Genomic DNA, 939968 nt, shown 5'->3' on the forward strand with positions numbered 1-939968 from the left:
GTCCTGGGATAATAGAATTTCTCTCCTCACATCGTAAGCCAGGCACAGGATTCTACTATTAATAACCTGAATAAAGCAAGCAGGATGATACAACATTTCTTTGCTGCCCTTTTTTTAATAATAAAAAAAATACAAGGGACTATTTATTGAAGTAGTTAAGTTCAATCAGTTTTTATCACGATGAGGTATGTATGTGGACCACATGGTGTCGACGTGTTTAGAAGTTGCCACCATTGTACAGGGTGGGAGGAGGAAGACATTAGCCTACCGCTGCAAAACAAGACATTTATGCCACATTTCTGCTGCAAAACAAGGCATGCTTGAAGGCAAGTGCCTGCCAGCTCACCACCAGAGCTCAATGTGATGTCAGGGAGTTTACAGGTAGTGGCATGTGTGGTAAGGTAATGCTGTGGAGCTGCCCTCCAGATGCTGGTGTTGCTATTGCTTACCTAGACAGTGCTCAGGTGGGGCAGATTGGGGCTGCATGGGTACAGCAATGGAAGCTCCAGATTGGTCCCACCGTTGCAGTTATGATGCCCTGGCCTCATCACTACCCCACCTCAGGTATATCCAGGAAAGTTGCAGTGATGCAGGTGTTGGTAGGTGGCTCCAGGGCTTCATTCCACCATATGCACCACTTCATAGCCTTTGAGTGTATCATGAGCCCCTGGACTTTTAGATTGTTCTCACTTGGGGTTTTCCTCTCTTTTTTTAACCATATTTTTAATTAAAGATTTCTTGGTTTACAAAAGTATTGCAATGTCTCTTTTTTCAAGTTACATTTTATACAGATCAGCTTCATTTGTTGGGACATTGATGTTACATTTGGAAGAAAGGGGGGAAAGAGGTGGAGGGGGGCATGGGGAGTGGGGGTGGGGTCGGGTGGCAATGCTTCTATTCTACTTAATGTATGTGGGGGGGTTGTGTCTGCGTCACTTGTGCGGGTTCTCTTTACTATTCTCTTGTGTTCCTTTGGTGGTGAGAGAGGTTGGGGTTGGCCTAGGGTGTGGTTGTTTGTTTGTGATTAGCTGTGGTGAACTTTGTTTTCATGTGTGAGTGGGGTGGGTGGGTGTTTTTGTATCAGGCTAGCCATATTGATTTGTATGCTGTTGGTGGATACTTGTCGTTGTCTTGCTGGGCCGTGTATGTGATAAAGGGGAGCCATACTGGAATGAAGGCATCTTCTTCTATTGTTGTCCCCGTGTCAGTTTCAGTTTATTGGTTAGTTTTTCTAATAAGACTGCTTTCCATACTATTTTTGGTACCATTGGTCCATGCTTATTCCTGATAGGTCTCTCCAGTGTCAGGCTATGATGTTTTTGGCTGCTGAGAGGAGGTGGGTTATGAGCTCTTTATGATGTGAGTAGGCATTATTATCTTGGAAGATGTTTAGCAGGGCCAGTTGTGGGATGACTTCTAATACTTGCTTAGTTATTTTGCATATTTCTCATATGGTTGTTGTCCAGAATAGTTGGATTTTGGGGCATTCCCACCTCATGTGGAGGTATGTGCCTGTGGAGGTGCAGCCTCTCCAGCATTAGTGTTAGTTTCCTTGGTGTTAGGTACCACCTGTGAGTTTCAACTTGGGGTTTTCCTATGGATTTGGCCTTCAAAAATTGAGGAAGCCTGTATGTGTGCATGGCACATTAACATGCACAAGTATTGGAGAAGGATTCACCTAATGAACCCTCTCCCAGATGCAATGCTGCACTTGTGGGATGTGGAAAACAACAAGATGTCTTTCAGAAGTCCCACCTGCTGCACCCATTTCCAAGCAGGAGAGGGAAATGAGGGTTTACTTTCACAGTCATGCAGATCCCTGGAAGTTGCTCAGAGCATCTCCAAAGCTCAGCATGGCTTCACAGAAATGACCCACTGCAGCTACTCTGGGAAGCCTTGGCATACATTTGAAGGCTCTTGCACAAAAGCTTATTGTCAGCTGTACAACTCTCTTCTGCCAGGCAGAAGAAGTTCAGACTTGTGCAAATTGGATTTACCAATTCATGTCTTCAACATTAACCAGAGTGGGGTGGGGAAAGTCTCACTGCATGAAAGATTGCAACTATTTTTCCATTGCCAGAAGAGTCACATCTTCCCATGTTTCTAGTCTTGTGAGGGTGGGAATCCACAATCTCACAGATGTCCCTTTTTCTGACAGTACAGTACACTACTGGTGCAAGCCAACCACTTGCTCAATTACCTATTTACAGCACTAGTAATGTGTAACCCAACAGAATTAGGAATAATCAATAATGGAGATGTAAAAATGTAAAAGTACAGAAGATGAGTTGTTTTTAACCTCTGAATATTTGCAGGGCTGTCACATGAAACGATGAAAAAGAACTGCTTTTTCATTGCAACAGAGGATAGGATATGTAGCAATGGGTTTTAATTACAGGAAAAAGAATTTAGACAAATCAATAAGAACTTCCTAATGGTACAAGCTTGCTTAAGAAGGGGACTGACTCAAAATGTGATGAACTATCCTTCATTTTTATTAAGTTCGTTTTTAGGAAGAGATCGCATAGCCATCTATCAGGGATGCAGCACAATGGATTTTCTGCATTAGCAATAGATGTGGCCATATGCATTGTGAGGTCCTTTCCAATATTTTAATACAGGCCATCTCACAGTGATGGGATGTGTGGCTTAAGAAACCCACACCTGCAATTTCTCCAGGGCTGTAGATGTATTATTACATGGGAATCTGTGCTTCAGCACATTCACAGTCTGGTGAAAATAAAAATAAAATATTGGCTTGGGCCAATATTTAATACAAAATTAGCTCTGCCATTCTCTCCCCAACCCCTGCAACACACACACACACAAATCTCAAGCCACAGATCCAGTATCAACAAATACAAAAACTTTTTCTAAAGGTCCTGTTGGCTGAAATGAAACTTTTCAAAAGTAATAAATAACAGGGCAATTATTTTTACTTCCTATGCAGGAACTGAAAACTTTGATTGATGTTGCCTTTTCAGATAGTGCCAATGAGCCTGAAGGAACTTTCCCTGGCACACCTGCCAGCATTTTGGAATGAACGTGAGATACTATCTATATGACTAGGCACAACTTGCTCTCTGTCCATCCTCCCCCTGCAAAAGCATTTCATGACTCAGAAGAGATGTCAGCCATCACCCATAAAGGTTCTTTTGGTAGGTGAAAGGCTGTCTCATGAAGTGAGAGGAACAAGGCTGGTTGAAGCAGGAGCAATCTCAATCACGAATTCTCTAGGGCTGTATTCAACTAACAGCCACTCAGAGCAAACTCACTGGAGTTAGTGTGGCCATGACTAACTTAGGACCATTAATTTCAAAGGATGTACTTTGAAGAGAAGGTAGTTGAATACAACCCATGCTTAGCTTAAATCCTTCTGATTCTGCTTAATCAATTTATTTCAATAGATTTCAGTCAGAATACATTTGCCGAAATCCAGGGTGTTCAGCTGAATGATATGACAGAAGCAGTTGTTCAACAGTTTGCTGATATAGGAAAAAATGCACAGTTTAGTAAAGCTACTCAAGGAGCAATGCGGGTTGTATGCATAAACGTGAATGTGTGTGTATATAGGAATACAAATTCAAATTATTGAGACTAGTTCCTGAGTCTGAGGATCTTTTTGTCTCAGCATCATAATTGTAAAACTAAGGCAAATAAATATTGAACTGCATTACATACAACTCCCACAAAGAGCCCTGCAATTTGAAATGTAAAGCATACATACAGCAGGATCCGGTCTCTGCAAACTTTGTCAGGGTATAAGGGTATCTTTTTATATAAGTTGGCTTCAGTCCCACTACTGGGTCAGAGACATGATATCCCAATAAACATTCATGGATCACCGGGAAATCACAGGGAAGAGTGGGCCTGCTCCAGCCCACCTTTCTCAATCAAACATTTAACATGGACTCTGAGTGCTTCAAGCAGTGTTGACTGTTCTGCAAATCTTAATGGCCCCAAACTTTATAATAATGCTAGCTCATTGGGTATGGGGATGTGTGGGGGGTGTTAGGGGATGGGTAGAACCTCTGGTGGGGGACAAGTCATACTTCTTCTGGGGTAGTTGGTCCACCTTTGGTCCCCACCCTGCATTCAGTTCTTACCTGTGGCTCCTAGACGCTGTCAGTATGCAACACCAGCCGCACCCTGGGAAACAGCATCAACCAGTTGGCTAAACCAGGTCAGGGTCGCCGATAGGTCTCAAACCCTGGGTGAGTTAGGGACATCCAGTGCATGAGAAAACAGGCTCTAGCAGATTGAGCAAACAAGATCAGCAGTGGGTCCAATCGTCAAGAAGACAGATTCTGCAAGTCTTATTATAACATAATTATTTTCCTGTCTGCAAGTTCCATCTCTAGTTAAGCGTTGTTGAAATAAGTACCCCATTTTTATTGTTTGTCTGTAAACTCAACAAAACCTGGTCCTTTGTTTTAAATGACTCATTTTGCCCCATGAGTAAAATGGCTGCTTTAGCCTAAACCCATATTGACCTCAATTTAAAGAAATGAATGGTGAGGGGGAGAGTATTTTTAAAAATAAAAATAAAACTGCAATATAAGATAATAAAAATGAATGGAAGCTCAGCTCATGTATGTGTTAACAGAACTTTTTTTTACCTGCTAGCAATATATGTGAAATAAGATTATGGTGATGATTATGATAACTTGTTCAGTAACATAACAGGGGAAAATCTTACCCATCCCACTAAAAGATGAGTACCACCATTCAGCCCAGCTTACTTACGCAAAGCCTGAGTGAATATAATGTCTTAGCCTGGCACTTAAAAACTGATAATGTTGGTGCCACTTGTGTTTTCACAGCATTCCACAGATGGGGGAGCTACCATTGAAAAGGCCCTTTTTCATGGTCATCCTCCACACCTCCCTTGGGTGAGAGATGCAGAGAAGAGCCACTAATGAAGACTGCAGGGTCTGGGCTGGTTCATATGGAGAGAGGTAGTCCGTGAGGTGTTGTGCATAAGGCTTTATGGTTCAAAACCAAGACTTTGAATAGAGCCCAGAATCTAATTGGTAGCCAGCGCTATATGTTTATGATCCAACTGTGGGCTTTCTTAGGCATCTGGTTTCTCATTGTGAGAACAAGATGCTGGGCAGAATGGCCCTATGGTCTGGTCCATGCGGGCTCTTCTTGTGTACTCCAGTTCACAGGCACTGTGAATTATTTTGCTTATTTTGAGAAAGAAAGAAAGAAAGAAAGAAAGAAAGAAAGAAAGAAAGAAAGAAAGAAAGAAAGAAAGAAAGAAAGAAAAGCTGGTAATATTCATTTTATTAAAAAATCTCTCCAGAAAGCCGGGAGTGAAACAGAGAGAAAGAGAATAAAAAAATTCAAAAAAATTCCTTCCAGTAGCACCTTAGAGACCAACTAAGTTTGTTAATGGTATGAGCTTTTGTGTGCATGCACACTTCTTCAGATTCTTCAGAGAAAGAGAGACAGAAAGAGAAATCCCTTTGAAAACCAGGAGTGAGGGATATCAGTACTGTCAATACCATTCAGTCTTCCAAACCCTTAGAAAAGCTGCAAACAGATAAGGGGGAAAGGTAACAGGCAGAATTTTAGGAATGCCGCTGTGAAGTCAACTTCAATAATAGTATCAAGTGGCTGAAGGAGTTAAGATTTGCTTCTTCACAATCGTGCCTCATTTTTCGAAATTGTGGGCAGCTTGGATCACCTTTTTCTGTAGAAATTCCCTGGTAGAAGTCACATTGATGTGGGAGGAAGGGAAAAGGAAGAACTGTAAATGGTTTGGATCTGAATTTCTGGTTGCAGAGGCTTGAAGGAGTTGCAGGCTTTTCTATATGCTGTGCATGGCGATCTCTCTCTCTCTCTCTCTCTCTCTCTCTCTCTGATTTAAACTATTACTGCCTGCCAGTAGAAACATTTGAATTGCAGTTTAGCACCACCCAGTGGCTAACTGAGAAACGCAACTACAACCATTACATCCGTGAAGTTTAACCTTTTCAGACCCAGGGCCGATTTTTATTTCTAACATTCAGTATGTGAGCCAGTTTGTTCACTGTAGTTATCTGCCTGTCTTTCTGTTTTACTTATTCCACTTCTTTCTGTACCAGGGAAAGGACCGCAGCTCAGTGGCAGAGCATATGATTTTTTTAAAAATTAGTTTTTATTAAAGATGTTATTGTGTAAGAAAACAAACAAACATAGAAAAGTAGATATTGTCTCTCCACTTTCAATTCATTGAGTCTTTTTCACAGTTCATTTACATTCGGTATGAGACACTGTTGTCACAGAGGTTATGCAGTTGGACGAAGGAGAGGGGAGCAGGGGAGAGAGATGGGGAATAATTATATTTCTTTCTATTGCATAATGTTTGCAGGAGTGTTGTGTTAGCGCCACGTGGGTAGGTCCTACACATACACACACAGAGAGAGAGAGAGAGAGAGAGAGAGAGAGAGAGAGAGAGAGAGAGAGAGAGAGAGACATATATGTTGGTGTTGAAAGAGATTGGAAGGTCGAGAGCTTGGTTGGTTGCAATCTGTTGGTTGCAGTGTGGTTTGTTTGTATGGGGGGGGGAGTTGTTTCCTGTCCCCAAATACTGTCCCTTGCCCCTCCGTGCTTCTAACCCCTGCTCCTGCTTTGCCTGGTGCCATTGTCAGTTGATCCTAACAGAACTGTAGTCCCTCACCCTCTTGGGAATTGTATGTCACCTGCATCCGTAAATGGAGCTGAGAAATGGCTCTGGCTCATGAGCAGATATTGTTGCAGTCATTGTTAGTTATGGACAAACTCAATGAAGCTCAGTTCAGAAATGGACCAGCTATTGTGAGCATCACTGGAGAATGCTTGGGAGATCATCAGTATTATCAAGAGTTTGTTCTTATTTGTTGCTGCTGTTGTTGTGTGGGTTTTTGTCAGCTTGTAATTCTTCTGCCTCCATACTAACTTTCTGGGATGCATGTACACTTGTACACAGCTCCTTGGGAATTGAAGCGCAGCAGTGTGCAAAGGCTGTGTAATTCAGAAGCATTTTTTAAAAATAAATAACAGAATGATTGGATGTGCGCATTGCTTTAAAAGTCATATTTGCATGCTAGGTGCCCTCGAGGCATACCTGGCTTTTTCAAACTTTATTGTTGGAAGAAAGGTGATGTTCTGTAAATGAGATTTCCATTACAAAAAAAGAAAAAGAAAGAAAGAGGAAGAAAGCTCAAGGCAGTTTCGGCAACTCAGCACAGTTTCATTGGGTTAAGGTAATCAACTTGTGAGCATGTGCTAACGGTGGCTGCCAGATTTTAGTGGCATGTCAAGTTGATGAATGCCAAGCCAAATCGGCACATAAACTTGGAATAATCTCAATTTCAGATGTCAACCAAGATGAAGAATTTCAGTACACAAGCTCTCCCTGGAATATTCCCAGGTATTAAACACTGACAAAGCTCGTATCCTGAACCCATTCTTTTTGAATCCCAGCTGCATCCATACTTAAGAGCACAAAGTGCTGCAATAGCAACAAGAGCAGCAGCTCTTCGCTTTTGAACCCCCTGGGTTTGATAGCTATATCTGTCTTCTTGCCATATCTGCTGGGTCCTAAACAGTACTACATCAAAGGATTCCACCCACCCCTGTAAGTGTAAGGTTTGCACTTGAATTAATAAAGTTAATGGACACACAGCATTTGACCCTAGTGGCTATGGCACCTAGCCATGGACGTAGCCAAGGGGGGTTGGAAGGGGCAGCTGCCCTCCTAAATCAATAAAAATCAATAAAAATACATAGCTGAGATTCCCCCCCCCAAAAAAAGGCCTGCCTCCCCCCCAACAAAGTCCTGGCTACAGCCATGCACCCAGCCCCTGATAGGAGAGGTTCATAACTGCCAAGGCCCCACTAGAGGAATCAGAGGAGGGCCTGTTATTCCCTGAAGGTGACCATAGAGGGGAAAGGGTGGAGACAGGCAGCAGTGGGGCCAAACTAGGACTGTCAGGCCTTATGGCATCCCAGCTGCTCCAGCTATCTTCTACAGAGAGCCCAGGCTCAGAGACAGAAGCCAAGCCACCTCCAAGCCTGAGAGAGAGCCAGCACATGAAGGTGCAGGACCAAGCAGTGGCCATGGGCTAGAGTTCCGAACTGAAAGCTAAAACCTGCTCAAAGTTTGCTTCCTTATGAGTAGACACAAATTCTTGGATAGCTGCATGGGGTGTGTGTGGCTGCCCCGGGCGCATAATTCTGAGAGGGCACAACCAGGCCCTCCAACAACAGGCACAGTGGGTTCCATTCGCCCTCTGCACCCCACATGCCGGCGCTCCCTGCCCCCCAGTGTGCACACGCCCCTGGTGCCCACATGCCCGCCCCGGGCACCAAAAACCCATGCTATGCTGCTGGATAGCTGTGACAACCAACAGGTGTTCCTAGGGACTCTCTGTGAGTGGCACTGTAGATCTAGTCTAACCAATGGAAATAAATGCAGAAGCATGATTAGGGTTCAGCTTCAGGTTATGTTTGTGGTTTCATATTCATGAGTTTCTCTCTCTCAGCATTAAAAAAAGAAAAGAAATGGTAGCACAAACCACTCTCAATATGGAACTGAACTTCCTAGATGTATGCAGCATCCTGTGGTGCCCTAGACTGCTTCAGAAAATTAACCAGGGAAAATTGATTACTAGATTCCCCTTGCTGCCCTGGACCTCCTGTGGATAAAATCTATTAAAATGAACTGGGAGGCCTCTTTTCCCCCTGCTCCGACCTTGAATGTAACTTCCCTGTAGGCAAATATTGGAAGATAGCCCTTGATTTGGTATGAGGCATATGGCACTGGCACCATAAAACAAAACAGAAGCTGCAGCTCAAAATATATGTCATCAAAAGCACATTTGGGAGCCTGGGAATGCAATATCTTCCGCCGGCTTTGAGATGCTGTCATGGGATGTGGGGGCGTTTTGGGTTGTATGTTCAGACAAAAGAAAAGACTCCACACGCGGCACATAATTAACATGGAATTTACTGCCATGGCATATGGTGGCAGATGCTAACTTTTTAAAAGGATTAGATTAATTCATTCATTTGTTAAAAAAAGACTCCCTTCACTCATATACCAAATCTCTGATTGGGGGGGGGGGGTGAGGTGTGCTTACAAATGGAAAACCTCATTACTGTGGAGAGAGAAAAGGTGAAACCATTTTTAAAATGTTTTGTTGTCTTCATCTTCCCTGTGACATGAGACATCTAAATTAAATGCTGTGCCAGAATCTGAACTTCAGCTTCTTTAAGGTGTTCTGTCTTTGTGAAAAGAGGCTTCCATTTTTTATTTTATTTTTTTGCTTCATTCTCAGGGAACTTTAAATTTTCTTTTGAATTTTGGTGGGGGTGGGGTTTTGAGCTTACGACAAATACCATATTTTTTCGTGTATAGGATGTCCCCTATTTTGGGGGACTCCAGTTTAAGAAAATGGGGGGAGATGGACCAGAGTTGCTGAGCTTTTTGGGGGGATGCCAAAAATCACTCACCCCCCTCTGCACTATCCGAGATTAGCCCCGATTTTGAACATTATTTTAGAGTAAAAAAAAACCTCGTCTTATACACAGAAAAGTATGGTATCTCCCTGGAATGCCCTCACTGCCACGCATCTTATATATGACTAGAGAGAATTTTAAACATGCCTCTGATATCTTTTCTGTTCTCTGATTTAGTTGTTTCATCTGTATATCGAATAGCATCACCCAGACTTTCCCGTCTATAATTAAAACTGGAATATTTGGAAAGCAAAGAACAGGAAATATTCAGTGGGATGTCCCACTGCTTTTTAAGTAGCTTGCTTGGGAAGATTTATGTTGAAAGGACCATAAAGCAGGAAATAAAATAGTGGTCCAACTCTGAGTTAGGTTTTTAACAAGGAAGATGGGGAAAGGAAATATGGATTTGGTGTCACTGCTTGAGTTCTGCCAACAGAATGACCCCCCCAAATACTGAATTGTTCTGTTAGGTAATATTCTTGTCCCTTTTTACCAGTGCATGTGGAATTGGATGAGGCAGGAGAAATAGCATAAGCCCCACCACTGAGCCATTGGAGGTTAGTTTCAATAGATTTTTTAACCCTTTACACACTGGTTTAACTATCTAGCAATGCCCCTGGTTGGCCTCTCATCTCACAAAAGCCATTAGCTCCACTTGACCTGTGAGAAAAAGCAGTTGGACCATCTGCTCTGGGGCTGAGGGTGTCAACTGGAAGTGACAAGGAACTGACAAATTCCAGCTTAGAAGGCTGAGGGTCTACCCTGTAAGTTCAAGAACTTCCTGTTCTGTTCCAGCCTCTACAGCTACTCTGCAGGAAGGTTGGGTTGCCACGCCATTTCTCAGAGCAGCCCATTTCCAAGCATTTTATAAAGGAACTTTGTAAGAATTTGCTTGCTTTTCTCTTCCCTCTCAATCCCCTTTTCCTTTTGTGTGGTGTCCTTTTAGGTTGTAAGCCTGAAGCCAGGGATTCTGTTGTCTCCAGCAATGGGCAGTGCGGTGGGGCTACAATGCTCTTCAACTTTGGGGGCCCCACAATCACCACAATTCATTTATACTTACTTGGAAAACTAGAAAAGAAATAAAATAGCCAGTTGAGGCAGTGATTATGATAATCACTCTGGTCTGAAGTAGTTAATTTTTTTTTTAACCCAATGTTTTCACAATAAAATTTATTACGTTTGTGTACCACTGAAACAACTTATAAACAGCTTATTGGGGCCTCTCTTAGTGTGGTCTACTGAATTGTGCTTTAGTAGGGCATAAATCAGCACGCTCATATCCTGCAACCACACTTTTCAAACCTAATGAAGCTGTGTGTCCTCTGTATCTTGAGTTGTCACAGCTCCTGATGGAATCTGAGACTGAGATTTTCCAGAATTTGGCACTTCTTTTGTTCAGTTTCACCCTCTTCTTGTTATTTTGGGTACATTGTAAGAACGCAACAACCCCGTGACTCTTTGCTGAAGGGTAGGTTGAACTATTTTGTATATAAATGTGTAACGAAAGGCAAGAGGAAATTTATTTGATTTATTTAAAAGTAAAATATTCTAAAGCTGAGTCCGGTCTGTAAGTGAATATCACAGAGGTCACTGGAAACACAAACTGAGGACCCCCTCCCTGGAGCAACTAAACCAGGCTTCCTCAACCTCAGCCCTCCAGATGTTTTTTGCCTACAACTCCCATGATCCCCAGCTAGGAGGACCAGTGGTCAGGGATGATGGGAATTGTAGTCTCAGAACATCTGGAGGGCCGAGGTTGAGGAAGCCTGAACTAAACCCTGTAGGTTGCAGATACAGAACATCCCACAGAAGTTGCTTTATCTGCTGAAGTGAAAATATAATGCTGTCTCTTGGAGAGACTTGATCAGGCAAGGCCTTCTTCCACCTGCCTTGCCCTACTGCTTGGCCCTGGGAGCCCTCATAAGGGAGCTGGTCCTGGAGGAAGAACTGTGAGGGGCAAGGTCTTCTTCCACCTGCCTTGTCCCACCCTCCAGTCTCTGCTTCTCAATTTGTATTGTATTATTTTATGCGCTGTGGCTTGCTGTTGTTTTATTGATTGTAGTTTTGAAATTATTTATTGTAATTGTTAAGAGTGGGTTTCTGTTTAATTTTTATATGCTGATATTATTATTCTATACTATTCTAATGATTGTTGAATGTTACTTTATTTGATGTAGGTTGCTTATTTTAAAGTTATGTTTTATTATCACATTTTTGTATTCTGTTATAAGGTGTACATTCTTTGTTTCTTCAGCTTGTAAATCGCCTTGAGTATTGTAAGATAGAAAGACAGTATATGAATTAAAAGTGATGATGATGATGATGATGATGATGATGATGATGATGTTCTCAAGTGTGAGTGAGATACACATGTAAGATTTCAAGGCAGTGGTGGTCTAGACTTTGATGAAAAGTTCATGGCCCTCTCAAGGGGAGAGTTGGTTTAATTAAGAGCCATGGAATTTTGGCCCAACCAATAGTTTCTTTCTGCCATAGGAAATGACACTACACTGGTAATGAGTCCATATGTTCCCATAGAATTTTTCATTACCTAGAAGCCCAAATGGGTGGCTGCGTTATAGGCCCTAGGCTCCCTCTTTCTATCACTGACTACTTACTAGTCACCTTTATGGTCCTCACCTTTCCAGTATGTGAGCTCCTAAAGCTATGCATGGCTCCATTTCAGTCCAGGGGATTGTAAAACAGTCTGCAAATATTACAAACTATGGAAATATAAATCAAACATCTGCACCATAAAAGGTTGCAGTCCTTCGGCAGAGATCCCCACAAGATGTTAAAAGTACTTTGGTGGCTGGACAGGTTACACAGAAATCGTGAGTTGAAGCCAAATTCTCAGATATGAACACACTGAGACATAACTGGAATTGGAGTTGAACCGGCACTTGCCTATCTGGTGTTTGCAATAAATCAGGTCTAAACCCAAGATTCAAATAACAAAAAGCCTTAGGAGAAATTCAGAGTCAAACGCTGTGGACCAAGACATCTCCAATAACCTAAATTTATCATTAAATATATTAGTTTAAATAAAATCCAAGTGACCTCATTGGTCTGCATGCTTTTCAGATATTAGATTCTTGCAAATGTTTTGCTCCACATGAATCTGCTCTGAGCACAACCACGCCCCTGGCTTATGCTTTGAATGCCCCCTGATGCCCAATTCATAGCTGAAAACACAACTGTGTGGAGTCAAGTTTGTGTGGAGCCATATGGTATTGGAAACTGGGTGTTTGAAGCCCACGCAGTTCAGGCAATTTTGGCATTGCTGTGCAGGAAGCTGCTTCAGAGACACGTTCACCCCCATTTCTTTACTTACTTAAAGCTGAATTGAGGTGTGTGTGTTCAGATGACACCCCCCCAAATGTACCCAAAAATACATGATAAGCCTGCAAGGTCACATGGACTAGCCCCATGTCCTGATGTTCATATGTTTAGCAGGCCTGGCATGTGCAGGTGTGCTATGCAAGTACTGAAGAGCACTAAGAAATTTTGTATGCAAGATGGATGGTAGCCCCAAGCCAGATCAAATCCACCCACACCTTTCAGGGAGGAGGTCTACGCATTTGCATCAGTATGTGAATAGACCCTCTCCACATACCAAATGGATGTGCTTGTGAGTGGCGGCAGCAGAAAATTAGACCATACTGTCCTGTGACTCCCTTCATAGACTCCCTTCATATAATATTTCAACTCATGGGATAGGGGGAATCATTTGTGCTGGTGTGATAATATGGGATTTGGAGAAAAAGCCTCTTTTGGTTTATCCTATTTCCTCCCTATGCTGTGTATCTCCTGCCTATAACTATTGTATAAAGGAAGACATTGTAATACCAAGGAATTTACAGTACTACCAAGGAATTAACAGCAACAACAAATTCGGGGGGGGGGGGGTCTTTCAAAAATTGATATATTTCTTTAGTATATTTTCACATGTCAATTTAACATTCTTTGCTTCAGCCATTTGTAACAATTATGGAAACATGACAATTTAAAGTCTTAGCATCTAATGTGATTAAATAATTCCTCTCTGACTCTCTCATTCCCTACAACTGTAGAAATATAAACCATTACAAATGTAAAACAATCAGTGATAACATCCATCAAATTCGACAAAAACAGGGATTGGAAAGGCATATTTTGAGGTCTTTCCCCTAGGCTGCTTGGCCTGGTCCCAGCATTTGATGCTGTTAAAGACAGGCTTACCTGAAGAAAGAGATTACAGAGGTGTGTTTTGCCTGATTTCAGCAAGGATTACAATGATGCACAGTAGTCAATCTCCTATGAGAAAGCACAGTATTAGGGTTCCTCTTCATCACCATCCTTTGGAGTAGTGTTTAGGCACGTGTATGCTATCACACATTGATCATATGAGCCCTAGACAGGGTGGCTGTGGAGGAGAATCAGCTTCTTTGTATCTCCTCTTACATATTCAGTTGCAGCGATATTCCAAAGTGCTATGAGTTGCCTCAGTGATCACCTCTCCCTGTTTTATCATCTGTGACAGTCGTGTCTGGTTGTCTGCTCCAACCACAGCCTCGACAGGAGAACTGTTATACATTACCACTAAAGCTTCATAACATTTTTTGGTGAATTGTAGAATTGTAGGGCTGGAAGGGACCACAAGGGTCATCTAGTCCAACCCCCTGCAATTCAGGTATCTTTTGCCCAACATGGACATTGAACCCACAACCCTGAGATCGAGTCTCAGGCTCTGACAACTGAGCTATCCCAGAATATTGTGTGGCAAATGTTACTATGACCTTTGAGGGTAGGTAGCCTGTTCAGTTCCTGGCACATGGAAGTACAGTGGTACCTCAGGTAAAGAACTTAATTCGTTCTGGAGGTCCGTTCTTTTTTAAAAAAAAAAAAAATATTTCAGTTCGGGAATTTTACATACATTATATTATCTCCTAATTTTTAAATTTCCCATACAATTTTTTTCCTTTCCCTTCCTCCCCCCCCCCCCATATCCATTGGAAGGCTTCAGACAATTATCCTCAGCCACGGGCATAGTGTCTTTAAAAAGGTAAAGTAAAGGTACCCCTGCCCGTACGGGCCAGTCGTGTCCGACTCTAGGGTTGTGCGCCCATCTCACTTAAGAGGCCTGGGGCCAGCACTGTCCGCAGACACTTCCGGGTCACGTGGCCAGCATGACGAAGCTGCTGTGGCGAGCCAGCACCAGCGCAGCACACGGAAACTCCATTTACCTTCCCGCTATAAAGCGGTACCTATTTATCTACTTGCACTTAAGAGTGCTTTCGAACTGCTAGGTGGGCAGGAGCTGGGACCGAAAGACGGGAGCTCACCCCGCCACGGGGATTCGAACCGCCGACCATACGATTGGCAAGCCCTAGGCACTGAGGTTTTACCCACAGCGCCACCCGCGTCCCGATAGTGTCTTTAGTTTCCACTAAATGTCTTTTGTTCCAGTAGTTTTTATCCACTGACAATACGGGTTCCATCTGTCTGGAGGTCCGTTCTTAACCAGAAACTGTTCTTAACTTGAGGTACCACTTTAGCTAATGGGGCCTCCCGCTGCCGCTGCACGCTTTCTGTTCTCATCCTGAAGCAAAGTTCTTAACCTGAGGTATTACTTTCCGGTTAGCAGCGTCTGTAACCTGAAGCATCTGTAAGCCAAGGCACCACTGTATGGAGGAAGGTGTCCTGCAAAACCATCCTCTGGCCATAGCTGTGATTGTGACAGAGGGGGATGTGGTGGGGTCAGAGCTGCAGCAATCTGCCATTTCCCCAAAAGTGTGTGTTCCTGCCAGTACCAAGAGCGGGACAGAGAGGGGGCAAGGCAGCAAGGTGCTCTGCATAGTGCTGGCACAGCAACAGAGCCAATCCAATGCTTTATCTCTTTAATGTGTGGCATAATGGTTAGAGTGTTGGACTAGGACTTGGGAGAGCAGGGTTTGACTCCCTACTCAGCCACGAAGCTCACTGGGTCAGTCACCATCTCTTACCCTACCCTACCTCACAGGGTTGTTGTAAAATGGAGAGAAGAACCATATACACCACCTTGAGGTCCTTGGAAGATAAAGGTGGCATATAATTGTAATAAATGGCGGTGTCCGCAGGTCAAGAAATAAGTTCTGAAAACGTCTAATTAAGAACATTTTAGTGGGGACAGTGGTGGCAGTCAGTGTGGTGGTTTGTACTCTCATCATGTTCTCTTGATCTAAAGGGAATCTGGTCAAATTCCTAAATGTGACGATTCCAGCAATAGTTGGCTGTAGCCCCTAACTTGATTTCCTCTCACTCTCCTTTATATCACACTGTATCGGCAGTGCATAAAAACCTGCGGACCCACCCATTTCCCATGGCTGGCTTCAAGTGGTCCGGGGTGGCAAGAGAGCTCTGTGGAGTAACATCATGAAGTCAAATAACATTGTCAGAAAGATCTGAAATGGCTGGGTTTATTTTATTTCGGAGCCACGGTCCCCACTGCCTTTAATGAAGCGCCAGTCAAAGCTGCCTCTGGCAGCTGCAGGAATATTGGTTTTGGCAGGGAACACGAAGACCCAGTAGACTGGAAGGAGTCAGCAGCCAACTTGATAAAAAAAAAAAGAAGAAGAAAGAAACAACGAATCGTGCTGAGGCCAGGAGAGAAAAAGCAATAAGTTATGAAAAGCAGGAAAGAAAAAGACCTGCCCATCCCCATCGTGGCAGCTCCCCCTCTGCAGGTTATCACTCAGCAGTTGGCAGGGTGGGGCACAGGAATGGAGCCACCCAAAGTTTGCCAAAGGTGCCCTCCACATCTGGAGGGAGGGAGCAGGAAAAGGGATTCTTGAGGATCCTAGGAAGCTTTGATCAAGCCCTTGCTCTGGTCAACTGATCTGTAACAGACTGATGCTCCCCTGGATGTCTGCCTAAAAATTATGAATGCAGCCTAGTAAAAGAAATGCCAATCAGTTAATAGTTAGATAGTCCATTAATCTGCTGGCTAAATTCACATTGATTTGATATGTATATATATAATTAGTGCTTGTTTCTGGGAGTACACAGGGGTACACATATCCTTAAACATTTTGTGAATCTAAATTTGGCCTTATTGAGGGGCACTATTTCAATATGAGTAGGATAATGAGAGTACCCTTAAACATTTTTTTTTTTAGGAAAAAGCACTGTGTGTGTGTGTGTGTGTGTGTGTGTGTGTGTGTGTGTATTACAGGTATGTAGCCGTGTTGGTCTGCCATAGTCATAACAAAATAAAAAAATTTCATTCCAGTAGCACCTTAGAGACCAACTAAATTTGTTATTGATATGAGCTTTTGTGTGCATGCACACTTCTTCAGATAACAGAAGTGTGCATGCACATGAAAGCCCATATCAATAACAAAATTAGTTGGTCTCTAAGGTGCTACTGGAAGGAATTTTTTTATTGTGTGTGTGTGTGTGTTATGTGTGTGCATGTGCTTAAATAATTCACACCATCTGCATGGGTCACAGCACTGACATGGTTTCTAAGGCACCTCACTAACAGGATGCTTCTTGATCAGCCTTGTTGCAACCCACTGAAACCCATTTGCAACTTGAAGAAGATAGCAATTAACCCTGTAATCACAAGCCCAATGGGTCTTGCTTCTGAAGGAACAGGCATAGGTTTGTATTGTAAGCCTCTACATTCAGCCCCACCTACTTAAGAGAAAACTCACACTGTCAAGGTGTCCCATCAAGATAGCCCTAGAATGAGCTTGCAAAATAATTTTCCAACCCTGAAAAAGTTTGCAATTGGGTTGAAATAAATGCAAGAATGAACACTTACCGTACCTCTCCTCTCCAAATCTCTGAACAGGACGGGTGCAATGAAACAATTACCTCCCCTTTCATGTTACGTTTATTTAGCTATCCGTTTGGCAAGGCAGGCTGCCCCCAGATTTAAGAAATATACACCTCATGCCCTGTGAGCACAGAGGAACAATATAAACTCTAACAGCATGTGTTGCGCACTCAGCTATTTCTCTATTCCATTAAGTCTTAGATTGTACATGAGCTCCTAGCAGTGTGTTTAGGAATACAATAGAACAGAGGAAATATAGCTGGTGCCAAACTGGAGTGTTTCAATCACGTTTGGCAGTTTTCTATTGTTGAAATATTTACTAATGACCCAGATGGAAATAGCATTCATATCTGAAGTTCAGGATCTCATTGCTGGTTTTCATCCACATTAAGACAAGCTTTCCAGGGAGGCCATTTGTCCCCAGGCAATGTCAACTTTCAAACCATCAATTTTAATAAGTGAAAAATAACCTTTTCAGTGAGATTAGGTCAGCCAACAGTTTTTCAAAGACAACTAACCTCACAGGAGGAACCTGACACGTTTGCCATTCCCTGCCCCAGTTTCTGTGTAGTTAGTAGCTTCTAGTTATTATGACATGGATGAATTTTCATTCCCCCAGCAGATCAAATACATGCTGACTGTGCCACATAGTCACAAGCCAAGCCAAGCTAAGCTGCTTTGCATCCTACTGGTTTCATTGGGGAAAGTTCGTATTACATCTCTTCCATGGAAATAACTGAGATTCAGAAATACGTGACCTTTTTTGGATTACACTTTTAGGTATGATGCAAAGATGAACGCGGGTGGCGCTGTGGGTTAAACCACAGAGCCTAGGACTTGCCGATCAGATGGTTGGTGGTTCAAATCCCCGTGACGGGGTGAGCTCCCGTTGCTAAGTCCCAGCTCCTGCCAACCTAGTAGTTCGAAAGTACATCAAAGTGCAAGTAGATAAATAGGTACCGCTCCGGCGGGAAGGTAAACGGCATTTCCGTGTGCTGCTCTGGTTCGTCAGAAGTGGCTTAGTCATGCTGGCCACATGACCCAGAAGCTGTACGCCGGCTCCCTCAGCCAATAAAGCAAGATGAGCGCCGCAACCCCAGAGTCAGGGGTCCCTTTACCTTTAAAGATGAATAATGTTGTCAAAATGATGTAAAATATGTGCACATGTGCCGGGGGTTTGCTGCAATAGAAAGATGGCTTGCAGTGCAATCCTATATATGCCTACTCAGAAGTAAATCCCATTGAGTTCAATTAGGCTTACTCCTAGGTGATTGTAGGACTGCAGCCTTAATCAAATTGCCTTATAGGGCCGATTACCAGATCCTGACAGTTAGGAAGCAGAACACATAAGAACAGTGTTTGGATCTCACACTGAGATCTAAAAACAACAACTCCAAGCACTTTCCCCCTCTTCTACTTGGCTTTTGAGGATATGGGCATGTGGTCTATTTAAGGCAGGCAGTCTTTTGGTGATTTACATGAATGTGTTTGCTTGTTTGTTTACAGCCAGACCCATAAGCTTGTATTGAGGCCAAATTATAAAAGCTATGCCCAATACAGTTAATCAAATAGAAATTGGAAACATACTTTTCCATTTGGTCCCCAACTATGATAAAAGTGCAGCTGTTTGCAAATAATTCCTCTTATGCCCAATATTCTTATTTCCCTGCTGAACAAATATTGTGTTCACAGCAGAAAAGACCACCAATAGATATTGGGCTCATAATTTCAGGGTTCACATGATGGAAGCATATTAGTAAGAACAATGTATAAGCTTGTGTTCTGTTGTGTATATTCAGAGGTAATCAACTTCTCTACAAAAAGAGTGGTCAATGAACATTCTTTGGTTACATATAATTAAGATTACATGAATATACTATATAATATGGCTTCAAACCCAAAACAGGCAGATACGGGTACATTGAGCTTTTCCAGGAATGCTCTTGATGATCACTAGCTTCAAATATGTGAAGAAACTTTTAATTCACTCCTTCAAAATTAGGCAACAGGTTTAGAAATTCATGACTGAAATTACTATAATCTGGGCTTCTTTATCTCCTTGTCACAGGAATTGGCAATTTGCAGTCTATCTGGCAAACATAGCCTGTCTTCTCCTGTTTCATAGGCCACAGTGGAATTTCAGAATCACATTGTGAACGCAGTCCATGGCACACAAGAATGGCAGCTCATGCCTACATATGGACACTTTTCCACAATAGAGTCATGCAATAAATGTCAGGAGACGAAGGCTGCCAGCCAGGCAGGGGAGTTCTTTTGCCTCTGATATTCAGAAATCAAGCATGAAGCTTTAGTGTCATGGAGCTAAACAATATCTCCTGCTAAATGCAACAGATCGCAAAATGGACAGCTATAAAGAGCGTTTTAGAAGTTGGCGACATTAGGGATCACTAGCCTTTCTGGGCCCGTGGAGTAGTTTGCAAATTGGAGAAACTGTTGTGGGAATGCACACTCACACCCCAGCCAAGCACACACCACAGCCTGTCCTATTAGCCACGATGAAATGGTTCTCTCAAGCCTTGTTTCAGCACGGTACCAGGAAAGGCCACTGCAGGTGCACGGTTGCCACATTGGCAATCTCTGGGCTAAACATGCAAGGATCACAGCTCAAGACATTGCAGGTTCATATTTCAGAATGGCTTTGCAAATAGGTTCCCAAAGTTACTATATCCCACATTGATTTTTACGAGCCAGTTTGCCCAGGCATATATGTGTCAACAATTTGCGACACACTGATAGCAGGAGAATCAATTCTCTTTGACTTCTGTGGTTCACCTAGAAGGAATTTCGATCACTTATTTTCACTCATCATAACCAGGTCCAAGCATGACTGGAAGGCAAAGGGAGCCTTAAAAATGATACCATTACTGGGACCTGGGGTGGATATAAACACAGGACAAAAACGTTATAAATAAGTCATATATTTGCTTGTTATAACTAAAGGGGGAAAAATCTCCATGGAAAATGGTCTTTGAAAATTTTATGCTCTCTGGTGCCATCTGGTGCTGCATTTTTATAGGGCATTCAAATCACTGTTTCTTTACTAATGTAGCTGAGTTCAAGTAATGGTGGCCCAGGCTGCTAGCCTTGCATGTTCTAAACAGTTTGCTGTACATAAATAGTTATTTATCAGATAAGTAACTATTTGCATGCAGTAAACTGTTTAGAGCATGCTGTTGCCTCATGATTGCCTAACTTTTTAATCATGAGGACTAGAAGGTGTCTTTTTACTGCAAGGCTAGCATTATGCAAAAGGCTCTGGCCCTCGCTGCTGCTGCTGCTGCAGCAGCAGCTGTTCTTCAACTGGCAGGCTTGAACAAAACAAGGTTGCCTACCAAATGTCTCTTATCAGTATAAAAGCCATGCCGGAAACATTTTCAGTTCAAAAACATGCAGATTCCATGAGATGAAAAGTGTTTTTAATGTCCATGGAGCTCCACGGGCCCTGCGACTCCAAGGGTGCCAGTGCTGGCAGGTAATCAAACATTTGAAAACCTAACAAGTTTCCGAAAGGGCTTCCAATTAAAGGACCTGTTCTATGCACCATTTCAAGCAATTAACATTGGCTGTATTCTACAGCTGACCTTTCATCTGGTGTAAAAAAAAATAAAAATCTGTTTTAAATACTGGAATTTGTTTGATCGACAAATTAAAGCAAAGAGCCTTGTGGAGCGCTTTTATCCAGCTGTACTGAAATGTTGTGCATGTGGTGACTTTTGGAAAAGTTACACTTCCATCCCCCCCCCATTTTTTTCGTGTGTGTGTGTGTGTGTGTGTGTACAGCTGGTTGTATGAATAACTTTGTCTTATTGAGCCAATCACTAAAAATAGGACGAGTTTAGGGCTGGGTTTCAAAGCCTTCCATCATCCAAGATTTTTATATTCAGGATGAATTTTATTACCCAGCATGGCTGCCTCACCCATATGTCACATTCTTGCATTTAGTTTCAAATGGACCTAACCTGCTTTACAGATATCTTTCTCTTTTTTTCTCACATTAACCAAAGGATCATATGCAAGACATTTGAGTCAATAATCCACATTATTTGGCACCAGTGAGGCCTCAGCTGGAGTTCTGTGCCCTGTTTGAGTCATTATTTAGGCTGCAATCCTAAACACACTTACTAGGGAGTAAACTCAAATGAACACAGTGGGACTTACTTCTGAGTAAACATAATTACCATCCATAATTATCACCATCTGTACTTTCTGCATTTCATTTCCCTCTGACCTCACTCTTTGGAATACACACACAACACAACCATGTGCATACCTGTAACTACCGATAATACTTTGTGCAACTGATGAAGTGACTTACAGTCCATGAAAATTTATGCCATAATAAATTGTTCTGGAAGGTGCCACACCAATGTTTGTTTTCCTTCAGATCAGAACATATAATAAAATAATTGCTGAAAGAAGGATCTAGGCCAGAGCTGTCCAACTTTTCATACCAAGTGGGCCTCAAGCATATTTCAACATGGAATCCATGGCCTGTACATTCGCTTGTTGCGCAGAATTTGATGTCTCTTTGGGAAGGGCTTTGGAAAGGAGGCCTCTGGCAGGGTCCTAGAGCCCTCCCATCTTCTTCCCAAAGTTGGGGAAAGTGCTTACTGGGCTTTGGGAAGAAGGTGGGAGCACCTGTCAGAGCCCTCACATCTCCTTCCCAAAGCCCAGCGCCTCACTTACCCGACTTGGGGAAGGTGGCACGAGGGCTGGGAGGGGAAATGAATGTTGCTGAAGCTCACTGAAAAAAGCCTTGAGGTCCAAATGCAGCCCTTGGGTCATGCGTTGCACCACCCTGATCTAGGCAATGTTCAGTTTGAGAAAAGGAGTGAAGGGTACAAGAATGGTATTCGGATTTCTAAAAAGCCACCATGAAAGCTTGGTTCATGCATTAACGTGCAGAGCATTTTTCTCAGGGACAATGGGGCAAGGCCTGCCTGTGCACACCCTTGGCCCTCCAACCCTTGACAGACAGATTGCATGTTCAGGTGTTCACACAACATGCAGGTGTGGATGGGGTAGCAGAGATGTGGCAACACATATTTGTGTCTGATATGCATACTTAATAGGACTAAAGAAGGGTTGGAAACTATTTCCCCCTCCAAACTGGTGGTTTTTTGCAGTAGCATTCTGCAACATGTCGCTGATACAATCATAGTGCATTAGTGGTTGATTTACCCTGGACCAAGGAACAGCATTCTGCTTTATTAGTTGCTCTGCAATATTTTCCCAATGTTACTGCATTATTGCCATTTAGAGGAGCACTCTTGCACTATAGTACAACACAAGTGATATAACAAACCAACAAACCTGGAACATTCAAAGCATTAAAAGTTACAGGATTTCAGCAGGAAACTACAAGACTTGCTCCTATTCAAAATGAAGCAGGGTCACAGTCCCAGAACTTTAGCAGCCACAAACATTATTGAAAGCAGTGTTGTGTATAACCACCCTGTGAGTACCTTGATGAGTACAAATCATCATGAATGCACAATTTATTTATTTTTTAAAAAAGATGTTCCTGGAGTAGTACAGGCAACTTGCCTCATACATAGGGGTTCAGTTCCAAGGGTTATGTGTATATACAAAAATCAGCCTGCCTGTGTCCTGTGCAGTGGGTCTGGGAGTGGTGGGGATGCTCGTCTGAGATCTTGCAGAAAGTCAGATTGTCCTGCAAGATCTCATGAGAGCATCTCCACCACTCCCAAAGCCAAACATGCCATCAGCCAAGGGGACCCTACTTGTAGGGCATGCCAAACAGGACTTACCTGGGAGAAAAGAGGAGAGCTTAAAAGCTCTTTTCACTCCAGCTTCCTCCCAACTCTGATCCTCCTCCTCACCAGCCCACCTTCAACTGTGTGTGGTTGAGATTGCATATGTTAAATGTGCATAAGATGCAGGTTTACCATAGTGGCAGGCAGCTGTAAAGAATGGTTGTACTACTGAAACAATTTCTGTGTTTCCTGTTGGTGAGTCTTTGTGCATGGGGAGCAAGCTTTTGACTTCTGCCTTGCGCTTTTCGGAACCTCCTGTCCTGTCTGTCTCATGGTCCAAATTCCACCTAGCTGCGGTGTAGCAATGTGTGTGGATAAGGGTCCAAACCATTTACAAGGAGAGGGTTTCTGCAAAATGAGCAACATTTCTGAGGGAGATTTTTTTTTTTTTTTACACATCCTTAGGATGTTAACAGAACTTTACCTAGAAAAGAAATTCAAAGTTGGCATGGCAGTTCCCCGTTCAAGTGAAATAATTGGCAAACGCCAAATATCTCATGACTAGCAAAATTTCTTAGCTGTGTGGGAAACAACCTCATCTTAAGGTCAAAAATAATGTGGCTTTAATTGCATGAATGCAATTAATATACATGGCTGTATCTGACTTTTAGAAGACATCTGAAGGCAGCCCTGTTTAGGGAAGTTTTTAATGACAGATGTTTTAATGTATTTTTAATATTTTGTTGGAAGCCACCCAGAGTGGCTGGGGAAACCCAGCCAGATGGGTGGGGTATAAATGATGAAATGTTGTTGTTGTTGTTGTTGTTGTTGTTGTTGTTGTTGTTGTTGTTGTCGTTGTTGTTTTAGGTGTTTTAAGCTCAGGAAGTGGGAGCAGATCTTACAGAACAGCAGCAGGACTGCAGGGGTGGAGAAGTAATAATTTAACGACATCTCCTGCCCCCAGCTGCTCATTTATATTTTTGGAGACATACATTTGCACAATGAATGCCATGTTAAGTTGGGCCCTTACCTAATGGTAGGCCTATCCTGAGGACCCTAGGGACTCAAAAGGACTCCACCCAGGACAGCCACTATAGTGGTGAAAAGACAAGAGTGTCATTTTTGGATTTGTGGTGGCTGCTCACAATCTTAATTTACTCAGAGTACAATACCCTGACCTACAGTTGTAAAAGATCTATAAAACCCAGCCTATAGATCTGGGAATGAAATCTGTATGTTTCATAGATCAATAGGAAGGGGAATTGCATTTTGGGTATATTAACGTGGTGGGTAGCTGCCCTGGATGGGAGCCAAGCTTCCATTCAAAAGCGGTAATGATCACACACCACTTAATGACACCAGGGACAACTGAGGCCAGCAGAGACAGTGTTGCTGTGACAGGAAAAGAAAAACATATTGTACCATCATGGCCATGAGGGGACAGACTGTTGTGGGGGCCATCGGTGCCACCGTAGAGTGCTAAAGTCAGGTCACAGCCCTGAACATAGAAGTTTAGTGGTAATAAAATGGCAATTAATAAAATATAGAATCCATTGTGCCAACAGTTGACCGTGAGATTGCTGCCCAGTATTGAGAGTTACCGTAATACACAATTCCTTTTTCACGTCTTTGGCAGGCAGGGTTGAGGTTCAGCAGAGAACTGATATACTGGAAGGCCTTGTTGCTCCTCTGACAACCTTTTTAGTATCATAAATCTGTGAGATGTGAACACAGACTGTCTCCCCTCTCCCTCCTCACGCACACACAATATAGTCATTCGGATGCCAGTTTAAATCACTCTGAGGAGAGCAATCTATCCTCCCCGAGAGCAAAGAAAACAATGGCTTGGATAACAGCTGGATGCACATATTTCTGGGGAGACAATACCACTATAATCATGGAAGCCCGGTATTCTAGAAAGCTCTATTTATGCAGGTGGGGAAAGGTCCTTGCCATTGGAAATAGTGGATGTTCTTTATTACACATTCTTTCCTCTCCCATCAGCATCCTGCTTAAATTCACAGAGTGTGAAGGTGGGGGGGGGAGCAGCTTGCTCCTGAGGCTCCCCCTTTCAATGAACAAAAACATAATTGTGTGACGTATGCAAAATAAACTTTAAGAAGGCTGATGGCCACTGTTCAAATGGAACTTCCTAAACTCCAAACAAGTGAAGTGGATTGAAAGTTCCAGCGTTTCTGGCCATTTGGACCGTGTGTCTGTGGTGCTGGCAGCCAGAGTACGAGACTCCAAAAAGCTTGCAGGCTTGGCGGGAGAAAGAAACCACTGCAGGAAATGTCCAAGTGTTGGGTCAGATTCTTCCCTGGCGTAGCTTCTGTGCAGTCGCTGGAATTTCACTGGGAATAAATCCAGGCACTTTCCATTCCATATTGTAGAACTACAAAGAAAGCATCCAACATTAACCAAAGTACTCTTCTTTTGCTTCCTTGCCAGTAACGTAACTGGAGATACACAATGCAGAGGAGTGGCTCTCTAATGTTCTCTGCCCAAAGGCCTTTTATTGACTTATTTTTAAGCTGTACAAACAGCTTCCAATAAGATCCAACTCTGGCTGATTTGGGTTTGGGGTCACAACTTAACTAGCCAAAGAGGTTGGAAGTCAAAAACCGCTCACTGCTTCTATTTGCCACCCAGCCAGTCTTGGTACTGTCCGCCTGCCTTGTTCCCTGCTTCTCTCCACATTTATCACATCTGCTACCTTCATTGCTTTCACCCCTTGCTGCTTCTTTTTTAAGCATGTACATTCTTAAAAAGGCTTGAAGGATATTCTTGGCTGACAAAGAAAATTCCTCTTGCCATGTGTTTGTCTCAGGGAATGGAAGGTGCAAACTAAGTAAGGTCAGAAAGATCTTCAAGAACACCTGGAGATCTCTGCTGGATCAGACCCAAGGCCCATCTAATCCATCACCCAGTTTTCCGAAGTCCACAACCTTGGCATGCAGGCATTTACCACCACCATCACCTGGGTGCTCCCCAGCAACTATGAATTAGAAGTTTAGAGTCATTATATGTTGTATCGCCTAAGGCCACAATATTATACACCTTTCAGAGCAGTCCAAATGTCCCATCTGCCATGCTGGAGGGGCTTAGATGAAGCAGAAGTGCCTTTCCACCCAGCCCTGCCTGAATCCACCACTAGGCAGGGTCAGGGGAGACTTGCTGGAGAGGAGCACCCCAATGTGCAATGGGTGGAAGCTACTGCTGGTTCTGTCCTCGCCAGCACTAGCCTGTTTGAATTCCTGAATTAGGGTGTTTGGGGCTGGGCAAGCATAGCATCCTGAGCCAGTTCTGCAGTCATGTTGGCAATGGACCCAATTTGAGCTTCTTTGCTACCCCAGCCTCAAAACTGGCAAAGCAAGAAGGCATTTTTTCCTGCCCCCCACCTTCTGCCCTGGCCAGTGTGAGTGGTGGGGCTGTGGGCAATGGCTTCACAAGCAAGCCCTCCTGCTGCCAGCCAGCATTTTGGATTACCCCCTAACTTGGGAGTTAGTTTCCAGTGAACTCAGTGAGACTTACTTCTTGAGCAGACATGGGTTGCACTGTAAAACTTCAGTCTCTTAACTGTTCTGAAAAAATGAAAGGCTCTTTGGCAACAGACTGTAGGGAGGTGGTGGGCGGGTGAACACTAGTGAGCAGGTTAAATGGCTTCATTCAAGAGTTATTGAAAATCTGCTTTGATACGCTTATGAGTTTTGCTGTCTTGATTAGCACAGAGAGACCTATCACTATGTTTTCACCTGCCAGACTAATGGGGTAATTAGAAATTTAACAAAATACCATTAAGGCTGGTTAATGTTTTACTTAATGGGGATCCTTTGCTTAATAGCCTAGAAATCTCTTTCTGCTGCCTTTGGAATATGACATCTGAGCCAGTGAGATGGAACAGAAAGAAGTTGCAGCAAGTTTGAAACTAGAGAGATAGGCAGTGTGGAAAGCTTTGAGTTTAACTTGCTTGGAGGCAGACAAGGAAGATGCAGCCAGGATCCAAGTGGGCAATGTATCTGGGAATCTTCTGAAAGATCAGAAGTATGGTTGCTTGCTCTGGGTGCCTGTTCCTTCCGATCTGACCTGCTTTCCTTTTTGTAATTAAAAATAAATAAATCACAGAGACACCATCCGTTTCCAGTGTTATCGTACCCAAGCAGACTACAATGTGTAGCTCTGTCCCATCCCATTTCTCACCAAAATGGGCAATGGTTACCAATAGCTAGGTGAGCTATTATTGCTTCCCATCGTTTATGTCCCCTAATGCCTCGGCAGCACCGTCCAAATAAACAGGGCACGTAATAGAAAGTGATGTGGGAGAGAAAGGGGATGTCTTTGGTTACATCAATAAAGTGTCTCAATAAAGTGTCATTATAGGCTTGGCTGGAAAAAGCCTGCCAGTAACAAGGGGGCCTGATCAAAGGTTTCATATTCCATGGCCTCACCTCCAAACCTCTAGGTAATCATTGCTGGAAACCAGAGAACCTGTTATTGCAGGAACATTTTGTCAGATCATCAAACACCCAAGCAATTCAGCGAAAATTATTCAGCCTTCTATGTAGGGAGGGAAAAGGGAGGAGGGGGCCCTTTCAGACCCTCAGCCATTGTAAAAAGAGATTCTATTTCAGATAATTTTCTCCTTCTCTCATTCAACATTGAACTTCCTTTCTCACTTTCCATTTCTTCCTAGAGTATGGGTGTGTGCACCCTTACATGCACACAGGCTCTGGCAGTGGAGTGAGGAAAGACTACTGAGCATATTTATTATGGTGTAACTCACACAGAACAAAGGGAAGGGGGTGGGGATGGCCAAAGGGATGGGTGAGATTTGGAAAATAACCTTTGGAGGAAATCCTTAAGGAAATCCTCTGTTGGTGGGGCACAGAGTTATCCTAGGATCCCAGAGGTTGTTGAGAAAGAGAAAAGAGCTGGTGGAGATCCGGGGGTGAGAACAGGAAGCATATGTCAAGGAGGGAGGAGCGTCTATTGCAGAGCTCTGTTTTCAACCAGCGAAGGCCCAGGGAACAATCTGGCACAAACAGATGCTGTCAGCGCTAGAGGGGATTTACAAACTGCCAATGGGCTTTCTCATCATACGTCAAAGCATGGGCTCTGCACGGAGCACACAAGCCCGGCATCCAGCGTGTGGATTTACTTGCTGTTTGCTGCTATCAGTCATGTAAAAGGCATCTTGATTGCATTAAGCTGGATGCCTTCAAAGTGCAAGGGAATGCTTGTCTCTTTTCCTCAGGTAGAATGGACCTCGATACATTTCAACCACTAAGCAAATCTGAATGCCTCTTAAGCCAAATGCAAAATTCTCTGGGCCTCTTGGGTCCGCTTGGCTGAGAGGCATCATGCTCAGGCTTTAAGTATCGCTATGCTTATTGCTGGAAAAGAATTCTTCTGCTGATAGCCTAGCTGAGGGGTTATTTCATCTTTCCCAGGCACAGTTTATAATAACTCCTCTGCTTCATAAATATGGCACTATGATTGTGATTATGATTATTATTCAAGTATTTTCAGGCCAAATTTAGTTATCAGACTAGCCCTGCTGGATCAGATGAAAGGACCATCTAGTCCTAGATCTTGGTTTCCCATACTGACCAATCAGATGCTTCTATGATGTCCATGAGCAGGGCATGAAGGCAATAGTTCTCTCCTGCTCTTGCTCCTCAGCATACTGCCTCTGAACCTGAAAGCAGCATATAGCCATCATTGCCTGTTGCCATATGTAAGAATTTTCCTTCACAAACTTGCATATTCCTGTTTTAAAGTTCCATAAGCCAATGACCATCTTGGGGCAGATAATTTCCCAAGTTAATAATATGAGAAGGGATATTTTTGTTTGTCTGTCAAACTGCCAATAAGTTTCGTTGTGGGTGACCTTGAGTGTAATAAGCATTTGAAGGCAGGGAATTCTCTGTTTCTCTACATGGTACATAATTTTATAAATCCCTATTATTATCAAATAAGCCAGCATATAACTGAACAAGCCACAAACTACAAGGGCTCTTGACTTTTCTCCAGTTTGATATTTTTAGTTGCCTTTTCTCATCATATCACAAGACAATTGTGTCCGTGATACATTGACATGAGGAGAAATTTGCCAACAGCTATTGGCTCTTGCAACTAGAAGGAAGAACTCAAGTCTACATAAGAACAGAATAAAAATATTAAACTCCCTGTAGCATAGCTGTCAACATTTCCCTTTCTTTAAGGGAAATTCCCTTATTCTGAATAGGATTCCTTGCAAGAAAAGGGAAATAGGATTCCTTGCAAGAAAATGGAAATAGGATTCCTTGCAAGAAAAGGGAAAAGTTGACAGCTATGCCCTGTAGCAGGGGTGGGTGGGATCACATTGCCTTATGGGCAAGATATATTGGGGGCCACATGCCAGGGGTGTGCACCCTGATGCAAAACTAGGTGAAGCAATGAATGCAAAATTTATCTTTGTACAGTAGTGTACAAACACTTCTCTATCCTCCATCCAGGCAAGCAAGGACATCTGGTGAGGATTGGCCTGGGGAGAGTCCTGAGGACCTGATAAAGAAACCTGGAGACCTAATGCTCCTTGCTCTATGGATTCATTTAAGAGAACTCATAGGTGCCTAACTAGACTACTAATTGGGATAAGGCATTGGGAATAGAGCTCATTGGTGCTTAAATAGACTGGGAACCAGGCAGCTCTTTAAAGTGCTGGTGTTTGTCTGTAGAGAGTCCTGGAGCCCTAGAGTTGCAGGGGCTCTTGTAGTCCATCTATTCCAGCCTCCTGCTCAAGGCAGAACATGGAGAGCTAGAATAGATGACCAACCACGCTTTGTTTGAAGGTCTCCAGTGAAGGGCAACCTACCACCCTTCTAGCTTATTGGTTCCATTGCCAAGCAGTCCTTAGCATTAATATCCAACTGAACTCCACCCTGCTGTAACAAGCCCATTAGATCTTGCCTTGCTCTCTAAAGCAGCCAAGAACAAGTGTTTGTCCTCTTCTGCAACAGGCATTTGAAGAATGCTATCATGTTTCCCCTCAGTATTCCCTTCTCCGGAATAAACATATCCAATTCCTTCAACCTTTCCTCATATAATTCCCTTTCCCCCTGTATCACTGACCATCTTAACCCTTTTCTCAACCCATCCCACATTGCCTGTGGTGCTTATAACTGGACGCAGTACTCTATATGAAGTGCAACTACCGCAGAATAAATGGCAGTTGTTACTTCCTGTGACTTGGAAACTTCTGAAATAAATGTCAGAGGGCCTCTTCCATGTACTCCTGCCCTCTGAAGTAAGGTGTGATTGAGGAGGGGACCTTCTTGATTTCAGTGCCCCATGAAGGTCATTTCTGTGCCACATAATTACCTTTTTATTTTTTATTTTATTTGAATGCAATGAGATTTTCTATGTTGCGGGTTTTTACTTGGTTTGATGTATTTATTTCATAGAATCATAGAATCATAGAATCATAGAGTTGGAAGAGACCACAAGGGCCATCGAGTCCAACCCCCTGCCAAGCAGGAAACACCATCAGAGCACTCCTGACATATGGTTGTCAAGCCTCTGCTTAAAGACCTCCAAAGTAGGAGACTCCACCACACTCCTTGGCAGCAAATTCCACTGTCGAACAGCTCTTACTGTCAGGAAGTTCTTCCGAATGTTTAGGTGGAATCTTCTTTCTTGTAGTTTGAATCCATTGCTCCGTGTCCGCTTCTCTGGAGCAGCAGAAAACAACCTTTCTCCCTCCTCTATGTGACATCCTTTTATATATTTGAACATGGCTATCATATCACCCCTTAACCTCCTCTTCTCCAGGCTAAACATGCCCAGCTCCCTTAGCCGTTCATCATAAGGCATCGTTTCCAGGCCTTTGACCATTTTGGTTGCCCTCCTCTGGACACGTTCCAGTTTGTCAGTGTCCTTCTTGAACTGTGGTGCCCAGAACTGGACACAGTACTCCAGGTGAGGTCTGACCAGAGCAGAATACAGTGGCACTATTACTTCCCTTGATCTAGATGCTATACTCCTATTGATGCTCCTATTTGTTTGCTTATGAACCACCCTAAAAACATTTACTGAAAGGCACTATATTTTTCATTAAATATGGATTCCAGTACTAACAAGGTAGTCATTTGGGAACAAAAATGTTGACTATACCTGGCCAAAACACTGTACCTTGATGTGATCTCAGTTAATTGTTAATGCTTGATGGAAAGCAGAAGAACTCCACTTAAAATAGGTGCTTTTTATTTTTATAGGAGGATGGGCAACAATGGAGAAAATCAAATTATGGTATACCCCGTCTCCTTTGTTAACACATACTCAAAAACATTAGAGAAAACTTCTTGATTCCCACCCCCCGCAATACCCAAGCAGATTCCCCAATTAGAAATATTTGTCACAGAGACAGTAAATCCATGGCTTATAAAAATAAACACAGTAGTAATTACTTCTATCAAGGAAGAAAATTAACTCTGTTTATCTTCAAGTAATTAATCACTGGCACAGTCTCATGGCTACTCCCTTTGCAAGCTGATTTGTAGGGGGTGGCATAACTAACATGTAATATACAACGATAAGCCTTTGCAATATTCAAGTATCCCTGCCCCCCTCAACTGTGCTTATATAAGTGTCCATATGAATTATGTGAAATAATATTCAGGGCCAACAAGTTACAGAGCTGTGTAAAAGCTGCTACTTGAGGAAACAATAAATAACCCAAAGAACATTTGACACCCTCATTTGTATTAGTCCCTCTGAGGGGAAGGAGACTTTTGGGTCTATGCATAGGCATCCTTGTAAGCCTTAAGGCTGGGGTTTTGATTGGAACCTGAGAGAAGTAAGTAAAATGAGTGTTTAAGATGTGGCGGGGAATGTTCTCCAAGTTTTTACAAAAGGTGCAGCATCCCCCCCTGGCACTTCTTTATTTCTTTAAAATCTACTATTATTAACATCTGTGAGAAAAAAGGGAAAGTCTTCTATAGATATACAGAGAATTATAAGGAGAAGTCAGTAGATTCCACATGGTCAGATAATCCCCTAGTTAGCACAATACTAATTTCCCAAGTTTTGTCTAGTAGTGTCTTTCCTACAAATATTGGTGTACTTCACCTGTTTGGATTTGCAATATTTTTCCTCCTTGAAATTGGGTTTGGAATCATTATATATGTAATGATTAATTATCCATCACAATTACAACTACCATGGTTCAGTTACCACAACTGAAAGTAATCCATAACTTTGTACATGCAGGTCTTAGTACCAGAACAAGGAAAAACTCAAGGATGAAAATATTGAAATTATTCTGTGCTATCCTAAAGTGGTATCATTTCATCATTTAACAATGAAACTTCTTTGCACCAAATGAAAGCTCTGCCTACAGTCCTGCAGCTGACTTAAGGGAGAGGATTGGTATAACATGAGGGTGCTTGCTTGTGTATAAAAATTAATTCCAGCATCATCCATCTGCCAGACAAAATGATTCAGAAGAGGAAGCTGAGATTAAGGATGGATTCAGATAGCAATGTTATTTGCATGATGGCTGCAGTTATCACAACCAGGTCCCTTTGAAGATTTAATTAGAAGCTGGTGCTCCACTCTTCTCAATGGCCCTTTTGTCTAAAGGTGGCAGTACTCATCAGTGGGAGAAAAACTAGCATGTGAGCAGATCATGGTTTGGTTAAGTTGTCATCTGAATTCACCTTGTGACATAGTTGATTGTCAGAAATGAATCAGAAATCCCAAAGTGTAATTGAAATTTGAATCCGTATCTGCTAGATCCAAGTCCAAACACCTCTCCCAGATTACACACACACAACGTTGGGTATTTGGGATGGACAGTCATGAGTACTTCAAAAAGACCTGTAAATAATTATAATATTCATCTTCCACATTTAGCTGCTACAATTTTACATCTTTCTCTCATTCCCTTCAAATAATCAGACTCAGTGGAGAGCTCTGAAATAATAAAATCCTTCCTTATAGCACTGGACAACCAGCTGGAAGCAGCTTGAAAGATGATGTGGGACTTGTCCCTCAGTGGGATGAAAAATGGCACTCAAGAGTCTATCTTTTTAAAAGCTGCTCTGTTGGTCAAGCTATCTCTGCTTTCCTCAACAACTCACATATAAATCTGATGAAGTAGGAAGTTGAACCTCAGGTCATTAGAAATCCAATCATTTTCCTCCCTGTTTTTACTGCTCATTAAGGCGAGGTATAACTTTACCTCACAGGACACTCCTTTCACTTTTTATCTGGAATGATCCCTGCCAAACACTAAGCAGGTCACATATGGCCTCTGTCAACTACACTGCAAACCTTTTGTGCCTTTTAATAAAAACAAGATGAATGTTTACTTTTCCTTTCAGTTTCGCCCAGCCCATCTCCATGATAAATGGTGTCGTGGATGAAATAGCACTTTGTCAAGGAGGTTTTTCCATTCCAGGTCTCCACTGGTGGTTCCAGGACAACATTGGCATCGGGTTAGAGACCACATTCATACAGTGTTGACTCCATTTCTCAGGTTACAAATGGGAGGATCATTTTTATTTCTCTGAGCTTATTCGAGGATGAAGAGAACAATGTGGAAAAGGGTGGCCCTTTCCTCATTACTTTGGAAGGACGAATTGCCAAAGGTACTGGATATTTATCAGAATCTGGATATCAGTGCCTATCTCCCAAATTGTATCAAAGACCTAAAAAATATTGGTTGTAAAACCCTAGGAACTGAAATTGTTAGGATTGTTGTTGATTCTGAAATGTTAGAAGTTTTCAAAGCCTATATATTGGAAGATAAACACAGTCTCATGGGTCATCAAAAATTTTAGAGAGATCCAGGTGGTTTCTAAAGGTCTCTTTTCAGTTCATGGTTTAGCTGAGTTTTGTTTTGTAAGAATCTTGTATCAATAGCATCCCACAGAGTACTCTTTCTTGTGTCCATCCACACAAATATGAGCAGAATACTGAGAATTTCCACAAATGATGAGATATAAGAGCACACGACAACACACCCCACTCAAAATTTATTGTGGACTGTGATATAGTACCCTCCAAATCCTGATGTACTTCAGGAGGTACCAAAAACACTAATGAAACAAAAAAAAAGAAAATGCTGAAGAAACACAGGTTTCCTTGATATTTTTCCACATGCTGAAGAGACAAGTGCTTTTAAGTTTAGGTTTTACAATGTAAATTGAAAACAGCTTGTCTCTTCAGCAGAGCATGTGTACACTGTGTGCACACCTCTTTCCCATATGTCCATACAACTTCATTGTTTTAATTTGAAAACTTCCAAGCATCCATCCACATGGTAGCCATAAGGTAAGAAAATGTGCTCCACAAAATGGAACAACTCTGGTGCTCACCCCAAAAAGTTTAAGAAGTCTTGTGTGTTCATTTAGTCCAAACGGTGATAACATCCACCCAATTAAAGAAAAATGGTTCTCGCCTCTTCAGTTGCATTTTAGTCTCCCTACACATGCTACCCTTCTAAAAATTTGAATTATAATTTTTGAATCCACTTCTACAAAGGCAGGCATGCTGCTGTTCAATTTAAGTGGACTTTTTTTAAGATTTGAGGATTTATTAAGTGCGCTGGGCTGCCTTAGACTCAAAAGTTTTTAACTGCTTTCAAAAATCAAGCAAGCTGAGTATTAAGAACTAAAAATAAAAACCCCTTGCTGTAAATTAGAATCTGTTTAATGAAACAAAACATGTCTAAATGCTGGAGAGACGCTACCTCATAGAAGGCTCACTGCTGGTGGCAACAGCTTTGATGGATAAATGAGGCTGGGGGATGGCAGTGGCCGACAAAGCTTTTGACACGAAGGTAAATTCAGCATGAAGTATGAATTTCTGCAATGGGTCGCATATCCCCACATGCTCTGTTTCATCTATAGCATTCTAATGCTGCTGCTCCCTCTGCAAGTAATACAGCTATTTCTATGCCTTATTGCAGTAATTTGTTTGCTGTTGTCATTGCACCACCAACTATAGTGTTCTGTTGCAAGCTGATATTCTGCCCAGCATTTGTTACCAATGAATTTTCCACACATATTTGGGCCATCTTGCTGCTATCTGCAACAGCAGTCCTACTGCAGTTATGCACAGGAAAGTCCAACTCATTTTAACGGGGCTTACCTGCACAAAACTGTGAGTAGCATTATATCCAAGGAATTCTGGAAGCAAAGATAATACTACGTGGGAACAAGGCATAGCAGTCACTTGGTTGGAAATTCATCCAACTGTATTCACACACACACACACACCATCGGAAGAAGTTCTTAGGCATCCTCTGACTGTGGGGGTGGGTGACAGAGTCCTTTCCCAAAACCTACTCAATATTGTTTTGTCCTTTTACTCCCCCAGTATGGATAGGCTACTTGTGTGACACCTGCAGCTGTAAAGAAAAATGATATAGAGGGAAAGAGTCTCCTTTCCCCCTGCTCGTAAATATCCATCCCAACCATGGACTTCCCCACTGGACTGAAACTGGGAGAGAAGAGAGATACTTCTCAAAACCAGGCCACTTGGAACAAGAATAAAGAGATGAAACCTGACAGGATTTACCAAATTACTTCAACAGACCGCAAGTCCCTGATGGGCCATTTCAAAGGGGAGGGGTCCTAACACATGGAAAGTGATGGTTATTTCCACAGATGGAAAGGCAGATGAAAAACACAAGCCTTCCACCATCCTGCTGTCCCTTGCATACCAGCCCCAAACTGAAACATTGCACACTGTGATTATTATGCCATTGACTGCGACAGAAAGAGGTGGTGGAAAGGCAGAATTTCATTTCACATGGGCCCACTAAGAAATATCTTGGCTTATTCTTACATATAGACACCTAGGAATCATTAGCAACAGAGGAAGCCCCAGGGGTGGGAAGGACGCCACCACAATAGGCACTAGGATCATCATTCTTCCAGAACTCTCCTAAACATTTCTTTCCACCTGCAATAGATTAAAAGTCCCAGAGGTGGGGGGGATTTTAAAATTTATCTATTTATTATTACCATGCCCTAGATGTTTGTGCAGATCTATTGCAGCTCTATTGCTAGTATAAAAAGTGGACAAGATGAGGGAGGTGGGAAGGAGAAGACAACTTTGAACAGAAATGATAAATATGCCCAAGTTCAAGCACAGCTATCAAGCCTGATCCACACACCAACAAATGTCTGATTTAATTTGAGATGAACAGCAAGCAGCCCAACCTTGCCCTCCATGTTCAGCTGCTGTGGTGGCTAAGGAAACATTACCATGGAAAAATATTTGATTACTAATACATAAATGCATGGAATCGCATGTCACTCTTCAGCATCTTTGAGATTTACTCTCCAATTTCATCATTTCAATTGAAAACTTTTTCATGTAAGCTGTTTAGATAAAAACCAACACATCACACCTGTAAAAGATCCTTTAAAAATTAATAGAAACAAAAGGAATGTATATATATATCACAAATAAAATGAAGAAGGGCACAAAATAGAGAAGTAAAAAAGCTTGGGCAAACATATATGGTTGTAAGAAATGTTTAAAGGTAATTACTACACCCAACTCACAAATTACCTGAGGAAGGGTATTCTAGAGGGTTATTATTGCAGCGGCTCACTTCTGTATTGTCATCAATAACTATCCACTGGTTGTGGAAGGACCAGTTGGGGTTTCTCAGAAGATCTTAAAAGAACAACCTGATCTGTAGTGGGAGAGGCCAAGTATCCTGGTCCCATGTTGGTTAGGACTTTAAGCGTCTACAACGAAACCTTGAACTTGGGTTGAAAGCTCATAGACAACCAGGGCAGATCTTTCAACACTGGGTTAATAAGTGGGTTTCCCACCAAGAAACACAGCAGCTGCATTTTGGATCATTTTGCACTAGCTGAAGTTTCTGAACAGTGTATTACAGCAGTCTAATCATGATGTTAAGGTAAAGGTAAATGACCCATGGGCAGTTAAGTCCAGTCAAAGGCGACTATGGGGTGCAGCTCTCATCTCACTTTAGGCCAAGGGAGCCAGCGTTTGTCCACAGGAATCTTTCCAGGTCATGTGGCCAGCATGACTAAACTGCTCCTGGCGCAACAGAACACCATGACGGAAGCCAGAGCACACAGAAACGCCGTTTACCTTTCCCACCGCAGCGGTACCTGTTTATCTACTTGCACTGGCGTGCTTTCGAACTGCTAGGTTGGCAGAAGCTGGGACAGAGCAACAGGAGCTCAGCCCATCGCACAGATTCGAACTGCCAACCTTGTGATCAGCAAATCCAAGAGGCTCAGTGGTTTGGACCACAGCGTCACCCACATTACCAATGTATGGACCACCATGCTAAGGCTATCCCGGTCCAGGATGGTTGATGCACCTTTTTTTTTTCCTTTAGACCATCTAAGGGTGGTCTTAGTCACTGAATCTAAGAGTACTTACAAACTACTTACCTGCACCTTCAGAATGAGTGCAACCTCATCCAGAGCAGCTATGCAACCCAATTCCCTAAGCTGGAAAGCACTCATCCATAGGGTCTCCATCTTGTCAGAATTCAGTTGCAATTCCAGAAACAGGACTTGGGTAGGAGATGGCCTTTGGAACCAGCAATTAAGAAAAGGCATTCTGCACATGACTTGAAGCTCCCCTCTCCCGCCACCGCCCATAACTTCCTGTGCAAAGAAAAATGATTTAAGTTGATAACAGATATTCACATCATTTGTAAGGATACTAATTTTCCAGCACAGGGTATGAGATATGTGGGGGGGAGGGAATCATTTTAAAGAAATTCAGATTCAGCCCTAAAGCTGGTTCTTCTGTTGTTATTAACTGAGTTCTGGCTACATATACCTAGATGGAGAATATGGGGAGATCCACATCATGCATTTAAAGCACATCCAACACACATTTGAACCACATGATTTCCCCCAAAGATTCCTAGGAACTCGAGTTTCCCCTCTCACAGCAACAGTTCCCAGTATACATTGAGAGAAGTCATGTGTTTTAAATGTGGGTGGGATATGTTTTAAATGTATGCTGTGGATCTGTCCTAAATAGGATGTATTTCTCTGTTTGTCAAATAGTCTGCAGAAGAGCAAATACAGATTATTATGGACTACACACTGTCTCAGAGTCGAGTCGGTTTGCTCTGTTAGAACCACTTTAGTGTTGTCTATAAACAATGGGGTGCAGTGGATGGAGGAAAAAATGTTTCTTTCAAGGAGGCAGATGGAATTTCTGAAAGCACACAGTGTTGTTAATGTTCAACGAAATTAGATTTTTGGCATATGGGATAATCTCAAAATAGAGACATTTAAGGGATGTAATTTGCAGCAATCTTCTGCTTTGGCCCATGAATTCACTCATTAAATCCATACTGAAGAACTGAAACCTTTGGAAGAACACAACCAACCTCAGTCTCTTCTGGGAATAGCACCACAAATACAAAGGATGTGGTGTCATTAGTAAAATTCTCCTGGGAATAAATACAAGATTTTGTTCCACTTTTGTGGGGACAGTTTGATGATACAGACTTTTTTACGGGAACAAAATTGTGGCCACTCACAACCAGATCATTAGTTAGTTATATATTTATTTATTTTTGAGAAGAACAAACCAGTGTAGTTTATATATGGCACCTTTTATACACCAATGCTATATTCAAGAGAAATCACTTCAGTTGCATGATTGGAAATCTGAGGTGCTGATAGTTAAACTAAAATATTCACCTGATTTCTGCTTTTGGTATAGTGTCCTGCAGTTTAGTTGGGGAAAGAAAATTGTAGGATCAGAACGGCGGGCATTGAGGAATGTTCTTCTCCCACATTACTCCTGGTTCTACTGAAAAGATTCCTTTGACTGCAGCTTCCAACAATAAAAAACAAAGTTGCTTCAGAAACTTAAAATATCTGCCCCACTCACAAGTCCTAAAAAGAAGCCTTGTTACAAAATTAGCCTTGCTAACATTCGCTTGGTCCAGGACCCCCCAAGAACTGAAAGGGTCTCAGGGCATCATCCAGACTCAAATCTACAATGATACATGTGCATTTCAGAAGAAATGCAAGTAACTCAGCGGAATTCTGTGTGCTACTCGTGAGTAAGTTCAGTTGGAGTAAGTTCAATGGAATTTACAACTAGGAAACTGAAAATCAGATCATAACATGAAGTACCAATGACTTTCAGGTAAAGTTGTTGGGGGGTTTTGCCAATTAATTTTTATTGCTTTTCAAAAAATTTAACAAATTAACATCAAATTAGTTCAAATTTAATACAAATTTAAAAGCTGACTTCCCACCCCACTACCTTGATGTTTCCCTTCCCTCCCTTATTCACTGCTCAATGTTACATACATTCCCTAATTCCATAGGTGAAGTTGTTTTAAGGAGGATATAACTTTGGCTGAGGAATGCGGGGGAGGGGGGAGAAATGCAGTCCTTAACCCTTTATTCACTTGCCGCCCCTCTCTCTTTTTTTAAAATGATATTTATTAAGAGTTTTAGAATTACAGAAAAAACAGAGAAGAAAAAGAAAGAGAAAAAACAAAAGAGAAACAATCCACAATCAAACAATACAAATTGATAAAAATTAAAATCAAAAAATAAAAACAAAGCACATAACACAACACAATCAAAAGGCAAAAATAAGCCACAAAAATTTAAAAACAAATCCAATATTCTCAAATCCTTATCTGTCATTCCCTTCTTTCTTTGACCTCCTCACTCCTCCCTTTTTTTGTATCCTAATTGTTAATAGTCACAGCAAATCCTTTCCATTTTTCATAATATTCTGTCATTACATTACCTTAATCTATTTTAACCCTATCTTACTATAAAAGACCCTAAAACTTAAAACTTAGATCTTATTTATACCAATTTCTAATAGCCACAAGATGTTCTTACATAATTCTTTTAACATTTTTGCTAAAGTCAAATAATTTCATTCCAACATTTTTCTAATATTCATCAATTTTATAGGGCAATCCTAATAAAAAAAATTTTTTTCTTCCAATCTTCATCCAGCGTCTCTTCCTCCTAGTCCCGGGTTTTGTCAGTCCTTTCTATCTCATCAATCTAGTGCATTAACCTGGTAATCTTATGTCCGAGGCCCTTAAGTCTCTTCCATGTCCCTTCCGCGGCTCTTCTTCATATTTATACCTGTACTTTACTTTGTCTCCTGCTCCTTTCACTCGTGGGAACTCCAACTTGACAGTGTTTTTGACCCTTCTCGACAAATCAATCCCTTTTCCATGCTCCGCGCTAAACTCCATGTGGTATTTAAAAACATGTCTCAAAGTCCCTCCAGAATTAAGAGCCCCCACAACCCCAAACATCTCACGGCCCATTGCCAGACTTGAAAAGTCCAAACATCTCTGCATAGGGGGGTCTATCCAACCCCCCATTTCCAAACCAAACCAAACTTTATCTTTCCAAATCTGGCTTTTTCCAAGTTCATTTGTCAGCTCCAAGTATTCATGTTTCTGCTGGGCCGCAGCTCCCTCCATCTCTGGCACCCGAGGTTCAACAACATCCTCTTCCCTCATCTGATCTGTCAAAGCACACTCCTGATTTGGTTCCTGGGTGGGCTCTATATAGTTACCCACTACCTGTCCGAAATTTCCGATCGCAGCAGTCATCAAGTCCGTCTTCTCATGTAGCTGTTCCAGTAGGGCACTTGTTTTGCAGAAAGCACTCATCAGAGCTTCTGAATACATTGCTCTGCAAGGTCAGAAGTCTATTCCCATGATCGTAATCTGTTGCAGCTGTAGAGCTCCCCGATTCAGATTTAATAACAGTTTCACAGGCTCCCTCTAGGGGAAGAACTTCTATTTGTTCTTTTCTTTTAGAGGCAGATCTAACAACAAACTTTCTTTTTTCAGATATTTTGTCAATATTTGTTCCTTTAAAATGCAGAGGAGAACAATGGAATCACTATGTTTCTCTTCTTTTAACTATCTGCCAAAGACGTTTGTCTCTGGTCAATGAGCTTCCCAAAGAACGTCAGTCCTGACACCCGCTCCCAGGATCAAGACGGTGGAAAATTACTTTGCTTTACACTCTTTCTGCAGGTTTAAACAGTCTGGAAAAAAATCCCCCCTCTTCTCCTGCTTCTGAAGGGGGTTCAACAATTTTAAATGATGAAAGTTAATCCTTTATAAGCGATTTTCTGGACTCTAGTTTACCATATCTTTCCTTTAATCTATCTACAAGAAACGGAAGGCTGACTTCCTGTTTAGACCTTCCCGTTTCAGTGCCAAATTGAGATGAATTCCTTAGTCCAATTTTCCTTTCTACTTGCAGATCATTATTCAAAGTCCAATTGTCCGAAATTAAAGTACTCACGGGTAATTGTTTTAAAAGCCAAATTGTCCCAGGAAAAAGGCAGCGCTCTCCGGCAACGGCTATACGGCTTCGCTCCACGGAAGAAGCAGTTGACTCTCAGCACCGCGCCACTTCCCCCTCTTCATTCTGGAGCCTGTAAATGGGTTCCTTTACGGGTTGGGGGGCGCTAAAGGTGCCCGCCGAGTCCCATGGTCACAGGCTTCATCCGCCTGTGATTTGTGAAAGGGTCCCCGTTTTCCATGGAGCTGGTCCCTCCGGATCAGAGGGAGTCCGCCATTACCGATGGCGCCACCCCGGAAGTCCCACTTCCCGCCTCTCTTTATTCACTTGCCACCTCACTTGCCAAACTCCCATGATGCTCCAAATATGTATTTGGAACACATGATTTAATGTCATGCTTAATGTTGTTGTTTATTTAAGGGCTCATCCTCATCTGCTCACAAGTCATTGGACTATGTCTAGTCTTTATTGGGCATTGACTCTGATTTGTTTGCCGGGAAGTTATATGACAATGAGCTTTCATTTGCTTCTGTACATAGCAGTTTGCAATTGTGCACACCTCTGTGTGGTACCATCACCAAAAGCAGCTGCTAGTATCTGTGTTGTCTGTATACAAAGGTGAATGTGATTTCAAACTAGTGCGCCCTGGAGTACTCTGTTCCCCTCTCCTAAATTAGTGATTTCACACACACACACACACACAGAGAGAGAGAGAGAGAGAGAGAGAGAACTTTCAAATAGACTGCACAGTAAAAACTCTGAGAAGCATCATTCTAATTTCCAGCAGAAATGGGCAGTACAGAAAGAAACCTGAAAGTCAAATTCCTAATTCATTATATATCTGGTGTTTGTGATCTGTATATCACACATTTTGCATTACATTACCTAGGAGACGTTGCCTATAAAATGCTAACAAGTCAGCTTGCCACTTTTTAACAGAGAGGATCTCTCTTAAATGGAGCATTCAGTGTACATACCTAACATGGCATTCCTTGCAAAAATCATTTCTATTTTCCCTCCACATCATCAGGGTTGTATTTCTGTAGCAGATTAGTACAGGGCGCAAAAGGGAGGGAGAAACCCCTGGAATGTGCTCTAAATTAAGAGTGAATGTGACGGAATCCAGAGCCCTCTTAATAATCAAGTAAATATGTTTTAGATTTTCTCCAAATATGTTTTAGATTTTGGCTACATTTGGAAGACTGCTTTAGCTATTGGAAGAACATAGTGCTGAACTCTAAAAAATGACAATTCCAACCTACAATGCTTTAAACAAACATACATAATTCAGAGCCTCATGCAACAGAAACATGCTATAGCTAGAGAGGTAGCTGCACAATGGTTAGTATTAGAAATCTGCTAAATCCTGTTTACAACCTCGGACATACAGTTACAGGGAGACTAGGCTGCAAGATTACTTCTTTCAATTACTGCTATATATCTCTGGCATTAATGCTGCTGATGCTGACTAAATGCATAGTAGCAAACACACACCCCAAGACATTGTACTATAGTTGTGACTTAATTACCAGTACTGTGCTTTTCTTCAAAAGGAACTCTTCTTGTAAGTCTTAACAAATTGGTTTGTTCAGCATATGAATAGATACATGCTTCATTTAAATATTGGGTGGAATTCAATATTGTACTCTTCCAATGGTTCCGTCTGTGCAAGCACCCCCGCTAGCCAGATGGAATGGTCCTCCCTCTCCCCACCCTCACCAGTTGTCCTGACTGCTCAGAACCAAATTTCAGGGGTGGGGTGGGTGGGGAGGAGAAGAAAGTCCCATTGCACAAATGGAAGTCCTTCTGCAAGACTTCAGCTGATGGGGCTGGTAAGGCGAATCCTGCCCAATATTTTTATCCATAAGAAGTCATAATACTATAGAAAGCTAGATAGAAAGCTAGGGGTTAGGATGCAAGTCTCATCTTTCTTTTATAGAAGTCTTTCATATTTGCCATTTAATATCATGCAAAAGGAATGTTAATATTATGGAAACACTAATCCAGCAAAAATGATTTATTACAAAATCAAAAAAAGCTGTCACCCAGCAGTTATTCTGTATATTTCGATTCCACACACCCAGCTGAACAGTCTATATCTAAGTCAGCGAGTAAGTTGGAATTCAGAATCCCATTTCTTTGCCAAGATCAGATCAATTAAAACCAACAGATGCTTTTGAATAATGAAAGAAAATGTAGAAAATAAGCAAAGAAAGTTTATCAGAGACTTTAGAAGAAGCAAGTGGCAATTGACTTCTGTTGATCCGTTGTCATTTTGAAGACTTCTTAGAGGACAAATCTAGGAGTGGCATAGATTCAAAAGGTGTGTAGAAATATTCAGTGCTTTTTTTCTTTTCTTTTTAAAAAAAGTTTAGGGGTACTCTCATTTTGATGCAAGAAAATAACCATTTTATACTTCAAATCGGGGAAAATAAATACAGTAAATGGAGAAAAGTACAAAGATTCACAAAATGTTTAGGAGTATCCATACCCCTGCGTCCCTCCAGGAAAAAAAGCACTGGACATATGTATTCATACATCACCATGTTAACATGGTCCAGGCAGATCAAAAGCCCATGATCCAAAGTTGTAAGCTGTAAGGCATAAGACATGGGAGAGATAGCAAACCCCATCCCTCCTCTACATCTAGCACAGAACCAAGCAGGCTGCCAAAGGAAGAAAGCCCAGCACAAAAATGCAAAAGGCAGCTCAGAGGGGCAGCTGTTTCCACCCCTCCTCTGTCAGCCCCCAGTAGACCAGAAAAACATTCAGGCTAATCATTTTTGTGGACTTACTGACAAGGCTGTTCTGAAGTATTTTAACAGTTTATCTTAAAGGCTGATATGCAAGTATGAGACATGGGTCAGCAACCAGGGTTACATTGCTCCCCTCCTCTGTGTTCTGCTTAATTCCCTCTTTTCATCCCAATTAAATTTATTCATTTATTTGCAGCACACATTCCATAGTAAAACAAAGCAATGCACATAGGTAGAGAGTGCCATGTCACACTTAACAAAAATATTAAACACTCTGCAACAAATGCATCAGATTATTATTATTATTATTATTATTATTATTATTATTATTATTATTATTATTGCAGTGTGAAAGATGTTCCTCCCCCCTTTGTTTTAAAGGAAAAAATAAAATCAGTCATGATCACACCCAAAAGTCATATCAATCTCAAAAGCAGTCTGCTGTTACCTAGCCAGCTTGTTACTGGATCCACTCAGTCCTCTACTTTCTGATTATAAAATGGTTGTTTAGTTATATTTGCGCTCAAGTATGATTTATGAGGGCTGAGGGCAGGATGGGGGGAGTTGTTGATTGACTGCTTTGTGTTCACGAAAGCAGTCTGGTTGTAAGGGGAAAGGGTTCCACAGCATTAATCATGTTAGACATGATTTTCCACAAGAACTAAACAAACACTTAGACTCATACCTGTAAAAACGAATGTCCTCAGGAACAAACTATACATTATGCAGGAGATTGGTGATGGGATCATTGGGGGTGTGTGAGAAAGAGAGTTTCTTTTGGTAATGAAGAGCAGCCATGAGGGGGTCTTGGTTATTTACCAAGAGTAGTAGCGATGGCTGGAGCAGGGTGCCATGTTTTTGCTGAAACTTCCCCCAGCACCTTCCTTATTAGTAGAGTACTATGTAACAACACAGCAGAGGGCTTTTCAGTGGTGGCACAGCAGTTATAGAACACCTTTCATCAAAAGATGTGCTGGAGCCCTAAAACATACTTATTTTCCTAGGGGTTTTAATTTGTGCAATGCCTTAGTTTGCCATCTATTTTTTAGCTGCCACTTCAGGCTATGACTTTATTGCCTATTTTAGTGCATTATAGAGCTCACTGCATTGGAATCTATTGGGTGAAGGGCAATATACAAATATGTTACATAAATAAATACAATTAATCTTTGCCCTTACACTTTGCAGATCTAAATCATTCCACTCAAACTGGGTGAGAGGGAGGATAAATCTATTTATCTCCAACAACTTGGTCCTCAGATGGTTTCCTTATCTGATTACGTTCAAGGTCAGAACCTTCAAATGATACACTCCATGGCCACTGGAGTCACACAGCACCCATGAGGAGAGGTGCAAATTTTTTTGGCAAGCCTCACTTGCAGCAAAATGGGTGATGGGAATCAATCATCCTGCTTTGAAATTCAAGGAAGGAGTGATTTCTCAAAGTCAAGTCACTCAGAAGCAGCAGCCAGCGCTAAAGAAAGACATTTCGCTGCCTGAAGTGGAGCACCAAATGCTGTCCCATCTCTCTGCTAGGGCCAGCTATTATTATTATTATTATTATTATTATTATTATTATTATTATTATTATTATGCCCCGCCCATCTGGCTGGGTTTCCCCAGTCACTCTATGCAGCTCCCAATAGAATATTAAACAGAATAATACATCAAACATTAAAAACTTCCCTAAACAGGGCTGCCTTCAGATGTCTTCTAAAAGTCGGATAGTTGTTTATTTCCTTGACATCTGATGGGAGGGTGTTTCACAGGGCAGGGGCCGCCACCAAGAAGGCCCTCTGCCTGGTTCCCTGTAACCTCACTTCTCGCAATGAGGGACCCGACAAAAGGCCCTCTGAGCTGGACCTCAGAGTCCGGGCTGAACAATGGGGGTGGGGACACTCCTTCAGGTATACTGGGCCAAGGCCATTTTGGACTTTAAAGGCCAGCACCAAAACTTTGAATTGTGCTCGGAAACATACTGGGAGCCAATGTAGGTCTTTCAGGACGGGTGTTATGTGGTCTCAGCAGCCACTCCAGGTCACCAGTCTAGCATACTCAACCATTTGGACATCAGATCTTGCCTTCATGTAACCCCACTGCCCAAATGCCACCTCCCCAAAGAGTTTCCTTTACTTTGCTACATGATAGGGGAGTGGGGAGTCTTGTTGCTTCAGAGTGCCACCAGCTAAGGTGGCCCATCCTTTCCCCACTCTTGAGAAAGGAAAAAGCTTGACCCTACAGTCCTATCTACATAGATCTCACATAACCCATTTTAAAACAGCTGCATTGGTTGCCAGTTTGTTTCCAGACACAATTAAATGTAGTCACATTAGTGATGAAAGCCCAAAGTGACTCAAATACCTGAAAGACAGCCCCCCTCCCTACAGACCCCTCAGGTATTGAGCAAAGTGGGCCTTATTGGCTGTTACACCACCTTCAGAAGCTGAGAGCCAGTGTGGTGTAGTGGTTAAGAGCGGTAGTCTCGTAATCTGGGGAACCGGGTTCGCGTCTCCACTCCTCCACATGCAGCTGCTGGGTGACCTTGGGCCAGTCACACTTCTTTGAAGTCTCTCAGCCCCACTCACCTCACAGAGTGTTTGTTGTGGGGGAGGAAGGGAAAGGAGAATGTTAGCCGCTTTGAGACTCCTTAAAGGGAGTGAAAGGCGGGATATCAAATCCAAACTCTTCTTCTTCTTCTTCTTCTTCAGGAGAGGGCCTTCTCTATGGCAGCCCCTAAGTTGTGTATGTTTTTTAAAGAAAATGAGTACATTCTATTCTAAAGCATGTTTCTATCTTCATGCGGAATATTGGAGGGTATGACATTGTGTTTTAATTGCTGTAATCTGCCCTGAGACTTAGAATGAAGGGGGGCAGTAGTTAACAACAACAACAACAACAATTTATGCAAGAAAGACAAGACTTGTTTAATAAGCAGAAGGTCTAAGATGATTTGTTTCCCAAAATGATTGAACAATGGTGGTCTGAAGTCCACAAGAAATGTGCTGCAAGTTTGGCACTGGCACTGCCAAGCATATGTTCTATTCTTGTGATCACATTTGCAGCAAAGTAAGCAGCAGGCAGGACACAGGTGGAACTGTGGTCTAAACCTCTTGGGCTTGCCGATCAGAAGGGGTGAGCTCCCATTGCTCAGTCCCAGCTCCTGTCAATCTAGCAGTTTGAAAGCACACCAAAAAGTGCAAGTAGATAAATAGGTACTGATCCAGCAGGAAGGTAAACGGCGTTTCTGTGCGCTGCGCTGGTTCGCCAGAAGTGGCTTAGTCATGCTGGCCACATGACCCAGAAAAACTGTCTGCGGCCAAAGGCCAGTCTGTAAACTGAGATGAGCACCACAACCCCAGAGTCGCCTGCAACTGGACTTAACCGTCAGGGGTCCTTTACCTTTTTTTAAGCAACAGGCAAGGCAACCTCTCTGATCTCACTCTGGAATTCTGAGTGTCCCTGCAAGTGACCTGGAAAGCTGGCAAAAAAAATTGTAGAAGCATGCCCAGGAGATTGCTTTGTCATTTGGTAATGGGTCTGAGTGAAGGTATGTGGAGACGTTATCACACCATGTTATCAGTTCAGTTTAGAATGAAATAAATCAGCTCAGATATTCTGATCATCAAAGAAGTTTTGTCTTTCTTTGCACAAGCTGACTGGAAGGGGCAAAACTATTTGGTGGGAAATGCTGATCTATGTTTTCTTTTCCTGCCCTTTGACATGAAATTATTAGGCCTGTCAACCAATTTGTTAGTCCATTAACTGCCCTGTTGTAACCAATTAATAATTCAATTCATCAGAGAAAAACATGGGGCTACTTCTTCACAATACCAGGAAGATTCCTCTGGCATGCTTCCATAATGAGGCAGTTATTCTTTGAGTCCCAAAGCCATTTCATGAGCTCAGTGGATTCTTTAGGTAGACAAAGCAACTCGTTCACATATGTTGAAATCACCCATCACTGACCATGCATCTAGAAGGATTTGTTTATTTGATCTGTCCGTCTACACCTGCTATATTTTATATAACTCCCTTTAACTTGCTAATGGTTTAGAAAAACTTTTTAAATTTGCTTTTTATATATTGACTCCATGGTCCTAGCCTATCAGGGACCACATAGTCATCCTGGTGATAACTCAGTGCTATGAAAACATTGTTAGAGTTTCTGCAAGCAGAATCCCTGATCTCAGCCTTGTGTAAAGTAGACATGAATTTGCTCTCCAACCCAAGAATGAGTTTCAAAGCTTTATTGCAGAATGGCCTTAGAATAATTACAAATAAATGCTACAAAAATACAAAGTAACACATTGTTCTTTAACAAACATGATTTTGCTACAGCACTATGTGTAACTCTTTGTAACATTACGCCAAACCTTGACTAAGCAGTTTTGTGACTGCCATGCTACCAGGAGGTAAGCCACTGTTTGGCTTAGCATTATGCGTAGACCCAGGTTTTTTAAAAATATTTTATTTTCCAAGATTTTTTAAAATAACATTTTCCTATTCATCTTAACACCAAATTCCTCTTGCTTGACTTTCTCCCCACCCCACCCCCTGTTTCCATTTTTTTTCATTTCTTCCCCTTTCATATAATTACTTTTCCAATTAATTTTCACTTCTCCATATTTAACTAAAATCTCAAATTAGTTCATAAATGCTACACCAATCCTGCTAATGTTTTGACATATTTACAGTGTTCTTTAACATAGTCTATAATTTTTTCCCAGTCTCTCAAATTTCTTCTCGTCCTGGTGTCTGATCTTCACGGTAAGTTTTGCCATTTCGGCATAATCCATCATCTTAATTATCCATTCTCTGTGTAGATCCAGGTTTGTGGTTTGCCTCCCAGGAGTGGTAAGCCTAGAACCACAAATCATAAGCCAAGAGCAAACACCTTGGTTACAGCTCTTGGTTTGTTTGGAATGAGGCAAACCATGATACTTAGCTCATGGCAGTAGAAGCAAGGGAGGAATGAGGTGTCCATGATGTTCTAACTATGAACCAGTAAACTTGCTGATTCATGCTAACGCATAGTTTGGCTTAGCATTGCATTATATGGAGTCAGACTGAGGCTGCTGCTTTTTGCTCCCGCTCTGAATGGGTGGATAATTTCACCTCAATTTTCACCCCTAAAAGAAAGAACTTTTTCACAGTACAGTACACATTTTTTTCACATGTACGCCCTTTAAGCTCAGCACTACTAGAAACTCAGCACTACTTGAAACACATAATACCTCAATAGCTCCAGACTAAATAAAGTGTGTGCCAAAACTACTAATATTTTAGACCTATTTACCAAAAGTCCGTGAAATCGGAGTAAATTAAAATAGGCAAAGATTTAGCACAGTACTAATTATAGCACTTGGGGTGGGTGGGTGTTGGTGAGTCACCAAAAAAAGGAATTCCTTTTATGTTCATCAAGCCCAACTGCTTCTCAATTTGTTACCCAGATAATTTTGTTAGAGATTCTCTTTGTTGTGAGTGTTCAGTACAAGGGGAATCATTCATAAAGTGGCTCCATGCCTGTGGCAGCAACAGAATGCTCTCAGTACAATTTTGTGTGTTGTCATGGTGATGCTTCGCAAAAAAACACCTTTGGAAGGTGTTTTTTTTGAATGGTCATTTTTAGGCCAATCAATCCAGCTTATTGTTAATGCAACCTTTATTATACAGCACAGCACTTTTGTGCATTCTATTGTCTATTAAAACAGACTTTCATTATAGCACTAAATGAAGTCTTGACCCACAGTCACGTCTCCTAAAATACACGTAATGGGGAAAGGGGTTACAGTGGAGAGTAAATTAATATTACAGAATACAAGGGAAATATCTTTTTTCTCAGTCATGTCATTTCCCATGTTATTGCACTTTTCCTATACAGTTGGTAAGTTTGATACCTTTCGATCCAACTTATTAAAAATATGTGTGTTCCATCTATCTGCACTGTGTAGGCTTTGCAAATTATTTTTCCCTTTTTGTCCGATACAGTAAAACATATATTAAATGTTTCTCTGTGTATCACTGGTATCCAAATAATGCAACACACTGATTATTCCATTCTGTAATTCCATTGAGAGGACATTTTGAGTAGATTTATGATATCATAAAAGGACATCAAAGAGGATGCAATATTTGCAACTCTCTGCTTTGCAAATAGTGAACTGAGGTTAGGATGGAAAACCCTTGCTGAACCGGTGTCCGAGTGCATACCTGGACTCTTGTCTTCCCAGGGGTAGCATTGTGATAAATGTTGTTTTTTTCTGGAACCTTTGTCAGCTGCTGGACAGTGTAGCTATGTTTTCATTTTTCTCAAACCTTTCATGAGGTTTCATAACATCTAGCAATCAGTTTTCTATTCAGAGTGTTTCCCCTAAAACACAAGTACTCCAGGCACCACACATCAGATCCAGCAGCAGGTGCTTTAGTTCTATTATGAAATGTTGACTGCACAAATTTCACTCATGGGATAAATCTGGTCATTGCCATCTGCAAAGTATATGAATAAACGGGGAGGGGGGGTTGGGGGGAATGTATTCTAGCCTATGCCAAATATGCATATGAAAGATCAGGGATTCCGTTGTAGCAACTCTTACAGGGATTAGAACATTATTAGCTTCAACACTAGAGTACTGATCATTAACATTAAAAAAAGAATGATTCAGCTTTTTCTTTCAGTGCATGTAAGCAGGGCTGTCTTAAGTATAACTGGCACCGTGGTGCAAAGATCCCTCCGGCGCCCCACCCCCACCCCATTTCCCAGAGTTGCTGACCTTTTTACAGCACTGCCGGCACCTTTGTGGGGCTGGAGGAGGTGGGCAGTGGCTGGAGGGCGGCTCCTCCGGCAGGGAAGAGGCAGAGCTGCGCTGCTTCGGCACGGCATGGCGAAGGCAGCGAGCTGATGCCGGGAGGTGCCACACCCAGCCTCTGCCTCTTTCCTGGCACCCTCCAGAACTTGGCGCCCTGGCGCCCCTCGCCACCTGCCTCTATGGGCAAGACGCCCCTGCATGTAAGTCCCTGTTCCTGCATCAGGCACACTTAACATATGCAGTTGTGGTTCCTCCAGGGGACAAATGCTCCCAGACCAATGGGATTCCACCTAGAAAAATGGTTGTTTCCAACAAATAAATTGACCCTCTCTCTTGGAGTTATTGAAATCAATGGTAGCATTCTCAAAAGATGCCTCTGGAGTAAGTTTGTTCTCTTAACTTCAAGGGGCCCCATCAAAACAGAAGCAAATCATCAGTATCCTTCTACCAAGTTTAATGGCATTGAGCCAGACCCCAGAGATGCCTTGTCCTTCTTCTTCAGCTACAATTCACCACAGAGGGTTCTCATTCTTCATAACCAAAGCCAACCCATATTTGTATTCAGGACATTGACGAAGTACAGTACATTGTGTGTGTTTCCTGCTGTTGATCACATGATCTATTTTGGTCTCATCTCACGCATGTTTTCCTTGGGCCATTTCTTCTAGCGGGTCGATTTCATTTGACTTAATCTGCCCAATTCTGCTGAGTCACTCAAATAGCCTTTCTCACTTAGCCACTATTCCACATGACAAGGATTCTGGTTCCTTCTTTTCCCCCACCTTTTTTATTTCCAGCACCAGTTTCAATTTCCTTTGCCAGTACTAATAATATCTATGTGCATGGCACACTATATACAGGCCTGGCTTCTGGGTTCTGTCAGCAAAGCTGTTTTTTCTCAACAGTTTATTAACAGTGTTACAGCTAGGCAAATGGGGAAAAAGGATGTCACTGCCAGGAAGCAATTTTGTTTAGCCATGTTGCAACACTTGAGTTATTATTAGTTTCCATTGAAACCAACAAAAGCTTCTGAGCATGGTTATGATTATGACTGGTGCACACTTCTCCACGCTTGACAACTGCTCCCTGTTTATTTCAAATAGCCATAAGGACCATTCTTTTGGGGGGAAGCTTATTTATTTGATTGGGGGGAAATAACAATAATAATGGTGAAAAGGGAAGCACTTCAAATCAGAAATATTAAATATCCAGCTCTGCAGATGTGCCACGTGAAGAAGTCACCCGAAACTATAAACACCACAGCAGCCAATCATATTGACAACACATAATAACACCTTACAGGGAGAAAAGGTTAATGCAGATGAAACAATTTCTCATTGCGTAATATATATTGTTATTATTTTATTATTATTACTTCCCAATCACCAGGCGGGTCAGCATTGAAATACGTTTTGACTCTAGATAACTGCTCTGAAAATACAGAGTGGACTTCTTAACAATATTGCATGCCACCCAAACCTCTAAGCGGTGCAAGATTCCAGATGCTTGCCCAGGGTTTGTGTTTCCTTTGGAATGAGGCACAGTAGAGACCGTGGTGTCTTTATGATATATGGTTTATTTATACATCTATACAACCTGAGCCTGTAATGGAGGGGTTCACAATATTAGGACACCAAGAGGGTCTTGCTTCTTCTATAGCCAAATCTTTGGATTTCAGCAGAAATCAGGATGTCGATGTCTGTCTGTCTGTCTGTCTGTCTGTCTGTCTGTCTGTCTGTCTCTCTCTCTCTCTCTCTCTCTCTCTCTCTCTGTGTGTGTGTGTGTGTGTCTGCCTTTCCTGCCTGCTGCTTTTGCATCCAGCTTCTAGCTCATTCAACTCTTCACTCTGGCCTTTTGTCTTCCCATGTAGCAGACAGTTGAGGGAGGGAGGTCCACCTATTTGTTCTCTGGCAACCCATACAGTACTTTGCAGGTGATTACCAGGCTGGCTTGGCTAGTCCAGCAGTTGAATTCCTGCCTGGATTCAGGAATTGGAAGGGAGACTCACACTATTTTGAGTCTTTATGCAGACTACCTCAAGTGGAAGCACTGGAAGTGGTAACTTCAGAAGTGCCTGTGTTTTCTCTGGGTGCTGAGCAGACACCATCTTAGGCATCTTATACAAACCCCTTCAGCAGTGCTGACCAAATGATCCTCCTGTTGGTGAGAAAAAACAAGTGTTAGGCTTAACAGAGAGGTATAGTTGGGAGGAACACAAGCATACTTCAGCTTTTCCTCTTCTTGCCTTTAGGCAGATAGATCCAGAATATATGCCAAACTGTTAATGCTACCAGCAAATAGATAGAAGCATATGGGATATGGCAAATCAGGGAGTGAGCTCTTTGAGATGACAGTCCATCATTTGCAATAAGTAATTCCAATACGAAAGCCAAAATGTGCTTGTGAGCTTCTGATGACAGATTCTTGTCCAATAATGTATCCATCCTCTGTTACAGTGGGACATCTGTTTTATATTTCAGCATGTCTGACCTGTAACTTTGGCTGATCTGATTATTAATTCATATTTTAGTTATCAGAATGCAAAGAAAATATATATATTTTTAAAGGGAGAGAGAGAAAGAGTGCATTGGTATCTCACTGATGTGCCTGAAATACCACAGTAGCCTCCCACAGTTTACCTTTGGGCTGAAGATTAAGCATGAGGAACAGCAGTGCAAAGGGAGAAGATATAAGCAAATGGATCAGAAATTCCCCATGGAATTTCTCCTTCAGCATCTCTGATATCTTCCATGACTCAAAAGCAGTTTGGAAGTATCTGCAATTCAGTGTCCCTCGGGAATTTGGAAGGGGTAATATGTCAAAAGTTCTTTAAAATGTTTTTTTTTTAAAAAAAGAAAGAAATATTGGCTTTATGCAAGTTTATGAAGTTAACAGTCCCAAATGAAGGTCTATATTTTGCATAATATACAAAGTGATTTGCAAAATAGCCCAGCCAAGGTTATGCACTTTGGAACTCTGTTTTATTTCAGTGGGAGACTTTAGTATGTGCTTAATAGCACACTCTAATACATGCCATCTCTGAAGTCCCATTAAGGCCGTGGAGCTTAAGTAAGTAGGTATGTGACTGCAGCACAACTCTCTCTCATTAAAAAACAGTGGGACTCCCAAGTGATTCAAGATAGATCATGACATGTGTCTTGGCACTGTGTGCAGCGATAAACTTTTCTGCTGTGCCCTTTGCTTTTAGGCACTACCCTGTGGGAATGCATTGTTCCTTGCCCTCGTGATGCTCATAGCTGCTTGTCTCACGTTTATAACTCATATAAACTTAAACAGGAGCTGTTCTAATTGAACTCTGAAGAGGTGCAACCCAGATATAGGTTTACCACCTCATCTGCTATTTGTAACAGCCAGAGTCCCCCCTTTTTTTTAAAAGGCTGAGAGAAGGGAGGGAGAACTCCCTCTATTTCTGCCATGGGGGTGGCTGGTAAGTCAACACGCCTGCTTCCTGTTCAGGAAGTGTCATGAACTGGCAGGACAATGGGGAGGAGGAAGAGGAGGAAGAGGATCCTGGTGAGGGATGTAGCTGGCACTGAGACACACCAGGGCAAGCTGGGGGGTGGGGAAGGAGAAGTTGGTGTAGTGAGAGGATGGGGGTCAGCGCATAGGAACCAGAGCAGCAGAACCCATTACCACAGAGGGGCCCTGCCTTCATGAACACAGCAGACTCTGGGGGCATAGGGAGCAGTGGGAGGGGCGCTCTAGGAGGCTAAGGCAGGCAAGGGCCCACAGCCCAGCTCCCTAGCTGGCCAGGTGCAGCTCGCTAGCTCTGGGAGGAGATGTTTGATTCCTCAGCTGGAGTAGGTTCAGAACAGGTGAGGGCCACATGCCTCATCAAGCCCAGGTGCTGAATCAGCATACAATATACAAAAGGGAAGAAGAGGTGAGGTGTTGTTTCTGCTCAACTGTCAATTCTAATGGACCTTGATCTGGATGCTCCTGGACCTCTATGAGACTGTGCTTTGGGTTTGACTCTGGACTGTATCCTGATGGCTGGACTTTGGACTTGGCTACTTGGATTGACCCTGAACCTCATTTCCTGACCTTTGGACTTTGCTTGTGTAGATCAACTCTTGGACTTTGAACTTTGCATACTGACTTGCTGCCAGGTAGGCCAAGGGTTCAGGACAGGAAGGTTTGGAGGAGGAGTGTGAAACCTCCAGTCCATGAACCTATTTAGGCCCACAAGGCCTCCTACTCTGGCCAAACCACACCCTGTGCCTTGTGTCATGCTCTGTGAGACCACACTCTTAGCCGATTGTTTGGTCTTACAGAGCATTTTGCAATGAGCTTCACCGAGAAATGACAATAAGCTGATTGTTGGCTCCTATAGAACTCTTTGAAAGGAGTTTTGTGGGCTGTGCTTTAGCTCATATTATTTGATTTCAAACTATGCAGGCAACAGGTTTACGTGATGTCATTGTAATATCAGGTGACTGATGGGCAGGTAGCCCCACGCACATGTCAAACATGGCCTGCAGGAGTGTGGGGTGGGGAGATAATGATCTGGCCCACTGGCTAGATCCAGTTTGCCACCCCTGGTTTAGAGGATGCACTAGACATGAACCTAGGCAACAAGCTTATTGTCCCCAATACACCTCTAAGGGATATTCTGCAAGTTTGTATTAATGAGCTGATTAGCATTTTCAGCACTGCGCATATTAGAGCTGCACTGAGCAACTCTGAAGTCTTGTGCATTTCTGTTTGAGAATGGAAGGGCTTCCTACTTGTACAGAGGCCCATTATTCTTGTGTGTCCTCCTGAATTCTCACACATCCAGCAGTGCTGCTCTCGAGGCTCTCTAGAGTCACTTAGTAGGAGAGCCATAAACCACAAGTAGGCACAGACCCTTAGAAAGCAGAAAATGTCAAACTTTCTGATCTACTGATTCCCTGAGGAAATATATATTATGAACTATCATGCAATAAAACATTGGGGTCCTGCTCATTTTTTGAGAATCAGAAGCAGTCTGGTTAGAATTGCTAATTATCTGCTGAGTAGGTGAAATGCAATTTGTATTTGATCTAGTTTTTGGATAACCAGGATAATACAATTAAGTTCTTTTAATTACTTTGTCCTGTAAGCTTTAGCTAGGCTCTGTTGTTCTACCATGAGATTTGTAAGAAGATGATCATTTCTAGGTGTTGTTGATTATTATTATTTTTTTAAAAAGTAGTCTACAAGCTTATTTCAGATGGTCTATGGCAAGTCCACATTAAACATGTTGATTTCTAATTGTATTTTTATTGCTTCTTTTATTTATTAGATTGTATTTTTATTACATACAATAATAATTACATGGAATTCAATAACTGTGGTTTTTTCCCAATTATTCCAGTAGATTGGAATTATGGAATAATACAAGAAATAAAAGAAGCAATAACAATACAGTTAAAAATCATACAGTATATAGCACAGCAGGATGGTCTGGCCAGGCCAGATGCTCATCAATTTTCAAATAGTTTAGGGGGGGGGGGGAGTTTGGGACCCGCTGCTTTGCAATCTTCCTATTCAGAGCAGAGATATGTTGGGTATTGTAGACTTCAGGCTTGCAGGATCTACTTTTTTTTTTACCAGAACCCCAAAATTCACTAATCAGAATCAGGTGCTGAAATCATTTCACCAAGAATTTGTTTCAGTTGCCATAACTGAACAGAACTCAGTCCTTCCGCCCTAAAAAAAAGCCCACTTCCGATTAATTTCAGAAATATAATTTAGGGCAGAATGGGGGTTTAGTGATTTTAATGTACAGTTGTGAACCAGAAATCCTTGCCCATCTATAGAAGATCATCACCACCAGATCTGCCAGCAGCTCCCTCTCTAGATTCTGCCCACCACAAACACTCCATGTGATAGACCCGATCTTTCCAGTTGACGCAGTTCAACCCTACAGCACATGGCAGCATGCATAAACAGATGTCAAACAAGGGCATATCTTGGAATGATGAGTTAGTAAAATATAGAGACTTCTTGTGTGAATAAAAATCCCTTTCTTGGGGTGGGGGTGGGGGGATGCAGCCGGGTCTTGAGCAAATACCCAAACATAGACTTCTGATGACAGCTGCACAAACATGACTTAGTATAGTAGATCTCACAATTAAAATCAGGCTGCCCTAATTTGAGGGGAAAATAAACACAGGCCAGGGCTATGTTCCTTGCTTTCAAAAAGAATCAGCCTGAGAAGAGACAGTCCTTTCAGTTCATTGCAGCCTCAAATTGGGGGGGGGGGGGAGAGAGAGAGACCAGTCTTGCTTGTGGCATCTGTGACTCACTGCTGCTCCCCCCCCCCCCCGACAGAAATAACCTGATAGAAGAAGGTCCAGCTGAGTGAAACGATAGGAGTTGAGGATTTCCCATCATTCCTTTTGAAATGAGCTGAACTCTTCCCCTGGCAAGTCATTTGCATTGGAGTGCAGATTTTTAAAACAATTGTCGAGTGATCATGACACTTGACAAAGTCTATTTGCCATGTCCTGTATCAGTGCATCCCAAACTTCTAACCCCCAGGCAGGGCCGGACTGAGGTCTGATGAGGCCCTAAGCTACTGAAGGTAATGGGGCCCTTTATATGTCAAGCTGTCCTTTGTCAACAAAAAATTGTCACTGGTTTTTGTGTTGAATATATGCTGTGTGGTAATTTATGGACCTAATAGGTATCTAAAGTCATTTTATTTGGTTGTGTGTGTGTTTTTTTATCCTATATTTTGGAAATGTATATCCAGGTGTTTTTTCCTTTTAATTTTTTGGGGGCCACAAGAGACTGGGGCCCTAAGCTATAGCTTGTTTAGCTTATACATAAATCCACCACTGCCCCCAGGGACCACTTGATACTTGCTGAGCACATTTTGGGGGAATACTGTATAGGCCAAACAGAGGCTGGAATGGTGGTCACAGATTAAAGTCACAACCCACACATTTACCTGGGCTTTGGAGTAAGGGTCACTGAACACAGTGAGAGGAGGCACACATGGGCTGTGAGACATCCTTAATTCTGAAATACAATAGTTCAGACATCGCCCCCACCCATGTATTGGAAAAACAAGTGTGGGAAGACTGTGAGGCTGTGAACACCCTGATGCTGAGGATCATAGTGCCACCCCCATACACCCCTGTGCATTTGACCACTGAACCAGTCCTTTCAAAATTCCTCCACCACCACCCCCAAAAAGGTCATGGAGGGTAAAGAAAATTTCTCAGAAATATTGCAGGGGTTGTGCACACCCCTGCAGTACACTGCCAACCTGGAACTCTCTGACCCTTGCCACCATTCCATTCCATCCCTGCCCTGATGAATACAGCATTGGCACCAGAAGGGCATCACTGTCTCGCTGCTGCCAATGCTGGCCCATCCATGAGGCATGGTGAGGTGACTGCCTCAGGCAGTAGGCTCCAGAGGGCCAGAAGATCCCAAAGAAGTAGATCTTTGTTGTTGTTGTTGTTTAGTCATTTAGCCGTGTCCGACTCTTCATGACCCCATGGACCAGAGCATGCCAGGCACTCCTGTCTTCCACTGCCTCCCGCAGTTTGGTCAAACTCATGTTCATCGCTTCGAGAACACTGTCCAACAACCTCATCCTCTGTCATCCCCTTCTCCTTGTAGATCTTTATCCACCCCTTGTTCTTGATGTAGATCTTCATTCCCTGCTTCTTCCCTGGTGGGGAAGGGGGGCACCATTTTGTGATTGGGGCCAGGGTCCAAAATGTCTCAGGCCAGTCCAAACTCCTCACTGACCACTAGAGGGGTGATGCAGCTCTCATCCTCAAAAAGGTTAGCCACATTTAAAAAATAAAAATAAAAAGATGGCTACAACATATATTTCGCCAAGCAATATTACAGGAAAGGGTGGATTCCTTTATTTTCTAGGCGACCATCTTTCCAAACTGCTGTGCAACCTTTTTAATAACTCTGGCTGCAACTAACGGAGTGTAATGTTTCTATTTGTCCCGGCTCCAGAGCACAGCTAACATTGCTCCCTACTGTCTGCTGGCTCAGTTCAGGGGAAAGGATATTAAAATATGTGCAAAAAGGGATGATTTCCCCTCTTGTTTAGATTGTCTCCAAGAAAGCTGCACCTGCCTTGCCCCTTTGCTCTTTCTCCCAGATGACACAACTCCTTCCTCCCATTCCTCTTCCCCCACATCTCCTAGTGTTTGGCAGGGGACAGGCAGACTCATAAATGTTCTCTTCATTTGCTAGTGAATCATTCTCTCCGACTATTGAAAAACAGGCCTGCACATTGCATTAGAGCAAACGGCTCAGAGCGTGCTTGTGGAACATTTCTCTTCCTACAACATGACCCAGAAGCTGAGCTTTTCGACACGTTCGACTGATATAATGTGCTTAATGCAACGTTAGCACCACCTTCTGGCAACAAAACGAGAACCCCAGAATTTCCTGCTGAGTATGAAGTGACAGGGAAAAGTGGAGGAACCTAATTCAAAGCACCAGTGGAGTTGCTGGTTCTCTTCTCTATCTGCTCCCCCTTGCAGTGGGGTTGCGGGAGGAGAGAACCACACTCATCCTTTTCTGCTTTGTTCCACCTCTGGAGAGGAAAAGGCCAAAACCCACATAGAATCATAGAATCATAGAGTTGGAAGAGACCACAAGGGCCATCGAGTCCAACCCCCTGCCAAGCAGGAAACACCATCAGAGCACTCCTGACATATGGTTGTCAAGCCTCTGCTTAAAGACCTCCAAAGTAGGAGACTCCACCACACTCCTTGGCAGCAAATTCCACTGTCGAACAGCTCTTACTGTCAGGAAGTTCTTCCTAATGTTTAGGTGGAATCTTCTTTCTTGTAGTTTGGATCCATTGCTCCGTGTCCGCTGCTCTGGAGCAGCAGAAAACAACCTTTCTCCCTCCTCTATATGACATCCTTTTATATATTTGAACATGGCTATCATAGCACCCCTTAACCTCCTCTTCTCCAGGCTAAACATGCCCAGCTCCCTTAGCCGTTCCTCATAAGGCATCGTTTCCAGGCCTTTGACCATTTTGGTTGCCCTCCTCTGGACACGTTGTCAGTGTCCTTCTTGAACTGTGGTGCCCAGAACTGGACACAGTACTCCAGGTGAGGTCTGACCAGAGCAGAATACAGTGGCACTATTACTTCCCTTGATCTAGATGCTATACTCCTATTGATGCAGCCCAGAATAGCATTGGCTTTTTTAGCTGCCGCGTCACACTGTTGGCTCATGTCAAGTTTGTGGTCAACCAAGACTCCTAGATCCTTTTCACATGTACTGCTCTCAAGCCAGGTGTCCCCCATCTTGTATTTGTGCCTCTCATTTTTTTTGCCGAAGTGCAATACTTTACATTTCTCCCTGTTAAAGTTCATCTTGTTTGTTTTGGCCCAGTTCTCTAATCTGTCAAGGTCGTTTTGAAGTGTGATCCTGTCCTCTGGGGTGTTAGCCACCCCTCCCAGTTTGGTGTCATCTGCAAATTTGATCAGGATGCCCTTGAGTCCATCATCCAAGTCATTGATAAAGATGTTTCCTGCTTGGCAGGGGGTTGGACTCGATGGCCCTTGTGGTCTCTTCCAACTCTATGATTCTATGATTCTATGTTGAATAAGACCGGGCCCAAGACAGAACCCTGTGGCACCCCACTAGTCACTCTTCTCCAGGATGAAGAGGAACCATTGATGAGCACCCTTTGGGTTCGGTCAGTCAGCCAGTTACAAATCCACTGAGTGGTAGCATAGTCAAGACCGCATTTTACCATCTTCTTTACAAGAATATCATGGGGCACCTTGTTGAATGCCTTGCTGAAATCAAGGTAGGCTACATCCACTGCGTTCCTTTCATCTACCAAGCTTGTAATTCTGTCAAAAAACGAGATCAGGTTAGTCTGACATGACTTATTTTTCAGAAATCCATGCTGACTATTGGTGATCACAGCATTCCTTTCTAGGTGCTCACAGAATGTTTGCTTAATGATCTGCTCCAGATTCTTCCCTGGTATTGATGTCAGACTGACTGGGCGGTAATTATTTGGGTCCTCTCTTTCCCCCTTTTTGAAAATAGGGACAACATTTGCCCTCCTCCAGTCTGCCGGGACTTCGCCTGTTCTCTAGGAATTCTCAAAGATGACTGCCAGTGGTTCTGAGATCACATCTGCCAGTTCTTTTAATACTCTTGGATGCAGTTCGTCTGGCCCTGGAGACTTGAATACATCTAAACTAGCCAAGTATTCTTGTACTATCTCCTTAATTATTCTGGGCTGTGTTTCCTCTGCTGAATCATTTGCTCCAAATTCTTCAGGTCGGGCATTGTTTTCTTTATCGGAGAAGACTGAGGCAAAGAAGGCATTGAGGAGTTCAGCCCTTTCTGTGTCCCCTGTTTGCATTTCACCATCTTCTCCTCTGAGTGACCCCACTGTTTCTTTGTTCTTCCTTTTGCTACGGACATACCCATAAAAGCCTTTTTTGTTGCTTTTAACCTCTCTAGCAAGCCTGAGTTCATTCTGTGCTTTAGCTTTTCTGACTTTGTGTCTACATGTGCTGGCTATTTGTTTGAATTCCTCTTTGGTGGTTCCCCCCTTTTCCATTTTTTGTACACATCCTTTTTTAATCTTAACTCAGTTAAAAGTTCTTTAGATAGCCACCCTGGCTTCTTTAGGCACCTTCCATGTTTCCGTCTCATTGGTATTGCCTGAAGTTGTCCTTTTACTATCTCCCTCTTAACAAACTCCCAGCCATCATGAACTCCCTTTCCTTTTTGTATTACTGTCCATGGGATCTCACCCAGCACTTCCCTAAGTTTTATGAAGTCGGCTTTCTTAAAGTCAAGAAATTGAGTCCTAGTATGCTTGGCTGCTCCTTTCCGCTGTATAGTAAACTTCAGAAGAGCATGATCACTCGTGCCTAATGATCCTTCCACTTCTACCCCACTAACCAGGTCATCAACATTGGTTAGGACCAGATCTAAAATGGCTGTTCCTCTTGTTGCTTCTCCCACTTTCTGGACAATGAAGTTGTTTGCAAGGCCAGTGAGGAATCTGTTTGACCTTATGCTCTTGGCTGAGTTTGACATCCAACAAATATCCGGGTAATTGAAGTCCCCCATTACTACTATCTCCCTTCCTTTTGCATAGACACTCTGAAAAAGGAAAAAGGAAAACTTCTTACTTCCTCAACTTTAAAAGGGAGGCTACCTTCCAAAAGTTGCCAAATATCCCACAAACTTTCATAGGGGACAAAAATGATCTGTGTGAGTGTATGGGGAGGCATCTCTGACTGGCATTAAGACTGGACTGAAATATCCCTTAAACAGACAGAATATACAGAGCTGTTTGTCCCCCATGAAAGTGTGTGAGCTATTTGCCATTAATTTAGAATGAAGCACAACTGTATATTTCAAAGCATAACTTTTTGGGAGCCCTACTACTACTACTACTACTACTACTACTACTACTAATAATAATAATAATAATAATAGCAGCTGTGGTCCTTGTATTAAAGTAAGCAACACATACAAGGGCTGGCTGTCCTTGAAGGCAAATTGGAAACTTCAATCAGTCCAAAATATAGCAGTCAGCTGACCTTCCACTTAGAACTAATATAACCCCTATTTTAAAAGAGCTGCACTGCTTGCCAGTTAGTTTCCAAGTCTAATTAAAGGTGCTCATGCTAGTGTTTAAAATCCCAAATGTCTTAGGCCACAAATATTTGAAAGACTGCCTCCTTCCCTAGAGACTCTCTTGCATGTTAGGATCAGCAGAGGGGGCCATCTTGATAGTGCAAGTCACCTCAGAAGTACCATTCTCAGTGGCAGTTCCTAAGTTGTGGAATTCCCTCTCCTTGGCCTTTGACACTTAGACAGAAGGAGGTTCCACCCTATTCCTGCAACTGCAATTTGTTTTAAATTGTTTTTAATGTTGTATTTTACATTGATATAGCCTGCCCTGAGACCTTCTAGTGAAGGGTAGGTGGTGGTGGTGGTGGTTGTTTTGCATAAATAATTTCCAATCGGTGTGTCAGCAAAAAGTTTCCTGCATTGTGAGATGGAAAAGCAAAGTCTGGGAAATTGCCCTTGTCTGCGTTTTCCACAAAAAACAACAACAACCCTAGCATAATGATTTCCAACAGTTTCAGAAATGAAGAAAGGCGATTAGAAGCACACTTCCTCAAAATGGCCATTAGGGGGGAGAATAAGACAGAAAATGATGGATTGCTATGGCAGTGTTTTATGGCAGATGACATTGCTAGAGGGGAGCTGTCCTTCATAATCAGGTAAAATATAATGGTGAACACTTATCACTTGTAAAACCTGACGATTTGTAACATTTTCCGCAGGAGGATGAATGTGAAACCTTCTGCCCTGTCCAAAGACAAGTGCAGACTCTTCTATTCTGTGTCAAGTCTGTGTGGAGTTTCTTTAGCAGTACAATTCTACACTTGGCTACAGAAGGTGTATACGTAGATGATTGCAAGTGTGTATATGTATGATTGCAGCCCAAGTAAGTCCATTTAACCACAAACATAAGAGAATGTTGGTTTTCTTTAGGGGCAGTGTTGGAGAGTTGTGGGTGAGGGACACTCGGTGGAGGAGCATCTGTTTTGCCTCCAGAAGCTCCCAGGCTGAATTCTCAGCATCTCAGTAGGGCTAGGAGAAGCTTCTGCCTGAAACCCTGGAGGGTCTCTTACAGTCGGTGTAGGCAGTACTGAGCAAGATGAGCACAGTATAAGGCAGCTTTGTATGTTCCTACATCAAATGCCTCCAGCCACCAGCTCCATGCTTTCCCCTCTTGTCTCCTTCAGCTTATGGCTACAAAACAATAACCCAGAAAAATCAAAATTCAGCCTAGGGGTCATTATTGGGACTATATTATATCACATGAACACTACAATTCCATTAGGGAATGTATAACAGACCTACCTGTATGGAACAGAGCAAGACATGTCTAGTTAAATGAAGCTTTTGTAAACCTAGAAGTGCTGGCTTTCCTTCATGGTGAGCTCTAATTTGCCTTCCTTTCTGGGTAGACCCATACAATTCCTGAAAATGGCACGTTTTCAGCATCAAGGATCAAGCTAAATCATTTGGCCAGCTAAACTGGGGCTCCTTCTGGTGGCTGACTCATGCCCTTTGGTTTCCTTTCAGGAAGTGGGCGGTAACATTTTTTGCCTTCTCAGGCTAGGACTACCACTTGGGAGGAGAGATCCTTTTCTGATGACTCCAGGTCATTCTGCGAAGGAAATAAGAGAAAGATTCAGTGGATCTCTAAGCATCTCCCTATAGGACTCTGGAGACAGTGCCCAAACACTTCCCTGAGATTTAAGAAATGAGATCCACTGCCTGGGACCGCTAGGAACTGCCAGTTTTTGGGTCTTGTAGATCCTATCTTTGGGCACATCCCTGGCTCAGCTTCTCCATCTTCCTGCTCCCTCCACTCTGTTCTGGAACTGTTTAAGCACTTCTCCTGATCCTGTTCCTCCTTTAGCCGGATCTCAACCAGCTTTCCCTCCTTTCACTTATTGGGCTGACAAGTGAGTGAGCCATGAACTGCCTGATTTATTGTTCAGGGTGCAGGCTCTCACCAGCATGGTCTCTGAAAGGCCCGACTGTGGTGCCTCCTGGTGGGACCAATCATGGCCATCTTAAAGGAATATACTGCAAGAAAGCCATCTGCAGTAGGCAGAACCCCAGCAGTCTCTCACACTGAAGCAGGATGGGATATTATCTACCTTGAACTAAAAGGAAAAAGGCTGTTTTAATGGCCATTTTGGCTGTCAGTCCTGGGAGACCTGTTCCCTACCTTGCAGGCCTTTTCTACCTGGCCTGGGAGGGCCAGTTACAAAAGCTGAAGCTGCTGAACAAACTCTGGGGCAGGGTAGAGTGGGGGGGGGGCTTTTGAAGGGGTTGTTTTGGCATCTTTATTTTAGATCTTGTGATTTCTGTGTAAGTTGTTCAGTTTGGATGTGTACTTTTAAATGTTTTATTTATTGTTTGTGACTACCTTTGTCAAGTTGTGGTCATGTTGTAAGCTGCTTTGAACATGGTTTGAAATGTGACAAATAAAGTTATGTGTGTTTGTATGAGATACCCAATGCATTTGGAGCTTTTGATAAAATCACTGCTATAAAAGGTTTTCTCCACTGCCACCCCCACAAGTACCCATATCCAAAAAATAGTTTTTTGAAAGATGCTGATTGCTTTGTCATGAGCCCTGAGTGCATTTGTTTAATCAAGCCAACACAACAGTTTCGGTGTGAGAGTGTCACCTGATCTTAAATTCTACTAAGTGTTTGCTTTCTTACACTTGTAAGCTTTAAATAACAACTTACACTTGTAAGCTTTAAATAACAACTCAAGGGATTTTCAGAGTAACTGTGGTCACCTGGAAAGAGGCTCCACTTTCTAACCTAACATAGTACTGCCATGCAATTTATTGTGTTTTACATACAGTGACCCATTTTGCATGTAATGCTAAGTCAAACCATGGGTTGTCTTTTATTTGTCAGATGAGTATATTTGTCACCAGGAGTGGTTTAGTCTCAACACTGATCTAGCCTGCTCTTTCTTTCTTTCTTTCTTTCTTTCCTCCCTCCCTCCCTCCCTCCCTTCCTTCCTTCCTTCCTTCCTTTCACCCTGACATTTACTCTAGGACTTAGAGACTCAGGGTGAAGTATGATTATTATTATTACTATCTACTAATAATTCACTTGCCAAAAGGGATTGCCCAGGTATTTGGCTGGGGAACAAGTACCTTTTGTTGGAAGAGCACCAGATCAAGTCACTCCTGTTTCTCTACTTTCTTGATGTTTAGCACCAGAAAAGAGGAAGTAATCTTCTTCTGTAATGCAGATCACTAATGTAAGCAACCAACAGGCATGGGCCACTTCCTAGAAGGACTTCTCCAGCAGTTTAGTAAGGCTCAAATGTTTCAGGGGTAGAGTTGGGCAGTCTTTTGTAATATGGCTCCCTGTGCAAGCCCAAAATTTAGCACCCCTAAATGGATCTTCTCAATTATGGATGTTCTCATTTTTGTGCCCCTTCAGCTCAGTGCCCTGCATGGGGGAAGCACCCACACTGCCCTAAATCCGCTGCTAGAGAGAGGTTGGTCCCTGGTTGCTTGAAGGAGGCAGTGGTAAAACCTCTTCTTGAGAAAAATGCCTATTCACCTTTTTAAGGTGTCATGGGGCAAACACACATTCAGGAAGTCGATGCAGGTGCTCATCTGATAGACATTGAGCTAGCTAATCTGTGATAATCTGCAACTAGTCTTGGGTGGAGTCTGATCAACTGTGAGCGGTTTTTCTGGTCAGGTGGTTTTGAATGAAACTACCACAGTGTATGTAAATAATCCAAGCCAAAGCAAATGTCATTCAGCCCCGGCTTCAAGTTATCAAACACAGGGATGAGAGGGAGGGAGGAGAAATGTAGGTTGCCTCAAGCACACATCAAGGAGTGCTAGTGAGGAGTGTCCAAGACAGCCAGCCAGCCTCCACTTTGAGATGAGCCAAAAGTAAGGTGAGGCAATAGAAGGAGGAAAAGGGCAAGAGAGAAGGAGACAGAAGCTCAAGGTATTGTAGAACTCGGCATCATTCAAGGGGCCAGGATTATCCTAAAGATACCATAACATGGTTGAATTTATCAGTTGCTAGTTGGGAAGAAATAGGCATTCTAACAATACAGTGGTACCTCGCAAGACGAACGCCTTGCAAGACGGAAAACCCGCTAGACGAAAGGGTTTTCCATTTTGGAGGCGCTTCGCAAGACGAATTTCCCTATGGGCTTGCTTCGCAAGACGACAGCCCATAGGGAAATATCCGGGACAGCGGGGAAGCGCAGCGCATCTTCCCCACTGTCCTCGGACCTCCTCCAAAGCCGGGCGGTGGGGCGGGAACGCCTCCTCCCGCCGCCGCCGGGCTTCGGAACGATGCTCCGAAGCCGGGCGGCGGGGCGGGAACACCTTCTGAAGGCGGGCGGGGGGCGAAAGTCTTTGCTCCCTCCTGCCTGCCTGTCCCGGAGGGCTTTTGAAGGCAGGCGGGGGGAGCAAAGACTTTCGCCCCCCCGCCTGCCTTCAGAAGAGGTCCAGGACCTCTTCTGAAGGCTGGCGGGGGGCAAAAGTCTTTGTCCCCCCTGCCTGCCTTCCCAGGGGCTTTTAAATCGCCCCGGACAGCGGAGAAGTCCTCCGCTGTCCCGGGGCGATTTTAAAATGCCGCCCGCCAGCATTTTAAGATCGCCCGGACAGGGGAGAAGTCCTCCGCTGTCCCGGGGTTTTTTAAGATGCTGGGGGTGGGAAGAAAAGCCCTTGTCCCCCCCCCCAGCCTTCAGAAGAGGTCCGGGGACAGACTGTCCCCGGACCTGGTCTGAAGGCGGTTTCCCTAGGAACGCATTAATTGATTTTCAATGCATTCCTATGGGAAACCGTGCATCGCAAGACGAAAAACTCGCAAGACGAAGAGACTTGCGGAACGAATTAATTTCGTCTTGCGAGGCACCACTGTACAACCCATCCTATGGAACATTTGTAACAAAATTTTATAAAGCCACTATGCAGTATTGATGTTTTCCAATTATAAAAGCTCTGGATGTATGGCTCTTCTCCCCTAATAGCTTTGCTATTAGTATCTTGCAAGATAAAAATACATATTTCTCAGCTATTATTTTGAAAGGAGCACTTATGAATCACAAAATGACTATGTTGTTGTTCGTGAGGTGCACTTTGCTTTCAATCTGCCACAGGAGTTGCGAGTGACTCAGGAGCTGTGGAAGGGCAGGGCATGCAGGACATAAGGGAAAGAAGAATGCTGGCTTGGGAAGCCCTGCAGCATAGAAAATCATAGATTTGTAGAGTGGGAAGGGATCCTGAAGATCATCTAGTCCAACCCATTGCAATTTCTTTGGGTTGCATCCAATGTAGTGCTAAGTTTAAAAAGATTGGCAATGAGCTTGTTTCACTCGCTCAGGAATTTGGAACCTGCGGCCCTCCATGAGTTTTGTAGACTACAGCTCCCACCATTTTTTATCATTGCCCAAGCCAGCAGGGGCTGCTGGGAACTGGAGTCCAATGGCATCTGGTGGGCCACAGGTTCCCCCTCCTTGCAGATTGTCCTGTTCAAGTGTATCCTCTTGTGCAAAGGGTTCTGCAGTTGGATAGCTTGTATTCATATGTACAATTTGTACAGAAAAGAAAAGGAAATTCTACCGCATTTCCACCAACCCAAGCTCTTGTGTAACCATTGCATTTATTTTCCCAGAACTTGGTTGCTGCTTTATTTCAATAGGTTAGTTTATTTTACCTTATTTTAGCTCTGCTTGAGTTATCACCTGTGTTTTATTCTATATAATGCTTTCAGTACTGATGCAGTTTAATACTCATGTCGTTGACTGCCACCTTGAAGCTGAGGTAGTAGATGGTATATAAACATTTTAATGAATGAAGAAATAAAATGAAATAAAAATGAATGGTTTTACCCATGGTCTTGTTGTAGACTGCTAGCACAGTCTGAACTCTTGTTGACAACATTGCTACAAATATTATGGAACAATAAGAATGTCACCAAAATGGCAATACATTGTTTCTTGCCATTAAATATCTGAGAGTTATTAATATCTTGTCCCACATGCCCCAGATCTCCTTTCTGGTTGAAATGGGGCACCTGTTTACTACTACTACTACTACTACTACTACTACTACTACTACTATTAATAATAATAATAATAATAATAATAATAATAATAATAATAATAATAATAATTTATTATTTATACCCTGCCCATCTGGCTGAGTTTCCCCAGCCACTCTGCGTGGCTTCCAATCAAGTGTTAAAAACAATACAGCATTAAACATTAAAAACTTCCCTAAACAGGGCTGCCTTCAGATATCTTTTAACGAGAAGATAGCTGCTTATTTCCTTCACATCTAAAGGGAGGGTTTTCCACAGGGCGGGCGCCGCTACTGAGAAGGCACTCTGTCTGGTTCCCAGTAACCTCACTTCTCACAATGAGGGAACCGCCAGAAGGCCCTCGGCGCTGGATCTCAGTGTCTGGGCTGAACGATGGGGGTGGAGACGCTCTTTCAGGTATACAGGACCGAGGCTGTTTAGGGCTTTAAAGGTCAGCACCAACACTTTGAATTGTGTTTGGAAACGTACTGGGAGCCAATGCAGATCTCTCAGGACCGGTGTTATGTCCCAGCGGCCGCTCCCAGTCACCAGTCTAGCTGCCGCATTCTGGATTAATTGCAGTTTCCGGGTCACCTTCAAAGGTAGCCCCACATAGAACGCATTGCAGTAGTCCAAGCGGATGACCAGAGATAACCAGAGCATGCACCATAAGATAACTAGAGCATGCACCACTCTGGCAAGACAGTCCGCAGGCAGGTAGGGTCTCAGCCTGCGTTCCAGGTGGAGCTGGTAGACAGCCAGGTGGAGCTGGTAGAATTGCATTTTCCATGGCACCCAATTTTCCCAGATGCACCACACATGGATGGGAGTGCTTTACCAGCTCACAAATCCTGTAGCTCTCATCTTGTGAATAGGTACCTACCTGGCCCACTTCCCAGTACTTACTGAGAGTGATGGCATGGCCAGGAGGGTGTGATTGCCAATGACAAATGCTTCTGGGAGGCTTTGTAAGCAAGCAGTCCCTTGAACGTGCAATGCATGCCAGAAGACTAGAAACACTAGGAAATTGTCGTTCTTATGGTACCCAGCTTCTACTTACATGTAGTGATATTCAAGAGTTCAGTGAAACAGAAGCCTTTCTGTCTTGAATGGAGATGGGCAAGCCACCCCTTCCATCAGCCTCTGATGCAATTTGGAGGAAAGGGGAGCAGAAAGGTCTAATTCACTGAGCAAAGACTGAGCTGGGTTCTGAGGTTTTCAGTCTGTGATGTGTAGGGACGTCATTTATCCCCACCACCACCATATATGTACGCACACGCATATATGTAAATTTAAGGAAATAAATACAGGGGAACCTTGATTCCTGAACGGCTTAGTTGCTGAACAAATTGGCTGCCAAATGCTGCAAACCCGGAAGTAAGTGTTCTGGTTTGCGAACTTTTTTTGGAAGCCAAATATCCAACACGGCTTCTGCTTGAGTGCAAGAAGATCCTGCAGCCAATCGGAAGCCCTGCCTTGGTTTTTGAACAGTTTCGGGAGTCGAACGGACTCCTGGAATGGATTAAGTTCGAGAACCAAGGTACCACTGTAATACAATAAGTTAAATAAAAATGCAATGTATCTCACCATAATGAGGAAGACTGTGACCTGATGTATGTGCCATCCAGCTGCTAACTGAAGATGGGTTACTTTAAGGCTCCTGTTCTCATTTCTTAGGGATCTTTATCTTTGAACCAGTGTTGATCCTCTATTAGAAGGTTCTTTGGTTCGTGTTCTGCAGAGTAGAACACATGGCTACTTTAATGTCATTTCCTCACATTAGCAACGCCTAAGGATACCAGCTGCTGCTGTTGGCTTTGTGCACAGCATACATGCCCCCCCACCCCGAGAATCCTGGGAATGGTAGTTTGAGAATGCTGATAATTGTAGCACTGCGAGGGATAAGCTACAGTTTCCAGGATTTTGGGGGTTGGTGCTTTAAATGTATGGTAGGTATGCAGTCATTGTTTGTTTGTTTTCAGATTAGGATACAGATTCCATTGGGTCTGGTCTGCAGCTATGTATCCTTTGATTTTTCCCGATCCCCCCCCATTGCTAAAGCAGTATGAATATAGATCTGTATCCTTTTGCCATATATTCAGATTGTGTGATCTTCAAGGATTGTGATCTCCTGACCTGAGCGTCCTAAATCTTACCTGTAGACAGATGTTTGTAGATGTAGACGTGCTTCTTGAAAGACCTGTGGGATGCTGGAGTTACTAGTTAACACAATAGTATTTCAAAGCTTACCTATGCTCAAGGTGCATCACGTAGACAAGATTTTACAGTTTGCTAATGGTTCTTGCAGAAATCATTGTAGTGAAAAAGCAAAGGTTGCCTATAAGTCACACAGTGGTTCAAATAATATTTCTGGAAAGGCATCATGAAACTATTTCCCTAAAACCTCTCTTTCAGCTGCTTAAAGAAATGAGATGGTGGCTCTTTCACGACATTAAGTTAATGTTTAAATAGGTTGTTCAGCCAAAAAAACCCATGGTTTGGGCTCCTTGTTCAAGAAAATGCTGCTTCATTATTTGATGGTAGCTTCCATTCCTGCAAGCTCACCTATGCAATCTTAATAAGTAAGCTAAAAGCTGATTTAGTAACAATGTGGGAAATTTGTGTCTAAATTGCTGATCTTTGCTTCCTTTTCCTGTTCTTGGGATGGAGCCCTTTGGTTTTATTCTATCAAAATCTATTCAGAACCTTATTTCTGCTGCAATGTTTTGGGGAAAATCTGTTGGATGTTTGCTTGCCAGTGGTGGATTGAACCAAAGCTGGCAGAGACAAAAAGATGCTGGACTAACTAATTTCAAAAAAATGACATTCCTGATTCAGTTGTCACCATGTCTATGCCAGATCAGAATTCCTAATCCCATGCAGGTCTGCTCAGAAGTAAGCCCTGTAATAGGAATGCAGAACAGTTAGTACAGCAGACCAATACAGCTCCTAATCTAGAAATCTAGGGAAAGTACTTCCTTTCTGATTTTAGTGTGTTATACACACAAATGGCAGAAGTCTACCAATTTATTCTCAGACAGCAGGAGAAAAATTTATCCCCGCCCGCCAAGTCAGACAGTATTGCCCCGTTCAGTTGTCCTGAAAATGCATAGAAAGATGAGGAAACACTTTCTGAAAATAAGGAGGAAGCAAAAAGGAAAGGAGGAGGGAACTATGAGAGAATGGAAGACTGAGCAACATGAGAAGGTGCCCAGGAGGTCATGTCAAGGCTATATGAGATCCTCAGATTGCCCACCTGCCAGCATCTCTGTTGCTATTATCTGACTACATATTAAGACCTCCACAAGGAGAGAATCCTGTGACTGTGAGTAGGACTGCCAGTGAGAATTTATTTATTATAAAGGTAGGAAGCATCCCCTTAGATGCTTTTTTCTTTTTCTTTTTAACCGGTGCTAGGCTGCAGAAACACTCCATTAACAGGACGAGCTTTCTCCTATTCTACCTTGTTCAGCTGGTACACTTTCTCCTCTTCCACAATTGTCCTTGTTCATTTTTTTGTGACGCTACCAGTGTTTGTTTAATGAAGAAATGTGTTGCTATTGTGAAAGGTTAACTGGAAGTCCTTTACAAGTGTGACGTGCAAACAATCCTCGCCAACCTACTTCAAGGTGCAGAGTGCATATACTCTGTTCACAGAGAACATGAAAGCAGAGGGGAAACGTAGATGGCCCCAATGAAGAAAAATAATCCAGACTGAATGTTAGAGCAGATTTTATTTTTTTAACCACAAGATGGTGCTGTGCTACCCATGAATGCATAGATACCATTGTCTTTATGGTTCCTAAATTGCCATTTGAAAAACTATTTTATTAGGATTGGTGAAACAGTGTTATAGCTAGCGCCTGTGACCATTTACTGAAAATTAAATCCCACTGAGTTCAGTAAGCATAACATCTCTAAGTTCTGTTTTTGTGCGTGACGGTAGGCTGGCTAGCTAGCTGGGAGGGTTGTCATCGCCTCCACCGCACTTGAAGGAGAAACGACTCACCCTGTGTCTGTAAGAACCAAGGAATCCATCTAAATTGCGGCATAAAATGGCTCCCCGTCTGAAAATGGGAGTATCTATGCCAAAGAGGAAGCTCTGACAACCAGACTTTGGGGACAGGGTTAGCATTATATGTGGCAAGCCTCGTTTTGGTTTCACTATCTTCCCTAGTTCTGTGTACCAGTCAAGCCCACATAACAGCTGTTTCCATAACAATTATCAATAAAGTAATTATGGCACAATTCAGCCCTCTGACACACAGAGCTAAACTACATTCCTCCTCCCGCCCTGACTCACGAGCTGTGGTACAGCCACGTCAGCAAATGAGATGCTGCAGCTGTCAGTACTGTATTTAAATGCCAAGGAAGGGGGCTGGAGAAAGCTTGCTGTTTCTAAGAAGATGCATCCAATGTCAGAGTGTCATGGAAGAGAGACAGCTTGTCTAATGGAGACCACTGCTTTGGGCAATATTAGAAATAGCCAGATCTGGAATCAGTCCCCACAACCACCACCTTCAAATAACTTGGGTTATTTCATTGCCCAATGTTGAACCTGCTTTATCCTATTCTACTTACCTATTTAAAATATGTTAGTACTGAGCTGGTATCTAACTCTAGAGCAACAGCCCTGAGCCCAAGAGCTACAGCCAGAAGTGACTCACCCTGTGAGGCAGAACTGCAGAGCTTCCCAGCCTCTGCCACCCACCAGGAGAGAGGAAAGATGGCTGAGAGGTCAGGGTGTGTACCAGCAGAGACAATCTGGTGCTCCCACCAAAATGTCTTCACTGCTCTGATCTCCTTGCCTCCTTTGTTGGAGGATTTTAAGCAGAGGTTGGTCATCTGTCATGGATGCTTTAGTGGAGATTCCTGCATAGCAAGAAATTGGACTAGATGACTCTCAGGGTCCTTTCCAACCCAACTCCCAGGAAGCAGCAGCAACAAACTTGTCAGGAAGCCCCAACAAATGATCCACTTCTGGGTATAGCAAATCTCTACTACAAGACTTTTCTTCTCCTAATCTGTTTGTGCCTTAACTGGAGGGATCCGCCAGGAGGGGAGTGTAGAAATTCTGCCTTTGTTTCTAATATGTTCTTTTCAAAATGTTAAGCTAGAGATTGCTACCAGGTGACCTGTTTATACTGTAAATCACTTCAAGTTGGCTTACGGGAAGCCATTCAGAAGCCCATTGGGCCAAGCAAAAATCACACAATGTTCTGCCACTGAGAGGTCAAGACGAATCAACAGGGTTGCACGCCCCCTGTTGATCAACAAAGGGGGATCCTCTCTATCAACAAAGGTCATTCATTTATCAGGAGCCTGAACTGAAATGGGGTTAGAAACTTGGTCTCATCCACACAACTAATGACATATCAAGCCAGGTTATGCAGGCTTGGTTTATGGACTCACGTTAGGCACCTGCTACGGCTGAAATTTTTGAATTGGCCACAACTCTCTCTAAAAATTCCAGCACACAATGCATATATGTGAGAAATAGCTGTGACGAAAAAGTTGTTTAGCTGGTTCAAACATTACAGCTGAACAGCACAGATCCATACAGTGTATCAAAGCTGCAACGTGCGAATTGTCTGTTTTGATGGACCTGCCTGCTTCTTCATCAACATTCTCACTTTCTCAACCCGGTTAATTATTATTAAAAGGGAGTAATGAGGAGAAACGTGTGCCGAAGTCCATTGTGAGATAAAGAGGCAACAGGCGACACCTTTTTGGGCAGTCATGAGCCAAACACCAGCCACTACTGAGCCACCCACTGCCAGGCCTGAAGAGAAGAAACTTACCTTTGAAGTGCCAGACATCATTGTTGTCGTCCTTTATTTTGCCTTTGTCCTTGCTGTTGGAATATGGGTAAGTCAGCCGTTTTGCAATGACTAGTGGTGCTAGATGTCTCTTGTTTTTAAGAAAGGCCTCTTCACTGAACAACATAGCACTGTAGTGATGCTCCTATTTAACATCTCTTTTCCTTTTGGCTGCATAGAACAGAGCCAGGTTTCCTCCCTTTTTCCCATCTAAGGTCCTAGGTGGGCATAAATCTGTGTTCAGCTGTGCTTTTCAGAGCTGCAAAGCCATTATTTTTTCCCCTCCTCTTCATTTCAGTCTTCTCTTCGAGCCAGTCGGGGAACAGTTGGAGGCTATTTCTTGGCTGGAAGATCCATGACATGGTGGCCAGTAAGTATGTAATAACCCACACCTTGAGAACAGCCTTTGCCAGATGTTGCAGATGACTGCAGCTCCCATTAGTCCCAGGCAGTGTAATGGTGGAATCTGATGGGCGCTGAGTCCAAGAACATCTGGGGGTGCCGAGTTGGTTGCATTACTCTTGATCAGAGGTGGCCAGCCTTCCAGATGTTGCTGGAGTAAAACTCCCATCACCAAATCACCATTGGGCTTGTTGTCTGAGCTGATGGGAGCTGGAATCCAGTGCTTTTCTTTCAGGGAGTATTCAAGGGTATGCAGTTCTGGCACCTTTTTCCCCTAGAAGAAAAGTACTGCTGGAATCCATCAGCATATTGAGGGCACCATCTAGGCTATCTCTGTTTAAAAAGCAGTATTCCTTACAGTGTGGTTTAAGCAATTGACATATATACAGATGTCAAGGGATAGCTGAAGGCTGAGAAAGAGGGAAGATGAAACTGGGATGATCCTTGCTGTGGTGAAAAACGAATGAAAGAACGCTGCACTAGTTGTAGGAGGAAAGTGGTGAGGGTGGGGGTGATAAGAAAGGAAGAATGTGGCATATCTTTCCTGCTGTAACAAATATGTAGCTAGGAAGGTTGTGCCAACTGCTGCACTCTCAGCATCACAAATCATAGCCTTGTTGCACGGTTGCAAAGCAATTAGTACTGCAAGCACTAAGGAAATACATACTGAAGATTTAAAACTTTAGGGCAGTTTTTAAAATACATAGTTTTCCAGGAGTGTGTGTTTGTGAATGAATATGGATGTGAATATGGCAATTGAAGCCAAAACACTGTTTCAAGGGAAGTCCTAGTGGACACACTGAAACTCAATTCATGCACCGGATTGCACTGTTAAATGCTCATGCACCCAAATGAACCACCAGTGATGTAAAACAGGGATAAGGAACCTATGGCTGTTCAGTTCCCATCAGTCCCAGCCAGCCTAGGCAATGGTCAGAAAAGATGGGAGCTGCAGTCTATTAACATGTGAAGGCCTCGGGTTCCCCATCCCTGGTGCAAAACCTTTAGAAACAGCAATAAACAAGCAGCCATATTGCTGGAAGCATATGAAGCGTATCAATTCTGGAATTTAATATATATCAGGTAACATCAGGCTTTTGCAAAGTGGCATTGTTGTTGCAAATAAGAGAGCCAATTTCTTTTTTAAAAATCCAGCACATCCAACAACCCTAAAGATAAAAACAAAAACAAGGCCTTTTTCAAATAAAAATGAAAATTAACTCAAGTTCAAGAGCAGTTCCCATTCCTCTCATGAAACAACGGCAGGAGTCTCTTTTGCACTGTCTAGTAACTTCTTCATTTATTGAGCAACTGTGTTAGGACTGCAACTCTCCACACTAAACCACCCAGATATAAATCTCCAAAATGATTCACTGGAAAGGCATAAACCTTTTGAAGGACACATTTTCTTTGGAGCAGAAAGGTAATATAACAATAATTTAAAGACCCAGAGAAATAAGTGCCAGAGGAGTAAATATCCTTTTTGCCCTGTCACAAAAGAACACAAGGCTGTAGATCTTGCAAGTGTTTAACTGCAAGCTGAATGCAGTTTTGAACTCCAACATTAATTGTAAATTCCATAGGCTACGTTTTCTCCCCTGGAGACACGCACTCGCACATGGTTATTGTTCTAATGCGCTTTGTGATTCACTTTCTCCCAGGTGACATGTAAGCATTGGCTTACCTGTAGCCTCTACAGTTTCATTGCAGGAAATTTAAGGGGCTGCCAAGAAGTCAAGTGTCCCCATCATCGTTCCTGCTGGACTTAGTTTTTTCAGGGAGAACAAAACTTCCTGGGAACTGAATCCAAGCAGAGGCTTGGATTCCCATCACCCTGAGTAAGGTGGCTGTTTAGCATTCTTCATTTATCTCTTGTTTTGGTATCCCATGGAAGCCCAGGGCAGCTAACAGCAACAGCAAGATACAAAATATAATAAAACAATGATTAAAATATCTAGCAACATGGAGCCTTTAATTTGGGATGCCTCCTTCATTTCTAAATGAAGACCTGATCTAATAATCCTGCTCATGTTGCAGGAAATCTCACATTATACACTATCTTCAACTTTTTGCAGATCACCTACACTGTGGGTTACCAGAGTTTGGGTTCAATAATGTGGAAAGGCAGCATACAGAGTTCCCAGAGAAGAGGGATTGGTTGTTAAACTACTTTGGGAATTGTAGCTCTCTGGAGGTGGAGGAATAGGGACCACTTAACAACTCAGCACCCTTAACAAACTACAGTTCCCAGGGTTATTTGGGGAAAGCCATGACTGTCTAAAGTGACATGTATTGTGCCCATGAGGCCTCAGTTATGAAGCAATTCCCTTTCCAGGGTTTCACTTTGGGGCTGAGAGGACCATTACCTAAATCGTAACAGGCCTTTGCTTGGGATAGGAAGTAATGTTTCCCTAAACTCTTAACTCCGCCTCAGGCTGATTAGTGTGACTTTTTCTCCCCCAAACCTGGAGGAAATGTTGGTAGAGGATGAATCGCCGCACAACATCCTTTTACTGCCTCTGTGTTCCAGGATATACGGAGTGCATTATGGGTTTAGACCCAAGTGCTGCTAGGAAAATGATAAACTCTGGTTACTTAAGGCCACTGTGGCATTGTATTACATGGCTTTACGTCGCCTCTTTTATACTGTCTACTACAATAAGGACATGTGTCTTAAGGAAAGTGTTTACATTTCTTGGGAGCCTTTCTGTTTACCCAAGATATGAATGCGTATTGTAGCCGTTAGTCTTTCAATCAGAGGCTTCCCAGATGAGATGTTTGCAAGTGTTTGCTTCAGGAAAGGTTTTCAGTCTTATCTCGTATTAATATTTTAACTATCCCAAAGGTGAGGAGCAGGTCAGATTCCATTAATCTTTGCTTAGGGCTCAGCAGTGCAAGAGGCAGAAAGACCTGCTACTTGGAAAAGGAAAACCACAGAGCAAGTGAGGCAATACCTTTTATGGGGGGTGGGAACCCAGTAATGTTGAAAATGCTGGATTACAAAAAATAAAAATGTAAGTATTGAAAGCAAACAGCAACAAGGGAGTAATGTCACATTGGTCCAGTAACAGGTAGAAAATTAGAAAAATGGAGCAGACTAGTCTGGAATCCTTTCCCCTAGTATTTTGTTAGGTTGTTGGGTCTTCTTATTTTCACATATACATAAGGAGCATGCATTCAGGAATATTGTCCAGAGACATCTGGAATGAATGAAGCACCTACATTTCTGTGATATAAACCTATGGGGTCAAAAGCCATAAGTTATCTCTAGTCACACAAGCGCTTTCCTTAAAAAAAGAAGAAGAAAATAACAAAAAATATTTCTTGCAATCACATCAGGAAATAACAGTACACAGCCAGTATGTACTGGATACAACCTGAGGTGTGCCTCATAACTTACGTCTACATTTTCATATCTTCTCCTCAGTAACAGCACTGTTAAAATAAACCCAAGGTATTTCACAGTCTCTAACCTTTCACAGTTTACACTCTGTATATTTTTAACCAAACAGAGCCACCTACTTTGAACACACACTGCTGGGCTGGGTGCCCCATTGCTTGTCAAGGCAATATTTTCCTTCATGGCAGGCCAAGCTGAAGCTTCCAGCATGCAGTATAAATATTTGCCTGCAGATATGTCCTGCATTCTTTCATGTAAGACATGATCCAGTTCCACCCTGCCCCTGCTCCAGAGTCCCTGGTTTGAGATGCTCCGGGTTGGCTGTGACGCTTGACTTGAATCAAGTTGTCTTTACGTTGCAGAAAACATCAATTCATGTAACTTTGGTGAATCCTTGAAGGTCTCCTTCATTACAATGAATATATTTCAATGAAAAATTGATTATTGCATGATAAATATTTAAATGTGTTTATTTAAGTATTTACTTTGAAAAGCATTTGTCCTTTGCAGATGTTAAGTGGCTAAAATGCATGATCACTATTGGTGACATGGCTGATCAGGCTGCTCAGCCATTAACCACCTGAAAAGCGTAGATTGACACCTTCAGACTCAAAATTTGCACCACCATTTTTGTTTTCAACACAGTTACAGCATTCTTAAAACATCATTACATACTGTGCAACCTTGTTCCTCTTGGCAGTGCCACTATTTATGCACATTATCCATATCTGTGTATTTATATTTGTACATGTAGCAGACTTAAAAGTTTGGCTGGTTTGGAGCTTCATGTTCAGCTGGTTTGGCCAATTAGCAATGATTAACCTGAAGTTAGGGACGCGGGCGGTGCTGTGGGTAAAACCTCAGCGCCTAGGACTTGCTGATCGTATGGTCAGCGGTACGAATCCCCGCGGCGGGGTGAGCTCCCGTCTTTCGGTCCCAGCTCCTGCCCACCTAGCAGTTTGAAAGCACCCTTAAGTGCAAGTAGATAAATAGGTACCGCTTTATAGCAGGAAGGTAAACGGCATTTCCGTGTGCTGCGCTGGCTCTCCAGATGCAGCTTGTCACGCTGGCCACGTGACCCAGAAGTGTCTCCGGACAGTGCTGGCCCCCAGCCTCTTAAGTGAGATGGGCGCACAACCCTAGAGTCGGACACGACTGGCCCGTACGGGTAGGGGTACCTTTACCTTTACCTTTAACCTGAAGTGTAGGAAGCAGTACAGTTGAATGAGGTTTTGTGTGACATCCTCCATGACTGGCCACCCAGAAGATATTGGAATGGCCTGATCAGTTTTCAAGTGACCAGGCCAGCTGATTGATCTGACATTATCACTCCCACGTTGAGACTAGTTTGGGGTGTGCCTGGCCTTTAGTAGCTATGTGTGCCTTCTAAAAGTGCACACATACAACCACTAGTGGGATCTGGAGCCATCCTAAGACATTTTGCTCCTTGGAACAAGGCGGAATAAGGAAGTGGAGACAAACCAAGATAGAAATTCACCTTGGGGAGAAATGAGGCGTATATAGATACAAGCTAGCAGCCTAATACCTGACATTGCTCAAAAATTAGGAAGCCAAAAAATCAGCACGGTTTTGAAAGGGTCTCTACCATCTTGATTTAAAATGGTGTCCAATTGTACCCAAACATAAACAAAAATCCACTCCTTGTACTCAGGAACCATCGTGTTAAATTTGGTTACGATATCATAGGAGGTGCCCAGATGTGTAGCAAACAGACAACTTTCCAAAATATATAGCAGAGAAATAAACAGAGAAAAACATGCAGTCAGCTCTTCCAATTTATGCTTAATTATGCAGATTAAAAGATTATGGCATTTGAGTAGTCCAAGTATTGGCAGCCAAACACTCAGAGCAGTAAAGTAGGAATCTCCATCACTGATGATCTTAGGATGAATCATGCAGTCTTTGTTTTTAAACAGGGAAATTAGATTTTGAGGTGTGAACTCTATGCTTTCTCACCACAGATAGAACATACAGCTGACCTTTTTCTATCAACTAACGGCAGCATTTTGTGTTTTAGATTGGAGCCTCTCTGATGTCAAGCAATGTGGGGAGTGGCTTATTTATCGGCCTGGCGGGCACAGGAGCTGCAGGAGGCTTGGCCGTTGGGGGCTTTGAGTGGAACGTAAGATGTCCTTGAAGGATTCAACTTGCTCTTGACAAGGGATGTGGGTGTGGGCATCAGCTTAGTCAAGTGAAGAGGTTATTTGGTACTCCCCAATGCCTGAGTTTTATTGTATCTCCAACAAGACAATTGGAAATGCATAACTGATTTCAGCAGAAACGTTAGTAGGCTCGTGTGGCACATTCCAATGTAAATAAGCAGGATAAAATTAATGCTAGAGCACATTTTCCTAGAACAAACAACAGTCTGAAACTTGGAAACCTCTGTAGCTTCAGATTTATTTTTTATTTTTTTTGAAACATTGGGCTGGATTCATTTGTGCTAGCCAAAGCCAGGGCAGCAAGACCCACATGATCCAGTTACCTCCCCAAATCCCCCAAGAGGATCAAGAGAACCCCCAGAACAGCACATGGGGGCATGGAAAAAGGGGAGATGATTCTATCTGGCAAGAATGAATGAATTAGATGTAGGATTGCCTGTTCGAGGTCTTGAAACAGTGCCTATAGCTTTAAGAGCACTGAGTCATAAAGATTGTATATAGCATCATGGTACTGAAAGAGGCTATTTGACCACTGCTCCATCTAGGTGTGTAGTGCCATTGTTTCAGTGGCTGGTGTCACTTGTGATCTTGGAACTCTTAAAACAAGTTTCTTGGTCTGAATCTGGCAACCTTAGCTGGATATGTATATATGACAAAAGTCAGAATGTGACTAAATTAACTTTTTGTGGTTTGGCATTATAGTTTACTATCTATCTGCCCTAGCCAGATGGGAGAATGAGCCCCTAGTTTTTACCATGTACCCTTGGTCATTTCTTGATGGTAGGAATTGTTCTAGCTATATGTACTCTCTCCCAGAGTTGCCAAATGAGGAATGTCAAGTAAAGGGTTGGTGCCAAGGATTAAAAACAAATGTTTAGTGGATAAGTTATTCTCTAGTTCACCGCTATGGATTTTAGAGAGCATTGGGGCAAATTTGTTTCAAAATTGAAAAGGATGCTAACATGAACACTACTAATGGCAGTATTCTACACCTAAATGTGAAACTGTCTTCGAGCAAATGTTGATTCATAATAGTCACTTGCAGCAAACGTCAGTTGTATTAATACATTCCTGCAATAAACTCCTATAGAGTTTCTAAAATAAGAGGATTATCTTGTGGAAAAAAAGGTTTTAAATGACAAGTGCCTTTTAACTTTCATCAAATTCATGTTATTATCATGATGATGATAATATAGTATTTATGGTAGTTGAGAGGTAATGTGGTTCCCACTTCTATATATTTCAAGAGGGTGTGCAGAAAGCAGGAGAAGTGAACTGAAAGAGGCTAGCTCTGTGCTAGCATTGTTTGAAAATCATGGCTATGCCGCTACTGGAGGAGCTGGTGCTGCATGCAGTGACAATGCTTCACTCACAGCGCAGGTCTGCAGCTGTCCTGAGGGATGTGTGAGCTTCTCTGCTGCCAACAAAACTGGCAGGTTGGCTGTCTCTAAGATGAATGACTCCTCTTGGTGCAAAAGGTCACCCAGTAATATACCTCCTGTTGCAACAAAGTTCACTCTGGCTAGAACAACAGTGATGTGGGATGAAAGAGAGGGCTCCAAAATAAGGCAGCATTCTTCTGAGCTATCAGCAGTGTTCACCTTCAAGCAGCCTGATCCCACTGCTTGGCTTTAACCACAGCAGTGTGAGCCCTGATGTACAACGTTTCAGCAGAGGTGGGGGACCCATGGAGTTCCAGATGTCAGAGTCTAAAACAGGCATAGGCAAACTCGGCCCTCCAGATGTTTTGCCCAGGATCTATTTCTGGCAACCCACACCCATGGCTTTTGTGATTCACCCTTGTCTTTTGAAAAGTACTGATCAAAGATTGTATCCATTCTCATCTTTACTCCAATCTGTCTAGGGATGGGTGGACTCACGGAAGCCCAGTCCATCCCAGTTCTCAAAAGTGACAGGACTAAGTATATTCTGTTCCATTTCCAGGTGTATTTTTAAATTCCACCTGCAAGCACACATTAGGAATATGTGTTTAGAAGCATCTTATGAAGTAGTCTGAGCATTGCATTCACTTCCCTCAGTTTCTGAAAGTGTGTTGCTAGCCTTCCATGGCCTGAGCAGCTAGCATATGGGTCTTTTTGCTGTCACATGCCTTGAGAGAAGACAGAGCAAGTCTCCCTTGTAATGACAATGCTTAATGACGTTCCATTGCTCCCGGGGGGGAATTGTACAGAAAAAAAACCCACAATTGCCTCCAACGCTTAAAGGGGGAGACGGGACTAGACCACTAATAGAATTTGCCAACCTGCTGATTCTGAAGTGGATCATTCTTCTAATCTGGGTCAAGATCTGGCCAGATTGATCAGGTGAGTTCACACTGGAATCTGAGTAGGGCAGATTCCTTCTCCATTCTTACATTGATCCAATGGACTTCGAGCATCTTTTCATCCCTTCCTTCACGTAGTTGAGAACCAAGCAAGGCATTCCAGTTTTGTAGCACAGGTTGTATCTGCCATTCTTGTTCATTAGAAATACTGGCAATTTGCCTTTCCAATTTTTATATAAACTATTGCTTGCATAGAATTGACTGTGTAGCACAAAGTCTGGGCATCCATTGCATGTGTTCTTCTTCTTTGTTAGGCCACCTGGGCATTGCTGGTCCTCGGCTGGATCTTTGTGCCAGTTTACATCTCTTCGGGAGTGGTCACCATGCCTGAATACCTGAGGAAAAGATTTGGAGGGCAGAGGATTCAAATCTACCTATCTGTACTGTCCCTCATTCTGTATATATTCACCAAGATATCAGTATGTATCTCGGGGAAATAGAGTTGTAGCCTGTAGAACACAGCACTTTCACAGGGAGGTAATGGGTCATTAGTGTGGTAAAGTCATTCCACTATCCTCACTGAACTAGTCCTAAATACTGGATCAGTCCCTTCACTAAACATTATATACAAGCTTTCAGGGCTACCACTCCATGTTGGAGGAGGCCTGTGGTGGTCTCCCTCTTCCATCAATGGGCCCTGGTGGGCTTGTGTGATAGTAATCAATGGTTGGATCTACCTGCCATTGCAATGTTCTCCCCAAAACCCTCATTACTCCAGGGTCTTATGAGAAATTTAAATGCAATGAGACCTAGCTGCCTGATACAGCTTGGACTGCCAGGCCAGGATTTCGTTTAACAGGTGGGGCAGAGCAAGTGCCAGCCATAGGCCCAGTTGGGGTGATGGAGCCTTGACAGGTGTCCAGAGATACCAGGTATGAATTCAGCTAGCTTTTGTCAACACATGCATCAGTTGAGATTCTGGCATTTCTGATGCCTGGTTTGATTATTTTCAAGAGTGATTTTAATGTGATTTTCCAGGTAGAATATTTCTTAGAGATGTCATAATCCGATGCTACTGGTATCAAGGTCCTTTTTCTTGTATTTGTTCCAGACAGATATTTTCTCTGGTGCACTTTTCATCCAAGTCTCCCTTGGTTGGAACCTTTACCTTTCTACAGTGATCTTGTTGGTTGTGACAGCCGTCTACACTATAGCTGGTAACTATGCTGTATAATAATGCCACTACGAAAAGCCAGATATAGCCAGATAGTGTGGACAGTTTCAGGTCATGGTTCATGGATACCAGTGAGGGGGCACCCAGTAGGTGGGGATTTCAACTGATACCAACCAAACTACCTACAATGGACTTAAAAGTATAGCACCTGTAGTCAAGTTGGCTTATGTACAATCTTAGTTTTTGTACAATCATGGAATTGTAAAGTTGAAAGAGACTCTGATCTGATCCAACCCCCTGCAATGGAGGAATATGCAGCTGCCCCATAGGTGTTATCAGCACCACGGTCTAACCAACTGAGCTATCCAGGCTCTTGCTCATGTGTTAAAATCACATTCTTTTCATCGATTCATGTATTAGAATCACATTCCATTTTGTAACCGAGTAAGGGAAAACACAAAAATATAGAAATATTGGTCTTTGAATTAGTTCTTTCTAATCTTTTTCACAGGTGGTTTAACTGCAGTGATATACACAGATGCTTTGCAGACTGTGATCATGGTGCTTGGAGCATTGGTTCTTATGTTTATCGGTGAGATGAAGATGGGATTGTGTTGCTTTATTTCTTTGGCTAATAGAATGACACATCTTGGAAAAAAAATGCCAAAAACCATCTGGGTTGATGTCGTCTCAACTTCTACATCAAAGTTTTTTTTATGAGAAGAGAAAACTGGACTTAAGTTTAGTTATATGTTTATTATGTCTCATCTAATATCTGCAAAAGCTCTGCACAATTAATATGGCTTGTTTATCCAATGTGTGGCTTGTTTGAGCATCTGAACCTAGCCTAGCAGATTTAACTATTTTGTATTCTGGCAACCAACTACAATGCAAAGATATGGTTTGTTGTTGGCTTGCAAAATGTGGCTTGTTTTGACTATAGTTTGGTGTCATGCCTGAACCCAACAACCTTGCTTACTTTGGGTTTGTCTGGCCACTTAAAGTGCCTTCCATGGGGGAGGGGGTAATTATTGGTAATCCATGGAGTCAAAAGCTTAAAGCCCTTCCTTCCAAACGCCTTGGTCCCAATCCAGCTTGCCCCTCCCCACAATACTATTCCCCAACACAAAGAAAACCATTAACAATTCATATTACAAATTTCACATCTGGTTTGACCCTGCAAAATGTGGCTGGAGGGGACGATGCATGGCTGGGAGGGAAATATGGATGGATGACATGAGCTTGCTGACTGGACTGTGGCCTCTTTCATTTTAGGCTTTGATAAAGTTGGGTGGTACGAAGGACTGCAAGAGAAGTATAGTAGAGCCATCCCCAGTGTCATTGTACCAAACACTACTTGCCACTTGCCAAGGGAAGATGCCTTCCACATGATGAGGGACCCTATCAATGGAGATATTCCATGGCCTGGACTTATATTTGGCCTCTCAGTGCTTGCTCTTTGGTGCTGGTGCACAGATCAGGTAAAGTAAATCAGATAAAGTAAATATGTCTTTCTTGCTGCATGTTTGATATATCACTGCCCTCTATAGGAGAGTTTTAGGACTAATTTATTGTGCTGGGATCAAAAACCCATTGGAATATTTCAGTCAAAATCAGCATATGAGATCTCTGTTTCCTTGTATTACAGCACGTAGGAATCATTTGCATTACTCAGATTCTGAGCACGCATTAAAAAATTCAGAGGCAGAATTAAAGCCTAATGTCACGAGAAAAAACAATGGGTGCCTTCAGTGCTAGTTGCACTTAGAGTAGGCCCATTAAAGTTAATAGACACAGCTAACTTAGGCTCACTAATTTCAGCAAACTAAAGAAACAGCCCTAACTCAGCCCTGTTACTTGAGGTAATGGGATGGAATACAGTGGTACCTCGGGTTACACACGCTTCAGGTTACAGACAGTTCAGGTTACTGACTCCGCTAACCCAGAAATAGTACCTCAGGTTAAGAACTTTGCTTCAGAATGAGAACAGAAATTGCGCAGCGGCAGCAGTGGGAGGTCCCATTAGCTAAAGTGGTGCTTCAGGTTAAGAACAGTTTCAGGTTAAGAACGGACCTCTGGAACGAATTAAGTTCTTAACCCGAGGTATCACTGTAAAAACTTTCCTTATAACCAGTCCGATTAACCATGCATTAATTGTATAGTACATTTAAAGCTCACAAATGGTCTTTTTAAAATCATAGATTAAAAGTATACATTTTAACAGGATACGTATTGTCAGGGGTTCAGGAGCAGAGGCAAGGGCAAGGGAGGAAACAGAGAGCGAGGGGGAGGAGGCAGAAGAAAAGATGAGTGATGACGACGACCCGAGATCTCCAAGTCTTTCCAGTGAATCAGAAGATTCACAGAAAGGAGCACCAGTGGTCAGGGCAAGGGGGGAGCCTAGGGGGACACCCCAGGAAGATAGAGCCAGAGGGGACTCAGAGGAGAGCAGTTGGAAATCGGGACCAGCGTCACAGCCAGAGAGCAGGGAAGAGGAGGAGCGCCAGAGATCAAGCGCTGGCAGCTCGCAACAGGGGGGAGGGCACGAGTCAGGAGTGGCCACACCTCCATCGGGGAGCGAAGAAACGGTCAGACGGAAAGTGGAAGGTTGGGCGCGCGCGCCAAGTTCAAATGCACAGGAAAGTGACGCAGTAGGCAGCCAGGAAAGGGAGCCAGGTCCTAAAGCCCGGCGCAAAGAGACAGGGAGTTCCGGGGGGTCGGCGTCAGAAGAATCCCGGAAGGAAGAGACCCCGGGGGGCAGAGGGACCCAGAGGAGAGCAGTCAGGCGGAAAAGGTGGAGCAGGGCCAGGATATTAAGTTGGTGCACAAGGGGCGGAGACTCAGACGGAGCTTCGCCGATCTAGCCATTAGACGTAGAGTTGCACGCAGCAGCTTGGGAATGGAAACTGTAACTCAATAAAGACTTTTACTTAATGACCGCTGGCTAGCGTGATCCTCTGTGAGCTAGGATCTTGAAGCAGCTCTGACACGTATGTTTCACATGTATTTAGGCAGCTTTTGTCTCTTAATTTGAGAAAGGTTATCTCTTGAAGATTCTTTACAAACCCTCTAGCCTAGCCTTCAGTTTTTAGCGACTGCCATTTCTTAACAATTTGGTCAAAAGATTGCTTTGACTATCTTGGTTCTCTTCCGTTTCCAAGAAAATGTGAAACAACCTGTGCAAAGTTTCCTTAAAACTAACTGGTTCTCCTTTCAGGTAATTGTGCAAAGGTCACTCTCTGCGAAGAGTCTCTCTCATGCTAAAGGCGGGTCTGTGCTAGGCGGTTATTTGAAAATCTTCCCAATGTTTTTCATTGTCATGCCGGGCATGATTAGCAGAGCTCTCTATCCAGGTAAGCTCCTGCTGGCTGTTCTAAGGCTACAAGTGCCCACAGGTGGCCATTTACAAGGAGGGTGGACAGCTGTAAACATGCAACTACCTACAGTAGGAACTCCCCACTCATATGGGGAGAGAAACTTTCCCAACTGGTCATTGGATAGGCAATAATATTGTATTTGCTAGCAATTTGCAGTAAATTTATAAGCAGCGATCACAAGGTAAACACAGTCATCTGCTGTCACCCTATATATGTATGGGTGGCACTGTCAGAAGTAATAACATTTGGGACAGGAAACGCATGGCATGGATCTCAAACACAATCTGAAAAGCATATGTCTGCTGCACACTTAATCACCCATAAATGTAAACAACAACTGCTTCCTCTATATCTCCTATAACTAAAACCTGCATTTCTTTATTTACTTGCTTGCTCCAGATGAAGTGGGATGTGTAGACCCAGAAATCTGTGAAAAGGTCTGTGGAGCAAAAGTGGGTTGTTCAAACATTGCCTATCCTAAGCTAGTAATGGAGCTCATGCCTGTAGGTAAGGTAATTCTATTCTCGTCGAGAGCGAGGTGGACCACATGTGCAAGCGTTGGCCTGCTGATGAAGTGGGCTAGTGCCTGGGTGGGCTGGTGAGAGTTCACTGGTGAAAGTTAACTAGGCTTTCCTTGTTGACTTCTTAGGACTCCGTGGCTTGATGATTGCCGTGATCATGGCTGCCTTGATGAGCTCTCTCACCTCTATCTTCAATAGTAGCAGCACCCTTTTTGCCATAGATATCTGGCAGCGACTCCGCAAGACGGCCACTGAACAGGAACTCATGATTGTCGGAAGGTCCTTTTTTCTTCCCCACACCTTAATTTGCTTATCAAAAATGCTCCCTGAGCAGACACTGCCCACAAACTGCCTAGTGCCCTCAGTTTCCCCTTATCTGCAGGTGCACCTAGTGCAGTTTCTGAAGAGGTTTCATGCCCACGATTATCAAACTTTCTTGCGTGCCCTCCTGTTAAGGTTCAGTTGGAGCCCAAGCAATGAGTGAACTGTGAACTTGTGAGATGCTGCAAAAGTCATAGGAAACATTCCACGGTGTATATTCCGTTTCCAGAGCCGCATATTCTGCTTCAGTTAAGAACTGAAAGCAACTCAAACTGAGCCACAAAAGTCTCTGATCCAAATCACTGAACCTGATCCCAAAGCAGATTTAGTTGGACCAAACACTCATGTCATTGCCCTCCACAGCTGGTGTCCTCCTGTCTCCATACCCAACTCTGCAGCTTGTGCTGTTGGCTGTGTGCTCTCCCCATTTCTGGGATTGCTCTGCAGCTGTTCAAGTGACTTCTGCCTGTAAAAAATCATGGCCGCCAGAGATGCCTCATCTCTGCGGGATGGGAGCTGTCCACGATCACTGCAGCAGCAGCATGTTTGCAGCTTTCCCTTAACGTCCTTTTGGTCAATGAAATGTACTCTCTGTTTGAAGTCTTGACAAAGCAGCACTTGCTGAGTTTTCCCCAAACCCCGTTGTGTCATGAGGGGGGAAATCCCCACCCCCCTTTCCATGGCTCCATAGAGAACATCAAAAATTAGGTTTGTCCAGTTGTGCAGAAGTAACATGCTTTGTCCTGCTCTTGCAGGGTGTTTGTCCTCATTCTCGTTGCCATTAGCATCCTCTGGATCCCCATCATCCAGCTAGCCAACAGCGGTCAGCTCTTTGACTACATTCAGTCAATAACCAGTTACCTAGCGCCACCCATCACTGCCCTCTTCATCCTAGCAATCTTCTGCAAGAGGATCAATGAGCCAGTAAGTACAGAATCAATGAGGAGGTGCGTATGAATAATAGCATCTCCCAAATGTCATCGTTTCATAGTTTTTCAGGGCAGACAAGACCATTCATTACGATTATATTGACTGACTTTCCCTTGAATGCAACAACTGTGGAATTTAGGCCCATTAGAGGACAGCATCTCTTTAAAAAAGATTCTCAGGGCTTTGATTACTGGTTTAACTGAAAGAAGTGATAAGGCACAGGAAGTGAGAGGGGGGAGCAGGGAGAAAAGAAGGGACTTCATAAAGATTCACCAAAACTTATTCTCTTCCCCCCCCCCACTGCTTAGAAAGTAATTCTTATTCAGAAACTGAATTTCCTTAGCTTTAATCTTCCAGTCATCAAATCTCCTTTGGTTTGAGACTTCAAGAGAGCTGAGCCGTATATAATTATGTGGGAGATCTAGCCACATTGTGAAATCAAGCCAAGTTTCACTTGTTTCTTTTTGACAAACTTGCTAAATAGACCCATTTCTGCAGAACTGTATGTCCTGGTATAACACCAGCACCTCAAGTTGAGGGGGACGCCATTTTTCTCTAAACCCACACAAGTGAGCATTCAGCAACCACCTTCTGGGGCTCAGGACTCAAACCCCAGGTGCCCCAGTGTGCAAGGAATACCAGTTAGGACTTGACTTCCTGAGGACCTTGGGGACTGTGCCTGTCCCAAACCCATAGCATTTAAGAGGATAATTTGAATAGGTATACTCCCTTCAAAGGGCAACCCAAACATTGACCAACTCACTTCAGGTCTTTGCCCCTTCAAACCCAGTTAAGGGTATTGGGGTGGGGAGTGGAAGGAAAGGGCTTTGTTTTTGTTTAAAGGGAATTTCAAGGAATAAAAAGAAGCAGCATGTTGTACAGTAAGACCAAACAAAAACAGAGATCTGTTATTCTAGGCTACTTGTAGATGTGCAGTATAATTTCCTGGCCTTTTAACCCATAGGAACCCATAGTTCTTTCATCAGTTTCCAACACCATCAGATTCCACCCCCCCTAGGTGAAAGCCATACATTTCATGCAAACTTAGGTTTTTCTATCCATTCAGTCCCCCTTGCTTGCTTTCCCTCCCCTCCCCTTCCCATGGGCACTCTTTCTCTAGCTCAGTAGAGTTCCACTGCTCTTTACATCATTGTAACTCCAACCACTCCATAAATGAACCCACACATACACAGCTACATAAATGTCATTTACATAGGTCTGTTGTTTACCCAGTGTGGTTTGGGCAATGGCTGCATTAATTCTGTTCGTATTCCAGCTAATTGTATAGCTTGACTGATGAAATTTACAGGAACTTGGAGGGGAACATTCTCACTTAATGCTGAAGAGCTAGTTTAGGACCTATCAATGTTTCTAGGGAGACTGGTAGTCAAAGCGAGAAGTGTCCTGGAGAAACTCCACCTGATAATATGGATGCGTTTTAATCTGGGTTCCAACCAGGCATGCTATTTTATCATTTCTGTGCTTGCTTTAACGAGTCCTTGCAATTTCAGCCCTATGTCCTGGGCACTAACTTGATATCTGATCCTGAGTTCATGCCCCAATGCTGTCAGCCTAATCCTAACTTCTCTTCCTGATCTGAAAGCCATCCTCTCCAACGTTGTAGCAGTGCAACACTATAATCAGTTCACTCATTAGTCTTTGCTGTCTTTTCAATGTAATTAGTCCCACGGGAGCCTCTCTAGAAGTTTCCACTGTGCTTCTGCAGTAATTAAAGGCTTGTAACGATGTGGGTTCTTATCTTGAAAATCTCTGCCAGGATGGAATTAGGGACCCCCGTTTTGTGTTAAGGACTCATGCGGTTGGTCCCACTCTTTGTATGCCTTTAAACATTAAACTACTGCTGTAGGATAAACTGTCCAAAAAGCTGTTCTGAAGGCATTACTTTAAAAAGGTAAATACATTGGCTCAGAGGCAGAGTGTTACAGTGGCCAAATGCTTATTGGTCTAGGGATGTGGGTTTTTTTGTTACCAGAACCAAGATAACTAGGTTAAGATTTGAAATAAGATTTCTAAGTCTAGGTATGGCAATCTTATATATTAGGTGACAATGACTCTCATAAACAAATACCTGTTAAAATTTAAATGTAGTACATATGTTTAAATTATAACTAAATATGTTTTTAGCCCTTCTCTCAATAAAGAACGAAGTTGGATCATGTTAATTTCCAAACTGGGATGTTTTAACAAAATCAGTAAGCAAGGACTGGATTTAACTAACTCATTCCACCAGTGGAAGCCAGCCCAAGGAATTCCACTAGCATAACAGGGCTTTCCCCAACTCTCCCCCCCCACACACACACTCTAACCTCCACTATGAAGGGACAGGAGAACCTGCAGAACACCATGTGTTGGTAGTGGAGACGCCTCCCTTGGGCAAGCAGAAATACTTGCACTGATGGAGCAATCTCCCAAACACTGATTTGAATCCCACCCCATATTTCCAACTCCTCCACTCAAATTTCATCACATCTCCCTACGTTTTGTTCCCAGGGAGCTTTCTGGGGGCTGATGTTTGGGTTAGCAGTCGGACTCGTTCGGATGGTTATGGAGTTTATCTACATGGCGCCCTCCTGTGGAGAGGAGGACCAGAGGCCAGCTCTGTTGAAAGATGTGCACTATCTGTACTTTGCTATCCTCCTGTGTGTACTAACAGCAGCTGTCATCATCACTGTTAGCCTCTGCACACCACCAGTCCCAGAGGAAAATGTAAGTGGCTTTCAAGGATGAATATTATTTTTGAAACAAAACAAAACACTAAAACACTTGCTTAGTTTTCCTTGTTGTACCTTGGACCCCTCAGTACTACTGTAAACTGGAAAGCCCTACAAAGAAGTCTTCCTTCTCAATGATCTTGCTTCCCAGGTATTATAGGGTTAAAAATCATTTAGACTCAGTGAGCACTGGAAATGGAGAGCAGGCTTCCATGCTGTGAGGACACTACTGGCACATCCTATCAAGTAGAGAGGCAGACAGTGGGGAAGAAATCATATTAGAATGGGCTGCTGAGGGGGGGATGTAATGGCTCTAATTGAACCCTCTCTCGTATTTCAGAAGAGACGGCATCAATCTTGTAAGCTAACAAGATTAATATTGTTGGAGCCTTGGCATTTAGAAAGAACATTCCATCCCAAAGTGATCTCAATTACATTGAACGACTGAGGTTTGGTAGCAAAGAACTTTATTTCATTTGCTGCATAAAACTGGTTTAAAAAAAAAGTTTTCTTTCAGTGAGTTCTTGAAGAGATGCTTTGAATACTTTCTCACAACTCTGGTTTTCCCAAAAGCAGTCCAATCCTGGTTTTACTGGGTCAGCTTAGTGAAGAATGGAAAGAGTTTTCCTCAATGAACAAAAGTATGGATCATATTCTCAACTGATGTGAATAGACAATAACCCATGGGGTCAGAGTGCCTGTAGCCCTCAGCTTTTCCAGGTAGCCTTCCTTCCAGGTGGCAGACAGCTTCAACTCCACTTAACTTCCCATATCAGAGTGGGGCTCTCAGAATTGTATGGCCTAGGGATGGTGAAGAGATTTGTCCAGGCTGCATTTTTCAGTGAGCTGGACTAATATGTAATCTGAAGCATAATTATCCTTCGGATTTTGCACTGGTCCAAATTTTAGAATGCAGGTTTAAAATACATATTTTGTGATAAAACGTGTACTTAAATATGAATATTCAGACAGATTAAAAAAAACCAAAATGTAAATATGTAATGGAACACATGCAAAACTGACAAGGACTGAAAAGAGAATGGGCCATTCATCCTAGCATGGCCACAAAGGAGTGATTAGCGAACCTCAGGCTGAAATGATCTCTTGAATGATCTCTTGAACCTATGCTCTTGAATGGATAAGGACCCTGGCTCATTGGTGCAGAGTTGAGTACAATCCTCCTGGAGTTTTATCTGGGAAAGAGTGACTACACATGGCCTCACAAAACTTTCTCTGATGACCTTCTCCTCTGACAGTAGCAAATGGACAGAAGAGGAAGGAGAGATTTGTATCTGGTGTTTGAGGAGTACCGTTAATGCACCAAGCTTTAAATGAATTACAGCCTAAAAACAGCAAGCAGAAGCATTTTTCCCTGCTGTTTTGGACACTCTCCCATCCCTGTGGTGATGGATGCTGTACCGCAAAACAAATATGCAAAGAATTTGTTTGGTATGCCTCAGAGTTCATATGTCTTCATTGTACATAGCCCATATTGTGTCATGTCGTCCTTGAAAACTCTGCAAAGGAGCTTACAATTAAATTTGAGACTGTGAAGCTGAAACGCAACTGCCAGATGCCAGATGGCATTTTGGAAGAGAAGGATTTATTCTAGTTCGACAGAGGAAAAAGGGGGAGGGAAAACTTTTTTAAAAAATCTTGACAAAGTTTCTTTTAAGGTTTGTCAGACGAGAACACGAGGAAGCGGGGAGTGGCAGTGGAGGAAGTGAGGTCACAAGAGGATAGCGGTACTGTATTAATTCAATTAAAAACTATATCCCACTTTTATTTATAAAATAAACTTGGATCAGATTGCAAAAATAGTAAAAGGTCTAAAAAGACAATGGGAGTCAGGATTATGTGGGAGTAATGGGGTTGGTGCAGACTCCCTTCCCCACCACTTCCTTCTCCTCACAATAACAATTAACTAATAGCAGCAGCAGCAGCAGCAATCACATCTCCCCTCCTCCAAATGCCCACAGAAAAAGATGAGTCATAACTAGCCTCCTAAAACTATAGTTGGACCCAAATGCACCTGAGCAGTGTATCAGGAGCCACCACTGAAAAGGCCCTTTTCAAGGCTATCACACCATTTACCTCATTCTACAGAGAGAGTACCAGGTGGGTTTCATCTGCTGATCTTAGAGCATGGACAGGTTGAGTCAAGACATTGGGGGCTTTAAATGGGGTGGGCTGTAGCATGGGGAGCAAGGGGGAAGAAAGATCCTCCCACTTCAGGCAGAAACATTTACCATGTTGCTTCCACTCAATTTTGTGGGATTCTCACTCAACCCTTATGGTTATTTGAATGTCATTCATTCATCAGATAAGAAGGTCCTGCAGCCACTGTACCTCTCAGCTTGTAGGTTTACTACTCCTTCACCTGCTCAGTGTAGTTTGTAGAACTCTAGTATGTGCTTGAAAAAAACAAGAGAAGACAGGCTAAGCAACTGATGGAGTAATGGGGTCTCAGGCTGGCATGATGGGCCTTTCAAAAGACACATGGTCTCTCTCCAGATGAATACATATAAACTCTAGTATGTCAGAAATAAGTGTCCTACACAAGCCAAAGTCATGATGAGCCTTGCCCATGAATCTGTTTCTTATCCAATAAGTGCATTTTAGAGTTACAAGCATTAATCACGCCTGCACTTAAATTAGTTTAAGTGTTTTTGTCGCTACTACTAAAACTATTTTATTTCATCCTAATGTATCTCTTCCCCTTCACTCACCAACAAGCCATTTGTGTTCAGAGGAAGAGGAAAATGTCTCCTGGATCCTTTTGTGTCCTTCAATTTCATTACATTCTAGTTAGATTTAATGAGTAACCAAAAGGGGAAAAAAAGGAAAGGAACGTAAAAAAGAAAGAAAGAAGCCCCTAAAAGGATTCTTCAGGAAAGATGAGGATCATCAAATCAAAGCAATTTAGCACAATGTGACAAGAAAGATTAGCCTTGCCTGATGCTCATCTTGGTTGAAAATAATTTAAATAAAGCTATAAATCTTCCAGAGATTATACAACTTTTTGTGTCAGCTGGAAACTGCCTTCCAGATTTTGTGCCTGAAATTCAAAGTATTAAAACTACTGTTCATTTATAAGTGACCTTTTGAGAGTTACTTTCCAAGTAGAGTAGTATGCTAATGGCATGCTATGTGCAAATGTATCTGTATTAGAACTCCCTACAACATTTTTGTTTTTTAGAAAAGCAACTTTAGGAGGGGTCAGTTTGGAGCAGAGAAGTGGGGAGGGGTGTGCTTTATGCTTCAACACAAGAGAGATGGGTGGCTTCCACATGAACTGGTGCTGCTTCCACATGCAAGTTTTTCACATGTTGCCATCCTCTTCAAAATACCCGGGAGGTTCCAGTTCTCTCTTCTGTTTTGTATATATAAAGGTTCTGTGTGCCACTCTACGATTCTATGATTTTATATTATCGTGATTCTGGGAGACAGCGAATCACAAGGTACTTACTTTTGAGTAGACATGCATCAGATTGTGATGTGCCTTTTTAGTACGAGTTGCAGGACAACCTATCCCCACACAATTCATGTGGCTAAAGCCATGCTCCTTTAAGCCCTTCTGTGTCAATCTTGCTAGGTCTAAAGCAAGCAGATGCATAAGCTAATGATACACAAATATTCTGCAACTTCACACCTTTGTTTTTGATTTGCAAATTACCCAGCTTGCCCGACTGACATGGTGGACTAGACACAGCAAAACAGATGGAAAAGACTTGGAGAGCCACACCTGCCCAAGCACAGAGATGATTTCCTCCAAGAGAGAGAATGATGTACCGGTAGATACTGTTCAGTCAGAGAATGGAGATTTAGTATGTAAAGAGCATGGAGGTATGTTACCTGTTTTCTCCTGCCAGTTGTGTATTTTTGTGTGCGCACAATATACATAGGACATCCAGGGTCCATCAACGCCAACAGATGACTAGAAAGCTTGCTCCATAACCTTGTGTCCTCTGCTTAGTATAAGTGGTTTGCCAGACTAGACAGGCCATGGTAGATAGGTGTAACTTTCTGCTCATGATATAATGTATAGTACTTTTTCCTGATTTCCTCGCCGACGTGGGGATCCAGGGCACAGTCCTTCAATGGTTGCGCTCGTTTCTCTCTGGTCGGGGACAGAGGGTGGCGCTTGGGGGGGAACTGTCATCCCGCCACTCCTTGGTGTGTGGAGTGCCTCAGGGTGTGATTCTCTCCCCGATGCTTTTTAACATCTTTATGCGCCCCCTCGCCCAGCTTGTCCGGAGTTTTCGGCTGGGCTGCCATCAGTATGCTGATGACACCCAACTCTATCTGTTGATGGATGGCCATCCTGACTCGGCCCCAGACACACTGATCAGATGCTTGGAAGCTGTGGCTGGATGGTTACGTGGGAGCCGGTTGAAGTTAAATCCTTCGAAGACAGAGGTCCTCTGGCTGGGACGGGACGATATGGGATTGAGGGGGCAACTCCCATCTCTTGCGGGGGTGCAATTAGTGCCAGCACCGTCCGTTAAGAGTTTGGGTGTAATCTTCGATACCTCCCTCTCCATGGAGGCGCAGATTGCAGCTATAACAAAGGCGGCATTTTTTCATCTCCGCCAAGCTAAGCAGTTGGCTCCTTACCTCTCTCGCCCTGACCTAGCCACTGTGATCCATGCGACGGTCACCTCCAGACTGGATTATTGTAACTCGCTCTACGTGGGGCTGCCCTTGAGACTGACCCAGAAACTCCAGCGGGTGCAGAATGCCGCAGCGAGACTCCTTACGGGGTCTTCGCTGCGGGATCACATTCATCCGGTGCTATACCAGCTGCACTGGCTCCCGGTGGAGTACAGGATCAGGTTTAAGGTGCTGGTTTTAACCTTCAAAGCCCTACACGGCCTAGGACCCTCGTATCTACGGGACCGCCTCTCCTGGTATGCCCCACAGAGGAACTTACGGTCCTCAAATAAAAACATCTTGAAGGTCCCAAGCCACAGAGAGGTTAGGCTGGCCTCAACTAGAGCCAGGGCTTTTTCGGCTGCGGCTCCAACCTGGTGGAATGCTCTGTCACAAGAGACTAGGGCCCTGCAGGACTTGACATCTTTCCGCAGGGCCTGCAAGACAGAGCTGTTCCACCAGGCCTTTGGTTAGGGCACAGCCTGACTCCCTCCTTTGGCAATCTTTACAATACTTTAGTTTATGGTTGCCATCAATTTTGATTTTAATTAATTCTTATGATGTTTTTATAATGTTGCACTATTTTAGTGTTGTTAGCCGCCCTGAGCCCGGCTTCGGCTGGGGAGGGCGGGATATAAATAAAATTTATTATTATTATTATTATTATTATTATTATTATTATTATTATTATTATTATTATTTTATGGTTGTATCTTTTTGTAAACTGCTTTGGGGGTTTTAAAATCAAGCAGTGTATAAATGTTATGAAATAAATAGGGAGAGAAATGTTCCTAGAAATTAGTTGAATCTATTAGCATCGTAGGTTTTGTTTTTTGCAGCAACATGTGCCGAATTCTACAAAAACTGATCAGTGTAGCATCCAATAAGTTATATTTTATAGCCCGCCCCCCCATGACTGTTGTTCTTTAAGAGGCCTATTTTGAAACAATTTCCTTTGATATGTAACATTTCTCTCTTTTTTTTTTTATAAAATTTTTATTGGGTTTTCCACTTTTATAAAGACAATACAAACACAAAAATAACACAAACATGTATAGATTCAGCAGATCCTGGTTTCATAACCTTGTTCCCTGACTCCCCCCCACCCCCCCTCGTGCATCCCAATTCCCAAGATTATATCAGCAAGTTGGTATTTCTCCTCTTAACCATCCTATTCATTTTATTACCTTTTCTCTAATAAAAAAATTGATTTTCCTAAGTTGGACCCAAGTTCTCTTCCATCGATTTTTGATTTTATCCTAATTAAAAGTCATATTAACCAAACCTAAAAGTCTTGAGAGTTTTTAAGAACCTCTTCTTCCCTCCCTCCCATCCCCGGTTTTTGTCCCTTCCCAATAAAAGTCCAAAGTCAAGATTCTCAGCCTGGGTTCCTCACGTCCGAGGCTTTCAAATCCCTTTCAGTCCCTCTTCGCCGGTCTTGTTGGTAGTCCTTTATGTCAGTCGTCGAATCTGTAAAAAGGTCTTTCACCATCAAAGCATATTCTCTTCCCACAAGGAGATTTAAAAGCAACTGCTGAAGAATTTCCACAAAGCCTGTATCTTCAAACTCAGAGTCCAAACAGAGGCCCCAAACATATTTCTTTATTCTAAGTTCCTGTATTCCATATTGTCCCAGGGCCTCCTCCTTCTTCCTCTGCGTCTTTCGCAGACTTGTGGTAGATATGTTCCCAAAGTCTCCTTGCTTGTGTTGCACAGATGTCAGCTTTTGGTTGTTACTTCCCAAGGTTACTTTCTCTTTTTCTTGTTTAATCTCTTCCACCTCTGTAGACATTGTTTCCCATTCAGCTGTGGATTCTTTCTCATTCAGATCCTCAATACAAACAGCAGAGTTGCCTGTTCCCAAGGTCATAGTGATAAGTTGTTTATTCATGGCTAAGCTCTGCTCTTGTAAGATTCCCACCAATTGAAACATCCTTTCGATTTCCACTAGTAACTTTCCATCCACAGCCATTGTATCCATTGTAGTTTCACAGAATTCCCCCTAGGGGGAATCTGGTTACTTATTAGTCTTTTCTCCAAGAGTCCTTTAGCTTGTTGTTATTACTTTGTTTCCAACAATTTTGTCTCAATTATAACTCGTTTTAATCCAGAGGGATCTTAGGTAATGATTTTTCCGCTTTAAACTGCCCGTTTGGCAGCTTTGACAGCTGTCAAACTCCGCAGCTCTTACACAGGCACAAAGGCAGGACGTTCCCGAGCCCGGGAGGGGGGGTTGTTCAAAACATAAAAAGGGTCTCCAAAACTCCACTCTCCAGCACAAGATTTGCTTTAACTAAATCTTGAAAGTTAATGTCCTTTTTAACTCACCCCGCCAAGGGTAGGCTCTCCAGCTTAGCTCTTATGTCGTTGCTTAGATCGTCTGCAAGGGGGGGGTGCGGACTTCCTTTTAGCACACCCCCCGGTCGTCTCCAATTCAAGGTAAAATTTATAAAGTCTGAATCCGTCTTACTCACGGGTAATTCTTTCAGTCCAAATTTTCAAGGAAGAAAGTCAGCGCTCACTGGTCATGGCTCGCGGCTTCGCCCCACCGAGGTAGCGATCGACTCTCAGTGCCACGCCACCCCCGTATCCCCTCCGCAGCCTTTAAAAAGGCTCTTCGCGAATCAGGGGGGGGCGCTTAAGGCACCCGCCGAGTCTTCAGTCCGCAGGCTTCCGCACCTGCGGCTTTTAAGGGTCCCCGCGTCGCCGGCGCGGCAAAGACCCGTCCTCAGTGGAGCCGATTCCCTCCGGAGCTCGGAGGGAATCCGCCATTTCCAGATCACGTCAACCCGGAAGTCCCTCAATATGTAACATTTCTCCACTAAAATGAGGGAAACCAAAGATTGGAAAGCTTAATTGCACTTTTGGTCAGAGGAGTTACCGTATTTTTTGCCCCATAGGACGCACCGGCCCATAGGACGCACCTAGTTTTTTGGGGGGGAAATAAAGGGGGGAAAATTATTTTTCCCCCAGGTGCGCTGCGCTAAGCCCAAAGCTTGGGGCGTGCTGAGCTCAGCGCGCCCCAAGCTTCTGGGTGCAGGCAAGCTCTCCGCTAGCCCTGAGAGAGCTGGGTTTCCCACGGCTAGCGGATAGCTTCCTGAAGCCTGGAGAGCGAGAGGGGTCGGTGCGCACCGACCCCCCTCGCTCTCCAGGCTTCAGCGAAAGCCTGCATTCGCCCCATAGGACACACACACATCTCTCCTTCATTTTTGGAGGGGGGAAAGTGCGTCCTATAGGGCGAAAAATACGGTACTCTTTTACAAGTGCACAGCACTGCAATGTTATCTTTGGCAGCAATTTGAGAGCAGAAAAGGGAAACCCAGTGGTTGCAACTTGAAAGTTGGATGGATGTAAAGTGTTGTGTTTAGCTGGAATAATCATCATTCATTATCACAAAAAGATCTTGCATAAAATGTTTTAGTCATTTTCATACAGAATGCGAGTCAGCTCAGTGAGGAAATGCCACAAATATTTGTTTAGGATTAAAGCCATTCTCCTTGCCTCTCAGTCTAATCCGCAGGTATAATGGGAAACAACAACAAAGCAGCTTAAAAACCAATAAATGTATTATGACATGAACTTCTGACAAAACAGACTGCAATCTACTAAAGTATAAATCAAAGCATAATAAATTAGTCTGGTCACATCCACACCATACATTTAAAGCACATTTAACATGCATTTAAGACACACTGATACCCACAAGGAACCCTGAGAACTGTGATCTCTTAAGGGTGCTGGAAATCCAAGCTCTGTGAGGAGTAAACTGCAGTTCCCAGGGTTCATTGTGGGGGCGCCGTGTGCTTTAAACGTATGGGGTTGTATCCAACACAGCTAGAAGTCACTTAGCAGTATACTTGCTCCACTGGTGAAATGTTTTGTACCAGTGGAACATTGTTGCAAGAGAGAATGCATAAGCAAATTTTTGTGCAATCGGCTATGCAATCTGTTGCACTAGATTCCTCTGCTGCACAACATTTAAACGCACCCTTGCACTGGCAGACAGAGCATTGGATAAAGCCTGTGGCCTTTAAGGTGCCACAACACTTTGTCGTTTTTGCTGCAGCACACAGCTACACTTCTGGAAATTGTTGCATACCAAGTAAAATGGGATAACGTTTACAAAGCCCCCTCCCCAAATCCTTGGATTTTCTAACTTGACTGAATTCCCACCCTTTGCTCAGAGCTGTTGGAATTATCTTCATCAAAGTGTTCCTTTTAGAACTCATTGTCCCATATCTTTGTACAAGAATGGGGAAACGGTGGTTATGCACATGCTGTCAAGCTCCAACTACCATCAGCCCCAGACATCATGGCCAATAGTCAGGGATGATGGGAGCAACATCTGGAGGACCACAGGTTCCCTAGCCCTGCTTAGTCCCTATGGAATAACAACTATGCTAGCCCACATTTTAAGTCCAGGCTTTTGAACTGAGAAAAAAGGCAGGGAATCAGGAGACAGGGGCACTATTATCCGCCGAAACTCCTTATTGTGGAGAGGTCCAAAGGAAACAGGTCTGGAAACCACTGAAAAACGAGGAGACCAGACTTTTATCTGTGGGTCTGACAAGTATAGTTTGATTCACATTCGAAGCAGCTGTTCAACCTAATGTTGTTAATTATTTGTCACCTTTGTTTTCACATGAACTAAACTCATCTGTCCTTGCATCTGTTTGTAAACAGCTATCCTGAAGATGAGGTTATTAGCACTGACGGCAAAGGAAATGTAACATCCTTCATGCAAAAGCATAATGAGGCTCTGTGTGTGTGTGTGTTTATGCCATTTTAGTACCTCAAAGGGCTGCGCTTGGAAAAATAAGTGGGAAAGATATAAGATATAAGGGTTTCCTTCTGTTTTATATCTGGTCTGTTCTACCATGAGAGATGAAGAGGTTCAACAGGTGAAGTGAAGCATTCCCTAGCAGGCAGATGTTGTTAAAGGCACAGGAGCTGAGACAGGGCCACAATGCTATGCACACACACGTCATATTAACCAACAGATCTCATTTGCTGGAGGGACTTCACAGAAAGAAAGCAGGACAACAAAGCAAGAGGCTCTGTGCTTCACAGCTTAGCATCCAGGAGCAAGGGCTTTACCTGTGTTCGCTAATAAGGTCCTTCCAACCGTGCACCCAATAGTATTGGTTCCCATTCATTATGAAGTGTCCATGGGATCTAAATGCTGCTTCCTGGTAGCTTTAATAGTTAGGCTATAGCAGTGATGGCCAAACTTGGCCCTCCAGTTGGTTTTGAACTACAACTCCCATCATCCCTGACAGGACCATTGGTCAGGGATGATGGGAATTGTAGTCCCAAAACAGCTGGAGGGCCAAGTTTGGTCATCAGTGGGCTATAGTCTAGAAGTGGGAGCCAATGCTGGAGTTCAGGGGATTCAAGCCACCTGGGGATTGGGGTAGTACGTTGACCAGCAGTATAATGTCCTCTTGGCTCCAGTAACCAGTGCAGTAGCCATGCTGTACTTCGGAGTTGGGGAACCTGTGTGAGTTCGTGACTCTCCCATACTTCATCTGTCTCTGTCATAAAGTTACCACATCCTGCTAAAACTGTAAAATACCAGTAAGTGGTTCATATAAACACACAAAACGTTTAAAAAAAACCCACACCGTTTTCCTCATTTTTTCCCCATTCAGGAGCGAAGCATCCTTGCTGGAAGAAAGTGTTTTTCTGGTTCTGTGGGATTTCCACTGACCCCAAGCCCACTTTAACCAAAGAGGAGGAAGCGGCGCTTGAAAAGAAACTCACCAGCATCAAGGAAGAGCCAGTGTGGAAGGCTGTTTGCAATGCCAATGCTGTAGCTCTCTTGGCTATTAACATCTTCTTATGGGGATACTTTGGATGAGCCCAGTATTGCCTCGCTCCAGTTAGAACAAGCACAGGCATCAACCGGAAGCTACAAGTTGCAATTCATCCAGCTGTGGACCTACACTGTGGCTTTAGCTGGTTCCCTTCTCTCAGTCTGCACCCCTATCGGTGATACCTTGACCTACCTCATTGGGTTGTTGTGAAGACACACGATAAAGTGATTTACACACAAGTCTAAGAAATATTTATTATTAATAGCTGTTACTTTCCTCCAAAGCTCCATGCTTCTGAAAATGGAAAGACATCTTCTTTATTTATATATAAAGTGGGGAGAAGAACTACAGGGTAATTTTTTAAAGCAAGAGATGCAATTAATATACTTTCCGGTCAGTCTTATTTCTTGAATGGCATGTACTCAGGCTGCCAGTCAGTGTAGACAAAACTAAGCTAGATGGGGCAATTATGTGACTGGGTATAAGGAAGCTTCCTATGTTCCTATCCGCAGGTAAGCCTCAGAACAGGAGGCAGCTAATACCAAGAGTGTGTTCATTGTGCTCCTTTGGCAGCTGCCTATGCAGTGTTTAATTCAAAGGTCCGGCCAGGATGTGCTGCATGAATTGTGCTGAGAAACATAATAGGTTTCTGAATGCATTCAGGTGGGGTCGTTGGAAACAATGGAATATAAAATCCAGATTTCCATTCTGTTCCCAACCACTGATGGGCACCATCAGAACTAGCAGCACCAGAACTAGGCATCAGTTCAACCGAGTAGAACTGTTTAGAAGACCTATATGCAGTCTCATACTGTACAGACATGCATGGGTCAGAGGCTCTGACTCACTAAAGAAGCAAATTCTTTCCAGTAGCACCTTAGAGACCAACTTTGTTATTGGTATGAGCTTTCGTGTGCATGCACACTTCTTCAGATAAATCACTAAAGAATGATTTTTTCCATGCTGGGACATTTCAAGAAATGAGTTGTTAACACTATAGAATTCATACGTGTGTTTGTGTTGTAAACAGATTGTGATATAACAGCACTATCCTAGGTGCAGTGAGTTGCCTCAATTGTAATTGATGTGTAAGTCCCTTGGCAGCAGACATTTTTAATGATGTCAATGCATACTTTCTTATTAATCTTCCTTGCTAGGGCTGTGTCGATCAGCAAATGATTATCATTCATTTTCCTGACAAATCTATCAAGGTCATTCATTATTGTTCCACACACAAAAAAAGAATCTTCTTTTAAACTAAGATTAATGACTTGCTGTTTTGTTGTCAGGCTGGCTGAGCAAGAGGAAATGAAATTAACAATGAACCCCTACAAACATGTCACTGCACTAATTTATTGGGGAAATATTTTAAAATGTTATCTGAAATATAGTGGGTTTAAAAAGAAAACCTGCTTCTATGGCACATTTTTAGTACTGTAAGCAAAAAAAAACCTCTACAAATTTGAGGAAGACGGGCATCAGATTTGCAAATCACTTTTCATCTTTTATGCACTACTCCCTATAAATTCTAAATATATAGAGGAGTTAATAAGATGACTTTCTCACCAATTAAGGCATTCATCTTTATTACACTGCAATCCATTTTGTCCAACACCAAGAAAATCCTTCCATGCTCGTTCATTCAAATTTAAAAAGACTTTCAGCTGCTAGAGACCATTCAGATCAGATAATTACCTTCCATTTCCAGCCTGAAATCCAAACTTTGTTCAGATTGTTATACTGGCAAACTACAATGGCACATTAAAAACAACACAGTATTCTGGGATGTTTTCTTACAATGTTAGCAAGCACTAAATAGTATACGGCAGTAGTTTTCTTAAAATAGTTGAAAAACTCTTTTGTAAGAACAGTTCCTTTGCTATGCAAGCACAACTGGGGTATGTGTGTGGCAGCACTACACCACCACCTCATGTCAGGTGATGTCACACAACCATGTACCTAGGAACCCTGGCCCAGTCAGGTTTGTGAAACCTGCATGGGTGTTCAAAAATGTACATATTTTCATCTTACACACTGTATGGGTTTGTGGTGGTAACACCAGTGTACATGCAGCTGAAAGGGGATGCGGGTGGTGCTGTGGTCCAAACCACTGAGCCGCTTTGGCTTGCCAATCAGAAGGTTGGCAGTTCGAATCCACCCAACAGGGTGAGCTCCCATTGCTGTGTCCCAGCTCCTGCCAACCTAGCAGTTCAAAAGCACACCAGTGCAATTAGATAGATAGGTATCTCTGCGGTGGGAAGGTAAACAGCGTTTCTGTGTGCTCTAGCTTCCATCATGGTGTTCCATTGTGCCAGAAGCGGTTTAGTCATGCTGGCCACATCACCCAGAAAGCTGTCTGTGGCCAAAGCCCGCTCCCTCAGCCTGAAGTAAGATGAGTGCCGCACCCCGTGGTCGCCTTTGACTGGACTTAACTGTCCAGGGGCCCTTTACCTTTTACACGCAGCCGCCATCCTTGGAAAGTGTGGCACTCTGCTAAGGCAAGAGTTCAGAAGTGTCGTCTTCTCAGTTTGGCACAGCTAAGGAGCTGGAAGTGAGTGGCAGAATCTCTCACTGTTGTTTAAAGGGCAGTTCCCACAAGTGGTCTGCTAACATGAGCGATATTACTGGGTGAACTGAGAGGTGACAAAATGCTACGTAGCTTTTGCAGAGCAATGGAAGCACTAGTGGGACAGAGGCAGTCACATTTCAGTAACTCAGTGCTGCTGAAACAGTTTAGCACAATGCGGTGGGGCAGGCAGCACTGCCCTTAAGTTTCGGCCACACTGAAACTGTTACACTAGAGTTCTCATTGTCTAGAAGAAGAGAAAATCAACCTCTGTACAAGCGAAAAGATGGTCCCTGGTGAGATGGTGATTCCTATCTACCATAGTCTGCATTTAAGCAAGGAGATGGTGAAGAATGTGTATGATAACTGCCAATGGAATTGATTCCAAGAGGTGGTTCCTCATCAACAGAGGCAAAAGCATTTTTCACTCTTTCTCTGTTGCCTGTGGGTTCTGTTCAAACCATTTTGTATTGTGTCTGGGTCAATCATCTTATCACAATGATACGACTGGGTTTAAAACTCAGTCAGAAAAAAGCTACCCTACACATGTGTTACCACTGAAGTAGCAAGCAGACTTCAGAGATGTTGGGGCTTTTTACACAGAGGGCATAAGAGAAAGCACAAAACAACCCACACCAATTAAAAAAAATTAAACTGTTTATATTGCTGTAACTGCCCTGGGATCTTCTAGTGAAGGGCAGGTAATAAATCTAATGATGATAATAATATTCTGCATGTAAAAGTACAAACAATTGCAGTACTCTTTAGAGGCTTCTGAAGATATTCTACTCTTCATACAAATAAACCACATAATTTTCTGCAGTGCTGAGACCTGCAGCAAATCAACTTGCTAAGCAAATATATTGCCCAAAGCTGCACTTTTTTTCAAAGAGAGACTCACTAGCTGAAGTCATGTAATTGCACAGAGACTTAACAGTGGTGTGGGAAAGGGAAGTTATGTCTCCAACACTTTTTAGGAGAGTATGTTTAATAGATGTTTATTAATTTTTCAAAAGTACAGAAAGGAGGAAGGCTTATCCTTTGCTATCTAGAGGCATAGGAAATGGGAAGAAACAAAGACAACTTTCTTTTAAAAATTACAGCTTGAATGTGGAGAAAAATACCGCTAGAAACATCTCAAGATATTTTATTCCAGTTTTTGCTGTGAATTGGTGGAGCTCCCTTGTTAGCAAATTAATGGAAACTCAAGCCACTTCTTTGGAATAATGTAATTACTGTTACGCCTTTTTAATTGTTGCTTAAAATGGGAGTCGTAAGGGAAACTTCAGCAATGAGTCCTGATCACTTACACGTGGGACTTGTAATTGTTTCTGTTGGTGCAACTGTTTACAACTGATGGGGACAGAAGCACTGTGTTGGAAGCTCCAGCAAACCACCATTTTAGTTTTTTTGTTATCCTACAGCCATCATCTCTGAAGATTTACAGACAGGCATAAAACAGATTACTGTTATAATTTCTTAGTGTCCGCAGGGCTAAAAAGTTTGGAGAACTTTAAAGGTTATTCGAGAGAGAGTGAACTGAAGTTTTGTTTAATATCGAGAAAAGGGAGGTGGCAGAAACTCAGCTTTTTACTTTAAAAGCTCTCTTTTTCTAGTTGCCTTCTGACATTCATTTGCAGTGAGCCACACGTTTAAGTGCCTTGCTATTTGATCCTCCAAATTCAGTGGAATGGGAATGTGTTTAGGCAGTATTAGCTCTGCATTGTGCTTTTGTGCAGTGTATGCACATCTTGAGATCTTAGAGTCTGCACTGGAAGAGGCCAAATGGGCCACCATTACCAGCATCTCTGGGAGGAGACCAAAGGTAGTCAAAGCAGAATACAACATGAGTACACCATATTCCAGGCCTTCTAAAAGCTCATCCAGATATCCCACATTTTTCTTGATGGTTACTGTAGTGCTCAATATGTAGCAAAGGAAGAACCCTGAAAAGGCAGATCTTGGGTTTTTTTAGTGTATGGCTTCCAAAGGCCTTGAAGCTTTTCTCAGCCATGTGGACTAACAAGGTTGAGCATCATTGGGAACACCCGAGGTAAATGGGCTGTGGATTAGAAGCACCGAAACATAGCATTCAGTCTGCAAAATTAGTGGTGCTGAGTGGTGGTTTCATTACTGCACCAATGGCTATGCTGTCCTTTCAATGGCTTTGTTTAGGAATGGATTTTTAATCAGCAGATGGAACATGATCAAAGCCATGATGATAAATAAACTGCCTCCAATGGTGAAAATTTCAGCAAGGGAAACTTTTAACTTTCACGAAGACAAAAGACATCTGCTATCTTCTCTGTTTAAATCGCATCAAGGTATATAGAGCAGCACAGCAATTTAGAATCCATGCAACTTTCCAAATAGTATCTTAATCTCCAGCCCTTATTTCTGGTGTTAACAATAGAACATTCATTCACTTTTATACACTAAGCACAAGGCATAATTAAGAAAGCAACTCTCGTGTGTATGCTAAGCCCCTGCCTTGATTGGCCAAATTATCTTAGATTATTTAGAATGCAAGACCCTGGAGCATCCTCCAGGAGTTTTTGTGTTTCTTTGCTATTTTATCTTCTGACAAGTTTCCCGAAATAGAAGAATGGGGTACAGTACAGTCGAGTTGCATTGCAGCCAAGATACTGCCTACACAAATGCCAGGGAGAGAAGCAAAATGAACCCCGAGCATATGGTGCTCTGCTGACAGAGCTAAGAAACCAGTTCTGCATGAGCAGCGAGGAACATCTTGAAGCACACAAGACATATGTGTTTTAGGGAAAAGATTGAAGTGTTTCATAATAGAAAAGGACAAAGTGAAATACAAGTGCTGCATAAAATTTTAATTAAAAACTGGTTTCACCCTTCAACGTGACTAGGCAATATGCTTCACAGATGGATTTCGTATTTTAAGTATTATCCGTACCAAAAAAGTAAATGAGACAAATAAAGTCTTCAAAAATGCCACAGAGGCTAAGATGTATGTAAACACTAGATGATTGTGCAGAAAACAAGGCAGGCAAGGAAAGCAACCTTCTGTCAAATGTTTACTGCTGGAGAGTGGAGAAAGCCAGTTCACACAATTGCAGCCTTTGAATACTTTCATCCTGCTGAAGTCTTTCCCCACCCCAGGAGAGGGCCAACTCACAACTGCCCTGTATTAATTTTATGCCAAACAGATTAAAATGGCAGCTGACAAATTAAAATATATCTGCCTATGAAGACTGAGTTCAGAACTGTAAAAATAGAGAATCTTCAATATTAAAATTGAACCAGTTCAGTTTAATTTCTTGTTTGATACTATCTAGAAACTTATCCTCAACCTCGGTGAAATGGGTATATTTACCTGTTTCCTTAAGAGTGATGTATATGGAAAGAATGCTACTGTTGCAACCTAAAATTCATGATTCCTGAGGTACAAACACCAAATATGATTCTTTCTGGATAGTAATCTGCACAAAAAGTAAAGTGTGAAAAAAACTTAACAAGCAAGGATGGAGCTTTAAGAGAGCTCAGGAGTAATAGTCCAAGAGGTAGGGTCAAAAAACGCATGTCACAAAAGGTATGGGTATCTAGACATCTTACAATAGTCATGGCATTCCCAAAACTTCCAATCTAATGAGCAACCACTGGAGTGTCTAGCTGGTAACAGCCTCTCCAACTCCCTTTGTGGAACAAGTAATTATTACATCAAGAAGGTACATGGATGAAATAATCTGTATCTGTTGGGGAATCACACACACAATTTCAAACTACCAATCTGACTGATTTTGTTGGGTTTCTTTAAAAAATAAACTATTTTTAGATCAATGGGTATAGATGTTTTAAAAAAAAAGAAGAAGGGTGAAATGCCTCCAAAAAGGGGCAATAGGGACTGCTAATTACATAACTGCTACATGGCTGAAACAGGTACTACTTGATAGAAACCAAATTACTGTGTCATAAACCCCCACTCTATTATTTTATATCAGGCCAATCCCAGATCAGAAAATGTAATTTAACAATTTCCACTGTACTAAATTGGAACTATGTAAGTCAATTCTCAGACTGTGAACTGCCTTAGCATTTATTTACTTAGTAATTACTTTAACTTGAAGATATTTTGGCTTCAGGAAAAGAATCATTTATCTGATATTTTATCACAGGGGTGGGGAAACTTTTTTGGTTGGCAGGCCAGATTCTTATTTCCCCAATCCTGCCAAGCCAAATTCGATTGGTGGACAGTCACCTGCCAGCACAATGACATCAGATGATGCTATGCTTTGAAGCCACAATTGTTGGGGTTTCAAAGCACAGCATGGTTTATTTGAAAGTCCTTTTGCAAACAGCCCCATACTGCTCTTTCAACCTCTGACAATGAGAGGGTCAAAGAAAAGTGCGTGGCTGCTGGAAAAGGGGATTTCAAACCAAGAGTCTTGGTGCACCACAGAAAAAAACCAAGGTTGACTAAGGGGAGAAATGGAAACAAGACAATATGCCAGTGTTTAGAATCAGGAGTGAGGAAAAGAAAATCAGCCTGCGGTTTACATTCCTTCATGGGCAACCTTTTCAGGGTTGCATACCAATGGCAAAAGTTGGTGGAGAAATTGATCTAACACTTACCTTTGTATATTAAGCTACATTCCTGCCACATGAATATCTGAGGTTTCACACACAACACACATGCATCCTCCATTAAAACAAGCAAGGGGTACTGTCACAATTCAAGGACACATTCCAGCCTAGCAAAAGTGTTCAAGGACAGCACAGTATAAAGTTGGTCAGTAGCCTGGAGTAGAGTCCTGAGAGCCTGATAGAGCGGCTTCAAGAGCTGCATTTGACCCAGGGCCTGAGGTTCGCATCCCATGCTCAAAGTTCCAGCTTCTTAACAGTGTTCCAGTAAAAATCTTCCTAGCACTTAGCAAGAGTGCTGCTTTCCTACCTCTCCAGAATATAATAGAATGTGCATATAGAATATAGAATATAATAGAATGTGCAGAAAATAATAGAATTTTCTCTTCCAGTAGGAGCTGTGCAAAGTTAAACTCAAACCATCAGTACAATCAGACCATGAAAGTTTCAAACTGAAAGAACTAATAAAAGGAAACTTGGGAATCTTTGGCTCATTTATTGATTGTGATGAATAGCCTAAACCTCTCCCCACTGCTGTTACTAGGTAAGATTTCAGTGTCTTTGTGCTTTAGGAGAGGACTTGACACTTTTGTCTCCATTACCTGAAAGTCAATGCTCAAGTAATTAATGTCTAAGGCATTTTAAGAGTTCTGCATAACTTTTCCTTCCTAACTTTACTAAAAACCTTTTTCCTTCCTAACATTATTAAAAAAAAACCTTTTGTTGCTTGCAGTACAAAAACATTCTAACAACTTCACAGCTGTCTAATGCATTTACAATTGCTAGAGGAGCACCACGTTGCTTTAACATACGTCAGGAAAGTCACTCAGAAATGCAGGGACTCTTCAAAATTGTGATAGTCTTTAACTATCCATACTTTAAATGTTTGCTAGCATATCACCAGATGTTCTAGCAATTATCATGGCCACTATGATACATTATTATTGAGCCAGAAAAGGCAAGTAAGCAACTGAACCTGGTCATCAGATTTAAAGAGAACCAATCAATATTTTAAAAGTCTAGCTCACTCAAGACCAAGGCCAATACAATCGTACCTCCACTTACGTATCCCTCCAGTTACGGAAACTTCAGGATACGTAAGCGGCAAACCCAGAAGTATATTTCCGGGTTTTTGCCCAGCGCGCATGTGCAGAAGTGGTAGACCACTTCTGCGCATGCAAAGAAGCGATCTACCGCCATGTGCACAGAAGCGGTCTCTCCAGTTGTGAAAACCTTGGGATCTGGCTGGACCTCCAGAACGGATCCCGTCTGCAACCAGAGGTACCACTGTATATATTGTTAGTACAGTATACATAGGAAATTATATTTTTACACAGACCAAATATATATTACATGAATACAGTAATTCTCAAAAGACACTTCACACTGGAATATTTTTTCACACAATCACAAGTTACCAAGGTATAAATTTATCAGATTTCAGACTCTGGTATGTATTTGGAATGAAAGGAATGAAAAACCACTCAATATCAATTAGGATGAGCAAAGCTGAATTTCTTCCCATCTGGAACTCAACCAGGTTTTATGTGCAGAAGAGAAGTGAATATATGGCAAAGGATTCTGGAGAAGAGCAAGGCACAATCCAGAGAAATTCCCCCTCAGAAGGCCCACTAAAATGGGGGATCTACCCAATAACAAAGTAGTTTTATTATTAACTGTGACATATTTAGCTTTGTAAGCAGCTTTATTTCAGCACAGTTCACTATCTTAAAATACCACCAATTATTCCAATACTCAAGGAAAAAAATCTTGAACGTGGTGGAACAGGTATACCTTTGAAAGATTAGAAACACACAGCGACTGAGTGGAAGCCATTACAGTGTCATTTTGCACATCAAAAAATCATTTTAAAAGCCCTCACTGACTTCAGGTGTGCCGAAACAAGACCCAGTTTACACCAGCTGAGCCCTAAATCAGTGAAAGTTGAGAACAGCATGAATGGCAGGCCCTATAGACATAAATATTACACTTGCACTCTCTCAGTGGACTCTGACAGCTTTAACATTAGGCTCCATCACACAAAGAACAGTGGTTGTTTATTTCTGACAGCTACATGATTAAAAACCAGTAAACCAGGAAGGCTACAGCAAAATCTTTTTTTCTTTTTTTTTTAGATGTTGGGCTTCTTAAAAAGAGGTGCATGTTTTTAACACAATGATAAATCACGTTTATGACAAAATCTGTCAAAGGTTCACAAACATTCATTTCTGTATCACTGTGTGGTAAGAAGGCACAAGGTTTGATCCACAGGGTCAAGCTCACACTGCAGCATAACGTCATACCTACAAAATTCACTTCTATATACAAAGAACAAAACAAAACCATATAAGATCTGAAGCATCTAGAACCCTTGATTCATCAGGAATATCCCAAATGGGTAACGTAGTGTGAATAATGAAACCCGTATTGCACTAATCCAGCCAGTTTGTTCCAGATGAGGGAATGTGATTTAACTCTGCCCCCTTTCTGCTACAACTTCATCTTGCATTTCCATGTGTCTGGACCAGAGTCCTCCACTGAAATGAATAGGAAGCACCCTCATCTGACAGATTTGCAGCTGTCCAACCACACATGGATTTTTGGATCAGCATATAGAACTTCCAGACTATACCAAACCTCCATGCATTTTTGGAAATCCCACGGCATTCTTAAAATTATTTTCAAAATGAACCCAATACAAACCCAATTTCCAAACGGGCTGAGCTAAATCCAGATTGGCTGGATAAGACAACCAGAGGTGCCAAATTGAATAAAAGATTGCAGGGGTCTAGCTAAGCCCCGCCCTGCATAATCAACCACACGACACAGTGCATATACACTATTTGAATGGAAATGCCCTAAGGGCTGGTTCCTATGAAAACAACATATCCTTGCAATACAATTAATATGCCAATATTTAGGCATATCTCACTGCTGATCACTAGAAGCTTCTGCCCAAGGAATTAACCACTCAGGGTGACTTCAGCCACCATATCTTAAACTAGCCATTGAGAATTTCACCATTATTTTGTTGCTGAGATTTGGTGTTCATCTGTGATAAAGATCTTGTGATTTGAAGGGATATTACGATTCCATAGTATAATGCTAAATTTCCATTTGGTAAATTGTTCTCTACATCCATCCTCTGTTGCACTTATATGAAAACTGCATCAAAAGTGGCTAACTTGTTCATCACTGCACACCACACGCGCTTAGAAATTTTAAGATACTTAAATCCACAAAGCATTTGGGATTCCTTTTACATTCCTTTCGATTTCTGAGCTCACGGAGCACATTGTCAACACTTTTTCAATATAAGGAATTGCTGCTTTATGCTGATTACATTTTTATATTGTTTGCAGAAAATACCATGCCTGGCAGGAATTTTCGCATGCTGCAACACTACTTATTTATTTTGGAAAGAAAAGATTTCTTCTCTAAATTCCAGCTCGCTCTTCATTGAACCAGTTTTTTCTGCACTTGAGTAGACAGCTCTTTTTAAGATGCAAAATGAAGCTGGTGGAATTGTGCCATCTCATGCCACCAACACACCACTTTGTGGATGACAAAAGATAAGGAACAAGCACAGAAAAATGTTATTTAAAGCGCTGCTTGGGAACTTGGACATTTGCATTTGATAGAAGGGATTTAAATTGTATTAGAAGGCAAGGTGCACTAAACAATTACTGTTTATTACTATGTTGGTTCATTGCCTGAAATGTTACTTATCACACCCTGCAAGTCAAAGAGGAGACAGAGTCTGTCCTATGCGCACTGCTGTTTGCCAGCTAACAGAAGGTTAGCCAACCACAGAAAGTGATTTGGGGATTATACATGGGTAAGGATGAGGAATTTCTACCTGCTTTCCTATCTCAAATAATCATTAACATTCAACAGACTGTATTATTCTACAACTTTTAGAATTATATAATTAACATGCCCAGGGCTTGTAGGCAGAGACAGGTGAAGCAGAAAAGTGAGGGATATTTGTGGGGCCAAATATTATGGGCAGAAACAGGTGCAACTTCACCCCAAAATTTTGAAACAGTCCAAGTGTTCCATCAGCTACTGCGGTGATAAAAATACAAGGGGAAAGATCTATTCCTGGATGTTTGGTGACGCTCCTCTTTTGTCTTGACATCTATCACTAGGAACTCAACCTATTGCGCAAAGTGATTCTTAGGGAACTACTGGAAAAAGAGTGACCAGAGAGCGAGTACCATTGAATTAAGTGGGACTTAGCTCTGAAATAGACCACACATGGGTTTGCACTATTGATGTAAATGACCACTCAAAGGCTGCAATTCTAAATACACTTACTAGAGAGTAAGCCCCATTCAACACAGTAGGGCTTACTTCTGAGTAAATATCTCTAGGAACAGGATTGTGCTGTAGCAATATTCTATAACAGGCATAGGCAAACTCGGCCCTCCAGATGTTTTGGGACTACAATTCCCATCACCCCTGATCACCGGGCCTGTTACCTAGGGATCATGGGTGTTGTAGTCCCAAAACACCTGGAGGGCGAGTTTGCCTATGCCTGTTCTATAATAATGTCCTACACCTCTGTGTGTAAGTCATTCTGCTTAAATTCTGAATTGTTTTGCTGGTGTGGAGGAGGAGTTGTGTAAAAGCCAAGGAGGAGGGAAAAGGTATTGGACAGCGCTAGCTCTCCAATGCTTCAATTGCATAGGCGAAAAGCCACAGCTTTGCCTTGCTACAGGGAAATCAACACCCTGTGATACCAATAACTCACTCTCATCTCAGTTCTAGCTACACCTCATACTAAAGAAAGACCACCATGCTCAACAGGCCTGAAAGCAAAAGGCAAAGAATTAAAGGGTAATACAGAGGGGACAAGCCACCAAACAAGGTACTCACAATACCTTCCCACCTATTGGCATTAATTTGTCTAATTTGACACTCAGGGCTTTTCTGTTCACATAATAATTTAAATAATAATTTTATCATTTATTCCCCACCCATCTGGCTGGGTTTCCCCAGCCACTCTGGGTGGCTCATATGTATCCCAACCCGACATTCCAAAAGTACACTACATGACCTGTATGGATCATAAGTAATTGTTGGCTATAATGTTTTGCTGGGTTTCATCCACCTTTCTGTAAATTCATCCATATGCTGGAATTACAACTTTTCTGTGTCCACTACACTATCTCCTGGTCCATCTGCAGGAACAATTCAAAGTGATGGTACTTACGTAAATGACTTGAGACCTGGATAACTGAAGGACCACCTTCTAACACAGGATCCTGCTTCAATACTGCATTTGTTATTTTAGGTACCTCTCTGGATCCCACCACCATCCAGCATGAGGTGACTGATGACCAGAGAGGGCCCTTCTGAGTTGTGGCATTCGCCTTATGGAATGCCATCTCCAGGAAGGCTTGCCTGGCACCACGTATTCTTATGTTGAGCTCCATGGAAGATTTGGAAAATAAATAATAATAGTGCCCTGTGATTTCCACTACATGCATCCTGTCAGTTTTGCTGAGGGGTGGTATAAAAATACTTCTAACGGGTTGGACTCCCAAGTCCCATCAGCCTCCGCTGGCTGGCCAATGGTCAAGAATGATGAGAGTTGCAATCCAGCAACACTTTCAGGCCTGTAAGTTACCTGCCCATGCTTTAAATAAATCCATCGACATCTGACAAAATGTAGATGTCTGTACAGAGCTGGCAGAGATAGACGACTTTCTGAAAGACACAATACAAAATGGAGATAGGCAGGCGGTAATCTTGTGCATTGCGTACCCCTCACACTGTTTTCAGATACATCTGAAACCACCTTTGGGCATCTATTATTTCTATGCTCTAATGATATAAGTATTCCAAAAGGAGTATGTTTACTTCTTTCCTTTCTGACAAGAAGTAGAAGCCAAACACGCCTGCCTCTATAAATTTCTGAATGCCTAAAGAGCAGGCAGCCTGCCCTTATTTGTTAGCATGGGATATACTCAGTGGAAGGCTGGAAAGGTTTCTTCTCAGGGGATGTTTCAAAACTGCTGGTGAACATTTGGTGGCCTTTAGAAGAGAGATGCCCGCTCTGCCAATGCCGCTCTGCCAATACATCCCTTGAGCCTGTAAGAACAGACTCCAAATTTGATCAGTTTGAGGTGCAGAACATTCATAATGTTTGCATTTGGGTGGGTGCACTAGCTGATGTGCCCGAAGCCTTGCTCTTTTTCATATCCAATAATGCACTGATATATCTCTGATGCAGTCTGAAAGGACACTGGGTCCTATTTGATCAAGGGATGATTGGGAGCAAATATAAGGGAAGTGATATACTGCTGACGTAATTAAGCTAAAAGAGGATTACAAATAGAAGCATAATGATTAAAAAATAGCAGAGAGAAAGGAGGAAGATGTAGCCCATCTGTGTGCAGAAGACTGGCACAGTTGGCTTACTTCACCCATGCCTGACAACAACAACAACAACAAATTTGCAGGCAAAAACACACACACAAAACCACTTGATTTTTACAACAAAATATGGAAGGTCTATTGTTCACATGGCAATATTTCAGGTCTTATAAATCAATTCTGAATACTGTATTAGGCTTCTTATGTTCACTCTCCCTCATCCCCAACTCTCATATGTCCATGGCTTCCCCACCACTTGCCCAGAGACCATTGCAAGATCCACAGATTTTCGGTGACATGCTGAATGATATAACACCCCTGAAAAAGAGCCCAACAGATACTTTTCAGTAGCACAGTATTGGAAACACATTGCAACCATAGAACAACTGTTTCCACATGTGCCTCTATTAGTGCTCTAGGCAAGACACATACCTACATGGACAGCGATGTAGTGGAGATGTGTGCAATTTATCCTAATTCAATTGGAAGCCAGATGCTTTAGAAATGGGGAGCCAAAACTACTAACATGCCTATAAATCCCATAAACAAACAATGTACCCTACTTAAAACCCTCCAGATTTTATTTATTTTCCTGTTGAGAGTCCCAGCCTCAGAATTTCACAAACGCATATAAAAACAGAGAGAGAGAGAGAGAGAGAAACATTTGTTAGACACACAACATTTTCATTAAAAATATTGATCTTTTATACTGTTCATTTTCACCTGCATCACTATCAGGAATTTATTTATTCTTTGATTTTGATCCAGAAGCTTTTCGGTACATATTTCGATAGATTTTCTGCAGACTGTCTTCAAAGATTGCTCTGTGGGGTTTGCTTTTATATTCTGCAGCTTGACTAGTCCAATAGTCATCATCATCCAGTTGAACCATGATGCTCTGCCGTATAGATGAACTAGTAATACCCAAAAAAACCCCAAACACACATCTATTAAAATGTGATCTTTTGAAAAAGGAAAAGAGTGAAGGACATTTATTATTTGATTACTCTTTAAGTAGCATAGGCACTTGAGTGACGCCTACAAGGTTTGTTTACACGGCTATTTCCAAAATAGACAATATTAAAGAAAACCTGTCCTGACTGCACTTTCTGAATATACTCCACAGGTGTCTTACCTCAGAAATATACTGGATCCTTCTATAGTTTCATAAATATGGAAAGTGACTGTTCAGTGTCATTTCTTTCTATGTGCAGATATGTTTGTATTCACTTGATTAGTTTCTGATACAGTCACTTTGTCAATCACCTCAGCATCTATGAGCCCAAGATTATTTTTATAGGTTTTGATCCACCCAGTCTCCAACACGCACCTGGTGGCTTCTGAGCTTTTTCTTCATGGTGAGATACCGCACCACTGAATGAAGTTACTATTTGGACAGGGCCGATTATATTGGTCTTCTATAACAAGCACTCTGATAGACCCTAGCTACATGCCTGCTATAGTCACCTACCCTAATAGTATGGAATGCTACCATGCGAATAGTGGCTCCCAAGTCACAGTTTTCTACACTGCTCTCATAAAAAGAGATACTGGTCATTTCAACTAGTAGATGAGTCAGCATCTCCTGGATGGCTTTCACTGGTCAAGATAAATATCATACCTGCTTGAGAGTTGATTGTGCCCTAAGCACCTTGTCAGCATTTGAGTGCAAGACCCACTGCTTGATTCAAATACCAAGTTTTCCATAATTCTGTCCTGACCTCTAATCTAAGAAGCAGCTTGGAACTTAAGTCCGGCTGAATGCAGATAATTTTTAAATGTAGGTGATAACTTGCATCACAGCAGGCAGCATATGATTTATCCTTTAGATGAGAGACAACTGGATTGACCAGCAGATTAGTTTCATTTTGCCCTGAGGGGAGCAGAGAAGAAGCCGATACTGCTGCTTCTAAATTCTTGTATTGTCTATTTTATTGTAACCTTTTAATTATTGCTTATTGTGCCAATAGTCTTATGTGAGGTCCACCTATTTAAGGTATATTAATACCATAAATAAAACACACACACATATATACATATTTCGTGGATGAGAAAAAGGAACTGGTTATCAGTGCTATATAGCCATGTAATGGCCCTTTTAAAGAAGACCATGATAAAACTTGCAGGCTTTAGCTTTATATTTGAAGCCCAGCTGACCATGTACTACTTATTAGTAAGGTAAAATGCAGTGAATGGAGACAGAACAGGAGCACAGTATGACGAATAGCACCCATAACTCTGGTTCCATAAAATCCAGACTTTTTCACCTAGAACCACAGTCATCATGACAGTCTGAGATACGCTCATGAAAAGCGGCAGCACTTCCTGTGATTTCCACGTCAACATACTGACAATGTCACACTTTTTGAGTGTGCTCACTTTTGGTGCATGGCCATTAGTCATCCCTTCCTCATAAGAAATTCAACAGTGGAACGGACATAGCTACATCCATGTTAGAAAAACGTCAGTCTGCCGCCTTAACTGGAAACTATCCTGACAAGCTGAGCTGAAGTGATCTGGGGATTACATGCACAAATCATATTAAGAGCAGGGTAGCTGCACTCAGCTCCACTTTCGGAAATACCTGTCATATACCTGTCACATGCTTTTGTTCCATCTCCTTTAGAGTCCCACAAGTTCCTTTCAAAGTCACTTGCACTTTAAATATTTCAGCATCACGGACCTTCTGTGCAGTCCCAATGGTTTTCAATCATTTACTTTAGTGTGAACATTTGGTCAGCAAAACTACATTCTCCTCTGAACTCTGCCTTGGTACGGTTATTTATGAGGACGCTGGCAGACTTCAAGCTGTCAGAATGTCCTTGAGTCCCTTTCTTTATCCCCAACTCTCACGACTGCTCCACAGAATGTGATGAACCCATCAATACCCAGACTCTACTTGCATATGACATTTCAAAGTCCATCGTTTTCGCTAATGCTGTGGCAGTAGTTGTTGCAGATTCTTTATTCATGCCTGTAGGTCCCAAAATGATCCCCGTGTCCCAAACTATCACCAGACATATGCACATAGCTTTGCTTGCATCAGCTGACAAGACGAGGCTTAGAGTATGAGAGGCAGGGGAGGTGTTGACAGGATAGTAAGAGAAGCAACCCTGGCTTCTCATATTATTCTGGCAACATGAAAAGGAAGAGAATAGCGGCAGATTAAATCAATAGACTTAAGAGTGCCTAGGGTTATGGTGGGCTGTGCTTCAAGTGTAAACCAATTCTGTGCGTGGATTGGTTTAGAAAGTTATACAAGTCTAATTTATTCCAACTGCAACAGGCATAGATAAGGAGTATTTTGGCAACAATTGCAGTGACAGCAGTGAATGGAAAAGCTAAGTATGGACTAGGACAAGGGGGTATAATAGGAATAGGAGCTTTACCTGCTCTGAAGATCACTGTGGCTTAAACGGTCTCTGTCTGAAATGTCTTTCTTCTTATTGGAATCTTCTGTCTTACTTGAGTCTCTTGATTTAGCAGAATCATCTTTTGACAAACAACTCTCATCCTAAGGAATCAATACAAAGATGATAAGCTCATGTGACTGAAAAATGTAGTCCTTTAAAAAAAGAAACACAATTATATGTATTTTTATTTCATTAAAAAAATTAAATCTTGATCAAAACGAACACTTAACAGCCACCAGAGACATGAAAACAGTGGCAATGCAGCGTAAGGTAAGCAAACTACTGGCTCTTCCATTGACATGCGTGGAAGGGATGGGAGCGAGAAAAAAGAAAGGGTAAGGAAGAAAAGGGAGCATCTGGAAATGGGTGGCCAGAGGTCACCATGTGATCCTGTTGAGGACCCAAAGGTACAATGGGTTTCATAAAGCAATTTGTACATAAAGACATACTGTCATGAATAGTTCCATGACAGATACAATGTTCAATGGCAAAAATTGTTCATATATGTTATAAAAGTTATCCCCATGTACTAATGAAAGGAAACATTATTTTAAAAAGCAGGGCTGGGTGGGTATTTTCTCCATAGCACTTTAGGGGGAAACGTACAAAAGTTAGCCTTTGCCTTGCACTGTGAGTCCTTAAAATATTTCTCACTCGTTTATGGATCTCTTCTCCATTTACTGTTGCACTCCAGCCAGAACGAAACCTATAATCAAAAGAGAAAAAGGGAAGATTTTAAGTTATGGGCACTGTTTGATCTTTAGAAATGGATACAAGGTCAAATGGTTCTCTATTATGATGGCCTCATTTTATCAAGTGTAAAACTTACTGTTAATTCCAGTAACGTATAGTATATATTCTGCAATGTATGCTACATTAGAGGAATATATTAAGCAAATATTGATTTCTGCATATTCATTATCTAAATTTCTAAAATATTCAAAAAAGAAATATAAGTATTGATGTTTACTAAATGATGGGGCAAAGAGATGTACAGCACAATGCTAAACATGGTTACGAAGCATGATTTCAACATGACTTTGAAGCCAAGTGTGCTTCATTCTCCAACTATCTGATGCATTGTATTTGTCACAAACTGAAGCTTCCTGTAATTGTCACAATATTAGCCCTGAGAGGGACAAAGTGAGGACTAATATTGCCCCTTAAAACAAAAAACCCCTGTAAATCCCTATGGACATTTCTTTAGTGAAATGACAAAATAATCCACTAGTGTGCGCTGTGGCATAAGAAATGTTCACTCATCACACACACCTCAATTTTCTACATTCAAAAATTTAGGTATTAATAAAAACAGTATCAGCTCCTTTTTAATTGTCTAATTTTAGACATAACTATAAAACCTAATCCACACTTTAAGCCATTACATTAATATTTACACCACCCAAAGTCACCATACAACAAAGCTAAAGCTAAAATTTAACACCCATAATCTAAATTGAAACCATTTTATGATGTGCAACTCCTACTGGAGTTATTCTCTGAAGCTCATTTTCAAAAAGCAATTTCTTAAAACTATAAATAAACAGAATTTCTAAAGCATAAAGACTCAAATAATGCTTGTGCAAAACCGCCAACTTCTTACATATGGGATTAAGGTGTTGGTAGTTTCTTGCAGTGCTGCCAGAATGGTTGTATTATTTTACTCTGACAAAACCAAATAAACTTCTACAACTGTATTCTTTGTCATACTTCCAATTTTCCTCGGGACTAGCAAACATTCTGCAGTTACATCAGTTTAAATTGTTTATCGATTCCAATAGATTGTATAAACACTTTGGATATATAGCTCGGTGACCTAGAGTAAGCCAGATCAATATAGAACTACTCATAATTCATTTCAAAGATGCTATGTCGAGAGCAATCAACAGAACAAACTATTTTCTGTTGTAATGTAGCTAAAAGCATTTTCCCTCTTTTATAAGGACTTTAAAAAAATGATAAGCAGAGTTGTATTTTTCAGCAAAAAGAATCAAGGAACAAATCCAGAAATCTTATCAATGTGGCCAATCTAAATTTTACATATTCATCAGGATAAAGTGGACAATTTAAGTGAAATCCTATTCATGTCTACTCTGAAGTAAATTCAAAATGAGTCTTACTTGCAGGTAAGTGCCTATATGACCACAGCCTCAGATGTACAAAAAATAAGATTTGTCCACATGGACTGTTTAAATAGAAGCTTACCACTCTATAGTTTGCAATGGGTATGTATTTTCAGAGACAGCATTTCTAGCAATAAGTGCTCAAATCCTCTATTAGCAAAGAATACTAATGTATCTCATATCAACAAAGTAATTACAGGCACATTCTGCAAAAATCATTTGTGGCTCTTAATGTAGTGCTTTCCCCCTGCCATAGTGTATCACAACAAGAAGTGCAATTGCACTTCTGTGGCTTCCATGAAGAATTTATCAGTTTCAAAAGGCAGAGGATTTGTGCTGAGGAGAAGGAGAAAAAAACATACAAGGACAAACTATCACAGGGTAAAAATCAATAAAGTACTATAGTAGCAGATGCACATCTACTGAGCAAGCAACTATTGTAGAAAGGGCGGGGGAGAGAAGGGGAGAAATTGCTCTATGGATAACTACAACTGCAAAAGCGAATCTCTGAGAACTTACCAATGCAATTATGCTCATTAACAAAACCAGATTTAATTTAAACGTAATATGGCCTAGCAAGAGTCATTCAGTACACAAGGAGCACTTTTAGATGCCAAGAAATTAGCCCTGGAATAATCCAATGGAAGACAGCTATATCAAACCATACGAAATCAGAAACAATGCAACAAGAATTAATTAAATCAAACAGAGATTAGATAAAATGAGGTCACTTATGATTCCCCCTCCCAGTGAATTCAGGCCTGATTCACACATTAGGCTGGGCTTAAGGAGGGAACACAGGAAATGAAGACTCCCTGTGCCTGCTCAGGGGCCTCCCATCCTTCACTTTGTCCCATAATCCTAGAAAGGAAAGAGATTTAGATACCATTTCAGGATGTGTTTGTACTGCTTGTAATTTTCTTTCTGGAGGTAAATGCAGTTGGGTGTGCGGTGGAAAGAGTGCTGCTTTTCTACAGCTTTCTGTCTCCCTATCAACAGCACACTACAGCTTTCCAAGTTAAGTACAAAATGTTTACCAGCCTGAACACCTGTATTTAAAAGAGTTGCTCATGGCTTGGATACTGGGCCTCCCCACCAAACTACTCATCCAGAAGGCACTGCCACACCACACCCAGTGAGGAGGAAGGTGGCCAATGCCTCCCCTTGCCCACAGAACAATGGACACTATGATGGAAAAAATGTGCCCAAGTGCTTGTGGATATCCTGCGCTACCATACCAGCTCTTGGAAAGTTGTATGAACAGATCACCTCCGCAAAGCATTAAAAACACAAATGGAGGCTGCAAACCTACTGCCATTTCAAGTAAAATCACTCCATCTGTTTTGACAAATATTTCACAGTAGTCTGAATATGAAAGGAAGTAGGTTAGAGCATCTGGCATACAAAGAATGATGTGGTGAGCATTACAATAACCAACCTTCTCAAGAAACACTTTGGAAATCTATTGTTCTGACCTACAGCAGACAAGATCAAGTCTTGATGAACCATATCAGACAAGTTACAGAGGCCAAGAGTAACTGCTCGTGATGAGCTGCACCTTTCCGTTTCTCTAGGCCAGCCAGGCAGTTTTTGATACCTGTCAACTGCAGAACAGACAAGGTCACATCACGCTGGGTGAATCAATCCCCAAGATATGCAGTCCCCTATAACGACAGGAAACTGTAAGCCTCTCTCTATGCCTGTATCACCTCGTAGAATCATTGGCACTCTGCTCACAGCTCCATCTCAATGACTGAGATCTGTAGCCGAGAGAATCCATTTTCTAGCTTACTGAGATGTCTTTACGTAAGATGGATATCTGTATCAGACTGCCTTTTTTGTAGCTCAGACTCTTATTGTCTTCTAAGGCCACATCTTCACCTCAGTTGCTGCTATTCAGAATCAGCACGAAACAGAGAAGAGCATTGCATGCTTGTTGTGGGGAAATCTTGAGGCAGGACTCCTTTTAGTCCCATTTCAAATGCAGTCCAGATTCATCAGTAGGGACCTTTCTAGCCTCTCCTTAACTGGAAATGACTCAGAGGTCAAGGAATGTGGGATTTCGTTTGTCATTTCTCCCGTCTCTTAGTTCGGGAAGCAAAGAAAACTACAAGTTTCACCATCCCTGACAAAAAAACCAATGCTTCCAAGTCATTTCCAGTTAATGGAGATGCAAGAAAAGTGTTTCCTGTTGCTAGTTACCTTCCTGCTTTGTTCTTAAATGTGTTTATTTGGTAGGGGGAATTGCTGGTGGAGAGCTTGGAGGAAAAAAGATTTTTTTATTTTTACAGGTGAGCTAGGGGTAGTTGTCCATTCTTGGTAGAAGTTATGTTCCAACCCATAGTCTCAGCCAGAACCTCAGGTACCAGCTGAGATGGAAACATTTCTAAAAGGTCTCCAGGGTATGTCTCTTTGCAGTGGGATCTGGGCCTGTTCCAAAATTGGCATGAGGCACACTGCAGGCGGTGTAGACACTTCCCCAGGAAGCACAACACTCACCATGAGACCTCAGGAATGATGAAGAAGTAGCACTGTCACCTTTCACTTGCTACATCTGAAGCTCCAGACATGCATACATGTCCAGAATGAATAGCAGAATCTATTTTAAATCTCACAATCATTCGGGAGTTTTGACAAAGAGAAATGAATAGATTCTGCAAACCGCTTTGGAACAGAACCAAGTGCTTCCACCATTCCTAATTCCTCTGCAGTCTGTGTCAGATATCTGCAACACAATCCTAGCAATTCAATTCAGATTAACTTATATAACACCTTTCTACATTACAGTGCCCAAGGCACTTTACAACCATAGAAATGACAAAATGTACAGAAAAAGTCACATTGTAATATTTTGAATGGTTTTGACAATTTTTGAATTTTGAATGGAATGACAATTTTTAAAAACAAAACTAAAGAATTTGTTTTGCGTGTAAGTTAATATCCACAATGTAACATACATAATGCCACCTCATCTGTTACAAACAACCAAGACAACATCATCAAAAATACAATACAAACCACCAGAGACCAAATGCAAAACAAACATTCCACTATCCAATGGAATCTGCCCACTCACAACAAGGTGCCCATGCCGCTCAGACCATTTCCATACAGAGAGCACATTGCCATCCACTCCAAAGAGTCAGGATTAATACAACTGTAGCTGACACTGCAGACCTTGGTGCCTTAGCATCAACAACAGGGAAAGAGCCACACAACAAGAGCACTTTGGCTCATGCCCCTAGCTCAAGTAGCTCTCAAGTGAATAAAATACCTGCAAGGTGGGAGAGGCAAGACAGGCAAGCACAGCTTCCAGTGTCAAGGTGTTTCCCCTTAGTGTACCCTCCCCACCAACCTCTTGCAGTCAGAAATGCAAGTCACTGACGAAGCTGAGGGGAAATTTGGAATGTGACAGATGACATATAATTGACCTGCTGAAAGTGGCTGACTGTTTTAACCCTCAACAGTGAACTGAATAGTACTGTACATACAATGGGAATTAAAGGCATTTATGAAATGAAGGTAACAAAGTTCCCCAGCTGGACTGTACCAGTAGGAGTACTTGAATAGGGTCAGCTGCTTTGTATCTCAACTCTGGAATATCTGCCTTCAATGCCAAATTAGTATATTTAAAGCCAATGTTGCCGCGTGGCTTATACATCACTACACAGGCATACTGCTAGAGACACTTCATCCTAAGATTTTAATTATCACCATACCAGAAATGTGCCAACACGCCAATAAACCTTAAGTTGTTAACCTAATCGGTAAAAGAACCAACCACCTGAAATACTAAAAATACAGGTAACACTGAGAAAACAGCACATTTGTTCAGATTTTGTGGATAAATGACATTACCTTTCTCTAAGAGACAAGCAATTAAACATAGGAGTTGAGTAATACTTCTGCAGTTGTGGAGGTGCTGAATGCATTAGCAGTTGAGTTGAATGGAGCTGCCTACCAGCTATACTCGAAATCAAGTGCTCATCATAATTGTGAGAAAAACTATGAAGGTCTTTATCAGAATGTGACCTGGTAGCCTGCCGGAAACAAAAAAAAAGAGGAGCATAATTTTAAAGAAAGATACATAGTATGTTTAACATCTTGGCTATACCTGAGTACTACAGTACTGAGTATTGCAGTACAATGAAAACATTGTTTTTGTATATTAAAAATCTGAAGCAGCAGAAATAGCTAGAACACTACAACAAAGGAATCGCAGTCCTTTGCACCCTAAATGCCATCTCTCAGGTCATCCACATATTTGAAATTTCCACTTCAGATTTTGAAAATTCTGGTGACTGCCTGAAGGACGTTTTACTTAATTTCTTCAAGGTAAGGGGTTGTTCCCTGCATATTTGTCTTATTAGTGCAAGGACTTCCATTTGCACAACAGGCCTTCCTCTCTTCTCCCTTTGCAAATTGAGAGCAAGCAGGGATAGAAGAGAGAGGGGAAGTTCCATTGCATAGGCAGAAATGTGCTAATGGGATGACTGTTGGATGCAACCCTAAGACAAAAGTGTTGGCCATATTTAGTAAAATGTCACAGTAAATGAGATTCTACCAAGATTTAGATGCAATGAAAATGAAATAACATGCCTTCAAGGCAGCCCTGTTCAGGGAAGCTTTTAATGTTTGATGTATTAGAGTATTTTAATATTTTTTTTGGAAGCCGCCCAGAGTGGCTGGGGAAGCCCAGCCAGATGAGCAGGGTACAAATAATTTTTATTATTATTATTATTATTATTATTATTATTATTATTATTATTATTATTCAAATAAAACCCTTTTTTGAGATTTAAGCAATGAATGGCAGGATTGCACAAGTCAAGAGAGAATATAAATTTTAACACAGTGTGCTTGTCTCAAGGTGCCTAACTTCAACATATATCTAAAATAAACACATTATAAAAACAGTTTAGAAAAAACAAAAACAAAGCAGAAACCTCTCAGGCCACAGTAATGCCAGAATGTAAACATTTTGAGCTGGGATCCATCAGAGAGGAAGCCAGATAGAAGGATCTCCCGAAGTTCCACAGCCCTACGGAAGTGAAGCCCCTTGCCTGTGTTACTGCCTACTGAAATTTGGATGGCGCTGGAACACAGAAAAATGGCCTCTTCCATTGTCCTAGGACAGAGGACAAGAACGTATGGGAAGAAACAGTTCCTTAAATATTTTGGGTCCAAGCTGCTCAGGTCTTTAGAGGTGATAACCGACCCTTAAAATTGAGCACAGAAATGACTCAACTGTCAAGGAGATTGAAGTTTAGGCAGATACTCACTTTACTCCAATCATCCCTGCCAAACTCCTCCAACTACACAATATTTTCCACAATAAATGAGGGGAGTAGCTTTTACGACACCTTCACAAGCTGCAGTTGATGGAGCAGTTCTCCAAAACCAGCATGGAAATGCAGCAGGATAGCAGGAGGAAGGATCAGTCCATCACTTTTGTGCCTGTTCACTTGGTAGAAGGCACAGGGGTTTCTGTTTTTATTAGTCTGTTAGAGGACTAGTAACGTGTGTTTTCATGCTGGCCATAGAGAACGGGACTTCTCCTCCTCCATTGCCACCATGGAAACACAAGTGATAAGCCTCTTAGCAGGGAGCAAATATTTTTGCAGGCTTATTCACAAGGCTGTCATAAGAGCCACTATCATGATGGTGAATTGATTGTGTCTAATAGATCATTTAGGCAGCAAACCTAACCAAGTCTACTCAGAAGTAACTCCTACTGAATTCATTGGGGCTTAATCCCCAAAAAGTGGAGTTAGGATTGCAGCCTTAGTTGTGAATCATCACCAGAATCCTCATTTATAAAGAGGTCGCTGACACTGGCATAAGTCAGTGTCCAACAATCAATGTATGCAATGACATTTATCTTGAGAAGAGCAGGGACAGTCCTTAGAAAGTTGCAGCTGACAATACTTGGCTAGATAGATTCATCTAGGCAGCTTCAGATTTTACGTGTTCATTGTGGCAGTCAATTTTTCCTCACAATTTGTGAGGCTGTCATATTTTAACAATGCAAAATATAGAATTGTCAATGGTAAGGAAATAACATTATACAGCAGTAAGCCACTCAGCTAAGATAGTTTTACTCAGCTCATCACATTCAGCTTTAATTATGCAACCTCCTTTTCAGTACTTACTTTTCGATTCTTGGGTCTATAACTGCCAAGAAGGGTAGGATCTAAAAAATAAAATAAGATAATGTCTAATTTGCAAATACGTGTCTTTGCTTTTATAGTGCGCATTTATAATACCAATGTTCAAAAAGTCCCCAAAGTATTAGTCCTACTGCACTACCTTCAACTGCAACCTCTGAGAACAGTGGCTTGTTTGATTACCACACAGTATTAACAGTAACTGAGCACATAAACTGTTTGGACAGTGAAATAATTTAGAGTTTGGGACATAATTAGTTATTCAAACCAATGTATCAGTCTCTGGATGCATGAATGCTTCAGCAGTGTAAAACACTTGGGATAAAACAAGATACTTCCATTGAAATATCTCTGCTGAATAGATTTTCCACATAAGACAACAGCTTTTCTGGTTCAGTTTTTCTGGGATGTATTAATCTTCCTTCCATTCTTCAAATGAAGCTCCTTACAAGAGAGCATCATTTGGGAAATGGACTAAATATTCTCTTACAAGGATTTTTCAGGACCAACAGGAGGCAACTCCACAAAAGGGTCCCAGAAAAGCTGTTTGACAGTGGAATTTACTGCCAAGGAGTGTGGAGTCTCCTTCTTTGGAGGTCTTTAAGCAGAGGCTTGACAACCATACGTCAGGAGTGCTCTGATGGTGTTTTCTGCTTGGCAGGGGGTTGGACTCGATGGCCCTTGTGGTCTATTCCAACTCTATGATTCTATGATTCTATGAAAATTAATAGGAAAAATAAGCACAATAATGTTTGTTCTATTGTCTAAGCCTTCCCTTTTATTGTCGTGGGATCTTGTTAAGAGTTTTTCACCCCATGGCAGGTCTGTCTCCCCAGTGGAGAGAAGGATTCTGTCTTCTTTCCCCCCTGCTCCATGCTCTCCTACAGGCTGTTGTCATCTCTATTCCCTCACAGGAGGGGGGAAAATCCCTGTCATCTTTTCTTTCCCACTCTGGGTCCTTTTAAGTAACAACCCTTCTCCCTTATAGTCCCACTGTAAGGCCAAGTCCCACTCTTCTGCATGTACATGCAGAGAGAGAATCGATTTCTATTCCCCTAGCCTCACCAACTCTCTCCAGGCCTCCTAAAAAGCCACAGAAGATTTATTCTCCTTCTCTTCCCCCGGGTCCCCCAACTTCTAGGTGACCTCATTGGTCAACACCAGCAGCCACAACTGAGTCTCTACACTGGAGCAGCTGGGAGGCAGCAGCAGAAATGAGCCAGCCCTATAAGACAGGAATAGGAAAACTCGGCCCTCCAGATGTTTTGGGATTACAACTCCCATCATCTCTGACCACTGGTCCTGTTGGCTAGGGATGATGGGAGTTGTAGTCCCAAAACATCTGGAGGGCTGAGTTTGCCTATGCCTGCTATAAGGCATCAGCAGCATATTACTAAAATCTCGCTGGAAGCAACCTAAAGCCAATACAGTACTAATAATCAAGAACAGCTTTACTTATTAGCTTTCATTTTTATTATTAGCATTTATATGTATTTCCATCCAATTTTCTGACCAAAATGCTGCTTACAGGTAAAAAAACCACATATACAAAAATATTAGAAACAATGTTCATTTTTTTAAAATTAAAAAAAACAACCTCATTTATTGGTAATTATCACTTAACACAGAACAGAGGTAAAGAAGTTCGTTCACAACAAATAGCAATGGATTGGGCCTCTACTGTAACACCTAATAATAATAATAATAATAATAATAATAATAATAATAATAATAATAATTTTTTATTTATATCCCGCCCTCCCCAGCCAAGGCTGGGCTCAGAGCGGCTTACAAGCAATAATAAAAAAAAGTCGAATGATTACAACTTAAAAACAAAATTAAAATACAACATTAAAATATTAAAATGAAGCCTCATCGCAGGAGAAGAAGAAAAAGAAAAAAGAAAGAGAGGGAGGGAATCAAATTGGCTTCGAGCCAAAGGCCAGGCGGAACAACTCTGTCTTACAGGCCCTGCGGAAAGAAATCAGATCCTGCAGGGCCCTGGTCTCATGAGGCAGAGCGTTCTACCAGACCGGAGCCAGAATCGAAAAGGCCCTGGCTCTGGTTGAAGCCAATCTAACTTCCTTAGGGCCCGGGACCACTAGGGTGTTGCTATTTATGAACCTTGAGGCTCTCCGTGGGGCATACCGGGAGAGGCGGTCCCGTAGGTACGAGGGTCCTAGGCTGTGAAGGGCTTTAAAGGTCAAAAGCAGCACCTTAAATCTGACCCTGTACTCCACCGGGGGCCAGTGCAGCTTGAAAAGCACTGGGTGAATATGCTCCCATGGCAGAGACCCCGTGAGGAGCCTCACTGCAGCATTCTGCACCCGCTGGAGTTTCTGGGACAGCTTCAAGGGCAGCCACGTGTAGAGCGAATTACAGTAATCAAGCCTGGAGATGACCGTCGCATGGATCACTGTGGCCAGGTCGGGGCGGGAAAGGTAACAGGAGTCATAGTATTAGGTTGCAATTCTATACACCTGAGGTAGGGAACCTCTGATCCTTGGGACTGTATCAACACCACACTCCCCGCCCCCACATTAATAGGGGGTATTAACTGACTTGGATAGAAAAGGCAAACTTGCAGTTAAAATGCATGAAACTAATTGGCTGCCTTAGTCCTAAGCTCTGAAATGTATGTATCAATAAAATAATGGGTCACCATATCAAGTAAATTTGGACTTGTGGATCAAAAAAGGTTGGGAACCACTGCTGTAAAGGACTGCACTGCAAAAAGAATTACATAGGACCTCTTTTTCATGTTACTGTTAGGTTCATGGGCCACTAGGTTAACACTGAAAGCCTGTGGACGTGTGGGAGATATTCCTGTCTCAGCAACTGGCCATACAGTGGTGCCTCGCAAGACGAAATTAATTCGTTCCGCGAGTTTTTTCGTCTAGCGAATTTTTCGTCTTGCGAAGCACGGTGTCCGAAAAGTTTTGGAAAAGCTTCAAAAATCACCAAAAACCTCAAAAAAGGCTACCACACCACGTTCTATGAGTTGCTCCTCGAAGTCAAGTCACAACTGTATTAACGGTGTTAAGAAAAAGGAAACAAACTTGCAAAAAATGCAAGACGTTTTCGTCTTGCAAAGCAAGCCCATAGGAAAATTCGTCTTGCGAAGCAGCTCAAAAACCGCAAAACCCTTTCGTCTAGCGAGTTTTTCGTCTTGCGAGGCATTCGTCTTGCGGGGCACCACTGTACTGGTATACAATAAAGTAACTCTGACATTTTTAAAAGATATAAATCTTGCTGCATGAACTCTTCTGGCATGACTGCAAGCCATGCCAGAAGAGACTGCAAACATGGGAAAAAGCCATCCTGGGCAGCCTCCATGCCACTCAGCAGAACAGGGAGAGACAGAAATTCTGGGTACTAGGAGAGTTTACATGAGAACCATGTGATACACCAAAATTCAAGCCACACTGCAAACAAGAATGTGGATAATATTATCTTACGTGGAAAGGTTCTTCTCTCAAGCGGAACGGTTCACAGAGGGAAATTACGTTCCACCCCGGGGATGATCTACAAAGAAAAGGGCTCTCTTATCTGATGCTCTACCCTGAGACTCTTAAACAATAATTGAGACCTCGTTTTTGATCCCTAGAGACTATGACACACAAACAAAAATCCATATAAAAGTATGCACAAATGCCAAAAACCTAACAAAAATTTTTCAAAGCAGTATAGTGCCTTAATTGCAAATGAACATGACAGGTGGTAACACCGCGAGAGAACGCTATATGGAATTGCAATGGCTTTCAACACGGCTTTTCTCTAACAGGTTCCAACTCTAATCCATGGATTACTGGAAGCAACAGAGCAGATAATCCAAGGGGTGTAAATGGGAAATAAGAGATCATAAGCTCAGTGAGACTTCCTGAAAACACAGTCAGCAGTGAAGGCTGACTTTATAGGAGTATGGGGTTGTATTTTTAAAGTCAAGTGACAGATATGAAACACAAAATGTCTAGATTGTAAGAAATGAGGCAAAAAGACTTGTAGACTCCCCAGTCAGGAAGATGGTACATATCAACAAGGAATACACAAGTAGTATTTGCTCCTGTTAAAAAGCTAAGATCTTTTAGAATTATCTCATCACTAGCAATATTTACAAAAATGCGTTATGGTGTTACCAAGAATGTAAGGAATCAGATACTGTGTTAAAAACCAGATTTTTTAAATGAACTAGAACAGAGACAAAATTCAGGCCACTGTAGTAATTACACATTGTAAAATATAAACATGTTTATGTCTATAATTGCACACACCTTTTGTATACAAAAAAGTACTTACCATAGGTTGTCTCGGGCCAAGCATCTTTTATATTGTCCTTAGGACGGCACCAAGTAAAAACATCAGGTGAAGCTGACAGCTGTTCTGGCTGAAAATTAAATAATTTCTTAAGTGTTTTATTTATAGTGTAAAATGTGTGTCTGTATACAGTGACCCAGTTTGGACATACAAACAATGGTTTATTGTTCAATGCATGAGTGCTGGACTCATGCACTCCTCCCTACCCTACAGCCTTGCCATAAGGTTAGTCGCTTATGCTTCCATTGCTGTTTAATTGCAGCTCAGTTTTACACCTGAATCCTAAACTATGATTAATCTAAAGTATGGTTTATGGAAACAAGCCAGCTTCCTGGTTTGAAGTTGGCTTGTTTCCATAAGCTGCAGTTAAGACCAACCACAGTTTGTCTAGGTTCAGACATATCACGTAATTATGATTAGCTAAAAACAGAAGTGCAAGCTATTAGACTTCCAAATTCCCAGCCCTGCCAAATTATATTATCATTACCTCAGTTTGTCTTACACACTTGTTTGTCATTATGTCTAAATAATGCCTTTTTAAAGTGTCTTATTGAAAGAATCAAAGACATTACAATTTACACATTATATGATATTTAGGAAGAAAATAGTTGGAAATCCATTGGATACACTTTCAAACCCAGAAATATGTGTGGCCTGAGGCCTTCATTTGGCCATGCACATCATACTCCTGGTCAACAAAATCATGACATTAGACATTTCTCCAGAATATTTTTTTTTAAAGTTTTCCTTGTTTTACAAAAGTAGCCTAATTAAAACACACACACATAAACATAAGGGCTTTAGCCCTTTTAGAACTTTCAGCTACTATCAAGCAGAATTTATACAACCATTGTGCTATCCAGTGCAGTGGGAAAATAGACACACAAATAATTCAACATGGCACTCATGAAATAACAGGTTCTTTGTCAACTGCCAGCATCAACAAAAGAACTTGAGTAGTGAATTATTTTACATTTAGAGCGCTTAGGAGAAAATAAGCAGCCACAAAGAGAAAGCTGAATGAAAGGCTTCTTAGAGTAACTGTGAACAGCAAGATTTGCTCCTGGCTTAAATTGGAATTGCTGTAGGGCATACATACACGTCGAACTACAAATGGAGGTCTATCCGATTCTTTTCTGAAATCAAAAGGTCCTAGGTCTAGATGGGCCAGGCGTTGTCTAAGTTGCTGAAGCTCACACATTCGCCTTTTGGTGTAAGGAGATGGAGATCGAGAAAGAGAGGCTACTGTGGGCTGCTCATACGTTTTTGCTGCTAGGCCCTGCCTGTTCCTCTCAAGTGAGGGAGGATTCTTTTTTGGTGACCTTATCTGTGGCGTCCCATCTTTGGATGAACGTTGCTGCTGGTCTACGTTATCCTGAATTGAAGAGAGTCAATAAGAAAGAATGAACGGCTTCCTCACTATCAACAATACAGCATTCAACAATTACCGTATTTTTCGCTCTATAACACGCACCTGACCATAACACGCACGTAGTTTTTAGAGGAGGAAAACAAGAAAAAAATATTCTAAACGAAACAGTGGATGCATGATTTTTGTGGTTCATGCTGTGGCCACAGACATGTGATCTGACAGTGAGTTTGGAGTAGCCCAATGCAAAAATCCTGAGGATCCATGTGGATCCATGCTTTGTAACCATGTTTTAAGTGGGGAGGGAAGGAAAAGCACTCAAGGGACAAGGAGCAGGCGTGGGGTGTGTGGAGAAGGATGCTGCTAATAATGCAGGAGAGGCTCCTCTCCTCTGCCGCTTTGCTCCTTTAAAACAAGCAGGCTCTGCTTCTCTCCCTCCTCCCCGGCAAGGAAACCACGATAGTAACCACTCTGAGACAAATCAAGAAAAATTGCAACCAACACTCTCCCCCAACAAGCGCAGTGAGGTCAAAACACACACACACAGACACACAAAGTGTCAATCCTAAAGTCGCAAGGGTGCTGGGACTGCTCACGACTGCAGCAGATTCCCCCGCTATCCATAGGTATTCGCTCCATAACACGCACAGACATTTCCCCTTACTTTCTAGGAGGAAAAAACTGCGTGTTATGGTGCGAAAATTACGGTATATTGCTTTTAACACAAAAAGTCTCCAGAACAAACTTCAAGACCTCAATATCACACACAGCTTCATTCTTGGAGGTGTCTCATTCTTCCCACTCTCCGTTTCTCTTCTATTCTTAGGTTCACCTGCCCTACAAGAACACTGAACCATCTTCCACCGCCTAGAAAAAAGAAACACTCTGATGCTCCTTTCAGAGGAGTTTCCTCCACCATTACTGGCATTGGTCTACTCAATCAAGAACAGCATATGGTGAAAGAGTGGTGGTCCAAGCAGTAGCATTTTGCCTTGCTTACATATACAGGGGTTGCATACACAGGAGTTGTCAAACATTGGGGGGACCTAAAAATTGCAGATAAAGAGACTAGACCACAGAATGGTGAGGGCATGCCATGCACCCAAATCAACCACTGCTGCTCTCACTCTCAGAGAACCTATTTGCATCTCTCCTCTGTTCAGAACAAATGGAAAAGTGGATGTCCAGTCCTTCCTATCTATGAAATATGAGCATGTTCAAGGCAACATGTTCAATGCAGAAGAAGTTAAGGCAGTGCCAACAAGAAGTGAACAGGAACAGCAAACAGTGTCTTGTGAATGGTGGACTTTTGAGGAGGCATATGATACCCAGGATCTTTTGCAGGCATCATAGGGGTACTAGTGCCAACAGGTTACCCTTGGAGTAGGGTATCTAATGCATTTATCTATTATTATTATTATTATTCCTATAAAATATTACTTGCCTATCTTTCATTGCAAAATACTAAATTCTTGGGTAAACACAGATTCTTGTAGCTGCCACTTTTAGATTCAATTATTTGCAATGTTCAGGCTGCCTTTTACTGAACTTGATTGAAGATGCAAATCAAAATTTCTGAGAAACTTTATAAGAGGAATTTCACCAAAAGAAACAATCTAGCTATCAATACTCAATCTAAAAATTAAAGTGCAGATAATTAAGTTATGCTAACCTGCTTTTGAGCTTTTTCTGAACGTAACAGGTTTTCAGAAATAAGACAACTTGTGAAAAACTTCAATTTTGGTGCAATTCCCTAGAAGAGAGACAATAATTGAACATCAAGCTCCAACTAGAGAGATAAAGGGTATCAAAGAAGTAAATGTCACCTACTGCAACAAACCATTCCTAATTTTAACAGTTTCCTTTGTTAATTTCAGCCTTTAATAAAGATAATTAGAAAAGACAGAACAGCAATGGTAAATGTCAAGAAGATAACATTTGCATTTCTGACAATTCAATTACTGATGATTATATTGCTTTTGTACTACAATTAAGGTCTGCCGTTTATTTCAACACACTGCTTTGTCAAAAGCATTTAAAAAGATTTTCATGGCATGTTACATATCACTAATTAAAAGTCAAGTATTGCTGTACAACCTTTACTCACATCACTTTCAAACTTTTTGATATGGACAATGGAGACATTATGATATCCTTTGTTTACACAAAACCTACATTTCCCCTATGTTTGTTTGCCACATCTTAATGCTGGACAAAGGAAAACAAATTATAACAAACTCATTTTACTTTTCCAAAAGTAAACACCCCGCCCCACCAGCAGTGAGGGCAACATCATGGTTATAAAAGAGAATATCAGGCAATGCCTGTCAACCAGAATGACAAGATGCAGATTTTTGCATTTTCCTCCCTGTAGCAGGCAGAAGGTGTAGTCACTGGTAGAAATATGTGGCACAAGGAATACAGGGGAAGTAGCATAGGATTTGCCATTTGTGGGGGAAATGTTTCCTCCCATTCCATTCCTGTTATTTGTGTCCAGTCTTAATCCTCACCCTATATTGTGTCCTTGCCCTAACTAGACTTACTGCAGGCAACTTGCACTGATACCATGTGAAACGAATTGCAGCAAATGACCCCATATGAAGAAATGGGTGTTAACCTGGAATTTTGTAGCACACTCACAACTCAAATAGGAATCTGCTGAACTAATAAAAATGTTTGCTAAAAGCAGCCATTCACCACAGGATCTGTAGGTAGCCAATGAAATGCCATTTTTAAAAAGATACAATAAAGTGAAATCTATGTAATTATAGATCTGTCAAGATATATTTTGTTCCAAGTACAGTAATGGAAATAATTGCAAAAGGTAGGAATGGCACAGAGAAAAACAAGTTTTGTTCAGCAGCAGCAGCAGCAGCAGCAGCAGCAGCAGCAGCAGCAGCTTGGCTTCTATAATAGGAGTCATTCCTCACTATTATGGGAAGTTTATACTGGTTCAGACTACTTATTCATCTAGCTCAGTATTGTCCACTCCTTAGTGTTTAGGTGGGTTTTAAAAATATTTTTGTTCAGGATTGCTTTTAATTAGTGTGTTGAATATAGTCTTATATACTGCTATGGCTTGCTGTGGTACATTGACTGAAATGTTGACATAACTGTGATTATGTTGTTATTTTATACGGTTTTAAATACATTTCAACATTGTAAGCTGTCATGGGAAAATACTGTCTTTCGAATGGCAGCCAATAAATTTATTAGATAGGTAAACAAATAAATATTTGACCAACAGAAGCTTTCCAGGGTCTTGGGCAGAGGGATTTTCTATACTGAGAACCTTTTAACTGGAGATACCAGATGAATCTAAAGCATGCATTCTGCAACTGAACTATGATTCCTTCACAGAAGACCATTCTTGTTTATAGCATGTGGTGGCAATAGTCAAAAGCATATCACCCAACCAAGTCGCATAGCAACAAAATGTCAGAAAAATTCAATTCAAATAAGCAAGAGGAAGTTTATGCTCTGTGAAACAAAATGTACTGCATAGAACAGTACAAATGGATCAGGCCTTAATTCAGCGCATCTCTTAAACAAATATCCCCAAAGCAGGCTGAATCATATATTGTGATAATGTGGATCTTAAATAATCCACATTGTATATGGAGCATATAAAAGTATTGAGCAATATTTCAGAGCAAAGAACAATTTCACCACTTACTGTAAAACCAAAGGCCTTCTTCATTAAAATTTCACGAACTGACCCTCGTTGTCCAGTGATTGATTTAGGAGCAGGGAAAAGGAAATCTCTTGTATTTTCCTCATAAGTGGCTAGAATTTCTCCAACTGAAAATAATAGTTATACATATGATGGGGGGGGGCAGATATCACCTGCTTTCTCTTTTTTATCAAATATAGGCAAGCCAGACTGTATACAAAAAGGATAGCCCAATTGAAGTTAAGCATTTTTGAATCCTACTAATTTCAATAGAAGAATTAAATACAGACCTATTTTTTCCAACTAAAACCAATGGGTTATATTCAACTTTATATTCAACCCACTGAAATCAATGGATTATCAAGTTCTGCCTTCAATAGGTCTACTCCTAATATGATTGACATGGAAAATTATCCTAAAGACCATGTAAGCAATTCTACTAGTTGATAATGGCATTTTAAAAAGCAGATCAGAGCCATCAGGAAGAAACAAAAAATATAAATCTAAACTGATTTTTTAAAACCCATTTAAGAAAGCTCCCTGTTTAAAATTTATGGTCTCAAATTTTAACACACCAGCAAAAAAGAGCACCTTGTCAAAACAATCCAAAGCAAAAGTGATAGGTTATGTTGTGTATTGAACATAATTGGTTATTAGCAATGTTTGTGCCTGAGAAGGAATGTTGCTTGTAAGTAGATACTGAAAAATAAGATTAATTCCCAGTGCATGATTGGATAATTACATAAATAGACAACAGCTGCATGATTGGCAGTTCAGTTATCTATGTAAAATTTATTTTTATCAGTTTAAACAACCTTACAACTACAAAATAGACTATCAAGAATTTAAAATACGATACAAAATTCCACAATAAATCAAGTTTGAAACAATCTTTCAATTAAAAGTACCAATAAAAATAACCCAGATGCAGCAGAATGACACCTCAGACATCTGAAAATGGAAGCGACTCCTGTTTGTCAACCATAGGCTCCTAGTCTGCTAACTGAATTCTACTAGAGGCAGAAGGGCGAGGAGATTTTCAGTGGTCCCTTTTTCAATCTCTACCCCCCCCCTGCACCAGGTCCCGCAAGAGAATCCTCCATCCACCTGGACATAGAGGGCTGCACCCCATGGGAACATTTAGATATTGGGTCCCACTGAAAATATTCTGGATCCAACCAAATGTAAACTAGTGATTGCCCTAAAAAATTTAGCCCACCAACAAAACAGACTTTTGAAGGAGAAAGGCTTTTATAGCCTTCCTGAAACCCTGGAGAGTATTGGCCATAGGGATCTTATGAGGGAGAACATTACACTCTGCTCCCCCTTACCGACGTGCCAAGGCTCAGGTGGTCAAGACACTCAGTATGGAGATTCATCAGACATTTTACAAAAGTGGTTTAGAAAGGCAGTTTCTAGTATATCTGTGGACCAAAATATAAATGCACCTGTGTAGGCTCTGCACATGAGGAAACTGTAGAGTGAAGATCATAGAATCATAGAATGATAGAGTTGCAACTATCCTATATGGGGATCAAACCTGCAACCTTGGCGTTATCAGCACTACGCTCCAACTGAGCTATCATATGGACAAACACAGAGAGGTAGCAGGGAAGAGGCCATCATCTTCCCTGGTGTAAGGATAGTGTGTATTGTGATTCTATGCAACAGTGAAAGATCCACAGCTAAGGAAGGTTTATTACACTGACTCTGAATAGTTGAGAACGATGCTGTTTGCAACATGAGAAGCAGAGTCCTCTGCAATATGTTAGGCATCCATGAAAATTTCTCTAAAAAGCTCCATAATTCATGAATTTATCAATACCTGGAGGAACAGTTTGTATTAATTCAAGTACTGTTGTGTCACCTAGAAAAAAGAGGAAAACTATAGTCAGAAGTTGTTTTGAGATGCAAACGAAAAGCTTTACAGCAATTTAACTTTCTCTAACCTGAACAGAGAAGGTTTCACAATTTTGATGAGGCAATGATTAGCAGAGATGGATAGTGGACACATTAAGGGGGAAATAGTAGTGAAGATACTAGTTTTTAGCTTGTAAGAGCAGATGGGTTGACTGTTCTGACACTTAATATACTTTTAGAGCTTATCATACATCAGATAATCCAGATACATATGGTACAACGGCTGCTTCCTGAGGTTGTTTAAGTGAAATCTTTATTCCTGCCATTTTGGAGGGGTAACAGGAAGAATGCCCTTGGCTGGTTGTTCAGTTGGCTGCTGCATTCCACCAGTTAGACAGTACTGAAGCAGACACTGGACATGCACTACCTGAAGAAATAACATATGTAGATGTCATGGTACACGGCAGACAGTCAAAACCTCTTGCATCCCTAAGACTAATATTTGAGACACTGTGGCAGTATAACACCCTTGAAGTGTGAAGGCAGGCTCAAATCCTCTGGTGTTCGGATTACAATATGTTTTGCTATCATAAGCATATGGCATAGATAATTTCCATATTTAGTGACATGTAATTTATAAAGTTGACACCTGCTCAATTAAAGGTAAAGTTAAGTCAGTCAAAGGCGACTATGGGGTTACGGCGCTCATCTTGCTTTTCAGGCTCAGGGAGCCGGCGTTTGTCCACAGACAGCTTTCTGGGTCATGTGGCCAGCATGACTAAACTGTTGGCACAACGGGGCACCGTGTCGCGTGCCAGGAGCGCACGGAAATCCCACCGCAGCAGTACCTATGTCTCTACTTGCACTGGTGTGCTTTTGAACTGCTAGGTTGGCAGGGACAGAGCTACCAAGTAGCAGTATTAAATTGCAGCCTTCAAGTCAAGATTTAGCCTAAATCTTTCTCCCTTGTTTATTTAACATACCCCACCTTTCTTCAGTCATGGATAGCTCAGTTGGTTAGAGTGGGGTGCTGATAACACCAAGGTTGCAGGTTTGATCCCTGTATGGCAGAGCTCTCCAACCTTTTCATGTTGGTGACACCCTTTTTAAACATGCATCAGTTCGTGACACAATAATTCAGTACTATTAGCAAACCGGAGGTTAAACTAACCCCTTCCCAACCCCGGGAGGAGCGTGGAGAACATTCACACGGCACACCTACACACTGCAGCCGATACACTAACAGGTCCCGACACACAGTTTGGAAAGCTCTGCCATATGGGATTGCATATTCCTGCGTTGCAGGGGGTTGGGATAGATGATCCTCCGGATCCCTTCCCACTCTACAATTCTAAGATTCTATGAAACTTAATGAAGCATACATGGGTTTCCTAGGTGGTCTTGGCCCAGGTATGGGTCAGACCATGATCTGCACAGCTTCATCAAAATGACCATTTTATATTTCCCCAGAATTAAAAGATAACCTGAGCTTTTGTTAACTTGCTTTCTTGTATTGTCTTTAATCTCTTTGCTATCCTATTTTCACTCTCTTTCTCTCTCATATTCAATAGTGACTAGTAATATTTTGTGTTTTTCGGGGGAGGGGGCAGAGATTAGACTTATGACAAATCTCTGCAAGTGTGATAATGAGCAAAAGTTCACTGAATTTTAAAATTACAAAAGCACCAGTTATTCAAAAGATTATAAAAAATATTCCCAACTGAATACATAGCAATCCATAATTAAACTAATTCTATGGGTTTTCATCTAAAACTTAGTGAGATATTCCAATGAACACAAACACATTCTCATCTTAACTTAAGGTGTTTTTTGTTTCCTTGGCACACCTTACTTTGAAACTTTCTTTTATTTATTTTTTGAGAAAGTGAAGGTGACTTTATAGTATATTGCAACTGTCATTTTCTCATCATTCATAAAAAACCATACAGTGGTACTTCGGGTTACATATGCTTCAGGTTACATACGCTTCAGGTTACAGTCTCCGCTAATCCAGAAATAGTACCTCGGGTTAAGAACTTTGCTTCAGGATGAGAACAGAAATCGTGCTCCGGTGGCGCGGCAGCAGCAGAAGCCCCATTAGCTAAAGTGGTGTTTCAGGTTAAGAATAGTTTCAGGTTAAGAACGGACCTCCGGAACAAATTAAGTACTTAGCCTGAGGTACCACTGTATTCTGGCTTTTTTCCTAATCTCCCATTGGCTTTTCATACTCTACACTTTAAAGTAATTTCATGCAAAGAATATAATAGAGATAAAAAGTTTTTTAAAACCTACGTTCAAATAGTTCAACAAGGTCTCCTGGGTCAACTACATCAGTATATACCTAAAATGAAAATTTAAGAAAATGAAATGGAACAAGTTGGCCTCAGCTATAACAAGGACATAGAATATGGCCACCATAATTTTAAAAGGAAAGGAAAAAGAAAACTGCACTCATTTCTTTCAAAGAGAAAGCAAAAACCAAGATTCATAATTTGGCACAGAGACAAAAGCTTTTTCACAGAAATAACCCATTTTCTTCTCTGATTTTTGCCCTTTCCAGTATTACTTTAGTCATATATTCAACCATAAATAACAGGAATGTAAATCTGTGTTGCTTTCAACACAATGGAAAAGCCCACTGCTTACTACCAAATGGGAGCTGGTATTCTTTATTGGTTACTTTATTAGGCACTTACTAATGAAGAGTAATGAGAGTATCAACTCACTTTTAGAGTGCATGATAAGATACACTTGTGAGAACTGACTGAACGTGGTGTTAATTCTAGCAAGCTAGGCTGTATGGGCTACAAAGACCCATGTGGGCAGGTGGTGCCATAAGCCATGACACTGTACAACCTCATGAGTCTGAAAAACTGCCTGTGAATAGCTACCTTCACTGAACAGCAAACAGGCCAGGAGACTATGGATAATGCAAGACTGGTAAGGACTCACATATGCACCCTACAACAGAGTTGTGAACTTGCAGCTCTTCTGATGTTGGACTACAACTCTCATCATCCCTGGTCACTTGGTCATGCTAGCTGGCAACGTTGGAAGTTGCACCTCAAGAACATGTAGGGGTCACACTCCTGCCCTACAACCATTCTTGAATCAACTTATTAACTGTAAAATACGCAGTTTCCAACCTAAATATCAATTAACACTTGAACACAGGAACTGAGTTCCCATGTGGGTGGGCTTCCCTGTTGACTTCAGTGTGAAGTCAGACATGTATGAATAACAGGAAACTGTGCACAGGGCTAACAACAAACAATTAAGGCAGAGAGGAAACCTTTGTTCATGCGACTGTTTGTACATTGCATTTTCCATCCATGTAAGTAGTGCTTAGATCAAAATGCCAGTAATGCACTGAATGTCATACTCAGGGCACGGTGAACATTTACCTTTTCAAATATCAGTTTTTCATTAAAAAGAAGGGGAAATATTGCACGAACAGACGATGTCTTCTTATATTGTCCTAGAATGCGGGCACTGATGTAAAGGTCATCTTTGGCTTTCAGGGTAACTCCCGGACATGTTATCTGGAAGATCAATGTTCAATTATGTCACAAAATTTGTATAGCTACTTGATGCCAACATGGGGTTGCTGCTAAAAAAACTGCATCCCTATACTGAATTCTCTGTCTGCTCCTGCTCAGCCTCTTTGGCTGCAGCTGCCACAGGCAAGGAAATGAAGCATATCATAATGTCACAACATTAAGTATTTCTACACAAACTTATATCGATATGATAATGCAGTAATTTCATATAGTTTTGTTTCAATTAAAAAAGAAAAACATGTTACAGGAGAGGGGGAAAACTAGATATGGCAATGCCATTTTCAGGAGCAGCCTTGTATCAAAGAGTGCAGTCTGTATTGAATTTTTAGTTCAAGCTAGGAGAAAAATGACACCAATATTGAAATGCGTGTTTATTTATTATTTACATTTATAGATCACCCTTCATCCAATAGGATCCCAGGGCAATGAACACACAAGATAAAACAATAAAACAATTTCAGCATAATTAAAGCATCACATTACACCAATACAACAATTCTAATGCAGCTCAGCAGCTGCATTAGAATTATCAATTCCACTCACAGACCTTTCAAATGACTGGGTGAAAAGAAGTGTTTTAAGCAGTTTTCTAAAAGTCATCAATTGCGGGGGGGGGGGGGTGTCAAGATGGGGAGAGCTGTATGCCCGGCGGGGGGTGGAAGTTCCACCAGCAGATTGCCACCACAAAGAAGGCTGTGGATCCCCCCTGCATCACTGTAAAAAGGCCCTTTCAACCAGTGAAACTGCAAGATCCTACACTACCAAATTGCAGAACTCAACTTGACAGATATGTGTGAGATGTTCCATCAAGTAATTGGGCCCTAACCTATTTAGGGCTCTACACATTAGAGTCAACACCTTGAATTAGGCTGACCGACAGAAAGGGAGCTGGTACTACAGTGTTAAATGATTGTTTATCCACAAACAACTCCCAACCCATGCAGTCACATTTTGTGCTGGCTGCAGCTTCCACACTGTCCTCAGAGGAAGTCCCACATATAACATATTACAGTGGTTCAAATGGCATCATATCAGAGCACAGGTCACTCTGGTCAGCCTATCCCTGACACTCCTAAGCACTGAAGCCACCTGGGCCTGAAATTAGTACCTGCTGCTTCAGATAGAAAGAGACTCCATCTAGAACTGGTTCTCTCCCCAGTTCTCAGACATGAAAACCATTATTGTTGGGCTTGAAGGGGGAAAGTCCCCCAGGATCATGGAGACATATGACATGGGGCATCCCAACATTTATCTAGGGATTCAGGGTCATATAAACTTTACTTTGGAGTTCAGAGAAAGATGAACTCCCCCTTTTTTTCGTGTTCCAGCAAATAAAGAACAGGAAACAAGTAACCATCATCATAAACAAAGTTACAGCTTGTGGTTCGTCTGGAGACACATGCCCAGGTTTGAACAGCACACTAAGTCAAACCATGGCTTAGCTCACAGCAGTACAACCGCTGGAGGACAGGAGAAAGAGCAAAGCAACCATGATCTTTTCTCTGGGGACCTGCACATTCACACTAAGCCATGATTTGCCCAAGCGTTACATGCAAAACTTGTCACTCCTGCAAGTATTTTAGCAGCTGATTAATTGCATTCAGCACCAGATGTGCCCAACTCACATTCCACACAGGGATTGGTGCAGAGTTTGCGAAAAAGGCAAAACGTTGGCGTCTAATTGGTCAGGAGGAAATGGAGAGGAGGAGATTTAATCTAACGGTTACTGAAGCATTTCAGGAAGTTTGGGGGTGGGGAGGGGAGAAGAGGCAAAATGAAGTTTCCAGATGTACTCGAGAACGTCAGTCAGTAGAAAAGGGGAAAGAAAAAGTTGGATGGGGCAGGATTTTAGAAACAAATCAAATAGAACCACGTTTTCTGATTGGGCAGCTTTGCTTGTAACAAATCCATCAGCGGCAGCAAGTGGGTCACAGACCAGGCGCATCAGTCATGCACCGGGTCCACCACCCTCCCGATTTCCGCCAAGACCGTTAGAAGGAATTAAAAAGCCCCTGCCAGGATTAGATCAAGAGTGCGCCCCCATCTCGCCCCACCCTCATTATTGGGGGGAGGCTTTTTATTTCGTTTTAAAGCAAGAGTGTTAGAACCTGAAGGCGAAAGAGCAGCCCCACAAAGGAAGAAAACTTTGAAGGCTCCCCCAAATCGCTTCCTCCAGGTCTCTCCCGTAGACACCGAGGCGCCCCCTCCGCCCTGGCATCTTGGCCCCCATTCCCTGCCCACTTTCCCCTCTCCCATCCCCCCGTGTCCCACCCAGAGGCCACCATCTTGCCCCCGCCGCGCGCGCTTAACCCTTTCCCCGCCGCCTAATTCGCCTCACCGAGCGGATCTGCAGCTCCAGAACGCAGAGGAAGCCCTTGCTTGGCGACATTATGGGGAAGGAAGAGGACGGCGGCGGCAAAGGCGGCCCCACTGTCCCACCCGCAGGGTGGGGAGGCACGGGGTGGAGAGGCCGGAGAAGGGGACCTTTCGGTCCCCACACAGGACGTGCTGCACAACTAGGCCCCGCCCGCCCGCCGCCCGCCCTGGACGGACTCGGTAACTATGGCAGCCGGAACGCTAACGGGGCCCCTGAGGGTGGGGAGGGGGCGTGGCTAACGGAACCCTGGCTGCTTTGAAAAGCAAAGAGGGATTTTGAAAAGGAAAATATAATTCAGAGCCCCCGGCGACCGTCACTTCCGGTTCCGATTGCAGCGCTTGGCTTCCTCCATGTAGGGGGCGAGAGGGGGGAAGGAAAGAGGGATTTTTTTATTTTTAAGGAAAAGCTCCCATGGTAGATGTGTGTGACAAGGGAAGGTCGAAACACATGTATTTCATTGATGGCGACGTTTTGAATCTATTATCTGCCTTCTAAACGTGTGTTCTTGTAACTGTCTTGGGACTTTTGGGTGATGGAAGGATTGTAAATACCCGAAGTTAATAAAGGCCGAGATTGATCAGTTTATTGAGTTCCCCTACATAGAAGCGCTTTAAAACGTTTTGCGTAATGAATCTTCAGTAGGGCCTGTGCAGAACCTTTTTTAAAAAAACCGGAGGTGGACCAGAAAATTGTACCTAATCCCGTGGCTAACCTGCGGCTTCTAAGCCAACTCCCATCTTGCCCATCCAGCACAGTCCATGGCCAGCAACGTCTACAGGGCTGTCCTGTAGCCCCCACTGTTTTACTTCTTTATTTTATTTTTTGAACAAAATTAGTATACAACTTGCTTGTAATAAAACCTCTAAGTGGGCTACAGGAATATAAAATAAAAGTACTAAAATTAATGATTATAAACCCAGTTAAAAGCAGGGATTAAAAATCATTAAAGAGATGGAGTTCCGGTGGGATGTCAATAAATAAATAAGCTTGCAGACTTCACAAAAACTGCCCCTCACCGGTCGTTAATCAAATCTATCCGCTGAGTTATGCAGACCTGCGTTACAAACAGCTGGCACTCTTGCTGTGTGGCAGATGCTGAGGTAGAGGCGCTACATATACAGGAAGAAATCTCTTGGAGTTGGCACAACACTTTGGGCTTTTAATTATCAAAGTAATTATTCCGTCTCCGAATATGAATTTTCAAGGTATCCTACACTCACAATAGATAAATTATATTTTAAAAGGTCATAAAATACAACCAGGAAACAAGGAAGATATCAGGAAAAAATAGAGTAGAGTTGGAAGGGATCTCAAGGATCTCATTTCCAACAATCTAGTCCAGACTCTTGCAATGCAGGAATCTCAGCTAAAGCATCCACGACAGATGACAGATGGCCATCCAACCTCTGCTTGTCACATTTTAGTGCCTTTGAATCGCAACTGCAAAGACCTTTCCCCAGATTGCTCACCTAGCCTTAGGGCAGTAGTACCCAAGAGCCTCAGATTATTACCTTAAAGTCAAACAGGTTGGTGTGGGAGCAGGGAGTCTTTTGGGTGGATTAACAGCTGCATTTGGGGCAACTGAAGTTTCTTTGAAGTATCAGAGGCATCCCTACATACAACACACTGGAGCAAACTAATTTGGATGTTGTCTGGGATAACTTGCCAAGGGGTGAGGGTTGATGTTGGCAAAAGGCACATGGTGCCTCAGATGCTTATTGGTAATCGAGAGAGGTAGCTCTAAACTGCACCCTTAACTGGATCCTTTAGGGGAATTGGACTCCAACTCCCAATATCTCATCATTGGCTGGGATTGATGGGAGTAGAAGATCAAAAACATCTGGAGGACCAATAGTTCCTTAACCGTGATTTAGGGGAAGTCGCCTCACAGGTCAGGTAAGCACAAAATATGATGTGTACCTTACTATACTGACATGGTAGCAATTGTGTGGCCCAGGTCGAGCCCTCTATTTCCCATTACCCATTAGCATTCTCATGAAAACTGCTTACTGCACTAGTTGAAACAGAAATGCTTCACTATTTTCAAATGAAGCAGCCTCTGGTGCCCAAAACACCCTTTATATAAGAAGTAAGATGTCGACATTTCTTCTCCCACACCTGTCCATGCATTTCTTTTACACCTATGTGTAAAATATTGCTGCTGCCTGTTCCTCACTACCTTGCACTGAGTTTGAGCTCCATTCTGTTTATTCATACAGGTATCTTGCAAATAAACTGTGCTCTTACGTTCCACCAAGTGGCTAAATCAGCTTTTCCCCAAACCAAAGTCCTCCAGATGTTTGGACTACAGCTCCCCATCACTGAACTAGGACCTGGGGGACCAGCGTTCAAATCCCCCCTTGGTCATGAAGGTTACTTGGACTAGTGACCTTGGACCAGTGACTGCCTTTCAGCCTAACCTACCACACCGGATTGTTGTGAGAATTATATGAGGAAGGGGAGAACCACCACTGTGAGCTTGGAGAAGAAGGTGGGATATAAATACAATAAATAAACAAATTAACATTCTTGACCGTTGGCAATGCTGGCTTATGAGAGTTGTACTCCAACGCATCTGAAGGTTGAGGAAGGCTAGTCTAAATAATAAGAAATGCAGTAGTGGAGAATACGTTGGTTATTGTGCCCTACATACTGCTGTCTTTACTAATAGTATTGCACTCAATGAGATTTAGCTGAGCGCTGATCATCCACTATATCCTACATTTTGAATTATTTATATAATCCAACCTTCCTCAACCTGATACTCTCCAGAGATTTTGGACAACTGCCATCATCCCTGACCATTGGCCATGCTGGGGCTGCTGCTAGATAGGAGTCCGACAACAACTGGAGGGCATCAGGTTGTGGAAGCCTGATGTAAGCAAAAATGTGCATATCAATTTTCCTTAGATGCTGGTACAAAAGTGAAAAATTATTCCTGTCCGTTTAAACTCCATGTTTGCCTGTTTACTTGTAGTTTAGTACATTTCTTTGTAAGTGCTAAAGCCCTCAACAGAAAGCAAAAATCTATGAGACTTGATGGACCATTTGTCTTATCTTGGATGGCATTTCATCTGTTCATCCCTGATTAATTAATTACCGGATTAATAGTACATTTCACAGTAACCAAACTGCAATTTGTACAAATTTGTTTAGTCAAGGGAAGAAGCCAAAAACATTAAAATGAAACAATCCAACAAAGACAGGCAGAATGTTATAAGAAAAGAGATTATAACTAGCTCTAGTGGGAGCAAAATGAATCACATTATCAAAGCGTAATGAAACAGGGAAGGTAGAATGATAGATTATAGATGAGATTAGAGGACGGAGATTACCTAAGGGTTTTAGAAGAATTCACAAACTGTATTTTTACACAATCTTTTTGCTTTAGCACAAAAGGAAAGAACTCATGTTTTAGAATACACTGATATTCTTTGCTCAGATAGAGACCATGTTCACTTTGTGTTCCACATTTGCATATTATATTATACATTCATCACCCGGCTGAAGGGACATCAGCCCCCCATACTGGACTATGTATATCTTAAAACTGTTTTGAGCAGCAGTCCATGCACATATTTTCACTTCATAAATGCTTCAGGTTCAGCAGAGTGTCTTCAGACCGTGAGGGTGATTTATATTACAAAGCAATCCAGATGTGGCTCTCCAGATGTTATTGGACTCCAATTCCAAGAAGCCCTTACCTTTGGCCATAGTGACTGCAGCTGATAGGAGTTATAGTTCAGCAAAACCCAGAGGTCCATTATCACTCATTTGCACTATCTGTCATCTATTTACTGCATTTACATAATATAGTATAATGGAGAAGGGGAGGGAAAGAGACAAAAGCATTCAATATTTTGATCATCACATATCTGGAAATTTGAGTCCTATTTATATTCAGATGAAGGTTCTTGGAGGACAGACAGTAAATTGAAACTAACAGAAGATTCATCACAATATGACATTTCCCTGTAATTTTTCAGTGGTTCCTCGTTAAGTGAGCCAGGCAAGGCAAAATCAAGACACCACCAATGAAAGTTCAATTACTGAAATCGAGCTGTCGCTTCCTATGGTTGCATCTTGGTTTTGCCACTTGGAATGCATTTGTGAGTTTATAGAACAATATCAGGGAAATGTCACCTCATGATATTACAGTATTTCCCTCTAAAAGTAGAGTATATGAACTTATCAGATAACCAGTTTTTTTGCAATGGGGGTTCTGCTCTGCATAGGCAAAAGCATTCCTGGATTGACTTTATACTTGCCAAATGCTCAACGTTCTGATGGGTAATGTGTATCCGGATTTTATTATATATAATTGTATCTGTACAGACTCGCCACAAAGACATATTCCAGCCTATTGCAGGACCCTTGTTAGAGAACTCAATCACATGTGTCAAGAATATTGAACCTATTTTAATACTTTTCCTTTTCTCCATAGACATAGCAGCTTTTCACTTGCATGCAAAAAAGTAAAGAGGTGAACTCAGGGACACACCATTAGGATGTGGTCCCCTGTTAAATTGGGGGTCATAAAACGCTGATTGGCAGGCTTAATTTGGCCCAGCAGAGGCCCTAATTTAGCCTGCAAACTTATTTTTACCAAAACATGCTTAGTAGCCTCACTCCACCACATGTGGGGCAGGTACAGTGGAAGGATCTGGAGCCTACAGTGAGCTCCCAATGGTCCCTTTGCAAGAGGGGCTCCATGTCAGTGCTAATCAGCTGATCAGCTCCAACAGAGAGACCCACATGGATCAGCTGCACTAGTGAGTTCCTGCTTGGGAATTCCCCAGTGCAATTGAGAGAGCTCTGTTTTGAAGCAATTTGCATTGAAAGTGCTTGCTACATCAGAAACTCTGCAAAGAAAAAATATATCAATTTCAGCAAACGTTTTCAAAGCAAACCACACGAACGGAGCATGCCTCTTTGAAGGCACGCTCCCCCTGCCAATCAGCTTTCAAACGTGCATACTCCATTAGTGCAAAGCAGTTTTCTTGCTATGATGGGGGGGGGGGAGCTCCATTTAAAGTTACCCATAATGGGAGTCCTGTGGCATCTTGGAAACTAACAGGCTTATTCTGAAGTGAGCTCTAGTCCACCATAATATATCTGCTTGCCCTTATGACACCACATATCTCTTTTTTTGTAGTCTTGTTATTATGTTAGTGTCTCTTCATCATACCTATTGGTAGACTGGTCCAATGAGACATGGACTTTAGTATACATAGTTTCAAATGCATTTTAAGACCAGCTTTGGGGTGGGGAATGAATGAAGGTACGGGGTTGAAAATATTACAATGAAATTACAGAGAGGCCCAGTTCTCATGGGACAGAGCTCCCTTGATGGCAGCAAATGGTGGATCCAGACAAGGCTAAGCAGTGGGGAGCCTCTGCTGCATCCAGCCCCTTCCAGTATGGCAGACTGAGGGTTTGGACTGGTGTGCCTGGGGCACTGAATATACACTGAGTATAAAAAGAAGAAAGTGTGGGAGATTTAAGCAGTCAAACCTAACAATGCATATTTGCCAGCTGGTATATGAAGGGGTTAAGGACCACGGGTCTTCTAATTGAAAGAGTATGCTCAGTTAGGTCACGCCCCCTTTTCTCCTAAAAAGGAGGAAGTAAAGACTGTTTCCTGTTCCTTCCTTCTCCTCTCTCTTCGCTGTGTACCATGCAGGTGGGTGTGTCTCATCTTGGTTCCTAACCTCAGGCACATTGTTGTAGTTCTTCCCAAGTATTTTACCTGCATTATTTTATTGCTGCTGCAGAAGGAAAATGCATGCCTGAGACCTGGAAACTGTAAGTATTTTAAACTTTGTTGGTATGTGGTTTGTTTATTGAAAAAGGCATAAACAGGGGGTTAGCTGCTTCACACAGCTGAACGGAATAAGTAAGGTTTAATAACCTGTATTCCTACACTTCACTAAACTGCTTAATGATGGGAATTAAATTCTGCTGTGGGCTTTCTCTCACCAGAGAAATTGCAAAGCTCTGTATTTTGAAAACAGGGACCAGCCGTTTTCCTTTGTGTTCATCCACACACGTGGGTCTCTAGAGTTTTAAATATAACTAATATATCCTCTTACCAATTTCTATATCAGGAAGGTGGGGGGAGAAGTGGGTTAAAAAAACAACAGTGAAGCAATGCAAAAGACTGTAGTAGGTGTGCTACAGTACTATGTAGAGCAGAACACAAATGAATATGGAGTCCAAGCATATGAGTAAGATTCAATGAGTGTGTGAGAGAGACCCATTTCCAGCTAGAAAGAGCAAGATCAATAATGTATACAAACGCCTAAATAGGGGAAATTACTTTCTGCAGTCAGCTAGAGACCAGATACTATAATATCAAATTTGCTTATTAATTCCAATTCAGCAGCTTCATGTTGAAGCGGGGGGGGGGGGGAGAGAGAGAGCAGATAGGGAAAATGTTGGAGAAAAGTGATTATAAGGTCTGCTACAAATGTCCAGGAAAGTTGGACTTCACTTATTCCTGAGTGTTTCTATTTTAAATGCCTTTGACCTATGTTATGAATGGGAACTTGGCCCAACCTATATCAGGGATTGGAACCTGTTGGCAGGTCCTAACTCCCACCAGCGCCAGACAACATGGTCAATAGTCAGGATGATGGGAGTCGCAGGAGTACAACATCTGGAGGATCACATTTTCCTATCCCTGGCTTGTTTAAATAGGAAAAGGGGATTGTTGGACAATGGCATCTTCATGCCAATAGAAGATGCTTAGGCAAATGAGCCCTCAATATTATCTGATGGTGCCTGGTCCTCTGGTAGTACTCTTTTCTTCTTTGGTGATCACTTGTAGCCAAGTAAGATTGTCTTCCATGAATGTGGTCTTAACAGTGAGTCCGTAAGTGACTTTGGAGGCTAGTGCTGGATCCACACATCCTTCCACAGTAGGGTCATAGGTTTCTGGGTGGGAGTTGATCACAGTGAGGATTTGCCAAATGTGCCTTCCTCTTAGATCTTCCTGAGTTCATTCTTCTTCAAAGTCCATGATGCCTTTGGTGATGGCTGTTCTCAATTGGAGCGCTTGGAGGCTAGTTTTTTCCAGTTGTCGGTGTTTATACTACTTTTTTTTTTTGCCTTGAGAGTGTCTTTAAACCTCTTTTGTTATCCACTGACATTACACTTTACATTCTTAAGTTGGGAATAGAGTAGTTGCTTTGGAAGATGATAATCAGGCATCCAAACAACATGACCAGTCCAATGAAGTTGATGTTGAAGAATCATTGCTTCAACAGTGGTGATCTTTGCTTCTTCCAGTGCGCTGACATTAATTTGCCTGTCTTCCCAAGTGATATGTAATTTTTTTCAGAGACACTGTTGATAGAATATTTTGAGGCGTTTGAGATGGTGTTTATAAATGGTCCATGTTTCACAGTAAAGTTGGTAGCACAACAGCTTTATAAACAAGCATTTGGTTTCCCTGCAAATTCCATGGTGTACTAAAGTAGTTAAGGGAACAGAATTGGCATTGCAATAAGGAAAGACAAGTATACTGACCAACAGCTGTGGAATATTTATTTATTTATGGTATTTCTTTCCCACCTTTTATAATTCCTCCCCCGTGTGTCATTTCCAGAATCTTCAAGGGTGGACTAGAAGCTTTTTAGATTTGAAACATATAAAAGCTGCCTTATACTATTGTCTACACTGACTGGCAGTGAATTGCCATGATTTCAGACAAGTAATATTCCCAGCCCATATGGAGATGCTGGGAAATGAACCAGAGACCTTCTGCATGGAAAATGGATGCTCTGCCAATGAGCTATAGCCTTTCCCCATGGAGAGAAAACTGTAGGTGATGAAAGTGGTATTCTGAAGTATGCTTGTTCTTTCCCTATTTCACAAGAGGGCTTAGGAAAGGAGATTTAGAATAGTAAAAGACAAAGGGGGAAGGGCTAAGCACTGTTCTAATAAAATTCAGACTTATTTACAGCTGATTTAAAGTAGGAATAAAAATCATAGAATCATAGAGTTGGAATAGACCACAAGGGCCATCGAGTCCAACCCCCTGCCAAGCAGGAAACACCATCAGAGCACTCCTGACATATGGTTGTCAAGCCTCTGCTTAAAGACATCCAAAGTAGGAGACTCCACCACACTCCTTGGCAGCAAATTCCACTGTCGAACAGCTCTTACTGTCAGGAAGTTCTTCCTAATGTTTAGGTGGAATCTTCTTTCTTGTAGTTTGGATCCATTGCTCCGTGTCCGCTGCTCTGGAGCAGCAGAAAACAACCTTTCTCCCTCCTCTATATGACATCCTTTTATATATTTGAACATGGCTATGATATCACCCCTTAACCTCCTCTTCTCCAGGCTAAACATGCCCAGCTCCCTTAGCCGTTCCTCATAAGGCATCGTTTCCAGACCTTTGACCATTTTGGCTGCCCTCCTCTGGACAAGTTCCAGTTTGTCAGTGTCCTTCTTGAACTGTGGTGCCCAGAACTGGACACAGTACTCCAGGTGAGGTCTGACCAGAGCAGAATACAGTGGCACTATTACTTCCCTTGATCTAGATGCTATACTCCTATTGATGCAGCCCAGAATTGCATTGGCTTTTTTAGCTGCCGCGTCACACTGTTGGCTCATGTCAAGTTTGTGGTCAACCAAGACTCCTAGATCCTTTTCACATGTACTGCTCTCAAGCCAGGTGTCACCCATCTTGTATTTGTGCCTCTCATTTTTTTTTGCCCAAGTGCAATATTTTACATTTCTCCCTGTTAAAGTTCATCTTGTTTGTTTTGGCCCAGTTCTCTAATCTGTCAAGGTCATTTTGAAGTGTGATCCTGTCCTCTGGGGTGTTAGCCACCCCTCCCAGTTTGGTGTCATCTGCAAATTTGATCAGGATGCCCTTGAGTCCATCATCCAAGTCGTTGATAAAGATGTTGAATAAGACCGGGCCCAAGACAGAACCCTGTGGAACCCCACTAGTCACTCTTCTTCAGGATGAAGAGGAACCATTGATGAGCACCCTTTGGGTTTGGTCAGTCAGCCAGTTACAAATCCACTGAGTGGTAGCATAGTCAAGACCGCATTTTACCAGCTTCTTTACAAGAATATCATGGGGCACCTTGTCAAATGCCTTGCTGAAATCAAGGTAGGCTACATCCACTGCATTCCCTTCATCTACCAGGCTTGTAATTCTGTCAAAAAACGAGATCAGGTTAGTCTGACATGACTTATTTTTCAGAAATCCATGCTGACTATTGGTGATCACAGCATTCCTTTCTAGGTGCTCACAGACTGTTTGCTTAATGATCTGCTCCAGAATCTTCCCTGGTATTGATGTCAGACTGACTGGGCGATAATTATTTGGGTCCTCTCTTTTCCCCTTTTTGAAAATAGGGACAACATTTGCCCTCCTCCAGTCTGCCGGGACTTCGCCTGTTCTCCAGGAATTCTCAAAGATGACTGCCAGTGGTTCTGAGATCACATCTGCCAGTTCTTTTAATACTCTTGGATGCAGTTCATCTGGCCCTGGAGACTTGAATACATCTAAACTAGCCAAGTATTCTTGTACTATCTCCTTAGTTATTCTGGGCTGTGTTTCCTCTGCTGAATCATTTGCTCCAAATTCTTCAGGTCGGGCATTGTTTTCTTTATCGGAGAAGACTGAGGCAAAGAAGGCATTGAGGAGTTCAGCCCTTTCTGTGTCCCCTGTTTGCATTTCACCATCTTTTCCTCAGTTGCTCAGTTGCTTTTCTCTTGCATAATGTGTAGTTTGAAATAAAAGAGAGAGCAAGCTGCAGTGCTCACTGAGGCAAAACCCTTTGTGCCTCAGTGTGTTTAAGAGTAAAACACTTCTACAGGGGCCTGAAAAGCTTGTGAGTTCTTAAAAATCCCCAAAACATCTTATTCTTAAAATCTTCACCGCTCAAGAACCAGCTTGCTAAATTAGTAGAGCAGAAATATTTTCTCTCCACATCTATGTTGAACCTCTGTACTGTTGATATGCCTTCCACCGCCCTTTCCCTTATGGTAATATGTAGCTTGACCATATTACTTGTTACAGTGGTACCCCGCAAGACGAACGCCTCGCAAGACGGAAAACCCGCTAGACGAAAGGGTTTTCCGTTTTGGAGGCGCTTCGCAAAACGAATTTCCCTATGGGCTTGCCTCGCAAGACGACAGCCCATAGGGAAATCTCCGGGACAGCGGGGAAGCGCAGCGCGTCTTCCCCACTGTCCTCGGACCTCCTCCCGCCGCGCGGCATCGGAACGAAGCTCCGATGCCGGGCGGGGGGGGAACACCTCCTCCCGCCGCGCGGCATCGGAACGAAGCTCCGATGCCGGGCGGGGGGGGAACGCCTCCTCCCGCCGCACGGCATCGGAAGGAAGCTCCGATGCCGGGCGGGGCGGGGGGAACGCCTCCTCCCGCCGCGCGGCATCGGAACGAAGCTCCGATGCCAGGCGGGGGGGAACGCCTCCTCCCCCCCCGCGCGGCATCGGAACGAAGCTCCGATGCCGGGCGGGGGGGAACGCCTCCTCCCCCCCGTGCGGCATCGGAACGAAGCTCCGATGCCGGGCGGGGGGGGGAACGCCTCCCCCCCCCGCGCGGCATCGGAACGAAGCTCCGATGCCGGGCGGGGGGGGAACACCTCCTCCCCCCCCGCGCGGCATCGGAACGAAGCTCCGATGCCGGGCGGGGGGGGGAACGCCTCCTCCCCCCCGCGCGGCATCGGAACGAAGCTCCGATGCCGGGTGGGGGGGGAACGCCTCCTCCCCCCCGCGCAGCATCGGAACTAAGCTCCGATGCCGGGCGGGGGGGAACGCCTCCTCCCGCCGCGCGGCATCGGATGGCTTTCCTGAAGACTTGGGGTGGGAGGAGGGTTTTCCTTCCCACCACCAACATTCAGAATGCTGTTCTGAATGTTGGCGGCGGGGAGGAAAAACCCTCCTCCCACGCAAGCCCCGGGAACAGAGGGAAAGCGCTGCGCGCCTTCCCCTCTGTTCCCGTACCTGTCCTGAAGGCTTGCGGTGCGGAGAAAAGCCCTTCTCCGCACCGCCAGCCTGGCAAGCGGTTTCCCTAGGAACACATTAATTGATTTTCAATGCATTCCTATGGGAAATGATTTTCAATGCATTCCTATGGGAAAGACGAAAAAACCGCAAGACGAAGAGACTTGCGGAACGAATTAATTTCGTCTTGCGAGGCACCACTGTACTGTGTAATGTCATTAAGTGGATGAGCAGCAGTTAAAAGAAGGAAAATCAGGTCATGAGTGAACCAGAAGTTGAGGGCATTGTGAGGCAAAATATGAGAGAAGTAGAAAAAACACATGTTGACTTGATGTGTGAGATCAAAGGTAATGTGAGAGGGCTTCTTCTTGTGCAATGGGACTTGTAATGGAAGTACAGTGGTACCTTGGTTCTTAAACTTAATCTGTTCCGGAAGTCCGTTCCAAAACCAAGGCGCGCTTTCCCATAGAAAGTAATGCAAAATGGATTAATCCGTTCCAGACTTTTAAAAACAACCCCTAAAATAGCAATTTAACATGAATTTTACTATCGAACGAGACTATTGCTCCAGAAAATGAAAACAGTAAGCAGTGTACTGCAGTCACACAATCAATCACTCAGTAGCTGAACTGGGTTCCACACAGTCAAAAAAATAAAACAAAAAGAGCCGCAAAAACAAAAACACAAAATAAATAGCAAAAATAGGCAGACCTCAGTGTAACACTCAAAATGGAAGTGTGGCACTCAAATCGGAAGCGCAACACTCAAAACGGAGCATGTTTGAATGATGGAATGAATTTATTAATACGGTCACAGACCAGCCGCAACACACACAATATCAATATCGCAGATCATAAAAAAATATCAGAAATACAAAGGACACTATGAATATAACAAGGATTTAAATATAAAATTAAAATTAATTATTAGTGTGCTCCCTGTAGTTAACATTTAGGGGTTTGGTCATTATGGGATACCACTTGCTTCCTGCGATTGATTGCTGACACACAGAATTTGGCTACATTTAATGTAGTCTTGGGATTCTTATCCTCTAGCAGTAGTTTTAAACTATGGTGTTCCGATACTTTCCTGGACTTTTGCAAAACAGGTGTAATAAAAGTCAAACGTATATCCTCATAAAAACGGCAACGTAATAGTACGTGTGGAGCAGTTTCAATTTCCAATGAGCCACAAGGGCAGACCTGTGCTGTATATGGTTTACCCTCAAATCTGCCCTGAAGTAAGGCAGAAGGGAGAACGTTGAATCTGGCGAGGGCAAAATACCGTCTGTATTTTGGTACCTGAAGACCTGACAGATAATTAGCTGGAGAGAAACCTCTCCCATGGTCCCTTATTGCTGGGTGTTTGATCATTTCGCTCATGTGGCATTGTAATTCTACGTCCCAGATATGCTGGCGAATTGTAGTCCTAGCTTTCTCGAAGCCTGTCGCTATCAGGGTCTGCTGTGGGATCCCCAAGCCTTTAAGCTTTTCCAGCAGTGTAGCTTTCCATTTGGATTGGTAGGTATCTAATAAGGTTAAAGGTGCCAGCCCAACCGGGAAGAAAATAAGCTTTAGCCAATAATGAATCTTCAATATCCAAATCCGAGTACCAATAGGAATTTGCCCAACCTCCAAACGGACCGCTATGTTGGATACGCAAGAGGGTATCCCCAGCAGGCAGCGGAAAAACTTAGTTTGGAATGCCTCTAGGAGAGTAAGGTTTTTAAAGCTGCAGATCTGGGATCCATATAACAATTGTGATAGTATTTTGGCAGCAAAGACCTGGGAGGCTGCCGGTATGTGTTGGCCCCCTTTCCCATAGAAGAATCTTATTAACGCTTTGGTAGATCTTTTTGCATTTGCAATAGTATTATTAATCTGAAAGCGCCAGGAGCCCCTTTCCTGGAAGGTTACATCCAGGTATTTAAAGGTTGGTACCCGTTCTATTGAGCGATTGTCTATTCTCCATTTGTGCCTCCTCCTTTTTTTAGAGAACACCATGACTTTGGATTTGTTGTAGTTAATTGTTAGTTGTTCGATGCTGCAGTATTTAGTAAAAGATCTCAAAAGTTTTCTTAATCCAACGCAAGAAAAAGAAATTAAAACTGTGTCATCTGCATATAAAAGGACCGGGAGGGGCGTACCAGCCAATTTGGGGGGGGGGTGGGCATTTTCTTTCTCCATATTTCCTACTAACGAGTTGATATAGAAGTTAAATAGAGTAGGCGCAAGGACACACCCTTGCCTGACCCCCTGGTGGATTTGGATTTCCTTGGATAGGTGGCCCAGTCGGTCACACCTTACCCGGATCCGTGTATTTTCATATAGACTGTGGATGAGATACAGTAGGCGTTTGTTTATATTTGCGGCGCTTAGCTTTCCCCAAAGCCTGTCCCTCGGTATTAAATCAAAAGCAGATTTGAAATCTATAAAGTTCACGTATAGGGAACCTCCTTTTCTTGATGTATATTTCTCCGCAAGATGTTGGAGAACAAGGCCCTGGTCTAAGGTTGACCGATTTGCCCTAAAACCAGCCCGTGCTTCTGAAAGAATGTGGTCTTGTTCCAGCCAGTCCACTAATTTGTCGCATAGGTGGGCAGCGTACAGTTTGCTAATGATACTAAGGAGGCTGATTGGCCTGTAATTAGCCGGGTCTGATCGGCTTCCTTTCTTGAATAAAGGGATGATGATTGCTAATCCCCAGTCCTCAGGGATAGTGGCCGATTGATCTATGCTGGTAAATAGGGCAGCTAACACAGGAGCCCACCATTCAACATTAGCCTTGAGGAGTTCCGGAGTAATGTTGTCTACGCCGGGGGCGGAGCATGTTTGACTTCTGAAAAAAGTTCGCAAACGGGAACACTTACTTCTAGGTTTGCAGTATTTGGGTTCCAAGTTGTTTGAGTACCAAGGCATTTGAGAACCAAGGTAGCACTGTATTGTTACGCAAGTGGGGGTACATCATTGGAAGTTACCCAGAAGGACGTGGACCAGTCTTGAAAGTGGCAGATGAGCCTGAACAAGCTGCACAGTCTTTATATAGCCAATCTAGGTTTATGATAGCAGAGATCCAGATCAGTGTTTCCAGCCTAAGACGTCATTGTTTCTGTTACTGATTCACATCTTCCAACGTGGATGTAGATCAGGTGCTTCAAGCAAATTTATCCCAGAGACACATGAAGTGATGCTGCTAAACACATCAAAACTGTGCTTAGTTCCCTGCACTGAAGCAGTGTGTATATGCTATTGTATTAAATTAGAATGCCCAGTAGGTGATTGCTTTTGTTCAGAAGCTCAGTCTCTCTATATAAAATTAATAATTTTCCTCAGCAGCTATGCTGCCTAAGCAAAGTTTAGCCTAAAACAATTCTTCTACTCACATTATAAACCCATGAAAATAGGGGGCTTATAATGCGAAGGCAGCTAGACCTTTAACAATAGCGTCATGAAAGACGCTGCTATAATTAATGATACTTCAGGAAGATTTATGGGCCTCAGACGGAGATAAAACAGAAATATCATTGCTTCTTTGCCTCCCATCATTTTATCCTCTATAAAATTTTATGTGAAATAAGTCAAATGAAAAATGTAAGCTCTTAATCTTTTCCTCGAGTCCCATCTATTACTTGATGAACACTTTTGTAGAATAAATTAGAGCTTTTTATTTCTTATGTATGCACCATTTTGTATTTGAAAAGCAGAGGGAAAGACATTGTTGGGCTGGCTAAGGCACCATCCATAGTATGGATAGTGGGGAAATGGAAAAGCAAAAACTTCGGTTGCGATATATTCTTTGATTTTTGGTAAAATCTTCCCTGAAATTATTTTACAATCAAGCAGTCGATAGGACTGGCCCTTTGCTGGACAGTTTAGCTCTGGACAATGGTGAATTTTCAGAAATCCCAGAGTAAACCTTATCATCCAGTTACTGCTGCTGCTGCTACTACTACTACTACTAGGAAGCAAGAGTCAGGAACAAAAGTAGAGACAAATATAGGAAATGATTTAAACAAGTGAAATGCTTTAGCAAATATTCTAAATCATAATATGCTCAGTATCAATAGCAGTAAGAGATGAAAACTGAAAGCAGAACTACACAGGGGCAGAATAGAGATAATGGTGAATGAGCAAGAGAAGAGATTAGGGCTGCCACACAAAGTAGAGATAGAACTCTTTACAGTGGACAAGTATTACTAAGTCTTCTTTTGTGTTGGGATAGCAGAAAAACAGGCATTAATCAGGCCCTTCCAAACATGAAGGTAAAGGGACCCCTGACCATTAGGTCCAGTTGTGTCCGACTCTGGGGTTGCGGCGCTCATCTCGCTTTATTGGCCGAGGGAGCCAGCGTACAGCTTCTGGGTCATGTGGCCAGCATGACTAAGCCGCTTCTGGCGAACCAGAGCAGCACAAAGAAATGCTGTTTACCTTCCCGCCGGAGTGGTACCTATTTATCTACTTGCACTTTGATGTGCTTTCGAACTGCTAGGTGGGCAGAAGCAGGGACTGAGCAACGGGAGCTTACCCCGTCGTGGGGATTCAAACCGCCGACCTTCTGATCGGCAAGTCCTATGCTCTGTGGTTTAACCCACAGTGCCACATAACACATGTGGGAGAAATTCCACCTGTGAGGCACTGCAGGAAACAACTAAGGGAACTCAAGTGGTCCAGAGCACTAATGCTGAACCACAGCACCCCCTCCCCTACATTATTCATAACACTGTCTCACATAAGTTACATTACTGGTGAGGACCCAGCAGCCTAGGCACTGCATTCATTCATTCATTCAGTGCAGCCTAGGCACTGAATTTAGAATCTGAGTTCTCCTTAATGACACACATCAATTCTTTATAGAAGCAAACTTTACTGGGGTTATTTAAGTAACAACAGAAAAAGGTCCTGTAGCCCAATGCAATATAAATGAGTAAAACAAATTAGAAGTTCAGGGACCCTTGGAGTATAGAACCAGTACACACTAAAGTAAGAAAGGCTTTCCCAGCTAACATTAGCATATACCTTTCTCTCCAACCTCAAACCACCCAGTCCCAGCACTGCATCCAGGCACCAGCTTAAAAGTTGGGCGTCATCATTGTGCCCCAAGCCTAATGACTATTCCCGATAGCATCATATACACATTAAAGGTAAAGGACCCCTGGGCAGTTAAGTCCAGTCAAACTTGACTAGGGGGTGCAGACCTCATCTCGCTTCAGGCTGAGGGAGCTGTCGTCCGCAGTCAGCTTTCCGGGTTATGTGGCCAAAATTACTAAACCGCTTCTGGCACAACAGGACACTGTGATGAGTGCCAGAGCACATGGAAATGCCGCATTGGGGGTGGAATAGTGCCCTGCTGGTCATACTCTCATACAGAGTGTATTAAAAATTGTGATTTATAAAATAATAAAACTTTTTTTAAAAAAGTAAACACCAAGTTTCTCTAGAATAATAACTTATTTAATAGTATTTAATCTGAGTACAAGTATGCAAGCCTTACACTCAATTTCAGAACTGAATTAATGCCTCCTACCAGATACATTGAGCTAAAGGAGGCTCTTCAATGTAAATGAACCAATTTGATCATTTCTCAGGATTCTTTTCCACTCTACCTACCAAGCACAGGCACTTCATATTCACTTTATAGTGAAAATAAACTGCTCCAGTTCATCCAGTAATTATCACACTTTTCTTCAACCTGTCAGTTATGAGCTTTTCATTTTTGCTACTTTGTTTTTGTGAGTGTGGGGCTGGTCTAAAGCAGAGTAAATCAGAAAGGAGCAACTCTGGAAAGAAAAGGAGGCAATGTGCTGTGTGCAGGTTTCTTATATACTCACATTGAGCTTCACAAATACCATGGCAGATAGTCATAAGGCAGGCCCTATAGATGGGAATATATAGGTAGGTAAAAAAGGAAAACACATTCAGTGCAACAAATAAATGCTACACCTGGTTGTAAAAATGAAACAACAGTGCAAAAATGCACCATTTACTTGAAACTGAACACAAGTCATTGCTCAAATTTGTACCATTGATCATCAGGTATATGAAGAAGTTTCCATGAGAAACTTGATTTAAATAGGTTTCTCACTAAATTACCTTGATTGAAATCAGTTCTGCCTGCTTTTACAACTTCTGTCCATAAACTGTGAGAAATCCTGGCGAATGAGCTGGAGACAAGCAAATGGTCTGACAGTGGAACAAATTGATGGTAGTCCTCCCTTGTTGAAGGTCTTCAGAGAAGGAACTGGACAGTCAACTTTTGCAGATGCTCCAGTTCTGGATTTCCTGTTTTGAGATTAGAGTATGTATGTGCGTGGAGTAGGTGGCCTATGATGCTTCCTTCAACCAGCGGTGGAGTGTATCTTCCTAGTGCCCAGAGTGGGCCCACAAGGTGATGTGAGGAGGATGCAACAGGGCAGGCACACGCCCTTCCAATCATCCCCGAAGCAATCCCCCCCCCATTACCCTGCCCACGCTACACCACTGACTCATACTAAGCATTACCTCTTGGTTCCTCCTTGGTGAATCTCAACATGTTCTCCACCTTATTCCACGAGGAGAACTGGCTAGATCAAGCATATAGGAAGAGGACAATTCAAGGACCATTCAGTATGTCAGAATCAGCATGCAACTGCAGATTTTTGCAGTTCTTTCAGTATAACTAGCAACCTGTGTAAGCTGAAAGGGTGCTTCACGACTCCCTGTAACACCACAAAAGCAGATTATGGGGTAGGTTGCCCATTTCCTGTGGGAAGCCAGCATGCTGGAACAGTGCATGGATCTGGGTTCTCTTGTTGCTATAGAGCATTGGCTGCACCAGTGGGATTCTCCGTGATAGCGGGCTCTAGAATGTTTTCTAAATATATGCTGTAACATTCCTTTGAACTGATCCTGCCCACAGAGCTTGGTGGCTAACTAGGTTTTCAGCCCATCTATTATTGATCATGCCTCTTAAGTCTGCAGGAGATTACTTTAACATAAGATTATTGCTGCTCTGCATTGTCTGACTTTTAAGTTTCGGAAGCAGAATTGATCTTTGATGTGTTTTAAGTCTATAGTAATTTGAAGCTCAAACGGACTGACTGCAGCTTTATGGGAACAAAGCTATTGGAACATGATAGACCTTGCCATGACAGGGCTTCCTCTGACCTAATTTTTCTTCTGGGCTTATCTTTTTCATTCATCAAAGTTGCACAAAGCCTTTGGAAAGCTGGGTTTCAATGGAAACACCTGCAAAACTCTGAAAGCCGCCTCATAAGTGGGTTTCTGTTTTTCTACCACCAAATATACTATGTCTAAATGTGCTGTTTTGCAGTTTCTACACCCCCTTTTGTTGAAACTAATGAGTCACGATTAGAGTAATGCTTTTCTGTGACTTCAAAACCATTTTGCTTAATGAGGTACTAAGTCTTTATAATTAGGCCCAGAAGGGAACTGGGACATGGCCCCTTAAGAGCAATAATTATTTAGGTTATTTATGGTAATAAAATGTAGAAAATAGGAATGCTTCCTCAGAATGTGGCTATTTATTCTTTTACATATTGCCTAACAGGCAATTACCCTATTAATGCAACGTTTTGTTGCTAAAGACATTAATTGAAATGTAAATTAAATGTAAATTGGCTAATTAAATTGATATGTAATGAACTTGTCATGCAGGCCTCTGAGATCAGATGCATTTGGCTAATAAACAAGTATTACTGAAGTACAATTGTGCCAGTAGAGTTTAAGTTGCATAAGCACTGCCTTTATATGTAGCCTCAATATCAAGTGGTTTGCAATGAGTGGTTACAATGAGATGTTTGAACTTTAGTAATATGACTCTTCGTGTGCAGCAAACTCCTGTGCAGTTTCAGTGGAGTTGTTAATTTCCTTCCTTAATTTTTTGGGTGGTCGATAGAGTTAAGCGCTGAATGTTTTCTGGGCCACTGACGGAGCCCACTGAGCAGTAGTCGAGAGAACTGTGGGACTTTATGAAGAAACTCTCTATGAAGAATGAAAACTTAGCATTTATATTGCACTTCATAGTGCTTTGCATACATATTCTCAGCAAACCTTGAAATTTTCACAGGCAAGCCAATATTTATTAATCCCAGAAGGCCTGATCCAGAGGCTCTAGCTGGGGCAAAATGCTGCAGCTAAGCTGTTGATGGAGACAGACAATTGCCAGCTGATAACTCGGGTGCTCAAAAGCTTCCACTGGCTGCACATATGCTGCTGGGCCAAATTCAAGGCTCTTATATTATTTTACAAGGCCTTTAACAACTTGGGTCCAACTTGGGACTGCCTGTTAGTGGTTCCCCATGGCTTGGATGCAGAGTTTATATCCACCAGTTGCTTGTGTTCAGTGTTGTGGGCCCAGTTTGATGGAACGTTTTTCCAGCTGAGGTCAGACGGACCCTCTCCCTGTTGAATTTCCTGGGCCTTTTATTGCAGCAGGTATTTGAACTGATTTTATAGTTTTAACTCATTTTTAGTCTCCTGTACACTGACTATAATTAAGCAGTATGCAAGCTGTTGAAATTAAACCAATAAATAAACTAACTCTCTTTCATTAGAAGTTTCTAAGCAGAGTCTGGACAGTCTTATCAGGGATCCTGTCGCAGTGGGTTCCAAAGGGCTAGTGGCTGTTGCTTAGATTAGGCTAAAAAGTTGCTTATACTTTCAGAAACCTCTAAATAAGTCAAGACAGACTCAGAAATCTCTTATGAGTTCTATTTCCCATCACTTGCTATGTGATAGCTGGAGATGTCAGGGATCAAAGCTGGGGGTTTTTTGCATGCAGAGTGTTTGCTCTGCCACTGAGCTGTTTCCATCCCTACACTCACTGTACACTTTGCCATTGCCAAAGTGCCTGTACCCGCTTGCTAACTGTCGATGCCATTTTTATTTTATCCATATCAGGCTCTGTTCAGAAGATCAAACCTAAAAATGGTCATAGCAGAAATGAACCATGGTGGTGGCTGGGAGGTCAAGGGGAGGCAGAATCAGAAGACACTTGCATTGGGTAGCAGGTAAAGGTAAAGAGACCCCTGACCATTAGGACCAGTCGTGACCGACTCCGGGGTTGCGGCGCTTATCTCGCTTTATTGGCTGAGGGAGCTGGCGTACAGCTTCCTGGTCATGTGGCCAGCATGACTAAGCCACTTCTGGCGAACCAGAGCAGCACACGGAAATGCCGTTTACCTTCCCGCCGGAGCGGTACCTATTTATCTACTTGCACTTTGATGTGCTTTCGAACTGCTAGGTTGGCAGGAGCTGGGACTGAACAACGGGAGCTCACTCCGTCGCAGGGATTTGAACCGCGGACCTTCTGATTGGCAAGTCCTAGGCTCTGTGGTTTAACCCACAGTGCCACCTGCTTTCCAAATATGTGAAAATGATGATGATTTTATTATTTGTATCCCACCTATCTGTATCCCACTCTGGGCGGCTTCCACCAAATATAAAAGCATGCTAAAACATGGGAGATAAAAAACTTTCCTATACAAGACTGCCTTCAGATGCCTTCCAAAAGTTGTATAGTTATCTGTCTCCTTGACATCTGATGGGAGGGCGTTCCACAGGGACTCTCAATAAAACAGGCGCATGGATACAGGGGAGCACATGCCACTGATCCCAAATCCCAGCATTTCTTTCTTTCTTTCTGTATCCTTTCGGGGGGGGGGGTTGTTATTTGAGCCGGAGAATCTCTGCCGCTTCAAAATCAGCCTCTCAAATTAAAAAGAAGCATGGTTAGAAAATGGATCAGCTGGCTGCATCTATGGTAATGAGCGTAAAACGTATGCAGTCCAGTCACTTTGCTTGTCCTGTATCATATCTTTCAGCAGGCTAATTTTCCAGGCTGAAATGCACAGAGGATTTTGGTTCAGTGGGTTTAACTGAAGCGCAGCTATCTGGAAATGGCAGCGTTATCTACTATAAAGTAATGCCTTTCATTTGATCTCCTATTTTAGGCTAGGCTAGCAAAGTCTTAAATGCCTGGAAAAGTATCTCATCATACGCTGGTCCTCAGGTAGGTCATCTAGTCCAAGGCTGCCAAGTCATTTTCCAGCACCAGTTTCTGAGATGACCCGAGATGTTAACAATCTCCCTTCTCGTTGTGCTGCACAACCGCATTTTGTGAACAGGAAATCATTTTCCCCTTCATTTTTTAATTTGAGGAGCAACCTGCCTTCCTAGAGTTCCAGTTCTTCTGGGAGTATTTAGAAACACACACACTCCAATTTATACAGCTACCGGTATCTTGTTTTCCATTATATACCTTCAAAGTGCTCACAATATGAAATATATTCCATGGGTGAAGAAATAGTAGACAACATTGGCCTACAGTACAAATTAATTGTGAGGAGGAATTGAATGAGAATTTGAAAATAATAAAGCTTGGCCACTTTGGAGTATTCAAAGTAGTTCACATATATTTAAATATAGGAAAGCACTCTCCTAAGGGTCCCAAGCATTAACTGAGCAGTATTCAGGTTAAGTGCATTTATTAAAATGTTCAACATGCACACTACTGCTTGTCATCCCGAGGTCTTACTCTTGCATAGGGATGTGGATGGCGCTGTGGTCTAAACCACTGAGCCTCTTGGGCTTGCTGATCAAAAGGTCGGCGGTTCAAAGAAGGGGGATCTCTTTTGGACTGTTTAAACCTGCAGAAGTGAGTTTAAAGCAAAGTAACTTCCCACCGTCCTGATCCTGGAGCGGGATGTCAGGACTGACGTTTTGAAGCTCATTGACCAGAGACAAACGTTTTTGACAGATAGTTAAAGGAAGAGAAACATAGTGATTCCATTGTTTCCTTTCGCACTTTAAAGGAACAAATATTGACAAAATATCTCAAAAAGGATGTTTTGTTGCAAGAACAAATAGAAGTTCTCCCCCTAGAGGGAGACTGTGAAACTGTAACTAATTCCAGTGAGCTTGCAGCTGTCTCAGATTACAATCGTGGGAAAGGACTTGTGACCTTGTGGGACAATGTATCCAGAGGCTCTGCTGTGTGCTCTCTGTAAAACAAGTGCCCTACTGGAACAGTTAAGTGAGAAGATGGATTTGATGACTAATGCGGCCAGAATTTTTGAACAGGCAGTGGGAAACTATGTGGAGCCCACCCAGGGATTAGATCAGGAGTGTGTCCTGACAGAGCAGATGAGAGAAGAGGATGTTGCTGAATCATGGGCGTCAGAGATGGAGGGAGCTGCAGCCTTGCAGGAACAAGAGCTTTTGATTTGGAAAGATAAAGTTTGGATTGATTTGGAAATGGGGGGTTGGATAGAGTCCCCTATGCAAGGATGTTTGGGCTTTCCGAGTCTGGCAATGGGCCGTGAGATGTTTGGAGCTGTGGGGGCTCTCAATTTTGGAGGGATTCTGAAACATCTTCCTAAAAACCACATGGAGTTGAGTCTGGACTATGGAAAAGGGGCTGATTTGTTGAAAAGGGTCAAAAACATAATCAAGCTGGAGTTCCCACGAGTGAAAGGAGAATATGAAGAAGAGCTGCGGAAGGGACCTGGAAGAGATTTAAGGGCCTCGGATATAAGGTTGCCAGGTTAATGCGCTAGATCGATGGGATAAAAAGGACTGACAAAACCCGGGACCAGGAGGAAGGGACGCTGGATGAAGATTGGATTGTTTTTATTTCTCTGTTTATTATCAGGATTGTTTTATAAAATTGATGAATGTTAGAAAAATGTTGGAACAAAATTATTTGGCTCTAGCAAAAATGTTTAAAGAATTAGGCAAGAATATTATGGTTGTGAGAAGTCGGTAAAAATAAGATTTAAGTTTTAAGTTTTTAAGGTTTTCTATAAGATAAGATGAAAATAGATTAAGGTAACGTAATGATAGAATACTATGAAATATGGAAAGGATTTGCTGCATAATTAATAACCAGGATACAAAAAAAGGAAGGAGGAGGAGGTCTAAGAAAGAAGGTGATGAGACTTGGGGATTTGAGAATGATGGACTTATTTTTGTTTGTCTGCGGTGTATTTTTGTTTTTTGAATGTGGTTTGTTTTTTCTTTGTTTTTTCTATTTTCTTTTTCTGCTTTGTTTTTTCTTTGTAATTTCAAAAATTTTCAATAAATATCATATTAAAAAAAAAAAAGGTCGGCGGTTCGAATCCCCGCGACGGGGTGAGCTCCTGTTGCTTGGTCTCAGCTCCTGCCAGCCTAGCAGTTTGAAAGCACGCCAGTGCAAGTAGATAAATAGGTACCGCTGTGGCGGGAAGGTAAACGGCATTTCCGTGCACTCTGGTTTCCTTCACGGTGTTCCATTGCACCAGAAGCGGTTTAGTCATTCTGGCCACACAACCTGGAAAGCTGCCTGTGGACAAATACCGGCTCCCTTGGCCTGAAAGCAAGATGAGCGCTGCAACCCCATAGTCACCTTTGGCTGGACTTAACCATTCAGGGTTCCTTTACCTTTTACCTTACTCTTGCATCTGTCTTTCCCACCCTTCCTGCCAGTCCCCTGCCCCCCCCCATCTTCCACAGGAGGGAAATATTGCCTTGGGAAAAGGGTTAACAGGTAAGGGAGAGCAAAAGAGTGGATCAGGCAAGTGGACAAGGCGACATCCTGCATGAAGTGTTGGACACACAATCCCTAAGACTGGGAGAGGGCCTTTTTGGTGGTGGGCCCTGTTTATGGAATGCTTTCCCCAGAGAGGATTGCCCGATGCCTACTCTTGCTATCGTTCTGTCACCAAGTGAAGACCATTAAACATTCTCCATGGTCTGAATTTTAAAACCAAAATATTATTACAGTGGTACCTTGGGATGCGAATGGGATCCATTCCAGAGCCCCGTTCGCATCCTGAACAGAACGTAAGACGCGACAGTGCGTTTGCGTTTCACTACTTCCGCGCATGCGTGTGATGTTATTTTGACCGTCTGCGCATGCGCGAGCAGCGAAACCCGGAAGTAACACGCTCCATTACTTCCGGGTCACCGCAGAGCGCAACCCGAAAATACTTATCCTGAAGCGTATTTATCCCAAGGTATGACTGTACTTCCAGTTGTTTGCCCACTGGTTTGGCTTTTATATTTATTTATATATTGCTTTTTTCATTGTGTAAATCACTCTGAGGCTATTTATATTGAAGGAGAGGTTTTGATAATACCATGTACATCTTCAAACTGGGTGTATTCCTCACTCCTATACTCAGAAGTAGAAGTGGGAAATTTGGATGGCTCAGCTAATGTGGCAACAGCTTCACTTGCCAACACAGGGTGTCTTCCTTACCTTTTCAGTCTTTACACCTCAATCCAAACCACTCCTGTCTCTGCAGTGGAAATGAGGAGCAGGGAGTATTCCCATAGCTCAGGTCCTTTAGCTGTATAGCTGGTCATGCTTGATTATGATCTTCGCACGGTAGGTAGATAGTTTGCATCAGTCTAAAGCTCACTTTGGTTCCTTCCATTTCATTTCCACTAATGGCATCTTGACGTGCACTTTATGGTGTCTTCAGTTCTTTCAAAGATATAGATTTTTGGAGAAACGGCCAGTAAACGTAGTTAGGAAATCCATTGCACTCTTGCAATATCATTAATCAAACATACATCATCACTCCCCACAGCCCTTCAGGGTGTGACCTTTGTTCAGTTCCTTACCCCCACACCCTCTACAGGCATTAAATAAATCAGTCCAAGCACAAAGTCAGTCAGCTTCTGATCCTGATATTACTTTAGCTGATTTGTTTCCACCAGGTGTCCCTAAATGGTTAACATCTGCGGTTTCCAGAGAGAGAAACGTGATGAACACAGCAAGAGGGTAAGAGCTGATTAAAATTCATCCTGCTATATCATCCATAAATAAGAAATAAAGATGAGAAGAAAGAAAGAGACATGTCTGTGATTAATCAATCTTAAAATGGTCACTGCCTGCTTCCTGCTTTTCATACAAATGCAGCTCACATACAGACCCCCAAAGAGTGGCAAGCATATTGCTTTTATTAGCCAGAAATATGAAATTCAACAAATATCAGGTATTTTATTCAGATGCACACTCAAACAGTGTTATAAATCACAACATCATCAAACTATGCAAAGTCAAGTATTAACGATCTGGGTCTCCATTCAGCTGCTGATAGTATTGACATGTTAGGGAAAGCTGAAAGTCTTCATTGATTAGTCCATGTGATTAACCAGTTGATTAATCACAAATTCAAGGAGCCTTTTCAATGAGAGCTATCCCCAGGGGTTGCAGTGCTGATAGCATCGTGATGAATCTGTGATCTCTTGAATTAAGCCATGTGTTTTGATGATGTTCTAAACAAGGAGCTGCCAGGGTTATTTAAGTAAAGGTAAACTAATCTACGCTAAGAGGATCCTGTTCTGCTATCAGTTACACATAGCCACATGTTGAAATGGTGGGCAGGGTTGCAAATAAGAGATGCTGTAATCTTGATTGTGCAGTCAATTTGCCCAATTAAAAAGATAAAATGCAAAAGAGTGAACTGATTTGAAAGATCATCAGTTTATTGCACAGTGTTGCAATGTTCAACCCAGTGAATTAGAATGAGAAAATTCTACAAATCCTAGAATAATAGAATTGCACAGTTGGAGTCTACCCCAAGGGTCATCTAGCCAAACCCCCTGCAAAGCAGGAATCTCAACTGGATCATACACAACAGATGGCCCTCCAACCTCTGCTTAAGAACTTCCAAGGTAGGAGAATCCACAGCCTCCCAAGGGAATTTGTTCCACTGACTAACACCTCTTACTGTCAGAAAGTTCTTTCTGATGTCTAGTTAGAATCTCCGTTCTTGTAACTTGAACCTATCCAAGTTTGCTTCATCTTCCATGTGGCAGCCCTTTAGGGATTTGAAGATGGCTACCATATCTCTTCTCAGTCTCCTCTTTACCAGGCTAAACATACCCAGCTTCCTCAACTGCTCCCCATAAGGCTTGGTTTCCAGACCCCTGGTCATCTTGATTGTTCTCCTCTGCACATGGTTCCAGCTTGTCTATATCCTTCTTAAATTGCGGTGCCCAGAACTGGACACAGTATTGCAGGTGTGGTCTGACCAAGGCAGAATAGAGTGGGACTATTACTTCCCTTGATCTAGATACTTTTCTTCTATTGATGCAGCCTAGAATAGCGTTAGCTGTTTTTGCTGTTGCATCACACTGTTGACTCATGTTAAGCTTGTGGTCTACTGAGACCCCACGTCCTTTTCACATGTACTACTGGCAAGCCAAGTGTCCTCCATCTTATATTTATGCAGCTGATTCTCCTTGCCTAAGTATCTTCCATGCTCCAGGTCATGGATCTCGTCACAAGTGCACACATCCTTTACATATAATGCTACTACTCCTCCCTTCCTGTTTGATCTGTATCTTTTGAGCAGCTTATACCTCTCAATTTCTAGATTCCAGTCATGGGTCTCATCCCACCAGGTTTCAGTAATGCCTAGGTTAGTTGATCAAAAGAGGAAAATGAAACCTAGCTTCCAGATATCAGTGTCCCTAGCTGGCTGCCTATGATTTTTTTGATTCCTGGTTCTTGTCCTACTGTTGCCCCTGGTCAAACCAAAAACCCAAACTAAAAACCCAACACTCACCCACAGCATCTGTTTATAACACAAATCTTCCAAACTGCCTTCAACTCTGAGAAAAATATAACCAGCCTGGATCCCATTTAATCATCTTCTTCATCATCCATATTCATCATAGAAGGAATGGGTATCTTTCATATTTTAAGGTAACCAAAACTCCCTGTGACATCTGAACTGGGGAGACTGGCTTCTTTGAACTATGGTTTGAGAATAAAGTCAGGTCCTGAAAACATGGTTTAATCCTGGCTTGTTCTCATTAATGAACAGTAGATTTGCAGCAGCTTGCTCACATAGTAGAAAGCCATAGTTTCCCATTACATGTGGAGCGAGCGAGTGAGAGAAAACGATCTCTGAACAATGTTGTGTTTGCACTATCTCCAGGTAAGGCAGCAGGCATGCTTTTTTATTTCTGAACTTGCAGCTGTATATATATTGTTTCTTTTTAGGTTATAGCAGTTCACAGTGGTTTCCAGCAGATGAACTATTCAATTACTTCAGGGCTTTTCCATTTGTAATAGTATGGAGCAGTGATAGCCAGAAGACTTCACCTGTCTTTTAGAGATAGCCAGACTGGCAATTTGAAACTGTTCATTTTATCCACACCAGTAAATTTCATAAAATGGTTATAGAAAGATTCCTTTTCTGTCTGCAGAACCTTCTCCCGGGAATTCCATATACAATATTGTCGGAGCCGTAATGGACACAACCTGAGATTGCATTAATGTTCCCCTAGCAAAAGAGTCAACTCATTTTGTGTTTCTGTAACAGGTTTGCAGCTTGGCGGTAAAGGTGCTTGATGGTGTGATAGGACAAAAAGAATAATTTTAAATGAAGGCCACCCCACCCTGTCACTGAAAAGTGCCTAATTCCACCATCACAGAGAGTCCAATTCAAGCTAAGACTATCTGTGCTTGGGGGTTATGGTAGGATTTTTTTGTCAGAAGAGCAGAATGCACAGAAAACAAAGTAATTTTATTTTTTTAAAAAAATATATATGGTGAAACGTCATCTTTAGTGGTTCACCTTTGGGTCACATACTGTTTGCTTAACCCCTTCATCAATAATAACACCAGTGGAACAATCGAGTTGTAAAATTAAGAGGGACCTCAGATGCTTATTGATTTACCCCCTGTACTGTTCCTAAAATGTCTCTTGCTTTTTCTTAGAAACTCTTTATTGGTGAAGATTCCACACCCTTGTTAGGTACCTCATTTTACTGCCCATATATAACCCCTAACACTCTGCCTTTTGTTCTCCTATGTAGCAGCTAGGTTGGGTGGGGTGAGGTGAGGAAAGGCCCACCCATTAGTTCTATGGCACAGAGCAACCTATTTGGTTATGCAAAATCCAGGTCCTTAGCTAGCCAGCCAAAGCCATTACTTTGACAAAGGAACTGATTTGGCAAAGTTCCTTTTGTATATTTTACGCTCACAGATAGAGGATTGCAGGCTCAGAAAGGGGAACCAGGGTTCCATCCAGATTAACCCCACCCCAAGTCATAACAGTAACTAAGAGAAAATATGTATTTCTGTACCACCATCTCACAAAATATCAGAGCAGTATACAACATAACTAAAAACAATATAAATAATCATTAAGGTAAAGGTAAAGGGACCCCTGACCATTAGGTCCAGTCGTGGCCGACTCTGGGGTTGCGGTGCTCATCTCGCTTTATTGGCCGAGGGAGCCGGCGTACAGCTTCCGCGTCATGTGGCCAGCATGACTAAGCCGCTTCTGGCGAACCAGAGCAGCGCACGAAAACGCCATTTACCTTCCCGTCGGAGCGGTACCTATTTATCTACTTGTATTTTGACGTGCTTTCAAACTGCTAGGTTGGCAGGAGCAGGGACCGAGCAACGGGAGCTCACCCCATCACGGGGATTTGAACTGCCAACCTTCTGATTGGCAAGTCCTAGGCTCTGTGGTTTAACCCACAGCGCCACCCGGGTCCCTTTTAAATAATCATTAAAGCAAGTTGCTAATTTAAAAGCTGTCAAGGCCTGTTGGCATGAAAAAGTGTTCAAGAGATACCTGAAAGTCAAAAGCGAGTGTGTTTGCAGAATCTCTTCTGGAACAGCCTTCCACAGCATGGGAACTAAATGTCCAACTTCTAGTGGTGGCCAGTCAGTCCTTTGTAACACAGTGCCACACATGTACATGTCAGAACACCTTAATCAGCTTTCCTTTTTTGTGAGCTCTTTCACCAGCAAGCATGGGAGAAGTACCACCAGGAAGCCAAAAGAGATGGATGGAAGAATACTGATTTTGAGGGACTTGTGATCTTCCACCCGGAAATGCCCCGTTTAAATAAGAAGCTAGTCCACACTGCAAATTAATGCCAGTTGGTAGACAGCCAAGTTCCTTTTTGCATATTTGGACAGTTTTGCTATGAGTGATCTGCAGTCTTCACTGCAAATGGTGACCTGCTTTAACAACCAAGAAACAGACCGTGATAAAGCTAAGAAGTTGTGCGATAGCATGACTGAAGGCACAGGATACAAGGGAGAAATGGGAATGAGGGAAGAGTGCAGAGTGCAGAGGAGAGCAGGGGCAGAAGTGAAGACCCAAAGGTACTCAGAGCAAGAAGAGCCGAGGGACTTCAGAAAGAAAGGAGGGAGCAATTGATCGGAAAGGGAATTTGAGCTAAGCAACCCCCTCAACTACAGCCCCGCTTTGAAGCTACATTTCCATAAAATTCCCCACTATATGGCCTGTATTACACTTAAATACAGTTGTTTTCACATGCACACAGTGTTACTATTTCTGACAGTGAATTTCAAGTTCTAGTGGCATATGCTGGGAAACAACTCAATACATGCATCAAGGAAAAATGAAATAATGGGCTTACCTACATTGCCTGTATAGAGTTGAAACTTCCTGCAGAGCTTGTCGATCAGAAGATGCAAAAGGAACTGCATACTCGTTCAGGAAATCATGCTTTTGCCTATATTGCAGTTGTTGACAGTCCAGGGATCTGCTTTCGTTGCAAGGTGACCCATGAATTCATTCAGTAATGAGGGAAAGTAGTCCTGCACATGTTCAGAGACTTTTTTTTTTTGCTTCACAACACATGTTCAGCAGTAGTACTGAAAACTAATTCCAGGACTCAGAGCTGTTGTCTGAAATTAAATCTAGCAGCTCTGCCTATATCCAGAGGCACTTTGAAAGTTTGGATAGGCGTCATGGCATTCTACTACAAACAGGAAGTTCTTTCCAGGGCCAAGGTTTGGTTCAAATTGAGTCCTGAGTTTACCAGTGCTATCGACCCCTATGGAATTTAACAAATTAGGCTGCTATATAGCATAACCTTGCTTATTTTGCATCACATACAGTGGTACCTCAGGTTAAGTACTTAATTCGTTCCGGAGGTCCGTACTTAACCTGAAACTGTTCTTAACCTGAAGCACCACTTTAGCTAATGGGGCTTCCTGCTGCCACCGCGCCGCTGGAGCCCGATTTCTGTTCTCATCCTGAAGCAAAGTTCTTAACCTGAAGCACTATTTCTGGGTTGGCGGAGTCTGTAACCTGAAGCGTATGTAACCTTGAAGCGTATGTAACCCGAGGTACCACTGTATTTTGAATGGACTATTTGGGCTTTGTTGGAAGTTCAGCATTTTTTGCCGTTACTGTTACCCCCAAAAAAAGTTTAGGTCTCTGAACATGGACAAAAGTCTGGAGCAAACAGCACAGAGCCATGGTAAAGAACTGTGCATATAGAGGCCATTCTCTCTAAGCAATGAATTTCCTGTCCTTCGCTTCTTTTACTTTTCCAGTAGATGCTATACGGTCACCTGCAACTTTTAACACTGATGAGGACTAGAAACAATTTTTGAAAAAATAATAATAATGAAAGCCAACTTTCAATATTTCTCAGGAATCCACACTTGGAGCAAGAAGCAGATTCTGTATAGTATATTTTCAAGGCAAAATGTTAGTAGAAACATTTGCGAAGAAGACTGCAAAAACAGTTGGGGGAAGGAAATGAAGTTCTGTGGAATGGAGATGTAGTTCCCACAGATCTCAATCTGTGCTGTTCCCTTGATGTAAAGAAGAAGTTAGAAGAGGTGGAAGCATTTCAATTGATTGAAAGAAGAATTTTGAAGGCGTGAAGGAGAAGAAAACTGAAAAATGGCACCCAGCCTGTAATGAGGAGGGATGGTGGTTACACGCAAACAAGTTAGGGTAGAAGATACAAGGGAAGAAGAAAAAATACAATTTTATTTATTTAAAGCCTTTTTATACTGCTCTTGCACACCAAGAGTCTCCCAAAGTGGCTTGCAAGACTCAGATTCTACCTCAGGTTCATAATCTAAAAGACACAATGCTGAAAGAGAAGAGCTGGCTCAGAGGCCCTGAGGTACTAGTCCTCTTACTAGCCTGTAGGAATGACTGCAAATGACAATTGAGGGAAGAGCTTGATGGAGCTGGTTTTTCAACAGAGCAGACATAGCTATGCTGAATTAAAGCTGGCATTAAGTGATTCAAAATACATTAAGACAGAATAACAAAGGTGGGTTAATGAAACAGATAAGAAGACATTACACAACATGGCTTCTGTGTACAATTTAGCTGAGGTTATGGTGTGGGGTCTGACCTATAATCAGACCCTTAGGACCCCTTTCCCCCATATGAACCAACCTGGACCTTGAGATCAACATCTGAGGCCCTTCTCTGTGTGTCCACCTCCCAAGGAGACTCACCTGGCATCGACGGTGTTGTCCTCCTGGCACCTGGAAAACCCAGTTTTATTTTCTTGGGCATTTGGACAGCACCGATGGTTTGGCCATTTCTTCTGGTGTTCATCCTTATATTATTTATTTAATTATTTTATGCTGCCGGGTGATTTTTTGGGTGAACACTTTTAGCATATTTGGTTTTAGTGGATTTTTTATTATATATTATGGATATTCTCTGTAAATTATTTCGGGACTGCTTTCGTGTGAAGTCATACATACATTGAATAAATCTCATCTAACCAAGTGAAAAGCAGCAGCAGTAAAGCTCTTATTTGCCTTTGGTAACTAAGTGAGCCTGCCAATCAATGAAGAAACATGAGCATGGACCAAAATAAAAAATAAAAGCAACAGTTGCATTTAACTCTTTATTAAGTGCTCCAAGAGCAAGTCTTGTGTATAACATAGTACAGATTTCCTCAACCTGGTGCCTTCCAAATGCTTTGTCCTGCAACTCCCATCAGCTTGAGGCAGTACAATCGTTTTAATCGAAAGCATTTGGAGGGTACCAAATTGAAGACTGACATGACATAGCATAACATAAGTAACATAACATAACAAACTCCATTCAGAAAGCAGCAGCAAACTTTGCAAGTATTTTGATTCCATCAACATGTTGAATGGACACACACATATCAACCAACTTTGAAAATATTCAACTGAAACCTTACAAAACTCAAACACAGTATCAGTAGTTTCACGCACAAGGCTCCCTCTGCCTGCTTTTTAATCCATACTGGTAAGAGGTCATTTTGATTATCAAGCTTTCTTTGCGAGTCATTACTTTGCATATATTCTAGAGGAGCCAAGAGTAGATACATTGGCATTCAGTAGACGTATTACAGGAGTTTCCCTTTTCCTACAAGGATTTCTCTTTCCCCTTTCCCCCCTGAAAATTCTGCACCTGATTCCTCAATCTTTTCTGGAGGTTTCAGGGATGCTCCAGAGCAGATTGGTGCTGGTACTGAAAGGAACAGGAAAGGAGGGGGGGTTCATTTACTCCTGTCCACACAAACTTGGATATCACCCACTCTTTAGATATTAAAGATGACACATCACAGTGTCCTAGGGAATATTGCCAGGACCTGTATCCATGTGAATTAACCCCTTTAACACTTGCAAATGATATATGTCTTATGCAATAAATGTAGAGATTACCTAGCATTGTGGAAAGCTTTCTTCGGTTTGCTCAGTGTTTCGAAAAGCTCTTAACATGGCAGGAAGTAATTTGTTGGTTTGCTTTTGAGGGAAAAGGCTTGTGATTAATCAACCAATAACAAAATCAACAGTAGCATTTGCAAGTAAAGTAGCATCTCCCCCTCCCCCCTTTCAAAAATGATTGGCTGGAAAGAGAAAGGGAAGCCATTTTGAATCCAGTTTTGTTGTCCCAGCTTCTCTGAAGGGTTTATCGTTTTAGTGCTTTATGATGAGTGCGTGGGTTCCTTAAGAGTTGCCTGAGTTCTCTTCTCAGTCTTAGTGGAAGGTTGGTTATTCCCTTGAGCCCGATGGTAGGAACATCTATTGGAAGATGCTTTTTCCTTCCTGCCAACAAATGAAGACAACAAGATATACTGGTAAAATACATTCCAGTGTTGACAGTGCTGCATATGTGGAATGATCCTATGAAAATACTTGGGAAGAATCTCAGAGCCCAATTGTTTGCTGCCAGGAAAATCCCAAAGAAAGATATAATTTGTTTAAAAAGCTCAAAATGAGCCCTATTCAGGCACTGAACAAACACAGAGAGAAAGCTATTCTAGCCATACAATTTATTCCTTCTGTCTCTTGTTATAGGGATAGCACTCACAGTTTTCTTTTAACAAGACAGCACAACACAGCACAACACAGGAGACTTGCGGTGTCTTTGTAATACTTGTCTTATTTGCAAATGGAATACCACAGCAAGCTAGAAGCAAATCAACACCCGTAAAGGATGCACCTAGTCTGCTAACCCTGCCTTAGATTCCCAAAGGGCAGCTTTAACTTCTGTAATATTGCAAATTAGATCCTCCCAGTTTATATTGATTCCATCCTGAAGAGGGGCAGGGAACGGCCTTCCAGGCTTCTATATTTAGAATCTGAGACTCTCTCCAGACCACACCCCTCATTGGCACTGTACCAATATTTTGTACCAGTTTCTTTGCTTGCCACGGTAAGAACTTAAAGTGATATGATTAGTGAGGTGATATTTCTTGGTAGCACCATAAGCCTTATGGCTTAAGATAAACACATGAAGCACACTTCCTAAAAGGTTGCTCCTTCATTATGTATGATCTCGCAGCATCAGATAACATAGGCATGCAGAGTACGAAAGAAGAGGGGAAAACACAGTGACTTATTTAAAATCAAGTTGATGGGTGGGTGGAAATTTTCTTGGGGACGATAGCAGAACATGTGGGTTATCCCTGCTAAACTGAAACACCTGGGACTTTAACCGTGTGGTGCAAAGCAGAGATTTCATTGCCTGTCAGCCAACGATTCTTCATCTCAAAGAGAGAGCAGGATAAGGCATTATCATTACATAGAGGGTCGGAACAGTTCCTGGTGCTCCTCCTACTGAGATGAAGAGGTTAACTGCCCAACTTTTCCTTCTCTTGTGCTTCTGCCGAAAGGCACAGCCTCAATTTGTGTGTTTGCTGCATCTGCATCCATGCAGCCTGTGCGCAAAATATGGGGCTGCATTGTTCCAGACGGCATTTTGATTTCTAAAGCCCTTGACAGGGTAATTGTTGTAATAGGGTATTTTGGTGAGCCCTCTGCTTGAGGCTGTCCAAGCAATGCAAATCTCTCTCATTTCTGTAAATGGATCCCTTTCACTGAGCCCACGCAAATGTGTCACAGTTTAAAACTGAAAGGGTTTTATTTTTCTGCCTCCAGCAGCAGCTACAAGCATTGAGATCTGCAATTAAAATGTGCAGACGCATGTAGGAGTAAAACTGACAGATTATAATTATCAATAGACAAGGGGGGAAACAAAAATTAATTTCTGAGGCAAAACATATAATTTGCCTTTAAACGGTAATAGCTATTCCATTCCTCATGCAATTTACTGCTCGACAAAATCAGACTTAAGTTGTTTGGGATTCCAGCATCTCTCCCCTGCCCCAAATTACATTGACCTATGGGAGTGTGATGTGGGCTTTCAAGTGGATGTCAGTGGACAGTATATGAAAATGCAAAGATAGCAGATAGCAGAGGCTATGGGTGCAAGCCAACTGGTGGTCCTAGTAGTAGTGTAACTGGAGAATCTGCTAATGGGGGTGAAGGGAAAGTATCTCACAATTACCTCTCCGCCCTGCAGCCCCAAAGGTTTCTGATAATCTGTTCTGGAGGGGTGGGATAACGCAATGCAAGAGAGCATCTCAGATAGCAACACTTGCTTTGAATAGGGTGGGGGGACAGTGCCATGTGTGTGAGGCAGTTTCCTATAGGCTTGTAGTGTGTGTGTGTGTGTGTGTGTGTGTGTGTGTGTGTGTCAGATCAATTGGAACTGCTTTTCTCACCGTTCTGAATGGCACAGGCCTCACTCCTGCAAGAGAAGTGCAATTGCTGTACAAATGTAATTTTTAAAAATGCAATGCAAATTTTATAAATGTAATAGAGGGATAGAGGGATAACCTTTCAACAGAGGAAATGCTTAGGAACAAAGAATGGTAATGGACCTGAGGATAGCTCTGTTGGTAATGTGAGGGTGCAGTGCATATCTTACAATGAACAGATTTTTTTAAAATCCCCGAAATGATACAGCATTGCTCTTGATGGAGAGGCAATCTTGCCCTTCTTTGTTTTTAAAAGCCTGCATGAGAACTTGTGTGATAAATCAAGTCAGCACTCACTCACTGTTATAAACTGTAGCGATGGAGATGGGTCACAGGATTGTGCCTAATCCTCAGTGATATCACAGATACTGTATTGTTAAAAAGGCACTCATGATGGTCTTAGAGGAATGCACAGATGTCTTTCACAGGACATGGCACTTGTGATTTGGGGAATGGGTTTCAGATCCAGGTTATGGAATCTGAAGGAAGGTTCCCCCAAAGCCCAAATACTTCCCTTGATCTCACACGCTGGTATCACTTCGTATTGACTAGGGGCAAAATGACAAAATTATGACACTCAACCAATAGACTTTCCCCTTTCTACCTCACACAAATAGCTTCTTTAAAAAAAAATGTGTGGCATCTTATGCTGCTGAAATGTAAACCTTAATACTCGAGTCACTTCCTTATCATCAGAAGTAGAAGAATGTGTATTTTATGAAAATACTCTCAGTCTGTGATGACATTTAATTAAATTGGATTTACTAAATGGTTCAGAAAGCCTGTTTTCCAATTAACTGAAGCGTTTCACAGGCAGGCTATTTCTCTACCTGCTGTGGTGTCTTAACAGCACAGGGATGGTGCTCAGGCTCAAAGATTTACCAAGGCCAGGCCCTTCTCGAAGCACTGTGCCAGAAGCTAAAATAGAAAGAGGGACATGCTCTGATCTTATCTTGCCGATTCTAGTGTAAGAAATACAGCTGATATAATCACGGAAAGATTTCAGAATTATCTGTCTACAGGCGAAATATGATTTGCTCAGTATTTCTGTAGTGGCTGACTGTATATGGATGGACCATGAGCTGCATGTAATACAAACACATCAGAGATTGTGTAGCTGAGAGAAGTGTATTTTGTTTTGTCAAATTCTGCTGCTTCACAATGCATCTGTGATCACTCTTGGCTGCGAGGTGGGGCAAAGTAAAAGGTGCAGAGGTGTCGCAGCCCGAGTGCAGGTTCAGTGAAAGAAACGATAGCAGCATCGTGAAAATGCACAAAAGCTGGAGATTCAATAATCCACCCCCCATTCTCACACTCTGGTGGTTTTGTTTCATCAGTCTCAATAATCACCTCATTCCATTCCATATGAGTTTGTCTGTGAATCCCTCTCAATGGTGGAGCCCCTTCTGTCTTCAGAGTTGTGGTGAGGGTGCACAAGAGACAAGATCTTTTTATATGGTGCCTAGACTGTGGAACAGTGCCCCAAGAGTGGTATTCCTGCCCCATCACAGCCCCATCTTTTAGGTAAGCAGTCAAGCTTACATCATTCCAGAAAATTTGTAAGGAATTGTGACCTTATGTCACTGTTTCTGTCTGTTGCAGTTTTTTCTTGGAAGATATGTTTTTGTACTGTTTTATAGTTTTATGGCAAGCTTCCTCGGATATCAGCTTACAGAAAAGAAGGGCATAAATTGTAGCAGCAAAGAAACACTTATTATTTATTTGTATGTTTATATTTTGCATTTCTTCCGTCATTGAGCTCATGGTGGTATAGGTGGGGTTTCCAGATCCAGATCTACTTATTTCAAGTGAGATACCTTCATTATTATTTGTCTACATGCCTTCAGGGATGGAGAACTTGTGGCACTCCATATGTTGCTAGAGAACATCATCCCTGCCCTGACCATGCGTGAAAAAGGACCAAGCTGGCTGAGTTCCAATTGCAGCTCTTGGGTTACAGGTTGCCCACCCCTGGCCTACCACTTCCCAATCATTAGTACTTGTGTGAGAGCATAGCCTTCACCCTCTCAGTTATGTCATTTAAATACACATACTAGGCTTGCCGATCAGAAGGTCGGCGGTTCGAATCCCCGCAATGGGATGAGCTCCCGTTGCTCGGTCCCTGCTCCTGCCAACCTAGCAGTTTGAAAGCACGTCAAAGCGCAAGTAGATAAATAGGTACCGCTTCGGCAGGAAGGTAAACGGTGTTTCCGTGCGCTGCTCTGGTTTGCCAGAAGCAGCTTAGTCATGCTGGCCACATGACCCGGAAGCTGTACGCCAGCTCCCTCGGCCAATAAAGTGAGATGAGTGCCACAACTCCAGAGTCATCCGTGACTGGACCTAATGGTCAGGGGTCCCTTTACCTTTTACTGAACTCAGAAAGCTTGGGAAAGTAATTTGTTATTAGGGAGGCAGGTCGCTAAGCAAGTGCATGTATCCCTGGAGGTTTTTAAGGAGCTCTTCCTGAAGAAGCGGTTACCCAGGGAGTAAAACTGAGTTTTTAATAATACTAGCAACATTTAAAAAAAAAAATTGTGGAAAGCAAGCTCATCAACGATTCCATCACACACACACACCACTGTATCACTGCCATTCAGGAACAATAGATACCACATTCTGGAGATTTCATGCTAAATCAGGATGGCTTTGCTAGGTACACAACTGACCACGTTTACCGTAATTACATTAAAAAAAGGTAAAGAATTCATTTTCAAAAAAGCCAGATGCATTTTGAAACCTACCATGTACTTGAGATTGGTGCCAGTGGCCTCTCTGTGATGCTGTTTAGTCTGTAGTAATCCAAAAAGGTTCTGGCCACATTCCTTCCTAGTTTCATATCTAAGTGTCTAATTAAGGAGAATTGCTTAAAAGAGTTTTTTAAAATCCAAACCAGCTGCAAAGGTAAATTACAGTGATATGATGCATAAGGAAATTTGAGATTAATACTCCAATAGATCTGACCTTAATATTTATTAACAGGTTTACAAGTGTCATAATTGGGTATCACTTTTGTTCAAACCAAGTAATATGTTGCTAAAATTGTAACGTATGCTCCCATTTGGATTACCTCATGCACACTCATGTGACTTGGCTACTCTGAAGAGGATGCTCAACTCCTGAAAGGAAATGTTATGTACAGCTTGATTATGTATCACCGTTACATAACCTACTGAACCAAACACCCTGTCCCTCCAGCAAACACCAATGATTGTCCATGATTTTGTATGCACTTCCATTTTGTGCACACATACATTATATTATTAGCTTTTCGTCCATTCTGAAACTTAAATCTATTTGTGTCTTGTACAAATGCAGTTATCAGTAATTACCTGATGCAATTTCCAGTAGTGGGAAATTCCATAAGTATAACATTTCAGGGTTTCCAGGCATCTTATGTAAAGATGCCAACTTCTAAATGAAGCATTTGTTATTACCCGCCTACTCACATTAGGGATATCAAAACAAATGAATTTAAGATGCAGAGTTCACACTCTGTGGGGGGAAATATCTCTGCTCATTATTTTTTCTTCAAATGGAGAAGATGACTAATGTGAAATCATGTAAAGTCTTAGCTCTGTGGCTGAAAGCTGGAAGTATTATACAGAGAAACTAATCCAAGAGGTTTGTAAATGAGTTACAGTCTAATTGTAGAAATGACCCTGAAGCCTATGCAGGATTATTATTCAACTGGGGCAAAGGGAGACAAAGTAGCAGAAATACCTTATATATATATATATATATATATATATATATATATATATATATATATATATTCAGAATCAACTTTTATTAGCAAGAATGTGCCAGGTTCACCTTGAATCAAGCTATTTCTCATAAGGAGGGTAAACCTGAGTCTGGAATGTACCACTTCTGACTGTAGGTGGGGGAATCACATCATGGAAATCTGTAAGAACAAGAGTTCACACTCTTGGAAATAACTGAGCTTTCATTTAAAACAAGGACACTAATCACTTCAAGTAATGTTTGATGTCAGCTCAGAACCAACCACTGTTTGTCATGAGGGACCTAACCCAAGAGCTAGGCAGGAGTAGAGAACCTGTGGCCCTCCAGATGTTGCAAGGCTATAGTTCCATCATCCTTGAACATGCTTGCTGGGGCTGATGGGAAAGTTTTTTAAAAAGAAAGAAAACATTCATGATATCATTCAGAAGGTATTACTATTATTATTACTCTGCTTCTTAATGTAGCACAAGTCTCAGTGACCAAAACCTTTTCTAAAGTCCTGCAGATACACTGTGCAGCACCTGTTTCATTTATTCTTTCTCTGGATTTCAGCTTAACTACATTTGATGTACGTGCATATGAGAGGTCAATTGTTTCATCTATCATTGGCTCCAGGTGTTTAGTACTTCATAGATCTCCTGCAGAAAGCTGCATTGGTAGTCTGAAAAAACTTGATCTTGGGATGTTTCTCAGTCACTCTTTGCAGACAATTGCATCTCTCACATGCAAAGGAGATAAAGGCTTTGCACCTTTACTATTGTAATGATTCTCTTATCTCAACTTCAGATGCGCTCCAGTGTCTCTGTCCTCTAATCAGTTGAGCTGGTAACAAATGAAATAAGGGTGCTGAAAAAGGCGGGCTGGTTCTTAAAATCCACTGTACAGGGACTCTTTGTCCACTATAATTGCAGCAATGTCTTCAACTGGTTCCTTTTTCTTTCTTTTGCTTGACTTTTATTTTCAGTTTTTCCTCTTACACTACCCTGCATTTGCAATCTATAAAATTATGCCACAGGAGAGAGAGATAGAAAAAAAACTTACTTGACCCAATGCAGTGCTTACTTCAATGGAATTAACATTGGCTGCTTCCCTGGATTTCAATTTTCCAAATGTGTTCCCCAGAACATTGGTTCCTGCTGTCATTACCATCCTCATGATGGCTATTGGATTAGTATTCCTTCCTCTTTTCTGGCCCAAATGACATGGTGAAAGACCTGCTCTTGGAAAAACAGAAGTGGCAGCAGTTTCTCCTCTGCTAGTGGCTACATTTCAATACCTTTGGAAGGAATATAAGAAACCTTAGCCCCCTAGGAAAGGATATCATTTGAAGTTAATAGTGGGTGAAATTTCCTGTAACGCTATCAATTACCCATTTTTACCCATCCCAACTGGTCAGATAAAGGCGCGTAAAACCTTGCTCTTTATTTAAATCGAAGTAAAACACCATATTTCTGATTAGTTTCAGTTTCTTATTATGCAGTATCCTTTCCACTTCTATAGTCCTCTTTGCTGTCATATTGAAACACTTTGGGGAGTCATCCATTGCCAGTTTTCACTCAAGAAGATTTGTTGCTCCTGTTTAGTGTCAGTCTGCTCACAACCATTCCCTGTAATCGCAGCTTCAAGAACTGCACACAGAGCCTTCTTCCAGCAATAAAAACCTCAATTTGGAAACCTGTTAGCGCTATGAGTCTTTAGGGGAGATACTAAGCACTGTAGCTTTAATAGCTCACTGATCATTTAATAATGTTGCCACTGCAGAGACCAGTCGCACTATGATCCATCCTTGCGCTTGTTTTACTTCTTAAAATGTGGGGTCATTTTGCTTTCAAGAGTGTGGGTTGACTTCCCACCCCCCGTTTTGCAAAGCAGTGGCAATTATTGGAAATAATAAGACTCCTTTCAAAGCCACAATCTCATTTTAATAAGATCTGTTGTGTCATTTCTATGCCACAGTGAGTGAGGCTTCTGCCGCGATAAGGATTTGACAAGGGCAAAGCCAGTTAGCAGCGCCGTTCAATATTTGATAAGTCCTTTGGGGGTCTCCATCAAATGGATTGGATCTTAACTTTTATGTCTCTTCTAGAGGACAGCACCTCCATCAGCCTGAAATGCTATTGGCTGGGTTATTAGTTATGGAACTCATCCAAGTCTATCCCCCTAAGAGGATTAAGAACTATGACCTTCTAGACTGGAGGTATCATTTGACAGACCTGTGTGCTTCTTTGTTTTATGCAAGCAGTTAAATTATGAAAAAAGAGGAGGAAGAGGGAGGGAGATGCATACAGAGGAAAAAGCCAACAACAAGATACAGCTCTGCTGAGTATGCCAACTTTGCTAGAAAGTCAGTTTTCCATTACAGAAATTGCGGCATTTATCAAGAAGAGAATTTCCTCTCTTTCATGTAACTATGGCCTAGGAATATATTTTTGTCGGTTTCATTAAGAAATAGGTTCTTAGTTGTGTGGGTACTGATGTTCAAGACTATGGAAGCTTTTCCTGAGTTGAAACTCTGTCTTGTACATCTCTTTCATCACACTAAATGAGCATTATAAATCACCCTCTCCTCTCACACACCCCATCTAGCAAACCAAACAATTCTCCCCACTATCTGGCTGAATATTTTCTCAGCTTCAAAATGCAATCCCCCCCACCTTTAATGGTCACCTACACTTGGGAATGCATGTAGAAAATTAGAATATCAAAGAGAATGGTCCAAGCTAGTCAAATTCCTAATGTGCTAGTTTTCTATGTACAGTGGTGCCTCGCAAGACGAAATTAATTCGTTCCGCAAATCTCTTCGTCTTGCGGTTTTTTCGTCTTGCGATGCACGGTTTCCCATAGGAATGCATTGAAAATCAATTAATGCGTTCCTAGGGAAACCGCCTTCAGACCAGGTCCGGGGACAGTCTGTCCCCGGACCTCTTCTGAAGGCTGGGGGGGGGACAAGGGCTTTTCTTCCCACCCCCAGCATTTTAAAAACCCCCGGGACAGCGGAGGACTTCTCCGCTGTCCGGGCGATCTTAAAATGCTGGCGGGCAGCATTTTAAAATCGCCCCGGACAGCGGAGGACTTCTCCGCTGTCCGGGGCGATTTAAAAGCCCCTGGGAAGGCAGGCAGGGGGGACAAAGACTTTTGTCCCCCGCCAGCCTTCAGAAGAGGTCCTGGACCTCTTCTGAAGGCGGGCGGGGGGCGAAAGTCTTTGCTCCCCCCCCGCCTGCCTTCAAAAGGTGTCCCCGCGGCGGCGGGAGGTGTCCCCTGCCCCCCGCCCGGCTTCGGAGCACCGGGAGAAGCGATCTCCCCGCAGCCCCTTGCTGCAAAAGACGTCCGGGGGAAGCGGGGAAGAAGCGCTTCGCTTCCCGCTGCCCCCGGACGTCTTTTGCAGCAAGGGGCTGCAGGGAGATCGCTATCTCCCCCCAGCCCCTTGCTTCAGAAGAGGTTCGGGGGCAGCGGGAAGCGAAGCGCTTCGCTTCCCGCTTCCCCCGGACGTCTTTTGCAGCAAGGGGCTGCAGGGAGATCGCTATCTCCCCCCAGCCCCTTGCTTCAGAAGAGGTTCGGGGGCAGCAGGAAGCGAAGCGCTTCGCTTCCCGCTTCCCCCGGACGTCTTTTGCAGCAAGGGGCTGCAGGGAGATCGCTATCTCCCCCCAGCCCCTTGCTTCAGAAGAGGTCCGGGGGCAGCGGGAAGCGAAGCGCTTCGCTTCCCCGCTTCCCCCGGACGTCTTTTGCAGCAAGGGGCTGCAGGGAGATCGCTATCTCCCCCCAGCCCCTTGCTTCAAAAGAGAAGACCCGCTGTCCCCGGGGCAAGCTTCGTTTTGCGAAGCAAGCCCATAGGGAAATTCGTCTTGCGAGGCAACTCGAAAACGAAAAAACCTTTCGTTTTGCGAGTTTTTCGTCTCGCGAGGCGTTCGTCTTGCGGGGTACCACTGTACATGGATTTTTAAAAACAGGATAATAGAAAGACCAGCATTCAGTTACCATAAGTCTGTTGTAGTGGGTTGCAGGTTGGACACTCCATATGAGATTTTGAGCTGAGTTGCATGCTTAAAAGAATCATGAGAATGTATATATAAATACCTCCCAACATACTTGCATGTAGAAAAGCTGCATGTTGTGAATGAGCTTAGCCTTCTCTGTGTAGTGCTAATTTTCTCTTTGCAAATAGTTGTTTTTAGGGATGGGGGACAAAATTGGTTGAGTTCACATTTGAAGGTGAACCTGCCTACCGTAATTTGCTCTGCCTGAAGCAAAAAGTGAACCGGAGGACAGCTATCCTTTGAAATTTGCACTTCTCTGAATTTTGCAATGCAGCTCTCCAGACAATGTGTACAAAAAATGCATCTATTTGAGTAAAGTGTGCATCAAAATGCATAGATTTGTGAAAACAACATCAATGCATTACATAAATGCTAATGAATTTTCACAATGACCCTTTAAAGAAAGGAAATTTGCAACTGATACGGACAATGACAGAATCGTCCGGATATAGCTTGTTTATTTTCAATAGTGGACTGTGTTCAAACATGTGGTCCTGCACCTGTAGTCTGCAGTGGTGCAATCCAAGAAAGACTGTACTTTATTCTTCTTCTCAGCATATACATTAGCAAGCAGAGAAACTCAGCAACATCAAGTGCTTTCTCTCTTTTTTAGAAAAAAGGTGCCAGTACGCACCATGAAGTTGTTATAGGAAGTGACACACTTTTAACATGGGGGGGGGGGTATGAAGGTGCCAGTACTGTGTACCTTTGAGGACCCCCCAGAAAAAGCACTGCCAGCATCAATAGCTCTATATCTATGTGAAAGGAGATACAATTCACTGCCCAGTGATTTAATACAGATTCTTTCTAAAAGAATATAAGCTGTTCCCACAACGTATTTTAAAGCATTATAAATTGTACTTCAAAAATTATGTTCTTTCAAGATGATGGCACAGACTGCTTTCCAACTACCTGTCTGCAAGCTGAATCAGAAATGAATCCCTTTACAGCACATTCCTATACATACTGTACCTGTTTAGAAGACCGTCTCATTGAATTCAATAGGATTTACTCTCAGATGAGTGTGTCCACTAAGCGACTAAAATTAGCTACCACGGCCTGGCCAATGGTAATCTGGTCCAACATGTGCAGTGGAAATCATGGAAATGGCACACTTAGACTTGTATCCAGTGAGGCGTTAAGTAAGCCTCCTGTCAGCGCAAGGATTTCCACTTGCACCATGGGATCCCCCCCCCCATTCTGTCTCCTCTCCCCATCCATCCCCTAAATCTGTTATGGGGTTTCCTCTAATGCTCCAGAACAGATATAGAGAGAATGCAGGTCACCTGCAGTGGGGGAGGGGGAGCCCTAATGCGCATGTGGAAATCCTTGCACTGACAGGATGAGGGACTTGGATATTATCTTAAGCAGAACTCATATTGCACATGCCAGTTTGGGTGTGGCCTCATGCAACCAGACTCTGAACAGAGAAGAAACAAATACCAACAATCCATGCAAACCAAGGGAAATGTTCAAATGTCTTGCCTGGTACAATGCATCACAAAGAAACGAGAGGGATTACCTTAGTAAACGCTACTTGGCATACCAAATTGAAATGGATCAGATTTACTGGAAAAGAGTAAGGAAATCTGATGTCCAAGGACCTGGGCTGAATTAAGTAGAAAGGTTTTTAGTCTTCTCGTTGGATGTTGCATATTGCTGTCATGCAATCACAACAAGGGAAGGGCTCCCATAACTTATCCCGTTTGACCCCCTGCCAAATCAGGATTCCCAGCCTTATACTGTACAATACCTGATTAACAGCCATCCATTCTCTTCTTAGAGACCTTTTGGGAAGGCTGTTCTGCAACTTCCCTGAGGTATTTGCTCTACAGCCCACCTGTTCTTATGTCTAAAGCATTTTCTTCACCCCTAACGTTAAGAGCAGATGAAGTGGCATGGAAGCCAATTTGCTTGCACAGAACCAGCAGGCTCTATCATGATAGAGCTCCCCTGGGGGAAAGGTTGACAGCCTCTGATGCTGTACCTTTAAAAAAAGACTTGCAGTCCCTAAGTAATAGTCATGCTCCAGTGTGTTTAGTATTTTGGCTGAGCTCAGTGCAAACCACAGTGATTTAAAGCTTGGAGATCAAGTAGGATACAGCAGATTCAGAATTATTTATTTCTTTACTGCAGAAAGCCTCACTACGGATTATTTACTGCATGTGGGGCTATTTAGGATGGGGGGGGTTGTAGATTGATTGAAATTTTTCAATTAAAACAAGCAGTCTTTTAAAAAGATTTAAGGTTTTATCAGTGAGAAGAAAATAACTCAAAGAGGCAGAAGCTCTGGTAATTCTCTGGCTGCAAATAGGGGCCAAAGGGAAGGGGGACTAAGGAAACTTTATTTTTCAAGGGAAGGTCAAAATTAAAATGGGGGAGAACCTACCAGCATTACTGTTCTCTCCTTCACAACATTCATGTTATCTCTCCTCCTTGGTTATCTATGATGTCTGCTAATATTTAATGGGAGCAAGGAATTGTTCTGGGGATTAATTACAATCAGAGAGCTGTTTCAGTCCACAGCACCATACGTTGCATCTGAATGAGATCTAGTGATATTATTCATATAGCATCAATGTATGTGAGGAGGGGGATGAAAACAAGGTTTGCAGAGGTCAGGATTTTTCAGCCTAATTTAAGGTGCTGCATCTTTTATCTGAGGGAGTTCAGCGTTTTTTAGGAACATTAGTTGCATTCAGGCATCTCAGTAATAGTGCCAGTTTAGATTTTTTAAAAACAACTGATATTGCATCTTAATCACTTACATAAATGTAGTGCTTCTGTATGCAATGGATAGCTGGAATTCAGCTGAAAGTTCTACTCAACACAGTTCCAGTGAATTAGGAAGCAAATGGGAACTTGGCAAAACCTATTTTATAGCCCCGAACAAAATTTTTAGGTGCTTATCAGGACTGCAGTAGGTTAAAACATTACTCTAGACACCTTTAAAGGTGAAGAGGGGAATAGACAGCAGTATTCATGAGATTCAAACTAGAACGGGCAAAGGGCAAATGGAGAAATTACATGGGGTGATCTGCAAGGTTAGTCAGAGTAGAGTTATTGGGGAAAGAGGAGACGAGCAAAATGAGGAAGAGGCAATAGTGGAAAAGTCAGAGGATTAAACCAAGGGGGTTTAGTCCTCTGAGGGTCTGAAGGCCACATTTTCTTGTGGGCAAGTTTATGGGACCTGAATGCCAATGGTGGGTGTAGCCAAAAGCAAAAGTAGGGGCTTGAAGGGGCACATTTGGCCTCTGGGACTGACGCTTCCTGGCCATGAAAATTACCCTGCGCATCCATGGGAAATTTGCCCCCCCCCAGGTTTTTACTTTGACCACCCCTGGAAAAATTCCTGAAGATACCCATGCACCTCATAGATCATACAGATATTCGTATATAAGACTGCAGCATGATTTAGTTTTGATTAAGATCCATCTGCAAATGTTAAAGCGCTGTAACCATCTCTACCAGTGGGTTCTGTGGGTTCTTTTTGTCCTCAGGTGTGTTGGTCCCCCCCCTTAAATGCATTGCGTTGCTAAGAAGAGAGAAAGAACCTGCTGAGGGATGCTTGCCTCATGAGTTATCGTAGATTAGAATTTCATAGGATAAAATCCTGGTACAACAGCCCTGTTTTTTCTAAAAAGCTTTTATGTACGTAATCCATAATTTATTATAAAAATGGGGTATTAGAAGGGGCTGTAGGAAAATAATTGACTGGAGGAGAAGAAGTAACACTGTCAGCTCCAATCCCTCAAGGCCCATAGATTTCCCCAGCCTCAGCTTCCATTCCCTGCTTAGATCCTGGGCACCTGCCAAGTAAGCAATCCGAAGAGCTACATATTGACTAAGCATAATTGCAGTTCTGATTGTGCCCAATAACAAGGAAAGATGGAGCATGGGGTTGAGAGGCAGACTATAACACAAGAGAGAGAGAGAGAGAGAAAATATATACCCCCACACCACTTTTCATTTATAGGAAAATACCAAAATGGTTTCCAGTGTATTAAAACTATACAAAATCCTATTAAAATAAACGAGTTAAATAAAACAGTATCAAACAAAAACAAAAAAATAATCAGCACAGTAATCCGGTGTGAGGTATCAGTACTTGTTGTTGTCGTTTAGTCGTGTCTGACTCTTTGTGACCCCATGGACCAGAGCACGCCAGGCACTCCTGTCCTCCACTGCCTCCCGCAGTTTGGTCAAACACATGCTGGTAGCTTTGAGAACACTATCCAACCATCTTGTCCTCTGTCGTCCCCTTCTCCTTGTGCCCTCAATCTTTCCCAACATCAGGGTCTTTTCCAGGGAGTCTTCTCTTCTCATGAGGTGGCCAAAGTATTGGAGCCTCAGCTTCACGATCTGTCCTTCCAGTGAGCACTCAGGGCTGATTTCCTTAAGAATGGAGAGGTTTGATCTTCTTGCAGTCCATGGGACTCTCAGGAGTCTCCTCCAGCACCATAATTCAAAAGCATCAATTCTTCAGCGATTAGCCTTCTTTATGGTCCAGCTCACACTTCCATACATCACCACTGGGAAAACCATAGCTTTTACTATACGCACCTTTGTTGGCAAGGTGATGTCTCTACTTTTTCAGTACTAACTGAAAACTGATGTCTCTACTATCAGTACTAACTGTCAGCAAATGCAGGCTAAAGTACATTGCAGATCAGCTGCGTTCAGTTTGGTAGATCACAAGTTGTGCAAGTTGTCATGCCCTCACTCAGAATAAGCTAAACAAACCAATGCTCTGATTCAGACCCGCCCCTTATATTCCCACACCTGTCGTAACCTAAGCAGTTGTTAAATCCTCTCTCCCCCACCCCAAGTAGTTATAATTTCCTGACCAGTAATATTTTTATAGTTCATTCTCTCTTGCTCCTCTCAAATTGTGTCAAGTCTCCCGAAGAATTCCTGGGCCACCATCTGCCTTAAGGAAGATGTGACTATGGACAGACTTCAGATACAGTCAAGAGCAAATGATCAAAACAGTGTTGTCATATCCACCGGCAAGGATATTTTGAGGTCTAGGCCTAGACTGAATGAGTGAAGAAGGAAAGGAGTGCTGGAGTAAATACATGGGCCAGAAAACATTGCCAAAATAGTGTGTTTCCTAGACCCTACTACTGGAAATCATGTCTGGACAAAAACAATTCTGAAGATGCATGGCAGGAAAGTGATTTTATGCATAATTTGCAATGGTAGATGGAAAAAACAAAACAAAACACCAGCACCGCTTGCTCTGTTTTGGGGGGGTAAGCTTACATTCCCAGCCCAAGATGTATAAACAAGATAGCCACTGAATCCCACTGATGAGAATTTAGTGCAAGTCCTTAATTAAAGAAGAACTAGAAGAAGAGTGCATGTCAGTTGAACACACTCAGGAGAATGCAGGAGCTTGGTGAAATTGAACAGGGGGGAAGCAAAAAATAGAAAGTAAATGGAAATTGTTCAAAGGTAATTGAATGTATGTCTGAGCATTTATGTGTGCTAGCTAGCAATAAATACACTTTGCGGCAAAGCAAGCCAGTATGGGCAAATAAAGAAAGTGCAGAAAGCAATCAAGGGGAAGGAAGAAGCATAAGCAAGCTGAACTAAAGTACTGTTTTGAGCTGGAATGGGAGAGGAATAAAAGCCAGAGTGAGAGAGTCAGTTTGCACTCCTGCAGCTGATGCAGAATTATAGACATGGCAAGTAGGACAAAACCCACACAATTGTCTTAAAAATATAAATATACTGCCCACCACCTGTACAGATACCAGAGTGAGGTGCAGTGCATAAAATAAATAAACCATATGATATGATAGATGCGGTAGAAAGTCTAGCAAGATATCAGGCAGACATTCCAGGTCACTAATGTATGCTACAACAGCAGACATTCCAGACATTCCAGGTCTTTATGTATGCCACAACAGCAGCAAGAATACTTATCGCAAAGTATTGGAAGACACAAGATCTACCCACTCTGGAAGAATGGCAGATGAAAGTAATAGACTACATGACATTGGCTGAGATGACTGGCAGAATCCACGACCAGGGTAAGGAGACGGCGGAAGAAGATTGGAAGAAGTTTAAAATTTATCTTAAGGACTATTATAAACTGGATGAATGTTAGAATGTCGAGGTTTTGAGAAAGAAAGGGTTACAGCGATATAAGATCAGTTTAAAGGAAAGATTAAGAGGACAGAGGCTTGACAGAACTATTTAGAACTTGCTGAAAAACTTTGGACATTGGGATACAGAAAGGGGAGGTATGGGGGAGTCTGAGAAACAAGGTTTATGAAAAAAAGGGTACGAAACTATACATGTTTGTATGTCTTTTTATATGTTTGTTTTGTTTTTAAAAAAAGTTTTGTAAAACCAATAAAAAATTTATAAAAAAAAAGATATCAGGCAGACATTCCAGGTCACTAAGTTGCTCAGTGTCAGGAAACAGGGAGCTTTTGCTGGGCCACGACTATGGGGAGATTTAATGGGAATTTTGGGTTGACTTTTCTAAGGTGTGTGTGTGTATGGAGGGGTGTGCTGCTGACAGGTGAGCATCTTTCATTGCTCTATGTACAGGGAGTTAATACAGAGAGCATAATCCCTGCAGGACAAACAGCACCATTTAGAACAGCCTTTTTCAACCATGGGTCCCCAGCTATTGTTGGAATACAGCTCCCATCATCCTTAGCTAGTAGGACCAGTGTTCCAGGGTGATGGGAGTTGCAGTCCAACAACATATAGGGAACCAAGGTTGAAAGAGGCTTAAGTGTTTCTGGGACTCTGAATTCCTGCTGGGGAATGAAAATCCATTGCTTTGTCTCCAGTCCACTTTCCCAGCTTGATCCTCTGAAATGTTTGGTTCAGAAGCATGAAGAAGGTGGAAAATTATCTAGATAAATTTATGTTTGGCTCCCTTCAACAGGTGCATAAGAAATGGAGCTTAGTTTGCCATAGGTCCAAGTTAAACTCTGTCTTAAGAAGGGGACTGGCTTCCACCGGTTGCTATTTCCCATTAACGTGATGAATAGTCACATGGTTAATAGTTCTCCTTTGGGAATCGCATACACTGAAACCCAAGACTCTACTCAGGCCCGAAGGGAAGTGTTGAGATATCCTAGCAGCTGGATTCATTTTCTCAATTTTCTATTGGCAAAATCAGGAACTGCAAGTTTCTAAAAAAAATTGGAGGAATTATTAGAGCCTTCTGCTGCCACCTGCTGGACCAGGATCGATTGCAGCACTCCAAATGTTTCCATTTTCCAATGCTCTTGATTCCCACCCACCCCCATTCTACACTCTCAATTTTTGCATATTGGCAGAGCAAGCAAGGGACTCCAACTCCATGAGACGGGCCAAAGGAAAGCTGTGCATTTAGACCCTGGGAGGAAATGGGAAGTTTTGAAGTTCAGAATATCTATGTATCTACAATCTTCTGGCTGCTAATACTGCTGGGTTTTTAAAGAACTTTTTAAAAATATGGTTGTTTGGCCATCTCTCAGGTGTGTGTGAGAGGATGCAGAAGCAGCTATCTAGACATGCAGATTGGGGTTCCAGGTGTGTGTGATTGGTTTTTTTCTTGGGGGGAGGGGGGTTCTTCAAGCTAGAACCAAATATAAAAGAAGAAAATCTCTAAACCCAAAACCTGTCCCTGGTCTCTGACCCATGGGTTTTATTTACGGAGGTTTGCCCAGAATCTTATTTTAATTGCTGAGATAAATCTGTGTAGCCATTGCTCAAATCCTGAACTAGTGAATTAGCATTTCAAACATTTTATAATATGTATTAAAAGTAACAATGGAAGGTGTGTCAGGTAGTAGTAGTAGAATGAATGAACGAATAATGTATGATGTTGAACAAAGCCATTATGATACGTTTACATCTGCACAGCAAAGCAACACATATGGAGGGAATATGTACAGAACTACTTCTAGATCTGAAATGCCCCTCCCACTTTATCTTTCTTAGGTAATGCCTACTTTGGGGGCCGAATTGCTACTGATGTGTAGTCGCTGTTCTCATGATCAACATCGGGCAAATTTCACTACTGCGTGATTTACTTCCAGTCGCATGGCTACCACAGCCAACACTGCTAGACAGCTCAATGATTTTATTTTTTTTTTTTATAAAATTTTTATTGGTTTTACAAAATTTTTAAGAAAAACAGACAAACATTAAGAATAACAAACATACACGTATAGTTTCAAACATATTTTCATAAACCTCCTTTCTAGGACTTCCCCATACCCCCCCTCTCTGCATCCCAATGTCCATAGTTCAACTAGCAACTCCCAGTTATTACTTTCCACTCTCTATCCTCTTATTCCTCTCTTACACTCTGACCTTATGTCCCTGTACCCCTTTGTTTCTGGAAACTACGACATTTTAACATTCATTAAGTTTATAGTAGTCCTTAAGATAGCTTTTAAATTTTTTCCATTCTTCTTCTACCGTCTCTTTTTGTTGGTCACGGATTCTGCCTGTCATCTCGGCGAATGTCATGTAGTCCATCACTTTCATCTGCCATTCTTCCAAAGTGGGTAGATCTTGTGTCTTCCAGTACTTTGCGATAAGTATTCTTGCTGCTGTTGTGGCATACATGAAAAAAGCTCTATCTTTCTTTGTCACCAATTGGCCGACAATGCCCAAGAGGAAGGCCTCTGGTTTTTTAGAAAAGGTACATTTAAGTACCTTTTTCATTTCATTATAGATCATTTCCCAGAAGGCCTTAATCTTCGGGCATGTCCACCAAAGGTGATAGAAGGTACCTTCAGTCTCTTTACACTTCCAACATTTGTTATCGGGCAAGTGATAGATTTTTGCCAGCTTAACTGGGGTCATGTACCACCTGTATACCATTTTCATAATGTTTTCCTTTAAGGCATTACATGCCGTAAATTTTATACCGGTGTTCCATAACCATTCCCAGTCAGCTGACATAATGTTATGTCCAACATCCTGAGCCCACTTAATCATAGCCGATTTAACTGTTTCATCCTGTGTGTTCCATTTCAACAACAAATTGTACATTCTAGATAAATTCTTAGTATTGGATTCTAACAATTCGGTTTCTAATTTTGATTTTTCCACCTGGAAACCGACTTTCCTGTCCTGTTTAAAAAATTCCATTATTTGTCGATATTGGAACCAGTTTTCCACTTTATGCTTCAATTTCTCCTGACTTTGTAATTTGAACTTATCTCCATCCTGTTCTATAGACAGCTCAATGATTTTAGCAAGGAACAAAGAGTCTTTTCACCTTTCTTGCACCTTCAACAACTCACTTAAAAGGCAGGCAGTGAATTTGACCTGCAAGGATAACCCCTATGGGACCCGGATATCACTTATCGAGTCTAAAGATTGTGCCCTAGTCTAGGCTGATGTGAAGTGCAGCACCCTTGGCTTGAGTTCTTTCCCCTTCCTTGCTTCAACCCCAGCACAAAAAAACCTGTCACCTTGGCTAGGAAACATACTACCTCAATCACAATCACACTTCAATCACCAGACTGCCTCTTTCTCAGCTCCTGTCCTTGGTTCTGAGTATTTACAGCCCATCTGTCAGTCTCAAACACACTTCTCATTCAAGAGGGGAATTAATCTCTCTCCTCCTCCTCCACCTCCACCACACATTTGCCATTTGCCATGAACTGCTTCCCTTTATCTCATCAAACATTTTCTTTGACTTGGAAAATGCTTTGCACCCACCACATCTGGGCAGGAAATTGACTGCACTGTTACTTAGTTGCCCCCTATATGGCTTTCCCAGCTAACAGACATATTCACTGCAATTTTTAAAGTAGGTACAGAATTCAGGTGCCACATGAGTGCCGTCTCTATGTCTGCACATTAAATAAGAGCCAAATTCTTGTAGAACATGTCAGCAATGTGCCATTAATGTAGAGTACCCCATTCCAGATTCCCTAGCATTTTTGCATGGGAAAGAAGGGTGTGTGTGACAAGGGTGGCAGTGACAAAGATGGCAGTGACAAAGATATACTGCTGCAGAACTGACCTTCTCATTACTTTAATATCAACCCAGTGCAGGATTTAAGGTGGTGTGAGCTGTTCTGCCATACAGGGAGCTGAGCCATGGGGGCACACAGTTGAGATGATCCATAATGGTGAAGATTTTGGGGTGCCAGATGTTGGCCTTGCAAAGGGTGCCATATTTTGAAAGATTACCAAAGTCTGCCTCCAAGCAACCTATGCTAACACTATGGTAACCAGGAATTTCAGATTTCCTAAAGAGTGAAATATACTCCAATCCTATAATTGCCATTGGCAGTTCTTTTCAGATAGCTGAGAATAAAATGATGGAGGTGTTGTATGTGTTTTCCCAATACAACCCCATTGTCATTCTCAGATTTTTGCAGTACTTATTTTATTGTTGTTGTTTTTAAAAAACCTTCATAAGCCAGTTGACTGTATGCTCCACAGGAAATAGCACCTGTATTAAACCACCTTCAACACTCTTATCTAAAAAAGCTTGCATCCTAAATGCTTATACTGCAACAGACATATGCACTTATAAGATAGATAGAGTGATCTTTATTACATTCCTCTAATTGTGCTACATGTTTTATTTAAATGTAATAAGTAAAGCCCAATGTGGAAATGATAAAAAAACCAAAGGATGTTAAACTGTGCGCGCAGGCTTGCTGTCATTTACTGGTGTTTATATTAAACACTGCCTCTTCCTGTCTTGTTCTTCTGCCAACATTAATGCCTGGCTAATGATGCAGATTGCAACTCCTGTGACAGAAGATAATTGTGCAGGCATGGTTCCTTCACACTTGAATTTACAGTGTCTGTTAGCATGGTAAAAGGAAGAGCAGAAGGGACTGCAAACAAACTTGGCTTGAAGTGAACCAAAAAATAATAATCTGCCTAACATTCACCCGCATATGTGGTTTCATATGCAGTTGCTAATGTGTGCAGTGTTCATCCACTAGCCCTCCTGGGCTAGATCAGTTTAAAACAGGTGAGAAGGCACTCATTCTTCACGTGGTGGATGTACAGGAAGTCAGTCTGGTTCTTTCCAGCTATTGTTGGACATCAGCCCCAAGCAGCATGGTCAGTGGTCAAGGATGCTGGGGCTGAAGGCAAACAATATCAGAGGGCACTGCATTGGCTACACGTGGATGAATACTGGGTTAGAAGATTTGGATTTAGGAGCCCTATGGTCAAAACCCTACGTGGACCATGAAGATCACTGGCTTGCTTTGAGCCAAACACTGTTTTTTAGCCTAGGGTTGTTGTAATGAAGACAAAGTGAGATAACTCCTTCCATGTACACTGTTCTGAACTCCTTGGACAAGGGATGGGATATAATTGCAAGGGGCATATTTTATATTAGAAGTATATCCAAATTGTGAAAGTGTCTCTTGATTACCTAGATGGAGAATGCAAAGATATTTGTGTATGTGTGTGTAGAAACCTCTGGTTTTTATATGGCTGGTCTTTTCCACATCTGTTTATTCACCCACTTTTGCCTCTGACTACACTCACTGGCTGCATCTAGCTGTGCTTGTCACTGGTGTGTAGCCAAGAGAAAACGTGGCCTTTGGGATGAAAACGTTTCCTTCCCTGCCCGATTTTGATTTTATTTCATAAAATTTATACACTGTAAAAAAAAATCCCTCAAAGCAGTTTACAAAAAAAGATAAAACAATAAAATTTTCATTATAAAAATTAACAATTTAAAACTTTCAAAAAGTTGAAATAACAATAAACTAAAAACTGATTAAAACTCACACCAACTTTCTAAACATCTGGGTAGGCATGTCTAAATAAGAAGTTTTTAACAGGCATGGAAGAGAGCACAGTGAAGGTGCTTGCCTGGTGTCAATAGGCAGGGCTTTCCAAAGTGTAGGTGCTGCCACACTAAAAGATCAAGTTCTTGCAATGGGTATTATGGAACACCTGTAACAGTGCCAGTTCCGCCAGAAGCAGTTGTGTGGGCATGTATGGGGTAAGGCAGACTCATAGGTAAACAGAGCAAATGAGAATACGGTTGTGCGTAGAAGAGTTTTTGCGTTGCAGTTCAGCTATTATATGAACAATGTGGAATTATTAATTGAGGACAGCGGAGCTGGGTGTTTAGTAATGCATCATCTAATGGACAGTATATGTGCCTGTTCTGTAGCAAGCATCCTTCTTTTATGCTTTCAAAAAAATAAAAATGTAGCAGTAGCCCGAGGGAAAGAGGGGAGGGAAGAGAAACAATTTACCTTAATGACATGGTTTGCTTAAGAATTAAGTGTTGATGAAAGTTGAAAGCTAAAGCTTACTTTTTAATTCACAGACCAGCTGCAACACAGCATGAGGAGAGAGTGGGGGGTTGGCCGTTTCATTTGCTAAAACACCTTTCTCCTGGTACGATGATGACTATACTCTTCAGTAATTCAATTTAATTGAAATGCCACGCTTGTTAAATCTAAGTCCTATATTGATCAACATATGTCAACTGTGGAAAATTGCACTAAATTGTGTTACATTTCCTGGGATGAGTCAACTGTCCACTGGTGTCTGAAGCAAGCTCAGGCTACCGAGGTAAGATTGGACCAGGACTGATATTGCATCTAGAATTGGATTTTCTTATCAAGTCCTTTCTTTTCTTTTTAAAGAACAAATGAAAGAAAAGAGACATACCCAGAAAAACTGCAGGATCTCATAAGCGTTGGTAATCAGGCTATGCCAGCCCAGCACTCTTTAAGAGCAAATATTGCAGCAGCTAAACTTAGTGGTAGTGGTGGCAATGGGAAGATTAATATCAGACTGTACTTAAGTAGCAGAGTAGTTGTAGCTACTTAGACCTGAGGTCTAAGGGCTGTAGGGCCAGTTCACATGTGATTCATTTCCTACAAGAACATAAGAGCTCTGCTGCATCACACACAACACCAACCAGTCCAGCATCCTGCTCCCACAGTGGCTAACCAGATAACTGTGTGATAGCGCTCCCTCCTCATGATCCCAAGAAACTGGAATCCAGAGGCATTCTGCCCCTGATAGCGTAGGTAATAGGTAGCATTAGTAGCCAATGATAGCCTTAGCTTTGAATTTATCTAAGCCCATTTTAAAGCCATCCAAGTTAGTGGCCATCACTACATCTTCTTGTAGCAGATTCTATGGCTTAGCTATGCTTTAGAATGCACAGAGTCAGTTGCCTGATCCACTAGGTTGCAGTAATGAAACAGAAACCCCAAACCACTTTCATTTTTTAAAGCCGAAACATGGTGGGGAGGCTTTGGGCATCCAGATGTTGCTGGACTACAACTCACAGCATCCTTAAGAATAGGCCAAGCTGGCTGGAGCTGATAGGAGAAGGAATCCAACAACATCTGGAGAGTCCGAGGTTCTCCTCCCTGCCTTGGTTTAAATATGGCAGCAAGCCACACACCAGATTGTGTTCAGATCACTTCTCAACTTGGACAGACTAACCACATGGAGTTAAAGAGATCAGCACCTGGCAGTTTCTCCTTTTCAAGTGAGGATTCTCAGTAGCAACTGATTACACTGCACTTTCAGTGTGTTGCTTCACCTGTTAAGTGCCTCTTGCGTAACACTTTGAATGATAGGTGCTTTTACTTTCAAAAGCATTCAGAAGCCATATTCAGGCACACACATACACACACACATGCACATGGCTTAATTGACGCTGTTTTCACAAGTCCTTCAAGTCACCTGCAATATCAAGTCATTTAAGTGATATTTTCACAACCTATTTACTGAGGTACCTGCCAATCAATCCGCCCACACGGCAAAACAGAAAGTGTTTGGAGGATGGGGAGAGCTTGGAAAATGGCAGAGAAACTGTCACTTTCCTCCAATGGCAGTCATCATGGTAGCTTTGCTGGATTACATTGCTTGACACTTCGCTGGAAATAAAATTTACAGGCTAAAGCCTCCACAATCTTGACAGCAAAAAAGCCCTGCTCTGCAAATCAATAAAATTCCACCGAGAAGAGTGTGCCACACATGTGCACAAACACATAGTGAAATTCTATATAGATCTACTCGGATATAAGCCCATTGAATTGATGGTCCCCAGGTAAGCAGGTTTAGGGCTGCAGCCAAAATAGATGCATTTTGCAAACACCCACCACTTTACTGCTTCTTTTCCTTTTAAATGTATAAAGGGAAATGCAACTGAACAGGACAAAAAGCTGTAGCCCTTTGTCTGTCATTATATATAAGTAACATATAGTGTATCAGAATAATCTGTAATTTCAGACCTACTTTTATTTCACTATTTGTTTTATGCCTTTGTTTTCCTCTGTTTCTATCCCAGCAAACAATGAGTGCTTGAGGGCATGGCCAAGGGTTTGGGGCTTTGTCTGGTTACCTAGTCTGTAGCAAGCAGCGCAGGAAAAGGTTCGTTCAAGAACGCTGAAACGCCACTCAGTGTCCTTACTGCTTCTCTTTGCACAAAAGAGTTCAAGAGACAATATATTTTGCAGTGTCCTCCATGGAGGCAGACTTGTGGACACTAGTGTCAGCAGTGAAGAATAGGAGCTGCACATTTTGCCATGTATCTCTGATTCTCCAAGGGCACAAGGACTCCAGGCTAATGAATGGTAGAAACAGGCAGTGGGTGGCATGGATAGAATCAGGGTGAAACCTGTGAATCCACTTGAGAGTATTGCCGTCTAGCCCACATTTAACTCGTTTGCTAACCAAAAAACATGGACAACTTTGTCAAATGCTTTGCTGAAATCAAGATAAATTACATGTGCAGCATTCCCACAACCCATTAAGCTAGTCACCGAAGTAAAAGAGGGAGAGATAAAATTAGCCTGGCTGGATTTATTCTTGACAAAGTCATGCTGGCTCTTACTAATCATTGCATTTTAAACAAAACACAAATGAACTCTTTTTATAATCTGTTGTAGTGTATCCCCTTGTATCAAATATAAACTTGACCTGCAGTTTCCCAGAACTTCCTTTTCCCTGTCTCCTTTCCACCTCACCCACGGGCAAATTCAGAGTGGAGAAAGGCAAAAGGAGCAATAAAAGGTGGAGCTGGAATATAGGAGGTCCACAAAATATGGAGTAGTTGCCCATTTAAGTGACCCCACTTGTTGATATTGTGAAGTGTGCGCAGCACAGGGCAAAACAACAGCAAGCACATTCCCTCCTAGCAACTGTTTACAAAAGCAGATAGCTACCTACCATTTATCTCGCAGAGCCGGACACCACCAGTTGGAATGCTAAAGGTCATGTGTCCATGAGACCACTTCCCCCTGCTTGCTTTAGTGTGATAAAACCGAGAGCCTGCCCTGTTCTGATGAGTTGGCGCATCATGACTTCAGAACCATTATCTCAATTCTGAGTCACCTGCTGTGTGGCTATAGCAGCAACTTTGGCAGCTAAATGGTTTAAAGCACGTATCCTTTCATCTGCCAGACCTCCCTACAATACAAATGATGTTGGCATGGCTGCATTTTGTCTACAGCAATTCAATAATTTGGAGACAACAATGTCTCACAGATCTCTGCTGGAAAGCATATTCAAACATGTACCATTGACTCCTGTGTTGATTACTCACACAGGGGGCTTAAAAAAGAATGCAGTCATCAGCAAACACAACAGTGCACACAGAAAACAGGAAGATGGAAGCATTCAAAAGTACTAAAGAAAACCCTCCCCGTGCTCTTGCCAAACTCCTAATAATTTTGGCTTTCCAAAAAATAAAAAATAAAGTTGGATTATTCTGCTCTTCATGTATCAAAACAACCAATTAACACAGCTAATTAACGTCATGAACAGCAGTCAAAAGAATGGTAATTTAAATTCAGGATTTCAAAGCTTTGCTGATCGTGGGCCAATGCAGCTAAGCACAGGGAGGCTGAAAGTGTTTGCTTATTGCAATACAATTTTATAGTGTACCATCAATTAGCAGCATCACAGGGAATGCTCACTCGCATGATTCATTTGTCTAATCAGAACAAAAAAAGGGACGAAAAAGAGAGGGGGAGAAATAACACTCCTTAATGTATGCAGTATCAATTTTTCCAAATAATTTATACCGTAGCTGGAAATGATTGTGAAGAACAAATTGTCCTTCTTTAAAGTGTACTGGCATACAGATTTCGTTTTTCTTCCCTCTAGGGTGTTCAGAATATGAAATATGGCACAACAGGGTCAAAGAATCATAGGACATTTTTGAAATCATTCCTTAAGAAGTTTGCAGCACAGCCCCAGACATGTCTGCTCAGATGTAAATCCCACTGAGTTCAATGGAACTTACTCCCAAGTAGGTGTGTACAGGATTGCAAATTACTAGCAAAATAAAGACTGTCAGAGGATATCACGTTTTGCCCCTAGCATCTTAGTATCTTTTGGACACAAAATGCCTGTAGTGAACATGGCCAAGAATATCCAGGAAAGGATATCGTAACTTCTGTTAGGAAATTCTCTCTTGCCATTGCTTTCAACACTGCACACATCCTCATCATCCAGACACTCTGCCTCTTGCTTCTTCCATGCGCACAGTGCACTGGTGCTGCCTTCGTGCTTAGAAACAGCCATTTCTTGTGTTTTCTGTCACATCTGCCCACTCTTTAGATTTTGAAGATTCTACCAGCAACCCATCCCTATCCTCAACACTTGAGAAGTTTACTCCTCTCTTCCAGTAAACTATTCTCCTAGATCATCTTTTCTTTCTTTCCTTCCTCCCTTCCTTCTTTCTTTTTTTGAAGTGGACTTTGCTGAGTTTCTAAAATTTCCTTCTAAGTTTGAGGTTGGAGAACTTTTACCAGTTTCTTATACAGTCGTACCTTGGACCTCGAACGCCTTGGCTCCCAAACAAATTGGCTCCCAAACTATCGAAACCCGGAAGTGAGTGTTCTAGTTTTTGAACAATTTTCAGAAGCCAAACATCCAGCGTGGCTTCCGATTGGCTGCAGGAGCTTCCTGCAGCCAATCAGAAGCTGTGCTTTGGTTTCCGAACGATTTGGAAGTCAAACGGACTTCCAGAACAGATTCCGTTTGGCTTCCAAGGTACGACTGCACTCTGCTTAACCAAACTGTAGCCTGGTTGCCAGTGGCAGCCAGTCTGGTGGGGGCAGAGCTACAGAATCACTTTGCCAATGCTGGCACTGTTATAGCTTATCAAGATGGAAATGGGGCTGCATGGAAACTGCCACCACGGCCCTTTGCCATTACTGCCAGTGGGCCCCCACAACCTTGTCACCACGCCTGCCCTGCTCTTCTCCAATCCCATCCAAGTAAACTGTAGAGACATGGCTCTCTTCCACCATACTGGTTGCTCAACTGAATGCATTGTCTCCTTGATACTGGTGTCCCTGATTCCCTCCCTCCAATTTTAGATAATAAGCTCCTCAGTCAGGAAACTGGTTTTTCATTCACTAGGTTGTAAAGTGCAAAGTACATGGATGATACTATATTATTAACAGACAGCAACAGCAACAATAATCATGGTTCTATTTCTATTATACAGAGAAACAGTGGTGAAAAAAGTTAACATGCAGCTCAGAGTGGTTTTCTGTAAATCCTTGGGACTATTACCACTTTTTAAGGCATAAAGCTCTAATGAAGATCTATAGACTCAATCTCCCGAAGTCACGGTTTGAATCCCTGCCTCCTTTTTATTAAGCTCTGGCCGCTCTTGCCCACTCAATCATCCTTAGCATAAAGGAGTGCATTAGCTGCTTCTTTCATCTTATATAGAAAGAGATTTTCATATCATGTTGCAGATTTTTGATAAAATGCCTAAATAATGGGCATTTATTAAAAGTCATGTGCTTTATGTGGATGTGCTATCAATTCTGGTAGTGAAAGACAGAGGCAGATGTAAAGGTCAGATCGTAATCAACAAGATGAAGCTGAAGGCCCAACAATCATCCTATTTATTATGTATCTGATGTAGCTCATCTCCCACCTCCCAGAACATGAGATTCAACACAATGTACTTGTTTAGCCAACTTAGGGACTCAAAGCCACATCTTACAGCATGAAGACTACTGTGTTTTGCCCTGTTTATCCTTTAGTTCTAAAAGTATTTCTGTGCAAAATCTGCCAGTCAGACAAGTCAGGAGGATGCTGTCTGAGTCATCCATAGTTATTTACTTATTGTTCACTTACTTAGAGTCATTAACCATAGAAAATAGTGCTGTTCTGTTCTAGTGGTTTCAGCTAGCACTGTAAAGAACATCTTTGGGTAGATCAAACCATAGGTTTTGGCTCCAACTATGTTTTATTCTGGAGAGCTTATCTCTGTGAGAATGAAGATAAATTGCAATCTCTTAAGTTTTAGTTTCACATCAGGCATTGCAGCCTTCACCCAAGTTCCACAAAGTCTACCTTTTGTGAATTTACACCAATGACTAAACTTAATCTGAACTTCATTTGTGTGCATTTTAATTGTGACTTAATGGATATGCAAAATGCTATACATTACAATTAATAAGCCCAGCTAGCAGGGGGGAAAGGAAGTCTCATAATGCACCTTGTAGAGTCAGGCCATTATCAATCACCATTTTAATGAAGCATAATTACATCTGTTTATGGTTCCCACCAGGTAAGGCAATAATGGTAGGTGCAACCAAATAAACAGAGAAAACGAGTTGCTTCTTAGAGCTAATATTAATTGAACAACAGTAACTGGGCAGGCCAAAGCTGCCCCCCTACAAAGCCATAAAAATAACAGTACTGGTTAAAATCCAAAAGAATATAAGTAATGTGAACTGGAAGTAGTTAATTAACAGCGCAGAAACCACTTTAGGTGAAGTAAAGCCACACACTATTGGGTCAGTTAAATTAAGAAGTCATTTCGGCACAGCCAGTATCTTCAGACCACATAATAGCTCATGAATTTTCCACTTTAAAAAATGTTGCTCTTTAGATGCATGTTGAAACAGGGGTTTCACTTTAGTTCAGATGTTCAAATGCATCATTTCCAGTAGTGGATGGCTTGGTGGGGCACCACCAGTCACTCAACCTCTGGTTGGCCATGATACTACTGCTTTCTGAGAGGCAGAGCTAGGAGAAGAGGAAGTGGGCAGATTAGCATGGTGCAATACATGGGCTGGAGAGCTCTGCCAGTGTGTTCGCATCACCATTGTCCCTCCCGCTCTACTCCCTCAAACTTCTCAACTGAGCAGAGACATGGGCAATTTGAATTTCCACTGCCTTATTCACATTTCTGATGGACAACTGGAGGTCAGGAGCGAGATCAGCAGGCACTATCCCAGTCCCTGTCCATTCATGCATTGAAAGAACATGTGAAAAACACATGATGCAATTCTGCTGATGAAGTTAAGCAGGTCTGGCCTGGCCATGTAAGCTGCATCACTGAGAAACAGCATGGGAACCATATTTAAGCAGTTCCGAGCTCTTTGGGGGAAGAAGCAGAGATACTGTATGAGTTCCCTGAGCTCCTGCTATCTATAGTAAGAGATGAAAGAACTCTTTCAAATCTATGCCTCAGTGCCTCATGCATGTAAGTAGCAGGAGGCAAATATGTATAGAAGCACAAGTTCAGAAGAAACAGTGTTTGTTTGGGAATGTGTTGGGCTAAAGAAATAAGCTTTGATACACAGACTAGAATAGTGACTGCCAACCTTTTTGGGCCCAGGGGCACATTTGAAATGTTGAGAGTATGTTGTGGGCTCCAGTCACAAAATGGCTGCCACAAGGGAGTGTGACTTGAAAGAAAATTGATAATGCTTGTATTCCTATATAAAAAGCCACAAGTGATTGGTTGACCTGAAAAACCAGAGTACAAATCCCTACACATTCACGAAGATGACTGGCCAATTTTGCATCAGTCACTGTCACACAGTTTAACTTATCTCACAGGATATATTTCAGCTGCCTGAAAGATAAAGCAACAGCCAGCCCCAAATGTTTAGTCTATCTAATTTAATTTCTCCACATTATGTTCCAAGGGATAGCATAACTACAACCTCTATCTGGACTCCTAGACATGCCTACTCCTAGACAAGCCCTGTTTAGTTTAGTGGGTCTTAGTCCCTGGTAATTGGGTAAAGGATTGGAGCCTAAAAGGTATCATCTCCAATGACTGAAATCCTAGACACACCTTCTTGGGAGTAAGCATCACTAAATACAGTGGGACTTGCTTTTGTATAAACATGCATAGACTCACACTGTGAAGCCATTCCTTCTGGATTGCTGACTCCACACCAAGTAGTGTTGCTGTCTCTTAAGATACATTCTTAATGAAGCCACTTTAATGATTATATATATATAACTGAACTTACCCAGCCTGGCTAATGTAGCCACCTACATCCCTGCCCCCCACCCCACCCTGATGTCCATTTGCATTAAGTCCTGTGTTATTTGGATCTTGTTGACTAAGAAAGAGCATCTCAACCTGCTGCAGTGGCCACAACATCGAAAGGATTTGAATATACAGCCATGAATATACAGCAGGCATTTTCCACTACAGAGGCAAATAGGTTACTTTCCTCCCCTATATGACACAAAACATATTGCAGCCAGCAAATAAAAGGATGGGAGGAGGAACCCAATCTGCAGAAAGAGCTCAAGCTACCAGTTGAACCGTATTCCATTTGTTGCTACAGAGATTGAAAGTGGGAGGAGAATTTCACTAGAAAGAAAGAGCTAGCCAAACAAACGGCAGAAAGGGGACAGAAAAGGAAATCAAGTGCTCTGCAGCTCATGTACCCAGAGTGACTCACCTTGGGTAGCTGACTGTGGACTGCTTTGAATGGGTACATGATGCACCTGACACCAAGGGCATAAAGCCCCAAATAGAAATGTCCTTCAGGGCAGGGAAAAGCAAAGAGACAAGACTCAAGGCAAGGGTGGGGGGAGGCATCCCACTTGCCGCTCCCTCCCCCACTCTAAATCAAAATGCATAAAAGAGCAGGAAGGCAGTCAATGAAGCAAGGGAGGGGAAGGCATCTATAAATGGCTAATACAGCACTCCTAAAAATCAACAGGTTTTACTGTCACTTTCTGGGACCTTTAGAAAGCTCACCGATTCTAAGATGAAGCAAGCTGGGCAGGCATCCCCATTGCCTCTTCTCTCTATTCCCCCCCCCCCATCAAAATGGCCTCCAGGTCTAAAAAAAGAGGAAAGGTAGACCCCTCCCTGCTTCTCCACCTTCATCAAAATGCCCTCGGGGCAATAAAAGGGGGAAGACAGTCCCCTCACCACTACCCCACAAATAAAAATGTCTTCCTATGCTAGAAAAGTAGGGAGGCAAACCATGAGGGGAGTTAGCAGTTCTTCCCTGCTTCTTATCTGTCCCCCAAAGGAGGGGAGCTGTTGACTGCCCAACCAACTGGAATAAAAGGGGGTGGATTCTTCCAAGGCCAGGAACTGCTCTGATGTATGAGGCAATATGAACCTCATAAAGGGTACTTGCACATTTTGCTGCATAACTTTTTTCTAGGAAGTTTTGGGACCCTATCTACGCAGGCATCATGGCACCAGTTTGGCAACCCCTGTATGCTAGACTGAGATGTAAAGATTGGCCCAAAGTTAACAAGAAATTTCAGGCCAAGCAGGAATTTGAATCCATATAACTTTGGTCTAAGTCCAGCACTTTAGCCACTATATTACACTGTCTTGGGAAAGGACAGTGCCAAGACAGACTCAAATGCTCAATAATAATGCATATACTTTATCCAAATGCTTGCTAAAAGCAAAGCCTGTGATTAGCTCATGGTGTCGTTCAGATAATAGAATCACAGAATTGTAAAGTTGAAAGGGCCCATGAGGGCCATCTGGTCCAATCCCCTGCAATGCAGGAATCTTTTGACCAACATGAGGCTTGAACCCACAAACCTGAGGGTAAGAGTCTTGTGCTGTACTGAGCTATACCTGATAATATTTCTCCATGGGGTTATTAGCAGTGGACCAAAGCAGTACAGTGGTACTCTGGGTTAATAACTTAATTCGTTCTGGAGGTCCGTTCTTAACCTGAAATTGTTCTTAACCTGAGGTACCACTTTAGCTAATGGGGCCTCCCATTGCCGCCGCGCAATTTCTGTTCTCATCTGAAGTAAAGTTCTTAACCTGGGCTACTATTTCTGGGTTCTGAGTCTGTAACCTGAAGTATCTGTAACCTGAAGCGTCTGTAACCCAAGGTACCACTGTAGTTATTGGAACATGAAGTCTCCTCTAACCCTGAGGGAATAAACCACTGACACCCCCCCATCCATGGTTTTTCACTGAGACCAATCCTGTGGAAATGAAATCTGAATGTGTGGTTTCCAGTGAAGAGAAATTGAGTCAATCTTGTGTTTCCTTTGACTGTGCTGAACTCCTTCTCCTACTGGCCTCCTCCCCCTTTTGCTGCAGCTTGCAGGAGGAGCCAAGACGCCATGGGACATAATGTAACATCACAGCCAGAAAGTTGGAGCTCTTTTATGATTTCCTTGCCTGGAACTATTGGAGGAGGAATACCTCCTGGTCGGTTGGGCATGATCAATATTACACCCAGGATTTTCTTTTTTTCACTGGAGAGATTCATATGAAGGTGGCTGACTTTCAGCCACCTCAGACCCCACCCCCCCTCAGGGCCTTCTGAAGCAATAACTATTAATACATTACTTGCCATTTGTCTGATGCAATTCCTCGCTCCACATCCATCTTTGGAGAGCTGACTTTCATTAACACTTCAAAAATAATTTAAGGTTTTCGCTGTGAAGGTTAGAAACTTTTCACAGCTCAGAGCTAATAGCTCTGCTGTTTATATGCTATAATGTCTTGATAACCTTTTCAAACCCACAGTGGCCAGCAGCTGGGACCTGCTCTTGCTATTTTTGTTCCCGGAAAGTAGCAGCAGAAATGCTGTGACTTTCTGCCCTTCGAATGGGCATTTCTTCTCTTTAGGCTTTTCTTTCATATTCACGCTAACAGAAAAGACCTCACCTTTTCTCCTGTACTGAAAGGCAACCAAACCTGCCTTTCCCAGGAGAAATGAACTAGTCAAACTGAATCGCAGAAACCCAGCTCCAAATCAAAGCTTTAATTTGGGTGAAGCATTGGGGAAAACAGTGGAGGAGTGGGGGAGAAAAAAAATCTCAGGACCTCTCCCTAAAACACAGAAGCACTTTGTATATGTGTTCGTGCACACATACATGATCTATGGCAGATATCTTTCTGATATTTGACAGAGGTGACTGTCAAAGCTTATGTAATGGCACAAGACCTATCCAAGAGGTATCAGCAAGCTTGTGTGTACCCCTGGGTTTGCAGAAATAGCAAAAAAACAAACAAAAAACTCTACACAAACAAACCCAAGGGCTAGGGGAGGCAGAGATTAGTATCCGGCATGCATACACACCCACCCATACCCCCACTTGATGTTTGGTTTGCAATAAGACAATGTATAATTTTTTAAAAGAGAAAATATAAATAAATCTAAGAGAAACAGTAATATTTGCTGCTGGAAATGGGGGAGAGAGAGAAATGGGAGTTACTAACAAGAGTGATTCCAAACTGTTACTATTTTCAGGTGGGATTCAGTCACATACTGGAAAATTAAGGCTGTGCAATTAAAATGGATATGGGGGAGAGCAACCTACACATCTAAAAAAAATCAGACTTTTTGTGATAAGAAAGGTGATGCACTGGAAAGTGTGGAATAACATTTGCTTGACATAATATCATCTACCCTCCCTGAAAATAAATCAGAATGAATTCTTAGTAAGTAACCAGTGTCATCTAATCTTCCTGAAAACAAATCATGATGAATGATCCGTAACCAAGGTGCTTGGAGGAAGCACAAAGCTGGAGGGTTGTCCTGATCCTCTCTGGGAGAGGATCTCTCACTTGCCTCTTTGCCTCCCTTTATCTACTTGTAGATTTGTAAATAAAGCAAATATTCTAGAAATTCTGTTAAGTCTCTGTTCCTTCTATCCCATTTAAACTGCTAAAGTACTATTTGCCCTTATAGCAACCCAGCCAGGTTTTGTAGGCAGCTTAGCTAAATTCCCCAGAGAAAGTGACAAATTTAGTGGAAAGCAGCAGTGAGAATGGCTACAGATCAGGCAGTGGAACAGAAAGGAGATGAAATGGCCGAAGTAGCTAAATTAGGTCAGTGCATATGACTTTCCCACTGCCGTTTTTAGGTTATGCAAATGACTTGGGGAGACAGAATTTTTAGGCTTCCCAAATTCACTGGGAGGGCTGAGAAAACACAGCCAAAAAGCAACCCACGATTTACAGCTACTCCAGAACTGGGTCAACATACGGCAATGTGAAAATTAAAGTCAACAAATGCAAAGTAATGTTTGTTGCTGTGCGATTCTGGGAGCCCCTGCTAGGCCTAATTTATATAAATGGCTCTGAGAAGCTGACTGAAAACTGGTTAAGTCTGCTGACAACATGGAATTGGGCATCTGAGCGGATGCAGCAGGAGGGGGGAGACCAGAAGAAGAAAGAAAAGCCAGCATAGAAATGTTAGAGTCTCCTTCTCCCAGCCATGTTGCTTGGCTGATGCGCAGCAAATGAGGCTTAATGTTGACAAATGCAAAAGCAATGCATTTCATTTCTTAACAAAAGCTGATGACAGAATAGGACTTTCCTGGGATCTCAGCAGCAGTAAATTTGCAACATCCAGAGCAGATAAAGGGGGGAAGAGGCTCTTTCTTCACATAGCACAACCAAAAGATGCATTTTCACATAAGGAATAAGAAAGCAGAACTGCAGAAATAACTTTCACCTGCTCAACTTTTCTTCTAAGTAAAAAGGAATGAATTGAAAAATATATTTGCAAATAGATGTATTTGAATAGTAAAAACTCCATTACTATCCTGCTCAAAACTGGCCCCTCCTGTAAACAGGCAAAATACCTATACCTCCCCCAGACAAATGTCACACAAATTTTAAAAAGCAGACAGCACCCCCAAACAAGCAACAATAAGAAGCCCATAAGCCTCAACTAAAAAGGGGGGGGGGAGGAAGTGGCAGGATGCCTTGGTGGGTGTCAAGGAGAATGTCTGAGGGTGTTACGGTGCCCATGGGTTCCACACTGGGGACCCCTAAATGAAATGGCAAGAATAGCCAGAGATTAGCTGGAGACCAGGTTGAGGGGTTTTCATTCCCACCATGATGATTGCTGATGGATAGATATACATTGAAAGTATCCTTTCAGTATGGGTATGCCTACATTTATGGGCCTTTGTCTTAATTTATGCTTCTGGGTTCATTTAGAATGTATCTGCATGGCTTAGAGGTGGGAAAGGGAAAGTATAACCTACAGGTCTGCCAGTTAATTGGGTCTCCTTAGCTGGGCCATGTGTAGATGTCATTTCCCCTGAACTCTGATGCTTTTCATATTCCATACATTCCAGAGTGATCTTTCCCGTTCAGAATGCAAAACAAGAATCACTGCCATTAGGCTGAGTGAGAGAGCCATGTCAGACACCTGATTTCAGGCGGCATGAAAGGGCAATAAATGGTTTGCTATTTAATTTGTTTCTATTTTACTTTTACTACCAGGGAGGGAAGGAGGTGCTTGCGGGATTTTCTGACTCAGGTACTAAATAACTTGGCTGGCCTTGGTTATTACACACTTTGGCTTTCATTCATTCATTGGTTTGTCTATATGCCACTGTTTGGCTCAAAGGTCCCCCAAGCAGTGAACAGATTAATACAAAAGCAAATATAATACAAAATAGCAAACATTAGGTACCCCATCATCCACACTTTGTGCACTAGTGAGCTGCATTCATTCTCTCACCACAAAGGCAGTTCTCCAGCATCTACCTCTCACTTAGAAGTCAGGTTGACTCACCCCTCCATCTTTGACCTAGGAGCAAGCCCATTCACAAACAATTGCCAATGGGAGTTTCCTCGCCCTCATCCTAACCCAAAGGACCAACCCACTTTCTGGCTCCACCTTCTGGCTCCTCAACAGGCTGCTGTTCTCCACAGGTGCAGAAGCAGATGCAGTAAAGAAGAGTTGGGGAAGCTAACGTTGGCATTCGCCTTCCTATTATTGTTACCCGCTGTCTCCATTTGTTTGTGTGAATGGAAGGGACGGGGCACCATCTGCTTCCACTCTAAACGGTGAATGCTTTGGACTGGCCCTGCTTCCTAGCCATTGGCTCCATTAGGAAGCACCTGTCAGACGTTCGGCACATTAGCAAGCAATGTCAAGCAAAAAAGGTTTGAGCAGACAGCATCCATAACAGCATGGTATAGAAAAGGAGTGGGGATGTTTTTCAGCCCAAGACCCGCTTTTCTTTCTGAGGATCCTTCCAGAAGCTAAATGCCAAGGGTGGGTAGAGCCAAAGGCAAAGGTGGGCAGAGGAATGAATATGAATTTTACATGTGTTCTGTAGGCTAGTTTCTACACACACACACACACACACACACACACACACACACAGCCACACCCTCTCCATCCATTCAGGAAAGCATAAACACTCGAGAAGAATGGAAAGCAAGGTTGGGGAGGGGTTTGTGTCCTGGGAGTACAAAGGGCTGGATAGAGAAGCCCTGCAGGCCTGCGGTTCTTCATCCCTGGTCTAGGTTAATGATACAGACATTGGGAAGCACAATGCACACCAGAATTACCATAGAAGGCACAAGGAATAGTTGCAACTACAATAGGAGAAAAAGCAGTGTCTAAACTGAGTAAAAAAGGAGGACATTGAGGATAAAATACAAGGTCCTACCTTGACCACCAACTTTATAGCACAATTAAAGGGTGTCTCCATTTAAAACAACATTTGTTCTGTAAGTTCCAGTGAAGCAAGAAGCATCTGTTGACACCAGCATTAGAGTGACTAAATGAGTAAAAAGTCCTAAGCCACTGTAAAGAAGACCTGTGAAAGGAAAGGTAATATAAAGGGCTAGACACAGATGTACTGTATCAAATAAAATCCCAGTGCGTGACCCCTTTAAAAACAAATCAACTCAAGCTTTCAGACCTTCTCTGTGCATTAAACCACTTGAAGCACAAGTCAAATAGTACAGAGATCTCTGCAAGACCACTGTTAACTCAGTGTTGAATCCGAATTCCCACCCCCAGTAATCCTACTAGTCCAAGGGCAGGTGGCCATTGGCAGATTTCAAGAGACTTGCTTAACACCTTGATAAAGAAAGAAACAATGGAAAGTACACCTAGAGAGCAGGTCATAAATTGCTAACCTAGAGAGCAGGTGGTAAATAGCACAAGTGGTTTCTGTACTAGTGTAGGAAAAAAAACTATCTTCAGTTTTGTCCGAATTATACAATGAAATTTTAAGGTATTTAAAATCAGGGATGTATGAGACATACCCGTTTAGTTCTATGGATATATCCACATGTATATTGCAAATACTGCAAATACTCCAAATATATATTGCATGCCCAGGGTGATTATGTTCATTAGAGTAATGTGTCATACCATTGCTGCAAAGGTCATTTGCATTCTGGTTTAACTACTCTGTAATCAGAACATATTCTTCCCCATCATCATGCCTCATTCCATGCAATTGGTTTAACTGTCAATACTTTGGACAAGTCATCACTTCTTTTGCGTATTTGAATCAGCAATAACTGCTTGGAAACTTATTACAGGAACACCCTGTTTTATTGTATTTCACCTACATTGCTGCTTAGGAGGAGGTTGTGGGTGCAGCTGCAGGCAGCCCAGCTGCTTCCAGGAGAAGGAAGCCTCTTCTTGCCACAGGAGTGGAGCTGGTTAGGGTTGGAGGAGGGTTTTCCCTTCCCATTCCTGCAGCCAGCGGGTCATGGCTTAATAAGCAACTCTATAGTGTCAACATAACTAAATGCACTGGGAAACCATTGTAACTCACTTTAGTACAATATTCACTTTATTGTGCTGGTCTGGAACTGAACCTGTAATATCTATGAGTCTATCTAATCCTCTATTTATTCCTCACACACATCTACAACTACAAATATGAAATTTTCACTTTGTGAGGCAATCTCATGGTGCTTATTTTCAGCACCCGTTAACTATAACTAATAAGAAGGTATTTAGGAAATTATTGCCTAATTATTAAAATTTGATTGCTACTGATAGTGGACCCCTCTGGTGGAGTTCATAGGAAATTAGAGAGAGAGAGAGAGAGAGAGAGAGAGAGAGAGAGAGAGAGAGGGAGGGAGAGAGAGAGAGAGAGAGGACTGACAGTCACATTGAAAGTCACCTCTTAAATCATTACGATATTAATTGTATACATCGTATTTAACTTTTGGGACCAAATTCATGACACGCGCAAGATCAAAATCATGACAAGATTCAAGCAAACACTTGTGCTACTAGATTTGCTCATGTTCCTATACATACATACAACTCACAAACCTGTATCTTATCCATGTTGTCACAGAAGCTACTCAAACTCACATTGCCCAAACCATAAGTGCAAACATTTCCTGTTACAAAGCTAAAAAGAAGCAGATAAAGTGCCGTATATCGGGTAAAGATAGGCAGGGAAAAGGTACTATGGGGGAAAGCTCAAATGCAAATCACAGGACTTTAGAGCAGCAAGATTATGGGAATGAGCAAGATAGAGGTAGTAGGAAGACATTAATAATTACCTGTCCCAAGGAAGGGGGAGTAAAGAGTTTTATTGCTTTCAGAGTTTTACTGTGACCTGCGGGTGCAAGGTCAGGGCTGGGTCTCGGACTCTCGGCAAAAACTAAGCACAAATTATTTGAGGCTAATCCGCCTGGACATCATTAACAGCAAGCTTGTGAGCTTTCAGTAAACAAGCAGAAAATATTTTCTAGTCTCAAGTGTTGATGGGGTGGCTCAAGGTAGGCTAGGTTTCATAAATTCCCACTGAGATAAATCCTCTCCCTACCCTAGGTTCCATGAAAAGGCTTCCTTTCAGGGTAACACTGGCTTGTGCTTCCTGCAGGGGTCTTGACTAATGTAAGAGGAGGAAATGGGCATGGCTAAGAAGCAGGGAGGCAGAAAGGATGCAAGATTTGTGATCCAGGTAAGCTGAAGAAGTAGTCTGACTCCCAATGGCATCCATGGTGTCAGAGAGTTGGATGATGTGGAAGAGCGTCCTGGAGGATTTCAAAAAGCTGAATGAATAGGAGAGAGACATGGGACAGCTTCAGTGGAGAAAGATTGGTCATAGTGGAGAATGAGAGGTGACCAGTTAGTTGTAAGAAAGAAACTTCTTGATGGGCATAGCTGTAACACAAAGAGTGATCTCATTAAGGACAGGGCTGGAAGGAAGGGGCATTGAATGCCAAGGATATAGCTGTCAATAAACATCACAATACAATTTTCCTGCCAGAGAGAGGCAGGGAGGTCATGAGAGAGCTCTGGTTAATCAAAACTCACAGCCCAGGTGACTGAGATGTCCCTTATTGGGAAAGGTGGGGATGTTTCCAAAGGAATATAATCCAATTAGTGGGAGAAGATGCTTGCTGGAGGATGCCCTATTGTTACTTTCCTAGAGTTAATTGATAATTGAATAAGAGTTTAGTGGCAAAAGTTCCAGCAACTAATTAGGCTTGAGCATATGTCTTCAGACCCTTGCACAGTTCAATCTCAAGTACTGTTGTTGTTGGGGACTTTCTTTAGCTTACGGCTAAACTGGGATGTGCTTAAATCTGAACAATAATCACTTTCTCTGATTCACCACAATGGCACCAGGTGCGCTGCTCAGAGCAGAGCTCAAATGCACACACAGTATCCGGGCAAGTGCAGAGTTTCAGTTTAACTGAGTTCTCGGCAACACTAGATAACAAAAGATACAACTATGTTCGCTTTCAACAATTTGGAAGCTCAAAATGCAGTGGTTGACAATTAGCAACATCATGATGAATGTCTATATTTCTGGTTCTGACCAGCAACCAAACTTTGGGTGGTTCAAAATGCCTGGAATCCTACTGTCCCCTTAACTCTGGGGCACAGATGCAGCTTCTCATTAATATGAGGTAGTGTAGCAGACTAGCAATTGTGGAGAACATGATGAAGGCTGGACCACTACTGTGGGTGAGGCAGAGGATACCAGATGAAGCCATAGGCTGTTAAGGGCTGAGCTTCCTGATTCATTTGAGTCATTGTGCTTAACAAACACTGTGATAATTTCCTAGTGCACTACAGGGAAGAAAGACAGATTGATAGTTACTTCTCCTTTCCTGGTCTAAGAGTAAGCAGTAGAACATTGTGCCCTTGAAATCTGTAGAAGAGAGTGTTGGTTTCACTGTTGCAGCTGAGTGACAGAAGACTGCATATTGGCAATGAAATGTTCAAAGAGGTATGAGCTGAAATCCGCTAAAACAATGAAAGGTTCACCAATGCAAGTGAGGCTGCAACCAGCTCTGTCAGAAATGCATAAACATAATGCTGAGGCACGCCACATATTGACCTGGAAGATTGATTTCACGGCCTCCTAGAAGGAACATAAACTGTCTATGGCTGGAGTCTGAAGGTGTACTTCGCTCTGGGCTTTCACTGCTCTTTAGATCTGGAGTCTTTGCATCAAAGGTCATCAAGATCAGCCAGTATATGATCCAAGTTAGGGGCCTGTCAGAAGGAAATCTCAGAAACAAATCACCCTGTAGCAGCAGCATTAGTTCCAGGTAGTTTAATGGGCCCGGGGTGCTTTGAAACAAGAGCTGCTCTTTATGTTTTAGGGAGATGTGATGGAATGCCACCTAAGAGTAAGAGTTTTCTGGAAGCTCTGGTTGCAGGCCTATGATTACTTGTGCTATAGATTAACAGGAAAAATACTAACAGAATATTAGGGACCAGGTTCATGATATTCTTTAAAGACAGTGAAACACAGTAGTACGTCTTGGGGCTTTTAATGTTAAATCTGTACATTAGCCCTTGCCCATTTCACACATGCTTGTGGCTGCATCTGATATACTTCATATAGGCTAGAGATGCATGCCCTTGTAAATGTCAAGGTCAAACACAAATATCTTGTACAGCACTTCCCCTGCGGTTCCCATGGACTCCCCATAGGCCCTGATGGACCCAGTTCCATATTAAGGGGAAATCAAAGCACAAGTTCTCTCACGCAACAAACCCACTGTACTACATCCCAACAAATAAGCATGCATGCCCTGATGCCATTCACACACTTCTGTGATGGGAAGTGGTAATACGTTAAACACTTTGTGGTATGGAGCTAGAAACAACACCGGTTAGAAACAAGGTAATTCCAGAAAGAAACGAGTACCAGAATGAGGAGGGAAGAGGATGCACAAATCTTTTTTGCAGGTTGCGATAAGGAAGAGCAGGGGTTTTGCTTACATTCTGACCCCACTTGAGTAGCACCGACACACAGATCCTTAGTTTCTTATAAACATGCCACATAAATCCACGTGGCTCTTAAGAAACAAACACAGCATCCATATAAAATAGAATCAGATTCCATCAGGGGCTGTTCTGTATTTGTGTCTCCCCCCCCCCAGCAGTTTCCAAAGTGTAGAAGAGTTTGCAAATTGTATCATGCTGTTCCTGTTAATGCAGCTCAGGCTGTTGAGGGTCCTCATCCCCAGTCAGAGCAGGAGTCAAGTAGATTTGCTAGGAAACTGTTCTGACTTCTGCAATGTTTTCCCTCCTCCCCTAGCTCATTTTCCATTGACACCTCTAGCCTGGCTTTCTGGTTCCTGGCAGGGTTAACTGGCAGACCCAGCAGGGGGGAAAGGAACGTCTCTGCCCCCTAACCGATTTCCTTTTATCACTGCTTGCTGTCCAGTTTGCAATGAACTGTTGGCTCCTGAAAGGGTTACATTGCCAGCTCAACATGCAGGAGATTTATTACAATTCCACGATGAGGCCTAGTTTATACCACACAGTCACAAAAGTGTGACCTGCAGCTGTAGAAAAGTTGTTGCCACCATGAAAGAGCACAGGTAATTCATTGAAGCGACACTATTTAGACTCTTGCCGAGCAGAGCAAGATGGTCTAGAGATCTCAGCAGATCAGGACATCTTGATCTCGTCAGCCCAGCTAAGGCAACCATAAATAAAAACAGCCCTAAGGATTGTTCTCAGTTTCACCAACAGAGACCACTTTGTTCCCTGCAGTGGGTTGAGGTGGGGGGGGCTGTTTTGTTTTTAACAGGCCAAATGACTAGATCATGTCAAGAAATACAACCGGCCATTAAGTGAGTTGGTATGAGGAAGCCTCAGCTCACTGCCGATATCTATGAAGTTGTAATTCTTAAACTGCTTCAGAACAGAACATAAAGCATAGGAGCCAGTGTGGTGTAGTGGTTAAGAGCGGTAGTCTCGTAATCTGGGGAACTGGGTTCGCGTCTCCGCTCCTCCACATGCAGCTGCTGGGTGACCTTGGGCCAGTCACACTTCTTTGAAGTCTCTCAGCCCCACTCACCTCACAGAGTGTTTGTTGTGGGGGAGGAAGGGAAAGGAGAATGTTAGCCGCTTTGAGACTCCTTAAAGGGAGTGAAAGGCGGGATATCAAATCCAAACTCTTCTTCTTCTTCTTCATAAAAGTGATTGCATTAAACAGAAGCTGGGACTTTTAGGAAACAGTTTAAGATGGACAAAGCACTGTGCAGCTCAGGATAGAAACCTGGTGTCTGTTAACTTCATTATTCAGCATGACACACACACCCCTCCTTTAAACCTATTAGATATGATTGCATTTGCCCCCAGGAGCACATAACCATTTACCCTCCTACTCAATGTAGAAATCAAAAATAACTCAGTTTGAAAATGATGATGGGACCACTTTTTTCTGAAAAGGACATCTATTTGCTTAAATTTAGCAGGATACTTTTAAGAGAATGTCAGAAAGAAGTTTTGCCAATTTTTGATAGAGGGGAAGGGGAAGAAACCTTTATTTTGGCAGAAGGTGTTGTGTGACCTTCTGTCTCAACAGGCTCAGATCAGCCTCCAAGCCTATAGGAATATGTGTCATTATAAATTTATTTTAAACAATTTACATCCCATCTTCTTTCCATGCGAGAAGCAGAGGCAGCAAGATTTCACACCATACCCTGGAACCACAATTGAGGAATGACCCTGCTAATCCACTAGTTACAGCATGCATGGATATCAATTTAGGCATCATTTGAGGCGGGTGGGCAACTGCACCAGCAATGATAAAGGTCTGTCCCCACAGGGTACAAATGTGTTATGTATGAACCCCAACCCAATTTTCTTCATCAAAATTTTAATATAGATTTAACATGTACCAGGCACTAGTGATTGGCTTCATGGGGTTCCAAGAGCAGACTATCTGAAAAGTAGCCTACTGCTTGATCACATTCCCCTGTTACCTTCTTTGGCTAGAGCTTACCATGCACTGCTTTATATCAGTATTTACTCAGCCCTTTTTATGGAACACATACTGTTTTAGATATAAGTGGTGCTATTACAGGCTCACAAAAACAACATGCGCTCAGCATTCTTAAAACATTGGCCTGAGCTCTGGTTTTTGGTGGGTTTTTAAAAATATCATTATTGCTCTGGTTTTACTCTTTCGGGAAACAACACATCTAAACTGCGTGGCTGCTTTTGGTTTCCTGACGCTGGGTGGCTGCATTTTGTTTCTATTCATTTTTAATTTACAAGCAGGTGTTTGAAAAGAGTCATCCCAGTAAGAGACCCATTGATTTATGTTCTATTCCAGTAAGTTTCCTTTATTAAAAATGGCACCAGCAGGAGTAGCTTCTAAAAATGAAGGACTCCTATTGGTTTGACAATATGCTTGCATCGTTCACCTGCTCACATCTCACCCAACCAGTTTTTTTTTTATTTATTCACACCTTATGTATGCATTGTGGGGATACAGGGTATGTAAGCAACTCAGCTCTGGTTCATACATTTGCATGAAATAGTGGGGCATAGGGTCCCTCTTTGCAAATAACCTCCCATCTGAGCCAGACCTTATGGGGGAATGCCTGGAAGATACAGAGGCCTGCTTCACTTGATTCTTTCGGGGAAGGCGGTCTGTGAACTGGACCGCCATGAGACTGAGCTCACACAGGTAAGAGTTTTCTACGTGGAAGAAGGGAGAGGTTTGTGTCCTGTTTCACCAGTGCTTCTGTGGTACTGATGCTGACTGCCAAAGGGCTGTTTAACACTTTGCACAGCCAACATGATTTCAGCATGTCTATCACAATAAACACCATACCAAATGAAAGGGAGACTCATCCCAGTGAATGCGCTGAAAGCACAATGGGTATGTAACAGATGAGGTGTGGCCCTAAGCAGAAAAGACTAAACAAGAGGTAGAAGGCGGTTGAAATGAATTTGCCCATTAACCTACAGCAGGGCAGTAGCGGGGGGGGGGGGGGCTACTTTTCCACTGAACTGTTATCTAGAAACGAAATGACATGATTTTAATTATGCTGATCTCGTGTTGTACTCAGGCTAATTAAAATTGCCCCATTGGTAGAAAAGCAACCACAAAAGACAGCAGAACCAATCCCAGGTGAATTAGCCTATTTAACTGTAGCAGTTCTTTGTTGGCCTATCAGCTCTGTGAAAGAATACTGTATAACCTTTCCCTCTACTACAGTGTAAAGACCATAGCCAAGAATAAGCATTCCCTCAATGCCTTTCTTAGGTTTCTTTTGCACCCTATTTTCAAAGCAGTTGGCAAAATATCCTATTTTATTTAACCACTCAACCTTGTTAGACTGAGGGACAAATGTCTTGCCTAAGAATGACTTGGAGGGATCAGTTCTTCAGTATTCCATGCTCAACTATTTTATGCTCTACAATGTTGCTTTTTTATTTCTTTCTCTTTTTGTGTTCTGCAGTGTTTCAGAAATGCCCCTGCAACACGATCCTCTATCGACATAGCTCCTGGCACCTAACGATCGTGAGACCCACCACTGGCACCTCAGTTACACTTCCATACAAAATCCAGAACAACTCCTGCAATGTTAGAAGGAGGCCCAAAGAACACCTATGGATGAATAGATGACATCAGTGAACATTTTGGAGTGATTTACAACAGCTTTGGTATCAAACAAATGTGATGCCTGGAAACTATCCTAAAGGGACGCCAAGAGAGCTTTTGAGCTGGTTTTAAAACTCTGTTGATTGCTGTTTTGACAATAAATAATCCCAGAAGGGAGTTACTGAACAGATTGCAGCACTGGAGGATTTTGAAACAGAGAATACAAAAAAAGGGCGGACCATTTCTCCAAGGACTGACAGACAGTATGTCCATTACACGTGTGCTGCACTGGGTGATGACAAACATATATTCCCTATAGGATTCAAGGAAACATATATGCATGCTGCATAAAGACTCAATGCCTGTTTACAGCATTAAGATTTAGAGGTTGCCATGCCCAGGTTTCATCCTAAGACTGTTAATCTTTAATGATGATTTTCCAGTTTAAAATCCCTAGACCAGTCACAGATCCTTGTATTTCTCTGTGAAATCTCTAGTCTGATGGGAACTCTGTCAGCAACTCCACGCCAGAATGTTGTTGGTTCAGATCCACCTCTGCCCTTGCTTCCTCCAAGGTTGTGACTTAGTGCTGGTGGCTTGTTTCCATATGCTACACCTGCTCACAAGCCACAGGCAGATGAAAGAGAAGTTAAGACTCCCTGATCTGGTCGTGGACTTGTTAAAATGTAAACAAGTCTGAGTGGCAAACAGGTCATTTGTAAACATGATCCTATTATACCAATCTAAAGAATGTTCCTGAAATGTGAACTAATGCAATATACAACAATATTGTTGGGAATCACGCTTCCCAACTATACAAGGTGGAGAGACATTTGGTATGGTATACTCTGTTTCCCTAAAACAGACTCTAATAGGAACCTGGCTGCAATGCAAAAGCTGAGGAGAAAAACACCTGCCTGAGTTGAGTCACCATCCAGTTTTCCCTCAACATGCTGACTGGGAAGCAACAGCAGTTTTTATTTATTTATTTTGATGTGACAAGAGCTAGGCTGGCTTTGGAGTTGATTAACATCATCTGTTGCTGCCTATGCACTTGTCCCTGCACCCTCATATGTACAGGTGGTGGTTCATGATACACATTTATAAACAAATGGGTTGTTGTTGTTTTCTTTAAAAATACCCTATAACCCTTGTACCTCCTATGGCAGAAACATCCCCCGTAAAAATTGTTCCTGAACTTCCCACTATAATGAGATGATGACACTGAAAGAAAGATTGCATCAGGTTTGCAGAACAACTTTGTAGTATGAAGTTATCTTTTAAGAATGCCCTTCGATACAACAAAAACCTAAATGTAAACCAAGTTTTGCCTCCTATAACAACAACAAAGTAAATGTCCAGATCAACTGATCCCTAACTTGACTCACAAACTTCAGCTACAATCAATGGCAGTGTGAAACGTTCCATAAATATTGTGAGAATGCGAAAACACCTGCAACAGCAAGCAATTAACTCCTTCCTTTTATTAAAGCCTCATTTAAATCCAGCTACATACTTCTACAGTGACTGCTAACCTTGAATTCACATTGGCAAGTGTGTCCGCAACTGGCTTTCTGTGTGGATCACTTTTGAGAACGTTTAAGACAAATGCCTGCCTGTTCTTCAGTCACCTCTTTTCTAACCAATAAGCCGTGAAGCTACTGAAATCATTGGCAAAATTACTCTTAATGTTAACGGGGGGTGGTTTGGCATAGCACACTGCAGTAAGGGGATGAATTGAGGCTGATGCACATACTAGGCTGATCCTGGCATGGTCTGACAGGCTAGTGCTCCAGTTTATGCCTGATGAGGATATAACCCAAAGAGAAGAATGGAGCAGAGACAAATGTCTTTCATCTATTTACAGCAGCATCTGTAACCCTAAATATGATTATTTACTGTCTTCTGTATGTAAGAAAAGGATAAATCTCAACCTATTATAGCTACAATGTGGATAATTTCCTTCCCCCAGCTATTACAGAAATTCTTGAATCACCATGATGATAACTACTGGCCACCATCGCTGCCTGCCAAGTGAAACTGAAGCTATAAAGATTTTAAAAGCAGGGGCAGTGGCTTGACTTTATTTCACAGCAACAAAGAAAACATCCAAATATTTCTCCTGTAAGGACATTTGGAGGAAGGAGGAAAATCTCATTTGTGCCACAAGAGGGCACTTTAACTACAGACAAATGCAATCTATGCTGTTTAGGAATCACCCAGGAAAGAAGGTGATGGAGGAAGAGGAAAACTGCTTAGTTATCTCCTGGGTTATAGGATGATTGCATTTGACTGCAGAGATACAGAAAGATGCACCAAGCCAGTAGTTTGCAACAGAATTCCCTATTTGCCTGCTGCTGCTGTTGCTTTCTTTTTCTTTTTTTAAAGTCATACGGGCTAACCCATATATACTGCAAAAGGAGCAAACTTAAGGAAAAACGAAGATTGTATTGTCCAGATGCAGGACACATGGCATTGCTTTTCAAATGAAAAGCCACAAGAACACCAAAGCCCATGGGTCCAAATCAGTTTCCTAGATCGGACATGCATGACCCACCAACCCAAGTGCAGATCACCAGCCATGCAGGACAGGACTGTTCATCGGGGCTTGAGAAACCTATGGGGATCATTTCTTCTGCACTTTGCCTGGAACTGCCAAACAGAAGGCAGAGATTGCTATGCATATATATGGGAGGCCACAATACAGGGATGGGAAGCTAAATCTGGCTCGGTGGTCACAAGTTGGGCTGGCCTGTCACTATAGGTGCTCCTTAACTCCCCATACTATTTCTAATGCCCTTTCTAGGTATCTTTTTCTTTACTTGCACTCTGTGTGGAGAGGGAAACCTTTAGGGTACCTTTGCAGACATAGCCACAAACTTTACTAGCAGAACACATTTTTATATGGTGAAATCATGCCCATTTGAGGCTTGAAAGCCAACCCCTCCCAAATAAACTCCCCATTTGCAGCCCCTTACCTGCACAACTACCTGATTTCACAGAGCTCCATGTGAACATGAGTCTTTCTGTGTGCACTGGAGCTGCAGAAATCTTGTGACTGGTATCTGCCTCACACACGACGGCGATTACGGTTTTGGAATAACTCAGAAGGCTGCTTTAAGTTTGTCTGGTGTAAGTGTTTAAAGTTAGCAGGCACATAAATAAGCCAGGCACGGACAAACTGGGGATGAAGGTGTGTTTCTCAGACAGAGCTGGCAGCTGCCTTCGTTTATCGGCAGGCCATTTATCATCTCAAGAAAAATATTGACGGTCCACAAGATTCACACTTGCCCTGGCCCTGGGCTGAAGAAATGCTGTCTTCCAGGAAGGCTTTGAAAATGGAACCAAATCAAGGAACTGTGCCTCAAAAAGAAAGGGAGGGCATTGTATTAAGCAAGCAGAGGAAAGCGGGAAGACTCCTTGTGTGAAAAGCTGGCTGCAAAAGGATAACACTGGTGCCAGCCACTGGGAATACATTTCTAGTAGATTCCATCTTTCTACCCCAACAAAAGTAGGCCTAAAAAGACTGATGTGGGCATTTTCAGGATATTGCTAGAGAGAACAGCTGGCCGTGAATTACAAGAAAACCCAAGTCATGGTTTTCTCAAGAAACTATAGAGCCCATAGATGGAGCATGGACAACCAGCTCATTGAACAGGTCAAAGTTTTCAAATATCTCAGCCTTATTTTCCAGTCTACAGGGTCATGGGGAGCACACCAGAAGTGTGCAAAAGAAAAAGCTTCCCAGAGTATCAAAATTCTGACATGCTTTTTCTACACAAAAGGTGGTAAACATACACTATCAGACCTAGAAGTGTTCCAAGCTAAATCCCTGGCACAGTTATTATATGGGGCTCAGATCTGGACAGGCACTCAGCTTGGATCTACGGAAGCTGTCCAATCAAAGTTCTTAAGGCAAATTTTCTCTGTACCACCTCATTGCACCTAATCTTCCCTTGGCAGAATTATGGGTATGGCATAGGACACTTAACTATTGGCTTCGCCTAAACTGAAATCCCCCTGGTCTAATATCCCTAGTGCTGCAAGATCGTCACAAGAGCGCCTGGACTAAAATTGTCTATCAAAAACTTCACTCTTGTGGTTTATCACCACAACAGCTACTCACACTGGATTTTAGTAAAGCAAACAGTCTAATTAGTCAGCGCCTAAATGATATTAAGCGAGAGGACAACTTGGCCATAATAAGGAAATTTTGTCCATGGTACGACTATTTCCCACCTACCCATTTCAACTTGGTGGCACATGCCCTTCTGGTTTGCACTCTTTATAAAGACTTGAGGAATGAGGTTATCATCCCTCTTTTATTGTCCATTCCGGGTCACCCAGCCACTGTCACAGTGTCCTTTCTTTTGGCAGATCAAGATGAGCAGGTGACAGCAAAGATTGCAGGGTTTTTAGCCGGGGCAATTAGAATAAGATCCACTATTTGACTATTGATTCAAAACCCAAAAATGTATTTTATATAATTGACTTTTTATCTTTATTCTTTGTATATTGTATTGTTGTTTTATTGCTATGGTCGGTGGCTGATGCAAATAAAGATTCATTCATTCATTTATCTCTAGTAGCTGCATACTGCAGAAGTTGTTTCGGACAGTAGCTGAACCATTATGTCTTTGCTCCTGTAAATGTAGATATGTGGACAACGCACACCTGTGCCACAACTAAACTAATGTCATTCCAGGATGGTGGGCTCGGAAATAAGCTGTATGTCTCAGAAAAGGATTTTAGCACACTGTTTGTATAGCCTTTCTTAAACCAATAACTTAAGGGCAAGGGCCAAGAATGGAGCATTATGAGTGCTGTGTTCCTGGTTTGTGTGGCCACTGGTCTGTGGCAAGGAGTTTTGAGCAGGGCTCCTGCTAAGGTGACACATCAAGCTGGGTTTAAGGTCTCACCCTTGGCATAAGAGGGCAAGTGGGTGAGGATGCATTTGGGTTCCCTAGCACTTTCCTGTGCCCTTCCCTATTGCCTCTGGATGGTGCCTGCTTACCCATGATGAGGGGTGGAAATCATAAAGCGAGAACTAGCCATGCCCAGCTGAGATGGACTAAGTCACTTTGAATGGAGAAACATATATGCTAGTTATAGGTAGTAGTTAGTAGTTAAATTTGTGGGGAAGTGTATCCACAACTGTTTCTTTGCTGACTTGCTTAAGTATGGCAGAGTGGATTGTATGTGAAGGAGAAGTAAAGCAAGAACTGTAGTTAGTCTAGGATTTGTTATTCTGCTGAAAGGCAAGGATTTCTAAGGAGCCTGAGAGATCTAGTTGTATCTCCATGGGGATTTAGACACCTTACTGCTGCTTGTTCTCTGGGTTAAATCTCATGTCCAGGGGATTAAGGTGCAAGTCAGAAAAATATACAATCACAATGATACCATGAGTTCTGGTTGGTGACAAGTATGAGATGGAGCAATGATAGACAGATCCTGCACTACTTCTTCTTCTTCTTCTTCTTTTTCTTCTTCTTCTTCTTCTTCTTCTTCTTCTTCTTCTTCTTCTTCTTCCTCTTCTTCTTCTTCTTCTTCTTCTTCTTCTTCTTCTTCTTCTTCTTCAGCATCTCACATTCATCTTTGGATATACCCCTCTCCAGTGTTCTCGGTTGTTTGCTTCCTGCACCCACATAAGGCTTACTGTTAATCTTAAATCATGCTCTCATCACATAGGTGGCTATCTCCTTAGTCATTTAAAATGATAGGGTCCCACACAAGCATATTCCATTGGCCTGAGTCATCTCTTGCCACATATGCCGCACATGTCCATTTTAACTCTGCAGACATATGCAGGACACCTGGCAAGCGATGGAATAAAGTAGCGCTAGTGTGGAGATCTCTTACATGTGAAGAAATGATCAACCCCGGAAGATAGTTCCACTTAAATTATTGGTAAAGCGAGCTGAGAAATAGCACAGAATTTGTTAATATAAAAGCAGCAGCAACACAAATGAATATGGATAGCTGACGCCGCAGTTGCAATGCAGAATGGGGTCATCTAAAGTAACAGTGTTAAAAAAAAAATCACCTCTTGGAAAAATAGCTCATTTCTAAGTCCATTCCAAATTTTAAGCATCAACATGGTCCTGCAGACATCAACAGGAATGAGACTGCTTGTAAGACAACACACGCACAGCCTCTTTCCTGTTCCCAAAACATATTTGGCAGCAGCACTACCACCACACGGAGAACTCTTGAGAAAGGCTGGTACTGTTCTCCTAATTATGCCTGAGGATGGTGCCACAACAATGCCCCAGATACAAGGACCAGGGAATTCTAAACAACGGGCATTCATTTCCATACACACACCCAAATCCAAGACCTGTCACTGCCAGGGCTTTTTTTTAAGCCAGAACTCACTGGAACTCAGTTTCAGCACCTCTCGGGTGGGTGCCATTGCCATTGTAAGAGAACAAGGGAGGTGTTCGTGGTGAGTTCTGGCACCTCTTTTTCTAGAAAAAATAGCTTTTGAGTAGTAGTGGTGGTGGTGACCTGTGCTATCTTAGAAACTGCTTAAATAAGATTTGAAGAGTGGGTGTTCATTGTTTATGAGGAGGGCTAGATTTTACTCCTTAGGACAAATCATGCCATTTTGTACATGGCAGCCAAAGTAAAAAAACAAACTACATTTAACACAGAAACAAAGATGCCTGTAATAAAGGTCCTGCTCTTAGGGCTGTTCAGCAACAGGAAAGTATGCCAGGTTTGCTGAATTCACTGGAACTTTGTTTGCTATACTAAAGGTGGATTCAATTTGTTTCTTAGCTTCTCCAGACACTTTTTTAAAATGTAGGGCAGGGAGAGAAAAATCTGTACCTAGCAGGATGCTGTGCATTGTCATTAATTAAAGTCTCTAGAGAGTACAAAGGCAAAAGCAAAAAATGAGAGTATTATTGCTAAATTAAATCAATATTGCCAGCATTCTCTTGTGACATAAATACAAAATAGGCATGCAGGCTTCCCATGGTCTCTGGAATTTGAATGGCATAAATAATATGCTGCCTTCCTAGAGCAGATTACCAAGCATTCAAAAAGGTGAGATGTAGTAGTCTATGAGAGATTTTATTTCTGTAGGGGATGCCATAGGGGATACTACCATTCCAGTAGTTTTGACCAATCAGTGGTCACTTCGGCAGCTGCTGGTTGCCCTTATTATTACTACTACAGGGAATCAGACAGGGGGCCTTCTTGGTAGTGACACCCACCCTGTGGAATGCCCTCTCATCCAATATTAAGGAGATGAGTAATTATGTAACATTTAGGAAACATCTGAAGGCAATCCTGTATAGGGAAGTGTTTAAGGTTTAAGGATTTATTATGCTTTTATATATGCTGGAAGCTGGGTCAACCCAGTCAGCTGGGCAAGGTGAAAATTCTTATAATTAATAATTATTAATTATTATATTCCACCCAGCTTTGGGCCAATATGGTGGCATCTAATGTTGCTCTTGTTTTGTTCATGCTCCAAGCTGCCAGGTCCCAGAATTTATCTTCCCTTTGCTCAGACACCACCAGCCCTAGTTCTTGCCACTGTCATCTCACAACATTCGCTATTTTATTCTTAAGGATTTTCTTATATGTTACTCTAATCCTACTTATATCCCCCTTATTAATTACAGAGGGTACCCCCCTCAAAATAATAAATCCTAATAACTCTTAGAAGATCTTTCTTTGCCTCCTTGCATTGCCCATCAAAACAATTTCTCTGGCTTCCCTGTATACCCTGTTTGTGGCATTGGGATATATGAGATAGGGTCTGATGACTGTATTACACACACAGAGAGAGAGACAGACAGACAGACAGACAGACACACACACACATATTGTGCCTTGGTCAGACCACACCAGGAGTACTGTGTGGACTCTCCTTTCTTGGAAGTTTTTAAGTAGAGGTTGGATGGTAATCTATCATGTATGATTTAGTTGCAATTCCTATATTGCCAGGGGTTGGACCAGCTGATCCTCAGGGTCCCTTCCAACTCTACAATTCTATGAAACGTAGAAGCTCCACTGCTATTGTAAAGAGCCCCATTGAATCTCTGGCTAGAAAAGGAATTTCCCAGAGACACCCCTGCAAGAAGTCTAGAAGCACAATACAGCACAGTGAACTTGTAAGCTTATTGCAGGCAAACAGGAACTTATATGGAGTGAGGAAGTATGTGTGCAATAATTGAAAATAGCTTTTGTTTTAGTGTGGCGATAAAGCAGCATTTCTCAGATGGTACCGAGGACCAGGATCTTACTAATGGCTTGCTAGGCTGACACTATTATAAACTTGGCAAATGGTGCATGTGCAAGCTAGTAGTGTACTGTAGCATTTGCTTTGGCTGCAATTAATTGATAACTAGATTCCTGCTGACACTTACTTTTTTTCCAGAAGAGAACTGGCAGAAGATATGCAACTAGCATTTTCATTTTCTCATTATAAAGGAGCACACTTTTTTTAAAAAAATAAAATCTACCTCTTGATACCAAGCACATTGGAATGTGAAGAAAAAGAACTTGGGAGGAGGCAGGGGCCAGGGAACTGAGTTCTGAGTTAAAACAAATGTCGCTAATGGAGAAGGCAAGGGAAAAGGGTATGGCAGTGCATGGTGGAACAGCAGAAACCTGTCTTCACATATTGCTGAAAAGGAGGGTGTGCATCACCACATCCAATGCTAGTCTAACTCAGAGTAGACTCACTGAAGGGAACAGGCTTGACTACCGGTAACTTAGGCTCATTAATTTCAGTGAGTCATCTCTGAGTGGTCTTAGTTGAATACTACTCTTAGACTGGACACATCTTCAAACAGAGGGCTGTCTTCCGATAGCCTTTCAAACAGAAGACTGTAAAATCAGGAACATGGTCAGCTTCTGCCTTGCTCTGCATAATCTTTAAGTGGTACATATGTGTATACAGGGCTGTACCCAGCAGTGTTAGAATAGAACCACTAAAATCACTGAAATGAACTTAAACTAGTTACAGGTAGGTAGGCGCGTTGGTCTGCTGTAGTCGAAACAAAATAAAAAAAATCCTTCCAATAGCACCTTAGAGACCAACTAAGTTAGTTATTGGTATGAGCTTTCGTGTGCATACACACTTCTTCAGATACCTATGCATGCACACGAAAGCTCATACCAATAACTAACTTAGTTGGTCTCTAAGGTGCTACTGGAAGGAACTTAAACTAGTTGCTTTCATTTATTCCAGTGGGTTTGCTCTGAGCATGACTTAGTTGGATTCAACCCATAAAGTCCAGCCCAATAATATGCAATAATTATCCCACACAATTGGGTAGGAAAGATCAGGGATGTGTGGATGTTAGGTCAGTTTTGTGGAGGCAAGGCCAACCAAGGAGGAAGCAAATGTATGAGGTCCAACATGTTTAGCACATTCATTGTGCCATACGCACATATAAGATTCAACATCAAGGTGGGATGTGAAGTTAAAAATGCATTCAGTTTGAAGACTAGCAACATGGCAGCTCTAGAGAAGACATTCTCAGAACTTCTATTCAGGTAATAGAAAGAAATCTTATTTTAAATTTAGCAATATGACCATACATGCATTTGTTTGTACCAATATTATCCTTTAATCTGAGCAGTCCATACACACACACACACACACACACACACACACACACACACGGTGTATTAATACTTTCTGTTTAGAAGCCACACTCACAAACATGAAACATGGCAGAACATCTCAAAAAAACCCCAGTGATACACAGATTTTTGTAATTAATCTATGCCCCAGGGGTCATTCAAAGTGTTCATTGCCCCGTCTTATTTGTACTTCAGACAGATACAAACACACAGGTACCAAGTCAGTTGCCAAGCTAAATCTCCAATATGACATGGTTGCTATCAACTTTACTCTCTTCAGTTAATTTTTGTAGACTGTTCATAGTTTTTAAGCCCTTCATTGCCTCCACTGCCTTTCAGCTTAGTATTGCCCTTTCTGTTGCACCTAAGTTTTGCAAGTATAACTAATAGGAATTTAACATTTACCAAAGAATTATTTCAACTATAGGTTTAATAGCATTTTTATGGTTCTCTGAACAGCCAAGAGTTTAGCTATCAGTTCCATCTGCTTCGCTTCCTTCCAATTTGCTTATATGTAAGAGAAAGGAATAAGGACAACCTTAAAGAAGGAAAAGAAATTGTGGTGCTCCCATTTAAATATGTTTCCCATTTAAACACTTTTCTCCTTGTACCGTAATTTTTTTGTTTCTCTGAACAAACACCATAAATCATAACCATTGTCCATTTCTGTTAAAATAACCAAACTAAGAAGTTGAAAGCAGTGAACTGGGGGGGGGGGGCACAGAGTTGATTTATTCTGTGCTCTTATTGAAATGTAAAGCATAGGAGACATTTTCAGCTCCTGTTTTGCATGCGGATTCCTCTCCTCGTCCTCCCCCCCCAAAACCCCCCAACCTGGGCTGAACTTCCACCCTGACACTAGTGAAACCCCATTGAAATTTATGAGCACATCACATGGGTGGCACAAGGGTTATACATGCATCAGAAGTGAGGCATTTTTGCAACGTTTCCAGCAGCACCAAAAGCTACCCTTTTAGCACTTTGAGAGGACAACATAAAAGGGAGTGTAAAAATGCTTGCCCATACAGAGCGAGGGCAATGAATGATACAACTGGTTGGTATTCTTCACGTGCCTAATGCAGCAAGCTCTGTTAGTTGGCTTTGTTTCCTTTAAGTGATGTCATCACACAGTCAAATCTGATTGGCTACATTGCACCTGGATGTCATCACACTTACTACATGACTTTTGACTGATAGATCTCTCTTAAGAAAGTGAAGAAAACCCTAAACAGGAAAAAAATACGCTGAAATAGTATCAGACAGAGGAAAGCTCTTTTCAGCCTCAATGGTGAAATGCAGAAATGTACACCACAGCCTTAATAAATATTGTGGTCCTGTTTTGTAGCCCATAGTCAGTACATGTGTAGTCACTGTGGTACTTTCCAGATGTTGCTGGACTACAACTCCCATCATTCCTAATAATTGGAGATGCTGGGGCTGATGGGAATTCTAGTCCAACAACACATGGAGGGTATCACATTAGCTATCCCTGTTCACTGCTACCAGAAATGGTTACTGCTTCCTCTTCCAGCATCTTCAGGAGAATACATGCTATTGGGTTGGATCCAGCCCAGGTTTGACCAGCTTAGGTCCTATTGAAATTAATTGGACATCCATTAGTCGTAACTAATATTTCATATTACTTTCAATCGAACCTAAGTGCTACCAACGTGTTCTGGATCCAATCCACAGATTTCACCGTGGGCCATATAAATAAAATTAACATATTGTTTGAATTAACATAATCAAATTGCACTTTTAAATTCTCCTCTTAAAAAGTACAATTAGCTACAGAAGGGTTCATCTCAACATAGTTCAGTAGAAAAAAATGTTTTCCCTGCAGTCATTAATGAACTCCAAGGTCATTAAAAAAAACCCTCAACCATGTTATTTAATTACCAATTTGCAAACATGCCCATAAAGAGCTGCTGCAACCTAACTAGCATGGTTTCATTTTAGCTGCAAATACGTCGGTTACCAGGACACATCTTGACATTAAAGAGGGTGATTTTCAACGCTGACGTGTTGTCTTCTTAAGCTTGATCATTTATAAATTAGAAAAACAGTGCTCCACACAATACATTAAAGAACTCTGCTTTGTCTTCTACTTAAGAAATGCAGCTAACTAGAAATCACAATCACCGAGTCTCTCTGGTAAATTAGGATGATTTGACAAGAGTGATTTCTCAGATAAAAAGCTGGTGTTTTGAGTACAATCCCTGGCAGAGACAGGAACTCTTATCCCCATTCCCATGATAAGGCTTTCTTTTTATGCTTTCCTAACATGCCTCAATAGCTCCACAACATAATCTTCAACAAATTTCTTTATATCCAAGCTTGGGCACTCTAAAGGATTGTGGAATTTATAATGAAACAGTATTTCAATTATAATGAAATAGTATTCAATTAATCATTCTTGTGCCAATTAATTTAGCTTCTGCAGTGACGATTTTCAAGAAGCTTGCTAGCCCTGCTTCTAACTTCCCAACCACAATCATTCTTGGCCAGGGTCACAGAAAGTGAAATGTAACATCAGAAGGTGGCAGGGAATGAGTGCAATGGAATTCAGGGAAAGGTAGGGCTTCTCCTCTTTGAGAGATCTAACATCCGCAAAGGAGGAAGGAGAGGAAGTTACATCCAAGCAGGGTAAGATTTTCCACATTAATACACAGGTTATGCTAACATTTTCCATGTTTGCCTGTTCAAACCAGCTTGTGCTACTTTTAGCACAGCAGGGTCAGCCATGCTTATGGAAATCAAACTGCAGTCTCAGCTTTTCTGTACCTCATCACCAAAGATAATCACTGCTATCTACAACTTATTTTCTGCTCTGGCTGGCTGATGGCAATGATGTATGAAGCAAGAGTGATATAGCTCCATCTGCATAAGACAAGTTGATCCTGCAGAGATATAAAGAGCCCCAACCCCCCCCCATTCCCCAAAAAGGGAAATAAAAAGGAAGGATGACTTTTAGCAGGGAGCTGAGGAAGTGGGAGATGTAAATCACGGAGGGAATGCATAATCAAGGACAGCACAGTCTTTTTTGAATAGTGACTGGCATTTTCTCACAGGGGCTAAAATTGCTTTTGACAGTTTAGACCAGGATTCAGAAGAGGTTGACGACAGAACAAATTTAACACTTGCCACTGGATATAGAAGCTAATAGAAACTTCTGGCAAACCTTTGGAATATTATAGAATAGTATGAATAAACAGAAAAGGTGCACATTAATGAGGTTATACAATATACAGCCCTAAAAGAGGGGGGAGAAGACAGGTATATAGACATAGTCTTTGATTCTACGGTTATTTTACTTGAAGAAGTTCTTGGAAGGAAAGCTTGCTATTGCCTCCTCCATCCTGCAGCCACCTGCACCCCTCATAAAACCTCAAGAGTATAGAAGGGCCCCCAGAACAACATGTGATTGGGAACAAAAGACTGATGGCGAAATGGGGGGTTCAACCCCAGATTAGGCAGAAAGCTACTCAATTTAGCCTGGTTCTCTTCTCACCCAACAGCTCCCTCATGTCCCATCCCACATTCCCAGATACTCTGGCAAATGTGACACAAATGCTGCAGGGAGAATGAGGGGATGAGAAACATTCCACCCATGAATTTTCTGATACTAAATTACTTCAGGATCCAAGCCATATCCTAACAGAAACTTCTGAGAAACCTTGAAAAGATGATATAACAGTGTGGTTGAGCAAAGAAGGTATTTTTTTGAGCTGCTGTTATTCCAAGTCTTTGCTTACCTTAGATTCCCAGGTCGTGGTAAAGAGAAAACAAAAACTAAAGCATCACAAAGGATACATGCTTCTTCTGTGTACGGGACTGTAGAAGTAGTCCCTCCAACTATGTAACTGTAGAAGGAGACTTCCAGGGTGTAGCAGTAAGAGGTGTCATCAAGTAGCCCGCCAAGGAACCGACGGCCTGTCCCTGCCTTAACAGCATCTCGGTTGAAGGAGGTGCTTGACTGTAAGAAAGAGAAGGTGAGAAATCAACTGGAGCAGGGCTGAGGCCATACTACTGAAACACAACTGGAAAGGCATTTACCAGAAAAAGTCCATGCACATGCAAACCACATATTTGAGTCCAAACTCCTGCATCTAAAGAGAACACCAGTGCCAGTTGTTCTCGTGTATATGCACGCTACCTCAGTAGAATGAAGAAGCTGCTGTTTGTAAGTTTCCCATAATATGGCAGCTATCAACTAGAGGGCGGAAGCTTTGCCTTGAGAATTCAGCACTTGAGGAAAGGGTTAAGTTCCTCTACCCCAGCACTTCAGTCTCAATCCAAACCGAATGATGCAGTCTGCCTCTGGATACCAGTTGCTGGGGAGAAAATTACTGTGGGCTCCTGCTTTGCTTGGTTGGCTACTGTGAAAACAGGATACAGATCTAAATGGGCCTTTGGTTTGATCCAGAAGGGCTCTACTTACATCTAAATCTCTCCCCTGCCCCAAACATCTGCTCTTCCCTAAATTTTAAAGAAACAGGAGATGTAATCAGAGATCTCTGTCATCTTATCTAGTTAGGTCTGGTTCTAAAGAGAGAATTCACTAAAACACAGTCTATTCAAAACACAATTTTATTCACACGTTCGCATATATAGGCGTTCCCATAGTTCTTGGAATGTTCAGATCCCCTCACCCCAATGTGCGTATATGTAGACAGGAAGTCCAAGCACACCTCATTGGTCAAAAGGTTGAATTGTATCCTGGGATACTGCAAGTTCACATCTCACTTCTGCTTTAATGCTCAGCATCACCATATAAATTTTAAATAAATTTTATTTTCTCTATGCAGAGAAGAACTCTGGGGGCTGTTTCTGTAGATGTTCCTACGCATCTGGCTCTCTGGATGGGCTTCACTACCCTGAGAGATTGCAAAGATAATTTCTTTATCCCTGTCCCAGTGCTGCCAGAATCTTCTTTCCCACCCCACTCCTCTCTTATTTTCACGCAGTGCTCTGTGTTCTGCAGGGTGGGACAACATCTTATTTTACAGCTAGAACTATTTCCACTGAGTAGCCATTTTAATTTACTGCAGCAGCAAAGTCTCTTTGTTGGTCAACAAATGTGTGCAACATCTAACCCTTCTTTTCTGCGCTCAACCTTGGGCAATTCAGTGTTCTGTCACAAAATCCAGAATGAATTTGTATCCTACCGTGAAAGTGTAACAGCCACTAGGTGGAGCAAACTCTTTGCCTAGACTGCAGGTGAGCTACTGTCAAAGCAATAAAAGACCCCATGCCCACCACAAGCCCCTGAAGCCAGCTGTCTTGTCAGCCTAGAACTTATGCTCATTCACTCCATGCAATACCAGGACTGCCAGGAACCAGTACCTGAGAAAATGAGAGTATAAAAATGATTTTTTAAACACACACACACACACACACACCCCGCTGCTTGATTTCCTTAGCTCCTTGTAACTAGGACTTGAGAGCTAACAGATATGTAGGAATTCATGGCAACTCTTGATAAATGAGGTATACAGGGAGACTGCAGTTCAAAAAATACCTGCTGCTCCATCAGCATTTGATATGTTTTAAAGCTTCTCATGTTATAAAAAGGCAAGTCTTGTGGCTAATTAGAAGTAGATGGAACCCAGTTTCCTATTAGCATTAAATGTAGGAAGCTTTAGCTGTTCCACTAATGTTTTATGATAGTAACATTCCCACTGTTGACTGTTTTGACTGTTTTGTGCCAAGCAGTGCTCCAATGCATCCTCTCTAATGAGATCCAAAGTACTGATTTTCAGTCTCTGTAGCAGCAGAGTGGACCATCTTATTATGAAAGAAGGGTTGACAAGTGGAACCTTAAAGAAGAGAAAAGTAGGGCAGGGCTGTAGAAATGGTGAAGGAGCAGAAATAGGAACTATTGGAGAAGAAGGCTTCATTTTAGAAAGGCTTTCACTAGCAACTTATGAGGTACACATGGCAGTCCTTCAATGCCTTAACTGTAGCAGCTAGGCATTCAGATCACATTATACTTATCTGGTGACAATCTGTTTCCAGGCCCAATTTAATGGACTGATTATTAACCTTTAAAGCAGAAAATGGTTTTGGATCAGACTCTCAGAGCAACTACCTGCACCCATATGAACCTGAAGTTGGAGGTCCTGCAGTGTCAACTGGTTAGAACTGGCAATGGGCCACATATCACATTCACTGCAGCAATGGCAACTGCAGGTTTGCTCCGCTGGCCATGTATGGCTGGAATCAGTAGAGTCGCCACATCTTCTGCCTTCTGTGGCTGCTAATGGTGAAACTCACCATTTGGAAATCCAAGCCTTAGAGATTTCCAAGTCCAGAGACGATGCATCATATGCATTTATGCTCTTAAAATGTTCATAAGGAATGAATGCAGATAGAAGAATATCTACATACAGATATAACTGTGAAATTATCACAAATTTGGCATGGAGTGGTGCTTCCTTAAAGTAGAGATACAAATCCATAGTCTCCTGAGAATACTTATCTATAAAAGGCAAGTTCTTAGTCCTTAAGATTGCAGATGAAATCTCAAAAATAATGTGGCAAATGCTTTCACCCTAAGCCAGGGATAGGAAAAACTGTGGTCTTCCAAAATGATGTTGGATTCCAACTCCCATTAGTTTTAGCCACCATTGTCAATTGTCAGGGATGATGGATGTTGTAGTTCCATTGTAATCTGGATGTTCCTCACCACTGCCCTAAGTAATACTTCGGTAATGAAATGGCTGCAGTGTCATATGAGAAGCTCCACATTTTATCTTCAACAGAAAACTCTCTCCTATCATCCTAGTTTGATACGACTACCACCAGCAGCCACACACACACACACACACACACACACACACACAACCACATCCTGGTGTCAGGAGGACACAGGAGCTTCAGCTGCCTCCCACAACATTCCTATCCTGGCTCACTCAAATGAAAACACAGATGAGCCAGGAGAGGGACAGCTGGAGGTCAGCAGCTGCAGAACATTAATCCGATACCCAGGGTAGCTGCATAAAAGGCAAGGTTTGGGAGTGTTTGGATAGAGGTCCCAGGAAATTTATTAATGGTGGAGAACAGACACTGGAAGAGGGAAAAGGGCAAGACCAAGGAAGATAGAAATAAATTGAAGTGGCTTCAGTTAGAGTGAGAAAGGAGGGAAATTAAGTCGGGGGTGGGGAGTAACTCCAGTACAGAACAAGTAAGTGAAAATTGCAGAATAGCAAAGGCAGGTAAAGGGAACTGCTACACTATAGACGATCAGACATGGGTATAGGAAACAAAGTTCTACATGTTGGAAATAAAAAATAGTTCAAGCTGTAGTCAGATTGCTTGACAGAACACAGCTTAGTTTAAAACCTGAGTTGCAGGACCTTGGAGAGCTCCAAGCAAGACAATTGCACACTTGCTCCAACAAGGCCTAAAAATCCAAATGAGACCTTTCTTACTTCTCAGTTCAGACTACTCCTCTCAGGCTCAGGCTCTGTCTTGGAAATGGATGAGCTGAAAGTGACCAAGACTGCAGGCTGCATGCAACCCTCCAGGTCTCTCTATTTGGCCTTCAGGACTCTCACCAGGCCACACACCCTACTGGATCTATTCTGTGCCCTCCTTAAGTGTCTTTGCTGTGGTGGAATGTATTACTGAAGTGCTTGCCTGGATGGAGAGGTGGATGTGGAGGCTGCTGTATGGCTGGAGTGTAGCCTGCTCTTTTAAGAGCAACATACAGTGGTGCCCCGCAAGACGAATGCCTCACAAGATGAAAAACCCGCTAGACGAAAGGGTTTTCCATTTTTCGATGCGCTTCGCAAGATGAATTTCCCTATGGGCTTGCTTTGCAAGACAAAAACGTCTTGCAAGTCTTGCGATTTTTTTCGCTTTACCCCCCCTTTTTCTAAGCCGCTAAGCCGCTAATAGCCTTTTAGCCGCTAAGCCTTTAATAGCCACTAAACTGCTAATAGGGTTGCTTCGCAAGACGAAAAACCCGCTAGACGAAGAAACTCGCGGAACGGATTATTTTCGTCTTGCGAGGCACCACTGTATATTGCTCTGTCCAGTACTGTTACCCAGCCTGGGGAGGTTGCCCATGATGGAAAGTGGTCCTTGGGCTGAAAAGGGGTTTGACTCCTGCTTTGAGGGATTTTGCCAGTTGTATGTAACAGACACAGGCCAAACTATTCTCATGTTATGAAGGATTATGCACAAACAAAAAACATCTCAAAGATATAGCAAGAAAACCTAAGGGTGGAAGCCAATATACACCATTTCCATCTATAGTTCACTACATTTTTATGTTCCCTAAGCAGAACAGAAAATAGAGGATTAGGAAAAATTAAACCTGTTATACATCCTATCAGCCTTACCAATGCAGGCAAGCAACAGTTAAACCTATGAATTTCCATTACTCCTTTCTTTTGTATTGAGTCTGAATCATATGTGCAGGAACATGTAGGAGAGCTAATTTTAAGAGAGGATTTCCATTTCAGGCTCGAGGTACAAACAAACACCAATAAAAGCCGCAGGCATACAGATCTAATTGCCCAATGGATCATAGGCAAAACTCACCACATGCAATCTCACATAATCTTCTGATGAAAGAAGAAGTCTTATTCGCATTCCATACAGTGTAACTGGAGAATGGAGACCCATATGAGATGAAAAACTCAGGTAGGTCAAGCTACTGTTTTACCACATTTCCAACAGCCGTGATAAGTGGCAGAAGCCTTCTGAAGGAGGCACAGGAGAGCTCAGAACACCCTGAAATGTCCACACCATAAGATATCTAGTTTCCTGCATCAGATTTGATTAAGAGTAAAATCTAACAACCAGACCTACATCGATGACCTTGGACTTTGAGGCATGGAAGTAGAGACGGGTCAGGAAGGCCTCAGACCCCATTGCAATACCCTTTTCATCTCTTCCAATGCCTCCTACCCAGACATACACAAAAATAGATTATAGGTGGGTGCTACATCACCGCACGATTAATGCTGTTTTTGCCCTGGGTGAAGCAAGATATTCTGCAGCAGTCATTCATCAGGAAATGGAACTGGTTTCCAGGTTGGAAGGTGATAAACTTGGTGGTCATTTCCAGTATTATTTAACCATAGTTTTCTATAGGTCCCTGTTACCTTGGGGGGTGAGAAGCAAGAAGTTGGGTATCGGGATCAATAGGATACATATATTTGCACTGAGATAACACTTTCCATGTTAGGTGCCTTTCAAGAGGTGCTTTGTTTTTGTTTACTGAGCTAGAGAAGAACTAAAATACTACTACAACAAGCCCAAACTCTTCTGTATAGTCAACCCTTGCAAGTTCTGGGGGCAAAAGTACTTTCATCATTCCTCTCATATCAGTAGAACTGCCAAGTTCTCCAGAAACCTCCTCCTATATAAATATAACAAAAACTAGGTCCTTGCTGGTGGTTTTTATGAGTGTAACTTTTACTGGTATGTTTGCTTAGAAAATTGGTTTCATCCCTAAGCACATGGGATTTCTTCCCCCTGGGCCTTTAAAACAATGTATGTGGACAAGAAGTGGCAAGAAGAAAACAAGAAACAGTTGTGTGGATATTTCTTCCTTTCTGTTATTTTTGGGGGCTATAAATTAATTTGAAGATGGCCCTGTGGCTAACACGAGCAGATTGGTTTAACATCATGTGACAGATTGGTTTCATTTAGCCAGGAATATCCAGAGGGTCCTCGTTCCTGAGCAACCAGCATTTGCAGTCTTAAAACACATACAGTTCCCATCCTATTTTTTTGTTTGCCTCCAAAATGAACACCAAAATTTCTATGGCATGTCCAATGTACAGAAATGTATTCCAAAGGAACAAAAATAAAACAATAGTTCCATTTGTCTTCTTAGAAAAAAGGGGGAATAGGAGAGCTTCTATTGCAGAGCTACTGCAATAAATTTATCTGTTATTTTACATGCAAGCAGAATCCAGTTTTGTGATGATGAGGAAAACGTAGCTGGTTTTAATCCCAGCTATCTCAATTTTAAGTGTCGCTATCAAATTTGCTATGGCAGTGTCAGGGTCAGAGCCAGTACATTGAGAGGAGCCAATGAACTCCAGGAAAACCAGTATTCAAGACTAAAGGATTATTTGGGGCCAAAGAACAAGTCAGGATACAGGAATACAGTGCTTGGGAAGACCTTGCTGCTCAAGCAAGGCTTAACTGAAACATAAAGAATTTTATACTCCTTCTTCCACATGAAGACTCAGTGGTCAGTTTGAGAATCTAAACCTGTGAATAAGGATGAATGGATTCCAAGAGCTTAAGTCCCATTATTTCAAAGGAGGGATATTTAATTATGTACTTAACTTTCTCTCCCATTGAAATCAATTACAGAGATTGCTTTGGGCTAATTCCATGGCTAATTTGAAGACATGGCAATTCTCTGAAATTTAGGTAGGAGTATGGGAAGTTGTCATATACTGAGGCAGACTTAACTGACTTATCCATCTAACGCAGCACTGTTTATTATACAGTACTGGTGGGCAGTGGCTCTCTCAAATTTCAGATATGGACCTTTCCCAGCCCTGCTTACATATGCTAGGGATTTCTGATAAGAAATTATGTAAATACCTAGATTAGAAAGTGGTGGTATTTCAAACCGAGTGACATTTTCTCAGAAAGAATAAGTGTCCATAATTGTTAGGGATTCAGAGGATTAATGTAAGTAGCCAGAAATAGTTTCCCAACAGATCAGCTATGTCAAAGTCTTTCAAGCCTTTGCAAAGTTTTATTCTGCATGGTTTCCATGCAGAATTTCAAGGAATGCAGAACAATAGGCAAAGAGAAGACATTTGGGAGAGTGACTATCCAAGATCCATGACTGGGCAGTAGCAGTTCTAGGCAGCACAATTCTGAGAAAGTACCAGTCAGCTAACCTGGACAACCAGTAGTGATGTATGGAAGTATGGAAGTGAGAGCTGGACCATAAAGAAGGCTGATCGCCGAAAAATTGATGCTTTTGAATTATGGTGCTGGAGGAGACTCTTGAGAGTCCCATGGACTACAAGAAGATCAAACCTATCCATTCTTAAAAATATCAGCCCTGAGTGCTCACTGGAAGGACAGATCGTGAAGCTGAGGCTCCAATACTTTGGTCACCTCATGAGAAGAGAAGACTCCCTAGAAAAGACCCTGATGTTGGGAAAGATTGAGGGCACAAGGAGACGGGGACGACAGAGGACGAGATGGTTGGACAGTGTTCTCAAAGCTACAAACATGAGTTTGACCAAGCTGTGGGAGGCAGTGGAAGACAGGAGTGCCTGGCGTGCTCTGGTCCATGGGGTCATGAAGAGTCGGATACGACTAAACGACTAAACAACAACAACCTGGACAAAAGGAAGGTGAGAAAATGCCTGTGGCACAGTTCTGCTCTGCCCAACCTGTCCCTTTAAGATTGCTACCCTTGGCAGAAGGAACGATGCCCAGGAGCTGGTTGTTGACTGACTGCTTCTGTCATCTGAACTTGGTTGAAAAACTGCAGGAGTCAACACTTGGCCCACTTTGGGTGAAAAGAGTAAAAGGAAGGGGTCACCAATATGGGGCCTAATCAAGACATCTCAATGATTACAGCTAGACCTAGCATCCGCCTGAGGTGGGTGGATGGATGGGGAATGAAGCCCTCTCTGACTGACTTTGTCCATTTCCTTTTCCTGGAAAAAGAAGAGCAAATAGGCCTCTCTGATCCCATTGCAAAGAGCACAATTAGTCATCCCCAAGCTCTAATGGCTTCTTGAAATGCTCAGCTGCTTTTGATGACTAATCTGCTAAGTAAAATAAGTGATGCCTAGCAAAGCATCACACTCCAAATCCAGCTTTAGCTTTATATTATGAATGACATCAGATGCACTGGTAATTAAATCAGCAGATACTCATAAAATCTGGTGACTCAGCCTTTGTGCTAGTGACTTTTAACTTTTGTCCATGAAAATATAAATAAGTAAGGTACGGTCATTTACTGAAAAATGTTTGCAGGTAAAACTTTGAGTTTCAAATTCCTCCCTCAGATAGAATGGATGAGAACCATTCTGGTTATAAAGAAAGTAAGGCTATGTCCAAATTAGCAAACACGTCATATGTCATTTGTTTTGTCCTTCATTTAATTGACTGCTACTATGGTCCCCCTCACAAAAATGCCCGGGGTGATCTTGAGATAGAGAATCTAAAGGATGTAATGATGATCACTAACCTGGATGGCTTTGAAAAGGGGATTATGTGTTCTTATGTAGGATGGATCCTGAATTCATCAGACTTAGTTTGTGGTAGAAAAAAATAGCAGATGAAATTAGCAAAAGAACAGTTCAGGGATTTACAAAGTTGTTCTAAAACTTCCCTGGAGACCCAGCTGTTTGGAGGGAGCAGCTTCTGACCAAGCACATCCCTAGACAGAACAGCCATTTTCCCACTGATAGAAGAATGCCCCATTTTATTTATAAGAATCACCCAAGGCAGCAATAGCGGTATCTGGGGACTCACCATATCAAACATGTAGATGGAGCATTTGCACAACCAGATATTTAGAGTATCACTCACCAATGGAAATAAGCTCCTTATGCATGAAATACACTCCACAATATAGTAATGCTAATTTTTCCCAGCCTAATTAAAGTAAACCATTCAAATGACCATCTTCAGGATGTTGTTTTTGAAGCGGAAGACCAGGATTTGCCTGAGCTTCAGTCATGCAGAGTGCTGAAAGAAATCCCTTTGAGTGTAGACTCACAGATAGCATGTAAAATCCAGACAAATGATTGCTTTGCCAGTGATTCCCATTTTGCAGCAAACAGGTTATTAGTGTGGGACTCTGTACAAGGAGCCTGCATTCAAAAAGCCTGTTCATTATTAATGGAATATGAGCTTTTGACATCAAAGGGGATCCATTATGTATGCTAAACGGTGGTGTGAGAGAAAAGAAGGACCTGCATTTCAAGTCCTCTCGGTGCTTTTGTCCCTTGTAAATCAATCAAGCTTGACAGATACTTTAAGGAGAGTAATCTTTTCAATGATACTGTCAATGGATAACATAATGGAACATTGTCTTGATGCTGTGTGAAGACATGAAGCTAGTCAATTACAGACAACACTTCATGCAGCCGCCAGCTTTCACTTGAAGCAATTCTAGGGAAGTATTCTAATCCTTACAAATGTCTGCTGTAGCATACAATGTAAATGAGACCTCCTGAAGCTTCAGAAAAATAATTAGCTACAACAGTGGCCCATTCCCACACTTCTCAAACATGGGCATGATAACGTTTACTGTGCAGTTTTCCGTCCTTCTGGAGCGTTCGGTGCCTGCTGTGTATTTATATACACAGCTTTCTAATTGTCACCGCTTTGTTCCTCACACCCACAAAGGCTTATACCGAGAGTGTCATATCTGCACATATCTCTTAACAAAGAAATCCTGGTAGCCTGGCCAGCTGTATTCCCTGCTGTTCTTACTACTATAGCTCAAGACACTACTAGGGCTTGTTTATTTAGAAAGAGTTGAGAGTTTTGCAACCATGTGGGTCGGTCACAGGATTGTACAGACCTCAACATGACAAGGGTTTCTGACACTAAGGCAGAGATATGCAACAGGAGCATCCCTGTTACATGTTGGGAAGTGACCAAAGATTTGCTCATGTCATCCAAATTATAGTAGCCTGTCAAGCAATAGAGAACAGTAACGGCCACCAGTAGTACCTGGTGGAGAAGGGGTATCCATAATAAAGCATGTCACGGATCTTGCATCCCCCTGGTTAAACATTTGCAGATCTTTATTTTTAAACAAGATTTCTTTTTTTAAAAAAAACACATCCAAGTACAACAGAAGGAATGTGAGCTGCCAGTTTAAACATGTGGATCAACAAGACAATGAGGCTATTAGTTTGGGGCCTGCTATTTTGTCCAGCGATAACTGGCATTGGAGTCTTGTTCCAAGTGAATTCCTCCCTGTACAAGGTCACACACCAAAACTGCTGAGTCAGTGTGAGAAGCTGTGAGCCAGCAGCTCCCAGAATAATCTCAAATACGCTGGCTGCCAGCATTTGCTGAAGCCTGCCAGTTGCCTCTGGAAGTGACCTGGAGCAGGAGGCAAACAATGTTTATTTGGTTGTTGGCACCTACTTTCTCTCTTCCTAAAAGGCTTCTCTTCCTCTAAAAACAAGAACAACAACCATTACTACCAAATGACAAGGATATGCACCCTTCCTCCCAAAACAGAATTAATTTAGTTTGTATTTTATCCAATATAAGAAGATACATAGTAGCAGCAGTTTAACAATTCAAGCCTGGCATATAATAACAGTCTTAAAGGGTCGAGTAAGTTGTCCCAGCTAGTTCTGAACCAAATGGTGATCTAGGCAAGGAAAATGTCTGGCTCCCACTCCATTTGTTCAAGTTTTTAAAAACTTGCATTTTTTTCTCATTTTTTACATTTGTAGCCTAGTTCATTATTTCAATGCACAATCTGCAAGCCTGTTTTATCTTTGTCATATAAGACAATATGTTTGCCTGCACTGATTTGATCACAATCATATGCACATAATTTGGCAAATTTCCACAAGGATATAATATAGCAATCTTGTTAATGCAATATTGGCCACACAGACTGGCAGCTTTACAAGTAAATATGAAAGCACAGGATTAGAACGGCAGAACATGGGTAGCCTTTTTGTAAAACCCACCATCTCCCTTGGGCTAAGTTCATGATGAAAACCTCCCTCTCTAGAGCTGTTATTTGCCCCACGATGCATCGTTATTTAAGTGTCCATTGTTCAAACTCCCACCCTCAATGGCACCATCTTGCTTCTACCCCCAAAGGCACCATAGGTGCTATTTAAAAGTTTAAAACCAGACACAATAATTGCAATCACTCTACCGACTTCACATCTATTTGGACCCCTAAAAAGACCAAGATGCTTTTTTTCTGTTTGGGACTGGGCACACTGTTTCCCAATCAAAACTATACCAGAATCCTGGATTCCTCCATCATTTTCTAAGATTCTGACTCAGGGTAGACCATCAAAAGAATCAAAGAGGTTTGATCCCTGGACAATTAAATTACGGCTTTAATGTGCACACATCCCTACCCACCCAAAAGACTCCAGTTTTGATACTAACTGAGAAGAAAAATGACCTAGCTGCATCTTAAGCCAGTAATGTCAATCACAGACACAACTTCCTGCATTGAATAAAAGGTGGGAGCACTACATGGCAGGGCATAACGCTGGCTGCATCTTTTGCCTCATATTTCCTAGAGACTTAGAAAAATGGAATTGGAATTTGGGCCGGGTAATGATCCAGAATTCATGGAAAATCCATCCCAGTGGGCCTTATGGCAACCTTACCACTGTAGTGAAAGCATTTCTCAGCAGCAGGACCTTAAGCTATTAGTAACATACTGAAGATCTTGACCTCAAAAGTGGCTTTGACACTTTTGACCCTTGGCCTACACTTTCTGCAGATAGATACCCAAGCACTGTCACCAAATCCAAGTGCATGTCTTACCTTAGTTTGTTTATCAGCTCTGCATTGCAAAGTTTTTTCTTTTTTTTAATGTGAAACCATGAGATGCAAACAATTTCTATACAGTACTGTGAGGTGGGGAAAACCCTTCAGGCTAGCATTATTGCTAGTAGACAAATGGGACTCTCTGTTGATTGCTTTGTTTCCAATATGCAGACTCAGCTGCTTTACGTTGTTTCTGTGCAGGAAAAGCCAGGGAGGCCCTTTATAGCACGTTCCCTCTTCCTGCACCTTCAAAATATGGGTTATTAGTATGATATTGGCTGTGACTGGAATAATGCAAGATTAAACACAACTCAGCAGCTGGAACATCCATTGATGGCATATTCTGGCTGGCTGGCTGGCCTCAGAAAAAAATTAAGCACTGAGGAGAAAGGAAAAGGGAAAAAAAATAAAGGCCAGGTCAGGTTGCGAGGGGTGGGGGGGGAGGGGAGAGAAATATCTGTCCAATATAGCATTTAAGGGATACAACATAACATCCCATTTTAACAAACAAACAAAAATTTTTGTATCAAGTACATTTTTTCAGTTAACCACCTTGCTGGATCAGACCACTGTTTCATCTAGTTCAGCACAATATTTCCAAAAGTGACTTGCCATATGTCTCTGGCAGCTCACAGCCTACCCCTGAAGTCCGACTCCTGGTAGTCAAGGATAAGCTATATTGCCTCTGAACATGGCACTTCCATTGAGGGCAAAAATCTATTCTAACTCTGTCCTCTGCCATCAGCCCCAGCCAGCATGACCCAAGGGTCAGCAATGATGGCAGTTCCAGTCTAGCAACATCTGAAGGCAGTGCTGGATTTACGTATAAGCTAAACAAGCTATAGCTTAGGGCCCCACCTTCTTGGGGGCCCCAAAAAAGTTTAAAGAAAAAAACTGGATGTACATTTCCAAAATATAAGATAAAAAATAAATTACTTTGATAAAATACATATTTTGTTATGTGCAAATGGCTTTAGATACCTATTAGGTCCATAAATTACCATATAGCAAAAAAACAGCGTCAAATTGTTGTTGACAAAGGACAGCTGGACATATAAAGGGCCCCATTACCTTCAGTAGCTTAGGGCCTCATCAAATCTAAATCTGGCCCTGTCTGAAGGCGCATGTTCCTCGCCCGTCTCATAAACCCAGTATGCAGTCAGTTGCAAATGTGACCAGGCTCTACTGGTTGTGACAATGCTGCCACAACAAAAGTGAATCCACCAAGCAGCAGCAACACACACATATCTCAGCCATCATGGCTTGTATGGAGCACGGGCTGCCTGAAGACTCTGGTACTGCCAAAGGCTGAATGAGTTGTATGAATTTGTATTTAATAATACAAAAAAAAAAAAAAAATGAAGGGAAGGGAAGGGAAGGGGGAGGAATTACAGTAGAAAAAGAGAGAGAGAGAGAGTTGCTTACAAAGGAGAAGTCTTCAGCATTCTGGCAGAGTAGCTTGGGGAAAATAGCCTGTCTCTGAAATCTTTCCTCGTCTTCAAAAATGTTCCCATACATAAAGCCATTCATCATCGTGGAGTGAGCATGGATGTCGATATAGAATTCCAGGGTAACTTTCTGTATAGAAAATATATACATGCACACAAAAGATAAATTGAAAACATATTTCAAAAGGGAACTCAGCTATAAAAGCAACAATGTCATCCCTGAAAATCAAAACATATAGCAGTAGGAAGTGTTGTGCCAGAATGAAGACAGTGTACCAATTAGGGCTGCTTCAGGTCTTTTCCAAAGTGGCACACACAGCCCTAAAGCTGACATTCCTGTGCAGATGTTTCTCTTTGAGATGCTCACACATCTCGGCCCACTCTTGAATGGAAATTTTCCACTCATCCATATGGAAATTGCTGGTTTTACCCAGACCTAAAGATCTGAACTGAAGAGAAAAAGAAGTTTTCAGTTTACATCTCTGTAAGAAAAAGAGAATGGTGGAGTTCATTGATTATCCATGCCAAACAATTACAAACAGTCTACAGGTTATTTCATACAATCATTTTTTCAGGAAGAAGTCACTATGGATGATAAATCATTATAAAGCTTCTGTACATTTGTACCTAAAACTGTTTCCTTGTGTAGTGAATGCTTGTAGGAATTTCTCACCTCATGGTGACATTTCCTTATACAAAAGACATTCTGAGCACTTGAAAAGGTGAAATCTGGTAGATGGACATGTAAAGAGAGTGAGAAAAATATTTTAGGCTGTAATCCTATACCTGCTCAACTGGGAGTAAGCCTCATTAAACTCAATGGGACTTATTTCTGAGTAGATATGTATAGGGTTGCACTGTCAATTTTATAAAGCATGTTCTCCTTCATGGAGAGCATGTGTTGTGGTGGGGGCTAGCAAGACACCCCGCTGTTGCTGGGCGGGAAAGAGTTTGGCCACCATTAGCAGAGGGCTGACTGTTGCTGGGGAGAATTATATGTTGCCATTTTTCGATTGACAGCCCTAGTCTTTAAATGCCCTGCAAGCAGCGTTGAGCTTCCTCTTTTCGCTGTGTGCATCGGATCACCTGCCCTCCCTCCCTATTTTAGGCTTTTCGCTTGACCTTGCTATGCCTGTCATGGGGTCGTCTGCTGTTGGGGCAGGGGCCCAGTAGGAATTTTGTCCATTTGGCTGATTGGCTGGTGCCATTTGGTTTTTGCCAACTGCGTAGCAAATCGTCACAACTTGTAAGGTTGAGATTAGGCATTGGTTTGGGAATTGGTTGGTGGAGAGGTATGGATTTGGCTGTGCCTGCCCCTCCAATAGTGCTGCTGTTGCAAGGGTTTTCCATTAGAAGAACCCAAGGGCTCACCATGCTTTTGTCCAAACCATGTCAAGGGGCTAGGGCCATGCAAGAGCCCCTGGGAGCATTTGGGGAGAAGTGAGGCATGGTTCCCAGTCCCGTCTCTCTCCCTGGGTGTCTTACCCTTTTCTTACTTCGCAGGCATGCAAATGTCAGACTGTCTCCATGCGGGGTCAGATAGTCGCAACCAATACCTAAGCGATCACTCACATTGCTTGTAATTTAATAAAGTTGTGGCCAAAATTATGCCAAAAACCTCAAACAAAAATAATGTGTCACTTGTGTTTTATTGGGGGGTGTCTTGGGGACCTTGACACACAAGCTACAGTGAAGATTCTGAAAGCCTTGGAAATCCTTGTGATTAAGAAGCAGGATATGTACCATATAAATAAATGAATAAAACACATTAAGAGTATAAAACCAAAACATGGGAAAGAAGAATAAAACTGATGGTTAAAATCAATTCAGTATTAAATGGGTGAGCCTTCCATCTTGATTCAAAATGGCATCTAATTGTATCCAAACACAGGTGAAAACCTGCCCCTTGATCCCTGGAACCATCATGAAATATTTGGTTAAAATCAATGCAGTTTTGAAAGCTTCACTCCACTACCTTGAATCCAAATGGTGTTGTTTTTTCCAACCTCAGATGAATCTTGGGAACCATCGTGCAAAATTTGCTCACAGTATCTCAAGAGGTGTCCAAATGCATACTGAACAAAAACTTTCCAAAATATATACATAGGTGTTTTGAATTACAACCCCCATCACCCTTGACAATGGGCCATGTTGACCAATGGGAACTGTAGTCCAAGAACATCTGTATGGTAACAGGTTGGGGAAGGCTGTCTTAGAGTATATTTTCAATGCTTTGTAAGCTGTAGCCAGAACTCAATTAGAAGAGTGAAAATCAACCAACAATCAAATAACCCTTCACTATTCTTCTCATTGCACAGTAGCCCAACCCCTCTCAGTAACATGGCCAACTTTGCACTCGTAATTACCTCTCAGAGGTCCAGTTGCCAGGCAGCTCTACCAGTTAGGAGAATGGCATTTCAGTATTATACATGTTCTTTTTTAAGGAGTCACATTTGATGATGATAAAAAAATGAAACATCCTTCCCATTCATTTGCCCAGCAATGGATTCATTGTTAATGTAACACAAATATTCGTAGCAGAAAGATTCTCTTTGTTTGGAACTACAAAGAAGGCTTCCTGGCCTTATAATGGCCAGCACTCGCAGAGTTATTCTACTGCTACACTTCAGGTTTCCACTTCATTTTGCTGGTATTCATTGTGTTACGGAATATGACTATGGAGAGCTGTTTTGGAGCATGGTACCACAGTTGAATTAAGGTACATACTCTATTTTTTCAAAGAAAACAACAATCTCACTTCATAATGCAATTGTTTCTTGTATAAATTTTTCTGGAATAGAAGGCATCTATGATACAAAAGGAAATAAAGGCTACAGCAATGTTACTCAAAATGGAGGGCGCAAGATCCAATGGCATGTCAGCTACATTTGTCTGCTGCCAAAGTTAATCACAGGAATTGCTCTCTGGTTTATAGACTTTCATGAGTGGGAAAGAACCCAACAAGCTCAAAACCTGGCAATTGCCATATTCAATCATGCCACAGTAATGAAGAATTACCGTATTTTTTGCACCATAACACTCACTTTTTTCCTCCTAGAAAGTAAGGGGAAATGTCTGTGCGTGTTATGGAGCGAATGCCTGCGGGTGGCGGGGGGGATCTGCTGCAGTTGTGAGCAGAGGATCCATGGTTCCCCTTCCTTCCCTCCTCCGTGGTTACAAAGCATGGGTCCACATGGATCCTCAGGATTTTTGCATTGGGCTACTCCAAACTCACTGTCAGATCACATGTCTGTGGCCACAGCATGAACCACAAAAATCATATATCCACTATTTCGTTTAGAATATTTTTTTTCTTGTTTTCCTCCTCTAAAAACTACGTGCGTGTTATGGTCTGGTGCGTGTTATAGAGCGAAAAATACGGTAAGTCTTTATGGCAAAGGATGAAGATAGCAGAGAAGAAAATATGGCAGTGATTTATAGAAAGCATGGTGATTTGCTAGGTCTAAGTATCACAAAGGATTGGTAACCCTGTTCCAAGGTCCACAAATGCCCTTCTGTTCATGGAAATGTCTCTGATCGGGTGACAGCTTCCATAAATGGAAAGGTGCCTTTCCCTCTGCAGTACAGTGGTACCTCAGGTTACATACGCTTCAGGTTACAGACTCAGCTAACTCAGAAATATTACCTCAGATTAAGAACTTTGCTTCAGGATGAGAACAGAAATCGTGCTCCGGCGGCGCGGCAGCAGCAGGAGGCCCCATTAGCTAAAGTGGCCTTCAGGTTAAGAACAGTTTCAGGTTAAGAACGGACCTCCAGAATGAATTAAGTACTTAACCCGAGGTACCACTGTACTTTGTGTACCCCAATCTGACCCAGTTGTTTGGAGGACTCTGCAGAATTGAGAAGGATATGTGTGGGGATGACAGAGGAAGTTGCATGGAAAAGGGAAATTTGTTAGTATCACCTCCCTTCACCTTTCATTCACTGATCCCTCCACTGGATCAGACAGCAGAAATGAAGGACACCTCTGGATACAACACAGTGCTTTGACATTGGGCTGTTGATATATATGGAATATTAATGCCAATCTCCAACCAAATGAAACTGAGTACCTGGCCAAAAGTCAAGGGTATGTTGGCTCAAAGGGGCTTCCAGGCAGAGCTTAATATCCCAAAAGGCTGATTCAGATATTGTAAACAGGTTATCAGCAAAGGTTTCTTAAGGTCTTTTTTACTCTTTAGAAACAGGAAATGAAACCACCATGGTGTGTCCTGCACATTCCCCTTCAGCCATTTGACACCCTGCCCCTTCCTGCCTCTTGCACTGAGTGGCAGGTGTGTACTCTCACAGCTTAAAGATTGCTAGACCACATTTCACTGACAGACACAATTTTGCTGATAATTATGCTAAAAAAAAAAAAAGTTTTAGAGTTCTCCAGCACTTGAAAAAACATTAGTTGCCAAAATCACACTGCCTGGAGCTTTCTGTAACTAAAAGCCAAAAATATGTGGAAGCAAATCAAACTGTGAAGCTTTGAATTTAAAATCAACCAACAAATGATAATAGAAAACACTATGCAATGTTTAGCGATAATAACAATACCTTACAGGTATTATCAAGATGAAGTAAACATTGGTTGCATAGATGTTCCAGATTTCCTAGATAATTAAAGGTATATTTCATTTCATTATTATAAGCCAGTATTTTCCAAGCCAAAGTCTCTTCGAGCATGTCTGTTCTTATAATTATCCTCAACCAAAGGAGGATGGGGATCAAGAATTAATTATCGAAGGCAGCAATCTAGAAACAACAACAAAAATGTTGAATTTTGAGGTGTTACAAAACCCAATAATCATCCTTCATACTTTCCCAACCTTTTCTTGTGCATTCCATGAAGTATTGGAGGAAAGTGTGTTCATTCTGCATTTTCATTTCATAATCTTGATGACTTTGGAAGACCATTAATTAAACAGCCCAAGGAAAAATGATACGAACAGCCTGGGCTGCTAGGACCACAGTTGATATCCCAATGCAATTATGATTCTTAAGCACAGAGATTTCTTTTTTTAAAAAAATCAATAAAAGCTATAAAACAAAAAGGGATAAATGTGTATTTAGCCCCAAACACAAGTCACTGGAGAGGAAAGCAATGTAGGGAAAAGGTAGTGCTGCAAACCAGCTGTCACTTCAATATAGATTTTATTAATTTTCTGCTATAACCCTGAACTAAGAAGGAATTGAAGGGCTTCCTTTACTCAGATATTGTACAAGAAAAGAATGGAATCATCACTCCCACTTTACTTTATGGAGGATTTAATTCATGGAGTTAACACCAGTGCTCATTTGAAAGTATTTCTTCTTTTTCTCCCAAGGACTTTGCTGCAGAACAGAAGCTCAGAGCTAAATATGGTTGTGTATTTCTTTTTTTAGAATTATACCTTCCCATGCTTCTCAAGAGCAGTCAGCAGCAACAGCCTCCCAGCACCAGCATCCCTGTCACTTACCAGGAGTAGGTGAGACGAGGCTGTAGTTTGGTCAAGCTCTGTGGGGACACCAGTGCAGCCAACCTGGCCCTCCTGCCAATGCACTCATGCAGCCCCATCCTCACTAAAGTGTCTCCCCTCAGCCTCTCAGTAAGCAACAGCAATGCCAGAGCTAGGAGCACTGTTCGTTTGTTTCTAAAATGAAATGCAGCCTTAGAAGGTTGCCATTTTGAGTGGGCCAACCTAACCCAAAGACCATCTGCCATGGCATGGGGGTCCACATTGTGGGAGAAGAGTGCTGAATGCAGCACTACTTTGAACATAATCTATTTGATATTTACCATTTAATATTGAAGGAATCTGAAAGCATCCCATTGGATCACCCTCTCAGACAAGAGCCCCATTCTTCAAGAGAAGATCTGTTGTTGTACCCTGGCCCCTGCCTCATCACAACAAAAGCCTCTGCAGCCCTGGCCTACCAACCCTGGAGCCCTCATGTCAGCTGGAGATATGGCTTCATTTTATGTCAGTTTCTTTAAAAAACAAAAAGAAGACACTATAATGCTTTTTTAAAAAAGTTTTTTGGGGTGTGTGTGTGTTTTAATTGTAATTTTCATCTACCCAATGATCCCTGGAGCATGTTATCATACACTTGCAGGCAGCGGCCCCTGCAACTTAAATTTCCAAGTTTTGAAAATGCCAAGAGCTTCATGATGATATATAAAAACCCATCCCTCAAATTGCTTTCCTTTACCTTTGCACTTATCAGAAGTGAGGCAAGAGGTTTTACTGATATTTTGAGTCTGATTCTGTCATCATTACTTCCAAAGAGATACTTTTCCTGTGCCAAAGCAGTTGTACAGCAGAAGGCGGCTTGGCTAGTCATTTCACAGAAACTACCTGCCGAGAGATTTTCAGCTCTTCAGCCCTTCAAATCCCACAAATGTCTATGTCTCCAGACACCAGTTTCAAAAGCCCAGCATTCATTATTTTTATTATCAACCTTAAAAAAAAAACTTTTGAGACTCTCTCTCTCTCTCTCTCTCTCTCTCTCTCTCTCTCTCTCTCTCTCTAAACAAGTTATCTACAAAATTCAGGTTGAGTATTTGTTTTTCAGTGGTGGGGGTGTCCTTAGATGAATCTCATGAGGCAACTGTAAGTATTTTCTGTGTCAATAAAAAAATAAGTAAAAGTTTTTATTGCAGACCATATGACAAATTATGGCTAGTTTACCCTGCACAAGCACATATTGTATGTATATCATTTCAAATGGCTGTGGTCAAAGCTGTAAAACTCAGATAAGCTGGAAAAAATTCAGGATGCTTCACAAGAAATATACAAAATGGAAGTCATGGCGAAATCATTACAGAATGTGCTGAAGCTGGTGACAGGGAGGCAACAAGATGAACAGGACTGTCCCAGCTTGCCCCCTCACATGCTGGTTATTGTAGGGGCAGGAGAAAGAATGACTGACAAGGGCTGTTGTAAGTGTGTGTGTGTGTACACACAAAGGGGCTTGCTGGATCACAGCTTTGGTATACCATGGTGTAACTTAATGTTATAAAGGAAAACAGCACTTTCCCACTGCTCTATATTCTACTCTCTTCATTTGACCTCTGTAATATAATTCATATGTGACATGATCTGTGGGTTTTGTGCTCCCACTTCATATAAATAATGGCTCAATGCGTGGAAGGGACACAGAGAAGGGTGACATCACATGGCTTGGTATACTATATCATGAGGCAGAAATGTGACATAAGGATAGCTTCATGGTTCTTGTAACAACTAGTTCCATAATGGAGCTGTTCCTATTTTGATTCCGTTTGAGTTTGGGAGGTTTTTAACAGGACATGTTTAACAGGGGTGTTTAGGAGGGGAAGAAATGTCATTAAACATCTCAGGGGCTCTGATGTATGTATTATTCCATTCAGTTATAGGTGACTGATCTAAAATTCTAAGAACAATTTGAAACCCTTAACTTACCATTATGCCATCCCTCAAGTGTCCCTTTGTAAGTTAGTGACTGGGGTTTAAAATCCCCAAATAGGAAATCTTCAACTAAGAAATGATGAAACATATTAAGCAGACAGCATCTTTTCTCTGTTTAGCTTAGAATGGAGTACCTTCTCCTAATGACCTTTTTCTCTCAAGAAAATTAATTTTTAAGTGGAGAGGGGGAAACACAAGGAAAGCAAAGATTACTGTGTGGAAAATATATCAATATCAGCAAGAAAGAGATTTGATTTTTTCATTGCTTCAGGTTTGAGTCTTTAAAAAACAAAAACAAATAGACATTCTAGTCAGACGTGAAAAGTCAAAATTTGCATTTAAATTGAGGTAATTTGGGCTACCTACCCACCCCCTCACTTCTCTCTCAAGTGCAGAACACAAACTACTAGATCTCTCAATTCTCACAAATGGAAGTACAGCAAAGAGGTTCGCCTTTCACTAACTACAGTTAGGGTTCAAACTGGCAAGCATAAGAAGTGCCCAGATGATTCACAGGCTACTTAACAGTTGCTAACCTGTTTCAACAGACATTTCATGATGCTGAAACTCTCAGATAGGGATGGGAAATCTGTCTATTTCTATCCATATCACTTCTGCATGGTTTTCACTCATAGTTCTGTTCTGTATCTGCATTAATCTGCATTTTTTAAATAAAAAACCTCTTTCAAACTATGCATTTAAATACGTATTTAAATATGTAAATGTTCATTTCCTCTCAAAGCAAGTATTTAAATGCATATTTTCCCTCAAAATATTATTTCAATGAGTATTTTTATACATTTAAACTACCAAGAACTGCATGGCAGGAAAGTGCAGAATCTGGTATTTTATAGCTAAGTTCCAATCCACACGAGTCTGAGAGATGAAGATCAGGTCATTTAATATAGGGATGCACACAGACTGGATTCTGCAGGCATCCTTACAATGATCTGCAGAATCCAGTTTGTGTGGATTTCCTACCTCAGATGACCTGATCTGCACCCATCAGACCAGGCTCAGGAGCAGGGATGGGGAAACTGTGGCCCTTCAGATGTTGTTGAACTCTAACACCGACCAGTCTAAGCCTCTTCCTAGCTAGAAATCACTTGCATAACCTTCCACCAGGGGTGTTAGGGGAGGAGTAGTACCTCTAGTGGGGGACACCTCATGGTGTCCACCTTTGGTCCCCACCCTGCACTCAGCTCTCACCTGTGTCTCCTAGAAGCTGTTAGCATGCAACAGTGGCCACACCACAGCAGATGGCTTTGATTGGCTGGCTAAACCAGGTAAAGGTATCCAGTGAGTTAGGGCCTTACCCTGCATGTGAAGACAAGCTCCAGAGGATTGAGCAGACAAGACCAATAGTGGGGCAAATGGTCAAGAAGGCAGTTTATGCAGATGCTGTAGAGTAGAGCTTTCCAAACTGTGGGCTGCGACATGGAAATGTGTTGGCTGCAGCGTGTAGTGAGTTACATGACATGTGTCCGTATCTCTTATAAGGGGTAAGTTTAACCTCCAGTTTGCTAGTAACACTGAATTAGTGTGTTGTGAAATGATGCATGTCTAAAAAATGTGTCACCAACATGAAGTTCTGAAAGCTTTGCTGTAGAGGGAAGTGAGGGGCAGGTGGGGCTTATCTGTGGAGTTTGGAACTGGCAGGGTTAAAACTCTGTGGTGTCCTGTATCTGGGAGGAGCTTGACGCAGGGAAGTGCGTCAGAGTGAGTCTGTGTCTGTGTTCAAGATTTGCTTTCGATTCTAACTGAGACGAGACGCAGCTTGGCTCAGAGGCTGTGTGTGTGCTTTGAGCACAGAGATGCCGGAATGTTCTGATGGATTTCTTGCTTTGTAAATAAACGCTTCTAGAGATAAGAACCGAACTGTCTTTGGACTTGATTTATCCCTCATCTCACATGGATGCAGGACCACTGCTACTCTGCTCTTCCTGCCAGGTCAGCTCCCGAACAGAGTTGCGCAGGGGAAGCCTGACTGGACGCAGGATTAATTTCCCCAGATTATCCACCTGGGAAGGTAGCCCATCTAGGAGAAGGAAAACTCTGGTCTTTAACCTCTGCTACCTTGCGGCATGTCTTCAGGGGAAGAAAAGAGACAGAACCATGCCCAATTTCTGCTGGACTTCTGCTGGAATTAACATTTCTTGTGGTGTTAATGCTGTGAACCTATCAGATGAGGCCTGATAGTTAGGGCCTCATAGTCCAAAATATCTTCAAGTGGAAAAAGTAGGCTCAGGGTGTACCGGTATATATGTGTAAATAAACCATATATCCTAAAGACATCACAGTCTCCAATGTGCCTCATTCCAACAGAATCATGAACCCCAGGGTAAGTGCCTGGAGCTCCTGGAACCTTGTAGCACTCAGAGGTTGGGCTGGCGGGCAACAATAGGATGAAAACTGCCACAAGTACAGCAAATTGAAAAAGCTGAAACTGAAACACTAGGATGGCAACAATGGCAATTGTTTGCAGTCCTGTTTCCAATGTTTCAACTCAGTTAACAATGTAAATGAATAACCTGAGGGTCCCTCAACCACAGGGGGTCTCTAATTCTGCACATACTGCCACTGTGCCCATCCACAACAGGAAGATTTCTCTAGCAACACAATTAGGCTCAGAGACATTGTAAGACGTTACAGGTCCAGAACAACATGAGGCATCTTTGCTGGTCCCAGGCACTTCCTCCTGACCTGGATTTGGATCTGAAAGGCCAAGGGAAATTGTGGATGCATGGAGGATAAATGGTCAGCAAGCACAATTTGCGACCTTACACAATATCATTACCGATCAGAGTGTGTTTCTGTAAAGGTATGAACCTCAGCTTCTAATTTCCAGGCTGTTTGGATCATGAGCCAACGTGAGATAGCTTTAACCCAGGTCTTAAACCAGCCTGTGTTTTGACCACTGAATAACAATTCTGAGGCAAGTTTGCAGCTGCTGAGTAAAATTGTGGGTTTTCCAACCTTTTAACCCGGGATGGAAGTAACCACGCCAGTCCAATTATCGCCCTGACAACTCCACACCTTCCTGGCATCTTTTCTTATATCCTTTCTGAAACTTCTTCCTATCCCAAGCTGCCAAGAAAGCTCTGCTGTCAGTCGGCTGCTGGGTTTATTACACCATCTGAACCTTGTTTTTATTTGTGTATGTTATTAAGGAGACAGTTCTACCAACCCTTCCAGGTGCCTGTAACCTTCATAAAACAAACAAGGCCTATAGACAGACAGTGGCACGCTTCCCAGAACTGCGCCTTCAGCTGGAAAACAAGAACAATGTTACCACATGCTTTGACTTTTAAAAGATGCAGCTAATTGAAGTGCCTCCTCATGTCTTTCTCCAAGTATATGTGTGTGTTTTTTTCTAAAAGTAAGGCAGCAAAATGGCTAATGCCGCAGATGGCCATAGAGGAAAAGGAGCATGTTACAGTTTTCTTGCTGCCACACACTTTCAATGCACATAGAACTGGTCCCCCTGAGAGTGATGGGATGATGATATTCTGTCACTCCCAAGGGGAATTGCACGGGGCGGGGGGAGCTTTTATTTCCAGGAAAAGGTAAATGGACCCCTGACCATTAGGTCCAGTTGCGGACGACTCTGGGGTTGCGGTGCTCATCTCACTTTACTGGCCGAGGGAGCCGACGTTTATCCACAGACAGTTTTCCCAGGTCATGTGGCCAGCATAACTAAGCCACTTCTGGTGAAACCAGAGCAGCACACAGAAGTGCCATTTACCTTCCTGCCAGATGTGATTTCGAACTGCTAGGTTGGCAGGAGCTGGGACCAAGCAATGAGAGCTCACCCCGTGGTGGGGATTTGAACCACCGACCTTCCAATCAGCAAGCCGAAGGCTCAGTGGTTTACACCACAGCGCCACCCGCGTCCTGCATGCATAGGGTTGCATTATTAGTTTACTAATTTGGGATCAGCCAAGACTGAAACGAAAAGTGCACCATCTAATTGCTATTAAGTCCCCTGTACAAAAATATAAATTGGCGGTTACATTGTAAACTGAGACTGATGTTTCCAGTGATTTAGGTAACTGATAACAGACTCTGCTACTGGTACTTTCAGAAAAATGTCCATATTATTCAGAAGAGTGTTCTGCATTGTGCAATGCTAACTTGTGGTGGTGTTTGATTGAATGTGACAGTTTCTGGTCTAGGAACTGCCGTGAACATTTTCCCCACAAGTCTGTTACTTCCCCAGTCAGTGCCTAGGGGCCAACACAGCCTCAAGTCAACCCTTGCTAGTGCTATGAGATGGCTTCTATTTGGGAGGAGGAAACAAGCAGGCAGATAACAACAACAACTGGAAAGACTTCACTTTGATTTTAGAATGTTATTGAGGGTTTAAATAGTACTCCCTCATCTCCTCTCCCCAAAATTTTGTGATCTGTAAACCCAACAGCACTGTTTCTGAATGCCTCTCAGAACCTTAGAGATGAAGAGCTGGGGGAACATAAAGATCACTAATCAAAACCTATCATACTGAAGTACAATCCTGATGTTCAAAAAAGTGTCCCTGGCCAACAAACATGTGTGCCATGTGCAGAAAGCAAGAGAGAGAATCACACCCATGGCAAAAGTGTCCACTGCAAAAGGAAAGTCTTTTAATAAAACAAAGCAGTGCAGTTTGGCAGGCAAGCCAGACCCTGCCAGAATCTTAAGCTATCAATGAATCTGGCCTTAGAAAACCTTCTTCCTTAGCCCCATCTATTCAGCTCCTTCTGGACCAGGTGCTGGGGTATAGGAACAAATACACACGCAGAATCTCCTCAAGCCTGGCAGTGCCGCTGATCTCCTTGCAAAATGACTTTGTGCTTTGCCAGTTGTCCAGTGTTTAGTATTACTTTACGAAAGAGCTGATGCTTGAACAGAAATGAAACAAAATCACCCTTAAAACAGGAGTAGAATAAAGTTTATGAAGATACTATGCTGATCATTATTTGGAAGGGCCCTCTAGGACACAATGACCTTCTCAATGAGTTGGCTTGCTCTGTTGTTTTCATGTGGTGATCATTTCTCCTGAATGGACCCCAATACAACCATGATAAATGTCATGTTCACTGCAACAAAAATGATGGTAAGAATCAGCCCACTGGAGATATTGCAGTAAAAAAACGACAACCAACTCCTATGTTGGCTTGCACGAACTTTCTACTTGATAAGTAAAGGACATTAGGAATAATATTGTTGCATACCACCCCAATCTCCAAGCAGTGTGAGATTCCAGGGGTTCCAAGCACATACCCAGGGGTTTGTTTTTCCTTTTGGACATGAGGCACAATGGAGACTGTAGTGTCTTTAGGATATATGGTTTATTCACACATATATACAACCTGAGCCTATGATGAAGGGGTTCACTGCATCAACATCCCAAAAGGGTTTGCTTTTCTCATAGCTGCAGCCTTGGATTCAAAGGCAACCATCATGCTCTGACCATCTCTCAAGCTTGCTGCCTTTACCAGTCTGCAAAATTGTCTTCCTCTAGGTAACATCACAGCCAACCCTAAAGGCTCTAATTCAGACTCTGGCTATGTCTTCTAACTAACTATCTGAGAGCTGTAGGAAGACCCATCCATTTGCCATCTGGCCCAGAGCCTCCTCTCTTTAGCTTTGTTAATGGTCCATCACCTTTCCCTTTGTTCTCTCTTAACGGCTCATCTCCCAGGCGATTACCTCATGAGGAAACTAGCCTGTCTTATTTTTTAACCCTTGCTGAATTCAGGGGTTCAAGAGGTTTGATTAAATTTGAACACTTACTGTCCAGGTCCAGGAATTGAGGGGAGCCTGGCACCCACAAGCTCATAGCAACATATTGCAACAGGGCCTGCAACAAAATGCTGTAGTGCGGAGTGCCCTTGTTCAGGGAACAAGCCAGCCATGCCTTCTTCCAGGATATTCCAGTTTATTCCACACTGAAGACAAGCAGAATTAATCCCCATTGCACTCTAGAGGTGTCATGCGCAAACAACAGTGCTTCCAAAAAGTTCCAGTTCCTGGTGGTAACATATGTTCTACTGGGGATCACTTGTCTCCAGGTAGATTTTTGACCTTGGGACAGAGAAAGGGCGACAGTAGGGGAGGATGCTTTGTGACTCTTCCACTGGGGCAAGATATGGGGAACTCGTGCATCCCTCCCACACACATAGATTCATTCTAATCTGGCAACCATAGCAACTAGCTTTTGGAAAACTGCCGTTCTGTGTTTTCTCAGAAGGCAGCCACTTTTGTGTGTTACAGGAGAGTAGTTTTTTTTCCAGATTAAGCAGAGTACAGCTACTTTAAAAAACCCTAGAAAGCTGATAATTGTTGGTCAGATGGGTTGATGTATGTATGCAGTGTGGTAGTTTGCCCTCCAAGCTGGAGAACACAATAGTTCCTGCATGCCTCTTCAGACCCTTCCTGTTGTCTAGAAGCTTTCTGTGTTTTTTTAAAAAAGAACATGAATATATATAGCATTTCCCCCTCAATTTTTTGGAAGTTTCAGCCTTCTCATTGTTTACAGTCTCTTTAATCATTCCACAATAAATGGAGCAATGGTATGCTTATCTGCAGCTAAGACTGTGTCCACATAGTCAACAAGAAATCTTTTGAGCATTCCATTGTGCTATTGTGTTTGCTATCTTCTCCAAAGATATCTACAGAATAAAGGTGTGTGTGTGTGAGAGAGAGTGTGAAAGAGAGAGAGAGAGAGAGAGAGAGAGAGAGAGAGAGAGCACTGCAGTGTGAAGCATGAGAATATTAATTTAAATCACCAGCCAGTAATAATAATAATAATAATAATAATAATAATAATAATAATAATAAATTTTATTTATATCTCGCCCTTCCCAGCTGAAGCCAGGCTCAGAGAGGCTAACAACAATATTAGATATTATTTTTTAAAGCTCTCAGTTTGAAATATACAAATACGCAGTAGATATTTAACAGCATGGAAGGAATGAAGGTTTATCAGATTTAAATATGCCTCAATAAATGCTTTCAACCAACCTAATTTTTTTATTTTACAATTCATCCAATTCTGCAATTGCAATTCATCCAATTCTGAAGTTGGTTCAGATTTTTTTAAAAAGAAAACAAGCTGCATACGCAGACACAAGAAGTTAATGCAACAAACAGAAATTGCTGCCTTATAACATAAAGCCTGCTAAGTCTCACTGCAATCTAACATATACTTAAATTGGAGAATGCTTGTCCTTAAAATTAAGCTTTTGTGTAAGTATTACACAATTTTCACAGAACAAGCTCCATTGAAGGCAAAGCTTACAAATTTATGGGAACAAGGTTTGGAAGAGATTGATTCTGGTCAAAAAATGATGTGGACTTCTTATTAAAAAATAAATAAACATTTACAAATAAGCAAATAAATAAACAAACCAACATTTATTTTTATATTTATTTTCACCAGAGGCCTGCAACCAGTGAAGTGCATCTGTCTCCCTCACTATTAACTTTTAGGTGAAATTTAAAAACATTCCTGTTTACCCAGGCATTTGATGGCTGAAAGTTCTGTCCCTGCCAACCCTGAAATTATTAGTTTGAGAGTAGGTGATTGCTTTTAGGAGTTCTAAAATGTTTTTGAGAAAGCTGTTTTAAACTGTTTAAATTTGTTTGTTTTTTTTAAGAAACTTTTAATTGTGTATGTTTGCTGTCCTAGGTTATTTTGGAGGAAGGTGCAGGGTACAAATCAAATCACTAAATCAAATAGGTTCATACATCTCACCATCGTCACCAATCAACAGATTATGGGGGCAGGGATTTCTGAACTTTTGTCCATTTGTGTGTCTCATGAACCCTGAGCCTATTCCTACCCCTCCATTCTACTTCAGATTCCACTTCCCACAATATTTGAGAGAGAGAGAGATGGGCAGCTAGAGAGGGAGTAGGAGTGACCCCAGACAAGAGGCATTGGGACTTATGAGAAGGGAAAACAATTATGGGCACACTTAGAACTTGGGAAGTGGGGCATTTTTCTGAGCATTCCCCATTTTTCTTTGTAACTGCCAGCTCAAATCAAGTTTGAGGGAGCTTATCTACTGCTAGAGAAGACATTGCATCCAGTTTAGTTCTGCATCCTCTTCTTGCCTCAGCAGCCTTGAGACTCTAGAGCAGTGTTTCCCAAACTTTTTTGGGCAACGGCACACCTGTTTACTGAAAAAAAATCTCGCGGCACACCACCATTAAAGCCCCGCCCCGTGACGTCAGCGCGCAGCGTCACGCCGGGAGGGACGCACGAAAGTGAAAGTTTTTTCCCTCCCCCCTCAGTCCCTCGCTCGGAATTCAGCTCGTTTGGGGCATCGCTCCGGCTGCTCCCTCTCCCACCGCGCAGGAGCGATGCCTCTCTCTGGCTCTCCCTCCGCGCAGGCTGAGGGAGGGAGGTGCGCATGTGACCCGTCTCTGCTGGGAGACCAAACCCAGCGAGGCAGAGTCGCGCGGAGGCGCCCAGGCAGCGCTGCCGGCTGCGAGGAGGAGCGCCATGCAGCAGCAGGAGGCGCGGCCTCTCCTCGCCGCCGCCGCCCCGCCTCTCGTCGCCCGACTCGCCCGCCTCCCTCCAGGCATCTCGCGGCACACCAGCCGATGTCTCACGGCACACTCGTGTGCCGCGGAACACCGGTTGGGAAACACTGCTCTAGAGCTTAAGTTTGGGTTGAGCCATGTCCTAGAGCTAACCAGCCTCTTGTTTCTTTGCCTATGGCTGTTTCTCTGCTCCCATCTCCAATATCATTACCCCCATGACCGCTTCACCCCCTGCAATCACATGATCCACCATACACACTGGTACATGTTCAGATTGTAACCCAGTGGCAAACTATTTGCAATCCACACACATTCCACACTGGTGGTCTGTCTGCATCTCCTATGCTGTGCGAAGGCCCTCTGCGACGCAGTGTAATCCTTCTCACAAAACCCTACACATCAGTGCTTGTAGCACGAGTGCTCTGATGTAGTGCAGCATAAGATAGTAGACGAATTGCCCTGTACGAACTTCACGCTTTCTGTTCTGTGCTCAGAATCACCTTCTCAACTCTTATCCCAAATCTTGATGCTTTTTTCATCGAGCCCCATTGCTTAGACCCCCCCCCCAGTTAATGATCTCTCAGCTCCGCCTCTGATGTAGGCTGGCTCTGATCACACTCTGCCCTGATCAGCCCACACTAGACACCAATGCTGACAGTCATATGGGATCAGTTGTCAGGGTAAGCACAGTGTGATAAATGTTGTGCTCCTGTGCACACTTTAGAAGCAGCTACTGTAGCACCCTGCTGATTTTATTAGTAGCTACCCAAGTCCTTGTAAATGTCATTGATTCATTCATAAAGCTATGGCATTTTGGTCTTTTAAAGTGTAGGAAAAGATTCATGTGCAACCAAGTTCGAGCCTTCCTTCCATGAATACAAAGTCTAAAAGGAAGCTCCTGTGGAAAAGAAAGATTCCCACCCCCAGCTCTGTTTTCTTTGTTAACTTTGTGGAACAAAGTGCTTCTGTCCTGCCCCTCCTCCATCATCTTATCTCTTCCCCTTCTATTTTGTCTTTAAGGCTCTGCATCTTGGAAACCACTTTTGTGATTTTTATCTCCATGATTAAAGTAGAAGACTTTATTGAGTTCTTTGCATCAGCCTCAAGATCTGCAATGCAGGATTTTACATAACGCTTCACTACTTCTCACGCCATTACTATTGGTGACCTGATAGAAAAGAAATGCAAGATACCATGTTGCTTATGTTGTATGTTTCTGGGATTATGTGCGTGATTAGCAAAAAGAGGGGGCAGAGCTACATGTGATAAGGAACTGCAGAACCAAACATGCAGTTTTGCACACCACTGCGACCAGGAAGTGTTCTCAGATAATGGCAGTTTGTTTGTTTGTTTGTTTGTTTGTTTGTTTACAAAATAGAAAACAATTAGAAAAAAAGTGCCTCAGCATTTCATTCCACTCCAGCCGCTTCCTAACTAAAAGGTCAAGAGGAGGGAAAGCAGTTAGAAAGTGCCAACATCTCTTCTTTCACTGGCATTCTGGATAAGATATTCAGGGGTGGGGAAATAAGAAAGATCAATTGATCTGCCATTTGGGTATTTTAGTGTGTGCATTTTTAACTTAAGCCTGTTTGATTAAATGATTGAAGCTGGAAGTCTGACTGACACCCAGCACAAGGTGATCATGTGATACGTTATCTCAGAGGACCGGAGAATTTATCAAACAATATCTTTTATTGGACCAAATAGCTATTTAAAGTGTCACAAGCTTTCAGCAGAGGCAGCATACACCCTTGATGAGCTTCTGGAGTGGGAGGTAATGATGGCTTGGTATCTGACACACAATGGCAGAAGCCTAAACTGTTCAATGCAGGCTATATTCTTTGCTTAAATGTCAGATTTTGCAAGTGATGCTAATGCTCTGATTCAACAAAAGAAAGCTCACATCCTCAAGTAGAAACTGTGAGAATGTTTCCAGAAGCCAAGCACAGCCCTTGGTAGAGAAGATTACATGTTTGGGTGCAGAGGTCTCGATTTAGTCTTTGCCATTCCTTGCAAATGATTGACACTATTTTATTGTGGGCTACATGCATGAAGCTCATGTTCCGCCTTTTCAGCCAGGGAAATATGCATACAATCTCCAATTGTGCATCATTTTTTAAATCACATGCAACACATTCTAGCAAATGTAGGAGTCACATTCAAATTAGACAAGTAGTGAACACACACACACAAATGTTAAGTATTACTTGTAAAAACAGCCTGAATCTTCACATTTTTAAATTAAATTTATATCCTACCTAGACCTTCCTCCCAAAGGAGCCCAGGCTGACAAATTCCAGATGATTTCAGATCACTTTCCGTCTTGCCGCAAAATAATAATAATAATAATAATAATAATAATAATAATAATAATAATAAGCCAAACCATGGTGAGTAATAAGCCAAACCAAGTCTGGAAGAAAAAGAAGTGTTTCTATGCATGTCCAGTGTGCCTCCCACCTAGCACGGTAATGTTCACCATTTCCTTGTAGCTATTAAAGTTCTTATTGTAACCTTTTATCACAATTCATGCAAAATATATTTTCTCATGCTGAAAAGGCTTGAAAATGAAGAGTCAGGAATGAGTGTGGCCAATGCCACCACCACCCCCCCCCCCCGCCGTCAAATGTTTAGGAGTACTCTCATTTTGACTCAAGAAGATCACCATTTTATAGTTCAAATTGGAAAAAATAATTACAGTAAATGTACAAAGATTCATGAAATGTTTATGGGTATGCATACCCCTGCATCCCCCCCCCCGAAAAAAAGCACTGAGTGTGGCAATAGAGTGTTGAGCAGCAACGAAGACTTGCCAATCCACTAAGTTAATAGTCCATCTTTATGGCACCATTTCCATGCACATTTCCACTAATGAGTGGGAATTTATTCAGTTACAACAAAATGTTTTAGCATTCATTTAGAGTATTCAAAGTGCTCTACAGACATTATCTGAACAATTCTTACAACAGCCCTGCAAAATAAGTCAATATTGTTATCTCAACATTGCAGCTGGAGGTTGAAGCTGGAGAACTGTTAGATTCACATTTGATGTATGTTTTGAATCAAGGACATCACAGCTCATACATTTTAAACATTATACTCTACCAGCTCGCAACAGATTTGGGACCCTTCAGAATAGGCTCCAGGGTTGTATTCAAATAAGCTTTTACTCGGTATAGATGCAATGAAATGAGCAAACCTTAGTCACGTTTATTAACTTCAGTGGTCTACTCTGAGAAGGACTAGCACGGAATACTACTTTGTATCTTCCAGCCTTCACTGGATTTCAAGTCCTTCCGAAAACACAATGAGTCCTTCTGAAACCAACTCGCTATGCACAAGCAGAAGTCATAAGTTTACAAACGAAAATTTAGGGAGAATCCGAAAGAGAGCAAAAGAGGGAACAAAAGAGAGGGAAGAAACAGATGAAACAAAATCAGCCTCTCTTATTCCCTGTTGGAATGCATCAGAAGGCCTGCACCTGGAAATAACATTTTTACTTGTGGAAGAAGCAAAGTAGAGAAGGAGCCACTGGGGTTAAGCATTGTTGCTACAACATCTATGTAATGAATTGCTTGGCAGAGTACTGCTATTTTTAAAATCTTTTTTTTTTCCTGAAGAACAATTTGTTTTTTAACTGAAAAGAGCTTTTAGGAAGCTCTCCAAGCTTCAATTCCTACTCATGTCAGATCTTGCTCTTTTGTATTTGCTCTTTTACTCTACAATGCTGTTGTTTGAAGTATAGCAGAATATGTATGTTTGCTACCTCTGGTTCATCAGGGTGTCATGTTTCTTTGCTGTCAAGGAGACAGAACATTGCTACTTTCCTCGGGAGAAGCTTTGTCCATGATGTATGAAATGTCACATATAATTAGGCTTCTCCTATGAATTACATTTCTTAAACTATGTTTCCATATCAACAGGTATGTTACAGGGAGTCTGGCAGGAGAGAAACATGGTGGTACGTCAGAGCAGGGGAATGTAAAATCTGATCATCCGTGACCCATCTGGCCTATACAGTTTGGCTATTGGTTCCTCTCTTAACTATCAGGCCTGCTACTTTGGATTAATCAGTCTGGGAACTGCAGCCAATGCAAAAAATGGATTACCAGTTGCTATAGAATTCAATGCTTGGAAGGGAACCAATAGGTGACCTGTCTCAGTTCAAGTCTTTACCCTGAAGCCAAACATTTTGTAGACTAAGCATCTTGACACATGCCCAGCCAACCTTTCCCTACAATCTCCAAAGATGGAAATTCTCCAACCACCCCAGGCATCCTGTTTCATTGCTGCATAAGTTAATGGACTCTTCCTAGTGCTTAATATCCAAATTATTTTTTTAAAAAAATCCTTATAAACAGAATAATTAGTGCAACTCATATATTGCTAAAGTTGTATAGTTTAGAATGTAAGTATCTAATCACAACAAAATTACAGTGAAATAGTGTGAAGCTGTTTGACTTGAGTCTCTCATTATTCAAGCATTATCTCAAACATTTAATTAAGACAACCATTTGAAAAGAGAAAGCCAGCAGGCTAATCCAATTGCTTTGAATGGCTACCAGCCTAATTGTAAATGGTTGATGTCCAGCCTTTTCTTCCAAGATCTCAGTCGGTTTCCAAATCTATACCAGTGGCACCAGGAGCAGATAATTAGATATTTACATTTTTAAAGAAATCCTCTTGGAGATATTCATGCATCATGCCCTAGGTGTGTGTGTTTTTCAAAAGTCGCTGTCTCACAGCCTGTTAGATTAGAAACCATAAACCACTAGCCAGTGTGCAGCAAATGATCATCAAACAAACCATTTCACAGTTTCAGTTTAGGAATTTAGAAACAGATGAAAAACCTCAAAGCAAGAAAGACCTGCAAATTCATGAAGTCAGGAGATCTCTAAATGAGGGGAGTCAATAATGTCAATCTCAACAGAAGAGATAACCTATCACAAACTGGGAAACAATGAAAAAGTTTTAGGATTAAAACAGAGTCTTATTATCCACTGGCTTGTTTGTTTTTTTGTTCTCAAATCAAATAACCAAACAGTTTACTCAAAACAAGCTGCTTATGTTATCAGCATTTCCAATTTACCTTTTGAAATGCTGGCATTTAAAGAGAAGATTTCTAAAGGTAAAATTGATGCTAATACAGAATCCTATTATGCACTGTAGGGCAAACTCATTCAACTCAATCTGAGCTTTTTACTACCCAGTTAAAAGAGATACTTCTTAGAAAGTACATATACAACAGGATATCAGAATGATTGGGGATAAGGTTACAGATATTTCAGCAGAACTTTATTTCTGTCAGATTATTTGCAATAATTGTTGTCCCACAAAATGTACTGCTTAACTGACATTCTGCTTCACCACAAAACACACAAAAATAGGCAACTTCACTGGGGAGAAAAATCATGCAGAGTTTCTCATAAAATAAGAAGGTTCTAGCTGTGCAGCTGACACTTGACGAAAGAAGCATGAAGCTCATGATAAGGTTTTGAAAAATTCAAGATTACAAACAGCTGAACAACTTTATGCAAATATATTCACTTACTCAGCTGGCAAAACTGTAAAACAAAAACAATATAAAAAAGCATTAAGAAGCTTAATGTTTGAGCTTAAACGTTTTTCCCGTTTCACTCATCTATAAAATGTTGGCACTGAGAGCAGAGGAAACGAATCTGTCTTTCTGTATATATTGCATTATTTCTTTGAAACACTGCTTGAATATCAGATTCTATACCTCACAATTAGTGACTGGCTGGGCTGGGATTTCAGCCTAGCAAGAAGGATCTGCGCTATTTGCTTCAACTAGGATGTCTCTGAAGATGCATCGCAGGCAGATAGCACTTAAGGGCCAGTCACAGTTGCATGGATCTATAGGACCAGAGTGCTAATCACTTCAGATATCAAGTGGCGTAATTAATCACCAGCCATTTAACATTTTAAATACATCAGAAAAATGGTCCAATATGGCTGAAAACATTCCATTGTTTTATGAAGGCTGGCCGAGTGCGACTTCATATTGTCCCAGGAGACATATTTAGACGTTACCCCCACATGTATATATGCAGGGGGAGGGGGACTATTCCTCCGACCCTGTTACAGACACCCATGTGTTCAGCAGGACATCTGCAAAGGACATGCAGGCAAAGGCAGGCAGGTGTTGCTTGCAAGTGAGAGCTTCAGTCATGCAAGGTTGCTGTACCTACATGTGTACAGCTGCACACACACAGCTTCCCCTTTGCAGATGCCCCACCGAGGGAATAGTAGGTGGCTGGTCATATAGGGCACATAGGATTGGTGGCAGGCCAGCATGGGTGGTCCCACTTCTGTTCCATGCATTGAGGAGCACCTATATGCTGCCTGGACTGGTGTTTACTCATGACAAAGAAAGATCATACCATGTGCCTAAATTAGGGGTTTCAGAGAAATTCTCCAGATTGGTATCTATGCACAAACCTGGAGTGTTCTGGCACCCAAAAATCCATCCAGAAACAAAACCTTTTGTGCTTACCTTTGTTTTCCTACATCCATTTTCTCCAGGGCTTGCAGGAAAACAACATAAGTGGTATCTCAGAGAATCATTGGAAAGGGCAGAAGGGCAGCCTCCCTCTTTCTCTTTGCCCTGGTGCAACCATTAGGAATAGGAATGACTGGTTATTATGCAATGTTTTCCTGTCCTTGAGGACTAGGCTTGATCTGTATATAATCCTAGCAGCAATGCATCCAGTTGTAAATTGCGCCAGATGAACACCATGCCACACGGGGAGCTATTAAATGCAAGACAACTTCCTATGTGGTTTGGCTGATTTCCTGCTGGCAAAATCTCTTTTTCATGATTCTGTTTTCAAGCAGTGGCCTTGCCATTAGTGCAGTGCAATGGACTGGGCCAAAAGTGATTCGCCTGGTCTTTGGCGGTCCTCTTTCCCTCGCTTTGTACCTAGTCATGCACAAGATGCCCAATATGCCTCACATACAATCTTACATATCTGCTCAGCCTCCAAGCCAAAGGGGCAGCTTTTCTCCAATTGCAAGCCTATATTTTACATCCTTCCTAGCAGAGTAATTTCAGGCGGCTGCTCACAGTTTGCTGTTTAGGCCACGGGGCACAGTGGAATTCTGCACAGTCTTCTTTCTGCCCCAGCCCCCTACTATCCTGTTCATTCAGCACACACACACACACCACAGCAGGAGTCATTGCACATCTGTACAAAGGACAAGTGGAAGAGTGGAATGACAGTTCTTTTAAAGAATGAATCAAAGTGCAAATTAACAAACACCAAATTTGCTGTAAACATTAAATACTTCAGACACAAAACCTTCTGCGCGATACAAGAGCGCTTTCAGCATTATCTATTCACAACAGCTCTCCTCCTCCTGAGGGTCATAAACACAGAGAGACGGAGCCAGGGAGAGAAGGGGAGGGGGGAGCTGGAGGAAATGCTCTCGTTGAAATTCAACTCACAGCAAAAGCAATTTCCGAGTGTGCAAAGTGCTGTCAGCAGGCCTGATGTTTGTGTATGAAATATAGACAATATGACTGGCCCATCGGCAGCCACTGTCAGCCTGATGGATGGCGCCTGAAAAGAAGTAAAGCGGCTGCCGTTAGGGCCCAGTCTATCAGCCTCTTGAAGGAGATTCAGGGGCTTAATAGAGGGAAAACTCTCTACTAATCGGACAAAATTTCCAGCTGCGATCGCCAAGGAAATAAAAGGGATGGGGATGAAAGACCTGAGCTAGGAACACAATGCAAGGAGGGGGAAAGCCAATCTCTCTCTCTCTCTCCATATCTTATGCTCTTTCCTTGTTCCATGGACATATATGTATATGGTATGTTTCTGCACTCGAATTCTTATGACATGACAACAACCCCACCCCATTTTTCTTCCTTCAGATGGGCTAAACCTATTTTAGAACGAGCTATAAAAACAAACATTGTTGAAAGCCATTCATGTACATTATCTAATTATTCCTTGCACAAACCCTATAGGGCAGGGTTAGGTCTCCCACCTCCACCACCATACTGTAGCAAGAGGGGGAGGACATTCTGACGTACACCATCTCTATGCATTTGCCTGCACCAGTTTTCTCCAGGAAGACTGTTGTAGCGAGCAGAAGGCCAGTCTGGTTCAGAGCCTGGGAAGTGGCTCCATTGCTTTTCTCTTCCTTATCAGAAGGAGCTCTGCTCCAGTCATCACTTGTCCTGCGACTTCAGTAGTAACAAGGTCACTCCATCACCAACCAGAAGACTAAGGGCATGAGCACCAGCCAGGAGAGAGCAACCTGGCTCCAACTGGATATAAAGCCCTGTTAAAAACTCACCACTTTGTTTTAGTCTAGCTCTTGTCAAACTGAACTCTCTCCTGCACCTTTATCCTCAACTTCAGTTTCTTTGCTTGTCTTATCTTCCAGTTTGTCAGCCTGAGGCCAAGGGCCTTGCATTTCATTTCCCTTCTTGCAACACCCCTACCACTAGCAATGAACAATGGATTTAAACTGACACGACTGATTTGCATTTTTTTTGTCTCCCCAAATTTAATTTTTTATGTATTACATTTGTAATAAGTTCTCTGGGTGGTGTCCAAAACACCCTAATGTATGAGATAAAAATTCATAATAAAACACTAAAACCAGAACAAAAGAGACCGCAACCGGGGGGGGGGGGGCACAGCAAAAACTAAAACCAGAATAATACACAGTAGTCAAAACCAGTTAAAGTCAGAATAAACCAACATGGGGAAACAGATGCACCAGATTTATTGTAATGAAAAAGCCTGACCTGAGAGAACAAGCAAACCATAGTGCGGGTGCCACCACTGAAGAGCCCTTCTCCCTGCTTACCACCACCTCAATGCAGAGTTCAGACAGCAAAAGAGACATCAAAGCTCTTCTACAAATACAAAAAAGTACACTTAAGAGTAGAAAGCAGGGGTCCTTTGTGGATCCTTCAGTCTGAAAGGGATTTAATCATCCTAAAAAGCTCCTTAGGGGGAGGGCTAAGAATGCAGTGGGATGGCGTCCCTAATTTCTTTAAAAAGGGAAGATCCAGTTCTTCATACTGGAGTTACTGGCCACCAGTGCAGTACAAGTAGTGATTAATCATAACTGCAGCCAGTTTGCTTCTCTTACTGTTGTGGGCTATAAAGGTCTGTAGGATGCTATGCATGAGAGAAGTCCCTCAACCTTGATCCTTTGTTGTCTGGAGTCAGATTGCTGATCAATAGGATGAGACTGTAAGGGTCCTCTGGGTTTTACATCCTGATACTTTGCTGCTACCAGCATTATAATAAGTACCAAGCCTTATACCCACTAAATTTGCTCCATGGTATGCAAAGAAGGTTTTGTTAGTTTTTTAAAGAACAGATAACAAAGCATGAATCTAAGCACTGGGCAGAACATCTATATGTGGGGAGCATAGATGGCTTCTTAGATTTCTGCCTTCCTCTCAAAAGCCCAAAATACATCCCTCTCCATTCCTGTTGATTAATCGGCTACTATAAAAATCTGATGAGGACGACAATTTACGATAAATAAATGACCCTGGATCACTGCCAAATGAATGCAAAGTGTATTAAAAAGACTTTCCACACCGTGTTTTGACAAAGCTTTTGTGTTTTGCACTGTAGATACTGTACTTTCTTTTTTTTTACATGGGAAATCAAATAAATAAATAAGCAAATAAATAAGCATTGCTAACACATTCACATGGGACAGAATCCAGCTACAAACAACCCATTTATTTTAAGACTTCAGTGCAGCAGAAATTCCCAATCAGAGATAGAAAGAATGATTTTTAAGGGTGGCAGGGGAGATATTTGGGAGAAGCGGGAATAATTTAAAGTAGAATATGATTTTTTGATGAGGCTGCCAAAATGAAAGGCTCCTGGAGAAAAAAAAAAGTTAATTTACATACAGACAGAGCTGTCAGCCGAGTCACTGCCAGAAAGAATGATAACAATTCATTTGGTAACTACTCCCTTGTTAAGAAAATAGCAGCATCCAGGGGCTTTATTTGCTTGCCACAAAAGAAAGGTTCCCTGAGCAGATTTTTTGATGGGAAAACACAACTTTTCTATGGGGCTTGTTTGTTTTTGCAGCTGTCTATAATAGTTATGACTCTTTGCTTTCAGCCGAGAAGGATCTAGGACAGGGGCTCTGACAGTCCATCTTTATAGCCCTTTGCAAACCGCTAGTATGGAGTCATCAAGGCCTGGAGAAGGAGCACTGGTCCCACCCCAACATTCACATGCTGGTGGCTATTAAACAAAGAGCTTATAGGCACGCCCAGTTCCAGGTTATGGGCCTCCCAGATACATTGCCCTCAATGGACCACCCCTGCTGGCACAGTGGGCTCTCTGCCAGGCCTAGATCCCTCACCACTTATTGGTCAGGCTCCCTGCCCACCAATGGTAGCAGCACTGAGCAGACCTCCAGGCTTGCATGATGCAACCTACATCAAGGCAAGGACAGCACCATGGAGTGGGGGGAGAACAGGCGTGCAGCCCTGGAATCCTCCTCAGTGTAACCACTGGGCTGCCCTTAGCTGCACAGTGGTTCTGGCCTGGAAATGCTGCTGAGCAGTGCTCAGGGCTCCCACAAGCGATCTTGCTAGCATTGCCAGTTTTAGTACATCAGCCCCCACCCCTGCCCAGATGCCCATAATCGTAACAGTGTAATAAGGAAGTTTAAGATGCACCATGCTTAACCAGAGCTGTGTGCTGGCACCAGGCATGACCAATGGCTCTGTGCAGAGGATTTGAACGAGGGGTGGAGGATGAGGTGGGATTAGGACCAGCTAGAGCAATCCCCTTTATTATTACAGTTGGTTACATTTTATAGAATCACAGAATTGTAGAGTTGGAAGGGACCACGAGGTTCATCTAGCCCACCCCTGCAATGCAGGAATCATTTTGCTCAACATGGAACTCCAACCCACGACCCTGAGATTTAGAGTCTATTGCTCAACTGGCAGAGCTATCCCAGCAGGATTCTTCTGGTACAAGGTTGCATCTCACAAGGTTGCCTCATCATGTTGAAACCACGCCCTGGGACTTGAATTCCCCCACTGGGTTATCTGCTCAGGGCTTTAACCTTCAGATCCACCTGCCAATCTTCTTTTTTCTGCTGCACTGATAGTTAAAGGCAGGCAGCCCCAACATCCTGTCTCCATTCAGATGCTGCTCCAATCCAGTACAGTGGTACCTCAGGTTAAGTACTTAATTCATTCCGGAGGTCCGTTCTTAACCTGAAACTGTTCTTAACCTGAAGCACCACTTTAGCTAATGGGGCCTCCTGCTGCCACCGCGCCGCCGGAGTACGATTTCTGTTCTCATCCTGAAGCAAAGTTGTTAACCCAGAGTTAATATTTCTGGGTTAGCGGAGTCTGTAACCTGAAGCATATGTAACCCAAGGTACCACTGTACTTCCTATCTGGGTTTCCTCTAACTATAGCTTGTCTCTCTATGTGAAAATGCAGAGGGAAATCAAGACATTCATATTCTAGCACCCTAAAAACTAATGTTCTAATCAGCACTAGGCACCATTTAATCTCCTGAAAAGCAGGAGCAGAGCACCCTGTTTAAAGCCTAAATGCAAAGCCATACTGTTGGAGCTGGATGATCTGGTGCTCGTGACGAAACCTGAATATTATTTGTTTTCAGGGAGATTCTAGGCCGGAGTGGGAGAGTTCAGATGCCTGCCTTGCCTTCCATTGTCTCTGAATGCACTGATCAATCTCTCGCCCTGCAACCCGAAACAGTAAAAATCTCTCCCCAGCTTTAACTTTGTAACTATCACTGTCTTTTGTGATTTAATTTATGCCCTCACAATGCAAGCTGTGTGCACAGCCAATATTATTTGTAGACACCTATTTGGATACACTTCCTATTGTGTGTCTTCATGATTTAATGTGATTTTCTAATGCGTTTCTCAAATGCTGCCTTGCAGCTCAAATACAATTCAAGAAATATTTGCAGCTTTCCATTTTCTCTGCCTGAGCGCACAGCAGGCAGTAGGTTGGGAGCAGGAAGCCACGAGACAACACTCATATTTCTTTCCAGTCCCTCAAACACAAATTTCACTATGGAAGATGCTATAGACCAAACACATTTTGGGTTGTAGGAGAGGGTGTCCCTGGAGTCACTGGATCTCTCTGCCACTGGTGGAGCAACAGGCCCACACCCAGAAAGATCTGACCTCCTCTGCTCCCTACGTGAAGCTGCAGAAAGGTCCTCAGCAGGTGTTCCTCTAACTTGGAGAGAACAAAAAGGAGGCATTCTGAGGTGTGTGTGTGTGGTGTGTCTACATTTGAGAGTCCTCCCAGCTCCCTAACATACCCCTGGAATGGGACAAATACAGTTCATTTGCATCCCATTGACTCCAGTGGTAGTGAGACTGTATGCTGTTTTTTTTAAAGACACAGAGAAGAACAGAGAAATGCCTTGTGTTCTGCTGGTGCATGCCTGGTAAGGCACAGGACAAGGTAATTTGTCTGCCTCAACCCCCTGCCCCCTTTTTTGGTCTGTTAGAGAGGATTCTACAATCTCAGAGTTTTCAGGGTGGTGTTTTTTAAAAAAACATTCTTTCAAATATATGCTGGGATTGGAATAGAGGGCCATCAAAGTGGGTGCCAGGCCTTTAGCGCCTTTAGGGTGGCAGGGTGCAAACCGCACTCCCACATAAGTATGCAAGCCTATACCTACTTGGAAGCAAGTTCCATTGGATGGTAGCCAACTCAGTCATACTCAGAGCAGACTCACTGAAATCAGTAACCTAACTTAGGTCCACTGATTTCAATGGCTTTCTTCTGTGCCTAGTATCACCCATTGTTTATGAACGGACTTACTCGGTAATAAGTGTGTTTAGGATTGCAGGTGTCAGCATTTACTGGTCTTGAAATTCTTTTGATATTCTGTTTAAACAGAAAGCACCAGTCCTTGAATTCTAAGTGAAATTTGGCAGTATTTTGCTGATTTCATCATAACCTTAATTTCTCTTAACTTCCCTTCCTCATTTGTGATTTCCCAAGCATGAAACACCAATTTTTCAGCTAAGGATACATTCGGTGGCAGCTCTGTTTCACCGGGACCTACAAGTTAAGGCAGACAACATGCATTTGAGACAGGGGACATAAATAGCATGGGACAAAACTGTGGTCCAGCAACATCTGAAGCGCACCATGTTGGCTTCCCCTGGTATAGGAGTTGGAGGCATTTGACAATATCAGGGCAGGGCATTTTTCAGTGAATGTTTCAAATATTATTTTTAAAACAGACACATCTGCCATAGTAGCAGAATATTGCTGTGTTCTATTTTTTGACATATCCCACCTAAGAAAGCCTGAAGGAACAAGGCAAACAAAACCAGGCAAAGAAATTGCCAGCAAACTACATATACTTATGAGAGGTGGGGGTTTATTAGCTACATAATAGAAGGATAAAAAACTCAGAGGATTTGCTTGGGTTTTTTTTTAAACTAGATAATCTCCTAACTATGTCCACAGCTGACAGAACTTTGCCAAAACGGTGGACAAGAGAAATATATTTGCAGTTTCTATGGCTTTAGTAATTCATTCTATCCATAACTTTTAAAAAAAGAGAAATGCATGAGCAATATTTAATAAAAGTTGGTGTGACGGTAGAAAATATCTTTGCAAGATGTTATGTTTCAAAAAGCAATCATGTTACAAGGTGTGATGGATAAATATGAAGAAACAGCTTGAAGGTAAGGTATTCATCTTCTTTTTATGACAACACTAATACATTTGTTTCACTCCTTAAATTAATTTTCTAATAGTAAGAAAGGTCAAAAATGAACTAGAGCAATATGAGCCTTTTTGTCATATTTAACAAATTATCCAAAACAGCTCTGTCAGATCAGAAGGGATAACATTTTGAGTAATAAATGTTCATACTTACTAGCTGGTCATAGCTAATTCTTTCCAGGAAGTGGATATATCTGGAAGGCACAGATCCATTGATTTAATCCCCCCCCCCCTTATTTGCAGTTTGGCCTTTTTGCAACCAGATTTACAGGGTTGTGTTTTGGGAGGCTGACATCAATTAGATGGAATGAAACCAAACGTCTCATATCAGTAATGTGGCTTAAACGGTCTGCGGATAGAAATCTATTTTGACAGACAAGTTCTAGGAAAGAGACTGAGGGTGGGGAGGAAACAATTGCCAGTTAATGAGATGAGACCATGTCTCTTTTCAAATTTTTAAAAAGGCAAATAAAACAAGATTCATTCCATTTCTGTTTTGGGCAACATTTATTTTTCTACAGTCTGCAGTTGTGTGGATGGCAAACTGGGACTGAGAGACAATGCTTTGCCAAAGGCCAGAGTTGGATTCTGGCTGAACATGAAACTAAACCCAAAGCTTCCTTGTCCAAGTTTAGCATTCTAACTACTGGATCCCAGGCTCTCTCAATTATAGGCTTTATGTTTCAGTAATAGTTCCCATTGTGAACCCATGCAGTACAATAAAGTACAGTGGTACCTCAGGTTACATACGCTTCAGGTTACATACGCTTCAGGTTACAAACTCCGCTAACCCAAAAATAGTGCTTCAGGTTAAGAACTTTGCTTCAGGATGAGAACAGAAATCGTGCTCCGGCGGCGCGGCAGCAGCAGGAGGCCCCATTAGCTAAAATGGTGCTTCAATTTAAGAACAGTTTCAGGTTAAGAACGGATCTCCGGAACGAATTAAGTACTTAACCTGAGGTACCACTGTACACAGTATTAGCAGTGGTGGAAGCCATAGTCCTATCATGGTTTTGGATGTTCAGAGTTGGGGAGAGGAAAGCACATGTTTTAGACTGTATGCTGTCCATGCTTAACTTTCACATTTTTTCCTCACAATAAAAGTGTGTTTCCAATGTGGTGAAAGCTTTGCACATGAGAATAAGATGCATATGCTCTCTTTTGGGTGCTGCTAAAAGGGGTCTGAAAGAGAAGAATGAAGCTCTTCTACTTCCTCCTCTCCCCTCTACATCTCAAAATGCCCAGACTTGCTCCTATAATTTTCATGGCCCAGAAATCTCATTGAGAAAATGGAGGCAGAAACCACTAAATCAACTCAAAAAGAGCATAAAAGGACAAAGAAATCAGCCTGTCCATAAGAATGTGATCGGTTTGTAATCACCAATAAAAATAATCTCTTCTTTGTTCAACCAAGAAAATGGCCCAGGGTAAATTTCCAGCCGTCTTTTTTATTTCCTATGTTTAAAAAAAGTTTAAAGTGAAAGAAATAATTTAGAAACACAAGGAAAAGAGAGGTTCTCACAACTTGGTGAAATTATTCCAAATCCATAGTGCAGAAGTGAGTTAAACAAAGGTCAGGCTCTGTGCTGGGAATTCCTCCTGACCTTTCAATGCAACATCCGTCATCGGCATTACACAGAATATGCCATTTATCATACAGAACAAAGAGCAAACCACAACATCCTCCCATAGCCCTGAAAAGCACAAAACTTCAAGAGTTATTCTGCTTTTGGATACTACTCAGGTCTTCTCAGGTTACTCAGTTGCTAATTTGCCACTGACTGCTTCTAGTTGATCACTTCACTGGTTTATGATGTTATTATATGCTATAGGCACAGATGGTTACTCCAAGAGGCAGGCAGTGAGGTGTGGTGGATTACATAGGTATAGACATGATTATGACAGGAAACAGCATGAAATACATGACATGAAATACATCTACAAGGATTTTGTGTCTGTAGATAAAATAACACCTGCAGGGTTTTTTTTTCTTGCTGCAAACAAAATGAACATCTAAGAACAAAGATGCCTCAACTGGGTGAGGTCTGCACACCCTCTAACACTTTAAAGCCAAAATTGGGATGCCATCTTCCCTTTTTTTAATCATGGTTGCTGTGATTACACATCATGGTTTCTCCCCTTAAAAGTGCTTTTCTGGAGGGGCAGGGAGATCATGCCACAAAATCATTAGAGATCATGTCAACCAAAATGACTGTCGTTCTCTCGTGATAAAAAGGTATGTCCCTCCCAGTTTTTCTGGGACACTTGCAAGGTATGGGTCTGCAGCTGTCTCTGGTCTTCCCCAGACCCCTCAGCCCACCCCATATTATCCCTAATGGAGGCTGAAGCCCATTGGAACTGGTGGGGCAGAAGGCCAAGAGTAGATGGAGCAGAGCAAATGGCTGGCGGAGCAAGAAACAAGGAAAGTCAGAGCCAACTAACTCTGGTTTTCTCCCTATCCTCTTCTCTGTCAAGTTCTGTAAGGGCAACACTGAGGGAGAAGGAAGATGATAGGCAGTGCCACCCCTGGGCTAGATTTAAGGGGGAAAGGCAGGAAAGTGGGGACTGGCCAAGGCAGGCTGAGCTTGGTGGGTCAGTGCCCCACATACCCTAAGAGACCAACCTCCACTGCTTCTTACTCTCTCTGCTTTCTCAAACAACCACACAGATCTCTTAACAATAAAAAAAAACCTAAGTAGCTTCTTAATGATGTTTTGCACTTCCTGCAAGGTCAGTTTCTTTGCGAGCTAAACCACAGATAAAAGTCCTCAGATCCATATGGTAGTAGACAGGAACAAGATAATATTCCTTTCCCAAACTCCAGTCCATCTAGCTGCCTCAAATCCCAGTCCATTTGTAGCTGTAGAATCTGAAGGTCTTATGGAACATGCTAATCATGAATGGGCAAGGCTGTTAGCATCCTATTGACGTCTAATGAGAAAAGAAGGCAGAATATAATGCAGTCTTATAAAAGGTGGGGGGAGGATGTGAAGCCAACTTAACACAGCTTTGGGGTTTGATACTGCAGAGTACTGCAAAGTAATACAAATGCTCTTACATGTAATGTTAGGGGGAAAACCACTTGCACTATTCTAAATGTGATGGTGTATCTATTAGTAGGTGAGATAAAACCCAGCAAAGATCCCAGGAAAAGGAGGGTAAACCTCACTCTCAGAAGATCAAGCTAAGTGCATATTTTTGCTGCTGCTATTTACTGCTTTTCGTGATGAATTATATTGTCAGTGTAGTGTTATTTTTAATGTATTACCATTTTATTTTAATATTGTATGTATTTGCTGCCCTGAGATCTTTGGGTGAAGGTTAAATTACAACAGTTCTAAATAAATGAATAAAACCAGGTCCATGAATATGATTTAATATATTTCTTTAGTTTTGAAAAGTGTTTTCCAGCCTTCATCCTAAGGTTCCAGGGCTGGCGACAAAGCATTTATATACAGTTGTACCTTGGTTCTCGAACACCTTGCTACTTGTCTATTTTGGCTCCCGAACGCCACAAACCCAGAAGCAAGTGTTCCAGTTTTCAAACTTTTTTTGGAAGCTGAATGTCCAATGCAACTTATGCAGCTTCCAATTGAGTGCAGAAAGCTCCTGCAGCCAATCGGAAGCTGCGCCTTGGTTTTCAAATGTTTTCAGAAGTTGAATGGACTTCTGGAATGGATTCCGTTTGAGAACCAAGGTACGACAGCGTGTGTGTGTGTGTGAAAACAATAATGATGTCTCTAGAATGATTTAGGATATATTGTGTACATTGTTATCAACAACACAATTTTACACTGAGAAAGTAGGCTGTATGTCTGGCTTAGTCATGAAATACATTCAAGAGACTGATAGGGAAAGAAGTTTGCACCTCCCCTGATAGTTTCCCATACCCTCTAGCAAAAGTCTATATCACATTGAAAATCCTTGCAATATAACACACACAAAATCTTAGGATACATGTGCTACAACTAAATAAACTTGCCTAGTTGCTCTTTGTCTGAGTTATGTCCCACAGGAAAGCAACTGCATCTCAGTAAGTATGGAAGTAATTCATAACCAGAATTTTTCAGCTCACAACCACAACAGCCCCTCCCCTCTAATTCCATTCAATATCTACAGTCCTCCCTAACCTGGCTTGTTTTAAAAAAGCCAATTTGAGTCATAATGACTTATTTTGTGGAGAAATGACCCATCTAGTCCACCATCCTGTTTTCACAGTGGTTGACTAGATGACTGCAGGAAGCCTCCAAGCAGCACCTGAGAACAGCAGCACTTTCCCTTCCTGCTGTTTCCAGCAACAGGTATTCAGAAGCATATTGCCTCCGACAGGGGAGGTAGATCACGCCATCATGGTTAGTAGCCACGGAAACAAAACAAAGCTCATCAAAAAGCCATATTCTCAAGCATCACTGGCCAAATATGGTACTGATGGATACCTGAGAAGCTATTAACCTACCTATGCAAAGTATAGGGCCAAAATCCAGAAACTGAACAAATCAAGCACAGCAGAAGGGCAGCACATGAATATATAATGTGCTTCTGAATGTGGTATTTGATATACAAATATAGGCATGCTAGACCAATATTGTTGTAACAGATCTGGGGTAAGAGAGTTCGGGGTTAGCAGGACACTGAGACTGCTAGAGTCAGTGGATATTAGAAATTAAGAAATGGTAGAATTTAGATAGTATTGCTGGGAAGTTGCCAGACACTAGATTTAAAAGACAGGCTGAACCAGTGATCCTGTTCAAGAGATTACTGATAGAGTTGCCATTAAGAACACAAGGAGAACCATGAGATAAGCCTCATGGTTAGGGTTGCCATTCCCAAAAGAAAAAACCAGGACACCCCGAAAGAGGAAGAGCCCAAAATTGTTGAGGGTTTTTTTTAAACAAAACCACCAAAATTGTTGAGCTCCCCCCCTTTTTTACAGAAACTCCCCCAAAATAATAATTGATTGACTCACCTAAAATCCAGGACAAAGCACTGCCTTTTGGAAACCCCCCCCCCCGGCTGGACGTCAATTCCACCTTTGGCAGCCCTACTCATGGTCCCTTCCAATTCTTCAATTCCAGGCCATTAAAGAGCAACTAACCACGTAGATGCGTCCTCCCCCCCAGCTGTGTGCTAGTTAGCAGAAGACACATCAGAGTTGGGAGGAGGAGGTTAGAGGAAGCATGATGTCACACAGGAAAAATGTGGCCCTTTTGCAGGTCTGGATAAGGGGGGTGAGCAGACTGATGGGGAGAAGCTGCTTGGAGCAAGGGTTCTTGGGAATGAGAAGGGTGGAGTCAGAACTCCAGGCTGAGGGCAGAACTATCATGGCAGGCAGGATGAAGGCAAGGCAGGGAGAAAGGCACAGAGATGTCTAGGAATCCAGTGGAGGGCTGCTATAAAGGACGGGCTTCTCCTGAGATGTGAATGCTGTGAAATCTCTCTCTGCTGAAAGCTTCCGGTGTAAATCTGTGCAAATAAACATATTTCAATCGTATTTCAAAGACACTGCAGACTCCGCTGTGCCTCAGTTGGGGTGGCCGGCCCATAAAATTACGAACAAATCAAACAGCAATGAAATAGGGTCCAAAGCCTTAAGATCTCACTCATGGTACAATCATCCTCTGCCCTCAAGAGAGGTTGCTGCCTATTCCAACCGTTCTATTGTGAAGAGTTTTTGCCTTCACTGGGTGCCACGTAGACTTTTAAGTGATATGTGATTTGGAAGGCTATCCAGAGCAAGAAGGGCTTGCCTCAGCATTTGTTATCCTTGGGCAGCTGCTGGAGCTCCAGTATTATAGCAGGGCCATGACTAACACCTGCCCCAGGGCTCAAATTTGACCAAAAAAATTTCCAAACACAAGATGCTTAAGTTATTGCAAGAGGCAGGCATCTCTAATCAGCCCTAGTGGGCTGAGTCTAGCCAGCATTTTAATTTTCCACAAATGCACCTGGCATGGTATTTTTCTGGACACTGTAAGAAATATAAATGGAAACTAGCCCCTGTTGCCCAGTGCTGTTCACGAGGTAAACCACCAGAGCCCAGTGCTGAAGGAGGAAACCACCCAAGAGAAGTTTGCTCAGTCCCCACATGCCCAGACTATCCCTGGTGCAAGTAACATTATGGAGTCTGCTGGCTGCTATATTGCAGAACATTTCAGGAATAAGGTGTTCAGAAGAGTGGAAGAACAGAAATGGAAGAGTTAAAAAAAAAATATTTCCAGGAGAAGTAGGTTCGCAGCACGAGTAGCTAGGTTTAGCAATAATCCAGGCTCAGCTGCAGACAGGAAGCAGAGGAAATCTTGTAAGCCTGTTCTTATGAGGTTTCCAGCTTAGTTACTCGGATTCAAAACGCCCAAGGCAAAAGCCAAAATGGCCCTCCAAATCTTAAGAGTAACATCTACTGCTGTGTCCATCTAGCTTGGTCTACAAATTACTAAAATGCACTGGGGGGTATGTAAGAATATATACACTCCTAACTCCAGCCATGTAATATTAAGCACACTTTCAGGACTAAGGGAAAAACAACAACTCTGGGCTCCAAGATTCAGTTGAAAAGAGAGCGCTTCACTGAGTGATCAGAAAGAGGACAGTTGTCAACATTTACAACTGAGAATACAGGGGGAAATTTATTTATCACAAGTTAAGCAGCTTAGTACTTCATGTCAAGAATCAATTATTAAAGTCAGCCTAATAATCACAGAATCATAATAAATTCAGTAAAGTCAACTGTGGTAAATATTACACTAATTAGACATCTGTTCATTCAGATTCTATGGTTGAAGTCAAGGTCTGGCATACAGCTATGTTGTAAAAGTTGAAGTCATTTATGGCCCCAGAATATTCCTTAGGGGAATATATCCACTGAATTTTTCAATTCTCTTAAGCCATGACTCTTACGACATGTTTATCTGGTGGCTTCCTTCACTCCTAGTTATCTACTGCAGAACAATGCCAAGACTTTGGGAAAAAGCAGGTACTGTTACCATGCCAGTTTTCCTTATTGGATCAGAAGTGGGAAGTTAGCCAAAGGGACTGCAGATTATCCCTGTTTGCTCCGTAGTTGAGCAGGGGGTGGACAAATCTATTTCTAGTCTATGGCATCCCCGCCCCTGGTTTTACCCATAGCAGTTCCTTTCCTGCATCAATCTGAGATTTTTCTTTTTAAAAAAATCCTCTCAAAATACATATGCAAATGCATTATTTTATATGTTTAAACTGTCGAGAACTGTTTTGAAACATGCAGGGAAGTGTGAAATCTGACGGATTGCTAAATTCCGATCTGCGCTAAAAGGTGTGGAGTAACCCATTTTGTGTGCAGTTTCACAAAGATTCCATTCTCCAAACACTCCAAGACGGCATATGGGCATTTTGTTTGTGCACTGTGATGATGATTTGATATGTGAAAACACCACACTGACATCCATCAAAAATAGCTGCGCGCCCACATCCTTAAAGTCAAATATAAGAAAATGCTTGGCGGCTATGGCTACAATTCAACCCCTCTCCTTTGCACTGGAAGGGGACAGATGGATTGGGGCCTCTCCACCCAGTCTTGCTTGCCTTAACCACCCGCTGCCCGCGGAATAAGAGGAGCAGCATTCCACCCCATGTACACCCCACATTGAGTTTTAGTTGATTATTAAACAGCAAATGGTGAATCACATCCTTTTCCAGCAGGGTATCAAGAATCTCCTGGATTTAATTTTCTCAACTTTTGCTGCTTCTGTTGGTGAATCAATTTGAATGGTAGCCAGATTTATAGGGGGCCTTTTAAGGTTGATTAAAATAACCCCAGCATTGAGAGGATTATATCTCACTAGGGAAGCTGTAGATCCAGCTTTGTATAGAATAAATGCCATTTCTTTCTCAGCACTCTTATCTATCTTTTGCACATAATCCTAACTTTCCTTCAAGAGCAGAGAGATGAGGAAGTTGGCAATTGGTCTGGGTACCCAAAAGACTACTTGGCACACCATGGTCCCTGGAGCTGAATATGCAGTTGGCTCCTTTTCTCCAACAGAATATCTGGGGGGGTGATCAACATTCTCATACTGGTCTGTTCAGCTACTGTCAGAAAAACAAACATTTCCATTAAGGACATGGACGTGCTTTTGTATCATGCTGTATATGGAAGTGTAATGAGATAACATGGAGAATAAAGATGCATGTGTCCTTGTGCCCCAGCAAGATACTTTTAAAATTCTGGCAGAAAGAGTTTTAGGATTGCTACAGGGAAATAAGGACTAAGGTTAGGCCTCATATTTTCTTCCTTCAGTTGTCAGTAGCATCTGGGCACCTTATTAGGAGGTTTTGGGGACTGGACCTTTGGAAATATAGGGCCTAGTACAGATGCATCTGACTTGCTACAGCTTCTGACGGCCCGTCCTGTGGATACCTTTTTGATTAACATGCAGTGAAATTCCATGCAAGTTTATTTAGAAGCAAGACCCTCTGCTGCATCCCAACCATGCAACCCCGTGTGTGCTTACTAAAAGGTCAGTCCCACTGTGCAGTCTAATACTGCAAAGCTAAACACACTTACTAGGAGGGAATAAGCCCCCTTGACCATGATATGACATTCTTCCGAGCAAACCTGCATGGGATTGTACTATAAATGTGTTCATTCTAACTGGTACATTATGTACATATTCTCTGCTTATAACTCTCCACAAACAACATGAGGTGGATTGATCTCTTGGAAACATTTGGGGGCCACCATGGGAGAGGAGTGATGGAAGGGATATCCAGCAGTTGCACACAGTATAATACCACATTCTACTTAATCTCTTCAAAGTACCAGGATAAAATGGACACACAAAGCACCAATATTAAGAGGGGCTTCTCGCTGTCCAGGATGTAAGGATAGCCACTCTCAATTACATCCTAAAAAATAAAACTATTTCTTTAAAAGGTCTCACGATATTTGACTTTAAAAAACAAATTGTCATCAAGTGGTAACCCTGTTGTTATATCAGTTTTTACCTGTGCTTCCTGAATTAGATAATTAGAATTGGGGGGGGGGGCGTTCCAAGAGGAGGCGGTGTGGCTTGGTTTTTGACTTTAGTTTTCCTATCAACTCTTGATAGAATATGCCTACCACTTGCAATGAAAGCTTGGTGCCCTTAACAATATTTGGTAGATGCTGAACTCCAGCTCAACTGCAGCCAGATCAATAGCGTTCTTATCAAAAGGATGTAAACAACATAAAAAGACCATTTCTGCTTTATGATTTAAAACCACTGCAATAGCAGAGAACCCATTTGTTAGAAGGCATGGTGACCATCTGGGATTGGTGTACAGAAGCGATTTCAAGACACAGAAGATCAAATTCTTCACTGTCTAAAAGCCAAGCCAGGCATTATCTTGGTAATATGGTCCCAGCCCCACATTTGCTGAGGCAATAGGGAACACAGAGATAAGGTGACATTTCTGAAGGGGGGCTGGCAGGTGCAAAGGGTGATGTATTCCTCCCCCTGCCTTTTGGTTCAGAATCCAGGTAGCAGGAAAACCTTCAAATTGCAGAGTTTGAGATTTGTAGGAAAGAATCAGTGGGGTGGGGGGTGGGGAGAGGAAAGTAAAGGACCCCTTGCCACCCATACATTCCAGCTATGTGAGCAATGTTGCTTGGCTCCATTAGCAGAATATGTTTTCCACTTATGGAAGGCTTGTTTCTGATCTAGTGGAAGAGCCATATGCCTAGAATTTCCCAGACATAGTGCTTTTTCTGGGGGGGACATAGGGGTACGCATACCCCTAAACATTTTGTGAATCTTTGTACTTTTGTCCATTTACTGTATTTATTTTTCCCGATTTGAACTATAAAATGTTGATTTTCTTGAGTCAAAATGAGAGTACCCCTAAAAAAATTTTTTTAGGGAAAAAAAAAGCACTGCCCGGACATATCCAGAACACTGCAGTCAGAAGCACTGTACGGGCAGAAATGTCCTGGGAACTACTTTTTTGATGATTTTGTCAAATAAGCTCAACAACTTTTCACTGTTTGAAATATGGCACCCCTACTATATGAGAAAGTGGCCAGAGATCCAGATAAACTTTTTGAATTGTGCAAGCTGTTATCTGCCTTGTGGCCCTGATCCGGGGGGCCCCTAACAGGTTGATGCAACCTGTGGACAACCTGCCCCACCGTGGATCCCGTCCTGAATTAGTCTGGCGGTATGGCTAATGTTTAATAAGATTGTTTAAATTACAAAAACTCCTAATTAAACATATAGCCTGGGAAGGGAAGGGGGAAATAGATGTTGCATCTCCTTTCCTCTGGCTCCCAACCAAGAGTAGAGAGGAAGGTCGATTTTGCTGAATGGGAAGCCACCATGCACCTGTCAGGACTGATGCCTCTGTTGACATTCTGCATGGTGCTGTTCTAGAGCAGGAAGGAGAGTTAGAGTCAGGCAGTTCCTACCTTCTCCAGGGAAGATGCAGCTGGTAGTCAGGGTAGCTTTAACCCCTTGTGCTGGGGCTTCCTGCCCAAGGCCTGCCTCTCCTTTCTGTCTGATGCCCCACCTGTTGACAGCCATGGATAGCTCTGGGCCATCCAACCCAACCTTAGCAAACCATGGATGTCTGTACCTGACTTGTCCAACTCCTGAGCCCCTCTAAATATGCCCGATATGACTTGGAGCTTGGATGAATCTGGTGTGCAGCTCCAGTTTATACCCTACCAGTGTTTTTATGTTATAGTATCTATTTCCTTACTCACCATACTTCTTATGCTATAATACAATTCCTGATACACTGTGGCTGATATAATAATACATTTTATTATTCTTTGCATTCAGACCTTGCCCCAGAAATATATTAATTCAAGTATTTTTCTCTCGGCAAGGGAAATACAAGAATTGGGGGGGGGCAAATTTCTAATTGTTACCCTAAGCCAGTGTTTCCCAAACGTTTTTGGGCAACGGCACACCTGTGTACTAAAAAAAAATCTCGCGGCACACCACCATTAAAGCCCCGCCCCGTGACGTCAGCGCGCAGCGTCACGCCGGGAGGGACGCACAAAAGTGAACGTTTTTTCCCTCGGCAGCTCCTCTCAGCTGCGCTCAATCCGCCTCGGAGAGGATTTCCCCTCCGGTCCCATGCGTTCGTTTGGGGCATCGCTCCGGCTGCTCCCTCTCCCACCGCGCAGGAGCGATGCCTCTCTCTGGCTCTCCCTCCGCGCAGGCTGAGGGAGGGAGGGAGGGGCGTGTGTGACCCGTCTCTGCTGGGAGACCAAACCCAGCGAGACAGAGTCGCGCGGAGGCGCCCAGGCAGCGCTGCCGGCTGCGAGGAGGAGCGCCAGGCAGCAGCAGGAGGCGCGGCCTCTCCTCGCCACCGCCGCCCCGCCTCTCGCCGCCCGACTCGCCCGCCTCCCTCCAGGCATCTCGCGGCACACCAGCCGGTGTCTCACGGCACACTCGTGTGCCGCGGAACACCGGTTGGGAAACACTGCCCTAAGCTTCTATTAGATTACCTTTTGCCACAAAGGTGTGTTTTTTGGATACACTGGAGACAGTGTATCAGAAATTAATTTGTCCAAAGCAGGTTAAGATCTGACCCCGTAGGGATAAAAGGCATCAGTTCGGTCACACTCACTCGCTCTAACACAGCTCTCTGTGTTACTGCAATTTCAGCCTGTCTTGTTCCCTGATGCCCTGTGGGCTTCTGCTCAAGATCAGGATCAGGGAAGGACATGGCACTCCTACCAAGCTATAGTGATACTAAAAATGTGCAGTGGGGCTCCTGTATATGCCAGAAATGAAATGGTGTACAACAGATTGGTACCACTCTGTTACCCTGTGGTGGGTTGGCTTGTTTATGTTTAGTTTTGTGGTACCTAGAAAGGAACTCAACAGAATTGGATAAGACCGCCCATGTCTGAGACTGCCGCTGACTTGGTTTAAGTAGGGTTGCCATATGTCTGGATTTAGTTGTCAATAAAAACAATACAGGATCATATTCCATAATTCTACCTCAATACTTTTTAGCAGGATGATATATCCGCCATATATGTAGATGAAATATAGGTCTTTCATTGGCAGTTCCAAGTTGTTGAATTCCTGTTCTACAATTGAACCATTAGTCTAAAAAGAAACTTATCTCACATTTCTAAAACAAAAAATCACTACAGTGGTACCTCGGGTTAAGAACTGGAGGTCTTCTCTTAACCTGAAACTGTTCTTAACCTGAGGTAACACTTTAGCTAATGGGGCCTCCTGCTGCTGCTGCGCCACCACCACACGATTTAGGTTCACATCCTGAAGCAAAGTTCTTAACCTGAGGTATTATTTCTGGGTTAGTGGAGTCTGTAACCTGAAGCATCTGTAACCTGAGGTACCACTGTACTTGCAAAGAAGGGTCTTGGCCTACAGCCTAACATGCCCTCCCCCAAGAACACAATAACAACATCGTAACAATATATAACATAGCTATGTAGGTAGGTGCACAGTCCACTTCAAAGTTACATTTCCCCCTATGAATGTCTTCAAAGGATGGCTCATAAGGGCTGTCTGCATGCAGGGGAACATACTGTGAGAACAGGATACATCTAGAGACAAGGTGTATTAGAAAAAAATGTTACATATATTAACTGCCTTGTAGCCATTCCCCTTTCATATACAGCCCCTCTATAGCTACAACCTTCTGTTGTCATGCTTTCATCCACTTGTGTATTACTCTTTTTTGTGTTAGCCACATTTAAAATGCCAGGAATGAGGGTTGTTATTATATATCTAGTGTGAGAGAATTTTGGCAAACTAGTTTCATAGTTGTACAGAATGCAGTGCACCAAGAATATGGATTTAGATTTTGCTCTGTTTTATTTGCTCTGTGGTCAAAATAAATCCTTACCCCACAAGGAATTAACCGCTTACTTTGTTATAGCTGCCCACGTGGAAATAGCATGATATTGGAAAGGTGATGAGGATTTCTCCTAAAGGTTCTGGCAGCTGGCACTAGATGACAAGTTTATGTACCAATGCAGTCTAGCTAGGGAAGACATTAAGCACGACACATTTCAAGAAAATTGGATGCCTTTTCTTTCATTGTTTAATTCCAACCCAGAGGAACCTGGAAGACTTCTACCTTGGGGGGGGGGGTTCTTTAAGTATAGGTAAAAGGTAAGGGATGTGGGTGGTGCTGAGCCACTTGGGCTTGCAAATTAGAATGTCAGCAGTTTGAATCTGCACGACAGGGTGAGCTCCTGTTGCTCTGTCCCAGCTTCTGTCAACCTAGCAGTTCGAAAGCATACCAGTGTGAGTAGATAAATAATTACCACTACGGTGGGAAGGTAAACAGTGATTTCCATGCATTCTGGAACTCATCACTATGTACCGTTGAACCAGAAGTGGTTTGGTCATGCTGGCCACACGACCTGGAAAGCTGTCTGTGGACAAACACCAGCTCCCTCAGCCTGAAAAGCGAGATGAACGCCACAACCCCATAGTCACCTTTGACTGGGGTCCTTTACCTTTATAAGTATAAATTTATATGTGCTTTGATAGTTACTTTTTCATGAACCTATTTTGTATACGTACATTGTGTGATTAGCAGACAGTCAAGTGAGAAACACGATTTGCATGAACAATTGTTGAACCCTTGCTTATTGTTGTCATATTTGTTTATCTTGAAAGGATAGGAAAGGAAAGGAGGTGCACTATGCGTTGGATCCAGACTTAGCAATGGGGTAAACTACTCAAGACACAACTTGGCCCACTGATTTCATTGGAAATTCAACACAACCAACTCAGGGCACAATCGTAAGCAGATCTCTGGCTCAGCCAGCTGGTTCTGGGCCACACAGTGGCCTCAAACCTAGCTCACCATCATAGGCCCCCCATCCCAACTCAGCTGGGGGCTCAGCTGTCTGAGTCAAAACCAATGTGAACACAGTAGAAGCTGCACCCTGGAAAATAAGGAGCAGTAGCAGCATTGACCCACAGGGAGAAGCAGCCTCAAAGTCAGTTTGGGAGGGGTAAAAGCCCCAATAATACCCCCATCTCATATGTGGAGGACCAGCAGCAGCCACAAACACACCTAACAGAGGCTGGCAGAGCACTCCAAGCTGCCCTGCAGCACTCAGGAGCACTGATCCCTCTGGAGGGTGGGGAAATGCCACCACTAGCTTCCAGCCCCCAGTACTACTTGCTTTGCAGGGAATCTGGCATCATGGCTGCCAAGAACATGTGGAGAAATGTAAAGGGTTGCCAGTCATGGGCAGGGGAAGGCACCTGCAACCTCCACCTTCATTACCATCCAAATGTTTGATTGCCTGCAGATACACAACTAAATACACTGCAGACTTGGTAACAATGGCTCTCTCCTACATCTGGTATTTAATTTTAAAACATAATTGCCAGTCACATCATCAGTGTCATGTGTGGTTAAGGCCCTCAGAAGAAAAAAGGAGACACCATCTATTTAATGGTTATCTAGGGCAAAATGTCACTGCAGATGGTGACAGCAGCCACGAAATTAAAAGACGCCTGCTTCTTGGGAGAAGGGCAATGACAGGCCTAGACAGCATCTTGAGAAGTAGAGATGTCACCTTGCCAACAAAGGTCCGTATAGTTAAAGCCATGGTTTTCCCAGTAGTGATGTATGGAAGTGAGAGCTGGACCATAAAGAAGGCTGATCGCCGAAGAATTGATGCTTTTGAATTATGGTGCTGGAGAAGACTCTTGAGAGTCCCATGGACTGCAAGAAGATCAAACGCATCCATTCTTAAGGAAATCAGCCCTGAGTGCTCACTGGAAGGACAGATCGTGAAGCTGAGGCTCCAGTACTTTGGCCACCTCATGAGAAGAAAAGACTCCCTGGAGAAGACACTGATGCTGGGAAAGATGGAGGGCACAAGGAGAAGGGGGCGACAGAGGACAAGATGGTTGGATAGTGTTTTCGAGGTTACCAGCATGGGTTTGACCAAACTGCGGGAGGTAGTGGAGGACAGGGGTGCCTGGCGTGTTCTGGTCCATGGGGTCACGAAGAGTCGGACACGACTAAACGACTAAACAACAACAACAAAGGGCAAAATGCAAACCTAGTCTGCTTCATTTATTCATATTCAAAATGGCCACAAGATCTTTACTATTGAGAGATATGGAATTATTTGGAGTGGAAATGGGGGAGGGGGAAGGAGGTATACTGAGCAGAAAACAATTGTTTCCAACCATCCAAATGTTAGATGAGATGATACCACTTGTAGACTCATAGTATAGAGAGCTCAAGTGTGCAATTTAGACACAAAACCCCTGCCAAGTCTATTATTATATTTTATTCGTCCACTGCACAGTTTCACATTGATGACTATGCTAATAGCATCATTTCAAGAGTGGAAGCAGAGCCTGAAAATGGACACAATTTGCTGCCCTGACAAAAGGGAAATTTATGTCAGGCACCAGCAGGGTCTGAGCATTCATGAGACCAGAGTGTTATTCTTGCATATGAGTTATTTGGTGATGAACAGGAATCACAGAAGTGGTGCAAAAGTGGGAGGTAATTTAAGCAATGCTATCATTTGAAATGGGCTCAGGTTGTGAGATATGGATTGGCTGCAAACTGCAGACCACTTGAATGCAAGTTAGTGGATTAGTTTTTTCCAATAGAATGTAATGTGTCTCCTGAAAATAAGACCTTTCCTCTCTCTTTTTTTTAATCAGATAAAGCATCCTACTGCAAATGGCAGAGCCACCTTGCAATGTTTCATAGAATAAATATGTAAAGCTACCTTCCAGCTAAGACTATTTTTTGTATACCAAGGTGGGGATTCGGAACCAACAGTAGACTCATGTGACCACATTTTTTCACTATTTTTCATAGTTTCAAGCTGTGGCCATTTCAATCCCAAATATGTTGTCATGTTAATCCATCCCATGTTGAAGCAGAATGAGGAATTAGTCAATGAATTGTAATAGTGATCCACTAGCTGCTTTCAGTCCTTGAAGGAAGGGATACATGTGCGATCTGATACAACCTACCCCCCACCCCACAAAAAGGAATGGTAGCAATATTTGCTTTAATACACTACTATTCCCTGAAAGGGAAGCTGTCAGTGTGAGATGGAGCATCAGGAATTTTACTCAACAAGAGCCATCTATAAAATCCCATTACACTTCTCAGAAAATGCCTGTTATTTATTTTATATTTTCAAATCCACCTCCATCTGTGCTGAGAGGTTTTTCTTAGGTCACATACTCAATAATCCTTCCACACTTTGATGTCACATATTCAATAATTGTCTGTCTTCCACTCTTCTTTGCTCCTTAATCCATCTCCCCTGATTAGCAGCAATTTCACCTTCAAAACACCCCTGCTTCTCCGGCCAAGCATCTGACTGATTTTCTGTTTATGTAACATTTGCAAATGCTATTTCCTTTCTGCTCTGAGTTTCACATAGCAACACCTGCCTCCGCACTGCATTAAACAGCAACACCATTTCAAAATTTGCATTTGGGGCTATGTCTATTAGAGCAACACTCTCCCTTTTTGCAGCTAGAACATTACAAAAGCAAGCATGTTCAATTCAGACCATGTATTCAGCATAGAGTGATCACAAAGGTTGCTTCAAACTCTTGATGAAATAGGTAGGTTCTTTGGCTTTATTACCATTGGTAGTCCCATAGAAAGAGACATTTCAGAAGTTTTACAATGCTAATCACAGGAGATGTTTTCCAACAGATCAGCCTTCACAAACCTGGTACCCTACAGTTATTTTGGACTAAAACTGTCACCCTGGTGAGATGTGTAGCCCCAAACATCTGGAGGACACCAAGTTGGGAAAGGCTGCAATAGATAGTCTCCCAGACAGCAGATGAATTGCAACAGAGACTTGATCAGACCTGTGCAACGTGGAACTGGTCATGCAGCTAAAGGTTATATGCAGAAGAACCAAGGAAGTAGAAGACAGGGCGCTGTAGTAGCATGTTTGAGTAAAAAACACAACCCTACCGTGCTGAATTATTGCCACAATGTCTCAATGTGCTCTTGAATCATCAAGACACTGTGTGATGGTGCATGCGGAAGATAAAAGAACAGTTTTAGACAGATGCTTAGCTACTATTTCAGTGTGAGGTTGCTCACTCACCGGATTGTTGTACATCTGAACAATGAGCTGCTTGACACCGTGGAGAGTGGGATGAGCCCAAGGCGAGGGATCTGCCCAATGCCTGTTTAAATCAAAGCCCATTAGGGAGCACCTGTAAAAACAAAGACAGGACAAGTCGTCAGCGCTCAAGAGGCCAGTTTGAGTGTGTGGTGATGGAAGTTTGGTTTCTCACACTACCTACTTTTCTTTCAGCCGCCTACCACTCCAGGTGAACTCCTGCCTTGCCAAACTGACACCAATTGCAGGCTGAAAGTCCGTCACTCATCTCACTCCATGTATCTCTGTGTTCTTGGGATGGATAGGGGGAGTCACACTAAAGGCTTCTAACAATCAACTTTGGTTGTAATAGGTGCATGTTTTGTGCTTCTCCTTCCCATAAGGCTGGTGCGCAGCTTGAAACCTAATATGCCCAAAAGGGTCTCATCTGATTGTCTTCTACCTACTCCCAGACACTGCATCAAGATTTTCAGCAAAGGAAGACCAAGATAGTTTGATTTACACCAGCAGCCTCTCTCTCTTCCCCACCTTGTGGTTTTAACATTCCAATGCAGAGATCTGGGGGCACAAAAGCTTGCCCACTGTTTTGTATCCTTTAATAAAAGTACTGCCCTAATTATGGATTTGGGTTTTATATCAAAGGTACAATATAGAAATTCCTGAAAATAAGGAGGAACCACACAAAGTCACAACTTTTGCTATATGTAAAATGAAACAATAAAAAAGTCATTTTGCTACTATACTCTAGAGCTTCTAGAGAAGCAAAGAGCTTTCACTTGATACTAGGTGAATGGCTATTACAATCTATTATTTAAACATATCTATGGAAACAGCTGAGATTTGTTCTTGTAAAGCTGTCTGATGAAAATCCCCAATGTCTGAGAAGGAATAAGGAGAGAGAAAGAACATTCATAAATACTAAGCCACACATTCTCCAGCTAAAAATGGGGAGAAAGTAAAGGAGAGGGAAGCTGAAATAGAAAATTAAACAGTTTGTAATCCACAAACTAATTAAGCTGTAGATCCTGGGGGTTGGACTCGATGGCCCTTGTGGTCTCTTCCAACTCTATGATTCTATGATTCTATGAACTGAATGTGTTTTGCACAATAGTTTATTTCCTATTCAGTTGTCTTAGGGCTGCAGTGTTATAAGGGAGGGAGCCCCATTGAACTGAATGGGACTTACTTTTGAGGAGGCATATGTAAGATTGCATATTAGCATTTTAAAACATGGGGGGACAATCTGTAGTATAAATGTCATAAGCAGCACAGATATCCATCTGGTAACCCTGAAAGGAGCTGGGAGGCCATGAAACCCAGCTGTGGCATGTGGTATACAGTCAGGGCAACACTCCAGCTTGGCTCTTCAGAACTGCAAGATGCCACGGCAAAGCACTGGAAGTGGGGAATGCTTTCTGCACTGGAATGCCACCAGAATGGCTCTGTCCATATTCTAGATTTTAACTGTGGCCCATGTGCCAAAAACCTTGCCTTTAAATCAGACCATTTCTTGGTCTTTTAGAAGGGAAATGTACTAATGGGACAGCATTAAGATGAGAGAGAATCAGCCCACGGCAAAACACACTGTAGGGAACCCAACAGTTTCTTCTGTCCCCTTCTCCCCAGGTATCTTGGCCTGAGCAAGCTGAAAGGCTGTCCTTTTTCAATTGAAAAATCTAACCTCCCTTCCTCACTCAGATATACAGTTGCTTCAGATGGGGAGGGGGGGATTCCCTTCAAATACTTGCAAGTGGCCAAGAAAAAACTGGACCCCCACTTTTAAGTATTTTGGAGGTTGTGTTTGAAACAAGAATGCACCCTGATGTGATGCATGCATGATTTGTACTTAGGGAAAAAATCTTGTGAGAAGCAGCTCTGATTCACCCTGGGCATATAATTTATCCCTTGAAAGAGCTCTTGGCTGCCTGCTATTGTCAAGGAAGATTTAATAACATGCCTGAAGATGTGTGTTATTTTTGGTTTGCTTATTTTTCTTACAGTCCTTCCTTGCTTTCAAGAGTGTTCAATCTATAGAAAATCGCTGGGACCTCTGACTTTTCTTCCTTTGATTTCCCCTGTCTTTTATTTCCTGCACCCACTATATGCCTGCAGAGTCTCTTACAGGCCTATTCCCAGAAGGTGAGAGAAATGGAGAAGAATGGGCTAAAGGAGTTAAAGAAATCCTTTTTCATGCCCATGATTTATTACAAAAAGAACTGCACACACTTCCCGTCTGCTTTGTGAGGAAATGCTGGTTCACTGAATCAGTACTGGGTGAATGTACAGATAATACCCCACACAAAGCCTGCCAGTGCAAATCCACAAATGGCACTAGTGGGAAGGGTCAGGATTTGAAAATGAAAAAGGGAAGGGGAGCATAAAAGTACCATCTCTCTCTCTCTCTGCCCCTCCCCATTGGAGTTGAGAGCGGGCATAATTGGACTGTGTTGCCACTTTACTTGAAGGCATGAATGCTGGCTGGAACTCTTCTGAGTCTGTAGCATGTAGCAGGAAAAGTCTCGTGCATGCAACAATCACAAAACCAAAGTCTTAAAACTGTACATCAACACTTTGCTTCCTATATTAAAAGAATTATTTAAGCACTACTTAACTTATCTGAGGTTGTCAAATTTCAAAATCAGCTGCACTTAGGGATGGGGGAAAACATGTCCAGTTTAATTCCCAATTTCCCCAATCTTAAATCTGGTTTGCTACTTTTCCACATTGGTTTGCATTAAAAATAATTTTAAAAATTTCATGAAAATTTTGGAAGCATAAATTAGGAGAGCTGTGAATGGGACCCCCCTGAGGGCACTCCAGACCAGGGCTTGACATGCTATTTTTTCCCTTAGGTTAAATTCAAATGTCATTTCCCTCTCCATGCAGTGTCTTTCTATTTTATACTTTGGCCATGAAATTGTAGCATTCATGTCAATGCAAGTTATATATAGGACTGGATCACTGTGCTTGAGGAAGGACTTTTCTGATGGCCTGACACTATTGGGACCTGACTCCAGTGACAGCCACTTCTGTTGCTATGCCAATGCTTGCGTCTTATGCATTCGGTGCAAAAAGTGCTTGAGTTCCACTTGCAGAAGTGGGCCAGATGGTGCCAACATTATGTGGCATCCTCAAGGCCATCTAAAGCCCCAAAGGAGCCAACATCATTAGCAAAACCTAGTGCATTGCTAAGGGCTTTTTAAATGGCAAGTGATACAAGTTCGTTAGCTCGGCTCCACATGCCAATGCAGGATTCTGGGTTAGCAGATATGGCATGAACAGCAGTTTGCACCACAGCAGTTAGTGGCTTTGTAGGAGCAGGGCATCCTGATTAGATTTCTCATTTTGCTTTTATTCATTCCAAACCCACAGGGCAATTTGGTAATGAGGCATGGCATTTGGCTGCATTTCCACCCAGCCAGCTTTCTGCACCGTTTTGCTTCCGTGGACTTGTAACTTTAAGAGAACTCACAAAAGAATATTTAATAATGAGTTTCTTAGCACAGACAGAGTGGGCAGATCAGCATTAGCTGCTGAAGGCCACATGGTGGAGTCGACGTTTGTAGAATGAGTGACACAATTTTAAACAGCGAGTGATAGTTAACAAAGCACTCCTCCATTTTCTCTTGTTAAATAAAAATAAATGTGCAGTGATACATGTCTCCTTCCCATGTGCCCACCCATTCCCCCCTCCTAACTTGTGGGAGTGCTACTTCCTGGCACGAACATCAAGGAAGAACTGGGGCATTCCACAGCATGCACTGCATTCCTCTAAGATCAGCAAGAAATACCTTGATTCAATGTTTATTTTCTTCTCTTTCACACAAATCTCAGTAAGGCCAGAGGAAGAAAGCACCAGTCTGTGCATAGTTGCATGTGTGGGCTCATTTAAATATACACAACATATAAATGGTGCTTTGCCTAACTAACACAAGCCTCCACTATAAATAGCTAAGTGGGCAAGAAATGAAATGAAAAATAAAATGCACCAATGACTGAGATTTTTTTTTGGGGGGGGACCTTAAGTAGCCTTCATCACACATACAGCTATTTTAAAAAGTAGCCTGGTTTTAATAGTTATCAAACATTCCTCCACTGGCTACGTAAATCACTAGTTAAGAGACACTAGTCTTATTTTCTAATATAGATCTGCATTCCTCATTCTTGAGGTGGGAAGAGAACCATGCCTGCCTATGCAGCTGGATGTCTGCAAAGGGGCATTCACATACATATAGCTGTACAGTGGTACCTCTGGTTACAAACTTAATTCATTCCAGAGGCCCGTTCTTAACCTGAAACCGTTCTTAACCTGAGGTACCACTTTAGCTAATGGGGCCTCCTGCTGCCGCTGCGCCACTGCTGCACAATTTCTGTTCTCATCCTGAGGTAAAGTTCTTAACCCGAGGCACTACTTCCAGTTTAGCGGAGTTTGTAACCCGAAGTGTTTGTAACCTGAGGTACCACTGTATGTGTGCTGGAACTCCGTGCAATTGGGAACCTTGCACAGTTGATTGAGAGAAGTCCCTAAATTGTTTGCCAGATTTCTGGAGGATTACCTGCACCCATATGAGCCTGCCAGAGTCTTCAGTCCTGCTCTCTGGTCTGGCAGTAAGATCCACCAAACTGGTAGTTAGTCTCCAGAGATAAGAACTTTTCACTGATAGCTCTATATGTTTCAAACCGTCTCCTTCGAAAGGCACATGTGGCATCTGCATTAGCCTTTAAACATGAAGATATTTCTGTTTCAAACTGTTTTTTGCCAAAATGCTGCATGCTGGACGTTTTAGCTGCTGCTGTTTTAGTGTGAGGCAGGGTTGTTTATTTACTTAATTGTTTTATCCTGATGTCAATAAGCTACCTCTGGAGAGCTATGCCCTGAAAAAGGGGGTGGGTTTCAAATTCATTAATTAATCACTTAATATACACAAAAATAAATACTGGGATTAAAAATAATCAGGCAACTACTTGCATACTCAATCCCAAAAATAGTTGGAATGCTGTTAACAAACTAGGCACCACTAGTGTGCTAGTCCCACCATCAACCCTACCACTGAAATCATTAGGACTTACATCCCAACAGACAAACATAGGATCGGGGCTGCATATCACAGTGTTGCACAGTACAAACACAACATTTGGAGGACACTACTGCACTTTCTTTTCTTTTTACACACACATAAATATATTTAAATATCAGGCCAGTATCTATATTACATAGCAAGAGGTCTCTGCATTGATAATAAACCTTTTCTTCTACCTAGTTGATTCTGATCACATTGGGGTGCTTTTTGCATTCACAGTAGTCAGTCTGGTATCTGTATAAGCATGAGCAGTGCATATGTCAACCAAAACACCCCAGATCTCAGCAGCAGCAATTTCTCCTATCCCATTTTATACATCTATTCAGAGCACTGAAACTGGTGGTGATAGCAGAGATGCATAAGACACACATTCACACAACAATATTTCTATGAATACAGATACCCCAAGGGCTATTTTGAATGTTAAGAATGCCCTGCATAATTTTCGGGCATCCCTTGAATATTGTTCAGTTATGCTCAGTGTGGATTTGTGATCCTGAAAACGCGTACCCTATTGCCAACTGACGTCTGATCAATAAAAGGTATCGCCTATTTTATATCTCATTGGAGGAAAGCCAGCACAACACCTAACTTCTATTTGCTATTTTCATAATAATTTGCACAGTCTCTCCACAACTGGGTTCTCATGAGTTACTGAATTACAGCAAACTACTATCACTGTCTGCTGACGGAAAAGTCAAAATATATTTCTGGGTAAGTAAGGAACAGATTTCAATTTCAAGCTTCCAAGGGCATAACATAAAAAAGCATTTTAAAAAAATATAGAAATACAGGGCATAGGAAGAGAACATTGATAGAGTCCTTTAAAAACAAAAGAAGGAAGCATTTGAGATGCAGCAGCAAGACTGAATCATTTATATAGCCGGAGAAAAAAGATCTTATTCATTTCACACAGATTGCTCATTCAGATAAGCATGTGCTGGAGCTGACTTTGTGACACCAAACATAGTATTTGCAATGGGTAGAAAACAGAGATGGTTGAACTGTTTAGGAGGAGGGGAAATGCCGACATTTTCAATATCAAGCAGCATGGTTTCAAAATAATTCAATAAAATTTATTTTTCTTGCTTTTGTTGCAATTGTCTTTGTTGGAGGAGTTGCTGAAAAACAATGCTACTACTGATTTTCCTATTTCCAGTTAAGGATGGAACAGAACAGCACAGGAGACAGATAGGCATATATGATTATTATTTATTTATTTTTAAAAAAGCTGTATGTCTTAAGCAAAAGAATACTGAGCTAGCATGAAGAGTATTCTTAAATGCTTGAAAATCTACCAGAACATGAAGAACAACTTTTTCCTCCTTTCTACCAAGGGAAAAGGAGATGGACCCAATCCAGCAGTCTTAATCTGTGTACAAGAATGATGATGCACATTAGGGAAAACTGTTAGACATTGCCACAGTTCCATAAAAGAAGCAATATAACACGTCTTCCATAAGTGCATAAAGATATCAGGGGAATCTGATGAAGATCAGCAGGACAGTTCTGCCTATCTGTTTCTGCATATGTGCACCACTATCACAGTGGTGATGCAGTCTGTCCTCCCAGATTGGCTATCCAAACCTTAATTAAGAGGCAGATGCATGTGCATTTTGCAAATAGATGCCCCAAAGGTTTTCGTTCAAGTCCTCTTTAATATTCAATATTAAGCGACAGAAAGCAAAATTAAAGATATATTAGGCTATCAGGGGTGGGGAGGAGAGAAAACCAGGAAAAAATAGTATTTAAAGAAAGTGGGGGGCATCTTTAAGGATGTTTCAGATTGGCATATTGTGGGTAGAGGAGAGATTTAGTCCTCAGATTAGGTGGCGGAAGAATGAAATCTTAATTAGAAAAGGTGCTTTGCTTTCACCAGTCAGCAAATCCACACCTTAAAATAATTTGGAGAGGTGGCTTACAAACTGCAGATAAGCAGAAACATTCAAAGTCATTGAATGGTCTAACACCATGCAAGGTGATGCAAATTTTTTTTTTAAAAAAAATATATATATATATTATTAAGGATTTTCTTGTTTTACAGAAGTTTAGTGCCTCGTATTTTTTTTTTCATGTAACATTTTTACAAATCCGTTTCATTTGTTGAGGCATTAGGGGGAGAAGAAAAGAAAAAAGAAAAAAGAAAGGGGGGTGAAGAGAGGGAAGATGGATAGGGGTGGGGTCGGGTGGCGGTGTTTCTATTATGTTTAATGTATGTAGAGTTTGGTGTCAGCGTTGCTTGTGTTGTTCACTTGTGCAAAATTTTTTTAAAAAAATAAATTAGTGAAGAGCAGCTATCAAGACAGTCTCCGGAAAAGCTGCATGTGTAATCACAGTTTGCTTAAGGGTGAACCTCATTAACAGTGTCTCTGATTAGGCTGTCGGGACTCTCCCAGCAGGAATCTTTCAAAAGTGCTGCTGCAGGAACAGAGTTTAATGTTTCACTTTTGGAACTAACAGATGAAACAGGGATGCTGAAATTAAAATGGATTTTGCTTGCTTCAAAAAATAGATGACCCATATGGTGCTGGCTGAAGCCAAAACACCATGGTTTAATCAACTAGTAACTAGGGGTGGGCAGATCTGACAATTTTGGTTTCTCTCAGCATCTCATTGCTATAAACTCAAACAAAAAAAGCAGCCGGTTCCTGGAGGGGTTCTCTGGCCAGCTTAAACAAGTCCAAACAAGCCAGCACCTGGCATACCAGTGGAAATTTCAGCGGTGCCCTGCAGAATGCCAAAGTTTGGCACCCTGCTCTTGCCTTCCATTCTACATCACAGTTGTGGCGCCCCCTGCAGTACCCCAAAGGCTCTGCACCCAGCGCAACCAAAACTGGGCACGTTCTCCTAAATCTGCCTGTGGGCATGCTGTGATGTGCAAACCTGGCCTTATGGTTTGTTTCTCTTGAAACAAATCATGGGCAGAAGCCAAGCTATGATTACCACTCATGATTTGTTTGAGTGCAACAAACCATGATCCTGGATCCACATGTTAAGCCACGCCAGATTCTGGCATGTTTGTCTTTTTTTCCCCTCTCCCACAAGGAACAGTGAAGAGTGGGGGAGCAGCAGCTCATGCTCACTAAACCATAGCACATTTTAAAACGTAGTTTAACGTTGCAGGCAAACCAGCTCCAAGTGTCAGATGCGTCCATACAATGCAGTTTTGTGTCATCACACACAAGATGAAGAAACCTAAAACAAACTCTAATTTCAGCTTCTAGGGCATTTGTTGTAGCCTGCAAAACAGATATTAGCTGTATGATATTGCCGCTTTGCCCATCCTTTGGAATATTATTTTCATGCTACTGGGTAAAAGTTTTGCTGCTGTACTTTCTCCCAGTCTTTTGTACAATAGCCACCAATCAGCAGGGGAGAATGGTTGTTCTTCTGCAATCTTTTCCTTCATTTTATTTAGGCATCAGCTACACAGCAAACAGATATTAATATGTGCAGAGCTGCTGAATAAATGTATGTGCTTATGGGGTGTTCCCAGGGTGTGTTGGGATGGAATGAAAATGAAAGGCCTGCATCAATTGTCTCTCCCAGTTCTTCAGTTCTAATCAATGAACTCCAAGAGCTTAAGGGCTCTCAAATCCTTCCTGCCTTTTCCTGCTGCAGTTAAAGGAGCCCTGTTGCCCACTGTGATGTCTGTACCACTATCAGTGGCTTCTCAGAGAGTCCAGGCAAAGTCTCAGTGGTCCTGGCTCAGCTTCAAAGATGTGGAAAAATTAATTGGATGGAATGAAAGTTACAGGAGAAAAGGGGGGAGAAAAACTTTGCATGAAAAGACTTCTGACAAAAGAGTTTAATGAAATCTCTAATCCAAAAAGCTACAATACAGATGCCCAGCAGCACACTTGATATTATATCTGAACCAATAATGATTATGTGCATTTGGGGATTGTTGTTCTCCCAGACTGAGTACATCACTGTAAGGTGCCACTGTGCAACATGTAAGTGAATTTATTTTAACATAATTTATTAATCCTGCTTTTATTTTGTTGCATCAAGTAGACATGAATATCAATATTTGCCTTGTTATTTGTTCCCCTGTTATGCAAGAGCTTAGCTAATAAATACATAAACTCGTATATTCCCAACAGATATTTGATTCTCAGCATCCATTTGCATTGTTCTCTATTTAAGCTTTTGTTGAAAGATGAGCCAGATATTTGTCATGACGTGAAATTCATAACTTCAGAAAACGCTGTATCCAGTTGGCACAGCTCTAAATGACACGAGTGTTCTTCTGAGGTGACTGGCTGATGGTCCAGATAACTTCACTGTTTTTCAGGTCTTCTCTCTTATGTATCATAGGACCCCCAACACTGAGGACCTTGAAAAGGATGATGAGGGGGAGGAAGAGGCCATGGATCAGAGCCCTCCTGGTCAAGTTCCTGGTCAGACCCCTCCACTGAAGCTCAGGGGCGCCGACTTATAAAAAACATTGGGGGAGCCCGCGAAAGCTCATGAATAATAAATAAGCTCGTGAATATGCAGATAAAGTGGCGCCGCCTCCTCGTGAGCGAATAGGGGAGAGCGTGCTGCGCCTATTAATCAGCTCCGAAGGAAATTGGGTGGAGCTTTTGCTCGGGAGGGAGGGCAGGAGGCATGCAGCCCGACCCTGTGCATTTTGGGCTGGGGGAGGGGCGGCGGTGGCGCTCTGCTGGAGGGGCGCCCGAGATTATTGGGGGGGCAGAGCCCCCCCAAACGAATTTTTGAGGGGGCTCGGGCCCCCTCAGGCCCCATGGAGTCGGCGCCTATGCTGAAGCTCTCCCTCTGGATTTCTGACATGTGCCTCTATAAAAATTCAATACATTCTTGTGATGCTCACTCAAAAACACTCCAATCATAATAGCAAGGGTGCAAGAAGTGTGTCAGAAGTAGATGTCTGAGACAGCAGTTCCTGTGGTATGAATACTCATCCCCCTATCTGTCTTTGGTAAGCAAGTGTTAGAGGCTTTGATTGCACTTTGAAATCTTCTTCACCAGGTATACTGGAGCAAACAACATGTAGAAACCTTTAAGAAAAAACACCTTCCACTCACTAGAAAGACATGCATCATTGATAGCCACCTTCTCCCCACTGTGGTGCTCAGAAATGTTGACAAGCGCCTTCTCTACATTGCAATGTTCAGAAAACTCAAAATCCCTACAACAGTAGTTCTGTCTTGAGGGAAGATGCCTGGATCCCATGCAATAAATTAGTAAGTAACTGCCCGTTTATTTTGCACACACACATTTATGGGAACGGTTTGTAGAAACAGGAACCATTGCAGCTCAGCTGATGAGGCCAGAACTAAATGCTTCTTCAACAGGTTCAAGCAGGACCCACACATAAAGCACGTTTCCCCTAAAATGCCTGAGTTCCTCTCACCTCTGCGTCAACACAGCATTACTCCTCCAGGTGCGCTTGAGGGAATCAGCAAAATTTACTGTTCATGTTTTGCTTAAAGTGACTGCTGAAATCCCCCTTCCCCATCCATTATCACTGTATAATCTGTGCAATTCATCAGCTCAATGGCCACATCAGGAATGAAAGGGGGAAGAGTCCATTAGTAACCAGAGCACGGATGTTATACAAGGCAGAAGGTTTATGATCTGCACAACCTGAAATAAATGCTTCTTCTTTTTCCCTGGGGACTTAGGTTAACACTGAGTAGCTGCAAGTTAATTCGCTTACGGTTTTATTAATACACATCCCTTCCGGCTTGTCAGGAGGATGAGGGAGACATAAAATAAAATGCTTCCCTCTCCTGGATCCATAGTTATCCCACATCTTCTGCATACCAACAGTTTCTAATGTGCTATTCCTCTCGGTGATTTGGGGACCACTTTCAAGAGTGTCTCTTTGTCCTAGGTCAAGTAATCGCTTTACACACAGCTTATAGCTAGGCTTAAGTTAAATTGTATTGAATCAAAAGATAAGTTCTCGCCTGTTTTATAAACATGGTCAGAATCTCAGTACATCACATTTGGAAAAGCAATCTGAACTGCCTATGTTGCAAGAGCAGATAGGGAAAAACCTTAAGCAAAGCAGCGAAAGCTAAGTGGCTGACAATGTAAGATTCAGTTGCAAGATCAAACAAATGAGCAGAAATCAAAGTGATCTGCTCTTGCAAGAGCTCACCTGCAAGATTAAATAAACTGACTTATTGTCCATTGATCTCTTAGCAGACCTGGCTGCAAGATTATTATTTGTTTATCTATTATTTGCTTATTTTCTCTTTACAGACCTTTCACTAATATGGTTGCATCATTTTCCATTGGGGAACCTTTTTGCCCTTGGCAGAGCATCTGCTTTGCCTGCAGAAGGTCCCAGGTTCAGTCCCCAGCACCTCCAGGTAGGAATGGGATCCACCGCTTTCTGAAATCCTGGAGAACCACTGCCAGTCACTGTATACACAATACTTAGTTGAATGGACCAATGGGCAGCAGAAGGCAGCTTCCAATGTTTCTATGCAATCCTACAATCCATCCCAAACCATCTCAGCTCTTTCGCAAGACACAAATAGAAATGTTGCCCAAATTTAAATTTGTGCAAAAATGGACACCAGGCAGGACCTTTGCCCTGATCAGAATCCCACATCTCTTCTGCTAGTTCCAAGTTTTGCCCCAGTGCCACATTTTGATGGGGTGGACCTGCCCTGCTAGTCTTAAGCACCACAGCCTATAATAAATGACAAGAAAATGAAGCACGGTCTAGTCACTTTTCTGCTGTCTCTTAAAAGTGATCAACTTTTACTATTCACTTTCCTTTGATTTGATTGTACAGTTGTGCTGCAGATGGAGTTGTGCGGGGACTACAATGGGGTTGCTTTCATGTTGTGCTACTGACACTGCCCTAACACCTAAAAATACAAATTAAATAATAAAAAGCTGCTGCTGTGATGTTTGGCTGTGAGTCCATATTGGCTGTGAGTCAGGGAGGACCTACTCCCTGCCTTTCAGGCTTTATTTCCACCTGGCCTGTAAAGGGGAGGCTCCAGCTACAAAAGCTGAAGCTGCTGAACAGACTCTTGGGTTGGGTTGGGGACTTTGTGTGTGTGTGTTTTGAGGGTGGGGGGTGTTGTTTGGTTGCATCTTTATTTCAGATCTTCTTGTGATTTATGTGGAAATTGTTCAGTTTGCTTCTGTCTTTTTCCATGTTTTATTTCTTGTTTATGGCCACTTTTGTTATGTTGTAGTGATGTAATTTTCTCAGGTTGTAAGCTGCCCAGAGCGTGGTTTGAACTGTTGAAAGGCACCATACAAATAAAACTATGTATGCATGCATGCATTTTGCCTAATGACTTTCAAGGAATAAGTAAAAATCCTAGCTATCAAATTCCAGATCATTTTTAGCTACCCTGGGTTCCTTTTGGAGGAAATGTGAGAAATATTAATAAATTAACCACAAAACAACCAAAGAAGATTCTGAGTAATATTACCCCTAACATGCTCACTGGAAGGACAGATCGTGAAGCTGAGGCTCCAATACTTTGGCCACCTCATGAGAAGAGAAGACTCCCTGGAAAAGACCCTGGTGCTGGGAAAGATTGAGGGCACAAGGAGAAGGGGACGACAGAGGACGAGATGGTTGGACAGTGTTTTCGAAGCTACCAACATGAGTTTGACCAAACTGCAGGAGGCAGTGGAAGACAGGAGTGCCTGGCGTGCTCTGGTCCATGGGGTCACGAAGAGTCGGACATGACTAAACAGCAACAACAACAACAACATGCTTAAAAGACAGAGGAGGAGCATGTCCATTCACATACACTGGTTCTAGCCCTACAAGTATTCAGAGGAATATCTGAAATAGCTTATGCATGCCCACACTATCAGCAACCCTGAATAAGAAGTTCCTCCAGTCACATTGAGAAATCCAACGTACTCATATTGATGCAGTATCTAATCTCACCTCAGTTGGAGCAAGACTACAGAAACTGTGAGAGAAAAGAATGCTTGTTACCATGGCACTGGGGTGGGTGGGGGGAAACCCCTAAGACACATCCTAGATGAATCCAAGAGCATTTTAATTTGGGCAAATTTGTCTGCAAATTTGTCTGCAATTTTGTCTGCAATTTCTGATCATGCCAATTTGATGGCCATGATTTCTATTTGTATGTAAAAACAGAGTGGAGTGAAAAGGGCAAGAACCTTGTCCAAGGAGCATTCAATACATTCCCCACCCCCCTTGTAATTATGGAATTTAGAAGATGGTGATTGAATTAGCAAAACTTTTTACCCTGCCCTCCAGTGGTCAGTGGACATCTTTCAAAAGTGATAAATGCAAGTATTGACAACAACAACAACAACAACAACAATAAACAACAATAATAAACAGCAGAGCAAAACTCCAATTCATAAGGACTCACAAGAGGTAATATTTTGAAAATTAACCATTTTTTTAAAGTCTGGAAACACAGGAAGAGCCTCATCTGGCAATGGGAAGAAAGCAAAGAAGGCACCAGGTGAGCATCTCTGGGGTGGGCATTTCATAGGCAAGGATCCAGGCTTTTTTTCTCTGGTTAGACACTTCCTGGAGGTCCGAAGGTGGGAGAGAGTGGGCAAACCTCAATGAATGGTTTTGTGGGCAGGAGGGTATGGTTTACCTTACACAAACGAAGTGCCATATGGAACCTTAAAGTCAAGTGTCAGCACACTGAACTGAACTCAGAAGAGAACAGGGAAGACAATAAAGTTGTTTCAAAACTGGGGTAATAAAATTCCAACTCTTGGTCCCTGTTAGCAGTCTGAAAGTTACATTTTGAACTATTTGGAGCTTCCAGCCTATCTTCAAGGGTAGCCCCACAAATGCCAGCCTGGGAATTAACCACCAGAGCATGGATAACAGCAGTGAGGCTATCTATCATGGCAGAAATGAATTTACTGTATAGCAACTGATCTAGAGAGTTATATTTGGTAGGCAAGCAATGATGGGATAGGAACCAGTGACTGGGCATGATAGGTAAATAGCTGCAAGCTTTGCTAGATGGAGAAAGGGCCTATAAAATGGCTTGGCTCTGGACTAGGCTTTGCCACTATGAAGCCCAGAGAGAGCTGAGCTCCATATCTAAGATGAATGCACAAGTATCAGAACAAAAGAAAAGCTAACAAAGGTTCATTAAAACACATATCCTTTAATTAATACAAAGAGGAGCTGTAAGCCATTCAGAAAGTGGAAACAAGCCCAGAAAAAGGTCAAGCAAAGACCAAGAAGGAAATCTAAAAACGTATTTCCATATTTCAATGGAGCTTAAGCAAAATAAACCTCCAGTTTCAGTTGATTAGAAATTGGCTATGACTAAAGCAGCAATCAGGATCAAGGCTGTTTAAATGGAAAATAAATAGATTTGTTGCTTTAAGGGGGCACGGCTCATTCCTGGAGGAATAATGGCAGTTATAAAAAGAACTATGGTTTCAATTCTCTCACATTAGGTCTCCTTGTGCCATCTTCTCATGAGAGGAAATGGGTTACTTTGTATTTTCAGATCAATGTTACTAGAAGGTGAAGGACAGAGCAGTCACACTCAAACTAGCTACAATATGACACATTATTAAGACTGCCACCACAAAATTGCCCAGCCTTTTATACATGCCGGATTAAATTAGACATTTCTGCACCAAAAGAAAAGTAAAGGATGCTTTATTTAATGTTGCTAAAAAGGTTCAGATTCAACTGACATCCCAAAGTGTGAGGTTTTGTTGCTAAAGCGCTTACGCACACGCTATTGATTGGTGCAATCCTCTGTGCAAGAGAATTTGTCACATCAATAGCAACTGAAAAATACTCAGGAGCTGTAATATGGTTTAAATGAGCAGTTACCACATCAATATAAAGAGCATTTTCAGCATCAGGCAGTAGAAACCCTTTTGCAAGCTGGTATTTGTTTTAAGATAAGAGATGACAACCATTTTACAAGGGAGTTTTTTAAAGCAACAGCAAGAAAAATCTCAAAATGACTGAAAAACTGACTTAAAACTGTCAGCAAAATGAACAGTGAAACCAGAATGGAAATATATACATGCATATATATGCATAAACATGTGTATGATACAGACATGTTTGAACCACAATTTTCATGCAAAAGATGGTACTTGTCTCTAAGGCAGTTCCTGTTAGTACGCCGTGACCAAAGGGTGATAAAACTAGTCAAGGAGTTCTTTACCTCATTCTCAGTCCCTTAAATGTAACTGATTACAAGTAAGAGAATGGCTTCTTACATATAATTTTGGGTTGTGCCAAAGCTGTTTAAAACATGTGGGATTTTTGTTTGTTTGTTTTTGTTTTAGTCTTTGGGTGTCCTGGGGAGTGAATTTCTGATAATTTTTCACAGTAAGTGAAAAACTACCTGTTCCTCATCCAGTGACATAGAGTGGGTTGCCAGTGCCAGGGGCTGCGTGGAGTGGGTTAGTGGGAGGGAGGGAGGAAAACAGATGGCTTATGCATTTAAGCACAGAAATAAGGGGGAGGGGGGAGAGCCATTCTGTTTTCTGGAGAGGTCACTTTCTGGATTGCATAGAGCAGCTGTTTTCAACGAAGCCCTGCAAAAGAAGTGTGCAGTTGTATTGAGGCAGCCCTGGTTGTTGAAATTTTGCATCCCTAATGATTTTGCACCTGGGGCAACCACCCCTGTGGCCCCCATGATACACCACTGCCCTGATCAGCTGTACCACCCCAAAAGAAAGACATCGGTTGCATACCCTGCCAATCTTACCAATGCAACAGAGGTCACATTGGTTGTTGCTGTGAACGGCAGAGACCTGTAAAATCTACATTGGTTGCCTATATGCTACCAGTCCACTTCAAGGTTGCTGCTGACATGTAAAGCTGTGAATAAATTGGGGGACAAATATGTGCAGGAACATCTCTCCCTATATCAACCTGCCTGGGTCTTTAGATCTCCAGGGGAGGTCTTTTTGGAAGTCCCATCAGGAACTGTGGTACAGTGGATGGCGACTCAAGACAGAGCATTGTCTGTGGTGGCACCCCAACTGTGGAACACTCTTCTGCCAGAAATATGGCTGGCACCAATACTGTATGAGTTTTAGTGCCAGCTGAAGACAAAGCCAGTGTTGCCCGTTTGTAATTGAGGACTCCCTTTCTGCTGTTGATTTGGTATGAAGTTCAGATTTGTTTTTAATTTGTTATACTCTCTTTTACAATTTTAATGTATTTGTGTAGGTGCTGAGATCACTTATGAATAAGGGCAGCATAGAAATCAAATAAACAAATAATCCACTTGGGACCCAGTATCTGAGGGAGTGTCTCTTCCCATTCCAGTCTGCTTATGTCTTATGATCTTTTGTAGAGGTACAAAGGTAGTAGAAACTGTACTCTGTGCTTCCTCAGGGACAAAGCTCGTTGATAGTGTCACACAGGAGAGGGCCTTTTCTGTGGTGGTAGCCCAACTTTGGCATATCCTCCCTAAAAAGACATGTCTTGTGGCAACATTACAATCTTTCTGGAGCGAAGTTAACCCTTTCCTGTTTGTCTGGGCATTTTGAGATGGAATTTTGCTTAGAACTGCTGTGACAGCTGAGTCGCTACAGCATCAGACTCTTAATCGCATGATCATTGGTTCTCGCCGCATGTTGGGCAAACAATTCCTGCATTGCGGGGGGTTGGACTAGATGACCCTTGTGGTCCCTTCCAACTCTACAATTCTGTTAGCCTATGCTTTTGTTACTTAGCTTTAGTATTTTTAGTTTATTATTTATTGTTGTTTAGGTTTTTTAAAAAGATTGTATCTATACTGTGTGAATTGCTTTTGCACTTTTGTTCACTGCCCTAGAATCTTCTTCCAAAGGGCAGTTAATAAATATTTAAAATATGTAAGTAAATACATTTTAATAGACAGAATACTGTGCAATTATTAGTTTATAGACATAACCACAAGGGTATGATGTAGAGAGATTAGGATGAGAAACAGGGAGCAACCCAAATTTCATGACTGAGTAGAATCCCATTATTGCGCTTCCCACATCTGAACACAATGCTCTGCCCATAGAGATGCCCCCACAGCTTTGCCTTTCACTGAGATAATTGTACTCTTGATTTTGTCATTCAGACTCTGCAAGAGGAAAATGAATGCATGCAGTGGTAAGTTTTGAAGAAACTGAAGAGAAATTTCACAGTATCCAGATATCTTTAGGATAACTGCTTATTTTATGATGACTAATAGGCAATTACTATGGTAATTCTGCAATACAACATGTGTGAGGTACTGGAATGAGAAATTATAGGTAACTATTCCAGACCCATTTCTATGGTAACAAAAAGGAATTGTCATTAAATAGCAGTTATGCTGTGGCTGTACCTGGTAATTATAGATTTTTTTACGCCTAGAAACATAAATAAACCAATACATTTATTCGTAGGTTTATGATTGTTTACTTATATACACTTTTAGGTGCTATATAAATAATAATGATACTATATAGCACTTGCAATGACAAATGCCTAATTAGGAAAAATAAGCCCCATGAAGAGCTTTGTTTTGTCATCCTGAGATGGATATTCCCCGTTACAACTTGAAGTAATTTATAAATTACACATACCGGTACATGAAATGAAACTAAAACTAAGACTTGGGCTTAACAGAGAAAGAGGCAGTGTGTTTAGTACAAAACTATCAAATCTGCCCTTACCACATGATAGTGAGTGTTGATCGCATGAGAATGAATGTGTCTGGGATTGAATTAGGAACACAAAGGAGCACATGCACCAGCCCACCCTCAGTGACGCAGGGGCTCCCAAATCCCCACATTCAGCAGGAAAGTCTGAAGGGGTTTCTTAATACATTTGGATTAATGAGTTTAGAAGGTAGAGTGGCGCCTCATGGGATTCTGCTATCTGAAGTGAGTGGGCTTCATGGGTGGGCTGGCCCTGACTGGGAGCTCACATTAAGACAGAACTCTCAGTTTTAGGAAGATCCTAAGAATGTTCAGCCAGATATGCTCACAAGCAAGGGTGTCTTACCCATAGAGGCTAGTGGTGCGGGGTGCCAGGGTGCCAAGTGCTGGAGGGCGCCAAGGAAGAGGCGGAGGCTGGCCGCGGTGCCTCTTGCCATTAGCTCGGGGCCCTCGCCTGCCTCAGCCATGCCGCACTGAAGCAGCGCCACGCCTGGCGCCTCCATCTGCCGTGGCCACCACAACATGAAGCGTCCAGCTGAGCCGGGAGGCGCCGTGTCCAGCCTCTGCCTCTTTCCCGCCGGAGGAGCCACCCTCCAGCCACTGCCCACCTCCTCCAGCCCCGCCGGCAGCGCCGTCCTCCCTAAAAAAAGGTGGACAACTCTAGGAAATGGGGTGGGTGGGTGGGAGGGAACTTTGCACCACGGCACCGGATATGCTTCAGACGACCCTGCTCACAAGTCCCCTCCAGACTGCCACACTAAACATGAAAAGTCAGGAGGTCAGGGATGAGTAGGGTCACCATATTTCAACACCCCGAAAGTTGTTGTTGAGCTTTTTTAAGGAAACCCCTTGGACATCAGTTCTGCCTTTGGAATTCCGGTAATGTCCAGGAAAATCTGGACGTATGGCAACCCTAAGGATGAGCCTAGTAAATATGGGAACATGGCTGGGGTCATTGCTGGTACTTACCATAAATTTGTTACTTTTTTTCTTCTAGGAAAAAAGTGCTGGTGTGTTTGGCAAAAAGGGGGCGTGTTTGGAAAAATGCCTGCCCCTTCCCCCCTATACACATTTGCCTTCATGTTTTCAATCTGAATCCCTGAGGAGGACTGGGGTGTCACACAGAACCTTTAATGTGCTACTTAGGTTGCACCCACGTACCTGGAAGCAAGCCACATTGAATTCACACAAACTTACTTTTGAGTAGAAATGTATAGGATGATACTGTAAATGTGGAAACAAGTTTCCATGTGAGAGTGAATTCTTCTTCAAGCCAAAGGAACCACTGTTGCAATGTTAACATGTTATGTTTATCTGGTGGTGCATTGAAACAACAGTCCCAAATGCTTTGGTAATAGTAGGTGTAACACTGGGTATGGACCAGGGGACAGGCGCTCTTGCCTTGAGGCAGCGTTCAGCCCTCAAATGTTTGGTCTCAATCCTGAAACCTATTTTCAGCATCAGGGCCAGTCATTTAGTAGGTGAAACAATAAAGAACAGGGAGCTTGGTTTGGAGCTAACAATGGTTTGTGGCAAGGCCCATGTAGATACAATGCTAACTTTAGAGGAAAGGTAGAGGGGAATTTGGGGGGGGGGTAATGAAATATACAAGCCATTCCCATGTTCCCATTCACCCAATCACAATCTTTGTGTGTTTTGTTTTATTTATTTTTTAAAAAATCTATCTTATCCTAAATTCCAAGGCAGGTTATACAGATATGAATGCCATTATTTTTACAATAATATCCTAGAGGGTCAGATAAATCAACCAACAATGAGACCCGATTAAAAAAATGCTGTGGATGGATTGGGGAAATAGGACAATAGAGTAGGCAGTCCTCACATTTTCCCATGTTATTCCATTTGAAAGTAGAAATGATACTGAATCCTCTTTCAGGTATCACAGGCACTATATTTTGCAAATAACAAAAATAAAAATGTATCCAGCTCCATTCAACAGAGGTGAAAACAGAGAAAGAGTGGCACTTTGTGGCATTCCTTCTCTAAAGTAGGTGGGTGTAACTGAATTTGTTAACGCTGGCTCCCCATCGCTTCCCCCAACTAATTGGGCACATTGCGAACTTCCTAAGAATAAGTCTAGCAAATGACTGCCTGGAGCATCCCCCTAGCAGGGCATTCTCTCATCAGCATTCACTATCTTCACCAGAGTGCAAAGGAGGGGAAAAGCACATTCTCCCAGGAGCATGTGAAGAGGAGATAAAAGGGGGAATAGTGACTCAGAAAGAAAGGAAAGGCTCTCAACTCCACAGAAGGTTTTCTTTTTGCCATCTTTCTTGCAGATTCCTCACCTAAGGATCATGCTACTTCCACATATAAACAACAAGATTGTGATTCCTTATTATCTCTTCCTAGCAGGTCTTAGTATAATTTCAGTTCGATGCCAGCTGGGAAGGAGAAAGTTTGGGCTTTTTGGTTTTTGCACTGAGTGATGATTTCAGGTTGGACAGCATCCACTGGGGACACTATTATTCTCCCTTTGTGAGATGGCCTTCAGAGGAACAAATCTCTAAGTAACCATTGCATGCTTGTGTGTGCTCTTGGGTTTGAAAGATTTATTTACCAGCTTATCTCCCATGCATGGCTGGATTGGTTTTTGTTTTGTTTTGCTACCTTGGGAAAAGCTATTTTCCTTCCTACCTGGCAAAAATGTGCTAGTCTGAGGTTAATAACATTAATTGGTAGGATCTAAAATTGCACAACTATAAGACCGCTCATGTAACAAATATTTTCTGTTGCTTTTGCTTTACTAAAGTCCCTTGCACTCTCAGAAAAGCCTATTTGGTGGGTAGTGTCATCGTGGGAGACACTTCTACAAAAAAGCACTTCCTGCTTGCACAACTTTGGATCCAACCCAATTTGTTCTGTTTCAAAATTTAGAGAGCAGTAGCCATGTTAGCCTCTTGCAGCTTAGAATTTTAGCAGCTTAGTAACAAAATTAACAAATTTATGAAGGCATATATTTCAGGAACTTGCATTTTATGAAGCAGACTGTAGTTTGCAAACTACATAACAAATTTGTAAGGCTTTAAGTTATCACCAGACTTCCTTTGTTGTAGAATTGTGGCAGGTGCAGCTTTATATACAGTTTTAAACTGTGATTGCATTAAATTCAGATTTAAACATTTTAGGGTTATGCAACACAAAATTCAATAAATGCAGGGGAAGGAATCACCATGCCGAAATGCTATTGGTGTAAGTCATCCTGTCCTATTATTAAAAGCCTCCCTTTGGGCTTTGCATGGCCTCCTTATTAGTAGGATACTAGGAATACTAATGGGCAATTATATTGCTCTTTGTCTAAAGCCAGTTCAGAATGCATTTTGAGGAACGTTGATCTGCCGATGGGTGTTTCTCAATATACACTGGGTGGGAGGGGAATGACATGAGTTGGGGTGAAAAACAAGAGTGACTCCATAGGAAAAAAACAAGTTTGGGGGTGTGAAGGAGTAGTAAGGCCAGTTCTTCGTGGGGGGGGGGAGATATATATACATTAAATATGAATATATGATGACTGAAAGCTAAGGGATATGAATGGGGGAAATGATACCCCTCCACGATCCCTTCCTGTCTGTTGGAGTCAATCCTGTCCAAAAGAGTTGAACATCAAGCAGAGCTGAGAAGCTAAACATTTTGGATTCTAGAAGGACTGAACTGATGTGCTGAGATAAGAATAATATGTACTTGTTTCCACATCCTCATAATGCATACCTACACATTTGTGAATGACTAGATCACTGAGAAGATCCCATCCATCTCACATCTTCCAGTGCGGTGAGGGTGATCAGGAATGGAAAAACAGTGGGGAAGGGGTCACTTAACCATGTTGCTCATGACCAGGGGTGCCATCTTGAATAAAATATTGGGGGGGGGGAGAGGGAAGCAGGGAAGCATTGCCCCACAAAATCGATCACATGATGTGGCGCATGCACACCATTTGAATGGCAATGTCCGTCAACTTTGGTAGGGAGCTCAAATATTTTATTGGGGACCTTTAGAAGACATCTGAAGGCAGACCTGTTTAGGGAAGCTTTTAATGTTTAATTGGTTATTGTATTTTAATATTCTGTTGGAAGCAGCCCAGAGTGGCTGGGGAAACCAGCCACTCTGGTTGTTGTTGTTGTTGTTGTTGTTGTTGTTGTTGTTGTTGTTGTTGTTGTTGTTGTTGTTGTTAAATGCTTATCAGGTTATTGTTACAGACATTTGTATGTAATGTTCTGTTTGGGCTTCAGAACATCCTATGGGAAGCACTGAAGTGAAATAGGAAGGCGCTTATAAAAGTTAGACAGCTCTCTATCACCACTGACCCTTAACACCATGCTAGTATAGAGAGAGAGCAGCAGAAAGACCTTTCCCTACCAGCACAGACACTGCAAAGATTTCAGGTTTGAGATGTGACAGGTCTGCATGTTATAATTAGCATGTATACTTTCCTTGCCCAACGTGTGTCACTGTCACAGCAAATAAGTGAAAGCAATAATGAAAGGGTGTGGAATAGAGAACAGCAGCTGCTACCTGCTAGCTCCCGATTCATAGACTACAAAGCTTTCAGAGGAAGTGTAGGCATCTTTTGCCGCTGCCTTGTCACCGCATTTCAAGGGTGCTTCAGCAGAGATCTGCCACTATTAAAAAACATATTCCCTTCCATGCCATCTTGGGGTCTCTCATCTCGGCAAGGTGAGAATGACAAATTGGAACTAATCTAAGCTGAAGATGGCACAATTACAGCCGTCTCGCCTGCAGGAACAGATTTCACTCGTTCAGCTACACAGTGACAAGTTTAGAGCAAGCTTGGGATAAAGGAAAGTTCAACACAGGCCTCAGGAGGTGCAGCTTTTAAATCAAGAGTACTATGTTGCCTTTCCTTGGCCTGTCTATTGTTGCCGTAGGTATCGGAATATATCCAGAAGGTGTTAATGGTAAACTGCTGGGAAACACGAAAAGACATATCCAAAATCCAAAAAAGGATCTTGCTCAGAAGTTGCCAAGCATTACAGATTATGGAATCGTATTTATCTGAATGTTTCGCAGGGAGAATGAGCGAAGATTTCATTAGGTCCACATTGTTAAGCAAACAGACCTGATTCTCACTTTCAGGATATCAGAATGCATTTATCCTTTGGTTTCACACTCTGCAGAATCTTGTGAAATACTTATTGGCTCAAAAAATCACCCCCTGAAGCATATTTTAGGTTGAAATGTATATAGAAGATAAAATGAGTATAAAAATGTATGCTTTAGGAAAATTTGTAGGAAACAGTGTATTTTGTGAAGAGAAATAAATGTTTAAAAGATTTTTGTGTTTTCAGAAAAGTTGAACATGGATGCAGAAACAGGACAGAACTACGTTGACTGGGTAACAAAATCACAAGCTTTCTGCTACATCCTCTTGAACAACAAAGTGTCTGGCCATCAACCAGTTCTAGGTACTACTAGTATTGTCTAATCTCCTGTGGATTGCACTTTGTACAATTTGATCAAACAATAGGTAAAGGTAAAGGGACCCCTGACCATTAGGTCCAGTCATGACCGACTCTGGGGTTGCGTCGTTCATCTCGCTTTATTGGCCGAGGGAGCCGGCATACAGCTTCCAGGTCATGTGGCCAGCATAACTAAGCCGCTTCTGGCGAACCAGAGCAGCGCACGGAAACACCATTTACCTTCCTACTGGAGCGGTACCTATTTATCTATTTGCACTTTGACATGCTTTCGAACTGTAGGTTGGCAGGAGCAGGGACCAAGCAACAGGAGCTCACCCCGTCGCAGGGATTCGTACCACCGACCTTCTGATCGGCAAGTTCTAGGCTCTGTGGTTTAACCCACAGCGCCACCTGCGTCCCAACAATACAGATCAAACAATACAGATAAGTAATAGATGTTTAGGAAGTGGGATAATTAGTTTGCATTGGGAAATGTATCTGGGACCTGCTAATAAAGGGTGGGTTATAAATATAACAGCAGCAGCAGCAAATCAGCATGATATGAAGTACTCAAACAAATATATTCAGGGTCAAGAGCACAGGCTGCATAGAGGCAGCATACTGCTTCTATCTAAGACCTGGCAAAAATGGCTAATAACTAATGAGGCCGATACAGCCTTATCTTCAACAGCATAGTGGCAACATAGGGAAATTATTCTGGTTTGCTGCCCAACAATAAATGACATTGATTAATGCTGACCATGCCAGACTAACATTTAAAGGATATTTTATACATCCCATAACTGCTAGAAGAAGGTACTAAGTACCTTGTCACACGCAGCTAGTGGTGTGGAGTGTAATTCAGTTTAGGCAGGGTACTTCTCTCAGAAAAATTAACTTAAATCCAGAAACACTGACTTAATTAATTGGTGGATCACACTGAAACTACATTTTACTGGAGTACCAGAACTCAGATTTCAAATGGGACTGATAAAAGGTCATTCAGTAAACTTCAGCAAATGAAACTCTTGTTGTGAATTATTCAATAGCCATCAAGTATTCACATTATCAAGATTTTAATATCCTTCTTCCAATAATAGGCAGCATTCTGCTTACTATATTCATTTTTAAGTTATTAGTTACATTAGGCATTTTTGTAAATGGTGTGGTGAAATGCAAGCAAATCTAATGCTTTTCCATCCACCTCATTAGCAGTCCTTTTACTTCAGAATAGCTAAATTTCCTGCATCTGATGAAAAGGCTAAAATTATAATGTGCTATCAGTTCAGCAATTAAGGAACGAAATATAATTTTCTTTTTGTAATAATACCTAGCTTCTCAGGGGACACTGAAAATGATGGGCCAGATGTGTCTAAGAAATATTGGGCACCTCAGTTGTAGTCACCATAAATTATCATAACCCTGCTCACACAAAAATCAAAAAATCAATGAAGGGTGGATGAATGCATGCAGGTAACAAAAGTTACTTCGCTGTAGTTATTACAGTTATTGCTACAACATAATCTTACCCCTACCTCAAATTTCTACTACAGAGGCAAAACAATTATTGAATCGTGGGGCCTTCTCAGCAGCATCCAAGCATTTACAACAGAATTTGTGTGCTTCACAGATAGAAAATCTGACCTATAGCACTAATTTCTGAGCATTAACCTCTCCTTCCCCACAGAAGGCCTCATGATACTTCAAAATGGAAGCCTGAATGATGCTTCACATGAATGCTTCCATATTGAAAGCTTCTCCCCGAATTGTTTGATTTCAAAATGCAGAGAGGCTTACAACATTATTCTTCCACCCTGGATTCTTAAGTGGTATGGTCCCAGGACATACCATGTGCTTTGGTTGAACACCTGATTTGGCCTGAGAGTTACTGATAAGGGTAAGAGGAATTTCAGGTATGCAAAATGGAGCAAAAGTAACACAGGATAACATTACTACTTTCCTCAGAGCATCCAGAGCTATAAAAGTAAAGTATTAATTGGGAGGAATGCATTCAGTTATTGTTGAGTAACTCCAAAAGAGGAAGGAAAACTCCATTTAAATTGTGTAAAGGTTGGCTGGTTGGGATATTTTTTATTTAGTTTTTGGCAAAATGAAACAAAGCTGAACAAAGTATAGTGAAATTTGACTCCTGCATTCAAGAAAGTATGCAGTATTAAAAACATCATTTCATCATCAATCTATTATTCTGAATAAAGTTGAACTGATGGTACCTCGTGCCACCATTTTAACCTCTCACCCCTATTTTCTGGCAACATACAATATTTGCTTTAATTACAATGCACATTATAAGCAAACTTCCACAGTCTTGGAATGAAAACTCATACCTGTAATTGCCAAGATAAACTCCATCTGGATTAAGCATCGGCGCAATCTTGAAGACCAAATGATCACGCAACACTTTGGCAATTGGATGTGGACTCACAAGAAAATCAATGATACCTGGGAGAAACAGGGGAAAGAATATTAATTTGCCATTATTATAAATCAGAAATTCAAAATATGTTATACAATATATATTTAATTCTGGCATTTGGCTGACTAGATTTCACAAAGGCTTTCCATTACCCACACACTAATTTAATAAGAACATAGATTCCACATATCATAATGTTAATATGAAGTAATGAAAGAAATGAGTAGACTTTGGTTTGATTGTACATGTGTAGAAATGGTGATTAGTACTACTTCAGTTCCCATCCCCTTCCTATGAACAGTTTACACACCATCCTTCTCATTCAACCCAAAGTTAAATGTCTCAAGGCAGGTTTTCCTATCTAGACTAGAAAAACAAAAACACATTCCAAATTACATAATAAATATTTACATGAAAATTGTTGCATTATAATAAAACTAAAATTCTAAAATTAAAACAGAATACCCAGGATGCTGCTCTGAATGGACAACAGATAATTTCTCTATTTATTTATGTATGAATGTATATCCCGCCCATCACACAAACAGTGAGGATTGGACATGTAACATCTAATTCCTTAGAAATCAGCACTGGCACACTACAGGGATGTGTGCTAAGTCCCTACCTGTATTCATTGTATACATACGATTGTGTATCATCTAACCCATCTACTGCAATTATTAAGTTTGCAGATGACACCACCATAATGGGTTTAATAACAGGTGAAAACGAATCAGCGTATAGAGGCGAGGTCCAAAAAATATCTACATGGTGTCTAGGGAACAACTTGCACCTTAATATCAGCAAAACAAAGGAGATGGTGTTGGACTTTCGGAGGAAGAGAGGAGAACTAGCCCCGCTGTACATCGGGGAGGGCTGTGTGGAGAGAATCTCTTCCTTTAAATTCCTAGGAGTTTATCTCAGTGAAGACCTTACTTGGAAACTAAATACAACCCAGGTGGTTAAGAAAGCCCAACAGAGACTCCATCTCCTCAGAGTATTGCGGAAGAACAATGTCAATCAAAATCTGATGATCTCCTTCTACCGGTCAACAATAGAAAGTGTCCTTTCATACTGCATCACAGTGTGGTACGCTGGTTTGACATCATCTGATGGGAAGTGCCTACAGAGGGTGGTGAATACAGCACAAGATATTATGGGCTGTCCCGTGAATCCGCTAGATGAAATAGCGGACAAACGTTGCCTCAGGAGAGTGAGGAAAAGTCTCAGGGTTGATTCACACCCTGGCCGGCACTTTCTTGATCTCCTGCCCTCAGGCAGAAGATATAGAAGCATGATTAGTCGCACCAACAGGGTAAAGAACAGCTTCTATCCGTGGGCTGTTAGGCTGCTGAATGAAAATATAACAACAGGGCAACTGATTTTCGGGTTTGGTGGGTATGTGTCAGTAAACGAGGGGAATTAAGACTAAGAGAGCTGAGTGGGGGGTGCTCATGTAATCTCACTGTATACAAGTTGTACAAGTGACAATAAAGTATTTCAATTTCAATATGGTCACACCACAGCTTATAAGATATCAAAATCAATCCAATGAAAAGATATAAAAATACATTAAAAATAAAATGCAATTAAACATTTTAGCAGTACAAAAATCAGTATGCACATATCTGAGAACCATATAGATTTCTTCCACATGCTGTCATGAGTCAACAAGGCTGCTTTATGGTCACTGCCTCTCTAAAAGCTTTGTACTACTTACTGAAGTTGGTGCAGAAGAGATATGTTTCTTGAATCGAATAAATTTAAGTTACTTAGGAGTTACTTAGGCATTACTTGAATCAAAAATACTCTTTTGCAGCCTATACAATCCAGCAAGCCCAATAATGAAGGCAATTGAAGTCTTGTCAAAGACTAGATACTGTTGATACTCAGAATATTCATCTTAACCTAGTTTGACATAGCTAACTTGATATTGCAGAGGTAGGGCTAGGCCATGGCCAGAGGTTTCCCACTGAAGAGACTGATTCAGCCCACACACTGTCTGCATCTGCCCACATGGGACTGCCTGCTTTTGCCACTGTTGGTCCTTAAGCACTCCAGAGAGCTATGGGTGGAGTCATGTGGGCTATGAACTTTTCGTTGCCTTCTCTATTCCATTCTGCAAAAAATGGAACTTGCTCAGGGTCTGAGGGAATCGGTTATATTATGCTTTTTTTGATGTGTGATGTTTTATTATGCTTTTATATATGGTGGAAGTCATCCATAGCTGCTGGAGCAACCCAGTCAGATGGGTGGGGTACAAATAAATTCACCACCACCACCACCATCATTATTTGCCATCAAGGGAAGTCAGTCACACTATCCTTTTTGTTTAGTTGCTCTGAAAGCACAAATTAAACTTCTAGAAAAACTTATACAGAGGAGCACCTATGTTTTGCCTCCATAGTCGAAGGCACTATTTTTTTTGGGGGGGGGGATACCAGTTGCAGGAGGGGAGAGTGCTCTTGTGTTCAGGTCCAAGGTGCTCATTGTGAGAAGAAGATGCTGGACTAAATGGGCCACCGGCCTGAGCCACCAGGCTCTACTTACGCTCTCATTTCTTGGAGAACAATTTAGCAGCTAAAACTAACTGACAGAGAATGTCACCATAGGGAAGGAAAGAAAGAAATGAATAAGAAAAGCAGAAAGCTGATAAACACAGGAGGTCTCCTAGAAGGCAGGAGAGCTGTGAAAACACAAGCCATACCTCCCACCGCTGAATTCTTTAGCTCTCAAGAAGGTTTTCCTGCTTTCCTACCAACTAAACAGAAGGGAACTTCTCTACAAATAGGATTTGAGATGATATGAGTTCCTTTGTGTTTGCGAGGGGACTCTAGGGTTATCATGTCTTGAGATTCACTGCTGGGAGGATCTACTGATCCATTGGGCATATAAGCTATAGTTGGCAAGATTACTCATGAGCTCAGGGGTGGTGCGGTAGGATGGCCTACACAGGACCTCTTGTGAATGCCCCAGTCTAGGGCATCTGCAAGGCAGCAAGTTGTGCTTCGCTATAGTAAATTATTCAACAGGTATTCCAATTTTATACTGTGAGGCCAATTTGTATGGGGCCCTGAATATAGTTACACTAGAATACCTATGAATTACATTCATACAATTAGTATCACATCTAGTTTGGTCCTAAATGAGAATGTGGAATTTCAACATAATTCATTAAAGGCACAGAAGTTTTCTAATCAAGAGCAAATGCAGTCTTGTGTCTCTAATACTGAACTTGAATCAGGGAAACTAAATTTTCTTTTTGCCATGTATCTCACAAAGTGAGTAGATTTGTGTCTATCACAATCTCTCATCCTAACTTACCATAGAGGTTTTATGCAATGATAAAATCAGATAACCCCATGTAAGCTGCCTTGGGCTATTTAGAGGGAAAGTGCGGTGAAAATGTGGCAAATTACTCTATATATTCCAAAGGCTACTCTGTGAAGCTGAACACTTGTACTGAATTGTCACCTACCAACATGTCTGTCATTTAATTTCTGTAACAGGTTGGATTAAAGCAAACTGGAAATGAGAATCAAATCTGATCAGCATAACTTCTCTAATGTGATGTTACACTTTGGAATAATCTCTCCTGGGAAGTAAAGAAAGGCATATGAATAGTTTAAAATAGGAGAGGAAAAAGATCTATGGAATACGAAAGAAATATAACTTCTCACTGTACCTCCAAAATGGGTTGGCATAGACTAATTAGATGCCTTGGAAAGCCTTCTCTCTTTTTTGTTTTTTTATAATACAGTCAACATTTGGTGTTAAACTAATATGCACTGCATGAAAGAACATTAAAAATCCATTTGGCAGAACTGAGGCACATGGCGATGGGAAGGATTCAAAGCAATGCTCTCTCAAAACTGACCAATTTTGGCATAATGAGTATTTGCTTTATACACAACAGATCTAAGCAGTTACAGTGGCAGAAATGGAGAAAACCATTTCAGTACAAGTATTGTGAGGTAAACATGATGTTACAGATGCATCGCTTTCCTCAACAATACAAGATTCCATAAAACATGCTGTTTCTGTGTTTCCAATTATTCTGCGTTAAAAACTGGGACCATATACATCTGCCTTATTTGAACTACATTTCCCAAATGTTTTTCCCATTATGTTTTCCTTTTTCTCTGAGAGGTTTTGAGACAAAAGAAATTGCTGAGAGGATGGGGAAATAGGCATATATATATATATATATATATGCTTTCGTAGATTTTCACGGGTACAGGAATGTAGGTTTTATATATATATATGCAGGTTTTGGTGTCTTCGGGTGTCTTCCCGTGTAAGAGTTGGGGTGTCTAGGCGACGTTTCGACGAGGTCTCACTCGTCATCTTCAGGCTGGTGCTTTCGGCTTCTTGTTACTAGAACAGAGCAGGATCTCAGTGTTTGAGTTCCTATAAATACTGTTGAGGGGGTGTGGTGTATAGCCTCCAACGATCTGGGCAGAGAGGAAGTTCCCAGGTTAGTGTGCCTTTTCTTCTTTTGTTCATTAATTACTTGAGGGATATCTTGAGTGATTTCTTGAGTGATATTCTGAGTACCACTTAGGAGGGTCATTAGGTGTGGATTAGTTGCTAAAGCTTTCGTGTCTTGACCTCTTGAGTTTGTGAAGAGTTTTTCTGAGAAGATGGCTGTACTGCACTTAGTTGTGCTCTGGCTTGGCTTCGTGTATAGGGGCGAGCTGTGGTTTTGTGCCCTGTGCCAGCCAGATCTGTGTAGGGATTGCAGGGGGGTGCAGCATCCGGAGGTGCCACTATGGTTTGGCTACTGGATGGTGTCTGTAATTTATCTGTGGAGAGGGTCTGGGTTTGGGTCTGGTGTGGTTGATTGGAGATGGCGTTCTGTGTGCCTCTGGTTCTGGTGTCGGTTTTTGTGGGGAGGGCTAATTTCCAGATGTCTGGCAGGCGGGACGTGTCGTCACGCTTGTTCATGTTGTGAGGGTGTTTCTCTATCTCGATGGCTTCCATGATTATTCTCTTGTGGTGATGTTCCATGTTAAAGAGCAATTTGGAATCTGCAAAATTAATTTCGTGTCCTGTTTCTTTCATGTGTTGGTAAAGAGAGGAAGTTTTTTCTTCTTTTTTGACGGCATTCTTGTGTTCTGCGATACGTGCATTTATTCGTCTGTTTGTTTGTCCAATGTACGTGGCTGGGCAGACTTTGCAGGGTATTTCATAGACCCCTTGGTTTTCTAACTGGATTTTATCTTTTGGGTTTCTGAGGATATTGGCTATTTTTTGGTTGGTGCAAAAGGCTGTTTTGATATTGTGTTTATGGAGGATTTTGCTAATTTTATCTGTAGTGCCCTTGATATAAGGAAGGAGGGCCATGCCATTGTTTTCTTCTGTGTCTTGGTTTTTGGGGGGTGTTTCTTTTTGGATTAGCTTCGTAACCCTGTTTTGCTGGTATCCGTTGGCGATTAACACATTTGAGAGATTCTGTAACTCAGTTGTCAAGTGGTCTTTGTCAGCCAGGCGTTTGGTTCTGGAGATGAGAGTCTTGGCTACGGAGTTTATTTGTGCAGGGTGGTGGTGTGATTGTGCATGTAAGTAGCGGTTGGTGTGTGTTTTTTTCCGGTAGATAGTGTGTCCTAGGGAGCCATCAGGTTTTTTGTAGATTAGGACGTCAAGGAAGGGAAGTTGGTTGTTGGCTTCTATTTCCATAGTGAATTGTATTTTGGGGTGTAGGCTGTTGAGATGTGTGAGGAAGCTATCTAGTTTTTCCTTCCCGTGTGGCCAAATTACAAAGGTGTCGTCAACATATCTGAGCCAAAGTTTGGGTTTGTGTTCTGACTTGTCTAAAGCATTGGTTTCAAAGTGTTCCATGTACAGATTTGCGATGACCGGTGAGAGGGGTGATCCCATAGGTGCTCCTTCTATCTGTTTGTATCTTTGTCCATTGTGGATGAAGTACGTGTTGGTTAGGCAGTGGTTGGTCAGGTCCAGGATGTATTCGGGGGGATTGTATTTGTTTTGAATGGCTGTCAAGGCTTCATTAATGGGCACTTGTGTGAAGAGAGATACAACATCGAAGCTCACAAGTAGGTCATCGGGATGTAGGTTTTGCTTCTTTATTGTTTCTATGAACTGGAAGGAGTTTGTAACGTGTGAAGCGATAGATTCTGCATAGGGCTGAAGTTGCTTAGCGAGAAATTTAGCGAGATTTTGTAGAGGTGAGCCTATGGAGCTGACTATTGGTCTGAGTGGTGTTCCTTCTTTGTGTATCTTGGGGAGACCGTAGAGTTTGGGGCATCTGGATGATTTTTCTCTGGGGATGATTCTTAGCTGGATTTCTTCACTGATAGGAGAGGCTTTTATTTTGGATTTGGTGGTTTTTTCCAGATAGGTGGTGGGATCTGTCTTTATAGGTTGGTAGGTAGGGTCTTGGAGTAGATTTGATAGTTTTGCTTGGTAGTCCGATGTGTTCATCACAACAGTGGCATTACCTTTGTCTGCTGGGAGAATGATTATGTTGTTGTCTTTCCTCAGGTTGGTGAGTGCTTTCTGTTCTTCTTTGTGTAAATTGCTTCTGGGTGGTTTGCTGGAGCAGAGGATGTTGGTGACTTCAAGTCTGATTTTATTGGCTTCATCTGGGTTGATTTTGGTTAGGCTAGCTTCGACTCCGCATATGATGTTTTCCGTGGGGATGCGTCTCGGGGCGACTGCAAAGTTGAAACCTTTGGAGAGTACTTTGGTTTCAGTTGAGGTGAGGATCCTGTCTGATATGTTATGTACTGTTTGTTTCATGGGTTGTTGTGGAGGGTGGCTGGGCTTCTGGCGTTTCTCTAGTTTGTGGAGTTTGTTGGTGTGTATGTCTGTCTTATGTGAGGACTCTGTTTCAGCTCTCCAAACGGCTAGTTGTTTGCATTTGTCCCAGAGTGCAGGGTGGATTTTGTTACAGAGTTTGAGGTGAAGAGTGAGCAGATCTTTGTTGGTTTGGTTTAGTAGGTATCTTTTCTTATGACCCTCCTAAGTGGTACTCAGAATATCACTCAAGTAATCACTCAAGATATCCCTCAAGTAATTAATGAACAAAAGAAGAAAAGGCACATTAACCTAGGAACTTCCTCTCTGCCCAGAACGTTGGAGGCTATACACCACACCCCCTCAACAGTATTTATAGGAACTCAAACACTGAGATCCTGCTCTGTTCTAGTAACAAGAAGCCGAAAGCACCAGCCTGAAGATGACGAGTGAGACCTCGTCGAAACGTCGCCTAGACACCCCAACTCTTACACGGGAAGACACCCGAAGACACCAAAACCTACATATATATATATATATATATATATCCAGCTTCAAGAAAAACAAAAACAAACATTATGACAGCCTTCAGTGAAGATTGTATCTTAAAACCTTTATAGCAAAAGTCAAAGGCAAATCTCACTTCTAAAGACAAGAAAGAAATGGTCTATTGATCATCATGACAAAGATGCAAATGAAACCTTCCTTATATGTATGTTAATACCCCACAATCAAATTATAGTGAGGACTCAGTCAGTATTATTATCTCAAAGCTTTTCTTTCAGATGAAGATGATAGCCTTCAGATCAAGAAGGTTTAAAACTAAAATAATTTGCTTGTTGTGTTAATTAATCAATGCAAACTAAAACTTACATCTTCTATAATCAGCAAGAAACATATCTTGTATTTCGTTAAACCAAGGTGAAGAATCTGGCAGAAACCAGGTCCATTTAATATAATTTACTTGAAGACAGACACTGTGATAGAACAGATGCCCTAATTTATTTGTTGGTCCTTCTATTAGAATAACAGTTTGCTGGTAAACAGGAAGACTAATGATGCCAGTCACCCTTGTTAGTGGCTAATAATTGCTTAATTTGTCCACTAATTGACCTATGCTACTGTTGACGCGTTGGACCGTGTTGCAGTGCTGGAAGAAAACAAGACCACTATAATGTTACCTCTGAGAATGACTTCTGGAAATGGAACTACTTGTTGCAATATATTTTCTCTTCACAGATGAGCAGATTAATTGGGTTGCCAATTAGTGCCCTATTTTTAAAAAAATAATAATAAATGTATTCCCATATATTTCTTTGGATTTTGGAATTATTATGCTGCTCCTGGTCAAATGGTGTGATCGAGTTTGAATCAGCAAACCAAACATGAAATATAAGTAAGTTAGTTTTGAAAGGAGGGGGGAAAGATGTCTTGATGGCTAAAAGATCAATTCCTCAAACTAGCATTCAGTTCTGGATGAATTTATACAGGTCCAGCCCTCCCATGCAGCAGGGTTGAGTGCCCTGCTTCAGGTGGTGCCATGGGGGTAGGAACTGTTGTTTGGATAGAACAAAATGGTGACCCCAGTATGGACTGAGAGAACTATTTGGGCTCTGCTTATGGGAACAAAATGTATTGGGTTTGTACTGCTCTGATAAATATGCATAGCTCTGCTGGATACTTCTCTATTTATGTCAGTAAAAGAACTGTATCTATATGCAGAATGTGATATCAAACATCACTCGAATGGACCCACTCAGGTGACTGGACCCCTTTCCTCTCCTCCCCCATGTGCCCCACATCTGCTCAGGAGCATTTCCCAACCCCCAAAGAATATTTGGGGGGCACATGGGCTGGAGGGGAAAGGAAAGGAATTGAGAGGGAGGTCATTCCACTCATGGATGTCTATTCCACTTGCAGGGAGACATAACTGGCTATAACTCACATATTTTTATGAACATATATTTGCTTCCTCCATTGGACTGAATGGAAAATCACATGCAAAAATAAAAGATAATAACATCACAGCTGTTCTTTTGGTAGTATCCAAATAAAACTTGGAAGAAACCAATGGAAATTCAAAAAGAAAACAGCTCTCCATTGCATTGCTAGACTCAAGCATAAATAACCATCATTCTTTCAGCTCAGACAGGATCAATTAGGATAATCTGAAATATATTACTGTCTGGTTGCATATGCAAAAGAATGCATGAGTTGCTTCTCAGGACATAAAGTTACTGCTGGTACTAAATTCAAGATTGCCCTCTTCTTATTGCATAAGAACTATAAGATACGGTAAGATACTGAAAAATGTTGTGGATAGCCAGCTAGTCTTCTAGGAGATTTACCTTTCGCCTAAGACCAGAATTAAATAGTGAGGATTTTCAAACCAATGCTCAATACAGTCTTTTTTTATGGCACCTCCACATCACACTCATGCCTATCCCAAATCCATGTACTCAGAAAATGATTTGGAAGCAAAAAGTAAGCATATTAGATATGCTTGAGCCACAACTACTGAAAACCATATTGTGTTATAGGTTGGCACAACATACAACAGTAATAATACAGGCACAGATTCAAATGCAGCTTTAGACTCCAGTGTTACTGTAATAAATAAATATACGTAGAATAATTTATTAGAGCTCACACAGACGTGGTATTTCAGTCAAATTCATAGCAAGCTTTGCAAATTTTGTAAGCCAATAGTCTGATTTATTACAGAGGCAATGGGCAGTACCAAAAAGAATACGCTTTATTTATTTGATGCCCTCCTTCTTCAAACACAGTCTACTAACTGTACACAAAAAAGTGGGGTGGGGGAGGGACACACAGACATAGTTTTACTCTCCTAATGCTTTGAACAGATTCAGGCTTCTCTACAACTTTGGTGTCAGACATGTGATATCGCCTGTTGATCTCTTGTATTTCCCTTTGTAGTGTTCCTTTAAGCTTCCTTGATCTATGACCAAAACTTTGTTGTAAAAATTATACATCTTACCTATTCAGGTTGCTCACACTAAACGTATCCCATGGTTTCACCATTCCTTCTGCATGCTCCTAACACATTGAATTCCTTTATATAATGCTGGCATGCCCACCCACCCACCCCACTCACACATGAAAACAAAGATCGCCACAGCCAATCACAAACAAAGGAACACAAGTGAACAGCAGAGAACCTGCACGAGCAACGCTGACACCAAACCCTACATACATTCAGCAAAATAGAAACATCGCCACCCGACCCCACCCCCACCCATCTTCCCCCCTCCACCCCTTTTCTTCCTAATGTCTCAACAAATGAAACCAATTTGTAAAAAAGTTACATGGAAAAAATACGAGAGACATTACACATACTTCTATAAAACAAGAAAATCTTTAATAAAAATATATATATAATGCTGGCATGCCCTCTCTTTCAAGTGCCTCTTAAAATATTCCAGAAAACTTTTCATACACTGCACTTAAGCTATGTGCTGTGGAGAGGAGCATTTCTTCACATATATATGCTTCAGCTATTATATCTTCTTTCTCCTTTGGTCCTACTGAGGTACTTTAACTGTGCTCAACTGTACACAGTACATTTCTCAGGGCAGAGACCATGCTCTTAGTTCATATAGAACCTTCGGCTGATTAACGTTCTAAATGTTTTTTAAAATGTGTTTGTAGGAGGGGAGTTTATTGGTTTGTTTTTGTTTCATTATGCATTTTGTGTTCTTGTTTTGTATTTTTATGTTGTGCACTGTGATCTTTGGATGAAGGGCGGCATACAAATTTAAGAAATATAAATAAATAAATATAAATAAATATGCCATGTGTGAACCACTACAATAACAACATCCTCTATTTTCGCCTTAATTATTTGGAATATATATGGGTAATGCCAGTATTAAACACATTTCTGTGCACAATGCATATTCACCACAGCGCTGTTCACTGGAATTACTCATTGAAGCCCCTGTCCTGAAGTTTTTCTGATATACATTCAAAGTGAATGTTGATAAGTGACCCATGTTGGCTAGTATAATAGATATCGACAAGATCAAGCATTGTGCTGTCATGGGAATTTTCTCTAGAAAGGATGATCGCCCCAAAGAATCCATAATGGAAGGTCAATGTGAATGCTAACACTACTTATTTTAGGCATGGGGGGGGGGGTCTGCTACCGAGTTTTTATTTTTTAAAAAATAGTTAAGTTGTGTGTGAGACAAGTTGTAGAAAAATTTGTGAGGAAAGGTGAAGTTCAATGTTTATTTTTAAATATTTTACCAAGGGTTGTTTTATTTAGCACACACAACACTACTCTTTAATATTTCAGAGGACATGTGTTGTCTAGCCTGCCTTTCTATTAGTAGGTTTTTGCTGACATGCAAAATTAATATAAACATGCATCTGTTTTCAAACCGTAAGCTCCTTGGGTCAAGGCCTCCCATTCTTTAAGCAAAATGATCATCACTATACAGTATGCACTGTTAAGGAAGAAATCTTTAATACCTTTTCCGATAAGTCACTGACAGAACTGACTATGCACTGGAAAGAAGGAAGAAGATAGTAAATTCAGTCCACCCCGTGAGGAAAGCAAAGTCTTGATTTATGTCATCATCATGTATTCTACATTCAGAAAACTCTCACAAAAATAGAATCTGCACGCCGGTCAAGCTAGCAGCTGTGTTCTGGTTTTGTGGTTCCTCTGCCGAAGCAGGTATGCAGTGAACAATATCATGAGACAAATTCAATAACTACCAAGCCATCATTGTGGAATCACAGGAATGTGACCTCTAAGGTCATCAAGTTCATTTAAGGCTGTAACATTTAATCAATTAATCAGTTAGATTTTAATTAAAAACCTTTGAACAGTTAAAATTAATCAAGGAGAAGGCTTTTCTTTTTTTAAAAAAAAGTTAATTACTTTTTAACAACAGCATTTACAAAACCAGTAGATGTCAGGCGCCATCTTAGAAGAGGTATCATACCCCCCTTATTTGCCACACAGAAGGAAATCTATTTTCTAAGGTGGTGATTGCTGGTGCCCATGTGCACATCATCTGGAAAAGGTAGGATAAAGTGCCTTCAGAACTAATATTTTTACTCAAATGCACTGACTAATTGATTAAAACCCATATGATCAATTGGCTATAGATTTCTTTATTCAGGCAATAGCCCTAAGTCCATTATATAAACCGCACGATGTATCGTATTGTGATACATCCTTTGGGTTAAACTAATGTAAGTTGCCAGTGCTAGATCAAAGGCATCAATAAACTAGAGAACCTAGAAGAAGAAAAGAGCAGAAAAGCAGTGTGAGAGAACCCTATTAATTGAAAAGTTCCATCTTCAATCATTATTAGAGTTTGAAAGATTAGCTTAACTACAGTTAAAAACATTCTTCCATCAAATGATCAAGGGGTTGCCCGGTGGTTATATCCAAGGAGTGCAGAGTGGTATGCATACTCCTATTCCCCCTGCCCTGTTCATGTATTGAGGTAGATTTGACTGAAAGATAGTGACTGGACAAAGGTCACCCAGTCAGCTTCATAGTTTAATGTGATATTTGAAGCTGAGTTTTCCCAATCCTAGTCCAATGTTCTGATCCCCACACCACACTGATTTTCTAGGAAGCTACTTAGTCTACAGCTGGGCTGTTACATGGATGACAGATCTGGTTTTAGGCTAATAGCCCATGATGTCTGGTTGATGATTTCTCGATGGAAGGTGATAAAAGGAATGGGTCTTTTCACAACTGGTATTCTCTCTCTCTCTCTCTCTCTCTCTCTCTCTCTCTCTCTCTCTCTCAGCGTTTTTAAGGAGATAGCCACCAGAGCTTAAGAAGATGACACTCCTCCAGCTGAATAGAGGGGTATATGAGGGAGGAGTGGAAATAATTTGGAGGAGACTGTAGTGCATATTGGTTTGAAGCTTAGACATATTTGGGGGGGGGTGCAGTGCATATCTCGGGATCCGATGTTGGGTAACTGCTCTGTAACTGTATAGGAGTACCTGGTATTTGCTTCCACTTATACTCTGCTTTTATATTTGCTGGGGGTGGGGAAGCAATTATCACAAAATCACTGTAAGTGTCTAGTGCGCTCCCAGACAAAGAAAGTAAGGCCCATGTGTCATGTGTGACTGCATTTATGTAGGTCACCGCAAAATAGATAGATAGATGATAGATAGCTAGATAGCTAGATATAGCTAGCTAGAGCTAGCTAGATAGATGATAGATAGATGATAGATGATAGATAGATGATAGATATAGATAGATAGATAGATGATAGATAGATGATAGATAGATAGATAGATAGATAGATAGATAGATAGATAGATGATAGATAGATAGATAGATGATAGATAGATATAGATAGATAGATAGATAGATGATAGATAGATAGATAGATAGATGATAGATAGATAGATAAATAGATGATAGAGAGATAGATAGATAGATTGATAGACAGACAGACCTTCCCTCACTCTGAGCTGCTGCCCAAGTGAGGGAAGGTAGCCTTCGATCGACCAGTGATGCGGGGGGGGGAGAGACCCCCCCTCCGCTGCTCCGCCATGTATCCGCGCTCCCATCCTGGCACCATTTCTGCTGGGCACCTTCTCACCCTCTGTGGCCAGCTGTGTGCACTGTCTCCCCTAAGGCAGGCAGGGAAAGGCTGGGCAGTGGCCCCAAGCGATTTCCAGGGGGAGTCTCTCTCTTTCTCTTTCTCCCTCTCTCCTCCCTGCGCACCCTCCCCATTAAATCCGGGTGTTCCCCAACTTTATATGATTTCACTTACGCGCACGGGAACATAACCTCTGTGTGAGTTGCCTGCACATTACTTTCAGCGGCAGTGTCTGTATTTCATCATATCAATTCATGGGAGGTAGGTATAGGGTAAGCTGTATATCTGTTTCCTTGGAGGACCATTCCTTCCATACTGCAGATGTTCATGCGTTTTAATGCAGTATTTCTTTCACATGGTTTAGCTGTTTCAAAATTCTGCAGCTGCAGTTTAGAGCTTTTTGCTGCTCTTGTACCTTTAACTGTTATTGACTGGCATTATTTTGGGGTATTCTGATGGAGTGCCATTGCACACATGTTCTTCTGGATACAGGCATCAGGTTAGCCATTGTGAAAAACAGTATGCTGTACTGGTTGGGCCATTGGCCTGATCCAGCAGTCTCTCCTGTCCTTATCAGATGATTTTGATGAAGGCTTTTTGGCAGAAAACTAACCTAAAATATAAATAATAAATAAATACATCCTGAGCCTTAAGCCACCACACTGGATACTGAACTTGAGTTCCCTGAAGCTAATGACATGTATCTGCCTTGACTGTATCTTGCCTTTAAATGCACAATTCTCAGAAGCAGGAATCACATTCAACTCTCGCACTACTTCAGTAGTGACAGGTGGTAGACAAACTTTCAGTACTGGAGAGAGAACTCTTTTAAGCCCACAGCAAATAAGTATCTTAAAGAGTTTTAATCTCACGGCAAGAGAAAACCAGCTGGATAAGATAATTACATATGACAGAAAGGATGGCAGTCAATCAAGGGCATATCGAGCAGCAAAGACAGGTACATATGCTTCAAGATATATAGCCACTCATGACTTAATTTCAACTTAATGATTTTTTTTTATAAAAAAAAAAAAACATGAACCAGCTGAAACTGTTAGAAGACTTACTGCTACGCATGGTGCACTACTTATCTCTTAACTAAAAGCCAGCTTAATAAAAATCCCAATACTTATGTTGTTGCTTAGTCATTTATCGTGTTCCACTCTTCGTGAGACCATGGACCAGAGCACGCCAGGCACTTCTGTCTTCCACTGCCTCCCACAGTTTGGTCAGACTCATGCTGGTAGCTTCGAAGACACTATCCAACCATCTCATCCTCTGTTGTCCCCTTCTCCTTGTGCCCTCCATCTTTCCCAACATCAGGGTCTTTTCCAGAGAGTCTTCTCTTCTCATGAGGTGGCCAAAGTATTGGAGCCTCAGCTTCACGATCTGTCCTTCCAGTGAGCACTCAGGGCTGATTTCCTTAAGAATGGATAGGTTTGATCTTCTTGCAGTCCATGGAACTCTCAAGATTCTCCCAATGCTTATATTTTAATATAAATATTAGTAAAATGCTTTCCCCAAATTTTGTTCACATACTTGCTGATGCTGTTTTCTTATAATACGTTTGGACACATAACTTGGTAGGCACTGAACAACAATGGGCTCAGGTCAGAACCCTGCGGCACCCCACTTGTCACTGTTTCCCAGGATGATGAAGAACCATTAATGAGTACTCTTTGGGTTTGGTCAACCAGCTACAAATCCACCTAACAGTTACCTTGTTCAACCCACATTTTACCAGTTTCCTCACGAGAATATCATGGGGGACTTTGTCAAAAGCCTTACTGAAATCAAGATACACGATGCCCACAGCATTTCAATGATCTACCAAGTTTGTAATTCCATCAAAAAAAGAAATCAGATTGGTCTGGCATGACTTATTTTTGAGAAACCCATGCTGGGTCTTAGTAATCACAGCATCCTTTTCTAAATGCTCATGCACCTCACCACCTCTTTTCCTGTCTTGGGCTGCAGCTCCCTTCTTACATCATTTATTCTGTTATCACCAGGTTGGGCATCACTTATTTTGTGAAGAATAACACAAAATAAAAACAAATGCAGATGCTATTGGTTGCTGTCATATTGGTTGCTTCAGCAACTGTGCATAATATTTAGGGTTTGGTTTTATAGATCCTATGTGCTATCTTTGTGTTTGGCATGATGAAAGATAAGCTGCCTTGGGGACCCTTTGAAGTATAACTCTTTAAAAGGTACACATTTCAAAAATAAAAATAGAAAAAATAAAAAACAATGACTAACTAGCAGGAAATCTTATACCATTATGAAATACGACATGATTATCATAAACATGGCCCAGTCAAAACTGAGTCACTAATCTAAATGGAAAAGTTAAACACATTCCAGATTTCTTCTACTGAATCCCATATGACTCAAACATGCTAAATCTGGGCAGAAGCTAAAGAGGAGTAGCTAACATGGTGCCCTCCATAAACCGTTGCATTCTAAACTCCTGCTGTCCCTGATCATTGGCCATGCTGGCTGGGGCTGGTTCCTCATTGCTTCTTCAGCTTTAAAAACTTGGTCAATTAAACATTATAAATATTTTGAATACATAAAAATCCAGCTATATACTCCAATTACAAGATGTGTTCAGAAAAAGTCTCCCCCCCCCCCCCGTTAATTCCTATGGACAATGCATAATGTGCAATTTCTTCTTTCATTTCTTATGGGGGTGGGCAGTTAGAGAGATAGAATGAAATTAACCTCTTCTTCAGATCACAGATATCTAATGTGTCTTTTGATGCACTTCTTTTGGTTAATGTGCTTCTAGAATGGCAGCCCTATGGAAAGCATTACCTGCATGGGCTCCAATTTTAGCTAAGCTGAAGGAACCATTTTTAATCAACAGATGAAAGAAGAGTCACTTGCCTGGCTTTATGCTGTCCACTGGGGGAAAGAAAGCTGATTGATTTAGAGGAATGCTGAGCTTTATTACAGCAGATTTGTTCTTTTATTTACCATATCGGAGTTCTCTGCATTTCCAGTGGAACTAAGGGGCTCCCTGAAGTACAGGATTAAAAGCAAAGGAAATCTCAAATAATGGGATAAAATGAGTGTGTAGAAAATAAGTGATTGAATTAGATTGCAGTGGATGGAACAGAGTGGATTCCACTACAAAATGCAAGGCATCTGGGTAATTTGGTGCTCCACTAAAATGAGAAAATGCCCACGTTCTCAAATCAGCAGTTCACATATTCTGCAGTGTGTCACACCAGTCAATACAGCCCTGTTGTCTAATAGGACAACATGAGAGTAAACTACACAGATGCCTAAAAGCACGCAGCATTACAGGTTTGGTTCCAATGCCAGCCTAACACTTTTTGCTGCCTGAGGCAGCAATCCAATCATGGTATATAGTACCCAAGGCTGCTCAAGTTATTTTGGCACCTGAATCAGAATATTCTACAACTGCCTCTCCCTCTTCCAAGCAGTAACAATGCAACGACAGCAACTCGAGTAACTCACAGTTTACTGCCTTTTCATGACACCCAGAGTCAGCTGCCTCACTTTGCCTAATACAGCAAGAGCTACCATGATGCCCTCCAGATATTGTTGAACTGTGACTCACCATCATTCCCAACTGTAAGCCACGTTGGCTTGGACCAGTGGGAACTGGAGTCCCAACAAGATCTGAATGGCACCAAGTTCACTACCCTGGCCCAAAGGTTCCAAGCCAATTTTTGCTGCTTCATCTATGGGCTTTTAATCTGTGTGTGTTGTTTTTGTTTGCTATTGCGGCATGTATTTTGGTGTGTTTGTATTGTACACTGCCTTGTGAACTTCAGATGAAGGGCAGTACAGAAAATGAATGAATGATTTGACCACCCTATCCAAGTTGAGTCAGAGTGGATACTCGTGACAGGCATCCTGACATGCTGATGAGCTGACATCTGCAAGAGACCCTCACCTGAAGAGCCCGGTGATCAGCTGGGCATTTAAATTAAGGTTACCAGAATTTTTCCAAAGAATCCAGGGAAACTTTTTTAAAAAAAAAGAGAGAAAAAATATTATTAAATTTAAAAAATAATAATTAAGAAGTAATATCTTCTCTTCTGTGGTATCCTCTGTCACGCGGCCTTCCTCTGGACCCCAGCCTGTTCTCTTGAAGTGCTAGCTGCTGTGGAGTAGGCTCGGATTGGGCTTGGGCTTGGCCACATGTCCTTGCCCTCCCAGTGCTCTCCTACCTCTTTTCCTCAGTGGCGGCAGCAGTGCGGCAATGTCAGGGCTCCCCTCTTTTTTCTCCTTCCTCTTTCTCTCTCTTCCTTCTCCTTCACCTCTCCTTCTCCCTGCATTGGCTCTGGGGTTTTCCTGGCCCCAGAACCTGCTGAGCAGTCGGCAGAGTAGCTGGAGAGCCAGTGTGGTGTAGTGGTTAAAAGTGGTAGACTCATAATCTGGTGAACCGGGTTCGCGTCTCTGCTCCTCCACATGCGGCTGCTGGGTGACCTTGGGCTAGTCACACTTCTTTGAAGTCTCTCAGCCCCACTCACCTCACAGAGTGTTTGTTGCGGGGGAGGAAGGGAAAGGAGAATGTTAGCTGCTTTGAGACTCCTTCAGGTAGTGATAAAGCGGGATATCAAATCCAAACTCCTCCTCTTCTTCTTCTACTTTTGTTCCCATGTGTGTGTACGTGCCCCTTCTGGGGTTGTGCAGGCTGAAATGATTACAAATGGGTAAGCTGTTCTTCTCCCAAGATAGATCTTCCAAACTCCTCCTCCTCCTCCTTCTTCAGCAGTTTCCCCAGTTGATGCACCGGGTGTCCCCAGTTCCTCCTTGGCAGTGGCGGTGGCAGTGGCAGTCTCAGCAGCCCGGAGCCAGCCTGGTAGCGCAGTTGGCTCTGGCTGGCTTTAGGAGCTGCTCGCTGGCATGGCATCCACCATTTTGCATCACCAGAAGTCCCCATATGGTGTGTCTTGTGCCGTTGAACCAATCACACAACATTCAATTCCTACTAATAAATCTACAACACTTAAAATATAAATCCAGGGACATTAAATGAAATCTGGGGACATTCCAGGGGCGGATTTTGCCCAGGGACAGATCTGTAAATCCGGTGACTGTCCCCGGGAAACGGGGACGTCTAGTAACCATAATTTAAATGGTGAGATTAAAGTTTAGATAACCTAATGCCAAGCTGTGTAGGGTTTTTACACTCTTACCAACACAAACTTGGCTCGGTAGCTAATTGGCAAGCAGTGCAGTTCCTTCAGCAATGTGATAACATACGGCAATAGTCTGCCCCTGGTGAGTAGTAGAGCTGCTGCTTTTTGCACAACTTCCTGGCCAACCTCAGGGCAGCCCCACATGGAGCGCAGAGACAGGTCTGGAGATGTGAAAACAGCTCCACAGTATCAACACAACTGGCATAACTACTAGGCAACTATATCTTGAGGTTTTGAAATGCAGAGTAGTCCTAAGCAATAGAAGATACTTCTGCTGGCTGCTTGGAAGCCTTCTTTTTATTTTACTGGGATTACCTTGAAAATGAGATTGGCAAACAGAGCACGAGAAGCAGTGACTCAAGAATAAAAGAGCTGCTGCAGAATCACACCAGATCTTGACTCTGTGCGTGTGATTTTATGTAATGTGGTAAAAATAAAATAGTCTCCTGGCATTTCTTCCAGCTCACTCTGTTGTCTGGGTGACCAGTTATCTTCCAAGATTCCTAGAAACATGGTGGTTTGAACTTCTATCACTCATTTTGTTGCAAACCATCAAATCATAGCCTCAGGCCCCATTTTGATGCGATGTATGTAGACTTGTAGTAGGAAAAAACCTCAAGCTGTAAAAAAAGCTCCTGGTTTGGGAAATAAGATTATGAGCGGCAATCCCAGTAACAAAATATAGCAACAGTACAGCGTCCGCAAAAACTGTGGCTGAGATGCTGTGACAGAAGATTCCTCATATGTATCATCTGATAGTCAGGAATATTATATTAGAGATATGATATGATGAAATGAAATGATATGATATGATATGATATGATATGATATGAAGCTGCTGGCAGTATCTAGATGGAGTAAGCCGAAACAAAAATCATTTTGGGCTTCTTCTTCTTCTTTTCTTTTAAGGGCATTTATCACTTGCCAACATCTTATTTAGAATTTCATATTTAAATATGTTTTATTGGATTTGCTGGGCTCTCTGTAACTAGAGGTAAGGCATACACAAGCATATTCACCATAGACAAAGTCATCCTTTGCTGTATCTTATTAATTCTAGTTTTTCTTATGTTTTAGCATGTCATAGATTCATGTTCTAGCATTTCATACAATACCAAATTGTCTTCAGATTACAATTTAAGGATCTTGTTTGTGACCTGTAAATGATTTGAACCCAATATAACGTTGTCCTAAATTCCAGTGAAATGATGAACTCCAAGATGAACTCAGATCATCCTTTTAACATGTTTTAAAGGATAAATATCCTTTATCCATGTACCAGGTTCAAAATAGAAGGGTCCACACACAAAAAAAATCTGCATAAGGTATTTGTAGTTAGATTACTCCACTATTGCACCCTGCTCCCAAGACACCTGGGTTGAATCTACACACATATTAAAAACATTCTGAAATGCTTTTTTAAAAAGCGTTTAAAAAAATACACAAAATTTTCCATAAGCCTCACCATCGCCATCTAGCGTCACATTGTGTATTGCACTTAAAACACACTTAAAACGCTTTATTTGCAGCTGTATAGCTGAGTCCCTGGTTTCTTTTGAAAGATACTATTGAAAGAATGCCTTTTTGGAGCTAGGTCTCAATCAGTCAGGGCTGGGGTTTGTCCTGGATTTTAAACAAATTAACATGTATTTTTTTATTCTCTTACTAAATATTCCCTTAGTAAAAATCCTCAGGATGGGACAGACAATAGAGTTAAATACTGTATACATAGGTAAAGGTAAAGGAACCCCTGACCATTAGGTCCAGTCGTGGCCGACTCTGGGGTTCTGGCACTCATCTCGCTTTATTGGCCGAGGGAGCCGGCATACAGCTTCCGGGTTATGTGGCCAGCATGAGTAAGCAGCTTCTGGTGAACCAGAGCAGCGCACAGAAACACGGTTTTCCTTCCCGCTGGAGCGGTACCTATTTATCTACTTGCACTTTGACGTGCTTTCGAACTGCTAGGTTGGCAGGAGCAGGGACTGAGCAATGGGAGCTCACCCCGTCGCAGGGATTCGAACCACCAACCTTCTGATTGGCAAGTCCTGGGCTCTGTGGTTTAACCCACAGCTCCAGCACTTGATAACGGATCACCCTTGCAGCTCATTTAACTTGCTTAGCAACCAAATGTTTTAGGAGCTATAAAAATTATCTACAGGAGTTTAATTTATGCTACAGGAGCAGCCTGTAAAATTATAGTTTGTAAGATCGTGTCAGACCCATCAGTAAGAGGACATATCTGAGGAATAGTGCAGCTGCTCTCACATTGCCCCGGGGATTCATAAATTCACTTGCGTATCCTGAGCTGAGTGGGTGGTTTTGTTCCTTGGCTTTTGTTTTCTTTAATTTTCCTAATGCACACAGTAAGGCACTTAGAGAATTTCTTGCCCCCCAAATGAAATCTGTTGCTGCCCTTTCCGTGAGGTAGCTTGTCTTTTCTCACTGCAGAGCAAACGAAAGAGGGATCCCGGAGGACCATGCCGGGACCATATGATATAGGCTTTCTTAATGAACGATGCTGGATTTATCTGAATCATTTTGAAGACATTCTGCAAAAGAATGGCAAGCTTGTTCATTATTATTCAAAGTTAGTCCCTCTTGTGACTTGGTGTGCTTCAGACAGCAGTAAATTTTTGCCGGATTATGGTGCTCATTTTAAGAGAATTAGCTAGTGTTAAATGCAGCCGAAATGTTAACGCCGTAGAAATGAATAAGAATATGGCTTTTTGTGATGTCTAATATGAAAGGGTCACAACCTTGAAAAAATCGATTACTGCATTTCAGGGGTGAGACATAAGTTCTGAGTGAAAGGACAATAGTTAAATTGACACATTATGGGCAGAATTAATGTAAGCACTATAGCTGACCCCACAATGTGAGACCTTTTCCTCCCCAACAATGACCTTAGAAGTAAAGAATCAAAAACATCAAATATTGTGCAAAGAACAATGTCAACAACCTATAGCTTTTAAGTGTGTTCTGAGTGCTTTTCATCCATCTCTGCCAAAATACTGCTGGGCCTTTTTTGCAAAGTAATGTGCCATACTGAGTCACTGTAGGTGGGGATATGACCTATGGATGACTTTATTTGGAAAGTTCACGAAATATAATTTCATTTTCAGTTTATATATTTTGAAGATAATGTTGGTTTAAGGAACAGGTATGTATAAAAGGAGAATTCCTGGATGCCAAGATCCAAGTTTGGGGCAAGTACTCTTTGGTGAGAGAACCCCAGCGGAGATTTAAAATCACAACTTTTGCTATGAAATAAAGCAAAGAAATATAGGCTGCAAAGCCTTACAATGTGCCCTTTAAAGTGAGTTACAAATCTTCCCTCTTTCTCCAGCATAGAAAAAGAGAGCACATCTTTGGTAAGCTAAAAATTACAGTATGGCAAGTACATTAATTAAATATCTAGGTTTGTGCCTTGCAAAATGCTGCTTCCAGAAATCCTGCTGATTCTTGGAGAAATATGAACCTCTGGACGTTCTGGGGGTGAGTGAGTTTGGCTCCTGAAAAAAAACCTCCAGAGCACAGTGAGCAGAAAATGCTGAAATTGCCTGACAAAGTCTGATAATGAATATCTGGCAATCAATGAGAGTGGAAGAACCCACATTTCTTCAGGATGGATCATGAGTATTTCAGACAAGAGAAGAAGAAAAGAAGTGATTTATATGATGAAAGGCTAAACCTCCTGGGGAATCCTATGTCCACAGAATCCTGCATGCATCAGAAATCTCTTCAGATTCAGAAATCTCTGAATTTGAGATGAAAGTCACACACGGAGGTTACTCTGCTGCTGAGAGAGTTTGCTGGTTGCCATATCAACTGGACTCCTACATAGGAAAGGTTTCCAGCCACCCTCCACCCCAGTCTAAGATGTGCATTAGAATAAAGTACTGCTGCCTATCAGCTATGCCCCTTATCAACAAGGTTGAGTTTGTTCTAATATTTACATGGCCCGACTGAGTTTCATAGAAATGAAGACTTGGTTGCCCATTTCTGATGGCTGCAATGGAGCACAAATATTATGCTACAAGCTTTATATAGCAAACATATATATTTCACTGTAGAAGCAGTGGTATGTCAGGGACTGTAAAGCTCATGATAATAGCTGATGGAGAAAATAGAGGTTTTGTTTGTTTGCTTTACAAAATGGACTTGTCTCACACAATATATAGCAACAGATGTTTCCTTATGCTTATGTCTTGAGAAGTCAATCCAGTACATGGATGCTAAAAGTGGACAGGGGCAAGAAAGACCCCTGGTATGACCTTATGACCCTCGACAGCTTCACCCTTGTTGTTTTAATTATCCCAGTGACTTGAAATGTTTTATACTGTGATGCCAATAAAGGGATTTGATTTGATTTGATTTGACCCCCAGGCCTGGCTGTAACAGAATAGCTCCAGTGAGACTTAGCTGGTGCTGACTTTATTAACTTTTCAGCACCTGCTCAAGGTTATTTTATTCTCATGGGGTTTTAATTAATACATTCATTTCTATCTATCTTGCTTTATTAATGCTTTTATATGTGTTTGTTAGCTATAGTTTAATTGTGTGTGAATTTTATTTTTTATTTTTAACTGTTGCAGTGATCGTTAGCTACCTTGGAAGCGTCACCTGAAAGGTGATCTAAAAAACTGTTTAAGTTAAAAAAAAATCAAGCTTACGTTTCTGTCGCATCTTGCATGTTGAGCAGCTGCTGCTTTCTCAGTTCAGTAGGCCAGAGGTGGGTCTAGATTGTTTTAGTACTATCCAGCCATTTGTCTTCCATTGTAAGCAACAGGCAGAATTGTACCAGGCTTCCCACACTTTTGGGTGCAGCTCTTTTTGTGTGTATGCAGCCTGCTGTGTTCCACTCACATAGTGAGTCATGTGGGTGAGTGAGTTGTGATGCACTATACTGAAGGAATGGGTTTCCCAAACCCAAAACTGACTGTGCAGGCAGTTTTTAAACTGCACCAAAATCCCCATTTCTCCTTAGCTAAAATGCATAAACTTTAGCCGTTGAGCAAATGCAAAACAAGAACACAGCTCTCTCCCTTATCAGTTTGACGTCAAGACTGGCCTTGACTTTACCAGTAGAACAGACACAGACATATCTTAGGTCCTGACCACAAATGACGCAGAGACCCAAGTCTGGGACTAACGCCAGAGCATGTTCTCGGAAGTAGTGACCTCTTGCTCCAAGATAGGAGTAGGAACAGGAATATCCTTTTATGGTCAGGAGTGCAGGAAGGAAATCCCTTTTATGGTTAAGAGTGCCGGAGCAGGAACATATGTGATGTCAACCTACGTATACAAGCTGACGTGGTTGGAAGAAGGGAGAGGGTGCCTGGAGGGTATATATACTGCATGAAACTTGTCATTTCTTTGGACTTGCTGTGGACTCACCACGCAAGTGCCTTCTGCTATCCGGAGAGCAGAATAAACTCTTTCTTTGAACCAACTCGGTGTCATTTTGACTTCCTTCCTCCTGTCACGGAGCAACGCAGACCCAATCGGTGAACTCCAATAAGGCTACAATACCACACCATTTAGTGTTTTTTGGAATGCTCTATCCAGGGTGGTTCATCTGACACCTTTGTTATATATCTTTAGGCACCAGGCAAAAATGTTCCTCTTCAACAAGGCCTTTGGGTGATTAATATTCTACAGCTTTTTAAAATATGTTGGGGGGGGCTATTGTTTTGGTGTTTTTGGTTTGATTACTTATTTGTGGTTTTATATTGTATTTTTATCTTGTGAACCACCCTGAAATCTTTTGAGGAAGGGTGGGATATATATCTAATAAATAAAAAATAAAGTAAATAGATTTAGTAGAATGCCTATTTTAAATCAAATTTTAAAATTTCCATTAAAGTGCTTTCATTTCAGTGCTATTGCACAAATATGTGTTATTAAAGTAGCCACAAGGATAATTTTAACTGAACCTCAGGTTACACCTGACTCTCACCTCTTTTTCTTTATACAAAAGGCTTCTGTATCATTTAGGGGGCAATCACATCACAAAGTGGTGTATAATCCATACAATTAATCAAAACAGTTAATACAGCAGTAAAACAAGAAAAGATCAAATGCTGCAACTTTGATAAAACCCTATGGCTGCTACTGACAACTGAAAAACAAAACATGCACCAGCAAGTTACACGTTTAGTATTAGGTTTGGTTTGGTCTTAGAAAGGATCAAAGAAGGCTAAAAACTGATGAGCGAGGGCAAAGAAGAAAGAAAGTAGGAACACAATGATGAATGAGAAATCAGATCTAGCCTTCTCGGTATTGACGCCTGCCTTGTGTAATGCCCTCCCATCAGGTGTCAAGGAAATAAACAACTATCTGACTTTGAGAAGGTATCTGAAGGCTAGGGATGTTTTTAATGTTTGAGGGTTTTTTGTGCTTTTAGTATTTTGTTGGAATCTGCCCAGGGTGGCTGGGGCAACCCAGTCAGATGGGCAGCATATAAATAATAAAATGATGATGATGATGATGATGATGTAAGGAAATATAAAAGACTAGGAACACTCAAGCGAAGCATAACTCCATGCCTGATATATACACCATTTGTGCCAGACAGCAACTCAAGGCTGCCTGTCTGTAAGGCTGTTTTCATCACTGCTGTTACAAGAGTTCTTTACCAGTTTATAAATGGAGACATTACACAGCTATGGCCTCCCAACAAGGAACCGTTTCCAGTGGCTGGGTCACAGTCACACATGAATGCCCCTTCTCACAGCACTGTGTGGAGATATCCAGGGAGAGCAGGAAGCAAGTGGAGGGCAATTTAGAAAGAAAGGAACTGAAACCAAATAAAAATAAAAATCAATTCAGCTGAACTGTGCCAGGGCAGGCAAAGAACAAAGGGTCAACAGACAAAGCAGGAAACTATAGACTAGCAAGATTAATATCAGTTGCGGGGGAAATCTCGAAAACTATTGAAGGTAAATGGAAAAAAGGCTTTTTCAGAAGGTAACCATAGCTGGACACAAAAATCATTAACCCAGCTCATATCACTCTACCCCACCATATGTCAAATCTGGGAACAACCCCACCCTGAAACCATTTTCTCATTATGAAACTGAGCTCATATTAATGATAGCTACTGTGGAAATTAGCATTATTTACATTAGTTGCTTCAAAAAATAAAGAAAGAAGGAACCAATTGCTCCTGAAGGTAGGAGTCTATCAATTAATGAAGATGATCATCCAAATGTCATAGACCAAATGGAGCAAACAGCACGCGGACCTAGTGGTGGGAGGAAAAAATCCTTAAATAAGAGACACGGGGGAATGATTAATGGACTTCAATGTCTGTACACTAATGCGCAAAGCATGGGAAATAAACAAGATGAGCTTGAGCTCTTGGTACAGCAAACTAAATATGACATAATAGGCATCACTGAAACCTGGTGGGATAAGTCCCACGATTGGAATGTAATAATGGGGGGATACAATCTATTTCAGAGAAACAGACCAGACAAGAAAGGAGGAGGAGTGGCGTTATATGTCAGGGATGTGTATACCTGTGAAGAGATCCAAGATTTAGAACCTCAAAGCCAATGTGAGAGCATTTGGGTCAAAATTAAGGGAGAGAAGAATAACAGAGACCTCATTGTGGGAGTTTACTATAGATCCCCAAGCCAAACGGAGGACATAGATGATGCCTTCCTGGAACAGATGGCCAAGCATGCAAAAGGAAGGGAGATAGTAGTAATGGGGGACTTCAATTACCCGGATATTTGTTGGACGTCAAACTCAGCCAAGAGCATAAGGTCAAACAGATTCCTCACTGGCCTTGCAGACAACTTCATTGTCCAGAAAGTGGGAGAAGCAACAAGAGGAACAGCCATTTTAGATCTGGTCCTAACCAATGTTGATGACCTGGTTAGTGGGGTAGAAGTGGAAGGATCATTAGGCGCGAGTGATCATGCTCTTCTGAAGTTTACTATACAGCGGAAAGGAGCAGCCAAGCATACTAGGACTCAATTTCTTGACTTTAAGAAAGCCGACTTCATAAAACTTAGGGAAGTGCTGGGTGAGATCCCATGGACTAAAAGGAAAGGGAGTTCATGATGGATGGGAGTTTGTTAAGAGGGAGATAGTAAAAGCACAACGTCAGGCAATACCAATGAGACGGAAACATGGAAGGTGCCTAAAGAAGCCAGGGTGGCTATCTAAAGAACTTTTAACTGAATTAAGATTAAAAAAGGATGTGTACAAAAAATGGAAAAGGGGGGAAACCACCAAAGAGGAATTCAAACAAATAGCCAGCACGTGTAGACACAAAGTCAGAAAAGCTAAAGCACAGAATGAACTCAGGCTTGCTAGAGAGGTTAAAAGCAACAAAAAAGGCTTTTATGGGTATGTTCGTAGCAAAAGGAAGAACAAAGAAACAGTGGGGTCACTCAGAGGAGAAGATGGTGAAATGCAAACAGGGGACACAGAAAGGGCTGAACTCCTCAATGCCTTCTTTGCCTCAGTCTTCTCCGATAAAGAAAACAATGCCCGACCTGAAGAATTTGGAGCAAATGATTCAGCAAAGGAAACACAGCCCAGAATAACTAAGGAGACAGTACAAGAATATTTGGCTAGTTTAGATGTATTCAAGTCTCCAGGGCCAGACGAACTGCATCCAAGAGTATTAAAAGAACTGGCAGATGTGATCTCAGAACCACTGGCAGTCATCTTCGAGAAATCCTGGAGAACAGGCGAAGTCCCGGCAGACTGGAGGAGGGCAAATGTTGTCCCTATTTTCAAAAAGGGGAAAAGAGAGGACCCAAATAATTACCGCCCAGTCAGTCTGACATCAATAGCAGGGAAGATTCTGGAGCAGATCATTAAGCAAACAGTCTGTGAGCACCTAGAAAGGAATGCTGTGATCACCAATAGTCAGCATGGATTTCTGAAAAATAAGTCATGTCAGACTAACCTGATCTCATTTTTTGACAGAATTACAAGCCTGGTAGATGAAGGGAACTCAGTGGATATAGCCTACCTTGATTTCAGTAAGGCATTTGACAAGGTGCCCCATGATATTCTTGTAAAGAAGCTGGTAAAATGCGGTCTTGACTCTGCTACCACTCAGTGGATTTGTAACTGGCTGACTGACCGAACCCAAAGGGTGCTCATCAATGGTTCCTCTTCATCCTGGAGAAGAGTGACTAGTGGGGTGCCACAGGGTTCTGTCTTGGGCCCGGTCTTATTTAACATCTTTATCAACGACTTGGATGATGGACTCAAGGGCATCCTGATCAAATTTGCAGATGACACCAAACTGGGAGGGGTGGCTAACACCCCAGAGGACAGGATCACACTTCAAAACGACCTTGACAGATTAGAGAACTGGGCAAAAACAAACAAAATGAATTTTAACAGGGAGAAATGTAAAGTATTGCACTTGGGCAAAAAAAATGAGAGGCACAAATACAAGATGGGTGACACCTGGCTTGAGAGCAGTACATGTGAAAAGGATCTAGGAGTCTTGGTTGACCACAAACTTGACATGAGCCAACAGTGTGACGCGGCAGCTAAAAAAGCCAATGCAATTCTGGGCTGCATCAATAGGAGTATAGCATCTAGATCAAGGGAAGTAATAGTGCCACTGTATTCTGCTCTGGTCAGACCACACCTGGAGTACTGTGTCCAGTTCTGGGCACCACAATTCAAGAAGGACACTGACAAACTGGAACGTGTCCAGAGGAGGGCAACCAAAATGGTCAAAGGCCTGGAAACGATGCCTTATGAGGAACGGCTAAGGGAGCTGGGCATGTTTAGCCTGGAGAAGAGGAGGTTAAGGGGTGATATGATAGCCATGTTCAAATATATAAAAGGATGTCACATAGAGGAGGGAGAAAGGTTGTTTTCTGCTGCTCCAGAGAAGCGGACACGGAGCAATGGATCCAAACTACAAGAAAGAAGATTCCACCTAAACATTAGGAAGAACTTCCTGACAGTAAGAGCTGTTCGACAGTGGAATTTGCTGCCAAGGAGTGTGGTGGAGTCTCCTACTTTGGAGGTCTTTAAGCAGAGGCTTGACAACCATATGTCAGGAGTGCTCTGATGGTGTTTCCTGCTTGGCAGGGGGTTGGACTTGATGGCCCTTGTGGTCTCTTCCAACTCTATGATTCTATGATTCTATGATTCTAGGTTTTAAAGTTGTGCATCAGCTGTTGTGGTAAAAGAAAATCAAGAATATATACCAATTTAAGGGGTACCACAGTGGACAGACACTAAGTGGGCATGCTGAATGGTGCAAACTTTGACCTCACAAAGAGAGGGAGGGGAAACCATTTTAGCCTTCTTATTCAAGGTTAAAAGAGATTTCTTTTTCTTTGTGAGGCCAAATAAATAGCTTGGAAAGAAAGGGAAAGTTCCTAATCTTTAGCAAGAAAAAAGAAATCTTAGAAACCCACAGTACTGACATATCTTGCTGGTTCAGACATTCAAGGTCTTCTGTGAATGTCATCAGGTGGCATTCCCATGGAAAGTGTAAAGTGTGGTTTCCATGGAGATAGCTACAGCTTCCCAGAAGCAAGTCTCATAATCATGGCAGCTGAGAGGTAGGGTGCCATGAGCTTGAAATATCAACCGGGAAGCTGATTCCCCCCCCCCTCTAGGTAAAGAGGTTGCATGCTACAGTCTCCAAACAAATGCCCCCCCCCCCAATGGGGGCAGCCCTGCCATGTAGTAGAGTGAAGGAAATAGCTTCAAGTAACTCCCTGGGCACAAACTAATGCAAGGATGGGGTAGCAAGGTTTTATGTAATATTTGCCCCAGCAGCCTGGAGGCGGGTGTGTGTGTGTGTGTGTGCGCGCGCGCGCCATTTTGGGTGTTATTTCAACAGCAAAATATCTTGCACCATAATTGGGGGCATACCCCATGGTGAAAATTTGGAACATCTGAAGTGATGTGGTTAATATCTGCTCTCACCGGCGAGGCTGCATCCAAACATATTCACCATGCAAATTTGGTATGCTATCATGGAGGCATGATACTTTTACTATGTCAAAGGAGCATGTGAAATGAATCTCAAGTCTTTTGCTCCCAGGTGTATGGTAGCAGGCATGTCCACAGTCTGTTTTGTGGGCCTAATTCAGCCCCCTGGCCAGTTTTATCTGGCCGCTGTGGCAGTTTATTTATTGGAGTCAAAAATCTCAACAAGCTCAATCTTTAAAAAAAGCTCAACACACACGTTGACTTCATCAAATCTGGCCCTCTTTGAAAAAAGTTTGGGCACCCCTGGTATGGTGTTCTAAAGGTCATGAGAATACTGAGAATATGAGCCCTCAATGATTACCCTCATACATGGTGATACTAGAGCATACCTTAGCAAACACCTTGTCCCAAACATCCCTCCTAGCAGTTGAATTCACCCGGGGAAGACTTGCTCCAGGTCCCATCCTATAAAGGGTGGTATATATCATGAGGTCTCAGAGACAGCCTTTTAAGTGGCGGTGCCATGAATACAAAGTGCCTTTCCCAAGTAGCTCTGCTATCTACCTCCCCAACAAATTTACCCGGACTATCAGGCCGTTGAGCACAATTAAGGATGCTGCTATAGTGGTTTTTATTGCTAATATTGTGTGAATCTAATATTGTTGAAAATGGCTTTACAATGGCTTGCTATAGAGTACGCATGCTGGAACACATTGCCATGCAACAGTAGAGGTTACTTCAGTTGGGTCTCTTATAGTTGGAAATGAAGGATCATGGAACAGTTCTAACAAACTTTCATAGCAGGAGTTCATATGGGTGAACAGTACGTAGACTTATCTGCTACTGAATATTTGAAATGCTGTTTAAGCAACATCTCCCAGTGGTGGTATCACTGGATTATAGCAAGAAGCATAGTGTCTGCATCTTTGTGGGTGTTTCAGGTCAGAGAGCTGCACAGAGGGTATTGAGACAAATTTACTTTCATATCTCAATCCGCAGATACCATCATTTTGAGATTACAGCAGGCCCACAGGTAGAAAAATAGTTAATTCAGTTCTTTTTCCCCATAGGGGACTGTCTAATCCGCTAGAGAAATGGAAATGTTTCACAAAAATGAAATCTAAATCTGCAATGATCCTATCTCTTCAGTCAAGGCCCCATCACCTATTGCCATCTTTTGTCTGGCCTATTTGCTGGGTTTACTCATAGATAGGAAGCTATTGGTCTGTTTTAGAACTTACTATTAAATCCTAGTGCTAGTCCTGCTGCTGAACACAGATAAAAGACATTTTTAAAAGTAGCTAAAGGTGGAGGAAATAGAACGACAGAATGTGATTGGATTGATCATATAGATGTGTATGTATGCACACACACACAACTGAAAAAACCTCTGGGCATCTCTGCTCCTTAATTACTCCTTAAAATTAAATTCAACTCTAAATAAATATTTTCAAAAGCTAGTGTTATATATATATATATTGCCTGAAAATTTATTGGAGAATAAACAGGTAATTAAAGACCGTTCAAATTACCTGAAAAAAATGCAAAATGACATTTTAAAGAAATTTGCTATTTTCACTACTGTAGGGCAGAACAAGTTTCCTAAGTTCCCAAACTCAGGCACATGCAACTATGAACCACAGCTATTACAATTTCCCTAAGGTCACATTATTGGGGCTGAGAGAGAGAAAGCTTTCTTGTGACTATAGTAGAGAAAAGTAATGGTCTCTTATATTTATGCTCATGGGAATATCTTTTTATTGGTTAAGTCCCTTGGATGATGTCTCTGAGAAGTGAGCTGGAAAACCATCACCCATTTGGAGGGGTTACATTGGACCCTTCCAGGGAATAAATCCCCAAGACCATCAGAACACAAAGAAACATTGTAATCACTAGATGTTCCATTACATGTTGGGAGAGTGAGCATCTATATATGATGGAACATCCAGGTCATCTAGCATGAGATGCATTAAATAGATGCTGTGCCCAACTCCCAAATCCATAGCCCCAGTGGATCCAAACTTACTTAGAAAGTTTCAGGTTCTTTCTCCACCATAATGGAAAGAGGCTATGTACTAAAAGTAAAGACATTAGGCTCAACCTGCTGTTTGGCACTGAATAGATTTTCATTTCACGCCACTTGATTTAACTTGGTTTGGCGAGAGAGAACATTCACTTAAATTGTGTAATGAGAAGAGATCTAAAAGCCACGTTTTGGCTCCACTCTTTTAAGATATTACAATCCCAGATGTCAGTTTTGCTGTTGCCCTCTTACTCATCGGAGTACATGCTCATTTTGCAGTTTACAAAACGTCAAGGTCTCTTGGAGGTCAAACTATGCTTAGCTGAAGATGAACTATATGTGTCCAGCCATTGGATATTCGGTCTCCCCCCCCCCCCCGCCCCCAGATAAAGAAATGTTCCAAGGTTGTAGGGAGGGCATTACAACCATGCAGAATATATTACAGTAAAAAGACCAGGGTGCAAAGGTGGTATTCTCTTTCACACACAAAATGCCTGGAACAATGAAACTAAAAATGGGGAATTGCTTAAGTAGATTTAGTAATTCTGTGAAGCTCTTCTGCAGGCTGTGATTTACAAGGGTTGAGACCTCATTTACATGCCATGAAAATGTGAAGAAACAGAAGTCTTTAAGAACACAGCCAAAGAGTGGACTTATTATACAATCAGATCTTTAACTCCTGACTGAGCTTTGTTTACACAAGAAAGAAGTAAATAAAAATTTGCAGTGATCGCAAGGCAAGGAGATGATCCACGAGTCAAAAATCAAGATAACATTTCCTATGTGACTACTTCACTTAAGGTCAGGCAATGGAGCAACTAACATCACAGAGAACATACCTGGTTGTAACCTGGATTAGTTTTGGAAATTGGGTGTTAAGTATTGGAATTAAAAATACAGAGAATGTAAGAAGAGTCCTGCTGGATCAGACAAAAGACCCATCTGATCCAGCACTCAGCTCCCAGATTCCTATCCCCACCAGCAGTACAGGAGTGCAATAGCCCTCTCCTGGTTGTGCTTCACAGCAACAGGCATTCAGAGGCACACTTCATCTGATGCTGGGTAATCTATTGCATTAGCAAAGAGATCTCTTTAGAGGGCAAGCCTGGGAAGTGTGTATGGAGGTCCTGGGCTGCCCAGAAAACAACACACACACACACACACACACACACACACACACACACACACACACACACACACCCTCAGCCTGACTGATGTGGTCCAAAGGAAAGCAGAGCAATATATTTTGCACCAGCTTGGTTCTTGGAAGGAGGAGTACAAGATACCATCCAACTGACTCCACTCTGGATTTGTGCAAGGTTTACTCAGTCCAGTATACCTGAAGGAGCGTCTCCACCTCCATCGTTCTGCCTGGACACTGAGGTCTAGCGCTGAGGGCCTTCTGGCAGTTCCCTCACTACAAGAAGTCAAGTTACAGGGAACCAGGCAGAGGGCCTTCTCGGTAGTGGCACCCACCCTGTGGAACACCCTCCCACCAGATGTCAAAGAGAAAAAGAACTACCAAACTTTTAGAAGACATCTGAAGGCAGCCCTGTTTAGGGAAGCTTTTAATGTTTAATAGGTTATTGTATTTTAGTGTTCTGTTGGAAGCCACCCAGAGTGGCTGGGGAAACCCAGCCAGATGGGTGGGGTATAAATAATAAATTATTATTTACTACTACTACTACTACTACGACTACTACTATTCCTTAGCCTTTTGTTCCTCTTCAAGATGTCCTGCAAAGCAGCAGGTACGAATTATTCCTTGGGATTTACTCCCAAAGCCTTTCTCCTGAATGACAGTGGAGGTTTAGCGTAAGAGTTTTCCTTCTCCCAAATATGCTACCTTCCCAGGTTCATGAGCCCCATCTGCCCCTCATTTACTTCTATAGCACATGCAGTAACCACCTTCTTGACAACTGGACCCACTACTGGTCTCGTCTGCCAGAGCCTGTCTTCACATGCAGGGGTTTGAGATCCATCTGCAACCCTCACCTGGTTTAGCAAGCCAGTTGAAGCCATTCTCAGGGTGTGACTGCTGTCACATTTTGACAGCTTCTAGGAGCCACAGGTGAGAGCTTGAGTGCTGGGTGGGGACCAAAGGTGGACCAGGTACCCCAGAGGGACCACGACGAGTCCCCCACCAGAGATACTACTCCTCCCCTAACACCCCATACACCCCTCAACAGGGTTTGCTTACAGGAAAATACAGTGGTACCTTGCAAGACGAATGCCTCGCAAGACGAAAGAGTTTTCCGTTTTTTGAGTCATTCCGCAAGACGAATTTCCCTATGGGCTTGCTTCGCAAGACGAAACGTCCTGCAAGTTCTTGTGAGTTTGTTTCCTTTTTCTTAAAGCCGCTAAGCCGTTAATAGCCGCTAAGCCGTTAATAGCCGCTAAGCCGCTAATAGCCGTGCTTCGCAAGACGAAAAAACCGCAAGACGAAGAGACTTGCGGAATGGATTAATTTCGTCTCGCGAGGCACCACTGTATGCCTAGAATAGCAGACTAAAGCTCTCTCCTAATTATGCTGAGGCTGTGTGTGAGAGAGTCTAATTTGTTAGGTGTATGTAACCAATAATAACTGGGCAGCTGTTCAGCCAGATTTACTCAGAGAAGAGATGATCTATAGATCAGATCTATTACAGTTCTCAGGTAATTTTGTGTGCATCTCTAATCAACTGTAAGACATAGAATGGATATAGCAAAACCTCTGTCATTATATCAGTTAAACCCAAAGCAAAGTTGAAAACGCAATCAGTAGAAATTCTTATTCAGTTCAATGTCATTTCAGTCATAGGCTCTCAGAAGTATGTCACTGAGTCCTCTGAATATACAGTTGTGCCCTTCATTTTGTGTGATCAGTGGTACAGCAGCATCTAAGTCTACTTTTCCAGAGGGGTTGGGGTACTCTGATTCCATATCAGCCCTTACAATACTAATGGCACACAAGAGGCAGTTTCGCAAGGGGCATTAAGCAGAATGGCTCAGTGAACATAGAAATTCACCAAGTTCCAATCCATGAATTCCCAAATAAGTCAAGCATGCACCATAACTGCAGACAAGAAAATTTCCAATATACATTTCCAGCTCTCATTCTTTTATTGTCTTACAAAGAGTTTTGATGCTTTCGGAGTCAAAACTTGAAAAACAGACCATAGCTTCCTTTGGGGCCTTTTGATCAGGTTACCCTTCTACATGTTTAATTATTTCATTCCAGTTAATCTCCAGTGCTAGATTATAACAGCCTTGCTGGTTTACATGCAGATCCAGACTGCCAGATGCTTCTGGAAGCTCTCAAGTATGAACAAATGTGAGTTTTATCATTCCTCCGGCTTATTAATGTGCTTATTAAGACTTTGTTTAAAATTTAAAATCAAGGAACACCTGCTTAGGTGTTGGAGATGCGCTAAGGACCTTAAAGGCCATGGACATATCAAATGCAGGGATGAGAAGTTCCCATTCCTAGCTTTCATTTCAAGCACCGTCATATGAAGCTACTTACCTTGGCACACAAAAGATGATGGTGTTTCGCCAGGGTGCACACGGGCTGTAATAAACACAACTTTCTGCTCTGTTCCAGGACGAAGGTTTACTGTTGAGGAAAACAAAGAGACAAAAATTTGATAGTAACAACTCTGAAATTTTGTACTTGTATGCAGGGCATAGTTTCCCCCCATTATTTATTTTATCTTAATGAATTGGAGCTTCAGAACCATCAGATATGTAAGAGATTCAAATTTGTAAAGAAAAATCTTGACTGTCCCTATTTTTTTCTTGCACAGTTGGAGTCTACCCACATAGGTCACTAATTGATGGAGATGAAGTGTGGGGGGGGGGGCCACAGGCAGACACGCCAATTATCCCCCTTTCCTCCATGCATACTGAGTTGGCAATCCTTCTGTCTCAAGAGACAATAGAAGAGTGTGCCATGGCGGCGGGGGGGGGGGGGTAAAGTTAAACCATTGGAGAGTTACAGCACATAGTGTACATCAAATAATTGCACTGGCCTTATATTCTGTTTTAACCAATTCAAACATGATTTTAGCTGCTGGACAATAAATGTGAGTAGAAAAAAAATCCAGATATTTCTACGCTATTAAAAAGGGAATGGCTAACAACAGCACTATCTTTCTAGAGAAAGAGGAGCCGGGACTCACCTCCCATGTTCTCTTATAATGGCAATGGCGCCCACCTGAGAAGTGGCAGAACTGAGTTCCAGATGGAAAAAAGAAAGCAAGCCTGGCTAACAATTAGTTCTCATAGAAACATATTGTGGGCTATTAACACTCTTCTGTTAAGTCCCAGGCTTTGGCCAGGTATTGACGCAAGGCAACCTACTGGATAGTTGTATTCAAAGGAAAGTTATATTCAATTATTTTTATTTTTAATAGAAATGGTTGTTCCAGCCTGTGTCAATCAGAAGCCTGAAAATCTGAAAGAAAACAACAACACTTATCAATACATTTTCAGTTCCTCTCCAGAAGCAATTAGCAAAACAGCCCTGGAAATAATCTCTACTCTTGTATTCTTTTAGTCTCTTAGGAAGTCCTACAACTGCTTAGCCTGTAGTCCAACCATTTATTTGGTCTTTGATGTGCTAACATCACACATCTCTGGTGCAAATTTGAGCCCTAGAGGCAGAGAAATCTTTCAAGAGAATGTTTCTGACAAAAGCAGCAGCTGGTGGGGTCAACCCTGTCTCTAGAAGAAAAATGAGAAGCAGCAGAAAGGAACATAATAATATCAGCAAAAAACTGATGACCAACCCGTGTCATCAGGATTAGCACAGAGTGATGAAGAAGGGTGGAGATAAATTAGCCATGAACTATACAAGGTGAGAGGTAGAAACTGTAGTTTCTGAAGCTGCAAATTGTTAAAGAGAGAAAGAGAGAATTATGTTAAGTAACCATCAATAGGTAACATGTGCCACAGTTTTTGTTTCTCTTACTTTTTATTATGTTTTCTGCTGTGCTCCATTAAATAATGTGTATCATTCTATTAATTTACAGTCAGTATGGAAACCGTGATATAGGTGTGCATTATATAGCTGCCAAACTGTAATACAGGGCTAATAGATGAGACCTATGTGATCAGGAAAATGGTGTAGGGGCACAGATCAAACACCCCTGCCATAGGCACAGCTCTAGTGATTGGATTGGATCTCAGCAGCTTTGACATTTGCAGGGGTGGGGAGGAGAAAAGAACTGGGGCAGTCTAATAATGGATTTCTTAAAACACATTTCCTTTAGCACATCCCCTTTAACTGTAACTTTAAAAGGGGAAATATCCGCTCTTCTTACACAATATAAGATGGAAGAAAATAGCAACCAGGGAAGACAAATATTACCACACTTGGATAGATATGGGATCTGGCTTGCATTACTGAGACTTGGGTGGGTGAACTGGGTGGGCCTGACCTTACCGAACTGTGACCACCTGGCTTTCAGTGCTGCACCAGGGTAGACAAGCAGTGGTTCTCAAAGGGTGTGGCACACCACACTGGTGTGGCAGGAGGGGATGGCAAGTGTGGCGGGAACATTCAAGGCCAAAAAACATGTAAAAATAAATGAACAGAAAGTTTGAAACTAGAAAATATCAGGTATGAAGTTTATGCATCTTTCCCCTCATTAACATGGTGGGGCAGTTCAAGTAGCATTAGCGAATACACACTACCAGTTGTTGTTTTTTGGAAATCAGTCACTCAGTTAATAAAACATATTTTACAACTTCACGCCCAGTTATACACATTTCCAAGTATTGAAGTGTTTCAGCATGTTATGTATCTTCTCTAACCTTTTCCTCTGCCATGTGTCTTAAATGTCAAAACTGTGTGTGTGTGTGTGTGTGTGTGTGTGTGTGTGTGTGTTCACTATTCTTATATATGAAGCAATAACATTTCTCACTGGCTATAACACCTTTAAATGAAAAAAATGAGGAAGCGACAATGTTGCTACCAAGAAACAGAACTCAGGATAAAATAAACGATACTGTATATAGTCTTGTCTTTACTGTTAGTGGTATATCTGTTGGGGCAGGTGGGGGAATCGTCTCCTTTATTGACTTCAGTGTAAGATAACACATCCTTTCTATTTTGGGACAGTAGCCAGGCTGCGAGAAAATGAAGGAAGATAAGAAATGTGATAGGTAGATGCTGGAATGTACAAGATATTTATAAAATGTGGAAGGAGATGTGGACGAGAGAGAAAAGACAGAAAGGAAATGTTTTTGTTTTGTGCCACTTGTCAGCACAGAACAACACACACACACACACACACACCATTCAGCTCCGCTATTCAAGAAAGGTGACACATCAATAACATGTTTCCTGCTTGGCAGGGGGTTGGACTCGATGGCCATTGTGGTCTCTTCCAACTCTATGATTCTATGATTCTATGACTCTCAGACTGCTCTGCTGACTGCCTGAATCTGCCTCCTTCATGCCACGGGGCCTTCAGATGCAATAGCATGGGGGAGGAGCACAGGGGTGGCTGCCCTGGGTGCAAAATTGTTAGGGGCCCCAACATTGTTAGGGGCGCAACACCCGGTGCTGCCTCAATGCAGCTGCATGCTTCTGTTGCTGGGCTCCGTTGAAAACGGCTTCTCCATGCAAACCAGGAAGTGACCTCTCCAGACAACGTAACAGCTCTTCTTTTCTTATCTCTGTGGTTGTGATTTCCTGAGTGACGCAGACGCCGTTAGGCGGTTGAATGTGCACACACCTTTTCCCTCCCCACCCACTGCACAGCCCCGGGCACTGGCAACCCATGCTATGCAGATGTACTGAGAAGATCGGGTTGTCCATCTGCCAAAGTGAAATGGCGACACAGTTGCAGAAATGACCTTTCATTACAGATAGAAATATGTAGAATTACCGGGTGTTTGTTTTCATTTAGTTTCATTTCTCTGCTGTGTTGTTATCACGCTGAGAGCTAGCCAAAAGAGAGAGCTGACGGGCTTTCAATCCAATCAGAAAAATAATATTGTCTGGTTGCACTAACAATGCTAATACTCATTATGCATTCAGAACATGTCATTGAATCTGCCATCCCAGATATTTGAGGATAGGCATTCAAAACAGAAAACCCATGGCGGTTTGTGTTCCCTGCTGAAATTCAAATGTTCCTGTGAAAGTGAGGTGGATTCCAACCATTTCATATTAATCTGGCAGTCTGAAAATTAGAGCCATTACAATGATCTAATTTGAGCTCTTGATGTGTATGCTGTTGACCTAATAGACAATTGATTTTCTTCCGCTTTTTTCTGCTGACCATAGGGGGAAAATGCAAATTGGGCATTATATTTGCACGCTAATTTTATTGCGCCCTTGTGTCTTCATAAAAAGGTAAAGTTTGGGCTAATAAAAATAAAACATTTCTGGTCCTAATGCAAGGAAATGTTTATGCAGGCAGGTAACAAATTGGTTTGTCATTTAGGGGAACATAAAGAACGCTATAATCATCTTTAGGGAAAATAGATAGGGGCTTTTGCTTAGCTTTTAGCTTTCATTTGCAAAATCACTTTAATGTAGTGCAGCATTTCTAAGACAGAGTGACAGGAAATTAGCACATCTGTTGCCTCATTCCCATCCACATATGCAGTTTATTAAAGCCCTGGTGAGCGGTCAGGAGAAAAGCATAGAGACAAACATGATCAAACAAGAGAAATGGAGGATTTACAGTGCTGTCCTATACTTGCTTACTCAGAAGTAAGTCCCACTAAATTTAGTGGGGCTGAATCCCACATAAACCATCTTACTCATTCTCTCTCTCTCTCTCTCTCTCTCTCTCTCTCTCTCTCTCTCTCTCTCTCTGTCTCTCTCTCTCTCTCTCTCTCTCTCTCTCTCTCTCTCACACACACACACACACACACACACACACAGAGAGAGAGAGAGAGAGAGAGAGAATCCACTAGGGACAGGTAAACACAAATAAATCTTATAAAGACATTTGGAAGTCAAAGGCTGAAGCCACTTGCCACTAATCTTTGCGACACTGGGATTTTGGAAGTGTAAATATATTATGTGTGATCTCTTTACTTAGCTGTTATTTTTCTTCTTTCTTTTTGCACCATCTGAAAGGTAAGAGTTTCCAATGGATTGCGAGAAAGTGAACTGCAATGGTAGCTTTGGCAGGCAGCTGATCAGCAGCCTGAGATCTCTAGACCAAAATCAGCTGATCTGCTTAGATCCAAGAGGAACAAGCCAGCCCTTAAACTACTCAATACCATTTCCTCCCCCCATTCCCCCCACCCCCTTTAATGGAAATAGTGTACTTCTCCCTCACACTTTCCTCATTGAAGGTGTTCTATGCAGAGGGCGAAATTATGCAAACTGTTTCAGTGTTAATACTTGACTGCGTTTTCAACTTAATAGCCCAGCAAGGGAATGTTCTTGTCAAGCAAAAGGCCAGCAATATCTTCTGGTAAAATTATTTCCAAATACAGAAAGTCAGAAATGGCAAAGCAATTTTGAGAGAGGGGATTTTTGCCCTCCCCACTTCTTATTTGTTTGTTTTTAATCTGCATGAAGTCTTGGAAGCAAACATTTCTGCATCTGTGCTTTCTGACACTGTCATGCTCAATGCCCCTGCAAGGAAAGGAAATTAACTAGCACACAAAAGCTGCTAGGTTTATGCTTTTCCTCCCACCCCCCTCTTCCTCTGGACAGGATTTTGCATTTAGATTATTCACAAGCATCTGCATTTTTGGAATGTACTTTCCCATGGAATGGAATAGAAAAAAGAGGAGTATGAGTGGCATGTTATTTTATTCCAACAGCCAAGATTATAGTAATGTGCAATTAAGGGTGCAGCACATAGCATTTATTGTCACCTGCCTGCATCCTCACTGTAAGCATAATAGTTCAGCAGACAAGTCCTTTGCTTGCTCTCTTTCCCCCTTTCCAGCTTTGCTATTTATAAGACCATAGAACAGATAAACCCCATGCCCCTCAGAGATGAAAGAAAGGCAGCTTCTGATGCTAAAGATAAGTGGTACAGTAAAAACATGCCTCCTCAAAGGCATAGATCATCTGCTTGCATTTGATGTATAATCCCAAAATTCCAAAAAACCAATCCCAATATCCTCAAAATGTCATCTGAAGAAGTACTAGAGCAAGAGTGGGAGGGGAAATAATATTCAGGACATACAATTCAAGCCATTTCTTTCCCACAGCATAATTATTTAGATGATATTTTCCAAAGAAAGGTGTTTTGGGTATGTGTCTTCTGTTCCCTTGAATACTAAATACCACGGTCTATTCCAGCAAAGGGATTATGTTGTGGAATCAGGCTTTTGCACGTGCCATCAACATGGATGCCAAGTCCACATATGGTGTGCATATGGGTGCAGATCTGCATCATAATGCTTGCTCAAGACCCATGAAAGTATCTTTGCTCATTTTTGGATGCAGATGTGCATCACCATCTTGGGCAACTAGTTGTTATATGTGATTAAAATATGGATCGGTGAGCACAGATGGGTCAGCAATATCTACTACTAGGCCGATTTGACTTCAGATTAACTTAACTTTACCACCACCACCCCAAGAAAACTGTTGAGTCTAGTTGCCTGCCACAACATGTCACATAGTATTAGTACACTTAACACCACATAAGAAGGATGAACCAGGTATCCCCAACATTTGCAGTGACAGGTCTGAAGGGTGACTGATCTGTCTTGTGCTTTCTTCTCCAGCCTCGATCGTTGTAGTTTGGTACTATTGGAAACAGGAGAAAATAGACTGCAGCACCAAGAAAAGAAGGAAGGCTTGACCCCAGAGTTTCTCCCCAGCACTGAGCAACATTGGGCTTTATTGTCAGCCATGCTCTGCCTAATGCAGAGCAACTTGATGAAGCCCTGTGAGCTTTCCCAGCCAATACATAATAAGGGGTTCCTAACTTGCAAGGGTCGTCAACCTTTTTGGGGCAGTGGGCACATCTGGAATTTCGAGACCATAGGCACCAGTTACAATACATAAATAATCAATATGTGTTCCATGTACAGTATTGTTCCATTTGCATTATGATTCCCCAGTTAGTAGGTTTTATTATGTTGATGGGTGGGTCCCCATGGGTTCACCAGCTGGTACTAGGGCTTGTCATGCAGTACAAAAGGCTTTCACTTCCAGGACAGATGCTCAATTTAATCAGACTTTTATAATGTTAATAGTCTGACACTAACAAAACTTTGATACCTGGTCTAGACCAGTCCTATATGAAAACCCATCCAGTTGGATTGCATGAATCAAAGATTTGATAAAGCTCTTCTCCTCCTTCCTTGTGTGCCCGGTCACCTAGAACTGCAATTATGGGGCAGTTGTCCAGCCCCTAACAAAACACATTGCGTAGCTAGGGGGTTTCCTTCAGCTTAGAAGGTCATAAGCTGTACTGGTTTTGTCTAGATAAATTAGGGTTGCCATATTTCGAAGAGCAAAAAAGAGGACACATTTTCTGACTTCTACTTTTAACTATGAATCGCTATGACGACTCTCATGTTACAGACCCATGAAAAAGAAGGTGTGTCCTGGAAAAAAGAGGACATATGGCAACCCTAAAAATGACATCACAGAAGCTATGGCAGAGCAGCATATTTTCATTATGCTGCAGTTACACTAACATAACTAGATTTTCCTCTCACTGCCACTATCAGTTGTGTTTCAGAGATCAATCTGATCATGTTGAATGGCTTGAACTTTTGCAGGGCACACACTTAATGAAATATTGAAGATGAAACATGGTCCTGCAAGGGGGCAGAGGATTTATATTCCAGCCAAGTATGCAGTGCTTGCTAATGCACAGCATACGTCGCGTTATTATAATAGGTTTTCCCTGATAGTGTATCATACCAATAGGGAGTGCAAGGTGCTATGAGGGAAGATCAGCCCTGGGGGAGTTTGCAGTGCAGTCTGGGGCAAAAACAACAGATTTGCCAGTAATTGTACATGGGGGAAAATGGAGGCAGACGAGATACGTTGCCAGGTATGAGTTGTGCCAGGAAAATTGGTGATAGTGTATCATACCAATAGGGAGTGCAAGGTGCTATGAGGGAAGATCAGCCCTGGGGGAGTTTGCAGTGCAGTCTGGGGCAAAAACAACAGATTTGCCAGTAATTGTACATGGGGAAAAATGGAGGCAGATGAGATACGTTGCCAGGTATGAGTTGTGCCAGGAAAATTGGTTTTAGACAAATTCATACCAAGAAATCTGTCAGAAAATGTTGCAGTGGTGAATGCTTCTGTTTCAGGTGTCAGTCAACCAGGCTCTTCTCAGGGAGACTCCATTCCCAATTCCCCTTTCTGTCCCCCCCCCCTTCCAATAGCCATGGTGACTCTTTTTTGCACTGACCACTGATGCAAACCTTATGGCTTCCTGGAGCCTGCTGATACCTCCCTCTTGTGCATGGATGATGACAATTCGGCTCCATAGAGATTGAAACTGAGAGAATGAGTTCACTATTAGCACACAGGATAGCTAGATGGAACCTCCACACCCAGAGGCAATTTGCTACTGAATCCCAGATGATGGAAAGCAAACATAGAAGATGACAATTGCCTTCAGGTCAAGCCTGTAGGCATATGGATGAGCCACTGTGGGTTACAGGATCCTGGACTTCATGGATCTTCTTATTGGTGTCCTGTGGTCTTCTGAGTGGTCATCAAGAAAGATAATAAAGGGCATCAATTCACTAGGAACATCTCTTTTGCCTTTATAGCATGCCTAATGCTGTCACTGCCTGTTTAGTGACCTACCTAAATAACTATTACTATGCGATGACAACATGAACAAGCAAGGATATTTTGATTACTCTGGAGCTCTTTTTTATTTTAAATTCATTTCAGCCTTCGAGTTTGGTCATATAGTAAAATCCAATACAAAATGTCAAGGGGTTATAATTACAGGACGAATGTCCAGATAAATGAGGCTATAAAAATGCAGATTATTGTGCACACTCTATCACTCACAAACACAAAACACACAAACAGGCTATGCAGAATATTAAATTATGTGTCTAAAAAATATATTTTAAAAAGCCTACCCAGCAAAATGTGTTTAAAAAAGGGAAAGGAAAAACCCAAGTCTACCAGCCTAGGGAGAGCTTTTAATTAACGTCAAAGGCAGCTTTAATAGTCTGGGGGGGAAATAATCTAGCACAGCAAGAACTAAATTAATAAAATAAATGCAGCATGCTGAAGCCCAAGGGCCTTGTTCACAGCCATCATTTATTTAAAGGATGGGATATGTCAGTGGAGAGATGCTGTGAAAGAAAGAAGGAGAAAAAAAGCGATGGAAAACTGGATGCCTGATTTTGTCAAGGCAGAATCTAGCCAGGCATATTTACTAGCACTAGCACTAGTATTCTCTTTTTTAATGCATAGTTTATTGGGTGTTTGTTTGTTTTATAAAAACCTATAATAAGCAATAAATAAAGGAAAAAGAAAACACATTAGCAGAACACGACCATTCATAATGCCATTTTACAAAACCGGGCACATGTGGTCAACGCCAAGAGGAAAAAAGAGAGAAAATGATAGAGGAGGGTCGGATACAGAAGGGGAAGGGGGGGGAGCCTCTGGCAGAGCTCATATGACATTTCATGCAAATAGCTCTAAAGGGTTCCCAGATCTCAGAATAGATATGCTCTTTGCACCTCTGGGACAAAGTAGCTTTTTCATAGGCAAGAGAGGAAAGGCCCTCCAAACAAGGAGGTATCAGGGGAGCTGTTCAGTCTTTCCAGTTTTGGAAAAACAACTAAACAAAAACCCACAGTCATTTGGCCACAGATAAAGTATGCAGGATCCCACTGTGGTGCCCCTCCTTCAAATTCCAGGATATTAGGGTATTAGGATTAGGATTATGAGGTGAACATCCAAAAATTTCAGAGAACCACCACAGGACAAGACCAGATCGTATGTTCTAATGTCAAATCAGGGATGACTCTCTCTGGGTTTGTGACAAAAGAAGTAATATGCTATTAGCATACAAGGCCACTTCATGTTCCTCCCCTGCCACTACTACTGCTCTTGACCATGAGAGGAACTTTTTTCCTGGTGCATGTTAAGGACCAGCAACATATAATAAACCTAGCTGTCTAGCTAACGGTAGAGTGGCCATTTAAGTATCGCACACACAAAGGAAATGCATCACCAGAAAAGAGGGGAAAAACAGTTTTGCATTAAATTTGCACGTTCCATACATTGATTCAAGCATAAAAGTAATTGCTATAATTTAAACAGAAATACAATACATCTCACCATAGTGTGGAAGGCTGACAAAGTGACCTGTGCACCTGCTCAGTCTGCTGTCCCAGTGCTAAATATTGATGGGCAATTTCAAGAGCCCCTCCTCCTGCTCTCCCTTCTTACGGTTATCTTTAAACCAAACTATATCTCTAAATAAAGGACTGTTCTCTGACAGCCCTTCAGAAGCTGGGCATATAGCCACCCTAACTAAGGCTGTGGCTTTTATTCCAATCTATGCTTCTGCTGCTTGTGTCTCATTCAGTGTGTGTGTGTGTGTGTGTGTGTGTGTGTGTGTGTGTGTGTGTGTGTTGGGGCAGCTGTTGCATGTTGACCAGCAGACAGCAGAAGACATTGCCCATGATGTGTTATCCTAGGACAGATTCTTAGTTGGAATTCTTGGCAGAGTTCCTTTTAAAACACCAGGGCCAGCATAAAACTGCCTTGGTTTATGTTGTGCTGATATGGAAGCATTTTCAGGAGATCCCAAGAGCCATGATGTAGGGGTTAAAATGTTGGACTAGGACCCGGGGGACCAGGGTTCAACTCACCAATTGTCCATGAAGCTCAATGGGTGATTGTGAGCCAGTCTCACCCTTGGGCTAAACTAGCTCACAGGGCTGTTGTAAGGATAAAATGGATGGGGAGGGAAAGAGCCATGTATGCTGTCCTGGGCTCCTTGGAGAAAGTGTGAAATAAAAAAAATAATGGTGTTCATACATCTCTATACCAATTTTCTTTTCTGATACCCATTGGCTTTAATGAACTAAGACTACAAATCTGAAATCTATCCTGTGAAGACAGGTGAAACACCAATAAAGCAGGGTTCACAAACACCCCAATTCCACAGATAGCAGGTTTTGTGCCAAAGTAAGGATTTCACTGGGGGGAGGGCATACAATCTCAACCCAAAAACCTGAGTTTAAAATAATAGCCAAAGGAATATTGATTTAATTTAGCATTGTCTTTGGCTTGCAGAATCCATTGTCCTATTGTGCCTACATATATAGACCTTCTAATAAATCTATTACACTTCCCCCCCAAAAATCTAGGTGCGTCTTATGGGCCGGTGCGTCTTATGGGGCGAAAAATACAGACACCATCCAGTAGCCAAACCATAGTGGCACCTCCGGATGCTGCACCCCCCTGCAATCCCTACACAGATCTGTATTCTGCCCTGTATTCTGGTTTGGCAAACATATGTTTGTTGTGACATACCAGGAATGTCAAAGCAGTTATAAAGCATGGAATCACAAGGCAGGGGGAAGAGAAGACGAGAAGTGATACTTCTGCACTTCACTGCGCAACTAAAACAATACATGCAGCCATAGGCGGAGTATTAAGAATATTAAGTCCAGGTTCTAAAATCACTTAGCTGCACCACTGGCAAATTTAACAGATTCGTGTCTAAAAAAATTAAATAAAGAAGCATCAAACGGTTCCTCCAGTCCAAGAAAGCTTCTGCCCCACCAACTTTCCCAGAGGCCCATTTTCTGTTTCACCGCCTTTTATTATATATATATATATATATATATATATATATATATATATATATGTAGGTTTTGGTGTCTTCGGGTGTCTTCCCGTGTAAGAGTTGGGGTGTCTAGGCGACGTTTCGACGAGGTCTCACTCGTCATCTTCAGGCTGGTGCTTTCGGCTTCTTGTTACTGGAACAGACCTGCAAAGTCTGCCCAGCCACGTACATTGGACAAACAAACAGACGAATAAATGCACGTATCGCAGAACACAAGAATGCCGTCAAAAAAGAAGAAAAAACCTCCTCTCTTTTCCAACACATGAAAGAAACAGGACACGAAATTAATTTTGCAGATTCCAAATTGCTCTTTAACATGGAACATCACCACAAGAGAATAATCATGGAAGCCATCGAGATAGAGAAACACCCTCACAACATGAACAAGCGTGACGACACGTCCCGCCTGCCAGACATCTGGAAATTAGCCCTCCCCACAAAAACCGACACCAGGACCAGAGGCACACAGAACGCCATCACCTATCAACCACACCAGACCCAAACCCAGACCCTCTCCACAGATAAATTACAGACTCCATCCGGTAGCCAAACCATAGTGGCACCTCCGGATGCTGCACCCCCCTGCAATCCCTACACAGATCTGGCTGGCACAGGGCACAAAACCACAGCTCGCCCCTATACACGAAGCCAAGCCAGAGCACAACTCAGTGCAGTACAGCCATCTTCTCAGAAAAATCTCTTCACAAGCTCAAAAGGTCAAGACACGAAAGCTATAGCAACTAATCCACACTTAATGACCCACCTAAGTGGTACTCAGAATATCACTCAAGATATCACTCAAGATATCCCCCAAGTAATTAAGGAACAAAAGAAGAAAAGGCACAATAACCTGGGAACTTCTTCTCTGCACCACACCCCCTCAACAGTATTTATAGGAACTCAAACACTGAGATCCTGCTCTGTTCCAGTAACAAGAAGCCGAAAGCACCAGCCTGAAGATGACGAGTGAGACCTCGTCGAAACGTCGCCTAGACACCCCAACTCTTACACGGGAAGACACCCGAAGACACCAAAACCTACATTCCTGTACCCGTGAAAATCTACGAAAGCAAATATCTCACCTCTACGGGGAGGAAACCTTCCAGCTGACAAGAACCTACGAGAAACTAGAAATCCGAAGAGCCACCATCTTATGTGATCTCTTGTTCCTACGCAACTGCCGGGACAACAACTTAATTCCCACATGCTTCCAACTTAAATTCCACTCTAAAACCCCAGCTACCGAAAGGATCCTGAAACGAACTGAACTATCCCTAATCAGAAACGAAATACATAAGAAAAGATACCTACTAAACCAAACCAACAAAGATCTGCTCACTCTTCACCTCAAACTCTGTAACAAAATCCACCCTGCACTCTGGGACAAATGCAAACAACTAGCCGTCTGGAGAGCTGAAACTGAGACCTCACATAAGACAGACAGACACACCAACAAACTCCACAAACTAGAGAAACGCCAGAAGCCCAGCCACCCTCCACAACAACCCATGAAACAAACAGTACATAACATATCAGACAGGATCCTCACCCCAACTGAAACCAAAGTACTCTCCAAAGGTTTCAACTTTGCAGTCGCCCCGAGACGCATCCCCACGGAAAACATCATATGCGGAGTCGAAGCTAGCCTAACCAAAATCGACCCAGATGAAGCCAATAAAATCAGACTTGAAGTCACCAACATCCTCTGCTCCAGCAAACCACCCAGAAGCAATTTACACAAAGAAGAACAGAAAGCACTCACCAACCTGAAGAAAGACAACAACATAATCATTCTCCCAGCAGACAAAGGTAATGCCACTGTTGTGATGAACACATCGGACTACCAAGCAAAACTATCAAATCTACTCCAAGACCCTACCTACCAACCTATAAAAACAGATCCCACCACCTATCTGGAAAAAACCACCAAATCCAAAATAAAAGCCTCTCCTATCAGTGAAGAAATCCAGCTAAGAATCATCCCCAGAGAAAAATCATCCAGATGCCCCAAACTCTACGGTCTCCCCAAGATACACAAAGAAGGAACACCACTCAGACCAATAGTCAGCTCCATAGGCTCACCTCTACAAAATCTCGCTAAATTTCTCGCTAAGCAACTTCAGCCCTATGCAGAATCCATCGCTTCACACGTTACTAACTCCTTCCAGTTCATAGAAACAATAAAGAAGCAAAACCTACATCCCGATGACCTACTTGTGAGCTTCGATGTTATATCTCTCTTCACTCAAGTGCCCATTAATGAAGCCTTGACAGCCATTCAAAACAAATACAATCCCCCCAAATACATCCTGGACCTGACCAACCACTGCCTAACCAACACGTACTTCATCCACAATGGACAAAGATACAAACAGATAGAAGGAGCGCCTATGGGATCACCCCTCTCACCGGTCATCGCAAATTTGTACATGGAACACTTTGAAACCAATGCTTTAGACAAGTCAGAACACAAACCCAAACTTTGGCTCAGATATGTTGACGACACCTTTGTAATTTGGCCACACGGGAAAGAAAAACTAGACAGCTTCCTCACACATCTCAACAGCCTACACCCCAAAATACAATTTACTATGGAAATAGAAGCCAACAACCAACTTCCCTTCCTTGACGTCCTAATCTACAAAAAACCTGATGGCTCCCTAGGACACACTATCTACCAGAAAAAAACACACACCAACCGCTACTTACATGCACAATCACACCACCACCCTGCACAAATAAACTCCGTAGCCAAGACTCTCATCTCCAGAACCAAACGCCTGGCTGACAAAGACCACTTGACAACTGAGTTACAGAATCTCTCAAATGTGTTAATCGCCAATGGATACCAGCAAAACAGGGTTACGAAGCTAATCCAAAAAGAAACACCCCCCAAAAACCAAGACACAGAAGAAAACAATGGCATGGCCCTCCTTCCTTATATCAAGGGCACTACAGACAAAATCAGCAAAATCCTCCATAAACACAATATCAAAACAGCCTTTTGCACCAACCAAAAAATAGCCAATATCCTCAGAAACCCCAAAGATAAAATCCAGTTGGAAAACCAAGGGGTCTATGAAATACCCTGCAAAGTCTGCCCAGCCACGTACATTGGACAAACAAACAGACGAATAAATGCACGTATCGCAGAACACAAGAATGCCGTCAAAAAAGAAGAAAAAACCTCCTCTCTTTTCCAACACATGAAAGAAACAGGACACGAAATTAATTTTGCAGATTCCAAATTGCTCTTTAACATGGAACATCACCACAAGAGAATAATCATGGAAGCCATCGAGATAGAGAAACACCCTCACAACATGAACAAGCGTGACGACACGTCCCGCCTGCCAGACATCTGGAAATTAGCCCTCCCCACAAAAACCGACACCAGGACCAGAGGCACACAGAACGCCATCACCTATCAACCACACCAGACCCAAACCCAGACCCTCTCCACAGATAAATTACAGACTCCATCCGGTAGCCAAACCATAGTGGCACCTCCGGATGCTGCACCCCCCTGCAATCCCTACACAGATCTGGCTGGCACAGGGCACAAAACCACAGCTCGCCCCTATACACGAAGCCAAGCCAGAGCACAACTCAGTGCAGTACAGCCATCTTCTCAGAAAAATCTCTTCACAAGCTCAAAAGGTCAAGACACGAAAGCTATAGCAACTAATCCACACTTAATGACCCACCTAAGTGGTACTCAGAATATCACTCAAGATATCACTCAAGATATCCCCCAAGTAATTAAGGAACAAAAGAAGAAAAGGCACAATAACCTGGGAACTTCTTCTCTGCACCACACCCCCTCAACAGTATTTATAGGAACTCAAACACTGAGATCCTGCTCTGTTCCAGTAACAAGAAGCCGAAAGCACCAGCCTGAAGATGACGAGTGAGACCTCGTCGAAACGTCGCCTAGACACCCCAACTCTTACACGGGAAGACACCCGAAGACACCAAAACCTACATTCCTGTACCCGTGAAAATCTACGAAAGCAAATATCTCACCTCTACGGGGAGGAAACCTTCCAGCTGACAAGAACCTACGAGAAACTAGAAATCCGAAGAGCCACCATCTTATGTGATCTCTTGTTCCTACGCAACTGCCGGGACAACAACTTAATTCCCACATGCTTCCAACTTAAATTCCACTCTAAAACCCCAGCTACCGAAAGGATCCTGAAACGAACTGAACTATCCCTAATCAGAAACGAAATACATAAGAAAAGATACCTACTAAACCAAACCAACAAAGATCTGCTCACTCTTCACCTCAAACTCTGTAACAAAATCCACCCTGCACTCTGGGACAAATGCAAACAACTAGCCGTCTGGAGAGCTGAAACTGAGACCTCACATAAGACAGACAGACACACCAACAAACTCCACAAACTAGAGAAACGCCAGAAGCCCAGCCACCCTCCACAACAACCCATGAAACAAACAGTACATAACATATCAGACAGGATCCTCACCCCAACTGAAACCAAAGTACTCTCCAAAGGTTTCAACTTTGCAGTCGCCCCGAGACGCATCCCCACGGAAAACATCATATGCGGAGTCGAAGCTAGCCTAACCAAAATCGACCCAGATGAAGCCAATAAAATCAGACTTGAAGTCACCAACATCCTCTGCTCCAGCAAACCACCCAGAAGCAATTTACACAAAGAAGAACAGAAAGCACTCACCAACCTGAAGAAAGACAACAACATAATCATTCTCCCAGCAGACAAAGGTAATGCCACTGTTGTGATGAACACATCGGACTACCAAGCAAAACTATCAAATCTACTCCAAGACCCTACCTACCAACCTATAAAAACAGATCCCACCACCTATCTGGAAAAAACCACCAAATCCAAAATAAAAGCCTCTCCTATCAGTGAAGAAATCCAGCTAAGAATCATCCCCAGAGAAAAATCATCCAGATGCCCCAAACTCTACGGTCTCCCCAAGATACACAAAGAAGGAACACCACTCAGACCAATAGTCAGCTCCATAGGCTCACCTCTACAAAATCTCGCTAAATTTCTCGCTAAGCAACTTCAGCCCTATGCAGAATCCATCGCTTCACACGTTACTAACTCCTTCCAGTTCATAGAAACAATAAAGAAGCAAAACCTACATCCCGATGACCTACTTGTGAGCTTCGATGTTGTATCTCTCTTCACTCAAGTGCCCATTAATGAAGCCTTGACAGCCATTCAAAACAAATACAATCCCCCCAAATACATCCTGGACCTGACCAACCACTGCCTAACCAACACGTACTTCATCCACAATGGACAAAGATACAAACAGATAGAAGGAGCGCCTATGGGATCACCCCTCTCACCGGTCATCGCAAATTTGTACATGGAACACTTTGAAACCAATGCTTTAGACAAGTCAGAACACAAACCCAAACTTTGGCTCAGATATGTTGACGACACCTTTGTAATTTGGCCACACGGGAAAGAAAAACTAGACAGCTTCCTCACACATCTCAACAGCCTACACCCCAAAATACAATTTACTATGGAAATAGAAGCCAACAACCAACTTCCCTTCCTTGACGTCCTAATCTACAAAAAACCTGATGGCTCCCTAGGACACACTATCTACCAGAAAAAAACACACACCAACCGCTACTTACATGCACAATCACACCACCACCCTGCACAAATAAACTCCGTAGCCAAGACTCTCATCTCCAGAACCAAACGCCTGGCTGACAAAGACCACTTGACAACTGAGTTACAGAATCTCTCAAATGTGTTAATCGCCAATGGATACCAGCAAAACAGGGTTACGAAGCTAATCCAAAAAGAAACACCCCCCAAAAACCAAGACACAGAAGAAAACAATGGCATGGCCCTCCTTCCTTATATCAAGGGCACTACAGACAAAATCAGCAAAATCCTCCATAAACACAATATCAAAACAGCCTTTTGCACCAACCAAAAAATAGCCAATATCCTCAGAAACCCCAAAGATAAAATCCAGTTGGAAAACCAAGGGGTCTATGAAATACCCTGCAAAGTCTGCCCAGCCACGTACATTGGACAAACAAACAGACGAATAAATGCACGTATCGCAGAACACAAGAATGCCGTCAAAAAAGAAGAAAAAACCTCCTCTCTTTTCCAACACATGAAAGAAACAGGACACGAAATTAATTTTGCAGATTCCAAATTGCTCTTTAACATGGAACATCACCACAAGAGAATAATCATGGAAGCCATCGAGATAGAGAAACACCCTCACAACATGAACAAGCGTGACGACACGTCCCGCCTGCCAGACATCTGGAAATTAGCCCTCCCCACAAAAACCGACACCAGGACCAGAGGCACACAGAACGCCATCACCTATCAACCACACCAGACCCAAACCCAGACCCTCTCCACAGATAAATTACAGACTCCATCCGGTAGCCAAACCATAGTGGCACCTCCGGATGCTGCACCCCCCTGCAATCCCTACACAGATCTGGCTGGCACAGGGCACAAAACCACAGCTCGCCCCTATACACGAAGCCAAGCCAGAGCACAACTCAGTGCAGTACAGCCATCTTCTCAGAAAAATCTCTTCACAAGCTCAAAAGGTCAAGACACGAAAGCTATAGCAACTAATCCACACTTAATGACCCACCTAAGTGGTACTCAGAATATCACTCAAGATATCACTCAAGATATCCCCCAAGTAATTAAGGAACAAAAGAAGAAAAGGCACAATAACCTGGGAACTTCTTCTCTGCACCACACCCCCTCAACAGTATTTATAGGAACTCAAACACTGAGATCCTGCTCTGTTCCAGTAACAAGAAGCCGAAAGCACCAGCCTGAAGATGACGAGTGAGACCTCGTCGAAACGTCGCCTAGACACCCCAACTCTTACACGGGAAGACACCCGAAGACACCAAAACCTACATTCCTGTACCCGTGAAAATCTACGAAAGCATATATATATATATATATATATCTTTTTTGTGGCTGGTTCTCTCCTCTATCCTCTTCTCTGTCCCCACTTCCTTCTCCTGCTCTCCCCCCGCTATTTCAATCAACTTTCTTTGTTCCCATTTTCTTATCCCCACTCTCTCTCACATGCCACCATGGCCATAGCAGTGCTGCCACCTGCAGTGGCCCTGCCTTGCCCACTCGCCACCCTGCACAGACTCTGCAGCTGCCTCCTCTCCTCAGCAAACCAGGAGGCGCTAGTGATGTGCTTCTCTGCTCGACCCTCGCTGCTGCCCCCCAATTGAGCAGCCTTCCCTTGGAATCAGGCAGGTGGCAGGGGCAACCCCAGAGAAAACCTGCACAGTTGAATCCCTCCCTGGCTGGGCTCCCATAGGTGACAAGTGCTTCCTCCCCTGGCACCAGGGTGATGCTGAGTGGCTGAGACCAGTGGGGAGGAGGAGGGCATGCACAGAGAGCCATGTCTGCTAAGTCCTGCCTGGAGTTTGAGTCCTTTCTGGGGTGATTTTTGCACCACCATCCTGGTTCTGTGCCCCTGGTCCTGTGCCCAACCACTCAGTACACCCCTGGGTATATTTCTGAATGGGCATTACTACTACTGCATTTATATCCCACCTGTCCTTAAAGGACCACATGCCAAGATACATTGTTGTTCCACAAATGCCCAATTTTAATACTCTGTAAGGTTGCTTAGGTCCAGGGCTTTTTTCAGGGGGAACTCTCTGGAACTCAGTTTTGACACTTCTCAGAGTTCTGGCATCTCTGAGGTGAGTGCCATTGCCATTCTAAGAGAAAGAGGGAGGCATTCATGGTGAGTTCTGGCACCTCTTTTTCTGGAAAAATAGCACTCGTTTGACACTCTCATCCAGCAATGGGGAACCAGAACTGCCATCAACCCCGGCTAGAATGGCTAATGGTCAAGGAAACTGGAAGCTGCAGTTGTAGGGTCACAAGTTCACAATTCTCTACCACTCTAAACCTTAGTCAAATCTATATTTGCCCTGAAAGTGTATGATTGCTGCATATCATTGCATAAACAGATATCACAGTGGTTGACTGTGATACCGGGAAGGCTAGTGTCTGTCTCTTTGCTATTCATCTGTCCCAAATGCTACCACTTCAACTGGCAGAATAACAGTGACATATTAACAACTTGCTCAGAGTAAACATTTGTCCTTCACGTCCTGCTGATGTTAGCTGAAGCGTTTTTCTCAGCGCCTCCTTTTCTGTAGTCTCTTCTGCAAAATGCAAATGAACCATGAAGAAGAGAACGTGAGGGCTACTGAGCCATTGCAGCCTCCCACTACTCACATTGCTTCATGATTTGAATACCTAAGTGGCCCAGGGCTCTAACATTCAGCTAATGAATCTGAGGGATACAGGGAAAGGGAAAGGGAGGAAGGGGGCGGGGGGAGATTCACACAAGATGTTGGCTCCATGAACTGTGTTATCCTGGATGACTCTCTGATGAAGGTTAATGAGGATAGTTCAAATGCTAGGATGTAATTAAATAGAAATAATTGAAGCAGCTGACACGGTGGTAAGCAGCAAAACTCAAAGAGAAAAGCAAGCCTGGTGTGTGTGTGTGTGTGTGTGTGTGTGTGTGTGTGTGTGTGTGTTTTAATCACCTCTTATTAAGACCCTAGAATGCATGGACTGGAAAGTGCTCCTGTTTTTCAAAGCTGTGTGCAAACACTACTTAATTGGTGTCTAAAAATAGATTTGGTCCTCCCTCCATGCCTTTAGGTCTGTGTATACAATAGTCAAAAGTTTTTGGGTTTTTTTGAAAAAATTAATAAAAGCTTCATTGGTGCAATTATTATAACTGCCAAGAGTTTCTAACCAAAGGTGGACAAAAACAGCCCCAATTCATAATGATTGCTTTCTGTAGCCACTGTTCCTTGCTCTTCCCAATGGTCTGGGTCATAACTTCTGCTCTGCCTTTCCTTTTCCTTATAGATTTCCCATTCAAAGAAAATGGAAATGTAACCACAGACTGCCTTCACTTTCATTCTGACAGGGCATGCTCAAATTGTGTACATCCTGGCTGTTGATAATTCCTTTCCAATGTGCAAAAATAACAATGAAGCGTGTATGTGTTTCGCCTTATTATGAACCTCAAATCATCCACGTGGCAGTTTCTCCTAGATATTTTCCTATTACGAAAGTGACTTGTGAATTTGTTTGTGTGTTCATATTTATATTTAGCAACATTCCAAAGAACACTTTCTAAAACTAGTCTTCAGGTTATAATATGATAGTTAAATATGTTGGAGCTCCTAGAAGACACCACATTGCTGGACTGAACTTCAAAATTCAGTTTGAAAAGATTCTGTATAATTATTATTATTATTATTATTATTATTATTATTATTATTATTAAAATTTATACAGCACCCTTCATCAAAAGACCACAGGGCAGCTTACAACGTACAGCCCAGATGCCAGAACATAACTTAAAAACAAACAAAACCCAAACCCCTATGAATACAATTATGATAAGGAATGCAGAATAAGACACAGATTCTGGTAACAGCAACAGCATAAACAGAAAATCAGCATCAGGGTATCTAAAATAAACAGATAGTGCACAAATACAGAACCATCTCTCAAAAGTACCGTATTTTTCGCCCCATAAGACGCACTTTTCCCCCTCCAAAAATGAAGGGGAAATCGGGGTGCGTCTTATGGGGCGAATGCCTGCAAGCCTCGCGCGCCCGGCAGGAGGTCCCACCGGGTGCGCGAGGCTTGGGGCGGCAGCCTGTCGCCCGAAGCACGGGGAGCCCTCGGGAGGGCTCCCCCTGCTTCGGGCGAGTGTCTGCAAGCCTCGCGCACCCGGCAGGAGGTCCCACCAGGTGCGCGAGGCTTGGGGCGGCAGCGGACTGCTTGCGCACCTAGAAGCTTGGGGCGCGCTGAGCTCAGCACGCCCCAAGCTTCTAGGTGCGCGCAAGCAGTCCGCTGCCGCCCCAAGCCTCGCGCACCCGGTGGGACCTCCTGCCGGGTGCGCGAGGCTTGGGGCGGCAGCGGACTGCTTGCCGGCACGCAGAAGCTTGGGGCGCGCTGAGCTCCGCACGCCCCAAGCTCCTGGTGTAGCGCAGCGCACCTGGGGGGGAAATAAAATTTTTTTCCTTTATTTCCCCCCCAAAAATCTAGGTGCGTCTTATGGGCCGGTGCGTCTTATGGGGCGAAAAATACGGTAGCACTTAATTCTGGCCACCCACGGAAAATGATGGACCCTCCCAGTTCTTACCTGGCAAATCTTTACTTCCTTGTCTCTCACTCAAGGTCCTTCCACAAACTATCTGCCACTGCTTCATGGGTGAAGCCCTTGGCTCCCAATGGCAGCCCAGAGTGGGAGTCACCAGAGGGGTAATTCTCTATGGTATCTCCCTGCCAAGGAGACTCCCGCTAACAGTGGCCCATCATGGGGCAGCCCACTGCTTGAAGCATAGCTGGCTTTTCTCTCTCCATCCTGAAACACACCCTCAGGGTGGGTCGAATCCACTTTGTCTGTATCTAGGCAGTGCCAGCCAACCAGTATTGTTGTTTCCATTGAGCCATTCTTTTCCATTTAGAAAGAAGTAACACTAGGTTGCTCAAGGCAAACCAAAGCTTTAGTTTCATTTTTTTAAAAAAAAAAAAACACACCTAACTCACAAGGCACAAATGGTCCCATGAATGTGTGTGTGAGAGAGAGTGGTATCTCATCCAACTAAAATAAACCCTAAAATTCACTCCCTGTGAATGAGGTGGCATCTCTGGGATGGCATGGGGGCATTTTCACAGCCCTAGATTCTTCTCTAAAACAGTGTGGTAGCTGGAAGTCGGATCTTAATTTTATGAGTCATGCTAGCTATAAAGGGAATAATCTCTAGTCAGAAAACTGTCAAGCTGTGAAAAGGCTCAAAGAAAAGGAAAGCAATATCAGGATCTTTGCTCACAACCCCTGAATTCTCTGTATGGAATGACTTTCTTTCCCTTACAGGAAGCCTTGCGTGCTGGTCACAGAGTTCAAATCAGAGAGCAGAAGAGCTTTTAGATGCCCTATGAATGTAAAAAAGCTGTCAAAATCCATAAGACTGAAGTTTCTCTCTTGCATATCAAAGCATCAGAGAAAAATGTATTGATTAATACAGATAAATAGGCACAACCAATCTTATTTTCCTCCCAAAGGCTTGTATGGGTTTTTTAAGGGTATCAAATTACTTTTCTCCAAATGGGTATTTTGGGGTATCCTTCACATTTCACAAAGTAGCCACAGTATTGCTACCAAAGCCCTCTTAAGAGACAATAAACGTGTAAAGAGGTCAAGATGTGCTTGCTGATTACACGTAGAGACATCCACATACAGCTGCATGCACAGAGAACTAATTCTGCTTGATTTGAAACCCCCGCTTCCCACAATAACCAGTCAGACGCACCCAGGAAGCATACAAGGTGTACCTGAAACAAGTTATCCTTCAAATCATACTGCCTCCACTCACAAAGCCGTCACAACTAAGGCTGAAATCCTATACACACTTGCCCTAGGTCCCATTGGACTTAGTTCTTGGCAGACATGGATTTGTGTGCTGCAAGAATAACTGATGGACCCTGTCCTCCATGAATTCCTCTAGCCCCCATTTTAAAGCAATGGAAGGGCCACACTACTAACTAGATGCAATCTTAATCACATGATTTGGCCTTGCTTGGCTGAACAACTAGCCAGATTCCCCCAACTGAAACCACTCTCCTTCTGAGCCTGCTATTTGCAATGGGTGGGAAGTTATTTTAGCATGTTGTCAAAGCACCCTATATGTGCTTTTACAGTTGGCCATTGCAACACTACTCCAAAGTCCACCATAGCAACTTTTATTCACTGACAGAACCATTCACACTTGGCTCCTGTAAGTCTTTCTATATTCAGAGCAATAGGTCCTGTCTAGTCCGATCATCATCATCATCCTGAATAGGCAGTGGGTGCAGGCCTTAATGAGAAGTGGAATGAGTAAAAAAGAAAGTGTTAACAAGGCTTGAGGAAGCCATTATGCTGTGAAAATACTTGCTGCTGAATATTTGATGTCTGTTGCAGTCTTTCATTTCAATATGATGCACCTCCGGGCCATTTACCCTATTGTACCTGAAATCTTTCACCATCTATTATCCAGATGCTTGGAGCAACCCAAGTTCAAACTGCATAATACTCAAAGGACTCCTCAATCATACTGGCATAACCAAATTAAAAAGACGTCCTTTTCCAGCACTGCTATGCGGCAGAGACATTGAAGAGCAGTTAGCAGGCAGCCGGCATACAGTGTGCATAGAAAATGAGAGTAAATGGCAATGAATGGCAAAAGGAAGGCAAAATGTATTTAAATGAATCACCATTGAGGGTGAGCACAATAAAGACTGTAAAGCATCTTGGAAATTATGTTACATACTTTATGACTAGGAGTACTGCTAGAAGAACCCAGTATGGCATTACAGTCAAGAGGACCTTGCACTCCCTTTAAATGAATACTGCATGCAAAGACTCTTGTAGCAAGCATTTTAGGTTTGCCGAGTGGGGACGATCTGCAAGCACTACAGACTTCCTTCAAGGAAGGTTCTACAAAAGAGTGTGTGTGTGTGTGTGTGTGTGTGTGTGTGTGCGCGCGCGCATACACATTGCACAGATAAAAGCTACATAGTAATAGAGCTTTCCCTACAATGTTCCTACCTCCTTTGCCGCTCCATTATTCTCATTGTTCCATTTAGTGGAGCTTATCTAAAAGGGATCTTTTACACTTTAGCCCAAAGGAGATGGTGGGCCCTATGGCAGCCCACTGTGGATTGTTTGCAAAATATTTTGACAGTAAATGTGATCTCCACCTCCTTCACAAGACACATTGCTTTATATTGGCATCAAATTGGAACGTGCCATTTATTTATTTAGCTAGAAAACTAAATGTTTCATGGAATAATGTATTCTACTAGGCAAAACAAAAGGGATTTTGCTACACATGTAATCAAATGGCAGGAGCTACTTTTCTCTAAGGAAAAGCAGCTCCAGGAGAAGACAAAGGAAGGGGGGGAGCAGAGGTGGATTTAGGAGAGCACAACTGGTTTGGGTGCCACAGCTATGTTGTAGGATGGAAGGTGAGAGGTGGGGGTGCTGAATTTTGGCGTAGCACCAGGTTGCCACTGAAATTTGAGACCCCAGAATTTGCCACTGAGGAAGGAAGGGGTGCTCACCTACTGACCATTTTGTGCTGTAGGTTTCCCCAAATTGCTGTTCTCCTTAAGGGTTCCAGATACTCTTAATCACACATCTAATACCATGTGGGGTAATTGAAGCGGGGGGGGAGGGGGGAGGGAGGAAGGCCAGGAAATACTCATCTCTCCCTCTGCTTCTCTGCTCAAATTACCTCTTCCCAAAGCTACTGAAGAGGAAGCTGTCAGGATTTTGCTACATACCGTATTTTTCACCCTAAAGGACGCACTTTTTCCCCTCCAAAAATGAAGGGGAAATGTGTGCGTCCTATGGGGTGAATGCAGGCTTTCGCTGAAGCCTGGAGAGCGAGAGGGGTCAGTGCGCACCGACCCCTCTCGCTCTCCAGGCTTCAGGAAGCTATCCGCTAGCCGTGGGAGACCCAGCTCTCCCATGGCTAGCGGAGACCTTGCCGGCACCCAGAAGCTTGGGGCGCAATGAGCTCTGCATGCCCCAAGCTTCGGAATTAGCGCAGCGCACCTGGGGGGGGGAATAATTTTTTCCCCCGTTATTTCCCCCCAAAAAACTAGGTGTATCCTATGGGCCGGTGCGTCCTATGGGGCGAAAAATACAGTACATTCATGTGTATAATTCCATCCTGGGGCTGATGTGAGTTAATGGTGAAAGAAACACTTTCTAGGAAACAGGAAAGTTTTCCACATCACATTTGATTTTTCAGCAAAACTGACATTGCAATAATTATTAGGTGCCATGACTGCTTGGGCACTCAAGGGATCAATTAAGGTGACAGTTATGTAGAGCATGTGAGGTTCATGGTCTCCTGCAGCATTGTAGAGGATGTCAGAATGCAACTCTAGAATCATGTGCTGAAACCACTTAGGGTAGCAGAGTATCTTGGACTGACTGGAGATGGTTACCCATGATTCATTCTGTTTTTATGATAAGGAGCAGTTGCTCTTAAGACCAGAAGAGCACAACAGTCATACTATCAGCCTTTATAGTCTCATCCTGCTTAAGTAAGTAAAACCAGTAGCTCTTTCTAGCTACTTTATGGCACACCCTTTAAAACCACAGAGCAGTGTTACTAGTAATATTATTATTATTATTCATTTCAGTGCTATGAATAAGGGGGGAAATCTCAAAGCGGTTTACAACCTACTTGAAAACATCAGAAACTGCGCACTTAGTTCTTTCAGTGCAGCATAAGGAAAGAGAGTTCTTTTTTAAAATGATGTGTTTGAGGGAGAAGTGAAAGTAAACAGATGTATCATTCAAACAGAAAATATTAAAAAGTTCTACATGGGTTTAATGCAGTTTTCCTGTTTCCTGTGTATGAAAAGCGATGATTTTCTTGGTGAAATACAATTCTTACCTAAGTCTTTGAGGATGAAATATCCTGCTTCAAATCAAAACTCCTGGCAATATTAGAAAACTGAAAATCAGCTGCAGTCTCTTAGGATGTTCTCTGTTGGGCCTGGGGATAGGGATTGATTTTTTAGCTTCAGAAACAGATCACAGTCAGAATATATTGAAAGCAATAGCCAAGCCAAGCTATTTCCTTCATTGTGTCTCTTTCCTTAAGAGCAGAAATATATATACAGGGACTACCTTTGCAATGCGATCAGAAGAATGACAGCAAAAATACAATCCATAGTAAGAAGCTCCTAAATCAGCCATTCGCTCTAATCACAGATAAGCTAGAGGGAAAACTTATTTATAGAGAAGTGTCAAAATGAATGAGAGTTAAACTACCAGGAGAACGAAGGGTGATGCTACTGAGCTTACTTAATGGTAAAAAAAGAGGGACTAGACATATTTTACTGATTGGGGAAAAGACTCTCTGGTTTCTGGTTCATCTGTGAGGCTAAAATAAATGGAATAAAGTAGTTGAAAGGACCAAAGTCCACTCATTTAGATAGGAGGTTCATCTGTCCATCCACAAACCTCCCACAAATCAACCAATTCATATCTAGACCTTAGCAAACCATGCATACTGCAAAGGCGTCCTATTTCTCAAACTCACCCTCAGAGTCTCTCTTAGGTCTGAAAACTGAAAGAATAATGGAATGGGTCCCTTTGGCTTAACATGAGAACTGCAGCGTAATTCTAGTTCCTTTCATCTATGCCCACCCCTTTGTCCAGAATAGCTCCCCCTCTTTTTCAGTTGCTAAGTTTCTTCCCACAAATTCCTTCTCAAAGCCTGATGTTTAGGCAATGCCTTTCCTGAATAGCCATATGTCACATGATTTTACCCAACTCACCCCCATTCCTGAGTGTATGCACATATCTGATATTCATCCACTTCTTGTAGAACAGTGGTATTTCTGCACGGGTCTGTTGGGTGCTATATGCATATTAAATAGAAGTCACAACGTGAGTAATATAGTCTTCCTTCGTCAACAGAATATTTATGCACATTAGCAAATGATCTTTGCCTCCCATCCTTCACACACACACTGGAAAGACTGACTAGTAGAACAAATATGAACATGCAGATTCTACAGGTCCCTTCACTTCCCTGAAAAGTGTTAGTAGATGGGGAATAAATATATGTAAGATTTGTCTTTGAACAAAGGTGACACCTCCAACTTCAACATCCAGATACCATGATAGAAATATTGCTTGCTCTAGAAAAGAAGATTGTGTACATGAACAGTGCAGCAGTCATGTGACCTTGCCTGGTCTACCAAAAAGTATGACGTTGGTTGGGAGATTCAACAGTATTCACTGCAATTTCAGTCTTGTTAATTTTCCCAATACAACTTGTGCTTACTTTGTGCATTGTACCTACATTAGCTAACTAAGGACCATTACACACAGTACTTATTAACATGCTGAAGGTACAGAAAGTCAACTTTGCCTCCTTTTGTTGATATAGCAAATGTATTCCATGACTATACCTCCAAACAGCAAATGTGAACCACATTAGAGAGCTTCTTAACTTACAAAATTGGTCCCTGATGTGGTAACTTCCAGCCACCACCAGCTTAAGAAATATTCACCACATGAATATAATAATATAAATGATGAGTATTTTCTGAAATAATGGTGGCTGTGGAAGAACTTGTTAAATGAATACATTTTTGCACTGACATATTTTCACCCAGAATACAAAAATACCTGGCCCTTTGCCAATAAAGATGGCAGAATAATCCACATAAAGAGAACCTCATTTATCACAAATTGCTTTTTGAGAGCACAATGTAATGTCTGCCCTTTAAATGACAGAGGTCTTTGCCCATTTTCAGTGGGCTTCTGTTTGCAGGATTCTGAGGGCATACAAATGTTTGTTGTTATTTCCTAAAATTTGTGATGCCATAAAGGCATCCCACGTGGCAATCTTTTCTGAAAGATAGGTTGTTAAAAATGTCAACCCTTAGCCATAATTACGTATTGAACACAGGCCTCTTTCTTACAAAAACACAAAAGTCAAACTCTGCATTAAAGACAAGATTTTAAGCTCTGAAGTGTTTAGAACTTGGTTTTGTGGCTATTCAGTGGGAAGTTCTTGCATCTGAAGTTTGAAGATTTAACTTCTCACCTCAGTGCATCAGAGCTGGCTAAATTAGTCACACTGCATTATGTTACCTGTCAGATGGGAGTCTTGTTTGATGAGTCACCTGTGCCACACATCAGCAGGGAGACTTGCAATTTAGCAAAGAATTAAGGACACATCCCAAGTACCTCTAGATATGTATTCCTTAAATATGTTCAGGTGAAGTCTATTTGCTATTATTCATTCAAGAATAAATACATTATAAAAGATCACTATTGAAAAATTATCCAGCGTTTCATGTCTAGTGAAGTTGGAAGTTGATCACATTTTGGGAGGTGAACAATACTCACAGCATGAATTCATCCTCCAGTAATTCCAACTGGATAGGATAGGTTTGCTACTAAGCCCCAGGGATGCAGAAGGTGCTGTGCTAGATCCTGACTTTAGGTGACACATGGTCACTTTTCCTCCTGGTCAAATTTTACCTAGAGGTGCTTTTAGAGGTACTTGACATGATCATCAAGCAATTCAGAAAGGACAAGCTTTTCCACTGTTCCCAGACCTGGAACTGTGCCCTACAACATACTCTAATTTCAATACCTTGGTTTTGAAAACCTTGGACTGCCAAAGGACAGTCATGTCAGCAGATGGGCATCTGACGAGAAACACGCTCTGGCATTTCTATGTTCCAGTGACAGCTGTGTAGCTGCTTTTGAATGCTTTGTTTCTCCCAAATGTCCGGAAGATCCAAGGTTTATTTGGTCTGCCATGAAATACCACATATATTGAAACCACCACCTGCAGGATCATTTCCCACCAATTGCTCCAAGAAGCAAAGCCAAACACACATGTGACAACTGAGATCCATGGCTCAGGTCTCCTTGAGTGATGATGAAAGGGAACTGAAAATGTGAAGAACCACCACAAAAACATATTACGTGGCACTACAATGTGTCCAAATTTGAGCTGCATGTGGTTTGATATAAGTGGGGTGGAGGTATTTCTACACAAATTGTAAATCCAGATTAAACTATAGGAAGGGAGGCCTTCTCAGTAGTGGCGCCTGCCCTGTGGAACGCCCTCCCATCAGATGTCAAGGAAAGGCTTTTAGAAGACATCTGAATGCAGCCCTGTTTAGGGAAGTTTTAATGTTTGATGCTATATCACATTATTATTATTAATTCTGTTGGGAGCCACCCAAAGTGGCTGGGGAAGCCCAGACAGATGGGTGGGGTATAAATAACAAAGTAGTAGTAGTAGTAGTGGTAGTATTAAACTGCATTTCAATGAAAATTTATTTATTTTTAATGTATTTTTGTTGTAAACTGCTATTTCATAACAATACCACAGCAGTTTACAACAAAAATACATAAAATCATACAGTAAAAACCATATTAAAAAGTTAAAACCCAGACATCAATTAAATATTGTAGAAAGATGCATTAATTGCCTGCATAGGCCTGGCAGGATACAGAAGTTTTGAGCAGGTGTTTAAAAGTTGAAACAAAAGGCGCCTGCTGAATCTCTGTTGCCAGAGTATCCACAGGACTGGGCTGATGACCCTGAAGGCTCGCTTTCTCGTTGTGATCAAATGAGCCTCACTAATAAGGGGAACGGCCAGTGGTGCTCCTGCGGATGATCTCAGAGATTTAGCGAGGATATAGGCAGTCCCTAAGGTACCCTGCACCTAGGTTGTTCCAGATTTCATAAATTAGTATGACGGCATCATGCGGACACAGCAAAAAAAAATATTGCATGAATAGTAATGAATCCAGACTAAATTTCCATACATAATCACCCTGAATTGTCTGCAGTGATAACAAGAACTTTGGCAGTTAGGTGGTTTCAAGCAAGTTTCCTTTCATCTCCTAGGACAGTCCCCCCCCCCTTACAAATGATCACAAATGATGTTGGCCAGGCTGCATTTTGTCTACAGCAATTCAATAATTTGTAGACAATAATGTTTCACAGATCTCTGCTGGAAAGCACAGTCAACTGTGTACCGTTGACTCCTGTGCTGATTACTCACACAGGAGGCTTCAAGAAGAATGTTGTCATCAGCAATCACAGCAGTGCATAGAAAAGAAAAGAAAACCAAGAACAGAGAAGCATTCAAAAGTACTAATGAAAACCCTCCCAGTGTTCTTTCCAAACTCCTACTAATTTTGACTTCCAAAAGATAAAGTTAGATTTATCTGCTCTTCATGTATCGAAACAACTAATTAACAGCAATCAAAAGAATGATGATTTAAATCCAGAATTGTCAAATATTTGCTCATCATGACCCTTATAAACAGAGTAGCAGATTATTTTTTAAAAAAAATAAATAAATACAAGTGCTTGTAAAAAAACTGCAGATGGCAAGCACCATTTCTGAAAATACTTTGTTTTTTTTCTTATTTAACACAAAGTGTATTGCTTGCTTAAGAACTTGTTTTTTCTTGCAGAAGCAAACAGGAATCTAGTTCACGGATCCATCTAAGTGGCACTGTAGAAATAAGCAAAGGCATCACTAACTGCAATCACTTTGCTCCTGCTCCTGTTCTAAAGCTAGGTTATGGTACATGAGTATACTTGCAGACACAAAGGCATTCAAATCAATGATAACTGTATCATCTTTTTTACACCATAATGGAGGTGGCCATTGATAGTGATTCTGTAATTTTGGGAAACACGTTTAATCACCCATTCAAGTCTTTTGTTTCCAACCTGACACAATACACAGCCCAGATCAGTTTGTGACAACCTACCACAAATGGCACTTTCTGATTTCTGTATGGGAGTGAACCAAAAGACAACTCAAGGAAAGCATGTACATACCAGTATGGTGCACACAGTCTCCTACCACAGCCTAGTATAGCTGGAAATCCATGTGGGCAGGCTTTCTGCTATTGCTATTTCAAGTTAAAACTGCCGTATTCAGAAATCCCAAAAAGCTGCCTTTTCTATACAAAGACAGGCAATATTAGTTTAGCAATTTTGGAGGTTTGAACAAAACTAATGTTTTTCAACAGCATGGTTGCTTACTAAAGAGAGAGCCAAGGTGGCAGAGTATTGCATCCTTTCTTTTTTGAAAGAAGCTTTCTGCTACTTCCAACAGCAGTTGAGTCATAAAAAGCAGCAACGTGGTGGCATTCCTCATTGCAAACAGAATGGTCCAAAACTAATGTTGATAAATGTTGCTAAACACAGAATAATTCACACCCTACCAATTGGTTTGTATTCACACACACACACTTTTTCAGGAGACAAATAGTCCCATAAAAGGTGAGCATTTTCACCCCAACCTAAGGGTCAAGGATATATAGATCATGCTCTTTCAGGACTATACAGTCGTATCTTGGTTTTCGAACAGCCTAGTTCTCGAACGTTTTGGCTCCCAAACGATCAAAATCTGGAAGTGACTGTTCTGGTTTTCGAACGTTCTTTGGTAAGCTGAATGTCCGACGGGGCTTCCACAGCTTCTGATTGGCTGCAGGGCACAATACACAGCAGGAGCTTCCTGCAACCAATCAGAAGCCACACTTTGGAAGTTGAACGCTTTGGAAGTCAAACTGACTTCCGGAACGGAGTCCGTCCGACTTCCAAGGTATGACTGTAGAAACTAAGAAGAGAAACTCGGGTTCCAGAGACAGTAGGAGCTGTAAAAGAAAATATGGTGTGTAGTGTACAAAGGAGCAGCCACACTCTCATTGACTTGTAAGGGCCAACTTATAATAGCACTATTTAGAATGCAAAAAGAGCCATTACCTAATGAAACATTATTAAGTTATAATGCCTTTGCCATATGCATGAATGTTGTGCCAAAGAAGTTGTGCAAAATATAGAATCATGGAATTGGAGAGTTGGAAGGGACTTGAGGAGCTGTCCCATGCAGGGATCAAACCTGCAAACTTGGCATTATCAGCACCACACTCTAACCAACTGAGCTATGTCAGCTTACATGGACACAAGCAAATGGGAGGAGGAAAGGGATGAAACTTTACAAACGCATATAAGCATGGAACTTCAAGAGTTTCATGATTATATAAGAAAATACTGAAGGACAGACCTAGAACATTGAAGAGAGGTGCTTTGTCAGTAATGACAAAGTCTTAGGGAAATTTAAAGTGTTTGCCAAAAATACTTCCTTCTGTTGCTTTCTTTCTGTGTTAGGTTTCTCCAACCCATTTTTCTGTTTTCATCATCTTGTATTTTGACAGTTGATCAGATTTAGATTAATTTTAAAGTGCCTAGCTAGGTTGCTGCATGATTTAGTTATAGCAAGTAATAAAAATAAATCTTCAGGGGGGAAATTAGTGGGGACATAATTATTCCTTGTGGTAACTCAAAACAGAGTTTGTTTAAACAGATGCTGTGGTGGTTTCTTAATTGGAACACCCCATGGACTCCCCTTGTCATCCCAATTCAGCAAAAAAGAGAGAGAGGGAGAGAGAGAGAGAGCAATTTCTTTTGTAACATCTGAAGCATTTTAGTAGATGTCTAAAAAAATATGCCCAAGAAGAATAAAAGTACAATAATTCAATTTGTTATTCATTGTTTACTTTATATTCCTCCTCTGCTTAATCTATATTTGGCATTGCTTATTTAATGGGAAGATAGCTCAGCTCTTTCAGCATAATTCAATGCCTCTTTAACAACCAGCCAATGGAGTATTAAGAGAGTAATCCTGAACATCTCATACAAAGAAAAGCAAGAGTTTGACATCTCTAACAAGGACTGGGAATGTAAGTGTTAGATGGAATGCTTGCCTAATACAAGACACTCTAAGGGTCAAACTAGGGCCCATTCATGGCTAACTTATTTAAAAGAAATTGCTGGTGTGGAGAACAGGAGTTGAATTAGGACCCTGAAGTGAGGGATGGGAGCTTTAACCCTTTGCACTCAGTGCAGTCTCAGTCAGAAGCACCCCCTCATCACCTGCTATTTGCAGTGGAAGGAGAATTCAATGTCGGCCAAGTTGAATAATTTGAAATAAAGCAGCACTCTCTGACATGGAAGCTATGATATCACTCTGGATCAAAGAGGTTTCTTTTTTTAAAAAAGGGTATGGCTTTCAAATGGGTTGGCCTGTTTTTGAATACTTGGATTTCCCACTTCTTGACAGATACACTGTTCATGTCTCCCTGATTAAATAAGATGTTTGCTTCTAAGGAATTATCTAGAAAATGATGGAGGGTTTTTAAATGTTTTTGTTCATTTTTGCAATTTTTAAGAATTCAGACCAAACTACCAGTGTTGAACATCGAAGCTAGGGAACTCCTGACCTGACTAAACTGCTACTGTGTGTTTATTTTATTTGAATAAATATCTGTATTTATGACGAGCCACTAAAAGCTGTATATAGTATGTTAAACAATCTTCAAACAACAAACCCACTGTAGTCTTTAATGCAAGATGTGACCTCTAATTTTAAACACAGAATCTGAAGACTGCTTGTATGCCTCATTCCTACAATTCTGTTTGTTAGCCTGAACTGGACTTGCCATCATCCAAACTTCTGAAGTTTCTTTTCTATGATTCCAGTATTCTTAATGTTTTGATTGAACATGACTGTTCTTGAATTTGTCAACATTCTTCTTAAACATTGAAAGACTCTATTGCACACTAGATAAGAGCTACAAAGTTGCAGATCAAGTATTACTATGATATCTGTTTTTTTACTTCCAAATGAAAGCTAACATCTTTTAAGAATAAAGGTCTTTGAGCAACTTCTCCAAACAGACATATTCCTGTAACAAGGCATGCTCTTACACACTTCAAAAATAATCTAATAGGAAATAACCAAATATAAAGTTCTTTTGCACCTTTGTGAACTATACCCAATTCATAAATTCACTGCTAAGAAGATTTAAAAGGAGACCACCCATCCATCAATCTAATGAAATTATTATACATGCATGAAGTAGATCATGGAAAGCAGCAGATATCTTAAGCAATATTTACTCTCAAGGGATATTATTTAGTAAAGGAAAGTTTTCTTTTGCTCCAATGCACACTCTGACATGGGCAAGTAATCATTCAAATGCTTTTAAGAGAAGGGTGTAGAATGCTTTGCAGCTAGGGAGAAATGAATGTAGATTACAGCAGTGATAGAAAAGCTATAAACACATATTCTGCCAGTTCAATCAAGGGCTTTATTTTTGTTTTTTGTTAGAGAGAGAGAGAGAGAGAGAGAGAGAACTTTCAAGACCATACTATATTTCTCCTTATAGGTGAAGGGGACTGTTATTAGTGATGTCAAGATTAAAAGTAGCCTTTTGAAGGACAAGTGAGGGTTATAATGTCTAGTTGTCCTTTCCTTTCCGTGGTAGATATATTCCACTATTTCTTAAAATTGCTTAAAAACTATTTTTAACCATTGATCTAGGTTAATGGAAAACAAAATAGAAATGCTTTGAAAATCAATGAAAATATAATTTTGATATTCTTTAAATGATCACACTTTTAAGAAAGTGATCTCAGCACACAAAGAAAGAAAGCCCTTTGAATTTTTTTTGGGGGGGGAATCACATGACTGTAGTTTTGCACAAAGTACTGTAATAGGAATTGTGCACAGAAGGCAAATGTGGATGCATGTGCTGCCTTGATTCTAGAAGTGTGCCATGTATAACATCTACTGAGAGCCCTAGGTGGTTTGTGTGCAAATATAAGGCTGTAACCAATTACATGTGCTAAAGCTGCTTAGCAAGAAATTGAGATCATGTCAGTTAGCTCTTTTCAAAATGCATGGTGCACCATAATTCAATTATCTATTCCAGACACAGGAGAATTAATATGAACAAGACCTCCTTCAACCACAGTGGCTTCCCTCCTAATTTAAATGCAATGAGTCAACTCATGGGCACATTCCTTCATATGCTGGCATCCAACTACCGGTAAGTCGTACTAAGAGAAGACCCATTGAAATAAATGGACTAACAAGTCCATTGATTGCAATGGTTCTACTCTGTGCATGGATCGGTGACTTCCATTCAGACAAAAGAAAGTTCTTGCACAAAGGCTCATCATATAAGAATTCACAATTTTGGATTGAAACAGATGTTTCCTATAATGAGATTATATAAGCATATTGTGTTTTTTCACCAGGCTAAAGGAGCATCATGTTATAAGTTCTGAGTGCCAGAGTTTGGGAGTGTCAGCCACCCATGATTGTTGGATTAATCAGGGTTTGATTAAACTGTGCCAAACACAGAAATCCTAATGAGCTAGGCCAGCCTGGCAGAGCTCACTGAGTGTGGGTTGTTAAGAGCACCAAAGAAGATGGTGGACAATTCGTTAACCCATCAAGACTTGCCATCAGCAAAAGCTAAGGCTGTGGCAGCCACAAATTGGGGGGGGGGTAGTTATTAAAGACAAAGCCAGTAGATTTGGGTGTAGGATTATAGTTGGCCTGATATGCCAACTATAATGTGCAAAAATATTTCCAGTCTAAGAGTGGCAAGTTGGAGGAAAGGGAGGGCAGAACACCATGTGGGCTGGTTTAAAAGCTATAACAAAGAGGCCGACAACATGGTGGATATCTCTGTCTTTAGACTCAAGCCTGCTGCACCTATGGAAGGAGGAAGGGACCATATTGGGGTGTACTGCTGTGCACTCCTCCATCCGAGATTCAGGTTGTATGTATGCATAAATGAAACCATATATCATAAAGACACCACGGTCTCTGCTGTGCCTCATTTATAAAGGAAACACAAAGCCTGGGTAAGCACCTGGACCCCTAGAATTGTGCACTGCTTTGGTGATGGGGTGGCATGTTACATTAGGAAACTCCTTTATGCCAGGCCATACTACTTGCCCAACTAGTCCAGTGTTGTTTATAGTGGCTTGCAGTGGCTCTCCAGGATCTTAATCAGACATCAGCATACAAGGTATGTACTCTACTACAGAACTATGGGTTCCACCCCAAAAATTATTCACACACAGCTGTTAAATAGAAACACCATGGGTTATATTCAACTAACGCTATGCTTTCAACACTTCTCCTCTGAGTATGATTTCATTGGATTCAGCCCTCTATGTGCAGTGGAAGCAGTGGCGTAGCGTGGGGGGTGCAGGGGGGGCCGGCCGCACCGGGCGCAATATCTGGGGGTTAGGGTTAGGGGGCGCAAATCCACGGGTTAGGGGGCGCAAATCCACGGGTTAGGGGCGCAAATTATTTGCCTTGCCCCGGGTGCTGACAACCTACGCTACGCCACTGAGTGGAAGAGCACAGTCTTGAAGTTAAAGAATTCTAGCCAGTCATCATGTAAACTGATCCTTAATACTGGACTAACTGCAAATCAGAATAACTACACTTCTGAAACAAAAATAGAAGAAACCATAATGGCTGATCTCAAACTTTGCAAGCTTACAATTCAAAACAAACCCCACCAGAGTATATTGTTAGCCGGTTTTCCACATTCTTATCCACAGCATGATCAAATTAGATGTAACATTTGAGGAACCCGAATTAGGACTGCCCCGCCAAGAGACTTTTTGCCAAGCTGTTTTCAGCTATGAAAAGTCCTGCTCTCTTTGTGAGGATAAGGTGAAGGGGTAGCAAAAGTTTCCTATTTTCACTCTGAATAGGTAAAAGCTGCCTTTATTCTGAATTAGCTAAGGATGTTGTCAGGTAACCAAATCAAATTGCCTGTATAAATTGCCCATTCAGAAAGAGGACAAAAGTATTGCCCTCGCTATGAATTAGTTACATGGAGTTATGGTGATATTTTATTTATTTATTTCATAAAACTTACACTCGGCTTGATTGTTGTTCTTTTTAAAAAAAATAAAAAACAAACAAACCTCAAAGTGGTTTACAAAAAGGTAAAACAAGGAAACCTCAGTACCCCAAATCACATGCCCTGGATCACATGCTTGGATCACTCAATGACTGCAAAAGCCAGAGGGGTGAATGGCATGAAATCAGCAGACAGAAATTCCTTGCCTGGTTTATGTTGTGTGACCAGCACATCTCTCCCAACCCTCCACGGATTGCACTGACCTTGGCAACATCTGAGGGGCATATTTTCACACAGCTGAACTACAGTGTTCCTGAACAAATTCTCCAAGGGTTTAAATTCAAGTAGGTTTTTCTCCAGTAGTTGACAGATATGTTCTTCTCTTTCTCTCACTCCCTATATTTTATTTATCAATCATTTACTGTGGCCATTGCAAATAAAATATCATTCTCCATGCTTGACTTCTCTAGTATAGCTTTTAGGGTACTGATGCAAGTACATGACTACATTGCCTCTCTCTCACACTCTCTTTCCCCACCCCTGTGTGTGATGTGTCTATTAGTTTTAGTGTTGTCTTCAAGGGAGGCATGGTATATAACTGCTGCTTTCAATTTGTTTTCAGGCGACTTTGTTTTTTCTAGAAAAATTGGAAACAGATTCTAAGAGTCAGAAACATTTTTGTGCAGCAGAATCCTATATATTTTTATGCAGAAGGAAGCTTAGTAGACATTACTATCAGGTAAGCAGCTACAGGATTGCAGCCTCTATTGTGAGATCACAAATTACATCTGTGAAATGGAAAACCCCCTTTGAGGTACTGTATTTTTGGTAAGTACAGTGGAACCTCGGTTGTCGAATGTAATCCATTCCAGAAGACCATTTGACTTCTGAAACATTTGACAACCAAGGTGCAATGGGCTGCCAACAGAATCATTTGGGAAAATGGAGAAACACGCCACAGAAGCCGTTCGACTTTTGAGGCGTGTTCAAAAACCAAAACATCCAGCTTCCAAGACACTCAAAAACCGAGGTTCCACTGTATGTGCCATTTATGTTTTTGTTTTAAAAGTGGGAAACATTAAACTAATAAAATTATTTTAGCGAAAACAAAATGTTTGGAAGAACATGTTCTCACTCCACTACCGTCAAATTGGAGTACAATAACCAGTTCCATAATTGTTCTCCATGAAAGAAGAAATCTAAATGAGAGCAGCATATGCAAAAATTTTGAATGTGGAAACCAGAAGCATCAATATGACGGCTGCTCAAATGATCTGCAACTCAATCCTATGGCTGGTCCTTTGTTAAAGATTATTTCTGTTCCCTGGGTCTCCGTCTACTTCTTTTTATGAGCTCTGCTCAGCCATTCTGCCTCCTGACATGATTTCCATCCTGTGGACAGGATGGGGAGTGGCGAGGAACCCAGTGGCCACACCCGTTGCTGTCCCTGCAGCCTCCCATGTGTTTGGGGCTGAACATCTACACCAAAGAGCCTGCTTTATTTACATTTTGTTCATTCATTCATTCTCTTTGTATGCCACTTTTCCACACGCAAAAAAAATACAACCAAGAAACAGGGATGCATTGCAAGCAAACATTACAAAAACAATTTCATAATAGCGTAGTGAAACAAAAATATAATAACACACAGAAACAGACCCTCCAAGTGTCCCTATTTCCCATGGATAGTCCCAGATTTACAGAAGACATCCCAGTTTCTGATTTGATCCCAGAATGTCCTGCTTTTCCTTAGGATGACCCTATTTTCACTGGAGAAATATTGGAGGGTATGGAGTTATGTGACCACTGATATAATCTTTAGAAGGCAGCCCTGTAGAGGGAAGCTTTTTAATGTCTAATGCTTTATTAAGCTTTTATATATGTTGGAAGTCACCCATAGTGGCTGGGGCAACCCAATTACATGGGTGAGGTATAAATATCATCATCATCATGGGATGTCCCCATTTTCATCAGAGAAATGTTGGAGGGTGTGCAAAAAGCTACATTTCAATACTATAAATATAACAAGATTAAACAACATGCAACATCCAATAGCAAAAATCAAAAGGGAGTTCATAGTTTCACTTTAGTCCTAAAAACGCTCCCCCCATATTTGAGTATGCTTCCCACACAATTTTCCAGGGTCCTAAATTGAATGAGGACACTACTTTCTGTACTCAGAAGAAATTCAGAGCCCAAACACATGGAGTGTTGCCAGAAAGGCTATGCTCACATGCAGGAGGGGGCAGGGCTAACAATCTGACTCCCACTTTCAATTTGCATGTCAACAGCCTTGTGCTTAGGGTCACCACACCCTTGCCTGGGCTTGTCACTGCCCCTCTCTACCCACATCTGGCTCAACCAGACCGTCCATGCACAGTGTAACTTCACTGCATGGAAATTCCTGGGCGATTTCCCCAACTAGTGAACTCATAACTCACAGTGCTGCATTCGTGCAATGACTCTTGCATTCAATCTTATCCATTTTTTGCCTTTTGCAACATGCTTTACAGCATGGGACATTAGTTCCATTAACTTAAAATGGTATTAAGAGAGATTTGAGCATGATTAAATCAGCTTAATTCCAGGTACTTTAGCTCAACTGGATTGTATGCTGCCTGGCAGAAGATTAATGAGATCATAAGTTAAATTCCCTCCTGACCGCTGTTGGCTATTTGCAAGCAAAGTCCAGCACTTTGGGAGCTCTACATAAATGACAATTAAAGTAGCCTATCCAATGAAATTATGAACTCCAACAAGTGTGATATCAGCTAAGATTCCACCTCCAATTTCCATGTGATTAATTTTAAGAGCCAGCATTCCTGGCTGTAATATGTAGAAAACTATTTATCCAAGTCATGAACTGTGGCCAAAATTGGCTGCAGCAGAATGTATGATTACTTAAGTGATGACACTTGCTATCCAAATTGGTAAGCAAGGCTGCAGCAAGGTTGCCTTTTTTTTTATTAGAACCCAAATTTTAAATTACCACTGCGGGTATTCCATTAATGTGAGGCAAAGCACTTGATGCTGCAATTTGATGCTAAAGAAGAACAAAAGACCATTTCGGTTTTTGCTTTGAATTCATATATCTAGGGGTTTGCATTCAAAGTTATTGTCAGAGGTCTTCAGGGCTAATATGTGAAAAATAGGCTCTAAAAACCACAATGATCAAGAGGAATCCTTTATGAAATCAGTGTTTTGCAAATAGCATGCATTAAGCATGTGATGCTGATGGCAAACAATATATGGCAGCAATGAATGTAAACCATGAAAGTCACTCAGGAATTCATCATGACTTTAGTCAACAGGTGGATAGTTCTTTTACTACAAAATGCCTTGTGGAAATCTATTATGAGAAAGGAGTTAATTTCTAATCTGTACATATGGAAGACACTTTCAAGTTGTTGTTTTCTAGAAGAATAAAATGGGTGACAGTAGGATTCAGAGGGACATTAAAAACTAATTTATTTACTAGTTAGTTAATACATTAGTTTTCATAAGCAGAAGCACTGGAATTAAATGAAACTTACAAAAGCCCATGCTGCAAGTAGTGCATGCTCTAGTTATCTCCCGCTTGGACTACGCTCTATGTGCGGCTACCTTTGAAGGTGACCCAGAACTGCAACTAATCCAGAATGCGGCAGCTAGACTGGTGACTGGGAGTGGCCGCCGAGAACATATAACACCAGTCCTGAAAGACCTACATTGGCTCCCAGTATGTTTCCAGGCACAATTCAAAGCGTTGGTGCTGACCTTGAAATCCCTAAACGGCCTCAGCCCAGTGTATCTGAAGGTGCGTCTCCACCCCCATCGTTCTGCCCGGACACTGAGGTCCAGCACCGAGGGCCTTCTGGCAGTTCCTTCACTGTGAGAAGTAAGGTTGCAGGGAACCAGGCAGAGGGCCTTCTCAGTGGTGGCGCCCGCCCTGTGGAACGCCCTCCCATCAGATGTCAAGGAAATAAACAACTATCTGATTTTCAGAAGACATTGGAAGGCAGCCCTGTTTTGGGAAGTTTTTAATGTTTGATGTTTTATTCTGTTTTTAATCTGTTGGGAGCAGCCCAGAGTGGCTGGGGAAACCCAGCAGGATGGGTGGGGTATAAATAACAAATTATTACTATAGTATTATTATTATTATTATTATTATTATTATTATTATTATTATTATTATTATTATTTAGTGTTTGGATTGCCTGAATATTTGGTTAAATGCATTTTTATTTTATTTGGTAGCTTATGGGCTTTATTCGCCAACAAAACATGAAGAAATATTAAAACTTTTACTCCAGACTTCTTGTTTACTGAACAAAAAATGTGTTAGAAACACACAGGGAGAGACTTGCAGACACAGAGAGAGATTTGCAGTGTGAAGGACTGTACATGTTTCTGCAATAATCTCAACATCTCTTCCCTGTGGATGCCTCTCAGTTACACTAAGTGCAGAAAGTGTTAGCAACTCCTAAAAGACAGAGTTATGTGAAGAAAAGGCATCTCTGGTGTTAACAAAAGAAAATGATGTGTTCTGAGGGGAGTTGGAAGCATATTCCAGCATGCACTGTGCCAGTGTTCATAGTGCTGATTTATGGCTATACTACATTTACTGTTTAGTCATAAACTAAAGATTTACTCCAACTATCTGGGCTATAACAATAGCTAGCAATTCGACAAGTGCCCTTGATCCCTGGAGATGAATAGATATTTTAGTCTCCCTCAAGAATGACAGACGCGTTAGGCATTGTTCAAAGATTCAGGGCCTCTTCTTCAAAGCCACATCACCGTGTGTGAATGTGACAGCCACAGGAAAATCCTTCATAAACTGACTTCCAAACAGCCAGCATTTTGCACACACAAGGTCCCAGGTTCATTCACCAGCATCTCCGAGTAGTGCTGGGAGAGATGCTTCAGAAGCGATCCTTGAGCTAGAGGGATCATTGATCAGACTCACTATAAAGCAACTTCCAAGGTTCCCGCGTTGTGGTGAGACCATGTATGTGTCATGGCAACAAACAGGTTTGGTGTTGACTTTATGCAAATGGGTCCAATCAAAACTCAAGGTTTTGCCAGACATGACCCCTGCCAAGTGAGAAGCAAATGAGGAAAGGCAAAGGTGAGGCAGAACAAACAACAGGAATAGTGTTAAGAAACATGACAACCTTGTGCTAAGTCTGAACAGGGAGCGTTATTTTAGGAGTTGTGAATGTTAAGCTCTCAGTGGCCTTTTCAGTGGCTTCACCTAGACATTGGAATTCTCAGCCCAGAGAGACCCACTTCACTCCTTCCCTGATGGTCTTTCAGAGCAGTGTGGAAAACTTTCTTTTTATGACTGCTTTGGCAGTAAAAGTGTCTCTCCTGTATCAGTTTCTACAGCCACAGCAGGCACTGTAACTCTCCAACAGTTTGCCTTCAACTCTGAAGATGCACTCTTCCTTTGTTTGCTGAGACAGACGGATGCCAACCAACACTGATTTTAGTGAACTTTGGCTGATGTGTTTGTAGTGATGGTTTTCATGTGATTTTATCTTTCTGGTTTTATGTTTCTTTTGTAAGTAACTGTATTTCAGTGTTTTATATGTTCTTATTGTATTTTTAATTTTCTCTTGGTTTACCTTTCTTGGGAGCCATCTGGAACTTTTTGGAAAGGCATGGCATAAGTGATTTGTAGGCGGATAGGCAGACGCAGGTGGCGCTGTGGTCTAAACCACTGAGCCTCTTGGGCTTGCCAATCAGAAGGTCGGTGGTTCGAATCCCCATGATGGGGTGAGCTTCAGTGGCTCGGTCCCAGCTCCTGCCAACCTAGCAATTCGAAAGCACACCAAAAAAGGGCAAGTAAATAAACAGGTACCGCTCTGGTAGGTACCGTTTCCGTGCGCTGCTCTGGTTTCACCAGAAATGGCTTAGTTATGCTGGCCACATGACCCGGAAAAACTGTCTGTGGACAAACGCCAGCTCCCTCGGCCAGTAAAGCGAGATGAGCGCCGCAACCCCAGAGTTGTTCACAACTGGACTTAACTGTCAGGGGTCCTTTACCCTGTACTATGCAGACCTTAACATTAACCCCTTACTCTCAAAACTCACTGGTTGCTGTGAACCATGTGATCTGACCCAACAGCTTTTTAATTGTGGGCAACTTCTCCAATTTTATACCAAAGGAGCCCATTTTAGTCAGTTCCCTTAATTCTCTCCTGTAAAAGCTTATGTGGCTGCTGTCCTTCATCCAGGTCTCAAAATCCTCTTCATCCCGAGGTGCTTTTGCTCTGGTAGTTGGGGCAGTTGAATTTAAAAGCAGCTCTATGCCATGTCAGATGCTGAGAACAAAAAAATCCAAATTGATTTTGTTATGATCTCAACAGGGGAGGGAAAAGTTACCAGCTGAACCACACATCAGCCATCACCACCACCCTGGAGCAGCAATTATTTTTTTAACTACATTTATATTAAATGCTATAATGCAATTAATGTAACATGTCATTTGGCCCCAAGTGCCTGCTCATCTCACTTTTGTCAACATTTTTCACTCAGGGGCTTTTCATCTCTCGAGTTTGGGGACAGAGGTGCTCATCACATTGTAAAAACTGAAAACTTTATTTCATCTTCTATGACTACTCAGTGTCTCCTAGATCCAAACTGTCATGCCAAATGGCAAGAGCTGAAGATCAGAGACAACAAGTGTTGCTTAACAGGAACGTCATTCTCCTTATAATCCCACATTCTGCCTGAAACAAAAATCCTCTGGTGTACCTGCCTTTAAAGTGCTTTGTGACTCATGGGAAAGTTGCAACATGAAATAATCTGAAAAGCTTCATTACATGTTATATCATTTTGTCCAATACAATCCAGACTCTCATTACAAATAGCCTGGACAAATCAAGAAAAAATATGACGTCCAGATATTATCATTTTTGTGTGATGGGCAAACATGCCAACATTATATTATGGTTCACTGCTAGTGACTGCTTCTGTAATGTCCAAGTGAAAAATGAACAAGTTACCTAAATGAAAGGGATGGATTACTTATGTAAAGGTCTTTGAAGTATCTCCAAGGCGATATGGCAGTAATCATCTTCACACTAAATTACTTCTAAAACATGACACTGACTAAAAATTAGAAGTTCAGTTGTCATACCAAGGATATTTTTGGCCTACATTATTAGGAAAATATGGTTCTTCATTAGGACTGTGGTTTGGGACTCTGGTTGGGTTGGGAAGGAGAAAATACTAATCCAGACTGAGTCCCTGAAAACTTAAATCCCATTGATTTCAGTGGACCTGATCTAAGCTTGACTCGATTTGGATCCAACCTTTGTATTTAAATGTTTTAAATACAGACAACATACCCCCCTGCCCCCCCAAAAAAATAAAACATGAGGAGGAACATTTGAAGTTTGGGGTGGAGAACTTTGTAAAGCCATTGTGTCAAGATAGCTGGCGGATGTTATGGGTCTCACACCAGGACCCTGAGAAGCAGGGCTATCTGCCAGTTCCCTGAACCATATACAGCAGAGATGGCAAGCAATGGCCCCTAGTTGCAGGATTACAATTCCCATCATCACTGACCATTGACCACATTGGCTTGGGATGATAGGAGTTGGAGTCCAATGCCAGCTGCAGCATGTCAGTTACACAACCAGTAATGAAACTAGAATGCTTTCGACATAACATAAAGTGTATCAGTTTTTTCCTCACACAAGTGAATGATCTCCTCCTCTCCTCCCCCTGCACACCCTCTAAATCTCTTTGGGGTTTCCCCCAATCCTCCGGAACAGATTTGGGGATGGCATGGGTGCAGGCAGGGGGAGGAGAGGGGCAACCTCCCCCCCCTTGCGCTACCAAAAAAAATGTAGTTAAATACCACTCTGCATCTAACAAGACAAATATGAACAATGGGGTATTGTAAGGAAACAAGGATCAAATAAAATCACTGAGTAACTTGGAGGTAAATGGGACCTACAACTAAGTGTTGCAGTGTGGGGTGCTCTTGCTCAGGGTTCAAGCTGACTATGTGAGCCCACTTCCAGGATTCTGTTCCTTCCATTTCTTGCCCCTTCCCACCCCCAATGGCAACTAATCATGCTGAGTCCTCACTGGGCTGCTTTAGGACGTGGTTCCCCCGCTTAGGATTTGTTGTCTTTTTTGTCATTCTGTGCCTCATGGGTTGCCCTCATCCTGCTAATGTATCTCTCTTGTGCACGAGTGGTGCAGTTTGTGCTACGTAAGCATCAACACAAAGAAGGAATGTGCTAGTCATATACAGACTAATTCTAATGTTTTAAATATTACGGCTCATATAACAGGGTCCTACCATAGCTGTTACTGAGGTACAGTTACCATTTTCTGTACCTCAGACAGAATACTAGTTTTTTTCACTAGTAAGTCCTATTTTCCCTTTGTTCCTCTGGGTTCCAGTTGCAACCAGTAAGACATCAGCTTCTTTCCTGTTCTCCCTCAATGAACCTTGAAGGGAATTCCCAAGATATCCACTTGCTGTGCCTGCAATAAGCTTTCAGGACTTGTGCCTAAAAGTATGGCTCTCCTGTGTAAAACCAGGCATCTCTCACGAGGAATTAGATCCATTCCCTAAATGCAGTCTACTTTAAGCTCTTCTGAGTGTTCCTAGGAGAACACTCATATGGGTGGGCCAACAGCAACTGGCTCCCTTTCCATTCAAGAATAGAACACTCAGCAATAATCACTTGTTTCCCTTCCTGCGTAAGTACAGCAGAGTCAGCATGCACAGTTTGCTCATGCTCATTTCACTGGCTTGCTGCCTGGGCTTTGGAACTTGCCAATGAACCCCAACTGAACAGCCAAATAAAACCATAAAACAGAACCATAGGTCTGCAATGCAGATATATGCTTGCATCCCAAATTGCTCATTTTCTGTTTATTTTCAATGAGCTCATGTGGAGGAGTTAAACCCATCCTGCTTGCCTCCTAATATGCAGAGCCTGTGCTTGTCATCCACAGCTCAGCTAGCAGACTCCAATTTTATGACTTGCACTTGGAAGATTCACACCTTATCTCTCTAGAAACTGTCTGTTTGGGCCTTGGCACAATAGCCTGATCTGGGATAGGGATGGGAACAGAGAGCATGTCTCTGGTGCAATCTCCTGTAGATCTGACATTAAACTACTGTGAACAAAAATGCCTGTGGAATAAAGCGCAAGTCTAATAGATGAGGAGGAAAGTATACGATTCTTTTAAAGCTATTCTTCTAAGAAAACCAGGACATGTGTAAATAGCTCCCTGTGGTGATGGTAGTTTTGCTGAAGATTTTTATATATTTTTAAAGCTGAAGTGTAGCTAACAGAACTTAAACAGAGAAGCAACAAAATCAAAGCAGACTTTTGAAAGGCAGGAAAATATGTCATCAACCTTGCTATAAAGGGCTTCACCTTGTCAAGATTTTGGCATGCACACAGTTCAGGAAACAAAGGAATCACCTGTTGCCATTCACTTTGAGAAATTTCACAACACTTTTGAAAATGTACAGACCAAGAGGATGTAATGTCACCGTTGATAGGCAGCTCATAGAAAGAGGACAGTCTCCCTCTTGGCTTTGCCATGAATTCCAAACACTAGTAACGCTAGTGATTGATACATTCTCCAAATTAAAAAAATAAATTCACACTTTGTCCTGTCTGACAATAAAACAAAAGGATTTTTTTATAAAAAAAACCGTATGTGCTGGGCTGCCAGTTTTAAACAACTTTGGGCTGAATGCAATTGGATGGAAAATCTTACTTTAAAACAAAATTGTGTGGCTGGCAGAAGACAAGTTAGTTAAACATTTTTACAGATAAACAGAACTTAGTCAGCTATTGGTCTAAATGTGTCTCTGGCTTAATATGATTATTTTCACGTTTTCCTTTGACTGGAATTGCCACAGTAAAGTTTAGGCTTGGATAAGAAGAAATCAGCACTACCATGGCAGTAGGACGATGCTCTATTTAGAGCCACGTGCACTACCTTGTCCCCATGATTGAGGGGGCCGAATAGAGAACTGTGTGATGTCAGCATGCCACATCAGTGTTTACCTTTCTAATAAGTTTTTGCATTTCCCCCATACCCTATAAAGGTTTTCCCCACTTATGTGGTTTGAGAAACTTCTATATCTTGGCCTTCCCGTACCACAGGCACACATGCCACCCAAATTTTAGGTCATGCCTTTCCAAGTCCAATTCTTTCAACCAACTTAAACATGATGCATCAAAATATAATTGTAAGTCGGAAGGGGGGAAGCCACCTCTCTCTTTAGTGTCAATCATGATTTTATGTTTTATCCTGGGTTTTCTCTCCTGCCAAACAAACTTAGATAGATCTTTTTGCCATTCGTTAAAATTTTGGATGTCATTAACTCTAGGTACTGTCTGAAATAGGAATAGCATCTTTGGGAGTATATTTGTTTTTATGACCAAATTTCCCCCAGCAACGACAATTGCATTCTACTCAAAATTTGCAGATCTTTTTTGATTTCTTTTCAAAACTTTACATCGTTATCAATAAAGATGTTATGATTATTCACCATTAACCATATCCCCAGGTACTTCACTTTCTTTTCACTCTTCATACCACTAACTCTTTCTAAATCTTTCATGAGTTGACCACCCATGTTTTTGACTATCATTGTTTTTTGTTTGTTCAATTTAAAACCTGCCAAATTACCAAACCCCATTATTTCTTCCAATACCACTGGTACACTTTCTAGTGGGTTTTCCAAAGTCAAGACTACATCATCGGCATATACTTTTAATTTATAATTTTGCTGGCCCACTCTTATTCCCTTATTTTATCATTATTCTTTATCTTTTGTGCCAATACTTCCAAAATCAAAATAAACAATAATGGAGACAGTGGACACCCTTGTCTGGCTCCTTTCATGATTCTGCACCCTTCAGATATAGTGTTATTAGCAATAATATTTGCTTGGTGTTCTGTGTATATTGCTTCTATACCCTTTAAAAATGCTTCCCCCAGATTCATTTTCCCCAAGACTCTTTTCATAAATTGCCAAGAGATGTCAAATGCTTTCTCCATGTCCAGAAAGATCAATACTGCCTGTTTTTCGTTATGTACTTCGAGATATTCTATTATGTTTATTATATTTCTAACATTATCTTTTAACTGTCTATCAGAAAGAAAGGTTGCTTGGTCCTTGTGTATTAAATCACTCATAACCTTAAGTCTGTTCGCTAATATTGCTGTGAATAGATTATAGTCAGTTTAATAGTGAAATCAGATGGAAGTTTTTGGGCTTTGTTATGTCATTTTCTTGTTTGGGTATCAAAGTGATATATGCCTCTTTCCAGGTTTCTGGTGCTTGTCCTGTTTCCAACACTTTGTTCATAATATCTTTTAGGGGGGAGGCTAGTTCATCCTGGATTTTTTTTTATAGTAGCCCACCTAGAGGCCATTTGGTCCTGGGGCTTTCCCAGATTTTCCCAGATTTATCACCTGTTGGATTTCCATCACTGAAATTGGCATATTTAGTAGCTCTACACTTTCTCTCAAAATTTTACCCATTTTACTTTCCTCTGTGTAATTCTCTATTAGTATCTTTATCTTTTCTATACAAATCTGTATAGAACTTTACAAATTCTTGTCTTATTTCCTTTAGGTTATTTATATGTATTCCATCTTTTATCAGCTTGCTAAATACTCTTTGTCTACTCTCTTTTTTAAGTTGCCAAGCCAGCAACTTCCCTGGTTTATTTGCAAATTCAAAGTTTATTTGTTATATAACCTTAATTTCCTCTCTATTTCTTGGTTTTCAAGCACTGAGTATTGTATCTGTAATGACTTTATCTCTTGTAGTATCTCTTGATTTTCCTTTTAAAACCAATTCTTTCTTTTTCTTTATTAATTCGTTAGATATTTCCAGTTTCTTACCTTCCCTTACTTTCCTCTGATATGCAGTTTGCTGAATAAAATAGCCTCTTAGAACTGCCTTGCTTGCATCCCACTCTGATTAAGTGAGTGTCACTTGCATTAATATTAATCAGTTCGCACTAGCAATCTTTTTGGGAGAACAAACCCTGATCTGCTGAAAAACGTTGAATCTAAATGTTTAGAAACTGAGAAAAGGAAGTCAGTGTTTACACTTGTGCAGTCATATGGAAGCCACAAGAGGACTGGACTTTAAAAATAAGTCTGCACACATAGGAAGTTGTCAATCTGTCAGCCACAGATGACATTTTGAACCACATTCTGGGCTGTCATAAAAAAAAAATCTGTTATTCTAAGTAGGGTTTACCAAGTGGAGGGGGGAAACTACCCATTAAAGTGGATTTTCAGGACAAACATGAGATTATACAAAGGATCATCTTGCTACAATCCTTAACTGCTCCCCATGTATCATGTACAAGACTGGTTCCTCTTCACAGCAATATGAGTTCAAGTTACACAGCTGAATTCCAGTGTAGAGAATCAAGCTTCATGTGTGCTGAGTTTACTGTCAGCAATAAAATTATACATAAAGCATCAAAATTATGTTCCATCTCCTGCTTCCCCAACAAACCTGCCTGCTAAATTCCAGTCCCAGAATCTTAACTGTTGATGATGATGCTGGTGCATGAAGCATAAAGAACACAGCTTGAATTTGAGATGCCACAATGAGCTTGCAGGGCTGGCTGGCAGGTACAAAAATCTTGTTTTGACTTTAAAACTGAACAAATCTGATATGGAAGTCACTGATGGAGAATAAATAGGGAAGAAACGGATTTCAAATTGCATCTTTGGAAAGCATGAGTTGACGCAAGGCAGAAGGGGGAAATGCAAAAGGCCATTGTTAGATTTTATATAAGAAGAGATTGCTGTTAACAGACACTGCTTATGCAGTTAAAGATGTGGTATGCAATAGAAATACAAATTTGGAAATGCGCAAAGGAAACTCAGCCAATATAAACGAATCAAAACATAAGCAAAGATAAAGGGAACACATCTTGGGGCTTTAAAATTTTAATTCACTTGTATTAAATGTATGGTTATTTAGAGTCATAAAATCTCTCAACAGTATTAACTAGAGGTGTGCGATTACTTCATTTGTGCCCCAATTTATGAGGAAAATCACACAGAACTAATGGAAGGTCCTCGCATTTCTGACTCATATCAAGCAGTTAACAAAAGGAAACTCAAGTCAGATGAGCTTCTGGGTAGCTCTATGGCCTCTCAGCTATGTGTGTGTGGTTTTTAAAAGAAATACCTCTGCCCCTAAGAAACTGTCACTGGAGTTTTGACAGAGTTCAAGAGTGGTATGGATGGAGAGGTGGGATGATCTCTCATTTTGACAGGCAGCTCTAGCTTTTAATCGCAATGAATTACATTCGAAATCTCAGTGATTTGGAGCTGGGAGAGAGATATTGTTTTACACATGGATTTTTATCTTCTCCAGGTAAGTCAATGAAGATATCTCCGTTGCATCCACAAAAATAAATTGGTGGGGGATAAGCTCCACTCCACCAATGACCCTTGAGTTAACAGGATTCTTGCTGGGCATGTGAGTGACATTTTCCCCACCCCTATCTTTCCTAGGATTTTATACTATTTTCTTCACTACCCCCTTCCCTGATACAAGTGAATGGAGAACTCTTTCCCAGGAGATGCTGTATCCCTATAATTTCATGGGGCGGCAGGGAAATGTCCACTGCTACCAACAATGCTTGCAGTAACAGGGTTCTTTGTTGGAGGAGTGGCATTTTCCCCACACCAGTCTTTCCTGGGTATCTATTCTCTTTTTTCTACCAACACCTCTAACCCCTCAATGTTTCCTATAGTATCCATCCCAAATTGTTATAGTCTGCCTTTGAGGGAGAACCACTGTAGGTAGTATTCTGAAATCTGCCACGCCTCATACCCTCAGATCATGCTTGAAAATTGCATCCAAGTTGCAGAAAATGAAAAGTAATATTCATTTATTTGTTTCAAGAAACCCCACAAATGCCCTGCATGAAATTCCCTGGATGCATCTTCCCACAATGTTGCAGGTTTAATCCTCTCTGAAGGAGCTGCTATGCCTGCAAATTTCACCCATTTCTGTCGGGGGAGAAGTACAGCTATTTTTAGGTTTTGCACTATAGTAAACTGGGAAGGGGGGAGGACAGAGCTTCACAAATTTAATTTGGTCCCAATTTATACTGAGTTGAATTAGAAAGACACAGAGCAGCTCCAAAATAGTCTGGGCTGCTTTCCAAAACCAAAGATACAAAAAGAAGCTGAATATTGTGGCTGGTGCACATTCCTAATATCAACTGTCTTTCCTCCATGCAACAGAAATTGCCTAAATGCAACCCAATCTCACTCTGTTACTTCTAGAATTAACCTAGTAACCTACAGATTGAAACACTTCATTTTGCTATTACTCTCTGCTGCTCAAGTTTCAATCCTCATAACAATGTTGATAAATCAGATTAAAGCATTAGGAGAACACAAAATATGCTATTTCCAGGGCTGTTACCTGCAACCACCTCTCCAAAAAGCCATCTCAGGCCATATTCTAAAAGGAGAAACAGAGGAATCCATGTATGTGGTAAGTTAAATGTTGGTAAAATAAACTCAGTTTCCTTGTCAAGCATCTTTCTGGAAGGCATAACACCCAGCCCAAATTTCAGAGTAGTTGACAGTTTTAATGAAACAAACTTACAGGACAACCCTTTCCATCTTCCCATATATGCCAACTATAAATAAATTAGGCCTGGCACTGCACAGTGTAAAAAGGATATCACATACCCCAGGAGGTTAGTAGCACATTTTCTACCTAGGGGGCACACACTAACATATAAAATAGTGTCTGAAAGCCTCTCTCTTAGTGTGAACTGTACTGCACAGTGGTATATAGCTCTGTAGGGCACCACTCACAAAAAGGGTGAAGATCAGTAAGAGGAGACAACAATAATAATTAGGATCAAGAAACTTACTAGTCTATCTGTCAGACATGTTACATTCAATTGCAGTATCTTTCTCAAACTGAAGTCAGATGTAGTCAACAAAATCAGACAAATACCTATTTTACATTTCAGATACGTGTAATCCAACAGCAGAAGTCCAAAAGGTCTACTCAGGCCACTATCCTGTCTCTACTGGTGTATAGGTATCACTTTTACCTTCCTCCTCTCCCCCCCCATTCCATTTCTCTCCAAAATGAACTGACCACCCGTAACAAGAAAATGGAGAAAACCAGGTACATGGGGGCTTCTTCAACCACCACTGTGCCATACCATAGCTATATGTGTGATGCTCACTATGCAACATCTGCATCCATTAATTTGCATCCAGTAACAGAAAAAATGTCAGAAACGACAGAAAAAAGAGCCACAGACTTGGACGTGGTATGTGCACATTTGAAGCAGCCCAGAATTATGTATGCATAGAAGCTTTGCATCTTGTGGGGCTGGCAAGCCTATTATGAAAAAGGTAAAACCTAATATCAAAACATGAAAGTATCCATTTTCATTGTGGGAAAAGCTGCTGCCCTGTGTGATGAAATCTGAATTACAAATATATTAGAATGCAGTTTGTAAACGTTGTATTTTTGGTTTATTTTTTAATGTTCCAAACCCCGTATATGTGTGTGTGTGTGTGTGTGTAATTTTACAGTGTTTTATGCGTGTATATATATATATATATATATATATATGTATATACAGTCTCCTGAACCAGGATGGGGAATAAATGCAGAGAAGTTGCTAAGCAAAGCAGTAATTAGATGCTTTTTGTATAGAGGGGAGAGGTTGTCCCTTGGACACTTCTGTCAATCTGCATTTAGCAAACACAGCAACCTACTCAGTTCAAGCCCATGAGTGCTCAAGTTTTGCATTGAATTGACCTTAGCTGTCAGCATAGGCTGTCCTCTTCAATATCCGCAGCTCAGCTTGGAACATTACGTGAACATGTGCAGGGAGGGGAAGATGTAAAAAAGTAAAGGCACAGTGAGCATGCAAACCCACGGCCTCAATTAAAAAATTAAACAGGTGTCCAGAGATTGTCAGCCTAAAGATGGAGCATCCACGTTTAATTAAAGGGATAAGTTTAGCAGAAAATGCCACTCTAGCAACTGTCAGAATGCATGATTAATTTGCTATAAAATACCCAGGACCGTCTAACAGAAGCAGACAGCTGGGGACCATGTATTTACAGCAGAGCTTGTTACTTCAAGCCACTGCCAATGACCCTGGGCTTAGTGTCAGAAATGTTAAAAAGCAAAACAAAAACAAAAAGCCCTCACATCTGGTCTTATGAACTCCTTGCTTTGTTGGTCTGGAACCTTATTATAGTATCACCTTACGATGGTAGCAAGGAAGAAGTTCAGCACTTTGCCATAATGAACAGCAGTCACATTCTCCCAAGTTAGGACTCAAACTCTGCCAAGAGTGTACGGTCTGACAAATTCCTCCATCGCCTCACTGACAATTTCATTTCCCAGAAGGTGGAAGAACCAACAAGGGGGTCATCTGTCTTGGACCTGGTCCTCACCAATAGGGAGGAAGTGATTGATGAAGTGGGAGTGCTTGGAGACTTGGGAGGAAGTGATCATGTTCTCCCGGGTTTCAGGATACAGAGGGAAGGGAAAACTAAGTGTAGTCAGACACACATTCTGGACTTTAAGAAGGCCAATTTCGAAAAGCTACTGGGTGTGATCCCGTGGTCAGAATTACTCAATGAGAAAGTAGCCCAAGAAATGCAGACAATACCAACAAGAAAGAAAAGTAGGAGGCATCTAAGGAAATTGGTGTGGCTGAAAGTTAAGAAGGGCGTATATAAGAAATGGAAGAAAGGGGAAGTCACAAAGGAGGAGTATACACAAGTAGCCAACAGTTGCAGGGGGAAAGTCAGGCTGGCTAAAGCTCAGAATTGGTATTCTTGTCTACCAGTTAAGATGCTAGACTAAAGACTTGAACACTGGTCAGTATACAGCTAAATAGGTATGCTGGTGCAAGGACTTTTGGCTGCACAAAGGAACTTCCCCTCCCCTCCCATTCCTCTCCCTGCCCATGCCCCATGGCCTCTGGAATCACCAACCTTCCAGAGAAGGTTTGGTGGGGGCACACAGGCAGGGAAGAGGGAGGGAAAGTGCCACTGTGAAAATTGAAATCCTTGTACTAGAGGACCTAGTTAGTTGGATACTGCCCTCAGTCTATAAATTCCAATGAGACATTACATAATGTTAACAGATTTTGGTGGGGACCCCTCCTAAACCCTAGAAATTAATAAATTGTAGGATTTTGATTATTTGGGGTATTAAAGGAAAGCTTGGAAGTCAGTGGAAAAATACTGGCTCAGTTTGCTTTCCAAGCCAGGGCCTCACCTGGGATACAGACATTAACATGACAAAAAGTGTTGTTGGCCCATCTAAGAGGAATCCTGGGCCTTTGCGGACAGAAGTTGCCAAGGTGATGAGGTGTGTGTTTGAGGTGACAGTGCTTTTCAGCATGGTGTGCTGGGAAGAAGAAGAAGGGAAAGAACGAAGACTGGGATTGATCTTGGGCAGGCAAGCCGAAGCGTGGCTAGGAGAGATGCCTTTGACTCCAGGGATGCACTGCTGTGGGGGACAAGTTCATCTTGGAATTGCCATGCTATAAGATCTGGATTCCCTCCATGCAGACTGAAGGTGTAAATGGGTGAATAAAACACATTTCTTAGCTGTGTCAGCCCTGACTCCATTCTCCAAAAGAACACAGACCCTGGGTGAATGCCTGGAACCCCATGGACTCTGCCTCACTTGGAGGTGGTGCCCAATTCCCCACCACCACCATTATCAAACACAGCTACAGAAGGCAATGGTTTTGAGTGGAGAAATAGAGGGACTGTTTAACCCCTTTTTCACTTTCCCCCTTAAAAATCCCCCAGCACCTTTTCTGCTATGGAAAGAAAAACATGGGTGTGCGTGCAATTTTGTGTGTGAAAACACCCAGAGATTAAAGGGTCAAGCCCCTCCCCCAATCCACTCACAACCTTCTGAGGCTACTTTTTATTCATTTATTTTTTAAAGTAAGGGGAAAGATACACAACAGCATGTCATGTCTAATTTGTTGCCAAGTATTTACTTCCATTTCACAAAATACCATTTACAATGGTTACTGCAATGTGTTCCTATCTTTTGCATAAACTATTGCTAATGCAAAATAGAATGATTATGAGCTAGCCACCAACATGTAGATATTCTTATAGAAGCACTTAACATGTCCCATTAGATCTAACGGAGCATTAGCTTTTTCCCATTTGTACTTCAGTGCCATTACATAGGCACAGAAAGTAATAATCATTTGTCAGACCCTCGACTTTACACAGATAGCTTCATTTCCATAGAGGTGAAAGTTTAATAGTCCACTCCAGTGTTCTTACTTTTAAGAATTTGGTGCAATCAGTGTGAATCACGCTTTTTTATATAACATTTTTGCTGTTGTTGTTATTTTCAAGATGGCCTCTGAGCAACCAGTCTGCCAGGGTTTTCATTCTCATCAGTCCAATACACAATTAGGGGCAATATGAAGTGCTTCTCTGCAACTCACCATTCTGGAATAAGCACAGACAAGTCCTGTTTAATTATCTACAATGGCAAGATCTGCTTTGTGAAAAACTAACATTCAGTGTGCTTGTTCTCCTTTACCATCAAAAGTATTCCAGCCTGTGAGCTTGTTAGACCTCAGAGGCAAAACACTTGAGGGCTACCTGAACAAAGTACAGGACTTGAAGGAAAAACTAGATGCAGTAAGAACGGTTCTATGAATGGCATAATTACCTCTGATTGTGCTAATGGCTTGGTGCATCAACCAGCTATAGCTAATAAGAAGAATGTAACAGTCCAAAAACTAAGATTCTGGTGAACCACTTGTGGGTGGTAATAAAACTGCAGAAGGTGTATGTGTGTTTAACAAGAACAATCATAACAAGAACAAATACAATTGGCAAGTATTTCATCTTTCTCTCCACTTGAAGAAAATGGCCTTTTTACCTTTTGGTAATGAAAAAATAACTCTCTCTCTCCCTTGGGAATATCCCATGCTTTCAGCTGTATTATGTTCATTATAAGCTTCCTTTCTCCCTGTTTTTGGATTTGGCTGATTTTGGGGGGAAAGTATTTGTGCAAATCCCAAAACAGGGCAATGCAGGGAAGAGGTTGGTGATCCCTGATTTATTTCCACTGCAACAATAACAAAGGCTTCTTATCTTTTCTCTTAAAAACAAAACCAACCCCTTTTTTGAAGTTGCTAGCACTGCCAGTGGCTTCAGTAGTGTGGCACTACTGCTCTGGCTACCACTATGATATTTCCTTCCTTTCCAGTGACTGGAATAGAAGAATGTTGGCAGCTATGCTGCTAGAACCCAGAAGCTATTAAAAACATGGTTTCTTTTAAGGTTAAAGAAGGTAAGAAGCCTCTGTGTCATATTATAAGTCCCCTCAAATTGCAGCTTCCTAATCTGAAGCAGCTGCTATCATTTCTATAGCTCATTATGCGGTCTTAAAGTTCTCCAAAACCATCACTTGAAATGTCCATTATCAACTAAAAGTTAAGACTTTAACTTACCCAGGGAAGAGGAATCATTTACCTGAACTTTATATTTTATGGATCTATGCTTGGGACAATTTTGCATTTTCTGCAGATTAACCACTTTAGAAATATACAGTACTTGCAATGAGTTTGTGGGCATACAGGGTCTACATGTGTGCAGTTTGTACATGTGCTGGGACCATGCAACATGTCTAGTTAGTACGGGAGGAGACTGCTGTCAACATCCTGCTCCCTTGCATGCATGATGACTTTGAGAAGACTGCTATGTTAGAGAAAGCTGCCTTCCTAGAACATACAGTTTCTTTATTTTGAAACTGGAAATACAATAAACACGGGGGGGGGAGAGAGAAAGTGATGTGGCAAGTATTCAGAATGTAGACAATGCAAGTACAAACTTGTTCTCTGCAATGGTGCTCAGTGGATAGCCTTGGACAAATTAGTTTCAATTTGCAGAACTTATCTCTCAGGAATGATACAGTGCAAAAATGGCATGCTAACTTCCTTGGAGGAAGGGCAAGATACAGATGTAGGAAATCACATAAGGATTACAGGACCCAGAGCTGGCATTTCCCAGAGCTGGTATTTTGACCCAGCAGTTTTCTCTACTTGCAGTTCTTTATGTGGCTTCTTTCTGCCAGGGCATAAACAATAAGTGGGGAGGGGGGACCTGCTGTATTAAAGCCCCAAATTTTAACAAGGAAGACAACTCCAACTGTCATAGGGAAAGCCAGCAGCCTGAAATACTGACAAAGTGTGCACCTGCCAGGAAGGTTTTTATTTTTACATTAAATATTGCTTTAAGGAAAGAGAACATTCTGGGAGATAAAGGCAGCTGGAAGAATGAATAGCTGAGATATACAGATAATAATTCTCTTTTCTGCATTTGTCTCTGATTCTGCTAGTTGAATGAATAAAATCTGCTTATAAACAGACTACTGATCCCTTTCAGAAGAACAAAGCAACTATCGACACTTAAAAAGATGCAAACTTCAAAAAAAAGTTATTAACTTCACTAAGAGCAAGATTTAGAATGGACAGATGCTTCACTCCCAGTTTAGTACTCAAACCCCTTAAGATTTAAAAGTAAACATTTTGGGTTGGATTCTGACTTTTCTTCTGCTGGAATGGAAGGAGCCCTTCTGTTTGTGGAAGGAAAAGGGGAAGGTGGTGGTCACTGATTGCCACATTCTCCTGCAGTCCCCAAACCCTTCAAAATCTGCTCTTTAGGGTTGGAAAACCTTCCTAAAAGCACTGGGGTGGTGCTGGGGGCTGCAGGGAAAAGATGAAATTGGAAAAAATGCACCCTGCTCTTCCACCAGCAGGATTGTCCTAAGCAAAACTCAGGATAGTACCACTGGCAGAAAGAAACTATGGATTCAGCCCAGTATTCTTATTCTGGTTTCCCCTTCTCATGCACTTACAGAATTCAGCAGTCCTGAAGATCGAAGCTGATATGACTCAAGTTTGCTCATGATTCAAGCCCGGTCACTGATATACAATATAACACTGAAAACATATAACTAAAATACCTCACCAGAGAACTATAAGAGAGAAGAAACTGATGCAAACTCTTTACAGAAATGTAGTATGTAGTACTTTTAATTTTAGAGCATCACAATTCTATAGAAACTCACAAAATGAAAAGCAAATCCCTTCAACCCCAAGTAGACCCCTATTTCCAGGGGCTACTTAACCATTAACTACTGTACTCCATTGCAAAGTGCCAGCTGTTGAAGAATTAGATATTTCCTCGCTTCCTTAAGTGTCTTGCCCACATGAAACAGGAAAGGGGAAAAGATGGGGTTTGGAGTACTGCTGGTTGTGAAAAGGTGTGGGAGGTGAATTCTTCTCCGGCTCATATTAAAATCTGAGCTGGGGGAAGAATGTGGATGTACGAATGCTTGGCTCTTCTTTGAATCAAGCATTACAAGCTGCCTAAAACTCATGCTTCCAAACCCAGAAGTACATGCTTGGTAGCATCCCTAGGTGTGAAATGTTGGTCTCCCATACTTCATCACCAAATTTTATATATTTGGGAATATTATTGTTATCTTTCATCAGTTTGCTCTAAGTCTACTGCCCCACTAATAATGAGTGAGTCACTCTTTGAGATCTTTGTTAATGGGAAGCTGGGAATTCTAGAAGATTCCATTTGTCCATGCTGCTTTTTAAATTCTGCTCTGTTCATTTTTATACATCAGTCAAAACAAACATTTAAAAATGAATGTTTATCACAAATGAAAACCTTTCACTCAAAGGCTTTCACATCTGTAGAATACATTCTGTTTTCAGATAGATACATAGATAGATGATAGAGATATAGGATAGATATAGATTTCTCCCCTCTCCTTACATCAAGCCCTTGGTTCTGTCAGGATTGTTTTTATGTTAGTATAAGTCAGTCACTCTCCATGTGTCAATAAATATGATATATGCCTGCTGTGAGACAGGCAGAGCCAGTGCCACTTTGCCGTTCTTCAAAATATAAGCTGGCACAAAAATACAAGGCATTCAACACACACACAATGACAGGCAGCCCTGGCTGCTTCTCCAAACAAACACCAGAAATGACAATAGCTGAAGAAAGGCAGGGGGAGATAAATGTCTAATGACTTCAAGAAAATGAGTCTCTTCTTCTCATCTTTGAGGATGTAAAAGCAGGAGATATTTACTTGGCAGCAACAACCCTGTACTTCCCAGCTGCTCAAAGAAATCAACATCTGTGCAGTGGGTCAGGCATTGTGAATTGGTAGCTGAGATTATTAAAAACCAGCCATACAGAGAAGAGAAGGGAGGGAGAGCTGGCTTATTTACAGACATTCCACAGTGTAATAACTGATTCCCTTGCAGGCATTAATAAAATTAGTCCCATCACACTGCTCAGAGAAAGGGATCTGGCTGCTGTAGGAAACAGAGGAAGAGGCTGAGATGCAAGGGACAAATGTTCCATTTCTGTCCTCAGATGTTGTCTTTGACCTTGGCCAAGTTAACTCTTCTTGTATGTATTTCTAACAAATAGGGAAAGAAAATGAGAAAAAAATCTCTACAATATCCCTTTAAATGTACGAATCAGCCATGATATCCTCTCTTTGCAGCCCACTGGATAGCCCTTGATCGAAAGCCTTCTGAAGAGAAAAATTGTTCCTGTTTCTTGAGTATCTTGTTCCATAGCTCATAACAGCTCCATTGATTAAAAAAATAAAAATAAACACTTCTTCTGTTATTGAGAAAAAACCACTTAATGGTACTATGAGGGAATACAGTATTTATAGGAAACAAGACAAAGTACATAACTTTAAATATTTCCAAATATTTTATCTTGCTTAAAAATATGACTTGAAAAAAATACAAATACCATAAAACAGCAAACTAAAATATATCACAAAGATAGTTAATAAACGATCTAACAAAAAAAACAAAACAAATATAGTTATGAGCAAGGATAATGAAAATACAGCATGAGAGAATAGAGTTAGAACAGCAGCAACAACAAAAGTTCCATATTTTTATACTCTGAAAGGTAACAAGCATTTTTAAACATGCATTGTTTCTGCTATCTTCCATTCTATCTGAAGGAGCAATTCCACCCCCATCGTTCTACCCAGACATTGAGGTCCAGCGCTGAGGGCCTTCTGGCAGTTCCCTCACTGCGAGAAGCCAAGTTACAGGGAACCAGGGCAGAGGGCCTTCTCGGTAGTGGCACACTCTCCCACCAGATGTCAAAGAGAACAACTACTACCAGACATTTAGAAGACATCTGAAGGCAGCCCTGTTTAGGGAAGCTTTTAATGTTTGATGCATTACTGTATTTTAATATTTTGTTGGAAGCTGCCCAGAGTGGCTGGGGAAGCCAGGTCAGATGGGCAGGGTATAAATAAAATAATAATAATAATAATAATAATAATAATAATAATAATAATAATAATAATAATAATAATAATAATATGTACCATATTTTTCCATCTATAAGACTCAGATTTAAGAAACTCCACCCTCAGTACTATCTGTGTATAAGACCGCCCCCAAATTTTGGACATTATTTTTTAGGGGGGGGGGGACCTAGTCTTATACATGGAAAAATATGGTATTTTAAAGAGCAAAGCAGCAATCCATACATATGCCCACACTTCCAAACAGATACAGTATAAAAGTTTTGAATTTAGTTACAGGTACCCAAGGGTAAAAATGTAGCTTGGCAAAAATGTATCCTCCAAGGTTTTTCTGATTAACAGGATTTGACTGCATTTTCGAATCTGTTGGAGGAGGCTGGGATATAGAAACAATATTTTCATGTGTCTGTTGTGGATTCCTTGGTGGAGTAAACATCAATAAAGAATTAAAGAAATAAATGACTATTATGGTTCTGACCTGAAGGGCACAAATGCACAAGTGTAGCTGAGAGTTAATGTTCTGTGAGAAGGACAATACGGGAGAAGAAATGGCCATTTCTTTTTATATCTCATATTGAAAGGTGTTTGGCAACCTTACTGTTGCTTTGCCTATAAAGCATACACACAAATACCCCCTTGGGGAAGCAAGGGAAGCTGTTTTAACACCAGCACTTACTTCCTTTGCTTTCGGTGAAAAGCATATCAATACCCTCCTTTTCTGTCAATGAACACCATTCTTAAAGGATAACCAACAGCTTAAAAGAAGGCTTAGCACAAATTCTGTTCTGAACAAAACACTCAAGGAGAGAAATAATTTCCTCAGACACATTTTCCAGCAACAATTTAATAAGTGAGAAATCAGTGTTATCGCCAAACATAATGTTCATTACCTAAAATAATCCTACAATGTTCTTCTTTCTATTTCAGCTGATTAGACACATTGCTGCTCACATACCAATCCCTGGGGCTTTGAAGAAGTTTGGTTCCCCACCACCACCACCACCTTCCCCCTAACCTTTAGGCAGTTATTTTCTCTCAAGCCAAATGCTTACGTTAAGGAAACAAACACTAGAACATCTGTAGGAATTAGTCCGCCGCTGCCAACTTACGCACTGTGTTCTCCCAGCAGTCGCATACATGATAGATGATTAAGCTTTTTGATGCCCAAACACAGAAATGTTTGGGATTAACAGGGAAAGTTGTAGGCTTAGGGACTTTATTTCCTATTCAGCCTGCAGGTTTTAGTAAACCACCATGGAGGGGATTTTAGGCCATAAGACCACGCCAGGGGTCACGGTGAAGACCCAGAACAGCAGCAAAGTCACATTAGCCATCTGAGGTGAGCTCTGCAGGTTGAGAACGTCTATCTTCAAAAGACACACTGCCAGACAAGATAACTTTAAAAAAGCAAAAACTGCTGGGGCTTTTTTTTCTTTTTCTTTCTGCATTTCTCTTTACTTTTGGCAGCAGTGTAATGTGTGGGAGAAGGAAAAAGAGAGCTTGATGTTGAATTGCAAATCTTTTCATTCCTTATCAAGAAATAGCAGCCGGGCCTATCCCTTCAAATAGCTCCCTTTTTTTAATTGAAAGATCAAAAGTGCTTTAATGCCACTTGCACAAATCACAACATTTAGCCAAAAAATAAAAAACCACCCAAAGAGCCTAGTATGCCTGTGATCTGATAAACCGGGGTGGGGTGGGGGGAATCTAGCTGAACGTTACAGGGATATTGGGACCATCTTGGATAACTATGCACTGTGCAGTGCCCAAAAATGAAATCCAAAATAAGTTTGGTTAATGTTTCCAGTATTACAAGTGTGTATTTCACATTCAAAGGAGCAACAGTAAATCAGAGAGCAGCTTTGGGAAGTACTAGCCTGGTCATGACTTTTAAAAGAGAGGCTATAACTTCACACCACAATTTTACTCTTTGGCTCAAAAAGAGATGGCAACAATTTTGGGTCGGGGGGGGGGGATCTACAGAGAGTGTTTTGTGCTGGTTTTATGCTTCCATCCCATTATTTCTTCAAAATGGACTCTGATCTCAAAAGTACAACGAAAGATTAAATCTACAACTGCAATATGATCCAGTACATTGTGAGTACTATATAATATGGATTCTGATAAACTGAATTCTGAACCAGGAATTCAGGTTGTGCTACACTTGCCCGCCTACTGGCCTGCCCCCGCCAGCAGCATATGATGTGCAGCTTTGAGCCTTAGCAAAATAATAGCTTTTGACGCCTTCACTCTTTAGCAATAGGTCCTGTCCACATCATGTGATACAAAGGCATCACATCATGATTTGACTGAGGCAGCTGCAGGGTGAAGTATATTGTCCAAGGAATCCCTTGGCCAGTTTGCAGACACAAGACTAGGAGTGGGTGGGAGGCTGTTCACTGGAAACCTAAAGCTGCCTGCAAGGCTCATGTGGTTGGATTGTCAAGAGATGGAACAAAACCAAGAGTAATCACAAGTGATGTGATTTTGCCATGCATGTTTCCATGATGTCCTGAAACAACAGTTCTGCAGGACACCTCAGGGTGCAATCCAATGAAAGAACACAAATTAAAACTATATCTGAAAATCTTTGAAGCCTTTCTTTGTGTGTTCCCTTCCATGTGAGGTTTGAAGGATGGCAGCAAGAGAATGGGCCTTTTCGGTGGTGGCCCCCAGGCCTGTGAAATGCTCTCTCCATCTATCTTTAGGTGCCAGGCAAAGACTTCTCTTTATGCAGGCTATTGGCCCTGCATTGGGTGGCATTGTGGCCTCTCTTAACAGGGCAGGATTTGTAGGTCCTACCTTCTATTTGTATAGCTGTATTTTATGGTCCTATAGTTCTTTTAATAAATAAATTGATGATGATGATGATGATGATGATGATGATGATGATGATGATGTAAGTCACGTTGGGACGCTTTGTAAGAAAAGTGACTAACACCACCACCACCACCATCATCATTGAAACAATTAGTCTTTGCTACCAAAACCATTCACCTCTGCTTCCTAAATGTTCTCAAACCATCTTTCCATACCCTTCCACATCCAGTGTCAATGTCATGCCCTTGTATGGGAAGTCTTATACAACCTTGCCAAGCCTATATTTCTGCCGTTATATCTCAATATATTCCTGCCTATGGTACATCACACTTCAAAGGCTACAATTTGTGTCCCCAAAATCTCTTGATCTGCTAAAAGGCTCTGACTACATTCTTTTTTTGCTGACTGTTGTGCATGGAAGTTCTGTCCAAAATTCCTTTTCAAAATCCACTTTTTGGGTGGATTAACCCCTTCATCCTATCCCTATCTGAAAAACTACAGCTACATAGGTGTAACTACATTGTTACCAGAGGGATGCAGGTAGCACTGTGGTCTAAACCACTGAGCCTCTTGGGCTTGACAATTGTAAGGTCAGCAGTTCAAATCTGTGTGGTGAGGTGAGCTCCTGTTGCTCTTTCCCAGCTCCTGCCAACCTAGCAGTTTAAAGGCATACCAGCGTGACTAGATAAATAGGTACCACTGTGGTGGGAAGGTAAACAGCATTTCCGTGCACTCTGGCACTCATCATCGTGTTCCGTGCACCAGAAGCAGTATAGTCATGCTAGTCACATAACCTGAAAAGCTGTCTGCGGACAAATGCCAGCTCCCTCGGCCTAAAAGCGAGGATGAGTGCCACACTCCATAGTCAAATTCAACTGGACTTAACCGTCCAGGGATCCTTTATCTTTACCTTTACATTATTACCCTTGCCTCTCTTTTATTCACCTTTTTTCTTTCTGTTAGTCTTGCTTTAGCCTCCATCTCAGCTCTTTATTGTTTTGCCTGCTGTTGAAAATCAAATGGTAAGTTCCTCTATAAAATTGTAAGTTCCTCTATAAAACATCATGTACTCTCATGAACTTAAATAATTAGATAGGCCCCAATACAGAAGAGATTTTTCAGTTATTTCAGTGTTGGGGTATCAATGAAAACCTTAAGATCTAGCCCACAAGGGTAATTTAGAGCTAGCTCAATAAAGTAGAATTGATTGCTCATTATCTGTGTGGGGAAGAAACCTTTGGCAATGGTTTTCTAAGTTATCGGAGGAAGCACCTGGCTGAATTCTTCAAAACACACACACACACACACACACACAAGTATCTGAATAGTTTCGGTGACTTTAGCCATGGAACAGCTCTGCCCTGTCCCTGGTACAAACCTGCCATTCTTCTACACACTTCAAATAGTTAAAAGAATTACTCTTCACAATCCCCCCTAGAATTTAAACTGTGCACCATCCAGTGCATTAAAAGATAAAGCACAAGAAACACAACAACACATTTATCTGAGAGCAACAGGATTTTCAGAAATAAATTTCACAAAGAAGCTGAACATCACAGTGTGTTTGTCAACAGTTTGGCTGCTTTACAGAGAGATATGCACTGGTCCACATTAAAACAGAAACCTTTTCTTTAAAGCCATATTTGAAAATGTACAGCCTTTCCTTTCTTTTCCTTCCCACAGATAGAGAGTGAATTTGTAGCAAAGAAGGTGCGGAGCAAAGCAGCACATTTCTCTTGTTGATAACACTTCCTATTATTGTATCTTTCATCAAAATAAAATAAAATTCTTCTTTATGTATTTGCAGCAAGAATATTTATCAGGAAAAACATAAGGTAGAAAGGTACTACCAACTTCTGTATCTAACTTTAAAAATATGTTTACTGATATACATTTAATGATGTTATACAGAAATATAATTTTAGTCTAAGTGTGCAGAGTGTGATTCAAAACAGCCTTTGGCTCAACCATATCCAGTAATCTCTCCTTCCTCTGACCCATAAAAGACATGTGTTTTTCTCAGCCCTTTCTCACATAGTTGCTTGAGATGGGGGAGAAATTCAAGTTGGTTCACATTTATAGGTATACATACCTAATTTACACCTTCAGAATAATGTGAACTGAAACATAGCTATTCTTTGAAATCCACATTTCTCAAAATTTTGCAATCCAGTCCAGCAACGTGTACAGAAATGCATATACGAGGGGGAAATTGTCTTGCAAACATGTATATATTATGCAAAACTGCATATGAAAACAATGTGTACAATTAGGAGCAAGTCACACAAAAACGCTGATGAATTCTCATGAGACCCTTTTAAAAACTGCAAACATGTGGAAACGTCGAGAACTAAACTTAAGATAAAAGCATCAGAAACTGAGAGAAAACAGAATTGATAAGATTCTAAAAGCTGCAAATAAAAATAATGGTGGTAGGTGAGCCCTCTCTAACCCAATTTGGAATAGGCTCAGGTAACAATGTATGTAAATATTATTCAAAAAAATGGTAAATAAATTATTTCATTTTAGGTGCTCACTCCAATGACCTTTGCACCTGGGACAGTGCTGTGCATGTTTACAACAGTCTTGGGTGAAAGATCCATGGGAAATATGCTCCCTCTGAATACTGGTAAATCAGGAACTATGAGAATGACGGTTCCTTGTCATCCTTGCATTCAGACACTGTTCCGGCAATTTCAGTGGGAGCTCCACAGCAAGATCTCTTCAATGCAGCTGGCAAACGGTAGCTTTAAGAGAAATGGAAGGAAGTTACAGTAGCAGTGGTGAATACAAACCAAGCCTGAAGTTCAGTTCGCCTGTATTTATTTTAGAATTAGCCTGGAGACTGGGGTTTTGAATACTTCCAGTAAATCATAGCTGTCAAGTGTCCCTTATTCCAGCGCCATGCCCCGCTGCTGTCCCTTATTGATAGATAGATGTCCCTTAAATGCCCCTTAAATGATGTCCCTTAAATTTCAAAGGAAGCAGCTCCTCTCCCTCCCTCCCTGCCGGCCAGGGAGGAGGAAGGCTCCAACTGTGTTGCTTGGCTGTGTTGCTCACCCAATAAGAAGTCTCAGAACGACTGGGGGGTGGAGCTTGCATGCCTTGTGTGTGGCTAGTTAATGCAAGCTGAGGAGGTTTTTGAATGCTGGACGCCATTTTGTTGCACGTGCTGCTGCAAACTTTGCAGTGCAAAGCCAGGCCAGGGAGCCATCTTAAGCTGAGGCTGCATAGGCCTTGTGGTGCATGTGATTCAGATTCTATTCAGTTGAACCTATGGTTACAAAGTTAGTTGGACAGTGTTCTCGAAGCTACCAGCATGAGTTTGACCAGACTGCAGGAGGACAGGAAGACTGGAGTGCCTGGAACAGGTGAGGCCGCAGGCCCCTTATTTTGGCTGCTGGTCCCTTATTTTCAAGGCTGCTGGTCCCTTATTTTCAAATCTGTAAGTTGACAGCTATGCAGTAAATTGATCTTTCATATTCCATCAAATCTTTGTTTCTCTTGCCTTGTAGGCTCCCTTTACTTCATGTTCCCCATCAGTCAAGGCACACAGGTAAATAGAGTAGAGATTCTACTGAAGCAGCACATGGACCACATTACATCATATGTTTATGACTACTTTTGTTATGCCTTTTTTCATGTTGTAAGCCACCATGAGGATGGTTTGAACTATGAAAAGAGGGCATCCAAAAACAAATTAGGTATTGTATTTGATGGCATTTCAAAATTTCCATTCAGTTACGTGTTGAGAAAACAACAACCCTCATGCAATGTGGCAACATCACAGTATGGTTTAGGGGGAAATGTCTCCTTTGTGAGAAAATGACTAAACCTCTCTTTGGGCCTAGGCTGCAGGGAATCAAGAGGCGGAGTGCTTGCTTCCCTTTAGCCACACAAACTCCCAGTCTAGCACACATAGCTCTAGCACACTTCTCTCTATCAGCATAAGGATATAACATATGTGCAAATTACAGGTCCCACCAATTTGGGATGCACTTTCAAGAGGGGGTGTCAATTTGACACTACTAAGACACACAGAGTAGGCCCATTGAAACCAATTGATTTAAATTAGTAACTTCCATTAAAATCAATGGGTCAGCTCTGAGGATGACTAACTTTGGATAAGACTCCCTCTTCTCACTTTTACCATTGATAGAAACCATCTCATGCCTTGCTGTGTTCTACTATGGATGGCCACAACCAAACATAGGGAGAACAAATTGAATTTTTGATATCTCAGATTCTGTGATAGCTAAGATTTCCATGCTGATGAATTATTTTACCTGAAAAGTAGATGTCAAATAAGCTGCAATGAGCAACAGACACTAGATGGTACTTTGCAGGTGCTATTACAGCTGAGAAAAACGACATATTCTTTGCTGCCACTTGCCATGGCATCACTTTAGTATTCAGTCAGCTTTAGTGTTCTGAGAACTGAAAACTACTAGCCTTTTCTCTCTCTCTCCATATACTCTCAAAGGGGGATTTTGTGCAGTGTGGTAAAAACAGGTAACAGTGGAGGTCACCCAAGGGCAACCAGCTGAAGGACTAGGTGGAGCCTGCTGTTCCACAAATCAGCCTGACATCAAGAGAAATCAGCAGCTCCTACAATATCCTGGGTGAGACCATTCAAGCTGGATTCCTACTGGAAACACACCCCTAATTCAGGTTCCTGAATGGAAGAGAAATTATTTGAATTTGAAGGCTCACCACTTTACTATTAAAAATATAACATTAATAAAATATGTAAAGGTAAGGTAAAAGGTAAAGGACCGCTGGATAGTTAAGTCCAGTCAAAGGCAACTATGGGGTGCGGCACTTATCTTATTTTCAGGCTGAAGGAGCTAGCGTTTGTCCACAGACAGCTTTCCGGGTCATGTGGCCAGCATGACTAAACCATTTCTGGCACAGCAGAACACCATGACGAAAGTCAGAGTGCATGGAAATGCTGTTTACCTTCCCACTGCAGTGGTACCTATTTATCTACTTGCACTGGTATGCTTTCAAACTGCTAGGCTGACAGAAGCTGAGATAGAGGAATAGGAGCTCACCCCATCATGGGGATTCGAACTTCCGACCTTTCGATCAGCAAGCCCAAGAGGCTCCATGGTTTAGACCACAGTAAGTAATATTTTGGGACACGGGTGGCACTGTGGTATAAACCACTGAGCCTAGGGCTTGCCGATCAGAAGGTCGGTGGTTCGAATCCCCACGACGGGGTGAGCTCCCGTTGCTCAGTCCGAGCTCTTGCCCACCTAGCAGTTTGAAAGCACGTCAAAGTGCAAGTAGATAAATAGGTACCACTCTGGCAGGAAGGTAAATGGCGTTTCCATGTGCTGCTCTGGTTTTGCCAGAAGTAGCTTTGTCATGCTGGCCACATGACCCGGAAAAACTGTCTGTGGACAAACGTCAGCTCCCTTGGCCAGTAAAGTGAGATGAGCGCTGCAACCCCAGAGTTGTCTGCGACTGGACTTAACTGCCAGGGGTCCTTTACCTTTAAGTAATATTTAGAACAATTAAAAAAATAGAAGATGGAGAGGTTTTTTCAGGCAAAAGATGGGCAAGTTAAAATGTCCAAGATGCAGATGTGTCAGCTGCAAATCTACTGCACTGAGGAGTCTTAAAACATTGCATGATTGTCCTTACATTTAAGACCACAAATTTGAACATTAACTCTGAGTGGAGAAATCATTTTTCAGACATTTTATCTCTAAAAGTGTAATTCCAGATGCCAGGCACATATTTCATAAACATAAATTATTCAAAATTGTCATTTTTCTCCTTTTTCCTGTGAATTTACTTTCATTCTTAGCTGCTTTCTCATTTGCACTCTTTTGTCTGATCATGTAAAAGGCTTTGGAAGAAGTACAAGGAAGAAATAAAAACAAAGTGGCTTCCTTCTCTCTACGAGAGGGCATAACTCTAAATTTCTAAAAGAAAGTGTTTTGCTTTTAATAGCTAGGCTACTATTTCTACAAGTGAATTGTTACATTTTGAAACCAAGATTTAAAATAACAAAATAATTATATTGTTATACGGTTTTTTTGGGTGCAAGACTCCTCTAAAATATCTGGATTCAGTAAAAGGTTGGAATTTGAGCAAACCCCTAAATTACTAGGGAGCCTAGTGGGGCTGGAATTTAAACCAGTTTTTCCATGTCCAGAAAACTGCCTGAGGAAGAAGCATCAGTAGGTAATCACTGGAATGGCTGTGTCATTAACCCATTAAAAAGGCCATTAACAGAGACTCTCTGGTCTGGACAGAAAATGAGGAAAGCTCCTCCCTGAGGTGAGAGATAGTTTGCAGGAAAAAAAGGTCAGAGTTTCAGGAGGGAGAGGCAGAATTGCAGTGGGCGATGAGGTAAGTGAGCAGGTGGGGAAAGAATCAGTTTTGCAAGCTGGAGGGGCAAAAGAAGTGAATGCCTGTTGTGTCCTTGTCAAGCCGCCCTCTAGTGGGCTGGCAGGGCATCAGGCGGAATGTGCCCCCAGCCCCCCAAAAAAAACTGCCAGTGGCAATGGGCCCCCCAGCCGTGCCCATGCTATGCCCCTGGAGAGATGGTCCTGCCTGTACCAATAAATAAATAAAAATGATGGGTCTTATCGCAAATGTCACATTTCACATCACATGCAGTTATGTCATTAAGCATACAGTTCTTTCATGTGATGTTTATGTATTGTGCAGGACTGCACCGTTTTATGCTGAATAGAAAAGACTCTAGATACAATCACCCCTAGACTGCTGTGATAAAACACGGTGAAATCCCAGTGCACTCATTGGTAAGTTTGGGGTGGGCCAAAGAGAAGAGATGCAAATGAACTGAAGGAATTGAAAACTACTGCAAACTGAGCATGAGACAATTCCATAATTTATTTTTAGACATCCACCTGGTTAAACTGGGCTTCAGGAAGACTGGACGCAGGGCAGAGGAAAGGAGAGGGTCTATTCATATTCTTATCATCTCAATTTGTATCCCCATCCCTCCTCTCAGAGGAGCCTAAAGAATGTTACTAGGTTCTGGTCTATTTCTGAGCACAATTCAAACTGTGGTTGCTTACCTTCAAAGCCCAGCACAGCTTAGGGTCCATGTATCTGAGAGGAATGCCTGTTTCCACACCATTTGAAGCTCTCTCTTTTGACCACACAGAGAGCCTTCTCAGCAATGGAACCCCATTTCTTGTATTTTCTCCCCAGAAAGGCACCAGCATTTTTATCTTTTTGGTGCTAGGTGAAGGCATTATTTCCTCCCAGGAATTTTAATGTATTTTAATATATTAACATTTTTAAAATGTTGTTTTATTTGTATTTTATCTTGTCAGTTGTTTGAATAAACTACCCTGGAAGCTCTGCTGAAGGATGGCACGCAAGTCTTTTATATTCATAAAAGAAATAAACATAATGCATGGATTACTGTTGCTACAATTTAAATTTGTTAGTCACCTAATGTTGCAGCCTCTTGCAGAATCGGTAGTATGTTCACAGGTCAATGTCAATATAGGCAGTTCTCTCTGGATTCTATTAACTGTAGAAGAATGCTATATATTATGATTACAGGACTGGAAATAAGTTAACAGACGCTTCTCTTTCGCAACGGAAGTCACGTTAGTTTCTGCCAGCTGCCTATCCTGTGATTTCTTTTTCTTCCTGTGTGCTTCCACAACACCATGAAAGTTATCTAATTACTAAAAAAAAAAAATACTTATTGGCTGCATTAATGCTTCTGCAATTTTAATAGCAGTATGAAAGCTGGGATTTATATTATTTTCTCTTTCTGATTAATTATTTACACAGAGACAAGCCTGGGTTATTAAGTATCTGTGAGCCCCGCTGTATTGCAGAGAGCAAAGATGAGAGAAAAGTGTGTGGAAAACACAGAACTTAAAGCTCTGGAAAGAAATATCAATATGGAAATACTGCCCAGTAACAAAGGAGAATAGATCACTTATTCCAACTTCCAGATATAGGGCAAGATCACGAGTCCCTGTCACGTAAAAAGGCAGGGTATAAGTAAATAAACAAATAACAACAACAATAATAATGTATGTCTAAAGCATTTCTGACAGATGCTTCTGCTGATTCATTGAAAACAGAATAGAACAGCAATTCCATTACTTTCCAAGGCATTTCATCCGAGTTACTAGAATGAAAACCAGGGTTTCAAAGAGCAGTGCAGGGCTATTTGAAAGCCCTTTTGTAAACAGCTTCATGTTGTTCTTTGAACGCCTGCTTTTCAGAAGCTCACAGAGTTGCGGTGGGAATTGAAACAGTAAATAAAACGAATATTCCCTCCTCCGTTTGAACGGTGGTTTCAATGGAAACCTCTCCCCACCCCACCCCACCCCCACCCCCACACAAAGCAAAGCATGCTCCCATCACACATCCTGTGTGGTGGGAGTGCACCTTTTGTTTCTTGTGTAACGTTGATCTTTCAAGGTCATTTCCTCACAGACATTGCCAAGGATTCTTTTGGTGGCACAGACATGATTCACAAAAGGTCATGGGTCCCAGAGAACTTGCTTCCTCTGAGTCCCCCCTTTCCCCAAGAATTACTTGCCCATAAATTTTCATGGCCCCCACATATACTTGTGGATATGTTGGTTCTTTGGCAAGGCCAACTCATTTCATGCTAGAAATGGTGACATGAATTGGACCTGGATGTATTTCTAAGACCTACGCATGCATCAGTCACATGTAGTGAAGCGGCATGTTGAGTCAGAAGTGGGGTCATGTTTTTAAGCCCTGCCCCCGGTGTCATGTCTGCTTCTTGCAGCAACCACACACGTCAGTCAATTGCCAACAGGTGAGTCCCTGCTCATGTGTCGGGGCTCCACCTGGTTGTGAGCTGCCCCAATCTCACAATTGCCCCAACATGAGCACATTGCATGGTTGTTACAGGAAGCAGGCACTATGGCAGAGGTTGCTCCACCAACAATTCAACATGCTACAGTGGTACCTTGGATTAAATACTTAATTCATTCCAGAGGTCCATTCTTAACCTGAAACTGTTCTTAACCTCAAGCACAACTTTAGCTAATGGGGCCTCCTGCTGCTGCCGGAGCACAATTTCTGTTCTCATCCTGAAGCAAAGTTCTTAACCTGAGGTACTATTTAGCGGAGTCTGTAACTTGAAGCGTATGTAACCCGAGGTACCACTGTACTGGCCTACTGGCCTATAGTCAAGTAATATGCACAAAAGGATATACTACAGTTTACTTGCTTTGCCAGATACATTCACATCAGTATTTAAACTTCAGAATGACCACAGTTCATGTGGAAATGTGTTGATGTGCATTCAAAGATTTAAACTGTAATGCAACTCCTGTGAACCACAAAGACACTTTCTCAGTGTCTGAGTGGGCGGCGAAGTTCAATTTGAAAGCTTTGGTCATATTTTCCTACAGCAGACTTAGAAATTCCTTGCAGTTCTATTAAACATTGTGAACGCAAGCCCTTCAACATCCTGCCGATTAAAATTGGGCCACACATCTTTTGGGGCCGCGGTCCCAAATGAGCCAGCTGGGGCTTCCCCATTCCACTCATCCATCCCCATTACTGGAAGAAGCTCCCTCAGCAAGAGCCACACTGGCACCTCCAGCTCCGCGTCTTCCTCTTCCCCATTGTTCTCATCCTCGTTGGCTTCTCCCAGCCCCCTCCTTCTCTTCCATGGGCTCCAGCTCAGGTGCCTTCTTTCACATCAAAGACACACGCCTTTGGGTGGCAAGCTCTCGTTGGAGCTAGCTGACTCACGCGAGAGCATGGCACCAAAAATGGTACATCCAACAAGAAGCCAAGATGGCTTCTGTAATTCTGGGATGTCCCAGTCAAATCAGGATTGTTGATGGGTATGTGAAAGACATAATGTACCATTATGTGACTTATTTGTATTGTCCACAAAGCAACCTTTACCTATCACTCAAATAGAGAAATGTCTTTCTCATGAAGAAGACTTGGACGACACTTGAGATGTTTTAAGTCTTGTGGGTAAATATATGCCCTAAGAAGGATTGGCTTGTAGAACTGCCACTGACATAGGCCATTGTGTACATACCACAGTTTTTCTGAGGCACTGCTCTGTGGGGCTGGAAAAATAGCATTAAAAAGGTCAGGATTGGAGGGTATTCTTTTCCATCTTCCAGCATGAGATTCATGGTAGAGTAAACTAGAAACAGCAAGAAAGCCCTGATGTGTATAAAGCAACAGAGGAGTATGAATAAGAAACCCTTTCATCACCCTGTCAAAGGAACAAGCTTCCTGGGGTTTGAAAAGAATCTTGAGCCTTAAACAATTTGCTCTTTAATAAGCTTTTCATCTGTGAATCAGCAGGTGAGCTTTGGTTCGGTTTAGAGACAGGAGGCAGCACATGTTGTATGACCTCAAAGAAGTATTTTCCTACAGCATCTAGCCTATTATCCTATAGCCACACAATAAGGTTACTAAGCAGTAGATCTGGCTAATGCCCCTGATTTTAAGCGGCATCCCTCACTGCAAATGTTCTTGTTATTCAACATATTGTTCCACAGAACCCTATTAAAATGAACACCAGAGAGCATATAAGTAAAATTCTGCTCTAGAAAGCCCTCTGAAAGGACTAGCTACATTTTAAAAATGCATTATTTACAAACAATTATAGCCACCCTTCACCATACAATGCAATTAAACCATGTAAAGTCTTCCACCTTTGAAGGCCTTTATTATTAATATTTTCTTTTAAAAAATACCTTTAAAGTTAAAAACCTTGTCAGGGCAGTTTATATAAAACATAAAACAGTAATAGATAGATTTTTAAAAATATATTTAAAATCCTTTAAAATACAAAGGCTATGTGAGACCCAAGACATGGTACTATATTTGTATCGTAGGAGCTGTCAGTGAGGTATAACCACAGCCTCTAAATGTTACAGACAGCTCTTTAATGCCTTTTAAAGTTTCTAATTAGGACTGAAAGCATTAATGTAATCAATGTGATGGATCGATTATACAATCAGACATTTAAAAATGGATTCAAAATCTGAGCTGTCCTGGGAACAGCATTATTTTAACCCATCTATTTGCATCTCTCTATTTGTGTGTGGTTTTTTTCTAAGGGGGGGGTACTCTCTTGGGTATGGTCCTAATCAGAACATCCATAAAAATACCATTTGATAGTGAAATATGGTATGATTTATTTTACTCAATTGCCCAGTTAAAAGCAATATAATTAAGAACCTTTAATCACTTTTAGCCTTCATTTGTGAAGCAAACCTAAAACTATGCTGTAGTATGCCACGCCTGCTTTTCCCAATACTAAAGGAAAAGCAAACAATGCAGAAAACCTTTAATTTCACATTTTTCCCCCAGCTGGTAAAACTAAAAGCTAGATGTGTGCACAAGTGTAGTCTTCTCCTAAACAAATGGCACAATGACAAACCGGCGAGGGAGGTGGGAAAGAACTCTGCAAGCTGGTGTTTTCAATTTAGAAACTATGCATTATTTACACTGCCATTATTCCACTCAATTTGAGTTCACGCTTTCATCCTAATTTCAGTATAATCAAAGTCAATGAATATTTAATCAGCATTGCTTCCAGAAATTGAGCAATGCCATTAACATAATGTTCCCAGGACTTCAATGCTGATTTCCCTCAAATGCAAGGGGTCTTCAGCTCTGGTTCCCTACTCACTTTTCCTGTTTTAACCAATGGTTGCACAAAAATCAGTGATAAGCCTCTGCCCATTGCATGAAATGGGCATAATGCTTGGTCTCTATAATACAACAAAAGCATTGGACCAATTTTTTACATGTCACACATTCAAATAATGTCCAGCCATACCACGACTTGTACACCTATGTGAAGGTGCTTGTTTCTGACAGCAGTGGAAAACCTCATGTGAGTATCATGCTTTACATATTACTTTTTCCATCAAGGCAGCTGCTGTGCAGACAGCTTTTCTAATCTATGTTCGCACAACCAAAAGCTGCTTGTGATACCATGCAAACATTACAAAATACATCTCTCTCCACCCCACCCCCCTGCCCACCTCCGATACTCATTAATTCCCGTGTAGGAAAAAGCAGCATTTCAAACCCACATGCTACTAAAAACCGGACACACACATATGTATATGGATACACACACATGAAACTCCATTTGCGGATACCTTTCTGCATAGGGATGGATAAGGCATAAGTCTGTTCTTTCTCATTTTCTATGATTAAAAAAATAAATTCAAATTGTACACATTTCCCCATAAAATATGCATCTTTGTACAGTTTCCCTTAAAATATGCATTTTGTATCCTTTTGATGAACTGACAATGGCACAGCAAAATTCAGGGACATGTGCAATCCCAAGGATAACTACCCCAACATTACTCAGGGAACTGCAAATGAGGTCAACCTGCTTAACAATATGGACTGAACAAAATTTCCAACACACTGTTTCCTGCTCATGTATTTGCATCAGTTCAGTCTTCTGCTGCTTGGCGGTCATGTTAATTCTTTCCTTTCTTCAGCAGCAAAAAGAAAATCACCTTCCACATGGAGAAACTATATATGGGCTGTGAACCACTGGCTTCCATTCTGTAAAATTTGGTCACATTCCTGAAGATATGATAAGATTCATCCCTACCTGGACAACCCAGCCATTGCACAGGCAAACTATGATTGGATTTCCTTGCATAATTTTCTTCTCCTAAATGCAACCATGGGGAGGGGCTGATTTGGTAGGGTTATGATGCTAAGTGAAAGGGGGTTTAATCTCAGGGGGGGTTTTGTTTTGTTTTAATCCATTGATAATCTGGCAGTCATTTATTGGAAAGCACATTTATTTCCAAACACAAATACTTGGACAGTATCCCAGAATGTACTTTGCAGGTGCCTGCTAACCATAGAGAACAAGCCACGGGAATAGCTCCACATTTTTGCAGGGTCGATCACTTTTAATGATCAGATGTAGGACTCAAAATGGAATGACAAAAACCGTAGCCCCCTTCAAGGTTGACAAGTATGCAAACGTGCTTACAAGCCTCCCTGTGGGCATACTGACAAATCCCATTCAGACCTTGTTCAATGCGGCAAGATGAGGGGCAGAAGGGGTTGGCCAGGCATGCAGTCTTTCCCCTCCTACACACTTACAATTTAATAATGCTTGAAGAGGGATTGTAAATGCGTGCTATGCATGGTAGGCACTGCTTAGTGGAGGAAAGTGGAGCAGCCCAGCAGGTATTTTCCACAACAGTCCCCAGTAAAGCATTGTTTACTAAAACTGGTGTAGTCTGCAAATACCATAGCATTCTACTCTGAATTAGTGTAGTTGTGCAGGCTGGGAGGACAATGACAACTACCTGGTTTCACTGGAGAGGGAGTTGCCTTTGATAGCAGTTCAGAACCAACAACCTTTATGGATGGCAAAGGGGTGGGCCATAGGAAAAGACAACCTACATCCTATATCCAAAGTCCCTCTTGTGATTAACATGCAATACTATCTAAGAAAATAGATTTAGCACTGGTCATTGCTCTAACTACACTGTCTTAATTGTTTTCTTACTGGTTAGGTTTCATTGTATGCTTATTGATTGCATTTTTTACTAATTGAATGCTGACTTATTTAATTACAGAGGCCTTTGTAAATTGTACATTACATCAAAGTCAACTCTGAAATTATATATCACAGCACACATGGAGCTCTGAATACCACAGGCATGGATATTTTGTGCATCATGCTATGATTAATGATGCTTGGTTCTTTGACATTCTAATAACATGTTAATGTTTTGTACATGCCTTACATTTCCTAGGTGGAACATTAAAAGCTAGCAGAAAGGCTGAATTAAATTCTCTGCATAAAGACAAAACTGAAAATCTCAAAATGGGAAGAAAACACTTTCCTGTTATACATTCCTGTTAATTGTAGGTCTAGAATAGTCACAATCTGCTATGGCTTCCTAAAATAGGAATATTTGATTCTGTGCTTGTTTTCAGCACTGGTCTGACCAAATACCAACGACAATGAGGTTGATTTTGTAACATACATATTGTGTGAAGAGGATAGGAAGAAATGTTTGTTTAACTATACAAATATAGTAATATCGGCAAGCACATTTTGAAATGTGGAAGTTCAAGAAATAAGCTTTATTATTTCATTGCTAACCCAACATATCCAATATTGTTGGTTCATCCTCCTTTCCTATTCAATAGTCAGTTTCAAATTTGGTCTAATCCAAACACACTGGAGCCAGATGAAATCCTCCAATGACCTTTCAGGCACTTTGGAGTTGAACCTGTAGGCTCTTCTCTCCTGTATGTTAATAATCCCTTTACTGATCTCTAAAGGGTTCTTAAAATGGGAATAATCAAAAGGAATTTGTCTCATGTAATGTAAGCCCATTCTTGAAGCTTCAGGAGCCCGTCAATTTGAATTTACCTATATTCAAGTTTGCCAGTCTCAAATGTTGAAACAGTTATAAAGTCAGGACTGGAAAAATCCCAAGTGCACTATAAACATCATTGGGCTTTCAAAAGCAATTTTATTTAGGACTTTCTATTTACTCTCAAGACATTGGGCTAAATTAATAAACAGCTATAGATTTTTCTTTACATTATTTTAGCAGCTAAAATGATGTTTTGTTTTGTTTTTTTAAAAAAAACCAATTATTAGTTATAATGCAGTGTTTAATGCAAGTGGCACAGCCAGACTCTATATACGAGGGTGAATATCTGCATCTTTGCCCATAGAGGTTCCCCACAAGATTTAGAAAATGACACAACCAAGGTTCTAAACTCCACAGGAAGACTCCACAAGCAAAACCACTACTGCTGCTGCAGATGGTTAGCCCTTCAACACTAAGAGGACAATGGGCATTGTGGTGGGGACACACTTTTATTTGTATGTCGCCTTCCCCCAGTTAAATCCATGCTCAAGGCAGCTTACAACCTGACCGTGGGCCAGTACCAGCAAGTGCAGTTCCATTCTCCCCATTGGTGTGACTGGAATAATGTGAAGAGGAATGCATTCATTAGGTTAATAAATTTGCAAAATCCCATTAAGCTATCCTGATCCTCTGGTGCACATGTCATTAAAAATTGCTTCGCTGTTACTTTAACATTCACATGTAAAACTAGGCTTATCATAAGCTTATTATTGATCCTCTTTACCCTGGAGGTTTTTACTAAAAGCTGGCACAGAAATCTTCAAAATAAAAATAAATAAATACATGTAAGCTCATGTGGATCTATAACCAGTCAGAGCTTTTCAGACAGCAACTGGTGTAAAGGGAGGTAGGCAGCATTTGACTAAGTGGGACAGAACAAAAAAACAACAACTAAGATTGGTTTCATATAAACATGACATCTCGGGATTAGAAATAACAGCAATAAGAAAATGAAAGGGAAAGTTTAACAATTACTTAGGGCGCACAGAAATGAAGTTTGGATAACAGAGTGCACAAAATAACGGTATTTGCTGAATCATAAGCTTTATTGTAGTTTCCAAGCAAGCAACCACATCCCATCCCCAAAGTTGACACAGATAGACAACAGATTACAGCCTTCTATATGTAATAATTTTATTTCAGGCTCCATTCAGGAGTGTCAGGTTAAAGTCTGACATAACCAGGCAGAGGGTCTTCTCGGTAGTGGCACCTGCCCTGTGGAACGCCCTCCCATCAGATGTCAAAGAAATAAACAACTATCTGACTTTTAGAAGACATCTGAAGGCAGCCCTGTTTAGGGAAGTTTTTAATATTTGATGTTTTATCGTGTTTTTAATATTCTGTTGGGAGCCACCCAGAGTGGCTGGGGAAACCCAGCCAGATGGGCAGGGTATAAATAAATAAATAAATCCATTTGGGGGAAGATACTTTCTCAACACCTCTTATACCAGTTTTCATCATAAAAACCTATGGCACAGAATTATTTCATTTTGCCACATTTATGCACATTTTTATTCCAAGGGTGTATTCTTGCATGTTAATGAAACGAATGATAACATGGCAAAGAAAGAAGGTGGAGAGGAGAGAGAGAAAATAATTGGAGCCATGGACATCTGCTGATTCAGCACCATCCATCTTAAACATTCTACCACCTCAACATCTGCTGCTGCTACTGATTCATTACACTGATGTAATCTACTAAGTAACAGCCAGCAGTACTCTGCCCTCCCAACTCATTGCAGAAAGCGACTTGTCACAAACCTACACGGTAGCCAATCGATGCAAACCTATTTTTCTTGGATTCCATTGTTTTTCTGCATTAACCTTATTAACCTCTATGCACAGTGGAGGGACATTTTATTTGCTTAAGCGTCTACTCTGGATTTCACTGATAACACTGTGGAAGTGAATTTTGCTGTAAGAAATAAATACCTTCCCAAACCCTGTCTCTTGCTACTCCTGCTACAGCTATGTGCAGAGTTGAAAGAGGGTGGTTTATGTACAACCTGAAAATCTGATGATCGCTTGAGCAAGCGAGCTAGGGTTTTCTAATGCCTTTTAAGTCCTTCTCAACTGGCATCCTGGTTCAAGTTTTCTTTTCCTTTTCATTCAGATCTAAATCCACAAGCCTTAACTTTCCCTCAGATTTGTGTAACGAGTACCACATTACTGCCAGACAGCAATCCAGTCCTGAGAAAAGTCCCCAAAATTACAATCCTAAGTGAAGTGTAGTCTAAAAGGTGCCTGGTGAGGAAGAAAAAACTCATCCATTTTTTACTTGCCAATACTGAACAAACCGATATAAGATTTCCAGTCAGGAGCAGCTGCAGACCAGATCTGAAACCTGAAGCAAGTCTTTTTGACACAAGGTGTGAAAAAGAGCATTTCCGCTCTGTTTCACCTACAATGAGTTTTCAGATTGCAAACAAAACAAACCTCCAGAGCCCACACATTAATATTCTCTTTGGACTTTGCTATGGTTGAAGCATGGGGTCCAAAATGGTAAATCCTGTCACCAAGTCGATATAAAAGATCTCAGGAGGGGGGCAGATTATAGTTTAGTCATGATTTATTGTAAATATTGTGAGTGATTTTCTGTTTAATTATTATTTGATGATATTTTGAGAGTTAATCTTATTGTGAACTATTATCGAATATTTATTTGATACAAGTTGTTTATTTTATTATGACTTATTTGTTTTGGATCCAGTTAAGTGTGATCTTTGCTATATATTTTGTGGTTTCATCAGCTTGTAAGCTGCCTTGTGTACTGTATAGCGATACAGAAACCTGGTATACAGATGAAAAGGGAAATGACAATGAAATGAAAATCTGCATTCTAATGTATTTCTGAAGGCACATTTGAATTCAGATGCTATTCCTCTGCCCTATATTACTCCCAGTGCATAGCTTCATGGTACTTCCTGATACGTCTTTTATTAGAGTCCCAAGTGACCTCCATGAATAGGAGTGCATTTTAACATCTGGTATGCCAGCTACATCTGGAATGGGAGAGACTGGACACTGCAGTCCATGCACTAGTAACCTCAAGACTAGATTCTCTGTAGGGCTGCCCTTGGGTATGGTCTAGAAATGCCAAGTGGTGCAGAATGCAGCAGCTAGGCTGCTGATGGGGGCAGTCAGCATGTTACCAGGCCAGGTTCAAGGTTTTTGTATTAATATACAATGACTTGAACAACGTGGGCCCAGAATAAGGGCCCACTTAAGCCCCATCACTGAGATCATCCGGAGAAATGCTGTAAGTTGTCCCCTGTGTCTCAGAAGTCTGACTGGCTCACCTAGAATTGGGCATTTAGTGTAGCTAGTCCCATGCTGTGGAACACCCTCCAGTGGAAATTCAGTAGACATCCTGGGTGTCAAGCTTCAGACATCTCATGAATATCTTTTAATGGTGACAGGCCTATTTGCTTGCTTATTTTTCTTTTTTAGATGAGCCAGTCATTCTTTTGTTATTTTGTATTGGTTAACAATATTTTATATTGTGTGTCACTTAGATATTTTATGTGAGTGGGTGGTATATAAATGCCTCTATAAATGAATAAAACAAATATATGGAAGACACACTGCAAACAATAAAACTGCAAATAATTTATTGGACATAGAAGCAGTGCGCTAAATGGTATAAAATCAGCAGTGTTTGTGTGTGCATGCACATGAGAAAGAATGAAAAGTAGGGTGCAGCTTCCAGCAGCCAAGCCAGATAACAGGGTCAACCCTAAAACAGCATACGCAATAAGCAGTGCTGGTAACAAGATTAGAGGTGGTGACTGCTTCATAAATGATATTTGTATCGTTTTCAAAATGAAACGATAAAATGGATGAATACGTGGGAAGGAATTGCAAGTGCTCTCGTTTACATTCTCGTGAACTAACTGTAATAAGAGTGACAACATTTATTTTGATATCTTCCTTGAGAGTTTAATTCACCAGGATGGGAAAGGTATTCCGTTGCAGGAGTTGGAGCTGATGTTAGCTTGCGCTTTAGCTTCATCTAAAAACTGAGAAAAGTTTGCAATTGTTTGGATAATAATGAACTATTTTAAAAGTCAGTGCCACACTACAAGACCAGTCATTCAAGCTGAGGAACTTAGCGTCGCTATGTTGCACTTAGAATTCCTATTAATATTCCACTACGATACACAGTGCAAGAAGAATGGATCATCGGAATAATTAAAATATGTTTAATTTGCATGGAGCTCAGGGCATTGTTCTGACATCAAACATCAGTGTCAACTATATGTGAATTTCAACTGACAGTGCTTCATTTATGTGAAAATTAGCTTAAGTGTACAAAGAATGAAAAATTTATGATTATTTCACATTTTAATAAATGCAGCGTTGTGCATTAATTTTGCCTTCTGAAACTATTTTGACAGTGACAAGGGAATCCTTAGCAGACTGCACCACTGTTCCCAGCTTCCTTTGGAATTCTACTGCTGAAAATATTATGCCAGTTATGTTTTCATTCTTTGAAAAATATTATTCAATAAAGCTTTTCTGAAGAATTCCATTTTCCCTCTTTCCCTTTTCTGTCTCAGCTCAAAAGAACATAAGGTTTCAAATCAGTCTGCACATAGAATTAAATATAAACCTTCTCTGAAAAATGCACATATTAAAAACACTGGCAATCTTCCAGAGCTGTCTATTGCACATGGCCAACAAAACAATTCTTATCAATGCCAGATGTTGTTGGCCTCCCCATCCGCCCCAGCCAGCATGGCTAGCAGTCAAGGATGATGGGAGTTGTAGTCCACCAACATCTGGAGGGCACTATGGTGGCTATCCTGGCCTATGAGATATGTGACATATTTTTAAACTTTATGGTGCTTGAAAGCACAATTCTGGTTTACTTGTTCATTGCAGACCCACACACTTACATTATGTGCATCAGAGGAGACCACTTGAAAGGCTTTCAAAGTAAACCCCAGTTTCTTCTATATTGAAGTGTCCTTAAGTGTGTCTCATGCAGGTGTACCAGAATACACAAGAGCCTTGTTTGAATGTCCTTAGAACCTTTCACGAGTTGGAGGGAAATGTCTGCAATGGAGAACCTGCTCTAATTGTGTAGGCTACATGAATGGTATAGAACAGGCTTCCTCAACCTCGGCCCTCCAGATGTTTTTGGCCTACAACTCCCATGATCCCTAGCTAGCAGGACCAGTGGTCAGGGATGATGGGAATTGTAGTCTCAAAACATCCGGAGGGCCGAGGTTGAGGAAGCCTGGTATAGGACCCTGGAAGGTGATATTTCTTAATCCCACAGGAAGTTAAGTAAATAGAAAAGACTTCACACTTCAGAAGTTATCCCTCCAACTTAGAGGGGGATGGTGATGAGAACAGTGGAGGCTGGTGGAACCTAGATGTGGTGGGTGCATAGGAAGTCGCGTGGGTGGCGCGTAGGTCCCCAGTCTCCTCCCTTGTGAGGAGGATGTTGTAATACTAAGTCAACCCACTTGGCAGCCTGCTTCCTTGTTCTTTTAAGGGAGAAGCTCGATGCAACATACTATCATGCAAATGGACAGGTGACTGCAGGCAGTATATATCATTTGCCAAAATAAAATTATAGCAATTACCCCAGTGTCATGTAGTGAGCTTTGTAACTGTGTGAGGTTTTGAACCCAGGTCTCCCAGGCCCTAGCCCAACAATCTTGCCACTGAATCTGTACACTGAACCGCTGGTTTTGGCACTATCTCAAGGTGTGCTGTGGATCTCCAGTTGCCAGTGAATCACAGTTGAAGGACCATTCAGCCAACACGATTTATAGATCCCTCATCTTGCATGCTACACTGTATTGGCTGAAGTCTCCCTAGTTGCATTGTAGAAATTACTCCAAACACCTAGAAAGTATTCCCCAATCCCAGGTGTGGGCAATCTTTGACCCTCCACATGTTGCTGAAGTACAACTGCTATTATCACTGCCCATTGATCGTGCTTGCTGGGACTGAAAGGAGGGGTAGTTCAGCAACATCTGGACAGCCAAAGTTTCTGTCAGGAGCCGTCCTACTCTCAAGTAGGACCTTGGTAGAGACACATGCCTGACTGGCATGTTCTCTCCCTCCTGGTCGATCGTTCAGGAGCTTCAAAAGCTTTCTTCTGCCCGAACATCACAGTGACCGATGCCAACAGACATTGGCACACTCAGGGATCCGTAGAGTCATCGCAGCTTGCCTAACAGACCTCGGCAACTCAGCATTATGGCTAATCTACTTTATTTATATATAAAACACTTGGAGCATTCTGACTTAGCTCCTTCCTCTTTCTCATCAGACAGCAAAGAGAGAGAACACAGGACAATAGTCCCACTTCACGGAACACAGCAATACAAAACATCCTGTCTCTCTCACTTCCCACTCTGTGGAATGAAAACATACACCATCATGTGATAGACAACAATCTCATGACTGCAATCACGGAGCAGGAATCTTAACCGTTTCCTACATAAGCCAATTTCATACACCTCTCGTGGGTTCTCTCTCCCCCTTTTTTAGCAAAAGGGTAAGTGGTTTATTAAATTAATTAATTACATTTGTTAGACCAGGCTTCCTCAACCTCGGCCCTCCAGATGTTTTGAGACTACCATTCCCATCATCCCTGCCCTGCTAGCTAGGGATCATGGGAGTTGTAGGCCAAAAGCATCTGGAGGGCCAAGGTTGAGGAAGCCTGTGTTAGACCTACTACTAAGAATAGTCTTGAGGCTATTTATGAAGCCAACAAGAGCAGCAACAAAGAAGGCTTATATAGCCTTGAGCAGAACAATCCCAGTTTCTCCCAGAACATTCATATATAAAATCACTACCAACACAAAAATAGACCAGCAAAATCCAGATCTGTGGGAATGCTGAAGCATGATGGAAACATGGGGTTTTTTTAAGCACTGACAAAATTACCTTGATATTTAAGGTATGGTCCCTTCTAACTCTACAATTCCATGATTCTATTATTCTATCCCCCCCCCCCAAGCTCAGTTGAAGCCAATGAGACTTTTCTATTCCAATGGACCCTTTTATAAACCATGATTCTGCTCCAAATAATTCAAAGCTCTCATTACAGCCTGACAAAGTGCACCCATATCCCTGTAGAGGCATCCGCCCCAGAATCCCTCATCTCCAAAACCTGGAAGTGAACTAGTACAAAACCACCTGGGGGTGTCCTCAGTAATCCAGTGCCGAGCACATTCTTTCTCAGCACTTCCCGACAGCTGCATCCAGCAGAGCTGGCAGGAGATAAACAGCCAGCTGCTAACCCTAAGAGGAGGTACAATGTCACCACTGCAGGTAGATGAAACCGGGGACGGCGGGGGGAGGAATCTGTCAAGAGACTGCATAGGCAGAAAACACAGAAGGAAAGAATTTAATGGAAAGAGAGTTTGGGGGATAATTACAAGACAGGTATTTTTAATGGTTGCTGGCAGATTCCCTAACTCTTGTATTTAAATGGCTTTTTTAATTAAAAAACAGCAGGGTTTGAATACTAATCTTTCTCAGCAGATAGCAGATGATGTTTCTCAAGTTTTGGAAGGACTAAATCAGTCTGAATCCCACCCTCTGTCTTCGCAAGCCAACTTTGTTGCCATGCTATACTATTCATGTCTGTGAATGTGGCTTTTTAAAAATATTCATCCCAACATGGCAGGAAACATCTAGGTGGGACTAAAATCACAAGATGTCCCCCCATTTCTCAAGCTTATTTCTCCCCTTTCTTGTTCTTTTTCGTGAGAGACAATATTTTTGAAGTAACAAGAAAGGACAGATAAGAAGGGAAACAGTTGCCAATGTGCAATATATAACCCTCTAATAGTAAAGGCAGAAAAGCATTTTCCTCTTCTTTTTTTGTCTCTCTCTCTGTAAGTTATTTAAGTTGCAGGAGAAAAGGCTACGTTGTCTCACACTCTTGGGTTTTCTTTGGAATCTTAGCTCATGTGATTGTAGGAGGGGTGAGTTCCAAAGAGAGGCACTGGTATCAAGTGCTATACATAAATAACTGGCTAGCCAATATTTTTCTGTGAACTGAGGCTTCCCAAATGTACAGCAATTTTATGCCATCCCAAGTCACAGTATCTGTGGGTAAGAGGGTTTTAAAATAAAATTAAGCCACATCCTATTTGGTGTCAATACCTGCGTGTCACTTTTTGGTTTTTCCTATTGTACATTTCTATTTAGCCTAGAAAAACATCAACTTCAAGCAAAGATACTTCAAGCAAAACTAACTTCAACATTACACTGAATCTTATTCCTTAAACCTACATACACTTGGCTCAAACAAAAAGCCATAAAACAAATCAGCAAGGAAATTATTGCATTTTAAGGCTGCCTTTCAAGTACTAGTCTTCACGGTTTCTTATGAAATTTCAGCTTGTTTTTTGGTTCATACTTTATCACTTCCTGTGCTTTCTCCAATCTCTTCCATGTCTCCTTTTCTCTTTAGTCTGAGCTCCAGGCCTTTCCTATCAACAATTCATTCCTCTGACGTTCAGCGCTGTTGCCACAGGGAAAACTGAGTGATGGTTTCCCTAATGGACAGTTCTTCCATAGACAGATTTAAAGCTATGCCTGCTTCACATATGAGTCTCTATACACTGATCTCAGAAACAGGAGTTGTCAATTAGAAAACCAAGCAAGTGCTCCAATTTATGCTGATTATCCTCAATGATGTTGTCAATCAAGCTCATACATCTGACTTCATTCTCAACTACCTTCTTTCCTTCAGTCCAAACATTACCTCTAAGAATAGCTTCTTTCTAACTATTGGAATTAAACACTGTATATTATTAGATAGCATGGGGGGGCGATATATGAGAACTTTATGAAAATTTAGAAGACTACTCCCAAGCCTGCAACAATGTTTAACAGCAGACTAAACGATTGATCCTGTTCAGAGTTATCATGAACTTAGTAAAGTCTATGGGTATAAGCTGGTGTCAGCAGTTGGCACCATCAGGAAGTTGCTGGCAGCCCATACCTTTATTGTTAATTATTATTATTATTACTTATTATATTTATATACTGCCCTTCATCAAAAGATTTCAGGGCAGTTCACAAGATAAAAATACAAATAAGTAGTTAGAACAGAAACAAAACAACAAAAAACCCCTCCGACAAACACATTTAAAAGGCTGTAGAATATTAAACAGCAAGAGGCCTGGTTGAAGAGGAACATTTTTGCCTATATATCTAAAGATATATAATGAAGGTGCCAGACAAACCTCCCTGTGAAAAGCATTGCACAAATGAGGAGCCACTGCTAGGTGTTACAAGGAAGAGCAGAAGGAGGCCGATGTGTCTCTTGCTTTGGCTTTCATGTTGTGAACTTATGAACACTTACTAGGAAACAGCTTCTGAAATCAAGGAGGATTTCTTCAAAGCAAGGTGTTTAAGACTCAGCTGCAGTGTGCTTTTTTCAACTGGTGCCATGGTAAATATCCAAGGCTTTTGTGCCTCTCCAAATTACCTTTACAATTCACTTGTCTGAGGCAACATAAGATGGCACTGGTGAATATATTCCTTCTCTTCAAATTCCAAGCAACTTTTCTTGCTAATTTGGCCACTGAGATGGCCAACATTACAACTGTATCAGAGTGGTTTTCAAGTTTGATTTGCCATAGCCATTGAACAGAAGCATGCGGATCAAACAAGGTTGAGCAGTTTGCCATCCACCTGTTTCTCAAGAGCAACCAGGCAGAAGAAAGCTTTTCTGACAATTTGAAAGGGAACTACTTCCAATTTAGAAGGAAATGATTGTGTACAATCCAACCTGATGCCTCTTAAACCACATCACAAAGCAATCCACTGTCACTTAGTGTTCTGTATCTGTCAGTCACCCAAATTAAAGTGATTTCAGATAAAATATCAACACCACCTTGATTCAGTCCAGAATGATTTCATCAGGGGAATATGGGGTGGTTTTTATTTTATTTTTGTTATTCTATCTATTATAGCAAAAAATCTTCATCAAGTAAAACATTTCCCTTTTAAGTTTCTAAACGTACAACTTGTGGCAAGACAGGCATTCAGCTGTAAAGGGTTCTTTGCTTTTGAGAAAATACATTTAGCTGGTTGCACATATTGAAGGAGGGAAGAATGTTTGATAGTTTGCATCAATGACCTGTTTATCTCCTTAGCCATGGTCTTTATTTTATTTAAATTTAGGGACCACCTTTTGGCCTCCAGTTGCTCTCAAAAGCAGCTTCCAATCAAATCCTAACAAAACACCTTAAAATGCCTGAAGCAAGAGTTTCCAAAACAATGTATAAAACACACAAATGCTAGCAGCAGTTCCTCACATTAAGAAAGAGCCCTAGTTCTCAGAAACCTTGACAGGGGGGGAAACCCCTCATAGATCTACTACAAATCACTCTGTAAGGCACCTGTCATTACAGGAATCCTACATCTGAGAAGAATAGTCATGGGGAATTAAATATGCAAGAAATGGCTGGCATTATAACAGGAGCCTGCATATGGGGTGCAATTTGTCTTTGATTGCTCTGTGCCGGCAGACACATTGCTTCCCTCATGGGACCTCCGGCAATGAAAGCCATGCCACTCCATGTCTGGGACAGGCTGACATTCAGCTGTGTCCTATATTGCAAGCTATTTACTTTGTCTCGTAACCTTGAGAATGAAACTAACCCAGTTTCAGAGATGGGGGACCTGTGTCCAGATAGTCCTGGACTCCAGCTCCCATAATCCTCAGCAAGCATGGCCAGGGGTCAGAGATGATGGAAACTGGAGTCCAGCAACATCTGGAGAGTCAGTGTTTTCCCATACATGCCCTGTTTGTGTAATTTCACCCTTTCATTGGCACAACCCTACCCAAGTTGAATTGTTGTTGTTGTGTCATTCTAGAATGGATAGAAACAAAAACAACAAACAACCCAGCGCTGCATCTGCACTTCTGATTATACCTGCACAAAGCTTAGAGACCCACCCACCCCTTTTTGTGTGGGTGCCAGTTGCTCTTGGAGTGCCAGTGGCACTAGAGAACAAGGTGTATGTTAAAACACTAATCAAATTATTGCTTTGTCTTTGCAAAGACTCTGCCTTTGCAAGTGATTGCAAGTGTAGGTGATAGAATTCAAGACATTTGAGTCTGGGACATGTTGTCCACTTGATCATTTCTCTGTATTATGATTTTTACCAGCCTTTCTTATTTACAAGACTCATTCCGAGTTCAGAAGCAACCACCATTCATAATCCATCAGCTCAGCACTATTCCTGCAAAAGTAGTGTGTTCTTTCTGTCTGACTGAAGCACATCCTTGTAATGAGTGCAGCTTCCAGGGTGTTCTCTCACTCGGCCCCTCTTCCTCAGACCCTCCCTTCTAAGTTTATATACTGTATCTATATTGATATGCTTTGTATACATGGAAAACAAGGAAGAAAAATAAGGAAGAAAATCACAACTAATGGAGATCTAGCAGTACACACTGCAAATTCTGCATGCATGCAAAATATTCCATTTACAGCATATTCCTGAACATATCTACTCAGACATGAGTCCCACGAAGTTCAATGTGCTTTTGGGGAAAAATAAGCTAGTAGTGTAAGGTTGTAGCCTTAGGGCACATGCATTTCAGTTACAACAGGCTTCCTCAACCTTGGCCCTCCAGATGTTTTTGGCCTACAACTCCCATGATCCCTCGCTAGCAGGACCAGTGGTCAGGGATGATGGGAATTGTAGTCTCAAAACATCTGGAGGGCTGAGGTTGAGGAAGCCTGAGTTACAGCTTCATGAGTCTTTCTTCCTCCCAGACCAAACCAGAATAAGTCAGCAAAACTGTAAAGACCACATTATTCCCATTCATTGTATCTTGGGACTAGATGACCCTTGTAGTCCCTTCCAACTCTACGAGTCTATGATTCTAGGCTGAGAGTTAGTAGGGGTGCCAAGAGCTGTTAGTATACCCTTCACAGAGCTACAGTTCCCAACACCCTTAACAAACTACAGCTCCCAGGATTTATTTTTATTTGGGGGGAGGGCAGTAGCAATGACTGTTAAAGTGGCATAAGTGTTTTTAATGTGACCAGAGAATGAACATCCACATTTTAAGATGTCTGTAGAAATCTATCACCAGGAAAGTTATACCCAATCAAATTTTCATCCTGCTGTCTCCACTCAAAACTTACCCCCAAGCTGAAAATGAATACTATTTACAACTACACTGTGCATCATCTCCAAATGATTCTGTTCTAGTATTGAATGAATGCTCCAGTTTTGCCCATTGACAGTTTAAGACTATGTCGGGCTATGGAGCTCACTGGTCCGCCTCTTGTGGCAGCTGTGAAAAAGATGGGCTGATCTAAAGGTCATTTTCTCATGCAGATTTTCTAAATAAGGATTTTTATAAAGGAGGGGGACAATGTTTTTTTCTAGACTGGAGCTATAGCCAGCCATAAAACAATACCAGCCTCACAGATGTAGGCATGGCAACTCCTTGTGCTCATGGCTGAGGTAACGTGGCATACAAGGGAAAGTGCCAATTGTTATTGAAAGGTGGAGGCCCTCAAAGCACAGAAGCTGGAGGGGGGCTGACAGTAGTGGTACTTGCACCATTCTTACCAGCCTGTCGCTGTACACGAACTCTCTGTGCTGGAAATGAAGGAATTAAAGTGCTGAAACAGTGCAGAGCTAGTGCAGCATAGTGGCTAAGAGACTGAGCTATGAATCAGGCAGCCTCTGGGTGTAATCATTTTATCTTGGCTTAAGGCACCTGCCTAGTCAGCCATATGCTGGAGTAGGGAACCATTTTCCACCAATGCCAACCTTCTGAGGGACAAATGTTAGTTGTGAGTGGGTTCAGAGGCAAAAGTGGGAGGAGCGCCAAATTAAAACGTTGCCTTTATACCGTTGCCTTCTCTCCAAGCAGACAAGCATGAGGCATTATCAGAATTCAAGAACTCATTCCAAGACTAAGAGCAGAGGTTGGTGCAATGGTTTCTGAGGTCACAAAGGCACCTTAAGCAAACAGAGTGGGCATCTACAGTTTTGAGTGAGAAATGTTATTTGGGACTCTCTTCAAGGAGGAAAGTCTTCAAGGGGGAAACTCTCATCTTTTTCAGCTTTCAGTTGGTACCTCTCCCATCTGTGCCAGAAAAACGATACAGGATGAGAGCGTTGACTAACTTTCACAGGAAAATCTAATGCTGTCAATTTAAAATTATGCTCTAGAATATATATAACTGTGTTATATAACATTATGAATACACATCCTGTATTTCACACATAGTTTTCAGATATCCATTATTGCAAATGTGATCTATGAACCTAACACTGGTTAAGCTTCAAGTTCTTTAATTAAACCTTGATCATGCACCTTAACAAACTAGAGCAGTCCTAGTGAATCCAGTGGAAGAGAGCTAAGCACATGCTTAACTTTGTCACTGAAATTACTCAGAGGAAAGTGCTTGACTTTGGTTGGATCATGCCCTCCATTTGTATCTGAAATTAAACTAGGATTTTTTTGTGACATAATTTCAGGCCTGCATTAAAATGTTACATTTAAATGACCTCGTTCTTCATCTGCAAAAGATATTAAAAACCAAAACAAATTCCTCTCTATCATGTGCATTTAGGATAATTTAATGGGCTTTTATTCGTGCTGGTTGGCAGCGTAATAAATCCAAAATAAATTTATTTAAATATTTTAGAGTTAGTTTGAAAAGAGAGCTTTCCATTTAGTTGAAAGCAGTTAATGATACTATTTCTTCTGCCACAATTTCGGGGTAGGAGTGGAGAAAAAGAATGTGTCTTTATTCTTGTTATGATAAATGACATTTTAATGGAGAGTGCCCCATCACAAAATTTGATTTGGACGCATTATGAAACAAATGACAGGTGAGACCACACAGTTCAAAACAGACCATTTAGGTTTGTTTAGCCATTAAAGAAGTTTTATTTTTCCTCCCAAAGGCAGCTACAGTTTTGATTAAAGTGTGATCCCAAGAGCCAAATAATTTTTGAGAAAGCATATATTCAGTTTTTGAAGTTCCTGTGAGAGCTCTTAAAAATACGGAGAACCAGAAAGACAGGTTTTTCAGCAACTAAATAATATATCTGATTTTCTTTTCACCACTTAGTCTCAGTCACACCATGATAATGTGGTTTTCACAAGATTTACAGCGGCTTCGGGACTGTTTCTAAGTTCAATTCAAAGTGCTAGTTTTAATCTATGAATTCATAAGGAGATTTGAAGGTCTGTCTTCTCCCATACAAATCAGTTGCTGAATTCCAATAATCAGAAGCCTTTCTCTAGGTCTCCTTGCCCTCAGTAGCCCAGAGGTCTGTCTCATCATAGGACTCCTTGCACACCTCTTTCAATTTGTGTAAGTTCTGGCTCACCACTAGGCTTCTTGACCAGTTTTCTGTAAAGGTTCGTCTCCACTATCTTCTATATCCATCTCCAGTCCTTTGTTTCTCTCCCCAGTCTTACATCCTTCTTCCACTATCCTGTAACTTCCCCTTTCCTAATCAATCTCACAGCATCCTTCCTAATGTAGCCTCTTTGCTTCCAAGCCCATATTGTACCACTCTGAGACAGTTTTAACCCCATCCACTCTTTATGCAAGTCCTGGGTGTCAAGGAACTTCTCCTAAAACCTGGCCCCGCCCTGACATGTTTGCCAAGTATTCCACAAGGAGGATGCAAAGATGGTTGGCTCCATTATGGCTCCGTTGCCCTAGTAACACCAATTGGGCTGTTCCATGGCAATCCTTATTGATCACCCATCCACAATGTCTCCCCTCACCAGACTAATTTGCACAGAGTTGCAACTTTTGAAATAGCTGCAATTTAAATAGAATTGCAGTGCACCTTACCGCAGTGAGGAAGAGTGGGACTAGGCAAATCTGTATGTCTCCTCAGCTCCTGATCTTCCCCATGCATTCCAATGATGCAACTGTCCTATTACAATAAACTATACTCATATTAAAAGTTATTGACAACACGGGGCTTGGTTTAATAGAGAAATTAGTTTTAAACAAGAATTGCCATCTGTCAGGGCCTTGAAAAAAATGTGCAATGATACACAGCCATAGTGTGACATTTTAACGCATGTCCTGGCTTCAGCAGCCTACAAAAGCTGAATATTAAGCAAACACCTGAAGCTGTGAGTGCTGTAGCCTAGAACAAGCCCTTCGTGTTTTGATTATGTGCACAGACTTAAAGAAAACTGGGTGCTTCCCTGCCTCTGTGTTTCCCTTAATTATTCAGACAAAAGCATATACTACACTTCACCCCTCATTCAGAAATCAACCTGCAATCACTAACACAGCACCACACCCCTTTCTTAGAACACTTAATTGATCTCAGAATAAGTGACATTGAGGATTTCTTAGAAGAGTCCCTATCTGCAAAAATAAACACACAGAGAGGATCCCTATCTGCAAAAAATAAACAGCTTGTACAAACTGTAGCTTTGATTTCCTACCAAAAGCAGGGGAGTACAGCAACATGAAACCTGTAACTTCCCGGCCTACCTGGCAGCAAGTGAGTGTGCCAAGTCTCCAGTCCAGGATCAATCCATGTGTCCAAAATCCAAACCAAAGCAGTGTCTCATAGAGATCCTGGAACATGAGCAGACACAGCACCTCTGCTCTGCTTCCCTTTGGTACTTTGCATGCTGATTGCAGCACCTGGGCTTGATGAGGCAGGCGACCCTCACCTGTTCCAAGCCTACTCTAGCTGAGGAATCAATGCCTCCTCCCAGAGCTAGCGAGCCCCACCTGGCCAGCTAGGGAGCTGGGCTGTGGGCCCTTGCCTGCCTCAGCCTCCTAGAGTGCCTCTTCCACTACTCCCTATGCCTCAGAACCTGCTGTGTTCATGTGGACAGGGGCCCTTCTGGCTGTGGTGAGGGGTTCTGCTGCTCTGGTTCCTGTGCACTGACCCAGTCCCATCCTCCTTCTCCTCCGTCACCCCATGGGTATTACCTGTCCCAGTCCTTGCTACACCCCTCACCTGGATCCTCTCCCTCCTCTTAATAGTCCTGCCAGCTCATGACAGGCTCAAACCCATGGCCCTGAGATGCTCTACCAACTGAACTACGGAGGATTGGATTTTTTTGTTGAGCACGAAACAACCCAGGGATTAGTAAAATCCCAAACTAAGTATCAGCTTTGAAACACCAGAACAAGTTTTTTTAATAAGTGATCTGAAACCTGCTTATTCTATTGAGGATGAGAATGGGCAGCCAATGAATCCATTTGAATTAGTTAAAAAGTACCCATGCTAGCTACAGGAATGTTCTTTTGTTGCTATCCCATGCAGACCTTTGCTTAGACATAAATTATTTCTGTATGGCTTTCCCACACAAACAAATGCACAGCTGTTAGTTGTTAAAGTTGCTCCAAAGAAGACAATTCTACTGATGCTCTATTACATTGCTCAAAATGAAATAATCTATCACTAGGATGAGCTGATCATTTTCCCCCCTCTGGAATACTTTCATTGCGTTAGTGAGTGTTCTGTGGAATTAGCCAGGGATCACAGGCACCTATTGTTCAGTGCCTATGACATCCCTACTGATGAGCTACAAGGCTTCCTTTCTTGCAACATGCACACACTACACAGACATGCCATTTTAAAAAAACTGAATGTTTTAAAATCCCTTAGATGCTGAAGTCTCCTCTGCTAAAACAATCAAATATGGGAATGCTCAGTTGCAGCCCTTAAAACAAAACAGATGTTGCATGTTTCAAAGACTTCTCAGAATTTTCTGTTTGTGCAGAATGCAGCTTCTAGGCTACTCTCAGGGGCCTGCTATGCACTGCTAGTTCTTAGACAACTTCATTGACTGACAGTCCATTTCTGGTCACAATTCAAAGTGCACATGCTTATTTTTAAAGCCCTCAAGAGCTTGGGGCCTGGGTATCAGGGATACCATCTCTAATGTAAGCCTGCACCGATGTTACATTTATAATTGGGGCTGCTTCTCTGCCCTGCACCTTCTGAAGTTGGGCAAGCGATAATGAGATGGGCCTTTCTACTTGTGTCTCTCCATATGGTCAATGCCCTTCTCTGAAAAGCTCTCTGGTACCAAACTTTTCCCAGTACAAGAGACACAGCCTGGGCCTGGGTAGCTGCTGCCACCCTTTTACAGGTCTCTGCTGGCTTTTATCAATCTGAAGAAAACAATCCTGTGTTGTGTTTAGTTTATATAATTATTGGTGCATTTCTGCAATTATTATTCCATGTAATGACTGGCCTCTTTAACCAAAAATACCATTGATAGCTGCCTAAATATCAAAGCATTAGGTGCTTCTCTAATTTCAGCTGGTAACTGATTCCATATTTATTATTCTAATTGACTTTTTCTTGTTGCAGGGCACTTTTTATTTGTGAGCCATTCTGAGAGCTCTCAAACTAAAAGGTAGCACATGCATACTTAAACATACAAAGTGGGGTAAACACAAGTGAGATTACTATCCTTTACCCTCCTGCTTCTACAGTAGTGCCTATTTTTGCATATTTCACTGCTATGTTTCCTATGTAATTTTAACCATGACGTCCCCCTCTCAATTTTTTTTTAAAGAAGCAAAAAAGGATAATGCAATTCCCCCACAGCAGCAAGGCTAGCTCCTGGGGCAAAGCTGCCCCCATTTCACTCTAGTTGTGACAGGGTAGCACGAAAGAATACAGACATGAGCACACACATTCACAGAAAAACCGGGACTGTGTTATCACCTAGAAAGACCCTTCCTCTAATAACTTGCCACCTTTGTGGCACAGCCATCTTGTTAGGGATGGAGAAATTGAAGTCAATTAAAAAAGCTGAATGCAGCAGTAGGAAATCAAATTTCCCTCTCCCCAGTTATCCTTCTTGCCTTTGTTATAAATCAGTGTACGATGCCTTCCCGAAGTTCTGTCCCCAGGCAACAGCCGCATTTGCTTTTAACCTTTGTAAATTAAAACAAGTTTGGAGTGCACTTTGATTCAATGCCGTGGCTCCATTTACTTTTGATTTTGTTTACTCAAGCAATTCCCACTTTGTAGCATCAAAGTTTGGTGTTCGCAGTTAAGCGCTGTTAATCTACATGATGAATATAACAAAGCTTACGGAAGAATCCCAAATGGACAAGCATGATAAGAGATGGGACAAAGCACTTGGCAAGGCTCCAGGTATACAGGATATTTGGTATCCAGCCTCTTTAATTACTTGCAGACAGAAATGTGACTAATAGAAGGGCTTAAAAGTATCAGACTCCTCTGGTGGCTTCTGGGGATTCCTCCGCTTCCTTACAAAAGGGGATATGGCACCAAAGATTCCTCTTCGTATGAGTGCAAGCATTCCATTTCCACTTGTCCACTGAAGCATAGTTGTTGGGGTTTTTTGGGGGGGGGAGTAATATCACTTTTGGTGGGTGGCGATATTGCATCCCGCTACTCACAATGGGTCAAGGCCATAGCTGTCAACATTTCCCTTTTTTAAAGGGAAATTCCCTTATTCCAAATAGGATTCCTCGCAACAAAAGGGAAAAGGTGACAGCTATGGTCAAGGCTTTGCCTGTGTTTCAAGCGGACATTTGAAAAGGCTGAAGTGCATTATAAAAGTTTGCGCTGCCTTCTCCAAGAACAAGCAGCTTACCACGAGACAAGGGAAGGCAGAGGCAGGGTGGAAGATCCTACTGCAGGTGCTGATCTCCAGCAAAGCAAGGGCCTCAAGCAGGGGTGGATGGCACCCTGTGCAAGGCCAAATTGGACACCTTCCCCTAGCCCAAATTCACCTCCCCAAAGCCAGGAAAGGGAGGCACTGGGCTTTGGGAAGGAAGCGCAAAGCTCTGGCAGGGACCTAGAGCTCTCTCACCTCCTTCCCAAAGCTGGGCAAACACTAACTAGGCTTTGGAAAGGCAATGGGATGACTTCAGGACCCTGCTAGAGTCCTCATCCCTCCTTCCCAAAGTCCAGGCTTTGGAAAGGAGGCGGGAAGGCACCGCCTTGGCCCCTGTACCCTGTGCGGGGGAAGCGGTCACACTGCCCTAAATCTGCTTCTGGCCTCAGGGGTGGGGGGGACCTTGAAGCCAAGACTAAATTGCCTTGTGCAGGGGGCTATGGTTGATTGCTAAAGGAGAACAGTGCTCAGATGTTGCTGTGGCAACAGCTAACATTAGACTGAGCAACACTTCTGAACCAGTTGCAAGATCTGCCTTCACTAATATGTGCCTCCCCAGTTACAAGGGCCAAGCCCTCTCCATAAGTCTTCTGTTCCGAAAGAGTGGAAGAGATTCTGGTTACCAAGGGCTCCTGCAATGGGAGTCCTCTTAGTTAGAGGGTGGAAATGTGACATATTTGGGTGGGAGGGCACTAGCACCACAGACTTGCCTGGTGGAAGTGCGTCTGGGGCTGACCCTGGGTGCCATCCCCCTTCATGTTCATGCCCTGAAGAAGGGGCCTCTGACCTCAGGGTCGTGGCAGGGGGGCACTCTAGAACCCAGCAGACCAATTATTGCTGCCAAGAACAGGCATTACAAACCCCAGACTCCATGGTGGAATACTGACTCCATTTCTGGCCAAAGGGAAGGCCTTGGCAGGAGCTGGCAGGAGCATACAGTACCCGTTTCCTGTGAAATGAATCACCCTGCAACAGTATTCACACTGCCAGTATATTCAACTTCTTTACCTTCAATGATGACCAGCAAATATAAAGGACAGCGAAAGGGAGGGAAAGAGAATCCAGAAACCTACCAAGAAAACCACCTTCACAAGCCACTGGGATAGTTATGTTTCAGAAAGTCTGAACTAAGCCGGTTTGCCTTTAAACTGAATTGAATTGCTCCCCTTCATCTCTGTGTCTCCCTCAGAAAGGCAGAGAACACAAACACTTGCACCCTACATCTACTACAGTGCCCTTACTTTCCCACTTCTTTGCCATCCCTCTGCCAATTTCCCCTCCTATACTCTTGGCCTTAGTCCCTCCACAAGCTTTCTCCCTCTCCTTCTATTCTCTCCCCTTTCCTTCAGCCCTCTGTTTCTGGGTTCACTTCACAGTTACAGGCTTTTTTAGCTCAGCTTTCTCACCTCGCTCCCCACTTCCTGCCAACAGAACAGTAGGCTTCCTGAAACACAGATCAGGGTGCGATTGTCCCTCAGCCAAACGGATGTGTTGTTTTCTTCACAGAAGATGCTCCATTTGAGCGCATGCTCTTGGTGTGACGTTCCACTTAGCAGAGCAGATAGAATGTTCTTGATGTTTACTGTTCTCTTGGCAAGTTTTCTCTTTTAAAAAAATTAACCAATGAAGTTAGGCAAAGGTCATTGGCACTAACACCATTTTAGAGCTGGCATTTGTTGGTTTGGTGAGTTGGGGATGAACAGGGTCATAAAGAGGTAGAACAGGATAATAAAGATAGTCATCTTTGCCTAACCACCATCACTTTTCTTATTTCCCTCTTCTGGTTTACTAGGAGTTTAACAGATAGATGTGTATGTGTGTATTATAGATGCATCAAGTACAGTGGTGCCTCGCAAGACGAAATTAATTCGTTCCGCAATTCTCTTCGTCTTGCGGGTTTTTCGTCTTGCGATGCACGGTTTCCCATAGGAATGCATTGAAAATCAATTAATGCGTTCCTAGGGAAACCACCTTCAGGCCAGGTCCGGGGACAGTCTGTCCCCGGACCTCTTCTGAAGGCTGGGGGGCGGGACAAGGGCTTTTCTTCCCACCCCCAGCATTTTAAAAAACCCTGGGACAGCGGAGGACTTCTCCGCTGTCCGGGGGATCTTAAAATGCTGGCGGGCGGCATTTTAAAATCGCCCCGGACAGCGGAGGACTTCTCCGCTGTCCGGGGCGATTTAAAAGCCCCTGGGAAGGCAGGCAGGGGGGAGCAAAGACTTTCGCCCCCTGCCCGCCTTCAGAAGGTGTTCCCACCCCCCCGCCCGGCTTCGCAGCAGCGCTACGAAGCCCGGCAGCTGGGGCAGCTGTTCCTGCCCCCCTCCCCCCTTCGGAACATCGTTCCGAAGTGGGGCGGCTGGGGCAGCTGTTCCCGCCCCACCTCCCCACTTCGGAACAGCGTTCGGAAGTGGGGCGGATGGGGCAGCTGTTCCTGCCCCCCTCCCCCCTTCGGAACATCGTTCCGAAGTGGGGCGGATGGGGCAGATGTTCCCGCCCCCCTTCGGAACATCGTTCCGAAGTGGGGCGGCTGGGGCAGCTGTTCCCGCCCCACCCCCCCACTTCGGAACATCGTTCCGAAGTGGGGCGGATGGGGCAGCTGTTCCCGCCCCCCTCCCCCCTTCGGAACATCGTTCCGAAGTGGGGCGGCTGGGGCAGATGTTCCCGCCCCCCCGCCCCCCTTCGGAACATCGTTCCGAAGTGGGGCGGCTGGGGCAGCTGTTCCCGCCCCACCTCCCCCCTTCGGAACATCGTTCCGAAGTGGGGCGGATGGGGCAGCTGTTCCCGCCCCACCTCCCCCCTTCGGAACATCGTTCCGAAGTGGGGCGGATGGGGCAGCTGTTCCCGCCCCACCTCCCCCCTTCGGAACATCGTTCCGAAGAGGGGCGGCTGGGGCAGCTGTTCCCGCCCCACCCCCCCCCTTCGGAACATCGTTCCGAAGTGGGGCGGATGGGGCAGCTGTTCCCGCCCCACCTCCCCCCTTCGGAACATCGTTCCGAAGAGGGGCGGCTGGGGCAGCTGTTCCCGCCCCACCCCCCCACTTCGGAACATCGTTCCGAAGTGGGGCGGCTGGGGCAGCTGTTCCCGCCCCACCTCCCCCCTTCGGAACATCGTTCCGAAGAGGGGCGGATGGGGCAGCTGTTCCCGCCCCACCCCCCCACTTCGGAACATCGTTCCGAAGTGGGGCGGCTGGGGCAGCTGTTCCCGCCCCCCCGCCCCCCTTCGGAACATCGTTCCGAAGTGGGGCGGATTGGGCAGCTGTTCCCGCCCCCCTCCCCCCTTCGGAACATCGTTCCGAAGTGGGGCGGCTGGGGCAGATGTTCCCGCCCCACCTCCCCCCTTCGGAACATCGTTCCGAAGTGGGGCGGCTGGGGCAGCTGTTCCCGCCCCACCTCCCCACTTCGGAACAGCGTTCCGAAGTGGGGCGGATGGGGCAGCTGTTCCCGCCCCACCCCCCCACTTCGGAACATCGTTCCGAAGTGGGGCGGCTGGGGCAGCTGTTCCCGCCCCACCTCCCCCCTTCGGAACATCGTTCCGAAGAGGGGCGGATGGGGCAGCTGTTCCCGCCCCACCCCCCCACTTCGGAACATCGTTCCGAAGTGGGGCGGCTGGGGCAGCTGTTCCCGCCCCCCCGCCCCCCTTCGGAACATCGTTCCGAAGTGGGGCGGATTGGGCAGCTGTTCCCGCCCCCCTCCCCCCTTCGGAACATCGTTCCGAAGTGGGGCGGCTGGGGTAGCTGTTCCCGCCCCCCTCCCCCCTTCGGAACATCGTTCCGAAGTGGGGCGGATGGGGCAGCTGTTCCCGCCCCACCTCCCCCCTTCGGAACATCGTTCCGAAGAGGGGCGGATGGGGCAGCTGTTCCCGCCCCACCCCCCCACTTCGGAACATCGTTTTAAAATGCTGGGGGTCGGCAGCGAACGCTCCCGACCCCCAGCATTTTAAAACCTCCCCGGGACAGAGACTTCTCTGCTGTCCCTTGGAGATTTTAAAATGCTGGGGGTCGGCAGCGAACGCTTCGCTCCCGCCCGCCAGCATTTTAAGATCGCCCGGGGCAGGTGGGGGGAAGGCAGGCGGGGGGGAGCAAAGACTTTTGCCCCCCGCCGGCCTTCAGAAGAGGTCCTCTTCTGAAGGCCGGCTGTGGGCGAAAGTCTTTGCTCCCGACCGCCAGCATTTCCCTATGGGCTTTCGTCTTGCGATGCAAGCCCATAGGGAAATTCGTCTTGCGAAGCGCCTCCAAAACAGAAAACCCTTTCGTCTTGCGGGTTTTCCGTCTTGCGAGGCATTCGTCTTGCGGGGTACCACTGTATTGGCTTCTTGCAGAAAATAAAACACCATACACACTCATTGACTCTTATTTCATACATCTGTCTTCTAAACTTTTATATTTGTGTCCCAGTGTCTTTTAATTGAGTTTTTGCATTTCATTTTCTGCTTTAGGGAAATGTGCATTAAAATAAATAAATCAAAGTTTCCTTTAAATCTACATATGCAACTTCATTACTTGAACTAGAGACATGCAAGAAATCTCTCTCTGATGTGGAATGATCTGCAGGGTGGAGTAGAAAGAAAATTTGCCTTTGTTTTTGATGTTCAAATTAGATTACAAATTCATACGGCCCCTTTTAATACAGCCAGATTAAAAGGGAAGATAGAACACAATCTACAGAAGAGCTAATTTATGCAGATCCTTCTCTAAAGTTTATGGCATAAAGCATTTTTAGATAAAAATGTAACAATATTCAGCACATCACACCTTCAAAGGTTCTTAATAAGTGAATGTGCACAGCATTTCTCTGCAGTAATTTTGCAGGTAAATAGTATAAAACTATTTTACAGCAGAACCTACCTTTGTTTCCAGGCTGCTCCCTAATGTGATATTTTGTGGCTGCTCTTTTGCAGTTCAGTACAAAGAGCTTTTTTCTGGGGGTACTCAATGGTATGGAGCACTGGCAGATTTTGTTTTTTTCTAGAAGAAAAGCGCTGGTTAAAATTGTGGCACTTATTGTAACAACTTCATGGTAAGTACCAACACCTTTTTTCTAGAAAAAAGCACTGAATACATAAATAAAATTCCAAAGCTCTCTATGGATATACACCAATCAATGTTACTACCTCAATATTTAAGCTCCTATGCTGAAATAAAGAAAACATTTTTATGGACAATTCTTTCAGCAACTGTGCTGTCTAGTTGAAAGGGTATTGTCAGGGAACTGACATCAGAGGCACGGGAGAAGGAGAGGGTCTCTGATTCCGCAGGAGAAGGTCCCAGCGCTAGGGGGAGACTCAGCTGGGAAGAAGGGGAAGAGAATGAGTGTAACACCAGGGATCCAGGAGAGCAACGGGACAGGGAGGTGCAGGGGCTCCAGGACTCTTCGTTGGAAGTTAGTGAGGAGAGCCCAAGCACCCCGCTGCCCACGCCCACCCTGCGCAGGAGGCTCCCGCGCAGTGAGAGGCGGAGACGATTGGGCGTCAAACAGCTCTTATGTTGGCAGCGCTTTAAGAAACGCCCACAGACAGATTCTACGAGTGACTAAGGGCAGCCACGCTGAGATGGGTTGTGCAGTCCGGAGGGTTTAACCAGGCAATCCAATGCTCAAACGGGGCAGGATTACGCACGAGTAACTCCCAACCACTACAGGTATCATTGCCTTTATTTATTTTCTCAAATTTACAGTCTGTCTTTCTTCAAAATTAAATCCAAGGCGGCATACTTGCAATTCCCATCAAGTCATTGACCAGACCAGACTGGCTTCTCTTCAGCAAGACCTTTATGAAAAGATGTTGGGTTATGATTCATGTTACTGGGTGAAGCACCTATTGAGAACTACCTATCTTAAACTAAGGACATTTCCACACCTCACTTCCAGTATGGAATATGTGGCTGAGTTCCTATGAAGCCAAGATAGAGGGAGGCAAAGTTGAGTAAGACTGGATCATCATCTCATCTATAGGTCAACAACCATCAATTTTGACTGCTGGGGCTCATCCTTGACAGGTTAATCCTTTAGTTGAATAGGTGCACAGGTTAAGTCCCTTCCTGGTGTCCTTCAGAACATGGGTTCAGGATCTGTTGTTGGCTTAGGTTAAGAAGTGTTGCAGAAAAACAACAACATCAGAGTGACTCTTTCTTGCTCTTGCATATGGCAGCAGTATGGTGCTGATTTTGTCAGTTGATCCAGATGGGCAGCAATCAGCATTGGAATTAGCATGTACAGATCATTCCAAGAGACTGGTGTTGGGGATTCAGAGCATCAATCACCTGCAAAGGACTCCTTCCAAACAAACGTGCTTAGACTCTGGTAACCAGGCCCTTAAAAAGAAATGCAGGTTCCAGGAGAAAAGTAATATCCGCTTTAGTTTCTAATTTAAAAAACAAACAAAAAAAACAGGAGGAACCTTTCATTTTTCATTAAAAAGAAAAAGAAAGCTATACAACAAAAGCCTTCCTCTGTTGTCACATACAAAAGAGATTAAAATGGCACATACAAAGCAGATAACACCCAAAGAAATGGCAGCCGAATACGTCAGGAGCTAATAACAAAGAGGATACACAAAGATCAAAAGGTAAGAGCTCCCCCCATCCTGTATCTTTGTTTAGACTTGTTTAAAATGGCAAACATAACGGCATTGTCCTTCCATGATCTGATAATCAGCAGATGAATTCCTATCTTCACAACTAAAGAAGACTTGTTTCAAAGAGGCGACAACTGAGATTAAAATCATATAAAAGCCAACAAATTTCCTCAGATGTGTTTGCAATAACATCAGAGTTTATTAAAAGAGAAGGATATTAAAGTAACACCCCCCAGTCACATAGGGATGGTGTGGAACTTTAGGCAGGTGAACCAATATTAATCCATTGCTGCCACAGTGTCCTTCCAGAGCCACCCATTCACCAAGATCAGAGTGTCACTCCAGGAATGTGTGTGTTCACCATGGTAATGTGATGAGCAGGCACTATAATCTGATCGGTAGCCAAAAAAGATCAGAGGGAGCAATCCATTAAAGACTGCTGCTGGACCTTTTATTGAATTACAATCAGTCGTGTTAGGGCATACCTACGCAGTATTTATTTTATTGTTTATTTAGAAAATTTATAAACTGCTTGCTAAAAAAAAAAAAGGTCAAACAAACCATGACTAAAATATGAATTATAGTTGTTAAGCAGGCAGAAAATTGCAGCTCTGTGAGTAGCTACATTTTCCATAATTTGTTTGAGGAAGACATGTGAATTAAATGTCTGATGTGTACACAGTCCAAGCGTTAACATGACGTCATAAAGAAAAGGAGGAGCAACTAGATATATTTATTTACAGAAAGTGAGGAGGAAGGAAAAACACGAATAAGCACGATGGTTAAATATTGCCATGAGGAAGATCAACATATTGAATATATGAAGTTCTATCTTCAAGCCAAGCTCTCTGCCCTAGCCAGTCTGCACCTTAACAGAACAGGAGGCAGTTACCCTGAACAAGTGCCAGAGAGATCTGCGTGGAGCTTGCTACTATCACAAGCACAAGAAGCCACTGCAGCTCAGTTAGGTCTCATGCATAATGTCTACAGCCACCCTCTGAAGACTCCAGCCCCCGTTCCTGCGCCAAGTGCACACTGTGCTTCCAAATCTGTACCAAGGCAACTTAAAGTGCCACAATGCAGAGATGTTTTCAATATTAAGAAAATCTAACATTGCTTGAGCAAGAGAGAAATTGTTCAAGGAAGTAATTGACACCTTTCATACATGGTTTACAGCAAGACATGAGAGCAACATCCAGCAAAAGATGCCTTATTCTATTTCTTCTTGCACTGGTCTATGATGCGCTTGGAGGTCCTTCCATGTTCTGTGATCTCTCAGCCTTTGTGCTCTCTTTTCTACTTGTCTGAACAGCAACATTTTGCTTTCTGGGTCATCCGCTCCAGGAGAATTGTGTTCTGGATGGAACTGCCATAAACTGAGCAAAAACATCTAGCCCCAAACCAACAACAACATAATTCTTGTTTTGTTAATAAACTGTCCAGAGCTTCTAGCATATTTGCAGGAAAGTTTATTATCAGGATCTAAACCCAATGACCGCCCCTACTCAGGAATATTAATTTCAGATAGAAGACAAATTAACTTCCATCATGATTTACAGACAGATAGCTTTCCAATGCCAAAAGGGGTCATTATAATCCCCACTCTGGCTTCCAGAATAAAAGATCCCACGGAGATAGCCTGAATAATTACTATACATGAAGGCCATAAACTTTTGTCTGAGCTTGAGCTTGTCTATTGGAAAGACATCCAGTCTTGATTTAAGAACTCTCAGTGGTTGGAAAACCCAGTAGCCCTTGGTAAATTATTTTACTGGCTAATTATTTGACCTCTTGAACATTTGCAAATTCATAGTGCCTCTTATTTTCGGCAGCTAGTCTTTCTTATACTTTTCTTTGCAGCTTCTAAGAATATATCTCACAAAACGTCTAACAAAATCATTCCAGTGAAAAAAAGCGATAATAATAGACCAAACTTATTTGTTACTCCTATATGTAATCATTTCAACAGTCACCATCCTAAAATTTCACATTCATGTATTTCAAATAACTTTCTCAAGGCTGACTTGATATATAGCACATCGTGCATGTGCATAAGAGGGAAGGCTTTGAGCGAACCCAACTCCATTCAAACACTGTTCTTTATGCCAAAATAATTGTTCCGCACTCTTTAAGCAAGACAGTGTATCTGAATGCCATCATAATTCATTTTTATATACCATGTTCCCCAAATGGACTAGTTTAGCCATCAGCTAGCAATGAACTAAGTTGTATCCAGAGAGAATGTGAGTTATTGTTACTGTTTTGTTCTTGCTTAAGAGAGAAAAATAAAGTTCTGGTACAGTATGTCCTTTAAGGCTTCTATGACATGCACTGTGAACAGGGCCTCCCCTAGGATAACTAGTGCCCTGGGCGAGACATGCCTTCAAAACACACACACACACACACACACACACACACACACACACACACCCCTCCACTATCACAGCTTTTACTTTTAATATTTTTGTTTTGTTTCATAACAGTTCCTGTCTTTCAGCAAGCATTATTTATTTTAGAGCAACAATTATTTTTTCTTTTAAAAAAGTTATGAATAAAAAAGGTATCCAGCTGACCTCTTACAGCTTATGACTTTATTTTATTTTTTATAGTGCTTGCAGTGTTTATAGGATTTTAAGTGCTAAGCATTCAGTAACATTGTCTCACAGTAAAGTACATAGGACATCAGAGTGGAAAAACTGAAAAAGGAACATATTTTGACTCTAGTTGAAGATATTTGTAGTTAGCACCTGAACATTCTGTTGAATAAAGGGTCACAGCACCTATTTTTTGCCACCCCAGCTCCCTGCTACCAGTACATTCCAAAGACGCAGCCACTGAGCTCAGGTTGGTGCCTCCCCCAGCTCAAGGCTCTGATCCAATGGCCAGGCTCACCCACCCCTAAGGCCGGCCCCGACTGTGAAGTGCCACAAAGTCATTGTTCTCCCCAGATATTGGGACACACTCCAAGGCGCAATGCTGCCTATTAGGTCGAAAGACCGCCCCAGAGCCTGGTAAGCAAGAAGAGAACTGAGAAGCTCTTTCCATGCTGTGTCTCCCCACTGCATGAAAAGCTTTTGAGCTCTCCGCCTTGTGTGCGCTTCCTTTTCGTGATTGCGTGCCAGCCGGCTGCCAAGCGCATAAGGCTGTGATCGCACACAAGCTAAACGTGCGCAAGTTGCGAGTCGACTGTATGCAGTTTGTTTAGCAAATATCTGTAAGAAATAAAGGAGAGAGGAAACTTTCCCCAGCCTGTCTCATAAGGAATCATTCTACTTCACTTGTTTAACCTTCTTTCCTAGGTGAGATGGTCCCTGAAGCACCTGCTGAAAGGGGGAAGGGCAGTGGCTCTGGATTCTGTAAGCAGAGAAAAAGTTATAAACCAAAGGCATTGCCAAGGCCAGAGCGTTCCAGCTTTGCTAATCCCATCTGCCACAGAGATGCCAGGTTAAATAGCCAGGAAGCGAAGAGCAATGGTGATTTCTGCTTGGCTGCCTATTCGATACCTATGTTGCTTAGGAGATTTCTCCCTGAGTTATTACTTAAACTTAACAACCATTACAGCAAGATTGAAATTTATTCTGCACATAAAATTAGCACCATAGCAGAAGGAAAAGAGGGGGAGAGTGAAAGAGCACGTAAGGCATCATTATAGCATTTTCAAAAAAGCTTTTGCATGGATGCTTGTTTTGCAGATGTTAGGTATGCAGTCTGAGGTGTGTAGAGTTCCTACAGAAAACATGCCAAGAGTATACTCAAGGTAAGTGGGTACTTGAACAACAAATCCAGGCAAATAGGAATGGCCTAATGCAATTTAAGTTTGTTTTGATTTTTAAAGTAAAAATCCATCGTTTCTTGTGTGTGGTTCAGTACACTGCAAGAGGGACAGTATCCAAGCTGGATCAAAGCTGTGGAAGTCCATTAAGCAGCTTATAAAGATTACTGCCTTAGTTTTTTTTGGCACCTGCCATACATCCACTCATAGGATACATGGAGGGAGAATATGGTGTATTTGCTCAGAACACAGCAAGAGGCGGCAGGAATCCAGAGCTGTTCTAATCTCTCTTGAAAAACCAGTGTTGCCCCAGGTGTTGCCCCAGGTAACAGCCTCCAGGGTTGCAGCACCGGGCCTTACAAGCACATTGATATAAGCATCTTGTTGTGGGGGAAAGCGCTGCTATTAAACCAGCCTTTCCATAACTATAAGGTAATGCTGCTGACCACCATTTTTTCTTCTTGCCCATCCTGCTATGGTGGTTGGCCAGCTGTGCCACAGAGGAAGTTAGGAGCTGAGGTTTTGTAATTGCATCAAACAGCCACAACAGGACCGTGATCATGTCTATTTTAGTTGCCTTGAACTATTCTCTTCCATACAAGGTAAAAACAATGCTCATCATAATCTGAGGTTGTCACCTGCTTCTCCCCCTAAAAAAAAGCAAGGCTAGTCAGCCCAGTACAGGCCCAATGGCACCGAGCAGCAGAAGAAGAGGAGTTTGGATTTGATATCCCGCTTTATCACTACCCGAAGGAGTCTCAAAGCGGCTAATGCTCTCCTTTCCCTTCCTCCCCCACAACAAACACTCTGTGAGGTGAGTGAGGCTGAGAGACTTCAAAGAAGTATGACTAGCCCAAGGTCACCCAGCAGCTGCATGTGGAGGAGCGGAGACGCGAACCTGGTTCCCCAGATTACGAGTCTACCACTCTTAACCACTACACCACACTGGCTCTCAAACCCCTATTGCTGGTCTGCTTGCTTGCCACTGTTTCCTCTTCCTGCCACTTGCACTTCCTCTTCCTTTCTGCTGTGCGGGGTGCAAGAACACAAGAGAAGCTTGGCAGGGTGGAAGAGCCAGGCCAAGCAGCCTGCAAACCTGGAGCTGGCCTTGGTTCAACAGCACTATGATTGCATTACCATAAGGATAGATGCCTGATGTCACCAACTCTCATATAAGACATGTATGGTGGGTGCTGTCTAGTAGATCTTTTACCTTTTTAGCTTCAGGAATAATTGCTTAGCTGGCAAGTGACCGGCAGAAAGAGAGAAAACCAAACCCTTAAAAGTTATTCAGGGCAAACAGTGCCTTCAAATCCTCTGCTGAGGGATGTAATCCTATAACCGCAGTTATTGCAGCATGGTGAAGAGGCACATCAGTGGCCTCATGCTCTTCTAAGGCAGCTTCATTTAACTGAACATAACTTCAAGTGTGTCTTTGCACTTAACACACATTTTGTGGGGGGGGGGATACAAATAGCTGCTGACTGGGAGAAAGCTAGCAATTTTCAGGACCACAGTACTAGGAGAAGGGGAGGTTACCATTTCCATTTCCTTCCCTATGGTGGCCGTGACAATAATCACTCCTGTGAAGTTGCTATTTGCATTTGCACCAATGAGTGATTGGGGGAACTGTAGAAAGTGTTTTTATTTCATGCACGTGGGGCAGAGGACAGACTGGGTGCAGTTGTTTTGTAAGAATTTGATATGATCCTTGCTGAGTCAGTCCGAACTTCCATCTGTTCTAGCATTCCATCTCCAAGTGCCTCTGTCAGCTCACAAGCAGGGTATGAGCATGAGAGCATTTCCCATTGTTTCCCACCACCCTCGGCAACTGCAGCTCAGAGGTAAAGTGTGCCAGAACATTTGGGAGAGGGGTAATTATTAGCTCTCATAGCTAATAGCTGTTGGCAGATCTAAGTTCCCTAAATTTCTCTAATCCTTTAACAAAATGTCATCACAACAAATGAATTTAGATTACTACTTTCACCCAACTCATAATTAGGTTATGCGTAGCTTTACTTTGTGAGGCTCCTTGGATTTATTTTTATCTCTGCAAACGAGACTCGGGGAAGGGAGCAACGCAGAGCAAGGCATTGCTTAATGTTGGCTTAAAGGACAGAGGGAGGATATGTGGCCCTGCAGGTGTCAATGGACTACAGCTCGCATCATCACTGACCATTAGCCAAGTTGGCTGGGGTTGATGGACACTGGAGACTAACCACATCTGGAGGACCACAGGTGCCTCATGTCAGCTTTGAACTAATAGGTTTGGGGGTTCAGATCCCACTTCTGCTCTGTATTCATTTTGTTGCTTTGGGCAATTGTGTTTGGTGCTTAGATTCATTGTTTACCTTCCAAGTTTGTTGCCTTGATCAAGCAGCAGGTCTTCATCTAGGCCAACATTTTGTTTCCAGTACAAAAGAGGCCAACCAAATTTATCTGGCAAACTTATGAGGTAGGCATGAGGTCACCAACATACCACTGATGCAGCCCTGAGCATCTAGAATTCCGAGACAATGTCTCTGAACATGAAAGTTTAATTTAGATAGAATGACTAACAGGAGAGGCTTCCAGTGACAAGTCTGGGATGGAACAGAGAAGAGATGGGTGGAACTGTAAGGGAAGTGTGGTGGGAGTGGACAGGATGAATAGGGCTTACTGCATCCCCAGTTTTGGGATGAATCACTCAGAACTGCTTTCTACAACAGCAGCTGTGTGACCCAATGCAAGAAGAATGAGGAAAATCAACTTGGGAAGATGGATGATGGCAACAAATTACAAATTAAAGGGAAAATAATAATCAGGCATCCAGCAAAGGGACATTAATTACATTTCAAAAAGCAACATTCATAATTAATTTTCTGATGCCCTTACAAATAGGAACAAGCTGAGACAGTGGTTTCACCATGTTTCTAAATTGCTAAATTAATTAACAGTCAATCATCACAGAGAAGATGAAGGCATCTTTCTTTGACATCATTCAGTAATCTCTAAGGAAATACTTCATTTTCTTCCCTTTTTTAATGAAAAAGGATTACAAGTTTAGGTTTTCCCCCATCTACATATTTAGATCAACTTTCTCCTACAGAATTTTAGCAAATCATTCCAAAATGAATTCTCCTTCTCAATTAGCATAATTCCTCAGAGATAGGAAATCAACCAACACTGTCAAGTCATAATCGTTCGAACATGCAAAACGTTTCATTGAGGTCAAATACCAGCTTCAGCAGTCATAGACCATTTTGTTGCTATTGTTTTGTAACTTAAAAGTCATTTGGCTTGAAAGGAGAGGGTGGTCATATAGGTGCTGTGCTGCGGAACAGATACCTGCTTGGAGTCTTACTTATTTTAGTACATTTGCATCTTGCCTTTCTTACATCACAGAGCTCACGGTAGTATACATAGGGTTTCCATGCAGTCTCCCATCCAGGTATTGGCCTGGCAAAGACCTGCTTAGCTTCAGCAAGGTAGCTCCAGCAAGTGCCCTCAGACCACGCCCCCAAAAGTTTGTTTCAGCTTTGAGCAAAGCGCAAGCCAGCACATCTCTGCAGTTAAGTCTAGATTGGATTAAACCAGACAGCTGATATTAGGTTGCCTTGAGAGGGCATACACAATAGAAAGCAGGGTAAAAGCTCTTATATAAAAAGGAATTAATCAATAAATAATACAGTTCTGATAGAAGAAGTTTAACTAACTAAAGATTTAAGTCATAGCCAGTCTGTGAGAATGACATTTTAAAATTACAAAGACAAAGGACACAACTGCACTGCGGCATACAACTTCACACTCTTAGATAATTAAGACTGAGTTCAGAGCATGTTTTAGCATTGAAACAGCAATTCCAGTTTTACTTGCTAGAATCCCTAGCATTTTTGCTATAGAATTTTTGCTACAGGGCTCTGTTTTATCCCCCATGCTATTTAATATCTATATGAAACCGCTGTTTGAGATCATGCAACTTTAGGGAGAAGTATTATTGATATGTGGATCAAACACAGCTCTGTTTCAGTGGCAGTGCTATAATTACTGCTTCATCATGGTTACCAATTGCATGGAGATGAACAAACTGAAACTCAAATCTAGACAAGGTGGAGGTACTGCTGGAAGGTGCTACTTCAACTGCACTGGCTTCCAGTCTGTTTCCACGTCTAATTAAAAAATGCTCATTTTGATTTTTAAAGCCCTTTATAGCTTAGGACTAAGGTAATTGATGAAACATCTGCCTCCTTGGGTAGCTACTAGAGATTGTCTTCCATAGTGGGCTTCCTGGGGTATCCCCACCTTCTGATGGGAAGGAAGTGGTTCCTAGAAAGAGGTGGTGGTGGCGCTGATGTGTTTCCACAGCTTACAAATAACTTTAAATTTACATTGTTGTTGTTTAGTCATTTAGTCGAGTCTGACTCTTCATGACCCCATGGACCAGAGCACGCCAGGCACTCCTGTCTTCCAGTGCCTCCCGCAGCTTGGTCAAACAAAAATTTACATTAATCCTATTGTTTTATCCTTTTTATACTTCAGTGGCTTTTAGGTTTTTATATTTTTGTTTTTACATTTTTTTCTAAACTGTGTCGGAAAAATAATTGAAGGGCCAGACAAAAATACAATAAATAAAACTGTAAGAAGCAGCTAGTCTTCCATCGCATCTCACCATCTACGCAAAGATCAGACCTACATATGTACCGTAAGTAGCCTAAGAGTACATCCTGTTCACTCTAAGTATAATCACACAGCAAATTCCAGCTGCTGGAAATTTGGGTATGTGTAGCAGTGTCTATGTGGAAGTTCACTGAAGAGTGGAAAGAACTGCCACAATTTTGCTGTGACACACTAACCGAAAGGCCGCCATAGCAGCAGCCTCTCTGTAGGACTGTGTCCTCTGCAGAGTTAAGCGGAAGTAGAATTTGATCAAGTATAAGAAAAACTCTCATTCAAAGCAAGCGGCACATCCATTTCTCAAAGGAAAGAAGTCAGTGACCAGCCATGTAAAATTTCTTGTTGAATAATTGTTCCAATTTTAAAATCTAAGTCATTTTTCTTCCTATTAGAAAGCCTGGGGAGAAGAGTCTTTTGAAATATCTGAGATGGTAAAATTTAAAAATTAGCTACTGAGCATGAAGTATGCAATAATTGCTCTTCATAACATTTTTATTGCCTCTACATTCTTTGAATTATTGCTTTAAACTGCGCTGTGCCATTACGATGAAAAAAATGGTATCAATAAAGTATGTGTGATTGATGTTAAGATTTTATCACTTTAAGACTATGAAAATCGGAGGCATGCCAAAGTAAAACCATTTTTCATGACATTTCTTCTTAATTCATAGCAATAATGATACCCACGCATTTCATTTACCAGGGTGTTTTGGGCAAGTGGTTATGCCCACATCGAAATCCATACATCCTATGATTTTGCGTGCCATTATATATGCAGTTTGAGTTTTAAGAATTACTTTGCTTCGAAGATGTTGTACACCGTGTCTTACATTCTTACTGAAAGTAAACACTGAATCTTTGACACACAAAAAAAGTTAATGAATTCTTAAATACTTATTTAACATATATTAGTTATGGGTAAGAAATTCACACAGCTCTCAACGTGAGGTCAATTCAGTGGCATGAGAGTAAAGAAATGACTGGGAAGTGGCTCCCACTTTGCTAGAGAAGTGTGTACACACACACACACACACACACACACACACGGGAACCTAATGCCTGCCCACACACATTACTTCCAGGAGTGTTTTGATTATGGACTTCTCATGGACTACAGTATTAAAAAACACGCAAGCTGACACTCTAAAGAGCAATTGCACTGTACTGAAAGGCGTACCAGGAATCCAATGTGGTCCAGGGATCATAAGTTGCTTACCCCTGTATAGAAGCATGAGGAACAACATACTAACACTTACAAACAGGAACCAAGATACAACCCTGAATAGCTCCAATGGCAAAATATATATTAGCATCATTGTTTACGGAAAAACTCATTGTTAGGTTGTATTTCTCTCTAGTTCTTTCACAATTCCTCTTTCTTATAAATGGACACCCAAATGGGAGAAAAACGAAGACACCAAATGGAAATTCAATGTTATAATGATTAATGTCCATGGTGTGAAAGTGAAGATGTCAAACCCCATGCCAGAAATCCACCAAATATACCAGCAACATCATAGTCTAAAGAAGCCCTTTTTGCGATTTCCTGTATCACCACCCACCACCAGGAAAAAAACCACGTGTGCCAGAAGTACTTTATTTTGAACCAGGCCATGGATATTATGAATTATAGCAACAATGTTTAAAATATCAGGCTCAACAACTCTTCTGCAACCATAATGCTCCTCACGTTCAGGGGAAATAAAGAGACCCCAATGATATCCAGTATATCTGACATCTAGTACCCCACTGATATCCAGCAATATCTCTTTCCTTGCATATTAACAGATTCGGATTTGCATTTTGAAAAATCAACTCAGCACTTGCATAAGCCCATGATTCCCAGCCTAAACAGAACAGGTTATTTGCCACTGGGATGTGGGATTCCACAGGCCCATTCCCTGATTGTAAATCACACATTTGCAGCATTGTAATCCCAAGTTATCTCGGGAAGGTAACACCCTAAAGTGGTGGCATATAAATCTTTAAAGTAAATATATGAAATTGAGCAGGAACTAGTCAAGCTTTTGAAGAATGGGTGTTGTCTAATATTTGGGACATGAGAAGCCCACATTCATTGCTCCTGCTCTGCTAAAAATCACTTCGTGCCACCACCAATCTAAGCATTATTTTCCCATTGAACTTACAGAAATGTGGCAAAGATGATTAAGGTAATTCTATGCATTCAGAAAGCTTGGTTAAAACATTTGCTTTCCTTTTAAAGAGATAAGATGTAGGTGACTAAGCAAGAGACAACTGTACTTTTATTCCAAGTGCTGAAGCAAAATGCAGCACAGCAATTTTAATAGGCTTATATAAACTTCAGAAAAGCTTGAACATTTTGCCGAAATCCAGTCAACCCAGACCAGCCTTCCAGCAAGGAACTTCCAACATATAGCAACTTTTAGAAAATCAGTATCAAAATACATTATTATCCTAACTTCCCTACATACAGCTAAAACATTTGCCTGTAATAACTGAGAAAGCTACCGATGAATCCTGACCAAACCTATTAAGAAAAGCTTCTTTGTATATTTCACCATCCATACACAGAAGCTATATGCGACAGTTTTAATGCACGAGGCATATAGTAGAGACAACTAGCTCCAGAAAGTAAATACAATATGGAAAATGTATTGTAATAGAAGGTGGCCAACCTTGAAGATGGCCCAACTTCAATCTGGACAAAAAATCACTGGGTTTTTATTTAATAGTAAATGTAAAGTCAAGCATCCAGACTGTCAGCTACCAGTTGCCCAAATATACAATGTTTTTTAAAAAAAGAACCTGATTGCGCCATCAAGTGGACAGAAAGCATTCTCCAGTGGGTACGCTGCCTGTTGGAACCGGAATGGCAGCAACTGTGGACAAAGACATATCAGAAATCCTCTTCCATTGCACACTTTCTATTCTTCCACATGCTCTTATCATCTAGAAATAAGGATGTAGGGGTGGGGGGTGGGGACAGGAAGTGCAGGAATGTGTATCTCAACATGTCTAAACTTTTACACATTAATCTAAAATACATTTTTAAACGTCTTTCACAAAAATGGCTTGTTTTACTTATTTAATAAGATTTATATACTGCTTAATCATTCATAAGCTCTAAGCTGCTTACATAGAATATAAAAAGATTCATTCATTGTATCAAAAATATTGATGAACTGAACATCAAAACCAAGTTAACTGAAAAAACTATCAAAATATAAAACCGGCAGTTGTTAGAAATTATATGTAAACATTATTTGTTTGGGTTGGCTCACATGAGTCTGTAGCAGGTGCCCAATTCAATCTAGTGACCAGTTCCTAGACCACTGTGACCAAGCTATTCTAGCCCAGAAGTGGCTGCAACTGTCGTACAAACCAAAGCTGAAAAAAGGTGCTCCTAGCTATCGAGGCTACTGGGGCCTCTAATTATGGCACTAGATCCAGAGCACCCCCAAACTGTGTGCCTGCTCCTTCGGGGAAGTGCAACCCTGTCCAGGGCAGGCCATTTCTCAGAATTTTAAGGTGCTCAACCCTGCAAACAATTTCCTGGAAGTAGACAAACTTGCATAGGACTGCAGTGTTAACCCTCAAAACCACTCTTTGTATTGTTTGTACTATTGCAGGCGGCAGAAATCAAGAAGGTAAATACATTCACAGACAACAACACGCTAGTTAAACCATGAATTATGAGTGGTGTATTAAGCCACAAATTACTGTGGTGCCTGCGCGCTCCAGTTGCATGGACTTCAGCAGTTCTACTGTGGTTTTCTGTTCTAGTCATTCCAGGAAACTGTGGTTTAATCTCCTGACCCACAAATTCTCATTTTCAGTCCCTAGTATATAGAAAAAGTACGGTATATACAATCCTATGGAAGGTTATTCACAAGAAGCTCCACTTACAAGGCTTACTCTATAGTAAGTGTACAAGATAGTTGCCATAGGCTATTAATGTAACCCAACGGGTTAAGTCCAGTTGTGGATTTATTTGCTTCAGATGACGCCTCTGCTAACAGAAAGGGAAGGCAAAGCAACTCACTCATCCTCCTTGCAACAGATTCAACTTGTATTTTCAACACATTTTTTAATAAAAAAAATTATCAGAGTTTGGATTGTTTTTCAAATAGATCAAACGCAGATTATATACAAGTATAGTCCAGTGCCCTCATTAAAGGGATTTGTTTGCTTCTCTCTCTGCCCATCAAATTATTCCATCCCAATCATGTAGTTTTGTTTACACTATTATGAAAATGCACACCTTCCCCAAAGATAATCTTAAAAAATGCAGAGCACACATAACTTGGAAGTACAATAGATGAGAAGAAAGATGCTTACTCAAACCTTCTTTGTAAAATATACACAATAAAGAAAAGTGATCTATATGTTAGTTACCAAATAATTTGAATTGCCTAGTTTTACAAATTTAGAATGAGTATGTCCTCCTGTGGAAATCCTGTTCTTATGCACACTTAACTATGACTGACTTACCAAAGTTGACAGGACTCACTTTTCAGTCAATATGCAGAGGGTTGTATTGTCAATAGTTGCTTTATAAAATAAGACACAGAAGTTTTAAAAAATGATGCTTTCATCAATGACAAATAGGACCAACACACACTCCTTCACTTTTCTAAAGCTCTAATGAGAAAGCCAGTGTTTCCATCGCTTATAGTTCCATAGTTGATTTATAGAGACTAATTGTACATCTTAGCTTTTTCTATTACACTACATTAGAATCAGAATCAGAAGAATCTTTATTTGCATCAGCCACTAGCCATAGCAATAAAATAAAATAAAATGTTCTGAAGATAGAGGTAAAAACTTAACTATACAAAATACATTATGGAGGTTTACATCAATAATAAAATAATAGATCTTATTGTACGGTAATTGCTTCCACTAAAAACCTTGCAGTTTTTGCTGTCACCTGATCATCTTGATCTGCTAAAAGAAAGGACACAGTAGCAATGGTTGAGTGACCTAGCATGGACAGGGGTAGTAACCTCACACCTCAAATCTTTATAAAGAGTGCAAGCTAGAAGACATGAGCCACTGATTCAATGCTGCCATCTCCACATGGACAGAACCATTTTGTTCAGTGGAATTTTTTGAAACAGATGCTCAAGTACAGCTGAAGGCTGTATATTCAATCTTGCGAAAGTGAAAGTGTAACTGTATTTTGGAATTGTTACACTTTGCAAATAGGGTGCCAAAGTGTCAAAATTACTAAGTGGAAAATAATCATACTATGGACAAAATGTCCTTATTATGGCCAAATTATTCTGTCATTCGATATCATATAGGCACTGTCTAATTAAATTATTTGCTTTACTGAAGCCCAGTGTTAATAACTGTTGTGGTGATAAACCAGAAAAGTAAAGCTTTTGGTTGACAATTTTAGTCCAAGCGCTCTCCTGACAATCTTGCAATACTAAGGATAGTATACCAGTGGGGTTTAAATTTAGGTGAAGCCAATAATTAAACGTCCTACACAAAATCTGTAATTCAACAGAGGGGAGATTAGCCTCTAAGCACAATGAAGCATTTGGAACACAGGATGGAAGAGAGGAAAAATTGCCTTAGGAACTTAGATTGAACAGCTTCTGTAGATAAAAGGCATGTTCCTGCCCAAATCTGAGCCCCATATAATAACTGTGCTAGGGGTTTACTTTTAAATTAAACAATAATAACTGTGCTAGGGGTTTAGTTTTAAACACAAGTGCTGACAGTATGTGATTGCCACTTTTTGTATGGAAAAAGCGTGTCAGAATGTTGGCACTTTGAGATGGGTTTTCCTTTGCATATTTCTGATGTGCTCCCCATGACCCTGCTGGCTGGAAAGTAAGGACGAGGTATTTAAAGACTTAGGGACACGGGTGGTGCTGTGGTCTAAACCACAGAGCCTAGGTTTGCCAATCAGAAGGTTGGAGGTTCGAATCCCCACGACGGGGTGAACTCCCGTTGCTCGGTCCCTGCTCCTGCCAACCTAGCAGTTCAAAAGCACGTCAAAGTGCAAGTAGATAAATAGGTACCACTCCGGTGGGAAGGTAAACGGCATTTCCGTGTGCTGCTCTGGTTTGCCAGAAGTGGCTTAATCATGCTGGCCACATGACGCGGAAGCTGTACGCCAGCTCCCTCAGCCAGTAAAGCAAAATGAGCGCCGCAACCCCAGAGTCGGCCACGACTGGACCTAACGGTTAGGGGTCCCTTTAAATATTGACTTTAACTTGTTTGATCAACTAATTATCCATATACCATCTATGGGCCCTATAGTTTCTTGAAAACACCATTACTTTAGTTTTCTTGTAATTCAACCAGCTGTTCTCTGAAGAAACACAAAGCCATTAGACTACATGGCCTCCAGGAATAACTGCAACATACGTACTAAACAGGAACCACAGCTCAAATACAACATTTTGCAGATAAAATATAGTTTTTCCCTCTTTTAAACTGAACAAATCAATTTTGGGCACAATCTAGATCATATGTGCTCTGGAACAATCATACTGACTTTAATGGTATCTACTCTAAAAGGCTTGCATTCCAATAAAACATTATGAAAAAGCATGAAGATGTTTAGTTCATTAAAGGAAACAAGTCAACTAAAAAGAAAGCTGTTTGAAAAGTACTTTGTGAATGAAGTATCTTTATTCCACGGAGCAATAGAATGACAATGTAGTATATAGGTCTGGGACTTGCAAAATGATCTGCCACAGGCTGAACCACAGTCAGCATGTCACTTTCCTTGAAAAACTAGGGAATTTGATTCTATTTTGCTGTAGTACTTAGATGAATAGTTTCTCAAAACTGTTTAAAAATAAGCCAGTATTTCATAATACAATCCACACCAAAAGGTCACTTTAGCCCATCACCCCAACACCATGAAATCAAGACCACCACCAGAGTAAAACACTAATACTTTATTAAAAATTCAAAATTTATTGCAAATTATATTTTGCTTCTCTCCTTTCTTCATTTTTACATGATTTATTGATATCCATGATTTTTTCACAAATGTACTTGTTGACTTTGGAGAGTCTCTGTGCAATTTCAGTTTCGTCCACAGTTTCTTGTGCTATCCTGTCATACAAACATTCTGAAATGGAAAAAAAAATGGCATTAAGAATGACACCTCAACAAATGTAAAACACAGCCGATGTGACTGAGCAAGGTAACAGGCACATGCAAGAGATAGCAAGAGGGCAGCAGTTTGTTGACAGACTTCAAAAAATTTGGCTTATGCACATGGTTTTGTGCATGCAGATCTCTGGATCATGAACAAAATAATGTACAATAATACTTTTGGTTACATTTTAATACTGCAGTGTGAAATGTTTCTGGTTGATTTGTAGTTTGGATCATAGGCTACTAATCACAACCCAACATTTAACTCCATTAAAATTAAAGGCTATAATCATATGCACACTTCTCCATAGAACACTTTTGAGTAAACAGGTTTAGGATTACACCAAAAAGGAATGCATATAGCATTATTTGACCATTATCTAGCACATATTTACACTTTCTAGCTCTGAGGTCTTGTTTTCTAGGCTAAACATTTCCACTATATCACACAACCATGGTCACATGAACAAACTCCAGAGAAAAATCTATGTTTCTCAATGTTCCCTTTGCTGCTGCAGATAGCAGGTTTCCTAGTCATTTCCAACAAACGTTCCCACTTTTTCAGATTTTGTTTTCCTGAATCACACTAACATTGGTAGTCTGAAGAAGTGGAAGCTGACCTATGCTGAACAAATAAGTGATGCGTTATTCCAGCAGCAGCACACTTCTGTGACAGACAAAGAACTATGAAGCCTCCTCTGGTGGACTTTTGAGGTGCTCTAAAAGCATTAATTGAAGTAGGGTTACATTGGCCAACATATTCTATTGGAAAAAGAGCACACAAGGTGTAGTCAAGAGATACTTCCAAGCAATGTAGCTGCATCTTTAATGCCCAAGGTAGTTGAAGGCAGCAGGCTGAAAGAGATGAGGATATAATCCAGAAACTATAAAGCCATGGTAATCTTTGGAAGGAATAAATGGGTTGCGAATAGCCTGGTTACAAAGGCACAACTTTAAAAGGGCGAGCCCTGCTACTCTTAGCACTCCATATAATCTCTCTCTCTCTCTCTCTCTCTCTCTCTCTCTCTCTCTCTATATATATATATATATATATATAAACACACACACACACACACACCCATGGTGGCAAAGTGGCAAAAAATATAGCCATTGTGCCCGCTGGTCCTTACTATTGCTGTAATGGCTTCCAAACTGATTAAACAACTTCTGCTTTGCCTAGTATTTTCCCCACCAGCAATTTATTGCTTCATATGGTAGAAAACCATGGAGATTCACTTAATTAACAAGTTTTATAGCATTGTTAATGTACCATATTAAAGTTATGACAATTAAACATTCTATACCCTTTTCAGTTTCCTCTGACACCTTTCAGAAGTTTTAGAAAAGGTTATTTTTCAGTGACAGGGTTTACAATGTTTGCATAGCATACTTTTTAATAACTTCCTTAAAATAAACTACACAACAGGGACTACTAAACAGCAAGACATATTAGCCCCATTAAGGCTTTATTCCATTTTTAAAAAAGATGTATTTTAAGGAACCTATTCTAGGACCAGAGAATAAAAGTAAAAACCACATCAAACATGGATTTTACGAGCTCTCATCTTGAAATGCAAAAATTATTGGACAATGAAAAATATATTTAAAATCCTAGTTATAATCTAAGCTGAAAAGGGTAGCTGCCAATATGCATTAAAATGAGGTCTGAAAGAGCTGGGGGAAGAACCGTGGCTAAAAATGGTGTTCTAATTTAAAGACTGACGGATGAACTGTGATCAAGGAAAACTACCTCCCACCCCTTCTTCAGTACCAGAACACTGAATATTTGAACTGAAAAACAAGGCACAAACACACAGAGAGGGAAATTCAAGTTATTACTGTGCATTATTGAAATCTACCCATGCTGGCTGTTGCTGTTTTATTTCCAGCATGATTCCCAGATGAACCATCATCCCAATGTTAAAATCCATCTCACAGTCTTGCCAGTGAGGGGGGAAAAACAGTACAATAAACCTTGATGTGCACACAGATCTGGTCTAAGTGCATTGTTGCATCACTGCCTACAGACATAACCCTGATGATTAGCAATGAGTGTGAAAGTTCCACTGATTTCACTAAAATTTCCTAGACACAAAATAGCCTGTGCAGGATCATAAGTTTAGAATGGAGTTGTTAAGCTGTTGCAGAATGTTGAGCGACAACTCAGCTTACTCTGCAGACTTCAGCTGTTCCTAGGGTTTAAGGAGCCACAAAGTCAGCTTCCCTGAACACTACTAATTTTACTCATTCCCAGAACATTGGCTTGAAAGCCCAGAAACAGAAGACAGCTGATTAACTAAGCCTGATGCTGCCCCATAACTAAAAATATTTTGGGAGAAAGGAAAGAGCTGCTAGCTATTGGGCACAACAGGATTATCTCTAGCAGCACAGGAAGATGTCTTATAGTCTACCAAGTGAGACAGTGGGTTCATATAGCTCAGTACTCTTCACAGTGAACACTGCTGAGCTGCTGCCAGTCAGACGGGTGTCTTTTCCAGCCCTACCCTGAGACAGCAGAGAGTCAACCTGGGCTCTTCAACCTGCATTCAAAGCATTTGCTATGCCACTGAGCTACAGCCCTTCTCCATGCTCATTTCTGCTCCTTCTCAGTAGCACTTGGAGCATCTCAATTTTTTTCTTTCCTTGATTGAAAGCAGTTTCTGCACCACTCCAAGTTAACTTCCTCTTCATAAGAGCTGCTCCAGTAGCATCATTGGTTTCCATGCCAATGATAACCTGGCTTACAGTCTTGCAGTGCTGGTGTGAGGACCAGCCTTGTCCACGTGGTTTCCTCAAGTGCTACGAGGAGTTGCCATGCACATATATCTGTGTCCCTGGTTAACAGATGAAGTGGGGCTTGCCCTCTCTTGTACTATGCATTGAATTGGATGTGCATAATACTTAGTGAATCCACTTGTTTTCTTAAGCTACGGAGAACTGATATTTATAGCCTTATGCATCATTTAGATAGTACCAGACTTAGATGATGTGAAAAGAATGTTTGAGGGTTCCTTGTGATTATGTATTCTCTTTCAGTGATATAAAGAAGTGATCATGCTATACATGGATACACATCAAAACATGGTACGTGGGAACAAGGCTAACATAAAAAGTCAATTTGGCACGGCCAAGGAGAAATCTGAATACATTTAGTAGAGATGCCCTCCAAATGTTGCCAGACTACGATTTCCATGATAGGCCCAGGCAGGTCAGAGATGATGGGAGCTGTAGTCCAGCAACATCTGGAGGGTCACAGGTTTCCTATCCCTAATATAAAGTATGCAGGTCAGAATATATAAGGTATACCTAAATCCCATTGAAATTAGACCCTACATATTCAATCCTAGGCATACGTTTTAAGGAGTAAACTTCACTGAATACTATAGGATTTGCTTCTGAGTACGCATACATAGGATTGTACAATTAAGCACATTAATCGTATAATTAAGAACATTAATTACTTAAGTTGCATCTATTTCAATGCATTTTTAACTGGGTTTATTTTTCTCTGGATTGCAACCAAATTTGAAGAAGCTTTGAAACATAGTTCCTTGATTGAAAAAGATAGTTAGACATGCATACTCTTTTACCATTTCTAAAGGTGCTGTCAAACAAAATTTCATATTAGTTTCATTTTCAGAAGCAGGGATTTTCATTCAAATGCCAGATTAAGTAAGGCAATGCCTTTCTACTTATCAAACTGCCTTAAGGTGTCTATTTTCCTCTTTAAAATGGATTGCAGATCCTCTGTCTGCATTTTGAATGAAAATTTGGAGATTAGAGAAGTGGAAGGCTTTATATCGACATATATTTTTGTATGTATGTAGCTATACTCTTTTTTGTGTGTGAGAGAATATCTTAACAAAGCCTCAGTGCAATGATTGATTAAAGGTGTCCTCATACGCTCAAGATCCACTGGTTGAGGGCCAGAGAATATGGTACAAGTGCTAGTAGAACACATCACTGCCATGACAGACACCCTAGTGAAAATATCAAATACATCAACAGAATGGCTAAAACAGGGCAGAGCTATAGGCAGGAGACACTACGACCTACAATTCTCCAGACTACAGACATGGCCCCATCAACAGCTGAACATTATATCATGCCCAGACATGATGCAATTTTCCTCCCACTGACTTAGATGGGGAGGGGTGGGAAACGAAAAATAGTCCATGAAGGTAAAGGTAAGGTAAAGGACCCTGGATGGTTAAGTCCAGTCAAAGGTGACTATGGGGTTGTGGCGCTCATCTCACTTCCAGGCCGAGGGAGCCAGCGTTTGTCCACAGACAGCATGACTAAACAGCTACTGGCGCACGGAGGACCGTGACGAGTGCCAGAGTGCATGGAAATGCCGTTTTCCTTCCCACCGCAGTGGTACCTATTTATCTACTTGCACTGGCGTGCTTTCGAACTGCTAGGTTAACAGGAGCTGGGACAGAGCAACGGGAACTCACCCAATCACAGGGATTCGAACTACCAACTTTCTGATCGGCAAGCCCAAGAGGCTCAGTGGTTTAGGCCACAGTGCCACCTGCATCCCTTTTGTCGTCATATGACAGGCCATATGACACAGTGTAACTCAGCACCCAATCACAGCACACTACCACTAGCATATAAACCCAACACAGGGGGAGCACAACTTGGTCTGGAAACCAAGCCTTAGGAGGAATGGTTGAGGGAATTGGGTATGTTTAGCCTGCTAAAGAGGAGACATGATAGCCATCTTCAAATATCTGAACAGATGTCACATGGCAGATGGAGCAAGCTTCTTTTCTCCTGCTCCAGAGGACTCAAACCAATAACTTCAAGTTACAAGAAAGGAGATTCCAACTAAACATCAGGAAGAACTTTCTGACAGTAAGAACTGTCCCACAGAGGAACAGACTCCAATGAAAGGTGATGGACTTTCCGTCTTTGAAGCTTTTTAAGCAGAGGTTGAATAGCCATCTGTCATATATGATTTAGATGAGATTCCTGCATCACAGGGGGTTTGACTAGATAACCCTCAGGGTCCCTTCCAACTCTACAATTCAAGTGTTCTATGACTGGGCATGTAGGACATCATACAGACGTCATGAGACCCTGTCTTCTCACTCACCCCAAAACACCTGCTCCAGCTTCAGTGGCCATGGGCTGCTGACTATTGCTCATTCTTCCCTGTCAGTGACTCCCTTCTCTTAAAAGATACAGGATCCACTTGAAACCTCATTCTGCACAGACCATGAGAAAGGTCCAACGCATGACAAGCAGTAGAGACTAGGACATTTCCAGCTTTTGCTCATAGCATCCTACTTGTTCCAAGCATGTGCATACATCCTTGGAAGATTCATCACAGACACAAAACAGATGAAAGTGTCCCTAGGATGCAGCTGGTGCCACAAGGAGAACCTGCTCTTCTGTCTATTGAGCAACTGTCATAAAGAACCTGCTTTGGCCATCCCAGAAAAGTTTTTCTCTTCCAGGGTCCACTATCCCAGATGTGCTGAGTTGAATAAAGGCTATGATTCTGCAACATGTTTTTGTTGTTGTTGTTGCCGTTCGTAGGGTCGTACTCAAGTAGGATCTGGCCTCAGGATGGGACTCTGAGAGGGGAAGGAAGAAAGCCTGAAGTGGTGCTTTTAATGGTTGTTCACTCATGAGTGGGCAGGCCTATCAGGTTGCACAAGTTTGATGGTGACAGCGTGTAGTAGGCAGTCATTTGGCGAGGAAGAAGGAAAAGAGAGAGGCAGAGGCCTACTGAGATTCTACTCAGCAGCGCTGGACTATCAGGCAAGAGAGCAAGGAAGGTGACTGGTCACATGGGGTGCTAGGGGAAAGGGTGGGCCAAATGGTCTCGTTGGCCCACGCAGCAGCCAGGCTATTGCTTCATGCAGTGCTCCTCCTGATTTGCTAAGGTGTGTCAAGTGGGAGGAGGGGGGCTCCCCATCTTTCCTAGTGTGAGGTTGTATCCTGAATTTTAAATTGGAACTCCTGTCATGTAAAATGTGAGCTGTTCCACCCAGCTATGGCTCCTCCTCCATTCCTTATGCTCCTGGTATCTATGGCTATGTATGGTGGATGGGGGCAGCATTATCTGGACTCTCCTTTTCTTCTGTGTGTGGTGCTCCAAAATGGTGGTTGTGAAGAGAGTAACTCAAGTCAAACCCCTGCCAGGAGAGATACCTGGGGACTTGCAGTATTGTGGTCATTGGTGGCTATGCCAATGGGATTGGTGGAGTGAGGTGCTCTAACGCTGTGTGTTGGGGTATGATCCTGGCATTGTGAGTTCACTGACTCTCTCCATGTGTGAGTAGGGATAGCAATGGTCAGTTTTCAATGTATACTAGGGGCATGTCTGCTGCTTTCCCACCATTAAAGAAAAAAATGGTTATGTGTTTCCCGCCTCTTCTCCTGGGTTGAGCATGCGTAGGATATATGGGCTTTTCTGTTGGTGTAGCAACAGCATATCTTTCCTGCCCACAACAGCCTAACTAAAATGTGGAATTGTGCTGCATATTTGAGTAATTTTTTTAAAAAAAAAAAGAGGAAGAAAGATTCTCCCATTTCATCACAGCAGTATTGCATGCTCCAAGTCACGTACCTCTGACAATGCTTAATTTGTGAGGGGACAGAGGAGGTTTGGGAACGGCGTCTTTCTTTTTTTTGGTGGCGACTCCTGTGACGCTTCTGTTCTTAAGAACATCTGTTCCCCAGATCATAACCGCTAAGTTTTTTGTATACTTTGAATCCCCTTGCGTTACTTGCAGTTGGTGCCATTTCTCCTCATCTACCCAGATGCCGCTGCCAAGATGGACCTGAAGTGTAAAGGGAGGGAAATGCAGTCAGTTTCCAAAAAGCAAGGAGCATCCAGATTAGTAGTGATTTGTTTAATATTTCATAAGAACCAGCCACTGATCTTAAAAAATAATACTCCTGCAATATCTCAAGGTATGAAATGTTAGAATTAACTTGAAACTGAATTCTGTGTACATTCATGTAAACTGAAAGCAAGTTATATCAGAAAGTGAATTCATACAACCATATAGGCTCAACGATGATTGAAATACTAATCTCCAAAAGACATATACACACATAGATATCTATGAATCAGATCTAGGAGTTCTGAGTTACTTTCAAAATCTCTCACATAACTGTGTCTAACACATGGGAAGACATTCCAACTCTTCTAAAACTATGATTTTCACCAGGTGTGTGGTCTGTGAGTACATTTTGCCAAACAAATGCAAAAACCACCAGGAAAGGAAACCACAACTCAAGAAATGTCTGTGAAGGTCTTCTAGATTTCTCTTGGCCCGATATGAGTGACATGAAATTCACCTAAATTCCACATGACAAATATTTATGAAGTAGCCTCCTAAATTACCTTTCCATTCTCAAGAATATATTTGTCCATTACTGGAACAGCAGCAGGATAGTATGTTGATGTATTTGCTTCCTCACTGAAAGCATTCTGTACTTCAGGCTCAGGCTCAATGGATTCTGGCTGAACTTTTTCAAGGTCTAGTGCAGGACCTACACAGTCCAGAAAACAGCATTTGAGTATATCAGGCAGCATTAATTTAAACAGATTACACTGATTCTATAAAAAACTGGATCTAACTCAAAATCCCAGGGCTCAAAATATGTAATCCACATTCAGTACAAGGAAAACACAACTCTATCCCAGATTAATCCAGATATGGGCAACATCCAATTGTTGTTGGCATCGGTCTGTCTTGAGAGACAATGGAGGAGTGCACATTCAGGGGTAAAGTCAACACATGGTCAGGAGCATGGATAGGCAAACTAAAGCTTGGGGGCCGGGTGCAGCCCAATCGCCTTCTCAATCTGGCCCGTGGATGGTCCTGGAATCAGCGTGTTTTTACATGAGTAGAATGTGTGCTTTTATTTAAAATGCATCTCTGAGTTATTTGTGGGGCATAGGAATTTGCTCATTAGATAGATAAGATAGATGATAGATGATAGACAGACAGACAGACAGACAGATAGATAGATAGATAGATAGATAGATAGATAGATAGATAGATAGTCCGGCCCCCCACAAGGTCTGAGGGACGGTGGACTGGCCCACGGCTGAAAAAGTCTGCTGACCCCTGGTCAGGAGTGAGGGTGAGGAAAGGAGGAGACACTGTGCCTCCTTCCACTGCCCCTGATCGCACTGTGGAGAACAGGAAGGTTTGATCCAGCTGAGTGATTTGCCCTGTACCCTGTACAAGCAGAGTGCGCAATCCTGCTGGGTGCTGCTTTGCAAGTGCCTTCCCTGCAGGGAACATGCTTGCAAAGCAGCACCTTGCAGCTAGCAGGATAGAACCTAGCTTGCAATCCTGCTGGGTGCTGCTTCATAAGCATATTCCCCAAAGGAGTGGTAGCAAGTGGAGGGTTCAATACTGCTGACTGCAAGGGGTCTGCTTCACTAGTGTGTTCCCTACATGGAATGTGCTGGTGAAGCAGCATGCAGCAGGACTGAACCTTCCTGCTCTCTGCAGTGCAGACAGAGGAAGGGAAGGAAACACAATGTATCTCCACAGCCATGTATGGTGGGGAGGGTAGAAAATGGGCCCAGAGGCAACATGTCAAAAGGTATGTGCTATCTCCAAGCCCAATTCCCCTTCACTCATCCTGGTTGCTTCAAAAGCAGAGGGCAAGACTAAGTCTCCCTTTGCCCCCCAAAGAGCAAGGGGTTTTAGGGCAGGAGACTGGGTGCACGGGAGAACATTGAGGAAGTCTGCACTGCAGCCAAGAGCTCTTGGACACAGCAGCAGCTTCTGCAGAGTTGTCCTGCCTATCCCTTTCTGCAAGCTGAGCAGGAAATGCTTGCTTCCAACTCAGCTACCGTAATGATGCTAAGCCAGGGCTTTCTCTTCAATCCTTCCCTGGCTGAATGTAGAAATTCCGTAACTGGAGAACCTGAGAAGAGAATAGCTCACTCCTGTATCAACAATTCGAGGGACGGGCAAGACCTATTTCTATCTCGTAACAACAGGAGTGTGAACAGCATTCCCCTTAGCTACATACAATTCTTGCAGCATGAAGAAATAATACAGAGAACAACCAAAAATGTGGACACTAAATATTTATTTGTAAAAAGAAAAGGTTACCTCACCAGAAACCATTATGCTATTTCTATTTGGTGGCCTTCTGCTGTTTGCTGATAATCTATATATTTGTACATATGAAATTAAACTCTTCCAACATAGCATGACTAGTAACCTCTACCAAAACAGCAATCCATAGTACCACTAGAAAATAAATTTATAAATGAGGTTCTCTTAGTTAGGAGCCACTGACAGAAAGCAGTAAAATTAAGAGTCTATATCTCTGGATAGTTTTATTTCCAAAATCAAACCCTCTTCTAACTAGATAAACTTCACAGTGATTTCACAAACTACTAAGAGTTGCATTTACAGCACAGCGTGTTGTGAATTAGACATGCAATTCCTTTTACTGTGTTTTTGCTAATTGGTGTTGCGTGCCTAATTTGCCGTGCACCATGCCTACTTTTAAAGTTTCTCTCTCTTTGTGGCTTTTGTGCTTCGGTAAGCAAGAAAGAAATTGTGCAGTAATGGGAGGTTTCTGAAAGTCAACAAAATTATCTTAACCTAGCAAACACAAGTGTGGAGTAAGGAAAATCCCTGTATCAGTGAAAAAAATCTTTTCATTTGTGAGGTGTAGAACATCCAGAACTAGAATTAGAAAATAAATACAACAGTGTTAGATTTTTTCCCATAGTTTTGCTTTCTAAGTTTCTTGTGCATCATTTTTGTTATTTCAAAGTCCCCAAGGGTAGTATTCTGGGATAAAATATTACCAGGTTATACAGTAAGATAACTTTCAGATGATACATTTAACTCATGGCAAAGACCGTGTCTAGCATTGGCCCTGTGGGACACTGCAAACTGATATTCTTGGCTACCATCACCAAAGACAGCCAAGGCAGATATATAAATCTATTGGCTAAAGGGAGGGGACTAGTAGCAGACTGTTTTTCACAATGCAGCCACATTTCTGCCCAGAGGCACCTAAAAGCTGGTGCCTGCATATGAGGCCACTAAAAGCTTGTGGCTGTACAAGGGCTGGACGATGTTGGGTTTTCAACATCGTAGTGTATCACCAGCCAAACATCGCGGTTTGACGATATAAAACGGATGTTGAAAAAAGCTGCATTGGCCCCAGCTGGCAAGATACTGGGTGAAACTCCTGCAGCTCTCATCGTGGGAGCTCAGGTGCTTTCACCCCAGCGCCTCACGGGCTGTGGCCAATACAGCTGGTCCAAGCCTGCTGCTCAACTGGGGGGAGGAAAGGCTCCTGCGCCCAGGTAAGCAAGCCCCAAGATCCCTTGGCCAGGCTCCGCTGGTGGCAGGAGAGCTCCTGCTCCCAGCAGAGCCAGCCCCAAGTCCCCTGCCGCTCACATTGGAGAAACAAGAACTTTGGGGCTCCTTGGCCAAGCTCCCTCTGCCTTCGCTGGCATGGGGGGCAGTTACCTTGCCAGCTTGCCCCCCATTCCCCAAAGACAGACCAAGAGGCAGTAGCCAAGAGCACGGAACCTGTCAGGCTCCATGTGTCTGACTGCCTTTACCTGTGCAGGTGTGCTGTCTCTCTCCTCTGGTGCGGGGTCATTCACCCCAGGAGGAATGATGCAGCCCACACTCCAGGGTGAAGTCTGCAAGGCACGGGATGCAAAGCTACCGTATCCGTGCCTTGTGGGGAAGGGCTGCTGGAGGATGCTGGTGAGCGCTGGGCCCGCCAGCAGCATCAAAGAGCCCCTACACTGCCTGGCCTGCCTTCCATGGTGGGCTCCATCTTTCTGGGAGGAAAGGTGCAGCACACCCTCCCGGAGAAGGCAGCCAAGCACGGTTGGGGCTCTCTCAGTTGGGAAGGGTGGGCTTCAGGCTTCTCAGCTGAGCAGCCCCAATCCCACTCCTACTCGGGTGCAAACAGCAGCAGGGTCGGGGATCTCTCAGCTGGGAAGAAGAGGCTTTGGGCTCCCCAGCTGAGCAGCCCCAATCCCGCTCCTACTCATGTGCAAGCAGGAGTTGGGGCGGGGCTCTCTCAGCTGGGGAGGCGGAGGGTTCCTTGAGGCGAGGGCAGCAGCTCACTCCTCAGCCAAGCAGTTTAAAGAAGCGGAGGAAGGAACGAGCGGTATCAGCCCCTTGCCGATTCAGCTCGATTCTCCCTCTGGCGGGGCAGAGTGCGATGGCGGTTTCACCAGCGATTGAAAACAGCAACATCGAAGTCTGGGCCAGGCCTTTAATTAGACTTACAGCTCCCATGGTAGGCCCTGGGCTGCAGCACAGCCAGATGGTGGGTGAGCCAGACTACAATCCAGCTGCTGCCAATGCTTTGCTCTCCTGCTGCCTTCCCAGGAAGCAGGCACAACTGGGACTTCTGCGTGGACAGGGACCCACTGATTTGCTGCTTTAATTCCAGTACACACTACAACATAACAGCACAGCTTAAGTTTTCTTTCAAAAAGATAGCGGGGAAAGCCTTGAATGTAGATTCACACTTTCTGAGATGTATTTGAAGTGGTAAGAGTCCAACATACAATATTTAAGAGATCAAAAGAGCAGAGGCTTGGGATTTTAGAGTGTGTGCAAAAAATATGAACTGGGCTTCTCAGCTCTTAGAATGTTTCTCTGTCAAAAGGAAACAAAATGAAATATGCAGAAATTAATCCTTTCTGCTTCACCTGTGACTACTTATGCCTTCTAAAAATTTATGGAAACTAGTTTTTATCTCCTGACACACTTGACATTAGATCACTTAGGGAAAGAGTACTACCTATGCACTCACATAAGGAAGTATGTTCTCTTCTCAACGCTTTGATTCTGAAAGGCATTTGTAGTAAAAATAGAAAAGTACCTTCTCACCAGTCCTTTTCCTAAATCAGACCTGTATTTAGCTGAATAGCCATAGGTGACCATGAAGGTCAGTGAACTGGCAGAGAATGGACAGGTATCTCCGTCCCTCTTCCGCCTGCCCATTCAGTTTGCAGGCTAGCTGTGGAGGAAGGGAAACTCATCCCTCAGCTCTGCCCCTCCTGTGCCAGCCTATTTGGTAGGGCAGTTTTTATCAGCCGCTAACAAACTGCATTTCCATGGCCACTAGCCTCTTAGTGGGCTAGTAAAAATAAAATAAAATGCATGGTAGTATTTAGAAGGGTAATCTAAAGGGAAGTACAAACATTTTGAGAGTTCAGCTTACTTTGACTGCATGAAAATCAGCTTAATAAAAGAAGAAAAGATTTGTAGCCAATTAAATATCTGATAAAACTGTAATAACTTTCTTTAAAAATTAAACTTCAAGTCTAAATATTGTTTACTACTGCATATTATCTCTTACCAAGAAACACAACATTTATCTTCCTTGTTTTAAATGTAACTGGCTACTATAATTAAGAAATCCGATTTGTCAAAATATAGGGCTATCACATCTTCAGTGACAGCACACTCCAAGACACTGGAGGAAAAAAATAATCTAACACTTTCATATTTTCTTCAAATACCCATTCACACAGTACTGGAAAATGTAAGAGAAGCCACCCAGCCATCCCTATATTTCAATGAGCTAAATGAAACTTCAAAGAAGAATAAGCAGGGGAATATCAAGTCGAAAATTACGACATCATGCTTAGAAGAGGGAACTGAACAGAACCTTTTCATAATACTTCCCAGTGGAAAAGATGTCAGATGCTAAGAAAGAGATTTGTCACAACTTCCAAAACAGAAAAGTAACCAAAAAAAGTTGCACAGAGAAGGACTGAACACTGACAATAAGAGGTATTTGTAGAGTAACACGACTGAAAGATGAGCATGGCATATGTATGCACAGATCCAATATGTTGTGGCAGTGGCTTAGCAGTGGTCTAGCAGAAAGCCTATAGATTAAACAGTTTATTGGACTGCTTCTCTCCATATGAACCTACCCAGACCCTGAGATCATCCTCTGATGCTCTTCTTTGTGTCACCTCCATGGCAGGTCCGGAGGGTGGCAACACGAGAATGGGCCTTTTCTGCAGTGGCTCCCCATTTGCGGAATGCTCTCCACAGGGAGGTTCAGCTGGCACTTTCATTATACCCCTTTAAGGCACCAGATGAAAACACACCCCTTTAACCAGGACATCTGATGCACTTTTAAAATATGACCGGGGGGGGGGTGTTATTGGGTTGTTTTTGATTTTATTATGTATTGTCTGTCACATCATGTGAGCGACAAAACATAACTCAACTCTTTTTCTGAATCAAGTGACTATGCAGGAATTGGGTAAGTGCTTAGGTGCCATGATGGGCTGGATGAGGGTCAATAAACTGAGTTTGAATTCTGATTAGGATTAAGGTTCTGTTTAGGAGCACTTCCCAGGCCCAGGAACAGAACAAGTGACTGTTCTAAATGGGGTTTCACTCTCTGAAGGAGCAAGTAAGTAGTTTGGAAGTGCTCCTGAATCCATCTTTGTCACTGGAGAACCAGTGGATAAGGAGTACCTTCTGCTAGTTTGGCTGCTGCAATAGATATGACCATTCCTTTATTGGAATAGTCTAGGTAAAGTGGTCAAAGCCCAGAAAGTCTCCAGATTAGATTACCACAATGAACTCTTTGTGGAGTTTCCCTTAAGGTTGAACTGGCAGCTGTTGCTAGTGCATAATGCCACAGCAAGACTGTGGAAGAGGGCGCCTATCAACTGTGCATAACACCTGGGCTGAAAGAGTTTCACTGGCTGCCATTTTGCTATTGAGCCAGGTTTCAGGTCTTGCTATTGGCATATAAAGCCCTGGACATATTGAGATGAGGTTACCTAAAGGAGCACCTTTCCTTATATAGTCGTGACCTTGGTTCTAAAACGCCTTGGTAATCGTCCGTTTTGGCTGCCAAACACTGCAAACCCGAAAGTGCGTGTTCCAGTTTGCGAACAGTCGAACATCCAATGCAGCTTCCGACTGAGTGCGGGAAGCTCCTGCAGCCAATTGGAAGCCACGCCTTGGTTTTCAAAGGTTTTTGGAAGTCAAACGGACTTCAAGAATGGATTACATTCGAGAACCAAGGTATGACTGTACCCCTATCTGGAGACTTTGAAACACTGGAAACACACTCATAATAGTGCCACAAGCCTTGTTTGTCAAGCCAGTACCTGATTGTCCAAATGTGGCAAAAGTGTCTTTGGTTTTGTGTAAACCAAACAAAGTTTTAGATAGTATACATTTTGAGAAAATCTAAATTGAATTTTAAAAATCAATGGAATTTACAGATATGGAACTGAAAAATAAATTGGAGCAAATGTTGTTTGCTCAAGGAGATCGCTTTGAAAGTTTGGCTTATGGTTCTCCAATCCTGTGAACACTTATCTGAAAGCAGGTCCTGCTAAATAGTGAGATTCCGAGTACACATGCAAAGGATCATGCTGTAAGATGGAACTCTTATATTTATTCAAGATATTTATTGGATTCCTTTTCTCATTCTACCAAGAACTTTGGCCACAATACTTAAGATGCCACAAATGATGTTGCAGACATGTTACAAGGACCAGTGTGCTATGAAAAATTCTTATATTTCTGCATGCTTTTTTCTGGTTTGGGTGGGAAGAGATACCTAGATGTATTTATTTATTTCAAAACACTTACGGTATACACTGCCTGATTATAATAAAACCTCAAAGTGGTTTTCAAAAAGAGCATGTTTCCACAGCTGCAGCACAGCATGGCTGTGTGCAGCCCTGGAAAAGCATGCCAATATTACCAGGACGAAAATTTCTATTAATAAAAAGAATGAAAAAAGGAACATGAATACATAATTTTCAATGTATGAAATGGAAGATTGGCATATGCAATGAAGCAGATTATATTGTGATTATTTCAGCCATTCTAATTTAAAATTAAATTATTTAAGAACTTGTCCCACATATATCCAAGTACTTACCACTGCCTAGTCTGAGAAGCAGTACATCCTGTAGCCGTCTGTTCAAGTCTCTGAGCTCCTTCATTTCTGACACTAATGTCCCATACTCCTTTAGCTTTTTTGCTTGCTGAACAAGCTGCCTTCTTGTTCGCTCAAGTTCTTGTTGAATGTGTCTCATTTCTTCCTGTTGCTGCTGATAGCTTCGCAGCAATTCTTCATAAAGAACTCGAGGAACTACAGCATCGTCCATATTGTTCATCCTTTCAGAACTTTCCATAAATGTTGCTTCAGGACTGGAATTGCTACTGAGACTCATTCCATTTTGTTTTTCAAGGCGCGCAACAACTGCTTCAATGCTTTTGTGCGTACCTTCATTTTGTTTCCTTCCATCTTGTCTCTGTGTGTTACAACAAACATTGTGTTAACATATAATACGTAGCATGCTACAGAGATCTATAGTTAATTAAAACAGGAATTCACCAGAGTCCTCAAGTAAACGATGTGCTTATAATGAACTATACTAAATATGAAGTCATTATTTTTTATTGAACCATAATAATAATAATAATCACAATCTTTTCAAGTTAGCATTTGGAGAAAGCAGGGCTGACGGTAACCCCAATTTGGGCTGCCTACCAAAGTTAGTCAAAAGTTGCGGACAATTGGCAGTGGGAATTCTCCACAATGCACAGAGAGTCCTTAGTATGCTGAAGAGAATGGGACCACACTGGTTTACATGAACTCCTTTGCTGGTTTGCAATTGTGACTTTTGTATGAAATTTATTTTCTCAACACACAAACTAAGAAAGTTGTTAGCACCTAGATATTTTTCAACAACACTATTAAGTGTTGAATGCTCCCAGGGGGAAATAATAGGCATAGATATTGTGTTATTTCATTCCATCAGCTGAAAACTATATTTTTCTCAGTGCATTGAGGTGACAAAACAGATTTGCTGAAGGCTAGCTAATAGTTCTCTGCAAAATTTCCTGGCAGTACGCATTTATGTAATGGTTAGTGTCAGACCAGGACTTGGGAGAGCACAGTTCAAATCCCCACTCAGCCATGAAGTTCACTGGGTGACCTTGGTCCAGTCACTGTTTCTCAACCCTACCTCACAGGGTTGTTGTGAGGGGAAAAATTGGGAGAAAGAAGCATGTACACCAGCTTGAGTTCCTTGGAGTAAAAGGTGGGAAATACATACATACAAACATACAAACATACAAACATACAAACATACATAAAATAATTTTTTGTATGCTACTGGTGTGGCCACAACTTTCATACCATTAACATAATTGGGGGGCATCAAAGCTCAAACCAAGTGACTGCGTGGAATAATTCCACAATATAACAAAAATAGTAATGAAATAATTTCATTCGGCATCAGGCTATCCAGTACTGTGCAATAATCAGCCATATCTCAACTGGGGTAATGTCTCCATGGCAAATTTATCTGCCATCCCTTTGACTCCCAGTATTAATACTTAAGCTTTCTTACAGCTACTTTGTGCCCCATTTTAACATCAAGCAAAGCAGATGTGTAACTGAAAGAGTTTGCTTTAAAATAATAACTGTTTTCATGATAAAACTGCATTGTTATGGCTTAGGGCAACATTATAGAGAAACACTACATATGTAGCTAGTAAATGCAAAAATATCAAACAGCCCGTGTTTTCATGTTGAATTAGAAGTTTATTTTAAATTCATAACAAAATGAGAATGTGGCAATAAATGCAGAATAAAAACAATGTCATAATAGCACTAAAGAGTTTATCAGTATCATAAAATGGATGTATCAAATGTTAAATTTGTATTTGGATATAGTATGTGCATGAACAATAAACTGCACATTTTTAAACATGTTAACAGTAATGGTCAGTGCACAGTTCTTGAGTGAGAAGCATGTCAGAGCTGCAAAATTTACTTTTCCTTATTTTCTAGTCATCACCACCAAAGATCTAAAATTCTGAACGAAAACATACAGAAGACCAGACTGAACTTAAATGAGAAATACTCAAGTATGACAAAGCATACTCATACTTTGGGTTGCCCTACGTCTGGAATTTCCTGGACATATCCAGAACACTGCAGTCAGAATCCAGACATAGGGCAACCCATACAATTTTCCTTTTTTAAAAAAACTTTTTTTGGGGGGGAAGCTCAACAACTTTTATGTCCAGTCTTTTTCACTGTATGAAATATGGGATCCCTGAGTATACTTGCAACATAAAAACAGCAAACCCGTTCAAAAGCCATTAAGGTAAAGGTAAAGGTACCCCTGCCCGTATGGGCCAGTCTTGCCAGACTCTAGGGTTGTGCGCTCATCTCACTCTATAGGCCGGGAGCCAGCGCTGTCCGCAGACACTTCTGGGTCACGTGGCCAGCGTGACAAGCTGCATCTGGCGAGCCAGCGCAGCACACAGAACGCCGTTTACCTTCCCGCTGGTAAGCGGTCCCTATTTATCTACTTGCACCCGGGGGTGCTTTCGAACTGCTAGGTTGGCAGGCACTGGGACTGAACGACGGGAGCGCACCCCGCCGCGGGGATTCGAACTGCCGACCATGCGATCGGCAAGTCCTAGGCGCTGAGGTTTTACCCACAGCGCCACCCGCGTCCCTATTTTTAAGGAACATACAGCTCTGAACTTCAAATGCTTTATGAAGACATATCTTTTTACACAAGTGTATACCAAACAATAGTGTTTTGCCTATTGTTTTAGAATTTTGTAACTTCTCTTGCAAGTTTAAAATGGGGGGGGAGGGAGGGAGAATTAGGGAGAGAGGAGGGGAGAGAGGGAGAGAGAGAGAGAGAGAGAGAGAGAGAGAGAGAGAGAGAGAGAGAGAGAGAGAGAGACTTGTCTTATTTCAAGTCTTGTAGTCCACTCTGGCAGTGCCTGCAGTAATGAAGGTAATTATTTTTGTAAAACAGAAATAAGAATGTAATTGTGAAGTATAAAATCCAGGATATAACAAGATCAGTTTCTGAAAAGGGTAGAAATTCCAGGTCTGAATTCCAATTAGCTATAGAATTTGAAGAATCATGAAAAATTCAAAACTGAAACATGCATCGACTGGAATGATTCTTCTACTGTTCCACAGTTGATCTTGTCACAACAAGAGGAAACCATGATGATGAATCTAAGAAAATAGCAGGTGTGACTCCAAGTGCATGCAAATAGAAAGATATTGACAGCATATTAATTCTGAAAGATGAAGAGCCATAATTAACATATTTGTCCGCTACTGAAAGCATTATCAGTTCTTTCAGATGGTCCAGTGTATTTAAGTCCAGGTATTTGCTCAAGTGCATTTCCAAAATTATTAACTATCTGCTGAATAATAAGTGTGCTGAATGCTTAAAGGAGTCAGTCCCTCTGATCAAAATGCCCAAATGCCAGAGCATCCACTGATCTAATCAAAAGAAAAACAGCATTTTCTGATAATACACTGTTCTTCACTGCATCCAGAAATTCTCTGCCAATACTTTTAATAGGCCACAGGGGGAGAATTATTTGAAGGCATCCTGTTATTTGGGGGTTGTTTTGAATCCTCTTGATAGTGCTCTAAAGTTCTCTGGTGGATCACAACATCTCTTGACTTTCTTGAAATGTTGCCCGGTTGATAATTTTATACGAAATGGTGCAACAGTATTCAACGGCACAGTTTATATCTAAGAAATATAGGATGTTCCTTTAATGGCTGTTGAGCTCATTGGCACAATTTAGTGACAAGGTCTCAACTTTCAGCAAAATATAACTATACCTACATCGATTGTGGGCACAGTACAGTATGTGAAATAGTGCCACTGAGCAGCTGGTCATTCTCATCTTATTAAAATATTTGGAATGGAGCACAAAACTACATGTTTCTCTTTTATGGCAAAAATAAAGAACCACTTTAGCAAACTTTACTGCGTGGAAGGATAAAAGTTTGCAGGCTATAGTCTACCATATTGCTGCATCAGTTTTCATTGACAATCAGAACTAAGATGCAACCATGACAAATGTGATATAATGACAGTGCTTCATGGGCATCAAGCACCTCAAACTTTTAAGAATACTATTTATGCAGAAAAGGTCATCATTATACCTGTCACACCAAATGCAAGCTGCTTTTCTTAAACTTTTTATGTATAAGACCTTAATTTTTTTCACATCAAGATGTCCAAAATAAGAAATACAACATATCCTACATACCTAAGCTGTTGACAAAACTAATTTACAGCTTAATCATAAAATAAGCAACAAAAACAAGTGCTACAACAAAGATGACAAAATAACTACCATAACTGTACATGAAACACATTATGGAGCAGTAATAAAATAATACAGAACGCATAATACAGATTGAAAATAACATTTTGCCTTAAAAGACAGGCAGATATTGGCCGGGTTCGAAAGTCACTCTAAATCAAGCAACATCTTACTGTGAACTTGCAGGCATTTGGACTCTGAGAGACGAGATTGCAGCAAGATCTTGACAAAACCGAGCCACTAAGCTATTTTCAAAACAGCTTGACAGTCTGGGTAACTGGGTGTGTTCGTTCCCATGTTGACTATAGCTAGCATTTATGAGAAAACATACCGTATTGGCCTGAATATAAGCCTCACCTTTTCCCCAAATTCTGACCGTGAAAAGTTAAAGTGCGGCTTATATTCGCAACCTTACGGTATGCAGTCAGGAGCGTGGGGCAAACAGCGGCAGGAGCGCAACAAAGCTGTGCCTGCCCCGTGTGTGGTCCCCCGTCCTCTTCCCCAAGGCCGGGAAGGGAGTGAGGAAGGGGAAAGGCTGCTGGCAACGCAGTGTAACTCCCCCATCCCCCCAAGTATGCAGCTAGGAGCAGCAAGGAATGGAGTGGCTTATATTTGGGTATTTCCCCCTCTCCAATTTTAAAGGTGTGGCTTATATTCAGGTGCGGCTTATATTCAGGCCAATACAGTACTTGCCATACCTGGAGGTATAGCATTTCATAGCACACCGAATACTGTGTACTACAGCAACAAGCAAATGAACTAACTAGCATGGAACTTTCCATGTATTGCTATTGGATTATCCTACATATGTATTTAAGAAATGTGTGTGAGAGAATGAATGAGGAGCAGCTGTTCCCATAATTCAGAAAAATACATATCTGGTGAGATTGCCTTTTGAGTTTGGTTGAAGGGAATCAAAATGTGCTTTCCTGGACCCGGCATGTGGCAGTATTGGTGGCAATAAGATTGGAGACCTGGTTACTCCATGAAGTCCAATGTAAAAGCAGAATGTAAATACAGGGAACTCGCAACTTGGGCATATTTAACTTGTGCACATTCAGCTTTATGTGCTTGGCAAATTTAAAAAATAGAAAAAAAAAAGGGTGAGGGACGGGGACAGGCATTGAGGGAAAAATACACTGGCAATCTCACACGGTTTTGCCTTAGCATTGGAATAGCATGAACTATTCCCAGAACGTAACCCAGCAGTAAATTAATAGTTGCTTGCATGTGTGCTTGCATGATCTACAATTCTTATACATTGATCCTATGGTGTGGTTATCATGCTTCTACCATTTTTTCTTGTTAAACAAATAAAATAAACTTACACTGCAACATTAAAACACAAACAGTATGCCTGTGGCATACGTACGTAATAGCTTTTGTATATGCTGTTTCTCTATAACGTTGTCACTAAGCCAAACACCTATTCCCTGACTCTAATGAAAACATTGGCAGTCATCATGAATCTAAAATAGTCAAAATGTGCATGCATATGCTCCCTATCTGATTTTCCTAGAATTTAAATGAAGTACACCTCCACAAACAGGCTTGAGTACTGGTATGTATTGGCAAAGGAGAGCCAGGTAATGTTTTCTTCAGTATATAAAAGGCTGATTACTACACAGTACCTGGTAGCAGGCTAAAGAGGGAAAGCTTTGGCAAATAATATGACCCAGAACTATGTGTCCCACAAACCATTTTATCACATAAGCAAAACCTGGAATACAAACATATATTAAAACATTTTTGCATGTCTGTTGTGTACTTTTTGTATAATGCTTCTTCATTGTATCACAGATCTCTTCATTTTGAGCATTTATTCACTCCATTTACTTTTAAACCAGATGAGTTAAAGAACTGTTTGTAGGGTACATGTCTTTAGATGCATCCTGACAAAAATCAGGAAGGAATTTTCCTGAGAACTTTTAGCTCAAGGTCAGTGTATTTCGTTACCTAAATCCACTGAGGAAAAAATAGTTTCCAGATGGTGAGACTACAATCACTGAGCACATTTTCCTGCTCAGCCAGTCACTTAAAAAGACAAGCACACTGTGTATTGTTTTATGTTTCATACTGATATTTTTATGTGACACTTTCAGTTTACCATGTGCTTCTTGTGAAGTAGGCTACTATAATTTCCATCTAGTAATGAAAAACATAGGATGAAGCCCCAAAGCTGTCACGGTAACCCCATCGATCACATGAATTTGGGTATCAGCACTTTTATTCTCAATTCCTTCCCTAATGATCCCCTGCATGGAATTTGCCTTTCTCACAGCTGTTGCACACTGGGTCAGCATCTTCACTTAGCTATCTACTACAACTCCAAGGTTTCTCTCACCTGGTCATTCACCTCCAGTTCACAGAATATATGTGGAATTATGCTCTTTTTTTTTGTCCCTACATGCATCCCCTTACACTAGTTTGCACTTAAATGCATTTGCCATTTTGCCACACTGGGTGAATACCCAGTTTGGAGAGGTCCTTTTGTAGCTCTTTGATGCTCCTTTAACAACCCTGAGTGGTTTAATATTTCCCACCCTCGTGCACACTCTAAATCTGTTCTGGGGGATTCCCCCAACTCTCTAGAGCAGATTTGGCCAAAGCATATTGAGGGAGGAGAGAGGGGAGAGGTCCGTTGCATGAGCGGAAATCCTTTTCTGATAGGATGAGGGAGTTGGATGTTCCCCTTCAATAGCAGAATGAATTACAGTGGTACCCCGCAAGACGAATGCCTCGCAAGACGGAAAACCCGCAAGACGAAAGGGTTTTCTGTTTTGGAGGCGCTTCGCAAGACGAATTTCCCTATGGGCTTGCATCGCAAGACGAAAGCCCATAGGGAAATGCTGGCGGTCGGGAGCAAAGACTTTCGCCCACAGCCGGCCTTCAGAAGAGGACCTCTTCTGAAGGCCGGCGGGGGGCAAAAGTCTTTGCTCCCCCCCGCCTGCCTTCCCCCCACCTGCCCCGGGCGATCTTAAAATGCTGGCGGGCGGGAGCGAAGCGTTCGCTGCCGACCCCCAGCATTTTAAAATCTCCAAGGGACAGCAGAGAAGTCTCTGTCCCGGGGAGGTTTTAAAATGCTGGGGGTCGGGAGCGTTCGCTGCCGACCCCCAGCATTTTAAAACGATGTTCCGAAGTGGGGAGGTGGGGCGGGAACATCTGCCCCAGCCGCCCCACTTCGGAACGATGTTCCGAAGGGGGGAGGTGGGGCGGGAACATCTGCCCCAGCCGCCCCACTTCGGAACGATGTTCCGAAGGGGGGAGGGGGGGCGGGAACAGCTGCCCCATCCGCCCCACTTCGGAACGATGTTCCGAAGGGGGGAGGTGGGGCGGGAACAGCTGCCCCATCCGCCCCACTTCGGAACGCTGTTCCGAAGTGGGGAGGTGGGGCGGGAACAGCTGCCCCATCCGCCCCACTTCGGAACGATGTTCCGAAGGGGGGAGGTGGGGCGGGAACAGCTGCCCCATCCGCCCCACTTCGGAACGCTGTTCCGAAGTGGGGAGGTGGGGCGGGAACAGCTGCCCCAGCCGCCCCACTTCGGAACGATGTTCCGAAGGGGGGAGGTGGGGCGGGAACAGCTGCCCCATCCGCCCCACTTCCGAACGCTGTTCCGAAGTGGGGAGGTGGGGCGGGAACAGCTGCCCCATCCGCCCCACTTCGGAACGATGTTCCGAAGGGGGGAGGTGGGGCGGGAACAGCTGCACCATCCGCCCCACTTCGGAACGCTGTTCCGAAGTGGGGAGGTGGGGCGGGAACAGCTGCCCCAGCCGCCCCACTTCGGAACGATGTTCCGAAGGGGGGAGGTGGGGCGGGAACAGCTGCCCCAGCCGCCCCACTTCCGAACGCTGTTCCGAAGTGGGGAGGTGGGGCGGGAACAGCTGCCCCATCCGCCCCACTTCGGAACGATGTTCCGAAGGGGGGAGGTGGGGCGGGAACAGCTGCACCATCCGCCCCACTTCGGAACGCTGTTCCGAAGTGGGGAGGTGGGGCGGGAACAGCTGCCCCATCCGCCCCACTTCGGAACGATGTTCCGAAGGGGGGAGGGGGGGCGGGAACAGCTGCCCCATCCGCCCCTCTTCGGAACGCTGTTCCGAAGGGGGGAGGTGGGGCGGGAACAGCTGCCCCAGCCGCCCCACTTCGGAACGATGTTCCGAAGGGGGGAGGTGGGGCGGGAACAGCTGCCCCATCCGCCCCACTTCGGAACGCTGTTCCGAAGGGGGGAGGTGGGGCGGGAACAGCTGCCCCAGCCGCCCCACTTCGGAACGATGTTCCGAAGGGGGGAGGTGGGGCGGGAACAGCTGCCCCAGCCGCCCCACTTCGGAACGATGTTCCGAAGGGGGGAGGGGGGCGGGAACATCTGCCCCATCCGCCCCACTTCGGAACGATGTTCCGAAGGGGGGAGGGGGGGCGGGAACAGCTGCCCCAGCCGCCCCACTTCGGAACGATGTTCCGAAGGGGGGAGGTGGGGCGGGAACAGCTGCCCCATCCGCCCCACTTCCGAACGCTGTTCCGAAGTGGGGAGGTGGGGCGGGAACAGCTGCCCCAGCCGCCCCACTTCGGAACGATGTTCCGAAGGGGGGAGGGGGGCGGGAACAGCTGCCCCAGCTGCCGGGCTTCGTAGCGCTGCTGCGAAGCCGGGCGGGGGGGTGGGAACACCTTCTGAAGGCGGGCAGGGGGCGAAAGTCTTTGCTCCCCCCTGCCTGCCTTCCCAGGGGCTTTTAAATCGCCCCGGACAGCGGAGAAGTCCTCCGCTGTCCAGGGCGATTTTAAAATGCCGCCCGCCAGCATTTTAAGATCGCCCGGACAGCGGAGAAGTCCTCCGCTGTCCCAGGGTTTTTAAAAATGCTGGGGGTGGGAAGAAAAGCCCTTGTCCCCCCCCCCCAGCCTTCAGAAGAGGTCCGGGGACAGACTGTCCCCGGACCTGGTCTGAAGGCGGTTTCCCTAGGAACGCATTAATTGATTTTCAATGCATTCCTATGGGAAACCGTGCATCGCAAGACGAAAAACCCGCAAGACGAAGAGAATTGCGGAACGAATTAATTTCGTCTTGCGAGGCACCACTGTATGTTGTATATATTTCATTGTGGGGTGTTTTTTATGTGTTAAGATTAGACCTTTTAAATATCTAGAAAAGGCAGGTGCTGATACTCTCAAACCCATAAACACATGGATTATACATGTATCATACTTCATCCACATGCCACACTTTAGAGAATGCCACTCCACTCTGATGTTATTTACTGGTGTTAACCAGTTAACACCAGTAACCAAAGGGAAGAAAAGGCAACCAATGAAGGAGTTCTGCAACAGACATGAATGTGAAAGAGAAGTTTCTTTCATGAAGTGTCGTAAAACTTTCTTTTAAATTTACAACACAAAATGAGTAACAACGCTGAAAACTCATATTCACAAAACCCTGTAGCTGACCTTCAATTAAAAAACTAGCAAAACAACTCTTTGGGCCAAAGTGAAAGAGTGTCCAACAATGACTAAAGAAAGGAAATTGAGCAAATAGAATGAAAAAGCCCCATGCATTTACAAGAGAGACATTTAAAGCAATTCAGGAGTCTTGATCACATTCACACTCCCATCAGTCATAGCCAGTAATACAATGCTTTGTATGCTTTCCTTTAAGGTCTGAAGCCACAAAGTTTAAAAAAGAGCAACAAAAAAACTTCCAATACCTTACAGTGTCTAAGTTCCATATCTTCATCCCCATAATCTGTAATTTCTCCTATTTCTTCTAGGTGATTGAGAGAAAGCTTGGGGATTTTAATTTTCTTCTGCATCACACTGTTTTCAAGATCAGTTTTATCTTCTGTAAAATTTACATAAAAATAAAAATGGTCAAATTCATCAAACTTTTCATCAAACTTATCATTCAAATGCTGTATCACTGAGGCCAGACCACTTAAAGTTTCCCATGCTCAGCTGTCTTCAGTGTGCAGTGGAATTCAATTGCTCCACAGACTCTAATTCTGTATTTTCCAAGACAGAAAAATACAATCACCACATTTCTATTTGTGTTATTTCATTTCAATGTATGAAAATGTTAAACTTCCTATTACAAAAGGACAAGTCTTTTACAAAAAAAAAAAAAGGAAGAGGCAATGTTTAAAGAAGATATGCTGGCGTTCCTCCAGCATATATGCATTAAGAATACCTCTCCCCCATCTCTCAGAACAGTTATAGTAAATTCCCAAGCAGCTGGCATACTGAGAAATGAAGTTCTTTCAGCACTGTTGACACCTGCAGCAGGTAGCAGCTCAACTTACAAGAGTCAGGTGGAGAAAAACAGAGACCAATCTCCCAACATTACCACTATGGCATTGCTAAAAAAAAAGCTGTCACTGCCACTGTCACTTGCCCAGATTGCTCTCTACATTAATGTACTAGTGCATAGTGCTCAAAAGCTCCCACAGCACTCTTCCTCTCCCCTGCTGCACTGTGGACAAAGCAAGCCAGAGTCTGGATTGTGATGTGTTTCCTCCAAACAAACCATGAACAGTAACCAAGGTTTGTAATTGGCTTACAGCTCATGGTTTGTTTGGAGGAAAAACCATGAGCCTAGGTTCAGATGACAAGACAACACAGACTCTGGGTTGTTTCATCTGCCATGTGGCAGCAGGAAGTGCAAGGGAAAGGTGCTGTGGGAATGTCTGTGCAGTGTGTATTACACTATGGTTTAATGTGCCGTACAAACTGAACCAATGTCACCACTGGTAAATATCCAGGCAAGTGGGCTTGCTGTGGAAAGGAGTTAGACCTTGTTTTACTGAGCCCAATTCAAAATAAAACTGTCAATATTTTCATTATATTGCTCTGGCAAGGAAAAGATTAAGTGGCAACAACAAGCAGGACTTTCTGCATCACAGGGACAGGCAGAGGCCTGAATGGGACCCTCCAATCCTAACTATGTTTACTGCTTTTTGAAGCAGAGGCCACCACTGGAGTCCAGTGGCTTGAGAACCAAGACAGGAGTGGGCATGTTTATTTGCAGAACTCTGGAGCCTTCAGGTGCAATTTCCAGGCAGACTGTTCAGAACCCATATCACCCCTGAAAGTTTCCTTTCTATACTTTTCATTTGTCACTCAGCTCCTGGCAAGCAACACATAATTTGGGACCAAGGCAGATATTATCAAGACATCCAAGAAATCAAACAGGGTTGATGTTTCTGCTTACTGAGATGCATAATCTCCCTCTGCTTTCTGCAAGATGGTTAATATATTTTCATTTGTTAATGCTTTTTTGTTTTCATGCTCTTTCAGCTTTTATCAAGGGATTATATTATCTATTGCTCTGCTGCTCTTGATTTTTGGATCAATTCTAATTATTATTTTTTAATGGGCTGACTTTACTTGACAATGTTTTTATTGTATGCATCTTTGATCTTTTGAAAGGTGTCTAATAAATCTTGTAAAGGAAGGAAGTTTGCTTTGGTGTACCCCTGCAAATTTTAATATATTTACCTATGATTATTTCGTAATATATGAGTGAGACAAACTTAAAATTCTGATCAATATTTATCTGTAATTTCCTTTCTTCTATGTAAACCTAACTTTCCCACCCCCACTCTCTCATTTTTAATCTTCTGCTCCTTATGACAACATCAATCTGATGACTCCTTTACATTTTTTCTCTGTGGAAATGAAAATGCGATTATCCAGACCTAGCAGTCAGACTGATGTGTTGTTAAAAATGGCAGACTTATAAAATGCACTGAGAAGAGGACTCTGAGGATTGCTGTTTAGAATTTTATTTCATCACTACTTCTTGCATCTGGCTTGGTTTTTCTTATGACTATCTGCAGTTCATTTTAGCTTGTCTTGGTTCCCTTTTTTTTGCATCTTTTGTATGTATTTTCTTTACTCTGCCTCAGGATACAATTTCACTAGTTGAGAGATCCATTTCTGTCTTTGACAAAAAGGAATTGCATTCATCTGTGTAACTCATCCCTAATGAATGCTATGCTCCTCATTAAACCCTGATTTACCTTTGTTTCCCTTTTCTGCACTGTCAACACTAACCATTTGTGAGCCCACTGAAAGCTGCTGCTTCAGAAAATGAAGTACATACGGTACTAGCAGCATCCACATGGAAGTGTTTCAGAGAGCTTCATGGAATTTTTTCTTTGAACACAGTGTGTCTGTGCATGTTCTTTTCCTAATCAGCAACTCCTAAAGATGTATTCAATCATGTGTTTACAATATGTTGTGGAAAAACCAGCATCTCTTACAGCACAAACATTCTAACCTCACTTTATCAGTAATATAGCATCTTTTATGCTTTGAAATTTTATGTCCACTAAACCAGTCTTCCCCAACTGGTGTGCTCCAGATGTTTTGAACTACAACTCCCATCACGCCTGATTAGTTGCAGCTGAGAGGGGGGCTGTAAACCAAAACATCTGGAGGGCACCAGGTTGGGGGAAGGCTGCATTAGACTATATTAGGCATGGCATGTCTTGGAAAAATACTGCTTAACTGGCAAAAAACTGGACAACCTTTCAGCTTCTGAATTTTAAAGAGTGTTGGAAGCCAATGCCCAATCTCCAGTCTTTGTTGTATCAACAAATACATTCTTGCAACACAGCATAGCTACATTCTATGTCACAAAATAGGTTAGGTTTGAAATAAGTGTGTGACTTCTTCTGCAAACCCACATAAGCCTTGGATGTGTTTCTCAAACACCAGGTAACCCTGGGTTTTGCAAGGAAAACTGCCTTTAAAAGAAAGAAAAATCAAGAGCAGTTTGTGATGAGGGAAGAGGAATATCTGTGGTTTAACGGTGGGGAGGTGGAGATAATCCCTGTTGACATGCCCAGTCCTGGCTTACGGGCGTAAGAAAAAAAGGGTAATTCAAAATAGATTTATAAAAAAGACTTTAAATAAATATTAATAGCATAATTCTCATTGATTTTCTATTGATCCTGAAGGCAAATAGCGATGAGCAGAAGTGCAAGTCAGCTTTTTTACGCCTTGGATTGGTGTAAAAAGTGTTACTGGCTCACAAAACTTTCATGGACCTGTCTATCTATATGTAAAAGTGTCAGTCATGTTTTCAACAGCCAGAAAGGAAGGTAAAGAAATCCCTCAAATTTAAAGATTTCTTTGTCTGGGCACCTGGAAGCAGTTCTGACAGGCAAGCAACTATTGGGAGATTATTGCAACATGGAGCACAAACCAAGGAAGTACCAGTATTCTGGGACCATATAAAGATCCTGCCAGTGTTAAAACTGATTTGTTTTATTTATTTTGGTTGCTTTGGATAATGTTGAAAGCAAAATGTTGTCAAGTAACATCAGAAGAAAGCAATGGCTCAATCTATATTATCGTTAACCAACCCATACCCGTCAACACCTACTAAGCCTTACAAACAAACTAATTATGAGAACCTGATATTAGAGAAAATGAAGCTGCAGAACATCATGGTCTACTGAACTTTAGAGAATTTTTAAGCTGGCTGTTACTATAACTGCTCAACAACGCCCTATTTTTCTTTGTCAGCTTCCCATGAACACTCCACACAGGGATGTTTCAAGAATCTGTTAGTGCTTGTAGCCTTCTTTGGTATCTGATAGCTCCTGAAATCCTTCTGAAACCCAAAGAAAGTATTACTAATATTAAAAGAAGAAAACAGAAGGAAGCAGGTTCTCCATGTTCAATTAGATATGTGTGGATTCATGCACAGCCCAATACATGGCAAAGCAAAATAGACAGCTGATAATCAAGCTAGCATATTATCATAAAGCTGTCAAAAGCAGATAGAGCAATAGAATAACAAGCATGAAGTGCATTGTAAGAGATAGATGATGAAGCAATATCAAGACTTTACTGTATGCCAATTTTTACACAGGACAACTTCAACATATCAGCTGGATCACATCAGCAAATCCAAACCTTGTAGGCTAGGAACTAGGGTTGGGAAGCTGTGGTCCTCCAGATGTTGTTGGACTACAACTCCAATTATAATAATGCAAGACCTGGCCTGCTGGATCATTCCAAAGACCCATCAAGTCAGCATTTTGTTCCCAGGTGCCTATGAAAGTCCACAAGCAGGACATTAGCACAAAAATACTCTCCCGCTCATGTTACCCAGCAAGTTGTATTCAGAGGCATCCTGTTTCTGATTTGAAAGAGCAATAACAGCTGTGGTGTCTAGTAGCCAATGATAGTCTTATCCTGAATGAATATGTCTAAATCCAACCAAGTTGGTCATCACTACATCTTGTAGTAGCAACTTCCATAGTTTAACTCTGTGCTATACTTCCTCTTGCCTGTCCTGAATCTCGCACCACTCAGCTTCACTGAGTAACAACAATTCTAATATATATATATATATGGGGGAGCTCCATAGTCACTTTCTTCACACCACGCATGTTTTTTTTGACTATCATGTCTCCCTTTATTCATCAAAACATTCCAATATTTCCCCTCAATAATTTTGGCTGTGATTTTCTGGCTCTACATTTTTGGATGTGACAACCAGAACTAGATAAGGTATTCCAAGCACAGTTGTACTATATATGTGTATCAAGGCATATTTCACTCCTAATGATCCATCACATGAAATTCATCCTTTTCATAGAGCTGCCCCACCTCTCTTTCTTTGTCAGCCATTCTAAGTTCAAACCCCATCAGTGTATCATTTCTGATCACTGACCAATGTGACTGGGGTTGGGAGTCCAACAACATCTAAGAGCCACAGATTACCCACCTCAGTCACAGGCAGAATACCTATCAAGAAATTCAAATACACACTGCAATATGTAATTTCCTAGCTCACAAAACTCAGCCAGAATGGACCACACCTTGTACAAGTTCAATAGTTACAATCATAAATGAATGAAGAGCAAGATTATGAGCAAGTGGTAGACAGCTAACTCAGCCTGCTCCAAGAACCTTCACTTCACTAGTCCAAACTGCTGTCATCCTTGTCATTCCTGTATTGCAGGGAATTGGACGAGATCAACCCTCAGGGTCCCTTCCAACTCTACAATTCTATGAGTCTAATGAATGTTGGAAATTCTGTATTACTGCTTTTGAGTTGGGGAACCCCTCAGAAGAGTAGGGTCTTCCCCAAATCAGGCATTCTCAATAGAGAGTCATCATTCCCCATACTGAGAATTCTTATTTTCCTACATCAGGTTTGTAACCAGGCATGCAGCAGGTAAAAATCACCTCCAGCCAACCAGGAAGGGAAGAGTTTTTAAAAGACTGTATGAAGCACTTGCTTGAAGTTTCTGACAATAAAAAAACAACCTAATTTTTGCATCAATATCACCACTGAATTTCCTATATTTTGGATACGAATAATTAATTGTTATGCTGTAGTCATAGAAGGGTGTTGTTCTTTCAGTAAAATATACATGATAAAATCAAAGTCACAACCCTGGGGGAAATTACAGCAAATGTTTGAACTACGGTCTAGCAGTGAAAACTTTGCAGTGGGCCACCCTGATTAAATAATTGATACTAATCAGGAATTGTCACTGTTGTTAACTACCATTTGTTCTGCACTGATTGAACTTAGCATCTAGGTATGTTGTACTCAGCATATATAATGATTTATAGAACAGGTACCTTTTACAAGCTACAGCTTCACTTCCTGTCTTGCAACAGATATGATGTTCACCTCATATTTTAACACAGATATGGGGATTTTTAATGTTACTGATTGCATAAATAATCCTGTGACCTGAAATGCTTCTTGCCCCCTAAGTGTGTTTAGCACAAATCCTGCTGTTTGGCATTTTGAATACAGAGCGTTATTCTAGATTATATAAGGTTTTCCTCTTGCGGCACAGAGGATTGTTAATTCTCAGTCCTGCCAACAGAGTCACCACACCCCCAACTTTTCAGCATGTCTTTGGGATCAAACAATCCTAAAAGGGTAAAGGACATTTTGGTTTTGAACTCTGTAAAACAGAGGGGTTTTTTGTTTTTTAAAAATGGCACCTCAACTGCCAGCTCATAATGCCCAAACTTGAGAATGGATACTTAGAAAGAAGAGCCTCTTCGCTATGCACGCCCCCAGAATGTTCTGCTCAATGTGTACCTTTCTTAGATAACAACACCCTTGGGATTATTGTGTGCTGCAAGTAGTTTTCTCACTCTGGAGATATACTAAAAAATAATATTTTAAAACTTGTATTCGTGAGGGGGAGGGGGGCAAACAACTAACTAAGGAGCAGTGATGATATTAATGTACTCTTTCCAGTTTTTGAATCATAGTTCAGTAGCTCAGGCCTTTTAAAAGCTAGCTTTTTTTTCTCTCCCCCTTTTGCCTTCCTTCTTATCCTTGATGTAAGCACTTTTCTATAATTCTGAAAGCGGGGGGGGGGTGCTGTTTCACAGATAGAAGATTGTGATTTTACACAGCACATATAGAAAGGATTTGTTTATTTATCTGATAGACTTGTATTATCCCACTTCAGAAATGTATTTTCTAGCAACATGTAGTTTAACAATAAAAACAAAACAAACTAATATGAATAAGCAAGTTCAAAATAACATGTGGCAGCACAGGAAGCAATCAGTTCAGCAGAACTGAAAAAGCAACAATAAACTAAAGCCATTTTTGCATGGCATAGAAGAAATTAGTAAAAAATAAAATAAAAAAATCATCCAGCATGTGCCTAGTGGAAATCATTCCACAGACTGGAAACTACTACAGAGAAGGCACATCACCTAACCTCAACAAGCAAAAGACTGAAAAAAATCTCGTTAACAGATAATCAGAACCGGTGGTCTTTGGCATAACCTATAAATCCTGGGATCAAGGCAACACCACCACCTGGAAACATACAGGAAGTCAATTAAGATGGCAAGATAACGCATGCCCATCATCAGCATGGTAGATATGTTCTCAATATGAGATACTTCTGAAAAATAACTACAGTGGTACCTTGGGTTAAGTACTTAATTTGTTCCGGAGGTCCGTTCTTAACCTGAAACTGTTTTTAACCTGAAGAACCACTTTAGCTTATGGGGCCTCCTGCTGCCGCCACGCTGCCGGAGCATGATTTCTGTTCTTATCCTGAAGCAAAGTTCTTAACCCGAGGTACTATTTCTGGTTTAGCGGAGTCTGTAACCTGAAGCGTATGTAACCTGAAGCGTATGTAACCCGAGGTACCACTGTATAGCTCAGTAGTTGAGTACCTGCCTTGAATGCAGGTTCAATCCCTGGAATCTTCAGGTAGGGATGCAAGGCTCCCTACCTGAAACGGTGGTGAGCATCTGCCAGTCAATACAGACAGTACTATGCAAGATGGACCAATAACATGACTTGGTATAAGGCAGTTTCCTATGTTCCTAGTGTATTGTTCCTAATGTATTGTAGTTGTCAAGCCTGAATGGTACAAGGATAAACACGACCAGGCTATGTCTGCTCAGAAGGAGTAGCAACTGGCACTCTAGTCTGAAGCGCTTTGTGAAAAGTGCTGCATGCCACCAACATGACTTGGGTGTTCATAGCAAAGGATGGGTCTAACAGTACTGCAGACTTAAGAGGGCATGCAACCCTAAGCAGAACAGATCCTCAGTCAGGCAGACTACTTACCTACAGAACCTGCTTTAGGTTGCATCCCACCTTGAAGTGTAACTTTAAAATATTTAAATAAATAAAAATCCCATCTTGTTTGGACTGAGCTCTATTTTACAGCTGGACCTTTGTCCTTAACCACAGCTAAAGGACCCCAGGACAACCTTCTGGAATCCACCAAGTGCTTACATTCCAATAACCTGGTCCAGGATGGTGTGGCTGATAGTATCAAATGCCACTGAGGTATCCAGAAAATTATCAGTATCACACTTCTGTCCTTCCACAGCAGGTCACCAGAACTAACAAATCAGTTTCTGTGACAAACCTAAGCATAAACCCTGATCTAAATAATCAACATTATTTAGGAATGTGTAATGTCCAGCTACCATCTGACTGATATCTGGTACTGGAAGTAATATTAGTGACCAGCCAGTAAGGTAAAGGGACCCCTGACCATTAGGTCCAGTCGTGACCAACTCTGGGGTTGCAGCGCTCATCTCGCTTTATTGGCTGAGGGAGCCAGCGTACAGCTTCCGGGTCATGTGGCCAGCATGACTAAGCCGCTTCTGGCGAACCAGAGCAGCCCACGGAAATGCCGTTTTCCTTCCCGCCGGAATGGTACCTATTTATCTACTTGCACTTTGACGTGCTTTCGAACTGCTAGGTTGGCAGGAGCAGGGACTGAGCAACGGGAGCTCACCCCGTCGCGGGGATTCAAACCGCCGACCTTCTGATCGGCAAGTCCTAGGCTCTGTGGTTTAACCCACAGCGCCACCCATGTCCCATGACCAGCCAGTAGTTGACACTAATAACCACTTCCTGAGCATGTACTATGAAAATAATTAGGCAACACCCTAAATCTGTGACTAAATTGTTTTAATTGTGCTGTTCAGGCTGTGATGAATGTCAGCAATTTTATCCCCAAGCAAGTCACAATAGGCCTTCAAGGTTTCCTTAAGATCTTTCTGTGGACTCATTTGGGGACATCTCATCATTCAAAGACATATCAGTATATGGCACTGAGATGATACAAAAGTGGTAGAACAGTATACTCGTTGGGCAGGATCGCTGCCAGAGAGTGGTCTCAAATATGAGCTCTCACTTTTGTCCAGTCATATTTGTATTCTAGACATTGCCGCCCCCACCTTCTTCATCAGCTATTGGATAAGCTAAGGCACTGTACAGCCTCAGCTCAATAATAAGAGGAGTGTATTTACAGTCCACATCATTTCAGAACTCCATAATGTGATCAGGGCTTCAACAGCTACAACAACAAAATCTCAAAGACTCTCAGGAATTATTCAGAATCCATCAGCCTCTGCGGCCATCTTAACAGGTCTGCAATGTGACACGTGAAATATCACTGTGATCCAACTCTCTGAACTGCCAGGATGTGTATGTGTGTGTGGATGCAGCAGAGGTGTACCTCTCCGCAGCCTTGTGTGGCTCCACTGGCACAGAACACTTTAAGCCACAGAACACTTTGAGCCATCACCAGCAGTTACCCCACTCACTGGTGGTAAGCATAAACCTACAAAATGGGACATTCTGGAAGGTGGAGAGGGAGCAAGTAAATGAATCACTGGCTCTTCAGCAGACCCTGCTTCTGTCACATGACAACAATGGACACGATCTGGGCCTCTTCGGTACACCAGCTTAGGTGTTGGCTAACAAAATGAACCAGGCTGGTACAAGAGGTGTGGATGTGTGAAAGTTGTTGCTCTGCTCTGTTAAGCCTTGTTGCTGCAGACCAGAGGTCTGAATTGCTCTCCACACCTCAGTAGGAAAGGAGAGAGGTATATGCCTAGGGGCCTACTTCTCCTTGTGCACTGTTGAAACAATGTATGGCAGTATTAGCCAGAATTTAGGTTCAAATAGTGAAGCTGTATCTCTATGCTGGGGCTAGAAGGGGATAAGATTACCTGGGATAAAGTCCACCTATCTCCAGCATGGCTCCCTTAATTCATGTGGATGGGGCGGGGGGGAGAGGGACTCTGTGAATAAAAGAAGGTGCCCATTATGTGCAGTGAGGCATACTTCCTGTGTGTACTTCTGTGGACTTAAGAGTGCAATCCTATACATACTCACCTAGCAGTAGACGTTTATAGGACTACACTGTTAATTTGTAAAAATACCAGCCATATGAAAAACCTTGTTGCACTGCATCTGGCAGTTCATGAACAGAAAGGACAGAAAACTATGGTTTTCAGAAGTATATGGTTTCTGAATATGAAAGTTCCATTTAGCACTCATGGCTAATGACAGTTCATTTGTCTGCAATCTGGGGGCTGGGACTCACTGTATTTCTAGCCTGGTATATACTACCAAGAAAATGTATTTGCTACCATCTATCTTCTTCAGCCTCTGATATTTTGGTAAGCTGTGCTATTATGCATGTAGGTCACCTTTGCTAATGGATCACAGGAAGGAGCAATTCTTGTAATATTATGGCCTCTATATGATATTCCTCATGGAGGTTTTTAAGATGACACACATTTTGAAGAATGTCCATACAAGCACACTTAATACTAGAACTAATTCTCACAAAATGCTATTACATTTGCTCAATGGAATTGAATGAGAACAGATACAGGAAAAAATATCCCACCATGTAATATAGCTAACTTATGGAACTCACTGCTCCAAGAAGTTATGATGATGTAAAGAAAAAACGATTGATCAATGACTTTAGCCATGGTAGTTCACTAGATCATCCACATTCAAGAGCAGCATTCCTTTGAATAGCAGCTATTTGGCTGCAAACAACAGAGGACTGTTGTATTCATACTTTGCTTGTGGGATTCCTGGAATCATCTGGCACACTACTTTTGAAAGCAGGGTGATGCTTCTGTTTTATTCAGCAGGGCTCTTTTTATGACTTTTTCTGTGGTAACTACATCCTCAACTTCCTCATGACCAATCTGCCCATGTTCATCCTTTGGTTTCCATGCCTATCACACGTGGCCAAATAACCAAAGGCCTCCTCCTTCCATGCACAGAATTGCTGCAACAGTTCCTTCTGGACCCTCGTTTTCTAGGATCTCACAAACTTCCCAGTCCATGCCATTATGCCCATTTCGGCATGTTACCCCTGACCCAAACGCCCCCATCCTTTCCTGTAGCCATTCCTTCTTCAGCCAAAAACATTCATTCAAGCACTCTTGAGCACCTTGGGAAAATACTCTCTTAAAAATAAACACACACCCCACTATTACTGTTGCTATTCTCATACGAATGAGCATCCCTGTGCCTATGAGAAGCCCCATCCTAGGCCTCTGCAGCAGAGACCCCTGGAGACGCAGGAAACCCCTCCCTCAGCAACACACACACACACGGAGACGGGCAGGCCCTACAAATAGCGGGGCTGCAGTCGGGCCTCTTCCCTCCCACCCATTTCCCCGGGTGGGGGAGCAGGAGCAGCAGCAGGAGCAGGAGCTTCTCCCCGACCCTTTCCTTCCAGGAGCAGGGAGGTTTTTTAACTGGTCTGGCCTCCGGATTGCACCCCCCTCCTCCCCCCGTCCCCGCGCGCCCCCCGGTTGCCTCACCTGCCAGCGCCAGGATCTGGGCCTTGTGCAGCAGCGGCCGCTCGCCCAGCTCGCGGGGGCTCTCGTCGCCGTCCTCGGGGTCGTGGGCAGGGCTGCGGTAGACGGTGTAGACCTTCTGGTTGTCGAAGTCGAGCCGGGATTTGGGGCTGAAGCCCTGCACGCACGACACGGGCAGCGCATAGCACACGTTGTCCTCCAGGAACCGCACGAAGGCGTACATTATTGTGGCGCGAGCGGGGGGCGAGTTGGGGGGGGGGAGGCGGCCCGGCGACGAGCTGGCGGGGCGGGCGGGCGAGCGAGGGAGGGAGGGGGCCGCGCGGCTCGGCTCCCTCAGCCCCAGCGCTTTCTGTTATTGTTCCTGAAAATCCGGCTCGGCGCTCGGCTGAGCCGGTCTAGGCTGCACAGGCTTCTCTTTGCCAAGGCAGCCTCGGGCTCGGGCTGCGAGCAAGCAGCACGAGTCGAGCGCCGAGCGGAGCGAACCTCAGCCTGGCGCGCGTCTCAGAGAGAATCGGCCCGGCGCGTGCGGCGGGGGAAAGTGCCGCTCGCTCCCTGCCAGGGGATGGCGGAGGGCAGGAGGGGGAAGAGGGAATTCCCAAGTGATGGGCGACTTTCGGGAGCATGCCTCCCATCAGAGAGAGAGAGTGTGAGATGCCAGCTGCGGGTCCGCGCGCTCTGCGGGGACTGGGGCGCGGCGGCCCCGATCCTCCGCGCCACGCGCGGCGGGGGAAGCTGGGGGCTCGCGGGCGGGGCTGCCCAAGGAGATCGCACGTTTGCTGCGGAGGAAGCGCCTTTCCCGCAGGCTCCCCATCGCCGATCCCCATAAGGAGGCGAGCAAGCTTTGGGTTGCCCTTGGCGAAGTTCAGCCACAGTTTAAACGTCTCCCCCGGCGGCCCGCTGGATGCCCCCTCGGCGGCGGCTGCTTTCTCTCCCGGTGGGAAGGTTGTGGGGATAGGCGAGCGGGCCAGTGCCTCTTGCAAGCTTGACCTCTCTCTCCCACCCGCCGAAGCGAGGGGAAGCGAGCTGCGCCTTGCACGCCCTCCAGCTCCCAGAGGGCTACAGAAGAGGGTGTAACGGCGGCAGGTCCCCGCACAAGTAACAGCAGCCGCTTCCTCTTGCAGGGCCCCACCGGCCGGCCAGGCGGATCCTTCCTGTCGCGCCACCCCCAGAAAGGCGGCGGGCGGGCAGGGACGTTTCCCGGAAAGAGCTGCCTCTCACGCTTCGTCTCAGAGACGTAGCATGGAGGATTGGGCCCAGCAGGAAAAGGAGAGTGATCCAGGCAGCTCGTGCAGGGGCCCGGGGGATCCCGATTGTGCTCTATCCGGTTCAGAGCACAAGTATGGAGCAGCTGCTCCTGTAGGGATCAAACACTGTTCTCTCCTCTTGTTCGATCTTGCTCTCTTAGTAGTCTTGCTTGTCCCAGTCAAATGTCAGGACACATGCAGGCTTCAGTTGGCCGCAAGGTACTGTATTGCCCGGCTGTGGACTTTGGAGTTCAGAGAGGGAGTCAGTGCTCTCTGGGTCCCCGGCCGCCTTATTCCACCCCCTAGAGATGAGTGAGTGGCATGGAGGCAGCAATAGCTACTCCTTTCACTTGCCCATCTTGGTGGAAGAGCAGGCAGCAACTATGTGGTGCCCCCTGAGTGGGAAGAGGAGAGAGGAGGAAGTACCAATGCTGCCCTCACAAGTGACACACTCCTGTGGCCCCTCCAGGCACTTCAGCATTCTTCACTCCTCCCTGAGGCAGCTCTTAAAGGCATGGGAATCTTGAAGTTCCCTCAACACCCCTCCCACTTACACAGAGAAGACAGCACCTAGAAAGCAACTCTTGAGTGATCACAGATATGTACAAATTCATTCAGAATTGCCTTTGGAAAATAGTGTATCTTCCAAATGGTCGTAGGTATGTATTATTACACAGTGATGATATGAACCCTTTGGGCATTCTGCTATGAAGTCTTCACAACATGCCAGCACCTTGAGCTGCCACACAGACCCTTGAGCACAATTTTCTCTGCGGGTATTTGATAGAGAAGGGCCTTTTGCTCTTGCAATTTCCTGGCACCTTTTTGTGTTATGAATGCACCAACCATTTTAAAAACTCAATTCTCTGTATTATATAGAATATGCTTGTAACTCCCTCTGATTATGCTAGTGGGTGCATGAGATAGATAGATAGATAGAAACACCACACTAGTTATAGCCAAGCCATGGCTTCTGATGAAGCTTGAAGATTGTGCAGGGGATATATATCCCTGCACATTCTTTAAGCTTCATCAGAAGCCATGGCTTGGCTATAACTAGTGTGGTAAAGTATTTAACAGCCTTGGTCTCAGACTTCGGAGATCTGGATTCAAATCACTGCTCACTGTGCGACCTTTAGCCTGTCACATTTTCTCAGCCTAACCTATCACACCCCAGGGATCTTGCTCTGGGTTCCTTGGGGAAGGGATGAGATTCTATGAAATAAGTAATACATTTCTGCTGTAGAAGTGCAGAAGAACTTTTACTTGGATGTAACTCCCTATGAGTTCAATAGGATTTATTCTCTAGTACTGTAGAATGATAGTGGGCTTCAAGGTCATGGGAATATACTTGGATCTATCATCTTTGCCCATAAGAACGCCTGGGTGGATATGCATTGTAACCATCCAGTATCAGCTCTGCAAACAAAGCTTTGTGATACTCTGTGGATCTGCAAAATGGATACAATATAAAAGGAATACAATTTATGAACATAGGCAAAATCATCATGGCCATTCAGAACAAGAAATAATAACAATGCACATTCCTATGGCTGTAGGGGTTGGGGGAGGCTATACTAGTGTGCCTCAGAATTATTCAACATGAATATAGCAAAAAACTATAATGCAAGACATTGTGCAGAATCATACCCATCCTAAAGCATTATTGCAGCCATATGTAATGTTTCATAGTAGACTTGCACCACATAATTTAAGCAAACATACTTTACAGGTCTAAGGAAGACAATACACATATACAGCATATGGAAAAGCAGATTGGGACATCTGGGTTTGTGTGGCAATAGGTAACATAGTAAAATCTGAAATGGTAGATGTTCAGCTGCAAGATTAAGGGTTGCAAGATGCTACCATCTTAAAGTAAATGAGAGTTTTCTTATTAATTTTAATAAAAGCATTGCACCTGCTCTGGCTGCTTTACAGTGCAATCTTATACATGTCTACTAATAAGCAAGTTCAGTCGGATAAACTTATGGTAAATACCAACAAATACCACCCATCCAAACATTGCATGGATTTACTGTGATGGTGAATGTGAAGTCAAAAAACCTTTGCAGGTCAGGGAAGGTGTAAGGAACAAAGGAAGCAAACACTAACACATTTACTGCTCTGAGCTGGTGCAAGGGCACATCACATCCCTTTGTTCGCCACTAAGATCTGACCCACCCACCCCAAATCCCATCCAGTGGCAGCTACTTCACACACCTGCATTGGGAAACTGCTTCAGGCAGCCTGTTTCAGGATACACAGCAAGCAGAGAGAGAGTGGTCCCTTGTACATGATGCAAAGAGCTATCAAATGCAATCTGACTGAACAAGCACTCCATGTTGAAATTCAATTCATACCATTAAGAGGGGACACGGAGCAATAAAGATTTATTTAGAAAAATGTTTCCTACTTTTCTTGCAAAACGCCTTACACACTAACCAACACAACAGTGCTGAAAGACCAGCTCCATCAGGCCTCTTATTTTTCCACAGTCACCCAGCGGCAGCAATCTCATTAAAAAAAAAAAAGGAAGGGGAGAATATTCTTGTTTATTAAATGTATATCCTGCACTTCCTCACACAGGAGCCCAGGATGGCAAACAACAAGAAATTAAAAGAGTCCTCCTAGTGGTGCAGCAATAAAACTGCTAGCACAATGCAAAGCTAAGGGTTGTGTATGGTTTCAAATTAGACGGGGGACCATGTATTGAGATTCCTGCATTGCAGGAGATTGGACTAGAGGACCCCCCAGTGTCCATTCCAACTACAGTTCTATGATACTATGAAGATAAAATAAAAATTCAGGTACAGATGCACACTGGGAAATATCTCAAAAGTCTTGTTGCAGTGGCAACCTGTACCATTTCAGTGCCTAAGGTGAAACGGCAAGGTTCCATTTCTGCCAAAGCTCCCCTACCCCTGAAGTCTTCCTTACCTGGGAAATGTGGGAGCACCCACAAAGCAGTAATGCCAGTGGTGGGTTCTGGCATTTCTATTTTTCTTGTTTTCTTATAATGGCAATGCCACTCGCCTGAGAGGTGTCAGAACTGAGTTTCAGTGAGTTCTAGCTGGAAAAAAAGCCTTGAGGTATTATGAGATGTTATGGAGTGCACAAGTTCTCACTGGAAGTTGCTGCTGCTTCCCCACCAGCGGTGGCAGGGTGCTTGCGGGTGCACTGTCTCTTGGGGTTCCACCACCTGAGGCAGCAGCAGCAGCAGCCTGCCTCATGGGCAGGCAAGCTCTGGCTTGTTGAAAGAGGTAGGTTGAAAGGATGACAGAAAAGACAGTTGTCTAATATTTAAGGAGAGGAACTTCCAAAGGGTAGGTGCCACAACACTAAGGTTTGGTTCCTGTATTGTGCAGTATGAATGTACTGATAAGATGGTATCTGCAGTGGGCTCTAGGCTGCAAAGCAGAGTGATCCATATAACCATCTTTCAGGTATCCTAGTCCCAAGCTGAATAGGGCTTTTATACATTAAAACCAGCACTTTGAACTTACCCCAGTAGGTAGTTGAAAGCCACAGCTAATTAAAGCAGGGAGATGTAAAACAGTGAGAGCTGGACCATAAAGAAGGCTGATTGCCAAAGAATTGGTGCTTTTGAATTATGGTGCTGAAGGAGACTCTTGAGAGTCCCATGGACTGCAAGAAGATCAAACCTATCCATTCTGAAGGAAATCAGCCCTGAGTGCTCACTGGAAGGACAGATCGTGAAGCTGAGGCTCCAATACTTTTGCCACCTCATGAGAAGAGAAGACTCCCTGGAAAAGACCCTGGTGCTGGGAAAGATTGAGGGCACAAGGAGAAGGGGACGACAGAGGACGAGATGGTTGGACAGTGTTCTTGAAGCTATGAACATGAGGCAGTGGAAGACAGGACTGCCTGGCGTGCTCTGGTCCATGGGGTCACAAAGAGTCAGACATGACTAAACGACTAAACAACAACAAAACACAGAACAGGACAGAGCAAAACTGCTCATCCCTAAAGAGAATTTATTGTTGGCATTCATTCTCTCTGGAGTTGTCCTCCATGTTACAGAGCCTTCAGGAGAAGTTGAGCATTTACTCTCGCCAGTCCCATGCCATGGAACACTCTGCCAGCAGGGATTTGGCAGGCATCCTCACTCTTGACTTCCAGGTGTCTCTTGACATTTTTATGCTGGCAGGCCTTTGCAGATGTTTACATTGATTAGCCAAAATAAAAAAATTCCTTCCAGTAGCACCTTAAAGACCAACTAAGTTAGTTCTTGGTATGAGCTTTCGTGTGCATGCACACTTCTTCAGATACACTGAAACAGAAGTTGCCAGATCCTTCTATATAGTGAGAAGGTGGGGAGGGGTATTACTCAGAAGGGTGGTGGGAATGGGAGATTGGCAGATAGCTGAGATGAGCCTGTTGACGACTCTTAACGACTGTAATAGGTCTTACAGGAAAAGGCAAGGGGTGAGAAGGTGAGAAATGGCTTAGTCATGTATATACCCTTCTCACTATATAGAAGGGTCTGGCAACTTCTGTTTCAGTGTATCTGAAGAAGTGTGCATGCACACGAAAGCTCATACCAAGAACTAACTTAGTTGGTCTTTAAGGTGCTACTGGAAGGAATTTTTTTATTTTGACTATGGCAGACCAACACGGCTACCTATCTGCAACTGATTAGCCAGTCACTCTTATGATAGACAGAGCTCAGAAGCTGGGGAGGTGCTTGGACAGGCAGAACCAGACAAGCCAAGTGCAAGGTGCTTTTAGGATCACCACTCTGAGGGGCTACCAGCAATTCCTGAAGTGACACTAAAATTAGGTCCATGAAAAATCTTAACATGAGTCAGAGATCACCAGGACCAATTTCTATTAAATCCTGTTTTCAGTTATAGAGCTCAACTCTGGGAAATGTGCAGTAACAATAAAGAAAGGGGAGCCTTTTGTTCAGTACTGAATTGCAAATAGCCACATCATCACTAGGATTGAGAAAATAATTTATAGGTAGAAGGGTGTGATTTATACAGACCCAGCATCGCCTTTTCAAAAATTGAGCATTATTGTGTGCCTTTATTGGTTTCTAAAAGAAGGGGGGGACCTCTGCAAGTTTTTAATAACTGTGGCATTTATTTTTTTACAAACCCAAAACAGAATTTTTAAAGATATCTTTAAAAAGTGATGCTAACATTAATATGTTTTATGATGGCTCCTACATGGGATGCCATGCAGCCTTTAGAGTGATATTATGCAAATGCAGCTGTGAAAACTAATAGCAAAAATCTGCATTTTTCCACATTTGCAGCATGTTATGTGCGTTTATAATATCTGCTGTTATTAGCATCTCTTACTCATCAAACAAAACTCAGAATATGCTGCCCGCTATTTAAATTCTCTACAAACATCAAAGCCAGACATTTGAATAAGCAATTTAATGTATACATTTTGATTCAGTTCAGTATTCTGATCATCTCCTGGTTGGAATAGTATTCAGGAGGATGATTGAAGAGAAATACACCACTCAGAATATCAATTGGAATATTCTTGCAATACACTGTTCTGTGAGGATAGTGCAGTACTGAGATTACATTCTACATATAATCAAATTCTGATGCCTCTACACAGACTCTTGGTATAACCATTCCTTTACAATGTTGTATGCAAAACACAGCACTCAGATATTTTGAAGCACATACAGTCTTCAGCTACAGCTTTGCCCAAACTGGCGAGAAAATAAGAGTCAATGAGGAGGGCAGGGGAGGAAGGCAATGTTGCAGACATGTTGACTTTGTGAAAGGCATCCTTGCCATCTTCATGATTTTGAGAAAGGAGATAGTGTATTACCTTTTTCACTGTAACAGCTGAAGTGTGAAGAGAGGCTGAGTATTTAAATTCAATATAAATTTACACGTTGGTTCTTAGTTGCTTGCTGATGACTTATTTAAACCTTGGAATATTCTGATGTGTGAAGTATTTATTGATGGCTTGCATTTTCTAATTTCTAGTTTCTCTCATCTAAACTTTTATTCTTAATGTCATTTTATTTCTAAGCTATTCTTCATCTGACAATTTCAGGGCAGTGTACTTCAATACATAAAATCTTACATAATGTAAGAAATGTATTATACAATCTTAACATGAAACACACTGTGCATCATCCCAACAAACTCATGGAAACCATAGTATCACGTATAAGACTCATGCTAATTACTATCTGTTATGAGTGAGTTGATGCAACTGTTTAAGGACTGATCACTTCTCTCTATAAATAAAAGTTCCTTTCAGGATGTGACAGCTCCTAGAGCCTGAGTCATATAGGACAAACCCTGGAAAAGGATGGGGAGCCCCACCAGCCCAGACTGGGTTATGTGCTGGTACCAGGAGCAATGTGATTTTACTAGCCAGGTCTCCAGGTCAGCCCTTATGAAGAATGGCCTGCCGTTGGACTTGGTCAAAAACATGGACTCAGGTACATAATTGCCATAACTTGGGACTTACTTTTTTCAGAGGGTGTCCCACACACCAAAGGCAAAGGAAGCTGTGAACCCAGAAAGAACCAGTTACAAGTTGGGGGTGCTTACTTTGCAGCAAAAAGTTTCCCCTTTTCAAACTTAGTTCCTGGAGAGTTAAGTGCTTCCAGAGCATAGTTTACACTGATGCAGAAAATGTGGCTCCACAAAATCTGCAAAAGAGCCCTCAGTTTCCGCCTGGCTGGTGCAATACATGAGTAGCTCAGTTGGTTAGGGCATGGTGCTGATAATGCCAAGGTTGCAGGTTTGATCCCCATATGGGAAACTGCATATTCCTGCCTTGATGATCCTCAGGCTCCCTTCCAACTCTATGATTCTGTGTACCACTCAGCTCCTTGTTATAACTGTCTTATGGACAACACCACTGCTGTGTTTCAGCAGTCATGTCTTGTACTAAGATCTGGCACTTGCCTTCATTCTCAGCTGGACAGCTCCCCTATCTTGCTGGTGAGACCATGACTCCAAACCACAATCTGTTGTGTTGATATATTCTGTTTTAAATTGTTGTAATCTGTCATGGGACCTTACAGTGAAGGGCAGATAATACACTGAAATAATAATTCTGCCTTTGTCTTTCAACAGCCTACCATGCATAAGCTTGACCAAGAAACTGAGTCCAGAATGAAACAATGCAAATAGGAGCAGACTTGATTCTAAAGGACTGCGCTGGTAGCTACGGACAGTGTAACAGGCTTAACTCCCATCTAGGTTTGTCTTTCAGTGGGTAATGGGAGGAGCAGGAAGTTACAAAGCACAGTAACAAAAGAGCAAATAAGTCAGAGAAAGCCTGAGGGGAAAAATAAGTTATGTGAGCATAAATAAAGAAGTGGCAGAACAAACATCGGTAAGAAGATAATTCAAGGAGTTACAAATTGATAACAAAAAGGGGAAATGGGAAAGTGCACAGTGTGGTTGGCTTAATAAGGAGACAGTTGCCAGAAGAATGAAGAGAATGAAAGGGAACATACAAACGTCTCTGTTTTCAGTTCATAGAGTCCTTTCTACAGGTCAGTTACATTGGGTGTGAGACACTGCTATCATAGGTATTATGAGGTTGGGGGGAGGGAGAAGTGGGGAGAAAGAGGTGGGAGAAAGAAGGGGGTAATGATTTTTCATTCTTTTGCATAGTGTTTGTACAGAGTTTTTGTGTCAGCTTCTTGTGGATTGTTGGATAGGTTTTTTGTTTGTTTTTAAAGATTCCTAGTACTTTCAGTGATGCACTGGTGACACATGTAGTTTAGCTGTAAGAGGAGGCAGAACAGTACTTTATCAGGTCTACTAAAAGAAAAAACAAAGCAAAAATATAACTTTAAACTGCAACCAGGCAGATTAACTTGGCCAGCAAAAGCTCAGTCACAGACACACCACTGTCACTCCAGAAAGCAGAAGGGCTGTGTAAATTTTTGCTATAGCAAATTATGGAATCATCTCTGTAGGTGTGTGAATAGAATCTTAATAAGCATGTGTAGGAGTAAGGTTTGATGCAGACATCCTATTTCTAACCTAATTAGGATACAATGTTGAACCTTTAGCGACACCAGCTAACCAGATCATTCTGAACTGCAGATTCCAGGCTTTGCAAATTGGCATGGCAGTAAATCTTAGTTGTACTCTAGAATGCATCTACTCTAAATAACAGGTGCCAAAGATCTATTGGATATACTGACATCCTATTTTAGGGCCAGGCACTGTACAATTCAGTTGTCTAATTCCTTCCACAGTATTGCACTTGGGCCAATGCAACGCGCTTTGCTGCCTAAAGCAGGGTAGTTTACCTCTACTTTTTAGTAAAATTATGCAGTGAAAATCATAATAAATAATGGCATTTCACAATTGTACTGAGTGCAACTAAATGGTGTCGGCTGTGGACAGAGCTCAGTTATAGTGTGCATGTTTCATATGCAAGAGATTGCATGTTCAATCTCTGGTATCTCCAGCTGGGGTCAGGAAAAACTGTGGAACCTTGAAAAGCTGTTGCCAGTCAGTGTAGACCAGGAGTAGGCAACTGGGTATCCTCCATATAGGTTGGAATACAACAACTGGCAGCCCTGACTACTGGGCTATGCTACCTGAGGCTGATGGGAGTTGTATTACATCAGTTTACCTATGTAGATAATACAGAGCTAGATGGACAAATGTTCTGCCACAGTATATGCACACACATACCCACACATGAGCATACATTCTGCAGCATACATTCCCTGCTCCACCTTTCCTCCCCTTTCAGGTTTCAACTACTGTGCTCTATCTCTCTCCTTTCTTATTTTAGATGTTGTACCTGCTGTTGTCTCTTTCTAGCATTACCTGGTGCTGCTGGACCATCCTTGTGCTAAATGTCCCTTGTCCCATCCTAAATCTCAGCTTCAATTTGCAAAAGTTATGGATGTAACCTTGTACAGCAGTGCCATTGGTAACAACCGCCTTTACTGGTACACTGGAACCCAAACACCGTAATTCACAGGATTAGGTGATGAAGTTTTCCTAGCTTCACATCCTATCTTTTCCCTTTCATAGTTGTGACTTAATGCAGTTTGACCTTCCTTATTTCTTTTGATCATTCAAAAGACTTTGAAAGAACTATTATGAAAATAAACTGAACAGTCTGTACTATAAAGATCCCAGAATTCTGGCAGAAGCAAATGAAATGACCAGGAAAAAAACTAGTAAAACTAATGCCACCAGCTGATATATTAGTTCACATTATGTTTTCCAGGGGGAAATGTCTCTGGGCTTTCTTCTGTGCTCATTTACCACTTGTCAATCAATCAATCAATCAAGGTGATACTTCATATATAATTAGGTAGAATACCTTGGTGGAATTTTAATTTTAATATATTTCGAGTTCTGTTCATCAATCCTTCAAGGCTGTGAAAGTTGCACAGAGCGTTGTAAAAGAACCAGGTTGTGAAGCTTTTATATATTTCCAGGTGACCTTCTGTTGTGAAAATACTCTCAGAAGAATTAGTCTTTATATTATGCAAATTAAGATATATGGATCAAGGATACTCTGACACTATCCTAGAGTTAACAGCATGAACAATATAAATTCTTGGTACAGCTATTTGAGCTGTTCATCTGATTCTTTGACGAAACCATCCTATTGGAATAACATAAAATACAGTATCTTTTGTACCTATACACCTAACTTGTTATCATGATTAACAATTAGAGAGAAGAGAGAGGTGTTTAAGAATCACCTCTCTCTTCTCTCTAACTGTGAATGACTGGGAAAGTAGACAGAGGTCAAATGGCAGAAAAAATAGGCGACAACTGAATGATGTTCTTGCAGTATAAAAAAAGTGAGTGGAAATATATGTTTCTGATAGGAAATAACAACAGGGATTAATGGCAGCTCATCTGAATTTACCATGAATAGCTGAAACTTTAGGGTCTCTGGATAGCTAGAAGACGCGAGTGCCTTTATCCTGATTAAATTAAATCTCCCAAAGAAGTGAAAATACACCCGCCCCCCACACACAAAGCTACTTTGCAACAAATGATCTTTCTGTGCAAGTTTTTTGATCCCTTATGAAACATCCAATAATTAGAACACACATAGGAGAAAAACTTGAAAAGACTTCATTAGGATCTAAGCAAAATTCAAGGGAAGTGTCACAGCACCTAGAATACCCACAGGCATGCTACAGAACTTTGCATTTGACATCACTGTTATGAAGGGAAGAGTAATAAATGTGGTTTAAGCTTCCTAAGGATGGTAGTACATGCCCTGCATTACACATATTTAAATCGCTGGAGGATCAAGGCACAGAATAATCTCTCTCTAGAGACAAGACATGAAATAAAAATAAAGATTTAAAACAAAGCAAATTAATATAGTGAGTCTCCCGCATAGACAGATTTTTAACAGAGACCACATGAAGCATGTGAAAGCAATATAACTAAGGATGCCATTCCAAAGCAAGCAACATGCTTGTGATTACAAGGGTGAATTGGGAAATGGTTGATATGGCTGTACTTTGAAATTGCTTCAATTTTATCACCATATGTCCTTGCACCATTGTGTCCTATAATTTACAGACCATGTGTTGCCTGTCATTTCATATTTCAGAGTACAGATACAAAATAAAGTTTACAGTGGTACCCCGCAAGACGAATGCCTCGCAAGACGGAAAACCCGCAAGACGAAAGGGTTTTCTGTTTTGGAGGCGCTTCGCAAGACGAATTTCCCTATGGGCTTGCATCGCAAGACGAAAGCCCATAGGGAAATGCTGGCGGTCGGGAGCAAAGACTTTCGCCCACAGCCGGCCTTCAGAAGAGGACCTCTTCTGAAGGCCGGCGGGGGGCAAAAGTCTTTGCTCCCCCCCGCCTGCCTTCCCCCCACCTGCCCCGGGCGATCTTAAAATGCTGGCGGGCGGGAGCGAAGCGTTCGCTGCCGACCCCCAGCATTTTAAAATCTCCAAGGGACAGCAGAGAAGTCTCTGTCCCGGGGAGGTTTTAAAATGCTGGGGGTCGGGAGCGTTCGCTGCCGACCCCCAGCATTTTAAAACGATGTTCCGAAGTGGGGGGGTGGGGCGGGAACAGCTGCCCCATCCGCCCCTCTTCGGAACGATGTTCCGAAGGGGGGAGGTGGGGCGGGAACAGCTGCCCCATCCGCCCCACTTCGGAACGATGTTCCGAAGGGGGGAGGGGGGCGGGAACAGCTACCCCAGCCGCCCCACTTCGGAACGATGTTCCGAAGGGGGGAGGGGGGCGGGAACAGCTGCCCAATCCGCCCCACTTCGGAACGATGTTCCGAAGGGGGGCGGGGGGGCGGGAACAGCTGCCCCAGCCGCCCCACTTCGGAACGATGTTCCGAAGTGGGGGGGTGGGGCGGGAACAGCTGCCCCATCCGCCCCTCTTCGGAACGATGTTCCGAAGGGGGGAGGTGGGGCGGGAACAGCTGCCCCAGCCGCCCCACTTCGGAACGATGTTCCGAAGTGGGGGGGTGGGGCGGGAACAGCTGCCCCATCCGCCCCACTTCGGAACGCTGTTCCGAAGTGGGGAGGTGGGGCGGGAACAGCTGCCCCAGCCGCCCCACTTCGGAACGATGTTCCGAAGGGGGGAGGTGGGGCGGGAACATCTGCCCCAGCCGCCCCACTTCGGAACGATGTTCCGAAGGGGGGAGGGGGGCGGGAACAGCTGCCCAATCCGCCCCACTTCGGAACGATGTTCCGAAGGGGGGCGGGGGGGCGGGAACAGCTGCCCCAGCCGCCCCACTTCGGAACGATGTTCCGAAGTGGGGGGGTGGGGCGGGAACAGCTGCCCCATCCGCCCCTCTTCGGAACGATGTTCCGAAGGGGGGAGGTGGGGCGGGAACAGCTGCCCCAGCCGCCCCACTTCGGAACGATGTTCCGAAGTGGGGGGGTGGGGCGGGAACAGCTGCCCCAGCCGCCCCTCTTCGGAACGATGTTCCGAAGGGGGGAGGTGGGGCGGGAACAGCTGCCCCATCCGCCCCACTTCGGAACGATGTTCCGAAGGGGGGGGTGGGGCGGGAACAGCTGCCCCAGCCGCCCCTCTTCGGAACGATGTTCCGAAGGGGGGAGGTGGGGCGGGAACAGCTGCCCCATCCGCCCCACTTCGGAACGATGTTCCGAAGGGGGGAGGTGGGGCGGGAACAGCTGCCCCATCCGCCCCACTTCGGAACGATGTTCCGAAGGGGGGAGGTGGGGCGGGAACAGCTGCCCCAGCCGCCCCACTTCGGAACGATGTTCCGAAGGGGGGCGGGGGGGCGGGAACATCTGCCCCAGCCGCCCCACTTCGGAACGATGTTCCGAAGGGGGGAGGGGGGCGGGAACAGCTGCCCCATCCGCCCCACTTCGGAACGATGTTCCGAAGTGGGGGGGTGGGGCGGGAACAGCTGCCCCAGCCGCCCCACTTCGGAACGATGTTCCGAAGGGGGGCGGGAACATCTGCCCCATCCGCCCCACTTCGGAACGATGTTCCGAAGGGGGGAGGGGGGCAGGAACAGCTGCCCCATCCGCCCCACTTCCGAACGCTGTTCCGAAGTGGGGAGGTGGGGCGGGAACAGCTGCCCCAGCCGCCCCACTTCGGAACGATGTTCCGAAGGGGGGAGGGGGGCAGGAACAGCTGCCCCAGCTGCCGGGCTTCGTAGCGCTGCTGCGAAGCCGGGCGGGGGGGTGGGAACACCTTCTGAAGGCGGGCAGGGGGCGAAAGTCTTTGCTCCCCCCTGCCTGCCTTCCCAGGGGCTTTTAAATCGCCCCGGACAGCGGAGAAGTCCTCCGCTGTCCGGGGCGATTTTAAAATGCCGCCCGCCAGCATTTTAAGATCCCCCGGACAGCGGAGAAGTCCTCCGCTGTCCCAGGGTTTTTTAAAATGCTGGGGGTGGGAAGAAAAGCCCTTGTCCCGCCCCCCAGCCTTCAGAAGAGGTCCGGGGACAGACTGTCCCCGGACCTGGCCTGAAGGTGGTTTCCCTAGGAACGCATTAATTGATTTTCAATGCATTCCTATGGGAAACCGTGCATCGCAAGACGAAAAACCCGCAAGACGAAGAGAATTGCGGAACGAATTAATTTCGTCTTGCGAGGCACCACTGTATTTAGGCTGTACAAAAAAGCCTACATACCCTTCCTAACTTAAATTACAGGCAACGTCTGTCAACAATTTTATTTTAATGAAAACTACTATATCTCAACACCCCATATGAAATAAGAGGTACAGGAACATCAGCTTGGAAGATTAAAGCTCTACAATTGCTATCAACAATAAACAAACAAAATCCTATTCAATGTAAACAAAATTAGGACAAGTAAATGGTACCCAAAGATTTTCCTTAATGAACCCAACGTTCTTTTAAAATGGGTGGAACTAACTGTTATATGACTTCGTATTCTGAATTTCAAATCTGATCTTTAAAAATTAGCATGAATTCAAGTTTTACCACCCCCATCCCTTGTGGTTGGGGAAGACCATGCATACAAAAATAGGCAGGGGGGACTAGGAAGGAAATAAACAGTATAAAAGAGAATGTGAGTGGTATCAAAGTCTCTGTTAATGACTTACACTAGAGGTAGTCAATGTAGTGCCTCCAGATATTGTTGGAGAACTGCTCCATGACCATGCTGGCTGGGGCTGCTGGGATTTGGGGTCCAACAACCTTTGGAGGGAAGCATGCTGGCTATCCCTGACTTACACATTCTCCATTTTTGTAATACTTTTGTATTTAAGTATTGTGCACGTTGGGTTGTGTTCTACTTGTTGTAGACCCATTGAAATTAATGGACCTAAGATATTCAAGTCCATTAATTTCAATGGGCCTACTGCATGTAGAACTTGGTTGGATCCAACTTTTTGACTATTTCTTCCAAATATTAGAAATAACTCAGCATAATTGACAAGCTTAGAAGTTTATTTGAATGAGAGAAAGTGGGTTGGTGGACAGCAACCTAGGGGTGGTTGGACAAAATCTGACAGTCTGTTCCACTATATCCCAGAGTTTTAATCACAAAGGGACACACATCCCCCCCCCAGCAAATATCTAAAAATCATCGAAATAGGCATAACATCAATATACAAGACTCTCCTGTTCATACTCAAGTTCCTTTCTGACTTTCAAGTAGAAAGTTATTCCCACTCTGCTTTCTGGCTAAAATGTGGGAGGCTAACATTCCACATCAACACAGAAACTAGTCAGTCTTTTCCCATTGGGATCAACATCTCTTAACTTTGCCCTTCTGGTACAGTGGTTAATTTGTGATAGTACTCAATGGTTTAGAACTAATATCTGTTCAGAAAGCCAGGCAATGGAGCAATCTATGGTCTCTTCAATGTGACAGACAGTTCTGAATAATTACTTGCTTGGTTGTAGGCAAAGTCTTTATGACATGGCCATCATAATCATAGTTTATGATTTTTTAAAAACTGTAGTTTCATCTGAGAAATACTCTTCCGACAAGTTTAGCAACTTGGCTGACCCCCAACTTGGGACACATTTTAATCAGAGGAAAAGCTAGCAGAAACATCTTTCTTTCTGCCTGTGGACCATGTGCTGAATGTTTGCCGTGTTAGAGAAACCTACTGCAATTCCCACTGGAGAAAAATGACCTATTTTCAAGAACACGCAAGGAAGTGTTCTGAAATAAACTCAACTGCTAGCTGCACTTCCTCGGGTACAATAGTAACCATGCTACCTAGAGAAATTTGATACTACAAATGGGGGAAAGAATGCAACTAAATGCCAAAGGCTCAACAACTCAATATATGTTAACAGACAGAATCTGTACAGATACATATGCTCCCATTCATTTTGGTCAAGAGCCAGTAAACTGTTGAGAAAATAAGGGTGGATCATAAAGGACACAGGACATAGACATACTGTTTAATAATTGCAGAGTGAAAAAGCTGGACTAGCTATTTATTTATCTTTCAACTCTGTCCGCATTTCTTTCAAGCTAAAAACCAGAGTCAGATCATGGTATATAAACATATTTTGTAAATAAATAAAATATACTATGGCCTATATTAGGCAGAACTGGAGCTGATTTTGGTCCCATGAGGCGACGGCAAAAATGATTAGCGATTACATACCAGAGCAGAGTTTTCTAAACTGTGTGTCACGTTATTACCGGTATGTTGGGTGCAGTGTGTAGGTTTGTCATGCAAACACTCCCCACACTCTTCCCGGGGCTGGAAAGGGGTTAGTTTAACCTCCAGGTTGCTTATAAAACTGAATTACTGTGTTGTGAAATGATGCATGTCTATAAAGGGTGTCACCAACATGAAATGTTTGGATAGCTTTGTTTCTAGAGATTTAAATTATATGATTTTACTGAGTTACAGTGCAATCTTATGCTTGTTTCAATCAGAAGAAGTCCCATTATGTTCAATGGTGTGTGCTCTCTGGCAAACTTGCATAGGATTGCAGCCTAAAAATCCAACTAAGTTGTACTCAGAGTATTCATTGAGATGAATAGACTTGACCAATTTAAGTTAATTATTTTCAATGGGTCTACTGTAAGTATGGTTTAGCGGAATATCACCCACTGTTTCCAAACATATGGTTTTATATTGACACTGAATTCCACAAGTTAGCAACATTTATCAGATAGTTAATTATTCTGTTTAAACTTATAACAGTAAGAGCAATAGGTGTTCAATTGCTTGGGTCTTTTTTATTTGCATTTGAAATGTAAATCAGACTGTGCAACTTTAATTTTAGATTTTGGAGTTCTGTCAATTTTTTTCCTAGTTCCATTTCTGTATATTGGCAGCTCTGGCATTGGCTGCTATGAAAATATATTCAAATGGCTAGATTAACAGAGAAGCCTTGATGCTTAATCCCCCCCCCTTTTTTTTAACCTACTGGCTAATTCAAGCATCTGAATTGTCCCAGAGATTGGTGAAGAATTGTCAAGTATTTTTTGTTACTCAGCCAATAATTGAGAGACAGAAAAAGACCACTAAGTAAAACATCATTTTGAAAATGTGTTTCTCTGCCAGATTCTGTGACCTGAATTTTAAAGCATTTTTTCCACTTTCATATTTTTTGAAACAGAAGCAAACATATGTAATAACCAATTGGAATAAGTCAGAGGTGTCCATGAGATGCAAGCAATTTTATGGATGGCAGAATAGCAATTTTGCTTAAATGACAGAGCTCCATAATATGTCTCTTATTTAAATGACTCAAAAATAAGATATGTGGACATAAAAGTGAAAACAGAATATGAACCCAAATATTTTAGGAATCAGGGCACTTAGTAATCATTTCCAATGAACATATCATTGTATGTGTCAAACAAGCTCATACCTAAGACTTTTGGGGGGTTATGTGTATTCAGCTGGTCACTGATTTCACAAGCTGTGCAAACCTACTGTGTTTGTGAGTTGAATTGAGAAAAATGCACTAACACCAGCAATTGTGCACATTTACATTAAGGCATGAAGAATGGGTATAAAAAATAGAAACCATAAATAGGGATTTTTGTGCATAGTCCAATCAATATCTGAGCATTTTCAACGGCAGCATTATTGTGAACCAGCCTGGAATAAATTTCTGATGAAGGACAGTATATAAATATTTCAAATGCTGGAGATTATAAATTCATCGACTTCTTTCATACATTTCCAGGCAAATATACATAATCTGCAGATGGAGACTCAACATACAGTTAAAATAGGGTTTTTAAAAGCTTGCGGTGTACTGGCACAACAAAATATTGAATCCTCCTCTTTAAAAGTGGGAGGATCCAATCCTGCATGGTGCTGGCCACCGCAATCCACTTGCATCCCAGTACCCGCATCCCATGGGATTGATTGGGCCTTGTTTCTCCTGGGAAGACACAGTCATTGGTCTGGCAGGTCTCACCACCACCCCCTCCGCCATCTTGCCTGATTATTCTTTCTCACAGATGCACCTCCACCCTCACCCCTGACAGCCATGGATTGCTCTGGGCCAATCAAACCTGACTTTCAGCAGTCTATGTCTCTGTGTACCCGTCTCGTCTAATGCTGTCTGAATATGCCCTATATAACTTGGACCTTGGGTGAATCTGATGAAAAGCACTACTGTTGATATGTCCCCTGCCAACCTAGCAGCTTGAAAGCACGCCAGTTGATATGTTCAATTAGTGTGTGTCTCCCACATCACTTCAAGATTAAGCATGCTAGATAGCAATATCTATGACATTTGCTGACTTTAATGGACTGTATCCATGGACAGCCCAGTTCACAATGAATGTTTTTGTTTTTTTTCCATAGTGTCCCATATGAGTAAGAGATCTAATGAAGATTGCAGGCAATGAGTCCTAAGCAACTGGAAGTTAAAGAGTATGTTTAATTCTATATAGCTCAGATCTCACTCAGTGCAAATCTGAGGTTTCACAGAGGTTGAACATTTCCCCAGCTCAAGGGCTGAGATTTTGCTCTTTGTTATCAAATCTTCAAGGATCCCAGTGACATAGTTTAACTATTAAAAGAAGCTATAATTATAACTACAACATGGTGGCTTTTAATCACTTGCCTACAGATAGGATCTGCACTTATAGTTCATATATGTAGTCTCTTTAGGAGGCAGCCAGTTTCACTAAAACATCATTAATGTAATTAATATATTTCATTACCTTTGTTCTGCTTCAGCTGCTCAAATTGAATGCAAACACAGAAGGATTTTGTCAGCTAAGTAAGAAGAAGAAATGTCAACTCTAATACAAAATTTCTTCATTATGATTCCTGAATTTGATTGTGGCACTGAAGCAAAATGTATTTGTCAGGATAATGGCAAAAGAAAGGCAAAAGAAACTAAAACAAAAGGAAGTCTTTGTTATTTTAAATAGTTGAGTTGTTACACAATATGATGGACTTCTTCTGTTGTACCTTAACGGATAGCAACACAATCAATAAGTGGCTGTAACAATTTCGTTCTGCTTCACCCACTATAATTGAAAAGTAACTCAAGCAGAACTTTGTAACGGTTTGTGGTATTTTTTTTGTCCTTTTTAGCTTTTTTATATTAAGATGAAGATTAGGCTTTAGTGGTCAAAGTAGGGGTAATTGTTATTATAATCACCTTTCAACAAGATGTCTTATCTATGAGAATAATCATGTAAGACCACTGTAGTACGATTGAGGAAGCCTAAAGGAAAAACCATGAATTTGAAACTGAATGGCTGGCACAAGATCTTTATTACAAGAAAGAGGAAACAGGGAGATCTATGATTCCTTAAAAGTATCAAGCTGAAGATAGTCCCAATTCCCTCTATAAGGAATGGCAGAATACCAAACCCTATACAGTGGTACCTCGGGTTAAGAACTTAATTCGTTCTGGAGGTCCGTTCTTAACCTGAAGCTGTTCTTAACCTGAGGTACCTCTTTAGCTAATGGGGCCTCCCGCTGCCGCCGTGCGATTTCTGTTCTCATCCTGAAGCAAAGTTCTTAACCTGAGGTACTATTTCTGGATTAGAGAGTCTGTAACCTGAAGTGTCTGTAACCAGAGGTACCACTGTATTTACATAGACCATATTGTTCATGTTGTGCCATGTCTGGGGCATTAAAAGTTATTAGCACATAAGTAGATGGCAAGCCTACTTCCAAAGAAGAGTTTTAAAATTTACAGTGGAAATTAAGTTGACAGAAATACTTCATTCTACATCCAGTAAAGATAAATGCAAATCCCTCCCCAGATCTTATAATGCCTCCATGATAAGAACAACTCTACTAGTATTCTATCACAATATCCATAGTGATAGCAGAGCTCCGGCCATCTTGCATCAGGAATAGAACAATGCTTTTCAAGGAACCACTGGCACTTTAGAGGGGAGTGGTGTGTGTTTGTGAAAGACAGACACACTAACGCACACACACACACACAGAGAGAGAGAGAGAGAGAGAGAGAGAGAGAGAGAGAGAGAGAAGCAACCAAGCCGAAGATTGAGGCATTCAGAAATATAACAGAAACCCTGAAAATTCTAGACAACACAAAGATTGACCAACATCCAAGTATCGATGCTGAGTTTAAAAAAAAACAATGAAGTATTTAGGAAGCAGATATGAGCAATGATAAATTGCAAGAAATGAATAAATGCACAAATAAAATATTTCTATATATTTGAACTGGGGCATCTCAACATCACTGATACCAAACAAGTGGAAACTTTATTCTGAAATCTTCATGATATCCAATTGCTGATATGTTTGGATGTTTCCATTCAGCCGTAATGGAAAAGACCTATTACCTTTTTCACTACATTTTCAAGTGTACAACTGTAACTATGTAAATAAATAATTCACTATTGACAGTGGTTGCTGTGTGTGTGTGTGTGTGTGTGTGTGTGTGTGTGTGTGTGAACAGCAACACTTTGAGTTCTGTTTGTAAGTGAGGTACTCAAAGTTGTGCAAAAACTAATCAGCTGATAAAACTCAACTTTCTGAAACTATATAGACTGTGGCTCTTCAGCGCAGCTAAAAATGGAAGAAAAGGAGAGGTGACATATGATCAGCAGGCAATGTTAACAAGCTCTCCAGTGCTCTGAAAAACCAGATGGAAATTATTTCTGCTATAATGGATACCAGCAGGATTCTAAGAGGCCAAAGAACAGTCCATTTGATGAGGCTTAACACCTTGATATGGTGAGAGTTCGCAGGTATCCTTTGGTGCTTTGCAGCAACAGATAACCATGCTTGAAGTGTGAAGGTAGATTCCATCTCATAACAATAATTTCCCACTCTGCCATTAGGGGATGTAGATAAAATGTGGTTTCATTTATATTCATAACTACAAACGGGCAAAATGCATGTACTCTGTTCATGAAATGTGATATACTTTTGGTTTCTGAAACTGATAAACCCAGAGGTTCTCAGTTTTCATGCCTATCATAAAAATTACGCTGTATGAAAATCATTTATCATAAAGATAGGATAAAGAAAAGAACCCCAAAAGAACACAAGCAAATATAAGGGAATAAGATTACTTTTGATATTCTCTCAGTGCCAATGCCAATTTCATACTATGTTATTATTACTAGATCTATTCCATTCAACACCATCCGAAGTACAGGTAAGCTAAAGGTGAGGAGGTAACTTGGGTCATAAGCAAGGCTCTGTTTGGTTTGCAGCATTTAGAAGATTTGGTGGGGAAATACATTTAAACCAGGATCAAATAACCACATAGTGGCAGCGGAGTGAGAAACCTGAGATGGTCTTTCAGCAAAACTCATACATACAGTTTCCTACTAACATTATCAGCCTCTTAGCTTATAATTTCTTTTCTTTTTTTACCTTTTTAACTATAATTTTTTTCACCTTTTAGGGTCCCCTATGTTGTTTTTAATAAAAGGGTTTCATGTCTCCTCCTTTGAATAAATGACAGTTTGAGGTAATTAAATCTCAGCCATTAAATAACACAGCTGTCAAAAAAGCTCTTTAAAAACATAATGTAACATTCCAAAATACATGTTAGGGCAATGCTTTTATTATGCCAACCAAAATGTCACAAAATGGTGCACAAGTTTTTGAGTTCCCTGGAATTCTGCATTAGGTTAGATAGTTAAAAACTTGGGGGGGGGGTATAGCCAAGCAGGGGCAGCTACCCCCCAAATCAAGTAAATAAATAAAAATACTTAACTGACCAATCACAATTACAGATAGCTCGGTTCTGCCCCCCCAAAAAATACATAAATCCTGTCTATGTCTGGGGCAAGGGGCAGTGTTCAAGCCACTCTTGTTTGTATCTTGTAAGAGTCTTAAGATGGAGTATGGGAGAAAGAAGCAGACATTTAAAGAGACTCTTCGAGGTTCTTTGCAAGAGCCAGGTTGCAACTAGGCATCATACGAAGGAGAAAACATATAATGGCTGATTCCCTATCTCTGGAAATACAACCCCCAGTGCTTTGTGGCAACCCCTAAATAATGGAATTCTCTCCCTCAGAGATGCATCTACCATCAGCATTGTATAGCTTCCACTGTATGCTGAAGACACCTCTCTTTACCTGGCCTTTGACACTTGTGATGAGAGTGAGAGAGAGAGAGAGAGCTGATGGTAAATTGTTGTAATTGATTTTAATATTGTATTTTTATATTGTTGTAAACTGACTTGGGTCCTTATGATGAAGGGTGGGTTGTAAGTCCAATAAACAACAACAACATGTGGCTCTGAACTGTGACAGTAAGTAATGTGGGGGCACTGGAATTGCTTGTGGGAAGTGGAATGGAAGAATGCCTGAAGAAGGCTAAGGAGAAATCTGGTATCTAGAAACAGTGATGTCCACTGAATGCACAGTTGGTCTTGAATCTTGAAGATATGGGTTCAAGCCCCACAGCTGCTGTGGTCTCTCTATATGGCCTTGGGACATATCTTACCCTATCTCAGCCTCAGTTTCACAGATGTAAAATGTGAATAATAAGTGATATACCTTACAAAGCTATAGTGAAAATGAATGCAGGCATTATGCTTTTATGTGCGTTGTTTTGATAACTGTTTTAGAGATACCACTTACAGGGTTTTTTCATTTTGGGTTTATATGGTTTTATAAACAAATCAAATTGCAGAGAGCAATTTGCATTATACAATAAGCAGCATCCTACCTATCTTTATTACGTAGTTGTTACTGTAGAATCACAAAAAACAGGTTTTGCTCTGATTGTCTGAAATACCACCTTGTCCTATCTTCATAACTATGCAAGGAAGTAGTTATCTTACTGCTTATGTATTGCAATCACATGAAAGTGATTTTAAAACAACAGCAGCAGGTAAATAGTACTATAGAAAATCAAAATGGGAGCCTGGAAGTTACTTTTGGTAATTTGAAGAGTCTTTGGCAGCTAGAGGACATGCTGGTTTAAATAATAACTTTCAAAATTTTTTTTTTAAAAAAAATCTTTAAATACAAAAGGTGAGCATAAAATTGGCAGAAAATGTAAGCCTAAGACATATTTTTCCCCCCATTTGCCAACTGCAAAATAGCACCAGCATAAGAGATTTCATCGGGTAAATTTATGGTTCTGCAAATGTTCCATCCATTTAAATCACCCACTCTGTGACTTGATATCTGCAAATCACCCTAAAACCTTGATAGGCTGAAATGCTAAATGTCAGAATGGGCCATCTAACGTTCATTCTTCTTGATAAACATGGAGGAGGATCTATCATAATGACATTGGGGCCTTTGGAGGAGCCTAAGGTCTAGCAATTATGCATATGAACTGAGTGTTTAAGTCTAATCATCAAGGAGGGGTGATGGATGGGTCATCCGTTCTTGTAGTTCTAAGATGCCTGCAAGAGCAGGATGGTCCCCAAGTGGCACCCATAAATTTTGGCCTTTCACAAATGCCCACATGTTGTGTCAGTATCACCCAAAGCCCTCATTAGTTAGACAGTGACCTTTGTGGCGTGACTATCAGGCAAAGGCCTGGAAGAGGCCAGCCTTCGATTAGCACTGCAATTTGTTCATTAACTTCTGACAAGAATTTGCAATTCTCAAAGACATTTCTCTTTTGAAAAGGTCAAGATCTGAACTGTGGCAGCGGCCCAGGTTTTGTAGGAGAGAGAAGAGGGGAAAGCACCTGTCTTAAAAATACAGCTAGAGTACAAATAAGTGCTTCATTATCTCCATTTAATCTGTTTTCAAACCCTCAAACTGGATGAGGTAAACCCAAATTTGGGGCAATCAGTCAGCATAGAAGCCACATCCTAAATCTCTTAGACAATTTATCTTGCTTTTTCCTCCCCAAAAAACAACCTCGAAATTACAAAACATGTATCTGAAAACAAATTATCCCTAATTAATTAATTACCAGCCTCTGTTGGCAAACTTTACTGTGCTGTTTATTTATGTGTTTTCTGGTGTTACTTGTAAAAAGCATTTAAAGAAACAATTAACTTTTCTGCCACTTACAGCTGAGTTGCAACTAGCTTTGAATATTGTGAGGCTGCAGTGGCTTTAAGGCATTGGCAGCCATGACATTAATTTAAAACCCATTCTCCTCTCACACACAGCGAATTTGTGTGTCTAGCCACCGACACAATTCACTCTTCCAGCACTAGATATGACTTGTACCTGCAGAGAACAGCTGCTCAGTGTGGAGACAGCCATATAAACAAGTAACACTTTCTGGGGAAAACAGGGAAATGTACCAGAACCAGCAAAGGAAGAAGTTCTGAGGAAAAATTCACTTGCAGAAGACAGGTGTTGGTGCATAGACACTTGCTAGCTAGCTATCCCCAGCTCCTGCACAACAATATCCACCAGATTAAAAGGGGTTCATGTCAGCTATAAAGAAAGGGAGGAGTTAACATGAAGTGAACATGATGAGGTAATTTATTATGGTACTGACATGAGATAAATTTGATGTATGAAAGTATAGATCTTGAACAGAATTCTGCACCTGTCATTCTGAAAGTGGAAATAGCTGAAGGAAAACAATGTGTTTAGGGCACACATACACTGACTGGTGGTTTGTCAAAAGGTTTTAAAGGTGTGCTTTCTCTGAGCCAAGCCTGTTTTACAGGGAAAGTTCAGGGTTCCAGTACTACAAAACAGAGCAGCTGGCATGAAATGTTATTTTCTGGAGACATAGTCCATTCAATTACACTCTTTATTGGAATTTAAAAGCTGTAGTTATCTCTTTGGCAGCAGCTGATAAAACCTTGCTTGCTACTACAGGCATTGGGCAAAATGTCAGAAGACCAGGCAAACATGAAGAGGAAATTTGACCCACTTTTGTAAAATCATAAGGGTCAAAGTCTTACATTAAATCCAGTGGGAAGTTCTGGAACAAATCCCATTTGATCTACAATGTTTAATTCTGAATGAGATTTACTTGGCTGCTATCATTTTCTAAGCTGTCCCTGCTGAATGATACCCATCATTTGCTGCATAAAAGGGAACAACAGTAGATCACAAAATAAATCTAAAAATTGTTACTCAAATATTTTTAGAGAGACAGAGAGGCATTTGAGAGAGAGTCAGTGAGAGGGAATCAAGTGTTATTCTACATTAGGCTGCCAACAGTAATAGAGCAGTACAGGCACAGAGAGGATGTCGAGCATGCAAAGAGCGATCTAAATCTTCATTACTATGGGAAATACAAGAACTTTGTAAGCCTTATAGCAAACTATAGAAATGAAAGGATTGTATAGAAGCACAGAATAAGAATGGCATTACAGTGCTGTACTGGGGTAGTTGCTTTTTCTTATTTTCTGGAAATATTGGGTGGAATTCCAGTGCTAAAGAAATTGTTGCTTCAACGCAACTATTTCTGCTTGCCTGATGGAAAAAATCTACAGTCTACTCCAGATAGGAGGGAGGCACAGGGGTGTGGGGGTAAGAGAGGAAAGGCAAAGACCCACGGCTCTAAAGAAAGTCCTTCTGTTGGTTTCTGCTAGAAGAATGGGTTAGTTGAATATGGCCCATATGTATTGCTTGTGTTTTACACACATAATAATGTGGGTCAATGCTTTCATGGTGACAGTGGTGTGATTATCATTTCTCCTTGGCTCCATCTCATGCCACTAGGTAACATCATACTATAATCCTTGTAGGATGAACAGGGTCACATAGGGCAAATCACTAAGCATATCTAAAGTCAGATCAGAGGAAGGGCACTGGCATAGGAGCTAACTCCTTGGGGCCGAGGGGTCTACGGCCCCCTCAATAAAATATGCCTCCCCAAGTTGATGGGCATTGCCATTCAAATGGTGTACATGCACTGCATCATGTGATCGATTATTCTGCAGCAAGCTAATTCATTACTGTGGTGGTCTTTGGTTACAGGCAAAAAGTATGTTTTTATTATTTTTAAATTCATTAACCAGTTCATATTTAGGTACAACAGTTCTTTTTACCTTTTACTGGTACAACTGTGCCTATCAATTCCCATTTTTGGGAAAGTACATCTCATGTGGATATAAGTCCCAGTATTCCATCAGCTCCACTCAAAAGGATGAATAATATATATTATGTTCATATCACTTAATTCCTCCAACTAAAAGTACCCTTTACTTGGGAAAAGAAGCAGAAAGAACTCAAAGGTGTTCTTGAAGTAGAAGTTGGAGGGAAACACGTAAAATAGCCATACTGGTTCTTCCAGTTGCAATAGCTTTGCAGGGGGTTGGACTAGATGACCCTCGGGATCCCTTCCAACTCTACAAGTCTAGGGACAGCTGGTCCTATCTCCCTGATCCCACCACAGTCTAACCACTGACAGAAGAAACAGACAGTAAAAAATCAGTGACAATCCATTTCAAACTCTTTATACAAATCCTTTATTATGATGCTATATCTAAACTGAATCTGCTAGTTCTTCAGACCTGGGACAGACCTGCTCCACTAGTTTTAAACCACCATAGGGGACAATTCATGGACTACTTACAATAATGTAATTGCACTGAAGTTAATGGTGCAACACTAGTGTAAGTAATACATGGTATCACTTCTGCCACATTTAGTAAAAACAAAGCCAAGTGGCCAGAATTCCCCCCCCCCCCAATTTCAGTATGTTTTATGCGTGACTGTCCTTAATAAATACCTGCCCTGGTGAAATGGCATAGAAAACATACTTTGAACTGATGGACAAAAGAAAACGGTGCCTGTTCTCTGAGCTGTCTGTGACAGAAAGTGTAGATGCAGGGGTGAACTGAAAGTCTAGATTTTAGATACACCCCTTGTCAATAATCTCAAAGTCAGGCTGCTGTGGTACAGCTTTCTGTCTAGGCTGTTGGTACAACTCTATAGAACTAAAGAAAATGTTTGTTTATATGCTTGAGTGGCCCAAGGTTGTGAGAGGCTTCAAAACCAACAGCTTTAACCCAAGTTGGGTGTCTTATATAGACAAAAGGTAAGGTATAATCAAAACAAACAAATCTGCTCTATGAACATCCTGGGTTAACTACATCAGTGGAACTAACTGACAGTGAGAAGGTTAAGAAAAAAACTCTACAGTGCCGAGGTGGTCTTTTTTGTTCAGTCAGTCCATATATACTAAGTGCAGAAACGTAATTATCCTCAGCAGATTAGATGAGTTTCTCAAAGTAGTGAACATGGTTCTTAAGGGATGAAAGAAAAGGACTAAATGCACTGAGGAAATGGAAAGAAGAAATCTTGAGCATCTCAGCCACCGAACTAGAAATATTTAGAATTTGTGGGTGCTTTGGAACAGACACATCATTTCCTTTTTAGAATGCAAATGCAGAAACTTACAGAACCTTCTCTGGGCCATTTGACTAGTACAGTCTATAAATATAAATGGCAGAAGGAGAAAAGTCTGCATTATTCAAGTGCTCATATCTACCTTGCTTCAACCTGAGCCATACCTCTTGATGGTGCAGAAATCCAAGGTGAAGCAAGTTAAGAAGTTGCCTTATGGTAAAAGACCGTACAAGACAACTCTGTTTATGGAGTTCTTCACAAGATACATTTTAACCTCCCATAGTTCAATTCCATATTCATACCAATAATAAGTGAAGCCAGTATTCCTCCCCACCTCCACGTACTTAATTATGAATTAATGGCCTGAAGCAAAAGATCTAAGTCACAAAATCCTTCAGTTTGTTCAAGAATTTCCCAAGAACCCCCAGGTATTTTTAATCTTTTTCCTAGTGAAAGAAAACTATATCCATATATACTCCTTACTATTAACCAATATATGTTTAAAGGAGTCTTATTTGAAGTATATGGAAAACAGTGAGTAATGTTTGATCACATATCAAGTTTGGCACACAAAGAAAAGAGCATTTCTGTTCCCATTTGTCTAGTATATTGCATTATGATTTATTATTTCTTACCCGCTCTTCACCATAATGTCCCAGGGTGGGTTACAGCAATGTAAAATACAACATTAAACTCAGTTGAAGCAATCTACAATCAAGAGGTGGAAAGAGGGGGTTCTAAAACATATATAAAGGTAAAGGGGCCCCTGACTGTTAAGTCGTGGACGACTCTGGGGTTACACGCTCATCTCGCTCTATAGGCCGAGGGAGCCAGTGTTTGTCCACAGACAGCTTCCAGGCGAACCAGAGCAGAGCACGGAAACGCTATTTACCTTCCTGCTGGAGCGGTACCTATTTATCTACTTGCACTTTGACGTGCTTTCGAACTGCTAGGTGGGCAGGAGCTGGGACCGAACAATGGGAGCTCACCCCATCATAGGGATGCGAACCGCCGACCTTTTGATCAGCAAGCCCCAGGCTCTGTGGTTTAGACCACAGTGCCACCCACATCCAGGTGTCAAAAGACAGTGTAAAGAAGTGCATCTTCAGTGTGTGATAAAAGGTATACAATTAAGGTGCCAGACACAACTCTGTGGGGAAGAAATTCCACAGTTAGGGTGCTGCCACAGAGAATGCTCTCTTCAGGGCTACACACTCCATAATTCTGATGGTGGTAGAACTCTCAAGGGGGGCCCTTTTGCTGATCTCAACACTGAGGGTCTGTAGAGGCAGAGGGAGTCATGGATTTGGCGCCTAAGTCATTTAGGGCTTTGAGCACTAATGTGAGCACTTTGAACTGGGTCCAGAAATGAACTGGCAACCAATGCAGCTGGTTCAAAACAGGGGTTACATGCATTCTAAATGAAACTCCAGCCCATAATAGGACTGCTCAGTTTTGGACCATTGAAGCTTCTAAGTTGTGCTTCTAGGGCAGTCTCTGTATGGCATATTGCAGTAAACCAGTCTGGTAGTTACCAGCACATGGAATACTGTGGCCAAGTCATCTCTTTCCAAAAGGGTCCATAGCTAGCAAACCAGCTGGAACTAGAAGTGTCACTCCTAGCCAGAAGGTCTCCAGAGCTCTCAGTGGCAATGCTGGATCTGGGAATACCCCCCAAGTTACAGACCTGCTCCTTCCAGGGAAGTGTAGCCCCTTCCAGAATAGGTAGCTTCTACCATCTCTTGGGCCCAAGACTTCAGAAAACTAAAACCTCTGTCCAATCAGGATTCAGTTTCAAGTTATGGGCGAACTCCTGTCACAGAAATGCCACTGGCTCTTTGTTTTAGATACACCTTCTAAATTGTCACTTATTGTTGAAGCTCAGTTGTACACCATGTCACATGCCTCAAAGAAGTTATAGCCATAACATCTCAGTTGTAGGTAAGTTAAAATCACACTGATTTTTCACAAGGAGATTCCTCCAAATATAACTGCCTATTATATGAGCCAAATCCCCAATCATTTCAAATTTTTATGCTCTCTCCCAGCTTTTGATTGTCCACACATCTTTCCCCATGTCATAATCACCCCAAAACTCTTTGGCTTCCAATTTAGATGGCTCTGTGGATTCTGATTACTCCATTTGCCACCTGTTTAAATGGCAACCGTCGATCGCAAGTGATGAGCCATGCCACATTGTTATGAAACTTGGACCCTCACTGGCTCTACTGCAAATTTGACTTGACTCCATTTGATGAGCTGGCAGGGGCAGAGCTTACCTCTGCATCTCTTGTAGCTCCAGTCACTTTGAATCAATGTCTGGCAAGTTGTAAAAACTGATGCTCATCCAAGGACTCCTTTTCTGCAGTCCAGAACTTTCATAAGCAATCCTCCCTTTTTCAAAGATGCAGATATGCCAGCCTGAGCATCTTTCTATTGCAGAAATATATCCTCTACCCTTGGCATCCCTTCTCATTGTTTTCCTCTCTTGCTCTTGAGGTGCATTTGGCAACTGAACTAGACAGATGCAAAGCTTTCCCCCTCCTGTTTTCCAGCAGAGGCATTTTGAGGTCTGAGTCTAAAGGTTCTTGGCAGAGCTGCCTGTTTTGTCTGGGTCAGTTTTGCTTTGCCGAGGTTAGTCTGTTTGCCTTCTAGATACAGTGTCTCTTGACCCTTACACAAGTGTGAGGAATTCAGCTCTATCAAGTGCATTTGTGAAGAGAATGAAAGGCTGAGTGGATGCACACAAGTTGCCCTTAGAGCATCTCACTTTGATGTTTGCCTCTGTTATATAAATAGTTCCTTTGATGCTTATGAATTAATAATTTGATTTCACATAGGTACACTAACTCAACACACCAGCATGAGAAGAAAATGGGCATTGCACTTTCTTTTACCCACAGGTCAAATGTAAGTAAGTCTTAAGCATGCCATTGTCCTCTAGAAGCTTAAAATAGGGCCATTGTTATCAACTATGTGCAATATTTCATTTCTTTTTCCTTTGCAAACTGAACTGCTACAACTGTTACTTGATCTGTGAAATGCCATTGATGAGATTAAATTACCTACTTGTTCATTTTGCCCAAATGAGAGTTGAGACACACTGTCAGGTTGATGCGCTGAACTGCCCCAGGGCCACACCTGCCCTCCATGTAACTAGATACCTTCAGTGTGCCAAAATAAGAGATTTCTAAAGAGCTGCAGACCTCAACTTCCACTCCTTGAGATGAAAGTAAACCATGTTTTGTACACATAAAGTAGGGAAATGGCACTCCAAGTATGACTAATGGGCTGACATTTTGCTTTCTTCATCAAGATGCAGAGCCTTAAGGTTAAAATTTGAGAGTTGTGCCTACTCAGCTGCAAGTTATAGTTGATCAACTTCTCCAGACATGGAACTGTGAATCTCTTGCACTGTTCAGCCAAACAACAACAACATATTTCTACCCTGCCCATCTGGCTGGGTTTCCCCAGCCACTCTGGGCGGCTTACAACAAAAGATTAAAAATACATTAAAACTTCCCTAAACAGGGCTGCCTTCAGATGTCTTCTAAATGTCATATAGTTGTTTATTTCTTTGACATCTGATGGGAGGGCATTCCACAGAGTTGGCGCCACTACCAAGAAGGCCCTCTGCCTGGTTCCCTGTAACTTCGCTTCTCACAGTGAGGAAACTGCCAGAAGGCCCTCAGCGCTGGACCTCAGTGTCCGGGTTGAATGATGGGGGTGGAGATGAGCCTTTAGGAATACCGAGCTGAGGCTGTTTAGGGCTTTAAAGGTCAGCACCAACACTTTGAATTGTGCTTGGAAAGGTACTGGGAGCTAATGTAGGTCTTTCAAGACCGGTGTTATGTTGTGTCAGCGGCAGCTCCCAGTCACCAGTCTAGCTGCCACATTCTGGATTAGTTGTAATTTCTGGGTCACCTTCAAAGGTAGCCCCACGTAGAGCGTGTTGCAGTAGTCCAAGTGGGAGATAACTACAGCATGCACCACTCTGGCAAGACAGTCTGCGGGCAGGTAGGGTCTCAGCCTGCATACCAGATGGAGCTGGTAGACAGCCACTCTGGACACATAATTGACTGGTGCCTCCATGGACAGCTGTGAGTCCAGAATGACTCCCAGGCTGCGCATGACACCAGAGCATGACACCAGAGGTGAAAAACAACAACATGGGTATATATACATACCATATTTTCCACAACAAATGGGGGAAGAAAGATGAACCCTGTTTTTGTTCATTATACGCAAGTGTTCAGAAAAACAAGGATTTTAAAAAGTTGTTCCCACTCGTTCTTTGCTTTGAGGGAAGGCTCTAGCAAGGGTCACTCTCAGGCTTACAATTCTGTGCCAGGCCTAAAGCCGTACTATGATGCAGAAGTGATGTAACCTTTAGTGGCTGAAATCATCTTGAGATTGTGCCTAGCAGCAGACTCATCCTACCTCTGTCTAATTAGATCCTGATTGTGATACGGTGGTGGCTGCTTTAGATACAGATGTAGCAACATAGTATGGTACTACAATGAAAAACACACATTGTGATACCAGAACAACCTGACACCCTGGCTTGTAACATTGTGCTGACACATCATCAGATATATTTTTAATGGGAGAGTTTTACCTCACGGATTCTGAAATGCACGGATTGTAAAATCAGGGTGGTATACACAAGAGCATGCAATTCACCAACTCTTAAGAAGAGAGTGTGACTCTTAGCATCTCTAGCTACACAGCATTGTCTGTACAGTAATTCATTTTACTTCAAGATATGCATAGAGTTGCTTTGTATATTTATAGGCTTTGACGGATGAGCCTATTAATATGGAGGCAAGTTTTTATGAACCTGCAAATGGGGGCTGTCCATGCAGCCGCTATGACAATTGTGTAAATTATTTACAGCTGCAGTTCATACAAATGGTATCTCCACAAGTGTGCTTCCCAGATGCAAGCCCAATAATTGTAGCATACATACCTAGAGGAAAATGTATGCAGGCTGCTGGATTAAAACCAAGATGTAAGTAACACCTTGGCCTCAATCCAGCATATTTAAGTCCATTTAATCTCAAACCACATATTATGGTAAAACCACATTCACATTCAGGTGAGTGTGTGTATTTTAAAATAGCAGCTGTGGAGGTTTCGGACAGAATCAGTACTATAGAACAGGTGGAGGGTAGTTTAACCCACTTCTTCCATATCACAACTGCAGCAAAAATCACTAATTCTAAATCTGTTATTGGCCCAGGAGGGGAACTGCTACTGTGCTCCCTTGGCTGCTACTAAAAATGCATAAACATGCAAATGTGATGAATACACCTTTAATATAATGTGTGGTTTGCTTCTCATTTTAAAGGGCTTAAATACACTTAACTCTGTGTTGGATTTTGGCCAGTGACTTTGTGGCACTGAAGATTGCAGCCTGAGTGAAGCACTTTAAATCTCAGTGTAGCGAGAGTGTCTTGATTTAATTGTTTTGCATTCAAGAGCAAAATGCTATTACCACCAAAGAAATCCAAACATTAATTCTAAAAATAAAATAAAAAATGCATTCCCTTTGTCAAGTTAGCTGCTTGAGGAGAATGCTGCCCATCCAGGGGATTCTAAATCAATTGTGCTACATAGGTAACTGCCAAGACTAATAAGACTTTTGTTTTTAATTTGTTGTATATTTCCTCAAGATGTCACTTTTCTCATCAAGTAAAACTAAAGGCACTCAAACAGCTTATATGTAAAAAAATACAGAGCTTAATAATGGCTTCTTGTCTTGTTAGAGGGATAAGTGAACTTCATTCTGATCAGGATTTGTATTTAAAACAGCAACAAGCAGAAACAGGGAATGATAAGATGTATAAACTTGTAAATTTGGCATTACTCATTATACACCCTCTCATCACAACTCCTTTCCTCTAATACAGTGTGAGTCAGTGTGTTGTAGTGGTTAGAGTGTTGGACTAAGATGTGGGAGATGGGGATTCTAGTCCCTGCTCAACCATGAAGCCCACTGGCTGACCAGTCACTATCTTAGCCTAACCTATTTCACAGGGTTGCTTTGAGGATAAAATGGGGAGACAGAGAACTATGCACATCACCTTGAGCTCCCTGGAGAAAGGTAGGATAGAAATGTAACAAACAAACAAACCATGATTTAGACCCAAGTTTTCACTTGCTCGTAGCAATGATCATTTTCTTGTTTCTGGGGCACAGGAGAGCTACAGAGGGAGGGAGATCACCAAAGTGGGACATCGTGGGCAAGTGGGATCATTTGCTCTAAACTCATCCATTGTGGTGACAGGTGAGCAAAGTTCATTTGACACCAGGTAAGGATATGCAGTCTTTCCCTTTTATTTCAAATGTTTCAGGTTCAAGCCTTAGCATTCACTCTCAAAGGTGCTTAAATGCCTTGGCCTCATACCTGGAACTAGGCAGTGTCACTAACTCTAGTTACAGCAATATTATTTGGAAGAAGTAAAGATAGAAAGGAAACTAGGAAGAAGTTTCTAAAGTGAGGTATAATGGGTCTGGCAACAAATTGCTTCCAGAGAAAACCATATGAATGTTTTTGCATTTTGAGAGGTGCAGAACTTTCTAAGACACTCTTGTGCTTAATTGGGAACAATTTATTTTGGTTATCCACACACTTCACCTTGAGCCTGCTCAGACTTTTGTCCCACTATGGCCTAAAAGCTTCTTCTCAACTACATGTGTATGGGACTATATAGTGTGTATAAGACTATAACCCAAGTATCTAAAAACAGATAACTGGAAGTAGCATTTATTGCCAGGCAAGAGCAATTATATATGTAGGTATATACAGTGGTACCTTGGGTTAAGTACTTAATTCGTTCCGGATGTTCGTTCTTAACCTGAAGCTGTTCTTAACCTGAAGCACCACTTTAGCTAATGGGGCCTCCTGCTGCTGCCGCACCGCTGGAGCAAGATTTCTGTTCTTATCCTGAAGCAAAGTTCTTAACCTGAAGCACTATTTCTGGGTTAGCAGAGTCTGTAACCTGAAGCGTATGTAACCTGAAGCGTATGTAACCCGAGGTACCACCTTATGCTATGAAGGAAAGCCAATTGCAACAGAAATTGAAGGCTAGCCGGCTAAATATTTTATGGAAAATGTGTTTTGTAACAAGTTACCCCAAAGATAGATAATCAACTGGATTCCGTACATATATAGTAATTTTATCCCATCTCTAAATATAATTGACTTTTACCTTTACTTCTTATGCTTTTAATGTAAATTGCAGTCTCACTTGTGTTGTTATTAATGGACTACATCCAATGGTATTACTGCAATTCACAAGAGTTAAAGACACTGTTCAATAAGCATGAACTAATCTGACACACTCCAGAAGGCCAAAAATCTCAAGGTGGTTCATTTACCCTAAATGTGTGAATGTTATGGAGCTAGAACAATAAGTGTGCCTGACAAAGGGCATAACTTTATTTTATGCAAAACAGTATTGTTTAAAATTAACTTAAATACAGCAGAAATTTACAGCCAACTTATTTTAGCATTGCCTTACTGATCTATTAGGCTTTTCTACAGCAAGTGATTGTAGATTGAAGTCTAACAACCCTACCCCAAATTTAATTGGGAGTAAACATTATATAGACTTGTTTCCAAGTAAATGACATTGGATTACAGACTAACAGTGTAGCAGTGTTATTTGAGCAGCTTGAATCTCACAGGAATATATGAGGATTTTCACACAGCCTTGAAAACCTTCCACAACAGATGCTCAACACCCAAGGTACTGATCTATCCATAGCCATCACCAATAGCCACCACTCTGACACTGGTGGTACAGATCTTTGTGTTCAGTGAAGCCACCTCTTTCACATTTTAGCTCATGGAAAAGGCTCACCACAAGACACCCTGCAGTACATCCATGTGGCTTCCAAAATGTCTGGATAGCGCTACAAATTCCCCTGATACTTCAAGTGACAGTTGCCATTGGTGAGCTTATCTTTTCAAAACTGAAGCTCATCAAAACACACTTGCAGTCTACCATGGCAGGCTCACATCACTAGCTTTCCTATCCATCAAAAGCACCATTGCAGAAAGATCTTTCTAAGTTTATTTGGCAGGGGAGAAAACCCAGGATAAAACATAAAATTATGAATGATACCCAAGAGAGAGGTCGTTTTGTTCTCCCTGACCTACAATTATATTTTGAAGCATCATGCTTACGTTGGTTGAAAGACTGGATTTTACTAAAGAACAGCCATCTGTTAGACCAGGAAGGGCACGATTTAAAATTTTGATGGCATGCGTGCCTGCGGTACAGAAAGGCAAGGGTATATGAGAGCTTTTCAAACCATATAATCAGAAGAAAAAAATCTTTATAGGGTATGGGGGAAATATAGAAAACTACTGTAAAGAAAAACACAAATGTGGTTATCACCAACAGAAGCCCTGGCATGAAAAAAAATATCAGCATAGAGACAAACTGGAGTACATACAAAGACCTTCTAAATATCACTGGGGAGGAATGTAAATAGAAAGAGTATGAAAAGATAAAATACCAAGTGACAGACTGGTTTCGTTACTACCACTTGAGGGGGACATTTAAGTTAGGGGGAAAAAAAGGGTTTGCTGAAAATAACTCAGTTTGAAAAGGAGCTGTTAGGATCCAAGGTAAAACAATTATCAAAAATATGCAACTTATTTCTTGAGTGGGAGGCAACGGAGGAAACAGTAAAGTATTCAGTGATAAATTGGGCTAGAGACATTGGACACAATATTGATTTTATATTATGGGAACAACTTTGGAGAGTAAATATAAGATTTACAGCATACTACACGTTTTAAAATTTTATGAAGATGCAACATAGGTGGCATTTGACACTTAACAGATTAGCAAAAATGTCAAAATCAATAAAGGGTAACTGTTGGAAATGTAAAATATCAGAAGGAACCTTCTACCGCATGTGGCGGTCATGTGGCACAATCAAAAATTATTGGAAAATGACTTTATACTGAACTAAAAGAAATGTTTAAAAAATCATTTTCTAAAAATCCAGAAGCATTGCTCCTGGAATTAATAACAACAGAAGTCTCAAAAAAAGAGAGAAAAATTTGTTCCTATGCACAACAACAGCTGCCAGTGTACTATTAGTCCAAAAATGGAAAACCGCTAAAGTACCAACAAAAGAAGAATGGCATATAAAACTGTTAGAATATGTGGACCTAGCAGGGATGACTACTAGAAGAAGAAACCAAAATGACGAAAGATATAAAGAGGACTGGATATTGTTTATGGAAGCACTATAAGCAAACAATTTACCTAGCAGGATGGTAAGATTTTCAGCAGAGTAAGAAATAATAAAGTATATAAAAGTTGTTGCGATAGGATGAACTAAGAAAACACGGGGAAAAGAGGGGATAAACAGAACCATGGAAGGAGAGGTTAGGAAGCTGATCGGTCAAGGAATGTTTTCTGATTTTTTGTCTATTCTTAGAAATCTTTTAAAAAAGAAAGATCTCTTTTCTTTATTTCATATATTTTTCTTTATTGTATTATTTTTGTTCATATTTTGTTGATATGGAATCTTATCAGAAAAGCAAAAAATAAATAAATTGAAAAAATAATAAAATAATTACTAATTATTATTTTTATTTTAAAGTGATGGCCCTAGCAGGAAGGGAAGGCACTATGCCGGCTTCAAACTGTGTTGGTGTGGCACTGAATGAAACATGAAGCATAAACTGCCTCAGCCTTTGGGGTTAGAACCTGTGAATCTCTTCACAACCTGGTAACTTACTGATATTATGTGACCAATCAACTGGTTAAATACAGCTTTGAAGAAAACTATGTAGCTGTACGTATGTCACCAGACCTGAATTGAGCAAGAGACATATTTGGTGGGCGGAATAGGAAATAATTATTTTTAAACTTCGTTTATTCGAAGTCTGCTTTAGCAGACTAGTTTCTAGGCATATAAATTCTATAGGCCTACAAAATCTGTATCCAAATCTCCACTGTCACTTGTGATTATTAATTCTTTATAATTCTTTATTTCTTAAAGTACCATCAATTTACATTTGGACCTTGTAGAGTTTCAGTACAGAGAAAATAATCTCAAATTGCTTTTGGATCTGCACTATCTAAACATTTCAAATACACACAGTGGTATTTAAAAATTAAGTGAAGCTAGTGCAAAACTAAAAAAAGCTCCCCCCCCCCAAAAAAAACCCTCAACAACTTTTCTTTGTGGATTTTCACTTTTTGAAATATGGCAACCCTACTTTAAGGACATGATGCATTTTAATCCTACTTCTGTCTATCCATCCATCCATCCATCCCAAAGTTTGTAGATTTCTAGAGCTATTTCAAACAGAAACCATCATTTCATCTTTTCATATATATTATTTCAAAGAGAAAAAGAGGCCCATTTTTTAAAGCGCATGAGGCATGAGAAGTATTATATACTTCTAGGAAATAAATAATAAGTGCCTTGTGATTCTATGGCAATAGAGAGGTATAGAACTGGTACAAAAATCTTTATTCTGAAAGCTGCAGATGATGCAACTAGTATTCATAGATTCCCTACACTCTTATCTACCCTCACCAGTCTTTTTTACTCATTGAATTTTAGCATCCATCATTTTATTTGATTTTATAAAGCAACACAAAATCCCCTCATGCTATTCCATCATGTTAAACAGATGCTGGACTTGTACGTGAAAGGCGCATATTGGTACATTTTGTCACATGTAAATTGCATGCAAATACATTCAAAATGAATTTGTTTATCATTCCTGAATTCTAATCCAGAGGTCTTATTTTTAAAATTCAGCTTATATTCTGACATGTATACAAATGAGTTTGACTCTGGAAAATAACTTCATAAACTTGGGGTTAGCAAAGCAATTAGAGGAGGCATCTGGGAATCATAAAATGTGGAAAAACAACATTTACATCTCTTGGTACCTCAAAGGTTTCATTTTCTCTCCACCCCACCCCCGCCGGCAACTTAAATGAATCATTAAAAATGTCACACTTATTTGTCGAAGATGGAATATGGTAATGCTAAGTATTCATTTTGTAAAAAAAGAAGAAAGGGCTGACAGAGCATAATTCTTAAAATTTCCTGGCAAAATTTATAAGTGGACACTAAAGCTTTTATATTAATTATTGGTACTTTCTAGAGAGCCTTGCAAATGCATAAATATACTTCATCAAGGAACGGGAACATTTTAGTCATCTTATTCCTTTAGTCATCTTATTCCTTTATGAGGTTAAAAATGGTCCTTTTACTTTTGAAGGATACAAAATAGTAAGAAGAGTAGCTTTCATGGGCCTAGTGATCAGAACAGTGATCAGAACTTGCCATACCGTATGTTTGGAAAAGATAATGTAGCAGAGCCACAGCTGCCCACATTAATCCATCCATCTCAGCTACCTTTAGCTGCCTTTGCCCCACAAAATGCAGTCCCTCATTTGTTCCATTACCAGCATATCTGCATTCATTTTAATAATTCATATACTGCTTAATATAACAAAATCTCTAAGTGGTTCACACAAATTATAACAATAGAAACGCAAGCAAAAGGTCAGTACATAGCATCCAAATGCGATAAAAATACAGTAAAACGTTAAGTCGAACATTAAAACAGAAATCCTGAAATTATGCCTGTGGGCTGTTACAGTGCTTCAGTAAAAAGACATTAGAGACCCACGACCCTGAAGAGTCACTGAAAGTGGAGGCAATACTGGACTAGATGAACACAATGTATTCTATCAAGGAAGCTTCATGAGATCCTATCATGGTATCACTGATTTGATGCCTACAAATCTTAAGGAGTTTTGATCTACCATGACTAGACAAAGGTGAGTACTACCAGAAGAAAGGAGTCGTCACTTTTAAAAGTTAGCCATTAAGTGTGAAAAGAAAGTGACAATGTGCCACTCACTATCTTAGCACCTTCCTGCCACCGCAGACCTGAATAAAAGGAGAAATGAGCCCATGTCCTTCTCCAAAACACTCGATAGTCAGAGGATTCTCATTATTTTGATGATTGCCTATTGAAAAGGCAATATGTGCACCACAACAACCATGAACTTTTGTTGTTTAGTGGCTTCTTCAGATACCATTTCTTCACCTGGATGCATATTCAGATCAGGAAATGAGTCAGGGGCTTATACACACCTTTGGTCTTTCATGATGTGTGTAGACAGTAACAACTATCTATATACTAAGAGATTCTATATTTTCTCAACATGTAATATCTCCATCTATGACCCAGAAATATAGGCTTTCATTTCTAATATGTAAAGGTCTGAACAGGCCTTTGACGTCACTGACATGTGCAGAATTAAACCATTTCTGATATTAAAACTTCATTTCCTTGTTGTTTTAGATAGTGTCCTTTTCCTATACATTTTTTTGCTTAGGTGAGCCTGAAAGAATTCCCTCCTGCTTAATGAGTAGATCAATTATTGTTCATAGAGGAAGATACTGTCTCTTTAAAGGTTATTTGAAGGTTGATTGTTATCTTATTGCTTATATCCAGCAAATCTATTCAGGCTTATGAATGAATTTGACCTTTTTATAGTTAGTGGGAAGAAAAAAAAACAGAACAAAAGTTAATTTAGAACTCTATACTACAACACTTTTTCCCAGAGAAATGAAAGGGCATTCAAATCGATACCTGCACAATAACACTTCTGATGAATGTTTGTACCCAATTTTCTCATTTTGCTAACTTGAGATTGGAAATTTTGAATAGTTTTCAAAGACCATATTCTTTATGTGCTGTGAAGTATGTGGTATTGTGTCCAAACAATGCAAGGGGATAATCATTATAGAAGTATCACTGGGCCTGAAAAGGTCAGTTAGTTGGAAATGTCAGCTTTCAATGCAACTATGCTGGACCTTCGTAGGCAAGGATCCAATTAAAGGGACATGCCAAGGTGCATGGAAACATCACAGTGACCTAGAATAATAATAAGGTGTTTCAGAAAGATTTCAAAAGTAATGGTGTTAGCTTTTCAAATGCCTTCTCTATGGTTTTTATTTAACTTGATGAAAAACCATTTCCCGACAGAAAAACACACACTCACACACACTTAATATTCAGGTTTCCTATGTACTGTGTGTGTGTGCACCAAAACTAAATGTTAAGCAAGCAAAAAGACCAATCTTACAGTGTTACAAGCAGCTCTGCTATAATTCCTATTTTTAAAATAACACCTAGCAACGAAAGTCGCTATGCTAGAAATTGGGTTAAAGAAGAGTCCCATATTTAGTCACAAAACAAGAGATGGGGGGGCTGAGGAGAAAATATAATATCCCTATATATTCCTATATATAATATCCCTATATATTCTGTGGGATATATAGGGATATTATATATCCCTATATAATATCCCTATATATTCTGTGGAGATGCATAGAAGCTCCTTTCCGGAGTAGCTGATTTGTCTGCCTACCACAGCAAAATATTGGATTGTATCGTTAGCAAGGCTTGCATCACTATGTATATGACCATCTAGTTTTTAAAACTGCTGCAAAATTGTAAGTATCATCCAGTCATCTAAGCATACAAATTATTTTGGAGAAAGACTGATGATACAAGAGAAAAGATAATTTAGGCTGGATAGACAAAAGTAGATGAAGGTCAAGTACTTCAAGATGTGAATATTCATACAACATAATGTCAGGTTTCAGCCTCAGACCCCAAATAAAATAAAACTCCTGTTTCGAATATGAGTCCAGTGAAGGGAGCTTATGTAAACAGCAAAGACTTATTCTGGAATCATGATTTGGAAGATGCAAAAGCTGGTCTGAAGAACAGAGGCAATGAAGCATGATAATGCAGTAGAGCACAAACAAGATGGAAGAATAGGGTGGGAGTCCACAGCTGTTGGATCTCCATTTTGCTCTATTGATTGTGATAGAACGGAATGGCTGCTAGGAGGAGAATTTATATGAATATCCTGCATGAGGGGACAAACAAGCAATGGCATAGGAGAACCTGACAATAGCCCCCACACAGCTCTTTTCGCACGGGATATTTCTCTGCTGTGTAAACAGAGTACACTTATAATTTGGCAGCAGTTTTAGAAGTTTAGGTGGACATATACAAAGTGATGCAAAGCTATGAGGAACAGAGGCTACAAGGATTGAAAAGGCCATTTCTGCACCTGAAACTGGGAAGCTGTCACACAATAAATCATTCCATTTATGGCTTTAAGAAAGAAGCCTAACCTCTGCTCCCCAGGTATTGCTGTTCCACCCCCTCTGTACACCTGCCTGATGATTTTCTACTGTGAAAATATTATTCTGCAGGCAGCCAGGATTCATTTGAAGGACACACAAATATTGGATCATGATAGGAGGCAAGCTTGGAAAAAGAACAACTGGGATTGCTGTATCTTGTTCCTCAGCCATGTCTCTGAACCAGTTGCTAAGCCTAGCATATATCACAAGGTTGTTGTGAGAATGAATGGGAGGGTGTGTGTGGAGGACTCATGTATGCTGCCTTGGGCTCTGTGGAGGAAAGGCAGGATATTAATGCAATAAATAAATAAATACTATTGTGAATTCTCTTACATGGTTGAGGTTTCCCTTGAAAAGGCCCAGGATCTTTTCGTATCCCGTGGATGATAAAAATGCCAGAATCAATATTTCAGAGCAGGTTTAAGTATTTTGCTGAACTAAGTTACTGAGATGCTATTTTTGTAGTCTGTTGGGATTTATTAGGATACTTCTCCATGTCCCACTGCTATTACTTTATCTGGTCATGGAATTAGGTAAATCAGATGAGGCACAGTATCAGAAGTTACTTTTGCTATCTCAGAAATTATATGATATTAGAAAACTCCATGATGGCATTATCCCAGCTGCTCCAGCTGTGCCATTTGTGCTATATGAGACCTGCACAGACCAAGAACCAATGGAGCAGCCCTCCCAAAACTGATGCCCTCAAGATGTTTTGGATTTCAATTCCCATAATCTTCCTGCCCATTGGCCATGCTGGCTGGGAATGAGAGGAGCTGTAGTCAAACAACATATGGAGGGTGCCAGATTAGAGAATGTTGCAATTGAGTGCACTGGATGTGCAAATCCAACACGTCAGTACTGTAGTAACTGTAGAATACAAAGCTGGGAAAACCCATTGTAAATCTATAGCTGGACAATACCACTTCAGACTGTAAGTGGGAGCTCATTTTATAAAATGCTCTCATATTCACTTATACACACACACACTACCCAAAGAAATGTAGAATGTCAGGGAGAAGGCTAGATTTCCCTAATTTTCTAAGTGTAGGGATTATCCCCCCGACCCCCAGTAAAGAAGCATTCAGCTCCTCACCAGCAGTCTGAATTGATATAGTCCAAACACAGGTCTACCACCCCAGCAGCAGTTTGTGCAAAGCAGACCATTGCTGATTAAAAACAGGAAAACTAAGATGTAATGATTACATGAGCAATAATGGCTTAAGGCTGCAATCCCCTTGATATTGGAGAACATACGTCTGAGAAAATATGCATAAGACCAAGGTCTCATCTACTAGCCTTGAAAACTAATCCCTCTTCCCAGCTTCCGTAGAGTTGTGTAAACATTATCTCCAGAATTACTATTTAACCTCGCAAACAGATTAACATACTTCCACACCTGCTAATTTATTTGCCCTCTTCTTCTGAGCATTATTATATTTTCTTCGGTGCAGACTGCCATTAATAGGAAGATATGTAAGAATTCATTTTAAAATACAACAGCCTATGAAGCTCTCACCAACAAACATGAAGAGTAATTATGTGTGGTTGTTTGAAAACTCAGCCAGGATCCCTTGACGTGTACTTTGATCAGAATCAATGTAGTAATAATTAGCATGGCCTATTAAGAATAGTTGGAGCATGAGTTTCAGTGGTGAACAACTTTCTGTCACATTTTATTACCCTGTATCATTTTTACTAATAGGTGTATTATAGCTTCATGACTTTGAGTTCATATTATTTTCATGCTTCAATTAGTCAGAAGCGTCCAGAATGTTCAGGACTGTAATAGCAATGGCTTTTCAGAGAGTTTTAATAGTGGAATTTGTTCTTAAGCAACTTTCCCCCAAAAACACGTCTTAAAGCTTTTCTTTTCATCTAATTTTGCACGGCAGTTTCCTAGGCAGTGGTATGGAGGAAAGCAAGCCTCAATCAAAGGAGAAATACAGTAAATCTCACATATCATCCCATTTAACTCTAGGAAGGTTAACATATTATTTTCTAACCAGTGAAAAATTAACTGAGCAATGTAGAACTGCATCTATAATTTGACACAATAAAACAGCTCTAGCAGAAATGAAAGCCACCTGAAAATTATCCATGTGTGAGTCACAAATTAATGAAATGGAGATAATCTTACATTTTCATGTTTAAATGAGTTTTTAAAAAGAGAGCATAGAGTATTGGATATACCAAGGCAATTTTGTATGTTCAAGTTTTTGAGTGCAATGAGCTATCCCTCCCCCCGACATACAGGCTTGGGTGGGGCCATTTGGAAGTGTAGTCGTATCTGTAACTCTTGTTTACTTCTCTCTCTTCTATTTCACAAATGACACTGATTATTCTTCCCTCACGAGGCCCAAACCCCCATCATTTTTGTTCAGTCTGGTACATCTAGGGCTCCCATGCAGTTTACAAGACCCTTAGTACCACTCTCCACTCTCACACATCAACCATAACGCTCCCTGCCTCCATCTATCTCATTTATAGCAGCAAATGAGCTGTTGACCCAGCCCACATGGGAGTTGTTCAGTCTGTATATAGACCTGTTACCATTTTAAGTTTTGTGATTATCCCATTTTGGAGTCTCAAGCAGCATCAGCATTTTACCTTCTGATTCTTTTGTACTTGTTATAATAAACTTTTAAAAAAATCTGAATTGGTATTCAGTGGTCCTTGCTAATTCCTCCTAGTAATAGGACTACAGTACAACTTCTTCATGACACACTATCTCTCTAGACCCAAGATCTCACAATATTACACCTATATAGCGATGTGTTAAAACATAAGGCGTAACCTGAGATATGTGTAGGCTTGGTAACATCACACTGCCTCTGTGTTCTATGCTGGAGTTTTCTTTTTGATGAGGTGGCAGCAATATATGTCAGAAGCTTTGCACAAGACAATACAAGGTCTCAAGGGATCTCCCTTGGGCTACATTAGCCCCCTTCAGCTCCAATCCTCCAATGCACCATGATCACCATGCTCTCAGAGGAGATCAGAAGAAGCCAAATGCTTTGGATTTGGATCCTTTCCATTAATGCTACATGGTATCAGCTTTCAGTTTTTTTCTATTTATTACCCACAACTCAGACTTACTCCAATGCTTAGCTATGACGACACAGAACGGGGTGTGCCATGCAGCTTCTGCAATATCCCGTGTCTGCTAAGCAGAGTCATCCAGCCTTCACCCCACACAGCCAATTCTGTTGTTTTGAGCACTTAGCAGGAAACAAACAAAACTAGTATGAACATTATTGGCATGATTAATCACCACCGTACTAAACAGACAAGTAGCATTTAATAATAGCCATGCTAGTATGTTCTTCAGAAAGCGGTTTTCAGAAACATTTTATTTTAATGTAGTATTTTTTAATAATATATTTTTCAAGATGACAAACACATTCTCTCTTTCCAGCAGTGAGCAATGATAATATCGGCTTCCTCTGTTCTTTAGTAAATATCTAAGTTTACCACTGCAGAGAGTTAAATGGAATGCTTCTGTGATACTTGAACATACATTGTGAATTATAGCATATCTACCCTGCAGACATACCACTAACAGTAACCCCAGGAGGCTTAAAGAAATATCAGCACTCAAATTCACAGAGTAAAGGTCTGAAGAGGCAGCTCTGTGAACGGATAACTGCCCGCGGCTTTACCAAGCACAATATAGCTGTCAGTTGTTATTATGTTAAAGATTTTCTGGTGAACAGTGTTTTTCATTTTGCATGTCAGGGAGGGGAGAAAGAGACACATTCAGACAACCATCTCTTTAAGAAAACATAAAAAGAGCTGAGCCTTGTGGCTTACTCACCAGGGTTGGTTATAGTCAAGAGGTCAAGTTGCCGCTGTTGCTGAAAAACAAATGATAAAAGGAGTTGCTGAAAGATGACTAATTTTCGTAGGTCAGCTTAGACATGCCAAGCAAGTGTTCTGACATTTGCAATAGAATTAATTATGACTTACATGGCTCAATGTTATTCTTTTGGATGGAAGCCATGTGCACCGTGCCCAGCCCTTTGAATGCCTTCTCTCTTGCACTCTTTTAGAGTGTTGGTAATTAATTTAGTGGTAAAAATGCACATATGCGTGTCTGCTTAGATTTAACAACCTTTGTCAAACCAAGGAAGCATTTAACACATCGGCAAAGGATATTATATGATTTAAAGTGTGGTACTGATGTGCAGGATTCTGTGGCACAAATTAGCATCCTTGCTTTTTTTATAAAAATAAAACAACACCTTATTTTCACAGTGGAGGAGTAAATGAGATAGAAGTTAATTAAAAGTGAGAGAAAGAGGCCTTGGATAATCAAGGGCTTTGTTGTTACCACAAATAACTGATCCTGTAACTATCCTTCCAGAAGCTTGTTGCCATTGGACACAATACCAGCACTTGCAGGAAAAGAATACAGAGAACAAGGAAGCAGAACTATAAACATTGAGGCCCACTTCATGACCAGAACAGCATTGAAGTTACCTTTGCATGGCTCCCATTACCATTCTGGCAACATATATCAATCAATCAATCACCTTTCACATATATATCTCAAGGCAATGTACAAAACATAATAAACTAAAACAGTAGTGTTTAGTGTCAAGAAACAATAAAAAACGGTCACCAAATAGCAGAGACCTATTCATCCAACTGGGAAAGCTTGGAGGAGAAAAGAGGGCAGGAATTAAGTCACATGGTTCTAGAGAGGTGTGGAATCCAACCACATGGAAGCTGTTCTCATATCACCTCTGAAAAAATGTCAGCCCTTGGATTCAGAAAATATATGCACAAATTTTCAGTGAGTAAAAGCAAGAATTCCTTCAATGCTTTTCTGAGATACAGTTTTCCAAAACTTTGTTAGATGGTTCAGTGTATTTCAGATACAGTGGTGCCCCGCAAGACGAATGCCTCGCAAGACGAAAAACTCGCTAGACGAAAGGGTTTTGCAGTTTTTGAGCTGCTTTGCAAGACGAATTTCCCTATGGGCTTGCTTCGCAAGACGAAAACGTCTTGCGTTTTTTGCAAGTTTGTTTCCTTTTTCTAACACCGTTAATACAGTTGCGACTTGACTTCAAGGAGCAACTCATAGAGCGCGGCGTGGTAGCCTTTTTTGAGGTTTTTGGTGATTTTTGAAGCTTTTCCAAAACTTTTCTGAAACCGTGCTTCGCAAGACGAAAAATTCGCTAGACGAAAAAACTCGTGGAACGAATTAATTTCGTCTTGCGAGGCACCACTGTATCCTACATTCAGGGAACCCTTTCCACATTGATTTGACAGTCATGGTGCTATGTACTGTTAAAACGTGATAATTGGAGTGGTGCATATTTGTTCTACAGGGCCTCTTGGTTTGCCTTGGCCACCAGCAGGGAATGGTGGCTTACCTGTTTGACATCCCTAGCAAATTGACAAACTGCCCTAAAATGTCCCCTACTCCCCCTTGCTGGTGCAAATGTCAGATCAGGGAGAAATAAGTAATAGTTTGCAAGCCGCCCAGGGTTGTAGGAACACACTTTGAAGTCCACTGCTCTCTAGTCCAGTGTTTCCCAACCTTTTTTGGGCAAAGGCACACTTGTTTGATGAAAAAAATCTCAAGGCACACCACCATTACAGCCCCGTGACGTCAGCGCGCAGCGTCACGCCGGGAGGGACGCACGAAAGTGTAAGTTTCAATTTTTCCCCCTCCCCCTTGCCGGGGAACCTCCAAGCTTTGGGGTGGGGGGGGGAGGAGGCAGCAAAGCGAGGCAGGAAGGAGAGCGCGGCTTGGCTGGGTGAGCTTTGGCAGGGGCAGGGAATGAGAGCCGCAAGGCGGGCGCTGCGGACGGAGGCGCTGCCCGCCGAGCTCGCAGGCAGCCAGGCAGGCAGACGGCGAGAGCCCCGCGCTGGGCGGCCTCTCTTCGCCGCCCCGCCTCTCGTCGCCCGACTCGCCCGCCTCCCTCCAGGCAACATCTCGCGGCACACCAGGCAACATCTCGCGGCACACTAGTGTGCCGCGGAACAGTGGTTGGGAAACACTGCTCTAGTCAAATCACTTGGAAACTTTCCACTGTCTTCATCTGTAGAATAAAAAAAAATCCTTCTAGTAGCACCTTAGAGACTTAGTTGGTCTCTAAGCTGCTACTGGAAGGATTTTTTTAATTTTGTTTTGACTACAGCAGACCAACACAACTACCTACCTGTAACTTCATCTGTATAAGTAAAAGAATGTGATCATTTCTTCAAATTGGCATTGGAGCTGTACTGTGATTAGGGAAAGTAGAAATTCCTACAATATTTTATCCTCTTCCACTAAAATACTGACTAAAATACAGTTTTGATATCTTGGTTAAGAAGCTACAATATTGGCTTTGACTGCATATATTTGATATGAATTCCAAGCATATTTGTATAATTGTGTACTTAAGAGTACACATGTCACTGTGATGTGATGATCTACCCACACATCTGAAAGGTGAGCTTACCTGACCAAAACCATTTACAGAATTTGTTCAGAATAGGTTGGCTCAGGCGAAACATTATAAAAACAGTACAATGAATTTGAAAAATGAGCAGTCTGGATCTGGAACTCATAGAACAACTAATGAGCTCTGAAAAGATAAGCCTTATTTCTGCAGATCTCACATACATATAGTTTTTTGTTTAAAAAGTTTTGGAAATCCTCATATTTCTGGTTCGCAGAATCACTAACAAAGGTGTTTAGACTAAGTATGTTCTGAACAAGTTATCTTATAATTATTTTAATCTTTAAGCATGTCACTGTGCACTCGTCACCCATCAATGGTAGGTAACTAAATTCTAAGAAAGTACTAGTGCTATTCACATTGACAATTCATTTATTTTGGTGCATCCAGCATTCGTTTGACATTCACTACAGCATAGAGAGTCCCCCCCCCTTCATCATTCAAATGTTACAGCCATTTACTTCTTTTTCCTTACACTTCCTAATAGTTGTTATTTTTCTAAACTCTCTTCGTCCAACATTTGTGTAGCACTGGCATTGCAGAATATACTGTCCACTTTAATTTATCTCTCCTAATCTGCTCAATAATGTCTGTGTTGCTTTCATTTATTGTCAGGCCTATTGATCCACTTCTAATCTAATTCTCATCATTACGCTGTCTCTATTCTTTTGGTGACACTTAGAAGTCCTTGAAAATGGAAGCACGCCTGCATGAACACTAAACTGAAAAGTTTGCCTTTCCCAAAATCTTGCTCTTTCAAGGCCTCATCTAAAAGATTGAAACTTATGTCTGTGCAGTCGAAATGCTGAATGAAATTCATTCGATGGTATACGAACTTTACTGACAGTCAAGTGTGTTTAGTTCCTACTTGCAACTGAACATAAGATATAATTCATGTCCATGAAAGGGCACTAATGGTGCAAGTTTGGCCACCTCCTTTTTCCTTGGGAGTGTTATTGTACAAGAAGAAGAGCATTGTAGATGTTAAGTTGTGGGTGAACATATCAGACGACACAGCGATTCTTCAAACAGCTCTTGTTTATTCACAGACCAGGACAGAACTGAACTGAAGGGTTCAGTCAGCCTGCTTATATAGAGCTCCAGTACAATGTAACTGTAACAATTTTCTAAAACTATCCAATCACTGAACGTCATTTTCAATCCCTTATTTGCATAACTATCTACAGTATCCTCCTGTTGGCCCAGGGTGAGAACTTCAGTACATAACAGTGGACAACTCTGAGCATTGGTTTACTTAGGTCAGCCTTTTTCTATGTCTTCCAACAGGTCCCATCCCACTGCAGGTTTCAGGGTACAACAATATTTAAACCCAAGATACCTTGGGGTGGGAGGCCAAATTCATAAGATGCCAAGCTATCTGATTTCTTCTTACAAATACATTCCTAAACCAAAACATACCTATTAAGAAAGAACTGAACTATTTTTTAATCATAATGAGTTATATAGGCTACGATATGACACCTCCTGACTCTTATCAAGTGGAGCTGGTTGCCTTTAACAAAGGGACATTTTTAGAACCAAAATAATTCATTGTATCATGTACTTCTTTTTATCCTCATTCGATATGAACCAGCATTTAGAACAAAAACTAAAACAAATCTCCTCAACACTTCAATTTATCTTTCTACTACCATGGGAGCCACCTTTCTCCAACTGAGCCAGAATGTTGAGCTGTTCTAACCCCTCAGAATATATGAGTTGAACCCATTATACAAACACAACCCACCAACGCATGCCATCGAGCACTGTTCATTTCAGCATGGTAGCCAAACTTTTATTAGGCTCTAAAACTGTCTTTATTAGATTTGTCGCTGAATAGTTCTAAATTGCAATTCTAACCTGACCTTAAAATTTCTTCATTGCTTACTTCTTCACTAACTTTTCCTGACTTAAGACTTTAAACTTTCAGCGTTCTTTTAACCTTTTATACTGGCATATATTCCCTCTCTTTCTCTCTCTCAGCACTTACTTCTTTTCCCTAGTATTGATGCCCTTGGAGATATTTGCTGACTTTTTTCTATTTAATTCTAACCTTAATTAACTCAGGGTGAGTTGGAAGAGTGCAAAGAAGGAATTATTTTTTGTGTAAATTAACTAATTCATTTAAGGCTAGATTATCTGCAAGATGTTCTCCTGCACCACTCTTATTTCTTCTTGGTACATTACCCAACTCTCACTACCCACGTGTAAAGGTACCACAGATCGTTCAGTTCTTTCCTTTATCATACAGTTTGTGAAAAGAAGCCCAGTACAAAGATGGCTAGTGATACCGACACCTAGAACTGTTTCCTCATTAACACCACCATCAAATTACATCTGACTGCAATCAGTTATTGATCCAGACAAGGAAGTGTGGCATGTTTTCTCCAAAATGTTAAGCTATCAAACTCGGAGAAATTAAGTTCTCTTGATGAAGTTTCTACATTTTTTCTCTGATTGGATATTCCTTGGTTGGAGTGCCACAACACCCTGCAGTACAATTTGGATATACCCTCTGATCAAGACAAAAATGCTATTTCTGTTCCTTTTAAAGCAGATACTCTGATAATTAAAAACATAAAATGTTATCACACTCAAGCACTAAATAATAAATTCTTTCAACTAACCCCTCCAACAGATCTTTATTCATGTAATATAGCACAATCTCATACTTCCTTTGCCCTCTATTATTAGTTGCAAATGTATCATTGGATCATGATAAAATGTGCTACTCATCTTGTTGACACTTGGCAGGAATCTTCGTAAAACTCAACTACCCATGCCTATTACTTTGTGTGGATTTTATTATCAATAATGCAGGTGTGTAGGTGGACTCCAATAAAATTTGAACACTCTTTGTAGGAGCTTTTGTGAATTTCCAGAAGCATCTGGTCAGTCACCTTCCTATACACTTTCTATATCTTTGTATTTTCAGTCGTGGTTCAAAAGCAGAGGCCAATATGAATAATACAAAAGAACACATATGGGTAGTTTAATGACTATTGCAAAGGTATGGGGGGGAGTATAATGAATGGAAACAAAACTATCCCTATACATTCCTGCTATTTCCATAGTATAATGGCAAAGCTCGCACCAACATGCAATATAAAAATCAAACTCTACATGTGGCAGAATCCCAGCTCTTTCTTATTGCTTCTGATGCATAAGGAATTGGAGCACAGGGTGAACTCAATGCCTTGCTTGGGAAAGAGGTCTTTCCTCAAGGCAAGGCATTATGGGTGAAGTCACTTAAAGTTACTTTAAGTTTAAAATGCAAAGATACATAAAGCAGTACGATTTATTTATTTATTAAAGTATTTATATAGCACTATCCATAAAATATATCAGAGTGGTTTGAAGCAATCATACATAAAGCCACACAACAAAAACCATACAAAAATGTTAAAATCAGCTATGAACTAACAGACACTTTTTAGCATCGTTGCAATATGGCGGCAGCATAGCAGTCTCTGGTGTGACCTCATCGACAATGCATCACTCTGAGGAAGGGCTGTGCACTCAGAGAAATGCATAAGATAGACTCCCCAGAGAGAATTGGGTTGTGGGCAGCAGCAACAGTGGGTAGGTAGGAGGAAAGAGTGGCAGCTGGGAGGAAGGAAGAATCATTGGTGGCAGTAGTGCCAGTGGCTAGTTGTCCAGCCAGGGTAGTATTTGTCCCTGCAGGCAGCAGGTAAGAGGTGCATAGCCCACCATCTGAGCTATGTGGCTCAGTGTGGCAGATGATAGGATTAATCCTGATTATAAAGATTCTTATCACCAATTCCTCAGTGTATAATATCCATTAGCAAGGTAGAAAGCAATAATTGGGCAATGACTGAGTTTTGGAAGCACATAAAAATGAAATGATCTCCTCTTTCTCCCATTCTTTACTTATACTCTGCCTCCATCCCTGCTCACCCTTGCAAATTTTGCACATCAGAAGGTTCGTCTTAGAGTTGAGCTGAAATTTCTCAGTCATTTTCCTTTTGCTCACCCCCCAAAAAACACTTTGCAGAATTTTCTCTGAAAATTCACCACCATTTTTTTGGGGGGGGTGGCAGCCACCCACCCCCAATACCCCAGAAGGATGCTAGACCTAGGGCATTGCAGCAGATGCAAGGTTGTGGTTTGGCTGCCAACATAGTTGGTGCTCCTTCTGCCATTTACAATGGCAGCAAAAATAGTAGTAACTAAAAAAACTCAGGAACAAATAAGAAGCTGTGCTGCTGCTACTGGTGGGCACCCAAACCCATAAGAAATTGTTGGATTACTCCCCTACAAGAGAAATGCCCTCTCCTACTTTTTCTGCCCACAAATACAATAGAACATTTCAAGATGCTATTTGCATATGGCTGTAGTCTTAGATGTTTTAGTATTCAGGGTCAAAACCAGGGTTGAACCAGTGGATGTGCTAGCATGCCCATACAATGACTCATCCCCCCAATAAAGTTTTTGGTTTTTTTAAGGCATTCTAATTTGTGACACAACAGCTTCCATTTGAAGAATGAGATCTTGTTTTTCAGAACAGCCAAACAGCAAAACCAGTGATGTCTCCCCATGATCAAAAATTTATCCACTTGCTCAGGGTGGAATGTTGAAAAATTATTTATCACTCTTATCACACAACTTGCATCATTCCTGACTGAAGGGAGTTGGTCCCACATCTGAAGGGCCATAGACTCACCATCCATGTATCCGTGGGATATGACTACTTTCTTTTCTGGTCAACCCAACAGTAAGGTCAAGATAAAAATAAACAACATGGAAGAAATCCAGTTTATGAAACCCCTTGGCTGGGACAGCATATCTGAAGTGAGGTCAAACTGGGAATGATTACCATGGTGGAGGCCCTGAATATTCACAAGGCACGTTTTTCAAGCAATAATAGTAATTTTGGACATATTGTGGAATGTGGAGCTGTGATAATCTGATTTATTTCATAAGCACATTAAGAGAAAACTCTTCAGTGTTTTTTCTCTTGAGAGAAGTAGCAAATGTTTAAAGGCTTCCTCTGCTGTGATGACCCTGAACTGGAGGAATATGGTGACTCTTACTACTTGTTAAGAGCACAGGGAAACACTTAAATCGATTCCAATATGACAAATTAGAAATCAGTTCAGTGAAAAGTGTTGAAAGGTATCAGGTGCTACAAGATCAATTCAAGAAGAAAGATTAAAATAGCTGAGGAAGTACAGGTTGGCAAAGAAATGATTAAGGGAATAGGAAATCATAAAAGCAGACTTCTCAAATCTGAATGGTACTTACTCCCCCAAGGAAGACTGGTGGTTTTTTTTTAGTTCAAACATAAATGCACAGTCCTACAAGTCCGCTACCAGGAATAATGGATGGAGCTTAAATGAAAAGAAATATCACTATCAAATTCAACACTTTCTTTCTCAGACAGGCAGTACAGAGCAAGAAACTGTGCTCTTAAGGCTTTGAAAGCCACACTTCTTTTAATGATTCTTGCTACATGATTAAATAAGTACTGTGAGGCCATTCCTGCTTTATCAAGGGAAAGAAAACCTGACTATACCCTGTAACCTCTGTGGTTTAGTAATCCTGACTCTCATTTTATTCATTTAGAGTAGGAGAGTGGTCCAGTTATTCAGAAATCAAAATGTTTGGAAAACTGGTGAGTATGATTAATTGCATCATTCAATATTTGAAAATATTAAAACTGGGGTTGTAATTGCATTTAAACTGATGCATTATCTTGGGAAAGACTATTTCATGCTGATGGTAATGCAGAAGGTAAGGTTTCTACATCTCTTGCATTACAGAGTTGGCACAGTCTGGAGAAGGCTAACGAACTCCCACTGATATCAGGGGGGAAAGACACTGTTACAATACAATCCTATGTATATCTATTCAGAAGCAAGCTTCATTGATTACCACAGAGTTTACTCCCAGGTATATGCCATAGGTATAGAACTCCAGACCTAAGCACGGATGTTTTCAAGAGGACTAAGCACACTCCTGTCATGATACTGGACCTAGGCACGGGTAGTGCTTTTTTTCTAGAAAAAAATAATAGGTGCCAGTAGTCACCATGAAATTGTTACAGTAAGTGCCACACTTTTTAACAACAACAAAAAAGAGGTGCCAGTGCTGCGTACCCTTAGTACCCCTGGAAAAAAGCACTGGGCATGGGCAAACGTGTCAGTTTCTGTCTCTCTGTTTCTCATTTTTCCAGTCTAAAGTTCAGCTCTCCACACTACCTCATCAGTTTGTAAATAAAAATAAAAATTGAAAATTCACCAGCATTTTAATGTGATTTTCTCCTAACACATGTTTGTATGCAATTTTATCTATCCTGCAGAACAATTTCTCCTACATTGCCCATTTTTGTATGCTATTTTTTACTAGCATATGCAGCTTATGTACAGTTTGCCCTAGTATAGGCATTTCATACACATTATTTCCCTAGAGAATGGTATTGCTAAATTTGGATAAATGTGAATTTTGAAGGATGGATAGGTTTCAGCCCTCATCTTGCTTTGAAAAGTGAAAATTGGGTAGGTTCACCTTTAAATATGAACTAAATTGAATTTCAGTTCCCCAATTGGACTCAATACAGTGGTGCCTCGCAAGACGAAATTAATTCGTTCCGCAAGTTCTTTCTTCTTGCGAGTTTTTCGTCTTGCGAAGCACGGTTTCCCATAGGAATGCATTGAAAATCAATTAATGCGTTCCTAGGGAAACCGCTTGCCAGGCTGGCGGTGCGGAGAAGGGCTTTTCTCCGCACCACAAGCCTTCAGGACAGGTACGGGAACAGAGGGGAAGGCGCGCAGCGCTTTCCCTCTGTTCCCGGGGCTTGCGTGGGAGGAGGGTTTTTCCTCCCCACCGCCAACATTCAGAACAGCATTCTGAATGTTGGCGGTGGGAAGGAAAACACTCCTCCCACCCCAAGTCTTCAGGACAGCCATCCGATGCCGGGCTGCGGGAGGAGGCGTTCCCCCCCCGCCCGGCATTGGAGCTTCGTTCCGATGTCCGGGGGTGGGAGGAGACGTTTCCCCCCCCCGCCGGACATCGGAGCTTCGTTCCGATGTCCGTTGGAGGGAGGAGACGTTCCCCCCCCCCCGCCGGACATCGGAGCTTCGTTCCGATGTCCGTTGGAGGGAGGAGACGTTCCCCCCCCCGCCGGACATCGGAGCTTCGTTCCGATGTCCGTTGGAGGGAGGAGACGTTCCCCCCCCCCCCGCCGGACATCGGAGCTTCGTTCCGATGTCCGGCGGCGGGAGGAGACGTTCCCCCCCCGCCGGACATCGGAGCTTCGTTCCGATGTCCGGCGGCGGGAGGAGACGTTCCCCCCCCCGCCGGACATCGGAGCTTCGTTCCGATGTCCGTTGGAGGGAGGAGACGTTCCCCCCCCCCGCCGGACATCGGAGCTTCGTTCCGATGTCCGGCGGTGGGAGGAGGTCCGAGGACAGTGGGGAAGACGCGCTGCGCTTCCCCGCTGTCCCGGAGATTTCCCTATGGGCTGTCGTCTTGCAAAGCAAGCCCATAGGGAAATTCGTTTTGCGAAGCGCCTCCAAAACGGAAAACCCTTTCGTCTAGCGGGTTTTCCGTCTTGCGAGGCGTTCGTCTTGCGGGGTACCACTGTATGTGTAAAATGGCTTCCGTATCTTCCTCTCTATACCACGTGATCAATAAAAAATGTTACTTCCCTTAAGAGATCTCAAATATTAACTGAACTGAGTTACTATTATCTTTTAAAAAATGGTGTGAACCAGTTAAAATCAAGGCCATCCATTTAGGAACAACCTTTAACCATCTGGCAGGCCTGTGCAAATTGAAGTTCTACTCCTCCTGAAGTTGCTTTAAAAATGTTAAAAGCTTTGTTTTGGTGCACATATAACATGGAGATTTTCCTGTGGCCTGGAGTTTTTATTTGGTAAAATTACAAAGTCATAGCCTTATTGCTGTGTTTGTAACATCAATTACTATAATACCAATACAGATCACCCTAGTGCCACAAACAGAGAATTAGGCCTGAATGTGAGAAATAAGCAGCAGGAGCTAATAAAATCTGTGTTAAACAGCTATTTATTTCAAAGAAAGAATAAACAGAATAAAAACAATAAGGGCCACATGTGGTGCTATTAACATTAGAAAAAGAATCTATATAGGATATGGATTACAACTTCAGCCTGGAAGAACTGCTTCTTCGTTGTCAGACTTAGCCTCTGTGTAATATTAAGTAATACTAAATAACAGGAAAAGCATTCGGACAGAAAAAAGTATAGATTAGGGAAAGCAATTATTAACATTTAGGGCCTGCGATTTGTTGGGAAGGTGGGCTTTGCAATTCAATGAATTTCTAATTAGAAACAAAGTGCATCTGCCTATAGCAGTAATAGGATATTGATCAACCACTGTTTGTTTATGGGAGTATTATTGATAGCAGAAATAAGGTTTACACAATTTTCAAACCAAAAACACAGATCAATTTATCTAATACCAATTGGGTGTTTTCTTCAAGCCAGGGTAGGACAATCCTTTTCTTGTGTTGGAAATTAGTGTCAAGCCATGCAAATAACTTTTTTTGAAATTGTGTCAAATGGGACATTCCTACTCTAAGACAGGGAAGGGGAACCTATGGCCTTCCAAATGTTGTAGGATTCCAAATGGCTTCCAACAGTCCGGTTCCCACCTGACCCAGACTTTGAGAAGACTTCGTCTGAGGAAGAGGCTTGGGACCCTGTGAAGAAACACAGCATAACTAAGGACCTGGAAGAACCAACTGAAGTGCCTTGGCTCAGATGTCTAACCTCAGGCCTACAATAACCATCAAGTTACATTCCTAGAACAATTCCCTGTCCATAAAGGAGCTATGAAACCATGGTTTAGTAGTGCTATAAACACAAACAGCAAAGAGCTGCTGAAAGTCTTAGGCTCACATCTTCCCCTGCCCAACTCTTCTCCCAAATGGCGAGAAAAAGAGGGCTTTAGCAAATTTAGTTACACTTTTAACAAAACCTGGCTTATCATTATATATGAATCAGAGGTTATGGTTTCAAACAAGCTCAAGTAAATTTCACAATAAGCCACCTTCAAACTAGGCAAAAGCAGCAGCACGAGAGCTCTGTGGTATAGTCTGCAAAGTGGACACAATATAGAGCAGGAGATTGCTAGCTCAAATTCAGTCAGTTCCCCCACCATTTCCTGGTACCGTTGATGGAGTGTGAGTGTGCTCCTACCCTGTGCTGTCCACATCCTGCCCTCAAATCCATCCTGTTTCACTTTATCTTTGCTTGCAGAACAACCATGCCAGCAGCGTATCAACACATTTTTTGTGTGGAGACAGTTTATCTGCTCCTCAGCCTCTATAGCAGGACTTCTGCTGAAACCTACAACCATTCAGCTGGCAGAATTCAAGTTTAGAATGACTCTGTTAATCTCTTACTTTGCTGCTGTCAGAAAGAACAGCGGAGGCAATGGATAAATTCAATTAACAAAAAATCTTTCAGTTTAACACGTTGTATTAAGGGCTTTTCGTGTTCACTCCCCAAAATGCTGTGAAAAGACAGCTGTTAACAGACATATTATTTAGGCAATACTGATGTGGTACTGTATGGTATCGCATCATGTGATTAGTTCTTTAAAAGTGTTTCAGCTTTTACTGGTTGCCACTGCTTCTCCACCTATAACAGCTGCCTCCTTTTTTAAACAAGGGGGAAAGGTTGGAAATACGGGTTGCCAACTTCCCCCATCACCACCAGCCTCCTATGTTTAATGGGCTGCAAACCGCTAATGACTCCGGCTGCCTTTCTGCTCATTTTTTTTAAGAAGAGGTTATAAATAAGGGTTGCCAATATTTTTTCTTAACTAGGCTCCTATGTCTTTATTGGGGTTGCCAACTTTTACAGGCCGCTACTTCTCTACCTGTAACAATTAGTTCACTGGGCAAGGGGTCATGCAGATTCATGTGCCTTGCAATCATCCAGGCAGATTTCTGCACCGTCTATGAATGTGAAAGGTCCAGGAGCTAGGTGGTGGCTAGGTGGTTGTTGTTCTTGTTTAGGTCAATTGTCATACCTAACCTTAGAGGTTGCACTCGAAAAAGAGGATTTTCAGCATGTACATATACAGAGCCACACAGTTGACCCCTAAATCTCCCTTCCCTCCATTTTAGTTTGAAGGCTTTTCTGTGCCTTCAAAAGCTGCTGTGAAGAATGCAGCTGTAGTGCATCTCAGTTATATTTTCCACTCCCCTCTTGCCTTACAAAGTATTTTTTACTTATCACCTGTGGTTTCTTCGCCCAGTATATTTTCACACCTGTAATTTCTAACCTCTTGACTACCTGAACTGTAAACACTTCAAGGCTGATAGGCCTAGTCTGTGAATATTTCCATCTCTCTCTCTCATCTGTCCCTCTCCCCACCAGTGTTTTTTCTGTCCTTCAAAGAGCTACACTAACGGTCATATTCCAACCAACCCTCTCTGCTTGTCATTCACTCAACATTTCATTCATCCCTCTCCCCTGAACATAACCTTCTGTCACAACAGGCACTTGCAGGGTCTTTTCTTATAAACCCCCATTTAATGACAGTGGCCACAAAAAATGCCTTTAAAACTGCAAACATGTTACACAATTCATGGGCAATGACACATACTAGATGTTCCCCTTGACCTAGCACGATTTCCAAAAGGACACAGTATAAATAGAGAATTTTTCCTTCAAAACTACTCCAGCAAAGTTTGTGTAAGAAATCAGCATACTTCTCAAACCTGATCACCACACATTTAGCTCATTCATAAGACACCATTTATTATCCTTTCCACCTCAAATGCGGTATTGGCCATACTCATCCTAACCTCTCATACACTGCCAGGTTTCATAGAATTGTAGAGTTGGAAGTGACCAGATCTAGTCCAACCCCTGCAATGCAGAAATATTTTGCCTTATGTGGGGCTCAGCCCACGACTCTGAGATTAAGAGCCTCATGCTATAAAATCAGTCTGTTGAACCATTTTATTTTACAAAAAGCTATAATACCTATTTTCCCCATCCCAATTTTTCTTTGTAATTTTGGGGTGCTATTCAGCCAACTTCTCCTTTGCGTACCTATAATAAATTCAAAATCTTCATCGAAATCAGGTTTTGCTCCATCCTGTGCACTACCAGCCTGCTTTCTTACCTGGTGTTTCCATTTTAATGGCATCATTGTTGAGATGAAGGCCATCAAAACATTTGTCTCAAGGGGTCTGTTTGTGTGTCCAGTGCCTACTGACAAGGCTGTGTATATTCCACGCTTCAATAATTGCATCATGAATTTGGTACATTTGGTTTCTGACAGGTTTTAATTTGACCTATCTTGATGTCACCATTTAACTTTCTGAAAATCATATGCATGTGTCAACAGAAATCTCCATTCTATTTAAATTATTCAAAACGGAATAAACAGATGGGAAAATAACAGATCCCAGTAGATACTGTTTAATGAAAAAGGAGGAAGCAAACATTTGTGTCTTGACAGAAAGGGGGCAGCTAGTTCAATCTCTCCAAGCCTCCTTTCAGTAATTTGCTCTAAAAGGTAACAATGTATCCAGTTAATCAGGATGCCTCAAAGGGAACACAGCTACATAGTGTTCCTGCTTTTTAATTTTGAGGGATTAATCTATTGAGCAATCTTTCCTTGTACCATTTTGTCATGACATTTATTCACTCCATGCGTAGCTTCTAATCTGTGTGGATGATGACGTGCTCAAAATAACCACAAAAGAAAATCTAATGGCTTTGATCCAACAGAGCCCAGCGCTAGAAGCTACTTGTGGAGTGAGTCTCTGATATTTTTTTTATTCCTCCTGTTGCTGCAGCCTGCTTTGACCCACAGGAGTTGCTTTTGGGGAGCTCAGTGAGTTGCAGTAGGGAGAAGGCAAAAAAGCACTAGTCAATGAGTAAAAACCCACTTGTGGTTCTTATGATACAAATCAAGGTTTATGGACAAATGTATGACACTGGGAAAGTGCTGCAGGTCAGTGATGTACAAAGTCCTAGGTTTGCTCACAGGCAGGGCTGGGAAATATTCCCTGCCTGAAACCCTGGAGAGTCACTGTCAAGTCAGTGTCAACAATACTGAGATGAACCAATGGTCTGTATTGGTATAAGGTAGCTTTCTATGTTTTATTATTTTCTACGATCTTAGCTAATACTAATTTCAACTTGAAGTTTCTGTTCTAAAAATGCCATTTGGAAATCATAGTCATAACCGCTAAGATCCTAGCAGAGATTGCATTATTATGGTTTCACAATCAGTACAAATGGTTGTGCATATACTTCATAATCCTGAAATTGCTGTAACTGATTATGATATCATGAAGATACTTCCAAAACTATGAGACAATGAATTTGGGATTAGGTGACTTTTGTAAACAGTCTTCCCCATGAAATACAGCTCCTCCTTTAAAGGCAACTTTAAGGCAAGATTTTTCACAAAAGCCACTACAGAGGAAAGGTGCATCCAAAACACACTCTAAGGCAACCAACCCCACTACCACCGTAGTGCTCCATTTTATTTTTGGAAGCTTCAGTGCTATTTTTGTTTTGTTCAAAACAGGTCCTCTTCTTGAATAGCAGTGGCATCAACATGCCGTCAAACAAGATTTGGCTTCAAGATAAAACCACGGGGCAAATAAAGCAAATTCAAAATGAGAGCAATGCCTTTGCTCAACACTAGCTTCGTTTGTTCTTAGTGATGTACATCACCATGAAGTTAAATCTGGGTAACTGCAGGAGGATATCATTGCTGCTAGAAATGCATTTTTCTCTCTTCATCTAACAAAAAATTGCCACTGTTCTAGATGACTGGGATGGGGCAATTAACCAGTAGGTGGAAATATACACCATGAGGAGCCTGAATAAATACTTTATCACACACCCCAGCCCCTTCACATGCTGAAAATGTTTCCTGGAGATCAGTGGCATTAGCCCCAATTGCTGCCCTAGATGTGTTATATCATTGTATTCCAGTTGTTTTTAAAGCACACTCTAACCTTTCAAATTCTAATATTCAATTCTTTTATTACAAATTAAATATCAACATAATTAAATAATCCCAGCAGCTGCGCTCTGGAAGTTATATCCAAATTAGACCGGACATATTGTTCTTAAAGCTGGGTTAGATTTCTCATGTTCATACTTAAATGCTCCCACAGAATTCATTCTGGGGAAAATGCGTCACAGCTTAGTACATTATTCATAGGATGGTTGGGACAAAATAAGCCAGAAACACAACAGCTCTATCTACAACATGAGTCAAAGGAAAGCCAAAAAGAAAAGAAAAATCTGGTTCAGAGTTTAAATGTTTGCATCAGCAAACTGGCCATATGTTCAAAACATTTTGCTGCACTGAATGTTGATAATTAAAGCAGTACACCCTGTAGTCCCACTTGAAAATAAGAAACATCTAGCCTTTCAGATTCTCACAAATGTCTCATGGTTCATATTTATAGGAAACCATGTCAGACAGTAGTCTTTATGTAAATATATACTATGGACAATCAAGTTCTAAGGGAAGTGTTTCCCTAAGGTCTAAAGGCTTCTTTCTTTGTCAGTACCAGATCTCAAAGGAGATAGAAAACATAAAATATTTACCCTTAATAGATTTTTATGTTTCTAAGCCAGTCATTGAAGTGGGCAAGTCAAGATGCATTTAATCACAAAATTAAATGTGTCCTGCTACGAAAGTCTAGCATCTTATGCTAAAATGGTTCAAAACCAAAACATCTCTGTTCATAATTGTTTATGCTTCTAAGCGCTAAGCTAGAATCCTGTAAATTCTCAGCACAGAATTCTGCTCTCCTTGCATATCCAGCAACACCAACATTCACAATTTTATACAGGAAATGCTTGTCTTTGTTTCCCTGTGGATAACACATTTTGTAGTCATTTGAATGGCTCTGGTATGTAAAGAGTAACTCATGAAGAAATATCAGTCCATTGTTTCAAACCAATTTCACAGTTGCAGGAAAGGTGAACAAAGTTTCCATACGTGAATGAGCAAGGAAAATTTATCCTCATTCTGATCGTGAATTCCATTATACCAGACAGCTATATTTGGGGTTTTATGGAAGGGAGGGAGAAGTAGAACATAAGAACACAGGAACACAAATGTAAATGTTTCAATTTATAGGATAAAAATAAGTATCAGATTTCTTTGTCTCCCCATCAAGATTAAATTGCTCTTCTGGGTACTAAAGAGAAAGATTGATTTTCTTGTGAAATGTAGCTCCAGCGTACTACTTTAGGCTATAAATTCTGGGTGCTGGAAACAGGGGTCAATGCATTAATGTCATAGACTAAAGGAACAAGAACATCAAAATCACTAGGCTGTGTTTCAGAGATTACTGGAAAGTCTGCCCCTTCTATTGACAATGTCACAGCAGTAGTACAGTAATATCACCACAAATGATAACCATGAAGAATTAGAAACTTTCTAAAATATATGGATATCTTCACACAAGCATGATTGGACTCCTGCAAGCGACTTTCACCAGGGTGGTTTTATACATAATGCTGCTGAGTACCGGTAGTTATGAGTCCAAACATAGAAACTTTGTGGTCACATGAAACCAGCAATGATTTATGAGTCCATAACCATGAAGCACCATCCAGTTATCTAGTTTGCAGAATGGTCAACATGGGAACTGCTTTTTTGATGAATATCATTCAGGAAAGAATGATGACTACTTATATATACATTTGTTATTAGCTAAAAATATTCAAGAGCAAAGTGCCTAGCTATTCATAGTTTCTCTGGCTACTCTCCCAGAGGTAAATGACATGGCAGACATTTCCCATGGCAGATGTTTGGTCTGGCAACTGCAAGGACCCTAGTGTCCACTGAGGGGAGCTCTGCCTTCTCCTTATCACCCACTCCAGCGTAAGCAGTATGAGCCAGTTTAATTGAAGTCAACCTACAAGCTGATTGACACATGACAATTTTTTTATGTGGGTATAATTTCCAGGAAGCCATGAGTATCAAATGCATACACCTCTCAGGCTGGCAAACAGATATAGATTTATTATGTGTTGCATTGGGGTGTGTTGCATATGTGTTTGTCTTCAGCAAAATAATTGCACACTAAAGGTTTGTGCAAATGGACTCTCAAAATTTGCCACCTTATTTAAGGAGAAATTGGGGAGGGAAAACCATTCAGGATGTATAGGAGTGGGACTCACCATCAGGAATAGCACATCTCTCCCTCCCCCATGGTCCCCCCCCCTTTTCACTGCTCCAAGCGGAGGCAGGCCCACAAATGGGTGCAGACTGGAACATTTTGTATTCTTCACTTTGCCCCAGATCTAGCATCTTTCTGATACATTGTGTGTTAAATCATGGGCACCACAAAACAAACAAACTGATAGCAAATACTCAAGAGAAAATTTTGGCAAGTGGCCTTCTTTATGATTGCAAATTCTGGGGAAACTTTCATCTGCCAAGCTTATATGTGCAAATGCCCCCTTGCTGCAGGTCTTTACTTTGTACACATGGACACCAGGGTTAGGGCTACTCAGCAAAGCACTGCTCCTTGTTTCCATGTTGCTCACTGAGGAAGGGAAGACTATCAAAACAGGACTTATGCTTACCCTCCAAGGCTGAGTCACCTCAGCCTTGGAAAAACTTTCTATTTTTTTATAAAATAAATTTTATTAGATATTAATAAAGTGTTACAAAGATTAATATTCTTTTTTGTCCAAACTAAAATGCTAATCTAGATAAAATAAAAACATTGATCCCAAGGAAAAGAAGAGAAAAATAAGGGGGGAGGAGAAAGAAAAAGAAAGCAAGGAAGAAAAAAGAAGAGAGGGAGAGATAGAAGGAGGTTTCGAAGTGAGAGAAAAGAAAGTTAAGAAACCAAGTCACTTCCAATTCTTCCTTTGTCAGCTATATATATATAAGCATCATTCAACTCATCCACTCCAATATAACTTGGCCAGACTTTCTAGAAGAGGACATTGTGTCCGCAGCACAGAGTGGTGGCGTTGGGTAAAGGAGCGAATAATTATGCATAGGCTGAGGAGGAGTTAAAATGTCCACAGCTTTTATTAGTTATATCTCACAGAGTTTGGCTTGGCATAGGACAGAGATCTGCTCCTTGGACTACTTGACTTTTCCCAATACACCAGCCAACCTGGGTTTCTCGGAGTTGCATGAACCTCAGGCCCACCATGAAAAAAAACTGATATATATCAAGCAACTTGGGCGTGTGGTGGCCATGCCAGTCCCCCAAGCTGAGGCTGAGACCTTGAAGCAACACCCCCAAATGTGAAATGGTATCAGGGCCCATGAGGGAAGGTGAGGCAGTAACTTTAGGTGGCAGATCCAGCTTCCTCTGTATCCAGCCGCCACACCCACCTGGCCACCTAATCTGCACCTAGCCATGGCACTGGGAAGGCACAGTGGCAGGAGGGTGTGGTGGCAGAGGGCAGTGGCAGAGAAGGTGGTCAGGCACAGAGGCAGCTGCTGCTGTGGGGTGGCCTGCATTTTCTGTTTTGCCTGCCACATACTTATCCATGCTGTGGATCCAGCCACAAACTCTAGCACCTGCGATAAAAAAAGTATGACAAAATATACTGAATTGGCATCAACAACAAGCAATGCTGCCCCTATTCCCTCAGAGACAGCCCTGTCTATATCCCTTCCTAGTTAAGGGGGTCCATAGATATGTCTGGCTGCCTTGCTATCATCAGTATTGCTTTTGGCACTAAGCTTCACCCCAATTAACATTTCTGAGAATCATATCACAATACTCTCTTCTCAAGCAATTTTGCATCTCAAATGTTTTGCGCCCTAAAAAAAAGCTATTAAGGCACTACTGTAAATAAAGGAATGACAGCATGTTCAGTTAAACTCTTTTGTTTGTCTTATGGAGAAATAATTACCAGAGAGGTATTCAACTGAATATACAGAATTCTATTAAGACTCCCCATTTTGACAACAAAAAATGTTTCACAATCTTAACTGAAGTTAATCAGGGGTTCTTTTTGATCTTGTGGAATAAATACAGCAGAGACCATCAGTTTTGATGACGCTTGTAGAAAAAGACAGTAGGATTGCATATTGTTCTCCCTCTCTTTCTTCAGAAATTCTGGCACCACTTCCCTGATTTCTGAACCTCAGATATTAAAGAAACCCTTTGCAGAGAAAGGAAAAGGCGCTGGTCGTAGAAATCACACTAATCTTTTTCTGGAAGCTGATGAAAGCAGTGTACAGAATTCCTCTGTGCCTCTGTTCCACATGAGAACACAGGAAGCTGCCTTATTGCCACATTCACATCACACATTTAAAGCCCCATGATTACCCTTTAAACTATTGTGGCTTCCCCCAAAGAATTCTGGGAGCTGTAGTTTGTTAAGGGTGCCGAGAGTTGTTAGGAGATACCTATCTTCTCCTCACACAACTACAATTCCCAGAGTCATTTAACACTCATTCCCTCTCCCCAGGGAACTCTGGGAAGTTTAAAGTGGTGTCTTTAAATGTATAGTGTGAATGTGGGTATTTTTTCACTGCAGCTGATGTAGGTCTGAATGCAGGTGTGAACACTGAAAGAAGCACGACAAACTCCCCCCCCCCTTCTGTTGTAATTTACATGGGAGGCACATTTCCTCAGCAATGAGGCATGTGAACTCCACAAATCTGAATTGGCCAAGCACCTTACAGGTTATTGTGCTGCATGTTACACAAGCAGCCCAAAAGAAGAAGCAGAAATCACTGGTGCGTTCTCTGTCAGCACTTCCAAAATAGCTCTTCAGTTCAGTTGTTTTTTATTGTTTAGTCATTAGCCACTACAACCGTTCAATAGCTGAACCTTCCCTCACACAAGACCTTGGCTGCTACAGCACTTGTATTAGAAAGGAGTGGGGGGGGGGTGTCTAAGAGGCAGAAAACTAGGTATCCTCAGACTGGGCCCAATCGGAAAAATCTAGTAATTAATGTATAAACTTGTGCCACAAGCTGTGGCAATTGGCACTGGCTTGGAGGCATGTTGTTGTTTAGTCGTTTAGTCATGCCCGACTCTTCGTGACCCCATGGACCAGACCATGCCAGGCTCTCCTGTCTTCCACTGCCTCCCGCAGTTTGGTCAAACTTATGTAGAAGACAGCTAAAAAATATTTGGAAGGTATTGCCGTAATATTAGCCATAATAATGCAATGCAAAGGCATTTTGCCTCAGGGGGCCGCTAACTTCATGCCCTGCTGTGGACTTCACAGAAACATCTGGCTGGCTACCATGGAAAATAGCAGATTGAACTGAATGGACTGTTCCCTGAGCTAGCGGGACTTTTATTATATCCCTCACTACAACATTTCATTCTTTCTGACTTAAAGATGTCTCAGGAATGATAATGTATGTAGAATCATAGAACTGTAGAGTTGGAAGGGACTACTAGAATGGGGTGGAGGAATGGGGTGCGGTGGGGGCAGACCTCCCCAAGTGCCCTCACTGAGGGTAGTGACATTCGGCGCACCGCCCACCCGCGACTCCCAAGACTACCCCAAGCCGTTGGGGTAAGGGGGGAGCTGCGCCACTTTGCTGGTGGCACTCCCTGCTTCCCCCTTTTTTTTGACAGCTTCAGGGAGGCTTGGGAGTTGCGGGCACCCGAGCAGCTATCCCGGGCCTGGGAGAGCACCCTCCACACCATGCCCCCCTTGGAAGTGCGCCCATCCTGGGCAGCATGGGCATATGCTCCGCCGCTGCTACTGGCATCATCTAGTCCAACCCCCGGCAATCTTTTGCTCAATGTGGGGCTCGAACTCATGATGCTAAGATTAATAATATCATGCTTTTCCAACTGAGCTATCCAAGAGCTAAGAAAGAATAAAAAGAGAAGCTGATCTGAAGAGATTGAGGTGAAACAGAAAACCTAGTCTAATAATAATAATAATAATAATAATAATAATAATAATAATAATAATAATAATAATAATATGCCACACATCAGACTGGGTTGCCCCAGCCACTCTGGGCAGCTCCCAATAAAATAATAAAAATACAACAGAACAGCAACCTTTAAACACTTCATTGTACAGGGCTGCCTTCAGATATTTTCTAAAGGATGAATAGAACAGAATGAATAAACTGAGGGTGAGCGTCAACGAATGAGTCCCATCAGTAGGAGACTATGTAAGCACTTCTGCTTGATCAATGAGGCTTTCCCTCCTCTCCTTCCCCCGTGTGCCCCCACGCCCTACAAAACAGGTTTATGGGGACAGGCATAGCTGTCAACTTTCAGATTTGAAAATAAGGGATCAGAAGCCTCACCGGGGACAGTCTATGGGATATCTAACAATCCGGGATAGCAGTGAGAAGCAGCGGGAAACAGCACTGGAATAAGGGAATTTCCCGCAAAAAAGGGAAGGTTGACAGCTATGGGGACAGGGGAGAACCAGGAGAACAAAGCACAGAGGGAGGAGAGCCAAGCTGAGATGCTTGCCCTGATGGAAAGATCAACTTTTCCCTTGAATTCTCAATTTTGACACATAGTTTGTGTAGAAACAAGTAACAAGATGAAGCTAGATTGCCAACTGTTTTATACAGCTATTTTGGAGTAAACTTTGGAGAAGCAAACAAAGCTTAGTATCCAAATGAGTGCAACTTGGTAACAGCTCTTAAATAAAAAGGTAACAAGTTTTCCAAGCTAAAACATTTTTTATTGGATGTTTCTTAGTTGGTTAATAAGGAAGATGGTACTGATTCCTTTATTTCAGCTCAGATATAAGGCCTAAGTTGGCAAAACAAATATACCCATACACACACATTCAGCATAGCACAAAGTAGCCTATGTAGTGTGCTCATAAAATAAAAAGGTGATATAAAGAGAAACAACAAAGAAGAGGGAAAATACAATTCACAAGGAGATGAGAAAGAGACTTTATATAGAGAAATGTATACACTAGATGAAGAAGTTGTTATATGTACCCATTCAATTTAAACTGACCTTACTCTGTTCTTTTTATTTTTTTCTGAAGGATGTGTAGGCTCTGACACATGACAGCATGGATAATGAAGGGAAGTTTAGTCATAAGTAATGACCCTGTAAAACTGTATGAGTAACCATTAAAAAGCAATGGAAATTTAATTGAAGCTCACAAACAGCCTTTGTTTCACACTAACTACAAGTCTTTTCTTTGGTTAGTTAGTTGAGTTTATAAAATTTGTGGAAGGGTTCCCACAACCAAAGGTAGCCCCAAAGTGCTTCACAAGAGAATAAAAATACCAGATTGTTGTTGTTGTTTAGTCGTTTAGTCGTGTCTGACTCTTCGTGACCCCATGGACCAGAGCACACCAGGCACTCCTGTCTTCCACTGCCTCCCACAGTTTGGTCATACTCATGTTCAGAGCTTCAGGAACACTGTCCAACCATCTCATCCTCTGTCGTCCCCTTCTCCTTGTGCCCTCAATCTTTCCCAACATCAGGGTCTTTTCCAGGGAGTCTTCTCTTCTCATGAGGTGGCCAAAGTACTGGAGCCTCAGCTTCACGATCTGTCCTTCCAGTGAGCACTCAGGGCTGATTTCCTTAAGAATGGATACGTTTGATCTTCTTGCAGTCCATGGGACTCTCAAGAGTCTCCTCCAGCACCATAATTCAAAAGCATGAATTCTTTGGCGATCAGCCTTCTTTGTTGTCCAGCTCTCACTTCCATACATCACTATAAAATACCAGATTACAATATGGAATAAGATCCATCCCCACAAAGCACATGAAAGAACACCAGAAGAACCACCCCAAACCAGGCTGCTAGTGCTGTCCAAATGCCTTGGAAATAAATGTATCTTCACTTGGCACTGAAAAGGGGATAGTGCCAGCACCAGGTGAGCTTCCCTGGGGAGGGCATGTTATAACTGGGTCAGCAGATTTAAATCAAACGTCAGCATTCTGTTATTTGTCTTGTCCTTGTGCTCCAAGTCAATATTACTGAATCACTGAGCCTGGCATTTGGTTGAAAAGCCTCCAGAAGACATGCTTACTCTAAGACAAATTTAAAGAACCTATGAACTCCAGGTGTTCCTGGACTCCAACTCTCATCAACCCCAATCAGCATGACCAGAGGTCAGGGATGATGGGAGCTGTAGTCCAACATCTGGAGGGTTACACATTCCCCACGCCTTCCCTCAGAAAACATACCATCCTTATTTTCCTTGGAACAAAATGAAAATATATTGCCAACCGGACAGTATCTTGGGAAATCTTTTCACTCTTCATTTTCAGCGTAAATTAACATTTTTAGTGATAGGCAACAGTGTACATGCATCCTAATAATCTAAAAAGAGCATTAAAAAGAAACAATAAGTGCCTTCAGGCATACTTCTTTTCCTTCCTTGAATGTTTATTACCTGCCAACACTGTGGCATTTGATTGCAAACTGCCCTCTGCCTGAACTACATTCCTAATATGTCTGAGAATTATGCATTCAATAAATCTCAAATAAATCTCAAGAATGGCACATACATTGACTGGTGTCTCTGTGTTGTTGAGCAGAGAATCTCAGACTAACAGTGTTAGAGCTGATGAAAAGTTGCCTTAGTAACAATTGCAAAATATTTATCAAAAGTTAAATTCAGTTACAAGCCTCAGAGCTTGTCACCTATACATTTTAACAAATTAGTCCTTGATGTGCACACCTTTCAGACAAGAGAAAAGCTCTCCTTAAATTAATCTGACAATAATAGTTGTGACTATTAGGGTCCAGTTCATCAATCTTTGATTTTCTGTGGGCGTCGCTTCATTTTTCACTCTCTATCTCCAGGCAGCAAAACAATTCTGTTTATGATTGACTGTCAAAATGAAATCCAATGATCAGAACAGAAATATTCTGCTCTGAACTCCTGTATGTTTACTGAAATACAGAGAGTAAACTGGACACAATTAATCAAATCCATGGATCCAAGAGCCAGACATTTGCTAAAGGAGCTTAGGGGTTGGGATACCTTCACAGAGAATAAGCTTGTTGTTAATGGTTCAGTATCTTCTGCTAGGCTTTATGCATCTGAGTACCAGTTGCTGGAAACCACAGGAGGGAAGAGTACTGATGAATTCATGTCCTTCTTGCATGCTTTCCATAGGCACCTGGTTGGCCAATGAGAAAACAGGATGCTGGCCTAGGTGAACCATTCAGTAGGCTCTTCCTACTATTTGCCATCTAAGGGGACAATAGACTTGATTCAATTGTCCTCTTCCCTACTGATCAGTTATTTTCTAACTGCATGGGATTCTAACCATGTATTTGGTTGATGCCTAGCTTGGTCATTAGATAATAGCTACAAGCAGAAGCCCCTAGAATCAAAGTTCCGTTTGTCAAGGACAGCCTATCACATTTATGCCCAAATTTCTTTGCCTTTATAGGCTTAAGCCAAACCTTTCATGTTGCTCGAGCTATTTTTGAGGGGAGGGGGAGGGGGAAAAGTTCCATCTATTTAATGAAGTCACCCACCAGGCTCTAATCGGATACTGCCTGAACAGATAAAAACAACATATCCTGTCTGATGTTGTGTCCTTTGGATACCAAGATGTAGTTATGGATTTGTCAGGGCAACTTTGAAGCTCTATGTGAAGAAATAGGATTTGACGGTTTTCTTCTGCTTCCTTCATAGGTCTTATTTGGCTGGAGAAGATGCTATTGAATTCTTGAAAAGATCAGACATGTGAATCTCTTGAGCAATAAAGAGGATGCCATTCATTTTTCACTTGCCCCACCCTAAGAAAACAAATGTTACGGGAAAAGCCAAAAAATAAGCAAACAAACCAGTTAAGGATGTATAAAGGAAAAGGGAAGACTGCCATACAGAAAAATTGCATTCAATGGAAGTTCATATAATTATTATTTTTCTTTTATTCCATCCCACTATTTAGAGTAGAATTAAAAAAAATATATATCTTAAACACCAGTAATTCAAATACCTGTACATTTGATATTACTGATGAGAACTCCATCACAATATAATTATCCCAACTATTATGTGGATGATAGTGTGATTTGGGGTGGAGGTGTACAATCCTAATATAATAGAGATGTGAAAAATGGCAAAAATCTAGTTAGCTCAGGACATTGAGAAAATTTATGATACAGAAATATCAATAGCAAATAGTTTAAAGATAAACAAATTCCTACCCAGAAATAAGCCCTGCTGAGTTCAGTGAGACTTACTCTCACATAAGTATGTGTAGCAGTCTTACAGTAGTGGGTGGCGTTCATGTGGCGCCAAACTGAGGGCCCCTCCACACTTCCTTTTGCCTGGCTGGTATATAGTACTATAATTAATATTTTAAATACATTGAAGTCAGACCTCCAAAGGAGTCTTTTCCATTCACCTGGAATAGCACTCTGAAAACAGGATTATAATTCCCCAAGACAATTAATGGCAGCACTCTCACTCACTCACAATATGAATCCTTTGGGACAGAATATCAGAATGTGTTATAGTGCTGGATCCACGGGTGCATTTGAAAAATTAAATGAGGATTTAGCTTGGGAAGGAGGCAGAGAATCGGAGTTGTGATAGCTTTAGACAAAATGTCAATAGTATCGACTATAGATGAAGGGCATTTAATCGGCTCTCCATCCCAGTGCTGTCTATGGGATTCTCTATTTTCTTCAGTGTTCTTCCTCCCAATTGAGCTGATAAGGGATTAAAAATAGGAAGGCAAACACAGGAAAGAGGTTTCATACAGCAGCAGATAGAAAGGGCAGCTTTGTGCCACCTTCCATTATTTTGAAAGATATGACGCCAATAAATCTAGTGCAGAGCAAGGGCAGCAACAAGCTTGTGTTAGTATTGGTCTTGGCCTATTTATGTGCTCTGGGAGAAAGAAGAATGATACATGTGTTCCACTTGAGAATCATAAAACATATTGGTAGTAGGAAATGAACTCTGGGCTTATGGGGCATCAGCACCGGTGGAAGAATTAGTCTGATGCTCATCAAAGCGCAGCTGCTTTGGGTTTTTGTGTATCACAACAGTCAATTTGCTGAAAATGCTTTTGGAATGTGTCCCTACAAAATTAACAGCATGCCCCTCCCCACCAATCTTCTACTGACTTCTCCCTCCCAGCGTACAAACTTCTGTAGATTATGCAAAATTGCATATAAAATGTGTGTATTAGGAGAAATGTGATTATTTCTCATGAGGACTTAAGAAGAATCACAAACTGATGTGGAAAAGTGACAAACTGAATTTAAGATTGGGAAAACAAGAAAGCAAGAGAAACCAAAACCCACGTGCCACCCTTTTTTAAAAATTGGCTATACAGTGTCTCCCTGGAAATTAAAAAAGAAAATTCTTGAAGAACTAATGAGTAACCAGCTTAGTGAGCCATGATTTCTGCAGGAAACACATTTTATGTGGTACAATTATGCATGAATTTGGAGAAGCCAACTGGGCCAAGGTTCCCAAACACATGTTCCCAGGTACATACGTACAAGTGTTGTATGATTGAAAGGAGCCACCAGTTCTACGCTGGCATTTCGTGGATAATCATAAACTGCCCATAACCAAGGGTGGCTACAATGATCAGATGAGACCTGATCCAAACTGCTTCAGATGTAGTGCTAAAGACCTATGGGATACTTACTGACAACTACACAGAAAATTTTAAAAGGAAATAAATCAAACCTTTAAAATGGCACAGAATTCTCCTGGTTCAGGCAGTAATGTGAAGGTTTTACTCATGCACTGCTTAATAATAACATGCTGCAATTTATCTCTAAATTCCAAACCCCTTTGTAGACCAAAAAAGAATATCAGGCAAACATAAAAGGAATATAGTGTAAATAAACAGCTTATCTTGGGAGAGAAAGATAAAATGGACAACATTAAGGAAGAAGAAACCTTTGCTGCTGAATTTGCCACTTATAGATTAATCTGTCCATTATCCTTCAATGGAAACCTTTTGCAGCATTCTGCCAGGGAGTAAGTAGACCCCCACCCCATCTACATTTAAATGGATGTAAAAGGCTACTACTGTATATCAGGCCCTGTTGTTGTGAAAGCATAAGGACATGGATACAACCCAGATTATATTGGGGGGGATGGGACAAATTCTTGAATAGATCTCATCATAAGCCAACCAACATGACTGAAAACACGAAATATTATAAGGTTCGCCTGAAGCACGCTTAGGTGGCTGTGGGTGCCAAAAAGATCTTCACAATCACACCAGACTTATTGTTTGGTAAAGACAGCTTTCTTAAATGACATTAAGCAGGCTAAGGCCACATAACCGTCTCTATTATGTTGTTCATAACGTGCCACCAATACATGCAAAAGTGTGTGGATGTGGCAGTGGTAGGCACACTCCTTTCCCCTGATAAACAAAGGCAAAATTCCATCGTAAGAAACCAAGTCTCTGCATCAGAAGCCCTTCTCAGCCAGCTCACTAACACAAAGACATTTCGGAACAGTTTTATTGTATGGAAGTGAAAAGGCTTGCGGTGGGGGGGGGGGTTGAATCTAATAATAGGCTGCTTTTACGCGAAGATCCAGCAGGTAAAAGCTCTGATTGAATTTCATCTTGATTTCATTAAATATTCATAAAGGCCAATTAGAAGGGCAGCTAAGTAGGCCACAAGGCCCCTTTCCATCATCCTGTCAAAGGCAGTCCATCAGGCAGCAACTATTTGCATTAGGACCCAGCAGTCAATATCTTCATTTAATCTTTATGTACTGTCCCTCTAAATCACTGCTCTCTCTCCTAGTGTATGGTTTTTATAGCCAGATGAAGGAAAGCGGAGCCGGGGGGGGGGGCTAATAATTCTGAAGGCAAGATGCTTACTCGGTAGAAAGCAAAATGCAAATGAGAAATAACATCCTCAATCAAATGTTGGAATGAAAATCTTTTCTTTAATGAGAAATGACATTGGTGGAGCACTGATTACCATGAAGAAAAACTGTTTAAAATTCATAATCAATCAAGCAAGTTTATTTTAACCTTTCATGACTAAACTGCTGGGTTACAGTTTAATTTATTGATGGTGCTTATCTCTCCCTCCAACCACTAATTTTAAAATTATAACTCAGATAGAATACTCTGTTGAGTTGCAAATATATATGCTGATGTTTACATTGAGGGAAACCTATTAGCCGTATATTACAGATAAAGAAAAAAATTAAGATATTCTCACATCCCTGTATACACTATATATTCTGTATATGTGCGCACACATGCAGTGCTTTCCTACTTTGTTTTGCCCCCCACCCAACAAAAAGAGAAGGCTGCTCTTTTGTTTGGAAGCCACATGAATGAATTTAATTTCAAAATCCAATCAACCTTCAAGGACAGCTCAGACACAATCATTGTCATGTGGAGGCCTTGTGACTTTCTAACAATAGACACTAATAGAAATGTCCATCTATTTTGGCCACAGATATAACCATCTAGGAAAGACTGAAGAAAATACAATTTACAACAATACTTGCATCCTAAGGAAAACAGGAGATAATATCTCAACACAGAAGCACGTGGATGCATGGAAGGATTTGAATTTTTAAAAACTAGCATCTGCCTTCATCGTGTCCTATTAGAACTGATGGACAACATACCGAGAGGCAAAGCAATTGAACCACAAGGAATATGGAACAACACAAATACCAGAAGCCTGCAGCAATGTTAAGGCTGGTACATTCCAGTATACACAATCTGCTCTTATTTGGGGTCTCACCCTCACATCCCTGACCCTCTCTGTCTCTGTCTGTCTGTCTCCTGGCAATGTTTCACCTATATGAGCTCAAGTGGGAGGCAGCAGCTATTGTTTTATAATGGGCATGGGTGCCAGCCCCTTCCACAACACACCTCAAAAACTGTGAAGTGGGTGCCCATGATCACAAAGATGTCTTATCTGAGCAGTCAGTGGCTAATCATTAAGTCCATGGATTATTCTGTTATATAGTGAATTCCTGTGGATTTCTTCCAGTAATCTACAAAACACTGGTGCTCATTTATATAGTTTTTAATTCTTACTATCTTTTGATAGCACACTGTGATCTTTTTTTAAAAAAATACTTGTACATTAAAAATTCACATTACTAAAAAAATGTTATCCTTATTAAGTATATCCAGGGACGGCAGATTCGGAAGCTACTGGCAGATCTCAAATGTGGGGGGGGGGGGGGAAAGCAGGGTATAAGTTTTTAAAATAAATAAAAAATAATCTCTGAGTGGTTTGCAGTAGATTGGCAGGGTTCTCCTACTCCCAATAGTTTAACTATAGCAAGTAAAATAGAAAAATCTCTGCCATGGCTGGCCCTGTCCTAATCACTTATGTCTTTAACCTCAGTGTACCTTTCCTGTTAAATATGAGTATTGGCTGCTTTTGACTAGCTCTTTGTGCAGTTTTAGTGGCCACTATGAGAGTTTTGTGCTAGTACCCCTGATCTACAGCAAATCAGATTAAAATTATATTTGTATATGCTAGATGCTACCCACACTCGGACCTGTTTGAAAAACTTGAATAACTTTTGTAAAAACAAATTTTCATCTTAATATTTTCTCATGTGTATTTTCAAATTTTATTTTCCCTTTAAGCCAAAACATGCTTCCAAATGACATTCTGAAACTGGGCAAATCAAGCCCGCTCATAATTCTGATTTTATATGGCAGAGTAGCACTTACAAAGCACTCTGTTCTCAACTTTGCAGTTGTTCCTTGCAGCCACTAGAGGCCACTGTGACACTTGCCAAGGGGGCATACAAGGGGTCTCTGTACCATGGGCCTCCTCACTCAGCCCAACAATTTTGTTTGTTTGTTTGTTTGCTTTAGCAGTTGGATAAAAAGCCACTAAAGAAGGAAGTGGTAGCTGCAACAGTTTCACTGGGCCATTTATGGTTGCCAAAAGAGTCCAGTACCCTGGTGAGTCAGATTCTTTGTAAGCATTATATTGCACTGCTTTTTTTATCTATAAAAAGCTGGCTCTGGGTTTCTTTGACACAGGCTTAGACAGAGTGATGTCTAACTGTCATCCATATCATACAGGTTTGAACTATTCAGGGTGACCTCTGACACAATGGGGAACTGGGGGGCCACCTTGGGAGACCAGGATTCAAATCCTCATTCAGCCATGAAGCTCACTGGGTGACCTTGGGCCAGCCACTGCCTCTCAGGCTAACCAGCCTCACAGGGCGGTTGTGGAGACTGAATGAGAAAAGGGGAAGGCCATGTACACCTTGAGCTCCTTGGAGAAAAGGTGGACTATAAATGCAGTGCATTAATTAATAAATTAATAAGACATCTATCACCAGAATCCCATCATCCCATCTTTATGTTGTCAGATCCTAGCAGGCCACACACACACACACACACACACACACACACACACACACACACACACACAATTTTGCTACCCAGGCATTTTCTTCAGGAATGATTATATCACCTCTTCCTCTTTATGCTTCTAAATTGTATCCTCTGGTCCTGCTGGGCAACTGCTCTTTTACGTTATCACTGCAGCTGACTGGGAAACTGTCTGGTGAGATTCCTCACCTCGTCTTTCTAGACCAGCTCCAGGTTCGCAAATAGTGAGCTCATTCTCCAAGCACTAATCTTAACGTAGCCAAAATGGTGGCATGCACAAACAAGGGAGGTGTCAGTAAACTTAAAGAACCCCCAGGTTTGAAGAAGCATAACTCATTTTTTGGGCAGGGGCGAGGGGGGCAGGTAGACCTTCCAAATCAGCTCAGTGCATTGGTGGGGACTGGAATTGAGTATTCTTGGTATAGGGATAACAGGAGACAAGTTTCCTGGCTGTTTAATAAACTGAAATAGAGCACTTCACACAGCAACATTTGTTGCAGGTCCCCTGTGTCATTTAAAAGTTATGATTGGGTTGGACAGATCTCACTTGAAAAGAGTGCCACTGTTGGAAAAAGCCATGTTCATAGTTCAGAGAGCCTCACAACTGATAAGAGTGGCACCTGAAGAGCTGTTTCATCAGATTATTTTAAATCACAAGGAACATGTGGAAAAGGTGTTCTCTAAGATAACAGTCAAAGTGACATACATATTTTTAAATGTTTATTCCTGTTGCCCAGGTCTCAAAATGCGAGGGAATCAAATTGGAGAATAAGGAGGCTAATCGAGGCCTTCAGTCTCCTGTCTTTTAACTACCCTAATCAATATCACTTTCAAAATGCTGTACTACAATGCTTAATAGAGAGACTATGGTGGAAACTGCCAAGCCCTCTCCACACTTGACAACAGACTGCCACAGACTTTCTCCCAAGGACTCCCCCTATGATGTTCTTCAGTGGAAAAAATGACTGTGATCAGGAAAGGAGGGAGACTTTGCTTCTTTGAGCATAGCACCGCTAAGACTTTCAGAGCAGTACCTAAAGGGCTGAAAATCCCACAGAGGCCTACAGACCCTGCTAACGAGAATTTCAGAATAGGCCAGGAGGATTCTTTCTAGTGTGGTCTGGTACACCAAACACTTTCAACTGTGCTTTGATTCTATTTGTCCTTCTCATTTATTAATCTGAATTCTGTCAGATTTTCTTTCAAGGCCATGTCTAACTCATCTAAATAGAAAACACCAACATTTCCCAGACAATCCAGCAACAATCTAAAGAAATGCACAGCATGGCTGACTGTGATTTTGGCAGCAACCTAACCACCCCACCCCCCGAAAGGAAATAAATGGTAGAAAAGGGCTACAGTGCACATATATCATAACAGGATGGATCTGAGGTATATGGAGGATTTCAGAAGACACATCTATTGACATCATGGCAAAGCACTCTGTGCACTATTGCCACTCCACATTTGTTATTTTCTATGAAGAGTCACAGTGACCCAAACAAGCACTAAATGTCATTTGATTGAATATTTTGCTTTTTAGTTGTTAGCTAGAAGCTCTGCAAAGAAGACGTGTTTCCGTGAATTCATAATATCACCTGTATGTTCAAATTTCTATCTAATACAGATGATTCAATCACTAAAAATGACATTCCAAGATTGACGATCAGAACATGACTTCTTCCGAATAGACAATTAATAATCATCTAGTACTTCAATAAAAATGACTCAGTGCTTAGCATGAGTCACCCCAATGATTTAGGGAAGATGGAATCACTGTTTTCCAAAAGGCTATCCACAGACAAGCCTTCAAATTCATTTCTAATATTACCCGATAAACTAACGGTAAAGAAGACGTCAGTGCACTATGGAAGTCCATTAAGAGAACAAACTCAAAGAGAAGCAAATAAAAAGTCAAACATCAAACATGCACTTGGTCTGCTTCCCTCTCTGCTCCAAACCATAAATAGATACAAAATGAGCATTGCATATGAACATCCTGAGAAGCTGATAAAATGCAAGGCGATTCACAGCAAATTTAAGGGAGGAAAACCACTATGTTGGTGAAGTCAGAACCCAAGACATTATACAAATATCCACCAACTTCGTGAGAAGCCAAAATATTTCATCAAGATGGTGAACAGTAAATATTTGAAATAAAAAAATTCCTTCCTGTAGCACCTTAAAGACCAACTAAGTTAGTTCTTGGTATAAGCTTTCATGTGCATGCACACTTCTTCAGATACACTGAAACAGAAGTTGCCAGATCCTTCTATATAGTGAGAAGGTGGGGAGGGGTATTACTCAGAAGGGTGGTGGGAATGGGAGATTGGCAATCTCCCATTCCCACCACCCTTCTGAGTAATACCCCTCCCCACCTTCTCACTATATAGAAGGATCTGGCAACTTCTGTTTCAGTGTATCTGAAGAAGTGTGCATGCACACGAAAGCTTATACCAAGAACTAACTTAGTTGGTCTTTAAGGTGCTACAGGAAGGAATTTTTTTATTTTGACTATGGCAGACCAACACGGCTACCTATTTGTAACAGTAAATATTTGAGATAGTCCTACGAACCTCACAGTCAGGGATGTTGTAAAACGCCCTGGGGTGCCCCTGCAGCCCCCAAACTCCAAGCGTCCTCCGGTATGTGCAGTGCTGGAAAAGGCAAATTACCCAACTGATATGTAGGATTTCCCATGCTTTTGGATGTCAAAAAACATTCAAAGTTCACGCTAACCACCCAAACCAGAATTATGAAATATTACAGAAAATTCTGTGGAAACAAAGTAATATTTTATCTAAATCCAGTTCTGGCTTTTGTACAGAAAGGAAACTCTTATCTTAGACATTATCTCTCTGGTGTTAGAAGACATCTTGCACCTGGGTTTGAATGTAATGTAATTTGTGAGTTTGGACCCCTCGATGGTGGGGTTGCAAATGCTGATAGGCTTTTTATTATTTATTTTATTTTATTTATTTATTAATATATTTATTATTTATTTTAGAATCAAATTGCTCCATTGGCTAATTGTAAGGGTTTGTTTTTTATTCTTCTGTGTTTTGAGCAACGTACTTTAATTCAGCTTTTTTATCTGCTTCTGATTCTTGTTGCTTGTTTGTTCTGCCCTGTGTGTTGTTATAGTGCTGCATTTCCCATTTTTTCATGTTGAAGTTATAAACTACTTTGGATATTTTAAACAGAAAAGTGATAAATAAATATTTTGAATAGATAAAATGAATATAAGTAAGAATAATTATTACTTCCCTCAATTCACCACTGAGCATCAGTTCTTTTTCGGGTTAGGGAAAGACATTCCCCATATACACACAATCACAAAACGTGTTTCACTCTCCTACAATTTCTTGTTCCAGGTAGACCACAGATGAAAAGAGGTATGAATTGTCATATGATCATTCAGATCCCACACCCCCTTAAGTTAGTGAAAAAATGATGTTCTGTACCTTTTGGTGTCAAGGCTACCCCTGCTGGAATGAATGAAAAAAACTTTTAAAAAAGCACATTATTTGTTTGCTTGTTTTGTTTACTTATGTTGCTTCAGATGGAAAATTCCCAAAGTGACTAACAACAATAAAAATCCAAAACAAGAACCAAACATAAAAACAAGTATGCTAAAAGGTAGTCAACAAACATCAGTAATAAAACCCAACAAAAATATGAACCAATTGCTGCCAGAAAGCCACCAAAGACATATCAGTGCCCACATGCCTGTTCAATACATTTTATTTAAATAGCCACCATCCTTCCAATTTGGAATGATTTCCAGTAAGGGGAGGGATCCAATTTTGGGGTATAAGAAGCAAGAGAAAACTTCAGGATATACAAGGATATACAAAGCAAATTGTACATATCCCCAAACACCTGCCCACACAACAGAAGCTGAATCTTACCTGCGAAGCATCAGTTGGCTCCAGAGCTTCTACAGAGAGGACATCGCTGGACTTCTTCAGTGGATAAGGTAGGCCTGGGGCCTTTGGCCTCCCCCCCCAACCACGTGGGCCCTTTGGGCTGTGGGGGGAGGAGGAATACTTCCTCAGCTTTCTTAGAATGGTCAACTGCTCTCTCAGTACTGACATACCTTGGGTTGCAAACGTGATCCGTGCGGAAGGCACGTTCGCAACCCGCAGCGCCGCATCTGTGCACGTGCGCGCCGCGATTCAGCACTTCTGTGCATGCAAGTGATGTCATTTTGTGCTTCTGCACATGCACGAGCGCTGAAACCCAGAAGTAACCTGTTCCAGTACTTCTGGGTTCGGCGCGGTCCACAACCAGAAAATGCGCAACCCGCAACGTTCGTAACCCGAGGTATGACTGTAACTTGTTTGAAATGCAAATATGTCACTGCTGAACGTTCAACAAAGCAATTTTAAGCTTCTCTTTTGTCTAGCACTCATTCACATATATCTACAGCTCCATTTGGGCTTTTGGTGGGCAAACAAACACAAGAGGAAGAATGGAAGTGTGCTACCAAGCCGGGGTGTCATCTCTACACAATTTAGAACCCTCCATGAGTTTGAAGGTGAAGGGCTGAAGTGGGAAACCTCCTCCACTGGCGGAGCCTTTCTGTGTGATTTAAAGCTCTGCACTAGATGCTGGGAGTCTCAGTGAATAGAGGAAGCTCCCTACATATTCTAAATGTGCAGAGATTATTCCCTGGAGAAGGTGGGACATAGCAGCACCCCCTAATTCTTATGTGTCTATTTACGCATGAGATTGAGTGCCTGAATAGGGCTTATATGTAGATGTGTTTCTGTGCATGATTGCTTGCATCCTGAAGACAGAGACAAACAGACAGAGAGATCACCATCATTGCAATCCAAAATACATTCGCTCAAAATTACGTCCCACAGAATTGAATGGGCCTGACTCCTTGGTAAGTGCGCTTAGGATTGCAGCCCGTTTCTCTAAGTGGTGCGATGAAGCCTTTGAAGGAGAGAGACTTTTCCATTATTACAAGCCATCGTCTCAGAACAAATCTAAATCTGCACATGGGGATTTTCTACAATCATATAGGTTTAGTTTTATTCTGACATTCTATTGCTATTCTGATCGTTAGAAGGTATTAGCCTAAGTAGCATATTACCTAGAAGATCAGTATCATTTTCAGTTTTCTGTTCCTACTCTCTACACCGCTATTCTTTTCCTTTCTTTACCCTTTCCTGTCAATTATCTCATCTCTGCCTGCTGCCCATCTGAGCAAGCCAGCAGGACCCCCCCCCCCAGTGCCCGCCAGACTGTCTCATTCAGCTAACTCTCAGGTTGCTGCTGATTGCCGTCTTTATTCATTACCAAAACACTTGCTACATAGCGCTTGAGCCCTGGCAACCAAACTCTAAATCCTGCCAGCAAGACCATAATTACTAGTACGCTGCAAACAGGGGACGGAGTCTGCTGTGAGTTGTTAGAAACAGAAATGAAGAGAGACCCTTGCTATTTTCCTGTAACTGTAGCCGGCCAGTTACTTGTTGGTTGGTAGATATTAATGATGAAGCTCATTCATTTTTAACAAGGTTTATCAGGTGCAAAATGTACTTCCAAACAAACCTCACAGATCTGCCAGAGATAGCACTTGTAACTATTTATGGCCAGGATATTATTTTTTAACAAATGTATCCTTATGTATAGATTTATGATGAATTCGGAGCCACCAGCCAAGTTTTAAAGCAGCACCCAGTCTGAAAAATGATGCTTCTGAAACACTTGACATATTACACTATATCTACATTAAACTCTGTCCAATATATATTTACATGTGTGTGCATAGTGTCTTTTTATCTTTTTAGAACATCAAACTACACACAGACATCTTTGATGTTCCAGAAAGATAGAGGGAGGGGGGAAGAGAGAGAGAGAGAGATTCTTTTCATTATCTTTTTAGAGCATCCATATGACAAATGGGTTTTTGGTTGGTTTGTTTTTACCAAAGTCTGCATATTTTTAAACGAACAACATCCTGAATACTGGTGTCCTGGACACTGCTGGGCTGGTCTGGGGTCAAGACATGTGAGCTACCCAACGCATTTCATTTCATTTCATTACCAACACAACTCCCAACAAATTGGCCCAAAATCATTTAACAACCATAAATATTTTGTTACCAGTCACACTTTCTTAAGAACCTATGGAAGCAACCATTTTATGAAGATATGCTAGCTGAGGGGCAACAGTGGAAAGTGTTATAAGCCAGTGCAATGCTAGATATGCTGGCCCAACTTCTTGGATACAGCTGCGGAACACTCCACCAGTGTTCCTGCTACACCAGAGAAAACATGCTAGCGGGATGGAAAATGTGGTCTCCCCAGCATGAGGAACATTGGGTGTTCCACCAAGCTAGTGCTCTTCTTGTTGCCCACATGATCCAGGAATATAGAACTGGATCTTGAGGGAGGGAGTGGGTTGTGGGTGGGAAGGCAAATGCCCCATGATGTGTGTGCTGCCTATCAGTCGCTGTGGCTAAACTGCATTGTGGTATTTGCAGAGAAAACTCTCCTGGGCCTGACTGCTGTTGGCCAGGCCTGCAAAAAGTGAGTGTGGCTGTTCCTACTCACTTGCCCCTGGTGCATTTGGAAATTTCACCTCCTGGTTCCCATAGCTACAGCATATTTCACTCCCAGCATAATTGGTTTATAGAATTGCTTACCCTGGCTACAGTTTGGTGCACTGCTCAATAAGACTTGTTTGTTTTCGTGTTATTTAAATGTACATAACTGTACACTGGAGTAAAGCATAAATCTGTTAAAATGTTTAACCAGGCAAATTTCTGAATGCTCACGACTTTCTAACGCAGTTGAAAAGCAAAAATTTAAAAACTGAGTCATCCATATGTGGCATTTATCCAATTCTGTAAGTCCGTATTATCGATGCAACTTTTAATACTAAACAAAAGTTGCACAGAGAAGAACAGTGTGAATACCCAATATTATATACGGAATAGACACTTTGTTGGTACACAGTCAAAGAGATTTGCTTTAAAAGAAAAGAGAAATCTAATTTACTGTACCAGCTTGGAAGACCTTGCCCCTGGATTTGTTTGCAGCGCTTTGCTTAAGGTTTAATTCTATTGATTACACATTCCATTTCCAAAGTGCCATTTGCCTGAAGGAGCAGGTGGTGTTTGCTGTTTCCATTTAACTGATATATTAGCCATGTGGTGCACTGCATCAGTGGGCAGTATTAATCAATTTATAGCAAGATGACAGAGAGAATCACTCACACAGCAGAATTGTAAGAGGGAGAAAAAAGGACAAAGGCAAGAAAATAATGACCACTAATGGAGATCCTGAGAACAGTGGAAAAACTCTGGGGTTTTGAATGGCTAGTCCTGTTAGTCCTTCCTAAAATCTGAAAGAGATCTGAAAAAAGCCAGCAAGCATCCAGATAATAGGAGGATTTTCATGAAATTTTAAATACAGGAGATGCTTAGATTTCAGAGGAAATTGAACAGTGCTTTGGATATATAGGAGTAATATTTTTCATTATACAATCACCTGTACTACCTTATGTGATTTTTAGTCTAAAATGCATGAAACCACATGCAATCAAAGACACATCAGAAGAGGTACTGCTTTCTGCACTATGTACATTCCCACCATTAAGCCTAAACATGCAGTCTCGTGATAAAGTAAAATATATTTTGTCATATAATCAGTTGGATGCTCTGTGCACCACACTTTTATCAGTGACATTCATGTAACCATTTGCAAGATCAGATCCTTTTATGACAGCTTCACACAATCACGTGATAGTTATGTAATTTGTCCATGTTAACAGCATCAATGCAGTGATGTGATTAGGTAATTTCAGACTTGGGAACTCTTTAGATGGTAATGTGTATTACTTCACTTGCCTCAAATTACAGCAAGCTAGCCCTGCTGCACTTGGGGGTCTTCTTCCTCATTCTACTGTGTAGGCCCTGTCTCAAAGACTTGCCCTTACAGCACCACTGTATCAAATAATCATATCTGATTGGTTACATGGCATCATGATGTCATAACGCTTAAATGGTCCCTTATTGGTTGGGACTGTACAGCACAGAAGAAACAACAAATTAAAAATAGCACTGAAGCAGCACCCTACCTGGCTTGTGAAGAGGACTGAAAGCCTACTGCAATATAATGTTTGTGTATGTATAGTATGTAACTAAAAATTCAATAAAGATCATCTAAAGAAGAAGAAGAAGAAGAGGCTTTGAGCAACGTTTTACATCATTCAAAAGCGAGTATTTGTTGTTCAAAAAATAAAGCCTCATAAAAGTTCAGCACAACCCTAATCAGTGCTAGCACATTTACTTCATTTATATTATCTATAAGATCTCCTTATATATCAGTGTTTGTTTAGATTGCTTAATATGTTATATTGCTTTAGTATAGTGAAGTGCCATATTACACTGAAGCTACACTCTATAAATTAGCAAATAAAATAATGTTTGAGGATCCTGTCTAAATGATGTAATGGTAAAATGAATCAAGCACTTAATGAGAGCCAAGGAATCATTCTGCAATGGAGGACAATGTTGCATAATTCAGTACAATAAAGTTTTAACAGCTCTAATAGCTGCATTTTATAATGTAAACCTGACCAACTTTTCAATTAGAAACCACTTTATATACCTAATAGCTGCTTTGGATATTTTTAAACAAAACATGTGCACTTTACCAAGAGAGAGAGAGAGAGAGAGAGAGAGAGAGAGAGAGAACATTTAAGGGTCATGGACATTGGAATGGGATGTCTGAAACACATAGGACTGTGGTATGAAACACTGGGGGGATGTAGAGGATATACCTGGAGTTGTGAGAGTTATGTTGTGTATAGAGAGGTCAGAGTAGGGGAGGATTTCAGACCATGTGATCACACATAAATCTAAAATGAAAAGAGACAAAAATTAAATAAACTAGAATTATAAAAAATGCTAGAATTATAAAAAAGAGCCACAGCTGCCCCATTCACATCATGTCTCAGTAGTTCAAAACTATGAAATAAATAAAATAAAAATACATATCCTCCTTACTTGGTAGTGAAAGAGAAGGGGCCTGGTGAACCTGGAAAATAAGTCCATGCCCTTTGATCTACCCAAGCATGAAAAATCTTAATTTCATATAAGATCGTCAGGGCCAAGCTATTTCATTTAGCTAAAAAGAAAATATCCAAAGGTGCTTCCAGGCTGAGAATATTTAGCACCACCCACTCATAGTTCTACTATTGTAAGCTACGTAACTTTTCATCCTTCAGAAGATATACCTTCCCCCTATCTTGTTAAATAAACTACAGGGCAAAGACTGCAAATTCCACATTAAAACATCTAGTGTGCAAATACCCTAAGTAGGTGTTGGTGTGCTGCACATGTATTGGTGCATTTTTAATTTTCTATTTTATTTATTGGTAACGGCTGTAGTTGGAGAGAAACAGAGAGAGAGAGAAAACAAGTACATTTATCTATCTTTGCTGCCAGGGCAAACAACTGGAAAAGAGTTGTTTTCATACTATAAAATAATTATATTAAAAAGGGGAGATTTGATTGGCCACATTGCTTTGGAATTTGTTGTGATGAAGGCTGGGGCACAACAACAAGCCTGTGCCATCCAGAGCATTGTGGTGGAGTCATTACATGCTACAGAGACAGGTATGGCTGCCAAGAAGATTCTCCAGAAACTCAGGAGTGTCCTTGGTGATGCAATTAAAGCTGTGAACTTTATTAACTCACAGCTGGCACATTGAGGAATCTTTGCAATCTTATTTGAAGTAATGGGAGCCTATGAAACCATTGCTTACTATCTACTGAGGTTTCCTAGCTCAGTATGGAAGAAGGATTGACAAGAATATATGAATGGCAAAGCTGAAGTTCCTATTTATTTCTCCAGGGCAACACAACCTCACTGCTTGCAAGTCATTTAAAAATACAGTGGTACTTCAAGTTACATACACTTCAGGTTACAGACTCCGCTAACCCAGAAATAGTGCTTCAGGTTAAGAACTTTGCTTCAGGATAAGAACAGAAATCGTGTTCCGGTGGCGCGGCGGCAGCAGGAGGCCCCATTAGCTAAAGTGGTGCTTCAGGTTAAGAACAGTTTCAGGTTAAGAACAGACCTCCGGAACAAATTAAGTACTTAACCCGAGGTACCACTGTAGTCTTGTTCTCTTGGTGTAACAGATATGAACATATAAATTCTCTCTCTGTGTATAGAGGACCATGGGGTCATTCATTACAAACAGAATTGTGATGCTCAAATGTACATCTTGATTATCTGGTTAAATTACCATTACTGGAAGACTTTGTATAGCAGAACGCAAGCCTTGGCCAACACTACTGTGGCCTACAAGACCAATTTCTTTGTACTTCTCAAGTGGGTACAACTATCATAATAAACCAGGAACTCAGGTTTTTCCTCATGTAAAGCCTGTCAGATAATTTAATCTCCCAAATAACAAAGTCCTACTGATTTGCCAAAGAGCAAGAAAAATTAGAGCCAGTGTGGTGTAGTGGTTAAGAGCGGTAGTCTCGTAATCTGGGGAACCGGGTTCGCGTCTCCGCTCCTCCACATGCAGCTGCTGGGTGACCTTGGGCCAGTCACACTTCTCTGAAGTCTCTCAGCCCCACTCACCTCACAGAGTGTTTCTTGTGGGGGAGGAAGGGAAAGGAGAATGTTAGCCGCTTTGAGGCTCCTTAAAGGGAGTGAAAGGCGGGATATCAAATCCAAACTCTTCTTCTTCTAAAAACAAATCAGTAGTTTCTATATAGCTGTGACACAACACCACCAGCCCTTTAGCCAACCAAGTATTGTGGCTTGCAATCCCAAGCAGAAGGTTTATCAAATGCTCAGTTGCCTGGATCAGATGACTGATGGGGCTGCATTCAACCAGATAAGTTATAGGTTGTGCAAGGTTGTCATATGTGCTAAGTTCCATGATCAGTATGCAGTCTTCAATATTTTGTTCAGATTTCCCTCTAAGTATAAGAATGTTCCTTTGGATTCACCTTTAGGGCTATTGAGATAATGTTTAGGTAATAAAACACACAAACACAAAATAGGCTCAAAATATACTAGTGTAGCCTTTAGCAAAGGCCACAACGAAGCAAATCTGCTCACCCAGCAGAAAAGCCTTCCGTGTGAAGTGAGCAATGTTCAGAAGAGAGAGACAATGTGAGAAAGGGCAACCAAATTCCATCTTTTTCTTTACTTACTGCCTCTCAGCCTAACCTAACTCACCTGGTTGTTGTGGAGGTTGAATGAGATAGGGAGAACCTTGAGCTCCTTGCACAAAAAAGTGGAATATGAATATGAATGCAGTAATATGTAAATACATGCATGAGAGAAATACATACACGAGAGAGGGAGAGAATGTGAAAAACTGTTATCCCAATTCTATATTTTTATTTAGCAAAACCCAGCCTTCTCAAAATGGGATGGTTATCCCAATTTATCTTCTCTTTAGCAAAACTCAACCTTTTTATTGTGTCTAAACTACTGATCCTATTCCTACATACAGGGAAAAACAATGGAGAAAAGCCTGAAGAGAAAGTAAACAGAAAAAGAAAGTTTAAAAGGCTAAAAGGGGAGGGAGATACAAGAGAAATAATTAATTAGACTGATCTCTATATGCTTTAGTAACCCCCCCCCACCCATCATCTCTTCTTTGAAAATGTACATTGGTTTATGAGACTGTAGAGATTTATAGCATGGCAATGTAACACCAGAAAAGAATGGATTCTAATTAAGAGATATATCAGTGGAATAGAACTTTGTCACAGGATAATGAACTCCTGCTGTGAGATAAATGCAGAAGCAAAACTTACGTGGATTGTGAAAGTAAATAGTGAGGTGTTGCCAAGATGTTCCAAATGGGATTTTTTTTGTTTTTTTCTAATAGCGGTATTTTTGTTTTAAATTTCTTTCATCTGTTTGCTGTGTGTCATGTTTGTTGTTGTTTACATTTTAGCAGAAATGTTTCTCATTCAGCAGACTTGATTTTGCCTTTTTCTTTTATACTAAATTATGGTTGAAATAAAGGAGAAACTCAGTGTTCACTAGCATACATATTAATATAGTAGATTGGCCACCGTGGAATGAAAATCATTTGGGCATTCAGTTCAGAAAAACTGATGGGCTTTTTACATACTGCCTCAATATCCTTGGGAATACCTGTTGGATTCAGATATGCAGAAGCTTAAGCTAAATGCATTTGTGATACCCTGGATTCAGTTATTGTAGAAATGCTGCCAAAATTCTCTTCATCTAAATTTATACATGGACGTTGGAATTCTAAATTCCTAAGTGAAAATTATGCATTAGAAATCCTCCATTGTTCTACTTTCTGAATCTCATATAGAGTGCCAATCATGTGGTTTGCCACAGCTTTCAATTCTGTCACATTTCACTGTGCTCTTTCTTACTTACACAAATAAGCACATTGATAAAACATCACAAATAGTTATCATGATATGATTATATCAAGATTCTCTTTGAAAATTGTGAAGGAATGAAAATATTCCACCATCTTGTATTTTGCAATGATTGCTATTTGTTTTAGAGGCTTTTTTTTTTTTTTTTTACAAAGGAGGGTAAAGTTTTCAGGAAGATTAAAGTATACAGAAAAGGACTAAGAGAAAGCTCCAAAGGATCCCTGAAGCTGAACTGAGGAATGCAAATGGATAAGTATTGGCTTGATTATGTAAACTATCCAGAATAGGTATAGCTGTAAGTCTTTGTTTGCTCTTACAGGTGATGACCAAAACTGTAAAATTATATATTTTGTCTATAATAATGTTCTCAAAAAATGTTTGGCTTGTTGCTTTACTAAATCTCACAAGTGAAAGCATGGGTTGTTTGGGAAAACGTTGGTCTGAGGCTTTGTTATTCACTCCTAAGTATAGTGAGAAGGTTAAGGTAGCCAATGTCCAAATGGACAAAGGGTTTTCTAGTTCATGCAGTCAAAAAAGATGACTTGCAAAAGAAAACTTGAATCATGTAATCACATGAAGTGATATCCCATGGAGATATTGTGGAGAGGGTGGTCAGATGATGATGGTTGGGAGGAGCTCGGAGACTTGGGGAGGAGGTCCTGGTGGGTTGGGGGATGAGAAATTGGGACTCCAGGAGGCATGTGATCTGGATGAGGGTCCCAGTAGATAAGAGGGAGACGGATTTGAGGTGTAGTGGCCTCTTAGAGGAGCAGCCTACCTCTGGGATACTGGACACCTCAAGTGCTGTACCATCAGTTGTCAGAGATGGCTCTATAGTCCCCGGTCATTGAAGAGCCCTTCCCTTTAGGGGAGGCATCTAAGAATAAATCTGACAGTAACCCAGGTTTGTTGACTCCCTCTGTCTCGAAGGACATGGAGGCAATAGCTCCAGCACAAGCAAGTCATGCATACCCAGCCTCTACAGAGCATTGCCCACTTGTTTGGATATGACCCATGCAAATAGCTGTGTCTGTCATGCTCTTCAAAAGGAGAGCACAGGGGACATGTCAATTGTTGGAACAATGTCTTAGCTGAGGCTAGCCAGGCCTCAGAGTAATCTGTTGGGCTTTAGCTGTCTAACCTATAACCTCATGTTGGGACACTGTTCTGATTTCATCAGAAGCTTTTAAAACTTCAAGTTGTGGCAACAGGTCAAGTTCTGAGTCTGAGTTTGTTAATGAGCACCAGAAACAAAGCATAAGGAGAAGATATGAACAAATAGAAGGAAATGACTTCTGCAGTAAACTTCATGCTCCAATTCTGGAATCATTTTAGAAATTCACACCATTAAATTGTAATTCAGGAGGAATAGAACTCAGGACAGAGCCAGTCCACAGGGCAATAGCTGGAAAGGAGAAAATCCGTTTTTTATTTCTTTACTGAAGTTTTTTAATTGATTCCCAGTAAGTCTTGTAACTGAATCACAGATCAGGAAATGAGATTGGACTGAGGGACAGTGAGTTCATGGCTGAGCTTGGATAAGAAAGGCAAGTTGGTATCTAGCTCATAGAGTTAACATTCATAACCAACAGGCTACACTAACTCTTTGGGAGTCAGGAGCAGCAGCCAATGTTACTTTTCCATGTTCACATAATGTTTTAGCTTGGAGTCCTTGTGGCTTTATTAACTGGACAGCTCTTGGTCTGGTAGAAAGATCACCTGCTTCCATAAATAGGCAAATCATATATATCCCAAGGATGATATTCCCCTCCCCATGCAATATAATCCATGCATTCAATAAATACGGCAGCATCACTGGAGCAGCAACCAGCACCCGCTCTACTGATCTACATACATTAACTGAACATCTGAAAAGAACCCTGCTTATACTTGTGGGAGCCCCATTCAGGAGTTTGATTAAAGCATATATATCCTGCTGCCCATGCATGTTTATTGAACATGCAGATCATATATCATTAAAGGTTTCCTGGTTAGCAGGGAGTGAAGAAAATGCACAACACTTGCTGCATGGAAAAAATAATTCCACAACCATCTTTGGACGCGATTACTGTGGCCAGTTAAAATGGTTTCCACCTATTCTTAGTACCTCTGTGTGAAAAGGGGCTATTTAGTAAAAATGGCATAACTTGTCAACAACATTGGTCACATTTTATTATATTGTTATTATATTAGTATATTATATTGTGGCTGCTACCATTTGCTCTTGGACTGTGAGCTCCCTGTGTGGCCCACCAACATGATGTTCAGGAGGCCTCTCCCCATTCGATTGTCATCACAAGGTTATACAAAGTCTGCTGCCCTGCAAGAGCAGGATCCTTTGGAAGCACAGGCTCTGACAGACTTTGCACACAGCAAGGCATCCGTGACATCTTGGCGCCTGCCAGCTCCATTCTTGCTTGATTAGCTCTTGGTTACCACAGTGATAATGTCTGGAGGCACTGATTAATGTACAATAATGGTACATCTCACTGGAAAGATAAGCTTATAGAAGATCAATTAAATGCTGGCAATTTCACAGACTACAAGTGGGAAGAATGGAGCTTGGAGCATTTTCCTTCAGCTATTTTTTTTTCAAAAAAATACCCCAGCTTTCCCTTCCTACTCTAGAATTTTCATGTAAAACAGCTGGTATTATAGAAGGAGGGGAGGGGGAAAGAATGCCAATAAAATGAAAGGTGATGGTAACCTATTAAAATTACAAGGGGAAATGGAAATGAATAATGGCCCCAAACATTCCCTCAGCTGTCAAAAGAGTACATATTCTGCTTTGATGACAGGAAAGGGTTTTTGCATGTGTTTTTTGTTTGGTGTGTGTGTGTTTTTAAACTTGACATAAATGTTACACGGGAGAAAGCTATTGTTTCATGCAATTGCATTGTTGCCAGGACAACCAAGTACCAAAGTTAATGTAGGTACATGTGCTAAAAGTGAATTCTTAAATTGGCATCAAAAGCGATTCAGAATAGAGATCATCCATAGGAAAACATAGTGACCTTAATGGAACAGAATTCTTCAACTGAAAGGTGAGCTTTCTCCTACAATTTCTGCAATAAATATAAAAGAAACTTAAGTTTCCAAAGTGTGAATACCACATTTCCATGATTATGGTTTCTATGGCTTCAGGAAAGGAGATTTCAACTTAACTTTTCAATTTCATTGTTCCGCATGGGACAATGACAATAAAGATATTGTTAAAAAACATCAGGAAGAACTTTCTCACAGTAAAAGCTATTTGACAGTGGAACAGACTCCCTTGAGAGGTGGTGAACTGTCCTTCCTTGGAGGTTTCTTAGCACATGTTGGATGACCACCTGTCATGTACAATCTGGTTGAGTGTTGGACTAGATGACCCTCAGTGTCGCAATTCTATGCAAACTGAACTAATGTTACAGCTATGAGTATCCCGTATATATTTTTCTTAGCACGATGTGAACCTGTATGCTTTATGCATTTCATAGACTTATCTATCAGTTCTTCAATAAACTGACAAAGTTTGGATGGGCGCACAGAGATCATTGACCCCACCCAGCAACATGGGCAACAGGAGGTCAGGTGAGCGCTGCCACCCTGCCCCACTGACCGTTACCAGATAAAAGGACAGCAGAAATTGGCACAAATCTAACTGTTTAACCACTCATTGGCACTGATCTAGGGCACTAGCCCTGAAATCTGTGTTAAAAACAACTACCTCTGAAGCAGCATTTGTATGTACCAATGAAAGGAGAAGACACTTGGGAAAGTGCAGCTGAACATCCATGTTGTTTTGGATGGTTCCCATTGGTGCGTGGCTATCCAGCAGCTCAGAATAAAAAAAGAATATGCTGCTGCAGGGCCGGTACATATACCTTTGAGCTCCTAAAGTAAATACTAAAGTTTCTCTCTTAGGAACCAGCCAGCTAATGAGACCAGAGGGTGCCACAGTTGTGAGGCACTGACAAACAGATTCCGTTTCAATTAGCATTTGATTCTCAGATGGCAACTCATGAACAGAGAGGCTAGGGAATATGTGAGGCCTAGATGTTCAAAAGAGACATAAGACAAAAAGGGAAATGAAGGATTCTTAAACCGCAAATTGAGTCATGAGGCAAATCCCGCCCATCATTATTAATTATTATTATTTTGATAAGCGATTGAAAGGCTTTCGGGGAAGAGAAGAAAATCACAGAAAAAAAAATCTGTAATTAGACAAAATCACTAAAATCCTGAGGGAAAACCTCAGGAATTATGATAATTTAAGCAGTTAATTATTATATCAGATATAGCACAAATAGCTAAAGGGAGATGATCCCCAGTGAACAGAAAATAACATCCAGGGGAAGTTTTATTCCCAGTTGCTATTTCCACCCTAGATTATGATATCACTGGTGATGTCCATGATCAGTGCTGAGCTAACAGTTTTATGGCTCCAATTTGTGGGTGGGGAGAGGCTGCAGTGGCAACCATTTCTTGGAAAAAGTCTTTTTCAAAAAGGAATTCAGTAAGCATATCCTAAATATGAGAATTTGTTTGAAAATGGATGCTAAATGTTTTTATTTCTGCAGGCCAGAGATCATAATAAAAAATATACTTTATCAGTAGAAACACCAAAGTGAAAATATTATATTCTTCTTTCCAATTCTTTATCATACTTCTCTTCTTTCTGAAAGCTCAGAGCTGCTAATATGTGGTTCCCAAAAGTCTCCTATTGAGGTATTGATGAGGTCCATAATTCTTTTTCCCGTGCTATAGGATTTGGTATTCCCTGCCCATTCACCTGAGTAAGATAATCATGAACACAAACAATATACATTTTACTGATCCAATAGTATTTCTCTAGGTTTGCACCACAGTGTAACAGAGATGTACTCAATGGTTTAAAATGCGAATTTTTTTATCAAAAAGAAAAGAGTAGATTGGGTGAGCATTTTTGATAGTTCAAAAGCACTGGAGGTTTGTTTGTTTTTTTCAGTGGGCTTTTAATTTGTTTTCACAGCGGTTTGAACAAATTGAATTTGTTAATTAAAGTGGTAAAATGAAATGCTGAACATTATTGACTAGATGCTAATTACATTAGCAGAGATATGGAGAGAGGGAGGAGCTCTTCTTTTGAATAGTCAGGATAAATCATATTAAAAGAGACAAGTGATTGGTCTGAGACCAAACTCCATGGGGAGAAAATAGTTTACATATTGGGATCTAATGTTTATCACTTGTGATTTTCAGTTGACAATATCAATGGAAACATGATTACTGCTGTACCTCTTTTCAAAGCGGTCTGCTATTTGGAACATTCACTGAGCAGAGATCATTACCCAATTAAATGTCATGATGCATACTGTGCTAATCAACAAGGACATTGTTTTGAGCTTGCTCTTAAGAAAACCACAGTGCTTAGAATCTGCTATTGAAAGTCTCAAAGAATGGTAGAACTAACAAGAAGAGTCTGCTTTTTCCCAAATCTGGAATGAAATAAAAGAATGATGAACCTGTCCTCTGCTCACGCTGGAGGAAGTGGTAGGTTGAGGGTGACTTCCACCAAATTTTACCAATTCATCACTCCCCTACAACCCTGTGGCCACTGCAAATATGCTTTGGAAGGTTGGAAGACCCCCATGTTGGGAGCAACTAGAGAGGTGGTGTAGGGGCTAACAGGAAAAAGCAGGGGATCAACAAAAAAGGACACCCCTTTTCCGCAGTGGGGAATGTCTACTGGATGTCATTACCTACCATGACTTTAAAGAGTCTTTCCATCTGCAAGACAGCAACCCACTGACTGGCAGTAGGTTTCCAGAGTTTTGGCCACCAGTCCTACCAGGAGATGCCAGGGATTAAGCTTGAGACCTCCTGCATGCAAACCATGTGTTCTATCACTTAACTGTGGACTTTGTCTAAGGACTCAGGTAGCAGGTCTTTCCCAGGCTGGCTACCTGAGATCCTCTTAAATGGAGATGCCGCAGACTGGAACTTATACCTTCTTCATCCAAAGCATGTACTCCAGCACTTCCTTTATACAGGAGCACCCTTAACAACTAATGTTGCCATGCCACATGCATTTTGAACTTAGAATCTGGTTCTTAATTACAAAATCTGCTCAGTGAAATGGCCCTAGTAGAAGTTCTGATGCAGTGTTCCCCTTGTAATTGAAACTTCTTAATATTATCATTTGAGGTTTAAAATATGAATCCAAGAGTTTACTGAACAGTCCATAAATATGTGGCAACACAATCATTTCATACATTTCCATGTGAGCAATGCAATCCAGTATTCATTTGTTTAGACATGAACTCCAAAAGCTTCAATCCCATACAAGGTACCAGCTAACACGGAAATATAATTGTGAGAGAACTGTTACAATTTTGGTACAAATCCTTGCAAAAAGACAGCCTCATGCAAAGCAACAAAAAGTATTCAGAATCACGCTACTAAGGAAAAAAATATTGTGAGCTATATATATATATATATATATGCTTTCGTAGATTTTCACGGGTACAGGAATGTAGGTTTTGGTGTCTTCGGGTGTCTTCCCGTGTAAGAGTTGGGGTGTCTAGGCGACGTTTCGACGAGGTCTCACTCGTCATCTTCAGGCTGGTGCTTTCGGCTTCTTGTTACTAGAACAGAGCAGGATCTCAGTGTTTGAGTTCCTATAAATACTGTTGAGGGGGTGTGGTGTATAGCCTCCAACGTTCTGGGCAGATAGGAAGTTCCTAGGTTAATGTGCCTTTTCTTCTTTTGTTCATTAATTACTTGAGGGATATCTTGAGTGATTACTTGAGTGATATTCTGAGTACCACTTAGGAGGGTCATTAGGTGTGGATTAGTTGCTAAAGCTTTCGTGTCTTGACCTCTTGACCTTGTGAAGAGTTTTTCTGAGAAGATGGCTGTACTGCACTTAGTTGTGCTCTGGCTTGGCTTCGTGTATAGGGGCGAGCTGTGGTTTTGTGCCCTGTGCCAGCCAGATCTGTGTAGGGATTGCAGGGGGGTGCAGCATCCGGAGGTGCCACTATGGTTTGGCTACTGGATGGTGTCTGTAATTTATCTGTGGAGAGGGTCTGGGTTTGGGTCTGGTGTGGTTGATTGGAGATGGCGTTCTGTGTGCCTCTGGTTCTGGTGTCGGTTTTTGTGGGGAGGGCTAATTTCCAGATGTCTGGCAGGCGGGACGTGTCGTCACGCTTGTTCATGTTGTGAGGGTGTTTCTCTATCTCGATGGCTTCCATGATTATTCTCTTGTGGTGATGTTCCATGTTAAAGAGCAATTTGGAATCTGCAAAATTAATTTCGTGTCCTGTTTCTTTCATGTGTTGGTAAAGAGAGGAAGTTTTTTCTTCTTTTTTGACGGCATTCTTGTGTTCTGCGATACGTGCATTTATTCGTCTGTTTGTTTGTCCAATGTACGTGGCTGGGCAGACTTTGCAGGGTATTTCATAGACCCCTTGGTTTTCTAACTGGATTTTATCTTTTGGGTTTCTGAGGATATTGGCTATTTTTTGGTTGGTGCAAAAGGCTGTTTTGATATTGTGTTTATGGAGGATTTTGCTAATTTTATCTGTAGTGCCCTTGATATAAGGAAGGAGGGCCATGCCATTGTTTTCTTCTGTGTCTTGGTTTTTGGGGGGTGTTTCTTTTTGGATTAGCTTCGTAACCCTGTTTTGCTGGTATCCGTTGGCGATTAACACATTTGAGAGATTCTGTAACTCAGTTGTCAAGTGGTCTTTGTCAGCCAGGCGTTTGGTTCTGGAGATGAGAGTCTTGGCTACGGAGTTTATTTGTGCAGGGTGGTGGTGTGATTGTGCATGTAAGTAGCGGTTGGTGTGTGTTTTTTTCCGGTAGATAGTGTGTCCTAGGGAGCCATCAGGTTTTTTGTAGATTAGGACGTCAAGGAAGGGAAGTTGGTTGTTGGCTTCTATTTCCATAGTGAATTGTATTTTGGGGTGTAGGCTGTTGAGATGTGTGAGGAAGCTATCTAGTTTTTCCTTCCCGTGTGGCCAAATTACAAAGGTGTCGTCAACATATCTGAGCCAAAGTTTGGGTTTGTGTTCTGACTTGTCTAAAGCATTGGTTTCAAAGTGTTCCATGTACAGATTTGCGATGACCGGTGAGAGGGGTGATCCCATAGGTGCTCCTTCTATCTGTTTGTATCTTTGTCCATTGTGGATGAAGTACGTGTTGGTTAGGCAGTGGTTGGTCAGGTCCAGGATGTATTCGGGGGGATTGTATTTGTTTTGAATGGCTGTCAAGGCTTCATTAATGGGCACTTGTGTGAAGAGAGATACAACATCGAAGCTCACAAGTAGGTCATCGGGATGTAGGTTTTGCTTCTTTATTGTTTCTATGAACTGGAAGGAGTTTGTAACGTGTGAAGCGATAGATTCTGCATAGGGCTGAAGTTGCTTAGCGAGAAATTTAGCGAGATTTTGTAGAGGTGAGCCTATGGAGCTGACTATTGGTCTGAGTGGTGTTCCTTCTTTGTGTATCTTGGGGAGACCGTAGAGTTTGGGGCATCTGGATGATTTTTCTCTGGGGATGATTCTTAGCTGGATTTCTTCACTGATAGGAGAGGCTTTTATTTTGGATTTGGTGGTTTTTTCCAGATAGGTGGTGGGATCTGTTTTTATAGGTTGGTAGGTAGGGTCTTGGAGTAGATTTGATAGTTTTGCTTGGTAGTCCGATGTGTTCATCACAACAGTGGCATTACCTTTGTCTGCTGGGAGAATGATTATGTTGTTGTCTTTCCTCAGGTTGGTGAGTGCTTTCTGTTCTTCTTTGTGTAAATTGCTTCTGGGTGGTTTGCTGGAGCAGAGGATGTTGGTGACTTCAAGTCTGATTTTATTGGCTTCATCTGGGTTGATTTTGGTTAGGCTAGCTTCGACTCCGCATATGATGTTTTCCGTGGGGATGCGTCTCGGGGCGACTGCAAAGTTGAAACCTTTGGAGAGTACTTTGGTTTCAGTTGAGGTGAGGATCCTGTCTGATATGTTATGTACTGTTTGTTTCATGGGTTGTTGTGGAGGGTGGCTGGGCTTCTGGCGTTTCTCTAGTTTGTGGAGTTTGTTGGTGTGTATGTCTGTCTTATGTGAGGACTCTGTTTCAGCTCTCCAAACGGCTAGTTGTTTGCATTTGTCCCAGAGTGCAGGGTGGATTTTGTTACAGAGTTTGAGGTGAAGAGTGAGCAGATCTTTGTTGGTTTGGTTTAGTAGGTATCTTTTCTTATGTAGTTCGTTTCTGATTAGGGATAGTTCAGTTCGTTTCAGGATCCTTTCGGTAGCTGGGGTTTTAGAGTGGATACCAGCAAAACAGGGTTACGAAGCTAATCCAAAAAGAAACACCCCCCAAAAACCAAGACACAGAAGAAAACAATGGCATGGCCCTCCTTCCTTATATCAAGGGCACTACAGATAAAATTAGCAAAATCCTCCATAAACACAATATCAAAACAGCCTTTTGCACCAACCAAAAAATAGCCAATATCCTCAGAAACCCAAAAGATAAAATCCAGTTAGAAAACCAAGGGGTCTATGAAATACCCTGCAAAGTCTGCCCAGCCACGTACATTGGACAAACAAACAGACGAATAAATGCACGTATCGCAGAACACAAGAATGCCGTCAAAAAAGAAGAAAAAACTTCCTCTCTTTACCAACACATGAAAGAAACAGGACACGAAATTAATTTTGCAGATTCCAAATTGCTCTTTAACATGGAACATCACCACAAGAGAATAATCATGGAAGCCATCGAGATAGAGAAACACCCTCACAACATGAACAAGCGTGACGACACGTCCCGCCTGCCAGACATCTGGAAATTAGCCCTCCCCACAAAAACCGACACCAGAACCAGAGGCACACAGAACGCCATCTCCAATCAACCACACCAGACCCAAACCCAGACCCTCTCCACAGATAAATTACAGACACCATCCAGTAGCCAAACCATAGTGGCACCTCCGGATGCTGCACCCCCCTGCAATCCCTACACAGATCTGGCTGGCACAGGGCACAAAACCACAGCTCGCCCCTATACACGAAGCCAAGCCAGAGCACAACTAAGTGCAGTACAGCCATCTTCTCAGAAAAACTCTTCACAAGGTCAAGAGGTCAAGACACGAAAGCTTTAGCAACTAATCCACACCTAATGACCCTCCTAAGTGGTACTCAGAATATCACTCAAGTAATCACTCAAGATATCCCTCAAGTAATTAATGAACAAAAGAAGAAAAGGCACATTAACCTAGGAACTTCCTATCTGCCCAGAACGTTGGAGGCTATACACCACACCCCCTCAACAGTATTTATAGGAACTCAAACACTGAGATCCTGCTCTGTTCTAGTAACAAGAAGCCGAAAGCACCAGCCTGAAGATGACGAGTGAGACCTCGTCGAAACGTCGCCTAGACACCCCAACTCTTACACGGGAAGACACCCGAAGACACCAAAACCTACATATATATATATATATATACCTCAATGGTTCTCTAGCAAAAACATCTGTGTCTGCCCTCCAAAGCTACAGAGTTCGGTAGGCAAAGAAGGGGTGGGGGGGTCTTTTACACTCAAACGTCAAGAAGACTAAAATCCAAAATTTGGCTGTGCTGAATTACTGCAGTAGCTCAACTTCTTGCTCCCATAGCAATACCTGCTAAATTTTGCAAGGAAATGTATCTTAGATACTAGAAATGGAGGATTTAATCTTGCATGAATTAACTTGCTCTGAGGGGATATCTTTCTCATCTGGACATTAAGTTTTTAAATTATATGAATAAATAGTTAATGGAAATAAGAGCTTGGATATTTGGGAATCAGGAGACAAATCCAGTAGTTTATATGCCCAATAGGAACTTGCTGCAACACACCGCTATGTAACTTACATCAGTTCAGTAAGAGAGAATAATAAAGCCCCAAGCAGATCCATGGAGACAATAAATTAAAGGTTTTGAACACTCTGGCATGTTGATAGCATCTTCATGAGTATGGTTGAGAAAATAAACAAACTGTGTTTAAAGCTAAACCCCTTGCACAGTTATTATATGGAGCTCTTCTGATTCTGAACAAACACTGTACTTACTAGTTGCAAAAAGGTATGTGCCTTGTCATCCTTCTTAGCCACTATAAAACATGGAGCAGTCACAGCATTAATTTTCTTCAACTTCCCTTTATGGAATGCTGCACTTCCAGATATCTGAAGGGCACAGCCATGTTACAAGGCTGGAAATGTGTCAATATTATCGCAGGCATCATTGTACCACCTTCTTTGCTTTCAAGAAGGGAGCCTGAAGCAACAAAAAGAGTGCAGATAGCTAGCTTGTATTCTGATATAATAACAATAGGGAGAACACATAGGGTGTAGTTTTCAAAATATTTTGTTGCAGTGCAAATAAATATTTCGAAAGCTGAACCCTGGTTCAAAGTGACTGATATGTGTTCCACCTATTGCTCTTATGTTTACCTAGTTGCGAGTTGTGATATTTTACTGATAAATGTGAAGAACTCTAGGAACCAGTACCAGTTTGCAGATTTGATTATGGGTTTATTCACCTACAGTTATTGTGGATTATTTATACAGGTCTTTGAATGCAGGAATTAAGGATATCTTTTATCTTTTCATCCTCAAACATCAAAATCCCTATGATAAAGAACTAAGGCTGTAAAAAGAAACTGGCCCTCAGACCAATTAAGTCTTTTTTTAGCTGGGACTTGAATCCAAGAGTCAAGGCTCTTTATCTGGTGCTCTGGGTATTTGGTCAGCTGGCAGTCAACTGTGTTTTATGGATAGTCCAAGGAGCCTAGATGGGAACTGTGACAAGAAATAAGAGCCAGTTCTAGAATGCCTTTCCTGGAAAAAAAGTCAACTACAAAATATAGCGGAAATATTGTGGTTTTTGCTAGGCATTCTGCAGCTGCGCCTCTTAACATAAACTGCAGAAAGAAATGAAAGAAAGAAACTATATAGCTGATTCACATGCATTTGCAAATTTAATAGCTCCCATAAGCAGTCTACTTGTATGAGCAGTCTTATACATTAGGAGAGAACTAACACCAACACAGCCTAGAAAAACAGAAATGATTGTTCACAGAAGTTGCTTCTACAATATTCTGTGAGCTCCTTCCTTCCATGCTACATTCTAGACTATTCATCTGAGCTGTTGTGTGCAAAATAAGCCCCTGAAACAGGATAACCAGAACTATATTTTTTCAAGTCTGTTTCTGGATACTCATCCCTATTCTATACACACCACCAGCACAGACCAGAATTGCATTATTTAATTCTGGTTTTTTTAAGAGGAACAATAAATCTAATTCAAACAAGAAAGTAGCATTCCAAAGGGGTTGCATCTCTCCACTTGAAAAGTGCTGACAATTTAGAATACAATTTAGAGGTGGTATAAAAGAAAAAGAAGTGTACAGGACCTAATTAAAGGTGATGGGCTTTAAAAATAAACCTTTAAGCAATTGCTAGCTTCTTTCAAGGAAAGCTTGATTGAAGACAAGAAACAATTAAAAGTACCCCATAATTCAAAGAGGCAGTGATACTACCTTGCTATTTGTCAAGAAAACCATACTGGTTAAAACTGCTTACTTAGAAAAGGCATGTAAAAAGAAACTACAGATATTACGTCTTGAAAGACAAGGATGGTACCCTGCAAGCAAAAATATTAATTTTCACTAGGCAAACACATGGAAGGCAAAGCTAAAAAAACCACCAAAACAGTAATATTCCTCCACTGTAATGCATTGTAAGAATGAACTATCTGGAGAAAGCCTACAGTATAGTTCAGTGGTAGACCACTATAAGCAGAAACGTCCAGGTTTTATCCCTGGTATCTCCAGGCAGCGATGGAAAAGGCCCCTTCTGGAACTCTGGAGAGCCACAACTAGTCCTTGTAGACAATCCTGAACAAGATGCACCAATGATCTCAACTGATATGAAGCAATTTCCTATGTTCCTAACTGGCCTCCCTTACATTTTTGAAGTGATCCATTGGATCCTGCTGATCCAGCATTCTCTATTTCCTTTTATCTACCATGCTAGTGCTATAAATGCAATTTAAAGATTTTGGAATTTTAGTTTCTACTAGAGATAATTGGCTGTCCTCTCTCCACACTTCAGCTATTAATTGAGGGGAATATATTAAGATAGCTAGAAAAGTTCCTTTTAAGGGCAGTTGGCCTCTAAGGCACAAACCACCATACTTCATCTTACTAAGCTGAACCATTTGGTTCTTGTTGGAAGCTGGATACGACCATATCTATGGAAAGACAGTCCAAATATACACACCCATTCCAATACCGTCTTTATCTGTACCACCAGTAAACCATCAATTCCTTAAGCAAATACTCACAGCCCCAACTTACCTGCAACCCACTCATCTAGAGTACTTTACCTGGCCCAAGAGGGTGACATGGTGCTTCTCGGGCAGTGTGCTTGCCCTTGTGCTTTGCAGAAGAAGGATGCTGCATTGAGTCTAAGCCAGATGCTTGGTGCGAAACTATCCCATTGCCACAATGGATAAGAATTGTTGGAGACAAAAGTGGTGATAATAAAGTTTCTTTCCAGACTGCCATGGTTGGCCCAGACTGAATGGATTCATATGAGTGGAATCTCAACTCTCTCACTTCCTTCAATGATCACCATGTGTAATACTAATACAGTATTGTGCTGGGCAAGAGAATAAATCTTTATGCCTCCTATAATATAATATTTACTGCCACACTGAACACTAGGGGAATAGTTTTTGACAGTTTTATATGGAATTGAAAGGGTGTATTGAGACAACTTTTACTGCACTATTGATCTAATGGATAGATCACTAAGAACAAATTTGCCACATAGCTATCATGTAGGATTTCAGAGGCATGAAATGATTCCCAAGGTTCAGATATATTATACAGTGAAGGATTTCTTTTCTCAGTATAGGTTTCCCATCTTTGCAAATAATCATCTAGGACAATAGAAACATTTATATTTTTATTTTTTGCTAATTTATCAATCATTCATCATAGAAAGTAATAGTGATTTGATTCTCCAAGTGTTAGTTTGTATGTAGCCAAAATGGTGCCATCCATTTGTACACAAAAGGGGACATATCAGCGGGCTCAAGGGAACCCCAAGGTTTGCAGAATGACAAAAAATAATAATCTTTAGAAAGAAAAGTCTTCAGAGGAGGATGAAAACAAAACAAAGCCCAATGAGGACTGAACATGTTCAGTGACTACAGAACGCTGACTGATGGAAGATTAAAGAAAAATGGGGGGAGGAGTGGAATGAGGTATCCTGAAAAAGGGCAGGATTCCAGCCAGCTAATCATGAAGAGGAACATTTTGTTGCAGATGCCACTTGTTAAATCCTACAAATAAAAACTTCATCACATGACATTATGAACAATTTATTGAACCCTGTGGTTGCTACTCAACGAGGACTAACTGAAAAAATGTGCCCATGGTTTGCCATCCCATTTGCAGGCAGCAAACTGAGGGGATTTTTCAGAAGGTAAATCTTTAAAGAGTTTGGGGTTAACCTCATCATTGTCATTGGGGCATTGTTTAACAACCACAACAGAACTCCTCTCGGTGGCTGCTAAGAGTCAACCAGCACCCCCCCCACACACACACAACTGGCACAGATGTTGTGTAATTCCAGGATATCCTTGGTTAAAATATCAGCCCTACCAAACATGGCAGCCCCCAGTATAGCTGCCACTTTCCTCCCAGGACAACTCTGTCCTCACATAGAAAAAGTTCTCCATTTGTGGTAACCACTTCTCAAAACTTTCTATGCTGTTTGGGTCAAATAACTTGGAGGCATAAGATCACTACTGTTGCTTTTGCATGAATGAGATGGGTTGCGGTAATTGCATTTAGTGTTTGACAATATGCAGGTACAGAGGGGCTGATAGCCACAGACGCCTTGTCTCAAATCCTGGTCGCACACCTCCAGCAGAGGAGCTGCTTTCACTACCTGTAGTGGGCCCAGCAGCCTCCTTCCCTCATCCATTGTTGCCTGTCCACCATATGCCCAGCCTGTGTTTTGCTGCTGCTGCTGTGTTGCAAAAACAACAACAACACTCTACTGAAAAACACTTCAGCAACAAAGCTCTGGTGTTTAGGATATGTTGTTTTGTTTACCAACGCTGGTGAAATCAGGAAGCACGGCGAGCTTCTTAAAACCCAGGTACACCTGCACAACTGCTATATTTCTGGGAGTGGGGACAGAATTACTACTCATGATTGCCAAAGCAAAAATACCAGTCTGAAAGATTGTCTATCTTTCCAGAATGGACATACAAGCAAGTTGTGAACAAGGATACCTTCTTAGCCACAGCAACAAAGTGAACCCAGGAAAAGTAGAAGTTAGATTCTTCTGGCATTTTGACTAAATACATGCAAACTGTATGCAAGTTAGGTTAATCATATGTACATTTGGATGAGCATGTTATCTTGAGAACTGCAGCTTGAAATATGATTTCAATGTGTCCTGAGTGCTGAATGTTGCTCAACCTGTTAAATACAGTACCTAGGAAGCCAAGGTTTCACCTTAAATGCAAAATGCAGTTGAACTGCTGACACAAAGTGGTGCCCACTAAATAGCACACAGACTCAGGCAGTGTTAAAGATTGTATGTTAATCAGTTATTCAGATTGTCATTCATATGCCATGAGGGTAACTTCACAGCTGATATTATGTATATACATTCACAGCAGTTAAAATTGGGTTTCTGTACTGTTTTTTCATATACATTCACAACATGCAGTAAACTGGAGTAAAAACTCTATACGTTGTAATGATTATTAACAATGGCATTTATTAGTATCTGGTTAATGGATTCATAATAACAAAACTACAGTCAAATAATATTATAATGTATTATGGAAATTTGGAACCATGTAAAAGTGCCTTTTTAATCCTCAGCACTTGGATTGTGGGGGTTTTTTAAAAAGAAAAAGTATAAATAGATTGTAGTGCAATAGTTTGTAAAGTTATACAAATTCAGAACATACCAAAGGAATAATAAAATGTGTGGGCACATCTTCTGTGAGTCTAAATAATATTCAGAGTTTTTCATGAGGAGCTGGAGAAACTTCTGTATTTAAGAGCCAACATTTCAACAGGCTTAGGGAAGCCACTAGTCAACTCAACAGCCCTGCAGGATCCTCTGTCCCCGTCCCCCTCCACCCCAGAGCAGTGTCCACCAACCTTTCCTTGATAACGATAATGAGGTACTGCTAATGCACTTAGCGCAGAATGAGCCTAGTTTGCCAGCAAGAGTTCTAATCCAAACACTCCCACCATTCCTAGGGTGACACTGCCGCCAAGATCCAGACTCACCCCTTTGTATGCCAGGAACAGAAAAGACAAATTGATCAGTCTATGGCTGTGATGTTCCCCAGGGAGAATAACTCTAGCGCTGTGCAGGCTTATTTGCCAGTTTGAGTTCTCTCATCTTCTCATTTTGCTAATGTTAAATTTAGTTCTCCACAATTTGTGAAATGTATTTTTTTTTAATCCTCATGAAAACCCATCAGAATTTTAGTGCAAATATTTCCTAATAACATATTTCTAAATGCAGTTGGAAGCAATTTCCGCACATATAATGGATTTTTGTATGCTCCATTTCACCAATATATTCATATTTATGCATCCTTTCCCCCTCATATATGCATTTTTTTTTTATTTAAAAAAACCTGTTTGGTTGCAAAACTGCATTGAAAAATTGGGATGGCTGTGTTTTGGTTCTCATATTGTTTCAGAATGTGCAAATTTGAAAGATTCGCCATGAAATAAAAGCCAAACTGAATTTCTCCTCCAGCCCTAGCTGCCAAAAAATTAATTGCCTGAGCTGAAATATGTATCTTTCCATACTGGAAATGCTAAGCTCTACTGTGATTCAAGCACCATTATCCCGAGAACTCTGGAGAAACAGCTGAACTTCTCCCCAAACTCTCACAAATCAACCACCATCCAATTCAAGCTAAGGGGACTTCACCCATCACTATCAAAAAGTGCTTCAGAAAGAGAAGGTCAGAGATATGGTCCTGCAGCTAGATGTAAAATGGCTTGGTCTGGATCTGCCAACACCTTTGTGATTTTTGCAGTGAACTCTGCTATACGAATTCTCACCTACAGTCTGTGCATCTGGAGAGGACAGTTATGTGCCTTGCACTGGACAGCTCCCTCTGATTTGCAAGATCTCTGCTCCACTACCCCAGTCCAATTGCAGACCTTTGCTGGTTCTCCTTTGGCCTTCCAAGCTCACATGAGCCCCCAATTAAGATATACTTTAAAGTTGTTGTATGTTGCTCCTATAATGATGCTCCTATTATCAAACAATCAAGTTTGGATTACAATACATTTTTCATGGTGATGCTGAGTTATTTATAAATGATGCCTTCTTACAAGGCTGCCATTATTAAATCACAGAAAAGCAGAAGGGGATCGAATATGTCATTATTTCGGCATCATAAAGGACTCTCTGAAGCATTCAAAACTCTAGTAGGAACAGGAAGTATGAATGCAAATTCCCTATGTGACTTTATTAGATTGCTAAGAAAAAGCACACATATTCTGTGATAGGATTCCTCATACCTTGAAAGCAATGTCGCTTCCCTAAGACTTCAGAGTGTTTTTTTTAAACACTCTGAAGTCTTATGGAACACAGACTTTAAACACACACAGATCTGGCTACAAAAATCTTTCCACATGAATAGTTGTTGTTTTCTTCTTACAAAGGTTGGGACATCCGTTTTACTAGGAATCATGCATGTTAAACAATCAGTTATTTAGAGCAATTTCTGATATTGAAACTAGTGTTCAGGTATTTCCAGTCACCCTTACTCAGAGGAATATTTTTTTTAATTCTTGAGATGCTCTTGTGGGTGGGTAAAGACAACTGAAAACAGAGCTCAATTTTATTACTTTCTATCTTTTTACTGAAGGGATGTGGGTGGCGCTGTGGGTTAAACCACGGAGCCTAGGACTTGCCAATCAGAAGGTCGGCGGTTCGAATCCCTGCAACGGGGTGAGCTCCCGTCGTTCAGTCCCAGCTCCTGCCAACCTAGCAGCTCGAAAGCACGTCAAAGTGTAGGTAGATAAATAGGTACCGCTCCGGCAGGAAGGTAAACTGTGTTTCCGTGTGCTGCTCTGGTTCGCCAGAAGCGGCTTAGTCATGCCGGCCACATGACCCAGAAGCTGCACGCTGTCTTCCTTGGCCAATAAATTGAGATGAGCACCGCAACCCCAGAGTCGGTCATGACTGGACCTAATGGTCAGGGGTCCCTTTACCTTTACCTATCTTTTTACTGGATTGTAAATAACACACCAACATAGGCAATGCTGTCATTTCCCTATTATTATTTTATTATGCTCATGTTTGTCCTTTGGTTAAAGGTCAGCAGGACTATTTGTATCTTTATACCATGATCTTCCATTTAATCTGGCAACACAAATTAATGCTGCTGCTTTTGGTGGTATTCCTTCCTGAAAGTGACATCCTTGCCTCTGTATTGCAACTCTCCCTGTTCTAGTTCTACTTACATGCTTTTGGATCTAAAAATACAGGCAGAGATTTGCCCAGTTGCACTTGAGATGGGGTGATGCTGCTGATAAATCCACCAAAAGGTTTTGCAATCTCAACTCATTTGTTTATTCATTCGTTTCAGTAAAACCAGTAATGACAAACGTGGGCAAGAGATTATACTACTATATATGACTATACAATCTGTACTTTCCAAGCCTTCTCATGGCAACCTTTCAATGCCAGCCTCAAACATAGAACATGAGTACCAGAAGTGAACTGAGCATCTGCCCATAATTCCATAACATGTTTTCATTCATATCACAAGGGCTCTGATTGACTACACTGGCATGCGGCAAAACACACTTAATTGCATGAGGCCAAACAGCTGTCTAGCATAACTGAAAGGCCACCTCCCTCACTTGAAGTTCTCTGGCCTCTGCTTCTGCCATGTCTGATTCTCCACATGAGCTGAGCTGAGGATGCACAGCTTTCTCTCCCATGGTGCAAGTGTTCCTCCTGGATGCACTAACTGCTCATATGGGACAGTCCTGCTTCACAAATGACTACAAAATCAGGCTGAGGTGGCCTTAGAATTGCTTGAGGTGCAATCAATACTCAAAGAAATCAATGGCTAAAGGTGATTACAAATGATCTAATTATGCCAAGAAGTGGGAGTGGCTCAGGGAGTAATAAAAGGCTAGCAAATAGACTTGCACCTGGAATTATGCATTCATTAGTGGGTTGCTCCACATAATCATTTCCCCCCTAAAAATCAAGCTTCTTTCACTGGGTATAACTAAAACACTGGAAGAAGAAGAAATGTTTTTGAATGTGAATCTTGGTTGCCCCATTATGCTGACACACTACATTTCTTCACTAAATGTTAAAATGAAAAAAATACTGTATCCCCTGCCACTATGTAAAAGAGTGGTTATGTTAGATGGGAATTAAAATGTTTACTTCCCTTTACTCACAATAATATAAAGCCTAATATATTCAAGAGCTAGTTCATTGCTATTGGCAACAGGCAAATCCACTTCACTTCAGCTAGCAACTGATTTATAAAATACTAAATTGTAATTAGCTGTACCATCCCCAAGTGTAAGAACCATTGTACTGCAAAAATATTTCAAATGGGCGGGGGGCAGATCCCCTAGAATTAAGAGCAAAATCTGAATGAGAAAATAAGTTTCTGATCAGTAGGAAGCATTAATCTACATGGGAAAGAAAGTCATTTCTTCCAGCTATACAGTTCATATTTTTCTGTTTAACTATGTTCCAAGTGATGCCAATTACCAATGAGTTAGTCACAGACTTGATTATCTTCCTAATTTTCAAGAGCCTTGCTCCATTGATAAGAATCTCTGGTATACAGTCTGGATCATCCGCTGCTGCTCCATCAACAGATATTGAGTTAAAAGGACCATAAATCCTCCTTGGCAACCTGGTCTGCTGGAATAATGGAGAGCATTTGGCAGCAGAGGCTGAGCTGTAATTCAAGCTCATCTCCTCCGACAACTGGAGAGGGACACACATGGCTGCAGAGCTCATTTTGGAGTCTGAAAGCCATTAAACATCTTTTGCTGGCTCTGACGCCAAGTAGCGCAATGCCAGAACCTCAGTGCCAAGGGATACTCAAAGAGAAGGCATATGGTCTGTTTTCACTTCTGTTGAGAGTTCAATCTCCTTATTTAAAGAAATAATGGAATGTATGTTTCTTTACATGAAAATTGCCAGCTCATTTTAAGGGAAGGCAAGTGATATGCAATTATGCTTACTGTATGCTATAACTTAGATCCAATCAAGCTACAACATGCATCACGCCCTTTGTAGCACAGAAGGGCAGGTCGGGGTGCTCCTGCATCAGCCATCACCATAGGGTTCCAACAAACTCTGTTATATTTCCTTCTGTACATAGTCATGAAGTAAGTTAGGGCAGGAAGTTGGCATGGGAGTGAACTCACATCAGTGCCAGTGCACTGGCTCCTTCCATGTCTAAGGGGCACAGGGGCATCATTGCTGCAAAGGCCTGTGCTTGAGTGGTACCACAAGTGTTGCCATGAGTGTTGGGTGGTGCCTGTCATTTTTGCTCTGTTGTGTGCTGTTTAGAGTGGTGTGTTTTCTTCCTCCTGTTCTGGGTGAGTATAGGATTTGATGGACATTATTCTGGCATAGTTAGCAGCAACTTCTGCCCACCCCACTCCACCTAGGGTAGCTGGTGAGTATAATAGCTCAGCCTGCAACTTGATTGCCAAACAGATTGGTAGGCACCATTATTCAAGTTTGGATGATCAAACAAATAGAAACTCGAGCTTACTTCACCAACCTCCAGTCATCAGGGCCAACAAATATATGAACAGAGACAATATGGTAAACATTTGTGATATCCAACATTAGTTATCTGCTCTTAGACACACTAAAATCAATGGAATTAGGTAAAACCTAAACAGACTTGGCGAATGGGCAACAAAATAGCAAATGAGATTGAATGTAAGGAAGTGAAAGTAAGGGATGTTACAATGTTAGGCACAGAATCCTAACTTCACATGTGTACAGTGGTACCTCCGGTTAAGTACTTAATTCGTTCTGGAGGTCCGTTCTTAACCTGAAACTGTTCTTAACCTGAAGCACCACTTTAGCTAATGGGGCCTCCTGCTGCCGCCACGCCGCCGGAACATGATTTCTGTTCTCATCCTGAAGCAAAGTTCTTAACCTGAAGCACTATTTCTGGGTTAATGGAGTCCGTAACCTGAAGCGTCTGTAACCTGAAGCGTATGTAACCTGAGGTACCACTGTATACTGACTGTGATTATCCAAGAAAGTGACCTTGGTAAGAATTTGTGTGGATAGTTTAATGAAATAATTGAATGTATGACTGAAGTGGCAGTGAAAAAGGTAGATTCAATGCTAGAGATTATTAGAAAGGAATTAGAAATAAAATGAGCAAGGCCCTTGAGGTCTTTGGAAGCATGACAGCAGTTGGTTCTCATCGTTCCCTGACAAACCTCAAGTCTCCCTCAATCTCTATGCATACTATATTATTTAGAGAATGACAGTATGCTTCTGCATACAGGATGCCGACAACAAGTGGTATGGGAAGGACATCACTTTCATGCCTTTCTTGTGGGTTTTCTGGAGGCATCTGGCTGATCATTGATGTATATAGGATGTTGGACTAGATGGACCCTTTGTTTGACCCAATGTGTTCTTGATTTAGGCAAAACACAGCTAAAAAATTTAATTGCACAGAAGTACAGTATATGATTCAATGCATGTGATACATTAGTGTATTCCAGATGGAATATTTTTTTGATGGCAACACACAGTTTCACCACCATGGGATAAATGGGTAAACACAGGTAAATAACAGATTATGTCAAGATAGTTGAACAAATCCCTATGCCACCTTGAACTTTCTCTTTCTTTCTCTGCTACATTATATTGTGAGAATCTGCTATCTAGATGAAGCCTAAGAATATTTGGCCACCACCATTCCCACCCATAACAGCATGAGAGATAAGTATGAGCTGTTTTCTGGTTCACAGAATCTGGCATCCATGCTAGACAGATACAGTCAACTAGCAGAAGTTAGGGGCACAGGACTGACCCTGATGGAAATGAAATCCAAGGGCAGACATTTGAATAGCAGCCCAATTTTTTTGCAGCATGTTGCCAGGCTCAATTATAAGATGTAAGCTAGTAGTGATGGCATTGTGTCAAGTGAACTAATACATCAGTCTTTAAATAACAGAACATAACAAAATAATTCCTTTCATTAATACGTTACAAACAGTAAAACTATTTTGTGTCAAAGTGAGCTTTCTGAGCAAATGTCAGTTTTATCAGTTAACTAGAATCTTATAATTTGAAAGCTTCTTTAGATATATACTATATGAAATGAGGGCTGACTAAAGGATAAATGAGTCGGGGTGTGTGTGTAACAGTGCCTTTCCAACTTCCATGCACACAGGCTGGTATTTTATAATAACTGCTGTCTGAAATGCAATTCAGAGTTCAAAGACCATTTTGGGTCCATCAGAGCAGAAGCTGTTTTCATAATATGGTGTGATCTGTGCCTGTTGCAACCAGATACAGTGGTGCCTCGCAAGACAAAAAGAATTCGTTCCGCGAGTCTTTTCGTCTTGCGATGTTTTTCGTCTTGCAAGGCACGGTCCGTTGCAACTGCGCCTCTTCAAGCGGCTTTAAGAAAAAAGCGCAAGACGTTTTCGTCTTGCGAAGCAAGCCCATAGGGAAATTCGTCTAGCAAAGCAACGCAAAACCGAAAAACCCTTTCGACTAGCGAGTTTTTCGTCTTGCGAGGCATTCGTCTTGCGGGGCACCACTGTAACTGGCCCTTACATAGAAAGGCATGTTAAGACGCAAACTTAAATTGAACATGATCATCAGGAACACATGTGTAAATGAATTCTGACACCACCAGTAATATGCACAGTAATTTGTGTGCCTGTAAAATTATTAATTTTAACACTTACCTAGTTTGAAGATTTATTTCTCATTACAGAATCTCTATGGTACTAAAGAAAAGAAGATAAGCAAGTGGGAATCCAGATGTGTTTCTTTGAATGTCTACATCAGTAGCCCAGAGTCAGTTATGCAGTGTTATCTTTTTTTATCCCCATCAAATTATCACAACACTATTTCTTTGCCTTGAAGCTACAAGAACTAAAAGCTCGCCCTTTCTCTGTTCTGCCTACCTCCTAGTTGGCAAAGACATCCAGTTCAATCAGTATGCTGGCAGTCACAAGGTAACAATGAGCCACCAGACCATAGCAGCCACTTAGCTTCCTCTTCTTCTCACCCTCCTTTTTTTCTCTCCCTGCCTCCATCTCTTTTATCAGCAAGACACTAGAAAGGAGCCATCTGTCAATCAAACTGAATCTCAATAACAAGTTTGCCCTGCTTATGTAACTTACATGAGGAATGGGGTAGCCAAACCACTGTGATGAAACAAACCCAAATTTCTGATTCGAAAATGTTTCCATTTGTGGTCAGATGGATACTAGCCTGACCTTAAAAAGATGTTTATTCTGAATTAAGTCTTACTTATCTTGAAATGCACAGGATTGCAGTCTAAATCTCTTAATGTGAGTTTGCTTTCCTAGATAAATGTAATAACTACACCAACACGAAATCAGCATAAAATAATCATGGAGTGGCATAAAATAATATTAGCATTTTGGGTCATACATCCAGTGGCCCACTTAGAGGCCACTGTATCACAGATTAACTAACCGTCTATATTTACTGACATCCTTATGAAGGAAATAGCAACTGTAAGAAGAAAGGTTCTTTGCAGGTCATGTACTCAGTCTAGAGACAATACAATTTAACACCACTGACAGTAAATTATTAATCCTCCTCCCGTCTAAATTTATTGTTCCTTGTTATGGGCAGATCAAGTGTATGGGGTGTGTGTGGGATTAGGAAGATTCCATGGAGCAGGAACTGTTGTTACTGTTTAGTCGTTTAGTCGTGTCCGACTCTTCGTGACCCTATGGACCAGAGCACGCCAGGCACTCCTGTCTTCCACTGCCTCCCGCAGTTTGGTCAAACTCATGTTTGTAGCTTCGAGAACACTATCCAACCATCTCGTCCTCTGTCGTCCCCTTCTCCTTGTGCCCTCAATCTTTCCCAACACCAGTGTCTTTTCCAGGGAGTCTTCGCTTCTCATGACGTGGCCAAAGTATTGGAGCCTCAGCTTCACGATCTGTCCTTCCAGTGAGCACTCAAGGCTGATTTCCTTAGGAATGGAGAGGTTTGATCTTCTTGCAGTCCATGGGACTCTCAAGAGTCTCCTCCAGCACCATAATTCAAAAGCATCAATTCTTCGGCGATCAGCCTTCTTTATGGTCCAGCTCTCACTTCCATACATCACTACTGGACTTACTAAATTTGGTTCCCTTTTTAACACTGTTCCTCCTGCCTTCCATGAGTTATAATGGGAGATAAAATATGCCAGTTCCAAGACTGTGGTAGTCCCCCACCCTAGAGATGCACCTGCCATGCCCTTTTAATGCCCCCCTTTTGCCCTTACCACCCATGGAAGGCAAGGTCCACCCGTATCCTATGGCTCCTGGGACATCCTTGGTTTCTAACTTTCCCAGTGTAAAAGTTCTAAGTTTCAGAGGTCTTCTGCTGCAGGAGCAGTGTCCATGAATGGACAGGAAGAAGGTGGGGGAGTAGTGAGGCAGAAGGGAAGTTGCAGGGAATTTTTACAAGGTAGTCTGGGGACAAATGATATCTCCTTTGGGAACCATCTTTTTCTTAGGAATCCATATTTAGTCGTTATATTAATTAGATGCCTCTATATGGCAAACAATATAAAACACTGAAACAAAATATAAACAATTCAAAAATAATCCAAATGATCAACAAGAAAAAGCAAGTAATTGGCACCGGCACAATCATATAAAAAAACTAAAAACCCCAAATGCAAGCAAAAACTAATTGCCATCAGATTAAACACAGACTAAAATTAGACTTGTTAAAATAACATTATGATGTTAAAAGGCATGGGAGAAAAAGAAGGTCCTTAGTGCTGGAGAGACATTAAAATAGATTGCCAGTGGAGCCTCTTTAGAGAGGGCCTCTGCAGATTATATTAGACCAAGGATAACCCAATACATGAGAAGTTCCATTAGGCAAAGCGAGTGCATATCTTGATAAAAGAAATTTGCTTTATCCTAAAACAACACACCTTAAGAGTCCAATATTTCCAAAGGCAATAGTAGGTATAGAAGTGGCAGGCCGCCAGGTTCCTCACAGCTGGTGGGGAGAGGACATCAAGACATTGTCACTATGAAGGCCTGCACTGTTTCTGCCTTGCCTTACAGTAGAAATGTGTCTTCTCTCTTGATAAACAAGTCTAATCTGGAAAAAGTCTCAAAATGTCAAACATAAAGTGTTCCAAAGGTAAATAAGTAAATTTCAGGTTTATGGCACAGCAGTAGCTATGATGTATTGAGCTAAACACAAAATTATATGAAGACGTAACATGGATACAAGAAAAGCTACATAAGTGACATCATATTAATTAGCCACCAAGTACACACACACACACACAGCGCAATGTTAGTGGTAACATTTTCAACAGAGGCAGAAATTTTTCAAGAATTCATCTGAATAAGAACCAAAGACCTATATAATCTATGGATTTAAACTCTTTGTTTTATAACTGAACTACTAAAACAAAACTTACACTCTACGATGCAGTGATAAATAATGAATATGTGCCGCAAAAATGCAGTAAGATTTACTTCTGAGTAGGATTTTAGGCTTAAAGACAATTAGTCACCATGTAGGTACTGAATTACTAACAGAAAACCTTCCATATCAAAAATACTGAATTTTGTTTCCTTAGCGATCAGAGCAGTCATAAGAGTAAATATGTAAAGAGCCTGAGATTCAAGACCAAACTGCACATTAGGTAAGGGGCTAATTCATAAAGGGGTGAAATCCCCATTGCCAAGCAATACTTACTTCAGGACTGCAGCAGGGGAGGGGAGGAAAGGTTAAATTCCCTCTCCACACTTGTTGATCTTTTCATACCCACACCAACACACCCAGATGCAATTTGCATGTCAAAACTGGGTTGGCTCTCAGGTTTTAGCTGCAATCTAGTCCATATGCAAAAATATTCACTGGTTTGTTTCCTCAGTCAACATTGGTAGATACCAAACAGAACATCTTGGTGTTAAGATCCACAACAATACTGCCCTGTATTATGCAGCAGTTATGCAGCAGTTCAGAGCATAAGCAGATAGAGGATTGCAGCCCTAAGGGCATTAATTGATCATTATATTCATCACATAATGACTCCTGTGTTATCTGATTAAGGAGCCTTCTCATCCAGGATCTTCTTTTGTCCACATTTTATACTGTCTCTGTCTGAAGAAGTAGGTTCCATTTAGCCATCATGGCTAATAGCTACTGACAGGGCTACATAAACTTTTTTTTAAAAGCCATCAGCCAGATGATGTAGTATATACTACAGCAAGCCAGTTAATACTTGGGGCTTCCACTCTACATTCATAGTGCAGGTATATATACACAGGTCTTTCTGCTCACAGGTAAGTTCTGCCTTGCCTCTGCAAATATTCAAAAGCTATGCCAAACAGATTATTTGCACAAAGTCTAAATATTCAGGAGAACTCCACTGGGCTTTATTGTTGACTTTTATCTGACAGGACTGATAACTTAAATGCTAAAATAGCTCAACAGCATCCTCACAGAAGTCAAGAGGCAGAACAACCATTTACTAGCCCAGCCTTACAGCAGGAATTTAGGTTCAAACTAATATATCAGACATATTAAATGATAGCATTTGTTACACGTATCAAATTCTGATGGTGATGATTACTATACCTAAAACCACCCACTGGGAAAATATGATGTGGCATAATCCTACCTTTTAGTCCTAAAACACTTAGTATGGTTGTTATCATACCTACATGACAAAGCAGGTCCCTTGAAAGCATCAGCAATGCTGGGTCCTCAGATAAGCACCTTTATGACTGCTTCACATATTAGGAAAGAAATGCTGCTGCAGGGTGGGTATAAGGCACTCAACCAGCCTGATTGCTCTCTATGCCACTGGTGCTGGCGATAGCTGTACATATTAAACAACCGGTCCACAGGTTTCAAACATTACAGCCCCAATCTACAGCCACAGTTACATGGAAGCATCCACCATCCACCATACAACTACCATAATATATGAAGGCACCTATATACAGGTCCATTGCTGGGAGGTATATTTTGGTGCTAGAATCCTAACTTGTGGTCATCCGACTTTAATCATCCCAAACGGGACACACTAGCTGGAGCTGATGGGGACTGGAGTCCAGCAACATCTGGAGAGCTTCAAGCTCCCAATTACACAACAGCACCAGGCACCAGCCAAAGATGAGAGCTAGGAAGAGACCTTCTTTTCCTCTCAGGAAATCTGGAGTGCTCCTGCTCCTGCTACCACTGTGCTGCGAAATGCAGCTTAAAGGAAAGGGGTGAGAAAGAGACCGAGGGACTGCTTGACTGTGCATAAACCACAACTTGGGACAGCATGGAGAACCCGCTAGATTAAAAAAAATGGATGCTTCCAATCTCCTCCTCTGACATATGAAAGGAGAGGGAAAGAGAAGCCTAGTGACATTCACCATTGTTTCTGTTGCATTTGGAGTGGGTCTTACAGATCTTCAGCTCCAGAAGAAATTAGTCATATTGTGAGACAATGGCCAAAGTCTAAATACAAAGCAGTTTGGAACACTAGAGGCACAATGCATGAAATTTCCCGTGATGTTGAATTAATGAACACATTCTCAGAGTTTTCATTCTATTAATACTTCAGACCCAGGTTTTAAAAATAGTCCATTTTTAATAAGTGCAGAGTGTCTCCAAGAAAGATTGATTGCAGGGGCTTTAAGGCCTACGAATTTTGTGCACGGTATATTTTGGAAATCTTTGAAAAATTAACCCAATGGGTTAGCTAACTAGAGATGCCACAATGCACCACAACTCCAACACTGCCCTGGACTGAGTGAGACCACTAGGGTCTCATGCAGATACCTTTCCAGCCCTGCTCCATGGGTCCTTTTAACTGGAGATGACTGGGATTGAATATTTTACCTTTCTGTTTGCAAAGCATACAGTATACTATGAGCCAGGCATCTCCCACTCTTATCTACCCTTCCCACATTTCTATCAAAGTATGTTCAGATAAAAGTTCTGTGACTCTGTACTTTTCTCCACAGAGGAATACTTGGATGAAATTAGGTCAAATATATTGAAAAAGTAGACCAGAGAATGTAATTATCTCCTTCATATGAAGAGTCTTACTGGGTCACACGAGCAATCAATCATACTCAATAGTTTACCTTTTGACAGTGGCCAGTTTGGAATGTTTTAGAAAATTCCAGCTTTCAACAGCATATTGTCTTGGGATAGCAAAAAGATATATTTTGGGGTGATCTTAAGTTCTGCAATTTCAGAAATTCTAAATTACCCTCTGATTGTGTAGCATATGTTGATACCCGCTGAGAGATGAAGGAGATACAGAAAATATGTAAGAAAAGCAACAGTGGTCATATCTGAATGAGGAGCCAGTAAATGAATAGTAAAGAAAATGCCATTGTCAATAAAGACTATACAGTTGTTTGGTTCCTTGATCCCACATTCTACTTAATCAGCAGTCATACATATATTTTTGTCATGTTCATTTAAATGTGCTACTTACTATAAGAGTAGCCAATGTGTTGCACTCTGGGTGTCGTTTGACTATAATTCCCATCATCCCTGACCACTGGACCATGCTGGCAGGAGTCACAGTCCAACAACATTTGTATGGCTTCCGTTTGGATACCTCTGGCTTTCCAAGTCAATATCCTCTAGTAACAGAAATGTTTCCTTTAAGTTTCCCATCCTTTTTTGTTTTTAAATGTCCACCACATCTCCTTTCAGACATCTCATTTCTAAGTATCCTGTGTTCAAATTCCTCACATAGAAAATGTTCCACACTTCTGATTTATTTATTTTTTGTATTTTCCCATAATTTTCTAGTTCTACAACAAAATTTTTGACATAAGGTGACCAGCACATATCACAAAGCAAAACAGTAAATGGGCCAAAGATTTAAATGACAGTGCAGATTTGATATGGCCCTGTCAAAATAATATTAATTCTAAATTATTATTATTTTTAAAAAAGAGTTCCATAAGGTACTTCCTGATTTATTGTTTGCAGCCAATGATTATTATAATACAACTTATAAAAATCACACTCCAAGAGCCTGTTAAACATATACATTTTCAGAAATGCAAGTTGTCTAACGCTACAATGGTAAAGCCCCCCTAAATTAATTAGATTAAAACAACTCCTTGGAAGTCTACACTGTTTGGGGTAAAAATGATAACTCATAACTTTCTCAGTGCTAGTGCAAATAAAATTACTCCATAGCTAACAAACTTCTCCACTCTGGCTACTTCCTGAATATATGCATATATTATTATTATTATTGAGTTTATGTTCTTATATTTATATCCTACTTTTCTTTCATCATGTAACTCTAGCGAGTGTAGATGTAGTTCCAGGTGGTCACCAATCCAGGCACTAACTAGCCCAAATCCTGCTTAGCTTCAATAAGGTGTGCACATCATGTGTTTTCAGACACATGGGTATTATGTAATATTAGAGTATTACATAATGCTTCTAGGGTATATAAAACTATTATAGCTTTCATAGATTTTCTCCCATTGGCCAATTATATATAAAAAAGTGAAGTATGCATCTCCCACAAGATAAGATGTCCTTGGTTAATGCAGGAGAAACATTACATTTTGATATATTATATTGCATTCACAAGCTAGGGAAAAAATAAATAATTTCACTATGGTTAGATTACTGTTGTCAACACAGCGGGAAGTAACAACGACCAGGCTTTTTCTCTCTTTTTTTTGCAAGTGATTAATTAAAAGGAAAAAAGAGTTAATCAAGATAAACTTCTGCACCTGGCGAACACAGGACTGAAAGTTTATCATGTCTAAATATGTTTCTCATACATTTACTGCAAATTAGTTTTTGAAAGTGAATTTCAAGGTCTAGCGACTCCGAGGTTCACTAACTCAGTTTTCATTAAGTTTTCACAAATGATCTACTGTAGCATTATTCTTTTATAGTGCTGCAGATTTAGGACCCACTATGAAAAGCAATTATGCTGTCAGAAAAGTGTATTTTGACTTATTAAAAAATTGAAAGGTTTCAGAAAACTATTTATTTTGGATCTCATTGGATGTGCATGTTGACAGTATAGTGGAAGAAAGCATTTTTCTGTAGGGGGTGGTGGTTTTTGTGGCTGATTTGAATCATATGTCTTTGCTAAGAACTTAGAAAACACCTTTTGGCAAATATTTACCAAAAAAAGCAAACAAAACTGAGTTGAACGCAGAACACGCTACTGATAATGTGCAACACACTTATCAAGCCATAGGTGGCCTTACAGTTATTAACTTGGTACAATATCCAGATGGATGATATTGTCTCCAAGGAATGCTGGGTAAGAGCATAAGAAAAGCCCTTCTGGATCAGACCAAAGACCCATTAAGTCCAATATCCTGCTCTCACAGTAGTAAACCAGAAACGTGCAAGCAGTAGTTTTAAAAGAATGGCTAAGGGGAAAATCCCATGTTATGGACATAAACCTTTGGCAATATCATATCTACATACTAATCAGTGTGGAAGGGAATCCACAAGCAATGAGGAAAATCTTAACTCCTCTTTGCAGTCTTCTGGCTTCTCCACTTGTCTCTAGTCTTCTCATTGGTTTACTACAGGCAGAAGAGGGTATGTTCACAGAGGAGTTTTGGAGAAGTGGGTATGCTGATTCAGTGCACCCATTCGCTGAAAGCCAAGCAAAAACCAGTAGTGTCCAACTCTTATCCCCAGTAGTCTGCACTGGGGTCATTGTGAATGGTGCGGTACACACATGGCAATGCAAAATTCCAGGAAGGTGGTACCAAAGTGGTGTACTTCAACCCAGCCACTGTGTGTCGACTCCTTATTTCACCCTCCAGTTGAAATAAGGGTTTATGGCATTCTAGAAATTAAGCTCTTTCAGTACACATCTCAGAGGAATGTTGATATAGCAGATAGAGCATTGAGTCTGGCCTGGGGATGTGGGCTCAAATACCCAGCAGCGGTGCATGAGGAGCAGAGGGATCCTGCTGTGCTTGCTGGGGCAGCAGAAAGGTCAGGAGGGGTATGGGTTGGCAGCAGTGGCAGCCCAGCAGGTGCACACCAACCTGGAAATCCATTGACCTTGCCACCAACTCACCCCATCCTGTCCCTGTCTTGGCATATGGCAGCACCTCTGCTGGGAGAGCACCTCTGCAGATACCAACCTGGCTATGAAGTTCACTCTGTCACTTTAGACCATCCATTATCTCTCAGCCAGATCACTTGCATGGTTGTTTGGAGAATATATGTATACTGTTCTGAACTCCTTGAAAGAAGGTGATTTAAATGTGAATTATAAAGAGAAAAAGTGATTTCATGTTCAGTGTATGGCTTCTTATGTAGCCAAAGCAGTACCACCCATGAAAAGAGGCAGATATCTACAAGCTCAGAGGAACCCCAAGATATGCAGATGCAAGAAATCTTTGGGGAATAGTATTATAAGAGGGGATACAAAATAGCCCAATGAAGATCTAGGGCTTAGAATGATGACTGGTTGTTAAGGGAAAAAAGAAAAAAACTGGGGCATGGGGAGAGAAATGAATCATATTATCCAGGAAAAGAGTATTGCTGGCTGGCTGGAATCCTGATGAGGAAGATTTGCAGATCCCACTTTTAACAATAGTAAGTTTTCAGAAATAGATAAATCATTTGGAACATGATGACTCCACTGAACTTCTCAGAAACTGTATACATGCACTTAACTGCTCTAGTACATTCTACTGTACAAACTACACCAACAGTGGAGGGGGTTCTGTTGCGCAACTTGAAGTTATTCCAATTGCACTGTAATTTGGTTGGATTCAACCCACTGGCTTCATTTCTCCTGATTAATGAATCATTACATTCAACATTTTGAAACTTTCATGCCAAGCTTGCTTGCTTCTGATTGGTTTGGAATCAGCTGATGAGCCATTGTGTGATGAGCAAAATAAAGAGCTGGCCCTATGCTCTCAGGAGGACAACTGCTCTAAACTGCCACATATATGATCGCATGATGCCAAGGATAATTTCTGTTTTACAATTCAGCATTTATCACCAACTGTGTGGAAAGTGCAGAACAAAACAGTACTGGGTTTTAGCTTGCAACACAAGGCATTGCATGCTATTTACTCAAAATATGTGATTTAGAGCACTTAAAATATTACAGTACATTTCATATATAGAGAAAAATTTTGTAGATTAATTTATTTTAAAGAAACAGCTTTCTTCTAATTGCCTTGAAAGAGTTAAACTTTTTTCAAGGTTAGTGAGCAATTTTTTGGCATTGAACTGACACAAAGTGAGGGATGCTGAACTTCAACAGCTGACACGGGCTTCTGCAGGTGCAAAATCACAGATGGTTACATGTCATTACTGCTACTGAACTCACAAAAATTTGCCAGGTTATGCAGAATACCATACACACAATATGCTATAGAGTTTGAAGAGCTTTGGATTCACCTCAGTAAAATTAAACACATGACCAGCAAAGGGCTTGCTCAGAGGGAAGAATTGGCTTCCAAATATTCCACTGTGTTCACAGTACGAAGAAACTAGAAAAAACTTTGCCATGATTTTCCAGTCTCAAGAGTGGCAATAGACCAGGTCAGTTTTCAATGAAGCAAGGGCTGTGGGAGGTCCAAATTTAGACGCAAAAACAAAGCCTGTGGCTTTTTCACCACTTTATATAGCTAAACAGCATAACATCTAAGCAGGGCAGCTACGTATATCAGGGAATGTTGTGGCTTAGAGTCATTCTCACACTTGACAGCCACTTCCTACTAAAAATGAGCAGCTAATCCACTGATCTGAGTTAAAAGTTCTAAATGTTTTTGATCACTTCAAATTTCTATGTATTGCAAGTGACAGAAAGGTATTTGCCAGGGACCAGAAAACCTGTGGCCCTCAAGTGTTGTTGGACTATCACTTCCCATCATTCATTACTATTGGCCATGCTGCCTTGGATTGATGAGAACTGGAGTGTGATAGCATCTGTAGTCACAAGTTTCTTCACCAAATTTGCTCCAGAGGGAGAAAACAGGGGTAACTGAAATTGCCTCTATCCCTGTTCTGCTGGCAGTTCCCTTCCACCAGGGGATGGTCACCCGTGGATACCACCCAAATAGATCTATCTCTATTGAGTGAAGAATCAGTGCTGGGGTGGACTGGCAATTTAGATGTCAAGAATGTCTAGAGATTCAAAATATGCACATCATAAAAACAAGAATAATCAAAGTACTAAAAACAGGGGCACTGGAGAGAACAGGTGAAATGGGGGGGGGTAATCCTATCAAGCTTGACTAGTTTCACACCTTTCACACTTGGCTCAAGTTCCATCTTTTCATTTCTCTCCTTTCCCAACCCAGATTGTACAAGCTTTCCCATTGACTGAATTTCTTTCCTTTACAGTACACTTTCCAATTTTGAATATTAAAATTACAGTCAGCACAAACTGGCAATTTAAAACTTTTCCCCAACTCTAGCCAAATGGATTACAATCAGAAATGTCTTAAAACCACAATCTATTAATGCTACTGGGTTGACAAATTGCCTGCTGTGCAAGAAAACCAAACAAAGTTATAATAACTTGGACGTCAGAGAATAAAAGTATCAGCAGTGGCTGATTTTTGTAATTCATTTCACTTCCACCCAGTGATTTATTGGAATTAAAACAGAGCACAGACCAAGGACAAAGAAATATTGTGGAAATTACTATTAGTTAGGGGCTTTATAGAATAGCCATTAAATATCTAACCATCTAGAGGCTAAACTCTGGCCTTTTGTTCTGATACAGAATTTTTTGGGGGGAGAATAGAGAAATAAATGTGTATACAAATCATGACAAGTGATTTTTCTCAAGAGGTCTCACAGAAATGATAGGGAAGTGAATCACCCTTATTTATGAATATGTCTGAAATACAGCTATTATGGCTCCCAATCAAACAGAGGCAAGTGCCAACTAGAATCCCTGTAGGTTAATCAGACTATTGTAAAACTAGCCATCAATTCTCTTTCTAGAAGTGATGCAAGACCCCAGGGATTCTCTAGGATTAGAATTTTAGAGGAGCAACACATATATTTGAATGGTTATTAGATTTGTTTCCTTCTGGGCACCAGTTTTATATCCCTCCTCTTTCCCCAAATCTATTAAGATTGGCCTACTTTGCTTGCATGTGAAATGGGGGCCAATTCAAAGGCTGGTCCAAATTTTCCCCTCCTCGGGTTTCCTGAAAATATTCTCCCCTTCAAAAACAGGGGCTGATTTGATGCAGCTTTGCTGAGGAAGGAGGAATTTCTCCAAAAGCTTTGGGAGTGTGTTGCCAATTGCTTTACAGGGTCTCACCGGGAAATGCTGTCAGCAGGAAACTGGAGAGAGCCTTGAACCACTTTCCCCTGACAACCCTTCCCCCAAAGCCCTCAGATTTGCATGGAGAACTGTGACACCGTGACTTCCATTGAAACAAAGTGACCTAATAATGTATGAAGTGTGAACCCCTTATTGGTCAGACCTAAAATTCACCAATATCAGCCCTTTATCAGTTACAGCGCCTTGAGTCAAATGCTACAGAAAAGACCATGCACCAGTGATTTGTCCCCGTGTGTATACAAGCTGGAATCTCCCACTGTAGGCGATGACAAAGAAAAGCACCTGTACATTTGTGGAACTCCATCTGCTGTAACACATGTGGGATCCCCATGGGTGCATGGGGCTGTGCATCAGAATCAATATGCATAATGGAAAACAGGAACAATGGTTTCCTCTATTCCTTACTAATCACTCCAAGTTACCGGTAATCTAATTAAAATCTCAAGCATGAGGATACATTCTCTGAGTATCTCAGCAAATTGCACTTGATATTCTTGTCCTTAATGAATATCTGAAGGAATATAATTTCATTCTTTGCTGATGCTTAGAATGTACAGTGTCAACCAGCCAGAGAAAAGAGTAATTATCAATTCACATGTGATGTTCTTGAAAGAACAGCAAAATTATATTTCTTAAGGCCCTGATCCAGTTCTAATGGAAAGAAATGGCACAATTATTACTCCTTCCAATAGAGACTGCAGCCTTGAAGCAACCTCCAAGATATCTTAATGGAATCCCCAGTGAGGCTTGAGGAGCCACAATATTAACCCTGCTATGTATCCCTGTTCTGTATGCCTTCAACACCTGATATGAAATGTCACAGAAAGGCAAATAAATTCTTCTATATAGTGCTATTTTAGAAATGTTTCTATACATATTCTATGTGGGGAGTGGGAAGAACCAGCATCTCATAGGAAGGTCGCAACTGCAGATAAACATTCATAGCCCCAAGGTGGCAAACTTTCATCCATGGTCAGGTAAGAAACAACCAGAGGTCCGGAAGTGGGGGCAATCAAATGCCAAAGCCAAGAGTCAGGACCTCCTTTTATCACCCAGCAACATCCCATCCCCAGAAGCCATCAGAATCAGGTGGTTGCCTCCTGGGATGGGGTCTGGGCTGCATATACACTCAGTAATCTGCTGACCACAACTGGGGTTGGATCCATCTTGCTGCCATCATGCGGTAAACAGATATCCAGGGTCTAAACTGTGGTACCAAGTAGCATACGCAATCTTGCATGTGTCAGTAGCTGCCCGAATCCAGCAGTCCATGTCTATGAACTGCAAGCGCCTAATACAACTCCAGTGGTCATGTGAATTGATATTTCGCTTAATAGTATAAGAACCATATAATTATTTTGCAAGGACATTGCCGTAGGATCAATTTCTCCACCTTTAAAATAAAATGCTATTTCTTGCTTTGCTTCCACATTTACATTTCATAAATGTCACAGCTCCCTCCCGCCCCCCACCAACATTTATGCAGCAGCAGGGGACCATTATCCTATGACAATGAATGTTTAATACCACTGGCATACCATTGGCATAGTGCTTAATTAAAATTGATCTTTTTTGCCATTGATCGGCTATGCATGCCAAGCGTGCCCTGAAGCAAAACATTTGGGTGAGGATTGAGGAGAGCAGTTGGATATAAATCCTCCATCATTTAATTGATGACCAATCAGAAATCTGAATTTGGATCCTTAAGGCAAAAACAGACAAACACTAAGACAAAATCCCCAATGGATTTTGCAAATATAGTCTTTTCATAAATTGTTGCATTGAGGAGAATATTATACTCCATTTGCAAACAGTTGATTTGCTCTTCCATAACCCCTTGCTGTGCGGCCTAGGTATTGACTAATAGGGCAGCAAATCTGCAGTGGCTAATATAAGGGAGCTGTTTCCTGGCTCAGTCCTGGAGCACGTCATATTAACAGTAAATGAAATAGTGAACTTCTATCACCCATATGGAACCACAGCCAGCCTCTGCACATCTGGAATTAGCTCTCAGGGCTCATAGGTGTGTTTGAACCCTACCATCTCTTTTGGAGGAAACAAAATTTAAATAAAGTTCCAGCTGATCCCTGATCTCTGTTTTGATACTGGACTGTTTTGTTGTCCCTTTTTTAGAGGGGATAGGGTAGGATTTGTCCTTCCATTCTTGTTGATGGAGGAACACTTATGATTCTTATGTTTTATTCTGTGTTTTGGATTTTAAATGTTTGATACACTGTTCTGTATTTTAATATTTTCTAAGGTGCTTTATGATGTTTTATTTAAAATGATATAACAATAACAATAACAATAATATATCTCTTATCACTAACATTGTAAAACATCCCATATGTTGTAAGTAAATAGACTGTAGAACTATGAGTGACATTAGCTGATGTCAAATCTCTGTGTAGCTATGAAACTCACAATGTTTGGCCAGTCACCATTTCTCCCTTGAACCTCCCACACAGAGTTGCTGTGAGAATAAAATGTGGACAGGAAACCTATGTATGCCACCCTGAGCTCCTTTGAGCAAGAATGTGCTAAAAAGATCATTGAAATGTGTCCTTATCTCTGTTTCAATCCATACTTTTACACACACATTTATGAATCCCTATTTCCCTGTATGTCACATTTTAAATGCATCTTCCAGTTGTGAGGGATATAAATGTGGGTGTGTTTAAAAAACTTAAAATTGTGATTCTTTAGGAACCAGATATATTATCTAGCCAAAAAGCTAACAGTTGTAATATGTCATCACAACTATACAGTAAACTTAGGTCCTTGAATAAGAAATGACAATTTCTGCTGAATATTTCACAATGATGGATTAATTGTGTTATGGTCAATTTATTAAATATTTTAAAAGGAACTCAGGGTTAAGCTTTTTTAAAATTGCTACACACTGTCTGATTGTGTGAATGTGTCTCATAAAGAAGAGCAAGCTAGTGTAGTCTTTGAAGCAAAGTCAAAATGATGTCTCTCCCCCATTTCCTATTTTTAGTGACAATCAGAGATGAGGCTGAAGGGAGGAAAATAGCTCCTGTGTGTTGTGTCTGCTCAAAGTGACAGTTTCACATTGCTTTGTTGTAAGGCTGCCCCTATGGGTTACTGTGTGGAGCATAATTTTCAAGTCAGATTTTAAAAAAAGTTGCTGAGAACAAGACCATAATAGCATCAAAGTAAACAAATGCAGATGACACCTCTTCCATTACTGTCGTGACACTTTGGGGTGATCATATTTGTGCTTTTACATGTGCCACTGCAGACCGAGATTATCATTGGAATGTATTTTACCAACTGAAGCTTACCTAAAAGGATGAAGGAGGAATACAAGATGCTCAGGGCTAACATGGCATAAGCTTAAGTTTACTTTTCTGAAGCCCGCTGAACATGTGCACTGCAAGAATGCCTCACCCAATGAGGTGGAGCCACGGCAATAACCTCTCGGCAGTGGAGTTGCTGTCATTTACCAGGAGGTGTGAGGCAGCGGCAAGGTCAGGCCTATGTGGGTGCACCTGCAGGAGTACCAGATTAGTTTTGCTGGTGCTCCCACACAACCCCAAACTCATTGTTGTCTTGCCCTTTCCAGTGAGCAGCAGTGGCAGCACTACTGGGTGAGTGTACGAGAAAGGCAAGTGCACACCTTTTTTGAGTGCATATTACTGGGTAAGTTATTATTTAATATCGGACCCTATTTACATTATACACTGAAACAAAAATGAATTAAAATCCTCTTAATTTTATCACAACACTGCAAATGTAAATAATATAAATCAGTAACTACCTGTGCCTGTGAAGAGCTAACAGTCTAATTAGACCTCTTCTATAAATGTCAAATGAAGTTAAATTTAAAATGTGTCTTGAAGCCATGCAGAAAAAATTGCTTCATTCAGAAAAAAAGTGGGGGATGTGATCCAAATATGAAGAAGTCATCATTTACAGCATAAAGGTATAAGAGAGGAAATTACTATTAATGATCTGTCGCTGTGATTCAAGCACCCCTTTGACCTGGAGTAACATTGCCGTTTAAAAACCGTCAGTCTCTAGGCCTCTGTGCCCTCCTGGCATAGCCTACCAAACATCAGCATTTTTTTTTATAGAAAACTATGTGAAACTATTTCATAGAAAGCTTATGCGCCTTCATTTCACTGGTGGTTAAATGCACCGGTAGTTATTTATTATGGAACCGTTATGCATAGGTAATATTTGTAGTATGTGCTCCAAGAGAATATTTTCGCTTACTTGAGAAAACTGTTGAGAACCTTCAGGTGTCAATTGGAAAAGAGCAGAGACCTGGGCCCTTTCGCCAGCACACCCATACGTCTCAAACTGTTAGGTGTCTGAAAATTTGTGTAAGGCGCTGATAGCAGACTAGCCAAAAGTAGCATCCTAACAGCATTAGCACGGAGATCCCAAAGTGTGCTGCTAGACTGTTTCCTAAAAGTGTAGCCACCCTGGGTTTCTTCCACATTTTGACTGCATCTTTGTGCTGGAAGATCAGAATGGCCAGCAGCTTTCACAGTCAGTGCATTAATGGGCCTGCAGAAGTCTGCACGAACAGCTTCAAAGAGTTTACTGAATTGGATCAGTCACCATCCAAAAACCCATATAAGGAGAGCTCCATGCAGATATGCTCCTGCAGAGAGAGAAGAGCAAGAACTCTGATAAGGGTTCTGAGGGAATGCTTTCCATGCAGGAGAAAGTCTCTGAGAAATATATTGCCAGAAATGGCAATATACCACCCTGCCTGAAAGGTTGAAAGCAATTTGAATAGAAGAAATAGAGAAACAAATAAGGTTAGGCTTACAGAATGGCCTGAGAAATCCAAATGTTTGAACTTGCCTTAATAAAAAGGCAAGAAGACAATGCAATTCAAGCATGGGATCAGAGATTATTTTTTAAAAGGCTTCTGCTGATTCTAAGCCATGCGGGCCCAGCCTGCTACCACTCAGAAACAAAGGCGAACCACCACAAGACAGCCCAGCCTGATAGCATCCCTGACTACTGGGAGGCTGTTCTTACTGCTGCCAGCTTGGGCTCTGACTGTGCATCGTCTAATGTATGTAGAATTGCAACTCCACCTCCGCTACTCTGTTGAAAGGCCAGAACTGAGCTTTGGCAGGGAGCTGTGAAGGAAAGATGTCTTGGCAAGCAGGAGCAAAAACAAGTTTCCTGGAGAGATATCATTAGCCCACTGCATTAGTTTGTAGCCTAGAAAATCTTCTAACAGCTTTCCCTCCTACACTCTCCAACCCCCATGCACATGCTTAAGGACTGGAGAATATTCTTCCCCTTTATTTTAATTGGCAGTCTGCTAGGTCTTCTTTTCCCACAACATGAGCAATATATGTATGATTATATTCTCCCAGTTTTCTCCTGACGGGGGTTCAGGATACATTCTTGACAAGATACTGCCAATTGCATGCAGATGTTACACCAAAATAACTACACGGGAGCACAAATTAGAAAGCTATTATTTATGTTTCCAGTATTATGATTTTCACAGGGAATAGGAGAGTTCACTTCTTTTCACTAATGCAAATTTTTAAAGAAACTACTGTAAGCCCCCAGTTGTTATACGATGATATAGCAGAGTGAGTGGCAGAGAAGGCAGAAGCAGTGCCTCATTTCTTGCCCAACACCTGACCTTTCTATGCAATATGGATCTTTTCTTAGAAGTTCTGTCCTAAGGAAGCCTTGGAGATATCTACTCTTATTATGGTACTACAGCAAGAAGCACAGGAGCTGCCTGGATAAAAGTAACAAATCACAACTGCCATATGTCTATTTCTTCTAAAAGGTTTTGCTCTGTTTAGACCAGTTCAGCCCTCATGCAACGAGGGAAGACTGGGGGTGCACGGATTGGGCCTCTCCCCTCCATAGCATCCACACTGGAGGGCAGTGGTATGCAGCAGGCAGTCTGTTCTGTGCATGCACGCTCCCCATGTAACTTAGAATCCTGACTGTGCAGAGTTCTAACTTGTGCAGGGAGACTTCATGCCTAGAACAGACTCCCTCCAATGCATGGAGGGTGGTAGGGCCAGGCAATGGGGATGCAACCAGGGATGTCCCCATTTTACCCTCATCACATGAGGGCTAGAATATAAACAAGATTTTGTCTTGTTCATTTGTACACTATGCACTTTACATATGTGACTTGAAAGGGCGAAAGCACTTCAAAAGGGTAGTTTTAGGCAAACTGACCGTAATGATTTGCCACATTTTATCTCAACCTTTCAGCGGCTTGTAGATTCTTTTTGATTCATATGCTGAGTACTAGTTGAATTCCCCCCCCCCCCCATTCTATGGGCTCCATCTTCCATGGAAGTACAAATCAGTGCAAAGATTGTCATAAACAAGTATTAAAAACACAAATACACAAGAAACGCCATGTTTAGATGTTTTTTGAAAAAACTTCAAGATTTCAGATGTGACGACATGACATTGAATGTGAAGCTAAATAGGTTTTCTAATTAATCAGGCATTTAAATCAGGCCTTTTACAAAGAATATTATCTTCTATATGTCAGCTGTATGGGTCCAGTATTATAACAACAACAACAACAACAACAACAACAACAACAACAACAACAACAACAACAACAACAACAACAACAACAACAACATATAGCAGGTGTTTCCTTTTTTAAAAAAATGAATAAAACATACTGGACGTTAAAATTAGTAATCTGTATTTAAGTGAGGGTTTTCAACCTCATTCTATTCTGGGTAGCACTTGGGGGAAAACAAAACTAGTGCCAGTTATTGATATAAAAATTTCAGGCTTGCAATACATAGAAAAACAATAAGGAGGAAGATTCAATTTTGCAAGGAGGTTGTAATAGGAGTGCTTCCTTGTGGGATAAAAGAGAGCATGTGAGAGGTTGGATGAGCATCAATCCACTTTCTTTTTTTTGGGGGGGGTGTCCCTGGAAGTTTGTCTATAATTTACTCTCCCAAGGGAAATTTCACTCAAGTGCAGCAATTTTTCATTTCATTTGGCTGATGGACTAAGAGACTCTTAGGGAAAGGAAACCTTTTAGACATTATTTATATACCACAGTGTGTATTATTTTACTGACAGAGGATAATATTTTTATAGTAGTACCAACTCCATATGAGTGTGTATGCACACAGATACAAATACACATTTTGTCTTATAAATGCAGTGTAATCATTGGTCAATAATCTTATTGCAGAAGCAGTGTTGTAGCTGCATGAAGTGAAACAAAGTAAAATCTAAAATAATAAAACATGACAAGAGACACATTCATGCCACTCTCTAAATAATGTTTCTTGCAAGAAACAAAGGGAGACGCTTGCCAGAAAATCTGCCTTTCTTTCTCACAACCTAGAATAGTGCTGTGTTGAAAATCTTTTTTGCATTTTTGACCATTCTCCATTATTTAATATGAAAAACACTGCATTCAAAATGCACTGCACCCCTTTGGTGAAGGGGAAAGAAACACCTATAATGAGAGTGAAAATGTCAAGGAAAACAATAACTGAATACTTTTAAAATAATAACTGCACCAACATTTATTTGGTGTATTAGGTTTTTTGTTTATTTTGTTCAATTTTATCTTCCCTCCTAAAGGAGTCCACAGCATTTTCATGTCATGCTACTTTTTGATCCATAACAAAGGTAATAAAACATATAACACCTAATTGACTGAGGCATCACGGCAATGGTCCCAAGCAGATACAGTGACCATAATTCCTTGATTCTTGCATTCCTGTCTTTCTGCTGGAATGAAAACCAGACCTAGAATCCAGCACTAAGTTATTACAAATTCAAAACATAGAAAAATATCATGGCATTATGCAAACTACAAATAATATCAGATTTTTAATTATCATCTGTGTTTTCTTTGTGTGAACCCCCTTAGCTCTCCTTCCTAGTATGTGGAATATTTTTATTTGCCAGATTTTAATAAAATCTGGCAAACAATACTGGTTTCATTAGAGATCATGGAAATACCATTGCAAATTCCCATCAGTGTCACTGACTAATATTTCATGCTTCTTTTAAAGACCTTTGAGATGTCAAAAGATTTGTTAGGCATTTCAGTCAAATTCCCCCAAAATTCCACAAAAGGAATCACAAAATTCAAATTAATCAGCATTCACCTAGGAGCATTGAATAACTCCACATTTCAATGCTTTAATTAATGGTTGTAGAAAACCTAGCAGTTCAAAAGCACGTCAAAGTGCAAGTAGATAAATAGGTACCACCCTGGCGGAAAGGTAAACGGCGTTTCTGTGCACTGCTCTGGTTAGCCAGAAGCAGCTTAGTCATGCTGGCCACATGACCTGGAAGCTGTCTGCGGACAAACGCCGGCTCCCTCAGCCAATAAAGCGAGATGAGCGCTGCAACCCCAGAGTCGGTCACGACTGGACCTAATGGTCAGGGGTCCATTTACCTTTACCTAAAACCTTTTATTTTAGAAGACCAGAAGAAAGGTAATGCAAGACCCTGGGGGCGGGGAGATGATCCTACTAGCCCTCTGATGTAAGCCATTCATGGAGTAGGGATAAGGGCTTGGAATCATAGGGGAACATTGGCCAATGCTTCAGGGGTCTGGAGGTCAACTACCCCATTTCTTCTCACAGACATTTGTACCTGTCCTTTGTCTGTTTTTTCTTCATTGCACTCCCAACTTAAATTTGGTGATCTTATCCAACATGCAAACTTAAGCACATCAAGTTCATTTTTAATCAGAGGTTGGATGGCCATTTGTCCTGTATGCTCTAGCTGAGATTCCTGCATTGCAGGGGGGTTGGACGAGATGACCCTCAGTGTCCCTCCCAACTTTACAATTCTGTGATTCTATCATTTATTCTAAGCACAGAATGCAGACTAATTTGGTGCAGAATCCAGCCAGACCTGAGTGTAAGCAGCATACTCAGTCATCACTAGCGTGCTCTCTAATAGTTGTACGTTTTCTTCCAAGAAGCACGAATTGTGTGAGTCCAATGTACAGCAAACATTTAGCATCTGTTTACTTCAATAAAAAAGTGGCAGAACTTCTCATGAAGACATTGACTTTACAGTGCCAACTGTACATTTGTCAATTGTATTTAATAGCAGCTGAAGAATTAATGAAGGTTGTGAGAAACTGGATCTTGTACGAGAAACAGGACCTCATTTTAATAGCTGTTTTGGCTATGACAGCATGGAGTAATGAAAAGTGACAGTAACATTTTACAACTTCCATTACAGAACTACTGAATACATATTACCTGTTTCCAAGGATAACTATAATGATCTAAAAATAAAGAGAAGGTTTCAAGAGAAAAATGGAAGGTAAAAATGAAATATTTTGCCTAGTCAGATCAACTGTTTCTTCACATCTTAGTGCAGAATTAAAACAGCAAGAGAAGGGCTTAAAATTAGTTGGGAGGATGCTGGCTTCAGCAACTGTACAATAAATATTTTGGGTAGGTGGTCTGACTGGGTGTTCATGGCAATGATTTAGCTGGATGGATTCTGGATGCTGCTGCTGAACTTCAGGGCCCTTGCAAGTAGATCACAAAGTGTTTCTATAAATAAAGGATCCGTGCTAGAAATGTGAAGCTTTGGGAATTGCCATTATTCAGCTATTGATTAAAATATCTATGCAAAAAATAGGCTAAGATAGGGAACATTTTCTAGAGGTAGAGTTTAGTACTTATACAGTTGAATGGATTCCATAACACTGGGCAACATTTTTTTACTTTTTGAATGTTGTCTAGATTACTACAACTGATTTAGGATATTTTTGCACTGCTGAATCAGGAAATGGCATCCGTTTCTCTCCATCAGGTCAGGTTTACTGTAAACTGAATGGTGGGCATTGATAAAGGTAAGTACACGTAAATTGCATGTTGCTTCACCATTTTTCAAACTTCAGGGCTTGAACTTCCATTTCTTGGAACTCCTGGAATGCTTAGTGGCAGGGAGGTCTCTTTTCAGAGTCCAACAGTAGTCAGCCATCATGACTGCATCCCAGCGACCCTGATACCTGGTCTCCATCTCTTTCATGTCCTGATGGAATCTCTCCCCTTGCTCATCACTCATTGAACCCAGGTTCTCAGGAAACCGGTCCATATGTGAAAATAGGTAATGCATCTTGACGCTTATGTTGCAGCCCAGGTTTCTTAAAGCAGTCAGCATGTTGTTGACAAGTTCTGCGTAGTTTCTGGCCTTATTGTTGCCAAGAAAGTTCTTCACTACCAGAACAAATGCCTTCCACGCTTCCAGTTCCACTTCATTCATTGAGTTTCCGAACTCTGGATCTCTGATGAGCTGACGGATCTGAGGACCGTCAAAGATGCCAGCTTTCAACTTCTCCATGGTCAATCCTGGAAAAGCCTGGCACAAGTAAGTGAAGCAGTCACCATCCTTGTCCAGAGCCTTGGTGAACTGCTTGATTAAGCTGAGCTTGATGTGCAGCGGTGGGAAGAGTATTCTGTCTCTGTCCACCAGAGGGTCATTGATGACGTTCCTTTCTTTGCAAGGCACCAATTCCTCCTGCACAGGCCAGTCCTTCTTCGTGTAATGCTGAGCACGGTCCCTACTATCCCACATGCACAGAAAACATGGGTACTTGGTGAAGCCAGACTGTTGTCCCAACAAAAAGTTGACCATCTTCAGGTCAACACAAATAAACCACTTATGCTGATCATAACCAATTTTCTCCAGCATATACTTCACCGCTTCATAGTTCTCCTTCAGTGTAGTCGAGTGAGCCAGGGGTATAGAGGCAAACTGGTTGCCATTGTGTAGCAGAACACATTTCAGTGATCGCTTGCTGCTGTCAATGAACAGTCTCCAATCTTTGGGTTCGTACTGTGGCACTCCAAGCTTGAGCAGAAGCTGTGCAATATCTGCACAGTACACCAAGTCCTTCTCTTCCGAGAAAAAACGGAGGTACTCTTGATGCCTGTTGTGGAAGAAGCTGATGTGAGCACTGTCAGAGAGGAGGTTTTTTCCCTTCAATCTGGATGCCAACAGTTCGGCAGAGTCCTTTGACAAGCTGAGGTCACGAACTAGATCATTCAACTCCTTTTGGGAAAATGGATGTGGAGCATCATCTTCAAGAACCACTTCTTCTTCTTCATGTCCTTCAACACTGGAGGCATCTTCGTCACTAATGTCAGGAAGTTCTCCGAAGATAGGCACTGGAATTTCATCACAATGAGCTACAGGACGACGTGCTGATTGAAGATCAGGATACTTGAGGCTGCTCCGGTTCTTTCTGTTGGTCCCAGTCACATCAACAGCGCAGAAGTAGCAGTCAGTGACATGGTTTGTCGGCTCCCTCCAAACCATGGGAATTCCAAAGTTCAGACTCCTCTTGCCAATGGTCCACCCACGTAGAGTCTCGGTGCATGCCTTGCACACCATGTGTGGCGCCCAAGCTTTATCTTGGTCACCAAGTTTAATACCAAAATAACTTTATGCTTTGCCGCACCAATTTATGGAAGATTTCGAGGTTTTATGACTTCAAACTGATCCCTTTTCAACATAATCACCCAGAACTATCGGACCTGAATACTTCTTGTCATTAAAATAATCATTTCCAATCAAAACAATTATTCGACATGGCATTTTACCCCCACCAACTTCTTCTAAAATGCTCCACACAAGCGTACATGTGAACAAAAACGTAAAAAAAGACATGTGGCCATAGCTCAAAAACTTGACCTGATTGAGCAAAACCAATGTGATTTTTGGATTCAGCGCATCAGATTCGTCCTAAATCAACTGAAAAAAATGCAGACAACAAATTTGTTGTTGACCAGTGAATAATGACTATTTAAAACATACGGTAATCTACGCAAATTTATTGTATACAAGCATTTTAAAAGACTGGAGGAAAGACGCACCAGAGATTTCATGACAGAATTTAAGGGACTGTAAGATGCAGACACTGCATTCAAGAGCTTTCATAATGTCAAGACTAATGGTGGTCCGAGCAATCTGTGGTACCTCAAACTTCACCAAGAAGTCGCATGCTTAGATTGAGGAGCACATGCCAGAAACAGTGTTTTATAGAGCTAAATGGGAGCCTATTAGCTCCTCAAACAGCTGCCTGACCAGAAGAGAAAAGTATCTTCTGCTCTCTGGCCATCTGAAGAAGTGACACTGCAGAGAATGGAGACAAGCAGTTCCCTCTGTCTGCCAGCTGACCAAGTGATTACAGGGAGCAAAATCCCCTGACCCTTAAGATGTCACACACATTATGTTGTTGTTGTTGTTGTTTAGTCGTTTAGTCGTGTCCGACTCTTTGTGACCCCATGGACCAGAGCATGCCAGGCACACATGTGAAGTTAGGATTCTGTGCCTAACATTGTAACATCCCTTACTTGCACTTCCTTACATTCAATCTCATTTGTTATTTTGTTGCCCATTCGCCAAGTCTGTTTTGTTCTTGTTCAGTCGTTTAGTTGTGTCTGACTCTTCGTGACCCCATGGACCAGAGCACGCCAGGCACTCCTGTCCTCCACTGCCTCCCACAGTTTGGTCAAACTCATGCTGGTAGTTTTGAGAACACTATCCAACCATCTCGTCCTCTGTCGTCCCCTTCTCCTTGTGCCCTCCATCTTTCCCAACATCAGGGTCTTTTCCAGGGAGTCTTCTCTTCTCATGAGGTGGCCAAAGTATTGGAGCCTCAGCTTCACGATCTGTCCTTCCAGTGAGCACTCAGAGCTGATTTCCTTCAGAATGGATAGGTTTGATCTTCTTGCAGTCCATGGGACTCTCAAGAGTCTCCTCCAGCACCATAATTCAAAAGCATCAATTCTTCGGCGATCAGCCTTCTTTATGGTCCAGCTCTCACTTCCATGCATCACTAATGGGAAAACCATGGCTTTAAATATATGGACCTTTGTTGGCAAGGTGATATCTCTGCTTTTTAAGATGCTGTTTAAGTTTGTCATCGCTTTTCTCCCAAGAAGCAGGCGTCTTTTAATTTTGTGGCTGCTGTCACCATCTGTAGTTATCATGGAGCCCAAGAAAGTAAAATCTCTCACTGCCTCCATTTCCTCCCCTTCTATTTGCCAGGAGGTGATGGGCCCAGTAGCCATGAACTTCATTTTTTTGATGTTGAGCTTCAGACCATATTTTGCGCTCTCCTGTTTCACCCTCATTAAAAGGTTCTTTAATTCCTCCTCACTTTCTGCCATCAAGGTTGTGTCATCTGCATATCTGAGGTTGTTGATATTTCTTCTGGCAATCTTAATTCTGGTTTGGGATTCATCCAGCCCAGCCTTTCGCATGAGGTGAAATGATTTTACCAAAAAAACCACCCTGTTTTTTGTTTTTTTTAATAAAAAAAATCAAAATAAATACAACGATCATAATACCATCTATGCCTTAAAAGTTGCTTTTGGGGAGAATAGCTAATATATTTGTATCATGCTTCTCAGCATACCCAGGCTATCTGTAGCATAGTCAATCCTTGTTTTGCACAGGGGTTCTGTTCCAGATCCCTTTGCATGCCAGTGGAGCATTTGTAAGCCCTTGGGGGTCAGGCAAGGGTGTGTCCTTGCGCCTACTTTATTTAACTTCTATATCAACTCGTTAGTAGGAAATATGGAGAAAGAAAATGCCCACCCCCCCCCAAATTGGCTGGTACACCCCTCCCGGTCCTTTTATATGCGGACGACACAGTTTTAATTTCTTTTTCTTGTGTTGGATTGAGAAAACTTCTGAGATCTTTTACCAATTACTGCAGCTCCGAACAACTAACAATTAACTACAACAAATCCAAAGTCATGGTGTTCTCTAAAAAAAGGAGGAGGCACAAATGGAGAATAGACAATCGCTCAATAGAACCTTTAAATACCTGGGTGTAACCTTCCAGGAAAGGGGCTCCTGGCGCTTTCAGATTAATAATACTATTGCAAATGCAGAAAGATCTACCAAAGCGTTAATAAGATTCTTCTATGGGAAAGGGGGCCAACACATACCGGCAGCCTCCCAGGTCTTTGCTGCCAAAATACTATCACAATTGTTATATGGATCCCAGATCTGCAGCTTTAAAAACCTTACTCTCCTAGAGGCATTCCAAACTAAGTTTTTCCGCTGCCTGCTGGGGATACCCTCTTGCGTATTCAACATAGCGGTCCGTCTGGAGGTTGGGCAAATTCCTATCAGTACTCGGATATGGATATTGAAGATTCATTATTGGCTAAAGCTTATTTTCTTCCCGGTTGGGCTGGCACCTTTAACCCTATTAGATAACTACCAATCCAAATGGAAAGCTACACTGCTGGAAAAGCTCAAAGGCTTGGGGATCCCACTACAGACCCTGATAGCGACAGGCTTCGAGAAAGCTAGGACTACAATTCATCAGCGTATCTGGGACGTAGAATTACAATGCCACATGAGCAAAATGATCAAACACCCAGCAATAAGGGACCATGGGAGAGGTTTCTCTCCAGCTAACTATCTGTCAGGTCTTCAGGTACCCAAATACAGACGGTCTTTTACCCTTGCCAGATTCAACGTTCTCCCTTCTGCCTTACTTCAGGGCAGATTTGAGGGTAAACCATATACAGCACGGATCTGCCCTTGTGGCTCGTTGGAAGTTGAAACTGCTCTACATGTACTATTACGTTGTCGTCTTTATGAGGATATACGTTTGACTTTTATTACACCTGTTTTGCAAAAGTCCAGGAAAGAATCGGAACTCCATAGTTTAAAACTACTGCTAGAGGATAATAATCCCAAGACTACATTAAATGTAGAGTTTGCAGGGCAGCAGTTGAAGAAGGAGCAAAAAGGGTTTTCTTGTGTGTGTGTGTGTGTGTGTGTTTCTTTGTGGCTGATTAGCTGTTTTCCCTGTTATATCCATCTTTTAGATTTAGGGGAGCTAGTCTCAAACGTTTGTTGGGGGAGACCTAGGGTTTTTTTTGTGGGGGAAGTTATTTGTCCTGTCTTGAAGCTCTGCTCTGCTGCCCAGGAAGACTCTCCTGCGTGAGTGCCTGAGGGCCCCGCTCTTGCCACTTACCATCTGGCTTGGGGCGGGGCCTGGGGCCTCACAAGGACTGCTCTGCTGCCCAGGAAGACTCCCCTGTGGTGAGTGCCTGAGGGCCCTGCTCTTGCCACTTACCATCTGGCTTGGGGCGGGGCCTGGGGCCTCACAAGGACTGCTCTGCTGCCCAGGAAGACTCCCCTGTGGTGAGTGCCTGAGGGCCCCGCTCTTGCCACTTACCATCTGGCTTGGGGCGGGGCCTGGGGCCTCACAAGGACTGCTCTGCTGCCCAGGAGGACTCCCCTGTGGTGAGTGCCTGAGGGCCCTGCTCTTGCCACTTACCATCTGGCTTGGGGCGGGGCCTGGGGCCTCACAAGGACTGCTCTGCTGCCCAGGAAGACTCTCCTGCGTGAGTGCCTGAGGGCCCCGCTCTTGCCACTTACCATCTGGCTTGGGGCGGGGCCTGGGGCCTCACAAGGACTGCTCTGCTGCCCAGGAAGACTCCCCTGTGGTGAGTGCCTGAGGGCCCTGCTCTTGCCACTTACCATCTGGCTTGGGGCGGGGCCTGGGGCCTCACAAGGACTGCTCTGCTGCCCAGGAGGACTCCCCTGTGGTGGGTGCCTGAGGGCCCCGCTCTTGCCACTTACCATCTGGCTTGGGGCGGGGCCTGGGGCCTCACAAGGACTGCTCTGCTGCCCAGGAAGACTCCCCTGTGGTGAGTGCCTGAGGGCCCCGCTCTTGCCACTTACCATCTGGCTTGGGGCGGGGCCTGGGGCCTCACAAGGACTGCTCTGCTGCCCAGGAAGACTCCCCTGTGGTGAGTGCCTGAGGGCCCCGCTCTTGCCACTTACCATCTGGCTTGGGGCGGGGCCTGCGGCCTCACAAGGACTGCTCTGCTGCCCAGGAAGACTCTCCTGCGTGAGTGCCTGAGGGCCCCGCTCTTGCCACTTACCATCTGGCTTGGGGCGGGGCCTGGGGCCTCACAAGGACTGCTCTGCTGCCCAGGAAGACTCCCCTGTGGTGAGTGCCTGAGGGCCCCGCTCTTGCCACTTACCATCTGGCTTGGGGCGGGGCCTGCGGCCTCACAAGGACTGCTCTGCTGCCCAGGAAGACTCTCCTGCCTGAGTGCCTGAGGGCCCTGCTCCTTCTTGCCACTTACCACCTGGCTTGGGGAGGGCCTGACAGGCCTCACAAGGACTGCTCCTGCCACTTACTATCTGGCCCAGGGTGGGGCCTCACAAGGATGGTTGTTGCCATTGATGCTGCTACTGCCCAGGAGGACCCGGAGGAGTGCAGAGCTCTTTTTAACATGTTTTGTTTTGTTTTTGTTTTTTAATATTTCCCTTTCCCTTTCGATTCTATATATGGGGGTGGGATGGATGTTTGGGTGGGCTGGGGAATTTGTTAGATTTTGATGAATTTGTAATTTTTGCAGTTTTGTTTGTATTGTTTTATTGTTTTCTGGGTTGTTTTTGTTTTTTGTTTTTATTGTTTTAAGGTTTTATTGTTCTAGGCTGCGAAAGAATAATATTAATTGCCATCAATGGAGGCCACTATGAGGCCTGGGATTGCTACCGTGGAGGGGCGAGGGAGGTATGGCGGTGGGGGCAGATGTTACAGGCGAAGGGGATCGAGATATGGATACGCTCGTACCCTTTCCAATCTGCGCCCCATCCCGAGGGACGAGGGTAGGGTGAGCAAGGATTACTCACCTCCGTCACTGGTGCTGTGCAATGCCAGGTCTATAGGCAATAAAACCGCCACCCTGCGAGATTTCTTTATCTCGCAGGGGGTCGACCTGGCTTGTGTGACGGAGACCTGGGTGCGCGAAGGGGCAACAGTTACCTTACGAGAGATGGCGCCCCCGGGTTTCTCTGTCCTCCACCAGTCGCGGACTGTGGGCCGGGGGGGAGGGGTGGCATTATTAATCCGGGAAGATTGTCCTTTCAGGGCTCTACCATCGCCATCGATCCCCGGCATCGAATGTGTTGGCCTAGTGTGGGGCTCCGAGGAGAGCTTGGCTGTCTGGCTGGTGTACCGGCCACCTAGCGCACCAGCAGCCACCCTGTCAGGCCTATTGGAGGCGGTGGCCGGCTGGGCCTTGGAGTTCCCTAACCTATTGGTATTGGGGGACTTCAACATCCATGCTGATGCCACTCCCTCCTCACAGGCTCTGGACCTGGTGTCTTCCATGGCGACACTAGGGCTCTCCCAGTTTGTTTCGGGCCCCACACATCAAGCAGGCCACACGCTGGATTTGATCTTTGGCGTCGGTATAGATGTGATCATGTCTCCTTCGATTAAGGTGCCATGGTCTGATCACTACGCTCTGAAAGCCAGGATTGACTTTCCACCCCCACCCTGCTTAGGTGGCGAGCCAATTTGGGCTCGCCCGCAGAGGCTGATGGACCCTGAGAGATTCCGCCAAGCCTTGCGGGACCTTGCTCCCCCTGGCGACTCATTGTCTGAGCTTGTTGAGGACTGGAATGCCCAGCTCCTGGCAGCCATCGATGAGATCGCACCTAAGCGCCCTCTGCGACCCCGCAGAAACCGGGCTCCCTGGTTTACCGAGGAGCTCCGGAAAATGAAGCGGGACCTCAGACGGCTAGAGCGAGTATGGCGGGGTGCCCGTGACAGAGCCTCAAGAACATCTTATAGGGCTTTTATGAAAACCTACGAGATGGCGGTGAAGGCTGCTAAGAAGTCATACTTCTCGGCCTCCATTGCATCTGCTAGCTCTCGCCCAGCACAATTATTTAGTATAATCAGGTCTTTAACGCCCCTTGAGGGACAGCCAAATTTAAATAACAAATTGACACACGGCTGTGAGGCATTTGCGAGCTTTTTTGCGGAGAAGGTCTTGTCGCTCCGCCATGACCTCCCTGCCAATTTGGATACAATAAAGGAACTGGAGGCCCCTCGACTGTCCTCGGGTCCAGTATTGGACCACTTCGACCAGATATCCCCAGCCGATGTGGACAGACTCCTCCGAGCTGGAAAGCCCACCACCTGTCCTCTCGACCCGTGCCCGTCTTGGCTGATTAGAGCGTGTCCAGACGAGGTGTGGGCCCTCCTGGGGGATATCATCAATTTGTCCCTTGGCACGGGGACATTCCCAGGGGAACTGAAGGAGGCAGTGGTGCGCCCGCTCTTAAAGAAAACATCATTAGATCCTTTAGATCTATCCAATTACCGCCCGGTTTCGAATCTTCCGTTCCTGGGTAAGGTGATTGAGAGAGCGGTTGCTGAACAGCTTGGTGGGTTTCTGGATGAAACATCGGCTCTGGATCCATTCCAGTCCGGCTTCCGCGCTGGTCATGGGACCGAGACGGCTCTGGTCGCCCTAACAGATGACCTTCGTAGACAGCTGGATCGAGGCGGGTCGGGGCTGCTGATTCTTCTAGATCTATCAGCAGCTTTCGACATGGTCGATCACGAACTTCTGGACCACCGCCTTGCCGACGTGGGGATCCAGGGCACAGTCCTTCAATGGCTGCGCTCGTTTCTCTCTGGTCGGGGACAGAGGGTGGCGCTTGGGGGGGAATTGTCATCGCGCCACTCCTTGGTGTGTGGAGTACCTCAGGGTGCGATACTCTCCCCGATGCTTTTCAACATCTTTATGCGCCCCCTCGCCCAGCTTGTTCGGAGTTTTGGGCTGGGTTGTCATCAGTATGCCGATGACACCCAACTCTATCTGTTGATGGATGGCCATCCTGACTCGGCCCCAGACACACTGACCAGATGTTTGGAAGCTGTGGCTGGATGGTTACGTGGGAGCCGGTTGAAGCTAAATCCTTCGAAGACAGAGGTCCTGTGGCTGGGACGGGGCGATATGGGATTGGGGGGGCAACTCCCATCTCTTGCTGGGGCGCAATTAGTGCCAGCACCGTCCGTTAAGAGTTTGGGTGTAATCTTCGACACCTCCCTTTCCATGGAGGCGCAGATTGCAGCTATAACAAAGGCGGCATTTTTCCATCTCCGCCAAGCTAAGCAGTTGGCTCCTTACCTCTCGCCCTGACCTAGCCACTGTGATCCACGCGACGGTCACCTCCAGACTGGATTATTGTAACTCGCTCTACGTGGGGCTGCCCTTGAGACTGACCCAGAAACTCCAGCGGGTGCAGAATGCTGCAGCGAGACTCCTTACGAGGTCTTCGCTGCGAGATCACATTCACCCGGTGCTATACCAGCTGCACTGGCTCCCGGTGGAGTACAGGATCAGGTTTAAGGTGCTGGTTTTAACCTTTAAAGCCCTATATGGCCTAGGACCCTCGTACCTACGGGACCGCCTCTCCTGGTATGCCCCACAGAGAAACCTACGGTCTTCAAATAAAAACATCTTGAAGGTCCCAGGCCTCAGAGAGGTTAGGCTGGCCTCAACTAGAGCCAGGGCTTTTTCGGCTGTGGCTCCGATCTGGTGGAACGCTCTGTCACAAGAGACCAGGGCCTTGCGGGACTTGACATCTTTCCGCAGGGCCTGTAAGACAGAGCTGTTCCACCAGGCCTTTGGCCAGGGCACAGCCTGACTCCCTCCCTCGGCAATCTTCGCAGAGCTCTGGCCCAATGGTTGCCAGTGGCTTGAATTAATTAATTTTTATAATGAATGATTTTAGAATGTTGTTTATGTTGTACTTTTGTACTGTTTTATTGTTGTTAGCCGCCCTGAGCCCGGCTTCGGCTGGGGAGGGCGGGATATAAATAAAATTTATTATTATTATTATTATTATTATTATTATTATTATTATTATTATTATTTATGATGGAGGACCTCTGTAGCCACCCCCAACGACACGATCTCAAGATGGAAGGGGAGGGAACAGCTGCAGTCGCCTGCGATTCCTGCGCAATGTTTGCCATCTTGCCAAAGGTTGCAGGCAGCTTTACCTGCAGCAATTGCATGTTGATTGCCCTTTTAAAAGACAAAGTCCAGCAACTGGAGGAACGTGTAGCTACGCTCCAAAGAATTAGAGAGCTGGAGCTCTTCTTGGAAGCAACAGAGCACACCGTCCCCACCAAGGAGGAGACAGGGGACTCCCCTGAGAAGGAGGATAGTTCACCAACACAGGAGCCAGATATATGGAGAAACGTGACTCAAAGAAGTAGGAGGCCCAGGGTTCACTCTGATTGTTTAGAAATACACAATCGCTTTGAGGTCCTCTCCCCTAGCATGGAAGACGAAGAGCAGACTCCATTTGAGGATCTCTCCCTCATTACAGTCGATCAGGTATATGAAGACGAGCAGCAAAGTCAGTCCTCAGGGAATGTGCAGGCGACCTTGGAACGGACAGCTCACGGAAGAACCCCGACCAAACCCAAGAGGAGGCGTGTAGTGGTGATAGGGGATTCCCTAATGAGGGGAACAGAAGCAGTGATCTGTGGGCCTGACAAGATGTCTCGGGCAGTGGCGTAGCGTGGGGGGTGCCAGGGGTGCCAGCCGCACCAGGCGCAACATTTGGGGGCGCGCGTTTGGCCGGCCCTCCTTGAGGAAGCAGGAACCCCACTGTCCAGGCGGAGAGACCTCCTCCCGCCGCCAGCCTTCGGAAGGCTGCTCCGAAGCCTGGCGGTGGGGCAGAGAGCAGTGGCGTAGCGTGGGGGGTGCAGGGGGTGCACGCCGCCTGCCATGCCGCCCTGGCTGCTTCAACCGCGTCCGACAGCCGGCTCGAGGCTCCTTCCGGCCGGGTCTCCCGACGGGGGGCTGCGGGCGGAGGCTCCGGCACCAAGCGCCACGCCGCCCAGGCTCGGGTCGCTGTCTGGACGCGCGCAGCCCGCCAAACGCACCATCGGCGGCGCTCTAGTGCCTGCGCGCCAAGACCGCCCACCTGCCCCGACGGGGCCCCCCCTCACCCGCGCCGGAGGCCGGCCGACGCACTGGCCCCAGAGCCGCCCCCTCCCCGCGCCAGAAAGAAGCCCCCTCCCCGCGCCAGAAAGAAGCCACGTCGGGACTAGCCGGGCCGGGGAGGTAGACTGAGAAGGCTGCGCCACAACGCCCAAAGATGCGCGTCTTGACGCAAAGGGGCCCGCGGCACCCAGACGCGGAAGGGACCCTCTCCCCCTGACCCGCCACTGAACTGCAATTTCCAGCTCCCTTGGCAAATCCCAGTCCCCAATCCCCAAGATGCTTTATTTGAGGCAGGGGTCCTTTAATTGCAAAAACAACACCACGGAGGGCAGTAGTCACCACGACGTTTGCCCCAGAGTAGAGCCGTCAGTATTAATGACCATGGTTAGGGGTTAGGGGGCGCAAATTACTTGCCTTGCCCCGGGTGCTGATAACCCACGCTACGCCGCTGGTCTCGGGAAGTGTGCTGTCTCCCCGGGGCTAAGATCCAAGATGTAACTGAACGACTGCAAGGAATCATAAAACCCACTGACAAATACCCCTTCCTCTTGGTTCATGTGGGAACCAATGACACTGCAAGCAATAGCCTCCAGAAGATCAAAAGAGACTACGAGGCTCTCGGCAGGAAATTGAAGCATCTAAATGCACAAATTGTCATCTCGTCTGTCCTCCCAGTTGAACGATGTGGCCCAGGGAGAGAGGGGAAAATAGTGGAAGTGAACAGCTGGCTTCGCAAATGGTGTAAACAGGAACGGTTTGGATTCTTAGATCACGGACTGCAGTTTCTTGAAGATGGACTTCTGGCAAGTGATGGGCTGCACCTCACAACGGTTGGGAGAAATGTTTTTGCCAAAAATCTCAGAAACCTCATCAGGAGGGCTTTAAACTGACTAATGTGGGGGAGGGAGACAGTGCTCCTGAAGGTAGGAGTCTATCAATTAATGAAGATGATCATCCAAATGTCATAGACCAAATGGAGCAAACAGCACGCGGACCTGGTGGTGGGAGGAAAAAATCCTTAAATAAGAGACACGGGGGAATGATTAATGGACTTCAATGTCTGTACACTAATGCGCAAAGCATGGGAAATAAACAAGATGAGCTTGAGCTCTTGGTACAGCAAACTAAATATGACATAATAGGCATCACTGAAACCTGGTGGGATAAGTCCCACGATTGGAATGTAATAATGGGGGGATACAATCTATTTCAGAGAAACAGACCAGACAAGAAAGGAGGAGGAGTGGCGTTATATGCCAGGGATGTTTATACCTGTGAAGAGATCCAAGATTTAGAAACTCAAAGCCAAAGTGAGAGCATTTGGGTCAAAATTAAGGGAGAGAAGAATAACAGAGACCTCATTGTGGGAGTTTACTATAGATCCCCAAGCCAAACGGAGGACATAGATGATGCCTTCCTGGAACAGATGGCCAAGCATGGAAAAGGAAGGGAGATAGTAGTAATGGGGGACTTCAATTACCCGGATATTTGTTGGACGTCAAACTCAGCCAAGAGCATAAGGTCAAACAGATTCCTCACTGGCCTTGCAGACAACTTCATTGTCCAGAAAGTGGGAGAAGCAACAAGAGGAACAGCCATTTTAGATCTGGTCCTAACCAATGTTGATGACCTGGTTAGTGGGGTAGATGTGGATGGATCATTAGGCGCGAGTGATCATGCTCTTCTGAAGTTTACTATACAGCGGAAAGGAGCAGCCAAGCATACTAGGACTCAATTTCTTGACTTTAAGAAAGCCGACTTCATAAAACTTAGGGAAGTGCTGGGTGAGATCCCATGGACAGCAATACTAAAAGGAAAGGGAGTTCATGATGGCTGGGAGTTTGTTAAGAGGGAGATAGTAAAAGCACAACGTCAGGCAATACCAATGAGACGGAAACATGGAAGGTGCCTAAAGAAGCCAGGGTGGCTATCTAAAGAACTTTTAACTGAATTAAGATTAAAAAAAGGATGTGTACAAAAAATGGAAAAGGGGGGAAACCACCAAAGAGGAATTCAAACAAATAGCCAGCACGTGTAGACACAAAGTCAGAAAAGCTAAAGCACAGAATGAACTCAGGCTTGCTAGAGAGGTTAAAAGCAACAAAAAAGGCTTTTATGGGTATGTTCGTAGCAAAAGGAAGAACAAAGAAACAGTGGGGTCACTCAGAGGAGAAGATGGTGAAATGCAAACAGGGGACACAGAAAGGGCTGAACTCCTCAATGCCTTCTTTGCCTCAGTCTTCTCCGATAAAGAAAACAATGCCCGACCTGAAGAATTTGGAGCAAATGATTCAGCAAAGGAAACACAGCCCAGAATAACTAAGGAGATAGTACAAGAATACTTGGCTAGTTTAGATGTATTCAAGTCTCCAGGGCCAGATGAACTGCATCCAAGAGTATTAAAAGAACTGGCAGATCTGATCTCAGAACCACTGGCAGTCATCTTTGAGAATTCCTGGAGAACAGGCGAAGTCCCGGCAGACTGGAGGAGGGCAAATGTTGTCCCTATTTTCAAAAAGGGGAAAAGAGAGGACCCAAATAATTACCGCCCAGTCAGTCTGACATCAATAGCAGGGAAGATTCTGGAGCAGATCATTAAGCAAACAGTCTGTGAGCACCTAGAAAGGAATGCTGTGATCACCAATAGTCAGCATGGATTTCTGAAAAATAAGTCATGTCAGACTAACCTGATCTCGTTTTTTGACAGAATTACAAGCCTGGTAGATGAAGGGAACGCAGTGGATGTAGCCTACCTTGATTTCAGCAAGGCATTTGACAAGGTGCCCCATGATATTCTTGTAAAGAAGCTGGTAAAATGCGGTCTTGACTCTGCTACCACTCAGTGGATTTGTAACTGGCTGACTGACCGAACCCAAAGGGTGCTCATCAATGGTTCCTCTTCATCCTGGAGAAGAGTGACTAGTGGGGTGCCACAGGGTTCTGTCTTGGGCCCGGTCTTATTCAACATCTTTATCAACGACTTGGATGATGGACTCAAGGGCATCCTGATCAAATTTGCAGATGACACCAAACTGGGAGGGGTGGCTAACACCCCAGAGGACAGGATCACACTTCAAAACGACCTTGACAGATTAGAGAACTGGGCAAAAACAAACAAGATGAATTTTAACAGGGAGAAATGTAAAGTATTGCACTTGGGCAAAAAAAATGAGAGGCACAAATACAAGATGGGGGACACCTGGCTTGAGAGCAGTACATGTGAAAAGGATCTAGGAGTCTTGGTTGACCACAAACTTGACATGAGCCAACAGTGTGACGCGGCAGCTAAGAAAGCCAATGCAATTCTGGGCTGCATCAATAGGAGTATAGCATCTAGATCAAGGGAAGTAATAGTGCCACTGTATTCTGCTCTGGTCAGACCACACCTGGAGTACTGTGTCCAGTTCTGGGCACCACAATTCAAGAAGGACACTGACAAACTGGAACGTGTCCAGAGGAGGGAAACCAAAATGGTCAAAGGCCTGGAAACAATGCCTTATGAGGCACGGCTAAGGGAGCTGGGCATGTTTAGCCTGGAGAAGAGGAGGTTAAGGGGTGATATGATAGCCATGTTCAAATATATAAAAGGATGTCACATAGAGGAGGGAGAAAGGTTGTTTTCTGCTGCTCCAGAGAAGTGGACACGGAGCAATGGAGCCAAACTACAAGAAAGAAGATTCCACCTAAACATTAGGAAGAACTTCCTGACAGTAAGAGCTGTTCGACAGTGGAATTTGCTGCCAAGGAGTGTGGTGGAGTCTCCTACTTTGGAGGTCTTTAAGCAGAGGCTTGACAACCATATGTCAGGAGTGCTCTGATGGTGTTTCCTGCTTGGCAGGGGGTTGGACTCTATGGCCCTTGTGGTCTCTTCCAACTCTATGATTCTATGATTCTATGATTCTATGATTCTATGATTCTATGATTCTATGAAATGTAGCCAAATTCTGTGTGTCTGCAATCAATCGCAGGAAGCAAGTGGTATCCCATAATGACCAAACCCCCAAATGTTAACTACAGGGAGCACGCTAATAATTAATTTTAATTTTTATATTTAAATCCTTGTTATGCTCATATTGTTCTTTGTATTTCTGATATTTTTATGATCTGTGATATTGTGTGTGTTGACGCTGGTCTGTGACCGTATTAATAAATTCATTCATTCATTCATTCATTCATTCATTCATTTGTAAGCCCGTTCCACCCCTTTTCATGACATACTAATGACTTTTTAGGGCTACTACCAGGTTCGGCACCATGCATGTGTGTGTAATCACACATCATTCGGCCATGCCTAAATTGGTCATTGCCTATATGCCTCCTGTTGTATATTTCAAAAAATGCACCCACCCACCTCACTGCAGAAGTCTGGACACAAGTAAAAAAAAACTATTAAGGGAGGACAAGCTGCAGGCAGGGATGGGTGGTGGCAGTCAGTCTGGCAACAACCAGAAAAGCACTTGATTTTCTAGGTGGGCCACCAAGATGGTACAGAGGGGCCTGGAGGGCACCTTGCCCAAGGTACTCTCAAACTGAGTGCCTTGTAATATAAGAACTACTGTGGATTCTTTGTATGTGTTACTTAAAGTGGAAGAGGCATATACATCACTTCCAAGTAAGTTCCCGCTGATAGTCAGTCTCACTGTGTGTAATCAAGTTTATACCTAAGAAAGCATGCACAGGATTGTGGCCAGGATTCACATAGCATTTTTCATTGATATTTTTATCTGGTCTGCATCCAATTTCTATTACACAATCCGTAAATCAAGCTGAACTTGTCTTTGAAACCTGTATTCAGCAGGAAAATTGATGGAGCAAAAAAGACAAGGGGTTAAAGTGTCTTCTTGTGTATAATATTAGTCCATATAAATGTTTCCCTGTGATATCACAAAACACTGGTGCAGTGTTTTCCCCCCTTACTAATTAGATAAGAATCTTTCTAGCTTGTTCTCTCCAAGGACACAGTTCTGGGCTGAAAGTTTCATTTTTAACTTGAGGGAGATGTTTCTCACCTTTTTCCCTCATCGGGAGGGCAGGTGATTTAACTAGCTAAATAATCCTAAAGGCATTTTAAACTAACAAGATAGAAAATTACTTAGAAATTCAATCCCTGAAATTCCACTGAGATTCTTGCTTTCTGTGAATGTTAAAGTGCTGGGAATCTAACTTCCAAATTTCTTCAAATTGAAACCAGTGCAGCATGTATGATGCTGAGCTGATGTCGCATACATGTTAGACGGATCTTTCCACATTAGTTTTGGATTTACTTCAGCTCCTCAGTAGAAGATATAAGTAATTTTTCAGGAGGCATAATCTTGCAACGTGATTTTCACACAAAAAATCACCTTCTGAGAGCTAGTCTTCCTGCCTCTACACCCACCTTATCACCAATTCAGGTTAATCCTCAAATACAGGACAGCAACAGTACCTGAATACAGAGCAAAATATATTTAGCCTGCAGTGTTATATAACCTGTCAGTTAACAAATGCATGACACAAAGTAAAGCCATGTAACCCAATTGAAACAGTTTGTATGGGAGGCTGATTTCCCTTGGGAACAGCAACATCAAGTAAGAAACTGAACCCGTTAAGTATAACCTTTTCAAAGGGCAGAAAAATTCAAAGGTAATCAAGGATTTTCCCCTAGAAGGGCATTTATAATTATATTCCACTTTTATTTATAAAAAGCCTTTTAATGTTGGTACTACAAAAGGACTCCACACAAAGAAGTCTTGCTTTATATAACTAGATTCCATCCCCAAGCCCTTTTATATGCAAACGGCTCTTGACACAAGCTAAGCACTGAAAGAAGAGAATTCCCTTTCAGAACTGGGAGATACATTTCCAAAGTACCGCATGAGAGTTTAGTCATATTTCTCTCACTAATACCATGGAAGATCTCTCTCTCTCTCTCTCTCTCTCTCTCTCTCACACACACACACACACACACACACACACACAGACACCACTCTTATATGTACACATTCAAACTAAGTCATTTTCTTTTTCGTTCCAGATTGGTGATTGTTGATTTCTAAATGCCATCAGACTGAGCTATTATTATATGAAGGCAGATTCCAGTGGGCTCCTAATTTAACAGAGACCCACGCTACTGCACAGGAAGTCACATTTGAGGGATGAGTTCCATTTTTCTCCTGCGGTATATATATGGCCAGCAGAGTCTGAGAGCCTGAGGACAACCTTGGAGCCGAAGGAACAATTTCTTAGCACCCACTATAATGCTTTTCTCTCCCCCCCCCCCCCGCCTTTAGAGTGATTAGTCTGCATTTTTAACTCAAGTCAGATTCCACCCTTCCTAACCCATTTCCTGCAAATTGAGAGGAGATGCTTTGTCTATATGTAGACACGTGATAAGGAAATTGAGGGGGTTAATTTTTGTGAATTCTGGTACAAATTGACCGATTTTATGATCCATGAACTCACGTGTGGCAGCTGTGAAAAAGGTGAATTTCATGGTAGGAATTTCAAGCTAGGAAAGTTTTGTTTTGTTTTGTTTTCTAAACCCTACTAATATTATAATGCTTAGCTACAGATTTTACTTTACTTTTATACCACCCTTCATCCAAAGATCACAGGGCAGTTCACAACATAAAAATACAAAATGAGACCACAAAATACATAACCAAACAAACAAGCCGCTGCCACCCCATAAAAGGTCATACAGATTATTTAATCACACAAAGACCTGGCTAGAAACATTATTTGTTTTATGAAAAGAAAATGCATGCATTGCAGAGGTGTATAAAATTACACAGTGTGGAAAAACGGGAAAGTGCAACATTTTTGCCCCCTTTCATAACAAGAGAAGCTGAATGGTGGGGGTTTCAGGACAAAGAAATAGAAGTACATGGTTAAAACTATGAAACTTACCACCACAATATGTAGCAATGGCCACCAACTTAGATGGCTTTAAAAGGATATTAGACTAAATCATAGTGGATAAAACTGTTAGTAGGCACTAGTCGTGGTGCATACACGCTACCTCAAGGCAGCCTGCATCTGAATATCAGTCAATGAGGATCAACAGTGGCAGAAGGCTACTTGCCCTCATTTCCTGTTTGTGGGCTTCTTTGTAGGGAAAAGGATGTGGGACCAGAATACGTTGGAGAGGATATCAGAAGCAATGCAGAGGAATTTCCCACTGCCCACCCACTGTGGTTGACCAATTGAGACACTCTGGTCAAAAGGCTATAGGTTTTAATCATAGATCTTTGCTTTCTGACAGGATGCTTTCATAAAACAGATCCATTTTAGGTGACTATAATGAAATACAAACTAGTTTTTGAAGAGCTTTTAAGATGCTTTTGAGAAGGTTCAGATCAAAGACCCAGTTAACGTAACTCCACACATTAAATATTTAGTCCTTATCCAGTTAATCATTCCAGGATCTTGAAATTGCAAAACGGGAAAAAGAGGCCATTGAAGGCGTTTCACTGTGGGATATTATATTGAATGAAGACTTACACAAGTCTGTTGATACAAATGGATGTCTTCTAATTGCTGCATTTGTGTAACTCATATTGAGGGAATTCTTTCTGCACTTTCATGAATGTGAGAATAAATTCCTTTAAGTGTCAGTTCAATGGGAATGAGTCAAGTGTGGTGTAGTGTGCTTAATCCTTGGACAAGTTATGAATTTGCAGCCTAACTGGGCAGGGGCAAGGCAAAAATGTAGTAATTTGCCTACCTAGTTGAGATGAACATGGACCCATTCAAGTCGGGGGCTGGTCTGAAATTGAGAATTTGGGGGGGGGGAGATGCCTCCCCCTTTCCATTAGTGAGATCCTCAGCAGTAAACATCAGGGTACCTTTGGATCCAACCCTATGGCTATAATCCTAAACGCACTATTTAGTAAGTCCTGTGGGACTTAGTGAGGCTTACTTCTGACTAAACATGCATAGAAGTGCTATAAGTCATGATCAGACACATGTTGAAGCACTGGTCAGACATGCCAAAACTCAAATCCACGCTGATTGCACAGTGAGAAATATTGTTCTTGAATCAGACCGAAAGGTTTGTGTCCTTCGTCTGGCAGCAACCTTTGAAATCTGGCCTGTTTCTGTGTGACCTAATTGCATCACTGTCTGTTTCTCTCTGCCCACAATGGACTTTTTGAGTTCACCTACATATCATTATCTACTATACATATTAATTTAAAATAAACTTTCAACTTCTCTACTTTTCTGGCATTGAATTTTTTAAAAAGCTAGTAGAATCAACAATTTTCTATATTTTCTACATAGCTTATAAACAATCAGCACACTGAAAGATTTGTAGCTACTCTTCTCCCACTACTGCTCAGGTGTTCTGTCTCAACTAAGCTCCTGGTGATCAGGTTGAAGCAGTCACCCTTATTGGATGAGCAGACATAAAGGTAAAGGTACCCCTGACTGTTAGGTCCAGTCGCGGATGACTTTGGGGTTGAGGCACTCATCTCACTCTATAGGCCGAGGGAGCCGGCGTTTGTCCACAGACAGCTTCTGGGTCATGTGACCAGCATGACTAAGCTGCTTCTGGCGAACCAGAGCAGCACACAGAAACGTTGTTTACCTTCCCGCCGGAGCGATAAATATTTATCTATTTGCACTTTGATGTGCTTTTGAACTGCTAAGTGGGCAGGAGCTGGGACTGAACAACAGGAGCTCACCCTGTCGCGGGGATTCGAACCGCCGACCTTCTGAGTGGCAAGCCCTAGGCTCTATGGTTTAGACCACAGCGCCAACCATGTCCTGGTGGTCAGGTTGAAGCAGTCACCCTTACTGGATGAGCAGACATAGGTAGGCTATAACAGATCACGGAAAGCAAGACAAGGCACAGGACCCTGGACAGGTCAGTGTGGCAGACGATTGCTGGAACTCACCCAAGGACAGCTAGACCTGCTATTAACACAGGAGCTGCGTGTTTCTTAAAGGACTATCACACAATATCACACCATGCAAGGGGGTAGAAGAATTTAACTCTTATCCCCAGCTGTGGTTCTGATAAAATCCTCTAGCAGAGCTACTATTTGCATTAAGAGTGATACCCCCATTAGTGCTAATGGGCCTGATTTTCATTGGGACCATAGCAGGTAAGGAAATGGTTAACCCTCTCTCCCATCTCCATGGTTCCAATACTGCTAGCCCCAATCCCCCACAGTTGCTATTTACATTCAACACAAACCTGAAACTTGTTTAGCTCTGAGGTTATGAATGTTTATCAGATACTTTCTGGACACCAAATAAAAGATTCTATCATTTTTAAAATTATAAAAAATAATAGTTTGTATACTGTAAAGCTATACAGCTTGTACTGTTATAAACAAAGCTGATTAATATTTAAATGTCATCCTCAGCTATGTGGAACTGTAGCTGAAACAGATTTCCTTTTAAAACTGCATGATGTATATTAAGGCAGTAGTATAATCTACTTACATACAGGAAATTGAGGTCAAGTAGAAATTTATAAGCTATAAAACAACCTTTAGAATATTATAAAGCAAATAACATTTTATTAAGCACTTTGTAAAATGTGAACCTGAGAAATGTATAAGAAATAAAAAACATACTTTCTTAAAGTAAGAAAAAATGCTCTAATAAAATTCCATTTGTACTATCTTTCTCTTGTAAAATGTATCTCGCGCCTTGCTTTGGGGGGCTATTTTATCTCAATCATCAGCTAACAAAAGCCTGAGAATCATATTTTTCTTACAAATAAAAAAGATTTCTAGTTTTCAGGATGAGAGTGACTGCTGCAAGGGTAACATTGGTATAATGGAAACATGGAGTCAGTGATTTGTTTTAAATATTTAGGGTTGGCAAGACTGCTCCTTAAAATGGAAGCATAATCATTAAAGGACACGTGGAAGGCAGTGGAGTTCCATTCAATTTAACAGATCATATGCTGTTCTGATATTTCAAGGCTGCACCTAACCTGAAACCAGACTGTGCTACACTCAGAGATACTCCTCTCACTTCTAAACCACCAGGTCTTTAGCTCTTATTAACTTGCCTTCTACACAGAAATTATTCAGGTCACATAGAACTTTTAACACCAAATGTAACCAGGTAGTCTTTCAGTCTCTCAGTCACTACCCAAAAGAATCATCTCCCTAATATTTTGAAGAGTGAAAGATAGAGTTAAGATCACAGATTTCACTGGAGGTGGCCTTCTTTACTAATAAGATTAGTACCAAGCTGAACAAACAAGCATCTCCTTCAGGTTTTTGGTAAATCTACCCTGCAATCCTTTAGAAGAAAACACAACTCGCATACAAGTATATGCACTGGGACATGGATTACTGCTCGCTGATGGGCAAACTTTTCCTGGACTCACTTCAGTGGATTAGCTTTTTCTGAAGAACTGAAACCCCACACAAAGAAGAAGAAGAGTTTGGATTTGATATCCCACTTTATCACTACCCAAAGGAGTCTCAAAGCGGCTAACATTCTCCTTTCCCATCCTCCCCCACAACAAACACTCTGTGAGGTGAGTGGGGCTGAGAGACTTCAGAGAAGTGTGACTAGCCCAAGGTCACCCAGCAGCTGCATATGGAGGAGCAGAGACGCGAACCCGGTTCCCCAGATTACAAGACTACCGCTCTTATCCACTACACCACACTGGCTCTCAAAGGCTTTTCAAAGAGCTTGCAAAAGCATGTGGATGAGCCTTGTACTAACCCTCCACGATCACCCCACCCCATGAACACCGAGACCCTACAAATTCCCCTTTCATTTTTATGAACTCACTTGGCAAAGGGAGAGTGGCAAGAACACCAGCAACTTTCTCTCCTCTTTTGTATCTCATTCTGCCAGGATACCTAGCAGAAAGATGCAAGAACAGCTTCCCAGACTGAGAAACATAGTTCTCTATGGCTCCTGAATCCAGTTGTGCTTTCATAGATGGAGAAAGATTGACAGGAGGGGAGAGTTTGCTGTTGCCACTGCCCTTGCTAGGGAGTGTTTTCCAAGTAAGTTTGGGGAAAGGAAACCAGAGAGGGATAGCTGAGTTGCAGGCAGTGATGGCTGGGGAATGTGAACCATGAAAAGAATCAAGCCCAAACCAAAATTCTGGAGGGCCTGAACTCACTCATACTGGAGTAAGACTTTTCATACTTCAAGTTCCCACATCAAACCTTCTCCACCAGCATCATTAGTCCAAATTCTATAATCCATTCCCAAATGCACCTCACAAATAGAGGACATCTGGCAAATCAAAGGTGAACTTGTTTGCTACAGTTCTAGCGTGTCAGGAGTCCTGTAGTGATAGTTTAGATAATGGTTCCTCGTTCCAGAATATCACAATCCCACAGACTATAACAGTTCAATATTTCCAAGGAGGAAAAATAGATCAAAATAATCTGAATTAGCAACATTTTGCAATGCCCATTACTTCTGAAATTTTGATTTAACCTTTCTTTCCAATCTGATAGTCAACAAATTATTGCTCAATATTCAAGAGAAAAACATGGATATCAAATTCCTGAAAGGTGCAGTTTAGATGGTTTCATGGCATTCTAGGACACTGCATCTGTTGCTCATTCTTTTCTTTACCAACCGTGCATCATTTGTCTGTCCTTGAGTACAGTCAAGCAAATAGTAAGCGAAAGAAAGATGTAGTTAACTATCTTATACTAATATAGAAACAGCACCACAGCCGGTTCTTTTAATAGGCTTATACAAAATAGGCTTGTATAGATTGACAGTAAACAGCATAACACACAGTCCATTGATCATTATTCCCTCCAGCAGGTTTTCCTGCCATAAAATGGGTTATAACAATCTGCAGTTGATTCTGCTTTCTCATCCCAGCAGAGCCATTAAGTTCAAACTTCCCTGAAACTTCACCCAGTTCCATGTTTTTTTCAATGAGTTCAGAACAGGGAAAGTGTGAATTTGAGGGAGGGGGCAGGGATGACCTGCAAACTTTACTGATAATTTTATTTTTAAAAAAACAAACCAACCAACCTGTGTTTCTAAACGAACCATAAATTGTGACTGAAGGACTTTTTATATATATACTGTAGCCAATCAAACACAGAAAAATCCCTAGAGGAGTGATTTTCATATATAAAATAACCCAAGGTTTTGTGAATGACAGACTGTGGCCATATTATTTCTTTATAGCCACTTTGATGATGTTTGCAGAGCACCAGGAGTTAGTGGTGACGAACCTGGAAGTGCTTTGGGGGCATTAGCAATACAGTGGTACCTCCGGTTACGAACTTAATTCGTTCCGGAGGTCCATTCTTAAGCCGAAACCGCTTGTAACATGAGGTGCGCTTTCGCTAATGGCGCCTCCTGCTGCTGCTGCACTGCCGGCGCTCAACTTCCGCTCGCATCCCGGGCAAAGTTCGCATCTACTCATAGGCGCCGACTCCATGGGGCTTGAGGGGGCCCGAGCCCCCTCAAAAATTTGTTTGGGGGGGCTCCGCCCCCCCAATAATCTCCGGCGCCCCTCCAGCAGAGCTCCATCGCCGCCCCTCCCCCAGCCCAAAATGCACAGGGTCGGGCTGCATGCCTCCTGCCCTCCCTCCCAAGCAAAAGCTCCACCCAATTTCCTTCGGAGCTGATTAATAGGCCCAGCACGCTCTCCCCTATTCGCTCACGAGGAGGCGGCGCCACTTTATTTGCATATTCATGAGCTTATTTATTATTCATGAGCTGTCCCGGGCCCCCCCAATATTTTTTATAAGTCCGCGTCCCTGCATCTACTTCCGGGTTAGCGGAGCTCGTAACCTGCAGCGTTTGCAAGGAGGATGGTATATAACACGAGGTTCCACTGTATACAATTTCTTCACTCTGATCTCTGTACAACAAAACCTACTGGGGGGAAAGGAGAAGTCACTAAACAGACTTCATTCTGTGATCATTTGGCATAAAACAATCACTTGAAGAAACATGACACAATTCTTGTAATTTTGTTACACCTTTGATCACCCAAATTTTTTTTATTTATTGGGATAATGAAAGCATGCTAGACTCTACTTGAACATTTAGTAACTCTCCCATTTTTCTGACTAAAGAAAAACATAGGTAGAGATCACCAGATAGGTCAACATTCCCAATATATGCTTTGATAGTTCTTTACCCTGCATAGGGTAAAATCAAATAAAATTCCATTCCCCTAATTCTTATAAAACATATTTTCATTTTTTTTAAAAAAATAGGATAAGGGGATATTTATTTTTTATTATTTTAAGCTGTTTTGAACTGTTTTTAATATTGTGCTTTAATGTTGTAAGTTGCCCTGGAACCTTATGGTGAAGAGTTTATGAAGAAGAAGAAGAAGAAGAAGAAGAAGAAGAAGAAGAAGAAGAAGAAGAAGAAGAAGAAGAAAGTCTGCCCAAAGCCAGAGCTCCAATGATGTTGTAGTGCATACAGATGTATGTGTTTCTATATTTCATAGCTGTTTCATAGAACTATAAAGTTGGAAGGGACCACAAGGGTCATCTAGTCCAACCCCCTGCAATGCAGGAATCTTTTGCCCAACATGGGGTTTGAACCATGACCCTGACATTAAGAGTCTCATGCTCTACCGACTGAGGTGCTTCAATGGACAGAGCAATCTTATGTCCATGTCTCTATGCACAGTACAAGAATTAATTAACAGTAATCACTTATGTATTTAGCAATCACAAAACCGTATGGTGGAAGGATTTAAAAGCAGGATGGGGAAAATGTGACCATCCAGATATTGGACTACAACTCCCTTTAGTCACCGCCAGCAAAACCAGTGCTCAGGGATGATGGGAGTTGTTACCCAACAATATCTGGAAGTCCTAAGGTTCCTCACCTTTCATTTAAATTTAAAAGGCCATCTAGTCTTACAGCAGAATTAAGCAACAGGTAGATAATCTCTGAATCAAAAAACTGAAATGGATCTGTCAATAACTTGTAGTTGGCTTCCTTCTCACCATTAATACCCCTAGAAAACTATTATTGCCCATTACTGTATTTGAAAACGTCATCTGAACTACTGGAAACTCCCGGAAAGGACCCAACAGAAGAATTTATAAATGCATCATGTTTTCATGACTATACAGTAGACTGCAACATAAAGAATGACATGCTGCTTCTATTTTGCTTAGCTATTCACATATTTCTGTTTCTGAAGCAACTTTAATGTTGCATCTTTCTGAAATTAAGTAGCCCCCAAATGACTGAGGATAAAATTTCAGTGCAATCACTGCATAGGAGAGGACAGTATTTTGATTGCTGTGAGATTATGATTTGCTATACTCCGTATTCTTTTCAGAGCCTGCTTAATACATTGTTGTTTTTTAAGGCAAGCCTATTCAGAAATGTAGAAGTTATGTGTATTTTATCTCTTTTTAAGCTACTGTTGATTTTAATAGTATTTCGAATGTTTTTAAACACCTGTTTTTAACTGTTTTATCGATAATTTTAAAAAGTTTTATTTTATATTTTTGTAAACCCCTTGGAGATTTGTTTGTTTTTACAACCAAGCTCTATATAAATATTGTTTAAAAAAATAAATCATTTGGCATAGTTATAATACTATGCCAAAGCTATAATAACTGATTTGCCACTAATTACCTGGCTGATTTTTTTTCTTTTTAAAAAAACCAACCACTCTAAGGCAGAACAATCATGTCAGTAGAAATGGTACCAAATGGGTATCTGCCATGGTACCAAGCTTGTAGGATTGCATATTCTTGAGATCATTTCACAGAATTTTAATGCTCAAAAGCTCTCAGATATAAAAAGTAGAATCAGATCTGCTTATCTTCATGCTAGCAAAAAGAACATGTGCCATTTGCCTCTACAACCACTGTGAACTTTGGTAATCTAATGGAAATTGCATGTCCTGTACTGCTGTTCCAGTTTTAATTTTCAAAGAATTTCAGGAAGCATTTATGGATTTAATTGTGGAAGTTTTCAGAGGAGAAAAAGTATAAATGTGATTAGTGTCAAAATATTAATGCAGTATGATGAGTGACTCACCAATCTCTGGGTATAATAACCTTATTCTGTCTCCTTTATATGCTGCAACTTTAATCTATTACCCAACAGAAAGCATCTGCTTTCAATGAACTCTCTCAAACACTGATAATTTGAGTTGTTCAAGATAACCAAGGGAGTGGGTGGGGAGCTCACCTTTTCTCAGCCTCTTAAAACTGAGCATGAGCAACAAACACTGTAAAATCTTTAACTCACATTTTCAAGCTTTCTAGGAAAATGTCACATGAAGAAAAGCTAGGATTATTTAAAAAGTACTACATTATTTGCCAAGCTTTGAAGAGAGCAAGGTTCAACAGTTGTGCAGTAGTAGATGTTGGTTTTTTTGTGATAAAAAATGGAGTAGCTCTGTTGCTAATTCTCCATCACTCAATATGCCTGTTACAGAAAAACCAAGCTATAATGACCATAACCCAAAGAACCGTGAAATTAGCTCTATAAGTCCACAATTAAAAATCTACCATATAACTCCCCACTCCACAATGCCATATGGCCAACTGCTAAGGAAAAGCAAGCTTAAAAAGATGTTTGCGATATGATGGTGGGGGGGGGGGGGGAACCTGCTTGAAGAAAAAAAGTTTTGTTTTTTTAAAAAAAAAATCCACTAGCCTAGCAGAAGCCCACTGCATCAGCTTAAACATATCTGACTCAAAGTCAATATTTAGAATGATAACTTAGTAAATGCTTATACCATATTTTGAACACAAGCTATTTTTGCATTGTAGCTATATCACAAATAATTGGGTAGGACCCAATGTACTCTAAAGCCATTATTTCAACATATGTAGCTATGTGGAAAGAGAAAAAAATTAAATCTTTGTGCCTCCATTATAAGGAGTTTCATGATTGTTTTGAACATTATGCCAATGTTTGTGCTCAATCAAGAAAGAAAAGACAAGACTAGACTACAGATATATGCATCCTCCAAGATGGGCATTTAAACATTGTCAGTATCACAATAACAACTTCATTTTCCTTTTATGTAATTTGCCCTCTCCTTCCCTCCCCCTTTTAATTTTTGATTCTCATGTAGGGAAGCATAGAATAGAATGCTCCAACAGTTTTATTCTTTCTGAATTTATCTTTGTTTAAGTTTCCACTCTGATAAACTTGAAACTATATTCTACTTTTTGCACTTTTTTATTAATCAAGGAAGCAGCTGATAAACTTGTAGTATAAACTCTAGAATTTATAAAAGGACCCTTTATAGCATTTACACCTTTTGGACAATGATGATCTTCAACTCAACCAATCCTACCTAATACAAGTCCTGCATTACTTTATAGTAAGAGAAGTACCATTTTGACATGGAAAAGGAACAGACTGGACAGGATTCATGAGGGGTAATGTACACATCCATATGTATGCCTGGGATTTTCCTTATTCAGACCCAACTTCAGGTTTCATGGGAACCTGAGTGAAATATCATCAATGGGCTCCCTCCCTTTGACTTGACGGTTCAGTTGTAATACCATACTTCCAGAGTCCTCTGCACCTCATTGGTTGGCCCTAACCAGTCTTGGTACAGATCAGTGCCTCATCTTGGTGGCCACCAGTAGTAATGCAGGCCATACTTTTTGATACTAGAATTATGTAGCTAGCTCTGGCAAAACTAAGCAGAGGCAAGCCTAAATAGTTTTGTTGTTAACAACAGTGGTAGTTGCAACAGGAAGTATAAATGCTGGACACAACATGGGCATGTTTTACATATGCCCACACAAAGTAACATCCCATTTTGGAGAAACACATTACTTTGGGAACAGAATCATGGTGAATGTGGAGGGAGAGGATGGGAGAGTAAAGGTGTTAGCAATAAAATTCATGCCAGAATGTTTTTCTTCTTGTTTACATTTTTCTTTTAATATCTTTGGAGGGAAATTCAAACTATGTGGCAATTTCTCCATGTCACAATCATAATGCTTTATGTGAACCTGCATTTGCCTATATTTCACAGTGCAGCTAAGCTCTGTTGTGTCCTTGATTGCAACAAAACAAATACATGTGTGGGTACATCACCTTAGATGATGAATGCTACTGTATTGCCATTATGGTCCAGGGATTGACAAGGAAATATTATGAGCAGCAAATGCATTTATTACTCACCACACTAAGTCCCAGAAGTTCTCTGCAGTAGTAGTCCATGCTTCTCTTCTGTAAATTATCAAGATAATGCTGAAGCCGCGTGTAAGTGTACGGGTAGCAGTAAGCGAACTGGTATATGTCATCCTCTCGATCAAAGCAGAAAGCAAATGACATAACGTAGTTCTTCCTGTGATCAGGGCAGCGATAATAATACACATTTTTGGGTGGCAGCCTTTGCCTAAAAGATAAAGACAAATGCCATAATCAAAATCCCATTGGCTAAATTAAATGCAACAGTGAAGTTGTACATATATGGAGAATGGGGAGTCTCTCTTCCCTGACATAATGGCTCTATGGCTCTGACTGCAGAGGAATAAATCTGAGTCAGGTTTTGTATGTAGATAATCCACCTCCATTTTCCACGTAATCATCCACCACCTTCCAAGCTTAATGTAGAAGGAAGTTAAAACTCTGACAACTGAGATCTGGATCACTCTAGTTCTTTGAAAAACTTCACCTCTGCTTTACCATACGTCACAATCCTAGGTATGTCTACTCAGAAGACAGACCTATTAAGTTCAGTGGGGTCTTCAGTGGGGTATTAAGTCAAGTGGCTATAGGGCTGAAGCCTTTCCTTCTATATTGTTGCTGTTCCTTCTTGGTTTTTTTGCATTTATTGTCAATATTATATGAAAAATCTTAATAGTTAGAATAAATAAAATAAAACCACATCATAAGGCAATGCAGGTGTCGGCTCTGGAAGTAAGAGGGGAAAAACACAGTAGATTTCTTATTTAATTTGAACGAGAGAACCTTGTTCTGTGCAGCATCTATGCACTAGCACAATAATTCAATATGATTATGTAGCAATCTTGGAAGGGTGAGTAAAAGACCATTCCCTAGGCAGGCAGGCTGTGGGTACTGGCTGTACACCTTTATCTGCCTGGACAGACTCCACAAGGGTCTTGCAATTAAATACAACAAATTTTCCAGTTCTATTTGGCAAAAGCATACTATCATCCCACAGACAGTAGCTTATTCAATTAAGGAATATCATAAACAGGTCCCATCTAATGCTTGTAGCAGAAGTCAGCTACCGTCAGGCAATGATGGCGAAGAAAACGTAATATGATTTACAGACATAGCAGTAGTAATGTAACCTACGGTAATAGTTCTGAGAAATGAGACAACTGGAGAGGATCAGTTTTGGCCTTTCATTGCTAATATGAAACGGAGGACAGAAAGTTCTCATGATAGAAGAGTCTTTCCAATTAGCGGCTGTTAAGGAGTATGCAAAGAAAACGGACATCTTCCTGGCAAATTACAATGAAGACTCAGTGATGCAGTTAATTAGAGATGACATAAAAATTATTTGTCCTTTGTATTGCTTTGGCTCTTAAACTCCAGTGAATAAAGGGGACCACTCTTGATTGTTGTTCTTTGTTTTATTTACATTGTGCTGACTAAAGATCCTGATGTTAACCAGCCACAAACTACTACTACTATTATTTCTTGCAGACCGCAAAGACAAAAGGGCAGAGGGTTATAGTTTTCAATCTGATATAAATAGCAGTGAAGGTGGGGGAATAGGTTAAGGTAAATGACCCCTGGACAGTTACGTCCAATCAAAGGCAACTATGGGGCTGTGGCGCTCATCTCGCTTCAGCCGAGGGAGCCAGCGTTTGTCTACAGACAGCTTTCTGGGTCGTGTGACTAAACCACTTCTGGCGCAACAGGACACCGTGATGAGTGCCAGAGTGCACGGTAACGCCGTTTACCTTCCTGCCACAGAAGTACCTATTTATCTACTTGCACTGGTGTGCTTTTGAATTGCTAGGTTGGCAGAAGCTGGGACAGAGCAACAGGAGTTGCACGAATTCAAACTGCTGACCTTCCAATCAACAAGCCCAAGAGGCTCAGTGGTTTAGAATACAACTAGCTAAGCAAATAGCTTCCTGAAATATCTTAACATATTTCTATCATCCAACATTACTCTGGTATGCTATCAGGTATCTCCCACTGTATATAAGATCAAACAGATTATACGGTTGTGAGTAAATAAACTGAAGCCCCCAGACCTCAAAATGCAATGCAAATTCAAACAGTGCATTGGCAAGTGCAGAACCTTTGTTTCTACGTTGGCAACAGGAGAAGCTGCATTCATTATAATGAAACAATTCATAATGCTAGGAAAACCTACTTGAGATTTGTTTGATACTAGTTTGCTACTAGTTCAGATGGCACACAGCACAGGTTGCTTCTATTTTATTTTATTTTTAATCTCTTAATCTAACATGCTTGTGTGTTTCTGCAATCATGCTTTGGTGTTATTGCTGTCTTCCATTCTGGTCCGAAGAAGTCAAACATCTGGGTGTCAACAGTTTTAACAAAAATTATTTATCTATATGCTTGGATATTATAGTGAAACTTATAATTTAGGACAAGTCATAAGTCAGTTTCACAACCCAGTGCCTTTCACTGGAGGAAAACCTACCCTTACTTGAGCGATAAAAACCCAAAGTCTCAGAAAAGGTTCAAACTCTTAATACAAAGCATGTCCCCCCTAAATATAATTGTAATGGGACTCATGGGGCTGTTAATCTATTCTTATCACTTTTAACACTTCGTCAGTGCTAATCTGTTCCCAAGTCAAAGGGAAAAGGAGACTGAGTGTTTCAATACCAACAAAACATCTTTACATACAGGAGCCTAATCAGATTAGATTTTATCTGGGAATTAAAAAGGGAGGAAGGGAGAGAGACAGAGGAGCACAAGAGACAAGGTGCTAGATATGGCCAATCGGGGGTTTTGATAAGAAAAAGACATTGCTCAGTTCTTGCATTAACCTCTGTGTCCTAGACATACCATTGTTTAGTCTTTCCCTCTTTTTGTTCTACGCCTGCTGGAAAAGGACACCCACACACTGTAGCAGCAGCTGCTTCTATTAATTTAAAGCTATTACAAAAATTAAAATTAAACCCAATTACTTTGGCTGGTTTATAGCCGGAGAATGGCTGAGTCTGATTGTTCCCTCTGGTTATGGACAAAACAATATTACTACCTATAGGCAGCTGCCAGTAGAATACTAATGTGACCTAGGCCTGGCAGGAACAGATTCAGAATGTGAAATTTAGCTGCATTTCTAAATAGAGAGGGGAAAATATATATCTTATCACAGATCTGCAGAAATGCTCCACCCTTTCATGCTATAGGCCATGCAGTACGTGGCAGCTAAAGTGAGGAAGCCATACTGGAGCATATTTCCAGTTACATATATCCTCCAAGAGCCTTAGTCAGGACTACAAATGTACATTGCTAACTAATACTTATGTGCACTGTCAAACTAACTAAACTTCTGAATGGCGATTTGATGAAAATATGTCCAAAGTCCATTCATAACAACAGCCATCATCTCCCACTCCATTGGCTTCAGCATGATACTGAAACAATGTTTGGTATTCCTAACTAGTGTTGGCTGTTTGGATTTTAAAACACACATGCACAAACCAGTCGCACAAACTGATGGGAAAGCTTGTACACAAGTTCTTGATGGAGGACATTGAAGGGCAAGGTGTAAAATGTTTGGAAGCAGCAATTTCCTGTCTAGATAAGCAACACTACTATCCCCTGAATAGATTTTAACCATAAGATGTACAGACACCTTTACATGCATTCCACTCATGCATGACCACATTTATGTGAGTCGTCACAAAATAAATTGGCCTTCTCACTCAGGACTGCTGCCTTGAAGTCACTCGAGGGATGGCAGCCTTCGATCAACATTGCTGTTGTTTCCTTCTAGAAATGGAAACATGACGCGGACCAACACTTTACCTAACGCTGCCCAAAGAATTTAGGGTTAAGAAGGGGTTGCTTGTTTGACATGGAACTGAACGGCCCTTACCAGGGGGAAGGGTAACCACAAAAACATTTTGAAACCATTTTCCAAAGCAGTTTCAAATACTGTGATATAACTGCTTTTGTTCTGGATGCAATTAATTAGAAACACATCTGCATATATCTCTCCTCTTTAACCACCTGATTGCAGTCCCCATAGCTCTTATACCTTTTAGAACATCTGGCTGTTTCTCTCTGCACAGAAGAAAAATAAAATGAAATATCATAACCTTCAGTGTTTTAGTTAAAAGTTAAGAAACCCGCACTCTAAACATATTTATTATTGAATACTAATATTGATCACTTTTCATGAATATGTGGACTGTAATATGAACATAAGAAGCTGCCTTACACTGAGTCAGACCATTGGTCCATCAAGCTCACTATTGTTCTATACACTATTGTTATCAAGCTCACTATTGTTCTATACTGACTGGCAGCAGTTCTCCAGAGTGCCAGGCAAGACTCTTTCCCTACCCTTCCTTGAGATGCCGGGAACTGAACCTGGGACCTTATGCACCCAAAGCATATGCTGTACACAGATTTCTTGGTAACTGGAATAATGCAATGTACATTTACATTGTGTGCTAATTAGGAAAAGGGGGAAACACAAACTGCAAAGACAGTGCTTCTTTACCTGCCAATCTGACTTATAAACAACCTCTCAAAACACAATTCAGTCTCAAAGAATCGTAGAATGATAGAGTTGGAAGGGATCCCAAGGGACATATAGTTGAACCCCTTGGAATGCAGGAATCTCAACTGCAAGATGATACACGACAGAGGGACATCCAGCCTCTGCTTATAGGTCTACCACCTCTCACGGGAGTCTGTTCCACTGTCAATCAGCTATTAGTGCCATAAAGTTTTTCCTGATGTTTAGTCGGAATCTCCTTTCTTGTAACTTGAAGCCATTGGTTTGGGTCCCAACCTCCAGAGCAGGAGAAAACAATCTTGCTCCATCCTCCATGCGACAGCCTTTTAGATATCTGAAGATGCCTGTCATATCTCCTCTTAGTCTCCTCTTTACTAAGCCCAATTCCTTCAACTGTTCTTCATAAGGCTTGGTTTCCAGACCCTTTATCACCTTCGTCTCCCACCTCTGCACATGTTCCAACTTGTCAATATCCTTCTTAAATTGTGGCACCCAGAACTGGACACAGTATTCCAGGTGTGGTCTAATTACCCCATACATGGCTGCTTGACCAGTTCGTCTGCAGAACTAGCACAAGTGCCATACAACATCCATTCCACACTTGTAATGGATCAATCCTTCAGCGTGGCCGCATCTACACTTTGAAACTTGCTGCTTTCACTGTACTGTTTCTGGCACCTGCTAAAAGCTCTTTTTTTTTCTTTTTTTTTTTTTTGTTTAGGAATAATATGAATGTGTTATATGTACAGTGCAGGATCGGGCAAAACAAGCCACTTTTATGCTTCTGGAAACAAATCTCTGGCTTGGAGCCTAGCATTCCTCCAGTCTGAGAAATTCATTTGAGCATGTTGCCAGGTTGAGATGGAGACATGAGTCCCTACAGTGGATGAATCCAGTTCTGTGAGGATTGCATGCTCCATGAGTAAAAACTTAGAAAGTCCCAATTTGGATGAAGAGCCCATGGTCCACTTGGGCTTGGGCTGTGGCTCAGGCCTAGCCATGATGTCGCCTGGGTTGTCCTCTGGTGCTGCTATGCTGAAGGTCTGGGCCAGCCCCTCCAAACCAAAACCTTGGCTGCTTCTGAAGTGCTTCTGAAGCTGCCGGGACAATTGTCTTTGCATCTGTGTGCTGCTGAATGTGGCTGGCCCCTCCTCATCAGAGCCCAGGTTGTTGCACCAGGCAGGGATCCTCATATCACCCATAGCTAGAAAAGTAGGTTGTAGGGTGGGTTTTGAGCAACAACATGGCTGGAAGTGAAAAAGCTAAGCACTCCTGCTACACAGCCATTCTTCCTCTTCAACTCATAGCTTCACAAGGCTGTTTTTAGTTAAAAAGAAGGGTAAGAGAAGATTCCTTGTCCTTTCCTCCTTTAGTCCTTTCACTTTATGTTAGTCTTCAGTTCTCAGTCTAATTGACTAGAACTTATCATTATGGTATAGAATGTTTTGACTTTATTTTTTTTGCAGTCCATAGCAGCCTGGGAACAAGAAACCAGCCTCAATCTCACACCCCAGTCTCTATGGTACATTGTCAGTAGACCACACGGTCAGCTTTAATAGCCTCTTAGCTTCAATTAGCCAATTAGACTTTTCCTCTATTTCCCATCTCCCTTTCCCATCTGTTCATCTATTCCCATTCCCCTCCTTTCTGCAGAAATAATTTTTAAAATCCATGTGAACTTCATTTAGGGTACTCTTGGGTGGCGTATCTTGCACACAAGACTAACTTTAAAAACCTCCCAAGAATGTAAAAAACTACAGCAGTAATTTGGTGATGTCTGAATTTCAGATGCTGTTTTCACACACATCTGCATCCAAACTACAAACATAATGGGTTTTTGTTGTTTTTGTTGTTGTTTGGTCACAGTGTAAGTTATTAATATGAAATTAAAGTAGCTGCAATACAAATATGATGTAGACAGAATATCAAACAGAATTTGTTGAGTCTTCTTTGGGTTTATAATAGTATTGCATATATTCGTTGATTTTTATTTTTACTGTGGAATGTGTGATTCAAGTGGGCAAACATTTTCAGATGCACTTTCAGAATAAACTAAACTACATAATCTCAATAGAAAACATTTACAATATGTTTCTCTGTGTTTAAGAGCTTTGAATTCTCAGCACTTTCTTTTCCCAAGAAATGATTTTCTGACAGCACATGCATTTTTTTTTTTAGATTCTCAGTAAGACATTGGACTCTGTAAACCCCCTACCATCTTGTAGCCCTTGCTGAACTGTATCCCTGCCACTCCCATGACTTCCATTGACCCCAGATGTTCTGCAGATGAGCACACTGACCCCATCACCCAATACCTCTTTCTGGTGGTGCACAATTGGATGTATTCTATGATTATTTAATGTCATATATTCATTCATTGCTCATTTTATACTCATTCAAAGTCATCCCCTCATCAAGAATAGGTCAGATGAATCCATTATACAGGGACTGGGGAGAAAGCATATTTGGGGAAAGGAAGATTAACAATGTAATTTGGAACACATTTTAACAAGTGTCCAACATTCTGAAATACCTTATTTCCATATGGAAACCTCGAAACACAGTTGTGAGTGGGGGAGAACTTGGGAAAGTATAAACAAGAGGTGAGGAGGTTGGCTTTGATTTCTGTGAACTCTTTCTCCTTGGAGAATGAGCGTTTACAGGTTTCTCTCGTCTGCTTTTTGTCTTTGTGAAAGAAGAGTTCACACTCAAATGCTTCTTACATTTATTTAAGCATTTTCAAACCATTCCACTTTGTGCTAGCCTAACTTTCACATTCCCTTTAGTTAATTACTTGTAGTTCATACTTGAGAGAGCAATATTAGTTACTCTGATCAACTCAGATTTATTAGTTACACTGTTCTGAACACTGCTTTAAAACGGACCCCTTTTCCCTATTGATTTGAAATTTGGCAAGTATAATTCCTAGGAGGAACAAGAATGCCTGAAAAATTCATGCTGATTTGAAAAATTCATGCAGAAGTATAGACAGCAGAAATGCAGCTGGGTCTCCCATTGAAAGCAATGCAAAAAAAAATTCCCCTCCAGTTCCCTTCAACTAGAGCAGCTTTCATAGACTTGGGTCTCTAGATCAGGAATGATGGGAGTTGTAGTCCAAAAAAACCGCTGGAGACCCAAATCTGTGAAACACTTATCTAGAGTAGAATATGATTCACAAATAACCTGAGTGAACACTATCCGCTAGCAAAGGTAAAAAGTACCCCCGAGCAAACAAATGACCACAGTTTTTGTGTGTTTACGATTACAGTCAAAATTGTCCATAATGATAAGTTTGCATTGCTCTTCAAACAGGTATATGTGGTATTAACCGGATATGATGTTTATGACATTTGTATGCTGCCCTATAACCTGGTACCAAAAAGACTGCAAAGATTTTAAACAAAATGGAGCAGAACAATCGTAACTGGATGAGGAATAATTATCAGAGTAGCAGAATCACCACTGTATTCAAAACCCTGCCAGCTCCTTCCAGTCAGGACAGAAGGTGTGGTGGTGGTTTTTTGTTGCTTCTTCCTGCACCAGCAATGGGACTGACACAGCCGAGGGACCTGAGAATTGGGTCTCTTGGAGGATCAACAGAGCTCTGGATTCGTTGGTGCAACTTAGGCCCATGCAGAGTTTGCCTGAGGCCCAGGGAAGATGTCTTGTTAGAATATAGCAAAAAACAAAACAAAACAAAAAAAACCAGCCTGTCCCTGGTGGGGCCAGTTTAGCCCTCTGAGGCCTGGAGCAAGTGTATCCAGCTGCCCTCACCTGCCACACAGTACCACACCACTTCAGGGCTACTGCTGACAAAAGGACCACCAGTGATAGCTACCCACCTGATTGGGTGCAGCTTGGACCTCCATCACAGCACAGAACAACCTCTACCACCAACATATTCTCTGTCAGTGGAGGGTGACAAAGAGGTACTTACACTGCATAATACCCCCCCCATCTCTGCCCATTAACATCAAGAGGTTGGTAATTTGTAAAACAAGAGCACAACAATTTAGAAGGGAGATTTTCTTCTGTATTAACAGCTTCACAAAAGGAAAGATGTTGCATGAATATTTACTGATGCATCCTGTTTTACAGATTCACATTTCCCTCTAGCATGTAAAACAATCTCTCGCTCCATCAGATTCCCTTTCATACAGTGATAAAACATTGCAGAGGGAGACGGGGATGCAATTACCTGCCATTCTCTTAACTTACTCTCACTTTTCAATTTGGATGTTCCCATGGGCTTTTTAGTTAAACAAGAATTGCCCTGCATTGTACTTAACATACATTTTTTATTTGTCTCCCAGAGTTATGGTCAAATCTTACTCCCACTACAATTAACAGTTCTCTGTTACTAGCAAAGGACCTTGATTAGAAAGAGCATTTACATGAGAAACTTGTTATTTGTTAATGTTTAAACATTGCTCTATATATTCAGGCCTCAAATGGCAAATACTTAGAAGTTAGCATGCTCACTCAGTGTCTTCATCTATTTACTTTGCTGTAGGGCTTGTGGCTGGTTCTGCCTGCAGCTGGAGAGGCCCACTGCACCCAGCCAATCATCTTAGAACTGGATAGCTAAGGAGCAGGGCTACCAAGATGAAAATTGCTCCTCTGCAGCCTGTGCCTAGAGTTTTAATATGGACAAAGCTCAGCGCAGGAGTAAGCAGGAGCAGTATTATTTACATAGTTCTTAGAACTCTTTAAGTAGTCTCAATGAACTGTGAGTACTAACTAGGACAGAATACTATAGGCACTGGTTGCCAGCCATGCCAGAGCTACTATAGAACTGGAAGCAGTTCATAAAAGAGCAAGCAAAATTATAAAGCAAGGTGGCGCAACACCCTTATAAAGAAGCATTGCAATAATGGTGGGGGGTGTTAGTTTGGGGGGGGAAGTGTGTAAGAGAAGGCATAAGAGATGTATAAAATTATTCATGTTGTTGAGAAAGTTAACAGAGGAAAGTTTCACCCTCTCTTGTAGCACTAGAACTCAGGAATATCCAATAAAGTTGAATGCTGGAAAATTCAGAACTGACAAAATAAAAGTACAGTACTTCTTTCACACAGTGTACAATTAAACTATGGAGTTAGCGCCACAAGAAGTAGTGAAGACCACCAACTTGGATGCCTTTAAAAGAGGATTAGGCAAATTCATGGGGGATACGGCTATCATGGACTACTAGCCATGATGACTATGTTCTGCCTCCACTGCCATAGGTGGTGAATAACACTTGCTAAGAATCACAAGTGGCAGCATGCTCTTATACTCAGGTCTTACTCAGGCTTTCCTATACGGATCTGGTTGGCCACTGTGAAAACAGGATGCTGGACTAAATAGACCACTGGCGTAATCCTGCAGGCTCTTCTTAAATTCTTAACTGAGAGCTTCATTCCAGATCTCAGATGATCTCTCCCAATGACTTTATATAGGTGTTTAAAAGTATAAGGAATACAAAAAAGTATGAGGAATACAATGGAACCTTGCAGTACCCCACAGCATAAATGCCCAAGGTTACCCAGCAGGAAAAGTCAGTTTAGTGCCCCCTACAAGCAGTTCGATTGTCAACTACAATGCAGTATTCCTACATGCTTTATGCCAAATTCTATAGAACCTGGGAACAAGATTGTGACCTCTTTCAACTCAGCACTGCATTTGTTGCCCTTGTCTTTCCTTGGCAACCTGATGGTTGGACGTGGATGACTGTGGGAGGTACCAGCTGGGGGACCACCAAGGGAAGAAGGCCCAGGCAGTGGTGGTGGGACAATGTTGAGTGGTCAGAGGGAGAAGAGGGAGAGGAGGTGTCAGAAGCTGAAGAGGTAACAGGGTTTAGCAAGCTGAGGCAGTCTATGGCAGACAGAACTCCAGAATAAGAGGCAGAAGCTGAAGTCGGTGATTGGGGGAGGAAGGCCAAGAGGCAGAGATGGTGAAGAGTCATGGGTGTCTCCCCCTCCTGCTGCAATAAGCTCCGCTTCCCCTCCCATGTCCCAGAAACAAGCAGAGCAGCAATAGGCTGCATGCAGGCGAAGTCTCCAACTGCTTAGGGGAAGCCCTGGAGAGGAGGGGACTTAGACGCCTGTGGGAAGGTGGAGACTTTCAATCTTGGCAACTAATTTCATGGAGCAGGACCTGCTATGCTCATTAGGCCTGACAGTCAAGACTGTGGAGACTGTGTTTTTGCAAATAGTTAACTCCAACTCTGAACTGTGTGATTGCTGACCAGCATGCTCTGTGACACCTGATGTGAGCTTTGCCCATTCCACTGGTTGGCCAGGGGTTGAGGGCAGGAAAGGGGACGGCCTCTTCTGCAAGTCAAAAGGCATGCAGAGGTTCTTCCACAATGTCTCAGTATATGGATTTGTGCTAAGTCTATGCTGTACAAAGTATTCTGCTAGCTCTTGTGCAGCACTTTGCAAAACCTCAACAGAATTTCTTCTGCTGGCCTATCTTTGGATCCTCAGAAAATGGAATGAAATCAGTCTCACTCAGAAGCTGACATTCTATGGGTTGAAAACGAGCATTTCAAGGACCATATGCATCCTGCTGGCCCGTTTCCGAACTGTACTGATACAGCAATTCTATGAGTAGTAAAGAGAGCATTTCAATATTGTTCTGTGGGATTGTGGGAAAGATCCATAGCTGTTTTTGTTTAACCAAATAAAGAGGCAGATGTAATCAAGGAAAAGCAGCATATGGGAGAAAACTTATAAGCAAATTGTCTTAAAATGTTGCAACACTACCATGCATCTCATCAAGAACTAAAGGACATTTGTCAATACACTTACATAAAATGTTTGAGAAAGTACCTGATGTATAATTCATGCAGCTATCAAGTTAAATATACAAATGTCTAAAATGTGGGCTGTAATATATGTATGTGAAAGCTTCCAACACCATACAAAGTTCCATATTTGTTGCTGTTGTGGGCTACACTGTGTATATCAAATGTTCTCTCAGTCTTGTATTGTGACAAGATTTTGTTGAAATATTTTCTGTGCTAACTACCAAGATGGAATTTCAATGATGGCTACACGGGTTTATAATGCAGTACTCTAGCTGCTTTCTTTGCTGTCCCATGTTGGCATCCGCTTCTTCTGAGAGACAAGGGAAGAGTGTGCCATCAGGGCTAAAGTCAAACTGTTGGAGAGTTACAGCACCTGCTGTGGCTGTGGAGACCGATATGGGAGAGACATGTTTTGTTGCAACTGGGGCAGATGAAGGCATCCTGTTTTGATGCTATAGGTGCATCATGGTGTTTCTTCTCTCTACTCTCCTCCCAGCAGTCAATTCTCCTCTGATCACTGCTGTGGATACACAACCTGTCTCCAGGCTGGGATTCCCATGCAGCAGGGTTAATGTTTCCAGCCTTCATGTTATGTTTGCAGACATTTTTAGAAAGCAGAGTTGGTCTGCCAATAGGCCCAGTACCTAAATCCAGCTCCCTGTAAAGCACATCATTGGTAATCCTGAATTTGATGGAATTTGCAGGGTGGAAGCCCCTTCTGTGGGTTTCAGGTAAAACCATCAACAAAAGATTTTATCTGAAAAGAAAAAGGCCTTTCATCTGACACGGAAAAGACAAGTGTTTACCACCAGTGGTGTAGGAATAGAGGTGTGGTGGGTGTGGACCACCCCGGGTGTCATCACTGAGGGGGGTGACAAAATGGCAAAAATATGTGTTTTAAAGGTAAAAATAATTTAAAAATGGGCTCATAATTTTTTTAAAAAATAACTGCCACACCGGCTGTACTTCCTACATCACTGGTAGCTAGGTGAGGCAGCAGGCACCACGCCTGGAGCGTGCCTGAGCCATGCATCTCTCCTGGGGGAGGTAGCGGGCAGACTGTCTGCAAGCTCTGCGCTGAAATATACTTGGAGTCAGCTGCTTTTTCGAGCAGCGTGGGGCTTGCGTCTGCCCACCGCCTCAGCCACCCTATAGCTGAGGGGGAGGCTGTGGAGAGGCTCCACACAGCACATCCTGCATTGGCTCGCCCCGCCCCCATGGGCAGCTTGCCCCACCCCCAGCTGCAGGATGCGCACAGACTGGGCACCCAAGTGGCTAGCTACAATGCTGGTTACTACACAAGTCATCTATAATGACACTACTCAAAACCAGGGTGCCACCACAAAAAGAGCACTCATATGGGCAGTGTGGATTTAGAGAGGAAGCCTTGTGATGTGTCAATTTCCCTCATGAATCTTAAGAATTATTTTAGACATGTAAAGAAAAATTAAAAGTTGAGGAATTTATTTTGATTTTGGAGCAATATGCTACCCAACATTTTCTGCTGTGCTATATGACCTTTCTGCCTAGCTACTGTTTTGCTATTGATTTTAATTACTCGGTTTAATTTACTGCATGCCAACACAAAGCTGTTTACTCCTACTTGCCAAAATGTTGCCTTAGTCTCCCAGAGGAAGGGAAAATGAGTAAAACGTATATGTTTCACTGTTACATGCTATTCATTATAAAGAATTTAATAGATTCACTTCCCATAAATGTCACCACTCTAGAATGTAACAGCCAAATACACTAAACACACACACAGAAAGAGAGAGAGAACACACACATTATACCAGCAAGGAATTTAAAACAAAAAGCCTTATATTATGAAAGGCTATGACTTGAAACAGCTTACATTTTCAGTTTTAATATTCATCTCCTAATGCGTAGGGGAGACAGGCCATATGTTCCCCTTCTCCATAAAACGTATGGACAGAAAGAGTGTGAAAGTTAGCTGTCTCTTAGATATTAAGCTACTATGCTAAATAAATAAATAAATTGTTTTCTCTGGTAAAGACCACAATTTAACAGTGTTAGGTGTGGTTTTAACACACATTTGCTGTCCTGAAATAAATGTTACACCTGTTATCACCCTCAGTTCCAGACCATGAGTGCTGTAGCAGAAACAGTATGGAGGGACAATGAAGTTCACAAGGTTGATTTAATTGCCAAATACACAGAAGGTCCTGACCTTCAAAATCTACCTTTACTCACAACAGTTGGAGATTTATGCTTCCTTGAGCTTCAAACATGACACTCAGCGTAGGCAGCTTGGCCTTTATTGCAATCATACCTTATTTCAAAAATAGAACACAGTTATTCATTTCTGAGTCAGCTACAGAAATTTGTGATTTAATATCTTTGCACAACATACATTTATCCCACCCCCCACCGTTCTATCTCATCAACTGACTTGATTTCCAAATGTATTTTCCTAGTGCTTTTACTATGTTCCAAATAACTCAGCAGTTGCTCTTTACTTTTCACTTCAGCAGAAGTCAACAACCACTCATTAAAATAATTAATATCATCTAAAATATGCAACCTGTATTTAATGAGACCTCTTGCCCCAACCAGGCCTTATCATGTATGAAGCAACTTAATAAATGTAAAAAGCAAATTAGGATTAAACTCCAAGTGGAATACTAGGAGTGCTCTTGTTCAAGATTCTACTCAGCCAGGAAAATAAATGCTATAGTGCTTTTTGGATCGGGGGGGTGGGTGGCGCAGGAAGGGAGGGCAAAAAAAGGGAGGGCAGTTTTCAGTTGACATTCCAGTGTGTCAATAAATTATGGAGGATTGCTATGACAGATATTGAAAGGAGGAGGAGCTTGTGTTTGTGTGCAATACAGTAGCACCAGTGTGAGTGGAGGGGGGGAGGAAGAGGGGGAAGAAGGAACCTGCAAAGAGGGAGGTGTAAAGGGGGTGGGCAGAGAGAAAAAGGGAGGGGGAAAGTGGGTGGCAGAGAAGGAAAGTTGCAGAAAGAAAGGGTGGCAAAAAGAACAAAAACCCCAGACTTGATCCCTTTGCCTTCACCACAGTAGATAAAGTTCAGAGTTTCCCCTCCCCCAAATAAGCACCTGCCTCCACTGGCATCATGCCGATCCAAGTTTTCCCTCCCTGAGCTCCTGCCTGGAGGACAGTAAAGATGCTGCTTGGCCTTGGGAAGGTTCAGAGAGAAGGGGAAGGAGGGAGATATCTGATCTGCCTTCCTGTCCTGCCCTCTATCCTCTATCTCATGGGTAGGCAAACTAAGGCCCGTGGGCCAGATCCGGCCCAATCGCCTTCTAAATCCAGCCCATGGACGGTCCAGGACTCAGCATGTTTTGACATGAGTAGAAATGTGTCCTTTTATTTAAAATGCATCTCTGGGTTAATTATGAGGCCTACCTGGTGTTTATACATGAGTAGAATGTATGCTTTTATTTAAAATGCATCTCTGGGCTATTTGTGAGGCAATAGGAATTTGTTCATTTTTTCTCTCTTCAAAATATAGTCTGGCCCCCCACAAGGTCTGAGGAACAGTAGACCGGCCCCCTGCTGCAAAAGTTTGCTGACCCCTGCTCTATCTCAAGGGGAAGGGAGGAGATGAGGGAAAGGAGGGGGAGAAATGCCCAGCTAGGGAATGGCAGGGAAGGAGACAGGGGTCCTGAGCCAGGAGCAAGCCAGAGTAACACGCTCCCCTTCCCCATTGCACCCCAAAATTAGGCTCCCACCCCTACCCTGATCCACACAAGAGAGTTGCTCAACTGTTGTTTTTACTCTTCTTTAAATGGTTTGTGGTTGGCATGGGGGGAGAGCAACCCAGCTGTGGAGCAGGCAGAAATTAAGTGGAGTAACCCTTTTCAAGAATAAAAGTGCAATTAAGGGGAAAGCTACACCTGTTGACTAGCGTTGGACACAACCCTGGGTAGTCATTGCATCCCATGGCACATCTTCAGGGAGGGCTGGGAAAGACAGCCCTGCCTAAGACCCTGGATAATATCAGTCAATCAGTGCAGGCACTACTCAGCTACGCAGACAAGTGGTCTGACTCAGCATTCAGAACAGTTTTATGTTCCTTTAAAACTTATTTTTCCTTTAAGGTGGTTCACTGTTAGGTGCAAAATAGACATTTTACCATTCTGTGTCTATTGTTGCATTCACATGCACTGTTTTCCTTTTACACACAATAAATAACAAGTAAATAGCACTTTCTTGCCTTGTTTCATATCATCTTAATTTATATGCTCAGAGTGGCTGTTAAGATTTGTTTTACAAAGTGAGTCCCAAGACTATTTGTCTTTGATGTATTGACTGAGATCTGCTTCAGTCAAACTTTTTTTCAAAACAAAAATCTTATCTTTATAAGGACATAACTATAGGCATACTTAAATAACGTTTTCTTCTACTGTTTTATTTATAGTTGCCACTTGTATCTTTAAATATGTAATAACTACAGCACTGCTTCAAAATAACCTTGAAGAATATCATTGCCAGAGAAAGGTAGAAAGAAATGAGAAAGGTTAAAAAGAAAAACAGGGGGGAAACCCAGTCACCCTAAGATACTTTTCTCTGCGCATTATCATATGTTTGCTAATGGCAGCCTGCTATCTGGTTTCAAAAGGGGGGGGGAGAAAACACTGTTTAATTAGAGCGCAGTTGCTGCTTTATTGTAGCATTACTGTGAAGTGTGCTGAGATGCCTTCCCATAGGCAGGTGCAGGTGGCTGTACAGCTCATTTAGCCTGGGTGAGTAATGTCAGTTCAGGAAAAGAGAGAGGCTTCTGTCTTCAAACTTTCAATCTGCCTCCATTATCTGTGATCAAGGTGGAACCACAGGGGAGTGGAATTACTGGCAGGTCTAGGACAAGTGAAGAGGCAGTGAATCTATAAGACATATTAATCATCTTTCCCTTCTCTTCTCTGGCGCCAGCCTGTGCCTCCGACTCCCCGGCGCCAGGCAAATGGATTTGCTGTCCCCACAGGTACAAGCTAGTGCCTTTCAGGGGCAAGTCATCAGAATAATAATTACTGACACTGCTGAGATCAGCCCTAACCAATCCAGAAGGGAACAGAAAAAATATTATGGGACGGATGGATTTCCTGAACTCCTGTGTTAGTATATATAGAAGCAGGCTTTTAATCTATTACAATAACATTAAGAATTTCTTTTAAAATCGCATCTCCCTAAATATGTACCATGGAACTATTTTCATAGTATGATTTGCATTGCATTAATATTTAAGATCTTGATGGTTTTTCATATATATTACTGCATCATTTTACATTACCTTAACTGCCACCACCCAGTTGATGTTAATGGCATGATTTCGCAACTCATGGTTGTAGGCTGCAGATCTATACAAACTTACCTGGAAGTTAAGTGCCACTGAACACAATGCAGCTTATTTCTGAGTAGAAATACGGTATATTGGCTTGTACCTTAACAAGAACTTTGGGTAATAACTCCACAGAGTGAATGTAGTCCAATCCTACACATGTTCACTTGGAAGCAAGTCCACAAATTATAACCAAACTAATCTGTGAGAGACTTTCCTTTAAATTAAATTCTGAGGTAGTATTATTTATGCATGTACAGTGTGTAGATTTTGCTAAAGGCCAAGAGCAATACTGTATTTTTAGAAGTCCTTTATCACGTAAATAATACACACACACACACACACACACACACACACACATATATATATATATATATATATATATATATATATATATATAAAATTTGTGGTGATGATACACTGAATGACATACTTCTAATTCCTGAACACACATTTTCACAATGACTTGCATATAGCATACAGGTATTTAAAGGAAATGAAAAATAAACAACAAATTAAAGATACTATTGAATATGTATTCTATAAGATAGAAGAAGAAGAGTTTGGATTTGATATCCCACTTTATCACTACCCGAAGGAGTCTCAAAGCGGCTAACATTCTCCTTTCCCTTCCTCCCCCACAACAAACACTCTATGAGGTGAGTGGGGCTGAGAGACTTCAGAGAAGTGTGACTGGCCCAAGGTACCCAGCAGCTGCATGTGGAGGAGCGGAGACGTGAACCCGGTTCACCAGATTACGAGTCTACCACTCTTAACCACTACACCACACTGGATATTAAACTTAAGGGTGGAATTCAGTGTAGCACTCTTCCATCCATTCTGTTTACACAAAAATTACAGCTTGTCAGATGGAATGATACCCCTTCTCATCCTCTATGCACTGCTATTGTCAGGGACTGGGAAGAGGAGTAATGGTGGAGACCATGCCTCCCCAGCCTGACCCTTCCATAGAAGAAGAAGACAGTTCAGAATTACAACAGGGGTTTGAGGGAGGTCACAGTTCAGGGGCAGATGAGGGGGAAAGCTGGGAAATAATGAGAGAGGTGGAAGAAAAAGCACCAGAGGGGCACAGTGTCTTTAGAAAGCATTCCAGACCCCCCCTCCCAGAACCCGGCAAGCATTGAAAGTAGGAGAGCAGACAGCTCAGATGCAGAAGGCACTGTTCAGTGATGACACATGAAGAGGGGAGAGGGAGGGGCGGAGACTCACTCAGAGCAACGCCATTATTCAGAAGGGCCACATTCCCAAGCCTCTTTCTGTGAATATTGAATAAAAGCCGATGGTAAGGACTTTTCCCTTGTCCATTCCTGGCAACCTGACATGGGGGTTAGTTCCTCTCCTGCCTGACAGCTCTTAAGGTTCTCTTGACAGCTCCACCCCCAGCCAGTTGGCAGGGCAGGACATGCAAAGGAAGAAGAGGGGTAAAAGGTCTGCTGCATTAGAGTCACTACCCATCTACTCCAGCATCCTGCACTCATAGTGGCCAACTAGAGGCCTACAGAAGCCCAAGCACAACAGCACTCTCCTTGCCTGCAGTTTCCAGCAACTGGTTTTCAGAAGCACACTGCCTCTGACGGTGGAGGTATAATGCAGATCTGTAAATCTGTAGCCTTATCTTCCATAATTTGGGTAATCCTCTTTTAAAGCTATCTAAGTAAAGCCCTGTTTCACAAGTCTTACACTGTTTCACCTGAAATCTTTTACTATTCAAAATACAGGTTAAAATATACATAGCTAATCATTATTTGTAACATAAGAGGAAAAGCAGCTCCTAATACATTTTCCCCTTCAAACAAAATCATTTGCATTTGCAGCGTATAAATCAATGCTAAATATTTCAAGTGTCAATGATTATTCTCAATTTCTAAATTATCAAATGAATTCATGATCAATATTTCATTAATATAATGAAAGCCATCAAAATTGCAAGCATAAATGAGTGGATTAAGATGCATTAATTGATAATCAGTTGATCTCAACATTAATCTTAATGGCAATATTTTGTATCATAAAAGCATCTCACACCCTGACTTCAGCTTTGAATTCCAAGATAAGCACTTTTAATTTATGTATATACCCTTTGTGGTAAAATTCCAAAGGAAACAAATTATGTAGATTTGTGCAGTACCATATGTACTCATCATTTTTAAAACAGCACTTTTAAGTCTTACCTGCTCATATTATAGACAATGTCAAATCTAGGAGATGACTCTTTATAACAATGGGGCAGGAGGAGCTACCATTCTAATCATCATTTTTCTCTGCAACCTGCTGCAGCAACTGCCAGTCATTTCAGCCAGTCAAAAACTTCCATTGATTTATGCCCCCCCACACTCTGAACAGTTTATCGTTTATCAATGACTTTAAAAAGAAAATATTAAATCAAAAGAAATGCACACTTGATTAAAAATCAGCAACGAAGGCAGTAGATTTGCAAAAGATGAAACAATCAGGCACCTATGATTCGTGCAGAACTGACCAGTATACAAGGATGCTTTATCGGTTTTCTTCAAAGCAATGATATATTCTGTCTCAAGCATGCCATTTTATTTAGAAACTAGTTATGTTTGGCTATGCAGAAGCAGTGTTAGCATTAACCAGTGCAGGGGGACAAGAAGGCTGGACCATCTCAGGAGAAGATCCGAGTCATGTAACTCGTGGTAATGTATTAAATGTATTTTGTATTGCCTCCCAAGAGCAATGAAGCAGTCCTGTGTCCCTAGCACTGCTATAACACCACCCCAGTAAAATACTGTAATAAGGGAACAGAGAGGCAGCAAGGGCTATGAAATGGCAAATGAGGCAAAATTGCATGGATGCCTCACATGGGAGTGACTGCTTGCTTTTGAATATCAAGTCTGTCCTTGCACTGAAGCAGTAACATGACAGCTGGGGACTGGATAACCTGTTTCAATTTGACACCATGTATAAATAATGCAGACACTTTAGGGGTGCTGATGCTGTGAACCCCTCCATTGTAGACTTGGGTTGTATATGTGTGTAAATAAACCATAGATCCTAAAGACACCACAGTCTCCACTGTGCCTCATTTTCAAAAGGAAACACAAACGCTGGGTAAGCACCTGGAACTCCTGGAATCTTGCCCCGCTTGGAGATTAGGGTAACGTGCAACAATATTTCAGGGCAAAAGGGGTATTTCTTACTAGCTTTTCCAAATGCCAGATGTTGTCAATTAACTTTAGGTCGTGTCCAAGAAATCCTTCTTGTTATATTCTGTAGTATTATGTGGAAAGTGTCACCTCTGGAACAGAGGAACAGGCTGTTTTTCATTATCATTCAATTGTCCCAATCAATCGGAGAATTAAAAGCAAAAGCCCCTTGCCGCATCATACGAGCTACTTGCTGTTACTTCGAACAGCTGCAAAAAAAGAAAAGCAACTCTTTTTTTTACTTAAAGACAATGCCAAGAAACAAATCACATACTTTAGAGATAAATTAAACATACACTTATGGTAGGTATGGGAAGACATCTGAACTAACAAGTAGTTTAATGAAATTAGCTTCTGCTGTATGTTGATGTGCTATTTGCAAAAGCGGTATTCACAGAGCCTTTTTTTTTTAAACTGCTATTAGTATCTTACTCATTTAAATACGGGGAGTGTAGTTCATTAAAAACTGGCTTGGCAAATGCCCACATTAAAGAACTGTATGTGTAAGCAGTACAAGAGCTTGCAGAGGACAGATAATGGCACGGGCGTAAATAAATACAGATGGCCAGAATAATTCATTCTGTTCATAAGATTCAGGCTGCTGAAAGTTAGTACAGGCAGCCTAAATGAACCAGTGATAGGCTAACAGGGAGAATTGTTGAATTAATTAACCATTTATAAACTGCTAACTGTAGGGATATTGGGTGGCATTCAACTAAGCTTTACTCAGAGTAGATCTGTTGAAATGAATGAACATGACTAAGTTAGGTCCATTAATTTCAATGGGTCTGCTCTGATTAAAACTTAGTTGAATACTATCTACTATCTGCAATTTGATTAGGAGGCTATTTTCTCATAGTAGTTCCCATCACAGGGCCTATAAAGAGTGTATGCAAAATCAGATGATTCTCAGACAGAGGGAGAGATAATAAAAAACCAGAGGTTGATTTAGGGGCGCGTGACTGGTTTGCCTGCACTGGGAGCGGAGCCTTGGGGGTGCCACAAGTATGGTGTAGAATGGAAGGCAAGAGACAGGGGGCACTGAATTTTGGCATCGCACAGGGTGCCACTGAAATTTGAGACTCCAAGGTACACCACTGATAAAAATAAAGATTGACAAATGAGACTTGCAACAAAATATGGCAGTGTTCTAGTGAGTTCCGGCTGGAAAAAAAGTCCTCTCTAGAGCTCTTAAAAGAACAACAACACCTGGAATGGAACTCCTCCTGGTGAACTGGAACACATTGGAGCTGATTCTATTAGCATTACACCATGTGTGGTTGTATGGACGTAAATCCTACTGTATTCAGTCAGGCTAATTCCCACCTACAGTAAGTGTCATTCCTATGCACATGGGATGATGCTGTTAGTCCTGACATCCATAGGCAGTTTCCAACACAAACCTCACAGCAAAAGTCATCTAATATATAAATGTCACTCTTACATTGCTAAATTTCAGCTTATGTGTTTTTTGTCCATCCATAGAGGTTTCTAACCAATAAGACATTTGCTGTTGCAAAACCACTGAGTCAGTGCATAAAAATAGTATATGCAATTTTGCATCAATAATAAAAGAGAGCATACAGAATAAGCCACATACAAAATATACTGCACACTATAATGCATGGCTAAGATTATGATACCTAAACTTTAAACGTTTTCTTCGTAAAATTAATGTGTACTTTTAATCTTACCAATAGGTGTAATGTCCTGTATGTTATAGTGCAGTAGAATTGTGAAAGGGTCTATTTGGTTGCTAGGTTCTGCCTATTTTCTTATGGAAATCACACAAATTAAATTATCTCAAATAGCAGAATAAATTCCAGTAAAATCATATTTTCAATATGAATCATTATCTTCTCTAGTCATATTATAGGTACAGCAGTGTTTCTGTATTTATATTTTTTCATTAAACATAAAATGATTAATTCCACAAGTTAATTTACTTTCCCCCATCAAAACACCAACATGGAAATTAAATATTCTACTGCTTAGAGATATTACAAACTAATTTATTGAATGAAGTTTATTGTTTTAGATGCATTTTCCTAGTAAGTATATGCTGCTGTTATAGTTCTGCAGTGTTTAATAGCTTGTGCACTATTGTTTGCCATTTGCAAACAGTTCTAGAATTTATGTTTGTACCAAATGCATATCTAAATGGCAAATGTTCTATGTGGTAGGTTTGAATGATTCCCTGTATTGTTCACGAGCATGTGTATTTAAACACATAAAACTCACACATACTACCGTCATAATAAATCTCAAGAATGAGATGCAGCATAGAATAAATTAAAAGTGTATGTGTGTGTGACTGCCAATTAGCTATCAAGCTAAATTCAGGTTGCTAGTTTGTGTATATAAAACCCTATACAGCTTGGGACCAGGACTGTCTAAGATAGAGGTTTTGAACCTTTTTGAGTCCATGGTTCCCTTGACCAACTACTTTTTTTCTGTGCTTCCCCTGTGGGGAAAAGCGCTCCAAGCTTCAGCAGCCCAGTTATGTCACCTCTTGCCTGCAGAGCCAGCAACCTCACTCCTTTTCGAACACTCTCCCTTGTGGAGTGTTCCCTCTGCCTTCTCTCCTGGGTAGTCCTCTGGGCAGCCGCTGCCACCACCATGGCATCAGAGGAGGCAGGGAAGGAAAAGGGATGGAGGCCAGTGCTGTCCGCGGTACCCCTGACCATCACTCAAATCACCCCAGGGTGCCACGGCACACTGGTTGAAAACCACTGGTCTAAGTCCTTACATACCCAGTCAATCACTGTGTTCTGCAGATGAGGTCCTCTTGCAGATAACATTTTATTCAGAAGGTCCATTCCACACAATACAGAAATCAGTCCATTTGTTGTGGCACCTACCCTCTGGAATGCCCTTCCCTTAAATACTAGACAATTACCATATTTTTCGCCCTATAGGACGCAATTTTTCTCCTCCAAAAATGAAGGGGAAATGTGTATGCGTCCTATGGGGCAAATGCAGGTTTTCGCTGAAGCCTGGAGAGCGAGAGGGGTCGGTGCGCACCAACCCCTCTCCCTCTCCAGGCTTCAGGAGTGCCCCACCGCCAGCCCAACAAGCTCGGGGGACAGCGGGGAGGCGGAACACCGCCATCCCGCTGTCCCCCGACTTGGTTAGAAGGCTGGCAGGGGGGAGAAGCCTGCTCCTCCCCGTCGCCAGCCTCACAAACTCGGGGGACAGCGGGGAGGCGCAGTGCGCCTTTCCCGCTGTCCCCCGACTTGATTAGAAGGCTGACGGGGGGGAAGCCTGCTCCTCCCTGTCACCAGACCCGCATACTCGGAGGATAGTGGGGAGGCGCAGCGCGCCATCCCGCTGTCTCCCGACCTGGTTTGGAGGCTGGCGGAGGGCTTCCCCCTTCCCCAGCCCCTCAAGCTCCCAGAGCGATGCCAAAGCTGCATGCAGCTTTGGCATCGCTCTGGGTCCCATTCTGGGAGCTGGGGTCGGGGGAAGCTCGGGCTTGCGGAGAGCTTCCTGTTCTGGGAGCTGGGGTCAGGGGAAGCTCGGGCTTCCCCTGCCCCAGCCCCGTGCCTGGGGGGGATAATTTCCCCCCCTTTATTCCCCCCCAAAATCTAGGTGCGTCCTATGGGCCGGTGCGTCCTATTGGGCGAAAAATACGGTACCATCTGTTGTCTTCTGGGTGCCTAGAAAAGATCTTCCTCTTCCAACAAGCCTTTTAACTTGAGATCTTTCCCAGTCTGCATCTGTATTGGAATTGTTTTAAATGTATTTTTATTGTTTCACCACTTTTTTTCTGCCATGGGCTCCTTTCTGAGGAAGGGCAGGAAATGAATTAATCAAAGAAAGAAAGAAATGCATGTGTTCTGAATTCTTGTCGCTTTTGGCTTATGAAATCTAGCAGTGAAGGAACAGCTCATTGGGCCAATGTGGTTTTAAATGCCTCACTGTGAGTGGTATTGGTCTGATGTTGCTTCATAGTTGGGGTGTTAAGGCCACTACTAAATAACTTTTCATTGGACCCAGAAAAGAAATGATAAACAAATAGCAAATATTTCCTTCCTAGGAATAGTTCTGAAGTGTGTGGTTGCAGATCAGATACATGTGGTTTTGAATGAAACTTTATTTTTGGGATCCATTCTAACTGAGATTTCAGACCACCTTAGTTGCTCAGTAGGATAATTGTGTCAGGACAGAGACAAAGGGACTGTGACCTATTGGTTTTCCTAGATCTCTCAGTGGCTTTCACTATCATTAATCACCGAATATTTCTGGGATAGATGTCCAAATTAGGGACAGGGTGATTTTGCACCTACTTGAATAACTAGTCCTGTAGGTTATTCAAGTAGCCAAGCCTACCTCACAGGGCTGTTGCAAATATAAAGGGCTCCTAAGCAGCAAAGCAAGATACAAAAAGAAGTCACACAGTGCATAGTTGAACTATGAAATACACTCCCATGAGAGGCAATGTTGGCCACCAACTTGGATGGTTTTCAAAGAGGATTTCTAACCTTCAATGCCTTACATTACTTGGGGCTCCAGTAGCTAACAGAGTGGCTTTTCTCATTTGAGCTTACTTGGGCCCTGAGATCATCTATGGAGGGCCTCTTCAGATTGCCCTCTACTGCTGCAATTTGGAAAACAGCAAAAATGGCACCTTGCCTCTGTAATACTCTCCTGACCCCCACCCCAGAAAAGTTCACCTGGCACCAGGCAAAGACTTTTCTTCTTCTCCAGGCTTTTAGCAGCTATTAACAGTTATTAGTGTTTATTTCTCATTGTTTATTTCTGAAAGGCAATCCTGTGTTTTATTCAAACTTGCCCTTAAAGGAGGGGTTTGCTGTTGGTTGATGTTTCAATTTAGGTATTTTTTAAAATGGTATTCTACATGTTTTGTTTTCATTGTAAGCAGTCTAGAGGCTTCTTGCATAGGCAACATATAAATAAATAGAGAAATAAAGTTCTAATGGACACTGCCCTATAATCGATATGTGGTTGAATTATAGTAAAAATAATACTATTTGTGATATTTGTTTATGTGTACCAGTACTGTCATGCTGCAACTATAGCCTAGAGGCATGAAAGATCTTAAAATTTCAAAAACCCCAACTTAAGGAACAAAGAAGACAAATAGACAAGCCAAAACCTTCCTATAAGTAAGCACCATTAGAGTGCACAATTGTTCCAATACTAGATGTTTTTGCTCACACATATAGTAAAAGCCCCATCAATTCAGTCAATTAAATCTGGACATATAAGAGTATTCAGATGAATGGATCAAGGACAGGAAATCAGACAATGGAAACTACTCAATGCAAGGTTTTGTCAGGCTAAGAGAAAGGACTTCCCTTCAAGCCATCTGTTCCTCGGGGTTAAGGGAATTTGTGGTGTGACCTTCTGTGTTATTAGACCACATACAGAACAATGGGCAAGCACGTGCCGTTCGATTAAATTACTGTTAAAAACAGCAGACATCTGCTCTAGTAAAGGTTACACTGTGCTTTACATATTTATGGTGTGCTTATAATTAAATCAGATACTATCTTAATAAGATTATACTGTGATACTGCAATACTGCAAGTGTTTACTAAGTTAATAATGGAAAATTGCTTTCTGTCTGATTTTACAGGATAGAACCTTACAAGGTTTTTTTTTAATAAAAAAAGCTACTGTACACTGAATGTATTTCTTTAGTCAGAGCAGTTGCCTGTCATCATTCTCATCCTGTATTAGTAGTAGAAGTATTTCCACCAAAAACCCTCCTTAAAGTTTCTGGTGCAATGCCATGCCTGTATGTATACCTAGGGTCTGTGAAGAGTGGGGGAGAAAGTAAATATATATACCCTTTAAACTTCACAATCATTAAATAAAATAAAATAGTCAACTGTGCATCAAGAAATATCTTGTGTGTCAAACTAAGGTAGCAAATTGGCTTCACTAATGCTCACTAGGGAGTGGACAGAAACAGCTACAACCTTCCTATTGAGGTTAGCAGGCTGTAAATAGAAATACATCAGCAAGTGAATCAAATATATTACTCAGATGCCTCATTACTGATGGCTGATGTGATACCCAAGTTGTCTATAGACACAAAATTCTATTTAGTCTGTTTGAACAAAAATGGTAGATAAGGGAAACAATCAAAATTTAGTTTCAGTGAAGTTCTATACATTTCTGGGATATTAGTTCTTTGCTCAAATACTACTCATAGCCAGACCATGAAATAAATTAACATACAGTGGTACCTCACAAGACGAATGCCTCGCAAGACAAAAAACTCGCTAGACAAAAGGTTTTTCCGTTTTCGATTTGCCTCGCAAGACGAATTTCCCTATGGGCTTGTTTCGCAAGATGAAAACGTCTCGCGACTTTGTTTCCTTTGTCTAAAAACAAAGACATGTTTTGTTTATAAAGTTAATTTATTTTCCCTTCAATTTTTGAACTGCTCTTTACAGTATGTGTGACTTTAAAGAGCAGTTAATAAACTGTTGTTGTACCAAATTTGGCTTTGTTTGGACTTTTTTTGACCATAGGAACGCATTAATTGATTTTCAATGCATTCCTATGGGATTTCGTGATTCGCAAGACGAAAAATTCGCTAGACGACAAAACTTGCGGAACGAATTAATTTCGTCTTGCGGGGCACCACTGTACTTTCAAATTATGTACAGTGGTACCTTGGTTCTCAAATGTTTTGCTTCTCAAACACCAAAAACCCAGAAGTAAGTGTTCCAGTTTTCGAACGTATTTCGGAAGCTGAACATCTGATGCGGCTGTCGGCTACTGTTTCCAGGGCGCCTGCACCAATCAGAACCTGTGCCTTTGTTTTTGAACATTTTGGAAGTCAAACGGACTTCTGGAATGGATTAAGTTTGGTGTTTTTGTTTTTGAGGCTTTTTCAGTTAATTTGTTTTTGTGACTGTTTGGAACCCAGTTCAGCTACTGATTGATTGATTGATTGATTGATTGTGTGGCTGCAGAAATGGATATAAGCCCCCCATCCAAACAATGACTATCATCAGCGCAGGTAAGAAAGAAAGAAATTTTTTTTATCATCTACAATACTGTCTTATTTATTCTATAGTAAAGTACATTGATTATTGCTTTCATTTTATGGATCAGTGGTCTCATTAGATAGTAAAACTCATGTTAAATAGCTGTTTTAGGCGTTGTCTTTAAAAGTCTGGAACGGATTAAACCATTTTGCATTACTTTCTATAGGAAAGTGTGCCTTGGTTTTGGAATGCTTTGGTTTTGGAACGGACTTCTGGAACGGATTAAGTTTGAGAACCAAGGCACCACTGTAGTTGGAAATGCAAGATTGCTGCTTGAAAGCCATATGATTCATAACACAGTTCAGCAGATGGGCAGGTTAGTCTCCAACAGACACCAAAGTACAAGACTACTAGGCTCAACTATTTTAATTGAAGGGATACTCTAGAGCAGTGGTTCTCAATCTGTGGGTCCCCAGATGCTGTTGGACTGCAACTCCCTTCATCCCTGAGCTCTGGTCTTGCTAGCTAGGGTTGATGGGAGTTGTAGTTCAACAACATCTGGGACCCACAGGTTGAGAAAGGCTGCTCTAGAGCCACAGAGTGGAATTCAACCAAGTCTTACTCATTGCAGACCCAGTGAAATTAATGAACATGACTAAATTAGGTCCAATAATTCCAATACAGTGGTACCTCGGGTTACATACGCTTCAGATTACAGATTCCGCTAACCCGGAAATATTATCTCAGGTTAAGAACTTTGCTTCAGGATAAGAACAGAAATTGTGCTCCGGCAGCGCGGCAGCAGCAGGAGGCCCCATTAGCTAACCCCATCTAGGAGAAGGAAAACTCTTGCAGGGTATCTTTGTGAGAAGAAAAAGTTAAGGAGTAAACCCAAACAAATCTGAGTGGAGTCCCTAAGACGGTTGCTGGCATCAGCCAGTGTGGTGTAGTGGTTAAGAGTGGTAGACTTGTAATCTGGTGAACTGGGTTTGCGTCTCTGCTCCTCCACATGCAGCTACTGGGTGACCTTGGGCTAGTCACACTTCTTTGAAGTCTCTCAGCCCCACTCACCTCACAGAGTGTTTGTTGTGGGGGAGGAAGGGAAAGGAGAATGTTAGCCGCTTTGAGACTCCTTCGGGTAGTGATAAAGCGGGATATCAAATCCAATATCTTCTTGTATGCCTCCTTTCAGTAACTCCTGCAGCCAAGTTGGTGTCAAATGTATTGCTCTGCTTTTCTTTTAACAATATCAATGAGGTTGACAGGAAAGTCTTCTCATCTGGGCAGCCCAGGACCTCCATACACCATGCTCAGCCTTGCGCCCTGGAGATGTCACTTTGGGGCTGCTAACACAGTGGTTTGCCTTCACCCTCAGAGGTGCACTCCATTGTCTCTTAAGATAGACATATGACATCAATTCTTAGTAAACCTTAGTTGAATACTGACATGAAGCTATGATGTTTTTGAAATATCTTTATTTGTACTGTAAGGACTATGATATTCTGAAATAAGGAACAGTACTTGGAAACGCAACTTATTAAAAGATGAGGCATTTTAACTTACCCAGGACACATTGTCAACTCTATGTGTTACAAGTTCCTCATTATACAGCCCAACAAATTCTGTAATTATTTAGAAAGTAACTAGGTACTATATCATGCAGTCCAAAGCAGGTGGTAAACTTCACCTAAGGCTAAATACCAGCATGAGACCGATAGTCAACAAGTACCATAAGGGAAAGTTTAAAATAACTTTGAAGAGAGGGTCAAACTGTCAAGAGGTAAACTAGGTACTACAAAAGAGTAGCATGTTAAATAAATTATTAACAGAAGTTATTATTGGGGATTTATTATGGTGCAAACCAAGATGCTCCCTACATAACCCAAATATACTTTCATCTCTAGCAACTACTTCTAAGATTTGGACTTAGTAAATAGCAACATCCCTTAAGCCCTGGGTTGTCACTTCAGGACTATACAATTAACTGGTGACTGGCGCATCACAACCAAGATCTCAAACTCTGGCAAGAGAAAACTGGTGACTAGTGGTCATAATCTTCTAAGAGAAACTACCTATTTCTGTGGAAGGCTCTCACCTACCATTCTTTCAGGATCTCCAGGTAAGGAATATGGTAACTCAGCTAAATCAAGCACTGCAATGATCTAGAATGACTCAGTATTTGAAAGCCGAATGATAACCCAGAATGCACAGAAGCTGATCAGTAAAATATATTTTATTATCTGAATACAAAGAACCTGATCAATTCTAGCCGGCAGAGTATGGGCTATTCCAACTGGCAGTGGCCAGCGACAGATTACCAAATAGGCAAAGTAGGTGCCAGCCTACGGGCCCCATGCCTTTTAGGGCCCCCACCACTTGGTTTATTAAAATTGTTGGCTGGTAAAGTAAAAACAGATTAGGAGATAATCTGTGAGCCCCCCACCCTAAAATTTTGACTGCCTAAGGGCCTCCACAGGGTTTAATCCGGCACTGGCAGTGACTCTCAAAGGTTTCACACAGAGGTCTGTTGAAGTTGCACTTTGGAGTTTCTTTTAGCTGAAAATGCCAGTGGTTAACTATGGGATCCCCTCCATGCAAAACATGTGCTCGTTCACATAACTATGTTCCTTCTTTCAAAAACCATGAAATTCACAAACCTAAAACTAGCATTTGAAATTTGCTAGCATTGTACACTGAACAGAAGACAAGTTACCTAATCTCCAAAGAACTTTTCTTTGTCTCTTATGTAATTAAAGTGTATATAAAGAAGGATGCACAGAGTAATTTGGTACGATGCCATCAATGCCCAGCTTTGCATTTAAGTACCGAATGGCATATCATGCTTTACACTTAAAATGATAAATTCCACATCTACATTCTTGCTAAAATGCCAGCTCCCATATCCCTGTAATAATCTGTATTGCTGGTGGGTGTGAGGGAGAAAGCATTTGCTGGCTTCGTAACTTATAAGGTTCCCCATCATGCACCATGCTCCTTATGATGATATATTTACTCTCACCATTTTTCCTGAAAAGTCTCTTGCAAGATACATTAGTTTCTCATTTTCCAAATGTGTATTTAAAACCTCACTGTTGCATGATGTGTGATCGGAGCATCTGCTGGCAGTGATGCTTCTTTTATTTGAATAAGCATTTAATGGATAAATATGGAAGAATCTGTACGTAGAAAGATGTATCTTTTTTTTCATGCGAAGTTTATGTTTTGTGATATTTTAAGCTGTAAATTGGTTTGGGTAGGGTTGCAATTTGGCCTGAGAATAGGTGCTTTATAAATCTAAAAAGAAAAGACAACAATGATATATAAAAATAAGAAAGGTGGAGCAAAGTTCTATTATTACAATAATACAAATCTAAATTGACTATATCAGCACTTTACTGGTATCACAAACATGCTACTGTGTGCTAATAGGACAATATCCGGTCTTTATCGCAGTCTTTATAGATAGAAAGTAATGGTAGTCTCTGGAATTTGTCTGCCAGATATAGCTCAGACTGGAGCCAATGAATGAAAATCTGTTTTTGCTTAATTTACAGCAGACACCAATCTAATCATTTGGGTAGACATGAAGAGGCACAGTTTTCCATCTCCCTGTAAAGCATGGAATCCTTCACCCCCCACCTGTCTATTATTTGACAAAGAATGATTTCCTGTGAAATCAGCATTGTGACTCAATGCATTAGAGATTCAAAAGATGACTATGTGCTCAAAGTCTTGAGGCCCTTGATTATTTCCCTATCCTCCCACTTGCTTTCAAATCGAAAAGCTAGAAGGCACAGAAGGAAATCTTCCGAGAACGGGAGCATTTTTGCTTTGTAAACCAAGGGGAAGCAGGTCATGGTAAAATCAATGTAAGAGCCTGGGCCAGAAAGCAAGAACTCAGTAGTTGCATTAGCAAGGCATAGACTAGCTTTTCAAAGTAAGGAAGAATGTTGCTAAGCACTTCCAACATTTGACAGCTATTGGGGAGAAAGACTGTGATTCGGTCTTTGCTGTTCAGAGGAAGAATCAAAGACCTTTTGTGGCCTTCTGAGCCAATATGCAGTTTCTTCAAAGTCCCACACTGTAGCTATGGAACCTGGAATAGCATGAGGGACCAAATATCTAGGCATGAGTGACCTGGAGAATAGAAGAACTGCAAACATACAGTGGTACCTCGCAAGACGAATGCCTCGCAAGACAAAAAACTCGCTAGACGAAAGGTTTTTTCGGCCGCGATTTGCCTCGCAAGACGAATTTCCCTATGGGCTTGCTTCGCAAGACGAAAACGTCTTGCGACTTTGTTAAGCCATTTAAACCGTGCTTCGCAAGATGGAAAATTCGCTAGACGGCAAAAATTGCGGAACGAATTAATTTCGTCTTGCGGGGCACCACTGTATTTATTAAACCAGGAAGCAGGGATTGTACTGCTAAGACTGCTGTGGTGCCAGAGTTATGGTTTAAACTGATCTGATGTGGCCTTTCTTGGACATTTTCCTCATTTCATTCTATGCTAAACAGGCAACTTTATATTCAATATATTCAAAGATCAGAAATAGCCCTTTTGTCTTTTAGTTAGCTCATTGATGCATAATATTGGAGGGTGGAGGCATATCAAAGAGTCCAAGGTAAGAAGGTTGAGTGACTCAGTAATGTGCCAGCAGTTATGTTAGGGAACAGGTAGTCTAATTTTCAGAGAGCTGATTCTGTTAAACGTAAGAAATAGCATGTTTAAAAATCAAGGTATATTTTCCATGCATTCCCCCAACATGGATAAAATTGCCATAGGCTAAGCTGGTGCTTTTTTTGGGGGGGGGTATGCAGGGGTACGCATACTCCTAAACATTTTGTGAATCTTTGTACTTTTGTCCATTTACTGAATTTATTTTTCCCAATTTGAACTATAAAATGGTGGTTTTGTTGAGTCAAAATGGGTTTTTAAGAAAAAAAGCACTGGGTTAGGCATATATACAAATGGATCTTACAAATCCAATTCATCATCAATCAAAAATAGGAAAATATTAATATTCCTCATCAAGCAATATTCACCATCAAGCAAAAATGGGATAAAATTGAAATAAAAATAGGACGCCATGTTTGCATGCAATATTCTAGGATTAAAACAAAAAAAAGCAGTACTCCTTTTGCTAATATTATTTACATCTAGTATATATAAGTGGGATAATTTAGATCTATCAAGAAGAATAAAAACAATACCATGAAATGAATATATAGATATGATGCTTATTGGGTGGAAAGAGTTGGCCCCAAGCCACAGTTAGATTGGCACACTTCAGGCACTAACTTTGTTGTTAGTTGGTTTTTATTTTAATAGAATAAATTGGGGGGGGGGAGAAACAGAGACAGAGAGAGACTTAAAGAAGGCAATGTGTCTAAAATCAACGTGGAGTAAAGTTATGTGCAATGAGAGTTCTGATTTTCAAAAACTTTATGAAGATTAAATATTCCCATTCTGCTGTATTTAACTGTAAACTTGATCTAAAGAGTTTTCCCCCAAATCATATATATTGGCAATCAGATTGAGACAATTCGAAAATACTTTTGTGCCACACTCTCCTGAATTCTTTAAGACTAACCATCAATATTTTTCTTGTATATTTGAACTTCACATGATCATATTACTGAATATGGTATGGTGCCTATTTGTGCAGGAGTTTTCAGAGCAAAGCTATGAGCAATTCACAGTTCTAAATTACCCTGCTCAGTATTTGAGAACTCTGCAGAAGAAGTATTGCATAAGGATTTATTGTCTTGCTCTCAGTGGCTGAGAGATTAGAAATAGCCACTCACTGGAAATCACACATCTCTTTTGGTTTCATGCTAGTTTGGAATGTGGCAACCTACCGGCTGGAAACTCTGAACCATCAAATCTGTGGTAACAGTCAAGAAATAATTGGATCCATCAATAAATTTCAGAGTAAGAAAAACATTACTTTTACTACTGTCTCTAATAGTAATAACATCAATAATAATTTATTATTTCTAGCCCGCCCAACTAGCTGGATTTCTCCAGCCACTCTGGGCGGCTTTCAACAGAACATTAAAAACAAAATAAAACTTCAAACATTAAAAACTTCTCTAAACAGGGCTGCCTTCAGATGTCTTCTAAAAGTCAGGTACTTGTTTATTTCCTTGACATCTGATGGGAGGGCATTCCACGGGGAGGGTACCACTACCAAGAAGGCCCTCTGCCTAGTTCCCTATACCCTCACATCTCACAGTGAGGGAACTGCCAGAAGGCCTTTGGCCCTGGACCTCAGTGGGAGTGGAGATGCTCCTTCAGGTATACAGGACCGAGACCATTTAGGGCTTTAAAGGTCAGCAACAACACTTTGAAGTGTGCTCGGAAATGTACTGGGAGCCAATGTAGGTCTTTCAGGACTAGTGTTATGTGGTCTTGGCGGTCACCCCATTCACCAGTCTAGCTGCTGCATTCTGGGTTAGCTGCAGTTTCCAGGTCACCTTCAAAGTAGCCCCATGTAGAGTGCATTGCATAAGTCCAAGGGGGAGATATCTAGAGCATGCACCACTCTGGAAAGACAGTCTGCAGGCAGGTAGGGTCTCAGCCTGCGTACCAGATGGAGTTGGTAGACAGCTGCCCTGGAAGTGACCTGCACCTCCATGGACAGCTGTGAGTCCAAAATGACTCTCAGGCTGTGCACCTGCTCCTTCAGGGGCACAGTTGCCCCATTCAGGAACAGGGAGTCCCCCACACCCACCCGCCCCCTGTCCCCCCAAAACAGTACTTCTGTCTTGTCAGGATTCAACCTCAATCTGTTAGCCGCCATCCATCCTTCAACCACCTCCAGACACTCACACAGGACCTTCACCGCCTTCACTGGTTCTGATTTGAAAGAGAAGTAGAGCTGGGTTTCATCTGCATACTGATGAACACCCAGCCCAAGCCCCCTAATGATCTCTCCCAGCGGCTTCATATAGATGTTAAAAAGCATGAGGGAGAGGATGGAATGCTGAAGCACCCCACAAGTGAGAGCCCAGGGGTCTGAACACTCATCCCTCACCACCACTTTCTGGACACAGCCCAGGAGAAAGGAGCAGAACCACTGTATAATAGTGCTCCCAGCTCCTCTAAATGGTCCAGAAGGATGTCATGATTGATGTTATCAAAAGCCACTGAGAGATCCAGCAGAACTAGGAAACAGCTTTCACCTTTGTCCCTAGCCCGCCGGAGATCATCGACCAGCATGACCAAGACAGTTTCAGTCCCATGATGAGGCCTGAATCCCAATTGGAAGGGATCCAAATTGTCCGCATCCACCAAATTTTCTTCCTTAATGGATTTGATGTGTTTTTATTATTTTAAATGCCGCTTTGGACATCTTCTATTTTAATGTGGCCCAAAAAATGCTTTATGCTGAATACATTAAAATAAAATCAGCAGTGAAGCCAAGAAAAAGACTAGGGTCTTTTGATATGAACCAACTAATATGAACCAACTCATATTATTTTTTGAACAGGGGAAATGGGTTAGTTTTCTTGAGTAAAACTAATGTGAAGATGCAGCTACCATGCTCATCTCCATGTTTTTAAATACAGAGCTACTAATCCACTACCAGGTCTAGCAAACTTCAGATGAAATCTCATAGATACAAAGCCTTCAGCTAATGGGAAAGTGAACGACTCAATGGAAGTCTGTTTGAAATTCTGAAAAAAATATATGATGGCTGTACACAGTGCATTCCAGCAAAGATTATCACAAATCCATCATAGTTGCCTATTAAAACGACTTGATGCATAACTCTACTTGCACTTTGGAGAAAATGTATTTGAAAATACAGGTGACATTGCATCTTTTTTCTCCCCGTGCTTGGCACCCTGCTGGCAGCCCTTAACACTCACATGTATTTTACATTTGTTAATAGGAGCAACACTTAACCGTAATGTTAACAACAATGATGGATTCTGGACTCCGTGTTCTTTCCCCCTGTTATTCTGCTGCTGCTGTGGTGTTCTATAATTGGCCTCTCTGCAGGGGACCAATGGCTTCCTTCTCAAATGATTTCTCTATAAAGTCTCAGCTCTTGTTAATAGATCCTGACAAATAACTCCCACTGCTCCAAGGTTCCTTGCTTCTTGTTCTTATTAACAACTGGAAAATATACATTGGTATCTGTTAAACTTAAGTATGCTTGAGATGCCCGGCAGAAATGCATCAGTACATTGGTATATCCCACCCAGGCCATTGCTGAGCAGGTTCCTCGTCTCCCAAATTCAGTCCCCAACAGGATTGGTTAATTAGAAGCTCCAGGTGGCCTTGCTATTCCGAAATTAATGGGGATCTCAGAATCCCTTTGGTCTTTATAAGAATTCAAATCTAAAAGGGATAACATATTTCAGACTATCAGTTTTGCTTCATCAAACCCACAAGGTTTTGATGGTTAAATCTATAATGTTAAATAAGAGATTTGGTGTGAGCATAGTGTACAGAGTATGCTGGTTTCATTGCTAATATTGCATTTGATGGTAACTATTTTTTTTATTGGTGTTTCTACAGGATTTTTTTTTTTTTTACAATGACAAAAGGCCAATAGTTAGGAGCAGTTGACCTCTGGGTCCAAATTTCTCCTTTAGCACCATTCATATAACCTGTTATCTAAAGAAGGTCCAGTCTTCCTTTAAAGAAAAAGCAGGTCCTTTCCAAAATTCATTATTCAAAAGGCCTTTTTGATAGCAAACAATAGTAAGCAGCCTTTTACTATGGTAGAGCTGGTGTTGTTAAGACTGGTGTTGTTAAGAACAGCCAAAGCTCTCCTGCCTTCAAGTCTAGAACTCTGTTTTCACAGCAGCCAACCAGATGCCTTTGGGAGCCCACAGTCGGACGTAAGTACAGTAGCACTCTAGCTTGTGATCCCTAGCAACTGGTATTTAGCTGCATGCCAGCTCTGATACTGAAGTTAATACAGCCATCATGATCAGTACTTATGCTCCAGGAATTTGTCTATAAGAACACAGGGAGTCCCACTAACATAGAGATAGCAGTTAAAGCCAAGTTCATATGATCCTTGTGTGGTGAACAAGCTTTCTGGTTCCCTAAAGCCCTTCTCATTATGGATACGCAAGCTGCCTGATGTATGACCCCCAAGGAATTGAGTTTTTGCAAGCATATTACTGAGCACTCACAAAAGCACACACCCTTTGTGAGTACTTAGCAGGTGAGCAGAAGAGTGAGCTCCATCAAAGCTTGCACACTTATACACAAACTGGTCTCATAACTCACACACAATACCTCATGATTTGATACCAATCTTCAGATATACTTTTCACCCCAAAGCTGTTGTTGCTGTTCTCAATAGCCAAGCCTAAGCTCACAATTATGCATGACTTGCTGTCATTGTTCTTGCGGTTCCCGCTGGATCTGACGTGATTACAATGTGTATTGGAAACTGTCTGTTCTGTTTCCTTTAATGCAGATTCTCTCCACTGCTGATGTGACTGTCAGCCACCAGCAAGATGCATTTGCCAAAGCAAAAAAAAAAAAAAAAAAAAAAAGGAAATAGCTGAATACACTTTGTTTTTGGGAAGCGGTTGTTTTGTCAGTGCAGCTTGGTAAACTAAAAATGTTACACTAACATTAAATCTGCTAAGAAATATTGTATTTCTGGTGCGATGGAACACTTTCAGTGCAGCAGGAAGGAGATGGCGGGTGCAGACTTGGAAAGCCAGCCAGACACAGTTGCAATCCAAGACAATAAAATATTTTTTACAGAAGTGATCCAACAATTAAAGGGTTAAGTGTGCACCTCTGAGCAGGAGAAATGAGGCATGGGCAGTTGATGGGGCAGTAGATGTAGTCATACTTTAGGTAATCCTTTCAAATAATAGAAGGCTAAGTTGAAGAACAATGAATGCTGCTTGTTTGGCTGTCTCTGCCCTGCAGGCAAACAAAGAAGTGGGTGCTGAGGAGGTGGCTGGTTGAAGTGAAGAGGACTGGAGGGTGAAGGAGTGTTTATAATAATGCAGATATGGGGGAACTATGGGGGAGCAATACTATTTATTTTGTGGAGGTGACATTAATAGAGTTAAAGCAAGTACAGTACATATCATATTATAGAATATACAGTACTAGTAGTAAGTGCCTGGGGTGGCCCAGAAATTTATTAAAAGCAAAAAATATTGTGATTTTTAAATGGATAGTGTAATTTATGAGTTTAGACCCCTCACACCAATAATAATAATAATAATAATAATAATAATAATAATAATAATAATAATAATAATATATTATTTGTACCCCGCCCATCTGGCTAGGTTTCCCCAGCCACTCTGGGTGGCTTCCACAGAGACCAAAAATACACTAAAATGTTGCACATTAAAAGCTTCCCTTAAGATGTCTTCTGAATGTCAAGTAGTTGTTTATCGCTTTGACATCTGATGGGAGGGCGTTCCACAGGGTGGGCGCCACTACCGAGAAGGCCCTCTGCCTGGTTCCCTGTAGCTTTGCTTCTCGCAATGAGAGAACCGCCAGAAGGCCCTCGGCACTGGACCTCAGCGTCCGGGCAGAACGATGGGAGGTGGAGACGCTCCTTCAGGTATACTGGATATAATATAAGATAAAGCCATGCCAAAGTCATGATCTTGGCTCAAAATGGCAGCTAGCATCAAAACGCCATTGAAGACTGCCCCCACCCAGGAACTTTTGTGCCAAGTTTGGCAATGTTATCTCAAAAGACAACCAGGTTTATGCCCCAAAACAGATGAAGTCACACCAAGTTTGGTCCACTTGATCTTGAATCAAAGTGGCCTGCAGCCACCAAACATCAATGAAGATTGCTGCTCCCACCTCAGGAACCCTCATGCAGAGTCTGGCAACATCTTGAGAAGTAATCAAACCTATGCCAAAAAAACAAACAGGCCAAGTCATGCCAAAGTGATGTTTTGGTCCACCACCTTTTTTCAGAATGGCAGCCACCATCCAGACATTAATGGTGACTGCTGCCTCCACTTCAGAAACTCATGTAGAGTGTTTGGCAATGACTTGGGTAGGCAAAGTAAGGCCTGGGGGCTGGATCCAGCCCAATTGCCTTCTAAATCCGGCCTGTGGACAGTCCAGGAATCAGCATGTTTTTACATGAGTAGAATGTGTCCTTTTATTTAAAATGCATCTCTGGGTTATTTGTGGGGCCTGCCTGGTGTTTTTGCATGAGTAGAATGTGTGCTTTTATTTAAAATGCATCTCTGGGTTATTCATGGGGTTCATCCGCCGCCCAAAAAAATATAGTCTGGCCCCCCACAAGGTCTGAGGGACAGTGGACCAGCCCCCTGCTGGAAAAAATTGCTGACCCCGGGCAATGACATCTCAAGAGGCAGCTGAACAGATGGACAAACAGACAAACCACTTTCCAAAATATATAGTAGACAGAAAGAAGTTTCAAAACACACCATTTTTCTCTGTGTCGCTCTTGTGTGCCTTGGGGGCAAATGATTTGCATTAGAGTCAACATCAGTCAAGCCTTTTTTGAGCTAGAGATCAACATTTTGGTTCAACGGTCTAAATCTTGACAAGTCAAGTTCATGGTTGACATTTCCAATATGGGCCGAGCCTGTACCAAGTATTGACAGGAACTGAACCTGCATGATGACAACAAGCAGACCTTGCAAACAGGCAGACACATAGCAGAGAGCCCAATCTCTACTATTTAGGCTTGTGGGTGCTCAAAGGTACCTTCACATTTCTGTGTCCTAAAGGTCGTTGGTGCTTCCAGGATTTTGGCTAAGAGTCCTACCTGTTCTTCTCACACAACTGTGAGCATTCCAGTAGAAATACTCACTTTTTGAGTGCTTGTATCTGAATCTTCAAAACTTTTCACAGCTTGTGAAATTATGTATACAGAATGAATGCAGAGAGAACAAGGTAACATCCTTGCCTTACTTTTGATTTCCATGGGCTTATTGGTTTTGTGAACATGGAACTGACCAACATATAGAAGACAGGGGCAGCAGACACATGTGACTCTGTTCATCTTCCATGTATTCCTTATACATGTTTTCAAACCAGGTAAAAAGAGCTTAAATATTGATATAGCATGTTTGCTCAAAAGCAAGCTCCAATGGATTCAGTTTGGCTGGCTGTCACATATGTACAAATAGGATTTCAACATTAGTCTGCTAAAAGAATGGGAGTATGCGGCATAGCAAAGGAAGTAATATAGCTTCCTACCTACAAGCAAGAAGTAAACTACTATTTCTTTCACACTGTGAGCATAACTTGATATGACAAATCTAACCAATGTGGTCTAAGATGTGTCCGATATTATACAAACAATATTGACATTCACATTTTAAACACACACACGATTACTGTAGATGCTAAACAGAAAGCTAATTTTGTTTCATTATATGCTAATCCATTTAGGACATAAATCATTTTTCAATTTAAACAAAAACATCTCCCAAACCTGCGTAACAATTATCATAATCACCACTTTTGCTAAATTTCTTCCATGAAGACATTATACATATTCCTGGCAGACTTTTTAAAAAGCATTTCTAGTTGAGGTCAGAGTATATTTTCCCCATATAACCATGAGGATGAGCCCCAAGCCCTTGGTCTGCAATGGGAAAGTAGCAAAACTGAAGTGCATGAGTGAGCCTAATGCAAAGGGTTCCTTGAGTCCCTGACTGGCCTTTAGGGCAGCCTCCCCAAATGCATGGAAGCAAAAAGAAGAGAAGATGTGGATGAAATTGGGCCAGTAGTAGAAAGTGGGTAAAACAAGATGAATGAAATAATTTAGATAGATGCAACAAGGGGGACCCACAGCAAACTGTTGCAGTGTGAAGTGCTATTGTTTAGCGGTTCAGTAAGTCAGCCATGCCCTTTTTGAAGATATTGTATTACATTTCCCGTTTCCTTTACTCTTCCATCTCCCTGACATCCAGTTGTTTTCCTATGGCCACCAAGCATCTTCAGTCACCATTGGTTTTTCTCCTCCCCTTCAGGTTTTCTTTTCTTTTCTTTTTCTAAATGTTTCTTGCGCTCTTTTGTATGTGGATGATGCTGTTTGGGCTACATAAGGATGCACACTCAGAGAATGAGTTTGCTTTTGTATATAGTACAACCATGAGAAGGTCATGTAAAGGCAGTGAACATCTGCAAGGAAATGGATAAGTCCAGCTGTTGGCAGACAGTCCAGAAATAAAGATTGTGACAGGTGCCCAAGATACTGACGTGTGTAAATCAAACATAAAATTAATGAGAGAAAGCAATGTAATGACTGAAACAACCAACAACCAGGCAGTGAGAAGAGCTCTAAATAGGAAGCCTCTACTGGAAATCCATAATCCAGTCCCTCATTGTTGGAATAGTGAATGTAAAACAGCAGCAAGATAGGAAAATACTGTATTTTTCGCTCTATAAGATGAACCAGACCACAAGACTTGTTTTTGGAGGAGGAAAACAAGAAAAAATATATTCTGAATCTCAGAAGCCAGAACAGCAAGAGGGATCGCTGCGCAGTGAAAGCAGCGATCCCTCTTGCTGTTCTGGCTTCTGGGATAGCTGTGCAGCTTGCATTCGCTCCATAAGACGCACACACATTTCCCCTTACATTTTAGGAGGGGAAAAGTGAGTCTTATAGAGCAAAAAATACGGTAACAAATGATTACAATTTGAGAAACAAGCAGGCCCATTGTCTTTAGGAATCTCTACGATCAGTAGCAAGTAGAGTGGTGGGCCAGAGCTGTTCTCTTGAGTCCTGACACAGGTGTCACTGCAGATAACCTGGGTGGGGTAGGAGGGCAGTGAGGTTGGGGCTTTGCAGAACCACTGATGGAGCCAAACCACTTCTTCTGCTGTATAAACCACCCAGCAAAGTCCTATCCAAATAAGATGCAACGATGCTGGTGTTTGGGTGGCGGCTCCACCATACATACCACATTGACTACTTATTGTCTACAATGATTCTACACAACATGGCCTCCAGTAGAAATTAACCCAAGAGGATAGAAACCAGCAGGTTTCTTATATAGCCAGTAGATCACGGTAGTCTGCAGGAGAGTTTCTCCTTAAGGTCCAAAAATCTCAGAAACCTACTTGGAGTAGGGCTTTCCGGGTGGCTGTCTCTGTTCTGTGTTCTGCATACCCTTCAAGATACAACAGGCATCCACGACCTGCACTTTCCAGAAACAACTGGAGGCATTTTTGTTCCTACAGGCTTTCACAACTGGATAAATGGGTCTTTGCCACGAGTGTTTATTTTTTATTGTTTTAAATATATCTACTTTTTATGTTTTTAACTGTATTTTTGCTGTTTTTATTGTATATTACCTTGAGATAATTATGTAGAAGGTGATTAGTAAATTAATAATGGTGATAAATAGTAATAAGCAACTAGGGAACAAAAATTAGGATCACTCTGAAAAGCCAACAATACATAATAATCAGGATTTATAAATGTAATAAAAGTTATTTTTTAAAAAAACAAAAAAAACCCATGCCCCTCAAAAGCCTTATCTCAGGTGGCTACATGGTTCTTCTCCCCTCCTCACACATTTGTACTCTCACAACAATCCTGTAAGATGGGCTGGGTTAAGAGATAGTTACTGATTCAAGGTCACCTAAGAAAGATTTTTGAATTTGTGTCTCCCTAGTCCTAGTCCAACATTCTAACCACTACCAAAAATACAAGATGGAAACGCATGATATCAGTGTGTTCATAAGTCAATAAACAGAGACAATATATCCCATTGTTACAATTAATTCCCAGTTCTATTTCAGGGTGATTGAAAAATGGCAATATTTCCAAAAGTACCAAAGCCACAAAGTTACAAAAATCAATTGATAGGAAAATCCCACCACAGTTTCTGTGGTCACTGAGAACAAATATATTCAAAACCAATGAGATGCTTTTATTTTTGTCAGTTGCTTACTACTTTAGAGAATCCATCATATCCCCAAGAAACCAAGCCAGATTGAATCAACTGCATCTTTCATTATACAGGTTCTGCAGTATCCCTATGGACGCATATGCAACAATATTAGACAGAAAGAAAGGCTATATAGTCATTCTAGATTTTTCATATTTTTGAACTTATTTGCTTTATACTTGATCATATTTATTATTTTGTGTTTATATATTTCATTGTCTGAAATTCGGAATAATCTTAATTCTTTTGTTCTCTAGTTTATTCACGGGGACATCAGCCTCTTTTTAGCTTCTGTCTCTAGTAAGGAATGCCTAAATGCTATGCACTTGACTGCTTCTGATTATCTTTCTGTTTGGGAAATAAAATAGCTGCTACCTACAGATTTTCTATGCATACTAAGGCTGGATGACAGCTTCAAGGTCACATACACCAAAGACTCCCATGCAGAGGAAAAGACAAAGAAGGTGGTCTAATTTCAGCAACCAAACAAAAAAAAAAGTCTAATTTAAACAAAGAGGAAAATATGACAACAGTGATGATGATGGTGCAGCAGCAGCAGCTTTTCCTAAGGTGGGCGTTGGGGAAATTATCTAAGTCGTATTCTACCTTATTTTAACAACAGATGGTAATAATATAATGATAAAAAAGAAAGAAGCAGGATTGAAACAATTGCAGTTTGATCTCTATTCTTCAGTCACTCATTATTCCTGAGAAAGGAATAATGGCTGAGGTCTTTGTTCACACCAATATCCCTGCTCTCCTCAGTCAAACATTATTTACATTATAGATTTATTATAATACTCTGTTCTGTTGAGATAAAGTACTTATTTTAGTAGCTAAAAAATGCAGATGTCCTTGGTGAAATTAATAATTCAAAAGCACATAAATATTTTAAGTACAATAAGCAGTCTGCTTTGGACCAGAGACAAAGGAATGAAATTAGTTATTTGTAGATGAGATCTTGATTCCAACAACATGTGACCTCCTCATGCCCATTTTGTTACTTCATAAGTACTATTATTTATTATATCTGCATACCCCCTTCCTCCGGAAAGTGCTGAGCAGATTATTTGGGACTGCCAGACACTTTCACTTTCAGTACATAATTTTTGCCTTAAACATGTTGTAAAAGTGCTGAGCAGATTACTTGGGACTTGTAAGGATTTCTAAGCCAGGCAATTAGCAGGTCTACAGTTAGGGATGGGGGATAAACTATGTTCGGTTCACATTATAACTCCTACTCTCAAACCACTGCACTTACGGTATCTTCCTGGCCTTATTCAATGAGTTTCCATTGATGTCTAAAGCCCTGAATTACCTGACACCCAAATATCTGAGAACGCAGCTTCTCTCATACAAACCTGTGCATATATTAAGATCAGCAGATGAGGTTGTCCTGCTGGTTCCTGAGTTAAATGAAGGGCTCGGTGTGAGGCTCCATGGAAGAGCCTCTTTACCTGGATGCTAGGTAAAAACTTGGGGTGTATGCAACCTTGGCGTTATCAGCACTATGCTGTAATCAAGGGAGCTATCCAGCATTGTAGTTCCACTGGTACAGTGGACTTCCGTGCATGCAGCAAGGCTCCCTTGTCCTCTTCTTTCCCTTCAGCCACCTGGACACATTCAAAAGCAATTCTGGAGGGGAAAGGAAGCATCTGGAACAGATTTTGGAGAAATGGGAAAGGGAGAAGAAGCAGAAGTCCCACCACAGCAGCAGAGCCCTGCTGGCTCTACATGGGATAAGCCCAGATCTTTCATATCAGGTTATTAGAAGTTGATGGGAGGTCATTTTTAAGTATTAATACTACTAACTATATTGGGCAGGATTCACATAACCAGGGCCATCACCAGGAGTCCTATGTAAGGACATCAGCTTGTGCAATGGGGCTTCCCCCTCCTCTTCTCCATAATTTGTCTTGGGTGAGGGGGGATCTGGAGAACCCCCAGAACAGCACACAGGGGAGGAGAGGGGAGGTTCGTCCCATCTGGCAAGCTGCAATGCTTGCGCAGACAGAACACCTGTAACAGTGTGCCACTAAATTTCACTTATTATTTAAGCATTTTTGTTAATATTTTTGCTTATTGTGTATCATGTTTTTGGGTTGCCTTATTTTGCTGTAAACTACCTTGTGTCAAGGGACGCGGGTGGTGCTGTGGTCAGAAGGTCAGCGATTCGAATCCCCGCAATGGGGTGAGCTCCCGTTGCTGGGTCCCTGCTCCTGCCAACCTAGCAGTTCAAAAGCACGTCAAAGTGCAAGTAGATAAATAGGTACCACTCCGGCGGGAAGGAAAACGGCATTTCCGTGTGCTGCTCTGGTTCACCAGAAGCGGCTTAGTTATGCTGGCCACAAGACCCGGAAGCTGTACGCCAGCTCCCCCGGCCAATAAAGTGAGATAAGCGCTGCAACCCCAGAGTCATCCGCGACTGAACCTAACGGTCAGGGGTCCCTTTACCTTGTGTCAAGGGCAGTATAGAGCAATCTGAATTTAGTGATGCAATTCTCCAACCAAAATATGTGTTTAAATATGGGTATCTAAAAGACACGTATTAATGAAAATAACAATTATTGGGAGGAAATCGCTTTTAAAATATATTGTGGCAAAATTGCATAAAATGTGTTTATTGGAAGAAACATGCAATAAAATTATGATGAAGTTTGATGAGGACCTTTTTAAAAAATAACACTAAACTGATGTGGTAATCTGAAATAACCATAATGTAAAGTCATATGTAAACCATAATGTAAAGTCATATGGGAAAACCTGCAGATAATTATCATTAGGAAGGCCATAAAATTAATTTAAAATTCTAACATACTGTTGTAAAGGAGCATAGATAAACTTTACAATGGACTGGTGTAGCCACTCTGGACTGGACTGGGTGAACTGGACAGGACAGGATAGGATGGGCTGGCATTTCAGCTTTGAATAAAACATAGCTATGACAAATTAGTACCTTGATCATGCTAGATATAACTATATTCATTTGTTTAATTAAACAATCTAGGCTTCTCTTTGTGTGGGTCATTTTTAAAAATGTTAAAAATAAAATTAAACACATAATTAAGCTGACAGGAGATAAAGACCCTTGTTCAGTAAGCTGGAGGCAGTTAATTTATAAGGAGCTTAGTCCCTGAAGGCTGTGTAGTTTATTAAACTTACTGAGGCAAAGATGTGATAAAATATTTTATGTAGTTCTTTAAAGGCTAAATTGCTCTGACACTTTTAAAGTCCACAAGATGCAAACAATTAGGGTGCCTTGTTATCGGGATTTCCTTTCAAACAGACTTCATACTTTAAGTTAAACAAAAATCATGTCTATATACATAATTCTGTAGCCTTTTCAGATGTTCTCTTTTGAATGGCAAGCATATTTGATTTAGTGATATTCTGAAATAGTCATGTGTTTGTAAGATTAATTAAATAATTATTTGGGTGTTATGTTTTCTGTCTTGGAATGTTTAAAATAAATACAATATATTAGACTGAAAAATAGATTCACCATAAGCTGGGAATTCTATAAAAACTTCCCCACTCTAATTTATTGGCTCTCTGGTTTTAAAGGCTGGTCACTATGTTGTTAATAAATGTCACCTACATGTGTCAGTGAGGCTACATTGACAGACCAGTTTCAGGATGAGCTGGAAGACATCCTGAATAAATGCCCTGTAAGGGTGGTGGGCCCATTTGAATGGCCTTCTCTTGGAGATTGAGGGGGAAATAATGTGTTCCTGAATGCTCTGGGTATTTTCTAGCAGAGAAAGCTGATGATCTGATCTGGACTTGCTTGGAAATAGCAAGATGAAGCAGGCAACTGATAAGATTGCTTCCAGTCTGTTCTCCAGCATTGTAGATTGAGAATGGCTCCTTGGTATTCTGGTGAGCTTTGGGCTATGATATAAGCTAGATGAAAACTAAAGCATAAATGGTGCAAGTCTCACACCAACAAAGCCAACAGAACACTGGTTAGCACATATAATTGCGCCTACCATGTGACACTGCAAGCTGCAAAGGAGGTTAATTTTGCAGCTTACCTTGCAACCTCTAGTAGTCTGCCAGCAAAGTTATTTTGATTGCCCCAGAGTTTACTGACTCCCACTGTGGGGACGGACCTCTGGGACATTTGAGGACACACTGCAGCCAACTAGCTACAACTTTAAGGAAGGAATATACAATGTTTCCATTCTTGATTCAAATTTCACTATTGAGAGTGGGGCAGAAGGCTTAACTTAGCACAGCACACCACTTTCAAGTCAGCAATTCATGCTTTACATTATAGCCAAATATTATTTATTAGGATTTTGGCTGTCAAACAGCAGGAAAGAGGAAAAAGAAAAACATTTCAGCATCATTCAGGTTAACGAATATAAATATTTGCTGCCGACTTTTTGGAAAATAAAATAAAAATATATGAATACACACACACACACACACACACATATATATCCTGGCATTCACAAAAGCCACCCAGCAGTGGCCATTACAAAACAGGCAAGGAGAGTAAACTACTTTTAAATTTCCTAGTCAGATGCAGTTGTCAAGTAACACTATGTTCTCCACTGATGTGAAACCCTCAAGAATGTCCAACAGTTGGGGGCTGTCAAGTATATCCCTGAAATCTAAAGACTTTAAGCAAAGAGCTTAATAAGATATGTATGAACATCATGCCAACTAACACTAATATATGTGACAATTCCAGTGATAGGCACTTCTTTCAAAACCCAAGCAGCATATGGCACTCAATAGGTGGGTTAACTTTCAAAAACATATTTTATGAACTAGCCAAAGTCAAGAGAGAGAGAGAGAGAGAGAGAGAGAGAGAGAGAGAGAGAGAGAGAGAAAGAAAGAAAGAAAGAAAGAAAGAAAGAAAGAAAGAAAGAAAGAAAGAAAGAACCTGATTTCTATTCTGAACTACAATATTCTATACTGTGCACTGTGAAGAGGGAATGAAATTTGGACTTGGTTTCCAGTCTGTCTCCTGCATAGAGAGATACTCTGACTGATGGAATGCATCTCCTCTTTGAAATAGCAGGTAAGGTCAAGATTGAGTGACATTTGGCTGTATATTTCGATAGGAAAACATTCCCAATGATTTGTTCAGCTTCTGTTCTTTTTATTTTAAAAAAAATGAACTTGGATATGGATTCCCTAGTCAGATATTGTCAATTCCCAACTTCCTTTTTGGGACCTAGTAGTTTAGCAGGTGGCTGCCTAGCAGCTTTAGGCATTCATAGATAACCGCAGCTTCCTATAAATCAGAGGTGGCCAACTCTCAAGAGACTGTGATCTACTTTCACAATTAAAGACTGGCAGTGATCTACCCCCATTTTGGGGAGTTCAGCTCAAGGTTGTTGAGCTTTTTCAAGGGAGGAAAAAACCCTGTTTTTCAGGGATTAAAAAAACCTTTGGGGGGAACTTCCATTTTTTGGGGGGGGGGTTAAAGGGAAGGTACAAAGGGGTAAAGTCACTCACAAAAAGATCGCTATGGATGAAAACATATCAAACAACAATGGAGGGTGGGGTGATGGAGCACTAAGGAAAGGGAGCAAGAGATCGACCGTGATCTACCAAAACCTCACAGGGATCTACCAGTAGATTGTGATCTATCTGTTGGACATCCCTGCTATAAATCAACCAGTCTAGCTTTCAACCTAGCCATGGCTGAATCAGTCCCTTTTCAGTCTGTGTCACTAGTGCTTGTGCTCAGCCATGATTTCATTCTGTTCCATTTTTGTAATAATCTACTGTTTATTAAAACATACACATAAAAACATGAAAATCCACTTTAAAAAATACTTATCCCCCTGTATTTAGACTATGAGCTGAGAAATAAATGAGAACAACTGAGAAGTGCAGTGATTAACTAAAACTGCAATCCCACCTTCACTTACCTGGGATTAAGGCCCACTGAATTCATTAGGGCTTACTTCTAAGTAGACATTGCACTTTAGGCTAGGATTGTACTTTAAGTTCTGTCCTGCAAATCAGTCCCTGAGGTGCAAATCTGATCAGTTCATATTAGAACTTGTAAAGATCAAATTCTACAGGTGTCTCAGACATGGAATGGATACTGCACTACTGGCTGCTTGTCTTGTCTTGTCTTATTTATTTTATTTTAATGCCAACCAATCTTCCCAAACCATTTTGTTGCTCTTGGTGTTGTTGATTCTTGATGTATGGGTGTTATAACTGCAGGAGCTTGAGGCTTGGCATCTTCCTATAAAATTCCCTCTTGGTCCTGCAAAAGATCCACCTTGTCCCCTCTCTTCTACAAACTGCCTGTGAAATTCCTACAAGGTATGCTGTTAGTTTTCACCCAAATGCTGATGACTCTTAACTGTGCTTCTATTTTTTCATGATTCAGGCACTGGTGTTTTATCCAATGCATGTTCATAGCGAGCTGGCTGAAGCTAAATCTTTACAAGACAAAAATAATGGTGGTCAACTGGCTATGTGACCTGGAAGAGCTTGACACTTCCATTGTAGACTGGGTTTACCCCCCAAGACAGACCTCCATTACCCCCAAAGACAGACCTCCCATGCTTGTAGTCATTGGGTGCTTCTGGATTTGCAGTTCACTTGGGATCCTAGGTTATAGTGATGGTTTAGGGCAGGCTTCCTCAACCTCGGCCCTCCAGATATTTTGAGACTACAATTCCCATCATCCCTGACCACTGGTCCTGCTACCTAGGGATCATGGGAGTTATAGGTCAAAAACATCTGGAGGGTCGAGGTTGAGGAAGCCTGCATCAGCACAACCAGACGCCTTCATCTGCCCCACCTGCAACAAAACATATCTCTCCCATATTGGTCTCTACAGTCACAGCAGGCACTGCAACCTTCCAACAGTTTGACTTCACCCCAAAATGTGCACGCCTCCCTTGTCTCCCGAAAGACGGATGCCAACAATCCTTAGCACACTTACTAGTGGAGAAATCCTATTGAATGTAATGTAACTTAAAGGTAAAGGTAAAGGGACCCCTGACTGTTAAGCCCAGTCGTGGACGACTCTGGGGTTGCTGCGCTCATCTCGCTTTATTGGCCGAGGGAGCCGGCGTACAGCTTCCGGGTCATGTGGCCAGCATGACTAAGCTGCTTCTGGCAAACCAGAACAGCGCACGGAAACGCCGTTTACCTTCCCGCTGGAGTGATACCTATTTATCTACTTGCACTTTGACGTGCTTTCGAACTGCTAGGTTAGCAAGAGCTGGGACCGAACAACGGGAGCTCACCCCGTCGTGGGGATTCGAACTGTCAACCTTCTGATCAGCAAGCCCTAGGCTCAGTGGTTTAGACCACAGCACCACCTGCGTCCCTGTAACTTACTTCTGAGTAAATATGCTTACAATTGCTCTGCCCATCACTCAGAATACAGTGACATTGAATTTATGTAATTATAGCTCCTTATTGTTGAAGCTCCTGACAAAATCTTCCAAAACTGTGCTTTTCTCTAAGAATGTCAATTGATATAAAAGTCCTGAAGTAAGGCAGATGGAATTTTTAAAGGTAAAGACTTTAGCCTCAAGCAAGCTGTCTCAAGATTAGAAGAATGATTAACACAAAAATAATTCAAGGCATAGATAAAAATTTGACAGATGTTTCCATTTCCTTGCCAATCCATTCTCCTGCATTTAGATACTGTGGACTAAACCAAGATGAGACCACTGAAAATACAATCACGTAGATGGCAAGGAGAAATTATGTTCTCAGTATACCTATGGTATATTAGGTCAGGAATTTCTTAGCCAATTGAGAATTCCATTAGCACAGAAATTACAGGAAGCAGAATCTAAGTTAGATATGGCATGCAACATATTTCTAGAGAAAACTGCAATGAAGCTTTAGCTTTTCCACGAGACCCTGTTTTTAGGTGTCTTGGTAACAATATTCATAGCCTCTCCCATTAGTTTGACAATGTTTCATATGCCTAAAGCTCTATTTTAGATTGGTCCTTAAAAAATCGACTTGAAAACAAGATACTTTGGAGCATATGTTCTTAAGAAGTATGACTGAGGTGTAGAATCTAAAATAATCCTACCATATTCAAACTAAAGGTTAGGATATTTTCTCACATTACATTTTGAATTTTGTACTTGTTCTAAACTCAAGGAGATAGTAACTATGATTAGACTTGCCTGTTAACAAAATGCATTGCCAGAACTAATAGGTGCACAAAGAGGTGCAAGTAGGCATAAGCTACCTTAACCTGGGCACTACCATAAGTGTCCAGATCAAGAGAAATAATAGTGCTGCTTTATTCTACCTTAGTCACAGTACATGTGGAGTATTGTGCCCAATTCGGGTACCACAATTTAAGGAGGGTATTGACAAGCTGGAACATGTGCAAAGGAGGGTGACCAAGATGATTTAAGGAGTCTGAAAACCAAGGTTTATTAGGAATGGCTCAAAGAGTTGGGTATGTTTAGCCTGGAAAAGAGGAGACTTGAGAGGAGATCTAATACCCACCTTCAAATATTTAAAGGGCTGTTACATGGAGGATGGAGTTAGCTTGGCTTCTCCTACTCCAGAGGCTAGGACCTGAATAAAAGGATCCATGTTACAAAAAGAAGATTCCAATGAAACATCAGAAAAGACTTTCTGACAGTAAGAGCTGTTTATAAGTGGAACAGACTCCCATGGAAGGCGATGGTCTCTCCTCCCTTGGAGGTTTTTAAGCAGAGGTTTGATGGTGATCTATTGTGGATGATTTAGAAGAGATCCCTGCATTGTTGGGGGTTGGACTAGATTACCCTGTGGCTCCCTTCTGACTCTACAGTTCTATGATTCTGTGATTTTATCCCTCTTCCATTCCTAGATAATCCATTTTGAAGATAGAAAGCTACATTTTTATCTCTACATACAATAATTAATCTGTATTTTTTATTTATTTGGGAGTTTTATATTTAGACAACAGTGGGGAATGAAGGGTTAAAATCTGCTACTCCCCAAAGCCAGAGCCATGCCTGTTTTGATTCTGTTCCCTGTGAGAAGCCCTGCTTGGATTTCATAGTTGAGCACACCTGCTTCAAGTGCTTTCCTCACCCTTAATTTGAATTTTTATATGACATTTTCTTCACTATATTCACCTTCACCCTCATAGTACTTAACTGGTGATAATACTCACAGCATAATACAGCAGTGCTGCAGCTTGAAGAAACCTTTATTTTCCTTTTCGGCATGCCTTTTAATTTGATCAAACTAGTATGTATCTAGTGTGGAACAGATGGTATATATTTGGGAAAGTTTTAAAAGGGAGACGCTGAAACACAACTCATCTAACTGCAACAAGGTTTTGCATATACTCATTGTACCATACCACTCTGATTAAAGTATCCATAGCAGTTCTATTGTTTCAGAATGTGAGTTGAAGTGATATTTCAGTAGGGAGAAAGTAAGCATCTCAGGGGTAGTAATTAATGAATAACCTGGGGGAGGGGGAGGGAGGGGAATCCGGCCCCATTGAGAGTTTCAGAATATCATCAACATCCCTTCCCCCTCAGTGCCCAAGAGGAAAAGTGTGTGTTGCTCCTGATGAGAAGTCCACAGGGCACAAGGAGTGGAGAATGCTCCGAGGGAACAAATTGTTTCATCAAAAAGTGTAGGACATGTAGAAAGACTGCTGGTTAGAAGCCTGGCACTGATCCTGGTTGTGCAGGATTCCCATTGCCTGTGGTGAGGGACCAGCAGTTTTTTTCTGGGGGTGCAAGGGACAAGGACACAGGTTTCAGAGAGCCTGATTCAGGGGTCCCTGGCTCTAGGCCCTTGCTTTCATTTCCTGGTCCCCAAGGTAAAAATTATATTCTTAAGGAATAAATCAAGGGATAGGTGTGTGCATGCAAGTAGAATTGACAAGCAACCTGCTCAATTCTGACTGTGAAGAAATGACCCCTGGAGCCCTTGAAGACCCACTATGACCAACCTGCGGCACACTGAGAGACCTTGTTACTGATGTCCCCACCAGCGTCTAATGCCACCGCCTGTGATGTGCTATGGGATCACTTTCAGGTTATGCAACCTGATTGTGTGAATAAGGTGCTTGAAGCTCTATGGCTCACCACATGCCCCATTGATCTCTGTCCCTTTGGGCTTATTAAGCCTAGAAGAGTTTTGACTGGTTGGGTCCTGACCATGGCTAATTTTTCATTGTGTGAAGGGGTGGACCCTTCCACTCTGAAAGAAGTGGTGGTACGGCTACTCCTAAAGAAGGCTAAAGAACTTTTAAAGAAGTTTCAGTCCTAGTAAAGCGGCAGGTATGCAGCCTAGGGGTCCAAATTTGTCACTGGAAGGCCAGGTGCCCCCAGTGGCTAGAAGCACCTTTTATTAGTTCTAGCTGGTAGAGCGGTTGCAACCATTCAGTACTGATCTGTGATTTTAAAAAACCCACCACCCTGCCAATATATATTTAAATGTATATTCTCTCTCAAAAGACGAATTTTAGATATGTATTTTGATATGTTTAAACTGCTGAGAACTGTATTGCCGTGTCATCTGCCTTGTTCAACGTGCTGCCCCTTGAAGTTAGATAGGCTCCACCATTTCACAAATTTTGCTGGATGTTTTAAAACTCTCCTATTTTCTACAGGCTGTACCAGAAGGATAAGTTGACAATCTTATATTTTTCTTTGGAAAACTGTTTTTATCTTTTGTTGTACAACACTATGGTAATTTGCAAGTTTTGATGGTTTATAAATATTCAAAGAAAACTGTGAAAAACAGTGAATAGCTGTGGTCTGAACTGCACAGTAGTCCAAAAGCTGTGGGTCAGGTCTTATTTCATATAGGAATTTGCAAAGATCCAATTCCTCAGGCATCCCTCAGTAGGTACTGTGCTGTCAAGGTGAGAATTTGTCCTTTTATATGCAAGTGTAACCTTGCCAATGCAGCATAAAGGATAACAGGAAGAAGGAAGCAGAGAAGATGAGAATCGCAGAGCTGCCTAACAGCATTAGTTCAACTTTATTATGAAAGTGTTTTTAAATTCATGTAGGGATGTAGAGAAAATGAATCACATCTGAGTGTCTATTATTTTTTGCATCTGGATATCACTAGGAAGTAACTGGACATAAATTTTACACTGATTCCAGACTGAGAAATACTGTATGATGGGTTAGCAGCAATCACCAGATCACTTCTGACAGAGAACTACTATGGGGACTTGGAAAACTCACATCAGTGCTTTAAGTCTTTGAACCAAAATCACCTGTGTGGCATTTACTACACTTGACATCCTGAATCTGAAATTATTCCCTAGCTATGCAAGGTCAGCTCTCCTCCTCAGAGAAATTGTAATAATAATAGCAGAAGGGACTGCTATATAATTGTTAAGGTGACATATATTCAGGGGACTCTTTGGGTCTATTTCATTGGCTCCCAGCCCTGAAATGTCATATATTCATAAACTCTGTGATAAACTTGACTAACAAAATGACAGGCCCAATTTCAGGTTATTGTGGGTCCTGAACATACACTTTTACACACGCTGGGGCAGCTGAATGGATGAGATGGTCTTCTCTCCTATGTTGGCGGTGATTGCTGCTCCTGCTCCACTTTGCCATTTCCACTTTACAGGGAAGGGCTCATTGGTAGAACATCTACTTTGCACTCAGAAGGTCCCAGATTCAATCCCTGGCATCTTCAGGCAGGGCAGAGGGAGAACCCTGTCTGAAACCTTGGCGAGTCATGGCTAGTCAGTGCAGGCAATACTGAGCTATATGGACCAAGTCTGAGTCAGTATAAGGCAGTTTCCTACATTTACTTACTTGCTCCTTGGACCCACACTAGTGGCACTGAGGAGTAGAAGCAATTGCTATCATTGCTGCTTTATCTGCCTGCTTCCACCTCCTAGAGTCAATGGGATAGCAGAAGCAAGGAGGATGAGCACGAACTAGGGAAGGTCTAAAATCAACCACACCAAAACACCACCTTGTTTACTGAATGCAGAGTTGGGGATACATTTCAGTGATTTAGAAGGGGAGAACCATAAAAGGAATGAAAGTAAAGAAAGAACGCCCTTGGTTGCTGGCGGGAGCCATCATTGTGAGGTTAAATCCAGTTGAGAGCAGTGCTTCCTGCCCTTACTCGGGAGTCTCAAAAGAAAAAGAAAAAAAAAACACAGCACAGACAGTACTTGGGAGTGCACACTGAAAAAGACTTGTGAGGAGCAGTTTTGTGAAGCTCCCAACTTCAATTAAAAACAGTTCTGAAAATAACTTTTGGCTCCACCATAGCAGAAACTGCCATACAATGGGAAACAAATGCTAGAGGGTGAGTCAAGAGGGACTTGGCCAGTATGGTGGAGCCATAGCAATAGCTTCCCTTCAGCAGTGCTGCAGCCACATACTGGGAGGGGTAAGATCGGGGCTATGTGGGTGAGCCAGTCCAGCTGCATGTGCAGCTCCACCCCCACTGTCTGTAAGGGGCAGTGACCCTGTTGCCAGGAGACTATTGTGGCGATTCCACCCTACAAGGCAAGTTGCTTCTGCAGTAAGCTAGTGAGCAAATGTAGCCACAGCAGATCCCTTCCTACCACCAGACTGGTCCCTCTTTGCGCCAAAGCAGTGAGAAGAAAGGTGAGCTGCTGTCATCTGGCACAATTTGGAGGACTCAGGAAGTGCTTCTCAGCAGGTTCCTTTACGAACATAATTCTTTTGCATCTAAAAGGAATACAGTTGCAGACTGTAGATGTCTCCGTAAAATGCACTGAGAAGTGTTTAATAGCTAGATCTTCTCAAGTTTCCCATGAGCCTCACAAATTTTACTCAGGGCTCTGACAATCCAACACAACTATATGCATCAAGCCCCTAACCCAGTGTTTCCCAACCACTGTTCCGCGGCACACTAGTGTGCCGTGAGATGTTGCCTGGTGTGCCGCGGGAAAAATTAAAAAATTTGAAAGATTTTTTTTTAAGTCAAATTTTCGATTGGGGCGCCGTCACTAGATGACCCCTGGGGTTCCCTCCCTCCCTCCCGCTCTGCGCCTCCCTCCTCCTCCTCCTCCTCCGGGGAGGCCCTTCCTGGCTCTCGGCCAAAGCTTGGCAGCTGCCACTCACTCACTCGCTCGCCCACCCGTCCCTCCATCCCTGCACCCGGCCTCTCCCCCTCCGTCCCCGGCGCGGGGGCTGCTGGGATCCATAGTCCCCTCGCCCTTGGGCTCCGCACCCGCGCGGGGTGCGCGAACTACGTTTCCCAGCGTGGCCTGGCGGGCCGGGCATTTTGTTTGAAGCGCTCTTCTCCCGGCCATGGAATGAGCGCAGCGGCGGCGGTCGGGCGGGCAGGGGCTCTTCCGCGCAGACCCCGCGCAGCCTGCCTGCGCCCCTGCGGAGATCGGGCGGCAGGATGGAGCCCGGGGATCCCCGCGGAGGCGGAGGCGGAGGCTGCCCCCCAGGTAGGGCTGCGTCGGGGGGGTGTTTATTTTTGCAATGCTGCATCCGCGCCGGAGGGGACGCATTGGACCGCGGAGAGATCCCTTGGCGGGCGTGCAAGGCAATGCATGCGTGCAGGCGTTGCATGGAGTGCAGTGCAATGCAATGGCAATGGCAACGCGGCGCCCTGCATGCATGCATGCAACTTCCACCGGCGCTCCGGACTTGGCAGGTGAGGGGGGTCCCCAGTGGGCGGCAGAGAGAGCCGGGAGGGCGAAGGGGAGCCGGGGGGGAGCAGCGCTGCTCCCCGAGCTGAGCCCGGGGGGAAACTTCGGCGTCGTTGCGCCGGGTGTTGGAAGCGGAGGCTGGCGGGGGCCCCTCACCTGCAAAACCTGGTCGCCTCTCATATATTTCGTGCATTGCATTCATCGCCCGCTTTCTCCTCCAAGGAGCTCCCGGGGGCGCGCGTGGTTCTCCCCGTGTTATCCTCGCAACAACAGCCCTGCGAGGTGGGTCAGGCGAGTGGCCCAAGGGAGCACCCAGGGATTGTCCTGGCCAGGTGGGGTGATTTGAACCCTGCTCTCTGCCCGGTCTTTGTCCTCATTTAGCCCCCACATGTGCATGACTGTGCATGACTGAGGTTTTCCCCCCTCGTCTTGGCTATGGTGTGAGTCTGTCCTGTTAATTAATGGGGTTCTGCCTTTGGAGAAGATGAGCCAGCCCTCAAGGAGGTGATTATGTAATTTGCTAGCAATTCATGTCCTTCCCGGCGTGACGCTGTGCGCTGACGTCACGGGGCTGTGATGGTGGTGTGCCTCGAGATTTTTTTTCATGAAACAAGTGTGCCTTTGCCCAAAAAAGGTTGGGAAACACTGCCCTAACCAAAGTGCTCCTCACCAAAATGCCTAAACTATCTTACTCCTGTCCTGCTGACATTATTTCCAGTTTGTCTACTCTGGAATAGAGCCCAGCTGGGTTCTTGGCATACAGTTCCATGATGACAGTTTACAGTAAGAGTTCTCTTAATGTTAAGTATATTATATACTTTGAGGCCATTATATTAAATATCTTTGTATGGCAAAATTGAAAGGTTTATTTTTATAGAGCTACAAATACCATGGGAATTCATTAAAAAGGCTTAATGTATAAAAACAGAGGTGGGGGAGTAGAAAGCTGTATGTATTCTTTTAAATTATCCCAGTTTTCATAAAGTTTGATTATACCCCCTACAAGGTATGAATGCAAGTGTAAGAAAGTGTAAGATTAAGACACTTAAAAAAATTATATACAACACATTCATTATCATTCAAGGAAACAGTTGTATGCCACAAAAAAATGTTTCACTCCAAGTGTTTCAGCACTTACAAACTCAATTTCTAAATATGTGATACCGTAATTAAAACCCAGAAAGGCCTTCAGGAAAAGGGGGGCCATTTTGAAATGGATCCTACAAGCACTAGTCTCATTAGGCAAGCTACACATACAAACTACATTTGATCACCACCAACCCCTCTAGGAGTATCTATGCATATTTCTTAACCATAGAAGAGCCTTCATAACAAGGTACTTTTAAAATCTCCTATTTAAATGTGTATTTCACTCTTCAAACAGAGACTGATATGTGAAGAGTGCAATTAATTTAAAAGAATTTTTTCCCAGTACTCTTACCTTCCTGCTCCCAAAGCAAAACAGGGTATTTTTTATGTGCACCAATTTGCTTTAATTCTTTGGTCAGAGTAAACCATAGCAAGTACTGCTTAGTGATATGCAGACTGGCATTAATTAAAATGTAACTAGATGTGTTTTACAGTCCAATTTTTAAACTCTTGTTATATTCACTGAGTACAGAATTACTTCGGAATATAATCATATTAAGTTTGGCTCTAGCTGTATTAACAATAATGCTTTGTAGTAAAATTCAACTTGTACCATGTAAGCACTTGCATACTCTTAATCAAACATTGCAGTGCAATATAATCTAAAATGAACATTCAAATCTCCTAATCTATGACCAACTTCCTAGCAATTACATAATATACAACCTTTTACAGGTGATTGTGGGCAGAGAAATTTTGCTAACCGGAGGAAAATGTATTTTTTGCCACTTGAAAATGGGCTTTGTTTTCTGATGGTTATAGTAGGCTTGCCATATGTCAGGAAAATTCCTGACATGTCCTGGTTTGTGGGTTTAAAAATGGCGTCCGGGGGGGGGGGATTTTGACAAATTGGCAAAATGTCAGTGAAAACCCAGATGTATGGCAACGTGATGGAAAAAGCAGAAACAGATCAAAAAGCTCTAAATCACTATTTTGGGGTTAGGCTTCCCCAAAAAAAGGACAACAATTTTGGTGGTTTCCTAAGCTCAACAACTTTGTGAGTGTCAGAAATTTTACTTTTTGAAATATGGCAACCCTATGGTTATAGTTTCCCTATCCATTAGGTAATGCTATCCAATTTGGCTTTCACTGACTTTTTTAACTACCATAGTTCACCACCTCCAGATTTTTCAATATAAAAATTACCATATTTCTCTGTATCATGAATGCTAGATGAAACCTGGAATCTGCATACGACCTACTAAAGTTTCACCTAATCAGGTTTGCTATTCTCTTGTACACTTCATTTTAGGACTGTAACAAAAAAACAAAAGCTATAGTTTCAATATCAAACCATTTTCACCTCTGCCCACACAGATGCTAAACATCCAACATGAGGAATTTTTCTAGAGAACTCAAAAGCTTGCTTACTACTTTGTGACATCAAACAAAGGCATGACCCAATGGTAGATTTTGCCGTTTTTCTTAAGAACCTACATAGCATCCTTTGCTTTTTGTGTTTGCTTAGATCAGGGATAAAGAATCTGCGGCTCCCAAGTTGTAGTTGGACTACAACTTCAATCATTCCTGACCATTGGCTATGCTAGCTGGAGCTGATGAAGTTGGAGTCCAATGAACTTTGGGAGGGCCGCAAGTTCCCCAGTCCCAGCTTCAGTGCTCTTTAACAACTATGGCTGGTTTTATTGGTTGGTTGGTTGGTTGGTTGGTTGGTTGGTTGGTTGGTTGGTTGGTTGGTTGTGGTGAGGGAAAGGGTAGGGTTTAGATATACTTCTATTGCTATTGAATATTCTTGCCTTTTCTCAGTTATGCTTCTTGTGCTAATCTTAAAATGATCATAAATGAATAATCCGATTAGAACTGAGCTGAAATTTGCCAGAGAAGATATTTTCTGATACTATTTCTGAGAATTTTATACCCCACATCTGAAAAAAAAGACCATTTTGCAAAGTATTTTCATTTGGTTTTCTTTGTTTCTGCTACATTTAGGTACCATTGTTTGTTTGATTGTAAGTTGTCCAGAGAGTTTCACTTTATGGGATGCCATCAAATGCTGAAAAAAATAAAATATTTTTGCCTCCACCTGCCTTGCCCACTTTGGCGATTGCCACCAGGGGTGCCAACTTGAATAAAATATTGTGGGGGACAGGGTAAGCCCAGCCCCACATAATCGATCACATGACGCAGTGCACACACACCATTTAAATAGGAATGCCCATCAACTTTGTGGGGGCCCTGCCCCCTCAAATATCTTATTGTGGGGGCTGAAGCCCCCATAGCCCCTAGGAGTTGGCTCCTATGATGGCCACCATTTTTTCCTCACAGTGCCCTGTAATGATGCTAGGTCAGGGGCAAGGCAGAATATGCAAAATGGTAACCAGCTTGACAACATAATCGCTGTGACTTCTTACAGCAGTAGCAAGCGGAGTGAGAGAGGGAGAGTTGAGGGAAAAGGCAGAAGCCTTGCCTTCTGTTGCTGGTATGGAATGTTTACTTGAAATAAAACTGGTTCAGAAATGGAAACTTTGTCATTCTCCAGATGTTAGAATCATAGAATTATAGAATCATAGAATCATAGAATCATAGAATCATAGAGTTGGAATAGACCACAAGGGCCATCGAGTCCAACCCCCTGCCAAGCAGGAAACACCATCAGAGCACTCCTGACATATGGTTGTCAAGCCTCTGCTTAAAGACCTCCAAAGTAGGAGACTCCACCACACTCCTTGGCAGCAAATTCCACTGTCGAACAGCTCTTACTGTCAGGAAGTTCTTCCTAATGTTTAGGTGGAATCTTCTTTCTTGTAGTTTGGATCCATTGCTCCGTGTCCGCTTCTCTGGAGCAGCAGAAAACAACCTTTTCCCCTCCTCTATATGACATCCTTTTATATATTTGAACATGGCTATCATATCACCCCTTAACCTCCTCTTCTCCAGGCTAAACATGCCCAGCTCCCTTAGCCGTTCCTCATAAGGCATCGTTTCCAGACCTTTGACCATTTTGGTTGCCCTCCTCTGGACACGTTCCAATTTGTCAGTGTCCTTCTTGAACTGTGGTGCCCAGAACTGGACACAGTACTCCAGGTGAGGTCTGACCAGAGCAGAATACAGTGGCACTATTACTTCCCTTGATCTAGATGCTATACTCCTATTGATGCAGCCCAGAATTGCATTGGCTTTTTTAGCTGCCGCGTCACACTGTTGGCTCATGTCAAGTTTGTGGTCAACAAAGACTCCTAGATCCTTTTCACGTGTACTGCTCTCAAGCCAGGTGTCACCCAGGTGTCATGTTAATGGACTCCAGCTCCCATCGGCCCCAGACAACCTGGCAAATGGTCATGGGTGATGAAAAATGTAGTTTAGCAATATGGAGAGGATCACAGTTTCCCCACCCTTGCACTAGCTACCTTCAGATCTTCACAGCTTTGCTGAAGAGCCCAGGGCTTCTGTCAAGTCATAATGCAAAGGTGTTCAGGCATCTTAAATAATCCTTGTTTTATTGCACCTCCGCTATCCTTTATTGGTGTGCCATCCTTAGCTATTGAAGTTTATATTGTTTTATATTGGGTCCCTTATATGTAACTAAAAGATGCAGTATTTTTAAAGCTAAAATCAAGAAGAAACAACGTAACCAAATATTATTCAAGTCAACCATGACATGGCATGTAATCAAAATACAATCACTGATGGGGAAAGCATTTTCATAGCCACTGTCCATTTTGTATGAAATATGCATTAAATTATTAATAAGTCCTCTTAGGATAAAAATGTCAGAGCTTTTTAATATATGTTACCAGCAGCAGTTCAAAACAGTTATTGTTTGCCTTCACCACAGAAATGCTATTAAGCCTGTGGCTGTGAGTGACTGAATCATCTAATCCAGCGCAGTAAAATTGACTATATAATCTGTCGGAGAGACGCTACATCTACCATCAAAGCCAGCAAAGCAGAACCCCACATTCTATTTTCAGGTTCCAATTTTTATCAATACCTTACTGTGATGTGACTGATGCTTAGTATTACCTGAGAATGATAATAACAAAATTCCTGATATGCCAATTTCAAAAATCTAATGCACAAGAAACATATCTGGAGCAGCAGTTTCAGCAGTAATGGTGCAAATTACATCATTTGTAACCATTTTAAGGAAAGGATACCTTCAAACAACGATAAAATATGGGTGCAGTTCTGTATACATTTTTCTTTTGATATACTGCAAGCCATCCATGAAGTTTATTAATCTTTGCCACTTTTTCTATCAGTCATGAAGCTGTAGCTTTCGCTTGCATAGATATCTGGCTCAGAAGCAAAATAAGGTGTTTGTGGATGGGGGCAGGGGAGGCCCGAAAACGTATTTTAAGAGGCACAGTACCTGGCTGCAGCAGACAAATTGCAGCTCTCAACTAGCACTTACCTGGTCTTGGTACACAAGGTTCAAAGTGATGGGGATATATGGATATAGATTAGAATTGCCACTGAAATCCTGTGTAAAATTAAATTCAAAGCAAAAGAGGGGGCTCCTCCTCAAGTGAAACATCAGAGTAATTTGTACAGAAGCCAAGAGAGTTTTAATAATACTAGCACAACCTCATGCAGAAGCAGCAGCCATCAAAAGCATAGGAAACTAACTCATCAGGCATAAAGAGCACATATGGTCACATACCCACATTACAATCATCACATGAAAGACATTTTAAATGTATATAGTTTGTGTTTCTATGTATATCCTGTTTTTCTGCCGCAAGGTACTCAACACAGCTTGCAGCCAGTAACTAAAACATATGAGCACACACTTCGGATTTCTCAGATCACTCCACATGAAAGCTGTTACCATACAGTGGTACCTCAGGTTAAGTACTTAATTCGTTCCGGAGGTCCGTTCTTAACCTAAAACTGTTCTTAACCTGAAGCACCACTTTAGCTAATGGGGCCTCCTGCTGCTGCCGCGCCGCCAGAGCCTGATTTCTGTTCTTATCCTGAAGCAAAGTTCTTAAACTGAAGCACTATTTCTGGGTTAGCAGAGTGTGTAACCTGAAGCATATGTAACCTGAGGTACCACTGTACAGTATGTCATTCATGTACAGTGGTTTGTATGGGCTGAATAGTTTTCTTTATGCCATGGTGGGGGTGGGGACTATGATTCTCTCTACACTGGTGCAACTTGTGAGATGTGGCATTGCAAAATGAGAGTGTTGTCCACCCACAACATTGCAGCTGAAACACAAAGGGGCCACCATGTCTCATAGTCACTGTCTGCTTGGAATACAACACCTGCAAATGCAGACTTATGTATTCAGCTTTATTTAAGATAGTGGTCATCATGTACTCAAACATTTATAGCATGTTAAGGCAGGAACAACATGTAGAATTTAAAATAGAATCTGGAATCTTGTGTGATATGATGAAAATTTTACAGTTTAATAATTCAAACCATAGAGAAGCATCTCACAATCTTGAGTTCCCAGATATTCTTGAACTACAACTCCCGTCATCTCTGACCACTGGCCATGCTGGCTAGGAATGATGGAATTGTAGTCCAACAACACCTGGGAACCCAAGGTTGAGAAAGGCGGCTTACACAAAAGTGAAGGGGACTGCCAGTCACTTTCACTTTCAGTGCACAATTTCTGCCTTAAACATGTTGTAAAACTGTTTAAATGGCTTGTATTCTGTATCATGTTGCATATTTTAAGGTTCACATTTTATGTAAATGGGGGAAGTTCTCTCATTAAAAATTACAATAGTGATTTTATTGTTTGATCTTTTTGGAAACTACTTTGAGGGTTGTTTTTATTTTTAAAAAAGCAATGAAGTGATGTGTGTGTGTGTGTGTGTGTGTGTGTGTGTGTGTGTACACACACACACACACATTAAATAAATAACTAAAATTCATAAAAATCTTGAGAAACAGGAATCAAGCCAATTTTCTCACTCAGGGACTCAGGCTGCTAGACCTTTTAGCTCAGCTACCAGCATGCAGGTTACTGTAACAAGTGGTAGAGTGTCTACGGTCAGTGCAGTGCTTTCACTTGATTGTGCCTTGAACATAAAGAGCAATTCAAAGTCAAAGTTCAAAATTGGATGCAAAAATATACAGTATTGATTTAGCAGTGTACAACACAGTAACAGCTGCAGAAATTTTAGGGCAACGGCAAAAAGCAAAGGTGCAGGGAAAGGATTTTTGCTATTATTCCAAGTAAAAGTGGTTTCTGTGAAACGTCAAACCCAATTTCATGTCTGAACATCACTTGCCTCTTTCAGCCCAGGCCAATGCACTTCTATTGAAGTAGAACCCTTAAGACAGATGAATGCTTGTAGTTTGTCAAAGATATTTCTGAATTCAGAATCCCTCAGGCTAGAAGCCCCCATATTTCAAATAAATGACTCGATCTCACAGCCTTGTTCCATCATTTCAGGAAATTCAGGAAAACAGTTACAGTAACAAAAATGACTCAAACTTTAGATGTCACAGAAGACAATACAATACCAACTGTGTATTTTAGCTTCCTGTGTAAGATGGTTCATTAGATTCATCACTAGGAGATGGCTCAGAGATAATGTCAGTTCCACTGTTTTTTTGCTCAAATACACTCCAGGAAATCAAACTAGGACTAATGGGTTAATTTGTCTCCTCAATTGAGTGTCCTGGTTCCTTCCACAGATGGCTGCATGCTTTAATGCAGTTTCTGGAATTCAGATGTTCTTTACAAAGTTATCGTGTTGAAAAGGTCCATAGAAACTACCACTATTTTGTAAATACAAGGTTCTAAACTGTACTTCACAATCTATTGAATCCACTAATGGTTTGTGGTTCACATGTTACAATTTATTATCTATTAACAAGTGAACATTGTGAGGTGCACTCCCAACCGCACAATAATTAGCATTATGTTATCATTTTAAAATAACCACCGTATTTTTTTGAACAGGAATAATAGAAAAAAATCATTTAACTATTTGGATGCTGAAGGATATAAAAGCTCTATCAGCAGAAGGTACAAACATACAAAGCAAAGTGTTGGCATATCCATGGATGCCAAGAAGTGAGCGCGCGCGCACACACACACACACACACACACACAACAAACAACTGGATGCTATACATAAAACTGTGGCCATGGACCGCATTTAGTTCATCAGCTCCCATTATGAAATCCAGAGAAGCCCAGATTTCATTTACAAATCTTAAGGTTGAAGCTGTATGTTTGAAAATGTAAAAGAGACTCCCACATGTACCTCGGATTTTGTCTGATGGTATGAAGCAAACTTCACATCTCAATTGCTGGCCAGCAGGGGGGAGGGTGAGCAACCAAGTGCCCCCTCAGCCCATCTTTAAGGTGAGCAAATGATGAAAAGCATGGATCAATAAAGTGTGATCCAGTACACTGAGAGAGAGTGGCATATCTCCTCAAGTTACAGCAGCAACAGTCCATGTGGTGCCTTGAGGTGCTTAGCACCCTTGACTCCCACTGTCCATGACCAGCGCTTTTTCCTAGGTGTCAGTACTCACCACGAAGTTGTTACAGTAAGCGCCACTCTTTTTAACAAAAAGAGGTGCTGGTACTGTGTACTGTTGAGTACTCCCTGGGAAAAAGCAGTTTCTATTACCAATGGCCATGCTGGCTAAAGCTTATGGGAGATGGAGTCCACAGCATCTGAAGTGAAACCTCTTGGCTACCAGTGAGTTACAGGGTACCTGTGCGGTTGTGGAGAATGTTAGTTATTCAATGCTTGTTGCAGATCTTTACTGATTAATAAAGTTGCAAGTATGACTTAATTTCTATCTGGGGTTTTTTGTATTCTTATACCATTCTATTGTATTTATAAAATAATAAATTCACTGAATTAAAAAGTAAGAATGTAAAGTTAAGGACCTTGCATCCAAATACTAGCATATGTCTTCATTCAGGGTGGGTGTGGGGAGAAGGTGGCAATGAGGAAGCACCAACCTCTAATGCAGGGGTAGCCAACATGGTGCCCTCCAGATTCTTGCCCTTCTTTTTGGCAGGGATTGTATTTTATTAGGCCTGTGTGTGTCATTTTACATCCTGCTTCCAGAACCTTAAAATCATTGCACAGCCTATTCCTTGGTGAGGAGGCTGCATACTAGCTATGTTTCGGGAAAAAGCAGTCAAATGAAAGACTACAAAAAGTGGAAAGTGGGACCACAAACCTGCCGCCAAAGACCAAAACACAAATGGGGACACACACAGTCTGGGTTTGCTTTGCCCCTAACCGCCATTCATTGGTCAGAAAATGTGTGCCTACAAACATAAGTTCTGAATTCCCAGTCATTTGGCAAAGTACTGATTGTTTGTTTGGACTAGAGCCTCGGTCATAGAATCATAGAATCATAGAATCATAGGTCGTATGTATAGAGGCCCCTATGCATAATTTCCAACCAATATAGTCTCATTTCATACCTCTATACATTTTGGGCCATCTGTACAGGGCTTTCATGATGCAGACATGAGTTAAAGAAGATATCTTTCTTTTAAAAGCCATGTTGTACAAGGAAGGCCCCATCCCCTGCATGTACACAAACAAATAAAGAGAGACACTTGTTTTATCTTGCCGCCACCCTTTTTTCTGTACACGTGGCTGCTGGAAAGTTTTGACAAGGTATATTTGTTTTTTGTTAGCATTCATAAAAGGTGTGAATAAGATTCTAAACTTTTTAGTACAAAGCAAATCCAAACAAAGAGAACACTCAAATTAAAGCTCTTTCATTTTTTTCTCCAAGACACAGCAGCCTTTTCTAAGCTTTATTAGAAAATTATCATGCCAGCTGTCTCTTTTCCTTGACTGTTATTCACACAATATGCCTCTCTCTTGTTTCTTTTCAGCTTTGTACATGTATAATAATGAGTTTTTCTAGAATGGAAAACCCAGTGGAATATTAAAATTGCAAAGAGCAGTTCTTCAAGTTAATTTCGCCAAAGTGCATCACAACACAATACAACATTGTAAGAATGAATATCTAATAGGGCCTCATTCATGGAAATTAATTAAAAAATGTTATTCTGAATATAGCTTTTCATATATGTACCATTGTCTATTGGCAATAATTTTAAGAAGTTAAACATTTATGAAAATAAATTGTTCAAGACCTATTTAATGGATTATGTTATGAACAGCGAGCTACCCTTTATTTTTAGGAATTAAAACTGTGGATTTGGTTGAGAGATGTGTATACTATTATGATTCTTCAGGAAAAAAGAAGGATATTTTTAGTCAAGCTGTAGCTTTATTTAGAACAAATTAGATGATCAGCACCACTGTTGTGCCTTTGGGCCAAACTAATTGTAGCACGTCTTAGCTCATTATTACTTAACCAACGGCAGTGGGGGTGGGGAGGAATCCACATGAGGACTGCAGTGTTGAGGCTAACCCCCTTCCTCCCATGCTGTTTTGCCATCAAAAAATGCCAAAATGGGCTGCAAACAACTTCTTTGGGAGTGAACAGAGTGATTTTAAGAAGGAACTCTGCATTGGAGGAGAGGTTTAAAGTGTTTTTTAAAATCCCCATCCTCCACCACCCAGCTGCTTTTTTTGTTAAGAATTAACAAAACTAAGCACAGATGAAGAAACACATTACTGTGTTGGTTCACATGATATGCAGAAGCCAAACTTCAGTTTAGTCGGATTGCATGAATGTGCAGGCTCCTGAAAAGGAGCTTATTCCTCCCTGGTCCTTTTTTGCCTGCCATGCTAAACCAAGTCAAGGATTGGCTTAACAAGTCATCTGAAGCTCCATTTGCCATTAGCTCTAGTTCTCCCTACTGTCAATCCCTCTGCCTTTTACTGTAACAGTCCCAATAGGCAGCAGCCTCTACAAGCCTCCATGGTAATAAAAAGCAGCTGCCACGTGACTAAGTTAGTGTTTCAAGGGCCCCTTAACCAATCAAAAATGGATTAAACAAATGTATACTATATGAACAGATACAATAACAGAAGAATGAAGAGACTGGTAGTGCAACAACACATGGATGGCCGAAGGTTCTCCCATCCTGATCTAATCCATGCATAGGGGTATGTATGGCATTGATATTGCAGCATTCAGAGTGCAGAGTATAAAACACAAAATGTTTAATAAATACAGCGTAATTCAGATCACTACATCTCAAGCATGCTAAATAAGATCATACTGTACAATTAGCAGCCCTATTTTGTGTACACCGTCACTGGTATACACCAAAATCTTAAGAAAACAAACTCAACATGCATCTGGCAGGCACACCAGAAAATAGTCACTGAGTGGATCTCAAATGCCTTCTTAATAAGCCAATGCTTTGGGGGCAATACTTTCTGGATTATTTTGAAAGTAACAGCTAAAACAGCTGAGTATATGGGCAGTTCCCTTTGCTAAACTAAATGGGGTGGGGGGGAACCTTAGTTGATCTTTAAATGGTATGGCAGGTTTAGGGTGGGAGTAGTTACAAACACAAGCAAATGTTACAAAGGTCTGATTCACATATAACACTAAACCAAACCATGGCTTAGTGCAAATGTGTTGTGTCTAAATGTGGGCTCATGATTTGTTTGGAGGAAACAAACCATGAACCCACAATTGGACACAACACAAGTAGTAAACCAAGAACTAACTTTGGTTACAGTTCGTGGTTTGTCTGAAGTAAGCTGTGGTTTGGTTTAATGCTGCGTGCAAACTGGACCAAAATTTCTTTGGATTTTCTCCTAAAAGAGTTATTCATTTTTCTAACTGTCAACCAAACTTCTCCAAGGACTAGCAGCACTGCTATAAAAAAATCTGCCTTTTCTGAAGCATGAAAACATATGTGCTAAGACAAATAAGCAATTACATATGTCTTTGGATAAGTTTAAAATGCAGTGCTGTTCCAGGACAAAGCAGCAATAGGAAGAATGAAATAGCATTGAAGAAGCCACTACCATCATTTGCCCAAGAATACTGTTGCATGCCACCCCAATCTCTGAGCAGTTTGTTCTAGGGGTTCCAGGCACCTACCCAGGTTTCATGTTTCCTTCAGAATGAGGCACAGTGGAAACTGTGGTGTCTTTATGATATATGGTTTACTTACACACATATATAACCTGAACCTACAATGAAGGGGGGGCTCACAACATTAATACCCCAAGAGTGCCTTGCTTCCCCAATAGTTTTGCTTCCCTGGATTCAAACAAAAATCTATATCACTCTGTCTCTCTCTTCTCCCAGCTTGCTACTTTTCTTCTAGCTCACATCACTTCACTATCTGCTCACAACTCTGGCTTTTTATGTCTGTTGTTGTTTAGTTGTTTAGTCGTGTCTTACTCTTCGTGACCCCATGGACCAGAGCACACCAGGCACTCCTGTCTTCCACTGCCTCCCGCAGTTTGGTCAAACTCATGTTGGTAGCTTCGAGAACACTGTCCAACCATCTCGTCCTCTGTCGTCCCCTTCTCCTTGTGCCCTCCATCTTTCCCAACATCAGGGTCTTTTCCAGGGAGTCTTCTCTTCTCATGAGGTGGCCAAAGTATTGGAGCCTCAGCTTCAGGATCTGTCCTTCCAGTGAGCACTCAGGACTGATTTCTTTAAGAATGGAGAGGTTTGATCTTCTTGCAGTCCATGGGACTCTCAAGAGTCTCCTCCAACACCATAATTCAAAAGCATCAATTCTTCGGCGATCAGCCTTCTTTATGGTCCAGCTCTCACTTCCATACATCACTACTGGGAAAACCATAGCTTTAACTATACAGACCTTTGTTGGCAAGGCGATGTCTCTGCTTTTTAAGATGCTCCCTAGGTTTGTCATTGCTTTCCTCCCAAGAAGCAGGCGACTTTTAATTTCATGACTGCTGTCACCATCTACAGTGATCATGGAGCCCACAAGTTGTCTAACGACCCACAAGTTGAGGGAGGGGACCCCACCCATTTTCTGTCTTGCACAGAGCTACTTCCTTAATGGCCCATCACCTTACCAGGAACCTAACTCAGCTTTCCCAGTAATTAGAAGGGGCCCCAGGCATTTGCCCTACCCACACACACCCCCAAAAAAACTTGTAACACTATTCATTTGAATGTTCCGTGGTAAATCTAATTCTGTAACCCTGCTTTTCAATTAGGTATTCTTCAGGTGTTTTTACTGGGGATTCATTATTCCCTGCTGCTTTCGTACATGGATTACCGGTAGTTTAATTTCCATCATACTCTTCTAGAATACTTTCTCTTGTTCCGCTTCCACAAAAATCAACAAGTTATTAAAGCCCTACAAGCAATCATCTGTACTAAGAGGTTAAAATGGGTGGCAGTGGGTGAGACCAAAAGATATATATGCCATTGCTGACATTCTCTCGGGAAATGCCACCTGTTATGAACTACAAGTTTGGATTGTCAGCTACGTAGGAACTGCTGATATTCTGCCATTATGACTTTTGTGCAAATGAAACTGTGTGGGTGAAAACTGTATTTAAGCAGAGTGCCTGGGAATTTGTAAAATGCAGACAAAGTTTCCCACTGCAATTTAACAATTTAGCAGGTAACTTCAACAAATAGGAAAGTAAATCGGAGAGAAATCAAAGCCAGCCTGTCAAAAGAAAAACTGAGCAACGAAGTGCTCTACCCACCACCAGGTAAAATGGGAGACCATTTCCTCACACCACATTTTGCTTCTAAGAGGACAATAGGATACAACTGTGATAAAAGATAAGTTTTCTCCATTGCATTCTTTAGCCACAAAACAGACAAGATAAGCAACAGGACACAATATTGTGCTTGTATGGTTCTCATATACTTAGTGAGAAATTATATTTAACTTGCAGTCATTTTTTTAACGACACACTTTGAATGTTACTGTTTTCGTTCATTGTGATCTTGAGCTTTCCCTTATGGACTACAAAATCCATTTGTACCATATGCCGTTATAATTTATTCCTGTTCTTATTTTTAAAACTCGGGAAGATGAGTCATGCATAATCTCAGATACATTTCAAAGACAGTGTACAATATGTCTTTTAATATATTCTCGCAATGCTACACAATGTTTGCAATTCTCAGCACAGCTGGACATACTAACTCTACAAATAGGGATTCCATCGTGTCAACCTCGTCCATATTAAAGCTATATGGGGAAAATCACACTGCTGCCCTTTGGCAAGAAATGGATGTTGTTGCAGATGCTATCCCTTACATACTAAATAAGCAGGAAAGCATGACCTCTCTCAAAGCAGTTTATCCATTGTGTGAGAAAACTAGGGTGGCAGTTATAGCGGTCACGGGAAGGGAGGGGGTACCATATGATGCAGGGTTAATAGACAACCAGTGCTCCAGGAAGATATAGATAATGACTGTGTTGGGAGTAAGATAGCAGGGATTAGAATTGGACTCAAAGAAGGATACATTGTGAGATTGCAGCAGGCTCTCTGTCCAGTTGAGTGGGGGGTCTACAGTGTTCCTGGAGTTGTGCATTTGGGACAGATTAGGGATTCTGCTGATTTAGCAGCTGCCTCACTGTCCAGTAGTCTCCCGGCCTGAGCTGACAGAGCTGGTCTCAAAGGCAACGTTGAGGACTCTCAGACTACTGGTTTCAGGGACTTCAACTTCCATGCCAAGGTGACCAGCTCTGGGCTCAGGACTTCATGGCCACCATGACAACCATATGGCTGTCCCAACGTGTCTTCAACCCAATGCAGGTTACACTCTGGACATTGTTTTCTCAGCTGGAGAGGAATATACCAATAGTTATCTGAAAGCGGGGGATATTGACATCTGTCCCTTGTCATGGCCAGATCACTTCCTGTTGAGATTTAGGCTCTCAGCACTTTTTCTCCTCTGCAGAAGCCCTCCCTGGAACTGTAAAATCTTGCCCTTTTGGGCAATCTCCCCTTCTTGGGAGCTTCTTGAGTGGGTGGTTACAGACCAGATCAAGGGGCTTTTGAAGGAAACAGCACTTTACAAGTGCTGATGTGGCAGTGGATATGCTAGACCATTGTCTTGCCTCACCAACGGACTGGATAAGGGGCAATAAACTGAAGATGAATCCAGATAAGACTGGGGTGCTGTTAGTGGGTGGTTCCCTAGATTGGATGCATGGGAGGTTGCTTGCTCTTGATAGGGTTACAATCCCTTCTGAAGGAGCTTAGGGCTACTTCTTAATTCTTTGCTGTTACGTGAGGCTCAGGTGGCCTCAGTGGTATGGAGTGCCTTCCATCAGCTTTGCCTGATGGTCCAGCTGGGCTTCTATCTGGACAGAGCTAGCCTAACTAATGTTGTCTATGCTCTGATAACCTCTAGGTTAGATTACGCGAGGCTGCCTCAGAAGATGATTCAGAAACGTCAACTGGGGTAGAATTCAGTGGCAAGTTGCTCACTGGAGCAAGAAAGCTTGAGTCAAAGAACAGCAATCTGTGGAACTCAACTTCATGCTGTTACAAACATTGTGCCTGCGCAAGCATTTCAGCTTATCAAATAGAATGGTCTCCCTCATCTCCCACTGTGCACTATTCTGAGGGCTCTCTCAACCTCCCCGATCCCATTTTGGGAGGACATGTGGGGAGAGGGGCAGTAGAGAGAGCCCCACTGCATATGTGGAAGTCTTTGTGTAGGACTTCCACCCACAGGGTTCCTAGGGTGAATCTCACCTTTTATGTGGCTCACCTTTTATGAGGTCAACAAATTCACACAGATCTACTTTTATCTCTGAGTCATATTGTATTAATTTCCTTGCTCTCTGAGATCATCAGGCAAAGCTCTGATTCCTATTCTACCTAGCTCAAAGCGAGACTTGTGAAGGCTTGGAACATGCATAGAAGCATACTGGATTTTCCATAGGCCATAATTGCTGATCTTATATAATTCTATCTTGTTAGTTTTATGGTTATTTCACATCTTTTATGGAATGTATTAACTGCTTTGGGTCACCAGATAGGGGAGAGAAATGGGATACAAGTTGAATAGATGAGATTTTACTTTTTAATGTTAAACGTTTATAAATCATATGATCAGAGAACTTTCAGGGATCAGAAAGCACAATAATCGATGCCAACTGCCTGAAGGCAAAAAAATTTCACATTGTGCCATCTATGTGGAGGTTTTTGTTATATGTTTTGGGGACCGTGTATCACAAGGAGACGGTAAAGAGTGAATAAGGTACTTCTGACCAGAGAATAAAGCAAACAATAATGCCCAAGAAAGTACAAGTCAAACCACACAATGAAAGAGAAGTCAAGTAATAGTAATATTTAAAAGGTTACTAGTTGTAGAGAGAGATTCATGCTGTGACTCATTTGACTATTTATTTGGAAACCATAATTTGCATTAATACTGAATTTTTAAAAATCCTGAGCATTTTAAATAATCACACTCTTTTCTGATGTATCCTCTCTAAAGATATCAATTCTTTCCAGGATGAGCCCTGAAGAATTTGAGATGTTTCCTTCACATCTCAACATCTGCCTACACAGCTGTCATATTATACTTTTTCTAGTAACAGCTGCATGTCACAGCTGTGTTGAAAAGGGTAGTGAGCACAGAAGGGTATACACTATGAACAATGCTGAAAGCAACAACAGAATGTGTGATATTACTCATTTACAACCACAGTGAACATTGTTGAGCCTTTTGTAATTTGGCTCAACAAGAATACCACCACTTTACCAGTCCATTCCTTTTATTTATTGAAAGCATTAAGAGGCATTTTCATTTTGAAGTATTAAAAGCACTGCTTATATTTCCTCTCCTGACCCTCAAGTAAATACTGAGAGAACAAAAGTGCTTTCAGTGTGTGACAGAAAGCCAGAACTTCAATGGAACTTCGACTTCAAAGTCACTAAAGTGCTTTTGAAAATGTTAACACTCATTCCTTGCTAGTTTGAATTAGACACTCATTGTTCTAGACCAAATGGAGCTATAACAGTTATTCATTGTAAGTCTCTCTCCTCGTTTTAATAGAAATCCTTCCTTTGCTGGGATAAAAATAAATCTTCATAGGAAAACCAATCAAATGTGACAATGCTATCTGATTTTTCATAATTACATATAAACTCTATATTTGAAGTTATAGTAGTAAAGTAAAATTGGCTCATATGTGTCCTCAATGTATCAGTTTAAACTTATTACAAACTGAGTGGTTTTTCCAACTGAAGGGAAGATTTAGGATGGCCAGATTTAACTGTACAACTGAAGAGTCAGAGATAAAAATTAATTTCTGTGGTTACTATAGTAATCTACACAACCTGAAGAAAAAGCAGGTCAAATATTTTTGCCTTTTGCTACAAGTTCCATAAGATCCAACATTTCAAAAACATTATTCAAACATTTTTTTTTTTAAGTGCCCTCATAGCCCCTCAACTTTAAAAGAAAATATTTCACATAATTTATTTAAAACCATTCACCTTGGATCTTATGGAAGCTTGTAGCAAAAAGGCAAAAATATTTGACCTGCTTTTTCACAAGGTGGTGTAGAGTACTACCACAACCTCTTTAAGATACTCAAACAGAAATTAAATTTTCTGTTTGGCTCATCAGTTATACAGTGCCCCTCAATAGAAAAACCATTCAGTTTGTAAAGCAAGTAGATATTTTAGGATATTTGTTTATTTTCTCACCTGCTTTGGCAACTACAGAATGCAAAGTTCAGCTTATGTTCATGATGCCTCAGCTCACAGCCTTTAAAAATTAAATAAAGCGTTAATGATGACATCATCAAGGCATTCTCCCATACACTTTTAGAGAGTCAAGCCATTGCTATAGCTGCCTTGCCAATACAATTGTCCTGTTCAGCATTGATGGAGAAGTTGCTGATTATGAAAGAACCCGGGTAGACAAAATCATCCATCACCTCAAGCATGCAATCACCAATTTTGATGTGTGGAGTGCTGGTGATGTTCTGACACAGGATGTTGGTCTTCATAAGGCTGGTGGCAAGTCCAAATTCTCTGCAGACTTGGGCAAAACAGTTGATGAGCCTCTGTTGGGCTTCCCCAGAGTGCACTGTTAAGGCTGCATAATCTACAAACTGTATCTCTCTGATAAGGACTCACTACACTTTTGTCCTGCCACAGAGATGTGTCAGGTTGAACAGACCCCCTGTCACTCCTTGAATGGATATACACCCTGTCTTCAGTCATGCTGAAGGCAAATGAGAGCAACAGGGAGAAGAATATGCCAAACAGTTGGGGTGAGAACCCATTATAGATCTGTTCACTGATTAATGTGGATACTAAATTATTTACAGGCATACTGGCCAGTAGGCTTTCAAAAACCTTGCCAAACTATGTCCACCATGACCTAGTTGGATTCATAAAGCAAAGATCTAATAGCCTTTCTTATTAGAAGGGTTATCAATACAATTTTTTTGGAGGCAATCACATCTAGAACCTACTGTTCTCCTGATGCTGGACACAGTCAAGGCATCTGATCATTTAAACTGGCAATATCTCTTTACAATTCTATGTTCCTTTGGTATTAGTGCATCCTTGGGTTGATATGCTGTATAATTTATACTATGGAACACTGGACCAAGTTCTGGTGAATGAGGAACACACTTTGGCATTTCCCATTGGCTGGGGGATTATTGTTTCCTTTGTTGCTCCACCCCACCCCCACCCCGACCATGGAACCCTTAGCTGAGGTATTAAAAGCACATGGTGATGTAAAAGGTTTTGAATTATTTGGAAAAGCTCATCCATATGTTCACAGGTGATGCTGAGTATTCCTTTCTGAAACCTCGTTACCTGCTGTTAATGCACCAACTTGCTATAGATGGCAAGGTATTTGGATTCACTGTCAACTTCACCCTGCCAAACCTAGAACTGCATTGGCACAAAACATCTGGCCTGAAACTTTGTCATGCCTACTTTTAATACCTGGGAGTGAATATACCTAAGAATCTAGCCAAACTAGAAAAATGGAACTTTACTCCCTCGATAAAAGATTGAACAACTAAGATAAAAACATTATCAAAGCTAACATCCTCATGGTTGGGCAATTTCGATAACAAAAATGATGTTATTACTACACCTTCTTTACTTATTCAGAGTCTCACCAATAAGCATACCCATTTCTCATGTTAATAATTGGGGGGGAGGGATCTACTAAATTTTATTCATGCAAACAAGAAAACTTGGCTACTTCATAAAACCTTTTATAGGTTCAAGAAAGAAGGGGGTATAGCAATACCTAACCTAAAATAGTATAAAGACTCCACTCACACAATATTATTTTGATTTTACAAGGCTCAACAAGGTCCCATGGTTTAAAATGGAGGATGAAAGAGGTCAAGAGTGGGTTAGAATGGGAAAGATGGAGTGAAGCTTGGACTCAGAAATTTTTCAAATGGGAATTTGCCATCAGTTGGTGGCTAAGTACACATTTACAATAGCACAATAGAGTGTGGACAACCCACTCTTATGCAGGTTTATCTCTGGATTGGGACAAATGAAAATAAGCTACTAAAGTAAGCATATTTTAATAACTCAATTTTTCTATGCATCATCAGCTCCTGCCTCCCCTAGAGGGCTTATTAGATTCATATAAGAAAATTCCTATCACCTAGCTACTTAAAAGTTGCATTAATCATTTTAAACTCCTCCCAGATCATGAGCAGAAGGTCTGTTCTTGTGCAATAAATATAGATGCTCCCCATGGGTGTGAATGTACAGTTAATAGTGTATATATGCACAAGAAATACTGCAGACAAAATTTGGCAAATGTGGACAACATGTAGTTTGGCAACATATATGAATGCAGCGATCTCTTATGGCTGTGGAAATTTAAATGAGCTTAAAGGAGTTTGTCCCACTACAGCCTGTCTTGTCCTTGTTGCCATAAAACAGAATTTCACAACATGCCTGATGATATCCAGAACTTAATCAGCAAGAAGGTATTTAACATAAGTTTCCTCTAAACGGCTAGGTAATTTCCTTAATAATGGTTGAATTAGCTCTCTTTGGGTATCACAATACAATGGGCAGTATAGAAGAACATGCCCAATGGATTCAATCTCATTAGACAGGCATAGGCAAACTCAGCTCTCCAGATGTTATGGGACTACAACTCCTATCATCCCTAGCTAACAGGACCAGTGGTCAGGGATAATGGGAATTGTATTCTCAAAACATCTGGAGGGGCGAGATTGCCTATGCCTGTCATTAGAGTTGCATGGGCATAATCTTTGTTCAACTGGGATGTCATGATATCTGCCCTCTAATAGAGCTGAAGGGAGAACATTAAAATGGGCTCTGGGGAATGCCAATATTTAGGGTTGGGGAAGAATGTAAGATATTTTCTATTGTTGTTTTGGACTGCTGGTTTCAGAATGAAATTGTTTAAATTGAATTGTGTTTGTGTTTTATGATCTTGATTATCTATTGTAAACTAATATTGAGCACCTCCTAGCAGCAAATCAGTCCAGAATTTAAATATGAGTGAATTATCTTGCCTGCACCCACCACAGAATGGATGGAATAAGCCAAGCACTGTGAAATTGCCATGGAGAATGCTTCAGAAAAGCTCACATTTGATTTGGTAACCCATTAGTGATTGTGGGGATAACACTTTCTGTAATGTGATAACATCACTGAAATCTAGATCAACATAAACAGAGATGATGTAAAAGTGAGTGAGAATTCTGTTGTCTCGTGGAACTAGATATTAATTATGAGACAAACATGGTCTGGCTTCATTCCTGGAAAACTTTGCACTTGTCTCAGAGCTACTCTCAGCCAGTTCCAGTTCTCCTGTACTATTAAAGTTTTTGAATAGTATCTTGAACATAATATTTTTATAGTTAAATCTTTGTAGTACCCTCAGTCTGAATATTTATGAAAGCATGTGTATTTTTCATTTTTTTACATATAGAAAAAATGCCTCATAAAATATCATTACCAGCCTTAGTATACCCTCAATTTTCTGTAATAAGAATGTATCCTTTCTTCTCATTTCTGCTCACATGAAATCTGTACTATCCTAAATAGAAAAATAGTAGCCTTCACAGCTAAAAGAGATCATAATTTTTGCTTAAAAACTTGACCGTGATCCCTGATTTGATTTTTCTAGGATTTTAGCCCATCCAGTCTCAGAAGTTGAGAGTTTGTTACAATGAATCCAAGCACAGCCACCCACCCCTAAATGGAAAATATGGAATGTTAAAATCCCCCTTTTTCCCTCTCTTCTTCTTGTTCTTGCTTACTTTCACCCATGCCACTCCTCTCATTCTTTCTTCAACTGTGGATATGCTCACAGCTTAATTTTTTTTTTTAAATCCACACTCTTTTTCCTCTCTGTATGCTGCATCTGGACTAGAGAATATAATTTGAGCTCATGGCTATTCTTTATTAAGTACTTTACTAGGTCAAACCAAATAATGATCATCATATCATAAACATGCAACAAAACATAGACATGTTCAATTAGGAGCCTTTGCTGAATTGGCAAATAAACAATAGAAGAGGAACATTTCTCTCCCGTTAAAGTAAATTACATCCCTAGTGGATTCTCAAGGCTAACTATTGTCTTGAATAGCTCCTTCCCAGTAGGTCCTCTCATTTCCCTCTACAGCACAGTGGTTTTTAGACTGTTAAATACATAGGGACACTGAGTGTTTTGCTCACATTCATGTCAATTAAAGATGCTGGTGAAGGTCACTGGCTTCAGGGCCTAGTGAGGAGTTGGGGCGGGGGGCTTACTAATATTTACCTCAAAGCAGAAGCCAGCATTAGAAAACAGCCAGTTCTTCCAGCTCAGATTAAAATAGGAGCCAAAGAAGATTGTGGGCTGAAGTGCTACACTGAAGAGCTGTCCTTGCTAAAAGTGCTGTTGGATGGGCGTGCAGAAGCTCACCTTCTGAAGCAGGAGTGTGGTGTTCTTTTGCCCCAGAGCAGCAACTTTGCAGGATGCAACTCTTCAAAGAAAGAACAAAACTACAAAAAGCAATAAGAAACATTTGCCTTGGTGACTGCTTTGATGGGGAAAGTTACCGTAACTGAGAATGGCTCAGAAATGACTGCTCATAAATGAGTCCTAATGAATTTCATGAGGTTTACTCACTGGTAGCAGACATCAGGATTGCAACTTTAGACCCTCTGATCAAGATAAAGCTCTGATCAAGTATCCATGTTCATCATCACAAGGACTATTTGTTTAGTCAAACCTTTGGCTAAACAATGTGCTCTGACTTGTTTAAAAGTATTAATTTAATCTGATTTTTACTGTATTCATTTGTTGTGGCTATAGAAATTCACAGTGATGATCTATATCACAATTTGACAATAATATATTGACGATAAAAGGAAGGAGCACAATTACACCAATATCAGGGTCTGCACCCCATATTATGTGTTTGTAACGAACATTTGCTATTATGAGCAATTGTGGAAAGAACTCAAATAGCCAAACCCAGACTAAGACATTTACAGAACAGGCGAATAACACACTTGCAGTGCATTCATGAAAGTATGAAAATCAAATAATCAGAAAATACTCTGATCTAAGTGTGGCCCATGGTTACCAGTGGATGATGCTGCTATATAGGAAAAGACGTAAAGAGGTTCCTTAAATTACATAAGAAAGCTTCTGTGCATCTGAATCCATAAGCAAGCTAAGCTCTTTGCTTTCAGAATGGTTAAAAGAGCAAATCACAATGTCACAGAAACAAATTTAATGTGACATTTGCAGGACATGAACTTCTGTCATATTACTATCTTATTTTCAAATATAAATTGATGAGGCAAGCAGTCTTTCCTTGTGGTTATTTTTTTCATTCTATACAGGGAAAGAAAGAATAGTAAAGTGTTTCCAAGAAGTGTTAAACCCAGTACTAACCTCATTTACTTACAACAGAAGACTTAACATTGAATGTGTGTAAGAGAGAACTGGAGGAATAGGGGCAAGAGGCCACAGTCACATTGTAAAGCAGATGCAAATGCTTCAGAGGATGAAAAGCTAAATCACTGATTCAGAAACAGTGTTGTGAAGCCAGAGCAAAAGGAACTTCCCTTGTTTAAAAATAAAGCAAAGGAATTTGTGCCTTTGGCTGTATGATACAAGGTAGGCTGGCTGAAAATATGGGTGCTGGAGACATAATCAATCATGGCTTGAAACACAGGGGCAGTGACTACACTCCATCTTCCCTAAATGGTGCACCTGAAGGTAGGACATCCATAGCTTCCTAAAGGTCTCAAAAGCAAGTCAAGATTTTTCATAAAAAGTTTGACATCTGGTTGCATGGGAACAAACTGCAAGATCAGTGGCTGGATGTCATCATTCACTTGAAAGCAAATGAGAAGGGGGCGATATGGATCATGGCCATGGTGCAGGGGTTTGAGAGTGAAAAGATTTCCATCCTTTCCCTCACAGACATTGTCCCATTCCTGGAGCTGTTCTTAACCAAAGAGATGAAACCACACAGGCACCATACAAGAAAGCAATATAGTCACCAGAGAAAATGAAACAATGCCAACCCAAAGCTTGCTGGAAAAGCAAAGTCTCACATTCCCTTCTGAATCCCAGCAGGGATACTAATCTACGTAGCTGTGTGGAAGGCTCCACAGCTTAGGGGTCACTACCATAAAGACTCTTGTTCTAGCTGCTACCAGCCTTACTTGATGCAAGGCAGCAGTTGAAGAAGGAGCAAAAAGGGTTTTCTTGTGTGTGTGTGTGTTTCTTTGTGGCTGATTAGCTGTTCTCCCAGTGCAAAGGTCAGAGGGGGCAGGGTTTCTGTTGAGGAAGGTGATTAGCTGTGGGAGGAGCTTATCAGAGGTAGCAGGGCAGCAGTTGAAGAAGGAGCAAAAAGGGTTTTCTTGTGTGTGTGTGTTTCTTTGTGGCTGATTAACTGTTCTCCCTGTGCAAAGGTCAGAGGGGGCAGGGTTTCTGTTGAGGAAGGTGATTAGCTGTGGAAGGAGCTTGATCCATCTTTTAGATTTAGGGGTGCTAGTCTCAAACGTTTGTTGGGGGAGACCTAGGTTTTTTTGTGGGGGGAGTTATTTGTCCTGTCTTCACGCTTTTTATGATGGAGGACCACTGTAGCCACCACAACGACGTTCTCAAGATGGAGGGGGAGGGAACAGCTGCAGTCGCCTGCGGTTCCTGCGCAATGTTTGCCATCTTGCCAAAGGTTGCAGGCAGCTTTACCTGCAGCAATTGCATGTTGATTGCCCTCTTAAAAGACAAAGTCCAGCAACTGGAGGAACGTGTAGCTACGCTCCAAAGAATTAGAGATCTGGAGCTCTTCTTGGAAGCAACAGAGCACACCGTCTCCACCAAGGAGGAGACAGGGGACTCCCCTGAGAAGGAGGCTAGTTCATCAACACAGGAGCCAGATATATGGAGAAACGTGACTCAAAGAAGTAGGAGGCCCAGGGTTCGTTCTGATTGTTTAGAAATACACAATCGCTTTGAGGTCCTCTCCCCTAGCATGGAAGACGAAGAGCAGACTCCATTTGAGGATCTCTCCCTCATTACAGTCGATCAGGTATATGAAGACGAGCAGCAAAGTCAGTCCTCAGGGAATGTGCAGGCGACCTTGGAACGGACAGCTCATGGAAGAACCCCGACCAAACCTAAGAGGAGGCGTGTAGTGGTGATAGGGGATTCCCTACTGAGGGGAACAGAAGCAGTGATCTGTGGGCCTGACAAGATGTCTCGGGAAGTGTGCTGTCTCCCCGGGGCTAAGATCCAAGATGTAACTGAACAACTGCAAGGAATCATAAAACCCACTGACAAATACCCCTTCCTCTTGGTTCATGTGGGAACCAATGACACTGCAAGCAATAGCCTCCAGAAGATCAAAAGAGACTACGAGGCTCTGGGCAGGAAATTGAAGCAATTAAATGCACAAATTGTCATCTCATCTGTCCTCCCAGTTGAACGACGTGGCCCAGGGAGAGAGGGAAAAATAGTGGAAGTGAACAGCTGGCTTCGCAAATGGTGTAAACAGGAACGGTTTGGATTCTTAGATCATGGACTGCAGTTTCTTGAAGATGGATTTCTGGCAAGCGATGGGCTGCACCTCACAACGGTTGGGAGAAATGTTTTTGCCAAAAATCTCAGAAACCTCATCAGGAGGGCTTTAAACTGACTAATGTGGGGGAGGGAGACAGTGCTCCTGAAGGTAGGAGTCTATCAATTGATGAAGATGATCATCCAAATGTCATAGACCAAATGGAGCAAACAGCACGCAGACCTAGTGGTGGGAGGAAAAAATCCTTAAATAAGAGACATGGGGGAAGGATTAATGGACTTCAATGTCTGTACACTAATGCGCAAAGCATGGGAAATAAACAAGATGAGCTTGAGCTCTTGGTACAGCAAACTAAATATGACATAATAGGCATCACTGAAACCTGGTGGGATAAGTCCCACGATTGGAATGTAATAATGGGGGGATACAATCTATTTCGGAGAAACAGACCAGACAAGAAAGGAGGAGGAGTGGCGTTATATGTCAGGGATGTGTATACCTGTGAAGAGATCCAAGATTTAGAACCTCAAAGCCAAAGTGAGAGCATTTGGGTCAAAATTAAGGGAGAAAAGAATAACAGAGACCTCATTGTGGGAGTTTACTATAGATCCCCAAGCCAAACGGAGGACATAGATGATGCCTTCCTGGAACAGATGGCCAAGCATGCAAAAGGAAGGGAGATAGTAGTAATGGGGGACTTCAATTACCCGGATATTTGTTGGATGTCAAACTCAGCCAAGAGTATAAGGTCAAACAGATTCCTCACTGGCCTTGCAGACAACTTCATTGTCCAGAAAGTGGGAGAAGCAACAAGAGGAACAGCCATTTTAGATCTGGTCCTAACTAATGTTGATGAGCTGGTTAGTGGGGTAGAAGTGGAAGGATCATTAGGCGCGAGTGATCATGCTCTTCTGAAGTTTACTATACAGCGGAAAGGAGCAGCCAAGCATACTAGGACTCAATTTCTTGACTTTAAGAAAGCCGACTTCATAAAACTTAGGGAAGTGCTGGGTGAGATCCCATGGACAGTAATACTAAAAGGAAAGGGAGTTCATGATGGCTGGGAGTTTGTTAAGAGGGAGATAGTAAAAGCACAACGTCAGGCAATACCAATGAGACGGAAACATGGAAGGTGCCTAAAGAAGCCAGGGTGGCTATCTAAAGAACTTTTAACTGAGTTAAGATTAAAAAAGGATGTGTACAAAAAATGGAAAAGGGGGGAAACGACCAAAGAGGAATTCAAACAAATAGCCAGCACGTGTAGACACAAAGTCAAAAAAGCTAAAGCACAGAATGAACTCTGGCTTGCTAGAGAGGTTAAAAGCAACAAAAAAGGCTTTTATGGGTATGTTCATAGCAAAAGGAAGAACAAAGAAACAGTGGGGTCACTCAGAGGAGAAGATGGTGAAATGCAAACAGGGGACACAGAAAGGGCTGAACTCCTCAATGCCTTCTTTGCCTCAGTCTTCTCCGATAAAGAAAACAATGCCCGACCTGAAGAATTTGGAGCAAATGATTCAGCAAAGGAAACACAGCCCAGAATAACTAAGGAGATAGTACAAGAATACTTGGCTAGTTTAGATGTATTCAAGTCTCCAGGGCCAGATGAACTGCATCCAAGAGTATTAAAAGAACTGGCAGATGTGATCTCAGAACCACTGGCAGTCATCTTTGAGAATTCCTGGAGAACAGGCGAAGTCCCGGCAGACTGGAGGAGGGCAAATGTTGTCCCTATTTTCAAAAAGGGGAAAAGAGAGGACCCAAATAATTACCGCCCAGTCAGTCTGACATCAATACCAGGGAAGATTCTGGAGCAGATCATTAAGAAAACAGTCTGTGAACACCTAGAAAGGAATGCTGTGATCACCAATAGTCAGCATGGATTTCTGAAAAATAAGTCATGTCAGACTAACCTGATCTCGTTTTTTGACAGAATTACAAGCCTGGTAGATGAAGGGAACTCAGTGGATATAGCCTACCTTGATTTCAGTAAGGCATTTGACAAGGTGCCTCATGATATTCTTGTTAGGAAGCTGGTAAAATGCGGTCTTGACTATGCTACCACTCAGTGGATTTGTAACTGGCTGACTGACCGAACCCAAAGGGTGCTCATCAATGGTTCCTCTTCATCCTGGAGAAGATAAAAAAATTCCTTCCAGTAGCACCTTAAAGACCAACTAAGTTAGTTCTTGGTATGAGCTTTCGTGTGCATGCACACTTCTTCAGATACACTGAAACAGAAGTTGCCAGATCCTTCTATAGCTCATACCAAGAACTAACTTAGTTGGTCTTTAAGGTGCTACTGGAAGGAATTTTTTTATTTTGACTATGGCAGACCAACACGGCTACCTATAGAAGGATCTGGCAACTTCTGTTTCAGTGTATCTGAAGAAGTGTGCATGCACACGAAAGCTCATACCAAGAACTAACTTAGTTGGTCTTTAAGGTGCTACTGGAAGGAATTTTTTTATTTTGACTATGGCAGACCAACACGGCTACCTATCTACTACTGGAATCCTGGAGAAGAGTGACTAGTGGGGTGCCACAGGGTTCTGTCTTGGGCCCGGTCTTATTCAACATCTTTATCAACGACTTGGATGATGGACTCAAGGGCATCCTGATCAAATTTGCAGATGACACCAAACTGGGAGGGGTGGCTAACACCCCAGAGGACAGGATCACACTTCAAAACGACCTTGACAGATTAGAAAACTGGGCCAAAACAAACAAGATGAATTTTAACAGGGAGAAATGTAAAGTATTGCACTTGGGCAAAAAAAATGAGAGGCACAAATACAAGATGGGTGACACCTGGCTTGAGAGCAGTACATGTGAAAAGGATCTAGGAGTCTTGGTTGACCACAAACTTGACATGAGCCAACAGTGTGACGCGGCAGCTAAAAAAGCCAATGCAATTCTGGGCCTCATCAATAGGAGTATAGCATCTAGATCAAGGGAAGTAATAGTGCCACTGTATTCTGCTCTGGTCAGACCTCACCTGGAGTACTGTGTCCAGTTCTGGGCACCACAATTCAAGAAGGACACTGACAAACTGGAACGTGTCCAGAAGAGGGCAACCAAAATGGTCAAAGGCCTGGAAACGATGCCTTATGAGGAACGGCTAAGGGAGCTGGGCATGTTTAGCCTGGAGAAGAGGAGGTTAAGGGGTGATATGATAGCCATGTTCAAATATATAAAAGGATGTCACATAGAGGAGGGAGAAAGGTTGTTTTCTGCTGCTCCAGAGAAGCGGACACGGAGCAATGGATCCAAACTACAAGAAAGAAGATTCCACCTAAACATTAGGAAGAACTTCCTGACAGTAAGAGCTGTTCGACAGTGGAATTTGCTGCCAAGGAGTGTGGTGGAGTCTCCTACTTTGGAGGTCTTTAAGCAGAGGCTTGACAACCATATGTCAGGAGTGCTCTGATGGTGTTTCCTGCTTGGCAGGGGGTTGGACTCTATGGCCCTTGTGGTCTCTTCCAACTCTATGATTCTATGATTCTATGATTCTAAGGATGGAGCAGCAAGCAATGTCAGTTGCCCACATCTCAAGTGGTGCATCGACCAGCAGTTTTTAATAAAATAAAATAAAATAATGACACAGATCTATACAGTGGCAAAGCTTCATACTCCGGCACCGGGGGCGGAGAGCAGGTGATGGCGTGGCACGAGTCCCAGGGGCATGGCGCACCGTCCTGGGGGTGTGGCGCACCACCTGTGGGGCATGGCACCCAGTGCTAGGGGGGCAGTCGCAATGGCACCCCACCGGGATCATGGTGCTGGGGGCGGTACGCTCCCCCGCCCCCCTCTTCTTCCGCCAGTGGATCTATACCAATAAGTTTCTTCATCCTATGCTACTTTTTATATTGAAGTATTATTCTGATGGAGAGGTATTGCACAATAACTGCTTGTCAAGTGGCCACCACTATCCTGTAATTTTTTTTCAGTTTCTAAATCAATTGGTCAAAGGACTAGTGCACGTTGTAGAGATTGCATCAGTGGTGAACTGGCTCACCATGGGATTTCATCAAGGGATTTCATCCATACGCCTTCCTGCCCACCTGCAAACAGGAAAGCAGTAGCAGGTTATAGAAAATCCCCCCATCCAAGTCATGAGCCACTTCCCAGAACTAGCTCACCGTCTAGTAACTGCTATCCCATGGAGCAATTTTGAAATGCTATTTATGTAGCAGATATACAAAGCTGCAACTCTGTATACCTGAAGGAGCATCTCCATCATTCAGCCTGGACACTGTCCAGCTCCAAGCACCTTTGGGCAGTTCCCTCGTTGTGAGAAGTGAAGTTACAGGGAACCAGGCAGAGGGCCTTCTCAGTTGTGGCACACGCTCTATGGAATGTCCTCCCATCAGATGTCAAGGAGATTAAAAAACATCCCTTCAGATGTCTTCAGAAAGTTGTTTACGTTTGATGTTTTGCTGTGTTTTTATTCTGTTGGAAGCCACCCAGAGTGGCTGGGGCAACCCAGTCAGATGGGAGGAGGAGGAAGAGGATATGTTGGCATTATTTGAGGTGCTGGCAGCTTATAATTAAAAATATTTTTTTCCTCTTCCAGTTTAGTATTTCCGTTCCTCCTCCTTTTTCCTTCTTCACTTTTTTGTCTCAGCACTAGCATAGATTTATGTATTTTGTTTTACTCTCCCAAGCAAGTCATTATTTCCCTGCACACCATGACTGTTCTCTAGTACGTAAAGCCTATAGTTCTTCAGTTGAGCAGTAGAAATGACTCATTTGTTTGTATACAGAATATATCACAATTGCAATTTTATATCAAATTAAATTGCTTATAAATATTAAGATGATTAATATGCAGTGTTTGCATAAAGTAGGTCCCATGTTGCTTGATTTTCTGAGCCAGCCTCACTCATATGCTGGGTAATTATATAGATTTTTTTATTGTTGTTGAGGAAGTAAAATGTATGCAGGCATTTTTGAGAAATAGTGGCCTTGGGGATTGCATGAACAATGGATCAGATTCTCTTGTTCTTGTAAAGTTTAAAATCCACATTTCAGACGCTTTAATTGGGGAGAGGAGGATTTCAGTATGCAGCAGTTCTAGATCTCAGAAATATTGTCCACTGAGAGCAATGCACTCAGTGCTACGTCCATCACACCTGAACTACACTGATCTAATGCTTCTCACTACAGGCGTGCTTTGGGACTATCTCCCATCAAAGAATGCATGCAGGATTTAAAAAAATTAAGAAAAAGATCTACCATAAGTGACTACCGTATATTCTGCTGGCTCCTCATCATGGATTTTTGCTAACTTTTACATGGTTTTTCAGCCACCCATGAAAATGTTTTAGTCTGTGCTACTACATAATCTTGATTATTCCTGTTTTGTATTAGGGTGGTTTTTAAAAAAATACTACACCTTGTTTTTTCCAGCAACTGATGTCCAGAGTTGTCTAGCAACAAATACTATTCTGATTTATTTATTTCATACAAATCATATACAGCTTGATTGTAAAACAACAACCCTCAGAGCAGTTTATTAAAACATTGTCAAAATAAAACACATGCAATTAAACAATAACTAGAATAATGAAAGCATAAAACAAGCGAATCATCAGCTAAATAAGCAGTGAAAAAATAATAATAGAATATCATACCTGCCAAGTGCCCGATTTTTCACACAAGATTGTGGCAGCCATTTTGGGTGCTACAATCTCACATGCTCATGTGCTGCGCTCTGACCCTGAAAAAAGCACTTTTGCGTGGCCGCAATCTCATGCAGCACCCCTAAATGCTTTTGGGGGGGCACCATGTGAGATTGTGTCCTGAAAAAAGCATTTTAAGGGGAGGGGCAAGAGTCTGGTGCAGGTCATGTGATTCTCCCGGAAGCACGTCCCAGAAGATATGCATCTTCTGATTTTCAATCAGAAAAATTGGATGGTATGGAATATTACATATCAACAAAGGCTTGGTGCTCTGTGCATACAAGCATAACATATCCTCTGACATCAACCCAAATCTAGACCCCCAGCGTAATGCAAAAGCACTCCTGCCTGCCATTGCACTGCAATGCAACGAAGGCTGGCCTCACAAGACTATGAGCAGGAGGCCTGTAAGCTTGCTCAGTCTGCTGTCCAGGTGTTGGTGATGGGCAACCTCAAGGCCTCTGCTCTCCATTATTATGATAACCTAAACAGAGGACAGCTCGCTGTACAGTAAGGCACATGGCAGCCCTGTCTCTAGTGACCTAGACTTTCACCACAGTCAAAGGCATGGAGTAGTCAGGCCCTTGCAGCTGTGGAGGCAGTAGGCAGGCAGAAGCAGGTAGCTGGGCCAACCTACAGTTGCTTGAGGCCCAGTGTCACAAGTTCATGGCCATGGTATTTTGAAGAGCCATTTTGAACCTGGCTAAACTTCCTCTCTGGCACATGATTACAGGCTCCCCAACCTCACTTAGTCACAAGTCACTGATGGAATCCAGACACCAGGAGTACAGAAGTGATCACCACACCCAGACTGAGCCATAACATCTTCAGGACCCATGCACAAAAAGGAGGATTCTGGCCCCCAAATAAGGCTGTTAAAGTGAACAGCAGAGATTTTTATCATTTCACAACATTTATATACTGCTTGACTGTAGTAAAATCTCAAAGCAGTTTACAAAAAGAATAAAACTATCGGTTTAAAAAGAGAGAGTTAAAAACAAATATTGGATTAGATAATTAGAACATCATTGTCAAGTTCTAGAATCCCTGCCAAAAATTCTATTGCTATCAATCTGCACAGAGAATACGGGGACAGACTGAGGGAAGCACCAGGGCAATTATATTTGAGTACTACTTAGAAGAACAGTTGCTTAAGAAAATAAGTGATAAAGACAAAAGCAGCTTTTAGAAATTTCCCAAGCATATGATTCATGCTACAAGGCAGGATGTGAAACTGATATTTGTGAAAACGATGGTGTGTTCTCTGTATCTTGCCTTCACTTACCCCAAGACTTTTCTACTCTTAATGCACATTTCTGTAATCTTAAGGGGGGGTGCCCTTGTTAACTAGGGATGTGCTGCAATGTTACTGCAGAGAATGTCCTTATTTTAAGCTCCAGTGGGAAGCTAATGGAAAGCTTGAGTAGACAATATTTCCTTGAACATATATGATCTCCCCTTTTGTATATTCATGGGCACTGGCTCTGCACTCACTGTTGCCAACTGCAATTACTAGCAAAATAGTATTTTTAACCTACTCATACAGTTCCTATTATTTCAGCTATCTGGAAGGCACAAATTATATACGGGGAGCATTGTGGGGGGTTTTGTTCAGTATCCCAGCTTAAACTTATTATAAATCATGCCTTGTGCAACTTAATGGATGTGAAGATTTTGAAGGAAGAGGGCTCTGAAAATGTTTTGTTTGTCATACGTAGTCTGTATACATTTACACACACGTGAGCACAGTACTCACACATTTCTTTCATGAATAAACACAACTCACATTCTTCATGCAAACACATGCCATTTTGACATCCATATTCACTCATGCTCCTTAGCTCTCATATACATATGTTGCACAAACCACTGCCTATCTCCTTTAAAGCCATGCCGTACCTGGTCATGGCCCACCTCAAATCATTTGCCCTGTTTCTTATAGGTCCTGCCCAAAGGCGAGTGGGCAGACAGTGGGCAGACCTTGCTATGGAAGCCTCAGTTGCCGCATTCCATCTAGACAAATGGGCTGCTCTGCAGGTTCATCACCTACCTCATAGCAATCATCACAACTTTTGGTGGGTAAAGCATTGAGTGGCATATTTAGCTTACTAGGTACCCCGCTAAAGGGATCCTGAAAGCGGTGTCTCTGTCTGGGAGTCCCCACAGGGGCTGATAGCACCCTTCCAAGTGGCAGCACTGCTGGGTTCACCCCAATGTGATGCATCACAGGGTAACAGTCTACCCAGGGTTGACCTAGCCTCTTATCACTCAGCAGGTGGGCTGACTGACACCTGATGCATACCTAATGCCTTCCTCTAAGCCTACTTACATCTGTAATCAATAAAAGTTGTGGGCTATTTCAATCCAAAATTGATTCTGTATATTATTTTTATCTTGGCTGGCCCCACACTGGACTGCGTACTTCCTGCTCTACGGTCCACAAAAAATATCCAAATAAAAACATTGAAGGACCACTGAATTAAATGAACTGCATTCATCATTCCAGTCTGTTAACATTCATCCACTTTTCCATTTCCAGAAACCAGCAGGTGAAGTAATCATAGTGGTCAGTTCCCCCAGGTAAGAACACTTAATCATTCACTTAAAATAGAATATATGGGCAGATTCTAGCTAAAGGTCCTGCACTTTAACCAAGCACATACTTAACTTTCACAGGGTTGTGTACCTAGGCATGTGATTAAAATGTGATTAAAAACTGCTGCAGTTAAAAATTCCTATTATCTTTTTCCACTTCACTATCAGAGGAAGTAACTTTTGCCAACACATATCAGTCATCCCAGAAATTTGGCAGTGATTCTTTTATGAATCCCTCTTATTTATTAGAGAAAAATCCCTTATGTTACCAAATGCTAATTATACAAATAACCAGATTCACAATTGTATTTTTTTTCAAAGAGTTTGGAAAGAATGAGAGGTAGGAATGTGTATTCAATCTGAGGATGAACATTACATTCCCTGAACTCTTTTCTATCTCATTTTAATCCCCCCTCCCACTCTTCTACCCTCCACCCACCTTGCTTGGCTTCCGCTCTAGCAACAGCTGTAATGGGAAGAAGAGGTCTCAGTTTCCCCTTTTTTCAGTCTCTTTCCCTCCTCAGCAGCTGAAATGCTACTAGGGAGGTATACCCTAGTATACCTGAAGGAGAGTCTCCACCCCCATCGATCTGCCCGGACACTGAGGTCCAGCGCCGAGGGCCTTCTGGCGGTTCCCTCACTGTGAGAAGCAAAGCTACAGGGAACCAGGCAGAGGGCCTTCTCGGTAGTGGCGCCCGCCCTGTGGAACGCCCTCCCATCAGATGTCAAAAAAATAAACAACTACCTAACATTTAGAAGACATCTGAAGGCAGCCCTTCAGGGAAGTTTTTAATGTGTGACATTTTAATGTATTTTTAATCTTTGTTGGAAGCCTCCCAGAGTAGCTGGGGAGGCCCAGCCAGATGGGCGGGGTACAAATAAATTATTATTATTATTATTATTATTATTATTATTATTATTATTATTATTATTATTATCATGGAATCTTGGGAGATGCTGTTTCTCCCCAGTGCCTGAGAAACGTCAAATGCCTTGCAGAAATCACATCTCCCAGGGTTCACTGTGCATTCTACTCTAGTATATTCCACATGCTGAGGAAGAAGGGAGGACAGGCTTCTTTGCCCATTCACTCCATTGGCGGCTGTGAGCACCGGAGTTGTGGAAGGAAGAAGAGAAAGCCAAAAGACCCCTATGGTTAAGAAACCCCTCTCCTCCCTAACATAATAGTCACCAACTACTAGATTTCTTCTCACTTTCCCACACACAATGACCTAACCTCTAATAACATCTTCTACAGAATGCAAGTGACAAAGGCATACCTGCCCATGAAACTGAGGTGACTGCAGTCTACACCCAAAAATAAACTTTAAAACAGACAAGTTACAGTTAATCAAAATTCAGATGCTGTCACAACAACTCTGCCTTCTCCTGATCAATAAAACATGAAATACAGCTCTTTACATTTGCATTTTATTTGATAGATTTATAGAAAAGCAATGCAAACAGTAACCCTCCTGATGTGAAAGGAAAACAAGTTTACTGACATCTATATAAATTAACATTTAAGTTACTCCACAGGAAGCTCTCCGGCACCCAGACCACTACAGGGAGAAATGCTACAGCAGAGTCTAAAATAATTTTGTAGTAGATGTAATAGATGTCAAAGCACTGCTTGACTAGAAAGACAAGTCCATGTTTAACAGCCATTTTGAAGAATGAAATATAAAAAAGGAACACTAGTGACAATTTTGCCAAGGCCAGAAGCCTGGAACCTGACGTTATATATAAAGTGTAGAGAGTTATAAATTCTCTCTTCATGCAGTTAATGTCCTATTATTTGCTGACTGATATAACTGTTGACAAATGTACACCTGACAAGCTTCTCGGAGAGTTGAATACCCGGGGCAAGAGAACTGCAGGGCCCTCCTTCACCTTCCTTGTCATACTGCAGGTACAGAGGTGACGTTAGTCACTGCCTCCTTCCCCTGAGAGGAAGATCAGGTGAACATACGTGGCCCACAGTTGAGCTGGTCAGCTTTCCCAACAGAAAACTGGATATTGCCTCAGTGGCCCTCATGTCATTGCACGTACCACAGGGGAATTCTCTCATTCTCTTACACTTTGCAGATGCTTCTATAATGAGCTCCCGTTTCCTAGTTGTATGGGTACACAACAGCTGCATGAGAAGCAATTTTCACACACTGCTTCTGAAGCACATGGAAACCTTAGCCTGGCCACAGCATGCAGAACATGGCAACAGATTGGAGTTCATCCTCATCTCTAAGCAGTTGTGAGGCCCCACTGGTCAATGGGCCTCAGCATATGCCTGACTATGTCACTTGCTAATGCTAGGCTTGTTACAAGATTGTCACCTGCAGAGAATAACCATCACCACTGCTGATTTGTTCTTTGTTATCACTTACCTCTGAATTGTCTGGACTTCACCTAGCACTCTCTCCTCATTAAGATGCAGAATGTTTGAAGACTTAACAGGTGTCAAATAGATATTTGCCAGCTACAGCTATTATTCTACAGGGACGAGCTGCTGTTTCATAAATACTAATTAGAGTTTTGCACAGGATCTTTGCTGGAATACCTAAGGTGATGAGTGGCCAGTTGTTACTTTAAAAAGATTAGCGCAATTTGAAAACTAATGTCCCCAATGAGGCAATGCTCTTGCTGAATAATCAAGAGTTATAGCTAGCCTACCCAAAGAGAGTGCTTGCTCACTTCATCATTTAGAAAATCTGCTGCTTACTGAACAAGTCACTTTTCCGTTTCACTTTGAAAAGTTGCAAAACCTTGTGGAATCAGGGGAATGGCAATGCATGTGTGTGCAACGCATAAAATTTAATGTATTAGAGCCTATGCAGTAAAACTAATGGTTTGGAAGAGTGGAGACTAGTATATGAAATTAGGGAGCAACAACAAACACTAAAATGAACAAGGGGGAAGGAGGGAGTGTTGAAACAAGGCGGAAGAACAAGGGAGGGGAAGGCATATAAGGGAGGCATATTGAAAGCAATTGTTTGAGTTTCAAGAAGGTATCTGCTATTCAAAAATGTTAGTGCCATTTAGAATCAAGCCAAAACTTCCTCCATAGTATGCAATGAGTTCACTGCCAGCCATCATTTCCTGTAGATCTCCTTCCCCATCAAAGTTATATTTTCAGGAAGGCAGACTGGAAAGTAGGCTAGATTGTGGTAGAAAAGTTATTGTAGGCCTATTCTTAAATCCTATGTGTTCCTGAATATGCTTAGGAGCATCCTTTGTCACCAGGTTGCTTGGCAGTTGTAGTTTCTAATACATCTAAGCCAAATGAATTGGGCTGGGGGTTTAAGACAGTAATATTTTGAATCCTATGCACTGCAAGTGCAAAAAGATGCTCCTGAACATGCTCAGGAATATCTAATTTTTTTTCCACTGGCCAAGCCTCCTGTCGGAGGAGCTACTGGGACTTAAGCTAGATCTGTGTGCAGCTTCCTCAAGAGATGAGCCACCAAATTCAGCATCTACCTAGGCAGCAAAGTGTCCTCAAGCCCTGAACTGTCTGCCGAGGCTGGCCATTGGATTCTTCTGGACAGGAAGGAATATATGACACTTCTAGTTGAGCCTTGCCTGAGCAACACTGTTATCCTATATTCTTTGGGCCCTTTGATTCTGCCTCCTGGTTTGTCCTTTGGTCCTAGCCTCTGACTTTCTCCTTGCTGCTACTTATGCCTTGGTCCTGACTATTGGCTCTGTCTCTTGACTCTGATCTTCTGGTGCAGCTCCTGGTTCCCAGCTCGTTTCTTACTGCCATCTCTCTCATCTCTGTACAATCAACCCCCTGCCCCACACTCCACACAATGGTATGCTTCCTTGGGAGGAAGATGGCAGAAGAAGTTAGGCTCAGGCTCTCTTCCATCAACGTGGCCTTCCAAAGCATTCTCAGGGAACTTGTGTGAAAGTCCCCACCTTCTTCTGAAAATTCTCTTGAGAAAGCTCAGACAAGCCAAGCTAGTTAGGTGAGTTGGGAAAACCATACCCAACAGTAACTAGCAGTGGCAGCAAATGTGAACACTGTAGGTTCAGAATGTGTCTCTGCCCAGTTCATACAGAAAGCATTGAAAATTACATGTTGCACGCATCCTAGTAGAAACTAATGGTCCCAAGCAAGCTCAGGAGCAACCTGGCTAGTTAAAAGGAGAACTATTAAGACATTTCCTATCTTCAGCAAATTCTCTCTCCCCCCCCCCCCCCCAGATTCAGGTAGGTAGTCGTGTTGGTCTGATGCAGTAAAAAAAAAAAAAAAGTCGAGTAGCACCTTAGAGACCAATTAAGTTTGTTCTGGGTACAGTGGTACCTTGGGTTACATACGCATCAGGTTACATGCACTTCAGGTTACAGACTCCGCTAACCCAGAAATAGTACCTCGGGTTAAGAACTTTGCTTCAGGATGAGAACAGAAATCGTGCTCCGGCGGCGCAGCGGCAGCGGGAGGCCCCAAGTGGTACCTCAGGTTAAGAACAGTTTCAGGTTAAGAACGGACCTCCAGAACGAATTAAGTTCTTAACCCAAGGTACCACTATATAAGCTTTCGTGTGCATGCACACTTTTTCAGAAGTGCTACTGGACTATTCTTTAATTTTTTATCTCCACTCCCAGTTCTTAACTCATTTGCAAAACAAGCTTGCTTGGGAAGTATGGAGATGGCATAGAGGACTGGGGCTGATCTCCCAATTTCTAGTTTTCTTTTTTTAAAAAAATTAAGTGCTGTAAGACCCTAACAGTTTTCTGATAATTTTCCTAGAAAGAACAATGGAGTACCTTCTATGGTAAGCTTGTGTGAGCTCACACATCACTAATAAGGGCAGTATACACAGGTCTATTGTATCAACTCACAAAAGAGATCTACAAAAGCATAAACACATTTCCCCAAAAAACATATTCACATCATTAAAAAGGAAAAAATAAGAGTTTGTTGACAATTGTAAGAGGAATCATCAAGAAAAATAGACCTGAGGTTTTGCCATTTAACGAGCAAATCATTCTGATCAATTTTACCTGACAAGTTACATCACATCTCATTGGTTTAAATTAGCATCTTTCCCATTTCATTGCGTCTTTCTTATCTGCTGTGAAATGCAACCAATATAGCTTGATATGACACAACACTACGTTACTTCACAGAAGTTGTGGTTTAGTGCCATGAGTTCTGACTGACATAATTGACATAAAACCCCTAACAATGAGTTTTCAGAATATATATGATGGCATCTGATAACATACAATGATATTTAGTATTTGTCACTTAACGACTTGCAATATATTTGATATATTACTAACAATAGATGCCAACAAGTCAAACAGCTTGAGCCTGTGCTTCTCATATACAACCTCCGCACAAGCAACCAGCAACCACAAGGAGACCACAGAAGTTCCTGGGGCTGTCATGTCCCCTGTTGGTCTAAGAAGGACTCTGATACAGATGTTACAGCAGTCACCCCAACTCGAGGGAGCCCCTCAACCTGAAGGGAGTCTTTTGACATGGCTCTTCCATCCGTCTCAGAACCTGAGGACGATTCCACTGTACCTTTTCATTCTCCACAACCACACAGGAAACTGTAACTGTAGAATAGGTTACAGTACAGGCTCTTTAAATCAGAGCTTTCCAAACTGTGTGTGTCGGCTGCAGTGTGTAGGTGTGTCAGACAAATGCTCCCCACCCTCCCGCCAGGGCTGGAAAGGAGTTTGCTTAACCTCCAGTTTGCTAGTAAAACTGAATTAATCTGTCGTGAAATGATGCATGTATAAAAAGTGTGTCGCCAACATTACAAGTTCGGAAAGCTCTGCTTTAAATATTGCAAACAGCTCTCCCAGAGGCAGGGGTGCCAACCTGAATGTTGGAGTAAGGAGTGCAGATAAGCCCTGCCCCACATAACTGATCACATTATGTGGTGCATGCACACCATTTGAATGGCAATGCCCATCAACTTTTTTTGGGAGGGGTCCAGCCCCCTTAAATATTTTATTGGGGAAGATGAAAACCCCTCAGCCCCTAAGAGTTGGCTACCATGCCTAGAGGAGTGGAACCACTGGAAGCTCAATGTTTTTATCATAATAGTGTGTCTTTAGTCTGTATACCCCCTTGTGATGTTTATATGAAAGTGTGGCTTTAAAATATTTTATGTAAGTAAATAATAACATAATTCTAGATGCTTTAATCTACTTCTAAAATGTATCTTATATTCCATGACTGTTGAAGTGTAGGGGCAATAGTTATGCTCCAACCATTTCCAGACAAATCTAGGAAAATGGCCATACCCCTTTCCATATAGGAAATAAAATAAATTCTGCACATGGCGTCTATAGACAGATTACAGTCAACATAGCTGCCAAATGAAGCTATGCCATTCTGTGTGCATGCAGAAATAGCTTTATTTATTTGAGTGGTACCCCTTCTGCCTTTTATTTTTATTTTCCCCTGCAGTATTTGATACTTGTCACTGTTTGATGAAATTGTAACTGGTCTGATTTAGTCAGCTTGTTTGTATATAGTGGGAAAGATGCCTGAAGCCAAAGAAGAAGAACAAGGAAAAGTTCCTTCTCAGGACACAGCAATCTTTGTTTTAATGTACATATGAACAACAATTTGAAACACTGAAATATTTAAGTTACTGAAGAATATGTCCAGGAATATCCCTTAAAACAACAGAAAAGTCTGTATATTTGAGGGCCTATTTTACATAGATTTTTACAGATTGATGTTTCAGTGTGAAACCACATCAAGGGAATAATGAAGAGGAAATCAGTGGTACTTAATTAACAGCAAAAATTAGAAATTAATTCTGTTAATAGAAAGATTCAGAAGGTGCCCTGGTGTACTTGATGTATTTGGCCTGAAACTGTTACAAATAAGATTTTGGGGAACAGAATGGATGAGAGAACAATAATAGTTCATATGCCTGCATATGTGGTACTTTATTGGTCTTACTCCATCCAAAATTAGTAGTTTCATAGTTCTAAGAGGGTAATTTACAAAGGACATATTTGCTAGCAAGATCTCAACAAACATCTAAAATCCCAATTAATTGGGCTCTTCTTGGGTGGCATGAAGTAAATAAAAAACAAGGCAGCCTGATCTTATCTAGCTTCCGACGTTTGTTCTGCTGTGTCTAACCTCTCCAATGCCTCCTTCACATTTATCAGGTAAATTGTATACACATATCTTACTATAAAAGACTACTGGTGAAAATTTGCAACAATTTTACCAGCAAAGCATCCAACTGAGTCAACTGCCAAATAATATGCAAAAGTGCAAAGGAAAATTGTTTATTGTCTCTGACTCTGGTATGGGCTGTAACTACCCTCCTATGCCAAATCTGCCACTCACAAGGTTATGCCATAATATAAAAACAACTAGCTTCTGTTGTGGAGAGAAAAATAGCACAATAGCTGAAGTATATACAAAGAAAACAAAGATTATCCAAGTTTAACCAAAAGAGCAGCAGTTCCAAGATGTATTGTGGGCAAAGCTTTTTCCAAAACCACAATTATTAACTGGTGTGGTAACTTACCATTTTGGCCTGCTTGTGGATTTCACCATTGGAGCCATTCCATCCCGATAGAGGCTTTTTGTTTTACTGAAGTTTACAATGTTGAAAATGACTCTCTGAAAGACACAAGGTGAGGGAGAATCTCAGTTGTTTATTAAATATATTTCACATAGATCACCAATGTTAGAGCTGTGTAACCAGATGCCAAATTTTGAAATATAAACAAGACAATCATTTAAAAAATCCTTCAGGGGCATGCGGAATGCTTTTAATTTTAAAAGTGAGGATATTTAATTTTCCCAGCATTCTCGTTGCACGGCTGAAAGTTGCTAATTGTATTCTACTGGTAATCATTGCAGCTGGGAAAAGAAAAAGAAAAGAAAACGGGAAGACAAGAAAGGAGCTATGAGCAAACCTGCAAAAAATAGAACAGTTATTATTACTAAGCCTCTAGTGTATTCTTTGCCAGAAACAAGATATGAAAGAAAACCCATGGGAATATGTTTTGAATCTACCACAAAACCAAAACACCAGTTGGGTGGGGGGAGTCTTTCCTACCTAATAAGACACCACAGGCTATGTCAGGCACAGTGTGACATTCCAGTTAAAAAACAAATCATAGCAATGTATTGGTGGAACACCTGAACCAGATTAAGAACTGGCTAATGAATTTGAGAAAGTAGCCATTAGTGGAAATGGTTTCTAATTTAAAAAGTAAGCAATTTCTTAGTATTTAATAATAAATGGTAAATTTTATCACCTTGCACTCTGAAATCACCAGACGGGGCCTGGATAAATCTCCTGACACCAGGGGTGGGGAACTTCCAGCCCATGGGCCTAATTAGGCCATTTTGGCCAAACCATGGCCATTTGCCCTACACCTGATGGCATAGATATTGTGTCAGGTGTGCTGGTTCTAACCAGAAGATGAAGAATATGAAGTATGGTTTCTGCCAAAATCTTTAATGCTCAAACCAATATACTATGTAGGCCAAATAAGTTTCAAAGACACAACAGGGTATATCCACAGATAAGTCAACTAAGACATTAATCCAACAAGCACTCCCTTGGGTAGTCAGAGGAAATGACTGAAGTAAGTTCAAAAACGTAAGTCTTGTAAGGACTTGGTTTCTTAAGTGGGTTACCTGAGACAAAGGTGCTTAAGCTGAGGCTGAAGCTAGGGGCGGGGCAGGATTCTTTAAGACATAAGGTTTATGGAAGTAAGACAATATAAATTTCCCACCACAGAATGACTAGACACTCTTGGAGAACAAAAGTGAGGATTGTATGAGCCAGTAAGGAGAAAGTGCCCCAAGTCCATACCATATTTTTGAGTGACAAGGCTGTATCATGTGCAGAATGGGGGGAGGCACCCTTAAGAAATGTAAATGAGCACTCTAATTAGATTACCAATGGGCAGTGCCAACTGGAAGGCTTTTGTCTTTCCAGGACAAAACAGAATGACACTTCATGTCAGCAGTTGGCAAATACAGTGGTACCCCGGGTTACATACGCTTCAGGTTACAGACTCCGCTAACTCAGAAATATTACCTCGGGGTAAGAACTTTGCTTCAGGATGAGAACAGAAATCATGCAGCAGTGGCACAGCAGCAGCAGAAGGCCCCATTAGCTAAAGTGGTGCTTTAGGGTAAGAACAGTTTCAGGTTAAGAACCAATCTCCAGAACGAATTAAGTTCTTAACCTGAGGTACCACTGTAGGTTAGAATTAAATCATACCGTCCAACATTTGAATGAACAAATTCGGTGTGAGCAGGAGTCAATTGACTCATGTTTCCTCCTCACAGCTTTCTCCTGTGCATGGGGACGTTACTATTTCCCTCTCTACAAGCCTGCTAGCAGTTACTGCTTCCCCCATCTTGCCCTCTTATTCCCACGCTAAATGCCACCCAGTTTCAATCCTCGGCCCTTTCCTTGAAACGCACATGACTTCAAAGACTCCTACAACCAACCATGGAGAGGAGAGGGAAAAACGAGAGCGTATCCCTTGAGCTCTGTAGCTGTATATGAAATCGAGGAGAATCTCCCCGTGCTTTCGGGGTAGATGTGTGATTATTTCGAAGCACCTCAATGCTTTTCAGAAAATTCCTCTCTCCCTTGCTTCCTTTGGTAATCCAAAACAAAATGATCAGATTTCCATTTTATCTATGGCCCATGGAGAATATGCTAAATGCCAACAACTGTCTCAAGCTATGAATAAGAAAAAACCAAGAAGCGCACTCTTTCCCCAAAGTTTATTCTAGTCCATTTCTAATAGTAATAGTAACAACAACAACAACAACAACAACAACAACAACAACAACAACAATAATAATTTAGTGGGCTTCCCCAGCCACTCTGAGCGGCTTCCAAAAAAATATTAAAATACTGTAAGGCTCAAGGTGAAGGGGCTATGTTGGCACTGTCAGTAAAGCAAAGCAACCTTATTGATTTGTGGCCTCAGGAGAGGGAAGAGGAGAGAGCTTCAGGGCAGGAAGCTTGAGGGCTCTGCAGGGTGCTAGAATCCAACCTTCTCCATCCCAAAGGTTATTAAGCACTAATAAGGCTTTGGGAATAAACCCTCATGCCACCTTCCGATGCTGCTGTCGCAGCCCAAAAGCGGGGTGCCTCAAATCCAAACAAAACCCTGGGGCACCTGACCGAAAACAGGGACTGCCAATAGGGCAAAATTGGGGCGGGGTCTGTTGAATTAAGTATTCACATACACCTGGAATTCTTGCTCCACCTTCCCAAGTGGACAAGTTTGTTTACTGCTGATGAGGATAACCAGTATATATACCCATTCGACTCCAACTCCCAATCAGTTTCATCCAGCATGTCAAATGGTTAGGGATACTAGAAGTCCAACATCATAGGAGGGCTACAGGTTCCCCATGGCTGATGTATGTACTAATTATATACTTACTAATTGTGGTTTTCAATTTGCTATGTTCAAGCTGACTTTTTAATGGGCAGGATGTCCATGTAGTACAATTGCTGTGTTTCTGCTGTTTACATTCCCAAAATAGCAATATGGCAGTTTGTGATATTAATATTCAATAGTAAAAATGTGTTCATTCCAAACTGTAAAATAGAAGCATTTTAAATAAAATAGAAGCTGTTTAATTTGACTTCTGTTTATAAAACCAAATTAAGCTGGAGCAAATTGGTTAGTTAAACCTGATGTTCTTGGTGAGTAATCAAAACTAACAAAGTGCCTCTATTACTTTAATGCAATTATGCTGAGGTTGGCATGAAGGAACTTTCTAATTCTACGAAGTGGATAATGACTAACACAGGGCAGGTGGCAGACACTAAGAATGGTCTCGTCCGAACCAAGTGGGTCCCCAGCCATCTCTGCTACTAGTTTTGGGTAAATTTAACTAACTAGGTTAAGCAGTGAATTTATAAATATTTTATAAAAGTATAATTATACAGCTTCAACCACTTTCTCTCAAAGTGCAGTTAGCAAGCAGTTTCAGTCCTTTCAGGAAGCTATGCTGCCTAAAATCATTTCATAGCAGTGATTAACTTTATCAAACTATGCCCCTAGTCTAATGTAACATAGAAACCCCAGGTTTAAAATTAAAATAGGGAGCTATGGCACATTATCAGTACATGTAAAACTCTACTAGATAGCCCACCAAGTGAAGTATATAAAATGTAATAATGTCAATACACACCTTAACAGAAACAGAAAATATGCAGCTTGCTCACTAAAGTATACAAATATATCCTGAAGTGAAATAGTGTAATACAAGTTTGTGATACAGTAAGGAAACATTTGCTGACATTAATAAAATAAATAGCTGCTAGATTTGACACACACACCCCTTTTGCAGGCAATTTAAATATTCCTGCTGGCTTTACGTAAGCGCTTTTTCCTTCTTTACACATTTTTTGGTTAATTGTGACAGTCTGATACTAAATCATGCAATACAAAGTTGGCATTTATTTCAGCAATACAATACTTGCATCATATTGGTGATACTAACCAGCATAACAACAACAATGACCCACCCATTGAATTGGGTTGCCCCAGTCACTCTGGGCAACTTCCAACATATATAAAAACATAATGAAACATGTCTCAAACTTCCTGAATTAACCCCCCTCCCCCATACCAACAACTACTTACCCTATCTTCCAGGATAAGCACCACCATTCCATTCCAACCAGTGACAAGCAGTGTAGATAGTGTTTTATGTGCTACATTATTTCATGTTATTTCATGTTTGAGGGCAGAGGGACGTTAAAGCCCTTTGATTTCAGGTGTGGGGAACCTTTGGCCCTCAAATGTTGCTGAACTACATCTCCCGTCATCCTCAGTCTTAAGTCATGCTGACTAAGGCAGATGGGAGTTGTAGTTCCGCAACATCTGGAGGACCAATGGTTCTCTCACCCTATTCTGCATGAATTAGCATTGATTCCCCAGGGTTTAAGAAAGGAGTGTTCTCCAGTCTTGTTTGGATATGCTGGGGATTAGGAACTTCAGTGTGAAAAGCAAGTGCTCTACAACTGAGCTATTAACTGTTTGTGTTAAATTTCATGTGACCATTTGTCAAAGGTAGATAATACTATTTTTATACAGCCTGCAACTTAGGCACATTTCACTTGGATGCATTTGGATTTACAACCTTCACAATTTAAAAAAATAATAATGGAAAGGGGGCAGATGCCCAGGAAAAATGACGTTGGCAATCTTATCCACCATTAACCAATGTGCTTTGACTATACATAATTTTGGCTTTAGGCATGATCCCTGGAATATAACCCCCACATAGGTTACGGGCTTACTGTACTTTCCGGGTGTTCAAAGCATGGTGCCTACTAATAACAACAGCCACTAACCAATTTTTGTACCACTTATGACTGTGCAAATAAATCAAACTTCTGTACAAACCTGCCAAGAAAGACTGGTAAACATTACATCTTTCAGTTTTAGTTCAGCCAGCAATATTTACAGTTTTAAATATCCAGTTGAATCACTCCTTTCACATAATACATAGCTGCTGCTTCTTTTTTTAAAAAAATTAAATATTTATGGCATTTAGTCCTCCCCTACCAGTTAACAAATATTTAAAGCCTATCTTCTGTCAGTGCAAGAAAATTCATTCCCACCTGTGGAGGGAACTGTACAGAGCCCTAGCTGATTTGTTAATCAGGAGCACCTGTGCCTTGTTATGTTTAAGTTGTCAAAGCACAGGTAGCTACTGAACTCATTTAAAATGGCAATGAAGAGGAGAGCTTACATATTTGCATGCTTTCTCCCACTTCTTGGACTTCCTATTAAAGATGCTTTAAGAGGAGAAAAAAACCCAAAAATAAGACAGAGAAGAATGACTGTATTTAGCTGAATACATTATAACGTAAATATGGCAAAAAGCAGCTATCCTTTAACAAAATATAGCCAGATGGTTGTATTTTGTGCATTCTTGTGAATAAACCTTTGACAATTAGTATTTGGAAATGATTATTTTGTTCTGGCAATAATTGCAAGATACTTGGTATAAAATCCATGTGTGGTTTGTTTTGGTTTATAACTTTTAAATTCCACAATGCACATTCCATACCTTGGTAGTAGTCTTTGCAACAAAGTATTTTAAGTATGGTCATGCATTAAACCTCTCAGTTTCCACATAATTAGAGAAGCTATCCATGTTTAGGCATCCATGTCCTTTTCAATCACTATTATGGCTGCAGGTGGGTGGTAACAGCTGGCTGCTTTAGAAGTTTACTTGCAAAATCTGCTGATATCTTAATCCTCAAGAGAAGGCAGCTGAGTGATTCAAGTTTCCATTCTTAAGGGTAAGCATTATTATGCAGAAAGAAGCAACACTATGAAGTTTAGCCAGAAATTACCTCAGATTCAGGAGTGTTAACATTGCAATTGAAACTGTATACTGGGTAGGGTTCCATGATTCACTTTCCATGGGACAGAATTTCTGTTGCATTAACTGTTGTACAGACAGAATGTTTCATCACGGGCATTTTCCCCCTCTTTATAATATTGCTTTAATATGTCTTTGATTAAATTCTCCTTCCTTCACAATAACCAGCGTCATGGGACTCCTGTTCCAAAAGTATTAGGAAAAATAATGTGCTGCTAATACGTGACAATATCTATGTGTGCAGTGCCACTGTGTGCAGAGATACAACAAGGGAAGTCCAGATCAATTTTGTGCACAAAAACAGAGTTTTCAATGCATGGGCAGGATTCACCTAACCAGCCCTGTCAATGGAAGCCGTGTGCAAGGCTTTCTCCTTGTGCAGTGGGCCTTTAAGCCTGGCACCCCAACCCTGAAATAGGCTAGGGAGTGGGGTCAGGAGAACCTCCAGAACACTGTGCTGAGAGGGGGGATTGTTCCATAAGGCAATCTGTAGTGCTTCTTCACATGAAGTTATTGGAACAGTGTGATAATGAATGTCATCCTATGCAATTTTGGCCTTACCACACTCTAGCTACAGGACCTTCATTTGCAAACCGAAAATCCATGGCCTACAGTGAATTTGTAGTGGTCTAACCTTGTTTCTTATAATAATCTGATGCAATAAAAACTGCCAAACCCTTGAAATCTTCACAACTGTTCTCTTGTTACAATTGAGTGACAACACTGTGGCAGCAGTCTATTTACTTTTTATCAGTCAAGGTTTCACAGTTTTGGTCTTTTTACCGATGAAGCAATGCTTTTATGGTAGGTTACCAGATGTGATATGTCAAGCATAGGCAACCTCGCCCTCCAGATGTTTTGGGACTACAATTCCCATCATCCCTGATCACTGGTCCTGTTAGCTAGGGATCATGGGAGTTGTAGTCCCAAAACATCTGGAGGGCCGAGGTTGTCTATGCCTGTGATATGTAAATCAAAGTATGGAAATAGAATCTGACAATGCCCAATTGTGTCTGTTTGTGACGTGGTCAGTGTGTGCTACAAAATTAGTCATTTGTGCGTCTACCTGTGTTGTGTGAAAATAATTGGGCTGTCAGCCTTGGAGCTTACACGTATTTTTCAGTTAACGTTTTGTGGTCCCTTAGACATAGTGACCCCTTCATGGATCCCTGCCTTGTTGTGGCAAAGGGGCTTGAATAATTCAGAGAAGCTATGAGCTATGCCATGCAGGGCCACCCAAGATGGATAAGTCATAGCTGAGAGTTTAGACTAAATGTGATCCATCTGGAGAAGGAACTGGCAAACCACTCCAGTATTCTGCCAAGAAAACTCCATGGACATAAAAAAGGAGAAGCTTTAAGAAGAATGTGAGAGTTTTCAAGGCATGCTCTGGTTCATGGGGTCACGGAGAGTCAAACACAACTAAGATACTACAACAATAAAACATAGTGATGAGAATAGATTTGCTCTTATAGTTCCTGTTTCCTCATTTCCTACTGTTTCCCCATTTGACTAGTGAAAGGCTTTTTGCAATGAAACTGCAGCCTCCTTAGTCATCATGCAACACCAAGATTTGCAACAGGGCACTAATGCTATGGCCCTTGCATTTGATCCTATCTACTTTTTGCCCTGATCATATGAGCAGGCTATAACTTTGACTCTCTACATCCTCTGGTTTTTCACATCTCCTTCTATAAGATGCATCTCAGAAGGCAGATATATAATGGTTGTGTGGTCTTAAAACAATGAATGTCAAAATAGTATGTTTCTGCAGTTATCAATGTGTATATAATTCTCCCATCTAGGATATCCCTTTATAAATCTGATGCTGTAGGCTCTATCTCAAAAAAGCTTATGCCATCATAAATGTGTTAGCTTTTAAGGTGCCAGCGGACACTTCGTTGCATGACTGTTGAGAAACGAAGCAATACATAGTGTAATGTTGAAAGAAGGAAGTAGGAAGACTTGATACATAAGGAAGGAACAAAAAATTATTACTTTATTGCTGAATGTGGGGAAAACAGATGGTCTCCAGAAAAGCAAATTAGCTAAATTACTGGTAGCATTACAGGGATTATGTCTTTCTATTTTTTAAAAAGAAAAAGAAATAAGAGAGTCTCCAATAATTAAACACAGGATTGGGTTTAATTCAGCGGTAGACAAGAAGGCCTTTGGTGATATTTTGGTGTATTTTGAATGGCTTTTATTGCTATTACAAGGTTAATCACAGGCTTTGCTATTCAGGTTTAGGTCTCTCGTAATCTTCTTTCATACTACAGAATAGTAAAAAAAGTAAGATTTAATTTCAAATTTCATTGATAATGGTAGTGGAACAATGCATGTTTGTTGTTGTATAGCATTACTATTCTAATATCAGAAAACTAGTTTCAGTTGTAAGATCAACAACAAAATTGAAAGGTTTTCATTGTTGTTGATTTGCCAACATTGGTGATTTCTGGCCCCACACATTCAGCTGGACACAGCCTGGACTAGGTTTTTGGTGCTGTATAGGATAAGGGTGATCTAGATACAGGCTTAGATACAGTTCTGTTTTCATGGACAGATGGTTATCCGGTCAGAATTAGGATCACTGGCATCCCAAAACTTTGCAGGGGATCTGTTCTGATGGCTCCACCCAAAAGACTAAAGGATCAGAATGATTTTCTGATTGTTCTTGTGGATTTCCCTGTCACACCAGCTGCTGATCCTGTCAAACCTGCAGTCGACTTCTGGAACAGAGAAATAGCCAGGGACATTTACATGATTGCTCCTGAACATTCTCTCCATGGAAGTGGAGCTCAGCCAAGTTAATTATTATGTGATTTGAGGAATGCTGGCAAAGAAATGACAGGGAAGAGTACTCAAGTGATAGTGGCAGATTTGTGACAAATATGGTTGTACACAAGCTATAGCTTATCACAGACCTTTATGTGGGGCAATGGTGGGGGCAAAATAAAAATTAAAAACCCTCCCACCACAACATCCACTCCAAGTCACCCTCAGAAAGGGTGTTATGGTGATAGACACTCGGCTACCCTGCCTGTCTGTCTCTGCAGTCCTCGCTCCCATTGATAGTAGCAGGTTCCATCTGCTTTGTTAATTGGAGACAAAAATGCTGGTAATAAATGGTGATATTGAAGCTGGTATCACCAAGCAACAGTTTTTTTATCTGCATAATTGTAGTATTAATTAGCTGGCTAGTTTCCTATGACCAGGCATTTGTACAGCCGTCCTGATTTTTAAAGAAAAAAGAGTACCGTATTTTTTGCACCATAACACTCACTTTTTTCCTCCTAGAAAGTAAGGGGAAATGTCTGTGCGTGTTATGGAGCGAATGCCTGCGGGTGGGAGGGGATCTGCTGCAGTCGTGAGCAGAGGATCCATGGTTCCCCTTCCTTCCCTCCTCCGTGGTTACAAAGCATGGCTCCACATGGATCCTCAGGATTTTTGTATTGGGCTACTCCAAACTCACTGTCAGATCACATGTCTGTGGCCACAGCATGAACCACAAAATTCATATATCCACTATTTTGTTTAGAATATTTTTTTTCTTGTTTTCCTCTTCTAAAAACTACGTGCGTGTTATGGTCTGGTGCGTGTTATAGAGCGAAAAATACGGTACCTGTTCTTCCCCTGTACAGTGGTACCTCGGGTTAAGTACTTAATTCGTTCCAGAGGTCCATTCTTAACCTGAAACTGTTCTTAACCTGAAGCACCACTTTAGCTAATGGGGCCCCCTGCTGCTGCTGCGCAGCCAGAGCCCAGTTTCTGTTCTTATCCTGAAGCAAAGTTCTTAACCTGAAGCACTATTTCTGGATTAGCGGAGTGTGTAACCTGAAGCGTATGTAACCTGAAGCGTATGTAACCCGAGGTACCACTGTACTCCTCTCACCAGGCAGCAGGAAAGGAACCAATGCGACCGGTCCATTTGCTTAAGCAGGGAGCAGTGGGTGAGCAAACGGCTAAGGGAATGGTATGCCCTCTCATGGTCTCAATGTGTAGCAAAATATTTATCCCCTTTCAGATTTGGTATTTAAATAGGGTAAAACATATACCATATGACCAGAATTCCTAAATATAAGAAGCTTCACAAATTCATTTTCACACCTGTGATACTTCATACCCAAGTTCATACCAAATCGCTTTTGACGATGTCCCCCAACCCATCAATGTTTATTCTTACATCCCTGTTTTCTATATTTTTCTGATGAAAGGAGGCGTTGCGATGATAGTACTGATTGATGCTCAACTTGACTACTAATTTGCTTCCAAAGTAAACTGGCAAGTGAAGCTGACATATTCAGAACTCCTAAGCACCAAATGATGCTATGATACCAGTTGTAATTTGAATATTAATGTAGTTATAGCCTTATAAAAATATTATAGCATCAAGTAATTTGTCCATACCATTCCCTCCCACTATCTGTCACCCAAATAATAAATGATACCTATTATATTAAGGCATAGAATCAGTACTTTATAGTATCTGTTGTAACCTTAGAGCAGCCCTGGGATTTATAAAAATGGAAAATCTAACTGCATTGAGCCAATTTTATTCTTTCTAAGTGCTAAAATTAAAATCTCTTATGTACTGTAATGTCACTACTGGGTGTGTTTTTTGGCATAATTTCCTTCTTGAGCATGCATCTGCTCAGAAGAAAATAAGAGAAATGTGGATATCTGATTCTTTAAGCTTGACTGCTAAATGAATTATTTTAAATATTTGCAACCTGCGATTTGGCCTTCCAAAAGGTTTCAATACAGCCCATGCCAACAGCAAAATGTAAAGTACAACACTAGATAAAACAAAGCAATAAAGGTAATCCCAAATGATGAATTCACAGTATGAAAGCCACAAATGCAGCATCAACATACCAAAACCAGTTTTGAGTCAACAAAGTCAACCTCAGCTTACTGTAGTTCAGAAGGGATATATTTGGTGGGATTTCCAAGGAAAAGAGTTGTGCATAATGCATTCAAGTCTGAAAAAAGTAGTACTGTAAGCACCATTTTAGGTCTCTTAATGTGGAAACCAAGAGGCAGGAGTGGCTGGTGCAGTGAGGTGAGAGTGCAGAGCCAGCCATCTGACAACAGGATTGCACTATGTGGGTGGGACAGGCAGCAGTGAGGTGAGGTCAGGACTCCGTGAACACATGAGTGAAGCCAGTCTGGTGCTCTTGCCAATGTGCACAAGCACCCCCAACCTTACTGGTCTGCCTGGCTCCAGTAAGCACCCGAGATGCTGAATTCTGGACTCACAGCTGTCCATGGAGGCGCATGTCAATTCTGTGTCCATGACAGCTGTTTATCAGCTCCATCTGGTACACAGGCTGAGACCCTACCTGCCCACGAACTGTCTCACGGGCATGCTCTAGTTATCTCTCGCTTGGACTAGTGCAATGTGTTCTATGTGGGGCTACCTTTGAAGGTGACCCGGAAACTACAACTAATCCAGAATGCGGCAGCTGGACTGGTGACTGGGGGCGGCCGGCGAGACCACATAACACCAATCTTGAAAGACCTACACTGGCTCCCAGTACGTTTCCAAGCACAATTCAAAGTGTTGGTGCTGACCTTTAAAGCCCTAAATGGCCTCGGTCCAGTATACTTGAAGGAGCGTCTCCACCCCCATCATTCTGCCCGGACCCTGAGGTCCAGCGCTGAGGGCCTTCTGGCGGTTCCCTCCCTGCGAGAAGCCAAGTTACAGGGAACCAGGCAGAGGGCCTTCTCGGTAGTGGCACCTGCCCTGTGGAACGCCCTCCCACCAGATGTCAAAGAGAAAAACAACCACCAGACTTTTAGAAGACATCTGAAGGCAGCCCTGTTTAGGGAAGCTTTTAGTGTTTAATAGACTATTGTATTTTAAGATTCTGTTGGAAGCCGCCCAGAGTGGCTGGGGAAACCCAGCCAGATGGACGGGGTATAAATAAATAAATTATTATTATTATTATTATTATTATTATTATTATTATTATTATTATTATTATTATTATGTTGGCAAGGAGGTGTTTCTGTGCCCCTGCTCCACCAGCTTAATGAGGATGCTAGTATTGGGTAATTGTGTGTGAGCAGGATCAATCTGTTGTGCATTTTTAACACTTTTGCAGAATAAAAAGGATGGCAGATCTCTAAAGGGAGTGTACTACTGTGTTAATGCTTCATGACCAAAATAGAAGGCTATAATAATCTGCAAGAGAGGAAGTGCTTGCCAGCTCAGATACTTCCATTCAGCTTTCAGAAGCTTTGATCACTGGTCATTGTGGAGGTACAGGACTTGCCTCTTTAATGTTATTTCCATATGTGGGATGGAGTCAATAAACTATGAACTCCATTCCACAAGAGTTGGCTGGTCACACCCAAAGTACACAATCAAAGTTCAGTTTAGCAGGAAGGAACGAGATAATATTCCTACTATCTCCCAAAATATTTACTTCCAAACACAAAGATACACAAATCAAGGATCTCTTGCTAGAGAAGTCCACCCAAGTCCACCCAAGGCTAATCTGTAGTTGCCTTGTCCCACTTCAACTATTTCTCCTGACCATAGGGAAATAAACGTTACTAGGTTGATCTGTGTCTTTGCCTAGCATGGCAAGTTGTCAATAGTCTGTAGGACTGCCTAGGATAGAATTATTTAGAGCTGTTTTATTTGCTTTATTTGCTATTTCTTATTTTGACAATGTGAATAAATCTTTTGATTTGAGTTCTGGAATTGACATGGTATTTTATGAATAAATCTTTTGATTTGAGTTCTGGAATTGACACGGTATCTAGGTGATAGTCCACTCTATGTGCCAAGTTGTTTGGTGCATGCTACCAGCTAAGGGAAGGGACGCGGGTGGCGCTGTGGGTAAAACCTCAGCGCCTAGGACTTGCCGATCACATGGTCAGCGGTTCGAATCCCCGCGGCGGGGTGAGCTCCCGTCATTCGGTCCCAGCTCCTGCCCACCTAGCAGTTCAAAAGCACCCTTAAGTGCAAGTAGATAAATAGGTACCATTTTATAGCGGGAAGGTAAATGGCGTTTCTGTGTGCTGCGCTGGTGTAGGCTCGCCAGAGCAGCTTCGTCACGCTGGCCACGTGACCCGGAAGTGTCTTCAGACAGCGCTGGCCCCCGGCCTCTTAAGCAAGATGGGCGTGCAACCCCAGAGTCGGACACGACTGGCCCGTACGGGCAGGGGTACCTTTACCTTTACCTTTTTACCAGCTAAGAAGGAGAGAGAAAGTGAACAGAGTCAGGCACTGTCCGGGCAGCGACCAGAGAGCTTGCTAAAAGCTATTTCCCTCCTCTCAGGTAAATAAACTTCTTCCTCACTCAGGCCTACATAGAATCAAGGAAGTGGTGGAAGTTACTAGTCAATACATTTTAAAAGTACATTAAGCCCTGTCCGCAGCACAGGATAGGTAGAATGTCATTCTTGATGGACATGATCTTAATTGGCATTCTTTGTCCGACAAGGTGATCAAATGTTTGTCCCTGTTCAACACCCCATTTCTCGTTTGTGATACCATAAATAAATAAACATTGTCATCATTCTGAACTAGCTTTGTTTGCCCTCGGCAATGTTGTCATGTAAACACATCTGAGCTGCTACATGACAACCTCACTTGGAAGAATGGCAAACGGGCGAAATGCCTTCATGTCCAAATTGGTGCTGCTGGTCAAGTCATGACTAGAGAGAAAAGGCCTGAAAGGAGGAGGGGAGCTCTGTATTCTGCATGGGGAGAGGGCTCTGTATTCTGAGAAACTTTTCCAATATCCTGGAAAGCCTCCCTTTCGTGCTGAAAATACTTCGTAGAGAACATTCAGCACAACCTTACACGCAACAGAACACAAAGGGGCACAATATTTGAGCAATATCAGTGTACATAATTGCAGGCATAACCTTTTGTTAAAAAGCGAAACAGAACATTAATGTTTGAATAAGCTTAATGCAGGTGCAGGGAATTCAAGAACAAACTCAAGCAAGTCTTGTGAAAGCAGTCTGTCATTCTAGGTGACCTGTTATATTGCATATGTTAATGTGACCCAAGAGTATGTTTCTAAAATTCTGCTGTCACAGAACAATGAGCAGCGATAAATAATTGATATTTGATGTTTTGTGCAGCTTTCTGTGTTTCATAAACAAATAATCATTTAAATTATTGATGTTTCTGCTTGTTTGTTTTCAGCTTTCTTTGGTAAATCAGAATTTTATTTACAGAATATACATTTGTTGCAGATGCCTTTCAGGCAATGTGGAATTGTCATCCATCTGACAAAGATATTTTGTATGAGATTTTCATCATTTTGTGACGTTCGTGTTTTGTTTACACCACTTCAGTAATTCACTTCTGGGACTAAAAGTTGCTTTTGAGGTTTAAACACACTGCAGGATGCCAAAAAAGCATCAGATTCTTCTGTGTTTGAAAGCTTTTGGGCCATCAAGTGATCAAAACCTGCCAGAATCAAACTTGAGATCTGCCATTATAAATAAGGCACTGACAATTCTTATTGTGAAAGGTCATCCCAAGGGGTAAAGAAGCAAAGACAACTGAATTGCCCTTGTTCTTTGCTAGGATAAAAATGTGTATGCAATGTAGAGCTCTTTTGGAACTTTGCTTGTGTCAGTGTTTGATATGTACCAGCCTTGGAATTAATTAATTTTGATTTCATTTTGAAAAATGAAAACATATAGCCATATTTGTCAAATATAATGTATATCTGAGGACAGGTTTTAGCCATTCTTATGTATTCCATTCTTTACAGACAGAATATTGCAAAATACCAAGAGGACGTCTAGGTCTTTTCCATTTCCGTGTATTGAGGTAGAATGACACTTAGCGCCATAGTTCAAATCACTGTATTCATTCCACAAATATAGCAGGGTACCCAGTGCTGTGCAGCATAAGGATGTTCACATAAGGGGAATTCCCCAATTGCACCTCTCCACTCCAGCCAATGCACTCCCAAACAGAGTTGGAGGATCATCGAGAGAAGCCTGGGATGTGGGACAGGGAACTGCAGTGGGAGAAACTGGGCAGAGGCAACTTACAGAGTTATCTTTGTTATCGCATTGCACTGCATACAGCACAAAACTGTAATCAGCTTCAAAAACCTAACTCTTATTGGCCAAAACTCCAGTGTATTTTACTATTTTCATACAAACACAAGCAAAAATAGAAAACTCACACTTAAATGTAGTGGATTCTAAACTTACTTTCGAAATTTAAATTAAATGTGGTCACTTAATCTTTGACTCTATATTAGCCATTTATATTTTCCTCAACAGAGATATTTGACAACTATGGTTTGCAAGCAGTACTGTATATATTTAAACCCTTTGGCTAGGGTTTTTTTTTTGGGGGGGGTTCTGTTTTGCAATGGCATTCTGAAAATAATGCTCATGTCTCAATTTAATTTGTCATTTTAGTTTATATGTCAGTTTGAAATGCTGATTACCTTTTATGGGAGTATTTAAGTCCAAATTTTAAAAGTATGTTAGAATTAGGTTGTGTACATGGTCCAGAAAGGGGCATGTTTCTGTACTTGTAGAATGACGTTTCCATACACACACACACACACACACACACACACACACACACCCCAGTTGTATGAGGAACTATACGTAGGTATTTCACACAGTTTCTCTGGCTCAATCCAAAACCGGTTGCATGTGCATAGCCCTAGTCAGGTAATTGTTTAGACCGTCCCTATTCTGTTTCCCCTTAACATCTCATCTGCCAATTATGTGGCCAGAAATGCATGTGTGAAGCCAGATTAGGGCCTTTGCATGTATGAGACACTTCTGCTGAATCAAGGCATTTTTCATATTCTACAATCCTCTTGAACATGTCTCAAGAAGAACAAGTTACATTCTCACACAATTTACAACTCATTTCCACAGGGGGTACACAAGAGGAGTTTACAGCAAATTGCAGCCCTTTACCCCAATCCTGCTAAGGAAATCAGTATGCTTTTCACTTGCTGGATCAGGAACTAGGGGCGTCAGTCTGATTCAGATTCAAGTGTGCATTGGCATATGCATCTGAATATGGATGTTGTTCATCCATACTGCATTGCTTTCAGCTGAGTATATATTTGAATTTTAATAGCCATCCACATTCTGGTACAACTAGTCATATATAAATACATCTTTAAAATATGCCTAGAGTTGGATTAGGACACTTATCAGGCACACACATTTTAGTAAAACGCGCCGAAAAGGGGAAGCATTGAAGAGTAGCATACAGAAAAAGAAATACATCTCTCACAGATGCCAAGAAAAAGGATGGGCTCTTTATTTTTGTAACAAGCCCAGCTCATTTTGGCCACAAATGCCTTTGTCAAGGACGTAATGAACCAGTCTCAAAGCTTGCTGTTGTCAAAGTCTGTTAGGGCAACATCTCATGTATTTCAGCAACCTTTTTTAAAAAAACAAAAGCACAAATTTTCAGCTGAACTTTGGGGAACATTTCTGACACAGTATACACATTCCATAGTCATTTGCTGCTAATCTAATGTGTAAAGGCATATTAATAAATACATTCGGCTAAACACAATGCTTCCTCCAACTTGGATCCAAAGAGCAACTTGTGATACCAATCCCACTTATGCAGATGTGTGACCACTTCTGCCAATTTCCTCCACCACCTGCAGCCTCCTGCAATGTGTCATGCACAGTTAGAAAAGGTTCCACAACCTTCAATAGTGGGAAGAAGGTAGGAAATGCCCACTGAATGAGCATAACTCTGCTTGCGGTCCTTTGGATTTAAGCTTAAATCGCCATTCATCCTGATCAAATTCCGTATTTTCCCATATATTTATAATAGACAATAGTTTTTTACAGGGCAAGTTTTGAACTATAAACTCATGAAATATGTCATTTCAGATAGGGCAGTGCTTGGCATAAATTTTCCAGTCATTCAGATAGATGGGTCATAAAAATAATCTGCACACTTATGGAGGTATGATAAGTAAATGTGTTATTGCCTTCAAACAAATGTGTGTAGCTACCATGAGCTTCTGAACGAATGGCAGTTTTTAACAGTAAACTTTCCTAAAAGCTGCATGAACACAAAAGCAACTTTATTGCATCTGAGGCAGGTGCTTTCCTCCTAAAATGAATTTAAAACATATGAAGAAAACTGTATTAATGATGTATATATGTGCCAATACATATATTGTGTATGTAAATACAATGTCCTGTGTGTTGGATGATGATCACTGTAGCTAGGGATTTATATGTTTTGTACTGCACCTAATGCTTTTGAATTATGGTGTTGGAGGAGACTCTTGAGAGTCCCATGGACTGCAAGAAGATCAAACCTCTCCATTCTGAAGGAAATCAGCCCCGACTGCTCACTGGAAGGACAGATCGTGAAGCTGAGGCTCCAATACTTTGGCCACCTCATGAGAAGAGAAGACTCCCTGGAAAAGACCCTGATGTTGGGAAAGATTGAGGGCACAAGGAGAAGGGGACGACAGAGGACGAGATGGTTGGACAGTGTTCTTGAAGCTACCAGCATGAGTTTGACCAAACTGCGGGAGGCAGTGGAAGACAGGAGTGCCTGGCGTGCTCTGGTCCATGGGGTCACAAAGAGTCAGACACGACTAAACGACTAAACAACAACAACAACACTACACCTAACATCTTATTGGTATTAAATAAATCAGAGATGGACAGATGGTGAGCCTTACATTGGATCTAACCCCTAAAACAAATGTATATAGCTCTAAGTAATGCTAACAAATTCCAAATCAAGATATAGTAGTAGTTGGGGTTTTTTTAAGCAGCTTCAATGGTACAAAAATCATTACATTATTGGGTGATAGCCAACTAAATCATAACCAGAGTTGAGTTACTAAAATAAAAGAACTACTGTTAGGAGATTTTTGAAATATTAATTGGTTTATAAATGCATTTCAATAAATACATTGACTTCAATGGGTTTACTCTGAGTATGAGTAACAATGGATACCACCCATCGTTTTCCTCTCATGCATATTATGAAGGGCAAAGAACACTGTCAATTCTGCCTTTCGAAAGTGTATTTTGCTAAATTCATTGCTTTGCAGCCACCCTCCCTTCAATGACTTAATGCTATCTGAGCACATACCTGTGAAGCACTTACTACCAAGCAAGCCAATGTTGCTATAAAGCCTGACCATCTGTGAGGGATTTGGATTGTTCCACCACCTGGTCTAGAGTGGCCCTCAAGAATTTGAAAGTTGGCCAAGTCTGAAATAAACAAGTTTCGAAAGCAATTTCCAGAGGGCTACCTTTGTCAGTCTCTCAAAGTGAAAACAACAGAAAGTCTTTTCAAGCCTTAAAGACTAACTGATTTATTATGGCATAAGCGTTTGTGTATTATCGTCCACTTCATCTGATGCAGCGTTATCCTCAGCTGGTAGACACAGGTACACTTGGCAGTGAAAGAGAGAAATGCTAGCAGTGATGCCAGAGAGAAATGAAATGAAAGAAATACAGTGATACTGTGTTAAAGCATAAATGTATGTAGAATAATTGCAGTGACCATTCACAAAGCAGTGTTGCCGATTACGCAAATACGATTACGCATTGGCAAAGTGATTAACACCTGTAGTGGACTAAAATTCCACTACTGCAATAGCACTAACACTAACAGATACAAATTAAAGGTACAGAGTGTCTTTTAATTCTGCTTTATAATCTTCCTGAGAATCTCCATTTTCCTTTTACCAGTGGAGAACTAAGGCTAAAGTGGATATTCATACTTGTGTTAAAGTGTTTTTTAAATAATAGCCAGGGTTATCCATTATGGCAAACAACAACAACAACAACTCGGGTGAATTCAACCCAGACTTAAATTTGCTTAACCCACTGAAATGTGTAGCCTTAATCATGCTTAACTTCTGTCTTAGATTTAGGCTATGTTATTGTAATAATGGCTAGCATATTATAGTTTGTCTGAGTTGTTTGTCTGAGTTGTGGGGTCAATGTTAATCAGTGAAGATATGAATTAAGAACACTTTTTTCTATTTTTGAGTCTATTTCAGTTTCCTATTGTATTAACAATCAGTATAGGCTTTTCTTTCTAACAGTGAATGGAAGCTTGTGTTAACATGCATATTTATTTAGATTTAATTGAATGATTAATTGGTGGAAATGAGATCATTAATCAACTATGCAATTCGTTAAGCATGACATCCTACTCTTTTTTTTACTTTTTTTAGAAGGTAATTCCCTGCAAAGATGTGGCATCCCAAAATGACCCTGGGCCAGAAAGAGATTCCAGAATGTCCACTACAGAGGAACAGGTATAGCGCAGAATAAATAAATAAAACAAAAACGTGACCAGCCACTTTAAGCAAGTCCCACTTCGTCATCAGAAAGTCAATTCACTCAGCTTAGCAGCATTCAATTCTCAATAACATTTTGTTCTGGGTCTCTGTCAAGTTATTCTAGGCTGTGAAATTGTCAGGAATGATGGATGACTATCACCCTTCTGCTATCTTTTTGCTTGTTCCTTAGAGATTTGCAGCTGCTGACTGCAAGACTCTTTTCTTTCGTTCTTTCTTTTTTCCAAACATGCCAAATGAACAACAGTAATTACCAGAGAGCCTACACTACAATTATTGTAGCACATAACTTTGTATCGACATCTGCAAGAGACAGAATGTTCAAGATTGATTAGTAATGATATCGCTTCCTGCTTTTCTACCAATGTTCACATAGTTTATTTATTTGTATCTAATTTTCACATAAAACATTGCCTTCTCATTTCTCACTGTTCTTAACCTGTAGATTTCTACTAATTTCTTGCAATGTATAATGGTTTAAGCAAGCGTTCTGCCAATGCCCAATTAAGTTGTACAGCATTTGTAACGCAGGGCAAAGTAAAAGACCACATCTGTATTTGTCAGGAAAAAATAAAAAAGTTTACTCTGTTGTTCCAGAATAAACTACATAAAGGTGTACAGCAGTTCAGTGTGTGGTCTGTATAATGAGGTAAAGCAGGATGACTTGATGCGTTTTCTGCCTCTCCCATCATGCTGAAGCACAGTGTCAAACTGCCTACATTGGATTAGGGCCCTTGCAAAGCCTCATGTTGCTGTTGTTTCTGCCCTTTACAGTTCTATGTTTTCCTTTTTATCTGTGTTTCCCAAGGTCCATGAGCTGCAACAGATTTTTGATATGCGTTCCCATATGCAGAATGGTAGACTGGAATGTAAGGACAGCTGCTTCAGAAAGGTTGTAGCTCTGTGGTAGATAGAGTGCATGCTCTGCATAGAGGTCTCAGATTAAATCCCTGATCTCACAGAATTGCTTATCCTCCATCATCCCATTTTTCAATATCAGGACACTCTTCGGAGGGGGGGGGAGTGTCCTGAGCTCTTGCAGGAGTGCAAGACCCAAAAATGTGTGTCTTTTGGTCTTGTACTCTGGTGTGAACCAGCTAGCTCACGCCAGAGCACTGGACAAAAAAATGAGACATTCTGGGATCCAATGAGAATGTAATTCAGGGAAGTCCTGCTCAAACCTGACCAAGGCAAAATAGTCTGACCAAGGCAAAATAGAATGATACTATTATTTTCCTTGATCTGGACATTATACTTACGTTGATGCAGTTAAAAGGACTAACTAAGCTGAAGAAGAAGTAAGGTTTACAGCTCAGTGATGGAGCGTATATGTCACATGGAGAAGATCCCAAGTTCAAACTTGATTTAAAAAAATCTCAGATAGTAGGACTAGAACAGAATGTTGTCTGAGTCTTTGGAAAGCTGTTGCCAGTCAGAGTAGAATGTACTGTTATACAACAAACTATGCTTACACTGCCTCAGTACTATGGGGATGTGCAACTGATAATATTTTCAAGACATGTCATTTCTACTACTACTACTACTACTACTACTAATAATAATAATAATGGAATATGTATATGCCTCCTATCTAACTGGGTTGCCCCAGCCACTCTGGGGCCACTCAGCAGCTCCCAACAAAATATTAAAAATGCAAAGTAATTTGCAATTCTCATCTCAAATTTTAAAAACACAGTTTGCTATTTAGCTGCTGAGAAACACAAGCCCCAAACTCCAGTGGGCATGTAAAACCAGTAATGCAACTCTGGATTGTGACCATAGTAATCTGCTCATCTATATGCTGATCAGGTATTTGAACCTAAATTTCTCACACCCAATCCAAACACAGTATTCACTGCACCATGCTGCCCCTTGGTGGTTTAAGACATGAAAACTGGTAAAAATATATTAATGTTTATAATGAAAATTCATGGCTATTGCATTGTAGAACACCCCCTGCAGAAGCCAATTCTATGATGCTCCTTGTCTCATCTTTCCATATCCTATGCTACTTTCAAAAGAATGAATAGTATCTGTGATGCAATATACTTATTTGTTCACTTTCAAACCTTTGTTCATCAACAATGCAGTATATATTTTTAAAGGACAAAAAAATGAAAACAGTAAACATCTGCATGTAACAGATACGTAAGTACTTTGGGTATCTGAAGAAGTGTGCATGCCCACAAAAGCTCATACCAAGAACTAACTTAGTTGGTCTTTAAAGTGCTACTGGAAGGAATTTTTTATTTTGACTATGACAGACCAACACGGCTACCTATCTGTAAGTACTTTGGTAAATTTACTGGTTTATCCAAGATTAGAAGTATTTATCAACAGAAAAATATAGACCGATCATCTCAATGGTTTACAGAACAATCCACCCCACTTTGTGATAGGTTGTTTGGAGTTACTGCAGCATCGGGTGGAGGTTTCCCTCCACTGGCCTCTGAGATGCCAGAGTCACTCTGATAACACATAGCTCTGCTTCCATGCACCCAATATGCAGGTGAGTGGAAGTGCGGCCAGCGTGTTCCCCAGTGGAAAGTTCTGGAATCAGGCATTCCAGGAGCAAGCAGGTGCTGAGCTGGCCCAGCTTGTGGTGGAGGCTCTGTTATACTGTTAAGCCTTGTTGGGCAGTAGCCAAAATGTACACTGCATCCTTGCATTTTTATAAAGAAAGCCATGAACAAATGCAACAAATAAACAAGTGTATATAGGTCACCTAGCTTCTTCCAAACTTATACAATCCAATACAGTGGTACCTCGGGTTACAGACGCTTTTGGTTACAGACTCCGCTAACCCAGAAATAGTACCTCGGGCTAAGAACTTTGCTTCAGGATGAGAACAGAAATCGTGCTCTGGCGGCGCAGCAGCAGCAGGAGGCCCCATTAGCTAAAGTGATACCTCAGGTTAAGAACAGTTTCAGGTTAAGAACGGACCTTCAGATCAAATTAAGTTCTTAACCCGAGGTACCACTGTACTTGGCTATGAAACCCCTACATGTATAGCCCCTGAAGTATTTTGTACCTAATTTTGAATTAACAGCAGATGTTCTACAATGAAAATTAAATGACCTTTATTTCTTTTTTTAGGGTGGGGATCCAAAAGATTGCTCAAGGAACTTTGCAAGATAACAATAAGGTTTCAGAGGTGACATTCAGCCATCTCTGATGCAGTCAAAAAATGAGGAAGTTCTGGCTCGTGGGCAGAAGGAATTGCATGTCTCTATAGATCCCAACTGTTGTGGCTGCATTTACCAAACATAAACCAGCTGCTTCCTGCTTTACCCTTTAACCCTGTAAATGTTATCTCTATTGATATTACACCTATAACTACTGTGGAAGAGATTTAACAAGGCATTATAGAAGCTTCTGAGTTTGTCTGCAGCTCATGCGTGCTTCTAATTGGAAATTACTGCACTGTCTTCACATAGAGATAAGGATTTATGTCATTTTATCTAGAGAATAATTTTCTCACAAGAGAAAAATTAAAACCACATTTAATCAAACATTAATTTACCATTAATGTGTTCATAAGTTATCTTTATTTAGAAATTGTCAGTTATCCTGTTTGTGTATGCATTTAAATACAAGTCAGTCACTTCCTTTCTTCCTCCTCCTACAATACTCATCCCCATTCTCATGATATTACAGTATCACTATGACAACAATCGTACTGTTTTAAGAATGCTTAGAAAGGGAGAATGAAAGTGATCTTATCTGTGCAAGTCTGCCTGAAAAAACATATGGTGAATGAAGGAGAGCTGAAGAAAGACGAAACAATACATTTACACACACAATATTAGTTGAGATTCATATAACAGCTATTATTAAAAGCTAGCAGCAGCATATAATTTTGAGTTCATGACAGTATAACCTAAGGTTTGCAATCATGCACTCAGTTAAATAGGTTTTAAGTGAGCATATCTGGATAGAGAAGGGCATATGTATACAGTAGGTAGCAAAACATTTACAGGAAACTAGAGAAAATCCTTTCTTTGCAACGATACTGCTTATGTTCTAAGGCTGTGCATTATGAGCACCAACATCTTGCCCTCAGAAGAAGTTTAGACAGTCTAACTTTGAATTGTTGACATCTCCTCAGTTTATTAAATCCTATTTACAACAGACCATGCTCTATTTTAGTGCAGCTTGTGGAGTTCTGTTCAGAACTTCTGAGTTTTATACTTACTGCAATTTTGAATTGCAAGAGTTTGGAATCAGGGAGGAGCTGAATGAGTAAGGTTCGATCCAGACAAAATGGAGATGTTGACGACAGTTCTTCTAGTTAACACAGGAGAAAATGAAGGTTCAGTAGACGGTTGTATTCCCATATACACTCTTGAGCTGCTCCTAGACCTAAGCTCTGTTCCTGAAACCTGGCTGGCATCTATCACAAGGAATGCCTTTCAGCAACATAAACTGGTGAGTCTGTGGCTGCTCCTGGAGAAGGTCAAATTGGTCACTGGCATTCAGGTCTTGGCAACCTCCAGGCTGGAGTTGATGAGGCTGCCTTTGAAGTCTGCTGAAAACTTCGATTAGTTTGAAGTTCAAAGTGTTTACTTTTAAAATACTAAAATACTGTCTTTCGATTAACCTTTGAAGGTGTAACTTGAGTAGTTTTGCCAGCTGATTTAACAGCCACTGATAAATTATGATGTATTTTAATGCTCCTTTGGCATATTTCTTTCTTGCAGTTGTGTTATAGTTCCTTCTTTATATTTGCTGTTATCTGTTGGTTGGTGGCTTTGATGCCTTTATATTTGCTGGTCAATGCCTGAGGGCTATGTTCAGCTGATGAAGGAGAAAAAAGCCACATATCAATAACCAGGAGAAATTGGTAGACTGGAAACAGCCATGAGAGTGACAACCACTTGACAGGAAAGTGAAGATTCTCAATGCACTATGCTTCCAATGCAGTGGATATTCTCCCATGCTTGTATATTGAAGGAGAAGGTTTCTGGCTTTCATTGGTTTATCACTATCTTCCTTGAAGGTATTTCCCCATTGTTACCTTTCCAGGAAAACTGCACTAAACTGTCCTTTGTGGTGGCTTGAAGACCTGATTGAAGACCAATGAGGTGCAGATCACAGCTTACATGTAGACCAGCCCACAAATAGTGAATTTAGTCAGTGGTCATAAACATGGACTCAGATCATGGTTCAAGGATTGTAGGTGAGGAAGCAGTCTTGTCCCTGTCAACTTTTCCAAGGACTAACATAGCAGGACATGCTGGAAGTCATTTGATAATTTGAAAATGACTGACAATAGTTAGGTTACATTATAGCCAAGTGACAATATACTTTAGGATCTAGGTCTTCAACAGATGCCACGTCTTGTACCGCATAAACCCAGCAGCGAACCCCTTCCTTAGGACAGCTGGTGCAGAACTAGGCACAGTATCACAACAGCAAGTAACCTCTGTGCCCAGTTCAGATGGTCTACAAAAGCACCATAGGACCCAAAGCACTTGCAGAACAGCATGAACTTGCCTTACTCTGAAATGCTACAAGACAAAACTACCCATTGGAACGATAATGTTATATGATTGGGAGGCTACACAGCCAGCATCTAGCAAGTAACAAATAATGCAAGAAAAAAAGCAGGTACAGGAATGGATAAGGTAACTTAAGCAAGTTCAAGGAAGGAATGAAAGTTTTCAATCTCTTGTTTCCCTGTAGCTCCCTGTGACCCCTTAAAAGGCCACCCCAGGAAGTCAAAGGGTAGTTCTGAAATGAGGTGTAAGAGGCTGCCTGAGAGTTTAATTATCATTAGGACCCAAGTCCAATTTTGGATAACTCTATCTATCCCCCAACAGCTTCCTACACCCCATCCAACATTGTTGAGGAAGACCTAACCAACTTTTCAGAGCAGCTTTCTGGGAATAGGGGTTTTGCTGGATCTAGAAAAGGATACAAAACTTTGCTTCCATAAATTTCCTTCATGTAGCATATATGAAGATCCAAGCCATAATTAGAGCATGTGTGCTGATCAGCCAGCTATGTTATTTGAGACGGCACAGCAGTGGGGAAAATTACTTTGCTCCTGACAGTGAGTGGGCACAAGGTATAGAATCATAGAATCATAGAATCATAGAGTTGGAAGAGACCACAAGGGCCATCGAGTCCAACCCCCTGCCAAGCAGGAAACACCATCAGAGCACTCCTGACATATGGTTGTCAAGCCTCTGCTTAAAGACCTCCAAAGAAGGAGACTCCACCACACTCCTTGGCAGCAAATTCCACTGTCGAACAGCTCTTACTGTCAGGAAGTTCTGTCAGGTAAGAGTGCTGCAAGGCTTGAGGTGGTCAACAAAGATGTGGGCCTTAATAAACTGCTTACATACACCCTCAACAAAAACACCTTCAATAAATCAGACTGAGTCTGAGCTACTGCACAGCTGCATTTCTTGACCCATCCCTTATCCTTCAGAGACCATCCTTGATGTCTGCTCACCTGGAGACATTGTAGGAAAAGCAAGAAGGATAAAGGACTACGTATATTATCTCTATTGACAAGAAATCTTGAAAATGCAGTTATGAAAATGAAAAAAGAAGTCCCAGGAAGCCTGAAAAGAGTGGAGTGGGGTGACACAGTTTGAAGTCTCTGACCTTTTACACTCTGGTTTGGAGGGGAAAGTGAAAGGTCTATTCAATGGGAAGGTACTTGAAATGGAGCTGTAGAATATCTGGATACGCTGGAGTTTAAAAGTTTTAAAATAATGATAATAAGCCAGCTCAACGTCTTTATAAATTTACCATTTGTCTTGCCTACCAGCAAGACTTTCTTCAGAGAGGCTGTTTGGAAGTTGGGTTTGTTGTTGGTATCAGGAAAACTTGTCTGTTGCCTTCAAATGTTGAGATGTTTGCTTTTACAAGAAACAGTAGCATGACATGACGCCTGTCACCTTCATTGCAAATCTTTAGGTGCCAGGCAAAAACATTTCTCTTCTCCTAAGCCTCTGGCTAATTAAGCAACGTATGACCTTTTAAACTGGTGGTGAGGGCATTATTTTGCTTATTTGTTACTATGTTATAAAATTTTGTGGTTTTATATTGTAAGCTGCCCTGTGATCCTCAGATGAAGGGTGTTATAGAAATTTAATAGATAAATAAAAATAAAATGCCCACTCTCTTTTCTCACCTGTAATGCAGGAGGAAGAGTAGGGTTTGGAAGAGGTCTCAGGTGTAGAATAGCATGAACAGAATCATGAGGAAAAAGACATTGAAGAAGCTGTGTCCCATGAAGATTTCCACAAATAGACATTGTTTGTCTATTTTTTTATTGTATGTTAGTTTTAAAAATAACCACATGAGAAAATGAAGAATATCAACAGGAGAGACCTTTATTTTTGACCATGAAAACAAAAAAGAGAAAGTAAACATCTGTAATATGCTTATCATTTCAGCCAAAAGTTGTGCTTCCCTTTAGCAAAAATAAGGAATTATCTTTTGGCATTCTTTCTTTAGAAACAAATGTCCATTCCACTTAGCCCATCCTAACAGCCAGATCCTTTGCTTAGCTCCTCCAGAGTATCAATTTGGTGGTGTGCCTTCTGTCTGTGCTGCCCAGTCTCCTCCTCTCTTCCCATGGTGAAAGAAGGTCTGCTGGCAAAGCAAAGGAAAGAAGAAGAAAAACAAGGTTGTGTATTTTTGTACATTGTTGAAGCATGTGCACTTTCAGTCATTTAAGTGCCGATGTGAATTTTTATTTTTCATAATATGTTAAATAACTTTTACACCTCCAATATTATTGCTCATACCATCCTTATTAGCATATTGTTCATGTTCATTTTATAACGTCATTATCATGCAGTTGTTGTTTTCATATGTGAAGGTTTGCCATTTACATTTTTCTTGAACTGAGATGGCTACTGAGAAACAACCATAGATCCTCTGCTCCTCAACAGAAGTGCCTTTTCCTGTTTCCTCATACTTCCTCGAAGTAGTATTATTTAGTTAACAAAATCTTTATGTCCCGCACTCCCTGTTCTGTTGATACAACCTCCAAGGTGGCTACAGTTCCTTGTTTTACTTCCATGGGGCTTGGAGCACAGTTCTACAATGGTTCAGTTTTTTTCTTGTGATTTGTCTCCCTTCAATAAACCACACACATTAAGCCAAGAACAAACCTCGTCCAGAGTGAGAGAAACCATGAACCTGGGTTCATATGCCATGCGAAGCCAAACTTTCACTTAGTCCAGGATAACATAGCAGGAGCAGGATTAGGAAAGAAGCACTTTGGTCATGATATTCACTCCAGGAATGCACACAAGTTGCTCATTTGCCCCAAGGCATATTTCAGCTTTATGTTACATGTGAACCAGGCCAGTGTCAAAGCGATAAATTATTTTAAGTTCAAAATTGCTTTTAGTCTATGCTCTGAAAGCATGCTCAGATTTATATAAATAGTCTTTTAGTGCCTAGGATGGAAAAATAGGGATGAACAAGATAAACAAAGGACCAAAGCAACACGGGTCTTAGAAGAATGTGAGCCAACAATTAAAAAATAAAGTAACACCAGGAGCTTTAACTTTCTTTTGTTCACAAATGTGCTATTATGATTATTAAGTAAAGAACAATATCAAAACGAATACATCAGAATAAGCTCCATATTTATGGAACTGTAGGTTTGTAGTATTCTTCACTTTAAGGGTGATAATTAAAATATTTGAAACACCTACCTATAAAGCTGCAGACATTTAATATAGTGTGCAATAACAGAATTTGATAAGGATGTCACCTTCATCAAAAATCATAGTTAACTGTGTACAGCTTTTTCCTAGGGGATTTTCCAAACAGAATTAATTGTATTTCTTCAAGTTAATTTTACTAAGAAATATTATAGCTAAGCATAATGTGTAATTTGACAAACAAACAAAATAACACTTTTACTTACAGATTATACATTTCTCTGACAAATTTCTGCAATACCAAGTGTTGCAATACCAAGAAACAAACAAACACACAAAAACCCACCACAGAACAGTTGACCTAAATTATCTTCAATCTAAACAGCTGTTCACAGTACAACGCCACACAAAAGCTTCCTCTGGTTTATAATATAACTTTCATTTTAGTATCCAATGAAGTCATGGGCAAGGACTCCCATTGTGTTTAATGTGGACAAGGTACCATTATTCTTGCTAAAACAAAACAGAAAATGAGGATAGAATTTGAAAAAAACTACTGCAGTTATTCCCAAGATGGAAATTGCTTTACAGTGGTGCCCTGCAAGACGAATGCCTCGCAAGACGAAAAACTCGCTAGACGAAAGGGTTTTCTGTTTCTGCATTGCTTCGCTAGACGAATTTCCCTATGGGCTTGCTTTGCAAGACGAAAACGTCTTGCGCTTTTTTTTAAAAGCCGCTTGAAGAGGCGCAGTTGCGACGGACCGTGCTTCGCAAGACGAAAAACATCGCAAGACGAAAAGACACGCGGAACGAATTCTTTTCGTCTTGCGAGGCACCACTGTACCATGAATTTCTGTTCTCCAAGTCTTCTGGATGGCTTTCCTGTTATGGGTTGTAACTTCCTGGCAGCTGGTTGCCTATGCTATCTGAAACATGCACTGATTTAACCAGCTAGAAATGGTAGTTTTAGAGCAGGGGTGGCCAACTCCTGAGGGACTGCAATCTACTTTCAGAATTAAAATCTGGGTCAAAGTTGTTGAGCTTTTTTTAAGGAGGAGGAATGCCCCATTTTATGCCCATTTGGGGTCAGTTTGGGGGGGGACTTTTAAGGGGGACAGGATTAGTCGCTCACCAAATCAGCGCTGTGAAAAACTCTGTCTTCCGTTACAGATATCAGGAGAAAATCCAGGCAGGGAAGAGGGGCCGGGGCCGGGTGCTCTTAGGCAAAAGCAAAGGAAAATGAACCCGTGATCAAGAGCGATCGACTGCAACCTCCTGGGGATCGACCACTCAATCCCGATCGACCTGCTGGACATCCCTGTTTTAGAGAATTTGTTTCCAATACATTTGCATCCAAACAAATAAATGGAGCCCAGACTTCCTGCAAACTAAATAAAAGCAAAGTGCTCTACAAATATCTAAGGTATACCAACGGTGTTCTTGAGGATGAGTAGAATTAGCTAAGAATGAGGGTAGAATTATTTCCTGATCACTATGGAAGAAAAAAAATCATGTTGTGGACAAGGACCTTATCTGGCCTAAAGACCATTTTGTTAAAGTGAGGAATTAACCCCCTTCAAGTAACAGGTGAGAGGGATAATATTGGGCAACATCAGTAAGACTCATCTTTTATCAGTATAGATGTCGTTTAAGACTTTTACTGGCTGAATTTGTTTTAATTGGTTTTAAAGTATGTTACTTTGAGGCACTTACAAATAAAATAAATAAATAACTTCTTGGAACAACTATTATGCCACACCTCAGGGGTGCAAATTGATAACTGACCATTTACATCCCCCCTTAAAAAAAGATTCTAGGCAAAGTTACAAGGACTCTTATATCATCAGGAGGAATCAGTATATGACATTATTTCCCCTGGCTCTAACTCTGCGCTCAAGGACTGTGCCAAGAAATGGCTTTACTGAAGAACAAGAATTGCAGTTATTTAATGGAAATGGAGCTATGTAGAGCAAAGACAGACGCAGGTTATGCTTTAGGTTTCTGTTTTGCCCTAATATTTTATATCTGCTTCCCTTTTGGAACACACATCAAACCATTTAAAAGCTTTTGTTTCTGGTAAAAAAATCACTACAGAACTAAAGAATATTAAGCTTTATAACAAAAATCCTTGAAAGAGTGTATTGCAAAAAAAGAACAATAACAACACAATTACAGTTTTTGCCACGGAACTGTTTTTAGGATTACTTCCTGACTCACAAGAGAGAGACACATAAGAAGAGCCCAGCTGGACAAAACCAGAGCCCCATCTAGTCCAGCATTCTTTCCCCACTGTGGCCAACCAGATGCCCTTTGGAAAACCATGAGCGGAATATAAATGTAACTGCACTGTTCCCCAGAAGCTAGTATTGCAATGATAGCTTGCACCTACCAAGGTTTATCAGAATTCCCCATAAAAGTTTACACTGTATTTAAAAACAACCCTTTACATTCCTTGAAATTCCCTGCCTAAGCTGAAATCTCCAATTTTACCTTGCAAATTTGCTGTTGGCAAAATTTCGCAGCAACTCAAGTTGCTTCTACTATGCAGAAAAGTTCAATTTCTAATGGATTTTTTATGATGGTGGCCTATAAAGATTTTGGTTTATTCTCTAGGTTTTGCATTGGTGAGCATGTCTGAGCACATTTCTGTTTTGTAACAATCTAGATGATAAATGCAAACTTCTTTAAGCAGCACTGAAATGCTTCTAAGTGAAAAGATTATCCCATCCTTTTTGAAGTGATACTAAGAAATGGCAATACTTTTTTAAAAAAATGAAAACAGATTTAAAACTGCTATTAAATGCTACTATTTCTGGAGATTTTTTTTAATGAAAGAGGAATAAGAAAGCTGAGACTGAATAGAACCTTTGTTATCATAGATACTGGGCAGGTGTGTCATTTTCAACTGTAAGCATAAATTTGATAAGAGGCTTCTCTGCAATGGTACCTGAATAACGTACAGAAGATGTGCAGAAAAGCACGGATGGGGTGGGGGAGAGACTGAGCTAGCTCACACCTCACATTTATCTCACAGTTGATCTGCTATCCAGTCTTTGAAATTTCCATTAAAACAAAGGGAGAACAGGTTTTTAGAATTTACTGGGCTGTGATCTCTCCAATCTGTTCACCCTTCACTCCACCACCTTTTGCGTAGATATTAATTCAAAAGGCTCTTGCAATGGGTGACATTTCTAAACATCTGAAAGTCTTTTTTCAGAGCGCTGTCTTCAATGTACAGAAGTTGAGAAATATTAATTTCCCAATGGAGATAAGTGAGAAAAATATTGGCTGGGGAAGGAAGGAGGAGGGCAAAGAAGGATGCATTGCAGTTAGTAAGCAGCTGTATAGAAAAGAGAGAAAGTGTTTAAAATGCATTTCAGAAGAATTTAATGTATATTAATGATGCATTCTATGAAACCAGCAGGTTGTCAAACTTTTACCATATCAGCAAAATTGCATCACACTACCCTGAACTTTTATGAACAGAATGGAGACAAAAATGTCACTTTTAAGAATTTTAAGCAATTTGCCCCACTTCAGTGCTATCCATTCTGCTCCTCATTGGAGGACAGCTAAAACCATTTCTAAACCTGGTGCAGCTATTTATTTGGTAAAGGCTGCTATACTCACCCTCTGGAAATCAAATGTACACTGCTCAATCAGCACAACATGTGCTGAAAAATAATAAATGCATCTAATTTGAATCAAGAATTTTCATAATCACGAAGAACCCATACATACAAAAAACAGTTATAACATCTAAATTTGATTCTGGAACACACATTTCACATCAAGATTGTGGAGAGCTCAGGCATACCTAGGTAGACAGAGACCATTTAGGCTTGCTGGAAACTAGGACAAACCACATCCCATTCTGAAAGCAAAACCTATTAGTCTATGGAGCCATGCCCAGATAACTACCACTTATGGAACAGACATTTAGCAGTTTTAAGTTATTCCCATAACTGCCAGGCTTGTGAATGGCAGATGGGGTGTTCAGGAGAAGACAGCCCCAATGCACCATGTTTGGGACCTGATAATAGGAACACTCACGAAACTACTGCACAGCCAAATCTTTCAACTAATGTTTTTCACCCATTTGAAAGGGGTGGTCGTGGTCCCCAAACAGGAATTCTTCAGCTACAGAATCCTATGATGGCAGCCCTGAGAAGATGAATCCACTCTGCTGTCCTTCCCATGTGGATCCACTGACAAAAAAAAAAGCCTGTATCTTGTCTCTTGAAGTCTGAGGAAAAATCTATGCCACTGAACTCCTTTGGTAGAAAGGGTGGAATATGAAATATTAATATTAATAATATGTAGATGATCCTCAGGGCACCTTCCAACTCAATGATTCTATAACTCGGTCATAGACTCTTTGTCTTGGAGGATAAAAAAAAACATTGATGAGTGTCCCTCAAACCAGTTGCCAGAGCCTAGAAAACAGTCAAGAACTATTAGAAAATGGCCAGTTGCAACACTCAGGGGTGGGTCTTCCATCCTGACTACCCAAACTAGACTGTATAGCTCTGCAAATTGCTGCAAGACTCAGCTGACAAGTTTTATCTTCTGCCTCAGCTGCAGGACTGCTAACTACAGTCCTGAACAAGCATTCAGCACCTTGGACAAGGACCATAACCTCTCTTTGCCTTAGGGCTTATCCACACTTAGCTTTTCATAGAATCATAGAATCATAGAATCATAGAATCATAGAGTTGGAAGAGACCACAAGGGCCATCGAGTCCAACCCCCTGCCAAGCAGGAAACACCATCAGAGCACTCCTGACATATGGTTGTCAAGCCTCTGCTTAAAGACCTCCAAAGTAGGAGACTCCACCACACTCCTTGGCAGCAAATTCCACTGTCGAACAGCTCTTACTGTCAGGAAGTTCTTCCTAATGTTTAGGTGGAATCTTCTTTCTTGTAGTTTGGATCCATTGCTCCGTGTTCGCTTCTCTGGAGCAGCAGAAAACAACCTTTCTCCCTCCTCTATGTGACATCCTTTTATATATTTGAACATGGCTATCATATCACCCCTTAACCTCCTCTTCTCCAGGCTAAACATGCCCAGCTCCCTTAGCCGTTCCTCATAAGGCATCGTTTCCAGGCCTTTGACCATTTTGGTTGCCCTCCTCTGGACACGTTCCAGTTTGTCAGTGTCCTTCTTGAATTGTGGTGCCCAGAACTGGACACAGTACTCCAGGTGTGGTCTGACCAGAGCAGAATACAGTGGCACTATTACTTCCCTTGATCTAGATGCTATACTCCTATTGATGCAGCCCAGAATTGCATTGGCTTTTTTAGCTGCCGCGTCACACTGTTGGCTCATGTCAAGTTTGTGGTCAACCAAGACTCCTAGATCCTTTTCACATGTACTGCTCTCAAGCCAGGTGTCACCCATCTTGTATTTGTGCCTCTCATTTTTTTTGCCCAAGTGCAATACTTTACATTTCTCCCTGTTAAAATTCATTTTGTTTGTTTTTGCCCAGTTCTCTAATCTGTCAAGGTCGTTTTGAAGTGTGATCCTGTCCTCTGGGGTGTTAGCCACCCCTCCCAGTTTGGTGTCATCTGCAAATTTGATCAGGATGCCCTTGAGTCCATCATCCAAGTCGTTGATAAAGATGTTAAATAAGACCGGGCCCAAGACAGAACCCTGTGGCACCCCACTAGTCACTCTTCTCCAGGATGAAGAGGAACCATTGATGAGCACCCTTTGGGTTCGGTCAGTCAGCCAGTTACAAATCCACTGAGTGGTAGCAGAGTCAAGACCGCATTTTACCAGCTTCTTTACAAGAATATCATGGGGCACCTTGTCAAATGCCTTACTGAAATCAAGGTAGGCTATATCCACTGAGTTCCCTTCATCTACCAGGCTTGTAATTCTGTCAAAAAATGAGATCAGGTTAGTCTGACATGACTTATTTTTCAGAAATCCATGCTGACTATTGGTGATCACAGCATTCCTTTCTAGGTGCTCACAGACTGTTTGCTTAATGATCTGCTCCAGAATCTTCCCTGCTATTGATGTCAGACTGACTGGGCGGTAATTATTTGGGTCCTCTCTTTTCCCCTTTTTGAAAATAGGGACAACATTTGCCCTCCTCCAGTCTGCCGGGACTTCGCCTGTTCTCCAGGATTTCTCGAAGATGACTGCCAGTGGTTCTGAGATCACATCTGCCAGTTCTTTTAATACTCTTGGATGCAGTTCATCTGGCCCTGGAGACTTGAATACATCTAAACTAGCCAAATATTCTTGTACTGTCTCCTTAGTTATTCTGGGCTGTGTTTCCTTTGCTGAATCATTTGCTCCAAATTCTTCAGGTCGGGCATTGTTTTCTTTATCGGAGAAGACTGAGGCAAAGAAGGCATTGAGGAGTTCAGCCCTTTCTGTGTCCCCTGTTTGCATTTCACCATCTTCTCCTCTGAGTGACCCCACTGTTTCTTTGTTCTTCCTTTTGCTACGAACATACCCATAAAAGCCTTTTTTGTTGCTTTTAACCTCTCTAGCAAGCCTGAGTTCATTCTGTGCTTTAGCTTTTCTGACTTTGTGTCTACATGTGCTGGCTATTTGTTTGAATTCCTCTTTGGTGGTTTCCCCCCTTTTCCATTTTTTGTACACATCCTTTTTTAATCTTAATTCAGTTAAAAGTTCTTTAGATAGCCACCCTGACTTCTTTAGGCACCTTCCATGTTTCCGTCTCATTGGTATTGCCTGACGTTGTGCTTTTACTATCTCCCTCTTAACAAACTCCCAGCCATCATGAACTCCCTTTCCTTTTAGTATTGCTGTCCATGGGATCTCACCCAGCACTTTCCTAAGTTTTATGAAGTCGGCTTTCTTAAAGTCAAGAAATTGAGTCCTAGTATGCTTGGCTGCTCCTTTCCGCTGTATAGTAAACTTCAGAAGAGCATGATCACTCGCGCCTAATGATCCTTCCACTTCTACCCCACTAACCAGGTCATCAACATTGGTTAGGACCAGATCTAAAATGGCTGTTCCTCTTGTTGCTTCTCCCACTTTCTGGACAATGAAGTTGTCTGCAAGGCCAGTGAGGAATCTGTTTGACCTTATGCTCTTGGCTGAGTTTGACGTCCAACAAATATCCGGGTAATTGAAGTCCCCCATTACTACTATCTCCCTTCCTTTTGCATGCTTGGCCATCTGTTCCAGGAAGGCATCATCTATGTCCTCCGTTTGGCTTGGGGGTCTATAGTAAACTCCCACAATGAGGTCTCTGTTATTCTTCTCTCCCTTAATTTTGACCCAAATGCTCTCACATTGGCTTTGAGGTTCTAAATCTTGGATCTCTTCACAGGTATACACATCCCTGACATATAACGCCACTCCTCCTCCTTTCTTGTCTGGTCTGTTTCTCTGAAATAGATTGTATCCCCCCATTATTACATTCCAATCGTGGGACTTATCCCACCAGGTTTCAGTGATGCCTATTATGTCATATTTAGTTTGCTGTACCAAGAGCTCAAGCTCATCTTGTTTATTTCCCATGCTTTGCGCATTAGTGTACAGACATTGAAGTCCATTAATCATTCCCCCGTGTCTCTTATTTAAGGATTTTTTCCTCCCACCACTAGGTCCGCGTGCTGTTTGCTCCATTTGGTCTATGACATTTGGATGATCATCTTCATTAATTGATAGACTCCTACCTTCAGGAGCACTGTCTCCCTCCCCCACATTAGTCAGTTTAAAGCCCTCCTGATGAGGTTTCTGAGATTTTTGGCAAAAACATTCCTCCCAACCGTTGTGAGGTGCAGCCCATCACTTGCCAGAAGTCCATCTTCAAGAAACTGCAGTCCGTGATCTAAGAATCCAAACCGTTCCTGTTTACACCATTTGCGAACCTGCCCTGCAGGTTCCAGGCACAGGGCTGTGCTTTAAAGTTTCCTGCCTGAGCACCTTTTTTCCACCCCAGAGCTTTCCCCACAAAAACCCACTCTTTAAAGCTGAAGTGCAACAAATAGCAATTGTGAATAAGCCCTGTTCCGAAACTCTAGGCCTACTGATTTACATCTTGCTAAGGCAATCAATTTCCTTTGGATCAGGTCTGGGATGGGGGGATATTGAAGATGTCCTTGAAGAGGGTAGGTTTGTGCTTGCCTTATTAACTGTAGATTAATTAACTTATTTAATATGAGTTAATTAGCCAATTAAGTGTATGAAGTGACTGAGAGGTCTTTATGGCTCTTGGAACTTTAGAAAAACCCCATGAGTGCTCAAGTGGCCTGAGGCTCTCCAGTGTGGCAGAACTTCCTGACATGCCTATGGGACCAGACAGTAACATGTGAGGTCATGCACATTCCTTGAAATGCTGCCAAGCTGGGAATCTGCAGGAGAGAACCCTGTGCTGCAAATGTGCACAGGACTTTCCTAAAGTTTTAACAGCCTAAAGATCCCTTGGCCATCTATTACAGTTAATGGGGTAAGTGCAAATGCTTATTTCTATACATCAATGATGCCAGAGAATGAATGACAAGTGAAAGGAAGGGAATAAAATATGGGGGAAATAGAGGATACAAAGTTGGGCTCTTGGCCTACAGTTATGCTTAAACCACCAGGTTAGGGCAAGTGTATCAGGAAATTGGGTCTGATGTAGGATGGAGGCTTTGTGACTAGGAGTGGAAATGACAGACACTGAAACAACTGTCTGTACATGGAACTGCTGTTATTCGAGTGTCCACGAAGACACACATGTACTTTGTAGAGGCCTTTTACACTTGACAAATGCCACAAACACCAATAATTATTTTGTCAAAGGCATTCTGTACAGCAATAGTTCCCAACTTTTTTTGATGGTGACCCACAAGTCCAGATGTGCTTGGTATAATGATTCATCACTTTATTGACACATGATTTTTGGAACATGGGTCTCTGGTAGACATTGCATTTAATTTTTAACTACGTGTTTGCCTATTTCACAGCCATTACATGAGGCATCCAAACAAAAAAATACTTAACATCCCTATTCATGTGGAATTTGTTGAAATATTTATAGTACTTACAAAGTTATTCACAGTTTTGTTTATGGGAATGTAAGTACACCAACCATATGACTGCAGGATATTGCTTCATAAGCTATAACAATGTATTCTAAAAACAAATGCTTAAATGAGCAGTGTTAGATATAATTAACTGTGGCTATCTTTTATAGTTTAATTCATGATAAAGTCATTTTAGCAAGTATCAATGGGGTGCCTGAACTTGTATTTTGCCAATAGGGAAGTCAATGCAGGATTTGATGGTTGTCAGAGATAGTCTCACATAATTATTGATATGTAATGTTGATATATTATTCCTTATTTCAACTAAGCAAACCTCTATCACCCTTGGCTTAACTATTAACTAATCTTGTTGGCAGATCCAGTGATGGTTCACCACAAGGTGCTTGTACAGGGTGTTGTTCTGAATTACTATTACAGCTCAGTTCTGATGGTAAGCAACTTGCGGTGAACTGTTACCAGCTCTGCTGCCAGCCTCCAGAGAGCAGTTTGCAAATGTTAAAATTCAGACTTTTTGATGATCAGTTACAAGTGTCAATACAGCTTTATAATATGCCAACAGAACAAAGTTGGTATTTATCATACCAGTTAAGGATTGTAACCAATAATTATTTGGGGTTTACTTCTAAAGCCTGTGAGCCATTTAGACAGGCTTCACAACCCGCCTTGGAATATGGCCCACAGGTTGGGAAACATTGCCCTGGAGTAAATTCAACATTATACTAGTATACTCACTGAATGAAGTATTAAGTAATATAGTTATTACCTGTTGAAAAAACTGGTTCATCCATTCATAATGCAACAATCTACAGTACTTTCCCCTTCTTAAACATTGTCAAAGTGCCTAATCACTGAGCCATTTATTTAAATATGTGAAACTGTCTAATACCAATTCCACCCACTGATCTACTTAGCCTATACATTAACTGATTGTCAGTGGTGTTTCAAAATCTCTGGCTGAGGTCTCCCCTAGCCTGCTATGGTACCTGAGAGCATTTTAGATGGAGATGCCAGGGACTGAACTGGAATATCACACTCTGCATGAAACTATATATATTACTGCTGTTGAAACCCCTCCCTCAAATCTGGTCCCAGGATGAGGAAGGAGGTAACAAAGGGAATATCTCTAAAAGACTTTCATCATATGGAATTTCCCTTAGGAATCTAAGCCAAAGTGTGTGAAATCACACATGACATGCACAATTTTCTTCCTGCTTTTATGGATTCTAATTCTGCTTTAGTAGTAACATCACTGAGAGACCATCTCCATACCCACTTATTGAGAGAACTCTGTTACTGCTTGTTGTTATCTGGATAATCAAATCATAAAGTCCAACTGGGCACCAAAGCAGAACTCCCTTGCTAACTCTAAAATACTTTAAATGCAATTTGTTCAGTAAACTGCAGTACATTAATTTTTTATATTAAGTAAATTATAAGGAAGAGTGCACTTTGCAGAATTAAAAAGTGCTCTGTTAACTTATCTATTATTCCTCTGGGAAAGTTTCCAAAGTATGTCTAGTACAATTACAGAATTTTCTATATGGGCAGGCTACAGATAGGAAAAATTCTTATCGCTCAGCAAATGATTTTCAGTATCATTTCAGAATGCTTTAGGTCTCCCACCACCACCAAAAAAGTGAAGCTCTCTGACCACAGACCAAAAACATATCAGTAGAAGCAGCTATTAACAATATTTCTGGTGACTGGGATCAGAGAACTATTGCCCACTGAAAGCAGTTAAATAAAATAATATTATGTCAAAAAGTTGTTCTTAATGGAGAGTTGGCAATGTGAAGTAAGTAGATTCATCGTGTATACTTCACTAACAGAGAGCTAATTTCTCTGAGTACTGGTCCCTCTGTACCTAAAATGGCACCACCCACAAGATGAAGGTAGCAGCAAGCTTGGGGGAACCCCAAGGTTTCTGGAAGTAGCAAAAAGTAAAAGAAAATTTCAGAGAAAAAGCCAAAAGAATGTACCCCATCCCCTAAAAACAGAGAGCATGTTCAGTTGGCATAGAATGCTGACTGAATATTGGGGAGGGCATAAAACAAGGGGGGGAGTGGAGCGGAGTGGCTAAAAACCTTCACACATTTGTTTGCCAGCCCCGCTTGTACAAACAATGGGTTGTATCCAACTAAATCAGGGGTCCTCAAAGGGGCCAGTTCACTGTCCCTCAAGACACTGTTGGGGGCTGGACTATAGTTTGAAAAAAATATGAACGAATTCCTATACATACTGCACATATTTTATTTGTGGTGCACAAAAACAGGAAAAACAATACAATATTTAAATTGAAAAACGATTTTAATCAACGTAAACTTATAAGTATTTCAATCGGAAGTATATGCCTGCTTTTGGCAAATGAGATAGTCAATATCCGGTTCCATATTTGTCACTGCTAGTCGTGGCAAGTGATGCAAGTGTTCACCAGTTAGTCTGGATGTGGTTGGAGATTTCAGATGTTTCATTTGGGGAAAAGTCTGTTCACAGACATAGGTGCTGCCAAAGATGGTTGCAATTTTGAGTGCATGGTTCCTGAGATTAAGAATTGAGATTATGTCTCAAGAGCGAAGAGATGCATAGAAATTAGTGAGGCTGCTTGATTTGAATGCGTCTTTCAGAGAATCAAAATTCTGTAGTTCAGCCAATTCCATTTGGTAAATCGGATCAACAATTTCAATATCAACAGAACATGGGTTCCAGAAAAGCTGTATGTCCGGCTCATGGAGATGAAGCTCTTTAAATCTGATTTGAAACTCCTTTCGCAACATTTCTAGTAAATCCCCATATGTTTTGTTTGGGAATGCAACTGCTGGTTTTTCCTGCAACTGCTGGCTGACCTCCGACCAAGGAGGTTGGAGGAGAGATGCCTCAGCAGCTGCCAGTCTCAATCCCGAGGCGGGGCCTCCTCCCACCTGCTCTGCTGGGCGGTGGAATGAGGCTCCCCGGCCCCAAAACAGCCACTTCCCTGTCCCGCCAACCTTCCCCCCCTCTCCGCAGCTGCCTCGCCCGAGTCACTCACTTTACGCAGCGCAGCTGAAGGAACTCTCAGCCACGGACCATAGAGAGATGAGAACGCAAAAGCACCAGCCCGCCTGCTGCACGTGTGCAGGATTGCATCATCCCTCCTCTTGCGCATGCATCGCCCCCCCACAACCAATGAACCAACCACTCATGGTATCAATGGACACCAGATGCAGAGGTCGCACTTGTGCACGGGATGCCATACTTCCTTTCGCCATAGACCCATTAGACAGCAGCGGGCTCTGCAATTGCCGACCGGGCTGGGTTCAGGACCCTGACGGGGCGGATTTGGCCCGCGGACCCCAGTTTGAGGACCCCTGAACTGAATTGTTCTGTGAGGGGGGGCAATTTCCAAAAGCCCCACAGTATTTCCTCCCCTTTCTTCCCCACCCCCTATGCCCCCCGCACTGTCCCCATATCTGCTTGGGAAGAAACCCACAGGAGTTTGGGGGGGGGCATGTGAAAAGAGGAGAGGGAGGGGAAGTTCTGTTGCACTTGCAGAAGTCACTTTGTGCATGCAATGATTCAGTTGGATACGATTGTTATTTTAGTAAATCAGTTTCCAACAACTGATTATCTGTGCTGCATGATGTGAGTGAGACAACTTAAAAAAGAACTTATTTTATAAGAACATGATACTTACCTTTCCCCTGAAATCTAGCTCTTCGTGTGTCAGGTTTTCATTATTATTTTTGCACGAAGAACATTTGGTATGTGAAATTACAGCCCCTACAGCTGTCTGAAGTGGCGCAGACCACAGACAGTTTACTATTTCATTTATTTTTAAATTACATTTTTATATTGCTCACTTGATATAAAACCTCCAAGTGGCTTACAAAGAACAAATTTAAAATATTCATTAAAAATACAGATAAAAATAAACAAATTTTCAATTTTTTTAGATACAGATTAAAGCAAATATTAAAAGCAGGTTGACATACAATTATATCAAAATAGAAATAAATACAAAATACAATTTAAAAACGATTATACATAATAAAATTACATGTTAAAATTACATGCCTGAGTAGGATTGCCAAAACAAAAAGGGGCTAGTTCTTTTAGTAAGAACTATTCCATATTCAGAATATGATAGCTGGAAACCTGAGTAAACAACAGTTTTATTCAGAAAAGTTGGAAACCAGACTGGATAAGACCAGAGAGGATAAAGAAAAGAACAAAAGAGTATGCAAAGAAAGCACCGCATTTAGATCACATGTTCAAGTTGTTGGGAAACTGAGGTATGGATGGAGATGGGATTATAATTACATAGGGACATACAAAGCTGCCTAACACTGAATCAGACCACTGATCCGTCCAACTCAGTACTGTCTGCATTGACTGGTAGTGACTCTCCATGGATTGAATTTAAGACCTTCTGAATACAAAGCATGTGCACTAGCAAACAAATTGCCTGCATATCGTCAAACAGAAACAACTATAAATCATACTTTGCTCTCCTTGGCATGTGATTCTTGCAAAATTACAATTGATTAGGCAGGAATGAACCCAAAGTATCCTAGATAATTCTGCAATTCTTTCTACCTTTTTATATGGCTCAGAAATATTTAGCTGTATCACGTCTCTCAGGAAATATTAAGGTAGCATCTACTTCCTTGCATAGTTGATTGAAAAAAGGATTATATTATTCAAGATTTTGACCTCAGTTTTGAAGTCAGTCAATAATTATCATTTACTATTCAGCAGTGGCATAAATCCTTTCCCATGTGAGAGAGGAACCATTTGAATCTCTTACTTTCATTCATAATTAATCTTATGAGTGCCTTCCAGGCAGGAAGCTATTTCCTTTGATTCAAGAATCTAAGAACAAATTTACTTCAGTGTATATTGGATAACTCACTGGCCACTTTCTTCAAGGTCAGACCCAGTAAATAAATAGGAGCATGCCAGTAAGTAGACATTGGTAGTATAGGTAGATATGAAAACTTAGTGTTATCTCCTTCCTCCACATAGTTATGTAATATAGATTTAATGAAACAAATAGTTTCTGTGTGAATTGGGATAGTTCTCTTCATTCTGCAGATAGGCATTAATATTGTATCACTCTGAAAATAAAATAGTGATTTCTGAAAGGATTGCGAATAGCACTTTAATGGCTAAGAAAACTTATATCGCTGGTCTCCTTTTTGTGAACTAGGCTATTAGCTTTCAGATAATGATGCTAGAAAGTGTACTTTGTAGCTAAAACTGTAGTTTGGTGGCAAATTATAACCAGTCTCGTAATGGAGGAAAGAAAATCCCAGGATGTTGTCACAGAAATTTCAGTTGCTCAGTTACCACATACTAAAGTCTGCAAGAGAAAAGTACAGTTTTACTTTTCTTCTTCTTCTTTTTTAGTAAGATGTTTTATGGGGATGGGGATGTTTTCTGTCTGTTTTCTGAGAGGTCCTAGAGGCTCATTTGTGTCTTGAGCAGATGGGTGTTCAGCTAAGCTATTATTCCTCTTCTCCCCACACGTCAGAAAAGTGGTGAGGAATGACAGAGACTTAGCTTCTCATTGTGCTGTGATCTGCACAGAATGATTGTTAGGTCACCTCCATCATGGAGAGTAATGGGGGAAGTAAGCATTCACTCCCTTCATCTCTTCCCACAGAAGGAAGAGGAGGATAGAAGCCTCTAGAAAAGAATTACCATTACATAAGAGAGCATTTAACAAAATCTTAGTAAAGTGTGTATGTAAAAAATTGTGTGCCACCTTTTTGGTCAAAGTAATCCCAAGGTGGCTTACACAGATAAACGAAACATAAAACTGGAACACTTTATTCCAATAAAACTCCTACACTGACTTCTTGTGCACTCCTAGAATTCAACACAAGCTCCATGTTACCTTCAAATCACTCCATGGCCTTGTTTCCTTTATCTCTCTGCTCTTAAATTACCAATATTTATTTGCACATAGCCTTCCCTGCTTCAGCAGCACACCCTCAGCACCTCCTTCTCTCTCAAAAGACACAGTCCTTTGTTCCTTGCTGCCCTTGATGCTTGGTTGTGGAGTCCATGGGTGCAAAGGCATCCATAATTAGCAAATGGCAAAGATTACTAAATATTTGGAATTACTAAATGCTGGGTGTCTTCACCTGGGTGCCAGACAGGTTAACAGTGTAAAAATGCAGGCTGAGAAGAAGAGCTGGAGAGAAGAATCATGTAGTACAAAGAAAGATAATGGGCAAAACAGTTACCCTGTGTTGGGCAGCAGAGGAATGTGAGTCCCTCCTCCTATGAGGGAATGCTGAGCAGAGACCACAGCAGGGATTAGGATTTCAGCGTTGGATGATGTAAACTGGGAGGGGGAGTTCCAGGTTGGCAGTGGACAGTGACGTAGTCTGCAGGGAAGATCATGGCAAGAGGCTTGGAAAGTGGGGGTAAGGCAGAACTCTTGGAATGGCTGGCTGAGACAAGCTGGGTCAGAGACACTGAGGTGTAGCATTCTGGCTACTCTGGAATCTAATGCTGCACTCCCTCTTGAGATGTTAATGTTCTGACCTGTCTGCACAGTAGACTCAGATGTGTAAATGAAACTATATATCTTAAAGACACCACAGTCTACATTGTGCCTCATTCCAAAGGAAATGCAACCTAGTAAAGTGCCAAGACCCCTAGAATTTTGCATAACTCGACAGAGATTGGGGTAGCCTATAACAATATATAAACAAAACCATCACATATTTTTTCCGTTTGTTTCTGCCTCAACTTCCTTCCTTCCTCTTCCTCTGTTGTGTACCCAGTGAACTTTTTAAAATTTTAAGCTCCACAAGGCAGAGATCTAACTTGTACCCTGTAATGCAACATGCACCTTAATGCTGTTAAATAAACAAATAAGTCAATTTAATAGTAATTAAATAGTCAATTGAACTACTCTTCGGTTAAACTACTCCTCAATTCCCTTGGAACCCTCATGCCCTCTTAACTGCCCCAGCATGTATGCCTTCCCTCTTGGAAGATGGACACCTCTCAAATTCCAGCTTCTTAATTGTTTTACAGGGATACCAGTTACTTAGATACTTTTACACCCAAACACCCCCCCCACACACACACACATCAGTTGCTAGCTCAAGACACCGGCTTATAAGTTGCACTGAGCTTCTATCATTGTGGCACTGCTCCCAAGTATGCACAATGTCTTCATATGATTATAGTACACAGGAAAAGTCAGCTTACCCTGTCTTAAATTGTATACCTGGGTGAATTTTAATCATTCACATAATGCATATAGGCTGTCATGTCATATGCAAGAGAGCAATATTCAATCCTTATCATTTCCTTTAGAATGGGCAAATGGTAGGTCAATCTAGGAAGTGGGGGGAAGGGGAATCCTTAATCCCAAACAACTTAAATTGTATCTAATCGCTATAAATCAAAGAGGAACTCTTTTAGCAAGTGAATTTTAGCCGGGGGGGGGGCAGTGGAAAGCACGTAATAACCATGTTTTCAATATATTTTGTTCCCCATTATATCCTTTTCTGTTGTGAGGCTTGGCTGAGCCACTGATTACAGTCATTGGCTCTGATAGCCATTGAATTACACATGGGTCTCATTGTAAAAACTAGTAGAAGGCACACTACATGTGCATTTAAAATGCATTATGAACAATAGAGCCCTCTGCCTGGAATAAAATGTGTTTTTATTTTCCAAAACATTCTGAAGCATAAGAAGACAGGCTACTAAGACCATCCATAAACCCAACCACTAAAATATTTGTATTTTAAAATGTTTATATAGCAGCAACTCCCCACATCAGGCAACTGATGATAATTTATTTTTAAATTGCAGCCTTCTGTTTTAGGCGTATGGTTACTTACAAAGAAATACATTTTGCAAGCTATTACTGTATCCCAATGGCAAATATGTGAGTAATAGTGAATTGATTTCAAATTATATTATATAGCTATATGATTATACAAAAGCATTATTATAGACAAGACTAGACAGGGTAGACCTTTTCTCCCAACATTACTAACTGTTCATCCTACTATAAAGACTTTGTCCTGAAACACTTTCAAAGAAGTGGCCAAGAGTTAAACTTCAAGCCCTTGTTGCTTGTAAGTGATGATCGCATCTTGGATCACTGCAGCAGTCTGTCACTACCTGCTGCTTAATGTATTGAATTCTAGGTGTTTGAAGTGCTAAAGATTTTGTAATTAGGCCACTGCCTGCTTGATGTAACAAAGAGACACATAAGATGCTACTCCCACCATGACTCCCACCAAAAACCTCTTCCCTGTCCATGCAATCCATTTAGCAAGGATAATGCTTAAATGCCTCTTCAGCATGTGCCAGTTTAGCATCTGAACAGTTTCACATTGGTGTGAGCTACCCCCTGGGCTATGTGACACTAATGCTCCATGCTTTTAAATCAGTACATAGGGCAGGAACACTTAAATAATAATTTGGTACACACAGATTGCTTGACAGGAAGCTTTCACAGCAATTGTGAATGAAGACCTATGTTTAATTTAACACTAAGAGTTGCATACGATGGTTACTCATGTTTACTCCAAGTATGATTTAGTCAGATATAACCCTAAGGCTGTGACATCAAACAAACTGTCCCAGTGAAAACTATGTCCAAAGATATCAGCACAACATTTTAGGTATTGCAGATTTAATCTTTTAATATGTAAGCAACCAAGTACTGCAAATTCTGTTTGATAGTCAGCTGAGTATAATATTGGTCTACATAATAGCTACTTTCATGGTTACAAGAGAATGTACAAAATGTTTATTTTCTCTAATAAGCTAAATCTAAGAGAAATTTGCCATAGAGAATTGCAACCACTTTTCTCAAGACAAACCAAAAATGAATTGGGGTAAGCCCTATAATATATGGATAAAAAGCCCTGCTAGTGCAATCATAAATGATGTAACCATTTTGCAAGCAATTCACATAAATTACTAAGGGAGAAATAAACAAAATATCTGATGGGTTTTCTCAGTACAAAGCATTTCAAACATAAAGAGCAATGAAGGGAGACAGTTTTTAATACTCTGTTGGGAGCCGCCCAGAGTGGCTGGGGAAACCCAGTCAGATGGGCGGGGTATAAATAATAAATTATTATTATTATTATTATTATTATTATTATTATTATTAGGGAGAAATTAGGTGTACTGGGATAAGAAAAGCAGAGGTCACTGACCTAAAAAGAAGATAAAGAAAGATAAGGAATTATGTGAGTGTAAATGTTTGTGATATAGAAAGGCAGGGAGGAAAAAAGTTATATGGCTAACTGTGCAATCCTATGCACACCCACTTAGAAACAAATCCCACTCAACACAAGCCCTATTCAGGCATTTGCCTGAAGACATTATGCCCTATAGTGGGGAGAAGGGGAGAAATCCTCTTACTTGGAAATACATCAGGCAGAGAAAGTAATGACCTTTAAAAGGGTAAAGGTAAAGGACCCCTGACAGTTAAGTCCAGTCGCAGACGACTCTGGGGTTGCATCACTCATCTCGCTTTACAGGCCAAGGAAGCCGGCGTTTGTCCGCAGACAGTTTTTCTGGGTCATGTGGCCAGCATGACTAAGCCGTTTCTGGCAAAACCAGAGCAGCGCACGGAAACGCCTTTTTACCTTCCCACTGGAGCGGTACCTATTTATCTACTTGCACTTTTTTGCATGCTTTCAAACTGCTAGGTTGGCAGGAGCAGGGACTGAGCAACGGGAGCTCACCCCGTCGCAGGGATTCGAACTGCCGACCTTCTGATGGGCAAGCCCAAGAGGCTCAGTGGTTTAGACCACAGCACCACCTTTAAGTACTTCTAAAAACATTGTTCATTTTTATCCAGTTTTCTTCCTTTACTTAATTTTAGGACCTTTTATTGAACATTGTTTTTTGCACTTCATTTAGCAGTATTCTCCTTTCATTAATTAACATACTCAACTTTTAAAAACAATTTTAAAGTAGAAGATGAGTGCTGTTCCTAAGACATGCAAACATCAGGGACAAAACATGGGCATAGCCAGTGGGGCACAGGGAGGGAGCTGCCCCCCCATCAAGAAAATAAAAATGTTTAACTAACGATTGTGTCACAGATAACTTGGTTCTGCCCCCCTCCCCCAAATCCTGACTACATTGATGGTACAAAGTATATTGCATGTTAAAAACACAATTAGGACCCACCATACCTCATTCCTAAATTCCAGCTTTGAGGATGAGTACCGTATTTTTCGCCCCATAGGACGCACTTTTTCCCCTCCAAAAATGAAGGGGAAATGTGTGTGCGTCCTATGGGGCGAATGCAGGCTTTCGCTGAAGCCTGGAGAGCGAGAGGCATCGGTGCGCACCGACCCCTCTCGCTCTCCAGGCTTCAGGAAGCTATCCGCAAGCCTTGCAAGCCCGGTGGGAGTTCCTGCGGGCTCACAAGGCTTGCGGGCAGCAGCCTGCAGCCCCCGCGAGTGTCTGCAAGCCTTGCACGCCCGGCAGGAGGTCCCGCCGGGTGCGTGAGGCTTGGGGCGGCAGCCTGTCGCCCGAAGCACAGGGAGCCCTCCGGAGAGCTCCCCGTGCTTTGGGCGAGTGTCTGCAAGCCTTGCGCGCCCAGCAGGAGGTCCCGCTGGGTGTGTGAGGCTTGGGGCAGCAGCCTGTCGCCCGAAGCACGGGGAGCCCTCCGGAGGGCTCCTCCTGTTTCGGGCAAGTGTCTGCAAGCCTCGCGCGCCCGGCAGGAGGTCCCACCGGGTGCGCAAGGCTTAGGGTGGCAGCCTGTTGCTCGAAGCACAGGGAGCCCTCCGGAGGGCTCCCCCTGTTTCGGGCGAGTGTCTGCAAGCCTCGCGCGCCCGGCAGGAGGTCCCGCCAGGTGCGCGAGGCTTGGGGCGGCAGCCTGTCGCCCGAAACACGGGGAGCCCTCCGGAGGGCTCCCCGTGCTTTGGGCGAGTGTCTGCAAGCCTTGCGCACCCGGCAGGAGGTCCCGCTGGGTGCGCGAGGCTTGGGGCGGCAGCCTGTCGCCCGAAGCACGGGGAGCCCTCCGGAGGGCTCCCCCTGTTTCGGGCAAGTGTCTGCAAGCCTCGTGCGCCCGGCAGGAGGTCCCGCCGGGTGCGCGAGGCTTGGGGCGGCAGCCTGTCGCCCCGAAGCACGGGGAGCCCTCCGGAGGGTGCCCCGTGCTTCCGGCAGGTGAGCGCAAGGCTTGGGGCGGCAGCCAGGGCTGGGGGGGGGAATAATTTTTTTAAATTCATTTTCACCCCCAAAAAACGAGGTGCGTCCTATGGGCCGGTGCACCCTATAGGACGAAAAATACGGTATGTGTGTGTTCCAAATCAGGACCACACCATGAGGATTGTGTTTTTTTGTCCAAAATCCTCCCCTAAGTTATTTTCTCCTGAAGCAAATTTGCTGCACCCTGTCCCCAGGACACCGCTAGCCCCACTTAAGGTAGTATGTAGTTTGGCCCCAAGGCCACTCCAAACAGGGCGTTGTTCATACTGTTGTAGAAAGTGATGCTAACACATAAAATGCATTAAAAAGATTACAGGGATAGTAAATAATGGGAATTGGACAAATGCTTTTATAGGGAGCAAAGAAGCAAAAAAAAAAAGAGCATCTAAGTCTTTAAATGTTTTATCAGGCAGGGATTTAAAGCATCCTACAGCAAATTCTTAGCCTTGAAAATCGCTACAGCAGTGACATATCTGGTCCTTAAGAAGGCTTGTGCAGAAATGGCAAGGGTAATGAGTTTGCCCTTAAGAGGTTAGACATTCTGCAACCACAGCTAACTTTACCTTGAGACCCTGCCAGCTCTCTCATCTTGAAGCACAGATAGGTATGGCCTGCACACTTCCACTCAAATGAAGTGTGTGTATTAATGCCACTCATGAATCACTGCCCCACTATTTTTTAATCTATTTTAATGCAATAAAATCAAAGCATTAACAATAATATGAGGCAGCTACTAAAAATATACAGCAGACTGAAAAGTTTTAAAAAGGAAAAAGAAAAGCAAGGCTTGAAAAGAACAGGCTTTTTATATACTGTGTTTCTATAATCTGTACTGCTTTAATTAATAAATACATTATTAGTGTAATTTGTTATAATGTAACTATTTTACAATATAACAAGGGTCGAAACTGTGTGTTTGTATGTGTGTGTTTTAAAACAAAGCAGTTCTCTGCAGCACCTTCACCAATTTAACTCCTACACATTCTATTATTAGCACTTCCTTGTTTTTATTTTCCAGTCTCCTTGCGCTATAAAAAACAGTGTTTCCAAGTAAAGCACAGCTCTGTTGAAACAAAGATAAAATGTGGCATAACTTGACACAGTGCATCGATCCACACAATTAAATATCTCTATTATCTTTTATTTATATAAAATCCTATTCATTTGATTTTCTTTCCCAGGTCTCTAGTTAGCATCTGAATATTCTAATTCTCATTTGAGATTTGGTGAGTGAAAAAGCCCCAGCAGGCTTTTGATGCCTGCTTATCACATCACTAATTCTCATTTGTGCACTTCCAAAGCTCCTTTGAGTATGAATTTAGGCATTTCTTTAAAAAAAGAAAAGAAAAAGAAGAATAGTAGCTATAATTAGAGCCTTCTCAAAATTACTGTCATAAAAGAACAATTGGATGAAAACCATGAATAACTGAAATAGGAGTGATGGGAGTTTAAGTAGAACCTATATTTTAAAAAATGGCTATTAAAAATCTGATCCATAACTGTAGGCTATTATTCGAAGACCTACAATTGTGCTGCTTTGGACAGACTCCATGCACTGCAATACGATCCATGCTTCTGTGCAGGTACTGCCTCAGTCGTTACACTCATTCAGCTTAGACAGTGAACCCATATGGCAAGATTGGGAGAACCATGATTTGCCTGTAGAATTGAGGGAGAAGGAAGAAACTGAGTGGTGTATAAGAAGTTAAGGAAGATGTGTATTAGAAAGAAAACAAAGAAGCAATGTGTGAAGGGATGGAATATCTTGGTCTCAATACTCAATAATTCTATATAAACACTTGGAAGAGTTGATCTCCTGAATGTTATTCCTTTACCCCACTGAAGGAACCCCACTGAATCTAAGAAGAAGAAGGAGGAGGAGGAGGAGGAGGAGGAGGAGGAGGAGGAGGAGGAGGAGGAGGAGGAGAATTTTTATTTATGCCCCACATTTTTCCCTGACTGGGACTCAAGGCAACTTAGATAAAATAAGAACAGCTAAAACATTGGGGGGGGGGGATAAAAACAACAACTAAACACAAACACACACACACACATTAATTATACGATCTATTAAAAACATGCAAATAATTTTGATTAAAACACAACAGCACTAGCCAGATTCAACCTTTGTTATTTGCACTGGCTTCCAATTTCTGGGCCCATTTCAAAGTGTCAGTATTAACCTTTAATGCTCTAAATGACTTGAGGCTAGGTTAGCTGAAAGATCATCTCCTCCTATGTACATCTGTCAACATTGAGATCTTAATCAGAGGTCCTGTTCTATTTTCCCCTGCCACGTATGGTGAGCCAGGTGGCTAAGTAGAGGTCCTTTTTGGTGGTAGCACCCTGGTTATGGAATGCCCTCCCCGCTGAAGATTACATGGCACTTAAAATCTTTTAGGTGTTATGTGAAGATCTTTTAATTATTCCAGGTTTATTAAAATTATGCTTTGGTATTTTTTAGTCCTTGGATCAAATTATTCTTGGCTGGGTTTTCATGCTGTTTTGGAATAATTTAATGCTTGTGTTGGGGGGAAATTGGGGTTCAATGCTCAATACCCTGTGGGTTCAGCCAACACTAGTTTCCCCAACACTAGTTTATAGATATTATTGTTTACATTTATTTGATAGCTTATATATTACTGCTTTTTTGAAAAACTGTGAACTGCTCAGAGGGAGGAAGGTAGGTGACAGTCAATTCGTGTCAAAACTAAATAAATGCATAACAAATAACAATTCTTATTAGACATTTCCCAAATACGATTTGGCTGACTTGGCAACCATGCTAAATTACATTTTGATCTGCAAAGGAGGAAGGCATTGTAATTTAGGACTAAGGTTATTGATAGTATAATGTTAGAATGCTTTCTATGTAATACCCCTGAGTAGGCAAAGGAAAGAAATTGTGCTGTTCCTGTTAAACATGCATCCTTATTTGGGCCAAATGTAGAATAAATATTACATGATAAACAACAATAATGAAAAATGATTAAACAGAAAAGGTTCTGAGATCTCAGATATCTGAGGCTGACCTCTCTATACCTAAAAAAAATAGCATCTTCATATTTGCATAATTTGTTGTTAGAGGACTTAAACACAATACACTGGATAAAAATCAGCAGGGAGGGAACAGTTGGCTGGTCATCAATGCCTCTTTACAAGAGGGGGTGGTCCCTGCCTGTTTGAAGGAGACAGTGGTAAAAACATTCCTTAAGGCAGTGTTTCCCAACCTTTTTTGGGCAAAGGCACACTTGTTTGATGAAAAAAATCTCGAGGCACACCACCATTACAGCCCCGTGACGTCAGCGCGCAGCGTCACGCCGGGAGGGACGCACGAAAGTGTAAGTTTCAATTTTTTTCCCTCCCCCTTGCCGGGGAACCTCCAAGCTTTGGGGGTGGGGGGGAGGAGGCAGCAAAGCGAGGCAGGAAGGAGAGCGCGGCTTGGCTGGGTGAGCTTTGGCAGGGGCAGGGAATGAGAGCCGCGAGGCGGGCGCTGCGGACGGAGGCGCTGCCCGCCGAGCTCGCAGGCAGCCAGGCAGGCAGACGGCGAGAGCCCCGCGCTGGGCGGCCTCTCCTCGCCGCCGCCGCCCCGCCTCTCGCTGCCCGACTCGCCTGCCTCCCTCCAGGCAACATCTCGCGGCACACCAGGCAACATCTCGTGGCACACTAGTGTGCCGCGGAACAGTGGTTGGGAAACACTGCCTTAAGGAACCTTCCCTGGATTCGGAAAACCTAACTAACTTCTGGCCAGTTGCTAATCTCCCTTTCCTGAGCAAGGTTCTGGAGCAAGTGGTCACAGTCCAGATCCATGTGCTTTTGGAAGAAATTGGTTTTCTGGATCCATTTCAAGCGGGGTTTAGGCCCAGTTTTGGAACAGAAACTGCTTTGGCCACCCTGTATGATGATCTCTGATGAGAGAGAGAGAGAGAGAGAGAGAGAGAGAGAGAGAGAGAGAGAATGGAAACATGTCCTTGTTAATTCTTCTCGACCTCTCAGCAGCTTTCAATACCATTAACCATGGTATCCTTCTGGAGTGACTGTCCCAACTAGGTGTGGGTGGCACTGCTTTGCAATGGTTCCAGTCCTACTTGGATGGTCATTCCCAGAGGGCGTTACTTGGGAAATGCTTTTCAGCATTTGATTGGCATCCTATGCCCTTTTAAAATGTGGGGTGTTTTTTTGGGGGGGATGTTATTGGATTGTTTTTATTTTGATAGTTTATTTTGTGTTTTTTATATTTTGATTTTATTCTGTGAGCCTCCCTGAAACCTCTGGATATAGGATGGTATAATAATAATTTTTCAAATATTTTATTTAACTATTGACATACTATGATAGATGGAGAAGTCCAATATTGGATATCTATTAAATAATAATGTTTTAAAATCCTTCAAGTTTTCTGTTGTTTTCCTACAAGCAAAAGTTTCACTGTATTCTCCAAAGGTTGTATCCCCTACAACAGCAATTGTTGCAATAAGAACTACCAGCATAACACTGCTTTAAAATTTTGTATAGTTTCACTTCTATTTCCATGTCAAATGTAAACATGAAGAAAGTGACCTTGGATATAAAATATAAGAAGGCAATGTCAGAATTGATAGGACCTACCATTAGTATTTCATTCTGACAGGTAGGAAATAGGCATGTCAGCACTGAATGCTACAGACTGAGCTGTGGCCCTGATCACAGTCAAAGCGGTAAATTTCATCCTACCAAAGTAATTTTCAGCAAAAACAAAAAGTGCTTAAATAATACAACAAAACTGTCTAGAGAGAGGTATAATTTTTTCATCTGAACTGAAAGACAAACAAATGAAAGTGATATACACAACTTTTGTGTTGTGTAAATATCAGTAAAACATTATTTGCTACTAAACAAGATTATTGTTGCAAATTTATAGCTTAGGTTTTGCTTCTTAAAAAAGTTACTTGGCTGATATAGTGGAAAGTTCATGGAAAATATGTTTTAATTTAGTTAATTCTTTTAAAAGGCAATGCAAATAGAATGGAAAAAATGTGTTTATGCATGTAATTAATGAAACAAGGCAAAGATTACAACAAGCAGTAACACTGTCTAATACACGATGGTGGGCTCCTCACTTAGCATTTAGCTATGTTTGCCTGAGCACTGTTGAAAAGCCCCTATCCAACAAACAACCTTCCATTTTTAATTCCTATTCTATAACTTCAGCAAGACCATTTTTTCCTTCACCCACTATCTTGTGCAAACTATGTCCAATTTTTGACACGTGTTTGTAACATTGGGAATGAGGGGCAGACTGGGAGCTCTGCTAGTGTACCAGCTGCCCTACTACCAATGATTACCCAATACAGTGGTACCTTGGTTCTCAAACGCCTTGGTACTAAAACAACTTGGAACCCAAACGCTGCAAACCCAGAAGTAAGTGTTCCGGTTTGTGAACATTTTTTGGAAGCCAAACGTGCTCCATTTTGAGTGTTGTGCTTCCAATTTGAGTGCTACACTCCCATTTTGAGCGTTACGCTGAGGTCTGTCTGTTTTTGCTATTTATTTTGCATTTTTGTGGATCTTTTTTTGTTTTTGTGACTGTGTGGAACCCAGTTCAGCTACTGATTGATTGATTGATTGATTGATTGATTGACTGATTGTGTGACTGCAGTACATTGTTTATTGCTTTCATTTTATGGGACAATGGTCTCGTTAGATAGAAAAATTCATGTTAAATTGCTGTTTTAGGGGTTGTTTTTAAAAGTCTGGAATGGGTTAATCCATTTTGCATTACTTTCTATGGGAAAGCGCGCCTTGGTTTTGGAACACTTTGGTTTTGGAACGGACTTTCGGAATGGATTAAGTTTGAGAACCATTGTGGACACCTGGCAAAATAGTCAAGAACCTGGAGTACCGACTAGGAAAGACTATAGTATCTAGGAGTTTTTAGTTGATACCTCCATCCCCCAACAAATGTGTGGCTCAGTTAAGTGCAAAACTAAACTACATAATCATGCTGAATATAATTCTGTATATTTTAATTTATCACATTGCTCTTTTTGTATTTTGAAGTGACTGTGATGAATTCTCTCTAGATCTTTTACTTGCTTTTGGAAAAACTAAAGCAACTTAAAACTGTGGACACAGCGTAGTACTAAACATTAGGAATGTTTTGGCATAAGTTTGTTATAGTATTCAGGTTAAATATTCCCTAATCTACTTAAAGAAATTAACTCCTTGATCTGTTGGATTTCACAGGGGCTTTAAAAGCTTCCTGAATCCTTTCCATAACCAGAGGCACTGCTAAATTAGTTGTGAGAGCAAGAAGGGCATCTGACCATTTGTGTGCGTTTACATTCTGATGGCATTAGCCAATAAGTATTTTGGTTCTTCTTTCTTCCAAGTAATAAGCTGGGTCAGAAACTACTGCCATATGATGCTTCTGCTTTTTGCTGGATCACTTTTGCAGATGGAGTCACCATCAAAACTAAGAGAGGCAGATTATTATTTTTATAAAAAACCTGCAGAATACATTTGTTCCATGAAGAAATCTACATACCCCCACTTTGAATATGGTCACAAGGACAGAAGAACGGCTGCACCAAATCCTTTAATTTTTTAAATGTTATTTCACTAAAGGATTACATATTTATCCTTGTTCTTTATAATACCTTTAATGATGTGCTTTAGAGGTCTCTAATTAAGATTCAAAGCATAAAAGTGTGCAAGAGCTGATAACCCACAGAACTTAACAGATTCTCATTAACATTCAAATGCTTCCTTCATTTGGACCGAGACAGTAAGACTTTTCCACCTCGGTGGCAGACACTAATGATACTTGCAAATATGACTAATGTCTTCATTGGTGAAAAATTAATGCACCACAATAATTTTTCTACCTGGGGTTAATGAACATGTCACATGCTTAAAATGAGTTGTTTGAAAGTAAATTACTATAATCTATATTTAGAAGACACTGCTTTTAAAAAGAAAGTCTATACTATGTTTGATGTCGCTTACTTTTACCATGAATTCTGTTATTCGCCAAGTAAGACTATCTGCTGTGCTAATGGATACTGGATCCCCCCCCCCCCAATTTCCTTAGAATGTCCATTATTTCAAGGACAGAAGGCAAGGTCTGTGCACAGTTGCCATAAACAACAACAAGCTAATCATCAAAGCTAAAAAAACAAACATTCTGAATTCTAACAGAAGCAGAGCCAGGGTAAAAGCTCAGGAAAACATTTTCCTCTGTTATGACCTTTTGGCTTATCCCACACAGTGATTTCAAAATTGTGGACTTAACTGTTTCCCTGGCACTTTTCCTCAGATAACAGTGATTGAATGATGCACACAGTTGACTAATCCAGGCAGTGAAAGTTTCAATAACTACACTCAACAAACCAAAAGGATATGGTTGTTTGAAAACGTAAGAGTCCTCGTGATTCTATTTGTTCATTTATATTTCTAGCACATTCTGTGGAAAGCAACATACACAATCTTTACATAAGCTTTACAAGAATGACCCATACTGCAGTGTGTAAAGCAAGCTGAGACAGATACAGATAAACCAATGCAGAGAAAGGAACCTGAGAGAGGTACAAATTAACCTAGGCCAGCCCAAGCCATTTCGCTGACAAAAGCAGAGCCTAGATTGCACTACCTGCCCCCTGCAACTTGGACTAACATTTTAAAAAGCCTTGCTGCAACAGATACTCTATCTGTATACCCATACACACCCATGATGCCACCCAAAACAAACTGCTTCACCCTGATGAATAGTGGGGTCAGCTTTGTTTTAACCATATTGTTTGAGAGGACTCAGTGAATCTGCACAATCATACACTTCAGCCTTCACTCACTATAGCAGAGGTCTGTTTGACTTCATGCTTTTTCCATTACATGAGGCAACCAATATGCCACTAGCAAATGCAAAGTACTACTATTTTTTGTTGATGTCTCCTAGTTCCCAACATGTGGGGCTAAGTAAGCTAATGCAGATACATAGGTCCCTAGATACCAACTAGGAGCCCGTAATCAAACTATGGAACTTGATTCTACACAAGGCAGTGATGGACACCAACTTGGATGGCTTTAAAAGAGTATTGGACAAATTCATAGAGCATAAGGTTGCCAGTGGCTACTAATCACAATGCTCTGGCTCCATGGTGGGAGGCAGTAATACTTCTGAATACCAGTTGCAGGAAGTCAAAGGAACATAGATTCTTCTTGTTCTCAGGTCCTGCTCGCCAGTTTCCCACAGACATCTGGTTGGCCACCATGAGATCAGGATGCTGGACTAGTAGGCCATTGGCCTGATCCAGCAGATTCTTCCTGTGTACTTATGTTCATTTCTAATTTTCAAGTTTACCAGAAGCCAAATAAGCCAAATATTTAATGTGTGGGACCTGCAACAAAACTGTGGTCTGGATTGCTTTTGCTCAAGTTCCGGCCTGCTACTCATACCTTTCTCCAGGATGATATTATTATTATTATTATTATTATTATTATTATTATTATTATTATTATTATTTACTAGTTGCTTTTTTGCCATGACAGCTCAAAGGAACTTACAATATTGGGGTTCTTCTGAGCCTGATGATACTTCCACCTTGTCTATTTTGCTGATAGAAGTCATGCTAGGAGAATGAGTCCACTGTAAATATATAGGACAGGGTTTTCTCATATTGGTTTGGACTGGTTTAAGATGAATGAAAACAAGTGCTAACCCACATGCAAGCATATGCCAGTCACAGCTGGGAAGTTGGAGAGTTCTGAGGAAAAGAGAAATGAGTACAGAAATTGCTGATGTTTGCTGAGTTGTCCCATGTCTGGAATGGCAGTCAGCTGAGTATGATTCGTATTTACTGTTGTTGCTAGCAGTCCTCAAACAATTTGTGCACAATTTGCATTGAAATGAATGGGGTGGAATAATGTGATGACAATGTAACTTACCTAAGTTACATAAATTTGCCACAGTGAGCAATGAGGTGAATAACATAGTTTGGGGTAGAAGATGAAGTGCTGCAAAACGGAAATAGTTTTGCACCCAGCAAATACAGAGTGGAATGGAAAGGCTGCCTTTTTACACCATTAGTCACAACATATACTTAGGAACTGGGTTGAGAGCTCATACCTTCATTTTCTCCCTTGCTCATCTTCCCTCCTTCACTCATACCTTCAACAAACACTCCCCACCCCCACCCCACCCCCGCAATGTGGGCATGTCATTTCAGAGTGTGAAACTTAATTTTTGAAGATTTCTTCAGTGAGGGGTCTTAAAGTATGGTTTTGGGTATGAGGAATTCAAATCTGCTATTATTTTGGTGATTTGGCAACATTTAGCTTTGTAGGTCTACATTTGATGAAGAAGCACATAAACCACTTTCAGAAAACCAAAGAATTCTAATTTTACTTTCTGAAAATGTCAGATAATGCTAATATATAATATATAACTGCAAGTACTTGGCAATCATTTTTCATTATTTCTATGCAACTTTACACACATTTTACCTACCAGGCAAAACTAATTATATAAATTTACCCAAAATATCTTTTGAATTCCCAATTCATATTGCAACTTTTAAGGACCCCTCATTTTTGGAATCTGAAAGTTGAAAAATTCAGCATGTCCTACGTTCACATTTTCTCCTACCACTTCAACTTGCCTAGCATTCTTTCCTGTTCCATGTTCTTCCAGAGGCCAACTGTTGAAGATGCTGCTAGATTTCCTGCTTATGAAGGAAACCCAGCAGCATCTTTGTAGGGAAGGGAAACTACCTTGGAGGTCAAATGTCTGAGGGTGCAAGTACCCTGAGTCCTATCAAGTTCTCCGTAGTATTTTAGGCTAAAATCCTATTCCCAGTTACCTAGCAGTACACCTCACTTGAACTCAGTAAACTAACTTCTGAGTGCTAGAAGGCAGTCCACCTCATGAAGTAAAGGATTCATGGGGGCAGGGGGGATTAGGTTAAAGACACGTGTCCTTCAAGGCTAATCACACCCACTCACCCATTAAGGTCTCAGACAAAAGGAAAGCAAGTGACAGGCCACTTACTTTCCATAACTCTGTGACCACTCAGAAATGCTCCACTGCATAAACCTGAAATAATGTAACAGTGAAGGAGAAAAATCATTAATAGTAATTTACCTCCTTCATACATCACAGTGCAGGCTGATACTGGGGTTTAATTTCATCTTGACTACATTCATCATATGGGACATGGGTGGCGCTGTGGGTTAAACCACAGAGCCTAGGACTTGCCAATCAGAAGGTCCGCTGTTCGAATCCCCGCGACGGGGTGAGCTCCTGTTGCTCGGTCCCTGCTCCTGCCAACCTAGCAGTTCGAAAGCATGTCAAAGTGCAAGTAGATCAATAGGTACCGCTCTGGTGGAGAGGTAAACAGCATTTCCGTGCACTGCTCTGGTTCGCCAGAAGCAGCTTAGTCATGCTGGCCACATGACCCGGAAGCTGTACGCCGGCTCCCTCGGCCAATAAAGCGAGATGAGCGCCGCAACCCCAGAGTCGGTCACAACTGGACCTAATGGTCAGGGGTCCCTTTACCTTTTACATTCATCATACATTTTCCTCCATCTGCATTAGATACTTCTCCTACCCACCACCCACACAACTTGCTTCATTGCCCTGAACTCAAGTGTATACCCAAGAAGTGGCATGGGCTGTGCTCAGCAGAGGCATGCTCTTGGGACTAATCACGTCAACTGTCAATTGGGTCCAGTCAAGAGATACCCAACTTTAGGCTCTTTCCCTTGATGATACTGTAGGTATATTATAATCCAGAGAATGTGGTTGTTTTTTTAAAAAATACATCAAGAATTAACAAATTCATTACAACCACAGGAAAAGTGTTATAATTTAGATCTCAGGGGCCACTGAAATACTATCACTTCAAATGAAAATGTGTGTTTGCTTTCCTGGCAAATTCCTGTGGGTAACACTATGATTTTCAGTTTTCTTTGCTAGTGCTTTCTGTTTTCAGTTTTATAAAACAACGTTCTGGACAATTACTGGTTTTATTCATTTCTTGTTTTCTTACTAATAGTACTTTGAGGCAAGCTAGAAAACACACAGTAGAATTTTACTGTTCTTAAATAAGCTGTCTAAACTCAGAAATTCTGTCACTCCATTTTGACAGTAATAATGTTATCCACCATGAGAGAATATAAATGTACCAGTCCAAGAATCATAGTGGGCGTATAAGCTGTAACCATCATAAATGACACTTTTTATTCCCTTTGAAAATCTTCCTGATTTATTTCATTTACTTAGACAGTGTCGCTGCTTATTTTTAATAGACAATTTTTAAAAAACATTCCATCAGAGCAAACAGATAGGGAATGGTGACACTATAACCCAAATTGTCATTATTCAAAATGATTTCTTCTGCTTAGGTTGTTTTCATTTAGCAAAATAATTTCATTTTTCTGTGTCTGCACACATTATACTCACAGGAGGTAATGGAGGCTTAAAACAATGTCTCCTGCATTTAATATGCAAGGAGAATTCTTAATAGAATCATTTGCAGGATAATTAAAAGCCTGCTGATACATCTTATGAAAGTGTGAAACAAGTACAAAATGAATAGAGCCAAATGGCAATTGCTTATTTCTGTAGAGTAAGTGCTAAGTCAAAGAGGTCATAATTGCTACTTTACACAGAGAAAATAGCTTTGTTTTATCCTATATTTTTCAGCATTGAAAGTATCATCTGCTGTTTTCATACAGAAATTAGTTGCATTTTGTGCAAAGGAAAGCTGGATAGCATTGTCATTGGCTCTGACAGTTGCATCAAGCATAATAATACCAGAAATTAAAATTTTACTGAAGAGTAACATCAGTTAAATCAGCACCTGCTTGAGGTTTATTGAAGGCCAAATTATGCTCTCTGCCCAAAGAAAGATCATTTATATAATCTAGCTTCTCCAAACACCCACAGGACTTACACACACAGTTCATTTCCAGGCCCAATTCAAGGTGCTCATGTTAGTGTCTAAAGCCCTAATCAACTTATGCACCAAATACCTGAAAGACTTCCTCCTTCCCTACAGTCCCATTTGGGTGCTAAGACTGGCAGAGGGGTTTATTCCACCACTGCCCTCAGAAGCTGAGGTTGGGGTGTGTGGCTTGAGAGAGGGCATTATCTGTAGCAGCTCCTAAGTTGTGGAATTCTCTCCCCACAGATGTGCATCTGGTACCTTCATTATACAGAGTACATCAAATGTTGAAGCCACATTTTTTTTAAAAAAAAAAACCTGGCCTTTGACACTTGACATGTATGTTTTCAGGACCCACTTTATTTCTGTGATATTAAGTTGTTTAAAATGATTTTTAAACTATTTTTAATACTGTGATTTAATGTGGCAACCCAACCTGAGGCCTTGGCATGAAGGGCAGATAATTAACCCCTCACCCCTCACTGAGAGGCTAGTGTACAGGCCCCTCTTTGCTGACCTTGCCCAGCAGAGAGAAGTACCATGGTGGGATGGGGGGGGGGGGGAGGCTCCACTACAGCAGAGACCCCAACCACACAGATAGGAATCTACCACTAGTGATTCTGATGATGATGATATCAGTGGAAACTCCTCCCCCCCCCCCGGGGTGTTTCAGGGCAGGGTTGGGCACCAGAAACTTTAGATCCACGGGAGCCAGTTCCTTCCAGGTATGTGATGCAGCACCCCATAAGCCCAACTGAAAGCCACCACAGATGTTAAGAGTGTGGTCTTGGTGCTGATGCTGCAAAAAGGGTGAAAACTCACACTGAAACTTTCACCTTGGCTGTGAGCAGAAGGATTTTGAATATGCTGCTTCACTGCTCCCAGCAAGAGGTTTGAACTGCCCTGCCCATTATTATTATTTAATTAGTGAATACATGCATTGTATCCCCTCATTCCTGCTTCTGTTTCTGGGAGATGCTTATATTTGCCAATGTAAAGCAAAGAAAGCTCTTGGAGCTGCCAGTCCAACCGTTTGATCACTCTGCAGAGGAGTTGAACTGTTTGCTCCATCATGGCCACTGAGTTTCTTGCTGCATATAAGAATCGTCACAGATACATCAAATTTAAAACTGCTGAAAATTAACACTTTGACCCCTTATTTTCAAGTTATTAAGACAGCAAGTCATATATTTCTTTCCAATTTTGGTGAAAACTACTGACATATAAAAAAAATATTCTTGCAAAGTAAAGCCCATACTGGTGAAAATATTTGGTGAATTTGGTTTGTAAGGGTTCAAATGTTATTACGTTATCAAGGTTTCCTTGTCCCATTTAAATCTGAGGCCATCATGTGGCAGCAATGGAGTCAGCTCAGCCCTACCCTCAAAGCAAACTGCTTCCCCCACTGTCAGCTTTTGCCCAGCTGGCATGAGCAGGAGGGCTGCAAACGTGACAGTGGACTTGCCAGAAAATGACACAGGCCCTATACCTAATCTCTGAAGTAATGTGATAGAAGGAAAAATCATCTTCCAGTCAATATGAGAACATTTCTAACATCCCACAAAACAGATAAAAAATGGGCAAAATATTATAGATTTATGGCTTACATCCCATTGTGAAAAAACTAACAGATAGTAATTAACTCCCACACCACTTTATTGAATCCAAGAACATTTAGTGCCAGCCAGGGCAGGCAAATCCCTAGGGATGGGTGGGTGGAAGGAGCATAGCCAGCCTCACTGCCACCACATGATGCCATCAGGCCCAATAGGTCTACATGCACATGCAGCCATTTGTCTGTCCGCTCACCTTCCACCACAGCTGGTGTGGCAGCAGGAATATGGCTGTGGCCCTGCTGCCTTGTTAAGCCATAATGCTCCTCAGTCAGGGTCTGGACTGTGCATGTAACATGTGTTTCTGACCTGCCAACACGCACCTCTAGAGCCTTGGAAAGACTACAGCAGTGACAGAAGGAATGGGCAACCTTTTCCTATCATGAGCAAAATTCTCTTGGTGGTAATCTACCAGCTGTGAACCGGGCCACAAATGGCAATGGGTGGGACCAGAGGTTATTTATACTCTTCCCTTCTCCTTCCCTTTCTTTCTCTGCTGGGTTATGCTTCCTCACTGGGCTCATTCTTCCCTCTCCTGGGATTTCAATGATGATTGCCCCTTTGCTGCTAATAGGTTTTTTCCTAAGGGGGTGATTTCCATCATGATTGTGAAAGGGAAGGTTTAAAACTTCCAACTTCCTATGGCTTTTACTGTGCTTGATTATATTTTTACCCGTTTTTCACAAATGTAATTTTGTTCCATTTTAAAAGCTATTCTAATTTATTTCAGTGCACATCAGATTTTTTTAAATAAAAATCAATAACCAACAGTATACCTAATACTGCAGTGCTCATCACTTTGTATAAAATGTTGTTGTTACTGCATGCACATTGCCATAAACTTGCTGCGGCTTCCATGGTTATAAATCAAGATGCATGGAATTTGCCATTGTATGAAAGACTGCACAAGGGGCTCTATGACACGTTACTCCAAGTAGTTATTTAATCATCCAATTACTCCAAATTTGGCATTGATTTACAACTTGTGGGACTCTTGTTGAAACCAACAGGATTTCCTGAGACACAGAACAAATCAACTCTGAATTTTGCCCACCTTAGCTATTATGGGATAAAACAGTTTAACACTGTGTCAGTGCGAATATACACGCTCAAATTCACAATGACCTTATGATTGTGCTATAGACCAACCATATAAAGGGCTATTTAATAAAATAATCTGTCTTCCACTGCCTCTTATAATCTACATTTATGCTCATAAACTATTACATCACAATGCAAGCAATCTGATGCAGGACTTGGCTGGTATTCCATTACTTCCTGGCAGGCAGTTCTTATACACACTGATCACAGATATTTCATCTTCTTCTAAAAAAATCCATTTTGTTTCCCCCTCAATGTTCAGTGTGTACATAAGGTCACTGGATGAAAAGATGTGAAGCTTCCAACTAATATGGTAATTTATAATGGCTTCCATCTGCACATATATAATTGACCCTTCATAAAACAAACTAATTGTATACAGGTTCTATATAGAAAAACACTGGATGGCCTGACTCTGCTGCAAGAGAATGAGCTGGCTGTATACTGATGACACCCAATTGCAAATCCTCTGAGAAGCACATTTAGAAGCTTCATATACGTTTTTAGCAATGTGGAGGACAAAATAATATAAATGTCATGGAGCAGAAGTAAAGTATCCAGATTCTACCTTTTGGAATTTGTTTTCCAGGTAGGAGTAGAGCACTGGAAAATTGTGCCCCTATTCCAAACAGCCTTTATTCAAGGGAATACCATTGTCAGTGGTAATGAATGCTGCCAAGAGATCCAACAGAAATCATGGAGTTAAATTACCATTCTCTCTCCCCTGGTACATGTCATTCATCAGAGCATCAGATAATCAGGGCAATCAAGGCAGTTCTAGTTCCAAATCCTGATTGAAATGGCTCAAATAAGTCGGTTTCATTAGTGCTTGGAGTTGGCTGACAAGCACTCACTCCACCATATTGCCTAGTAAAGGGAGACTGGCATCCAGTCAATTGTTGTTACAATTCTGAAGGTCCGTTTTCGGCTACACACCCCAATTCATGCTGGATGCCTTTTGCAGCCCCTCCAGGGCTGCGAAGGAGTTCAGGCAGGGAAGTAGGGAGGAAATGAGGCATAAATCCTCCCGTTAAACTCTCCAGCGGTTCTGGGGAGTCCACATCCCACAGCACCATGCAGTCCTGTGTCTGTCACTTCAGAAGGCAGAACGGGAGTGATCTGAGCTCCTGCAGTGGATGAGCCTCCATTACCAGCATGACTTGTGGAAGGTTCCTCCACAATTTGGATAATTGGCATTAACTTAGAGGTGCCCCAAAGCAAGATATACAAATGGGCTGCAATAAATTAGATGCCAACAGAAATGGGACTTGTGAAGGTATTTGGATGGATTCTTGAATGGTTTTTCTAAGCTCTAAAATCCTTACAACAGCAATGAAGAAAAGGGGGAGGGCAGGGTGCTTTGTGTTTTTCTTATCGGGATGGTTCAATTTTCCTTTGCCCTCCCCTATACAACAACATAATGAAGAGATGTGTGCAGTTTCTATTTTATCTGGTACTTTGAAAAAGGGGGGGGTGCGCTTCAGATTTATGTTTTACAAGGAATTTTACAAGGAATAGTTTTGCTATGCCTAACCCCCCTCCCCAACTGAGGGTGAATGGATGTTATTGATGGCCATCTCCAGACATGGTGCTGGAGGAGGAAAAATGCTATGGTAAAATGAGCACCAACTGGACTGGTATGGACCTGCAAAAAAAGTTGAATTTGAGAAAGACTGAGAATGAAGTGCAGAAGGGAAATTAATGGTGGAGATAGAGCCTGGAAAAATTCACTCTATATTCGGTTTTGCCTGCTTGTTTGCTATTACTGGACTGGAATGCAGCCTTGAAGAGATAACACTGCAGTGACACCTCTAACCAGGGAAAGATGTATAGGTGCTCAAAGAGACAAGGAACTGAACTTGTAAAAACACACCATGTCTGGAAAAAATGAATAAAGGATTGAACATGCATGATGGATATATATTAAGGATTACAGTGGTGCCCCGCAAGACGAATGCCTTGCAAGACGGAAAACCCGCTAGACGAAAGGGTTTTCCGTTTTGAAGGTGCTTCGCAAAACGAATGTCCTATGGGCTTGCTTTGAAAGACGAAAATGTCTTGCGAGTTCCTGCGGGTTTTTTTTCCTTTCCCCCCCTTTTTCCCAAGCCGCTAAGCCGCTTATCAGCTGATCCTAAGCCGCTAAGCCGCTTATCAGCTGATCCGCTAAGCCGCTAAGCCGCTTATCAGCTGATCCGCTAAGCCCGCTAAGCCGCTAATAGCGCTAATCCGCTAAACCGCTAATGGGCTTGCTTCACAAGACGAAAAACCGCAAGACGAAGAGACTCGCGGAATGGATTCTTTTCGTCTTGCGAGGCACCACTGTAAATGGAAGTTGCTGTTTGTAAGGTGATTTTAAAAAGGGCAGCTGGAGAATGGAAAACAACGGCAAGTGAAATGATGTCACCTAGAGACTGAAGTGACAATGGACCCAGCAAATTGGGAAAAATCTTGGGCATATTTTGTAATGAGGCGGGAAACCAGTTTTATTAAGCAATTGTATTAAATTAAATTTGGTTTAGTCTGTAATAATTTGGAAAATTAATTTTAAAAATTGTAAAAATATATATATTCTGAGGGTCCAAGGAAGCTTCTTTCATGAGAGGTCCTACAACTATTTCCTTTGAAGTGACTTGGACTCCCCACTCTGGTAACAGGGCACTTACTATCTCTGAAACTCAGCCAGTCAGTCCCTCTCACTAGACAAAAGAAGTTACGAAGTGCAAGAGCCAAAGTCGCAACTAGTGCGCCAGACTCCCACAGCACTTTATCCACATCCTTACGTGACAAGTGAAACACATTCCCCAAAACCAGGTTAGGCAGTATTTTGGATCCTTCTCTGGAATGACTCATTGAAAAAGTGACATCTAAGGCTGCAATCCTAAAAACGTTTTCTCAGGTGTAAGTCCCACTTAATTCAATGGGGCTTTCTCCCAGGTAAATGGGATTAATATTGCAGCCTTAATCATTAATGGTGCAGAATAGGTTTAATTTTGTTGTCTTTCCATTCAATATTATATCCTCATTTTGAAAGTTTTCTCAAGGCAAGAAAGACTTATCCAGTGTAATATATAAATTCCATTGAATTACAAAAACACTTTGGGATTAGACAATTCTTTTGGCTTTCTATTTTTGCATTGAATTTCCAAGAAGAGCATCCAAAAGAGTTGTGACAGACACTGACAAAAGCCAGGAAGCTGAATTTGACACTTTGTAAGAAAACAAATTGGGCGAATTAATGATAGAATGTTAGCTTCTGCTTTGCATTTTCTGTTCCTCCCCACTGCCCAAATTTGCACTTACTCAGTATTATTGTAATCAAAGAAGAAAGATATTTGAAAATATTTAAGTTCCAAATATAGACTAAAGTAGACTGCTAAAATCAATACAATACTCAGGTATGTCAGTTCTTAAATCAAGCCATGAAAAGCAGACAAGGCACACTTCAGTGACTGCAGACAGCTACAGTGTGCAAAGATGGTTGGATGTCACTGTGAAAAGTCACTGCTACTACAATGACAGACAAAAATATGTAAGAGTGGGGGGAGGTTCAAGTGACTCCAGCCTGCTCAGATAAGAGATTTTTCTTCATATAGTTATTCTATGTGAAGTAAAAGGTATTCAGAGCTTGATTTGCTTTCAGATAGTCTAAAATACCCTCCCCTCACAAAGGAATCAAAATTATAATTAGTTTTTATTCATTAAACTGTTATGGTCCATTTATTATGGTACTTAGTAACATTTCATTAAAAAGTGTCAACAGTCTGCAAATTTATGGCAACAAGAAAAGTTTGTATTTTACAGTATATAGTATCATAGAATGGAGTAGAGCACAACAGTATGGGAACACTCCCATGCAATGGCTATATGTAAGATCAACATACAATGATTTAAGCCACTTGGGCACATCATACATGTTGCAACAAGGTCATTCATGCAGCCTTTTCCTAGCGTATAATAGTTAAGAGAGAATGGGAGGAGAGGGAAGTATGAGAAATTAAGGAAGAATATCAGGGGCATTAGGCATTCCTATTCTGATCAATTGAGCATCATATTGATAAAAGAAAAAATCCAATGTTTGGGGCCACAGACAACACTTAGCCTTTCATTCTATGGAAGATCTGATGCAAGACTCCTCTTTCTACTTGCATCAACATCAGTACAACACGTATGTAAGTACACCATTGATTCAATATGTTTGTCACTTCTTTTCACTCACATGTGGCAGGCTACAGCTCCCACATGCAACTACTTGTGACAGGTGCAAGTACTGGAGTCCATGCTCCAGCACCCCCATTTCCCGTGCAGTAAATAAACCCATTTTTGGATAGACAGTTGGTTGAATTGCCTATCCATAAGTAAATTTATTTGTAAGTGTCCCATCTTGTTTTTTGAACCAGTTCATTTATTTTTCGTTTCCCCCTTAATACTTGAATGGTATCTGAAGAAGCACAAGAAAATGAACCAAAAGCAGTACAAAAACTAGGTGAAAGAATAAGAAACAACATGAAACAAAATATGGGGGTAATGATGACGCAGGTATCTATTCAATAAAGTTCCAAGTATGACTAAGTTCACTTTACTGAAGATGTTGCACTTAAATAAATGAGACTAATGTAAACACAGATCTGATTAGGCTATTAATCTTAAAGACAGTATACACTGGTTTGGAGCAGTATCTTAACAAAACAAAGGAACAACTAATTCCTATTTTGTTTGATGTATATGACTTGCCAGGAATTCTGGTCCACTTAGCTGATCTATAATTACCTATAATTTTTTGTTCTTGCTTTATCCAGCAAGCATTTAACAGTCTCTTTAAATGTAATGCTGTTGCTATTATTCTTATTCTTATTATTAAAATTATTTGTATTCCACCCTATAACCGCAGGTCTCAGGGCAGCTACAACATAAAAACACAATGTAAAAACACAAAGTACATTTATGTATATCATGAATGAATGTAAAACAATCAGGACAATATATTCTTACAAGAATGAATGAACAACAACATGAATGAACAACCAGCTCCGCTTCATGCTGAAAGAATCCTTGGAAATTTGTTGGTTGGGGTGTAAGGCCTCACCACATCCTCCCACCACCTTTAGATTCCAGATTGTAGGGAAATGAACTGCTCATCTACCTGGCTCCCTTTGCTATGAAGGCTACCCCTGTCAACACAAAGACCACACACATCCACAATCTTTGACCCATACCAGTTTGAGAGGTTTGAAGGAGGCAGTGATAATTCCAACCTAATTAGTCTAATAATTCCAACCTAATTTGTAAGAGCAGGAGTATTTATAATCAGTGGAGATCCTCGCCTATTCTGCCTTATCCACGGTTAGGTACGGTGGATATCTGAAGGTGGATATACTATGTCTGTAATATATTTTATATTGCATAATGTTTTTCCTATTGAAAATGAGCTTCAGTGAAAAACACTACTTACTTGTGTCCTAAATGCCATTCATGGGGTCGGATGGGGGCATTAAAACTTCCCTTGTAAACATTACAAATCATACTTCAAAATAAAATGTTTACCATCACTGTGTAATATTTATTGTTCCTACTCTACTTAGTCTTTGTAAATGGCAAATGATATTCCAAAGAACTTTATAATGTTTTCATAATTTGAAAACAGTAGCAACACATTCCTGGCTTCTTGTTATATCAAAATGTAGATGGTAATGTAATACTGTACCGTATTTCATTTTCTAGCTCAAATACTTGGTTGACAAGGAATTGTTCAGTACTGGATTCTCTTTAGTTTTAAGATATAATTTTTAGGATGCAATTCACAAAAGATACACTAGTGAAATGAACCATGAACATATATTATTCACCATCACATATAGGAATTTATTTATCCTGTCACCAAATGCCACTGACATTGGTTTTGGAAACTTTAATCTGACAAAATCTTTTAACTACATTCTTCAGGATTACAGAGGAATATTTCAGCTCTTCTTCATGGGATTTACATTTTTAAAAATTTACACTTCACTGTGTCGATTACTCAACAGCAAAGCTGTATCTTCCTGTGTTTCAGCACTAATTCACAATGGAATTGGCTACTTGGGAACTAATTAGAGAAATTCTTAAATGCTCTAAACATTTTCACTAGTTAGTAATGTAATACTCATGATACCAGTCTAGGCTCATATTACTCATTAACAATTGTAACTGCCTTCACTTTACAAATGAGACAGACAAAATAGGAGCTATTTAACATGCAAAAAATTTAATAATATCATTAAAAGTTGAGTGTTTTGAATGTCAAGTCAATATATAAACCCAGTGTAGGAACACTGACTGACCTGAAAGTTTAAATGGAGCTTGGTTCTACTCTATAAATATTTCAGAGGGCCCAGAGCTTTGGATTTTGTCAAGTGTGGAGTGGTTCAAAATCAGAATTCTGGAATAAGGCAGAGGGCCCTTTCTTGTTGTTAAGTTCTTATTTAATCTAAGGCAAGGTTGCTCACTTTGTAGAACCAGGACAAAAAAGGTGTTTATTGATACACACACATAACTCTACTCAGAAAAGAAATATAATGGATCTTGAAGTTAAAAATGGTAGCCCCTCAGGGTCTCAAGGAGGAGATGTTTTTATTTTTTTAAGTGATATACTAATTGAGTGAAAGCTCAATTATTCCACATAATGACCTCTATTATATAGAATATAATATAAAATTCTGTATTATATAGAATTTATATACATTCCCTGAAGGGGTTGTCTGGTTGGGAGTTTATAGGTGATCCCTTTCTTCTTTTCCCCTTGGTAATTAAGTTAAGACACCTGTGTTTGACAGAAAGCATTTAAATGTACAAGTTGAGTTGGATACCCATGCTCCAACCAGCAGCTTCATCACACACACCACGTGAACTAGTAGGCTTAGAGACATCACAGTATAGTTTCTTAGTAATGCACAAAAACAAAAACAATTTTGGAACATCTCACAAAAACGATAAGTATTTGTATTTTTCAAAAAAAAAGAAACATTTGCTATTATGAAATCTAAAAACCATGGAGAAAACCCAGGAAAGACAAGCTGTTTCTTAAAAGATGAGTCTAGCTATGAAATTTTGTAACGTGGAGGACTCAACATCATCAACAAATGCTCACTAACACAGATGTCATTGAATAATGTAGGAAAGTTTTATCACTTGGTAAAGCCCAACCTTTACTATTCTAGGGCTGCCATATGTCCGGATTTTCCCGGACATCACCGGGATCGATGGCAGAATTGACATGGGGGGGGGGGATTTCCAGCGCTTTGTCCTGGACTTTAGGCAAGTCAATCAAAAAATCGCAGGGTGGTTTTTTTTGGCATTTTTGTAAAAATAAATAAATAAATAAAGCTCAATAATTTTGGGGGCTTTACTTTTTGAAATATGGCAACCCTATACTACTCATTAGAATGTGGGGCAATAAATAAATACAGTAAATGAATAATCACACCAAATGTGTATTAATGCAGATGACCTAGCAACTACAGAAAGCTTATCACATTTTAAAATTTTATCAAAAAATAATAATATTTATCTAGCTTTTCAGACAAAAAGGGTTCCCAGATCACTACCAACAAGACAGTCTTTCCCTTCAGGCTTACAGTAATAAAGGGCATGACGTAAAAGAAAAATGGATTGGGACAGAGAAGAAATAAGCAAAGATAAGTTTTAAATTACAAGTCGCTTGAATGACCAGGTAGAATGGAAAAGTTCAAAGAGAGGCCAAATGTTGCTGGTCTCTCAGTTGCACTGATGGAGTAGGCCAGCATCAATTCTCAATACTGAGGATGTTGGTCATCTGTATTTATCCTCTCTCTTCCACTGTCAGTTCTCAACTATTACTGGTTATGTAATAAAAAGAAAATACAAGACTGAAAATCACTCTATGCATCAGCTATAGCTAGATATACATAACACAGGTATAAGAACTCCTGGGTAGTCTTCACTATGGGGCGGGGGGGGGGGAGAGAACAATTTCATGTAAGTATGGGTCATTCATTCCAAGATCTTACATCAACATTGAAGTGAGTGCAAAATCCTATTATATGTACAGAGGTCATTGTGTAGACAGAAAATCTTTTACACCTAAAGAACTGCTGCATACCAAATACAGAAGTGCATGAAAAATGGAAATACTACACAGCTGAAACTGTGAAATTGATGGGAGTCTGAAGTGTGTGTGCCAGGCCATGGGAAGTTGAATAAACCTTGTAGGGAGACACTAGATGCCAGCAGTGAACTGAAAGCAACTGAAGGGAAAGGAAGGCATTTCTTCCAAGGAAAGACTTGAAAAGCTACAAACTTAAAACTTAAAATACCCCTGATAGATGATGTCAGGGCTGCCTCAGGTCTCAGCTCACAAAAGACCAACGCCAGGTTCTTCTTATATACAAGGATGTTTATTGCAGTTCATTATTGCTTTCACAACCGAGGCGCGCAGCCCCGCGTCTCTTAGCCTAGACGTTTTAAGTCCCCTCTGAATCGGTCCCGCCCCTACACCAGCTTAAGAGGCTTGTGCTAGTCCACCTCTTCCTGTCTTTCCTTTTCCGCAGGGTCTTTCTGCCCCCCTGGGTCCCTTCTCTCCTGCTCTCTCCTGAAGCGGATTCCTCAGATGCCTGTTCCCCCCTCCTTCGTGCTTTGGGGCCAGGCTCCTCCTCCGGGCTCTCTCCATTTCCGCGCGCCTCCACATTTGAACTTGGCGCGCGTTCGCTACCCCTGACCTTCCTCTTGACACTTACACTACTCCCTGTACTACTCTCCGCCTCTTCCGGCAGGACGTTCTGCCCCGATCTCCTTCCCCTGTCTCCTTCCTGCTCTGCTCCGTGTGTCACACTGGGAACTCCACTCTCTTCACTTCGTTCCTGCTGGGAAGCCGGCCCCGATCTCCCACTCCCACTCGGGGTTTCCCTGCTGCTTCCCTGCCCCTGGCATGTCCCCCCTGTGAACCCCCTTGGCCTGACTAGGGGCGCCCCCTTCTGGGAATCCTCCGATTCACTTGAGAGACTCATGGAAGACCTCAAGTCATTGTCCTCATCTTCCTCACAGTCCTGGGATTCTTCCCCATCGCTCTCCGTCTCCCCCCTCACCTGTGCCTCTGTCCCTGAACCCCTGACAGATGACTTCTAGATTCATCTTAAAGGCACCAAATAAAATAATTTCTAGTTTTCCAACACAAGTCAAACAGTCTTCACACAGAGGAAATTATTATTTATATTCAAACAAATATACACTGTTGAAACATATTTAGTAGTATGGAAAAATGTCTAATTTAAGCACTACATATTGCTGCTTAGTGAACATTCAAACCACAGCTACAGACAGTTTTACTTGCAGCAATTGCATGTTGATTGCCCTTTTAAAAGACAAAGTCCAGCAACTGGAGGAACGTGTAGCTACGCTCCAAAGAATTAGAGAGCTGGAGCTCTTCTTGGAAGCAACAGAGCACACCGTCCCCACCAAGGAGGAGACAGGGGACTCCCCTGAGAAGGAGGATAGTTCACCAACACAGGAGCCAGATATATGGAGAAACGTGACTCAAAGAAGTAGGAGGCCCAGGGTTCACTCTGATTGTTTAGAAATACACAATCGCTTTGAGGATCTCTCCCTCATTACAGTCGATCAGGTATATGAAGACGAGCAGCAAAGTCAGTCCTCAGGGAATGTGCAGGCGACCTTGGAACGGACAGCTCACGGAAGAACCCCGACCAAACCCAAGAGGAGGCGTGTAGTGGTGATAGGGGATTCCCTACTGAGGTGAACAGAAGCAGTGATCTGTGGGCCTGACAAGATGTCTCGGGAAGTGTGCTGTCTCCCCGGGGCTAAGATCCAAGATGTAACTGAACGACTGCAAGGAATCATAAAACCCACTGACAAATACCCCTTCCTCTTGGTTCATGTGGGAACCAATGACACTGCAAGCAATAGCCTCCAGAAGATCAAAAGAGACTACGAGGCTCTCGGCAGGAAATTGAAGCAACTAAATGCACAAATTGTCATCTCGTCTGTCCTCCCAGTTGAACGACGTGGCCCAGGGAGAGAGGGGAAAATAGTGGAAGTGAACAGCTGGCTTCGCAAATGGTGTAAACAGGAACGGTTTGGATTCTTAGATCACGGACTGCAGTTTCTTGAAGATGGACTTCTGGCAAGCGATGGGCTGCACCTCACAACGGTTGGGAGAAATGTTTTTGCCAAAAATCTCAGAAACCTCATCAGGAGGGCTTTAAACTGACTAATGTGGGGGAGGGAGTCAGTGCTCCTGAAGGTAGGAGTCTATCAATTAATGAAGATGATCATCCAAATGTCATAGACCAAATGGAGCAAACAGCACGCGGACCTAGTGGTGGGAGGAAAAAATCCTTAAATAAGAGACACGGGGGAATGATTAATGGACTTCAATGTCTGTACACTAATGCGCAAAGCATGGGAAATAAACAAGATGAGCTTGAGCTCTTGGTACAACAAACTAAATATGACATAATAGGCATCACTGAAACCTGGTGGGATAAGTCCCACGATTGGAATGTAATAATGGGGGGATACAATCTATTTCAGAGAAACAGACCAGACAAGAAAGGAGGAGGAGTGGCGTTATATGTCAGGGATGTGTATACCTGTGAAGAGATCCAAGATTTAGAACCTCAAAGCCAAAGTGAGAGCATTTGGGTCAAAATTAAGGGAGAGAAGAATAACAGAGACCTCATTGTGGGAGTTTACTATAGATCCCCAAGCCAAACGGAGGACATAGATGATGCCTTCCTGGAACAGATGGCCAAGCATGCAAAAGGAAGGGAGATAGTAGTAATGGGGGACTTCAATTACCCGGATATTTGTTGGACGTCAAACTCAGCCAAGAGCATAAGGTCAAACAGATTCCTCACTGGCCTTGCAGACAACTTCATTGTCCAGAAAGTGGGAGAAGCAACAAGAGAAACAGCCGTTTTAGATCTGGTCCTAACCAATGTTGATGACTTGGTTAGTGGGGTAGATGTGGAAGGATCATTAGGCGCGAGTGATCATGCTCTTCTGAAGTTTACTATACAGCGGAAAGGAGCAGCCAAGCATACTAGGACTCAATTTCTTGACTTTAAGAAAGCCGACTTCATAAAACTTAGGGAAGTGCTGGGTGAGATCCCATGGACAGCAATACTAAAAGGAAAAGGAGTTCATGATGGCTGGGAGTTTGTTAAGAGGGAGATAGTAAAAGCACAACGTCAGGCAATACCAATGAGACGGAAACATGGAAGGTGCCTAAAGAAGCCAGGGTGGCTATCTAAAGAACTTTTAACTGAATTAAGATTAAAAAAGGATGTGTACAAAAAATGGAAAAGGGGGGAAACCACCAAAGAGGAATTCAAACAAATAGCCAGCACGTGTAGACACAAAGTCAGAAAAGCTAAAGCACAGAATGAACTCAGGCTTGCTAGAGAGGTTAAAAGCAACAAAAAAGGCTTTTATGGGTATGTTCGTAGCAAAAGGAAGAACAAAGAAACAGTGGGGTCACTCAGAGGAGAAGATGGTGAAATGCAAACAGGGGACACAGAAAGGGCTGAACTCCTCAATGCCTTCTTTGCCTCAGTCTTCTCCGATAAAGAAAACAATGCCCGACCTGAAGAATTTGGAGCAAATGATTCAGCAAAGGAAACACAGCCCAGAATAACTAAGGAGATAGTACATGAATATTTGGCTAGTTTAGATGTATTCAAGTCTCCAGGGCCAGATGAACTGCATCCAAGAGTATTAAAAGAACTGGCAGATGTGATCTCAGAACCACTGGCAGTCATCTTTGAGAATTCCTGGAGAACAGGCGAAGTCCCGGCAGACTGGAGGAGGGCAAATGTTGTCCCTATTTTCAAAAAGGGGAAAAGAGAGGACCCAAATAATTACCGCCCAGTCAGTCTGACATCAATAGCAGGGAAGATTCTGGAGCAGATCATTAAGCAAACAGTCTGTGAGCACCTAGAAAGGAATGCTGTGATCACCAATAGTCAGCATGGATTTCTGAAAAATAAGTCATGTCAGACTAACCTGATCTCGTTTTTTGACAGAATTACAAGCCTGGTAGATGAAGGGAACGCAGTGGATGTAGCCTACCTTGATTTCAGCAAGGCATTTGACAAGGTGCCCCATGATATTCTTGTAAAGAAGCTGGTAAAATGCGGTCTTGACTATGCTACCACTCAGTGGATTTGTAACTGGCTGACTGACCGAACCCAAAGGGTACTCATCAATGGTTCCTCTTCATCCTGGAGAAGAGTGACTAGTGGGGTGCCACAGGGTTCTGTCTTGGGCCCGGTCTTATTCAACATCTTTATCAACGACTTGGATGATGGACTCAAGGGCATCCTGATCAAATTTGCAGATGACACCAAACTGGGAGGGGTGGCTAACACCCCAGAGGACAGGATCACACTTCAAAACGACCTTGACAGATTAGAGAACTGGGCAAAAACAAACAAGATGAATTTTAACAGGGAGAAATGTAAAGTATTACACTTGGGCAAAAAAATGAGAGGCACAAATACAAGATGGGGGACACCTGGCTTGAGAGCAGTACATGTGAAAAGGATCTAGGAGTCTTGGTTGACCACAAACTTGACATGAGCCAACAGTGTGACGCGGCAGCTAAAAAAGCCAATGCAATTCTGGGATGCATCAATAGGAGTATAGCATCTAGATCAAGGGAAGTAATAGTGCCACTGTATTCTGCTCTGGTCAGACCACACCTGGAGTACTGTGTCCAGTTCTGGGCACCACAATTCAAGAAGGACACTGACAAACTGGAACGTGTCCAGAGGAGGGCAACCAAAATGGTCAAAGGCCTGGAAATGATGCCTTATGAGGAACGGCTAAGGGAGCTGGGCATGTTTAGCCTGGAGAAGAGGAGGTTAAGGGGTGATATGATAGCCATGTTCAAATATATAAAAGGATGTCACATAGAGGAGGGAGAAAGGTTGTTTTCTGCTGCTCCAGAGAAGCGGACACGGAGCAATGGATCCAAACTACAAGAAAGAAGATTCCACCTAAACATTAGGAAGAACTTCCTGACAGTAAGAGCTGTTCGACAGTGGAATTTGCTGCCAAGGAGTGTGGTGGAGTCTCCTACTTTGGAGGTCTTTAAGCAGAGGCTTGACAACCATATGTCAGGAGTGCTCTGATGGTGTTTCCTGCTTGGCAGGGGGTTGGACTCGAGGGCCCTTGTGGTCTCTTCCAACTCTATGATTCTATGATTCTATGATTCTATGAAATCTGAGCTCAATAAAAGCTATGGACATGCACTGGAATGCAGAACCCTTTTGAAATAGCTTGATACGCACAAGGTAAATTAGTACAAGCCTACAAATTGAGTATAGATCTTGTTTTGGCATATGCTTGCACTGAACACTGCAGCTTTAATAGTCTTTTCTCTTTTACAGAATTAACACCTGGAAAATATTTCCCTAGCAGCAATGGTAGTTGTGTCTCTAGGGGCTTTCTAAACTATGTCTCTAGCTGAATGTGTACTGGCTCCAAAGCAGTTAGCATCTTCACAATTGCCTCTGGGAGTGCCTTAGGGTCAAGGCTGCTGGTGGACCTTGTGGGCTGACTTATTTTCCCAAACAGTTTTTCTTTGACTTGTGCTTCATTGTGAGCACTTTGTTTCTCTGTGCTTCTGTATAAAATATAGATGAGTCTTCTTCAGGGATTTTTAATAGTAAAAAGGAGTATAAAGACTATCTGCCTCAATATTCTTTGCCAGGATGGAAGAAGGAATTATGCAAGGAAAACAAGTCATTTTTAAATATTATCCACATTTCAATGTGATTGTTATGTTATTTTTATTAAAACTAAGTACTTTATCAGAAGTAAGATGCACATTTTATATGAACAAAATAAAAACAGTTGATCTGTCACTGAGACATCTTATATATATATTTTAAAAAACAAAAACTTGCATATTTTCAGTTGCAATGTAACAGCTGGTACAAAATATACCCTGCACTAGAAGTGAATATGTTAAAGATGGAAAATGCAGATGCAAAAATGTAGCCACCTAGTTTATAAAACTGTAATTATTATTAATCATTCTGTATACTTGTGATTCTCTACTTTTTTACTTTGAGACCAAATGTGAGCATGTTTTATTTGTTTGGAATCCATTACATGATTTATCTGCAAACCAACCTAAACCTATTTGCTACTCTGTACTCACAATAGCCTAGTAACACTTTGACAGAAAATCATATGCAGTTGATGACACTACCAGCATTTTTCATATTACCCAGACAAAGTATGTCACCTGTGTAACATGCCAGAGCAGATTGCAGGAGCTTATAGGATGCATACAGGGAGAGGAGGGTGGAAAGTTTTGTTGTGCAAACAGAAATTCTTGCACTGATAGAGTGTGTTAGTTGAATACCGACCAAACTTTCTGCTTGTCCCTAGTTAGCCTCTTTCTTGTCAATCAGAGTTGGATGCCTTGTCTTTTGCTGCTCTAGTTCCAGAAGTGGTAAAAAGTTCTTACACTTTAAAGGTATCAACAATGCTTCAACTTTATTCCAAGCATGAATCATTATTTGCTATGTTTTTAAACACAAAACAATTCTAGACCAGGCTATAACTTTTCAGGTTATATTAAACTATTACTAAGAGTACACTCATTGAAATTAATGGACCTAAGTTACTCGTGATAATTAATTTCAATGGGTTTACTCTTAGTAAAAGTAAGTTGAATACAGGGGCATAGGAAGTGGGGTACAGGGGGTCCGCTTCGCCCTGGGTACCACCGTGACGGGGTGTGTGTGAAAAAATGGCAGGCGGCACTCGACACCGCAGGGCCTGCACCATGCGTCTTGGAGCCCGTAGGCTCCGCACTGTCCACCCGCTGCCTCCCCCCCCCCCAGCTGTAGGGCAGCTGAGGCCCCGCTGCATGCCCTGTTCCTATGGGTGCTGTGCGCAGCATCTCGTCCCTATGAGTCTCATCCCTATGGGCGCTGTGCGCCCCATGGCATGCAGCACTCATAGGGATGGCACGCAGCACCCACAGGAACAGCACATGATGGCACAGCACAGAGCATGCGGCACCCCATTCTGTCCCTATGGGCACCGTACACCCTGCCCCTATGAGCACCATGCCCTACCCCTATTGGCTGTTCGCCCCGCCCCTATGGGTGGTTCGCCCCACCCTGGGCACTCCGCCCCCGGTGCCCGAGAGGCTTTCTCTGCCACTGGTTGAATACAGTCCTTCATTTCTTGATAATGAGTTTCTATGAAATCAGTTTGCAAGTGCTAGCTTTAGCAGCATATATACTAAAATCAGTTTGCAAAACAGTGACGGAAAGTTGCTTATATATACCTCTGCATGTTTGCACTTGTGTAAGCAAACATCTGAATCAACTTTTAAAATAATTTATAGTAAATAATACTTACTGACTATCTCTAAAGGTCTTAGAGTCTTCCTGCTTTCTAAAAGCATGTTATTTTCACCAGTAAAGCTCATGAGGTAGCAGTCAGTCTAATGCCCAAGATTCCTCAGCAAATCAGTAGAAACGGTGAATTTTGGGGGTGAGTAGCTTCAGGGGCCCCACAGGCAATCATACAGCTAGTGTAAAACAATGTATGAAATCTACCATGAATTTTGTTTTCTTAACAGTAAGTCTGGTGGAAGAGCTATATATCTGTGCAATGGCTGATAGGGACCTGGGTCTTAGCATTATCACTACTTCAGAATTTTATAGGCAGAAATAAATACTTTTCAGTAGTACATACATGTTGCTATACATATTATTTTTCTTTAAGGTAAGACAAAAAATAATAATTTAAGCAATCCAGAGTATAGAGTTAAGGTAACAATAATATAAAGTAAATTGATCATTTAAAAGAATAGTACAGCCATATAATTATTAATCACACTTCATCCTTGGAACTAACATTTATTTTAAAAGAAGAAGAAGAGTTTGGATTTGATATCCCGCCTTTCACTCCCCTTCAGGAGTGTCAAAGCGACTAACATTCTCCTTTCCCTTCCTCCCCCACAACAAACACTCTGTGAGGTGAGTGGGGCTGAGAGACTTCACAGAAGTGTGACTGGCCCAAGGTCACCCAGCAGCTGCATGTGGAGGAGCGGAGACACGAACCCGGTTCCCCAGATTACGAGACTACCGCTCTTAACCACTACACCACACTGACTTAAGACATCTATATTGTGTTACACTTGTGATAGATAAGCTACTGAGATAGCATGGAATTTTCATAAACATTCTAAATGAACAAAACACAAAGCTGTCAGTATTTTTTTGCAGTCTCACTTCTTTGATGAAAGGAACACAAACATTCCCTAATAATATAAAGTAGTTTTGCAGAGCAGTTGAGGACTAGAAAAAGAGGCCAGATGGTTAGAAAAAAGAGAAAAAAGAGAAGCAGTGGGTCTAGAACAGGGACATCCAGCTCCCAAGAGATTGCGGTCTACTCACAAAATAATAAACTGGCAGTGATCTATCCCTTTGCGGCGGGGCTCAGGTCACAGGTCAAAAATGGAGGATGGGGTGAGGGACTTACCAGCTACCAGAAGTACCATTGCATTTGCCCAGGAGGCCCACATCTCCCAACTACACAACATGTTCCTTTATGCCTCTACTTCTCTACTAAAAATGGCCAGTAAGTCTTTAACAGGAAGGGGTTTTGGGGAGAATCATTGGCTTGGCTTGAAATATAACCAGAACTATTCTCAAGTTGGGAAAACCATGGCTTTAACTATATGGACCTTTGTTGGCAAGGTGATGTCACTGCTTTTTAAGATGCTGTCTAGGTTTGCCATCGCCTTTCTCCCAAGGAGCAGGCGTCTTTTAATTTCGTGACTGCTGTCACCATCTGCAGTGATCATGGAGCCCAAGAAAGTAAAATCTCTCACTGCCTCCATTTCTTCCCCTTCTATTTGCCAGGAGGTGATGGGCCCAGTGGCCATGATCTTCGTTTTTTTGATGTTGAGCTTCAGACCATATTTTGCACTCTCCTCTTTCACCCTCATTAAAGGGTTCTTTAATTTCTCCTCACTTTCTGCCATCAAGGTTGTGTCATCTGCATATCTGAGGTTGTTGATATTTCTTCCGGCAATCTTAATTCCGGTTTGGGATTCATCCAGCCCAGCCTTTCGCATGATGAATTCTGCATATAAGTTAAATAAGCAGGGAGACAATATACAGCCTTGCCGTACGCCTTTCCCAATTTTGAACCAATCAGTTGTTCCATATCCAGTTCTAACTGTAGCTTCTTGTCCCACATAGAGATTTCTCAGGAGACAGATGAGGTGATCAGGCACTCCCATTTCTTTAAGAACTTGCCATAGTTTGCTGTGGTCAACACAGTCAAAGGCTTTTGCATAGTCAATGAAGCAGAAGTAGATGTTTTTCTGGAACTCTCTAGCTTTCTCCATAATCCAGCACATGTTTGCAATTTGGTCTCTGGTTCCTCTGCCCCTTCGAAATCCAGCTTGCACTTCTGGGAGTTCTCGGTCCATATACTGCTTGAGCCTTCCTTGTAGAATTTTAAGAATAACCTTGCTAGCGTGTGAAATGAGTGCAATTGTGCAGTAGTTGGAGCATTCTTTGGCACTGGCCTTCTTTGGGATTGGGATGTAGACTGATCTTCTCCAATCCTCTGGCCACTGCCGAGTTTTCCAAACTTGCTGGCATATTGAGTGTAGCACCTTAACAGCATCAGCTTTTAAAATTTTAAGTAGTTCAGCTGGAATACCATCACTTCCACTGGCCTTGTTATTTGCAGTGCTTTCTAAGGCCCATTTGACTTCACTCTCCAGGATGTCTGGCTCAAGGTCAGCAACCACACTACCTGGGGTGTACGAGCCATCCATATCTTTCTGGTATAATTCCTCTGTGTATTCTTGCCACCTCTTCTTGATATCTTCTGCTTCTGTTAGGTCCTTACCACGTTTGTCCTTTATTATGGTAATCTTTGTACGAAATGTCCCTTTCATATCTCCAATTTTCTTGAACAGATCTCTGGTTCTTCCCATTCTGTTGTTTTCCTCTATTTCTTTGCATTGCTCGTTTAAGAAGGCCTTCTTGTCTCTCCTTGCTATTTTTTGGAAATCTGCATTCAATTTCCTGTATCTTTCACTATCTCCCTCGCATTTTGCTTGCCTTCTCTCCTCCGCTATTTGTAAGGCCTCGTTGGACAGCCACTTTGCTTTCTTGCATTTCTTTTTCATTGGGATAGTTTTCGTTGCTGCCTCCTGTATAATGTTGCGAGCCTCCATCCATAGTTCTTCAGGCACTCTGTCCACCAAATCTAAATCCTTAAACCTGTTCCTCACTTCCACTGTGTATTCATAAGGGATTTGACTTAGATTGTATCTTACCAGCCCAGTGGTTTTTCCTACTTTCTTCAGTTTAAGCTTGAATTTTGCTATAAGAAGCTGATGATCTGAGCCACAGTCCGCTCCAGGTCTTGTTTTTGCTGACTGTATAGAGCTTCTCCATCTTTGGCTGCAGAGAATATAATCAATCTGATTTCGATGCTGCGATAACTGCATAATTATCTATTATTTTTTAGGTGCTGAAATTTACTGGATGTGATTCAGAAATAAAAATCAAGCATTGCCCTGAATACAGGCTTGTATTCTAAAATATTGGTGCTGGTGATGGCAAATATATAAGAGTGTTAAAGAAAAACAGCTGTGAAACAGAAAATCAATAATGTGTTTTCTGTCAAAAATACTAACATACAAATTCCCAATAACTCCTGGGGTCATTGGGGACTTTAAATTGGCTGAATGAATAAAAACAAAATCAAATTAGACTTAAAAGACAACCCAACATCTTTGACCTATGTGAAGGGGAAACTAAATGGATAATTGCTTTTATTTTGTTGAAATCCTCAAAGTTAAGTAATGAATCCCCTTTGGTACTGATCAGACAAAAAAATAACCTGTTAGAGGTTTGCAGCAAGACCCCAATCTTTTCCTATTTAAGCTTGCTACAAAGTAAAGAAGAAAATGCTTTGCCACACTTGGACAAAACTTGGAGTAAAAGTGTGTTTGCAGCAATTCTATAGTCTGCTAAACTAACAGTTACTCACTGAGGAAACTTTAATCTTTGAGGATATTACCTCAGCATTGCATTACGTGCACAGAGTGAAGAGAAACATTTATCTGCTTGAGAACCTCTGGGGGCTACACCCTTTACAGGTAAAGAGGGAAGATGTGGCATTTAAAATTAGAAGAATATAGTCGATGGCATATGGTCAAGTATTTTAAGTGTGTTTATGTGCTTGAAAAACAAGATACTATCTTTCAGAGCAGTCTGCCTGAAAACTAAGCCTTTATTTATTTATTTTTGCTGCTGCTACAGTGAAAACTGTTCACAGCAGCAATTTATATATTATTACACACTTATAAAAGAACATTCATGCTCTAAGGACCTTAGTTTTAATAGACAAAATATAATACAATGAATAAGTAAATAAACAAGACAAACAGCCCAGATAGGATGCAACAAGAGGCAACATTAAGGCGAAGCATAAACAAGTTTCTGTTTCTTGCTAGTACTGATATTGAAACAAACATGACAAAAACTATTGTAGAAATTTACTCATTCATTTATAACACAAGAGCTCTTTGTGAAACTTTGTAACCCAGCTAGCATAACCCACATTGCTATAAAGACTACCAACACTGCAATCTGAAAGGTAACTGAGGTATTGTAATCATGATAGCACAGTCTTCTGGAGTAGTCCTAAAAAAGCAGCCTCAGATTATTGTTATAAAAGTGGTACTTGCCAAAGTGAAGACAATACAACTTCAAGAAGCAGGATAAACTGCTGAAAGCAGCATTAATAGCTGAAAACAGAAAGCTCTGTTGGGATAACTGACAACAGGCAGTGTATCCCCTGTATAAATTAAGCTGTATCATAAGTGATCCTGGCTGGCAGGTATGGGCAGGGGGAAAAGGGGGGGGGATTTGATAATGTATGAAATTAATTGACTGACTGATTGATTGATTGATTGATTGATTGATTGATTGTACCATTCTTCATATCAAGATCACAAGGTGGTTCACACATAAAAATACAAAATGAGAACACAAAACACATAACCAAAAAGACCTCACAAACAAAACAATAACCCCACTGTAGAAATGAAAAAAAGAAGACTTCCCTTTACCCCACTCCCACAAACACATTTTAAAAGCCAAAGATTGTTTAATCAGCCAAAGACCTGGTTATAGAGAAACATCTTATGAAATAATGCATGGTAGTATAATACTAGAACCACCTAAATAAACAGAATATTGGAAGATTCAAGATAAGCAAAAGAAAGTACTTCTTCACACAGTGCATAGCTAAACTATGGAATTTGCTTACACAAGATTTGATGGCCACCACCTTGTATGGCTTTAAACCAGCATTAGACTAATTCATGCCAGACACGGCTAGTAGACATTAGGTTTTGTTCTACCTCCACTGTTAAAGGTACAATGCCTCTGTATACCAGTTGTGGGAAATCACAAATGCAGTGAGTGCTTTTCCACTCAGACTTCTGGCTGGCCACTGAAAATAAGATACTAAATGATATTTGGTCTGACTTCACTTCATCAAATCTGGCCCTCTTTGGAAAAAGTTTGGACACCACTGGTCTGATCCGACAAGGCTTTTCTTAAGTAAGATACTTACTTTTAATATGTACATAAATTATTGCCATAAGATTGGGTGGAGGGCCCATTCCACACACAATGTATTGGGCCCAGAAAAATCCTGTTGGCACCCCATAGATCAGCAGGGGTAGGCAACCTATGGCCCGTGGGCCGGATGCGGCCCAATCCCTTTCTCAATCCGGCCCGTGGATGGTCTGGGAATCAGCGTGGTTTTTACATGAGTAGAATGTGTCCTTGTATTTAAAATGCATCTCTGGGTTGTTTGTGGGGTCTGCCTGCCGTTTTTACACAAGTAGAATGTGTGCTTTTATTTAAAATGCACCTCTAGATTATTTGTGGGGCATAGGAATTCGTTTCTTATTATTTTTCAAAATACAGTCTGGCCCACCACATGTTCTGAGGGGCAGTGGACCAGCCCATGGCTGGAAAAGGTTGCTGACCCCTGGTTCAGAGTAAGCCCTGATATCAAGAGCTAATGCTTTTCTCCCCGAAAGTCAGCCTAAATTTGTAACTATATGTTTACTTTGGCATATGCAAATTTGTGGGCCTATATTCTGAGTCTTTAGAATACCTAACAACATCCCTACAATAGTAGGCCTAACTGTGTTTAATAGGACTTATTCCCATTTAAGTGAGCACAGGACTGCAGTCTTAACAGTATCCTGTGATCACTGCTCTTCTGACATAATCTGGATGTTTGTTTCTCAGAGAACTGATACATTGAACTGGGGTAATTTATATTCTTGTGTTTTGCAAATTAATTATCAACTGTTAAGAGTATTGCATGAGTGCAGCTCCATGAAGGAAATGGTACTGGAACTGAATGTACACTAGGACAAGGCTCTAAATATTACCTTTTTCAAACAGAATATATATTAAGTACCTTTTTATATCTACTTATACCCAGGAATGATTATTTTTCTTATAGAAAACTAAAGACTGAACTAATCACAAAATATTTTAAAGTATTTCCTCTATTTATGTCAAAACTGTTCCATATCCCATATGCTGTATCTATAGACCAACAACAAGAACAAAAAAAAAAAAAAAAACATGTCAAGTGCAACATCATCACTAAGTAGTAGCCAGCTCTTATTTTAAGTGTTCTTAAATGGTAGCTAATTTAAGTGTATTGTATTTGACTGATAATGGAGCCACAGATATTGCTTGTCTCTGAAAGTATCTATTGATATGTAAAGCAAAGACATTAGCCATGTAATTAGCCTACAGCATAACGATCATCCTTCACTCAATCATTTCAGTTCCAACTGCCCAAACAATGGTAACATTTCACAATGTTTTCACTTGAAATAACTGGTGCTGTAATCATAGTGTGAGTTTCTTATAAAAAGCTCCCACAGATAGTGTACATCATGCTGGGAAAATGAGTTTAAGTAGAAGAAACCGATTAAAACTCTAGCAATCTCCCAAGGATAATTTGTTAAAGAAGCTTTGTTACTTTGCCTTTTCTATAAAAAATATCTCCTTTATTAAAATCTCCAATACCATAGAAGTATTTAGGGTGCTATAAGACTAATTAATATTCATCTATTTATAGTCTGCACAGTTTATATTAAGAAATTAAAGCTACAATATTCTTCTGCAGAAGTCTCAAGAAAATAATAATCTCCCAATAGTTTTCAGTTTCATTAGTTATTAGGCTTTTAAGAAAAAGGGAGTGCTCTCCAAAGAGGAAGCTTTTAAAACAAAACATTTTATCACATTTTCAAGGCATAATTTTTATGGCATTTTCATAAGAACATAAAAAAGCCAAGCTGTGCTAGGCCAAAGGCCCACCTAGTCCAAAAACCTGCTTTCCTAGTGGCCAATCCTCCTCCTCCTTTGGCGATCACTCATTGCCAAGTAAGATCGTCTTCTAGGAACACAGTCTTAACAGTGAGTCCATAAGTGACTGTGGAGGCCAATTCTGGATCCACACATTCTTCCACACTGGGGACATAGGTTTCCGGGCAGGAGTTAATCATGGTGAGGGTTTGCCAACCTTGCCTTCCTCTTAGCACATTTCTCCCTTTCATCCTGAGTCTGTGTGTCTTCAAAGTCCATGACACCTTTGGTAAACGTTCTCCAACTGGAGCACTCACAGGCCAGTGTCTCCCAATTGTCAGTGTTTATACTACTTTTTTTTTTAGATTTGTCTTGAGAGTCTTTAAACCTCTTTTGTTGACCACCAGCATTACGCTTTCCATTTTTAAGTTTGGAATAGAGTAGTTGCTTTGGAAGACAATAATCAGGCATCCGAACAACATGACCAGTCCGATAAAGTTGATGTTGAAGAATCATTGCTTCGACACTGGTGATCTTTGCTTCTTCCAGTACACTGGCATTTGTTCACACGTCTTCCCAAAAGATACTTAAAAATTTTCGGAGACACCATTGATGTAATTTTTCAAGACGTTGGAGATGGTGCTTGTAAGGGGTCCATGTTTCACAAGTGTACAGTAAGGTGGTAGTAGTTGCCAATCAGACGCCTATAGGAAGCACACAAGCAGAAGCTAAGTGCAACTGCACTCTCCCCACTTATGATTCCCAGCACACAGTCATTATAACAAATAGCCAATGGAAGCCTTCCCCTCCATATGTGATTCATAGAAGCACATATTAATTCACGTTAGAAGTCATAGTATATGGTGAAAATAGGATGGCTATATGGTGAAAGTAGGCTAATTGGGAACAGACTGGGGAGGTACACACTACAAAGCTATATACATAAATGAGGGTCAAAGTAAATTTAAACTTGGGAAACTATCTTAACTGAACCTGCAGCCTTAAACACACTTAATTGGGAATGATCTCCACAGAACTAAATAGGATTGGCTTTTGAATAAACATGCATATGATTGCACAGTAAGTGTCCAGTTTTTAGGACTGCATAGATGACGGTGATGATGATTTGTACCCTGCCCATCTGACTGGGTGCTCCAGGCACTCTGGGGAGGGTATGTAAGGCAACCATCCTTCTTGGATGGTTTTTGTATCATATTTCCATGTGTGGCTGAAAGAGTTAATGTTGGATGTGCAGGAACTGCTATAGTATGGTATTTATAAACTTCACTAGGAAGTTCAAAAGCATTCTACTTCTTATGCTCATAGTTCTTGTGGAGCTGTACGAACTCATTTCTCATCATAGGTTTGTCTGCCAGCCTAGAGTCTGTAACACCAGATGTCCCTTCTACGTGCCAGAATTTCCCATTTGTTCATGTGAAAGTCTCTTAAATCAAGTTTACAAATGTCCTTATAGTAAAACTTTGAATGACCCCTGGAACACACAGACCTAGCCATCTCATCATACTACTTTCCCTTTACTTTGTGTCCATCTTGCATGCAATGCACATGTCAAGTCAGCACAGTTCTCTATGTCTGAGAAAAGACAGAATTTATTAACTCCTCATCATGCCAAAAGACTGATTCAGTAATTCTTTCCATTGATGCTCAGTCCTATAACTAATGGTGATGCTTTGGGGGTGAGGTGACCAGAAAGTTCTTTCACTCGTCACTTAGTTGACCAATGTTTCAACTATGTCTATATCTGGAGGCAGTGGTGTAGGGAGCCCTGGTTGCCACTGGGGCAGGTCTGCACTGCTCCATGGAGGCGGGGCATGCCGAAACGGGGTGTGGTGGATGAACCTTGCTCTGGAAATTGTAGCCAAAATTAAAGGGTTCAAGAACTCGAACCAAACCACATTTTATAAAATCATACATAGACTTTACTAAAACAAAACTCTACAAGAGAGAAAAATTCCAAATAATTATAAAGATTAAAATGGCTCAGAAGGTAAGAAAACAACAAACACTAAATTATCCAGCTAATTAACATAAACACTTATACTTAAATCTCAGTAGGCTGAACAACGGAACAAGATGCTGTCAAAAGCCCAAATAGACATTTCACTTGGCTGGCTGCTGAGAGCTCCCAACAACCCAGGTTTTTTAGAAACCACCTTAATTACCTTGTGACACAGGCTTTGAAGCCTTAAGGGGAGACAGTTGCATGAAAGCTCATTATTTCTGAAGTTCTAACCCAGACATATGCAACCTTGGCCCTCCAGATGTTTTGGGACTACAATTCCCATCATCCCTGACCACTGGTCCTGTTAGCTAGGGATCATGGGAGTTGTAGTCCCAAAACATCTGGAGGGCCAAGGTTGCCTATGCCTGTTCTAACCCATTCCCATGAACCAGTCTTATTAATTGTCTCTGCTGTAATTTAAGGCAGTCTCTTTTTATATGAGTGATCTGACATCAATAAAAACACACCAGACTTGAAGAAGAACCGGGTGAAAACCTTTCTTCCCCCCAAGAAGAGTTTCCAACTCTGCCCCTGGACCAGGTCTCATCAAGCAGTTTTTTGGCTTAGCTCCCAGATTATCCTTTTGAGGAGTATAACTTTCACTTGTGGATTTACTAAAACAAGACTTGTATTGCCTGCTCCTTTTGGCCATAATCTGCTCAGTAAAAATGGCCAATTCCTCTAAATCCTGGGGGTTTCGAGCCTGGAATAACTCACCCACCTCCTCTGGGAGCGATTGACAGAATTGTTCTAACTATCAAATCATGAAATTCAGCTAAAGTTGTTACACCAGCTGTATGAGTCCATAGATTCACAGTCTTTCTAATCCTTGCCTTATAGGCAGTAACAGATTCTTTTAGCTTAGGGAATGCTCTTCAAAGTTTGAACTTAAGTTGGTCTTTGACTAAAGCAAATCGATGTAACGCCAACTGCTTAAACTTGTGATAGTTCTGCGCATCCTCTTGGGGTAACTCACCCAGAACTTCTGCAAGCTCTCCTGACAAATGCAAGTGAAGGATCTGGTTGTACTCCCTTTCAGGCACATTGTATCTTTCACAAGTCACTTCAAAGCGATTCAAATATGCGCAAACATCTTCTTTCCTCTCCCAGTCCTCTCCAGATTTACAGTCGGACTGAGTTGATTGTCCTTAATTAACTGATGGGCTGATATGAAAGTTTTTAGCCACTGCCTCCAATCCTCTTCATCTCTCTGCCCTCTACTTTGGCTGCGTCCCCTGGCACCTCCCACCAAACCCCTGGCACCTCCCACTAAACAGTCCTCTCTTTCTGCCTCTGAGTCACTGTCCAGATGTGCATGGCTTCCTCTCTGGCCATTACCCAGGCGGAGTCTACCCTCCTCTATTCCAGCATTCCTGGAAGGGACTCTTCATCCACTTCAGCCTCCTCATACTCCATATTATTTAATCTAACTTGCTCCAGTCTTCTCTACAAATGTAACTACCCAGCTAGCTAGCCAAAATAACAAACATGCTTCTGAGCACTGCAAATTTTGCAGTTTGGCGCACTGCAAGACCAGCCCCAGGCTGTGCTGCTTTGGGGAACAGCATGCTGGTCTCTGGGGTGCAAGGCCTGCCCCCCCAGCTACGCTACTGTCTGGAGGCTAAAGAGGCACTGAAGTCTCTGGTGACAGCCCTCAGATTCTGAATGGGCCATCACAACCCAAATCGTAAGGCAGCACCTACAGTTCAAGTCATCCATTTCTATCAAGGAAAGGACTACCTTATCCCAGTTGCAGCCTTATAAAACATAGGGATGGAGGTTCACAGGAATATTGTGTTGCAGACCCACTCTTATGAATATTGCTGAAAAGGCTTAGGCATGCACACTCCCCCCCTGCAGATGTTTTATACTGTGGGCCAATATATAAAAAAGGTAAAGGACCCCTGACAGTTAAGTCCAGTTGTGAACAACTCTGGGGTTGCGGCACTCATCTCGCTTTACTGGCCGAGGGAGCCGACGTTTGTCTGCAGACAGTTTTTCCGGGTCATGTGGCCAGCATGACTAAGCCACTTCTGGCAAAACCAGACCAGTGCACCGAAATGCCATTTACCTTCCCACCAGAGCAGTACCTATTTATCTACTTGCACTTTGACGTGCTTTCGAACTGCTAGGTTGGCAGGAGCTGGGGTGGTTCATATGCATATGATTAAAAATAGGAAGACTCCACTAGACCTCCACAAAAGTGTGTAGGCATGGACCTGAGTGCCATTATAGAAGACAATAACATAGGCATGAGTTTCTGTAACATCAGTGATCAACTTAATTATCCCACTGCAGGGCTAGAGCTTAAACACTGTTCGAAATGGCGGCATTTCAATCTATATTTTTGGCAAGATGCTCTTGCCTTCTAAGTGAGGTAAACTTGAGAATTCTCATGAAATGCAAAAAGAAAGAAAGAAGATGCTTCATTTAATTAGCACAGCATGTACTTGACAGTTGGGAACAATTTACTAACAAGGGAACAGCGGACAGTGAATTATGGGTGTTGCTTGTATTAGACATGACACTGCTTTATATCTGAATACCACCTTGAGGACCTCCCTGAGCCAAAAGGCAGTATATGAGAGGAAAGAAAAATCTTATTTGTGTATCTACAAGTTCTCTGATTTCAAACTCTTCTATTAAGTACATATCCACATATATTTATTATTATTGTTTGCTTTGTATATGGTATGATGCAATACCCTCCTACTGCACTTTAAATTAAATATATATAATATAAAGGTTTTTTTAAAAAATGAATAATATAAAATACAAAATAAAAACTCTACAAAAAGACTAACTTCCCCTGCTGATTATGGGAGCTGGATATCCAGCAATTCTCTTCCTACCCTACCCCAGATAAAAGGCAGCACATTTAATCCAAACAATCATTGTAATAGCTATCCAGGTGATTTGGACCTCATGGGGCCAGCCATATCACTCTCTTTTATTACATAAATGTATATCTTGAAATCATAATGTGTATTTCTGCAACACTTAGACACAGCAATAACCTCTACTGGTTTTTTAGTTCTAGTGCAAGAAATTGTATCAATAAAGGCTCCTATGGCTAATTCTTTTTCCTTTTTTTTAAGTAAAATATCAGTCAATCTTTATGCAAATGCACTATTTGTGAATTGGTCAGATTTAATGCAGAATGGGCTACCAAAATACTACCGTTTCCCATTTGTGCTGCTTATCACATGAATGATACACAAGTCTTGTGCTTTTTTTCCAATTCTCAAACAGAGGACTCAACAGGAGGTGGTTGTTAATAAGTAAAAGCATTAGTCTCTTTATAAGGCAGCTTTGCAAAGCCATGCTTTTGTCCTGTTAATAAATGGGAAACCAGAAATTACCAGTAATTTCACTTGGAGCACAAAAGGAAAGTAATTGTGAGAAATATCAAACACAGTGCTCTGAATAATTATAGCACATAACTGGCTGAGGTTTTAAATCAAGGGTACTTATCTTAATTGAACATCTGAAATGTTTTATTTATACAAAGAGAAGGTGTAAGAAAATTTAACTGATCCAAAGCATGAGGAATATAGTGCTTTGTTCTGGAAGATACTCATGTGTGAACTCCTCCTTTTCCTTTGACAGGATAGTAGGTAGTGCTTTAAAGCCAGCAGCATTGTCAAAGCACATTAAAGTTCATACAGACCTTTTGGGTGAAGAAGCACTTTCTAGTTATCCACAACAGAACCACTGTGTTTTTATTTCAACAGCAGAAATGTTGCCTAAATTTTAAATAAACCAGGTTGGCTATTGTGGTTCCTTCTGTCAGTGATCCATACAATTTTCCTGCTTTCAGGGCATCCTTTCATGAACCACACTTACAGCACATGCATATTATATTGCTATAAGAAGGACATTTTTCCAGCCAAAACTCACTGGAACTCAGTTCTGGCACCTCTCAGGTGGGTGCCATTGCTATTATAAGAGAACAAGGGAGGTGTTCATTTTTCTAGAAAAATAGTACTGGTTATGAGTTGGGGGGCAGACCCCCCCATAATTTCTACATTCGGTGAAGGGTCAGAATTTGAACTCTTAAATCCATGAAATAACACCAACCAGCTTCCTCATAAGTTCATCCAGGTGATGGCTCGGAAAGGCTTATGATGTCTTGGTTTGTTTGATAATGGGAGCCATTAGCCAAACAGGATCCCGGCAAACAAAAGACCAACAGGTGAAATAATCAATGACACACTAGGCAATAGATATAGGACATAATATTGAAATGGCTGTGTGGGAACAATTGCGGAATGTGGATTTGAAACTGACAGCATGTTATGAGATAAAAGAAAACTATATGAAAATGATCTATAGATGGTACGATGTTACGATATTGAAGCAATGCAGCCGCGAGCTGCTGGTAGCTTGAAAGCAAAACATAATGGGAATGTTGGGACTGTCCGTGGGAAACAGAGGGACAGTCTATTCACAGTGCGAAGCACCGGAATTAGCTCAGAGCGTAATATGAGCTGTACAGGAAGTACAGCAAGTGTTTTGTTCTCTCTCGACTGCTGGAATTTGAAGAGAGCAGTCATGTTTTTTGTAACGCTGCAAAGACAGAAATAAAGGCATGTAAATACGTTTCTGTCTATCTCTTTCCCCTGCCAGGGGGGGCAGGGAAGAGGGGTGTGTTCTTCTCACGCTGAGAAGGATCGCCTATCGCGACCTCTGCCTGGATCTTGCCGGGAAAGCAGACAGGGAGGTCAACAGGAAACCAAGCCGGGTGCCTGGGAGAGTTGCCAGTTTCTCCTGATAAAGGCTTGATTTCCGACATCTGACACCTACTAAATTAGCAAAAATGTTTAAGTCAGAATCAGATACCTGCTGGAAGTGTAAAGAGAAGGAGGATACCTTTTTCCATATGTGGTGGTCATGTAACAAAAGCATTCTGGGAAATGATTTATGAGTTGAAAAAAATGTTGAGGATAACTTTTGTTAAAAAAACAAGGTGTTCTATTAGGAAAACATTGTTTATGTCTGCAACTACTGCTGCCCAAATGATATCTGCCCAGAAATGGAAAGAAGCAGCAGTTCTAACTAAGGACTAGCAATTAAAACTGATGGAGTACGCAGAAATGGTGAAACTTACTGGAAGAATAAAAAATCAAGAAGAAAGATGATTTAATATAGAATGGGGGGAAATCATGGACTATTTGAAAAATTACTGTAAACAAATCATTAGCAGGATTGACATTAAAAGTGCAGTATAAATAAATTAAAAGGAATATAAAAGGAAAATTAGTAAATAGGCTTGAACTGGATATACAGTGGTAAAAGATATAACATAAGTAACTGCAGAAAGAGGGTTCGAAAGATGTTTTTGGATTGATTGTGTAATTTCTTTTTTCTTTGTTAAAATATTTGTAAATTGAGAAAATAAAAACAAAAAAGGAGAATATATGCAAAATAAACCATATTTCTTACAGAAAGTAGCCTCTGCTGTGCTTTATTTCAAAGAAATGCAAACCCTGGTTAAGTACCAAGACCCCTGGAATTTTGCTACAGCTTGGCAGAAATTAGAGTAGCCCATAACAATATCCTCTACAGACAGAACCTTTTGCAGAAAATTTCACACATCTATATCTTAGTCCTTTTTCAAACTCTGGGAAATCAAACCAGACTGGTTATTTTCACTCCAAATCCTCTCATTAGAACTGTCTGAAGGACATGACACCCAATATTTAGGAAGTATAAATACAAGAGCTCAATTTCTTCAAATTTACAGACTTCCAGCCCATTTCATAGGTCTCCACTTGTTACAATCTAAGCCCCACAAACTTATCTAGTTATTCCCATTGCTATATATGTGGTATTAAAAAGAGATACTGACATTTTCAAAACTACTCCATTAGATGACCAGGAATTTGAATCAGAATCTCCCATTCCTTGCCAAGCCATGTCAACTAATATGCAAACAGTTCCAGGATATGGTGGGCAATCCTTTGCCAGAGGTATTTTTCCATAGGGGCTGGGTGGACATTTGTCAGGGATACTGTAGTTGCACATTGTATTGCAGGTCCTGCATCAAGCAGGACATTGCACTGACTGACCTTCAAAATCCTTACCAGTTCTATAAAATTCCATGTGAAATTTGTCTAAACGAGTTAACTTAAATTGGTTTGACTGGAATGGAATTTAACAAAAAGTGATGAAAAGTAAGTTTCAGCAGCAATAGTATTTCCTTATTATGAAGTTAGCCTCTGTGGTAGTATACCCCCGAGAAAGTATGTGTCTAATGAGCCCAAAAGCCAAGTGGGTATGTTGTTCTTAAGTTGTTTTCACATGGCAGTGCAAAATACATTTTCAACTCCTTTTGCAGCAACTAACCATGCAGGCACTGCTTAGAATTGCTCCTGCTGTCACCAGGAGTTAATAGACATGGAGACTGGAGATGCTAAGCACAAAGCAGAAATAATTGAGTGCTTCCTCCCTAAATGAAGTGTGGGAGATGATGGAAAAGCTGCAAAGAATCACCAGCCTGAGGCAACACAAAGTGTCAACAAGACAGGAGAACATCTCTGATACAGCTGCAGCCAGATTCTTTGACTAATCACTCGACAGCCCCATGTCAGAAACAATTTGCTGCCTCTAGGGGGGAAATGCAAAAGTGCTTGTTTTCAGCTTTCTGCAGTCTTTAGCTATATAGTAAACTTCATTTAATGGCAAAAACACTCAAAGGCTGGTACAAGCTAATTTGTTGCAAAGCAAATAGGGAGTATACATTTTGTTTCATATATTAGATTTACAAATGCTAGAAAAAGTAATTTTTAAAAATAATAATCTGGGAGTGTGCATTATAGTTCATCTGGCAGGAAAGGCATTGTTTTGCTTAACAAATGAACAAATGAACAAACATTCTACCTTCTGCAACACACATGCAGCCTTATGCGGCTCTCTGTTGTTCTCCTAACAAATATCTAATGATTCTACAGCAAAGTACAGCAAGAACAGATTATCTGTGGGAGCTCTCATAAAAAAATAATTCTTTTCTTAAAAATTAATACAGAATTGATAGAATGAGAATTACATTCACATGCATGTAGCCTGATCCTCTTTTCCTCAAAAGTAATTTCACTTATTTCAGTGGTACTTGTACTCAAGTAAACATACAGAATTGCAAACTGAAAGGTAAAATGCTAATCTAAAATGAATAAAGACACAATGGCCAAAATGTGACACTTATTGCAGCTATTGTAGCTGTTTTTATTATTATTATTATTAGACTGCCTATTGACTTGGTAACTAAAAAATCATCTGCTGAATTTGCACAGTGTATGATAACTAGAAATATAAACATGTTTAATGTTAGTTGAAAGTTCAAACCACCCCATCTCTGTATACCTATTGCAAGAATTATGTGATGACACACTATTAACATGTAAAGCGGGACAAAAATATGTATTTTAGTTCCCATTTATGTCATTAATGAGTGTGAACAAGGTTTTCTGAATACAGGTATTGCCAGATGAAAATAGTTCATCTATAATAATAATAATAATAATAATAATAATAATAATAATAATAATAATAATTTTTATTTATACCCCACCCTCCCCAGCCAAGGCTGGGCTCATCTAAAATAGCTGAATAATGTGAAATATACTTACCACAGAAAGAGTGAATGCAATGGAGTTTCTTTTTGACTAAATGTCTTAAGAATTGGTCTGTAAGTTGTTATATCGTTTATGTCTCTTAAAAAAAACATTTTGGTCTACCTCTGCACCTGTGCTGAACAGGCATATGGCTCTCATCACAGTATATTACACAATGAACAATATGCCCAGAATCAAGATGTGCAAACAAAAATGAACTTTGGATCTGGCATTTAGAATCCAATAAAAATGCATTCTTTTTGTGAAGCAGGTCCCTTTTATTTATGGAACTCAAACTGTCCAAACAGACAGATAAAATACTCTTCCCTGTAATGTAATAAGCAGGATTCCACTTACCTGTAAATGTTACTCCTTGAGCGCTTGCCTGGGGAATTCCATTTATTGGATTGTACATGTGCAAAGAGAGCAATGATCAGTCCCTACTGTAGCACTTACTGAATATCAAGTTTTTCACAGAGAGGCATGAAAATTGAGTGAAAGCATGCCTTTCACCTCTCAAAGGCCCACGAATGGAGAATGAGGAAGGCAGACACATGAATCCATGCAGAGCTGCTGGGCCCTGCCTCATAACTTCCTTCTTCCCCCTCCTTTATTATATAGTGATTGCACCCATTTTATTTGTATTTTTTATTTATATAACTAGGCATATAACAGGATGGGGGGCACTAATGTATTAGCCTTGATGGAACAGTATGCCACAATTTAATGAGAATTTAACAAACTTTACCATTGATGAATTCATGTGCATAACCTTGTTACAATCAAAACATCTGGATTGTGAACCACAGGCATTTGTTTTACTATTTTACAAGCCACTACTACTGCTTTGCCACAGTAATTTTTCACCCATTATCTTTCTCCGTATTTTGAAACCCAGTGAAGAAAGTCCATTGTTACAGGTGAGATCACTGAAATGGAACTCAGTCAAAGTGCAATAATAAAATGAAAAAGAATATAGTAAAAAAGGAAAAGCTTGACGGTCATAATCATGGCTATTGTTCTTGATTTCATGGTCTCTGCACATTCTAAAACATTAAGAGCAACTCATAAAATAATAACAATATGCACTGAAATAAAACTGGTTTATCCTGAATAACAGGGGACTGACCAGATTAAACAAATCAATGTTATTGCTGGCTTCCATCCTAGTGGGAACAATCAATTCATTTTTGCAGAATATTTGTTCTTCCTGTTTGTTCTCTTTCTCAAATGCATCAATTTTGATCTAAAATTGCTCATTTGTTTTCTTCTTTTAGCATCACAATTTGTTCATCTACATTTGTGTCAAAGTTTCCAGCAGTGCTGGTAATACAAACACACCCCACAGATTAATCAGGTGATGTGATCATTTATGTGCTACAATTAATATTGTTTTAAAAAGATATATTTATGGTATTTTCATAAGACAGATTTGTTGTCCTCTTTTGTTTTCAGTATTCTTAAAAGTGTAGATAGTTCTACATGTTCTTGCCATTTATTGCACCAATACATAATGAAGGTACTTAATTTTTCAATGTAAATATTATTTAAGTGCCTCACCAGATTGCCCCTGATCTGATCAAGCAGCCAGGAACAATCCAGAGTCAAGGGGCAGGGCAGTGAGCAGGAAGGAAGAGACACACATGGAGTCTGCAGAAAGAGCAGCATGAAACTGTTTATAAGAGGGCTTTCTAGCATGCCTCTTCCCAGCAGGGGAACTGCACACATGGTCCAACTGAGCAGGATTGAATACTCTGCTCGCTAGCTTGTTGCAGGGAGCTGCTTCGCTAGTTTGCTCCTCACATGGAATGCACTGGTGAAGCACAACCCTGCAGGACTGAACCCTCCATTCACCAGCTGGTAAGTGAACAATGCAATCCTGCTTAGTTTGGCTGTGGGTGCAGGGGTGTGCTTCGCCAACATGTTCCTCATGCTATACAGTGGTTCCTTGGGTTACATATGCTTCAGGTTACAGACACTTCAGGTTACAGACTCCGCTAACCCAGAAATAGTACCTCGGGTTAAGAACTTTGCTTCAGGATGAAAACAGCAATCGTGTTCCGGCGGTGCGGCGGCAGTGGGAGGCCCCATTAGCTAAAGTGGTGCTTCAGGTTAAAAACAGTTTCAGGTTAAGAACGGACCTCCAGAATGAATTAAGTTCTTAACCCGAGGTACCATTGTATATGAATAAGCTTCCACATGAGGTCTTGGGACCATGCATAAATAGAGCTAAGCCATCTGTGTATGGACTGATATTAAAGTCTCTCCTTCCTATTTTCCTTCCATACAAAAGTATATGTGGAAAAACGCCACCCCCCATGTTGTGTGAGGAATAGACTGCAAAACTGGGAGCCATTTTTGGTATACCTTTATCTAGAACAGATTGCTGTTGATTCTTTCCAGTCCTATGATTTATGAGGAGCTCTTTAGAATCAGCTACCTCTATTTCCACTGGTAACATATTTTTCAGTTTGATATATTTGAAATGTGACATTTTATGAAATCTACTTGAAGCAACACAAACTTTGTCTTTCTTCCCACCCACTCTGTTCACAGAATGAAAGAGCTGAATATTTAAAACATATCTGCAATATAAGATGCATCATTAATATGAATGATTAGTATCTACTATTTATTCATATCAGTTTGTTCTGCATTTTCAAACTATAACCAATTTTTAAGAATATGACAGCAACACAGAATTGTGGAGCTAATGTTTATTATCTCTCAATGCTTTTTAGCACCAATTTGTCCTTTTTACAACTAAAATTATGACTGCTCTAGTTCACAGCCAGGCAAACACAAAATGGCATCTTTTCAACAATCTGGGCTCCTCCTAGCTGAAATAGCTAGCAACAGAAATTTATAACTTATAATTTATAATGGAAACAATTCTGTGACAAATGTAGAATGCAAATATACTTCAGATTATTCTGGCCAGGAAGTCTCTGGACAGAGGGACATTTTTCTTGTGGTGTCACTGTCCTGTTTGAATATTAAAAGTTGTGTTAAACAGACTCGGATGAAAAACAAAGACAGGGGGAGATAGGGTCTACAGGTAGGATGATACTCTTCTTTTGTTCACAACTGGAGGATTTTTGCTTTTCTAAACTGAAAGGCCAGCAGAGACAAGTTCAGTTTTGAGGAAGCATTGTGCTCCTTGGAGTGGCTTGTGCAGGGTAAGCAGAATTTACTCTAAATGGTTGCTTATGTTCTATGGGATTGTTTGCTGTATGTGGAAGACAGAGGGCCTTTCTTTCATAGGTTTAGTGATTTGGGTGCTACAAATTTGTCTTTAGGGACTGACCTTCAGGACAAGAATCTCTGGGGCTCAGTGTTGGAGAGTTTATAACAGGTTGTGAAAGCTACAAGGCTCTAGGAAAGGCTGTGAGTGAAATATAACCATACTGTTGCCAGCAGAAGGAGGTAATAGGGCCTTTCCATTAAACGTGGGAGGAGATTGTTCTTAGAGAATGGATGCCAACCATTTAAAGTGTTTAAATGCATATATATATATATATATATATATATATATATATATTCAAAAAGAAACGGCATGGCTAAAGGCAGTGGTACTGTGAAGATGGTGCCATTTTACATGCTTTATTTCTGTAGTTCATGGCATCAGTGAACTCAGTATAACTTGATATTAGTTAGTTACTTCATAAAAACTATACACCACTTGATTGAAAATACTAAGCATCTGAGTAGGCTTGTCTATACAATAATGTTTTTAGCAGGTACCAAAAATTACAGTGAAGACACCTGCTGGATATCAATAGGAAGGGAGTTCCAAAGTGTAGGTGCTGCCACATTAAATGATTGGTTTCTCACAAATGCAAAACAGGTGTTATGTGGCACCTGTAGTAGTGCAGACTGCCCAATTAAAACCATTTTAGCATATCTGGTATCTCTAGTCAATATAAATGTATCCATTTCCCCATTCCCCTAGATGTATTTTATTATTTGCTTATTCTTTAGATTTATACCCTTTCAAATTTATTATATCAATGTTACTTATAATAAAAAAATCCAACCTACTGTAAAACAAAATACTTTAGGTGTCAGAATACACATCAGTTTACTGCAAGTGTATCTTTACTGTTTCCCATCATTTTCCTATTCGTCTCAAGATTTCATAAAGCATGGAAGAAACAAATTATACTCAACAAAAAAAGCAATCCATTAATATGTGGTGTTAAACAAGACAGCATAAAATATGCAGTAAGTTATTTTAAAAACTTACTCAAGAGATGGAAATCTGTTCTTTAAAAAGCTATAGCATTTTTTTTACGTAATTTCACTGACGAAGAAGTGTAGCTATATCCTAATCTGAATTTTCTACATTTGATATCTGCAACGGCTATGGGAGTTAATGGTGATTGTAAACCTTTGAGATTGCTTCCCCTGCCTGCTCAGAAGCACAAGGTAGTCTTGGTTCCATAGTGTAAGAAACGTGACTAGAAAATAAAATAAAATAAAATAAAGGCCTTTTTAAATCCTCAGGAAGTCAAAATTCCAAATATGTTATATGTCTGCTTGGAAATACAAGCCTACCAAGAATATTATTCCACTTACTCACAGATTTATGTAATCATTGATGTCTGAATCACAGTTTTTTTCAATTCAGTAAACTGTTAAACATACCTGCTTGTCCACATGTGTGCACATATACTACAGACTAAAAAAAAACTGTGTAAAGAGTGTACTCTTAACAAAGCATAAGACTTACTCTCAGGATAATACAGAATTATAGCCTAAATAAACTATTGCTGATGATTCAGGTTATCAGGGGCTACATAATAATAATAATATTTATGCTATTAATGGAAACAATTGCCTTCTCCTTAAAATATTTATTTTCATTGTTCTATGGAAACTTCTCCAAACATTCCTTACAATGTACAGTTTGAAAAGAAAGATAATGAATTAACATTCACAACTAAGAATAGTCTATTTGTCCTAGATGAGCAGTTGCAGGATAAAAATAATCCATTTGTTTTGATTAAGGGATCTGTCAGCTTTGAACTGCTTAAATACTATCCTCCTCTTACGTAACAGAGACATTATTTTTATATTCATTGTTTTCAGTCATATGCCCTTCTTTCAGATTACTAAATGGCAATAAGAGTGAAACAGGAAGGGGAATGAGGTCTCTCTCTCTCTCTCTCTCTCTCTCTCTCTCTATATGCACCTTGTGCTACAGCTTGTCGTAACTTCCCAGCTAGCTGGAATTCTAGGAAGGTAGCCAGAGGAATAGGGGATGCTCCTGAAGAAGCTGAGACAGAGAAAGATGAATAGAAGTTCTAGAGAGGAGAAGGAAGGCTGGGGAGAAGGTGAAGGAAAAGCACAAAACCAGGGAAGGAATGAAGGGGGAAGAACTTGTCCCTCTTAGGTCATACCTCCCCTCAGAAAAGGGGGGGGGCTGCAGTCTGCCTGTGAACATTTGAATTCTGACATGCTCCTAATAATCAAAACTCCATTTTTTCAAGCTCCATACAGACAGCAAGAACCCAACCACTTTCTGAAGTTCCAAGAAATGAGGCAATGCAGAGGAATGTTAAGGAACCTGGAGAAAGAGGGAAGGCAAAAAATAGCTCACAGAAAAATGAGGGTTGAAGAATGAGGGAGAGGAGGGTTTCCGGTGCCTATCTGCCTTAGTTGAGGCAGCCCCCATGACATCACAGGGATCAAAGGCAGAGAAAAACAAGAATGATAGAGGGTAAATCATTCTTGGAAATTCCTCCCAGGGCAGGGAGGAACAGGCTTCACTTGCAGTCCGTCTCAGTACCTGGCATTGAATGTGGGGATCAGGGAGGCACTGAGTGTAAAAGCACTTCACCTGGTGAAAACCCTCCTATACCATCATTAAGAAGCAGAGGTTCTCCTGTTAATTGGTGATTAATTAAAATGAAAGTACTCCAATATCCCCTGGGCAGGGGTACCTTTACCCTTACCTTTCCTCCAATATCCCATGCAGTGGAAGCTGGATCACACTTTCTTGGGCTGTCAAAATTTCTAAATATTGAATGAGTAATGAGAAAGAGTGGACTGATGGTGTATGTTGTTGTTTGGAAACACCAAGCAAGATGAGAGCATGATGGGAGGGAGCTAATGAGATATTTTGAGAATTCTCCAGGATTATAGCCCCACCTCTCACCCTTAAGCTAAGAGACAACATCAGCTGGAGGAATTTTAAGAATGGGACAGCAGACAAAGTCCAAGGACATGATAATTGGACATTTATTAACATGAACAGTAATCACTAAAAATGCAGCTGTTATCTAAATGATTAATATACAGTGGTACCTCTGGTTAAGTACTTAATTCGTTCCGGAGGTCCGTTCTTAACCTGAAACTGTTCTTAACCTGAAGCACCACTTTAGCTAATGGGGCCTCCCACTGCTGCTGCGCCGCTGGAGCACGATTTCTGTTCTCATCCTGAAGCAAAGTTCTTAACCCGAGGTACTATTTCTGGGTTAGCAAAGTATGTTACCTGAAGCGTATGTAACCTGAAGCGTATGTAACCCGAGGTACCACTGTACCAACTGAAAGGTAATTAGATATTAATAAAAAATATGCTGTAGCAATATAAGAACTGGACAAAAAAAATATGCTGCAGCAATATAAGAACTGGACAAAAAATTGATCAAGGAGCACAGGAAACCACTTTGATTAAATTGTATAAATTTGGAAATAATTGGAATTATTTTTATATTAATTTGAATCTGTATAATTGGCAAAACTGTGGTTAATAAAACTTTATTATAAAAAAAGAAGAGGAGGAGGAAAGTAGCTTTGCTGATCAACAACTCTGGCATTGATTCCAGCCCTCGATTGATTTCATAGAACAAAGGTTATCCACCTCTGATTTACTGCCTCTAAGAATCCCCCAAGAGCAATTAGCAAACACAATTACCTAAAATTTCAGGTAATTTGATAACCAGGAACTATTTTATTTTTTTTGTGAATATCAAGAAGTATGATTGTGTGCAAGGCATTAGTATTTCCTTTGTTCTATGTAGACTGCTCACTCCATGAAGAGCATGGGAGGGGCACAGACGTGGTTACAAAATTCTTAGGGGTGCAAAATTTCCATTCCTCACTCATCTGAGCCCACAAAGCCTCTGAACTGCAGCTGTACCTCAGAAATTTTCTCAGCAGCACCCACAGCCAGTTCTGCAGAGCACTGGCTCCATCAGCCAATGGCAGGGCAGAAAGGCCGGGACCTAGACCTGGGTTTGTGCTTGTAAGCAAGGGACTGCAGGTTCTACTATAATGGAAGCAGCTGCTAGTTAGGCTCAGAAAGATAGGGGACAGAACAAAAGTGGGGAGTGGTAGGCAGGAAGGATTGTAACAGGGGTGAAACAGAGCAAGAAGGGGCTCGTGGCGGAGAGATGTGCCCTTGCTCACCACAGCCAATTCATTCTGTTTCTCCATCTTTCGTTTTGTTCTCCTTGCCTTATGCGTATATAAAAGTGGAGAGGAGAGTGGGGGAGATAATAGCTGGTGGCAGTGGCAGTGACTGGTGAGAGCTGAGGCTATGCTTCTCTGGCTCAAAACTGCCATCCCTAAGAGATGGAAGAGGCTGTGGCACCCATTCAGTTAGCTGAAGGGGTGTGAGGTGTAGGAGCCATTGCCCCCTCACTCTCTTTGGAGGGGGAGTTAATGGACTGGGCAGGGGTTGAGGGGAGAGAGAAGCCACGCAACACCCTCCTTCTCTGCTGAGGGGCCCCCACTGCTCCCTTCCCCTCTGCCCCTCCCTGGCCACGGGGACCTGCTTCTGCCTCAGAATTGAAGCTGTGCGGTGGTACCCGCACGGCATATAAGGTGGCGCAGAAGGAAACTCCTCCCGTTTTAACTTCTTCTCTTCGCACACCCTCCTGTGAAGGCAGGTTGCTGCTCGCCCCAACCCCTCCTCTCCCCCCACCCCGGCAATGTGGCTAGAAAAAGCCCTTCAGCACTTTTTCAGGGGAAGCACGACAACTCCAGAACTTTGTGTGCAGCCTTAAGGGAGCCTAGCTCTCCCCCTACCCCAATATGTAGGGATGTGTTTTCGTGTTGGGGGAGTTGCCGCAGAGGAGGCACAGTACTTGCCTTGCTCTGGGCGCTGACAACCCACACTATGACACAGGCACAGGCAAGGGTTATCCAGCACTTGTTGGGCCACCATGCAAGTCTGTGCCATATGTTGTGCACATTTAAAGAACCAAAAGCTTTCTTAACAATTGAGTCATCCGTTCTCTTTATCATCGGTTTTTACTTGAATAAATTCATTAACATATATAAGTTGTCTGGGAAAGGCTGTTTGTGTTAACCTCAGGAGCATGTAGATAGTGATGTTTATTTTATATGCATATCATCATTCCCCTCATGCCTTCTTCAACTGCACAGAGCTGCAAAAGGGATGAGTTCTATTTTTAACTGGGTAATTGCCATTTTTATTGTGAAAAGTCAATACTCTAAATTTACCTAGAAATTTGCTGGTGCTTTTTAAAATAATCAATAAATCCTAAAACATTTTTCTTCAATGCATAGTGAATCAAGATATAAATGGTTTTCTACACAAACAAGATATTCAATATTCAATGAAATAAACAGACTACCTTTCAACAGTTCAACAATTTGAACATGAATGATTAGAGAAATGTTCAGTGAATCATGTGTTCCATTAATTTGCTTTAATAATCTTAACTCTTACCTTTCTGTCAAGTAGCATCCTAATACTGAAAAGCTAGCTTTTTTTGTTTCAATCTACAAGTGTTGTTTTCATGTCAATAATATTACTTAGTGTGAATCACACTATTGAACCACATACAAATCTAATAAGTATACAAGCAAATAAATGTACTTGCTACTATAATTTATTTTGACTGAAAGGTCATTCCTGGAAAATCAATATTCTTCTGTTCCTAGCTAACAAATTTGTATATAATATAGAAATTTAGGCCATGATCTTATCATTCCTGATGGAACCCAGAAAGCACAAAATCATTGCTGTAGCTGAGACTGCTAAGCACAGAGCACAATGCTGAGATGTCTAAGCATGTTGTGCAGTAGTGGCATGGTTGGAAAAGTTGTATGTTCACCTGGACATTGTTCTTAAGAACTGGGTGGTAATTTCATCAGAGTATCAGCAGTTGTGCACACATAGTTTGCTTGCAGACACATAAATCCACATCATATCTTACTTTCCACATTGTACTAGGCCTTATTTTAGGACACCAAATTTTCATGTGAAATAACTTCTTCTTGCCACCTCCAAATCTCTATGATACTGCATTTGCAGCTGTGAAGCCTCTGGCACCAACTGGCTAAGCCGTTGTGGTGGCATCCAAGTTTCTCCCACTTGGATCAATGTCCAGGGAACAAAACTAGTCTAGCTTCACTTAAGAAAAGTTGTTTGCTAGGATTGAAACCTCACACAGCTGATGAATGAAAAAAGAACCTGAAACTTAAGGAAATTAAGGAACAGGCAATTCAGAAGTAAAGAGACTGTGACGAAAGGCTACTTTGGACTAAAATAACAGGTTCCCAGAAGGAAGACATAGGTAATAAAGCTTACTAAAAAGGGCACATAATCATAATCCCTCCCTTTTTTTATCCTCACTTTACCATGGCTCTTCAAAAAGTGTGCATTCCTACATCCAAATAATTAGTTAAACAAAGATATGTGGAATGTAGGAAATAAATGCACATTTATTATGAAAAAAACATAAACTAAATGGTATTATGAAACCAGCCAAAACCACAGCTATATGAGTAAACTTGGCATTTGTTAAAATTCTGAGCCAGTATAATCACCTTGCTCAGTATACTGGAATCATTAAACTACTTTTCCATTCAAAAAGGCAGTCCCCATCATCAATCTTGCCATCTAAAAAAAATTACCAACCTGGAACTAGTGTAATTAAATAGGGATGCTTCTAATAAAAGCAATAGATAATTCCTAGATTAAAAAAAAAATCTGAAAATTGAAGAAATGCCCTTTTAATTTCTATGCTGAGAATATATTTGCTTCAAAACGAAATGTATTAGAAGTTTGACAGTCTCTCTGATCAAATAATAACATAATAGCTTGTGTCCTGTGTCAGTATATGTTAGCCAGCATCAGAGGAGAAAATAAGCAGAGGGTTGCTATTGTGTTGCTATTTTAGAAGGGCCTTCCATCTGGTAGGAAGCACAAGCCATCAGCATTGTAATTAAAATGCAATTACTGTCCCCCATCACAATCCCAGGATGATCATTCCATCTGTGTGATATACAAGGGAGGGGCACACATTTCCCCCCTTTCCAGCCCCATTAAGTTCATTTTCTTTGTATTAATTTATCTAACACCAAGGGTATAGTGTTATCTTGCATAGCAACATGTCACAAACTCTGCACTCCAAAAGCCTAAAATCACATATTTTGAATTTCTGCACCATCCTTTGAACAAAAAACATTAATTACTTCTGATTCACCATCTGTAATTAAAATATATCACTACAGCAGATTTACCTGCACTTGTGGGTATCGGGGTGCATGCTTCTGTGGCTGTCACAAATGAATGCCTCAGAGACATTAAAATAGAAGTTAAGATATATTGCAAAAAAAAACCAAAGAAAAAGAATAGAGAGTTTAAATGAAAACAACTGCATTCTTTCCACTTTCACTGCAGTATATCCCTGGTGAGCATGTGCCACTTGAACCAGTGATAAAAAGCTGAAAAAACAAACATTGACATCAAAGCCAGGATGCTCTAACTCAGGCCTCACTTTATGTGCAAAGTTTAATTACTATTTGTTTTTGGACATTTAAGGTACAACCAGTTTAAAAATAGGTCAGTGGTGCACACAACTGAGTCCTCGATTTGTACTGAGTGGTCTGAGGGACCAGGTTAATTAGATTGACCTTTACTGCAACACAAAGGATGTGGGAAATTTTTGACTGGGCACAGAAGCCAGACACAGTGGTGAAGGAAGCCTCTCCTGCACCCAAGGTGGGGGCACTGAGGGGTGGGGCAAACTGTCTGGTAGCGCACACGCGGTACCCGTACAGACAGTGCTTGAGTGGCAGCCTGTATGGGTGCTGTGCGCCCTTGGCCACTCTACAGCTGGGGGGGAGGCAGCAGGCGATCTTGTCACCCCCCCAGGGTGGCACCCGGGGCACACCACCCCCTGCAACAGGCTCGGCACCTTACTTACCGCTCACACCGATGTGCCCACTCTCACTTAAATATATTGCCCCCACCTCACCGAACAACCTTTTACCCGAAGGCTTAAAAACAAAACCTAACTATCCCAGAGTATCCTGTGGGGGATCTTTGTGAGGGGGATAACCAATAAGTTGGGAGTCTCAAGCAGGTGTTCTTTAAATAAACAATAAATATTTATTTTTAAAACAAAGTAGTATAGTACAAGTGGAGAAATTTAGGTTACTTCAGTAATACTGTGGTACCTCTAGTTACGAACCTGAAACTGTTCTTAACTAGAGGCGCGCTTTCACTAATGGGACCTCTTGCTGCCTCTGTGCCGCTGGCACACGATTTCCATTCTCACCCTGGGGCAAAGTTCTCAACTCAAGGTAACTGTTCCAGGTTAGCGGAGTTTGTAACCTGTGGCGTTTGTAACCGGAGGCGTTTGTAATTCAAGGTACCATTGTAATATGCTAGTTCAGTTCAATTCGTTTTCAGAGGTTTCGACTTTAGAGGTTGGTTCCTTTCCAAGGCGGTACTTTCCTTCACCACCTACCCCTTTAACAAATCCAGCTCCTGAGGTACTTTCAGTAACAGTCTTAAGAGCTTCCTTCACTGGGTTTTGGAAGCAAGCCTCTTCTTTTCTCAGAAGTCTCTCCCCTCCAGACTAGTTTGAGGCCTGAGTAGATTGATCTTTTTCAGCTCCTACTTTTCCTGTCTCACCCTCAGTCTCCCAGCAAGATCCGGTCCTATTACTCCTGCAGGACACTACACTCAGTCCTTCACTGTACACTCAGAGTGGATGTTTTCTCCAGAACCAACTCTCCCTCCTTAACACTCTGTATTCCAACCTGACTCCTATCCTATCTCCCTACCTAACTCCCAACCTCCCTCCTCAACCACCTCAACTCAACCACCTTAAACTCCCCAACTAACTCTATCTCCCTACAAAACCTCTCCTTTTAAACTCTCCCTCCTGGAACCATAGTCGATCAGAGGTTGCCATTCTTTAACCATTTGCTGGCAGGAGAAAAAAGTAAAAAGAAACACTTGTGGAACCAACTTTTCCGTCACCCCCCCTCGTACGCCCCTGGCCAGACACAGGACCACCTGTGACCAGCAAGATCAACAGTGGAGTCTCTCCCTCTCCCCTCCCCTCTCTCCACCCACAACAGGGCTTAAACTGTGAACTACACTGCAGGATTGTAGCATACTATTATCTTAGTCCAATCTGCAACATGGTGCACTGCAGAATTGTGGGAAGCTATTCTATCATATTCAGCCCAGCCTCCAACCTGCAACATGGGTTTAGTACCTCTGGACAACACTGCATGGGGTGCTGTAAACCACTCAGAGTCTGACCCTCATACAATAGAATGTAAACTACAGTAATCATTCTCTTTTGCTCTCAGAATACTTTTCCTCTTAGAGGAGGAAAAAGAGGAAGAAGAAAATGGAACAAGAGGCAACAGAGGAAGAGACAAGAAATAGCACTGGCCTTCTCATCCTTACCACCAACATACTCCTTGACTGTGTGTTCCTGTCAGATAGCTTCTCCAGCCAGCCTCTCCAGCCAGTGTTCTGAAGTCTCTGAGGTTGCTGTAGCAATATTCTCCTCCTCATCAGCCACTGCCAGCCAGACAGCTAGCTGACGCCATTCTCCCTTTTTTTCTTTTCCAACTGATCATGTTCACTCCTTGTTGAACAGTTCAGGGGATTTCCCCCCTCGTAGTTTGTTTTAAAAATACATGTTTGTACTTTAAACCTTTTAGGCCTTACTGCTAATATCCACCAGTTGATGTGGCATGGCCTGCATATGTTTACCCAGAAGTAAGTCCACAGCGTTCAATCGGGCTTATACTTAAAACAGTGTAGCCTTACAGCCCATTCCTATGCACGTTTACTCAGAAGTAAACCCCATTAAGTTCAATGTTATTTATGCCCTTGTAAGGAAACCTGGGATGCTAACTTTAATTTTGTATTGCATAAGGGGATGCATAGGTGCAGTGAAAAGATGACTTGGTGTGACACACTCCCTAGTGGTCATTGGTGATAAATCAGAACAGCAAAAGAAGATAGTATTGACATCTAAAATGAGATAATTCATTTCTCGAATGAGAAAGCAATTTCCATGGTTGCTGAGTCCATCAAAACTATTAATGACTTTTAAAGAGTTAGTCCAGGAACCAAGAAAAAAAAAAGATGGATAGACTGCATGAGTAAAGCATTCTCATGTGGGCATTTATTTGCATAGGTCATTGACACTGAAGAGTATATGTATGGTGGGTTTGCTTCTGCATATTGCTATATGTATAGCCTTCATACCTTGGCTACATATAAACTGGCTTTCCATCTATGGACCACCAAACTAAGGTACAAGAAACAGGAAGGCTGAGTTACCAGGTATTATTAGATTTGACAACAGAACAGTAGCAATTGTACTCCATATCTTCCATACTGAACTATCTCTATTTTCTTTGGATCTGGCGCTATTGTTTTTATAGAATCCAGTTTTTATAGAAACTGTGCTTCCAGGAAAACTGATTTAATTTAAATGCAATTAATCAAATTTACTGACCAGCTTCAACCTTATGGGGTGGTTTTAAAATAAACAGTTGGTTAGTTGGTTTATATCCACCTTAAATGCTTTTGTGTCTAGAAAATGGTCAGATTACAACAAACAAAGGGAATTATCCCACAGCCAGTGTCAGTACTTGGGCACCAGCAATTCTCATACCCTGATATGTAACCCACTTTCCCATGTGCTTTCCAGACACTGAGAAAAGTAGCAAGAAGTATGTATTAAGGACCGTGGAAGTAATGTGGCTAATGAGCCCACCTCAATCTGAGTGAGCCCCTCCTCAATCAGAGTACACTGTGCTTCTTCCTTATATTCTGCCTAAAACTTTAATCTATAACAAATCTAACAACCTATAATAAAAATTTACCTCCATGATGTTTCATTTGTATTTACTGTAAGAAAAATTAGATTCAAGAATCACAAAAAGAAATTGAGTGCTCTTGGTGGGAAACGTGCCATAATTTGCCTGCGCTTCCACAAAAAGCCTGGAAAAGGTTCCCATCAAAATTTAGATTGGACCAAATGCCAGAGTGAAGATTTGTTTGGTACATCTTCCTTTCATGTTAACTCTGAGAGTATGCTTCTCAAGGCCTTAGCAAATAAAAGATAAACAGAAAACACTAGGATATTATTTATTTTGTCACTTGACAAGAATGGTCAGAACTAAAACACTTCCTTTGGAAGAAGACCACAATGGAGGTAGTAATATCAAAGGTAACAACAGCTGAGACATCTAAGTATGAAACTAAGGTTTGAGCTTTTAAGTGGGAATTAGCACATGAAATTTAGAATGATTTAGTAGAATGTTTAGCTAAAGGATGCAGTTCAACAGGAAATTATATACACTTTTTTTGATAAGTCTGAATGCTGGTATCTGATCTTTTAAATGAATACCCACTCCTAATGAAAGAAGATGAGGTAACAGCAGATGTCATCCATAAAGAATATGCTTTTATCATACTATATTGATATAAACTCCTCATACTTGCGTGAGTCAACAAGCACCATTCTCAAGGAACTGAAGGATGGTATTGTGGTTGTTAAGGTATACTTAAAGCAATAGCCTGAAAGAGCAAGCTGTGTTTTAAAAAGGGCATGTTCTACATAGAAAAACCTTGAAAATATTCCAACATGCATGCTGTCATTTTCAGCAACATTAAAATAATTGAAAATGCAAGAAAGAAACAGGAAACATTATTTTAAAGCATGCGGACAATTAATGCTTCTGATACTTGAGTTAGCAGCCTTGGGCAGCCTGCCCAAGGTTAGCCCAGCCTGCTTCACACATGGTTATAATGTGACTGAATGTAAGTTGTCTTGAGCACTTGTTGATAAGGCAGAATATAAATTAATAAACAAATAACAACATTAAACTAAACAACAGCACTCATCATGAACTAAAATAGCCAACCCACGTCTTTGACACAACAGCCACAATTCAACACAGAGTTCACATCAATAAGTTTCAAGTGTCAGAGTGCCCTGAAACCTTCCTAAACTAAGGAACAAACTCTCTTAGCTGGGGGCATATGGGTGTCAGTCATTCTGAAAAGGACTATCAGAGCACTGCTTGCCTAAAAGTGATGCCTCTCTTGGATCTAAAATAAGCACACTCTACTATGTTCATTAAAATTAATTCATGACAATATATTGTCTAAGCATAATTCTAAAATTCCGCATATGAAAACCATCAATAACCATGTGGGATAGTTGAAAGACTGAATTACAGGGTGCTTCCTTTGCTCATTTAGGTGATAATCTTATAGCAATATATTATAATCTTTTTTTATCCCAGATCACAGCCCTATGGAAGAATTACCAATAGGAAAAATATAAATAGGTGAAGGGTTCCACCCCGCATCAGTGTGACATATTTTAACTCATGGAATATGACATTCAAAATCTGTGGAGGCTCTCCGAAGATTTTAGAAATCTGGAAAATCAGGGTTCTAAAATACATGGCAGCCTACATGAATACATAAGGCTCCTCACTTCAGTAATTTTCCATGAGTTAAAGATGTCAAAAGATGTCACCTTCCATGAGCTGAAACTTGTACACTTGTCTATGCCATCCTCCCCTCATGCATTCATACTACCTACTGGTAACACCTGCATGGGGCTAATGTTGGGCTGAAACACAAGAAGTGTATAATACTTCTCAAGCATACAATTTACTTCTTTTATGATTTTAGGGCTTCTTTTAGGGCTCCTGATTAAGCGTTTGGTACTTAGACTAATGAGAGTTTGAGATAATTATTTTGGAACAGTAATAAATGGTAGCAGTTAAGAATTGCAAATTACTTTCGTTGAAATAATCTGAGGTAGTTAAATAAAAATCCAGAAGTCAATACCTGGATTGTAAATTGTTAAATCCTAAAAACTAGTTTAAGATAATTGTGTACATTGTCAGTGAAAAATCCAAGGGGTGGTAAACCAAAGAGTTCTTCCAAATAGTGCCCATTTCTTTAAGACCATGGCTCTGCAGCTGCTGTGTCTTGTGATATTGATCTTGATTCACAAACAGAAAAGAGTGAGCTGGAAGAAAGCCCAATTTGCCACATCCAATGACTGATGTTGTGCGGAAACCTCTATGTGCTTGTTCAGATCTGAACCAGATCATCCATGCCAAAATGCAAGTCATAGGCCCATGCTTATTGCCAGGCTTATAAATAAGCACACAAAGATTACCACTGGGGGCTGGCAAAGGAGGGAAAGAGAGCAGCCCTCTATATTTCTAAATAAATAAATTTTATTTATTTGCAAATATATAAACTGCTTCGCAATCAAAAGTTTCTGAACTGCTATACAGTAAAACAAAATACAAACAAAATAATAAGATTACAAACACAGTAAACTAAAGCACTAAAACCATTTCTACAATTGTTCAATTATTATTCCATAATAATAAGCATTCTTATACAAAACTATATTAATGGCTGCCTAAACATCAAAACAGTAGGGATTTGTCTAATCTTGGCTGGTAACTGCTCCAGAAGGCTGGAGATGCAACACCAAAACCCCAGGCTCTAGTACATACCGAATGTACCTCCAGGGCATGTGGTACTCTTAGCAGTGCCCCATCCAAGCTGAGTGGGGCAATCCTTAGGCAACATGGTCTCAATATGTTCAGGGCTTTAAATCAGAAGTGGGGAACTTACATAATTAGGCTCCTGAAGCTTCCCCCCCCTCAAAGCATGCCCACCTGTCATATGTGATGTCAGGTGTGGGACAGGCAAAGGCATGGCTGGGATTGAGTGCACCTGATGGGGCTGCCTCTTGGCATCAATCGGCAGGTTGCTGATTCAAACTGCTGCTGTGCAGAAGGAAACTAAATGTGTCTTTACAGGCAGGAAGTGAATCCAAACCATGCATGCAATCAGACTTTAAATGGGTTTGCTCTCTGATTAGCTGATGGGCGCTATGAGCAGTCCCTTTGCAGGTGCAGAGAAATCTATATATGCCAAAGGCTTGGAAGGTCCTTGCTTTCCAAAAGGTGTCTGTAACACCAGCTCAAAAGGAAAGGAGGTGTGCACATTTGTATTTCTGTGTATGTTACTCTGGTGGAAACATTCTTCATCATTAATTCATCCATTAACATGCTTATCCCTGAGAACTGAATAAAATAAATATTTACATACTAGCAAAGGGCACAGCATAATACAGACTGTACTACCTGCTTTGGGAGTGTAACTGAAACTGTCTTTTGTGACTTCTAGACATCTGAAAGACAGTAGGAAATGAAAGGGATACATTTTCTTATGCCCATGCAGTTTTCAAAGTGAATTCTTGAGAGCATGACCTTTCACTTCCCCACTGATATGTGGAAATTAGATTGTAAAGGCAAAATAAAATGGCAATCTTGCATCATATCATCAGCAACATAAATAAATAAAATGACAGGAAGTTAGAATTTATGCACTGGGGATATTATTCAGCAACCAATATACCTATCTCACTGGTCTAGGCTGCATCCGCTTCACCATGGTTGGGAATACCTTTGTCATTCATTCTCAGGATTGGTGATCACAATAAGATGCAGGGAAGATGGGAAATGTCTGAGATTTATAGGGACAAAGTCAGCACTGTTCACACATGCAAGTGCATTCGTGTGTTATAATACATTGTTGAGACTGGATGGCCATCTGTCATGAATGCTTTAGTTGAGATTCCTGCATTGCAGGGGGTTGGACTAGATGGCACTTGGGGTTTGTTCCAACTCTACAGTTTTTTAATTCTATGATTCTGAGCATTTTTGTTCCACTGCTTTTGATCATCTTTTCGGCTTTACTCTCACAGCCAAAATGGAAGAATGCTAATTGGGATATACTGTATATTACTTTGAACAGGAGAAACAGCTTTTTAAAGAGTAGTTTAATTCAATAAGCCTGAACTAGCATGAAATGAAGGTTAATTCAAAGCCTGCATATTTACCACTGTATTTAAAACATGTTTAATGCCTGTCTTTGTTGTATCATTTTGCTATGTTATTTATATTATAGTTTTAAAAAATTCTAATCTGCTCCTTAGAATCAGAACAAGTAAATTCAATTTAAAATAAAAAGTATATACAGGCACCTAACTACTTACAGTTGGGGACCTTTTCATTAACCAAAATTAATGTTGTTAATGCAATTGTGCAAATCACTGCATAATGCGAGAGGAGGGGGGATGCCCCATAAACAAAATCGCTTCAGCACATCGCTTAGCTAAATGTAACAAAAGTAGTAAATCACACAGCAGAAAGTGCAGCAAGATTCTGATCAAAGCTGAACATGCATGATTTCTAATATTAATTACGGAAACTGTCTATGTAAAGATGGAGTTTGTGTAGCAGGGCCAATCTATAGAAAATTCATAAAATCTCTAATTATTTTCCCTGTGCATTTACCAAAATATTGAGATGCAAACAAAGACCTTTACTTTAGCCCACATCTATTCATTTGGAAGTAGAAGTCCACTGAACCATCCCATACTCTATAGTTCTGTTTACCTTAGTCTTCGTGTTTATTCAATAATTCATGTTGTGAACTGCCTAGACAACGCAGTTAGATAGACAATATAAAAGTTTAACAAATAATAACTACCATATTTTTCCGTGTATAAGATGCCCCATGTATAAGACTATTTTGGGGGACTCCAAATTAAGAAAACACCCCTCAGCACTACCCATGTATAAGACAAGCCCCTATTTTTTTGGTAAAAAAAACCCTAGTCTTATACACAGAAAAATACGGTACTTAAAATAAAAAAAATCTGAAGTTACAGAAGCAGAAATGTGATAGCAATCTTCTCTCAGTTTATTGAACAAACTTAAACTATTATGTTTAAGAATACCCTTCGCAGTTCTGCAAATGTTCTACAACTTGTATTTAAAATTTTTAAAATGTGTGTGTTAAAAAGACAGGATTAGTAGGATTATATTGTTTAACAGTTTTTGAAACATGAATTTAGATCTCTATTTTTACTGCTCAACTTGTTTTATATAATAAAAATTATAATAGAAACATAAATTTTTGTGTAAGAGGCTATATTTCAATGAATTCAATTTGCATTAGTCTGGCACAGGTGGTTATTTATTACAGTGTATACACACATAATCTTGATGCTTTGAAGGTGACTCAGACTGCCTGAGTAAGTAAGCCAGGGACAGACAGCAAAAGCGTTTACTCAGCATCTAGGGCACACATTACAAGCTCAGCTATGCATGAAGGGCAATTTCTGCCATGAAGAAGCAGCAAACTAAATCAAGGGCAATGGTAGTTTAATACTTTCAGTTTCATGCGGTAAGAACAAAATCTTAGTTTAAGGGGAAAGTGGAGACAAAAAGGTTATAAAAATAGTTCCACTCTAGTGGTAAAAATGATACACTAAGATTGCACTATTTTTGTGTGAGCAATAACATAACTCAAGTTTTAAAAAATGTAGTTCAAAGGTAACTAGTTTTTCTTAGAACTTTCTTTCTTCACTATTTATGAAGAATCCAATTACGTTCCACAGCACTGCAGTTTTAAAAGCTGTGTAACCTGCTAACGCACGCATAGTATAGAAAATTGACGAACACACACAGTCAAAATGTTAACACAAAGCAGAGATGCAATTGGTGATCGAAGTTACTTCAGAGTCAACAGAAACTGCTAAGCTCGGCAGTCTATGTAATGGAAAAATGGGGAGGGCACAGTCGCATCTAGCAGTGCAGGAAGTGTGTACAGCTACCGAAGGGCATAAGTTGACTGTAGAAAGGGACATTAGACTTAGAAGAAAACTTACCCAAGGGGTTTGCTTGTCTCAGTTTAATTTATTTTTAATGTTGGTTTGGAATACATTACCGTATAGATGGAATAATTTTGCTTTAAACCTGATCCCAGCAGCAAAGTGCTGAAGGTCTGATAAAAGAAATCCCCATGAGTATAGAAATTCAGCCACCAAGCACACACCAAGAAAGTGTGTTTTCCACATTCACCATTTAGAAAAATAAATCTCTAATACTAAAACCAGCTTACTTATTACAAAATTTGTCCCATTCTCCTTGGACTGACTTTTTATTATTGAGCTACTCTATTACCATACTGACAAATTCAATTGTATCGTCGTGGCAGTTAAGTACCTATTTAAATTGACACATATGCAGGCATGGATGCAAACTTTATCTTTCTTCTAACATAGTAGCATGTACAATCTTGTGCTTTATCAAAGTAATCTGGAAATTCAATAGCAAAAAATGCATGTGAATGAAACTAACGCTACATAAATGCAGATATCCCTCTGTTACTTTATATTGTCATCTATTGTATATGCATGGTTCACAACGGTTCATTAAAAGTTGTATCCAATCCTACTCTGAAAAACCCCATTGTAATTAATGTACATTACTATCTAAGGTTCATTAATTTCAGTGAGTCTACTCTGAGTAGAGCTGGCAAATATTTACAGTAGAACAAGCTAGTTCAGTTGAATGAAGTGAACTGAACTGTTTTGAAAAATCTCTGAATTGCACCAGAAAGAAGTTCCCACAAGTTCCCAGGTGAACTAAAGGTGAACTGAGTTATATCATTCAATTTGAATGATTTCTATCTTCATGTTCACACTACACACACCAAGCAGGAGGTATATCCTTAGCTTTCATAACAACAGCAGCAGCAGCAACAACATCCACAACCCTGGACATCTCAATCAATCAAATGCCTCTTCCCTTGAGGGAAATAAATTTCCAAATAAAATGGCAAAAAGACAAGTTCTGCAGAATATGTCCTTAGAATTTAAGATATAAAGTTATGTCCTTGAACATCAATTACAACTTTGGGCTGATGGTTTCGTTCAAAAACAGTACAGAATTTATTGTTGTTTAGTCGTTTAGTCGTGTCCGACTCTTCATGACCCCATGGACCAGAGCACGCCAGGCACTCCTGTCTTCCACTGCCTCCCGCAGTTTGGTCAGACTCATGTTTGTGGCTTCGAGAACACTGTCCAACCATCTCGTTCTCTGTCGTCCCCTTCTCCTTGTGCCCTCAATCTTTCCCAACATCAGGGTCTTTTCCAGGGAGTCTTCTCTTCTCATGAGGTGGCCAAAGTACTGGAGCCTCAGCTTCACGATCTGTCCTTCCAGTGAGCACTCAGGGCTGATTTCCTTAAGAATGGATAGGTTTGATCTTCTTGCAGTCCATGGGACTCTCAAGAGTCTCCTCCAGCACCATAATTCAAAAGCATCAACTCTTCGGCGATCAGCCTTCTTTATGGTCCAGCTCTCACTTCCATACATGACTAACAGAATTTATTACTCCCAATGAATTGCTTGAGTGATCTAAAAAGATACTAATTTAATTTTCAGAAATTTTATTTATCTGTTAGTAAAATAATTACCCATACCCCTATCCTTCCAAGAAAACAAACTCCAGTTCCCTCAAAGCCAAAAACTTTTATCTGCTTGCACTTAGACATCCAAAATGTTTGGCAGCAACAGAATTACAAGGATATTAGTATGTTATCAAATGAGATGTAATTCCTCCTAACTCCTGCATCTAATATAGGTTTATGTGCAACCCAGATTAAGTTTTAGATACATTTTCTAAGCAAATTAGAAAAGATTTGTAAGGATAAGTGATCATATGAAGTAAAATTTAAAGTGAAAGAAGCATGGAATAAACTAAATAGTATAGATACATATAAATAAAACGTACAAAAATATGTTGATTACTAAGAAGATAGGTTAATTAACCTGACAGGATGGGATGAGATCCGTTAATATATAAATTATATAAAACACAAGGACCACATTGGGGGGGGGGAGAACAATGAGGGGTTTTTTTTATTTATTCTTTAAGGGAGGAAATACAACAATCAGCAAGACTAAAACTATTTATTTATTTATTTATTTTCTGCTCTTCTTTCTAAAGGAGTCCAGTGTGGCAAACACACAAGCAATAAGACAATCAGAACATCTAAAAACAATTTGAATACAAACACAAACTTAGAAGGCTTGTTGAAAGAGGAAGCTCTTCAGTAGGTGCCAAAAAGTCAACAGAGATAGTGTCTGTCCAATATGTAACAAGAGTGAATTCCAGTGGGTAGGTGCCACCACCCTACGGGATCAACTGCTATATCATGTGCAATGGAACTCCTGATTGTTGGTTTCTGCTTTCCTTCACTGTGCAGCGAAAGGGCTTGTCACGAGACAGGTGTTTACATTCCACAGTCTGTACTGTTGGAGTTTCTCACGGGAAAGGGAGGCTGGATGTGACGTACACTGGTTTCCTGTTTTTCACTGTGTGATTCTCTCCGAGCTGTCGAGGAGAGAGGATGTTTTTTCTGCTCCGGCAGAGGCAAGATGTCTTTCTGTAATATACCAGCTTTGAACTGTAAATAAAGCAATATAGAGTATGCAGCACGTACTCCTCATCCTTCTGCTGGGCACGGGACTCTGCTTTAAACCAACACTGATAACATGGTATCCTGCAGATTGCAGTGATAGAGATTATAAAGTCTATATAAATTAAGGTATGAGAATATTTTTTAAGGTATACTGGTCCCCAGGTATAAAGGGCTATGTAAAACTTTGTGTTATTAATAGGCTTGCCATACATCAGGAAAATTCCTGACATGTCCTGGTTTGGGGGTTCAAAAATGGTATATGGGGAAAATTTTGCTGAATCGGCAAAATGTCAAGGAAAACCTGGATGTATGGCAAACCCGGATGTTTGGCAGCAGTTTCTGCAGATAGATAGTGTTAATGTATGTGGAACCAACTGCCAGGTTACCATTTAATGGAAGAATTTCCAGGAAACTACATTTGAAAGAGGCACACAGACAGAGTGCATTAGAGCCAGTGACTACTGTTATAAGGTAACATGAAGGCATTACAGAAATAGCAAGTCAGAATACTGAACACAAGTTGAGACTATATGCAGATACAATAGTAATATACATGTCTGACAAATAGATACGGAGGAATACCAGAAACAAATTCAAATTATTTGGGATGAGAAAAGAGTTAAAGCTGACAAGAATGTAAGCTACAAGACATGAAAAGAAAGGAGGTTGGGCATTCCCAATTTATTTAGCTACTACAGTGCTGGAGTCCTGCAGTGAATATCAGTTGTTCAAAGAAGCAAATAAATATTTTAGACCAACAGAAGGGTCTATACTGAAACTACACCAGGAATCTATTATGGTTGTCTAAACTCACCAGGAAAAAACACTAACTAAAATGGGCACAGTTACGTGATCAATATATGTTTAAAACCTGAGATGGATATGCAAAAGTTTTATTACTAGAAATTAACAAAATAGCATCAGTAATTAACAACAAGAAACCTAAGTTAAATGGACAACTAGGAAATTTCCAGACATAGATAACCAGCAGGTTATATCTGTATCAAAATTAGGTATGACTTAAAACATATGAGTAAGCCATACACGATATAGAGAGCAAACCATCTGTTTTTCAATGTGTTCAAATAAGAACAGATTACATTGTAAACAACCAACAGAGAATTTGAAAAGTAAAGAATACAAAACGAAATATTTGCAAAAAAGCATGGGCTACTGAGAAACCAAAATTATCTATTTATACCAGTTGGTGGGAATCACAAATGGAAAGAAAGCTGTTGCAAAGATTCAGAGTAATCAATAACATTTGTTTCATGTTCCAGAAGAACTGAAAGAAGCTTCACAAGTATCCTACAGATTTTTCTGATAAGTTTCCTTGTAAAAACTGCAGGAGTTTACTATGGGGCAAGAACTACTAAGCCAACTATAGTAGTTATTTTGGGAATTAACGGCTGTAAAGGAAAGGGGTGGTACTGTTATGTTTTTATTGTAATAAGTATATATTGTTTTAATTCTATTCGTATTTAATTGCTTTTTAATTATTATTTTCGATGTTTTTAGTTGTTTAGTTGTTTATTTTATCTGAAAGTCAAGTTCTGGCCTGGGGAAAAGGTGATATAAATCATCTTCATCTTCATCATTATATTGTCTATTGAGTTGAACTTTCCTAAAAAATTGACTTTGGGGAGCTAACTCATGATTTTGCAATGAAAACACCCAGAAAAAAGCTTTAAAGAGAACTACGGTAGTTTATTTAGCAAATGTTTGCAGCCATGTTAGTCCATTAGAAGATGTCACAGACTGTCTGGACACAGAGGAATTGTGGGAGGCACCCCCATTCTTCTCAAAGGAAGGCTTAGAGCCCAGGGATTGGTGGTGGGTCAAAGATGAGTGGTCAGAGAAAAGACTGGGAGGAAGAGGTGTCAAAACCTGAAGAGGTAACAGGTTTTAGTGAACAGGGATCTGTGGCAGAAAGAAGTCCAGAATCAGAATCAGAAATGGAAGCAGGAGAGGTTATGAGGCAGAAGATGAAGAAGTACGAGTGTCTTCTCTGCTCTGCTGCACCAAACTCCCCTCCCTCCCGTCTCCCTGGTATGAAGCAGGAGGAGCAAAGGCAGACATGCTGATGTAGCCTCGGATTGCTTGGAAAAGACCCAGAAGAAGAGGATACTTAGGCAGCTGTGGGAAGCTAAGAACCTTCAGTCTCCACAACTGCCTCATAGGGGCAAGACCTACCGAAGAGAAATACTGTGCTCATTAGGTTTGGCGTTCTTGAGCAGATCCTGCTTCTTCTAATAAAGTGATAACTTCATTTATTCCATGTGATTTATTGCTGGCTCGCTCCTAACAGAAGACTATTTCTATAGGACCAATCCAATTAATAAAATTATAAGGAAGTTTATGACTTGTTTTCACCAACATGGGAGAGGAATTGCAGAAAAGCCCCAGTGTGTAACTTTAGAATCAAACTCAAACCATTTCTTTCATCATTCACAAGACTGTATGTATGGGATGGGATCATCGGTAGGGACTCTTAATTTCTTCGTACTTACCATTACAACCTTTAAAAGAACTCAGATATCTGAAGAAGTGCCTTCTCTACACCAACCTACCTGTGAATTCAATGGAAACACTTTCCCATGTGTTAGAGGAAGCTTGTACTATGCTGCTGCCCATTCTCTGGGATGCCCTTCCCAAAGGATTATGGCTAGAACCAATGTTAGAATCATTGTTGTGCCAGATCCATTTTTTTCCTTTTTTTTGTCCAGGCATTTAGAGAGGCATTCACTTCTTTTAGCTGACTCTCTATAGGATTTTAATAATGTAGTTTAAGTGATTCACTATATTTTACTTTTGATATGATTGTTTCTTCGTGCCTATTGGGGGAAACCCTCATACCTTTGAAGAAGAGTGGCATAAAAATATTTTAAATAAGTAAATAATGGAGGTGTATCAAAGGCAAAATATATCTGGTCGCCAACAGCAGCCAATTCATTTCATTTCATGCTTTTTCCCACCTCTTCTCCCAAGGACCCAGAAAACTCTTTGTAGATTAGCTATAGGATTTTCAGATGAGTGGCATGGTGCTTGGGTCTCCATCAGTCTGTGCATTCTTAAAGTAGAGGCTCAGTTTGGAAACATTTAGACTCCCAGTTTTAGGAATATTGGTGGATAATTTAAAAACCACAAAAACTATAAACTTAAATACTACTGCTAGAAAATTTGTAGGAGTATATAGGATATAGTCAAATCTTATTTGTTTCTGTTTTCAGCAATATGAGAGAGGTGTGTATGTTGAGAATGGCTACTAAGATCCCAAAAATATACACACAACTGTAATATTATCCTAATTTGTTTTCCTTCTGTGTTGGGAATTACAATCTCCTGAGAATTACAACCCCTAGCTAAAATTATTGTCTTCTGTTCTCATGCTCTATAATCTGTCATTCCAATGAAAGTGAGGAACAATTTTTAACCTTTCAGTAAGAGGACATAACCCAATAATTAACTCTTCTTCCTCCCACCCATTTCTTTATAAAAGCAAAAACAACGAAGACTTTGCCAAAGGAGCCGTAATTTACATGTTCAGAGGAAAAGAAACTAGGAAGATAAACATTGTAAAACAGTGTAATTTTATTTAAATTAGTTCAAGACTTCAAAATGGTTGCCTTCTTTATTCAAGCAAGAACCACTATTTAATCAGCTGAAGTAGGGTTGCCATAACCCAACCCCTAAATCAAGATAACTAGCATAACATGCAAATATGCTGAGCTAATTATAGTGGCTAATCTACATAATTTCTATCACACGCTTCAGCCTTCTTCCTTCCTTAAATAAAGAGTGATGCACATGGGACAAGAAAATTTCCCTTTTCACATATACACTGATAAGGTCTAAATTTGCTGTTACTACACAAAGAAACAGAGGTTGCAGGCATAGTGCAGAGCTCACTGCTATACCAGTGAAACAGGAAAATTCAGTTTTGCAAATGATTAGGAAATGGGCTAGAAATATTTTTTTTTTAGTGTCATTATATAAATGTACAGTACAGCCATGTTTAAAAGGTTTTTAATTTCTGTGAAAGCTAGTATACAACTAGAAAATATATGGAAAAGTTTAAACTGCATAAAGCCCCTGGTATTGATGATCTGACAGATAAATTTTATTTTTTAAAAATTCTGAAATATGGATTCTAACAGGGGCAATTGTCCTGAGATCCTGGAAAGAGTCTAGAATAGTAGTAATATTGAAACCACATAAAGATTCAGAGTCTCTGGATACATTTCATGCATTGGGCAGGGTGCTAAAACATTTACTAATATTCCAGCTAATATCAGCTGGTAAATATATTACCTAGTATAATCCTTGCAGAACAAGTAGGTTTTGTTAAACATAGACATATAGCAGATCTCATACAGAAGATGCTGAATGCAGTATATTATGGAAAACTGTTGTGGAATCCATGTGTGATTGCTTCACTAAATGCTCATAAAGCGTTTTATAAAATACACTGGAGTTATTTGTATTTACTCCTTAGCAGTGCTTTTTTCTGGGGGGATGCATGGGGATGCATACCCCTAAACATTTTGTGAATCTAAGTTTGACCTCATTGAGGGGCAGTATTTCAATATGAGTAGGAAAATGAGAATACCCCTAAATATTTTTTAAGAAAAGAAGCACTGCTCCTTAGATATACAGTTGTACCTTGGAACCCAAACATCTTGGTACTCGGATGCTTTGGCTCCCAAACACCGCAAACCCAGAATAGAGTGTGCCAGTTTGCAAATGTTCTTTAGAACATGACAATCCGACGGGGTTTCCATGGCTTCTGATTGGCTGCAGGAGCTTCCTGAAGCCAATCAGAAGCCGCTCTTTGGTTTCCGAACGTTCTGGAAGTCAAACGGACTTCTGGAACCGATTCCGTTCGACTTCCAAAGTATGACTGTATAACAGTGCAATGCTAACCATGTTCTCCCCTGCCTATCTGACATTTTTTTATCTACTTATCTCAAGTCTGAATGCCATAGAACAGATGTAAGCAGTGTTGTGCCCTTCACATGTTGTTAAACTGCAACTCCCATCAGCTCCAGCCATTACGTTCAATTATCAGGGATGATGGAAGTTGTAGTTAGCAACATCTGGAGTGCAACATGTTGGGTGCCCTGCCACTATCTAACTGGATCCTGCGTTCTGAATTTCATTTTTGGCAGAATAATTGGCGGTTTGGTTTGGGGTTTTTAAAGGAAGGATGGAGTCTGGTAGTTTGTTCTGCAGACAGATTTTGAAAATTATTATTACAATGCATAAAATACACAACAAAACATGATGAATATTTTCTGTAGAGGAGGTTAGAAAAATATATTAGAAAATAAACACTCTGTCTATACATGATATTTGAATCAATGCTGCCAAATTGCTACTACAGTGCAAAGATGTTAGGTAATGGAACTAAATGTTAGGTAATGGAACTAAAGGGCTCCCAATTGTCTGTTTATATTATTCATTAAAAAGAAATTATCTGAATAACTACTCTTTTAAAATAATGGACTCTGCTGTCATTCTTCATGCTCTTGCACTGGGACTATATGAGCCATAACAATGAAACTATATCTTTCTAGATACCAAACCCAACGTTCCCCTAGTATTCCTTGGTCATTCCATACAATAGTAAAGCACATAAAGAAAATGTTTGGCTAGGCTCGTTTAGGATGTTGGAAATTACACTTGGTCAACATTTTTTACACCAAGACTGGGAAATTATGACCCTCCAGTAGTTCTTGGGCTGCAACCCTCACCATCCCTGATGGTGAGGGTTGCAGCCCATGCAGGCCATGCTTGCTGAGGCTGGTGGAAGTTGTAGTCCAACATCTGAAGGGCTACATATAGCCCACCCTTGTTTTACAGGCATAACAGAAGCATCAATCCACCTGAAGGCACACCATTTATAGATAACCACAAAGGCAATGATTAAACATGGAGTTTGCCTTATTTGTGATAATCTGTTTACAGATGAGGAATGTCCTTGAACAGCATCTGGTAAACCAAGCAGCCACACTGTGGAAAAAGATATCAGAAAACAGTTCAAAATATTATCAATCTGCTAGAGTTGTTATGTGCCCACCCAAATATTCACACACACACACACACACACACACACACACACACACACGGTTTGACTGCTAGAAAAGAAAAGTAAGTTTGACTATTTTTCTTCTTCTTTAGCATGGAATGAAACAAAATAGAAAGAAACTGAAGTAATACAATACTTTCTAATCTGATAAAGCAGCATAAATAAAGACTATAATGGCAAAAAAAAATCAGTCATGCTTTTACAATACTTTGTTCTGCTTATGATTACAGGTTGAAATGAATGATTTTCTCAATGACAGTATTTTAAATAGTGTGTCACACTGTCAAAATCTGAAGCTTGATAGGACCAGAGTACTTTTAAAAAATGTAAAGCATTCAAAGAAGCTCAAAATTTAATTAAGCAAAACATTAGATCAGTTAAATCTAAACAGTAGTATAAAATATTAAGGTAAAACATGTATTAGTGTGAGATTTGCATTTTTATGAAGTATGAATCACAAAGAAATGAAAATGCTGCTAAATTTCAGTTAACTCCTTTTTAAAAATCTTGTTTCCATGGCAATGCTGACAGTAAGTTTGCATGGGATGTAAGATACGGCTTTTTCCCTTTTCTCTTACAAAACAATTTAGCTGAAAAGTGGCAGCATCATGGACTCTTTTCAATTTTCTAATATGCCTGAGAGGCACAGAAAATAAGCCAGCAGAAGTCATTGACTGGAAAAAATGCAGCAGTTGAGCCTTTTCCCCCTAGTTTTCTAGCTTGTGGTATGCTTTTAAATGAGCATGTTCACAAACATCACCCACAACATTCTAATTGTCAGATAGAGGTCTTGTCTCTTTAATCTGTATTCCTTGCACTCCTGGTTCAATTAAGGAAGCTTTTAACAACATTAAACCTTAGCACGGAGATAATTTGAAATTCCAGTAAAGACTGCCTACAACACAAGCACTCAAACCTCTCTTTTTCATTCTAGATCTAAAAAGAACTGCTCAATTCTCTAATGAGTAATCAGGGATTGAGGTTTCTAGGCTACAAAATCTTGTTGTCGCAAAAGAAAAGAAAAAGGTAGAAATCTAACACCCAAATCAATACTGTATTACTCTCTCCACAGGCAAGAGATGCTGGGTCAGGAAAATCATGAAAAATTCATAGCAGAGGTGGTCAAGTCATCCATAAGACAGAGAAAATAATGCCATATCTAAAGATCCCTTGAGCAATCGAAGACACTTTACAGATTTCACCGTGAATAAGTGCTGGTTTGTTTCATCGATGTGCCTTAATACTGCTCCTATCTTATTTCTGACAGTAAATGAGGATGTTTTGATCTATATTTACTATCTTTCTTATTTACTATATTCACTTCTCAGCCTCTGTATTAGTCACTCATGGGACAATTCCAAGTAATTGCTTTCTGCTGAAAAGGGGGATAACTCATCAGGGAGGAGGCCTTTCCTAAGTGCATATTTCTCGGTACCAATAGTTTAATTCCAACAGTCTAGAAACAGCCTTCTCAAAAGTCCTATTGAATTCTGTGACTTCATTTTTCCAAGGAAAAAAGAGCCTTCCTCTCTTAAAACTCAACGTTTGAAGCATAAACAAAGGAAGACACCAATGTAGTTCATAGTATGGTATGTGGGGGGAGGATAGTACCAGTAAACTATAGTGACTATGTTGCAAGGGCAGACTTTGATAATATGGAACCCTGAGCGATGACAAAATTTGGTGCCCTTCCCTAAATATTTCTTATTTTCACAATAATTCCTTTAAGTACAGTTTTTTATGGCTCTTCTCAGTAGCTACCTGTATAAATACAGGGTTTTGTGTTTTTGTTATTTTGCACTCACTTGGCTTGGCACCTTGTGCAGTGGAACCTCCCAAATAGCCCTAAATCCAGTTCTCGATGTTTGATTATTAAATAGTTTTACTATTAAAAAATATATTAATTTCCCTATGGGTAGCTCACAAAGAAATCACCTTACTGTACCAAAACTCACAGAACTAAACAGAACTTAGGAATTTTATGAGCTAGAAAGGTGTCAATAATTATGATGGTTTGGATAATATGAGGGAAGGTATATAATGTATGTTGAACAGTTCATGCGCACAACATCCAATCACAGTGCATATTCACCAGGCCTCATAGAGAATATGCATATAATCTGTCCATGAAGAAGGAATTTTGTCACATTTCTCAATATACATAATTTTTGTCACATTTCTCAATATACATAATTTCCAACAAGCCTTGAGGAATGTGCATATCGCAACTGCATTTTGTATATTCTCCAGTCAATATGCACAATCGTTAGCAGGTTTTAGAGAGTATGTATACAGTGGTACCTCGGGTTACATACGCTTCAGGTTACAGACTCCACTAACCCAGAAATAGTACCTCGGGTTAAGAACTTTGCTTCAGAATGAGAACAGAAATCGTGCTCTGGCGGCGCGGCGGCAGCAAGAGGCCCCATTAGCTAAAGTGGTGCTTCAGGTTAAGAACAGTTGCAGGTTAAGAACGGACCTCCGGAACGAATTAAGTACTTAACCTGAGGTACTACTATATCTCATTTGAGCTTTATACATTCTACACTCAGTATACATTGCCTTCAGGAAATATGCCCGTTTTCTATCTGTCATTTAGAAATGTTCAATCTGCATTCTGCAGGCTGCTTCTGACCAGCCTAATCTTATGTGATCCACCACATACCTTCCCACTGAGCAGCAGGGAGTAGAGGTGGGCTTCAGGTAAAAATATTAACTTTTTTCTGCACCCCATACTCCTTTTCCTCAGTGTCAGCTGTTCTCCTGTCGGATAAGCAGCAGAGTGGAAGAATCACAAGCAGATGAGTTTTAAACCTTCCCTTCCATAATCCCTTGTTACATAGGCGCCGACTCCATGGGGCTTGAGGGGGCTCGAGCCCCCTCAAAAAATTTTTTGGGGGGGCTCAGCCCCCCCAATAATCTCGGGCGGGCGCCCTTCCAGCAGAGCGCCGCCGCCGTCCCCCGCCGCCTCCTCCTCACCTGCTCCTTCGCCAGCCAGCCAGCCGCACGCCCTAATCGGAGGCACTGCCGGAAATCCCGCGAGAACAGGGGAATCCCGACTGGCCACACCTCCCAGCCAGCCAATCGGCTGGCTGGGGGGCGTGGCTTGCCCTATTTAGGGCCGGAGCCACTTTATTTGCATATTCATGAGCTTATTTATTATTCATGAGCTTTCCCGGCCCCCCCCCCAATATTTTTTCTAAGTCCGCGTCCCTGCCTTGTTACTTTTGCTTCTGATCCTCCTCCTTCTTCCTCTTGCCTTTTCCCTGGTCTGTATTTACGTTGGCAAATACATGGCATTTTGCTTATGTTACTTGGTAAAGTACCATATATATGAGGACATTGTTTTGAACAAACACAAACCAAATTAACATCAAGTATATATTGTGTAAGAAAAGTGGTTGATAGGCTATATTGTTTTATAGTGATCTAGAGGTTCATACATAATTAGGTGCACTCACAGATTTCTTCTGTGTGCACACTGCTCAACTGACACTCAAGGATGAGAGAATATCCACCTGCGCAAATGTCAAAGATGTTGAGGGTAGGAAAGGTCCATGATGGGTCTCTGATCAACTATAATTGGGGAAACTGGGGTGTCCAAATAGATATTGATCCAGACATTTGACATTTTAAGGTTTGCACCCAGCAGTTGTGCAAGTGGAAAGCAATTTGCACAAACATACGGTATTCCTCTTCTCGCCTTTTCACTTGCATCCCCTAAAAAGACTTTCCGGGGGGCTGTGGCAGCTCCCTTGAATAATGCTGGCTGTGTTGCATGGGGCTACAGTGGAAAGGAGGAAGTGCCTGAAATTGGGCAGAGGAACCCATGCAACTCAGGTCAAACTGTTCAGGACTTGGGAGCTCTTTTGCAGGAGCTGTAGAGGAGAAGGAAGGGAAAAGAAATATCAGTTTCACAAGCTGCCTTCCATTAGCCAGTTGTGGAGTGGCTTGGGAAAACAGTATTGAGAAAGAGAGGGGGAAGAAAAGGGTACCAAGGCTAACAGAAAATGACCCCCAAAAGGAAATTAAGGAAAGGACAAGGAAAAGCCCCTAAGGAAACTGACAGGGGGGAAAGGTAGATGGTAGTTAAACAACCATATATGGTCCCAAATATACACAAAAAAGAGAAGGAAAAACACTAGAAAGAAAAACTAAGGAGGCACACACACAAATTCAACATATTGCCTCAAACAAAGGGATTTTCACCAAAGAAAATACCAGACCAAACATAACCATAGGCAGGGTAAAAAGGTAAAGGGTAAAGGGACCCCTGACCATTAGGTCCAGTCATGGACGACTCTGGGGTTGCAGCTCTCATCTTGCTTTATTGGCCGAGGGAGCCGGCGTACAGCTTCCGGGTCATGTGGCCAGCATGACTAAGCTGCTTCTGGCAAACCAGAGCAGCGCACGGAAACGCCTTTTTACCTTCCCACTGGAGCGGTACCTATTTATCTACTTGCACTTTGATGTGCTTTCGAACTGCTAGGTTGGCAGGAGCAGGGACAGAGCAACGGGAGCTCACCCCATTGCGGGGATTCGAACCGCCGACCTTCTGATCAGCAAGTCCTAGGCTCTGTGGTTTAACCCACAGCGCCAAACGCATCTCACATAAGCAGGGTATATCTGGACAAATACCCTGCACCACTACTATCCCCTGGAAGAGGAGATAAAAGACCCTGCCAATCAAGTCTAGAGGGAGGCATTATCCTCCAGCAAATAACATGTTGATTTAGGAAACTATTAATTTCTGCTTTTCTTAATGGTCATATTGATATTTGGGTCTGGAAAAAGGTCTATCTTGAACAGATCACTTGATAGTTTATAATTAAGACCACACCACATACTGTATGACGCAGCACAGTATCTTTCTTTGTGCCGTACCACATATGGATTCCATGCCTCGGCAGAGCATCATTCAGAATGTTTTGCTAGTACTCGGCATTTTAGGCTCTCTGTAGTTGCTTTGCTTCCCCTATGGCAGGCTTCCTCAACCTCGGCCCTCCAGATGTTTTTGGCCTACAACTCCCATGATCCCTAGCTAGCAGGACCAGTGGTCAGGGATGATGGGAATTGTAGTCTCAAAACATCTGGAGGGCTGAGGTTGAGGAAGCCTGCCCTATGGTATTAATGGGGGGGGGGGATGCAAGACCTTGCAAACAAAATGGGGGAGGGCTTGTTTTGGCTGTCGTTTTCATCTCACCTGGGTTTGGCTGTTTAAAAAGTCAGCAAGAAAGTTTCAGACATTGATGCTGATTTTCACTCTTTAGTTTACTAAAACAAGTAGAGATAGTCTAAAGTAATTCTTTTCAGCTTAATCTTAATTTTATCAGTTGGATAAACTATATTCCTTTGCATAAAGTATGTTCTGCTGATGCTTCTAGATTTGCATTTTCATTAGATTTCAACATTCAGCACCTAATACCATAAATTTGTTTTTGAAACTCTTTAATTCCCTTGAGTATTCCAACATATTGAATGCTATTTGCTTTGTATTATGTTGGTAACAAATCTGTAGTGAAAATGCTGTCAATATATATTCATAGCTAACGTTGTTAACTAAAAGCAATATTGTTTTTCCACTGTAAGCTGTCATAAATGTTTGGCACCCTGTTGTGTAAGCCAAAAGTGTCAAAGAAATGATTAAAAAAAATAAAAAATAAAAACCCTGTGGTGATACCGTGTTAAGTTTTCTGCAATAAAATACATCCCTTTTGTATAAGCCCTTGCAATTTACCAAAAAGGGGAAAGCTTCTCCACGTTATTTTAAAGTTGGAATATTGTGACTATATGTACATTAGGAGAGGTGTTACTTGAAAGTATATTACAGCATAAGAATAATGCATATATATATTCATGATAGCTGTTATCCTTCTAAAATGGTAAGAAACTTTACATTTTAAATAAACTAAATATTTCATAAGTAATATTATACATTTGGGAACTGAAAATTATACTGATAAATAGACAACCTCTTCTGAGGGCTGTACCCCAAAAAGAAGTCACTGACTTGTATCCAAATGGTGCCCTTCCATGATTGCAAGGACTTTTGACCCAGCAGATGTATCTGCTAAGTGTAGAAAATTTTGGCCAGTGCGCCAAATTAAGCTTAGTATGGGTCCTAATTTGGCCCACAAGGCAATTTCCCCTGGAATATGCCCCACTTCTACCCACTGCTGGCTCCCAGCTCCCAGAGACTTGTCCAAAGTCGAATGCAGATTCTAGGGGGAAAAGGAAAGGAAAGGAAAGGAAAGGAAAGGAAAGGAAAGGAAAGGAAAGGAAAGGTTCCCCACCACTAAAAATTGTCCTCTGATCCAAAGTGAATGTAAGGCACTTACGGGTAATAGCTACATACTCCCACTCTCTATTCTTCAAACATGATTTCAAACTCTGAATAATAATGTAGCCTGGTTAGAATTAACCATAGTTAAGGTCAGTGCTTCAGAAAACTTTAGCCATTATTAAGACTCTAAAACTCATATATAGGTGGTACCAAACCCCTAGAAAGAAGAATATGAGAGAAGTGGTAAGAAAAGAGAAAGAGAAATTGTGAATACTTAAAGTGGGATATTGTAGCAGTATTTTCTGTATGCTGGATTTGTCCTGAGGTCTGCCAGTTGCCAAAAACAAGTGTGACTTGAAAAGCATGCTACAAATAAGTTCCTAAATAGAAGCAAAACTAAATGTGTCACATCACTAATATAATGATAATTACAACAAAGCATCCTTCTTGTTTGTACTATTTAGAATTTTGACATTCTGATTGACAGATGTCATCATATTAAGTAAGTAAACACACCTGGCTATTTAGATTCTACTCAAGAAACATCAGTGTAACAATCAAAAGTATGAATATGCTTGCTGTAATTTCAAAAAATTGGCAACTAAGATGGTTTCATAGACATTAGAAATTAAGTACATAAATTTAACACAATCTTATCTATGTCAATCCATATTAATTATATTCTAAAAGCTGGAACATGTTAAGGAAGCATTACATAAAATGCTTACTATGCATTACGTACATTGTAATGATTCAAAAGAAATGTCTCTACTTGAAAGGATCCTACTTGGAAGAATATTAATAGCCAAAAGTTTCCACAACTGCAAAGTTACTCATTTTACAACAATGGTGTATGTATGGAACTGATATTTCTATATAAAATATGAGGCATCTCTAAGATTCTTAGATATCACTGCTTCATTCTGCATTTAATTTACATTTCACACAGAGTAGCAAACAAATAATGCAATCATATACAACATTTATCAATTCAGGAATAGAAGGTTACAAGGGACAAACTGCTCATAATGAATACCTAATTACATTCATTCGTTTGTTTGTTTGTTTGTCCATCCTCCAGTGTTGAGACGTAATAAAAGGACAGTTTTTCATAACATGGGAATGTAATATACAGAAACTATTCCCAAACACTTTTCAATTTCAGCTTGAAACAGCTTAAATTTTTGGTAAGAAAACAAAGCAAACAAATCTAGAGCAATCTGTCAGGACACATGCTGGTGATGGGCAATCAGAGTAGATGATGCTCTGGATTGACCGTCTCAGGTCTTCTAACATTCTGCTTCACTGGATGTCCACATGTTCTACTGTTGTGGGAGAGGGAGAAACGCTTTTCTCTAGCCACACCAGGAATAACTGTAAAAGTCAGTTTAGGCACAGAGACCTTTGTTTACCAGCTGTTTCAAGGGCACAAATAAGATGCAGAGGGGAGGAGGGGGCAGGAAACTTCCTTATGTTAAAACCCAGGGCAGTATATTTGTGAAAATGTTTTTCTTTTAAGTAATCTCTTTGTAGGTTTAATTTTGCAATTAAACAATTATAGACTTGGAGTTGTAAAGGGATCTTGTGGAGTTCAGCCCTTTGCAACAAACAAAAATCTATGCAAAACTATCCTTGTCAAAGGACTGCAAACTCTTCATGATAGAATCTCATCAAATCACTGTAGCAGACCATACAATTGTATACGGGTATCACAGGTGGATTAATGATATTGAAAACATAGTTTGCTTTCTTTACATTCTTCTCTGTGCCACTTCAATAACAATAATAAATGTAACATCAATAAGCTAGTTTATCGTAAATATGTTATATCAAGTTAATCAAGACCTACTACACTGAAATAATGACATTTAAACATGCTTAACTATGAACTGGACTGCAGCTCTAATGCCATTAAGGAGGGGTTATGAAGAAGGTGCAATTATATTTTACAATCTTAAATAAATAACTTAAAATGATTTTACAACCTGTTCAGAATACACCAAAGAGACTTTTACAATATGTTTCTTATATGACACAATATAGTTAATAAAAAACACACCATATCCATTTGATACAACAATTTGTAGCATTTATTTAATACACTAAGGTTGCAGTGTCTGGTGGTGCCCAGTCTGAGAGATGCTTAAGATTTCATTATATTCATGTAGGACTCATTTTAACGGAAATTTGAGAGATAAAAAAAGCAGATTGCAGGAAGACATATTATAAAAACAGACCTCACAAGTCAAAGTTAATAGTGAACCCATTCTTTTTCATGTATACAACCATGAAAACAAATATCCTGTGAACTCTAGATATATATTGTATCTCTACATGAGATCTTGGTGCTCATTGAGACAGGTACTCAATCATCTCATGGCTTTACAATCTCATCATTGTTGACTAAGGAACAAAACAGGGGAATGGGACCAATCATCTATGCAGCACCACAAATTTTGATAACACATTTCATGATTTTTTTCTTGTAACATAGGATAGTCATATAAAAGAGGAATTATTATTAAATAATTCTTCCATTAAAATGTTATTTTAGTTATGGGATTTTTTCAGGCAAAACATAATGATACAAAATCATGCACAGACATTCATGTATACAGAACTACATATTGTAAACAGCTGGGCCATATTAGTACTGACAAAATGTACATTAAGGAAAGAACTGTGGAATAAAAGCAAAGTAGTATCACTGGGTTAAATCTGGACAACATCCACTCACCTGCTTGAAGGTGAAGTGGTATATATGGCCTGGCACAGCCCCACTGCCATCTAGTGGTCCCAGGCTCTTCAGTCCCAGGCTCCAACAGCTGATGGGAGAAGCAACAAACCTCTCCCACCAGCTATTAGATTCAAATTTGCCCACTGGGCACAACTGGCCAATCATAGGTGGGTGAAGGGGTGGAGCCTGGGGGCAGGTCTGACAAAGACTCCTAGAAGACTTCATTCAGGTCTGCTCCCTGGGCATAAAAATTGCCCTGACCTTTGGTAGGGACCGCAATGGGCATTTAGGATCTTCCACCCACCCTCCCTTATCTCATGGTTGGCGCCCCTTTTACATGTGTTGTGCTTTGCTTGACTTTGCTATGGTTTTATGGTTGACGCATTCAGGGCCAGGGAGGAATTTTTCCCAACTGAAGGACCTCTACAAGCTAAGCAGATGACAATATTTAAGATCTGTCACATTTTCCTGGGTTTTATTTATGCTATCCCACTGTGCTGCTCTTGTTCTCTAATCAAACATCTTTCTCCCATTTTCGCCCCTTACAATTAGTTGTCCATCAGGAACAAAACATTTTATAAGTTGTCTTGCCAACATTGTGATTAATCATTTGGCTCTTGTGCAGTCCAAGGAGACATTTCTTAACCTTAACTCATGTGCCCTATGATCTGCCTCCACCACTAACCACAGAAACACTTTCTATAATGTATAGCTACTAGATGAGCATGAAGGCACGGTTGTCCACATGCAACTGATCTTTCACAAGAATTTGTGCAAGGATAGTCTTACACTTCTTGGAAGCTTAAGGAAAATGGTGTCTTTCTATTAAAATATTGGGTTTTTTTAATAAAAAAAACCCAAGCTAAAACAATCAGTAACTGTACAAAAAGAAAACATTATAAAAAAAGTTCACAAAGGCATCCATATGTGAATTGTTTATACTTCCTTTCTAAAAACATTATTGGAATTTTTTACCAAGATGACATTTCATCTGTGCTCAATAACAAACGGCAAAGTGCTCAACTAGGTGCTCTGCTAAAATAGTGTCTTAAATCTTAAACATAGCAAAATGAAAACTCTCTTGGAGGCAAGCACAAACACGCCCACAAAGGAACTGAGTACAGCCCATGTACTTTGGCTGTTTGTGAATTCACATATCTGTTCGTTAGGGGACAACCAAGGCAGAAATAAGAGATGAACCATAAAAGGAACCCATTATAACGTGTATTGGAGTACAACAAGCTAGTTACCAACAGACAGAAGTATAATTAGGAAAAACTGGTTTAAAAGTAGATCAGTTAACTTATCTCCTAGACAGCTGGTACACTGGTTTGAGGCAAGCAGCTAGGAGTGACAGATTAGCAGTAACCATAGCATGAGATCTTCAGACCCAGTTTAAGGTATCTTTTAGCCAAATATCTTACTCAGCCCAGGATATATGAGAGAGACACATTTTACCACCTGGGAAACAAGTTTCTTGTCAAATTAACATGTCTAAATAGCAACAATATAGTACAGGCCATCTCTAATTCAGCTCTAAATATTCAGAACATTTCTGGTTGTCAAGCAAAAGTTTACTTCATTCTCATTTAAATTGCACTTACCTGAGATTCTTTCACATTTTCAACTGTGAAATTGAACCAGACTCGAAAACGGGGATTACATGTATCTGGTCTGATAAACAGGTCATACTCAAATTCAGTAATATAGTCCACACGTCCAAGGTTACCTTAAAAAAATTATAAAACAGAATGCTATGTTAACACATTCCAGAAAAGCCCTTTGATCAGTGATACCTCTCTTAGAGAAATATTCTACCAAAAGACTCAATAAAGTTATATGGAAAATTCTAATCCACAACTGTTGGCTGTGAGCATATTTCATTTCTAAAAAAATAAAATAAAGTGTTTTTGTCTTTCCAGATGAGCTGTTTACGATATAACAATGTTCACAATACCTTAATCAGGAAAGCCCACACATTCCTGAAGAAGCCTCTAGAGCCAACATATTGGCAGAATGGTTATATTTATTGAAATATAAGATCAGCAAATCAAGAGCCAATTAATAAGTGAGGGCAGACGAGTTTATTCATTGTATACAGGGGAGCACCTCCTAGCCATGTCAGCTGCTTCACATAGCAGTTTTCTAGCCAAGGATTGGGTGTACTTCTCCTCCATCCTTTGGGGTATTGGGGGGAGGGCTGAGCATGTAGACCATGACTCTGCAGCAAAGCGTTCACCCAGGGCCACTCCCTGTGATTGGTCACTTATACCCTGGTAACCTCCTTGTCCCCTCCCCTTTGGGAATTCCTGCTGAGTCTCCTTCAAGTAATGAAGAGGTAGAGTAAATTCACTCTTGATAATGGCAGGAGTGCCACTGTTTGGATTTGAATATGAAAGAAAGGCAGAGCGTAGGTGTGAACAAAAGTTGGGGCTATTTCTGGTCTACTCTCTTGAGCAAAGGACATCCACCTCCCTTGGCTGGACATGCCACTAACAGAACAAAACGTGAAGGCTTGGATCCTTGGGGCACCATCTCTTTCTGACATATGGTAAAAAAATTAAGCATAATAATAAACTACCATTTGTGCCTCATGTTTCCAGAATGCCCAATAATAAATTGTAATGAAATTCCCCATAGTCTGATTTAGAATTGGGTCAGCAATTCCAATTCCAATACCACTTGAAATAGTTAGCTACTTGGCATTTAACATGGTGGCTTGTGGGAGGAAAGCTTTAGATGTCATGTCAGCTACAAGGTTTTAAAAATTATTCCATCTTCACATAAGCTAAGGCATACTTGGATTATAAAACTTCCCAATGATTGGCAAGACAAGGTCAAGGATTGCACAGATCCTTCTTCCTTCTTCTCTGGATTTGACTCACATTTTTGCAGTCATAGAAGTATCATTTGGTGCTTAGTTTTGCTTAGACTATTATTACAGTCCAAGAGTTGGACAAGATAGATGAACTAAAAGCAAATTCTGTATACATGCAGAACCTTGTCTTACATTCTGGGCAGCAGAACTACTTTTGAAGGAAATGACATTTAATTTGTAGTACATCTGAGCATTATGTTAGGTAAATTCATATTCAAAAGAAAAGTAATGACAAAGTTCAGCACATTGCCATGGGTATAGCCAGGATTTATGTTGGGGGGGCAGGCTTTATGTTGGGGGGCAGAACCTCAGTAAAGTTTGTTTGTTGTTTTACTTGACTGCCCCCTGTCCCGCCTTGGCTGCGCCCATAAACATCACCCGTAATAAAGAATCATTCTGCTGGTGGCAGAAATAGAGTGGCCAATAACTTTAGATTAATTAACTGAAAGGATCACGAATACCTATACTAAGCTTATGATATAAAGTTAGAAAGTAGTTTTTAAATAAAATCTTGTTTAGCATATAGTGGGATTTTTAAAACTATGTTTTAATTTTCATCTTTTAATTTTAAAAGAACTGTAAAAAAAATGGTACCCGGAACAGAATAAAATACAGTTATTTTACTGAAATACATTAAAAACTATTGAACAGAAACTATATATGTATTAAAAGATTAATATTTTATTCCATATGTCTATTGTATTGAGGAGAATTTTTTTGTAAAAAAAAATCAATCTGTTCTGCAATGAGATTAATAATTTATAGTACTATTTTATGCATGTTTACTTAGGAATAAGTTCAACTTTACTCCTAACTGCATACAAGTCTGTGTCTACATAAATATTTAAGAACATTTCTTACATTTCTAAATGTATTTTATCATATAATATGCATTTCATATGCATTTTGGTACTTTTTGAGTCAATAACTGCACTACAAAATTCTGGAAAATGTGAAATATGAGGGATAACTGCACTCTGATTTGCACATTAGTCTCTGAGGTGTGGATTAGGTCAGATCATATTGGAATTCAAAAGAACAACTTCCTCAGAATAATGTTCTGTAACATATTTAAAATACAAACACTGTAAACTAATTCTAAAGATGAATGTCACTAGGAATACACATACACACACACGATTACTACCACTTTATTTAACCTACCATATGAACTTAACTCTTCATCAAATACTAAAACAGGGTGCATCCTAGATCAATAAGAAAGGCTGCGTTTCAGGACAAAAGAAATCCTGTTCCAGTAAACGCTAGCTGGAGTTTTTAAGTATGCCAACAATTATTATAAAAATGCAAGAAAACACAGATATGTTAAGCAATCCTAAAATCTTCTTAAACCACACATTGTGCTTTTCTACAGAGAATTTTAAGATGAAAAATAGACCTTGAGGGTCTTTGACAAGCCTCAGGCAATATAAAGGAAAAAGGTCAAACACACTGCTAAAAAGGACTCTTATCTTCAGAACAACAACTTATCAGCCAGCTTGCAGCCCTGCTTATTTACAGTTATTGGTCCCAGAGGAAGTGCACTTCAACACAGGTCACGATTACTTTGTAATGAGTTTGCCAGAAATGGTAAAGGAAACTAATTTGTAACAATGTGCTATTCCTTGCACATGAACTTTTGCAGACACCATTTTTTTTGTCCAGCAATGAATAACTAACTTCAGCTTCCTTAACAAGCAATGAAAACAGGAGTGTACTCAAAAATCCAACTTGCAGGCATGAATGTGTTGAAATATCAGTAATTATCTCTCTCAGCTGTCCATTACACTATTCATGATTATGATCAATTCCCCTGTGGTTGCTATACAGAATACAGATTTCAGGAGATGAATTTGCACACGCAAATTAACACCATTTGGACAAAAATAGGTTGCACCTGTCAAAGCTTAGTAACAAAAGGTCAGATGCCCTCTTTTGCACCTAGAACATTTGGCTATTGTGTGCCTTGCTTGCAGGAATATAATTCTGGTTTGACTAAATAGAGAAAAGTGAGCACCATGGTGAACAGAAGAAAAAAGAATTAAACCTTAGCTGAAAGCTCACAGTTAATCCATTCTTTAAAATACACGTGAATAGAAGTAGCCAAGGCAATTTTGAGTAGTTTTTCAAAAGAAATATATAAAGTACTCCTCTGTTTTTGTCAATACATTGCCAGGCCTCAAAATACTATTTTTCATCTGAACAATAAAAATCTGGACAAGATGGCAATAGAAAATCATTAATACACTTGCAGCTGCATTTCAATCTATACAAAACCCTTAAATAAAAACCACCTGGGAACAAATGTGCAGAATTGCATAATACATACATCATTTACAGAGCTCGGAGTCTGAAATTGTGCTCAAGATAGCCAAGCAGAATTAATCTATGTTTTCAAATAAACTTTTTAAAAAAGCATTGAACTTTAATATTCATTCTAGAATGGGCCATCAGCTGAATGCTACTGAAAAGATAACAAAACTGAGGTGATAAAATGAAGCAATTATATAGATTATATTCTAAGTGAAAGCGGAAACTTCTCAAAAAAAGTCTTTAAAAATTTTTTCCCAGAGAACCATGTGACACATTTCATTTTTTTACTCGAGAAAAAAGATAAATACGGTGATGGGAAGCAGTCAAATTCATTTTTTCAGACAACAAAATTATAAAAAGGAATAAAACTTTTTTAAAAAATCATATTCACTATATACACCACTATTCAGAAAGCATCTGTACAAAAAAAAAAAGCTATTATTGGTGTACGTAAGTAGATGGCATTGTCCCCTATGGGGGATGCAGATACTGTCACCATTATGACCATGCTCTCTTGAGATGCATAGAGTATATTTGGAGCTTTCTGTTGCTCTTAAGTCACAAAACATTCTTATGAACCAAGTACAGCCAAGTTTGTAATGGAGACAAAATCTTGAAAGTCAACATCTAAAAGCTCCTATCCCACTTTGTTTCCTCCTCTGGGGTCCTACAAAGTATTGTTTTCCTAGTAAAACTACTCATTCACCCCAACCATCAAAGCAGGGGGTAGGACTACCCCCTCATCCCTGACATTCAACATACCTCCCACCATTCCTGCTTTCCCATTTTATGCCCTTGGGGAAGGGGACAGGAAAGGGAAGGGAAAAGGTCAAGCAGTCAAAGATGGAGCTAGGGGCACAGGGTGGGTTGGAAGCAGAGGAAGAGGCCGTTCAGGTGAGGGGCAGGCCAGTCAAATCTCAACTGTATCCAGCCCCACTGTTGTCAGGGACTGGCAGGGTTCCAAAGGGTGTGTGGTGGAGGCAGGGGACCAGGGGAGTGACCCAGGAGAGGGGACCAGTGATTTATGGGGTGTCACACAACCCACAAGACAAGAGCCTGGAGAAGGAGAGAGAATCAGGGCAGTCTGAGGCAGAAGAAGGCACATAGAATGTGGCAGAGGAAGAAGGGATGGTTCAGGCGAGGGTCAGTAGATTTTCACTCACCCCACTGTCTCCTAGAAACAGGAAGGACTGGAAAAGGGAAGAGCATGGATGACTTCAATGCAGGATAAGTCTCAGGTTGTGGGCACGCAACCTGTCAGAGAAGGGTATATAAGCCAGAGGAGGGGAGGTGGTGCCACACTGTTGCTGCAACTGCTTCATAGGGCCCAGATCTGTGGACAGCTGCATTCAGGCTAGAAGCATGTGAGTGTGTATATCCAGAGCACCATGGAAGCTGCAGTGTTCCTCTTGCTAATGAAGAGTTAACTATCAGACGAGTGTCTTCCTTATCTGGAATGGATCATGACAGTTGTTTCTTAGAACCAGGAGGGGCTTGAAGAGGGAAGCACAGCAATGATTTCTGTGCAGAAGTCTCAGGCTGCATGTGTGCACTCCATCCGACAAGGGTACAGAAGCCTGGGGCAGGGGGGCAGGGTCCCAGTTGTTTCAACTGCTCTAGCAGGCACAAACCTGGAAAACAGCTACATAGACATTAAAATTGTGTACGCATGTGGTAGACCTTAGAAGCTGCTGTATAGGTGTGCATGTTTTTGTCAAGAAAGAATTAACTATCTGCCATTTGCCTTCCTTGGCTGGGTGTGCACAGGACATGGGGGCACCCATTAACCATCTGACAAGCTTCCTCTGAAGAAAGCAGAAGGACACCAGTCAATGTCAAAGATGACATGTGCATGAGGCTGTATTTTTGCAGTGCTGAAAAGGAAGATGTGACATGACTATATGAATATAATGAACAAAGAAGAGAAAGGAACTGTGGGCAAAGCCAAGGCTTTGTGCATGTTTAGCAGAGTGGGTCATGATATTAATTGATACACAGAGTATAAAGAGAAGGGAGGCTTGGGAGAAAAGATAAGAATTTCATTGTTGAACATAGTGAACTTGACAAAGGGATGAAATATCTAAGGAAAATTATCCAATAGGCAGCTAGAGACACAGAACTGGATTAGACTAAAGTTCTGGGCGTACCAAGTATCAGGTGGTACAGAGAGCCATGGGATTTGATGAGGTGACCTAGGGGTGGAGTGTCATAGCACAGACTAAATAACAGACGCATAAGGGACCCTTCTTTTTATCTGCACCCTAGTCTCTGTTCCAGGAGTTTATAATGGAATATTTTCTTGCTGGTGTTGCTAAATTTGTTTGGATGCTTGATATATTGCATTGTAGTTTAAAATATCATATGGCATTGGAATAGTCACATTTGGCTGGTTTCTTTACATAATAGATCATATTTACAATTTATTTCCTTAGTTGCATCCCCTTTGGTCTTCTTATGTGATATTTTTCATTATTTCTAAATGCTTATCACATTAGTGAGATCCTCTTTCCCTCCATCCCACCCATATACTTTTAAAATACTGACATTTTGAAAGATATTTTGGTCCTCCCTTCTGATTAGACTATTTTCAAGTGACTAGCTTTTTCTGTTATTTCCTTTTACCAAATACAGAAGCAGTTTCTTTTATTTTAATGTATTTCAGGGTTTGTGGCAAATTAAACATTAATCTTTCTCTGTAAATGTCAAGTGATATTTAAATGTTTTCCTGGCAGATAAATTATTATTAATATTAATGCAATAAAATTGCAGTTTTTGTCCTTTCTTTGATATTTACAAAAATACTAAGAATGTCAAAACAGTTCCATAGGAAAAAAAATCATTGGTCTACCATCCAGTCCACATTAGCATGAAAGGTTAAAAAACAGAAAAGAAAAGAAAGAAAGAAATGCCAGTCTTAGAAAACTGTGTTCATATCATGAAAGGAGAAAAGTGAAATTCTGTCTCGCTTCCACATTGAATGTATCACTTTCACAGCAAAATTGCCTTAGTAAAGTTCACTTTAATTTAAACCTTCTTTTTTTGTAATTCAGTGACTGCTTTAAAATAATGAAAGACACATTGTTATTCTCATAATGAGTTGCTGTTGTACTAAATGATAAAAAAAATCTGATCTACAATCTATACAAGCAAGGTCATATATCAAAACAGAAGTAGCTTCATATACAGATCTGCAAACAGTCCAAAAACACACAAGGCTTAGAATCGAAGCCTAGTAGTCATAATAAATTTTTAAAAAATTATGTAACCTCCACCTTCCTTTCCTATCTCTTTGACCGGCTAGATTTATCTCATATTCTATAGCCCTATAAATACAATTTGCTGTTTAGATGCAAAAGCAACTTCAGCACCAAGGACAACACAGTAAGGCAAAAGGCTATGAAAGTAGTACTATGGGGGGCCACTAGGGGGCGCATCGGAAGATGGCTGACAATAACATCTCTCTGACCCACACGAGGTAATTTGGAGGCTATGATGGGAGTAATTAGCCTCCCTACTCCCCCAGGATGGGGGGGGCTGCCCTTGCCTGCTGTGCCCTATACCACCCCCGAATTTGTGGGGATGGGGGCACTAGGCACAAAGCCCTCCTGTGGGATTCCGGCACTCCTGGACGCCGTCCCTGATCCCGCCACTAGCTGCAAGAACTTCAAAAGAAACAATTTGAATGAAGGAATGCACATATTTCAAGGAAGGAGGGGGAGTAAAGACTGCTAACAGAAGGGATCTCTGATAAAACAAGGCAAGAATAAATCATGAGAAGATACGCCAAGATACGGTATGGCAAATGACTGATGGGGGAGGGGGGAAAACTTTCCTTTCTTTCCTTATGTGATTAAACAAGAATCCCCTCCCCTCACGAGTCAGAAATGTCATTTTAAGGACTTACCGTATTTTGCGCCCCATAGGACGCTCCGGCCCATAGGACGCACCTAGTTTTTTGGGGGGGAAATAAAGAAAAACAATTTTATTGCCCCCCCCAGGTGCGTGGCTGGAAGAACCAGGTCGGGGAACAGCGGGAAGGCGCGCTCTGCCTCCCCGCTGTCCCCCGAGCTTGTGGGGCTGGCTATGGGGAGAAGTACGCTGATCCCGGGACTGCAGGCAGCTCTGCATGGCCATCAGGAGCGGGTGTCTCCCGAGGGTTGCGCAGAGCTTCCTGAAGCCTGGAGAGCGAGAGGGGTCGGTGCACACCGACCCCTCTCGCTCTCCAGGCTTCAGCGAAAGCCTGCATTCGCCCCATAGGACGCACACACATTTCCCCTTCATTTTTGGAGGGGGAAAAGTGCGTCCTATAGGGTGAAAAATACGGTAAGCTGTGGATTTAAGGCTGTGTGGAGATAAACCTTCGAACCAAAGCATGTTTTAAGAAGAGCGTGGAATGTATAAGAGCTTTGGAATGACGCAGTTAAAAATGCCGTCGCCATATTGGGAAGTTCTGTCGGAGGTCTTGAGTCTGGGAGGAGAAATAGAGAAATAGAGCTGCTTTTATATTGTGGGTGAAACTCCTCAGAGGGACAGTTTTGTGAGATTAATGATGGAAAGAGCGATGTTATCTATGAAGGCGATGATATATGGAAACCATCTCGATTTGAGGATTGGAAGAACGGAAAAATTCACACCGGATTAATATTGGTGTTAATCAGCTTAAGGAGACTATCAGAAGAGATCATAAAGAAAAAAGAGAAAATATATGAACAAGATGTGATGTGGAAACAGCAAGATAAGACTGGATAGAATTATGAACTCTGTTTGGACTGATTTGGTCTGATTTGGACATTAATGCAGTAGCAAGAAGATGATCAGAATCCCCCTTCGGATCTTGAAATATGGGTCCCCCCAACAAAATTTAAAATTCGGCTTTGTAATTCGGAATTTATGTAATGTGATTTAATTTGATTTGATTGGCCGGTTAATAAAAATTATTTTTTTTAAAAAAAAGTAGTACTATGAACTTTAGCAAAGCAAAGTCAAAATTTATTTACATTTTATTTTTACTTAATTGCACTGACCATGGAACAAAGCATATAATAGCAATAAGTCATAAAATACATGTAAAGCTCACATTAATACTTATAAAACATCCCATAGCTGTATTTAGTTGGAAGCAGAACCCATTGGGAGAAGTTTAATGTAGTGCAATGGCAATTGATCTGTCAGTGCAAGCATTTCAGCTTGCAAGATGGGATGATCCCCATCAGAAATATCCAAGGATGCAAGTAGACCCAGTCCACCCACAAGAATGTCTGTGTCTCCTTGCCTAGCCCCATCACTTGAGCCGAGAACCACTGGAGGTTTTTAAGCAGAGGTTGGATCTGCTTAAAAACCTCCAAGGAAGGAGAGTCCACAACCTTCTGAGGGAGTCTGTTCCACTATCCAACAGCTCTTACTGTCAGAAAGTTCTTCCTGATTTTTAGTGGGAATCTCCTTTTCCTGTAACTTGAATCCACTGGTTCGAGTCCTATCCTCCAGAGCAGGAGAAAACAAGCTTGCTTCATCTTCCGTGTGGCAGCCCTTAAGATATTTGAAGATGGCTATCATATCTTCTGTCAGTCTCCTCTTTTCCAGTCTAAACATACCCAGCTCCTTCAATTGGTTTCCATACCCTTGATCATCTTGGTTGCTGTCCTCTGCACATGTTCCAGTCAGTCAATATCCTTCTTAAACTGTGGTGCTCAGAACTGGACACAGTATTCCAAGTGTGGTCTGACCAAGGCAGAACACAGCAGGACTATTACTTCCCTTAGGGACGTGGGTGGCACTGTGGGTTAAACCACAGAGCCTAGGGCTTGCCGATCAGGTGGTCGGTGGTTCGAATCCCCGCGATGGGGTGAGCTCCCATTGCTTGGTCCCTGCTCCTGCCAACCTAGCAGTTCGAAAGCACATCAACGTGCAAGTAGATAAAATGGTACTGCTCCGGCGGGAAGGTAAACGGCATTTCCGTGCACTGCTCTGGTTCGCCAGAAGCAGCTTAGTTATGCTGGCCACATGACCTGGAAGCTGTACGCCAGCTCCCTCAGCCAATAAAGTGAGATGAGCACCGCAACCCCAGAGTCGTCCGTGACTGGACGTAATGGTCAGGGGTCCCATTACCTTTTATTACTTCCCTTGATCTGGACACTATACTTTTATTGATGCAGTCTAGAATATCATTAGCTTTTTTTCCTGCTGCATCACACTGCTGACTTATGTTAAACTTGTGATCTGCTAAGACCCATAGATCCTTTTCACACCTGCTACTAGTAAGCTTAGGTGCCCCCAATCTTATATTTGTGCAGCTGATTCCTCCTGCCTACATTTCTCCCTATTGAAATTCATTTTGTTAGTTTGGGCCTAGTTCTCCAATCTGTTAAGGTTATATTGAATCCTGAATCTGTCTTCTGCAGCATTAGATACTCTTCCCAATTTGGTGTCATCTGCAAATTTGATGAGCATCTCAATTTCTTCGTCCAAATCATTTATAAAGGCATTGAACAACAGGCCCAGGACAGAACCTTGCAGCACTCCACTTGTAACTTTTTTACAGGATGATTAGGAACCATTAATGAGTACTCTCTGAGTTCAGTCAGTCAACCAGCTACAATTCCACCTAACAGTTACCTTGTCCAGCCCACATTTTACCAGCTTCCTTGCAAGAATATCATGGGGGACCTCCAGTCTGCAGGGACCTCACCTGTTCTCCAGGATTATAGACAGAGGCTCTGAGATTACATCTGCAATCCCCTTTAGTATCCTTCAGCCCAAGAGAAGAGGAGCCAGTTCAGGCACCTCTTGGACCCAAATATTGACTCTGTGGGATTTATTCTACTGCTGCTCCCAAAGAATCTGAACCTCATCACCATTTTCAAATGATGGTAGAGACTGAAGTCAAGAGCTTCACTAGCTGTTTTCCTATCCCTGCCACCTGTGATTGAACCACTTGACAATTTATTATCTAATGGTGATAACATTACTTGCCAGTCTCCCACAAGCTACTTATGCAGATTTTAAAATCTTCTGCCATGTTCCTATCACTTGACAGGTCATTAGTCAATTTGAACCCCTTCTGGCCTTAGCACTACTACACACCATGTCAACTTCTTTAGTGCCTGACAGCTACAATTCAAAACTCAAGCTTAGTTTTGGAGCCTTGCATTCCTTTAATATTCATGTATTGGTTTTTATATCAGCTGATTTATCCTTGAAAGGTCCTTAATTTTATTTATATACTGCCCTTTATCAAGTGATCCCAGGGTGGTGTGCAACACATTTTATGGAGAACAATAATAAAAACATATTAAAAATCATAAAAAATAAATGGTATAACAGTCTCTGCCCCCACTCCCCAGCTTTACCAGGCCATAGATTATTTAATGGTGAAAGGCCTGGGTAAACAGGAACATTTTTGCCTGTCTTCTAAAAACATGTAATGATGGCACCAGCAAGCATTCCATAGATGGGGAGCCTCCACCAAAAAGGCCCCTTCTTGTGTTGCCACCCTCCGAACCTCTTGGGGAGGGGGAACATTGAGAAGGGCCTCAAACTTGTGTGCAAGGTCCAGGTCGTTTTGTATGGAGAGAGGTAGTCCTTAATGCATTGAAGTCCTGAGCCATGTAAGACTTTATAGGTCAACATGAGCACTTTGAATTGGGCCCGGAAACTACCAGTAATTGGCAGCCAGTGCAGTTGGGCCAGGATACAGAGCTATGAGGGCATATTGCTACATGGCAAGCCCCCACCCCACCTCCATTTAATTATTTAACTTTAAGAAAACTATGCATAAAGTGCTTGAGTTTGGGTGATTTCAGAATTAGGAAAAGAGCAGGTAGCAATGTTGAGAGCTGCCATATATTTCTTTGCACAGACAGCTGACTTGATAGCAACTGGTAGAGTCTTGAATTAGTTATCCTCTTCCTACCTTGATGGAGTTCCTTGCTGATGTCAGCAGCAGTTTTGGCTGTCTTGACCATGGATTTATATCATATGAGGTTTATATCATTCTGAGAACTGTAGATTTATGTTATGAGGTTACCTGAGCTGACCAACCTCATGTAGGGAACTGGCGTAGCAGCTAGTAACATAATCAACAGAGAACACAAGCTCTTACAAGAAAAATGAAACACAATATATCCCGTACATTAGTATTTGAAGGAAAAACATTGTTATCATCAGCTGATTCCAAACATATGACAGGAAAAGAGGGGATAGCATGGTAGGATAAGATAAAAGCACCCACATTTGCTCAAAGAAAAAATGCAAACAATTCTGGGCACACAGGAATTATATCTGAAAATACTGAAAGACTGGCAAGATTATGTAAGGATAGCATAGGGAAAAACAGAGTGCCTATATTTTAACAACAACAACAACAACAACATGGAGACAGGGGATTATATTTAACTTGACTTCTATCTTCAGGAAATTATTACACATTTCAAAAAAAACTTCAAGGAAGCGACCTGTCAAGGGAAAAGGTGGGGCACAACAACAACAACAGTGGTAAAATAATCTGTTCATATTTACTGCAAAGCCTGCCCCAAAGTCTTGTGATGCCTAATAATATAATAAAACAAATATAAAATCCAATTAAAAATGATAAATAAACAGTCTTTTAACAGCTACAATGTTAGCTTCAAAAACTTGCTAAACAGAAATCCTAAACACCAACTTTCAATTTAGAACACTTTCAAAACTTGCCTAAGGTAGAACTAAGGTAGAACTATCACTGTGCAGCAGCTTCTGGGGCCTACTTATCATACCCTCCAACATTCCTCTGATGAAAATAGGGACATCCCGCTCCATAATGATAATTTTTATTTATACCCCACATATCTTACTGGGTTGCCCCAGCCACTATGGGCAGCTTCCCACATATATGATAACATAATAAAACATTAAACTTTTTTTAAAAAAAACTTCCCTATACAAGATTGCCTTCAGACAGCTTGGGAGTTAAATAACTCCATACCCTTCAATATTTCTCTGGTGAAAATAGGAATGTCCTAAGGAAAAGCAGAACGTTTTGGGATCAAATCAGAAACCAGAATGGCTTCTCTAAATCAGGGATGTTTCAGGAATCTAGGGACACTTGGAGCCAGATGGGTAGGGTATTATTATTATTATTATTATTATTATTATTATTATTATTATTATTAACTGCAAAGTGCCTATATGTTTGTTTAGTCGTGTCATCCATAAATACATATTAATGATTTAAACGCTCACATGTAGAAATGTCAGCGGATTTCAGTCCAGTTCACAATTTGCTGAAGTGCACCTTCATCTGTCCCATTGAACCAGACCTCAGGAAAAAACCTAGATTTGTGGTTTATTCTGCAGAGCTATCAAGAAAGCTAGTTTGACTACATGTAGTACTTATACAGTGAACTAAGTACTGCTATCTTGCTTTAACAAAGTAAATACCATACAGCTTCAAAGTATGGTACCTCCACAACATTAAGTAAAAATGCATTTTTAAATGGTGCAGAAAATTACCGCACTTCCTGTATACTTGCAAACACAAAGCCACACACACAAACACACATCGCCCCCACTCCCAAGACCCCTTTTGTGCATTGAATCATACAGGAATCGATGTGTGGTCACTTCCTGCAATTTTTAATTGTCAAGTTGCAAGAAAACCCCAAACTCATATTGTGAATCTGAGCACTGAAACACCTTTATACTAAAAAGCTGTAAGAATAAGTACCTGTGATGGGAAATGGGAAATGGATTGTACACTTCAAACATATTTGCTGAGAAATTACAGAGAAACAGCAAAGAGGCTTAGCAGCTGTTGATAAAAAAATAACAAGACTCAGTTACTAATGCGAAGAATGGCTTTGCTTGAGTCCCATGAATGGCAGATCCTCCAAGTTTCCCTATTTTCTAGGGTCAATCCCAGATTTCTGGAAGCTATCCTGGTTTCTAATTTGATCCCAGAATGTCATGCTTTTCTTTAGGATGTCCCTATTTTCAGTGGAGAAATATTGGTGGGTATGGTAGGACATCCCTTTTTCATCAGAGAAATGTTGGAGGGAATGGAGATAAGGAACTACTGTATACAACTTTTAGAAGATACCTGAAAGCAGTCCTGTACAGGGAAGTTTTTTTAATGTTTAATGTTTTATTATGTTTTTATATGAGTTGAAAGCCACCCAGAGCGGCTAGGGCAACCCCGTCAGAAGGGCAGGGTATAAATATTGTCATCATCATCATCATTATTGAATAGGATGTCCCTATTTTCATCGGAGAAATGTTGGAGTGTATGGAATGACACTTGCACTGAAGAAGAGAAAAAGAATGTTCTTGATGGTGCAATAGCAGATGAAACCACAACAATGAAATGGGCATGACACAAATTACCTTGTGGTTTATGAACAAGCATGATAATAATGTTTAATTTGGACACAAAATACCTTCAACATGAGCAAGCTTCCAACTGTACTTCCAGGGAGAAGGAATGGTGGATTGACTACCAAGTAAATACATTCACACTAAAAACAATTCTTTAAAATACACAGTGTTTGTGATGCCAAAAGTCCAATTACACCAGACACCACAGAAAACAAATAATTCTTCCTAGGTGCAATTCAGACTATTAATCTGTTGCAAAATGCTACCATATAAAAAAACACCTTTATATATTGTAGTAATTTACCTCCACTTTGTGTCATTATAGTTGATCCCAAAGTTCCTACTAGCTTTAGCAAGACCATGCAGCTATAATAGATGGTGTGCACCCAGTTTGTTTTTAAGAAATACAAACCCTAAATCAAAATTAGCATGGTAAAGGCTAAACCTAGAATGCAATTAGACCACTGAACAGAATCAATAAAGGCAAACGTGAAGAGTTATGTGCCTAATCAGAGGAATTTTATGTGCTTAACCAGTGGAATATTATGCTTCAAAGGTAACATTTTGTATTCAAATGAATTTTGAGCTTATCAGGAAAGATGTTAATAAATTATTTCCCTCTGAGTCTCATTACAGAGCATGTTCATCTTGAAATAGAGTAAAATTGCTGATTTTGCAGCAACAAATCTTCCTAAATAGGTTCTCTAACCAATATAATTTAAAGAAATAGAAAATATGGACCATTGTTTATTTCATGAAACCTGCCCAAAATGTATCTGTAGACTGCAGACAGCTAAGTCATGCTATGGGTCCCAATTACTCACTTTTGACTTCTGAACATCTCTTAAAAACTTTTTATGTTGATAGGTCTAAGTGGCTATTTAAAATTTACTTAAGTAGCTAGTCATTTTAATGATTGTTATGTACAGCCTTTTAATGGTTTTGTATGCTTTTCTATTATTCATTATTTGAAGAATTCCTATTGCACTTTTCAGGTAGACATCACAAAATGGTTTACATAAAATTATTACAACAGCCAGCATCATTTTTTAAAAAAGAATCACCCACAATAGAATTATTATTAATTATTATTATTTTATTGCTTATTCCCCACCCATCTGTCTGGGTTGCCCCAACACTCTGAACAGTTTCCAACATAATATAAAAACACAGTGAAACATCAAATATTTAAAATTTCCTGATAAAAGGCTGCCTTCAGATGTCTTCAGAAAGTTGTGTAGGTTTTTTAAATCTGTTTGACAACTGATGGGACAGCGTTCCACAGGGCGGGTGCCACTACCAAGAAGACCCTCCAATTCCCACAGTGAAGGAACCACCAGAAGGTCCTTAGAGCTAGATCTCAATGTGCAGACTTAACAATGGGAGTGAAACTCTCCTTCAGGCACAGTAGCCAACTCCTAGGGGACAAGGTCCCTTCGGCCCTCCCAATAATATATTTGAGGGGGCCACCCCCACCCCCTAGTTCATGGGCACTGCCATTTGAATGATGTGCATGTGCCACATCATGTGATCGATTATGTGGGACGGGTATTACCTGTTAGGGCTTTAAAGGTCAGCATGAACACTGAATTCTGCTCTGAAACATATTGGGAGCCAATGCAGATCTTTTAGGACCCATGTTTTATGGTCCTGGAGGCCACTCCCAGTCACCAGTCTGGCAGTCGCATTCTGTATTAGTTGTCGTTTCCGAGTCACCTTCAAAGAAAGCCCCACAGAGTGCATTGCAGTAGTCCAAGCGGAACATAACCATAGCATGCATAATTCTTGCATGTTAAGAAAAAGCTGTCACATTGCTTCTTCTCCCCTGCTCTCATGGAAAGATAGCCCTTCATATGCCCCTGTGGGGACAGTTAGGGGGAGGGAAAGGCCTATTGCTTTTATTATAAAAAAATATAAATGGGTAAATAAATTCAGTGCTCTGGTCTGATTGTGGTGATACAAATAGCAATTTCAAGAGAACATAAGATGGTTTAACATATCAAAAAGGTTATAAAGTATGCAATTTTTTCAAAAAGCATTTCCTGAACAAATGTTTTCATTATCTAGGAATTTTAAAATAAAAGCATTATTCTTCCCCCTTTTTATTCCTACACAAGTGTTGGCAGAATATGGCTCATAAAATACTTATGAGCAGTGATTTTAATAGCATATTAGCATCTTTCAGGTAGTTACTAAAATTAAATGAAGACTGAGTCACAACCAATCTTTACATTTCCTTCCCCATTTCCAGTTTTTTAATTAGCTTCCACTGTATCTATTATGCTATACATAGGCACAAATATATTACACAGTCCAAATGAACATGAACAATTCAAAATAAACACTGCTATATTTATTGGAATATTCACCATCAATATTCACGCAAACCACTTAAGAGTTTAACTATAAGTAGAATATAAATTATCCAAATAAAATAACAATAACTGCACATGCACATTTATTTCTGTGATTGTATTTTCAAGTGAAGTGTGTTATGGATTTCTTGATGCAAAACATGTGTTTCTTCATGGTGCTTACATGAGCCCCAGTTTTCACTTAGAGAATTACTTAGGAACCCCAAAGGCCATATAATCCAACCCCCTGAAATGCAGGAATCAAAGATAAAGATCTCTGGCAAATGACCATCCAAACGCTGTTTTGAAACCTCCAACTCAGGAGTGTCCACCACCTTCTGAGGTAGCCCATCCCACTCTTGAACAGCTCTCACTGTCAGAAAGTTTTTCCTAATGTTTAGTTGGAATCTCCTTTAAATTCTATTGGTCTCAAATGTCACTGAACCAGGCTATGACAAATAACTAGTTTAGATCTATATCCTCCACATCCTATCCTCCTGTTTGACAGTGGAATGGACACCCTCGGAAGATGGTAGAATCTCCTTCATTGAAGGTTTTTAAGCAGATGGTCGGATGTCCATCTGCCATGGATACTTTAGTTAAGATTCCTGCATTGCAGGAGGTTGGACTAGATGACCCTCAGGATTCCTTCCAACTCTACAATTCTATGATTCTATGATACACACAAAGTGAGATTATATAATAGCAGTGTAAGTTCTATCTTACACTGAAATAGTAAAACATTGGGCATCTGGAAACAGGATGAGATGCTACAAAAAAGTAGTTATAAAACAATTTCCTTGAGTAGCGGTTGCAATATTTGTGACCCATCATAACAATTTCTTCAACATACTACTGTAAGGATATCTATCAAAGGCATTGATGTAACATTTTAAGCTAAAAATGATTATCGTTAGGACACACTCAGTCAAAATGATGTGACGCTACCCACAATAAGCTTGTTTTTCATGTGTGTATGTGTGAATATATACATAGAAAAATCTATGCAGTTATTCAGACCTAAATAACCAATTTTGTCCAAAACTATTTTTCAAGTGTTGCCCACTAAGATATGGGTAGTGCCTGCATGAAATTTTCAAACAACATTTGATGTTCATACAGTATTTCTGAGTGCTCAGAATAATTTATATACCGTAAATGCTCATCAAACAGCTGCAATAATTCTGCATATGCTGGGTGGGAAGCCTTTGCTTGAGATAGTCTAGAGACACCTATTGAGTTCAAGGCTATGAACAAGAGACACCCCACAATTCTAGAATACACAGTTCTAATACGGACTAGAAATTGCATGCAAACACATGTAACAGAATGCTACTTCTCAAAAAGGATAGGAACCAAATGATATCTAGAGCAAGTAAAAAAAGGGGGAGTGGATAACATTTTTGTTGCCCACAATGGGTGAGGAAAGGGTGCACTTTGAACATTTACTTGCTGTTGTTGGTCCCTCAGATTCTTTGCTTCTATTATAATTGGTTTCAAAACAAAAATATAGCTAGTTAACTTTGTCATGTGTACTGCCCAACAAAAGATAGGTCATATTCTAGAGATTATACCAGCACCTAGCTGTATTAACTAGTTTAAATGTGCAACATTGTTTATCACTTTACTATTATATAGATAAAATGATTGAAGGTTACTTACCATTTTAAAGTTAACAAGCTGGAAAAAAAATGAACCTTTACAAAGGCCAACTATTTTCAACATCATTACAGAGTATTTTGAAAGCACTCTGTTCTGAGCAGAAGTATCAAAACTAAAACTTATGACCTAACCAATACTTATTTATGACCCCCAATCCATTATGTTCAAATAGGGCAAAGAGACAACATTCCACTTTAGAAACTGCAAGAGTTTTCTGGAAGAAATAAACTAAATGTCAGAAAAATAATTTCATGAAACCTCTACCTCACAAGTAAAACACTAATAAGTGTTCAGAGTTGCAAAACATTTTAGTCATATATCTCTCAAAGATGTCACCTGAAGTCAAAATGGAAAACACCTTGCAAAATAACACCTAGAGAGCTGAAGAACAGTCAACTACACTACTCCCTGTAGACACAGAAATCTGTCCTATACTATACTTGTCATTCTAGACCACTAATGAGTACTGCAACTGGAAAGAGTTCACCTCTGATTTTTTAAACCAACAATATAAAGGATTGAACCTAGGACTTTCTGTTTACAAAGCATGAACAATGTTCCTTGTCCTGTGAATATTTATATAGAAAAGACTGGATAAAACCATTCTAGACAAAACCAATTTTATCTTGTTCCTGCAAACATCTAGGACTAAGGATTGACCCATCCTTTTCTGTGGGTCTTTAAAAAGATTTACTCTGCTGCTACAACCTGCTGGGTGACATAGCATCTCACTTTCTTCCTGTTAGTAATGAATTGTGAAAGAATTATTTTGAGGTTATTGTATTATTTGTGATTATGAAACTGTTTTAAATTCTATATACATGGAGGTATGAGGGATAGCAATGCATTGCTGATGTATTTATTCTCTTGAAGTTTTGTCATGGTCTAAGAGTAACATATAGAGAAAAGTATAACAGAAAAGAAATGATGATGACAGTGGCCAGAGTAATTCATCAGTGTTCCATATCTCTAGATTATGTCCACGGTAGTACAAGTCTGTCTATGCATGTTGAAGCAACATTCAACACATGATGTATACATTGGCAACATCCAAAACAATAGACTAATTGAAATCAATTCACCATGTATTACATTCTTGGTTATCACTGTTTATAAACGTTTTGTGGTCTAAGCTGGCAAGTTCATAGACGTCTGCAACATCTTATTGTTTTATAAACAATATTATACTTACCACTCTCAAAGCAGGCATCAAATATGAGATGTCCCTTTTTCGGTTGTCCAAAATACCCTGGTGGAACAGCAGTGCATTTGTTTAAGTTTCCTGTGATAATTTCATCTATTCCTATGTCACTACCTGTTGGAATAAAAATAAGTTAATTAGATATTATTGTAAACTTGATACCAAAATAGAACACAGAGATTATCTTCCTTTGCAGTTTTAATAGTTTGTACAGGTGATGAAACATAATACTCACTCATATGCTATGATGTTTTCCAAGTATATTCTATAATAGTATCTGATAAACAGCATTTCCCAGTAGCAATGAGATTTCAGGAGCTAATGATCTGGCAATGGCAATTACCTTGCCTCAACACCCCCCAATAACAGGTGGTCTAGAAACAAGGCCTTATTAGATAATGTCTTTTGCATAGGACCCCATCAACATGTGTGAGGCTAATTATTATTTAGAATAGACCCATATTTGCACTGCAGAGCATGAAGTTCAGAGCTTTCCCTAAAGAGACGGTCACATCATATATTATAAACATTTTCCACAGCAAGACACTGTGGTAACCTGATTACCATCTCCCAGATCAGATGGCCAGCAAATTCAACCAGTGAATTGTGCACTAGATAAGGTGGTAAACAAACATTAAAACAGAGCTCCTACAATGGGCTTTAAAATTCACAGCTACCATGCACAGCAGCTTCAATGGACTGCTGGTGGTGGCTAGTGTACTGTAATAGGGAATGGATTCAAGCATTTGTGCACCCCTGTGCTGGAATCCTATGAATTTTGTTCTAACCAAATGAACTGATAATGGAATAATACACATAGGGTTCATCCATATCACTGCATAAAATTGCTAAAATTCCAATCATGGTCAAATAAGTAGGGCCATGGGAGACCTCTTTTTCCATCTGCTGGTCAGCCATCCTATGGCTGCAGCATGCAGCCCTCTGTTTACTTACATTAACTACTATTTTCTTCTCCCTTTGTAATCAAGAACTCACATTCTCAAATGATTCAGTGTCCTAACTGAGAATGTTGATTTCAGAAAAGCATATATTGGGTTAATTTGACACACTGCTTTTATCGTGTAAATATATAGTTACATTTATATTCAATTACGTGGGGAAATCAACTGTTAATTTAAAATGAACACATACGCTTTTGGTTAGAAATTAGAGGATTACCTAATTCATTTCTCTAATGTTTCACAAATGCTCCTTGTGTACATGTGCATAGGTAAAACACTGTATACAACTAGAATCTTGGTTTAATCATATACACAATCACACAATATTTTATCAATACATGTGTTCACAGCAGTAATAAAACATGAAGGAACTGAAAGCTGCAGGAAACAGTGCATGCATAGCAGTTGTTTGTAAAAAAATAAAAAATAAAATAGAAACAAACAAAACAGAGCAGGATTTCTAATGCATTGGCTCCACTTTGCTAGCACAACTAACTCCAAATGAAGACCATTCTGAAAGCATCCCTAAACCCAGGCAAATTATCTGGGAGTTCATATCTATGGAAAGCACAGCATTTCCTTTAAGAAAACTGTGGTGATTTTCCTACTTGCTTGCTCTCAAATACCAAACCTGATGCACAGATACCAACATCAATTGCTCTACCAAAAATTATTTTTCAACATCAGTAAAAGCAAGAGTGTAGCACAATTACTTTCAATACTTCTGAGACTGATTACTTTTATATCCTCTTCAAATTAGAATTTGGAAAGACTTTGATATCTGTTAGTTTTTGTTTAACCAAGTTAGTTAAATATAATGCATGGTTTCTTTGCAACAAACCTAGCACCTCTTTAATGAAATCACTTGAGAAATTGGTCATTTGTGTTTTATTTTATCCAGCTCATACTTATTATAACATCACTACACTTTTCTGTAAAAGAAAGATCCAAACTACAGTAGTCTAATCTGACAAAGAATGTAACATTTCCTTCTACAGAGAGTGTACAGCAAAGTAGACTTTAATAGGACTAAATCAGAAAGAACTGCTATTGCTAAACTATTACTCTTGCCAAAGTCTGCAATCGCCAGTCTTTTCCTTAATCTTTGGAAAAGAAAAGTGGTTTAAAATAGCAAAAAGACAGGGCAAATTATCCTAAAATGTACTTTACTGAAAACACTGAGAAGTGCTTAAGTCTGCATGGTATTCAGGAACAGAGCTTGAAACACTGTGTTCTTTAGCAATATGAACGAAACTGTTTCAAGGGCCAGTTGTTGTACATAACTGTTCCTCTGAGTAAGTTAACCCTTCATATTTTTTACAGGGTCTGACCCAACACTATCCCTCCAGATTGTACCAGAGGTAAAGACCTAGCACCATTGGAAAGATGGTTGAAGAGGTTATTTTCTCTGGGCAGGACTTATGAACCATCCCACATCTAACTCAAGGCTGGGAGATATTTTTTCTGTAAAGGACCATACAGTGGTACCTCAGGTTACAAACGCTTCCGGTTACAGATGCTTCTGGTTACAGACTCTGCTAACCCAGAAATAGTACCTTGGGTTAAGAACTTTGCTTCAGGATGAGAACAGAAATTGCGCGGTGGTGGTGCGGCAGCAGTGGGAGGCCCCATTAGCTAAAGTGGTACCTCAGGTTAAGAACAGTTTCAGGTTAAGAACAGACCTCCAGGACGAATTAAGTTCTTAACCCGAGGTACCACTGTATTCCCTTTGGGTAATCTGTAAGGGCCTGCTTTCCAGCAGCAAGAATGTTCACTTCCCTTTTCCATAGTCATATTTTCAAGAGAAGGGATTCAAGGGAAGGAGGAATTTAGTATTTGCCCTAAGCTAATTTAAGATGTTGTTTAGGATCAGCAAATGATAACAATACAAGCAAAAGTAAATCCCAGAGAATTTAACTTACTCTCATGTACAATGAATATGATCTCAACCTTAACATGTTAACAGTAGGTACAAAGCATTATCCAGTTTTGATTCCTTTATAACATTACTTCCAGTAGGCTAACTGTATTACTGTAGCCACAACAACAATTTTGTTAGTTCACATTAAAGACTAAATATTATGGGATATACTTTTGTGGATCAGAGCCCACTTTATCAGAAGCATGTAATGCTGTTCTCAGTTGGCAGGTAAATATACAAAGGGGTGGGTGTGGGTTTGTGGGTGCCAGATGATGGGCATAACCAATGGAGGGCAGAGGGGCAGCTTCCCCCTACCCCAAGCCATAAAAATTATTGAAAATCATTGAAAGTACTCAGTTAACTAAGGTTCTACACACACCCCAGCAGAAGCCAGCCTCCCAACCCAAGCCTGCCCCTCTTAATGTCACCAATTTGGTGGTATCTTTACCCGTGATTTTTTTAAAAAAAAATCCTAACAAAAATCCTATGCCTATGTGCCAGACCCCTCTAATCCCTGGATCCAGCAAGTGTTAAAATACAAGCCAGGTTAGCTTCCTCATGAGGTAACTGCCTGGGGGATGGGCCAACAAGGGAAACAAAGGAATGGGAGACAGCAAATGGGTGGGGCTGCTCCCCCAGCCTGAAGTTAGTGAGAAGGACAAAAGGCAGAGTTTAGAGCTGAGTTTGCAGTGATGTGGGCCAGAAGCAAAGCAGCAAGCACAGAGAGCGAGCCATGCTGTGACTAAGGAAAAAATAAGACCCATTTGGGGTGTTAATGCTGTAAACACCTCCATCACAGGCTTAAGGTGTAATAAACCATGTAACATAAAGACCCATGGCCTCTGCTGTGCCTCATTTCCAAAAGGAAACACAAACCCTGGGTAAGGGCCAAGAACCCCTGGAATCTTGTACCACTCAGCAATTGGGGTGGTGTGCAACCATAGGCGCCGACTCCATAGGGCTTGAGGGGGCCCGAGCCCCCTCAAAAATTCATTTGGGGGGGCTCCGCCCCCCAATAATCTCCGGCGCCCCTCCAGCAGAGCGCCATCGCCGCTCCTCCCCCAGCCCAAAATGCACAGGGTCGGGCTGCATGCCTCCTGCCCTCCCTCCCGAGCAAAAGCTCCACCCAATTTCCTTCGGATCTGATTAATAGGCGCAGCACACTCTCCCCTATTCGCTCACGAGGAGGCGGCGCCACTTTATTTGCATATTCATGAGCTTATTTATTATTCATGAGCTTTTCCGGGGGGCCCCCAATATTTTTTATAAGTCCGCGTCCCTGTGTGCAACAACACATACACAAAAGAAAACTGAATTCAGTAGCTTTATCTAGAAGTTGGAGAAAATGTTCCTCTGAGAATAAAACAGAATCTTCAGGTAGTATAAAATCCTTTCCCTCCAGTTTAGGATCCCACTGTTGAATAGCCAAATTCAATAATTTACATTATATCATTTGAATATGGTGGTATAAGTTTTGTTACTTTTTTCTACACCCATGTGGACAGAACCTACCAACTAAAGAAAACATTTGATGCAGCTGATGAAGTGTACTTCAGCCCATAAAAGTTTATGCCTTAATAAATTTGTTAGTCCTTAATGTGCCACAAGACTCTTTGTTGTTGTTTTTATACGACAAAACAATCTAGCCAGCAGAGTTTTACCACTTCAAAGGAACAATGAAACGTTAAGATAAGGGAGGGTAAATGTGTGGCTTGAAAAGTTCCAACAAGTTTGGAAAGCATCTCAAATGATAGCCAGACAAGAAGACAGTTGTCAGTTACTTTGAAATCCACATTTCCTATGGTTGTTACTACCCCTATTGCAACTACAAAAATCAGTTGGTTTTAAAAGTTACTTACTTGGTGAAAATTAGATCCCCAGACTGTTACTGGCCTCACAAGAGGCCTTTTTTGTTTTGAGTAAGAGAGGGATAAATAAGAATGTCAGTCCCTATAGGCAACAATCCAGACTTTGTCCCTTCTTCTCACCAGTCTATAATCCCTGCACACTGTGCTGTTTACACTAGTAGTTTCCAAAATCCTAGTTCTGGCTATCATTTTATTGTTATTTATTTCCTTATATGCTTTCTATGTGGTATTTCAAAGAAATTTGCACTATAATAAAGTATATTTACATATACATAAATATTTAAAACAGATACATATATAAAAATAGTTTAAAACAATTGTGTGTGTGTGTGTGTGTGTGTGTGTGTCTGTCTGTCTGTCTGTCTGTCTGTCTATCTATCTAGCTAGTTTAAAATAAAAACAGCATATACTTAAAATCAATTTCCAATACAGATACCAGCTAATATTGTGTTTCTGTGTGATGCATGGACACTATAAAATACATGGACACAAAATCTAAGGAAGGTAACAAGGTACAATTTCACATAAAGAGACATGGTGTCCAGGAGACTACCACTAGTAGACACTGAGAGTAGTAATACACAAAGAAGGTGACTTCCCCAACAAGATATCAAACCAAGAAGCTCTTCTTTAGATCTTCCTGAAATGATGGAGAACCTATGGCTCCCCAATGTTGTTGGATTACAACTCCCACCACCCTTGACCATTAGCTACCGGTATGCTGGCTGGTGCTGATGAGAGTTGATGTGCAACCACATCTAGAGTCATAGATTCACTATTCTTGCTATAAAGCCTGCAGCAGAGACGGAGAGGAGAGAAAGCACACCACCACCATCTCTGCTGACAAGCCAGCTCTTATTTCTATCAATTGTCATCTAGCAGCAGACATTTCACCATGATGCAAAAGAAATGAAAAGGTTCACTCCATTAGCTCTGCTCTGAGGGACCAGAAACTATAAGTTTCCCACTCCTCACATTATCTCCATTTCAAGTAGTCCTTACAAAACCTTCTGCCTGACTTTTGCTTTTTTCCTCCTCCCTTCCAAACACATTTGTGTCATGTCATTAGGATGATAAGCCTGAGTGCAGGGACTGTCATATTACTGATCTTTGTAAGTCTCTCTGGGAACCTTTTTTGGCTGAAGAGCAGGTTAAAAATGCTTCAGATAAATAAATAAAAGTCTTTATTCCACAAGCAAAATGTCAATCCTCTTCCATATGATAAAAGAAAGTGAGCTGCTACCAAAAACTTAGGCTTCAAGCAGTACTCCCACAAGTCTCTTTTAAAAGACAGCATCATGAAACTCATCCCTGCATAACTGAGGTGGAGTATGACCTCACTGCAGGTAGACTGTGTTCTCCGCTTTAATTTTTTTTTTAAATCCAAAGAAACTGCAGATAACTAAACTTCTACCCCCACTTCAAGTTAATGAAATTCTAAGACATTCCTCCAGATGTGAAGGAGAATGGCCCTGATATATAGCAACTACAAAAAGTGCCAAAGGGTCATGTTAACACTGCTAGGCTTAATTGGCACTGTAGGGCAATGTTTACCTCAGTAGAATGAGAAGGAAATTATTTAAAAGCACATAATAGCAATGAATGGGGAAACTGCACTACAATAATGGCCTAGACAGAGTCAAAGAGGTCCCAGTGACACTCATACAACTGCATTCTATATACAGCTTTCACAATTTACATGGTATTGGGGAAAACCTCTATAGTTCCAGCACACAAAATGCAATATTCTGTTGCAAGGAAAATGCAATACCCCCACAAAAGTAGTGTTATCTTGATAAAATAGATTAGATCCCCTTGAAATATGGGACTCTCTCTACATTTACTGCACATGTCGATATGATTTTTTTAAGGGCCCAACTCACCCCCCTTGCTTCAGATTTTTTTTTTAACAAAAAATGAAAATCCATTTTATGTACAGTGATGTAAGATCTGAACAAAGCTCTTTAGGGTGCAGTCCTGCAGACATTAACCTTTGAACAATGAATAATAATAATAAGGACTTATTTCTAAATAGACATGTCAAGGATTGCAGTGTCTGCCAGTTTGACATTCTAATATACATCTAAAAATGTAAACTGTACTAAATTAGTGAAATATGTGGGGCCTTCGAGAAAAACTAGAACTCAGGAGGGTCAAATGCATTTTATTCATGGCAGCATATGTATGATTAGGCACTTCTCACAAAGCGTGAAGATGGTGCAAAATAGATCTGATGCTAAATATGAGTTTACAAAGTTGTGTGAACAGCTCTCCTCCCTCTCATGCTTTTACTAATTTTCACACCTCTCTGCATATTTATATACAGCACCCAACAGAGCAAGATGTCTTTCTCTCATTCAAAATGCCCTACTCTGACGCTATAAAAGTTTGCAAGTTCACACCCAATTGATAGCAAGCAACTTAATCCCCATCAGTAGGATTTTCATAAAATTATACATCAGCATGTTACCTTCAGAGGACAAACATTAACCTCTCAATACCTCCTTCCTCTTACATATTTGAACTGCCAGCATGATCCCTTTTAAAAACGACTGCAATCCGATGCACATCTGGAAGGAGCAAGTCCTTCAGCAACGCTTTCCTCTGGGGTTAAACATAATCAAACTCCTCCAGACTGGGCTGCGATTTCTGAAGGACGGAGAAACCCTAAACATGTTTCCTCAGCTCCCCTGGATTGCAATCCCAGTGGATCCCCGAATTGCTTTTCTGGCTGTTTTCTGGCCCTCGTCGACTCCCCACCACCATTACCTCATACCTTGTGAAATGTGCCCTAAACCTCCCTGTGTCCTAAACCTCCGTTCTCCTCAGCTGGGTGTTTGTGCCTAGGCTAGCGGGGCCCTCCTTTTCTGCCTCACCAAAGTGGGGGTCTGACCCCCCAGATATCCCCTTTATGAGCAGGCTTCCTTCCGACCCCCGCATTCCAGCAGGGCGACGCTTCCCTTGCCTTCTTGGCAGGTCTTCCTCACACAGCTCCTCCCGTCCCCCCACAAGGTCGTCCCCCGCCAAAGCCTCAGCGGGGCCCCAAGTTCCCTCGGTGGTTCCCTCCGCCAAGGCCGCACCTCCCTGCCGCCTAAACGACGACTGTTTCCACCGCCCGTCGCTCGCTTCCATAGACTCCAGCCAGCTCTTCCCGCCTTCGCCTCCCTCGCCCCCCGCCGCTCAACCCCACGCCGCCCGGGACTGCTGCTAGAATAATAACTGACCCGTTTCTGCCGTCTTGCTCCTCTCCGCCATGTTTGTTTTCATCCCTTCATTCCCTCCCCCTCCCTCCGCGAGACGCTGTCCGGACGTCACCATGGCAACGCACGTCACAGCCAGGGGAGTCCCCCTTTTCTTTTGCTCCTCCTGGAAAGCTGAGCGGCGCGAGGGAGGGGAAAGGGGTTAACAAGAGCCCAGAGAGGCGACGGCGACCAGTTCCAGGCGACTCTCTGAGGAAGGCTCATGTCCAAAGGCACGCTGGCATGGGAAGGAATAAGCCCCGTTAAGCACAGTGGAGGTTACTTGCAAGTGCACATGCCACAGGATCGAGCCGCGTGGCTAAATATCTGTGCCTAAGCTTTGCCATGCTTACTCGGACGTTAAGCCCTACTGAGTTCAACAGGAATTTCGCACCCATCAACCGAACTGCACGATAACCCTTTCCGAATACACCCTGTGCTTGGGGTTTAAGGGACGAAACTCCAGTCATAGGCGCCAACTCTGTAGGGCTGAGGAATCCGGATTTATGTATAAACTAAACAAGCTATAGCTTAGGGCCTCGCTCTCTTGGGGCCCCCCAAAAATTTTAAAGGAAAAAAACACCTGGATGTACATTTCCAAAATATAAGATAAAAAAACAAATAAAATAAAACCTACACACAGCAACAGTGTTCTGTGTTGTGTAGGCTCCTATGATGTTAGTTATGGGCCCCGCCTGCTAGCCTGCTCCCCAAAATATCACTGGTTTGCTTGTTTCTATATATGTATAGGGTGCCTACATTCTGCAGGTGCAAATGGCTTTAGATACCTGTGAGGTCCATAAACTACCATATAGCATATATTCAACACATAAAACAGCGACAATTTGTTGTTGACAAAGGACAGCTGGACATATAAAGGGCCCCATTACCTACAGTAGCTTAGGGTCTCATGAAACCTAAATCTGGCCCTGGGTTCAGGGGACTAAACTCCAGTCATAGGCACCAACTCTATAGGGCTGAGGTGTCTTCAGCCCCTCCCATGAGCCCCCCATTTCTGTTGGGACAGGGCTGAGTCCCCATTCTTGAGGGGGCAGAGGAGGCCGAGTGTGACAGTCATGCACATGACTCACATTGGAGCCCCCCTAAATCCAGGGCACCCCTCCCACCGTGCTGCCATCCCCACGTGCTCACACCTGCCATCGCCACCGTCGCTCCCCAGCCAAAGTTGATGGGCACTGCCATTCAATATTTACCGGTATATGCTTATATATCTGTCACATAGTTATGATTAGCAATCATGGTGCAGGAATATGCTATGCACAATTGACATGACAAATCTTGATAATCTGTCCTTCCCTCTTTGTTGGAAGTCTTGGCTGTTTGTACAAAATGCCCTTAAACTGGTTTCTGCTTAGGTGCTCTAAGTTTGTGGAAATGTGTGGACTGACAGATGTAGACCCTTTCCATATACCTTATTGAATTATACAGCTTTGTGAGTTTATTGGCTTCAGAGTTATTCAAGATCCCATCCTCTGTTGCACGATGTGAGGGCAGAAAGTGGGTAGAGAGAAGCCATCCTGGCCTGTCCTTTGACTCCAATAGGAATGTTTTAATACTGTCTCCTTTGCAAGTGTAATATTACACATTGCAGAGCTTGGAAACAAGCTTTAAATAAGCCAATGATTTTTCTTAAGCTCTATTCTTCCCCTGCTCTTGCCCTTTTTGGCTTTGGCATTGGAAATGCTTCATGGGCATTCTGGTAGTGCAAGAATATAACTCCTCTAATGTTAATCTCCCCCACCTGTGTAGTGCTGTGCTCCACTGTCTCAAGAGTGCCTAGAAGCTAACCTATCCTGTTCCTGCTCTGTCACACGTAGCTCACAGTTGGAATGTCCTATTGGAGACTGAGCCTTCTAGAAAGTAAATTTTAACATGGCACATGGAAATAAACCTCAAAACTGTGCATTTTATTTTCTTGCTGATCATGTAGGTCTTCTCTTTTTAGATTTTTATCTGACAAACATTTCCACACACAATAAAAGTGACGTCCATGTGGGGAAGATGAACAGCTGAGTCAGCTCTGCTGGGATTTTAGCATGTGGGTCAAGTGAGTTTAAGGATTTCAAGCATGAATCTTATGGCTAAACAAGAAAAAACAAACACATTGCTCTGTTCAGAGGCAAATCAAAAGCACTAAAATGGATTCATTGATTATAAGGGAATCCTTATTTGGAAAAGTATTTGTGTATAGTTACAAAAGTGGTCAATAAACATAGAATCATAAAGTTGGAAGGAAACTCAAAATATCATCTAATCCAACCCCCCTAGCAATCCAGGAACCACAACTAAAGAATCCCTGGCAGGTGCCCATCCAACTTCTGTTCAAAAACCTCCAATGAAGGAGAGTCCACTGTTCACTTTTTTAAAACCAACAACAAGAGCACCATTAATTTAGATTATCATACAGCATCATGTTTCTGTAGGAATGTATTGTGGTAAAGAGAGAGCAGTTCTGACACGTTGGAAGGGCTGGTAGTGCAGGGGACGGCAAGGTTTACTTCGCCTGGGCTGGTTCACTCCAGAGGAGATCCCTCCATGGGCTGGATCATGTATGTATGTGAGTGCGCCCACCCACAATTTCTGGCATCTGCGCACATGTGATTTCCGGTGCCACGGAAGCTAGTCCCTGCACCACGCTTCACTGCACTGGTTTAGCGCAGCACGCAGGGACGCACTAAGCAGGCAGCTCAGTTCGTGGGTGATTCGTGGGCCGGTTAAATGACCCCTGTGGGCTGCTTGTGGCCCATGGGCCTTAGGTTGCCTACCCCTGTGGTAGAGCATCTACTTTGCAGGCAAAAGGTCTCAGGTTCCTTCAAGCCCCACCATCTCCAGGTAGGACTGGGAAAGCGTTCTTGCCTGAAACCCTGGAGAGCTGCTACCACACAGTGTAGTGTCTGGACCAATGGCCTGATTTGGTATAAGATGGCTTTGTATATTCCTGTGTTCCTGTAGCAACCTACAATCTGCATTTTCACAAAAGGGAACAAAAAAAATGAAAAATTCCAGGATTACCTTTACATTTATTTTCTTCTGAGACAATAATACTGTAAAAATATTTACTCTGAAGAGGCAATCTCTAATGTTTAGAGTCTAAATCAACTTCCAAAAATCATAGACTGATCATAACCTTCCAAGATAAAAATAATTAAAACCAAGTAATCTGTGTACACAGGGGAGGTGCTATGTACGACCTGCATGGATACATTAAAACAATACCCTCTCTAGTGGCTCCTCTCTAACAGCAAAATGGTCTCCAGATATAGATTGCCCCAAAAGAGGTCAGGAAAATATAAATTCATGGCTGGGTAAGCACAGAAATTACCATTATCTCTTTGGAATCAGTGGTTTAATCTGATTGCAGTTATACAAAAAAGTAATTCATCCCAGGCAGTACAACAGGACAACTATATAAACAACAGTCTTATGTTTTATAAGAGTTTCCAACAAAATGACACTTGGTTGAGGTGTTGGTATCTAGCTTATAATGTCACCTGAATGTATACACAAAAGTCCATATAACTGCCCAGTGTATCTCCTGTTCATATTTTCACATTAACAACACAGCAGAAGTGGCTGTCCCTCTAATGGAATAGTCCAAACTATGATTTGGTGTATTATTATTGCAGTATTATTATTGTTGTTGTTGTTGTTTTTATTATTATTATTATTATTATTATTATTATTATTATTATTATTATTATTATTATGCCCCGTGTGGTTATAACCACAAGTGGTCAGATGTTGTAACCTGGTGTGTGTGTGTGTGTGTGTGTGTGTTGCATTGGGATACTGGCTGTCAGTCCAAAGAACTAGAGATGACTGAATGAATCCAGGGCAGGCATAGATCCAGGGACTGCAAACAAGCAGCCACGGGCAGGTAGTAGTCCAATATAGGCAAAAGGCCAGGTTTCAAAAGAAGCAACCAATGCTTTAAAACAGGGGTCAGCAAAGTTTTTCAGCAGGGGGCCAGTCCACTGTCCCTCAGACCTTGTGGGGGGCCAGACTATATTTTGAAGAGAGAGAAAAAATGAATGAATTCCTACACCCCACACATAACCCAGAGCTGCATTTTAACTAAAAGGGCACATTCTACTCATGTAAAAACACACTGATTCCCGGACTATCCACGGGCTGGATTTAGAAGGCGATTGGACTGGATCCGGCCCCCGGGCCTTAGATTGCTTACCCATGCTTTAAAGCAACCTTCACCAACTCCTGGCTGGGGCTGGTGGGAGTTGTAATCCTAAATATCTGGAGCCACCAGGAGGGCAAAGGATGCTCTAAAGAACATAAGTGTTATTATTGCATACATTATAACCATGACCGATAGGTTATTGGCAGACATATCTGTGGGGCTGAGGGAGCCTGCATACATCTCTTAACACCAGCGACATGCACAGTCAGTCACCACATATTGTGACTCTGCAGAGACTGAATATAACTTTGGAACAAACCTAAAGCAATCCTGGCTGGTGTCTAGTGAAACCTGTTGTGCCAGACTTGTTTTCCTGTTGCTTGTCTTTCAATGGCTGTCTTCATAACATAATTCATTTCTACAACACCTATTTTCTATATTTTGAAAGAGTGGTCCAAATATTTGCGCCAGTGGCACACTATGAAATGACAAAGGTTTTCGCTTCAGTTGGCTTGTTGGGTATTTAAGGTAAAGACTTAATCTTATTTTTGGATTTATTAATGTTTATCTTGGATTAGACATTTATCTGCTAAGGATTTTGACCTACTTCTGTTGAACAACTAAAATGCATGATCCTATAATAGCAGATTAGAATGGTTTTTGCTATGTTGACATTTTAGCACACATTTCACATATGGTCCCTATTCAATTCTTATGATACCTTTCACACCTATACTTCAAATAACTGCTTATTTTCTACTAAGTACAGTCTGTCTTGCAGCATTCAGCAGGTGTTATACTGTTTGATTAGGAACAGCTTAAATATCAGGCTTCACAACCACACAAAAGGTTTGGAATGATTCTTACCTCCGCAGTTCCGTTTTTATCATATTTCTAGAAAGAATGAAAAACTTATGTTGGCAAAATTCCGTCCCATTATTTTTATTTTCACTCACTAATAGTTTTTTGTTCAGTCTAGTTCCAAATTAGTATGCCTAAAAACCATTTTTGCTATTTCAGTGTGAAAGGGCAGGCACAGATTCTCATCAAGGTTTAAAGACACTCCCTTATAATTCATAATAACTATATCAGTGTTAATCAACACATGCCAAATAGCTCCCACTTTAAAAACATGGATTATTGCTCTTGCATTTATATGCCTATTTAATTTATATCAATAGTAAGTGTGTAGAACAGGAGGGGGACTTGAAGTCCTCCAGATGAGGTTCAGCTCCACCTCCCATCAGCCCCTGCCAGCATGTTGTTAGGGATCATGGGAGTTGGAGAACAGCAACCACAGGTTAGCTATTCTGTGTGTAGAACTGAGAGACTAGAAGCATTGTTATTTCAGAGGAATAATCACATGTGGGGAGAGAATGCTATCTCTGCCACAAACTGAAAGTGCCTCTGCAGCTATTCTAAGATATGTTCAGATGCTCATTACAAGCATTATTGCAGCCGCAGACTGACTCACTTGCTACTTGAGAACTATTCAGGCCAGGATTTTTCACAGCATGGACAGTAGCAGCAATGGGACAGCTACTGAAGGTACTAATTTATATGAAAGGGTGGTGTGTTAGCAGAGCAATTTGAAGAATGCTGTCAATAAAAGGGATTTCATTTTCTGGGCCAATTTAATAAAAGCTATTGATAAATTTAGTTTCCTGTTTCCTGTTGTGAAGACTATAAATATAGAAAATGGTAGTATCTTCCACCGAAGCATTGTTGCATGTGTCTGAAAGAAGAGGCATTAGAAGACCAAATAATCTAGTATGTCCAATAAAAGCTATCCCCGTCAGTTGTTTAAAAGTGTTTTAATCCGGAAAGATTCATTCAGTCTGCATTGGCTTTGCTCACAACAATCCTGTTGCTCCCATCTTATAGACGGGTAACTCCTCTTGAGAATCAGATCGTCATAAGAGGCTAACAATGTAATCCTATGCAGTTACTCTGAAGTAAACTCAATTGAGTTAAGCAGAACTTAATCCCAGGTGAGTATTTAGAGTTAAAGGGTCTACGCCCCTTCATGATATAGTTTCTCACTAGGATGCTGTTTATGTGCATTCTTGTACACCATCCCAATCTCAGAGCGGTATGAGATTCCAGGGATTCCAGGTGCTTACCCAGGATTTGGTTTCCTTGGGATGAGGGACAGCAGAAACTGTGGTGTCTTTTTGATAGGTGGTTATTTACACATACAGTGGTACCTTGGTTTTCGAACGTCTCGGAAGCCGAACATTTCAGTTTTCGAACACCGAAAACCCAGAATTAACTGCTTTGGTTTTCAAAGGCTTTTTGGAAGTCAAATGTGCCACACAGCTTCCGTATTGAGTTTTCTGTAAGTAAATGCTTCGGTTTTCGAACGTTTTTGGAAGTCGAACGTTTTTCCGGAACGGATTATGTTCGAAAACTGAGGTATCACTATATATACAAGCTGAGCCTAAGGGCACTGGCGGAGGAAGAGGAGTGCGGGGGGAGCACACCGCCCCCAGCAGCGCGATCCTGGTGGGGTGCCATCGTGGCTGCCGCCCCTGACTGCCTGGGCGCCACGCCCCTACAGGAGGCACACCACGCCCCCAGAACGCGTGCCAGCCCCCCCGCCTGCTCGCCCCCCCGCCCCCCCCCAGTGCCGGAGCATGAAGCTCCACCACTGTCTAAGGGCTCACAGCTTTAACACCTCAGAAGATCTTGCTTCCCCATAGCCACAGCCTTGGATTCAAGCAGAACTCAATCATGGCTCTCACTCTCAAGCTCCTTCCGGAAGCCTGCTTCTAGTTTAGTTCAGCTCTCATTATTCATCTTCTCACTACCAGACAGGTGAGGGAAGGGGCCCACCCATTTGTCCTTTGGCAACTTCCTATATTATACTAACAACCCATGCTTAAGGGCACTACCAAGAAGCTGGCCTGCCTACTTCAGCAACGGGATTCCCCGTTAGATTTTGACCTTTCATGGATCCAGGAATTAGAAGGGACTCAGAAATACAGTCTACCTTCCCCACCTAAACTCACAACAGTGGTTAGCCTCTGTCTTTCTTGAGAGACAATAGAGTGAAGCCAAACTGCTGGAGAATCTCAGGGATATTTACAGCCTAAAATATTATTTTAAAAAACCAATAAAACATTTTAAAACTAAAAACTGTAGCCACATGTGAAACAGCAGGCGTTAAAATCCATACAGTGGTACCTCGGGTTACAGACGCTTCAGGTTACAGATGCTTCAGGTTACAGACTCCACTAACCCAGAAATAGTACCTCGGGTTAAGAACTTTGCTTCTGGATGAGAACAGGAATCCACAGCAGCGGCGTGACAGCAGTAGGAGGCCCCATTAGCTAAAGTGGTGCTTCAGGTTAAGAACAGCTTCAGGTTAAGAACGGACCTCCAGAACGAATTAAGTTCTTAACCCGAGGTACCACTGTACTGCAACACTTCAACATCTCTCATGCCCAAAGACCCGATCAAATAAATATGTTTTGATCTAAAAATGAATGCACCCACACCAGAATCAATGGAAATTCTGAAAGTTTGAGGACAGGTGTTGCCATCCCTTTTATTCAGTAATGGTACTATCGTTGTCGTCTAAAAAAGAGTATTATAAAAGCTTCCCTAGCACATCTTAAAAATGTGCATAGTATTCTTTCTCTTCTTTCTCTTCTTACCAAACAGCTATTTTAAGACTCCGTTGTCTAGTCTCAATTTTAAAAAATGTGAAGTAGATCTAAATGACAAAATGATTTGGGGTGTAAGTTCACAAAATGATTTGCCTGTTGTACTCTAACAGCACTGTCAAATTTCAGATTCTACACTTAGTCAGGAGACACTATTAGCAAAAGTTCATATTTTGCTTTTGGATTTTTGTTCTGAGCGTGCAGTTTTCTATAAATTGGGCCAGTTCTATTCATATCCATTTCTTCCAGAGGTTGTTATTGTTGGAGGACAAAGAAACAGGGCGGTCTGTGGGCGGAGTAACACAAATTACATGCTCAGGTACAGAGGACGCTATATAGACAAAGTAAAAACAGGTGTTTTTTTCAGTTCATACATACATGAACCTTTGCAATTAAGAATTTCATACAACACATACAAGACTTTTTCCTGTGAACAATGTAAGTTTTCATTCTACTACTAATTTTAAGAAGATTGCTATTTTGTTTGTGGCAAAATTATTCTAACATTAAAATCATTAATTTTCCAAAATTATTAATATGAAGCATTCAATCTGGAGCAACAGCTCATAATCTGTTCTATTTTAAATGAAAGTTATATTTAGAAACTATATTTAGAGGGCTAATATGAGTGTTTACTACTTGAATAGTAGCTGATTTCTAAACAGTGAACAACTTTGTTATGATATACTTACTTACTAATTTTAAATAGGTTATTGCAGAAATGATGTTTGAGAATAACAACAGTTTTTGACGCATTATAATCCCAAATCAATGAACCTTGGTTTAACTGGATTATGGCTCAGGCAGTAAATATGAAGGATGCTTTGTCAAAGGGATGTATCCTGAATTGGACATATTTCAAAATAGGTTATATAGAAAGAGTTGCTCTATTAATAATTGGTGTGTGTGGTTATTATTGTTTTGAATGTAAAACACTACTGTACTAGAAGAAATGAAATGTGAAAGCATCAAATCTATATTAAATTTTAAAAAATAGTTTCAGCAAGTGAAAGGCTGGGGGAAATGGTAACTATCAGATTCCTACATGTGAGACACACTAGGAGTGGGAATGGTTTTAGGCTGGAAATTTAATATCAAACTCATGACAGTTAAGTGTTGTCCAAAATCCTAACCACACTGAATGTATACAAAATTACATATCTGTGTTTCACTTACCCTAAAACATAGGAAGATGAATGTGTGTTCTGTGTCTGTCTGATGTCTGTCATTAAAACTGCTAAGAGTAGTGGTGCCCACATACTGAAATGCTTTGGCCACTGAAGTATATTTGTTTCAGGGGCTTAATAAGATATTGCAAACAGGAAATTACCAACAAAACAAAACAAAAACCAAAATGATGGAATTCAGATTAAATTGATTAAATGTGAATGCATGAGGAACACCTATCTGGCAATCAACACCCATATCAATTTAGCGAGCTCAATCTCTGTTGGGTTTTGTCATTTATTTATTTATTTATTTGAGTTATGAACACTTCTTATGAGCACCTCAAAGCAATTCCACAATACAATTAAAACATGTGTAAAACAACTGCTTACATACAAACAGCTAAAACCATTACATATTTAACAAAAAATAAAATGCAACATAGCTTAACTGGGATAAACATAGGTTAACGGGGATAAACAGCTCGACTTGTTGAAAGGGCAGTCTTCAACAGGCATTGAAAATACTACGGAGATGGTACCTGCCTGATATGTAATGGGAGGGAGTTCCAAAGGGCAGGTGTGAGCACACTAAAAGCCCAACTCCAATATCATAACAGATGGCTTGATACCTTTTTGATATCTGCAGGATGCTCTCTCCTGCAGAGCAGTGATTGGTTGGGGATGGATCTTCAGCAGGACAAACCTGGCTGTTCCAGAAGGTGTTGTGTTGTGTTGTGTTGTGTTGTGATGGGCGGTTGATACTCTTGATATTTTTACTTGTTTTTTTTACAACTCGTTTTTACTTGTTTTTTTACAACTTGTTTTACATTTTCTTATTTTTAGTATTGTTTTAGATTGCTTTATGATGACTGTTCATCAGTTTTGGTGACAAAGATTATGCTTTATAACACTTCTAGACACTTTCTTTCTTTTGGGGAGTATTTGCATATTTAAAAAGTTATTAGAAGTTCTCACAGAGCTAGAGGAAATTAATATTCCCTTCAAACTGACTGAACAGCCCTGCATATGTTAGAAACTTTTACCATGTATTTTATTTGTACACACTTAAGCAATCAGAACCATATTATTAATAACAATCCATTTTTTGTATTTAAGTGTTTATTAATGAACTGAAAACAGCCTATGTAATGAATTGGACACTTTTGTATTTTATCATCTTATAAATCATATGCAACCAGGATTATTCATATATATATATATATATATATATATATATATATATATATATATATATAGCTGAGTCCATTTGGACTGAACAGATTTTGCCAGAGATCAGACGTCCATATGCTAATATTAGAAACAGATGGGTTTTCATATTATACACACTGAGTGTAATTCAATGCTAATCTGCCTTTGTTCAAGTACAGGGCATAGGGACTAAAAATGTCTTTTTTAGTACCTTCCTTAGTTTCAATGATAATACAGAGCAGTGTGAAAGTCAATTAACAGAATCAAGTGTCAGTAGTGCCACCTAATCCCATCCAGACAGATCAGATCAATGTTGAAATTTCCTGTGGAAATCTTAAACAGCTTAATGAATGTTAGATTATTTTCACTTTGTGATAGAAACCCCACTAAAACGAATTATAGCAACACTCAAAGTAGCAATTTAGTATTGGTACGCTGGTAGAGATAATTCTACCACTTTCTAGCGTTCAGAGACAATTCAGAGATCACTTGTACTGTACTAGCAGAGTTCTGTTAAAGACATTGAAATCACAGGAGTATCTGGTATTTGTAATGGCTTCAGAAGAAAATATTAATAGGATAAGTGCCATGTATTTTACTATATGCTTCTGGGGTCCTGGTTCCAGTGAGACGCTCTGGGAATTGTTAGGGAAGGCCTAAGCTTCTGACACCTCAACTTTCCATTTTACAATATTGTTGATTGTTGGGCAGAGATATTCAAGTCTAAGGAAAAATGAAGAAGGGTAGGGAATCCACCACTCTTATTATTTTCATAGGTTTCAAATGAAGATAAAAAGATTGTGAGAGTTGTTCTGTTGCAGAAACTTTGAATTGCATTTTGCTTCTGCATGGTAAAGTTGAGGGCTGCAACCTGTTTCCAAACGTAATTTATAATTTTTTTCATTTCTTTACGTAAGAAAATATTTATATTGCCCATTCTTATTTGTTCTGTTCTCCCAACTGGCTGTACTGTATACTGCAGCCATATTTTCTGTTCAAACACAAGAGCGAGAATTACAGGCTGTCTTGACAGCTGGGGATTCGG

General features: G+C 41.5%; 3 protein-coding genes and 3 long non-coding RNA genes across 14 annotated transcripts; 3 read left to right on the forward strand and 3 right to left on the reverse strand.

Moving 5' to 3' along the window:
- Positions 1-66337: 66337 nt before the first annotated feature.
- Positions 66338-102389, forward strand: SLC5A9 (solute carrier family 5 member 9). 3 transcript variants are annotated; one of them, XM_081193165.1, is made up of 15 exons: positions 66339-66452; positions 74204-74408; positions 74658-74729; positions 80200-80304; positions 82943-83107; positions 83740-83845; positions 84314-84394; positions 85078-85283; positions 87020-87155; positions 87579-87686; positions 87829-87979; positions 88777-88945; positions 91463-91678; positions 95364-95529; positions 101988-102389. In XM_081193165.1, the coding sequence occupies exons 2-15, from the start codon at positions 74280-74282 to the stop codon at positions 102194-102196; spliced, it is 2019 nt and encodes a 672-aa protein (XP_081049291.1). In that variant the 5' UTR covers positions 66339-66452; positions 74204-74279; the 3' UTR covers positions 102197-102389. The 3 variants fall into 3 exon arrangements, with proteins under 3 accessions (XP_081049293.1, XP_081049291.1, XP_081049292.1); XM_081193166.1 differs by lacking the exon at positions 66339-66452 and adding an exon at positions 68140-68159; XM_081193167.1 differs by lacking the exons at positions 95364-95529; positions 101988-102389 and adding an exon at positions 92024-92146 and having other exon boundaries at positions 66338-66452.
- Positions 102390-115827: 13438 nt separating this feature from the next.
- SPATA6 (spermatogenesis associated 6) lies at positions 115828-144752 on the reverse strand. 2 transcript variants are annotated; one of them, XM_081193209.1, is made up of 14 exons: positions 144531-144752; positions 142037-142174; positions 140925-140973; positions 138598-138639; positions 136776-136900; positions 134772-134852; positions 132830-133105; positions 131713-131800; positions 127402-127442; positions 125108-125289; positions 119733-119832; positions 119103-119227; positions 116437-116627; positions 115828-116031 (listed from the first exon to the last, which is right to left on the reverse strand). In XM_081193209.1, the coding sequence occupies exons 1-13, from the start codon at positions 144579-144581 to the stop codon at positions 116456-116458; spliced, it is 1470 nt and encodes a 489-aa protein (XP_081049335.1). In that variant the 5' UTR covers positions 144582-144752; the 3' UTR covers positions 115828-116031; positions 116437-116455. The 2 variants fall into 2 exon arrangements, with proteins under 2 accessions (XP_081049335.1, XP_081049336.1); XM_081193210.1 differs by lacking the exon at positions 115828-116031 and having other exon boundaries at positions 116395-116627; positions 144531-144742.
- A 3808-nt stretch (positions 144753-148560) lies between these two features.
- LOC308586558 lies at positions 148561-226506 on the forward strand. Of its 2 annotated transcripts, none has more exons than XR_014007935.1 (3): positions 148561-148678; positions 150253-150374; positions 221827-226506. It is a non-coding gene; the product is annotated as an uncharacterized lncRNA (long non-coding RNA). The 2 variants fall into 2 exon arrangements; XR_014007936.1 differs by lacking the exon at positions 221827-226506 and adding an exon at positions 199447-199650.
- On the reverse strand, positions 176237-929276 carry LOC308586515 (BEN domain-containing protein 5-like). 5 transcript variants are annotated; one of them, XM_081193192.1, is made up of 13 exons: positions 928707-929276; positions 920723-920845; positions 901581-901705; positions 767504-767598; positions 671397-671613; positions 555564-555603; positions 355934-356023; positions 320829-320943; positions 295326-295437; positions 248499-248651; positions 235389-235551; positions 182121-182217; positions 176237-177382 (listed from the first exon to the last, which is right to left on the reverse strand). In XM_081193192.1, exons 1-13 carry the CDS (start codon positions 928798-928800, stop codon positions 177262-177264), a joined length of 1545 nt encoding a protein of 514 aa, XP_081049318.1. In that variant the 5' UTR covers positions 928801-929276; the 3' UTR covers positions 176237-177261. The 5 variants fall into 5 exon arrangements, with proteins under 5 accessions (XP_081049318.1, XP_081049322.1, XP_081049319.1 ...); XM_081193196.1 differs by lacking the exons at positions 176237-177382; positions 182121-182217; positions 235389-235551; ... (2 more) ...; positions 320829-320943; positions 355934-356023 and adding exons at positions 473710-473900; positions 480513-480726; positions 481296-481444; positions 488843-489218; positions 498766-498899 and having other exon boundaries at positions 928707-928868; XM_081193193.1 differs by lacking the exons at positions 176237-177382; positions 182121-182217; positions 235389-235551; ... (8 more) ...; positions 920723-920845; positions 928707-929276 and adding exons at positions 473710-473900; positions 480513-480726; positions 481296-481444; ... (1 more) ...; positions 498766-498899; positions 510170-511072.
- LOC308586564 lies at positions 725596-789881 on the forward strand. Its single transcript, XR_014007948.1, has 3 exons — positions 725596-725666; positions 731628-731763; positions 789786-789881. It is a non-coding gene; the product is annotated as an uncharacterized lncRNA (long non-coding RNA).
- Positions 794018-798150, reverse strand: LOC308586555. The gene is made up of 2 exons (XR_014007932.1): positions 796458-798150; positions 794018-794297 (listed from the first exon to the last, which is right to left on the reverse strand). It is a non-coding gene; the product is annotated as an uncharacterized lncRNA (long non-coding RNA).
- Positions 929277-939968: the final 10692 nt, after the last annotated feature.

Source organism: Podarcis bocagei, assembly GCF_964188305.1.
Source record: "Podarcis bocagei genome assembly, chromosome: 5".
NCBI classification, from domain to species: Eukaryota; Metazoa; Chordata; class Lepidosauria; order Squamata; family Lacertidae; genus Podarcis; species Podarcis bocagei.

Excerpts from the sequence above, each read along its gene's own strand:
- SLC5A9 (XM_081193165.1), top strand. The coding sequence starts at position 74,280 with ATGAGCCAAACACCAGCCACTACTGAGCCACCCACTGCCAGGCCTGAA. Across the intron at positions 83,108-83,739 it reads ATATATTCACCAAGATATCA|ACAGATATTTTCTCTGGTGC; the intron begins GTATGTATCTCG and ends TATTTGTTCCAG. Across the intron at positions 83,846-84,313 it reads AGCCGTCTACACTATAGCTG|GTGGTTTAACTGCAGTGATA; the intron begins GTAACTATGCTG and ends TCTTTTTCACAG.
- SPATA6 (XM_081193209.1), bottom strand. The coding sequence starts at position 144,581 with ATGTCGCCAAGCAAGGGCTTCCTCTGCGTTCTGGAGCTGCAGATCCGC. Across the intron at positions 142,175-144,530 it reads TGGAGCTGCAGATCCGCTCG|ATAACATGTCCGGGAGTTAC; the intron begins GTGAGGCGAATT and ends TTGATCTTCCAG. Across the intron at positions 119,833-125,107 it reads TGCTTGTCTCTTAGAGAAAG|GTTTCGTTCTGGCTGGAGTG; the intron begins GTAATGTCATTT and ends TTTTGATTATAG.
- LOC308586515 (XM_081193196.1), bottom strand. The coding sequence starts at position 928,800 with ATGGTGACGTCCGGACAGCGTCTCGCGGAGGGAGGGGGAGGGAATGAA. Across the intron at positions 480,727-481,295 it reads ATATTCTTGAGAATGGAAAG|GTCCATCTTGGCAGCGGCAT; the intron begins GTAATTTAGGAG and ends TTTACACTTCAG. Across the intron at positions 473,901-480,512 it reads CAAATTAAGCATTGTCAGAG|AATGTTTGTATGACAGGATA; the intron begins GTACGTGACTTG and ends TTTCCATTTCAG.